Source organism: Serinus canaria, chromosome 1 (assembly GCF_022539315.1).
Source record: "Serinus canaria isolate serCan28SL12 chromosome 1, serCan2020, whole genome shotgun sequence".
Taxonomy (NCBI): Eukaryota; Metazoa; Chordata; class Aves; order Passeriformes; family Fringillidae; genus Serinus; species Serinus canaria.
The window spans coordinates 3,458,063-4,611,495 of NC_066313.1; the positions used below are offsets into that span (position 1 = coordinate 3,458,063).

Genomic DNA, 1,153,433 nt, shown 5'->3' on the forward strand with positions numbered 1-1,153,433 from the left:
TGCACTACTGGTGACGATCCAGTGGAGAGAGAAAAGTGAGGTTATATTGGAAAACGATGTATCAAAAAGAAGCGAACAAATATTTTTTTGCTTGGATTATTTTTGTCGTGGGGTTTTTTGGGGGGGGGGGTTCCTTTTTCTGTTAGTTCTGAACGAAAATCCAGGCCGCTACCCAGAGTACTGGGAATTTAATATGTGTGAGGTCACAAAAAAATCAGTGACATGATTTATACTAACAAAACACATTTAAAAGTTGCAAACATATGAAAAAAGTGTCCTCCTAAAAATTAAACCCCTCAGGTTCATGCTAAATCTGATGCCAGCACACAACCCATGTGTTCCCCAGCACCAAACCAATCTGTTTTTCTTGCTGTGTGCAAGAACAGGGCACCTACAAGCCTTGCTTGTGAATCAGTACATTCCATAAATAGGCCAGTGGCTTCACTTCATCATTTCCCTCCCCACTCCTCCACCACAGTCACTGAGAAAAAATTGGAATACTTGTGGGCACAAGGCCACAGAAGAGTTTCAGTTCAGGAATTTATTTCTGCAAACAGAGTGCAAGTGTGCATCTCTATTTTCCTTCAATTTGTGTTGTACTGTTAACACTAAAATAGTCTTTAGTTACATCCTTGGTCATTGAAGTCTGCACACTTTTGCAGAAATAAAACTGAGTATTATTTGCCATTTCCTTGTTCAGGGATATATTGTTACTTGTTTACCTGTAAATAGACATTTTTAAGTGTTACTTTGTCTCCCAACTACACTTCCTTTCTTGCAGGCTACTTCAAACCCAATATGCTGTAAAATGCACTACCAGTACAAAAGAAAAGCACTGAACACTTCAGAGATCTTCACTGCCCTTCTCCACATTGCCACCCTATGAGAATAAAAATGAATATTCGCAAAAATCTTACAAATTTTTGGGTTATTCCAGGACTGGCACTAATAGCTACATCGTCTGAGCACCCAGGAGAAATATTTTAAAAGGGAGAAATAAAGATTCCCATTTCCCTGATTTTTGCAATCCCTGGGTGTAGTCAAGTGTCTGACTCTGTTCTGGTCCAAATAATCTCCAATGTGGGCACTTCATGGGGCTAAGTGTGGGGAGTGGTGGCCACTGGAAGATTTCCTTCCAAAGCCCACTTCTGATCTGATATACAATGTTTGAAAATGCTACTAAAACCAAATAAATCTCAACTTCTGAATATCTGTATCCACAGTACACAACTGCAATAGGGTCACAAGTTTGGCAGTTTCTGGAAGTTCACCAGTGAAAAAACACCTCTGAAAAGCAAAGGCAGCTTTGTCTGTGAGAAGCAGGGCCTGTTTTACCATCTTCTGCTGCTCACCCAACAACTTGTACCTTGCAGTGGGATCAGCAAATTCAGCATGAACACTTTCTACAGTCACACTGGCAGCTGCTCAGCTTGAGTCAGCAGGCAAAACATGTAGTCTGTGACTTCCCTAGATCAGGAAGATAATACACAAGTAATGCAAATTAGTTACTATCAAGCCCTCTGTTCACATAATAAGCAACTGATCAAAATTTTCTAGTCAAAAAAGAGTCAGCAGAGTAAAGTAGTAAATTTCCTTAGCATCTGTTGTGATGGAAATGGAGTAATGGTTCACAGGCAGGAGCTGGAGCTCTCAATCAGCTAGGTGCAGTTATGGGAATAATCACTGTGGACAGGAGTGTTTCAGGGAAAATAGAGTTCTGGATTAACAAATTGGCTGTGAATCATTAAGGGATAGGGCATGAAATGATATTAAGTCACGGCAACAAAGGACTTCCAATTATTTATGAAAAAAGTCAACCGAGACAAACTGCTGTAGCATTCATTAAACTAATGAAGGGAAGCACCATGGACTGCTGTTTGAGGATAATACCTCGAGGTCAGAATGCAATTTGATGCAACTCTGGTTTGATCTCTCTGCTGAGAACTATGACACTGTTTAAAAATTAAATTTTATAAAGATCTGAAGCTGTAAATGTGGCTGCCCTTCCTTCAGAGAACAAAAAGGAGAAAAAAAGATGAAAAGTGCATCTATGTGGTAAGAATGTTGGAACCTGAAGGGCTGCATTTGGGTTTGATAATGATATACTTAAGGAATAAAAGCTGGAAAAAGGATGAAGTGGCAGAACTGACCTGAGTTTGCATCTGTTCCCCCAGCACAAGCACAGCAGTACCCTCAGACTACTACAATCTCCTGGCTAAATTCTGACATGGGCAGAAGGACTTCCAAAGTCAACAGGAAAACGTGCTACTCACAATTCTGATTTATTGCTAAGATTAAAGAACAAAGTATCAGGTCAGAGACCTAAATATATATTGTGATTGTGTAGGGTCTGGCATGAAGCATTCAAAAGCTGGAGAGGAGGGGTTTAGCGCCATACACCCTGTATGAGCAATGGCAATCCTGGAAGCCCTGCTTCACCTTCTGTGTTTTATCCAAGAGATAGATGAGCAAGTCCTCACTGCCTACAACTGCCTATTCAAGAAGTAATTTTCTAATACCAGGAACTTGTCACGAGTGACACAATCAGATGCAACAGCAAGGTCAGAGGTTGATCTAGGCAAAATTAGACAAAAAAATTGGGAGCAATTTTACCCAGAGCTAAGACCATAAGCATTGGAATGAAAATGGCAGGAGGGAGACAGGCTTGGAAAAGAAAAGGTGTATTTTCCAGGGATTACTTTCACTCTGAAAAACAAACAGAAATAAAATTGAAAAAAGCATGTTTAAGTTCTAAACAAAATTGTGTTGTTGCTATCGAAATCGGGATCTTCTATTTTTAAAGGTTTTGCCATCCAGGAGATCAGACCAGGCAATCTCAGTAACCCAGTTTGGATTTTAAAATCTTTATACACACAGGACAGGAAAATTATCATAACACCTGGGCAAGCCTAGAGCAGGAGTTTGCTGAGACATTATGCATGTCAGCTCTAAAATCAGCCAGGCCTGCTGTCTAACAATCAGCTGCAGCACTGGGATCCCTGACAAGAGGGCTTTTCATTCAGCCCCACTCTGCAATCACTTCTGATTTTCTAAAAGGAACAAAGCTGTTATTATTTCAAACAAGAGAGAAGGAGACAAGATAATTGAGTTTTAAAACTCCTGCAGAAGCAAAGCAATCCTCCTGGATTCAGGTGGAACAATTTCATTTGAGCACCAAGACATTGCATCTCTCAAACTTCTGTCGAGCCATGGAAGTGGAGTCACTTTAACAAAAGTTTGAAATATATGTATATGCGTGATCTGTTTTGGGTATAATATATATTAAATATTGTAAACAATATTTATTATCTATACAAGAACTGCTAAGTAATATTTCTACAAAGGAAACACCATCATAAACTATTAAATGCTTCTGAGGCTGTAAGCAGCTATAAAATGCTGGAAATAATAAAGAAGAATAAAGAAAGAATGGGATTTCCAAAATGGTTCAGAATATTCATTAGTCAAGTCTGGTGTCCTGTCTCTGTCCTCTACCATGCAACTCACAAAATGAAAGTCCTTCAACAGACCTGCTAAGCTGCAGAAAAATAATATTTCCCTCAGCTGCTCAAAATAAGAAACCAGCCTTGACAAATGAGATTTGATTACTTCTGTTTCAGCCTGAAAATAATAAAAAGTCATCACAAGATTATCCACACACACAATTTGAATTCAGAAATTATATTTGGACCAATTTTCACTACTGATGTACGTTTTGTTATCTCCATATGTTATGGTAGTTTTAGATCAGAATTGAGTTTGTCCCTTAAACCTTTAATTTTCTCCTTCATGAGCTCACAATAATAATCTGGCCATGTTTTAAATTATTCAGTTATAATTTGCAAGAAAGTCTCGTTTTCTGTGCATCCTCTGGTATCAGTGAAAGATTAAAATAAAGTGTGTTGTGCTGCAGCTAAAATGTGCTGCAGTGTGCTTCAACAGAATTGCTTGAAAGAGCAAAAAAATGTATTAAAAATGAATATAACTGCTTGTTATTGATTGACAGGATCAGCACTGCAGAAAAAACATACAGAACTGGATCATGGTTCAGAAAGAAATGAAGGGAAGGAACCAACACTTTCCAAACAAGGACAAACTGAGAGCAAAAGGAAATAGGCTTCTGCATGCCAGAACTCATGATTTTTTTAAAAACACTGAGAAGTAAAGAAAAACAAAACCCACAGCAGAATTCTTGACCATTTCCCTTTAAATGCCCAAGGTACTGCTACAACTTGGATTATGATCCCAGCTATTCCTGCTGGAGCAGGTGTCCTTCACATTCTGGGCTCACAGTCCTCAATCATTCATTGAAGGGGAGAGCTGCAGAAAATGCAGGGAGACCATTGGAAGTCTGGGCATTGGATACATTTTTTATTTCTTTGCATTTTCAGTAGTCAAAAAAGAAAACCCCTCATCCATCACTTTGATAGAAGTCCACAGGGCATCCATTTATTCTCTTCCCAACATGATTTGATGAGTTTGGATCCTTATTTATGTTCTTTCAATGCTCAGATGTTACATTTTTTTGGCCATTATCTGAGCATTACTATTTATTATTGGTCCACAATGAAGATCCTATTGTAATGAACTGTGATGCACTGACATTTTTCATCTTTGCTGGTTATGCCAGATTTATTGCAATTACTCTTGAAAGGGATGGAGTAATTTACTGAAATCTCATTGTGGGAAAAGGAACTCCTGCAGGAGGTTCTCACTGAATTTTCTATGAAGCTCTGCTAAGATCTTCTCTTCCAAGAGCCTGAATGATTGCCAGCCTGCCTAAGACTCATGCTTTACAGAATAGAAAGTTTTAATTAAAAATGAGCAATAAGTTCATGATAGATTTGTCTCATATCAATAGCAATAGCACACAATTCTAGTATTTTTTTGAAAGGTCTTGTTTAAAGATGTGTTACAATGAAATTACAAGCGAGATTATGAGGAAAAGGCTTTAGAATAAAACCTTTCTTATTAAACCAGGCTGTCTGTGGAGATGCTTGGTTTCCAAGGAGGTGCTTGGTTTTGAGAAGTTCAGCTGCTTCTTGGATGTCTCTGGGAATTTCTCATTTCAGCCCTCAACAATCTACACACATGACCTGAGCCCTGCCCCTTTCTGAGGTCAGCAAGGTGTGTGTGACATGAATATGCTGACACAGATTTTCAACAGATTGGCCCTTTCTCCAGGCTGAGCTTTTGGATACATTTTGCAAGATTTCATGTAATTAAGAAACGTGCTTGCAAATTTAAAAATGTTTTCAATCAAAATGATCAGACAGACATCTTTCAGTGATGTAGGCAGCTTTCTTTCATTCATTTCTGTTACATTATTGATTTTGTTGGTGGTACACTTGGGATGAATTTGGCTGCTTCTTCCTAAGAAAAAAACCATTTGAAGTCTTATTGATAGTAACCAAGTGAGCATCTCATTATATTATCCCCTAGATTCTTAACAATAGGAGGGAAAAACCACCAGGGAAGGAGGAAAAGGCTAATCCATAAATTTCTCATTAGCTGAAAGAGAGAGAAACATTTGCTTGAATAACGGAATATGTTTAGCATCACAGCCTGCAGTTAATCATGTTTACTTGCCCTTAGTTTTCCAATATTCACAGAACGAGAATGCATGGATTTTAGCACAAAATCATCAGCTATCAATATGTAAACTGACTGTTCAAAAGTACATCTAAAGATGCACATTTTTTAAGCAATGAGAGAATACCTGTGTTCAGAGTAATATTAAAAACAATTAAATTTGCATATTGCACCATTATTCTACCTAAACATCAATAATAAGCAAAACTTAGAAATCAAGCTAAAAGGAATAATTCACAGCAAATGAATTATTTAAATAATTTTCCTTAGTTTTCTGCTTAGGAAGACTAGGATTTTTTTTAATCCACTCATTGATTTGAATTTATTTTTTTCACATAGACTAGGATATTCACCAGAATCCAAGTTCTGTTCATCATTTCTACTGTTTTATCAACTATTTGGAATAAAAATAATTTGACAGGACAAATCCAACTGAACACTAGAAATAATTTGTGACTTGAGAATAGCTTGGGAACAAGAGAGCCAAAGGAGATTATAGCATTGAAAAATTTTAGGAAAACTTTTGGTAAAATCTGCTCTTGTCCTTTCCATCATGTACCGGGGAGAACAGGTTCTTCTCTTGCTCTTCAGGGAGGAGCTCATTTCAATATTGAATTTCTTTTTCCAGGATTGAATCTGACTCCAATTTTCCTTGCAGCCATTGCTTTCTAGGTTTTCTGGGTCAGCCAACTTGTTTCCCTTGCCACATTAGCGGTGATGACTTACATTAATTTTATAATATAGCATGGAGAATTGCTACAAAGTCTGTATTTGTGCACATCAGCATTTATACCTCAGCAAAACCTCCCTTTCAAAGTCCACATCTCCTATCTGTCAAGACCTGAACTTCTAATCCCATCTGCAAACTTTCTTACAGTCTCATCCACATGAAGGCATAAGCAAATTTTAGTCAGCAAATTTTCACCTAAAAGTAGCAAAAAAAATTGGATAGTCATAGGCCCAAGAAAAACTTTCAGCTATATTCAATACATTCTTTCATTTTTACACGTGCATGAATGAGAAATCACTTGCACTTAATTTTGGTTTTTTGCTTCAGTCGTGTTTTATATCATACAAAACTGATATCCTGTCATAAAGTATCCTTCACAATAAATGTCATGATGGAAAGGTTCATGTAATTTCTGTGATTGCAGATGCTTTTCTTGTACATTTTTTTTTTTTTTTTGGCAGTTCCCCAGCTAAAATATCAAAGGTAAGCTTAAATTTTGAGCATACAGAAACATAATTGTTTAAATATCAGTGGCAAACTTAGAACTTCTTCAGTGTTTTCATTTGGCAAATGGCCTCATATTTCCTTCTAAATACTTTGATTTCTATTGGACAAGAGAACTACTTTTCTAAGACATAACTCCTACTGCAAGAGAGAGACAAGCTGGCAAAAACCTTCCTTATAAGAGCTCTAAGCAAACTGAATATGGCATTTAACCCCTTTCACCAAGCAGTGCCTCAGATGCCAAGGTAATTCCAGTTGCTTCACCTTTCTCTGTAAATGTTGTATGTGACTTCCGTAAAATATTTGGTTTAAATGCCTTCAAATTCCAACTCCATGGCTGACAGCAGGAGGATCATAAGTAGCAAGTAATACAGATGTACTGATAATGAGTATGCCCAAAGTACTCAACCACAGACAGGTGGGACATATCTCTCTGACAGATTTGCACAATTTCTGTGCCAAAACACCAAGCAGGTGCTCACAACAGCACAGGGCTAAGACCAAACAGAGCTGGCAACATGATCCATCTTCTCAGAACTGAAACAAGGGAGATGCTTGCCAAAACTAAGATGCAGGATGAAAATACACTCAGAAAAACCACAAGCAATAGTGGTTCTCTGGGTCTTCAAAAGCAGATTTCAGATGCCATCATTTTTGCGCATTTGTTTAATTTAAATGTAATAAACTGACAACATATTGACAAGTGGTGGCCCTTAAAATACCTTATATAGATGGCTTAATGCTTTTTTTTTTTTTTTACCAAAATGGTGCTATTGGTACGATCTAAGTAGCTTGCATCAGTCCTGCTGTACCAGTCTTTCATGGAAATGTGATTAAACATTACAGCTTCTTGTTTTACAGAAAAACCAAAACCTTCAGGTCCTTGAAATATGTGTGTGACACACAGAAAATATCTGTACATCTAGAGCATGGATGTTTTCAGTTAATTTAGCAAGTATTATTGAAACCATTAGTCTTAGTAGCATTATTGAGACTAATAACTGGGTGGGTATTCTAGAAACCATTAATTTAGTTTGACCTCTTATTCATAGATAAAAACAATTCCTTTTCTTTGCAATCCAGACCACAGTAAGTTCTACCTATGTTTAAAAAATTTAAACAGAAATGCTCATCACCCATTCTGTGCCTTCAGAGTTGCATTTGAAACCAAGAATGTCTTATCTTAAAAAATTTTTTTAAGTAGCCCTTCAATATACTTCCTAGCAGAACTGAGCTATTTACTAAAGACAACCTGTTCTCAAGAACAGAGAAAAAGTGAAGTCACAAAATGTGGAATGTGCCTCCCACCTCAGCAGTGTCCCTACTCTGCTATTTTAGTGGCTTTACCCTCTTTACATCGTCCCACTTATCAAGCTATCAAAAGCTTTTTGGGAAGTGTCAGCTTTCTTACCTCCTCCAATATCCCCACATCCACACGTTTCTATTGGAAATAAACTTTGCAAAGATGATCCTTTCAGTTCTTGCCAGACCTCAACTGAAGATCAGACCCTTTCTGTCTCTTTGGGTAAGAGAATCTCACTGCTCCACTGATCTTCCCTGAATTCAGGTCAGTTTGAAACCTGTTCTGGAACAAAGCCCATCAGAGGTGAACACAACCCTTCTATGTGTCAAGATTACCCAGAAAATGCTGGTGAACCTAAAAATCTTGGTTTATCCTGCTGCACAAGGAAGAAGTCCAATTTTAATTGGCCAGCTTAGCTGGGAACTTCCAGAGCAGCTGAGAAATCCATGTGCATGTGCTAAATCACTGGCCTACATTTCTGCTGAGCAGGAGGTCACCAGACAGTGATCACAAGTTTCACAAATACATTGAGAACTTGGTGTGGAATGCATTTGTCCATCACACTGAACTGACTTTGCTATGTCTGTGTTCAGGACTGTTTTTCAAAGCTGGTCTGGCAGTGTTGGAGATGTAAATGAGATAGCAGGCACAAATAGAACAGCATTTCTCTAGAATTTCAGAGTAATTGCTTTTAAAACCATCAGAGTTGGTTAGTTTACATTTCAGTGATTTTTTAACAAGTTCCCTGCTTTGAATCCCAAAGTTGGTAAAGCTCCATATTTATTTTCCATAAAAATCGAAACAGGCTGTCCTAGAGTCTGTAATTTTCTTACAGTCTGGCTTTCCACTGTAGTCTGAGCTACAGAGCAATATCCCTGAAAAGAAAGGAAGTCTTTAGAGATCACAAATAACCAATTTCACAGTACAAGCAGTTGTAAATAGAGCTAAATTCCCTTTAGTAATGAACTATTCATCTTTGTGCTTCATTGAGTTCAAAGAAAAGCATTTTTCAAGTTTAAGCAATTAAGTTTACATTTTATTTTCTCCTCTTGAAAGGAACTTATCACAAAAGCAAGGGATTGAAAAGCCACTGTGGTATTTCAGGTATTCTCTGCGTATGAAATTTCAATTTAGCAAAGCATCTAAAACTCTACAGGCAGTTAAGGTTCAATACACTAAACCCACTTTGTTTTCACACTGTGTTTGTTTTGAATCATCACTGACCCAGCTGATTAGCTGCTGAATTAGGATGTCTGAACATTAGAACCATAGAATTGCTGAGGTTGTAAGAAGACCCTTAAGAGCATCAAGCCCAACCATTAAGCCAGCGCTGCAAAGTCCTCCACTAAGCCATGTCCCTCAGGGCCATGCCCACAAGTTTTTGAAATACCTTCAGGGATGGAGACTCCAGTACTTTCATTTTGCTTTCAGCACAGCTGTGTGACTCAAAATTCACATTCAGCCTACACAGTCTGAATCCCCACGGTCTGAATCCCACTCCTCCTGTGTCCTATGACAGTGAGCCAAGAACAGGAGACAGAGGGCCCTAAGAGCTCAATTTCTGTTGTGTCAGTGGGGATATAATATTATATCTCTCTGAAGAAACACAAGGTGAAAAACCAAGATCCCAGCCACTTATGGATGCTGGTAATGTTCCCATGGCTCTCCTGTTAAGTGCAAAATTGTTAATCTCAATGTCGCGGCCACACTCAACCTCAGGTAATAACAGTTTGTCAACCTAAACTTCCCATGCAGATCCAAGTGGGTCTTTGTTTAGCTGAGCAGTCCCTTAGTTTCACAGCTTTTCAGCAGAGCATGAAATGATTTCTGCACAAGATTTGAATACCCTTAAAGTTTGCCTTCAGCTGCACAGAGGTAAGACCAGCATTATTGATACCATAGAGTTGCATGGTAGATTTTGTGACTTCACTTTTTCACTGGTTCCAGGGTGTTAGAGCTGTATTGACAATCCATCCCACAGTCTTGCAGAGGCCAGGTAAAATCCCTTCAGATTTTATTCCCTTTATTCATGTCAAGGTAATTGTTTTCTTTTAAGACATAATAGATGAAATGCAGTTGAGCCAGTTGCTTTGCACAGACTCATTTGTCTAATTTTGCCCTTTTTTCCAAGTAGCTGAAACGTGTAGCACACCATGATTGTTTATTTGCACATTGATTCAGCAGTACACTGAACCAGTAGATTGGAGAAATTACTGGAGCAAATCTCCTCAGGAAAAGGTGAAAGAAGACAAGGTGCTGTGATATAGGTGCAGCCCACTGAAAATCCCTAATTTTAAAACAAGCCAGAAATTTGGAAACAAATAAGGAAAGAACTGGTGAAGCATGTGACCTTGGTGCTATAAAATCAGATGTGGGAGCCTAGCAGCAATTGAAAGAAATTCAATCTGTCAGGAAGAAGCCTGTAAAAAACAACACCCCCAATGAGCTATTTCCATGAGGAAATATGAAATCTAAATATTCTGATGCTAGAATCCAGGCCAGGAATGCGGGAGCAGCTGAATGCTTGAAAACAGAAGAACAAGTTACCTCAGGAATATTATCTTTTGATGCAGAACTCAAATAGATATCATTCAGTAATTCATTCTATTGTCTCCTTTCTACATATGAGACAGATGAAACATGAATGAAAGCTCTGCCAATTCACTGTTGGATTTCAGTAAATCTGCTCTTTACCCAAGCCAAACCAGTTGCTCAAACCTACAAAGCAGTGAAGAAAAAATACATTGCTTATATAGTATTTCTTGGATTCAAAAGATTATAAAATTTGACAAGATAAACATTTCATGCAAGTATGGCAGGTATCTTTAGGATAAAAATCCTGACATCATGATTAAGATGATTTGCTGCAGTTAAAGGATATCACACCAGTTGTGAATGCCATTCAGAGCATTTCTTTATGAGGTGCCAGCAATACACAGCCCATCTTTTCTTTACAGTACCACTGCTGTGCTAAGCACATTTAAGACTGGTATAAATCCCAGATTAAGAAACTCAGAGTAGTCAATGTTCCTTTATCTAGGGAGGGGACAGCACTATTTCCTCTCTCCTTTTCTCTTCCTCACTCCTCAGCACGGCCTGTCTTAAATCAGATCCTACTTTAAATTCCATATCACAACTATTTTAAATAATGTATAGCAGTCTAAAGGATCAGAAATAGTCAATATATTCAGCTCACTATGTCTTTTCCTGTCTGAACAATTCTAAATGCTTAAGGTAAATATCATAATTTCCATTTTTACAGAGGAAAGACTCAGTCCAGCTTGCCCAGAGCCACAGGGGTGTTTGGGTCATTGTGGTGACCTAACAACTGGATTTCTAGATATTGAAAATCACATAGTTTAAAATGGCAGAATGACACAAAACCTGTTTTGAGGCAGCTCTAAAGTGGAGTTCTTCTGATCTTTACCTCTCGTTTTCTCTCCACACGCGCCATGGTGTGGCAGAGAAGAAAGACTGAGAGCAATTTTTTGGTTGCAAATAAGTTTTCAAGTAATAAGTAGTACAATTATGTCAAATAGGTGCTATTAAAAGCTTTATACTACAATTTCAAGACCCACATAATTCTACACTGAAGTTGTGTACAACAAAATCTGAATGTGGCATTACCAAGCATTGAAATCCATGCACATCCCTATTAGACAAATACTCTCTGTATCTGAATATATGCTTCATATTGATATAGCCTCTAACTACCTTCCAAACATTTTTTAAATAATTTTCTAAAGGTAATTTGTGCCTTTGGATCCATTTAGTAAAATCCCATGGAACCTGCATGTGCATATCTGAGCACAGCCTTGATAACTTGTTTCCCCTTCCCAACACATTGCATTGTTACCTATAACCTCTGTATTTGTCTTTCTTTTTTTATCACACCTGAATCTTTGGGGGACACTCTAAAAAGAAGTGCAGCATGTTCTATTTGTTGACAGCTCATTTCTAAAAGAAGTTTCAATAATGCTGTACCCATACTGTTCATAGGCAAGTGTAAATGGGGTCTTGCTGCCAGTGCTATCCCCCAGACACATTTCTTTTCTACCCTCACTGAGCCTAAAAATAAAAGTTGAAAAAGGCAGAAAAATCAAAATGAGCAGAGGAAGGCAAGCTATCCCTACCAGGTTCATAAAAATACAGTGATCTTCCAAAATGCTGAACACAGGATAAAAATATCAAAAGACAAAAATATTGCACAATACAATACTTTCCTCTTACACACAAATTTTATAAACCTCAGGGTCCAGCTCTTCTCCTCCCGCTCTATCTGACTAAACACACCTCCTCAAGAATTATTAAAAAAAAAAAAATAAACATCCATTATATTATTGCTACAAGGTTATGGATTAGCACTGATCATAAACAGACATACATTTAAGTTGCTGAGTTCAATCAAATTGAATCTATGTCCAAACCTTAAAATTTGGTTTTGACTTAGGATCATTCAGTTGATAACTACTAGTTTAATGTTTCTTTCACAACACCCAGATTCAATTTGCTTTTTAAACATTGTAATTATTTAAAAAGTGAAAATTTCACAGTTTAGGTGTTATGAATTTTAACAATTCTGAAAGAACTCAATAATAAACGTGTTGTCCTTGCTACCAAAACTGTGCTTTATAGGCCCAGAGTCCAGTTTCTGGGAAATGAAAAAAGGCTTTGCCATTTATTTTCCATAAGAAGAAAACAGTTTTAAACAAGTCCGTTCCTTTGTAATAAACTATATTTTGTATTTTTTAGGCAATGTTTGCCATGTGGCATGCATAATGCTTTTTAATTTTTATTTATTATGAATATCAATAATGCTAAAGGATTTCCTGCAAGGGGTTCAAGGCAGGTACCTACAGGAATCAAAGACTTCTTACTTTACAGACTCTTACTCTGAATATTTAATTATGATTCAATGAAACTTCTGACCATCCTTGGGGACCCAAGAGTGCTCTCCAAAGTTGTCTTGCCCTAAAAAATTTTCTTCCATTAATACCTTGATTAGAGGATATCTGAAAACCTGAAAGCATCGCAAATAATTTTGAAGCAGGTCAACCCATCGAACCAAACACTCCTGTATGAAAAAAAAAATCCCTGTGTAACGTCAATATGAAAAATAAGAAATGAAAAGAAAAAAAACAAAACCATACTGGCATGCAAAGGAATTTTACCTGTAATATTTGCCTCAGGTTCAGTAGACTTCAACTAATCTAAACTTTTATATCCCACTGTCCTACTTACAAGCCAAAATCAGGGAGACTGGACATTCCTACAACAGCAAAGGAGGCTGTTTCTGAGTGTGAATTTACCAGGCTCCTTTATCTGGATGTTTAATACACTTGCCTGGAGTTGTCTTTCCCCCCACCACCCCTCACCCTTTCCTTAAAAAGGAAGATACAATCCTTTTAGCAAGTTATTTATCTGCAGTAAACCTCCCATGACCAGATCACAACCACCACCCCAGCCCAAGCTTTTAATTGAAATAGATTACCATGGGTTTTTCTAAATTCCTTTTTTCTTCAAACACATAACAAATCCTCCAAATCCAAGCTTTGAATCACCATACTGTCATTAGTGGCCTAGCTGCCAGTCACATATTGTTGTGCCACTCTATTTTGAAAGGCCTAAGATTTCTTGTTAGCTTTCTGAAAGCAAAATTTTTTGTTTGAAATAAGTTTCTCAGACCATTGTGTGCAGCTTGCAGTGTAAAAATAAACACAGGGAAATGCTGCAAATAAATTGCTGTAGAAATACTGACATTGAGCATGGCCTTTTGAAAAGAAGAAAAGAAATCTGGATATGGTAGTTACTGTCAACATTATCCTTCCTCTAGGAGAGGAATTCAAAAGCAGATACACAGTTACACCATTTACAGCAAAACCTACTAGTCCATGAAATCAGAAGCTGTTAGAAAAGAATGGGGTTTTTTTATTGTATCAAAATAGCAGAGAACAGAGCTTGGCTCTTGCAGCTCCCAGAGAGCCTTGAGGCCTTGAATCATGACTGTTTAATAAGCAGGTCTAATTCTGCAACAAGTACAAACAGGACAAAACCTCTTTGAATGGGGTTTGGAACCTCATGTAGTAGCTGCAAAGACCCTCTTCGAAACAGACTTGCCTCTGTTTTCTATGTTCTGCACATCAGGAAAACCAAACTAAAGTAGGAATTAAATAAATGAAAAGGTCTAAGACATGCAGAAAAATGAAAATCTAACCTTTAATTTTTCCTAATCGAATTTTTTCATCCAACACTTACAGCACAAGGACAGGGAAATGAGAGAACCAAACTATTTAAACACCTACCCAGTCCAAACAAAAACCCACTGCACTTTTTAAAAATTTTTTACCAAAAAAATCACAAGCAAAACCTCTTGTGAGATTTAGGTTTTGGAGGTTACAATTTCAGGCAGAAATAGAGGCCTTGTGCCCTCAAAAGGTTTGTTCAATATTTAGTTCCATGTGATTTGTTTTCTGAAGTTGGAAGAAACAAATAAGTTATTTCTGAAGTTAAAAGTACTGTCAATATTGTCATATGCTCTTAAACAAAAGACATCTGGCTATATTTAGATATGGAACAGTATATTATCTCAAGAATATTTGCCCAGTGACTGGGGAAGGACTACAGCAAACATTTGGAAAAGTACAAATTAGAGGGAATTTGAGATTTTTCATTTTTCTTATCCCCATGAAAATGAAGTTTTGACTAGACTTAAAAAAAAAAAAAAAGGTGAGGGGGAGAAAATAAAAAGTACATCTTAAAAAGCAGCTTCACTGTATTCATTAATAACACACAGCTACTGTGTTGTGTGCATACAAACATACAAAGACTAATTTAACAGGACTGTAAATGAACCACTGGTCTTTGCAGGCTGTCTTGTTTCCAAATTTCACAACAGCAAGGCTGGAATAGTAAAACAAGTTCCAATTGAAATGCCTTTTTTCCTGTACCCTAATTGGGAAAGTGAATAGAATTAAATGAAAAATAGATAAAAGGATCTATTGTAGCAGCTATGGGCTCTATTTGCTGTACTCTGTCTTCTTTCAATACAAATTCTGAAAATGGAAGATACTCAGAATCTAAATCTCTTTCAAGTCTGAAGAAATGCTTCTAATAATCAGTGCCTACCAAAAATAGATTTTAATCATACATCACTCTCTGTTTACTGATGTCATTAATAAACAACCCAGAGAGTGAAAGGTACACCTTGTCACGTGTTCTTCATTTGAGAGCTGACCAAGTTTTCATGCACTGCAGCCTACAGAAATGCTGGACTAAATACACATTTCCCTCATAAAAGTCACCTGGAAGACTGGTAGCTTGAGAAGCTGCAGAAACCCATTAATCTCTATAATTGTCTTCTGCTTTTATCACCTAAAACAATTTTTAATCCAGATACTTGCCAAAGCTTTATAACAGACAAGACTGAGATATTTTGAACATATTATTTTAGAAAAAAAAAAAGAATTAAATAAAATATTTTTAGCAGTAGAGATGCATATTCTTTTTAAAACAGCACTTGTTAAAAATTATTGTGTACCAAGAGGCAGAATAAATATATTTTACTCTTCTTCTTGTTCTAAGAGATAAAGACCAAAGGGGAACAGAAAGTTGTTATTACTCATTAAAAACTCACTATATTTTACCAAGGATGCTTTGGACTTGTTATGGAGTCCCAAGATCTGTGTGAGACCCACATGAATAAATCTCAACCCTCAAAAATCTCTGGAAGTGTGGGAGAACACTCCTAAGGATTAAGAATGTTTATCAACTTTTGATGACACATCAGGACTCAGAAGACTTGGGTTTGATCCATTAAGCCTCACCTAGTTTACAGAGCATTTTAAAGGGATATAGTTTGCATATTGAAAGTTTCCTGTAAATATAAACATTCATTAAAATTTATTAGTATTTGTAAAACTAAATAAATTATAATATGCAATCCAATGCTTGTTCACAGAGAAGAAAAACCCAGGGCCCTGTCTTAAAACTAGAGAGAATATTTTATTGGCAAAGTGCTATAAAAAAACCATGCGTGGATGAAGTACTGAAACACAGGAAGATGAGAACTATTTTTTCTTTATTCCAAATATGCAAAAAAATTTGCATATTTAGTGCATATTTGACTTTTCTAGACTCATCGTTGTTTAAAAGCTTCTAATTTTGCTCAGAATACCTTGTATTAATTTCATTCCAAAAAAAGTTCTGTCCTCATGTAGAAACAGAGAATGCACTCAGTCCTTTGTGTGCTTCCTGTCCTTCTAGAGCTTTCTTCACCCTGAACTGTAGCAAAAATGAAATATCAACCCACACAAACACTTGGGAAAATAAATTTTAGAAAAATTTCTCCACCAGCTTGCCAGTGTGTTTTGTATTTTCTTAAAAGAGCATCTTAAAACAGCTGTTAATCAAGGTGGTATTTCTGTAGGTTTGTAGGTTATTCACCTTGAACAGCTCCTTCCCTAGGCTGAAGTTGAACAAAGTTCTGCACTAAAGACCAGATTTTTTTCAGTTCTCCATCATATCCCAAAGCAGAGTCCCAGTCCTCCTGGAGCAACAATTTTTAGGTTTGAAGATTTTGACTTAGGTGCAGAAACAAATTTAAATCTGACATTTACAGAAGTGGCTGAGCACATCTTGGTGCTTTCAATCTTCTCCCCACAGATGCTGTCCCCACCACAGCAGCTGCTGCTACTCTAAGGTGATGCCTGGTAGTTTGGAACAGGAATCTCAGGAACAAAGAAGAGAAAAAATTAAACAGGGGAATGGCTTCTAATGCGCTAACCTTTACAAAACAGAGTTCCAGCTGATATGAAGGCAAAATAGAAACAAGACCTTTAGGATGAACTTTGTATTTTTTAGCAGACGGCCTTTTTGTGTGCAAAAAACTCAAAGCCTTTTCTGCTGACACAGATGTAATTTAATGAGAAGTAAGCCTAATGGCAAAACCGTTTCTAATTATTACATTTTGTACAAAACAATGACGATAAGGAATCAGGATACTTTGTTTCTTCTCAGTTTAGGGAGACCTTGGCATTTGGATCCCTTAGGCAGCTCCAAAACTCTTTGTCTTAATACTCATATTGATGACTCAGAAATGCATTTCAACCTCTGAACTTACTTTGCAGTACAGGCATAACACTAAGTAAGCACAAAAACTAAAAAAAGAATAAAAAGTCCATGTGTCTAAGCATTCCCTATAGAATTTACTGAGAAACAGGAAAGAATTTCCTAAAAAATCTGAGAAACAGATATTGGCAAAATCTACCCTGAAACGTTTTTACAGCTCAGTGGAAGATTAGGCAGACAAAGGGAGACAGTGTGAATTCTGGATTTTAGCAGAAGTCTCAGGGAACCTGGCAAAAGAAGACCATGCTAAAAAAAGGGGTAAATGGTGATGTAAAGCAACACAATTACTACAAAAGATGTCACATAAGAAGATTGAAAGACATCCTACAAAACAGCATTCTCCTCCCTATCTAGGCCAGTACTATTCAACATGCCAGCAGAGGATCTGGGGGCACAAATCATCTCAGCAGTATTTTCAAAGCAGCAGCAAGATATAACTAGATATAATCAAGTTGAATATGGATTTATTTTCCTAATCTTATGGTTTTACCCAGAATTTTGTGAAATGCTTGTCTAATAAAGATGAGGGAGAAAATGAAAGGATCAGTTCAGGGCAAAAAAATGCATTTAAAGATTACCTCCATGTCATTTTCTGTAGCCATATGATTTCTGGTATACTCTTAAGTAAAGGCAATACTGTCTTTAATGCTTGATTGTTCATGATAAGCAAATGTGAGGGGAATATGCAGTAGAGATGAAAGAGTCATTTCTATTCCTATTTACTGACTTAATGCCAGTGATTTAAAGATATCACTTCAGGCCCTCACCATAGAGAAGAAAATAATTTTCCAAGAATTCTTCGCCACTTTTCTCTACAAGGAGTGTGAACGCCTCTCTTCACCCTGCCCTACAGTTCTCACTGCTGCATTCAGACTTCTTGCCAATTCACAGACATTTCAGTGGCACTCCTCTTTGCAGCAGGAATATTCATTGATCCTGTGCAAGGAGCAGAAAGCTGATCTAAGTGGAGCTGGCTGGAAGAGAGCTGATGAATGGGATCAGCACAGTTCAGCTCCTGGGGTCAGGGCTCTGCAGGGGAGGACCCAATCAACTCCTCTTCCAGCCCTGCAAAACAGCAGAGTGCCCCAGGGCAGGATAAAAGGCAGTGCCCCACTGCCAATGGATGGCCTGGAGGCAGGCAAAAGGCATCTGAGGGGAAGTCTTTGAGAAGCTGCTGGATTTATTTAGCAGGAGCAGAGGCTGGGTGAGGCAGCTGGAGAGGAACAGAACCATCAATCACCCCAGGTGCCCAGAGCTATCAGTGTTTGTAGGTGGATGGCAGTGCCAGAACCAAGGGAATGCCTCCTCAGGAGCATTGCAGAGCTTGCCATCCTCATCTCCAAAGGAGCCAGAGCAGCAGCCATAAGAAACCTTGTTACCAGCGTCTCAGTGGTTTGGAGCACCCACTGCTGGCCTGCCAGGCATGGGAAGGATCCTTGGCCTCCCAGGCTGATCAGGAAAGAGCCAATTCACTACTCTCAGATGCCTGAGATGGCTCCAGAGTGAGGGGGAACAGGACATGGACATCTCACTGTAGGACAGCAACATCTCCCTTGGACAGGCCTGTGGCAGGAGAAGATCAGGCACAAGAACATCTGAGGAGCTAAAGGTGGACAAATCCTTGGGTCCTGATGAGATACATCCACAGATCCTGAGGGAATGTCCCAAGTAAGTGGCTAAGGCTCTATGCAGCACATTTAAGAAGCCACAGCATTCCAATAAAGTTCCCACTGACTGGAAATACTGATCAGAAAGCTGGAACACCTCTTCTATGGAACCAGGCTGAGAGAGTTGGGGTCATTCAGCCTGGAAAAGAGAAGGCTCTGGGGACACCTTATAGCAGCCTTCCAGTACCTAGAGGAGGCTACAAGAAAGATGGGAGTTTTTACCAGGGTTCCACTGGGAGGAAAGGGTTAAAAGCAGAAGATTTGGTCAAGAGGGAGTAGCTTTGCTCAAAGTTACCCTGCAGCTGAGAATGCTAACAATATTGCTGTGGGAAACCTTCCCTTCATTATACCTATTGTTGTTCATCCTCTGCCTGCTTTGAGAGGAGGAATTCCTGTGTGGAGATAACACATTCTGAAACACAAGCTTGAGTCTCCTGCTGGGAGAGAGAAATCATAAAGGCAAAACCTGGTGATAAACCATGTGTGCACAAAGCTCTTTGATGTTTTGGGGCAGACAGCAGCCCATGGATGAACTGAGCCTAACAGAGTCCCTGTGAGTCTCTGCAGCCCAGCCTTGTTAGAGAGGCAATGAAATAAAACTCTTTTGCATGTCACCTGTGGTTTGATGGTCACCCTGGCTACCTGCGTGTGTCCATTCCCACAGGCATGCAGTGAGTGATAGGATGAGGGGAAATGGCTTCAGATGGAGGAGGACAGGTTTAGATTAGAATTTAGTAAAAGATTCTTTCCTGTGAGGATGGTGAGGCTCTGGAGCCAGTTGCCCAAGAGAAGGTGTGAATGCCCCATCCCTGGAAGCATTAAAGGCCAGGCTGGATGGGGCTTTGAGCAGCCTGGGACAGTGGAATGATTCCATGTCTATGTTGGAATGAGATGATCTCTAAGGCACCTTCCAACCCAAACCATTTTACAAAATACTTATTCAATAAGAGCTTATTGGTTGATACATCTAAGAAATTTTTGCTGACATACACACACCATTTAGGGTTTGCAGTCCTTTTAGTTTTGCAGCTAACAATCTTACCTCTGACCCACACTTCAGGAGAACAGTGTGGTATGTGCTTACACAGCCAAATTAACTTCAGCGTTAACAATCCCACCCACTGAACTGAAGATAAAAAAAAGTAATAAATGAGGAACCATATTGCTAAAAGAAATAAAAAGTCATCTTTAGTGTAAAACAAAAATTAGAACTATCAAGATATACACTATAGCAAAATCTTATAATCAAATGACATCTGAATAGACACACAGGTTTATATTAATAATGAAAATAATGAATATCAGGTGTGGAAGAGGAGGCATTCAAATAACCCAGTCCTATATACTGCCAGCAAGAACAGTAATGTAATTGCAGGGTTTTCTTCCCTCATGTCTATATATTCTCATAGCACTGTGATCTTCAGTTCATGCTACACTATTTCACAAGTGCTTTATTATAAAAACATTTTGCTGTTGAGGAAACAGCTTTGAAAATATTTTTCACCCAGAGCATGCCAAGAAAATCAAGTTAGTGTGGATGAAGCAAGTTCAAAGCTTAGGCAGCCACTCCTCATTATTATTCAGTGTAAAGATTCCCATTCTCCAACAAGTGTTACTCATTGCAAATTAAGTTAATTCATTTTATTAAACATGTTTTAAATAAGTCACCAACTGCAACAACTAATTAAAAAAAAATTAAAAACCCCAAACATCCATGCTTCTTTCTCTGGTCTTCCTTCCTTTGCATCTTGCTGCCTTATGTTATAATAAGTACAAAGATTTTTGTTTGGTCAGTCTGTAATACAGTCTGAGGAGCACATACACTTTTTTGGCATAAAGGCATCTCAATTAACATGATCTAGAGAATAGCATCATCTTATGCCCTAGAAGCACTCAATAATACTTGCTTGCTTCAAAAGAAGGTTCATTTTTAGGCCTTACTGCTTTAACCTGTCCAGAGGCAATAAAAATCCAAAGGGGAGAAAAAAGTCAATTCTGAACAGCAGAAGTTTTTAAAAGCACTGCTTTTCAGAGCTTGAGAGCTCAAAAATATTCTTAGCTTTTAGGTATTTTGCCAAAAAGCTTTATTAATTCACAAGTCCTGCAGAATTATAGTCAAGAGTTCACATAAAGGTGGAGAGGAAAGAAAAAGATAATGGTGAAAGAGAAGCATAAGCATATGCATTCCATAATGCATATAACCACATGACTTTACATATTTTCAGCAGAAAGTTTATGCTCTTGGTACTTTCAGCCTTATGGGTAGGCTGAAAAAAATAAAAGCCGTTTTGTTTTAGAATTATATTCAAGGTAACTTACTTCCCCTTCCACCCTGCTTTTAAATATTTTATTGCCTGTAGCAAATTTAGAATACGTGGTTGAGTTCCATGGAGAGCTGTCTGATATGGCACCAAACACAGAAAGAAATTTTTGCTAAAATATTTACCAAAAAAATCCTGAAGAAATTATAGAAAAACTGACTGGGTACAAAGGAACACTTCTAAAAAATGCGTTTATAAGTTTGACATTTCCCAGAGATATGGAAGAGTTGATTTAAGGATGCTGTTATATAAAATCAAATGGGCCATATTTATTTACCCTGAATAGTTTCTGGAGGTCTGCTGGTCACTGTGATCCATCTCAAAGGGCCTGTATTGTTAGCCATAAAAAAACTCTGATCATCTAATCTGGTGATTTGGTATTTCACACAGAACTGCAAGAAAGCTCAGTGGCCAGTGGCCGAATTTGCATTAAAAAAATCTTGACATTATAATGAAAAATCCCACAACAGAGCTTAACAAAGCTCAAATATGCTTATTGCATGCATAGGTTGTAAGAATAAGATCTCTGTTGGAATTTTAAAAGCATCATCAACAACAAATAATCTTTAAGTGAAACCTATTTATTATACTTTAAATTAGATCATGGGGCAATACCATGATCTAATATAATAACAATATTAATACATTTCTTTTAAAGTTCTGATGTTCTTTAACGAGTTGAATAGAAGACATTTCAGAAAATTCATTATGAAAAGCTCAAATTCTTTTAAATTCTGTTAATGCTATATTATTTTAGTGGCTTGCCTTTTTACACTGCCCAGTATTTTCCCCCAGCCATTGAATGGATTACAAAAAGTCCTTCTAGTGATGACTTGTCCACATTATGATAAGGAAAAACACAAGAAATACAAAAACAAAAAATCCATTTAAGGAGACGTTGGGGCATTTTTTCCCCTCTCTCCCATTGACTTTGCATGGAAAACACCTGATTATTTCAGAGAAATTACACAAGAAGTGAATTCAACACTTATTTTCTTTCTGCTCCAGGCTAACCCTGTCAAACTTGTAAGTGATTACAAAATATGCCCAGAACTGGAATGTTCTGCTTTGAGTCTACAAATTAGGGCTCTTTTCAGCACACACAGCAGTTTTTTAAGAACCAGGAATAGTCATAGAACTGTTTTTGTTCTCTCCAACACACCATTACTGAAATGATGAAATGGGGATTTTTCAATGAATATTGGCATATTTATATTAACTCTTCCTGTTGTCTTTCCCCCAAACACCTCTCAGCACAAAGCACAAAAATACAGAAGGAGAGGAATACCCTTAGATTTTGTTCTGTCTTCAAGTTCCTGGTCCCATGGGAATATATTCCTAAAGCTTGTTTGTCCCCTTTTCATTTCTAGCATGTGATTCCACATGCACAGCTTGGACATTCACCCCCTAATACTGAGGAAGTAATAGTGATAGAGGTATTACAAGTATATAAGAGAGGCATCCTTATTGTTGCATGCAACTCCCATAATACAAGCCCTAGAGAAACCCAGAAGACATACAAATATACAACAAATCTAATTTTCTCTTCTGTATTTATCTTTCTGAACTACTGAATTACTTATACTCCATAAGATTCAGTTTTAAAACTGATTTTAAAACTCGTTTTCTCATTTTGGCTTTTGGTTTTTTTTTAAAGCTTTTCCCTCAATTCCATGGTACAATGGAACAAACAAATCTCTGGTTCTCCATTGTTACACAGGCAGGCAGATTGCAAACTGACCTGAAGTTAATGAAATTCCACAAAGGCAAAAATATATGTACCTGTATAGGTTTGGGGTGCAGGTGTACAACTAGCATAGGATCTTCCTTCATGTTTTCCTTCATTAAACTATGTATAAAAAACCCCAATCTCATACAACCAGTTATAGATAAATATCCCAGTTTTAAAGCCTCACTACATTTAAGCTCAACATTTAGGTCTAGGAGTGCTGGAACAGAGGCTAAATAAATTTGAAATGGACTTATGTGCAAAATTATTCATATTGGTTTTGACTGGAATGGCAGGAAGTTATATTCAAGCTGAACTGGCAGCAACAGTGTTGGAACTGTCCTCCAAGCAGCCAGATGTTCCTGCAATTAACTAACAAGGATGGGTGGATTACTGGGTGATCCATGGTAATGTTAATGAACCTCACTTCCAGTGAATGCAGGAGTCCAGGGAGGTGTCAGGGAGATAAAAATTGCATAGAAAGGAGTGTGGACACATTCTGTACAAAAGCAAAGCTATTTACATTTGAGATGTCAGCAGTATCTTGCATGGCATTTCTCTGTCTGGAACAAGTCATATTTTAAACTGTATTGACATGCCCAGAGCAAGCTTTGCTTTATCCTGAATCGATCCCAACTCAGAGCAACATTATCATTCATCAAGTTATAGACAAGTTAAACCTGTTTATGGACCCAGGACAGCTCACAGGCAACAGAAGGACTTTTCCTTGCTTGTTTCAGCGCTGAGCAAAATTCTCATGATCCAAGATTTGTCTTACACACAGAAAGAGGGAGATTTGGTCTGTAAGTCTTGATTTACAACTAAGTCATGGTAATGCAAGTCTGAAATAGCAGATTCAGAAAGTTATGTATACAAACCCTACCAGTTATTTTCCATTCTTTATCTTTCACACCCAAATACTGATGGAAATAGTATTCCATCTTCCCTCTATTTTTTGTAAATCAGGGAAAGATTGATTTAGTACCACTTTGATACCATCTTTCAACCAACTTCTCAAAACGTTTTCTAGAAGATCAGACTATTAATGACTTTTCGAAAATGGAGAAACTGACCTTTCAGGTGCTGGAGATCTGAGCAGTCCAAGTGAAAATGTAATTCAGGACAGGTCAGACAAAAGCCTCCTTAGCTATGATCATAGTGAGAGAACACACAAAGAGCATTTCCCTCTCTGTTCCTCTTTTCTCTGCCAAGTGATTTCAAAGACCCAACCTCTATAGTGTTTCAGAAGGGGAAAACCAACCAACCAAAAAAAACAACACAAACAAGAGGAAAACAGCACTTCTAAAGAGGCAAACAGTAGCTAGTGTGACATCTTGCTATGGCTCTTGTTTGAGATTTTAGGAGAGGCACACACAGTGCTACTTCAGTGCAGTAGTGGGCACCTGCAAGCAATCCCAAACCCTTACTTTGCAGTTAAAGGGAATGCTCTTTTATTCAGGATAAACTTGTTAGCCAGACATCTCAGATCTCATATATTAATAATTTTACCACCACTCAAGGCAAGCAGAATAAACCAGTGAGAGTGAAAAATGACACCTCACCCAAGTCTCCTAAGCACTCTCCTGTTTGTCATAATAGTTCTCCCGTGAAAAAAAAATGTGATGAAAGGGGGAGAGAGGCAGATAATCTTGAAAAAAATAAGGAAACAGCTTAAAGCAAGAACATGAAAGGGGAAAACGTGGGAGAGAAATGCTGTTCTCTTGTTTGAACCATTAAAATTTGCCAGAGATTATTCTGAAACCCTCAGAAATCAGAGAAAGTAAGAATATTCTGTGAAAACCTGAGTTCAAGGGGACCAACAAGGAGCATCAAGTCCAAATCTTAAGTGAATGGCCCATACAGGGGCTGAACCCATAACCTCAGCATTATTAGCAACATACTCTGATCAACTAAATCTTGTAGTCTTAGGTTTTCTGTCAAAAATGGCTTCTTAAGCTGTGTGAAAACACTCAGTTTATTCACAAGGTGATTCTCAGACAGTCCAGAGAAGAACATTGGTATCTAACTGAGACCAGTGTTTGGTATCAGTCAGATTCCTGACTCCAAACATTTTAGTGGAAATCAAGCCCTTAACCAAGGGCATTTGGGACAGAAATAAAAATTCACAAAAATCCCAGTGTTGGAATAAAAAAGCAGAGTCTGAGAAACCACATTCTGTAAAGATTTAGGACACAGCATTTGCTGAGGGTTCTCCTCCATTCAGGGCCTCACTCTGAAATATTATAGTGGGAAACCCAACTAACAGTGCTTTCTCAAGGAACAAATATTGGTCAGGCTATACTTCTACCTGGCATTCAATTCCTGGGTACAAGCTTAGCAAATCTAAGCCCACTCTATATCACTGGAGTTTTAAGTTCCATGAAGAAACACTGGCATGAAGTTTTTGTGGAGAGAGCTGCCTGCAGCAGGGGCAGCCAAAGGGAAGGGAGCCAGGATTTTGAGAAGGCACATGAGTGACACTACCATGGAAAAGGGATCACACACACCTCTCTCCCAAGAAAATGTGTTTGAGAGAGAGTGAAGGAAGCATCAGCTGATCAAAGCCTCCAGGGAGCAAGGATCACTTGGTACATCAGCAGTCACACAGCTCTCCCTGAGAAGCGAGGGAAAAGTTTCCCTCCCACTCATCAGCTTCGCATGTGCCTTCCCACTTGAAGCAGCTCCTTGGAGCACCAACACTCTTAAAAGCTCAGGTCTAAGAAATTCTCAGAAAGAACTGATGGAAATAAATGCATTTTTAGCAGAACTCTTCCAGTTTCAGCTCAATTTTGTCATCTACATGACACTTGCAGTAAGTAAATAATTTCAGATGGGAAATCACAGGTGGATTAGTGTAAGCTTATCGATTGTCAAGATAATCATTCTGCAGCACAGAAATCTGAGACCTCTTGACCAGAAAGGGAATAGAAGACACATCTTACAGAAGCAGGCTTTTATGAAAAGATAATTTAGAGGCTTCAGGGCAATAAAGACCAGTTTGAGAGCAGTTACAATCCACTTTTAGATTATATTACCTCTCAGTATTTTTCTCCTGAAATAACCTGCTTCTCCACTTCCTCTACCTCAATCTTCCTTCTTTCTTTGCCTTTCCTCAGAGCAGCAAGGGAATGAACATTATGAATTATTGATGTGAGAAATACAGAAATCTCATCAGGAGAGGGTTTTTTTCAGGAGAAAGTTTGGACAGGAGCAGAAAGCCTACACAGAGGAAGGCATGTGCATAACCATCTGTAGCAGCTCCACACTTCCTACTGCTTTCCAGAAATCACTAAGACAAGTGACTTAAGTAGAAAAATCCAACAGAAAAACAAACAAACAAACAAAAAATCCCATAAGACCCAGAAAACACAGCAACACCCCACACCAACAAAAACCCTAAACCAACACCAAAACCACTGGCCCACCACCCTATCCAGAATATTCATCACAGGCATGTGTGATTGTTAGGCTGATTTAGACTTTTTGAGACCTAGTCAGTCCCACCTGAGAGTGCCAGTGAAATAATTTGCATTCTTTCAAGTTTCTTATCAATATCAGAGACATTCTAAGCAGCCTTTGGAGTTTTATATTAGCAGGGGAATGTCCTCCTTGTGTTGCCAGAAAAGGAAGGAGGTTTTACTCACCTTTTTTCTCTTCACTGACCAAACCTGCGTCAAACATCAAAGGCTTCCTGCCTCAAGGCTTTCACATTTCATTTCTGCCTCACAAGGTGACAGTTACAAATGTCCATGTGTGTGAGCTGAGGCCGTGCCTGTACCCAAAAGGACCTTCAGGAGGGCAGCATAATGTAAAGCAGCTTGTAAGACTCATATAAGCCTGTCAAATACCTATAAACTTTTACAGACACCATGTCTAGAGACTGGTTACCAGTCTGCACTGGAAGACCTTAGGTCAATTCTTTGCCTTTGATCCTTCTGGACATGATTTCACTGATGGAAGGTTGTGGGTTGCCATTACGTGTATCCCAGAACTCTCATGCACAGCAAAGATACATTTAATATTTGAAGGCATAGGGTCAAATGTGTTTTTCAGTCTCTGTCTCTCTCTGTTTGTTGTTTTGAATACACACTGATGGGATTTTAGGGATTATTCCAAGTTCTTTGTACATAAATGCAACCGTTAAGCCTTTCTTAACTTTTCTCTTACTCCATTCAAGGGCCAATCATGCCAAATGTGAACTTTCAAAGCAGATATCAATAACCTGAATCTAGCTCCACATCTACCTTGAACAAGAAAGAGGAAAATACCACTGATGCAGCAGAAAAAAGCAAAAGGCATCAAATATGCAAATGGAAGTCTGCAGACTGACTGCTCAAACTGTTCAAGCTGATAGCTTCAATACCACTCAGTTTTCCTTCTCACTTTGGCAGACATGTCTGCCTTAACCAAATGTCTTTGCTTCCTTTCCCCTAAGACTAGGGAAAAAATGCATCCTCATTTCTTACCTTCCTCTCCCCCCTTCTTCCATATGCTTCATTGATGCTTTTATGTAAGTATAGGTTTAGTCTCATCATCCTCAAGAGTTTTTTACCTCAAATTCTGCTTTCCTAAACTATGGATAGAAATCCCTGGCTGTTGTCTAGAGGATCCACTGATTGTTGCATCTTTATTTTTACATATTCTGCTCTTGGTGGTTATTGCTTCTCCATAACTGCTCTCTCACTTCAAGAAAAAAAATTAAAAACCTACATTTTTTGCTTTCTTTTTCCTCACCATCTCCTGTTCTCCTTCACTGTACTGTTTGCTATTCCAAGACTATGTCTGTGTTTTGCAGTTAATTCCTACCTTGCATTACTGAAGTGCTGTGTAACTCTGCAGCCATATCAGTTATTTTTAGTGCTAAAAACAATTATTAGGATCCTCCATTTTACAAGGCTATAAACTGGTTTCCACTTAAAATGGAAATGAGTGAAATCTTCAGCATATATCAATAGAACTTGTTTGCAAAGTTTCATGCTCTGGTAACCTCCATCTTTATTAAGGCTGAAGAAGTCAGTCCCATGTGTCACATTTAGAGGAACACTGGCAGAAATGGCCCTGAAGACATAACAACCCACTAGCCCAAATAATTTGCACTTTAAATGTAAATGTCTATCTTTCCATCCCCTGAAGCTTCATCTCCAAAAACCACCTCTAGAGGTTTATCATCTGTATTCAAACATAGATAAATACTTTCCATAATTTAATAAAAATAAAAAAGAGAGAAAGAAGAGAAAATCATAAGTAAAGGAGAGGTAGAATAGTGAGCCTGAAACACTTATTAATCTGCTGTGGATAATCAATTTGTGGACTACTTGAACAACTAAACCAGTTGAAATAACCATTAGTAAGTTCTGGAAGACACAGCTTCCACTTTAGTTGTATTTATAGGTTGTCATTGCTTTAGTAACAAACATTTACTTACTGATTACCTCAGACTTTTCAGCCCTATGGAGTTACAGGAGGAGGTCAGGTGACAGTATTATAAATCCTATCTCTTCTATATTTTAAATAGAATCTATTCTACATAGCCTGCAAAATGCAGAGTCAGAAATAGAGACATCATTGGGGAGACACACACTTAAGGAAATTCCTGAAAATTTCTATGTTTTGACAGTCAAGTTTACAAAGCTTACAAAGATTTCCTGACTTGAGAGCTGTGATTGAACAGTGTTCTAAATAAATAGGAGGAGATGAAGCCCACTAAATAAAAACCTAGGTGGAAATTATTAGGGAATGGAGATATTAAAATCTTGCAGAGCTTTGATTATTTCAAATAATTAACAAGTCAAAGAAACAGGCAAATAATATAAGATTATCTATATATATTATCTATTATTATCTATTATCTACAAATTCTATATATGAAATTTTACAGTGCAAAACCTTTAGTCATTACATTATGGAGTTCTCCTACACACCTGTTATTTAATTTAACATAAAATTACTAAAATTTTCAATAAAAGATGACCTCATGCAATGACATTATAAGCTGGATTTAGAATGTGAAACTTCCTATTCTCTCACATCTGTACAATTTTCCCACTTAATTTACATAACAAATGAATTCCATTCAGATTAAAATACTTCAGGCTCTCTGTTCTTACTGTATTTGATCATGAAGAATTACCTGGCATACCGACATTTCAGATAAAAATCAGGGTATTGGACATTTTTAAGCTATTTCCTTTCATAATATTTTAAACCAAGAAATATTAGCATAACATCTGTATATGCTTACAAATGTGTGCTAAATACCTATAAGCCAGTAAGAGTAAGCAAGGCAGGCATCACTCAACACCTTCCTTGCCTTAATACTGTTTAGAATATTGGGGGAAAGAGCCATTATGTTCATTCATTTCATATTTAAAACAAAAAGGCAAATTGTCAGGGAAATAAAAAGATAAAGTAGTCCCCAAGCTGTCATACACCCACTGAAAAATTAAGAATGAGATGATTTTGTCATGTTTCTGTGTTTTACTCCTTCAATGCAGAATGTGGATTATGACATCCAAAAAAGGAAAGGGAGGGGAAGATGAAATAATAACACATACACACACACAGAAACCAATAAGTTCTTTCAAGGGTCAAGTTCGGGCACAATTCTGGTTGCAAAACTGGCAACATTGTCTTGCTGCATAAAGAAAAACACACTTCTTATCACAAGGGTTTTGGAAAAAAATTGTTTAGTCAGGTAGAATGATATGTGAAAAAGATTGGATATTCAGTCAAGCCCCTTCCTTGAAATAAAAAATGACTTTGCACATGGTGCTGTAGGAGGTCAGTCCCTGGCATTTTGCAGCATGGTTGGCATTCCAGCTTTGGGGATTTGGGTTTGTTCCTGCATACTGCAAGGGGGTTTCTTTTGTTTTTAAAGAAGAGCTCCAGAAATATCTGTTTGTACCTGTCAATAAATATGTAAAAGTACTGAGGCCACAGGCTGAAAGCTGAAAGAACAGGCTTCAAAAACAAAGTTCCTAGCAGAGGTTCTAGCCTGACACCAGATCTCCCTAGGTATATCCAAGGGGTCACCTTCCTTGTAGGTTCACTGTAAACTAAACATAACCCCAAACAACCCTCTAAGATCCCTCTCTTGGAATTATTCCTCATTATTCCACAGGAGAAGATTAGCACATGACCTATTCAGGCCTCTATTGTTTGATTGCCAATCACAACCTGACCATGAGGCTTGAAGAGGTTTCATGAGCCACCACAGGAGCACAGACCCTCCCATCATCACCTGAAGTTATCAGATATATTTAATATCAGCCACCTTTATCAGCCTCGCAGTTTCAAGCATCAAAAAGCATCATCATCCTCAGAAAAATAATCCCTTATTGCAGCACTTCCTCACAGCAAGGAATGAAACAAACCCACTAAAATAAGCTCTTAAGAAGTTAAATTGGGACATATTTTCACTGAACAAGGGAAAAAGGAATAGACTTCCAGTATAAAAGATTCCACAGCAGAAAAACAGCAAAAGAGTACTTGGGCATAAAAAGAAGAAAACAAGTAATTGACTAAAAAAATGTCTGCTTTAAAGGCATTAAGTCATAAAGACACAAATGCAAAGTTTCTGTTGCACTTGCTCAAGTCTCTCTTTGTAGAAAGTGCTGTTACAATGGGTGCTCTCACTGAACAGGGACATTTACAGTGGCATCTGTAAGTACAGAAGGCTGCAAGGACAAGCCTATGCCAGCAGTTGTAACTAAATGCTTTTCTGAGGAGCTGAACAGCTATTTAACATATTTTTTAGTTTTTCATCTGAGAAGGAGATTCATTTGACACTACCACACCAACAGGGTGAAAAATAAATATCACGTATTCTCTGCTAGAGATACTGATCTACCAGCTTTTTAAGTCAGATGAGAGCTACAGTGAAGGTGAGAAACCTGGGAAGATATCCAAGAATGACACTACAGTCTTTCCATTTGTGGGGTCTCGTGTAGTCCCTGCACTTTCACACTCCACAGTATGGCTGGAAAATGTGGCAAAAACAGACTCTCCCCTCATTCCCATCAGACCTGCACCAACCCCATAAAATAGCAGCACAGCAGTACCACAACAGAGAGTTTGGCCAAATGTCTTGTGAAGCACAGTTTGTGATGTGGGGATATCTAGACCCAAGCAGCATCCTCAGGTTCCAAGGAGCTGTGAAGGAAACCTCAGCCTGAGGCACCTGTTTGTTTACCCCAGGGAGAATCTGCTGTGCAAAGTACTTGAAGCTCAGTCACACACCAGATATTGAGGTGGGTTTTGCTCACAGACACTGCAAACCTAAGGAAGTCTGTGAAAAACAACGCCAGCTTTGTGTGCATTACCAAAGCCAGGCTGAAAAGTGCAGCACAAATCACTGGGATGTCTTCAGCCATTTTCTTGCTGTCATGGCACAAAAAAATAGTGACATATGGGTGCCAGCAATTTAGAACCTTGTCTGTACTTCACCCAAAGCAGAAAGGTTACCCTAAGCCACAGTTACATTTCACAGAAAACATCCTGCCTGCTAACACTGAGAAAAAAGGAAAGCAAATTTAAAATTCAAAGTTTTCAGGAAGCTCAGGATTCTGCAATACAGAATCCATCTTGAGCGAATCTTGCTCTGTCACAGCCAATTGTGGTCAACAAAAAAGCAAGCAGAAATTTAAGTGGCTAATGTTTTTCTTTCTCTTTGGATTAACTGAAATTGCATTTTCCTGAAAAGATGCAGATTTCGTGCTTCTGACCCTTGATTTTGAAAGGCAAGAGCTGACAGTCCAATTGAAAACTCAGGCTGGCGGCAGAATTATGCCCATTCTATTCCTCCTGCAAGTAAGTGGACAAAAAACTGGCATGTATGTGTATGGTGTACAGGGAAGGAAAAGAAAGGGGAAGTAGCTCAAGTTTAATATTTTGTGGTTTACATCCATATATTCACAGAATAAGACAGAATTTGCAAGTGTCTACCCAACAGATTTATATTTTAATACCCCACCCAAATTTAAATCTGAGATCCAAACAACTGAAAATAAGTCAGGCATTTGTAGTGCAAACTGAATTCCCTCACAGAGAAAGCTCTAAAATATGTACAAGTTTATGAAGCCTGTCAGGTATCAGCCAATGGGAAAAAAATTTATGCATAGCAAGACATATGCACGTTACATAAGCAGGGAGTGCAATCAGAATGTTAGGGGTGGAAAAGAAGTAAAGAACCCAATTTCTGTGAAAAATCAGTGACATCTTAACAGAGTTTAGCAACCAAATCAGTTCCATGATGTTCATGCCTTCCCTTCCAAAGCAGCTATGTGAAAATGAAAGTCATGCTGAGGTGAAATGCATTTCTCCACACTCTTAGGTAGGGAGTCACCCCTGAATCACCACAGTGATATTCCAGAATGCACACAATAAGTGACCGTGGATTTCCACAGTTCTGAGGTTCTGTTGGGCAAGAATTATATTTGACAGGTGATGGCATTATGGCATAAAACTATTCTATTTATAGTAATTTGTAGCATGAATACACTAGAAAGTGTCTTCAGTCATTTCATTAAGCTGCATCATTTGCTTATGAGTTCAGGGTAATGAATGAGGGAAATAAAGGAAACCTTTTGAAGGCTGTCCTGAAATAATCAGTAGATTTGGTTCTGCCTTTCATTCAGTGATACTCTCTGGTAATTGTAGTTTTTAACTGTATTATTGCATAAAGTCAGAACCAGCCAACAAGTGCTTAAGATGATTTCACAGGAAAAAGCCACACTTGTAAAACAGAGCTTGAATTTAAAGACAAATATCTCTGTCCAGCAGACTTTGGATGGTAAGACTGCCTAGCTGAAGAAGTTTCCGCAGGTCACCCTCTGAGTTAGTTCTAATAGTTTTAAGTGAAGAACATGACATTTAAAATAGGAGCTATAGTGATATTCTCTAATTTATGTCAAAACTTTAACGTGTTTTGCATTAAAATGCTGCCACAAAGTGACTTGGCTCAGTGCCCAAGGTAACATTCCTTACACTGCTGTCTTGACTCACTGCCAAAAGGAGGCAAAGGAGGCATTTCCCTCAGACAACTCTGCTAATGAAAACTGTCAAAGTCCTTTCAACACCCCTGATTTTGTTGTGCTTGTCATCTCAATTGTGTGGCTTGCTAGACTTCTGTTCTCAGCAATGTATTTTTTAGCAATATGCTTGTGCCTTAACAATAGCACTGAAATATTTCCCTTTCATTGAAAAGGGCACTCAATACAAGAGAGTTCACCTTTGGTTTAGACAAAAAAAAAAAATATTTAAAAATGACAACCAAAACTCCCCAAACCAAAACTCCTCACACTGACCACTGAGACAATAATGAAAATCTGTTCTTCCTCACCATTTGTAAGAACTACCACCTCCCTCCCACCCAGCAAAGTTCAGGCTGGGAAGGAGGTGGCAAGGGAGCTTGAGCACTTGTAATCCTCTCTGCCCTGCTGCACAGCTGTGTGGCTGAAAATGCCTCACTTCAGGTGGGAACATTTCCTGAGAGCCCCACCACGTGAATATTATAAAAGTTGTTTGAATAAGAGCTGTTATCTACAGCTTTCCCACAACAAGGAAGCATTTGGCCTTAGCCTGATGGCAAATATTTCTGAATCAACTGAAAGAAATATCAGATGACATCTGTAGCCTCTGCTTCCCTGGAGGAATGAGATATGGTACAATTCAGGTGCACTGTGAGGAAGTCATCACTTCTCCTGACATCTGGATAAAAAGACAACTCTGTTTACCAGAGCAACCGAGTGCACCATTCACACAAAGAGAGTTTGTCAGACTGTCTCGAGGAGAGAAAGCATTGCTGTGCTCATATTCAATCAAACTGGAGGCTTGAAAGCCACAGGAGGATGGTGGCTGGAGGCTGAGCATCTGTCTCACACATAATCTGAACACCATGGAAAAAAGGGGAAAAAAAAGGGGGGGGGGGGGGGAGGAGAGGAAGAAAAGTGGAACAAAAGCATCCTTTTGACTTGAAAACTCTATCAGAAACAGAGACTGCTACAATCATTTCCTCCCAACCCATCCTGTCGCTATCACACACTCCCATCGTGCCTTTTCCACATCTGCAGAAAGAATCAAACCCAGCTATTCCATGCCACCCTTTGGGAGCCAAGCTTTCCAAATCTCACAGCTGCTCTCAATGTGCACTAACAAGAGGGGTGAGAATGAATCCAAGACACATCCACAGGGGCCTCCCCTCAACTCACCAGTTTTTTGTCAATTCTCTGCCACTCTTCCTGACAGTGACCCTGGAAATACCAGCTATGAGGTATCACTGATGTATAGAAAACATTTGGGGTTTTTAAAAAAGCCAAATTATTTTAGAGCTACCTACCATACATGACAGTTTATGGCTGCTGACAATAATTAAAAAAAAAATATTTGGAAGAGAAAACTTGAAAAAAAAATTAGGACTACCAGAACATGCTCAGATCATTATTGGATAAATTTCTGGTTCACACTCAATATAAGACACCCCAGCAAATAGTAGAAATTAAGCACAGGGATGAATAAATTTTCCTGTCATCTCACTGAAATGTGAATTGAGAACATTTCATATGTTTAAACCATCGAAAGAGACCAAGAATGATTCAGGATAAGTTAGGAAACATAGAATTTTGATTTTTTTTTTTAATCCCATAAAAAAATTAATAAAGAGCAGGAATAGATTACATTAAGAAATCCCACAAATTTTAGACAGATGCTGCATACACAACAAGATCATATCAAGTTAAATGACACAGACTGCCCAGTGAGGTGTAAATTGCCCTTCAACCCTTACCACCCACAGTGTTAACTTTTTTCTCCACAAAAATAAAGTCAGCATTGCAAGAAATCTTATTTTGCCACAAGTGACTGAAGCAAAGCAAGATGATATAACCAAAGCAGACATTTGCATATTACAGTGCTGCTCCACCTCAACCTACTCACCACATTTCATCACTTCCCTTCCAAATCCATGGCCTAGAAAAGCAAAAAGAAATAGCATCACTATTTCTGTTCTTACATGAGGGAAAAAAACATTAAAAAGTGTAAAAAAACATGAAAATATGGATCAGATTTCCATTATATTTCCTAGGGTGTCAGGGTGCACTCACTTTTCCTATTAATTGATGCTTTTCTGTTTCTCTCCTCAGTTACATCCTAACACTTTGTTGGATGCAATTTACCAATCTAAAAAGCGGAATTTGCACAGCTGCAAGTCTTGGATGCCACAGAGGGGTCAGAAGAAAGTAAAAGCTCTCCAAGCACCCCAGAGCTGAGAGAGAAAAGGAATTCTTGAGTGGTCCATTTACTGCTTTTGTGATCTTTTCAAAATCAAAAGGAAAGTGAGAGAATTCAAAGGCTGCAATTTCCTCTCCCTGCTTTTCATTTTATGTATTCCTTTACTTGTCACCCTATGTCTGAAGAAAGAAGACAACCTCCCACCATGCAAAAAAAAACCAAAAAACCCAAAACCAAAAACAGTTGCTCAAATTTTTAAGCCTTTTTCTAGCAAGATCTTAACAAAACTACCTTTACTGTATTCTGATAGCAAGATATTTGAAAATTAAGAGAATAGAGTACTGCTCTTGTTGTCAACTTGGTTATCAAGATTTAGCCCTTGTCTAGCCTAATCCTACATAACCAATAGAATTTAATAACATTTTTAAATGCCATATAAATTATTTGTAATACATACATTAACAGTCCCAAGTATCAGCATATTTAGTTTTCTAGATATCACACATACAAACAGATCTCTTGGAATCTCTTTGGCATTACTATAATTATTCTCAAACAAAAAGGCATCTCAACCAAACTCTTTTCATTCCTTACACTCTCAGCACCATGCAGAGAGGCCTATATCCCCTTGGTTAACTTTTAGAGAGATATTATTTTCAATTCTATGAGAAACAGAAAAACTCAGTCCATGGCTTTTGAATACTCACCAGACCATGCAAAAAATTAATCTTTCTTTCCATACCCTCACATTCACTCCTAACCACCTTTTTTGGTGTTTTTTGATAATTCTTCATTTAAAACAACTGCTTATAGACACCTTCATGCTCAGAGTTCTTTCTGCAGCTTGCTTAAGGACAAGCTCAGATTCATCACGAGATCAAATCCACCTGCGAATACAAAAAAAATACTTCAGATAGCCATCACCTGGTTTGAGTTTTTCTTAATTTGTTTTGGCAGTGTGAGTCCATGTGTCAGCAATCTCAGTTAATTATCTTGTTCCAGCAGTTATCCTGATTGTCCCGCATCCACCTCAGGCTAAAATATCTGTGGAGAAGGAGGAGTGAAGAGTTGATTGTGATCTGCAGTGGCAGAAAACTTTGAATGAATGCAGTGAATTCCTATTGCAAGCAATTTTTTTCCCCTCTAGTGCTTTCTACTGACCAGTGATATCCAGTTTTATTGTCTTTCCTACTAAGGTTTTATTGGAAGATCCATCTTGGTGAGGGGGTTTATTGCTATAAGGCTGGGGAGATCAGCCCTCCATCATATACATCTGATAAGAGAAAGTTTGTAAGAGTAGTTGCCATTTCTGTGTTTTCTTCAATTCTAAATGAAAATAAAAATTTATAGGAAAATTCAGGATTTGGGCTGTTCCATATCAAAATTTCTAATTGTAGAAAGACAAAGAGACTACTCCCTTTCTTTTTTTTTTAAGAATAAAGAAATATTCCTATTAGCCATAAGAAAATTTAGATGCTTCTTCTAGTACTCAACTAGCTCATAGGTAATAAGCAACTTTTATTTTATATCTGAAAATTTAGGAAATTCAGGAAATGTTTGAGGCAAATTCATCTAAGTGTTTCAGATCTCAAAAGATTTTGTGACTTTGACATCTGGGCACTAAAGTGATTTTTTTAAAATGAGTCTGAGTTAATGAAAAAAACTAAACTAAAAATCTTTGTCTTTATTCCTTTTGAAGGTAGTATTCTCTTTGAATTGCATCATTTCTTGTACCATTATCTCAAGAAACCCTAAATAACTTCCAGAAACCTTTTTATGCATGTTCTTTTTTTATTTTTTTATTCCTAATTGCCACTTTAAACTTATTCATCAAATTTTGCTTGAACATCCCTGCAAAAGAATAGGATATACTTTCCACTTTTCAGGACTACTGCAGCAAATAGAGGGAGCTGATCTATTACATCTAATGATTTGTCAAGTGGGAACACAGTTAGCTGGGGGAAAAAAAGGAAGCTTTTATTCTGCTCTTAATGTAAGACAGAGCTGCTACCAGAATAGGCACGAGATCCTTTTCCTTTGATACTTCAGTAACAGTTAATTATCAAAACTTTAGAAATGTAAGCTGAATTGTTTAGGATCATTCCCTTCTGAGGGGTTTTGAGTGACTCCAGAAAACTTGCACTGTGGCTTGGATTGTATAACTGCTTTTGTTGGTGTGTCTTCAGCAAATAATAGCAAGAGCTTCTAATAATGAATAGCAATTTGAAGCAAAATAATACTTTTGCTTTTATGGATGTCACTGAAACACCATACTGAAGAGCATGTAAAAAGGGAATAATTACTAATTATTTAATATTATTTACATTTAATAATTAGTGTAAATCATATAAATGATGTCTTATTTCTTACATAACCCATTTTCTCTTGTAAAATGGTTGATGAATACAAACTCCTTCAATTGCCTTTTTTAAGTCTATGTTCAAAACTGCCAAGTGCTTAACAAAGGGGAGAGCAAAGGCAGTTTTGGTCTCCACAAGCCTCCCCCAAATGCTATTCTATGCAACTTCTTCAGATCTCTAAAGGCATCATTAAGCTGGGCTGAGGAATTGAGCTGTTTCACAGATTATTCTGTCCTCACTCTGTGCCCCATGCCAGCTGCAAATTGTGTGGCTTCTGTCTGCCACTCAGGGGGACCTGGAAGCTGAATGGGGAATCAGCAAGGTGCCTATGAGCAGAGCCCAGCTCTGGAGGAGAAAGGGTGGGAGCAGCTTCATTTCATGGCACCAGCAGGTTCTCTGCTGGTTATCTGTACCTGACTGCATCTCCTTGCCTGCTGGCAGTGAAGGTGGCACTCAGGGACAAGACTGGGTGGTGGGCATGGCTGTGCTAGGTTAATGCTTGGATTCAGTGACCTTAAAGTACTTCTCCAACCTAAATTATTCTATGATTCGGTGAAGTCGTTCTTGCTTATGAGGCAAATTGGCCTGGAGATATGATAAAATATGAAAATTGTTTGTATGCTGGAAATCTAAAATTCTACCTCTGTGGTTTTTTGCAGCAGTGAAGAGAAGCTCAGTTTCCTGTACTACGAAGGAAGTTTTGCTGCTCTTACTCAGCTGAGTAAGAGGGGTGAGCACACCATGAAATTCACATCCCAGTCACTGAAGTACCACTGAATGAGTAAAGGAAAAAAATTTTAGATGCTTGTTGTAGTAATCAACTAGCTCATGGTAATAACTAACTTGATCATGGCTAATAGGCAATTATATAAATAAAAAAAGGCGATCCTTGGGTATGGAGTATTTCAGTCTGTTGGAACAATGAGGTTTTTAATATATTGAATTCCAACTTTTTAGAGGTCAGATAAAGACAGCGCTTCATCCTCCGTCAGAAATTAAAGCTGCATATGAAAACCAATGTGATGCTGTTTGTATGTTCCTTCTGAGTGTGGCTTTTGCAACAATTCTCAATCTCTCTTTCAGATAGAGACCTTATTTCAAGAAGGCTGGCAATGGGTAAGCACTCAGGAACAAGCAGCTGCAGGTAAAGCATTCCTCCTTGCTGAAGGCACTCTCCCAGTGCCTCTTCAGTTGTAGATATCAATTGTAGCAACTCTTTGGGAACAGTTTTATTTTAGTTTTCAACCCATATGAACTATAACACACACGCACAAAAAAAAAAAATCCACTATTTGTTTCACCTAGTATTTAAAAAGCAGCAGAAGTTTTCCATAGCATGTGCCTGGATGGAATAATGCTTGTTAATGCTGTGGCTGCCTTGCCAGGCTGCTCAGATAAAAAACAACATATGAGACAAGCCTCTGATGTATGCTTAGACACAGTTCCAGCTCAACATACACAGAATGTATATGTATTATTTCTTGAGAGAAAGAACATTTTGTGTTTTGAGAACTCCAGGCTGATACTAGAAGAGCACAAGGCAGCTCTTCCACCTTTGTCTTTCAATGCATCACCCAAAAAAAAACCTTCCCCCCAAAAAAGCTGAATAGATCAAGTACATGACAGTAGCAATTGTGTGGAAAACAAAAGGGCTCAAATCCAGGCTGTCAGCCCTATACGAAATTTTTCCATAAAGTTCTTGGAGGACTTTTCAGAATGTCATGAAAATAGAGCAGTCCCAGGAAGGTGCCATTTGGTACTTCAAAGTATTCTCCTTCTATTTGCAAAGAAATATCACAGGAACAGCCTGTTCTCATAGTGGGATGGGAACTAACCTTCTCCATAACATTTTCAGTGCCAAGCAGCAAGCCCCCATCTGTCTGCCAGCAGGAGAGAGAGAAAACAAATGAAAAATGGAAAGGAGAAGCAACCAGAATTTGGGCATAGGAGAGAAACATCTGCTAAAGGGACAGAAAAAAAAAAAAAAAAAGAGGCTCTGAGAGAATCAAACAAAGAATCATAAAGCAGGTAAAAGAACATAACCATGTTCCCAAAAAAGAAAAAGAGAGGGAGGAAAAAACAGGTGGTGGCCATAAAAATAAAGGACATTTTTAGAGAGGAAGGAAGAGAAACAAAGCCAGATGCACTGTAGGTATTTACCTGTGTTAATAACAAGAGATTTGATGAACAGAATGGCTGAATAATAGTGGTTTCTGATTGCTGCAATATATGGGCTTAATCATTTGGTTTGGTCTTTGTTGTTTAGCTTTTGAAATCCATGTCATTAAAATAAAACAAAATCAAGATCATTCTGTTACAGCTATTTTCCATATTTGTGCAGGAATTGTGAGAGCAGGGGGAAAAAAAAATCAGCCACTGACTTTAAAACTTCTTGAGTGTTTTGATTGTTCCAGTACAGAGGAGCATTCCTGTGTGCCTGGATGAAAAATGTGGGTAAAATTTATTAAAAATGTATTTTAAAAACATGAAGAGAATAAAGTGGAATAAAGTACAAAATCCCAAACCTTCCCAGAGATACACACAAGTAGCTGCCACAGATGGAATGATCCAGCAAGATGATTCAGTAATAAAATTGTTGGGATTGACTTTTAGTCCTCAACACTTCAGATTTAGAAATTGGGCTTATCAGAATTACCTTTAAAATACTCATACATGAAAAAAGTAAAAAACATCTGATTTTTTTTTTTTTTTTTTTTTTTTTTTTTTTGCATTGAGATTGATTTCTGGGCGCTCAGAATGTATCTTTCTTATCTTTCTTTGGAGCATTTTCCATAATTTTTAAATTTTTTTTGAAGTGTAACAAATGTAAAGCTTTGTTTCTGTATCTAAATTTTCTGCCTTAGTTTCACTAAACCCAGAAAAAGACAGCACAATAATTCATTGTTACTTCATTCATGCTGCCATGACAAAGATTAAACAAATGCTTTCCCAAGGCATTGCAAAGGAAAGCATCACTCAGCTGTTGCAAGTTTCCATTGCTGACACCCAAATGCAACAGGTAACAACCATGAATTTAGATTATCCTGCAGCATGTTCCCCTTTAATACTCTTTATTCTGTGTATGTAATTTTCTGACTCTGTCAGCATTTGTGGGAAATGCTTATCTTAGCTACTACAACAGTATTGTTTTGTTTTCATATTTTACCAGAATTCTAAACTCTTCATAAAACTCTGAAGTTCAATGACAGCTCCCAGTACTTTTTTCACATTTTATCACAGCTGCTCATTATAATATTAAAAGTGCTCCCAATTTGGGGCCAGTCTAGAACAAGCAGAAATGTATCAAGTGTTTAGAAAAGGAGAAAGAAAATAAAAGACACAGATTTTCTTCTACACTTTGATCTTTCCTGTTCTGTTGTCGCATGCAAATTATTTTACCTCTTAGTGATGCTTTCCTGGTGGTGTATCAGAGATAATTCACAGAAGAAAATATACCTGCCTCAAAATACAGCAGGAGCATTTCTAAAAAGATTTCTAGACATGTATAGCCTTTGATGTTTATTAGTCTCACTGCATACTTAAAATTCAAATCAAGGCATCAGAAAACCCTTGAGACAAATGCATAATTCATATTTTCTATTTACTATACTGGTTCTATGCATTATACCAGCTTTTATTGATTTATGTTCATGGAATATTCACAAAATACTAAAATTCTCAATATTATTAATTTCTTCAGAGCTGACTTCAAAAAAGATGACTCTAATGTCATTATCTATTTACCTTAACTAATGCTATATTGGCCATTTTTTTTAGATTAGTACATTATCAGGGGTTGTGGGATTTTTTGAAACACACATCAGCATATTTGTCCAATTATTTTAGGGATGTCTTTCTTACTAACTGGAAGCAAAGCTGATCATTTTTTCTCACTGTACAAGTGCATCATATATCAAGAGGGGATGGATATTTCCCATTCATTTCTGATTGAAGAAATTATTTTAATGCTTGCTGTATAGGAAGCTCTTGTTATTTTAGATATGTCTGTTTTCCTCACCTGTCACTGGCACAGTTTGGTGGGGCACTTTCCATTGAGATGTTTCTACAGCTGACGACAAAAATATTTTACAATTAAGTTCTGTCAGCACGACTCAATCAGGTACTCTGAGATCAACTGCACCTCAAAGATGGTACACTTTGTGTAGGAGCTACAGTAGGAAAATCAAATTGCAGATGGCTTGAAAGGGAGTAAAAAAAGGGCCTAAAAAGGAGGCAAAATTTCAGACCGTGTTCTGAAACTCTTCTCTTGAAAAAAAAAAATCCATGTATGAACCTGGGAATAAGAAAAAGCCTTCAACCTTTACCTACAGGACATCAACAAAATCTATCCTGTGGTTTCAAATCCAGCTTTACAGAACCCAGCTTAAAAGTATTGGCTTACTATTACCTATTATATAGATTTATACACTATAATAGCAAAATTTTACTCATTATGAAGTAATATTTAATTAATTAGAGGGATAGAAGACTTAATAAAAATATAGCATTTTATGAAGGCTGATGAAATTAGAATTGTTGTCAACGAAAATCTTCCTGCTTTTCCATTTGAAAATACCTAAGAAGCAGTTTTCAGACAAAATTTGGAATCTCAATTTCTGAAATATACCTAGAATATAAACAGAATCAGAGTTTGAGTTTCTTATGCACCTATTCTGCAGTGAGAAGTACCTCTGGCCTTGATTTTTGGAGTATTACAATGCTTTTTCTAATTCTCATGAGATGTTGAAGAAAAAAATACACAAGCTGAAGGACAAGGACTTGCAGCTGCATCCTGTAAAGTTAAAAGATAAAAATCAAAATCAAATTAAAATAAGACTGCACTGCTTCTCAACCATCCTAAGAGTATTAAATATTGTGTAAATTATGCTTAAACCAGCATTTGCTGAGAGAACATTAGTCCAGGGAGGAACAGTTACTCCTTTCACATTATCTGTTGGACTATAAGATCATTACTGCTGAACACTTCCCTATTTTTTGTTTATAGAGAATCTCAAAATTGAGAAAAGCCCTCAAGTATAAGGTTTTCCTATTATAAAAACAACAAAAATTTGTCTTTTTTTTTTTTATGTAAATGTGTCTATATGTGGAGGGGAGGGAGGTGGAGGAAAACAGACCCTGTGTTTTCAATGTTTTGAACTACAGGGAATATATTTTTGCAATGAGTTAACCCACAGAATGTACAATATGAAACAAAAAGAAGATTATAGAACCCATTTTTCTGTGGTACAACTTCCTAAAAGATAACTTTTAAATCCTACTGGAGACAGGATTTAAAATTAGTTCAGTCACAACTTATGTAATGAGGGTAAAACGGAAGATAAAATGTAGTAAGATTTTCATATGATTTCAGCAATCCACAAAAACCCCAGAGTTTTCTGTCACAGCACTTCTCACAAATGGTCACTGCAAGACCTTCCTTGGACAGTGATTTCTCAGACACAACAAAGAGAATAAAAATGCAGCAAACTGCAGTGCATAATTCCTCAGGTCTTTTGGTAGCTCTGCCAGGGAGTCTCAGCATTCATCACACACTAAAAGAAAATTTTAGGGAGCATCTAAGGGAAAAAACCTCTTTGAACTGCATTTTTATACATCACTTTGACCTCATAACCTGGTTTATAGCTACCAGTTCTTTAAAGATGAGACCACATGACAGAGTAATTGGCAATCTTAGCATTTTCTGTTCAGAGGGACAAATGCACAATGATGAGTGGGGACACTTCTAAAAGAACTTTTAGAGGTTCTAAACTTCTAAAAGAACAGTTTTACCATGCACACCAAAACATGGTCAAGTTTTAGTAACTGCACTCATCCAAATACAGCCTGGAATGGTTTGCAGGGTTTGTGCTGGCTCTGAGGAAAGACATGAGGATGTTCCTCGTCTCACAACCACCCCTCACTACTCATGGTTTACTTCTAGGCTTGGTTACCAGCTGCAAGCCATTCTCATCAATTCCCATGGAAGCAACTGCAGGATTTTAGAAGACTTTAATTCTATAAAATTGCCCATTTCTAAAGAGCATTTTCAACGGGCATGGCTCAAATGGCAGTGTCTGTATTGACAAATTCAGTCAGGGAAAAAAAAAAGAAAAGCCTCATTTTACATCTTATTTATCACACTCAAGCTGCCAAGTATGGCTGTGCAAAATCTGTCAGTTTTTTAAGTGCTACTTACTGCATATTCAAAGCCTCCTCAAAGAATATTTCCTTGAGTTACATCACATGCAGCCACCCACACCTCCCCACATCCTGCCTACACCTCCAAACAATTCAGGGAGCAGCATTAACCTATCACATCTGAAGGGTTATTGCAGGGTTTTACATTGATGGAGAGTTTTTTTACAGACAAAAATAGAACAAAAACCCCTTGCCTATTTCAACATTAGGTTTCCTAATACCTAAATTCTCTTTTGGAGATTATTTCCACAAGTAATGAGTTCTGGCTGCTAGGGGCCCTTTAGGTAATGATTTCTGCAGGAAGATATGTTAAGCAAAAATGTAAGAAAAAACAGCCTCACCCACCAGAACTCTGTGTTGTGAATATTTGTACAGCAAAATTCCAGCAAGGATTCCATTCTGCCACTTCAGCTCCAGAGAGCAACACCTGGCTCAAGATGAACAGCTCATTTTATATGGAGGGATTTAGTTCTGGCAGGGAAGGATTACTCACCATGAGTTAGAATGGCAGAATTTGGCCAGAGAAACCAGGGCAGCCTTTGCAACACCAACACATCATTTTAAAACAGCTGGGAAGTGGTTATTTAAAAAAAAAAAAAAAAAAAAAGGTTATGAAGGAGGATCAAATGCTGTCTTAATTGAAGGAGGAATTCTGTCTTTAATTCATCTAATTGTGTTAAACTACTAATAGGCTAATTTGAAGAGCTCAATGCATTCAAGAAGCTGGTATTTAATTAACAAAATCACATTTCACACAACGCCAGACAAGGGATCAATCCTTGAATGAGGAGCTCCCTTGAGAGGAAAAGGCAAAATTAATGCTGCAGAAACTTCTCATTCATTCTTCTGCTACTAAATATCACTGATTGGGAAGGACACCATTGTTTCTTAGTTAACCTTATTTGGCATAGATTTCCCTCTTTTCTTTGTCTCTGCATCTGACCCCTGCATCATTTCCTCTAGTGGATTTTGACCTCTATCTGGCTTCATGCATTTGTGATTATATTTATTATAAAGAGAGCATTATCCATGCAGACTTCTGCCATAGAAGAGGGAGTTTCAATGATGCCATTTTAGGGTCCATCTAGAATTTCCAACCATGTGCCAGGAAAATGGCTTCTCCCGGCTTTAAAGGATTTTACACACCCCTAAAATTACTGGGCAGACTTCAAGGGATTCCCTAAAAATGTTTCAAGCTGCCATGCCAGTCAGCCTCCATTCCTTAGCTTCAGGATTAAATCTTGTAAGTGTTCATTAACTCAATTCAATTTTATTTGGAGGCATTTCTGGGCATGAATAAGGTAACAGAATCCAGTCCCTGTTAAGGCAGCATGCACACACCAAACTGAAGTAGTCAGAGGTTCTGGAAATATTGGTAAACAAGAAGAAGAGGTTATTTCAACAGAAGCAAAGATAGACTACTTGGTGAACATATTCAAGAGTCCTGGCAGGCATGATTATAGAGGTAGAACTCAGAATAATTTTCAGTCAGGGAAGTTTCTTCCTTGCTCCTTAAGTTCAGAGCATTTAAAATCAAAGTTTGCTATTGCTCAGCTGAGACATTCAGGAGAACATCCATAAATAGCCACGAGGGTCTTTAAAGGTAGTTTTTGTCAGTGGCAAGATGCTTTCACAATTAGAAAACTCTGCCTGTGGTTCTATTAACCACAACAGCCTTTCCTCAGCAGCCAGACTTCTCAATTAGCACTAAGAGTTGCTTCTGGCTCAATACTTCCCATAAATAATACTGTGCTTGTTATCCTCAATTGTTTAAATTAAGGTTAGTGACCTTCTGTTATTTATTACGTGACAGTTATTTGGTGTTGACCTTAAAGAGAAGGTGTTTAAATGTATATGGGCATGCATTCATAACACTTCAGGAAAAAAATTTACATGTATATTGCATGGAAAGACTACAGCCTTCTGTTTCTGGCATTTCTGGTTCTTACAGACTTTATTCTGTGGACAATGCTAATGACTTATAAAGTGTAAGACTTTTCTATTTTAAAGAAAATGCCACATTTCCACAACATATGTGGAATATATGATTCCTCCCTGCAATTCAATCTGTACACAGTACTTGAGCAAAAGATCAAGTACAGCATCTTTTAAAAGGAAAATAATTACTAACCAATGGAAAACAATACTGGGAGGGCAATGTGTGGGCAGCTTTTGGTAATAATCTAAGAAAAAAACAAATTATATTTACATTCTATCAGCAAATAGCTTGATAAAAAATACCTATTCATTGGGCACAACCTCTTTCCTTTTAGGCTTCAGCAATATGTTCCCCTCGCTTTACAGCTGAAATAACTGCTTTCAGAATTACTTCACAGGTCTGAAAACAACTCCCTGGAAAAATGTCACTTCTGTTCTCTTTTCCTATTGTATTTGTGTGATTCACCATGAATGTTCAGCAGTTTCTTAGGCATAGAACTTGGGTTGCAGCAGTGCAATTACAGAAAAAGCAATTTTATGGTGTATTTTGTGGGGAAAAAAATAGCATTTATTAAAAATATGGGCATGATTTTTATTGGCTACCTCTGTGATCTAACTGTAAGAACTATAAAAAACCCTTACTATTGTCTCTCAATTGTTATGTCAGAATTAACCAGTAGAAATTAAAACTATTATGAGAATAATTTCAAGTGGAATTTTCAGTAGAACATTCACATACCCAAAAATTATATCCTTCACACCTTTAATATATTTAAACAGAACAAATATTTGAAACAGCAGATAAACTATACTCTTTTCTCTAGGTGAACAAAACCTTAAAAATAAAAATTCTTTACCGTTTCATGTTAGACTGAGCCTTCCACATCTGTTCAACCCTCTAATTGCAAATACAAAGAGAACACAATCCTGAATTACACCTTTTAAAGTAAGATTAAGTGATTTCTATGTCTGTGTATGATCCTTGTTCAATGCAGCACAGATTTACACTGCTTTTCTTATAGCTTAATTAAAAATAAAGAAATTGGTTCTTCCTGTAGAGTATGAAAAGCTTTCAAACAATGTGGTTTATATAATAATATATAAATAATGCAATTTATATAATCCAAAGTTTTCCTTGAATGCAGTCACAGAGGCATAGGTAACAAGGTCTTACCACACTTCTGACCTGTGACATCACTCAAGGGCTGCTTCAAACTTAATTTTAAGACAGTTTGTAATCTTCAAAGTGTTATTAAGCATCATTGCAAAGAAAAAAATATTAGAAAAGCAAGAAATGGCATTCTCCCCACAGTGCAGATACATGGTCCCATAAAGAGTCCACATTCTTGTGAGAAACAAAAAAAAAAAAAAAAAAAAGAAAATACACAACCATTATGTATTTACAGTCAATAAGTTCTACATGAAAATTTCTTGGTGCTTTCTCCTTGCCCAAATTCATCTTATTTATCCATTTTATTTTCTTCATGCAGTTACGCACGCAAGGGCTTCATATTAACCTCAAGGTCCTAAATCTGTTGGTGTTCTTACAATTTTACAGCTTTTTAATTGTCTCTTTAAAATATTTTATAAAATATTTCCTTAGAGAGTTTGCCTGTGGTTCCTAACAGCCTCTAGAGCGAGCAGTGAGTAAAGCCTTTTATCACACAGGGGGAAAAAAATGGATTTTTATTCCTCAGATGCTAAAATTTTCATTTAAGATTTACTGAATAAAAGTCCAGAACTCATTCTTTGGTTCCTTTGTTTTTATATGTTCAATAGAAATTTACATCTGCTTCATTTTGAAGCATTTTAAAAGAAAATTTCATTGAAAAACAGATAGCAAAATAAACTGACAGTAGGTAAACATTTCTTAGCCCATTCATGGACTGGAATCATACTGGAGGTCCTAGAAGTGAATTATCAGCTTTTTCCCCTTTTTATAATTTCAGGACCTTCCTTATACCAATAACCTGAAACATCTCTACTTCCTTGTTTCAGAATAATACTTCGTAAGCAGAGTAATTAAAATGTTCTCACTGTAACGACAGAACCTCTGAAAGTGTGAGGAATTCAGAATAGAACTGTACTTTCTAATCCTTATGTCTTCCATGAGATGTAGAACTTAGAGTACATTTAGTTGAATTACAGGTTTAAGTTCTGTTTTCATTATTTCATGAAACCCTACTTAAGTGGCTGCTTTATCAGAAATTAGTATTTTTGTGTTAAAAATATTTCCCTCGTAGTTAGAAATAATTTCTTTCATGCATTCATAGAAACCCTGCTATACTATTACTCTAAAGGTTACCAGAAAAAAAAAAAAACAGTGGATTTTTGTAGGAATCAATGTTTTTATTAGGGAATATAGGGGTTGGAATAATAAACAGGATCCTTTTATTCACCTGAAAATAGTATATTCTGCATCTCTGCACTACCTCACTAGAATATCTCTGAATAGCTGTCATCTCAATGGCATACTCTGTTCCAATTATATAACTTTTGGGTAACAAGAAAAGAAAAAAAAACTAGTTTCTTGATGCCTGCTACTGAATTGGGTTTTTCACATATGAATTTTGGTAGGCTTCAGATTTTTTTCCCTGTTCCAACAGCAACAGAGAAATAAATGCAGATTTATGCTTTAAATATGTATTTATATGTATTTAGTTTCCTAAAAGCCTTGATGCACAATATTATTTCACATAATTTTATGCAGACTTCAGTTTTTTCTTTCTTTAGATTTTAGAACATCCTAAGAAGGAAAAAGAGATTAAAGATTCATAGACATGAGGAGAGATGCCTAGGTGGGCAAACATTTTCCTATATTGTGATGTAATTCTAAGGGCCATTAAATGCTGAAAATTTAACTGAATCTCAGCAGAAAATTAAAATTCAGATTATTACAGAAGCAATAAAATAACTGAACTCTGGAGCTCTTCTTCACTGATATTAACTCTTACATGTCAACTAACTGGCGGGCCTGTGGAAATTAAAGCAAACAGACTCAGACTTGTGCCTTTGGTTTTCTCACACTACTTTATCTTCCAGTTTTTATTTTTGCTGTTAAGAAGGTTTAAATTCTACTTACACTGCAGCCTTTCAGCGTTCACTCAATATGTTCCATTTTTTTCCCCAAAATATTAATAGGTAGACTCTCATTACAAACTCAAAATAACCCCAAAGCATGCAAAGCCAAACCAATAGCAAAAAATAGAAAATGAAAGACCCTAAATGTTATATATCAGTTAAACAGGGTTTAATATTAGTATAAAATTAAATCATTTATTCATACATTGCCTTGGTACATCTATCACCATCTTGTCTGTAAAGATCTTCAGCACATTAAAAATTTTAGCTACTTCCTCACAAAGAACCCTCTTCTATTCTAGCCACGCTTAATATAAAGAGAAGTCATGTTGAGAGCTTTTCTGCTTTGGCAAATTGGTTGGAGATAAAGTATTTCAGCTTTGAAAAACATAATTTGGATTCTTAGGAAAACATTTCTTTACATTTTCACCTAAGAGTCCAGGAAGTGTTATCTCTCCTGCTTTTTTACATTACAGGGACACAGGGAATCTAAAGTGTAGCACTTAAGTCACTCTGAGAAATTTCTCCATGCCCAAAGATATGAGAATTTCAGATACCTTTTTACACAAATATTTTGAGATTGGGCCTCTCACATAGATCACTTCAGTGCCTCATTAGACACCAGCAGAAAATAAAAGTATGACATCTGTTAATAAGGAATCACGATTCAAGGAAAAAGGTTGAATCTGGATAAAAGAAGAAATAGAGTAGAGGAGGGTATAGAGACTTCTATTCTTTAGTATTTATTAGTTGCACCCACAACCTCAGCACAAATGACTGATGGATGATGAGTGAATATTTGTGTGTTTTCAACAAGCTTCATAATTCAAAAGTGGGTTTTTTTCCTTCTCTTAATTTCCTTTTCACAGAAACCCCACTGATGCTCTAATCAGGCATATTGGACATTAAAAAATTAGCATAACTTTAGCAAATCACAATTTTTCACTACAATATCTATACTCCACATTACTACAAGCAGATCAGAACATCTATCGATTTCCCTTTAACACAGGCCACAGAAGTGATATTTTTACTACACATTCCAGCTTTAAAAACAGCCTCCCAACACCATCCCTACAGGCTCAGCAGTGTTCTGTTTGGTTTGTTTAATGCTACCTTTCAATCCTCAATTAGAGCCATGTCAGATTTTCACTTATCATTACTGTGAATTGAGAGGGTTTTCAGTTGTTGAGTTCTTCAAAGAACAAAGCACAAAGAGGTTTTTGTGCACTTTTCTGAAAGTGTCAGGAATTAATGAACTTGTAATGAGCCACATGTGTTACTGTGCTAAGTTCCTAGAGATGCAGACCACAAAATATATCATCTGCCTTGAAAGATAGTGGCAAACAATTTTTGGGACAAAAAAAAAAAAAACAGTGGTCCAACACTTAAAGTCTCTTGTCTGAAGCCCAAACTCTTGAGAATTGTGCCAGTTCCCTATTTTAGCCCCATAATGGCCAATATTTACCTTAGGATTTGGAATGTTCTAGCAAAGACTGGCACAATAGGGGAACTGGGAAAGAAGGGAAGGGTCTCATTAGTAAACAATTCTTTAATTTCTTATATTCTGGCCTTTGGAATATGCACTTTTCCACCCAGAAATGGAGTCTTTTTCTTTACTCTGCTGAAGAACTCATGAAAATTTACTTCCTGTTGGGTTAATCTTGGTTGTTTTGGGACTAAGTAAAGATATTAGATACAGTATACAGAAACAGATAAAGTAATAGCTAGAATCACAGAAACCTCTTTTATTTCAAAGAGAAACAGCATGACATCTTATAATTACATATGAAATTCTCATACTGATCAAGAAAATTTGGATTCCACAGAAAATAGCATCACCCAGAGAAAATTAAATATGCACCACCTAACCAGTGACAGTCACCCTTTCTTTTTCCTTTTTACTCCTTATTGAGAAAGCTTTCATTTTGTTGTTTTCTCCAAAGCATTTATAATTATTCAGAATTCATTTCTAGTTATTCAAGCAGAGAGAGAAGTCAGTGAACTTGAATATCCCACCTCAAGTCACTGCCCTTTGGTCAGTATTTATCAGGAACTGCATCACCTTTAATTTTTTTAGTCCTGGAGATGAGGAGAAGAGTTCAGGATTAACAATTCAGAGCTTTTAAGGCCTCTTATGAGAAGTGATTTAATGAACTGACCTTTTTGGAGATATTCATGATAGAATGATGAGGAAGAAAACAGCTTAGAAATTTTTCTGTAAGCATGGGGCTTCCACAAGACTTGTGAAATACTGCCATCACTGAAATTGACTTAAATACTGAAATTTAATTTGTTTTCACTCTCCAAAAGGTGAATGCCACCAGCAAAATGATATGCAAAACATGTAAGCTACATGTAAAGAAAAAGGGATTAAATATGCAAAGAGGTGTTGACTCAGTTCTCCTGGAACACTCTTACAAACAAAAAGCCTGTTCTTTAGCAGTGTTTTACTGCTCTGTTCCTTCCTGGGAAGCTCTTCAGAGAATCCCCAAGTCACCTCTTCTCTTTTCATAGTTTTTTTTTTTTTTCTTGAAATCTCCCTTTACATTTTATGGGAAAACCTAAACTCCTCACCAAAGTTTTTTGAGATTCTTTTCTTCTACATCCTGGAATTTTTTAGCCTCTTCAAGTTTCTTTACCTAAACTTCCCCCCCATTTTAGAGCTACCAAATAGCTTCTTTGATTATCAAAAATTGAAGCATCATGTATGTATTGCATAGAAAGTATACAATTACATCTACCTACACTGCAGGGCTGAAGACAAAAAGCACAAGCAAGCATCTGGCAATAGAGAGGCACAAATACTTCTCTAAGTGATAATTTTATCCATTTTCTCTCTGTTTTCAACTAAGATATACAAGAGGAGCCAATATTGTAGTAAAATCTTCATACTTGTTATTGCAGTGGGTTCTTAGGACTGTTATTTGAAAGTCAACTGCTGAAATCTGGTTCTGAGAGCTGTCATCAGCTGCCTGCCTACAAGCTGCCAATAGATTTCCATTTCCTATTGCCATGGAAACAAAGGCTGGCATGACTTGGAGGGAAAAAAAAAAGTCTTTTAGCCAGTTTTCAAACTTTGACCCAAACTGGAATTGACCTTTATTACCCATAAAGGTCACACACAGGCAGGGATAGTGCCTGGCATTGTCCCTTCCTTGTCTGATCTCCCAGATGTCAAAACTGCGAGGCTGGCCAGATTGAGTCATGGATACCTTCTCTCCAAAGTAGCTGTAATCAGGAGTGGGAAAGGAGGATGAAAATCTGGGATGTGTCTCACCTGGAAGCAGGACAGAGCTGCTGAATGTGCCATGTGTGGGAACCTGCAAAGGATTAGACAAACATCACAATCACTTCAGGCCCTGCCTAAGCACTCCCATACTACACCCAGAAAACACATTAATCTGTAGGAACTGCACTTCTCATTGCAAGAAGAAAGCATTTCTGAACTATCAGCTACAGAAGATCTTTCAATGTCTGTTTAACAGAATAATCATGGGATAGGAGTCAAAATTTACCCAGCTTTAAAGTGGAACAACCCCTGTCACAGATTTAGTAGCCATTCTCTGAGTCTGCCAGGTTTCAAAGGTTCATGCAGGTGTTTAACTGTATTTATTACAGCTGACAGTGGCCAGCTAGAAACAGAGCTTTAAACATTTGCAAGCTTCCTTTCACCCATTTTTTTCTCCCTGACACTTCGTCTTCATTTGTCACCATGTGTCATTACCTGTGGAAGTTATCCCAACTTTCATTTTTTTCTCAAGTATCATTCATGGTTTTGAGCAATCATTTCACTTTAAACTTAGCACAAGGAAAACTACAGTTTAATAAACAATTGGAACACACTGTTGATCTCAGTTTAGTTAGCTGGTGTACTTATGGTCTGTTTACTAAAATTTTTAATGATGCCTTGCTATTGACTGCTTGGACTTTCTGTCTATTACAGCTCCTGTCTGATGCACATTTTTACCCCCATTTCTTCTTTTTGTATGATCCTTTCTTTGCTTCCTTTTACTTGAAGAGCACTAGTGGGGACCTGCTGGTGTTTCTCCTTGATCAGTGAAGTGCCCCCTGTGCCATCCTCTAAATCACACTATGTAAGCCAGAGACTTAAGCACCTTGAAGCTTCTGCAACATGATTTTTCTTCAGACAGTACCTCATCTCCTGAGATCATACAGAGGAAATAGATTCTGTGGGCAATATTGTGCCTGCAGAACTTCCAAAATTACTGCCCTGAACACAGACTGTTAGATAAACTGGAAAATGAATAAGGAAATACACCTGGACACAGGTGTCCCTACACACCTGTCAGATTCCTGTTCTAAAGAATTTAAGGGTAAAAGTCAGATATTCTGGTTTAAAATGATGCTTCCAGATCAATAAGGTAGAGCAGCAATCAGAGCTAGCAAAGGTGACAGAAGACTACCACAGCCATAATTTCAGGGGTTCAATAGCAGTTTCTCAGAAAAGTAAAGTAGAAATTTCTTTTCCCTTCATATTCCCTATCCTTTAAGAAATTATTTTTAAAAGAAGTTTGTTCTGGCTAGTATCGCAACTGGATAAAAACTCACAGTACAGAACATAACAGTTTGGTCTATATTTGGGGTTTGGTATTAAAAATTTTCAGATTCTATTTCCATTCTTCCAATTATGTATGGAAAGGGTAACAGTGGCTTTCTTGAAATGCACAACAACAAAGGATTAAATAATCATGTAATCACTGCCCCAGGAGGAAAAGAAAACCAAAACATGAAACATCGCACGGCTCACAAGGAAGTGCAACTCCTGACAAGTGGCAGTGACACTCCCCTGCCAGCCCACAGGACTTGGGGAAGCAATTAGATCCTGGTGACCTGCAGACATTTACCTTCCCTTCACAGCTTGTTCCAAAGGAAGCCTAAAAAAGCCCTGCAATGAAACAGCTCTGTTCTGCTCCAGAGGATTGTAGGCACTCTGAGAGGACAAGATTAAGCAAGGGAGGCCAGGAATAATGATGGTGGAGAGAGCAAACAAAGGCAAAGACAGAAGTGACATTCAGAGAATTAAGAGATGGAAGACCAGGTAAGCAGAGGTGAAGAAAGATATGGCATTTCCTTGCCCAGTGGAATCAATTGTGTTTCAAAAAATGCCAACATGCTGCTCAAAAGAGGGATCAAGGACAAAAAGAGAAAGTTTAAGGAAAAAAGAGGATTTGTGAAACTGCTACACAAACATCCCTCACTACAGGCTAAAATGTTGTATTCAATCAGCTTCTGCAGTGGGTGAGACCCACAGCCACTGGCCCTTGCACTTCCATCATATTATTCCATGCAGAGGTTGTCAGGGAATCCTAAATCTTGCCTTCTCCCCCAAGTCCAATAAGCCATGTTTAAGGCTACTTATTTCAGTCACTAATCTCATTTCTTTACCAATACTACTGTCATTTGAAATACTAAGTTTTAGCCACCAGCAGTTTTCAGTTTCTCCAGTTGCTACATTTTTTTGCTTGAACATTTAAAGATTATCTGAAAATTTAGGTCTTCTTTTAAGAAAAAAAATAATAATTCCTATTATTTTTTTATGGTTAAGTCAAGTATCAGGGTGAAAGTTCTTTATTATAGTTATATGATAAAACAGGCTTGACAATATTAGAGAAGACATACACAGAACAGGCAGGGAGCAAAGAAAAATTTGCTGCTCCTGACTGATTTATTTTTCAAGACCAAAGATTCCCAATTCAGAAACCTACTGAACAAAAAACATAAAAATGGATTGAAACCTCTGTCAGACATATCTAGGCAAGTCAATGCCTCACTATTTTCCAAACACTGCTTTTCTCAAACTCTAGACTCCTCTTCTGGGGAACTCTGGCTGGACTTAAGTCTGTAGCTGAAGAAAACACAAACTGCTGTGAAAAACAGCATGGACACAGTGCAGAGACAGGAATTTTTCTGGGCCTGTCTCCAAAAAGAGTAACTGTTGGCTAAACTTTGCAATTAAGTGAGAATTTTTTTCCCAGTGGTTTCAAAACTTGTCAGGACCACTGGAAAACCTGTGGCTTCTCACAGGCACATTAAGCCTGGCAGAAGACACAACCTTCCCCTCTCTGAGCCAAGCATCCAAAATGATGCTCCCATGATTCTGTCAGTCTCTTGTTCTCTAAGCTTGAAGAACCAGTTATAAGAAGTGACAATCAGAGAGAGGAGGCATCTTTGGCAAGGGTTTCCCAAGTCACTTTGGTCTGTCACATACCTGCAGTGAGATCACTCCACACAGTTTTTCCCCCCCAGAACTTGACAGTTATTTTTTATTCTGTGCTTTTGCACAAAATATGAATCAATTTCATTATTTCAAGCACCAGCTACCCCACAGAATTTTACTCCTGAGCAGCACCACATGGAGAAAACTTCTCCCAAAGACTTTTCAGAAAACCACTTTGGTGCCAGCACAGCCACACCACACTTTGAGTGTAGAAGTTGCTCAAGTAGGAATGATTTTTGCTCCTTGGAGAATTCCACACATGGAGCTGCTGCTTGACAAAGCCCAGTGCAGCATCATTTGTTCTCTAGTGAGCTTCTCTTGGAGTGTCAGTGACAGTTCTCTCATCAGCGCTTTGTCTCAAAAGAAACATGTAACAAAACTTGACACATGTTCAATTTTTTTTTTTGGCACAATTGAAAGCAAGGCAATTCTCCATTTATAAGAAAATTCAATTATTTTCTCAGGAGGTGTAATTTAAAAGAAATAAGCCTATTTTACTCTATAGAGGTCTTCAAACTAAATAGGCTTGAGGAGAGTGGCACTTTGAAGAAGTAAACAACAAAAGATATCGCCCCATTGATGAATTTTGAGGCAGCATTAATAAAAGTGAAGGCCAGGCTGATCTCAAATGTGTTGTAGAAAGGTAATTGTAATACTACTTTTTTTTCATATTTATCTATTTATCCTTGGTCTGCAAAACCATGTTAGTCCTAGTATGCATTTTAAAATCAAATTTTAAAATGTGAAAATTTTGTGATGAAGAATTAATAGTTTATAAAGCATTATGCAATCATTTCTGTGGTATATTTATCAGACCAACGAGTGTTTTATCTATCTATTAGAGAGTATAAAAATCAGTGTTTTTCAACATACTGCAGAAACTTGGTAAGAGAATGTAAAACATTGCCATTCTCCAAGTTAGTCTATTGGCAACCAGGCAAATAAATGTTGGAAAGATACATGCATTAGCACTTTAAAGCACCCAGAACAAGAGAAGTTAAGGCAAAATCCATGATATTAGACTGAAAATATTATCTTGCCAATGCTTTTACACAGAATTTTAATTGGCTGCCTAGTGAGTGCAAATTACCATTTGTGATTTGTTGCCACTACTACAATGTTTCATTACAGCAGTTTTGGAAAAAAAGCCACGTAACAGATCTGCCTAATTTTCTATATTCCAGTGCAAGAGTTCTATGACAAACAGTAATTGCTGTATCAAAGAGGTCTAGCTAATTCTCAGTGTTCCACATTCATGCTGATATGCCACAATTGGTAAGGCAATTGTTTTCCAATATTGCATTGAAAAATAACAGATAAAGACCTCATGCTGATTTTTCACTGGCAGAGGTGGGAGAAGCAAGAAGAAAAGGTTTTAATCTTTCTCTCTGATTGATGCTGGAGATGACACTTCCTTTCTCTATCTTTAATATGTACCTCATGCTCTAACCCCAACCAGCAAGTGAGAACCACACAGAATTTGTTCCCTTACCCCTGCCCTTCCTTGGTGGGATGGGGTAGAAAATCAAGGGAAAAAAGTAAAACTCGTGGATTGAGGTAAAAACAGTGCAATAATGGAAACAAACTAAAGTGTACTAATAAAATTATGATTATAATTTTAATGAAAGAGAGGGAGAGAAAAAAAACCTCAGGGAAACAGGTGATGCACAACAAAATTGTTCACCATGCACTGAGCAATGCACAGCCTGGGTAACAATCAGCTCCTCACAGAAAACCTCCCAACTTTATACACAAAATTTCTGGGGTATGGAATCACTTGTCCTGGCTGTGCACTCTCCCAGCTTTTTGTGCACTGGCAGAGCATGAGACTCCATGGACTTGAGGTGAGCAACAATTCAAACATTGTTGTGTTACCTTTGTTATTCCCAGAGTAAATCCAAAACACAGCACTGCACCAGCTGCTAAGAAGAAGAAACTCTATCCCAGATGAATCCAAGACAAGGCAGCTCCACAGGAGAAATATTGGGGAGCTATAGATAGGAATTTGAGCACACAGACATTGTTGTAAAAATAGCATGTTAAAGTACAGATATCTGTAAATTGAGAGGATGTCTTGATTCTATTTTCTCAACCTTATGCTGACTGCCCTTTCAATCAAACCTCCTCCCTTCCTGTTTATCCTTCACAGTGGATTTATTCCTTCCTTGCACCTCTTATATTCTTCCCTAGCCCTCACACTCCCCCTTTTACCCTACAATGTCTCACTCCACCATCCCCTAGAGGTGGCAAGGGCAAACAGAAAATAGGGTGACTTTTAGTAGAAAGTTTACTGTGCTTTTCCTTGCTACATGAATCCCAAATCTTCAGCTTGGTTTTACAGATAAATATCCTCTTCTGCAAAAAGCTGATTTCTCCAAACTTGCATAATGCCCTGTGGCCAGGGGTCTGGTTCTTAGTAACTCTTCAGGACCACTGTGCTGACCACTAATTCTTCTTGGTATCCACAGCAGCAACTCAACAAAGGATCTGAAACTCATCCATCAGACACTGTAGCAGATGATCTACATAACTTTAAAGGGTCAGAGCTCTACAAATTCTGTCCCAAAGGGAGCCTGGACTGACTATGCAGATTACATTGCCACGGTGTAAGGAAAAAGGTTCTTCCAGCGCACACGGCAGCAGATGCTCTGACATGATGCATCTTTATTTTCATCTTAAAAGTCCCTAAAGAAAAGAAATTAGGATATCACCCAACAAAAAGGTGTTCTTTCGTTAAGAATAGTGATCTCCCAAACTGAATGGTATTGAAGAAAATCTATCTGAAAACAAAGCATCTCTTTTTCTAGCAGATGAGAAAAAGCTCTGCAGTTTGCCTAGGGCACTTTAAAGCATCCCTTTTTAAAGCGTTCATTAACTTCAAGCTTGTTATCACCCCATCTCCCTCTGTTCATCACCGGCCATCATTAAGTTCTTTTAAACTCTAAAGGTTAATTACAACATAATTGTTCCCCTTACAGTGACTGATCCATAGATATACAAGTTTTGTCCTTTCAAGTAACAAATAAAGAACTGGAACTGAACTATTCTTATTTGGGATCTGTTCTGAAAGAGCTTTGTTAAATATTAATAAACAATTTCTATGCCAATAAAACCCAGCCAGTACCTTTATAATTTACTTAAACCAGTGGAATGCCTTGAAAGGGGGGTTTAAAGGAATTGTGGGGAGGGAGATAAAACTACCCTTGTGGTCCATATTTTTCACATGAGATGCAAAATACAACAGTAACTGTCACAGTGCAGCTGCAGCAGCTGAGCAGTTTATGGAATTTGTAAGTAGGATTAGCAATGGGTTTCAACTTTGCTACTCACACAAGCACACACAGCTTTAATCCGGAGGGGAGTTCCATTTTGCTTATCTGTATATCAGTCAGACATGGAAAAGCACAAGCAAGTCATAACAGAAACAGAAAAACCTCTCCTCACACCCATTTCACCAGTATCCCAGACTTTAGCTTTTCTTCTTTGGTTTTAGATTTACTTTCCTGCTACAACAGATGACAGATTCAGTTGTGGCAGATTAGCATTACAAGAACTTAGGCACTTTTTGGTGACAGACCAAAACCTTATGCACAGTTTAAAATGGTAATTATGTAATCCCAATGTTCTGTCAATTTTTATTATATTTGTGGTTTATTTTCATTATAAGTCCCATGTTAAATTAGACTGTTAGTCTAAACAGAGGCCATGAGATAGGGGACTTGAAGGGGCTGATGGACAATATCGTGACAGAGAGCAGTAGTCAGGCTTATTTAAAGTCCAATATATATTTCTGATGATGTAAAATCAAATAATGATATCAAGACAGAGATGGGATTCAGTGACAGTGCAGACATATTGTCAAAAGTCCATCTGTGGGGAAAAAAATGAGAGAGGGCAAGTATGTGAAGCAGTAAGAATAAAATATCACTGATAAATTAGTGGCAGACAGTATAAAGAGCTCCTGTGTTTAGGTGCTTTAATTTCAGTTGCCTGTAGAGAGGCAGCAGTTGGTAGCAGATGTGAATAAAGTGTCAATAATAATCACTATTTTAGAGATATGTGTTCCACCTGCAGCAGGGGAGAGGGAAAAGTCTGGCAGTGAGAAAGACAAAAATTAGAGAAAGCAATGAGAAAGAAAAAGGCATTGGGAAAAGGGAGGTTATGAATGTGAAATATAGATATGTGCAGCAGGCTGAAAAATGAAAAAATAAAGGTCACAGTATAAAGAAAATGAACTACTGGACAGAAAGCAGATATACAATGCAGAGAAAAATGTTGTGAAAGGCATGGGAGAGTACAACATGATAATGGTTGTTAAACCTGTGCCCCAAAGAAGAGGAATAAAGAAGCTCTTAGACAAGTGAACAGGGAAAAGCAGAGAGGGGTTTGGACAGAAAAGGTTGTTATCATCAGGAAACATTTTGACATTTGGAAAATCTGAGTTAGCTTAGATTCATTGGTACCAGTTTCAGGTAGTGAAATTTCTGTTAGACATTCAAAAACAGAAAATCAGATTTTAGATAAATGGCATTTCCAAATACTTATGTCCTGAATTACAGATTGCAACGTATTTCTTAGCTACATTAGGACATTTGTTGTGCTGGCAAGATTCAGAGCTAAACACTTCAGAAAAGGACATCTCAAGCTCTAAAAGCCTGTACAGTCCAAGAAAAAAGGTAATCCAAAAAAAATCTAAAAAAATATTTTATCTGCTGTTCTCTTTTCTAATTAAGATAAAATTTGGAATCTCAAAGGTAGATTTTGGTCTTCCTTTCCTTTTTAAAATATTAAAGGCAGTTGCTTGTCCTTCTAATTCCTGATATTCATTAAGAGATGAAGTTTGCTTGCACACAAGCTCTGAATGTTTAGCTTCAAGTTTCTGACAGAAACCATGTCAAACCTGTGTGTCCATAGTACTTCTAAAAGGTGTTCAAAAGTCTCACTGATGTTACAGAAGATGTGATAAAATCCAGATGAAAGCATTGCACTTGGGATAAAAAAAACCAAAACCACTCAGTTATATGAAATTAAACTCTTTGAAGATGTTATTCTTACTTTCTTTTGATGAGCCTTGAGCTTATAATCATTTTCTCATTCACATCTGAGATAGGAACATCTTTGGAGTAGCCATTGCCTTTTGTTTGAGCAGCCAGCTGCACCCTAAACAAGGTTTATGTTCACCAGCTTCAGGTTAGAAACGGGTTTATTCCTGTAGTATCTGTTGGCCTTTATCAAGTTGACTTCATTCTTAAATCAATGCCAGATATTTCAAGATCTAATGAATATAAATATTGAGAAATCTTATCTTTGTCTCTTGAACTCTTTACAGAATAAGCATGGAGTCTGCTTCTACAGACATTAGAGTTGTGCTGCAGTGCCAAACTGAGCATAATGTTGGATTAAATTAATAAACAATTAATCTTGTTGGCAGAACTCTCTCTCAAGAATCTTGGTAAACACTTTGGTTGAATATCTATTAAAATTTGAGTGTTCACAATATTTTTCTATTATGGTAACATGTGTCAACATAAAAATGTTACTTGTTTATTTCCCATGTCAGTCTGCAACTTTCATTTTGTGTTAACCCTCCCAAAAGTGAAAATATAAAGTAAGAGGAACAGAGAAATTTAACACTAATTGGTAGCAAAAACAGCATCATCATTTAAAATCACACCATGTCATTAAACTTTGTTATGATGAACTACTGGGGTTCATTTAGCTTGTGAATCACTTAGACCTTTCACTTCAGATGAAGCAGTGACAAAGCCAGAGCTCATGCAATCAGGTAGTAGTACATAAAATTAAGCAGTCACCAGCTGCTCCACCAGAATTAATGGAAATGTGGAATAGTGATTTCTTCTTGAGCAAAATAAGATTAGACACTTGGGAATATGTTTAATCTCACTAGGACAAGGTGGTGCCATTACAACCATGTAGTGGAAAACCATAGGAAAACCCAACAGGTACTCAAATTTAGTATATCCAGGTTTGTTCTAACAGAATTAATTTCCTCCATCACCATGTTTTATAGGCCATTCTGACATTAACTGAAATATTCTGCAGGTTTCCTGCTATATAGAGACTTGGCTTCACACAGGAGAAAAAACCCAGTCCAAATCCCTGATCAGTCACTGGCTATACCCAAACTCCCTGCAAGGCATCACACCTTACCTAGAAAAAAAAACTAGCAAACCAACCCACAGCTGAAATGTTGATTTCTGGTTACAAACCAAGGTCAGAAAGCCATGACTTGAGAAAGCTTGTTAAATCTCCTCTAAGAAGACAATTATTCTAAACTCCCAATTAAATAAACCAACAACTCGCACCAACCTTTTGCTCCACCATTTAATTTGGAGCAGTTGAACATGTGCAAAGGCTAGAGTTTGCAGTATTTAGTACAAAGTTTCATTAAGGTAGCAAGCAAAGGAACAGCTTTTTCAAAAGCATTAACAAGTGACTACAGCTGCTTCACCAGAGCTTTCTCATTACAGCAAATGATTTTGCAGCACTTTCTTTAGTGCCACACAGATGTCCCATCCACCACGAGAGGGGATGCACACTTTGGATTTTAAATACCCTGGAAAAGAAGCCAGCTCAAGAAAACCAGAATTTGTCAATGGCCTATCAGTGATGAAGAGAGATGGGGAAGACTTTGAGATGGTCAAAGAACCCAAATTTATTGTGGAGTACAACTGCTTATATACTTATTCTAGGAAGACTAGAAATGTTTACTACAATGATTAGGTTAAAATTACATACACAAACTTTTATGCATATTACAACATCTCTTGCTTGCACAGGTTAATGAAATTTTCTTTTTCCAGTAAACATGTCTGATTTAATTTTCTTGCAATCTTGATTTAATTCCCAAAGTTCTGTTTGCTTTTGCCAAGCCATTCTGTTTATTAAATCTCTTATGCTAATAAGGCCCAAAGTCCATCATCTGTCTTGTGTCCCAATACCCCAACAGTGGCCTACCTACAAGTGATACTCTCTAAAGACCCACGGGTCAAAAAAAGCCCATTCTGTAATAATGCTGTCCCAGTGAAGTCACTTCAGTGACCGTTTCACTGTTTTTAGCACCGGTATGTGGAACCATAAGTGGCTATAAACATTGGTGAACCCTCAGCAAGTCCTGAGAACTACTAATGACTTGCAAAAATAAGCTTCCAAGCTTGAAAAAGAGAATTATTATGCCCTACAATACAATTAGGCTGAACTATTGTATTTGCGTTGTCCCCAGACAAAGGAATCAATGATGAAACTGACTCCATGTTCTCAGAAGGCTAATTTATTACTTTATAATACTATATTGTATTAAAGAATACTATACTAAACTAAAGAATACAGCAAAGACACTTACTGAATGCCAAAAAGATAATGAAAACTCCTGACTGTCTCCAGAGTCCCAACACAGCTTGGCCCTGATTGGCCAATGAGTAAAACAACTCACACCAGAATCCAATGAAACAATCACCTGTGGGTGAACAATCTCCAAACACATTCCACATGAGCAAAACACAGGAGGAGCAAATGAGATAAGAACAGTTTTGCTTTTCTCTGAGGCTCCTCAGCTTCCCAGAAGAAAAATCCTGGGCGAAGGAATTTTTTCAGAGAATGTGAATGCCATATACTCCCACTACTGCTGTGGTGTTGCTTAAGAGCAAAAGGACAAAACCATGCAGTGGTAGGATAAAAGCACTTCTTGATGAAAGCTTTCAGGTGCACAAATATGGCTCTGAACTCGCGTGATAAAGAATTACAACAATTTTTATAAAGTTAATTCATATATCTTGCAGGTACATCCAATAGGAGACCAGTTACCCCAGCACTCCACCCTTGATTCAACCCCTCGGAGTTGGTCCACAGGCTCCTTTGCCCCATTTCTTGTTATGTCTTAAGTTCCAGTAGGAAGAAAAAGTCAGAAATTTTCCTCCTAAGGATAAAACTAAACAGAATTTCAAGAATATATCAGTAAGAATCTGCTAAACTGTGAGAGAGGGCACAAAATGTACTAGAAGCCACACAAATGTATATACTGAAAATCCACAAGGCTAAAAACATATGAAAAATGGATAGAAAGCTGTAAAAAATCTTTAGGCATCACTGGCACCCTGGTCCTGCTGGCCCTCACTGCACACCCACAGGAAGTTAAAGTCTTTTTCCCCCCCAGTCTTCCCCTCTTTTCTTACCCACATACACTGACCACTTAAGACACAGGGCATGCTTACTCCAGCTTGATTTCTTGTTGCTCTATCAGGGCCTCTAATCAGTATAATCAAGAACACACTTATTACTTTCTAAGCACGTACTGCAGTTGCAATTGTTAGGATAACAAATGGAATAAAGGAACAGTAAACCCCTCTGCTAGTTTTCAGTATTCATCCATTTCACTGCAGTGTTTTTTGCTTGCTGCTTACTATTATTCACTTATTCCAAAGTTGAGACTTACCAAAGCTTTCAGAAACCATGGGTGAAAAACTCCTTCAAGATCTTCAGCTGGGGACAACGATGGCTCTGCCTTTCTTCTGCAAAACACCTCTCAAGCACAATGCATTTGCAATAATTCGAGTGAGACTGTTCTGCAGCAACTTCCTTTATTATTGTGTGAAACATCGTTCTCCAAACCCTTCAAAAAGGCCTCAAAGATAGCAACTCATCACAATAATCTTATTCACAATGTATCCGTTCATCTTTTCCATTTACATTTGAAAGTACTGCTCCTGGACTCCACCACAGAACCGTATTCACAAGATTAAGCACTTCTGTCCATTGAAAAGATACCTTTGAAAAAGTAAAAACTTCGGTTCTAATTGAAGAGAACTTAATTTCTTCAACATGCTCTGTTATCTACCTTTATAAACTCTATTCCAACAGCCCTGATTAGGTCTTTTTTAATCTAGTTTTTCTTTACTGAGTGATTACAAGACAAGTGACTCAGAAGATACATTCTGTAGGAAAAAAAACCCCACATTTGGGCTTGGGAATAAGTTGTACAACACCTGGGGAGTTAAAAAGAATGACAAAACCATTATGCTTCAAGACAAAAGAATGATGTGTGGAAGTTGGCTAAATCAATAGCTAATTGTAAAGTATACATCCAGTCCTAGAGGTGATCCAATAATTGAAATCTGCTGCTGGTCACCTGAGTCCTGTTTAGCAGGGTCAGCTCATAATTCAACCGACTTTTGCACTTCTCATTGATTTTATTTAGCAGTAGATTTGTGATTCAGATAAGGCTATTCATTCCTCAGCACTGGTTCAGATTCAATGAAAGCAATCACACTTGATTAAATGTGTTTATATGTAATCATTAAAAACAGGCGAAGAAGAAGCTTTTTTGACCATATACTAATAAAATTGTGCACAATAAAAACTGCTGGGTTTATTTTCCTCTTTAACATTACAATATTCCCAGGAATGCTGTATTATTTTCATGATTCAAAAAAGACAGTTGATAATCTTTTTCTATAAATATTAGTTATCAGACTTAGGGGTAATTAGAGCAGTAGGAGATGAAGGTATAAAAAGAGAGAAAATCTCAAGAAACTTGAGAAGTTGTCTCAATTACAGAATCACACATTAGCATACCAAACTGCTATTTTTGCAGTTTGTCATGCTGCTTCTCCAGTGCAGAGAAATAGCTTCCCTCTTTTTGTGGTGAACTTTGATAATTCTATTTTATATGACATGGAATTAAGGGAGGAAAGAATAGGGGATGTGCTGTCTTCAGGAGTCATGTTCACTGAACTGCAATGGGACACAAGATCTCCTCAGAGCTTCACCTTGTGTCTGGCACAGGGACTGTGGGGATCAAGGCCTGACTCTAAGGAAAATTATCAACAAGATTTATATTCAGCTTTTGTAGAAAGAATATATTTCACTTTTCATTCATGCGATGAGAACGTATTTCATTCTTGACTATCTTGTAATAGCTATCTTGTGATAGCTCAGTGGTGTCAATGGATGTGCCTTCTCCCTGTCCTTATACTTTCCATTTCTATACCTTCAACTCTTAAACTCTTAATCTCTTTCTTCTGTCTTTTTGCAGTCCACCAAACAGGAGCCAATATCAAGGAACTAAAAGGGAAAAAACCTGCAACAGCCACTGGGAGGTGAAGAGCCAGGATGCTGAGGCTCAGGCAGCAAAGCTCAGAGACAACTGGAAAACTCTGTTCCGACTTCTATGCTGTCAACACTTCTCTTTGAGAGCCCCAGCTGATCAGTACAAGAAGAAAGAAGGTTACAAAGTTGTGGTTTGACACAAAACCCAGGCAATCAGCAACATGAGAAATAAGAGCAACATCAGAATTCTTACACCTTTTAGCTCTGGGGTGTGTGCAATTCAGGCGAATAAATATTTCTGAACCAAGAGGGGTTTTTTACCCTATTCTAAAAACCTAAATAACATTCTGCAGGTACTTGATACAGGTTTTTTTCCTTTGGTTTAATCTCACTTTTAGCATTTCAGGCTGACGACTGCTGTGATGCTCTGCCACAATTTGCGATTGCTCTGGTTCCCATTCCTAACCCATGACAGAATTCACCAGACAGAAGGAGCAAGAGAGAGAAGCAGAAAGAAATGTCTATGAATTCTTTTTCAGATCTGCAGAAGCTTGTGGTGCCATTATAAACTTTGTGGGTGATAGATAACTGAGCAAGTGATAGCAAAGTTATAAGATTTTGATTTAGAAGCAAAAGTAAAGTGTCTGTGCCCTTAAACAGTTATTTAGAAAATGCTGCTAACCACTTCACTATTTAATTTCTAGCCCAAATTCATAGCAAACTTGGTGAGATGGTAAAATACATCAACTTTTAAAAAAAACCCTCATGTATCAGATTCCCCATGTGTATTAAAACCATCAGAAGGAACCAAGAGGGGAAGAGGACTGAATTTTGTTTTATAAGACCTTGTTCACAGTTTTCTTTGCAAATTTTCCAATTTATTTATGATGAGATATTTAAAGTAATATTTACTAGTCCTGGTTCTCCCATATTAGTTAAGAATGCCTCCATTAAACCTTTTTCAGTATTCTTTCATTTCTGGGACAAGAATCATGGAATTGAAAAGATGGCATCTTTACTAGTTTACCTAATGTTAAATAGAAGCAAGCTGGAAAACACGGACCACATCTTCATTTTCTGTCTCTCTCTTTCAATCAGTTTTGGTTTGGAAATTTGCTGTCAGTGCTCTACATCCTAAATAACATAGACCTTCCTGCTATTTTCTCATCTACTTTTAACACAAAAGAAACACTTCCCAGTTTTTAAGTGGTAAGAATTTAGGCAATTTATTGAGAAGTCTTCCTCTAAGTCAGTTTTAAGCTAAACTGGCTCCTTTTGTGAATGAATCAGGAAAAGACAATGTCATCGGACAGACAACAAGCATATATTAATATATAACTTCCTTATTCACCTGAGTGAATTCTCAGCTAACTGCTTTAAGAGAACTCCAAGAATAGCATCCCTTTTAGCCTGTCTTGTCTGAACGAATTCTAACAACAGAGAAAAAATCTAGTCCTAGGCCTACAGAAAAGCAGCTTCCTAATTAATATAGAGAACTGATTAGGAAACCTAGTCCCACGTCCTGCCTAGAAGCTGTTGAACAGGTTTAAAAAAAAACCAAACTAAAAAAACCAACAACAGCAAAAAAAGCCAGGTCTTTAATTCTCAAGTAAGCAGGGCATACAAAAATTAAATCCTTGTTTCTCTTGCATAGAGCTGTTCTAACACAACTTCCCTTTGTGCCAGCTGGGAGGTGCCCTTTGACTCCTGCCTAAGACAGAATGCAGGATTTCTATCGGCAAAATTGCACTCTAACAGGTAAATTGCAGAGGACAGTTGAAAATTATGCTGATCTAGGAAAAAAATAGAAAGAGACCAAAAAACCCTATGAGCAAGCCTTATCATATTGCAGGCCTGCTGCCAAACCTCTGAGCTCTGCAAATATGAGAGGTTTGAGGCATTAGTGTAGAAAACACTGATGTTCCCTACCCTCCATATCATTTGCAAGAAGTGTTGCAGCTATGTAATCAAAACCTGTATTTAAATATGCCATTTTCCATGAACATGATAACTTTATTAAACTACACTGTGAGCTCAACAAACTGGGTTAATACCCTAGAACTGCTTGCTTCAGGACTTTCAGGTCAAATAATGTCCCACTAATTGCTGGGAATAATAAGTGACATTACAGCTGTACCTGTACAAACAGCTTGATTTACTCCAAACCCCAAATAGGTGCTTCAGAATGCCCATAAATGAAGGCCCTTAATTCATATAAAACTTAATTTCAGTGCTCAGAAATTAACATCCTCTGGGCTATCATACCATGCAGTTGTGAAAATACCCAGGTCCCAAATCCTGAGCTAGGGAGCCTTTAGACCATGCTCTTCCACATGAAAAAAATCAATCCTACAACTAATGCAGTGACCTTCTGGTTCCTCAAAACAGTCATTTTCATTTCCACCTTGCCCAGTCTCTACCTGAGGCAGAGTGGTGGCACTTTCAGGAAGTATAATTTCACACCAAGGGAAGAGCTGTTTTCAACAGTGCTTCAGAATAATCTCTTTTTTTTGAAAGAGTGTTATTTTAAAGTAATTCTTACATTTATGGCCTCCTCTACTTTTGAAAGGCACTTGGAAAGACCAGTAAAAAGACTTACCAGCTATTTAGATAGAAAGGACAGAAGAATGTGATTGTTAGCTAGAAAATCCCCTGGCATCTGTGCTTGTTTGATGAAACCCAAGACATCAGGCTTGGATGCAAACTCATAGTAGCTGATTTCAAACTAAGACAAGAGCTTTAGCTTAGCTCTTTAAAGGTACATGAGGTTGTACCTTTAAAATGAATAGGAGACTTCAGCATGAAATACTCCTTATTTAAGGATGGAAAGTACAATGCAATCTTTTGCTTCATTATTGTGCCCCCTAAGAAAACTCATGCAATTGTCCAATTTCTTCACCAGACAGGGTTCATTTCTTTGGTGTCGCACAGACAAAGTAACACTAACAAGCAAACCCCCTCCAGCTGCACCTCACACCTGCGCAGATCACAAACATGGCCTAAATTCCATTAATAATTCCAAAATAATTCTCGGACTGCCAACTAATGCCCCAGTCATATTTGCTGCCTGCCAAAGTACTGTATAATATTAACCTTGATCATATATTTAAGGTCAGAATTTTTTTTTACTGGTCACTACACACTGATTCCGACAAAGTCCACTGCATTGCTGTCACTCAGAGCTGTTAATCCCACACTTACCTCAAGGAGACTTGGTATTTGAAACTGCTATAGAGAAAAAAATTGTTGCTACATCTCTTAATAGTCACATGTGGAAAAAGAATCAGCCGTGCTTTTGTTTAAGCTTATTTTCATAAAGATTAAAAAAATATTTAAAAACGCACCATGGAAAAAAACCCATACATGCTTATAGCACCACGTGTTTCTAACAACAAGTCTTACATAACCAGCATTACAAATAACAGACACAACACCATCTATAGAATTGCTTTTAAGAATACAAAACATTCTTGTTGCTATTGCTATTTACTACTATGATTCATACTCTTCAAAGTGCTATGGAACAATTGGACACTTCATATTGCTAATCTTAAAGATTTTAAATCGAAGCTCCAAGTAATGTTTTCAAGTAGCAAACTTGCATGTAGACAGCCTCCCTTCCGGTTTACCAGCAAGTTTCTGACAGGGTTCACAGAATATATCAGTGATCAGTTACTACATAAACTGTTTTAATTGCTCTGTGGAATAACTTTCAGGCTGCACTATACTTGCCTTGTTATATAGCGACCATCCAGGCTGCTTTCTCTTACCTTTCATTTCCAAAAGTACAAATACTCAAAGTCAGAAAACAGAAGAACTATGTTCAAGTCCTACCGCACTTGAGGCAACTCAGATAGTAAAATAAGCAAAAGCATTACAATTACTAATCCATTGAAACACTGAATAACAAATAGTGAGACCCTTAAAGTTTGTTGCTAAGACCCATCCTTCAGCCAGCTTTGGGAGGTTTCCTATATAGTGCTATTTGTGTTGCAGGTGGGTTTGGCAAAGTGTGATCTAATTAAAATTATATGTGTTAGTTAAATTGTATTGCAAACATCTGCAGTTTTCACCACACAGACTTCATTGGCAGAGCATCAGCCTTGGAAATACAGCTGAAGCTAAAAGCTCTTCTAAATTTCCTGTGACCTTTGAATCTTTTCCTGTCCTGCAGTCAAATATCTCAGCCTCAAAATTGTTCTCCTAACATAGTCCTAGAGATGCCATTGGCTACTAAGAAACTGTTCATTCTGCAGTGAGAAAGCATTGTTTTCAATTTGTTTCAATTGCCAGCTAAGAAACAAAGATGATGATGTGTTTAGATACTGCTGTGTTAATACTCCTAGTTAAAGAATGATTTTACATACCTTGAGATGGGATGAAAATGAGATGGAATTTGACTTGAAATTCATGTTAAATGCTGTATTTAGCAGTTCCTAATAAACTGCTAACCAAGAGTCATCTACAGAATAAAGCATAGAGATTTTAAACAGTTTATTAAGATGGTAAAAAATTAATTCAGAGTTCAATAAAAATATTTGAAGTGCACAAATAATGCAGGTATGAAGCCTAACCTCATCCAGACAGATAATGAAAAAAATTACATATAAAATACAAGATAAATGAAACAAATTTACATATAGCAAGATACTGACAGCAACATTTTATCTGACTGGTGAAACAATGAACAATAATTATTACTTATACACTGTTATTTTGATTGCTACCCTAAGGTTAAAAAAAAGAATCAGCTTAGCTCATCTTTAAAAAAGCACTGGAGAAATTAGCAATAAGAATCAGAAGCCATGCTGCCAAGCCATGCTGCCAAGCCATGGGACATGTTAGATGTAGATCTGTGACCCTTTTTAAAAATGCCAAGGCCAAAGGTGATAATGTTTGGAGTAATTTTTGCAGTTTGGTACCTGTGAAGCAGCAGCTTCTGGAAAGAATGCAATACATCATACATCACTGCAGCCTTGTTTGCTTGTGCTAAACAAAATAAATTCCTCGAATTATTTATGTATGTCAGTGCATTGCTGATTCACAGCTTCTCTAATTTCAGCTGTGTTTGGCATTTTGCCCTGGATTTGCCTCAGACCTCTGTCATTTGTCTTTGCAAGGGAGTAATCGTTTCCTTGGCAAAGGATGTGACACTTATTGTGAGATACTAAGTAGCCAAGCAGTTGTTTCCTTAAACACAGAGGGAAAATATGTTTTGAATAAAGAAGCTTTTTAACTAAATAGAGTAAGTGTCAGGGGCTTAAGATGTATATTCCATTTCACTGAGGGGTGATATTGCTCCATTCATTTTCCACGGGTATGAAGTAGTCCAAAGAGTTGTTTATATTCCCACACTACAGTAATGAATGCTTGTAGGGATTTAATCTAGGAGATGACAGCAAGGCTGACAAGGACACTAAACAAAAGGAGAGGGACAAAAGAGCCTGGAAATAAAATGGAGGTTTAAAATAAAGGCCAGTGAGACATCTTAACCAGGTCTGCCATAGAAGATAACCTGGTGCCCTGAAATCCTGAGAATATTCTCTTCCTACACCTGAGAAGACTTGCAGTATGGAAATTGTGTTTATGCATGTCACAGACAAACCTGAGAGTTCCTGTAAACAGTGAAGGTAACAAACCAAACAGTAATTGGGTATGATGGAATTATTAGGGGTAACAACTTAAAATGTAATCTCAGGCCTGGCTGGTACTTGTACTAATCTTATTCTCTGTTGTTAAACACATTTTTGATGGGGTTCAGGCCTAGATAAGTCAGATGGCTGCCAGCGAATAAATCACACTTGTCAGCTCAAGATCCAGCAAATAAGGCTATTGCTCTTGAGAGCCACAGAAAAGGAGAAATTGCTTTGTCACTGGATATCCCAATGCCTAGTGAGAGAGACATCTAGTATGTTCACTCATAACACAAGGGGAGTAAATAACTTCCAATATAGCACCTCTTAAATAAGCACATTTTGGGATTCTGGTGATATTGCAGAAAAACAAACCGTTTTTTTTTAATGCTTTGCATGAGACTGGAATTTAGAGGCAGGAAGAAACATATGAACACAGAAATGATGGACTCTGATTTTGAAAGGTAAAAAGATTGTGTAGCTCTAGACAAACCACTGCAAGAGGAACTTTAAGTCAGTCAGTTTAAAATAGAGATAGCCAGCAGATTGTGTTGTCTGTGCTCACACAAGGCTGCTTATTTCCAATAGTCACCAAAGGAGACTCCAGTGTGATGCAGGGAGGAGGCTGTTTGCTGAAGGATCCTGACCTTGTCTATGGCCTTCACCTATGAATGCCAAGAGAAAAAGGGTAATTAATTCTTCAGCATTCAGCTATAATTTATAATTTACTGGGATAAAAACAGACAGAGTAATAATTTCATCATTTGTAAATTTTCATCCTGCTAAATAACAACAAAATTGAAATCATCAACATATTTAAATATTTACTCTCTACTTTCTCCTCCTTGCCCCTTCCCTGTGGTAGCCAGAGGTACCCTGGGGCTTATGGGCCCTCCTGAGGCTCTCAGGGATTTCTTTTCCAGGGCTCCAGAATCCCCCTCATCCCCCTGGGACTGCCAGCCCCTGTTCCCAGATGTCACAGCAGGGCTAGTGTCTCCAGGGACTGTCCCCACCTTGGCAGAGGCTTGGGGCAGGAGTCCCTCCTCTGCCTGGACCATCAGCAGCCATGGCAGGCAGCAGGTCCTCCGTCCAGGTAACCTTGAAATGCCTGGAGCCAGAGCAGGAGATCCATAGGGATGTGGGACCAAGGACATTTTGTCTCTGGGCTGTAACCTAGAACAACCCTCCCTGCCCAGTGCTTCAGATTTTAGCCTCTGGTACATGGTGGTCATCAAAACACACATTCCCATGCTCCAAAACCTCGTTTTCCTCTCCTCACCCAGTGCCTGGGGGGATTCAGGATAATTGTAGGAATTTGAAGTCAGGAGAGAGGGCTCACTCTGCTTCCAGGTTTCCCTCCACAATCAGCACATGGAAGGGCAAGGCTGATGTCTTGGAGCAGCTACCTAAGCCAGAAGGTAGACAAAATTAAGGGAACAAAAGTGGGTATTTATGGAAGGCCTTCAATAGATACACCATAGGCAGTCAAAGGCTTCTGAGGGGCTACACTCAGAATGGATGACAGCCATGACTTTTTCAGACAGATATAATTTTGGTCCATTTACATATCAGGGGCTAATCCTCCAACTACAGTTTCAGGTAATGAAGTCATTTACTCCAAGGTTGCCCCCCAAATCACTGTTGTTTCCATCTTTCAGGGCCTGGGACAGTCCTTGAGATTTAGGCCCAGAAAGGAATACTTTTGTCTGAATAAAATAGGAGAACAGTAGCTGGCAGGCCATGGAGTTTTAGAGTTATACACTAAAGCAGTACGGGATCTGAAAAATAGAAAAGCTAAATCCTAACGCATCCCTGGGATCCCTGTCCCACCCCTGAGCCAGCATACAGGCCCTAGATGAACCCCAAGGCTTTTCTGGCCTTGTTTGCAGCTCCTGGATGAAGAAACACAGTCCTGATTGCCCTACCCTGAGTAATCTGTGCTCACAGACTAAGTGTCAAGATGAAAAAAATCACACTTTAAATCATTTTGCAGCCACAGTAAGGAGGGTGAAACTACAGCTTAGCATTTGCTTCACCACTGATTACTCACTGTCAATATATTCAAGCAATTGTGCTCCAGTGTAGAGGGTAAAATGACTTTTTCTCAGGGGAGCCATAGAGCTGTGGAACAACTTTATAACGTGAGATAAACTTCTGACACACCAGTCATAGATGGGGTTTTGACATTTAAGCACATCCCTGGCTTCTGAGTGTCATGTTAAATAGAATACATTTTCTCTGGTGAAACAGACCTGTAAGACAGAAATATGTTGCACACTGTATAAACAGGGAGGATAAAGCTTTTCCTGTTTTAGTGCCTTGTAAAAAGGGAAAGATGCCCAGACTCCTATGGCACAGGTTGGGAGAAAAAATGCAGACATTTTGTCTTCTTTTTTGTAACTAGTTTATGCCTACTGGTACATGACATCTAACCAGTCTGATCTTTTAAAATACTTTAATTTACTGGGGTTTTATACTGGTTCCTTTTCCACACAGTCCAATGGGTTGAGCCGCGTCCAGATCTATGACAAAATTAATACTTGTTAGTACTTACTAATTGTTTATTTGCATACAGATCACTCTGTCCCTAGTAAATACATACAACACTATCTAACAAGTGTTACAAGAATTTTGGGGACTTTTGGGCTTCCCATTCAGCATTGTGAAAGTATACACCTGGCAGAGCATTCAAATTCCTGCTTTGTGTATTGGAAGACGTTTCATTCTCCCCCCTCTTAAGCTGTCATTAGGAGCTGATCACCAAAATGAGCAATTTTTTAAGGCTGTAGAAGAATACTGTGCACCACAACAATTTTTTTCCCTGTGTTCTTTCAGGGGAGCAAGTAGCCAATGTAAACAAATCTGCCTTATTGACCTCACCACAAGAGTTTCCTCAGATATAATTTCAATGCTTGGATTCTCTTTTAAGAAACTGAATTATGGAAAACAGATTCTCCACATAATAGTCTTCAAGAAGGTGGACACAAAGAGTAATAGGTTCATAAAGGCCATAATTAAGTCTGTAAGGGTAGTGTTACTAAAGAGAAGGACCAACTTCACACAGTTTTCTGGGAGATTCACATTTGGCTTTTAGAGAGAGCCATACTAAGATTATGCTTTGGTTCTTTTGAAGTTCAGATCAGTGAAAGTCTAGATGAAAGTCTTCAAATTGATGTTAGTTTATAATCTGATTTAACATCTATTTTATCTATTTGACATTCAGCCCTCCGTGTTGGTTATCCGTGAGCATAGACTGAATGCAAGCACATCAGTGTTACAGATAGCAGCTCCAGTGAATTAAAAATGTACTAGCTGGGATCATTTAGCATTGCAACCATCCTAAGAATTAACAGGAGTGAAAAAATAAAGTCTTGCTGTAGGTAGTTCCTAAATACATTTAAGCTTTCTTAGCAGTATTTGACAAAAAATCCAGAAAATGTGAGAAATGGCAAATTTTCTACATCTTAAGGACCAGGAATTTCCTGAGCTCTGTAATAAATTTCAACATAACTATTTCTAGATTGTTGGCAAATAATACATTAAATCATTGTAGAGCATCTAAAAAGTTTCTGCAAATGTACCAATGGATTGGATATTTCAACATCTACAGACTGCCAGTAATTTATTGCTCTGCACTCTACAGCAAGAAACTTAGAGCCACAGTGTGTTAGCACCTGGACAAATTATAGTCATTATTTCTCCATCGTCATGCTGTAGCATCACCCCAGTGATAAGATCTGCTTTTGGTTCAATAAGAAGGTTGTTGGAAACCATGCATTTTCTGCTCCCTGGAGAAAGGCATTCATTTCCACTTGGAATCAAACAAAAAAATCTATCACAGCATCACAGAATAAGCTGGTTGGAAGGGACCCATCAGGATCAGTGAGTCCAACCCCATGCCCTGCACCGAACACCCCAAGAATCACACCCTGTGCCTGACAGCACTGTCCTAAAACTTTTTGAACTCTGTCAGACTTGATGTACCATCCACCTGGATTTATTTTAATTTCCCAAGAGATTTATTGTGACCTACTCAGAGAGACCTATTTTTCCCATGTGTGGCAAAATAACATTCTTGCTGAGAGGATAATTAATTATATATAAATAAAACTATATTATATATAAAAATATAATTATATTTCAGTTCTTCAGATCATTGTTCTTGATAATCTTTTTGCTCAGATAAACTTTGGTGAAGTGGTTCCTGATTTGGAGGGTCACTGCTGGTGGTGGAGGTGCCACATCCTTGATATTGCAGCTACTGGGTTCCTTGTGGCACATCTTGGGTGCTGCTGACACTTGAAAAACCAATTCTGATTGCAGAAAGACAAAAAGAAACCTATGCAAAAGTTCTGCTGCAGTAAAAACATCTATGAAATAGAAAAATTTGGCCTTTTTTAATACTGTGCTAACCATAAAGCCCTGAAAATAGAAATGTCTGTCTTAATTGATAAAAGCTACATGGAATTGTAACATCATTCACTCTTTCACCATTGCTGCAGTAGAAGGACAATCAAAGGCTGGGGAAAGGAGTGTGGGTTTAACACTTGCAGGCATGTGTGGAACTTGTCTGGTTGCAGAGCTCCCAGCCAGGGGCTCAGTTTGGGAACATTTTGTGTGACTTACTCAGTGAAGGCAGGTGTTACCAGGCATTGCCTTTTGCTTTAACCTTTTTGTTGATTCACCAGACCTGGATGTCTTGGCTGTCATGAAAAGTTAGAATACTTTGCCTGGCAAAAGAAAAGAAATAAACTGGCAGCATGGAGCAGCAAAAAAAAAAAAGCCAGTTTGTGAAAGTAACAAAATGGCAAAGGTTTTAAGTTTCAGCTCCTACTTGAGCAGATAAATTTATTTTCAAATGAAGTTGTTAAAACACAGTATTGGTATAACCAAATGCTAAAATGAACTAGTTTTGAGACCTGCATAAAATAAAAATAAATTAGGAATTGTCACAACTGAAGCACCAAAGAATCAGTGGTGGTTGACTACATTTTGTCTGGAACCAAACTCTGTTCATGGGTTGAAGATGATGTTTCACCTCAATCCTTCAGAAATTTTCAGGGAAAACATATCAGCTTTTTGAGATTCTGAGTTAATATCCAGTCAATGGATCCTGAAGTCCTTGAAGCAATTCCTACACACAGCTTTTCTGACTTCCAAATTTGCCCCAGTTTCACTTCAGTCGAGTTTTTGTGCTCTAAGATGGAGACAAAACTGAATGCACACCAGACAATTTTAATAAAATCACTTTTCACATAATTTCTTTTAAAAAAAATGGAAGATAGGCTGTAGAACAAAGAGATTTATTTTAAATGAGTTTTAAATGAGGAAATAAATTTATTTTCTTAGCACCAGTTAAAACTCTTAAACAATAATTATATCTCTGTTATTCAGGATTCTGCTAGATTGAAAAAGCAAAGAGCATCATTTCTGTTGTAACCAAAAAAATCCTTGCTCACAGAAAAAAAAGAGAAAACAACTTTCATTATTAAACAGATTTTATATTAAACTAGACTATTTCGGGTTTTTTTTTTTCCACTCAATGCTTTTGCCAATAATTGCCTTTTCTGTATGCCCCAGATGAAGAGTCACAGCTCTTTAGAAGCATTTTGTGTAATAAATGTTACTTGTTTTGTTTCTCTTTACTCCATTTAATGCTGATTCTATTTTTCTCCTATTTCTGTTGGTCTAATGCCTGTTTATACCTTCCTGGGAACACCAGGAGTCCAACTACAACTTAAATTCCATGGGGATACATCTACATCTGTAGGAAGCAGACAGAAGGAAGCTGCTTCTTTAAAACTGATTTGGCAGTTTGGAAGTTGAAATCATCCACCCAGATGGAATTAAGATTCTCTAAAGGTTTTATGTTATGACATTTCTGATAAATCTTTTCAGAGGGATATATTATTCTGGGAATTGGCTCAACTCAAAGTTGTAGAAGACAAAAAGGCAATAAAATACTGCTATAAACTCAAAAGGAAGTAAATGTTTTTAAAATTCTGTTTAAATAAAACTTATTATATCAATTTGATGGTAGCAGGCATGTGTATCTTGCTTCATGCACTGTCTAAATAAAAATTAGAAAGTTCTTGATCTATATTTCAATGACTAGACACAATTCTTCTGAGACTAAATCCAAGCACGTGTGTCCACCTCCATCTTACCCAGGATGAGTATTGATTATTCATTAAGGTTCATTTGCATGAAATTTAGGAAGAGGAACAAATCTGCAGTTGACTAAATATGCAACAAAACCATTGTAAAGTAAGATATGCCTACTTAAGAACTAGAATAAGGCTTGAATCTGAACCTGTAATGAATTTTGAGAGACTTTTTAGCTCCCTGAGACAGGTGCAGATAGACATGTTTTATATTTTGTTTGGAGCATAAGACTTCATGAAGTCTCTTTTTTAGGAATGGTGATGTTGAAAACTTTGATTCCTTTAGAAGAAAAATTCTACTTTTCTTATTGCAGTGTAAGTTTTCCACAACCCCAAACTCACCTTGGAAGGCACCCTAGAGAATGAAATTGAATGTCTTCTAGGATATTGTCTTTTTGTTATGTAAACAGATAAAGGTGTTAATGGTCTGCTCTGTTTTTATCCACTTATTTTTTAATTTCTTTCCCATATTTGGCTGAAATCTTCCTCAAATTACAGACACTTTATTAACTTCCTTTTGCTCATTTCCTTCTTTGATGGAAAGTTAGAAACTACCTTTCCAACTTTCACGTAAGTTCTATATCCTCCTATCCTTACGGTGAACAGATTTATTAAAGTGCATTTACACAGTTCTGTAGAAACTCTTGACATTTAAAGGACTTTTGACAGGATGTGTGATGTCATTTATAGGATGAATAGTCTAGATATGATATGTAAACAGAAGGCTGAGGAGTTAGGGTTAGTTCCTTGAAGACACTGAACATTTTCAGTTGCAGAAAGAAATTCAGTAATCAATAGCTTTCAGTATGCAATTTATAATGTCTAACATTAGAGGAGATCGGAGACCATGGAAAATGTCGCCAATTATCTGTACAAAGGCTAAATCCTCCAGGAATGAAATCAGAAAACAAATAAACAATAAGTTTATAACTGTGAGTTGTCTTCATGGATTCTGATCATATTTTCCTATAACATCAGAGATACATGAGTGGTCTTAAAAATTAGGTAGCTCCAGGAATAAGAAGAGAATATAGATGAATATTATAATATATCCCTTCAGCGGAGTTTTGAAAGATAACAGTAGGATTATCCAGACAAGGCATAAATGCTTTTATGAGATTTGCTCTTTCAGTCTGATCTAAAGGTTCACTATATGGGACTGACATTTTTTGTGGGGGTATCACGTTCAGAACTCACAAATGAGGTGCTCCCTAAACTACCCTGTGTCTACAGAGCATTGTGTGGGGCAGGTGTCAGCCTTGAACAAAGCTCAAAATGTGCAGAACTCATTCTGAGACAGAGCCTCAATTCTTACAGTCAAAGATGTAAGAAAGTGTAATTCATATTTTATACAGAAGGGAAAATGTGGCATAGTTGGAAAATTGTTGAAGGCACATAAAAAAACTTTATATTGAAACCAGGAGCAAAAGTCAATTCTCCTTCCAGGCCAGTTTAAAAAAATCAGTTCTTCTTCTCCGGTCTTTTTATTGTAACAGCATCTCTTGTTTGACATATCAAATTATCTTATTTTCCAAAGGCAGAGGGGAAAAAATGAGAGAATCTCTTCCCTTTGATTTAATATTATGGTACTAAGATGACGATTTCATAGAACCCTTGTGAATCAGCAGCATCAGGGCCTGACCAAAGCTTTTCCCTTTTGTGGGGCATTGCTTTGTAGTGTAACAACAGCTGGTGGTAGGGAGGGATAGAAATACAGAAGAAATTCTTTAAACAGCACAGATGCCATTATCATCATAAATATATCAATGGAAAATATATCAATTTAGATAGCTAGGAAAAAAAATCAATTTAGGTAAGGTGAGAGAAGGAGAGAGACAGTATGGAAAGGAAACAAGCAGCATTTGTTTATAACGATTGGGGGAGTTAAAATGGGCCTTATGATGTGAGAGAAGGGACTTATCCTTTCCCATAAAACCAGAAGCTGAAAATCTCTAAACATCATGAAAAGGGCTCAGGGTAACTTGAGCTCTTTCATCTGGGAAGTTAAGGATGTACCAGAATGTGTCTGTGGAGATCTACAACATGAAATAATGTCGACTAGGCACATTTCTATACCTTTTGTTCTGCTGTTTTAAGAGGTTTCCTTGAAATTACATAACTTCCCATGGTTTGCCTTTGAAAAGTCCAAATGGAAATAATGTGAACCCAAACCCCTCAATCCTCACTAGGGTTTAGTGTAAGGCTGATTGTCTCTTTCGCTCTCCTGACCAAAATTATAGATGAAAAAGTGGTAGACACAGAGCGTCAGACAAAGTACAATTTTCCCATCTCCCCTGTAAGGCAAAACCCTCCTTTTGGTGTGTCAGAAAAGGGAGTTCATCTGATGGAATGCTGGAATTAAATTCTGGTCTTTTCAGCTGGCATAAAAGCATTGCACAAAATGTGCTCCCCATAAATGAAGTAGTCAGAATAAGTTTATTTTGTGTCTTCATTTTGAGGGGATGCATCAATATCTGGAGAATAAACCACAGTGAATTGACTCAATTTGCATGAGAATATCTTTACTCAGACCTTTGCTGTATGGTCTGCTATTTGCCCATGTTACTGTTCTCATCAAGAGATGGTGAAAACTGAAAGGGACAATTGAGAAAATATTATTGTACAGCTGATAATTCAAAGATTTTTCAACTTTGTTCTGTTCCAGCTCACCATTTTCTTTTTTACTGGATGTCTGTTCATGACAGGTCATGAACAGGCAGAGCCAAGGTACAGTGGGATGAAGGAGATGCAGTGCAGTGGCTGCTAAAAGCTTGAAATTTTGGTAGCAGCATGGTGAAAGCGGAGTCCAGCAGACTGCTCTTATGAAACCATGAAAGCCAATGAAAAGCAGAACTGGTACTTCTAAACGGTAGAAGTATTATTTATTATTATTATTTATTTTCTTGTAGATTTTACAATCTTTCTCAAGATGTTTTGGGACATATCTTACCTGGTTTATATGGGCCTTTTCCTATTTTCATAGATACTATTACATTTTCATAGATACTATTACAAAATTAGTCAGACAGGCTGTGTTTAATGGTAAATGTAGTATACTAACAAAATTTCAATGCTTTTAAGTAATTGTTATCTTTAATTTCCTTATTCTTTTTGAGACATTGGCTGGTTTTTGAATATCCATGATATAGACGTATTCCACCTTCAAGAGACAGAAAATCTGGTGCTGCAAAAATGTTCTGAATTATTTTACAAACTGGAAGTAGATTTTCTTCCAGTTTTGCTGTGTAACTCAAGTCCTGGGTTTATATGTTTTTGGTTACATGAAAAGTTGATAGAAACACTGCCCATTCTCGGAAAGCACAGGAAACAGCAACACAGAACTTCTGGGGTGACTGAGAGCTGGGTTTGGCTCCCATCTTCCCATTGTCTGTGCAAATACAGCCATGTACAACACACAGGCATCTCCAGATCAGCCTCTTGTGCATTCATCCTGCCCATCACCAAAACCCCTAGATTAAAAACCTATAGTTTATTAAAGAAGAAAGGAGGAGTATCTTGTCTTAGAAATATTGCTGTCTGTCAAGGTTTCCTTGTTGCAGAGCAGAGACTTATCTGTAAACCTGCACACAGTAACTTCTTAATGATTTTATCCTGGCTCATTAGGAGAGCAGCTACCACTGAGACTTAAGAGTAATCAGGCAGATGTACCAGTGACACAACTGCCATGCAGGTTGGGATGGCACAGCAGCATTAGCTGGACTGAAATTGAGATCAAAGCCAGACAATACAAAGCTTGCAAAATGTGTCCATGATGTTGTATGTTATAACAAGTCCAACTGTTGACCTGCTCGACTTTTGTTCCTGTTTGCTTTGCATATTTTATTGGAAAAAAAATGTTGGACACTGTTTAGAACAGTACACTTTTAAAATTTTGAATTTGAAGTTTGCTTTACAAAGGATCATCATGAGTTATAGATTTGCTGAAAGTATCTGGAGTCCCTTCTTGCTTTTCTTCTACCCTGTTCAGAACATAAGTTATGCCTTTCCAGTCATCCACGAGAATTTGGGTTCACATAGTTGGCCTAAGAAACAAGCAGGATTTTGGAATTTCTGGTGAGATAAAGCCATTGCATACCCATAACTTACAGCTAGGGATTTAAAGTACTTCTTGGAAATGTGTCCTTTGAAAAAGCTAATTAAATATGTGAACTGTGTTTTCCAGTTCATGTCAGCTCAAGCTTCTGTGTGAATATGAGAAAAGCTCACCAAAACACACTCAAAAAACCACACAAAACACTGAGAGCAAGTTCCCAAACAAGGAACAGGATATTGGTTGAAGGTCATTACCCTATGTCTTAAAAAATTAAAGAGCAAATCCTTGGAAAGAAATTAAAGGTTTTAGGCAAGGCCTTCTTTTTTCATTATGCCAAATTTTGAATAATTAATTTTTTGACTCTGTCCCTGGGACAAGCAGAAGCATCTTTTAAAAGACTTTTAGGAAGAAAAAACCCTAAATACATTAGGTTCTGATAAACACAGAATTAAAAATATATGCAATAATTAGAAGATTTGAATTAAGCCATCATATAACTTTTTTTATTTATAAAGAAAAGTCATAATTTTGTCCTTGAGTGACTCAAACTGTAAATCAAAATGCTATGAGCAAACCCATGCAATTACACTTGTTACTTTTACTAGACACACAATTAATCTGCTTGGTCATGTAGAATATACTAACTACACACTGAAAGATGTTGAATTTTGACACTGCTTCATACACCAGAAAGCAAAGAGTTGTAATAAATGTTATTCCCTACACATTATTTACCATACAAAAGTATCTTGTATGTAACTGAGGTGGTGGCAGATGCCGTGCTTGCCACAGAGGGGGATGCGGGCTGTGTTGCTGAGGGCACCTCAGGGTAGGAATCCCGCCCGGGGCGGCGCCCTCGCCCCTGCGCTCCCTCAGCCCTGAGGGCGGGCACTCGAAGCCGCTCCGGCCGCTACGGGGGCGCCCTCGCCCCTGCGCTCCCTCAGCCCTGAGGGCGGGGACTCGAAGCCGCTCCGGCCGCTACGGGGGCGCCCTCGCCCCTGCGCTCCCCTCAGCCCTGAGGGCAGGGACTCGAAGCCGCTCCGGCCGCTACGGGGGCGCCCTCGCCCCTGGGGTCCCTCAGCCCTGAGGGCGGGCACTCGAAGCCGCTCCGGCCGCTACGGGGGCGCCCTCGCCCCTGCGCTCCCCTCAGCCCTGAGGGCGGGAACTCGAAGCCGCTCTGGCCGCTACGGGGGCGCCCTCGCCCCTGCGCTCCCCTCAGCCCTGAGGGCGGGCACTCGAAACCGCTGTGGCCGCTACGGGGGCGCCCTCGCCCCTGCGCTCCCCCAGCCCTGAGGGCGGGAACTCGAAGCCGCTCCGGCCGCTACGGGGGCGCCCTCGCCCCTGCGCTCCCTCAGCCCTGAGGGCGGGAACTCGAAACCGCTCTGGCCGCTACGGGGTGCCCTGGCCCCTGCGCTCCCCTCAGCCCTGAGGGAGGGAACTCGAAGCCGCTCTGCCCGCCGCTCTCGGCGAGGCGACGCGCGGAGTTCCACGCGCGGGCCGGGAGGCGCCCTCGGGCAGCCCCTGGGCTGAGGCAGAGGAGGAATGGACGGCCCTCACGCGTCCGCACGGTGGTTCGGTTTGCGGGAGGAAGAGATGAGGTAAGTCAGAGGGGAGAAAAAGAACTTCATGGGGGAGGAATGCTGGAACTCTGTGGCATCACCTGGAGAGCACGGAATGCACATTTTGGTTAAAATTGAGGAGTGTGGGAACAACAGCTGCAGTAGTCTGTGGCGATCACATAGTGGACATTTTTGGAAGGAAAACCTTTCTCCAGTGGAGAAAATTGGTTTTGGAGAAGAGTCTGAGGTAATTTGGGGAGGTAGGGCAGAGCAAATTTTGTGATAACACCTGAGGTCATTCTTAATGGCCAGATGGAACATTTTTGAGGGTAAAATGTAAGGCAATCTGCAAAGGACTGACAGAATACTTTGGGAAGAAATCCTGAGGTAATCTGTGAGGAGCAAAATTAACCCTGAGGGAGAGGTGGCTCTCCAGGTGATGCTGAGGGGATGTGCGCATTCCTGAGGAAATATGAGTGTTCCTGAGGGGAGATAGATGTGAAGAACAAAGCTGGGCAAGAAAACAAAACTCTGTAGTCAGATGGCTGCAGAGAGGTGTTTGTTTATTCAGAGCTGGGAGTGAGGCTGCCAAACGCCACTCAATGTTGTTTTGCCTTCAGTTTGATTCTAAATTGTAGTGTTAAATTTACAAGGTATGATTAGCATACTCATATTTGTGTAAAGCTGTGTCATGGTTCTATGGGAGTTTGTTGATTTCACACCCATGTCAGTTTCTTTGTGATCCTCATTCTTCTTTTGGTCTTTTGATGAAGACTTCTGTAGTCTTCCTTACGTTTGAACTTTTTACCTCTAACTTCAGGACATGTCTGGTGTTTCTTGGTTTTTTCCAGTCTATTTATGTTTTTAGCTAAGTAGGCAGTGTGCAACTTCTATTACAATTTGCTATTTAGCTCTGGATGATGCTTGCTATGTCAGTGGCTTTGCTGTTTTGTTTGTTTCACATGCACATCTTGGTTCAATCTTACTGGTTACAGTGTTACTTCTAAGAATTACTTGATACAATATAATGTGTTGCATTTGATAAATACTGCTTAGAATTGGGATGCTGCCTATGTTCCTCTTAGGGGGAATATGGGAGTCATTTGAGCGGAGGCAGGTGCCCCGTGTTCCTCTGAGGGTCCATACATTTTTTGAGGAGAAGTAGATGTGAAACCCAAAGCCTGACAATAAAACAAAACTCAAAATGTCAGATGGCTACAGAGCAGGTGTTTGTTTATTCAGAGCTGGAAGTGCGGTGAATCTCTCCTCCACACCTCATTCAATGTTGTTTTGCCTTCAATTTCATTCTAAATTGTAACTTCCCAGTTACAAGGTATCATTAGCATACTCCTATTTGTGTAAAGCTGTGTCATGGTTCCATGAGAGTTCATTTATTTCGTGCCTGTGTCAGTTCCTTTTTGATCCAAAGTCTACTGGTGGTCTTTTGGTGAAGACCTCTGTAGTCTTCCTTTTGTTTGGACTTTTTATCTCTGTCTTCAGGACCTGTGTGGTGCCTCTTGGTTTTTTGCAGTCTATTATGTTTTTAGCCAATTATGCAGCTTGCAAGTTCCATTACAATTTGCTATTTATCTCTGGATGGCGCTTGCTATGTCAGTGGCTTTGCTATTTTGTTTCACCTGCATATCTGGGTGCTCTATTACTTGTTACCATTACTTGATACAATCTAATGTGCTGCCTTTTGTTACATACGGTTTAGGATTCAGAAGCTGCTTGTGTTCCTCTGAGGAGAAATATGGGAGTCGTTTGAGGGGAGGCAGGTGCCCCGTGTTCCTCTGAGGGGACATGAGGGTCACTGAAGGGATGGCAAATGCCCTCCATGTTACCGAGAGGGCATGGGGGTCACTGAAGGAGAGATGAGTGCCCTGCGTGTTGCGAAGGAGACAGAAAGGTGATTTGAGGCGGAGACAGGTGCCTCGAATATGGCTGAGGAACCCGTGAGAGAGGAACGCGACGTACCCTGCATGTAACTGGTGGTGGCAGATGCCGTGCGTGCCACTGAGGGGGCGTGAGGATCACGGAGGGGGGGGATCTAGGTTTGCCGGGTGTGGCTGCGGGCACGGGAGCTTTCCCGATCGGGATCCGGTTGCGCCCTGAAGAACGTCCCTCCCTGACGATCGGAGGGGGTGGGGGGTGGGCGTGTTCCCGTCGTGCGGCCGCCGCCTCCCGATTGGCACCTCAGGGCGAGATTCGTGCACATGCGTGCGACCCAGCCCTGCCTCCCGCAGAGGCGGGAACTCGAACCCGGTGTGTCCGCCCGCAGCGGCGGCCTCGCACCCCGGGCCCCTCAGGCCCGAGTGCGGGAGCTCGAAGCCGCTGGGTCCGCCGCTCTCGGTGGGTCGCTGGGCGGGGTTCCCTGCACGGGTCGGGAGGCGCCCTCCAGCCGCCCTCGGGTAAGAGAGGAGGAATGGACGGCCGGCCTGCACGGTCTTGGTTTGCAGGGTTAGAGATGAGGGAACTCATAGGGCCAGCAAAAACTACAGAGGGGACCAATGCTGGAATTTCCTGGCTTCACCTGTGAGGCAAGGAGTGAACATTCTTGTGTGAAATTGACTACCGTGGGAACAAAAGCAGCAGAAATCTGTGGGGGTCATAGAGGAGACATTTTTTTGGCTAGAAGGTTACAGGGGATCTCTAGGGCAGAAAATTATGTTAGGGAAAAGGCTAAAGTATTTTGGGGAGAGGGGGAGAGAAAATTTTGAGATAAAATCAGAGATAATTTAAAGAGCCAGAAAAAACATTTTTTATTTCAAATCTCAGTTAATCTGCAAAGGAATGAATGAAAGTAAAAAAACAATTTGTATGGTACAGAACTTTTGGGGAGCAAAATGTGTGTTAATCTGTAGGAGATATTTTGAAAGTTTATACCTAACAGATTTAATAGATATAAGTGAATCTTTTTGAATATTCTTCCTCAGAATACAGGATTACAAACCACATGTATTCACATAAACTCATGTAATTTCTCATTAAGATACTCAAAAGTATCTTAATGAGAAATATCTACTACAACATAAAGATGAAATAAAAACTAGTGTAGTGTAATACCCGTTGATCTGCAACAAAAAATAATTGGACTAAAGCTACTAAAAAAACATATTCAATGAAACTTAATGTAGCAAAGCCATGACAAAAAGGGGAAAACAATGTCACTTGCTAATCTATAAGAGACAACGGAGGAGTGTCTGCAATAAGGGATGAATCTGTACACAAAGAACTCCAAAATTCAATATCTTTAAAAACAAATGCTAAAAATTCCAGTTGTCTTACTTCAATATCAGCCTGTGGGGAGGTTGGGTGGCGGTTCCCTGAAGACACAGGGTGTAGAGCTTCTCAGGCCTGAGCGTGTCGTCATGCATTGGCAGAAGCCGTGGGACGATGAGGCAAGAGCGGCAGCGTCTACGAACTCAAGTGTGGGACGGCGAGGCAAGAGCAAGCTTGGAGCTGAAGAGGGACACGAGGGGCCCTCTGGGCAAAGGGCTTTTCCAGGCCAGGGAACCTTCAGGGTGCCGCGGCCAGCTTTGCGCTGGGCGACCTCCCTGTGCTCAGGGCTGGGTCTTTGCTACGTTTGGCCTTTTGCCCTTGTGCTCCTTTGGCTGCCCGGAGAGAGGGGCAACCCTGTAAAAGGAGGGTGAGAGCCCCTGTCTCTGCACCGGAGGGGGGAAACGGAGCTCTCCCGGCCCCCAGCCCAGCTACCCTGTAAGCAGGGCAGGGCTTTTCCCCAGCCCCGGCAGCTTTCTGCCTGCTGGCCGCCCCTGGCCAGTGTGACCCCCTGTACTCGGGGCGTGTCTCAGCCCTTGTCCCCGTGCCAGGCCTGAAGCGCTTCAGCGCGTCGAGGCCCCTGTGGCCTCCTCTCAGTGCACGGGCAGGTCTGATGCTTTCCTCTCCCGCTCAGCATTAGGAATGGCTCCCTAGAGTAGGCTGGCTGCACAGAGCTTGCTCCCTCTTCTGGGACTGTCTGTCTCCCCCTCCCCTGTCTCCCCCTCCCCTGTCTTCCCCTTAGCTGGTGTGAGTGAGGAAGTGTGTTTGTGCTTTTGCCCCCCCACTTTAGAAACAGAGCAGCGTAGCTTAGACTTCCCAGGAGGGAAAGAGGAGCTCTGTGCAGCCACAGGAGGGTGCCCAAAACGCACGGGTGGAGAAAGCGTCCGGCCTTGCCCCTGCTTTCTGAGGACGGCGCGAAGCCGCTTAGCGGTAGCGTGGGCACCACGCCCCGCCTGTAGCCAGGGCAGTGATGCTGGTGAACTGCCAGCGTGCGGGCCCCGTACTCGGGGCACGTGTCAGGACCTTGGCGTCACCCTTTGTCCCCAGGAGCAGCCCCGCCCAGGTCCCTGTAAGCAGGGCTGGGGAGGCTCCTTTAGCCAGGCGACAGGAACAAGCGCTCCCGGGCCCTTGCCAGGGGGCAGCTTGCAGAAGGGCTGTGCCGCAGGGCACAGTCTTGCCTTTGGCACTGCCTCGGGCTGGCGCCACATCTCTGGCGGCCTTGTAGAGGAGGCTGCCGGGGGTCTGCAGACGGCTGTGTTGCCGTGCTGCGCTGCGGCTGGGCTCCGGCCTGTCCCTAAGTGGGGTGCAGGCCGGAGCCTGTGCTCCGTAGTGCTTCTTGGGGGGTGCCGAGCAGCAGGGGGCGGCCCCGTAAGTGGGGTTCTGTGCGTCCCCTGGCCTCGGCGGGCGGTTGGAGGGACCCCCTGTAATCAGGCGGGTGTCCCTGGCCCCGGTCTTTCAGAGGCGTGGGGCCAGGAGTCATGGGGCCGGGCGTGTGCCCTCCCTGTCCTCGGGGCTGGGCTCGCGGCCCCTCGGGCCCCTCGGCTTTAGGCCGTGAGCTGGACTGCCTGACTGTAGAGTCAGGTTCCTGTTGCCTTGGGGGAAGGCCGAGCTCCGTGGCTCCCTGGGTGTGGACCGGCCTGTAAGCAGGCTGCGGGTCTGGGAGCCTGTGTGCTCCCTTCAGCTGGCAGCCTGTGTGCGGTGCCCGCCCCGTTAGCGCCCCGGAATTGGAGAGGAGGAGCCTCCATAGGCCTTGGGGACCAGAGCCGCCCTGTAAGTGAGGGCCAGTGCTCTGGAGTCCCGGGCACTTTGCAGTCCAGGCAGCGGCTTGAGGCCCCTGTAAGCCGGGTGCAGCCTCTTGGCCGCTGCTTTGCGTGCCCAGCTTCATTTGCCCAGAGGGCCCGGCTCCCAGCACGGCGTGGGACTGCGCCGGACGTCGCCATGGTGAGTCAAGCTGAAGTTGGAGGCTTTTGGGAAGCCGGGGGACTGTGTGGGGGGTGGCATGAGGATCTCGCTGTGGGGCTGTTGGGTGGCGGATCCCTTTGGCAGCTGGAGCTCCTAAGGCCTGATTGTGACCTCGTCGACGTTTGCAGAAGCGTGGAACGTCGAGGCAAGAGCGAGCCGCGGGAGCGGCGTCTTCGAGGTCAAGAGTGGAACGGCGAGGCAAGAGCGAGCCGCGGGAGCGGCGTCTTCGAGGTCAAGAGTGGAACGGCGAGGCAAGAGCGAGCCGCGGGAGCGGCGTCTTCGAGGTCAAGAGTGGAACGGCGAGGCAAGAGCTAGCCGCGGGAGCGGCGTCTTTGAGGTCAAGAGTGGAACGGCGAGGCAAGAGCGAGCCGCGGGAGCGGCGTCTTCGAGGTCAAGAGTGGAACGGCGAGGCAAGAGCGAGCTTCAGCATTGGCGGCTTCGAGCTCAGGAGCAGAGCAGCAAGGTAAGAGCAACAGCTTGGAGCTGAAGTGCGAGGCTTTTGGGCAGCCAGAAGGATCTGTGGGTGGCTGGTTGGGGATGTCCCTGTGGGGCGGTTGGGTGGCAGTTCCGGCAGGCATGGAGTTTCTCAGGCCTGAGCGTGTTATCGTTCATTGGCAGAAGCCGTGGGACGACGAGGCAAGAGCGAGCGGCAGGAGCGGCGTCTTCAAGGTCATGAGTGGAACGTCGAGGCAAGAGCGAGCCGCGGGAGCGGCGTCTTCGAGGTCAAGAGTGGAACGGCGAGGCAAGAGCGAGCCGCGGGAGCGGCGTCTTCGAGGTCAAGGACGTCGGGCAACGGCGGAGGTCAAGGAAGGCGAGGCACGACCCGGGAGCGGCGTCTTCGAGGTCAAGAGTGGAACGGCGAGGCAAGAGCGAGCCGCGGGAGCGGCGTCTTCGAGGTCAAGAGTGGAACGTCGAGGCAAGAGCGAGCCGCGGGAGCGGCGTCTTCGAGGTCAAGAGTGGAACGGCGAGGCAAGAGCGAGCCGCGGGAGCGGCGTCTTCGAGGTCAAGAGTGGAACGGCGAGGCAAGAGCGAGCTTCAGCATTGGCGGCTTCGAGCTCAGGAGCAGAGCAGCAAGGTAAGAGCAACAGCTTGGAGCTGAAGTGCGAGGCTTTTGGGCAGCCGAAAGGATCTGTGGGTGGCTGGTTGGGGATGTCCCTGTGGGGCGGTTGGGTGGCGGTTCCGGCAGGCATGGAGCTTCTCAGGCCTGAGCGTGTTATCGTTCATTGGCAGAAGCCGTGGAACGTCGAGGCAAGAGTGAGCCGCGGGAGCGGCGTCTTCGAGGTCAAGAGTGGAACGTCGAGGCAAGAGCGAGCCGCGGGAGCGGCGTCTTCGAGGTCAAGAGTGGAACAGCGAGGCAAGAGCGAGCCGCGGGAGCGGCGTCTTCGAGGTCAAGAGTGGAACGGCGAGGCAAGAGAGAGCCGCGGGAGCGGCGTCTTCGAGGTCAAGAGTGGAACGTCGAGGCAAGAGCGAGCCGCGGGAGCGGCGTCTTCGAGGTCAAGAGTGGAACGTCGACGCAAGAGCGAGCCGCGGGAGCGGCGTCTTCGAGGTCAAGAGTGGAACGGCGAGGCAAGAGCGAGCCGCGGGAGCGGCGTCTTCGAGGTCAAGAGTGGAACGGCGAGGCAAGAGCGAGCTTCAGCATTGGCGGCTTCAAGCTCAGGAGCAGAGCAGCAAGGTAAGAGCAACAGCTTGGAGCTGAAGTGCGAGGCTTTTAGGGAGCCAGAAGGATCTGTGGGTGGCTGGTTGGGGATGTCCCTGTGGGGCGTTTGGGTGGCGGTTCCAACAGGCATGGAGCTTCTCAGGCCTGAGCGTGTTGTCGTGCATTGGCAGAAGCCGTGGGTCGACGAGGCAAGAGCGAGCCGCGGGAGCGGCGTCTTCGAGGTCAAGAGTGGAACGGCGAGGCAAGAGCGAGCCGCGGGAGCGGCGTCTTCGAGGTCAAGAGTGGAACGGCGAGGCAAGAGCGAGCCGCGGGAGCGGCGTCTTCGAGGTCAAGAGTGGAACGGCGAGGCAAGAGCGAGCCGCGGGAGCGGCGTCTTCGAGGTCAAGAGTGGAACGGCGAGGCAAGAGCGAGCCGCGGGAGCGGCGTCTTCGAGGTCAAGAGTGGAACGTCGAGGCAAGAGCGAGCCGCCGGAGCGGCGTCTTCGAGGTCAAGAGTGGAACGTCGACGCAAGAGCGAGCCGCAGGAGCGGCGTCTTCGAGGTCAAGAGTGGAACGGCGACACAAGAGCGAGCCGCGGGAGCGGCGTCTTCGAGGTCAAGAGTGGAACGGCGAGGCAAAAGCGAGCTTCAGCATTGGCGGCTTCGAGCTCAGGAGCAGAGCAGCAAGGTAAGAGCAACAGCTTGGAGCTGAAGTGCGAGGCTTTTGGGCAGCCGGAAGGATCTGTGGGTGGCTGGTTGGGGATGTCCCTGTGGGGTGGTTGGGTGGCGGTTCCCGGCAGGCATGGAGTTTCTCAGGCCTGAGCGTGTTGTCGTGCATTGGCAGAAGCCGTCGGACGACGAGGCAAGAGCGGTACCGTCTACGAACTCAAGTGTGGGACGGCGAGGCAAGAGCAAGCTTGGAGCTGAAGAGGGACACGAGGGGCCCTCTGGGCAAAGGGCTTTTCCAGGCCAGGGCACCTTCAGGGTGCCGCGGCCAGCTTTGCACTGGGCGACCTCCCTGTGCTCAGGGCTGGGTCTTTGCTACGTTTGGCCTTTTGCCCTTGTGCTCCTTTGGCTGCCCGGAGAGAGGGGCAACCCTGTAAAAGGAGGGTGAGAGCCCCTGTCTCTGCACCGGAGGGGGGAAACGGAGCTCTCCCGGCCCCCAGCCCAGCTACCCTGTAAGCAGGGCAGGGCTTTTCCCCAGCCCCGGCAGCTTTCTGCCTGCTGGCCGCCCCTGGCCAGTGTGACCCCCTGTACTCGGGCGTGTCTCAGCCCTTGTCCCCGTGCCAGGCCTGAAGCGCTTCAGCGCGTCGAGGCCCCTGTGGCCTCCTCTCAGTGCACGGGCAGGTCTGATGCTTTCCTCTCCCGCTCAGCATTAGGAATGGCTCCCTAGAGTAGGCTGGCTGCACAGAGCTTGCTCCCTCTTCTGGGACTGTCTGTCTCCCCCTCCCCTGTCTCCCCCTCCCCTGTCTTCCCCTTAGCTGGTGTGAGTGAGGAAGTGTGTTTGTGCTTTTGCCCCCCCACTTTAGAAACAGAGCAGCGTAGCTTAGACTTCCCAGGAGGGAAAGAGGAGCTCTGTGCAGCCACAGGAGGGTGCCCAAAACGCACGGGTGGAGAAAGCGTCCGGCCTTGCCCCTGCTTTCTGAGGACGGCGCGAAGCCGCTTAGCGGTAGCGTGGGCACCACGCCCCGCCTGTAGCCAGGGCAGTGATGCTGGTGAACTGCCAGCGTGCGGGCCCCGTACTCGGGGCACGTGTCAGGACCTTGGCGTCACCCTTTGTCCCCAGGAGCAGCCCCGCCCAGGTCCCTGTAAGCAGGGCTGGGGAGGCTCCTTTAGCCAGGCGACAGGAACAAGCGCTCCCGGGCCCTTGCCAGGGGGCAGCTTGCAGAAGGGCTGTGCCGCAGGGCACAGTCTTGCCTTTGGCACTGCCTCGGGCTGGCGCCACATCTCTGGCGGCCTTGTAGAGGAGGCTGCCGGGTGTCTGCAGACGGCTGTGTTGCCGTGCTGCGCTGCGGCTGGGCTCCGGCCTGTCCCTAAGTGGGGTGCAGGCCGGAGCCTGTGCTCCGTAGTGCTTCTTGGGGGGTGCCGGGCAGCAGGGGGCGGCCCCGTAAGTGGGGTTCTGTGCGTCCCCTGGCCTCGGCGGGCGGTTGGAGGGACCCCCTGTAATCAGGCGGGTGTCCCTGGCCCCGGTCTTTCAGAGGCGTGGGGCCAGGAGTCATGGGGCCGGGCGTGTGCCCTCCCTGTCCTCGGGGCTGGGCTCGCGGCCCCTCGGGCCCCTCGGCTTTAGGCTGTGAGCTGGACTGCCTGACTGTAGAGTCAGGTTCCTGTTGCCTTGGGGGAAGGCCGAGCTCCGTGGCTCCCTGGGTGTGGACCGGCCTGTAAGCAGGCTGCAGGTCTGGGAGCCTGTGTGCTCCCTTCAGCTGGCAGCCTGTGTGCGGCGCCCGCCCCGTTAGTGGGGAGCGCCCCGGAATTGGAGAGGAGGAGCCTCCATAGGCCTTGGGGAGCAGAGCCGCCCTGTAAGTGAGGGCCAGTGCTCTGGAGTCCCGGGCACTTTGCAGTCCAGGCAGCGGCTTGAGGCCCCTGTAAGCCGGGTGCAGCCTCTTGGCCGCTGCTTTGCGTGCCCAGCTTCATTTGCCCAGAGGGCCCGGCTCCCAGCACGGCGTGGGACTGCGCCGGACGTCGCCATGGTGAGTCAAGCTGAAGTTGGAGGCTTTTGGGAAGCCGGGGGACTGTGTGGGGGGTGGCATGAGGATCTCGCTGTGGGGCTGTTGGGTGGCGGATCCCTTTGGCAGCTGGAGCTCCTAAGGCCTGATTGTGACCTCGTCGACGTTTGCAGAAGCGTGGAACGTCGAGGCAAGAGCGAGCCGCGTGAGCGGCGTCTTCGAGGTCAAGAGTGGAACGGCGAGGCAAGAGCGAGCTTCAGCATTGGCGGCTTCGAGCTCAGGAGCAGAGCAGCAAGGTAAGAGCAACAGCTTGGAGCTGAAGTGCGAGGCTTTTGGGCAGCCGGAAGGATCTGTGGGTGGCTGGTTGGGGATGTCCCTGTGGGGCGGTTGGGTGGCGGTTCCCGGCAGGCATGGAGCTTCTCAGGCCTGAGCGTGTTGTCGTGCATTGGCAGAAGCCGTCGGACGACGAGGCAAGAGCGGCAGCGTCTACGAACTCAAGTGTGGGACGGCGAGGCAAGAGCAAGCTTGGAGCTGAAGAGGGACACGAGGGGCCCTCTGGGCAAAGGGCTTTTCCAGGCCAGGGAACCTTCAGGGTGCCGCGGCCGGCTTTGCGCTGCGCGACCTCCCTGTGCTCAGGGCTGGGTCTTTGCTACGTTTGGCCTTTTGCCCTTGTGCTCCTTTGGCTGCCCGGAGAGAGGGGCAACCCTGTAAAAAGGAGGGTGGCAGAGCCCCTGTCTCTGACCGGGAGGGGGGAAAGGAGGCGCTCCCGGCCCCCAGCCCAGCTACCCTGTAAGAAGCGGCCGGGCTTTTCACAGCCCCGGGCAGCTTTCTGATGCTGGGCGGCCCCTGGCCAGTGGGACACCCTGTAATCGGGGCGTGTCTCAGCCTTGCCCGTGCCAGCCTGAAGCGCTTAAGCGCGTCGAGGCCCGTGGCCTCCTCTCAGTGCACGCGGCAGGTCTGATGCTGCCTCTCCCCTCAGCATTAGGAATGGCTCCCTAGAGTAGGCTGGCTGCAAGAGCTTGCTTCCTCCTCTCGGGGAATGTATGTCTCCCCATCCTGTCTACCCTCCCCTGTCTTCCCCTTAGCTGGGGTGAGTGAGGAAGTGAGGGGTTTGTGCTTTTTGCCACCCCCCACTTAGAAGACCAGAGCAGCGTAGCTTAGGATTCCCCAGGCGGGAAAAGAGGAGCTTGTGCGCCAAGGAGGGTGCCCAAAAGCCAGTGTGGAGAAAGGTCCGGCCTTGCCCTGCTTTCTGAGGACGGCCGGAAAGAGATTAGCGGGTAGAAGTGGGCAACCACGCCCCGCATGTAGCCAGGGCAGTGATGATGGGTGGAAACTGCCAGCGTGCAGGCCCCGTACTAGGGGCAATGTGTCAGGACCTTGGCGCACCCTTTGTCCCCAGGGAGCAGCCCACCCCGGTCCCTGTAAGGCAGGGCTGGGGAGAGGCTCCTTTAGCAGGGCAAGGAACGGCGCCAGGCAGGCAATTCCATTAGTGTTGCAAAAAGATTTATGTAAAGCTATGCGTTTCTAAATCCTCAATATTCATATGACAGAAGAAATGATGATTTTCCTGCACTCAGTGTGGTTAGCCGATAATGGGCTAGAAGGGAAAAGTTGCTTGTTTTCACAACAAATATGTCTTTGTCTATCACGGGCGAGGAATATAAATATATTGATGGCATCAAAGCAGCTTCTGCGTGGAACCGAAGTTGTCCTTAATATGTAAGAGCACCAAAACAGTTTTGACACTTTTTCCTTCTCTAATTCCTTGCTGTAAGAGATGCTACAGTGATATCTTCTCTTAAAGTGTAAGTAAGCTCTTGACTTCCTAAGGATTTTATGATATATAATGAGAGAGGTGGAGAGGCATAGTGAAAACTTCTCACCTACCATCCAACTTCTAAAGACATCATAATAACTTTTTTGTCGCCATTTGATATTGTCATGATAATTCCTAGCATAGTGGTGACCTGATGGCGCAGGGAAGAGAGTGCCTATTTAATTTGGACAGTGCTTCAGTTGCCTCCCTGAAGGAGAACAACGGTCTTCTTTTATTGGATGCTTACTATTTATAAACTATGTGGTATTAAAAGTCGGTATTTTACTAATTTTATTTGTTTTTTGTTGTTACAAGAATGCTGCATTCTTAGACTGCTTTTAGCAATGCATTCAATGGATAGTTTACAGTGTATCTCCTGAGTCTTTAAACAATTTAAATTCTTAGAGTGGAATACCAAATAAAGCAATAATAGACCTTTCCTTTAATTTGGTCCACTATTGTATATTTTTATATAGATCAATGAGATTTTACTCAGCAAGCATTATTACATTTTGACTTGGCTTTTACTTTAAATAATGTTTATTTGAAAATGGCATTTTTTAAAATTTTATTCTTCAGCAGTGGAAAACACTATTTCCTTCTGACAGTAGTAGAGACTACCAAGGATAGTAGGCCCGGCAATATATTCTAATGGCGACGAGGCAGCTTTTGAAATGTTTATCTCTCTTCCCATTTGAGTGCTGTCCTCTCATGGCACTTGGCATGTAAAGCTCTGCTGATTGAGGGGCTATTGAGAGTCTGAATCTCTGACTGCAGATATATTACTGCCACTCACAGCTTATTGTGCACCACTTCTCCGGTCGAATGTCAAGTATGTACAGAAGGGTTTCAGTCTTTTTCCTAATTCTTATCTGCTAAAGAAGATGGTCAGGAAAAGATATATATACTTAGATTAAAAGAAAACTAAGACATTCTTGTGGCCTTTATTTTCCAGTCCTTACAGACACAGCTTTTCCTAGAGTGTAACTCAATCTGGCTTCTGAATTCTTTTTACATAAATTCATGCTGTATTTTTGTTTCTTATATCTGTTTGATGGACTTTCTTGAGGACCATAGAGTGATTCTGAGAATCTGTGTAAATGAAAATACTCCCTTCAAATAATTTTTCTGCATTGATTGAGAACTGGACTTTGTAATATCAACCCTGTCTAAAAGCACCAAAAAGGAAGATCGATTAAAATCTCTGGAGGTTAGAAGTAGTTACAAATTTTAATTTTTTTTTGTTTCACAAAAATAACATGTAAAAAATTAGAATGTGTTAAAAATCCCAGTGGTAGAGTACAAAAAAAAAAAAAAAAAGAATTAAATTTCTGTTGGAAAAACCGAGAGGTTTTGAAGAGGAAATTTTGAAGAGGAAATACATGTCCAGAGAAAAATAAGGGAAACCACAAACGGAAGAAAAGCAAAGAGAAGGTTCCATACACCTCTTTGTAAAAAATAAAAGCTGACCTGTTTTGATCTAAGAATAAACATTACCTTTCAAATTCCAGAGGTTTGAAGGACTGCCCCTCCTTATTCCAAATGACATTGGTACATTTAAGAACTTAATAACACAAGTGACAAAAAGGTGCAGGTTGCATACTTTAAATTGGTGAGGAATTGAATTAATGTAGGCTGATATTTATTATGACTGCCAACTTAAGAAAATCCTCTTGTAATCCTCTTGTAGGCATCTCTAATTTTATTTGTTCTTTTAGTGTTGTTCCGCAGTGGTGAAAGGTTTCCAGTCCAAACTTACCTTTTCAATTGGCATGTTCAAGGCCATATATGATTAAAAGGAAATAACATCTCCATTTTAGGAGTCAAATTCTTCCTCACACGGAAAAAGACACAGAAAAACCTTGCCCTCTAGTGGCTGGAAAACAGCCATTAAATCCAATTTTTACTAATTGGTACCCATCCAGGTCAGATTTGCTTGTATCTTGAATTGTGTAGCTGGTTTGAATAACTGAAGTCTTCCTAGCTTTCAGATCTGAAAGAAGAAAGACAACCACGGGGTCACTTGGTATTGGAACTCATTTTTCCTTGGAAGGAAAAGAAAAAGTGTGGATAGAGTACTTGAAATTACATGGTAATTAGGTTTTGGAACAAGTTGAAGCTGGTTGCATTTGTAACCATCAGAATAATTGGAATATCTTGCTGTCATGTGCAGCAGTTTTACTTTTCCAATCTTTTTTTCTGGAAAGGCAGAAGGCAGACATAATTTCATACACAGCGTAAACCATTTTGCAATTAGTAAGGAATATCTGACTCTGTCTGATGTAAATCTATTGTCTTCCATTTAACACTAAATTGCTTAATACATAAAATAAAGCAGCACTAATAGAAAGCCTTTTAAAGAAGGCTAGTCCAGCATTTACAGAAGTAACTCATCCTCTGTATATCAGGGCAGGAATTGGGAACTGCTCATTTCTGCTCTTTGCACTACTGCAATCCACTGGATTTGGAAATGGTTATTCTGCATTGGCCCAGTTTAAAAGGATAATTAGGCCATGATAGATACCTCTCAAACAGAAGAATTAGAACCAATCATGGCGTTGGGAAGGCCAATGACATTCTAGAAAACACAGAACGAAGAATGTGACCTGTAATGTGTCTACTTATTCAAATAAATATCCATTACTATATTGACTTCACAGCTATTTAACTGTGTGTCAAACAGGGGATTTATCTCTTTTGAGAACAAGGTTTTCACTTTTTTGTTCACTGTGCAATGGACTATGCCAGAACAGTGTACCTGGATGTTACTGAACAGCCCATATGGGTCAGCAGGAATCCAGCTTTGGGCCATCATGGGAGACAGTCTGTTAGTTTATTTTTCCAAAGAATGCATAATTGTTCTTTCATTGGCCAATTCTTATTTGTTTACTCAGAAAATTTGCTTCCATAAAGTTTAATGGTACTAACCTTAATTAAGCAATACTTTCCGTATTGGATTGGAAAGCACCCAAGCTTTATTTTTCCTGGTTTCATGAAGACTTACACAAGAAAGAAAGATTAGTTATTTTTCCAACATATTTCTTACTTGATAAAGCAATCACACATTCTCCTTTTGGAATACAATTTTTTTATTAGCTCATGCAAATTGTACACTGATTTTCAGAAGAGAGCTAACCACTGCTGTCAGTTGCTGCTATGTAAATAAAACAGTCAATTAAATGACAATTGGTTGAGAGTGTAATCAAAATCTCTGACATGTTGTAACCAATCAAATGGTAAATATGTAAAGTTTTTTGGGTTTGGAATCTGATTTCACTGCCTCAATTAGAAAGCTCTCAGACTCGTTAATTTACTGACTTTTTGCCCAGTTTAATCTTTTCCTTTCTCATTCTATAGTAAAGATCTTTCAGCGCTGTCTACGAGTTACTGGGGAATCCCATGTAACCAATAATATCAGTGCTTAATAAATTGGATTATTTTCATTGGGTAGCCTGAAATTTGACAGAATATTGCAATTTACAATTCCATAGTAAATAAATTATTCAAGGCAGACTGCTCAACAGGCGTAAATAATTTACAGCCTGAAAATGATGTAATAGGCAATCACTAATGGAAAAAAAAAAAACATTGCAGTAAATCTTCAATACTTAATCATGGTGTACTTAAGAAATCAAAGTCTGTTATTAAACTATGCCCATAAATGTTATTCTCACAGCAGTTTATTTTGTTTTCCAAAAGATAGTAAATCTAATAAAACAAATTGCTTCTGCGGATCTTGAGAGAATTCTGGATTTTAGAAATTAGGAAATATATTGCCTATTGCAGAAAGAAGTTGCAAATTTAAAAGTTATTAAGTTCCATTTAAGTCACAAAAAGATAAATATAACAAATTGAGAAATACAGCACTGATAATATATGTCTAGGTATTTTAATGACCTTTGAACCTCACAGTAGTTTTTCTGAAACTCTGAAGATTTTATATGAATTCAATGTAAGATGGTATTTCCAATAACAAAATGCATAAATGTAATGGTTTGACAATAGAATATACACTGTGCAAATTTAAAACAAAAGCATTTGAAACAGATGTCTTAGGAAAAAATTGTCTATATTCATGGGAAATGATAATGTTACCAGGAAATTAATTGAATGGAATTTTAAGAAGGAATAATTTTGACCAGTATCAAAACTATAGCTTATGTGCCTGTGGAAAAGTGCATTGGGTTCCACTGTGAGAAGATGTAATTAAAGTTGTACATCCTCATTGCAGGAGTTAAGCAACCTGTGATCAAAGAAATGAAGCTTAACATGGTCCATTTTTAAGATATGGTAATGTAGATTTTTTCCCCCAAAGGCTCCTTCAAGTCTCCTTAACTGCAACAGAAGTTCAAGGAGTTTCCTATTGCTGATAACTCTGTTCCCTCCAGTAACATAGGCTTTAACCATTGCCACACAGGAGATGTTTCGGTTTACATCTGTAAACTTGGGCAATTTCAGAAAAATTTCAGCATTTGACATTGTTCTTTCAAGCTGTCTGCAGCTCAAAAGTTATTTTCCAGTGTATCAGTTGTGATAAATACTTTTTTTTTCCTCTTTGAATTTTATGTGCAACCTGCTAAAGAGATAAAACCTAATGTGGATCATGGGAACAGCTAGATGAGGAGACAAAATATTCTCCCGAATAGCCCACCCATTCTTTGACTCCTTCTTTAGAACCAGTCCATAACACAGACACAACAACAAAAATATAACCAAATAAATAAAATACCTACTCCAAAACAAACTCAACAGAAATAATATAAAGGAAAATCTGTACAATACTCATTATATAATAAAGAAACAATGCAAATTATTCAAGGGACAAGCAACCCTAATTACAGATGTAGGAAGCAGTTCTCCCATCTGTAGTGCAGAACACAAACCCTGCCTTATCTTCCGCCCTGCTCCACAGATTTGTGGCATTAGGAATCTAAAACTCTAGCTGAAAAAATTGCATTTTAGGAGTCAACAGAAAAAAATTCTGATCATTTCCTATTGCTAGTTCAGACATCCCCTGGTGTTTTACTTGTGTGAATTCCATTCTAAAGACTGTCATCATTCCCCTATGCATTGGAGAAAATTTAAATGTGTAAATTGAGACTAAACTCCATTACAGGGTCAAGCCTCTAAAAGTTTTATGCTCAAACATTGCACTCATACCTCAGTGCTCAAGCTTCTGAATGTATTTTATGATTTGTACCCAGAATACAACCTGGCTGATGGACCTGGTATTAACAACAAATCATCTCTGATCTCACCAGTGAGATGTGTCCAGGAGACTCTCTGGAGGTCAAAGTTGGAATTCTGTGATGCCCAGGAATTGTGATTATTCTGTTTGCTCAAACAGCAGCAGCTGAGCATGAGCCAAGCATGTGGCCCCTGGCGGCTTGTAAAGAGGGGGTTGATGTCACTGTGTACCCCAGGGAGGGTTCATGATTGCACCAGGCTCTGCCAGACTCTGATTTGATGGAGAATGTCTTTGATAATTGCTGCTGGAGATGCCTCAAGGCAGAGGGTGTTCCTGAGTGTGGCAGTTTCCAAAAGGGATAAACATAAAGGAAGAGGTTTTCTGTCAAAATGACATTTTTCATGCAGTTCAATAAATTTCTCATTTAGTCTATGAAACTTGTGTCTTGGATGCAAAGTTTAGAAGGTGCTGGAAAACACTGATAAACAGAATATTGGAAGAATCTTGTGAACACCTGAAAGGTGAACTTAATACAAATACACCTCCATATAAACCTTTTGATATGCAATATATTGTTAAAGGAGAGATCCTTTCCCACAAATACCTCTTCCGTATTTCATGGGTTTTTTTAAGAAGCATTCATCTCCAAATATGCTTAGAAATAGCTGTTTTAATTAAAAAAAATTAGTGCCCCAAAGGATGCTTAAGTGCTTTCAAGCATTCATATCAACTAGTTAGAGTCAGAGAAGTGCTCAAAAACCTTAAGCAAAACTATAAGAAAATACTAATAACGAATATATTTGTAAAGAGAAGAACTTTTATGATCTGAGGAATTAGCAATTTAAATAAAACTTAACTAGCCATGGAATGACCACAACACAAAAGATTTCAGAAAGGAGAATTTTGATTCTGATAGTAAATTATGTAAGGGTCCTCTGAAAATCAAAGAAATTTTTATGTTTTCTCAGCTGAAATCACCATCAGAAGCCTGTCCCATCTATACACTGCCTTTGGCAAGATTGGAGTTAAAATCTAATACCAAAACCTTATGGAGGCAACTGTGATCTAAAACACAACTTCTGGTGTCAGACATATCAGTGGTAAAATGATTAATAACTTGATGAAAGCAGTGGAATTTTTTTATTGTTTTTTAAGAAGACCAAATATCCAGGTCTGGTACTGAAATTTCATCTCCAACAGATTTGTCAATGAAGAGAAGAGGAAATAGGGAGAGGACTGGGAAGAGAGACAAGGTGAGAGAATTTAATTCTCAGGTTGGGATTACGTGGTTTGCCTTAATATGTGCTCCTAAATTCCTAATGGCAAAAGAGTTTTTGATATTCCAATTACTGTTAAATGTTAATGCTTATTTTGTATTGTTTTGGTATTTTGTGATATGTGTGAATTTTAACCTGTCTAGAGATTTAAAACAGAATGAATGGGGGAGATATTGAACCGCCTCTCTTATATTTTTCACTTTTACCACTTCACACTCCTTTAGTAATAGTGCTTGTTTAGATATTGTCAGATGATGTAAAAAAACCCAAGAAACAAAACTATTCAATTTAATCCACTTACTGTAAACAACATTTTAGTTATAGATTTCCATCAAAACCTTTAGTTATGCAAGTCCTCTCTTCCTAACCTCAGGTATTTGTAACACCACAAAATTATATTTGGATGAGTGTATCTGAAATACAAGCTTCAGCAACTCCTTAAAAGTTAAACTGTCCAGTTCTAACTTTTGATTTTCCTTGTTGCCTAATGGAGTAAATTTTACTTTGGATGTCCAAATAACTTTCTTATGGGTTTTTGTTTGGTTTTTTTGGTTTGGATTTGGTTGTTTCGTTTTTTTGGTGTCATTCTAGGAATTGCTTGCTGTGTCAAGTGCAGTTGTACCGAATAGCAAAAAAAAGTCCTTTAAGTAGCTTGAAAAAGATGCAGTGCAGCACTGCATATTTCTAATGCTTGTAGAACTTGGCTGCAAGCTTTGCCAATCTGGATTCTGAATTTACAGTGCACAGCTGCTGCATGTTGCAGCCTCTCAGCATTTGTGCATCCTGAACAGTTTTTCCCTGCACAGTGCCCAGTCACTGCTCCTGTCTGGAGAGCTTAGCTCTGCAAAAAATCACATCTCCAATATTACCTTTCACAAAGGTGTCAGTGAAACCTCAAAATAACCAGATAAACATTTGCTTCTCCCTTACCTGGTCACTCACAAGTTATTTGTTTTATACTCTTCTTTTGTTTCCTATAATTAGATCCAAATCCAAAATCTGTAATAGAAGTGGAAATATTCCAAGACATAGTTGGTTGAAGTAATCTTTCAATAGACACAAGTAACCACCATGCCTCATAACTTTGAAAAAAAATCTGATTTTATCAGAGGGTAGACCCCATCCATTAATCTATTCTAGTAAGTCCAGCTATTTGTGCCAGAAAAAAATACACAGCAGAATATTTGATAACCATCAGAGGCAGAGTAATAATTCAGTATTTTTGAGCAGCTATTAGAGGCAGAATAGTCAATTTCTCTTTGCAGGCTAAGCCTCTGTTACACACTCAGGAAATACATGAGATGTAAATTGAGGGTGTGACAACTTTTCATGGACAAAAAGAGAGATGAAAGCACTTGAGTGCCCACTAGCCAATAAATCACCAAAGTTCAGAATTTGTCATGTTTTAGTCTTCTTGAATATTAACAGAGGTGGCTGGAAAAAACTCCTTGCAGGAAAGTTTTACCTATGCTATGTGGCTGATTTAATCAAAATATTCTACAATGGAGTTTTCTTTTCATTGCTTTTGTTTTCATGGAGGTAAAGTGAGTTATCTTCTTAACTTAATGGTCTGCTGTCAAATTTGCAGTTCTCCTTAAAATAATTAACAGAAAAGCCACACACTCACATGGAAATATTTGATCTGTTCTTATGCGTTTCAGGGGCAAAAATAATTTAAATAAAATGTAAAAATATGAAGAGGAGATATTACCATAAAATCAAACTGTTGGTCAGACTAGGAATATATTTTCTCAGTACTCTTGATGCATTCTAAGTAGCACATGGTAAGGTTTTCTACACTCTTCTTAAACTAGTACTATTTTGGAGAACAATTCTAATATTTTATCTACTATAATTTACTCTCCCACTAGTGCATAAAGATTTATCAAGTTTTCCATTTGATTCAGAAATGGAACATGTTCTTTAAAGGCACTAGAAAGATGAATTTTTTTGTACAAGACTTTCAAATTAAAGTTGGAAAGATTTAAAGGTGTTTCTTTTTCTACCAATGGTATTTTTCTAGATAAAATAAACACAGTTTGCATGAACTAGAGAGGTAATAGACATGAACTAGAGAGATAATGACACTTTTTGCCTTGAATTAGATCCAACCATTTCAGTAGGGCAAAATTATCATTACTTTAAATGACTCAACTCATTTGTGCCTGGAATTTCAGATCAGTGATTTTAAAGTTTTAAATTTTATAAGGTCTAAAATTATAGCTAAAATTGAATTGTCTATAGCCTTTCAATGATAAAAGGAAACAGTTCCACTTCATTCTCTATTAACTAATATAATTTGTCTGGAATAAACATGAAGCTAGCTATGAATGCATTTTAACCACACTTTGAGTTTAACAGCAGCACTTACAGAAATATCTTTTTTCTGATAGTTTGGCTACATACTTCACTCCACAATTTATTTCTTTTTTATAGTAATACAATGTTTCCTTTCTTGGGCTAATGTTGCATATTTTATTGCCTGGAACAGATGTGTTGAAAAGCTTAAAAGGATGGAAATACCTTTTTAGTGCAGTTCAAGCATTCATTTTATAAATGCAGGGTAAAAAATTCCTTGTCCCATTTTAACAGCTCACATGCTGCAGCCAGATCACTGCAAAGACCTCCTCTCAAAATTCAATTGAGAATCCTTCAATCCTTTTGCTTCATGGAATATTCATGGTTTCTCTATATGAGTTTCTCTGCATCCTGTTTTATTACATCACCCTGCTCACAAAGAAACAAACAAACTCTTGGAATTGCACAAATTGAATGTTAATCAAGGGGAGTGAGGATAACTTTAAAGGCACTTAAATCAGATTCAGAAATCAAAAGTCTGTTTTTAGCCATGTGATATAATCAGAAAGCTACGTTCCTGAGGTTTTTAGGATGTCAATATTACAAACAAAATAAATTAAGAAACTCATAAGAAAAGACAGAAATGGAAAGGCTGAGTAATTTTTAGGTGTGATTAAAAATATAAATTTAACTACTGTTTATTAATATTTCCATTTTTTCTAATAAAGTATCTCCAAATCTTTCTGAAGCCCATATGAGTGACTCTTGGCTGCACATGTCCCTCTAGTGGTACCACGTATATAAGAGAGCCATAAAAGCTTAGTCCTGTTTCTCACTCCTAATTCCTACAACAGTTAAAATCTACCAATTAAACAAGCATAACAGTACTGAGCTTTAAACTCATTTCATCATCCCAGTAAGAGTTCAGATTGTGTTCACATTATTCACATCACGCATCTTTAAGGTAATTTTTTTCCCTGAAAAATTAGCTTTGTTGATATTGCTTAGTATTGGGAGCAAGTTGTGTCAGGTCACTACTAGTTCTGAAATATTAAGAAGGTAAGGACTCTGTTCTCACCTGTTTCTTGGCTTCTGGCTATAAAATAATTTTAAATGGTTTTGTATTTTGTATTTTGAAAACTGCTTGTTTAAAGCAGTCAGAAGTAATAGATATTTTTAAAGCAGCGTCAGTGGCAATATTTTATTTCACCTTTCTCATCTCCATGAGAACAACATTTGCCCTTAGGGCAAAACCCATTAACTTCTGCCTACTGGTAACTTTCAATATAGCATTAAGTAAACATTTCAGGATTAACAACAATCCACCTTGAAAAGTTGTTTTAAAAATTCAGGCTTAGATATTAACAGCATCTGTGCCAAGATATATAAAATTCTTGTTTGAGTTATTATGAGCTACTGATTATCCCATGATTAGCAGTTCAGACAGATTTGCTCTCTTTCAAAGACTCTTTTTCTCTTAGAAGCAGCTACATTTCCAAATTGAAATGTCTAGTTTATACTTATTTAATTGCTGTTTATTGCCTTTTAGTTCCAGTGATTATGGATGTCTTTCAAATTCTGGAATTAAATAAACATCACAGATCAAAAGATGAGGTTATTCTTAGTGTGCAATGCTAAATAATAATGTAAGATTTTAGCTACTTCTTTAGTTGCTAGGTTCCCAGATGCAACACCTACCCTTTATTATTGTAGTTTTCTCCTATTACATCAGCAGTTGATGACTTCAATAACTATATTTAGTCATATTTATTTACAGAAATATCTTATTCTTTACAGAAATAATGTTGGCATCCAGGTAGACATTTAAAAAGGCGTTTTTTAGAGGCCATTGTAATTTATTTTCATTCTTACGTGATTATTACCTGTAATTATTAACAAAGCTGAAAAAGTGTTTAAGGTGATCCAAATTAACAGATTTCAGGAACCAAAGTGGAACAATTTCTGTGTTGAGCATATGAGGTTTGGGGGGTGGTTTTTAATAATCTTTTAAAGCTCAAAAGCATTGTCCTACTGGAACACTGTCAGTTTTCACTAAATTCAGTGGACAAGATGGTCACAAAGAAGCTTTTTTAGTATGTGGATTGGAGATAAAATGTATGTAATAAAATGTTGACAAGCACATGTTCCTCAGAGCCTGGGAAGAACATTGTTTACCCCCAGTCCCTCTGAGCCCTGACAGGATATTTTCAAATAGCCCATGGACATTGCTGATTTTTATGTAGCTTCCACAGCACCACAGTAAATTATACTGTGGATAAACCCTGGTGAATAGAAGCAACCATCCATCTAGGAAGGAGGTGTTCAAATCCTGTTCCACATTATTAGAAAACACTGCAAGGATTAGAAAGAGGCAGGCAGATGAAGTTGTGGCGGGGAAGGATCTTGGCAAAGTCAGGCAGAAGTTCTTAAGTTCTTAGGAAATAATGAATCCCAACAAAGATGAAGTCACAGACACCTGTGTAGAGACAATCATTGGAAGCAGGGAAGTTTCAAAGTTTGAAGTAAGCCCTCCAAGGGATTGGTAGCACAAAATTGTCATACATACATTAGATTTTAATGGTTTGGTTTTTTTTTTCTCTTCTTCTTTAATAGATAATTAAGACCTCTCACTGAAATTTTTTACAGAAGATGCATTTTCTTGATTTACTTCTCCTTAAATCTGTGGCTTTACAAGAATGTGGTTTAGTAATGTGGTCTAGTTTAGGGGGTTTGTCCTCTATAATGATATTCTCTGTGATAAATTTCACCTCATTTGTACCAGATTTAACAGCAGGGTAATTGGTTCTTTTTTGTTTTTTTCTGCTCCAGTTTAGCTCTGCCTGTCACATACACCTGAACAGACCTAACCAATAATATATTACAATGGAAAGTGGCATCCCTTTTTATTCAGAGCAATCTTCCTGTTCCAAAGACCCCTTACAGATCTGTCCTTTTAATTTGGTGCAAATTGAAGGAAGCAAACCTGCAATCTGACACTGTACCACAGACAGGTGATCAGTGTGGGTCAAATTAGAAAATGTGCAGTCATTTCTTTCTCATTTAACAAAGTTTTAGTTAAAATCATAATGGCTTTGGCATTGAAAAACTCTGGAAGGTCTTTTGTTTCTTCCCAGCAGTAACGTGCCCCATTTTTCTTTAATGTTGTGTGTGATCGGTCAAGCAAGAAATATATTCCAAAACTGTATTCTCATAGGAAAGAAAAGTACTTAGAGGAAAGGTTATAGCAAGATGGATGGGGAGAGAGACACACACAATCCAGGAAAAGGATCAGACCTTTTTTAAACTTTCTGACCTTTGGTCACTCCCTGTTTTATCCATTCCTGACAATTGCAGCCTACACGATCTCTTCAGCTACCTGTGATTATGACTGATTTCAATGACAGTGTCACAGCAAAGGGTCAGGACAGAATTGAGTTTGTCTTCCTGAAACCCACACTGCAAGTGATGCTGGTAATACTTTACTGTCTCACTTGATTTTAGAGCCCTGAACACTCTAATCCTGTACATTGAATTAGGCAGAGATCAGGCACTAAAATATATAAACTTATACTAGCAAAATAATAAATTTACAATACTTATTTACAAGACTAACACTCAAATCTTTATTTTTAATAGTTTAGTCCTTGTCGCTTTGACTAAAATTATTTTATTAAAGTAAAAATGGAATTTCCAAGATTTTATAAAATAGCTTTGCAGGCACATAGCAACATTCTTTAACAATTCCCTAATTTTTTTTCATGAACAGTGCTTGGAACCTCATCCTTGTACCTATCTGTTGATCACAATGTCCCAACCCAGCATCTAATAATGGAAATATCTCATCTATAAAAACCATAAGAATGCAAAAAGCTGGGAAATTCACTTGAAAATTATGGAAGTAGCTAAAATTTGCGGATGTTCCTTCAGTAGTACATATCAGCATCCTATTTTTTATCAGCTTTATCATCTCTAAAATCTAAAAACCTTGAAACACACATAAATAAGGATTTAATGGTCTGTCTGAAGGAATAAACCCATGTCTCCTTACAGTTATGTGCAAAATTCTCTATGACATTCAAATGCATTCCTCAAATATTCGATAAATGATTTGTCATTGATGGTGGAAGGTAACATGATGTCCAAGCAAAACAGTAATTTTTAGAGCTTCTGACACTAATGAATATTGTGTTTAAAAGTGTTAGATATTTTGTGGATATTTTAAGTAAATAAACTTGATGACATATTGCCATTTTGCAAAGTTTGCATCTCCATTCCAAGATGTCTTTTTCATATTTTAAGGGCAAAAGAAAGGCTGCCTGAGAGATCCAGCCTTACTGAAGTGACTGGCTACTTCCTATATGTCAGTGTGAGTGTGTGCCAAGGACTGATGTTTTCAGATCTGGGATAGTCTGTTTGATGCTGATACTTTTCCCAAATTAGTTACAATATTTGGTGTAAAATTTAGGACTAAATTGTTGCAGCAGATCAGTTAGGTGGTGTGATGAAGGACTTTTGCATATAACTGAAAATAATTTGATTTATCATTTCTGGGAGTTGTTCAGATTACATCACCTGATTGATACAATCTGCCCCCTGTGCCTCACACTTTAGGTAGTTATTAAATCCTTTACCAGTCTTGTATGAGAATTGATTCTTGTGGAGAAGGTCAGATCAGCTTGTGCAGAAATGGATGTGTCACATCACACCAGTTGGTAAAATCATGCAAATATGTACAGGAATCACTGCTCCACCACAACATTATACTGTAGTAATGACAAACACATCTGCTCAGGTGCCTGAAGCAATTCCTGCATTAAGCTGCAGTTGGATAAGGGCAAAATGATCCATCTTTATAAGCCTGGTTGTTTGCTTTTATTGTTATTTGTACTGAGCCAGCATCAACGTTTTCTCATTTTCATGTACAAGGCAGAAAAACCAAAAGGGAAAAACAATCAGGGAGATTTGAATCTTTAAGTACATGGAGTAGTAGTTCAAGTAAAAGAGTATATAGCCACAGGGTTTGATTTCAGAAGCAATATCTACTAAATGTGAAAATGTTTCCATTTTTCTAAAGTATTATAAATCTTAGGTAGGGTATTTAGATACAGACAGCTCCACTTTGTCCACAGCTAAGACCATACAAAAGCAAAACTCCAGTTTTATCAAAACCTACAAGAGGAATTAATATTTCTGAACTCACTTTTGCTTTCATCTTTTAAATGGGTATGGTATAAGTTTTAAGTTCTTGCCTCCTCACAAAAGGGTCCAAATTTAAGTCTCTTTTAAAGTTGTAAATATGGGAGGGTGTGTTAAGTTTTAGCAATAATATTTCAGTGGAAACCTGAAATGCATAATTATAACCCCAGACATTAGAACTGGGCTTATAATGTTTTTAATGTCACCCAAAATGTTAACAGCATTATCATTTCACTGTCAGTCATGGTTGTATTCACTGTCACTTCTAACAGCTATGCAAATATCCTACTGCAGTCATAAAATGGAACATCCATGTTCTCAGAAAAGAACCTAAGAGAGTTTAGGTGCTGTCAACCCTAAATCTTCTAATTTGCAGGAGATAAGGAGTTATAGCACAGCCTTGCTGTGTGCCCTGACTTCACCATCCCCATACCAAAGGGACCTTTTAAGTAGAATGAGTAGAATCTGCTTCACTCTCTAGTAACTACAAGGCTTTTGTCTCCTTTTTTTCCAGAATATATTGTTTATTTTATAATTTTGAGACCCAACTCAATTTGCAATCACTCAGCTGAAATTATTTAATTTAGTGAGATGGATAAAACATTTCTATAAAAAGTTTACTTGTTTTGGACTTCAAAGTTTGATTAGTCTGTAATTTTGGTCTCTTTTGCACTTTAATTCAGATGCTACACATGCACATCTACATCTCTGAAAATACTTTGCCAACACCGTGAGGAAAAGTTTGGCTCCTTCACTCTCGAAGAGGCCAAAATATTTACTTTTTGTGGTCTAGATGTTCCAATCCTCTCCTTCAGGATCTGTGATTTAATTAATTCTTCTGTTTTTATCTGGAATCCCTTTGCTCTGCCACAGCAAGATTACACTCACTAAATTTAAATATTGAAAATATTCTCTGCCAAGCAACTTGTTATTCTTGAAAGATTTCCAGGACAATTTTATTAATATTAAACCTCCTTCAAAACAAGAACTTCTTAGACTGTATCTACTGCTTTGCCCATTAATCCAAATAATCAGATTTATTTGAAGAAACTGCAAGTGAAAAGCATGGAAACTAACTTGTCTGTAACATTGCTTTAGAATTTGGATATATTGTTTATTTTATAAATTAATATGGAAAAGTAAAAGGAAATACTGGAATTGAAGAAGTGTTGTCATGTGGGTATTTCTGTAACATCAATATGCAAACTTTTAAAAATGTCTAAAATTTTTTATGTGTTATATAATATTGTAATCTTGTTATAGTGAAAAAATAATTTGAGGCAGTTCTATACCTGTGCATGTAACAAGATGGGGATGAAACCATACTGCAGTTTTTATGAGTAATTTCCCCAAAATTTGGTTTAGTCTAACTGGTTCACTTTTGCTTAATTAAATTGCACAGTGCAGTGTCAGAATTAGTGTGCTCACTAATAGGTCAGAAGAGGTGCAAACCATACACAAGCCAACTGAAAAGAAAAATGTAATCTAGGAACAGAACTTAAATAATTAACAGGCAACACTTGGCCAATGACTTTCCTATACGTGTAGGAATCGTTGCCAATCGATGCAGCACTGTAAATTCATAACCTAAGTATTGATGTTGGTTCTGTAATTCAAATAATATTGTAAATTCAGAATTCAATTAGCTATTTAGCCTACTTTTGGTATTCTTGTCTTTCTAGAAGATTTGCTGGAATAGTCAATTTTCTTTATGACTCTCATACCTTTTTCTTTCTTTATATTTTTCTGTATCCACAATAGGAGAGGAGATAAACCTCAACATTTATTGAACTTCTACTTTGCTTCCCTTGATGTGTGATAGAAAATTGTCAAAATCTGCAAATACTTAAAGGCGCTTTGTGTGAATTGCTGCACATACCATACGCATATTTGGGGACTGTGGTAGGAAGAAGAAATATTGATAACAGTCTGGTGTCACCCTGTCATTAAACACACTAAAAAATAAAGATGTTGATAAAGTAAAAGGCCTGCTCGTTCAAACAACAACAAAAAAGTGTACACACAAATTCTACACACAAGAATATAATGTATAACAAAATGGAATTCACTTTCAATGTTATGCGAAAGTGTCATTTATAACTGAAAAAAAGAGATACCATTGGAAGGTTCATTTCTGGTTACACTGCCAAATCAGCAGTGTGTTCTATTCGCTAAAAAAGCTCTTGCCTCAGACTTCAGGAGATCAATAATACATTGTGTTTTCCTTAGTACACAGGTTGTAGTTAAAGTCAGCAACTGTGAGTGCTACTCTTCAAAAAATCCTAATGCAGGTATCCTGGTCCAAACATCACAGTATTTTTAACATCAGCAAATCCTAATGAGTGCTGCATGGAAAAGGTGTTTTTAGTTTATTGTAAATCTGTTCTTGGTCAGTGTCCTAATTAAAATGTTTGCTTTGATCACATTAAAACACAGACAGTAAACAGTGATGGTTCAAAGGACTAATACACAATATAACATGATATTATGAGAAATGTAAATGAAAAATTAATGGCTTTGGGTTTTTTTTTTTTTTGAGAAAGTCAGAGTTTTATTATAATTATCAGTACTAAAGATAAAACATATATAGTTAATCACACAAAGAAAAAAAGACAACTCATTTTGTGTAGTCTATATCCTATATTTCCTGTTTGTTGGTTTTTTGTTTATTTGGGTTTTTTGTTTGTTTTGGGTTTTGTTTATTATTAACAGAAATACTATCCCTTTATTTAAGAAACTAATAAAAATAGAACAGATGTTTTTCTGTTCACAGAGAAGATCACATTCTGGCTTTTTTAAGAATAGTAATATATGGAATTCCTTGCTTCTACAAAAACATGCTCTGAAAAATCTAAGGATGAAGGTATTCAAACTGTGGCTCTCTTTCTTTATCTTACCTGGTGCAAGTGGCATAAGTTTCAGGAGGAAAAATGTAAAAGTAGGACTCTAGTTTTTTTATATTTAATATTTTTGCCATCCTTTATGCATTTAGTAAGTTTGTGTACATCTGAAAAAACAAAATAATTAAGATTTTATTTGGGATTCAGAATAATACACAAAGTTATAAAAATTAATCTGTGTGTAGATAAATGAGCACTTATCTCTCAAAGTTGTTCCCCTGGAAATCTTGTTAAAATTCAAATTAAAAGCTGGTTCAGGGACACTGTGGAGGGAAAGCCATTCATCCTTTTTAGCTGTTTGGTTCCCCAACAGTTTGCTGTGACTTGTGGAGTTCAAGGCTGGCAGGAGGCAAAGCTGTGAGAAGAAACACACTCATTTTGTCTATGCTCTTGTCACATCTCTCCCTGCCTCCTTTTGTATTCAGCTGTAGTCTGACATGACTTGTAAAAGCAACAGAAATGGCAAGCCAGATCTTCCAAGCTCCTTGAAGAAGGAATTGCCTGCCTGATGTGCACACAGGTGTACGTGAGGATGCAAAAGTGCTCACAAGTGTCTGGAGAGTGCTTGCACAGACATAAGCACGTAAATACACATATAAACATATAAATACATGTGCTGCTGGGGTTGTCTGAGAAAGCCTGGTGTAAAACCCCGTATCAGTACCATGCAACAGCAGAAGTGAGGGAAGGAACCTCAGTTCACTTTTGCTGTGCTAATTATTTGTCCTTTCCAACTGGTGTGGGAAAAGTTTTTGACTGCTCCAAATGACTCATCTTCACCTGGGGCCCTTTACACAGGATATCCTACATTAATACTTTATGGCAGTCTGGCTGGGAAGCATCCTACTACTCAACCAGGAACTGCAAAAGAATTAAAGTCTGAATTCTCACCCCTTACCCAAAAAGCAAACCTTGGTAGGTAGTTAGGGCTACTTTCCTTCTGGCTGTGTTAATTCTAAACCAGAACAGTACTGAGACTCATGGTGTCAGAATAATTTGTGTTGGAAGGGATCTTATAGAGTCACCTAAACACTCAAACTCTATAAATTTAACTTTCTCCTTTTACCTGACCTTGTACCTAAGACAAAATATTAATCACTCTTTCACTATTTTGAAATATTTCCTCAAGGTTTCCTTGTTGACTTTTTTTTTTTTTTAAATAAAAGTTTTCCTTATAGAACATTGTAAACATAGCTAACCATAGGAAATATTGCAATGTTGTAGGCTCACTGGACTCCTTAAAAATCCTTCCAAATACCCACAAATATATATTTCTGTGTTGGCTTTGCTCATTGAACAACTCCTCGGAAAATAATCCTTAAATTAATAACTTGTAAAACATTCTTTATTCTAGCATTACAAAGCTAAGTGTTCTCACACAAAGCTTCACTGAGCATCCATTTAGGCACCTCAGCAGGAACTTTGGTATTCTCTGGTGCAGAATCATGTAGCTGCATTACCCACTCACTTCAATGGGATTTTTGAACACTGGGAAGCATTGGGAATTAGCTTTTCTTTTTTTCCCCCTCTTGCTTATTGATTTAGACACCTGGTTTGACTCATATTCAGAAATACGGATATCAGTATCTGTAATAATATTATTAATAATAATAATAAAAACTACATAGGCCGGGATGTGGAGTGTGGAGGGAGTGCGGCCCTTCCACAGGGAAGTGCCCATCGCAGGTGCCAGCGCACCTGGGCGGGGGGGGGATGTGAGCAGCCAGCAGGTCAGATCTGATCTGATCAGGTGAGCACACACACACCCAAGGCGGCTTCCCCAGCTCTGCACAAGCTCCTGGTACCCGGCGGAGAAATTAATTCAAGGAAAAAAAAAAGAAAAAAAACCAAGAGTAAATGTTCCAGGGTTCCTGGGATGCCCGGACGCGCCCGGCTCACGCTCGATTGTCCCTTGCATCCCCTGGCCGTAACTTTCCGAAGCAGCGGCAGTGCAGTCCCGCTCCGGGCGGGTCCCCTTCTCCCTGGAGCCGCCGCCACCCGCGGGTGGGGTCCGCACCCCTTCGAGCGGCGGCCGCGGCCACGGCCCTTCCCGAGCGGGGCTGCGCTCTGCCCGTGCCTTGTCCGCGAACCCCCTCTAGCGCCGAGCCCGCCGCACTCGGCCCAGAGCTGCCGGCAGCGCCGAGGCGAGGGGGCGCTTCCCGCGCCCGCCTCACGCACCGCACCGCGCCCCGCGTTCCCCTCGGGCGGGCGGCTGAGGAGGGGCTGCCGCTCCGACGCTCTCCTTCCATCCCTCCCTCTCTCCCTCCCTCCCTCCCCCGCTGCCCCCAGGCGCGCCGGGCCGCCCGCTGGCTGGGGCGCGAGTGCCGGAGCGCCCCCGGCGCGGGGCCGCGCTGGCTCCCGGCGGACCCGGCACCCGCCGGGCTGCGCGCAGCGGGGCGGCCCCGCGGCCGCGCCGGAGGAGGGGGCGAGCGAGCGCTCCGCGGGCGGCAGGGGAGCGGCGGCACCAAAAAACTGCAGCCGGCAGCGCGGCACGCAAATCAGGAGGGAGCAGCGAACATCACACCAGAGCCGCCTGGTTTCTGATTGCTCCGCGGCAGAGGGGGAGAGACAGAGACTGACTGAGAGGGGCGAGCGGCAGAGCCGGGCACGGCGGCGGAGGGTCGGGGATGCCGCCCTGCAAGTTTCCTTGATGCATTAGGAAGCGCGACCCTTCTCGCCCTCGTCGCGCTCCACCTGGGGAACCTGAAACCACTCGGAGCTGCCTCCGGCCGGGCATGCGGGGCACCGTGCGGCGTGGCCGGGGGAGGAGGCTGCTGCCGCGCAGGAGGCTGCTGAGACTGCCAGGGGCGCTCCTGCGGGGCTGAAGGTGCCACCGGCCCGAGCCGGCGGAGGGAGCGGGGCGCGACCCCTCCCCGCCGCCGCCACCGCTTGGAAGTTGCCGGAGCTCTCCCCGTCCCCAGCGCCGCAGCCCCTCGCGGCAGGGCGGCCGCGGGGGTCCGGCGCCCCCGCCCGCCCTCGCCCTCCGTGCTGCCGCCTGCCCCGGGAGCCCGCCGGTGGATGCGCCCGGCCCGGCCCGCGCAGCCCCGGGCGGCAGTGCAGGCAGCGCAGCCCGGCGGGGCGGCGGCGGACCCCGCCGGCCTGAGGGAGCGCGGGCAGCCTCGGCGGGCCGAGGTCGCGGGGCGCTCGGCGGGCACCAGCCATGGGGTGTGGTGAGGCGAGGGCACTGCTCTGGAGAGTCGGCCTCCTCATCCCCCTGCTGACAGCGCGCCCCGCCGCCGCCGGGCACGTCGCCAGCAACCACGGTGAGTGAGGGCGGCCGCGGGTGCCCTGCGGGGCGGGCTGCCCGCAACTTTCCGGCGGGCGAGGGCTGTGAGGGAATGGATGGAGGGAGGGAGGGGTCCGCACCTGCGGCCGCCAGCTCGGCCTCTCCCGGCCGCGGACGGGGATGCGGGACCACGGGAATGCAGGACCGGGCGCCTCCCGGCGGTCACCCCTTCCTCCGCCCCCAAAAGTTGGGGGTTTGCGGCCGGAGGAGCAGCGGGGCTCCGCTGCTATCCCCCGCTGGGGATAACTCCGCGGCTGTCGGGAGCTTTCCGCTGTCGCCCCGGGAACCCTCGGCCGCCGGGGTGTGGGAGTGAGAGCAGAGAAGCGAAAGTTGCCTCCCGGCGAGGTGGAGCGCTAGCATCATTTTATTTGAAGTGTGGGTTTAAGGTTTGCTTCGGTCCTGCCGAGCGCAGATCCTGTAGAATGGGTTTGAGGGAGCTCATCGCTCTCTCCCGAATTCATTGGGGGAATTGATGCTGGTGAGCGAACTGTTCAAAAGGTGCCTGACTGCCCTTAACACCTAATTTCTGCGTACCCTGGGCTGATTGTCTGAAAAACACCCATTTAAAATCTTGGTAACAGGTGCTCATCAGGTCGCACCGAAGACGGTATTTTAATGCTTCGAGTTGTAAGGTGTGCGTTTTAGAAAATTACCTCTGGATTAAGAAGGAAATCATGCTGTTCATAGGAATAAAAATGCATAGCACGCCCAGAGGATACAGTATTTTGTTAGGAAGAACTGAAAAAAAGAGCCCAGACCTGATTATGAAACATCATGTTACATGTTATCAAGCATCTGGATAGAGCAGAGAATTTCCTGAACTGCTTGTTTTATGTACATCTGTCTACTTAAGTTGCAGAGGATGCATCTATTCCCACAGTATGAGAAGCTTCTGTACCTTTAACATTATTTTTGCATAATTTGTCTTTTTTGAGGTTTTAGTGTGACGTGACTGAAACTATAGGAACTGAAGGGTAGCGCTAAATGTTGCTGCTGACAGAAATTGCTTTACCTGCTATGTTGGAAGGAACGTTGAAATTGACAGTGTTGGAAAGTAATGGTGAAAGAAAACAAACTGGGTTTAGTCGTGAAGTACTATCAAGTATATAGTTCATGTATTTTCATAGTTTTGTTCTGCAGTCTGTTTTCAGTGCTCTTTGTATTGACCTCAGTAACAGTAAAATCAGAGAATAAGATCTCTAGAAAACAGGGAAGAACTATAGTATGGCCACAAAGCCCCTGTGCCATCAGGATGAGTTATGGCAAGGACATTCCAAATTAGTATGATTCCTTTACCTCTCCCATGCTAAATTTTATGAATAAATCCAGTTTGGAATTGTAGATCCTGCAATCATACCAAGACTGATTTTTGCCTTTTCTTCTGTCTTGGAAGACATCAGACTCTCACAGTGGCACAACCCAGTTTTCCTTTGATGTCACAAGCATTAGTGCATGCTAATGTCTGCTGCATTATCACAAGGCCTAACACCACACATGAATACAATAAAATATATATATATTCTTGCGGTTGTAGGATAGCTAGGGCAGCATAACAGGATCAATGGCAAAGAGTTTTATCAATTAATGCAACTCAGTTTTGGTTTCCAAACCAGTATTTGATATTCTGGGATTAGATTAGTAGTGTTTAAATAATGTTTTAAAAGTGTTTTAATGGTGTTTTTTAAGGATGGGGAAGACAGTTTCTAAAAGTCTGTCAGGGATGAAGTGGTTTCTTGATGTTGATGTAACTTTTCCTAACAAGTTCAGGTGTTCTGGTGTTGGCTGCAGATAGTACTGGTGAATTTCCTAACTTCTGAGGAACTTCTTTTTCTTCATGTTGCTTCCAAAATTCAGTAAAACAAGTAGCCTCCTACCCTTGGTACTGCCATATCGCCATAGAAATAAAATAGTGATAACTCAACAAATCCCAAGTGAACTGAAAATGGACTGAATTAATACAGGTGCTTTCACACACACCCCTCCACCTTGTTAATAAAATGCTAGCAAAATAGGTCTGCTTTTAATGATAACTTTATCTAAATTTTGGAATTGAAGGAAAGGAAATTGCTACAATAAAAATGTTGCCTATTGTGTAAACACTTAAATGTGGAAGGTTAAAATGCCAGTTACTAATACTTGGAATCCCAGTTGCAAAGAATTTTTAAGATCTTGGGAGGAAACATAACTTCTTTAAATTTTCCTAAAGTGATATTTTCAGCATGCTCATCTTGAAAGCATCTTCAATAATTGTTGTTGGGTTTCCACTAATAATTATTATAATGATATATTAACTTTGCTCTCTGGTATATTTTGCCTTCCTTTTGGGTGTAGAAACTTACCAGCATTTATAGTAAATTGCAAAGGAATGTCTTGTTTCATCTCTTGATGGTTTGGGTGAAAAGGATGGAAGGAGAATAGGTTTATTAATCTGACTTGGTAAGCAGACAGCCCTTCCACTTCATACTTAATGGTTTGTTTCCTATTATTAAAGAAGGATTTTCAGAAAAATAATATACTCTGGTCTTATAAATTGTTATTACAACCATGTTGGGATTAATCTTTTTTGGTCTTGTCAAACAGAAAGAAATAAATATATATTTTTTATATAGCTGTAAGGCTTTTAGGTTGTCATTCTTCACCCAGTAAATCAATGTGTGGTGTCTTAAAGAATTTGTAGCAAGGCAGGCACAAACAATAGTATTGGCAGGGAAGTAAGCTTACTCATTCATCTTCATGGAATGGTCAGTTCAAAAACATATTATGACCATGCCAAGAGCTAATTTTTACGGCTCAGAAAAACCCTGTAGGGTTTGGAATTGCACAGGGGGAGTAACCACTGCAGTGTGTGGCAGAACTGCTTGGAACAGAGGGCTCAGTTAATGGTGGAGGTTGAGTACTTGCATGTTCATACAAATTTCCAGTGGTTGTACCTCACATCCAGTATGAACAGGCTGCTGTGCAAGGTTTCAGCGTGCTGTGGTGTAGCTTTGTTCTTTGCTTTTCAGAACACTATGAATTGGGCAATTGCTGTCATTCCTAAAATTACAGGTAATGGCACCTGACCTGTGCAGCTCCTTGTGCAAAACTTGTGGGAGCTTTCAAGATAAAGGTCACACCAGGTAATGGCTCAACAGTTTCCTGTGCTAGATGTGCACACATAAATTTTTCTACACGTGTATTTGTTTCCTTGTATATATCAACCAGAAAGAGTTTCTGTACCCTGGCTCCTTTCAGGTTGTATCTGCCATTATGTATCACCAGACAATTAATTCCTGAAGCCAGCTATAGAACTTGTAGAGTTTATAATGAGTCATATCTATTAGTGAGATGTAAAAAAGCTGTTGCTTTTTCAGTTTCCAGGTATCATTACTTCTTGTCAGGTTATGCAAGCGTGGTCTTTTTATTCATACCTCTAAAAGGCACCTGCATTCATTTTTCTCCTCTTACAAAAAAGGAGTTGAGGAAAGAAATATTGTCAAATGTCAGTTCTGAAGTTCATACAGCCTTTATTTTCACTATGATTACACTTGATGTAAATTGGGTGGCTCAAAGTAGGTTATAAAGCTTTTTGATTCTGGTAGTAAAATATCAGGTAGATTACTAATGACCTTGAGGTATTCATCAGTTCAAAGAAGTTGGCTCGTTTTCATTCACATATTTATTTTTACAGAAGTGCAATCTAGGCAGTCTTTCTGAATACAGAATTCAGATTTTTTTTTCTGTAGCAATAAGGAGACCAAGGACTAAGTGTGGAGAGATTGAAATTCTGTCTGAATGAAGCTGATGTTTTACTGCTAGGAGATATCTCTTACTTTGAGGACTTAAAGTACTGTGGAAAGGCCGTGCTGCTGCCTGTGTTGTGCTAGTTCTGGGGAATTCTGATGTTCAGTTGTCCAGCTCATGTTTTAATAACCATTTACATCATTACAGAAACATGAGAAAGTTAAATAAACAAAATGAGAAAGTTAAATAAACGTAGCAGTAAATGTGTGTCATTCCCTTTTCAGCATGTAGATAAAATCATGAGCAAAATCATATTTTAGTTTCAAGTTCTTAAGAAACTTTTAACAATATTTTTAGCCATGTGTAAAATCTCACATCCATATGGACTTGTGTGCTAATGAAGGCCTGGGAACCTCTGCAGTTGTAGATATGCATGAAATTACTCATTATCCAAGAGCCTCCATTTGTATGCCATGAAATGAACAGATTTGCAATTAATGGTTCAGGATACATTCCTGGTGTTGTATTTGACAGTACTAAGGGCTATCTGGATATTTTGTGATTTTTTTTTTTTTTTAGACAAATGAGAATGATTGGTATGGAAATACTAAATATTAAGAAATGCATAGCTTAAGCAGATACAGTTTACAACCAAATCAGTACAGTAGTTTTAATGTAATTTGCGAGAGTGAAAACACCACAGAGAAGCTGAAGTGTTTCCTGAAGTTTACCAATTTAACTCTCTGGTCAGACATCATTTCCTCTGAGAGGTCAAAAAGTTTACTGAGGAAAAAGAGGGAAGGAAAAAGCATACAGGAAATTGAGTTTTTCTTCTTAAAATCTCCTCTCTCTTTCCAGATAGATACTTTTAGATCTTAACTCTGCTTGAGGGTTTCTTTAGGATATCTGATGTTAAAATTTTCACTTGAGAATTTTAGAAAAGTCAAAAAGTTCAGCAAGTTGTTTTTCAGTATGTTACACAGAATGTATGTCAGTATCCAAAAATGTCAGTATCCATTTTGTTGACTTTTTTTTTTTTTTCATGAGAAGTCTAATGTTTAAAAACCTCACTTAACTGATTGGGGATATTGAGAAAATTATGCATGTGTACAATATGGGAAGGATTTGATTGTTCTTAGATCCCAAAATGGCACAGCTGGGTTAGGATCTATTCCTATTCCAGCTGTGTGTGTTAGCTGGAATGTTTCATTAGGATCCTTAGCTTTCCCCAACATGACGTTGATACAAAGATGAGGCTGGCCTTGTGTTTGATATGCCCCTTAACATGCTGAACTCTGTGACAGAGAGAATGATAAAATGGATGAATTATTTATCCATAATCTATCCTGATCCCCAGAAGCCATGTTATAATGCAGGAGAGGTCAACAAAAAAACTGTATATTGTGAACAATTTGCCTTCAGAATCTGGTTTTTAACTTGTAAATGATATGTCAGTCTTTATGATAAGGTGTTAGAACTGAGAATTACTGCTGAAAAGATGTCTCTCACATGATAAAAACACATTTTTTTTTTCCCCAGGATTTCTTTCTGGACTATTAAAAATTATTAAAATTAATCAGTGAAATTATCTTTAGCTTGTTTGTTTCTCATAATCCCCTCAGTCTTCCTAGGACTTATTCCATCTTTTCTTATTTTAGTTCCAAGGATGCTTTCATTATCAATATTGCAACACCTTTTGTGTAGGTCAGCTATTGATCATTACCACATCTAAGACCCAGTCTGTTCCAAATAATCATTAAGGAGAAGTCACTTCAGTTAATCCAGCAGCCATTTGTGACCTCAGTACTAATTTTAATGTACAGAGCAAAGCTTAGAGACCAGCCTTGTCTTTAAATAAGCTGCATGTTCTATATTAGAAGCTGGCTAATCCATCATATTAAAAAACCCAAAAAGCCAAACCAAAACAAAACACAAAATTATCTCAACAAAGCCTCCTAAAGATTTTTATAGTTAGTAGTTCTGCTGATTTGTCTCACCCATACAGCATAATACTTCTTGAAGTCAGCATTTCTCTCACTTATTGATACTTGTGTTTGGACTAAATTCTGTCATCCTGTTAAAAAAAAGTGCTGAATACCTTGATAATTATTAATTAGAGATTTGTTAGTTTTAAGAAAGGAAGGTATTTTAATTATGCTGTAGATAATTTTGTAGATAATAAAAATTCTCTGCCCAAAAAATGCATGGGTATTTCTCCCAGTATGGTTTATGATACTGTACAAACAGTTTTCTGCTCTTTAAACAGTTGTTTTACAATAGGTCATAGTACTCCTCCACCTTCAAGCCAGCAGTTACTATTACTTTCTTTAATGGATCTGTTCACTTTCTACGTATATAAAGCATCAGCAGTTACTCTGTGTTTTTAAAAACAGTTAGGGGTATTTTGGTCTTTAAGACTAGATTTTAAAAATGCTGTAATACTATTTACATTTCTTTTGACAGTCAAGTAGGGTCAGGTGTTTAAAATTCAAAAGCACTTATTTCATGAGATTAGATTGAAAATAAAATTTCCTTTCTGTAGAACAGTCAGAGGATTTAAAATGTACTGTGTCTCGTCTCTCAATAGAAATTACTGGTTTGTGTTTAGGTAGATTTCTGGGAAGCTGGCAGATTTTTTTTTTTCCCTCCTGAGAGATGGTTTTGTTTGCTGTCAGTTGACTAAGTCCCAGACACTCTTTGAAGGTGTCTGGTATTTGCTGACAGATTCTCCAAGAGGAGCAGCATCCCGTTAATGAGGGGAGGTGGGACAGCACAAGCAATACTTAGGTGAGAAGCAGTGACATAAATGCAGCAATCTAGAGGGAACATTTTAATCTGTGGGTATGTTAACTGAACTGATAGAACAGCTTTCCGTGATGCCAACGTGTTTTTAACATTGCACAGGATTTAGATTGAAACAGTGCTGTGACACTTCAGTGCAGAAGGAAAGGTGGGCAGCAGGCACCATGTGTAACAGCCCCCTGTGGAGGTGCACACACACAATGAGGACACAGTTAAAAGGTGAATTTGCTGGGAGCTCCACTGCCTCAACCCACTTAATGGCTTCCGCACCTAGAACAAAAGGGGAAAAGTCACATACAGCAAACAGTATCATTGATGCATGTAATGAGTGATTTGTTTTGGCTGGGGACCCTTGGTTAAGAGTGCACTTGCTGCTGTAATTTGTATTCTCTGACTGCTGGTTGCTTCTTGCTTAAAATAAAGGAATAAAAGAACAAATTAGAAAGCATTCCGTAAGATAATGCACTAGCATTTTAATTTGGGTAAAAGTGACATTCTTCCTGAATGTCCCCAGGCTAATTTTCTCAGTGGGTTTCACTTGCTGGTTTAAAATAAAATTTTATAGGAAAAAAATTTTGCTAAAATTTAGAATTGTTCAAATATATTTAGGACATAGAAAAAAAATCAAAGGGGACTTTTCTTCTCTAGTGCTTCTAGTATTTCTGGCTGAAAATTGATTGCATGGAAAACATTTGGATGAAGGATTCATATTTCAAATTCTGGTTTGAATTCAGCGCTTTCTGCTAAACAAAGTGGGACCATACAAAATCGCACAGTGTTTTACTCTCTGTGTGTGGCTGCTGAAGACCTTTGAAAAGGAAAGCAAGGGAAATGCAAAACCTTCATCTCTGGTATATTGCTTTAGTTTGTATTGCAGAATTTGCTAAACACTTCCATGCCACAATGATACAGGAGAAGCACCCATTTAGAGGGTTATTTTAGATTTATAATTTAGTTTATTGGACTTTATTTTTTAGAGGACCATTTAATTTAGGTAATCATGGATACTGTTAGCATTTAGGAATGGAGAAATGTGATGAGAGCTGTGGCACACAAGAGCTTCTCAGCCAAACTCTCTTTCAGCCTCCATCAGATTCAATGGGAACACAAACTCTGTTGCTGTTGAGACAGCTGTAGGAATGCTTAACCCTGTGATTTTGGTCTGTGGTAAAAAAGTTATTAGGTTACAGATTTCCAGACACAGAATTTCAGAGAGTTAAGCAAATTCTCTTGAGAAATATTGATACACATCTCAAGGTAAGGGTAAGAATTTGCCTTTGTGAGATGGTGTTGTTCTCAAAGAAGGAGTGATTGGGTGCACTACAAAGAGGAAAAATGGTCCACTGGAGACAGGTCCACTGTCTCCAGTGGACCTGTCTATATCTATTTCTTCAGATATAGAAGCTGCATCTGAAGAAATCTGGGATTACAAAAGGCAACCAGGTGGTATTCCAAGTCATTTCAGTGGTTGCTCTTGATGCAGATGAATATAATGGTATTATATAGTCCAGTTTTTCTACTGTTTATCTAGAGGGCATCTCATCTAGTGTAGAAAGATTAATGCTGGTGGTTGGAAGGAATCCAGCATTTTTTGCCACTGTTGTTTAATCCAAGGCTTTGTGCAAACTTTAGGCTGCATGCAGAGCTCTTTTTTTCAGTGTAGGATCTCTTCAAAACTACTGTTCTTTTGAGTAATCCTTTCTGTCTGTATAGCACTGATCTGAGAAGAGTTAAAGGCCAAAGCTTTTACTTCAGGTGACCAGTTTGTGACACCCAGTGCAAATCCCAAAGAATTAGTTTTTGATGTGCTCAGATGTAGGTAGCAGAGGTAGACACAGCACCCTGGCTTTTGGTGTGGTCCTCAGTGAAACTTGTTTTTTTTTTTTTGTGTCTGTAACTAAGTTGTTCTCTGCTAGGAACACTGTCTTCCTGTTTTAAAAATCCGTGATATACCAAAATTCAGTTTCTCAAAATGCTGACTGCAAATGAAGTAGGTTTGTCCCTCAAAGACAAAACTACTAAAAGTAGTACTAAAGACCTGAAACCTTCTTGCCATTTTGTGTACTTGGTCTCTTAAAGCCTTCCTGAGGGCAAGGTCTGAACTTCCCAGCAGGAACCTCGGCCAGCTGGCCCTGGGAAGGAGCTGTTTAACTCCCTGTATCATGGGAACCAGCTCTCTTTGATGGAAACTCTGAGCCACAGGGACTATTTCAGCTCTGGCTTTTCTTGACTTTTGGGTGTGGTAGTTGATAATCCCATTAGTGTAAAAATGTGAGTAATACAAACTTTCCTACTAGAAATTCTGTATTTTGAAAGGTTCATTTTTTTTTCTCTGCCTTTTCACATATCATTCACATAGGGTGCTTTATTTAGACTGACAGTGCAATCCTCTACGACATCACCTGAATTACTTAAGGGAAGAGAACTGCCATCTTCCAGGGTACCAGCATAAGATAACAATGAATACTTTCACCTTACATGTAGTTTACATTCAGCAGCAAAGGAATTTTGAAACTTGCATGCTCCATGTTCAAACTCCATGTTTAGAAGGCAAAAAACTCTGTTGGAAGTTAATTAACAAGAGACAAAACCATAGACGAGGCAAACGGAGGTCACACTTGTAGGGAGTTTGCTGCTCTGTTACTTTCTCATGGTTTCCCTTTAGTATCACTAAGCACATTAAAAGTTCCAGTAATGCTCATCCTATTTACTTTACCACTAATAATTTGCCTTTACAAATTTTATAACAAGTAGTTTGGATAGTAAGTAATGCCCTGAGGCCTTACCATTAGTAGGTTTCCATTGCTTTAAAGCAAATTAGGAAATTATTTTTGAATAGCTCTTATCTGACAGATGCATTTTATACTTGAGAGATGTGCCTGAAGAAATTAAAGCTGATGGAAATTTGTGTCATAGATGAATATTTTGAAAACAAAAAAGATGATAAATAATAGATTAGGCTTGATTAGATGTTGACATTTAGAACTGAACATAGATTATGTTAAAGGTAGTGACAACAGACAGTGTTCATTTTGATTTGCATTTGTCCCTTCATTTGTGGTTCAGGTGCATCATGGGACACACATTGTAAAGGTTAATGGATAAATTACCATATAGCTCATCTGACTGTTCAGGCTTCAGCCTGGAGGGCTGGATGGTTTATAATCTACTTTGTTTTATGTGAAATAGCAATTGTTTCATTTTTTTTCTATGAAATTCTGAATTGCTTAAGTGTTTAGATGAGCCCACCCCTACAGCTTCCAAGTTTTGATAAAATCACTAAATCATGGTGTGGTTGCATTGACAGAAATCTTGGCCTGGTCTTTGTTTCCTCTCCCGAACTGTGAGTATTATTTCCATGTTATTTGTGTAAATTTGAAATGTGGTCCTTTGATTAAAATGTGTTCTTAAAACCCTGAAGATACTTGGCCCAAGTATCTTCTTCACTTCAAAACAGGAGTTTTCAATGTGCTCTGTTATCAGATAATTTGCATTAGTGTCCCCTACAGCTTTCCTTACCCTCAGTGTGGTTAGTAACTAAATGTGTCAGTGTTGGTGGAATCAAATGACTTCATTTTTGTAAGGTATTCACCCTTTAAGTTGGTTCCAGTAATTCACCTGAAATTCCAGAAGTAGGAATAAATGAATTAATGAAAAAATCCCCTAACAGCCAGTTTCCCTGCACAAAAATATTTACTGTATGTCCATTTGCAAACAATCATGGCTGAAGTGAATCATCTGGAACTGCACTAAGCTGTGTAAATAAAATCAAGGGTACACTGTAATTCAAAGATGCAGTCTTTGGTTTCTATAAAATAATACCCTTCAGTTAAGCATTGCTTAGTTAAGGGTCTTCTTTTCTAGAGTGTCTGTAGGAAAGGAGAAAGTTAATGAGTTGATGTTCAGTCTGTGTAAAGAGGAATTGAAGACCTGCTCAGTCTTTTGCAATAATTTATTTTGCCTTTAACTGTAATTTTGTGTTCTTGAGTCTCTCTCTAGCCCAAGTGATTCTTTTTCTGGTATCTGGTGTTTCTGTCTCCAGATGGGATGTGATTGCACTGAATTCAGTGAATGCATCATCCAAACTACCTGATTATTTGAGCTGCCAGGTAGTAGCTCAGGTTGACTTCACAGTTATTCAACATGGACAAAAAAAATTACTTGGAATATTTGGGTTTTGGGGCCTTTATTGCATGGGATATACATTAGAAGTTCTTTGATCTGGTTTAAATTCAGAGAAAATTATGAAAAGAAATGAAGAAATAGTCTTGCCATGACATGCTTTATGAATAAAGGAAAATTATTTTTGGTGAGCTTCACAGAGGTAGTGTTCTTTGAGCAGAACATTTATGCAGTTGTGAGGCACATCAGTATGATTTTCATTACACTAAAGTAATGAATTTTTATGACTGAAGCTAAAATAGCAGTGAGCCATCCTTTATTCAGATGGTGAGATGGAACAGTACATTTCTGATAAGGGAGAGGAGGGGAAGAAAATAGGAAGAAGGAGGAGAAGATAAAAAATAACCTAATTTTCCTGACTTTCTTATGTGAATATTGTAATTTACAAAATTTTAAGTCCAGCCTGGTGGTAAAATAAAGTTTATATAACCATATGTCATCTATAGCTGTAAGCATAGAGATTTGTAGACTCCAAACAGGTCCAACAGCTTTTAAAAATGTACATAATTTAAAAAATATTAAAAAATTAAATTAATTCCAATGTTGGGTAGGAATGAAATGTTATCAACTTGAGTCCATTGATTCTATTTTTATTGCTGAAAACTGCTGCAGTTCATAAAATGCACTTTTACAGGCTATTAGTCCATAATGTGGATTATGCCCTTTGGACACTTACGCTGAAGATAAATGCAGTAGTTTGGAGAGATCTGTATTGAAATTCTGTGAAGAGGGTTCAGTTATTGTTTAAGTTCTTTTTACTGTGAGCCAAAAGCAAATAGGTTGGAGGGAGAGGTGACCCTTGGCTTCCAACAGGAAATGAAATTAGCAGTGGAAGGGTCAGTCTGTCATTCAGCAATTTGCTTCATTTACGTATAGGTGAGGAAAATAGGTTGCTGAAGCATTACTGGCATTGAAACCCTCTTTTAATTGTTCTTGAGAGAAAGAATTTTATTTGCATTATAGTCTTACCTGCCAAGATTATTTACACTGCAATAAGGGGCTCTGTAATACAGGATTGGGAAAGAGCTTTGCTACACAATCAAATGCCTCCAGTGATGCTGTGTAAAATTATTAATTTTCATCTTCAGTCTAGTTAAGCCATGTTCCTTCATTGCTCCTGTTCTGAACTTCAGTGCTGTGAAATTCAAATACATTTCTGGGCTGCATTTATTAGTGAGTGGTGCTTATTCATTTATGCTTGTGCTGGCTTGGTCTCAAAATTCAAGAACACCTTTCCATTCTCATTTTTTATCCCGCTCACTATTGTAGGAGAAGTCACATCTCTTCTTTTGGGTTTTGGTGTGTGGTTTTCCTCTGAGAGAAAACCACTCAAGAGATTTCTGATCTCTGTGACAGTTACAGTTGCCTGTGCTTATTCTTCATCCTGTTTAATTCACTATTTCTTGAAAAAAAAAAGAGGTGGCTAGAACCACATACAGCTTTGGTGGTGGGATTGCTCTGGTACTTGTTGCAATAGTAGTATTTTTGTAATTCTGAATATTGGACAGTTGTTGTCTAGTTCATGGGGGTCCCAGGCTGAGGGAAGAGACGAGAATCTTGACTCCATGTTTCAGAAGGCTTGATTTATTATTATATGATAGATAATATATTAAAACTATACTAAAAGAATAGAGGAAAGGATCTCACTACAAGGCTAAGCTAAGAATAGAAAGGAATTGAAAACAAAGGTCTTCTCAGACCGAGACCGGCTGGACAGGTGAACTGTGATTGGCTCTTAATTGCAAACAGCCTGATGGGGCCAATCACAGATTCCCCCTGTTGCATTCCACAGCAGCAGGTAAGAATTGTTTACAGTTTGTTCCTGAGGCCTCTCAGTTTCTTCAGGAGGGGAGAAATCCTAAGGAAAGGATTTTTCATAAAACATATCGGTGACAGACAGTTTCTGTGATTTTTTTCTTTCATTCCCATGTTGTTGGATTGGTCTTTTGTTGGCTTGTCAGCAATTAATATGCAGATGTCTTATTTTCTCTGGCCTCTTCTAGATTCCCATTTCATGAAAGGAATTCTGCTTGGCTCACTTTGGATTGTCTGATAGTTTATATTTAATGTCCTTCCTTCCTTAATATCTCAGAAAATAATTACTCCTTTTCTTTGCATAGCCTCCCTACCCTCCCCCACCCCATAGTGTTTCAGCCTTTAGTTGAGTTGACAGTGCCTCCCAACTTTTCCATGGAAAAAACCCCATTAGACCAAGCCTATCCTGGACAAGGAAATTACTTCAATAACAAATAATATCAGTCTCATTACTTATTTTTGAGGAATTGCACCACAAATTGCCCACGTAAATCTATTTGTCTCAAAACCATGTCTTTTTATGAACTTGCTCACATCTTTAGCTCTGTTTTTAAAGCAGCTAAAAACTCTTCAATAGCTTGTTTTAGTTTCCTAACCCAGACTTATTCCTGACATTCATTTATACTATGAAAAGTACATGATAAGCTTAAATAGTCAATACCAATATGGTGTTGTCACACAAGCAGTAACTTCATTACATCTTAAAAGAAAATATAAATAATTTTTATAGATTCAAAACACTTATTGGTTTGTATAATTCTGAATAAATGCTGAAAGATGTACTGCTGAAAGTACATTGAATGAAATTATCCTCAAATTCAGCTGTAGTTTTACCTTAATGCATTATAATTCAGATGTCAGCTTTTTCTTCCATAATTTGATTCTACTTGGCTATTAAGATTGCTCAGTGCTTACTCTGTTTTATTGCTCTTAGATGAAATAAATTAAGGTGTGTAGCAATATAAAAGATAATATTCATTGTTATAAATTTGGTATTTACACAAATGAAACATCTTAAATTCCCTCTTCATCTGTTTTAAATTAAGTATGAGATTTAAATCACTTGATCTGATTGAGAGCAAGCATGGAAAATGAAGGGACTGTGGGCAATCAAAAAAGCACTCTGAGATTCTGATCAAGGCATTCATTACTGGTGGTGGGAAACAGCACTAAACAATAATTGATTGCATTACGGACAGTGTAGAGAAACCTGCCATGAGAAAATATTCTATTCATAGGCTGAGAATGATTTTGAACAGGTGGAAAGTGAGAGCAATAAGTATTTCCAATTGCTCAGGTATGATGGTTGTAAAAAAGGAGCCTTTGGATCAGTCTGGATTTATGAACTTTGTGTGATAAATTTATATTCAATTTTAAATGCTATCCCCCTTTACAGTTGCTCTTTTAACTAGGGATGTAATCATATACCTAATTTTAACCATAAAACATTCCTTTTAACTCTTATTTTCTCCATCTGACTTCTTATAATCCTCAGTAATTATTTTTATAGGCAAAAAAAAAAAAAAATCAACCCCATACATGAGGTAAAAAACCACTTGGATTGAAATTATCCATAGACCCAAGAGTCTCAATTAAATCTATGCTAACTCTCTCAAGGATGTTGTTCACTCCAGAATAGCTCTATCATTACTGAAAATGAAACCTTGCTTCTTGCAGACAGCTTTCTGCCATGCAGTCTGAAATGTGAATTGAAGACAGCTTCAGTTGTCTTAGTTTTTAGTGTGTCTGGCAAATTGCTGCATTTTGAAAGACAGTGATCTGGATTTTTACACAGATCTGTTACTTACAGTGATTTAGAACTTTACACTAATCAGTTGCTGATGATATATTTTGGATTCTTGCTGCAGTTGTAGTGACAGGTTGTTTTAATGGAAGCAAATCTATGCAAAACCTGTTAGCTGCTTCCATTCTCCAACTCCTGCCACATTCCTGATGTGCAAAGAATAATAATGTTTCTTTTTAACAGTCGGTGTTCATTGTCTTCCTGTACAACCTCTAAATATGTTGCCACTTCTCAGTACCCATCCTGACTCTGTAGCATTATCCAATCCCTGTTTTCCTTCAACTCCAGTTCTGCCTTCTGTTGTGAAGATTTTTTGGCTTTTCAGCATAACATCTCTCTTCCTCTCTGGTTTAAATTGAAAGAGGGTAGATTTAGATTGGATATAAAGAAGAGATTCCTTACTGTGAGGGTGGTAAAAGACTGGCATAGACTGCCCAGGGGAGCTGTGGCTGCCCCATCCATGGAAGTGTCCATGGACAGGTTGGATGGGGTTTGTAGCAATCTGGGATAGTGGAAGGTGTCCCTGTCAATGCAGCTGGACTAGATAATCTGTGGAGGACCCCTCTGACCTGAACTGTATTTCCATAGAATTCTGTAACTCTATAGAGTTATAATTCTATAACTCTGTGGTATGCTGGATAGCCCTCCCAGACAAACCTAGCATTTTCATTATGTTGTAGTCTTCAGATAGGACAAAAGAATATTTTTTTTTTAAATTATTGAATTATTGCCTGTTTTTTTCCCCTTAATAGAGTAACTCATCTCCACAGTCGTGGTGCTGTTTCTGGCCTTCTCTTGTTTTCTGTGCTCAGACATTTCAGGCAGAATGGCAAAAGAGGAAAAAAAAAAGGTTTTGAAGAATAACATCATTGAGCACTTTTTTATTCAAACATTTCCTTTGTGGTAGTCATTGAAATATAAAAGTTCCTGTTTTCTTCACTGGCAGTGTGCATGTATTATTATATAGTCTATATTTGGCATTGCCTGCAGAGTCCCTGGGCAGTGCTCCAGCCATCCTCAGTGACATTGCTCTTGCATCACTGGGTTGTGTAACAGGCACTTAAGTCTCAAGTAGCCCTTTGAAGCGGTGCTTTGAGCTAAGTCCCAGAGAGCTGCTGCCTTTCCAGCACTTGACTACTGATGCAATGCTGTACCTGTCTAAATTACCTCTTGCACTACAGAAAATCTGGAAAAGAACCCTTAAAAAATGGAAAAGCAGTCCTTTTACTTTCACTTCTTGATATGAAATCAGAAAAAATAGTTTATTTTATCCAATTAGATTTTTTCATGTACAAAAGGAAAATGAGGCTAACTATATACTGTGAAATAGGAGTCCAGTTACTCAACAGTTTACTACATGAATAATGGCATTCTCAGATCTATTTAATACTCTTCAGTTATCTTTGAAATTTAAATCTGGATGAATGTGTATTAAAAGCATATCATTCAAAGCTGAAAGTCTCAGCATAGTAGAGGTGGGTACTCCATGCTGTCCAATATTTTAAAGTAATTTGATCTTTGGTTAGATAGTCAGACTTATTTCCTGTCAAGTAAGTGACAAGATGCTGTATATTTATTTGTTTATAAGTTAAAAGTATTGCAAACCTGATTAATACAGTTGAGCCTTCATGTTGATGTTCCACTGTATGTAAAGAGATCAAGAATTTTTAAAGCCACTGATTATTGATATGTACTTTACAGCCTGACCTAGCACCTGTAAAATGTTCATGCTGTGAAAACCTGGTGCTTCACACCATAAATTATAAATGAAGAGCTAGTGGAAGAAGGCACAGACTGACAAAGTGGAACAGAGAATTACAAAGCTCAAAAGCATTAAACTGACTGGCCATGTAGATATTTAATCAAAGGAGATAAGAAATGTTTTAACATCATGAACATAAAACTAGGAGATATCTCTGGAAATATTTGTCATGAGAGTAACAAAACTGCTTTCTAAGAGTTGCATTTATTTTGGTATATTTTTGAGGTTCTGCATTAAAATAAAAGAAAACGTAATATAGCCAATTGTCAACTTCATTTTCTGAGTTGCCTTTCTGTTCCATCCCGGAAGGTTTTTTTCATATAACTTCTTCTAAACTCCTCCTCTGTACGTCATGGTCACTTTCCAACTATGGTAGTAAGGTCGAGTGTATTAAATATTTCCTTTCTCAGGCAGGTAACCTATCAAACAAGCGATATCACTTCAGGAAGCAAAGGAGAAAAACCGATCCATTTGCTTGAGATCATCTTGCACACTTGAAAGTCGTGGCTGCTTCTGCTTTGATATGCCCACAGCTTGTAGCTCTACTGATGACTTTCCCTATCTACTGACAGCCAAAGTCATTACTAACAACATTACCTCTACCCAGCAGAAAAAAAAACCCAAATGTAGCCTTAATAGTCCTCTTCTGCCCTTTGTATGTCACTTGCATTCTTGGGTGTCATTGTTTGTAAATTGCAAGTACAAGGCAGCCACTTACTCAATCCCTCAGGTGGGATGGGGAGGAGCACCAAAAAAAAAAAAAAGTAAAAACCTTATTGGTTGAGTTAAGAACAGGTTAATAATAGAAACAAAGTAAAATGTAATATAACGATAATAATAATAATAGTAATAATGGTGATGAAGAAGAAGAACACCAGTTGGAAGTAAAAAGAGAGATAAAACCTAAGGAAAGCAAGTGATGCACAATGGACCTGCTCATCTCTCACTGTCCAATTGTCAGCCTGTTCCCGAGCACTGATCAGCCCCTCACTCTTCAGGTAACACGCTGAGCATGATGTTCTGGGGTATGGAATATCCCTTTGGCCAGTTTGGATCACTTGTCCTGGCTATGCACCCTCCCAGCTTCTTGTGCACTGAAAGAGCGTGACACACTAAAAAGTCCTGGACTTGGGGAGAGCATTACCAAGCAACAACCCAAACATTGCTGTATTACCTTTGTTCCCATACTAAATCTAAAACACGGCGCTGCACCAGCTGCTAAGAAGAAAATTACCTCTGTCCCAGCCCAAACCAAGACTCTGGGTCAGTAGGGAAATCAGGGAGCATGTCTTACTGTTTTAGTAGGAAATAATAACTCCATCCTGTTTGTGTGGCAATGCCATAGGTCTGGAGTGGATAATAATAAATGTCCTGTCACTTCTGAAGGCCCCATGTTTTGTGGATGAATTCTGAGTTGTAGTTCAGAGTACAGCTCTGCAACAGATGAGCATTGAAAGCAGCTGTGCTTTCCCACCCTCTGTACCACTTCTAAGAGACAAGTTGAACTTTGCTGTTGGCTGAGAAAATCAGGCAACTCAGGATCTGCCATTTGTGGGCAGAATGTTTGCTTTGCTTTCTGCATTGTAGCTTTTCAGCCTGCAAAATAAGGATGACCCCATTTCATTTTTTATGATGTAAAAATATGAACTGGATGTAGGTAAAATCATATTTAGTTGCTGGAGTTAAAAAGTTGGGCTGAGCTACAGAAATAGTAGAAGATGGTTAGAGAATGGTAAAGAGTCTTTGGCTTCAGAGGGTGGTTCTGTGCAGTGCAGAAGAAACCTCCTTCCTGTTTCATGTCTGGAACTTCCCTGACTGTTGTTTCCATGTCTGATTTGCCAATGTGAGGGTTTCAGACTCCGAGTTCTTGCCCTTAGCCTGTCTGAAGCGGCTCTTCAGCTCTGAACATACCACCCTCAAGGGCTCTGCCAAAAATCCTGGACTGGACCCTTGTCTTAGTCCTTGAGCCAGAGATTCTCAAACAGCTCTTCACTGGCCTGTGCTGCCAGTCAAGCACAAACTTCAGTTGCTTCAGCCTTTGTTCCTCTCCTAAGATTTGTGTGTTCTGTTTCTCTGAGTCACCAAACTGCTAATTTTTCATTATGGTTATTAAGTGACTACTTGAGTAAGCAGTGGCCATCTGTCCTCTCAGTCCCTATTTGTGATGTTATCAGATGTTCTCTTTAAAACTTCTTTCTTTCAAGGGACTGCTGTGGAAAACTTCACACTTCTGGGTCCTTTTAAAAAGAGACAGATTATGAGGTTGAAAGGTATTAAAGGTATTTCTGTATCAACCTTTCCAGGTATGCATTAGAAAAAGGGAACAAACCTTTGCAATGCCATTTAATTCTTTTCTATTAGAGAGGCTGTGTCTTTGGATCAGAGCAGGGCAAGGAACAAAGGGTGCCTGAGGTGGGTTTGATTATGCCCATGAACTCCAGAAGGAAGTTTCTACCCCCTTGAAGAGGAATTCCCAAAAAATATGCAGTATAGGAGCAATAGCCATGGAGTTATTAACTTCATAATTAGTTTGGCTGACTGTTATGTATGGGTATTGTTATAATTTTCCTAAAGCTTTTGTATGTTGGAGTTTTAGTTTTTCACTTATGGATGTTATGACATTAACGTTTTGTTCATTCTTTCACCACCCAATAAATTTTTAAAGTAAAAGACATAAAAGAAAATGCTTGCAAGAATGCAGTTTAACAGCAAAGTGAAGAATATTAAGTTTAGCATTAGTCCCAACCTAAGAGAATTGGCTTCAACACAACAAGTCATTTACCAGTGCAAGGATAAATATGTTTGTCTGAATTTCAGTTGTTTCTAATTTCCCTAATGAAGATATACTTAGGTTAATAAACAGGGCTGACAAAACTGTCAGGTATTCGTGTTCATTTAGGAAATGCTGCCCAGTAATCTACTGTTGACATGAACATGATGGTGAATTGAATATCAATTAGTATTTTCAAGGCAGAATGAAAATTATGAAGTAGGGCAGCTGGGCTCCTATCATCATTTTGTGATGCCTCTTTTTATCAGGGTTAGCTCTTGATCTTTTTGTATTACACATGTGAAACCAAAAACATAGAAAAATATTACAGGTCTGGTGGTGTTTTCTGGAGCTATGAACAGCATTAATTTATCTCACTTCATTTTAACAGCAACCTCTGCTGTAAAGGAGTACCTTAAAGCTGAGTCAATGATAAGAACAGATTGTTTCCCTGGTACCTAAACTCCTTTTTCCTCATCTCATTCTTTGTGAGGAGCACATTAAAGTAGATCAATCTGCCTCTGCCTGCCAGGACTTCCTTGGTTCTGTGCTCACTGCCTGTCCTGCAGGGCTGACATTGCAGAGCTCAGCCCCCTCTGGTGCATTACAAATGTAGGAGTTATCCCTCCTGGCTTAGCTGTGCATTTCCCAACCTTCTTCTGCCTTGCTTTCCCGTTGACAGTGCACTGATCAACAAAATCACTTGGAGATCACTTTGACGCTGCTCTTGGGGAAAAGGAGAGGTAGGACGTTATCTGCTCATTTTCCATTCCACAATTACCTGTGGGAAACTTGGGGCTTCATCTTTTTCTGAGGCAAGCCCATTTATTTTGGATGTGAGAATGCTTTCTTTTTACCTCAGTAGTTTTATTTTTTCTTGTGCTGATGAGTAGGACTCACATGGGAAAAGCAAGTGCCTATGTGAGACCTCAAAATAGGAAATGTTTACAGCTGTCCTAGGGCAAAATAACCTGCTGGGTGGCAGAATAAGTAGTTAAGATGGAGCCATATACAATTTGGAATTCTAATTGTTATCCTAGAAAGGTTTCAGTGCAGAAATTGTCACGTGTTTCTGCACTGACAGATTTTCTCTATGCATTGGTGCCACTGAATGTATCAAGTGGATTTCAAAGGCTTCATTTGGTATTTGTGAAATAAAACTTGGAATCCACCGTATTGGGAAAGGCTGAATCTTTTATTGGCTGTTATTACATGCTTTTAACTGATAAATTCTTGAATTTCTCTTCCCATTTTGATATCTTTTCTGGAGTTATAGACAGGGATTGAAATAATGGAAAGAAAAAGAATGCAGAATTTTACTGTTATTTCTTTTGGGTGCAAAAGGATTTGTGTTTATTGAAAATAACTTTGTCTTAGGTATTTATAAATTGTAAGTTACAGTAATTGATTATCACATATTTTGATAGGTGTTTAAAGTATTGCAGTTGCTTCTTTTACAGTGAAATGACATTGGTAAGGGAGGAGAAATGCTCTTGTTAAAATATGTTTGTAGTTGGAAACTTTAAACCCTGAAGTTAACTTAGAGCTTGCCAATTTTTTTAAAAATCTGCTTTTAAATCCTACTTTCAGAGAAACAGGTGTAACTGATGTAACTGAGGGGTCTGCAATGGTTTGCAATGCTAATAATGATACAACATGAGAATAAAGGGGTTCATGTTGATTTTTAATGTGAGAATGGAAGAACGTATGAAAAAAGGGTGTAATAAAACAGAAACATTGGGTATGAGAATGTTGGTTTCCATTCCAGAGAGAGATGGAGCAGTAGGGTTACAGCAGCCTTCAACTTCTCCTCTGAGGAGAACATGCATATGGAAAGGATCATTTAATTGGCTCTGTAATATGATAAATTTTGTTTTAATTTAAAAAATGAACTTCCTAAGAAATAGGTAAGAATGTGTTCTAGGAAAAAAGGTTGAATGTAAAAGGTGAGTGCTAGCTTTTTTTTTTTTTTTTTTTCCCCAAAAGAGCTATTGTTTGTTTTAATCCTGTTTTCTCAGACCCACAAGATTTCAAATTATATCTATCCAGGAAGTGGTAGGAAACAGTAAGACTGAAACACATAACTGAATCAAATGAGAGAAAAGGGTAAATCATTCTTTAAACATCTGTATGTAATGTATGGAAAGAAAAATGGTGCTTTGGGGGAATTGGGTTTTGAAGATTCTCACTAGAGACCTTGTGTAATGGAGTAAAACAGTACCAAGAAAAAGGCAGGCATTTATCCAATATAACCCCATCTAATAACATTGCAAATTTCTTAGCACTGACAAAATGAATGTATCATGAAAGGGATGTTGGATTTAGTACATGAAAAATTATCCTGGCCAGTTCTCATTCATCAAAAGAGAATTTTAAAAGTGTTTGTGTGAGTGTGCAAATATGAGAATTAGAAAGGTGAAAGGCGAAATTCCTTTTAAAAGTTCTTGATTAGGAAATCACTGATCAGTAAAAAAAGCCAGGTTGGATAACAGCTCAGCCTACACTGGAGGTAACATGAAAGCAGAAACTAGAAATATAAACATTTCTCATCATTACTAGAAAACAGAGGATACATGTGGAAATTAGCACATGTTTGAAAATATGTAGTGTAGAAAACTGAAAATAAAAAGTGTTTTAGGTAAATACCCAAGTCTCACAACAGTCATGATAATGGGAATTTATCTATTGCATTATGAATAAAAATGTTTGTGTGAATGGTATTGAACTAGTTTTAGAAAGAGGCAGAAAATAATGTGTTTGAAATTGGGAAAATCAAAAATAAGTGATTTATTCACAAAATATGACAAATATAAAGTACTCCCCATCTGGTGTAAATAGTTCTCTTCCAAGAGTCCTGAAAAAATTGGCTGAGGACATCTCTGGGCTATTGATGGTAAATTTAATGAGTTTGGGGACTCGGGGAATTCAGGAATACTGGGAAAGCGTAGGTGTTAGAGTTGTGGTTTGAAAAGAAAAGGGAAGCCCCATTAACCAGGTAACTAGATTTTTATAAAACTCACATTTGGAGAAGTCATTTAACTCCTCTGCTCTGCCCCAAGGCAACAGGAGATTATGCAGAAACCAGGCCTGACAGTGTTCAAGGTGTCTTTAAAGCCTCTTGGAGTGGAGATTCCCCAGCTTCCCAATTAGTCACAGCTCTCCCTCTTCTTTACAACTGTAGGGTAGCAAGGATTTTCTTGGAGTCTGACATAAAACTCTTGGAAATGTTGAGGAGAGTGGAAGGATTAGTCTCTCTATTTTGCTGGCTCTAATCCTGCTTATCTCAAGCAAACAGCATTGTCAATACTTTGTTTACTCTCTGATTTGCTGTGACTCCTGTACACTTCCCTGGCAGAATTGCTATCTAGACAGGTGCTCCTCATACTTTATTACTGCATCTCATTAATCTTGCCTAAACCAGATAGCTGTTGAATGCAAAATAATGAAAATTATGGAAAAGGATTCAATTGATACGTGTATAATGAATGCCAGTTTATTTGGTTTATGGAAAACAGGCCTGGTCATAAAAATAAGCATTTAAATAATATTTCCCAGTTGATTGCACGTTAATTACCAAGGTAACTTGGATATTGCATATCCCCTTCTCTTTCTGTCTTCCTCAGGCAGACAAGCCACAGCAGTAATATGCTGAGTTTTTTTATATTATAACAGATGATGATAGAGTCTTCTGACAGTAAAAAGCTTATTTTTTTTTACTAAATGTTTTTTTAAAAAAAAAACCCTGAGGTCTAAGAAGCCTTAAAGTAGTTTTATTGACTGTTAAATCACAGAATTTGAGATACTCTTTATACACCATTCAATATTCTAACATTTTTCATTAGTAGCATGAAAATGAATATAAACTCAATACCTGACATAAGAGCAGTAAGTGAAGAAAGGAGGAGGATGTGCAGACAGGGAGGAGCCTTTATCACTTAGTAAAGGTCTGCCCTTGCAAATGAAATTTGTTTTAGTATAAACCAGTGGATCTTTGTACATTCAAGAGCAGAAATTTAACCCAAACTGAAAAACAAAACTATGAAAAGGAGTGAATCTGTACAGGACAGTGATCTTGTGGAGTAGTAACAGCCTGTGATTGCAATGCTGCAGAAAAAAAAATAGGTTATTGTGACCCTGGATATATAAATAGGATATAAAAATAACCAGGACTTTTAATACATATTTTTAAGAGGAATGATTTCAGGATACTGCATGTGATCCTCTTTTTAAAAATTAAAAAAAAACAACCATAAAACCTGAAAGAAAGTACAGACACTTCAGAAGACAGCAACAACTCTCTTGAGGGCTGGAAGTGAGAGACTTCAAAAGCTCTCTGTGTTTGCCTTATAAATATAAACTTTGCAGTCAATAATAAAGTTCTCAGGAATAAAAAAAGCTGCCAATTTTGCCCATTTCTGGGGGTCATCTGTAATGTCTCCCTACCTTGCTGGAAGATACTGAAACTTTTACGTGGCACAGACAAGATGTTTCTGAATTGTTAGTGCTGTCTTCAGAAATGAATATCTGTGTATTGCTCTGCTTTCCTTGCAAATCTTAGGCTTACCCACTCTAGAGGTAACAGTGAAATGCTTAAAATGACCAGATCAAACTGGGTGATCCAATATCAGACTGTGATTCCATGAATTTTGCCAAAATCCTGTATGAATTGTGTAAATTCACACATACCTTGCCTGGAGATGTGTATAAAAAAAAAGAAAAGAAATGGTGAAATGAATATTTGGAGGGCTTTTTTCCTTGATGATGGCAGAGTTCATCTTTAGAAGAGTATTTTGGAATGAAAATTAAAATTCCACCCTGTCACTCCTTGGAGCTCTGCTCATTGTAATTTTACGTAAAACAGTTTCCTTGGGACCAGGTAAAACCTCTGAAAAGATTAATTTCAGTTGTAAAGTCTAATAATAGCAGTGTAAGATAGAGTCCAGAAAAAAGGAAACTGAAGCTCAATATGATATAATGAGTAATAATAATATATATTCATGTATGTGCTGGAAAAAAAAGCTAAACACTTCTAAGAATGAAATGGGCAGGTAATTAAACAATAGGCTTGCAGATATATGTTCAAGTCTGTATATTATTATGGAAGTGTTAGAATCCCCAGTTTAGTTATTTAAGAAAGGACATTCAAGTGCTGAGTTCTTTTTATCCAAAGAGTTTTTAAAAGGGTCTTTGAGTTCATTTTGAATCATGACATGACTTTGTACTGGCAGACCTAAACTCTTGTTCACTGTGCAAGTTTTAGAGCCATCACCTCAGAAAAGTGCCTGCTAAAAGTGGAGGTTGGATGTCACAAATGTCAATAACATTGCTGAGTCTCAACCAGTGTTCTCAGAGCTTTTCCTGTAAAATATTCACTGCAGTAGTTCCAGACACACTTCTGTTTATGCTGGCAGCTAATGGCTTGTCCATAATGGACACTTTTCATTTTTTTTAAGAAGTATGGAGCTTTTTATGGCATACAAAGGACCATAAATAAGTAAATGTAGGGACAAGGGTCAATAAATATGACTTTGTGATCCCATTAGCTTTTTAGAGAGTTTTCTCATTATAAGCATCATAGGAGTAGTGCCCACCATCTTGTTTTAGTCTTTTTGCATATGAATTTCCAGTTCTTTTGAAACTTTCCCTGTCCTGCAGGCAGAGGGGAAGCCTCCACTCCTCTATGTCATTCAGATGTTTACATGCTGGCATTCCTCTTAGCCTGGAGCTCTTTGGCAGAGGGATTTTCTGCCATAAGAGCTGTGAGTTGGAAGCATCTTGGCAGTGCAGATTTGTCTGCCATCAGGGCTGTGCTGCTGGGGATAGGCTGCTTCTTAATCACCATGTTTAAAGACAGCTTGGGTGTCTCTGTCCCACACTGAAGTCTAGCTTGTAGATATCTCCAAACCTCTGAAGTGCTTGAGGAGTTTATTGCTTTATCCATATCCTCATTTTTATAGCAGACTCTGTTGAATCCACAGCTTTACTGGAGTTTGTGTTTCTTTGGCATAAACATAAGGTTTACTTGATATTTCAGTATTTGCACATTTTTGATTGATAATTATTTTATGTCTTATAATACGATTGCTTTTTGAAAGACAGTCTTTTCATTTTTATGATTTTTATTTCTGACCCTGAAGGTGATACCATTCTAGGTCTGGTTAGTATTTATTTGGTGGTTTGAATCCTCCAGTTGGAGAATTCCCCAATTGATTTGAATTTTCCAGTTCTTATAGATTTGGTAGCTACAGGTGAGAATATGTAAGCATTCAAGAGGCTTTCTTTGTCAAAGGTATCAAAAATTGTATTTTAACAAAACTCAGTTACTCACTGGGGATCATTTGGTAAATGTATATGGGGAATATTATTAGATCAACTAAATCTAAACTTAATATACTTTCCGTGATGAATTTACTCTAGTTTTTAATTTTTTTAATGTATAGCTTTGAGCCTTCAAGTAGTACTTGATTAATTCAGGCAAGGAATTAATTAATTCAGGCTCCACTGAAGAAATGAATTAGTTTTACTTTCTGTATTTTGGGTCTTGTTCCACAGAAGTATTAATTTTTGAATACCTGGAAGATGTTTATTAAATTGTGGTCTTGCTACCACAAAAATTGTAAAATTGAAATGACACTTCCAACCTTAATTAATGCTGCTCAGAGAAAAATTTATTTCTGCCTGCAGGTCTGTAGGAATAGCACCTGACAAAGAGAAAGATATAACGTGAAATTCAGCTGGTAACAAAGTACATAACAAGTAGTCCATGTTTTCTGGGGGGAGAGAAGATGAGGGGAAGAGATGGAAGGAAGAAAACAAACACCTAAGACTAAATGTTCTCAGAAACCCACTGAGCAGTTAGTCCACTATGAAAAAGAAATGTGTAAACTCAGTTTGGGTTTGTTTTTTTTTTTTGGAGGTAACAGGTCTCCAGTTTTAATCAAAAGTTTTACGTAGGAAACTGCTGTGTCAAATGTCAAGTGAGAAGATGCTTTTTTTTGACTCTTCCACAAGAGCATGGTAGCCTGACACAAATTAAAAGTACCATGACGGCTGTAAATCTGTCAAAAGACAGCAAATAATCTCAATGAGGATAGTGATCCTTTTTTTAAAGTAAAATAGGGATTGTAAAAAGTTATTTATACTCATATTATTCACAAAGCTTCATCCAGTGAAGTGGTGAAGAAGTGGAGAGCAGAATACTCCCCTTTGTTGAATATATTTTAAAAATGTCATTATTTCTTCACATAAACCATTAAGCTTTTGTGTGGTTTATGCTGAGCTTTTTACTTGCCTGTAAGTCTGTTGACAAGACAGCAAACTTCAGTTTCAGGTTAAAGTCACCATCCATTCAAACGTAGAGGAGCTCTAAGTGTCACTAATACAAAAGAGAAGGGAAGATGCTGGGTCAGGCTCCCTCTAAGAAGCTGCCAAGTTCAGTGTCCATGCCAAGGTGCCTTTTCCATAAGGCAGAAAAACATGACCTGACTTTTGCTACTGCTGTACTGCTCTCTATAAACACATTAGAGAGAGCTGTACATTGATTATTTGAACAAGCAAGAGGTAGAAGATAGCACACAGCAATATAAACCCCACAAATGTGGGGATAGTAGGGTCACATTTCAAAATAATTGCTTAATTATTTTGCTTGATCATTTAACCATTCAAATAAAAGCTGGAATTAGTGGGCTGTAAAGAGGAACTCAGCAATCAAAACACACCAACTCAATAATTAAAATAAACTGCCCTGTATAATACTTAATTTTGTGTTGAAATCCTAATACAGATTTCTGAAGTTAGAGGGTCGGATGTAACAATTCCATTAGAGGGCAGTAGTACCTGTGGGTAAAACGTCTCATGTGCTGTATATATTATGTTCAGCATCAGTAAATGGAATTGAAAAAGGAAGTTCATGTAATTTACCATTAAAATAATGCCGAAATATTTTGTAATATACAATAAAACACATTCTATCTTATATCAAAAAAACCAACATAATTATGACAGAAGTGATGCAAAATATATGCACCAAATATTAACGCTGTGGTACTCCATCCAAGAGAGAAACTGAAGTTGTTTGTCTTTCTGTGTTCTCAATTTGTAAATGGTATATCCTTATTTCTGGGAAGTTTATGGGTTTCATTAAAAAATATTACTTTTGAAACTGTGTCTTTTATTAGCTTTAATGCTGCAGATTTTCCAGTTTTCCAGGCAAGGGATTGCAAGAATGTTATGTTTGATCAGGCATCTTTTAATGGTTAAATATCGGTAGTATACCGTGATTTGGCAATGATTTCTGCAGAAGATTTAGAGGTTTTTATGAATTTTGAGACGTTTTTAGGTAAGAAATGTAAGGTATGAAAGCCCAAATGAACCTGGCTAACGTGGCAAGTTCAGTCCTTCCTGTTTTAATATTCTGCTGTGTATAATCCAAGCAATACCACAAACACCATTTCTTTTTCCATTTTCAGTTGTGTTACTTGATACTACAACTGCCCTGGGAGAACTAGGATGGAAAACATTTCCCTTAAATGGGGTAAGTCTCTCACCATTTTGTTTTTTTTTTTTGCTCTGGATTTTGGCATTCTGACACTTTGGAAGTGAATGGGTGGATATTCTTGCAATATAGACTTGTCTGAAGGAGTTTAGTTGTTTTTGGGGCTGAGCTGCTGGTGTTGTGAATTGGAATTACAGATGCAAGAATGACAAGAGTAAACATTGTTATGTTCTTCTCTTGCTTTTCTGAATACTAAGTATCTATCTTTAAATCCAATTCTAACTGTTCTACATCATAAAGTTTCATATGAAAAATTCCTATGCTGCAGGAATGTGTTACAACTCTTTTTTTTTTTTTTTTTTTTTTTTTTTTTTTTTTTTTTTTTTGTGAAATAAAAGGAAAAATAATTTTCTGTTTTGCAAATTGGAACAAAAATTTTATGGTTAAGTAAGAACCAGTATGGACTTTAGCATTTGATAATATGGCATCAGATTGCCTAAATCAGAAAAGTGAAAACATTAATAGTGTCTGTTATCCTTGGGAACAGTGAGCATGGGGTAGAGCAGCATTTTTACTCTCTAAAGTTCAACCATCAGTGCTTTGCCAGTGGCTGCACTTTCAGAACCTGTTTTTTTTTTCCTTTCCACTCAGCTAATGCATGTCACAGAGTTTCAGGGGCATTTGGAGTTTCACTTTTAAAGTAAGATGTACTATTCTGGAGCATTTAACGTGTTCTGCATCAACTTGTAGTTCTGATGTCAGTGTACATACTGTGTATCACTTATTTTTATACTAGCTTGCATTATCTCCTGATTCTTGTGTATGAGGCATATAATTACTTGCTTCTCTGAAATGATCTCAGAAAATACTGTTTTTCTGAGAGAAACATCTTGTTCCATTTTCAGTCATTTTATTTGCCATGTTCTGTTCCAGAAGGAAGTAGAAACTGTCTACCCTCAGCACCTTAATAATCCATTTTTGTAAAATGCCTTCTGTGTCTTTGCCTTCGGGGATTTCAAGCCGTATGACATTTTTAATCTCAGCCTGTTTTCAACTTTATGGATTACTCTTTTTCTTTGTATTCCTAGGCATAATTTCCATCTCTCACAGATACTTCTGTGTTTTACATTTTGTATGCAGTCTAGTGCAATCAGAGTTATAATTCTGAAAGTTTCCTTTAAAAATCCCAGACAAAGTAAATACTGTCAGACACCACAATGAGAAATGAATCAAGAAAGTTTTGCTCTAGCAAAAAGTAAGGACTGTCATCTACCACGATGAGAAAATCCAGTGAGGAATGTTTAGTTTGAGCACTGGGATGAGCTCCACTCAAGTGCACGGTACATTTGGAAAGCACAAAATATATAATTGCAGGTATTGTGTAAATTCTTAAAAGCTTCAGATATTCCAAAATAGCCACAGTATACAAACACAAAAACATGTGCACTCCAAGTTAATTTAAAACACAGCTATTATAACACATATTTTTGGCTCCTTATATATACCCTGAACAATAGTTTTGCAGCCTCTTGAGGGTTTTGGGTGTCTTAGGACCTCTGCTGTATATTAAGAATTGGCAGCACTTACTAGAATACATAAAGGAGTTTGCATTTCAGTAAGAACCTGGGCTTCAATTAGTAAAATATTTCCCAAAAATGTACAAAGAGGTTTGGACAAAAAAGGAGTTAGAGTAAATATTGGGGAGAAAAGTGGTTTGTAGCATAAAATCATGGAATCATTTGTATTGGAAAAGACCTTTCAGATCACTGAGTTCCACTGTTAACCCAAGGCCACCATGTTCATCACGTCCCCAAACGCCACAGTCACACACTTTTTGAACACCTCCAGGGATGGTGATTTATGTCCACAGTGCTACCTAATCTGAGTTACTCTTGTATCCTAATATAATCCAGAATATGGTGCAAGCATTGGTGTGATTGAGATTATCACTGCAGAGATAAGAATCTGTTTTGTCCCATGATGGGCACATAAAGATTTTCTTGTTTCCTGAAAGAGAGTGACAGATTTTGTGTTGTTGCTGTTTTTTGAAAGAAATTTTTGTTCAGATTCTACTGAAATGTAATGTGTTACTTCAATCAAACCTTTTTCTAAGTGTTTGTGTAGTGTTTATGTGTGTAAGAAAAATGTCATTGACATATGATTACTGCTCTGCTGAACATTTTTGATTTTAAGAGGATGGGTTGATGGGTTTTCCTGAGCCTGTGACATTAGCAGAAGTCATTAATTTACTGGCACACTCAGTCACAAAGAATGTTTTCATTAAATTGAAGAGCAACTGAAATAATAATGCTTGGGATTTGGGTAATATTGAGTATGCCTCAGAGATTTTAAACTAACAGGCCACTGTGAAGTGGGATAAAAAAATCAGGGTCTTTTGGAACTTACAGAACTTTAAACTTTGCCTCCCAGAATTTTTATTTATAGTAGATTCATAGCATAACATTTGTAAACTTTCAGCAGTTTTGGTCATCATTGAGCTGCAATGATAACTGTGTTATTCATGTCTTGGGAATATAATATGTGATTTTGTTTTTAAATTGTCTTCTCAGTTATTTGTGCATCCTTCCTGAAGCATGAGAATGCAATAGTTTTTTCTTATAAATGTGTTTTATTTGCGTGTCGGATTTTTTTCCTTATATTTTGAACAGGTAATAAATTTAGTGCTTAGAGCTACAAAAATGCAGCATAAAACATTAATATCTCTGAGGTCAATAGCATCAACTTTTGTTGACTGAGTTCCAGTTTAGCTTCTTAGTGATGGGCTGTCTAAAATTTCTGCCTTAATAATGGACACATCTGATACTTCCTCTGTTCTTTGGGCTGTAGTTCAAAATAACCGATTGATTTATGAGAAAGCATGCACTATGAAAGGAGATCTTTACTCACCAAACTGCCACTCCATAACCTTGAAAATACAGAACAGAGGTTTGGGGGTTTTTTGTTTGGTACAAAAAATGGGAAGACACAAGTTCATGTGTTTCAGGAGAGGATGTGGATGGGAGCTAGTGGGCAGTCTCAAGTGCTCAAGTGCATGTGAAGCAGTCTAACCAAAGTCAGTTTGCTGACCTTGGGGACACAGTTAGGAACTAGGAAAGAAATGAAAAAAATCTGAAAGTCCAACTGAAATGCAGTGGTCTACAACCTTCCTTTACACATTAGCAGTAATACTAATAAAATAAGGTACCTTTTTCAGCTGCAGTTGGTGAGATATCTTTCTTCTGTCTTCAAGGTAACTTTAAAAAAATAGTTTTTTATTTCCCACTGCATTAATCATTGCAACACAATTTTGGAGCAAAGTTTGCTCAGAAGCTGTGGATGGGGACTGTTGCCATAAAGGCATGTCCAGTCCTGATAAATTTCTGCCATAGAATCATAAAATCGTTTGGGTTGGAAGGAGAGATTTTCCAGTTTCAGCTCCCTGCTGTGGGCAGGATGCCACAGGAGCACACTGCTCAAACCTCAGACCATCCGGTCTGCCCTTGAACACTTCCAGGGATGGGGCAGCCACAGCTTTTCTGGGCAACCTGTGCCAGGGCCTCAGCACCCTCACAGGAAATAATTTCTTCCCAATATCCAATCTAAACCTGCTCTCTTTCAGTTTAGAGCCATTAGCTCTCATCATATCTCTCCATGCCCTTGTGAAGAGTCCCTCTCCAGCTCTTTTGTGGCCCCTTTAGGCTCTGGAAGGTTCTCTAAAGTCCTCCCACAGCCTTCTCTTCTCCAGGCTGAACAAACCCAACTTGTGTGTAGCCACTTCAAAAATCAGCTTAAAAGGAGGGCAAGGTGACTCACAGCACCAAGCTGTGAGACATTTCCATGTGGAAAAGACTTACAAAAGCTATTTTGATTTGTCATGGTAGACACAATGTATGGCCTCAGCAGTAAAGAACCTACTAGAAGTCCTCTAAATTATTTGACAGCTCTGTGAGTGATGAAACTACTTTAGTTTCCACGATTATTTGAACAGTTTCCTTATCAATTGGTAATTTACCTATTGATTTATCCAGGGAAATAATTCGGGTTTGAATATATTGTTTCTTTAAAGAATTTTAATTCTTTTTTAATAACAGTTGCTAATATACAGTATTACTGTTCTTTCTGTGTTATGAATTTTTTGAGACTAATCTTGTCAAAGTACTGATGTTTTTTCCCTACCAGACTGTTTATATTACCCTCTCTGTTAAAATAATTGTTTTACAGTAAATGCATTCATCAACAATTAATTTTTAGCTGATTCTTACCTAATTAGGCGGCATTTCTGTAGTTTATAGAAACAAGAGGTTTGAATGGCTTGGTACTGTTTGTCACAGATGGCACTGATGTTTTCCTGTGCCAGCCTGCAAACATTTCTTTCAATGCAGCTACATCCATTTTCACCCTCATCTTTTAAATATCTCAGAAGGTGATGGGGGGAATGTATCTTGGAACATTCTTCTACAATACTTAACATTTTTAACTTTTCATTTCCTAAGGTAGACTGTCTTTGAACTGTATTTATAAATACCTAAGGAAGTTTATATACTTAATACTGATTTCCTAAATAAAACAATGGTGTTTTCTCAGTACTGTTTTGGTCACCAGTATAAACAGAACTGAAGGGCAGCTGGAAAGAAATTAACTCTGTCCCAGAGAGACACAGTAAACATAATTAAAATTCAAGTTGTATGAAAGTTACCAGGATAAAACAGCAACACCATAAAAAGAAAGTAAAAATCTGAAAGTATTTCACGTTTCTTCCAAACAAATCATAGAATCATTTGGGTAGGAAATGGTTTGGATCACTGAGTCTGACTGCAAATTAACACTGCCAAGTCCCTCCCTAGGCCATGTCCATAAGTGCCACATTGACTTGTCTTTGCACATCCCCAGGGCTGAGGTCTGAGCTCGGTCCCTGGACAGCCTGTTCCCATGCTTGGTGACCATGAAAAACAAAAAAAATCCTAATATCCAATCTAAACCTCCTCTGATGCAACTTCAGGCCATTTCCTCTTATCAAGCCACTTGTTCCCTGGGAGAAGAGACTGAGGCCTGCCTGGCTACCACCTCCTTTCAGGTGGTTGTAGAGAGTGACAAGGTCCCTCCTGAGCCTCATTTTCTCCAGGCTGAACCCCCCCGCCAGCTCCCTCAGTGGCTTCTCATACCACTTCAGACCCTTCCCCAGCTCCATTCCCTTCTCTGGATACATTCCAGGCCCTCAATGTCCTTCTTGTTCTAAGGGGCCCAAAACTGGGCATAGGATTGAAATTGTGACCTCAGCAGTGCCAGGTATAGAGGGACAATCCCTGCCCTGCTCCTGCTGGCCACACTATTCTTGCTTCAGGCCAGGATGCCATTGGCCTCCTTGGCCACCCAGGGACACTATGAGCAGTCTGTGGAACAGAGAACTGCAGCTGTGTGGGGAGATGTTGCAGAAGTAGCAAGAAGTTTTAACTAAGAACTGAGGACATTTTTTGAGGGGGGGAAAAAAAAAAGCACCCAAAAGTCTAAGTTCTTTTACCCCTAAGCAGTTCAGCTGTGGTAAAGTTACATCTGTGAAAGTTCACCAGCAGAATGTCAGAGATGTTACAGAGGCTGTGGTTTTAATAAGAACTTTAATAGAAGGTAGGGATTTAGCTGTCAGAACGTTTAACAGGGATGAAGGGAAGGAAGCTAATCAGATTTTCACACAATATGGGGAATTTACAGAGATGACATTAAGAAAAAATACTGGTACTCACGTATTTGAGCTGTAATTTGGGCATAATCAGATACCATCCTCTGCCATGCCATATTTAGAATCCTTTTTGACAGTCAAGTCATTATTTGAGGAAAAAGGTTAAATCAATGGGTAAGTTTTTTGAGATTAATTTCCATGCAGAGATTAAACAATTAAGTATATCCATGATCTAGTTAAATGGCTTTCTTAAAGGAGTTGCAGTTGCTCATATGAGATTACTTGCTTGTGAGAGTCCAGTTTCCATGTTTCTTTGAGGAGCATTTCTTAGACCATAAAGGCTTTTCTTGAAAACTGAATGTCCTAGAAGCTGTCAGTGTCCAGGTTGATTGGTGCGTGTCTAAATTTTTGGGTTTGCCTTTATTTCCTGGTAAAATGGCAAAAATCTTAATTTTCTTGGAAAACCCTGGAGCCACAGAATGAGCTGTCGCTGTGCTGGGAATTTGAGAGTCTGCTGGGTGGATTCAGGGTCATGGTAGCATGGTCCATCAGAAATAGGTAAATTCAAAAAATTTTCCAGGCACTGTAATGTAATAATATTTGTCACCCTCAGTTTTTTTTTGTACATACACTTAAGCAGTATCCTGATTTTTTTTGTGTGGAACATCTAATTGCAGATCTCACAGAGGCTTGACTAAATACATGGTTGTGTTCTTACTTTGGGCCCACTGGTGGTGCTTGCCACTTGCCAGATCTAAACCATTGCTAGCCTAAATAATGACAAGTCATAAATGAAAAACAAAATAAAACAAAAACTCCCCCCAGAAAAAACCAACCTCCCAGAAAAAAGCCCCCCCAAAAACCTCACCAAACAAACAAAAGTTGAATACAAGCCTACAAACCACTTAGAGGGAAGCAGATACAATGGAGGAGGATTATAAACAAATTTGTATGCTCCAGTACAGAGCAGCCATATAGTTACAGCTAATATATAATCTGTAATAGTACAGCATTAGAAGCAGTCTCTGAGCTGCTCAACCAAATGCAATTTATTGTATTTTTAGTGTTATTATGTGGTAAATCTGAACTTGATGATAGTAATGCTGCATATATTTTTGCATTAATTTTCCATTCCTGTTTAATTTAAATAGTCTTATGTACATACATACTCCTAATAAAGGCAAAATTTATTGTATGTGTTGATTATTTTTCAATGTATATTGTATATCATATAGCAAAGGAGGGCAAAGAGTGGCAGTAGCAGTATTTCTATTTTCTGTTGTGTTTATCATTTTATGTGTTAGAACAATTCTAACTGGTGGAGCACAGTAAACATTTAAGTTTTTTAGTTCTGCAGGCCCACAGAATGAATGCTAATTCTGTATTCTTTTTTTAAAAAATAGACTAGTTGGAAATTTAAATAAATAAGAGTACCGTGTATGGGTTTGATCATTGATGCATTCAGTGCACAAAAACCAGCTTTTAAGTTTGTGTAGGCTGCACATTCATCTCTTGCATTCACAAGTTTACAATATTTTGGCTTACCAATGTGGGTAGTAAGGGGGGGAAAAAAAAAGTATAATTTAGTATGTATATTCCAAATTAAATAAAATATTTTCTGTTATAATTCAGCCTTCACTGTGCAGACTCATGGACAGTGACAAACTGAGTGCTGCCCTCAGTAAAAAAATCAAGGAAAAGTCAGAACAAAATAAAGTGGAAGAAAAGCAATATTTATGGAAATACCGGGTGCATACTGAACACCTCTTTATCTGAACCATAGTATTTTCAGAGACTTCAGAACTGCTGCACTGAACTCTTGGGAAATACCCTTTGAAATTCCTGTGTGCTTAGGAAATGGTCTCATAAATGCTAAAGTAGGTGATAAATATCTAGGTATTCTGAAAAGAAATCTCTCTGAATTGTTCCTAAGCCTTTTTTTTTTTTTTTTTTTTAAGAGGAAAGTTAAAACTGGCTGCAACAGAAGATGCTTCACTGTCTCATGACCAGGTGCTGCTTTTTACTCAGATGCTGTGTTCAGTAATTTAGGGAATTTCTAACCAAACTGCTGCTTTCTTTTGATCATTTTTAGTGCCAGGAATAACTTATATTCTAATAGTGGATCTCCTATGTATAATGAAAAACAAAATAATTAATATATTCTTAAGGATTTGCAGTAGCCTGACCTTATATTGGAAGTCTTTACTTAGACTTAACAGAAAAGAAAGCAAAAAAAAAACCCCAAACCATGCCAACTTTACTTTTGAACCTCTTACAGATGTTTAAATCCATGGAATGAATTTTTAAAATTACAGAGAAGTAACCCGATTATCAAGCTTGAAGCATTCTCTAAGCCTCTTTTACTTACTTAGGCACACAGAGTCCCTTCTGCAAATTGCAGTAAATCATTTATCTTCTGATGGTGCTTTAAATGATAGGATTATAGGATGTTTGTGGGTACCAGGAGTTTTAACCATTGCCAGGATGAAAATACAGTATCCAAATAGTTCTTCTGCTCCACTGGAATTTTCATCAAGAAAAAAATACTCCAGCTGGACTGAAAGTCGAAGAAATTATCCTCTGCTTTGCCCTCTCTGCCAGTAAATGTCCAAACCTCTGGTACAGCATTTGAGCTTGAAAACTCTTCTCTGAAGAACATTAACTAAATAAAGTGTGCAGCAATTGCTAGTCCAAAATATAGAGAATTCTAAACTTCAGCTTTAGGAAGATACACTTCAGACAGTAATTTTAACTTGATTTAATATCCTGCAAAGGCATCCAGGCGAGTACAGAGCCTTTACAACATGGATTATGTATTTATGTAAGCAATCCTAGAAGAATTGGATACTCTTCACATAATCCTACCAATTTACTTCAAAAAATGGAAAATAGATAGTTTTTATATATGTCTATTGGCTGCTAATAAAGAAACAGAATTATTTTTAATAATTTAATCATAATTCCATGGAGAACAAAATAGAAAGGAAGCCAGTATAAAATCTATGTATTTATGAATAATAATTTGTAACTGTATTTTCAATTTAGGAGGATAATCCTCTGCTATTGTAATGAATCAAAAGAATCCTATCCTAGGAGTTTAAAATATAATACATGACTTGCAGAAATAAAGTGAAAGATCACAAGGGTTGTTGAGATGTAGAGCAGTATTTGAAGAGCACAGGTGTTCTATCTGACCTTTTGTTTTGTCTTTTAAGAAGTCCAATAAATGTTTCTTTTAGATTTCCTAGCAGTGTTAAAAGCTGGGCATATTGTCGAGGAAGTAAAAAAAAAAAAGTTTAGAGTTTAAGTTAGCAGACACAACAGCTGAATAATGTGATTATGTGCTCAATATGGCCTTCTTCAGTGATTTCTCTCCGTATCTGCTAATACTTTTCATCAGCTTTCCATGCTATAAGGAATACTCCCAATTCCTAATTTTTTAAGGAAGAACTTCAACATTTTTTTTTGCCTCTCAGCTGATGGATAGTGGCTACTCTTGCATTATGCCTATGACCAATAGGTCACGAAGTGAGCAGTAGAATTTTTATTCCATAAAAAATTGGATAGAAATGTTGTATCCTAGGTATTATCGCATTGTCCCGTTGGTTCTTGGCATGTCAGAAGAATGCTACTAATGATTTTATATCAAAATATTTAAAGGCTTGATAGAGTTCATTATTAACAGTAGCATAACTAAGGAGATTGCTTTGGTTCCCTTTTTCATGTAGGCTACTAAGGGGATTGACTTTAGCTCCCTGATTCTTGCCATGATGATTAAGGGGATTTGTTTAAACACCCCATTTCATGTGGTATAGCTACTGTAAAAGGATTAGTTTTGGATTCCAATTCCACATGGGAAAGCTAAGGGGATTAGCTTTAGCTTTTCATTCCATGACAAAATAACTAAGGGCAATTGCTTTCACTGCCCAGGTGGTTGCATCAAGATTTGTCTTGCTTTTGCTGTTCTTGTTTCAGTTTCATTCCCTCTGGTCTTACTGCCCAAAGTCATTTGACTTCAGGCTTTCTGCCTTCCTGATGGAACACCCACTGCCCATACTGAGCTTTGCATCTGTTAAGGAAAACTGAAGAGACTGATGAAATCCCATGTGTTTTGTTCTTTTCATCATGGAAGCTCAAATGTTAGAATTCCCCTGGATAAAATCAAGTGTAGAATTGCCATAACTGCTAACAGTGGTAGTCCATGTGAGGCAGTATTTGATTTATGGCAATGGACAGGACCATGAGCTTCACCTGCAAGTGAAGGTCTTGGGGGACTCTTGATGCTGCCATTTGGTGCAAAGCTGTGGAGATTTTTGACAAAATCCAACAAAGCCACCACCTGAGCCACAAATGGTGTAGCCAATGCAGTGCAGCACCAAATCCACACCCACAGGTACTGTGTAAGGGCAGAATTTATCTAAGGAGAAAAAACCCCTAGACCTGAGTGCTGTCAGAAACTCTGCTTGTGTTTCTCCACAGCCTGGCTCCTGTGAGTACACCAGTCCCAGAAGAAAAAGCTCTCTGAGGTCTTTGTACCAAATTGCATTGTGCAGCCAGCACAAATTAGTATTTTCAAACCACTTAATGGCAAATAAGATGTCTACATGTAAATTCATAACAGGCACTTCATGGCCAGCTAATGAAGTTTTGTCTGAGCTATTAAATAAGCCAGGATCTGTGCCCTGCCTTTGGAAATTGGTGTCTTCACAAAGCTGTTTTAAATACTTGTTCTTAACTGAGTCCCTGACTGGGGAACAAGCAGGTTTTAGTCTATAAATCCAGAAACTAATGAGTTTCTTTCTTTGGCAATTTTTTTTTATGTTGGGGTAGGGATTTTTGTTTGCTTGGTTTGGGGGTTTTTGTGGGGTTGTTGTTGGTTTTTGTTTTGTTTTTTGTTGTTGTTGTTGTTGTTTGTTTTGTTTTGGTTTTATTGTTATTTACTTGTGTAGTGGAAGTGCTTGAAGCTTTACCTTACAAAAACACTTAAATGTGTCGATATTTAAAAGTATAGCAATTTCTTTTGAAGTGAAGCTTAAAATAAAAAACCAAAATAATTTAAAACATATTTTAATGTTTAAATTTCACAAGGAACCAGCCTTGTGTATCCATCTTGTGTCAGAATAATCATAGATGTGAACAATTAAGGAAAAAAGCAGATGTGAGCCACTGCCCAGCCCTGGCACTGTGCTGGCACAGACGTAGCCTTAGGAGCAGGATTCTGAAGAGAAGCCTTCCAAAAACACATGCTGTTTTTCCAGTATTTCAGTTCTCCAAATGGAATATAGCAGGACTCTTTCAGCAGCTGGAGTTATGAGCTGTCAGCTCAAAAGCTGGCTAGTTCTACAATGTGCAACTACTTGAGTTTTGTACATGCAGTCATGACTGTATATGAACATGAGATGTGCATATAGACCCACTCTCTCTAGGATTGTATGTGCTTAGGTCTGGCTCACTTGAGCTGTACAATCATTGATTCTGAGCTTACAGCACATTCTGGAATTTACTTCACTCCTTGTGCTGCTCAGTAAAACCCAGTGTTTGAATTTGTCCCTTCAGTGCCCTACCTCAGCTTTATATTTCCGAGGCTCTTTTGCTGTGGCATTTTTACCCTTTGTTTCTAAAAATAAAACACATCAAAAGCAATTGGAAAAGAAAGCTGAGCTGCTATGAAATTTTACACATTTCTTGAAGAGAAAAAAAGGAAAGAAAAACGCAATGGAGAAGTTCCTCCAGAAGTACTCACATGCAGAATGATGTATATCTTAAGTCATTCGTGGAATAGCTGTATGTTTGTTGCATGTTTGTTAAGACAAACATGCAGCAAACCATCTCAATAAAAAATATAATTCTCTGTAATGTATTTCAAATAGCAGTGCCATGAGAAATCTGACTTCATCTCAAGTCTTGCTGATTTATCCACAGTATACAATCAGTGCTTGATGTAGATGAAAACAATCATACTTTTTTCCCACTTGGGTCAGTGCAGGAAATTTCCCGAGGGAAAATGTTTTGTTCTTCATAATTTTTTTTGTTTTATATACTGAAGATTCTTTATTAGGTTGAAGGATCTTTTCCTTTGACTGCTGCAGAAGAGCCAGGATAACAGGGTAAGAGTTACTGCAGTGGCTTTGATCTGAATATTCCCTTCTCATGGGAATCATCCTGAATCTACAACCTGGTTGCCTGAGCTAGAGATCATTTATAATCTATGATTATTAAATTTTATATCTCTAGATTCCCTTGGAGTACTGTGTCACTTCCTGCATGTATTTTAAAGTTATGAATATACAATAAAGTAAAGGAATATCAAATTAATCACAAGCAATGAGATAAATTTAGTGTAAGAGTAAAGCTTGAATCTTTATAGAGTGTTGAGGCAGGTTTTTCACTGCTATCATATTTATACTTTTTTGGGGAGTACTGTTGTATATAGCAGGGTTTTTTAAAATTCTTATTGCGTGTTTTATGTCCACAGAGTTAAGGTTAGTCAGAAAAATGACAGAACTTCAGTGAAGACAAATTTAGGCACAGGAGCACTTGCTAAGGGCAATGAAAGGTAGTTTTGGTTGACAAATCGACAAAAAATAGAATAACAGCAGTAACTTAAATACATGGTAATGGTCAAATGCATTATGTTAAAGAGAGAACAGAGGCCTAGAAAGCTTATTTGGCTTGCAGGCCCACAAAAATATTCAATTTTCCACTGGAAAAAAAGTCTTTTTTCTTCTTTTCAATATCCCTATTTGTATTTTCTCTTCACAAAGTAAAGTAACTATTAGTGATGTGTTGGGAGTAAGTAAACAAAAACAACCTTACTTGGGTTGCCTTAGTTCACTTGCCACCAACTAATAGAAAGTTTCACAACAGAAATGAAACTGAGAATGGACATTTTTTTGAGAGCAGGACAAGAATGATTTGACATTTATATGAACTGTAGTCTAAAATCTCCTAGCACTTTGTGTTCAGTGAACATTTCAATGAAATTTTATAATTGTGTACATATTTTAACTTACATTCTGCTGATACATAATTTGTATAGAGGTTTAAAATATTTAAATATATATATGCTGGCTAAACAGGATTTTATAATTTGCATTCTTGTAAAATTATGGAAAAGTATGTTATTAAGATTTTATGTTAAAAATCAAGGGTTTCCTTCCTAAGTGACTTGATATATTAAAATGTATTTTAAAAAGGAAGTTCAATCTAATTTTAAGCACCCTACAGACAACTGACATAAGATTTTTTTTCTTTCCTTGCAATCTGATTCTAATTTGACAGTTATGAAGGTTGTCCCTTGTAGAAATGCTGTGCATTTTTCTCTCGTCCAAACACAAAGAAATTAGTCTTCAATCAATGGGGCAGTATATTTCATATATCTGATATCATACCTTGTTCAAGAGTTGTTAGATTACATCTAACTAGGAGAAAAAATAACATTACTTCAAACTACAAAAGAAATTTTGCTGTCTGAATCCAGGAATTAGGCAAGAATAAGAAGTGATGGACATGTGCCACATTGCTGCTCTGGTTTTCTATGTAGACAGATAATGAAATTAATTTTCCAGTAGAAAATTCAAAATTTTTTAGGTAACCATGACTATTTACAGCTTAATTAAAATACCATATTAAATGCAGAGAGTATTTGTTCAATTAGTTGGGGACTTGTTAATAGCAGTAATGGTATCTGTTATAAATATCTGTAGATCATTCTCTGTGATCATGCATTCTTGAGCTGTGCTACCTTTTAGAAATAACTATTATTTCCAAATTTTTGTAAGTCTGTCTATTTTTTTACCTGCTGTCTCACAAGTTTTCTGGCTTTATTTTCTAGTTCCTTTGGCTCCCTTCTCCTCCCTTCCAGGCTGTCTGCAGGCTTGCAGCATTTTCATCTCCTCTAGCTGCATTGCTCAGGTTCCCCTCAGTGTTCAATCTGTTCTGCATTCACTTTGCCATGCTCTGGACTGCATTTGGAATTGTGTCCAGAAACAGGAACTGACATTTGGTCAGCTGGAAAATGGGACAGCCAAGAAATTGTGGTGACATCAGTTTAGTGGACTTTAAACCAAACCAAACAAAAAAAAGACAAACCATATCAAACATAATTTAATAAAAAAGTGCTGCATTTAATATGTAAGTATTTGGATTATGTTTTCTAAGTCAATAGTGAAATTTTGCCTTTCTAGAAAATATTGATACCTTGGATTTAAATATGTGGTCTCCATCTTTAAACTGACCAGCATCCCTCAACTACAGCCAGCCTTTGAAGTGAAATTAACCCATTTATCAAACCCTGAATGAAGATTTGCTCTAGTCTCCCAAATCATATATATATATATATGTGTGTATATATATATATATATATATATATATATATATATATATATATATGTATATATATATGTATGTATTATAATGCTCTATCACTTGAAGATAGTTTGGGATGGGGTTTTTTGTCATATTTATGTTCATAACATTGGAACCTTAAACACATACAATACATAAAGTATCTTTAAAGCATTGCACAGCCTTAAAAAAACCAAAACCCTAATTCAAAACAATACCAATCTGGCCATGCTCCCTGAAACATAGCTTTTGGCCTTCCTCTATGCAAGTACATATTGAAAACAAATGTGCTCTTTTCCAAATAGCAACCATTTGGAAAGAGAGATGTTTGTCTTTTTAGCACAGTGACACTGTATGATAGCATCTACTTTTAAAATGTGAAGTGCTTTTTTATCACAGCTATGCATTTGTGTTAAGAGGATGTCAGCAAATGGATGCTAAAATGTTCCCTAGGAAATTTCTGGGGGAAAAAAGAGATGTGTTTAAAATGTTAGTTAGCAAGACCTTTTGCATGAAAGCTATGCTGGAAATTATGCTAACTACTCTAAGGAATAGGACTTAGTAAGAAAGTACATGCAGGTAATACTGCATGTGTCTCATGCAGGAATCATTGGGAACAACTGGGTTTGGACAGGTGCTCAAAAATTGAGAATAAAGAACCAGAGATGTTGACAATTAGGCTGGCACTACTCTATTTAAATGATGAATTTTAAAGGTGTCATAATTTGAAAAGAAAAAGAAAACTAAGAAAAAACAGTCATAATGTAAAAGATTCTTGTCAACAGATAATACAATAATTTCTTTAAAGTTATGAATGAAAAGGTTATCTTGTCTTGGTATATATTGCTGTTACTTTTTGGTGTTATGTATGTTTTTATTACCAAATAGAGTAATATATCAGAATTCTGGTTTTTATTCAGGTTGATGGGTAAAGCAGATAGAACACATCAGGCCAAATATTTATAGGGAGTCTAAAGTGCTTCAGAAGCGTCACGTGTATAATATAAATAAATTGCCAGAAAAACAACTAAAGATAATCAGTGTAAATAATACAAAAGTGCATGAAAGTGACATATGACAAATGTAAAACTGATGCAATAAAGATTAAACAGTCATAGTCAAAATACTTTAACCTATAGTGGAATAAATTGATCTGAAAAGTACACAATGATGTTTTGCTGCAATATTAATTTCAACAGAGCTTAATAGCTGAGTATGTTTTGATTATAAACTTGACAGACCGGTAGCTTTTTGGGAGACATTTTGAATCAAAAAATGGATAAAAAATGATGGTAGAGGTGTAATGTAGTATTGCTTTAGATAGACAAGGTGATAAAATGCATGACAAATCTTTCAGATCAGTAAATTGATTTTGGCACAGTGGAGTTAGCTGCAATTTTGGAACGTTGGCCCACTGTTAAATTTAAGAGATTATGAAATAATTAGAACATATTTTAAAAATGCAAATGTATGTGTCATTTCTCCTAACACAAAAATAATTACCAGTATTTCTATGTTGAGTGAGGAAATAAAAAAAGGCTACTAATTTTGCAAGAGAGGCTGAGAGGCCTGCAGGTACCTTGCAGGGCAGGATCTTGACAAACTGCTTTTTACTGTCATTAAACATTATTTTAGACTGTTGAGACATAAAAAGTTGAAACAATAGATAGAACTGAGAATGAGAATACATTTAATCTGTTAATTGACAACACAGAAAGGAAAGAGAAGAGAAAGATGGTGATTTTGAAAGCAATCTGCATATATTGGGTGAAAAACCTTCCTTATACCTAATTTATGAGTTTCCTATTTCTGTGGAGAGGAGGGATTGTGATCAGTTAAACTGTATAGAGTCGGTAGGTCAGAAAGTGTGGAAAGAAATAGTCTGGTGTTATGTAGAAGATATTGTTCAGGTGGAGAGTTTGCATATGTGATCAATGAAACTCTGGTCAGATGTAAAAATGTAGGAAAAATTGGTGATAAACCAACATAATTTCAATTAGAGACTCTGGAGGTGTGGGATCTTTCCAAAATTATGATAAAGTTTCTTAATTTATCATATTGGCATTTAAGTTTTTAAGAAATTTTAAATATTTTAGTCTGATTTTATATGTTTGTGATTTTACTTGCGTTAACTGATAGAAATATCATGTTTTGTATTACTATTGCCCGTTGAGAAATTGCTTAAAGATAATGGATATTGTGCTCATTTTGTAGGGCAAACACAAAAAATCATGTGGTGGGTGTCTTTTCCCTTTATACTCATGATCATGCCGCGAGTCAGAAGCTATTTAGCCATACTTTCATTTCACATCCTACTGTTCTTCATATTTAAAAACTTTTCCATATTATTGCCTGCATGAGAATTCCAAAAGATTAAAATATCAGCACATTCCACATCAATTAGTTGCTGAATCTTCTCAAGAAACCAAAATAGAAAGATTATTTTTAATCTATGAAACACTGTGATCTCTATTATGACTCATGTTTACTCATACAATTTGTTCCTCACCACTACTGCTCTCCTAAGAAAGTCATTAGAAGGCATGAAATTACTGGGAGCATTTATCAAACCAGTCACACTCCACTGGAAACACCAGTAAGGAACTGGAGGATAAGGAGCCTTTTCCAAATTATTCTGCTGGTCTGCAAGAAAGGGAGCCAACAAATGAAATATCACCTGAGACCCTTAATATAAAAAAATTTAAAAATTCCCAAGCGTACAAAACAGATGAAAAAAGATGACAGCAAGCACAGGAAAATCTTCCCAGGTGCACTAGAAATGGTGAGAAAAAACCAGAAAGTTCTTTTTGGATTAATGCTGATGAGCTGTGTGCTCTAGAAGAAAGACACTATCTTCTGTTTCTTGATTATATCCCCATCCAAAGAAACTCTCTTTGTCTTTTCAAAAGTGACTTCATCAAAGAAGTAATTAACTGCCTGTGTTACCTATTATGCTTTCTACAGGAAAATGAATTTTGATCAGTTTACCTTGTTGGAAAAGAAAGCTGATATCAAGAAATGTTCATCCAGATAAATATTAACCTCTTGAAGTTTTATGGTTAAGGAATAAAAATTATATATCTAATTAAAATTACTCTTTTAGGGACATGGATACTGGAACTCCATTTTACCAAAATACCAAGTGGGACACTTGGAAATGCAGGGCTTTTTAAAATTAAAGGAATAAGTTACATGTAAAATATGAAATTTATATTGCCATTATTAACATAAAAATAAGATACCAGAATGCTCAATTTCAGTTAATCTGAAGATTCTTCATCTTTGGAGGGTGTTGAGACCTGACTGGACAAAACCCAGAGCAGTGTAGTTTGAATTCACTGTTGATCCTGGTTTGAGCTAGAGGTGACTTTGCAGAGTCTCTTCCAGTTTGAATGATTCTATAATTAATACATGAGAAAGAAAAATATTTATGCCTATATCAACTCATTTTAATTTGTTTAAGGACATTTCTTGTCATTTCTTCTCTATTCTTTTGCCTCCAGACTTAAAACAAAAAAAAAAAAAAATAGGTGAAAGCACAGGATTTTTTATCAGCCTTTGTGTTACCACTGTAAGAGTTATTGAATTTATGTGATGTAGTGACATGTAGTGCTTAAAGGTGCATGGATACCTGAATGAATACATGCAGTGATTGAAACATATTTTGACCCAGTGACCCAACAGCATTTGGGAACAAACAGCTCATTTTAACAAATGGCAAGTTGCTTATTTTTCCCTTCTTTGTAAAACATTTTCTTGCTAACATCATTGACCTCTTTGGGATGTTTTTCTTCTCAAAATGACTTGATATAAAGCTTGTATGCATTATCTGTCATAAAAAGGAAGGCAAAAGATGCAAAGTTCAAGCATTGAGAAAAAAATAAAACCTGACACTATAATGTTTTTCCTGCACTACAGGACTGAATCTGAGGAGTAAAGCTGTAGTGGCTCTGTCTTGATCAAGTTAAGATTCTTTTGCCATTTTTATTGTAAATAGCTTTACAAAAGGGAATTCCTGGCAAGAATGAATCCCAGACCCAGTGAATTTCTCTCTATGCTCTATAACCTCATAAGACTGGGGGTTTTTCCCTGCAACATAATCTCGAGTTTGAGGCTGTGACACTTATCCTGTGGGCTTTGATTCTGTATCAGAGCATCAGTTAGGGGGATTTTCTGTGGGATTATTTTTCTCTTTATTAATTTACTGAGTTTCTCAGGCACTTCTCCAGAGCAGGAAGAGGAGAACCTTGGTGCAGCTGTAGTTGTCCTGGGAGATGCATTCCCCTCCTGCCTTCCATGGATTTCTCCTCTGTGACTGCAAAAACGGGTTCAGCTAACCTGATATTTCTGTAAAGCAAACAGGTTTTAACCTTTCAGGCTTACTGAGGATAGTGCCAATGAAATAATGGCAAATTCTTCCCATGAAAAAGATCAAATCTTAGTTGGGAAATGCAACAAAAAAAGAGGTGGCTTATCTCACTCCAAGCTACCTCAGGGTCAGCCAGTAGTGGACCCACATTTGGAATTAAGAAGCTCTTAAATCTTGGTTAAAGCTTTTTCTTTCTCTTCCATTCTCACACCATTGCATAGTATTTGGTGATCTGCCTTTCCACAAGAGCTGCAATCACTGATCCTATACTCAGGTTTCTTGTCTGACATTTCAAAACCAAGATTTACTGTAGTGAGAATTTACATGGGGAATTTATTTCAGGAAAAACTCTGGACAATTCTACAGAAAGTCTGGTTTCACTGCAAGAGGTTAGAAAATTTTATCAAAACATCTGATCTGTGGTAGCAGAGCCTTTTCTCTGTAGCTTAATCCCTTAGTTCAGTGGCATGTGAAAAGTTCTCTATTTCACAGGATCACAAAAGTTATTTTTTCCCCCATACTTCACCTGACACCTACATCCAAGTACAGAGCTCTGCACACTGTTTGATGCAGCTCTCAGCAATTACTTGGTTTCATCTGAGGCTGAGGAAAATGAAGGAAAATCTGCAGATAGGTGACAAGAGTGACCACAGCAAAGAGCACATCCCGTGGAGCTCAGAACTGGAGCACTGGGATGGAGACTTTTAGGAATTATGGGTCAAGAGGGAAATGTGCAGATCACAACAGCTTTAAATTACAGCAGCTGCTTCCAGATTTCCTTCAGCCACAGCAAACAGCAGTCACAGCTCTACTCACAAATAAAAAGAAACTCATTGGCAGAGTAAGGTGGTGAATTAATTTGAAATCCTTTCTATAAAGATTTCCCCTCTTCATGTGATTACTTGCAAGTCCAAACATCTTTAATAGATGAACATGAGTAAAATGTCATTGTTTATCAGGGGTCTTTTCAAAACAAATGTTTTGCATGAATATTTCTGACAGAAAGAAAACATGGGAGTAATTTGGCCCATGTGGGAAAAAAGGTTTCAACTTCTTGAAATATATACATTAAAATTTATGAGAAATAGTGCTCCAGCATGGCTATGTAACAATTTTTTTAAGCTGGTTTAATGTTTTTTGGATGGAATAGATAGATTAGAAATGTAATGTAAGTTGCTATATTTTCATTTTATTTCCATTTTTTATTTCCAGATATTGTTAAAGAACAACAAATGGGATAAATATGTAAATGGGGGGGAAAGGCTTTATGAAAAGCCTACTATTCCACAAAGAAGAGCATGCTTAAAGCTTTTTTGTTTTTTATAGATGATGACCCAAATATTCTCAGGTTGGGCTCTGCAGTGAGTTGTGGGAAATGGAGTTCAGTAAAGGACAAAGCTGCCTACAAGGCTGCAGGTCACTAAAGATCTGTGAAAACTGAAAGTGTGTTTAAGCAGAGCTTTCCTGCTGCCTTGATTTTGTACTTTCCATCCCATTGAAGGGAGGGTTAATACTGGATTTGATTTTTTACATAATGAGTGTTTTTAATATCGATAAAAACAGGAGCATTAATGAGCACTAAGTACCAAAATCTGAATGTCCTGTACTCAGTTGAAGGTAAAATAATGAACATCTTTATTCACTGTAATTAAGGTGATGGTCCTCTGTAGACATAAATTAGACAATGTTTGTAAATATAATTACTTTAATTCATGAGACTACTTCAGCACACAATCTTCCATGCACAAAAGCTTTTCTTCTTGTCTGCTTGGGACAGATTAGGAAATTTCTCTGCTTTTTCCACTATATCAATTCATCTAGTAAAAACTATAGCGACCACTCCACAAATCTTTAGTTAACTATGGAATAAAATAGTTTATTTCAACATCTAAACTTGCAATCATCTAAACAATAAACAGGATGCCAATTTTGAAGCTTTAAAATCTCAATTATGGCAAATACTTAAAATACCATAGCTACTAAAATATTTACCTAGAAGAAATAGTTAAGCACTGGATAATTAAGAATACATTAGGAATATTGTTTTTGAAAGTATTTTTATTCTGAATTTATTAGAATTTTCCAGATTTGCATACTTTGATGGGAGTAAATAAAAATGCAAGATTCAACAATGTGAAGGGTGCAATTAAATGCATAAAATATACATTTATAATAGAAATATAGATCTCTGTAGGGATTAACAAGGGCTAGTTGTAGATAATGAAATCTTTAGCCTAACTTCATTTAAATATATGAAGGTATTATAGAAATAGCTAAATTTAAGAGATTCCTGTAAACAAATGTTCATAAATGCTTAATTGTTTGCTAAAAAAGATTGTTTCTCGAAAAACTGAGACATGGATTAAAAAGAATCTAGGAGTTGAAGCTATTTTCATGTGGACAGCACTTTAAATAATAAATTAGCCCAAAATTTCATTCAAATTTGTATGCTCCTTATGTTATGTTTTACTGATACTGCTCATATCTGAATGCAGGGCATGGTCCTCAGACCTCTCAGTGATAAAAAGTGCTTTTTATGTATCTCACATATATAGGCTGAGTAAAGTAACTGTAAAGTAAAATATGTTAAGCCATTCTGTAGAATATAAAAATTCAGGAAAATTTCACATTTCCAGTAATATTGTTCAGATTTTTTTTAGGTAGTAGTTTTGGACCTGCTTACTTAAAAATGTCACTTCTGTGGTTCAGTTCTGTAAATGTGTCTCCGACCATCATGGCAAAAACTGTACCATTCCCATTCTAGTTCCTGATAAAGTCAGCAGGAAGAGAGGAGAAAAAAAATTGCTCTTTCTCTGTCTGAGAGTGCTCTCTAGAATGAACTCAGTACCAGGTTTTAGTTATTATAAAGGAAATTTATGTTCAGAACGCGAACAGCATAGATGAAAAGATGTACATACAAAGTAGAGAGTGTTTAGTCTTTGTGTTTCTAAAATTGATGGTTTATTAAAAGAGAAAAGCTGCAGTATATAGTCAGCTTAGAGCAGAGTGGGCCTGGCCATTAGTTTGGGAAAAGTTAATCCATATCGAGCCACAGCATTTTTTCAGAAGTTGCTCCCAAAAGTAAAAGTGGAATTCCTGACAGCAGCCTTCTATCTAATGCCTAAATCTGGCTGGAATCCCACTCCAGGTGTGTGCCTGACAGTGAAACCCCAGAGCTGGGTTTGAGTTTTCTTCACGCCAGTGTTACACTAAATCAGGAGAATGTGCCTTTAATGAGACTGTTTTCTTTTCCAAATAAAGAAGATGTCTTTCTTACCTGTCCTTGGAATACTCCATGGCACAAACAAATCACTTACCTAATACCATTCCAGGTTACTGATAAAATGAAGCTCTGTAATCAACTCTGCTTTGGGGAAAAAATGACAGAGGCTGATGAAAACACACCAGGCTCTCAACAGACTGTCTTGGAGCCTGCTCGATTCAGCTGTGATGACGAATGTCTTTTGTCACCACAGTGTATTGCTAATCTCTCAAATCAATGCTTCCTATGCAGTAAAGCTTCCATCAGAGATCTAATCCTGCTCCTATTTAAGTCAGCAAGAAAAATAGAATAGGTTGGAGGCAAGTATATGCAGAGAACTATAATTCTGTGAATAAACAGACATTGTACTTGTAATCAATCACAGGGCAAGGAGCAGCAAATATTAGGGGGGAAAATACAGATCCTTTGCTTCCATTACTGTATTAAGCCAATGATTTTACTGGATTAAGACTTTTAGTACATAATAGTAGATAATACTGAAGTTGCAAGGACAGAAAATTGGTTTTTGTCTATTGCAATGCTGGCTGTCCCTGCAGAATAGAATGTGGTAGGAAACCCTCCCTAAGGCTTCTGTTCAGTCCAATACCCAGCCAAAAACTACCCACACTGTTTATATATTTGTCTGATAACTTGGAGCATCTATTCTGAGTCCTAAAAAAAATTGAAAATATTTCACCTGTCTGATGTTGACTGGGAGGCTGCAGTTGGGCATCAGATCACCTCAGTAAGAGAGCCCAGCTACCCAGTCACAAATAGTCCTTCAGAAAAGTTAATGAAAAAGTTGAGAGGAAAAATTTTTCAGCAATTTTCTGCCTTCTCTTTCATGTGTTTTTATGGGTTTTTTAACATTAAGCATGAAAAATAAAGTGTATGTCTTGGTACACAGTTCTTTGACAGTTTCATTGTTCATAGGCATGAATGCCCATGTTGTAAATCACAGCAAAAATACCTAATGCAGGTATTTTATTTTTTACAAAACTAGATTCTAGAGAAATATTGACATGGCTAATGGTGACTATGCTTTCATTTCCAAAATGAGGAAAGCCATGTTAATTCTGTGTACAGCAATAAGCTCTTTTATTTTTTTTTTTAATCTTACATGCTGAGATTTTGGGCTAAACATAATGACTAATAGTCCCCAGCATAAGCTTGTCAGAATGCAGATTATTTCAAGTACATAAATGTGTAAAAGGGATAGCTACATCTTCTTTTCCTGCATATAGGGGAAAAAAAAGAAAGAAAAAAAAAAGGTGTGTAAGAAGATAAAAAGCACAGTTTACAGGATGGGTAACTCAAGCTCTGGGTGCTTTTTCCTTCTTACTTTAAAGTCTCACTTTTTTTTTTTTTTTCCCTCCAATAAAGGCAAATGAGACACTACTATTTAAATACCATTGCAGGAGCTGAGTTGAAGTCATTTCAGTGTCTCTGAAATGCTGATGTGAGGTGGCAGAGCTATCGATAAAGTTGGCTGCACACAGTTTAATGGAGCAAAGGCAGCCTTGGACAAGGAACAAAAAAACTCTGAAAGTACCAGGAAAAAAAATAAAAGTGCCAAGTGACAGAGCAGCAGAAGTGGGAGTGGGGTGAATGCTGAGTTTGTGTGAAATATGGAATTTCTTTTCATATATGTTCTGTGATTTGTAAAGAAGGCATGAACGTAAATGATGTAAAACAAGAAATGTATATTTGAACATTTCAGTGCATAGTGGGACTACATCTCCCTCTTTGTAGGTGGATGAATTTTTGGCTTAATCTGTAGAAATCAATATCCAATCCAGAACATCTGTACACTTCTCAGGATACAATGATTTAATTTATTCCTTAGTGCAGTTTCATGTTGATGATCCTTTGTATCCCAGACCAGTTGTTTTAGGCTGTTCAACATCTCAAAACAGTTCATCCTTAGAATGTTACATTTCTTCTACCAATAATTGCACAGAATGTTATAGTTCAGAAAAACCAGTACTGGATTCTTTTAAATCTTCTTCCACAAATCAAATAGATTTCTTGTATGTTGAGTATTTATCTTCAAATACATACTTTATGGAAGGGTAGACAAATGGTTATCTGTTTGCAAATGCTGTAATTAGAAATAACAATCACAACATCTTTTTAAAACAGCAATTCCTTCAGTTGTTTGCCTTATGTAAATTACCAAAAATTTCTTCTTTCACATCTTGAAGATTCTTTTTCTTCTGTGACCTTAACATCTGTGACAAGTCTAATGAAATCCAAAATACAGCTTGATGGATGAGAATATTTAAGAGACTGTTTTCACTCTGTGGTGCCTCAGAGAGGGATCATCATAGAATCTTTTACAAACTACATATTATCAGTAAAAAAATCAGTAAGATTGATTGGATTAGATCAATTAATTAGGCTTAGAGAACAGATTGTTTTGTAAGTTATATTTAATATGGACAAGAACATATTTTCTGTCAGATGAATCAGAGGAGCACTATATTTAATTTAGTCTTACAAAAGGGTTAATGACATGTTATCCTTAGAAACATAATAAAAAAACATCCTACAAGATAAGCAGTGTAGCTAATAAACTGCACAGCATTCTAAATAAATCACTGGGCCTCCACCAAGCATTCCAAGGATGCATCAGCATTGTTTTGGAAAGTTATCAGATAAATCCTGTTGGAAAACCTGAATGGGGAAGAGGTTGTCTCAGGAGTTTTCTCCTCATTGTACTTAAATATTGATATTTATGTGTGTTCTGTAGTAGGAAATACCATGGTAGTGGATCGCATTAAGTCATGGACATAAGTTTATGTGCCATACTTAAATAAATAATTTTTAAAAAATCCAGCAGTTTGTGCTATTTTAGATTGACACAGCTGTATACTTCTTGTTACTGTAGTGTATGGAGGCAAGTAGTACCTTCCTTTTAGGCAATTAGTCGCTTTTTCTCCAGAGATTCATGTTGAGGTTTAGATAAAATACATTGAAAATTATTCATCTTTACATCCAAGCTGAATAGCACAACTATAACCTTTTTTTTTTAAAATAATGGACATAAACAAAAAGCTGGAAGAAAGCTTGTTGAATTAGGCCAAAATAATGTACCAGATAAAAACCCTTATAAAAGGCAAAGCTGCCTTGCTGTTGATGTTGCTCTGGAATGCATCTTTACAAGGATTTTATCTTCCTGCATCAATTCTATTTCCCAAGAAGTGCCATGTCTCTCTGTTAATATATGAGCCTTTTAGCTAACTGTCTTCCATACCCTCCTATAAATCTAGTGAGGAACAGTCCTTCCTTTTGAAACACATTTGATTGGAATTTATTCAGGGATAATTCCTCTGCCTACTCTAAGCAGCATTTCAGCCTTTGGAGCAGCACTTGTCCTTTTGTGAGACATCAGGGCTACTCGAAGGCTTTTGGGGGAATCCTTCCCTCAGCCATGGCTGATCCACCCTCCCACCTCCTTCCTGACCCTGTGCTTTTCCATCTTTTCTGATCAACTGCCCTCATGACTGACCTCCCCATTCTGTACCAATAGATGTGTTATCAAACATACTTGATGAAAACAGCATATTAGGATAGGTCCTTTCGCTGAGATCAGATACAGTGACAGCCAACAGCAATGTTGGAGGAGTGAAAAATCCCTGAAATCCATCTTTTGCACTGTTGGCAATAAAGCAGTTTTTAGAGATGGCTGTTTTAAGGGATCTGTTGCTTTGGGCAAACGTGCTGTTTCATGTAAAAAAGCAAAACCTTTCCTCATATTCTTTCATGGTGAACGTGGGCAGAGTCCTCATTACAAACATTCCAGTGTTCTCCTAGACAAGCAGAAACACAGTGATAAAATACATGTTTTCCACTCCCTAACCTCTGTTCTTATTCTAGCAACATTAAATGAGATATAAATAAAAGGAAAATGTGCATTAAAGTTCTTTGCAGCATTGATTTATAGAGACTTGTACTTCTCCTTCTGTAAACCGTCATCCTGCGCGATGCAAAATGGATGCAGGCTTTTTTCTCCTCTTTTTCAAATCCTATATCTTAGATGAAAGGTACTGGATGTATTTTTAATTCAGAAAGTGCCTTTTTGAAGTCCTGTCTGTGCTTCTCTTTAATCTCTTCTTATATTATTTTGTCTGATTTTTCTATTTCAAATGTAAGTCGAAGTGAGGCAGTGTACATATTCTGTACTTTTACATGCTTCCAGACCCTTCCCTCCAGCTGTCTTTTCTGCTACATTGATGAAGATTTTTTTTTTTCTTTACCTACCCACGTTTCTGCTCTTTTTAATCCTTGGATGTGTCACTATAACACTTTTTTATCTTCAAAAAATCTGCTCTTGCCCAAATGCTGTCAGGTACAGTGGGGCTCTTCCTTTGGCTAGATACGGATTTTATTTTTTTTATATTCTTTTCTGTCCTTTAACCTGTTCTTTTTAATATTTCTATTCCAACTTGATAGCTTACTGCTTTTAGCCTAAATAATTCATCACACAGGACTTTTAATTAAAAATTTCCTTCAAATGATAAGAACTATACATGTATACACATGTTAATCATTCTGGTGGTTATCCCTTCAGTAGTAGAAGATGAAAACTTTTGATGACTGTATCTGCCTTCATGATCTAAATTTCAAACTGGGGCTGCTGTAGTTTCCATGATTTTTTCCTTTTCCACACAGTAGATTTATCTTTCTATTTTTTTTCATACCATCTGGACAAATTTTCCTCTTGGTTTAGTATCATAAAATGTACAGTGTGGCTTAACTTTTTAATGCTTATTAAATTTGTAAAAAAAGGCACTGCCCCAAATAAAAATAACTTTCACTGTAGAATCTTATATTTAAATCAGTAGCTTTGCTTCACTAACCTTGAACTTAGCTTGAGTAGCTACCACTGCCAATGGGCAATGTTGTACTGCAATTATTAAATGAAAAAGTAATTTTTTTAATAAGAAATGTTTCAGCACAAGTACCCCATGGGCTGAGCTCTGGAGCTCGTCAGTGTAAAGTTGCTCTTGGGAAAATGTGATGAGCTTCTGAGCACCAAGGTGTTTTCTGGTTCCTACAGTGAGGAATTTTGCAATTCAAGTTTTCTTGAGCCCTTCTACTGAAACTAAACATTAAAGTAAATATAGGAAAATGTATGGCTCTCTTTTTATTTTTTTTTAATTTTTTTTAGTAGGTAAATAGAATATTTTAAATTTTCACATCTTGTGTATAAGATTCTACAGTAATTTATTTTCACTGAAAACTAAAGTCACAACACTTATTACCATCCTAGTTGATGCTAAATTTGGTAGGTATAGGACTAGGTAGTACAGGCTGAGGATGCAAATTCATTCCAGAGAAGACAATATGGGCATAGTTTATTAAACAAAGCAAATTTGCCATCAGCAGGCAAGCTTGACTCAGAGTGGAAGTGGTCTGAAAGCTGTGTTCTAGCAGGAGATGCTGATCCTCTGGCAAACTACACAGGCCAAACTTAAAAAGCTGGATGGAAACGAATGGCATAACAACTCTGTCAGTGCTGGAATTGCAGCAGACTGGTGTGGCCACAGTTTTATTCCTGTTAATGAACTATTAAGAATAAGATCAAAAGAGCAGCTGTCCAGGAGAGAAAGTATTCATTTGGTGTCTGCCTGGGAGAGTTCAAGAAATAGTGTTCAAGTTCAGGTAACTGTGAATCTGTTGTTTGCTTCGCTTTTCATGACATTTTCAACAGATGGACTCTCCTAGGATAGAAGCAGCAGGAGGATTTAAAGAGTAAAGAATCCCAGAATCCCAGAATCATTTGGGTCAGAAGGGACTTTTATAGGTCCTCTGGTTCAGCCCCTCTGAAGTGTGCAGGGGCCTCTTCAACTCTGTTAGTTGGCTCAGAGCTCTGTCCAAGACTGACCTTGAAAGTTTCCAGAGATGGGACATCTACAACCTCTCTGGACAACTCCCTCCATGGTTTCAGTGCCTTCACTGTGAAAAATTTCTTCTTCAGAACAAGCCTTTGCTTAAATATAAAGCAGAAAACTGGGAAAAAGACCAAGGAAAGGTCACCACTCCCCCTATCACCCCACATCTGTCACCACACATGCATCCATCCAGGGGATGTCGAACAAAATAACTGCTTCTCTTCTGGAAAAGGTTTTATTTTCTGGCCAGAAATAAATTAATAAATAAATTTCTTCATTCAGCTAAAGTTGCTTTTATCCATATTCTTTGATAACCATTAATTAAACCTCTGTGACTGACTAAGAAAATAAAGAAGTTTCTCAGTGAAAAGCAGAAGTGAAGACATAAAGTGGCTTAAGACAAAAGATGACAATAGTGATAATGAGGATAAGAATGCATCGTCTGGCCAGTGCCTTTTCTCAAAGGAAACCGGCTGATTTTTAAAATCCAGCTAAGAACTGTTCAAATGAACAAATGAGTGAATGAAATGAGTATTCAAGTAAACCCAAAATCTGTTTCCTTATCCAGTTCTGAGTGATGCAGATATCTGGGAGTAAGGTTGTCTCCAGTATCCTGTGTTCCTTGGAGAAGAGAGCTTTGTCAGTATGATGGATTTTTTAATGCTCTCTTCTCCTGCTCCTTTCTCATTGGATTGCCCTTCAATTTAAGGTTGTTAAAATAAATGTCCCTGTTTTGCCAACAGCTTTGGCTGAACAAGTAGGGAATGCTTTGTCCATCTTAATAAACAAAGGACACATTAAGGGTATGAAGTACAGGCAAATTGCCTGTGTCTGGAAGTTACTGATGTTAGTTTGTGTGTGTACCCCAAATGTCCTCTTTTATTACGTTAGCAGATTAACTCTGTGAAAAATTTCCAAGGATGAAATGGTTTATTTGTGAAAATGATGTCAAATGGATTGTTAGGGCAGATACATCAGGGATCTAAAACCGTGGCCATCAGCATAATCAGTTTGGAAGAGAAGGTGCAGCAAAAATATCTTTGTTTCCTCTTCCGATATTTACCTCGTTTGACTTGCTAATTTAATCATTGGTGCTGAAGCTAGGGCTCAGATATTCTGTGGAAGAGGTGAGTGTTTCCCACTGATGTTGTTAGTTAAAATTTCTGCCTGATTTGAAGGTAAATCATTAAGAAAAAACCAACCAACCAAACAGGTTGGGGGCACTTCATTCTCCAGTAAGGAGGGAGTGTGTTCTACTCATCAGGGGTATGAGTTTAATTAAGAGCTGCTACAATAAAAGCCCCTGTAACAAAGTTCTGGTTTTCACTTGCTAAAAAGGAGGTTTTACCACTACTTCATGCATGGTTTTATAATGTGCACAATTATCTCAAGATAAAAATACTGTGGCATCCTTCCCACTTGGCTCATTGTTGTCCGTCTTTGATTTGAGTTGCAGACAAATTGATCCGTCTTCTTTACTCCAGAAAAAAATTCTTCTGAAGAGTGAAAACAAGGTGGTGTTTGACTGTAGGCAGCAGTGTCTGAACGGAGATATCCACATTAAATATTGCCTTACTTATTTTGTTGCCAATTCAGAGATGAAAATCATACACCACTTGGCTGGAGTTATTAGGTAATAAACATAACAAAGCCAGGAAGTAGTTCTGAACTTGTGATGTGGACCTGCATTAATTTTCTTACTCATCAGTGCAGGAAGGAGTACTGAAATCAGCAGCACTCACTGCACTTAGAAGTACAATTTTTGTTGGTATAGGGAGGGATGTAGATGTTGGGAAGTGAATTACTTTCACGCAGGGAAATCATATTTTGCCTTAGACTGAGAGAATCAATAACTCCCAATCCTTCTTTGCTATTCAGATAGGCAAAGCTTTCTGTTAATCACTGAATTATTATATCTTTAGAATGTCAGGCATTTTCTTCTCAGATATCATTTGTTAAACATACTGGCCAGGATTTCTGATACAGGCAGATATGCAAAGTATATTAAAGTCTTAAGGACCTGATGTAGAAAGAGGAGCCTGTGATCTTTCAACAGTGCTCAGTCCAAGTCTTCTCAAACTTATCTTAAGAATCTCTAGACTCTCTTCTTTTGAGAATTGAAATGTGAAAACTAGAAATACTTGAAATGTTTGATAACCTACACTGACCCCATATCTAGAACCTGCAAGCACAGTGACCTTCCATACACCCCATACAAACCGAATTACTGAGTGCTTTTTTCCAAGAATTAACAGACATGCAGTGGAACTTACCAATGTATAATTTAGACTAGTTAGCATACAGTGTGTGTGAAATAATGAATGGACTTTTCTTATTCATACTGTGATAATATACATTTCTCTGGTGCTCATCCTGTCACTAATTCCAAAACTTCATGCTAGGAAATGAATTTTAATTATACAATAACTCTTAAGATGGCTGTCCCATTATTGGTATACTAGCTTTTCTTTCTCTCTTCTCTTTCCTCTCTCTATTAAAAAAAAGAGAACGAGAAAATTGTATAACACAATATATTTTATCTAAAAATTTATATAATATGCTTAGACAGAACTTGCTATTTTATTTCTGTTTACTTATTCCATCTATTCATCTTATTAGTAAAATATTAAATAATACATCTTTGCTGACCTACTTGGCTTCATTAGTTCACTGTTATTCCTATGGACTTTTATTTCAAATAATTATCAAAACTGTTTAACATGGGTTAATCTTGTCCTATTCCAGTAGCTAAATGGTATACTTTTTGGTAAAATATCCTAGCTCCTGCCAGCTTTAAAGGTAAATTTAAAGGTTGATTTGTCTTCTCTGTCATCTTGGTAAAAGACCCACGAGAAGGGGCCTCAGCCTGGAGTTGCAGCCTCCAGGATATTGCAGAGTCCTCATGGGAGAGGGTTTCCAAGTGCTCCCATTTAACAAATGCTGTGGCCTTATGATCCACCGGTGGCCCTACAGACACAGATTCTGGGAATCACTGTTTAAAGACAAATTGCTGCCACAAATATTTGTTAGCTGTGTTCCCAGAACAAGCTCTGCTTTTAAAGCCTTGAGCTGTCAGGCACGTTGAGATCAGGATTAGGTCCACAATTTCTCTTTGTTGCATCCAAAGCTTTGCCTTTCCAGTGCCTTTGCTAATGAAGGGTGTGTTTTTTTGTACTCCTGGCCTCTCACTGCCTGTGTTTGTGCTTTCCCAGTAAGGAAGTAGGAGTTGCCTGCTGACTTCAAGAAAATCCTTCACAAGAAGGTTTAATGTGGCTGCTTTAACTTACTCGTGGTTCTTACTTACTGTCTTAAGTAACTGAAACTTAATTTGGATGGGTGTAATCTGAAAATTCCTTATTTTCTAATAAAATATTGGAAATACAGAACTTTTAACTATCTCACTCTGTATGCACCGAGATGAGCTTTGCTTTCTGTCCCAAATCCAGTATGCACTTTTCCTGTCTGATGAGCTTGAACTCTGTACCCTTGCTCATGTATTTTCCAAACCTCACTTCTCTCCTTGTTTCCTGTTTGAGTCTCACTGTTTGGAGAGTGGCTTGTTATCATGACACCCTATTTTGTATTTTCCAATTTGATTTGTAGTGATTTGCAAATGTTAATACTTCAGGTATCAACAGGCACATACTTCAAGGGGAGTATTGGGTTACTACTGGAGGCAAGCTTTTCCATATCTGTGGATTTATGAACATACAAAATAATAGTTGTTTTCAGTTTGTAGCTTGCATTATTTGGCTAATTCTGTAGTTCATATGAGACCTGTAAGCCTCCAAATCTTTCTTGATGAAAGAAACTGAACTGATTTTGTCAGGATTTCAACTCCATTTAGCACCATTGCAATAGTAGTGCTGTGAGGAGACAAGACACATAGAAAGAGAAGGGGCTCAGTTCACCTGTGAAAAGTACATCAGCCTTATGGATCTGCAGGTCCTACATGTGTTCAGAAAGCTGAGGCTTACAGAGGAGCAATAAAGGTTTTTAGAGCCTGTGCCCAGCTGCAGTGATACTTTCCCAGTTTGTGGGTTTGATTTGCTGATGAGCTGCAGCTGGGGGACCTTATCAGGATCATTGCCTTCAGCTGGCCATGCTGGAAAAACAGAAATGAGGGAACAAAGGAGACTGAAGATGTGTGTTGAATTTAGGGAGGAGTTTTTTAGCTAGTGAGAGGTGCATAATTTTTATAAGAGGCAAAGCTGAGCTTCCATTTTTGGAGACTTTTTTCAGTCCAGGTAAGTCCCATGATTGTTGTTTACAGAATGTTTTGTTTGCAGATATTTTTCTCCTAGGTTGTGCTCTGTGCTTTAACTTTTCTGTGTGTGGGTAACTTCCCACTCTATTTTTCAAGATGCTTTTGTTAATTTTCATCTCAGTTTTTTTGCATAACCCACTTGTGAGTCACATGAGAATTTTGCTGGTAAGCCTTGCTGAAAGTCAGGTGCCTTCAGAATTTATGTGGTTTTATATCCTGTGAAGGTATATCAGCACCTGAATCCTTCCTGTCCTATTTTTTGTTTTTATTAAGGCTGTAGTAGTGGCTGTATACTGCAGTTCAGTAGATCAGAGTCTGGATCCATCCTGAATAAATTCCTAGTAACATTCAGTCCTTGCTTCATAGAGTTTACAGTCTACTTCTGGCATAATTCTCCTATCATACCTCCACAGAGAAGATTTTTTTTTTCTCAGTTACTTAGTGAATGGGAGCTAAAAAAGCCCTTTTTTGATGTGAAAGGCTGAATTCCTGAAGCAATTGCTTTGACTGGAAGACTGTGAAGTTCAGGTAGGAGTAGTTGATCTATTGTGTGTGAATACAAGAAGACGTTACCTCTGTTGCTGAAGCTCCAGAAATGATGTGAATATCCCTTTTTAATTAGTGCTTTCTGATAATTTTGCTTGTGCAATTTGTTTCTTCTAGCTAGATAGTTTGCCTTAGCTATTGTCAAAAGGCTTTTAGCTGGAGTAGAAAATTCAGCTGTTAATTTAGTCAAATCATGCTGTTCTACCTCATTCTTTCTGCACTTTGGAATTTTCTTGTGCAATTTAGCAACTCCCTCCTGTCAAACTATCTTGGTAAATTTTAATTGGCAAAAAAAATCTTTGTAAAAGTATTGCTGTACACCTCTCCTGCCCCTCAAAAAATTTCCTCCAGATTCCCATTTCTCTATTGTGAATGAGTACTTTTCAGCAATGTATTATTAAAATATTTTCTGTACAGAGTTAATTGAGGAAAGGTGTTTGCCTGTTCTGAGAGAAAGAAGGGGTAGAAATGCTGAGTTTTGCATGTGGAAGACCTGAGATGGGCACATTGAGGAGCACCCACAGGTGTAGGATTTGGTACCAGAATGAAAGATCAATTCTCATGCTTCTAATTCTTTATTTGTGAAGCAAAGGGCCCATGAAATTGTCTTCATCAGAGCATTCCATGTAGGTGCTTTTGTTTTCTGGCAACTGTCTGAACATCAAAATACTTGCAAAATTTTGATATGCCATAGTAGTAAGTGGTTTGGTTTTTCAAATCTCATCACAAGTTGTGTTCCCACCATCCTGAAGAAGCCCAGTTGGGGAAATTGGGAAGATCCATCTTGTCTTGTGAACACTATTTCAGCAAGATGATTCTTTGCAAAAAAGTCATGAATTTCTAAAGCAGTGGGAACTGCTGAGTGTTTTCTTTGTGGTTTACTGACTAAAAAGCTCTGATGGGGTGGAGATAGTTATTTGTCATGGTGGCAACTGAAAAATAATGGGTAAAAATTAATAGAAAAAAAATTATGCGTCATTATAACACTTGGATAGCTGAAGTAAAAAGTAATATGTAGATAATTGGCAGAAATGCAGGTAATCTAAATCACACTCTAGTCCTGAAGTGTGTGAGTAGAGATATTTAGGAACTAGAATTTAAAACCAATGGGAAATTTGAATAAAATCCTATAAAGGATGAAAAGACTGAGCAGTGAATATTTTCGCATAAATAAAAGTCTAAAAAAAACTAGCAAAAAACTATTTGCATTTATGAGTTTTAAATATTTCAGTGTTTCTGCATAATAATATAATTTTCCATAGTGGAAACAGCAGTTTCAAATTAAAATTATTCTTCATGTTCTTCTAATTTTGTTTTGTCAGAATTAACCTAAATAAGCAGGTTTAAATTGAATATTTTGTGAAAGTGACTTTTTGGTTAAGAATTTTTTATCCTCTTTCTATCCTTATTTTAAAACATACAGTGCCAATAGCTCTTTCTGCTAATGGCCCAATAATTATTGGACAAGTTTCTGAAGGAAATTTGACACTAAAAATAAAAAACCTGAAATAAAACACTTCTCCTTATGCAGTTGTAGGGAATGACATCAGTTATATATCTTTGCCTGTGTCTCAACTTTTCTGACAGTTCAAGTAGGGATCTTATTTTATTAGAAATGTAATTTGGTTTTTATGTCCCTAGGGATAACTTCTATGTGTTACAATGACATCCAGTTCAATGAATAATACTGTAATATTTTTTATATCAACACTTTTTTATTTGTAATGTGAGTAGCCATTTATTATTCTATTTAGTCTGCATGGATAAGAGTTTGGGAAACTTTCTGAAGGTTAAAGCAAAAGCCTCAAGAAATTGGGTGAGGCACAAAACCTCCAAAACTGTTACATTTTGAAGCCTTATAGTGTTCAAGGGGACTCTGTATTCAATACTGTGAATTATTTACTCTTTAACATAGAACATTGGGTTCTCAATAATACTATTAATAGATATTCCAAATGACTTGGCTCTGGGATGCACTGCCAGAATAATCAGAAAAAAATGGTTTTGTTGATAAAATAGACAGCAACTTATGAATCCCCTGACGGATTGCTAGAAGGAATTATCCTTCATCTACTTGGTGTCTGGAATTTCACATTTACTCCATGCTTATTTGAACACTTAACAAGTCCAATCTAAAAAGCCACTTCGGGGCAAATTTTTGTGCTGTTGAAGTTATGACAAAATGTGCATTTACTTTCTTGGTGTAAGGATGTGTTATTTCATCTAGAATTTAAGGGAGCTGCATCCTATTACAGAAACATAACTTTTATTTCAAATAAATATCAACAGATGGATTTAATATCAGACTAATAAGAAAATAAGTAACTTTCTAGATATTTCTGATTAGTGAAAATTGGCTTAGCGTTAAGTTTAAAACTTTCTAGTCAGTACTTTACATTTTTTGCTGACAAACTTACACTCAGTATTAGTACTGTGACTCAATCCCTGTGAAGTTAAAAGTCTTTAGTATTTTATTTTCTACCCAAATCTGCTGTCTAGGATACTTCTCCACAGAGGGTTTTTTGCTATTTTACTACAGAATTACAATGCTGTCTTTCTGAGTGTTAACTTATTCCATGTTTGATTTCAATATTGTTTAGACATTCTAAATATGAAAACTCATTTAGAACTGGACCCCAAAAGGCAGTTGGTGTTAAAATTGGCTTGATGCATTTCTGTGTTTGCATTTGGGTGACTTGCAGGAGCTAAATCTTCTCTTTCCAGCAGCTAAGTAACAAAGGCCATGTAAATGTTCCTGGTTTGGATTTTTATGCTCTCTTAGCACCTATAGGAAAGTTTCTGTGTTGTCAGCTTCTCAAATCATTTGTATCTGCTGAACCTCATCAGCTACTCTGATAATTAGGTTTCACCTCTCCATTGGTTAATGATTGGGATGAGGATTTCTGTGACAGCTGGTGGGCATGAGGCAGCAATTCCTGTAACCAGTTGTCACCAGTTTCAGTGAGGCTTGCATGCTCTGGTGGCTGTGACTTCCCAAAACTCCAACACTGTCTCTGTTGGGTTGTGCCCCCCTTCCCTTGGGCTCCAAGCTGCAGTTTAATGTTCAGATCCATTCCCTGCAGAACATCAGGCTGCCCCAAGACCGCTGTGTCAATCCTGCTACAGCTTTCTGTTGTATTAAAAAATTTAAACGTGGAATACTTGAGCTGCCGTTTATGGATGAGCCGTTTAGGGCTTATTGAGTTTAAGTTATAAAGGATTCATAGCTTAATAAATTTCCATTTGCCTTACACTTTGCAGTATGACATAAAGACAAGCTTGGAAGATGTACTGAACTACTCAAATCAATTGGGATTAAATGTAACAGAGTGATTCATCGATTCACAATGTCAGTTTCTTACCACCTAATAAACTTTAATTTGCTTTTCTGTTGTTTTGTCTGCAAATGATCAATATTGAGAATATCAGGGCAGCTGCAGGGCTTAGAAGATAGGTATTTCCTTGAGGGATTCAAACCTTTTTGTGTCATTTTCTCGCCATATTGTTCATTAGCCATTTGATTTGGTACATCCCTTTAATGCCTATAATTAGCAGATAAGTATTGCATAATGACTTCTAAAGATACCTGGAGAACTGTTAAGCTCCTTTGGGAGACTGCTGTTGAAAACAAGTAATAAATTAGGGAAGAGGGGCCCAAAACAATATCAAAGCATCCTTTCTTTGATATGTGCTGGGGACATGTATGAAATACTGTGCTAGGGGTGAGATGCTGCTGCAAAGGGGTGGCTCTTTTAGGACTTGGTCATTGGAGTTGTCTTCAGTGGGGCTATTTGTAAAGAGATCAACTTCTTAAAAAGAAATGTTGAGAAGAAGATGATTGAGTGTAAGAAAGTTGAAGGATTAGGTCTATACAGGACAGTTGCATTTGTGTATTGCTTTAAACCTGCCTAAATTGCATTCTCAAGGATTTTTTGGAGAGGAAAGGAATCTGTGGTCAATCTCTGGGGTTGTTGTGTTACCATAAATACACTTCTTTCTTGCAAGAAATGTTTTTCAGCTCCTTTGTATTTGTATTAAACATATCTCTTTGTTTGGTCTTTTAGGATAATATGTGGGATGTAGCTTTCTGGTAATTAGCTTTAGTAATTAGTCTTCTGTGTTGTTGTGTTCTATTATAATTTAGTTTTGCCAAAATGAGTCAACATGTACTTCTAATTTTCTTGGGTTTTTTTTATTATGGAGAAATATTTTACTAATTATGTCAATTGATGTTCCAAAGAGCTTTAAAAATCTAGTACTAGGAAAATAATGGACTGTATTGTAAAAGGAGAATGATCTTGAAGCACTTTTTTAAAACACTGGTCTGTCTTGTGTCTTGACTATAAGCATTGATTGAAAATATTTTACTGTAAAACAATTAAAATTAATGTAGACCTCTAAGACAGTGCTTATTAATTATTTCTTAGACGTGTTGATTCTAAATGTGCAGCTATCACAGTAAAATTAAAAAGAATTCTGTACAAAGTTGGGATGTGAAGATTCAAAAGGCTGCATTAGTATGTTGCTTCAGTACTAATTGCACTTTAATTACTGTTGCTATTACACCTGTTTCAGGAAAGCTAAATTTTAAAAATAAAACTGCAGCATTATTGATATTCAGCAGTGTAATAACTTTACAGGAATGAAAAATCCTAGTTAAATATTTACCTCTTAAATTTTTGGCCTCTAAGGGAAGGCTTTTTCCTGTTGGATACTTTAATGTGAGCATTTGAACTGTAGTTCTTTGGCAAAATAATGTGAATAAGTTGCTTTGGCTTTAACTTTTATGAGGATAAAAAAAAAATCCAAAATCAATCAGCTAGGGAGTTTATTTTTCCCAAGAAACTGAAAAATCTATTTATGCTAATAAAAGCCATGGGAAAGACTTCTATTAAGGAGGAAATACTGCTACCCAGAATTTGTCTTGGATATACTTTTAATTACACTCCATTTTTTTCCTGGTAGTTGAGTTTTGAGTTTTCTCATGATAAAATTTCAAAAAAAGAACTGATCTTACAACAGACATAACTTGAGAATAGTCTATTTTACTAGTATCTCTTGTTAATTACATTGTCTTTGTGTGCCATGTATTTGCCATAGCTCTCAGTATAGTCTTACTTCTCCTGTAGAGGGAAAAATGTGTATTTTCCCTGATAACTGCCACAGAAAGGGAGATTTCAATAAAAGATAGGATTTTGCTCTTCCTGTGTGATGTATTGAGAATCAACAGTCAGGCACTGGAAGTCAATTCCCTGGTGGTTATAGCAGAGGGCAAAAGTGGCACTGCTTGACTTGTAGTGTGATTCTCCTCTCCTCCCTGGTGCAGTTTAACTGGATATTGATACAGGTTGTTAGGGATGTTATTCAGCTGATGAGAGAAAAGGAGTATTTTTATTCTTGGTTATCACAAAACATCAGCTCTGAATGTGTATTTAATATTAACTACAAGCAGGCTCTTTAGGTCCCTAAGAGGTAATGGCAACATAGGAGATATCAGTAAATTAAATAGGCCTGGGGATGTTTATTGGAGTAACTTGCAGCTATTTTGGAGTGTCTTGGCCTCTGGAAGAGGGTCATTGTGTGCACACTGCATATTAAAAAGGGCCTGTGGAAAGGTTTGATTTAACTCTGAAAACTGTGCCTGGTAGTTATCTGGGGAATTGTTCAGATCACAGAATACCCTGAGCTGGGAGGGAGCTACAAGGATGGAGTCCAGCTTCTGGCCCTGTACAGGACACCCCAGGAATCACACCCTCTGCCTGAGGGCATTGTCCAAACTCTGCTTGAACTCTGCCAGGCTGGTGCAAAATGTGCAAGGGACCATTCCCTCACCCTGCAATAGTCCAACAGAACATTGTCTAGGACTATCAATAGACAGTAATGGCTCCATCATGTACCAGTGCCTGGCCTTTTTCCTGGACACTTCATTTTCCCATTTACTGACCTTCTTGGGTATAGAAATGATGAACTGACTTTTAAACTGATTTGAAGAAGCTGATTGTATTTCTGATTGATCAGGGGAAAATCTGCTGTCCTGGAAGATCTATGAAGCAGGTTAGACAATTAGTAGCCCAGCTGAAAAGCACTGAGAAAAGGGGCTGAAGCAATGATGTGTGAGGAGCAGCTGGGGACTGGAGTGGGGCTCCTTCAGCTCCTGTCTGCCTGGAGAGGAAAGCCTCAGGGGACCCAGCTGCAGCAGGGAAGTGACCATGGGCCTGTGACAGTGGAATTTTAATTGCACTGCAGTTTTCACTGTCAAGCTTTAAATCAGGTGTCAAGGGGAGTTAGTTGGATGCCCATCCCCAGGGATGAGCTGAGAGTCTCCAGGCATCTTCTTCTGTATTTGCTGTATATTTGCTTTTATATCTGCTGGGTAGATAAGATGGTAGTAGACACCTTCCAGATGTCCCTTTTTTTACTCTTTTTTTTTTTCCCTCCCCTTCTCTCTGTCTCTCTGCAGCCACTGCTTTTCTTCATCATGGTCAACTTCTTAAAAAGTCCAAAAACTGTTGCTCAGTGTATTTTTGTAGGTTGTAGAGGGGGGATAACTCTTCAAGTATTACATTAAAAAGTACTGTTTACTGTGATAAATAAACTGCTTGAGACTTGCTGAACTCATGCTGAGTAAGGCATTTTAGGCAAGCAAAAAAGGTACTTTTAATCTGTACAACTAGATATTGATAAATATATTTAATTCTGGACTGTAGGCTTGCATGTGTGCAGAGCTGGATCCCAATGTATTAAACTGAAAATCAAGGGAAACATGTTTTAACTCTGGATTTTGAGTACCAAGATGATAGCAGTTCAATCTTAACATGAGGGTAAGGTGTTTCTGTAGCTTTGACAGTGTTTTATGAGCTGTTTGCTTGTAGTTGTGGTTATTTTAGTGCGAAGAAATCAATCACAAGGTACTGCTAATTGCATCTTTTTAAAACTTCATTGCATTTATAAAGTGTGGCTTGAAATACCTTCTGTCATTAACACTGAAATAAAATTAGCTAGCTAAAATGAGATTTCTCTGAACTCCTATGAGCTGTAGAGTGTACCACATGTATTTCTTTGGGGGGAGTGTGTTTACTCAAGTATTTGACTATTTAGTTCTTCAGTATCAGAAGAACAGAAGGGATGTGTTTGGTTCTCTTTTTTTTAAATTGTTTTGAGCACATTTGCTTTTAAACTCCTGTTTTTACCAATGTGTTTACTTTTAAAATGTTACCAGAATAAACCAACATTTAGTCCTAAACAGTAACTCTATTCGATAACTCCTTAGCAAATAACATAAACTCAAAAAAACCACTGGATTGTTTTGGGGGTTTTTTGTTTGCTTGTTTTTGTTTTTTGTGGGGGAGATCCAGATGCTTTCAGCAGTCATGTGACATAACAAATATTTTGATTAAAAGTGTATTTCACACATTCTTCCCTATCCCAGATTACTTGCACTATTAACTCCTATTATGGTTTGCAGTATTTTTGTTGGATATTATTCTTTCTATGCAGATAAATCACTATTGACTTGTAATGGTAATGAAAACTCTTGAAGTAGTATTTCAATAACTAAAAGGAAATGGTTCTAGATTTATTTCCTAAGGGCCTCCCTTGTGGATTTGCCCGTACTGGGGAATAAGAAATGCAAATAATGGATTTCTGTAACCATTTTCCAATTTGACTGTCTTTGCTAAAGACATATTTTGGTTTTCATTACTTACAAAATTTCCATAATTGGAGGAAGTAATTCCAGAATCAGTAGCTCTCTGTTAGCAGCAGCTGAAGATGATTACTGGGGAGTAGAGAGATGTGAAATGGAGCAGGGAAATTCAAACAGCCATTGAGAAATTCTATTTGTGGCTCATCTTTCTTTTTATATTCTGTTCAGGAACATTTATTTTAAATAAAGGAGCAGTACAAACATTTTGTCATTCTGTGGAGCTGTGGTTCATGCCTTACTTTGTAATATAAATCCTACACTAAATGTACCTTGAAAGTCCTATTTGTGTTTTGCCACTGGAAAGTACCTTTTGAAGGGACTAGAAATAAATAAGTAGCTGACATCTGAAGGTATTTTTGTTTAAAATGAACAGTAAGGAACAAATATACTTACTCTTGATATTGGAGACTATTTTACTTGTGGTAGGAATGCAGGAGGTAAGAGACAGGTTATGGCCAGCACTTGAAATAAGATTTTTCTATTTTAATAAATACATTTTTGAACAGTAAGGCACGGTTGTGAACTGCATCTCTACAAAAGCAACCTTTTATTTTTTTAAAAAAAGTTCTTATTAAGGGTTGTAATCTTTGTCATGACTGTGTATAAGTCATGAATCTGGAAGCTGGGCATGAGCTTTCCACACTGCTTTTGTTAACACAGTAAAAGAAGAAATAAAAAGGCAGTTTTCAGTGAAAGCTTTGTGACTGCAGACAGAGTTGTGGGACAAACACCACTTGATGAACACTGGGAAACTATTGCTCCATGAAAAAAATTCTGGTTTGTTTTCTGGTTTTCCACTTGAGGGGTCGAAAAATCAATGAGGCTATCTGTATTTTATCTGCTTGGCTTGTTACAGCAGTCCCAAAGCTACTTTGAATATGGGTTTTCATTTTAATATGGGGTTTCATTTTAGAGCAAAACCTAAAAATACTAAAAAATAGTTTGGCCTCATGTTGTCAAAGAGTTTGGTTTGCAGAGGGACTTGAAACCTCTCTGCTTGAGCAAATTCTTCTCAAGTTTTGAGTTGAGCTTCACCACCCTTTTGAGATCTTCACTTGGATCTTCTGAAAACCTCTCTGAAAGTATGAATATTATCCCAGAATAATATGAGACTTTAGAACACTGCTGTTATTGTGTGTATTTTTGTAATTTTATGCACAAATGCATATTTTAATATGCCCTCAATAGTAATGGCTTATTTAAATCATGTGCTGTACTGTATTTTCATGCTGACTGATGTCACAGCAGTTCCCTCAGCATCCCATCAATTTCAGAATGTACTAAACTTCATCTGCTTCTCTTGCCCAGTTTATTTAGCTTATATATGTGTAGAATTTTATTATAAAACTGGAATATGAGAAAAAAGTGCTATCAAAACGATCAAATTTTAATAATAAAACTAAAGTATCTTAAATATTTGATCACCTGTGTTGCATAACATGCTGCATGGAGGAAGTCATTAATGCCAGGCTGTAAATGCAGAGGAAACAGGCAATTCTTTAAAAGGCTTTATTAATCAGTAAGACACATTCCAAATTAATTGGATTGTGAGGTCACACCATAGTTGCCAGCTCTACTAAGCAGCCTTATCTTTGTGGCTGTGAGAAATGCAGAATATTCTTCACCAAGACTAATAAATTAGGATCCCCATTATGAGTCAAAAATTAATTAACATAAGAAAAGTCTGATGAATTTAGAAGAAAGTCTCCTTTTCTTCAAAAAACAAAGGGAGAACAGACTTTCAGAAATAAAAGGCAAACTCAGAATGGTGTTGGCTTTGACCCTGTAGGGTGTTTTTATTTGGAGGAGGTGCATGCCCACTATTGCATGAAGACAGACACCCATAGGTGCAGAAGGATATGTCTGTCTCTAGTGATTAAACTTCAGTACTGAATTCAGCATAATTGATATCTTCTGATTCTCAGATTTGCTGTTTGTTTTGTGATATCTATGCTTAAGAAAAATTGAACTCTAGTAGATATCTGTAAGCCTGATATGCTGAAATATTCTTTGGCATATCAGGATTTCTGTGAAAAACACCCCTAACTATACACTGCTTGGATTTTTCTGGCTTTCCTGTTACTCTTGCATTTGTTTCCTGTCTTTTAGTGCAGTGGTTTTGAATTTCTGTTACTTGAAACCCTCACAATTTGAAGACTTCATCTTTCTCTCACAGTTTTTATGAAACTTGAGCAAATAGCTTTTTTCGTTAGTAATGAAAAACTTTAAACTGCAAGAATAGTATAGGAGCTGACATTTATTTGTATGTTTCCTGGATTTTGAATATTTTTTAAGCCTGGTAATTATGATCTTTACAGGTTGCAGTGCAGAGGACACCATAATTTTGAATTGGGGGGAAATGTAGGTGAAAATCCAGGTAGATTCTGTGGGTGTTCAACAGTAAAGAAAATTTCTGTGAATTCACTTTTGTGAGACATATTCCTTGTAGGCATAAGAAATAGCTGCAGGTGTGCACTGACAGCCCTGTGGCCCAGGCAAATCCATTACAAATAAGAGTGGTAAATAAAGGTTTTTAACAGTGAGATGATTTATATCTTTTTCTCTCAGTATGTTTTACATATGAATAAAGTATTTTTACTAAAAGACTGAACTGAAAAATATACCTTTTATTTTAAAGTATCTTTGCCTTTTTCCCAGTCTGCATCAGAATACTGATGCCTCTGTTTAGTTTTATTATGCAGAATATCAATTGCAGTTTTCTTACACTGTCAGAATTTAAATTACCAGAGGTCTACAAGATTAGTCCTGCCTGGTGTGCTGAAGTTCAGTGGGTTCTATTTAGATGGCCTGCCTTAAATTTACATTTTTATAGGCACGCTTCTATTATGGAAAGTAAGTAATGTTAATTTCTAAGGAAGTGGAAAAAAAAAGTAATCTTGTAATAAAATCTGTGATTGAGCTTGTGGAGCTCAGGGTGGAAGGATGTGCAGCCACAGGGCCCACAAAACAGAGCTGCAATGCTCTTGTCACTAACCTTCCTCCTCACCTTCACAGATGGAGCTCAGCAAGTTAAAAACCCCCCAAACTTTATTACCCGTGCCCAGCAGAGTAAAGGTTGTTTTTCTTTCTCTGGCAATATTAATGACTTTCAGCTGACTGCATTTTAATTAAAAACACCAGCTAGCCTCTCTTGGCTCAGCACAGGGCAGTGCTGGCTTTCAGCATCCGTGGGCACTACCTGTGCAAGTCTGTGCAGCAATTGAGGGCCCTTTGTGCTCCACTCTTTGTATTTGGTTTTTTGGGGGTTTTTTAATGGGGATAATGTCAGACACCACTGGCAGGCTCTTATGGACACGAATTCTGGAGTGTTTCTGAGAACTGAGGGTGGAAAATGGGCAAGAATTTGCCACTGAAACAAGCACCGTGTTTAATCCTTGGAATTCAGAAATTCTATTCAAATGTTTGTTCATGCAAACTGTGCTGGTTTGGACAAATGCATGCCAGCTATTTTCACCCTTATCAACAGTGAAATGCTACAGGAAATGCTATTTTTCATTCAATGGAGCTGTTCTTAATTTTGTGTGCATGGAGAGACCTAGAAACTTTGTTTTGTGACACCCATGCCCAGAATGGCCACGGCTGCATCGTGCAAAACATGTTACAGAAGGGAAGGCAAAAGCAGCACTTGCACAAATATGAAAATATAATTAGTTCTAGGTACATTACATGCTTTTTAGGCCACTTCTGGCCAGGAACTTGCATCTGAGGGTTCTAGAAAACAAAAATATAATGGAGTGTGCTCTTCTCCACAGAAGAATGAGGACAGAATGGATCAGACTTTCTTTTACTTCCCACTATGCCTGGAGAGCAACTCTGAATTAGACCACCCATTTTGGTGGTATTTGCTGTTTTATAAAGAGGTTTTTTTTCCTGGAAATATACATGGGAACACCACGACAATACAATGTGTGCAGGATGTTCCTGGGACAGTCGTTCACTGCTAGATGAGGGCGGAATTGGAGAAACATGAGATTCCCCTTTGCATTTATCTGCTTTTTCCCATCCAGCCAAATCAAGGCACTTTTATTCTGTTTTCCCTATTTCTTTTTTTCCCCCTCCCTTCTTGTTTCTCTCCTCTTTGCCTTTCAAACTTTTCTGTGGTTTCAGGTTGTAATTTTTGTTTGGCATGGAAGCCTGGGAAAAATTTATGAAGATAAAAGCTTGGGGAGTTTTCTGGATTAGTGACCATACCCAGTATTTAATTTCTCAATGACTCTCTCAGTGGTCACTACTAAGGACAGGATGTTTAAGCAGCTGGGGCTTTTCACTGTTTCTGCCTTTTTTCCACCCTCCAACACCCAGTTATTTTACTTTTCTTCTATAAATATATGAAGAAGAAAATACCTAGATTTAAAAAACCTCTCTACGATTAAAATACTGTTGTGTAGTACACTTTGCATTTCATGTAAATAAATTTTAATGGCATAAACACCCTTATGAAAAAGGTTAAAAATGGGTGAGCTGCCTAGATTTATATTTTTATTGCTACTGTGACTTTCTTAAGACTTGATTTGGGCTGAAGCCTGCCTTATCAATATTACCAGAGATTACTGGAGCACTTTGTTTTATTTAAGCATGACTGCCATTTTAAAATAAAATGTTGCAAGTAAGCAAAACTTGATATTAAAAAAAAAGCTAAAAGAGCAGGCCCATGGGTCTCAGTTTGTGTTAAATATTGCATGCAGTGCTATTGATTCGTGACACTATAGCGTAGTTGTTGGTGTTCTGGCATAGCTTTTCAGCAAAACAGCAATTTTAAAGGCCAAATATTCTTTGGGAAAATAAATTGCAGGAAAAAGCAGGAATCTATACAGTTTCTAACATAACTTTATTTGACAGCATCATTTAAAATAGCATAAGTACCTGCTCATTTCAGCAAGTCAAGTCCTGGCAAAAGAAAAAGTCCACAAAAAGAGCTCCTGCACACCAGAGCTTATAGGATTAGTTTCCAGATGACCTGCTGAAATAAAAATGATGTTTTATGAAGCTGTGGGAGAAAAAAAGCATGGGTAAAGGCAAAATCAAGACTTAAGTCCTTGATTTCAAAGATGCCATAAGTGCAGTTCCCAATAAAATGAGGTTTTTTCTACTCACTTTTTTAGCCCTGCATTTATTTAAGCTTCCAGCCAAAGCCTCTGACTCACCTGAGCTGACTCAAGAGCTGTTGTTTTATGTACAAGAGACTCATGTATTTATTTTACTGTTAGACTCACTACATTTTTAGCACACCGTCATTTTCTTCTTGGCAGAAAAATGTTTGGGTGTAGCAGATGCTCTCCCCTATCAGGTAAAAGCTGCTTTAAGTGACTGTCATCTGAAATTTTTAGTAATTTTTTTTTATTCTTTTCTAATCTTGGGTCTAAGTTCCTCTCCTGCATATATGAAGCTGATGCAGGAATATGCACAAAAGGCAAAGAATGATGAAATATGTGAAATTATATGGAGGATTTGTGTCCAATTTAAATAAATGTTTTCTACAGAATGCTGGATTTCAAGATCTCAAATCATGGGTAAAACTTTTTCATCTGTAAAGGGGACAAAAATATTACTACTCTTGAAGTTTTTAAATTCTTTCGCGTGTATTTATTGTGTTTTTGTCAGCTTGAGGCTTTAGTATAATTTTCCTTTTTCTGTTTCAGTAGCACAAGTGTTACATCAAAGCTGACAGTTCATTCTGTGCCTGTCTTTTGTTTTGGTTACTGATCTCATGGTTTTGTATTTATAATGCTAAGATTAAGTATTTCTTGCTGTGCCAGAACAATGAGTAAGGCAGCAACTCATCAGAGCATGAAAAAACTGATTGCTGTCAACTGTGCTGCTCTTCCCTCCCACATCAAAATCACAGGTTGTCCCAAAAACTCCATCTAATGTGTATAATCTCCAGCAACTCTGAAAGGTGAACTTGAGCATGCCTAGATTACCTGAACTGTCTAATTGGCCTTTGTGAAAAGTCACCAGGTTATTTTCAGAAACCAGTATTGAATGGTGGGACTGAAATAAAAGCACAGATTGTGAGGTTCTGTGACTTGTGCTGTTATGCCCATTTTATTGCTTTCCTGTTGTTGGTGGCAAAGATTAATGAAACTTTTATAAAGTTGGATAGAAACGAGAAGGGAAGTACATTAAACTATCCCAGCTTGCTGCACACTAATTATTGTGTCAGATCTCATTAGGGAACGGATGCACACAGCAGACTCTGCTTGCTTATTTTAACACGTCTGCTTCAAGAAAGGACTCTGCAAATTTGAGAAGGGTTTGCAGGTCAATATTCTACATATGTCAATTTACAAAAGACATTTTTTGCTTCTAACTATCCTTCATTTCATGTCTCAGCAGAAGAGCAGAATAATTAGGGAAGAGTTTTACTCTGTTTGGGGCAGTGGTGGGTGGGAGAGGACTTGAATTCAGCACGCTGTAGTCTAGGAAAATTGTTAGTTTTGCAGGCATGTAATTTCCTGATTGAGACTGATTAGCAGATAATAGAATTTCATGGGTTTTCATATGCAAGCCTCACAAGCATGATAAATAAAGGCAGAAATCTTGAGAGGTGTTTTCATGAGAGTCAAAGCTTTCTATTGAAAACAGATACGTTAAAAAAAAAAGTGCCCTTCCTGTGGTTCTACATAACAAATACAATGCTGCAAAAATAATGCAACTATTTGTACATGAAATTGATAGAAATGGCTTGTTTCAGTCAGTCATACATGCTCATTGTCTATCTCTTCCAACCTACATGTCTGGGATTGATGAAGAGGACAAAAGTGCAGTTAAGGAATGAGCGATGGCTTGGTGATACCTGTGATTATAAGATTCTTCTGTCTCCTTTGGGCTGTGTCTTCCTTCTTGGGCAGCCTCAGTTCCTTGCTCCTTTGTATGGAACCATGGAGCTTGCAGCTTTCTCATTTCTCACAGGCTCCCATTTTTCTCTCCAGAATAATCAGGGTTAGAAGGAGGATGATGTATTCCAAGATTTTGCTCCCTATACAAATATGTGAAAGAGCCAAAGCTTTGAATGTTGGCAAGGTCATGTCATAAAAAGGGAGAAGTGTTGCTCTTGATTACTTTTCCATTCTGTTGTTAAGAGGGAGTTGAAGAACTCAGATTTCTGGTTTAATCATAGGCTAGTAAAGAAATTTTCAGGGAATTGGGAGTATTGTGTTTCTCCATCGTTAACATTCCGCTGTAGCAAAAAGGAAGTAGTTTATAAATGTCAGAAAACTACTAAGTGGTTATCATGTAGTGACTCATTTGATAACAGCAGTTTATATCTGTGTGATAAATATTTTGCCTTTATAAAATGGTAGTTACATGAAGTCATTGCTGTGGTCCCCAGGACAGTTCTTGGACAAAGAGAGGAGTAGGAAGATAAAAACTGAACATGAAGTTGGCTTCTTCATCCCTTTTCCTGGAGTTTTGGTTCTTGTCTAACCTTCTAATTTTGACATTGGATTGGCATTCTCTTCATAATTCTCAAAGCTGAATTGTGCTGCCGTCTTCCATGGCCCTATGAATACTCCATCATTTGTATTCTAGAAAACTGGGAGGTCTGTTAAAAGCATGATTTTAATAGCAGAAAAGCCCACTAAAGTTTAGTTGTTTCCTAGCAGAAATGCATCTTATTCTGCAGAAAAGAGGCTAAAGATTTTTAGTAATGTTCTTTAACGATGGCCTGATTTTGGTGTGTTTTTTTCAATGATATCAAATCAACTTTTCATAAAAGCTTTTTTCAGTGTTTTACGCTTAGACCAGAAAGTCATGGGGCTATTTTAAATTGATATGTGAAGAGCTTCACTGTAGCACAGTTTGGTAAAAAAAAAAACCCAAACACATTGTACTGTCCTTCATCAAAAAAACACCCTGTAAGGACATATGCCAAGAAACCTTTCTCGTTTTACTGCTCTGAAATGACAAACATGAATGGCTTTTCCTTTAAAAGGACATCCTGCTGGTAGGTGATATATTAACTAGAGGCACTGGACCAACATCTCAACAATTGTGTTCAGCTGTAACTTAATAAAGCATTGCTCTCTTTGGGTCAAGTTGGTTTTGACAACAGAGAAAGTTCTGGAAGATAAATGTGCAAAGTGTAATCTCTTGGTAAATTACAAAAGAACCTGACATCTAATTTGACCTCTAGTTGACATTCTGTGACCACCCCCTGCCAGCTGCAGTGATTTTTATCTACAGTAGGTTCCAAATAAAGCTCTAGGTTTCAGCTGGGTGAAAAAAATCTTATTGTACTTAAACACTGAAGTCAGGTATAATTGTTGCAATTGCAGTATCTGAAAAATAAAAAGATAATTATTATCAATTCCAAAAAATAAAAAACCCCCATATATTAAGCAAACAATAAATTAAACAAGCAAACTAAAAATTGTCAGCATGTATTTAGGTACCTTCTTGATCAGGACATGGCCCAAGCACAGTGTGCCCACGTGGTTCAGGTTGCTTTGTGGCATGAACAAGGTCCTTTTGGGAAGCCAGAGCTTCTTCCACATATATTGGGGAGATTGTGGTGTTTCTAAGAAAAATGTGAACTGAAAATAGAGCAAGCAAATGTATAAATCTCTCCACAATAGGTTGTTTTCCTTCAGAAACCTGAACAGCAGAGCTGTGAAATAAATGTAGTTACTGAAGCTCTCCATGTCTTGTCATAAGGAGTTCTTTGTTAAATACCTTTTAGCTGTTTTCTAATTTGGGTGAACCTAAAGGGATTGCAAACCTACATAAGATATCCTGGCCTGCCTACCAACTAAACTGAAATACAGTCAAATGAAATTTTCTCCTTTCTTCCGTTAGCTCTGCCAGAAGTGGATTCACAAAATTACTTTTAATGTAGCTGAAAATATGAGTAATGAGATGAGGGAGGTTGAAAGAGCATGGGATTTATTATTATAGTTCACATCTTTTCTTTTCACACACAGGACCATGTAGAAATGAGATGTCTGAGAGTTTGTTTTGATGATGCACTCCTTGACTGTAGTGAATGGAGTGGGTTTAATGCCAGCTTATTTATAGTGTAGGATAATTAAGAGCTTGAGGCTCCCTCCATTGATGCTCTCAGGAATGGGAGGAAAGTAAGGAGCACTGGGGAAAGGGTAGCAAGTTATTTTCTTCCAGGGCATACTAACAAGTATGGCTGAGCCTGAGCTCCCTGCGAAGACAGGGCTCCTTTACAAGTCCTCAGTAAATAAGTAATTACATAGGAAGGATGAACAACTTGATATACTGGAAAACACTGGGAATTGTTTTGTTTTCCTTTCTCTTCCCTTTTGTTTTTTCCTCTGTTCCTGCCTTGGAGTTCACAGACTATAGATAAGGTTCATGTGGATAGCTTTTTTTTTTTTCCCTTTTAAAAATACTGTAGGCTTCTCATTTTTATGTATTCATTTCTCAGCACATTTTGGACACTTTGTTAAGGATGTTTGCAATCTGTAATAGAAGTTATTCCTTAGAGTTTTTTTGGCATGGCTCTGTTTAACCTAGAAAATGAGTAAGGTTGTAATGCATGTAGCTGAAATACACAAGCCTGTGAATTTGCATGCAAATAAACTGAGCTGCTGCTGATGTTGTTATTCAGTTTGCTCCACTTGTAATAATTGGTTCTTCTGTTCACCTCTCAGATTTTATTTCCAGAGGTCTTAGGCTCAGTTAAATGGCAGGATATAATAGCATTGCTTTGGGCTTTCACTGGAGTATGTCAACATGATCCCTTGCAAGCCAATAAATATAAGTTTGTGCCTTTAATTAGTCACATAGCTCTAATCTTGCTTTTCCCCCTTTTGATGCTCTGCCTCCAAGGGATAAGTAGCTTGAGAAAAAATGAAGTCATGAATTTGTTATTTGTAGGTAGGGATAATGCTTGTTAGGATGGTGGTGGGAGGCTGGAGGTGATTTATGGGAGATGCAAGTGTTCAGTTCTCCAGCAGCAGCTGGGTCACAGGTATTCCAGCCAGATGTGTGCAACAGGAATGGGCTCCACTTCACCAGGCACACAACAGCTGGAGGGGAATGGAGAGTGATTCTGAAGGAGCCCATTAGTAAATGCTCAAAGGAAGAGTTGTGCTGCAGGGGAGCTTTGCAGTGTCATCAGTTCAGCTCCTGTGGGTAGTGTCAGATCAGGGCATCCACACTGATACAGCTCCTGACACACAGCATGCTGGTAAAAATCACTGATCTGTTGCTTCACCTTCCTCTTAATACCTTTAGTTTTGCTTCTTTAGTTTTATGTCTTTAGGCTGAATTAATGCGTTAGTGTTTATAAAGCACTTCACAGATGAAAAGCCTTACATAGCTGCTTTGTGTAATTATTATTTTTAATTGTGTCCATTTGTATAATTTCAATTACAATCACTAATGGACTAGCACAAACTCAGTAAGAAGTAGAAAAGGCAGGATTTCTTTTCTTTATTTAAAAGAAAGCAGACTTTACAAAAAACTGGGGAGAGATGGAAGAAGTGGACAGATACTCTTCTGGGTTTTAGTTCATCCATATTAACCTCATTGCTTGCTAATTGCAGGAATTTAAATATGCCAATGCCCACATAAAACCAAAACCCTCTGAGATCCACTGCTTTTTAGTGGGAAAACCTGGAGCTTGAAATGGTATTTATACAATTTCTGCCATCAGTGGTATTGAAATGCTTTTTTTTTCCTAGAGTGACTAGTCAGGAAATGAAAATGGGAAACTCTGAGTCATAGCCCTGTTTGTGGGTGCACACAGCCAGGACCACTGGTGTGCCAGGATTCTGTGCTATTCACTAAAACTCCACTGCTTGGAATGGTAAAGGCAAAAAAATCTTCCTGCTGCTGCAGGGGAATTTCAAATATCAGAATTGTAGGTTAAAGGCAGGGGAAAGCAAGTAAAACAGAATTGCTATTTGGAAATTTGTGCATTCAAGTCAGATTTGTGAAGTGATGCAATGCACAGTTTCTGAGGAGTTTAAGTGGTGAAAGCAGTCATTTTACTCAGTGTGTGCATTATATCATGGGGCAGACAGGGTCAGCTCTCAAACTGAGGGCTGAGGAAATCTACCAAGTATCTTTGCTTGCCCTGGATTGTTCTGGCTTCCCAGCAGGCCAGCCCAATTGGCAGGGTTAAAGTTCATGGGAAGTGCAGGTCTGCCAGGAGGGGAGTTTATGGCCCAGCTTGGCTACCAAGGGGCTCAGTGAGTCAGAGCCAGTGCAGTGGTGATGTGACAGCCCAGGGCTGCTCACAAACACCTGAATAAAATTAACAGGCAAACTCTGAATTTGTAGAAAGTTCTAAACTAGAAATGTAGAGCTTGCTCTAGGTTTGTTATTTGGGTTTTTTTTTTTTTTTTGTTTTCCCTTAAAGCTTCCTCCACTCTGTTTTTCTGTTTCTAAATACCTGAGGACACAGAAACATTTACCACAACATTATCTGTGCTATTTTGGAGATCCAGCAAGGTCCCTCAGGCCACATAGCTGATGCAGACAGCTACTGTGCAGCATTACCAAAGTACCCAGTGGCTTCACTGAGCAGTGTTGTAATATTCTGCTCCAGTTACTCCAAGGGTACGAGGTGCTGGGAGAGGCAGAGCCAGGATTGCTGCAGCTCCTGATATTCAGGAAATAAAGCAACACAGCAGCAAATAAGTCTTCTACTGTTAAACAGCTAATACTTGATGGAGCTTGATTGGATTGTACCTACAGTTTGATTTACTTATTTTGTAGTTGTAATTTATTTCTCAGTCCTTGTTTGTCTTATTCCAATTAAAAGGAAGTATAAGCATTAACTAAAAGGAAGTATAAGCATTAACAATTACGTATTTTAAGTCATGATATATCTCATTTACTAATTTTCTGCTACATTTAATAATGTAGTGATAGGACGGGGGGAATGGCTTTAAATGGAAAGAGGGCAGCTATAGATTAGGAGGAAATTGTTTCCTGCAAAGGTGGTTAGGAACCAGAACAGGTTGCCCAGAGAAGTTGTGGGTGCTACAACCTGGGACAGTGACGGAGTCCCTGCCCATGGATGATCTTTAAGTCCCTTTCAACCCAAGCCAGTCTGTGGTTCTGTTGAGTGACCAAACTTGATCCTTTCATCCACGCCTCTGTTATTCTGCAGCTGAGCCCTGTGTTTCAACACCTGTATGTTGTTTAGAGCAGTCGTATTCTTCAGGTATTCCTGGTTAATCCCATAAATCTCACTCAGCCAAGTCAAGGTTGCGGGGCTCTTCTTCCCTTTGCCCTGCCAGCATCAGCATTATCAGCATTATTCTGTTTTTTATCACAGCAGACTGCAGCTGCTGGCAGCCAAATGTAGCACACAACTATTGTGATTAGCCAGACCCAGCTCTGTTCTAGTGGAAGATACCTGTAAAACCACTGGGTTATGTATTTTTTATTATTATTTCTTTTGTAAGACAGAGGCCAGTAGAGAAGGTCTCTGTCACAGGTCCCAGGGACTGTGCACTGCTAGATTTTTGCAGGGCACACAGCAGGGTTGAGTGTTAGGAGCTGTGGGATCTTGAAAATGTGTAGACTTTCTGCTCTCACTTTCCATTCTCTGAATACATTGAAAGTGTTGCATTACAAAGGGATGAGATGCCCCTGGAAAGGTGATCAGCAGAACTTTTCAAAACTGAGTTGTGGCATTTCTCACCACCTGCTGAGGTTCTACTAGTGTGTCTCATTTAAAAAGCTTGGCACACCATCCTTGCAGATTCTTGGTGCAAATCATTGAGTCTTGTATAGTCAGTACTGCATTCAGGGAAGCAATGGTCTTGTTCCAGAGTGCTGGGGGAAAAGTATTTTCTATAGTAGTGGCTGGTTTCAATGATATTTCAGTTTATAATAAACAACCTTCGTGTGTATGCATATGTGTGTGAATTCTTTTGGGTTTTCTTCCCATTTTTCTGTACATCTCTTTTCTGAATGAAATTTTTAATTACCTGTTATGGAAGGAATTATGTAGTATTCTCTCTGCCTTCTGTTTTATACTTTCTCTGCCCTGCCCAGACAGGATGAACATCATCCTATGTGTAACTTTTTCATTGGTGGATTATCATGCTCCTGTCTAAATTCTGGTCAGTCAAATCCATGGATTGCCTCACAAGCCTGAGCCCTACATTGGAGTGGGTATTTTGAGATGTAAATACATTTCTTATCATCTTGATCTTTTCTAGTAGATGCACAAAATCCTTTTGTTCAAGACCTCTGATGCCCTTTCCGTCTGGAACAGTCCCAATTCACTCTCCAAGGCTGGAGCAGGGCTGTCTTATTTTGCCTGTTGATCCTAAAGTCCTCTGCTGGCTAATCCCTACATAAATCAATTGTTTCATGCATCTGCAATAGGTCTCGCTTGAATTCCAGGGTTCATCCCCCAAATCTCACCAAATCCAGGTCTTGCTTGCCTGTAGAAAACATTTATATGAACCAGAAGAGTTTTCAGAGCAGAGTTGGATCACCTGGAGCAGCTCATCTCTCAATTGTTCAGTGCTTCATGTAAACAGAAAAGCAACTCACTTTTGGATTTCTATGTTGAGTGCATTAATGACTTTCTCTCCTGTGTTCTCTTGTTTATGTTGCCCTAACTATTCTTTATTTATTCAATTCTGATTTTATTTTCTTTTAATCATGCTTATTTTCACAGTTTTTTGAGGGATTTGCCCTCTCACTCTCATATTCGGTGCCTGAGTGGAAAACAGATGTCACAATTTCCTCTACCACTGCTTTGTGATTGTCATTTTAGTTCTACAGAGCTAATAAATTTGTGCTACATATCACTATTTATTCCCAAAGCAATTTTAAACCACCTCAACTTTAAATGTAAGAACATAAGTAGTTCAGTTGTTGTTCTCTTTTGCCAGCTAAGTCAATTTGTACTTGCTAAGACATATACAAATAGCTGGAGAATTTTGCCTGCTGTTTTTTTCGAATAGGCATATTTTGGAAGTTCATTTTTGTCCCTCATCTTTGGGGGTCTGAGCACCTGTTTTCACATACAAAATTTTAGATCTTGGGAAAAGTGAAGCTGAAGAAAAATGAGTTAGTGGGAAAGGGGAAAAATAATAACTTGATACCTTTACCTTAGAGCAATTCTGCTCTACCTTAGAGCAATTCTGTAGCTTTTTAAAATATTTTTTAGTCTTGCTGTTTTTAATGTCATCATAAATCCCAGCTATGCCTTAAAATGTTCATTTCCTAATGAAATGAAGGAAACGTTCATTTCCTAAGCACATTTCTTTGTGGTAAGTTTTTTTTCTTCAGTTCTATTATGTAGTGTGTAGCTGGTTTTGCTTGAATGTCACTACAGCAGCGAAATGTGTACATGTGCATTGTCAGATGGCAGCTGCATGCCAAGTGCAAGACCTCCTCTGCTGTTTCCTCATTTGGATCACATTTGATCTGATCTCATTTTTATGAAGATCATCTCACTAGAGATTAGGATAAGGGAATATTTGAAAACTTTTAAAACTTTATTTTTACTGTTCTACTTGTTTCCATGGAAATGGGATCTATAAGATTGTCAGGAGTGAACAGCTGGGAGTGTTCTACATGTGTAGATTTCATTAGGTGACTCCCAGCTGAGATCTGGGATGACCTAAATAAGTAGTAAACCATTTAGTGGGGAAAAAAAAGACCAGTTTAGAGAAAACACTATAAGCATTCTTTTTGTCCTCCTTGGATGTGGTAGGGAAATGCTTATTTAACTTTTTTGGGGTACATGAGTTGCATGGACACACTTGGAACTTTCTTCAGACTCTTTTTCAGGATAGTAGCGGTTCTGTACAACAAACACAGTCCATCCCTTTGATAGGATGGACTTTTTAACTGTGACCTGAGCTCTCTCAAGTGGATGTTTGTGGGCAATGAGGGATATATATGTCAGAAAATTGCATTTCTACAGTTCAGGTTCACTGAATTTTCAAATGTCAGCCTATGTTTGCGTGTAAGAAATAGTTGACAATTCCATTTCTGAAATTACCTCACTTGCTGAAGCCAAGAGAATAAACCAGATCTCTCTAGCATGAACCTTATATATTTGTTCTTTAGTTTTGAATGGAAACCTTCCTCTTGTTGCCAGGTAAGAATAAAACTTATCACCACTGAGGATTTGCCTTAACGGTTGTGTCTTCTTAGCAGATAGTAAAACTCAGAATGGCTGAAGTCAACAGGTTTTGCTCCCCAGTTTCCTATCTCATGGTATTTTCAGGCACTACTTCTTCCTTCAGTTCTCTGCATGGAAAGCCAGTGCTTATCCTTGTGTGTTTTGCCCAAGAAGTGGTTTGTGTAGAATATTTTACCCAGGGGTGCCATTGTGTGCCTGATACCCAAATGTGTTCATGTCAAGTCTTCCACAGCCTTCTTTTGTTCAGGGTTGAGCTCAGATACACTGGTTAGGTATGTGCAGGTGCAGAATCCTTCATTTTGAGAGAATTATCCTTAGAATAAAATAAAAAGGATTTCTTGCTTAGAATACAAATTTTGCTGTGTTTGTAAGAGCAGATGTTTTCTTCCATAAACTGGTGAGTGAGGGCATTGGTTACTTATGCCCATGTTCCCTCTTTTTTCTTCAAATGATGAAAAATATCAATAAAGAATCTTGAGGTGTGCAGGATTCTAAAATTGCCATTCCAGGTTACCAAACTGCTGCAGGGCTCAGTGCCTCAATAACTGTTATCTGAGATTAAGAACCCAATATTAATCCATCAATCAGTGTGACAGCTTGTGGGAGAGGTGTCTTTGACTTCATGTGAAGTTTACCTTGATATCAGCTCATTAGGAAGTAGATATTTTCAGCTGCTTGATACGTCTATCCTTATTAATTGGAACAGCTTTCAGTAGTGATGAGTACTAAAAGGTTCTTGCTGTTTTTCCTTAAATTTCTAGTGTTTTGTTTTAAAATAGAATTTAAAAATTTGGAATCCATGAATATAGATTTCAGTATTATATAGCTTCAAGTTGCATTACTTTCTCTTAGTAGAGTTCTCTGTAGAGCTGTCAGATATTAGTCAGATTTAAAAGTGAGAGGTAGTAGTTTGTAGAGGTATGGAAACAGCTGAGACTTTATCTAAATAAAATCCCGTTGTGGTTTGTAGCCTAATCTCATATTTTGTACTTGGATATGATGAGTAATCTTGGAATCTTCTCTCCACCAAAATTGTATGTTCTTCTATTTGAGTGATTTATTCCTCTTTTATGCTGCATGTAAAATGTAAGCACTGAGCCATGCTGGTTTTTATTCCATTTTTCAACTAGAATTTTGAAGTCTTTCCTCCAAATAATACCATGATTTTACCATGCTTTTCCATGAGCCCTGCAACTCCAGGTGTAAGAATTAGCTTTATGCTGCTGCTGCTTCCATCAACATTTGCAGAGGTTTTCCTCATTTGAAAGGATTATAATCAAAAGATTTTGAAGGCAGAGCAGCACATTGGGATTGGCAAAGTTTGAAGGAGGTCTGAACTGTCAGCTTGTCTAAGCCAGACAGCTCGTGGCAGCTTTTGTGAGTGTCAGGTCAGGGATTTTTGTGGGAGCCACCATGTTCCTGTGTAGACATCACCAGTGAGATGCTTCTCTTCATTTGGTTTTGAAGTTTTGTGCAACTTAAGCCTAAAATTTTACAAAATGAGAACTATAATATGAAACACACCCAAAAGAAAACCTGTGTGTGTTTGATTAATTGTTTAGTTTTTTTGTTGACTGCACTAAATTCAACTGCTGCCTTTTCTAACTGTTTTTATCAGATGAGAAATGCAACTGAAAGTTAAAATGAAAAGCAGAGTTTATTTCATGCAGGGAGACCGTGTCCACTATCACAGAGTGAGTTCTGTCAGATGTTTCAGTCACTGAAAATGACATATTGGGGTGGTGGAAGTCACCTTGTTTCCACTCAGTATCTAGGACTGGTACCTTAGAGCACATTCTGTATTTGTAACCACACCTTACCCAGCATGGCCCAGTGCAATGGCTGGGTTGAGATGTTCAATGTTAACCTTTTTCCAAGTATTTTAAATGTATGATGTTTAGACTAACAGCTCAATTAAATTTTTTTGCTGATTTTAAACATTTTTCTTGCCCAAAGGTAAATTTCTCTGAAATAGGAGATCTCAGCAGGCTCTCTGGGAGCAGAGTGGAAAGGCACAGGCACAAAGCATGAGAGATCTGCTTTGAATGGACTAAAGCCCTATCCATGTTTGATCAATCCATTTTGTTTTATTCTTTGAAACCACTTATTGAAGTGCTGAACCTTTACTTTCCTGCAGAAGTAACAGATTTATACTATTAACTGCATGGTTAACAGCTAACTTTAGGACTTTAATTTCTTAGTTCAAATTGAGATATTGATTCGGAGTGAATATATTAATATTTCTGAGAAGAATCCTCTGGTTAAGAGGAGGATATTTTGTATTTTTTTTTCGTAATAATTTTAAGATACAGTATCATATTGAGGCTTTTAAATTAAGCTGGTCTATGCCAGTTTGGAAAGCTCTTCTATATTTTAAAAACAACTTTTTTTTTTTTTTAAACAGCCAACTACTTTTTAATTCTGTTTGGTGTGCTGGAGTTGTTTGGTGATTTTTTTTTTTTTTTTTTTTTACTTCTTTTTTTCTTTTTGAGACCTCTCTGGAGCACCTCCTCTTTCTTTTAATGTGACTTTAATCTTGGGTGGTTTTGGTTCTTGTTTTGTGGGTTTTTTTTTCCTGCTGATTCTACTTCAATGGATCAGTACATCTGAAAACTAAGCTAAAACTTCTGGTGGGGTGCAATACTTTTGCATATAGAACTATAAATAGTTCTGTGTTTTGTTAAAAAAGAAATCTCTAGGGCTATATTGATATCATGACTGCTCAGTAGAAAGTTGATTCAGTTATATTGAAGCTATTTTTGGGATGTTGGTAATCTTTTGAAGTAGCAGATTATATACTGAGTTAAGTGTTTGGTGAGCCTTTGATACAAAGTATATGGAGATAAAGATAAAAATATAAACATGGTATGTATGTCCTTCTTTGCTAGGCCCCAGTTATTTTTTGTTTTTATTAACAGAAATTTATTGTGGAGTTTCTGAAATTGAACTTGTGTGGTGTTCTGTAGTTATCTTAACTACTGACTTTCCACTGAACTTGAAATAATTATTCATAATTAAGCCATAGGTACATATACACAGGGCGCGTGTGTGTGTATGCACAATATCTATTTTTCCTGTTTTTCAAACACCTTTATTTTCTTTTCAGTGGGATGCCATAACTGAAATGGATGAACACAACCGTCCCATCCACACTTACCAGGTGTGCAACGTGATGGAGCCCAACCAGAACAACTGGCTGCAAACCAACTGGGTCTCCCGCGACGCCGCGCAGAAGATCTACGTGGAGATGAAGTTCACCCTGAGGGACTGCAACAGCATTCCCTGGGTGCTGGGGACCTGCAAGGAAACGTTCAATCTCTACTACATGGAGTCAGATGAGCCTCATGGAGTAAAATTCAAGCCAAACCAGTACACCAAAATTGATACCATAGCTGCTGATGAGAGCTTCACCCAGATGGACTTGGGCGACCGCATCCTCAAGCTCAACACGGAAGTGCGTGAAGTTGGGCCCATCAACAAGAAGGGATTTTATCTGGCTTTCCAGGACATTGGAGCGTGCATTGCTTTGGTGTCAGTCCGTGTCTATTACAAGAAATGCCCTTTCACGGTCCGTAATTTGGCCATGTTTCCTGACACCATTCCAAGGGTGGATTCTTCCTCGCTGGTGGAAGTACGGGGCTCCTGTGTGAAGAGCGCTGAGGAACGGGACACCCCAAAGTTGTATTGTGGGGCAGATGGGGATTGGCTGGTGCCTCTGGGACGATGCATCTGCAGTGTGGGATATGAAGAGCTGGAGGGTTCCTGTCATGGTAAGAAAACATTGTTCAATTTTTTTTAATTTTTAAGAGAAGTCATATGCTGTCATATTCTCTTCCACTGTCCATAATAGTTTTGAAATTACTTGAGAATAAGGTGCTTTTTTCTGTGGTAATGGTTGTGAACAATGATATCTCAGTGGCTGCTGAGGCTGTCTGCTGTGATTCAATATTGGCTTTATAGCAAAAAGGGAGAGAGAGAGTCCATACCCATCCCTTACAAAAATGACTCTGCTATTTTGCTCAAGAATTTCTCAGATTGGATGGTGTTAGGCAAGCTGCACAGCAACCTTGGATAATAGAGAGCATTAAAAGCACTATGCACTGTAATCAGAAAATGAAATTCACTTTGTTGTCTGATCTTGCTGGCATTAATTATCAAAATACGCTCGTTGCAAAGATACAATGTTGACAGTGCCATTATTGGATGCCAGCATAATTTTGTACGTAAGGTCAAAAGGTTTCTCTCTTAATGGGATAAGGATTTTCTCTGAAACTTTAATGCTGAATGAATTCCTGTCCATTATGCAAGTGAGTCATACACTAGATCTGTATGTGAGCAATATAGGCAGCAGCCAAAGTCTACCAGAAATGTTTTCTGCAGTACATTGTTTTCTGCAGACTCCACTGTTTTGTTCAATTGGCCATCTGATCGGCTGAGAAGGACCTTCAGAGTTGAAATGGAGTACCCAAAGCCACAAGTTTTTGCATGTTCTTACCTATTTGCCCCAAGAATTACAAATTACTACTTTAGAAAATTCTAATCTAATACAGCTTCTGCATGTTTTGAAATAATTTTCATAGGTTCATGTTGTCCATTTAATCTTCTACAGTGAATCTAAATTTTTATGCCTTTTTTTTTCCTGACAGTTTTTCAGAATACATTTGTCTTACATTGCTTTCTGAATATCATGCCCAAGGCAAGCCCAACTGCGGTTTCATAACTGAAGAGCACAATTTAATTTCTGTAGTTCTCACTCTGCAGTGTGTAAACCATGAGTGGAAGGGTTGCTCCTGTTCAGGACGGCCACGTTTGTGCCAGAGCTCGTGGTGGAGATGCATGTTTGGACAGCTGGCAATGCATTGGTACAATGGGATTTTTTCAGTGTGACTGTTGAGGGTTGTGTACTGAACCATGGTGTGTGTGTTGATAGACATCTTTCAGACAGCCATAATGTTGTTCTATTTTGAGACTTTCTTCTTGGCTGAGACATGAGTAACAAATTCAGAGTTTAAAAGAGTTGTTGTTAGTAAATACTGAGAAAACTACCGATTAAATTAAAAAATACCTAAAAACTAACACTCTGAGGGGAGAATTTTTTAATTTATATTGAGCTTCTTTTCAGAGAACCAGAGGGTGGGAGACTAGGTGGGGAAGAGTAGGAGCAACTCTATTTTATCCTGATAAGTCTTGATCTATATTGATGACATTTTCATATCTTTTGGGTCCTTCCTCCAAACCCCAACCCAAAGCCCTTTTTCCTCTCCCATTCCCCTGCTGGAGTTGCAAATGTGAGTCTTGAAAGTGTTTTGCACCATTCTGTCAGTGCTTTGTGCAGGCATAATCTGTGACATACTCAGGAGAGAACCATTTCTTTCTTCTGCAAGAAAAGGAACAGAATAATTTTGCATTTTGAAGTGTGTTCTGAAAAATAATTGGGTGGTGGGCAATATTTGCTGATACTTGATTATATTTTTCCTACTTACACATGGTGTCAAACTTTTTATACCCCTGCCTGTGGCTCAGTGGGGAATGAGCACTTCATGGCAAATATGGCTTATCTGTCCCAGAATTTAAAGAGTAAATTTCTATTTTGATATTTGTGGAGATACAGACTCTCTATTCACAAAATACTAAATGGCATAAGGAAGGATATTCTGCCATTGTCATTGCTCATCATTTTGCAAAGCAGCAAGAATGGGAATAAAACCAGTCTTTGATCAGTTTTACTGCTGCTGTTGAAAATCATAGGTTATTTTCAGCTGCCTAAATCTCATTTAGCTGCTTTCCAAACTGGCAACATTTCAATTATTTCAATATATGTCAGATTTATGCATCTCTCTCTGTGGATCTCTCAGTATTCCCTATCCATTGCATTTTCTTTTAAAAGCATGATTTCAGAGCCAAAGTGTCTGAGAAGAATTCCCAACTGGATAACAATATCCATACCTGTTAAATGTATACCCAAATGTCTCCAGTTTGTTCAGAGGCATATTAATAGGGAATTTTTCAGTAATTTGGGACTGTCTTCCGTTTCTGAAGTCAGTGGGGGAAAAATGGCATTGACTGCAAGAGATTCCCAAGTACTTGTGTGTTCTGTACTTTTTTAATGGGATAATCTGGAATATACCAATATCTTCTAAGTTTATTATGTAAAAAAATCTATCAGTCTTTTATTTAAATCTACTTTTCAAGATTTCCCTTTCAAAATCCTGAAATAGCAACATCATTAATATGTTCTTTTGTATCTTTAGGCATAATAAATTAGAGCTAGTATTTTGGCAAAGCAGATCAGAAATGGCTCTCATATGAGCTGCTGGCTTTGCTAATTCATTGACACCAGCCCCAGTACCAAGTTTCAGGTTAGAGGGAGGAAATGCTGCACAGGATTCTGGTAAACAGCAATTAAAAGTGGCATGTTCAATACTTTGTGTTCTCTGCATGTCAGCCCAAGATACAAACTGGGCTGAATTTAGCAAATATATAATATATATACAGGTCATATCAGGACTTTGTGGTGGGGGTTCTTCACATAGGTGCAAACAATCATGACAAGGAGCCTTTTATAAACTTAATCATAATGGTTCAGTTCTGTTAGGGCATGATATAGAAATAATTGGATGACTGTTAACTGAAGTTTGACTTTTTAATGATTTACCAAAAATTATCTGAATTATTCAAGGTTAGGAATTAATTGCAAAGAAAAATTCAATTATATATAGCAAATACTAATTATTATGGTAATTTCAGATTTTATTTTAGTCTTAATCAACCAAACACAGTGCAAAAGTGTATTTTGCCAGCCATAAAAAATTGATTCTTCTTGAGGAATATTCATAGGAAGCCACCACTTCCAAAGTGGGATATATTTGGTATAGCTGAAGCAATGCTAAGTGTTAAGAATGTAAAACAACAGGCGCTGACAGACTCACCTGGCTTGTTTTAATTGAGACAAATAGAGTAAGAAATGAAAATGTAAAATTCAAATTCTCTGACCTTGAGTTGACTGAACAACACTTCCTAGGGATACTAATGTCTGAACACGTGGAGTTTTTAATTGAACAAACACTTCTTTCCATTATTCATCACTTGAATTTGTGGTAATGTTTCAGTGTTAGGATTTCTACTGTGGCAGCTGATCTTTGTGTTCTTTAGCCCTTTGATCTGATCCAACTGCAAACTACTCTCATTTTAAGTTAACTACTCCCCTCCTCACATATATATATATATAAATTATATATATATATAAAATTTGTTTCCTGTCAGCCAGAAACAGGAGTTTGTCAGAGAAGCTGAATGAGTGGAGAACTAAGAGGATCCACAGCCTTTGGTCTCTGTTGCAAAATGGGGCAATCACAATCCTGTCTGCTTTGATCTCTCTTAGAGATAATTTAAATAGTTGTCTTTTTGAAAAGGATCTGTGACTTATTAGATCAATTTTTAAAAGTTGCATTAATTTTTTCAAGTAAACAGCCATATATTCAATGAAATTTATAACAGATTTTTAACTTTGTGACTGCTCTGAAAGGAATTCACACTTCTTTCCTGGGCTTAGGCAGTGATGGTCTATTTTTTATTATTTGTGAGTCTGCAGAGTTTTAGATTTCACCATTTCAATGGTAGCACTTGAAACCTTTGTGACTATTGGTGAATATATATTTTCACTAAAAAACCTCCTCTTTGGCTGCACATCTCTGTGAACACTCAACACAAATTTTATCTTTCAATTATGGATATGGATAAAGCTGGATTGTGATTTGTCAGTCCCAGATTAGCTTCTTAGGTGGAACTGCTAAATATTTGTTTATAGTACAATGCAAGAACAAGGACAGGGAGAAAATATAGAAGTTGTGGATAACTGCAAATGTGTAGGTTAGAAGATGGAAAAGTAATTGATAATAACCCGTTCAAAGCTTCTGAATGTATTTAACCACATATAGCTGAAAAAACTCTGAACTCAAGGCCTGTGTACATTAGAAAAAAAGAATATTTACAATGGACAAAAATTTAAACTCCTCTCTGTTCTGAGGGGACATTACCGATGCTACTGGCAGCACTTTTAAGTTCCCATTCCAGGTTTTAATTTCTAAATGGCAGGTCATGTTCCAAGCTATTTCAGGCTGGATCTCCCATTTGTACTTTTTCCACTTGCTCAACAAAAAACATTTTGTCCTTAAGGCCTGCAATTAGTGTGAATTAAAACTAACATTGTTGCCTGGCTGAAATAGGAGGTAAATGAGGGATGGTGAACTGTGGCATGGATGGGATATTACTTACTGTCAAAAGGATGAATTTTGAGTCAGTTGTACTAATCTAGAGAGGTCTGACTTGGCTGAATTCAGTAATTTCTCCTTTTTTTTCAATACTTTTAGGTTGTTTTGATTGCTGTTTCTGGTTTTGAGTTAGTTTTTTGTATTTTCACTTGTTTGGATGTTTTAATTGTAGTATTTTTGCATTATCTTTTCAGTGCGTTAAAAATGGGAATATTTAAGTCAGTTATTGATTTTGATTTTTGAGGGGGTGGGTCTTTTTGGTTGTGGGATTTTTTTTTTAGTGTAACAAAGTTATAGGAATTAAATAAGTACCTGAGGGCACTTGTCTTCAGTGTCTGCCTGAGTTAACAGCCAGAAAAATCTCAGTGCCATATGAATTCACATTGCAGCTCCCAACCAAGCCTTTTTTACTTAATCTACAGCCATCTGCAGATTGTTCAGCTGGATAAACACAAAAACTCTGATAAAACCACTGAAAAGGGATGCTGCTTCAGAAGTAAGGATTTAAAGTATAAAAAAAAGTCCTTTACATTTGATTTTAGTTAGTAAGGAAACTCCAGTGATAATAAGGGAACAAAAATGGTTTGCAAATTCTTTTCACGTCATACCTGAATTATTTGGAGCAAATACAGAACCTTACACTAGTCACTGTACCTGGTTTTCAGAATATTTCACTGTAAAAATTCAAATCAAAGCCTTGATTTTCGTAATTGCACCTAAATAAATTATGCATAAATAGAAAACTTATTGTTTGCAAACTGAATTAATGTTGGAAATTGCTGTCTTTCACTCTGCTGCTGAAATGTGTATTGAATAGAAACCTGCCTTGATAGCAGAACAAGGAAGCCAGCTGAGGTTAAACAGAGTTTCAAACTCAAAAACTTCAATATTTTCTGTTTGTACACACAGACATGAAATTTCAGCAACAAAAGCTTGCTGATAACTCAAGTGTGTCTTGCCTCAGGTTTTGTGTTAGTGAATATTGCTCTGGATATTGATCCTACCAGCTATCCTTGATAAACAGTAGACAAAAAGTGTCCAAGGGATTGCAGGGATTGATTTTGCTGTTGTGTGTGACTTGGTAACAGAGCTGCATGATTTGATATTAGCAGAAGTCCTCAGTAAATTAGTTACTTGCTCTTATTTTGCTGAAAAAAGTGCAGTGCAGTAATGGCCACATGGAAAAATTGTGGTACTAATGGGAATAAGCTGTTAAACTTTTACAGAAAGTATAAATACAAGTGTGTCTGTACATCTGTTTAACTGTATATAGACTAAGTACAAGCAGTTGTAAAACTGCTTGAAGTTTCTCCTGTGATGCCAAAAAGCAGGAGGACTGACAGCTTGGATGCTGTAGCGTGGCAGGAGGGGAAGAAGGAATGCACAGACTCTGTGTGATTGTCCTGTGTCCCTCACTGTCATAGGATTTGTCTTCGAATTGTGTGTCACATCCTGCAGGCACTGTCAGAAACTTTGACCTCCCTTATTGGGTAATGCAGCTTTTCCTTGCTTGCCATGTTTGGGGGTGTTTTGGGCTTTTTTTCCTTCTTCTGGGAGTCATTATGTTTGGTTTTTTTCCTTCTGGGAGTCATTATGTTTGTTTTTTTTTCCTTCTTCTGGGAGTCAAATGTTTGAGCTGAGCCAAAGCTTCAGCTCAACCATTTCACATTACTTTGCCTTGGAAGGATGTTCATTCCACTTCACACATGATCTACCTTAATTGTTTCAACAATCAAGTGTATCCAATGCAGGTGACTTTTGTTTGAGTGAAACCCTTGGCCTGCTGTATTTACTGAATGTAAAATTTCAGCATTGGTTGCTTGCATCTTCCTACAGCTGAGGAGGTTTTCCTGCAGCTAGAAGAGAAGTGTGGTGGGGTTTTTTTTATGACAATATATCCTCAGTACTTGAGTTTTCTCAATGTGCTGAAAATGTACATCTGAGTTTGGAGGAGGTCTTGTGTGACCAACGAATGGAGGAGAGTAAAACCATAATGCTTCACTTACAAAGCCCTGATTACACTCGTGGAATACAAAATGCCTTGTGCTACTCATGGAAGTTCTTAAAACTTGTGGAAGAGAAATCCTTTGTGAGGAAGCTGTGACAAGCCTTGGCCCCCAGTTTACAAAGGAACACAACTGAGTGCACAGCACAATTGTATTTTCAGGATTTCCATGGCCATTTCTTTTAGGAGAATAGCAGTTCTGGCACAATAATAAGGACTTGATATATTTGTCTTTGGAAATTCAGTTTCTAGAATTATCATTATTCCTGTTGGAGCCCTGAAAGTAAATATAAGCTAAGAAAAAACATTTTAGTCACAGTGCTCAGTGGAAGTTTCTAAAGTTTTCACACTACAGAGGATTGTGGATTTTTTTCAATAATGATAAGAAATCTGACTCAATTTATAGAATATATCTAATTATAATTATATAAATAAATTATATGTAATATAATGACTTAAAAATTCTCAAAATCTAGCAATTAGGTTTTTTTTTCTGTTTGAAGATTTCTTTTTTCCTTAGGCTTCTGAGCAAAAGCACTTAAATTTGTGCTTTGAAATAATTGGAACATTTTAGAATATCATTATTATTTCAATATAGGTTATGTCCCCTTCGAGAACCCATAAAGTGGAGATCCAAAATCTGAAGATATCACCAGCATTTCCTCCGAGGGAAGTTATTAATCAGTAACACATTCACAAATAAGCCATAAAGCTTGTTCTTTAATGAAACTGTTCCTGTAGAAGTTGAGCATCATTTTATTCAGTCAATTATTAAAACATTTGTGCTGAGAAATATAATTTCAAAAGTGATCAATAAGAGGTTTTCTCTGGCGTGGCCTAGGAATCACAAGCAGGAGTAAATGCACAGAGAGATTTCTGAGGATGTTTGTCTTGAATACAAAAGAACGTGTGTGGATGTTTAAAAACTTGAACTGTATTTGCTTTTTGCAAGTCTCAGTAATAATGCAAATGAGACAAGATTTCCTTTAGCCAACACATGCCTTTTCTTACTAAACCTTCTAGTGGAGAATAATATAAAAAATTAATATCATTTGCTTAGAAAAACTTAGGTAGACTCTAAGGTCATTCTGTGTCACAGATTAACTTGGATTTTAAGGACAGTGGTATTCAAGAGGTTCTCGGAAACTGCACCAACCAAAATTTGTGTCATGTCAGGCTTTTTTTGGGCATAGCAGTTTGGAGGCTGCTCACAAGCTGGAGTTCTTGCTGAATGGGAAAAAACTAAAAAAATTGAATGCAAAGACAGTACTGTTAATGACAAAATTTATGACTGACACCTCTGTATAATAGAAAAGGGAAAGGAAGAAAAACTCCTGTGAAAGGGGAGGCACCACTTGGGGATTTTTCCATCCTCAGTAGTTTCAAGCGAAGTGATGAAGATGGATTGGCTTTTGAGCTGCACTGCTGTTGAAAGATTCTTGCAGGGCTGTTGCTCCTCAGGAGGAGAGGATCAGTAACTGGAACTCCAAAATGTCAGCTACCTCAGTTTTGGATGCCAAATTCTGAGAAAGAAATTCTAGATCTAAATTAACAAAGATTTACTGTTTGACATGTCTCACAGTCCGTCCCATAGTGATTTAGTAGATCTGCTGCAAGTTCTCCCTTAAAGAATTTTCTGGGATTTTTTTGTTTGGGTTAGCTTCCACGCCCCTTAATTTCATTTTTAGGAGTCCCATCAGATCCCAGGAGAATATTTTGCTGGGAAGAATGCTGAATTTACTGAGGCTGCTGACCTGGAGAGGGTGGCCTATTGAGCAGATTGAAATGAAAGATTCATTTCTATGAATCTTTCTGTCCTGCAAAGTAAATATCCCAGCATGGGAAGGTGATCCTTGGGACCCAACCTGCTGCAGTGAGCTTGTGCTGTTCTAGCTGTGCATCTAGGGATGTGTGCACTAAAAGCAGAATAAATTATGTAAAACAGATCTCATACCTACCAGGGAAACATCTAACACAGTCAAGGACTGCACTTGAAATGTCTCTCTTTAAAGAAAAGTTGCTTCAAAGGGATACTGATCAAAGGATGAATAAATTCCCAAAGGACATGGAAATGTATGCATAGAGAGATTGTACTCCAAATGCTAACAATGAATGTTTAGCTATTTGCTATCTGGCTATTATATAATAATAGTTATGGATGTGAAATGTCTTAATTTTGCTGTGACAGCTTGACTGTATTCCCAGATGTTAAATATTTTAAAGCTTATCTTACATATATTCATAAACAAGATGAAAGTGTTAATTCTAATTAAAATGATGCACAGTTCAGTAGCAGCCCTAATAAAGTCCCTGTGGAACAGTGAATTTAATAGCAGTCTATCTTTTATGCAGAATCAAAGTGTAGATTTCAGTTTTACTGTAAACCAATCTTCAAGGAGAAACTGAGCAGCCAAGATGGATGAACTGAAAAATTACATTAAAGAGTTATTTCAATAGGTGCAGGATTTTACATAGCAGTACCTATATGCAATGGTAGTTCAGAAAGAAATTAAGGGAGGGGGGGGAGTGCAGGCAAGCAACAACCCTTCCCAAATTTAAAGAGTGTTCCAGTGTCCTGAAGTACATATTTCACTTGGTTGTGCTTGGGGTAATACTCCTCATCATATTTGCCTGTTACAAATTTTCTTGCAATTATTTTTAATCAATATTTGAGAAACCACTCTTTTTTTAATGTAATTTAATGCTTACACACTTGTATGTTCAAGATGCTTTCATAAGGGTAGCAAGTACTGAAGTGTGGAATTATTGGGAGATGAAAGACTGAAATAAAAGATGTAAAGATATTTTCATTTTAAGGCAGAACAAATTTTCCACAATGTTTAACAGAAAAATAAAAGATTGTAAAAAGTCAGGAGATGGTAAAGACCCTGGGGAGAGTCTAAGGGGAATGCCTGGAGAGAGGGTTGGTTTGTAGCATTTAGGGTACCAGGAAAGGCAAATCCCAGATTATGAGGAAATGTGGTTTTTTTTTTTTCAAGATCTGAATAGGGATTCTTTGACATGCAGTAAATTAATAATGGGTTTAATTACTTCTGTCTGTATTTCTTTTTTAAGCTAGGATTTATTACCATTTTGCCTATTTATCTCAGTTTAATATTATATACCCAGTTACTGTAATTAGCAGATCATAACTCTATTAGGAAGAGAAATTCTGTGAAGGAATTTCATTTTGCAACAAGTCTTTTTCAATTCTTAAGAAAGACCTGAGTTCTCTTCAGAAGAAAGTTCTGGAGGAAAATTTAGATTGATCAGAATTTTTTTTCCTTCTACGTTCTTTGCTTATAAAACATTAAGTAAACAGATAGTACAAAATGAATAAAAATTACAAATTCTTAGTGCAGTATAGAAAATTTAAAACTCCATTTTAAGAAGCTTTTGGATATGTTATATTTTTTTTGTCTTTACTGCAATCGCATGAAATGTTTAACTTTTGCCAGAAAATCAGATTCTAGTCACAAGGGATTAGTATTTGGGGTTTGATGTGTTCATGCTTGTTTCAGTTTTTGTGGTTTTATTTCTTTAAGTATTTCACTTATATTGTTTTGGGATGTGTAGCTACATTGGTGTTTTTTTTAACTTGATCAGGGGACTAAAAGTTTGAAATCAAATTTTATGTTTTAAGCTTCTTAAAATTGATGGAAATCCAATATTTAGTGAAAAGTCCCCAAATAATCTACAATGTTTAACTGAAAAACATCTAAACAATTATAGCAGAAGAGGATGAAGTCTGTATATATTGTTAAAATCCTAGAGGAAATGGTCACCATATTGACAAAATCCCCTTACAGATATTTTTCACTTTGCACTGGTGGATGTCTCTGAAAGGCTCCTTGTCAGTCTGTTGGGGGCTCGCTGTTCTTCTCCTGCTGACCTTCCTTAGATTTTCCCTTTGATCAATGGCTCAGATTAGCTGAGTGATAAATGCTAATTTGTGCTCTTTTTAAATTAATTTGGAGATAGGGTGATGGTGCAGTTTGGGGATAGTGAATGAAAGGTTTGTAGTTTCCAAAGGAAAATATTGGCTAATTTCTGTTAAGGTCATGGAAATCAGAAACAAGTCAGTGCTTGGCTAAGTAATTGTTAACACATTAAGAAAAAAATCTAGTCAGCTACTGTATAGCTCCAGAATCCTCCATATTGGGATTTAATACTCATGCAGCACTTCTCCACAGAGTTTGTCTGGTGCTTTGTTTTAGGGTTTTGTTTATTTGGATTGTTTTTTAAGTATTAATGTGCAGTATATGAAGCAAAGTTGCCAGGAAAATCTCTTCTATGAGTTCAGGCATTTTTATGCTGCAGATCTGACACGTGCAGATGGATTATCGTGGCATTTGTAAACTTAGAAATAACTTTGATGTATTTAAATTAAAAATGTCATTACACAAACTCCTGTGAGTAGAGAAACCTTGCTTAAACTGAGTTCCTCCTTGAAGGAAGGAAGTGGCCCAACTAAATGAGAATAAATTTCACAGCAATCCACTCATGCTCGAGGTAGCTGTTGCAGAAGAAGTAATGACAATATAAATGTAAATGTATATAAACATAAAAATCTGCAAGTAATTTTCAGATTGCTCTCTGTGGTCATATTTTGTTGTGTTAAAAATACAGGTCATGCTATTCACCATAGCATATGGAGAGAAGTAATTTTTTTTTTACCTGTGAAGTAAAAATGTGAGCAAGCTGTCCATGGATAAAATGATATGATTTCATAAAATACATTGCCGAGTCTAATGATCCCAAACCAACCTAATAATTTTAAAAGGCAGCCTGGAGATTCCTCTCATCCCTTGAGCCTTGGATTGGAATAAATTTCCTTCTGGCAGTATTGTAAGAGAAAAAGATCCACAGATGAAATACTGTTTGATATTTTACCCCTCTTGTAGCAGTGCCTAAGTCTTCTTACATTGTCAACATACTTCTTAACCATTTTCCAGTCTTTTCACCTCTTCTTACAAATTCTGCCACGTCCAAGCAAGGATCCTAAATGTGGTACTGACTCTTCTGCATATTTCTAGCAACTATTGCATTGTAAATGTCTTTGGAAAGCTGCAGTTTTGTGATTAGAAAGAAGTATTTTATCCCCAATGTGAAAGGTCTCATTTCAAAAGTCTCAAGTTTTCAAAGGGCTTTTTTGGTTATTGTTTGTGAGTTGTGGTCGGTTGGTTTTGGTTTATTCTTTTTATCTGAAGTAGCATCCAGTCTTCTTAGCAATAAAAGTAATATAATTTGTAAGAAATAACAAGCACTGGTGGAATCTATTGGGCAGTAATATTTACAGTTAGTTAAAAAAGGAATTGTATCATAAAAGATTTTCCTTCAAGAGAAACTTGTAAAACTGATCTTTGCTTCTGATTTATGGACTTTGCTACACTTCAGGAATAAATTAGGTAAACCTGAAAGAACTGAAGGCTCGGTGGCTATAAAACAACCTATTGATTTTTGACTAAGTCTCTGTCTTCAGTAGTTTTTACAGTTGCCTGCATTCAAAAAAATAGTATAGCTACTATGGAAGCAATTTAAGTAATTGGTATTTGATTGGCTCTTTATACCTACACCTTATCCCTCTTTACCTAAGTGTTAATAATAGCAGCAATTTAACCTGAAAATCAAGACAAGGGCACAATGAAACTCTTCTGTTAATGGAGAAGTGAGTAGGAGTAACAGTAAAGATACTCAAGTAGCATTTTGTTTGTTTGTTTGTTTGTTTTAACTTTGAGAGCATCAGCACTTTTACTTTTCCACATAAATTCTCCTGGGTCTTTCTGCAGCTGCTTTGTTTTCTCTTTCTGAAGGGACAGAGGTTGTGCTTTCTTGTGTGCTTTTGTGGGTTTGTTTGTTGAGGGCTTATTTTCTTTCTCAAGAGGACTTCATCAGAGATACAAACCACGGCCATTCTGAGGAACAATCAAGTGGTTACAGTGGCTGTCATTCCTGAGAAAAGTCCATGATGAAGCTATTGCAATAATAATAATACATAGCTCTTTTTCTCAGAAAGGACTTGTGCCTGAGAGAATTGCATGATCTCAATTTTGCTGTGAGCAATTAACTGTGGCAGGTATCTTGAAAAGGGGATAACTTGAAAGAAACCTTCAAGTACTTTTCTTCATTAGGCCTCTCTGCTAGTGACAGTGGGAAAGTGCAGTGAGTCCTTAAAAATATTTAAAAATCAGTAGACTGTGCAGTTTGAATATATGGAGTATGCAGGAGGTCAGTGGTGCTGTTTTGAGCTTTACCATCTTAGTAATCTTGCTTAATATCCTGTTAAAATCATCAGCTTAAAAATATTACTGTTTAACCCTTGCTATGTATCTTGAAGTAGTTTTTATTGGGTCTGAAATGTTACTACACTGCTGTACTCTGACCTTCTTGGAGCATTCATTCTGCATCCAGACTGTGGAAAGGGGGCAGAACTGGCTTTTTACATGTGGAAAACAGGTTGTGAGTGTATTTGAAAACTGTTTTGGCTTCCCTGAAGATTTACAGCAGGCATATTTGTGAGATTTAAAAACAGGGGCAAATGAATGAAAGTATTTATTAGCAGCATCCCTGAGATATTTCACTCTTTACATTTAAATATTGTTAGGACGTTACATTTGAAAACAGTAATTCCCCTGGGAGAGTGTTGTGGCAGAGCTTGCTGTAGTCAGTGCTCATAATGCATTTGCCAAGGAGTGTTTATCTCTCTCTTCTGCCTCAGGTTGTGATGCTCCTCTTTGAGGGGATGTCTGCTGGTCAGTGAATTTCTCATTCTTTCAGAACAGGCATTTGCATATCAAAGGCCCGGTAGGAGTAAACACACTTTATACTTCCACCTGTCATTCTCTTCCCATTGAGACACAAAATAAGAACAGTGTAGCAAGCAAGAGGTTTAATTTTTTGTTCTTTAATTCTATACCATTTTGCTTTGAAATATGAAGGATGCCTGGGTTCAGTTTTCCATACCTGTGTCTCTTTCCATTAAGGTCTTTTGACTGAAGCTACCCTGAAAATAAAATCAGTGCTCTTTGGAAAAGTGGCACTTCTGAGACAAAATAAAAAAACAAAACCACATTTATTCTTCATTCTTTAATTCTGTGTTTTATAGTGTTTAAAAAGAAACAAATAATCTCAGAACATCTTCTGTCTTTGTCCAGTAATAGAATTTGAATGCTGCATATCTTTATCTTCTTGCAAATTAATTATTATTAATATTGTTTTCTAAAGCAGGTATAAGTTTTCAGTGCTTATGGGAAATGAGATCAGTTTTTCTTTTCATTTCTCCCTTCTCTTGCCCTGGTTCCAATACAAACTTTCCTTTGTAATTTCAAGGAATGAACTTGTTCATAGACCAGGATTAGGGCTGTCTTACAGCTTCCCAGCAGGGCTCCAAGTGCCATTATTCTGAGTGTGTGCATTCAAGTTCATTTTGAAACCTGAACTCATTTAGGGGGAGTTTAGGTGAGCATCCAGCCCACATCTCTGCCCAGCCCAAGCAGAGAGGGGTCACTGGTGTGAGGAGCAGTTCTATGAGGACCCCAAGGGAGCAACAGTTCCTCTACTTATTAATCCCTTCTGGGACAGTCTCCACAAGCTCAGCAGGGAAGACACTGTTGGGACTCTGCTCTCTTCCATCCCAGTGTGTGTTTCCATTGAAGCAATAGATTTCCCCCTTCAGTGTGCATCATGAAATCTTCAGAATGAGAAATCCAGATTCAGTGCTGAGTTTTCTAGTCTCTTATCCCTTTTCATTCTTTCTGAAGCTCTGCAGTTCATCACTTGACAGGAGTTCATTGTGTGAGACCAAAGAGAAAATCATCTGAAGTTTCTATTTATTGTAGCTTGAAACCAAATCTGGATTTGCTGCCAAAGAATTTTACTGTCTTTGATGGAGAAGATGAGTTCACAAACTCTGTGGAGCGTGGATCTCATATTTTCACTTAAACTTGTATGGTACAGAGCCCAGTAGGGTCACAACCTCTGCTGGGTTCCTTGAGCAGTATTTTAAAGCTATGAAATTCTAAGTTCACAGTGCTGGATGCAGCCAAAAGCCTCACTCTCTCTTGTCCTTAGAAGTCATCTTTCTGACAGAGGTTAGTGTAGGAAAAAAAATACTCAACGAAATCAATCAACTTTTGTGTCCAGTAAAAAACAAACTGCTAGGAAGGACCTCTAAATGAAGGTGGAGGTTTTCCTTTTCCCCTCAGTATAAGTTTCACATGATAAATTAATCTGGAAGAACCACTGTGCAACTGCATGGGCTCAGTCAGTGAACAGGTGTAGCTACTGAGCTAAATCATCTTCTGTCATGTAGGGATGCAACACAATAAACTTTATTTTTAAGTGCCAGACAAATATGTCAGAAATAAGGCTCGAATATGACAGAATGTATACAAGGAGAGAATCTTAGAACATTTTACTGGTTTCCCTCATCATTTTACTTATGCTTCTCATTCCTCATCAATAGCAGCACTGAAATAATTAGAAGGATATGTTCAGGTCTTGGCATTTCTTTTCCCAGGCTTTTTTCTTTTTTCTTTTCCCAGGTTTGTGGATCTATCTTCTGATGGACTTGTTCATAGTAGGATTTAGAAAAAGAGGGGCTTACAAGGGGATTGTTGTTAAAAAAGCAGATGCCTTTTTTTAAGATGCCTGTAAAGCAAAGAACTTGTTTCAAAACTGGAATTTTTGATCTTGGATACCATAACTTGAAATTTTTCCTCTGCTTTGCTTGAAAGGGACACAAATGGCCCAACATGAAGATTACTTCATACCAATTGTATTGTAACTTAAGACAGTGATCTGAAGTGGCATCCAGTTCTTACAAGGCTGCTTGAAAAACTGAGTTACTATTTAAATTGAGTTTAAAAAGATAAATTTTTAAGACCCTGAGCTTTTTTATCATGACCAATAAGTCCAGTAGACTTTACATAAAAGAGAGAGAAATTTTGGGAAGCTCTTCAAGGCTGTTGTCCCTTTCAGTGATAACTTCTTACATTGCTTTTCTTTCACTTAACCAGGTTGCTTTCTACTTTGAAAGCCACAAATTAGGGTCTTTGAGAAGGAGGAAACAAATCTGATTTTCTAATTGATGCCAGTGAAAACCACCCTAATGCTTACACCATGGTTTTTATTTTGTAGTGGTCATAATTTTTGTTCCAATTTCACTTAAGATATAAATCCCTCTATTATTATCAAGATTTTCCTTGTGACTTTGTGGCTAAAAAGACGTACAAGTAGCATTGGTATTTTTCAGAGGTACATACCTGGCAGTTGGATTAGATGATTGTTATAGTTCTTATCTGTTCTAATTAGCCATATTTTGATAAGTCATCCAGCTAAGTATTTATTTTTAGTTTTGAACTGGATATTCAAAGGTAGTGATGGCAAGTTTTTATTTGTTCTTGTAAAAAAGAGAACAAAAACCACCACACACAAAAGCAGCCAAGAAAGAAAGAAAGTAATGAGTTTTTTTTGTTTTCTACCTTTAAAGAAACTTAAGCATGTAGTACAACTCCTTCCCTTTCTATTTATTCGTATTTAGAAATTTGGAAGGGGACACAATCCTTTGAAAAGTCTGAATATGGCAGGTATAGATGTTTCAATTTTACATTATTTCAAGGTTTTTTGGGATTTTTTTGGTTTAATGAAATAAATAAGCATATCAATCTCCCTATACTTTCTTTTTTTTTTTTTTCACAAAGCATTTTAACATTTGGGCTGGATCATTTTAGCAGTTACTCTTTGCTATAACTTTCTCATAAACTTTGAGTACATTTGTGTAATAAAGAGGGACTGGAAACAAATTATGCAAATTAGGACAGAAATATCTTTACTGGGCCTTCATTCTGTGTCTTGCTGCAGGTGGCAGCAAAGCCAAGAAACATTGTGCAAACAGAGACACATTGACTGAGCAACTTCAGAGCTGTGAGAAACATAACAAATGCTGATAAAATGCAATGGCGCGTAAATAGCTTCCAACATGATTGATAAATTTAAAATGTTTTAATTTTATTGCTGAAGCAGAAGAATGAGTAGTTGTTTGTGCATTTGCTAAACTCTGGGGAATATTTTATCAAATACCTTCTTAGTAATGGAAAAGTCAAAATCTATTTTTTTTTCTCAATTTCACATGGATTAGATTAAAATGCAGTCGGTGTTGCTACTTTTAAGTTGTAAGGTAAGATTTTTCAAAAATATTTCTGTACATCCCTCCATATATCAGCAGGATGGCCCACAGAGTCTCTGGCAAGGCTGAAATCTTAATTAAAGGAGCTCCATATTTTACATTAAAAAGTCTTTAAGCAGTCTTAGGCCCTCAGAAGACAGTGAGATGATATTGTAGCCATAAGCAAAAAAGATCTGCCTGGATTATTCAAACAGTGAAACAGTTCAAACTGATCTTATCCATTGTGGCTGAACTCACCTTTACATAAATTGATAGCCTGGAGGTTAATGTGGGAAGATCATAAAATAGCTCCAGGAATCTTGGGCTTTACAAGGTCAGTAGTGTTGTGGAACTGGGCTAGACAAAGAAGGAACCTAAAATGCCTTAAGCTACCTGCATTTGTTTGGCCAATTGCAGTGTCAGAAGTGGAAAGCTTTTTTAAATGAGAGTGCATCTATTACAGTATTGATTCAGACAGCAGCTGAAGGGGGGAAAAGGATGGAAAAATTTCATATTTAGCAGGGAATTTCTTTGAGAAGATGCTCAGATCAGACAAACTGGTCAGTGCTGGAGGAATGAGGGCTTGTGTCAGCATGGTGGAGTAATCATAAAAAGAGTGAGAAGTCAGATGCTTTGTGTTTGTCAGGAAAAGAAACCAGTGATATTCTTTAGAGATATATCAATACTAAGGAAATCTATTATAAAGTAATACCCATGCCATATTTTGTCATTGTGTTACTTATATTAGCTAAATGCTCTAAATGTAAAACAGAAACCTGTTATATCCAAGTGCTGTTTAAAAGCTATTATAAGAACTTTCCTAAAAACACACTTACAGCCCTTTTGGCTCCCAAAAGTGAATGCAGAGTAAATGAGTTTTTGCTGGGCAGTGCAGTGTCCACAGTCTTAGCTCAGAATTGGCTTTTTAAAATCATTTGTGCAGGTTTGATGGCAGGTGAGGGAGCTTTTCAGTAGGAATAATGAAATTATTCTTCAGATGTTTATGAAGCAGGGAAGCACAAAAATGCCTGACTGGAAAGGTGGTAATGAGGGTTGGTATTTGAAGCCAGCCAGGGAGAGGGGAGCTGGTAGAATGCCAAGGGAAGTGGGCTTGGGTAGACCACAAGCAGCTCTCAGGAAGACAGGGGGCTTGTATTTAACAGTGTAAAGAAGGAAAAAGGAGAAAAAAATGGGATGCAAAAACTTGTAGAGGTGATGATCTTTGCAATAAAATTCTGGCCAGGGATGAGCAGAGCAAAATGTGTTGTCAAGGCAAGAGAGAGGGTGTTACAGTAATTCAGAATTAATAAATGAACTTGAATGTCTTGGGGATGTAATAAAAAGAATGCAGCCAACATCTGTCTCCATGGAGGAGAAGGCAGCATTTTGGTAGGAGTCTGGTCATTCAATCTACTGCCCAAGTGACTAAGAACAGCATTTATAAAGCTTTGCTTGAACTATGTTGATCAAAGTCCATTTGGAAAGAAACTCTTTATTGCCTGGTGTGTTTATCAATAAATGCTTCCTTGGATCATTCAAAAGATAGTGATTGTTTATTTCTAATTAGTAGAATTAAGTAGCAAATAGAAAACTGTGAATATATTGAATATTTAATATAAGAGCAGGAGTTTCTAGAAAGAGGGACTTCCAACCTTAGACACTTTGTATCTAATTGAAATAGTAGATTTAAATTTGTTTGGATATGACTCCAAAGAAATATGAATTTTTATGCTTTATTGCTTCGTACTCCTTTACCTTAACATATGATAGAAACCCATGATAATATATAATTATTTCATATTTTCTCTTACTAAGACACACATTTGTCGGTATTTTGATCCACTTATGATCCTCTTACAGTATATTAAAAATGCATTTCCCCTACACAGCTAGAAAAACACACACTCACTCCCACATACTGAGGCTATTCTTTATTTTTTCCAGAATTAATGTGATGCAGCCCTGAATTCCTTCACAGATGGAATGTTCTTGTTCTTCCAGTGTCTGAGGATCATTATCATAGCAATTAGATGAAGAGATTGGGTTCCATTTCACATGGGATGCTGGGTGATTTAGATTGATTGAGTAAAAACTGACATGATTTTGAGTCTGAGGCTTGTGTTTTGGGGGCTTTTTTTTTGCATAATTCTATTTTCAAATATTTGTGAAATCTCTACCGAAGCATTCTCACTGTTTAATGCTCTCAGAACATATGCTTATAGTCTCCAGTGCTTTCCAAATAACTCCAGCATTGTCATTTTGTCTTAAGCCCAGACTGTTCATTTTGACAAATGTCTAGTAAATTTTAGGGGCTATTAAGCATTCTTGTAGTGCCAGTTATTTTTCAATTGAGCTTGGCACTTTTTATGCAGATAAAACTTCTTTTGCTTTCATACTGCTTGGAAAAAAAGGTAAAAAGGAAATATTTTCAATTATTCGACTAGAAGTTATTGCTATATAGAATAATGCATTTAACATTTGTATTTATTATTTTATTAGTATTTTATGTATCTTTACCTAGGAGAATTAATTTCCTTCCAAAAAATTATTTATCTCTTTTGCAGACTAAGGTAGAGCTGTTGTTTCACACAAATATGATTTGGATAGAGAGAACAATGAACAGTATTTCAAAATAAAGACATAATAGCAAGAGAACATTATTTCCTATTTTAGTTTTGCTGTATAACCCTTGGCCTTTTATTTGAAATGATGTGTTTTTCCAGGAATAAGCTGCATTCTTTCAGGGATCTTAATTTGATTTTTCATCTGCTTCTATCTGCATCTCCCAAAATGTCTTATAATTTGATGACTTTAAATCTCAGTATGCGAGCTGTTCCTTGAGTGCTCCATTCCTTTTTTTGACCTAAGGAATTAATTTTTCATCTTGCCTGTTGTTCAGCAATGGTCTGTGCTGCAGTGACATTCATGCCCTGTATTCTGAGGCTGGGTAACCCTTGTGGGATGTTTTAGGGGTGTGCAGTCTGTGTCCTGCTGAAATGAAATGAGTGAAGGCTTTGCTCTCACATCACCAGTGATGGTTCTGGCACCTAACAAGGCCCCACAGAGCCCCTTTTAACAGAAGATTTCTGTGTGCTGTCCTTTGGTTTCAGCACAGGCTGTAACTGCAAGAACTTAATCCCTTGAGGGAACATTGGCAAACCACATAAGAATTTGTAGGGCATTATTTACCTCTAGCTCTAAGTGAGGCCATTGACAGTAGATTATTTTAGTCCCCAGCATTTGTTTTATATCAAGAAATCCTGAGTTTTGTTGGGGTTTTTTTAAAAGATGAGTGTGTGAGGAGGGTGATGACTGATGCCATACATCAATAACTCTGAGCCAGTGAGGTGTGTGCCTTAGCATTTGTGCTGTTACCAATCCTCTGGTACCTCAGCACCTTCCATTTTTAAATCAGTGCCCAGGGACATTGCTGATGATTCTCATGGAATTGGAATAAGGCTGCTTAATTGGGAAAGCTTTGATTGTAAGTGTAATCTTCACCGGAATTACTTGTTGCCAGTCAGGTGTGAAGGGGAGAGCAGATCACACACAGCCTTCCCTTGGGTTTAACACTATATTTGTTAAACTGCAGTCTTTGGTCCTCCTGAGGTTGCTCAAACTGCTGCTCTTATTGACACAAATTCCAAGGATTCAGAGTATACAAATTATGGCAGCAGGCTACTGGAACCTCTTCCATTTTTCCACTGACTATCAAAGTCAATCCAATGCATCATCCAAAGGCAGCATTTTCAAAATCCCCAAAGGAAGGCACAGCTGCTGCTCTACTTTGTGTTCTTCAGTGCAGCCTGGAAAAGTTTTAACTGAGTCTACCAGAGTCTTGCTTTGCTACTTGCCTTCTTCTCAGGTGCATCCATGTGGTCTGTAACATTGCCTTCCATGCATGAGAAATAAGGGTCTGGTTCATCTTGCCTCTATGATTGCACAGTCTCATATGGTTTGATTGCAAAGTCTTACTAATCATGAATCTACACAATAGAAGTTTATTTGCTTGCCTTGTTATGTATTTTTTACACAGTTGTCTTTTAAACAAGCCCTTGAGATCCAAAGCCAAATAGAAAATCCAAGCAGTAATGTCCTAAAGTGTCATGAACTAAATTATTTAAAGGACCCTCAGTGTCCCCAGAAAAGTTGTACACTCAGATCTGGGTTGGAGATGTTTGCTCTCAAAATGCCTTGCATCATCAAATCCTCCAATACTTGGAAGCTTTAGGTGACACCTTCTGCAGAACTGTCCCACGTACCTTGTACTTAAAGCCCTGCAGAAACTCTGAGATCACCTTGAGCAAAGGTTATCTTTATGCACCTGGTGTGAAGTGAAGAAGGGAAGCTACATGCTGGCTCTAGCCAGCCCCAAGCCTAAGAATATTTGAGTGTTGCCATTTGGAATTGTTTTGGGGGAAATCACCTGCAGCTCACGAGAGATCATGAGGAAAAGGGAAGACAGAGGAAAGGAGAAGGGACTCTGGGATTATAGACCTCATTGTCACTGTTGTGGGACTTGTGCTCTTCCAACCTCTGCACGGTTGGAGGCACAATATTTCCATGTTTTCCATCTGATGACCTGACTCAGAATTCACCCCAGTACAGAATAAGATGTTAGAGTGTTCAGGGGTTTCTTGTAAAACCATCAAATGTCTGATGAATGGAACTTGCTGCAAAGTACCAGCTGGAATAGTACTAATATTTCAAGCAGAGCACAAAATCTATAACTAATTTGAACCTTAATTTGAGTAACACTTTTGAAAAATAGTCATCTATAGATGCATTAATTAAAGCATCGTGTGGAACATCCTGACCAGTACATAATTTGACATATAAAAGTCAATATAGTGAAGTCAAAGAGTAAACTAATGAGGTACTTAGTGATTTGAATTCCTAGGATCAGAGGGGCTTGACAGAAGATTCTGGATATTGGAATCTTGTACTTACTGCGGTTTTCTTCTTTGCTAACTTTGGAAATTATATTATCACTTTTCAATTCTAATTGATTTTAATTAATTTGTAGTGACCCAGATACACACAGCCCTTTCTGTAGGGCTGGCACTGGAGTGAGAATAATTTAATGCTAATTGTATTTGTCAGATCATGCAGTGACAATATTGTAATTTTTCACCTTACTCTAGAAGAAAGAGGCATTTCTTTACCATGAAGAACAGGAAAGTGTAATTGAATTAACTGCTGATGAGCATCTTGAAAATGTTTTGTTTTTCACTCCTGTTACACTTTCCAGCATTGCCATCTGTATTCCATTAGGCTAAATGAGAGATGTTGAGGATTAAAATAGAGAAACAATAAATAAAACTTGTGCCTACAGATACACCTAGATTCCAGAGATGCTGTGCTCTTTTGATTCTGTTTTAACTCTCTTTTATACAGAGCTGGGAAGGTAGATTTATATAATTTTGCTGATGACCTTCCCTTATCCATCTGCCTCCTAACTCTTTAACTGTTGAACCAGTCACATACATTGTTCTGGGTTTCAATCATTAAACAGCTTTACTTGTTAAAATTTTATCAGCTGACGTGGTTTTGTTCCTAAACTGCCAGTATTATATAAAAAAACATAAAATGCAAGGTTTGGCTGAGGTTGACTGGCTTTGACTTGCTTTTTAAGCAGTAAAAAGGGATATTGAAGCTCAGGAATGAAGATCTGTTGTCCTGGTTTCTGCCCTTACTTCTCCAAAACAGCTGAATTATGCAGACCAATTAGATGATTATAAATGAAGTGCTGTATTTATTAATATACTTAAGTGGTTTAGCATCCCACTAATGACAGAGAGCAGCTGTGAGACCCCCTTACTGAGTTATTGTATTGTGGTTACTGCTTGTGAGTACTGATGATGCCTCTAAATTATTTCCCAGGTTTTTTTATTCCTCTTTTTGAGTTTTTTTGCATTCCAATGTAAATTAATTAGTTTTTAAAAAAATAAAGGAAAATAAGGAAAAAAACCCAAAACAAACAAACAAAAAAAAATCCCACCAAACCCCACCCCAAAAATACAACAGCAGTGAAGTAGCTTACACAGTAATTTTGGGGGTTTTGAAGTGTCCAGTTTCACATTTTATTCCATGTGGGAATGAACTAAAAGGTGAAATCAGGAGCTATCACACATGAAATATCAATGAGATATCTCATTTAAAGCATGACAGAATTATACCATGAGTGTTCATATGGGAGCAAAAATTAGAGAATGCACATTAATAAAACACAATAATGCTACTTTCAAAAAATACAGAAATTATGTTAATTTTCTTAAATATAATTACGAAATATACACAGAACCCGATATTAAAATGAAGTTTAGAAGTACAGTCTGGTAATTTAATGGAGAAATTCAAAAGCAATAGTATTTAAACCATCAAATTGCTTAGAGACTTAGTTATGATACTGCCTAAAAAATTGAATGGACACCAGAAAAACTTTGTATTTGCAGTGTCTTGTTCTCATTCCCAGGAGGGAGGAACTACCTCCATGCTGCCAGAAAAATGTTCATTTTGTGCTTAGGATTTCCTATGCTATGTGTATCCTACAGGAAGGAACCTGTGCTACCCAGGACATTGTGTATTTATGGCTCCTGAATCATCTTGATTCATGAACTTTCAGGATTTGCTGAGACAACAGCATGATCATTTTTGTGCTAAGAACATGCACAGGGTAGTAGATAATGATGTGCCAAAGCTTTTCCTTTAGTCCTCATTTGCTCATGGTGACTTCATTCCTTATTTTCAGTATGGACTTTTAAAGTATGGCTGAAATGAATCTAATTAAGAACACCAGTATGTATTTAAATGTGTGTCCATATATGTCTAATTGTCTATATTTATGTACCTATATGAGCAGACACTTCTGTGTGTACACCTCACATTGCTCCATTCTTCTCAGGAAGAAATATTTAATACAACCAGAGAGCAATTTAAAAGATTGATACTTTATGGGGTAGTCATTATCTCTGTCCTAGGCTTGAAGTATTTTTATTGTACTGGAATCAAAAGTTTTACATCAGTGGGATTTTATCAGATGTATTCCAGAGGTTTTATTAATCTCAAATTTTATGACATGTGCAGTGATTTTCTTTTTAATTATTATTTTTACTGATTTGATATTCTTCTGCCTCTTAATAGTGCTCTCTTTAAAGCAAAGGAAGGATGCTTTTGACAATGTTGCTTAATATTTACTTAATTTTTTCAAACTTATTCCACTAAAAGACTTTATTTCATTATAATGGCCACAAGGGAGCATTTATTTCTGTAGCATTAGGATAATATTACTGTACTTTGTAGACTCCTGGAATGGCTTGGTTGGGAGGGACCTTGAAGATCATCCAGTGCCAACCCCTGCCATGGGCAGAGACACCTTCCACTATCCCAGGTGGCTCCAAGCCCCATCCAAACTGGCCTTGGGCATTTCCAGGGATCCAGGAGCAGCCACAGCTGCTCTGGGCACCCTGTGTCAAGACCTCCCCCACCCTCACAGGGAGAAATTCCTTTCTAATATCTAATCTATCCCTACCCTTGTTCAATTTAAAGCCATTCCCCCTTGTCCTGTTAAAAATCCGTCTTCAGCTTTCTTGTATGATACATGGGAATGAATTTTCAGAACTGTGACAATTTTTTTTTTTTAAAAGGATTTCTCATTTTTTCTGATGTATCCTGAACATAACCTAGTCCTGCACATTTCAAGTCCATGGTTCATTGAATGGTTGCAATCTTACCTGTGTAAAAACATGCTGAAGTTAAAATGCTGGTTTTGCTTGCTAAATAGAAAAGGGTTTTATATCTAAAGGAGAGGAATTTTTTAGCTTGAAAAAAAAAAAAAGGAAAAAAAGAAATTTTGCTTTCACTTTGCTCTTTCACTCCATGTGAATGAGCTGATCATGTCACTTCATTTCCCTCTGTATTATGGAAAAGACAACAGGGTTTTCATGGGTAAAGCTCCAAATTGTGTCCCCTTTGCTGTGCAACATCCAAACACAGTCTGGTCACCATATGCTTCTTCTTAGCACCATTTGAGTATTTTCACCTCAAAATTACTTTAATTTAAAGCCCCCAAAGTACTTCCATTCATAATAATGGCTCTGAGTGGCTTAAAAAAAACAACCAAAAAAAAAAATCTAAAACAAAACAGGAGCAGGGAATAAGTTTACACTGTAATTTAGAGGTTTTTTGAAGTGTCCAGTTCCACATTTTATTCTTTGTAAGAGTGAACTAAAAGGTAAATTCAGGAGATATCACACACCTCATTTAAAGCATGACAGAATTATACCATGAATGGGCATATGGGAGCAAAAATTAGAGAATAGTCATTAATAACACTCATTAATGTTACTTTCACAAAATATGGAAATTGTCAGTAATTTTGTTAGGGTGCCCTCTTAATGAGGATAGTAAGAAATCGTGTCTAAAATAATGCAGATTCTGGATTTTCTGTGCTTTCCCGGCTTCTGAATTTCCAGATTATAGAAAAGAATGGAGAAAATACTTCGGAACATCAAACCCTATGCCTCAAAACTGAGTTTCCTTTCAAAAATTCTGAGATGTATGTCTGAAACCTTAATGCTCTGAAAACCATTAATTAATTCTCAAGTGTATTCTTTGAGGTAGGGTAAAAATTAGTGCATGTTTTTTATCAAAATCTTGTTAGAAGGATGCTTCATTGAACATTTCAGTACAAACCTGCTGCCTTAGATACAGAAAAATTACCATTAGGGTTGCATTGATTATTCCCACTTCATTTCAGTTTCAAAGTTCTATTTCAGAGTTAGACTACAGCAGGAGAGAACACAGTCTTTTATTTTATCTTCTTTTTAATTTTTATATTGCCTAGGAACAACAGTATTATAATCCTTCTGGGGAACAAGCTTTAAAATCTTAATACTTTACAACAGTGGGATAGGTATACAAGTCTCTTCTGATGCTGGGAGTTGTGTGTAATTTTTTTCAGTTAAATGCTTTTTTAAATACTTAAATATTTCATAGGTACCATTTGTTAAATTCTCTTCCTGTAGCTAAATAATAATTTAAAAAGCAAGCAAGTCTTGCCAGTTCTTATCATAAAGATGGTTTTTTCATACCTTTGCCAAACTTAGTCTGTTTTCTGTAAGGTACACCTGTACAAATTCAGTGATCCTCTCAACAGGGAAGGACGGCAAAGGTGCTTGCTAAATCTCATTTCTGCATCAAGTTTAAAAAATCTACTTTCACATTTTTTCAATATATTAACTTTAGCATTACTAGTTTTCCTGCACCAGTAGGAAAACTAGCCGCTATTTCAGTTTTTTATCCCTTCATGCGTTTATCATTGTTTTCTTTGTTCTGGTTAACATCTTTATCTTAGGCACAGTTTGAACACACATTTTCTTTTTCCTATTTTTTTTTGGAGAGAAGAGCTCAGTGGTAGCAGTGCCCTTATGTAGAGAGGCAAATTTTGGCCTGAGGCTGGCACACCTGGGCACTGTGAAAGTCTAGCTTGTAGTATAATAAAGGAGAAGATCTGCTCTGAATAAGCAGGCTGCCTCAAAATTAGGCATCTGTAGGAGAAAGGAAAAGGAAACATTCTTTGAGATGAAATCAACAGTGAGGTCAATGAATTTAGGGTCATGGAAGTATACTCTCTCTCTGATTAGGTTATGGAGTTCTATCTAAAAGTCAAAGTTAATCTTTTTGTTTGTTCTCTTTATCTAGCTCACACTCTGTGAGCGCTTCAGAATTTAAAAAGACCAAAATCAGTAAGCAGGATTTGTAGTTCATGAAACTGCCATTTATTCTGTGCAAATGCTTGGAGGAGTACTAAAATTCTCTGAAGCTGAGACAGCAGGCTTGACTTCTCTTGCACTCTTGTAAAATTAATCTCTCTCAACTTATTGTAGGAATTTGCTTCTTGACTTGCCCAGAAATAGCAGTCAAAGAAAGATGGATACTGGTTTTTACACAGTTGAATATACTTGGTTTGAATGCAAAACTTAAATTTTTTGGTTCTTTCCAACTTCCAAAGAGTAAAAATCAGCTTTTAAAACTATTCAACAAAAGCTAGCTAGGCTGAGAAACGATTTCTTTATAGTTTTGCTAGAAATTTCCTGGTATATCTAATGTTGCAGACCTTACAGATGCAACAATTACTGATTTTGAAGAAGATGCAGAGAGGATGCTTTTAGAAACAGCTAATGCAGTTGAATTTGATAGTCTACATCAATTAATATCCACAAGCACAAGTATCTTGTTTATAGAAAGACTTTTTGACTGGGTCATTAGGTTTTGGAAAGATTTGTAATCTTCCAGGAATTTGATTCCTCTGTCAAATCACCAAGGGACTCCTCACTTTTACTTGGACATACTTGAATTATGATGGCAGGAAGTGAAGATAAAGCTGATTGTAGTTTTGGCTCAGATGCTGAGGTAGATATTACTTGGGGGGTTTCTGTTCTCAAGAAGTGAAACATCCTCATGACAACAGCAGTGGTCACAGATTCTGATCTCTCAGCTGTTGATATGCTCTGACTGTTGTGTGTCAGAGTTCCAGGGAGCAGCTTCCCCCTTCACACCCCCCTCTTCATCCTGAGGTTTGTGCAGAGAGAACAGTAAAATACAAAGGACCCTGAAGTTAGACCAGTTTCTGAGTAACACTTTTAAGATATCGAGATTTCAGTCAAAAAGTTGTATTCTAATTCTCACTTAGAGAATTCCTAGTGCTCTCATTAGGGATGAAACAACACTAGAAATGCTGAAATTTTACACTTTTGCAGTGCCTTACCTCTATTATACTCTTAACTTGTCAAGTGTCTACTCAGCTAAGAGCTAGAATGGAAAGAGTGTTTTGTTAACATAAATTCCAGCAACTGCTAGAATCTGTTAATTAATCCCATTGAAATACAATTTTGTTGCTCTACTAGTACTTCATACTAAACCTAAATTTTCCCACTGTTTATTCTATTGCACACCAGCACTTGCCAAGTCACACCAGGTTTTCTAAACAGCTTGAAGATTTCCAGAGATATATGGTAACCAGACTTGTCTCTGCTCATAATATGCCAGTCTTCTCTTTTGTTAGTGATAATGCACTTAAACTGAATATTCTCATGGTTTGGAGGTAGTGGATCTAATCTGGAGTATTTGATGGGTTTTTTTTAAGAAAGGAATTATTTAAAAGGGATTCTTAAAAAAAAGAACCCAAACATTCAAAAAATTTTTCATGTCTATATTTAAAAATAAACTGAGACATAATTAAAAAGTACCATAAATAAATAGGTGTGATTATTGCTGTGTAAGAGAAAAAGTATGACAAAAGTCTTATTTTGTGTTGCATCTGGGTATCTTACACTTGAAATTTGCTGACAGCTGCACAGATTTTGTGTTTCTCTTATACTTTTTTTCTCACCTCTCCTTCACTCCTAAGTACATAACACCAACAGGGAAGCTTAAAAACTGCAAGCACAAGCACCTTCAGCAAATTACCCCCAAGTTAGGAAAGCCCAGTAGGGCAGAGCCAGAAACTGTTCAGTAAATAGTAACTTGTTCCTTCCTGTGTTTTTTATGTAAAATGAGGATGCACACCCACACTGCCCTACTCGCAGTCCCTGGAACCTGGTGTCTGAAGCCCTTTCATTATTTTACACAACGTTTCATTTTATAGCAGAGCAATCTGTTGGAGCAGATTGGCAGAGCTGTGACCGGGCTTAGGAACGACCGGGGGAGTGGAGGAGTCGTAAAGTTGAGCAGCCGTTTAGATGATGTTCAGGAGATGTTAGCAGATGTTGAGCAGTTTAGCAAATTCCTGCAGAAGGGCTGTTTGATTGTTAGGAAATGGAGCTAAACTTCACTCAGGAGTGATTCAGATGCCTTAGGGAGGTAATTCTATCAGCCAGAAAAGAACTATTAATTTTACACAAATGATTGTTATTTTCATTTCTTCCTTTTCGGAAGTGTTTTATGAAATAGTTCTGTAAGGATCTGAGCTACTTTTCTTGGCATTAATAATTATTTTCATTACCAGAATTCAAAAGTCTTTTCATAGGGAAAAAACAGTTTGGATGAGTGTGTGTGTTTTTCTTCCCAAGTGTTAGAGATTATTTACACAGTGGTAGCTGTAAGCAGAATATGACAGTGTCTGAGTGAACCATGCTGTGCCTGCATAATCCCTACCTCATCCTTTCTCCTGAAATGTAGCAGGCAGGGAAGAGTGCTCTGACACTTCTGAAGAGTGTAACTAGTAACTGAGCTTGTGAAAGAAATGAGAGGTGATATTTGATAAGCACAGCCTTGTCCTGAGTGCCTTCTGAAGGGAAGTTTGAGTGCCTGGAAGCCTTTACAGATGAGCAGCCTTTTTTATTCCTCTCCCACTTTTTCATCCTTGCTACAGATAGTGCCTCATCCTCCCAGTTCCCACTCTTTTGAGAGAAATACTTTTATCATTTGCCATTAATTCATTAGCATTTTAGGTGTTATATATGATAAAAGACATAATCTTCTTTGAGAGGTACCTAATTGGACATGACTCTTAAAGGTTTGAGCTGTCTTGGGTGGGACATTTTGCAGGTGTTCCCTCTTCTTGGGGCACAGCTGCTTCAAGGTGAAATTTCTATTTCCTTTGTTCAGTTACCTCCTGCTAAGGACCCTTCTGTGTCCTGGTCTGCATGTACCTTAGGAGATAAAAGATTTTCCTTCATCACTGCTTATTACTGAATTTACAAGGAATAATTGAAACCAAGTGCATTTCTGATGTCTCTTCAAAAGCTCAAGTGATCCATATTCATATCACCAGTCCTGCTTTGAGGCTGCTGGAGATGCACAAAACTTCATAGTTAACTTGAGCAAACCTGACTTTTATGAAGGAAGGGACCTCAATTATTGTAGAGGTACAACTTTGCCCCCTTCTTACCTCACACACAAGGTATTCAATGTATAAATCTCTGAGAACACAGAATAGCTTCAAATATTGCAAGAAACTCTGCCACAACTAAAATTTTCTGGAAGAAGCACACAGTGCTCTGAGCTGTAATATTCCTCACACAGCTGCTGTCTTTGATGGAGAAGTGGGAATGTGAGGCTGAGCTCATGTGGATTTGTCAGGCTTTCAGTTTTGGGTTTTTTTTTTCTTTGAGTGCTATCAGAAGCTAGCATTGATTATGCCAACTGTGCACTCTCCAGATGATGTTTGTCCTATATATATCAGGCTATATAGTTAAATTTGTGATTTTTAAACTAGAAGTCATCAGCACCAGATCTTTGGATTGCGGTTTACATCCTCTCTCTTATTTCAACATATTTCTTCATCAATGCCGTATTTTCCAATGATTGATGACATTTAAGGAGTAGCAAAGTTGGAATATCAAAAATGTTTTGTACCACACCAGCCTTGGATAATGCTGAATGTACAAAACAGACCACTGGAAAAATAGCTTGTAATAAAAGTCTGGAATGAACTGCAAGTCTTATTAATCATCCATAATTGTGCTCAGAAAGGAAAAGGGCAGTGTTTAATACTGATACTGCCAATGACAGAATCTTGATTAAATATGAATATGAATGGAAATGAATCAGCTGAGCACCGTATCAGAAAAAAGATATTTTGAGTCTGCTGCTACTTGTTCATGAGTGGAAAGAAAATAGCTCAAGATGGACAGGAATATTTGAAGGAAAGGGGAGAAGATTAACAGAGTAGTTGGACCTGCATTCATCAAAAGCACTTCTGTATAACTCCATTTTCATTTAAAAGTTTGTATGAGATATGTTCATAATAGAAAAGTATCTGTGTCATAAACACAGTTTACTAAATGTGATTCTGTGGTTCTCTAACAAGATAAATTTATCTGAACCACCTGAAGTTTGTAGTTTAAGGGTTTTTGCGGGGAACCTTTATTGTTTAAGTACAACTATATTTAAATACTGGTGGATTTGTGAGTGTTTCCAGAATTCTAATTGCTACACATTAACCAAATACTTTTTTGTTAGCTACTGAGATGTAGCTTCCAGCATTGTTATCAATTTGATCACTGCTTCTCCTGTAAAATAGCATATGTTCTGTTCTTGTTTCAAAAGCATGTTTGTGTGCAGCTAGGTCATTTTTTATTTGGTGTCTGTTTAAAATGGCTGATCACTTGCACAGAGTAAGGAAAACCTGCTCCACATGAAGAATATCTTTCTTTATAGAATTCTTTGTTGCATCAGTACAGCATTCACAGCTTTTGCTTGGTGTCAGTCTTTTCTAACCATAAATTTTATTTAAAATCAGATCTAAAGGTAAGTGCTCATGCATTCAATATCTGTAAAATAAAATCTTTTACCCAGAAATATGATCTTTGTTCTCTAATGTTTATTAGATCTTCAGTGCCATTTGAGGTTTTTCAGCCTGTGACAAAAGCTCTGCCACGTACTATTAATTGTATTTAACATCCCCATGCCAGCTCTTCAGGGTAGTTGGTCACACAGACTTGAAAATCCATCAGAAGTTCACCCAGAAAGGAAGAATTTGTGACTGTTCTGTGCTTTAAGGGCTTCCAGTCCTCCTTCATCTTGCAGGTGTGTGGAGTGTTCCACAGTAGATAGTTTCCTCCCAAATTATGAAGTCTGTATTTTCCTCTGCTGTGTTACACAAAAAGAGCTTGCTGCCCTACGTGGTGCTGGTGTGCACACAGACATGTGATGTCCTCTGTTAGACCTAAATGTCCCCTGGCTCTAAGAGACATAAAAACCTATGAATTTACCTGTGGTGAAGAGTTGATATCCAATGATAGAAATACAGAAATGTAAATGAGGTAAAGACATATGAAAAAGCTTTTGCACCAGTCTGATGTTCTTAATATTCTTGTGATCAGGTGCTTGCTATGAACTGTAGGGTGAACTTTCTTTCCAGTTGTGTAGGGAATCTGTCTTGACATTGGCCTGTGTACCGATTATGGCCCTGGTGCACTGGGAAAGGCTGCCTGAGTCTGGAGGTATAGATGGTATGTATATTTTCTGCCTCCCTCTGGCAGGGGGAACTGGGAAGGCAGCACTTCTGTAGCACTGGGCCAGCACCAGAAGTGATTCCTGTTTCTGCAACAGCTGACTTGTGATGTGGCAGAAAGGATGCCCACTTGTCATTTAGCATTATCTCAAACCTGTGATGCACTGCCTGTAGATGTGCCTTAACTTTGGGAAGTGACTTCCCAAGGAAGGTCACAGAGCGTTCTGTGCACGCTGCTCCAGTAAATCCTTAACTAAACCAGCTGGAGGGCTCCATCCTTCAGAGACAAACCACACCAAAACAACAGCAGAGACCCTTCAGTCTTCTTGCTGCACGCAGGCTTTGCTTTATTCTGTCAGAAAGTGGCCTGACTGATGGGGCTGAAGATATCTGACAGAGTGCCTAAGTGATTAGAACCTTCTGGGTCATAAAATTTACATCAGAGCCCGAGTAATGCTGCTATAAACATGAAGTGACACAGCACACAGCCAGCACTCATGCAGAAGGAATCTCTGCTGCAGTGATGGAGTGTGACCTTCCTTGAGGCAAGCTGCTTCCTGAGTGAGAGCTGAAAAATACTGTCTGCTGCTCATGGTATGTGGCTGGCCTTAGAGGAATGTGACATCAGCTTGTCAGCTGCTTGACTTGCAAAAAATCCAGAGGTTTGTCTGTGGAAGATGACAGTTAAAAAAATGGAGAAAGGAATTCTAGATGATTTGAGAAGGAAAATAGCATGATGTAATACTTTATAATTTAAAATATTTTAATGTGTATCAATATAGACATTCCATATTATTTTATAATGCAAACAGATGATAATAGCACTAACTCAAGAGTAACATGAATTCATTCCTCTATGTGTGTTATGCTTATTTTCTCTGGCATACACTTGCATTTCTATTAGCACACATTTGTTTGTGTGAAACTCTGAAGTGTGAATAAAGCCCAAAAGATCATTTGAATATTTGCTGTATGGCCATATGTGCCCATTGCCATATACACAAAATGTTTAGATGCAGAAAAATGTCAGTTTTACTTGTTTTCCTATCCACTCACAAAAGCACAGTTTGAAGAGGGCAAAGTGTTGGAGATCTGAGAAGATGCTGCTCTCCTCATGATGGTTTTGAACATGAAACAGGTGGTGATACACTTGTCTGTGTTTTATCTTAAACATTATTTTTTAATCTCTCTATAAAAATAGCTCTTATATATTTAAAAGGAAGTAAGTATATGGGTTCATTTACCAGACAAAATAAGGTCAAACTTTAGCATTTATTTAGGTCACTTCTTTCTTGTCTTAGAGCAGGCAGTGTTCTCCAGTGAGTGGAAACTGCACATACCAACTTCCACAGCTTGTGCTTCATAATACAGTTAATTTTAATGTATTATTAAAACAGCTTTAATTTTTGAAACCACATTCACAGCCAAGTTTAAAAAGAAATTTTTTTGTCAAGGGAAGATTAAAAGCTACTCCATGTTTTTGTTGTCTACCTCACTTGAGAGTTTTGCTGAAGATTTTGCTCTGTTGTAATGAATATGATACTGTAATTCTGTAATTACAAATAAGGCATTGGGCCTAAGGAGTAGATGTTAATATATATGGCAGTGATATATTATACTAGAATCAATAAAATGGTCATTTATTTACTCAAGGGCAGTAGATTGTTAAGCTTTTAACTAGAAAAAGGTTAAGACATGTTAGTTCCAAATGATTAATATCCTCTTTCTTTTTTGCTTGTTAAATTCAATCAGTTCCAAAATGTTTGGCTAGCACTTGTAGATACCAGAATGGAATCGCATGAATCTTAATTTTCTGAGCTAAAATATCTTTGACAATAAAGAATAAAACATATGAAATGAACACAAATCATTTTAAAACATATTTTTTTGTTTAGTTCAATTACAAAATAGCAAATCTTTGCCATGAGAGAAAAATGTACTTCTCAGATTGAAATTAATATTTTTTTTTACTCTTTCCTTTTGAATTTTTAAAAACTCCTTTGAAATTTACTGTTGTCCTCAGAATTTCAGCAAGTCATTCCCCTGTTGCTGTCATTTGGAAATTTAATAAATGGAGTTTATGCCCATCACAGATTTTTTTTAATGGAGAGAGATTCTTGAACTGGTGTTAGCACTGACTTCCCTGCTAGCTGGAAGTGGTAGCAGACAACCTGGTTGCTTGTTCTCATGGATATATAGTCAGCTAAATCCAAATGTCACAGCTAAATATGCTCACTTGCACTTTTAGGTTTCAAGAATGGCAATAATATGTGTTTCTTTAGGATGGAATAGCCCTCTGAAGGCTATCTCCTCTGAGCAAGACAATATTTGGAAACCTTGTCTTGGTTAATGTGGTTTCTAGTTTATTTTTTAATAAATAGGGTGTTAGTGAGACTTACTACTATGCAAGTTTTAATAAAAAAAGAAATGTGAAGTCCTGGGTGATGAAACTTGCAGCTTTCATTTCAGTGTAAGAGGTGTGATTTCAGTTTTATTTCAGTGAGTACAGTTAAGCTGAACAAATTGTGTTGTGGGCTGCCTACAGCAGGTTGAGAGTTTTGTAAATGCTCTTATTTATTCTGTCTCTGTGAAAAATCAAGTTTCAGAAGTAAGCAAGTTTAGTTCAATTCACCTGCACAAACACTGCAGCACTACAAGATGAAACTTCAGAGGCTTTCCCTTCTCTCTGCTGAGCTGTTCTTTAAAGGTTTTTTCTGGCCCAGGCTATTACTACAAACTCTTCAATCTCCTTTATCTGCAGCAAATGAGCCTTTTGCGTCAATTATTTTTTCCTGATTGAAAAAAAAGGGACATTATAATCACTCCTTGTAACAAATGTGCGACAGAACTATCGATTTCTGAAAGAGCAGCTATTACTGCTGCTGCAGGGAGAAGGCTTGGTAAATATATGCAACTATGCATGAAAACCCCCTGCTCATTCAGCAGCACAGTCTGATACATTCCTGATTGTTTGTGCATGGCCTGCAGCCATCTCAGGCTGCAGCTTATTTATATTTCTTCCCACTTGAAGCCCAGCTCCACAAAATATCTGTATATTACTCTGCACACCCAGTGTCAGTAGTGCTGATGATTTCAGCCTTAAGTCTGTGTAACTTTGCTGCAGGTGTGGGTTACAGGGTTAACGCTTCTGTGGCTATTTTTTTTCCTCCACTTCCCACTCTCTTCAAGAATATTATAGTTGTTGGCTGTCACCGTGATCCAAGATTTATTTTTTCCCTGCCCTGCAGGCAGTGTTGTAAGTGGAACATGGAGTGGGATTAATAACATATTCTAATGTGTTACCTGCAGGGATCAGAGCGCTCATGGAAATGTGAGCCTTGCAGGGACCTCCAGACGTTTTTTAATTCAGCTGCTGGCACTAATGCAGGGTGTACTGTACTTCATACACACCCTGGATGATGTGTTTAAAATTTTCAGTTCTTAAAAATTTTTCTAGAGGAGATAACCAGCTCCCTGTCACTGCCTTTCATCACTGCAAGGCTGGGAAAACTTTCCCTGTTATTTACCTTGATTCCCTTTGTTGCAGCATTTTGTTTTCTACATCATCATTTCTAAGATAGCACCCTCTTTATCACACAGCAGGATGGAGGGGTTTATTCCTCTTCTGTTCCTTTCCTTTTTCTATCCTGCCAACCCCATTGCTTCAGTTTCACATTATAGTTGTTTAATTGCACCTCATTCTTCTTACCTCCTTTCAAGCTGGGGTTTTATGGGGTTTTTTAGGTTAGTTTTTGGTTTGGGGTTTTTGTGGAGTTGGTGTTTTTGTTGGTTTGGGGTTTTTTTGTTTTTTTTGGGGGGTTTTTTTGCATATTTTTAGAAGTATCCATTTATGCATTCTGAATTATTTTTAATGTAGTTCATTCACCTTACATTTTGTTCCAATTACTGCACAAGTAAATGAAGAAGTTGAGTTAAAAATGTGCAATAAATGTAGTCAAGCAGCAATACCCAACAATAACATTCTAGAAAAATGTTCCCTCTCTTTTTTTAAAGAACTTGGATTTGAAAAATGCACGTATACACAAGATATTAAAGATAGCTTGATTTCTTTTGGAGAGCAATATAAAGGTTTTGATTAATGGCACAGCCTGCAAGTGTATGATTCATAAGTACCTATAGACAGGGACATGTAAAAACATGACTTGCCAAGCAGATCCTACCTGATAGACTTTGTTTATTTTAATCACATCTCTGTCTAATATCATGTGTGCATGTATATGTCTGTATGAAATAATTTAAATTCCATCTGTGCCCTATGATGCCAATCAGTCAGAATTCTAAAGACTGTGGCTGTGGAGGGCAGAAGTTGAATGTGATGCACAGAAGAAACAAAAGATAAAAGTTTAATATTCCTTAAAATGCCTTTAAGTACTGCAACCCTTAAAAGCACAGGTCTGTAAGTACTCCATTAGAAATGGAGTATGAACTGTAAATCATCTTAGAACAGTCCTGTGGTTAATGGTGCTGGAGCTTTTAAAGGAGATGCAGAGTGGGACCAGGTGATGCTTTGGCCTCAGAAGGTCTTTTGAAGTGAAGGGAATGAGAGTGCCAAGTGTGGGAATGGTTGTTTGTATGGCACAAGCTTGTGAATAACACAGGCATTTAGCCATTATTTAGAGGGGATTCTCTTAACACATTGGATTCCTACTTGCCACACTAGACCTGCAGATGTTAATCATTAATGAGTAGATTTAAAATGACTTGTAGAATTCATGATGCTGATAGTAAATACCTCAGGAAGAGGCCAGGAAAATGACTTCCCTTCTAATTTCTGTGTTTTTGTCAGTGTAGCTATCTCAGCAGTGATGGTTGAAACTTTTTTTTCCACATTATTTTTAATTTATTTTGTTTAGTCCAGTCATACGTGAATCAGAAATGCTGCATAAATATATTGTTTTATTTGTATTCACTCAGTCAATTCAGTTCCATGTCTCTCTGTGGATCTGGCAAGATTGTTGTCATTTCTTATAAAATTGAGAGAAGACTCTACTAGAATTTTGAACAGATTATTACTTGCATATGGAGCACTGGCAAGTAAATAATTTGTTTTGCATATTATCCACATCTTGGCCTGGTCAGTTGATAGACAAGGAAAACCAAAGGTTAGTCTCTTTTCAAAGTCAAATCACTATCAATAGTCTAAGAGTTTATGCAAGAAAAGAGGGATTTGCTCCAAAAAATAGGAGGGGGAGAGGTGTCTTTCCTTAAGCAAATCTGGAGAAACCATCTGACACAGAGCTGGCTTTGAAAATTACTTCTAGCCAAGTACATAAGTGATCTCTCATCACTCCCAGCTCTGAGCTCTTCAAGCCACACTCACTTGCTCAGAACTCTCTTAGGAACCCCTCATGTTCTGTATCACCTGTCAGTAGAATTGCAAAGATCTGTAACAATAATGTTGGGCTGGTTTAGGTTTGTACCAAATGGCTGCACTTTACAAGTGCTGGAGTGAGTTTTCCTGTTAGATATGTGCAAACAGCCCAAATGAATTCTCACAAGATGCTGGCACCCTGAAGGATTTCTAATGCTGCAGCCCATCAGTGATAAGACCTGTTCAAAAGTTTGTTTACTCAGTTTGACTCTATCTGCCATTTTCATTGTGCTCAAATATCTCTAATGAGGAGAGATCTATTAAAGTGAGATGGCTGATCCCTTTCATTCATGGTCTCATAAGTATATGAATTAAATGAAGTTGCTTGAGTCCTTTGGGAAAAAGCCCAAATTGTAATGTTTTGGCAATTATGTCACCTCCGGTAGTACTTATTCTACTTAGATGATGATAGTGCCCATTAAAATGAGAGCACAGCACACATGAAAAGAAAATATTCCCTACCATTTACTGTTTTGAATGAAGAGGAGAGTAATAAAAATTATGCTGAAATTTGGCCTGCTTTTAATTGCTGTGCAGTGCACAGCAATTGATAGCTAAAGTGCTAATTATTTTTAATGTAATTACATTTAATTATCATAATTGCTACTCAAATCTCCTGTCCTAATAGAAAGATGTTAAGGGTCTTATTCACAGAACTGTTATGTTCCCATCATGCAGGGGAGAAATGAATAGGGAACGTTCTGTGGATTGTGAGACAAACAGTCCCAGTGATTGCTTCTTTTGGGGACTACAATTTGCAATAGGTGTCCATTGCAGTGTGAAACTGAGATCAGCTTTTCAGAACTCTGCCTATGGTTCTTCCTTTTGGCCTATCAAATGAAGATCCAGAAACTGGGAAGAGACACCAGATATTCCTATTTCTGGTCTTAACTGTTTCCCAAAAAAGTATCTTCCCCCCACCAACCACCACTTCAAAAAATAATCAGCAATTACACTCATGATTGCAATTATAGCAGTGATTAAACATGATCTGAGCTGATTGACTTGTAACATTCACCAAGATTTTAGCTAAATCAGTATCCACAGCAGGCAGTTAAGATATAATGTTCACTATTTCTGGTGTTGATGTTAGAGCAGATGTTCCATGTTTTATCATAAAACCTATGAAGTGGGACGTATATCAATGATGTTCATATTCCACACGCTATATAAGGAAACTTGTTTTCTCTTCAAATCATTAAATATTCAGAAGTGGTCACTGGGTTTTTGCTTTCCTATAGGCATAACTGAGTTATTTTCTTCCTAGAAAGTTAAAACTCATGGAAGGACACGTTGTTTGATGTGACTGAAATTCAGCACTGGATCATTATTCGTAGACTTTTGCACTTTGATGTTCATGATAACTAAATAGTAGGTACAGCATCCTTTGAGGGGGGATCAAGGTCTTTTGTGGAAAGACTGAAACCATAACATTAAGTGGATATTGACACATAGTGTTAAAATTTCTAAAAGCTTTAAAATCCAGCAGGAAGGAGAGTGTGTATAGCTGAATGATAAATGGAAACAAGCTGTGCTAAAGCAAGGCAGCACATAGACAGTTGCCTTCTTGTGCTGGACAGCAGTGGTGCTTGTGCTTCACTGTGCTTCTGATGGATCTGAGATGTAAGACAGTGCACAAGTATATTAACTTTCTTTTCAACTCTTCCATCAAGGGAGCCAAATCCCCATGAAACAGAGCATCATTGCAAACCTTGGGGTGGTTTGCTGCTAGTACTTCATCAGTAACTAGAATGGGGGAGATTTATTTCATTTGCTCAAGCTTTGTACTATTAAACTCTTCTGAGCTGGAGAACCATGAGAAAAGAACAGTTGTGTTTTAAAACCAGAGCACCAAATGCCGTGCGATGGGAACGGGGCCAGTTTGCAATGAGGGAACCAGCCACAACAGATACAGAACGTGTCATTTTGTGTTTGTTGGCATGGAGAGGATGTGCTTAGCAGTGTGAGTCTAGACATGGTTTTTGAGTTTATGATTGTGTTTGGAATATTTTAGTCGAGTTCAAAACCGTTCAAATGGAGTTTATGTGCAGGACCAAAATCGAATTCATGTTTGCATGCATAAAATTGGGTGTAACTCTCAACAGTAACTTACATTCTTCAGTATAGGCACTGTGAGATTGTTTCTTTGTAAAGGCATAATTGCTGCAAATTGGATACCTGGAGCTCTAATTGCTCTCTGTGGATTTATATTTATCTGTCATCGTTATATAGTGTAATTCCTGACGTTTTCAAACCAGGTTACATTTAGGAAGCTGATTTTAGTTTAAAAGGATGCCTTTTTTTTTGGTGTTAAAATGCATAAAGGACAATAATTTATTTAATTTATAGTCTTGAGATTATTAAAAAGGAAAGAACTAAGGAAAAGGGGGAAAGAAAACCATAATAGTGAGATGAGTGAGACTAGGAGCAGGATAGGTGACATGGCAGCATGGGTGACATGGCTTCGAAGAAAATGAGGGTTATAGGAAACACTTATCTTTTCCAGGATGGGAATTTTAAGATGCAGGGCTCCAAAAGGAAGGACACTAACTGCAGATAGGCTGAGGAGGGCTTTTAATGTTGATTTCTTAAGTGCTATACCAATCTCATAAAAACTGATAATTAATTTTTTTCCCACTGTTCTGCTAATGACAAACTGGAAGGAGCACAAGCTATCAGTTTCTGATTATAGCATTACAGTGAACTCTCTCCTCAGCAAGTTGTATAAACACAGAAATCAAATTATACTTTGCCAAATGTTTTCCTTTTATCCTAAAATGTTTTCCCCCCCAACCTATATTACTTTGCCTTTGTTTTCCAGTATAAGGTCTTTGTCCAGGCAAAGAAACAATTCAGTTTTGAATTGTGTTCCAGTTGTCTCACCAAAAAAAAAAAAATCTGAAGTGTCAGACCTGTGAACTTTCATCTGACTGCAAGTGCATCTCCTGGAGTTCTTGTATGATTTTTGAAGTACCTTTTCTGCTCAGCAGTATCTCTTCCAGTTCAAATTACTTACAATTCAGTTACTTGGGGTTTTTTTGTGATTCTACAAGAGACCTGAGAATCCTTGATTATACAAGAGATACAGAAGTAGTTTTTGCCACTTTTGAAACAGCTATGGATTTTCCTAGTTCTTCTTCTTATTTCTTGACTATTTTCTAACCTTTGAGGAGAAGTTATCTGCACATTGACATCCAAGAATTGCCTACACTGTATATATGTCTAGAACAGTCCTCTGCACAGTGTATGGTTGATCTTTCAATATGTATCCAGGGGCTCTGCCAGCCCAGCTTGCCTCCATCATTGAGTTCTTAGAATAAAATCTGCAATTTTATTGCAGACACCTAGGACTTGTAGTCCTCCCAAGAAGAGAAGGTGCTGGGACTTGCATTTCAGCAGTTACAGATCTTTGATCTCCTGAAAATGGGATCTTTGTAGGTGATATTTCAGCTGTGGCACTGCAAAGTCGTTTCTGCCAAAGGAAAATCTGTAACAGGAAAGAGACAAAATATTGAAACTGAGGAGGTTGGTCACAGGTTTTACTTTCTGGGCATTCAGTAGTTATTGGAGATGGATATGAGTCTGTTCTTTGCTGCTTTGAAGGTGTGATTCTGAAAGTTCTTGGGCTGAAATTGGAATGATTTTTCTTTTTTCTAATCAAAGTTAATCTCCATACGTGTATTCCTGCACAAGTACAGATCCAGAGTGAGGGAGCAGCAGATGAGCTGGGAGAGGGCAGAGTTAAAACACCCAAAGCAGTGCTGGTGCCTGGGCCCATATGCCATAAATGCTGCAGCAGCATCCCAATCCTGGTGTTACATCCCAAATAAGACAACGTAGTAAATGTTTTTGCTATTTCTTGTTCACCTCGTTGCACCACGCTGTTATATTGCACTTGTTTTAATTAAATTAACTTCTCACTGAAATGAGTTTTCCAAATCCTAATGAGCACTCCCTGATTCACACTTTTTTTTTTTTTCCAAGTGACAGATTTAACATTTGGTCCAAACCCCCCCCTTCATAGATAAAAAGATAACAGGCTAATTTTTTTAATAGGAATTGAGCTACTCTAAGTTTCTGGGAATAATTAAAAATCTAGTTGACCTATGAATATTTATAAAAGTGTTAATTAAGGGACGTGTGAGTGAATTCACCTTTCTGTGTCCCACAGTCATTAACCCTAACAACTCCCAGATGTTCATTGTGTCAGTGCTTAGGATAAGCCACGATTCCACTGTATTTGACCAGTTTGAGGAGGGCTTCCCAAGGTGGCATTAAAATCTCTTTCAATTGCCAAAGGTTTTAGGACAGGCTCAAATGTGCTCCTCCAAGCCAAAGTTTCATGTCTGGGAAATGACAGTGTAGCTGTAGGGGTGATGCTATGAACCCAACCTTGAAGAAACAAAGCACTTTTCAGAATTGTATTTCTCAGTTAATTCTGTTTATCAGACTTGATTCAGTATTGTGCCTATTTTAAAAAAAGCCCAATTGCTGATACATGAGTGTAATAGGGGAGAGGCTTACTGTGTCTATTTTGTTATATTAATTTAAAAAACCCCTGGGATTTTGTGTGTGATTTTTCTGAAATTGCCCTATTAATAACTTTTATGCATCTTAGTGAATTAAGATGCTTTCTGCAGTGTGGCCCCTAATTTGTGTGGGCTGAGGAATTGTCCTCAGACTTGCAAGAGTGTTCTGCTTCTCTCCACGTGTGTCCCACTCTTCTGCCAAAGGACACATGGGATATTTGCAAGGCAAGAAGGGGTAGAAGAAATGAGACTGGGGGAAGAAAAAGTTCTCAAAAATGAACACTGATTTTTTTTTTCTTCTCATTGCCAAGGCATAACACTGATTGTGGGGTTTGGTTTTCTGGGGAGTTTTTTTGGTTTGGTTTTTTTTTTGTTTGTTTGGTTTTTTGCTTTAGTCTGGTCTTGGAATCCACCTAGGACATATTATGAGAAAGGTGACAACTGTTCTGTATTATTGAATAAGAGTTAGTAAAGTATATGTGTCTTCACCACTGCACTACAATTCTGAATTAAAAGAAACTAATATTAGAATTCAGCATTTTTTCCCTTTTTTTTTAAAAGAGTTCACATAACATCATTTTAAGAAAAGTTTTGACTGTAAAAGTCAGGACCTCTTAGAACAGTGGCAATCTAAGCCTCAGAGTACCTGGAAATAGTGGAAGTTGGAGATGAAAAAAGCCCTGTTAATCACATCACCTTGCATATCAGCAGTGGAAAACCTTGCTGCTTTCTCTGTCTGCAAAACCTGGATTTAAAAGAGCTTAAATAGTACATGGCTGAGCTTCCAGCATAAAAAACCAGCATTAAATGTCACCTCTCAGGACGCAGGAATTTGGCTGCAGTGCCCTGCCAGCTGTGCTGGCTCCAAACCTGTCACTGCCCAGCTGCTGCAGGACAGGTCAGAGCAGCTGCCTCCCTGCCAGCTGCTCAACAGGTCCTGGAGGGTTGGATGAGCTGCTTTCAGAAACACCTGCAGGTACCTGCAGCTTTCACAGAGCAGCTGGACAGGGCTATGAAGGAACTGCATTATTTAAGCAACCTCCTTTCTGTGTTATGCTTTATGGGGTGGCCAACAAGTGATGGGGAGTGCTGGGAATTGGCAAGGTTGAGGTGTTGGGGTGTCCTAGGCTGGGGTCTTCCCCCTCTCCTCCAAGTGTCTCCAAGGCTTTCCAGCAGCACAAGGATGAGGAGGTGCAGCTTCCCCTGGTGGGGCTGGCTGGAGGGAGGAGTGCTGCTTGCTGAAGGACAAGCACAGAGCCATCTGGACCAGAGGGAGCTGAAAAATTATCTTAAAGACCAGACCTAGAAACCCCTCCAGTCACATACTAGATATAACTTATTTCTCCCTTGAAACAACATATTTCTCAATTTTTGGCATTTTTTCCCTTTATACCTGGCATTCTGTCACTTTGACAAAAATCTGCATATCACACAACTTACATTCAGGAGGCTTATTTAAATTAAAGTTGTTCTGTTAAACTACCTTTCCTTTAGTGTTCTCTGACAGTGTTAGCTTCCATTCCAAGATAAATTGGAAGCAATAAAGGAATGCTTTCTCAAAGGAAAAAAATCCACTGGTACTTAAATTTTATTAAGTTTTATTAAAATTAAGTATGGCTGGATCTGTTTTGGTGACTTATCTACATATTGGAAAACTAGGATTCTGCACAGACTGAGGAAAAGTATTTAAATTCATAATCAGCTGTTTTCCTTTAAAGGGCATAAACAATTCAAAATTATATAAACTGATGTTTAAATGTCAGACTAATTATCCCACTGTGGTCATGCTCCCAGAGGAGAATGAAACTCTGCAAGGCAAAACCCAAAGCTTTTATTTCCATACTAACAGGATTTTTTTCCTGAAACTTATCTTGCAATAAACATTATTTTTCAAGTTAACAGATATTCTAAATCAGTATTTAGGAAACACTTTTTTAGTTGCAGGTATATCTTTGGCAGTAAGCACCTGGGGCTATTTCTTTTCAAGTTATGCTTTTGAAACAGGGTGGGTAGGATGTGAAAATTAATTTCAAAATAGTTATCTTTCTTAGCCAAAACCCCATTAAAAACAGAAAATTAAAAGAAAATTCTCTGAAAGTTCCTATATTTTGTTTTATTTGCATATATATTTATTTTCTAGATCAGAGAATAGTGAGCTTTTTACATTTCAGAATGGATACTTCTGAGTATAAACACCGGGATGTTAAGCTTATCTCCAATGAAAGCAATGGAAAGTGGTTTCAGGAAAGGCTTATAATGATGATCTGGTAGAGAATCGACACCTCAAACTGAGAGAAACAGATAAACAAAAGGCAAATTGGTAGCTAATAACACTTAGTGCTGGCCAAATACTTTGTGTTTTTAAATGTGTGTGGGTTTTTGTTCTGTCATTAGCATCAGAGCTTAGCACATTTTGACAAAATTGCCTTCCTGGGGGTATTTCTGTTTGTTTATTTTAAAGGTGTTGTTGTTAGAGCAGATGACTGCATGGCAAACCAGGCCAGGATTTTTATGTAGTAATAATATTGGAAAACTAATAATCAGGTTAAAACATAATGAGTTGTGTGCTTCTTGTTAAGATGGAATTCATTTTTAGTTGTTTCAGTAGGTGGCTTTTCAGAGGGACTCTGATTGCTGACTTGTTGTGTTAATGGAGAGAAATTATGCCAGTGAATTGAAGCCAAAAGTCAACAGGTGCAATCTTTAATTCAGAGTAATCATTGTTAAGATTGAAATAATTATTTCTAGAACACCACCACACAGTGTCCTTGTTTGCCAAAATAAAAGGTTCATTTTTGAGAATGTTTCTTAAAATAAACATTATTCTATTAACGCTAACTTTAGGATTCTAAGCTGAAGGCATTTTTCTAAGGTAATAGGGTTTTTTTTAAAAGCATTTTTAACTGAGATTAAGAATAGTGTCATTGAATTTGTTTCTGCAAAAGTGGTGCTTCAATTGCAGCCAATGTAATGGGAATAGGTTATAATACTTTAAAATTATGTTTATTCTTTTATAAGCTACTTCCCCTTGTAATTCTGTTGGACAGCTCATTAAATGTCTTCTCACATCAATGTCTTTTATGTTTGTTTATGACAAGTTTTTGTCCAGCTTCATTGTTCAGGAGTTGTCATTAAGGAATCCAAGATCAGGGTTGTCCCTGTGGAAAACTAGAACAAATGTATTTTCTCCTTACAATTTCGCTATTTATATTAAAGATGCAAATTGTCTGAATTGTCATTTACACTTACTAATAAAATTGCATTTATTAATATTTTTTAATGATCCCAGCCAGTTAGAAGCTCAGTTATAAAAATTACCTCTAAAATACAGTGATTATCTAAAAGGTTGTTTCGATTCTTCTAAATTTAGCCACAGAGCTGGATATTATTCCTCTAGATTAAATCAATTCTGATGGCCAGCCTTGGGGAGTTAATTTTTGTTTTAAATGTGCAATATTTTCATACACAGCATGGTGAATTTTCTCTAAACTCTAAATTTAGCACATCTTAGGCTATCATAATTATCAGGCTTTTTGGTTTTTTGGAATCTTTTTAATCTGCTTTTGAGATAAGCAGCCTCCCAGATGGGTAGAATGAGGAAGAGCCCCCATTTCCAACATTTCTCATCACCTGGGCACAAACAGAGTCTTGCTTCTCCCTTGGCTGCAAGCTGAGCTGCACCTTGATTAAACAGAGAAATGAAACCACTGCAGTTCTGAATCACTGACATGACCAGAGTCCCTGCCAGCCACAGGAACCCCAGAGCTCATTCCCAGCCTGGTTTTGTAGCCCTGGTTTCCAGTGGTTCTTCACACTGGGAGAGGCTGAAAGAGCTGCAGGTCCCTCAGTCAATTGCTGGAGAGGGTGAAGGACTTGGGAGGTCTCTTTGCCAGTATTTCCCCTGTTTCTCTGTTTAAAAAAAGTAAAGAAATCCTTCTCCAGTGAAATTCTTTGGAATGGAGAGCTCAAGGTTGCACTGGACTGCACCAGCTGCTCTTTTTGTGTCGCTTGGTGGCTTCTGAGCATGGTGGGAGCAGCTGGAATTGGTGACCTTTAAGCTCCTGCAGTCTTAAATCAAGAACCTGAGCTGTTTCCTATTTTCTCCCTGGAGTAATAAAGTGGCTTTAAAATTCTGTGGGCTTTTTGTCCCTGAAGATTACATCTTCATTAGTGAAAAATTTTCAAGTTATAGTCCATCTGGATTACTAATGTTGTCCTAGTTATGAATACAAAAACCACATGAAACTTTCATAAACTGTACAAAACTTTTTTTGTTAGTATTGTATTTTAAAGGGTAGGAGATTTGGGTTTTTTTTTCATTCAACAAAAAGCCATTTTCAGGAAATTCACCCTTTTTTATTAGTGAGATTTGCAAAAGAGTCATTTCTAGGTGCCAGTTATATTATACAAATGTTTTATTAATTGTTTATCAGATGAAAGTATTGGTGTACTAAAACTTTCCCCCTGAGTATCCCTGCTTCATTCTCCAGCTTTGAGTAGTTCAGGAGTCAATAAAATTTTCATACTACTTTGTTTTATTCACATAACTAAATATTTTTAAATTGAAGTAAGAAATAAGACCCTTGGGCAGAAATCAGCAACCATCCTTCATGTGTAGATGCAAAATCAATCTTTCCTACCTTTTTGCTTCTCTAAGTCAGAAAAATCTTCCAAAAGTTTCTCAACCTATAGATCATAACACATTACTCAGTAATTTGCAAAAGTATTGGCAAGAAAGAAAAAGACTTTCTGTGGCAATTAAGATAAAAATTTAGCTATTGCTTCTTTTGCAAGTAAGGAAATGGTAACAGTGGAACAAAGTTTAGCTCTGTGTCTGCTGTAGTTTGTTCCTGAGGATTTTAATGTCCTCTTTTTTTCATCACTGTTCTATTTAATGTTTAGGTGATCTGCCTAAACATTGTTTAATTACATCCCCCTGCAAGTTCTCTACAGTTTTCTGATATTCAGTGTGAATGCTGGGCTGGGATGGCAGTAACTTACTAACTTTTCTCATTCTGTTTTTCTATGGCTGAGATTGAGGGTTTATTTCTTAAAAGAAAATAGCAAACTGATTGATGAGGAGACCCTAAATTTGAAATCTGGAAGGCAGGGAGCAGACTGCAAATCAAACAGCATTTTCTCTGTCAGTGGAAAAGAGTAACAGAAGGATTTTCAGTGGGAGAAAATCATATGAGTAACGTAAATAGGATCTGAAATTGCCTGCTATTTAAAACAGAAAGAAAATTGCAAGTGCAGTTGGCAGAGCCCTCCCTGGCAGCATTATTCCAGAGAGAAGGCCTGAAGAGGCAGATGGATAATGGTATATATATCATGATATATAAGCTACAAAGCAGACCACTGGTTTTTGCTCTGCATCTCTACTTTTAAGTTTCAGAAAACAGTTGTCACTAAAAACTAATCCAGTCATATTCAGCAAATGGGTCAGCATTCCCCATATAAATAATTTGTTCATTAACAAAAGGTTTAGCTTTGAAGTGCTTGAAATGGAACCTCAGATAGAATTTAAGTAAGCTTTGATCCAGTAGGTCACCAGGAATTGAGAGTGATGGAGATCTGTTTTTCCAGTGGTATTTTGAATCCCAAGCAGGGTACTCAGGAAAGCCATATCCCATAAGCAGTGTTGTTTTGGGAGAATGGTCATAAGTACAAATCTTTTCCTATTTTCTCCCTGTTTCTTCTTAGCTGGTTCATTTCCATGAGCTGTATAAGTAAAACAGTGTGGGATCCCAACTGTTCCACAGTCATGGAACTGGAAAATGGGAGAAAGGAGCTGTAGAGAAATTGTAACTGAACTCTGAGATGGAAGTAAGCAACACTATGAATTAAATTTCATATTTTAAATATTATATCAGTGATTTGTTTAAGCATGGATGTGAAATTCTAAACATGCACACATAGCTTAAAGCAATAATATTCAAAACAATAAAGGGAAAAGAAAATTGTCTTTTTTTTTCCCTGATGCTGAATTTCAGCCCTGAGAGGATTTGACTATTAAAATTAGAAATTATTGGTGCATTACTGTTATAAAAGAAATGTGACTCATGATTTGACATGTAGCTCCTGAAGGAAATTCTTGATCTTGGATTATTAACATATTGTTATGTTTCCAAGCAGAACATTATCTCACAGTATTGACCAACTAATTTTTTTCCTGTTTGTTTTAGCAGTAACTCTGATGCAAACAATTTGGTTTCCGTTTCCTAAAGAAAGTGTAGTTTGATGCAAGTGGCCTTTATAATTTGGTGCTTTCCCTAAAGAGGGAGAGATCCCTTTACTTGTCCCACAAAGGCAGTTTTCAGAGCCTTTTTATTCTTTTTAGAGCCTTTACCTTAATGTTGAGGACCAGACTCTTCACATCACTGTTTCTGGGGTCTGTGAGACATTAAAACTCTTGAAAAATCAACATAACAATGTAGAAGCATGACATCCAAGAGCTGCTTTTTAAAAGTGTGCCAGATGTTATTAATAATCTGAATTTGTCTATTTAATTTATTTAAGCATATATAAATAAAACATTTATGAATGGTCTTCTAAAATATTTCTATATATAACAAATCTGAATTAATTTCTCATTTCCTGCTGTGCATGAAGCACCCACCTTTTGTTAGTTTAGGTTCTTCTTTTTGTGCTAAATGTAGATACTTTCTTACAGTATATGTATACCACACCAAGCTCCTGTAACACTTTCTAAATATACAGATGGATGGCAATAACAAATTCTATAATTCTGTAAATATAAAGTGAATAATAATGAAAAAATACTTTTGTAGAGGATAAGAACATCAGTGTCCTTTAAAAAACATCAGTGTCCTTTTTTCTATTAGTGGCAATTTCCATTTTCATATAGGATATTATTGGCAGAAGGAACAGGCCAGGATAGGCAGTTTCTTATCTTACACAGTAAGAGGAGCTACTCTACCCAAAAATTTGTAATACATTGTGTCTTGATGTATGAGTGTATATTTAGTGTTATTCCAGCATACTCAGTCCTGGTTTGGGTGTCAGGACAAATTCTTTTTAGGTGGTATTTGATGTTGCAGTGTGGTTGTGTGTGTACAGACACAATTGGAACAGGGATCTTTGGAAAGCAGGGCAGCTCCTGGTTTGCTGATTGTTCTGATTCAGTCAGGCCAGCAAGTGGTTTTTAGGTTTTTTTATATACAAAGTAGGTGCATTTAGTGGGCTTTAGAATCACTCCTGACTAATGGTAGCAATATATTCCACGTGAAGTGTGCAAGTGAGCATAGTGACAGGTTGTTTTTCTTCTGTAGTTGCTAAACAACTGCATCAGATAAAAAAACAGCTCTGCAGTAGCAGCCCATGGTATTTGCAGCTATTTGCAGGCTGATGAAGCAAAAAGTGTTTCCTCTTTCCATGCTCAATATTGAAAAGGGGAACACTGAAGAACACGAGGAAAGAATGCAAACCATGTTGAGATAGTAAGTTTTGGGTTTTTTAAAATTAATTATTTTTGTGCTGCACTTGTATACTTATGGCTAGTGAATCATCAAAAGTGACTTCACACTTCTGGTAAGCTTTGTGGCTGTTGCTGTCACATGATGTTAGGAATTATCTAAAATATTGGAGTCTGTTGCACAGAATTCCAGCTTTCCTTCAGTTTCTGGCTCTTTACTGCAGTAGATCAGCAGTTTGAAACATTCATGTAACCACTTTGTTTCTATCTAGTGAATATATATTTATATAAAAAATAAATAAGTAATGCAGGAGCTCACATTTGGGGGACTATGAATGCATAACAGCAATTGGGGTTTTATGCCAGTAGGGCTGGATGAGGATTTTCCAAAAAGTCACCTTCTGCTGTCTTCCCTTCTTCTGTCCTGTCCAGGAGGGTTATTTTTAAAACCCTTGCAATCCAGCTCAGAAACAGATACAGGGAGTTGCTTTGGTGGAGAGCACCAAGTGCAATTTGGGGTTTTCAGACAGGGCAGCCAAGGGGAGAGCAGTGATCAGCACCAGTGGAGCCAGTAAGAGTGGATTTGGCTGGGGTGCTGAAGGGTAGAGTTTAAAAGGGACAGAAAGCATGTTGGAGCTAATAGGAAGTGATCTGAGGGAAGAAAATATGGAAGTCCTAAGCAGAAATTTTGCTTTGGGAGCATGAAGCCTCTAAGCACTCAGGTCTGCAAGGAGAAGCAAGTTTGAGGATAAGTGAAGATGGACAACTCTGGGGAAAGAAACCTTTGTGAAATGCACACTTAGGGGTACTGAACAAGTACCAGGGGACTCAGTAGCAGAAAATGCTGTAGGATTTCAGTTGTGAGGTGAAGGACTGGAGGATTAGTGGGGACAGCCAAACTCTGGCATGTGAGACTTGGTTTTGAGGCAAGAATTCAGGCAATACCATCAATACCAGATTCTTACAAAACAACGACAAAAAAAAAAAAAAAAAGGCAGCATAAATGTCATAGCCTTACTAAATATATCCTGATTTTGACACAAGGCTGCTGTGAGCTTTCCCTCCTTTATGCAGTAGACATGCTTTTAGGGCAATTCCAACTCTGGAGGTGCAAGAACAGGAGGTGGTGCTGCTGCAGAATGATTGTGCCAATAAAGTTGAAACTTTTCTCATTCAGCAAAGTTGCCTTTGTAGCAGCCCATGTGCAGGAGAGGGCAGGCAATTTGGATTCCTTGATGATTCTTGTCAGGTTCTTAACACAAAATCAGTTCTTGTTTCCCTTCTGCTGCCTTAGGTTCTTACATAAATCTTCACTCTCTTCAGTTCCTTTTGTGTTGTAAAATTCCTCAAAGATGAGTCTTCTCTTCCATAGGCTGTTCCAGACCTCACTAACTGAATCTTCACCCACACCGCTGGCAAATTTGGCTGTATGGGTCTTGTCAAGTACTTTCCATTAGCTTTATTTTTGGCATCTTTATTATACTTCTCTTCACACCAGGTTTATCTCTTCCTTTCAACACACAGGCAAGTTTTCTCTCTCCTTTTGAAGATGTTCACACTTTCCTGCTTCACACAACCACAGACAGTGCCTTTCAACTTGATTTGCTGCCTTACTCAGTTACCAGTTATTCTAAACAACACTGATCAGTCTATTTCCTGGTCCTTTCCCTTCTCTCAAAAGAATTTTTCTCTATCTACTCAGTTTTATTACTGGTTTGGCAATAGCCATTATAAGATTAGTTAGCAGCTAAATTTCTGGCAATAAAAGGATAAAACTCAAACTTTCTGAATTTAAATAATGAAAATGGAATTTGCTCTCCATTATGCTTTACAATTTGTCAAAACATGAATATATTTCTTAGTTCTAAGAGAGTAACATCTTTCTGGTCTCTGAAGAAAAAACCTAAACCTGAAGCATTGAGGTCATTTAATGTGCCCTGTATTGCTTCAAAAGCTCTCTAATAATGGGCATTTTATATCTTTATGTTTACAAGCTACTACAGTGAGGCTTTTTAAAATAATAATGAATAATAACAAAATCCTACATTTTTATTTGCAATGAATATTCCAACGACTCATGGGTGTTTTTCATCTCTGCTTCATTACATTGTCAAAATAGCAGCATATGTTTTTTTACAGCCTACAAAGCAATACTTCAAAGCGTCAAGATGTTATTTTTCAAGATGCAGAAAATAAACCCCTCAAGTTGCCATTGACTAAATAGCTTGAATCCCAAACATAGTGACAGCCTGGTTTCCACACTGATAGGCAATTGTAACTTGCCATTTGTATTTATACATTTATAAACAGAAAGCAAGACTCAATTTTGATATTTAGGCAGAACTCTTTGCAGTCTTGCTTATAAAAAAGAAAAAAGTAGCTCAGTTTATAATTCAATGATAAAGTAAAAACCAATTTCATTGTTCTAAATTCTGTTAGGAGCATAAAATATCTGAAGCCAACTGACTGAAGCATTTCTATCATTTTAGGATGCTGGGCTGAGTATGCCTTCATGAGATCTACTTATTCTCTTTTGATTAGGGCAAGAAGCTGCATTCTCTGGGTCAGTACAACCTAAACCTAAAAGGAATGTGGTGTTCGTTGCCTTTCTTGTCTCAATTTTATTGCATTTTCTGCTATGTTAACACTTAGCTGTAAAATAAAGTTCCTGCCCCTCAGCATGCTTTTCATAAAATGGTGTTGACTACTAAATGCTAATTCCAGATAATGATTTAGTCCTGATTCTAGACAGTGTCATTTATTGACTAGTCATCACTTTCTGCAGAATCAGGTCATCCTTTAATTGCTCTGGCGCTGAGCATTAATGATATTTAAAAGTAATTATAAAAAGGAAGTAACTTTGGTTTGAGTCTATCTAGTAGAATATGTTCTGACTTTTTCTGAAGTTTTGAGTGATTAATCAATGAAGTGACTCCTAGTTGTCCCTCTTAATTTTTATCAGTTTTGATATAAGCCTAATTCTAATTGTGCTTTATGAAACATAGAACCTAAATGGGAAGATAAAGAATTTTTTTAACATAGGTAATGTGGATTTTCTTCTAGGATGACAAAGATAAATGCACACACAAGATCATGAAGTTGATTCTGATAATGATTTAGATCCAGGACTTCACTTAGCAGAAATCAGACTTCCTCTTAAGTACAAGAGACTCATCCAGTTCTTTGCTTCTCCATTTTTGTTCCTGATAATTTAACTTTGCTAGGAAGACATTCACTCATTCTGGTGAGAATTTCATAATGTATTGCAATATTACAACTGACAGTTTAGTAGAATGAGGTTTGAACATTTCTTGCCAATAATTATGCCAGTGTTTGAATCCAAAATTGAATTCATGAATAAAAACATGGCAACAGGAAACCATCTGTGTCTGTTTGCTGCTCAGCACTTTGATTCACTTGGAGGTTGATTGCTCCCTCACTAAAATAGACATGGTTTTTTGTGGATTTTTTTCCTCAAACTATTCTGTGACATGAGATGAAGTTAGGCAAATTACACTCAACCTGTGTTTTCTTTTGTCATTTCCCACAAAGGAAACTCACTGCAGAGTCAGGCATCTGTAGATGGCTGACACAAGAATGGGAGCTTTCCTTGCACAGTGGATGTGGCCCAGCAAGAGCAGCACCCACTGCTTTGGGGTTTTCCACAGCATTTTCTGTCATTTCTGCCCTTCTCTGCCCTGGCATTCAGGTCTCTTCACTCTGCTGTGCTCAGCTGTGCATCCACCTTCAGCTCTCTTTGGAAAGCTGGTTAAGTCTTGTAAGGGTGGTTCAGACTTCTGCTTAGTGCAAAAGCACAACTCCTTCAGCATGCCTGAGCACATCTCTTAAAAACTTCTCATTTATTTCTGGATTCTACCCTCTAGGAGACAAAGGTCATTTCACGTGAAGGAATATGTCCTAATGGGTGAAGATTTGGTAAGAGTGGATTCATCAGATTGTTGTATAATGGATGTTTTCTCTTCTTGCTTTTCCTTTTCTTACTTATTTGAAGATTGATGCATCTTCTTTGGATTCCTTTCTATCTCCCAGCCTCCCACACTGTGATGACTGAGCAAAAGGAAGGGCAGAACAGTTTGTATAGTTTGAAATTATACTGGTGCTCAAGGCAGCTTTGTTTTTAATTAACATTGCTTTATCTAAAGACCATTCCTTAGGAACTTCATTGAACTGAAACAGAAAGGGAGCCCTAAAATCACTGGAAATGAGAAAATGTCAACTGCATGTAAAAGGGAAAATGAGCTTTATTTTTAGTTAAATTCTCCTCTGGTTGCACAACTCTCAACCAAAATAAAGTGAGAAGAAACAAAGAAGTTCTCATATTCTTCTTGAGCACTTCCAATCAATGCCTCTTGTTCACAAGTTGAAAGATTATGATGTTAAGTATGAAATCAACTCTCCCATTTGTTAGCTGGGCTATGGTAGAATGCTACTGCAAAATAGAACAGTGCAGGAATAAAACACAGTATTTTTTAAAGAATATGTAGCAACCTTTTTGAAATCCATTCACCTGTTGTATTAGAAAAGCAGTTTGAGTTGCTTCTAATCAGGCTGTTCTGAGCTGCTGGATTCAGGCATTTTAGAAGATTTTTCATACAATTAGATAATTTTATCAGGACTCTTGATGGCTCTGATCAATATTCTGAGATTGACATTCAGAGATGAATATATGTTAAAGTTTAGTTTATAGCATCTGCATTATAGTATTATTAGAATATCAGCAACAATTCTATACTCTTACATACATTATTTTTTCTCACAGATTTTCTTTCAGCTGTATCAATTTCCATCAGCCTAAAATGTGTAGTGTCATTTGAATTTCATGATATTTTAAAAGAAAAAGCCTCACAGTCAAATACGAAATAAAATCACAAAGCTCATGTATAACCTGCAGACTAAGAATAACTTTTTGATTAAAATTAGATGATCTTGTAGTCAGGTTGTAAAACATTTTACTGCTTTTTGTAGTTTATGTTACTGAAGTATTCCATATTAGTAGTAGCATATTTGTTTTGTGCTGAGGAGTTCTGAGAGATTTTTTTAGTGCTCTAATATTGTTCATGTTAAGCAGATTACATCCATTACATCCATCACTCATTTTCTACTTGCATAGCAAGGATTAAACTTCACTTTTTATGTGCAGGTAATAAATTAAGTGACTTCTTAATGTTCAAAGTTCCTCTTTGCTCTTGCTAAAGTAAATGTGTGATGCCTGTATGTAATTTATTTTCTGTTCTGATGGGTTCAGCTAAAACATAATAAACATGTCCATCTGCATTTTAAAGGCTGTTACTAAATGAAAGAAAAATCAGGGCAATCTTGACTTTTGGCACACTCTTTGAGGCTGTTTTGCATAGCATATGGAATTAAAGAAAGCAGTGTATATTACTGTGAGGACTGAAGGCAAGTGGGTTCATCTTAAGAAGCAAAAACATATTTTGATTATTGATGGTCTTTCTTACCTTGATTTAAGAGACTCCTTTTCCTGTTCTATCAAGAAGTAATTACAGCTGATAAATCCCTAAGTGATCACTGTGTTTCATGAAGAGGTTATTGCTCCTGAGTGCAGAGGTCAGTGGCAAACTTCACCACACGTGAAGGATCCATTTAAACCTCAGGGATTCTTAGAAGAGATGAAATTTTTTTGTCTTTTCCAAGGCTTCTCACAGGTGGTCCCCTCCCTTATATTCAAAAGAGAGCTTTAGGGAGGCTTTCTTACACCTAAACCACAACATTTCCTAAAGGGTCTCCTAAAATTCACATTAGTTTTCTGGAAAACAAGATTTGTGTGTCTGCTTGCAGTAAGTTCAGTGCCTGCCCACCAGTTAGGTGAAAAGATTTTTAGAAAGCTTTAAAAAACAGTCAGATGGAACAAAGAGTAACTTTAGTCAACAAAGACATCATCAAAGTAAAGCTGAAACTCTGAAAATCAATACTGAGAATTTCAAGAGAGGAAGAATTATTTATCCAGTAAATGCTACTATTAGTGTTTTTTCAGACTACAAGTGACTAATGAAAAGATGTCATTAAATAAAAATCTAATACTTGGAAGAATCTGTCAAGAAAAAAAATAGTGAATTTGTTTGCAGGAAGAAACCTAAGCTTTAAATTTTTAAAATTTTTTTCTAGTGGATGACTGTTTTGGCTGTTATGGAAACTGACAGTTCTCTGCACTTTTTTTTTGAGACAAAATCTTTATTACACAGTCAAAACAAATCGTGGAAAATGATCTTTATCTATAGTAATACTTTACTTACTTGATTTTATATCACAGGGCATGCCTTTTCTTAGTAGCTGGGTCACAACATTTCACTTAATAGGAAAATAGATGTTGCCCTCCTGACTCAGACAACTTCCAGCCACTCCAGCCTCCTTTCTTTGATAAGCCAATACCAAACACTTCAGAGGGAAGTTAAGGTTCCACACAGATGTGGTACCATCAGCCAGAGAGTAGCTGCTATCTGCATATCTAACAAATAAATTGCTGTGAGCTTTGTCAACATGAAATTATATAGCTCAACATTTTTATTATAAATTATTCTGAAAATTCTTGATATAAAGATGTTATTTTCTTAAAGTGTGACTAATGTACTTTTTTTGGCTCTTATAGCAGCAAGCATCATCAACATGCCATATAATTTTTGGAAAGAAGGCCTCTCACTTTTTATATTCTCTTCATGTCCAGTATCCACTGACTGTGACTGGGTTACAAAACAGAAAGAAATTAAATCTCTAAGATCTCTCACCCCTTAGTGTTCCTTACCTCATTAATTTTTATCATACCTTTACTGTGGTCTTCTGTGTTGCCTTGAACACTGCACAAAATTTTGATGGAGTAAGTAGAGCAGTGCAGATCACTATGGCATATATCAAACAGATTAAAGGTTGTCTAACCTGTGCAAGAAGCTCTTGTGTTTGGGGAATCCAAGTTGAAGTCTTATAAAGAGCAGGAAAAGGATCCTTCTCTTGTCATGAAGAGGATGCAAAGTAGAGTTTCCAAGCAGCTCAGTGACTTGTCTTAAATGTTGGGCTGCAGTAAACAGGATGTGTTTGAGCAACAGCCAGTCAGTATGGGGTCAGGAATCCCCTGGGAAGGGTTGGAGGCTCTTAATAAATGTTTGCAGAGGCTCTCAGGGAGCCAAGACTGACTCTGATAAGCTTATGCTGTGACATTAATGAGGAATTCCTTTGATTACAGTTTAAGTCCAAATTCAGTATAGAACATCACATCTATTTGTAATTAATCCCAGACTAAAAGCATTTGCTTTTTTCACTTTTGGCACATTTTGTTGTATATTTTGGTAAAGAGCAGCAGTAAATCCCATTGTTATTTTATATTTACACAAATGTACATTCTTCCCTTTCAGTGCACTGTGGGTATAAAAACTTCTACAGCAGTGATGAACTGTAAAAAGTCAAATATGGGTTAGCAGGTGGTTCAATTTTAGAAGGTAATCAGTTGCTTTAAATTAAATATTCCATAGTATTCAGAATTTCAATTTTCAAATTAAAATAATTTCTGAAAATGTTGCTGCTGGTTTTGCAATTTCACAGCACACATCATCATGAGAAGGTATTGTCTGTAGCATGCAGAAAGAAAAGTAGCAAATCTGTATGAAGCAGGCAGTAGGCATGTAGATTTTATACAATTTCTGGGTTCTAGAAATTGGGATCAGAGTAAAATTGCCAAAAGCACACCAGTCTATTTGTTGAAGTTGCTTTGATATGCAAATATAAATATAAATATAAATAAATAAATAAATAAATAAATATATATATATATATATATATATATTTCCAAAAATCTTCAGGAAACAGTTCTTGAGTAGCCAGATTTTCAGAGGAGCAGTTTGATGCTTGACACAATTTTCAGGAAGAGCTGAGCTTTCTCTGAAACTTGTAGGTTTATATTTTCAGTACATGCTGCTGGTGCATTTTCCTTGCTCAGAATTTTCAAGGCTAATTGTTACAGCAGCCTGTTCTTTCTTCCCATCTGTGTGTTTACCTCTGAGCAGCTGAAAAGATCAGGACTGTGCAGGCACACTCCTGGGCTGATTATTTACAAAAAAAAAAACATGTATCTGTAACAAGGAGCAAATCCCATTATTGAAATAATTACAAGATGATTATGAAACACTTTGGAGATGTTGTAGTTGGGAGGACAAGGTCATTTGGCTGAAGCCACCTGCAGAAAGGAGACTGAAGCCAGTTGCCCTGGACCTCAGGGCTGGACATATTGGCCTGAAGATTTTGTAGCAAGAGACAGGTCACAGAAATTTTATTTCCTCATAACATCCTTTAACATTACACAGACACCAATAAGGATTTGTCTGTTTAACAAATGAATGGGAATAAACATGTCATGAACCTGATCACTTTTAATCAAGACTTGAATCAGAGGAAGTCTTCAGAAAATCTCTTCTGAATACATTTTTAATATCACCAGGCTTCTCTGCATTTTTGTAAACCATGGGTTGTGATGGTGAAATTTCCAGCCATACCAAAGTATCAACACAGAGCCTATACTAGCAAGAACTTTTAAAAAAGTCTCAACCCCATGGATTTTTTGGGAGGGAAGCCAACTGTAAATATACTTTTCTATTCCTTGGTTTTTTTAGCATTTACTACATTAACTCCAGCAAACAACAAAGCCAGGTACAGGGCTTGTTACAGCTATAGTGTCATCACAACTGATCTTTTAAATAAGTTAAAGTGAGAAAATAGGGTTTTTTTTAAAATGTAAATATCTCTCTTAAGCATTCTGTTGCATCCAAAACTTATACTAAACCCAAAAATCTTCTATTTGAAGTCTACATCTAAAACATTTTCATGTTCCCTGCTTCTTTTGTCTAGCTTGTGTAGCCAATGAGCTAACTTAGGGGACTGAGCCAAAGCAAATAAAAAATCAATGGAAGGGCTCCCTTTGCCTTCAACAGGCTTGAGATCAGTCCTGTGTTGTAAACCTGGTGCTTCCAGCCCCAGTGTACTGATTTTGGGCAAGTTTCATAGCTGGAGGAAGGTCTTACATTCTCTGCACACCCTGGAAATTCCATGGGCTGTGCCAGACACAGCTCAAGGGGACAGAGTTCCCTGTAGAGCAGAATATCCCTGTGGCTCACTGGATTCTTCAGGTCTCTGAAGATATTGCTGGATTTAAATGGTTCAAACAGCCTGGAGATATTTTCCCATTCCTTTCTGACTGTGTTTGGGAATGTGTTGATGTGAATTTGTGTTCAATGCATTTGAAATTAGTCTGGTTTTGCACATTGCATTGCTGGATAATTACAGTTTCATGGGGAGTGAGTGTATGGGGTACAGCAAACTTTCCCCTTTAATATGTACAGAGGAGACCAATCAACCCCTTGGATGTGTTGTTAGGTTTGTGTAACTAGAAATGTTATATGTACAAAGTGTTCTGGATACTTAGGTTTATTACTTTGGCAGTCACAGTTTGCATAATGAAATTTCAGAGAGTATGTAAAATCAGTGAGAAACCTTCCATTTGTGTTGGCTTTCCTATTGATGAGCATAACTTGTTACAAGCAATTTTTTTTTCCTGGCTGGCTGTGGCCTATGGTCTCATCTCAGAATGAGAGAAAATCTGGCTATATTTTATATAAAGACTTGATTTTTTTTTTCCTGCTTACTGAATCTGTAATCTTCAAGTTATGTGCATTTTTATCACAAAGCACATTCCTATTAATAATACATTAAACTATATTTATTATTGAATTTAAATTTATATCACTATATGGGAGAAAACATTTATATTTAATAATAAAGATGTCTAGTTAATTGGTGTTTAATTTATATCAAGCAAAAAGACCCTCTGAGGCTCATTATCTACACTTACAGATATATACTGAAGGCAAACTTTGACAGATTATATTGCCACTAATATTCAGTTGTTCTTCTTGTAATCAAAAATACAAGCAGGATAAAGAATTTTTTTTTTTATCTTATTAAGTCATCTTTCACCAGATCATAATGCTGTTGCTATTTTAAGTTTATTCCTCTCTAATTTCCATGTATACCTTAGAGGAAGCTGATTCTAGTGGAAATCAAAATCAGGAGAGCAAAATGCCCATCTGGCTGATCAGGTCACTGATGTCACCAAGACCTGCTGTCCCCTCTGTCTGAGCTCTGCTCTGTCCTGCCTCCACCTCCTCTGGGACTAAGGGAGAGCAGTGGGGAATGCTTGGATCTCCTGGATATTCTGCTGAAATGGAAACAAGCAGCTCAGTGATTTCCATCAGTCTGCTGCAATAAAATAGGAGGGTTTGGATTTCTGAGTGGCATCCAAATGTTTGTGGATAAGGAGGTGCACATGTGGGTAGCATCCCTTATTCCCTTCCCACCTGCTCTGACTGGATCTCTTTGGCACCTGCCACCTTCCTGCCCTTCCAGCTGAGACCTTGGCTCTCTTTATTCCCAAACCCTGTCTCCATGCAGGAGGTCCCAGTGCTCATCTCCCATCTCAGGTTGTGTTGGTTGGGTTCAGATCTCTCTGCACACTCCAGCAGTTCTCCTCTGTCCCCATCAGAGTTCTCTTCCTTACACAGTTCTTATTTGGAAAACAAACAAACAGATTGAAAAATAAATACAAATAAAGGAAGTGTATTCTGGGTTTCTTGCTTGTTTTTGCATTCCTTTTCCACTGGCTCCCAGCCACAGGCAAATTGTTATTCAGCCACATTCTCCTCCACTTTCCTGATTTGTTTTTTGTCTTTGCCCTTTGAGCCCTAACTGTGCCCTCTCTAGTTCAGCTGCACATTGGACTCAAGTCCACCCAGCTCCACAAATATCCTGGGTGGGATTTTCTGACCCCTTGCTCCTATTTCAGATTTTTGGCACAGCTGTAGCCCGGTGCAGCCAGTACAAGGAGGATCCATCTCCAGGGCTGAACCCTTGGCCTGGCTCGTGTTGATGCCTTCCCTGGGGATGATACCTATGGTGACTCATGCACAGGAACTGTGTAGGTCAGAAAAATTCAAATTGCACTTCACAGTGCCCTTATTCCAGTCCAGCTGTGTGTCTGCCTAAAGCCATGGCCTGTCTCATCAGCCACGTGCTCCTGTCCCAGCTTCACAGCCACCTGCAGTGGTAATTTGGCAACCACACAGCAAAAACATCAGCCCTGCCATTGGCTGACACAAAATGAACCTGTCAAACTCCAGAGCTTTCTCTTAACCTTCCAGGCTGATCCAACTCACTGTGCACTCATCATTTAATCTTACACAAGGAAGGAGGTTGCTCCAAGTGGCCAGGTTGAGAGAGAAAAGGAAAGAAACACAAGGGCTTTCCCTCTTTGGCAGCATCCACCTTGCAAAAACCCTATCTGCAGGCATTTGGAGTGGCTGCAAATGCCCTGAGTAGGATTGTTCTACATCCATGTGCAACACCTCTTCCAGAAAATCCAGAATTCTGTAGCACTTTGCCATTAGAATTATTTGGCAAGGAAAAAAGCCAACCAAACAACAGCTTGTGTTTTCAAGCTCCCCCCCCAACCCCTTTTCTGCTTTCCAGTGTTTCAGCAATTATTTGGTTTCTCATCAAAGTGAGCAATCCTTTCTCTGTCTATTTCTGTCTGGGAAGAACCAGGATTCTTTGTTAAGGATGTCTTACAACATGTGCTTAACTCTTCCTGTTTCTTCTCTACTTTCCCAATTTTTTCTTTTCTTTTTTTTTTCCATCCTAAATTAAGTCAGCAACATAATTTCTTCCAATTTTTCATTTTATGAACTTTTTTCCTCATTCATTAGTTCAGAGCCTTGGGCATGGAGATTGTACTCAGAAGGAAACATACAACTTCTCTGTAATTGCTTTGCACACACACAAAATGCTGAAGGGTGTTAAGGGCAGGGTTTTATCTAGGTGATCATAACCTGAAATTGATGCCATGACATGGAAAAGAGACAGATAAGGAGAAATGAAATTAGTACTTATTCAGGGTAGCTCATCCTTATCATCACTTTGCACACTTCATTATGAGCTATAGATCTGAAAAATGCTTTTCAAACTACATTTTCTGATGTTTTAAAATACATTTTATTATCAGTTCCTCTTCTGACTTGCACAGGAGGATAAATGAAAGAAGTGGCTCTGCCAGGTTTTTTTTTTTTCCCCCTCATGGGGATAAGAAAAAAATATACACTTCAGAATCGAAATGTCCTGATGAATGTAGTAGAGTCTTCAGCTTTATGGTGCTGCAGCTCTGTAATGGATAACACTGAGCATCAAAGAACATATATTTACTTAAGTGGGTTTTCAAGGATGAGCAAAGAAGTTTGGCTGCTGAAGGATTTTCTGCTAGCACTTCCCCTTTGCAGGGAAAGGCAAAGGAGTAAAGTGAGATCTTTATTTATTTCGGCAGCTGCAAATTTTCAACCATCTCTACTGGTGTGATTGCTGAGATCACAGAATTGTAGTAGAGTTTGGGTTGGAATAGACCATAAAGATTGTCCTGCTCCCATGGGCAGAGACACCTTTTACCAGACCAGGTTGCTCAGAGCTCCCCCAGCCTGGCCTTGAGCACCTCCAGAGATGCCCAGGAGTGGCAATTTTTTGGTGAGGGCTCAGTGGTGTGGCAGCCAAGGCAGAGCCAGATGTGTGGAGTGTAGGAGACAGAGAGCACTGTGGGCTGCACCTGTGTTAGAATGGAACTTGAAAATACAATGCTAGAATCAGAGAAAATGGATTTTGGGGTTTTTTTCACTATTAGGATCAGAGGCACATGCAGACACTGCAGTAAATTGTTCTGGCCCTCAAACAATAGCCATGAACCTATAGCCAGTAATTATTTGGCTCCTGAGTCTGAGTATTTCAGATCCTGGAATAGTCATTTATCAGGGGGGTGAATTGAGTGACTAGTTCTTCTTTCTAATCTAGCAGGGTGAGATTCATCACACCTGACTTTAGATGCCTGTGTCTGAACCAGCAGCTGAGCCTTGCTAGTTGGTAGAAAACACAGGTGATTTTGGTGCAAAGGCAGTATGTTGTATTTTAGAGATTTTCTTTATACTTTTATCCAAATATATATGTATATGTGTGTGTGTGTGTATTTCTATATATATTCTATTTTTCTACATTATTTGGCTAGCTTAGCTTAATTATTGTAGACTAAGCAGAGCAGATATTTTGTCCATGACTTGCTTTGTTTTTCTAATCCTTTATAAAGAGTGAAGTAATTAGCACTATTGGAAAACATGTGCAAAATTACCAATTCTGTATATGGGTCACTGCCAGTTCTCCAGCCTGTGTCTCCTCATTCCCTGAGAACAGAATTTTAGCTTCTGTAGCATCCTCAGGTGTCAAGTCAGGTGTCAAGACTTACTCTTGGCAAGCCTGGATTCAATTTAATGAAGAGTTCTTATGGCTTGCCTCGGAAAACAAACAAACAGATTGAAAAACAAATACAAATAAAGGAAAGGTATTCTGGGTTTCTTGGGTTTTTTTGTTTTGTTTTTTTTTTCTTTTTTTTTTCTTCTTTATCCCTCAGTAAGTTTGAATCTGCCTAAGGAATTTAGATAGGATGTTTTACTGTAATTTTGGAGGTGGGGTTATTTTGGATTCCTTGTGATTCCTTGGTAGGGAAAATGAACCTCTTGTACTTTAATCAACTTTTACACTGGATACAAGTCAGTAGCATTTCTTACTGGGATTAATATAGTCAAGGAACTTACCTCTCAGCAGTGACCATTCATAATTCTATTTAAAAGTGATAGGGAATTATGTACACATGTTCTTAAACTGGAAGTATAATTTTAGTATGAGGAAACAAGTTGCCACAACACAAAGCTGTGCAGAGGAAATGAAAAATCCCATAAACTGCATTGATCCTAGGGACTTCTCTTATGTCTGTATTTTCAGAATGGCCTGCTGAGTAGAGAAAGTGGGAGCAAAGGTGCTGAAATATTTCCTATCAACAGATCTGCTGGAGACAGCAGTGATTATTTGGGACAGCTAAGCACATTGTATTCTACAGTCGTTCTAAATCTCCCACAGTGAGGAAATTCCTTTGTCATATCTGATTAATTTTCTTATGTATTCGTATTTCAAGATTAATATTTGACAAAGATTTACTGTCGTGAAATAGGGAAATTAATTTTGTTTGATTAGGGATGATATCAGGAACAGGACTTTGCTGCTGCATGTTTTCTGGTTTTCACACACACACACAAAAAAGAACTCACAGTGCTGCTTTGTACCTCTTTCAAAATTCATCATCACAAGCTCAGTGCCATTTGTGGAAAGTTGAATGACAACTGAAGAAATGCTATAGTGAAACTTATCAAGACTGCCTAAAATCTTTCTTTTCTCAGTGTCTAGATTTAAGCTTATCAACTTTAGACATCTAAAAATTAGTTTTTATTCTTATCTTCCACAGGAATATGTATGTGGATTAAAAATCACAAACAACAGACAAAAATATTTATTTTCTAAGCACTTCTCTAATGTGAAAATCTTGCAATATCAAGGCAAAAGAATAACATGCTATAGTAAAAAACAAACTGTCCTGGAATAAAACCCCCACTTATGGATTAGCTGAAAAATTACTTGATGCCACCTGGCAAGGCAGGAGCACATCATTTCTGAGACAGAAATCTAGTCCTTGTATTACATGTTGCTTTTTTAACTACCCCATGCAGTAATATGTGTTTATAAGCCACCTTTAGGGGCAGAAAAAGCTCAATTTCCCTAGATCAAAGATCCCTTTTTCTATCCCTTGCATGGAGAGGAAAGCATGAGGCTGTTTCCTCCATTATTAACATTTTGCCTCAGGGCAAGTGGCAATATAATCCTTATCATTTCTACTTCCTGCTGCTCCTCTGGGAAAACACAATCCAGGCAGGCGTTTGTTTGGGGCTCTTCCTTTCGTTCTTGTTCCCTGCTGTGCCTGTGCTATAACAGGACAGCAGCAGGTGGCATAAATAAAGGAGAAATGTGGCAGAAAGCTCCTGACAGCTCCTGAGATTTCCAATTTGGCCATAGGTTAGAGTGCCATCCTCTCCAGGAGAAAAGAACAGGCTGTTGGGTTTTATTTTTTGTTTGTTTGTCTGGGTTTTTTTTTTTTTTTTTTTGGTTGTTTTTTAATCAACTCCCCACCCTTTATGAGGAAGCAGAAATAAAAGTAATGTTTTCATTGCTCCTAAGAACATACCTTCATGATTAAATGATATTTTTTACTATGCTTTCCACTGCTGGCATGCTTTGAAACTGGTTCAGAATTAAATCCAAACTCACCAGGAATCAGTGGGAAAGGAAGAAGTTTGTTCATGATACCTGTACATGAAATACTCTTCCATGCAAAGGCTTCAGTGGATCCATGGATCCACGTTAAATCTGTGAAATTTCTTTACAGGATACTAACAGACAAAATGTATTTTAATCAGATAACTTCTTATTTTATGGAATAATTTAAATTATTTTAAATTATTATACGGTATCTTACTTCATGTTTGGTTTTTGTACATATTTGGTTTTTATACTTGGTTGATTTTCTGAATCCAAGTTTTTCACGTGTTATTAACTTTGATATTTTGAACACCTCATGTCTGAATATAAAACACAAAATGTTTGTTACATTAAAAAATTAGACACAAAGTTTCAATTTGTTTTGCAAAATGTGGGTTAAAGTATTTAAAGTTGTTGTGGAGTTTTCATCACCAACATTATTGCTTCACATTTCTTTTTTTCCAATTCTAAGAGGTAATTGTATGAATTTTAATTGTATCTCTGAATTTAAATTTACACTTTAAATAAAGGGCAAGGGATAATCTGTTTGTATTTTCAGGACAGTGAATCTGTCTTTGGGTGGCAGATGTTACCTCTGCTTTACCAGGGGCAATAATTTTACCTGGAATTTATAGGAATTAAATGCACAGTTTGCTAGGAAGAGTGAAACCACTGAAAATAAATCTAAGTAAGTAATTTTAAAAAATAAGAAAAAATATTGAAATCCCAAATCCATCTATATGAATCTGAGTGCTTTGGTTACTTCAGGAAGTTGATAATAGAAGACTACATATATATATATATATATATATATATATATATCACTTAGAGGAGCAAAATTGAAGTGACAACAATTGCTCTCTCAGAATGTGGCTGCAAATAATCAAAGTGAGGAATGAAGTTGTTACAGTCTCTTGAATCAGCATGAAACTTTGTGGGCATTTAAAAAATTGGGTAATAAATAAAAAATGCTCTGCTTTGCATCCCACAGAAGATGGCTCACGTTCAATTAACAGCAAAGTCCCTTAAATGTTGGGCATAAACAGATGTGTGTTGATGATTTTTTTTTAAGATTAGACAAAGAAACTCAGCCATAGAAAATCACACGTTCTCCACTGAAAGTACAGAGTAGAAAGCTAACAGATTGGATAAGGGGATTTCTCTGGCCTCTCTTTTGCTTGTAGTGAAGCAAATGATTAAAATTTAGCTCAGAGAATTTCAGACTTGGCATGTGTGACATACTTCCAAGTATCTACAAAGCCATGTGTCCAGGGAGTTCAGAGCGTGCAGACAGCTGAGGAGAGGTTGCTGCTGTTGCCAGTGCAGATGGTAGGATGTGACCAAAATATTTATAGTCCAAACTGGCTTGAAAAACACAAATTTTCAAGGAAACAAAGGAGATGAGTTTGGTAAGGTAACAAATAATAGGTCACTAAATAGGAGAGAAGGGAATTGCTTTTTGCCATTTGTAGTAAATGAGAGGTTTGGGGAGAAAACTTAACAGTGGTAAAACACCTAAGGTGCCTGGGGAGTGTCAGTGTAAGTTAGAGGGACTTCTGGAAGTCAGGATAGGACGTTGAAAATACCATTATTACATGAAGATGAAAGAAAACAATGCCAGATTTTTATTTTATTTGTCTTAGCTGACACCATCTGCTCTTTAGCCTCCCAAGTCCCTGAGCCTCAGTGGGAATGAATCATCCAAAGTATTGGAAAATGGAGTTAGGGAACACTTAAACTCTCTAGAGACTGGCCCATGGGACCAGACTGGATGCACTCAGGGGAGCTGGGCAAGGTCCTGGTGAAGCTGCTGACACCTTTAAAGGTCACAGTGCTCCATGGAGGTTACTGGTGACTGGAAAAGAGCAAATGTCACACCCATCTTCAAGAGAGACAAGGTTAAGTGCATCCAGGCCAATCAGTATCACCTCAATCACCATGAATACTGTGGAGGAAATCCCCCTGAAAACCACATCCAGGCACTTGAGAACAAGAAGTTGCTTGGTACAACCCTCATGAATTTATCAGGGGCAAATTGTATCTGATCAACTTGATTGATGATTGACAGATTCCTTTCAACTTGAATTATTTGGGGAATTAATGAATCAATGAATCTAGACTATTTTTTTCCCAATTATTGTCAGGCAATACTGAATTGAACCATCTTCCTCAAACAAACAGAAAAATTTAAAATGTATTACTAAAACTAAGTACACTTAGACTTTTCATGAAAATGTAAAAGGACAGAAAGTAAGAGAGATTTTTATGCTCCCTGTGACTCTTTTGAAATATCAAATGTTATTTCAGATAATGAGTTTCTGGAGGATGTGGAACTAATAAAAGTTTTAACATTATTCGACCCCGAGGTTGTGGTGTCTTAGCTTTAGTTCTCCCTCTCCTCTGTTCCTATAACCACTAATCTTTGTGGTCTGGAGCACATCTGCTCCTTTTCAAAGCACAGCAGAGCAGCCACTCTTTCCTCTGGCCCTATGAACATTCACTGTAAGAGAAAAATGAACATATTGGAAAACTGTAACCTCTAGCAGCTGACTGTGAAAAACAAGGTGAAGATAATGAACTACAGTGCTTCCTGCTATTCAGAAACAGATTTAGGAATGATTCCTTCTTTGGTTTCTGGCATATAGTAAGAAGATATATTGACTTTGGATTTGGGGGTTTTTAATTCTCATTGGGAAGATGGCAGGGCATGGTAAAACAAGATATAATTTATAGACCTTTCTCAGGTTCTCATACAGGTATGTATTTATTATAGGAAATATATACATTGATTATTTCTGATTTGTTAATAAGAATTGTTATTAAAATTACTTATGTAGGGTATTTAAAAACTGATCCAAACTTGATCCTGTCGATTTTCCTACAAGGTCTGATTTTCCAGCAGTATTTGACTGTCAGAGGATGCAGGCAATTGCATTCATACAGGTTGTTTCTTGCTGGTTGTGGCCTTCCCCAGTTTCTGATGCTGTCCCTCCATCAAACCAAGAAGAAAGCTCTAAGGAAAATCTTAGTGTACAGAGCCAAAGGCCTTGGTCATCTTTATCAAAAGTTAATTTTTTTTCCCTGCTGCTACTTGCCAGTTGTCATTGCTAAGGGTCCACCAGATTCTTACTTAATTTCTGAGCCCCAGTTGTGCTTGAATCAAAACCTGAAACTGGCCATTGCATATTGTTTAAGGAGAAAATCACATTATTTTGGTTTATACTCTTTTTTTACTTTCTTTTCCATACCACCTCTTCTATTCCATAGCACTTTGAACATGCTTAACAACATTTCATCAACCATTAAAAATCCCTACTTGGAAAACCTAAAAAGATACATTGCACTGTTCTCTGTAACTGCAATTCTGGTCTTGAGGACAGATGATTTTCTGTAGACTTCCTCAGCTATGTGGCATTTGCCTATTAGTATAGAGAGGTTGGACTAACTGCAGTTATTTTTACATTCTAGAGAAGATTTACTACTTGTGACAGCACTTGAGAGTGTGAAGTATCTGCCTGCTTTATTTTAGAAATTTAATTGTGCTGAAGTGGAAGGAAATCAATTTAAAAGTGTGGGTTGAAAATGAGGAATGTTCATCCAATATTTGTGTGATAAGTAGGGAATAATTCAATTCAGCACAATCATACTTGAAATATAAACCCATTTAAAACCTATTATTGTAATTGCATTAACTATTACAACAGAACTAGCCAGATTGATTCTGAAAAGTATATATTGACCACTTCTACTGCAAAATGGGTATTAAATTTAAATATCTAAAGTTTTAATTCGTTGTTGTGCTTTGGGTTTAGTTTCTAGACTCTTTTTTTTCTGTGCTGAAGAATCAGGTACAGGAATCATCATATCCTAATCATCTAGGATGGCACCAGAACTCAGTTTTATTAGTGGGATGAAGTATTAGAAGATATAACATTATTTTATTCACCACTCTTTAGAAGGTAACCTAATGTTATATCTCCTTCAGACACAAAAGGTAGCAGTGACCAGTGGCATTTTTTTTAAAGGATGGGGGAAATATTGGAATATTCTCGTGTTAATAACCTATCCTGAGTAAGTTTAGTGTTCCAGGAGCCATAGAAGTGCATGTTAAATGTACAGCATCTACTACTTCATTTCACAGTCACATTGTTTATTTTCTTGTTGATAACTCTGGGATCATCAAGGTTGAGGGCAGCTAAATAAACTTCTGTCTGATTGAATCACATCAGTGGAATTTACTGAATGTTTCGTGGTTGTTCATGGCTGGAGTTGCTAAGGCAGATGTGGGAAAGGCTCAGTCTTGCATCAAGTTGATGTCATTCAAAATCCTTTAAGATATCTAAAAAGAAGAACTCCTGCAGAGCTTGAAATATAAATCTTTTTGTCTAGGAGTATTTAGGATTTGGCATGACTATCAGTTTAGCCATCTTCTTGTTAAGGTAGATTTCCACTGAAAAGGACAATATATTTAAATATACATAAAAGGACAAAAATGGAATCAGGACTAGGAAGGGAAATTGACTTTAAGCCCTGTGGAAAGCTGCTTTGATAATGTCACATTACCAACCTGTTGCTGTCCCAGTACAAAATAAATAGCAAATAAATTGAGATAGAAAAGTAGCAGATAGCTTTTAAATGTTTCTTAATTAGTTCAAAATGATTTCAGGTGTTTCAGGTGTTACTGAAGCCCATGAATAAGCTATCTACTTTTAGTTTTATTTTTCCTCGTTCTCTTTGATCCATGCAGGTTTGTCTGTGTATGTGGTGTGTGCACATCAACAGGAAAATCTGTTACAGCAAGAGCTGATTTTCTATAGTTCTGGTAATCAATGTCTGCAGTGCCTGAATGTGAAGAGCAGGCTCATCCCTCTCTTCCTTGCTGTGCTGATGACCACTTGCACACACTTGTGGTTCTGCAGAATGAAGGATATTTACATTTTTATTGCACAGGCTGCACACCATTCAAAGCTTTGACCTTGGGTTACTTCTGTTGAGACTGAAACTTCATGGCCAGTGAATATTTGTATGTATATGGATTTCCCAAAGACTCACATTAATACTCACCCAGATCTTCTGGGCTTTGGCATTTTCCATAATTTCACATCACGCCCTCTAGAAACACGAAGCTTTCCTTGAATTTGACCTGTCTATTGTGCTCTTTACCCATGTCCATGTTTGCAGTAATAGAGCAAACCTGTGTGGAATGGAAAATGGGCCAAGTTCCTTTATCAAGGTGCTCTTGATCAACACTGATGTATTAATTCTTTGTAGCTCTTTATTTTCATTAAATAGTGTTCTCAGCTGCTGGCATGGCATGCAAATGTTTTATTTCAAACTGTTCACTTGGCCACCCAGGAGACAGCTCTTTGAATTCTGACACTATTAGCATGTTGTAGAATGGGAAGATGTTAATCTTTCCTATATATCTTACACACCCTATAACAATACTACACAGATGTATTATATGAAGAGTATAAACATTAGGTATAATAAGAATAATCCCAAGTCCTAAAGTAATGGTTAAACCACGTGGAAAGCAACCTACCTCTGTGGGTTGAAGTTGTCTAGGGGCTGTTCCCCCAGTTTTCACACTTTTTAGTTTAATTTTTGGAGGAGAAAATGTACATCCTTGCTAATTTTTTTAATTCTTTGTGCATCTCCTCTTTGTTGCAGTGCAAGAAAGTTCAGAAAAACTGCAGTAAAGTCATGAAATGTATTTGAACAGAAACTTGTGTCTCCCATCTAGTGCCTAAGAACCTTCACCAGTAACTAAAAGCCACAGAAACTGCTTGTGTGGGTAGAGTGGTGTGTTTGGAATATGGTTTTCAGCTGTGGCAGGTACACATTTTTGGAGAAGAGTTTGAGCAGCCAAAGCCTGGCAATCTCAAGGCTTCTGTTCACCTTTTCCTCAGAAAGCCCCTGATAAAGCTTGAGTCCATCATGCATTGCTAGATTTTCTCCCATTTCTTCTGTTTTGTCAAGGTTTACTAATGCTACTCTACCCTTGTTGCTAAGTGTGGATGCAGCTGCAAGTGGCCATCTGTGTGTGTCACTGAAGGCTAAACTGAGCAATCTCTGATGTTGTAGATAATTCTTTAAGGAATAAAAAAATGCAAGCAGGAGACTGCTTTCCTCAACAATAATATTCCCTTTTTTATCACATGCTTTGATTATTTTATGTTGGTATTATGGGACCTCAATTGCAGTCCATGGAGAGTTCTGCCTCTGAATACTTAAAGCTGTCAGGTACCTCTGTCCTGGCAGCATTTGGAGCTGAAGTTGTTGATCCCAAGCAAGTTCTTCAGGACAGCTGGCAGGAAAACAGGGCACTTTGATACAGATTTGTTACAACTTCGTCATTCCCCTTCTCCCCAATACATCAATTTTCTGCTAGTAGCATTTTTCCAGGGGAAAATCTATTGCAGTGGTAAATTGCTGATCTGCTCTAAACACCATGGGCAGGAGAGGTCACTCTGTCACTTTGGCAGTCCCATTACCCAGGCATTGCTGTGGCCCTCTGAGTTACCAGCATTCATTTATGGGAATTGAATTAATGAGGAAAGGAGGGCACCCTAATGGCAGTAATGCCTCAAGGAGGGAAGGAGGCAGCAGATCCCAGTGCCAGGGATACAGATTGTGCATCTGCTCAGAGCATGCTGTGTTCAGGCTGTGGATTCTCAGCCTAGCTGGAAATGCTCTTGACTGAATAAAAGCTGGGAACTGCACAGTGAAGGACTTCTGTGCAGGGAGCTGTCTCAGGGAGAACCCGGTCCTCAGTTAGAAGTTGTCACAAATTTCCTTGTAATAAGAATAGAATCTGTTCTGTTTTCCTAAAGATAATTTGACTTTTCAAAGTAATTAGGAGCATTAAGTGTAGTAAAATGGCTTAAGTCTCTAGTATTAGTAGATAAAAAACAAATCTGGTGGTTTAAGATTACACAGGTTTAATTGTGAGAGTTTTTTTTTACCCGGTCACATTTCTATTTAAATCCTGTTTTAAGCAATCTGCCACATTGGAAATCTTTAATATTTTAAATCATGTGTGATTTTCTCATTTGACAGTGGTACCAGCTTAGTCTGGCAGCAGAGCTTATCAAAATCCTGTCTCTTCAGCACTGTGAATTTGTTCACATTCTAAAACTTCATTTTTTATTAAATTAAGAAATCAATAGCTAAAAGGATCAATGGATTCGGTAGCAGCTGGCTTAATCTCAGCAGAAATGGATTGCTGCCAAACTCCATGTTGCTGTTTAAATTGATTCAGCCAAACATCTTTCGCTCAAAAAGTCAATTGTGGTGAGAGAAACACATGTTATTTCAAAATGGCATATAAAATGGGTAGTCTTTTGTGCATGTGTGCACATGGACACACACGCTCTTTTTATTTTTTTTTTAAGAGACCCTAGGAAACAGAATTTTTTTGCTGAAGACCCTCTCAGCACCTGCTTATAGGTCATTTTTTTCCAAAGTTGGCACTGCTGTTTAGAAAAATGAAAGAGCATTTAATTTTTTTTCTGTTTATATGTTGAGTTTCTGCTCTACATCTGTAAGCATTTGATAGTGCTCTCTATTTTCCCAGTCATTCAGCTTACACATACAGTGCAGGTAATTTTTTTTTTTTTTGTCTCTGAGTGCCAACTGAAAGATATCTAAGTACACAGTAGGCACTTTACAATCCTTATCACACACCATTAGACACTAATGTACTACAATAATGATCTTGATAATTGCTCTCTCACCTCACAGCACACCTGCGACTCACTTAATACATTTTTGGATCTTTTTATTTTACATAAATGAAATCTCCTAATGAAAATTCTGTCATGGACTTTCTATGGTGAACATATAAAGCACCATATGCAGAACTGTGATTTAAATGGGTGGGAAACATGAGAAATTTAATGTGTTTCCCCACTGTCCAGGTATTTGCGGCATTGCCTTGATTTCAAATCCAATATTGGAATCCCCCACAAAAGACTTCTGTATTTTGCTGGGCATTATAAGGCAAACTGGTAGCTTGACCCAACTCAGGTAATTAGCCCAATAATTGTGTTTTACTCTCTAAAACTCAGGTTTTAGAGAGTAAAACACAATTATTGGGCTAACCTTGGAAACATAACAGGCAGTTCCCTAACTGAAAGCTGGTTTCTGAGTGGTTGCCCAAAGGCTGGATTTCTCCCTGAATTTATTTCCCTGTTCTTCTCCACACTCTAATTTTGGCAGGATGAAGGGCTTGGACTGTGCTGGGGTTGGACCCCTGAGATGAGGGTAAGACATCATGCCCTTTGTTTTTCCAGCTGCTGTGTATCAGCAGCTGCCACAGTTTTACCTGACCAGATCGTCTTCCTTCTCAAATCCTCTTCTTTTGAGGATTTCTTTCAAGGGTGACATTTTGAACCTCACTTCAGAATACCTGTGCTTGAAGATACATCTCAGTGCACGCTGAGCATCAGGGGCACAGAAAACCTCTGTCCCCTCTAGTGACAAGCCAGCAGGAGTCAGGGACTCAGTGAGAAGGCCAGGCTGATGGAGGGGATGCAGGCTTTTTATGGAAGCACCCTGAATCCCCCAGAAATCTTCCAGTTTGATGAAAGACTCCCTTTCCATGACAGTCCTAGGACCTCTTGCGATTGATCTTAGAGGTCTCAAGACTACCACTGACAGCTCCGTTGCTTTGGGAATTCTGACTCACTTCTAATCATCTCCCTTCATGACAGTGGGCTGGGAAACAAAGGTTCTCTTCTCTTTTTTATTTCCCCTCTCCACCTTTGGGGGTGTTCTTGACAAATTATCATGGTAACACACCACCTGAGGCCAGGCTGGATCATGGCCCCTGCTACTTTAGGAAAGCCATGACTCAGTTTATACCTACACTGCCTGCCTGGCCAAGTACCTTTTCAGGTACCACTTTCCAGGACAGCTCTGCTCATATGGCTCTAGATGTTTTCAGTAAATTTGGGGGGGTTGGTATCAAATGAAAGATCTTACTACGGTTATTTCCTAGTGCTATTGGGAATGCTTTCAGTCTTCAATTCCCTCTTAGTGTTTGACCTTAGAATACAGACCTTAAACTTCACCAGAATTGGGTGTAAGAGATGTCCACAGTGTGAATGTACAGAGGAACAGCACACCTTGAGGTGGCTCCAGTGACTAATGGGTTGTATTTCCTCCACAGCAAGTTCACCATGTTCTGGAGAGAGGCAGAGCATGCTGTGTTTCCTTCACCTCGTTGTTCAAATTGTCACTACCAGCACCTAGCAATTCTCTTCTGTCACCCTAATCCATCACAATATTTCAGTGGGATGGAGAATGGCAGGCAATAAAATGTCTCCTGGAATATAAATCAGCTCCTAATTTGTTTTTCTCTAAGCCATTATTTCTTGTGTGATGGTCTTCTCCCAGGTGTTTCAGGCCTGTCAATCAGTTGCTGCAGGCACTTGTTTTCCTTTCCCAGGTTGTGCTATCTCTGGACCTGGTAGTAACAGAGTGAAGCACCCAGCAGCTGTAATGCCATGTTAAACCCAAACAGAATTCAAAGCTTGTCACAAACAGAATCTGAAACACAAACTGCATTAGCAGAAGGGCAAAATGTTCTGCACCAGGACCTAGTTCAGTTCCCTGGGTGTTGATGAAAGAGTGCTCTGAGCTTCCTGATCACTTGTGGGAAATTAGTTGCTGTGAGACGCTGACTGATGGAATGGGAATGTCTGTGCTTTCCATGTCACAGCAGAGTATTCTGGGACAGTAACAAAAGAATTCTGTTCTCCAGTGCTCTCTGTATCTGTGTCACAGATATTTGCCTCACAGATGTGCTTTCTGGGACTCAGTGAGAAGGCCAGGCTGATGGAGGGGATGCAGGCTTTTTATGGAAGCACCCTGAATACTTCTGCTGGAAGTTACATTTAGTCTTTGCTCGTATCCTGTAGGCCAACAGAACAAGCTCCATGACTGATTGATTTCCAGGTAATCAACTTGTCCAAGAGGGATTGATTAGTTCTGCTTTGTTTGTGAGCAGGACTCAGAAGATCCTCTCTTGACAGCACAGAGCACTCAAAGAGCCACCAATGCTCCTACACTGACTTCAGTCATAGGGAATTCTGTGACACCATGGGCTATCTAATTATCAAATTGAGATGGACAGAACTGGACTGAAGTGCTTAAAAATATGAGTTATAAGCCCCCAAACCCACTAGGTTTTGTAATAAAAATAAACTAAAAATTCTGGCATGTAGTGAAGAAAGCAAAATCCAGCCAGTTGCCAGTTTACCATATTAAATTCTAGTTGGCTGTTAGCAGTGCCCAGCTAATATTCTGTGCAATGCTTTCACGAAGTGTCTGGGTCACTGTCTGTACTGACAACAGCAAATCATCTCTCTTTCTGCTGTTTTCACTGCCCTTTGGTACAAGACTTCATCAACTGCACCCTCCTTCCTGACCATGAATAGCTAAGCCACAGAATGCGCCTTTTCAAAGTTCATAATAAATTAACAATCATTTACTAGATCAGTGAAAACAATTTCTAGTCAATGTTAGCAGGTTTCAAACTGGTTGCAAAATTAAGGGGTTTCCTAAGGGTGACGGTCAATATTTTATTATATATTTATTATTGTTTATAGTTCTCATTTGATTGTAGTGCATCATCATCTGAAAGGGCCTCCTCTTCAATTTGACAGCTGGGCTTTTTAATGTACATAGAAGTGTTCCTATAAATTGTCTCATTCAAAGGAAATGCTGGCAGTTGCCAGGTGTTTTCCTCCAGTTAGAAGTACTAACAAATTCTATTTCTTTCTGTTCTGGGTAAAGCCTACAGTCAGTAAAACTCTGCATTTTTCCTGTAACACCTTTTTGCTTTTGAAGCCCAGGAGAAACTGCCAGACATTTTTTCAGGTCAGTTCTATTTCTGTGTGCTTTGCTTGAACTTAATGTGGCAGAGAAGTGGAGAAGAAAAGTAACTCCATGTCCCTTGAATTATTTTAGTGCACTGAGATGAGTGAAAGTAAGACAGAAGCCGTGGCACATTGCATCTGATGAAATAATGTTCCATTTATTACAGCATTTTATATCCTGGCTGCTGCACTACCAACACTGACCCTGAGAGTACCCTTGCCAGCTTTGCCTTTCCACTAGGGAGGCCATCATATTCTAGAATCATCAGTTTGATCCCATGTTTCTGGTTAGTGCCTACCAGGCTTGCCCAGCAGAATGGCAATTTGGCATTTTAGCTGATATCCCTCCCTTCAGCTTGATGTTATGTAATGAAGGATATATTGCATAAAATATAATATTTAATAAAACAAAACCCAGCGCTAACTTATCAAAAATGAGTCCAAATAACAGTTAGGAAGCAACAGCCCACTGCTGTGAAACTGATCATTAGCTCTCCATCATTGCTTTGAGTGTGTGGGCATCATATTTTTTATTTAAACAATGTGCCAACAGCAGGCTGTGCTAAAATGCATAACCATCAGCTGCAACAGCTTGTCTGGCTGGTTATGCATAAATTAATTCCAGCTGCTTTCTTACTCCATTGTGTATCAAACACCTCACCTTTGCTTCTGTATGTCTTTGAGAAAAGATGAGACAGATGATAGATACTGTTAGTAGTCATTGACATTTTTTTGTAGGCAAACAGACATCCCTGCCTTGGGGACTTTAGAATCTTACCTTATCTGTGTGGAGATTAACACAAAAAAGTATCTCTTCAACTTTTTTATGGTTTCAGGCTGTTTTTAGAAATCTAGGCAAACTTGTATATGTAGACTCAAGGAGCCATAAAGGGATTACTGCTGTTTGTGGTGTGAAGAGATTTCCTTCTTTTTATCTGTTTTTGAAAAGTCAAATTACTTCTGTAATTGTAGCACTCTGTTACTGGCTATGAGAGGGGATTATCCAGGATGTTTCCTCCTGTTTCCCACATTGTACTGAACCCCACTCTTCATCTTCATGGCCCACGTCAAAGTGAGCACGTAGGAATTCAGATGAGCTGGCTTCCATCTTGCTGGAGGTGGGTTGTGGCTGCTGCTCATGAGGACTCAGGGACAATCTGTGTCTTTCCCCAGTGTCCTGAGTGTTGATGTACCTGATGAGCATTAGCATCAAGGAGAGGAGGGTTGTTGCAGCTATAAACATTTCCATTTTCAAGTGAACCCTTGGAAAAATACAGCTCCTGCTTCAGCCTGCTGGGGTGGGATGCTGAAAGCAGTAACTAAAAAACACAAGTGAGGGAGTACAAGAGAAAGCACAAATGTTGCTGAGGTGGCTTACTTACCATGACCAGTATGAACTTTTGGTATTTACATTAATGTTTACAATTAATTTTTTCCTCACCTTCTGCTCAGCCCCTCAGGGGAAAGGCTGACGTTGCACTCTGGAAGCTGATACTGCTGAGTTTGATTAGATTATAGGGACAGAAGATTTTCCATCTTCCCACACCTCTTGCCAATTAAGATTAGGAGTCTCATAGTTGATTCAAATCTCATTATTCCACAAACATCATTAAGATTATATGTACTTCAGTTTTGCAGTAGAAAGCAGTCTATAAACAAGCAGTTGTAATATTAGGGATGAAATTTTAAAGACTTAATTGGGATAATGAAGGAGATACTAGAAGCACTGTGAAGGCTAACAATTAGTGTACCTCTGAACAGAGGTTGCTTCCAAGTTTATATTTCAGCAATATTATACCGTAGTAACTCATGGATATCCTCTTTGTATTGACTTCTTTTTGTTCTTACAGCTTTTGATTGCTGTCTTAAGTTCTTCTGTAAAAAAAAATATCTGAGGTCATTGATTTCTTCCAAATATTCTCAAAAGTGGCAGGGAATATACCTGACAGGCCTCTTTGGGGATGTTTGTATGCTTTGGATGCATGGCCTCTCTATGAGAACATAAAGAGACTGATTAGGATCCATTCTGCAAGTACAGAATTTACAATATATGATGGAGGAAAGGGAGATGAGGATGGAGAGAAGATGTAATTAATTATTAGAAATATTATAGGTGTGTAGGCTGAGCTGATATCAAGAACAATACTGGAGATGATGTATATGTTTTTCCAGACCAATGATACCTGTAAATGAAATTACCTGTAGCTCCAGTCCTGTGCCTTTCTTAATTGGACTGCCAGCCAGGCCCCTCTTTATCAGCTGGGATAGGTTTGAAATGTATAGATGCAAATTATATAACTGAGATGAGACATATTAATTTCATATTGATTTCCATTTTCAACCTAAGCTTCTGCTTCTATTGAACCCTTAAACATTTATCACTTGTAATAATTACAAATCAAAAAGATTGTTATTTACTGTCCTTAGGTAATATAAGGTAATCTTTCTGGTTTAGGCAATGTTACATTTCACAACAAAAGTTCTTGCACCACATAAATGCCATTAAGCATCATCTAATAGAAAGGTCTCCATTTCAGTTTTTTTGGTGTCTCTGAGTTATCAAATTCACCTTCCTGTCCCATTTACCTGGAAGACTAATCCCCACCTTGCTACAACCTCCTTTCATGGATTGTAGAGTGAAAAGGTCTCCCCCGAGCCTCCTTTACTCCAGGCTGAACACCCCCAGTTCCCTCAGCCACTTCTATGTGGCTGACTGTCTCAAAATATATATGTTCCCAAATAAAATTAATGTAGTTTTGTGGATATATTTCTATATCATGTATCTATTTTTTCTAAAACTAAACATCTGTGGCTATGTTGCTTTTTATTGTGATGGAAAATGTTCATGTCAAGTGGAGTTACATTATTGTAGTTGAGTTTAACAGAGTGGCTGTTTGTCTCACTTGAGTTTTCTATTAAAAAATTAGCCTATAAAATAAAAAAGATTCCAAATGGTACAGTCCATTGTTACTCTTTAGAGGAACACAGATTCCTGAATTTTACAGGTCCAAATACAGAGTGAAGGCACCAGTGTCTCATTTACTGTCATGATTGTAGCTCCTGACCTTTGTCTTGCAGTCATTTTGCTCACAGTGTGAGAAACGTGAATGTAAGTGAAGGAAAAAGGTGAAAATTGACCACATACAAGCAGTGGGCCACCCCCAGGTGTGAAATAAATGTAATGTTACCTGCTGGAAGACTGAGACACAACCAGAGCCCCTGGATCAGTGAGTGAGCTGTAGCTCTCTTTGTTCCTGTCATGTGTCCACACCTCAGCTAGGACAGAGATATTTATATACTCAAAAGCTCTCTGTCCTGTACACTTCTTAGCAAGTATTTAAAAGCTGAAATGGAGTTAAACTTTACCAGAATTAAATTCACAATCTGATGAGGAGTGGCAGTGCAGCATCAGTAGTTGTCATTTCTGTGGGCTGTGTAATCCTAATTCTGAATTTTATTTTCTTTTGATTGAGTGATTATACCAGACATCTCTAATAATTGGTCAAATATCGAAAATTATATATAAAATTTGTTGCCAGCTTTTTCAGTTGTGTGATTGCCCTGAAATGTTATCCAAAGCACATATGCCTATTTAAAACTGTACACATTTTTCTTTCAGAATGTCATGTGAATTTACATACTTTAAAATAGCAGGGTACCATATTCACACAGTCCTACTAAGGTGATGCTAATAACTTCTAAAAAAATAATTTTTTAGCTAAATGGTCTGAAGTTAATTGGTCAGTTTCATGCCAAATCTCTGATTGTATGTTTGGAACTGTGAAGAAAAGTGGGGAAAAAAAGAATAAAGTAAAATCAGTTGTAGGATGACATTATGGTGCTGTTTTGGGGTGTTTGGCTCTTCATTTAAGGAGCTACAGCCCCACTGGCCTGTGGCATGTGAGGGCCTGGCACCTGTAGGCAGGATATTAACTGGTAGAAAATCTTGAATAAGTCCCACTGGCCTCTCTAAGCCTGAGGCTTTGGTTGGGATTTTTCAGGATGGGGATAATGGTATTTTTTTTTTTTCATTTGGAAAATACTTAAAACTGTAGTGTGCATCCAGAATAGTTGAAAACTAGAAATAAGGCTCTTTGTATTCATCACTCTTAGGAAAGATTCAGCTTTTTTGCAGATTTAATATGTTTTTATTGTGATACTTACCTGTGTTCTTAAGCTCAAATTTCTCTATCAATATTAGAATTCCTATGGGGGAGGAACATTTTTCATATCAACCTGATTATCTGAGAATTTGTATTAAAGTCATGGTTCATCTCTGGGAGATTCCTATGAAATATCAGTGTGTTCAGTGGAAATACTTAACTCTGATTCTTGTCATCAATCATGTTAAATATTCTAGGCACAAGGATTGAAGATTTATCCCATGTAACTACTTCAGTGAAACACAAATTGGAACCCTGTTCAGTTAAAGGGCACCTTCATGATTTTTGCTTTATTTATATGGGGTTGAATTTGCATCTTCAAAGGATTTATTCCTGTCCTAGAAGGCCAGGAGATGAATACTTGAGACAGTAGTGAGAGCTTTCCCTTGGCTTACCAAGGTATTGCCTATACATTGAAATTCACACTAATCTGAATGTGATGATGGGTTGGGAGAGGTTGGCAATGATTGCTTATGGGGAAAAAAAAACCCACCAAAAAAACACCCAACAAAAATCCTACAAAAAACCAACCCCCCAAAGCCCCAGGAATGTTGGTGACATCTGTACCTGTGTAAATACAATTAAATAGTTGCTGTAATTGTGCTGGTTCCATGGCAAAATAGGTATTTAAATACTGTGTTAGTTGCTGACATAAATCACAGAATTTTTGTTCACAAGTACCACATTGTGTTACTCTTATGCCTTAAAACAATGATAGAATAGAATGAGATTACATAAAATTGATTACAATTTGTAATGTAGAAGACAAAAAGATGGGTTGAAAATAATTTTTAATAATCAAGATTATTTGCTTGTGACCTCGTTGTTCAGAGATAATACAAAAGAAAATTGTATTTGCTTCTCACATAGGCATGAGTACTTTATTTTCAATAGTAAGTCAGAACTGAAATAGTCTGGGAGTCACTAATCATGTTTGGTGTCTTTAAAAATCAAACTTGTGAGCTTTTCTGCAAACACATCCAAAAGGACTCTATTTCAAAGGCTAAATACCTGATTTTATTAGAACATTTCAGCATTTTTTGCATATGAATTACCCAACTTTACAATTACCTGTCTGGATTGGGGCATTTAAATATTCCCCATGATTACAGTAATTTTGCCTGTGTGCCCAAACTCCTGACTTGTACATGCAAAAAAGTAAATAAATAAATCACACATTCAAAATCTATACCTGAATGTGCAATCTTGGTAACCATAATTAAAAATGCAAGCATGATTTTAAGCCTCTCCTTTTAAATATCATTTTAAGTATTTTTAAAGTGGGTCAGATAGTTTTCTCATTGCTGTTGCATCTTGCTAATTACATTAATAATTGCACAGAGAAGAAAAAAATTGCATCACTTTAGCTGATCTATTATCACAATAATTGCTGTAATGAAAGCAGTGAACCCAAAAATATTTCGTTTTAGATCTTAAGCCATTAAAAACTGCAATGTTATAATAAGGCCATAACAAGAAACTATAACCTTGTAAATAGAGACTGCACTGGTGTTCTGATTTTTATTGTTAATAACTGCCTGTAAGGATATTCCATTCCTTCAAGGTCTGCCTTCTCTAGAAAGCTTAACCAGTTGTAAGGCATGGCAAGAGGAGCTTTTGTAGAATTTCAGTGCACACCTTGAGTGTTTTAGGAGGCATGAAGCCAAGTGACATTAATTATTTGAGAACAGCTCTGGTAAATTACTATTTTCACAGGGTAAATCAATCTGACATAAAGCCAGCCAACACAACATCATTGCAACAACACTCAGGCTGGAAGTTTTGGTCCTTGTGCAAAAGTGGAAACATCCTCAGAAAAAAACGGTCACCAAAAAATTCCCACGTGCAAAGCAAATTGAGTAATGGCCACCATAGGAATTAATTAACCCAGGCTAGAAGATTGGTTTGTTATGGAGAGAGAGAAGTGCATCTGCAGATTCCAAGGGGCTGTTACTGCACAGGAAAAACAGAAATCCAGGACTAACTACTTATCAGATGCTCAGAGCTGAAGACAGAAAGGTTTCACTTACAAAGGGGAAGAAGCAGAAAAATGGGGAGGGGGACGACAGAAACTGCAGTTTATGGGATATATAATAATATGTGTTATTCTCCCTCTATGTCCCAATAAAAGGGAGAGAGAGGGAGAATAACACATATATGATAGCATTTGATAGTTATTATAAGGATGTAATATGATTGACACACTGCTTTCTATAGGTGAGCAGTTTTTGTACAGGTATCTGATACAAAGGCTTTTTAAAGATTTCTAATAGTGGGAGGGATTTTTCGAGCATTTGATTTTTGTGTTCAGGCCAGGAGATGATGTTTCTGTAACTGTTCTCACCAACAGATACAAGAGATAGATAATGTGCAAAGGAATTAGCCACAAAATGCATCTGATTTATTCAGACCATTTTTTCCTCTTGCAGAAAGAAGTATTTGGTACGGTCTATTGCTTGTTTGCAGTGTCTTCTGATAAGTTAGTTCTCAGCTGTACACAGGAGCATGAAAGGTTCCATGAAAAGAGAAGTTGGACACTAATTCCTCTTGAAATAATACAGAGAAACTCCATCAAACACAGGTTCCTTCTGTATTTCTTGTTGCTGCATTCACTACAGTGTTGAGAAACTTGCCACACTCCTGCGTTATCCCTTCTCCCCAAAAGTCCTTCCAGCTAATCTCAACAATGGAGCAATGATTGAAAAGTAAAAAAGTTGAAAATGAAATAAAGCATTAGTGATATTATACTTTAAAATAGAGAGTTTCACAGCTACTGTGGTCAGATTTGAGGACTCAGTGAAGTTCTGCATTGCCCTGAAGTGTTCTCAGGGTTCCATTTCTCCTTTTCTGTTTAAAGGTGATTACTGGAGATGCTGGAGATGGCTGCTTGGAGCTGTAATGATCTTTTCCTTCCATTCTTTTCCTGCAGACCTTCCTGATCCCAGGAGTATGCAGTGATATATTGCAGGAAATTACTTCCCTTCTTTTTCTCTGCTGTCATGTTCCTTGATTTCCATTTCTATTGTGTGCCCTAATTAGCCTGACTGATTCCTTTCATTCACTATCTTCCTAAAACACAGTGATGCTCCTTTAAAAATGATTCGGTGTAGAAAACAGTATTTTTACTGTCTCCTTTAAGGGTTTATTAAATCTTTTAAATTATGCATTTGGTTTTTATATGGGGTCTCTCCATAAAATATCAACAGAAATAAAGACTAATTTGGGTGTGGAACGGTGCATTTGAGTACTTGGAGTTCCCAGCCTCAACCGATTTATTGGACTTCAGGGATCCCCACCACAGAGTCAGCAGCACAAAGCAGTGAAGGTGCACCCTGTTGGATTTCTCTCTCCTTCCATCACTGATAAAGCACTTCAGACTTGCAGCCATTTTTGTCACTTGGAACTTCTGTGAGACTTTAGGAAGGAGTATCTGAAATAAAAGCACAAAATTGCTGTAAGTTGCATTATAGCATCTTTTCCTTAAGAAAAATCTCTTTTGACTCATTAGTCCAGTTTATGAAACATTTTTAAGGGGTATTTTGAAAAGGGTGCAGCCCATCCTTGCAACTGTGTAGCCTGTGCTAGGAACAGGGGTTTTTTTAATGGATATTATCTTTATCTGGATTGCAATGCTTGGTATTTCAATGAAACTAACCTCTTTTCAGCTTCTTGCTAATTTTGTATTGATTTATTATACTGGAACAATAATTTGCTAATTCTCTATTCACTGGCACACCCTTACATGACATCTACTTGTTGTTGTAGTAAATTTTATTTACTGTATTAGTCTGGGAAAAAATATTTCACCTGGTTTTAAGAATTAAGTGAAAGAGAATGTTATCAGGATTGAAAACATTTTCCATCTCTTTCTTTCAGTAGTACTTATGCATTTAGAATCATATTCTTAAATTCCTTTCTAGTGTTTGAGATGCTCATTTTTGTTTTCTTTAAGGGTTTTGTTTGTTTGTTTTCGTAGTACTGTGCAGAAGAGGGTTTACCTGGGTTGTGTATCACAGCCCCCAGTTTTTGATGAGCTGTTGGATTGTACCTAGTATGACAGGCAGTGATAAAATTAATATAATTAATATCTTGTCTGTGTGTATTCTTTGGATAAACCTCAGATTCTTTTGAACCATGCTATGCGACCTGAATAATTGTTCAAGTTATTGTACTGAAACTAGTGATTTATACTGAGAAAAACTGAGCTGATGTGAACTGAAAATACTGTTTGAGAGGTGGCAATTATCTCCTTTGTCATTTCTTCTAATAATTTTCATTTTAAAAACGCCACAGAATATTGAAATGTGGGAATGACAGAAGAGTCACTAGGGGGAAAAAAAGAGCACAAAGAGGAAGAACATTTAATTTCATTTACCTATTGTCATTATGTAGTCATATTTGAAGAAGCAGCCTCATACCTGCCTCTTTTTGTCTCCTCTGCCTTGCTCCTCCCTAAAGTCAAGGCTTGGAGTAATGCTTCCATCAGTTCTCCAAATCTAAGAATAGAAATATTAGAGAGCAGAGATATTGGCAAGAGAAGAGATGGACTGCAGCATGTGAACACACATACATTTCATTGCAGACCATAGCACCCAGAAATATTAAATATCTAATTTATTGCAAACAAAAAAGGGAAATCAGTCTCTTGTCCCCCAAAGTTGGGTCATTCTGTCATTAAGTTTTTTAAGGGTGTCACCTGTCCCATCCTTACTCTGTGTAGGAACTAAATCAAACTAGAGGTTTGCTTTCTCCATACCTTGTCTTTTATTTTTGTAATTTGTACTAACCAGCATGCTTGATAATTTATAATCTGTGGCAGCTGGCCTTCCTCCACTGGATTCTTCCTCAGGTTTGGTTTCTATCAACTCATGCTGCACAGTCTCAGTGTCAGTTTGAACCAAACCCAAAGTGAATCCCCCTCACAGTCCATTCATGACCTGAATAAAATAAGAATCATGTGAGAAAGATGAGATTATTTAACCAGATAGTGCTCACAATCAAAGGTTGTCCTCACAGCTTTATTGTCCTAATTCAGTAATATGCTAATCTTGATTTTGTGATTGTATTCTGCCTTTTTTAATATAGAGCATCCAACTTGCATTGCATTCTTTTTTCATGTTCTTTTCTATCTTTTCTAGAAACTTCTACTAAAATATAAATTAGTTAAAGTATTATCATAGTTTTTTCTGCACAGTGGTAAGTTGGAATAAAATGGACCAGGCCTTACTGGATTGCCCTTTTTATAAAGTGAGCAGATAAAAGAGGGGCAAGAGGACTTTAAAACTGAGAACATTCAGAATATAACAAATATGAAAGATACCAGTCTCACAGGGCATTAGTGGGATCCAGTAAGCAAGGTTCAAAAAATATATGAGGTAGAAATGCATAACAAAGTGTGTGATTCAGAAAGATTAAAACACCCCTTCCACAGCTACTGGTGGTTGCCATTCATTGTGAATGACAACAGAGTCTTCTTTGATTTATTTTGATTGATGAGTTCTCAGCAAGCTATAAAAAAATCCATTTTCATGAAAAATGCCTTCCCACCCACCAACCAACAGTGTCAGACATGCCTAAAAGTTGTTCCTAAGTTTCCTTTGCAGTAATCCTCAACTAACACTGTGGTGGTCAATTCAGATGTTATGAATCTGAAACAGTTGAAAACTGGAATCTTGGAAAATGATGTGCTCCCAAAGAGCAGTGAAATTGCTGCTTTTGGTATTTTTAAGGAACAAGGTTTTATGACCAGTCAGATGACTGCTGAATTTTTATTTTCTGGTTTTTTGGGGTTTTTTTTGTCTATATATTCTACACCCTCTTCCTCAAGGGAAGAACTTAATGGCTGTAAGAGCCTTGAGCAGTAAAGACTTGTCCACAAGAGAGCCCAGGGCTGTGTTTTGGACTGATGGAGCCATGGCCTTATTTACTGGACTGGGCAATTCAAAAGACCCGCAGGTGGCCATGGAATAAACAAACAAAACTAAATCCCATCTATTCAACATTAAATAAGGAAAATTAAATCAGTTAGAAAACATTTGTAATTTCCAAAACTCACAGTCAAATCCTGATGAAGCTTCAGCAAAGCACATTTATAGCTGGGTTATGTTTTATGATTCCAATTAAATTATCAGTGTTTCTCTGCCTAGTTGCTCATATTTCATTGGAGAAACCTGTAGTGTCTTTGAATTGTTCATTCAGATACCCTGCTAATTACTGAACCTTTAAGACAATATACTGTCTTTCCCCAGGCTTTACAAAAGTCAAATTGCATACAGTTCCTATAATCAGTAACTCACAAAGTCACTTCTGCTAGAAAACATGAGGGGAAACAAGATGTCACCCAGTGATTTGGAAGGTAGAAAAAATACTCTCTGGTAACACAGATAAAAACAAACCTTTTTTTTTTTTTTTTTTTTTTTTTTTTTTTTTTTTTTTTTTTTTTTTGGTGAGTAGTCATCATAGGAATAATTTCAGATTTTCTGTGGAAAATGGTAAATTGAGTAATTATTTTGGGTAATTTGCCACTGAAACACAATGACTTTTATCAGAGCCTAAGTTTAGATACGTACAGCAGCTGAAGTGCTGGATTTCAGACTGAGCATGTTCCTGGACTTTGACACAGGAACAGTTTATGAATGCTGGCAGTCAGCTCTGAGCTATCCAGAGGGATGAGTTTTCCAGAGCTTGTGGTGATTTTGGGGCTTTCAGCTTATGTTATTTTACCTTGTTTATGAAGGGCTTTTTTTTATTTGGAAGTATCAATAATCATGATTGTGAGATTCTGGATTTGGATGAGGAGTGGGTTGTTAATACCTTTGTAAACCTCTCCATTGAAAGCTTCCCTGATGTTCCTGTAGCTGCTCTGCCACAGAATTTGATACACACTTGAATTAAGGGATAGATGTACTTGAATTGACTTCAGAAGCAGTAAAATGATCTACCTTAATCCATTTTTTTTCCTCCACCTTTTCCATGAGTATGTATGTGCTGTCCTTTAAAAAGACTTTACCATGTCAAAAACATAATTGCTTTAAATACAATAGAGACTGCCATTTCAGAATAAAACACTTGCTTTTTGTTTTAATTAGAAAGAAATCTTCTCCTTGAGTTTTATTTTGCAATAGTGATGTTCTTGAATTTTATACTAAGTATTGCTTTTGAAAGGAAAATCTGTGTTTCTTTTGATCCAAAATAATTTGGAGGGACAGAAGGGAAGAAGGAATGATTTCAGAACTGACAGACATGAATTTCAGAAGTAATAAGGATTTTAAAGAGCACTCATTTTGCCTTGAATGAAACTGTAATCTGGAATTTTCCACTCTTTAGTCACAATTGTAGCATATGAAATAAAGCAAGAATTTAATATTTATCAGGGCAGGATTTGAGCATGAGAAGATGAGGAGGGAGCAGAGAAGCACAACACCCTTCCCCCAGTTTTGCCTTTCCTCCTCTCTTCCTTCCAGCAAAGCTGAGAGGAGTCAGTGCCTACAGCCCCTGTCTGCAGTGCTGCTTTCTTCCCTGCAGCAAACCTGCTGCCTTTCCAATCACTGGAAAATTGCCACTCCCTATAATCACAATTGCATCAGACCAGTAGCCTACTTCCAAGGGGAAAATCCCTGCTGTTCCCACCCCTTTTATCTCTAACACCAGAAATCCTTTTTTTCCCCCAGTCAGTGACAGCAGGGCAGGATACCTCCCTAATGTCTATTCAGCAAAGTCAGAGCAGCACACTGGGAGGAGAACTGCTGAAATTGCTGGGTCAAAATTAAGCTCTTGAAATTGCATTTGAAAAATTGGCTCTTGAGTTCTGAGAGGCAATCAAGTGTTATCTTTTTCAGTGTCATCTTACTCCTTTTCATTCAGCTACTACTGAAACTGCTTTTATATCAAGAAAGACCTTCAGAATCAGAAGAAAAACTGATCCTGTATATGTTATCTACAAGTTGATACTTTTTAATAACTCAATTAATATGAAATGACACTGAATATGTTAAATGCATACTTTGAGGTACTTTTTAAAAACACCTACTTTTAAATCTCTTTGTATCTCATTACAAGAAAAAGAAGTATTGCTTATTTCCTCTTGCAGTGTAAAGAAAATAGTCTTGAATATGTCAAAGTGAGAAAAAGCCACGTTGAACCTCAAAATTATATTTTTAGTGCTGGTTTCCATTGTACTACTGGAGGAGTTCAGAGGAAAAGGAGCCTGTAAAATCTACATATGTCAGAGTTGCTCTTTAATTTTTAATGTTTTCATATGGGGAAGTCAGAAGACAGAAACTGCGATACATGCTTGGCATGTGCAAATGTGGTAGCTGGCAGGAAAAGAAAGAAATCTCTGTTTAAATGTGTGTGATGAAGTCTGAGGATGAATTTAAAAGAATATCTCAGAATGCAGGCCTGAGAGATCTGGGATAAGATTTTTTTAATTACCTGTTTTTGCTTTTAAGGCCAACAAAAAAAAGCTTGTGAGCTCGTGCTGTGGTTAAGAACAGCAGGGACTCCAGCTCCCAGTAACTGGGGAAGTGATGAGCTCTGAGCATCCCAACATTCCCTGTCCCAAGGCTGGCTGCTCTCCAGGTTGTTCACCAGCCCAGCCAGGAGGGTTGTGCATGTTTGTGCTGGATGGTGTCAGCATCTCCTTTCATCTTTCCTTCATCCCTTCCTCATCTTCCAGCCTCTCACACCAGAAGGGACCAGCTGATGTGGCCCTGCTCTCAGAGGTTTTTTGGGGCACTGGAGGCAAGTCAGACCAGCCATAAATATTTGGGGATGTCATCCCTGTCTCATCAGGGACTTGTGGGGGTAAATATTTCAGGTGTTGCAAGTTGTCCATTACTTCAGTAAGGAAGCCATACTAACAGCTCTGGCAGATATAGAAGTTATCTCACTCTGTTTGGTTAATACATGTAGATAAAAAATAATGTTTAGTGATAGTAGTGAAGTTATTCAGAGACAATTTCAATCAGCATTGAGGACTGACTAAAAATTGTGAAGTTAACAATTCCCTATTCTATACCGAGAACAGATTCCTTTTATTCTTTTAATTCCATGTACCAAAATAAAAATTGTCAAGAATTGTATCATCAAAGCATCTATATCTAGATTGGAATGGAAAGAAGTAGCATTGTTTCTGCTTGGAACAGATTTTATTTATGATCAAAATGTTCTTGTATTAATGAAACTTATCTTCTTACTTTGCAGCTTGCAGGCCTGGATTCTATAAAGCATTTGCTGGAAATGTGAAGTGCTCCAAGTGCCCTCCACACAGCTTGACTCACATAGAAGCAACTTCTGTCTGTCAGTGTGAGAAAGGTTATTTCAGAGCTGAGAAGGACCCACCAACCATGGCATGTACCCGTAAGTCTGATTATTACCAGTGTTGGCAGTTCTGTTGCCTCCTTTAAAAAAAAAAAACAAAACAACAAACTATGAGTCTGTGAAGAATTCCATTCCTGTTAATCAAAAGAGACTTTTAAAATCAAAATTCAAACAATGTATTTCTTCTTAGCGTCTAGATAACCGTTAACATACCCAGGTTTCTTGGTTTGGTGACTTTTTAACTTGTAATTCTGAGATGTAATAGGAGGAAGTGTAATTGTTGTAATATAGATAACAATATGCTGTTTTCACTACCAGTAATGTGCATTTTATATACTTAAAAATTTGCTGGTCCAAAAACTTTAAAAAAGCTGGATTCATGTAAAGAAAAAAACTGATATAACACGCTTTGCTGTCTCCTCAGATTTAAAAGAAAAGTATAAGACAAATATCCCCACACAATCAAACAAAAACTAAATGCTCTAAAAAAGACAAGAAAATGATTTTTAGAAAGGAAAAAAAAATATCAAATCAGGATGAGATATAATTTAAAGCTCTTGCACCATCACCTTCTTTTAACAGTTATTCGCTCTATGCAACTGTGATAATGAAAATTCATTAGTGTTTATTTGATGAATTTTAGAATACATAAATCTGTGATTTTTGCTAACTTAAATTTGTCCCTAAGAGAAGCCTGATGTCCACCATTCTGGGGGCAGAAATTCTGAGAAGGGATTTTTATTGCTTTGATCAATGGGTTTATGTCTAGAAGTACATAGCGTAAGTTTTCTTACCACTTAATCAAATATTTCTTATAGATTTCCATTCGTGGTTCATTACTCACTGGGATTAATTTATTCATTTTAAAGCAACTATATCTGTTTTATCTCAAAACTGGAACAAACAGCAGTGTTTTAAAAGCTGTGTGTAAAATACTATATTTTAAAATGCTATTAAAATCATTTATTTAATAAAAGTTATTAAAGACTGCAGAATTCTCTAAGACACCCAGCTTTTGGTATAACACTTCATCAATTCTTTTGGTGGAGGATTTGATCTTCATACTTTTTGTGCCACAGTTAAGACAATTCTAAAAAAATGACATGTTAAATTAATGAAGTATTTTGACAGATTAAGTATAGAAAATTTTTAAGAGATAAAGCCCTAAAGCCAAAGTGCTGTTGCAATAACCATCAGTGCAAAGCTGCATTTTGGGATGTTTTATGCAGCATCACGAAAAAATAAATGATCTGACTGAACTGAGCTAATTCCTCTGCTTGTTCTGCTTTTTCCAATGACACTGGACTGGGCAAATTTAGAATAGACCTGATAAATTAAAGCTGATTTACAAATTCATAGGCACTGAGGTCATTACCAAAACCAGGACATTGTCCATCCACTTCATGGGGGTGATGGTCACTAAAAATGGCACTCTTCAGACCCAAGGCAGAAAACAGTGTAATCTAACCAGAGGGTTTTCCAGGGGAAGGTAAGTCCCAGCCTGTGGATACCTCAGGGGCTCAGGGTTCAGAGAGTGTCCCCAGTCCCAGCTCACTCTGGAGCAGAGCACATAGGCCTGGCATTTTGCATGCAGTGTTTGAGGGAGTAAACAGCATCCTTTCAGGCTTCCCACAGGAGAATGGTGATTACAAATAATTCCACTCAAATCAATGCCTCAAGCACAGGCCATTAAGAACTTACTACCAGAGCCAAAACTTCCCAGGTGTTCTTGACACTTTCATGCTTGGGAAGAAGGTTTCACTCATACATTATGCAGATGTGGCTCTATATTATTTATAAGTCATTGATTTTTCATCGCCAAAAGAGAGTTCTTTGAAAAAATTACTCAAACATGGCATTATGATTCTATAATTATCTTTTAGGGCACAGTTATAAGCCCTGATACCCTGGTATGTTGATAAGATAGGGGTGAGAGCCCTGCCATCAGAGTGCAGTTAGTTCAACACCCTGCTGCTTTCTTAACAAGTGTGAGTGCAGAGAGCTTTGGGTGAAAACTGCCTGGAAAAACTTGGTGCCAGACCTCCACATTGCTGCTGAGGATGTCAGCCAAAGTAACTGAGTGAGTTGAGGCAGGGCAAAAATCAACCACAACAGAATATCAGTGCCTCATGTCACCTCAGCTTGGGAGAAGGAAGAGCTAAAGGAGACAGTGAAGCACCTTCTGATTCTTGGTTCAGTGCCACCAAGAATCTATTCAGCCTGGGCTGCAAGGTATTGGTACTTCATTGATTGGCACAGCAGGTGAATTCATCTTACACCTACAGTGATGATTATTTCACTAATTGTCAGCTCTGTTAATGACACCAAAGCTCCTGACAGGCAGACTGTGTTCTTACCTTGCACATCAGCAGCAATAGACAGTCTTCAGGCCAAATTATTTCCTAAATGATATCTTTAGCCCCACTGCTTTCAAATTAGTCTCTCAGTTATTAAAATTATGTTTCTGTCATAAATACAGTCTCACTGCTTCTGGTGGATCTGTGCAGATGTGGCTAATTTAAATCTAATAAACAAAGGTACAGATATGAGTGGAATTTAGATTGTCCTTCCAAACTGTCATGTTTTTACTATTAAAAAAAGGAATTGAAAAGTTTTAAGAAAGTTAGGAACTTTGACTAAATAGACAGAAAATGCTGTACAGAAATGAAATGCCATTTTTATATAACCCCTTTTGGGAAAGATCTGCATTTTCCATTTTCATTTTCAGATTTCTATCTTGACATAGGAGACATGACAAAAGAAACAGAAATTTTTCTTGGGATCTTTGAAGGGAGAGGTATTCTTAAATTAAACACAGAATGAACAGTGGATTCCCCTTACAAATGTCTTCATGTTTAAACATTTTAACTGACTTTATTGATGCCCATTTTATTTGCTCCCCCATGTCCTGTAAGGTATCATGCTGAAGATAGGTCCTTTGTTTTCTCTTTTCATTCCTGTGTAGGGTTAAGCAGTATGGGGATAGGCAGAATTCCTCACTCCAGAACTCTTCCTTGGTATTGAGAAACTTGCATATGTAGCAATATGGAAAAAAAAATCACCTTGATTTAAGACAGGCACCCACTTCTTTCTAGATGAGCTTCAAATCCACTTTGATTAATTCTGTGAAAGTACTGTGTGCTTTTGCAAAATTGTACAGCTCCCATTTTTACTTTATGTAGCTGCATTTCGTAGAGGAGAGTGCTCATTTTGCGGAACACCATAATAGAAATCTAATTTCAGTAAGAGGAATGAAAATTACATTAGAATATATTGTTAATCTCCTTCTCCTAGGCTCTTTTCATTTGACTTACACTTCTTATCAATCTCTCACTGCTACTCTTCCTTCTTATTGTATTTCTTTGCCATATGCAAGTACTCTATCAGAAATCTCTGCATACACTGTGAGCAACAAATAGCATCATATCTAATCCCCTGTCTGATTACTCTGTACATAAAGTCTAACATTTCCCACTATAAAGTAATTGGATGAATTGATCCATCTTTTCAAGGTCAGGCAGGCTTATGTTGGTTGTCTGAGTTGTCTGAATTCCTCTCTTTTAATGTTATGCTTAAACAGTTTGAACCTGACAAAGTTATGCTCTGTTCAATAACTTCTGCCAAAAAGTATATCCTGTATTTTTAAGTCAACACTGAATTTCAGCAGCAAAATCAGGCAGCACACTTGAAGACTTTACTCCTCTATTGTTACATACATTCACACTTTTTTGCAATTTAACATCGTGCTCAGACTTGGGATATTGGTTTGCAGTCGCTGGTTTCCATTCCTCCTGCCTGCCTCACAGGAAAAGAATAAGTGAGATGGGAAAAATGTAATTCTACATCAAGTGACGCTATTTATCTGTGCTACATGTATAGATACCAAAACACAATTATCAACTCAAGGGGCACAGCCAGATGCTGATTCTGAGTATCCTAAGGTGATGGTAATCTTTGCCCTTCTGCTGTAACTTCAGAAGTTAAATGACATAAAATTCTAAGAGTCCAATAGTGTATAATGGACAGTTCTTACTTAAACAGTAACAATTTATTTTCCAGACAGTCTTCACTCTCAAGTGTGTAAAATACTGCATTGCCCTCACCGGATTTCTGCAGTGCTGGGTTTACTCCTCTTCCTTCCATACACAGGAAGATGCCCTTTGCCTTCAGAGAGGAAGAGAATACATAAAAGGAGATGAGGTGCAAAGCACTGCATGAGGCACAAACTCAGCTCTGTTGCTTTCAGAGCAGACCTGCTTCACCATGAGACATCCACACCAGTCTCCTCCACAGCAAGTGTCAAAATACTTCCTCATTGTAATTTGTAAATGAAGCAAAAGCCATTACTCACACTCTGGCTGAGTTCCATCTCAGCAGAAGAGCTGCATGTTTTTATAATGCTCATCCATCTGAGCTGTATTTTATTCTTTCGCACAAAGCTCCAAGTCATGAATTTTGCTGTGAGGGAAGGATCCTTTATTTTCACCAATATACTTGTTTTTCTTAAAAATCAATATAAGGAAAACCCCGAGAGCTTTGCATACAGATGTCTGCAGAAGGGTTATTGCTGCCAGCTTTTTCCAATGTGCCAAATAATCTTTGTATAATTTATAAATGATAACAAAGCAATCAGGCCACATTCATAAAAGCCCAGTGACACATAATTCAGCTGAATCTGAGGATTACAATTAATTGTCTCTCTTTGTTCCAAGTTCTAAATCTTAGTAAATGATTCACTGCATGTCATTACAGCTTAATATTTGCATGAAATCACAGTTTAACTGGCATAATTTAACAGCAATTAAAAAGCTATTTAATCCTCATGCAAATTGGCATGAGGGGCCTTGAGTATGAAGTGTGTTTGTGGGTTTTTCCTGCATTTGCAAGAGGACACTCATATACTTTCAGACACCTCTAACATAATTGATAGTTTTCCTTTTCACTGAAATGTGAATGGACAATAATATGTGATTTTTCTTACAACTGAGAAATAAGTCACAAACCATGACCATAAGAACCTTCACTCCCTAGTACAAATGAAAAAATATCTTTTTTAAAACTATTTTATTTGCTGTATTGGTTCTTCTGTAGATGCTATTCCATATAGTACAAGGAAAATCTGATAGAAAATCAAAATCCATAAAGCCAGAAAAAACTCTCCTGTTGCCCAGATTCATATTCATTCCTGTTTGAGCCTGCCAAAATAGATGAAATAATATCAAAAAAAAAATGAGCTATGATCTGTTGTCATACTATCTGTAGTTTATGTAAGATTAAGTTTAAGCCAGTTTTAGAGCACTGACTCCAATCCTTCAAGCAATTACACAGCTGCTTAGTTTTACGTGCATTAATATTACCAATTATTTCAAGGGGATTACTCAGCTACTTAAAGTTATGCACATATGGAAGTGTGATTACAGCTCATCCTCCATATTCCTAAAACTCCTCCATAGTTTTAACAGTGGGAATTTGTTAAGATCCCGTCATTATTTAATTCTCACAGCATGGTTTTAGAGGAAACGTAATTATTCCTGTCTTCTGAACATAAAGAATAAGAACTGAAGCTGTAGTCATGTATGCTGGTTTTAGCCCTTTCCAATCTCAGGACTGTTTTCTAGAGTAGCTAGAGCTGTTATAGTTATTTGTGGGAAGATTAGTGATCTATTAACCATAAAATCTGGACAGATAAATGTATTAATAAATGCTCATCCATTCAAAAGATCTTAAACTTTCTTATCCACTAAAAAATGCAAAGCAGTGTAACACTTCCATCTATTTTGAATATCAAGTGCTTGAAATCCAGCAGGTAACTCATAATTTATTTCAGGGAAAAGTTAATTACTCTTTTATTACAAGTTGCAAGTAAATACCAGAAATGAAAAAGTGGCTGAATTACAGTTCACAGAAAAGCTGAATGTTTATTATTCACATTAGTGCTCCCACACAATAGCAACTTTTTTATTTACAAGCATTCCAGGTTTTATACCCATGCTTATGCCACATAAATAAATAAAAGGCATCACTTAAAAATTATGAGTGTTAAACTCTGTGTAAAAATTAGCTGGTGTCATTTGCAAATGTTTCTTGTAGCCTTTCAGTCTGCTTAAGAACCTCTGAAATAAGGAAAAGCTCACGCAAAATTTTACCAGTGTCTCAATCCAAACTTTATGCCTAAGTCCAGTTGGCAGTTTTATAAATCATCAAAAGCTGCAAAGCAAGCTGAAAGTTTTCCAAGTTCTGCTAACCATTGGTGAAGCCCTGTGATTTTACTGAGAGCAGGAAATATAATGCTTATTCAACTCATTCAGCCCAAAAATCCCAGAGGTCAGCAGTTGGATTTACCACAATTCTCACATACATCAACACTGGGAGTTTAGGGCCTCACATTCTTCCAAGTCCATGTTTCTTATAATAATTTTTATTATGGGATTACATCCAAATTGGTTTTGAAAATCTGTAAGTGCTTGCTTGAAACATATTAAGTGGAAGAAGAGTAATACAATACGAAATTGAGATGATTCAGATATCCTGTGACAATCTGTACCTTTCTGTCACCCCTTCATTAATTTCTATCAAAAAAATAATTAGGTGGTAAAGTTCTTCTGTTAGACTATGGAATCTGATATGGAATCATAAAATTATAGAATCATTAGGGTTGGAAAAACCTCCAAGATCACCAAGATCAACCTTAGATCAATCACCACCTTGTAAACCAGACCACAGCACTATGTGTCACATCTTGTGGTTTCTTGAGCACCTCCAGGGAATTTGGTTTCACTGCCTCTGAGGGCAGTAAATTCTAATGCCTGGTTACCCTTTCTGTGAAGAAATTCTTCTTTATGTCCAACCTGCAGCTCTCCCCTGGCAGACCTTGAGGCCATTTCCCTTTTTCTGTCAATTATTGCCTGAGAGAAGCGACCAACCCCCCTCTGGCTGCACCCTCCTGTCAGGGAGTTTTGGAGAGCACTAAGGGAAGGTCATTCCTGAGCCTCCTTTTCTCCTGGCTGAATATCCCCAGCTCCCTCAGCTGCTCCTCATCAGACTTGTGCTCCAGACTCTTCTCCAGCTCCATTGCCCTTCTCTGGACATTCTCCAGCACCTCAATGCCTTTCTTTATGTGAGAGACCCAGAACTGGACACAGGATTCGAGGTGCCACACCAGTGCTCAGTGCAGGGGGCAATCACTAGATCACACTATATATTTAATTTTACATATATATATAAAGCCTCAGATGATTTCCATGTGATCCTGCACAGTAGGCAAGCAGCTTAAAACCTGTTGGACAGTCCATGACTGTTGTGTGATGAGTGGGAAATTGGAAATGGATCACTTGTGGTTCTCTGGTGGTGCTCAGACAGCTCTAGCACCTGCTTGTTTTCTTTGCATTATTCCTCATAACCTTAAAGTACTTTTTCTCCTGCTTTCTGATCATCCTTTTAGACCTTTAAGTTGAAAAGTTGATGTCTTCACTGTTATCCTGATGCAGATGAGATGCCAGGTGGGAAAGAAAGAAAACTTGTAAATGGTTTCTTATGCCTAATAGTCTTGGCCTGTTGCCAGCTAACCCTGTTAATGAACAGCAGCAAGGAAATCCCTGGGGATAAGCACTGAAGGGTAGGAAGAAATATCTGGCAGTGCAAAACTAATACAAACAATTTTACCTCTTGTCTTTATTCCAAAGCTGTTATTTATTTATTGCTCAATTTGTCTCTTACAAAATGTCAAAGAGTTTAAGTCTCAGAAAAACCTACATTACTAGACATAAAATAAGGACATAAATTTTGTGGTTAGAGCTCTCCCTCAGTATCCCACAGCAGCAAGAGCCATTTATTGAAAATTTGGTTTATGTAGTCTAGGTTTGACATTCCCAAGTAATTTTTGTGTTTTCTTAAGTTTTTCTTATTGTATTTGCGTTGCCCTCAGACAAAGGAAGGAAAGATGAATCTGACTCCATGTTCTCAGAAGGCTAATTTATTATTTTTAATATTATATGATATTAAAGAATACTAAGCTAAACTACACTAAAGAATCCAGAAAGGATACTTACAGAATGCTAATAAGATAATAATGCAAACTCATGACTCTTTCCCAAGCCTCAACACAGCTTGGCACTGATTGGCCATTGAGTAAAACAACTCACACAGAATCCAATGGAACAATCACCTGTGGGTGAACAATCTCCAAACACATTCCACACATGAGCACAGCACAGGAGAAGCAAATGAGATAAGAACTGTTTTCCTTTTTCTCTGAGGCTTCTCAGCTTCCCAGGAGAAAAATCCTGGGCAAAGGGATTTTTCAGAGAATGTGAATGCCACACTTTCTGAATTCATTCTAAGTTATTTTGATTATTCAGCTTTTTATGATGTCACCAATTTATTGTCAACTTTTTTCAAGGATTGCACGTAGACAACTTTTAATTTTTACATCGAATCTGTCGCTGAAATGTAGCTCTTATTTGCAAATAATTGCCTTAAGGCAATTTTTTTTCTCCACAGTAGATAACACTGGCTTAACAGGCTTTCCCCTCCTTTTCTGCAGGGCCACCTTCTGCTCCGAGGAATGTGGTTTTTAACATCAACGAGACAGCTCTGATGCTGGAGTGGAGCCCCCCGAGCGACACGGGCGGGAGGAAGGATCTCACCTACAGCGTGGTGTGCAAGAAGTGCGGCTCGGACGCCAGCCAGTGCGAGATGTGCGGCGGGGGCATCCGCTTCATCCCGCGCCACACGGGGCTCACCAACTCCTCCGTCACCGTGCTCGACTTCGTGGCCCACGTCAACTACACCTTCGAGATCGAGGCCACCAACGGCGTCTCGGAGCTCAGCTTCTCCCCCAAGCAGTTCACAGCCATCACGGTCACCACTGACCAAGATGGTAAGTGCCAACGCCGCGGGTCTGTCGCTGTGTCCCTGATGCCTGGGTGCTTACTGGGGAGATCCTGTGTTTCTTGGGTCAGTGGTTAGGGGGTTTTGCAGATTGCTGAAGGCTTTTAAGTGCCTTCCGTGAGGACTTTGAGCTTCTGCTGATGAGGGCATTAAATGCTTTTGGCAGGTGGCCCTTGACCCCATTACACAGGGCACAAACCCGTACCTTTCTGTTTCAAACGGTGATCCATTAGAGCTCCACAATTCGAAGGCAGAGCGAAAGTGAGCTCACTTTCCTTGGTATGTGTGTTTCATAGCACAGATAATAGAGCTTACCTCACTGCAAGATACTTCTGTGTCTGTATGAGCCATTTCCTCAGGCAAGCTATCCGAGTAGATTCTCTTTTATTCCTTTAGTTGTAAACTTTGCATTGTTGTTTTGAGCTTTTTCTTGCCCCCATTTCAGTTTGAATTCATGTCTGTGAGATGAATCTTTGTGAGGAACATGGGAAACTAAAAGAGCTCGCTTTTTTTTGTTTATTTCTGCAACTTTTTCTTCTTTAGAAATATTTTCTGTGCCAGGAAACAGCATCATAGGTTAGCAACAATGCAATCCATACAGCACTGCTCTCTTCTGGCTTGTGTAACTGTAGACAAAAAGGTTATTTCAGAATTATCCCTTGCTGACATTTGTTCCAGAAATGTTTTTCACCTGCTGTGCAGTGACATTGCAACTGCAGCTGAAGTGTTTAATGTAGAACAGGAACTGAGCTGGCAGAACTGCTGTTTGGAGCAGAACACATTTGATGATATGTTTCTGCTAAGTAAAAGTGCTAATGTCCAGGAGCATCCTGTTATGTTCCACTTGTAGGGAAGGCCCTGGGTTCTTTCACTGATCAGCCTAGCAAAAATCTGCTTACCTGTGTATCTGGGACGAGTAGTTTTGTCGATGAGTAAGTAATGACTCGTTTGCCTTTGGGCATACAAAAATGAACAGCTTGCTGTGATGATGATGATAATAATGACAGTGAGGGTAATACTAATAATATTCATGAAAATTGATTTGAAAAAGCACAAAACCCACTTGCTCACTGTCCATGATGGCAGCAGAAGAGCTAATTATATAAGTTGCCTAATGATATATAGGTCTTGCATTGACAATTGCCTGAAGCACTGAGGCAATGTATCATGTTGGAAACCTGCATTTCTCTTTCCCTTTCTCACTAAGGGAGAAAGTGAGGTGCCAGAAACTTCCCCTGTGTAAACTTCATCTGTGTAAACTTCCTTTTGGATCTTTTGCTCCCTGATATTAAATGCAGTCACTAAGCTTGTCCAGGTGGAGGTCACCTGAAATACAGTTCACTTTTAGAGTGGATAACAGCTGTGTGAGCACAGCTTGTGATGTGTATTTAAGTGGTAGGCTTTTAAAAAATAATGTCTTTTGCTCTTGTCTGTCCCTGGTTTAAGGATATAGATTTTTCTCTGTGGTTTACTTAAAACAGGGAAAAGACCAGTGCTTTGATAGTTTTTGACACACTGACAGTAAACTCTAGACTGTTTGCATTCCCTTTAATAATTCTTACATTACTAAAATGCTATTGGAAAGGCTTCATAGGATTTAAGACCAGATTTTCAGAATATCTGTCAGTTTATCTGGATATAAAAAGACAGCTTTGTGTGAGAAAGAGCTGTAATAAATGATATGGAGTCATACATAAAGTGTAGTTATAAAGAAAAAAAATTTTCTGTAGGCTTACAGGCTGTGTAGTTGTATAAAACTATATGCATGGTAACTATATATTTAAAAGGACAAGAAAGAAAGGGAGCATTCTATGAAATGTGGAAGAAAATTCATGGAATTTTTGTTGATGGAAGGTATGGAGAGAAAAATGGACATCTTTTTTAGTTACTTTTTAGTCATAAATAAGAATGGATATAGAAAAATCTAGGGTATCCAGCCTCAGAAAAGCAAGCTGAACATTGCAGAGATTTTATTATAAACTCACTGCTGGTAGCCTTTCCTTATAATCTTAATTCTGATGGAATGGGTGGTAGTTATTGCATGATGCTGCAGGTTTGTGCACATATTCATAGAAAACAAAGATCCAAGATTAAACATGTGACATGACAACAAAAATATATTTGTTTTTACAAGGATGGCTTTACCAGCAGTCCAAAGATATTGGTTTAAAACAATTTTTTTGCATTTCATATGTGTCTAATGTGAAAGATACAGGTGTGCAATTAATTCTACCCACTGAACACATTTATCCCATATGCAATATTTTCCTACATACTGTTTTAATGGTTTTGGTATGCACATTGCATGAAGTGCAAAACCTCTTTATAAGTACATTGTTTTATTCAGTTGTCATATCTTTGTTAAGAATACAGACCAAAATCTTCTGCTGTTATAAGTCCAAACCATTCTGTTAGCTACAATAATTTAGAATAGGGTTTTTTTAAATTTTATTTTCTTTGAGCATATTGGATTTACTTCCCTCTAGTGGCCCTTTCTTTTGAGTGGTTTGTGTGAAATTAACAGATTTGTCATTTAACATGCAAAATTATTAGCTTGTTCTTCAGGGGGTTTTCTTTTCTCTCTTTTTGGAGAACAATGTTGCTGAATAAAGTAATTCAGTGAAGAGTTCTGTGGGCATCCACAGAAGCTGAAGAATTGTATTCTGCCACATTAGTGAAGAGAGTAGTCTGAGAGCATCAGAGAGGGGGAATATTTGCTGACAGAAGTGAATTAATTCAAAAGTGATTAAAACTGATTCTTATGCTCAGAGCCCTACCACAACTAATATTAAAATCTTAACTGCCTCCTCATGCAGTTGCAAGTATCAACAAGATTAAGCATGGTACTCAGCTTTAACAGTGACAAGGAGCAGACTGAAGGAAAGCAACACTTGAAAAAGGCTTTGCAAACTGCATCCCTCAAAGCTCTCTGTAATTTGATGTCTAAAGCATTGCCAGACCTGATCAAATACTAAAAAATTTACTAACGTTAATATGAGTAAGTCTTGTAAAATTCACTTGGTAATACTGATTGACTTTAATTTTGTACAAGGACTCATAAGTTTGACATCAACGGGTTTGGTTTTTTTTACCTTTGGCTTCAAAATTTCTGTGGCCACATTGTCTGTCAGGCCCCACAAAGAAATATGAACCCATTAGCCAACATGAGTTTGATAACAGCAAAAGAGATTCAACAGAATTGTGAAGAGTGACCCTTCAGTCACCAAGGCCTTGGTTAGGTCTGCAAGTTGAAAAGCAAAGTCCGGCTACCTGAGAGTTGCTTTCTGTATTAGATACCAGCTGAATGACCACTCAGTCTGCCTGTTGACTGGCTAGCCAAGATAATATATATTTATTTTTGGTCCTGTACAATCACAGCGTGTGCTGTGTCTTGTCCAGCCAGTGTGGCAAACAAAGATAGGGCAGGGTGAGTTAGAAAGTACAAATCTTGCAGATGGAGAGATGAGGGAAGTGATCTATATGCACCCTTCAGTAGCTTTGTTTGAAAGTGTTTTGAGATACCAGAATAAATTCTCACTTTAAACTCAGATAAATGGACAGATAAACAGGATTCTGCTCAGAAAAGCACTTAAGCAAAGTTCCTGCTCAAGAAGGAACATTAGTACATATTAAAGTACTTTCCCAAATCACTGCTAAAGTGATTTGTAAACAACCAAAAGATAAAACATGTTTTCACAAAAAGCCTCATCAAAAAATGTTTAACAACGCTATTGTTCAGAAAAGTGCCTGGATGCTTTTCTTAATGAGAGAGAAAGTTTTATACAGCAGTAAATATGCTGAGTACAAAGTAATTGTGCTCCATCAACTTTAAATCATTGTGAGAAGAAGCAGAGAATTATATGCTGAGTTGTAATTTATGTTTCTCTTATGACTAATGGAAGGAAGAGACATCTAAATATATAACTTTCTTAGCATGCCATAGTGTCTGCATTGCTTAAAGAAAATTCAGAAGTACTGGAGGTTTTTCATGCATAATTAAAGTAGTAAATAATGAATAATTAAGCAAAACAGAACTTAAGTTCCTATTTCCAAATAACAGTCCATGCATGCTTTCATTCACTGTGCATTCATACATTCTACTCCTTTAGAACAGAGGGGTTTTAACTTTACACTATAAGGAATGGAAGTATGAGACATGGTGGTGGAATGTTTACTCTGGAGAAATTCCCTTTCTCCCACTGCATTCTGGAGTCTTCTCCTTGCTCAGTTCTGCAGTTTGTGGATGACTCTGGTCTCTGTGTCATCAAAGACCTGCTACCAGCTGCTATCTGAGGCATGAGCAGCTTCACTCTGAGGGCACACACCCTATCACTGTATTAAACACTTGTCTCATTTTTCTGTGTCTGTCTAGTGTTGACAGCTGAGAGTTTCAGTCAGACCCCAGAAGTGCAAATCTGTCAGGATTCTGTTGTGTAATACATCTTATTTTATGTGAGCTGTTGGCAGATACATCCTAGGCAATGTTTCCTAATCTGATGGTAAAAATCTTGCCAGTGTTTGGAGGTGTTTAATATAATTCCTCTTTCTAACACAGTTAAGGTATATTTCTAGTACAGGTGGTTTCCTCAGACATATTTTTAGTTCAGTGGAGACAGTCTGTAGAAAGAGGAACCTCTTATCACTCATTGCTGTGGGAATTGATGAATACCTGGAAGGATTTCAATTTCCCTTCCAGGAATAAACACAACTGTTTCACCATGAATTAAAGGCATGAAGTATTATAATCACTGTGGAGATGGTGTAAGTGGTTAAGAGCCTCATCTGGCTGACATCCTGTGTCTCAGTAACCCTGCCAGGACAGTTTATCAAGATTGAGCCTTGTGGCTGGTGACTGTAGAGTTTTAGGATCCTCACCAGGGTGGCAGGGGAGTTCCCTGTTCCTTCATCCTAAATTGATTCCCACAGCAGCATCCAACATTCACCCTAACCAAAATTCAGCTTTCCTTTTTTGCCCCGAGTCTCAAATCTCTACAGACAAGATTGTCATTTGTGACTTTAAACTCTTTTTTCATAATGACATGATGAAGCCCCTTTGAACCATCTTCCAAATTGTTTATGCTAATAGCTTGTAAATCTAAAGGAACAGCTCTTCTAAATGGCTGATTATTGGAATAGCAGATCCATGAGCAATAAAAGCCAGTCATAAAACATTGACAAAACCCTCCATCAGACATTGCCAAAGCTCCAGCCCACATGAAAGAAAGAACATGACATTTTCATAGATGACAATAAAAAAGAACTTTATGGCATTTGTTTACTGAGAGTTCCACCCAACACTGCACCGTTGTCAGCATTGCTGATGCTACTTTTGGGAAAAATTTGAAGAGAAATATCAACTTCTTGGTAACTGACTAGGGACAGTCTGTAAATGGCTGTACTGAAGGTGATGGGGAGACAGCAAAGAGTACCAATTTTAAAAAAAGCTCGAGATCCATGATCATACATTTAAACAATATATTTTTGAAGGAATTCAGCATTATGTAAACAATATTCAGTGTGTTTATGACATGAATATGTATGCATATTTATAGCAGTGTGTACATAAATAAGCATTTTCAATTGGAAAGAAAACCACAAGAGAGAAATTCTGCATCTCAGTTCTCAGACTTGTTGAGGTCTGCCAGAATTCAGAGCTTAGAGCCAAGGTCTTTGTGCAACATTGTTGTTAATCACAGATTTTCATCTGCTGGTCACCTCTGTACAGCCACACTACTTGTAGCTGATTTTTTTTGCACATGTGCCTGATTACTCTACAGTATTCATAGGAGAGAAGTGGCTTTTGAAAAAATCTTGATTTATTTCTTGCATGGGTTTTTTTAATGCTTATAAACTTTTTATCAGATATGTTCTTTTTCTGCTGGAGAATTTGGATGGCCACTCATTTTTCTGAAATGAGGCAGCAAAAGTCAACCTGGTTGCATTTATTTTCATCTCTCATGCACCAGAATTGGCCATAAGTGAGTCAGCCAATGCATATATTTTCAGATACATTCCTCTAACTTGCACAATATCAGGAGAACAAAATTAAATTCTAGTTTGAATGAGAAGGGGAAAGGTTAATCAATGCTATATTTTTTTCCCACAATTTACTTACCAGTGTGGTCTTTCAGCTTCTGTACTAGTTTCTTTCATTGCAGAGTGCACCATTATTTATAACCATTAGCAATATGTCCATGACATGCATTTTCAGCAGATTTCTGATTTCAGTTGTAGTCACTAAAATGCAGCACCCAAGTGCTGCAACAATTTTTTATAATTAATAATAATTTATTTCAATTTGTGAAAGAGGGAATTGTGGAGAAATATGTAAAATAGTCATTAACAAGAAATTGACAGGCATCCAGCACTGAGATAAGAAATATGCCTTGATTTTATTTGTTCCTGTTGTAGTCAGTAGCTGTGAAGGGCATTCAGCACGTGATAAAACCCCTAAGAAGGAAATGTGTATTTATTGACTTTGGTGATTTTAAGTAGAATGTCAAATAACCTCATTGGTGCTATCTCTATGCTGGCCTAAGAACCATGTTAAGATAATTGAGCACATTTCAGTTATCTGGAACCTCTCACAGTGAAGGATACCCAGTGGAAAGGATCACCATTGAGTATTCTGCTCAGGGTAGGGAACAAGGTATTTCAGATAAGAACTGAGTTAGTGAATTAGAAACTTCTACAACAAATGTTAATTGACCAACTCAGGAAAATCTTCGGAGTTACACCAAGAACCTTCTGTTTGCAAAGTTTACCTAAGCATTTCTGAAAGATATTTCATTCAAAACCAAAACCAGCCAATCAAACTAGATAAAACAAGATCAGCACAAATCCAAAGGAAACTCTGGTGTTTCCAGTGCATGGTAAGTGAAATTATGACTTATGTTGCATTCTTGGTAAAAGTAGTGATTTTGGTTAAGTGTGGTAAAGGAAGACATTCATCATAAATGGTCAGTCTAAAAAAATCCATGTTTATACCTCTTATGACATTGACACAAATCTTTAGGGACTGTGTTCAAAATGAAAGACACAGGAAATTACAAACCAATTCTGATAATGTTCAGGGTCTTTAAAGCAGTGATGTTTCAACAGTTTGCCTGAATTATTTGCTTCCTAAAATTTGTTTCTTCATTACACTCAGCTCTTGACTCTTCCATATGCATTTGCCTTAGGCTCACATTTTGGAAATAGTTTTAATTTATACACAATAATGGCATTAAGTTGTGCACTTTGGAATGAGAGCAGACTCAAATTTACGTAGTTTCCTAAGCTTTATAAGTTTATTTTACAGCTCTGTTAGTTTGAAGATATTTGTAATAACATGCTTTTACCTTTTTCTGCCCAGATTAACAATGAGAGACATCTGTTTGCTGTCTTCATATCTGTGTTGCATATTTAAATGTTTTCCTACTGTAGTAAAATTTATGCTGTGCTCCCATGAATGAATAATAAAGATTGCTCCTCTGGAGAGTTTATAGTAGCCAGGGTATGCACATCTAATATTCAATTGAGAAATGGATTTTGTCCTTAAACATACCCTTTCTTGTATTTTAAAACACCTATTTGAAGTGAGGCTTCATATTTGAGTCTGAATCCTCATTTGTTAGAGATGAGACAAGAAGGGTCAGGATTGGGCCATGCATTCTTGGCCAGGGGCAAAAGGGGAAGAAATCCACACTCATTATCTGCTAAATCTTATTTCCATCCAGCATGCAATGTCTGGTTTCCAGTAAGAACTGATTTTTGCATATTAAATATGCATTTTTTTCTTTGTTTCTCTTCTATTGAGGCTTCCCTGAAAACCTTTACTTAAGCAGGAATATCCAGGAAGTTCTAAAGTGGACTTTTTCAATTAAACCAATTTTTAAATCTTTTTCATACTTCTTCACCTAGAGCAAGTGCAACTAACTCTGTGAAGAATTGGCTTTTCAGAGTATTTTGTTTGTTGTGGTTTTCTCTTGATAAAATGGCATACATTGCATCAGATGCAAGTGTTTTATTTTGCTATCTACTTGTAGAGTCAGAATAGCCAAAAGGAGAATGAAGATGACACACAAAACCATTCCCATGGCAAATCTGAGTGAAGAAAGAGCTATGATAGTGAAAGAATTTATAGTATGAAAAATAAACAAAAAAGTGTAATAATTTAAGATTAGGGTGGAAATCTGTACCTTTTCAGAGAATACACATGACTACAGAGCTGTATTAACTTACTTCCCTGATGTGTATTATTTTGGTGCTGGGAAATGATCTTGAGCAGAAGAGCAGAGTTTATTCTGCATTCATCTCCTTGCCTTTTCCTGAAACCATCAGGTTCAGTGGTGCCAGTGCCAGTGGTAACCTTTGCTGCATGAAACAGCACACTGTAATACTGAAAAATTTATTCATCTCAGCTAAACAAAAAAATGTTTGTGAGATTTTTGAAGGCAAATTTCCCTGAGAATATTTTTTCATGGTGCAACCCATAGGAGCTGATGTAGAAGAAAGTTGTGTCCCAACACCTCCAGCCCTGCCACAAACACACCCAGCCATCACCGTGGACTCTGAGGTTTTGCCATCACATTCCCAAGTGTTTCTCAGTGCAGTTCTCTGCAGGGGTAGGGACATGCTGCAGGGGGTTTTATCTATTGGTCTGTTTAGCAGCCTGTCTAACACCACATTTACTTCATTATTTTCTCCTGTTATAATATTTCCCTTTCTGTTAACCATGGCTCTGTAACACAGGTGGTTCATCAAGGTGGCCTAACATTTCTAGCTAAGCATCAGGAATGCAGCCATGTTTCTGGGTAGTGAACAATTCTAAAAGAAAAATCCATGCAGATATTGGTCTTCCATATTCATATCTATAGTAGAATTCAGGATAAACTTCCTAGATAGTCTTTACATTCTCATAAATATCATAAAGCTAAGCTCTTTTAAGCAGCACAGCGAATAGAATTTGTTTGCCTTTCAAGATGATGGTTTTACTGTCAGACTTAAAGATGTGGATTTCTTAGGCAGTTTAGGGAGGATAATGTTGACATCTTCAAAAAACTGGAGTGGGTGGAATATATGTCAGTTTTTATGAGCACATCACTATTAGTCTCAGTTGATGGAAGATTAAAATTAATTTCAATATCAAGATTATTTTTTTTCTATAATTAAAGATATTTGAAGGATAAAAAAAGGCATAATACTACATATATTTTTGGTTCTACATGCATCTATATATTATAAAAAGAAGTCTTTCAATATATGTATAAATAGTTTGAAATAGCAGTTTATCAGTGATTTGTTGTCGAACTAAAACTAAATGCAGGTTGATGTGTTAACATCTTTCTATTTGCTATAAGATTATTTAATTTTAGGGAAATATTTTGTTATACTTATATATTTTCCACTGAACTTTTTTAGATTAATTTTTCTTTCTTCTTAGATATTCCTGCTTATCTATTGGAGGTTTTAGAAAGCCTTGCAATAATTACAGATAGAAAGAATTCATAGGGGTAAATATTATTAGAGCATACTCTATAGAATTTAAAGTATGAAAATATTCCATTATTCTGAGTTACAGCAATATTTGATAGTCCTTGTAAAAACTGCAATATTTGCAACAGAAAACAAGAATGGTGCAAATTTGTCAGGAGTAATATAACTTCTCAAGATTTCAATAAAGGCAATTATTTTACTTCTGGTGACTTTCACAGCCATTTTATGCAAAACAAAAAAATAAGATCAATCCTATAATGCGTACTGATTTTCTATGTGGTTTTATTTCCTGAAGCTTATTTCCTGTATGGGACAAAGTGCAGCAAGTTCCTTTTGACTGCTTTGCTGGATGATAAATTGGGAAGGGAACCAACTCAGAGTAGTAGAGTGGGGGTAAATAACCCTGTGAATTCAAGGATGTGCAGGGAGACTAATGAGACAGAAAATGGCCCTCAAATAATCTTTGGCTATTTCACAGCTAAAATCTTTGGTGTTTGGATGACACCAGTGATCTCACAAAAAAATAGTGATTTACCAAAAGATGAGGAGTTACTTAGGAGATTGTAGCATCTCTTTCTGGGTGGAAAACTATGGCCAAGGAGATGGTATTTAGAAAACAAAGCAAAACAAAGCATTCCATCCATATATCCAAATTTATTTTATTTTAACATTTTTCAGTTACTTCCCAGCTTCCATAGAACAAGATTGTTTATTATTGTGTAATATAGAGTAGTATGGAATAATATGTGGACGTCTGTTTCTCTCCTTCACTCTCTATTTTTCTGACCTGGGTGGGTGAGTGTTCTTATGACACCACTATATACAGACATGTGGATGTCTCTACTCAGTCTTTATTTTAGTGCATGTTTTCACAAGTAATAAAAGTAAAAAAATATGTACCTATCTATTTAACCTTTTGAAGTTATATAAAATAATTCTAAATCAAATTAACTCCTAATTGTGAGATAGTGGACCAAATCCAGATTATTCACCTTCTCAGTTGTTCAGAAATTTAACTGAGAGTTATTTTCACAATAAATTCTTATGAAGTGTGTTCTTCCATTCACTAATTCCTCTCAAGTTTTTGCTACTACCTTCCAGCAATGAAATAGTGCATCAAATGTCTGAAAAGAGAACAGTAGCAACAGTCAGACACTTCAGGGATCGACATTTGGTTATTAGTTCATGGTTCTTTAGGTTGGTGCACTCACCTTTATTTGCTTCACAATATTTCCTGGGAACACAACATCAATAGTCAGCATCTGTCCAGCAAGAGGTGGCTTAGTGCTGCAATAAAAAGTTCTTCTCAGTTTAAAGTGGGAAAGGAACTGTTTGAAACATTAAATTCCTTCTGTCAGGCAGATGGGGATTTAACTGGAGCACTCTCAGTTATAAAACAAGTTTTCATTGATCTGAGTGCTTGAATTCCTAACTGTAGCTTACTTTCCCTTTGATTTTGAAATCCATAAATGCCAGTCATAGCTTTAAGAAGGAAAATCACTGGCAGGGGAGTTTAAATTAAAAGTGATAAATTGAGACTGCTGGTGACCACTGCCTCAGCCAAACACAAAAGTCATGGCTCTGCCTCTAAATATTGCTACATGTTTCATTTTAAATTGTTACAAATTAGGCAGGAAGTTAATTACTAGCTTGGAATAAAAGTGATAATGCTGATTGGAAAAGCCATCATAAACCAATTTTTTTCTTTGCGCAATGCCATCTGACATGCCAAAAATAAAGAAATAATAATAAAAATTAGTCTGCTCTTAAAAATGGGCACCTCTTATGGGAATAAATGTGGCACTAGCTGTGTGTAGTGGAGGTGACTTCCCTTCAGAACACATTTGCCAGCTTAAAAATGTAAGAGAAGACTGAAAGATGCAGGAGACATTGTTCTCCCTTAGCTGCAGGTTGTTGGGGGTTAGGGACATATATCTCTATCACTACTGACTTGATATTAGAGTTGCTATCAACTGTTTTAGTGGTAGCAAGTGCCAGGATGAACAATTGCTCATTAAAAGAGTGTGACCTTAAAAAGAGAGCAAAGCTGTAAATCTTAACTGGTCTCTCATTTATTTTACTCTCTGTCCAGAAGACGCACAGCTGTAAAAGCAGACACAGCAATGCTCAGGGATTCACCTTTTTCTGAAGTTCCAGATGTAGTGTTAGTCTCAGTATCAGTGGGACTGTTTCACAACTAATCAGTTGTTTGTTCTTTCTAGCAATGCATTACTTCCTTATTAGCAGCATGAAAAGGCCCTTGACAGTCCATAAAGTGGTGAAATATTTATGCCTCAGGTGAAAAAGTATAAAAAACCCAAACCAACTACAAATGCTGCATCAGTGCAAGGGAGTCTGCCTCCTAAACTAAGGACAGAAGTATTTGAAGTTAAACATTGATCATGAGTTAAGACAGAGCTCCCAGTGCAAGTGTGAAAATATAAATGAGAATACTAAACTGAGCTCTCTGTTTTCCTCATTACTGAGCAGCTCACTCAGTACTCACCTCTCCACTCTTCCACTTCCTTTCTGCTCCCCTCCTTGGTTTTTTAGCCACTGCAAAGTTGGTGGTGCCACCTGTGGCTGTTGTTCTGCCTTGGAGTGACTTGTAATGTATATATCCATCCATCCATCCATACATTGCCAGTTGGCCTGGGAATTCTGCCCCTTGTTGCTTGTTCTTAGAGGGCACAGCCTGAAAGTTAAAAATTGCTTTAACCCATGAGTGAATGCACAGCAGACTTTTAGTGTCCTCTGTGGTTTTGTGTCTTTTACCAGTCTGCTGATCATAAATGCTGTATGCTCTCCAAAAATGCAAGCCCTCTTTATTTTTGAGAGTTTTCAATCAAATTTTGTTACCATGTTATGTGGTTCTGCCTATACAGTTAAGATCTTTCCAATATTCCTCCCATGCATGTTTTCAAAACTGGAAGATTCCGCCATAAATATTTATTTTTCAAGTTACAGTTTTATTGTAGAGCATCAGAGCAGGAGTTAAAATTTAGTGAGCTGGTAAAATAATTATGGTAGGCTGGTATCATGATGAAGGAAAAGCTCCTAGTAGTTTGGAAACCTTTTCTTTCACAATTAAAACTTCCCTTGCAGCAGAAAAAAAATGTGTCAAGATACTAGATAAAGACAGACCAACTGATGCAGAAGAACTGAAAATTTTTAAAAATTGAAAAACAACTTCTGACAAGATTTTGGAGATGCAAAAATCAGAGCTTTCTGCTCTAACTCTGGTTTTTTGTCATATCTGCCTGCCACTTGAACACCAATGTTAGGACTGGAGCAAGGGAGACTCAGATCTTGAAATTCAGAGTATGAAATCCTTGTGCAGCTCACTCCAGCTCACAGAGCTGGGCATGGGCTCACTAGAGAAACATGAAACTTTCTGTTGAGAAAAAGGCAGCCTTGCTGGCATTATCATAAATTCACTAGTCCACCATTTGCTACATTCAAAATCACCTTTTGAAATGTATCTTTAATAGAATTATTTAAGTTGTATAACTACACTTAGATGCAACTGCTAATATCTCATTAGAGAACATGAAAAGAGCAGTTTGTAGTTAGTATATCTTGCAGTTCAAAAGTGTTTAATTGTTGTTTAAAAGAGTTGGTTTCAGACATTTGTTGCTTATATTCCTTCTCCTGATCTGCCTGAGTAGTTCTATACAAACAACTATCTTTTGGAGAAACATGTCTAGGAATCTGGAGTTATCACAGATTGTGCTGTGGCATTTTCAGTGAGGTTCTGTGTGTAACAATTTACCAGCTTTTTTTTTTTAACAAAGAGATTTACCTACTCTGCAGTGATTTAGAAGTGAGGCATCAGTTTGGAGTCATGTCTTAAAAGACTGATGTAAAAATCCCAATACTTTCTCCTTTTTTTTTCTTTTTTTTTTCTTTTTTTTTTTCTGGCAACAGAAGTCTCAATTCCAAAGAACATGAGGCCTCCTAATAAAATTTGTTCCACTTAATTAATCTCTGGAAACTTTAATTATCCTTGTACTATGCCTTCATAAATACAGGTCCTTAACTTGAACTTTGTTAATTTAATAGGTTCTGGTTTCCTTTTGTAGAAAGTTTTAGAAACTATATTTTCTCATATCCAGAGATATCTCTGTCTGAATATAGGATATAAATAGATCAAGACATGTATAAAGTCTTTATCCAAAATCATGCCTAGCAAATTCCAGCCTTTTGCTTCTTTTTAATATGTATTATCTCTGTGTTTTTATAAAATTAATATTTTTTTTTCTCTTAAAGACTTAATTATTTGTATTGTCAGTAGCAGGACTGGCTCTACTTCATTTCCTTTGCATTGGTGCTTTGGACTATTTCTTCAATTTCCTACTGATTTGGCTGGAATATGGGCAGAAATCACCACAATTCACTCACAGTTACACATTTATTGTTGGGTCTGTCTTCATGCAGATATTGAATCTGTTGAAAGTTACAGAAATAGATCTTTTGGATATATTTGGATCTATTTTGGATCTTTTGGATCTATTTGGATCTATTTCTATTTTCTATTTCTATATAGATCTTCTCTATATTTGCCAAAAAACTTCCAGTAATCTCCAAAGTTGTTTGTGAAGAGCTAGCAAAAAGCAGGGCAAACAGCATGCTCTCAATGAAGTGCTTTTGCAGGAGGAAATCTTGTTTCATTTTAAAAGGCACCATTTCATTTCACTTAATTTTGTCTTGGGTTTTTTTTTCCTTTGCTGAAGAAAAGTAATGACAAAGCCAGAATAAATTCATTAGGGATTTTCACATTTGTCAGGCCTGCGTTCTTTTATGCACAGACATATGAATAGAAGCATATATATATATATATATATATACATGTATATGTATGTGTATATGTATGTGTGTCTGTGTATATATATATATATTTATATTTATATATATGCATGCTTGTATGCATATTTATGCAGAGAGATAAAAAGAAATAAAGCAGTTTAAAAGTTTGCCACCTTTCACCCCATTCTGCATTCTGTTCCAGGCAGCACCTGGCCAGCTCCAGCTTTGTTCTCTGAGCTGTGGCCAGCTGCCATTGCACATCTCTCTGCACCTTGGCTCTTCCTGATGTCCAGCTTAGGAAAGAGAGACATTTCTGCCATTGAGCTCTTGGCTTTGGCACACTGAAGAGGCACATGCCAAGCTCAGCACAGCCATGTCAAAGAATTAGCAGTGAGCTCTGCTGTCCCCAGGCTGTCCCACAGAGCCACAGCAAGACAATCAGAGCAGGGTTTGAGCCTAGAACTGAATGAAGGGGCCAAGCTCCAGCTCCTGTGGCTGCTCTGATGTGCTTGGGGTGGCTGCTGGTGCCCACTGCCAGATGATGGCAGTGCCTTTTCTCTTCATCTGATGCCCTGGTGCCAGCCTTCAGTCCTTTCTGGCACAGAGCAGCTTCTGACAGATTTTCTTCTTGTCTTTGGTGGGACTGGAGGAATTGTGAAAGCTTTTACAAATCGAGTTTTGCTCTTCAATCACTGTTAGAGCAGCCTCACAGCCGACCTGCTGGATGTCACACCTCACAGGCCTGTGGGTGACAGATGTGTCATGTCATGTCAGAGCTCACTGGAAATGGGGAGGCAGAGAACCCTCCCTCACACCGTGACTGGGTTGGAGAGGTTGTGCATTGATTGGGAAGCCAAGATTTCTGCCTGCCCTCTGACCTTTATCAGTCAAAGCCTCACACTGGTGTACTCTGGGCAGCAGCTGATATTTTACTCACCAGTCCCCTGAAAATTTGGACCAGGTCATTTCTGGAAGATCTGGCATCTTCAGTAAAACCTTTGTTTTGCCAAAATCAAGTTTCTAATATTCGTGACTTCTTGGGTAATGATCTTGCTTTGCACTAACTTAAGTTAATGCAAAACTTTAGCTAGATTTTAGGAAAAGGTTCTTCACCAAAAGGGTGGTTGGGCAGTGGAAGAGCCTTCCCAGGGAAGTGGTCACAGCACCAGGCCTGACAGAATTCAAGCATTTGGACAATGCTCTCAGACCCAGGGTGGGATTTTTCGGGTGTCCTGCTTAGGGCCAGGAGTTGGATGATTCTTGTGGGTCCCTTCCAACTCAATTCTGTAATTATATTTGCTATATTTTCAGAAAGGTCTGTTTTAAGATTTTTGCTTTAGGGTACCTTTTTTTCTTTCAGCAAAAGTCACAGTTTCTGTTTTGGTACACAAATACTTTTTACTGCTTGTCACCAGTTGAAAAACAAGGTGAAATCCCACAACCACGGAAGTCCTGAAAGCAGTTAAGTCCCCAGGACTGAGCTAAGGCTTGAGAACACACTACTGCAAATAGGAAACTCCTATCTTTTTGCTCAACTTCCCATAAGCAGACAATTTCATGAAGCAGAGCTGATAAGGCAGTCCCTTTCCCCATCATCAAATCCATGCTGTGTTAAGTTCTGAAGCTTTCCACGTATGTGATTTATGCGTGGCTGTGCAAATTAAATTATTAAATCCAAACATATCTGCTTGGAAAATGATCAGAGCCCATTTTCTACACTCTTGAATTACAAAGGAGTCACTTGCTGGGCAACCTGGAGCTCTGGAAACAATGCTGTGAGAATGGCTGCAGCCAGGGAATACACTGAGTGACATCTTAGTACTCAAAAACACAGAGCAGAAATAGAAATACCCCAAAGAGCAAAGAGCTTAAGACATTTTGCTTTTTCACATATGCTACAGAGTGACAGTTCTGGCATTTTCATGGTGATTTCTAGAGCCATAATGTTCAGATCAGTTGTAAGGAAGCTCTCCAAATTATGGCTCAATAGCAAAAGCCTCAGAAATCAGAATGCAGTGAATCAATTCCTATTTTGGTAATTTTATTATCCCCTACTGTCAGTGCTGCTGGTACTGTTATTTTAAATACTGCCATTCCTCCTGTTGTCCTTATCTAGAGTCAGATGGTTGAGTGTAAAAGGAAAAGGGAGGAATTCTTTGTTAGGCTGTATCTTTCCCCATCTGACTGTGAGGTGCTAACTTTATTTTTTATGGAATTTTTCAACTCAGGTAAGAAACCCCCAGAATTTCCATTTCAAATCAAGGTTTTAAAAAACCAATTTTATTGCAGTTGCTCTATCCTAGTTTGAGAATGTCTTGTACAGGAATTTATTTAGTTATTTGGCAGATCTTATTACTTGTATCAACCAATATACTTTAGAGGGATTACAGGCTGGGTCACTTCAGAAAGAAGCCTTTGCCTGCCTGGAAGACATAATTTTGGTTGCTAGAACAGATTGCTACCAGTTTCTATCTTCATATGTTCTGCATTAATGCTCACTAGCATTCATTCAGTTTTTATATAAAGTTTTAATTGCCTCAGAAATGAAAGGGAAAAAAAAAAAGCAATTGGGGATAAGGAAAATAATCCTGTACTAATTGCTACCTTTTTAATTCTTCACAAATACTTTATTGGGCTTTACTCAACATGCCAAATATGTCTGGCAAGAATCTTATGAGAAGCAGCTTTTTTTAGTGCTTTTACAGTTCCAGCTGCTGTATATAAATTTATCACAGCAGTTCACTGGTTTCTGCTGTGCAAACTGAAAATGAATTCTTTTCTGAAAATCTGCTGTATTTTTTTACAAGTCAGTTTACTTGCACTAATTGCCTTCTGAAGTCCTGGTTATGGCTTCCAAAAATAATAGGAACTTCACTCCTTAACTGTGGCAGTTCTTGGTACCTTCTCAAGCACCTTTTCAGAGCTCTGAGAAGAACCAGGTGCTGAACAAACAACTGGGATCTGTTGGTGCTGCTGGTGATGGTGTCCATGCAAGGAGACTTTATCTCTCCTCTCACTAAACTATGGAGATCTTTATTGCAGTCCAGAGGGAAGAATTTCTCACCACCTTTGACACCAGACATGGGTGAGGGGGTGACCTGAGCACACGCCAAAAAAAATCACAGAGTCATAGAATAGTTTGGGTTGGAAGGGACCTTAAAGATCATCCAGTTCTAACAAAAACAGGGAATTGTGGGCTGGGAAAGGCAGCAAACTTACAGTGGAAACCACACAAGATTCTAGGTGTTTATAGGAAATGTAACACAGGAAAAGGAATGTAGTCAAATTTTGAATTTAAAAAAAACCCAAAACCATCATTTTAAGAGGATGTGGGAGTTCAGAATGTGTTTCACAGACCAAGTAAACATGGAAAGCCTTCAAAATTTCTGCCAGTGTAAACAACAGCATTTTCATGGTTTCTGTAATTTCCCAGCTCATCAGGTGTTCTGAGCAAAGCTGTGGGACTAATTGATCCTTCATCTCACTGGCCATAATGAATATTGAAAAGAAATTATACTAATTGAGTGTTAAAAAAAATTCTGAAATATACATTTAAGTTAAGCATGTACAGGGGTCAAAACTATTCTTTTTTCAAATGCAATCAGTTTTTTAACATTCTAAATTCACCACCCTCCTTGATAATTGTTCATCTTCCTTGCCTGGCAAAACCACTTAGACAAGATAATTAGGTGTTAGACATGATGGAGGGTCCATTTAAGATTTCAGGGGTTTTAAATGACAGGTCTGAGAAGCTGTCTATACCATAGCCATGATTCTGTCAAATGTCAATAACAGGGACGCAGAATTCTGACTGATAAATAAATTGCTGGATGTGTTTGCTGTTAAAATGCAATGTTAGCCACAGCTACACCCAGTCATGGTTCTCTTCTTTGTTTACAGAGATTTTGCATCATTTCCTGATAAAGAGATCTCATTTTTAGCAATTATGAAATCTTTCAGTGTCAGTCATTAACTAAGCAAAAGATACAAGATGATTGATTTATGATACTTTGGAGGGTTTTCTCTTTTTAATATTATGGATTGATTCTCAAAGAGTAACTTTGGAAAGGGTTTTAGAAATGCAGAGAGAAATAACTGGCAGCATACAATGAAAAGAAATGATTCCTGAAGTTGGGGGGGATTTTGCCTTTTGCTTCCCTTGAAGTTGGTCCTAGAATTTAATTATTTTTAGAGTTTTCAGTGCTGTGAAGTCCTGCCTTTACTGAGAAATTAAGAAACCTATATTTCTGTCTGGAAAGTTCTCCTGATAAGCATTCTCTGTCTTTATGATTAACAAAAGTAAATGTCTCATGAGAGTAAATATGCTGGACAGAGATAATTTTATTTATAAAGCAGTCATTTCTCTACTCAAAGTTCTGAGCTTCATTACTTCAAGGACCTTTCTGATTGGCAGTGGAGGGAATTATAATAATTATTGTAGCAATTGTATAATTTTTTACCTTTTTTCAATTTAGCATGGAAAACATGCTTTAGCAGATCAGATCAATTATCCCCTTAAGCCATTAATTAATTTTTCTGACTGTTATCAATACCATAGAATTCAGAGTAAAATTCAAGAACAATTTTCTAGTTACAGAATAATCATCTCAAGTGAAATGCCATGTATTTCACAGTATTGGTTAGATTTTATCCCTTTCAGAATGTTCATGTGCTTTAAAAGAACTTCCTATTGTTTATCTCTTAATATCCAGTGAGTTTAGGTACATTTGGTTTAGAAAACACAAAATCCTCACCCTCACAGACCCAAAGCTTTAGATTTTTATTCTAGAAAGACTCATGTTCTTTTATGCTGCAAAGATCTTCACATTGCCCTATTATTTGCAGTAGACTTAAAAAAAAAAAAAAGAAAAAGCTGCAACATTTATGATTCTCAGAGGCTTAGCCAGGAATCTGCTCAGTGTCATAAAAATTTGACATAAAGCTCAGTCCTTTGGGGACTGAAGGTGTGTGACTTCCAGGGCTGGAGGCTGCTCACTGAGAGGGTCTTGCTTTGCTTTTTTGTCTTGGAGAGCCCAAACTCAGACAGTTCCAGGAGTGTCTGCACATGGAATAAAACTACTGTGGGAGGATAACAGTGAAACACAACATTCTCCCTGAGGCTGTGAGGCTGTTTTCAGTTTTTTGACTATTTAAGAATATTTTTTCTTTTCCTTTTCTACCTCCTTCACTACCTCTTATCATGTCCTACTTATTTATTCATTTATTTTCTTAAATTTTTCACTTTTTAACTGTATGTAATTGGAGCATATCATACATGATCTGCTGAAAAAGCTTGGTCTTTTTTAAAGGCTTTTCTATATTTGTCTGACTGCTGATATTATACACTAAAAGGAACAGCTGCCTGAGATGCCAGTTTGTCACAATGGAATAGAAATACCCGTGGTGGTAGCACACTTTCCACTGACAAGAAAAACAGTGGAAAAGCACATAACTGCCTTTTTTTAGAATTGATTTATCAAGTTAAAAGACAAGTAATGGGTCACTATTTGATTTTTCAGAATACTTTTCAGAACTAGAAACTCTTCCCTTGAATTAAAATAATGGAAATATTTTTACTTCATCCTATTATTTTACCTATTTCTTAAATATACTCTGTGCTGTTTTCTGCCTTTCACCTGTACTGTTTGCAGTGTGAAGTTTTCTGGTGATACTGTACTGATACAGCCTAAGACAATTTAAATGTCAGCCTGATGAATGTGGCAATAATGGTATCTGATCGATTTATCAAGTGTTCTGTGCAATGCTTGGGAATCTCTTCTTACCATGGTGGCACCCAGTGGCTCAGAGTAAGAATAAAAGAAGACACAGGGACAAGCATGGAACAGAACAGCAGAATGATGAAATCAAACTGACCAGCTAACTGTTTTAGCTTTCCTTTGTGTCTTCTGAATGTAAGAACAAGAATGAAATTAAGGCATCTTCCTTGGGATAAAAACATTGCATAATTATATATTGTTTAGTAAATCATACTGTTCTTACATAACTGTACAATAATGACATCATTGCATCAAAATACTGTTGGAAAATATTTTATATGGATTCTTACTGCCAAAATTACTTGTCATAGTAAATTTTATAAATATGGAAAGAGCTGGAAGTCCCAAAATAAGGTGCAGTTTTTAACCTGAAATTAAATCCACAATTTTCAAATGAAATGCCTTAATGAAATTTAAGATTAATTTTTTCTACGTAAAACAAAAGGTGTTGATAAGTGAGGTAACACTACCAGGAATTTTGCAGAATAAACCTAAACTCATAATCAAAATAATTTCTAAATGTCAGTGAAACTGCCAGCATTAATATCTCATTAGTTAGTTGATAATTCCTAGTACCTGACTTCTTATTGCCACCCAGTAAACAAACTATGGGGAATGCACTGCATCTCAACTTAATGCAAAATTAAGCCTGAATCCAGAAGAATAAAAAAGGTACAAGGAGGGTCAGGAAAATGGCAAGGATTGGCTGATGTTTTCTCTGTTATTTATTGTGGTTAGAAGCAGCCCTGCCTGCCTGTGCAAAGCTCCTCTGCAGGACAGTGCCCTGATCCTGCTCAGACAGCACCAGGTGATTGACACAAATCTGAGAAAGCATCAACTTTATTTTAGACAGAAAGTGAGACTGATTTCAGAGATATGGGATGTGTTGGGCCAAGTATGATTTCCTAGGACTTCCAGTGCTTCCCTGGATCCATGCTGTGGGGAGCACAGAGGTAGATCCCAATGCAGTTAATCTGGTGAGGGAGAACAGAGGAGTTCCTGACAGTTTTGTCACTCTTGTTTGAAATGCTCTATCCTGTGGTGTCTTTTGAGTACCTGTCACCACATCTGCAGGGGTATTATCCCAGGTGTGGACAGAAAAGGATGTGCTGACACATGATTCAAAACTTTTGAATGCTCATTAGGAAGTAGGTGTTTCACTGCATGCATTCCTGTTTTAGCATGGAAGTTCAGCCAGGCCACTGGAACCTGCCATGCTTTTTTGGTATTTCCTTACAGCTTCCATGGGTACAAACCATTAGCTGCTTTTATTATTAATCTCTGTTGGAAAATCAAGACAGCTCATTGTGATGGCCTTTATTTTCTCTATAAAGAGCCACTGTGATTATCCAATTTCTATGCACATTGAGCAGAAGTAAAAAAGCAGTGGCATAGGGAAGCAAATAAAAAGAACTCAAAGCAGAAAACATTTCCTGTTCCCACAAAACAGGGCTCATTAACTATAAAACATGTGTGAGAATAAATGTGCTATGTTTCAACATTCCTTATTTCATTTGTGTTACATTACAGCCTTCATTGTTTTATTTAATGGCTCTATACTGGCAAATTTCATCACTGATGTAAGGGTTTTTATTTTTGTTTTATGTATGCTGTGAACATACTTGCTTGGGGAAACTCCTAAAAGTATATTTGACAGGTTAGGGTTTCTCTGTGGTGTTGCCTTCAGCCCAGCATTTCAGTGAAAATGTCACTGGGTGCTTTCCTTCTTGTAAGTGACCAAACTGCTCTTGAAGTCACCACCTCACAAATGCAGTACTTGATTTTTTATTATTTATTTAATTTGAAAATAGTAATTGAAAGCTCAGGTTTTTAAATATCATAAATATCAATATATTTCTTCTCCATGTAAGTGATCTCAAGAAAGAAAGAAACAAACTGGTTTGTTTGTTCTATAAGCAACCCCCTTTTCTATAAATGACAAAATTTTATGCTTCAACTGCTGTGGTTATGGTGAAGAATAAAATAACTCTTAAAAGACTTATTGGATGAGTTTATAAACATCAGTGACTAAAGACAGAAAAATATGGAATCAATAAATACAATTCATAGCAGAAGTAATTTTTTTTTTAAGAATTAGAGCATAGAATAGTAAACAGCAAAATAATGGGTAAAAGACAAGAGAGGTCTATCTGTGGAAATACTTGAATTGATTTTAGTGCAGTGTCCTTTATATTTATTGGGATGGATTGTTAGGTGGAAAGGATTGACAAAGGGAATCATCAGTTCAGAAGAATGTATTTATTCAGCTGTATTACAGGAAAAAGTGTCAATCCCTTTGTCTCCCTTGACATTAAAGTCAGAAAATTGACATATGTCAATCATAGCATGTAAAGCCACCTGTTGCAACAATCCACAAATAATACAATGCACACTTGAAATACTGATTTCTAATTCATTTTCTCTCCAGACCAAATAAAATCACTTTCAAGGGAAGACTCAACTCTCTTCTACTTATGAAAATACATAGCTTTTCTTAGTGCCCTACAGTCATTCTAAACTTTATATATCAGACTCAAACTCTGTGGTTCAGTCCTTGTGCACGATTTGGTTATGCACAGCTCATGTGTCTTGTCCCATGCCCCAACTCCTGTCCTGCAGGAATTTCTGCAAGAAAATATCCCCCAGGGTGATGTAGGAATAGGAGGGAGAGAGATTTTGGCAGTCTTTCATGAATAACAAACTCTCCTTCCAGAATAACTCCCCTAAGAGTATTCTTCCCATGGTTTCATACCCAGGAGGAAAGAAGTAGCCAGCTGGAAGGAAGGAAGGAAAGCAGAGACTTAGCAGAAAAGCCTTTGCTTTGCTTGTTAAGGGATGATATCAGTGGGTGATGAGAGATGAGAAATCTCTAAGAAAGAGGCCATTTGGCTCAGTATAAGAGGGAAATTAACATTTACTCAATAATCTCTACAGTATTACATTGCAAAATTAAGCTAAATTTGCAGGGTTCAGAAGTCTGCCAGTGCAGAGCTTCATAATCAGCTTCAGAGTTGCTCTGTTTAGTAGTGTGAAAAACACCAAAAAACTCTTCATGTATTATTTTTATCTGTTCATTTACCAAGCTGCTATGTTTTTAAGGTATTTTTTAACTTTGGTAGTTAACATCCTAGAGTAGGATGTTAAGGCCTAGAGGAAAATCTTGTTTGCTTGCTTTTTTTTTAAGCATTATCCTATGTAAAGTAGAAAATATTATTTGCATTTTCTTTCCATCTGCAAGGAAGCCTCTTGGTAACAAATGGAACCTTCAATACAATAAAATTTACATGAAACAAGCTGCCATTTGAGAGCTGTGTGGCTGGAATGATGCCAGTCAATAATAGATTGCATACCTCTGGTTAATTTATTAGCCACCTGTTCAGAACCCATTACAAGAGCACATTAAGATGCTATCAGGCTGGGGGAGCATTTTGAGCTTCAGGCCTTTGAGGATGTGTTTTTGTGTAGAAAAATCAAGCTAATAGAAACCTGAAATGAACAATAGTACATACTGCCCTCCATGGAGAAGGGGGAATATTCCACAGGTTGCTATTTCTGCCTCCATCCTCTTTGAGAAATAATAGAGGGGCTTATGAAAACTTCTCAACTAAAATGGTAGCTAATAAAGGAAACCTAATAATGCAAAGATTGCAAGTGTTAGTGCAACTGATGGTCTTTACAGACATGGGAATATGACAACATTATGAGGTATTGTAGGCTAATTTGTTTAATGATTTTCATGAGAAAGAAGGCATCATTTTCCATATGAATATTTCTGCAATTCAGAGCTTAATTTTTCATAATCCAGCTCATGAGAGTGTATCAATCTCACATGCACATTTAGAAAGTAGAGTTACAAAACCAGGAGCTGAGAAAACTGTAGGATGGAGAAGGACATTGGACAGATTGCCAGAGGAATTAAGATTTTAAGACTATGCCTGGATAGAAAAGGTTTGTGTCACTTCTGTGTGCTCATTCAGTCTGCACACTGGGTATGATCCACACACAAGTTACACAAGCAAACAACACAGGTTGACTCTCAGTCCTGAGGAGTAACAGTATGGCACTGGACAACAGGGATCTCATGGAAAAGGTCCTAAAATAAGTCAAAGTTCATGCAGCAGGGTCTGGGTAGGAACTGTCATACCTCTGCTTTTAGAAAATACAGGAGAATTAAAGAGGCAAAAGTGGGAATAACACACATTCTCAAATTCATTTCAAATAGATAAATAAATTCATTTTAAATAGATAAATAAATAGATAAATACAAATATTTATGTGAACTGAACACCCCTGGGTGATTATCAGCTTTTTCTATATCTAAGCTATTTATTTATCTCTTTTTATATACCTAAATATATATATATATATTTTTATATAGCTCAGTTGGTGAGAGCTTGATGCCAGTTACACCAAGGTCATGAAGCTGGTTCTTGTGTGGGCCATTTATTTAGAAGTTGGACTTGATGTTTCTTGTGGGTCCCTCCCAGTTCAGAATATTCTGTGATAAACAGCACACAGTAACTTTAGCATTGATTGAGTGCTGATTAGAGAGTAGTAACTACTGAGCAATCAGGAAAACATTCCTTCAGTATCTGACTTTGTTATTGAGGTGTCTTATTCAGATCCTTATGGGCCTCATGTGAAACAAGGATAGCCAGAGGGGTATTGCTGTAGGCATGAAGGGAAAGAGGGAAGAGAAAAGGTGAAAACCCTATTTCAGCATCTCATCTGAAGGATTGTCAGAAAAAAAAGCCACATCTGTGATTGATGCAGTATACCTCCATTATCAGAATTACCACATTTAGTTGTTTAAGCTTGGATGAGACAGCAGAAGTTTTCATGACCTATCAGCTCTCTAAGTGATAGAATTAAGGAGTATTTAACTTTAAGTGGCTCAGTGCTAAAGGAAGAATACAATGTTAAGACAGGAATACATATTCTTTTACAGCTTCAATGCAACCACTTATTTCTGGGTGTAAGATGGAGTCATACTGCTCAAAATGTCATTTTGGAGAGTTTAATCCATCTCTAATGCTACTGCTGGATATGCTCAGCTGAGAGAGAATCATTCAGGTTCTGTGCTTGCAGCTGCACTTGGTTTCAGCCAGAAGGAAAAGTAGCAATAAAACACATGGAAATGTGTGTGTGATCCTTTGGTACTTTTCATCTTGTGTGGATGTGCTCAGTTTTGCAAAGAGAAGGGAAATACTGTTTTTCTGAGCTGATATCTTTTAGCCCTCATTCTGTATGAATGCAAGTACTTACAGAAGATACATTTCAACAATGAATACAACTCAGTATCTCCTCAAGGAACAGCCTCACTAATATGCCATCCTTTAAAAAAATGTTACAGATTCCTGATAAAGGCTTTGCAAGGTTCCACACATTTCTCCAAGCTGTCCTTGTGTGCAGCTTTTGTTCAAGCAAACTGATGCTGAGAATTGCTAAATAAATAGACTTTTTTTTTAGGAGTGATAGCTTGGAGCAGGGTACTAAGTGGTTCAGAGGATCCTCTGTTTGTATTTCCAAAGCAGAATTTATGTTAGTAACAAACTCCTAATAATGACCTCGAAGTGATATTTTGGGTGACTTTAATGTAGGGTTTACAACTTAAGTGACCAGCAGAGGTGGCATCTCTCTGTTAGATATAAATATAGAATGGCTGATTCCTCTCCTTCCTGTTCTCCATTTTTGTTTCAGTATGCTATAAACAGAGGAACTCCTCTGGGACTCTCATTTTATTAAGGTGCTTTGTCCTGGAAGCCCTGCGACCACATTGCTCCTTGCCAGGCAGCCACACTCAGCAAGCTCAGGGTATTTGAGCCTGTGCCAAGCCTGAACAGCTTCTGTGATTGCTCCCAGCTCTGCTGTGGGCCACACATCCTGCCCCAAGCCTCCTCAGTGGCATTAAGCCCATCTTTTTCTTTCACTGCCTGTGCTGACTTAGGCAGGAGAATAAATTCACTAAGACCAAGCAATTTTAAAAATAGCTCAAAAGTTGGTGCATATATTTTCATGTTCTTTAGAATTTTTATGAAATTTTATTCCATCATTTTATGCCATTATTAAAGTGGCACCTGTCTTGCAAATGGCTGTTCATTTTAACATAGTCATAAGTACTGAAAGCAGAACAAAAGATTAAAATATCACTACTGAGTTATTTTTATGAAAACATCTCATCATCCCTAGCAGATTTTAAATTAAACTAAATTGATTTTAGAGCAGTGGCACTGTACTGTTCCCTCTGGTGAACTCTAAGTATGATCAGTGGAGAAAAACCCAGTTCAAAAAATCGTGTTCCTGTCAGATCAAAAACGTTGTATTTCAGATTCTGCAAAGAAGGAAGTTCTGTCTCACTGTTCATTATAAAATGTGCTACAATAGTCACCTTTAAGCAATATATAGGCCATATAAGATCTGGACAAATTCATGGAGTTTTGAAGCAATTATTCCTGACCTTTATATCTGTGAGCATTGGCTAGAAACAGAATGATTTGAAATTGGTTTAGGAGAAAAATTTATTTTAATGTTTGAAAATGCAACAAAGCAAGTCCTCTCCTCTAAGCTGAATGGACTCCTAAAGCAGTGAAATTCCCACCACAGTCTGGGGAAGAGTAATTTTCTTAATTTGAACAGAAAAAAATGTAATGTGCATGTCATCACAACAGAGATGTCTGCTGTGAAAAATTATTCAAAATTGTGTGAGGCTAGAAAGGGGCAAATGAAAATACAATTATTGAGAAACTGCTTTCCTAGTACTGAGAACCTTGGGTAGTTGGGCATAAAAGAGCCATCTAGAAGAGGCATAGAAACAAAGAGTTGAACAGCAGAGAAGCCCCCAAATCATTGCCAGGTGGCTTTTTAGAGGGAAGGTAAAGAACTGCATCAACAGGGCACTTTTCTGAAGGCTTCCAGTGTGCTGGACCTCTTAAACTTTGACAAGAAAGATAAAGGCTTTCACAGAACTACAGATCTATTCAGAAGTTCCTGGTGCCTTATTCAGATTCATTATGAATAGTTTTGCATATTCCACTTAATTTGCATAGAAATTAACTCTACCTGCAAAAAAATAACTCTGAATACTTTATTGAAGTGAAAATGAGCTTCCCTCCCCCGTTCTACCCTGCCATTCTTGGTCAATAGTAGATTTCCTCTGAGGATAAGAGGATGTTGGTCAGCCTCATGAGTAAATCAGCATTTCAGCTGTGTGTCCAAAGGGGTGAAGAGAGGCTTGAAGTGAAACACTTTGTGTTTTTTGGATAAAAGCCCTACTGACAGAATAGGAGGTGTTGATGTTCACCACCAAGAGTGAAGCCTGAATTCCAGAGAGCTCAGTTTGATAAATTTGTGAACATCCCATGAACAGGTATTGCATCAAAGCACTGAAAACACAACAGCAGGAAAAAAGCATTAACACAGAATGGTCTAGTGACTAAAAATGGAGGATATTACCAAGGGCCTGACTTTATTCTGAGACCACATGACTCTTCAGAGCTCTTTTGCCTCAGCAGCTGAAGAGCTGTGGGGAATCAGTACCACACTGACATTCCATTGTAGAACAAAATCAGGAAGTCTGGAGTCTTAGTGAGTTTGGAGAGATCTCATCTTGTTCCCCTTTTCCTGTCTCTCTCTGTGACTGATGATTGTTGCATCCTTTCAGAAAGATAGGAAATAGGGATTTTAAAAGTCTATGAGATGCACAGAAATATTGAGCATTGGCACAGGATGTGGAATGAGAGCTCTGAAGCCCTCACCTTGTCCATCACAGGACATTGCTATGGGGGGACTGTGAGCACAGAGGATGCTGCTACAATTTCCAGGCTGAGTGTTGATAGATCTGCTATAGCAGTCCTAAGAAACCCAAGACACAGTGTAGGCTGGCATTGTCCCTCTCAGAGCAATCTTCAGCTAGAAGGGTTCTTCCTCTGCCTCTTATATTTCTGTGATGTTACAATTATGCAGGAATGAATGTACTTTTGTTGTGAATGGAGCATGACCAGTTTGGGGAAAAAAATAAAAATTATGTGAATAATTTTAATATTAAATGGTGAAAAAGTGGGAGAAAGATAAGAGGAGATGATAGAGGACTTCTGTAGATTGAAAATTATGAGAAAGAAGAGGGATGCATTTTGTTGGTGAGAGGTTTTGTGTCATTGCAGCCCCTGCTGGGAAAACTTCTTGAGCTGGATTTTCTAGTATTATGAAGATGTGTCTAAACCATGTAAATTTTACAAAAGTGCTGAGGTAAGATGTGTAAACTTAACCAGAGTTGTAATTTTATTTTAGTTGCTTTCATATGAAAGCATTTTTTCTCTAAGTTCTTTCTGGAGTAATCTTCTAATTACATGAATTGAAAGCCTCACACAATGGGATGCTAATAGTATTACATAATCATTAGTCCAGAAATCATAATTCTTTAAATATTAAATATATCCATTAAATTTCATGCACATGTTTATTTTGACTCAGCTCAATAAAAGCTGTGATTCAAACCAAAAATTACTTGTTCAAATGCTTACTGTAGCTCTGTGTTTGTGTGTTACAAATTTCCGTGCTCCTCTTTACCCGGTAAGCAACGAGGCTCTGCTCCTATAAGAGAAAAATAACAGCAGCAACCTGTAGCTTTGTAAATACTGAAAGCAGCGTGTTCTCTCCTGCCATTTAGGCTTAAATGATCCTGAATTTCAGATCTGAGTGTTTATAATCTTTGCAGAGGAGCTAAGGCTGGGAAAATCTCCCTTTGTTTGCCAAGAGTGCAGCTGGTGTCTCTCCTGTGCTGAAATCCTTTTGATGTCTCATCTGGCCAGCTAAATAATCAGTGCTGGGCAGCAGCTCCTTGTTCCTGATTCTGGTGAAGTGTCAGGGCATGATCAGAGCTGAGGGATGCATGCTGTCTTTGGGCTGGCAGTGCAGAATAGGTGAAGGAAGCTGCCAGTCCACGTGCAGCACACAAACTCCTGACAGTGACGCACTTCAGAGAGAAACTCTCCGGGCTGGCAAATCCTTCTCAGGTAAAGCAGCAAATGAGCAGCTCACAGGAAGGAAAGAAAGTGGCAAGACAAAAAGCAGCCTCCTGCAAGGGTTTACAAGGCAACTTCCTTCCTTTCCTCCCTCACATGATGCAAGTTACATAAATATTCAAAATAAACATCTGCCGTGGAGGTTGTACCCAACCCTGGCTATAAATTAAAAATAAAAACCAGAACAGAGCTGGTAGGGAATAAAGGGCCAACACAACACAGCTGGCACCTTTTCCTTAAAACTGAGTAAATATTTGTCTTGGTGTGTCCTTTCCCCTTTTGATCTCTGAGAAAATAGCACATTCTAAAGCCCCTGAAACCAAACATGCCAGGGAGACCCATGGCAATCACTCCATCAATTGCTGTGAGGGTTCCTCAGGCCCGAGGTTCTTCAGCTTTCCTCTTGTGGGTGACTCAGGAAGGTTTGGGAGATGATCAAGATGTGTCCTTGTCCTCCTAAAGGGAAGAGCATGCAGTAGCTTGTTTACAGTTGGAAATTATCTGAATAGCTGTTGCAAAATAAATTATTCCACAGTAGCTGACCTTATATAAGACTTACTGTGAAATATTTATTGCATTTTCTGACTAATTTTTCAAAGAAAAAGCAATTTTTCTGAGGTAGGATAACCCCACAGGGAGTTAAAAAGCTAATTCTTTAGTAATCATTCCTGTGAGGTGACCTAGACAGATGCCTTCTTAGCAATGTTACAAGTGAAGGAAAGGGTTTCAATTTTACCTTCTTGTGAAAGGGCACACTGAGTTATGCTGATCCAGTTTCACATTCATTTAGTGATCCAGCACTGCATGAGATTTAATTTCTGTTGACAATTCAAGGAAATAAATATGGTTTGTGATCAACACCGCCGAGTTACTCAGAATAAAATATAAATGAAGCCCATGTGTATTTAACACTGCATGCTCAATGAATAGATCATAGACATCCTGTTCAATTGTGCAATTAATTTCATCTTTTCCCTTATAGCACATGTTTGTGGGTGGGAGGAAAGAGAGGAAATGGTATCTTGCTTTGGAATTGCACACCAGTCAGTTTAGTTCTGTTTTACATGGGCAATACTGATGGAGTTAATTGAGCTGCAACTTGTAATGGAAATAGAATTTTGGTCTCCCAGTGTTTACTTTCCAGTTAACCTGTACTTCTCATTTATTAGTAATTTAGTTCAAAATCTGTGTCTCTCCTTTTTTTCTATTTGTATTAATTAAACAGATCCCTTACATGCAAAATTCTTTCAAGTTTAATAGTTTTAGCATTCAAACTTACTTCTTTTTTTGGAAGTTAAAATGTGAGGCTTTAAAAATACATTGGGGAAATGTAGTAGGGGGCCAAATGAGTCATCAGAACTCATTCTGGCTCTCATTTACTAGTCTGTTTTCCTCAGGATGTGCTATAATGATGCTCAAATTGTTTTCTGCATTTGCTAAGCTAAGAGAGGCTGTTCTGTAGGATGAAAAATAAATGCAGATTGGAAATATCTGAAGGGAGGGTGGAAAGAAGACAGAGCCAGGCTCTTTTCAGTGTTGCCCAGTGACAAGAAAAGAACTGATGAGCACACACCAGCACACAGGAGGGGCTGCCTGAGCATTAGAAAACGCTCCCTTGCTGTGAGCCTGACCCAGCACAGGCACAGGTTGCCCAGAGAAGTGGGGTCTCCACTCCTGGAGATTAAAGCAGGCAGACATCAGAGCATGCAGAGGGTTTCCCTGGGCACCTCAGCTTCCTGCTGACAAAATCTTTAGCTCTCAGGAATAATTATAGGGCAGGTGCAAGGTTTGTTTATTAGTTTTCATAAGGCAGCAGATTGCCAGGTTGCCAGAGTTTGCTTTTCTCACTGCTGCTGGTTCATTTTCACCCTCTGTACAAGGAGCTGATTTGCAGTTTCCCTTTGAGCATTAAAAGTCATCAGACCGTGCCAAAGTCAGGAAACTGTTCAGCAGAGGCTCTTTTCCAAGAGATGAGGGGAAAAATGTTAGGTCCACAGTTTGAAAGTACCTGGTATCTTTTCCAGAATGCATATTTTTTTATAAGTTTAGGTTTCTGAACAGGTGAAAGTGTACCATGTAGATACAAAAACATACTTACAATAGCTTTAAAAAATCCTCTTTTTTTAAATTTTCCTCCTTGCCATATCAATTTATAATATCTGTCTTCTTCAGGGATGTAAAGGAGCATAAATTGTGATGCTGTTTACTCTGGTTTGAGAGTCTGCCTTTCCTATTTCATTATTACTTCCTACCTAATTAGGTTTGTTTCCTGTAATCCTTTACAAGGAAGTACCTGAGTTGAGTTGAGATTAAATTCCAACTAAAAAATTCCGTGTCCTTTCACAGTAAGAGAACAGTAGCTTTGATAGAGAATCTTCTTTTAGGCAATGAAAAAGTCATACCTCTCCTATTAAAAAAAATAATAAAATAAAGAATTAGTGTTTTATGTTTCTTCTATGTAGTAACTGAAAAATTGCTGATGTCTCTATTCAGATTAAAACTGGGATAGCTATTGATGTCAGAGAAAGGAAAAAAATAAGTAATTTAATTCATACTTGACTGTTTGACCCAACTCAACATGTCTATATCTGCCACAAAATACCTCTGCCAGAAAAGAAAGTAAATGATTTCTGGAAATTAGGGCATGTTCCCAGTGTTAAACTGAGAAGGTTATTTGCTGTCATCTGCAGCAGGAATGGAGAGTGGCACAACAAGCAAAGGCCAGGCCACAAAAAAGGGTTTGTGTGGCACCAATTCTAGAGCATGTCTGATGCCATTTAAAATCATTACTTTGTGGATAGTGATTCATGTCCTTTTAATATGTGCTGTGGGTTATGGACCAGTCTATGCAAAGAGAAGAATTCTCTGCTTTAAGCAGGATGAAGACCACTGGACAGCTTCATTCTGTCACGAGCAGCTGAGCAACTTTATATTACTTGACCTCAAATAATGTGTTTTTATAGGCAGGAGACAGAACTGGGGCTGCCCTGAGCTCCTGTTCTTTCACACTGCATGAAAATCTGCCCATATTTAACCTGCACAAATATCCAGGTACCTGTGAGTGTCCCAGAAGTTATAAAAAGCTGATTATTTAGAGGGCAGCATGAACTCTTCAGGAAAAAAAGAAAGCTTATACACCCCACCTGGAGACAAAAAAGTTCAATTATTTAAAATTGTCAGTTTCAAACCTGTGGATCCCATTTCCAATAAGGATTTTGTCCTGGGCTTTTTTTCTGCCCAGCTCCCTGGAGAATGCAGCTGCAGCAGATGCCCTATGGTTGGTACATCCCCGTGCTGTCCCCTGATCAGTCTTCATTCACTTCTGAATGTTTGTGCAGCAAGCTGTGCTTGTCTCAGGTTTGCAGATCAATGGAAAAGCTGAGGGTCAGAGGCACGAGGCAGGAGAGGTTTCACTTGCAATGACACCACAAATCTCCAAAACCCTGTTTAAAACCTGACCCTGCATTGTGCTCCCTTCCCCCCTCTCTGGCAGCTAAGGCTGCACTTCAGGGCTGAACTAAAACCTCTGAGTGGAGCAGTTACATTTTTACTCCTGTTTCTTTCTAAATCCAGTAAAATACATGTTAAGAACTATTTAAAACAGTTAACAACTGATGAGTCTAAGTAGTTTTTTTAATATAGATGCATTTTAAGACTTTGGTATTAAAAAAAACCCCACAATGCATTAGCCTATAAACAGAATAGAAAATAATCACATATATGTGTGCAACATAGATTGAACTGTTTGGCATTGCCTAAAGAAATAAAACTTGATAAATAATTCTGCATTCCCATCCATATTTCCTTTTATTTCAGTATTAAAATGGAAGGAGAGACCAGATTAACTTCTGCAAGGAATTTCAGACACCCATCATCTGCTAAAGATGTGCCCAGATAGTACTGTGAAAGACTTTGGCCAAATTCTATTTCTGTATAGGATTTGGGACTCCCATTCCTCTTTAGGATTTTTATTCTGCTGGAAAAATTAATTCCTGACAAACTCCAGTCCTGGTGTCATTGGGAAGCCTGACAAGACAAGAGCATCAGTGTACTTGGAAACCCTCATGAGAGAAGAACATCAGAGAGTCACTCTAATTGGCTTGTTTATTTTTTTTGTATGTCACCTACAATACAAATAAGGCAAATAGGGTGGATTTTGCTAAATGACCTTTATTTTTATAAACACATCAGTGCTGTTTTAGTAATCACTGGCAGAGGCAAGTTATTGTTTTGTACATTGCTGCACTGTTAAAGCCGTTCCCAAGACAATTTCTCAAGTATTTCTGATAAAGTAAAATGAAATCTTTGCTGCCATGCCCACAGAATGATACATACTGAAGATACAGAGCAAAAATAATGAGAAAAATGTCAAGAGCTAAATTGCCTAAGACAGAAGGCTAAATTGATAGAGTCTTTATGTTATGCCTCAACCACTTGAACAGAATTTCTAGTTTATATATTTCTAGTTTATATCTGAAAATGCTCCAGGAGGAAGGCATGGGGCTTTTTTGTTAAATGCAGAGCTGGTGGTTCAGGATGATTGTCTTCAAGCATTACCTTGACTTTCAGATGTTTATTTTGATATGCTGTTAGTCAATACTGCAATCATGACATTTTATGCTGGAAGCTGCTATGTCAATAAGCCCCTTATTCTCTACAGGCAGTGCAGTGGCATTTGCTAACATTTTGTATAAGATCTTCATTGAGCTGTTACAGTGTGAATGTCACTAACTGAAGCAAATTTTAAATTAAAAAAAAAAACCAAAAAAAAAAAAGGAAGGAAAATACCTGTGGTTTTGCTTCCATAATATATGACTTGAGATATCTCTGATTTCTATAAACTTATTTTCTTGATGCAATCTTCTTGTTCAAAATGTGTTCTTAATTAAATGCTCACCAAATGCCATGCAAAGGTGAGATGCATATAGGGCCATATCCTCCTTGACTTGCAAACATTTTTATTATCTTTGGGGTTTGTGCTATCTATAAAATATGCTTTTCTATCTTGAATTATACAGTCTTAATCTTTGTTTAATACCTGAAGCAAAAGAAATGTTTAAGTGCATTTTTAATCCAGGTCCTATTCTGACATGTCATCAAAATAGTACTTTTTATCCTTCTCATCCTGTAGTTGATGAAAAATGATAAAAAACTCCCATCTTCAGATGCTTTTGAGCTTCTTCTTGCCAATCAGCCAGAGCACCTATTCCCCATCCTCCCTCTCAGCTGGATTTTCTGCTGTGTTCTTTCTCTGCTTGTTGTCTTCTGCTAATTTTCCCTTTGTCTGGAGCTGCCCTGCCCTTCCCCTTTCATCTCAGCATATGGTGTGTCAGCATTTCATGCTTTTTAGCCCCAAACCTGCCTTCGCACACAGTGCCTAGGTCACCAGAGAATGGGTGTCCCATGGCTCAGTTGATGTTTGGGTCTTTCCTTAGATCTGTGCTTCTGAAGACTGGTTCTGTTTCTCTTTTAACAAAGGAAGGGGGTTATTAAGAAAGAACACCCTATTTGAATGAGCTCTTTTGCTTGCATTGGACTTGTGGCTCATGTAAATAGAATTTGCAATTTGATTTTACAGACCACTGATGAAATGCTAAAATATGCAATAAAATATATGGGCTTAATTAGACTGATAACCAGATTTTTTTCACAAACATCTGGTACATATTTATACTACAGGAGCAGGAGGATCCCAAAACATTCTGGTTTATAAGCAGAAGAGGAACGAGTAGTTCTCAGTAACAGCATTTCTAAAGATCTTTTGCTTTCAGACCTAGGTTTAAATAGAAAAGTTAAGATTTCCAAATAGGTCAAATGTAAAACCTGAGAACAATTATAAAAATTACCATGAGCTCCATACCCGAAAAATGTGCATTGCAGCAAATACAAGAGCTCTGTGTCCTTAATGTAGAAAGGAAGAGCCCATCTAGGAGAGTGATTTGTAGCTGAGGTTGTTGAAACCATCACTTTTCTTGATTTGGTAGGTAAAGAGGATTTCCTGACTCTGACAGGAAATAAAAAGTCATGCAAGCATAACATGGTTTTAGGGCATTCTTCTGAGCTCTCAGAAAGAAAGCATCATTCCCCTTCCTTGGTCACTTTGTGATTTCCAAGCATCAGTGTTCAGATGAGGGCACAGCTAAATTATGTATTTTCTTCTGCATTGCACTTGTGTTTGTAGATTTTTATCATGTGGCTGTCATGGTTTTGAAAAAAGCAGTTCACATTTGTTTTTCTATGCACTTGGTCATGACAAAGAGAAACTGGGGCATTTCTCAGTCCTCTTCAAAGGCATGAAGGTTTTTGAAGGTGTATCCTTGGCAAAAGCCAAGATTTTTGAAGAAGCTCTTTAACCAGCAGCTCATCAAAACCAGTAAATATTCTATTGTTTGCCTCTTTTCACCCCATTCATTTGAATAAGATTGCTGCCAGATTTGTAGAAACAAGAAGCCATCAGCCATGCTCTGACATGCCCTTCTCTGCTTAGTAATTACAGAGAAAATTGACACAGGCTGGTGCAGTTCAACACCACATTTACCTTAGCTCTACATTGGGTGGTGGAGTGAAAAAATCTCATTTCAAAGGCTGCCTGATTTCTTTTCTAGCTGCAAAAAAGTCTTTCAAAGGAAAAACCTACTCATATTCTTCAAAGTAAGGCTTTCCCCCAACTTCCTCTCTAAACAGCAATAGAAGGTCGTAAATATTGTAGGAAAATCTAAAAGAAAAGCTTCAGAGACAGTTTTCTTTTACTAGCACTAACTGTATTTTATAGATTGAGTCTCCATTTTGTCTCCATCTTAAAGCTCTAAAACAGCTCAGGCTGTAAAAATATATGATTGTATACTGGCCTAGAAGGACTGGAGAGGTTTAGGGATGGTCTCATGAATTAATGCCATTAATCTTTCAAGGCTAATCTCTAACATCAGTCATTATAAGTCTACTTTCTAATATCAGTTCAGACATCCTCTTTCTCTGCAATGCCTTTCTTTTTTCTTTTGAATTTGAGTTTCTCCTCAAACAAACCTCCTTTTCCACTGATGAGATTTTAAAAAAAGAAACAAAAGCTCCTCTCTTCTCAGTCTCCTCTTGAAGAATTATCCAGGAGTAATCCAGTTCCACCATGCTTTGTTTTACCTTTTTATGTGAGTAGTGCTGCAATAAAAACAGTTGTGCTAATATTCCATGGCTAGGCTTTATTTTAATTAAAAAGACTTTTAAACCTAAATAAAACCAGCGATTACAGATAACAGGAAAATCATTGTATTCACTAGAACAACAAGGGGGTTCCCACTTGGTGATTATCCTGTTTTACTTACAGGTCCCTGTCAGTGTTCAACTGGCTGGTCCAAGGTGTTCCATTTCAGAAAAAAAATCAGGAAAAAAATAACATTTAGTACATAAGAGGAAATGAAATGCCCTAGGTTTACTTCATGATGATGCACACTGAAAGGTAATATAGGGGCTACTCTTATTTTCTACTATTGGGCACCTCTGTTCTACCAGCCACTGTCACCCTCCCACACAGCCTGGGAATGAGAGGCCAATTTTGTCATAAAAGGGTCAACAGCTGGCTCAGGACACATTTCAAAAGCAGTGATGATTTCTAAGCCTTTTTTTCCTCCTCTGATTAAAACTTTCAGTTAGCTGGCAGGAAAACAGATCAATTCAAAGGAAAATTTATATAACATGAAATTCTGAGGATAATTTTGATGAACTAATCCCAAGAAGTAAAAACTTCTTGGAAATGTGCTGTTTCATTATTCCCCTGCTTCAGTCTCTAAAAACAAGATGTGTAATAACTTTATTGTTGAGAGGGAATTCAGTCTTGAAAATTAATTTCTAGTGTCTTTCAGGTATTGTAGACTTTGAAAATCCTGCTATTAAAAAGACATGGGTGGCTGGCACTAGCAGTTCAGTGTGATTGACCTCACAGTGCTTCATCTGCACAGCTATTGATTTTTCTTTTTCTCTTCATTTTGTCATTTCACATGATTCAATCCAAGATTCATCATTTTGGAAATGTCAAGTTTTAAGGTAGTGTTTTTTATTGTTTGGAAAGAATGATCTTTGAAGTGGTTTGCTGCCTAAACTTTTCTCAGACACATCAGCCCTGAATCAACTCAGAACTGAGTGGTTTGTTTTGTTTTGTTTTTTTTTTCTTGCCTAGTGTATTCCAATGTGCCTTTTTACTGAGTAGCTGGCTGTATCAAAGTCAAAGGTAGCAGCACTGTTTTGGATAGATTTACAGTGTCTCAGCACTTTTCATGAGGAAGCTCTCTGGGGATAAAAGCCTTCATGCAACACCACCCTGTGTGATGGGAAAGCAATAGAAAGCAAGTGTGGCACATCCTAATGCAGTGTGTATTACAGAAATATCAGATTTCATGACATTTATTCAGCACCTAATAATTACAGTTGCATGGGGCATGAGAGCAGTGGGAACCTGAATGGAAGCTGTCTGAGCTGAACAGAAAATTCTGAGCAGCACCATGAACTTGAACCTGATGATGTGGAGCTGGTGCAGCTGCCTGGCTCCGCTTCACTCCTGTTTGCTCTCCAGATACAGCACTTGACTGAAAGCCAAAGAGTCTCCAAAACACGGTGCAGCCCTGAATACCCTTCTCATGGGTGCTGGAACACACATTTAAAGTGTTGAATGGCTGCTGAAAAAAAAGCTTAGGATGTTTGCTCACTGCATCAGTGTCCCATGAAACCCTGAGAGCCACAGACCAAACTGTGACTGATCTGGAGCTGTGTGCCACGTGTCACAGAGCAGAGGAGCTGGCCACCAGGAAATTCCAGAGGCTCCAGGTTTTGGATTTCATTTTGACACAGGGCTGGAATCAGAAGACACCTGGTTGCCAGGAGAGCCTGTAGGTGTAAGGAAATTGTCTGTAGGTGTCTGGCTTTGTCTGCACTGCTGTGGGTCTGTGTTATCCAGCAGCCCCTGTGGTAGCCCTGCTCCTCTGCCAGGCTGGAGATGCAGCAGCCCATGGACCATGGGGGAGCTGATTTCTGGCTTCCTGAAAAGGCCTAAAAGCCCTTTAGGGACTGCTCACTCCTCTGGAAACCCACACGTGCCCTGGTGCTGCTGCAGCTGGAGCAGGCTGTGGTTGATCACTGGCCCATGGTAATTTTCTCTCTGTACAGATCTGATCCAAGGAGAGCTTTTCATTTCTCAATTTTACCACTCCCTCTCTCATCTCTTTTACTGACTTCTCTCCATCTGACAGAGCTTAATTGCTTAGTCTGGTCTCTCTTTCCATCAGGTCCCAGAAGTGTGGACCCCTCATGCTTGTCCCTCACTCTCCTTCCCAGTGTGTTCCTCCCTCATGGGTGCCATCATTTTCACCCTGCTCAGAAACTTTCCCCTCAGGGTTGGTGAGGGAGGAGCAATATGTCTCATGTAGGGCAGTCCTGAGTTTTAAATATCCTGGTGGAATGTATATAGGCAAGATGAAAACAGAGTCTGGAAAATGTTTTCTGAAACAGTGAAGTGCTGTGGGGTAGCTGAAATTAAGGTGATGATTTGTGCAAGCAGAAGCTGTCAAAAAAACCATGCTAAAACATTTGAAAGAAGGTATTATCTCAGTGGTGTGAAGGTTGATTAATTAATTTTTGAAAGACTTCTCTGATCTTTGTCTCTCATGAATTTAGCATTACCTGGGCATGGTAGTAGCTGCAGAAAGCTTTGTCCAATTCTATGTCCTCATCATCTTATTATTCAATACACCTGCCAGGATCCAATTTTCTTCAGTGGTAGTGATTCAAAATTTCTTCTATTAACTCCTACTAACATTCTTATGATATTAAAGAGATGCCCCTAAGCAAATAAGAATTTGATATTCTCTAAAAGAAGTTAATCTAAATTTAAAATACAAGGTTTTATGAACTGTGGGCTGCAGTACACCTAACATCCAGCCCTTTGCTGAGTTATTGGGTTTCTTGCCTTGAAGTTTCACAGGTATAGAATGTTTTTCTCTACTCTTTGTAAAAAAACCCTTTCATTGTACTCAGAGTTGCATCAATTTTATTCAAGCTGTATAGCTATTTATTTTGTGATTTTCCATACACAAATTGAGCTACCCGTGTCAATTTTCCATTACTATTGGTAGTCCTCCAAGTTCTGAGTATTACTTGGGTGAAAGTGGGAACAAAGTTATAAATAACTGAATAATCTGCATACTTTTTTAAGCAAAATAATATATTTATTGAAGGCAATTCAGCAGTAATTGTAGTAATACCACTGCATTAGTAAAGGTTTCTTTGTAAAATCCCAGAGAAGCCTTTCCTCCCCCAATTCTTGTAAGTAGGTGACAATAGCAAGTCCATTCAAAGTGAGACTTAGAACATGACTTATTTTTGTCATGAACTATTGATATCTTCCTAAATTGGAATTGACAAGGGAGAGTGGAAATTCAAGAGCATTAAAAAAAAACCCTTTAATCAATAACCAGTAGAAATAATATTTCATTTACTCACTTGCTAAAGTAGGAGAGTTTTATCTTAATAAAAATTTTGTTAATTTATTGCTTTTTGAAGATTAGAGGTATCAGAGCTTGAGGCTGAACTCACATCAAGGTGGAAAATAAGGGCAGTGCAAAGGTCAGCACTTTGAGTTCTGACTGATCCATCAGCACAGTTTGACTTCAATGCCAGTGGACCATTTCTGGAAGTGTTTTGTCTTCATCCATGGCATCCCACCTAATCCAGTGGAAGATGTCCCTGGGTAGAACCTAAATGATCTTTAAAGCTCCCTCAACCCAAATCATTCTGGAGTTCTGTGATTTCTGACAGACCTGGTGCCTTATTTGTAACATTTAGGGTGTCTGTCTATTAAAAATAAATTAAATTACAGTACTAACATCTATAATTTTACTGTCTGTTTTTAATTTGCAATAATTTCATAACTTTCCTATAATTTGAGAAATATTTAATGCCTTATTGTGAAGGGCATGGGGTGTACTCTCTGAAAAACAAAGCAAAACAAAGCAGAAGTTTTTTATCTTCTTAAATGATTCTAAGTCTTGTACAGGAACCTTATCAATGCTCACGGATTCCAAATATTTCCCATTCAGATGTTTTTTTCTTGCAGTATTTTTGCTACCACTTTTTCTAGCCATTTCTTGAGCAGAGTGCTTCTTACAATCCAAAAGCTGTGGTACTGTTCTGAGAGCCGCAGGAGCAGATGCCTTTTGAAATTATTGCAGGCTGGATTTATGGGGAGGGGAACAAGAAGTACTTCTGCACTGTGAAATTAGCATTTTTCAGAAAAACATGAATATTAGAAGTTGTATTTGTCAACTACAAAAACTAGGTGTTGCAAGAAAGAGATAAACAATGACAGAGAATGAGGGTAGAAAAACAGAATGAGGCTGGATTTGTCCAGCATTGAGGAGCTCTTATCAGTTGTGACAGCTGTGCAGTCCATGGCACTATGTGCCATTTGAAAAAACAATAAAACCTCCAGTGAGTGTCTCTGCTGACTGATTGATACTCCTGAAGGCTCTGTAGCCCTTGAATTTAGTAAAGGTGGGGCAGCACAGTGATGTGCACAGCACACCGAGAAAAATAGTTTGTTAAACAAGCATGTTATCTCAGCACTTTAGGTTATAAGAAGCAGTTCTTATCATGAGATTTATAGGTGACCACTCATAAATAAATACATTTTCTGGCAGATCTTGGAGAAACAGGAAGACAAGAAAATGAACAAGACAATGAACAAGAGACATTTACTCTGTTCTGGGTGTTCTGCAGCCATTCAGAATGAGGGTTATCAGTTACCTTATTAAATGTACCCAGTAAATCATTTTCTTACCTTTTTTTTTTTTTTTTTTGGGTATTTGCCAGGACAACTAATGAGCATGTTTAAAAGCTATTGGACAATATTTCATACTAGAGCAACTTGAATCAATTCTCTTGATGTATTCCTGATTCCTGACAAAAAGGTTGATATTCCCTGCTGTGATAGTGCTTGCAAATAACAACATTGCTACTGATCTCCAGTTCAGCTTTATCTTTTTTATTGCATGGCATTTCTTTAGATTAGCAGTTTTGAGGCTGTAGATTGAAGGTGATATGGAGTCATAGATTTCCTATATGTAAATATGATATTTATTCTATTCCTTTATCAGCAACTCTATATCAAATCCCAGCTCAAAAATACAAGGTGAAGGGCTCTGGTGTACCTATTTTCTGAGATATTTTTTGACCAATACTGTAAAATATAGTTAATTTTTTTTTATATATATGTATTTATAGTTAATAATTTTTTTAAACTATTGACAGTAACTTTTTGTGAAAAGAGGCCTAGAATTTGGAAGGGAGGCATGAAGGTGTCAGAAAAGCGTCCTCTGAAGGCGTGACAGGAGGGCATGTGGCCCTTCCTTGCTGTAAGAATTCAGTGAGACAGGGCCATGGTGCAAGGCAGCCTTGCAGAAAGCTGAGCTAATTGCTGGCATTTTCTTCTGCTTTAGGCAGGGACTCTTTGGATAAGAAATCTGAATTTCTATTAAATGAAATTCCAAGAGGTCTTGCAGTGACCATTCCTTAATGAATATCTTGTTAACTCCATCTCACCCATGCCTTCTCTAAAGGCAGGGCAATGCTTTCCTTCCAGCTCACTGGGAAATCACTTGAAAAGTGTGAAGGTTCTGATGTTGGCTCCTTGGGAGGCAGCAGTCAATAAAAAAGATCATGAACTATCTCCAGTAAAATATTGCTGATTCCCAGAAGAACGAGCAGAGTTGAGCTCCACTTAACTGTCTCCATCTAATACTTGTCTCTGTGAATGCCAGGAAAGATCATCAAGAAAATGCTCCAATGCTGCCAAATCCTATAAACTGTTAAGCAAGGTATGGGATAGTTTTTTCTTGACAAATACTGTCAGGCTGTAGCTCAACGAGGAGCTATGAAAGTAAAAGATAAATGAAAATCAAATGCAAATGTGATTTAAAACTAAACAAGGCATCTGTCTTTCATCAGTCTGTCAAATGGGGCAGAAACACAGGTCTGTGAAGAGACAAACTGTTGTGTGCAATTTGTAGCAATCACCTTTCTCAGAATGAATGGGAGCAGCAGGAGCAGCCTCATGTGTGTGAATTGCATTAGAGATGGCAATTGAGTCATTGTAACTTAAGGCAGCAGGTTCTAATTGGGAAATGCTATCCGTAAAGAAAACAAAGATGGCCTTTGGGATGAAACTGAAAGATGAGGTGTCAGAGAAAGAGCTCCATCCTGGCATATTCTGTAGATTCTCCTCATGGGTGGTAATTTGAAGTAATGAGTAGTCCTTGTTGAATGACCTTGTACAGCTGCTGTACTGCCTGTTCAATCTGTAACTCGCTTTCCATCAATTGCACTTTTATTACAATTAAATGTGCCATCATAAAGCCCTAAAAATGAGCAGCACAATCTCTGCATATGTTCACAGCCATTTAGCTTGGGACTGGGAGGGTGGCAGAAGTCCATCCTAAACCTTTTGTTCATGCCAAAGTGCAATTTGTTGATTGAAAGATGCGGGGTGATGGAGCTGGAGAGGATGGCAGGCTTTGCTCAGCATGCACAGAAGCACTCACAAAACGATTTGAGATTGGAATGCCTGCTTGAGCCAACCTGCTGCTAAGAGGCCACCTGGACTGGGGCATGAGGAATAAACTGACCTTTCCCTCCCCACCCTCAACACCCCATCCTAGGCAATACAAAACATGAACAAAATTGTTTGTGCACATTGCCATTTTGACAGCAGAGACGTTCCTGTCAATGTCAGGAATGTCAAGATAATGATAGCAAGGTAAGAATGTGGTTGACAGCTTTTGGTTCTACTTTTAGTTATAGGGGAGAAACACTCATTCCAGTTTTTCACACTGCAATATTGAGACAATACACTGCTTTTAGTTATTACTGAAGAGAGATAGAAGGAATGGATGTTAGTGGTTCCCAAGTTATTGTTAATATCTTTAAAGATTCAGTTTAGGATTAGTTTCAGCATTTTGTTGAGACAAATACTGCTTAGCTTCTGTGTTCAGAATTTTTAGAATGTGAAGTAGGTAGTTGTGTTGTGTGAAGGCCAGATTCTGCTGTGTAACAACAGGGTTGCTTTATTGCATTTGCCCTTAGACATTGAGACATCCTTTTTCTGGATCAGTGAGTAAACAAATGCAATTGAGTGAAATATTTGTGCTGATTACAATGTACAGCAAAGAACTGTATTAAAATTTCATTTAAATGATCTTGTCCTTTAGTGTGTTTTAATGTGGTTTGCTAAATTTGAAGCTGTTACAGCATGGGGTTTTTTTTGTTCTTGGTCAAAGCATTAAACCAAAATTTTTGTGTCCATATAATTTTCTTCATTGTGGTAGGAGAACATGGAGATTTTAAGTACAAATAAAATATCTATTTCAAGTCATCTTTCGAAAGAATGGCTGTTAGGATAAATTGTCCACTTTTGTAACAGAAGTCTTAGAAATCTTAATATAATTGTGTGAGCTGCTCTGAAACAATTAATTTAAAGATCATATGCATTTCTTTCTATAGGAAGCTTTAAACAAAGCTGACTCCATACAGGCACTTTAACATTTCTGAAGTTGAGTCAGTCCAAAATGATTCCAACTGTAACCAGCACTGCTTTTGCATTATTTAGGATACAAATGCTCTCAGATAATTTCAAGCAATTTTACTAAATTTGTTACATATTCCAAACATTGGGGCAGCCTGCTAGAAGTGACAGGAAAACACAATTTATGTCCTCATTTAGGAAATCATCTCTTACTTCCCCTTCTGTTTTTAATCCTTCATCTCTCTACTGAAGTCTTTGAGACAGGGACCTTTCCCTCCTACCCACAGTTTTCATGTTAGATCATAAATAATGGATCATAATCAAGCACTTTGAAGTACTTTTATTGGCTGCCAGTGTCATCTCCAGTATTTATCTTGTCTATACTCCAGTGTTTCCAAATGCAGTAAATCTGAGACTTCAGCCTGCTAACAGTCCTATCTCTTTATGATTTCATTGACTAGGAATTCACATGGACACTTTTCCCATCTGTCACATCTTAAGAGCTTTTACCACGTTGTAAATTGTGCAAGACTAGGCTCCCCCTGTCTCAGGAATATGATTCTTAGCCTGGTCTGATTTTGAAAATTCCCCTCCCTCCTCCAATGTCTCATTTGCCATGCTTGTGGTGAAGCCAGCCCATAGAGTTCTGGGATGAATTTGCATTCACCTGACCATTGTGGGGTATAAATTCTGTAAGATTTTAATGCACCATTTTGATCAGAGGAGTTTTTAATTCCTTTAAAAAATGTACTCTGCCTGTGTCTCACATATATATTCCCAAAAGTCCTGTGTGCTCCAGGATGAACCTTTGCGCTCACTAGCATCCAAATTTTTTGTCATTTTGACATCTAAATATGTAAGTATATCCTACAGGGAGAAATCAAAAAGCTTAGAGATGTAAATATAGATCAACTGGTTGAAGTTTTTTCCCTTTAAAATTATCATTTTCATTGTGCAAATTAAGCTTGTATTGGAAAGGTTTTGCTTTCAGAAACAAAAATTTGGAAACTGAAGTTTGGCTGTGATCAGAGCTGTAATTTGCTCATGTCACCATCTTCTTCTGTCTCCTTGAGGCAGTTTCTCACATCCATCACAATGGCCTGATGTCCCAAGGATCAGTTGCCTAAAGAAGATCTAGTTACAACAAGGATCTAGTTACAACTAGGAAAGGAATTGTGCATTCAGGAATTCTGGTAAAGGAACAAAGTCATGATGTACCTGAATAAAAACTCAAAATTAAACACCCCAGGCATTCCCAAATTAAAGCATGAATTGTGTGACCTTTGCATTCTATTTACACAAATACTGAAATGGATAATTACAATATAAACAATCTTTGTTTTCTGCCAGGATTTTCTCTGGCTGGGAAAACACCTTTCTCTTCAGTGATAAGACAGAAAGGGAAACAGGATGGCTTCTAAGTAGGAAACCAAAGTAGAGAAATGTTTTCTGAGTGTTTACTGACCACTTTGACAGCATGTCTTCTTTAAACAGCATGCACTAAGAGCAGAAATAAGCCATGTGGAAAGAAAAATAACTAGAGTTTTATGACTAAATCAGTTGTATTTCCATTGGTTGCTCACCCTGTTGATCCCAAGTAGCATATGTTTGCTCACAAGGCTAAGCCATAGAATTGTGTACTGTAGATGGAAAGACTGAGAGAAATAACTACTGTCTTTTATATGCACTTATTTATCCAGTAAAAAATGTCTAGTGTTCTTACTAGATCATAATAACAGATTCTGATCTCTACCTGTTTTGTTTTAAACAAAAATAATTCACAGAAAAATATGTTTGAAAGAGAAACTGAGTTACCATAGTTGTTAGGGATAGATATGCTTCTAATACAAAATTCCTTATGAAAATGAAAGAAAAAGGTGCAAAAAGAACCCACCATGGTGCTGCAAGCTGAAGTGAAAATACATTCTTAACATGGACAACAAAAATGCTCTCTCTAAAAACATGTAGGGTTTGATATTTTACGTGGGAAATCTGTTTTTCATCTTGTGTTTTTTTCTTGCATCACTGTGATTTCTTCACACCTCCTAAGTAATGCATACAGACTTTCACAAGTATGCAGTGTACTTCAGAATATACATGTTCTCTGCCTAAAAACTTTTCAGTAAATTGGTAAAACCTGACTGAAGCCATCTGGCATATCTCTGTATTCATCCTGTTGTTTCTTGCCACTGGAGAAGAAAACTCAGTTTAAGCTTCCAAAGAAGTTTGTGTCTTTCCTTATTTTTCATTGCATGATAACAGCATAATCATAAATGGAAAGTGTGGGAGCAGAAGGGATGTTTTGGGTTGGTTTTTCACATGCTGAGAGGCATCTCTCTTTTCTAACACCAGTTTGCAGTGAATACATATATAGACACAATGACAGAAAATGTAATGCATTATAAAGCCAGAAGCAGCCTGGTTTTATACATATTGAAGCTCACGTGCCAGGCAGACTTAAAAACAATCCCTGCAGAGCCTTGCTTCCTGGGCAGTTGAGATAAAAAGCCAGTTCCTGTGCTGGTGATCCATGGGGCTGGTGTGGACACAGCATACAAATGTCTGTAGGCAATGACATGTCCATCAGGATGTGACTGACAGCCTCAAGGGCCACCCTGGTCCCTGAGCCTGCAGATGCTCCTCCACCTGCAGGGCACAGGCAGGGCAGGACTCAGCTCTCATCTCTGATTCAGACACAAGGTGCCACAGCCCTTCTGCTGCCAGCACACAGATGGGGCAGCTTCAACCCCTACATATGTTCAGTTTGATCAGTAGCCAAAGTGTGCTTATTATTTTTTGACCTGTGGAAGGGGAGTAGATATTCCTTATTTTATGTACTGCAGGATATAAGCAGGGAACATCCAAGGTTTTATGAATTACATCCAGACTAAACATGCTAGGCAAATTTTATGAAGTAATAAATCTCTCCACACGAGTTTTCCCATCCATTTCCATCTTTACTGAATTAAATGGTTGCTATTTTGATAGTGATGATACTTAAGACAGTGCTTGAGTTCTTAAACCAAGAAATTCGTGTTAAGGAATAAAGCTGATACTTTAAAGAAATTAATGTCTCAGCCACTCTGAGGCTTATGAAAAAAGATCAATCCAGTGGTGTGTGAATTTCAGCACCTACTTCGTGTGGTTATAAAAATCCTCAGGCAATGCAGATGTCTCTTGGATAATCCACTCACAGATGGACTAATATTTTAGCTTACCCCATTTTTGGTACCACTAGCTCCCTGTAGATATTCCAGTAAGTTTCATTGCAGTGCTTCCCTGTAACAGGGTCTTTTCTTCCTTTGCTGCTGCAGCAGGCCTGATGTCTTGAAGTGTCTTTACTCTTGAAGTGTCTTTGCACTTCTCTTCACTCAATGCATTTCCTGCAGCCTTTGCTCATCTTCAGACCCAATGCATGGATTACAAATGGTGCTGAGAGAATTCTTCCCATTCCTGACCATCCCAGAGGAGTTTGTCCTCTGCTGAGTCTGCCCCGGGCCAAAGACACAAAATCTCTCTCCCCCAGAGTCAGCCAAATGCCTGTACCTGCTGTTAAGAAATTCCCACATTTCTCTGGTCTGTCTGCCTGGCAGATTCCCTTCTGGAAGACTGGCTGGCTGTCCAAAGAACAGATGTGCAGGGGTTTGGGAACTGCTTGATTGTGGGGGCAGCACCCAGTGCCTCAGCCTCCAAAGGAGCTGAAGAATTCCTTGGTGTGTTGTCCATAGGATCTTGTGCGAGTGCTCTGCATTTTAGGTTTACTTGTGTTATTTCACTCCTCTGACTTCAGGCATGGTCAGCACTTCCCAGTTTGTGATAAACTGTCACTCTCCTCACAAAGAATGAGTGCAGGTGGACTGGGTGATGAATGACTGCAGGGAGTCTGAGATACAGCAGAGGTGCCAGATCCACTGCAATATGCAATTTCTCCATGGATGTGCAGCAGATTCATTGAGAAGACTCCAGGCTTCTCACTACCATGCTTACATACACAGAGTTGAAAACACAAAAAGCTCCCCCCTCAAAAAACCTAAAAAAGAAAAAAAAAAAAAAAAAAAACCAAACAAACAAACAAAAAAAAAAAGGCTAAGACTCTTCATCAAGCCACTAAGTACCAAAACAGGCAGCAACCCTGCTCTCCTCTTACATTCATTTTCTGCTCCTGTTGATTATACAAAAGAGCAGCTGTACTGGATCACACCGTTGGCTCATCTGGCTTCACATCCTGTCTGGCAGTAGCCAAAAAGTGAAGATGAGAGCTGAGTGAGAGAACAGAAGAATTTCCTGAGTATTCAGCTGACAAGTTGTATTTTGGGGGGACATTATTGCCCAGTAGAGATGAACCCTTTATTACTAAATACATGTTAAAATCTACGACATCCCTTGGCAAGGAATTCCAAAGCCTAATTTCAGATTATATTAAGAATCACATCCTTTTGACTTCACTTGCCATGTCCAGTTTTTGTGCTGCAAGAAGAAATGATCACACCTTGTGTTCTTAGTATCATCCCCGCTTCAACCTTTCATTGCATCCTCCTTTCCAGAGCCCACTTCTTTTCTTGAGTTAGCTGTGTGCAAGCCATCCCACAACTTTCATTTACTAATTACTGTAGATATTCCCTATTCTTACATACCATTTTTGAGATGGCAAACCAAAATTACACACAGTATTCAAAATGTGTTTCAAATGTGCACATATGCTGTCTCGGTGTGAAGGTCTGGTGGCTTTTCTTTTCCTTTGTAACCCCTAAGATTTCATTGCATTATGAAGTGCAATAATACATAATTTAAAATATTTTTCTTGGTGATATGAACATTTATAGAATGCAATAGGGTTAGAGTGATTGTTATCTTAAAAACAAAACCATTAGGGTGGTTCTGTGAGTGCAGATTAAAGGTAACACATTTCACTGGCTGAGGAAAGAGAACTCAGTGTCTTTCCAATGTAGGCACTGAGGAGACATGCAGAGCATGGACCAGACAGGCTGAGGTAATAATATTTTTAAGATGTGCCATCCTAAAGACTTCAGAAGAAATATATTTGCTACATTTCTTCTGCTAAATGTGTCTTGATGCTCCTAACTTTAGGTGCTCCCATGGAATTAGGTGCTCAAAGTAACTGAGAGTAGATGGTGTAAATTTAATGGGACCTGACCAGCAAATGGAGACTGAAATAAACACTGACAAACCCAAAGAGTTCAAAGAGTTTGAAGAGTTCTTGTCAGCCAGAGCCAATGAATTAATTATCAATATAGCCTTTCTTCCTCAGAACTTTATGCATGTGGAATTTTTTGGAAGGACATTTCAGGGGAAGATCACCTTGCATAACATAAGCAGTTGCAAACACAATCACGATACATCTGACCAACCGTGTCATGAGTGGTTAAGTCAACACCACAAATACTTTGTGATCATGATCACTAATGAAATATGGAAAATTCTGATTTATTGCAGAGTTAGCATGATGGCTCAGCAAATTCATTATATTGATGCAGCACCATCAAAATGATAACCAGCATATTTTAGAACAAAAAGTTACAAATAGTCCTTTTGTTTCCAGTAATGATTTTCCACAAATTTATTTGCACAGAATTAATTTTTTAGAAGCTATTACAAAGCTATTCTGTAATATTTATTTTGTTGGTATTTTTAAACTTCCTTTTGAACCAGTTTTAACTAACCCTTATTTTTTGAACGGTATAAAGAGCTAGAAGATCCAGAATTGAGTGTGTCAGGACCCATTCATAGCCTTGGGAGGTTAGTGTCCTCTAGATGGCATTCAAGGAATTGCTGCATGTATGGAGATTTTTCTTTTTGTTTTTTTTTTGTTTTTTTTTTTTTTTTTTTTTAAGATTTCCTTAGCTGCTTTTTTTTTTGCTGGGGTTTTCCTTGCCCAGGTTTCACCATATGTTTGAGTACACAGGGATTTGGGATGATTGTCTGCTGTAGAAATTTTAAGATGAAGGTCACAGAGACAGAGATCACTGCCAAGCAATGAGACAGGGTTCTGAATTTGCAGGTCTTACTGTTTGGTTTTGTTTGTGTGCCAAAAAACTTAAAATATCCTGTGTGGACACAGTGATTTCTCAGACCTTCCAAACTACAGACTCACAACTGAATCACACATCAAAGTATGATATTGGACAAAGGGAATTACTTAGAATACCTAAGGAGGATTCAAAGAAGGAAGATTTTCTTCATGATAAAAATAAAAGAGGCTGAGCAAACTTTTGCTACTGAGATCATTATTTTGTGGGTTTTTCCAATGTAACAATATTCCAGTAGTGCAATACCAATGTCTGACCTTGGTGTTTTACCTGAGCTGTCAAACTGAAAGTTGTCTAAATTGTCAAGCTCTGATTTTGTGCATGCTCTGATTTCTTCTGGTTTTGACAGTGTTAAGGAGCATAGTGGACAGAGAGCATAATTTAACTCTGGATATCATTCTGAGGATCAGGCACTTGAAAGTTAGACCCCAAAGCACTCAGCTGCATGTCACTAATGTACTGTGTGGATATGAGCCATTAGTTCTTACAAGCAGCTCCCAGGGCTGCAAGAGCAGGGTGTTTTCTCTCTGTAAAATTTCTGCAGTGCAGAAGGCTCTTTGGGGATAGATGAAAGCTTGTTCCAGAAGGAAGCTCTATGTAGCCAACTTGCCTTTGGACTGAGCTAAACAGAAAGCTTTGTAACCAGATAGTGTATCTGAATTTCAGAAGGCTCATCTAATCCATTATTTTTTTTCTCTGACAATAGGCTATGGGGTGCACTGGTGGAAGGAGATCAGGAAAGTGTCAAATAATGCTTCTCCATATGTGGTCTTCCAGTTCCCAGCAGCATTCAGTAGCATCTTAGTTAGTAAGGAATGTTTTCTCTGTTTCTTGCTTCAGTGTCTGTCAACTTTTTGGGCACCACAGATTTTTTTTATGGTCCTTTTTAAAAAACAACTACTCCAAACTCTTCATGTGTCAGTAGGTCCCCTAGACTTCATTCCTGGGACAAGAAGAGGACAGCAGTGCTCAGCTTTCCACCTCAAACCTTCCTTTTCTTTTTTACTGTAGGAAGCACATTTGTTATGCTACTAGAGATAGGAGATGAAAAACAGACCTGGGAAAAAATCTCCAAGGGCAGAGTTCAGCACACAGAATGTTGAAGAACACAGAAAACTCATTAAGTGTCAAGAAAAACAACAGAAATACCAAAGGGGCAAAATGGAAGAGTTCTGACAATTCAGAGGCTCTTGCTAGGAGGGCATTCCTTGGATAATTAATTTCTTGGAAAGAAAAGGCAGGCTCCTTAAGCTGAGTGATGTACTGACCTGGAGGTGTGGATGCTCAGGTTTCCTTCTCACAGGAGTGTCTGTCAGGTGATTGCCTCTCCATGAGCATGGATATGTGTAATAGGTATTAAACCACAAGCTGCAGGGCATGAGCTAACTAGCAGCAAATAGTTGAAGAGTCTTCCCTTTTGAAAGGTTATTCCATAATTACCAGCCTTCCACAAACCTCTCTTGGTTTTACTGCCTATCATCTGATCTAATTTCTACACTTCTCCTCTTTCTTGCTGATTGAGTGAGAGAACAGAAGACGTTTATGAGATGCTTTTCCTGAGTACTCAACCAACAAGTTGCACTTCTGGGGAGACATCCCTGCCCAGTAAAGATTAACAACTTATTATTCAACACATAGTTTTTAAAATCTCTGAATTAATTTGCAGAAAGATGTTTTAATTTGTCAGAAAGGTGAAAACTCTTTATGTTCCAGTCAGAAAGATGAAAACTCTTTAGATCCCAGTGGTTTTTCAACTCTGTGGAGTTTTGTCTTTGTGAATAAAAGCAACTCAATCTTCTTTAAAGAGGAAAATACACAAAAAAGGCATTTATTTTTCAAATGCATTTAATATTAGTGTGATATATTTTCAGAATATGAGTACTGTAGTCCAGAAAGAGCCACTAGCCTCTTCTGAAGTTCAGGTTTTAGACATAACAGAAGTTAAAGGCCAGCAGCTCTTAGCTTTGAGAGTGGATTTGCCCTGGTACCTTCAGGTGTCATTGCTTCTATCCATCAATTGAGAGCCTGCCCTCAGACTCAGAGGTGTATAAACACCCCCAGTGAGCTAACTAAAAGAACATATAAGTGATCTTTCACTGCAGAGCATGTGCCTTGATATTTTGTCCACTTTTTTTGATAGTTTAAACATGTTACTTCATTTAGAAGTATTGTATAGATACACCCAACTAAAAAAAAAGAAAATAGTAGAAATTTATTTAGGATCTTGACATATCTAAAATTACTCCTGCATTGCTCTAGAGGTCACCTTTAAAGAAGATCCATGACTGATTTTGCAATGAGCTTCTGTGCTGATGGTAGTGATGCATGTGATAAATAATGTGGCTAAAACCTTCGATCTACCAGCACCCAAAGCAGGTTCAGCATCTCATCTCCTGACTACAGAGGGACTTAAGACAACTTGCCAAAACTAATCCCCAGTTTTTTATCTTACTTGAGTCAAGTCAGATTCTACCCTACTTGACTAGAAATTGAACACCTAAGCTACATTTGACAGCAGCAGTGCTTTTCAGTGATTCGTGTGCATCAAGAACGAGCCATTGAATTCCTGGCCTCTTAGAAGTGTTTCTTGTCTCTATGCCAGAGTTTAAAAGGGCCTGCTTTTTTGTGCATAGGTTTCCACATCAAAGATTTAAAAGATATTTGATCCTCAATGAAACAGAGCTAGACTAAACCTTTGGAATATTTTTTAGCATTTATGAAGTATATAATAAGCTACATAATTTTGTTTGTGACATTCTGGGAATTAATTTATAAGGGCATGTTAATTTAGCATTGTTGTAGTTTATGGAATGCCTTGTTAAAATCCACATTTTTGGGGAAATCATTTGAAGATGTACATTTGAAGTCAGTATTGGATGTGTCTCTATGCACTTACACACATTCACTCAAAATATTGAAGTACAGTAGCTCTGACATTCTCTGCACATGCCAACAAACACAGCTTTTACAGAAGGTTCACAGAAGATGTTCACATAAAATATTCATGATATTCTTACTAAAAGAAAAACCTCTTTCAGACCTGTAAAGTACATTTTGACAGAAAATCAGACTGCAATCTGATCTAGCCTCGTATTTGGATATAAACAAGAGCAGGAAAGATTTGCTGAAATGAGTGTACATTTTATGTTTGCCTTTGCTACATCGCAAGACGAGCGGCAATTAATGGAGTGAAAAGATGGCAGATTTCCTAGTGCTTTTTAACCTGCTTATTTCATTTTCCAGCTTCTGAGATCAATTTAGCAGCAGGAAGTTCTGCAGAGCAATTTGGTTGCAGTTGACCCTGGAGGGGTTGTTGCTGAATGAGACTTAGTTACAGCTCTGTTTCCCTAATGCCACCTCGCTGCAATGAGTGACGCCTTCTTCACCTCAAGTTGTATTTCCAATCAATTTATAGCAACACCCAAGTTACACCAGGAGGCTGAAAACAAAGTTCTCTGAAGAAATGTGTCACCACAGGTTGTCCCCACATCACTGGGCACCTAGCAGTGCTGGAATGATATTTTTAACTTATATAACACACGGGCTGGAACACATCTTTCTTCACTCTGATTAATATCATTATAGTAGCAATCTGAATCTGCTGATAAACCAATTTCTCCTGCCTCCTTCTCTTTTAACACAGTTTTCCTTAAAAAGGAAACCCCATTAGCCACTCTGCCTTCCTTTTTAGAGGACTCCTGTGTGTCAGGAACAGTAGCCCAGGAAAGCACACACACCAATTGCAAACGTGCCACCAGCCGACAGTCAGTGGCTCACCACAGTGTCTGAGTCAGGAGGAGCAGTGAGCAGCACAGAACATTTGAGGTTGTGAAAGCAGAAAATATGCTGGTTAGGGACATGATGTTCTGTTACTTCTCCTCTAGGTACCACAGCAGGGTTTATAATCGTCATAAGGAGTGATAGGAAGGGAATGGACTTGCCTGGAGTGGCCTCTTGCACCCTTCCCTGGTTTTTGATCCAGAACAACATGCCCAGAAGAAGCCAATGAAGAGAAAGGCCTTTTTTCCCCAGTAATCACATTTTTACTGTGCCATTCAGCCACAGAAGTTGTTGCCACCTGTTGTGAGCTGATGTACCAGCCCCACACAACCTCAGTTTTGCCTTCTGCCAAACAAGAAGAGGGCAGCTCTGGTTTTCAGGGAGCTGCTCCCTCAGGAATCCCCATGGCCTATTAGATCTCTCATTGCCTTCTGCTCCTCCAGCCCTAAGAGGCAAAGAAAGGATCCAAGAATTGTCTTAATATGATGCAAATCCCTTTGGCTGCCAGAGACCTGTTGATTTGACATGATTTCCATTTATGTAACAGGCAACCTGGTTTAGTTTTGCAAATTTTTTTTGTTTGCATCTGATTCCTGGACTCACACCCTCCCTCTGTGCTTTTTTGAACTGAATTTGTTCCTCTTGCTTTAGACATACAGAGCACATAAAGAAACTCCTTAAAGCATACATTTAGGTAATGCATTTGTGGGATTTTTTAAGGGATACCATTTTTTAAAAAAACTTATAACTAAGATATTTTTAATCATTCATTGTGCTATAAATTGTGTCAGATATCCCACAATACTTTTTACCTTTGAGGCTTTGCACTTTCATGTCATCAGGGAGAGCAGAAGAGCCACACAGTCTGACTGACAGCTGAGAAGCCTTTATTTTGTACTGTTGTTTTAAGTATCTTCTACTAAAATCCACTTTGAAGTAGCAGAAGCTGAGTGGGTCCTGTAAGAAGTAAAGATTTTGGAGTGTTTCTGTCTGAAGCTCCAAAAATGGAGAATGGCAGCACATTCATGGAAGCAAAAGAAAATCTGTAGTGTTGCAGAATCGTGTGGATGAATAATTACTGTCTCTTTACATAAGATCAACAATAGATGAAAGAGAAATTAGGCAGCAAGGAAGAAAGAATTGCATTATGGATCACAAAAAAAAAAAAAGCCATGTCGAATCTACATTTACCCTGGAGGAAATCTGGGGGTTGTGTCTATCATGACCTTTAGCCCAGAACACTGTAAGCAGAATCCAGTTTTTGACAAGGGTATTGGGTTCACTTGGCTTCCATCCACCATTTCTGAGCAAGCAAAGGAGATCTGCAAGGGGAAAGATTTTAAGATGGAGGGAGAGATGATAATTATAACTTGCTGGAGGCCTATTTTCAGTAAATGAAGTGCTTCAAAAGAAACACGCTGCTCTGCTGTCTTTTGAGTGCAAACCTTTAGGGAACTAGTGTAAGAAAATGAAGTAAAAAATACTTTTTTAACCCCCAAACTTGTTAATTTGCAAGCTGTGATGCTTTGTCAGGGAAACACCATACTCAACTTTGAACTCCAAGGGTAGTGTCACTAATAGTATCCCTCCAAGCATTGTAACTGTGAATTACTACTGAAATGATTAGGAAGATAAGAGACTCCATTATGGGAAGAATCAAATATCTTATCTAGTCACTGTACTAATTGAAAGCAAGCTTGTGTGGTAAGAAAACAAATTCTTGCTGAATTCAGTATAAACCTGAAGATGTTTCATTCATGTGAACATCTTTAACATGTGAACATCTTTAACATAGAGGTGGGTTATGAACTGGAGATTTTTTAGATAAAAGTTTAATTTCTGTTCATATTTCAGTGGTTTGTTTCCCATGTCAGCTTGAGCTTAGGTCTTTTATATTCCACACTCACACTCCTAACAAGAAAGTGCTCACGTATTGCAAATAAAGGAACTTATTGACATTCACATTGTACGTTAAGATAGCTCAGTCAAAAGATTAAAGAAAATCTCTGGAGCACAACCAGAAAAGAATATAAACAGAGGTCTCCTGGATCCCTATCACATCCCTTGTTCATAAGATACTCTTTCTTCCCTTATCCTACAAAGATAGCAACAGAAAGATAAACAAACAAACACAAAAGAAAGAAAGGATGAACTGCATCTCTGCTGGAGATTAATAACCCTACTGCAGGAGTGAAGACTGCTCTGGATGATAGACAGCACAACCACATCCTTCAGATGACTGATCATATGCTTCACACATGGCATCAGTAGTGCAGGATCAAGGCTTCAGGCCTCTTAACTGCCCTGGAAAATCCTTGGCAAATAGCTCAAATGAGTAAAATACTGGAGGCACTGTCATTGATCAGGAAGTGTTATTTCATTGCTTCCAGTTCTGTCACTGGAGTAAAATGTCTTCTCTAAGACAGCATCTTTCTACTGCTTATTACCTTTCTAATACTCTTCCTAGAATCAGAAGTAAAAGCAATATTTTTCTTACTGTGCGTGCCCTGAAAGAATGTTTTTGGGTTTTTTTTTCAGATGTGGCATTGTGAATGAAATCTCAGTGCTCTTTTTATTGATATTTATAATATAAAATCATACTCAGTGTCCAACAGTATAGGAATGTTAATATAGTTACAGAATGTAGGCTGGTGAAACACTGTGAAATTATATTAGCCTTTTCTGGTATAGAAGAAGTGCAAAGAGTGTTTTTACCATCTGCAAGAACACTTCAGATTTGGACCTTGATACATCTCTATTCTGTTTCATTGATTCCCTAACATTTTTGTTTAATGGGGTTGGAATTATTAGATAACTATTAGTTCTATAGTGTTAAGCATAGTTTACTGTTGGTTTAATTTGTGCCATTAACCTGTAATTGAAGCTTGAAGAAGCCCTTTCCTTTTCATGACCAAGAAAACAGTTTTCTTTTGTTTTCTGATCCAACACAGTCAATGTAAAGTAATCATTACAGCACTGGTATCTCTTCCACCCTCAACTGCCCTTCTCTCACTGAGAGAGCTTGTTCCCCAACAGGAGGAACACAGGCTCCCTGCAGGATGTTAAAGCAGTGTCATCCTCTGTAGGGTGAATCTAGGAGGGATTAATGAGTTTTGAAAGAGAAGCAAGGTCTTTGAGTAGAGTTTAGTCAGTATTGTCCCATAGCTGCAGTTGAGAAGTGACTGAGATAAGAGGCAGGGAGAGAGGTGGATTCCCTCCTCTGAAGGGAAACCCCTGCTCAGAAAACAGGTGACAAAGCCCTGTATTTTGCTAAGTGTGATCTCTCCTGTACCTTGAAGCCGGCAGAGGTCTCAAGGAAAGAATAACTTTTAATTATGCAATTTGTGTAATTGTTGCTAAGGGCAGAGATATAGAAACAACAAACTGAATTAAACACATGATCCCAAAGGGCATTATTTTACATATTGAGACCCCCAATATTTTACATACTGACACCCACAGCCTTCTTATGAGGATGGTGTCCACAGGAATGAAGATCACCTATTTTGAAATCAGACAGTTATGGGCAATGGAAGTCAGCCTCAGGAAAAGAAATTTTCTAGGGAAAGGACACTTAGATCCAGTCATTGTTTAATATACACATTTTCTCCCCTGTATGAATCGCATGAAGAAAACAGGATTCTGAAAAAGAGAAGCCAAAGGAATTCAGAATAAAATCAGCTCACTCCGAATTAAAGAATGCATTTCCATTATTCAATAAAAATCTGAAAAGACAAGAAGCTTATGGGACTAAATTAAATGAGGAGCTCACCACGTTGTAGATGACTCATTGTAATTCAAGAAATTTATAACAGTGTAGAAGATGTAACAGATGGTGCAAAGAATCCTCTGTACAAAACACAGATTGGTGCTGAGCTCAAGAGCCAGAAACAACCCTTCAGCCTAGGACCAATGGCAAGAAAATGCTGCCATTAAAGTGATTAAAACCCATGCTGCTCTTCTAACCATTCCTTTCTTCAAATGGTTTCATTGGGTTACCATATTAGAGTTCTCCTGCAGCTACTGGATTTGAAACAACTAATTAAAAGAACTTCCCATTGATTCATCATAGGGACATTAGAGCAGCCTTTAGGAATGGGAAAATAGGATTTACCTATCTTACAATCTTCTGGTTAAAAAGAGCTTTAACAATAAGTGGATAGGATCTCTAAGGTCTAATTTACTTCTGCTCTGGTGAGCAACAGTTATAAGGAGCTGAAATTTCTCCAAAGAAATGAGTGCTCTTTAGTAGCACTTCACAGCAAAAGAAATAGAAGCTCAGCTAGCTGTGCTTTCAATTACTTGGTTTTATTTGTCTGTTTCTTCCTGTAGTAAATTTCTGACTGGAATCCTGTTTGCCAAAACCAGGATCATCCTTTTGTACATACAGGAAATGGTCAATGGCATTTCTTCTGTGTCTTTTTGTTTAAAAATTCACTCTTTTTTTTTTTTTTTTTTTTTTTCACTTGATACAGACACAAATACACTTTTCATATTCACAGCTTTACATGCACATCTCTGCATTTGGATTTAGAGGATTCATTGTTGGCACAGTGCCACAGGTGTGATGTGAGCCTTGCTGTATGGCTCCTTGGTTTCAAGCACAGGTCAGTCACAGGTGGTTTAGGGGAGATCTAAAGCAATTTTGTTCCATTAATTTCTGACTGAGTTCTTTCCCAGGAAGACAGTTGGGATTATTTCATATACTGAAGTTTTGAGAGGATCTTCCAATGCACCATGACTGTGCTTTTGAAATGCAGTTCATCAAATGGAAGAATTACTGTGTTGAGTTCAGGCTGAAAACATGCATGGATTGCTGTATAAATTTAGAAGTTAGAACACAAAGAAAAATCCCCATCATGCAGTACATATGAAAAGCTTTTAAAGTTGAGGTTACAATTTTAAGATGTGTTATATCAGCAGTGTATATTTTATAAGCCTAAAAGAGCCAAGAATATAATTTTATCTACAGCTTAACCTGGTGGTTTCTGTCATCAATCTTAATAATTTTGCAGGGATTGGGTTGTCTGACCAGAGAGCTCCCAGATGCTGTGGGATGAAGCTGCAGTGTGCTGGGAAGGGGGCCCAGCTGATGCTCATCACCTCTAAGCAGGCACACAGGGGGTACCAGATGTATCTGACAGGTTGCTGTAGCTCCCTCAGACCCACCTATAAATCACAGCACAATGCCACTCAATGACTCAAAATAACAAATAGTAAAACTATTTCTGTGAGCAGGGCCTTCCTAGGCCCTTGATCAGTGGTTAGCAATTACAAATCCATGTTTGCCAGCTCCTGCTTTCCTTTAAACAGACCTGTCTTTGTATCTTGCTTGGAGAAGTTGGTTGTACCCCAGAGAAATATTGTGAGAGTTCAACTTCACCCTCAGTTTCAAGAGTAAAAATTTCATTTTGGCTGAGGGAGTAGTTTTACCTACCCAGGGATAACATTTTGGTTCAAATCCTGTGAATGCTTTTATTTATTATTTTGTGTTTTATTCTGTTCAGTTATTTACATTATGCTGTTTAAGGACTTCCTGAAAACCAGGTTAATCCTTTATTCTGCATGGCAGGAATTTTTTTTTCTCTGACAGCCTTGCATCAGACCTGTGGTTAAAGTGGCAAAGGTGTAGAAGTTTCCTATGTAGCTCTTACCCTTTGGCAGGGTATTTTCTGGTGTTGTGTTGAGTTATCACAGAGAAAATTACACACTTCTCTATGTAGAGTTTCCCTTTTTTCAAAGACAAACACATAGTTTTGTCTTCTTCAGTGTTTGTTTGCATTCTAGAATTTATTGGTTTCATTTCTTAAACCTCCTGAATTGTTTACAGGAAAGAAAACTAATGTGAAATTTTGTGACTAGAAGCAGATTCTCTTTTCATTTTCCTAGGGAGATTCTTATGTTCAAAAGATAAAACCAGAAGTCATAAAAATGTGTTATTTTTAGGAGACAGCTCCATGGAAACTTAGAATAAGTTAAGTAAGATTCAGAAGAGAGATGAATGGGGGAGGGTGTGCAATAAATTAATATATTTTAGTGGAAAGACAAATAATGAAATCTGTGAACCACTTATGGTAGCTGGATTGTTGATCTTAGTTGTGTTCAAGACTGTTGAATAATATGACTGGGTTTGCTGTAACATTTGGGAAAGCTGCACATCAATACTATTAAAACCACAGAAGTGTCTGGAGAATATTTTTAGATGCTTGACCAGATTAATAAAACAAGCAAAGATCATTTTCTAGAGCACAATCTTTGCACCATTTGAAATCATGGCATAGATAATCATGCACCTTCTTTTCTAAAAAGCAGAAAAACTGGTTTTTAAAATTGGTTAACCCCAGAGTGAGATAATTTGGTTCCTGGGTGCATCCATGCATGCTGGGTCCCTTCCAGGAGCTGCTTTTTCCTCCCAGTTTGCCCATACCCCAGTCCCTCCAGGGGCTCCTGCAGGAGATGGCTCTTGGTGCACTGACACCTCACAAAGGGCTTGCCAGTAAAGGGATTCATTGCATCTGGTTTGAGCTCTGTCACTTTATTTTATCCCAGAGAGTAAACTGAATGCACATCCTAAACACCTGAATCATAGCATTTAATGAAGATTAAGCTGCCTGCAGAATTTGCTGCCTCTGCAATGTGGTTCTGCTCTGGACACGGTGTCCCTGGAGCCAGCAGTGCTGCCTGGTTGGGGCAGAGCCCACCCAGCCCAGTTTCTGTCTGTACTTTTGCACACAGCCATTTTCCAGAAGCTGCTCTGCACTTGAGCAGAGTTCCCAGTGGGTACTTGAGACATGAATTCCAGGTTATTTGGTTTCCCTGAGAATTGCCATCTGTCATGCTTTTCTGTCTGGAGGTCACTCCAAGTTGCCTCGGGTTGGTATCCTCAGACAGGAGGTTGGAAGGATAAACTGTGCTTCGTCTTTAACCCTTAGTTATCCTTTTCCCTTTCAGCACCCACCTTGATAGGTATGGTAAGGAAGGACTGGGCTTCCCAAAACAGCATTGCCCTCTCCTGGCAAGAGCCGGACTTTCCCCATGGAGCAATTCTGGACTACGAGATCAAGTACTATGAGAAAGTAGGTCTCACTTACAGCATCACCCACACTCAGATCCTAAAGAGCAATGTGTTTTGTATTCTTAATAGTATTTTTTAAATCTTTTCACTTGACCCCACCTACAATGCTCTGTGTGTGTGCCAGACATTTTATTTCGTGATGATTTTTTGTTGTTTTGCTTCTAACTTGTTAATGACTGTCTTGTTTCACATCAGAATTGAGTAGAGCAGCAAGCAGATTGTACATTTACTCATCTCATAGTAACTACATTTCAAAACGTGGATAAACTGATCACATGCTTCAACATATTTCAATTTATGGATGGTAAAAACTTTATATTAGTGACACACAACAGAATTAAACTGAATGCGAACATTATTTCATTTTGAGGCAGAAGATGTATTTATTTATTTATTATTGCTAAATAAGGCAATAATATGTGCTTAAAGGATAGGTGCACCAGTGTTGTTTAGAGGGTTACAAGAGATGGATTGGATTTCTGGTGCTCTGTCAAAATTAGGGAATTTCACACAGAAGAGAGCTACAACATGCACTACAAGTAAAGGTACAAGGTGCACACACAGCATGTGTTGGAAAATCATAATTTGAAGCCTCCTTCTCCATAAGCATAAAACATATTTAGTCATTTCCAGTCGCTACAGGGCCTGGTACCAGTAAAAAATTCTGTGCTGAGCAGTGCCTTCAATCCTGAAGATATAGACAGGAAATTTTTGGTGTCTGCCTTAAACAGTTCCCTGCTAAGTCAGTTCTTGTGTTTCCCTGCCCCCATCTGAAGCACAGTGGAACTGCTGTATGTGAAGATCACAAAGAACAGAAATACAAACCAAGTCATGGAATAAAGTATTAGGAATATTTGGCTCTGTAAATATCTGAGATTTTTATTCCTTGACTGCACTTCTCTGTTGAGATTATGCAGCTTTAATGAGGCAGAAGAAAGGGTAAACTGGGGGAAAAAATCCAACCATTTAAATAGGACAGCTAGAAGGGGAAGACAGATTGCTGATAATATTTGGTAAGCCAAAGCAAGGAACCCTTTATTCCTACTCTGATGGGAGTCCTTGGGTTCTGATCCATTATCATAGCAAGCCCCGTTATAACCTGAACTTCTTTTCTTCATTGATATTAAAGAGGTGAATTAAACACAACAAAATGTGATATTTTATTCACTTGAATTGGAACAGTTCCAAAGATCTGTAGCCATTGGTATGGATGTTAAATTATAAATCTTAGATATGTATGTAACAAAATCCTTTCTCAATGGATTATGTGCCAAGACCAGTCAGTGCTGAGTGACCAGGCAAATAATTTTTCTTAGAGGTCTACTTATTCCTTAGCCTTGACCATTGTGCAGCAAGACTACATACCCAGGCTTTATGATCCTTTGCTAGACACAGCTTAAAACACTCTTATCTGTTTTTATGGAAAAAAAGAACAATTTTCTGTTTTTTTCTTTTAAAATATATAAGGAGCATCTTCTATCTATATACTCTTTCCTCTGAGGTCAGGGGAGAGAAAATTCACTGCTGGCACCTTCCAGTGCTGTGGCACAGGTGTAATTTGCAAGACCTCTCTTGGAGACCAGGTTCTAGATCACAGAGATGAATAATCCAGTATTGCAAGTCAGTCTGCCTATTTACACTATTAAATTGAGAAAATGTTATTTCACACCACTTCAATATTTAAATCTTGCTTTAATCATATTTAAATCAAGAAGCATACATTATAAAGCTGGCTAAGTGTAGTGGCCAAATGCAAATGAAATTTTGTATTGAGAAAGAAAAAGGGATGGTTCCTACCTCAAAGCCAGAAAACATTAATATGCACAAGTAATTTTATGTTTCAGTTAGTTTTTTCTTCTTCACTGTGGAGCTCTGTATATTAAAAAGCATAGTTTGTGTTATGACACTGTAATCTCTCAGCCTTCCCAGCAACTCTGAAACAGGGGAATATCAGCATTCCTGTTCTCAGCAGAAGTGACAAAACAGGGATGTTGTTGCATGCTCACAGGAAATATGATAAAAGTGAAATAATTTTCTACTGGATCTCGTATGAATTTATCACAGACATCCCTCTAACAGAGAGCAAAAAAATGCAGGTAAAGTTATAGAACATGTTAAATATGAAAAGGTCAGAAATTTTATTAATGTCTTAGGGAGTCAAGAAAAAGGGCAGAAAACAGTAGTCTTAGCTACTAATAAACACACTAGGTAGAAAAATTGAGCAACTTTTGCAATCCATCTTCATCTCTTTCTAGCTGTCATTTGCATTTAATAAAGAAAGGTTTTGTTCTGATAATATAAGAGATGGAATGTCTCCATCAAGTACAACCACTCAATGCCTCAAATTCAGCTGATTATATCAGTTTCCTAACTTCTTGAAGCTCTGAGGAATTATGCAATATTCTAAACTTTTACTATTATTGCTGCTATTTCCTTTAAGGTTTCTTGTTGATGTTTAAAAAAATGTCAGTACATCATTGGTGAGCACATTAGGGGGGCAGCCTGCTTTTAGGTAGCTTTTAGTTAGTTAGTAGGAATTCTGTGGCTCACAAATGGAAGTTGTGTCTTGTCATGGGCTCCCAAGGTTCCCTGGAAGAAATGTAAACTGCAGAAATCAAATAGCTGCTCAATAAACTGTAAGCACTCCACAAAATGGGGCAGTTTCCAACAATTTCATGAGGAAGACAAATTAATGATGACGAGCATGGAACATAAAGATCCACCTTTCCATGCATTTCCAGAAGCAGCACAAGGAGGCTGTACTGTGCCAATTATGCAAGAAACTTGCATTTATACTCTTGTAAAATACAAATCACTCACAGAGAACTACCAAAAGATCAAGTCCTCTCTGTGAAAAATATTCTTCTGATAAAGACTACCAAGTTATAAAGAAATAAACTAGAGAAGGAGAGTTATCCAGAGGTCTCAATAAGTTACAAGTAGGGAATCATACATTAATTTCAAAGTACAATAAAGCAGTTCCATAATTTTTCTGCTTTAAAGTACCTTTTCCTATATGACCTTCATTTCTCCAGGGAATTGCTGTAAAACACTCAGAACTTCAGGAAATACTGTCTCTAAAAATGAATATCTTGTGACAATAACAAAATTTTATCATGAGCCAGTTGTACAGATTTGTAGTTTCTTATTTAGGAGTGCACTGGTAGGTTTTTATGTGATAGTCTGACATGAGGTCATTTTGTTCTGCAGCCTTTCAGCCAAAAATGCAGTGAAAAAAATCTGACCTAGAACATAATTAGAGAGCTGATTTGGCCTGGGAGAGCAAAAATTCCTCGACATTCAGTCCAAGATTCTCTGAGTTCTGTCACAGCAAAGAGAAAGGGTTTTCCACTCTTTGAAAAGTTGTGTGATATTACCAGGGAGAGAACACCATGATCTTGAAATAATTGCTTTGTTGAGGCTTGATGGTTGAAATACCTGATTTCAGGTAGATTATGAATCATTCTGAAAACTCTGCCTTGGATAATAAGTGAGTGTTTACAGCAACACACAGAAGATCAGTTCAATGTTTGCCCTTGAGGATCTAAGACACGCTCATAAAAGCATTTCTTCATAGACCTTTTTTGGGGTCTTGAGATACTAAACATTGCAAATTATCTGCATTGATAAGGGGGGTCTGCCCTATTCTGCACTCTGTCCATTATGTTCTATGATCCCTTGATATCATCCACAAACACTATTTCTAAAAGAAAAAAATCTCTCATGTGCCATAGTGTCTTTCCCTTTAAAAATTGAACTCATTAATATAATCTCATTGCCATTGCTAATTGCAATTAATTTTTCTTTTATAGTTTAAACTACTACTCAGACACTGACCAATTTGCAAGATTCCAGATCATCATAATCTCTCCACCTGTCATTAAAAGGGTTTCATGTTTGAGGCAGATGAAGGAGTGGGGCCGTGTTAGAGCCTTTTAATGACAATTCCTCCTTCTGTAGGAATTCCCTCATGGGAAAGGGAACACAGCACACAGTGGGTATAAATCTCACCAGCTGCACTCCAGGTTGTGCAGCTGAACTGGAAAACACTTATTCCTCCCCTTTCCATCCAAACCCAGAAAGTGAATCATCAAAAATTAATGCTCCCCATGACCTGTGTCAGGCATACCAAGCTGTGCACGTATCAGCCACTGTATTAAGTTGTTATTTGTTCTCCCCATGGCCCAAGCACAGCAGCTGGATTACATTTCCTGTTACACACAAGATGACATATAATTAGCTAAAGAAGCCTGTCTGTGGAGAAGGGATTTTAATGGAATGTACCCAAGCAGTAACCTGAGGCATTGCAGTGAAATCCCTAAACAGAGAAAGCAGAGAATATTTTAGAATCAAGATTTGGAGGAAAGGGCTGATCTTTCTTTGCTTTCTTGTCTTTTGATGAAATTCAAAGCCAAATCCCTTTGCCAAAATACTTCATTTTGTTGGGAGATTCAATTTGCAGCTCACAGGCAGTTTTCACATAAAAAAATTAACCCACCTTCATAGGACAGTGAGTGGACAGGATATGTAGGACGTCAGAAATTACTTTTCCTTCATCCCAGTATTACTTAGAGTTGAATTAATAAAAAGAAGTGAGAAAACAGCTGAGCAGTAGAGGCAAGGGGGAAATTAGTTTTCCAGTGAGATTTGAAAAAGAGATGAAGAGCTGATGAGGCAGAGAGATGATAGAGAAAAGTACCAGATTTAAAGAATTAGAAAGCAGCATGACCTTGTTAATTTTTCTATCAGTCTACAGCTGTCTTCACTTAACTTATACAAGAAATGATGTGCAGTCTTAAAATATAATATTAAACCAAAGACTGCTATTTCTTTGAGTAATCATTAATATGAATTAAAATGAGACATCCTGAATTTGAGTGACAGACTTTTAGGTAAATTACATTATAGGAATAATGAGAAATTTTAAGACTCTCAGTGCATAATGTTTTGAATGACAGAATTATTTTTATAAGAATTAATATGGAAAATTATAAACACCATGAGACTCATCCCAGATTAGAGGACACCAGATGCTCCTCTGTGTTTTCTCCAGCTAAGGAGATATTGCATTTTGATCTTCTCACATTAATTAACCTGACCCTGCTTGAGTGTGGGCTGGAATCAGCCTCAGTGAACAGGAGCTACATGTGTTCTCAGTAGATAAAATAAGAACATTTCTCATAAGAAGCCACTTCATGTGGATCACATTCAGTCCTGGGTGGAATTTTGAAATGTGCAGTAAAATCAGTCATTTCTCTTGTGAATTTCTTTACCTTTCTGTGAGGTCTGCATGGCATGTGTGAAGTTCATTGACCTTCAACCTCCCTACAGCTTGAACAACCAAACCCCTCATTCAGACACAGCTGTTACAACTCCCCTATTTCCTTCAAGCACCAGCTGTTACTTTTTTGGTTCAGATTTTTCTTTTCTGGTAGATTTCTATATCCTGAAGAACCATGTATGCAGCAGCTCCCAGTGAGCTGAGGCTGAAGGGAGCCTGGGGGCTGGGTGACATTCTCCATGGCCAGAAGTGTTTGTTTGCTACTGGTGTGGCTGGGTTCTTGGCATGTGCTGGTTCCTTCTTCTGGGCATGTTCCTTTGTTGTTGCTATCCCTGTTGCTAAATTTTAAAGTCAACATCAGTGATAGGATTGGGGAGCAGGTACAGGCTGACAGCAGTAGGGATAAGGAGCTGAGCACTTCAGGTATCTGGCCATTTATTGAGTATACACAGTATAAAAAGCTGTTTGCTTCAAAGGATCAACTGAGGAATTTTTAACTTCATGCTAATAATATTTTTTTTAATAAACAGTTTTCTTCTGTAATATTTTTCAAATTATTCAAATCATTTCAGACATAAGTAGCAATCTGCTGCCTGCAAGTAAAATCTTTCTGATATGACTGGAACCAAGAAACGTAGGACTCATGCAATAATACATTTTCATTACATTTTCAACAATTCTCATCAAAACAAGAGTGCTGAGTGTTTGAGATGTACAAGAGCTTTTGCTCAGTAGTTTTAGGCAGCTCTTAGTGTTTGTTCATAGCATGTCACAGGGAGGCACCAGGGCTCTGAGCAGCACCTCAGGCATTCTCAGCCCTTTGCAGCTCCTGGGAAACGAACCATGTCTGCCAAATGTTTTTAAAAAATAATCACTACAAATGTGCTTTGGGATATAATCATTAAAATGAAATCTCCTAGCTTATTTTAGCATAGTAAGTGGTGTTAAACAAGCTCCTCAGTTTTTCTGTTCTGCTGTTATTAACCCAGTTTCCCAAGGGAAAAAATGAAAAAGCCTCAGATTCTAAAAAGAGAAAAAGAAAAAAAATAGGTCTCAGAACTGATGAAAATGAGAGTGACTAATTACCAGACTCTCTGACCAGATAAAATTTTTGTCTTGCAGGAAAGAACCTAAAGACCTTGCAGCAGCCATTATTAATGACACCAATATAATTACTATTAGGAGAAAAAGAAATCTGGCATCTAAATCTCAATTATATGCAGCAAAGGGTTTATCAAAGAAGTTCTAAGCTAGACCTCTATTAGATGCCTGGTTTGGCTTGTCTACTAATCATTGTTGTCAATTATTTAGAAACAGCTTCTGAACTTTTGTATTTAATAATAAAGTAGCCTTTAGAGGCATTGCTGTTGTTCCTGCTGAACCAGAAACTCTCAGTGAGAAGTATAATGCTGTTTAAGCAAGCCTGGTGGATTTGATATTAAAAAAACCCCATACTTAAGTCTCTGCTGATCTTGTGTTCTTGCCTGCAGCCAATACCATTTTCTCCAAGGAAAATTACATGTACAGTGCTTATTCCAGTAACTGCTTGAAGAGCTGCACAAATTCAGAAAAAGTGTATTAATGGTTTTGTATAAGTGGTTTTCAAATGCTTTCAAGGGCATAGGAATAGGCATAGGAGGTATGCAAACTATTACAAGACAGCAAACACAATTAGTTCCATACCTCAAATAAAGAAAAGCTAAATCCATTGATGACAAAGACTGGTTGCTAATAAAAGGAATTATTAAATGTTTTTTTTCTATCCTCCTTTGAACCTCAGGAAAAATAGTTTTCAGAATTGTGCACTGACACAGCAGTAATAATAATAATAATAATAATAATAATATAATAATAATAATAATAATAATAATAATAATAATAATAATAATAATAATAATAATAACAACAACAACCAGGTCAGGAATCAGTGTTAATCCTAAGTATGTGTTTTGGTGGGGTCAAAAATCAGAAGCAGCTGTTTTATAGAGCAGAAAGTTTCAGCTAAGGCAACATTTAGATGATTTTGATGAACATACTGTAAAAAAGAAATGTTTGCTCATCAGAGATAATGTATCAGTTGCACAAAAGGAAGTGGTAAGGAGTTGAACATGTTTAATCCTGGATGAAGGAAATAGAGAACGTACTCCCAAAGCATTTTATTTTTGTTGTTTCTGTTATTATCGACTGCCTGCAGTGTGTTCACCTTTGAGTTTAGGTGCAGTAAGTTTTAGTTGCCTATGATAATAGAGTTGGAGTTCCCTCAGATACCTTAACACAAATTCAGGAGTCAAACTTTGGGTTTGAAAGTTTCACAGATTTTTACCAAAAAAAAAAAAAAAGGCAAGTTTTGTGAACAATGACCTAAATATAACAAGCATACCTGCCAAAAGATGGTCATCTGAATGAAAGGGATTTCCTTATTTATAAATTAAATACAATGTCTACATCTCCAGATATCTAAAACCAGTCAGAATATTTCCTTTAGACCCTCTTGAAATACAAAGTAGCTACAATTTTTTTAAAAAAATTGTCTCTGAGCCCAAACTCTTAAAAAGTGAAGCTAGCACAGTGATATTTGCAATACACGGATGACTTACTGTTCATAAATTGTTGATTTGCAGCTATAGAGGTGGTTTCACAGATTAAATCAAGATACATACCTTGAGACATGAGTTTATATCTTTGTCTAAGTGAAGGAGTGTTCACATATTGTTTCATTTACAGTTTCTTCCTGCAATATTCAATGCATTTAAGAGATACCTGCAGAGGTACAAAGGTGTGAGAGTAAAACCAAAAAAAGTTCATTTTTTTTCCTCTCTCTTTTTTTCCTAAGACTGCATTTCAGTTGTTCTTTAAGCACAGAAAAGGACAGGATATTAGTTTTCCTCTTTGAATGGTCTCTTTTTCACATTAAATGAAGCCACTGACTGTGTAATTTTAGTATATTAAGTAGCAGTGTCCCCAAAGCAGTCATTCTGGGAGAAGGGAGAAATATCCAAAGGGAAAGAGGAAGCCCCTTTAGGGAGAGCCCCCCCATTTTAATGCACCAAACCACTGCTTTCCTGTTTAATATCAGTGTAATCACTTTACTATGTATTAAACAAAAGCTGTGGGTTTGGTGTGGGGATGTGGTTTTTGGAATCAAAATGAACATTAGAGGAGCTTTTAATTTAAATTAATAATTTCATCAGCCAACTTGAATTCACAAAAATTGCACCTCATTCAGTAACTCCCATGTAGTTTTGCTGTTGTCCCCGAATAAACCCACAAATATTTATTTGATTGATTGAAACAAGCAAAATCTTACAATTCTCTCCTTTTCTTCTGAGTTGTTTAATGTATTTGCATTAATAGTTTCAAAGTGCCCTTTCTTGATGTGCTTGTTGGGATGGCTGAGTTAACAACCTATTATCATGTACTCCTTACCGAGCTGTTAATGGCTTCAGAGTCTTTTGCAGGAATTCACCTGCTGCTCATAAACACATTTATGTTGCTGTAGGAACTTCACCAGGTTGATGCATCTTGTATTTGCAATGACCTTGTACAAACTACCTGGTTTTCATGCACATACAAGTATTCATATTATATTAACAAAAGTCTTTAGTGGCTGGAGCAGCTCTTTTTAAAAAGGTATTGACATCCATCTGTGAATTTTGTTAACATTTTTTCAGATGTTTTTCATGTTGTTATTTTTACCACCACCAGAAATGATATTTCTGCTCAAGTTAGCTACATCAGAAATGGGCACTTCCCAAAAAAAAAATGAGCAAAAACTTGCTGTGTCAGTTTTGAAAGTGCAAAATCAGCTTTTTGATTTACTTGCTGGTTTGTTTACTTTGCCCTTGAAATTCATGTTCAATTAATTGGAAAAAAGATTGCTGGTTTTGCTTTACACCCCATTAACTCACCGAGGTGTTTGAAGAAAACATAAACTTGAGGAATATGCTGTGTTTAGTGTTGATGCATTGCACTACAGTCATGGCACCAGAGGTGAATTCAGGTGAATTCCCTTCTGAGTTAGCATCACAAGGAAGATCTTTGCTGTTTGCCTGCATTGAGACACAAAAAGATTTTTGCATGTGCTCACTAATACACCAAAAAGTGTGATATTTCAGTGACTTCAGTAGCTAGTGTATGTTTATATCAGAAGAGGCTTGCATAGTGAACAGCAATACACAATCTCTATCTAGAGATCAGCAGGTTCCCTCTTGCCTCTGATTTATTATTTGTATTGCAGTGATTAAAGCCAAACATTAGTTAGTGTCAGACTTTGTGTTTTAAGGCCAAAATTCTTCCTCCAAAATTGATTTTTGTTGGATGGTTGAAATCTGTCTTAACATTGTCAACATCATTCTGTGCTCATAAATCCCAATTTTCTTTGAAAAGGGAAATATTTGTCCCAAAGACACATATTCATAGTTAGCATATGAAAGACTTGTTATCATTTAACATTCATATGGTCTGAAATTAATCTTAATGACTTCAGTCATTTTTTTCCAGAATAGAAAATCTGAATAGCAATCTGAATCAATTCAGTCTATAAAAGTAGATACTTTGCTTACTTAAATAAAAATGATAACTTTATTAATACCACTGAATTTGTTTTCAAGCTGTTGTATATCAATAAGGATCTTTTCTGGATTTTCCAGGCAGGAAACATTCAGTAGTAAATGAAAAGAGAAAATCCTGCATTAGTCTGCTCTTCTAATATTAAAATTTATTTATGTAGAAGATTCAAACTAAGCTGAAACCAATCTTAAAATAAGCTCAGGGAGTCTACATGTCCTAACATCCTAAAAGGCTGCAACACATCTCAAAAAGGAGTTTTAAAGGCATGATTCCACAAGAGATTTTCAGTACAGAATGTGGTTTTAGTACAGAATGTGATTTTTATGAGGGTGTTTGTAGAGCTGCAAGCATCCCACAGGAGCTGAAATTTCCCAGCAAGGTGTTACAAACCTGACAAAATATTCAGCACTGAAAGGAAACCCTAATCCAAATCCTGGCCCTATCTGCCTGAGAATATTGTAGGGATTCTGAAATGAAGTGAATTAAGGTAATTTGTCAGCAGCACTATTAGAGCTGAGTTCTGTGCAGCTGACTCAGTGCTGTACTGTATTTTTAGATTGGTAGAATCATTTGATTTTCACAGCTTTGAACATATGTTTTGGGCTGTTGGGATTTTTTGGGGGGGGAGGGGGAAGGGTTGTTTGGGGTTTTTAGGGGATTTTTTGTTTATTTTGTAGTGTTTTTTGCTGGGAGGTTGTTAGAGTGCTGTCTGCTCTGCACTGCAGCAAGTCACCTCCCTGTAGAAGCCTTCTGAAAAATTGGATGTTTGCTCTTGTATTGAAATTCCATTCCCTTGTAGGATGCTTCTCTGCATTTAAGTTGTCTTCACTGAAGGAAATAGGATCCCCACAATTTTGGGTTGTGCCATGAAGGGACACAGCAGCTCTGTGTGCACAGCTGTGTGTTAGCCATGCTGGTAATGCTGGGTGTGAGAAGATTCCTGCCCCATGGCTCAGCACCTTGGAGACCTTCAGGTGTTTGGACTCTGACTTTTTTCACATCAATGAGTTGTTCCTTTTTGTTATCTTTCTTCCAGGGTATTGCATTTTCAATTTGAATATTTCATTATTCAGTGACCTACTTCCCATCTGTAACTAGTTCTGTTTCTATGATACACACAGATATTTTGAAATTGGCTGAGCATATTACTGATATTGATTGTTATTCACTATTTCTTATAGATAAGAAACTAAAGTATATTAAAAAAATTAGTCAGAAAGGAATTTTTTTTTTAAATCCCCCCAGTATTTTTTAAACACAGTTTGTAATTAAACTTGTTGCCTAGGGATGTTTTGGAGGCCACAAGCAAAATTGGTTGAAGGAATAATTAATGAAATTCCTGGAAGAAAAGTCCATAAGCTGTAAGACACAATGAAGCAAATTTAGTTAATTCAGAAAGCCACAGCTCTGCAGATTGCTGGGCTCTGGGGGAGTGTTGAGGGTGAGAATGGGGGGGAGGAACCTCCAGTGGCACCTGGACCTCGTTCAGAATTGTGAACCATGAACCTCATACACCAAAGGAATGACTTGGGAATCAGCCCACTGTATATCCATGCTTCTCTGGGCTTGTTTCACAGCAAAGAAAGTGACAGAAGCCTTCCAATCTTCAAATTTCCAGGATTGCTTCTGTTTCCTGTTGCACTGTATTTGTCAGCAGGTTTATTACATCATTATGAAGGAAACCTTAGCAATGGACATCCCAGGAGAAGCTGTGCTTTACTGTCCTAAGGTGAATTTTGAGTACTACTTGAGTTGAATGTTTTATTTAGAAATTTAGTTTGTGCTTGCAGTAGCTTTCTGCTTCTTTCCAACTGGAAAAGAAACTTAAAATGAGTGAAAAGATAAGAAAAATCTTCAAGGCAGCTGGAGAAGCTGGCACTTTTATATGCAGAAGTTAGAGAGACTTCTGGAGGTCCTGGTGCAGAGGTTTTCACTGGTAAATATTTTAAATTAACAAACAACCATTATCAGAGAAGCTTATTACTGCCAGAAAGATGGGATTTAATATCTGTGCTCATCTGACAACCCAGGCCATGTTCTCCAGCTGCCTTTGTTATATTTGGCTTGCACCTCTTCCATCCCTAACTTAAGGCCTGGTTTTATTTCATTCTCATCTCCTTGCTGGGACAATCTGCTCTCTCCTGTCTGCTGCCTGCACACCTGGCAGTCCCACTTGGCCCAGCATGTGAACCACACAGATTTTGCTCTGCCCAGCCCTCACCTCCCTGTGCTGGAGAGAATTCTAACATTGTTTTAAAGCCTCCCTGTCCTCATCTCTCTCCTCATTTAATTTTCTGCTTTTCATGGTTCACCTCACATCAACTCATTTCTGCCTTTCCAAGTATATAATCCAATTAAAATGCATTTTGTCTGGGGTTTGACCTTTCTGTATTTTCTTTATGATTGGTTATCTGTTCTTCCCCTTTTCATGTTGACAGCTTCCCTTTTATACATGGAAAAAGTGATGAGCTGACTGACAGGCAATCAAAATATAAAATATTGAATGGCCAGACAGGTAAAGGACACTTGAGTGTTTCAGCTCCCCAGACTGTTGCATCTCAGATTAATCAGGAGGGAGGCCAAGGAGGGAAGGGACAGGGTTACAGCCTGAAGGGGCTGATGCCTTTAAGTGCTGCAGATTTCTCCTCTGAAGCAAACACTAGAGCCATTGGCAATTTTCTATCTGGCCCTGATTTTTTGCTGCCACACTTTTAAACTTAGTTTAGATTGGTCCTCAGATCTTTGCAATCACTTTTCTAAATTTACTTCAAGTTTGTGGTTCAGCTGAAAACCAGAGGTACGGGGGTTTTTAGGAAGGGTGTTTTTTAAATAATCTTAATGGTATTGTTTATTTCTAGTTCTCTTATTGTAATTTTTTCTACCAGAAATTTACCTAATCCTGTTGATCAGATTGTAATCAGTAATTAATGTTAAAAGCCCATTTTTGAACGTTTAAGTATTTTCTAAAATCTTCTGCCAGCATTCCTCTTAATTGATGTTCTGTAGGTCAAAATAGTTTTCTAGGAGAAAATCACACACAAAATTAGTAAATATAAAGAAACATTTCCAAAGGCAGACACCAAGTTCCACGGGTGCAGTTAATTTTATTGCTTTCAGTGTAATTAGTCCTTATCTACAACAATCTGTGTAAGGTGACAAAGGTGCTATGACTAGAGGCGACAGGCATTCAGAAATTGCATTATGAACATATTTTATTGTAAAGAAAGAAAATGCTTTTTGAGAATCATTGGGGGAAAATTAGTTGTGAGAGGAATATAGGCACTATAAATCAGAGGCATTTTCTATAAATTGGAACTATGGGGATTCTGGTTTTATTCATCACAGAGAGTAAGTACAAACTCCACAATTTGGTGTTATTTGTCTTTAATAGAGTCTATTTGAACTGATTAATCAATTAATGACTATGCCTAATAATTAACTACTGTGTTATCCTAATGGGTAGTACAGCAATAAAGTTCAGGTGATTCTGGAGTGCCAGCATAGCTGATCCCATGGGGAAAGCAAGGAAGAATTTGGAGATTTCCATGCACAGTGGACTAGAGCTGTGATCAGTAAACATTGCTGTCTTCCAGAATCATGGTCATTCCTTTAAAATAATGATGCTTCCTCTGTAGGTCACATTGTGTGTGTTCCTCAGACTGATGTATCCAGGAAAGTGGAAAGATGTGACCAAATGGTCTCATAAAAAATTCTTTTTTATTATTGGTGCTTTTATTTAAACATTTATAGCACCTGAATCATGAAACTCCAAATCTTCTTTACTTTAATGTGGTACTTACTCAGCTTTGACATTGTGCCTCAGTGTACAGGATAAAGACCTGGTCCCTGTGGTATATAGATTCAATCTCTATTAGTTCTTCTTTCAGTTAAATGACAGTGCTCTGAAAAGGCCAAGTGGGATTTTGTGGCTTAATACAGAATTTTCATGTTGCGGGACAATAGATATAGACTAGAAAATGTGTTTGCAAACAGCTGATAGTAAATTCACTTACTCTCCCTGGATGCTTTCTGCACACACACACTTGAAAGTTGTGGGTACAATAAGTCTCTTTTAGCTGGCAGAAGGTGCAAATCCCTTTCCCTGGGGTCTGTTTAAGAAGATTTTTGTTGCTTGTGAAACTCAATGAGCTGAATACCTCCACTGTCATTCATAAAATAAGCTAGACTAAGAGTATATAGCTCCCATTATATATTCTAAACCATAGCAAATTATATTTGGTTATCTTTTTAAATTGCTAAACTAAATACTGATACTGTTTTTATTAGAGCCATGTCTCTTTGAGTGGCTACTCAAATATTAATGGTGAGAGATCTTGTGTGCCTGAAAGTGCCAGGATTTTATCAGTGCTTTACTGGTAAAGTTAATCTTTTAAAGGTTATTTCAGCACTACAAGAAAAATTCAGCATTTCAGCTTTAATTTCTATTGATTTTTTTTTTTGCACTAAAGATTTTGAGATAAATAATAAATAATCTTTTTCTCACCTACAACATCAGTATGTGCAATCTTTGATCACCATAGGAGTCTGAAGTGATTAAAGGTCATCACATTTTGGTTAGAATTTATCAATATTTTTCTTATATGTGTCCACAAAGTCTTCATTTCTGTGCTCTTTTCCTCTGTACTAAGGTGGGGATAAAATTAGAGAGCAACTTTTTCACACAGGTGTGGCATGTGATAGTTTGTCTATTTATTATAGTTATCTATTTATTTTAAATTGTTAATGTTTTGGGGGAAATCCCCTTTCTTTTAAGTATATGAGAAAATGGTGCTAATCCTCACAATAATAGAACATTTGGATATTGACTGCTACTCTGCTGCTCTGCAGAAAGCATTTCATTAACATTTATCCTCTGATGGTGCTTCTCCATGAAATGAGTTTGTCCAGCCTTAGACCATTAGCACCATTGTGCCTTCCACTCAGCCAGTCTGTCTCTTTAGAGATGAAAAAAATGCCTTATCTATAAAGCCAAGTATAAAATTAGAATAGATACAGCTCCAGATAGGTAGAGGTGGCTGCAGGAAAGAATTTGATTCTGAAAGGTTTTCCTGTTCATGCACAGAGTAAACTGTCATAGATTTGTGAACACTGTCCCTCATAATCAGAACAGACTCCATTTACAAGAAGAATCACACAAATAATAAGAAAAATACAATTTCCTTAGAAACAGAGATAGCATTTTGAAAATTCATAATATAATTCTGTTTAACTTGGATAGGTAGTCATAGAGTTAGTATTACACTGTGTAATAACATTGGCATAGCTTGCATTTGGGTTATATTTATGTTTTAATTACAGATTTTCACCAAGATAAATTTGCAGTAGGCTAGGGAAAAGGTCTTATGAATTTCCTCATATCAGATTGTGTCTCATATGAGTATATTATATTAGATAGACTCCTTTAACTCATGTTTAACCCCTCAGCCTCTGTGTTCTCAGAGGTGCTTCTTGTGAGTCCTTTGCCCTCTTAAGATCACAAATGCTGCTCTGATACTGATGTAAAGCGTCAGAGCATTTGTTGTGTCCCTTCTCTATTTGTGAGCACTGAACCATGCACAGTGGCCAACTGTGTATTATCTTACTTCTCCTGTGCCATAGGAGGAGGCACAGCCATATCAGTTAAACTTCTGTTTTCTTTTGCAGATTTTGCAGTCTGTAGTTATCAAGTGCAGAATAAATGTAGTGGCCTTTCCCATTGATTCTGGCCCTGTCACTGTCTAGGTCAGAAATCTATCACAAGAGATAGATCCTTCTAGCACACAAAATCATGCTTCCTTTTGATGGAAAATAGGGTGCATGAGAAGTGAGTCGGTATATATCTGCATTTTGCCACAACATGAGAGCAGGATCTGGGAAAAGCATGCACTAACATCCAAGAAGTACAGTTAGGTCCTTCTGTTTAAAATTGACTTTTTGAACACCGAATCCCTGCAGAAGTGAGTGCATATGGTCTATAGCAAGACTAATACAAAGCATCCCATACTTCTGTGCAGACTAGAATTGTATTTTTTTTTTTGTTCTGAGTCCATCTTCAGCCTTCCTGGGAAAGATCATGGCAGAAGGAGGGGCCAGCCTTGAGAGCCACCTCCATGCATTTCTGTAGAAAGCTCTGGCTTTCCACCTAGGCTGCAGAGCAGTTGTCAAGAGAATGGGGCAATGGCAAAGCATCCACTCTTTGGAAAGTTCTCTGTAGGAATCCAGTCCTAGAAGCCTGGATTCTTTGTGCAAAACATTCCAGCCCTGGGAAGTTTCCAGCTATGAATCATTTTGTCTTGAGTTTGAGCAAATTTTTCCTCAAGCTCCTGGAGCTTGTTCTCAAACCAAGGTGACAGGTTCCCTTTTCCACCATTTCACATGCAGTAACAAATCTTGTCCCCTTCCCCATATGACAGCACTATTACTTTTAAGGTTGGGCACTCCCAGACATCATTTTTCAGTCTGTGGGATGGATGGCATGAGAGGCTGCAGAAAGAAAGGACAGGGGAGGGCGTGAGGAAGGGACACTTCAGGGCTTCCTGCAGGCAACCCCAGGCAGGTGGTGAGGAAGCAAGAAGCCAGACAACCCCTGGAGGTAGCCAGAATACCTTCCAGAAGGGACAGGCAGTGATGGCTGCCCCTCAGGAGCCATTTAGTTGATTAATTGTCCCCATCACAGCCCTTGTCACACTCATTGTCTTTGACCAACAACTAACAATGGATTATATTTGCTGCCTGCCTGTCCACACCCCTGGCTATGGAGGCAGTGTATCCCAAATGTATTTTTTACACAAGCAGCACTTAGCCTGTAATAATATATAGTTGATTGTTTCTTTTCCAAAAGTCATTTTGGAAACTGCAAAAGAAACAATTTGGAAAAGAAACAATCTCTCTTAGCTTCTTTTCCAGAAGTTATTCCCACTTTTTCCTGCTGCTGGCTTTTTTCTGCAGGCTTCAGGGAGTGCATCTGTCAATGGACCTTGGGGAATCTCCACTGATTTTTTTTTTTAATCCATTTCCATCCTCCTCTTAAAGACCCCACTGCTTTTTACAATTCCATCGGTTTCCTGTGCAATCTCTCCAGCAGGTCAGAAGAAGCAGTACACTGTTAAATGCTAGGACCTGATTTCAAGCAGTAAGGTAGTCTAGGGAAAAGAAACAGCCTGCAACTATTACAGTGTGTACAGTGAAATCCCTTAGGGGCTGGTCTCTTCCTTGGCTTACAGAGTCTAAATAAAAGTTTCCAGAGCATTCCAAAGTATAAAGTCACTGCAGAATCATGCTAATACCTGTATAAAACAAACCTTTGCTGTTTACATAATCTGCAGTGAAGATTTCTAAGGTCTTTTCTTCACAGGAAGTCATGTAAGCCTAATCAGAAAAAAAAAAAAAAAGCACCTGTCACTCAAACAAGTAGGCTTTCTGTCAGAAAAAAAATAGGCTGTTTCTGAAATGCATTAAAGCATGTCTAAAATCCACTATATCTGTTCAAAGTGAAGTTACAACATTTCAAGTAATTGGGAGAAGTCTTATATTTAAAGAAGTAATTAGATGGTGTATTAATTATAGTCTCTATCCATAAGATTACATGTACATTTATCCTACTTTTTCAATTCAAATACATTCTCCTCAAAGCTTCAAATTTTGGTAACAGATTGTAGAAAAAAATCAATAATTCCTCCTACTGTATTTTCTCAAATTATTTCCACTGCTTGAAGTGCAAGTTAAATGCAGTTATTTTTAATATTGATCATTGTTACCTTCCTCTTGCTCCTTCCCTTAACAGAACCATGGGGTTTCTTCTGTGTGTTTGTTTTTTAATCTGGTTTTCTCAGCCCTCTCCCTGTGTTCTGGGGGAGCAGTGATCCACCTGCTAATGTGCTGCCCTGTGCTAATGTGATTTGTTACGCATGGCTGAAGTTAACTCACAGTGTTTGATAAATACTGCTTGTTTTATGTAAAAAGTGCATGCATACTGCTGAGAAGAGATTAAAAGTCCAACAGAATCTGACTGAAACCTAATCCTCTCCTGGTTATAGCTCTTCTATGAACTAGATTTCTTTCTGAACAGGCTGGGAGCACCCTCTGAGTAACTTACCTGCTCTAAAATCACTGCATGGTGTAATCAACCTGAATGGTGCCCTGTGGGTGTCACAGTTGGACTGCTAAGCCCATGCCAAGGACATTCCTGCTCAGTCTCGGGACTAATCCTGCTCCAAGGGAGCAAACCCAGCCTTAAAGCAGCACATAAAATATTACAGATCAATGGTTTATCAAGTAACTAATGACAGGGAATAAATGTTCTTCTTCCAAGTCATCCTCTCATGTAAAAGCATCATCCAAGACCTGTCTAGCAAAGCAGCACTCAGTTAAAGCACAGAAATTGATGTTTCTGGTCTCCACACTGGAGCAGCTGGTCTGCAGTGGTAATTCCCAGAGCCCATAATTCTCAGGGATCTCTGTGAGACTCAGGAATTCTCAGCAGCTGCCTGGGATCGACTGCCAAGAGATTAACAGGGGACTTGTGCACAGAGTATTTCTCCTTAGAGAGTTTCAAAGTGAATTTCATGTGTGACTACATTACAGCTACCTGGAACGAGACATTGAGCTGAGCAGCAGCGAAGCAGTTGAACCATGCTCAAAGTTGACAGGCTTTAAAGAAAAAGTTAATTCCTATTTTCTTTTACCCACAGGTCTACCCACGGATAGCGCCGGCATTTTGGCACTACCTGCGGGTAGAAGTGAGTAGCGGGTATTTGAATGCTCCCACATCTTTATTTTGCAGCTTGGTAGTGTTTCCTGACCTCCTAGTTTGTCCATTGTGCAAAAATAATGAGCTTCCATTCTAGTTGCCATTCTTCTGTGAATGTAGTCTTGTAGAAATTCATGTTGGTTTGACTATGGTTGGGTTGGTTGCTAACCCAAAACATGTCTGTATGCAGGGGTAGAGACAAAAAAACCTGAAATCTAAAAGTCAAGGCCATATCATACATTCTGACTATAGCACAGAACCAAAGTACAGAAATCCATACCTGCACCTCCTTTTAGAAACACATTTTGCATTCATGAGAAGAATATGGAGCTTCAGTTCTGTTATATAATTTTTGCAAACATTGTTCAACTCAACTTGATATCATTTCTTCCCTCTTTTGTCCCTCAGGAGCATGAGCAGCTCAGCTATTCCTCCACAAGGTCCAAGGCTCCAAGTGTTATCATCACAGGTCTCAAGCCAGCCACCAAGTACATATTTCATATCAGAGTCAGGACGGCAGCAGGATACAGCGGCTATAGCCAGAAGTTTGAATTTGAAACTGGAGATGAAAGTAAGTTTCACTGAAAGGAAAAAAAAAATACTACAGAAGTAGCATCTAATTCTAAACCAATGAGACATTGGGAGTTTGAATGGCTGAACCCATACCATTTGTTTATCACAAAATGACCAGTGCTATGTGATTAAAAACAAGCCTCAGACTCACAGTTCTGGATTTACAGCAACACAGAAATGTTAGCCCAATGCTGCAGCTGAAGGAATGTTCTCTTCCATAAAACTTCCTTGTGGGTCCCTTCCAAGCTAAGATGCTCTACAATTCTCTGATCCTTTCTTTCCTTACAGAAGTCTTGTCTCTTGACATCTAGAAATACCCTTAGTCAGGCTTTCCCTGAGTCCAGCAGCTTCATGCAAGCTCCCAGTGATGGACTCTTCACCCTGCAGTTGTCAATGCTCCCAGACTCCACAAATAAAAACTGAAAACTTTTATATGCATGTCCATCAGCCAGTAAACCTACTACATTTGGCACTAGGAAGCAAGAAGCCTTCCTATTCCTACAAAATATACAAAAAGGCTTCACGTGTGATGTTCACACTCTGAATGATTTTGTACTTGTCATGTGTTGCCTTCCATGTTCAAAGAAACATAGAAAAAGGTATTTACGTGTCCTTGAGAGGAAATTAGTGTAGTAGATACAACATTAAAACACTCACTAATTAAATTACTTTAATTAGCCAATTACATATACCATGTTTTTCATTAGTGTTTTAGAATTCAAGTTGTTTAAGCTAATGTACAGACTCAGAACTGTGTAAGTGCTTCCAAGGGCACCCAGGGATTTGTGTTCCATTTTTATTGCTTCTTAACTTCTATTTCAAAAATCAATCAGGGATAGATTTCCAAGTGCTTAATGCCTAATTGGACTTTTTAAAATTTGCTGGGTACTTAAGCCAATTGGTTTGAATAGGAGTTGAGCACTTGGGTGCTTTCAAGAATTTCAGTAGATCTTGTCTGTATCTTCTGGTGCAATAAATAGAAGGCTTAATTCATGTAAAAAGAAATAGTATTTAAACTTCTATGAGGTTTCACATTGTGAAAATGTCACTTGCCCATCTAAATCAGGAAGACTGTGGCTCCAGTGACATTTCCCCTCATTGGTATTGAGGGAATCTCCTGGGAGTGACATTCCCCTCAGTCCATCCTGGCCCCATCTCTCTTTCTCAGTGCACTGATGCAGCTGGCCCTTGGGCTGCATGGTAAGCTTAATTTTAACATCCTTTTTGAGTATAACATAGAAGCTGAACCTGATACTGAAATAAACTGGAAAAACGAAACTGTTTATGAAGCCATAAACAGACCTAACACAGTTTATCTCTCAATAATTCTGTTTTCTTTTACTTCTGTGTCTAAGCACTTGCTGCCTAAACCATTACATGGTTTCACATAGCTGAATAAATAGAATACAGCAATGGTCTTGTCAGTATTTCAAGATACTGAGTAACATTTAAACAGAGAGATTTGGGGGGGTTGTGTTGAGATTTGGGCTGCTTGGTTCTGTCAGTACCCATTAATGTTAATTTGCCCTTGCTGGCCTGCATCTGTCTTGCAAACCAGTCCTACTCCAGCTGTGTAGGAATCTCTGTTCATCATTTACTATTCTGGCAGTGTGCAGCTCAGCTGAAAATTTTCTGATTTATTTGATACACATTTTTCTCAATTTTTCTGAAAGATAGCAAATAATGTTAGGCCAAGGCAGCCTATTGCAGCTCACTAAAAACAAGTTACTTGGTGAAAATTTCACTTGTGCAATTACTTTTTGTGGACTCTCAATTAGATCTGAATTAACTCAAAAGTAGCATTTGCATGAGAAGGCTGGGAAGAATAGAGTGTTTTAAAAGTCTGTGTTGTGAAAAGAGAATTTATCAACCAACAGTCTCATGAAAATAACAAAAAATATTTTAAGTCCTGTGTTTGATAAAAATCCTCTTTAATTGGCCTTAGATTGTAACATCCTCCAGCTCTCTGCCAGTTGAGCAAGTTACAGTGGAGAAGAATTAACTCCCAGACCAGATGCAAGTAAACATCCAAGGTTATTCAATGTACCCTGCTTGAATGTTGACAGAAATTGTTAATAGATGGTGCTAAAGCGAGCAATCAAAAATTAAGGTTTTTCTTTAATAGCCTAATTATAGAAAATTAATGATTCATCAGCTGTGAGATGTGTATGTGAATGTCCTAAAACACACAGTCCTTTGGCAGGGCAGTGTCCTGCCTCCTCTGATGCACTGGGTGAAACACTTCAGTTGCAAAGGATAAAATAGGTACATCATTACCAGGAACACTAAAACATCTTGGTGGGATTGCTCAAGGTGGTGCATGAGGGAGAGAGAAGAGCAAATCTGCAGTAGTAGTGGAAGAAGTTGGTTATTAATGCTGATGTGTTTTTTGGGAAGCACCCTCACTTAGTGACCCACAGACTGAGGCAGCCACAGCCTGGGGAGCTCTGCTGTGAACTCTTCTCCCCGCTGCAAAGACAAACAAGTCAATCCAAAAGACTAAATTTGTATTTTCTTTTTGATAAGAAATGGAGCTACCTACCTAGGATAGTCAGAAAAATCCTCCTCAAGGAAGGATGGATGAATGGATGCTAACAGGCATTTCTCCCCCTTTTAAAGCCCAGAGGCTGCACCTGGGAAATGTGAAACCTCTCCAAAACACAACCACCACCACTTGTGACTTTGTTTCTTGTTGCCATTTTATTCAGTCTCTGTTTCAGCACCTTACAGGCAAAACACTCCTAGCAAAGCTGGCAGGTTTTCATACACTCCAGCACACACACAGCTGCCACTGCTGGGGCTTTAAATTGGAGCATAAACCTCACTTGTAGCTCCTGCTTTTATCTGTCAGAATTACCAGCTATCTGAGTCACCATAGAAACACTCTGGTCCTTCCTAACAGAGAAGAAAATGTGTTCTGACAATTAAGAAAAACATTTTTCCTAGGGCAGAGTTGCTTTAATCTCTGATTGTTACCCTCTCTGTTTTGTTTTTTTTTTTTTTCCCCTCTCTTCTAACCAGCTGGTTTTGGAATACCTTTTTTGGTTGATTGGCTTTGTTGGGTTCTTTCTTTAATTAATGATTCAAACTTTTTCTTTTTTTTCCCTAGAGAAGTTTTTTATTTTCATTTTCTCAGAGGTCCTTCTGCCCAGAGGAATTCGTAAAATATTGGACAATTTACAGCTTTTAGGCAGTTTTCATGCCAAAGCAGGGCTTGTTCTAAAACCAAGGGTGTTTTCCTTCTTGGCCTTCTCATCATTAGGAAAAAATAATCTGCAAGTGGAATAGTTGGCTTGTTCTGGAAGGAACCTAAAGGACAAAGTAGCATTTATGCACTGTGTACTTGTGCTTGGGCTGAACAGAGCAGTAAATGTGAGCACATTATGATATTTAATCCAAAAGCAATGCAGACTTTGTACACTTTAAATTTTTAACAGTAAACCCCTAAACATTTCAGAAATGCTAATGGAATACTTGATTAGCTGTTATAGAAAGTTGAAGACTGTGAAAAAATAATTGGCTGAAACTGCAGTCTTGATGGATCAATAACTTTAATTTCTTTACCATAGTCTCAGATGGTGATTTTTGTGTATTGCCAGAAAATTCTGCTGAATTTTCACATTCTTCTCCCTCTTCCTACATCCACAAAATCTATCTTTAACTTTTCATCCTCAAATCAATTTTGGGTTTGTCACTAGACGTGACTCCATTCTTTCCAGAATTCCAAAGCTCAAGAAAAGGGTCCTGAATCATTGATTCCAGTGCAGGTCCACTACTGGTTTAAGCACATGCCCTGGCTCATGCCATGACAGAGAAGCCATCACAAGGATTTTTAGAAAATCTATTGCATTACCAAGGCAAAATAGAATTTTCTTGGATTTTTTAAGATTTTTAATATTTTGACAGTAGTACACAATTCCTTGTTGAAACAAAACAAATCAGATGACACATATCTCATATTTAGAAACTTCTTGTTGGATCTCTCCCCACCTCTGCCACATCCTACTGTTCATTCAGTATTAGTCAGCTCTGGAAACTAAATGAATGCCTCATTGAGTCTTTAATTATTTCATTGCTGTGTTTAATACTTTTAGCCATTTGTTCTTCACATTTGATCTCGGTCTGTCTGATTGCACCACTGTGTGTGTCCAGAAAACCCAGACTTCACTTCTCCTCTGCATTTCCTAAACAAGAGCAACATCCTCATTCAGATCTCAAATTGCCTGCACAGGCTTTCCATGTATCCACTGGCCAGGAAGTGGATATTAGGGGGAAACACTTGGGAGAAAGCTTTTCAAGTGAATAGACACCAAAAAGTTTTACATTCTTATGCTAGTGACAGTCCCTTTCAAGTTCACCTTTGCCTTCTCTTGTCCCCTTAGACTGGAGCCCATCTGCTCACTGTATCCCAGGAACTGCACAGGACATGCATTTGCATTTGTGAAAATGTAAAGGTTGCCCTAATGAGACTTTGTGTTTTCCTTACCTACTGTTCTTAAGCACTGTTGTTTACCATGCCTTGTAAATCCCCCTGACAGCCTGTTCCTGTCTATTGGAGCTCCAGTGCTCACTGTCCACACTTATCTGTCTTACAACTGCCCACTGTTATCAGTCTGGCTGTCTTCCTGTCACTTTTCTATCTTTCAGTCTGCTGGAGGGGCTGCTGCCTGATAGATGTCAAATTGAAGTAAGCAAGGGATGTAGCTGAGAGACAGGAGTGAGCTGTCATTAGGGCTTCCAGCTCTCTTATACCAAATACACAAACTTGTAAAATGTTTTGGAAAAATTTGCTCAAAGAAAAGCAAAGCTGAAAGATTCTCTCTGGTTTTCAGCCTCTTGCACTGTAAATAAAACATCTGCACAATTTCTTCCAGTGTGTCCAGTGAGAACAAGAGGAAGCCTCAGGCTCTTTCCCTTCAGCTCAGAGGGGAGGGAAGCTGCAGCTCCTCCTCCTTATATTTGGATGAAGAAGGTAGAGAGAAGATGAGACAGGGCATGGATGTAAAAAGTAGATTGTAGGGGCAGAACTGACACCTGGGCTGGATGCAGAAGGGATTTCTGGGCATGGTGTTGAGCAAGGAAGCTGGAACAATGCATTTAGAAACTTCAAGCATCATTTCAGGCATATATCATGAGTTAAGCATGAAGAGCAATGGCAGTGAGGAGTTTATCTGGATATAAGCTCCTGGGTGCATATATAATCCATGCTGCAGTTTTAAAATCTCTTGGATTAATCATATCAGTAGCAGGTAAAATGTGATTGAAGAGTTTTGCCCCCCAAACATTGCAGTATACTAGATCTTGGATAAGTCATAAATTCTCCCTTTTTCTTGTCTTAACTACTCATTTTTTAAGTGTTTTCTGTCCAAGTGAACTCACTTAGCAGAAAGGTAGACAGAATGAAAAATAGAACCAGACTAAGCAGACAGCCCAGTTAGAGGGGTGCTAATATCCCTTAGCTCTGCTCATGGTTTGTGATAAAGTTCAGGTGCCCTGGACAGTGCAGAGACAACAGAGTATTGATTTTAGCTATAGGAATGCTGGCCATGCTGTCCAACATGAGATTCTGTAAAAATGCTGTGTACTTCTGTGATTAGATGCAGCACTCTCATATGTACACTCAAAGGGATGAAATGAGGTTGCAGGAGCTTGCTTGGCCTTGCAACCTGACAAAGTTGGTTTTTTAAATGTGTTTTTCTGCCTTGCATAACCAAGAAGTTCTGAGGAGAAGCACAGGGTCATAGACCAATATACACAGAAAAAAAATAAGAAAGGAAAACCAGGAAGTGACAAAAAAATATTCAAGAACATGCACAGCAGAAACAAATACTGCTCTCAGTATTTGCAATTTCACCATAAGAGAAAGCTGGAGAAATGAGAAAAGAGCAGAGAGGTTGAGAGACACAAAGAATTTAATTTGGAATGGTAAAATGCTGTAAAAATTCGAGGTATTGAGAGTCCCTGATCACTGTCTTCTCACTGCTCGAATAGTTTTTTTGTGGAGCCTTTTACTGGTATGCAATGAGTCTGTGTATAAATATTTCCATCATTTTGCCTTACCAGCCTCTCTGTCAGTTTTTAACAAATTCACATTTTCCTGTTATTCTTGTCTGTCATTTGACATTTTTATCTGACAGGTAAATTAAGGTCATGTGGAAGTTTCAGGTTTGAAAGCTCCTTGTAGTGATTTAACTACATGAAAAAAAAAAATTCAACTCTGGCCCCTAAAATACAAACAAGAGAAACAGAATTATCACTTTTCAAGTAGGTACAGTCTCAGCTAAAAATCTGTATTGTTTACAGGCAGAAAGAACATAAATCTGTCTGAATTTCTCCCCTTCATTAATGTGACTTTGGTTCCTCATAGAAAAATGTGTGTTATTACATGGGTAGATTGGATTCTGTTTTAGCTAGAACACTAAAAAATAACAGCTCCATCCAGAAATTATCCAGGACACATCTGCATCTTGACAGCTGCAGGTGCTTCTTTGGGCCATGGAATCAGCCCCTACATTTACACCAGGAAGGTTCCTGGGTTGTTGCTTTGGCAGTGAATGTCTATTGAAAAAAAAAATCACAGTTAATTTGTCCTTTGACAAATAAATTTTACTGCTAATTTTGAGCTTATGTTTTGCTTTCCTCCTGCCAAATTCACTATTTTTGCACACATCTTCTTCCCATTAAAAACAAAAGGAGAGCTGCAGTTTGTCCTCTCCACTGCAGAGATGGGCAGGAAGGACTCCTCTGAAACCTTCTCCATGTGCAACTTCAAACCATGCCTGACTTTAATCATCTTGGCCACATTTAGCACAGCTCCCACTAGTCTGAAAATTGGATTCAGCATTTGCATTGTTCCTTGTGAGCCATGATATTTCTTATGTTGCATTTTTCCAGCTAAACCTGAGCCTGTGGAAGGTAACACAGAGCTGGAATCCACTGCCATAACATCACCAGATATCATTTAACTATTCAGTCAGTTTTTACTCCTTCATTTCTTGGAGGATGTGTATATTTAACTTGTCTGGCCACAGGTACTGAATCCCTTGTAATTTACTGCCTGTCCATGCTTCCATCAAATTTTTTGGACAGAAACCTAATGGCAGAAACCTGAACAGTTGGTTTTGCTAAAAATTACTCTTATAAAGCCAGTTTACACCATGAGTTTTTAAGCCACCCACAAATATTGTTCAAAAGCCAAATGCTTTTCTAGGAAACAGTTTTATGAGGCTTTGGATGGCAATGTGAGCATTGCATTGAGCTTCACCTGCAGCAAAGGGAGAGAATATCACCTGCTGAGCTTTCTAGACAGCAGCCTAGATGATTTCCCTAAGCTTTAATCACCTGATGCCTAAAGAAAGCTGAAGATTTTGCTTCATGAACAATTTGCAAGTTTAGCAAATCAAAGTTGCTTCCCTGACATAAAAATGATTCCCTTTTCTGTATTTACTCCTGTTTTCAGAAGTCATTGAATTGAATTATTTATTCTTCTTTCAATACAATGTTTTATTTCCCATGGAAATAGTAAGAATTGGGTAAATGTCATGTGGTGTAAATGTTCAAATGGAACAGTGTTTAACAAATAAAACTTTGGAGTCACAAGACAGGAGACAGAGAAAAAAAAAATGAGCCTAATTCTTTTTCTGCTCATGTAGTATTTGGAGAGTGAGGATCACCTGGACTGCAAGTAGGTAAAGACTCGAGGGAAAAATTTAATATTATACACAATAAATTAACAAAATTAGGAAGTCTCCAGCAACTGGATAATATCGGGTGATCTTTTTAAACTTCTAAACTCCTATAAAAGCAGAGAGAAAAACAAGAGGCATAAGAATTTCTTTTTTGTCAACTACAGAGTTGCTAATCACCAAAGCATGGTATGATAAACTGTATGTATTTTGTGACAATGAAACTGAACACCAGACATGCTGAAGAATGAGTGAAGCTAAAAATTAGGTGGGGGGGTTTTGCTTTTGTTTTCTCCTGAGCCCAATTCAGTATCTTCACATACCCAGCACAACTGCTGACTTCACTGGGACAGGGGCATGGAGAGAACTTCTGAATGAGGTGCAGAACTGAGATAAAACTAAGAAAGAAAATACAATTTTTTGTCCAAAATCCTGCCATATTCAAACTTTAGTAAATTGGAAGTGTCTGATAGTGACAAATCCTCCTTTTAGAAACCTGCAAACATCTTCCACCCTCCATCCTAGCTGGGATATGGATTATGGTTTCTCACTTCACAGACACATTTGCATCTGATGCCCTGGCTAAACACTGAGGAAAACATTAAAAACAAATTGCAACATTTGACTATTGAAATTATTTCAGCCATTCTCCAAAATCCCTGGGTGATGGATGGAGCATCAACCCCTTTTGTCTGTGCTTCTCTTTCAGCTTCTGATATGGCTGCAGAGCAGGGACAGATTCTTGTCATTGCCACTGCTGCTGTGGGTGGATTCACTCTGCTGGTCATCCTCACTTTGTTCTTCCTCATCACTGGCAGGTAATTAAAACACTGTTCTCATATAGTCCCATCCAAAATTAAGAATTTAAGAATAATATTCAAGTCATTAAACCACATTTTCAGAGCTAAAATTAGGGTTAGACAAAGTGGAATATCCTCTTTGTTCAGCACTGGTCATGCTGTTCTTTTGTAAGTGTGGTTTTTCATAAAGACACAGTTTGGGGAGATAAGAAATTCTGTGAAACCAGGAAGTAGTTTGAATATTTAAAAATAAGTTTCTGGACCTCTTGCTTGCAGAGTGATAATTTAAAAATGCAATAGACCTGCTGCACCTTCAAGGCTCTGACATTATAAGGAAAAGAAAAAAAAAAAAAGAAGAAAAAAATCCCTGCAGTGCATTTTACAAAATCTCATAACTGTCAATTGCAAAACTTTAGGGAGTGCACTACTCAGATATCAACAGAGGGTGCTGCACTTTTAGATTTGTAATTGCATCTGTTTTGTTGGTATAGCATTACCTCTAATTTGGGCACAAAGTGGAGTTCTGTCAGTGCAGGCCAGAGGGGTTTTTTGCAATACCCTGAATATGGCACTGCAGTGGCTGCCACTATGTGAATTAATGCTCTCTCTGCTAAATAATAAAACCAGTTAAATCTACTGTTCTGGTGAAGATAATGAGAGCAGTTAACCTTGGAACATATTGTGGCCTTAGATAATCTTAGGGGCTGAGTAAATATTCCTGCAATTGCTACAGAAGGTGAGAAGCAGTAGGATCTTTTAGAAGAGAGAGGAATTATTTAGACAGAGACAAATTTCCAGAGAAAATGATTGTGTGGAATCCGTATGTGAAATCCTGAAACAGCTCAAACACTTCCTTTAGAAAATGAAATCACTAAACTTGGGAATGAAAAAAAATATGGAAATGTGTTTCTTTCTGTGTTTCTTCCTCCTGTTTTCTACTGTTAAGAATATCAGAGATTCTCTCTTAGCTTTCTACTGCCTTACTCAATGGGACCATTTCAATTATGTAAGATAGGAATTCATTTTGAAGTGCTGCTTAAATGCAGTGATAAGAGCATGTTCCACAGAAGACAGAGCAAGGAAATTTTGAATAAATACTCAATTTACTCTAGGACTGGAGGCAAATTTCAGCATGAAAAATGGCACTGGTACCCTACAGATGTGCTCTGCTTCACTGTTTAGAATTATCAGTTTGATGAGCTGTCGAGTCTCAGGGCTGCTGATGAGCCTATTCAGAGTGGAGAGGCTGGGTGAAATGAGCACCTGCCTCTGCTCTGTGCTGGGTCATTACCCACCAGGAGCAAGCAGGAAGCAGGGCTCTCAATTGCAGATAGGAATATGAAAGCAACAGAGGCTTCAAGACACAGGACTGGGGGCTTGGCTCAGTTTCAGGACATGGGATGTTAAGCTCAGTCTGATTTAGCCTTACCTCTGATTGTTCTGCAGCCAGCATGAGCAGAGAATGAGGGAACTCCTCCACTGGTGATTAATCTCTGGCTTCTGTAGTCAAACTTTGGGGCCAGGTGGAAGTTTAGGAGGGTTGGGTAAGGTTAAAGCTTGTTTCTTTGCCTGTTCCTTTGGGCAAGCACTTGCAGTGTAAGAACTTGTGTTTAAGGCTCTGGACAGGTGGCACCCTACAGACCACATGTCCAGGTCCTGAAAGTGGCACTGGCATCCTTAGGGAGTCCCAGCAACTGGTGTTCAATCTCAAGGTTCCACAGAGTCTGAGATCCAGTGGTTTGCATTCCCTCCTCAAGGGCACAAAGGCTTCAGGGGTTTCTGCCCTCAATTTCCTCCTCATCACCTGTGCAGCAGGGAATGAACTTGTGACTGTTCCTGCTGGGCTTCAGCAGTTTAAACAAGCCATTGAAATGAGGTGGGTGTGTTCACCTATTCCTCATGGATCTCCACTGTTAGTATGGATTTACTGACTGTAATTAGTTTTATTTAATTTTATAATGCTGGCAATGTTCACACAGAGGACAGTGGGTTTTTTTTTTTCAAGCTGGTCTTGGAACTGCATGTCTGTACTCCAGAGCACACATCCACAGGCACTGCTGTTCTCCACAGGCATCACAGCCTCAACAACCCTTTGCTATCCCTTAAACCAAAATATTTCCTTCTAAATAGTAATTTTTAGGCTGCTTAGTCAGTGAGAAAGAGCTTTGAGACCAAGAGCAACTAATTCATTTTTTCTTTGCTGTAACAGTTGGTCCTGCCATGTGACCCCCCAAAAATCAGCATGATCAGACCTGCAGGTAGGCAGTGTTCAGCAGCTCAAACTACATAGAGCCACTCAGCAAAAGAGAAAAAAGGGGTCCTGATGTGAAAAAATATTTTCTTTTTTCATGAAACTTGGTGAAGTCATTATAATTCTGTTATGAAGAAAATGAGAGGGTATTTTACCCACTGTATATGAAAGTTAATGGGATAAGGTTAAATTACCACAGGCCTATGTATGCAAACAGGAATGCAGGAAGGTAATAATTTATTGAAGTATCAGAATTCTTTGGAGGAGTCTAACATAAAAAAAGTATTACACCAAACTTAAACTCAGGTAGTTATTGTCATGCTAATCATTCAACCATAATCTGTTTTTCTTTGTATATAATCTATTTGTAGTTCATCATGCATGTTTCCCTCTTTATATTATTGAGTAAATATGTATTCCAGATGCAAAGAACTTGGTTTTCATAAAATTGCAGATAAAACTCAGTGTACATCTGTTTTATTCATGGCCAGTATTTTATTTAAGACCTCGCTTGTTTTTCTTGAAAGATGCCAGTGGTACATAAAGGCCAAAATGAAATCTGAGGAGAAAAGAAGGGCTCATTTGCAAAATGGACACTGTAAGTAGTTCAACACTATATAATATCTATATCATGTTTTAAATGAAAAAAGTGCACTGTTTCCTGAACAACTTTTGCCCTTGATGTTTTAATCTGGTTATTTTAGTAGTTCCTTATTGTTTGCATCATCAATGGTCTTTATTTTTGTTTGCAATTCACTAAATCTATTCTTAATAAATCTGTTATTAAAGGGGTTTTTGGTATTCAGCTAATAATATTAGCAGGTTTGCAGGTTTATTTCTTTGAACTCTCAGTTTTTCTGGGTACTGGAATTCTGCCTCAAAATTCCTCTCCTGGTGACTGTTTGACTTATTTGTATCTAGTTCTCTTTGGATTTAGGGATCTATGCTTCCAGCCACCCAAGAAATAAGAAGTGGAATGGGTTGTGTTCCTTCATGTTCCTGCTCACTGATCAGTACAGTGAGAGAAAATCCTGGTGATCTCTCATGGGCAGTAATTACTTTATACAGCTTAGTTTAGCTACCTAGTTTAAATTAGTTGCCTTACTGTTTCCTGTTAGAGTAACAATTTCAATGTATTTTTTTTTATTCGAAGGGTGTTGCACAAAGGGTATCAGATTTTATTCTTTCATCATTTTGATAACATCTCTGGAAATGCTATGATCAACACAGAAGTTACCAGAAGTAAAATATTTTTTCAGGTGACACCAGTATATGGAGCCAAGTGTCTCTTTGTGTCAAGGAAAAGGGCACCTTTGCCCATAAAGTATACTGCCCAGAAAGATGGTTTTGTCATTTGTTTCCAAGCGTGGCCAGAAATAAAGGAAGACAAAAACCCTCCTCCTGGAGAGTTTGATATATGCCTCTGAGACCGTGACTGAATTTGAAAAAAGCCTCTCTCAGTGTCTTTCAGGCCAGGGTAAATGATGACTGTATTTCATGTTGACACAAAGCTTCATCTCAGAGCCTTCCATTCCTTTGTAGTGATCTCAGCATCACGCTGAAGGGGGCAAGTCTCTACTCATATATGTGCTCCACAGAGCCAGGAATAAAGAGGAATTACTGTTTTAGACTCAGCTATTAACTGACAGGAGAAAGAAGGCTGAGAAATGCTTCATTCTTTTTAAAGGTATTCTCTGGACCCAGCTGCTGATGCCTCTTTTTTGTCCTGATAAATTGATGGATTATTAGCATCAACTTCTGATAATGGATTGAAAGTTTTCCAGCACCTAATCACAATATGGCAGCAGCTAAAAAGAATTCCCACACAGATAGTCCAGAAGAAACAACACAAGTTCTTGAACATGCTATACTCAGGAACACAAGGGATATCAGCCATGCCAGAAAATGACAGCTTGCTGGAGCCTGCCAAAGCAATCTGGCACCAACCCACTCCTGCCATGGCCATCTCCAAGGAAACAGACAGAAATTATCCTGAAAATGTATTTGGATATTTTTGTTGTCATCTTGCACCTGGCTCTCTGGCTGTTCCAGCTGATCAGAAGAGAACAAAGCAGCACAGCCCTCCAGGACTCATCCTGAGAGAAAAGGAACTCAAAGACTTGACTTGTTTGGCAAACCAGGATGTTCACCCATCTACTCCTAAATGAAAGGAGTGAACTAGAAACAACTGTTTTCAAAGTAAAGGACAGATTGCCTCAATTGCCCAAGGAGCAGCAAAGGGAAGATAAACTGCTTTGGCAATAATCACTGTTGTTTTAAGGCCATGCTTTTCCCCTTATCATTGAGCCCTCACCTGGTGTCTCTGCAGACCCTTTTCCAAGTGACCAGCTCTCCTATTGGGTTCTGAAATTTTAAACCTGGAAGATATTCTTTTCAGTCCTTTCAATTATCTAGTCAAAAGAAAAAAAAAAAAAAAAAGAAAAGAAAAGAAAACTATTGTTGCAATGCATGAATGTCAAGGAGTTCTGATTTTTCTTATTCTCTCTTTCTTGCAGTACATTTCCCAGGACTCAAAACATACATAGATCCAGACACTTATGAAGATCCATCTCTTGCTGTCCATGAGTTTGCCAAGGAGATTGATCCTTCAAGAATTCGTATTGAAAGAGTCATTGGGGCAGGTAAAACTATCCCTACTGTAAAAAAATCTCTAGCCATGGCAATACTGCTTTTCACAAGCTTTAGGAAATTAATTCATTATCAGTTTTTTGTGTAGGATTGATTTTTTTTTGCCTGGTTTGTTGGGGATTTCTTTGTTTTGTTTGGTTCTGTTTTGTTTTCCAGATGTATTCAAAACACTGTGTCACTCAGCATGTGCCATTGTTATTCTCATGCATTCTCAGTCATTGAGGATTAAATTAGATCAGAGTCTCTTTCTATGGGGATATAAATTCTGAATATAGAAGACTGAGAAAAACTTTTTCTCAAATAGAAAACTGGAGGAGTATGAGGGAGGAAGAGGAGAGGCTGGCTTGGGATAGGTTTTTCTGTCTGGAGAAGGACCACTGGCAGAGAGGGAAAAGAGGAAAATCTGTTGATAGGATGTAGACAGTATAAAAGATGATGCCTTTTAATCCTTTTTTTTATATATTGTTTCATACATCTTCATCACTGTAGAAAGGAAGGGTATTTTTCAGTTTAAACTCCTCATTCAATGATGTTGCTGCACTGATAACCATGGAAATATCCCCAGTGTTGCTAAGAAGTGTTTTATGCACTAGAAAATGTTGTGCAATAATCCTACAGAAATAAAACCAGGTCTGGTAGCAGACAGGAGAGAGAAAGTAAAAGAGGAAATTGTGTTTCACATTGCTGTCCATAGTGCTGGAGGGCCCCAGTTTACCTGCTTGCTTAGGCCACATCATCTGCAGCTGGAGCTGTGCACCTCTGGAATGATGAGCCTGGGAGAGCCCCCAGGGGGCTGACCTCTGCAGGGAACATTCAGTTTGCTTTCCTCTATTTCTTCCCTTTCTTCAGACACTCTATAGATATTGATGTCTTAGATTATAAAGCAGATTGAGCTACATTCCACATCTGTGTAACTGCTGATTTCAGTTGAATACAACAGACAAAGATTAATGTTTTAGTTCAGATTAAAATTGTGTCCTTAATCTCAGTTCAATTAATTGATGAAAATTTTTCTCTCAGCTTCTTTCTCTGCTTTCTTATATGAATGGAAGTCTATGCTTTGACATATTTTTATGGGTTTTATTTTTATGGGTTTTATTCTCTAAAATTACATGGGTAATTTGTCAACTTCAGCAATACTCATCTAACAGGACTTGCAAACAGGCTGCAATGAAATTTAAACCCATTTCCAAGCATACAAGGTTAAATACCTTGGCTGAGGCAGGGAGAGTACAAATTCCTACACAGCTCTTCAGTAGCTGCTTAGGGACATAACATGTCAGTATAATTCTCAGCAGTCCTAAAGATCTCTGTGCATTCTCTCTAATTCTGTACTACACATTTCAATTGGATAAAAAATGGATTTCTTATCACAAGATAATTACTTTTAAAAGATGTTTACAATTTTCACCTAAGTGAAACCAAGAAAATCAACATCTTCTCTTTTAACAAGTCAATTAAAAGTTTCACTTCTAAATTTGTTCTGTTTTAACATTTTATTTTGGCCCATAATTATAATTTTTAATTTCTGTAACTTTAATTTTTCAAACAAAAGTTATTTCCATTCACGAACCAAAATATTCCATTCTGAAACTGCCAAAGTGTAAAATCACAAATACTTGGAAAAAAAAATTATAGCATTTTTGGTCATGACATTTTTTAGAACTTTTCTCCTGATAGCAGTTTCCAGTTTGTTTTTCCAGTGGAAAAAGTCATGTCCAAAAGTTCTTGATAATTCACTACTTGCAGTTCTGATGGCTGTGACACTCAAGGCAAGTATTTTTAGTTAGTTTCTTTTTTCAGCTTAACTCCAACCTAACTGTACTCAAGTTATAATTTAAAGTATTTGGCAATTATTTCTCACCCATACACTTTTTTCTGCTCCATCTCTTCTTGCTCTTTGGTTTAAGGGTTCAGCCCTTCTTCAAGGAATCAATTCCCAGAGGTACTTTATCAAGTCTGTCTTAAAGTTTCCAGTTATCCTCCTATTTTCTTTTTTAAAATGTTGAAACTCGAGGAAGAGACCAACTCTTCAGTTTTTCCCAGAGCAGACAATATTCTTTGCATGATCTAAATCTCTTGCAAGTTCTCCCACAAATGTAAGGACTGAAATGGGGAAGTGGGTTGAGCTGTATTTGGTGCTGTGACCTTCCAGTTCTATCAGCAGCCACTGTCTGTGCTGTAAGACCTTTGTTCTGGTCCATGCAGTAATACCAGGCTGCACATCAGACTTTTAAGGGACTGACTATTCCTGTTTCACTTTCAGCATCACATATGCCCTGCTGAATGCAAAAAGGGATGTGTGGTTTGCACAGATTAAATTCCTAGACTGCTCAATTAGCTCCTTTTTCTATGATATACAGTAAGGTGGGTGAGGTTTCTGTTATTAAACCAGAGATTATTTACATTTTATTAAAACTGAGCAGGCAGTGGACTCTATCTTTTTCTCTAGTAGTGATCAGCCTTTTCCCTGGAGCAAGGAAAAATGTTGACTTCATTGACATCTGGCTCTTGGCTTCAACTTTTTACACATGCAGTCATGAACCTCAGCTGCTGCAGGGTCAACATTTATCCTGTTTATCTGCAAGCCTGAGCAGAGAAATTGGGATTCTTAGATGTGAAAAACCCCTTTGGTTGAACCCATTCCCCTTTGACTTTAAAAACACTGAAAATTCGTTATCTGAACAGAAGTGTAGAAAATCTACTGTGGGATGAAATCTTGTCAGAGTCTCAGTGTAAATAATTCAATGCTTTAAATTTTACCATTGATCTCCATCTAGTCTGAAGCAGAAGTTATTTTACATCTTTGGTTTCTGTCTGTTCTGCAGCTGATGATCTCCAGTTTGACATCATGTCACAAATTAACCTGCTGGTGGTCTTTATCTTCACCAGTTTATCAATCCCAATATCCAAGGGGAGGGAAATTTCTTTCTAACTGTCCAAATGATGCATAAAAAAAAAATAATAGTGAAAGGAACAGGGGTTCCTTCCCCTGCTTTGGATGTTGTACAGATAATAAAGCTTGGAACTGCAAGTTGTTCAGCTGCCTCCTTCAGTTTAATTCATTTTAAAGCACTTGGTACCAGCCTTTTTCAGTCCCTGAGGGATGAATGTCATTATTTATGAAATTCGGAAGCTGTAATAGTCTTGTATAATCTTGTAGTAGCAAAATGGTTTATTCTATAACCTATGCTTTCCAAATTAGTCTTAAAAAGAGATTTTGCAATTCTGCTGATTTATTTGCCACAGAATTTCTTTAAAAATCTGGATATTAAGGCTCTAGTATTTTTGCTTTTCACTGCTTCGTCAAGAGAAAGAAATTAGAAAAAAATTCTCATTTTAGATATTTAAGCTTGAAAAACCAGCAAGATGCAATAAGGTCATGGCTTTAGAGAAGTGTTCTGGTCCTGCTGAACATGTCACAGAACAGAAGACTGAAAGACCATGTCTCCTGCAAAGCATTCAGCTTTCATCACTTCCTTTGATGGGAGCACTTTACAAGTCCAAATGATCTACTGCTTTTTCAGTGCAAGTAGTCAGGCAAGCAAACTTTTAAGGAGAGTCTTCTAAAGGTGAAAGAGACAAAATCATACAGGAAAATCCTCACACAACCTCCCCTCTTGTCAAAATGCATCCCTCCAATGACATATATTTTCACATAGCTTATATTTGCACACATCTTTTTTTTTTTTTTTTTTTAATTAAGTAGAAATAATTGGTGGGAGGGACTGTACAAAGAAGACCTGGGACCACTTGATTTTTTTTTAGTTCCTTAGGAAGCTGCTAATTTATTCAGAGGTTATGTTCAGCATGTGTTAATTGTACTCCTGCACTAGATGATGCCTCTGTCATTGAAGTGAAAGACAAGCTATGAAAATGTTATTTTAATCTCACTCTTACTGGATCTAAAGATAATAAAACTTTGCTTTTAGTGGAAGCCAACAGAACCTAATAAAATAAAAATCTTGTGATAATATCCATTCTAATCCTGTAACATCAGGGAGTTATAATTTTCTGAGGTGAAGGTTGTGCCTTTAATGTACCTCTCTTCTAGATTTGTTTCATATTTGAAGTTGCACTGTTACAGAATAGAGCTCCTTTATTTTCTTTGCTTCTGTCCTTAAAGTTTAGGGAAAACTAAAAAAGACAGCACTCAATGGAGTGTTAAATCCCCAGTTAAACATATATCTGTTCATTACTTGATTTTTGAGTTTTTGAAGTTCTGATTCTAAAATGACTGGGGTAAAAAATTTAGATTTGCTGTGAAAGCAACCTGCACTGAGAAATGCTTTGAAATATTTCTGTGAGCATTGTTTTTCCTTTACTGACCCATTGAAAACTGACCTGCAGTCATCCAAAACTGTGTTTGGTAAGGACTCTAAATAACTTCTGTGTGACTCCAAGATCAAAGGAAAGTTATGATTTCTATACAACCTGAATTATTAAATGTGTAAGGAGAATGCAGGGTGACACACATCCTTCACAGGAGCTACACAGACAGGGAAACATCAGGGGAAACAAGTTTTGAGATTCCTCTCACTGCACAACTCCAGGTTTGCTGGGACTGTTGGCCTTTGGCTGTCTGAACAGGGAAATATATAATTAATTTCAAGTAGGTGTGCAAGTCCATTTAAATTACCATGTGCAAGTGCTTTTCTAGTTTACAACAGCCTAAAGTAGTTTTTAAATGTAGCTGAAGGATGGTCAAGTGTTCTGATACTCTCAGGGCTTTTCTTAGCGTACAGGTCTTAGTGCCTTTCACCCCTAGAGATGAATATTTCTATCAACAGATATTTTGTCATCAGTGGAATAAAAATCCAGGTGTGATTGCATTCCTTCCTCAGCTATACATGCCAAACCTGCTGATGCCAGTGTTCCTTCTCAGTGGGGAGGGCTGAAGGTTTGCCTTTTGCAGTGCAAGGTCCCGTGATCTCTGCTGTGGCCCAGAGGAAAGGTGATCATTTCTTGTGAATGCTGCTGAATATTTTGATTTTCTGGGATGTGATGACACTCCTAAATCTGAATATTCAATGAGTTATTTCTCTGTCCCCTTCTATGGGATGTGTCAGTTCCTTGAATATTCTTCTGTGCAGGCACTGAGGGTTCCTCACAGATGTTTGATCTGTTTCAGGGGAGTTTGGGGAGGTTTGCAGTGGACGTCTGAAGACACCAGGAAAAAGAGAGATCCCTGTTGCCATAAAAACTCTGAAGGGTGGCTATATGGACAGGCAGAGGAGAGATTTCCTGAGGGAGGCGAGTATTATGGGACAGTTTGATCACCCAAATATCATTCGCCTGGAAGGAGTTGTTACAAAAAGTAAGTCATTAATACCTTTCCTTAATTCTTTTATGCTGGCCTTCCCATTCTGTCTCATTTAGTATTGAAATTAACATTTTTTCCTCATTCAGTATGGGTTACAGTTCTCAGAAATCTTCCAAGTCATTGACAGTCAATACTGCAAAGTTTGGGATCATAATAGGAAAGCATGGCCTGTCTGTTTGCAATTTGAACTGTTTCATTATTATTTTTTAATAACAATTACCTTCATTCAAGAGAAGTCTCTACAGGTTCTTATGAAATAGAATGGAGAGTTTGCTTATGGGCAAGTGGAGAAAACCACAAATGTAACTGAGCTGACCATGAAGTCAAGTCATCTTTAAAATATCTTATTTCTGCAAAAGTGCTCATTATTTATTTGATTGAGATTTACTGGTTTTACCAGAAGAGATGAATTTCCTATTTTGAAGAAATAAAAAGTAAACTCTTTGTAGCTTCTTGTATACTGCAAATGATTAACTAAAATTCTAGAATAATCTTTGAAATGTTTTACTCCTTATAATTGTAGCTGCCAAGAGAGATCGCTTGCCTCTGAAATTCAGCAGGTTTAGTGGTGTTATGGACTTTTCTGAAAGGCTGAAACATCAGTTATCACTTAACTAGTAAGAAGTCTAATTACCATGCATGTAATTTCCTCAATGACAACTTTTTTCAGTAATGAATTAAAAAGCTCATGGTATATTCTTTTCAAAATCAATCATTGTCTCAACCAAGCTGTGTTGTTTGCTAATTTGCAGAACTTACATTTTTCATTTAAAGGGAAATGTTAGGTGTATAATGCAGTGTCCTCTTACCATCACAATAAACACAACAAATAGGTTATGAATATTTCTTGTTTTCACCTCATTACAACATGCAAAGGTATGTTTGGAAAATTAAGGACAAAGAGGAAAGTTTAGCTCCTGAACTCATGTTGTGGGAATGCAATTTCAGAGGGTGTGTGGAATGACTTGACCATGTTCAAATCTGTCTCTCTGTGGTTCTAAACTAAGATGGTCTTTTTCTTTCCTCACACAGATTGGAAGGATAAATATATTGGTTTTTAGGTATGTTTGGTTAGTAGGCTAACAAAACCTTAGTCTGCTCTCCTGTCAGTAACAGCTCTGTGACAACAGGCAGGAACACAAGTAAATGCTGGCTGGGCAGCACTGGAGATCTTGTCAAGAGGTGTAAATGTGTAGGAACTTAAGTGAAGTTAGCTCTTGCTTCACTCTGAGCATATCAGCAATTAAATTCCACCAGTCTTCACCAGCAGGGGTGGTTTATGAATCAGGATCACAGGTCTGGTTGGGATCCACATGGTGGATCTTGTAGGGTGTGTCTCGTCTGAAAAAGGCAAAATGTGGTGGTTTAGGAGCATTGTATAAATCTAATTAAATGGTGCATTGGGAGTACAGTATAATAATGTCCTTGGCAATGGCATGATTGTTTAATCCTTATATTTGTTAGGTTTTTTCCTGTAATGCCTCATCATCTCAGCCCAGAGAGAAATCAAGGAGGCATTCAGGAAAGAGAAACAAACAGATAAATCAGTGCTCCAATACTGGAGTACTACGTGTTCTACAGGAAGGATTATAGAGAACTGTAAGCCAGAAAGTCATCAATAGTAGTCCTGCTTTTCACCAAGGAGTCAACCTCAAACTTCATAAATGTTTTGTAGTGTTTGAAGGTAGTATAGAAATAGCAGGTGTTACTGTTACAGTCACACTCCTGTCTAAAAACATACATCTCTCAGATACAAGTAGTAGAACTTTGACAGAAAATACTTTGGTGTCAGGCAGGGTTAAAAAAAAAATAAAACAATTACACATAATTATAGAATGAAAACAGACTACATGAATTATGAGCAGGGTTCACCCCCAGGCCCAGGAAGTGCAAGTTACACAAGTTGTAGAGGACAGGGTTGTGCAGCACTGCTGTGCCACGGGGAAGGAGCCTGAAGCAGGCTGAGCCATGGACAAAAATGCACTCTGCTCTTCCCATTTCATCTTTAGGGTATTGCCTTGCATTTACATTGCCCCATCTGGGGTACTTAGAGAATTACATGATTTCAGGAGGAGGGCACTTGCCTTGCCAAAGTACTAAGTCTAGGATTGCAGAATCCAAATTTCATATTACTGAAAGGTGTGCTCTAAATGTCAGACAGAACTTTTTCTAGCCAAATTATTTATGTGTTGATAGCATGAATAAAAGGTGTTTTGTGCTAAGACCTAGATTAATAACAACAGAAACTATTTATCTGATGTGCTTTGCAACTCCACTAAGCTATAAAGGCACATCAGATGCAGCACATTTGATTAATAGATGTGTACTGCTGTTCTTAGCACATGCTTTCCTCTGTGTAACCATTAGTCATTAACTTCTAGCTCTTGCTGATAGATATTGCACCAGTTTGTAAGCAGTGCCTTCCATTACAGTGTCATTGACTATTGAACAAAAAAGAAAAAGGATTTGGTTGTAATAAGCAGAAGTGGTGTACCAGGTCAATAGCTATTGACTGGGGCAATAACAAATTCGCCTGCTCACTGCAAATGAGAGCTTTTATCTGCTGCTACCAGCTAAGCAAATGTTAACTTTTAAATTATACTGTTTTCAGAATTGCTGTGGAATATGTACTGTACAGGAGGAAAGAAATGCTAAACTAAGCCTGCTCAAAAGTAGCTCTGAAACAGAGTTTTAACTCCCTTTTCTTATGGCTTCATTTCTCATTTGTCCTAGCTGCAGTCCCTAATCACAGAGGGCAGTGAGCAGAACAGTTGCTGTAGCACAAGCTCTCTGTTAGCAGGGAGTTCATTTCAGGGGCAATTTGCTGGGCCAAGGCAAACACACCATGGCACAGAATCTGGTTCCACTTGCATTGCTAACCAGAACCCACAGGGGAAACTTTATTCTTGTTTGGTTTTGTTACAGCAACAAAACCTCTTGCATGGTTTGCCACAAAAGACTGCTTGATTGCCTCACAAATTTATCATAGATGCTTGGGCACTTCATAAAAACATCCATGTTTCCTTTCAAGCCATGTTAGACCAGTGATAACTTTGAGAGCTCTTTTGGGTGTGCCAGGGCATGCTCAGGTAAGCTTTATGTCTGTGGCCAAGCTGCTGCTATTCTCCAGTGCAAACACATGTGACCAGCACTGCAAGCCAGGCTCTAGGGAAGATGTCTCCATTTCTACTTCATGTTGAAGACTTTCCATGGAAAGTCTATAAATTAAATTAAAGCTGTGCCTACAGAAAAAAATCAGGCTGCATAACTGTATCTACAAAAGGGTCCCTGACTGTTGTAATTGTACTGGAAGTAATCCAGACTGGAATCTTTAGTTAGTTTTGCTCTACAGTGCTTTACACAATAATTTAAAGCAATGAGTACTGGCTAAATAAAAAATATCAATGCATGCAAGGGCTTTATTACATTCATAATCTGTTTGTTCCTCTCCCCCACAAACTCTACCCTAAATAACTTCCAATTCTTGGAAATCAGTCCTAAGGAATTGCCTCCATTCCAGATTTTGAATGCTGAAGGATTTGTACCGGTCACAAGAGGAATCTTTTTGAGGCATTCATTTTCTTTGACAGCATTATGTATTCTCCAGAATTATGTATTCTCTATGTACATTTGTATTCTCCAGAAGGATTTCCAAAACAGTCCCTTCACAAAAGGAGGATAAATGAGGACAGCACCTAGACCTCTGGTTTGTGTAAACTCACATCCTCAGACATGGAGCCTGGCTTTGGAATGACACTTCTTGTGACTCCCATATTATCTCCTCACTATTTTGATTTCATGGCTTTCAAGATGTAAAGAGTATTGCAGGTCTGAAATCTTCAGGCACTCATTTTCAAATCAGTTTAAAGTTTTAATCATTGATTTTCTTTTCAAATTACTGCATATAACTCATTCAGTGCAACAAAAGCCCTAAAAGCAGTGCACCTTACCTTGTCCATGAGCAGCAATGTGATCCACCCACTTTCACTGGAATTTACCAATGAAGCTCTTAATATCTGACTTCTTTTTTTTCTTTTTTTTTTTTTCTTTTGTTTTTTTTTCCAAAAATTCAGGACATAATGAAGCCTTTGAGCCTTTATTGTAATGATTTTACTGTTGCTCTTTTCTCCCACCTCTTAAATGACATTCAGAATCCATATCAGAAGGTGACATATTTTGTAGTACCTGTGTTTATTGTACAGATAATATTGTGTATTTTGTTGCCACACCAAAGGATTGAGTCACTTTTGTGGCAATATTTACCATATCTTTTCCTTGGTCATGGATGGTGAAATTGTACTCCCAGGAAGCATGATCCTGCAAAGTTTAAATGTTCTTTATGGACAATCCACTCTGGTGCTAAGGCTGTTTGTGTGTCACATTAGCCAGTGGACTTTACATGGCATTGAGCAAAAAGCTGAATTTTCTGATAAAATATTATTATAGTTGTGCACATAATGACAGACAAAACAGCAGGATCTCAGCTGTGTTATAAATTGTTCAGTAAGTGGAGCTGTACATTTACATTTGGCTCACTCCATTTATTTTCCTCTGTGTCCTTATTCCAAGATAAATATTGCAACACATTACTGAATCCAGGGTTGGTGTGGCCATCAAATTAACACAAAAACCCACAGCCATCAACCACCTGCATTGTTTGCCAAATTTGTGAGCTCAAATTATTGAAGCATCATCCAAAATACAGAGCTGAATGTTAGAGCTGTGCACATAACACAGACAGCACAAAGTATCTGTAACCTTCTTGAAAAATAGGTTACCCTTCCTGACTGGTACTGGAAGAAATGTAATTAATGTGGATAGTCCTGAGCTATTTTTGCACATGCATGCATCTGTGTGGACATTTCAATTTTCACATGTAAACCACCATGCACCCATGTGTTGAAGGTTGTTGGCAAAAGTTAAGAATCCACAAGAGTCATTCCTCCTGAATGGCATATACTTAGAAGAAATGAGCTTTTAACCTTCTGGGTAAATTTACATTTGTCTTTCATGCCTTACATTCTAAGAATTTTGTTCCAAAAATCAAGGGGCCCTTTTGGTTTCCTGCAGTTCAAATCAGGCACATTCCTGTGTTCTGCTTTTCCCTTTCTGCAGTCAGCAAGCCATACATCTTGACAGTCAATTCTGCTGCTGCATCTTTCACAGGATGATAAGCAGTGAAGAAAAAGCACATTGTCAAACAGTCAAGCTGTAACACCCTGGTAACAGCAGCTTAATCTGACCAGGGTGCACTATCTAACATAACTAAATTCCATAATTCTGCTTTCATAGGTTACAGCTGAGAAACAGGATTTCAGTTTCTTCAGGATCCTTTGCCTTCAGATGTCTGTGTTCAGGCACACAGCACCTGACTTTCAGAGATATTCACATGCTTTGACATGAGATGTGGTTGTAGTAGAAAAATAGGTGACAAAAATGATTCCTACTAACAGCTGTAGAAAGATAAAAGTCCTGTAGATAAAATATAGCCAGATATTTCTTTTTCATTTTAATTTGAAGGGAATGCATGGTCATCATTTTTCATAAACAGCATTGTTATTAACCACAAATGATTGCTTTTCCATCTGAAATATCTGAATACCATATGCAATTTCTTCCTCCACCATGAAAGTAAAGAAGAATAGGGTACAATGAGTTAAAGGGCCAGATATTGAGAGTGTGCAGGAGATATATGAAGGCTTGGGGCTTTTTTAACAACAGCAACCAGAAGATCAATGAATATCACGGGGAGACAAGATTGCACTGTGCTGACAGATTTGCTGCACAACATGGCTGATCTGATGCCTGTGCAGGAAAAACATAAAAGCAATGATGAGAACAATTATAAATGACAATGGCAACTGCAGCTGGCAGCCAAAGGAGTGAGGGGGTTAAAGAGTGTATAGAAAGCAATCAATAATCCCAATTCACAAGTTGTATTTGCTTGATTTATTTTGATAAGTGTACATCCATTTGTTGTTCTGTATAGAGGCAAAACCACTCCAGTAAATATACATGTGATTGAGCATGGGAAAAGGCTGGGGATAACTCTGCATGCATAGGGCACAGTTCAAGTTGTTTCACCCCATTCCAGGCAGAGCATCCTGCTGTACCTTCCACTGGTGAAAGCAGGATGTAACAAGGAGGAAATAATTGTTTTAAATGTGAACTGTGTTACTCATCTTCAAATGTGTGTGGTTTTTCAATAGCAACCATTATTGAGTTTTAGTATTATTTATTAATATTTTTGTTTATTGTTACCCATGGACCCTCCAGGTCTAGTCTCTCCATACAAACTTCTGCTGCCAAAGTTTGCATGGTGATATTTCCTGCAGCTTTAAGCTCACACCCAAATTTCTAATGCAAAGCAACAACCTTAAGATATCTTTAACAGCAGATTGATATCAACAAGAAGAATTGAGAAATGGACTGGTAATTTTCTCATATAAATATCTGATATTGCATTTTATAGAAATGTTACAGTTAGATGTGAGAAAAAGAAGCTATTTCACTGACTATAATTATCTTTCTGATTTTAATACATACATAATTCAGGTTCCAGAAGAATAAATAACTTAGATGCAAACTGTTTGGGATCCTTTCCAAACTCCTGGTTGGAAATTCAGTTTGCACAAAATAATCCTTCATAAATGGTACATTTCTTCAGAGATAAACATAGTGCTTGTAAATCAGGAGAGGATGATAAAGCTGTTAAGGGAGACACAATTGAAAGCGAGAAGCAATGTGGGAAAGAAAAGAATATGATTTTAAAACATCATAATAGATGGTGTGAAGTTACAGAGTATTCAGTTTAAGTATGTTCTAAATATAAGCACAAAACATTAATGACAATCCTGTAAACACATTTTCAGAAGCAAATGTGTTCTGTCAGACATTCTCAAATAGATTCATAACAACATCCATCTGTAAATATTGTCATTTTTCAACTCAACTTTAACAAGGTAATTTCTGCTGAATGAAATTTGAAAGCAAATAAGTTTAGCTGATAATGACTTCATTTCCATATTTTATCTAGAGAAGCATAGTACAGAATTTTTGTAATAGTAAAAACCTGAAACAAACCACTGTAGTATTGCTAGAATTCACATAATCAATTACCTTTCTTCCTGAAACAACAGAATCTTGTTAATATCTCCCTAGACTGACAATAATTAATTTAGCCACTTTGGAAAAGAGTTTCCCCTCTTTCCTTACTCTGCTTTTTTCTTCTACCCTGTAGTTGAGCACATTCTTCAGCACACAAGTGTTTCACAAGGTAAACCTGGCAATTTACTTCCAGTTTTCAATGAATGCCTTTATAAGCATTGAAAAATGTGACTTTGTGGCGTAAGTAAACAAATGCTGCCCTGGCAGAGTCACTGTTGCCAAAACCAGCACAGGGAAGATGAAATGAGAGAGGTTTTACCCCATGGCATTCACTGAACACCAAGGGGTCTTTGAGCTGCAGAGAAAATCCTCTGAATCCACTGGTATCAACAAGGAGATAATTAACAAGCACAGCTAATTCTCTTGGGTCAGCAGCTTTTTTCAAAAAAGAAAGCAGAATTCCTGTCCCTGTGCCTCAGGCTGTCAGAGAGCAAACACAACCTGTCTTGGTTTGCCAGGTGTGGGCTGGGACACCTTCACTGAGCAGAGGCAAAGAGGATTTTCTGTCTAATTTACAGATTTGTCAATCTAAACCAGCATTTAGTCCACTTCTAATCAAAGAGTTTATTCCAAGTCACAGTTCTGGTAATGACAGTGATTTTCCATTTCCAATCCTGGCATCTTTTCTTTGAGGAAGTCACTTGGTGTTTGTTACAAGGAAGGAAATCAAACCTGTGGGCTTAATTTTACTGATATTACTGCACGGTGAATGGTGAATGGATGAATGTGAAAGAGCAAAAGGAATCCTCAATTTGTGCCATGCATTTGTTCAGCAGAAAATCACTCAGCCCCAAGGGGGTTTCTTCAGCTGAACACAGTGAGGCTTTTTCAGTGATACTGATTATTGTCTAAAAGTGGGGAGTGTTTGTCTGCTAGCCCTGGTTCATACTGTAACAGGGTAACAAGGCTAAACCAGGAGAAAATCAGAGCTCTAGCTGCAGAACTCCAGAGTGCACAGCAGCTTCATGAACACATTTGCCTTCAGATCTCACCCATGAAAAGCTTCTTCAGTCATTAAATTAAAGCTTACTGCAATTTCTAAACATGAAATACAAAATTAAAACAAAATATCTGTTTTTTTAATGGAAATACTATGAAAATGGGCAACTGAAAATTTAAAAAGCCCCTGGAACTTCTAAACCATCCCGTTCACCCCATCAACATTTCACATGGGAGTTTCCTGTCTTAAAAGAAGAATTCCAAATTATAGGAATGCTTAGATTTTTCCTTCCAAAATAACAAAAAATGGGTGATGAAAAGATAATTCAGATAATTATTAATGGATTCATAATTCCCTGAAATAATGATGTTTACAAAAAGTTTTCAGCTGATATTACAGGCATTGTTTTCTTCTATTATGAAAACTAATTTTAAAGTATTTTGTTTTCCGCTAATAATGAATGCACGATAATGAAATCCTAATGCACAGCATACAGTTCTTGTAGCAGTGTCCTGGGTATCATACATCCCTATAAACACATAAAGATTTCAGGTTCTTATTTAGCATTGTGCTAAAGCCATTTTCAGTTTAGCAGGGACTGAAAAACACTTATTTAGTAGACAGCTTAAGCATACACAGTTTTATCCCATAGAAGCTCAGTATTTCCATTTCTATTCCATTAAGGCTACAAAGATGATTCAGTAGTTATAACAGCAGTAGTTATGGCTGTTAAAAGCCTTTATCATATTAATGTTGTCACACCAATCTTCCCAGCAACCAGAACTTCAGTGTGCATTGACATTTAACACATCACAAAATAAATGCCTGTAGTGTTTGTAGAACTCTTTTCAAGCAATTCCCTCATTCCCCCCTCCCCAATCACCTGCTTGTCTAGAAGCAGCAAGGGAAATTAAATTAGATGTTAATATTCTCCCCAAATATTCTGTAACCTACATCAGTTCCTCCTTAGGAACTGAAAGATTCTTTCAGCATTTGCTTTTTGTCCCAGAGAAGTCATAGGTAAAGCCAGAAGTTGTTATAATTGGAGTTTTCTAAAACAGTCTCATTCTGTGTAAATATTCCTGCCTCTGGACTTATTCCCATCTGCCAGCCAAGAAATGAGAGTGCAGGTTTGTAGGGAAGCATTGTCTTCCACAAGGATCTCAAGCTTAAACTCATCAGGGATGGAGATCAGATCTGAGCAGCAGCTTTGCCCTGCCCAGTGTTTGTCTTCTTCATGTTTCCAGACAGACCCTGTAAATTTAAATCTGGAGCAGAAATTAGGGGAACTTGATATAGAAGAGTAGGAATTTGAACATATGTTCCCCAAGAGCTGGGCTAGAAGGGTCAGTTCCTCAGCAATGAAGCCAAAGCATAGGAATGCTTCTTTATTTCCAAACCAGTAAACTGAAGGAAATTCAGAGTTAAAATCTAACTGAAGAGTAAAAAAAAGCATTGAAATAAATAATCCAGACACCAGGAAAAAGCAGTCAAAGGACTCTATGAGTTCTTGAAAGTTCACTGAGGGATGACACAATTATTTGTGGGTGTGATGTCAACTGCTCTGGTGGAATCTGGGAAAACAAAATAGAACCACCCCTTTGAAAATCTGCTGCTGAACATGAGAGAACAAATTTCCCTCTGCACAGCACAAAGCAGGTTTGGTTCTACTGGTTTAGGTATCCTAGAGCAGAATTCAGCCTTCAGGAGTGTCAGTGTGTTATTTGCAAGGTAATGGAAAGCCCCACATGATTCACTTGGACTTGGTGGCCTCCAGAGCTCCTTTCCAACCTCAGCCCTTCTGTGATTTCAGCAGGGGTTAAGCACAGTAATTTTTGTCCGTTCTTGTTATGCTCTAATATTTTGTGATGTCTATTGAAAAATACTATTTAGTGATCTTTAAAATTAGATTTTCTAAGAGATATGAATTTTTGGGTAAGCATTTAGGCATACCACTCTATCAGCCTTTGCTTTCATGAAAAAATCTCTAAAACAAATTAAGAGCATATTCTAAATCTCCAGATTATTGCATTGAAAAAAGTTTATGTTTTCTAAATGTACTGAAAACATGATCCAACAAATTCATCAGAGATAAATTTTTTTCCCTGTTTCTGATTTTTTTTCCATTGCAAGTCAAGCCTTTTGAGTGCTCTAAAAATTGTAATCTGACATCATAATTTCAAAGTTTTATAAAGCCATTCCTTATAAAATCCTTCCATATGTTCCCTCATTAAAGATTACGAAGTAATGTATCATTCCTGGTGGTCTAGCAAGGATAAATCAATAAAATCATGTGAGAGAAAAGTCAACTGCTTTTCAGTAGTTCCCATAATGGATATATTTCAAATAATTTTGAAAAAAAATGCTCTAACCCTGCTTCTAACTGCCCCAAGGAAACACTAGTAACAATAAAAACGAGGTTTTGTTTTAGAATGGGAAGTGCTCCTAACAGAAGCCAGTCTTCTGTCAGAATTAAGTGATAAAATTGGATCATTCCCCTATGCAGAAGCAGGAAAACTTTCTGCATTCTCTCCTCAGTATTTTTGTTGCTAAATGTTCAGCCCACCCTGCATGAAAATGCAGTTTGGAGTGAAAACAGCCAGTTACTCCCAGCCAAACTGAATGCAAAAGCTCCTTACAGCCCTCACTTCCCCAAAGCCTTCATCTGCAGAGTTCCTGAGCACTTTCTCTTAGCTGGGCTTTAACAGTCCCTGCATGGAAAGCATCAAGAGAACTGACTATACAGAAACAAATAGCAATGGGATTTTTTACAATTTATACACCACCTGTGCATTTTTCCTTATTTTTTCCAAACCAAATCTGTGGGAAAGGAGCAAGAGACTAAAGTCTTCTTTTGCTGGTGCCAATAAAGAGATGGTACTTGTAAAAACAAATAGAAGAAGGCAATTGTGACCTCTCTAGAACTTCTCAATCCAGTTTGGTAAATTAGGCAGCCAAAGAGCTACTTTTGAATTTGAATTTTGGCTGTTAGATGCTCAGAAGTGTACAGCACATGAAATGGTCAATTCCACCTGCAGAAAATATTGAATAAATACTTAATAATAATAAATAAGGAAAACCAGCAGTGACAAAGAACAGGGAACAGTTTTGTTGCTGGTCATGGGATGTGGGCTGGGAGCAGTGGCTGTTCCTCCTGGCTGGCCATGCTGTGACCACACAGTGCCAATAACTGGGTGTGAATTAATGTCTGTGCTCTGGAGCTGAACTAAGCATATGGATTTCCTTTGCCCAGCCACCTTCTCCTGCCCTTCTGCTCAGGGGGGTAACATCCCACTTAAACCCATGCCACTTTAGGTTGCTGTACCAGTGACTTCCCTATCAAATTCCATAATTTGTGGGATGATATTCCCCCAGGAACAACAGCTGAAGGTGGAAGGCAGGCTAATTGACTCAGTGCTCCCTCACTGCCTCTGAGCTCAGGCACTTAGCTGTAATTATTGTGAAACAGAAGAATTTGCACTGAGTTCTAAACTGGTATCACAAGGCTCAGAAAGTGGTGGATACTTCATGAACTATCTGCTATTTCAAGTATTTCTACACTTCAACACACTTTTCCAATTAATATTGCAACTTTCATGGTTTCCCTTGTTAAGGTGACACAATGTTCATAGTGTGTGACTGTGGAGTAGGGAGAGGTTGGAGTTTTCTCCTCAATAGATCCATGGCTGTAAACTGCTAAATAACAACAGCATTTGATGGCACTGAGGAATCATGGCTTAATATTCTTACCTCCTTTTCCTTGTTTAGAATCTTGTACTGAAAGATCTTCCCATCAGTGTGGGTGCACCCACTGCAAAAGTGAGTGTTAGTTTTTGCAGAAAGCCACAGAAGTGGGAAACACCAGTCTCTGTGTGATGTGGACTGACAGAATGGTGTCATTTCTCAAGAAATCTGGTTAACTAGCTGACTCCAGGGGTCCCTTCCAACCTTACACATTCTGTGATTCTGTGTCATTCATTCAAATATTTCAGGAATGTTTATGCAAACAAGTAAATGTTTGAGTAACTTCTAAACTACTGTAAAAAACTACTGCCCAAAGCTCTTATCAAAGCTCTGTCCATCTGGTGGTGATTGATGTGGCTTAACAAGAATTAATTTGCTTTATCTGCAGTGATTCTCACCTTCCCAACATAAAATCACATAATCAAGTCTCAAATCCTTTTCACATTGTGCACATGATGAAAAAAGCACACCTGGGGCTGAAAGAAAGTTCATCCTGGGGCTGTATTTTAATTTAGAGCTGTGCATGTTTTAAGATGAATGAACTTTTAATCTCTCATTTGTCTGCATTTTTCTGTTGATGGATACTGGTCAGGGCTGAATGTCACCAACCTTGTCCTTTTCAGGAGGTGTTTGTGGACTTCTGAAAGAGACTAAATGAGGTCTCCTTCTAGTAACTTTGAGTTCTGCTTAGTCAGAGACATTTCTGAGGTGACAGGAGGGTGGATGGGATTCAGTTGCCCAAAATGACACCCAGTGCCTCCTCTTAAGTATCCAACTGCTGCTTTGCCTCCTACAGCCACTTTCAGAGTGGAAAACTCCTGCTGATCATGGCATGTCTGCCACTCAGCTGGGAATGTCTCAGATTTTTTAGAGCATCTCAAATGACACAAATCATTTACACTTAAGCAACTGAACCCTGACTTTTCAGTGTGAGAGAAAAGTTATTTATATGTATTCTTTTAGTTATTTGCTGTTTATAAGACCTCAATAATTTCAGCCCTCTAGTTTTCTTCTTGGTATTCATAGATTTACTTGCCCTAAAATTGACTGCTCCTTGTTTTTTTAATTTCTGAATATGTACAATAATTGAAATAAATTTGGGGTTGTCTTCATTACTTTCTATAACAAAGTAACTTGTAAGACTGTTATGAAACTAGAGTTATTTGCCATTTAACAGCATTTAAATAGAGGAAAATGTCAATGGTGAAGCTGAAGTTGTTTGGCTTTTCTGAAGGTCTGTACATATGGTGTGTGACTCAGTGGCTGTACCTTATGGTTGGTATAAATCACATTTTGAAACAGGAGCAATTTTCTGTTTGGGAAGTCTTCATATGTTCATTATTTAGCCTTTGTGTTTTAAGGTGCTGTTTAGTACCAAACATCTTGGAGTTAATGGAACAATTTCCATTTTAAAATGGAATTTCTGTGTATTGCATTCTGTACTGTCTGTCCAGGATCACTTCTGCAAATATTTTTAAGTGAAAGCCATGGAAATATGGAAACACATTTATAGGAATGCCAAAGAGTTCTCTTGAGTGTCCAGATGGAAAACTTACCTTTCGCCATCAGATATAAAAGTACTGCATCTAGATCACCAATTAAATTAATTCTTTCTCCACAGACTGCAGCATGGCTAACTAACAAATTGAGTTGAAGTTGAAATGATGTCTGCAGATTTCTGTACAAATGCTGAAAGCTGAAACAGTGGATCAAATGCTAAGGCATCTTCATTTCTCACCAGGGCACTAGATATGTCACACATATTTGTTTTAGGAGAGGTGGGTGAGATAATCATTGTTTCCAGGATTAAAACTGTACATGTAGGCAATAAGAAGAATAAACAGTTTATTATAGTGAAAGCATAAAATGTGTTGAGCTTCTGGTGAGAGCAAAGCAGAAAGGGGCCAAGTCCACATTGCCTAAAATCAAAAAGTTACAATTATATGAGAAATATATAAAAAAGCTAAAAATCTTTAGGCACTATCCATACACCTGGTTTTTGCCTGTATCAATACTTCGACAGGTGTGACAGAAGCTCTGACTGCTGGAGCTGCCTTGACACAGAATTCAGTGTTTTAGCTGCAAATTCTGGTTCCCCTTTACCCCTTGAGGGACATGACTTTTGTCAGGTGGCTTTAAAATACTGGTGTGAAACAGCTTTGCTGGTATGGCCTCACCTCTACTGGTCTGTCTTTGATTTGAACACAAAATTGTAATGTGCCTCTATGGTGGGGTCATTTGGAATGCATTTTGAGTATCCCACAGGTGCAATTTGCTGTTGAAACACCAAATTTTTCTATTGCTCCTAGAAGTGCTGGAATTCTCCATTTGCAAACTATGCAGAAAACCTTTTTCTGGTGAGAGCTGTGTATTGTATGACTTGGTGAAAAAGCAAACAGAAGCTTTTCACTGCTTTTCATGAGATCTGTTCCCATGAAACCACTGTGAACTCTGCAGAGATTTGGTTGTTCTTTCTTTTAACTTTGTCAGCCAGAGAACAAGCCCTTTGATTAATGACCATTTCTATTTCTTTGAAAGGATCCTTTCCGACCATTGGGGTGAAGTCTCTTTCCAGATTCCTGAGGGCGGGATTTTTAAATGGCATCCTGGCCTCACATCCAGTGGCAGGGGGTGGATCTTTACCCCCCAGCATTTCCTCTGGTAGGTATTCCAGCCTCTTCCCACACATCAGCTTTTTTTTCTTTGCTTCACTCTCTGCCCCATCTCTCCACACATCTCATGGAAATCAAATTTGGTATTTGTCAGACAGGGAGATCAGATGTTCTTTCCTAAAAAGCCAAACCAAAAGGAAATGGAAAAGACAATAAATTCTTGGGAACAGGCCATTTTCCTGAATTAATGTATAGGAGAAGTTGTGAGAGAAACTGTTCTGCAGTTAAGTGGCCAGCCTAAATATTGGAAGAGAAGTGCTGGTATCCTCCAATCATCCATTTCATGAAGCATGTCCACGTGCACCAAAGGAGGAGAACTTTAAACATGCCACTGTAAAATCCTGGAATTTGTGTGACTCTGTGACTCTTCCTTAAAAATTTGTATTCCCTTGCTAAAACATGGAAGCAAAACAAATTTGGAAAGGGAAAACTTATTAATATATTAATTTGGTGTTTGAAACCTTTATGTGCTTTGGTAGCTCCAAAACGAAAGCACACAAAGGTTTCAAACCTTTGTGTATCTCATGAAAACCACCTTTTTTTTTTTTTTTTTTTAATAACTTTTACCATGACTTGAACTCCTGTAATTCTCTTTTAAAAAGTGAGGACAGGTTAGAGGGCTCCTTTCCAAGACAGGCTACTTATGTTATCCATTCTCTTCTGGAGCCATTAAACACCATCTTCCATCAAAAGTAATAAATGAAGAGTAAATACATATAGTTAAAACTGAATCAAAGTTCCTTTCCAAACTACATATTTCTGTGTAAAAATGGACCTGTGAATGGGCTAATGTCAGACAGGTATCTTTTCTGGACATCCTGTGTTATCTGTAGTGTTACTTAAAAGTTTTTCTTGAAAGAAAAAAAGAATCTCTTGTGATAAAAAAAGGGAGAAAATTGGAAAATTACATAATGTTATTGACTTGCTATACAAAAGAAACTATTGTAATTCCCTGTGCCCCATTTTATCTATTGCAGTAATTCTAATTGCAAGATTATTCTTACTTTTCTTTTTATTTCAAGTGCTATTATTTCTTTCTTTGCTTTCTTTGAATAGAAGCATCTCAGCAGCTTTGATGTCTTTTCTCATGACTGTTTGGGTTTCTTTTGTCGACAGTTTGTGAAATACTTTTCATATTTTTTTCTCCATGGGATATCTCAGAGTGCTTAATAGCCCTCAGGAATTGGGGCAGTCAGCATCACAAAGAGGGGGTACCTGTAACTAAACAACCTGAGCAGGAAACACTGCAGGCCCCACAAAATTCTCTGTTTTGAACACAGTGTTATGTAGAGCATCCCACTGGCTCTGTTAAATTACAAATGGCCTCAAATTCATGAACTGGCTTCTCAACTACCTCCCTACCTACAAGTTAATTTTGTAAGATCCTCAGGACTGTTGTTTTTCAGAGTACTTATAAAGCTTTTTGTCTTATGGACTTAAAACTCTTAAATGTAGTTTGTTTAATGAAGCTCATTCATAATTCCTTGCTATTAAATGTCTTTTACTAAGAATTCTGATTCAATCTGATGAAACACTGAACATGGGAAAAGATGGAACTGCAACTGCATGATGTGTAACAGATATCCTGGCAAGTTAATGGAGATAAATGCTGTTCTTTGATCATGTCAAAAGCAGCAAAAAATAAAAAAATGAGCAAAGCAGCAACCCCAAAGAAAGGGAAGACTTTCAGGTAGTTGAGAGGCAATGAAGAACTGTGATAAATCCAATGGATGAGATTCTTTGAGAAAGAATGCATGTTGGGGGTCAGGGGGGATGAAGCTCTGCAGTGCAGGCCAGGAATTTCTGCTGACAGTTGCATCTCAACAATCTTATCTGTAGTGCTGCTATTTAACTCTTCCTTTTTTACTTTATCATATTTACATTTATATTGATCATGGTACAAATTCTGAATTGCCTCTTTTTTCATCAGAGATGACCAGGGGATGCCCTTTCCTTTTCTAAATTGCTAAAAGCAGATTTGCTTTACATGTGAGCAAAAAAACATCCTACACATTTTTGGAAGAAGAAACAACCAAAAAAAAAAAAACCCCGAACAAACAAACAAAAACAACAAAACCAAAAAAAAGTGAAAACAAATCTTGACAGGGTAGTGCTGATCTGGGATGTAAGAGGACTGAGTCTCTTCCTGTGCACGATTCAGTGGAGATGTTTGGGCTTGTGCCTGACAGTAGCTTTCATAAGCCTAACAGAGGAGCTTAACATTTAATAACTGCAGAATTATGACCTCATTGTTTCATGTATTGGTTATGAGTAAGATTTCAGTTAATTTAACTACATGGGAGACTGAAAATGCCAGCATTATTCTGCTGTTAGGGTCATTGGGAACAAAGATAATGAGATGCTTTTTATTCACCAAAACCTTTAACTCAAGCTAAGTGGCAGATTCCCCTCCAAATACTCAGAAAATTTATTTCTAACTAAAGACAGAATGCTTTTAGCTCTTTTTTTCTACAAAATTTGACACAGATGTTTTAATGAAGCACAGAACTAAACTAGAAAGGCTGCTATAAATAAGTGTCTGGAAAGCAGCTTGGCAGGGCCATGCAGCTGTTGGTTTCCTTTTTTCCTTTTCTACTTTAATCTCAGTAGTTGAGAGGACTGTATTTCTTTTACCATTGCATTGACAGCTGATGTTCAGTTTTGTGTAATTCAGCTTTGACACTGTGCAGAGATTCTCTTATGCAAAAGCAATCCTCATTTGGCCAATTTAAAGATTATTTTGTGCTGCTGGGACAAGGCATTACGTCTTTCTGCATAAATAGATTGTCTCGAATGTTGGTGTTTTTTAAGCCTAGACAACTTCTAATGCAGTAGTGCTTACATGTGAGAGTTACATCAAAAGTCTGTCACTGCTGTACAGCAGTTTCACCAGAAGCAAAACTTAAAGCAGGCCTGAAAAACCCATCTTAGATCCTTGCAAAAACAAGACCATTTTCAGACAACAGCTTCCTTTTTATTTAGCTATCATTTATGTCACAAATTACTTCATCCCTTGTTATTCCACCTGTTAGCAGTACAAATTGACACGACTTAGCTGATGTAGATCTGCACTGACAGATGGATTCACATAAGCAATAAGTACTTTTTCTCAAGTGATAGCCTTGCATATATTAAATAGAATTCCTAAACCACTTAGCATTTACACTCCTCATCACCCTGGTGCTGGGACAAGCTGTGGAAGCTTCCTTCATGACACACACACACACACACACACCCCTTGTGAAAACCCAAATTATAAATTGCCAGAGCTGCATCTCTCTCTTCACATTCTCTTGCAAGCTACACCCCCTGTTCTTTGCTCCACTTTGGGGCAGCTCTCGGCTGGCTCCTCTCGCAGCTCCTGATTGAAGTGTTGTGCAAAGGGTTTGTTGTGTAAATGCCCACAGAAGTTACAGGCAGGAAGCTTCACGCTGCTCTGCTGTCTTTGAACAGCCAGAGATTGCTCAGCTTGCTGAGCTGGGAAGGAAAAAAGGGAAAACAAATACCTCTCCTACTGTTCCTTTCAAGCTGAACTCCTTCACTGAGTTTTTCTGTCAACAAGAGCTAGAGATGGGTGCCAGGCTATGAGCTACCATGAAAGGTTCTGTTAGCCAAACCTCCCCTTCAGGCTGTTCAGCATTCAAACTCCATTAGCAGGAGAGAACCATCAAAATTATTCTTGCCATAAACTCCTCTCTGTGAATATCATCTCCCCATCGTGCTGTGGTCAGCAGCTGGATCATTTCCCCCTGTTCCCCTCACAGAGCCCCTCTCTGGAGCTTCTGTGGCAGAATCCTGATGTGACTTTTTTAATGAAGTTTGACCATCAGTTATTTCCTGCCACTTAATTTGTGAGTGTTAACTATCCAACTCCTTGACATTGTAGGAAAAATAGAAGCAAAGAAATTTGGCTTGATGAAACAACCCACCTTTGTGAACCTCAAAAAATATATTGCATGCAAGTCATTGAGAATGCACTTACTTTTCAGAAACTGGAAGTGATATAGGATGGTTTGCTCACTGCTGTCCTGCGCTTCTCTTCAATAAAAAGCACATTCTACAGAGGATATCCCTTCTTCAGTGTTTTACTGCCTAGTTATTTATGGCTCTTTGTCTAACACACATTACAGTGTTCACATTTATTCCACAGAGCTCCTCAAAAAATTCATGCAGAATTGTAGAGTACTAAACTAGATGATTAACAGTTTTCTTTTGCCCAAAATTAATATTTTATTACAATTTCCAAGTGCACCTGAGTGAGCCCATTATTCTTGATATTATATAAACTGACATTTGAAAGCAAATTGTATTGACAGACCCTTATTGAACAAAATTACTCAACAAGAACCATCAAGGAGCAATTGTACATACTGAATTCAACTATGATTATAGTACTCCAATAATGAGAAAAGTAACTTTTTTTTTTTTCCCCAGTTAATGCATTTTCTTTATTCTGAACTCCAGCACCTCCACTTCTATATTTGTGGTTAAATGAAAACTGCTAATCCTTTCCCAGTGACTAACAAATTGATTCTTCTATTGCACATGCACTTCCTGGGACACCTGAGCCAAGTGGCTCTTCCAGTTTATTCTTCCCAGCCTCAGTGCTGTTCCACTGGAATGTTTACCTTATAAACCCTATAACTAACACATAATGGCATGTATTTGCTGAGAACAGGAGTCCAAAGGTAGATGGACTTTCCCATTAGGCAGGCAGAGAGTACTTCAGAACCAAAATAAAGATGAGCAGAAAGTAACATTAATACTGAAAGAAACACATTTTGTGGTGGTCAATTAGGGTTAATATTGAACTGTAAAAGTGGGGTTAAGCTCTGAGTGTAGGATGTGATAAAAAGAGGTTTTCATTCTTCACCCTTGCTAAACATCTCATTTCATGCTCAGGTGGTCATGGTAAACAATCCCAAACATTTAAATCCTAGAAGTTCAGAAAAAAGTATTTGCATATGTGGTCATTTTTACATAATATACACTACTATTGCATATTTTAAAAACCTGACTATAGAAAATGTGGAAATTTATTGTCACAAGCATGTTAGTTGAACCAAGTTGCTGTTCCTTACTGACAGAAGCAGAAAGATATGAAGAGAGCAGGAGGAACTTGACAGATATACACAGAGGTGTATTTGTAAATGACATGCACACAGATTTTCTTTGTTTCAAGATTAAGGGAAAACTGAACTCCCTTTTTTGCCAGTCTTAGAACATTGGATGTAAAAGCATAATCAGAACTGGTTCATTTCTGTGAGATGGGAGGCTGGAGAAACAGCTAACTTGAATAATATTTAAATACTTTTGGTCTGTTTTAGGTAGGAAGCCAGTGGGCCTTTACCAAATTCAACTTGCTGAAGTAGCATTCCCAGGCCCATATACTGGGAAATAATCTGCCTAAATCTGAATTTTACACAGTGGTATTGTGGCTTGTGCAGTTGGTGAAGCCTAGACAATCCTGTACAGACTCATGTCACCTGACTGTGACACACAGTTAGAACCAGAGTTGGAAGGAGAAGCTTGACAGTGTGTGCCTTCATGTTCTGAAGGTAAAACCCTCAAAGAGAAATGATGAAAAACCCCAGGAGATCACTAAAATATCCCAGTGTTAGTTCCAGGGCATCACTTATTTGTTGGAGCTCTGACTCATGATGTTGTTTTCTTAATTTTGGATTTAGCAGCCCACATGTTACAACCAAAGGTTCCTTTGGGTTCCAGAACCTTCAGGAGTGTGACCTGCACTACCTCTGCCCATGAGAAATGATGCCTTGCTCATAAAGGAAGAGTATGAGTTTTTTATAGCTCAGTGGTGTCTCAGATGTTTAATCTTTATGTAGACTAAATGGGGCAACATGGCTCAAATGGTAAATGGGAAAATACAAAAACTATATCCTAAAATCATGTCAGAATCCTATCAACTTCTCAATTAGGCACAATATCAAATAAACAACAAATGGCATTTTAGAATAGGATTGAAATAATACCTTAACCACATCATTATGCTTATGAAAACACAAAACCCTGTTTCATTGTAACCTTGTGTATGTTTTTGAAAAAATTTGCTCCTTTTCAAATTTACATTGTGGCTTACAGCTTCTAAATATAATGCCCCTGTGATAATAGGTAAATTCACAACAGAGGATAAGTAGGATGTGCTTCTTGTGTTCCCTGAGATCTTGTTCTGAATTGTGGCAGACTGAATATGAAGTGCAGGAGCCCAGAACTGTGCACAGATTTCACATTGTTCAAACTCCTTTTCGTGCTCTGGGGTCAGCAGGGCAAGTCATCATTGATGCAGTTGGACTCTGTGGTCAAATTCTGAACCAAAGAACCTCCCTTCCTCCTTCCACAGGAGCATGTGGTTGGTATGAACCCTGAGCAGCTTCAGGGGGAGATGTCATTAGATTAAGTGAAATATGCTGAAGTTCAGTTATGAAATAACTGAGGTGAATTGTTTTGGTTAATCCAACTGGGCAAAAGTCTCTCTCTGAAGCTGAATCTGAACAGAATGCATTATCTGTTTTGATTTTTTTTCCTCTTATTCTTTGTTTCAGTGCTAAAGCAAAAGTGCCAATTTTTGTATTCCTATAATATAATTTTAGCCATTATTTCTCTCTCACCGTCCCATCCCCCAAGTAGTGACAAAAAACTCTATTTCTTCTGGTTTTACCCTCTCCTGCATTCCACTTGCTTCTCTCATGGAAAGATAAGGATCAGGAATGGAAACAACATAGCTGCTTTCTCTTTACAGATCCACTTTCCTTTCCTCAAAATCTTCCAGAATATCTTCTGTAGGCACCCTGGGGGATTGATGTGGATTAGGATTTGCAGGAGGAGCAGGACTCCTCAAATTCCTGTTGTCCAAAGCACATTCTCCCTTTGTCACATGAGGAGCCAGGAGAGCCACTTTCAGTACTGCCTGCAACTCGAGGTTGCAGGTTCTCAAACCAGAAGGTTTGAAAAGGTTTTTATAAAAATTTAATATTTAATATAAATATTTTATAAATATACATACAGACTCCTCCTGGCTTCCAAAACACACCAACAGGCATAAATCCTTGCCAGTGGGTCACAGAGGAGTAAGTGGAAAAGCATTTAGAGTATAATTACAGGAAAACAGGTTTATGCTATGAAATATTTTCAGATTGTGTGGATACAATAAATCTTCAGGTAGCAGTGGTAGCTGTGTGGCCATACCTTCCTAACATTTCAGCAGTATCTTATGGTCATTCATGTGTTTTGAAGTGTTATAAATTGATTTTGCAGAACTATCTTCCCCTGACTCAACTAACTTAGCTAATGATATTTGGTATATAGACATGAGAAGATCCATAAATAGGTTATATCCATGGGAATTCCTGTGGTAGCAGGATGTAAATATGTTATCCCATCCTGTTTGCAAACTCTGGCTTCTAAACTCTCAAAAATTAGTTTGGAACTGCAACTTTTATTTTTTGATGCTACTTGGACAGAGGTCTTAGTCAGGAGCCTTCTGTGAGTCAATAATCCAAGTGTGGTGGCTTGCAGTAAAATCCAAATTGGCTTCATGTGAATTGATGTGGGCTAACAATGCAAAAACAAAAGTGCAAAGTGGCAGAATTATTTTTATTAGCTTTTTTTTCATAATCTTTAATTTTCTTTCTTTTTTCCACTTTAGTATAATGGAAAAATATTTTTTTAATCACTGAAATTAATTCTTTCTGGTGCATACAAATGCATTTTTAGTGATGCCAGGAGAGAAGCAGCTGCAGTGCCCTGGCCAGTGGCTCTCTGATTTGAAGGGGTGTGCAATGAAGGGAGCAGCTGGGAGCTCCAGCCAGGGATGCCTCCCAAGGCCTGGGCATTCCCATGGGCTTCCCTGGCAACCAACAGCAGAAGGTGGCTTTGGAGTGAAGAGATGCCTGATAGGGAGGTGATTTCCTGAGCCACCTGGACTCTGATCCACAGAAGTGATGGAGCAATTTTTCCTAGTATGAACCAGGGAGCAGGTGCCAAGCTGTGCTGTTTGAAGTGAAAGAATGAGGATCATGTGTTTATGTTAACAAATCTACCCCCATCATTGGTATTAGAGGTTTCATTGTAAGTCTGTACAAAAAGAACACGTGCTAACTATTCTTTTTGGAGGATTAATCTTACATAAAACATTCATTAAAGGAGGCTTTGCTGTATTATTTAAAATGACAACAGGAGACAACAAGCTGAACATTTTGTCATTGATATGACACTTCAGATTCTCCTCCTTATTCATCACTCTGGCACTCAGTTAAATTGCATGCTATCAAAATCTTCTGTTGTGGAAAAAAAACCCTTAAAAATATATACAATGTGAATTTCAGATTTAGTCAGTATTTTACATTATTTGGAAATGTATGGGCTTTTTTGGGTGGGTTTTTTTTTTGGGGGGGGGGGTTTGCATTCCTGCTTATGAAAAAATGACAAGCAGATTGCTCAGTGGAAAATACAAGATTGCAGTATATTCTGGGGTGGCATGACATCAGTACAGGTTGTTTGTCATTTTCTCTGGTTTTGTTTGAGTGGCATTGCAGTACAGCTGAGTGGGAGAACTGCAGTGAAGAACTTTCTTAGGGAAAGTTGTCCAAAGCAGTCACCCTCTTGTCACAGGGTGGGAGTTGCTTCAAAACAGTGAACAGCCCCTGCCCTTTCTATAGATTCATCTCAGCTGGAATAAATTAAATTACTGTCCTTTTCCTGCACCATGCCTATCCCCAGTGCTGCTCTTGTGTGTTCAGTGTGGCTTTTTGGGATGCTGGAACTCTGAAATGATCTCCCAGAGCCACAGTTACTCCATGTGCAAGGAGGGAAATCTGCTGCAGTAAATGTTCCACATGTGTCTGGGGCAGGAATATTTATGCTTTCCCAAAAAATCTGAGAACAGAGAATGTGGGGATGGTATCAGTGTGTGTGTCATGTATAAACACAGTTATTGTTGTTATCTTAAATATGTAGTAAAATGATACATGCTATAATGTACTGCAAATTATAAATGTGCTATATGTGGTGTGTAAAATCTGTATTTAGGGTTCTCCGGACATTCTATAATTCCTCTGCTTTAAAATATCTGTTTTCTCCCAGTACTCCCCAGTCCAGCAGTGCTAAGCATCTAAAACTGCTGCAAGTCTGATTTCTTTGACTGATTTGATCATTGAACCATCTTCAAGCATTTTTATTTTGTGTCCTCTTCTCCAGCAACACCCATAGTTTTTATCTCCTTGGTTCCAAGCCCTCAGCTGACACCTTTTTCAGGTCCTTTTCCCATTCCTTTTCTTGTGTGACTCTTGGCTGTAAAATTGACTCAGTTCATCTTGGCTGTAAAATTAACTCAGGTCCCTCTCCTGTCCTGTGTGGAAACACCTCCCTGAGGTGGGCAGTTCTTTGGGCTGGAGGTGGGTGTGTTCCCATCCCGGGAGGTTCAGCCATTTATGGAGGTTTTTATAACTCCCAGGAGTGCCTTGGCTGCCATCTGTCTCCCACTGCTCTTTGTCTTTAAACCTGTTTATTCTCCATCTTTTGTGCTGTAAGCAATCCTGGGAAAATCATTCAATGCCTTCCAGCATGGCATTCTCCTACCCCTTGATAAAATAATCAAAGATTGCTTCTCTGTCTCAGAGGCTTCTCTGCCCCACTCCCATTTATTCATTCCTGATCTTGTTTTGAGGATGAAGAATTTGTAGTGCCATGAGTGCCAATGTGAATTTTTGTCATCTAAGTAAAAGGCTTTCTTAAAAATTTATTTAGATGCAAACACCACGCTACTTTAGAAATCTCCCAGTACTATTCTGAAAGTCAGTTTTGTAGCCCTCTTTAAAACTAGAGCAGTGTTTTGTGTTTGTCCAGCCCATACAAGTTTATCTGGACTCAAACTGCACTGCTCTGTAAAGGATAACATACTGGCAATAGAGCCAGTGCTGCCACTTTGGTGTTCAGAGTTCCCACTGGACTCTACTGTGCACCAGAGTTTTTTACTTTGTCTTCAAGACACCCTAACAACAGCTGAGACATTTTCAATCCACAGGTGCTCCAAAGAGAAATACTGTGCTGACTAAAAAAGTCACTGTCACAGTCTGGCTTGGAATACATAAATAGCTCCAGGGATACATTAAACTTGCAGCCAAAATCAGGTGGCTTTTATCAAGTGCTGTCACACTAAAGACTGGATTATTTGAGAATTTTTTGAGATTGATTATTTGAGGTTTGTGTCCAGATTAAAGATTTTTGCTTGAGATAATCAAGTGATGGAGCCAGGTTTATTTTCTCACATTGTAGTGTCTTGACACAATCCCACCTCAATTTCATTTGAAATTTAGGTAGCTTGGCAAGTGATACAGACTAAGTCAGTGGGAAGCTATCAGCCTAAGGGACTAAATTTATTCATGATTTGCTGATTTCCTGATATGCAGCAACCTGTTAGAAGGGAAAATGCTGCACTTTTTGGTGTATTCAGTGCTATCCCTGTGCTGTCACTTGGAAGAGTTGGTTTTGTGTTAAGGCATGTCATTTCAAGTCATTCAAGTTGAGTGCTTAAAACCTCATTGTTCAGTGAAAAAAATACTGAAATATATTCTTAAATCCACAGATGAATGCATATAAATATATTTCATAGTTGCTGTAACCTAGGAGCATAGGGTCTGAGCAAAAGGAAGTACAGGTGAGGTTTTGTTTTTTTTTTTGAGGGAAGAATATTTTGTGAGAGAATGTAGAAGAATTAATAGTTCTGTTTAGCAAGTATGAAAATAATTTGTGGGGAAGGATGTGAATCTAAGGAGCATAAAAGCTGCAATGAGGGCCTGTGAACCTCTAGAGAAAATTACAGCTTCTGGAAAGTGTAGAGTGCCAAAGGATTCCCCACAGGAAACCAGGGGTGCTGTTCTAAAGCTCCATTTGTCCTTCCCTTCAAATGCAGATTTTCTCTGCAGGTGTTTTAGTTGTTGATTTACCCAGAAAGAGAAATTTCTGACCAAATATGGAATCTGAAAGCCAGCTCTGCACCCCTAAATGTTGGAAAATGCTATTGTCTGCATCAATTCAGAAATTACTACTTACTCAAGAGGGTTTTGCACAGTGGAAGATTCTCTAGCATCAGGCTGCAGGTTGTTTACTTCCCTAGGTTTTAGGATTTTCCTTTGATGTGGAGGTGTCAGCCCTGTGACAGTAAGGAAATGATAAAGGGAAGGGAATGTGGGGCATTCATGGGCTGGGAGCTAAAGAGAGTGGGCTGTACAACCAGTCATCATCAGCAAACTGAAGTAAAGGAAACGTGAATTTTTAAAACCTCTGATCTCTGAGAGCTTAAAAGTGATGTATCTTTTAAGTTTCTATTGCAAAACCAGGGTATAACCAATAGGTGTAGATTAATAGAACTGATTTGGTGGCAGATGCACGTCAGCAGCTGAAGGCTAAACATTCAGTTAAAAAGAGAGAAGCTGGTTATTCCTCACACTTCCAAGGGCTATCCAAAAAGGCTATCAAGGCATCTGGGAATTTTCACACACACCAAAAAAAAAAAAAAAAAAAAAAAGAAGTTGTATTGTCACAACACTGTGAAGAGTTTTATTAATGGAAAATGTGAACACAAGAGTCAATACAGAAATAATCACAAATTTTATTAGAAGAAATAAGGGAATATTGATAGGAACTACAAAAACACCAGACTAAGCTCAGTGAATGGGCATTATCAAGAACCCAAAACTCTGGGTCAACATGCTGGAGCAAACACAGAAATGGATCATTCACTTCTTCAGATTGAAGGGAAACTGTAACAGCTGAGGAGAAATACCTGGCTGTGGCCTGTTTTACAGTGTGTTTAATAAACACTTTCACTATTAACCCAACTGAACAGAAGTAGACAGTTGGGGTGGAACAATCAAAATGCCCTTTTATGTTTTATCAGCCCAACATTGTGTTTGTTTCTCATCCCCTCATCCAAAAAAACCACACACATAATTTGAGCAGAAGAGGGGAAAAAAAAAGTGATGAAAGAGTCTTCTTTTGGGCTTGAAAAATATTGGCCCAGCTGGTGTGGCATTGAGGAAGGGAAATGGTGGACTCACAGTGTCACCACTTGGCATAGCTCTGGTTTCCCACAAACCCCAAAAGAGATGGGCATTCCCAGGAAAAGAAAAGTCTGCCATTTTAACCCTTTCACCTCCTTCCTAATCTTATTAACATTCTTCTTCATTAATTTTTTTGTGTAGAATGGCTGCTTTGGGATATTAATCATTCCAAGAATTGCTGTGTAGCCTGGTTGGCAGCCTGACTGCCCCTCTCCTGTCAAGCACTTAGAGAGGGTTTTATTTTTAAAGGGTACCAGCAGTGAGCTGGTGTTTAAGTTAAGTAGACACTTCAAAAGTGTACCTTCATATTTGAATATTCTTCCAAGAAATAAATGTAATGTTTTGTTCTGCTTCAGTTTGGATATGGTACCACCCTGGGACTGTGCTGATTGAGCAAAACCTTGATTTGAGTAACACTCTGTATATTTTAGGTATTTACAAATACATGAATTCAGAGTTTATCTGGATTGTACACAGCCAATGCACACAGCAGATCTAGGAGAACTTTTTCTGTGACACCCCTTTCTGTCTTTCTCCTGTGTTCCTAAGTCACTGAGATATTTTTCTTTGAGAGGAAAATTATCACCCTCAGTTTGTAATTACTCAGACATGGCTTATGAATATTTGGGTTTTGCCTTAATTCAGATACATTCCAAAATATTACACAGCAAGTTTTGCTATTTGGAGATAGCAGGCTCTTCTTTGATCATTTTTTAAGAGAATACACCAAAGGGAAGGATGTGTATCCAGCTAATCCAGGAAGAACAAAAGCGAAAAAAAAAAAAAAGTGCATAGAAAATAATTCTTAGGAGTAACACAGGGAATTGTGCTTGTGATATAAATGAGAATTTTGGAAATATTTTATATATTCAGCTACTGTGAATAACCTCTGCAGAATTGCAAAAGCCCATAATATGTCCATAATGGTGATGTGTCTCTTTGCTGTTTTGCAGGCAGACCAGTGATGATTGTAGTTGAATACATGGAGAACGGATCCCTTGACTCCTTCCTGCGGGTGAGGTGCTATTTTCTGCTGACATTTGAATCAGAAACCATTCTAGGTTAAGATTTTAAATCATTTATCACAAATTAATTTCTACATAATGTTATTCATGGATTTCTAGTGAAGAATAGAAGCCTTTTCCCCGGGGTACGTTTCTGAGGTACAGTAATACATTAGAGCACGGCTGGAAAAAAAGAAGATTTAAACTTCAGAATATAATTGATTTCTTCTACAAAAGTAGTTCCTGTATTTAGCAAAATGTATTTCAAATTGTTTTTGTGAAAGAAAAGATAAATTGAAGCATAAATGCCTGGCCTTATGGAAGTGGTTCATTTTTCTCAATCACCTTCAAAAAGACTCTGTTATGATTTTTTTGGTTGGTGAAGCATAGAATATACTCAGTAATTGATTTATAATATTTATGGCTATTTGCATTTAACAAATTTAATTAGAAAACAGTTCATGGCTGAAATGTCCTGGCATTAATTAACCCCCAAAGGTCCTTACTAAACAATAAAGAAGGGCTTCAGAAAATGTGAGTAATATGCTGGCAAAATTGTATTTCATTCTTTTTAGAAATGTAAAAGAAAAGGATGACCCCCCCTCTGCAAGATAAACTTATCCTAATATAGTCTCTTTTTTAAGAGAACCCCTGAAAATGCTTCAGAGTCCCACTGACCTAAGAACCTGTGTGAATAATTTTAATGTCAAGTACCTCAGATTTGTCTGAAAAAAGTAAACACCAGCCCTCAGTAGCCCACTGTCATTTCCATCCTGCAGAATGTTAAACCTGGGCTTGTGGGAAGTCAGGGACCTCTGGGTTTGGGAATTTGTTTGAAAGGGTGTCCCAAAGGAGAGACATTCAACAGGGAGCCGTGGAAATACTGGCATGAAAATCTTGGTGATGGTGATTGAAGGCTCTTTGTGGTAGCAGGAGGAAGGAACTGCTTAGAGAAAAAAAGTGAATAAGCAGGAGGGAAAAGCAGCCAGCACTTCAGAAAGATTTACATGAGAGGGGAAAAAGTCATGCAGGCAGTACTTGCTGGGAAGAGGGTAAGCCACCAGAGAAGAGCAATTGGAGCAAGGGATACAGCCCTGGGAGTGCAGCAGTGCCACTATCTCAGATCCCAGACCCTGATTCTCTTTACTTTTTGGGTTGGATTATTACATAGTAATTTTTCTCTGACATGTCTTTGTTGTCCTCCTCACCTGTTCTCCCAAATAATTTTTATTTTATGGTGTCAAGCCACATGACAGATATCTGTTATGTTGTCAGAAACAGACCAGCAGTTTCCTGTGATAATTTGCTGATTTCTCAAAATCAAGTTATTTTTATGGAGCATTTGATATCATCTATGTCTTGGACACTGGGTGGTTTTTAAAAACTACTCCCTTTCCTTTCTGGCTCATGTCTCTGTCCATCTGCAGCACAGGAACTGCCCCTGGTTTGAGTGCCTGCAGCTTTCCTGCTCTGTGATTTTTCAGCAGTGCCCCAGGAAGACTTTTCTGGGCCTGAAACATTGCTCTGTGCATGTGTGTGTGTGTGTGGAGAATTTCATAGAAGAGAGTTGAACCAAGTTCTGAAATAATTCATGAGAGAGAATTACCTTTCTCTGAACTGCTCTGGTGTGATACCTGTATTCCAGGTTTATTTCACAGGCATTCATATATCAGAACAGTTACTACTTATTAGGATACTTTAATAGAAAGTGGCATCAGCAGAATGATGATGTTACTGTGGAGCAATGCTTCTCACATTGCATCAGATATATTTGGAAGCAGAACTGCTGGGGGGAAATGTGAGCTAATAATTTCTGCAGCTGTTTTTCATGTATATTATTTTACAGCTTCAGTTCATACTTCAGATATGGGTTATTCTTCTAAAAGGCTTTTAAAATGTACTTTAGATAATATTCAACATCCCAAAGCACTGTAGATATATGTCAGCATTTCTGTTTATAATTAGCAGAGCAAATGGCTGCAAAGTAACCTATTTAAAAAGAAATCCAGCTGCTTCATTAATAATAGTTGTTTCCTGCAGATATTAGTCCACATTTTTAAAAGCTTTTGTGAAGATACAAAGCAGCAGAAAGGCTTTATCTTTAGCAATCCTAATGAAAGGCGTTCAGTGACTATAACAAATGTTGTGGGATTTGGAAGGGCTTATCACATAGTCTGTCTTTCTTATTATTTAAAGGAATCAATTGTTCCAGTACAAAGTGTTTTTGCACAGAGGGGAAAAAAAGTCCATTTCTCACCATAAGAAATATTTCTCTACATACCACAACGGGCAAAACCTCCCCAGCACATCCCTCCATCTGTCTTTCTCCAAAAGCCTGCAAAAATGGATCAGTCTTACAAATTCAAAGTGAGATTCTGTGGTGACCCATGTATGGGTATTCCAGAGGAAGAATTCCATTTGTCATCCCCCTCCTGACAGCCATGGTGGGATATTTGCTTTCATGCCAGTACAGGCTGTGCCACGAATCAGAAGCCTTCCCCCACCCTTTAATCTCTCACCCCTAAAATCTAAAAAGCCTTTACTCCTTGCTTTAGAGACAGCAGTGCCCACTTTCTGCTATTTGTATGGATTTACCAGCAAGCTCAGGTGGATTATGTCTTCCCCACCCCACAAAGGATTCTGTATGCTGGCTGCTAACATTGAGCTTTTGGGTAAAAACCATTGGCATGGATTTGCAATATGAAGCTGCTTCAGAGATATTCTGAAGTGGGAAGGCATCAACTAATTAGAACCAATTCTGTGAGATGATGGTAATTAATTTCAGTGATTGTGCTTCATCAGACATCCTAAATTGCTGGATACACTTGACACTGAATTTTCCTCCGAAATATTGCATTATTTTTGCAGTTATATAAAACTCATTTACAAAAGATGAAACTTTGTTTTTTGTAATGTTGTTTGGGAGTTTTTTATCACATAAGATTGAGACATGTAGGTTAATCATCCCACAAAAGTATACCTGAAATTTGCCATTAATGAAACAATTGTTTGACCAGAAATGAGGTTCATGTGGCCTCATTTCTGGTAACACTTGGAGAGATTTCTCTGAAAAAGGATGTGGGTTTACAGCTAAGCATTTCCTTAGGGGCTAGAAACCTCTTCCAGCATTACACCAACAACTTCCAGAGAGGAAATCTGTGCTTGGAAAGAAAGTGGCTAACCCTTGGGAATTGAGGAGACACAGGTAAAATTTCCTGTTAGCGCACACAGATTTTGGATGGGGCTCATTGTCATTATGTTTTACCTGTCTGATCCCCTGTGTCATGGAGATCTCAGTAATCCTTTGTTCTGCAGGCAAAAATTAAAGGCAAGAAGGGTTGAAAGGGCAGCTCTCTGTATTGATAGAAAGATGTTAGTGATTAGACAGGGCACTTGCAGTCAGATGTGTTTGCTCGGGCTTGTGGATACGGGCTGCAGAAGAGACAAGAAAGACAACCAAGAGAGATGCAGAATAACCACAAAGTAGAGGAAAAAATAGCTGAAAACCCACAAAACCTTTTTAGCAAGCAGTTTGGCAGTCTGCCCTGCTGGGGGCTGGAGATAGCTGTTGGACCCAAGCCTATGAGATGATTGCAATAATTCCCACAAAAGTCCTTTCCCCAAGGTTGGTTTTTTTCTCCCCAATGCACTGTCCCCCACTCAGCCCTCTCTCCAAGCCTGTGCCTCCCAGATTAAAATCTCAGCTGCTCCATTTTGTTCTCACAGCTCCATTTAAGGGGTCGTTCTTGGCTAAAATAATTGGATTTAGCATCACATGGAGAGGAGCAGGGTGGTTAGGAGGCTTCTAGGGAAGAATGATTCCGGGAGAGCTCTGAGCTGGCTGTGGTCTGTGCTCACCTCCTGGTGCATCAGGCATTGTGGGCATGGATTTAAACACAGAAAAGGAACGTGTCTGGAAGCTGCCCTTTGGAGGAGGTTCATGGTTGGCTACATAGAATCACATAAATGAACCAAAAGGAGTATCACCAGAATACTGAACTTCTTTCAGTATTTTTCTGCAGCTGCAGACTACCAGAGTAGTTTCCTGCTCAGTGTCCAAGGTGTGCTGAATAGACAGAGATGTTTAGGTTTGAAAGATGTTCCAGTCTTCCCCAGTTTTGTGAAACTCAGAGCTATAAAAGGAAGGGATGCATTTACCTGGGGTAATCCCAGCACTACCTTGCTTTCTTCATTTTTACTATTTGCCATTGTAGTCTCCTCTTCCTACTTAAAACTGGGGCTGATGGATTTCCATTCACTTCAGAAAATTAAAATATTTGTGGAAAAAAGTTAGATTTATATACAGGCAAGCATAGTAAGTGAAAATGCTGCCACACACTTTTTTTTTTTTTTCTTTCTAAGAGTCTATAAGAAATAAGCTTAATTGCCTTAGAGCACCAGCTGCAGCAGACTTTACAGCAAATGAAACCCTGGAATTCAGCTTTAATCCCTCGTGGCTGGCCTGGCAGAGGCTAAGATAAGTGTTACTAGACAGAGAAAATATTGTGATATATTGCTGTTTCTTGCAGTAATCGTTAAGAAGTTATTCTCAGAGCAGCTTTGCCATCACACTCACCCTTTTTTCAGCTACAGTTTAGATGCTGTGGCAGACACATTTAGCAAGTTTGGGGGGAAAGTGAGAGAAGACAAAAATGAACACTTGCAGCAAATTCTGTGAAACAGTGTTGTAAAGTGTGTGTTGTATATCCATCTACCATGGCCTCACCAGACAGAGTAGGCTGTGGGGGGAAAAAAAAGCCAGATGGCTTTTCCTAAGTGTAATGGTTCCTGTTATTATTTATCTGCATTCAGAGAGGCAAAAACACTGGAGCTCATAACTAATATTCCTTATTTTGCTTTCCCACACAGTAGTCATGTGCACTTTAATTTATTGGAGGCACACTCCTTTCCTGGCAGGATAAAAGTGGCATTTTGCTTTCAAAAATCAGTCTGTAAAACAGAAAACATGCACTGGGAACCTGGAAACTGCTGATACTTTTTTCTTTTTTTTTTTTATTTTTTACACTAAAATTGGATTGAGCAATTAGAAAGTGAATTTGAAAGACTGCATTACCTTAATAGTGAAATTGTAAACAGAATGTATTTTAGTGACCTAAGATTGCACTGAGAAGCTGTCACTGATCTTACAGAGCCAGCATTTGTTCTCAAGCAATGTTTTACCCTCCTGAAAGGATGTATAGAGCAGCATTCCTGATGCTGTGAGAATTTAATTTAGAAATGCTGGACATTTTTAATATTTAGATATTCTTACTCAGACATTAAATACCGTAGATATTCTTCACACTGAGCAACAAGAAATGTTTTACAAATGGTCTTGTCTTTGAAGGCAAAAAGAATTTGAAAAGTAATGTGGACTCTTGTAGTGTGCTCTTTATGAATTTGTCAGGAATGAGAAATCAGAAGATCAGAACAGAGCCAGTGTCTTTTAAATGAAGGGATTTTGAATGTCTTTTAGAAGAGAGGCAAAAAGAAGCCAAGAAATTACAGGCCAGTCAGCTTAATGTCAACTGCTGTAAGATTTCTGGAACAAATTATCAAACAAAGTCTAAGCATCTTAAAGATAACAGTGAGATAAGTGTGAGCCAACATGGATTTGTCAAGAACTAATTCTGTCAAACAGATCTGGTTTCCTTTTGTAGCAGGGCTCAGGCTTTATGGCTGTGGGAGAAGCAGTTGATCTCATAAACTTTGGCTTCAGTAAGGCTTTAAAACTCTCTCTCAAACATGAGATGCTTGTGAGCAGCCAGAGAAATATGATTTTCATTAAATTTCTGCTACATTCTCTGTGGAAGGAATGGAATTTGGATGGAAAGATGTATGAGGTAGGGCCGTTCTGCACTCAGTGAAGGATCACTCATTAGCATTTAAAATGAACTAAAGTAATTAGAAAATGAATTAATGGAATCTATTAATAATAATTAAGTCTGCGTGGAGCTCTGTCAACAGCTGAATAAAGAAGAAATTATCACCTGACCTCATTTAGTTCCAAAAAGATAAACTTTACTGTGACACACATGATAGTTTGAAGAACGAGTTACACTTCCAAGAAATACCAGGCTGCAACTTGAATTTTGGAAGATTTGTCTGGAGAAATTCCCACCATTTACTTTGCACAGTAAAACTGTAACAATAAATGCATAGCAAAAACTGCATCTTGCACCCAGTGACCAGCAGGAAGTGTCAGTGGTGAATATGATCTGAGTTAGACACAGACACAGCATTTTCAGTGCTGTTCTCCATCTAAAATGAGATCTGAATAATCTGCAGTAAAATTTTTAGACCTGTAGTAAATCCTGCACAGAGGATAAAGGCCTAAAGGTATTGTGAGTTATTTGGCACATAAGGAAGTGGATTTTGGAATTGATGGAACTCCAGAAACAATACAGAAAAATCCAGTGGCCATGCCTCCAAAAGATTACTGGGTAGTGACATGGAAAAAACCTTCTGAAGAAGAAAAATTCCACAGGCTTGTAGAAAAGCACTACACTGGGCACTGGAGCTGAAAACTGGAGGGCAAAATGCAATGAGAGAAACTCTGGATATCCTCCTTCTTCCCCTGCAGTAACTGAACCTCTTCAGCAGCCCATTATAAGTTAGTGCTCTTGAAAGGTCTGTAACATGAGCAGAATATTTCACTTACATGAGGTTCTTAAAAGCAAACTGTGGCTGAATAAAAATAATTTTTTCAGGGCTTTCTTAAGGACTGCATGAGTGCAAGAGCAGCTACTCAGATATTGCATCTATAGCCAGCTGTTGAGAAAAGTTTATTTAGAAAAGCCATCAAAGCTTGATTAAAATTTAATGGGATGATAGGATAAATGTGGTGAGTCCACTGAGGTCTGAATTGCTGCCAGTATTGATTAACACCCTTAACAGCCCAGTGGGAATCCTATCAAAAGCATATTTCAAATCTAAGCTATGGGAATCAGAATAAAGCCCTGGGTAACAACCATGCTATCAGTCAGATGAGTGTTTTATTTCCCTATATGCCAAGTGAATGAAACAAGATCGAGGAAAGTTGCCAAAGGATTGTACCTGGGGGCTTGAAAAATGCTGAAAATACAAGGTCAGATTCTATCTGCTATAATTTCATCAACCTAGCTGAATTTTCCAAAGGTTAAATATAGCTCATAGTCTGTCTCCTGATCAGCTTACATCGAAAAATTTTTGATGTATTGAATGATAAGTTTATAGATTGTAAGGGGAGACAGCTGGCATGGAAACTGATGCAGAAGTGACTACAAAGAGACTTGATTGAGAGAAGACTGTTCTGCTGACAGTGAAAATGTAGTTGGTCCAACTGCAAGGCTGGCAGTGAAAAAATATAAAACCAAGCATGAGAAAAGAGAGAGGAGAACAGATGCAGTAGAGGATTCTGAGAAACATCCAGAGGGAGAAGGAGGACAGAATAAAATTGCAGTTGGTACATTAGCAGGTCTGTCATTTCTTTAACAGTGAAGATAAGAAGCTTTAACTTTTTGTGTCAAGGCAGAATCCAAAAAAACTTGAAAGAACGATGGAGAGAATGGCAAAAGCATGAGATTGTTTTAAACTCAGGCATTACTGCTATACTGGTAAGGCAAGTACTGAGACTTGGAAAGAGCAGACAAAAGGTTATGTTTTATGAAAAATCAGCCAAGCATGGTCTAGATTTGAAAGAGCAGAAATTAAAAAAGGAAGGAATGAATGCTTGCAATCAAGAAGACAAAAGGTTAAGGGAGGTGCTGCAGATGACTCTGAGGTTTGTTGAAAAAATGGAGCTGTTAAGGAGGATAAGGAGGAGGTAAAATCTAGAGGTTTGAGGGGTTGACTTAGTTTGATGCTTTGTTGTGGGGGTAGAGAGGGGCTTGAATGGTCATTTTGCAAAAATCAGGTGGCACTTTGTTCCAAATCCTAATTCTACGGTTAGCTGAAAAAAGTAATTCATCCATGGTAAGTATGAAGAGTTGGCAACCAAATTTGTCATTTTTTAATCAATTGAACAATTAGAATTATTAAATAAAAGGCAAACCCAGAAATCCCATGTGGCCTCATTACAAAAATATTGGCTAGAATTCCTGTCCTTTACAGCAAGCAGCTCAAAGAATACAATATTTTGTCCCTCTTTTCTTAATTGCTGGAAGGAGTTAGCTTATTGAAAACATCTGTCACTGGTAGTCGGGGACTCATAGAAGTTCTGTCTTGAGCCTCAGCTGAGTGTCCTCTGCAGAACCAGGTGTTCACCTGTGGCCTTGATGGTGACAAGGAGGGAGGGTGTGGTCTCCCTGGGGAGAGCTGTCTCTACTTCAGTGTGGAGATTTTAGACACAGAAAAGCTTTACTGCCCTGATATAAAACACTGAGACATTCAAGAGGAAAGAAATTGCTCTAAATCAGTTGTAAATAGCTGGTTTTAAAGTGTCATTAAATGTGCTTTCTTGGGAGGTGGCTGTTGTGTTTGGAATGGCTCCTTAAATACAAGTGTTGCTGAGAAGTAAAATAAGGCAGTGAGGTCATCTAGCTGACAAGGTGTGTTTGTATCCTCCTTTTACCATTTGCTTTCTGATTTTTGTCATAGTCTTTAAATGCTCATATCCTGACTAGCTGGATACAGTCCCCAAATCATTGAATCATTGTGGGAATGCTGAAATACTTTGTTGACCAGGGATAAAGCTAAACATAGTTCAGCCTGTTGCTTTGCTGAATCAAATGGATTTGCTGAACTTCCTGTAAGCTTCTTCCCTTATAAAAATCATCTTGCTTAAATGCATAAGCAAAGCTATAGAAGTGTTCTGACTGCTGATCAGAACTTGTTATTTGTCTGTAGCCCAGTGCTAGAAGTGTTGAAAGAGAAAATGGAAGGTTAACTTGTTTGCAGGAGTTGTTTTTGTTTGGCTGTTCCTGTCAACATAAAAAGCCTTGGGTCACTGAATAATCCATGAGAAGTTAAATGTCTGCCAGTTCAGGTCACAAAAATACTCCTACAAGCAGTCTGCTGTGAATGGTAGAGAGGGCAGGTCTAAACAAGGCAGAGAGCCTGTGATCACATTTCTGTGCAGGTCCCCACTGCCACATAATTCAGGAGCTGTCTGATGCAGGACACAGGGAAGTGCCAACTTTGGTGCTGCAGATGGAGAAACTGAGGCCCAGTGAGGCTTCCCAGCTGGGCAAGCACAGTTAATGGCATAACTCCTATTTACAGTAGATGTCAGAAAGTGTCAAAAACTTTAATGCATTCATGGGTCTGAGCTTAATCTTAATCTGCCAGGAAAATTTTGGCAAAGCTGATTTCCTGAATTCCACCCCATTTGATCTGGTGTTCAGAGATTAGGTATAAAGTGCACAAGCAGCATGAGGTAAAGCCCCACTTTTTTTTTCAGGTTATTTTGGGATTTTTTTTTTTAAACAAACTCTCCCCAAAAAAATACTATAAAAGTGAGGCAACAGCAGTACCTCAATGCAGACAATAAAGGCTGAGACAATAAAAAGAGGGTTCTTTGTTTCCTGAGGCCATAGGTGAAGAAATTTGTGTTGTTTCTCATTCTTGTGCTAAAAATAGTGTTGGGGAAGGCATTCATAGTAACCAGGTATGAAAGCAATTGAATGTTGTCAGCAGGAAGACTGTGAAATGTGTGAAAACGTGGAGGAAAGGGGGATAAGCTGCACAGTGAGAGATGTGATGGGATGCACTACCAAGCAACTTACATCCTCACAAAAAACCAAGCTTACAAGTGTGCAGCTTTGCTGGAAGGGTGACAGACGTGTTTTAAATCAGAGCTGTGGTTGGTGTCACTGGGATGAAGCAATGGGAAGTAGCTGTGCTGTTTGTCCCCTTGCAGAAGCACGACGGGCACTTCACGGTGATCCAGCTGGTGGGAATGCTGCGGGGCATTGCCTCTGGCATGAAGTACCTGTCGGACATGGGCTACGTGCACCGGGACCTGGCGGCGCGCAACATCCTCGTCAACAGCAACCTCATGTGCAAGGTCTCAGACTTCGGCCTCTCACGGGTGCTGGAGGATGACCCCGAAGCTGCCTACACCACAAGTGTGAGTTTCTTATCTAATCTGAGCAGCTGATTGCCTGGTGCCTCTTCTATTCTCTTGGGTTTCGTGTTGTTGGAATGGCTCCCCAGGTATTAAAAAGTCTTTTTTCCCAGCCCCGTGATCGAAGAAGAAGTTGAGATTCCTCAGCTCTGCTTCTCCAGGTTGTTTGTTTTCTCTTATCTATAACATTCTTTCTCTGACCTGCTGAGGTCTGTCTGGCAGGTCAGGTTGAGGCACAGTCCCTGCCCTTGGGGTGGTGTTGGCTCTTTATACTAAGAACTACGTGTACTTTATTTACAATAATTTTCCAATACCTATCACCTATATTAGACAGTCTGTCTCTTGTTTAAACCAATCCAGAAGTATCAACATCACAACAGAAGATGGAGAACAACAAGAAGAAGAAGGACAGGACACGCCCAGATTCCTCCATCTTGCCTCCTGAACCCCATTCTAAATCCCCCAAAATTCCACTTTTTCACCCTGTGACAAATTAGCTATCATTCTATTCCAACCTTTGTGGCTTATAAATCCTCACACAAAGCTGGTAGTTTTTTTCCAGGGGCTAAAATCAAAGGCACAGGTGTCTTTGAGTCCATGCCAAGGTCTCTGAGCTCCTTGCCAGGGTCTCGAGCCCTCCAGGGCAGCCAGAGGAATGTCCTGGGTTCCAACACTATTCCAGGTTCAGATTTGTCTGTGCCACAGGAAGAACAGTTGGAATTGGCTTTGTTCCCTTCTCAGTCATGTGATTCAGCAAACACACTGGCAGTGCTAAGGGAAGTTGTTTTGATTTTTGGCTAAGGGATGTGTTAATAAACTTTGGCAAAACTTTATTTTAAGCAAATGTGCAAGTAAAAGTGGGAGACCTTTTTCATTCTTTGTGGTTTTGTTGGCTGTGGAGGCTCTTTTCCCATGTTGTTTCCTCTTCTGGAAATTTGTGTTTGTTTACAAGGATATGTTGGTAAAAGAGAGATGGGAGAGGAGAGAATCTTACCAGCTTCACTTTTGGAAGCACGCTGCCAATGCAAGCCTTGCATTCATAAATTAGAATTTTAATTTCATTTCATTGAAGTTTATCTTCTAGCAGGGCATGAAGGACCTTCTTTGCATGGTTTAGGTCTCAGTTTATTAATACTTAATTCCTTTTGTAATGCGAATAAACTGGAAAATGGGATTTGGGTGAGGGGAGCTGGGGTTGGTTTTTTTGGTTGGTGATGTTGTAGGGGGGTTCCAGTGAAGTGAAAAATTCCTGAATGTGAAGAAGACAAATGACAAGTCCCAATACACCATTTTTCCTGATACCAAACTACATTTCAGATGCAATTATTATCACAACAGTTAATTGCAAGCTGATTTTTGAGTAACTTTCATCTCTATCATTTAAACTAAAACTATTTCAGAGGCAGAATGCGTTCTCATTACTACTCTCACAAAATGTGCAGAATTTGTGTATTCCCATGATAGGGCACAGTGACAGAATTGTAATAGAGAAGATAAATGAACATTAAATAATTTATGTTACCCTTTTTTTTCTATTCCACTTTAAAAAGTGATGCATGGCCAAAATAAGAAACTCATCTAATTTCTCTGTACTGCAGTAAGTATTGTGGTGCATCTACTGAATTCAATTAAGATATTGTAATGGGATTTTAGATCTTATATATTTATATATGTAGAATATATATTTGCTTTTAGTTTAGGCCTAAAATAGAGGTGTTCTGATAATTTTGCTGCAACTTCCATTTCTTAGAAGTTCTATACTGTAAGCTGACTTAGAGGAAAACAAGTCACTTTACAAGGTTTTCTATTGGTTTTAATATGCCAGCTGGGGAAAAAAAGACCCCAGGTTTTACTTTATAGCAGAAATTTCCTTCATTTAGTTCTCAAAACCTGTTTTGCTTCACACTGGTTCTTAGTAGGAGGCTTGAAAGGGAAGATAAACACGGCTGCAGCTGAACAGGCTCTCACACCAGAGCTGAGGCTGGCTAATGGCCCATGGGAGGGGCTCAGCTGGCACCGAGTGCCCAAGTGACAGGAGTCAAGTGACACTCTCAGCTCTGAGCCCAGGCTAATGGCCCCAGCTGGTGCCAGGCACTGGGAATGGCCAGGCAGCCCTTTTCCCACTGAGGTACAGGGAAGACACCAATTGAGAATTGGAGGCTTTCAGCTATTATTTATCCTGTAATTTTCTGCTGGATACTGACACAGGACAATTAGCTTTGCACAGTAGTTAGTGCCTGTCCTGGTCATCATGGCTAGAGCTGCTTTTAATCTGGAAGTGCTATGCTGTGAAAAACACAAACAGTGCCATGACATATTCCTTTTCTCCTTTATCTGTGCTGAAGGACTTACTTGAATAGTAGAACAGGCTTTGTTGAAATGCTCCCTGTTTTCCTTTTCACCCAAACCTGAGAGCCTGGTGTAGGTGTAGAACTCAGAAGTGCCTCAGAGCCACTGCTCCACCCTGCCAAGGCTGCAGCTGGTGCTGGACTATCAGATGCTGCTGAGCAGGTACCCAGAGCATGCCCAGCAGGAGGGGATGTCACAGAGGCTGATGGCAGTGGCAGCTCCCTGTGGCAGCCAGGCATCCAAGGTGAATCTGTTTGGACCATGAACCCCCCAAAGAAGATCAAAAAGCATTGAAACTAAGGTGGAAAAATGCTGTGTACCATTATGACATGAACAAAACCTTTGTAAATGGGAAGAGCTCAAAGAAACAGAGTCAGGTATAAGGGGAATGGAAAGCATTTCAAATCACTTATTCCTTCAACTCCAGCTTTCCTGTCCTTGCAAGTGGGTCCTCACACACTGAGTGTTTCAGTCACTGTGGCAGAGCCTGCCTAGTTCTTCCTGTCACCTGTGGTCCTTGGGAAGTGTCCTTCCCTCATTCCTGAGGACAGACTGACAGCTGCAGTCCATGTGCTGTGTCACACTCACTCTCTGTGAACTGGGGACAGCCAGGTTTCTGTGGGGTGCTCTTGTCTTCAGTGGGCTCCATCCTTGGGGTCTTGCTCCCCTTGAGCCAGTCCAGAAGATTTCTCTGTAGGAACACTCAGCGGGAAGTCAAAAATCCTGTCAGTTTTAAAAGGACTCAGCACAACTCTGACTAGAAGAGGGTGGGGACACAAAGAAGGAAAGATTTGTCACAATGCCTGTGGAGGACTCAGGGAAGGCTTTGATGATAACAGGAGGGACAAGAAGCCCACTCTGGGTGCCAAATCCTCCTGCAGCTCTCACTGCCCATCACTTTGGCACTGACCTTTCTCCCCCTCATGAGCATCTTCCCAACAGCAGGCCATGTGTATTCCTGGAGGATTTTATAGCAACTCTTTAGTTCCATACTGTGTTTTCAACATGAGAAAGTTAAACACTCAGTGTTCTCTCAAAGATTCTTGTACTTTTAGAATTTATGTTTTCCCTCCACAGAGATTTTTACTGATAATAGCCTGTAACTGGAAGAAATCCACAGAGTGGGTCTGCATATTGAACAGTGGTATTTTTAGTCTCACATCTTCCTGTACAGCACTGTCAGTGCTCAGAGGAAACTGATTATTTTATCTTCCCCTTTTTGTCTTAGTCCTGGTGTCAGAAACTGAATGGTACAATTGGATGTTTTCCTTGGAAATTATCTACAACACACTGTAAGCCAAATATAAATAGACTTCTATATCTGTGTTGCAGTGGTCAATTATTGTGTAAATGTATCTTTTTTGTTTTCTAGCCTATTGAGACAAAGGATGTAAATATGTCTTTGATGAGAGGGCTTCTAGGAAATAAAATATTGATTCCTGTCTGTTACATGGAATAAAAAAATTTACAGCAAGATACCATTTTAGAATAGGAAGGAGGAATTAAAGCCCAGGAACATTTTTCTGCAAATCTTTGTGTTCCAGATTGATCAGGAAAAGATAAGGCAAACTTTGGTATCACGGAGTATTATGTGGGCTTTGCCTTTGGAGACAAAACTTTCATTTTTAGTAATGGTTTCCAAGGCAACAGTTAGTCATAAAAGGACATTGCTAGTATATAAACAAGCATTTCTGTCCATACAGAGGACATCTAGTCTCTTGCATCTCTGTTTTCAGATAGACTGTGTTAGTTGTTGTATATTCATTTAATTTTAAACATGGTCAGCTGTGGGTTTAAAAGTAACAGAAATCCCAAGCTGAGCCATTCAGTGCAGGGTGTGGTGCTTGCTGTTTATTTCATTTATTTTTGTTGTTTGTCACAGCCCCTGAAGATGAAAATATGTGACAGAATTTAAACATTTGGAAACATTAATTTTCAAATTCTCTCTTCAGCTTTTATCCAGCTGTGATCCTAAGTTCATCCTAGAGGTTTTCTGGTTTATTTAACCCTTCCTAAAAACAGTAATAGAAACAAAAAGGTTATAAAAGACCACAATAAAAGCAGACCCTTAGGAGGAAGGTCCCAGGACAGGAATGTAAAATTTAACTCTCTCCATGTTTTGTCAAACTTTGCATTTCTGTGAGTTCTCACTTCCACAGTCATTTGAGATTTGAGAATGCATACAAAAAGCATGCAAATTTGCATTTAGATGTGCAGAAATTTAAAAGGAGCTTAATGATCTAATTCAATTTTAAAACTTAATCTCATCCCTTCTTTTTTCTTCCACACCACTCCAAGTAGGAACTTCAGATATAGATTTGGCAGAGAAATACAGTTGGAAATTTGCATTTCACTTTTTCATTCCCAAAATTATGATGTTGATGAATTCAACACAAGTTTGGCTGTAAAAAAGGTGGTATTTTATTCCTAATGTGGCTTTCAAAGCAACATCCATCATTCATTGTAATCCAATTTAATTTCAAATCAGAAGAATATATTGGTGTGTAATCAATCTAAAGGATGCTGCCTTTAAAGATTTGCAAGCTCGGCCTTTCTTGTAGCTTGAATTTCAGCTTTTTGTCTCTCTGGCTCCTCCTCCCATTGTTATATTAACAAATTTGAGTTCTGAATTCTACATGTATGTGCTTTTGCTGTTTCTCAGTTGGACTCTGAACATCTCTCAGTGGTTTTATTTACAAATGTTCATAGGATTGAGAATGAACTGCTTACAGATCTGTAGTGCTGGTGCTCTCGGGGATCTTTGCATCTTAGGAGATAATTGATGCATCTGTTTCTGACATTTAACCCTGAAGGTGGCTGCATTTTTTTCCTCTCACAGAGAGTCATGAGTGTCAAGTTTGTCTTTGGTGTAAGATTCAAAGCTTGCCAGTATTCACTCCATACAAAGATGCAGTGTTACATCTCTGAGCAAATCTTAAGTAGCTGTGCAAGGACAGAGGAGGTGGAAAAACTCAATGCACTCACAAATAATTTCTAAAGTAAGAGTTAAAAGAGGATTGTGAATCTCAGAAAGCTACAGGTGGTGTTTTTGAAAAGACATGGGGCTGACCAAGGCACCAGAGTTACTGATCTCTCAGCTGGGCATAAAGACCTTGAAAAATGGTCTGTGCACACTGTTCTCCTTAGAAACCAGCCCAATAAATGTAAGCAGCACACTTCTGTGTGTGTGTATACATGCACTGCATACTATGAGCACTCATTTTGTTGTAAATTCCTCTTACTGTTAATAGAATTTTTTTAAAGCTATCAATTTTCAGAATATTAATCTAATTTCAGACACAGCTGGGATTTGATTGCATGCATTTATAATTTTTAATAAGAATTGTAATTTTCAAGCTACAGTTGAAGAAGCTATTGTAAACATGCAGAACATGCTTATACATTTTTTGTGAGATCTTTATTCACTCAGAACAATACTATCCACACTGAGGAGTAAAAAAGTAGGTGTACTGGCATAAAACCAAAGTTATTGCTCTATTGCTAATTCTGTGAATGAATGTAATTTTGAATGCCTGGTTTGTTTATTGCAAATGAAGGCTCACAGTTCACTTAGGATTTTAGTATTCATTGTGTATTGACCAAGGTGCAGTAAATCATAAAATACCTTTCCTGTGCTGGAACACGCCTGCACTATGCACAGCTCCTGATACACTGTTTAATGAGCTCCAAGGCAGTCCATTAAGGTCAAAGCAGTTGTTTTCAGTAGCATGTCAGCTGACAGTAATTCCCATAGGTTATGGTATTTTGATCTATAGAACAAGCAGGACAATCTCTTGAAACCCTTGAAAAAGAATGTAGGTTATTCATGTAGGTGTTATTTTTTTTTCCCATTAAAAACTACTGGTACCTTTCAAAAATGGGTTAATAAACTATTATAAAATTTGTTTATTGTGTGCTTACAAGAGGTAAGTAATTTACTGGGAAAAGAAAACCATTCAACTCCAGTGAGCCAAACAGCTCAGCTCTAACTCCTTTATTTAGTTATTGGTAGGTGAAAGGAAATGAGATCTGGATGATTTTTCGTTTTCATTTTTGTACCACTCTCAATGGGAATTTATGAGCCACATTAAATACCACTGTAAAAAATAACTACTCTGCATACAGGCATATAAAACTTCTGGGTTGAAAACTTGAGGCACTTGGCTTCACCAGGCTTTTGTAAAGCTTCAGAATTAAATCTTGACATATTACACAGCAAGGTGTGTTATGTCCATGAGTATAATTAAATGAATTCTTGACTCTAGTCAAAAAAAAAAAAAAAAAACAAACCAAACAAAACAAACCAACCACCTGTTGGACTTGCTTATTTAAAAGCAGTCAGTTGTTCAGGCACAATTCAGGTGTATATTTCAATGCTCATGTGGAAGGAGCTTGGAGAGGAGGACACTCATCCTGTGTCTTCAGCTGCTGCAGGTCATTTATGGTTCTGTCTCATTTCCCCTCCTGTACTGTGTGTTGCACTGAGCCGGCTGTGTCAGCTGGACAGCAAAGAGTTATGACCCTGGAAGAGATGGGAAATTCTCAGCAGTGCTGCTAGATTGTGATGAAATCCTGTTTATTTTCCAGAGTTGGGAATTCCTGTGTGCTAAAGATCTGACATATGGTTTCACTGTTTTTTAAGGGGTGGAGGGTTTTCTGACTGGTTGCTGAGGAATTACCCTACATTGTATTTGCATGTGACTGGCTAGGCCTGTGTTTCTTCATGACTGTCATCAATTTGAAGTTTATCAAAGAGAAAGAAGCATTAAAATTTCAGAGATGCTATCTATGTTCATGTTCCACGAAAATAAATGGTAACACAGAAAACAAATTCTGTTAATTTAGCAAGGACTAGATCTTAATTGATTTTAGCCTGGGATTCTGATATCCAATCTTCAAAACAGAAGTCTGGGGAAAACTAGATTCCTTTTCTTCTTTTACTTAGGTGAAGAGTACAAGGGGGGATTTTCTGGGGGCAAATATCAGCATTATGTATTCATAATGCTGATATCTGCTGAGTCACCATGTATATGTGGTACTTAGGGATGTGTTTTAGTGATGGACACAGTGGTGATGAGGTAATGAGTGGACTTGATGAACTTAGAGGTGTTTTCCAAACTAAATGATTCTATGATTCTGCCTGTTTCTCTGGGTAATATTGCACACCTGGGAGGGTTTAGGATACATTATTGATTGAAGAGTTCACAGATAACAGAGGAGCATCTTTCCGTATTGCTCAACTACTCTTTGTATAAAGAATCTGCCAAAGGGTAGATCCAGTGAAATATGAAATGGGGGAGTTCCAGCCTAGTATGATTTTTGCTTTTGTGTTTAGATGGAGTAATGATGTTTCATAATCTCTTCTGGGAGAACCTGTGGCCTGATTGCTTTCTGTCAAGATTTAGGTATTCACTTCAGATAGTAGAAGGAAGTAAAAAAAAAAATGTATGTCTCACCTGCTGATGAATTTTTCTGCTCACTTTGATACTAATTCTAATATTTCTCCTGTACATGATATCAAAGTTGTTGTAAATGGGATTCTGTAATTACAGAAGGAAGTTTCTGAAGCAAAGTAGATACATGTGTTAAACTTAATCTACTTTCATATTCTGTAATAGAAATGTTAACTTGGGAATAAGACTGACCTAGTTATTCACCTAAATTAATCCCCGGTGAAATCAAGCAGAGGAATTTCCACTGACCATGTAGGAATTTTGATTTGCCCTAAATCAAAAGGATAACTACAGAAAGAAGCTTTTCACTGTTGCCTTTTTGCTTACAAGAATGAAAGCTAGATTCTCTTCAGTCATACACAAGCACTTGGGAATCTCGTTTGTGCGCTTTCCTTATTGATCAGATTTTCAGAACTTTGCATTGGTAAATTTTTAGTTCTTTGCATTCTTTTTTAGGCTTGCTCTTTGGCAGACTTTCAGGATAGCAGCTTCTTGCCCAGCTGTGAGTTCTTCCCTTCTTTATAAGGGGGGGTTGGGAGGGGAGGATGATTCCCAGTTTGTGATTTCTGGTTTTCCCTTTAAGCAGAATGTCGCAGGAATATTGCGGCACGGTGCTCGTCTGGCTGAACAACATGCTAGATTGGTGTGACTCTGAGAAATTCAGGTCAGACATCACAGTCTTTGCTCAGTACTCACTCAGGCAAAACTCCTGTTGAGGCCAGTGGGAGTTTTGCCTGACTAAGCACTGTGGGATTTTGCCCTTAGTATCTAAAATATTTGATCTGTTCCTTGCGCTTTTGGAAGTGCTCTAGAGGCAAATCTGGTATCTTGTCCTTGACTGCCTCACTGTGGCTGTATCCTCCTCAGCTTAAAGGCTCACAGATTCTTGTGCTTTCCAATATTAAGTATCTCTTCATTAACAGAATATTTTTTAAAAACCAAAACTGCAAAACTTCTAATTTACAATATTTGAAGTAATTCCAAAATCTATGTGCAGTAACTGTGTGTATTAGTGCATGAAAAGGAAATTATATTTTTTAATTCTGGACTCCTTGTTCCACTTTTTTCTGCTCTAGAGCCACAGAATTTTGTTTTCAGTTATGAGGGCTTGGCGGGGGGAAAGAATTTTTACTCTTAAGAAACCTCATGGCTTTTTGTTGTGTCCTATAAAATATTTCACAGGTTCATATCATTGCCTGTTTCATATGAGGCTTTTGGTTGACAGTTCAAATTTCAGAAATTCATTCAGTGAGGACCTGGGTCAGTTTTGTGGAGTAAAAGATTTGGCAAACTGACTCATTAAAAAACTCAAATTCACTACTATCTCAAAATAGTTTTGTTTGCAAGTAAGGTATTAGATGGACATGCTTAACTGCCCTCACAAAGAAATGTGTGGCATTTGGATATAAAGAGAGATATATAAACACTTGAACTCACATGGAAGATCTAGTTTTCTTCTTAGTAATGTCACCATGCTTAATGTTATGATTTTTCATTGTTTTTCTAAAATTAGCTGAAGTGCATTTTGAGATGAGACTTATCATGCTCCCCCATAACTCAACATCACTGACTGTGCTTTCATTTCTACCCTAATTTTTATCTGCCTCTGTCTTCGCTCTCAGTGCATTACCTATTAGTGCTTCCTCTGTTTCCTCTTTTCATTGTATCTTGTTTTATATCAGACCCTCTGGAACTGGAACTATCTCTTTTTTTTTTCCATCAGGCACTCTGCTTTTTATTTAAATTCCCTCTTGAAGATCCATATCTGAATGGACCCTTTTGAATAAAAATGCAGTCACCTACTCTTTATTTAAAATAAAGCTCTAGGGTAAATCTTATCATAAATGTGTTGCACATCTCCTTAGAAGCTTGCTTATCCTTACTCAGGCTGAATAACTCCCAAATCTTCAGAACTTCTCCTGAAATGAATACTCCTAAACATGGATAAGGTGTTATCCAGCATGAACAATTACCTTGAGCTCTTTCTCCCACTGTAGCTGTACAAAAGAACACTTGGTAAACAACCAGTTGTAGCCTAAGAAAAACATGCTAGAACCATTTCTCCAAAATGAGGAAGCTGGGAACAATTATAAAATATTTGCCTCTCTTTACACAGCCTCCCTTAAATTCATCATTATAACACACTGAGTGAACTCCAATATTAATTTCATGCCCAAATCCTGCAAGTCAACCACCACACTTGGCCATTCCTCTTATTTCAGCCTCCTTAGCAATGTCATGATTACAGATTAATTTATTTTATTTTTAAACACAGAGAGGTTTTCAGTTCCGATACACTCCCAGAATTACAGGAGCAGCCCTGTTGATTAAATATGTAGGCAGACACGCTTTTCATAGTCATTTTTGCCTGGAGAAGCATGGGATGTCCATCACCCTGGCCCTGGTTTCATTCTGTGTCAGTGAATAAGCCTTGCACAATCATTGTGGTGTCACTTTTGTATTATGCTTAATGTACTTAAAGAGATTTCTCTGAATTGATCACTGAATTTTCACCAAACTATTAGTGAAATTGTTGGCTTAGTGAAAGTACCTAATGTGAAGAGACTCTCTTCAGCTTTTTCTCTAACAAGCAAGAATAATTAATTCAAGTTGCCAGATCATGTATTCAACAACATCTTTAAGTAAATGGTCTTGATATAAAGTTTAATTTGGTCTTTGTTCCCTTGGTCTGATTTTTGAGATAATTTTCTCAGAAATAGCTCTCTGCCTAATCTTTTCCTAATAAGTTTAGTATAGTTCATTACAGGAGTGAAGTAATTCAAATGTGTTTTGAAAGTAAACTGCTCCTGTGCTGGGACTGTGGTTTACTCAGGATACTCTTCAAATGTGCAGATGCTGATTAGGGATGAAAATGTATTCCCAGAAGTTGAGAGAGCTGGTGTGTATCTGTCTTGAGTACCAGTGATTCAGTTGTGTTGTTCTAAATTGAAAGAATATATAGTATATTGGTCTAGATTTACTCAGTAAACATTTGGAGTTGTTAAAAGGGGAGGAAGTCAATAAAGCACCCTACAAATCCTCCAGGGAAGTCAAGGATCCCTATTCCAGCATCTCTAATTAACACTGTGTAATTACACACGTTTAATTATTTTATTTAATTTTTATGCCTAACCATGTAGCCTTAAAATTTTGTTTTGCAGAATTTCCAGTTTAATATAAACTGGAAATTCTGCAAAAAATGTAAAAAATATTCCTATAGCCAGCTCTTCTGGGTAAGAATGGAAGCAGGATTCCTACAGTCTCCCTTGGCTTTAGGATCAGAGATGGGCATTGAATTGCCAGGTTAAAATGGCAATTTTATTCCATGTGCTAATTGAAATAACTCTTGGCTTTCTCTTGTACTTGCACTAGAGTAAGCCAGCAGCATTTCTGCTCTTGTTTCTCTAGTGAGTCTGGCCTTGTCCATTTGCCTGTCTGCTTCTCAAGATTTCATCTCTGCCCCTTGTTCCTTTGTGCTGGGGACAGGCTGATGCTGGGTATTGCCTCTGAAACAGGAAGGCATGCTTTGTACCATATAAATGGATTATTTCTTGTGAGCAATACCTTTCTTGGACTAGGCCCTTCTTTTTCTTTTATCAGAAAGATGGAAAAACTTTCTGGGATTCCTTTAGTCTCTTGATCAAATTCTGTTTTTTTTTTTCATGGTACAGCAATGTCACAATAAAAGCAGGTATAGAAAAAAGGGAGCAAATAGAAAGATACACCTAACAGCTGTGACTAACAAAAGGAATATATTTCATTGTATAGTATTTCTTCTGAAATTTGCTCAGTTTATAGAATAAAAGGGAAAAAACCCCACACCACAATACACTGTAAATTATTCAATGAAATGAATGCACACTGTGTGTGCAGACTTTCTTTTCAGTCTTCTCAGAATGAGAGCTGCCAAAAGTTCATGAAACTGTCATGCTCATAAATTGTTTAGCAGATCTGCTACTCTTCTTGAAAGAAATATGCTTGGATCCATAGCTTCAGTATTTGTTGAGGTTTTAATGTGTTTTTTTTTTCTTTTCCAATTGCATATAGAACATTTGGCCTCTGTCAGAAATAGGACCATAAATAACATGTGCTTCTTAGTTAGGAGAGAATAGTGAGGAGGCTTGACATATTTTTTGCAACAACTAATTCCACAGAATAGTAGTATCCCATTGGTATGTGACAGAATAATCTAAAGGGTCATTTTGACATGCAGAATATACCAGGTTTCATGGTTAAATATTTTAATTTCATCAGGGCTTTAAGTCCCTATTGGAAGTTGAGGACAAAAGGCTTGTGACAGGACCCTGCATCAGCCAGAACTCTGGGGAAAACAAATGCAGCTCTTGCTTGAAGGTTAGGCTTAGTCAGGGACTTTATGAATTGTGCCTTCTCATCTCTAGGAAGTTCTTCCTCTCCTCTCTGAGGTTTGGCTGCCAGATCATCACAAACTTCTTGAGGCTGTCTCTTGCCTGCTACATCTTCCCTTCTGTGTCCCTCCCTGAGCAGAGCCAGTGGCAGCCCAAGCAGAGGGGTCTCAAAAGTAAAGCTGGAGGAAACCTGGAGCCTCCCCCAGGGCTTTCACCTAAAAACCCAAAGAAATATGAAAATATCCATCCTACAGGATTGCTGCCTTTTTCCTGTTCTAAGAGGGCCTATTATTGCTCCATCTCCTGACTGGATGAGTGACACAACAAGGAGCAAAAAGTATTTGTATTAGTCAGCTGTACATGATGGGATGTTCTTTGCTAATCTCTGCAGTAAAATAGAAATATCTAAAGCTCATACAAAATTTTAAGTAAAGATTGATGTGGCATGCCAAAGATTCATCAAAATACAGATGACTACCTCAGGCTCTGAAAGTTCTGTCCAGAAGGTCTGTTCCATTAAGAGAAATAGCTTTCTCATTGCTAGCTTCAATTTGTGTGCAAATTTAATTACAGCAGACACACAGGCTGGGCCCCACAAACTGCTGCCATCTCTCTTGTCAGAATGGGTGATTTTACTCTGAGTTATCTTTGTTTGGGAAGCTTCAGCTGCTGGAGTGATCATGGCACTGAAATAGTGGTGCTTTTCACAAAAAACCTTTAAGACGTGGGTCTTAAAAATTCCCCCTCAAAGTACTTGTTCAAAATACAAATTGAAAATAGAGTGAACATTTTCCAGTGGGCCCACAATTGTTTTCATGGGAGATTAGGCTGGGACAGGCCTTTATGAGGAACCTACCTCTCTCCACCCAAGATCTTACCCTGCTGCTAGAGAGATGTATACTTTGATAGATTTTTTGATGGTAAAAAAGCTATTTTTCATGGCTAATATGCACACACCTCTTGCTGCTGGCTGTGCAACACCGGTTTTATGGCCCATGTGAACAGCACCTCCCAGCTGTTCAGTGCTCCTGCAGGTTTCATTGGCATCACACACTTCTCTTTGCAGTTGCTGTGCTGCTGACATCTCCACGGACCAAGCTGTTCATTGCTCATGAGCAATTCCTTCATGTAGGCACATGTGTTGTTTTCTTTATGTCAGAGTCCTTCAAAATACCAATTCCCAGTTTTCTGTCTTACCAAGTTTTTATAGGCCAGTATCTTTCAAGAGCACAGCAGAAGCTGGTGAGACCCCATGAGGATTCTGGGAGGGTTATTCATGCACTTATGAGCTATCACATTTCTACCCAGCTGCTAAATAGAATTTCACAGTTTTTCCTACGTCTACCTGCCTTGTTGTTTGTAAGAAAATATGTATCTTGCCACAACAGGGAAAACAATAAACAAATCTTCAAAGAAGGAAGTCTTCTGGGATGAGGCATGAAAATCACATGGATTTTTTTCCCTTTTGCCTAATTTTGCCTCTTTCACTTTTGCTTCCTGCTTTGTGTCAGCTTATCAAAAGTACAGAGTAGGTGAGGGGACTTAGCTGATCTTGCTGCTTACTTATCCAGGGTCATGACAGTGTGGATAAAGCAAAATATGATGTTTATCCTAGAAGTGGACCAAATGCTGTGTGTTCATTGAAACATCTGTGAGTTTGGCTTGATGACAAGTCCCAGAGCAACACAAGAAACCCAACGTTTTCCTCCTGCAGCTTAATATTGCTGATGTGTGTTTAATCAAATTAATGGAAAGAGGAATAAGACTTAATAGAAAACACACACACATACAAAAAAAAACCACCCTAAAACAAATCCAAGCCTAAAATATGAAGCTGAATTTCCATTATGAAAGTTAGCATGCAAGCTGAATAACAGAAAAAGAGAAATTAAAAAAATACAACAGATTGTATGATCCTAGAGCTTGAATGCCATTCTGCTGGTTTTGTAGTGTTTACAAAATCTGAGGCAGGAGATCAACACTCTGTACTTTGGGACATGCAACACAGCATTGCACTGAGGAAAAGGTTTGATTTATTATACTGAGTATGATTCATTATTTAACAGCCTAGAGGTTTATATGTGTTTCTGTGGCTTAATAATTTCAGCAACATTTCTCCATTGCATGTGGAATATAATGCAGGACTGGTAAGCATTATAAAGAGTGTTCCAAGGTGGAATTGTTAGAAGTAATACCTTTTGTTGAGTCACATAGTTTATCCTTTCCTGGTTAGGTGCATACTGAGAATAATTGTGATTTTCCATACCAAATTAGTACTTTGCCTGTAACTATTTCATTCTTTAAAATCTGTATGTGGATTTTTTACTGAAGTGAATACACTGCAAATGAGAAAGGTCCCCACATAAGCATTCATAGCAGTAGACCATTATTTTGTTCTATTTTATAAGTAAAAAATCTATCATAAGTCACATGTGAGATGAAGGCACAGCCCAGGAACTCAGCAACTGCATAAGCTAAAACTTTATTTCAGAGATTCTTCTCTTCTACCTTGCTGGTTTAACCATATAAATCATTTACAGCCTGGTTTCAGTAACAATGAGCATCCAGAAATCCAGTTATTGCCAGTGGGAGTTGCAGGTATTCAGAATATTTGATGGTCCTCAACTTTTGTCTCTGTTTTTCCCACTGTGAAATGGAGACAGCAGCTTCTTCAGAGGTTTGCCATGAGAGTAGTTAGTTGGGAGCTGTAAAAGATGCTGAGGAGCAAAATGGCTGAGCAGTGTTACTGCACCATTTTCATGTTTAATCATTTCAGCAAAATCACCTCTTGTTTTTGGAAACACACATAAAATATGAAGCGTGAAAAACAACTCTGCAGATTTGGTTACAGTGCTTGGAAAAATCATTACTGGTCAGCATACCTGAAAAAAAAACCTTTATAGACTTTTAGGGAATTGTGAAGACAATTGAGCAACAAAACAAAAACAAGATTGTTTATCTGACTTGAGGTTTTGTATGGTGCATTTGCTGTGATTATCATGAATCTAAAGAAGGCATTTTCAACACTGAGCTTTTCAGCCCTCAAGTGCCAAAATAAACAAAATTATTTAAGTGTACTCATGCTTATTTTTGCTATACATTTTTAATGAAGCAGCAATTGTCTGTATTCCACTGCTGAAAATCTTATACAACTGAAAGATTTTGAAGCACTAAAAAAGATCAAATGTGCAATAAAATGCTATGGCATTAGTCCATGGAAACACTGTGTATATTGCAAAAAGCAATACACATGAAAAAAAGATTGTTCATTGCTTTCTTTAACTCTTTTGTGATTGGGAATAGAGAGCATTACTTTGTTGTGGTTGTTTTTTTCTAAATTAAGCTGAGTTGTGCCAAAAGTGCAGCCTAATCTCCCTTTCACAGGTTAGAAGAATACATGGCCCAGAGCTATTGATGCTGTAGTCATGGGGAGAGTCTCAGAGACTATTCCAGAAGGTGTGGAAGTTCAAGGATAGAGGACTGATCTGTATCAATTTCCCAGAGCACATTCTTAAGGCTGTAATTAGTCAGCTCTCTGGTACCTGGAAAAGATCAAGTAATGTTCTGGAAGGTGCTGATAAGGAATGGTGGCTTCTTTCCAGTGTTGTTTTTGGTGGTGTTAAATCAGTGGACACTGAGTTTACCTGAAGGTTTTTCATCCTGATGGAGCTATTTTACTGGGTAAAAGTATGATCCCCATCCTCTGAAAGATTCAAGTTTTTCCTTCAGTTCTTTCACTGGATTTTTACTGTTTTTTTGGGAATTGCTGAGAATGATAACCAGGCTGCTCCAGGAATTTCCAGTCTACACCAAAAACAAGCAGCTGAGGAATGCATTTGTTAGAAAATACATCCTACTTTGCTGTGAGCATGAAAATAAGTATTGTCTTGATTAGCATGCTGGGTTGGTTTCTTCTCAAGTGATACAGATTTTGAAGATAAGGTTGAACTTTAGCACTTTACAGAAAAGACCTTAACAACAAGAAATCAACAGCATGCATTAGTATTCCATAACTTTGTTGATATCAAAACCGTTTGGCTTTAATTTCCTTAAGTATACAAGGTCATAATGCAGAAATCAAGTGGGAGCAAAAGAGTAGGATGTTAATTACCTAGAGGCTGAGTAGGGAATGTATTTTCCTAAAATGTCATTAAGTTCTGCTGAATATTTTTGATTTACTCTACCTGAAAGAGTTTGCCTTAGGATGCTGCAGGCACAGCTGGGCTAGAGCTTCCTGTGCTAGAGCAATGCATTTCTTTGTTTGTCCACCAGAGATTTGAAAATCCATTTCCTAAGTTTGTATTCATATATGCATATGTTCATTTTTCAGTATATAAATGTATCTCAGATGTTCAAAAATGAAGAAACTGTCAGTACATAAAGTACAAAAAGATGCTTCCTGCGGAAGTTGCACCCATATATAATGCAAGTTTCCATGTAAGCATGGCTGCCATGCACCTGTGACTGAATGCTGGAAATTATTAAAATGGCTGTCTCTCAGCAAATTTGGGCTTTAAGAAGCTTTGTCATTTGGAAATCTACCTCTACTAAATTATTGTTTCTGAATTAAAAATAATGGTTAAAAAACCCCTGAACTTGTTTTCCAAGATTCTGAGCTAGGTTGTTGTTTCTTGGGTTTTTTAAGAGAAATAAATGTGCTGGGTTTTGGGTTTTTTGTAGAGACATTCTAAAAGGTCAATTTTCAGCTACTTTGATGACGCTTTGTGGTGAATTTATGAAGGTAATGCAAGAGTTCCAACTGCTTAGAGGGTGTCATTATAAAGTAAACCACAGCTGGTCTAGCACCAGTGGCAAGTTTGATTTCATTGAATGGTGATAGAATCCCAGAATGGTTTGGGTTGGAAGGGACCTTAAAGACCTTTTAGTTACAATCTCCCCTGCCATGGGCGGGGACACCTTCCACTATCCCAGGTTGTTCCAAGCCCCCTCCAACCTGGCCTTGATATCCAAGTATTACTTCAAAATGTTTCCTTCTGATGATGTCTTACTGCAATATGTCATGGAAGTGACATATTATATGATAAAGTAAAATATCCCCTGAGCAAGGTGCAGGAATGATAAATTATGTTAATATGTTATTCCCATTCAGATGATGATTTAGTATGATGCACTGTCAGAAAAACTCAAAGTCATCTGGGGATTACAAGGTGTAAATCCAACTGATTTACAGAACAAAAGGCATTCCAGTGCCACAGTTCACAAACAGCCTAAATTAAAGTATGTCCAGATACAGGAAAAAGTACAAAAGTCTAGGAAGTGCAACACTAGGGAGTGTGATTGTTGAAAAGGCCAGAAGCAGATCCTCAGTGTCTGTAAGCCAGCATTACACCAGTATAAACACCAGTATATGAAACTGGCCTTGCCACTGGTGTGACTGGAGCTGCCTTCAGGCTCACCAGTCAGGGCTGTGCTCTGGTGAGCTGCAGATGAGCGTGACATAGAAACCAGCTTGATGTGCAGTGCCCTTTGCTCAGGCAGCTGGCAGAGATCTGGGTGAATGTGGCTATCTGCAGGAAGGCTTGGCCACATTCCTGTGCCAAGCTATTCATCATCCAACAGATGGTTATCCTATTATTCAACAATTTGCATTCTGCCACACTGCAGTGATCTATGGACACTGCCACTGTGTCACCACACCAAATAGAAACATCAGAGAAGCTTTGTTGTGAAGCAGCCCTTGCTTGGACTGAAAACTACTCTTGTACGTCCATTTCTTTGGCATTTTTTTTGGCAATACATTTCATCTGTGTTTGTGCAGTTAGTGTCTGACTACACTGTGTTGCACCTTCTGCTGGACTCCATGACCCTTGTATGTCTCTTGCTACTCAGAAAAAAAATCTGTGAATCTGTGGGATACCTTCCAGGGTCAGAGGAGAGGGAAACATTTATTTCATTTATTTATTTTAATAAAGCTTTGTGTCCTAGTGCTCCATTACAGACATCAGCTGCATCTTCATGCCACAGTTACCCTGGTTCTCAGGCTGCCTTCTGCAAACCCCTGTAGGTCATCTTCTGATCTTCTGAGAATCTCCCCAGACACCTTCACAATACCTCCAGCTTCAGCTCTTCTACTTCCCTGCTAAAGTTTAGATCCCTCCCATGCTCCTATGGCCTCATGCAATATCAAAACATTTATAAGCCTTCCACATCCCCATACCTGTCTCCCCAGTAGCCCAAATATTTGCCAGCTGGGCAACCTGTGTTGTGCCTGAAATTGTGCAACCTGATGGGCCAGGAGCTGCTGCCTGGCCCAGAAGTGCAGCAGCATCTTGAGGTCTTCTTCAGGAGAAATAGAGGATCTCTCTGCTTTGCCTGGTACTGGTTTTCATTAAACACATGGGAAATAGGCAAGGGACCAGCTGTGTATCTGTAGAGGCCCAATGGTCCCTGAGATCTCTGCAGAGAACTAGCAGACAGACACAAGACAGTGGGAGACCTGCATTTCCTAAAGTGACAGCTAGTGAGCAGGTGACAGTGCCAAAAGGGACACTAGAGACCATGTGGAGGGGACTGGACCTAGCCTTGGATGTCTTTCCCATCCTGCCTTCCTTCCAGCCAAGCTTTTTAAATTCCCATTGGATCTAAGCCTCCAGTCTGGGCTTGGCTGGCAGACAGATGTGCTGGGGTGCATCTGGGGCTCATGCATTTATTTTCTTTGGAAAACCAGCAGGGTGGCACTGGGAGCATTTTGGCCTGTTGGGGAAAAGCCTGATACCATCCTGTCCTCTGCTTAGCATCACTGCCCACCCTGCCTTGGCAAAGCCTTCCTTGTCTTTGTCCCTCTGTCCCCAGATGGGAAGGCAGGACACAGTGCTCAGTGTTTGAGACATCCCTGGTCCCTGTCATGCTTCTTGATCCATGGCCCTGGTCTCAGCTGCTTCTCCTTCATCAGCAGCTGTTCTCTCATCTCCCCTTCAATAGATATATAAACCATACTTTTATGCAGCATGGGCTGATTTAGACATGAAACCTGCATGATTCCCAGCAGTCTGGGAATACTTTTATTCCTTTTTTTCTCCTAAGTGCAATTAATTATTGCTGATGAAAGAGATGTTACTAAAATCTTTATGAGATAGTGTTGTGTCTCTATGCAGCAAACATAAGACTTCCACGTGCTCATCCAGGAGTCAGCCCCCACACTCAGGGCAAAACTTTTACAGATTCTTCTCCTTAGTATGCAGTGCTTTCTCCTTTGCTAAAACTTACTAAGAGCAGAATTGATTATTTCCTTTTGTCAAAAGGTTTGGTCACAAAAGATATCCATGAACATGGTAGAGATATAGGAATGTAGTCATAGAATCAACAACAAAAAATGACTTGTGATGCTTCAGATACCCATCTACAGTTACACTCTTTCCCATCAAACACCTCACTTCAGATTACTTCCTTTAAAATTAACTTTTAAAATATTTTTTTAACTTTTTTTCCCCACAAAATGCTGTTGACATATGCATCCTTGACTTTTTCCAGTGACGCTGTTAACCATGTGCTTATATTTCACCTGCAAACAAACTGAGATGATGGGAAGAGAGTAATGGCCTAACTGAAACAGCTTCAGTGAGCACCAAAGCATGACTCCAAAAGGCAAAAAAGCAGGAGATTCCAAGGAATAATTCCAGATTCTCTGTAATAAGTGCACATGCTGTGCACACAATGCATTCTCAGTGCAGGTTATTGAGCTTTCAGCATTCTGTGGCTCAAAGACTTCTTTAAATCAGAGGCAGGTCTTTGTGTGTAATACCCTTCACAAATATTTCTCCTGTAAGTTTACCTAGTAGCTTTTGGAAAGGTTTGAATTTTTGGAGTCTGTGACATCCTGTAGCAATGTGTTTTTTTAAAAAAAATTGTTTTGGGAATGTTTTTAATCTGCTGCTTGCCACTTATGTTTGATGTACTTTGGGTCTATTCTCTCCATCTATTATCTGATCCATTATATTCAGGGTTTTATAGACCATTCTTACTTTCTTTTATTCTGTACCTTTGATCACCCATTCTGTCTGTTAGTTTCAAAGTGTCCTTTTGGAATGAGGGATCAAGACTGTGATCAGTAAGCAATATGCAGCAATATTCTAGGTTTCAGCAGTGCTGTGCTTCCTCCTTTTCCTGATTATTTTTACAATTTCATTCCATTTTTCCCTTTCCTCTGCTTTTGAGCAGGGGGTTGATATTGTTATAGAGCCAAGTCTGTGCTGTAACTACATGATCTGTCTTGTGACAGCTTAGTACAGTTGTGTTGTTATGTAAAGTCAGGAGCATTTTAATCTGTGTGCATCACTATAACACTGAATTTTGTGACATTTTATCAGTTTTCAATTCAGTATCATAAGGTTCTTCAGCAAATTTTTCTGGTAAATCCTCATCATCTTTACTGCCATGAATACCTTTAGATTTCTAGTACAATTTTAGATGTTCCCAGTTCAGCCTGTATTATAGATTCTACAGACACTGCCAGCAGGACATGAGCATTGATCTCTGGGGGATGCCACTCTAAAAACTGACCTTTTCTTCCTGTTTGTTTCCCATCTTTTGACCAGCTACTTATCCATGAATTGACTGAAACCTAAATAACCAGCCAACTCCTTCAGGAGAAAATGAGAAGTGGCCTCACAAAAATGTGAGCAGAAAATGTAATCCATCAGTTACTATGTTATTAATTCTCCTCTGCACTTCTTTATGCAGCTGGGATGAAAACTAAAGCAGTGATACTTGCAGAGTAGCTCAGCCTCATAATAATTCTGATCATCATCCATGTGTGGCACTGCAAGTCTCAGAAGAGAAGCCTAATTTTCGTGGTGTTTCCAGCTTGTTTCTGGAATAAATTTTGAAGAAGCCCTAGGTAAATAAAATCTCATGTACCCCAGAGCAAGCTGCATGTTAATTCAGTATCTAGGTTCCTACAGTCTCTCTAGAACAGCATCCCAAATAATAGAGTATTAAAATGTTTACTTGAGACAGTACTGTAGCTTATATAGTGTTAATTTTACATTTAGATCCATTTCAGTTTGTTCTCACTTTCCGAGCTCCCGGATGCTTCTGAGTTTTTATTGGCCACTTCAAATTGTGTGGTATAGAAGGAATTATGGCAGGGTTCAGGAGCAGGGCAGAGGAATGATTTATCTGGGCATTATGGCAGTGCAGAGAGAGGCCACTTGATTCCTGAAACTTGGGAAGTGTTTGCTGTGCATGTCAGCTCAATACAAGTTTGGAAATCACTAGCTGTGAAATCGTTAATGATGGATAATAACATCCAGTGTTCAAGCAGTGCATCTAACAGTTTATTTTTGATCCAATGATAAATACTTCATGAAGCCCTGGGCATGACAGGGGCATAATTTCAGAGAGAAGCCTTCCTTGATGCTTTTAAGAAAAAATAGTGCCAGGTAAGTTCTTTTTTGTTTTCAACTTAAATTTCTTGAGTTTAGAGAAATATTTGTGTTTGGTAACTCAGTTCTGAAGAATGGACCACGTAGCAAATTCCTTTGTTGCAGAGTTGTGCAGCGTAAGGCATCCTTCAAATAAGCATCTCAGAACCAAAATAAAAAAAGTCCTTTTCACCTTATCCATTGACTTTGGTAGGAGTCCTTGTGTAAGCAAAGTGGATGGGCTGGATGTGCAGATTGAAGGACTCTGGAGGAGTAACTCTCAAGAAATTGGTTACGGCTGTAATGTGAGCTGTGCTGACACAGCTGGCAGATAGCTTGAAATTGATGCTCTTGAAAAGAGATAGATCTTTGCCAGAAATATTAGTTTCAAGGAAAAATGACATTTTTTCCTGTCATTACTGTCAAATAGTGCTGTAGTTTCTAAACTGGGTTTGGTAGAGATACATGCTCCCGATATTTAATTTCAGAAGAGGAAAGGGTTTCTCTATGATCAAGAGCCAAGCACACAATACTGTAAAATGCATTCTTAATCCCAAAGAAATGTGAGGTCCCACTCTCTAAATATGAGACTCCTTGGCCCCTCCAGTCTCATCATTACCTTTCAAAAGAGCAGTCTCAAAGAGGTTTTACAAAATAATTGTGTTTATTTGTCTTTGTACACTTGACTGGTTCTCACCTGGGCTCTGAGGACACCACCAGTCCTCACTAGCCTGCCTGGCCTGGAATTAATTTTCAACCTAACAAATATTTTCAAATTTATATTCCTGGCAAAAAAACTATCTATTTTCAATGAGCACCTGGTAGATAAAGGTTTCCTTTCTGACAAGAAAATATGTATAATCCAGTTCGTTTCACAGACAAGAGGCAATGGTATCAACCACTTGTATTTGGGAGTTCTTTATCACTGTATAATGTTCCTTAAACTGCCCTGTCAAGAAAATAAGAAGGCAGAATAGATGTAAATGGTCAAAAATAATCTCTGTCATTTCACTTATGTGGATTTGGAGGGTCAGAACTATGCATTTTTCTCAGCCTTCTTACTATCTCTCAGCCCAAGGTAGGATCAGTGCCTCAGAGCAGGCAAGGGGCTGCTGAAGGGCTTTGTTTCAAAGGAAATGAATGCTGCTGCCACTCCTAATGAGAATCTCCACTGTATTAGAGAGTGTGTCTGATTTCATAATTCTTTGTATTTTAGCAAAGTCAGAGCTAAAAGGTGACAGGATAGGATAGATCTGCCTTGCTGGAGGTTTGCATATGTGTGCAGCACTACTCAGTTCATCCATCTCACGGCTTTCAGGAAGACAAAATGATAGGATGGTGTGGAGTGTTTTGGAGAAGCACCCTGATTGACCTCTGCTGGTTAATGTGAAGTATTTCTGATGATCTCTGGACAGGCATTCTATCTTGTCTGCTGTAATTCTTCCAGTATCTCAGTGCTGATTCCTTCCATCCATCAAGAGCTTTCCCTCTTTTGGAAGACACAAATAGATGTGCAGTGGAGGGGTTAACAGCCACTAAAATTAACATACTCTCAAAACCATAAATAACTTGTTCCGAAAATTTGAATAGCTAACTTGGGGGGGAAATCAAGTTCCACATATTGAACTTCAGCATTGTTAATCAGGACATTTGAAAGAAAATTAATACTTTCCCAGAGATTAAAAGCAAATTCAGTCTTTTTGAAAATCGGGGGGGTTTATTCATTTCAGTTCTGAGTGAAATGAGACTGGTAGAACTAACTGGAATTGGCATAATGAGCACAAATTCTGAAATGCTTTTGCAGAGCAGTTTTGTTATCTTGCCATGTAGTTTCTCTGGTATTTCAATAGACACTTTTCAATAGGCACAACAGAAGACTGTTGATAGTACTGAATAGTTCTAAATTATGATTTGAGGATGTTAAATTCTGACTGCTTGTAGCATTGCACAAGAAAAATTTGAGCATCAAATAAAAGCATCACTCTAGTGAAGTGGCAGAAGGTTTTTGTACAGAATGATGAATTATGTCCAATATTTAAAACTAGTCTCTTTCATTACTTGTGTCTCTCTTCACTCTGAAGCTCTTTTTCTCCCCTGTTTCTGTCATTGAGGTAAAGACAGGTACTCTGCTTCTGTCTTGGAAAGTGATTGCACGATTCAGTGACACCACACATGAAGAAGCAGTAACTGACAGATGCACAGGAATTCCTGTGCCAGGTTAGACTAATGGTGCACACAGTTCAGCACCTTTTCTCCCAGAATCACACAGTTCCAGATGCCTGTGCATCTGGATCTGATGGGTTTGCACCTCAGCATTTAGGAGACCTGCAGCCAGCGCTGTGACAGTCCCTCTGAAGTGTCTGTCATTCCAGGAAAATACAAAGGGGCTTTTCCACAGAAAGAGGCATTTTTCACACCTCTGGGGCACAGTCAGCCTAATGCACTCACTGGGTTTGCTGCTGGCTGCTCACACACCTTGCCTTTAGTTTTTCACCTCAGGCTCTCACTCCTCACTTTAGTTAGCTACTAGGGCATGCCAGAAGTTCTGGGCATCTGAAAGGCTTCCTCCTTTGTTTCTTCACATCACTCATTTTGAGTTTGCTGATGCATCCCCACCTTTTTTTGGTAGAATCATGGGTTGTACCTGCCAGCTACATTGTTCTGCTGGAGTATGGAAATTTGGTTAGATTTTAATTAAAGGAACTATTAATGCATCCTGCTTTTAAAGAGATGTCTAACATGTAGAATAGGAAAAAAAAATCAAACCGGAGAAAGCAAAACGCAGCTGTGGCCACACAAGACATCATAAGCACGTTTTGGTGGTGTGAGCTCAGAGATGGCACTTGGTGAAGACTGTCTCTCTCTCTCATGCATGGCCTGAGGTAAAGAATGAGGTGTTCTGCACTAGGGAGTTCCAGTCCTGCCTTTAAATGTGTGGCAAACTGTGCTGTTGTCAGTTCTGCAGGGAAAGCCAGCCGGTGTGTAGGTGTGGCTGAGGGGGTAAATTTCATTTCAAGGGCTCATCTCTGAACAGTTCTACAAGCTAAGCAATGTGAACCTAATATGAGAATTCCAAGGGGACTCTTATGCTGTGTGGTAAAATTGCTTATTAAATTACAATCACAAAAAAAATCAGGAGATCGGCACTGTTCAGCTGGCAGCATACAGGGAAAAAAAGGCTGAATTCTAATTATTTGAACAGGGGAGTTAGTGTTATTTCACTGTGTGAAAACAAAATTAGGTTATCACTGATATCATTATTAATGTATGAGATGAAGCAGAAAAACAATTTGTTTCCTAACACCCATTCTGCCCCTCCTCCCCACCCCCTCCCCCAAAATGATAAAAAAAAAGAGAAAATAACCTAAAAGCAAAAAGGGCTTTCTAACAAAGGCAGCTCCGAGAGATCTCATTGCTATAGCAGCAAAATGTAGATGATTTATAAATTATCTTAATTTGAAGGTGAGGCATTGTACAAACAGTATTACATTTACTATTTCCCCAGTTAGATTAAAATATAAAAAGGCATATCCAATATCAGTAACACTATTTATTACTCTAATCAGAAACAGGAAATATATTTTCAGCCACTCTAAATCTTAGGTATTCTTTTATTATGCATGAACAGCTATTACTACTGTTCAGTCATACATGTTCCTTAAGGTACTCATATTGCAATCTCTACCTTTTGAATGGCTTTCAAATAAATAAAACAACATTTGCATAAAAATATATTCTGCAACCATAATTAAGTATTGAAATTCACATTTACATGAATATAGCTATTTCATACATGAGATGATCCATTCTAAAAATTTTAGAGGTTTTTAGAGCCAGCACAAAAGTGTTTTATTTTACAACTCTGAACACATCTTATGCCCTTGAATGTGAACTGCCTTGAATTTTGTTAAGATTCTGTTCTTCATTCTCATTTTCACACTCAATGAGCCGCTACTGTTTCAGTCCAAAAGGGATCAGTCAGTGAAGCTGTGTCATGAAAGTAGTTATAGAGTCTGATAAGATTCTTTAAAACTCATTTTGATTTAGCCAGGAGTCACAAATCTAGCTGCAAACACTGCTCAAGATCTCCCCTCTCTTTTGAGTATCTTTTGAGAATACAAAATCAGATTTAAGAACAGGATACAGTGTAAAGATAGTTTTCCTGATATGTTATCCATACTATGTCAATATATCCATTAAAATCAAAATCTATAAATATCCAAATGCCTTTGATTCACGTGTATAATTTTGTCTTTTACCTACAACTAGATATTTAATTATTAACATAGAAATTTCATTAAAATTAAAAAATAATAAATTATTAATAAAACTCTGCAAAACAGGAATCTTTCTGAGGATTAGAACTTTTTCATAAGTTTGGTGATAAAGTTTTTATAAGTAAAGAACTACACCCAATCCAGTAGAAGGGACAAGGCCCATAATTCTGAGGTGTGAAGAGATGTTTAGGGTATCTTTTACAGTTAGACCCTAAAACTCTCCATTTCTTGGATGCATCCTTTTGGTTTGTGTAAAAGGTGCACATTTGTGGCATTGAATAGCTGATTTTTTCACTACCTCAGGGAACCTGGCCTTGCATATTCCATGAAAAGACCACAGAAACCATAGTGGGTGATCAAACACCAAGTGCTCTTACCCAATTTCTTTAGAAGGTAAAAAAAAGTATTTCCTGGAGAAGACACAAGAAATCAGCCTGGCCTTTCCTTGGAGAATTTCCTGTTACAACTCTCTTTTGTCCCCCTGTTTCTTCGTTCACATTCCCAAAAAGCATTTTTAATTGCTTCTGAAATGGAACAGGTGTACCAGGAGAGGACCAAGAGCATCACACTGCAGTGCTGGTGAGGGCAGGTGGCAGCAGGTGAGGCACAAGGTCTTTGCATTTCTGATGTGTCAGATGAGTGATCTGACCAGCAGGATAATGAATAAATAAAAGACAGATAGTGGAGGTACTTGGGGAAAAATACAAAAAAGTACCTTTTTAGTGCTTAAATCAGTAAGTGATTTACCACATGTGAGGAAGCAGAAGCTTTGAAAAAGCAGCTACAAAAAATGTAAAAATGTCCAAAGGACATCTTGGACACTGTCATAGAACATAAATGTTAACCATGCATTTTCCATCAGCAAGGAGAGCGTGGCTGAGTGGCACATCCCCACCGACACAGAGCCTGGATTTGGAACAATTTATTGGTAGAACAAACAGCCTCTCAGCCAGCCAAAGTCAGGCCTCAACAAGTCTCAGATAATTTTTCATACATTCAAAGCAAATTAGCAGAGATTTACATACTCGTTTTTAACTGTGGCCTCTCTTCATTGCCAAATGGATGTTCTAGTTCATTTCCTCTTTTGTTTCAGTCAGAAATACAATTAAACACTGAGCAGAATCTATTACTGCTTGTTGAAAGCAACTACTGCTGAGTGAGCTCAGCTCTACTGACTGCCTCCTTCTACCATCTAGTGGCACTCTCACTATACTGCTTTTCTCTCTCCAAAGGGTTCAGTGAGAATGATAATAAATGTACACTCTTGAAAAGAAAAAAATACACTTTTGAAATGAGTAATGTACCTGGAGAGGAAATACTTTTTTTTTTTTTAATATGGAAAAGTAGTTTTCACACAGAAACTCTTTATGAGAGAATAGAAAGGATTCAGTGGTGTAAAGTACTTATGACAAAAATTCTGCATCCTGTGGTCTTGTAAACTGTAAGTTAGGTTCATTGATTGATTTCTTTCCTTTCTTTTTTTTTTTTTTTGGTGGGAGAGCTTGGATTTTAAGTTGCAGGCTGCAGAATGGCACTGTTGAATATACTAAGGAAATGCCTATTTAGAAGCATACTTGGTTTGTTTTCTACCTGGATATTTAAAGGGCACAACAAAAAGTAAAATATCTCATCAAATGTAGTGCTTTGAAGGCATATAGAACATGTATAGTTTCTTTCCTGATTATACAATTTTATTAAGAGCTTTCAGTGTTCCATTTTGCAATAAATGTTTCTGTTTCATTCAGGGAAAAAGCTTAAATGTCAATGAACTAGGAATTTAAGGCTTGGGATGTTTTCATCAAAATGCATGTTCTGGTTATTTATATGACTGAACAAACATTAATAATCTCAAATGCTTTCTGCTCTTTGAGCTGAGTTGTTTTCACAGAGTGCAGGTATTGGTGAATTAGACTACATATGAAATCAATTTTTTTTCAAATTCCTTAAAAAAGGCATATTTCTTCCTTTCTACTTGCAGATAATTGACTCGGCAAACTGATGGAAGTCAGAATGTAGAATATCAGAATCCAGGGGTTTTTTTTTCCTTTTCTTTTAAAACATGTGTTATTCTGTATCCTAATCACCTTGACAAGTTTTCAACCTGTTTCCAGGGTGGGAAGATCCCCATCAGGTGGACTGCTCCGGAAGCCATCGCTTACCGCAAGTTCTCCTCTGCCAGCGATGCCTGGAGCTACGGAATTGTCATGTGGGAGGTGATGTCCTATGGAGAGAGGCCCTACTGGGAGATGTCCAACCAGGATGTGAGTGCTGCCCAGGATTCATCTGCATCTTTTTCAAATGTGTTTTAAAAGTTATTGCCACTCCCTGCCCTGCTTTGCTGTCTCGTTCTCTTTCTAGGCTGCAATCTCAATTTTAAAAAAGAACAAATTTTCTTCTAGAAAAATTGAAAGCTTGTTCTAGAAAAAAATATGGGAAAGGGGGAATGATAGAGTTTTTTTCTCTACCACAATTTAAGTTTTCACAAATTCTCTTGTTTGTTGGATCCCTGTGACAGCTCAAACTGGTACACTCAGTCTTCACAGCAGCCATCAAGCTCTGTGTCAAAAAGTGGACTATCAGCCAAGCCACCTTAACCTCTCTCATCTATGTGCCTGGAATATCCCTGCATTGGTTCTGAAGAACTGACAAGACATTCCCAGATGGCTGTTTTTACACTGTTGCTAAGTTATTCAGCTGTTCAAGTCTGGTTGCTTGTTAAGGCTGATCGGTCATTTGGGGATAAGGATCTGAGAGAGATTTTAATTTTAAAAAATAATGTCACTGTTTGAGGAAGAAAAGGAAAGAAGTAACCAAACCTGTCAGAAATAAATTTAAAAAAAAGACTATCACAAACTTCTCCATTTAGAATATATTAGAAAATCAGCTACAGCATGAAGATAGCAACATTTAATTACTCCTACATCCAAAATAAAAATGTCTGTTAATACAAAATGATGCTGCAGGCCCTAATGATGCCAATTGCTGGGGGCTTTTCCTGCAGATCAGCAGTTCCCAGCACAAAGGACTCCTTTTCTCCTACCCAGAGGATTTCAGTGCCAGAATGTGAGTAGTGAGCATCTGTGACCTTCTACATACATTTAGTCACTTCAAGTGTCATTGGGAAATTTTGAGTTATTAGAATAATGTAAAGTTTATTTTACTGGATATTGGGACCATTTTTTTTAGTACAGTAAATTGCCCTGAATTCACATGGGCTGATTTTGCAAAAATAATAGGACTTTCAAAGGTCAGTGGTACTGTACAGATGGCAGGGAAAACAACAGAGAGGGGTTTGCACTAAACAGATTCATTAAAGACACAGGATATAAACAACAGTTAATCAAGTCTTGCATGGGTATAGTCAGAGGTTCTGCTACATCAGAATGTCTGCTGACATTACCATTAAGACACTTACTGAGTTTTGATCATAATAAAGCCCTTGTCTAGATAGCAACTAAAATATTTCTTGGATTGGGTGGATTTTGGTAGATCACCAAAAGTTTTTCCAAGTATAAACTCTGCAGAACCAGGTCTGGTTTGGGGTTGTTTTCTCATTCCATTACCAATTGCTTTTCTAATTATACAGCTTTGGAAAATGAACTCACTTTTTTTTTAGACCATGGCTAAGCAAGTGATGAATACAGCTGATGAGATAAGCTTTAAACTGGTACGTGCCACCTAAATAAACCCAGTCTGATGTTCAGAGACTACAGCTGCTCACAGGTATCCAGAATGACTCAACACCTCTGCAAATCCAGCATCCTCTATTTATATTCCCCAGCAAGGATTTGAAAGCTGAACTTAAGGAAACCAAGTTGCAAAATGCTTCTCATAAAATTAATACTGTACATATAATAAATTTAAGCCTCTGCATAATGCAGAGGCTTAAAAATGTTGCTAAGTTTGAGAATTGCTCTTGTTTAAGTAAATAACCATTTTATTATTGTAGTAAGTCACTTCCAAACTGTGTCAGTGCTGATTAATGCACTTCTTAGATGTGTGGCAGGCACCAGAGGTGTCCATTAATTAGGGCTGCTGCACAGTCTGTCGTGTCTTATTGCTTAATTAATAAACATTAGCCAAGATATTGAACTTTCCAAGGAAACTAGTGTACTGATGAACAGATTGTGCTAAGAGTCTGGCTTGCTAATGCTCATGTGAGGGAAGGAAGATTTATATTCCATGCATTTGGTTTGTAGAACAGCTGTGAGTGAAGTCTACTGGGACACCTGTTAGAGGCCACCGTATAAATTAATGTATGTTGCAGAGCTGCAGTATTCAAAAAGAAGGGGAAAAAAATGAAAAGAATATTTAATGGGTTGTAATTGGTATGCAAGGAAATACTGTAGCAAACAGAATAAAACTCCTTACACTCCAGAAAGTTTCTTGTACTACTGAAAAAAACCAGCTTGTCCTAATATAGCTCTTTCAACTCACAGATATCAAAACACTTGGCAGGCGCCTGGGATTGGCTCAGTACCATGAGGCAGCAGCAGCTGCCTCTCCCTCCTGGTAGATTTTTCAGATGTCAGGAGGACACAGGGACAATGTCCCACAGGACTCTCTTCTGTCTCAGTCTCATTAAAAAAGCTGTCAGTTAACTTTTTAAAGCAAGAATCCCTGTTACTATTAATAATGAAACTATCAGGAAGATTACAGCTTCATTTTCAGATGGCATTTTTGCCAGTCGCCAATTTTTTTGAAATTGCACATGTATAAATTTTGTGTAGAAGCCCATAAAATACTGCTCAATTATAAACAATGTGTAATATTAACTCTGTTAATATTCAAACTTCACAGCTATGTCTAACAGCAAACAAGCTGTTGCTTTACCCTTCCTGTAGATGCAGATTTCATGACTGATGTGGTGCTTTGTCAGCCTTAAACTGGCAAGGGGAAAAGGCATTTGAGAGGAGTTAACATGTAAAATCTTTACATGTTTTATAGTATACAATTTTATATTACTAAGAAAAACTTAATACTTCTTCCCTTTTAGGTACATGGATATCTGATTTCTCTGAACAGAGAGAGATGGGTGCTATGCACATGGTAGAACAAGAGCTAAAATAAATATATAAATAAATAACAAACTAAAAGGCTCTAATTCTTCCTTTGAGACTTGATTCCCATTGCAGTATTAGACACTTATCACATCTTTACTCTTGCTTCTTAGAATCTAAAAATAATACTTGCCTCACAAGGGATACTAATGAGGCAATATTTCCAGTTTATTTTTTAATGTGCTGGTATTAATTAGAAATTATAATTATCCCAGTATCAGCTGGCATTTCTCTTCATACTGAAATGTTCCTTTTGAAAAGAGAGGAAACAAAATGCACTGTGACTTCATTTTCAGAGATATGTTAAAATAAAGTGTGGCAGAGAAAATATATCAGGAAAATTGTGGTTGCTTTTGGGTTTTTCCTGAATAAATTACTTCAGCAAAACCTCATCAGCCCTCTATTGTTGTGTTGAGCAAATGCTATATATCTCTGAAAAGTAGAGCAGCTTTCCTGTTGCCTTAAAAACAAAATACATTTCATAAATTCCACATTTGCAACAGGCACAGTTTAATGTAAAAAATTTCAATATCTGCATTTTTGGGCTGCTAAGGATGGCCAGTACCAACTAAGCTCTGCCCCTCTCTGTCAGGAGTGTTTTATGAACCCACTTCTGACAAACTGCTTGAGATACATTAATAATAAATGGAAAAACAAATGTGAATAAGATTCCATGCACATGGTTGAGTTTCACCCATTCTGAGTCCGTGGGGGCATTTTTATCACTGGGAGGCAAGGTTCTGAAGGAAATATTTCCCTGGCAATGGGATGGTGGCATTTTTTCCTGTAACAGCAGCATGTACACTACAGGACCAAGTCTCCTGTGTTTATAAAACAGACAAGCAGCTGTGAGCAGCTACAAAAAGCTCATTCCATTTCCTGCCATGCTATCAGGGGGAGCTCAGGTCCTAATGTGGCTTCCTTACTCTTATTTTATTTACATAATGCTTGCAGCATAAGCATTAGGCATTGCTGAGCAGTGCCAGCATTAATTCAGAATTCAAATAGAGAATGGGGATATATTCCAGGATAATAAGATTGAATATATTGAAGCCAGAGCTGATGCTGTAAAACATTGATTTGCTGTAAACAGTTTAATGTAACCCCTTCCAGCTGCATTAATACATATGCAGCATGTACATACATCTGTGTGAAAATGATGAATGTCTCCTTGCAGCTCAGGGGGTATCAGTGCAGCAGGTATGTTCCTCCTAAGTGCACTGTGTGGTTATAAATATTGTCTGCAATCATCTGTACATTAGCAAACATTTAGCATTGGCTGGATTTTTATATGGGAGGGTTATGCATGTGTGGTCAGGCTGGTCTTTTTCCTAGCTTCTTTTTTGATCAGCCACTGAGTAGCTTTGCATTCCTTTTTAAGTAAAAAAGAATCCTGACTGTGTAATTTGTAACATCATCCCTGCTGCTACCACCACTCATTGCAGAACCTCCTGACCTTCCCTTGTGTTTTTTAAATCAAACCTTACAGAGGATGAATCCGTGTAAGCTGTTATGAATCCATGAAGCTTTTCATGTAACTTAGCTAGTTTTTCTAACTCCTATCAAGCCAGGCTGCTACTCTTCTTTTCAATCAATGTTTTTTGCTACCTTACTAAAAATAAGCTTTCCTTTGACTTGGATCAACATGTGATTTACATGATTTTCTTACATGTGATTTACCTGTGGCAGCAGATCTGCTTCTTTCTGAATCTTCACCAAACACATTTTATGTATCTGCTGAATCTGAAGGTCTCACTCACTTTAGGGTAATATCATAATTTTATTAACTTTTGTTTAGTCACAAACATCTCAGACATCGAGGTTTTTGAGGGAGACTGTACAAAACAACATTGCTGTAACTTGGTGTGGGGGACATTGTCAGAATTAATCATACTCTAAGGATCAGCAGAAAAATGGGAATACCAAGTAAATTACCAGGTGCCACAATGTGTATTTGTGGTGCTTGATTGTATTGGATTATTGCAACACACAAACACTGTGTCAAAATGCAAATATTAGAGCACGGTGGGATGCAGTGGCTGCAGCAGGTAAGTTTGTGGCCCCCTGAAGTGGAAAATGATGATGGTATTGCTGAATTCTTTATTCCCCTCCTGCTTGCTTAGCTGTTTGAAGGGGATGACCAGTGACCCTAAAAAAGTTCCTACTGTGTTTCATATGCCTACAAAATATTTCCTGTCTCCTCTGGTCACACCCCTGCCCGTCCTGATTCCCCAGGTGAAGCCCCAGCAATGCATAAAGTGATGGTGGCTGTGCCATGGATAATTTATCATCCCTGGTTTCTAATTATCAGTGTCACACTGTCCTTTCAGCATTTAATGCCTGGTAACCATACAGATTGTATTTCTGTAGGTTATACTGTCCATTGAAGAGGGCTACAGGCTTCCAGCTCCCATGGGCTGCCCAGCTTCCCTTCACCAGCTCATGCTTCACTGCTGGCAGAAGGAGAGGAACCACCGTCCCAAATTCAGTGACATTGTCAGCTTCCTGGACAAGCTGATCCGCAACCCCAGCACCCTTCACACCCTAGTGGAGGATGTCCTTGTGTAAGACTCTTTTTGATACATTCTGTTTTTTCATAACACATAGTGGCTATCATTATGGGTTTAGGGCATTAAGTAGGGGTGGAAGAACCACCTACTTAATGTTCTGAGTTCATAAAGTCATGCAGGTTCAAATAATTTTAAGTCCCTTTTAAGGTTTGCTTCATTGTTAATACACTGTTGTACAAGGAGCTTTTTTCTCAAGACATGCAGATTATATTAGGCTTTTTTATTATTATTTTTGTCTGAGTTCTGTTTCTGCACTATCTATCCTTAATCTTTGTGAATCTCTTTGTTCTTTTTTGTGTGTGTGCATTTTTCCTATGTGCTTGTTTTCTCTTTGTGATTTTTTTTCTCCATTCAGCAGCCTGTCTCTCCATCTGACAGTGCTCAAGCAATTTGTGAACTGCCTTGGAGTAATATCCTGCAGAAAGGAGCTGTGTCTTAGCTTGCTAAATCTTTATTTTCTGCAGCAGAATGGCAGCAATGATCAAATAAGAGACTATGCTGTTACCATCCACAAAAAATTCTTGCCCAGGGATTGTTTTTTTTTTTCATTAATAATGTTTCAGAAATGAATGCAGCCACAAGATAAGCAAGGCTGAGGTAGAAGAATTTGTCAGTATTTGTAGGCTTATTGATTCGAGCTGTCCCTGCATATATCAGCTGAAATCAGCAAAGGTGCAGGTGGCCTCACTCTCTTCAGTCACTAAGAGTCACCTTAAGATAAAGGTGCTTTCATGGAGACCCCATGGGCTTTGAAAGGGTTCTCAAGCCCTGAGTGGGGCTCGCTGAGAACCTTTAAATGTTTTTGAGAAGGGCTGAGCAACAAGACAAAATTGGGGCTGGTACCTTGCTGTGGGAAAGGCTGAATGGAGAAGTTGATAGGAAGACCTGGAGTGAGGGCTGCAGCCATTTCATCAACACAGACTAGACAAACTTGGCATGGATTAAATATCCATGCCTTAGAGTTAACATCCTCTATGTGTGTATTCATATAAATATATATATATGTGACTTGCTCTTTGTACCTGGATCACTTTATTTAGCATCAGAGTAATGGATTTTTATCTCTTTTTATTAAAATCATAATTTAGGATCTAAAATACCTATGCTTTATTGAACTATGACTGATTTCACCTGCTTGTGAAAGTCAGTCAGTCTTTTTTTTCCATTCATTTGAGAATGCTTGATGAAGTTGTTGGGTAACCTTCTATAGAACCATAGAGTAATTCAGATGGGAAGGGACCATGCTAGGTCTTTAACTACAGTTTGTACTTAACTGTGTTCTCCTATCCTTCACCTTCTCCCCCTATCATTTTGATAATATGAATGAAAATACTTACTCTATTTGAGTATGTGTGGGTGAAACTTGGTTCATTAAGATAGGAGGCTGTGTTGCTTCCCATGTTACACATGAAGTCATGTTCCATCAGTAAATGTTGGGTGGCTTTTGCTGTGTAAATTTTCATTTACAATAAATTGTGTCTCTCTCCTAAAGACTATCACAAAGCTTTTGCAAACAGCAGTGTGCATTTTCTGCATTTTGTTCATACAATTTCTCTATATAAAATGCATAAAGCAAGTGGAACTTGTGAGCCCTCCAAATGTGGCACACAAGAGAAGACTGGAAATCAGTGCCCCAAAATTACAATCTTTTTTCTTTTCCATCTTTCTGTTTCAGTTGTGATAATATTAGGGGGAAAAGCTCAAAAAGAAATGTGACTAAATTAGCTCCTTCCATTTTATTTTCTACTCTATGTAATTCTATGTAAAAGTAAAGATATGACATTTTATTCTTTCGGCTTCTTTTAGGGTGAATTTTAGCTTTTGAGTACTGTAATCAAAGTGTTCCTGTAGCATAATGGTATCACAATGAGAAGCCATCTGGGGTGATTGTAGGTAAATGTAAAAATCATCTCATGGCGGTTTAATTTTTTTAATTGCCTCTTATGCTAAATTTTCATTGTTCTCTACATTGAATACTGTATCAAAAATTATTATAATCCTGAACATGTTGATCTGCAAGGAAACATTCTGGGGAGCAAAAAGAAGTGCAGTGGGAGAGGCCTACTCCTCAGTGTGTTACTGAGCTACAGTTCTTTAATAAAATGTATTGTTTAAGTAGTGCATCTTGGCAGACTGAAGTGATTTATAAGTTTTAGACAAGAGGTTAAAGAGATCTTCAGTTAAGGTCTGACCTTTACAGCTCAGACTCCCCTCTCATTCCTTCTGCCTTTTAGTAAAAGCTATGTCTACCAGGGTAAATTGGGTGTCACATTTTGTATTGCTTGGTAACCTTTGCATTTTTTTGTTGTTTGTTTACAGAATGCCAGATTCACCTGGTGAAGTTCCAGAATATCCTTTGTTTGTTTCAGTCAGTGACTGGCTGGATTCCATAAAAATGGGTCAGTATAAAAATAACTTCATGGCAGCAGGTTTCACAACTTTGGATATGGTTTCAAGAATGAATATTGAGTAAGTATATAATCTATTATCCCTGAGTAAGTACATAATCTATTATCCCTACAGTGACTAATTAATCTGATTTTGGATGCTGCAGACACACAAATATTGCAGAGTATGGAACATTTCATTTCATTTCCTTTCCTTCCTCAGCTCACAAAAGACAAATGCATTTATTTAGCAAAACAACACACGAAATGTATGATGAAGTGACCCAGAATTGTTAGATCCACTCTGCAACTACACCAAACACAACCAAAGGCCAGGGATGTGTGTTTCTTGGGGAATCAGTTTTGATCTAGACCACTGAAATAAGTGGCAAAAATATTTTCTTACTTTGCTATGAATATCACCCAGACTTTTTCAGTCCTAACAAAGAAGTTCCAACCATCTCTGACACCACCCTGTGGTTTTTTAATGCAAACCCTTCACTCAATACAGAAGGTGTTTGGGCAAACCATAGATTCATATGGTAGCATGATGATGGGATCTGTTTTGTTCTCTATTCCCTTCCCAAGAATACCCAATCTTTTATTTGATGCTGGAACTGCCTGTATTAATGGTAGCTGTCAGTTAAGATTGAAGAATTTTACATGTAAAGTTAGGACTGATTTTCTCACGTGCATCATTTCATATTCACCTACATTGAATTCTATCTACCACATTACAGCATAGTCACTTACTCTTGTGAGATCCTTCCAAAATTCTGCACAGCTGCCCCTTTCCCTTCCTGCCCTGAACAATTCAGCCTCACCAGCTGAGTTGTTCACCTCTTGCTCACATGTTTTCCCAGACCATTTACTGATTTCTTGAACAACAGTGTTCAACATTATCCCAGCAGAGGTCCCTGCAGATTTAAATCAATGACTACATTGTAAAACCTGACCATTTACTGCTAACCTCCCGTATTTAAACAGTTATTTAGTCATGCAAAGACCACACTATGCTACATATTATGTTATACCCCATATTACACAGAAGTTGCTGCTCATTTTCATTATAAAGCTTTTGTGAGGAATCTTCTCTAAAACTTTTGGAAATCCAAGTGAGGTGTATCAAATGAATCATCTGCATCCACTGGGAACAAGTAATTTGATAAAACAGAACTTTTATTTGCAAAAGTCATGGTGACTCAAGATGCTCATGTATCCAAGCATCCAGTAATTTTGTACTTTCCTGTAGTTTCTCTTACGCCCTGTAACGATCACAGACTCACGGGTCTGTGGTTCCCCAGATCTTCCCTGGAAACATTTTGTCTGGCACCATGCTCCATACTTCAGGCACCAAGACATTTTTTAACATGTGGAGCACAGCTGGTAACTCCCTCTCTCACAACCCTGATAGTAAGTCCATTATTTCATCTTCATTTTCTTTTGGAACTTTTGCCTAAATATAATCTTGTCTGGACATGGGCTGCTGCTTGCTTTTACAGTTTTTCCTATAACCTCTCCTGCAGTTACTTGAGATACTCTGGCAAGTCCCCCAGAAAGGATCTGGCATGGGATCCATTTCAATTTCTTCCACAGTGAATGTCAACTTAAATGGTTAAGTTTTCCAACAACGGCCACTCCTTCAGTGCTCTTTTATGCCCAAATCATCGTTAGACTCTACACATTTTATGGCAGGTTTCTTGTACCCAGTGAGTTTGCAAAAAGATTTATTATAAGTTTTATTTTTTTATATTTTATTATTGGGGTTGTTTTTTCTGTTTGCTCCTCAAGTTCCTTTTTAGTCTGCCTTACTGTGCTTTTACAGCTAATCTAAGGTTATCATCCTTTCTACTTCCTTTAGATACCATTTCAACTCTTTGAGACATTCCCTCTCTCTTCAAATAATTTGTGTTACACAAGACCTGCTGGCTTCTTTCTGTGCTTTATCAGGCCTTCATTCCTGATAAATGCTAAGCATTGGTCTTGCATTTCTAACACCCCTCTCCACTTCATTCTTTAAAAAAGCTTCATTCTTTACACTGACTCCTTTTAGTTTCTCAGATGCTCAATACTTTTGCTGACCTCAAGTGTTGTCTGTCATGCCCCATGAGAATGTTAAGCCTGAGCACATCATAGTTGCAACCTCTGCAGTGGTTCCTCAACTGGAGGATACAGATCTGGAGATCAGATGCAGATATCTGGAAGTGCACATCTGAAACTCATGAAGGCCATGCTTTATCCCATGAGCTCCTTTACTGGTTGTACCATCATACAGTTTTTGAGGATAAAGAGGCAATATATGTCTATGTCCCAGTGTGGGATTTGCATAATGGACAAAACTGGCATATCTGAAGTTTCCTCTTTTCAGTGCCTCTGTGATTTTGTCAGCTCTTGCAGCTGGGGGTGTTTATAGAAAAACTAAGGTCGTTGATTGTGCTGAACTCTGGTGGCTGTTGACTTCATTCCTGCCAAAGAGTCGAGCCCTGTGGGTGACAAGAGCTACCTACTCTGGGGTGCAGGGCTAGATTAGATGAAGGGAAACCGGGAGGGAAATCAGGGTTAGTCTGGAAAATTCACTGCTAATTTCATCTTTAGACCACCTCTCACTACCTCACTCACATTCCCCAAATCATCAGAAGCAGGACCTCTGTTATTTCTGCCTCAGAACTGTGATACTGAGTGTGTAAGCCCCAATCCTTTTCCAGTATGAGTGCGAAACAGTTGCTACAATACCCATTACTAAAAATGGGCTATTGGAACTCACCTGGTTAGTCCTTGAGATTTGGAAAGATTAATTGACCATTAGTATCACTAATAAGCCTGGGTATCACTAATTTAGAGCACTAAGCCCCAGTGCTCTAAATACATCTTTTTATTATATTCTTTTTCTTAAATGACTGTTTTTTCAAAAATTTTAATTGACAGATGCAGAAAAATTTAACATTTGCAGCTTTCTTATATGCCGTGGCCAGGAAGGTAAACTGTCCTGGAGAAGAAGTAATCATATATCATATTCTTTTGTGCACCAGAGGCTTTATTATATTTGCATCCAAGATGAAACTTTTTTATCTTGCAGTGACATTAGAAGAATTGGAGTTGCACTCATTGGACACCAGAGACGAATAGTCAGCAGTTTACAGACTTTGCGGTTACACATGATGCACATACAGGAGAAAGGATTTCATGTATGAAAGTAATAGAAGCAACTGTGTTTTGTGCCTCAGCATTTCTAAAATGGAAAAATATTCTCATTCTTCCCTCCTGCTCTTCCCAACTTCAAGAACTGCAGTCTCCAGTTCAGACTATACAAGTACTTCTATGTTAATGCTTCCAAACCGGAATTTTTAATCACACTGCACAGCTCCTCCACCAGTTCTCTGCCGATAAAATCCTGGCCTACTGCAAGACTCTTGCTACACATTGATGAATAACTCAGCATGGATGTGTAACTTTGTATTACAGTATTTGGGAAACTTTCATGGACTTACTTGAAAGTAGTAATCTATTTGGCCTGGTGTGGCTTCTTTATCGATGTATTTAGAATTTGCTGGTAGATCAAAAAGTATTTGACTTCTTTCATGTTCTGTGACCATGTAACTTCCAACACCAAATGTGCAATCAAAAAGAAGTTTAACATAAATATTTATTTTATCTCTTAATTAAATCCAAAAGTATGTGTCCTATCATTATATTACTTTCTAATAGTTTGAATGCTGGTAAGCCGGTGCCTCAAAACATTAGTATTGTTTGCAGAAATGACTGATGATTTTATGTAGCGAGTTTTCATTGTGTGAATAATTGGAAGCATAGTGAGGAAGGTTCTTGATTTTCAATTACTTTAGCACTCGACACTTTTTATGCTTTACATTTTAGATTAGGTTGGAAATTTTGTTTAGCCTTGGGATTCCTCACCACCCTACAACCCTTTTTTTTTTTTAATTGTAATACTCAGCATTTGCTTCTACTACTGGAAGACTGGTTGTAGTGTTCCCATGACCACATGTAAAACACAGTTGTCAGCTCTGTTGCGGACACACAGATTTCAGAAGAGCTTTCTGTTTCAAACATGCAGGTCTCTGCTGTTGGATAGGGAATCATCTCCAGCAGCAGCAGCAGAGCTCAGAGGGCCAGCCATGGGTGGGATGATGGGATCATTTCTGTGGGAGCAGGCTGGCCATATCCTCTTCCAGCCAAGGGCAGCAGCACAGCCCTGCTGCTGCTGGAAGTTACAGGCTGCAGGATGCAGACCTTGCACAAAGGCAGAAAAGGAGATGCAGGACAGCAGTGTGGTAACGTGTTGCCTTGAGCCTACTTCTAACTGCTTTTAGAAGTTAAAAAGCAAACTGCTGAAATGGAGCTCTGGTCATTCCAGGCCAGATCTTCATTTAGTACAGATCTCTAAAGGACATTGGAGGTATTACCTTTAGAACCCTTCAATAGCCATATTTACATGCAAGAAAATGTCAGCAAAGGCCTAACATAATATTTGTACCTCTCGAAGACTTCCAGCTTCCATGTTTTGTTCAGACAACTGACGCAGACGTGCTGGGCTACATTTCCAAACTTTTGCATGGGATATGCACTCCTGGGAGCAGGGGCAGGACCGCATGGCCGTGCTATGGGAACCCCACGCAGATCTACAATGCATGTCACATGTAACCCTGTGCAGAAGCTTCTCATCATTCTTGTGTCCTTTGGAGGATATCTTTCAGTTCCGTGGCATTCCAATGTACTCAAGCATTGCAGCTCTTCTGTTAAAATGTGCATTTGGGTAATCAGTATAATCTATGTGTATATCAAAAGGATCTAACTACTTTGTGTATCATGATGGTATTTACTGCTTCATTTACAGCTTGTAAATCACAAGGTATTTCCTAAATCTTGGAAAAGGCTGCCGTTGTATATCAGTGACAAAGAATGAAAATCAGAAAGCAACTCAGAAAAGATTATGCTTCCAACCAGATCCCAGAGTAAGACACATGAGGCCTGATTCGCTGTTGTCAATTTATGTTGGAATAATTGCATTAATTTAGGTGAGATAGCAGGAATGCACTAAGTAATTTTTTCTTTCTTTCATTAAAAAAAAGGGCAGATGTAACTGAGGAAAGAGTTTTCTGAAGATCAGGAGCCCCTGGTGTTCTACAATGCCAATTTGATGAGCTTGTTTAAAGAAGGGCAGCTTCAATCCTATTGTAGTTCCAAAGGTAATTTTGTCAGCAGGAGTATTCCCACTGAAGTCATCAGTCCAGCACAAGGATGTGAGTTTTGTAGGATCACAGCCCTTCAGTGGGGAAAAAACATTTGTTCTTTTCTGTGACTGTCACTTGAAAAATTCTCCCTGATTTCCACATCTGAATAATTTTTTGGTAGAGGTACTCTTACAGAAAGAAAATCATACTTACCTGAAACCTTTTGAAAAATACTGACACACCACAGAGTAATTTAAAAGTGGATTTTGCTTCATCATTTTATTATCCATTTTGCCTATCATTGCTTCCATGGCCAACAGCAGGACATCTGTGGAATGAGCCTTTCTCAAAACTTAATCCATTACTGAGAGATATGAGTCTGTTGTTTGTTATTGGAGTTTCAAAATCATTCATAGCTGACCCAAACCACGTATGTGCACTTTTAAATTGTCTTTTGCCAGTTTTTTTTTTTTGTTCCTGGTAGTGAGGATGCAGAATTGACATAGTTATATGCACACAACCTGGATGTATTTAATGAAAATTAATTTCTAAATTTATCACACAACTGAAAATATTTTTCAATAGAAAATAATATAACAAAGTAAAACATTTATTAATCAGATATATTTTTTATATAAACAAGAGTTTGGGTGACCAGAAAGGAAAGAACAAGGAATTCTTTGAGTGAGCACAATAACAATTCTTTGAATTGTTAATAACATTGTAAATCCAGGATTTTGTGGCATTATACAGCTTGTTTTTCTGTTGTTGTTTTTGCAGTGATGACACTTTTCTAATAGTTATCTTGATGACATTTACATTTTCCCCATTTTGGAAATGTTTTATTTGCTCTTGCGCTGATTCCTAGTCTATTCTTGCTTTAGTTTAGCGATTTGTTCATATTTTTTAATTTAAAAACAAAACAAAAAAACAACCCTAACAGGTGTTATTTTTCAAATGTGAAATTCTGTAAAGGCCACAAATGTATATGTGAAATTAGAATAACTTTCTTTGTTACAGGAAATTCTTTCTTCAGGGGAAATTAGCTCTAATTATCCTGCATACTGCAGTCTACAGCTGGAGTTTAAATTTGATAAATTAAAGCAAATTAAATAGGCTGGTTTTGAGAATCTGGCCCACATTACAGAGTGCTTTATGACTAAAAGTACCCATTGAAAGTTCACAAAATAAAGTGTGAGCTATATGCAAGCAACAAAGAAAAGATGTCATAACGTGGATGTGTCTAAAGAAATAATTCTTACCTGTTTCTCTGCATTCAGTGACAGCTCATCCATTCCAATATTTGTGCTTAGTCAGATGAATTTCATGCCTTAATTGTATCCAGTCGTTTTGCTGAACCTGTGAAACAGAGAGGATCTTGTTCACGATGTTCATGGTGTGAAAACTGAACAAGGCACAGCAGAATGTTTAATAGAATTTACTCATGAGGTGTCTGCACATTGGAATTATTGAGAAACAACAGGAAGCCATGAGGTGAAAGGAAGAGAATTGAGCCACGTCATTGAAATTTTTCTCAAACAAAATTTACCCTTTTTGTTTTCCATGAACTTGAATCCAGTCTCTATCCAATAAATGCTTACAAACATGCCATGCTTCAGGACAGCAGACAGCATAAAGCAATCCTTTACTTGCAAATAGTGCACTCAACATTAAAATAAATTCATGAGTAAATTAGTCAAATAAATTCTGTGTCCAATATTCTATTAGGTATTACTCGGATTATTCTGACACAGAACTCATAGACTACAGTACTTTGATTTTTACATCACTTAAGACTGACTATCCATTTGCATTTTTAATATGAGCCTAACACAGGGCTTCATTAATGTCTTTTTCAATGCAGATTCCAACAGGATCCAAAGATGGGTCATAAGTAACCAACAGACCTCCTTTATCCTGAATCAGCTGAGATTTACCATGAGGGATAGCAGGGACTGTGGAGATGCCTAGTGAGACTGCATTACCCACAGCAATTTCCATGTCAGAATGACCCCATAGGACCACATCAGCCACCAAGGTAAAGCAGCTCAGAACATTCTTGACCTTGTATTGAAGAGCACTTCCCCTTTTCCAGCTGGCCCTGTTGTGAAGTGCAGCAGTTATTGAACTGTTTTACCTCAGCTGATGGAATGGTTCTGTGGGACATGTTCTGGCAGCTCAGAATTCTCTTACGAACACAGGGTACCTGTAACTACCCTGTCATGGGCTCACTCTGTCTTGGAATATTCCTTCAGAGAGTGAAAAGCAGGACTTGCCTCTAATCCAGTCCAACATTTCTTTAGTTAAAATCATTATAAAAAGTCTGTCTTCCATTGCATCTTCCAGGAAAAGCACTAAAAATAGAGACACTTTGCACATGGTTGAAGAACTCTGTATTCTGTTAAACAGTTTTCTTTCAGAATACCCTTGTTCACCAATTGTAATGAATCTTTTCTGAATAAATAGCAAAGATAATTTCTTTTTTATAACAGTCCTACAATTATTTTTTGAGAGTGAGGGGAAAATGTGTTGGCCTGAGCTAACTCTTAGTAGGACAAGATCTTGAAATCTCCTGGGGAGACAAATGAATCAGCTCTGGAAAAAAAAGTACTCCCTAAAACCTACAATAAATTAAAAAGGGGAAAACTGTCCACACTGTGCCAAGGAGTTCTAAAACAACCTCAAGAGTTGCATAATACAGTGCCAAGTACTTACAGCTGGCAAAACTTTCCACAATCCTGTCTTTAGTAGTGCACACTGCCCATCCATGAGTATTGAATATAATTCTTCAAATTACAGACCAGGATATGGTGAACATGTTGTGGTTATAAAATATTTGTCTATATGTACATAAAGAATTGTAAATAGAATGTATATCGTAATAATCAGATTTTTCAAACCTACAGAATTGATTACCTATTACCAACAGCACTAATGGGGTTTATTTGCTTTTTAAAATTTTCGTGGCATGCACTATATGTTATAGTTCTTCCCAAAATTCCTTGGCTTGTCAGCGGGAAATGGACAGCCTCTCTTTTCCTCCACTGGTAGAAAAAAAACATTTTCAAACTGGCTCAGAGAAAGCTGCCTGCTCACCTTTCTGCTGCCACCTCACCCAATCCCTTCCTGCTGATTCTCTTCCACTCAGCTAATTACTGCAGAAATTAGTGATCCCAAAGGGGAAGCAAGGTGCCCATGAGCCAGCAGAACTAGCAAGATGGAGTTCATACTATAAAGAGTTTTCAGTTCCTCTGCTGAAATCACCAAAGATGTTTACAGAGTACATAAATTATTTTCTTTTAAATGACCATTTATGGACACCTAGGAGGTTAAAAAGTGGAAAATTTTCAAGGGCATATAAGTAGGGATATGCCAAAATATAGCATAAAAAGACAAATTGACTTTTAAAAGGGAAAAACAACAACAACATTTGATGAAAAGCCTAAGGTTAAAAAACAGACTAAACCATATTTCCATATTTTAAATGTGAAATAAGGTAACACCAGTTCAGTGGAATCTATTTGTGTGTATATTTCTTTAAATATCTTGCACGAGTACATCTTACTTTCCTTTCCTTCAAGAGATTTCCCAAGTACCTATCTCTTCCAGAAAGGTTTAGCCTATTATCTGATATTTTCATACCTGAATAATTAAACTGGAATAAGAAATGCAAGTTCTGACAGTGAAGATATGGGGGGAACAATAGAATGAAAAAGATCAGTCTCAAAGTAATTTAAAGTTTTCACATCTGTTCTGCTGTGTTCCTGTCCAAAATTTTTACCTGTATCTGTCTGAGAACTTTGACTGGTTCTGCACACATTTCAGTGCCACCTCAGAAACTCCTAAGTCTGTAAACAGGTCTGAGTTTGTGCAGCTTAATTAATATAAAAAGGGTGATTTGACATGGAACTTTATACAAGACTGAGCTAGGCATAATCAAAAATCAAAATCCCTATAAAATAACTGTTAAGACACCATGTGATATTTTGCCTTATTATACTAACACCCCTTCATTTCTGACAATTCACTGAAGAACTGGCCAGCAGCATGTATGTTGAGTGGTAGGTAAGCCAAAACCCTGAGACTGAAAACCCACAAATCAAAGAGAAATCCAGGTCTCTACATTCTGAACTATGGGATGTCAAGGGACTCTAGAGAAAGTAACCTTGAATCTAGGATCTGGAAAGTCAGGTTTGGGAGAAATCTGCTTTAGAACCCAAATATTCCTTTCTGGTTGTGGATGATGGAAAATGGTCCAATGAAACAGTCTAGGGACTATTTTCATAGTATCATCACCACATAATGTTCTGAGTGATAAGAAGGAAAAAAATATCTATTTTCTGACCTTTCAGGTTCTAGCCCAGGACAAAAAAAAACAGATACAGTTGTCATAATTGAAATTGGAGAGTCCAGCAGACAGAATTCTGAATGACTAATTGTTCTTATAGCTACATACTGACTTTCTTGAGAGGAACCTAAAAAAATAATAAAACATAGAAATCTCCAGTTAATATTGGCTTGGAAACCAAATTTTCAGTTTTCTCTCATTCAGACTGCTTTTTAATTGAAAATTATTAGTAGGAAAAATGAAAGGCATAATAGGATTATTATTTTTTTCCTGTAAGAAGCTGGGTGCTCTGAGCTGTATAACTTACTATCACAGTCTCTTTGTGTAAAATAGGATTATCTGAAAAAGACAAAGTGCAGCCAGTGCTCCAAATCTGTAGATTATTTGTCACTAATTGTCAGTTTGGGAAGTTCCATTTTTGTCTTGGGCGAGTTCTGCTCCACCACACCTGGTATTTCCAAATCCTGCTGAATGATTTTAATGAACATCTTGATTAATTCCCGGGAGAGTGATATGACTGTGAGGAATTAAAAGTTTCTGTGTTAATGGGCAATAGTGTTGCTGTGATCTAAAATCATGAGAGTTTGTTACTGACTTTCATGGCAGCGAGAACAGCCCAATGTTCATTATTTTCTGTAGGGAGGCTCCAGCTCTGCAAACAGATTCTCCTTTCCTGCATCCCACTACTGTCATGGTTAATTTCTTGTTAGAGAACCAGCATTTATTGGGACACGAGCTCTCTTGTCATTTAAATAGATTGCTAAAAGTTTTTGCTGGTTTTAATTGTTCTGTTGAAGCGTTTCAGGTTGAGATGTAAGTTGGTCCCTCAGGGCATGATCCAAAGTCAGCTGTATCCATAAGAAGAGGTCAAGTGAGTGAAACAGGTTTTGAATCAAAGGTTTCTACAGATTTTTCTGGAACAGATGACCTCATTTAATGGGGAGAAGAGAGTGCACTGAGCCTAAAAGACAAGGCTGCTACCTCAGGGATGTGATCAAGTAAGCTGTGGTTACCTTCAACATGGAAAAGGTAAAATGCAAGGTACAAAATTTGGGTGCTGCAGTGTTTGTTGTTTTCTCTCGCATGGATGGTCAACTCTGACTTTAGAATTAGGTACCTAAATGACCTACACATCTAACAGGGTATCTAGCAGAAATTGTCTGGCTTTGTGGGTTTTTTCTCCCCAAATAATTTCACAAACTTCTGGATTTAAATTCAGAATGAAACCACCAGCCCCATCAAACAAACAGAATTTCCAAAACAAATAGGACTTTTCTATCTTTCTTCTTTCCTAAACATAAATCAGGATGCAATATGGTCTCCCTTTCATAACACAAGTTCTGACTGATGATTTGCCTCTTTGAACAAGCTGCTTCATACTCCTGGTGCACTGCAGTCTAAGTTTTCAGATTTGCCAGTTAATGAATGGCACAGTAGCAAATAAAATAACAAATGCCCTCTTCGTGGTTCCATTTTCTGGATTCTTTTACTAATTCCCTATCTGGAGAAAACCATCCCACTCCAAGATTCCTAATAAGGAAACCTGTAAGCATTTTACAGCCTAATGGCCATTATTCCCTATCTGCATCTCCCCAAGAAACAGTGAGCTTTGAATTGGCAGTGCACTTTTTTACTACCATTTCTTCTGCAGCAGTTTCTTCTCCCAACTCTTCTAAGTAAGGCTGAGAGGTCTATTTCACTAAAAGTGGGAAAAGTTGTTTCTTTGTTAACTCTGGTGACAGGATTCAGTGTTTGTTCCTCTTACCCAGAGCCTGCCATCTGCTTCTGGTGAGGCCAAGACCAACATTCTCTGGTGGTATCAGTTACTTGACACACAGTGCTGCCGTGACTGAAAACCCAGAGACATAAAAAGGGCTCATTCTTCTCTGGGGTGGTATAAATCCTACTGACTTGGGGAACTTCTCTGCACTTCTCAGGATTGCACCTGCAGTTTAGCAAGAAAAAAAAAATCTTTAAAAGATCACGTGAAACCCTGTTTACTGAAAGGCAATAGTTTCTTTTCTAGCAAAGTAACATTCATTGATCTAGTTGGAATAAACCGTTTTAATTTTGTCATCACTTTTTTAAAGAAAAACAAACCACTTTGACTTTCAGAAAAAAAATACAGAAATAATATTTTGCTACCTTCCAAACATTTGCTTTGATTTACTTTTGGAAGATAACGTGGTTGGTATGTTTTCTCAGGATAGCCTCTATCTATTTCTGTGTGTTGGTTTTAAATGTATCTGAATTAAAAGGGGTTTTAATCTCTGTCTCTTATGTGAAATTAGATTGTACAAAACTAAATATGACTGCTCTTCATAGTTTGCTGTTCTAGCATAGCCATAAAATGTATCAATGTATGTGTATATATGAATAAATATTTGATGACAGACACTTTAGATTATATATTTAAGCAGCCATGTCAAAACTTCAGAAGTAGATGGCTTCAAAAGCAATGGTATAGTCATAATACTTGCAAATTATTTTATAAAATCAAACCATGGCCTCAGCACAGATCTCATATCCCTACCAGTAGTCTGAAACCCACCTTTTCTTTAGACCCCTGCTAAGGTTTGTTTTGCCATTGCTTCTTTAACCAAGACATATTTGAATAATGACAACTGCCCGTGGCTCAGTCTTCAGCACTCATCTCCCAGCAGAGTTGCCCTGGTGCTGCAGTTCCAGAGGCTCTGGGCTCCACCTCCATGGGTCTGAGCTCTGTGGCTCTGGAGCCGCTCCTTCTGGGAGATGAACTTTGCACAGCCAGTGTCGATGCTTCCCCCTGGGACTGCCTCACTCCCCAAAATTACTTTTCTTCACCTAATACATCTCCCATACACGTCCCACTGCACTTTCTTTTTGCCTGTTTATAATGGTACTGTAGGAATATCCGTGGAATAAAAAGCTTACCCTACTGATTTGCAGTCCCAAGGGGAATTTACATTAGACATGAAGTTGTTATTATTTACTGAAAAGTGGTGTTCTCTTCTTTTCTTTATTATTATGATTCTATTCCTATGATACTATGATGTTTCATGTAAATTTTCATGTGCTGGCATGCCTACAAGTTAATAGTGTAATAGAATGCTCAGCTCTCAACATTAGAGTGTTTTTAAGGTGAATTGCATCACACATGCCATCTCTTTGCAGAAAGAATATGGGGTTTGGCAAAACTACCTGCTGAGCAACATAATGAGATTTTTGTACAAAGTACAAGTTATTGATTATTATTGTATTTTATTTTTCTATGATTTCCTAAGAGGCATTATCAGGTCTTACAGATGGGGTAAGCCTGTTTATTAAGATATTTATTAGCAAATAAAAGTTACAGTACTGGTGGTTATTTTGGAGTTAATGGTGTTTGTTTGGCCTTAAGTTACTAACATAATGATCCACAGTGAAGCCATACATGATCATGCAAAAAAATCCCAGCTGCTTAACACAGGGTGGTGTACTAATAAAGATGGACTGGCAATACTCTCCAACACTTGAGATGCTTCAGGGTGGTGTTGTTTTCTTCAGCTAAAAAATGCTCTTCTGTGCTTACCACTGAGCATTTATGCTCAAAAAGCACAAACAGTTCACAGCATGAGGGAGAAAAAAAACATACACATTAAAAGCTGCAAACAGCCGTGCTCTCTCCTTCTTGGGAAACACTGTCAATCTGAATTTTAAATGGCTTTTAATGCGTTATTAAGATTCTGCAGTACCGTTCACCCTCCTCATGGTGATTCACTGAGCCATGCAACTCCTCTAGTATTTGTCAAAACTTTCACTGACAAAAGCAGTTTTAAAACTGATCGTATTATGTAAATAATTCCAGGGCAATGCACAACGATTCACAGAGAAGTGAATGCCATATACAATACCCAGACCCTACCTCAGAAAGCTTCAAGTTATAATGAGCCTTTCATTGCATAAAATCACTTGCATGCAATGCAAGACTGAACAGAAGTAGCTGTAAAGTAATAGGAAATGAGTGTCAGATGCCCACAGTCCATTACATCCTCTTTATTTTACATGGGAAGAGCTTTCTCACTGAGGACTGTCAGGTTTAACACAGTGTACATAATGAAGAATGAATATTTCATTTTAGATCTGGTTACAGAAATGCCTTTGCAGGTCTGTGTTCTCCACTGAATTCTGAACGACTCCTCAGATATGGGCTGATTTCAAATAGAAACACCCTCCTCTACCATATATACCTCACAACGTGATTAGAGTCTAGGAAGTGCTTCCTCACAGAGTTTCACTGTGGGATTAATGCTACCTGCCTGTTCCTTTAGTGGCTCATAATGCCACTACAAGGGAATCTCATGTTTTATTTGGAACCTTCCTGATACAGGAAATACGGCAAACATTGAAACAATCTGACGGGACTATGCTAAGCATTAAAAAAAAAAAAAAAAGAAATCTGAAGTGTATTTTCAGCCTCTGTGCCTGGCCTGGCCAGGCTGTCTTCCCTCCAAAGCCCTGCTGCTGCCACTGCCCCAGTGACGCGCGCATTTGAGATTTTCCAAACGCTGCCAAAACGCCCGCTTCGGAACGGGCGGCGCTGTCAACACCTCGGGTGGCCGTTCTTTCTCAGGGGTTCCCTTCTGTGTTCATCGCAATCCTCACAAGGATTTATCCAGGCACTCCTGTCAGAGGCAGTGCTTGGAAACAAGCAATTCCCGAGGCGCTGGACACAGAAAATGAAGGGAACGCCTCTCCAGCCTGTCCCCTCAGCCCCACCGCGCCGGGGGCGTGGCCTCAAGCGGGCCCCGCCCCAACACCCTCCCCCCATTGGCCGGAAGAGGCGGAGAGGGTGGGGCGGCTTGACGCGATTGGTGGAGCGGGGAGAGGGCGGGGCTCCGGTTTCCTCGGCAACGGCGGCGGCGGCGCGCGGGCCCGGCCTGCGCCTCCCGGGCCTAGGTCGGTGCGAGGGACGCGAGGGACGCGGGGGTCGCACCCGGGGAGGGCGGACCCGGGGCCGGCCTTCCCTGGGGACCCTGGGCTGGCCTCCCCTGGGGATCCTGTTCCGGCTTTCCCGGGGACCCTGTGCCGCTCTGGGAGAGGAGACCCTGTCCTGGCCTGGGAGAAGGGACCCGCGGCCGCTGCCGGGGCAGCTCGAGGCCCTGTGGTGCGGACGGGAGGGAGGGAAGGCCGGTCCTGGGAGCTGCGATCCGCCCGCACCCGGGAGCTGCAATACCCCGCACCCAGGCCTTGTCCCGAATTAGGTCCTTGCACCCAGTGTGCCAGAGGCCGAGCCACGCACAGAGCTGAGGTATTTGATTTATTTCTGGTTCTGCGCAGAAAGGGGAGCTGGGCGGCAAATCCACCAGGCCAGCACGGCCACTACCAAAGCTTTTTACTGTTTAATGCCTTTGTTTGCTAAAATATATAATGTTCACTGGCTGCAACTCTTATCAGTTAGTATCCTGTCTTCTGTTGGCTAATGACTCTCTTGCTTCCCATGCTAATTACCCTACATGCTCAGTCTTTCCCTTCTTTTGGATCTTAGATCATTGAAAAATATCCAGCCCTAACCCTAAACAAGGCAGTTCCACCGAAAAAAATTATTTATCTTTCTAACACGTGGACATCACTTAGAGCTTGTTTGTTGGCTGCTCTCTATTTCACAGATTAAATCTCCTTTGTTATTGATTAGGTTTGAAAATAGACAAAGATCCGACGTCAAAGAACATTCTTTCTTAAGAAAAAAGCTTAGAGAGTTTGCTGTTAAGCTCCTGGACGAAATTCTGGCTTAAATAATTTTCTGGGATGTCTGATGTATCCTGTATAGCACTGTAGGCAAAATATCAGCTGGCAAAAAGGAGGGAAAAAAGGCACCTGTGTTAGCTGTAACTGCTGTAACTTCGCAGATGAGAAAAAACATGAAAATAAGGTCAGGGCAAGAAGTCAAGGGTACATTTCTTTCCCACTGTGTTCTTAAATAATGACTGTGCCAACTGGTAGGAAAATTTTTTAAAAAACATGGCTCTAATTAAAATGTTGCTAGAAACTGTTGTGTATTTAGGATTTTGGGTTTAAAAGTGAAGGCCTAGAAGTATTTTTAAGGGCTTGTACTTCCTCCTTTTATTTTAGGAGTGCCTACAATGTATTTTTTTGGCCCTCTAGAATGTATTTTTTTGACCCTCTATTTTTTTATCATTTAGAAAAATAGATTAAGCTCTTGATTGGATAAGAAAGTAATGTGTGCTGGAGCAGGGTTTTGTCAGGTTAATTTGATAATAAACAGCTTTAATCTGCTCTCTGAGTTGTATATATGGATTAGAAAATGAGTAGGGCATAAAACAAAGGGAGTTAGAATGAGAGACTTGCTATAGCTAATGTTGGGGTTTTTTAACCTGGTAATAATTCTGTGTAGCTGTAATGTAGTTCATGACCAGTCCTGAATCAAAATGCACCAGAGAAAGCTCTAAGAAATACATGTATTTAAAAAGGAAAAATCATCCTTTAGCCAGAATGATTACTTGTGTGACTTTATTAAATGCAAAGTTCTGAAATTACTAAAAAGCAGTTAACTGTCATTTTGTAATCAGTTATTGAAGAAGTGTGATCAAAGATTTGTTATTGATGCAGGTTTTTTTACTTTTTCCCCCTCCTGCTATGATTTCCTCAGCTTACCTCAGAGTTATCCAGTGCTGTGTGTTTTTAATTTATTAAGAAAAAACAACCTTCACCACTCCAGAAATCCTCTGACATGAATTAAATACTTTATTATTCAAGGCATCTCAAAGGTTTCAGTTGTCTGATTGCTGAAATTATTTCTAGTGGAAATCATTCAGGGCAGACAAGGGTTATCCGCTTTGCAGAGAGCGTTTAGCCAGGTATTGCAGGGCAACACGTGATGTAAGCTCCTCTGAATGTGCCACTGCCAGGTAACTTCAGCCAGAGTCTGGGCAGCAGCAGAGCTTTGGCGTCTCCCTGACGTGTGGGTGAATGTTTTGGTGTCTGTTAGATCTATTTTAATCAGTTTCTATTTGTGGTGAACAAAGAGTTCCTAATTTATACATGTCAGTATTAGCAAAATATTGGCAAATTAGAGTTTGAATTGAATCAGCAGAGAGTGCTTTATCTAATGCAGGGTTCAGTAAATTATGTAGCAGGTGCTGAAGAGGGGAAATACTGTTGTTGTCTGAATGGTGTACTGCTGACAATTTGAGGGAAAGATAATGACCCTCCTTTTGGTTTTGCTCGCTTTGGTGGGAGCCCTGGTGGTGCTGCATCGTGCCCCTGTTTGGGCTGCTCAGAACCTTTTCTGCCCAGTGAATCAAGGGTGTTGTGTGATTCAGACAGGGCTATAAACAGCCAGTCTACTTTGGTATCGAGGCCTCCTGGCTGTAATCAGCTTACCCTCCATGTGCTCATGTGCAGAGCCAGCCCTTGGGACAGTGTTTGTGTAGGGTCCTGCTCACACCATCACTGCCAGGTGTGAGGCTGCTCGGCCCCATGCCCACCCTTGGTCCCAGCGCTGCCCTGCATGTAGCACTTTTCCAACAGCTCTGATTCCCTGAACAGCAGGTGGTCCCTGTGACTTCCAGCCACAGCCATGGGATTGTTTGACAAGCTGGCAGGATGGCTTGGGCTGAAGAAAAAGGAGGTTCACGTCTTGTGCCTTGGCTTGGACAACAGCGGCAAAACAACGATCATCAATAAACTTAAACCTTCAAATGTAAGTAGCCTGCGTGGTTCACTGTTGAGTGTTTGTTTGATCTGGGTTTGTATGCTGTTACAAAGGATGTGCCCATGGAAAAGATGTGGGGAGCTTGTGATTTAGCACAGTGGAACAAATACGTTTTAAGATTTTCCAGGGTAAGGGTAAGCATTCACATGCACATGATTTTCCCCCACTGTTAACATGACACACTTTTGTTAAGATCACCCAACAAGCAAGGGTTTATGATGGCTGAAATCAGGATCTGAAACAGTCACTTAAATCACTTAAATAATCATCACAGGATTGCAATTACAAGTGAGGTTGATTTGGGATTAATACAATTGTACAACAACTCATCGTGTTTATTTTAATCTCTTCCTGAAAAATAGTAAGCATAAGAGATAACAAAATAAGAAATAAAAAGATGTACATTTAAGAGTGACTTCACTATTTTTAAGGCAGAATAATTATAAAAATAAGTACCATTAATACTTGCAATTCATTCATCCAGTGAAAAGTATTTGAGGGCACTAGGAGTGCCTGATATTCTGAAAGTAGGGTCCTTGTTTCTAGGTATGTTTATGGACTAGAAATAGATGAATTTTGGTAGGCATATTCAAAGCCAAAGGTTGTGCATCTTGGTTATGTGCATCTGGGAAACTGATTTCTGTTGTTTACATTCGGACACAGCTTTTTTTAAAATTGTTATTATTAATTTTCACTGATGTTTACCCTATGAGTCCACCGGACATTGTTTAAAAAGTGTGACATCTTTGTGAGTCTGCTACTCTTCCATTCCTGGCAATTATTCTTCCACTGAAAATTTAGTAGATTTATAAACAAAGACTATAAACTCCTTGCTACATGCTGCCAGTTTTTAGGGAGAAAGGCTACAATGTGTACCAGGCAAATTGTACTTTATGTAATTACTGAAACCTTTTTTGTAGAGGGTTTTTATGTCATGCCTTAAGCAGTAAAATATTCCTAACTACAGTTGAACTCAAACTTGAAGATTTATCACAATAATGGGCATTAGAGAAGCTCTCGGTGGAATTATATGAGTAGAATAAATACAATTTGTTTGTAATGAGAATTTATAGGATAACTTTACATCCAACTTGTTTAAGTCCTACCCTTGCAAGCCATGCCAAATAGTCTAGCATGCAACAAATATCATTAGATCAAAGTTAATAAAACTGTTTCTTTTTAGTAAGTTCAATGGACAGGTGATTTTGAGCTCTGCATCAACTCGGTCTTCTTAAGAACTTCTGCTTTGCCCCAGGAGCAATATATTAGGGCCTGTTTACCCTATAGGGTAAATCCAAATGTTTTTCCATCTGTCTGCAGTTGTTTCTGCTGGACCTGCCTATGGATGGTGTTTGGAATAAGGGGCTCTAGGAGTCTGTGCAAGGATTGCATGTCACTTTCTCAGACGGCTCTGTAATCTATGGGATGTGACCTTTCTTCCTGCTCAATATCGATGCTTCTTAGAGGAGCTATTCTTTTCCACCAACTTAGCTGATAGGTTCCTTGACCAGCTCAGTAGTAAGTCAGTTATCAGACAGATCTCTTAATAGTGCTTTGTGTTTTGGCAATTCCAATAGTGTTTACTCTATTCCCCAGAAAATACAAAACCCTTGATTCTGAATTACTTTACTTTTCTGGGAACTTTTTTAATATTTCACATTTTGGGGCAAAAATAGATCTGTAATGTATTCATGTTTTAAATATATTTCTGTATATTCTAATACATTTTATAATTTGGTTGTAAAATATGTGCTTTCTTTTCTTCAAAGGCTCAAACTCAGGACATCGTTCCAACAATAGGATTCAGTATAGAGAAATTCAAAACTTCAAGGTAGTACTTTCTTTCTTCATTAGCAGTAATGATTATTACACCATAGTTGGACTTAATGATCTCTTTCAGTGGGTTTGTAACTGAGTATCATGTCTAGTGGTGTAATGACTTGACCTTGCAGTTTGTTGAAATGTAGTACCCACGAGACCTAATCATGATCCAGGACTGAGTCTGTTAGAATATAATGTGTGTTTTGTGCTGCTATAAAAGTATTAATTTTTTTTTAAGTTTTTTAGTTTCTTTGCAGTAGCCTGTATAAACATCTGATCCCTGTCTGTTGAGAGTTTCAGAATAGGGCACTGTTACAGACTGGAGGAGAGACAGCTGCTGAGGTGGCAGCCTAAATTCCACTCTCAATCTGGTAACCTAAATTAAGCACTCTCACTGGAGGTACTCTGAACAGATTGCAGTGTAATCTCATTAAATGCAAAAGGATGGCAACAGCATTAGCAATGCAAAGGTGGCAGGAGCAAAGGCCAAGAAACAGAGCAATAAGTCATTAGTTGAATGAAGACTAAGATTTAGATTAAGAATGTCGTGACATGAGGATATTTCAAGGAGGCAGCATCATTTTGTTATTTTGTGCCCTTCACTGGATGTTTTTAGTGTGTGCAGTTAGTCTTCAAACCAAGTAGTATGGCCTAACTGGGTGGGAGATCTGCAAGAAATTGTTTATTCCTTGATCTGATATGTTATAGTGAAAGGTTTCATATTTCTCTAAGAGCTTCCACAGCTGAGCTCTGTCCCAATAAAGTACATCAGACAAGTTTGGGACTTCACATGTGAGAATGTAAATTTATATTGCTTTTTTTTATTCTGATCCTGTAGTAGGAGAGGTGATGACCTGTAATTACACCATGTAGAATGTTAAAAAAAAACCAAAACAACCCCTAAAAATCCCACCCCAAAACCTCAAACTCTACAGACTGACAAACCCAGAACTCTGTGTCTGGACATGGAGTGGCAAGGATGTCTGGAGAGCTTCCTTTTCCTAACCTCCTTGTTTTGGTGGCCTCCACTTGGGGAGCTACTTGGGGCTACCCAAAAAAGGAGAGCCTTGTTCTGAACTCAATGTTGCCTCTGTAAACATTTTAGGAGAAGATGAGAACTTTTTGTAGTGTCCAGTAAGCCTTGCTATATGTAATGTTTGGGTGAAATCTCACAGTGGCAAAGACTGCTCTTTGTAGCTTGGTCATCTGAACTCACCCACTTTTACCAAAGTGTACTTTTTTTTTTTTTTTCCTTAAAGGTGGAATTTATTTAATTTTTTAAAAAAGCCTTTTATTTTGTCCACATTTATATCTGTCTAGGGACAGAATTTAAGACAGGCTATGGACTTTAAGTCATGGTTCATCTGAATTTCACTTTCTCATAAACAGTATTTGATATCAGCATGATAGAGAGAGAGCCTAAATGGGAGCTTATTTTGCATTTGATGTAGCTTCAAATAATTGGTTTAGTTCTTTTATTCAGATAATAAACACATTTCCCACTGTGAAATATTTCTGTAATAAGGCTGCAAAACTGAGTAGGATTGTTTGAAGGAAATAGTGCAACCAGAGTTCATTTGGGGATTTTTCTCAGTTGATTTGGACTCAAACTGATCTGGCTATTTTTTTTTTTTTTTTTTTTTTTGTTTGGACAGGGAAAATGGATGTGGTTTGGGTTTTGTTCTTTTTTCCTGGGTCTCATGCATTTCTTTTCTTTTCAGTTTGTCTTTCACAGTGTTTGATATGTCGGGTCAAGGGAAATACAGAGACCTCTGGGAACACTACTACAAGTAAGCCTATAATTTATTTTAAAGCATTGCTGTTCATATTAACTGTTGTGTAGGTTATTTAAACAGAGGTATGATAATATCTAGTGGTTAGAAATTATTCAGAGAAGGCTTGTACCTGGTGTTTGACAGAAGCTTTACTCTGGATAAATAAAACTTTCTATTCTAACAAATGAAAATTTTTATCTGGTGTTACTCTGTGCTTTCGGGGACAACTTTGGGGAACATACTAGAGATGAGATTTAAATGTTGAAACCTGAAAACCAATCCTGTAAGAAAGCTCAAGATGAGTTCGTTTTCCAGCTTTTCAGTTCTTCTGTAGGTCAACTACTTAAAACCTGCAAGATATTGGCTGATGGCTGAGATTTTTAGAGGTGAGGGAAATGAACCTCAGAGGATAAGGCACATGTAACTAAGAACCTTAATGAGCATTCTTACTGTCATTTACTAAACAGGATATTTTCTGTATTTTATAGCATTCTGGTATTGCCTTTTGGTAATAGATGGACACCATTCTCTTGTTTTGGAGCTTTTAGTGAATCTGTATTATTTATATTATTTCTTATATATATTTAGTTAACCTTTATTTGCATTGTCTCATTGCTATTCTGTAATGCCTGATCCTGATCTAGATAACATGAACAATGCTAAACCATGCAGAAGTAGCTTGGAGAAATAGGAGGGATAAATTCTGAAGATTATAATATTGATTAAATATTAATATCAGTTGTGGTAGAGCTTAATTTTTTTTAAATTGAGTATTAATGCTTCCTCTCCTTCCTGTGCAAATTGTGTTAGCATTGAAAACATTTGGCCAGGAGATCTTCATTGTTCAAGAGTGTTAGATTTGCATTTCAGTAACTGATGCCCTCAGGCTCCTCTCAAAATGCTAGCAGAGTGCTTCATAAGCAAATAATTTTTGTGATTGCTGTATTTAATGCAGTAACTTATCCCTTGTGGGGCATAAATGGCTTTTTCATCTTAACAGTAACTCCCTAACAGTAAGGGAGTGTTTTAGGTTGTGCTGACAGTGAAATATGCACTTGTATCTTCCTCTGGTCCTGAACAAGTGCACTAGGCACGTATTTAAGATTAACTTCTAAGAATAATATAAAAACAATAATTTCTGTTAATTAAATGAAAATATTAATAAAATAATTATATGCTGTTCAGTTTATAAAGTTAAGCAAGATTTAATTTTGCAGGAAATCAAATCTGGGCAAGTGTCAAAGTAGTTGCCTTGGAGTCCTTCAAGTCTGGACTTCTCTTTAGCTTGAAAGTATCTTCTAGTTCATTCTCTGAGTACATTTATCTTAAATAACCCCAAAGTCATGTTGTGTCCCTATCCCTGATACTTCTTGGTGAAGTTTTTTTTGATATAAATACATGCCAATACTCTTGATTCCTCTGGTAAAATACTCTATCTCATGAAAATTGTTTGGGCATTTCCAGCTGATATGCAAAAGCTTTATTTACTAAAGGTTCTGTGCACGAGAAGAGAGTGAGCCTTCTCACACAATCTTGGGCTGCTCAGGTTGTTTCTGGTTTCCTGCAGGTACAGATCTGTTTCTTATCAAAATACAAAGATAGATGGTGCTGGAGGGTAAAGAATGTATTCATAATGGTGTCTCAGAGAAATGTAAAATGAAGGAAAAGTGATTACATTAAAATATAAAGTAAATATATTTCTGTGGGTGTTTACAACAGCTGAATTATGAATTGGTGAGATTTGGTTTTCAAAACAAGTTTCAATAAATGGAACATCAAGTCAAAATATCAGTAACATCTTGAAATAATGAGTTGAGTAGCTGCATTTATGTGTGACTGTGATCAGACTATCAGCAAAATGTCCTAATGATTTGAAATAGTTGAAAGTTTTTACCTGTTATTAAAAAAAAAAAAGAAAGATCCTGTTTATGCAGGATATGTAAAGGTTAAACTAAACTGCATGTGCCTAGCTGTGGACACAGGTTTTGTCTAAAAAGGTGTTTGATCTTTCTCTAAATAAATTTAGTACGGGAAATACAGAATTTCTGTAAAGATCTGTCTTTATTTGGTTTTTTCCTGCCTGACCACAATATCAAAATAGCAGTTGGTTACATTTTGAAGTTCATTTTTCAGTCTGAGTAGTAAAACCAAGCTTTTCTAGAAGGTGTGTGGAGACTGAACCTTGTAGGGGCAGGTAACAACCTCATGTCTTAAAAAAATATGCATGTTACCGAAAGATTGAATTTCAGAAATAAGACAGGATTCAAATGTTAATGGTAAATAACAATGACAAAAATTAGAGGAAAAATCAGGTTTGTTTGGACTTTTTTCTGGGTGTTTCTTCTGAAGCCTTTTCTTATTCACAGAGTATTAATTTCTTTGAGAACCTATAATTTGCCTCTTTGCTCTTTTTATGTTATGCAGAGAAGGCCAAGCCATTATTTTTGTCATTGATAGCAGTGACAAATTAAGAATGGTTGTGGCCAAAGAAGAACTTGACACCCTTCTGAATCATCCAGGTGAGGAGGCTTTTTTTCCCTTCTGTGTCCATATTTGTTATGTTGCCTTAGGAAAAGCCCTTATCTGACACATTCTGAGTACTTCACAAGTATTTTAACCTTTCATGAATATTAGCACAATAATCTTCTAAAACATGTGGGGTTTTTTTACCTATTCACATTTGGAAATTGGTCACACTTCAGCTTTCTCCACTGAGTTGGGTTAGTCTCTTATTAATCAATATAGATCAAAAGTTACATTGTTTTGGGAAAGAATAGACTATGAGTTAGAAGCTGGAGAGGCTTCTTGTTACGACCAACAGAGACAAAACTGTCTCTCCCAGCCTGGTTTTTTTTCATGAAGACAGCTAATTCCTTTAATGTAACATTTAACTTTCTTTTGTCATCTTCATTATAATCTTTTATGCTTTAGCCAGAAATACAGAGGGATAATTACACCAGTCAGTTTCAGTTCCCTGTGGAAGAGGATATGAGAGGATTTGTGATCAAGGTCCTGTTTTTAGGGGTTTGGTTTGGGTTGTTTTTCACATGAGACTGCACCTGACTTAAGTTCTGATATCAGTCAATTCTTTGCCCTTCCATGTATCCAACATTACTGGGATGTGTCTGTACGCAATATGCAATTTTGACTTTCAGCACTTTAGTAGTTGCTCTGCCTAACCAGAATATTAAACTACATCTAGGAAGTTTAAAAGTGAAATAATCCTGTGATTCCTTAATTATTTATTGAAATGATACAGCCTTAACTTAACTTGTGGGATTTCCATGCTGAAAGTAAGAAAGGAGAAGCTGACTTGCATTTCTAAGAAAAACAAAGTGTGATAGGGACAAATATATTCCCATGTCTTTATTTTCCATGAAGACTGTATACAACACTTTATTTCATCAACAAAGATGCTGGAGCTGACAGGACCTTCTTATTCTCATGCTCTAATTTCTCATTCAAGGTTATGGGCTACTTCAAATGCAGACACTGAAAAGACAGTGTTACAAAAGTCACAGGCAGGATGAGGTGAGCCAAAGGCTGCAGGTGGATTACTCAGAGGCCAGGGCACTTTGTACCAAGTCAGGAATTAACTGCAGCAGTAAAACCCAATTCTGTTAGTGGAGTGAACCACACAGGGCCAAGGGTGAGAGGTAAAGCTGCTGGAAGAAGTTACTGGTTTAACAGTGGGCAGAAGAATAAAAATGTTTAGACAGAGTAGAAGCAACCTTAGGTGGGGCTTTTCATTCAGGCATTAATAGGTCACTAATGCTGACCTAGCAGGTCAGTGTTGTTCAGTTGTTCATGAGTTTGTGTCTTCAAGTTCAAAAGTCCAGGCTCTGGCCACTGAGTGCAGTCCTGAGAGCCAAGAGACAGCAGTGAATTGCTGCCATGGAGTGGCTTAGCTCCAACACAGCCACAATGTCACTGATTTGTCAGTTTTGATATATCACATGTAAGAGAACCAAAGAGGTTAAAATGTTCTTTTAGGATAATGTTCAATAAAAGTAGCTGTTAGGTGAATCAATATACAGCAGGTTTGCTGTATCAGTACTTTTATTTGTATTAGTGTTCTACCCTTCTTGCTGCATACCCTACTTTCTCCCAGTCTGTGCTTGTGTTTGTGTCATCCTCCTGGAATGGTTTAAATGTATGTATTTACCTAAGTTTTAAATGGAATTGAATCAATTCCTGTCTCTGAAAATCTAACCAGTCCCTCAGTAAAACAATTCCCTGTCTTTTTGCCAGGCTTTGCCTGAGGGAAAGGGAAGGGAATGTGTCCTGTGAAGCATTAAAGGGTTAGAAGTTGTACTAGCTGGGACTCTTTTGTGAATCAGAGCTATAAATTATTTTTACTTACATTAATGGACAATGCACTCTTCAAATAACAGTTTGTTTAATGATAACTGTATCATATTTTGGTTTTTTACTCAAATTTCATTCTTCAGCACTTTGAAAGATGGTGCCTGTAGATTACCTGGATTAGATGATGACTCTTGGGTCACTTCACCTCCAGCACGTGCTTCTAAACTAAACTGAAATTCTCGTAAACTTGAAATTCTTTGTGTAAAATTGCACATCACACATCTAGTGTCTGGAATATTTTTTAATGTGTTAATTCATAACCACTTGCAGCTAGAAAAATTTTCTTTCCATTAGTAACTCTGAAAATTTTGGGAGGGAAATGATGCATGTAAGAAATAATATAAATTTCTGTGACCATTACTTTATTTAGCAGATATCTTTGAGTATGCATTATGAGTCTGGGTGGGTAGGTTGTGCCCCTTTCTAATTGTTTAGGAAAACACTGGAAACTCCTTGATTAACTTGGCTGTTTCCATATGTGGTGTCAGCTAATTTATGTGGTCCTAATTTACCCATAACCTGCAGCCTGTGGTTACTGGAGTTCATTTAATTATACTGTAAATTACTGTAAAAATTTCAGTCAGGAGACTCAATAGCTATTCAATTATGGAATCAAAACAGATCTCTAATTATACTGTGCTTGTATTTTGAGGCCTTTGACTTGTTTTCTGGATATCAGAGGACAAAAGGGCTCCAGGAAGGGTAAATAGTTTGTGAAAATTGTGTTTTGATCAGCACTTACCATCTTTGAATGAATATGAGGAGGTAGTGTTATCTCCACTGATTCTGTGGAAAGGTTTAGTAGGAAGGTGGAAAAGAACATAATTAGGAAAGTTCAAACCATTTCAGCACTGACAGTTTGTTGGGATTTTGGGGATTTTATCATCCTCCTGCCCATCAGCAGGGGCAGATGGCTTATGTTTGACATCTTAAAATAAATCTTTGCCTAGTTTCCTGTGTGAAATCACCTTTTCTTTTTATTATTTTAAAAAGAGCCTGTGTAGCAATTTTCATTGAGGTGGTCATGTGCAAGTTCTTTTCCTATCAAGTCTGATGGATAGACTAAAACCTAGATTTTCTCTAATCCTGGATATCATTCTTTATATAAATAATATGAAAAACTTTGAGAGTTAGTCTTGGTGCTGGTAATTTTCTTGGCAGTGTTACATCTGTAACATTGAAGAGAATATGTTTTGTTTCCTTTCAATCACGGTATAGTCTTTTGGGGTAATCTGTGAGGTTTAAACTTGTCTTTTTGTAAGTATCCCAGAAATTGCCAGAGTACTTTGTTTGGTCTGTAGTTCTCACTGCTAGCTGAAAGAGATTCTGGAGAAGTCGTCCTTCTAGGGAACGGAGAATAAAGGATGTCCACATGTGCATTTTTTTCTAGTTTTATGAATTCTGTGAAGTAATGGATGCTTTCCAGGACACTAAAGGATAATTCAGACTACCCTTCTCAGCTATTGTTGTGATGTTATGAATGAACACAAATTATTTTTTCCATCCATTTTATACATCCAGTCCTCACTTAGCAGAGATGGGCAGTATTTGTAGGCACTGGTTTGATCTCTTGTTCCTCAGCTTCACCAGCAATTCCTATCTCCAGCTTGAAGTGTGGGTATAAGGTAGAGGGAGAGGGGGTGGAAGATTCCAAAGCCTGCAAGGAGGTTTGTGAGCATTTTGGAAGCATGTAGTAGAGGCCAGGTGACCCAACAGTGTGTACATCTTGGTAGGATATAACCTTCAGAGAATTGCAGCTACAGGTGAGCAAACTACCTTCCTGTGTTGTTTGTACCTTGTCACATGCAGAGATGAATGAGTGCTGCCTCATGTCCTGAGAGTTCTGTCTCTGCTCATGCCTAGACATTAAGCACCGCCGGCTGCCTATTCTCTTCTTTGCTAACAAGATGGACCTCAGGGATGCAGTGTCATCTGTGAAAGTGTCTCAGTTGCTGTCCTTAGAAAACATCAAAGACAAGCCCTGGCATATCTGGTAAAGTTCTCTTTTTCTGTACTTTTATTGGCATTACTTTGTGCATTCCTATTTCAGACCTGTTGTGTCACTCACTGCTGTATAAAACAGAGTAGATAAAAGACAGATTCCACACATGAAACACTAAATTTAAAACAGGAATATTAAAATATTTATGGTGAAACTTACTTTAAATGTGTAATGCATTCATTTAGACTTGTGTCTTTAAAGTTTTCACAGCAGAACTGTTAGCCAAGTAATGGAATGGAGGATTTCCACTGAAATCAGAAAGCAGGGTTGATATGAGAAGAACAGTTGACATTATATTTTGCTGGGAAATTGAGTACAATTGTTATCAAAGTGCTCCTGCTAGATTACCTTGCAGGTTTGAAAATATCAATAATAAAACCTTGGAGTTTATTTCCACTCTGCAGATGCTTCAGAAGCTGTTGTTGAAAGGCCATTTAGTAAACTGTTCTCTTCTGTATTCAGAGAGACACTGTACTCTTTGTACCAAGTCATGTTTGAGGGGATTTTTAGTTGTAGGAGCTTATTTTTTGTTCCTGAAGGATGTAAGCTTTACTTAGTGCTGGTGTTCACAAGGAAAAAACTCTCCTTTTATCAGAAATGCTTTACAGAAGTTAGCTTTTTGTCCTATTAAAGTCCTCAGCTGTTATAAATAAAAGTGAAATAATGCAGGTAAATGCTGCTGAAAGCTACAATTTTCATTTTAGGCCCTTTCATGTTAAACTTGATTACCTGGACATTGTTTTTGTCCAGAAATCACACTCATGAATTCCCAGGCTTTTTGGAAGATGGTTTTATAGGGGACTGCAGTTACAGTGCAGATTCACTGCTGTGCTGGTTTTCATAAATTGAAGAATGAAGAGCATTTAAACAGTTATCCCCAGTGATTCAGAAGGTAGATTTACACTGCTCTCAGTGTAGCAGAATGGTTTTATACATTAACAGACACTCCTGGGGTTGCTGTTACAATGAAGTGTGTACACACATATAATTCCCCCTTCCAGTACTCCAGCATTCTCACTGTGTGTAGGAACTGCATGGAGGACATTTGGGCTTGATCATCTTAAAGATCTTATCCAGCCTAAATGATTCCATGATTCATGGCTGCTGTTGGAGGGAGTAAACATCTTTCACAGCATTGTCTGAGGAGGGAGGTGCGGCAGAACAAGGTGTCTGCCTCGTGTGGGAGCTCTCCCAGAGCCCCTCATGTTCTAGGAAAGATTCCTTGTGCCTTGAAACTGGAATTAAAAGAGATCACATCAAGAAATGGTGTTTCCCTGTGGGGAAGCTACCCTATATAATTTGAGGAGCAGACTTCTCCATAGGAAGAAAACTTAAGGAAACTACCTGATGCTACTTTGCAATTATGTAAATTACAAGTTTGGTGATGACTCAACTAAAACTGGTATTTTTACAATGTTTTTGAAATTTTATTTGTTTCTTTCAGTGCCAGTGATGCTCTTAAAGGAGAAGGATTACAAGAAGGTGTGGATTGGCTCCAAGGTATATCATATGTAATTCTCTTGCTGTATTTTCATTCTGTTAAACTTTTTCATTTTGTAAGTTTTTTTCTTTATTGTTTCCTTTGTTTTCTTTCTGTCCATTTCTGCTGTCAGATCAAATTACACAGTGAGTAATAAAGCTCTGTCTCAATACTTGCCTTTCATTTATGTCCTTAATGTACACAAAACATCATGTGGGCTTCCCTGACCAAAGTGTGTATTATGAAATACTAATGCACACTCTTGCAAACAGTGGCACTTTCATTTAAACAATACCAGCTCCCACACTTCAATTTCTAATTGTGGTAGTTTAGTTTCTTCTTTAATTTATTCTTAATGTCCTGTCCCTGTTTTACATAACTTAATGTTATGTATCAAGAAATGGTGAAAGAAAATAAGCCAGGTACACAGACAAATACACTGGTTTTAATTATACACCTTCAGCTCTTTAATCCAGAGCCAAAAGAAGAAATTCTTACACCATAACAATTATAGGACATGCAGACACTCATAACTGCATGGAAGATATCAGATCCAGCTTGGATGATGTCTGACATTGAGCATCTTTAATTACAAACTTGATACAGATGTTGTGTAATTACAAACTTGGTACAGATGTTGTGTCTCCTTCTGTTGTGCGTTGGAAAGGCTCTGGTCTCTCCTGTCCTCCTGCTCAATGTTTAGATTAGTGAAGTGTGGCATAGTTTTGGCAGACTGATCCCATTTTAGCTCCCTGGCTGGCGTTGCTTGTGCCGTGCGTGAGGTGCTTCTGGTGGCGCGGGCTGGGCTGACTGCAGCACCCGCCTGTGCTGTGCCCGCCGGCCGCCGGGTGTCAGCGCTGGCCCGGGGACAGAGCCTCCTTCCACAAGGGGAACCCAGCCAGCCCTGGCCCGGGTTAACCCATCCCCTCTGCTCTGGGGACACCAGGCTGTCCTTTCTACTTAGGCTCGTCCTGCTGACTAGAAAAAGATGGTTTGTTTTACCCAATTATTGTAGAGTACAAAAACACTTGGTGATGTTTTTGTTTCAGAGGGAGAGCTGCTTGCCAAAAATAGTCTTTAGAAAGAGATTTACTGCCCTACAGAAGAGCAGTGATGTATCCTCCACCAGCTAAAATAATTCTGGAGTGGGGAACCAGGATTTTGGTATCAGGTTTCCTCCTCTTCTGTATCCTATCATCACAGAGGCAGATTCCAAATCATAATTTTTCCTAATTTTAGGCACAGTTCTGGCTTAGTAATGTTTTCTTGCTATGTTTAGGGTCTCCGCTTCTCTTGGAAGAACCTTTAGAGTTTCAGTCCAAATTTTGGGTTTTTACATAGCTTCATGCTACTGAAAAGGATCTCAAATGCTTGTGTAAATATTTTCTGACAAAATATTTAAGTTATAGATGTCATTTTTTTTTAAGCACAGCAAGCAGATGCTTCTCCTGTCGCTCACATAGCTCTTACAGCTATTCATTGCTTATGGAGTGTTAAACTTCTTAATTTTCTGAGCTGAAAATCCTTATGAAGGGGCTCTATCTGAAAATTTCCTTTAAGTCACTGGTTCAGTGAACCCAAAAGCTGAAGAGGGGTTAAGTTTAAATGGTACTGTTAAACTAAGCACATGTAGTTTGGCAATTTTATCTTTAAAGGCTGAATACTTAGATATTTCAAGGTGAAATTTTTACTCTTGATTCCCCTCATTCCTAGAGTGCCAGATGGAAATATTTGGAACAAATCTGTAGTTATGGTAGTCCCTAAATCACAGCCTGGGGATGCCATAAAATTCAGTGGAGGAAATGACACCTTGGGAATGAGTACACAGTTCTTGTCAGCAGCCAAGCTTTTCTTACTTTGCCCTTCCAGACCCATTTCACAGTTGGGGTGGCAGGGGCAGAAAGTTTTGTGGGTTTCTTTCCCTAGTGAAGGCTTGATTTGCTATTTTTCTATTTTGTAATGGGGTTGCTTTTGCAACAGCACATCCTCCATAGGGTAAAACAAACCTGCCTCACAGCATTCCCCCTGAGTGGGAGAGATTGTGCTGATTTCCACATTTTGTAATGGGATGCTGGATGCTTTTGGTAACCAAGAAAACGTTTGAAGTGAGTTGAGAAATGGCAATCAGGCAGCAATATGGAGAAGTGTGGCTACAGACTGCAAAGTTTTCATGTGAGTTATTAGAAACCAAACTTTAAATATTTTGCTGTTGGGTGGTTCATGTTCAGTTAGGTGGAAGCCAAAATGCCTAAAAGGAATTGAAATGCATACTTCATAAAACAAACATCCAGGTCTTATGGTCATCAAAGTGATCTTATAAGCCTGAAGAAGATAAAAATTGTATTAGGTGGAAGAGTCTCCCTGTTAAATTTCCAAGATTTGAGGGAAAAAACTTGGGTATACAGGAGTTTCAAAAGTGGATGAGAGAGCAAGTTGAAAACAAACTCTGCATTGTCCCCAATTCTTGTAACTACACCAAAATATTTAGATCTATTTTATGTTTTCAAAAAGCAAAATGCAGCAAGAATTCATCTTGCACTAACACTAGATGTTTCCTTTCATTAACAGGTCAGATGCAAGCAATGAAGACATGAGAGATAAATAAAGGCTCTATGGGGTTCTTTTACACCCTTTGTCAGTAGGTGAAGAATGTGTTCCTTGGAAAGGAAGAATGATTTGAAGAAGATGAACAGTTCAGCTAAAATATCCTGTATTGACCTTTTTCAGTTTAGTATCTCTTCCAGAAAAACTGAATGTAGACAACTTAGCACCTCAGGTATGCACACTGATGAATTATTCAATCTTGTGACTGGAGAGCATATACGGAAAAAAAAAAATTTGTGTTAACAACAAACATCTGCATTCATTTGAGATTTAGGTGATAATTAGCCATCAGTAAATACCCCTCTGTTTTTTGGGGGGATGCCTTTTGAGCAAATGGGAATATTTATTTTCAAGAGAAAGAATAATCAGCACTTCCTGAAATCCATCTACATAAGATACCTACTGATTTTAGATGCCCACTTTTTGGCATTACTGCCAGTTATTTTATATTAAAGTTTGATGTTGGGTTTTTATTATCCATCTCTAATATACTTCTATAAGAGTATTTTGATTAAAGATATAAGGATTCAAGTGTTCAGTATATTTGTTATAGATGATTGCAGATGTTTTTAAGAAATTGCTTTTAATGAAATGTTATTGTTTTTTGTGATTATACCATGGTTATATTTACATTCCCATCAATAAAACTTCAGATATATGACATGCCCTGATTGGGTTTTTTAACTTCAATATGCTCATTAATTGTCTTTACATCCTAGAAATTTTTGCTTTTCAATTCACTTCATTTGGAATTTTTTTTATCCATATTCAAGTGGATACAGCACTGTATATGTAATAAAATGGTATCTCTGTTGCCAACGGATTTTTTTATTAATTGCATATATTTTTTACACTACCTAATCCACTAGACTTCTCTTCCAGATACTTAAGGAGCATATGAATCACAGGATGGGTCAGACTGGAAGAGACCAGAGTGGGGTCATCTGGCCCAACCTCCCTGCTCAGGCAGGACAATCCCAGGCATGGCACAGGATTGCATCCAGGTGGTTCTGGAATATCCCCAAGGAGGGGAGACTCCACAGCCTCTCTGGAAAATCTGTTCCAGTGCATGGTCTCAACACAGGAAAGCTCTTCTCATGTCCAGGTGGAACTTCCTGTGCATCAGTTTCTTGCAAATTGTTCGAAAACACAATTAAGAGACAGCTCACTGGTTTACTAGATCATTATTATGCAATGTCTTATATATTTATCTTGTGTATAAAGAGTGTTTTACTTCCAAAAATAAATTTAATAAACTTCCTGGCTCCAAAGTGTACTATAGGTAAAAAATTAAGAGCTTAATTTTTGTTCTGCCACTTCAGGAAAGAGCAGACTGACCCTGGCAGTGCTGAAGACTCAATTTAACTCAGTGATTACCTGATCCCTGTGGGATATGTAATATGCAGCTCTTGCAAAAGCTTCCCCCCACACCCATTAGCAGATAAAACACACAAATGTTCTGTCAGCATGCATTCTAGGCCTCACCTCATAGAGTATTTGGAGTAAAGGGAGCTGAAATGGGAAAACAGTGTCATGTACTCTCAGTTATTGAACAGTTAAATTTAACTTCCCTGCTTTGCTGGAAGAAAATCTCACTGTAAGAAATCTTTCTTACAGGATGCTGTGGTTTGTACACTTCAGTTTGTCATGGAAGTATTTCCATGTCTCTTTTTGTGACACTGTTGGCCTTTTGTCAACTCTGAATCTAAGTATCTATACAAAAATCAAATACAAAGGAGGAACAGTAATATATCATTCTGAAAAGCTTTCCTCTGAATTATGGGCAGATAATTTTTGGGTTTACTTTGCTTTGGATAAGATAGTAATTAAAATAATGGGTTGGAAGGGACCTTAAAAATCATTGAGTTCCAGCCCCTGCCTTGCTTGGACAAGGGACACCTTCCACCAGACCAGGTTGCTCAGAGCTCCATCCAGCCTGGCCTTGAACAATTCCAGGGGTGGGAACACTGCAAACTCCTTGGGCAATCACTGCCAGTGCCTCACCACACTCTCCGTAAAGAATTTCTTCTTCATATCTAATCTAAAACTATTCTCCAAGTAATACTTGTACAACTGTTTCGCTGTGTGTAAGTATTTTGTAATTATTCTGGATCACTTATATGTCATATTTAAATGAAACATTTAGTTTTAAGTTAATAGTTTCTTTTCTACCAAAGAAAATTTCTTACATAGAATCCATCTGCATTTCTGATTTCCTTGAATGGTATGGATCTTGATGGTTTTCTGATTTTTTTTTTGTTTGTTTGTTTATTTTAAATTACATGAAGCACTTTGTTTATCCTGTGGGTTGCCTTTACTGTCATGGGAAGCTGTTTGAACCTACTGCTTTGTTCTTCCATCTGCAAATCCAAGGGAAACACTCTAAATTTTTTTTTCCTCTCTAATGTGTTTAGGAAGTGCTTTTTGAAAACAGCAGTTCGTTTTGTACTTTTATTATTGTTGCCCTTCTTGATTTTTGGGTGATTGATTTTGTTCTGCAACATCTCTTTCTGTTCCCTCCTTATGGGGCCAATTGGGGCCAGTGGTCTGAATGAAGACCTCTTGGAAGGAATGGAAATAAGAACAGGTCTATTAAAAAAATGCTGATTTTTTTATTCCCCCCGCCCCTTATTACTGCTTCAACCATTAGCTATGTGTTACTTTTAGAACATTTGTGATCATTCTGTGAATATAAAATCTCCTGGGGGCATCTCTGTATGTTCACCTCTCCTTCCCACCTTGGTGTACAGACATAAGTCACTAACATCTACAGGTGCTGGAGCCCTGAGTTGCTCTAAAAATGTTGAATTTGGGACAAGGATCATATATTGCACAAGATCCTCAGGTATCTGTGCAGAAAGACTACTTTGGAGTTGGTTTTTGTGGCTATCAGACTTCCATGCTATTCTCCAATTACATTTAGGATGTTAAAGTGATGAATGACTTCTATCCTGGTGCTCCAAGACAGTTTGCATTGACAAGTTCTTTATGCCTGAGGAACAAAGCAGACAAGGGAATACTCTTTTTTTTTTTTTTATCCATGTTACTGCAGGTGCGTGCATTGAGTGGTAACGTGAAGGGCAGTAGAGTGACCAAAAGAAACTCAGGGGATTTGGTCTTTATACCCCACTCAGTGTTTTGTGCTGTTGCTTCTATGCATGCTGCCCACCTACATATATAATGATTTCCTTTACACATGCCTGGTCAGGCTTAAGACTAGCATTTTCAGCTGAAATATCGTGCAGCTGTTTTCATATACAAAGTGTTGCCTTCTAGGTCTCTTTACTGAGGAGTGGGCTATCAGGTAAATGTGTAAATCCTGATTTTCCTAGCTGTGCCTCTCTAGTACTGAGAGCACCAGTCCGTGGGAACCTTGTGTTTAACTACTGCTTGCAGCTGTGCTGAAAGCCTGCATGGCCTCAACACTCCTGGGCAATTTCACATGAAGCAAGTGCAGTTCTAAGTGTGAGGATGTAAATGTAATGGAGCTTCCTTTTAATCTCAGCCCTCTAACTGTAATTTCCTTGGGGTGTTTTATTTACTAATATGAAAGATAAGCTGCTGTAAAAGACCAGACATAACAGCTCAGCTTAGTTGTCTGCAGACAGATATTCTGATGTGGTAATACGTGGAATGGTAAGGTTGAACTTCAGAGCTTCTGTAAAACAGCTGTGCAACTGTTTTGGAAAGCAGCTTATCTCTTAGGAGCTTTAAGTAGGAAATATCATTTTGTTTGTAATAAGAAGTAAAATAATGCTGATTCAAAGTGCTTGTCCTTAAAAGCAAACATTTATTAAGCCAAGAAATGGTGTTTAATCTCAAAAGGAATAGGGCTGGGGGGAGGGTTTTTTTAAGTTTGACTTGTTTTTAAAGTTTTACTTGGTTGGAAAATCACTCTTTTTATCATTAATTCCTGTCATCCATTTATTTTGTTCTTTCTGGCCTGCCTCATTCCTGTTTTACAGAAATCCTTACGAATCTTGATCCTCAACTTTTTAGTCTGCTTCTTTTAAATTTAGCTGAGTATTCTGCTACTGAAACTTTGCAGCTCCCTTCCCTGTTGTTTTGGCTTTGGGTGGGTTTTTTTTGAGTAACAAAATAGATAATGAGAGAAGGTCACAGAAGGCAGCACTAAAAAAGCAAAAAAGGATACTACCAAGAAAGTCTCCAACTCTCCTCTTTCAGAAGGATCAGGAAAGTTTGCTTTCAAAGGTTAATTTTATATGCCCTGATCCTTTTTTATTATTTTTTACTGCTTAAATTTAAAAATGCACTGTTACTATGCAAAACGAATACTGTGTGGAATAGCTAATCAGAGTTCAGAGCTTTAAATGCTCTCTTGTAACAAATGCCAAGTGTTTTTAGTAATATTTTGTAACCATCCTTTAGTTCAAGGCTCTGTAGCTCCTGTCACAGTAAGTTACATCAGGGAAGCATCTGTGTTTGTGTGAACCAGCACTTTGTAATTAATTTGCCACTGTTCAGCCAGTTGGATTTACCACTTAATTGGTTGAATTTTCCTGGCCATACGAAATTCTTGCTCTCACAAGTACAGCATGTACGTGATAATGTACTGTTCTCCTTTAGTGCATGTCAGGATCTCACCATGCAAATCTGCCGTGTTTGCTTTTCCCACTCTCCTAATGACAGCATGAAACCCCCTCCCACTACTGTTTTTCAAAATAAATCCTTGAAATGAAAGCTTGGCTCCTAATGTCTGTCTACCATTAAATGATCTTGTGTTCTCCAAACTGTTTCCCAGGAGATGAACTTAATTGTATTACAATCATATTACTCAGGCACCAGCTCGAAAGGGGGTGTTTGTAATTTCTCTGGGATTCAGGGAGCACCTTTGAAGAACAGAGTAACTTGTGTAGTAAAGGAAGTGTAAATTTAGCAACTTCATGCTAGGCAGTCTTTTGGCAAACAACATTGTCTTTGAAGATCAGTAAGTAGATTGAAGGCCTCGTAAAATAGTTACTGAACCAAATTTAGTTTGCTGAAGAGTTGCCTAATAGTTTCAATAAAGGGAAGAAAAGACAGTAAGGAAATATTTAAAAAATCAAGAAAATTGGGATGTGTGGAGGAAATTTATTTGGGCTGGAGTCATGCAAGTGAATAATAAAGAAACTTAAGCCTCATGAGGCTCAGTGAGGTGACCATGATAAATGATTGAAGTGGATGCTTGGCAATACAGACTAATGACAGCAGCCCCATCAACCTGCTTTTACAGAGCAGAGAGCTGGTGCTGAGAGCCTGATGTCCTAATCTGTGTGGCCTCAGTTCCCCCAGCCTGAGCCTTTCCAAGGGCTTCTCAGTCCTTGGAGCATGCTGTGTATTCTTGGCTTTGAGGTGTAGTTTCATCCAAAAAGAAATCAGTTTCTGACCTCCCAGCCAACTCTGCCATGTAAACAAAAGCACTGCTAGTGAGGATTATCTTCAAAATACCCTCCTGACCTGAATTAATGCATAAGTGGAGGCATGCCTGTACAAACCTAAGAGGGAAACAATCCCAAAGTTTTCAAAGCATGGGGTTGGAACCATGTGAAAGAACAGCAGAACTTGGCAAGAGGTCTCCACAAGCCAAGGTTCCCCAGGAATAATGCATGTGAAATATTTAGGAAAAATACAAGTTTGTAGAGTGCTTCACTTGGAACTGGGAAAGTTTACTTCACAAATACAGGATATGACCATTGGACAGGGATTAAGGGGTAACACTTCCAGCTTGAAGGAAATGGCATAATGTCACTTGTGAAAAAAAGTCATGAGTAAATAATTATAAATACTAAAATTTTTATGTCAATAATAAAAGAGTTGTCTGTCAGGCAGCACTGCTGTTCTTGCCATTTTCTCTATTTATGATCACACAGGTTTAAAGGTGTTACTAGGAAAAGAATTTGGCAATCTTTTTTTTCCCTGAAACTATCACTCTGCAAGTAAATCTCTCTTTGTTTTAAGCTTATCCACCAACATTTATTGGCACAAAGTGAAAAGGAAAAAAAGTGTCTAAAAATTGGTGTAATGAGTAACAAATGGAATCAATGAACCAGGAAGTGGATGTTGTTTTCAGTGATGGCAATATTCCAAGGATTTTGTTCATCATGTATTACATCATCAGTGAGTTACATGAAAGCATCTGGGACCCAATTTAACATTTCTATCTGTGAGGTGATGTTGTTGGCCAGTCATTAATTCTTGCTTTAGAGAAGTAAGAAGGTGAAGGGTTTCTTTTCAAGGGTGGAATGTTTCTGCTGGGGAAGTTGCTGCTTTTCCCTTGTAATACTTGGTTTTATTCCCTCTTCAGTTCTGTTTTTGAGGTGGTCTTTTACATCCTTAGGTAGTTTTCAACAGGGAAGTGTTATTATGTTTTGAGATGCCTAGAACCTATGCATAATTGTTTTCTAGGTCCTCTACTGAGCTTTAAATCAAGAGCAAGTTAATGCTCTAAAAAATTTTTGGCAGCAGTTTCAGAGCAGGCTAAATTGATCTATAAACTAATCCAATCTAGTGATTAGAAAGAATTGCTGTATTTTGCAGTTAAGTTTTGAGTCTTACTATTTCTTTCATTGGTACCATTATAAAATAAGATCGATCACTATTATGTTAGAAAACAATTGTAGAACAGCCATTCAATGCTGATTTACCACTATTATTATAGGTACATATCGTATAATAAAGCTGTGTTGTAGCATTACAGTTCCTGGAAATTAAAAGACATATAGGCAAAATCAAGTCATTCAGGTTGTAGAAGTAATTTTAAGTACCAAATTTCCTTTTCAACCATTCCATAAATGTTAAAGTACTACTTAGTTCTGTGTCTACTCTGTCATGCAATGATTTAAAAAAGCATTAAACCCCCCTCTTTTTGTGGGTGATAAGTCTCATGCTTTTCTTGAGGTGTGTGTTCTGTCATTATGTCAGGTAATGCATTTAAGTCCTTAATTTATGCAGAATACAAAGCGTGTGATTTCTTATAGGCTGTAGTAATGCCTGAGCTGTGAAGTGAATGACAGGTGATCTGATACTGGCATCAGACTAAATAGGAATACTTCAATCAGTTCCTAATATAAAGACAAAGCTTTATCCAGAGAATTGATTTACCACAGAGGTAATATGGGCCTTTATTTTCAGCAGCAGTTCAGCACACCCTGAAAATTGGAAAACATAGAGTACCTCTACTGTTAATGAACTACACTAAATGCATTCTCTAAATACCATCTTCCATTGTAGAGAAACCCCCTTTAGTCTTCTTAGTCATATTTTATTGGACTACAGATGTGCATTAAATACAGAAAATATTTCTAAATAACAACATCAGATAAAAAGACTGTTCCAGGCTCATATCCCCATTTGCCAGACGTTTCCTTGTGATGGCAGTTACTTTGTTGGAAAAGCTTTTCTGCCTTTACTAACAATGAATGCTTGAGTGAGGAAACATGGATTACTCAGAATTTTTGTTCTGGGGAATTAGAAGAAATCTTCTTTCTTCTATTAAAGGTTTTGTTGTGTTAGGCTTAAAAATAAAATTAAAAAAAAAAAAAACCCACAAAACAAATGAGAGTGTGGGGGGTCAGTTATGCTGTTACTTACCCAGCTAACCAGGCAAAGTCTGATCAATGGTAACTTGAATTCTTATAAACTTGGCCTTTGAAATTTCTTTCTTACCCTTTTTCTGTGTGTTGCATAGACTGTTTATTGTTATGTGGAACTTGTGTGCCAATAATCAGATTCTTTGTCTGTTTGTTCTGTAATAAGATTGAAGTATTTTCTCCCTGTTTGGAATAAGTTATGGGTATAATTTGCATACATGAGAAAAGATCTCTTCTTTGTTTTCTCTCTCTTTCTTTTTCTTTTCTTTTTTTTAAATTTCTTACTGGGAGCTTAAATGGAGAGGAAAATAAGTTGTTTCATGAAACCAGATGGGATTCTGCAACATTAGCAGCCAAAAGCTTTTATGATTCTGTTTGCCTCAATCCATAAGAATTCTCCTTGTTAGAGACTGGTGTACTTAGAGTCATTTCTATATACAGAATATTTTCCACTCCAGACACTAAAGATGATTATTCCTTTCGGAATATGCTTACACACATGCTCGGTATAAATGTGGTAAGAGGTTTCTTTATATATATATATACATTATAATTTTCAAACATTTAAAATACTATTTTATAAAGAGTCCAGAGCAATGGGTTAAAAATGTTCTTCTTGTTGTGAAATCCAGCAGGAAAGACAAGGGGCCACATTGGTGTGTCTGCAGTCAATGGTTCTAGGAAGCCTTGGGGTCCAGGGACTTGTTTTATGAAATCTTTGAAAGGTAGTTAAGAAAGGCAAGTCTGCTGTCCAGAGGCCTAAATTTACAGTACATAGACTTGTACCACAATTAAAAACGGCCTAGGAAGCTGCAAATTTAAAAATGTACATTTATGTACATGCATGGAAATACAGTAAGCCCATTAGAATAGTAATTTGATTTTATATTTGAAAGTGTCTATATTTGTAGGTGAAAAGGTGTATAAAAGGTGTATTAGAAAGGTGTGTATTCATTTTTAACCACACATCTGATATTCAAAAGACATTCTAGGTGGAAAAGTGGTAAATTAATTACAATGTATAAGTAGCTGGTAATGTATTTCATGGATTTCTTTTATTTGCATGCAAGATACCTCTTTTGAAAGTTCTTGCATTCTTATGAATATTGAATTATTTTTTCTGCTTTTTACACTATCTACAATATTTGTTAGAATTTGGATGAAATCAGCTTACTGAAGCACTTTGTTTAACCACAATTTTTTGTGAATGCTGATGGTGAATAGACAGATTGTCTTGGCAGGTGAGCAGACTCAGAGCAGGATGGTTTTACAGAGAGCTCATTACATGACGTGCAGACTTTCCTGAGCTCTAGTTAGCTCTAACTTGGTAAGAGGGCAAGTGAGCTTAATCTTTATTTTCAATTCACACAAGTTTAATTGATATGAGGTGCTGTCAGAAACATCTTGGGAGCCTCCCAGACAAGCTGTGCTAATCAGCTGAAAGTTGTCAAATCTTTTGGAATTAGGTACATACATCCCAGCACAGTATGAGGCTTCTGAGTGTTTTTTGTTCCATGCCCAGGTGCAGCAAAAGTCTGCTTTAAAACGATTCTGTAGGTGAGTTGGTGGTTTCTTATTTTGTACTTCAGTTAGTTTCCCCTTTTAGCACTTTTGCTACTGGGTAGGTGTAGATGTCACAAATTTACAAGTGAAAAACAAATAGAGTGGAAAACAAACAGAAGAAGCTTTCCAAAAAGACGATTTAAAGATTTTAATTCCTAGACTGAACTTTGGCCATAGGTAGCACAGTGTATAAATCTTACCCAAAATAATAAAGAACACAGTTATGGGTCTCAGAAGCTGCTGTTTAACCCCATGAGTCATTTCCAGCTGTCTTCTCCACACATGAAGGCATTTGAACAAGAGCAGCTGACCACGTGGCTGTCTTTTAAACCATTTTCAGTAAATCAAATGGAGGAACTGTGTGTTTACAGTTAAAGGATGAGGATTGCTGGAAGCTGCACAGCACATACTTTACAGGAGGAGGTCATGGCTAGATAGAAAATAATCCTAGAAATCCTTGCTAACATCCTTCACCTGTGTAATAACATAGCCAAGACGCAACTCGTCCATTCTGTTGGTCACCTTCATTTTAAAGTGTAGATTAGAGATTTGAAAGTCATCTGTATTTGTTTCAACATCTGGACAACCAACATTGTGAAAAATGGCTAGGAAATATTACACACCATGATTCCTTTATATGTATTTATGAATTCATGGTCTCACGGCACCTATTAAAATTCTTGCCATAATAGATTATAGACTGGAAAGGAAAAAGGTAAGAGCCTGGAAAATGGGAGTGTTTATTAACAAGAAAAAGTAGCAGAGCTCTATAAAATATTTTGATAGATAATTGGATTAACATGTATGAAATGGAAAACTGAAGTTGCTTTTGCATAGCAGAGTTACATCTCAGAACACAAAAGCACTTATTATTGTTGTGGTCCAACAATGGAAACAGTTTGAGGAGTTTTCATTTAATAGTTGTGTGAAATGTGCTTGCAGGCAAAATGTTTCATTTCAAGGTTTTAAGACTACATTTCTCCCCTAGTTCTTACTTTTATGTATCAGGAAAGTTTTGAAAGAAGGGTGTGAAAAGAGGGCTCCTCCTAAACCAGAGTGATGGAAATTTGCTTTCCTTCTTGGTATCCAAACAAAACAAAAGATTTGACTCAAGATTTTAAGAACCCATAAAAAGGAGGAAATACAAAAAGCACAATTAAAATTTCACCATCTGCTCGCTCTAAATCAGCAAGGAGAAGGGGGAGGTTTCCCTTCTGCGCAACCATTATAATCAGAATTATAAGCAGAAAAATTAAGTGGATGTGGAATAGGCACAGCACCCTCCCCTCTCTTACACAACATTCAAGTGACACTCTGGGCAGGATGAATTATGGAAAAAAGAAGACTTTGAGAGCCCCTGCTTGACATTCTCCTCTTCTGTGCAATTCTATCCCTCTGCAACTGTGTTTTAATGGTTTCTGCCTGCCTTTGGTGTTGCCTTATTACCTCATGTGGGCCACATGTGAGCACTTTAATCTGAGGCGGAAAGGAACCTGTTTGCCCCATCTGTCTTGGCTTGCACGTGTTGGTGCTGCTGTTAATGCCGGCAGCTGTGCTAATGTGTGAGGCCACCTGCCACATGGCAGATACTGCAGCTGTGGGTAAAAGCTTCCCTTTCCCCCCTTGCTGGAAGTGTAGGTGGCTAAATTTCCCCTTTTATTATTTTAAATGTGTCAAAATTATTTACTCTTAGGTTATGTGATACTCGATTACTCCACGGTACAAAAAAACCCAGAAAGGGATTCTCTAGCCTGTGCCATGGTCATCTGTTATATTGATACAGTTTTACTATGTTGATTAGTTTTAATATTTTTGTTATTTGCCTGAAATAGAACTGCCCTTTGGTACATTCCTGTATTTTCTGCTTTTAGATGCAGTGAAGAAAGGAGGAACAGATTTGAACACAAAATGTTATTGTTTGGGATTAGCATTTCTGATTAGGTTGGCTCTTTGTTCTTGGACAAGCAGAGCCCTGGTAATGCTTCATGCTGCCCTGTGGTGCCCCTCTGGGCACATGTGGACAGCCTTTGGATGCAGCAAGGTGTTTTGACTGCCTCTGTGTGTGCAAACCACTCACCATATTATGCTTAACTACATCCTGAGGTGATTACAAGGCTTAATTAATGCTTAAATCCTTTGAAGACACCGGATGCTTTATAAATGCTAATTATTATATTCAGGTTTGCTACCTTGCTATTCAGGGATTAGATCTTACTTAAGCAATAGGTAGGGAAGCTGTGAGATGTGTGTGGCAAAGAAGAATTAAAAGTAATAAACAGGGAGAGCCTAAGCCTCCCTGCAGCCTGTTGGTGCAGTCCTAATAAATTGCCACTTTTCTAATTTGGTTTTGGAGCCTAATTACATCTATTTTGAGTGTCAGAAGGAGTGTCTCCTCTATAATGCTTCATTGGGAGCTGCTGTTACATTTTGCAGTTTTAACCCCCATTGCCATTTCTGTGAGAATTGGTGACTATGTGTAGCTACTCTAAAAATGTGGCTTCTTGTTTTCCTCTCTACTGTTCTGGAATGAAACATTTAATGGCTGTGTGCAAAGCCTGGGGCATCTGTGTCACTGAGAGACTGTATGCTCCTGGTCTGGACACTGAAAAATGGACAGAACCTTGTGTACTATGTGCTGGTCCCCTGAATAAGGTTTGTGACTGGTTTCTATCTTGTGAGAAATCTTTTTGTAACCTGTGATCCAACCAGCTAGTCCCAATTCTGACTGCTTAAAAATTAAGTGCATGTCCAATATCCAGCTGTGTCTGTGTTTTTAAATTCCACATCAAAGCTATATGAGACTTGGACTACACAAAGCAGAGCTGTTTGCACACTTCTTAAAGATCTGTTCATAGCTGAGGTAGGGAAAAGAGGACAGAAAAGCAGACAGAAAGTTTTTTTCAGGCTGTTTTATTGCTGCTGCTCTGCAGATGGGCGTAGAGTACCAGCTTCATATCTGCCTGTCACAATGACACAGGTTAAGAAAGAGGTTTGGGTATGGATTAAGGTGAACAAATGGAAAAAAAATTACAGAAGAGAGGACATTACTGGCACAGGTTACCCAGAGACCTTGGAGATATTCAAAAGCCATCAGGCCACAGTCCTGGGTAATCTGCTCCAGGTGGTCCTGGTTAAGTAGGGGATTGGACCAGGTGACTTCTTAAGGTCCCTTCTAACCTCAACCATTCCACAGTTCTGTGAGATGGCACAAAACAAAGAGGAGCTGAGAGAAAGGTGAAAGGTGGAGGCAGTCACACAGAACAGCAGAGATGCTCACAAAGATGAGAAAGTGTGGTTCTGAATTTTAAATCCTTTAGTCGAGGCTGGTCTATTTTACCAGTAGCTCACACTCAGTGAATCATTAAGGTTTTGTGCATCACCTCGATCTATAAAATGAGGGTAGTATTTGTCACTGTGCTGTTGCAATGGCAAGGTCACCTGTAGGGTGACCTCTTGGGTTGTATTTGAGACTTGCCCTGTCAATGAGGTTCTGAAATTAAAAGGACATGGCAAACAACTATTAACAACTACAATAGTGGCACAAAGCACAAGCAGATTATTCTGGGTCCACTATTCCTGTACAAGCACACAACTGTGTTTAGTAGAAAAAAACCAAGATTTTTTTCACTGCCATTCAGAGCTGGTGTAAATTATTTAACAGGGTCAATCAGCAGAAAGCAGCATGTGATAGGAAGGAAGAGCTGTTATGGAAGTTATAACCTTTACAAATGTATTACCCCTACCCAGCAAACAATAAACTGCATTTCTTAACAAGGAAAGAACAAAAGATATATCTAACACAGACTGGAGTATTCCCACCATCGTGGAAAGACTTCTTCAGTTACACACTTGGTCTATGTGGCACTTTCAGATCCTAAACATGGGACGAACTCTTTCCATACCCTCATTTGCCACAACTCTTGGAAGGAGCAAAATGAAGGGACTGGTATTAAAAAGCCCAAAACCAAACAAAAAACTAAACCAAACAAAAAACTAAACCAAACTCCTTTCTAGGAAGTAAACATTTTAAAAGACAGAACTCCTGTGGTCTGACCTTACCCTCCAGTGACAGAGAGAGGGAAGAGCTGAAGCCTGTGCTGCCCCGTGCCTTCGCTCGATGCCAATGTTTACAGCGCTGGGCAGCAGGCGCACATGCTGTGGCAGCCGCGCTGTGCCCGGGACAGCGCCAAGCCCGTTCCTGACTTTGCATGGACAAACAAGCGCATATCCCCAAGCTGGCCCGTCTCACAGAGCACTAGGCTGGCGCTGGCGTTTGCAGTCAGTCAGGAGTGTAGGTTCTCAAGGCTGCCTAACCTTTTTCTTCAGAGGTTTGTTGTTGTTTTGTTTTGGGTTTGTTTTTTTTTTTTTAACCTCTGATCTTTTCTCTTTGTTCACAATAATTATGACCCATTAACTTAAAAAAAAAGAAGCAACAAACCCAAACACAACGCGCCGCCCTCCCCGCGCGGGGGCGGCGGGCCCTCCTCCCCCGCGGCCCTCCCGCCTGCCGGGGGGCGAACGGGGCTCCCGCATCTTCTCCTGCCGCTGCCACAGCCACCCCCCGCCTCCGAGCGCGGCTCTCCCGGCCCGCCCCGCCGGCAGCAGGGCAGGGGCGGGGGCGCGGAGCGGCGGCTCCACCCCGGGGCGGAGGGACGCGCTCGTCGCCTCCCGCCTGCCGCCGCTGCGGGGACTCGGTGCCGGGCGGCTGCTGGCGGCGTCTCCCGTCCCGTCCGGTCCCGTCCGGTACGGTCCGGTCCGGTCCCATCCCACCCGGGGATGTCCGGCGGGGGCAGCCGGCGGCGGGCCGGCCCCTCCTGGCACAGCACTTTCTCTCGCTTCTTCTCCAGGAGCCCACCCAGCGAGGGGACGACGAACAGGTACGCGGGGCTCGGGGGCTGCACGGTGCCACCTGCGCGGCCCGGGGACGCCGGAGGACACGGGGGGCGCGGGGCTGAGCGGGGCCCCGGGCCGTGTTGCGACACTGCTGGGTGGCGGGGCAGCGGGAGGAAGCGAGCGTTCCCCGCGGGGAGCCCGCGCGTCCCGCGGGCCGGGGGCGGCTCCTGGGACAGCGGCGGGCGGCGGCGTGTCTGAGGGAGCTGCGGAGCGGGCTGGGAGCGCGGCTGACAGCTGCCGCCACGGCCGGGAAGGGCGGGCTGTCCTGGGGCAGCGCTGCCGTGCGGGCACGGCTGCTGCTGGGCGCTGCGGCGAGGGGACTCCAAGGCTCCCCGGCAGCTTCATCGAGCACCCTCGGCCCTGCCACGCTCGGCGGAGCCCCGGTGGAACCTGCTGGGAATAGCGCACCCCGCGGCCCCGCCGCGGTCAGCGTCCTGTGGCCCGGGTCGCAGCCCCTTCTTCGGGGACTGAAAGCAGGGCAGGGCGCTGAGGGCTTTGAGGGCTTTGTTTGTTTGTTTTTCCTTTTCAGTTTTCACGCTGGAAGTTTTCTTTTGGACTGGTTTAAATCAGGCGTTAATGGAACATAAATATTACTGATGTGTTTAAGTCTCAATGCAAAATTTGTGGTTTATGGAAACTTCGTTAATAATAATTTTTTTAGCGCAGGGAGACTTTACAAGATGAAAAGGTTTGGAAACTTCTTGTGTATTTGTTCCTCTTCCTTTTTTTTTTTTTTTTTTTTTTTTTTTTTTTTCATTCTGGTGACTGATTTCTCTCTGTAACTAGGAAAGAAGCACAGATAAGTTTCCTTTAGTTTCTCAGGCAGCCTCATTGTCGGCCCAAGTTAACGAGCATATTTCTGCGGTGAAAAGGTGTTAACTGCCTAGGCCTTACTTCCTCAGGTGTAGTATTTATTCTTTGCTTTTAACATGTTGGTTTTAATCTGAGTCATTCTTGATATAGGGCACAGGTTTGTGTTTAAACGGACAAACAGTAAGTGCTGTTTAATCAGATAGACAGTGGCTATCGCAATCGTTCTTTCAGCGAAAAGCTGTAGGATCTTGCGTTGCATATTCTCATCAATCATGGAAAACAGAAGAGCCGATTGCTCTTTTACACTGACCATCTTCAACAGTCTTGTAAATGCACCATGAGGATTTTTAGCTTTGCGGGGTTTATTTCACTGTAAGCATTTGACATGCCAGTACACCACCAAGAATCCACTGGTCTTTTATGAGCAGAAAACGTTGCTTTTTTATTTCATAGAAAAAAGAAATTGGGAGCAAGACTGCTGAATCAAGGCCATCTTTACAATTGCTGGAATAGCCTGGCTGTTTTGTCTGGTGGGGGTGGTTAAGATATGGGAGAAGGCGAAGGTTTGGATCTGGCTGAGGACCCGGAGAGGCAATAGGACAGGTTTCATCGGATGACGCCTTGCCAGCTTCCTCCAGCCGTGGTTTGGGATAAACAGAAAAGCCTATAGCGGTCACTTCGGTAAGGAGGAGAGTGATGCCACTTCAGTGGTTTGGGCACTACATGGCCGATCTGTAGGTAGCACTCATGGCAGACCTACTCCACTTAACTTGGGGCTGCCGTCTAATCTCGATCCCAATCGCAGTTTCATTTCCTGCAGCCAAGGGCCTTTTCTTTATTCGGAAGCTGGGGCAGTCCGCGCAGATATGCAAAGGCTCTGGCCCCTTGGCCTCGTTGTTGAGCTCCTCACGAGGTTCGCTGCGGGGCGGTGGCCGTGACTCCTTCCTGCCGCGGAGGCAAGCGAGAGCCCTCGCCATCCCAAGTCCCATTTGGTATGTTAAGGAGCTTTTCCTTGTTGTGCCGGGCTGCAGCGTGGCACGTTCGTCAGGAATGCTGACGTTCTCGTATTTGGTTTCCAGTGGCAGCCTTGTTCGCAGATTAGCGTAATTGCATACATTACCCAGCGCCGGGCCGGGATGAGTGCCGCAGGTTCGCTCCTCGTGTTTATTCAGCGAGCTCGGCCGTGCAGCAGAATGGAACAAAGCCGGAGCGCGGGGAGGGGGACCAGGACTGCCCTGGGTGTTTGTTATGAAGGTGTGGAGTGTGTGGGCGAGTTGGGGAATGCAGCTTTTGTGAAGGGCTTTGGAGAAATGTATGCAGAGGCATGGAATCCCCTTCAGGTCATTGGTAGGATAAATGTTGGAACCAAACCAAGTTTGATATACGTATATGAAACTTTTCTGTGGAGGTATTTTACTTACTGATGGGTTTCAAAAAAGTAGAAGACCTGAGTAAAGGGGGGGCAGTATATCATCACATACACCCTGTGTGCCTGCACTGACCTCTGAAGACATGCAAGACATGAAGACAGGCTTGATGCCTCTGCAGAATGTGATGGTTTCCTAAGTTATAAAAACATGTGAAAATGAGTCTCTGTCCATCCAAAAGTCATTCTCTGTCTGCTTCTGCAAATTAGGCAGTGGTGGGTGGCTGGAAGCTGCCAGCTTTCCTTCCCCAATGGGCAGAGCTCCCCTCTTGCTCCAGACCCTGCTCAGATTTACCTGTAAAAAGCACAAGAACCAAAAACCAAACCTGCCGTGACCCTGGTTTAAAAATAGGAGGAAGCAGATGGGGGGGCGGTAGGTACATACTTTGTTAATCAGTGTCTTACACTCTTCTGAGAATCTCTTTTGACAAAAAGCTTATGTTAATAACTTGCCCTTACAGCAATTTGTAGCTCTGATGAACATGAGACTCGCTGGAGGCTTGCTTGCTTGCTTGTGGAAAAAATAAGCTGTGCAGGTTAGTTGTAAGTTTTGTGGCAGCAAAAAGCACAGTGCATGCCTTAGGAGTTCACTTGGCTTTTAAATAAAATGTAGCCAAATAGAAAGCATCTCCCACCCAGTGCTTGCCTGCTGCTTAAGTGTGTTCTTCGAAGTTGGGGCTGCTTTGAATGGCTTCAGTGCTCTTCATCCCAGGTCTTTATCATTGACTTCCATCAAAGGCAGTCATTATGCTGTAACTATTTGCTATTTTTAATAGTACACAATTGGTTATTGGTTACTGCAGTGTTTGTCCTGGAGCAATCTAAATCCCCAGGGTGACAAAACCCAATTGTATTTTCACTATTCTAATACGAGTCTTATAATTTTTAATTTTTTTTACTAATGCAAGTATTTTTAGTCCATCTGGAAGAAGACACAGCTTTTACACTTTAAATATACACTGTGGATTCTTTCCGAAGTATGTGGCTTCTGTGGCCGAGCAATTGTTCTTTTGAGAATAAATGTGACCTTTCAGGGAGTTGTGACTCTTTTTACTGAGGTACCATCAAAATGTCCTTTGAACTATGGGTGCATTTTATTAGATATTCTGTGTAGTGTTTAGCAGTTCATTTCAGATTTCTCTTTTTCTCTCCAAGCACTGTTGGCTGGTCACAGAACTACCAGTGCAAGCTTGGTTTGTCAGGATATTTTGTCTGCATTGCTGAAGTATACCAGAGCCATCAAACAGGGAAGAGCAACCTTTTATCTGGTTTAGAAGGGGAGATTTGGGGAGGCCGATTTTTTTGCTGGGATTTTTTTTTTTGGGCTGAGATTGTTGTTCCATTCATCCATTAGTATCTTACTGAGAGCTTTCAGAGATGAAGAACTTTGTTTATTCTGCCTGAGGAGAGATTAGAGAGTCTTTTTCTTCCTTTGGGACTGCCAGTCATTGTTCCTGTTTACAAAGAACATGTATTTTTGTAGTTACAAAAACTGCATTTGAGGGACTGCTGGAAATTGATGGAAAAGGGAGTAATAAATTTCAAACCTAGTTCTTCTGAAATTGCTGCCTCCTGGCTGGGTTTGATTCAGATGCCATTGGCATCTTTGAAGAAATCTACTGTCTGCTGGAAACATCAGTCTCTGCTTTCTAATAAAGAACCTTTTACTTTCAAAAGCCAGCGCAGGATTCTTTGTGTTGTTGTTAAGATTTAGCTTATTTATGAGTCTACATGGGGGATGGTGGTTTGTGGAACCAGCAAGGGCAATACTCCAACCATATAGAAGAATTCAAATTAGACTTGCCTAAGTAAGGTGCATTATGAAAATTTTCTGTACATTTGTTAATTTGGGGTTTCTTTCTTCCTTTTTGCTTCCTAAATTTTTCTATTATGGCTTCCATTTCAGGATAATTCAAAATAGTATGAAAGGCCCTGATTCAGCAGGGTGCCAAAGTGGTTGTGTATAATTAAGCAGGTAAATAGTTCTGTGCTCTCTAGTGGGACTGCCTGCTTGATCAGAACACGTACTTGGACGTCTCGTGGGACTGAGACCAGGAGGAGCAGGGCCAGCAGCTGGCCATGTGTGTGAGAGACATTTCCTGAAGGAAATGTTACTAGAGCTTTAATTATAATAGAAGAGCTCCTTGGAAGAAACAAAGCAACATTTTTTCCACTATTTTAGATGTTAGCAGCCTTCTCTCCTTTTCCAGTTATTGGCATTAGGGCCAGAGTTAATGGAGAAATATTTCCAAAACAGCTACAGGTCTGTGGTTTTAAGGAAGAGTTTTGCGAAGATCAAAACTCCTTGGTCTTCCCCTCTAGTGAACAAAAGGCTCCCAGGTGGAAAAAAATTAAGATTCTGAAACATGTTGCTGTGGGGATTGTATTTCTAATTATTGTAAGTTCTTGAAAGGGTGGAAACCCAGCTACTGCTTTTAATTTCTGAGGGGCTTTTGGATTTTATACAGTTCAGTTAGTATATGCTATTATACTTGCAGACAGTAGCACAGCACTGGGTTGCTCAGGCTTTAACTCAATTCTTCTGGTATATTAGTTTTCATTTCTGAAATAATTTTTATCTGTTCTAACTGGCTTTGCAGTGTCACTTTTGAAGACTTAAGGTCGGAAATGTTGCCTTCTTTGCTCATTTCACTTTCTCATGTCAGTTTCCAGACATAAGATATAGTCTCCAATAGTGTTGTTATTGTGATTTCATTACTTGCCTTATTTTGAAATAGAAAGATGTTTTTCTGAATGTTCCACTGCTTCTTAAGTTGATAAAATATTTTTCCTTCTGCTTAAGGAGGCCTTGAGATCTAAGTGTGTAAACACCTTGGGGATCTGCACTTCACCTACAGTGTTGTGTTGGGAAGAATTATAGGAAGAAGTTATTTCTTGTGAGCACATGAACAGAAAAAGCAGGAAGAATTGCAGTGATAATATACTTTTATTTTTAATCATCAGTTACAGGCTGCAAATTTGGCCATAGAACTTATTTGGGTAGGAATGGAAAATGCACATCTTCAAAACTAATTTCAAAACAAGGGAGAGAACTTTGTCTGTAGGATGCTTCCTGGGGTATATTTTTTGAGCAAAGATGGGAGTTCTGGAGAGTATTTTCTTGAGTTCTGGAGAATATTTTCCTGAAATAGCAGCCCTCTGTACCTCTACCAAAATTTTCTCCTCCAGCCTAACTAGAAGAGCTCACTGCACTTTACTGGTGGCACCAGTCTCTCTTGCTTGTTTTTTCTGGGGTGATTGTCCTTAATGAATCTTTTTGAAATTCTGGTATGCTCTGTTTATCAGAACACCAGTTGCTGCTGCTTTAAAGCTACCCTGGATTACTTTTTTTTTAAATAACTCCTATTTTTATGCCATTTTGTAAGTACCACTGTCGATCCCTCACGCCGCAAGCATGCCCTTTGCAAACAGTTCTGTTCCTCATTAATTCAATAAATTTAACCTTAAGAAATGGTTTGTAAATCTGTTTCTGATGTTATACCGAGGGTTTGTGCTCATGACCAGTAACGTCTATGTCATAAGAATGCTGGAAGCTGTCTAACCAATCAGACTGGCAAATAGGGAGCAGATTCCAGGGCAGTGTTGGTTACTATGCCTGACAGATGCCAGAAGGAAAACCTTGATATAATCTGGTATAATCACACTGCCCAACATTGGAGTAAGCTCTGCTCAGAAACATTTATATTTCTTTCTCCAGCCTTTGTAGGGCTGTTCAGTTCCCTCACATGTAAAACAGATTAAGTTATTTGGCGAGGGTCATCATATTGATTTCTCTTAGTTCTAGCCTTTAAACTTAAAGATGCATGTTCAGTGTAATAACATGGTTTGGTTCTTGAATTTTTTTCATGTAAACTTTCACTGGAAAATGTGGCCTATCTGTGATTTTTCTGATGTATTTATTTTCTATTATAGTTCTGGTTGCTTGTTTTAGCCTTCATTTACTAATAACATACTTTGTGTAGCTGATATAAACCATGCAACACAGCACTGCTATTGCAGAATGTGAAGCTGACCTAGCTTTGCTGCACAAGCAAAGAACAGTATGTAAATCAGCAGCTGAAACAGGTCTGAGAGGAAAAATTGTTTCAGTTAAAACAATCTAAATTGCTTATTGCTGTCTGTAATCAAACCAGTTTTGAAATGAGGGTAGTTAAATTGAATGGAATACATTTTGTGTATTTCAACAGTTACATTAATCAGCAATTGTAACACTTCGTCTGCCTAAGTTACTGCTTTCTCCTCCTGGCTCCTTTTTTCCCTTCCTTATCTTTCTCTGCTTTCTTTTCTTTTTCCTCTGTTTCCCTTCTGTATTTTTTCTTTAATGAAACAGCAGCTTTGCTTTCCTTTGACCCTCTAATTTCAAACTCAGTAACTTTTTTTTATAATTACCATTTGTCTTAGGGGAGATAAACTGAAGACATTATGTGTGTGGCCTAAGCTTAAGCACAGAAGCAGTAGCCATAAACCTCACATTCAAATTTTCTGTGCAAAATTCTCCCTCTCTCTTTCAGACAAGCCCCAGCAGCCTTGCCAGAGACTAGAGGCAGATTTGTCTCTGCTGCTGCTATTTGGTTTCCCAAGAAGTGTGCTAGCCTGGGAATCTTGATGAAAAGTTCACTGGAAATTTCTCATTTTGAAGCTTTTTGAAAAGTGCTGCATTGTGGTTTTGGGGAGAGGGAAACAGGTTTTAATTAATTTAATTCATTGGGGTATTTTTCTTCTAAAATGCTAGCATTTTTATTCTCTGTTAAATACTAATATATTTTAGCTATCACTTGATGCACAAGCCAATTTTTTGTATCCAGTTGATTTCCTCATATCATGTTGCCACTGAGCTTTACAGGAATATTTTCCTTTCAGGTAATTTAACAAATGGTTCCTGTTCCCTTGCTCATATTCCTCAAGGAATGTGCTGGAAGTTTGACTCTTAAAAAATTGACTTTTTAGATTAAATTCTGATAGTTCTCCTGGCTGCGCAGCACACAAATGGCTTCACAAGTGTGATAATAGTGCCTTGAGGAAGGTGTTTCCCCTTTAGAGTCTATTTCATTTAGCTGGATTAAAGGGGAAGGATAGAAAAATTGATTTACTAGTCTCCCAGGCGACCTGAGAAGTTAATAAACATGGGATTGATTGTAACATCACTGAAAGATGGGAATTGTCAAGCTCAGTTTTGTTTATGAGATTACAGCTTCACTTGACAAACTGCTGAAATATCATCCTTAGATGCTTAAGACTTTGCACTGATGCTCCGCTTAAAATATTTGCAAGTGAAATAACAGCAGGCTAAATCTCAACATACAGAGGATTATAAAAAAAACAGACATAATAAATAATTTTGTACTTGATCTGTTTGAAGAAAATAAAAAGGTTGTATTTTTGAATCAATTTAGTATCTTCACCGATAATTTAAAAGAGGACAGAACTGTAGTATGTGAAGTTTGCAGATGATTCAAGTGAAAAGTATGGAAATCACCATGTGGATGACATTGGAAACAAACTAAGTTGCCACGGTTGGCAGCCAGTTAAACATGGGCTGCCAAAGTGATGGCTCAGAGAAAAAAATACGATTGTTTGGTGTATAAACAACAAACCACGTGTATTCTGTGGATGCTTTGGTTACTGGAGTACCAAGTCCAGTTTTGGTGTCTGTGATTTATAATGAAAAAGATGCTGGCACACTGAAAAGGGCTCTGAAAAGATCTCCATAACAATTTGATGTCTGGAAAAACTCCCTCACAGACTAAAGTGAAATAGCTCAGTGGCATTTAGTTTAGAAATGACAATGTTAAAGTTTGAAGAATGACTCTGCCTCAAGGAATGTAACTGGAAGGGAAATCAGATTTAAGTGCTTTGTGTTGTAGACCTGTGGCTTCAAGAGGTTATTTGAATCTGAGACCTTTGTTATCTGTCCCACATAGATGTAGATTGATTGAGAGATGAGACTTGAATAGTTAAGCCTAATAAATAGTGAATTTAGTAGTAGTTTACATGGAAAGGTCTTATTTACAAATGTGGTCGTTTTTCCATAGTTTGTTGTTTTTCAACCAAAGCTCATAACTTCTTGTCACGTGTTAAAGGCTTGATGCAGGTCACTCTTGATGAAATTTCATAATCTAGATTATGCAGGAGGCCAGCTGCAGTAATCATAAGGGTCTGTATGGCAAGCAGGGCAACTGGTGTGTACATATATATATAAATTTTAATTTAAAAGTCTGAATTTTTTGCAGTCATCTCTTTAATTACCACTCAGAAACTGGGACAAAGAAGAAACCAATATTAAGCAACCAATGGCTCTTTGCAGTTTTATAATAAAAATTTCATTACTACTGCTGGTTTGTGGATATGGTGTGAGAATTCCTGTAATGTGCTGAAACCTCATTGAGGTCTTGCACATCTATATTTGATGGTATTATTAGACTTGTGGATTTCCACTCATTTACATTCTTCAGGGAGGCTCTTGCACAAATGGATTTTAAACTACTAGGTGATGAAATCCTTGTTTCAATGTTTCTCCATTGAAATATCTTTCTGGAAGGTCAGCACTGCACGTGTAACTGTGGGGACAAAGTAAAATTGGAAAGAAGTCATGACATCAGAACCACATGAGATGTATTTTCAAGAGAGAGATGTTAGCTGTGTTCAGAGAGAAAGGAGAGGCAGGGATCAGGAGCTGGCATTACACGCCAGAATGCTGAAATAAAGAAATAAAGAAAGTAAATGTAAAAGACATCTTTGAGGTTGGGCATTGCTTATTCTCGTGCCATTACGAGCCATCACATTAAATGGTTCCTGAGTTAATCTGAGAGGACCAGTTAAAAGCAAACAATGCCAGCCTTATGTGGTAGCAGGGTGGGTTTGGCTGTTCAGGGAGTCATCTGTTCCCGAGAGAGAAGATGGCAAAATGCTGGAGGACTCACCTGGCTGGTTTCATGTGGGCTGCTTGAAAAAAAAATGCTGGAGCTGCTGCATTTGAAGAGATTTGATTCGAAGCCCTGGGAGAAGTAAATCCACATGTCAACATCCACAAGTGCTGTGGTGGTGCTGAACTGAAGTTCAGCTTTAGTCAGCTGTCCCCATTTCTTTAAGGGAGTGCCCATTAATTTCCCCCTTCCCAAACAGCAACAAGCTGTCCGTGCCTTCTGCTCATAAAAGGAACCTAAAATATCACAGCAATTACTTTCAGTTTGAAGAACGCTGTGTGTGGTCAGTCTCATCCAAACTTGTGTGTTTGTGCTTTATTCCTTGTATGTTTCCTGTAGCTTATTTTTTTTTTATCTGTCACAACACATTCACAATCTGCTGCGTGCATAACATGGGTGGGGTGGATTAATAAAGGAAGAAGGGGATGGGCTTTTAATTTGCAAGTTCTGAGGGATTGTTATGAAGGACAAGGGTGGAGGAAGCAGACTTCTCACACCATACAGAGATGCTGTGAGGGCCTTTTGAAGATGTGATTGTTTGTAATTGTCTTGTTCTGTTTTTAGAGGCAGTTGCAAAAGACCTTGAAAGCTGTGTATTTAAATATGCTCCATTAAATTGCCTTTTTTTTTTTTTTTTTTACTGTAATCCCTCATGTAATCTCTCTCTGTGTGAGCAGCGATGCAGAATTTGAACATGTCTTGCTCATAAGACTCTCTAATGTCTCTAACCTCTCTTTCCAAAATGTAATGATTGAAAACTTGGACCACAAACCTGCTTCTAGTTCAGACACCACCTGTCCAAGTAATACAGAAAGGTCAAACAGAGGCAGCATCAGAGGAACAAAAAGCAATAGAAAATGGCACAAAGAAAGGTTTGTTGAGAAGATACAAAAGATACCATTCTGTAACTTAAATTTAATCTTGATTAGTTAGAGAATAAGAGTGATGCTAATCAGGTTAGGCATGCTGGCAAGACAGTAGAAAGAGCAGCTAGACAGCTGAGGAGAATAAATCCCTCTAACCTTCTTCTAAACCTTCGCTAAAGATTAATCCATCTCTGTTGGATGCACTAATATGTAAGAGAAAAAGGAATGTCTAGCAGAAATAGCAACAGAAGGGCAGTAGATTACATGTCTGAGAGGCTTGAGTTTCTAGAATTAATTGTGACAGTGTCTTTTTATTTAGTATTTCCATGCCTTTTTTTTCCCTCCCTTTAAATCTTTAAATCTATAAAATTAGAGTAGTATCTGTCTAAATATGTTAACAAGTGGTTGTGACAATTTGTGATTGCCTGGATAGGTAAGAAGTCCATGGAAGCAAGAGCTGCACCATGACAGAGGTGTTTTCTTTCTTCCTAAGATCACACTTTGTTCTTTTACTTCTTAAAAGCGAAGATGAGTCGATTGATGAGTTAGTAGAGGCCTGTTTCTAGGTGTATAATGTAACAACAGTAGTTTGTGAAGCACAGAGTTGAAGATTAATTCATCTTCCTGACTGGACCAGTGTGAAATGCTCTCCTTAGAGGTGGGTGGTTAAGCACAAGCCTAGCTTTAGATGTGCTGGAGAAAACATTGGTGGTACCTGCCGTGGCAAAGTGCTCCAAGAAAACTTGCTCTGGCTTTTTCACTGCTCTGGAAAAGCTTAAAACTTTGTGGAGCCAAACTTGATGAATACAGCTGTAGTCAGTCCTAGGTGATGCCATGGATGCAATGATAAGAACAGGGAAAGCCCTAAAATTTGTAGGGACTTGTGGGGATTGCTGAGTTGCATTGTGAACAGCAGCCAGCAGGTTCTCCAGTCCCAGGCACTGAGTGTAGCCCAGCCCTTGTGTCTGTGGTGTTCAGGCTGTAAAAGGTAAACTTGCCTCTCTGAGAGAAACAAAACCATTTTATCCTAAACAACCCATGAGGCCTTTGTGCAGCAAAGAAGATTTTGTGCTGTAAAACTCAAACCATTTGGTTTCAGAGACCCATTTAGAACTGGGCCCTGGCTAAGGGGAGAAGAGGTTCACCCCAAGCAGCCTCTGTGGTGATGTGAGGGGCAGTGGTTTGTCCTTCCTGTTCCTGTTGAGTGACATTTGTTGCCCCTTCATTGTGTTGGAAATCATTGCACTGTAAACTGGGCCACAGGCTGGATTTTTCCTCTAGGAAACTTCTGCCCCCCTCTTGATTTTATTGAAAAATGTCACCCTACTGAGAGCCCTTCTTGGCTGAGTTAAGGATGTAGAGATAACTGAGGTTGAGGAGGAAGGAGCAGAGATTTCCAAAGCTGGTTCTGCTGACAAAGTAAGCATGTTTGAGGAACTACACCCCAAAGCAAAAGGTTAAGGAATGTAGGAACACTAGACTATAAACCATGAAAGGGTGTGGAGAAATGCTTCCAGAGTTAGGGTTATTTTATGGTAGAAAGGAAAGTTTTGATACTTTTTTTTACGTGTTGATTTTAAGATGCTTATCTGCTGAATTGCATTCTTTCAGTTTTGGTATGTATGCTATGGAATTTCTATGGCTAGCTAGAAGAAAGTAATTCAGACATGTATTTGAAATATAAACAAGAAGTAGAAAATGAAAAAAGTTTTGGGAAAAAATACCACATGATGTAAAGGGAAGAATATGAGCAAAACAAAGTGATGCAATAATTCAACACTGGTATAAAGTGTGCTGGCAGGACTTCATGAAAGCAAGGATCTCACTTGTGGTCTGCAGACCAGTTCCATAAAGAGTGATACATTGAACTTAGGAGGAATGTCTGGTAGACATCAACCTCATTATTCCACTCTTAAGTCCAGGGAATCCTAGTTCATGTCAAATGTATCAACATTAGGAAAAGCCACGTAGATCTGAGAAGGGTGTTTTGGTTTTTAGTTTGGTTTTTTTTTTAACCAACAATAAAACAAAAAGTAGGAGAGAGAAAATAAGTTGTGTACAGAGAAACACTTTTATTAGTGTGCCAGATTGCCCAGAGTGATTGTGACATCTGCTTCATGAAACACATTAGCAGCAGAAGGAATTAATAGGATAGAATATTAATTCATCTGCTCTGTCTTCCAAGGAGGGAAAGAATAGCCAAGACTTTCAGTCTGATGCTGTCCCTGAAAAAGCATCTTTGTGTTTATGAATGCATTATAGGAGATTACCTGAGGTGATGTGAAAGTACATGGTTTTCAACTTGGAGATGATCTCTAAACAGGAGGAAGAGCTTTTTCTTTGATGCATCTGAAAAGATGCAAAATATCTTGAAAAACTTATTAGCAGGAGAGTTCTACTGGCATTTTTGGTCAGGTGATGAAGTCTCTGAGCAGCTGAGAAGGAAACTTAGAGTTAGAATGGCTTTTGCATTTTGTGTGTGCATCACTGTATTCTGAATGCAGATGCCTAATCCACAATGGGAAGAAAACCTCTTATTTTGGGAGTCTTGCTGGGATGTGTTTACCTGTGGTTTACAGTCAGGAGCAGTAGGAGTACAGCAGCACCTTAATTCCTTCTGCAAATCCTGGCAGAATTTCACCAAACTGCTAATAATTGGGTTTTTTTATTTAAAGAGCTTTCAGTTCATCTCTTCACACTTGGGCATTTTTCAATAACAAAGTTAAATGTTTAAGACTGGTGAAGGATATTCTAAGTGATTGTGAATTAATTGAAAGACTTACTCATATGATATGTTAGCACAAAGTTATTTTTCTTCATGTAATGGTACACAGTGCAGGAGCTGATGTCTATCATTAACATCACCTAATGTTTTCCTTGATAATCTTTTAGCTTTTAAATTAGTTGTAGAAGAAAGGTTTCTATTAAAATGTTCTCTGCTCAGTTGTGTGTAAGGATTGTTCTAAGAACTGGGGCTGAAGGCAGGGAGTTGGTTCCCTTCATTCCAAAGATGAACTCTCAAGAAAATTTGAATTAATTTGGTGAATTTCCCATAAGGACACATGTGATTTTTGACTTCTGACTTTTAAAATGGAACGACAGGTGTTGCCTTGGTAATAAACACATACCTGTGGTCCCCTTTCTAAAATTCCTTCTGCATTTGCATGGCCCATTAAGTATGTTCAGTGAAGAACTGTTCAATGTAGTGGCTGTGATTTGAGATGATTCTACCTCCCAGCAGTACATTCCTCTTGCTCACAGGCCTCAGAATGGGGTGTGCCTTGGAGCTGCCAGGTGTGCCAGGTGGTCCTGTGGCAATGAATGCTGCTGTGGTAGATCATTGTTAACTACATTTGAAAAATAATACACATGCATGGAAATCTTGTTACTTTTCAGCTGGAAGAGCTGAAATGCTGTGTGCTGTTCCTAAATGCTTGAGTTCAAAAACCTCTGTATGAGGTTAAACAGTCATTATGGTTCTGTCTTCAGCTTTCTGTGGCTTGTTTTTTTCAGTTACAATATCTGCGGAGTATGTACTACAGTTTGGAAAATATGTTTTTCTGTTCTTCAAAGTTAAAGCTCTCTTTTTTTTAAATTGAATATGTTGGCTCTTGAGAGGATTTGAATAATGCAAGTACTCAGCATTACAAAATATTTTTGTTTTTCAGTTCTGGAAACAAAGGGAGCGCAGCCATAAATTCAAAGAGCAGCCAAAAGGAAAGCACAACTCTGCCTCCACTTTTGAAGGTAAGATTTTTATTGACTAATACTTATTTTAGGTAAAACCTGCCACCTCTGCTTGTGACTATTTGTTGGTGTTCTCATGTTGGATACACTCCTATACTGCAGCGTGGCACCTGATACCATATTACGAGTTAGGATCCGCTATGCCAGGGTTCTAATGGACATGCTGAAGACAGAATAACTATTTGTGCTTCACATTCTTTAAACAAAATCCATGTATTTACTTACAGGAAAGAACTGGGGCTTCAGTGCTAATTCCACATGCAGCTTGCCAGTGAAGAAGAAAACTAATATTTTTATCAAACCATGTTTTCAGGCATTGCTATAAAGTACTATTTCTGTATAATTTATGAATATCTAACCAGCAAGTCTGTGCTTGCCTGAAGGTCTTCTGGTTGCCAGCCAGAGCACTGTAAGATCTTAGTGCTGAGATTTGTCTGTACGTCGGGTGCTCCTCACCAGTTACCCGTGTTAATCATGCTTGTCTTGTCCTGTAAGTGTTGTACTGCAAGAAAAGGACATGTTCCTCTGTGATCAGGGCTTTCTCCTGTGCCACTAGACACACCTCTAAAGTTGTGCTGAGATTCAGCCAAATATCATAAATAATTATGTACAGGACAGGTGATAACTGCTGTCACATCTTGCCCTTCACTGAGCTGTTCTAGTGATCCAGTCACTAAGCAATTTTGCTTGAACTTTTCTTCCTTTTCTGAACTGTCTCAGTGCAGTGCACATAATATGGTGGCTGCTTACCCAAAAGGGGCTGGGCTAGTCTGCCAGATATATTTGTAGGCTTCTTAACAGACTTAATCTGAGATTTCTATCCCATGTTGCATTTATTGAGCACTCATGGTGTATGGAAAAGGAGGTGCTCACCTTCTGTAGGGCCCACAGTCCCTGTGTAATTGCATCCTCAGTATCTAGGGACCGTTTGTTTGGGCTTCACCAAAGTAGGGCACTTTGCATTTGCCTCTGCAAAGACCCCAGCAGAGTTATTTGCTCAATAAAATTCCATTTGACTGTGGTTTGTCTACAGCAAGGTACGAACCAATGTTCAGAAGCTGGGTGGATTCAAGCCAACTCTGTCAGTTCAGTGCTCCTGAAGAATGCCACTGCATGGCTTCCTGTTACCATAAATCATTGATTTTATGCCTTGGAATGTAGGCAGAAAGGTTTCTGATAAACCAGAGAAGACTATATCTACTATAATAGAAGAAATTTTCTCAGTTTAAAAAAAATCTAATTTTTCTGTGTCAGATCAGTGAAAAATTCCAAACCAGATTTTCCTTTGGAGGAGGGTCCCCGCCCAGGACAGGACTGAGGAAGGGGAAGCATTCAGGATTCAGCACTAGGAGTTGCTTAAAAGGAAGTATGAGTAGGGCTAGGTCTCAGGGAAAAAGCAGGATGTGTAGGTGGAGCAAAGCAAGCATAACAAGTTTAAATTACTTAACAGTATTTCTTTCTTGCCAAAAACTAAATCTGATTAATTTTTTTTTTAATTTACAAAAGCCACAATTCCAAATATTTCCTGCTGAATCTGTTTCAGTAGTCTTTTACTCTGAACTCGGGTTTTTATAATACTGTACTAAAAGCTAGTGCCAAAATTAGTGCTGTAAAGTTTTTTTCCAGGTATCTGATCTCCTCTTTGTCTTGCCATAACTTTTTAATAAAAAATATATTGGTTTAGACCTATGTTAAAAAGCCTAAAACCATGACGTTATCTTTGAAATAATACCTGGTGTTTGTATAGGCTTTAGGAAGAAGGTGTGGTTTTCATACTAGTAGAATGTGCTGGCTCTTCAGCTGTACTGAGAGCTTCCTGTCTAACTTTCCTCTTTCTTAAGCTGATCAAAAACCTTGTGATACAGTTTCATATGCATAGTAGTGAGTATTTTGAGCAGTCTAATGTTTTTATTTTGTGTGCACAGAAATTACAACTAGATAGTAAAAACTTATTCAGAGGAAGTAGAGAAAGTTTTGGTTTTCTGATGCTCCCCCTGCTATATTTTCTAAGGAATATATTTTTCTGGTTTTTTCCTCTCTCTGCTTTCTCCAGTATACACTTGAAATTTGATAACACCACATTGGCCAAAATAAACTGTCTTCTGCAGAGCTCACCAGACTGCACTTGAGCAGTTGGAGAGAACTGATGCTTTCTTAATTGTGGTGTTGGGATAATCTTAAGAGTCTTTTCCAGCCTAAGTGATTCTATGAAAGGTATGATCTGTGTTATTAAAAGATGCTTCAGGTTTTTTCATCCAATCATCAAGGTTACTGTAGGCTGACAAAAAAAAAATGTTATGGAAAGTGTGCTTTGGGAAGAATGTCTCAATCTGTGCTTGGATCAGTTTTGAGCAGGTTTCCAGGCATGCCCATGTCTCTGAGCTGTGCTTCTACCTGAGCATTTCAGGTGGATGGTAACTAAAAGTGAAACCATGCTGTGTCTGTGTTAGCTGTCGCCAAGTTAATGAGCCATCCTATTTCTGATAGACTTCCATGCTGTGATTTTGTATATTCATTGGCCATCTTAGCAGGAGGCCAGGGGCGAAATGGCAGAGGAGCTGCAAGTCTCTGATTTAGCAGCAAAGGTCGAATGTCTAAATTATAACTGACTGGGTGAGTAGAGCTGGGAATTGTGCCGAGCTATGGGAGTCCTTTGACTCTTCTCTAGACACAACTTCTGTACTTTACCCCTGTTATTTTTTCCCTACAATGAAATATTTAGCTCATAAAGGGAGGAAAAGATATTTTAATATGCACGTTTTGAAAATATTAAGCCTAATTTTTCTGTACGCCACCAGAGACTTTGTCAGTCATCACTTGATCACTTTCCAGAAAATATTACTGAAATGTATTTGCTGTGGCTGTTAATTGATTGCAGAAAGTACACCACCCCCTCCCAATATTTATTTACAGATTTTGTTTTGCTTCTGTTTCTTTGAATTAGGGCTGTAAAGGGTGTCCTTTCTGAGTAAACGCTCTGTTTGAGCAGCGTGATTGTTGAACAGATGGTTGTGTGGATGTAAACAGCTCCTGAACTTCATGTTTAGTGTGCTAAGTATCTGCACTACAGAGTGTCCAGTACACATTAGTATATCATTAACCTCGCTTTTACTGCTACAGGGACTTTGTTTTCAAAGGGAATATTGTAACAGTGCTCCCTGAAAAAGGGTTTAATGGCCACTGGGTATCTTTCCTATAGCAGTGCATGGAGAAAATAGCCCATTCTTCCATTACCTATTAGGAAGGAATTCTTAAGCATGTCAGCACAGAAACCACCCTGTGGGCTGTGTCAGGCAAACCCAAAAGTTCCAAAAAGTAAGTGCAAATTTGATACACCAGATGTATAATTTAGATTACAGTATTTCAGTAGCATCGAGTATTCAATCATTTGGCCCATAGGCTCAAGCCTGAATTAACCTGAGACAGTCTCAGCCTTCACAGAAAACTCAGAGGCAGAAAGTACAGCAGAGATTATCAAGTCTGCTCCTGTGCCCCAAGCTGAGATCTCTGTATCTATGTCATACCTGATAAAAGTTTGTCTGACTCGTTCTCAAAGACCTCCAGGGATGGAGATCTGTTAAGATCTCTCCAACCTCATCAGACAACTGTTCTACCAATTTCATAGACCTTATAATTAAAAACCCTTTTTCTTAACATGCCATCTAAAGCTTCTGTGCTACAAATTAAACCTGTAGCTAATTGTCCTCTGACAAGTATTCCTGTACACTGTGAACATGGAAAATAGAGATTATTCTGTAGCTCTGCTTTCTCACAGGAATTTCATTTCAAGGTAACATAAAGATGGCTGTATTTAAGCAGGAGACATGGTATTAAATTTTGATGGCAAGAACTGCAATTATGTGATAAGATGGAGCCAGCTTCTTTTTGGAGTTGCAACGGGTACAAGTTGGAACATGGGGAATTCCAGTCACCTATATGAATTTACTTCCTTTTTTTTTTTTCCCTTTATTATAAAAATGGTCACATCTTGGAGCAGTTTGCCCAAGTGAGTTACAAAGTCTTTATGCTTGGAAATACTCAAAACAAAGCTGGATAAACCAGAGCTGCTTTGTGCAAAAGCACAGACTGCATGACCTCCCCAGCCACATTCCTTTCAGCCTAATTTGTGTTGTAATTGTCTGTCACAAAATTTTTAATCCAGTGTGCCAATTTACATGAGACTTTTTTAGAAGTCCCATGAACTTGCTGGATATAGGTTGCTGTTCCTACTGAATGTCCCTTATTCTGACTATAGTTTTAAATTTTACAAAAAAGTTAAAAATCAAAATTAAACCTAGAGTCTTAGTTAACTACATACTGTTTTCTGTATAGCATGGGGTGGGGATTTATATTGTCGTGGTTCTATTTTATGTTGATTTTATTTCAGAAATCTCATAATTTTAAATTTCATCACTAATTATCTAAGTAATGTCTGCTCAGGCTGTCTGTGAATTCCTGCTAAATTCCTGACTTAATAAATAGAAATCAGAGAGAGGCATGCTTTTTCTTTTGGTAGTCAAGGGAGATGTACTATTGCTGCCAACCGTGAATTTTTTAAAAACCTGAAGGTTACTTTTAAAAACTCTTGCTGTCACTGTCCACAGCAACAAATGAAAGATAAAACAAAAATTATTTTTGAGTTTGTACCATCAAGATTTCTGTTGTGAAAGCTGAAAGCAGATATTTTTTTCCTCAGCCATGATGTAGACTTTTGTTGAAATGGAATCTTATAGGTGGTACCTTTTAGTTTCCCAGGGTACTTTGTTAAATTGATGGTTGATATTAACAGCTGTATGTGTTGAGGGGATATTTTAAGATCATCCCATCTAAAGTTCTGGTAAATTCCCTTGCAGTACTAAAGATTTTTAGAAAGAATGATCTTGAGATGTGCTTCTCTCTCTGCTACTTTACTTCTTCAAAGAAGGTGTCATTAGCAGGGAACTTTGTTTCAGGATAGGTGGGGGGAAAAAAGGCTTAAACCTTGGTCTGTTTAGGTCAGAAAACCAGCAGACAGGTGAAGCAAAATTGTGGTGCCAGGTGCTATAATCTGCCAATAGAATGTGAATGCAGGTGGAAATCACACTGTCTCATCCTGTTCCCAGTGTACTGTCACCTTCTCCTTTGAAAAGGTAAATTTCACCTTTTTTTTTATAACCCAAGCTTCAAGAAATTGTCAAATAAAAGAGAACAAAAATTGTTTAATGTTTGTGAAAACATATTCATTAAAAGGCAATGAAAGAGTAGTACTGAAGGACTTTGGGGGAAAGAACAGAAGTAAAACAGACAATTTACTTCTGTTCTCTCTGGCTCTACAGTAGCCCTTGAGGTGATGGTTGCATACTCAGAAGTGAATACCAGTTTTTAATCTTCAATCAGAGCTTTAAAATAATTTAATGAGAAAATTCAGAAGGGAAGATTTTTGAGCAGCTCTGCAAATGGTGTGAAGAGAAACTTTTAAATTAAAAAATTAGTTTAGTCATTCTAGAAACTTTCACTGAGTAGAAAATCCCCTGTGAAGGTGACCCAGCAGAAACTTTTTTTCAAATTGTACCTCCTTTTTTTCTACCTTTTCATTTGAAATGTTCACCCTGGCCACTTTATCTGTTGTTCTCGTCAGGGAATGTATCTCCAGATACTTCCTCAGATTTTGGGAGAACACTATAGAGTTTCAGAGAATGCTTGTTTCATCTTTTCTTTTCTCATCTGTCAAATTAAATATACATTAATGAGTCCTTGCTGTTTCAAGAATTCAAATGGATAAACAAATTTTTAAAGTCCCAGTGCTGAACTTTGAACAGATGATGTTGTCTTTCCAAATGTTAAATAGTCATTGACTTTAAATAGGTTTGTTTTTAAAAATGCAAAACTGATACAGTTTAACTAAAAGTCTCTTCCTGTTGTTTAACTTTTACTCCTGATTATGATGATGCCATGATTTCATTAGTTTTCTAGTTACTTTTGTCTTCCGGGGTTGCCATGACCTGATTTTTTTTCTGTCAAACCAAGCAGAGAAATGAGGATGTGGAAGGAAAACTTCACAGTATTAGAAAGCCAAAATATTCAGGTTAATTGGGTATTTGTAGAGATACTGAGTTAATATCTTTAACTTAGATTCCTCCAAAACCCCAAGTCACTCCTTGTTTCTTTTGGGGTTTTTTTTGCTTTTTCTGATTAGTTAAAAGGTTTGTTTTAGTGAAGACTACATAGTTTTTTACAATGGTGGACCTCCCTTACATCTACACCACCACTCTAATTACTGGCTTAAATAGGAAAAACCCATGTGGATTTAAGGCACCTCAGTGTGTCCTACTCACTGAGAAAGAGCAGGAGATTACACCAAAGGTGCTTTCACTTCCCAGAGAAAGAAAATCTGTTGAAAAATCTACATTAATGACTCACTGTGGGGATGAACTACCCTGCCACCAGCCCCAGCTATATCACTGTGGATTTTGCTTAGCACAGAGAATTTATGTACTCTGTCAGTGTTCAAACTGAATGAGATGCTCATAATTGTTAAATGAAATGCAGCCATCGCAGTGGTGTTGAAAGGTCAAAACTAAAGCTAGGAACAAGATTAATTTTCCTGTACTGTATGTGGCAATGCCTACATGTGCTACTTTGTGCACCCCACACTTTGAAGCTGTTAATTAATTTCTAAATGCCAGCAAACAGAAACTCAGGAGTAGCGCTGTGACCCGTTCTCAGATCAGGATGTTGGGGTTAAATGACTTGTTGGAAGTCCCTGGTGTGAATTAGTGATGATCCTAACTTTCTGATGGCTGGCCATCTCCTCCCACAAGCGCAGGAGAGATGAGGTGGTAGAAGGGTGTCTGTGCAGGAGGCAGGATGCTCTCAGTGCTGCAGGACAGGCAGCCAGCCTGAGAGGTCCCTGCGCGGCTGTCTGGGGTTTCTGCTTCGTAATGAGCATTCATTCATGGGGAGGGAAATCCCAAATGTCTGGCAGTTGTTGGCTGCAAGCTAACGCTTTGTTCACAGAGATCTGTGTTTTGATGCTGGTAATGTTTTCATTTCCCTCGTTAGGGCAATAAAAGAGGTTGTATTTTTGGCAGATGGACGTAGCTCTTGCGACTGAGAACCTCTGGCAATTCAAATTTCAGCCACCCAGCTGCTTTACAAGGAAAAGATGCTTTACAAGGGTGGTCACAAGGGTTCCCTGCGGGGCAGGAGGTGAGGAAAACTGAGGTAACCTGGCAGGTTACCCTCCTCGGGGTGCTGCTGTGCCACCTCGGGGGTTGTTCACCTGGGCCTGCCTGCAGCTGGCCAAGGGCGGGTGTCCGTGCTGAGGCCTGGAGTGGATTACAGCCTGGAGAGCATAAATCAGCTGGGATAACAATCCTGCCAGCCTGGAGAGGATAAATCAGCTGGGATGACAATCCTGCCTGGGATGTGGCAGCGGGGGCTTGTCCCCTGAGCCCCAGCTGGGAGGCTTCAGTGCAGCAAAGTGGGAGCACAGTGCCCAGACACAACCTCACTTATCACTGCAGTCTCCTCCGTCACCTGATTGAAGTTCTAATCTTGTTTCACACTCTGCCACTCCAGCCTGGTTGCATGTGAGGGTACAGGCCCATAGGATAATTCAGGTTGAAGGGACCCCAGAGTGTCACCCAGTCCAGCCTCAGTTCAGCTACAAGGTCAGGCCAGGTCACCCAGGGCTTGCTCAGTGAAACTCACAGGAACGAGTTGCCAAAGGACTAAAAGCTAATTAAAGCTTCATGAAGCATGTCACAAGCAGGAAAGCTCACAGAGAGTGGGAAAGGGGAGGCAAGGGGAAGACTGATGACAGTTCATTACAAGAGGAGCAGAAAGAAGCACTATAGCAGGAAAATTCTTTTCCTTGCATCAGCAAGGATCTCAAAGGGGATCTGGCAGGTCGGTTTCCACCCAGAAACCACTGTTTTCTTGGTGAACCTGAGAAGCTATTCAGACTGCTGTGACACTGTTAGAAGACTTTAAATTTATTTTTTTTTTGACTGATGACATGAAGTGTAGGCAAAACAAGAGTCACTGGTGTTCCTGCAGTGTAGTGAGTATCAAACTGCCCAAGCTTAATTGTGACAAGGAATCAAATGCTCTGTCAAGATTGCTAGAGGCCCTGACTGCTGAAAACTGGTGGGATGTACCATGGAAAGGATTACTTTATACGAACCCTACGCCCTTACCTTTTTTTTCCCCGAGTGCTCACAAGGGGCTTCTGTCAGAGACAGACTGGGAGAGAGGCAGGGGAATGCTAAGTGAAAGTTTCTGTGATACTGGCTCATGGAATTGCTGCATGTTCATCAGGCGCTCGTGCCTGAAGGCTCCTGCTGTGCTGGAGGCTTACTTGCTTTCGTAAAGTAAAACCGAGTGCTTTCATCTCAGTAATTTGAATATGGCACCATCTTAAAATACAAACTTGAAAATCTGCAGCGGGAACAGTGCTGTTTGTGTAATGCTTCAGACTTTGACTTGAGATTTTGTGTGCAAATGATGAAATACCAATAGCTCGAGCTGTCTGTTATGGCGAAGTAGAGCAGGAGGGAGAATATATGGAGAGTAGGATTGATTATATTGAAGGGAAGAAAGAAGGATTTGCATAGTTTCTGTGTTAGGACTTAATATCCACATATATCTTCAAATGAGCACAGTGTAAATGCTCTCTGTGGCTTTTTTTCATGCAAGACGCTATTTATGGTTAAAGGTATGGAAGGACCCTTTCATATTAAAGCTTCCTGTTCTTTTGATTTACCAAAAGTTAAGTAAAGAAAGGAAGATTAAAGAGGAAGCAAAGTCTAAATAGATTTCTGTTTCTAGAAGCAGAGACTACAAAACAGCTTTTCAAGCTGGGCATAAATTATGCTCACAAATAAGCAGCACAGTCTTTACAAGTGTTATGTCTCAAAGCTGCTCAGAGAAGACTTTCACATGTAGAGATTTAACTATATTTGATGTCTCAGCTCCTAATAGGAAAAAAAACCCAAATCCTCCACTAGTTCTTGAATACAAATAGTATTAAAAAATGGGCAAAACTGCACCAAACAAAACAACAACAAGCAAAACACTTATAAGACTAAACTGTTGTCAAGTTTTTAATGTAACAATTTCTTTTATAGTAATGCATTTAGTTGTTTAACTTCATAGATATTTTAATAGTTAATATAAATGTTTATGGCTTAAAAGGGTGTGCAAAGAAAAGAATAAGATCTGTGTGTATTTCCTGCACTGAGGTACTCTTTTAGATTAGACAAATCTGTGTGAACAGTACAAAACTACAGAGAAAAGCCTTCCTTCACTTAAAGTTGAATTAGAATCTGGCATTAAAGAATGCTGAGGTATTAGTCAAAGTGAAGGAAGAAAATATGACGGTAGAAGCTGGCGTGGTGAACCATTAACTCATCAAATTTTGGAAATAATTTTGTTTTCTTGTTTCTGTTTTGTATTTCCTTATGCAAAGTACTCAGTTCCTCTGAGATAAAGTCAATTATTCAGGAGGTTCATTCCAGGCTCGTGTGTTACTTGTGTGATACTGAAGACAGCAGCCAGAGCTGTGGCACATTTACAGGCTGCACTGTTGGCATCTTCATTTCCAGGGGTGGGTTTGGGTGGAGTTGACATGTAAAGTGGTAAATCTCTGGTCCCAGAGGGGTGACTGCACCTCTTTGTGATGCATCAGCTGATCAGAGCAGTATGTGAGGGAGCAGGTGAGGTTTGTCACAGGTGGGATGAAAAAAGGCCAGAGTTTGACTTAGCTCACTTTTAAAAGTTTACCTAGAAGTTCAGTGTGGTTGCAAAAGTGTCTTGCCTGTACACAGAAAATGGACGTTGCATGGATTTCTCAAGGACAAATTAGTGCTGTTCAATTTCTATCCTCACACTTCCAATAAACAATTCCATTTTCAACACATGCATCTTTTAATATTAAACAATTGCATCTGCTCTGTATTTAAAGGGTAAAAAAGCATTGCTTGAAGTTTAAAGACCACTGCTTCAGTATCACTAAATATATCTTGAAAGTTCTTAAGAAATTGCTGTTCCCCAAGGATGAAGCTGAGTTCATTAAAGCACTTTTTTCATCATTAACATGATCCTAGGTGGCCTATTAACAAATAAGCCTGCTGGCTTATTTAAGATGACTTCAAGTAGAAGTAGGATTGGTCACCTAGTGGAAATAGTAGCTTTCTGTGTAGGTGTTGCCCCAATTTGAAACAATTACTCTTATCCAAATGCATTGTTGACACAACTAAAATTTGCATAGGACTTTTTGTTCATGTTCTTTCCCACTCCTGTTGAGCAGGATAGATTCCATCTGAGAAAAGCTTGGGGTAGCTTTAATCTGTTAATAAACTGAGTTGAATCAGGAATTGAAATTACAGGGTTGTACTGTAAAGATAAAATAGGCAGCAATAGCCTATGGCACCCACTACAAAGGGTGGGGATGGAGGAGGGAGGTGCTTCCCAGAAAGCTTCAGTCCAGAGAAAAAACCACATTTGCAGGTTGTGAAGCTGAAAATGTGGCTATGAGTGGTGTTTGTGAAGCCTTCCAGTGAAGTTGCATCACCCTTTTGGGCAGATGGTCTTGACAGAAGTAACATGAGCTTGGACAGCAGTCTCTGGATCTCTGAGAGGAGCTGACACAGAGGAAATTCAAGGGCATAAATTGGTGAGGAATAGAGCTTGCCTTGCCTCTGGGTGTAGATGCTCAGCTGAGTTGAGGGAAGAAATGAACATGTGGTTTGAATGAGGTGAAGCCCTGCCTTGGTGCTCATTCATTTCAGTTCACTGATAGGGCTAACAGGCAGTTCAGAAGGTCAGAGGTGCAGGGCTGGTGCTCTGTAGGACCTTGGCTGTGTGGAAACCAGGAAAAGAGTGCTGGAGACTGTGGGAGACAACAAATCCATTTGAAAACAGCTGTGCAGTTGAAGGAGAGCTGACCAGAGGGTTCAACGCCAAGTTGCTAAGGATAATAGGTAGGATTCACCTCTGGGATGTGAGCTGAGTTTGTTTTATCCCCATTCTGTTCTCGATTCTCCTCGGTTTCTCAGAAGTGCAGAAGGCTGTGGGTTGTTTGTGTTTGGCTGTAATTCTGCCTAGATTTGCAAGCTGAAAACTGTTCTCACAAGCACATGGAGGTTTGTTTGTGAAGCTGTGCTTTCTGAGGGGATTAGTTTGAAGTGTGAAATAACTGTTCCTTGCTTCTTCCCCATGTTTTTGATGCCAGTTGAAGCAATTGTTACCATCTGTCTTGTATTTTTTTTTCCACTGCAGCTGCTTTGGGAATATTCTAGCCTGTGTTAGTCCTTTCTTACTTTTTGTGGAATAGGGTCCTTTTTGGTACAAAAAGAGAAGACAACAAGCAGTGGGCTTTACCTTTTTAAATGACAGACCTCATGAAAGGAATACAATGCATAGGTTCAAATTAAAATCAAGGAATTTGGGAATGTGTGAAAATGATAGGAACCATCGTCTTTATGTGCTTTTTGTATTTATCTTAGGCTTGTCAAAATGAAGAGAAGAACCGTTCCACAGAAGACCTTAGCAAGTCTGAAATCCAGGAGGAGCTAAAAAAGGCTAATAGCCTTCCTAGTTTGACTCCTGCAAGCAAAACATCAGATAAAGACAAGCAACCCCGAGAAGGCTTTTTTCATTTCCTTGGCAGCTTATTTAATATTGCAACAAGATCATCTTTGGTTGAATCTAAATCCTCTACCTTCCAAGATGAACCCAACAGATGTGAAAAGGATTTACAGAACACAAATACCTTTCCAAAGGACATGCAGCCAAAGCACCCAAAAATTGAAGAGCCTACAGCTAGAAAAAAAGAGGATTCTGTAAATAAAGATGATGCCATCTTAAATAATATTGGGAAAGAGACCACACGGGATCGTCAAGGAGGCAGGAAACAATCCTCAGATACTTACTCAGAAAAGTAAGTTTTAGAATTTATTATTAAATATGTTGATGATTGTGTGTGTGTACAGAACTATGCTGACCAAGTTCAGCTGACTGTATAAGAAATGTCTGTCATTTCTAAGGGTGGTTGGAGTGTTCCTGACTTGACTTCGTGCAAAACTGCAGTAGCAACTGCCCTAAATAAATGAGCATGGGAGAAGTCAACTAAATGCAACAAAATATAACTTTAAAGAAGTTGTTTAGAAGACTCCTGACTAGATGTGGCATTTACAAATATGTTAAGAAAAAGAAGGATAAAGAGCTTATTTCCATCCAGATTATGGCCCATATAAAAGTGAATGTTTGTCTTTTTTATATCTCAGAAGTTCAATATGTTTACTTCTGCAAGTAAGGCTTTCTCACTTTTAAATTATCTTTCCTAGTTTATTTGACAGGATTATTTTTGCTTGTGTGATTTTTTTTTTCCCCCTAGTTCTTTGGGGTTTTCCTGTTTTTCACTCAATTTCAATTAGCCAAAACATGGAGCATTCTTTATAGTTCTGTAATATTTTTAAAAGAAGATTTAAAAAAAAAAGTGGTGGCAAGGGCATCATTGTGTGTTTGAGAGTAGAAAACTTAAAACACAAAAACACTGGCTGTGGTCAACACTCTGTATTACAAAACCTTTTGACTGTCATAAACATAGATATTAGTTTTCCAAAATAATTTGTAGCTGTTATGTTGGAAATTTGGCTGCTTGTGGGTCGGCACAGCATGGATTTGGAGTTGGGTGTGAATGCATGCCTGTCGTACCTGTCCAGTTTTTGATGGGTGTAGAACATGGACTTGTTTGTGGGCAGTGGATCTGCAAGAGATGATCACTCAGACTTTCATTATGGTCCAGAATATTTATTTCAAATTTAAGCAGAAAGTAGTGATTGGGAGTAACCAATTGGTCTCTCACAGTGCTCCTTCTTGCATTGCAGAATGGGAGGATGGGCTCAAAAGAAATACCTTTTTATCTTTTAATTTTTTTTTTTTAATTAATTTGAGTTGTGCTCAGTCAGTTTATTGGTGGCATATGAAATGTTTCATCTCCATGTAGGAGGTCAGAGACAGGCAAAATAGCTGCTTGTTGAATTCCATTTCCATACTGGGGATGTCTCCAGCACTCTGCCCTTACCTATTATTTGGCAGAATAATTATTTGAAGCTTTATATTATAAATGCAGTGGCTGATCAGGATATGAATAGGTGATGTGATACTTATTTAAGTGAAGTTTAAACTGTATTTCCACCTTCAAAATACAGTAATTAATAGTAATAGTAGTAGTAATGGTTGTGTTCTTGTGAGCACTCTGGTTTGGTCTGTGACGTGGTCGACTGGTTTTTATCCCAGACTCTTATAATGTTATCACTCATCTGACTGAGCTTTTTCCAAGCTTTAACTCAGCACCAGCACTGCTTTGATCAATGCAGGAGAAAAGTTCTCCTCCCCTCAGCTGTTCACCAGGAGCGTGGTGTTACTTGGTCTGGTTCCTGAGCAAACTGTATTCCCTAAAACCTGTTGGGCAGGCTGGGTTGCTGCATCAGTCTCTTGCTGCTATTTGCTGTTTCTGTAGTATGTCCTTCACTGTCTATGCACAATTTACAGGGTAAGATGGATCTCATTCCCCTTTTTCTTCTTGTGAATTCTTCATAAAAATTTATATTAATAAAATAAGGCATTTATCAAAGTTTGAAGAGTTTGGAAGGTGTGGGTATTAACTCGAAGTGACCTCTTTGCTCTGTAGAGAAACTTTTGAGTTATTTTCGTTTTCCTAAAGTCAAAGTTCCAGTTGGATTTTTCAATTGACCATCCTTTGGTGTTGTCCTGTATTGTTAGGTAATCTTTGCAAACCAGTGTAGATTTTTTTCAGTGTAGATTTGTCTCATGGCTAGGCAAGCATGAAAGAACGTGTGTTGCTAGTTTGGAGGTAAGGGAGGGTTGACCTATATACAGAATTAAACTTTTCCATGGAAAATAACTTTTTCTAATGGAAGAAAAATTGTATTTTCTTTTCATGGTAGCTGTTGTAAATTAAGAGAAACATTAAACCGATCTATGTCCTTTTAAGCTCATTCTCAAAAGTACAGTGTACATTCTGCCCTTTTTGGCTTGGGATACTAACAAGTTAGACAATCTCTGTGTAACTTTAATTATGTTTTTCTCTGCCTGACCACACAATGTGAACTGCTCTTCTGAAGCAATTAGTAAAGAAAAATTGGAATGGCTGCAGGGAAGCAGAGGCTTGCATTGTTTACCTTTCTAAAAAGTTTGAATAACTGTTTTTTTAGTAAGGATAACTGGTTTTGGTTTTTTTCTTTTATGGAAGTGGTTGTGCTGGATTTGTTCTCTTTCAGCTTATAAAAGTTTAAAGGATGTAGAGTAGTTTATTCTTTCCACTACTAGCTGGGTTTTTTACTAAATATTAACTACCTGGTATTCAATTAGCATGGCTAAACTGTAAAAATGTTCTTGGTTGCTGCCAGTGAGCTGAAGAGTCTTCTTGGGAGTCGATGCTACAAGCACAAGAGGAATGATGGTGAGAAGGGGTAAAGACTTAGCACACAGCAGCAGGAAGGTGTGGAAACCATGAAGAGCAAAGATGATGTGAACCTAAGAATGATTGAGCCCTAAAAGTCATGTGAGATGTGCTAGTGAGCCATTTAAAGCCAAAAGTGTTCGTTCCATTGATTGTTGCATTAAACTGCAATTTCAGCATTTTCTGTAGAGGCAGGACGTGGAAGAGACCTTTACAAATCCTTGTGACCACTGCATTATTAATCTTACAGCAGTTTCCTTTGTCCTGAGGAAGATGTAAATGAATTTGTTAATTCTAAACTGCAGTGAAATACAGCGTTAGGGACTGTCTCTGGTTAGTGAGGAGGTTGCAATAAGTGGAAGAGGGATGGTTGTTAGATTGCATAATCCCCATTAGAGTTGTATAAAAAAAGAAAGCCTAAACCAAACAACCTTTCAGATTTCAAAAACCTACCAGATGGTCTCAGATGCCTCTACTCAGACAACCTCATTCTCCTCATATCCTTAAAGCAATATTTGGTGAAATACAAGGATATCAGAGTGCTCTGACCTGTAAACTGAGGTTAATTTTGCCCTCAGTGGGAGGTCTGGCACTTGGTAAAGACTTGAGTTTCCAGGCCTTGAGCCAAGGAAAGTGGAGTTCATGAGCTCAGTCTGTGGAAGTACATGTTTTTGAGGGACAAAATGTGTAGGTCACATTATTTATTCCTCCATCACCCTGTCTGGTTGGCTCAGAGGTAATTTGTACCTCAAAGGCTTTTGCTCCTTTAATCCCAACAGTGGCAAGTGGTAAAGGAGGAGCACAAAACACAAAACCATGATACATTTGGCAAAGTCTCTAGACAACAATTACTATGGACAATAATGGCAGCACAGAAGATGGGTGAGGAGAGTTGGGCTCAGTCTCCAGTTATTTCATCCCTCAGTCTTCCATTTCTCTGGGGTGCTTGAAGGTTTCTTTGCCTTGAAGAATTGAAAGGGAGCAAGCAATTGCAAAGTAGGTATTTGCTACTTAGAGTAGAAAAACCCTCTTACTTAGGTAAGATGGCAGCTTCTGGGTAGAATAGTCCCCTGTGGCAGACTGGTAGGTATAAAAGTGAAAACTTTGTGTTTACTCTTGGCCTTTGCACTCCTTAATCATGTTAAAAGACAACCTTCAGCTGATGAAATAAGCCCTAAAAACAAAACCAGGGAACAGTGGGGGTGCACTTCACCTCATTTCTCATTGCTGAAACTGTACATGAGAGAGATGATTTCATGAAGTACGTGACAAATATTAAACACAGATTTGCCCCATTATCTTTCTTTCCTATAATGTAAAATTCTTTCACTTTTACATATATTGCCTGTCACTAAAAAGCAGTGATTTGTCTTCAAAATTGAGAATGGACTTCCTGCAGTGAATACCTGCCATCTTCTCGAGAATCCCTATGGTGGTAATGAGTAGTACCTTGTGCAGGTGGCTGAGGACAGAACTTTGGTGTTTTCCTCCTGCCCCAAAGACATATGACCCACATCTGTTCCATTGACTCTTTGCCATTTGTCTATTTTCTAGTAGATTTTTTTTTTTTAAATATCCAGTAACAATAAGTGGATGGTACAAATAGTGGTGTGCAGAACAATAGTGCTTGTGAAACTGCACAGCTTGTTCTGGAGTTCAACAAGGAGGAGCTTTATTGCATTGCTGAACATGGCTGAAGAGAAAAAGATCAAAATTTTCCTTAAATTTTTCCACAATTTTCCTCTAAATATTTTGATTAAGTAGTCCTGCTTAAGACAGTAATACTTGAATTCAGCAAAGTATTTTAAGATCCCATCTTCTGTTATGAACCTTGTAGATATGGATGTGAGAAAAAACCCAGAACCCCACAACTGCAAGGGTTTTCTTACTGTAGGTAGAAAAGGGGGTGGGGGTGATTTCCAAAGCAGATGCTCAAAATAAGCATTTAAATTTCACACCCTACTAAGAGCCAGGTACTAGGAATAACTTAGTGAGAGCATTGCAAGCAATTTCATTCAGAAGGGAGGTAGCCCTAAGGAAAATGACATTTCAATCCATTTCCAGTTCTGTGAAGGAATTTTTTAATTATTATTTATTTATTTTTAGATCTACTAAACCTGTTGTTATACATCTAATTGATGTATGTTAATATTAGCAAGTAGTACTTCCCACCTTGCTACTGTCAGCAAATCCTGCCCTTTTGTTTTGATAGAAATACATCTCGTAAAATCCTTCAAGCTTACATAATTCTGGTTAATAGGTTTGTTTCAGAGCTTGTAATTCTCCTTTGTATTGCTTGTCAGAGGCAGGCTTGTGGTGATCACAAAACACAGCATTAATTTGTCTGATGGATTGTTGTGCATTGTGGTTTTGATTTCAGTCAGTAGCAGCAACATTCATCTTTCTCTATAGATGCCTTTGGCAGAAAATCAAGAGTGAATAAACAGGAATTCATCACTTAATTCCAGACAGTGGTCTCATCAGGTAATCCCTGAAAGTGGGGAAGCAGCTGTATTGATTTGTTGATCTTTTGATGGCTTTCTGGCCATGGAAATGCAGTGTTGTTCAGTTGCTGGTGCTCAGGTGGGCAGGGAGTCATTGCTGAGAATGACCTGCTGCCACTTTAGGAGGGGCATAAACTACCTGGGCAGCTTCACCCTTCTAGGTCAGCCAAATACCACCCAAAATTAGAAGGCTGTCCTGGGGCAGGAGCAGGATTATGCCCCTGATTTCCTGGGTGAACTGTGGAGGGTGGTCACTCTCAGGGCTGTGCTGTGGGAGAAATGCAGAATTCTCTACCTGCTAGAGAGGGGTGCCTACCCAGAGATGGGATGTGGTCCAAAGGAAAGGTTCTTGTTGGTGCCAAAGCAAAGATTTTTGTGTTTCTGAAGAACGAAACTTTATATTTTAAGAGTAATTCTTAACAGATGTGTGATGCAAAACTGAGCTAAATAAATTAAATCAAAAACTAATTCACTGGATTGTTTTCTCCACTGAATTTTCTTTTTTTGGTAGGGTTGTTCAACTGTGCAATGTATTCTGCTGAGTCAAACCTTCTGCTTTTCCTACCACACCTGAAGCTACACTCTTGTTTGAAGAGTGCAAAAGAATGTCTTGGCTTTGATTCCTCATTACATCTCAGAAGAGGCCAAGGGGAGTGGCTTTCTTCAGCCTTGAGATGAGAAACTAAGGAGAGACCTCTCTGCTGTCCCCAGCTCTTGCACACTAGTGAGAGCAGCGGGTCTGCTTGTCCCTGCTCCCTGGGAGGGGCAAGTCGTGGGCACCTGAATCCCTGAGTGGGACAGAGGAAAAGGGAGGGGCAGCAAGTGAGGACAGTTCTCTCAGGTGTGGGGTGGGAAGGCTGGCTGCTGCCAGGTTCTGGGGCAATAGGGCAAGGAAGGGCTAGGAGTGATCCCTTTGTGCTGGTCTTGGTCTCGCAGCCTCTGGTGTTTTGGGTCAGCCTTGATGTGTGCTCTCTTCCTTGAGACTCAAAGAGTAGGTTTTCCCAGATGTGGGAAATAATCAAGAAGTACTACCCTGAAGGGGAAGGAAAAACATTCCTTCCAAGGTCACAGAGACTGTGTTTGCTTTTATTAAAATTGTCGTTGGTTCTTAATTGCCCTTATGGAACATTAGCTTTGAAATTTCCTGCAGAATCAATTGCGTGTAAATCACTTTGTTCAATCAAACTTTTGACCTTTTCAAACATACATTGTGACGTCCCAGAACACTAAGTATTTCAGACTGCAGATTTATATCATGAAGCTACCCCCTCTGGCTAAAAAAATTTCTTTCATCTAAGTTGTGTATGGCAACTATTCAGTTAGGCACAGAGTCTTTTTTTCAGCAAGTCTTTCATTTTTCCCATTTATTAGTACCTTACATGAGCACAGAAACCAGCTGGCTGAGTAAGCTGGGTTCCACCAGAAGTTGTTTCAAAGTGACTTTAGGACATTTGTTTCCAGATGAAGTACCTCAATATAATTTTTTTTAAGAGCTGTCAGTTAACTATACAGTGGAATAAAAGCTAAGTGGAATAAAATTAAAATAAACAACAGTGTAATTTTAAGATGGTCAGAGAGGGATAGCCAGGAGTCACAAGTACCAAATCTAGATGAGTGATTTTCAGCCTGTAGCCTGCAGATCCGTCTGGTAACTCCCTCTGTGAGGTCTATGAGAAGAGATTGGGGGAATCATGCATGGATATGTTTGTAAAAGCACTGGACTGCTGGAGTGGGGAAAAAGTATCTGGAAGAGTGAGGTAAGAGGGGAAAATTCGCCATGGCATGTTTTGGGAGAGGCAGACTGGGCAGCAGTGTCCTGCTGTGCAGATGAACTGTTCTGCTGGGGGTCTGAGATGCTCTATCAGCCTGTGTGGTCTGCCTCCACCTTTTGGAAAATGTATGGGGCTCTCTGCTTTCTGCATTATTGTGTGGTACAAACAGGTTTGGAAGGATTGCCATCTCAATGGCAAACACTTGAAAAAATGCAGACAATGTGTTCTTTACGGGTGCACTGGAATGAGGCATTTAAGGTAGCAGGTTTCCTCCTGCTTCTGGCCTTCCAAATCAACAACACTGTTTTATAACCACTGCCACTTGGGCAAGTTACACAAGATGTCTGTCATATAAGATGTCAGAACCTGTTCCCCTTTCCTCCTTGAGTTAGTCCTCCTTTAACTTTTTATATCTTTTTCTCAATAGAAGAAATATCTACAAGCACCTACTTTTGACAAATCTAACGTAACTCATGTTGACATCCTCTCTTGTTGCTGTCAGAGTCTTTTGTGAAACTGATTTAAGGCTTTATAGGGAATTGAATAGCTGTGAGGACAGGAAAGAAGGAATCTCCTGCTATTTGAAATATGTGACAGAATTCACACTGCGTTCTTTGTATAATCAGGCTTTCATCTGCATCCTCACATGAGCTGAAAAAAATTTTTGCAAGGAGTTTTTAAGGTAAATTCTGAACTGACATTCTTTTGGTGATCAGAAATGAAAGAAGTCTCCAGTGACACTTTCAGAGGGTTTTTTTTTTTTTTTTTGTGGCACAGCTTGCTTCTACATTTGTTTCATAAGACTTACAGCTGAGTTGCTGGTGTTGCATAGGAACATGGGTTTTCATTTTTTAAATGTCTTGTTGCATGGGAGCATTCAGAGTGAATATGCTTCTGTGTGCTCTGAAAGGAAATGCATTAGAACTAAAAGGTCTGCTGGTAAAATTTTTTATAATATGCTGAGGAGCAAATTCTTTGTCAAAGGTCAGAGACCCTGAAGTTGCCTTGTCTGTAGAGGATAGCTTGGTTCTGGTTGAAAATAGAGCTCACTGACAAAAGTCTTGGTAGAGTGAAGCCTGCAGGAGAGCAGAGCTGTGTGTTGGAAGACACTGGCACAGGCTGGGGCTCTGCAGCTGCAGAGGGACTGGAGCCAGTGCTCCTCAGATTTGGGTTTTTGCACAATTCTCCAAGGGGCAAATGGCTTGGAGTCTTCTGACTTCAAATTGGTCAATTGGAGCATAAAATTCCCTGAGAAGACAAACAGAGAGCAAAAAGAATTGAGAGAAATTATAAAGGTTGCCACATAGGCAAAAAAAGCTTCTCAGTATGTTTTTTTTTTTTTTTTTTGTCTGGCCTTCTATAATAAATTTTGGAGGGATATGTAGCTTCAGTCAGTGTGGATATGGAACCCAATCATCCTGGCTTCTCCTTGGCATCCCTTCTGAAAAATTTACCTATTCATCCCATATCTGGATGCTTTGGGTTTCAGAATTTCTGAATTCACATGAAAAATTCAAAGGCAAAGTTGGGTACAGAAGACAACTGGAAAGGTATATTCCAGGTTTCTTCTGGAATACTGGTTCTCACCACGTGTTTGTACATAAATCTGAATTTTTCTCATTGCATGTCATACAAAAACATCAACCATGAAATAAAAGACACTCAGTAAAAGCTAGTTCTTGTCAAGCTATTTATTTATAGTCATGCCTTAGTTTTGGTGAAAATGAGTGTTTGGCATCTTGCAATACCATTTATAGCTCATTTCAAACATGTCATTACAGTTGATCTGTACAAGAATCCATAATACTTTTATTTTTGAGGTTGGCCAAAGTATAGAGGAGCTGGTGGAGTTTGTAAAAGCTTAAAAGTGATTATTTAAAGCAGGAAAGGTTACTCAGTGAGGTTAATTCTTAATAAGAGCATGATCAGGTCTTACATTCTTAAGACTTATTTTTAGTATGACTGTGACTGATGCTGAGTAAATATACTGCACTTCAGAACTCAACAGATCCTTCCCCTCACATTTTTAGGATATTTGGAGTTTTAGAAAATACTAGAATACAATTTTCTGTGGAAAACAATAATGAAATTTTTTTTTTACTACCTTTTTTCTCCACTGTGTTTTGGTTTTTTCACTCAGAAATGTTTATGTTTCTTGGAGGGTTGTGAATCCTCAAGTCAGCAATTTTAACAAATGGAGTGTGTGATGTTTAGCAGCTACCACTGCTGGTATCTCTGGAAACCAAACTGGTGCTATAGAAGACTAAATGTAGGCATCTAACTTGGCAAGATGGGAGATGTGCTATTTATACAGGACTTTCCTGTTTCCTCTGTGACTTAATATACCTGACCAACAAGCCCTATATTGAGATTTTGCTCCATCACAGATGATAGTGAATTTAATCCCAATACAAATCAAGTTCTCACAAAGTCTGAATGCCCATATTAATGTATTTTTTCATTAGCCTAAGGGTACCTGGCAGTGTAAAATGTGCATATAAATGACTGTTTATATCTTTCTCTTTCAGTGTTTATGAATATGAATAATTCCACATTTAGTTCACTTGTGTGTATTCTTTACTTGTGATTTTAAACAGCAATAAGTTCTCTCTTCAAAATAAAATTAAAAGTGAAGTGAGAATCTTGGCCTCTAAAATCTTGCCAGAAAATAGATTCTATTTTTAAATTGGTGAATCCATTCCATTTTTATATTCTTATATATCTTTTGAGAGAATATATGCTCAGAATCCATACAGATGAGATTTGAAGGTACAGTTACTCAATGATATTCAGATGTTTCAGTTTCCTTAGTAAAATGATTTTTTTATTTCTCACTAAAATTATTTGTTCTCAACTGTAGAGCTGTAACAACTTCTAAACAAATTGAACTAATGGAGAAAGGTGCAAAGAGCTTTTAGAAGCTATTAAGCTGTCTTTGTATATTGCAATGCTTTTATATTAGAAATCAAAATCTTAGCCAACACCTTTTCTTGTTGCTGTTATTTTTGCCCAAGACAATATCCTGAAATGAGTAGGACAATTTTCCAGACAGCTGAATGGCTGATTCCAACATTCCCTGTGTTAGCAGATATAGGGCAGGTTTGAGAGGGTTTCTTCTTAGTTTAAGTGGAGGCTGAGGCAGAAGGGAGTTCAAGTCTAGTCTGAGCATCTACTTTTATCTTAAGGTGAAGAATGGAAAAGCTGACAGTGACTGATTTTTGCAAGAATTCTTTAACAGGCGGAAAAATAGGGGGGAAAGAGAGAAGCATTTGAAAGAAAGGTGGGTATTTGTGATGTCTCATAGTTTTAAGAAAGGAGAAAAACTGCTTCTTCAGAAAATTGAAAGTGACAGGCTCTGAACTTATTTTTAGTATTATGAGAAAGAGCAGTGAAGGAGCAGGATCACAGTTCCTCTGTGGTGTTTCTTTCATTTCTTAGTTTTTGCATTCACTGTTTTTTGCTGCTAAATTTAAGAGTAGTGAATAGCGAGATCTATCAATTCCTTGTAGAATTTCTAGTTTTCCCACTTTGGTATTCCCTCCAGCATCCCAAGGGTCTTCATTCTTACCCATTCCCCATTCAATCTCTTTCCTTACTACCTTGTGGTTCAAAAAAGCATCACCCGTTGTATACTTCCTTTTGTTCTCCAGAGGTTTTGTGTCTTCTCCTCCTCCTGTTTTTTGACAATATGTTGAGAGCTTGGGTAAAAGTTTAAATTTCAATTCAATATTTTAATGAATGTTAGTACAGTACATTTTTTTCCATTTTAATGTGCAGGCCTGCTTTAGAAGGATCAAACATCTTCAAAACAGGATGATTGATCATGTCTCTGCAAATGTTGCCTTGCAGTAACACTTGTCAGTAGTAATTCCCTTGTCTGGTACAAAATAAATGGTAGAAGTTGGTTAAGCCAGCATCTACTTTTTTACTTAAGCTATAAGTTGTCTTTTTTGGAAAAAGATGGTGTCCATATCATTTGTCACACAAACCTGTATTCAGCAGAAGAAGGAGGAAAATAGTGTTGAGTGCAATCTACAGTTTGTACTAACCTGTGGGATAAAGCAGTACTTTACATCATCTACAGCTAGTGCTAAACTTTATTATTGTGCCAGCAGTTTATTGTTTGTCTTCTCTGATATTGATGATCCTTGTTCCAGGCAGACACGACGGAAGCCAGAGGCACCCGCAGTCACATATGCAACGTATCGGGGTTCTGCAAGGATCAGGCAGCTCCTGAGGAACCAATCAGAAACTGGAAAAGGAGAGAAAAGTCCTGAGAACAGAAATGGTTCAACAGTCAAAGACAATGGAGAAGTCCAGACAACTCTGTCTATGAAATCAGGATGCCTAATAGAAGAAAATGGAAGAGATGAGGGTGAAGGTCACCAAGATGATGCCATGTTAAATTCTTCAGCAGTTAGAGTGGGAAGCAAACAGTTTGGTAAAGCTCAGCATTGCATGAGCAAAGGTAAACATGAAAGAACTGCAGAGGCCACAGCTTCATCCACTGAATCATGTCATGAGTTACACTTAAGAAATGCACCTGCTTTAGTCGCAACAAAAGTTAAAAGAACGTGTTCACTAGATTCATTATTGCCATTTAGTGGTAGAAAGAGTGGGATCCTAACCAATTCCACTTCTCAGAGTACTCATTCCCTTCAAGTCAGTTCTGCAAACTACTTGGTTGGAAAAGAAGATGGACTGCCAGGAGAAGCAAAAACTCTCTTTCAGACAGACAGAAATGCTACTTCTAACTTTGATAAAGAAAATTATTGTAGTAAAGCAGGTAATAAAGAGTCCCCAAAAGAAATACAGAATAATTGTTTACATTCACCTAAGTCAAAAAGAAAGACAGTTAATGAAGAACTGCAGGAGGGGAAGGGAGAACTTTGCTGCAATCATCAAGTGAATAATCATTCAGAGCGAACATTGGATGTCCAGAGGCTTCATTTCAGTACCACTACATTTCAGCAGGAAGCAAATCAGCACACCAGGAGTGACAATAAAGACGGTGATCCAAGAAATGGCGAGGCACAGAAAATTGTGACAGCTGTGGAAAGAGAGCAAAATCCACAGAACTCTCCTGCTACTGTTCTTTTTCCTTTTAATCAAAAAATACCTACTTCACTCAGCATGGAATCCAAAGGAGGAAAGTGCTTGGCCACAGGCAATCTAACTGCTTCAGTGTCATTTTTTGGACATGATGAAGATACAGTCATGGACAGGGAGACTTGTAATGAAGATTTGAGTGGGTCAGGGAAAGCAGTGCATGTACAAAATGGTCACGGGCTAATCCATGTGGAGAATTCTAAGGATACTGCCTCACAGCAGGCTGGTTTTCCTTGTCCAGGAAAGCAGAGTGAGGAAACAATGAAGGTTTTGTCTGAGGTTGCAGTGGAAAACCTTGCCAATGTGTCACCGTGTGCACGTGGGTGTCAAAGTGTGAAAACACATGTTGATGAGCTGACAGTGCTTCCAACCCATGAGTCTGCCTCTATGATGGTTCCTCATTCTGCCTTGAGATCTGAAGGAAAGCCTTTGACCAACCATTCTGCTCTCACCTGTGAAAAAGATGATGTATACCTAATTTCTGAATCTCCACCTGTTTCTGAAAGCAGGTGTATTAATTTTTCTTCCAAGAAGGAAAACAGCAATAAACTTGGGCTATCACCCACAGTAATTCATTCTTCATCTGACAAACAAGGAAAAATGCTGCCTTCTGCCACTAACTCTGAAAATGGCCAGATTGCTGCTTCTGAAAAGGACAGCTTTATTTTTCATGCAGAATCTGGGAGAATAATCCCTGTGAACAGGATGACTGAGGGGCCACCTTGCTTAAGAGACCGGAGAACTTTGTGCCCAGCAAATTCTGTGGAACCTGAGATTACTCCTCCTGTGCTTGATAGCTGTGCTGATGGAGTAGATGCAGAGGTTGTTTGCATCTCCAGGCCCACTTCTCCTCCTCTGGTATCCAGAGAAGCCTCCAACCTTCCTGTTTCTGCCTTGAAGGTGTCCAGCACTACTCAGGGGAACAGTAATTCTTCCAGTCACAGAGCTAGTGATGGGGCAGATGAGGTCTTCTCCACACAACAGGCTGACAGCAGTGTCCTGGCAGAGGCAATGCCATCCCCCATCTGTCCCTTGAAATCTTTGGAAACTGCATCTGAGTCAGCCCACTCTGAGACTGTGTGCAGGGATGCTGTGGGACAGGTTATTCTTGATGCTTCTGCTCCTTTGGAAGCCCCTTCTGGCCAAAAAGCTGCTCCACCTGCCCAGGCAAATGGTCTCTCTTCTGGGAAAGGACAAGAATGTTCGTCTTTCCCAGATGCTGCTGTTTTGCTGAAGAAAGCTGAAGAAATTGTGGACTTGGTTTTACACTTGGCTACAGAAGAAATAATAGCAAAAGAAGGCTTTGGTGTCTGCCAGCTTTGTGGGAGCAAGGATAGTTTAATAAATATGGATATTACAAATTATCAGAAGGCTGAGAGTGTACAGCTGGCAGCAGGAGAAATCCAGTCAGCTGTGCAGTCATTAAAAGATTTTAATGAGCCCGGTGGAGGAGGCTCATCTTCGTTTACAGGAAATGAAGGAGTGGATACAAATAATCAAGATAAAAAGATACTCTCTTCCATTCCTGATAAAATTGACCTACATAGAGCACTAGAACTAAAAGCAAAAGAAACAGTTGATGGGGTCATTAACTCAGCCATACAAAAACTGGCATCCAATCAGCAGCATGGTATTGACAGGAAAAGGCTTTCTGGAAATGTTCAGCCTAAACCTGAGGCTGAAATGCCAAAGACTTTAAGTCTAGATATGAGGTTTCCTGCCAATGCTCAGGAACCAACAGAGATTGTTGAAACTCAGACTGCAGCTGTAAACTGTGAAAAGGCAGATTGCTTAGGTCCTCCTTTGCTTACACATTGTGTGGAAAATGGCATAGATTGGCCCCAAAAAGATGAAAAAGTAGCAAATAAAGCAATTACTCCTCACACAAATGGATTTCTTCCTACTAGCAGTTTAGCAAGGCCAGAATCAGATCTTCTGACACCAGCAAAAGAGAGGCACAATGGAAAGGTGTGTGACCATCTGGCTGCAGCAGAAATGTGTGGCAAAGTATCAGCAGTAGGTAGAAAATCGGATGGAACTTTACATTTTATAGATAGAGATGCTGCTGTGGCTGAAGAAACACTTTTGCCATTGCATTTAAAAGGTTTAAGCAATAATACAAATACACCAGAGTTCACATTGCTGCCAGCTGTAAATGTTAATTCGTCATCTTTTATGTGTGCTGAACAATGTATCAGCCTGCAGAGTGACTCCAAAGATAAAAGCAGCCCTCAGATGTCCGTGGAAAGCAATGCAGAGGACAGTCTGTACGAACACTGTGGGGAAGAGGCTGCAGAGGAAGTAAAAGCAGCCTTACAAAATTCAAAGGCAGTGGAGAGTGAAGAGGAACTGGCAGAAGGGGCAAATGAGGGAGCAGAGGTTAATACTGGGTTAGATACACAGTCCATGGTTCCTGCACTGTCTGTTCCTGGAGAGGGCAGTGAAGGGAAACACTGCTTCAACACAGTCTTTCTCCAAAGTAATGAGAATCTGAAGCTGGCAGAAATCAAGGGTCAAGACATGGAGAGAAATGATCAGCTTGAAGAAAACGGCCTGGACTGCAGCAATGACATGAAGGAACCAAGAGAATTTTTGGCCTCTTCTCCACTAATTGAACAGTGGGAAAACAGTTCTTTTACCATCATTTACGAAGGTGCTCTTCAAACTGAGAACAAATCCGTCTCAACTGATGAGATACAAACTGGTTCTCTTTCTTCTTCTGATTTGCCTTCAGATAATAGAGATGATCTAAGGTGTGCTAGAGCAAGGAACAAGCAGGAGTCAGTGTGTCTTTATGGGCAGGACAGCAAGGTGGGCGAAGCAGCAGAGAGCCGCGGCTCAGAGTCCTTCCTGAGCGTGGAGGCTAAGCGCTACAGAATTTATCCTTTCTCTCTGTCTCCCATCTATGAGGATGACAGCTCCCAGGAAGATGTGCTGTCCACGGATGTGTCTCCAGAAAGCCGTGCTGGGGGAGTCTCCAAAGACAGCTCTGAGCACACTTCTGTGCTTTCCCTCCTCCAGTCGGTGTCCGAGCGCTTGCAGTTCACTGCTCGCTTCAGCGATGAGGAGGAGGATGAGGAGGATGGGGTGGAGGAAGAGGAGGAAGAACCTTCATATGAGGAAGATATTCTTGATGTTGAGAGAGAGGACAACTGCCTTTCCAGTCAGTGCAGAGGGAATTTTAAAGGAACCCCTCAATCAAATGACCAAAGTAGATCTTTTCTTGAACAATCATTTATTCTTTCAAAAGAACAGTTTGACTCACAGGAGCAACCAGAGCATTTTCCAGTTGTGTCTTCTCCCAGTCAGACACCTTGTAAACCTGTTCCAGAGAAAGCTGATGCTGCTGTAACACAGCCTCCTACAAGTGTGTACTACCAATACTTGAAATCTGCCAGAAAAGGCCCTTCTGAAAAGGGGACCAGATTTGGAAGCATTCTCCAGGATATGCTGCAGCCAAAGATTCATTGGTTTCAAGACAACACAGTGCCAAAACTGGAAGAATTGTCAGCGGTAAGATGTCGTGTCTCATGATATTTCTCATCAAAGTTATAGCTTAGCCCAGATTCAAAGTTGCTACCTCCCTATCCTCCTTGCTTCCTTTTAATTACATTTTTATCATAAAAGCAATCAAAAGTTTTTATCAGAAGTTATTAGGCTTTTTTTATTTCATAGTTTAAAAAAAAAGTCTTCTGATAAAATAAATTTTAAAAGATAGCAGTCTTGGTTCAGCACACAGGTGAAAGTGATTTATCTATAAAACAGAATATGTGAATAGAAGGTAAAATAGGGAAATATGCATAATAAAAAGTCTCTATGATAAAACAAGACAGACTTCTCCATGTTAAGGACATGTCAACCTGAAGATGATGGAATTGCCTTTTATATGAAAATTGTTCTTTTATTTCTTTCACTTCTGAGATTAATAGAGTTGTCTTGTCCAAAAAATGTATAACTATCAGCTTACTGGGCTCTTTGATTGTTTCATCACAGTGTCTTCTACAAATTATAGCTCAGTTAGCAAGTAGGTAAAATAGCTGCTTCCATAGATTAGGATTTCTTTTTTTAGTTTGCTTAAAGCAATGGCAAATGAGGGTATGGAAAGAGTTCGTCCCATGTTTAGGATCTGAAAGTGCCACACAGACCAAGTGTGTAACTGAAGAAGTCTTTCCACGATGGTGGGAATACTCCAGTCTGTGTTAGATATATCTTTTGTTCTTTCCTTGTTAAGAAATGCAGTTTATTGTTTGCTGGGTAGGGGTAATACATTTGTAAAGGTTATAACTTCCATAACAGCTCTTCCTTCCTATCACATGCTGCTTTCTGCTGATTGACCCTGTTAAATAATTTACACCAGCTCTGAATGGCAGTGAAAAAAATCTTGGTTTTTTTTCTACTAAACACAGTTGTGTACTTGTACAGGAATAGTGGACCCAGAATAATCTGCCTGTGCTTTGTGCCACTATTGTAGTTGTTAATAGTTGTTTGCCATGTCCTTTTAATTTCAGAACCTCATTGACAGGGCAAGTCTCAAATACAACCCAAGACCAGGGAAGGTAAGCAGAGTTTGTGTCACATAAATCAATATGATACATGGAATAATTTGTCATACTGTAATTTTTGAATGAAAAGCATCTGAAGTTGTTAGTCTCATTTTCTCTATTTTTATGTATTAATAGCATGTTCTTCCCCATGCTAATAGTGAGAATATATTATTTAAAATCCTACCACTAGTAATTTTACTGTCTTTCTCAGCAGTTGTTTTCATTCAGTAGAGTGTTTCATAAAAGAAGAAACTGTGTAGCCTCTCAGTTGAGTGGGCACAAATTGCAAGCAAAAAAATAACTCTGCTCTGTGTTGAAATGGGCCCTCATTTGCATGCATTGTGTATTGTTTCAGATTATTATTTATGATACTTGTGGCAACAAAAGTAAACAAGAAGTTCATTCAGATGTGCTAGATGCCTCATCGTGGATCTTTCCCGTTGGAACAGTACTTAGGATAATTAGAGGATGGTAAGAAATCCAGGTCATATTTAAATAGTCTTTCCAAAAGACTGCCTGTGTGTTCCTCTTGTGTTTTTATTTCTTTTATTTATGACATATGTCCCATCTGCAGTAGTGTCGTTCCCTTGCTTTATAATTAGACTGATACCAGTGAAAAAGCATAAAACAAGGCTTTAAATGCTGCACTAAAAAAATACATTGTTTCTCCTGGGAGCTAGCTTCAAACAGAAAGTTTCTAATAGCACCACAAGTGAGTTTAGAGCTCTTGCCTGAAGTGCTGAGCCAGTGCAGCCATAATCATGACTAGAAATATGTGTATTTAAAAAAAAGGTTTATTTTTACAGTTCAGTTTCATTATACAGTAGCTGTTGCAAAAGGACCATCAAATGAACATTCTCAGCTGCTAGTTTTCATGTGGCATTGAAAGGAATGTGGCTACAGAAGGATATATACAGGAACCTTTACGTTTGCAAGCGTTCCTCAATTTGCTCTGGGAAGCTGGACCAGGTCCGTGTCAGTTGTTGCGTTGGAATTTAATTGGTGGGGCTTACAGGGAATGTTTTTGACATTCCCTGTCAGCCATGTGTGTCACATTTATGCAGTTTTCAGGCAGCCTTGTGGGGTTTTGCATACATTTCTTTCACATCCTAAGGAATTATGAATGCCATTATTAGTATGTTTTCTGCCTTTTATAATGTCTGCCTGAACAGGACAGATTTTGATGTGACAGTTAGAATATTTGGCCTGGTAAAATAAGGCTGCTCATTCACATTGTAGTTTAGCTACATAGCTGAATTTTTATTTTATATTTTTTCCTGGAGAAGAACAGTATATTTTACTTTTCAATACCAAAGTGAATGTGACTACTGAGGGACAGCATAAGAAAGATGTGATATTTGTTTTGGTAAGAAGAGCTTTTTCCTGGACTTTCCATCAGATGTGCTCTACCAGCAACGACTCAGTTCATTTTATCATTATTGCAGTTGGATTTTTTATGAGAAACCAAAGTTCCAGGGTCGAAGACATGTACTAGAAGAAGGAGAAGCTGTGCTGGATCACCTTTGGGATCTCCCAGGCACAAAGCATCATCAAAGAAACCTCACAGTTGGTTCCATCAAACATGTAACAAAGGTAAAGACTTTTTCCACAATATTCTCACATGCATAATTGATTTGTTGGTCACAATAGTGTATTTAATGGATAATATGTATGTAGTGTTCCTGACTTTATTCAAATTTGCTATGACTCAGTTTTTTCCCTTTCTAGGTGATAAGTGCCAGGGCTTTTGCTGACCTAAATTTCCATTTCTTCCTGACTTATTGAGCAGGTGGATTATGTTTCTTTGCCACCACCCTCACCTGAAACAGGCTCCCCTGCTTTTAGATGTTTACCTGTCCAGTTATTTGAAATTAAATTGAATAAATTCATTTTTTGGAAGTTTTTATCTTAAGTTGTCTGCTGTGTCTGTATGGCTTCTGCTTCAGTAGTAGTTGAGTTTCCAATCCAGTTTGTGCAGTGTAGCCTCCAAAAACTGCTGCCATTCCCTTTGCAGCTTTTGTGCCATCTGTAGGATTTCATCTTGGACCGGTGGTACACCTACAGCATGTAGTTCTGCCTACAGCCATCAGTTTAGAAGGCTTTTTGTTGAAAAGATAACAATCAAGTGTCCAAAACTAAATATAATGCATCCATTGTTGTTCTGTGAATGAGGAATATATTTTCCAGATCTTGTGATTTAAGACTTAGTGGTCTCTTTGTTCAGTGTAACATTCCAGTTGCTCACAAGGCAGTGGCCCTTGCTGTGACTGGATTATCATTTGTATCACAATGTGAAAGATTTCCAGTAAAGTGGTTTCTCTGTTTTCTGCTGGTATAGAGGTCATTTTAAAATTGATAACCTTTTTGTCATCAGTACAGGGGAATAATGTCATAACAATTAGAAATACTTTTTCATTCTCTTAAAAAACTTAGAAGTTAATTAATTCAAAAAAGGCTGACTGAAGGCAAGAATACTGAAGTTAACATTTATTTGAACTAAACATACTAAAAGCCCTTGACCAACATGCAATATGAATGTTGATCAATAATGTGGAAGACAACTGAATAAATGAAGGTATTCCACAATAGCAGCCAAGGAAAGCTGGATGTGTCTCGGCTATGAAAGAAGAATCTTGGATGGGAAAGACACTTGTTTAACTTCATCATGCTTGATGAAAACCTTTGCAGTACAGCTAAATAGCTTTGACTTTTGTTCTGGTTTCAGTCTGTGGTTCATTTATGCAGAGCACAGATGGAAAGCTTTGTTACTTCACACTAGTTCAGTAATCAACACTTTCCTCGTGTAAATTAAACCTCTAGCAGATGTGGTTGGTGAGTTTAGGGCCCTCGCCAGGCCGGGTTTTGTCCTCTACACCTTGATTCATGAAGGTATCCCTACTTTTTTAGGTAGTTTTTTAGCTGCTGTGGAACTGCCTTTGGAAGGTAGTTTCCTGAAGGGCTACCTTTTTTTTTTTTTTTCTGTGACAAATATAGGCTTTGTTTTTATTTGACAAATAGTGCATTTTTTCAGTCAGCTGGTTGTGTGTGTATTTTACTGCCATTTTCTTTTTCATAGGCTGCCAGTGTCTTTTCTCCAGGGTAGTTTGGCCATACTGGCTCTGTGTCCAGGTTGTCTGGCTTGTTTTCCAATTTTTCAAGTTGTTTTCTTAATGGTCTTTGTTTAATGGCTGCTCAGTTGCCTTGAGTTATCAGATTTGAACATTGGCTAAGTCTTTGAGAAGAAAACAGCTTGCCAAGAAGAGGATAAACAGTTTTTTACTGAGCAAATTGTAGGAGGTACATTTAATATTTTATTTTCTACTAGCATATTGTCTGAAGAGCAGTCTGCCAGTAGTTTTGTGCTCTTGTTTTGGCTTCAAGCCTCCCCAAAAAGCAGAGATTCTGTTAACTTTTTTGTTAGCTTGTGGCCTGGCTAACCATGGATATGCATTAGGTGTATCCATGTGTATTTAATTTCAAGAAAACTGTGGGGAGGAGATTCCAAAGAAACAGATTGTGCAACCAGTAAAATGAAGACCTGTCTGAAATGATGTGGAGATTGATTTCCTCTAAGACAGAAGTCAAGGCTAGCAAAGTCTGCCTGCACACCCAGGTTCAGTGCAGCTCCTGCAGTCTGTTTAGCCAGGTCATTTCTCTGGCCTACTGTAAATACATATTTTGACATTTTTGCACATTGGGCTTTTTTCCTATCTTTTTCTGGAAGCCCAAAGAGGGTGCTAAATGTTATGTTCCCAAAAATCAGAGCCAAGAAGAGATCCTGACACCACCATTCTGGAATAGTCTTGTGAACCACTGTTTTGCAAGATGACAAGGGATCTGAAACAGCAATTTATAATCACTGTCTGCAAGATGGTTAGGCAGGGAATGCCTGAATTCCTTGTGGAGTCTCCTTAAGCAAAGCCCTTTGTAATGGGATTGTTCACACTATTACATGAAGGGTGTGTTTCTTTTGTTGTGTGGTTTGCCAGGTGAAAAGAAGCTAATAATTTAAGCAGGGATTACTCTGTCAGATGCCATAGGAAGACACTCAGCAACTTCAGTTGGTCTCATTTGCTGGCTGGTTTTTACAGGACAGTAATAATTTATTTCCTTTGTATTATTTTATTTGCCACCTCTGCTGAGTTCTGTATCTGGTGGTGGTGAGTGGTAGCAAGAGTTATGAATGGGTAAAAAAGCCTGGAGGACCAAGGCTTTCTTGGAGGACCAGTCATTCTTTGTCCTATTGTTGACACAAAACTACCCCAGTTAAACAGGCTGATTTGATCACCACAGCTGACCGGTCCAAGGAGAAGACCTAACAGTGCTGGGTTTATTTAGCCCTGCTGGAGCTGTTAGGGCTGTAATCCTAGATCCAGAAAAAGGATAAACACCCAAGAGCACCTTGAGGGGATCAAAGGCTTTAGGTCTGTCACTGCTGCTGGACTGCTTGGGCAGGCTAGAAAAATGTCAGAGATGCACTGAAGAGGAATATTTAGTGCTAAAGGTTTAAGGGTTGTGTTAATCCTCTTCAGAAGGAGCTTTCCCCTTTCTGCTGAGGGCCATGTTACTCTTCTGGAGGTGTCTGTAAGTGTTCCACTGCTTTGTAAACATCCCAGCTTCCTAAAGCCCATGAGGGAAGCACAGGCATTCCAGGATGACTCTGTGGAGGCAGGAGGAGGATACCACAAAGTAAGGCAGGCAGAGAGGGATGCCGGGAGGCTGTGATCTACCTAAGCATTTGCTGGTTGTGTATTATCACTGCAAATGAGCACAGCTGCCTAATGTGTTTGCCCTGCTTTTTATTCTGGTTTTGCCTGGTGTGTCTGCATGACAGTGAATGCAATGAGTCTGGACTGCTTGTGAGGGGGGATGGCCCAGTTTGGGGGGTGGGTTTAGAGAGGAAACCTTCCAGTTTAGGATATGGGCTGGAATACTGTGGTAGCAGTTGAGCATGATAAGAGTTGTGCATGTGTGTATCTTATTTCCAAATCTTGACACCTTGCAGATGGCAAGGCTTTATACTGAAGGATTTCCTCCTGACTGCTGTCATATTTGTATGGTTTTGGTTTTGTTTCTAAAGATTGTGTCTTCTTTGGGAATGTTCAAGGAGCCTCTGAAAGCTGAGGGCTGTTAAATATGCTCAGGCAAATATGAGCATGCTGGGGCCAATATTTACCAAGCTAAGTTTGCATGCTTGAATTATATAAATTAATGGCATGGCACTGAGTGTACATCTGCAAATATATAGTGTTCATCTCATACAGTAATAATAAATGTTACCATTCTCTGCAGTCTGTGCATCAGTACAGGTAAATTGAACTCCATGTTCAAGTCAAAATGGGTATTTGTGACTTTAAAAAAATGTGCTTAGAAAATATGATGTACTTCTTGCTCAACCATGTTACCACCTTTAAAAATAAATATTTGAATTGGTTTTGATGAAAACCTCAGTTTATTGTGTGGGACTTAATGAAAGAAATTTGTGGACTTAATCTAGAACACAAACAAAAATACAGTCACTATGAGCAGAGGTTTTTTATTGCTTTCAAAATCTGGCTGGAGAGAGATGGTGATAAATAGGAGAGACTTTATTACGAGTGTTTGTGCTTTACCTCACCTGGTACATTTGTCATCTCTTGAGCTGGAGACTGCCTCAAGAACTTCAGAGTCAGGAGAGCAGACTTGAAAAGAGCTTACAGACTGCCTTTTTCCAATCTTAAGTGGAAAACAAAAACAAAAGCCTCCTACGGAATTAAAATTAAGCATACTCCATCTCATATTCTGTCTGAGCCCTCAGGTAGATACTTTTATTTTGCTACTTGTCTAGTCTTGTAGATACTTAGTTTCAGAATTTATCTGAAGCCTTTAGGAGTCTGGCATCATTAGTGGAATTCTTCTAGGTGCAACTTCCAATTTTCTGTATCGAGCTTTATTGCTGGATTTATGAATTTCAGCCTTCTTACATATCAGATATTTTTAGAAAAAAACCCACAGACTTCAAAACTTTGATTTAATAAGATGCATACATGTGTGAGAAGTATGGGGAGTGTTGTGGTTTTTTTCAAATCTTGTCCAGAAATACGCTTAGAATTGAGGAATGGACTTCCTTAGCATGTTCCCATAAAGCAGCATTGTACTAGAAAGTCTTTTTTCCTGGTTTTTCTGGGTTTGTTAATCTGCAAATAAAAATTCCGGTGTTGCAGTTTCTGCTCTAAAAACAAAGAGTGAGCATTGTTTGTAAGGTACAATTCAGAGGAAACGTGATTGTGCAGGAGGGAGAGATGCCAAGGCAGTATTGCTGTGTTACCTCAGGTCTCTGGAGGAAAGTGAAGCAATATCCTGAAGTGCATCCATTCTAATTGCCACACTTGCTGCTGACAGTTCAATAGCTAATTAAAAAATCCTGTGACCCAAGAAGTTGGATGTTACCCCATGAAAAGCCCTCTAAAAACCCACATGCAAAAGGAGAGCACTGCAGGTGCTATCACGAGATGAGGTGCTGTAGCTTCCAGGGCTTTTGTGCCCTCTTGCTGGGTTTCCCTGCAAGCTCTTGTGTTCTTCCTTTCAGAAGACAGTCCATGCAGAGTCTCTGTCATGGTGTGCCCCTCCTGGGTCCTCCCCAAATCCAGAAATTGGGTGCTTCCCTGGGGGCACCTTCAGAGACCACTCCTCATCCCTCTTCTCTAGCACATGTGAGAGGAGGCGTCTTCCTCTAGCCACGTTAGGATTTGGGGAATCTTTGTATGCTGTTTAAGCCCTCTGTTTTAAAGCAAATGGGCCTGTGGGTGAGGAGGAGAAGGGGAAGTGTTCTGGGAGGTTATGGCTGAGAAGTGAAGTTTTCCAGCTGCACACGTGAGCTGCCTTCCACTGGTCCGGAACACCCTGCTGAAACAGGGATTTGCAGAAGATCCTCATTGGTTCACGATGTGTTTGAATGCTGGGGAAGAAAGTCTTGGCAATGCATGTTATAGAAATACTGCAAAATCAGGGTGGCCCAATAAAATCCCTGCAAATTCTAGAGAAGTGCATGTGGTCAACAAGTTTGCTCTCCAGTGTAGTATACCTCAGTAGTAAACCTCCAGTGAAGAAATAGGGGTTGTTGCTGTGTGATAACAGGAAAATTGCTGAAGTGTCTACTTAACAGAGTAGATGTTTTCTAATATTGATCTTTTTTTCTTTCTTTATCTAAAATGCTGCAGATTTATTTAGCACCACAAAAACATTGAACTCGTATGGCTTGATACTGTAGCTGGATTCTGCCTTACAGAACTTGTCATGGAGGGGTAGAGGTGGGAATGTAATAGATATTTCTGGAAAGTTTTAGTTAATGCATGCATCATGTGTGTAATGGAATCATTGCCTTTTAAAAAAGAAGTCAGTCTTATAATGCCGTTCAGTCCTTTGGTTGGAGAATATTTAAACTGGCCTTTATGCAAGTAGCCTGACAGCCATAAATCTCTTCTTTGAAAATTAGTGGGAGCTGGAAATTTACCCCCTTGGCTTTTCTAAAAATTCCAGCCTCCATTTGAAAAAGAATAAAACCCTTTCATTATATGAAGGTTGGAGAACGGGTGAGAAGATGGGGCAAAAAAGAGAATGTTTGTTTGGAGGCAAAGTCTGGAAGTGCAGATAAACATTACCCTTTGATTTGTTTCCACAGGACTGTGGCATTCCAGAGGTGGAGTTCTGCCTGGCAGCTGGTAATACAGAGGGACTTCCCATCTGCATACAGGGTGCAGTTGCCAATTTAGAAGAGCTGGATGTTGAGAAAAACCCTTATATAAGAGTCAGATCAGGAGTGTGAGTACTGAACCTTTTTAACAGCAGGTAGAAGAGTAATGTCAGGGGATGAAAATCAGTCAGCAACATGAACAATATTTGGGGGGTTTTGCCAGAAATTAGTAAACATACATTAAATATTCCCAGCCCTGCATGTCAGCATTGTGTTCTGTGGACTCCTAGTTTGAAGGCGTTTTTTCCTAGTTGCTGGCAGATGTCTTCAGTAATTCCATATTTGAGTAGCTTTATAAATAGAGGAAGCAACTCAGCTGTAATTAGCTTTTATTTCATTGGAGAATAGATACTTCTCCCGAGTTACCCACCCTGTTACAACCATAATACTGTAGCTGAGCACCAGAAAAGGAGTGTTACATCACCCAAGCATTTCTCAAGCTACAGCCAGATCCTGACTTTCTGGAGGGAGGTGATGCAGTATGACACAGGCCCCTGGGCAGCCCAGAACTTCCTGTATTGAGCAGAATGGGCTTTTGTTTCCTGGGCCAAAGCATCACAGTTCCTGAAGTTTGGGACTTGTGTGGCTCTTCCCATAAGTAATTGCAGAATGACAGTAGCTCTTCTATTACAGGAGTCTTGCCTTTCCATGGGAGCCAAGACTTCCTTCCCACAATCTCACAATAAGTCTGTGAAGTTTGGGGTGGTAAAGCAGTTAAAAACAGAGTCCTGTCTTAGTTTTGACAAAACTTGGTAGTTTTAGGAAAATAATTTTCCATATGGCTCCATGCCTCTTCCTCCATTCCTTGTGTGGTCTCCTAAACCTGTGCCCAGCTTCTACATTCAGGTTTCTTTTTGCTTTACAGCAGTCTGAAGGAGTCACAGCATTTTTAATCCTCATGTCAAAATTACAAAAGCTTTCCAAAGGATTCTTGTAAATAATCATTCTTTAATAACTTCCACTGAAAAAAGTTACATGAAGCTGATGTAAGAAGCTCTTTAATTCATAAGGTGGTAATCTTACATAAAATTCAATGCAAACGTCTCATCCTCAGTACTGGCTTTTTTTTAATACTCATAGAGTAGCAAGCTGGCTTTTTTAAGTGAGTGAACAAATTGGTAATTTTCTTCTCTTTCCTTTATATTTAGATTGGACTCAGTATCTGAGATCTTCCTAACAGCGTATTTAAATACACCTTTGTTATGATGTGCTCTCTCAAACATTATCTACCTCTTATGAGTACAAAAAGGAAAATAACATTAATAAGATCTTTGTATTTGGAATGTAATTGATGAACTGATTGAGTCCTTTATCCTTACTGTTGTAGATGGCTTGCTTATTCAGACTTGAATTACAAGGGAGAGATGACAGTTTTGGAAGAATGCGATTCACCACCTGAAATTCCTTCAGCAGATGTAAAATCTCTGCGTCCCTTAAGAATGGTGAGGACTTCACAATTCCCTAATAAGTTGTGGGCCTTCCTTTTTTTTTTTTATTGTTGCTTCCCCAGATGTTTTGACCTAAATACAGCTTGGGCTCTGATGTTCATTTTAGGTTAATCCTCCGTGGTGTGCTTGCTTTGGTCACCGTGACTTGTCAGGCTTCTGCACCCCAAACATCTTCCTGGGAAACTCCTGTTGTTGGGAGGAGGTCAAATAAGACAGAAAGGCTCTTCATTTTATTGCATCCAACACCACATGATTAACCAAAAAGCCCTTCTGAAGTTTGATTTTCTTTTTTTCAGTTAGGGGCTACTGGGGGTGGAAGACCAGATAAGGACTGTATTACCCAGTAGAATAACTCTGCACACAAATCTGGGGAGGTGCAGCTGGTTTTTGTGTTGACAGACAGCACTTGGATCTGTATGTGAGAGAGATTTTACTGTGTACATAACAAGCCCACAGAAAGACAGTTTAAAAGCCATAAAGGAGTAAGACCTAAGAGCTGTCTCTTTAGTCACTCAAGTGAGGTCAGTCTCTTATTCCCTCACAGAGCATCATTCACTCACATTTATAGAGAAGATGCATTTGTTGTATTTGCTCTTTGACCATAAACATGAATATGTCAGACTGTATTTTCTCTCTCTCCTGTTGTTTTCTCTTTCTTCTAGTGTTGCACCATTTGTGCTTTAGAAATTTGAAATGCATACAACAAAGCTTTAAAGTTAATTTTAAAAATTGGTCAGTATCAATTATTTTAAAAACATTTACTTCAAAATTCTAGGCCATGAAGGGATACTTTGAAATTGCTTGCAGTCTAAGAGGTTTGTCAGTGCACTGATTTGTTTGTAGGTCAGGTTTATAGTGTGCCTGGCCTTTTGAAATCTATAGCCAGCACTGAAAGTGGTGAATATAATTGGAAAGACTTCATGCTCTGATAGTACTGTAAAACACATGTCAGAGTGGAACTTGAGGTTTAATATAAATATCTATTTTTCCCCCCATCTGTTTTCAGGGTGGACTAAAGGTGCAAATGCCAATGAATGTCAAGGTAAGCACAGAGGGCATTCAGAATAAAATATAAACACATTGGGAATATGAAATCTTTATGCAAGCTGCTTTCCTTTTGTTTGGTGTGTGATCTTTGATAACTATTCAGTCCTTGCTGCTGAAGAAAAATTCCTTAATGCTGTCAAGTTCACTTAGTGTTTGATGAGGTGTAAAAGTACCAGTAGTTTGTTTTTCACTTACTAGGAAAGTGTGAATTTGCTATAAAATGAGTTTTTTTGACTTGACACATTAGTCACTGTAATGATAAAGGGATTGGGGGAAGATTTTCCCATTTAACATACAGAGTTTAAAAAGAAAAGGAGAGGGCAGGGAGGAAGAGGACAGGCATAGAACCCTTCAATCCTAGCCCCTATTCCAGTACAAGAGTTGTAAGTGAGACCATGATTGTGATCTGAGGAGCTGAAAGCTGATCCAGAGCTATTGCTCCTTTTTCCTCCTTTTTCTACAAAAACACCAATCTTTAGGTAACTTTTAATTATACAAATACATGCATGACTTGGGTGTGTTTCTAATAAATGCTTCAACAGATACAAATATTGTTAATAGCTGATCTGTGTGGTTCAGCAGATAAGGAACTAGAAGGGGCTGTTAACTGCAGTCATGGAAATAACTTCAGCAAAATACAGGGAGAGGCTTCTTGTCTACTTTTGATGGATTAAGCTCAACATTGTGTTTTCTAGATAATAATATATGAGAAAACCCACTTTGGAGGATGGTCTAAAGAGTTTTCAGAAAACATCACTTCTGTCCCAGCCCTGTTTGCTAGTGAAGAGGAGTTTCAGGAAGTTGGATCACTACGTGTAATTGGTGGAGTGTGAGTATATTTCACTTTTATATTTATTTATTTTAAAATAGAGAAGCATAGTTAAATGCTTAAAAGTGCTAACTAAGGGATGATGGGAGACTTCCACAGATGAAATATTTTGAAAAGAAGGGCGTATGTATTTCTTTTACTATCAGCTCTTCAATTATCAGCCTACCACGCTAAATGTGTGAAAGGTGTGAAGCCAGTGTTTACCATTTGGATGCCAATAAATTAGGCCACTTTTTTTCACACAGAGCTTTAATTTGTATTGATTTATAGTTCTGATAGTCTCTACTTAATTTGCTGAAATGACCTTGGGTAGGTGTGGTCAGTCTTCAGTTTGACATTTTAATACCTCTGAAACCTACAAACCGTTTTATTGTCTTAATGGTTTTCCTCTGCCAGCTGTTGCATTTATCTGGCATTGGGAATGGGCTGTTATTTTCATTAACTGAGGCACTGGATGAATTCTGTGTTGTCCTGCCCGTCCCTGTGTCACACACACACAGGACTCTGTCACACCTGTGTCACAGGTGGATGCTCTGAGGTAAACTCAGCACCAGCCACCAACACCTCATGTTGTTCTTTCACCCTCTCCCAGCAGGACAGGACTGTCTGAGAGCTGGCAGGATGTTGGCTTCTGCCTAAGACTTCAATAATAAAACAGTTTTCAGAAAATCTTGCTTTTGTTTCATAAGGGATTTTCCACTTCAGCATAAGGATGGAATAACATACATCCTTTCAGGCTGCTGTCAGAATTTTATGAGCACTAAATTCAAAACAAACTTAATTGTTAATACTCAGATAATCTATTCATAAGTGCATTGTGTGTTCGCTATCTGGGAAGCATCAGATTATTTAAAATCATTGCTCTGTCGATTGTGGCAGCTTTTATTTTTAGTGCTGTGGTAACATAAACAGCTGAATTAATGTAAACCAAATGGTACTAAAAGTAAAGCTATCCCTGCCTGCCAAATTTCACTGCCAACAGAATTTGTACAGCAATTCTAATATTTACAAGAGAGCTTTATGAAAGAAATGCTGACAAGAAAAAAGGTGAGAGAAGCACTTTTTAAAATTGACATCCATTAGAGATTTGAAGTTGATACAGAAACACCTTCTTTTAAGAGAGCCTTATCTATTTATTCAAAATATTTTGAAAATTTCTATTTGTTTATTGCTAAAACATATTTCATATACAATACGATTTATATCTTTAATTTGCTTGTTTGTTTATATGTATGCAGTTTTAGATTGAAGCAAAAGAATATAAGCAGGCAAAATCTTGTTCTGCTGAAATCTGTTAATTTTGTCACCAGCTCCAGCAAGGGTGGGGTCTCATCATTTATTAGCACGCTGAAGAGATCCACTGCTTGTGTTTTGATCACTGAAAGTTTTGGGATCTAGCTGCATCCTGGGCTCTGTGGTACCAAATATTGCTGTTGGGCATGTGGCTGCTTGAGAGGAGGTACATGGAGAAGCATTACATAAATCAACTATTGTTGGATAAAGAATCACATGGCAGGATTTTGATCCACAAAGAACACTTCATGGGTGCCTGTTGTGATTCCAAACAAGCATTGCTTTGTTCATTGGCTGGGTTTGTGACACTCATTTTAGTGTATTTGGGGAGTTCTCTTCTCCCTTTATTTGTTAGAGAAAATCATGTGTTCAGTTGTTTTGCCTTTACTGACTTTTCTTTTGTTGTGGGGCTGCCACAGATGGGTTGCCTATGATAAGGAACGTTACAAAGGCCATCAGTTCTTGCTGGAGGAGGGAGATTATGAGGACAGATGCTCCTGGGGGGGAAGTGACAGTGCCCTGCTCTCCTTCCGCTTCCTTCAGGCTGTAAGTACTCCCATGGATTTCTCACAACGTTTGCACAGCCCTGTCCATAAAGAGCAAGGTTATTCTTTGTGATGGTACAGCTGCCTTGGGTTGGAGCATTCCATCTCTTGCCCGTGTTCATCCTCATTCTTTTCCTACTGGCTGAAATCTGGACTGCACTAAGGAAGAAGCAGGTTCTAAACAGTCTTTGTGAAGTTCATACAAAAATTGTATCATGCAGAGTTCCTTGTCTACCTGCCAGATTTTCCAAGTACCTCAGTCCTGCACCTCAAGCTATTTGAATCTCTCAAATGGAATTTTCTTAAAAGCATAACGTGCCTGAGTGTACAGAGTAGTTCTTGATTAAAACAAAAATAGCTTTTCAATGCAGCAGCTGTTGCAAGCCTTAAAACAGCATTACCCTCTGTCTGTGATTTTTCTGCCAGAAAATTTTGGCAGCAAAAATAATCATGGTAAAAAATCCCTGCTACTAAAATGTGTTTAGTGGAGGCAAGGATGAAATAATAATAATAAAAACTATTTGTAAGAGTCCACTATTGGAAGCAAAGTTAGACTTTTTAGCAATGGGGAAACATGGGGTTAGAGCTTCTTTATAATTTCCTTTGTTTTGGGTTGGGTTTTTTCTGTTTGTTTGTAGAAGTGTTTGAAGGGGTTTTTTTATAATGGCAACTCTGTGAGCATTAAATACAGCTGCAAAGAGTAAGTTCTTCTGAGACTAAGATTGTTCACTCTGATATTACCCAGTTTTGTAAACTCAGATTACTCATCTCCTCATCTGAGGAGATGTGATGTTCCTGAGCCAGGAATTTTGTGGAAATTGAAGATGGGGATTTAAAGCAAACTCACTGTCTCAACAGTCTTTTGTTTTTTTATTAAATGTGAGCCCCAGAAGGCAGTACTTAAATTCATAATTTGCAGGTTTGTTTTTCATGACAGGCACCTCGCAAAAGCTGTATTTATAATCAGAATCTATCAAAATAAAGATAGGAGAATGAATTGAATTCAAGAAAAATATTCGTCTCTAAATAATTTATTTTTAGGTTTCTGAGAAAAAAGTAGGTAGGAAATTTCTTCAGATTCCTCATTTTGAATGTGCAGAATCCTATTCAGTTACTGAATAATCTTAGTTTTCCTCTTTTTTCCAGCTGTATATAGGATACTTGAGCAACTTAAATTGATCTTTTTAGATTTTTGTCTTGGCAAAGGACATAAATACAAGTTTAAATCATGCATGTGCGTAGCAAGAATGACCTTCCATGTCATGTATTTAATTTAACTTGCACCGAAAAGAGTCAGAAGGCTCAAGTCATAAACATTTTTAAAACATGTATCATTCACAGACATATATCAACATATATCATTCCACTTGGCTTATCAATATGTATCAATATTTACCTATTGATAATAGAAGTGAAAAGGAATAATTCCCTTTAATTTGCTGCATAACTGAAAGCAAGCAGCTGCTTGCCAACGAAATGAGTAATGGCCCTGGCACTGTGTTGCTTGGCTTGACCAGCAGATTGCCTCCCTCTGGGCAATGTGCAGCACACAGGGCAGTGCCCAGGCTGGCCATATGCTTCCTTTGGGACTTTGTATGTCATACAAAGATCAGGATTTTAAAAATATTTTAGTACCAAATGTTCCGTTTCAAGGGGACCCGGGCATAAATCCAAACTCTGTGTGCTTGAGGCCCCTCACTGCACAGCAAATGTCCTGGCTCTTCTCCCTGAGCTCAGGAATTCTGTCAGGGGAGGTAAAGGCTGCAATGGTCTCAGAATCCACAGGGATATTGTTATTCCCCTCCCCAGGCACTGGTGAAGAGGTGCACACATGTGAGCATGCTGTAAGGGCTCTCAGCTTTTGGCTGGCTTGAATATTCCTGCAGAGAACACTCACAAGGGCTGATGGGGGTTCAGGAGGTGTTTGTGAAGCAGAGATAAAAAGATCTTGTGGGGTTGTTTTTTCCAGCTGCTGCCAGCTGCCTGCCAGCATCTGTGTTGAACACACCTGAATCAAATGCAGAGCCCATTCCTGGGGGCAGGCAGCAGTCTGGACTGTGATCTGCTTTGGGGGACAGTGGCATTTGCTTCTGTTCTGCAGTGTCAAATGCCTTTCAAGCTGGGGTTTGCCCAAGGTATTCCCCATGGCTCAGTGAAAAAGCAAAGTTTCTGAGTATGTTGCCTTTGGAGCTTTCCCACTAATGTTTTCAAGTCTAGGATGATCTGCCTTGGTCTGAAAGTCTTAAAAAGTATTTAAAAGTATTTTTCCTATTGCTTGTTGTAAGTGAAGTTGTAGTGGAAGTTCAGGCAGAAAAGAGTGATGGCTGAATTTGAAAGATGTTTTAAATTTAATTACAACTGTGGGTATATTTCAGTATTATAAACTTAGTTAAGGAAATTATGTGTAGATTTGATCTTTGACTTTTTGGGTACTCTTTTGCTTTAGGACTGTTAAGAGTAGCTGGTTTGCATTTGCAGTAATACTGCACTAGTTGGGTTGTTCTTTCCTTCTCTTTTTTTTATTTTTTTCTCCTAAAAAGTAGTCTGAAGCTGCAGTTGTTCATGATGATTTTTCCAGACCTGCCACTTTAATTTCTAGTATACCTGAAATAGTTGCAACAGTTTAAGAGTTCAAATAAATGAAGGTAGGAAGTGGTCAACACAGTAAGAGAACCAGTTTTACTCCAGAATTCATTCCATCACCATCACTGTCCTGTAAACAGTGCAGAGAAGTTGAGCCACATCAAGTGTTCAGTCTGAAATTGGTTTTCATTAGTCATTGTGACTGTGTCCTGTAGAAAGACATGGTGTCCTCCAAAGAGCCTGTCTGATCAGGTTCACCTGGCCAAATTAATCTGGCTGCATGCTTGCTTTGGCCTCAATTTCTAGGTGTTTTTTGATAAATCTTTTATAAATCTTTGTTTTCTCAGAGTTTAATGTAATAATACCCATGGTGGAGTCCTCATATGTTCATGAGTCCCTGTCAGCCACGTTATTTGCTTGACAGCAATTGTTTCTTGTTTGCAGGACTTAGTTTCAATTTATAACACAGCTGAATGATTGAGAAACACTGAAATTGAGTTCCTGCTCTCTGTTAAAAGTTAAAGGAGTAAAGTGAATGCATTGTTGTATTCTGTTTTCCCAAACAGCAACTGAACTGTGTGCTTAAAATTGCTAAGTTAAAAGATTTGATTTGAAACCCAAATTCAAATTATCTGGGTCTGTGCAAGTAATCTGGCCAAGAAACTAAGCTGGCTGAAAGCACAAAGCAGTGTCACACAGCTATGTAAGAGAGAATGTGGCAGTGTTAAGCAGGATTTATTTATAACTATAGTGGATGTATCCAAAAAGTACAAACCCCTTGTGCTGGAGAGGTGATCTTGCCCAGGCTTTTCCTTTCCATAATTATTGCCATGTTGCTGGAAAGGGATGAGGAAGGAGAAGTTTAGTAAAAAATATAGTCATGGTCATGCTTGGAGTAGTTATTTGTCAGGCTTTTGAAGATCAGTGCTAAACTCTTTTCTTCTTAACTCTTCTCCTTCCCACACAGGCATCTTTGCACTCTGAGCCATCCTCAAAGAGGAAAGGATGATGCTCAGGGGCAGCAGGCTCTTCCCCCTTTCAGTGCAAACCCCTGAAGGCCATACCAGATTGCCAGGCTTCCAGTTATTCCAGAACTTCAATGCCAAAATATCCCATAAAGATCCACACCAGGGAGCCAAGTCCCTTCAAGCTCTATAAAATGCTGTCCTTCTGGCTACAACTCTGTCCCAAAATGTTTTATGTTGTGAAGAGTCATTGAGCTGGGACAGTCGTCTAACTCCTGTGCTGCCTCTTAGGATTTCATAGAGTCTTCAGTGGCACTTTTCCAGTCTGATGATGAAGATGGGAAAGCATTTGACATCATCAATGAAGAAATCCCTGATTTGGAGCAGGCTGGATTTGGCCCTGAGACGAGGTCGATTCTTGTGAAAAGTGGAGTGTAAGTCTGCTCAAATACATGGAACTGCTAAACATTTCTGTGCACATTTGGGTGCATCTCTTGACAGAATATATTCCACATGATACATGTGGTAAATATTTGGAAGAGAAAAGTGTTTCTTTAAATTTTCTTGGGGAGTGGAAGGGAAATTATAATTTTAGTTATCTGTAGCTCTCATGCCTACACCTTGATTTGGATCTAAGTGTTCCTGTTCATAGAAAAAGTTTGTGATGTCCCCCCAGAGGAGTCACATAGTTCCATGGCAGTAATACTGAAAAGATATTTTAAATATATTAAGAACTGGTATAATTTTTGGGACATGTAGAGCCTGTCCAGAAAGGATGAGATATGCTGTGTAATAAATTTAGAATGCTGGCACTGAAAATGAAAAAAAAGTTATAGAACTATAAAAACTAAAACATAAAAGACATTAAGGGAAAAGAGCACTGTAAAATCCTGTGGGTTTCAGACATTTAGTAGTAATTTTTAAAATGCAGAATTAATATTGTCGTAGCTACCCTAATGGTGATGGGGATCAGGAACTGTGAAGTGGGGGACCTGAACTGCTTATGTAGGGATGGGTGATTAGTGTCTCACGAGGATTAGGTGCAAGAATGAAAGGCTGAGACTCAGTTGGAGTAGGGAGGATACAAATGAGAGCTGCAAATCCTGAAGGTGGTAAGACAAGATTAATGTGTTTCACAGAATCTTGCATGACAACAGTTGGGGGGAATGCTTTACAGAACTAGAGATTGCTTTAAAGCAGATTTTGATATGGGAAAGAAAAAAGTTTTTCCTACACCAGAGGCAGTGAGTTTCTGGAACTTGCTGCTGAAGGGACTGTGGTAGAGAGAGCACCAGGAGGTTAAAAAACCCCACATTAGATAAATTAGTACCAAACAGATTTGTCAGTGGGTGACAGAAGTAAAATGGGTAAAGACATGTCCTGTTATATCCCTAGTAAAACAGTCCCGGTGCTGGGTGAGTAAGAGAGGAATGCACCACCAAAGGTGAGTGATTTAGAGGTGTCTTTCTAACCAGCCCCCATCTGCTTCTGCCACTGTGCAGGGACAGAAGGACCCTCTAGTTTGGGGTTTCTTTCTTCCTAAATTGCAGGAGAGAAAGCAGGCTGGGAGAATCTTGAACTGCCAGCTATTGTAGGCTTTTGCTTCATCTCCTCAAGCCTTCCTCAGTTACTTCACTTTCTTCTTGCACCATTTTTCCTAAATCCAACTGAAAAAGCTGCAAGAAAGCCCTGTCCAAGGGATGCCAAACAAGCAAAGATTTAATAAAGAGAGATTCAAAAAGTTATCAGTTAAGTGTCTTTCCTCTGAATTTCTGAGCAGGGCATCATCTCACCATGAATTTGGTGGGAAGGCAGACACCCAAAATCTTGTGTTTGTTGAAGTAGGAAAAAGCAGAAAATGAAGTGCATGGCAGTTTTGTGCCTCTCATCAGGCTTAGTGCTGCACTGTCTGCAAAGTGGACATTCTGTTGTGCTTGACTTGCTGTTATTGTTATCAAACTACTCAGAAAAAGGCAATTTTTTCAGTTTAATTTTTGTGTCATTCTCCAGGTGGGTGGCCTATCAGCAGAAATATTTCTGTGGAGAACAATATGTGTTGGAGAAAGGAAAATACAAATGTTTCTTTGACTGGGGAGGATCTAGTAAAACCATCATGTCAATTCGACCTGTTAAGTTGGTGAGTTACCAGAATTTAAGGGAAAACCTTAAAAGAAATGAGACCTTTGGAGTTCAGAGTTTACCATAATAATTAAACAAAAGAGCCTACATTATAACAACCTATTTGCTTGGAAGCAATTCAAAGACCCTCATGGAAGGCATAATGAGTCTGTTCAGGATGGAGACTTAAATGGACACTGCAGATCTTTCTTGTCTTTTGAGAAAATTGTCAGGAAAACTTCATAAGAAGAATTTCCCTTTGGCAGACTGCATACATGAAGAAAATAGCCAGGCCTGGAAAGATTAATTTGCCTTTAAACATAGTAATTGATAATGTATTTAAAAATGCTTGAGAATTTATCTGGCCTGTGTTGTTACATAATAGAATTCTGTTGGGTTTTTTTCCTTACTTTTCTGCTAAAATATTTGTACTAGATACAGTGAATAAAGACAGGAAATATTTTTAATCCATTATTCAATCCAAGGTAGTGCCAACTCACCCAAGCAGATTAGTGCCAGCGCTGTCAAAACCCTAATGTGAAACAAAGACATTCTACAGCCAGAAGTATTAAATGATAATAAGTATTAAATAATAATACTTATTAATAAATTATTAATAAGTAATAAATTATAGGAATGCAAAAGGAATACTTATTTTGAAGAGAACATGTTGAGAGAGGTGTCTTCTGTTGGTTTCAGTTCTGTCTTTTTTTCAAGAAACAGCCTCAAAAGTAAATGCAGAGACATTTACATGGATTCTAATGCACATTTAGGAACTAATTAATGCTGATGCAAGTTCTCTGTGTGGAAGGCATCAAACAATCAAGCAGGTAATTGTGAGCTTACAGGCAGCTCATGGCAGAAATCGGGCAAGAGAATTGTGCCAAGAGCCTGGGAAGTTTTTTTTCCTCTGCTCCTGAGTTTGTACTTTACAAATGTCAGGCAATGAGGCATGTCTCCTAGGAAATGAATTGTAATTAATGTTGGGGTTTTCTAATGTGTGTATATGTATTTATTGTTGCAGGAACCCCTTGGGACAAATGAGCCTCCACATTTGGTGAGTTGGCATTACATAACAGTCTCTAGTACTAAACTACACCTAAAAATTAATATTGAATGCCTTGCTTCAGGTGATATCTCAGTAATTTCAGCTGATACTTCAATATTGTCACCTTGCTACAGCAGATCAGTGATGGAGGAAACTGGTAGATGGATAAAAGTAAAGTCTGCTAAATGTTCTGGTCTTTGCTTTATTCTGGATCATACCCTTTAGAATGCTATCCCCAAAAATGCAAGCAGTCCTATAGGTTTTGAGTGACTTCGGATCTCTGTAGCTATTGATTTTCCTCTTCTTTTCCTCTTGTTTCTGGAAACTCACCATCCCACCCATTCATCCTTCTCTCTATGGCAGATTTTCTTTCCATTATTTTTCATTGCAATCCAGTTTGTCACTCCTGTGTTTGTGTGAGGTGAAGATGAAAATATAAACTGCAAGAAATGGAACTGCACATTTCAAACCTGCAAATGCATCAACACCTGGAAGTTGGGTTTTTTATTTTAGATGCTGGTAGTTCTGCTTTCCAAAGTCTTCCAAGCAGGTAGAGCTGCTCCTTAAGGTTCTCTTTTTGTTACAGTAACATCAGAGGTTACCTGGACACATCTTGATAATGACAAATCTGTCATAAATCTATGATACATTCTGACAGTTTCCCTGAAAGTTCTGTCCTACTTGGTGATAACTTACCTAGAGAAAGCAGTCCCTATAATTGACTCTGAGTGTCAAAAATGAGTTCGTTTAGGGTCTTACACTCTGGTCCTTACCTCACAAGGTTATATTCCATTGATGGACCTTTACACAAACCTGCTCTGTGTTCATCACTATGTGTGCTCTGTGTTCCCTGCAATGTTCTGTCCCAGCAGGGCTCTTCCCTCATCCAGCATGAGTTGTTTGGTTGATCTTTTCCTGTCCTGCTAGCATGGGTGATGATCTGAGCGATTTTATTGCTCTCTCTGACATGCTTTTAATTAAGCAAATTTGGGAGAATTTATTTCAAGAAACATGACTTATTTTTAGACAAAAGATTCTTTAGAGCTCTGTGGTTCTGTTTCAGCACACTTAAGTATTTTGTCATCTGGACACAATTTCTCTCTTTCTTGCTTGGATGGGAAATGTTGTGCATTGTGTTACTTAGCAGGTGGACCACACCCTCCTTTTTCTCCAATTCTACCATTTTATGATTAACCCAGGACTACAGGAAATGTTTCCTGTCTGAAGACATAATTGGTGTATTATTTTAGCCTTAAACACTGACTTCCTGCCCAGCCTATTCACATGGCAGCTTGCAGCTGAATCCAAAGACTTGCAAGTTTGTTCACCAGAGGGCCTTGGTAAATGATACCAGATGAAATAACTGACTCAGATAAAACTGGTGGGGTCTAAACAGTTGAAGATCATTTTATTTTCATCTCAAATTCTTACATTTTTTCAGGATCTCCCAAAATCCATTCTTTGAGTGTATTATTCCAGTGTTGCAGACCTTGAAGATCAGTTCAAACCTTTGAAGTTTCAATAAGTTGTGCTTTACAGGCTTTTTTATTTCCAGAAACGTGAAAAAACCTCTGTGTGTGTGTATGTGCACAGACACCTTTAAGTACTGACATGTACTGGATTGCATTTTGCCTCTTGTGGTCTTTAATAACAGTCTTAACACCATTTGTGAAAAAATTACTATCCTGACTTATCACAATCCTGGTTTTCATAGGATTCTGCCTTGGGGCTAGGGAAGAAAGAACATATTTCATATCACTACAGTTCTTATAAGAAGGGAAATATTTCTAGGACTTTTTAAAGGGAAAACATTTAATCATTTAGGATAAGTAAAAGACAGGCCCTTAGATAAATATCAAGAATTTCACATTCAGAGTAAAATAAAAGTTTTCTGCATGAAAACCAGTCTCTTAGTTTGGAACTTCTAAGCATGGTGCATATGAACTGGCAAATCCTTAAACATCCTGATGTTTGACCCTTGAGTAAGTCATATATTGGGTATTTTGAATGATTATACATTCTCTCACCTTTAATAAGCATATGTCTGAACTAAGGGAGCTGTTTGCACTGTCTCTAAGAGTGTAATTTTTTTCATTTGTGTTCTTATCAGAAATTGAAAAGCAGCAAAATTTTCTTACATCTCTGAATTATTCCCCTGACCTTTTCTGCCTGCCAAGCTTCCTAATAAACCAACTACAGAGAGTGTAAGAAATCACCAACTCTGCAAAGCCATTCATTTCATTTATTAAAATAAAGCTTTGCTCAGCAAGAACAAAGCCTCTTTCAACAGCAGGTGACTTGTAGAGATGCTGTAGGAAACAGAGATAATTGCTGTGCAACCCTGCATTTGTACTTTAATATTCTGTCCTTTGGATTTTTGGGAAGCAAAACATCACACATTAATGTCAGACCCTGACAAAGTGGAGATGGCTGCAGTTGGAGACTAATTGCAGTGTTTGCACTGAGGAATCACTGCTCCACCCCAGCTTCTGTCAAATTAAGACCCTCATTCATTACCAGATAAATTCTGTGTTAAAATTACTCGTGAATCTTTCTTAAAAGCCTTGCATAGCACGTGGGCAATGAAAGAGAGGCAGTGTGTATGTATATATATTCCCTTTTGTAAAGAGCTTGAAGATGAGTGGGTAGAAAATACAGTGTAATTACAGCTTAAATAGGTGCTTTGTGACATAGCAGTGCAGTTGTATTTACAGAAAAGTCAGTTACACTTTATTCATTTTATTGTAGCTGATCCTTGCTCTCCAATTAGCACTCATAGCCTGCAAGGCCAGCTTAAGCCTTTCTTGTTCTTTGTAACAGGAAACATTCATTTCTTTTAAAAACATAGACTGAAATTTTCCATAAAATCATTTGCTGACACTTGTGTTTGGCCTTCTCACTCTGTGCTGGCAAAAGCACTTGATTTCTTTTCTTTGGCAGGAAGCTTGGCCAATTTGGGGCATGAAGGGGGAAGTAGCTCTTGCAACAGCCATCGTGTTTTTCTTCCATTACAGAATATGAGCTCTTCTCTTGATACACTTCAATTTTTCATTCTTTTCCAGCCTCTCTTTCAGGGTTTCAAATGAAATTCATCTCAGCTACACAGTGGCAGCCCAAGGGTACAGAATTTTGGGTGTCTTTGCTATAGATCATAACCTACACCATACCAGGATTTCTTATTGTGCTGGTGGAGACTTCAGGGAGATTTTTTGTATATTTTTCTTGGTTTGGGGTTTTTTTTGGGTGGATTTGTTCATTTGGGCTTTTTGTTTATTTGTTTGGGTAAGGTTGGTTTTTTGGGAGGTCGATTTGGGGGTGGTTTTTTTGTCTGTTTGGCTTTTTCTGTTTTTCTTTTGCTGCAACATTTTGAGCCTTCTTGCTTTTTAGGAATGAACTGATCACCCCTTACTGATGGGGTGTGGTTCACTATGACTTGCAGTTCTTTACCATGACATACAAAAGCAGCTTGGCTGAACCTCAGAGGTCCCCAGTTCCCTCAGAAATCTTCCTGCTAGTTCTGAAATGAAAAGCCACCTGCAACCATTGTGATCACAGAAGATTCCAGGGCATTTTTGTCATTAGCAGCTCTGTTTCTTTGACCAGCATTTCCCCATCCTGCTTTGAGCACTGGATTGCTGAGCTGTAGTGAGAATTAAGCTGCAGTTCAGGGGGACTTTGGGTGGATGATAACAGCCTGGTGTCCTACTCTTCTAATTTTTGCCTGAGCCCCCTCCTGCTGCAGTTGAACTTACACTTGATAACTCTGCCTGCCTTAGCATCTCTGGGAGGCCTCCTGTGCCAGCCCTGAGATGACAAAATACTTGATATATTTCTTAAATAAAGCAGCTGTATAAAATGTAAAAGGTTCTTTGAATGACAATTCATTCAGTTAATTGTATCTTTGTGAATTGAATGGATACTTCTCTGCGAGTACAGCTTTCTCTGTTGACATTAATGATAATGTATTCATTTTCCTTCTAGTCATTGTTTTTGTTTTGTTTTGTTCTTGTAGCTCAAAGCTTTCAGTAATACACATTTCCAAGGAGCATGTGTAGATTTCACAGCAGAAGTTTCTGATTTTACATCATTCATACCATGTTCTTTTAAGGTTCTCCGGGGATGGTAAGTGTCTGTTGTTTTACATGCCATCATTTTCAGTATAATGATTTATTTCTTTTTTTCAAATGTTACAAAATTTCAGGCCACAGAAAGCACATAACACATGCCCATCATCTTCCATCATGTCTTAGACCCTTTGTCCTGCAAGGCATCTCAGTAACTCTCATCCTCTCCTTGGTTTGGGTGCTGTGCATTTTGCTCTCCCTGGGGAAGGTTTGCACAGTTACTGTGACTCTTTTTTTAACTCCAGTTAGAATTTATTCCAGATTTTGAGAACTTTGGTACTGTGGAAGTGTCTGAATTCCATTCAACGTCATTTGACTCTGGAACTGAGGTTTCTGTACCACACAAGTTGATTTTGCTGTTTTTGTTGCTTTGCTGCATAGCCTTTCAAGTCACCTTACTTAAAGCTTGACGAGTACAAAGAGAATTTTGTAGTCCTTTTGTATTCCTTTTGTATTCCTTTTGTAGTCCTTAGCAAGTATTAATCTTGAAAAAAACATACTGTAAATAAGCAGCTAGAGCAGCTTATCTTTTTTGTTCCATTATTCTTGCAGTTGGCTCCTGTGTTACAAAGGGGAAACCACTGACAATCACTGTGTGCTGGAAGAAGGCCTCTATGTTGACCTCAGTTCCTGTGGCTGCCCAACTGCTACAATCAAATCCCTCAAGCCTATTCAATATGTAAGACTTTCTTGGGGGAAAAAAAATAACATTTCTGAACTCTTTTCCCTGTCAGATGTCTGAAGTGAGTACTTGCCCTAAACCAACTCCCAGTTAGGGAAAAGAGTGAGGTTTGTTTTCTTGGCTCATGGGGTTTTTTGGGTTGGGAGCAGGTCAGGCTGTGTGCACACTTGCACGAGGTCACTTGTAGCTGCTCTTGGGTGTTCTGGGTTTAAAGTTGTTCTCTTTTTTACAAGTGAGACACAAGATCCTCCATGGCCAGGGGGTTGGACAGGAATGCATTTTGCCCTCCAGAACAAGAGAGATACAACCTTTTATACATCCCAATGTAATCCTGCACACAGGACATACAAACCTGCAGTGTTGATGTGATGTCTGTGCCTTTCTTCCACATCTTGGTGTGCTCTTATGCAGGAGCATCAAAGATGAACTGTAAAACATTTGGTAAAAGAGAAGTAAGTGGTTTCTCTGCCCCCTCCTCTCTGGCCACCAGGTTCTCCAGTACTTCTTCCTTCCCTGATCACAGGACACAATATCAGCTCATGTGGTGTGTGTCCTTCAGTCCAACTCCTATGGAGCTAGACTTGTGGGATTACTCAGTTCAGCTTTTTCACATATGAAGTCCTTTTTACCATTTGTGAACAGCTTTTAAAAAGAAAAGCAAAAAAACCCAACCAACCAAATGAAAAAAAAGCCCCCCAAAAAACCCCCAAACCTCAAGCAAATGGAAACACCAAATCCATGGGTGTGGTGGGAAGGATGTACAGCTCAAGTTTGAGAACTGGACTTTTCACTAGACTGTACAGATACAGAGATTCCCACCTGCTGGGAGCCTGGATTTTTAGATTAAAGTTCTCCTTTTCAAGTTAGGCTTTTGGACTCTTCTGTGCCAAATCCAAGTGAAGTTTTGACATCAAATGATAGTAGGCCTCATCCCAATCCCCCTGCCTGTAATCTCACAGGGAAGTAAATATGAAGTTTGGCATGGTAGGAGACTGCTGGCAGCCCTTGTTTCCCAAGGGCCAGGCCCTGGAAGAAGTTTGTTTGGCAGGCTGTGTGTGGGGAGCTCACACACATCTTCCTCTGCTTTTGCACCTCTTAGTTTGGCTCTTCTCTTGCCAATAGTAAGCCCTTGTATTTCACAAATTCAAGGCACTAAACAGCATAAAATACCACTGATCTCTACCTGTTTGTCCTTAGAGCCCCCAGGGCAGTGCTGGGAACCCTGGTGTGGCACAGACGTGACCCAGAGCACGCAGCAGGTCATGGCCAGGAGCAGCCACAGTTAATTCTGAGCATTGTCCACAGTTCTTGGAACAGAGCCCCTTCTATTACAGCATATTTCTGTTAGCTCATTCCAGAGAGGAGCAAGCCTGTTCCCAAGTGCAATTGTTGTGTGGCTGTATTGAATTCATTTGTGGTGTTGGGAACCCCTTCCATTATTCAGCTTTGAATACCAGCCTCATTTCAGAGCTAAGGTGTGTCCCCTGGTAGCCTATGTGTGAGAAGGAGAACTTTTAACCCTGACACCAAGCCCTGGATGTGCATTGTCTCCTGCTCTCCTTTCAGTGAGATGTAATTGCTGCAAGTGGAACTGTGGAGGAGTCCCACGCTGGGAACGTTCCATTTGTTCTATAGAAAATGCAGCTTTGATGGAAGCCAACAATGCAAACAAATATAACAACTGCACTAAATAGGGAAAAAACTTATTTGTTTCTATTGAAGAAAGCAAACTTTTGATTTTTAATTTGAAAACTCCCAGAAATGTAATTTGTCTAAGACCTTAATTGCATAACAAAATTAAAATTTTCCTTCTAAATCACTGAGTTGGTCAAACTAAAATAGAAAAAAAATAGAAAAAAAAAAAAACCCAACACTTTCAGAGCAATGCAAAATTATTTGGATAAAAAAATAGGCTCACAGTAGTGATAGTCAGATGATTTCACTGCAGTGACAGTATTTTAGGCTGGCTAATTTTTATTCTGGCTTTTAGCTCTTGGAGGGGTGTTTTATGCGTTGTCTGGTGAAAAGTGAAGTTGTCAGCATTTAAATACATTTTTAAAGTATGGCATGCTGCTCCCACACTCTCTGCACACACACTTTCCCATTTCACAAGAAACTCCAGTTAATATGGTTCCACTTTGGTGATTTCCCCATTTATTGTGCACTGGCATCATGGAGGAATTCAGCACATCTTTGCAACCAATTTCCTCTGTTCCTGATGAAGTTTCCTCTCTCTCATCACCCCTTATTCTCCAAAGTGTGCAATATTCAAACCAAATCTTCAGGAGGCCCTAGCTGTGCTTTGTTCCACTTTGCTCAAATAGAGGTTGGACTGTTTCATCATCCTCAGAGCATTTAGGAAAAGCTGTGGAGTAACAGAATGGTACAACGAAGGAACAAGTGACACTGATGCCATTTGCCTCTCATCTCCTTTCATCAAAAAATCCCAAAGCACTCTTCCAGCAAAGCTTGTTGATGAAATGTGCAGTTGAATTGTTATTAACAGCCCTCCTGCAGGCAGGTTCAGAGTTGCTGCAGTAGGTGCAGGTTTCTGTGCCTGCATCAGCAAAGACTTGCCTTTTGCACTGCCGTGGATTCATGGAAAGGAAATGTGGGCCCTTGCCCAGCTGCAAGAGAGCAGGTGAAGGCAGCTGGGCCATGGTTCCTTACTGGGGCATTTCTCCAGTGTTTGCTGCTTGAGGAGGTTAATCTTTTGGGATAGATAATCTTGCAATGGGGAGTTCAACTCTGGTGCTGCCTTTTCTCAGGTGTGTTGTTTTGACAAACTCCCTGTCATATTTGGTGATATCTACATGGACAAAAATGCCCAGGATTCTTGCAATGAGCAATTAACTTTCCTTCTGAAGTGTTACCTTCAACCTGTAAATTAAACCAGTCTCCTGGTTTCTAAAACCAAAAATAATATCCAGGTTGTAGGTTGTGCAATGCTTTCTTTGTTTGGTTGGGGTTTTTTTCTCTTTTCTCCTGAGGCATTCCTTATTCTTACTCTGATCAATCGTGATAATCCTTGTATTTCTACATTATCTTCTCTAAGTTAAATACAGCTGATAACTAATCTCCCCAGCATTCCTGTGAGGCAAATAAGGAAATCAGATATAAAAACTACCTGCAGTTTCTCAGGGCTAGGCACTGAGTCACTCTGTGTGGCTGGGACTGGACCGTGGACATTGCATTGTCCAGGCATCCATCCCACACTGAAGGGAGCAGCCAGGCAGGAGCAGCTCCAGCAAAGTCACTTGTAAGTGATGAGCTGGCTAAGCCTGGAGAGTGAAGATTTTCCCAAGGATGGTGTAACACAGCACTGGAGGCTCCCCCAGTTCAGACTCTGGTCAATGCTCTTTGCAAAGCAGCAGCTCAGCACCAATGAGCACCGCAACATCCCTTGCCATGGCTGGGTTTCACTCAGCCTTTGCTCTGGTCCTTTGCATTTCTCCCTTTGCTTTTGTTAGCCTTTCCCATCAAAGTTTGCAAAACCTAAGTTGGCAAAGAAAAAAAAAAAAAAGTGTAAGGTAAAATGTGTTTTTTTGAAAAGGGATGGGCCCTTTTCAAAAGGGTTTTATTAGTAAAAATTCTCACAACTTTCATAATGAAAAATTATCCATAGCTAAAAGGATGCTTTTTGTTCTATGCATGTGTGCAAATTCACCTGTGCACTTGGGTTTCAGTTCTAGTGCCCTCTGCTCATCTTCTTTGTGTCTGTCCACTACTGAGGAAGCCCATCTTGCACTGATCCTTCTTTCATCTCAAACACTTTGTGCTTGCATTGTGGCTTTTTTCCTGAGCTGGTGAAGCATAAAAATCTCTTCTGAATTGTGAAAAATTGTGTTGCACAGCTTCACTTAAAGCAAAGTAAAAATCATTGAGGGGGAAGTCTGAGCTGAGTTGAACTATGCAAGAGGTTTTTAGTGTGTTGATTTTTAGTGCTGATTTTCCATGGTTTACCTGTATCATTTGTATTGCACCATGTGCTGTGTTAGCCACAGAACACCACACCTGTTAAGTAAAGGATATCAGTGTATTTAACAGTTCACAAGGCTGCTCATACCTTGAAATGCTATGTAAATATAGCTTTCCTTAATCACTGGCCTCTTGAATATAATCAATCCCTTCAAGTTTCTTTCTGGATAGTTGCATGAAAAAAACAGGACAAACAAAACCTCCTAAAGTGTTATTGGTGCTGGTTTAAGCAAAGGCAGTCAGTTCCTTCATACATAAAAACTGTTAAGAAATTTCATGTTAAGAAATTCTGTAGTGCTTTGTTATTCTCACAATTGGCAAGCTTTTCCCAAAGCATGGCATATTAGGTATTTTTCTTAAAATAACTGTGAAAAGAAGCTAAAGTAATGCTGACCTAGTCATGGGAATAGGTAAATACAGATGTCTTTGGCTCACCTTTCAGGTGAAAATGTTCCTCAGCATTCTGCAAGAAAGGCTGGGAACAAGATGCCTCCCAGTCTAACAGCATAGCCCCAAACCTTGTTTTTCAATGTTCCCAGTTTCCATGGAGCTGTGAAAACAAAGTCAGAGAAAAAAGCCAGGCCAAAGTCACTGCTGCCAGCTGTTGGCCTAGAAGGGAATACAGAAGGTGAGGAATCAGTGCAGTGCTCTATATATGGCTGTGGAACAGGAGAGCTCAGGGCTTGGCACAGCAGCCTGGTTTCTTTCTGGACTTCATGCTTGCAAGGTCACTGCATCTCTGCTGAGGTCCCCCTGGGACAGAGGGATCAGAGCCATCAGTGGTGTGTGTGTCAGGGACTCTGAGCAGCTGGACAGGGAGTTCTCAGAGCTCTCAGTCACCACCACAGCAGAGCTGGAATCACTTTAATTGACTCCTGCAGTTTGCTGTTGTGGTTCCTGGTGTTTAAGTGGATATCCTGGGTCAGGTGACTTGTCCATCTGGTACAGCAGCCTTGTCTGTTACCATCCTCAGTGTTGCAACAGCAGGATCAATATTTAGGTTTGGGCAGTAATGTCCTGCACCACAGATGCCAAGTGGGGTTTCTCATGGCCAGCAATGCACTTGTGAAAATTGTTGGGCCTGTTCTGGACAAGACTTCTGGTGTCCACTCAGGTGAAAGGCAGTGCCAGGGCTCTTACAAACAGGAGTGTGATGATTCTGCCTGGTTGAGCAAAGCAACTCAAGAGTAGTTGTCTGCACTAGGCCTGCTGCTCTGGCTTTCAAAGGGAGCCTTTAGCCACCCACTGTAAATCTGATCCACCCCATCCAGCAGAAGGTACTTGGGAAGAGCTGACATTCCAAAATACAAACATTACAGGCTTTGATCCCTTTCTGGTGTGTAACATTAGATTTTGGGAGCACAGTAGGATTTAAAAATCTCTCTGAGTGGATGATCCCAAGCTGTTCTTCAAAATGTCTCAGTGAGCTCTCTGTTGCTGCAGTGTTGCTTGGCTTGGGCTGTCCCTGCACTGGCTGGCAGAGGAAGGCAGAATCTGACCAACCAGCTGCATACCATCTGCACTGAGTCAGTGTCAAGCAAATTCATATGTCCTGACACACCCCTGAGCTTTTCAGAGGCACTTCCCTACACTCCATGTGCCTCTTCAAACATGAACATTAATTTCCCTTAATTGCTCAGTGCCTGTGTCAACTTTAATTCAAGATTTTGTTTCATTTATTTCACCTGAGGCCATGTCTTTGCTGCAAGAGGAATCCCAGATTTTGCCTGAGCCAGCTATCTCAGGGTAACATCTCCTAAAAGAAGGTGCCTTTCCTGGAGAGGCAGCTCACTGAGTTAGTCAGACCTGTTCCCTCTTTCTTTCCAGGTGTAAACTGCAGGCACTTTTGCTTCTGGTTTTAAGTTAAAATGCTGAAGCATTGTACTAGTAATCCTTGTACTAGGGCACAGAATTGGTGTATTTAAATCTGCTTCCTCTGTTTTTCTGCTGGCCTTATAGCTGCACCACATTTTTATGCAAACTGATCTTTTTATTTGCTTTCACAGGCAATCTGTCAGCTGTAGAAAAGGGCATTAAGTGAAAAATGTTTCAATTCTACGTGAGATTATAGAATTGACTTATGCCCTTCCTTCAAGATTGACAGAAAAAAATAGGAATGTCTCTTAAAAACATTGAGAACCTGCTAGTTGACATTTCTGACCTTTTACAATTTGTAGCTACTTGAAAATTTTGCAGTGAACCACAGCTAATTGAAGTCTGTGGACAGTAGACTTTGATTTGAGTCACTATTTTAGGTGCATGTTCCATCAATAAGTAAATAAAGTGGATTTTTGAAAAGCAATCAAGGCCCTGATGATACAAATCAGATCAAAATGAGGTTTTCCAAACAGAGGCCTCTGCATCACTTGGTGACTCTCTGTGCCTGGCCTGTGTCAGTGGGGCACTATGCTGATGACAAAGCCACTGATAAATGCAGTTTGTGTGCTCTGGGGTTTTCCCTTGTTGTTACATTTGCTGAGGGAGCACAAGCTAACCCAGAAGCATTGCAGGAAATTCAACTGAAGTGGGCCAATGTGTGCATCATATCTAACAACTAAATTGTACTATTCCCACTAAAACTTTGTGGGTTTTTTTTCCTCCTTCCTTCTCCCCCAGGTTTTTGCTGAGCCTTCCATCAGTCTGTTCAGCCTGGAATGCTGCAAGGGCAGAGAGCTGCACTTCAGTGAAGCAGTCAATTCTGTTTTGAACGAGGACCTTCATTTTTACACCCAGTCTGTGTGGGTGAGAAGTGGATTGTAAGTATGGAAGAAATACCCCTGTCAGTTTTGCAGTGTAGGAGCTAACATTGTCTCATGATTATTGCCTTGTTCATAGGATGGTTTACATTCGTAACTTCTATTCTGAGGCACAGACTTTACAAGGCAGGTAGTGTAAACTTGGAGTGCCTTTATTAACAGGCTGTAAAATGCTAGCTATAACCTGCAGTGATTTAAACTACTGCAGTGGCTCAGGGAAGCTTGATGTGCTGACTGGCTGCCAGAGAAGCAGCAGCTTCTGAGAGGAGCTCAGGGTGGATCTGACAGCTGGAACAGTTATTTGCTTCTGTTATTAGTTTAACCCTTCTCCAGCAGTGTGAATGTACACCCAGGTTCTTCAGTGAAAACATTTAACATCTGCAGCAGTGACCTTCTAACCTCTTCCACGTCTCTCCCTTTCACCTTTTGGAAGAGCTCCCAAGTGTTCTGTTTTCAGCCAGGTTTTCAGCCTCCACACCCACAGCAGCAGCAAATAACCTGCAGAGTCTCATCCTGTAACTGAGAGTGGCTGGAAACTGCTGTTCTCCTAATGGGACACACATTTCCTATGTTTATGTTTGACCTTTCCCCACCGTTTCCACATGGGCAAGGCTGTAATTTTCTTGAGAAAATAGTGAACATAAGCTTCCCCACAGAGCTTTGCCAGTTCACAACTTTTGTGCCACTTCCAGCCTGAACCTTTGCTGAAAATGCAGAAGTGTGTATTGTCTGGAAATTCAATCTCTTTGCCCCAGCAGTTGGCTGAAGGAAGGGTGATGGCTTTGGGACCACATGGCGAGAAAGCACAGGAGAATGCAACAGGCCAGCCCCTCCTGCATCTTTCTGTTCATTTTTGGGTATCCAAGCCAGGTTAGGTGCCTCCCTGTCTCTGGGATAGTTTCAGGGCAGAAATGATTGGTCTGAGATTTTTTTGATGTTTCCTAGGAAAGAGAGTGAAGATTTTCCCAAGGATGGTGTAACACAGCTCTGGAGGCTCCCCCAGTTCAGACTCTGGTCAATGCTCTTTGCAAAGCAGCAGCTCAGCACCAATGAGCACTGCAACATCCCTTGCCATGGCTGGGTTTCACTCAGCCTTTGCTCTGGTCCTTTGCATTTCTCCCTTTGCCTTTGTTAGCCTTTCCCATCAAAGTCTGCAAAACCTAAGTTGGCAAAGAAAAAAAAAAAAGTGTAAGGTAAAATGTGTTTTTTTGAAAAGGGATAGGCCCTTTTCAAAAGGGTTTTATTAGTAAAAATTCTCACAACTTTCATAATGAAAAATTATCCATAGCTAAAAGGATGCTTTTTGTTCTATGCATGTGTGCAAATTCACCTGTGCACTTGGGTTTCAGTTCTAGTGCCCTCTGCTCATCTTCTTTGTGTCTGTCCACTACTGAGGAAGCCCATCTTGCACTGATCCTTCTTTCATCTCAAACACTTTGTGCTTGCATTGTGGCTTTTTTCCTGAGCTGGTGAAGCATAAAAATCTCTTCTGAATTGTGAAAAATTGTGTTGCACAGCTTCACTTAAAGCAAAGTAAAAATCATTGAGGGGGAAGTCTGAGCTGAGTTGAACTGTGCAAGAGGTTTTTAGTGTGTTGATTCTTAGTGTTGATTTTCCATGGTTTACCTGTGTCATTTTCATTGCACCATGTGCTGTGTTAGCCACAGAACACCACACCTGTTAAGTAAAGGATATCAGTGTATTTAACAGTTCACAGGAGACTTCCACAGCCTGTCCCCATCCCAGACAGCACACAGTAGCCTAAACGCTGAGGGTGTCAGGTGATTGTGGGATGTCCTAGAGGTTTGTTTGCCTTATCTTGGATTCAGAGTTCAGGAAGGCAAACTTAGAGGTTTTGTTGGCTCCTGGTCCCAAAGCCTGCTGTCAGCTTTGGGCAAATAGCAAAGATTCATGTAAATACTCCTATGGCATCTTGCTGCCAGGCTTAGGTAAAAGGCTCCTTCCTGAGCCAACTGGCCACCTCAGTAAGGCACAAACCTGGAATCTTCCTTTGCTAAGGGCTGGGGTTCTCAGAGGTGTGAGAGAGGTGACACAGCCTGTGTGAGAGCAGAGATGGGTTCTGCCTGTGTCACTGAATGCCAGGAGCCCAGATGGTGATCACTGGCACAGTCTTTTCCCTCTGTTCCCTATAAATGTCTGCTTTGAAACTGCATTCCACATGAGACTGTTCACGCTCCAAGGGTAATGCTAACAGTGAATTTTCAGTGACTTGACAGAAGCCATTGCAAGGGGAAAAAAGCCAGGAATGGGTTCAAAGTACAAGGAAGACATAGGGGTGCTCAGGCTGCCCTGAATACCTGTTAGTTAGAAGGTATGGACTTTGAAGTAACAGAGACCCAGCCTCATTGCCAGGCAGCTCACAGCTGGCACAGCTGAGCCTCCATGGAGGCCTGAGCAGGGCTGGCTCTGAGATGTGGGCACTGGGCAAAAGCAATTCCAGGTGCTGTGAGGCTGTGGGTGTTTTTCACTGACTCTGCACAGCCATCCCTCATGCTCTTGGCAGCTGACCTGTACAACAGGTAACCTGGGAAACCAGCACTTGCTTGTGCTTAGAGGAGTTAATGAGTCAGGCATTCAGGAGTCACTGTCCACACAGCAATGTGCTATTGATACAAACAGAAGGGATCTGTGCTCCTGAGGCTGCCATTGTGAGCATTTACTGAGCAGATGCCCAGATAACAAGGGATCTGTATGAGCCAGTGCTTTAACTGGGTGTTACAGGACTCAGCCACATCCATGGTGTATTCATGACAGGAAAATCTGCTGCAGCAGGGTGTGGGGTTCAGAGTGAATATCTGTAATGTGTTTTCAGATTAGTGGAATTGTATAAAAAAGCTTTAACTGTAACAAAAACATGAGATGAGATCCTCTCATAACTAATGTGCACAACCAGGCAAAGCTGAGCTGCAAGTGTGGCTCCCTAGTTTCCTAACACAGGCCTGCTGAAATCAGCATTATTCCTATCTGAGCTCATGCAGAGGTTCTCCTTTTTGTGGGGGGGAAAAAATGTAGGGGGAGGGGGAGATGAGAAGTGTAGTTTATAAATTTTAGGCAGACAGACAGAAAACAGGTCTGAATTTCAACAGAAGGCAGTCATCCCACTGAAATGGATGGCATTTTGCAGCACACAAAGAGAGGCATCACTGTGGAGAGCTTTGGGGGCTTCCAAGAGCACAGATTAGTTTTGCTGTGGATAACAAATGCCCTTTCCTGTTCTGTTTTGTGTATCCAGGTGGATTGCCTATGAGGGATGCAATTTCTTAGGCAAGCAGATTCTGCTGGAGCCCAGGGAGATTTCAAACTGGAGTGAACACAGTGGCTGGAAAGTGATTGGCTCCCTTCGTCCTGTGAAGCAGGTACTGCAAGACTGAGTGAGGAAAAGGGGTTTTTATGGACAGGGGTTTGTGCACAGGTATCAGCACACTGGGGTGTGTTGTACTCCTTAAATCAGGCCTAATGATGACAGCCAGAAGGACCCACTGAAGATTGCTGAAGCAGAAAATGCCTCTTGTAGCAGTTATTGAGATCTGTGTTCGGTTCCTAAAGGGAAATAATTTACAGTTTCTTGGTGCCAAGTTTTGTTTTTCTGAATTGCATGTTCTGTGGATGCTCTATTTTTACATTTTTGCCATATAATGAGGAAACCAATTCCACACTGGCTTGTTTCATAATTAACATAAATGGTAACAAGAGCAAATTTTATTGTGCTGTAGCCTGGATTTCCAAAAGAGGCAAAGCTCATGCAGTACCCATCAGGTTTTCCCTCTCTGTCTCACCCCAGGTAAATCCAATTTCAGTCTCATTCAGATCTCTAAACCACAAAGAGTAACTAAACACTGTACTGATACAGGTTTTGTTTAGGGATGTTTGGTGGGAGAGAGGCCTTATTGTCTGTATCTCAGGGTTTGTTTTAATATGGAAAAAGAAGATGTAAAGCTCCCAGAAAAAAAGCTGTGCTGGCATTTGGGTTCCAACAGCGCTGGCCTTTGTAACCCCCTGCTCTTTATTTGCACTGAAATTAGTGAATAACAGAGCAAAAGCTTGAACCCTTGAGCAGCCCTGCAAAATCCTCTTTTTTTTGAGTAAACCAATAAACAGGGACACCAGGTCAGTGCCCTGTTTTCCATGTATGTTCAAAACCAGTGGTGTATCTCTCTGCCATATATTCCAGTTAGTGAGGGCTGAAGTTGCTGGATATGTAACTCAGTAAGTTTTGTGTCCCAGGAATTAAAAGCTTATGGAGTACAGCCCCTTTACTGCCCTTGGAATGAGTGAAATGTGCTGAACCAGGCATATTTGCAGGTCACAGGAATTAGTTCTATAGCCATAATTACATTCTTTGAAAAAAGACCTATCTACCATTGCTGTTTATAGCTGCCCATCTGCATGTGAAAAACCACTTACTGTGCTTCACATGCACGTTGGTTTCCAACCAAAAAATTACTGAACATCCTCAACCGAGAACAAAAATTGAACTTTAGACTTTAGAAGACTGATGGAGGGAAGGATGATGGAGGGGAGGCCCTCTCACATCAATTTTCTTGATCTCTGTGTTGTCAATCTCCTCCCTCACCCCCTTGCAGCCAGCAGTGTACCTGAGGGTGAGGAACAGAGCCCAGGGCAAGTACCTGACCGTGGCTGGGAGCCTGGCAGACATCCGGGCGGCCTCGGTGTGCGCGGCCCCGCGCAGCCGCAGCGACTCCCAGCTCTGGCACTACTGCCGGGGGCTCCTCAAGGCCAAGGTGAGTTTCAGAGTGGTTTTCTACTAATGGTGCCCTTGATGGTCTGTTATTAATATTTTAAAAAAAGCTGATGGTTTAACATTCGAAAAATGAAGTAACAAAGACCACCACCTTTGATCAAGCAGCTGGTCGGGTGTTGAATAATCTGTTCTTGGCTTGCTTCCCATGATTTACTGCCATATGTTCAGTGCCTGAGAGAAATCAGGCACAAAACTGAGGCTCTGTGGCCTGGATCTCACTGCTCTCCTCGTTTCTTAGGCCAACAATACCTGTCTGGATGTCATTGGGGGCAGAGACCTGCCTGGAGCCAAAGTCGCCCTCTGGACAGAACATGGGAGGGACAGGCAAAAGTGGAGATTCAACGAGGATGGAACCATCAGTTCATACCTCAGTGAGCAACTGGTGCTTGATATTAAAGGTATTTAAAAACAAAAACTCTCAAGCTTACAGGTTTTACATGTGTTTTTTGATTAAGGTTAACTTCCATAGTCCAGCTTTGCTTTTTCTTTTTTTTTTTTTTTTTTTTTGGCTTAAGATCCAAAACTGAATCCTACCTTTCCCATCCAGTTGCTTGACAGAGGGACAAGAAACAGCAGGACAGGGAGGAATCTTTCTCTTTTGATTCCAGGGGTTTATTTTGATCAGATCAACTGTTGTGCTTTGGGGAGTTAAATAGTGCAGATGGCAAGGAGTGCAAGTTACAGAAGACAAAGTGGTGTGAAGGTCAATCAACCACTGAATAGCTCGGAAAGAGAAAAGGAGTTGAAAAAAGAAGGCTGGTTAAAATTGTCATTGCTCAGTTGCAGAAACCAAGCCCCCTACCTCATGGAATTCCTGTTTTTCAGCTGATTTTCCTACTTAGTCACACTTCTCAAAGATTGTGTACAATTTTTATGAGTATTTCTTTCAAAAGCTTTTCCTTCATGACTTTCTTTTGTTTTTAAGGAGGAAATTACTATGACAAGAATCACATCATTATGAATCAGCCAATAGAAAACAGACCTTCACAGAAATGGGATATTGAAATATTGTGAGTAAAATCCACCCCACAGATGGACTTTTTGTGGGCTACCAACATGTAGAGGGGAAAAAAGAACCCAACTACTGAAGTCACACACCACTGGAACCATAAGCAGCAACTCCTCTCTATTTTGCTTCATGCCAAGCACCAGCTTCTAAAAGAACTGAATTTTGCACAAATCTGGAAGATGGGAGGTTGATCCAATGTCTCTGCAGGGAAGCTGATTCTGCAGAGGCTGCTCCTGTGAAAGTCACCATTACTCTTCCTCTGAAGTATGAAAGGTAAATGCAAAAAAGCAGGCAGAGGTTCTGCAGCATGGGAAGTGCAAGAGATAAGAGGGGAAAGGCTCTTCAGCAATGCTGTCTTTACCTTCCTCTCACACTGCTGGAAGCTCACTGAGGAGTGAATGCACTGATGAGCTTCAAGGAACTTGAGTTGGGCTTTTATGTCCCAAGTCAAACTGTTTAGGCTCCAAGCGATCCTCTCATTAAAATGCAATTTATTTTGTTCATAAAGACACCTTTGAACTGGAATTCCAGCTCAGCATGTGAAATGAGGCAATACAGAGGCCTTCCACCCCCCAGGTGATACTGGTAAGCCTTTGTCTTCTCTGCTTTTAACAGCACCAAAACCAACTCCCCTTGCCATGTATTTCCAAAGGTGCCAGCAGCCTGCACTCCAGGGCTGGCTTCATGGTCCCAGAGCAGCGTGGGGACATCAGGGTCACTGTGGCACCAAGGACAACTGGTGGTCAGAGCTTGGAGTGCCAGGGCTCTCCTCCATTTCCACACTATGCAACCACAGCTATTGCTCCAACAGAGCCAGACCTCACTGACTGCAGGTGGTGCTTGGAAAGTTGTTCCTGGCTCAACCACAGACCCTTGGAAGGCTGTGAACACCTGACGTGGAAGAGAAGTCCCTCAACTCCCTGGCTTCAGCAGCACTAAATTAATCTTCATTGAAAAAATATTTTTTCCAGCATTTGTACATTCAGGGTATGTATTTCTAGGACTATTTAAAGAGTTCAGGTTAGCTGAAGACAGATATTTGAGATTCCAAAAGCTATGCCAGCTGGGCACTCAAACAGGATCATCCCCAAACAAAGACATAACTCTAAGTTTGCCATAGAAATAAAATAAATGGATGTCTATTTTTGTATGAAATGGAGTTCTATATAGTACTATTTAAAAAAAATCTACTTGCACTTACTATTTTACATTCTAAAATTATCATAAATCTGCTGTTTGAGTAAGATCCTCAAATGTATGTATATATTTTTTCAACTAAAGCACTTGTTAAGCTTTTTTCCATATAAGTCAGTACATCAAGTGATCTGCATGTGACTTTCCATATGAAAATTTAAAAGCCTGTGTAAAAAGTTGTAGTTTTTTAAATGAAGAATGACTAAATCATACTTGGTGTCTCAGTGTTACATAACAAAGCAAAGCAGGCTTTTGTACTTAAGAGACCTTGAATGTAAAATGCTAAAGCATGTATATTTTAAGTGTATAAAACTTTTCAGGAAAAACATTTTGCTGGTTGGATTCTTTTTAAACAAACTAAATAATAGTTTTCAGCAGATGTTGAGCACATTCCTGTAAAACATTTCTTTTCCAATGGCCAAAAAAGGGGGATAAGTGTATTGACTATGTGGCTCTGCTGTTACATGAGATTGCATATTAAAAATCAATGAAGTAATAAAGCAACTGCACCAGACTCATCAAAACCCACTCAAGAGAATATTGAAGATATAGATTCCATTTACAGGCTTTTGGGTTACTTTCACTTGAAATTGGTGCTGGGGGAGGTAGAGGATAAATGTTATTGGTTTTTTATTCCAGGGATGGCAGCATCTGAGGGAAAAGGGGTTTTCTTGGGCAAAGTCTTCCCCCTGTGGGAACAGCACATGCAGCTTTTACCAGGAAGCTTTTGTTCTGTCAGGGCAATCAAAGAGATTTTCCTGCTGATGAACTTTACAAATGTAAAAAACAAGTTAATGTTTTATGCCCAAGGTTTTGGAGCCTGTTCCATGTATAACTTTAGATGCTCCACATCCCAGCAGCTCTCCAGAGGGAAGGGGACAACAGCACAGCACTGGGGGTACTGAGGAGTGACTTCATCCAGCCACGGACCTGGAGCTGTGCCTCACTTACCTGTTTTTCCCCATGCCCAGTTTCCCAGAAGTGTGGAATAACAGCTAACATTTGGCACCACAAAGTAGCCAAGATACTGCAAGGTTTTGTTAGCACTACAAACCAGAGGCTGGATGGATTTTAAAAAAAACCTATTTTAATAAACTGTGGTCTCAAGAGATGCCGAAAAGCCAGGAGCAGCTAATTCACAAAAGCATCACAGAACTTCAATCAGACATTCAGTCCAGAGTGACAAGGCAAGGTTTTCTTTCTCTGCATCTGAGGTAAGGTTAAGCTCTTTAACAGTAACAGTGCTGCTACTCCAGATCTGCTTCAGTGCATCCAAGTATGACAGGGGGAACCGCAGCCCGTGAGTCTGCTGGGGAAAAGGAGACAGAAAAACCCCTCAGCAAAGTGCAGTGACTTTATTACACACCAGTGTGTGAGGCTGTGGGGAGGGAGCAGCAGGAATGGGCTCAATTCCCACAGCACACTCCTGTTCCTGAGAAACAGCTCCCAAAAGATAGAGTTTTATCCAGGGCTATTTTACTTAGAGGTAACTCTTCCATGCTGTAGCACATTTTACAAGGTAGGGATGTTTATGGCACACGTGACATCCTCCTGTGGTTTCCACATAGAAGAAAAAGAAAAAAATTTCAATTTACCCTCTTCCTAACCCTACCCATTATTTTAGCAAGGGCACAGAGCTTTATTTCTAGCTGACACATGCAGTCTTTGGGCACAGAAGCACACAGAACATTCCCAAACTCTTTTTTAATGGCAGGAAGGAAGATCCCAGGATATGTATGTGCAGCTCAGGTACCAGTGTCCAGCCTCAGCTCTAAAGGAGCAGTGAGAATTACCTCAAAAGGAAAATAACAGCCTTGCAGCAATGGCCAAGCCAAGGCCAGGCTGTGCTCTGCTCTGCCTCTTGGGTGGAGTTGTGCAGACCTGAATTACATTTTAGAAGAGTGAGTTCTTTACTCCCAGGGCTGACCTGGCCCAGGCTGAAGTGAGCAGCCCGACACAGGGTGTTCCAGTGCATACAGGAGCTAACACAGGTTTAACACGACAGAAAGGAGGTGCAGTGATCCCTGTGGAATGGATGCTACATCTGCAGCAGCCTCCAACAGGACCTGCTGAAGAACACACAAGTAAGAGAAGCTTTTAGTTGCTCCTGCAGCTTTGCTAACTGGGCCACAGGGCATGCACAAGATATCCCATTAGCATCTCAAATGTTTAATTAAGCATGAGATCACATTACTTAGTTCTACTATTCACTGCCTGTGTTGCAGCTTCAGCTCATCCTGGTACTCTGGGAATGGGCTGGAAAACTCTGGGTGCTGAAGAACACAGCCAAACCCACAGTGGCAAGATAAATTTTGGGGTGTCTTTGCAGGAACAAACCTGTGCCAGGCCATCCTCACTGGCAGTGTCATCCTCTGTCCCCATCATGTGAGTTTCTCTCCTGTTCTTTAAGGAATGATACACATAAACCATCTCCCTGCGAATTTCATCCTAAAAGACAGCAGGAAGAAAATGGTCACAGGTGATCCTCACCCTTACCTCACTCCAATGCCAGCTCCTTAATTCCAGAAGCCACTGTTACAGCAAGGAAAGCAAGTCACCTTCTCAACTGAATGACCCAAGAGCCACCTCCCACAGCAAGAAGGGACTCTCCAAAACACCTCTGAAAATTTATTTACAACTTTCTGCCTTAAAACTGACCCTGCTGGAGTCACAGGACTAATGCTGTGTAGAAAACAGGCCATTTTAGGCACCTCTCTTAGAAAGTCTTAATGAACAGGTGTGCATCAATAAATTGCCAGTCTGAACTGATCTGTCTTTTAAAAATCACATGTCCATTATCAATCTTTGGTCAAGGTTGTGCAAATCAGTTGCAAAAAAATTGGAAAAAAAGTTTCCAAACCCTACACAGTCTCACAGCAATATGGACACAAATAAAATGGAGGCGAAAAATCAGAAAGTTCTGGTATTTTTTTTTTTTTGGAGGAACACATTCAACTCATAAAGAAAACAAACAAACAAAAAAATCAACCACAAAAAAAGAAAAAAAAAACCCAAAAAACCTTTTACACTGTAATCCATCTTCTGTGTGTGTTTCCCCTCCCCCATTTTTTAAAAAATTAAGATAACAAAATAGCACTTCTATAATTTCATGCTAATAAACCCTCACAGATGAGCAGCCGAGTAAACACAGAATGATGCAAAATGCCAATATCTATGTTGTGGAACAATTGATAAGTGCCACTGCCACCCACTCAGGTACAGAGATAACTCAGTAGTGAAGACTTAATGCAACCAAGAGATTTCCTTCTCTTCAAGAGTCCTAATTTTATAACTTCTTCATGTTCTTAAATACAAAGAATTTTTTTAAAAATTCTATTATCTAGAGCTGTACAGGCCATTTTAGCCACTGTAATGACCTACCCCACGTGATTCAGATAAAAGCCATGCAGAATCACAATTTAATTCTGTACCTCCCTCCAAAAGGCTGGAATGTGCTCAGCAAACAGCCCCAGGATCTCCTAACAGCAATAATGGGATGCAGGATCCAACCAAGCAGAACTATACAACCACGTGCCTCCCATCCCACTCCCCACCCCAGGCATACAAGGGGGCTTTCTTATACTTACAGCATTCTCTTGATCTGGTTCCACAGTGATGATAGCATGGTCTCTAAACTGCAGTCTGATTCTGCTATCTATTTTTGGCAATTTCCCACCTAAGAAGAATAAATTCTCCCTTAGAAAAGGAAGAAAAGCAGACTTGATACAAATTGAGCCCCCATGCATGACCCATTCTACCGTATCAAGAGTTTTTGTTAACCTGTGTTTCCACAGCCATGAGTTCTCAAACTGGTGTTGGAAAGAGAAACGAGAAAGATTTTTTAATTCTAGGATAACCTTAATTTCAGTCTAAGGGAAACAGGTCATCTCTTCTACCAGACCCTGGGAACTGACCAAGAGAGGTGTGCAAACACACACAGAGGCAAGCACCACACAAAGCTGGGCCTAGACTGAGGTCTTGGCCTGCCTTGAAATGCTCAAGTTTCAAGAGGCAGACTCAGGCACCACCATCACATCAGCCACTTTTGGGAAGATCAAACTCTACCTGGAGTCAAAGGATCAGAGTCACATCCCAAGCACGGCGGCAACCGGTGCGTGATGAAATCCTTCTTCATGTCGGATGATCTCAGCTCCCTGGAGTTCTCCAGACTGTCTGCAAGCCTTCTCAGAAGGCTGCTCAGCTTTTTGGTGCAGTCAGCTGTGTTCACCTGCTAAACATCCACAAAGGATTCAAGCTGAACAGACCAGGCCTAAAGCAGTGCAGCAAAGCAGTGAAAATCTGGACACTTGTCTTTCATCTTTGCTCAGTCCCAAACCAAGTTTTGTTTCTTTTGCACATTCCCCACGAGCTGTTCACATATCAAAGCTGAAGCAGCAGCACAGGACCACCACAAGGAAGTTCCACAACAATTCACAGCTTTACTGACTTAAAGATTGAGAAGCTTGGCCTGACAGAACTTTTTCTGCCTGACAGATCACCTGGATACTCCATTATTCCCTGTGTCCCACCTACACTAACCATGAGCAGTTGCCTTGGAATGCTTCTCCTCAGTGCCACGTCCTCTTTTGCTGTATCAAACACCAGGCCAGGAATTGCATCCAATAAGAAATCTCCCCAGGAGCTGAAGGACAGGAAGAAAAAAAAAATTACTGAAACAGTTCACTGAAACAAAACACACACCGTACTTTTTGTTCCTAACTAGTGTTAATATATAGAACAATTATTATAGTCTCCTTGGTTTTTTTATCATGTCTACTCAAATGATTCATTGTTTGCCAGCCAGCGGGAAGAAAGAACTCTGCCCAATAAAAGGAATTGGACATTTACTTCTTAGTGCTTCTCTTGCCCCCAGTTTCTACCTGCCAGCAAATGCCTTCAGCTACCCACTGCTTTTCCAAACTGTCCTGCTCATCCCACAGGTGCACACCTCTCTGCCTGCTGGGATCTGGTCCAGACAAACTCTGCTTCAACAGAGATGCCCCATTTGTCTTGGTGCCTAAAAATACCTGCAAGTGCCATCTCCACAGCTCTTTTCAAATTCTATTCAACTTTCCAAGGAAATGTTTCCACATCATACTTCCATCTACGAGCCAAATCAAACCACCAAGACTGCTGCTTATTATACCTACACTTGCTGACAGCAGGGCCAGAGGAGGGCTCTTACACTTCACTGCCAATAACCTTAATGGATGATGATTCCACTCTTTAACCTTGGAAGAAGAGCAGTCTTGAAGCTTTTGCTGCTCTCTGCTCAGCCATGGCAGACATCCCCAGGGAATGTGCTCCTGACAAGTCACGCACTGGACTGGCCCTGGGCTGGTGCAGCCATGGAGAAACTGCACTGACTCCACACAAGGCTGCAGATCTCCAGCAATCCCATTACAAGGAGCTGAATCCTTGGCTTCCCAGCACTGCTTGGCCAATAAATCCATACAGATCCAGCAGGACAAACTCTGCTGTGCACAAGAAGAGTGACCAGCAGCACTGACACCCTGGGCTTCCACAGCAGCACAGCTGGTGGTTAGAGATTCAACTCACAGTTATCTAAAATATGCCCAGACTTGTTCTGCCCTGTTTTGCAGACTTGTTCTGCCCTGTTACAGAAATCCTTCCCAATTCCTAAGGCAGGCCAATAACTCCAAGCCCAGCACCTGAGAGCTGACAAAGTGGCAGCCTCAGCATTTTCGCCTGTGAGATAACAATGCTTCAGTGGAGGGGACAAGGACCTGACCTGGGTCAAAAAAAATCTGACTCTCATGCATGGGGTAGAAAATGAAAAGCACAGATTAGCAGAGAATATCAGCATGGAAGAATTTGTCTGAAGAGATGTGGGTGACCATCAAATACAGGAGGAAACCTGATGAAAGGAAAAACCCATGGCTCTTTATCTGGATTATGATATGAACAGCAACTTCTGCCACTGGTGAGGGGGCTTTTTAAAGATAACAGTGAGTTTGCAGATGTAACATTATCTTCCACATTAAAGTCTCCAGCTGGTAAATAATAAATAAAGCAATTAAAAAGCAATCAAGCTTGCTGCTTGAAAACCTGGCAAAGAGACTGCTTTAAATAATAATCGTCTCACTCCCCTCCTTCTCCCAAACTCCAAAACTTCAATTACTGCTACTTCAACATTTAGATTCTGTCCCTAACAGCAGGGCACCTGTGTAATAGTGGGGTGTCTACCTATATTCCATGTCACCACACCTCTGGGGGAAAGCTGACATGCCCTATCCCTGTGATACCCACAGGAAAACAAACCACACAAGGGCTGAATGGGATGAACACAGGAAAGATTCAAGCAGAGCTCATTACAAGGTTATTTCTTCAAGAAACAGGACATCACTCCTTTGAAACACCAGCTTCAGGTCTGTACTACTCACACACATCATCTGGCAGAGGAAAGCCATACAAAACAAGAAATAAAGAGGAATTACTTGTTTTGGTAGGTGCTGATGGTCACGTGTGTTGAATGGGAGATGCCATGAGGAGTGTCAGCCTGGTGAATAGTGCCTCTTGGGAAGTACAGTAAGTCACCTGGCTGAAGGAAAATGAATCAGAATTGATACATTTAGGCCACTTGGTCAAACCTTACTGTAATCCAGAGGAAATAACTCTGAGCAGACAGATTGACAATATATACTCTTTAAAAATCACAAAACTGAGCAATTCTCCAATGTACACTTTAATAACATAAAGCACTCTAAGCCTGAAGTCCAACACCTCAAACTTTCCAACCTACTGTCAACATTTGCTCTGCACCTGTCTGCAAACATGAGCTTTTAACATAATAGAACATGCACAGTCCTGCTGAGCTGCAGGAAGGGGACAAAGAATCAGCTGAGATGAATCTGCTGGTAACTCAGTGCCTGGGAATTTGGTCAGATCACATCAAAAGAAAAGTCAAATAGTCTGAAAATTTTGTTTAAAACACTTAAAAAAACAAGCAGAACCTTCCTCCTCCCTTATCCTCTCACCTATGTAAATGAAATATCTCCACAGAGAATAATAGAGAATGGGGAAGTTGAGACAAGAAAGAAGTGCAAAGCACATGAAATTGCCTCCACAAAGGAAAAATCAGTTTATTCATGGCTTGTCCTATAAACACCAGCACAAAGAGAAAGTTCATAAAGCAACAGTGATGAAATCTGATTCCATTTTAACCTTATGGTCCTTAAACTTGGTCACATCAGCTACTTCTAAGAGCCTACCAAGCATGATTACTTTTCTGGCTACCACAGCCCAGCCCACCTGAAGCAATAAGATTACAATACCTTTAGGATGAATTCGTGTGTGGGACTCCCAATCCTCTCCTCTGGCTCAACGTTGTACTCCCGAGCCAAAGGCACTGTTGGTTTGTAGAGCCTCCAGTGCTTCTCTCCTTCCAGCTGGAGGATGAACACCTGCAAAAGACCATGAATCCAAATTTTCTGGGGGGTCTAAGGAAGCTCTGCTGCCCCTCACACATCCAGCTCATCAAGTATTTTAATTTATCCTCTGACTTGCCAAGTCTGTGGAACCAAGCCAGAACCAGGGACAGAAATACTGGCAGAGGTTGCTTTTCTGACAAATACAGGTTTTCCCCTTCCCTGCCCTCAGCTACCCCACAGCACAGCAAATACAGTTCCTTTCCCATCACCTTGTAGGTATCTAAATGCAAAAATTTACATTTGAACTAAATTCTTGTATTCTATTTAGAGACAACAGAGAGAAGAGCTGTGAAGTGTGATCTGTTTTATCCTGAATTTCAAAATCCCTGTTTGCCTCCAGTCACTTGAACTTAGCCATTACTATGAGTAAAAAAACATATAAGGAAACACTTGCAAATAATTACCCCAAGTTTTCAGTGGAAAACCAGAACTCTTTCTAGAATGTTTATTGTGGGGGAGAGGTGGAAGCACACACACAGAGAGGTATCCACTGCCAGGAGCCCACAAAGGGTCACACAGACAAGGTGGTGTTGTCTTACCTCAACATCATCGTAGTGAGGGGGAAGGCCCTGAGACCCCTGGGGAGTGATGTAAACATTGGAGCCCACCAGGGACCCAAAGTAACACTCCAGCTTCTCCTGAATCTTCCACAGCTCCTCCTAATAAAATTAAAAAAAAAAAAAATGCTGTAAGAGCTGATCAGGAAAGCCTGGCTGCCACCAGCCCATCACTGGGGAAGAATGGTGACATCCCCACAGGAACACACAGCCTGGGAAGCAGCTTCTCCTCAAGGCAAGCATTGCACTAGCAAAGGAGATCTGCCATGAAAGTAATGGGTAAGAAAAGAACTCTTGGTGCCTCAAGAGAAGAGCACTGATGTTTGCTCTCTTCCCTGTACCAACTTCAGGCTGCAAAACCAGGCAAAAATGAGCCTGAACAGAATAAACCACCATCATCTCATCAAACAGAGAATAACACAAAAATTAGACACGTTTTACAAGTGACTCCAATTGTTTATACTCAAGCACAGACTTACTCATTCATACCTAACATGTGACAGGGAAACATCAGGAGATGCCAACCACTGAGATCAGTGACACTACTCATGGAACTCAGCTGTGTATTTGGGTCCTTATTTAGGCCTTAGACTGTGCTGACACCTTGGGACAAAAAAGGACTGCCTAAATCAAAGTACCTACAAGTATCCAAGTCCTTTACAACAGTGCAGCACCACTGTCTCCTTCCCATGCACAAAGACTGAGGACACTGAGCTAAAATGGGGTGGTCCCTTCCATGGTGAAATTCAATGCTAATCCATTGGCAAGAATGGTGGAGTGTCCTGGAAGTACTTGACATGGTTTCACACCTCATCCTTGATTAAAGGGCAGTGGTACAAAAAACCCTGTTTGCACAAGGAAAAAGTGGGGAAGAAGAGAGAATTTAAGCACAGATGCCTAATCATCATATATGCATTTAAAAAGCACACTTAATATTACAGAAAAACATTATAGCACTGAAACATGACGAGCAGTGCAGAAGTATAAACTGTGTTTTAATACAGTTCATGTAAATATTGAAGCAGGTCATCAATGCCAACCTCCCCTGGGGACAGATATGAAGCCATGTCACACCAAATTATAAAGCAAGCATTAACTGCATTAATTACAATTAAACAATCCCACCTTAAATCTCTGAGGTTGATGAAACTGTATTGTTGCCTTCTTCTGGTCAAAATCCTTCTTCAGCTGCATGTAGTTCACTCTACCTTCTTTATTTAAAACCTTCTTTTTCCCACTGACACACCTGCAGACATTCACATCTCGCCCATAGTACAGGCCCTGCCTGCACAGCTCCTTCAAGTGGGACAGCTGGAACAGGGACTGGTAGTAAGCAGCCACCAGGACATCATTTCTCTGAACAAGCAGTGGCTTCTGCTCCCAGTAGTCCCTGAAAAACTCCTCTTCCTGGATGGGAGAGATCAGGCTCCTGAAGAGGCTGTCTGGGCTCTCATAACTCAGGACTGATGGCGAAGCAGCTGTGTCTAACTTGGGCTTTTTGCACTGAGCCTGTGTTTCCTTGGCCACGTCTGCAATCTTCCCTCCCTTCTTGGGCATCTTCCTGTCCAAGGGGAGAGAAACCCAGAACAATCAGCACAGCACAACCTCAAGAGATGACAGGCCCAGGGCAGCAGCTCTTGCCCTCCCCAGGGGGATATCACAGTATATTGGGCACAGCTGTGGCTCCAGGGGCTCACTGACTGCTCCCAGCAGCTCACACCCCACAGCTGAGTTTATACTAAGGAACATGTGATGGAACCCAATGGATCACTACCAATGCCACAAAGAACCTGTGGGCAAGTGGACATGTAGCAAGAGCTGCAAATTATTTTTTAAAAAATCAACTCAGCTTTCAGAGATTGAGTGGCAATATGCAGAGCAAGGTGGAGAGAGGGGGCAGGATGAGAAACTGGTATTCTTATTAGAGTGCCTTCAGCAGTAACAGTTTACAAAAGAGGGAACATTATTAGGTCCTTCTGTTGATGCTATGTAATTACTAAATCTACAAGCTTAAAACTCGTAAAATGTACCACTTTAAAAACCAAAATGTCAAGATTCTGCTTTGATTTCTGCCAAGCTGTCAAACTTTGTGGTTTATGTAGAATAAAAATAATTCTTGCATACAAGTACAGATATTTAATTTTAAAGCTGAAAATCATTTACTTTGTTTTTCCACAATATGTTCTGTAGAATTATGCAAGAACAAAAAAGTCAATTCACAAATTGTTTAGCTGCCAAGTTCTCAGGAAAGTTAAGGCACAAATCAAGTTAGCAGTAGGTCTAAATCATGTGCAGACAGACTTGCCTGGAGTCTGCTCCAGCATTTCCTCCCCCAGAGCAGCAGCAGAAGCCTGCCTGGGGAGCTGAGCTAAGCATCCTGAGGATGAGCCAGCCCCAAGCCCTGGAGCAGCAGAGCCTGGCAGGCAGCTCTGGGCTGGCCAACCCAAACTGACTCTGGGCACGTCTGAGCAAGTCTGAGAAGCCAACCCATGAGGAGTCAGAACATGCTGATGCTTTCAGTGCCAAGCAAAAATGGCACCTTTACTCCCAAAAGCAAATGCTATCAATGTACTGAGACGCTTTTGCCTGCACAGATCCCTTATCCTGAAACCTAAACTCCAGTTGTGGGTGGTATTTCCAAGCAGCAGGAAGTTCTCCTGTGCAGATCCCCCAGCTCCTGGGCAATGCTTCATCAGCAGCTCCTGGAGAAGCCTGTCCCTCCTGTGGTCACCTCAGTCCTGCAGGAGGGAATTCACATCATCACCTTCCCAGCAGGATGGACATTCCCAGCAAATTAGTCCCTGGTTGGCAACAAGATCTGAGGATGCTGCTGGCACTAGGATCTAAAACTGGCGCTCCCCAAATGTCAGGAACACAAATGCAACCAACCCTGAATGGATGGTTTTGAATTCCAGACCTAAAGCCATCATTTCAACCTCTTAGCTCACTCAGATTGATCTAATGAAGTTAAATTCACATATGTACTGTTCACAGAACTCAGCTTCATTTACACCATGTGCTTCTCTGCAGTTTTTTGATATTTATTACAGCTGCAAACCAAGGATTGGTTCGGGTTGGAAGAGATCACCTGGCACAAACCCCTTGCCATGGGCAGGGACATCTCCCACTCAATCTATTTTGTCAAAACCTTATTCAACCTGGCCTTCAACACCTCCGGGGATGGGACAGCCACAACTTCTCTGGGCAAGCTGTCAGGGCCTCACTACCCTCGCCAGAAAAAATCCTCCCTTATATCTAATCTAAACCTATCCCCTTACAATGTAAAACCATTCACCCTTGTCCTGTTGCTACAGAGCCAGGTAAAAAGTCCTTTCTCTGTCTCTCTTACAGCATTTAAGCACTGAAAGGCTGCAAAAATAACCCTGGAGTGCCAGCTGAACCAGCCCAGCCCTCTCAGCCTCTGCTCACAGCAGAGGTGCTGCTGCTCTCTGATCATTTTGGTGGCATCCTCTGGACTCGCTCCAACAGCTCCCGGTCCTTCCCGTGCTGGGGACCCCGGAGCTGGGTGCAGCTCTCCGGGTGGGGTCTCAGCGGGCAGGATCCCCTCCCTCCCTCCCTCCGGCCACGCTGCTCTGGGTGCAGCCCAGCACACGATCCAGGACACGATCCAGGACCCGATCCGTGCGCTGCCAGCGCGCATGGCCGGCCCCGGTCCCGTTCTTCACCTCCCGCAGCCCCGGCTCCTCCTCGGCAGGGCTGGAGCAAGAACCGAGCAGCACAAGAGCCCTCGCTCGGAGACAGATGTTGTCACCAGTGTCGCCAGTGTCACTCGCACAGGGACACCTAACGTGTTCCCGCTCGGCCCGGCAGTTCCGTGGGAAGCCGGGAACACAGGCGGACACGGCGGATTCGGGGACACGCGGTGGCTCCGGGGACACGCGGTGGCTCTGGGGACACGCGGTGGCTCCGGGGACACGCAGCCCCGCCGCCACCCCTCCCCTTCCGTCCCCTCCCCTTCCCGCAGCCCCGCACTCACCCTGCGGGCGGGTGGGAGGGGATGGATGCGATCGGAACGGAGCGGGCTCTCCCCCCACCGCAGGATGTGCCCGCTGGAAGCGGGGGGCGGTCGCTGCCGCGCTGGGAGTGACGGGAGGAGGCGCTTCCGGGCGGCCAGGAGGAAATGCAGCGCTGCTCCTGGGTCATTCCTGTGTGTATTCCAACGGGAACACAACGGCGTCTCCGCTGAAGTTATTCGGAGGATTAAATTTTGCTTCGTACACACGACAGTGTCTGGGCTTTAGCTGCGCGGTCTTTTCCTGGAACAAAATCCTGTTCCAGAGTCCCTCTGAAGCTCCCTCAAAGAAATCTTCAGAATCCTTGCCGACCACATGAAAACTTCCAGAAGTATTTTTAATTACCTTTACTAAAGAGGCCTGTTAATGGTTTAGTTTACACTGGCTAGTGACATCAGAAGAAGATGTTAGGTAGGCTCTGCTAAAGCTTTATTCTTGTGTACTGATAGTTTGAAGAACTATAAAGCCTTTAAGAATGAAGTTGTCCGGACTTAAAAGTTCGCATCACCTATGCTAACACCCACAGGATGTTTTCTTATTACAGATGGGTGTAGCAGCAGATGTTAAAAATAGTGAGGCCACATCCTGCACGTCAGCTGATGGCAGAAATCGTGACAAGCTGTTATTTCTGCTTCAAAAATCCACAAAGTACCCTCAGCATAACTGCCTGGGTGCCATCGGGATGAACACTCACCCAGTATGTATTTACATCATGCCTGTGGTGCTTTAACCCGCAGTAAATATTGTGGGATCTAAAGCCCAGTGGGACTGGCTGCAACACCAGCAGGAAGGGGAAATACTCGTGAATACCTTTAAGACTTCCGTGCTGGTCTGCAGAGACAAATTGACTGAAAGTATTTATTACCATACCTGTCGGGAATTTAACACACACTTCACAGGGTCATGGGAGCTTAGCCAGCCCTCTAGCACCCTGTAGACAAGAAATAGTTTTGTTGAAATACTGTTTGTTATCTTTTACTATTTATACAAGCAATAGATTTTTTAAAGCACAATTTATCCTGATATCATCCCTGTTATTAAGAAAATAAAAATTATAAGCCTTACTGTAAAAGCATGCAGTTAAATGTCATCATTTACAAGAGCATGTAGTGACAGGACAAGGGGGAATGGCTTCAAACTGAAAGAGGGGAGGATTAGATTGGATATTAGAAAAAAAAATTCTTTACTGTGAGGTTGGCAAGGCCCTGGCACAGGTTGCCCAGAGAATCTGTGGATAGCCCATCCCTGGAAGTGTTCAGGGACAGGTCTGAGCATTCTAAGGTTTAATGAAAGGTGTCCCTGCCTAGTACTCTGGGTGGGGAGAACCCCTGGCCAATGGTTTCATTCACAGCTGAAAGTAACAACAGCTTTCTCCACCTGAAGCAAGCTCTGCAGCTCTCTGGCACCTGTGCAGATGTGCATGGAAGGAATCTCTTTTCCTCAACACCCCCACATGAGGACATTTGCTGCAGCCTACACAGGGCTCAGGCATGCTGTGATGCAGGGCTTCTGCTGCTGCAAATCCTGCAAGGAATTTAGAAAAGGGAACTGATTTGGAGTATTTTCTCCATTGGAGGCTGAGGCTTCACTGTTGGCTACACAATAAATACTTCTTGTAGGGCAGATAAAAATACGTGAAAACAATGATGTTATATTAGTTCATGTGAAAAGTTTAGAAGACACATTACACATCTGGAGCAGCTAGCTGGGATCTTCTCAGGCAATCTGGAACATCTGTGCAGGATGCCTCATAAAGGCAGTGCCGGGGCAAGGCTGTGATGGTGTATTTTTATATACAGCTACACTATACATCTGCTCAGCTTGAGGTCTGGTGTGCTTTTACTGTTGCCAAAGCCTGTGTGTCCTTTTGCTTTGCATTCCCAGCATTGTCTGGGAATTCTTGGTCTGGTTCTGCTTTCCATGACAGGATTTCCTGGAAGGGTATCAAAGCTGTCTCAGCTCTGATACATTTGTTTGGCAGAGATCTGTCCCACTCACTCCGTGAGATTTCAGTCACTCAGCAGGCACTGTGTCGCCACATCTCCAGCTCTGGAACTGGGAGCTTGACAAATGCAGCTCTTTGAAAATGTTAAGAGATGTCACCATGCTCTGAACAAACAAGATGGGAGCAAGAAAATAAGTAAGTTGAACAACAACAAAAAAAAAGTAAGTAAATAAAATAAATAAAGAAACCAGAGAGTGGCTTGGGCTTCCAAATTTATTCCTGCTTCCTTGACCAATAAACTTGACCAAGCATTTACTTTGTGATGCTTTTTGTCACCAAATAATAATTTTGAACTTCAAATTGATCATTTTGATCTGACTTTGTAAATGTAAACTCAGCTCATTAAATGACAGACAAACCCAAGGAATTTAGTGGAAAATGCTCCTTATTTAGGAAAGTTACAAAAGTAATCTTGATTTTTTTTTTCTGGATCTGTGAAAACTTTCTGTGTTTATCCCTGAAGATCCTTAATTCAGCCTCCTTAGCCTGAACCTAAGGATATTTCCATGCAGGATTCATCTGAGACTGACAGGTTTCCTGTATGTGTCTCCATTTTGGCACAGCTGTTTCCTTTTATTTCCTGGAACTATGCTGGGGATCACTGCTGCAAGAGGCAGATGCAGCTTCTCCTCACTGGAACATTCAATCTCAAAAGCCAAAGCGAGAGGGAGGGAGGCAAAACCCCAAGTTCACGTGCAACAGAAAGCAGAAGAACCAAAGGCGTGGTTGGTTTGTTCTCTTGACAAAGTTGTCTCAAATCTCTGTCTCAAAGCCTGTGTTTCTAAGCCAAAGGCTCTGCAGGAAGCAGGGGATTACAGCAGGTCGAGGTGAGGCAGAGGTGTGTGGGTGACTCGCGAAGGACACAGCTCGTGCTGGGGATGCTGCTCATCCACCTGGGAAGCAGCTGCAAGTGCACAGGGTCTGTGACCTCTGTTATTCCTGTGCTGCCTCCAGGACTGGTGAGCCAGATTCTTCCAAACAGAGGTCCCGTGGAGGTCACAGAGAGCTGACAAGGGTGAAGGGTTTTCTTGAAGTGTTGCTGATGCACAATCTCCAAAGCCCCATCAGCCTGGCTTCCTGCTGGTCCCTACTGCACTGCTAAGCCATCATTTTCCCCCTGGTTCCCATCCAAGGGCAGAGGCTGCTGAGGTGCACAGGGGTTGCCCAGGAAAATTGGAATGCAGGAAGGAGACGTGGACAGGAGCTATCCCAAGGCTGTCCCAAAGCTGTTGGTGCCAATTGCCAACCAAAATGGATCACAGGTGAGGAACAAAGAGGCTGATTCGAGAGGAAGGGTTGGAGTGCAGACACAGACAGGGCAATAGCTCAGGTGGGAGCTGCTGTCTGTTCAGGGGGGTGACAAAGGGCTCCCTTAGTGAGCACTCAGCTCCTGTGCTACTGCAGTGGAGCCTGTGCATGGGATCACCCCAGTGAAGCTCTGCATAGTCCAGGGGGAAAAGAGCCCAGACATGAGAGAGTTTTTCATGAAGAGTTTTGCTGCTGACCAAACCAGCCCAGGTTTGATGCAGAAGTCTCTTTTGGAAAATTGTAACCTTTTCCTCTACTGCTGTTGCATTATTTTTGAAGTATGATGCAACCCTCATACACAAAATAAAGCCTAGCTTATAAGCATTTTTGTTCATATGTACAAACCCCAGTAAAAAAAGTTGAACACAATATATACACTGGGAAATATAATCCTGGAATACGTGTCAATAGCATGATTGTTCTGCAAAATAATCCTGCCCACGTTTCCCTTCAGAGATCTCTTCCTCTTCAGGCGAGGTGTGTCAGCATTGGAGATGTTGGTTTGACTTGCCCTGGTCTCATTCTCCTCACAGGGCTCTGGGAAGGGACTCAGGTCCATGTCCTCCTCCGTGTCGTGGTAGCAGCCGTCGAAAGCCATCGCTTGCACTGCGTCCATGCTGTACATTCCTGAAGCCTGGCAACAAAGGAGAGTTACTAGCAGGAGCCATTGTGGCAAATCATAAATGAATGAACCAGAAGATAAAGAAAGCTCTCCCCTCAGTGTTGAGCATGTGGAGAACAGAGCTGTCCCACAGTGTGGCTCTCTGTGGGGCCTGCCCCCCTGAGTGGGACATGAGCAGGGAAATGTCATCAAATGTCATAAAACACATTTGTCTGCCTGATCATTGCCAGCTGCTGGCTGGCAATTCGTGCCTCAGCTTCTGAAATAGAGGAATCTAACTCTCTCCTGTAGGTCTGTGTTGCTGGAGTTGTGGGAAATTACTTCAAACATTTCTGGGAGTAGGTTTTGATGGGATTATCCAATCATGTGAGCAACATATGTGTTCTTTCTGTGCTCCTGCCCTCATGGTATTCCAGCAAATGAGTTTACAGTGGGGATATTCTTCAAGCAAAGGTTTTAAGTGAGAGCTTCACAGAAAGCAGATGTTTAACTTGTGACTATTTCTGCTTCAGGCACACTTTTCTAAAAATTACCTTGTCATTCACCTAATCTTGGGACAAAAAAAAAAATCCAGGAAACAGGGAGGAATATCATATGAGGACATGCTGAGGTCTATTTCAGAAACAGAAGAAATACCTTGATTGATAGGTATTTGAAAATGGAAGGAAGGTTATATTCCTCTGAGGGGCAAAAAAGGGGGCAAAAAAATATCCCTAACCTCTGCCACAAGGGAAGAGAGAGAAAGCACAGACCTTTCAGGATCTCAGAGAGGAGGACACTTTGTCTCTCTTCACCCAAGTGAAAAAAAAGTGAGATCCAGAGTGGAGACAGAGACTGTTACTGTTCTGTTATCACATTGGTGTACTAGGACTACTCTGTGGCTTGCATGATGCTTTCAAAGGCAACAAAACACAGAGGGTTGTACCTTGCCCCTTTTTTTGAGTTGTTTTCTCTCTTCAATTGTGGTGAGATAGTTCACTGCTGCATACTCGATGACTGACAGGAAGACAAAAAGGAAGCTGATCCATAAATACACATCCACAGCCTTTATGTAAGACACTTGAGGCATTGAGGCACTTACTCCTGTCATGATGGTGGACATTGTCAGCACTGTAGTTATACCTGCCAGAGAGAAAAGAGAGGTTATCACAGTTCTGGCCAGCTGGTTCTGTTTAGCTCCTCACACTGCTTGGACAGCAGAGCTTTGTGAGGGGTGTGATTGACACCTCCTTTAACCCCCTCACACAGGCTCTGAGAAGTGGAGTGAACCATGAAGGACCCATCACACACAATGCTGAGAGCACTAAATCATCTCTCTGCTCAGAATGGTCCCTGAGCAGCATAAGGAACACGTTTCTGTGGCAGCTTTGGGCACTGCCACACACAGGTGAAAGCTGGGGTCATTCTTCACTTCCCAGAGCCAGATCTGCCACTGAGTATTTTCTTGTCCACAAAAATCACTAAAGAATCATTTTCCCTCCCAACCCTTTCTCAAACTGTACTTCTTGAGAACAAATATCAGCCTCTATGTCCCTGTCATAACTCCACAGCTCTCTAAAAACAATCTAGCATAAAAATGCTACAGCCACTGAAACTAAGAAAAAATTATCATTTGCCTCAGTGTGACCAGAATTTCACCCTCATCTTTTCAATCTCTGCTCTTATATCAGCTGTTCATCTCATTTTGGTTTGCTCCAGCTCAGGAAAAAAAAAGCCCATCACCTAACTCAGACTCTGCTTTTAAAGAAATCAGTGTAACTCTGAAAGTGAAAACATCTTGACATCTGTGAAACAGCACTGTTAGCTGCAGCCCTTCTCCAGTTCTACACCAGTTCAAGTCCACTGGAACATACAAGAATTTTCCCCCTACCTCTCTGCAGCTTTTTTAGTTTGAAGGATGGAGCTTGAAATACACCATATAAGAGGAAATCAATTTATTTAATGTACACATACTCTAGGCAAAGGAGCTAGGCTTATTAAACTTTGTTGTTAAGGTTTCCTATAAATTATGTATGATTATGCTAATGAAATGTGCTTTATTCATGGAACTCCTGATGCATAACCTTCTGCAGAAATCCATACATAAAAAACATGATCAGCAAAACCATCTTGACAACATTCAAAATTGCCTACTGAGAATTAAAAAGTAAAGATTTTTAAAGATGAAGTAAAATTTCTTCTAAATAAAAGGAATTCATAGATGCATTAATAAAAGTAGGTAGGAGGTACCATAATTTGTTTACAGATTAACAAAGAGATTTATATCTCATGTATTAATAGCTTTAGACTGTGCCAATAGAAAGGGATCTGAGTGGCTACAGTCCTAATTTTTTTTCTAGATTGATATAGTTACAGAGAAAAATGAGGGCTTTTTCTCTTGTCTCAGAAATAAGGCAACATACAGTTGGCTTCGGGGACCAGCATCAGTGAGAAGAAAGAACAGGAGCTTCTTTATTTTAACCTAACAGTTGCAGGACTCAGGTGCATTATGGTTGGATCAGATATCTTTACAAATTCCCATCAGATCTTCAGGGATCCTAATTTTTGAAAAAATGTACTCACTCCAAAGCCATGAACATTATATTCACAACAAACACAGCCTTGGAGTGGCATCCAGTGATGCACCAGTGAGGGAAAAACCCCAAACTTCTATAAAAAAGGTCCTCTTCTCCTGAGCTGAGGTGTTCAGAGCTTACTTTTTGGCTTCCACAGAAGATTGTGTGCCTTGCACAGCCAAGACACCAAGCAAACATCTCTAAGGTGTCCCACAATGAAAGGCTTTGCCACAAAGGCAATTGTTTCCAAGTTGGTAGGAAGATAGCAAATGTTTCTTGAGAAAAAAAAGAGCTGCAGAGTTTTTCCATAGATTGGGCTACACCTAATGATCCATGGATTTGGGGAGGGATCTGACTGCCTGTTCCTACCTGTCACTTTGCTGGGAGGGAAGGAAAACCCAGGTTTTGCAATTAAGTAAAATTCTATCAGGAAATCTGCAGAATCATCCCTTTTTGCTTTTGTGGTGTGTGAGCTGTTTCCAAAAATAGCAAAGCCAGTCTGAACAAACATCTCCTTTCCAAATGTAGAGACTGACTGCAGGTAATGACAACAGAGGTAATAACAGTGTTGTTCAGGCAACTATCTGGTATTTTTGCTCATGTCCTGTGTAAATAAGCTAAGGTAACTCCAAACCCTTCCCTCTCGATTCTATACCTCCCAAAGCATAAACAGCAAAGATTTACCTAATGACACCCTGGCAGGAACAGCTCTTCTATCGATCCAAAAGGAAACCCAAGACAGCATCACCATCAGCATGGCTGGGAAATAGGATTGTAGCACAAAAAAGAAAATATGTCTGCGGAGTGCAAAGTTGATAAAAAGTCGGTTGTACCAACCTATTGGGGCAAAACAGGGAGAGGAACAGGTTGGGGGAGAAGAGAAGAGAGCTGTGTTATTTGTGAGCTCTGTTTGTTGGCCCCTCCTTCTGACAGGAGCGGTGCATCTCCAGCAGGAGCAGTAAATGCCTCAGAAATCTTTCCAACACATTAGTTTTACACAGTGCTTTTACAAATTGTCCATCCTCCCTCATTTATGAGAGCATGTCTAAAACAGTCTGTTGTAACTGAGGTTGGGAAATTGAAAAAGATCAAATCGACTTGAAGTGAAACTGCCAGGAGAATACAGACAGGATACAATTGTCCAGTGATGCCAACACCCTGCCTTCTCTGAATTACCGGACAAGAAGTAGCCCTTCCTTCCTGGGTTTTTTTGGTTTTTTTTTTTTTTGTTTGTTTGTTTGGTTGGTTTTTTTTTGTTTTTTTTTTTTTTGGTGGGAGCTGCCTGCCTGCCAGCCCAGCGCTCACTTTAGAGGACAGGGTGCCATCTAGTGAATTTGGCGCATGCTCTGCCTGTGCAGCACTGCATCCGTGCTGTACCTCCTGCCACAGCAGGGAAACCAGGTTTCAGGGAGGTAAAAAGGCAGAAGTGGGTGGCTGCACAGCATCTGCCTGTCCAGGACAGACAGAGGCATCTGTGAGCCTGTGCTGGAGCAGTCCTGCCATCACAACGAGTGACTCTATACAGAAGAACATATCAAAATGAACCCCAAATAATATTAAATGTTCTACTGTGTTTTTAGTTATGGAGAAGGTTTTTTACTTTAAAGATTATTGTCTCTAAAATGGATTTAAATTGTTGCTCCTCTGAAGGTCTGGGAACTCCAAAAGCCTGAACACCACAGGTGTTGTTCACTGAGATTCACAGGAAATGATATGTAGAACCTGAAATGCAGAAAGCTGCTTTGTAGGAATGATGACTCTCATTAGAGTGGTGCTGTTTGTTCTCCACCATCATTTACTTGGAGGGTAAATTTGCTTCCAACAAGAAACAAAAAACCAAGAGAAAGTGGAACCTCCTGAACAAAACAAAACCTCAAAGCCAAAGACTAAGTGTAAGCCCAAAAAGGACAGCATTCTGATTACCAGATAGGCTACAATCATTATTCAGGTACCTCCCAGTGGTCTCTAGGACTTGAAAAAAGTCTTTGCTTTCACCTTTATGCTGCTGAATAATCTCACCATCAGGACCTCTGCATGTTAAGTGTAAAGTTACACTCTGCAAAGTCAAAGATGCTGGGAGGTGCTGCAGAGCCCTGGGTGCAGGGCCATTGTGAGGGTGCCCTGCTGTGCACAAGGCTCTACTTGCTTGCCTTCAGTGTTTTTTGATGAGAATAGCAAGGCAGAAAGAAGCCAGCTGAGCTCCTGGGACCCAGTCTGGTGGAAAATATCCCAGTCTCCTTCTGGCAACAAGGACAAATTTGATGCAGCTCTCAGCAAGGCACAGTTATCATAGCAGGGTATCCACATGACAGTGGCTCTTGAAAGATGGAGCTCTGTTCTTAGCTCACACAGGAGCAGGAGATAAGGGTGAAGAACCTTATCAAGCTGTGAATTCCTCACTGCTTAGACTGCATCATAATTTAAACTGAGATTTCAGCATTCAGTAGCAGCCACCACAAATTTGGCTGGCCCTCTTTTGAAAACAAAAAGAAAATAACTTGTAAATCAAATACACTAAATAAATATATCTGCTGCTTTCTTTAAAGGCTTTTTCCAAAGACTTGTGCACTTCATCATATTAAATGGAGTAATTTCTCTTTTATTTATCTGTTTTGATATAAAGGGCAATAACCAAACTGAAATGTATTGACTCAGACTTTAAAGTACAATAGCAAGAGTGCTGTTTTCTTTGGTTAAAAACCTGTGGTTAGACTACTTACATAGAGAAGTGTTTCAAAATTTATAATTTCATGTAAAATACAAGGAAAACAAACCCTCACCCTGCATGAAATCAAGCAATGAACTCCTAAAGCCTTGTGCAGTTTGCCAGAAAGTGTAGAGCAAGATCTACAAGGAGAAATAAAAACCTGTCTGGGGCAGATTAACCTGAATTTAAACTATGTTGCACTGACATAAGGGAATTTTTTTCCTGCAACTTCATGTATAAACAGGGAAAATTAAGCAAATAATGAATTAGATCTGAACAGGTAATAGTCTCATATGAAAATCCTCCAGTTAGCAGACTTTTAGTGATGTTACACAGCTCCAAAAGTAAGGATACTTTAGCCAGTAAAAAGCACACTGGAATTCCTCTTGTTTGCTTTCTAGTATCTGATCCTTTAGGATTTCCATTTTCAAGCTTTTCTGTATAGCCAGGACACAAAGATTCCTGTAAATTCAATACTCCAGTGGCCTTCAGAGAAGCACCATGATTTTGCAAGAGCTCAGAACAGCACATTTTTGGTGATTGTGCTTTTTTTTTTTCCAGGTTCATAGTGCCAGATATGAAATTACAAGTACTATTATGGCCTTTTTCCCCTAAAATAAAGTTTTATATTGGTAATGCAAAGAGAACCAAGGCCCCAGACTGACAAGACTTCATTTGAACTGATCTCTCAGCAGCCACTGTCATTTATTAGCAAATAATTTGAATGTGAAAGACATTCTGCATGATTTTATCCTGTGCTTCTCTCTTCTGAGGAGAGGGGCTTACTATACCAGTACTGCTGTAAAAAGCAAGTCCACTGGAAGCACTGAATTCCTCAATGAAGAACTGGGAGAGGGAGATGTGCTCATCTGTGCTCAGGGACTTGTTGCCATGTTTCCAGTACAACATCAGATCATCTTCATTGTATGCATCTGTGAGAGAGCAGAAACTGAAGTTATAAAGTTACTAAAGTTAATCACTCCCTCTTTCCTTTCTTAGGGAGAGGAGGCCACTCAAGCAATCTGGGAAAACCCCAAAGAGACATTTTTTCACACCAGTTTGTCAGCTGGCATGGAAAAAGTTTGCCAAGAGCATGTTCCACCTTGTTCCAAGTGCAGCTCAGCCCTGTGCCCTGCCAGCAGCTTACAACTGAGGCAGGGGTGAAAAAGCAGATGTTTCACAGCAACACAAGCACCCATTTTCATTTTTCCAACAAGTCAAATATTGACATTTTAATTTACTTTTAATCTGCACATCTTTTTTCTCAGAGAAAAAACCCTCATGCTTTTTGACAGATTTTTAGATTTAGGCCTTGGAATAAATAGCCAGTGGGAATAAAGCAGGGTGCATCATGGTTTTTCCACCTTCTCAAAGTTCACTGAGGTCTGGAAAGACACCAAGCTGCTTACAGTTCAATATGTACATGCTGAAGGGTTCGGGTGACACATCAAAGTAAGTGAAAGAGGTATTATGCACAAGATGGAGTGCTGGTAAGAATGCACATGTGAAGAACAATTAGGAGTTAAACTTACAGCTTTCCAGTTCTAAAGAACAGTTCTGTGTGTCCAGAGGAAAGCGACTGAAATCCATGAAGCACATAGCAGAAACTGTTATTCTGCAGGAAAGAAGAGAAAAGCAGAAATAAAATGAATAATTTCACACTTAGCTGTGCACACATCTTAGTACCAATCTGCTGTTTAGAATCCTATTGATTGAGGTTTTCTGCCCTTTTAGATGCTTCTAAAATAGCCTCAAGATGGTGAAATAAAGTTAAATCAGTGAGAGATCATCTTTCTTTTTTAATCAACATAAATAGTCTTTATTATTAAATACATTACCTTTGATTTTTAAACCCTATATTTGACCTGATCCTTCATTAGCCTTTCTCACATTTTATTTTGAAGGTTTACAATTACAAAGATTAACAAAGGGAGTTCATATTTCCTGACTTGATTTCTCACAGACTGAAGTAGATAATATTACAGATTAGAGCAAATATTATTCCAAGGGATGTTTTCCCAGCTAGAATGATTATAATATTTAATTGTAAAAAGAGATTAGCTGCAACTTCTGGAAGCTTAGTCTCCTCTTAAATGAAATGCTTTATATTGTAAAAAGCTTAAGGAAATCTAGGCAAAGCCTATTTCCCATTCCACCTGCTTTTTCACAAAGGTTGAGAGGACAAATACCCCTTTGTACTTAATAAAGAACAAAAAAAATTGAACTTGCTAAGGGGCAGAAAATTAAATATGGTACATATTGCCAAATTTCCCTTTCCTGTCACAGCTTGCATGTCATTTGATGGATAAGTTCAATTTTTCAGTTTTGCTCAAATGGAATCCCACAGGAATTTCAGTGAGGGTGATACAAGTGCCCTTTGAAAACCTGTGCTCAGTAACCACACTGTGGCTGATTTTTTACAAATATAGGACTTTACTGGCTTGAAATGAGATCCCAAGAGTGGGACATGCATATGACTTCCAGCTATGGATGTTGTTTCCATCCTTCAGCTATTGGCTAAAGGACATGGGGAACAAGAGCAAAAGAAAGTCTGTTTTAGCAACAGATCTGGATTTTGGTTTCACTTTGCTTCAATAAAACCCTGGATGCCAGGCACTAAAGAAAAGCTGGGAAATTTGCAGATTTATTTCATGTAAGTATTTGGAATTTAATTTACTTACTACATATAAAACTGGCAATACAAGAGGGGGTGTTTCAAGGCACATCTAAGGAACAATTCCTGCTTCTCATTTGGAGAATCACTCATACAAGCCTGAGTGGAGGGGTATAAATCCTCTGATTCCCCCCTTCTCAAGAATTATGGAAATTAATACAGCAATAAAAAGCACACTTCACCTCATTGTTCCTTACTGTCAGTGTGACTCTTGAACATACACTACTTGTAAGTGGTGTACAATTGTTGTGAGGATTTCTGCAGGTCCTCATGACAGAGGAGATGAATTCATTAATTGTTGCAACAATTATTACACGGCCACAACCTCAAATGCTTCCATAAATCTTCAAACTGTCTAGATTGGATGAAATATCACTTCTGTGCTCACAGCTAATTAGTACCAAGCTGAATTTCTGCAATACACAGGCCTCACATCCCTTACCCTAGAGGGAAAATTGCTCCATTAAAACTATTTCTGCCACATCATCCAAACCTCCTTCATAAAGCAAAGCAGTGACATATAGAGGGAAGGGAGACACATTAATGACCTTGCTATTCCAGTTCTGGAATTGCTGTTTCACTTTCCAGTTCCTTTTAGTCCCACAACACTGGGGGTATCAGCACCAAAAATCTGTTCTCTGTGCCTATCTAGAGCCCAGGTTTGTATCACTGGCATGTTAACTGGTAAGCCAGGGTGAAAATAGCTGAGACAGTTTCAAAAGACTCAGGAAAAAGAATAAAACAACAAAAACCATGTTTTTTTCTTTCTTAGTAATTTTGGGCTTTACTGTACTCAGTAGCAATACTGCTAGAGCCACTGGCAAGGAATTAACACTTGTTAACTCCCTTGACAGGAAACAATGTCTGAATGATAGAAAAAATACATTTTCAATCCTCAATTTATTTTCCCACTGGAACACCAGTTTCCCATGATGTGCTGCCAGGGGATTAATGCCAGCCCAGTATGAGAATCTTAGAATTACTTGCAAATGTTTCCAGTCATTTCAATTACAGCCAATACACGACAATTGCAGCCATGGATGTTCTTAGGGAAGGTTATTTCCTCACCTCAGACTGAAGAGGACGTTGCCATCGGGGTACACTCGGAGCATGATGTTTTCCACAGTTGTATCATGGATGAAAGATCTTTTGGAGTGCACAAAAAACACATCAGGCACCCAGATCTTTTTTATCAGCCGTCCATCAAAAGTCATACTTTTGTTTTTGTTGCTACGGAATGAGAGCCTCTCATCCTTCCAGTAGTGTCTGAGATATAAAGTCATTGTGAAGTCCTTTGTTTTATTAAAAATAAAAGGAGACAATACTTGTTTTTAGTCATGTGCAATAGAAAACACTACAAATTACATATGCAAAGGATCAATTTCTTCTCTGCGCATTATCTGAAAGATCCTCAATAAGAGGAACCAAGCACCACTCAATGAGTTTGAATTTGAATATTGATGAGATTTTGTCTTGTCCCTAGTGTCTGAGGCTAAGACTTCATTTATCCTTAGATAAAACTTCTACATATTTCAGTGGTCTTCTGGATTGGGCCAGCTGTGCAGTGATAAAGAAGCTTTAAACCAGACAAGGGTAAATGGGAAAAAATGTTTCCTCTGGAAATCTTCACAACCTTCTCCAAGAATGGACTATGGTTCCTTTACAAAGGGATTAATTGGAGTTCTTCATGACCACAGGTCAATTTTTAAAATCCACAAATCTGTTCATTTTGTACAAATATTGCACAGGGGCTGAATTAATACATTTACTAATTAAATGCATCAAAATAAACAATGCAATGAATATCATAAAAGTAAGCAGTTAGATTTTACAATAATTACAATAACGATACTATTCTTTTAATATAAAATGTTATTACAGATATTTTATGATCCTATTTAGAGAAACATCACGACTGCAAATATTCATGTGGGAAGAGATGGAGAGAATGCTGCAAAACCAGTGTGAGCTTCTGCACAGCCTGACTGCTCTGTGTTCTCATAATAAATTTTGCATTATTAGGCAGACACCATTTATTTCAGTAGAACAATTGCTTCTGGTAAGAATACTGTGAAGACAGCTAGATCTTCCCCTGTAATATGATTTTATGGCCCTGTAATAGGATTTTATGTCTCGGGTAGGTTTGTAAAGGAGTGCAGGAGCTCATACTGACAATATTAGTGACAATTTGGGCTGAAGAATGAACAGCCTGCATTCCAGTACCACAGGCCCTAACTGCAGTGTCTCCTCTCCAGGACCATTTTTGGAACTGATGTTTCTCTTTCCATTTGTTATGATCACAGCTCCACCCATGCCACAATGGCATGGGATATGGAATACTCAAATTTGCATAGGCAAAAGAAGCAAAGGACATGAAGCCTCATCATGCAATGGAGCAGTCAAACCAGAGCTGCTTACTCTGAGCTGTTCCTCTGTCCCAGGGAGAAATTGAACACTTACTAGTTTAAATGCATGCCTCAAGGCAAGGATGTGCTCTTTAGAGTCTGCTTTGTTTAAGTACATTATTCTGTATCATCCATCTGGATGTTTCTGAACCCCCTGTATTTTTACTGAAACCCTTTATTCCAGTTCTGCTCACCATGTCAACTTCAGAGATGCTGTCAATGCTCTCCACCTGCACATCAATGCCCACAGGTATTGGGGACCCTGCATGGGAACAGAAAGAGGCATGAGGAGCAAAAATCCTTATTTTTAAAGGGAAGACTGCAACACCAGCAGGATACAGAGAGTACTCTATCCCAGAATTTACTGCAGTCTCTCCACCTTAAATCGCTGAATGATAAAAGGCAACAAAGTAAAACCTGAAGCTAAGCAGTTGGGAAAATAAGCACAAGAAAAATTACAGCCAAATATTAAATGATTCCCACTCTTTTCAGTGTGAAATATCAAGAATGAAGGATCTAGTTCTATGTGGGTTATGTTATCCCACTAATTGATTAATCACTTCCTAACAGGGGAGGAAGAGAGGAGCATGCATTTATGCATATACAAACCACCACCCCAAGAATATTCTGCTTTTGGCATGAAAATCAGTAGTAATTATTGTACATGGGATTCCAAACACTTTTGTAAAAATAGCCAGCTAAAATATTTTTAAAGTACACATTTCAAATAACCAGTTAAAAACATGAATACAGGGAAGTCTGAACAGCAACAGCTTTTCTAACTTGTCTTTCTCTTGTCTTTTCCTTTTAGCCCTGTCAAGCCAAAATAGTCCAGGAACATCACTCTTGTGATAACCAGCCACAATACTGTGTCCCTTTTTGGAATTATCCTTAAAATAGCAGCCTTCGAGGATTACACAGCTGCCTCCAGTTCTTACCAGTAAAGATCTTGAACTATTTTAGAGGTATTTTTAAATCTGGCTCTGTAATCTCTTGATTTTACTTGTCTTTTTTAATGGGTAGTCTGTCCCTGCACAGAACAGATGAAGATGCAATGTGCATGGGAAAGCAAGGTGAGATGTGCTCAGAGTTTGCAGGGCACACCAGAAAGTATTTAGGCCCTGACAAGAGCTGAGCTCTTTGGCTCAGAAATCATGTCTCTCTTTGAGAGGAATGCCTCCCTCAGCCTCTTGGCCAAAGCCCAAAATAAGATTTGGGACTCTAGAGAGCAAACTTTGTTAGTGAAACACCAGGCAGCACTTGGAAAAATGCTGCTTCTTCTGGAGAATAGAGACAGGAAAAGACAGCTGCTCCAGAGGCTGATGCACAAAAGTATCAATAAATATATTCAGCCAGATTCCTTCATACCAAACAATGGAAGTTTTTATACCTCTCCTAAAGTAGTTTTGCCCACTTCTTGCTTTGTATTGATCACAACATCAAAATCATTTATTTACGCTAAATACCAGCTTGTACCAAGCACTGGTACAAAAGTGTCTGGTTGTAATCTGAATCATCTTTTCTGTATTCCACTGAAACCTTGTAAACTAAAAACAGGCTTAGCCAAAGTAGAAGTCATTGTGGAATTTATAGCTGATGTGAGCATCCTTCACAAAAGGCATTCACACATCATTTAAATGCAAACAGCAATTTATACTGAATTATGTGGGTGGAACAGGAGGAAAGGGGGGGCAACACTCAATGTCAAGAAAGGTTTTACCAGTTCCTGAGTCAAGGACAAATCTGAAGCAAATAAAGTTAAATATCTCCCATCAACATTCTTCAGGCATCAAGGAGCTAAGCACAAATCATATCCCAGAATCAGACATCTGACTTTCTAAGCCACATGTCATGTGTAGTGAGGAAAAGGCTTTTCTTAGTGACTGCTGCTCCAAGTGTGATGATAGCAGTTCTAGAATTTTTTGGAATTTGAAAATTACAGACAATTTCTTACCCAAACAAACATTATTCCAGCATGGGCAAAATTTCCATCAACAATTCAGCTCCTCTGAGCAGATACAAAGGAACTGATCACAGAACTAGAAATCAGTGGCAGCTTATGGTTATGTTGGTTGCATGCACACAAACCAAAGTGCCACTTTTCTATAAATACACACAGAGACACCAGATTCTTTGAAAGGACAGCCTGTACTGCACTGGGAACTACTATAAAAATATGTTGGTGGTGACAATGAACAGCATAAAAGAAATCAAAACCTATGGCCAGAAGAAATACAGTGAACAATTCTAAAGTGAATTGAATTAAAAGGGAAGTGTTACAATTAAATTTGTTCCTGATTAGGCAGAAATGCAAGATGTGTGAAACAGACTGCTTGAGAAGAGATTCCTCTTCTCTGTCTGAAGAAAGACAAAGACCTTAGTCATGATGCTTAGTGTGGAAACACTGTCCAGTCTAGCATTCACCACAGAGAATTATAAAAGCCCATCCCCTATCCCATCTCTGATCTGTTAGATCCATTTCTAACAGATCAGAGCAGCTGCAAACATTTCCTTCCTATTCTGACTCTACTTTGGCAACAAATGTGAGTAGATAATAAAGAGAGTAAAGACTGCACAGATATGCAGCCCTGATCACTGTGCTGTTCAATTTTCTCATCTGGAGCACCTCTATATCATTGTCACTAACACACCCAACAAGATACATACTGGCCTCAGTCTGGTCTAATCCTTCATGGTTTTTGGAAACATTTGTGTGTGTTTCCCTCACTAGAAACAAGGATAATTAACTATTGGGAACAGGCTGCTAGGAACTGTAATTTCTTCATCCCTTGGATTTGTTTTGTAACAAGAGGAAGTTTTTATAAAAAAAACCACAATTACAGTAAGATTTGAAATGGTTCCTAAACCAGCCAAAATAGGAAAGCAATTCATCTACCTCTGTGTCTGCACCACAGCTTTCTCCCTGCTAGACTGAGAATTTCAATCTCTGGCTGACCATCAGACAACAGCATCAAATTCCCTTTAAAAAAAGCAACCAGAGCAAAGCTGTGGTTTTTATTTCCCAGTTTGACAAAACTGGGGATGGCAGAGAGGATTTTGTTATTAAATTGAGCAGCTTCAGTTGCTTCTGGAGGGTCACTACAAATCATTATTTTAGAGGGATTAGTGATTTTCACAATGGAGGCTCCACAGATTTTCAGGATAATTACTCCTCAGCAGAAAAAAAAAAAAAAAAGCATTGTTTTCAGACAGGTTTAACTTCATGCAAGCCATTTCCAGACTTTTATTTTAAAGGTTTAAGCATAGCAAAAGAACTCCTTGATGAGCATGGAATTTTATTAATAGATAATACATCAGGCAAATTCTGTAATACCCTTTCTAGAAGGGATATTATGTAAAAAGGCTATCCTTTTAGCATTTTTAGGATCAATTTCCACAGTAATAATGACTGGTTTAGTGAATGCTATAATATTTTTATAATAGCCAGACCGTTGGGCACACAACAGATTGCACCTGAAGGTCTATGGGATAAATATTGAATTTAGAAACAACTGAACCCAGTTGGCTTTGTAAGAGTATATGCTGGGAAAAAAAGGAAGGTCTAGAAAAATCTGCCAGTAGGAGATAGAGACCAGGGGAGAATTAGGATCTGTAGGTAGACTTTGTTCTAAAAAAGAGGAAGAAAACGGATAGAAATGTAAACAAGCTCAAGGGAGGTGAAGCTTTGTGGATTTTTGAAATTTCTTCTGGCAATGACAGAAACAGGAGAATTACAGGCAACAGTATTTTCTTCTTGTTACTACTGTATTTATTTCTTATTTTTGTAAGAAACGAAGGTGGTCTGGTATGAGCAGTAACCAGCTCTTGGAATAGAAGATAATAGCAATGTGAAAGAAAAATCCAGTGGAAGACTATTACAGGTCTTTCAAATAATCACTATATTTCCCATGGCCCCCTCTCCTGGACCCCCAGCTATTCATTCCAGTAAGAGATAATAAAAAGCCATTCCACTTTCACCCATGTGAGTCTTCACCGCAGGGGGAAGATGTTTTTCATCTTTCAGGGAGAGCTGTGGTGCAAAAACGAAAAGATCTTGGGGGCAAAGAGCTGTTAGAATTGCAGCACTTTTTGAACATACACTGGGCTATATTTTCTTTCCTTCGCCCCCTCCTTTACCTTTATGTGAATGTAAATGTTACTAATTTATTTTGAAGAGGGAGGAAGCATAAAAGGGGAGTGATATAATGGGATTTCTGATCCTCTGAAAATTCAGAATGAAGATTATGTTTAATTGCAGATTGAGATGCAAATTTTCAGGAAATACTGCTACCTCTTGACCAGCCAAATGCTGCTAAATTATTTTCATCATTTCCAATACTTGCTTATGTTATTATCTTCTATATTGGTTGAAAAATAAGAGATCGCCAATTTTAAAACTTTAATTAACACAATTTTACAACTTTAACTAACAAACCATTTTAAAACTTTAACCAACACACTTGTAGTGTAGAAAACTACAGGTCCTTAAGACACAATGTAAAAGAAAAAAAAATTATATAAAACCAATAAATATACATATATACACACATGCATCTGTTACTTCGACCAGTACTTTGAAATAAGATAGTTCAGAAAGTAAAAGAAAATAGATAAATAGATGTATAACAGGGGGGAAAATAGTAGATTTAAAGCATTTCTAAGGATTTGCTCTAAGACGTCTCTCAACGTGGAGTTTTGGCTGCTATGGCAGCCTGCATGGTGGCACTCAGATCTGAGCTGTTAAAAGTCAGGACATGCTGAGGAGTCTCATTCATTGTCTGTGTTCACCCTTTCTTGCTGAGTTTTAAAACTTGGGGTTAATCATTCCAAGAAGTGCTGGCAGCATCATTTCATTTCTGACTTTTTCTCCACTCCCAGTTTAAGCTGCCTTCTCACTTCCAAACCATACAGGACCATGACATTACACAGAAGGCAACAATCAAACATTAACCACAACAAAAAATTTAGGAAAGGAAGAAAGCACCACCAACTTCCATCAACAACTCAAGAGCCTGGCTTAGGGAGTAAATACAATGCAACAATGTCAAGTTTAGATTTTTAAAGTTTGGGTGCACTGAATTGTTGGTTTGCCTCACTTATCCTCACTGTATAATGAACTGCAAAGTAACATTTTTAAAGAGTAGGATCAGCTTGCCAGCAGTTGCTGGGTTTGCTTCATCTCAGTGCTCTGTGTTTCTCTGGCTTTGATATCTAATCTGCTACTAAACAGACAATGTCAGGACTAAATTTTAAAATTTACGGTCAGAGAGTCAAATTCTGATTGTGCAGCTGCAGTGGCACTGCAATCAACAGAAGAATGCCAAAATACACTCATATAAATGGCAGTAGAGTTGTGTTCATTTGGTCAAAAAATGGATCTCTTACCTCCATAATTATTTCCAGTAACACTGAAGCCAGTAGCATCAGTGTCCAACAGTTCTACATTTATTTCCCCCACATTTTTTCCTGTGCATGTTTGCTCAGTTGACAAATCAAATTCAGCATGTGCTCCCCCTGTTTTTCCTTTGTACAACTTAACTGTAGGTACTAAAAAATTCTGGGTCCTGTGGTCTGCTCATTTACATTGCATGTGTGGAGCTAAATGAAATCAAGCAAGGCAGACTTAGATTTAAGAGTTCCCTGAACTGAACTAAGGAATCTGCAGCAGCATGAATTTTCTTGCTTTTCTTTTGCACTCTTTGCACCAGTTTCTCCTAAACTGGTGCAAAGAGTGATTGACCTTCTCAGGCAAAGGGGCACAATGGAGCCAGATTAACAAAATCTGTCATTCCAACTCCCTGACATACCAAGAAAATCACAATGGGGTATAGGAGAAGGGAAAAAGCCTGTCCCTCTTCTAAAGGTAAAGAATAAATACTTTTTTAAATCAAAAAGGTAAAGAATAAACACTCATTTTTCATCCAGCCTTCCTGATCTGTTTTTTTACTGTTGTAAACTGATGCATTGTGCTGAGCTGAATAAATCATGTGATATGGCACGTGACAGAGACAAGCTCCTCATGAGTCACAGTCATGAGTCACAGAGATGCTTCATTAAATTTGATGAAAACAAACCTAACATTTCACCTGTGGTAACTGCACAAAGCCACAGTGCTGTAAGTCTCAGTGCAGTTGAAAGTTATGTTGTAACTGCTGTGGCAATGACTGTAGCAATGATATCTCTAATTTCTCCCTCTCCTCTGGGTGAGTTTCCTCCTGCTGCACAATCATCACTATTTTTCAGAGAAACCCACACCCCATGTCTGCTGTCGTAAAATAATCCTGAGGATGTTATTCAGATTCATGTTTCTGTAGAGAAATTTGTCTGATGAGGTCACAACTGTGTGTTAAATCTCTGCTACTGCCTTATGAATGCCAAACCTCTCCTTACTACAGCAACACCACTGAAATCAATGGTAAAACAGGAATTCTGGAGTAGAAATTTGGGACTGACACTCATTTCACTGAGACTTTTTTCACTTTGTGCTGTAAAAATGCCAGTGGATCTGTTTTAGTCTAAGAGAGATTCACATTCGACATCTTAAGAGAGTTCTGAAAATTTGGAGGTGTGTGAAGAATAAGGTGCTTCCCATGCCACTATGGCATGTGGGAGACAGAGGAGAAGCAGAGCTGAGACACTCTCCAGCTTAAAGGGATTTCTGAAAGACAGGAGTATGGCTGAAATCACAGCCAGGGCAATGTGATGAGTGAGAGGCCTGTGCAGTGAAGTCAGTGGAAAAACTACAGCTGGCTTCAAGAGGAACTGAATGGGCTCTGTGACGAGTCATCTACAAAAAAAGGACAAGAGAAAAAGCCTGGGTGTGAAAAATCCTCACTGCCTGTGGAAAATTACGACTGCCAGATCACAGGGTATGTTCTCAAAGCTGCTTTTATGTACATCATCAATACTGTTTTCTGGCATGATCCAGTGATAAAGGACATCCCAAACCACTGTCTGCTTTCATGGATATGCTACCTTCTTTCTGAGGTGACACTCTCAAAAATTTAAATTCCTTGCAAGGTAACAGAAGATGTCCAGATTAACAGATATTAGACGAGACAGGTATTAGGCAAGAGGAGATCTGAATTTCTGTTGCCAAGAAACAGACTATATCTCAACTATTGTTCAAAACCAGGCAAGGTTTTTGCTGTCTGACAAGACATCATTTCTGTGGTAACAAGAAACCCTTTCCTATTCTCCCAGTGCATCCAAAGATGCTTTCCTTACCCATTCTCCCTCTTGGCATGATCAGCAGGCCCCAGATCCCAGCAGCTGGTGTCAACAAGAGCAGCTCCCCAGACCTCAGCTTCCCTCCCAAATCTGTGTTTGTCTACACAAGTGATTACTGGTCCTCATATATTTTATTTTGGCCTCATAATCCAGAGGAGTTCAGTCTAATTTTCATGAATCGTGAAAAGGGAAGTGGTGACGCAAAGGCTCAGACAAAGCTTATTAGTGGGGCAGCTTTCTCATTTTCCCTTCCATGAAGGAGAGTCAAAATTGAATCCAAACTGTGAACATCCCATTGAATAGTCCCTTGATCCAGATGCAATTTAGTTAAATGAACAAATAATCATCACAGTGCCCAACAGACAGAAACAATATCATAATAAACTGAAGGCCTGTGGGTAGTTGTTTTTGTTTTAATTTTGTTTTTAATTTTGTACACAGCAAACAGATTTAGGAACTGATGGATCATTTCAATCTCTCAAAACAAATCTGATGACTTAATAATTTGCTAATTGCTACTAGACTGTGCAGTTTACAGGGATACCTTAATCACTGATCTCAAAGAACCTTATTCTAACACTATTTTTTACTTAGTTCTGTAAAGCAGACAACTTGAGCAGTTTCTCCTATTGATACACTAAACACACAGAAGCCCCTTGTCTTTGACTATTTCTATATTTCTTTATTTCCTGAAGTACAACAACTGAGGTGTGCTGCCATTAAGTCTGCCATTCCATTTGAAATGACAAAGTTGAAGTAAGTCTGAAGTATCCTCCAGAGAGAGAATAAACTCTTACCAGCCCAGTGCAGGCATGTGCTGCTTACCTCCAAATCCAGGTCTCAGTGCAAAGTCATGGTCCTCTATGTGAAGAAGCTGCTCAGATTTGAGTGGTCGGACCTTCGTGCTGTCAAGTTTCCTCATTTTAATTTCTCGTTTGCTATGTTAAAAAAAAAAAAAAAAAAAACTTAATTTATTTCTGCTGCCCTGACATTCATAGTGTTAGTCAAATGAAATAGGGACCTGGGAATACTGGATAGCTGAATCTGGAATGTTAAGGGTGACAACTGTGCTAATAAAGCTGGAGAAAGATATATTGGGAAGGGTTGGGAAATGAGGTATGAGGGTGCCCAGGTCCATGAAAAACACCATGAAAAACATTTATGAGAAGTCCCAGGAAGAACTACTAGATCCTCTGCTGTTCTCCTCAGAGATTGTAGCTATCATTACACAAGAGAATAGAGCTGTTTAAAATTATTATTCACATAAACACTTGCAAATCAAACTTGGAAATAACTCAACATATCCATGGTTTAACCACTTCATTCATTATCCACACTACAGAGACAATTATTTCTTTTTTATAAATGTGTTTTTTTTCCTAGAAGCTCAAATGAGTCAATGATTTTTGTAGAAGGACTGAGAAAGGATGATCCTGGATCCAGGGACTTGCAGGGGGACTGGCTTTAAGTGGAAAGAGAATAGGCTTAGATTTGATATCAGGAAGAAATTCTTTTCTGTGAGGGTGGTGAGGCACAGGTTACCCAGAGAAGCTGAATGTGGATGCCCATCCCTGGAAGTATTCAAGGCCAGGTTGGATGGGGTTTTGAGAAACCTGGTCTAGTGGAAAGTGTCCCTGATTATGGCAGGGGGGTTGGAATGAGATGCTCTCATCATTTTATGATCTACTGTACACATTAGGAACACCTTTCTCACAGAAGTGTTCTCATGGTGAGAACAACGAAACGTGGGAACATATTGCTTGGGCAGGTTTTGAGATTCCTTTCACTCAGGCTATTTCAGAATAGGTCAGACATTTATTTGCAGGAATGACTTGAATACAGCTGCTTTGCCACAGGCAAAGGACTCTCCCTAGACACAATTTCTTTCATGCCTTCTGTGATTCTCTGGGACTTTGCTGCAAGCAACTGTAGTTATTACTTTTGACTGAACGATAGAAATGTGTTCTGAAGATTGGCCTTGTAGTCAAACACTGCTTAAGGCAAGGTATGGAATACCTTAGGATAAGGTGTATGCCTCTATGTACTTATTTTTGTCCTCCCTCTTGCTTTTTTCTTAATAAAGAAGCCCAAGAAATTACTTCTACATTACAGGAATGATGAGGTGGCTGCTGGGCTACTCAGAATTGCTGGGCTTGAACAAATTCATTTACCTTAGTATTCCTGAATGTCTCTGGCAGTGCTGTCTGAATCAAATTACCAGGTCAATCAGATGGTCCATGAGGCATTTCAAATACAGACTTTAGTTTTCTGAGTATGAAAATCATGTGGATGGTGAAATGCAAGCCCACGCTTCAGAGAATTAAAATCACCACAGATCAAGCCTGCATCAGGGTAGAATGGGCAGCAGAACTGAACAGCTGCAATGTTCTACATGAGGAAATTCTGCTGCCTGGGATCCAGGAGAGGAGAAAATGATAAATTATGTTCAGAATGCCATGGCACAGCTAATACAGTTGGGAAGCATGAGGTTATTTGTCATCTGATGTGCCAAGGAAAATGCCTGTTTGATGCTCCGAGGATTTCACTGGAAGAAGCAGGCTGGAACTGATTTATCTATTACAACTTCTCACTAGAAACAAGTCTGTGACTGAGGAAGACTTTCCCTGGACAAGAGAGGCAAAACATAAGCTACCAGGGCAGGAATTCTCTACTTAATAAGCCACTGGGAAGAGATCTTATGGCATTTTAAGCCACAAAGCTATTTGGAAGGAACATGGCCTGCTAGCTGCTCAAGGTAATGAGCTTAAGCATGCTGAACAGATTCTTACACTCCTGCAAAGTATTTGGAAGCCTATGGAAGTAGCTATCATGCATTGCAGAGGTCATCAAAAAGGGATAAAAGCCCCCGAACTGGGAAATCACTTTCCTGGTAAAGCAGCAAGAGGGGTTGCAGTAAAGGGCATTCTTGCAGTGGTACCAGAGAAAGAAATAGATTTGTTGGAGTTTACCCCAAAATACAATCACAGGGATCACAAATTAATTAAGTTTCTTAACCCTGTGATCAAAGAAACAGGGTGGGCTGCTATCCCAGTAAGACAGGTTGTAGTTCCACCTCTGCTCCTTCGAGAAATAGCCCAGCAGGAGCATGAGAGTACCCACTGGGGAAAATCCTTTAAAAAATCTGAAGAAAGTAGTAATAGAGAGAAGAATGATTGATACTCTACAATCTATACTAAGCAAGTGTGAAACCTGTTGTAAAAACAACCCTGACACAAGCAAAAGAGCTGTGTTAGGGGTAACGAAGACAGGAGATCTCCCAGGAAATTATTGGCAAATAAATTTTGCTGAGATGCCACACAAGGAGGGATGGAAATAAACACTGGTACTGGAGCATCCCTTCAGTGGATGGCCTGAAGCTTACCCCTGTCATACCAACACAGCAAGGGAAGTAGTGAAAGCTTTGCTTAATTATGTCATTCCAAAGTTTGGGGTTCCTTTGGGAATGCCATTAGATAAAAGAACACATTCTGTTGCGACGGTAGTTGGGGAAATTAGCAGGATTCTGGGACTTGTGGTAACCACATATTCTCTGAACAGAGAGAGACATAGTTCTCCCAGGATTTTCCTGGGAAGCTGTGAGAAGCTGTGGGAAACTTAGAGAGAAGAATTCCAACAATTACTATCTCTCTTTCTGTAACAATTGTTTATAGATATGATTCTCCTGAGTATGCTATTCATGGTTCACCAGTAGTGTGAGAGAAGATTCCTAAAGGCCAATCAGGTCCTAGGTCCACCATTGTTTCTATAAGAACTGCAGATTTCTAATAATAAGATGTCTTTTAATACCTTCTGATGATGGAGTCTCTGTATCACCTTTGGCTGACCCCAGTACCCCTTTGGTGATATGGGACTTACATGGGACCTGCACACACCATACAGGCCCCACGTGAGTAGCAAAGTTGAATGTATGAATGGAACCCCCAAAACCCAGATTTGTAAGATTTGTCCAGAGACATCCAGGACACAGGTTCAAGCCTTGCCTACAACCTTGCTGAGAGCCTGCATACAGCCAAGGCAGAAAGACAGCACAAGTCCCTATGAGATTATATGGCAGGTCATATCAGGTTCCACATGTCCCAAGGGAAATTCATAGGAAAGGTAAAACTGATTTGCAGAAGTACTTAATTGCTCTGAGTTCCATCTTGCAGAAGCTCCAGAGATTTGTTGTGTTATCCAAGCCAATAGGATTGGACACACCTGCTCATCCATTCCAGCCCAGAGATTGGGTCTATACCAAGTGGTGGGACAGTTACTCCTTGAAAGCCAAGTGAAAGGGACCATTCCAAGTTTTACTAACCACCCTCATTTTGGTCAAGGTTGCTGGCAAAGGACTGTGGATCCACTACTTCAGAGTGAAGGAAGCTCCCGCTCCCAAAACCATTAAGACAGAGACTGGTAAAAATCAGGAGGATGTGGTTTAAACTGTTTTTTACAAGTCTGTTGTCTGCCCAACTGGTAACCATGATTCAGAAGACAGATGCACCTAAGGACAGGAGATCTCTCTTCACCTAGCTGCAGTAGTAGCTACAAAGAGAACCCTGGTATTGGTGTAGGTCTGGGCAATAAAACGTTATTGGTCTCAGTGAGGCACATGCTCAAGAAACTACTGCTTCCACTCACAGCTGTGCTTCCCACAGCTGTACTTCAGGCAAGGGCTTATATTATGTAAATTAAATGGCAATCTATAATTACATTCCAAAAGAGGTCATAAAAAGCACTTGAACTGTTTCAGATCACATAGGGAATTCACTCCTGTTGGTACTTCTATATTAAATAATTGGGAGCACTAACTTTTTGGCTGAACACTATTGCACGGACCTTGGCATTTGTCAGCGATCTGAAAGAGCAGTTAGTCACTGCCTACAAAACCAAAACAGCTAATTCAGAATTAATTAACAATGGACAAAGACGTGTCAGGCTTTTAAAGACAAATTTAGCTGCTCCTACCTAGCCTTGAAAACCATTAGCAAATGAAAGGCTAAAGGTCTGCTCAAGGGGCCTTAGATCATTTTTTGTTAAAGCATTTAATCACTTAATGCCATCAGTGTAGCTCCATAAACCAATGGCATGAGTGGCTCGTGCCTCATCTGGTTGTCTTTAACTTACCAGGCTATCCAAAGTTTATGCTGGTTCAAGGAGGAATCAGACAAGATCATGGAATAGCACTAAATCTACAGAACATCCAACACAGGATGTTGCTGGAGGAAATTTGGTGACTTGGTACAGCTGTGAATATTAGGGGGAAATATCTTATATGCCCTGTCCTTATTCATCCAAGGTTGTGCTTGCAAGCCCTTGTTATAAACTCAGTATAGTACAGGGATCCCTGGAAAGATCTGGCTTGGCTGTTCTTCTGTTTCAGAGCTCTGCTAATAATATGGTAAAAGTTCTTGTAGAAAACTAGAGAAAGGGCTTTTTCCCCTACCATCCTTTCACATTCAGAATTAAACTAGGCAAGTTCATGAGAAGAATACTATTTTGGTGCCTTTTGTGAAAAGAATATGCTGGATGTCATGGCCATAAGTTTCTTTCCAGTGTTGCATCCCTAAGATATTTTGGCTACTACTAAATCAAAGGTAGAAGTTACAGAAATCTTCTTCCAAGGGGAGTCTGTGGGGTAATCCAGCAGTGTGACCTCTTAAATGTTTAAATACATCCATCAAGCCTTGAAGCCCAGATAAATGAAAAAATCAAAATTGCACAGTTCTCTCTCACATACATGAAAATGCATTTCTAATTGTTCAGTAACATCAGCAATATGTACTAAGAAAAAACCTAATATTTTGACAATCAAACGTTTTGTTCTTTGCTGTAGGAAATGGACTATGAGAATAATCGCTTTCTCATGTACTTTTGGTTAATGCTTTAAAATCTTCTTTACAGGAGAATGCAGACAAACAGCTTTGGAGGGAGAATTGGGTTACTCTATTAAAACAGTGGAACTTGTAGGTTAAGTAACATTTTCACATGGAATTCTTTATAAAAGGCCACCCATTTAACCAAGGCCATCTGTCAGCTGTGTCCCTAATAACTCTAGTGCTGGCCGAAAGATTGTTCCCCAGAAAGAAAAAGACGCTGGTGGAAAGTAAGATGCAATGTACTGGAGGATAATGCAGCCTTTAGAACAAAAGCAGAGAATGAAACAAAGAAAAATTAAACACATTTGGATCCTCTGCAGAGAAAAGCTGATTTGCTGCTGTTAAGCTTTGGGATCCTCTGTGGCTCAGATTTTGCAGTCTTCTTCCCTGTTCAAAATCACCAGGACCTTGGAAACGAGGATGTGGGATGCCAAAGATTGCCTTGTACAAAGAAAACTGCCACACCAGGCAGCAGCAGCTGGATTCCTCCTTGTCCCTCTTCTTCCTTTCTGATAACACACTAGTGCCTGTCTCACAGGATTGTCACGTGAATTCATCTGCATGTGCCAGTAAAGATCTGTGACGATGCAGAGGACACTGTGCTAACACTGGTGTTGCAAGAGGATTGTTATCAGGATGCCACAAAATTTCCTGTCTCCTACCACCCAGGCTCCCCTCCTCATTTGTGATTTTTTATGTCAACAATGGAGCAACTGCTTTCAGCCAAGGCAGAACAGGATCAATGCAAACAACAGCAGCATATGCTCCCCTCTTACCACAGACAAAAGTGTAGCATCTGAGTTTGAAATAGACCTCCCCTGCCACTACCACAACCAAGGTATTTTATTCTGTTTCCATTTGATTCTTAAGTGCTTCCTGAGACTGGCAAAGCACCAGATGAAATCTTATGTTGATACTGGGGCTACTTCTGTTTATTTTCCTTTGTTATTACAAATAATTGTGCACCAGCACTCAGACTGTTTGAAAAAGCCTGCAGAATAGCCATTCTTTTCATGAAGAAAAGAAATGGCTTGCACCAAACTTGGACCCATAACTTTGAACAGAAACCCAGAAGTCCTGAGTGACACAGCACCTCTGGGCACCTCTGTTGTGTCATCTCTTACCTTGCATTGCTAAACAGGATTTTATCAAGACTTGGAGGGTTCCAGAGATATTTCACTGCTGGATGATTGCATGAGAAGTGATACAGGATGTTAACAGCTGTACACCTGCTGCAAAGCATGTAATTTGAGGGGAAAAAAAACAGCTTAAACACATCAGAGGAGTCCATTTATGTTACTTTTCTTCCAAATGCGATATTGTACAAATAAACTATGACCTCCCGAGAAAGAGGAATTTTTCGTGGATTATCACTGGCAGCGACTGGTCTGTCCACACAGTATTAGATTATTCTAGAAACAGGCTGAGAGACCTCACATGGCAGATGTGAGTTGCCTTCCTGGGGGAAAGCACTGATACTTTGCCCAGAAATATACAGGTAAAAACCTCTCAATAATTAATAATTTTCAACCAGCTACTCAATTGAAAGGCCAAGAACAAATACAATCTTCAAGGTCTAAATACATTAAATATATTCCAGAAAGGGAACATGCTCCATCATCACTACAAATAAGCTGCAATTCACCTCATTTAGCGCCATAAAAAAGTCTTCTGTAGCTTTATAGTGTAGCTACTCTGCTCTTTAGGTAATAGAAGTAATTTTGTAGTACTGGCATAGGACTTTGGAAGGCATTTCTACTTCTTGTGATGGGAGTTAGAGGGCAAGAATACTTGAAACATCACAGAAATAATATGGTAGCCTTGTATCACATCAGGTAAAAGAGCTGTGTGTGGGTGTGAGTGGGTACATAACTGCATATCTATGAGACATTCATAAAATCACAATGTGAAAGGTCTGGTTATGAAAAATTAATTAATACTTCACCATTTCTGCTTTGGGAACATCCTATCAATACTATGCAAACTATAAACCCAGAAACTGGAAAAACAGTACAGTGAACCAAAGGGGTGTGCTGAATGGTGGCTGACAGCATGGAGTCTGCCAGTTGAACAGAGACAGATAAAGTCTAATTCTTACCTGGTATGTTTTCTTGAGAATGACATTTGTTGCCGGCGATGAAGACGGTGATGCTGACTGTGAGAACTGTGTAGTACTGCTGTTGGCCATAGGCAGGTGAGGAACAGAAGTTTCATGACCAGGACCATCTCTTCCAAAAGAGAAATGCACCTGATCCCCCAATCCACCTTGCTGACTTCTTATTTGTTAGTGTTTTTACCCTTTAGAAACAGCATAGCAGACAAAAGATGCATGTGAAGCAAGGCATCCCTGAAGAGAGAAGACCGGGGCATCCCAGTTCTGATGTCCTTGCCAAGTTCCCCTCGTATTTTGACAAATCATAAATATTCCCTCCGCTCTACATCCCTGCAGCATCTGCTGTCCAACCAGAAGCACCTTGTTTTCAGCACTGTGGTAGGTAGGGCAGTTTGCTTGGCCAGGCTGCTTTCCTCTGATCCATTGCTGCCTCTCTTTCAGCAAAGGCGCGGTTTTAAATTCTCCATCACCCGCTCAGTAACCTCTTCAACATAGCCTGTGCAGGCAAAGTGATGTCAAACATTTAATCCCCCTTAAATCCCACACAAAACCATACAAAAATCTGCCTTAATGACAAAGGTCTCTAAATTAATCTTGCTTTCTATATATGTGTGTATCTGCTCAAAATCATCTTCTGCACAGATCAAGCCCTTTGTTAACTGGCTACATTGCCCTGTCTTCCCAGCCATTAACACCAATTCTGGCTCTGTCAGCTGCCAGCATTTTGTCAGCACACACACACTTCCTTCTGAACAGAACAATATCACAGTACAAGCCCAAACTAAAAATGAACTCCTGTTTTGATATTCCCCAATAGCAGATAATATAATTTCCCCCCCTCTCTTTTTTCTTCTTCATTTTACTAAGCTCTGCAGCTATTTAATTCACCCTACATTTACAAGGTATGTGCATGTCTAAGATCCAGTATTCTTCCACCAACCCTAATTTTATCTTTATTTCACTTAGCCTGCCCTACCTGCTCAACAGAAGGTTGAACTGCAAAACATTTTATTAACAAAATGTTGCTTAAGCAATAACTTGTACATGGCAGCTAGAAATGATGGTAAGATTTCTCAGGGGCCTAAAACTGGACAGTATTGGGGACACAATTTCTTAGGTGACACAGTCAAATTTATCCTCTTCAATCCATCAGCAAGTTCAGTTGTTATTAAAAGTGACAGCATAAATTTCTTTTTCTTTATCTAAAAATCAGAGATTTGAAACAGAAAGATCAGGAAATGGAATATCCCACCCCTATCTGGCAGCTGGAGGAGTAATTTGGGTCTCCAAGAAGGAGGCTTCTTCCTAAGTAAGACAAACCCAGGAATAAAACCAAGCCCAATACTGTGTCTGCAGAGACTCTGAGCACCTACACACTCTGGGACAATAACCATGTCATGTGGACATCTACCTCCTCAGAAGCTCCCTAATATTTCCAACCAACTTCACCTGGGCCAAGAAAAAATTCTCAGGTATGGGTGATTTCCAGGTGGAGGTTACCAATGGACAGCTAATTCCCACTGTTAGATTGAACTGGGTCTAAGATCAAAGGCTCCCAACCCTACCAACCCTACTATCCATGTCATTCAGCTGTTTTGTAGTTTAATCCTTTCCTGTTCAGCAAATATAGGGAGGACCATTTGCAGCTTGGCCCAGGGACAGTCAGAGAGTGCTTCTGGTGTTATTCCCAGGGTGGAATTTCCAGATATGGTAAACATGAGCTGCAGTTAATAAAACCTGTAACAGGTTCCATTAATTTGCACTATCATTTGGGTAGGAAAAGGAAAATAAGACAATAACTCTAATGAGAATTTATTCCAGGTACAGATAAATGCAAGTTCCTGAGCCAGTCTGGTCAAGTTCCCTAATGTCACCCAGCCTACATATATACAAGTATTAGCCCACTGATTAATTTACATGTATGAAAAAATCCAAGAGCTTTTGGATCCTGCTCTTTCCCCACCCAAGCACAGGCCCAAGAGCAGCAGCAAATGATATAAAAAGCAAATGACACTCCAGGCTGTGTGATAAATATGTTACCACATTTCTGCCTGTCTGGCTACCTGCACATCCATCAGAGTTAACTCATTTCCAACTACTTTCCTCAGCTATAAAAGAATACAACATTTATATCCTGTCTTCCCTGCTAATTCTAGTTCCTATTGTTTCCAGATACTGTGGAGAAAGCCGTGTTTTGGATATTAATATAATCCCTAGCTGAAACCACTGGCTGTTATCCCCACTAAGCAGGAGACACTTAGGAATGGGGAGAGAGAGGATGTTCTGGGTGCTGAGGTTTATCCACCAAGAGCTCTCTAGGATACCTTTGGTTACATCATGTCATGCTAATGTAGAAACATGATGATTTTGTGTGCTGACCTCAAGGAACTCAAAGGAGTCCATTAGAAATAAATAAGTAAAAAGTGCTTTGTGGATTTATTTTCCAGCTGGAAAAGGGAGCACTTAGAAGTGCTGCTGCTCCAGAGATGCGGCTTTGCAGAAAGACTGGCATGTCCCTGGCCAAGCTGCACATGGATGTCCCTCCCCCAGGAGAGGGGAGTCTTTCACAGAGACACAGGAAATTAGAGCTGTTTTCATCGAGCTATCAGCACCCTGCTGCTTTATTACTCCTGGCTGTAGCAGCAACTTTACCACTAAGCTGTGCTGTTTAAAAGACTGCTCCATGGGGGATTTCCACAACATGCTGAATGTTCCTTTGACTATCCCTGCTAAAATCAGCTTTAATTCAACTAACTAACAAAATTAATAAAAGGAGAAAGGGCTGCATGCATTGACATATTCCACCACCTTCACCCATCTAATGTCATAAATATACCTTGGGAGGCCTTGCCTGAGCACACTGAAAATCTAAGCACTACCCCTCTGTCCTGTGGCACATTTCCAGGAACAGTCCAGCCCACACACATGGAGGGGTGCCCCTCCTGCAGGGGGGAATCAAAAACACTTCCACTGATGGGCATAAATATCAGTGAGGGCAAACCCACAGCAACAGGGTTTCTTAATGCTGGACCTGATTTCATTTCCTCTGGGGAAGGGAGCATTACACAGAGCAGATTATACCACCACTATAAATTACCATTAAGAAAACAGGTTAATCTCCTAAGCATTTGTCAGTAATAAATTCCAAAAAGATATCTCTTTAGAGAAGAATAAAAACAAGATAACACATTTTGCTTATATGGGGCAAGTTGCTGATCAGTTCATGTCTTAGACACAGAGCACTATCTCTTTGCTATCAGTAAAATTATTTATTTAAAATTATCTGTAGCCTATTAGAAGTTTGCCATGCTTATCTTCCTGGGAATAAACCTGGCACACGGTAACAGTGCATCAGCTCATTGAACAGTTTGCAAACAAGCAAGCAAGGAAAAGAAGCAAAGGTGAACACACCACCTGGTTTAAGAAAATGAGATGCCTTCTTCTAGTCAGCAAAATAAAACATTCCTTCTGGTAACTGCAATCTGGAGCTACAGACCCCTCTCCACCACAGATCACAGAGCAAAGCAGATTGACAACAGCTACTGTAAAAACAAGAACAGAAGAGTACCAGGGATGAAGAAATGCTTCAGAGGCTTGAATTTTGCAGAAAATCTGATCTCACCTGTAGGCCATTTTAAACATATGGAGATGAAAGACCACAGCATTCTAGCACTTTTCAATCTATTAAAAATAGATTAGCTGCAGTGAGAAGAGATGCAATGTAGAATGGGAAGTGTAGGTTTACATGGCAAGTATTTTTTTTCTCTCCTAATCAGAGAATGAAATAGTGGAAGAAAACATAAATAAGCCTCCTAAGAGGCACTCACTTCTTACAAACAACCAGAAAATCACAGAAAAAAGATTACCCACATCCATGACTCTGAGAGTGTGAACGCAATACAGCAGCATGGGAATAGGCAGCATTTTGCTTTTCTATGGTAACAGACTCAGTGCAGAGCTCTCACCATTTATATCACGGGGACTTATAAAATTAATGTTAGAATTAAGGACAGTTTGTCCTGCTTATATTAACACAAATGACAAACCACATTTCAGGAATTAAGATATCCATTCATATTTCTCAACAGGATGAAGTGGGAGGAAAGCAGAGACTGGGAATTATTATTCCAGTTTGCAGATCTCAGAACAGAGCAAGTGCTTTTACTTCTCATTACAGAACAACCAGCTGTTATTTTTCGCTAAGGTAAAGGGCAGTTCATTAAAAAGTAAAGGTCATCTAAACAATTTCCTGAACAAAGCTGCCATGTGATATGAGGTCTCCTTGGGTGTCCAAGAACCCAGTCACAAACAGGGCAAGGGACCTTCTACAAAGTCTGAAGCTTTTAAGAGCAGAGCTGGACAGTTTCCACTAAAATGACCAAAGACTAGAGACCAAATTCCATTCCTGAGCCTTGTCCAGTTTCTTACTGTCTCTGTCCACTGCCTATTCATCCAAAGGAGTGTTTTAAAACTGTAGTGCAGGATTCTCACAAGACCATAATCCACCAAAGGCAGGTATATATTTTCCCATATAAGACAGTCTCTAAATAGCAGGCTTGAACAGGTGACTGTTTGGCACAAGGGTCTTTTCTGCTTTTCCTTCAATTTATAAAACTCAGGCTTCTGTTTGCTCTGGAGCTGTGTTGGCCACATACTTTTTGTACAATCAGACATTTGGTTTGAAAGAGTAACAAGAAAAACAAAGAAAAACCACACATTTCCCCTAACTCTTTGCATTCCCCATTTCCAGAGTCTCTAAATCAGGGATTCTTTCCCTTTCATCATTCTGCCCTGGACAGAACAATCACTGAATTAATTTCATCCCTAAATCCCTTTACTTAGCTTCTACAGCAACAACCTTGAAAGTAGAACAATCAGTTTTGCTGCCTCTGGTTAAGGAACATCTGCATATTGAGGGTGATCTCTGACGAAACAAGCTGCCACATTTTACCCAGATTTACATTTGTCACAGCCTCAGTGGCAGAAAACTTTGCCTTTTTGCCACCTCATGCTGACCACAGGCATGGAATACAGCTACCCTACTTCTGCATGTATATCCATTTTTTTCCCAGGCGCAGTTTCTAGAGTTTGTTTCTTTATTTCTGTAGGATTTTTTTTTTAATCTTTCAGCCTCTTTCCCAAGTCAGAGAGGATAAAGGGGCTGACCCTTAAGCCTGAGCAATTCTCAGAAAGCAAGTGTTTGCAGCAGCACAGTGTATCCCCAAGAAGAAGGCTACTTTGACATATGTATGGCCTCAACACTGTGCTTCAATCCCAAAAGCAATATACACTACATGGGATTACTTTTTTTCCCCCTGATTTCCCTGGCAGTCTGGTCAACAGCACAGTCTCTCATCAGTGCTTACCAGTCGGATCCTAACTGCTACCTGAAGTTCTTTGGCTCATTTCACCCCACAGACCAAAAAAAACCAATTCAGCAAGTGTGTTTACTCTTTCCTTGCTGCCAAGCTGATGTGTATTAAGTATTTCTTCCAGCATTCCCTGTTTGCTGTCCAGGAATCAGCAACTTATCTCTGATGGGAACTAATTTATGAAATGTACTGCATCTCTACAAAGCTCCTTTTCTGTCACCAATGAACACAAGGAGAAAAAAAATTGTTGAATAGTTGGGGGAAAAAAATGTGCCTTTCAGCTTTGGCACTGCAAACTTTTCACCTTACAGTGAAAATAGAGACAGATTTATTGATTAAAGTCTGATCTCTACAGGTCGCAGAACAGCTTCAAAAGCCATCAGGCACAACTCTCAGTGGCTGTTTTCCAGGCTTTTCTTTCCCATTGATATCTTCCAGAGAAACATATGTTAACATCACAGAGCAGGTGCTCATTTCAAAGTGGGAAGCCAATTTTTACTGTGCGAATTGTAGTCTTAAGCAAATATATATTTAAGTTTACACACATTTGAGATTTAAGAGGAGGTAAGTGTATTTGGGTTTTCTAAGGCTTTACAACTTCTGCTTTCCTAGTGGCTGACAAAACAATGTAGTTCTAAATCAATAAAGATCTGAATAATTAATGTTAAAATCTTGAAGGAGAGAGAAGCTAAGTGATGGAAAAGCAGCAGAGGAGGATGGTTGGAAATTTGCTCATAGAATTACTGAATGGTTTGGTTTGAAAGTGACCATAAAGACAGTCTCATTCCAACTCTCTGCCATGGGCAGGGACTCCTCCCACTAGAACAGGTTTTCAAAACTCCATCCAACCTGGCCTTGAGCACTTCCAGGGATGAGGTATCAGCCCATCTTCTCTGACCAACCTGTTCCAGTGTGGTCCCCATGCTCACAGGAAGAATTTCTTCCTGAAGCTCCAGCACCTGCCCAAACTTGTGCTCCTGTTCATCATTTCCCTGTTAAGATAATGGCCTACAAATGTCTGGGCTGGGAGATACAATACAGGTATGCTGGCTATGCCATGTTCCATCCCTAGAAGGTACATAAAGTACAGCTGAGATCCCCAACAAAACGGAGCACCTGCCCTGCAAGATCACCCTGCTGTGATGCCTTCAGTGCAGAAATCCTGACCTGGTAATTGCCTTCAGATGCACAAAAAGCTGAGGGGGGTTCTGGAATGTGTCAACAAGGATTTCTGTAAGATAAACCGGAGAAATCCAAAGTGGCAGGTGCTCCAGCTCTGCCTCCTCACCCCTGGGTGCCAACAAAGGACTCCAGACAGACAAACTCCCCTTTTGCCCCCTTTTATTTTTGTGGTGCCTCCTCACCCTTGGGTGCCAACAAAGGACTCCAGACAGACAAACTCCCCTTTTGCCCCCTTTTATTTTTGTGGGGAAAAAGCCCCAGGGCTGCTCACAGGTTCACAAACCCCTTTGTTGTCCAAAAAACCAAATTCACTACCCGGTGTGCAACACACCAGTGACTGCACACCGAGAGAGACATTGGTGTTTGCCTCAGGGCTATACAAGCCTGGCTGCTCCCAGGTATTGCACAAATCCAGCACCCAGACTATCAAAACTTTTCAGTATTTATGCATATTGGCAAACAAAGGAATTAGTGTTCACTGGCTGCAAGTTACACAGTTCTCTTATCAATTAGCATTCTGTCTTCTCTTGGTTAATGATTCTCTTGCTTCCAACGCTGATTAGTCCATTTGTTTAGTCTTTCCCTTGTTTTGGGTCGGTGGTCCCAGAGTCAGTGGTCACGGTCGGCCCCTGCCGGGATTACCTTTCACCCAGCTGGAGCTGATTCCAGCACAATTGCTGAGTTGGCTTTATTGGTTTCTTCCTTATCTTGTGGGTTCTGCCGAGTGTCCATGTGGCCTGTAAATTCTGCATTCTCTGCCGCTATCAGCGGCACATCCTTCTTCCCGAGCTTTGTTAACCTGCCCTGCATCTCAGAGCATTAGACCACGCCGAGCCCTAACCCCAACCAAGGCAATTCTACCGACGATTCATTTGTCTTTCTAACACCTGCGCATCGCTCGGCGCCTGTTGGCTGCTGTTTCACGGATTAGATCTCATTTCTTGTTGAGCAGGCTTGAAAGCATGCAAAGATCGACCCTCAGCGAGCATCTCTTCGTAAGAAAATCCGTACACCTTCCACGTTGGGCAACACTTTCCCCCTAAAACGCGGCTGCACCGCGGCCGCCTCCGCCCCAGCAGCGCCCTCAGGCCGCGCGGCCCGCGCCGACATGGCGGCCGTTCCCTGCCAGCGGCCGCGAGATGGCAGCGCCCGCCGCCCCAGCCCCAGCCCCAGCCCCGCCGGCAGCCGCGGCCCGGGGCGCCCTCCGGAGGGGGAGGATGACGGCGGAGGGGAGGGTCTGTCCCGCCCGGTGCTCCGGTGGGGACAGTGGTGAGGGGCGAGAAGGGTTGGGGAAAGGGAGAAGGAGAGAAAATGGCCGCCGGTGGTGGCAGCGCAGGGAGAGGCCGCTGCAGGGAAGAGCGGCCCCGCACGCAGCTGTGGGGGAAAGGCCAGCGAGCAGCAAGTATGAGGTTATAAAAACAAAGGGGAAAAAAGAAAAGTGATTGTGAGGCTAGCTAAACATCCAAGATGATCCAAGAGGTTCCCACTTCACGAGTCCGTGTCCAGCAGCCTGCTGTTCTTCACAGTGGCTTCCCTGATGTTCCTTACGGAGCCTGACTTCCAGCCCCTCGGCACAAGAATAAAACAGGCTCTGGTGGCTGTGATCTTAATTCCTTCAGTAATCCTCGCTGTATTTGGTGGTGTGAGAGACCACTGGTAGTCATTTAAAATTGAAATAAAGATAGCAGCTTCGTAAAGAGGGACAAGAAGGTCAGGAAACCATTGGAGTTCAGTTGGACTTATTGGAAATGAGTGAAGGAAAAGGTGAAGTCATTCAGTAGTAAGAAATGAGCACACACACACACCCTCTCCCCAAATAATTCGGTATTGGGAATAGCCTATTTACTTTATGTACAGTAAGAATGCTTTAGTTCATAGTACACAGGAGGAATCTGCTCAGGATTGGTGCTCCTGGCCGCAGCCTGAAGCAGCAGCATCCACAGGAGCCTGCAGCTGGAGCTCCACAGCCTCCTTACCCACTGCAGGGATCAGCACCTCCCTCCTTGTACTTGTCCTGCTGCCACCACCTCTTATGCCATTCTTTGTGCCTTGTTTTCATCCTTATTTACTTGACGTGCTTGTATTGGAGACCTTACATATTTTAATTACTGACTGCAAGAGGTCCCAGTTTCCCTGAGTCCTTGTAATTCACGTTGCACGTAGGGTGACCGAGGCCCCAGCCCAGATGCTGGGTTGTGCCATCAGGCTCAAACACATCCTCCACAATTGTATAACCTGACCCAGACACGGTGTCCTAGTACCGTATGGCCCCTGCCAGGTTACATAAGGTGACACCATCTGCACTGACATCTGTGACCTGCTGCAGGTGGCATCACACCACTGCACATGTTAAGAAGGGGAGGAGGCTCCTTACAGCCCAATTCTTTTTTTTTTACATTTAATCTGATCACTTTAGCACAAGGCATCCCTCGCAACTCAGCAATGGCCTTTGTCACCAATACAAGCAGGGGTGAGATATAAGATATATATAAGTAATATTATATATATTATATATATATGGTGGAAATAAACACTACAGATTTGCTGATGTGGAAATAATTTGAGGGCAAACATATTAGGCATTTTGCCCCCAAATTTCAAATGTTGTCAAGTGCAAAAATTCTTCACGTAAGAAATGCTATTTTGCTTGCCTCCTGCTTTGTTAGTCCTGAGTGGTCATGTTTAAGATTTTCCACTAGAGTGGAAAAGTAACAGTAAAAACAAAGAGTAAAAAAGTTTTGTTGTACAGAGAGTGTGGGTCTGTAAAATATTACATTATAGCCTGTTATAGACCCACAGTGTTCAGAAAGGAACGTGGTAAATTTGCTAGGCATTCCTGTGGCAGTCACCATTGTGTGTGGATTTGGAGAATATGAGGAGAAAGAAAGAGAAATGCTTGGGAAATGCAGAGGTACTCCAGCACCCTGAGATGGCAGGAGTGTGATTAATACTGTTCTCGTGGAGGAGTGCATGTGCAAACTCAGGCTGAGACATTTCCAGAATGAGCTAATGGAGAACTGACCTTGAGTCCTAGTGACAAATAAGGGTAATTTTTAAAGGCTCTATGCCTCTTTTTGAATAAACACTGAGCTGATTAAAACCTGTAGCAAAGCCCTCGGTTTCACAGGCTCAGGGATTCGGCACCTAAGAAACCTCTCCAACATTTCTGAAGTGGATTTTTTCTTCCTGTAACAAAGGAGCTTCTCTCAGCACACGGAGGACAACCTGCCGCTGTTATCAATGCCCACCGCTGTGTGCCTCACTTGATCAGCCCCTGGCAGGAGGAGATATCTCCCAGCCCTAGGGCAGGCAGAGTCCTGGGGCTGGGAGATATCCAACACAGAGAGAGTTAAAATCAGCAGCTTCAGTTCACACCCCGCGACTCCCAGCCCCGCCGGCGTCTCACAGGCACACTCCTTGCACTGATGGATTACCGGGGGTGTGGGTGCCTCCCACCAGTGGTGACAACGAGGGGCTTTATTCATAGGTGTGTTTAAGACCAAAAAAATCACACTGAAAATGTGTGTGATGAGAGCATCCCCATCTTCATCTCATCTGAGTCTCTCTCTGCTGCACCCTGAGAGCTCTGAGCAGGAGGCAAGAAGCTCGAGACTCCGGTTTGCAATTTGTGAAATGTCAGGGAAAATAGAAATAGAGTCTGATTGTCTCACTGGGGGGAAAAAAATAAATCTCTGTTTTCTGCCTTTCACAATACTGCTTCTACCTCTTTGTTTTTCAGGCTGCAGATCAAGGTGTTCAGCAGTAGAGAGAAGGGCAGCGTAGAGAGTCCAGCATCTCACAATTCAATGTAAGAGAGAGACAGTGTCAGTTATTAAATTGGGCAGCTTGCAGGGCTTTCAGCACTGGGTAAGGAAAGCTGTTTGAAAAGCTATGTTCTCTCCTGAAGAATTAAGTGGGTTTAATTAATTTGTGGGTTTTAGGGTATTTGTAGTTGAGAGTATTGGACAAACATTCACTGCTTGGTGTTCATTGAGATTCCAGCCCTTCTGTGGTCAGTTCCCTGATCCTGCAGGATCTTAATTCCAGCCTGTATAAAACAAGTGTAAAAAAGACATATATTGACACAAATATTGCTACTACAGAGGGAGTAAGGAAGGCAGCTGTATCACTACTGTTAAATACTTTTCCTTACTAAACTCTGGATCAGTTATGCTTTGTCATGAATCCTTATCCATGGGAGGACAAAAAAGGGTTTGGAAAGATTGTACATCACCTAAAGTCAGCCTGAAAGTGCAGCTATGCAAATTGAAGTAAAAAGCAGTCATGAAGCTTAACATCCACTGGCAATGATTCACACTTCTGTTTACACTTTGAAAATCCTCTTTGCCTTAAATTTTCTCTTGGGGACATGTGTTTTTACAAGACAATTTCTCACATTCATCTTCTCCTGCCCAGAACAGAGCTACTCAAGTAAAGCCTGTAACTCTCAGCAAACCCTACCAAGTATAGAAAAGGATTAGGTAGGGGTGGTATTATTTGTCTTGTCATTGCTGAAAATAATGCATTTTCATTGCAGTGGAATATCCTACTTTTTTAAGATCTTACACAAAGACAAAGGGATGATTTGTACCATGCAGGTAAGAGAATTTAAATTAAAATAGGCACTATAGGTCAAGATGCAACAATAGTCATGCTGAAGTAAAAGCTCATGAATCATCTCCAGTGTGTCTTACACAGTGTCAAAACAAAACATATTTTATTTCTCTCTCTCTCTCTTTTTTTAATTTTTTTTTAAATGAAGACAGAGTAGCTGTTATTCATGTAAAAAATCAGGAGTAGAAACAGGGGATCATCAAAAATCCATTTTACCCTTTCTGCTGATGGTGGGAGGCTTTAAAGCATCCTATAAGAGCCAGAACAGCACTCTGGCTGCTGGCTTTCATTTCACAACAGATGTAAAATTCTTCTTTAGCCCAGAGGATTGAGGAACAGACTTGTAAAGAGAAAGGGAAGAGAACAAATGCAAACACACTTTGACTAAATAGGTACATGCATGCCCAGTAGATTCAAGTATTTCAGGCCAAACCCATTTCCTATTTTCTTTAGTAGTGAGTTTTAGAGATAAAACACAATAGCTCACAATTTTTATTGGAGTAGAAGGCAAGTGATTTTCTTAATGTCCTCAAAGCCCCTTAGTCTTAAAAATCTTGATAAAAATTAGTCTTTTGAACATAGGTAAGTTTCAAAAGAGTGGTCAAGGACCAGCAGCAGATCAAGATCAAACCCAGAAAATACAGTTTTCATCAAAAGGAAAAGCCTTTCTGGAGACTTAACTGGGCTGATGGAAGAGGCTGTTCTCTCAGAAGTATCTGATATTAAAGGGTTTCCACCATGAAATGAGTTTTTAAGTCAACACCCATCAAGATAACAACGCCTTTTCTAAAGTTATTTGGCTGTAGGGATTAAAAAAAAAATGAAAAGGAAATAAAGTGGTGTTCTCCCACAGATATCAGTTCAGGTGTGGAGGCCAATCAGGAGGAATGTATCTCAAAAGCTAAACTTCTGATGGCTCTTTTGATAAATGGAGGAGTTTGTTTCATTCAGCATTTTTCCTAAATTTAGTCTGGCCTGCAACCAAGACACAATTTCTCCACCACCTTCATGAGATTTCCTGCTGGTTAATATCACAGCACACCTTATGAGCATTGAGAAAGCTGGGCCACAGTTCCCTAGAATTCTTCAGACTCCATGGTCATACAAACACACCAAAACAACTCTTTAATTTCCACTGCAAGCTTTTGGTTCCAGTGGATTTCAGGAGGTGGAAGTGTGTGTGAAAACCCTGGGATGTTCTTGTCCTCACTGTAGGAATCACACTGATTATAGATCCGTTAAAAGACCCACTCTGTTTTTTTTAATTGGGATGAAATTTTTATGGTGGATGTTCCCTGGATCCACAGGTCTTTCCCTGTGGGCTGGGGATACCTGAGACCACTTACTTCATCCAGCAGCATCTCCTTCTCCTCAGAACCTTGCAGGAGTCTCTGGGACAGTCCTGTGACCAGACTTGCTGGTACAAAGCTGCCGTTCAGCTCTTGCTTGAATCTTAGCAGTTCCCTCTCCTAGTCCCACAGAAGATCATTAATATTCATAAAAATAAATGCTATAATCAACCCAGCAAGGCTGAGAAAAGCCAGGATGCTTTTTGTCTCCTTGGACAAAACTCCCAGGAGAGGGATAACAGGAATGCTCTGCATTGGACACCAGGCAGTCAGAAGTGATGAGCCAACACCAGAGAATGTGGGACAGGGATTCCCAGCTCAAATGCAAGTACAAGAGGATGGAGAAATTGAGTGTGTGTCTGCTTGTACCTGCAATAATTACATTGAGTGGGGCTAGGAGAGGCAGAATTCAAGAGGGAGATAGAAACACTGTAGCCAAACAGTTGGAATTGGCAATTTTTTGCACAGATCACTTTTAAGAACACTTGAATTCCATAATTTGAAAGAAATTTACTTCCTCTTCTTCCCTTCCTTTCTTCTGTGCATTATTGCATCCAACAGCCCTGCCAGCTCCCATGTGAGTGAGTATGGGGGGGCTGTTGCTCATTGCTGGCCATATGGTTCTGTCAGGTGTTTATTTGCACTAAATAAATAAATAAAATTGGGCTACCAGTCATTCTGAGCATTTGAAAATCCATGGGAGGTGTGGCTGCTCCCCACTCCTACCTCATTCCTGGAGCCGTGGGCTGCACTGCAGTCGAGGTGCAGGCGGCTCCCAGGCAGACAGGGGGAAGGAACAAGACTGAGAGGCCAGGCAGGTGTGGGACATGAAGCAGCAGCCTTAAACTCTGAAGGATTACACAATCCCTGGAAGTAACACAACCCCTCAATAGCTGCAGAAGTACCACTCACTCTAAAGAGGAAGATGTTCCTTTCAAATGATGAAAAGCTGGTGAGAGGAAGAAGAGCCAAAGTTGCCACTGCCTCTCTCTGTTAAACTATCACGGGACTTTTAAACCTCAATTAAGAGCTTGTATCCTATTAGTACCATTATTCTTAGCCACAGTGAGGCAATTGAAGCCTAAAGGTAATGCTTCAGTTTTATCTCTATCCTTCTTTATAAATGTACTTTCAATGTCCAGGTTACTTACTGGCAAGTTTGGATGTCCACAAGACCTTAACACAAAGAAATTCTGTGTCACAAGCAAAAGAGACAAAGAAGTGCTCCTCAGAGAAAAGCTGATAAAAGGGACAGCTGTAACATAAAAATCTGGATCACTTTGGAGTGTATCCTTGGTAAGCTCTGTTGGTGATAGTATTTGTTTTTTAAGGTGTACTTAACTCCTGAAAAGAGTTTTGGTAGCTGTTATTTGATCAATGACTGGTCTTATGCCACAGCATCACCATAAAAGGAGGCAGAATATATTCCTTCCTTTATATTCCTCCTGAGATAAACCACAGGTGTTTGTTTGTTTTCCTGTGTTGTGAAAAGCAGAGGAGGTCCCAGTATCTCGCAGTCTGGCCATCCTGGTGTCTATACATGAGAGGATTGTTAGTTATTCTTGCAACCCTGTAAAACAGTTATTTTCTTGTAATTTATGATCAGTAGATGTTGTTCCCAGCTTTCAGGAGATTCAGTTTTCTACAAAGATGTCAGTTGTGCTAAGAGCTTGGTCTTTTCAACAGCTTAGGGGAAGGTAATCCATTTTGCACTTAAACTGTCCCTCTATCTTTCCGTGTCCTAATATGCCCTCCATTATTTTAAATTGCTTCATTTTCTTTGCTTACAAGTGCTCTACTTTTCTAATCTTGGAGAAATTGCTCTTCCTCACGCTCTACCTTTCTGACTTGCAATAAATTAGCTGCTGATTCCATGACAACAAAATTGATCATGTCTCCTCAAGCTGTTTCCATATGTCTCAGGCAAGTTCATGGGACCTTGTCTTCTCTGACAGCTCCTGTCCTGGTTTTGCTGCAGTACCCTCCAACAGTGACTGCTTAGTGAAAAGAGACAGTTCTGCTTTACCTGATTGTTCTGCCACTTTCATGAGCATTTGCTTCCCTGGCTCTCAATGATGGCTTTTTATCCTATTCACTTCACAGCTTGACAAATTTAAAATTTTGCAACCTCCTGATTATTTTTTTCAGCCAGTATCAGTGCTCCTATTTGCTTCTCATCATTTATAGCCATTAACTGTTCCATGACAGAGGCAAGTGTCTGGCTGCAAATCTGCAGTAAGGGTAGAAGAGCAGCCATTCCTAAAGTTCAGCTCTTCAGCCAAACCTGTATTTTAAGAGGGTTTAAAAAAGTGTTATTATCATAGCCTGGATACTCTTACCTAGTAGGATCTAGAAAATATGAAGGTGAGCAGACTACCAAAATTCCTGCTAATTAGCCCAAGCTGCCTGCAGTATGAGTGGAGGAATATAGTCTGAAATAATTTGTCTTTGGGAGGCCTGCAAAATTTAATCAACTGTTTCATTAATTGCCTTGTCACTTTTTGACCCACAGGGATATAGCTGCTATTTCTGCAGATAGCAGGAATCCAGTACTAATGTCAAGTCAGCAGCTTGGAATAAAATGAGGGATACTTTGGTGGAGACAAGGAGAACAAAGTTTGTACTGTCTGCATGTAGACCAGAGAACAATCAGGTTTTCTCAGAAGTGATATGCTCAACTCCTGCAAATTCAGGTTGAAAAATCTTTTGATTAGAGTTAGAAAAGGAGCCGTGGCCAGCAAGGTTCTGTTTCTTCACCCCCTATGGAACAATAAATCCTCTAATCTCACAGAAGTAAAAAACCCCAACTTTACCAGTGGTTTTAGTACTTCCTTTCTTCTGAAAAGACTGTAACTTGTTCAAAATTCTGTTTGCAATAGCTTAGCAATATTCTGCCTGCTCCACACACATGGGAATTCTCACCCACAGCCACCCTGCAAATTCCTTGCCACTCACTGTGCAGCTATCAGCTTCTTCATGCTTGAAATATCTCCCCTGCTCCCAGCTGACGTTCCCAGCCCACAGAAATCTCAGTATTCCTGTGCAGCTCCTCAGTTTGGGAAATCTAGAAATAACACTCTTTTACTATTATCTTTGCAAGTTTAGGTGAATCTTTTAGAGCTAGTAAAACCAGGAGAAAACTCCTGCATGTGCAGCACTGAAATTCAGCAATACATAACTGAGCTCTTGAGCTGAGCTCATTTGTCACCATGGGGTTAAGTCCTCAGGATAGTTGGTGCCTCATGTAAGAGGAGCCTGGATATTTTGGCATAGACTTAGAAAGGTGGCTCTTATTTCAACTAAAAATACATTTGCATTCCTTCTGCCTTATTCTTAACCACACAGCTTCCCTCTCACAAAGGCACAGCCCTTGAGCACTCCTTTCTCGCCTGCCCAGACTTTCTTTGCACAACCCTGTATGCATCTTTCCCAGCTCCCACTCTCAAGCCCCACATTTCTCCCAGATTTAAGTCCCCAAAATCATCCAGAACTCAATTGATTTCTCCTTGTTCAGGCAAAGACAGAAGATTTCAGAATTTGAGGGTTGTATTATACACAGTACATTGGTGGGTAAGATGTTATATTAAAATAAAGTCACAGAAATAATTTTATTCCATTTGCAACAAGGTTTACAAATTTTTTGCAATTCTTGTTTAACCAAGACAGGTTTCTTTCTCAAAAGTACTTAATTACGTGAAATTCTAAAGTACATTGTATTGAATCACACTAAATACAATGAAGTAAACCTTGTTTATTACTAAGTTAATCACAAAGTATTACTTTTACCCAGATTTAATCTGGACAGAATATTTTCAGATTCACTGTCTCAGAAGCTCAGTATAACACAGAATTTGCTAACTTCTTAACAAGCAAACAAGAGTAAAAGGCTAGATAATCATGACCTTCTTGGCATTCCTTAATGTTTCACATCTTCTTGGCAGAGATGCTGGGGATCAGTTCTTTCCTTTAAATTAAAAATCAAAACAAACTAAACAACCACCTCACTTTTCCCAGTTTTTGGTTTGGAAGGACTAACATAACTTGAAAAAGCTGTCTTAATGTATTTTTTGTTGTTTTTTTGGTTTTTTAAATGCACTTGCCCTGTCAGTAATTAACAGACCCAAGTAATTTTAACTGGATAAGTTTTCTTTCTATTCTGTTTATTTTCTTCTATTGTACAGCCAGTCCTCATGGCTGGCTGCCAATTTATTCAAAGCTGTTCAGTATCTTTGCAAGCTTCTAAGAAGAATATGTTTTCTTCACTAATTATTATTGAAGAAGGTAATTTATATTATTAACTGTTCTTCAGGTCTACTTTCCTGTGGTTTATGAGCTCTTGCTAGCTTCAGTCATCTGGAGAGAAATAAGACAAGTCTCCAGAAAATAATATTATGATTTACAACAAGCCACACAAGGGATAGCATTTTGAAACCAACAATTATAAAAGTTTTCTGTTAAAATATTTCTGTAAATCGTAAGTGAAGTCCATTGGGGTTTTTTAAGAATGAAAATATTTTTCCTGGAGAAAACATTAGTGTCTAAAAGAGCAGTATGTTGTCTCTGGGGACCCATTTTACTGAAAGAAAAGATGGGGAGTGACCAGCTGGCTCAGAGTCATTGAACAGGCTTAGAAAATCCTGCTCTTGATGTAGCTGATTGTGGCAGTAGCTTGAAAAGTCTTGGTGTGATCTGGTACCTTTTCTCACTGCCAGCCATGACCACAGTGTTTCCATTTCCCATTTTATTGGCAGCATCTGTAAAACTCTTCATATCTGAGAGTGCAGTTGCTGAAAGCTTGAATCAAATGCTGCAGGCACTGAAGAGTCTCCCAAGAGCACCATGTATAAAATGCAAAGTCATTATGTGTACATATCTATAAACCCAATGTGTGCTTCATCTTTTTTTTCTCCTGCTGTGAATTTGGTGTTCATCTGCATCCTTCAGTACAATAATTATCATTTTTAAGTGTGCATTTCCTTACCTATCAGGGTGTACCAGCTTTGGCTCTCACAATACATTTCATATTAGCTGTCCTCTATGTTTGATACATCGTTTTAGGAATACAATTATTCTTTGCTGATATCTCCACCACTTTGATTCATAAAATGAATTAAAACCATTACAACAGGAGGTAATTTATGAAATACTAAATAAGAAGCCCTCCCTCCCCAAGAGCTAAGACAAGCAGAAAAGAAATAATCATGGGTGATAATTGCATTGTCTCATTCCATTTTCTTCTGAAACCTTATTACAGCTGTCCCAAGAAAATATGCATTATCCAATCCAAGTAATGAAAGAGCAGTTCTAAAAGCTAATTGTCTATATAAAAATCTAGAGTTGATTCTTTACTCCTTGGAAATAGGAAGATTATTGCATTGGTGTGCCAATTCATGGTCATCATCACTGCCTATCACATCCAGCCTCAAAGTACCAACTTCTCCCTTTCATAAGGTGTTAGAAGAAAAAAACTCACTCAAATGTTGCAGTGAGACCATTCCAGCACATTGTACCACATTAATGTCTTGGTTCAGATCAGCAGTACAGGTATTTAACAGTGACTTTTCTGTGCAGACAATGTTTAACAGGCCAGAAACAATACACAGGCATGCAGTACCATAAACATGCATTTTACAGCAGAAAGAACCAACCAGCCTCATCTCACAAACAAGAGGAAAAACAACCATGAATTCAGCTATTGCAAATATTCTAGTAGAAAAAGGCCATAATTATTCATTTCTACAAATAAAAATATGGACTGATAAGTGAAATCCCCCCTTTGGATTAAAATTCAAGTTTGCTCAGTGCTGAGGTAGAAAAGTTTCAATAAATGTAGAAGTGTGTGAGAAAATGGTGTCTAGGAATTTATCTTCCTTGATGATAGATCACTATGTATATGCAAATCATTGTACAGCAAATAGAAGCTAGAGATTATTAAAAATAAAAATAAACATGCAGTTTCTCAGTGATTTAGTGAAATGCTATACTCTGAGTATAAAGGCAAGTGATCCTTTTATGCAAGAGAGTAGCACATCTCCTACTAGGCCCAAGAGATGGACAAATCATACACACAAAAATGACCAAAAATTGGGGATCCAAACTTGTTTTGATTAGGTGTGGGATTTCTATCCTGTGCCTTTAAAAGCTGGCAGTTTAGCAAAAACATCGAGCTGCATAATTTCCCACTGGCTAGAAAAATACTGCTGATGATCTCTCAAGTGGAACTGAGTAAAAAACCTTTTCTCATGCAAACAGTGAGATGTGTATTTTTGGGGATTCTTTTTTCCCCCTCTGTGTTACATAATAAGAAATTAGGTGTGTTTTCCATGGAAATACCGATTCCTCATTTCAACTGCTGTTTTTTTAAGAGCTGCCTTCAATGTATATATTGGTTATAGGATTGAACATTAATCTATAAAAAAGGTCTAGAATTAGATTACTACACACTCAATGCAGATTAATGAATCTGCAGATTCAGCTACACAAGATCCCTGTGCTCATCACTCAAGCAAGGATGTTGATGAGTGAAAAAACCTGTCACATTTATCCTGGGCTTTTCAGGTTGTACTGCACAAACAGATCACATGGAGCCCAGAACAAATGGAAGCATCCTAAACCTACCATCCCTTACAGCTCAAACCCACAGCCTTTAAAAGCAGTTCATCTCTCAGCTGGTAACTGCATTTTTTGGCCATAACAAGACCCTGTGTTGTTCACAATGGCTGAGCCCAAAGTGATGCACAGTGAATTAAGTAGAGAACTAAGAAGCCTCCCTGTGCTGCTGCTATTATGGAATCATTTTTGTTCACTCACCTGGAGGAAGAGCTGCATTTAACTCTTCCCTCTCCTGTGTTCTCTCTGCTTTGTCCATTAGCAAAGGGACCTTCCTGGTTGTGCCATTTTGGAGCTGGCATTCTTAAAACCCCAGTTTGGAGATGAGAAATTTCAGGTAACACTTGGCAAATCCAGAGGATGCTGCTGGAAGCTGCTGATACAATTCCAATGTTCATCCATCTACTGCATATGGAATATAAGGAAGAGGAGTCAACTCAAAGGTTTCTGAAGTTCATTATGTTTTTTTCCAAGTAAACAAAAAAGGTATTTTTTCCCTAAAGAGTAAATTAATTTCTTCATAGTCTAAATTTTTCAGCAAGTGAATTGAATCTGATGGGTTTTTAATGTTCTTGTAAAGCCAGGAAAATGTATTAGAAATTGCTAACATTTATCACGTTCCTGGGTAGAATAGTTAGATACTTTGGTTAAAAAGAAACCCCACACAGATTGTCTCTCTTGAATAAATACTTTTAAGTAAATAACTGGGACTGCTGAACAAAATAAAAATAAACAAAAGATAAAAATAATATTTCTGCAAGAAAATACTGTCCAAATTTAGCCCATGCAGTTTTTGTCAGGAGAGGCTAAAATTATCTCCAGCTAAACCAAGGCTCTCACATACTTGTCATTTAGGAACTCTTTCAGTGACATGCAGGCAAAGACTAGAACTGACAATTATCTCTACAGAAAAAAAGAACAACAAAACAGAGGTTAGAGGGCACGTTATTTATTGTGCTCATCTGACAGCCCAAATGCAATGAGATGAGGCAGAAATGCCCAGGCACTGTTTATAGGAAGAATCACCTCTTGAAATAGATTTTCAATTCCCTTTGCTCTGTCATAATTAAAAATGTCAAATTTCTTTGGGGAGGAAAAAGGATAAAAAGGCATAGGAAAAGTTTTTACTTCCTCTTCTTCATTAGGAAATGTAAATATGAGTGAGAATTGAAATATCTGCAACAAATGTTTGTTTTCTTAGCCTAAAATGTATTTACATTTTTGGAAGTGTGGAGTGCATTGTTCATAATCTAGTTAGCTCATCAAAAATATATCCAGATATGAATTCTTTACCTTTGAACGATGATGAATCTGTTATCCAATGAACTTTACCTGAGATACCAGCAAATCAGGAAAAGTTTAAGAAATGCTGCATGTAGAAAGCATCAGGGTAGCTGAGAAGTGCAGGAAAAAGTGGCACACACAATCTGTTCATAGATTTTGGATACCAAGATATATCATGTTTCTGAAAACAATCTTGAAAAATTAATTTTATATAACAACACATCTATTCTAGTGGACTTACCATTGCACACAGGATAAAGGAACCACAATAAATGTGGTTCACAATATCCCCCAACCCACAGCAGTAATTGTTAAAAACTAACTTGACTTTTGCTACACCTGTGGTGCTGGTTATTTTGTTTGGTTGGCTGGTTTGTTTGTTTTTCTCTTGATTTCTGCTTTTAAATCCAGGAGCTTCCCATATCCTCAGGTCCTGAGCACTCCAGCTGGCTGACAAACCCTTACAAGAAATGTTCTTGTTAAAACATGGTCCTGTGCCATGCTGGAACAGGATGTTTCTTCTCTCCTTTCTTCATTTCAAATTGTTTTGTGAACTGAAAATTCAAAGGACATTCAGTTTTCAAAACATTTCTGTAAGGAAATATGCTGCCTGTGTTGTGAGAGGGGTGCAGTGACTCCAACAACATCAATTCCAGCTCGCAGCTGCATTTGGATCCCAAGTCCTTGGCTCTGGGCATGTGTCAGGCTGCCAAACAGCTCGACTTCTCAGCAAAATGGGAAGCCCTCCCTGTCTCTGCTGGCTGCTCATGAGAAAGGGCTGTGGCTTCATTGAGTCCCTTGCTCAGGTCAATCCACAAGGCTTTCAGGCAGGCTTGGATTACACAGGAATTCAGCTAGCTCTGCATGTTTCACAGCTCAGTGAGCAAATCTGGGAACAAATTGATGGTTTAAATTGAATTTTGCTGCTGATGTGCCAAATGGACCACCTGGGTAGATTCCTAAATCTGAATGTCTGGCTGTGGAAGTACCACCCTCTGAGGCAGCTGAATCCCATCCATCTGCCACCTTCCAGCCTACAATTTAGCCCAGAAGTTGCATTTTTCTGAAGTGCACCCCATCCTAGGGGGTTACCATGGCAACTGAGGGACGACTGGCAGATGCCGATCCTGCTGCAGCTCCACTTGTGTCAGGAGACAGCTGAATCACTAAAGCTCTATTTTATGGTCTTTATTGTAAGACCTAAGGTGATTAAAGAGCTCAGGTCACACCTGCACAAACCCACCCCATTCAGAGCTGTTAGTCCCCTATCAGTGACAAGTAATTCCATTTTTTGCACCAGCCTGTTTACTGTTTTGAGAAAGCCCATGAAGCACTCAGCTTTGCCATCACACAGCTCACCAAGCAGTGCAGCAGCAATGCTACTAATGGTTTACCAAGAAATACACGTGCTCCCTCTCCTCAAGAGGTTAATGTGAAGCTGTCAGTGTGGAGAAACTTGTTAGAAACTGAGTCACCTCCTGTTTTTAAAAGGCTGGTGGAAGGGGACTCACCTCAGAAATGTTAAGGCTCCAAATCCTGCTTTTATTATTAGGCTGATGAGGGATAATAGACAAATTGTTTTCTCATTCATGCCCAATTTCTCAACCTTTTGAAGAGGACTTTTGATGTTGTCTCTCTCTGTAAACTGGCTCTAACACCATTTTACAGCTAAATATGATAACCACTTACAGCAGCACTGAGGCGATTGCCGAGCATTGTCAGAGGAGGACAGCATTTGACTCAGAGCCTCATGTCTTGATGCTTGAGCATCCCTTGTTTGTTCTCTGGCTGCCAGAAGAGATCCCCAGCCTCAATTTCCCATCTACTCTTTCTTCAGGAATATATCCTGGTGGATGTCCCTTATTTTTCAACCTGCAGTTTCACTGAGATGTCAGCTACCCTCTCATGGAAAGGAGAAGCCCACTTCTCTTCTGCAGCACAGGAGAGTTTGTTATCCTCCATGGATCTGCAGCTTGGAAATACTTTCTTAGAGCTGTGTCATGTGGCCACTACCCAGCAACACAGGAGGTCACATCCCTCTGACAGCTTTTAATGCCGGATACCCCCTGCCATACTGCAGGCACGTGGCATTGGAGTATTTTCCTGCAGCCCAGCTCCACCTCACTCTTCTCTGTAATATCTATCCCTCTGCTTCTAGACTGTTTTTCAGTAAACCACAATATCATTGCTGCAGTGAAAATGTTTCCCCTTCTTTGTGTCTAACTCATCTTTTCATTTCTCCTCACATTGTTTGCTTTCAGCTGATTTCTGCTTCCCAGGGAATGAATATGCAGAGGGAAGTGGAGACCTTTGTTCTGGCCCTCCTGTCTCCTCTCTGCCTGTCCACTGAAGGGCCAAAATTGCATCCTGGGTTCAGTCTCTTAAACTTTTGAGTCACTTCTTCAAACTGCTTCATAGAATGCCAGCAAGCAGAGGGGAAAGACAGCATGAGAAGCAGGATGACAGAAATTAGATCAGTTTCTCATTTCTGTATCTCTTGCCCAGCTCTCCTCTATAAAAGTATGTAACAGTCCAAATTTAGAGCCTCCAGACTGCAATCAAATCCATTCAGCACAGCGATCTGGCATTCAAGTGCTGTGAATGAAGCTGAGTTTCTGAGCCATCACGTGGAATTTCAGTGTGGTGGGGGAGTGTGTGACTGTCACCCTCAGTGGCCCCAGAGCAGGCTCACACAGACTGATTGTGAAGGAGAGGGGCTGGGAATTGCTCCTGCCACAGGAAGGGGATGCTGATGGAGGTGCTGACTGTATTCTGGGGGTGTGCCAGTCTCCATGCTCTTGGGGTAAGCAAGAGCTCCTGCCACAGAGAGAATCCCCTGCTTCAGTGTACTCATTGCATAACCTTTACATGCAATGGTAGCAGGTGCACAGTATAATTATATCTAAAAAGAAAAAAAAAACACCTGAGAAAAATTGGAAAGAAATTTCAAGTAGGTCTTCTATGCCCTTGTGCCTGGAAAGCTGCTGTAGTGCAACCAGCATCCAAGCCAAACGGTTTTGTCACAGTGCCTAACACTATTTTTAAAGCTATGTTCATTTAAAGACTTACAGAACTCTTCCTTGCTCTTTCTAATCTTGAGTAAAATAACCACAAATTATTTTAAAGCACGGTATTTCCCCTTTGAATGGTCATGGCATTAGACAGGTAACAGTCCCAAACACTTTCTCCCATGAACAAAGTGCTCAGTGAGCATCCTCAGAGCCGTCTACTGACAGCTATGACAACATTAAGTCAGCAAGAATTGAACCCCAAGTCACCTTGCACAACTACCGAATGGTCATCACTCTCTGAGGAATAGAAACCTAGAAACCTCATCTTGCAACTTGGCAAGTGTCACATTCAACCCACCATTAAAAGTACCTTGTGTTAATTATCATTCCTTTAGATGACTTAACTGTTACAGGTTTGTTTTAAAGGCATGTGGTTTTTAAGCAAATTTCTTAAGAAGTGAGGTGAGGAAGGAGCGAATCTTGGAAACAGGGTCTGAGCATGGAGTCATCCTGCAGAGGGGAAGGAGAACTGCAGTGCTGTTTGTGAACAGCTGCAGATCCCCTGGGATTTGTCTTCCAATTAGTTACAAAGCTCATTAACAAATTCTATTTAGAGGGTTTTCTATTTAAGTGAGATTTTCCTAAATTAATAGCTAGCAGTTCTTATTTGGATAGTGAATCTGTCAAATTCCATGGACTATGCTAGTGTACAGCCATCTTCTTGCAAAAAAAAAAAAAAAAGGGCAGCATGATAATATGGGTAGAGTCATAATCAGAAAAAAAGGAGCTTGCTTTGAAGAGTAGCATATCCCTATTTTTCCTGTCAACACACCTTGCTGTGGGTTGTAGTAGATGTTGTTTTTTGAACTTCAGTTTGCTCTGCCAGTAGAGGGAAATTAATCTAGAGGGGAGCATTGACAGAAAGTTCTTAAAAGGCACCGAGAAGGTGGATAGTGCCTTTTCATCAAAGAGAACAAAGCAAATGAAAATGCTAAAAGGAACATTCAAACCTGAGGAAAATGAATCTCTATTACCTTAAATAACTCAGGCTCAGCAGTACAGAATGTCACAGAGAAGACAAACTGGATGCTCACACAGATAGAGGTATTTGTGCATGTTATGATTATGGAAAGAGTTTAAAATTGATTTTACCCCACATTTCAAAGACCAGTTCAATTTCTGTTTAGGCAGGGCAGTGACCTCACAGATGCCTCCTCTGTCATTCCCTGTGCTTCAGCTGAGGCTTTTGGGGTTGGCCTCTTGTTGAGTGTGTGACTGGATCAGGAGGAATATGGGCTGGGATCCAACTGCTGCTAATTGCAGCTCATTTCTTAACATTGCTGCCAGTTCTGCCCACGAAACAGGACAATTCCCAAGGATTGTGAGTGATGGCCTGAGCCTGGCTCAGTGGGATCTTTCCATAAAAAACTGCCTTTCCATAAAAGAATGGCTCAGCTCTCCCAGGCAGCCCCTCTGAGCATGTTCATCCCCTGCACACAACCACACACACTCTGGTTATTTTGTTGGTGCAAGGCCAGTGAAATCCCTATTGAACATTTGCTTCCACAATTTCTTCCTCAAAAACATCATCTGGGATATTCTAAAAGAGCTAAAGGTGTACACAGTAGCCTACTGTAACATTTATCTACTGCTTAGGTAAGAAAAATTCACAATCCAAGTGATGCAGGATGCCTTTAATGAACCTTGTCCTTCCTCCATCAGGGGAAGCACAAAGAGCAGAACTCAGAGTGGATTGAACAAGCTCAGCATCTTTGTCATTTAAAGGAGATTGTGTCCTACAGGGACCATCTGCCCAAGCTTCAGGAGACCAAATTATTTACCAGGAATTGTAGCAACATATCAGAGAAGTGGCTTTTGATCTTTGCAATGGTGTTAAGAATATCCTTCCTGGAAGTGAGCAGTGATACCTGAACCCTTGCTCTTCCCAGCACACAAGCAATGACAGTGCTGAAGTGCATGTGCAGTCCTCACAGCAGGAGAAGATGCTCCCTGTATCCTTATCACTATCCTGTCCATTAAATTTGGGCTGCTATTAGACAAGAGACGTTTTGGGTATGTCCAAGTGCAGCAGGAACGGGGCACTAGAGGGAGCTCCAGCAGCACCACCCACCTCTGAGCCCCAGCCTGAAACCAGAGCGCAAGCAGAGATTTCCTTCTCAAGTTGTGAGGCTTTGGGATGGCTTATTGCTTTGATTAACTTCTCTGCACATTTGAATAACATTTTCCAATATTCTTTTGCAGATGCAAACTCTGGAATTGCCAGCATTCCCCATTTCTGCCGACAGCTCCTATTATTGTATGGTTCTAGGAAATCAGATTTAGCCCATTACATAAATGTTAATTAAAAAAAAAAGCCAACCCAAACACTCTAGATATCTTCATTTTAGAAAAACTGCCTGAAAAGCTTCAGTGAAATTTGAAAAACCCTCCAGATATTACATTTTTTTTTCCTTATTGAGATTAAATTCTCCTTTTAATCAGTAAACCCGCAGCTGTGCATCAGGAATTAAAGCTAATATTTAGCCTTTGAATAAATAAGAGACATTTTGGGAATAATGTGCCTATTGGGAAACTGTGGGGAAAGAAAGACAAGATTATTGCTGTTGGTATGCTCTTTGCTGGCAATTGCTATAACTAAACCAAAAGTGGCAGAAGGAGCTTTTTTATTTTTAGAAAGACATCTACAGTGATTTCTTAAACATCTCTGGGGAAGACAAAAGCTATCTTCTCCATATATTTACTTGAGGAAGAATATATTTTCAAGGCAGAAAACTAATAATTTCTAAATAAGAAGAGTCAGGCTTCTGTAGAAACACCAGGGTTAATTTTGGAAGAAATTACCTCAAAAATCAACTACAGAGAACCCAACTGCATCAAACAGTGTGTTACTCTATTTCATTCACAAAATTGCTCAGGAGCCCCAGCAGTGGAGCAGACAATCCTATTTTATCTATACACTAAACACCTTAGATGTACCTTAGAACACCCTGTATAGTTCTTTTAAATCTAATGAGAGCAGAACCCCTGTTATAAAAATTCAAGCTTAATTTACATGTGATATAAAAACATTGCTCAGTGCAGTGCTATGAGCAGCAAGGTTGGAATAGTGCTAAACCCCTGTGTTCCCCCTTTCCAAACAGATCCACCACAAGTCATAAAATATTCTTTCATTTCTTACTGATCTGAACATGCTTGACTAAAATGTTATCTCATGAGAAAAAAACCACTGTTATGCTCCCTTCTCCCACAGAAGGGCCACTTACTCCACCAGAAAAGACAGATATCCATATTAGCTCTTCCTCCCACTCCATTTCCTTAAGAAACGAGCATCTTACCTTGACATTTTCTCCTCTCCCTTGCTGATGTTAGGTAAACATCAAACACTTAGCTGATCTCCATCCTGTCTCTGTTGCACTGACCTCCTCAGGATGTGAAGTTTCCTGGGTTTCACAGCACTCCAGTGTTTGAGCTGTCCATTCTTCCCAGCACCCTCTGCCTCCAAAAACCTCTTTCCCCAACAGTTATTTTCTCCTTTGCCAAATTCTCTTCACTGCATCACTTTCAATGATTTCTTAACTGCTCCTTTAAAACAAACAAGGAAACCATCCAGCCACCCTTATCCATCTCCTCACACTTTTCCTCTCCCCTTATGTTATTCTTCCTTTGCCCTAGGGATTGTCTTCACTGTTACTGCCAGCTGAGTTCCATATAATTCCCATTTCTCCTCCCTCACAAATTTCTCTTTATCTCTTTCAGTTGTTTTAATTTTCCCTTTATATCCATTCCCTGTGTCCCTTCAGCCTGCCTGCACTGTGAATCAGAACATCAGAATGTTGTGCTAATGTTGTTTTTTATTTAGTGTGGGGAATTCCTTTTGTTGATGTCAGCAAAGTTAGTGCAGCTCGTGTGATGAATGTGTATTTTAATGTCTGCAGGGTAATGAAGCTCCAGTACCCTCATCCCCCTGATTTAGAATTCTTCCCAGCATTCTGTATTCCCCAATGGAGCCTCTCAGCATCTGCCATCCGTAGCAAGAACTGCCATTGAGCAAACAGCTCTTTCCACTGCTCCACCTTCCTTCCTTCACTTTCTCTTCCCCATTGCCATCCAGAGATCTGTGGAGGAGGGGTAAAGCCCATAAAACAGACTGAACAGCCTTCCCAAATAATTAATCCTAGGAAACAATGCACAGGAATTTTTAAATTCATGTTCCCTAAATCCAGTGGAAATTAAGATGTACCTGCTGCTGTTGCAAAGGCAGACTCAGATCTATCAGTGAAATGCAACTATTTCACTAGCATTACAGACCCAAGCACAGGGAATGGTAAGTGACATTATACAACTGGGGGAGAGATAATTTTTGCTTACATAAGTGTGGGATATGCGAGAATTAAGAGACATGGGGTCTTAAAAGTCCCCAGTGCTCACTGCAAGAAATAGTCGTATTTGTCACTTCACAAACACTGTAAGAAAGAATGCAAATACTGCAAAGGCAGATATGGGGTTGTGGTTACAAACTGATAAACCAATTGCTGCACAAAGAAAAACCAGAAAACTACTTAAAACAACCAGATCTTTTAATTAGAAAGCAACAAACATGCAAACAGCAGATATAGAAATTTATTTGAACCAACGTTTTTACTATCATGAAAGTTACTTTAAAACATTGATCCAAGCTCTCACATTTACTGTTTAAGGAAAATATTGCACTTGGCATCTTCTAGCACCCCTCATACCTGGCAAAACATTTTAAAAACGTTTTTGTTTATTTTAACTTGCACACTCTCCCCAAGTCATGCACACAGTCATTCAAAAAAACAAAAGGTTAGGTTATCCAAAAGCAATACCTCAGAATTGCACTAAAGCTCTGTAAGGAAAAATATAATTAATGTCTTATACAAATTTCATTGACTTCCAGGTGCTCACACACAACTGTTGGTTACTCTTCATCTTCATTTTCATTCTCCTGGCCAGATCCTTCTGATCTGTCACCTTCCAATCGGTCTGCAAAACACAGATTTAGTAAAAAGAACTTGCAAAATTTTCTTTTTCTGGTAAATATTTATTACATGCTGTCTCCCTGGACTATTACACAATGGGATAAGGCTGTGGGTTTTAGGGTAGAAGAAAGTCTGTGTGCACTTACAGCAGAGAGTGGGTAAAAATGTTACCACAAGAAAGGAGAAAAGGAGAAATGCCTCTAAGGATTTCCAGGCATGAAAGCAAAATCTGTGTACAAAAGGAAAAACCTTGTAGCTGCTGACTGGCTGTCAGCTCAGAAAAGACAAATGCAAGTATAACATTAAAATGAGATGGTGACTACAAGGGACAGAAGTGCTGTGCTGGGAAGCTGGAACTACAATAGCTACAGTTAGAAATGTGAATAGTCCACAAACTGGGGGATCACTGCCTGTCACTTCAATACATCAGAAAAAGTGCCTTTTCATGCAAATATTTAGATAAGAGCAAATACAGAAAAGTGTGAGGGAACATGACTTGCTCAAGACCAATCTCTCAAGCAACAGGCAGTCAGATTTAGAAACACCACCCAGCCATAACAGATTTTTGCTGAAATTGTTGTAACTGAAGTGTTGGGCAGGTCTTTTAGCATTTCACTCAGAAGAGATAATGACAACTGAAGGAAACACAGGAGCATGGAGGTGCAGCACTGGGCTGGACACATGGCACTCTCCTGGCTCCCAGGGCTCACAGAGCAGCCAGAGGTGAGAGAGGAGCAGCAGCTGCCACCAGGCACAGCTTCCTTCACACCTCACCACTGCAAGCCACTGCTCTGCTCAGCCAGAGCTCCCATATTCAGTATTTCCCATCACTTTCACCTTCATCTACAGGTCTGTTAGGTTTTTGCCCCATATGCCATGCCAGCCTCCCAAAACTTCATCTCCTTGCTTCCTACACAGTGTGTGATATCTCTCCACTGTCCTCCATCTTCAGGGTCAATCCACTCAGCTTCTCCAACACCAACATCCAGTTCCCAGTGATGATTCTTCCATGCAACCCTCTTATCACCAGTTTCAGCCCCATGGGAACTGGAGGGACATCCTGCTGCCCTGGGAACAGCTGCCAGCAGCCTCAGCAATGCCTCCCACAGTCCTGAATCTTCACACCTTCCTCTGCCCCTAGATAACTCCCACAATCACAGCCAGTTTATCTTACAGTTCATTCCAGTCCTCCCCAAAAGTTTTCCCATCATACTCACTGAAAAGATCACTCCTGAAGAGAGTATTTTTCAACACCTAAAAATATATTTTGCTTTTTTTTTGAGATAAAAAAATAACAGCTGCCAAGATGTTTCAAGTCTCACACTGAGAAGCAATTCCTAAGTACTTCTATTAAGAGAACCTTGAACAACCCCTTGAATTTTCTCACCACCCCCAAGTACAGCCACAGCCAGCTGAAGGGCTTGATGATTTCCCAGCCAAGCTGCTATTTTATAGACCAGTGCTGTGGACAAGCTCTTCAGAAGTCTCTCACCTGCTCTTATGTGATTCAGTGAAGCCAACATTCGGAGCATGAAGGAAGCTGGAACAGTGATGGTGTTTCTGGTCTCTTCCAGCATTAATTCATTACGAGTTATAACCTGAAGGCAGGGAAGGGAGAAGACCAGCATCAGAAATAAACACAGAATTGTACTGTATTGATAAGGGTTTGTAGATACAAAGTTTCTATGCAAAAGCCATTTTACAGAGTCCAAAATTACCAAAAAGAAGCAATATTTTAATAATTGCTACTGAATACTGTTGCCTGGGGTAAGAAAAGTCAGCCAGGGGATTTGGCCTGCCCAAATTATCTGCCTAAAGAATATTCTAATAAGATCATGGTTCCATTGTCCACATGCATGGCAGATACTAAGATGAGTGACTAAGAAAAACTTTGGAAATCTTTCATGAGGTAAAGCAGATCGATGAGAGAAAGAGCTGTTTCCAGATGGCAACTGTTGTAGAGAACAAAGTTCTAGCACCAGTGCTGGCCAAGAATGTGGGAAGGAAAAGAGATGAGGTTACCCTCAACTCCTACCTTCATGCTGCTTGAAATTTTTGGAGAAAATCCAAGGAACACAAGCCATTTCTATCTCACTTCAGGAACATTCTTTAGCTCCATAATTCTTTGTAAACAGAGCTACAGCTTGCCTCTAAATGACTTGAAATAGCCAGTTTCCACTGTCTCATTTTCAAGGAAAAAAAAAATCTAATAATGAATACTTTTATTTCTCTTCCCTCATTCCTCCCTCATGGTACTTCCTTGCCATCCTTCTTTCTTCCTTCATAAATTTTAATCCCACACTGTAGGTTGTCTCAGCTTTAAGACTATATTCTTTTGTTATCATTAAGCACAAAAATTTCTTTAGGTGGAGACAAGTTATGACCATTTTTCAGCCTTTGCTCCCAGATCAGCTGCTGTAAGACATAAAAATAATGAAATTCTTGTTCTCTCTGAGACTCTTCAAGCCTGTTCTTTGTGTGAGGAACATGTTCTTTGCAAATGTTTGCAGTTTCTTCTCCCTTCCCAATCAAAGCATCTATTTTCTGTCAATCTCACCTGTTTGCCAGACACTTGGCACAGCTGATCCCTCCCTAACAGAAGCAAGCTGAGAAGGCAGTGGGCTGCTCTTGATTCCTCTCTCACCCCATATTTCTGCAGTGCATCATCAATAAACCTCCTGACAACCTGGTGCTGAGGCTTTTTCTCCATTCAGAGGTTTGTTCTTATCCCCACTGTCTTTTCCTATTCACTAAGGTCATGACCTCTCTCAATGTTTAAATACATTTCTGTATCTATATGGAACTTTCCTCAAACACAGTGTTCTCTCCTCAGACCTTCCCCCTTCTCTGGAAAACTCAATTCAGGTATGTTGGACACTTATTCCAGCCAAACTTAACATAGTGAGAACTATTTTATTGCTATGAACATCTCCTGTCCCCTACATAGGTATGTCAATACAGGGAATAAATTAAAAAACAAAACCCATGTAAAATTACAAACAGCACTGCAGTAAATTCTTCTGCAAGTTCTACATTTTTATTAAGGAAAACATAACTTAAGTGTTTAAATAATTTTCAATTATTAGAAATAAAGGGAGGGAACTAAAGGAAAATAATTCATTTTAGCACACATATATGTTTAGCAATACTTCTAAACCCCAAAGGCTCCAAAACATGTGATGACTAAAGGTGTCACACAATATGCAAGGAAGTGTCACTTCACTCAGTGCTAAAATAATGGGAAAGGTTCAGAACTCACAAATGGATGGTTTGGGGTTTTTTCAAGGGATGTGGGGTGGCTACAGGTTGTGTGTTTCTGTTTGTTTAAAATATATTTAGCACTATTACAGAGTAGATTAAATTATTAAAAAAATCCCCAGTCTTCTCTATCTGTAGTGCCCAAGAGGTTTCACAAAAAAAGCCCCCAACCTGACCACCCCATAACCAAATCTGTCCTATAAAATTATTTACAGAAAACCATATAACCTTTTGATACATTGTGTTATGTAAATCACTCAAATATGATCATTCAGCAGTCAGCTATATGGTCACCCCAGGCCAGTTGCTATATCCAGTTATTGCTCTGAGGGCAATATGGAAATAATGAGTTACATAACTTCACATTGGACTTTTATAACTGATCTGGCTTGCAATGTTTGCTTTATTCCATGAAGTTCCCATGTGCAATCTTAACCAACCTTTAAGTCCCTTTTATGCCACTGAATATTTAATAGGATTGATTTTTGTACTCTGTGTTGTTCTGTATATCCTTGTATTACCTTCAGTTCATTTCCTTCATCTTCCCTTCATTTATTTGTTTAGAGACAGGCACTATGTTCATTTATTAATTCCTGCCAGTTTTCCTTCTATATCTGAGTGATCACACTTCTTCCAACTCCTTTCATGTACATAATAGCAGATCATGTTATATAATTTCTAGGAGAGCTGAGGAAATGCAAAGTGCCAAGGATATGAAAGTCAGCTGTTCTGAAGGGCAGCTTTTTATTTGTAGCTCATTTGTTGAACATTAAATAACTCTGCTAATTCAATATCAGTAATTTGTACCAAAGGCTTTTATAGAATTAAAGACACAACATTACCCTGAAGAAGGAGGAAAGGTTCTTACCTCATCTGCAAGTTTTCTGTTAAAAATCTTGGATTCTTCCAGTGGTGACCAAATTTTTATATCATAATCAATACCAGAAGAGGCCAGAACTAGAAGGAAATAACAGTAATTCTAAATTAAAAGTGTTATGTTTATTGGTATTTTCTGCTCTTAAATGGAAGAAAAATATTTCACTTGAAGCATTTATTTGCAAATGTCAGATCTCATGCTGAACAGAGGTTGAAATTACCAAGTCTCCACATGAGGTCTGCTCCATAGATTATTTGTTTTTGAATCTATCTATATAGATATGAAGAAAACAAATGCAAACATCAAGAGCCCTGTTTTAAATTTGAAGAAATCACCAAGATATATACAAAAGATAGAAGCAAAAAGTAAGAGCAAACCCAGCCACTACTGATCCATTTCTGCTGATAGTATATGCATTAATAACAAAGCTTTAGAATTTGCAGACCCCATACAAAAGCAGAACCAAGATAATTTCAAATGTACCTTGATAATTTCAGTGAATTTCATGTAAATTTATTTGATATTTAAATATAAAGATGAAATGGATGGTCTTATAAATAAAGTATGAAGAATATGAAAAGTTGCAGAACATTCTCTAAATCATTGCACAAGAGCCACTGCAGGAATTAAAATTCCATAGAAAGCTCTCAGTAACTGGAAAGCTGAACAAGAGTGACTGTCCTAGAAGGAGGATGAGCTCTCTTAGTGACACCTTCAGAGTGTGACACACTCCACAAAGACATCAGCAAAGCTACAGGGCACTTTGAAAGCTGCTTCCAAAGGGACTATCCAACTGAGGACATTTACAAGAACTCAATTTCAATAAAAAAGTTTAAAGTTCAAGGCTTACCCTATGTAGAACAGTATTCAATGTTCCCCCAAAATGTTTGAAAAACCCCCAGCCTCTCCTAGTATTATTGTAACAACTTCACTTGCTAATTTACAAATAGCTCTTACTATACAGCCAGGTAAACTGTGAAAAAAAGAGTAACACAAATACTTTCTCTGACTGTGTCAGAGGCTGGAGGATGGTTCAGATTTCCCAGCTACATGTGATTCCTTCTCCTGCTTTGGTCCATCTTTTCTATGAAGGATTTCCTCTAAACACAAATTATTAGGATTTCTATTAATTTTATTAATTATTCTAATCTCACAATGCCAGTGACAAGGAGACACCCACTTCAACTGCATTTTTTTAATAGAGCCAAGTAGAGACCAGATTCCAATATAATTCCCAAGTATTGCTGGCATTTCAGCAACCCCATATTTCCCTCATTAGTGTCACAGAAAACATTTTATGTGTTGAGGGCAGCAAAAAAATCGAGATTGTTCTTATTACATCTGACAGTGTTTCTATAAATTCTGTGCCAGGAGTAGTTTGAGTTCAATAAATTTTTGAGTAAGGAGGGATTTAAGGGCCAAAGGTCATTAGTAAGAGGCAAAATTAAAAGCACTATTATCTGAATTATCCAGGGAAATATGAACAACATCTCATTAATCATTGCATTGCTCTGTTGAGACAGAGTTTAAGAGTGAAATGCTCTAGTGCAGATAAGCTGGATGTGCAGAGTGTGAGAATGCTGCTCTTACTGGGGTCAAAGGGGTGAGGCTGCAGGCAGTTCACCACGTGGTTGTCAGCCTCCAGCAGCATGAGGTGCTCAGCAGTGTGGCGGTCCCAGATGAAAATGTGGCCACAATCTGAGCCACTCATGACAAAGTTGGATCCCCAGAAGTTGGCTTCCTTTATCTGCAAGAAAAATAAAACTGTGTAAGACCCAGCCAGTGAAAAGCCCATCCAAGAGCACACTCCTGTGTCCCTGTGTCTGCACTAACAGTGCTGCTGAAGGAAAGCTCAGCCCATGCAGAAATGAGATTTAAGAATTTTTAAAGGAAACATTTCAAGAATAGTGATTAAAAAATGAGAGTTCAGAAAGTTTTGGATTTCCAGAGCAAAATAGCTGCAAACAGGGGGAAAAAAAAAAAGTCTGGGGCAGACTGAACAGTATAAAAAGAAATGTCAGCATATCTGTCACTTCCTGAAGTCACAGAAATGATACTGGAGACAGGGGTATGCAAAGGAGTTTTTAGGAAAAGTTTGGCCAAGTTAAAGTGTGTGACAGGCTAATCCCTGGGGGGGATTTTCCACTACAGAGAAACAGGAGACAAGACAGAAGCTTGTGATACCTTCCTCAGAAATCCCTTCTGATTTTACTCAGCATAGGACCTCAAAATAACTATTGTGAAATGATATAAATTTGCTAACCTGTGCCTCTGCAGGTGAGAGGCTTGATGGGGTGGCAGAGGGAGAAGGGGCATTGCTTCAATGACAGCCAGAAAACTCAGTCACGAGGTGTGAGCTGAGAGCTCCACAACACCCTGGTGTTTGTGCTCCAGGAATGAGCCTGGAAGGCTCAAGTGCAGCCTTGTGTGTAGAACTGTTATTTTGAGAGCCAGCAGTACCTCCTACAAACTCTTCTAATTGACATACAAGGGGCAAGAGAGGTACCTGTGCAAGCAGGAGCTGCCTGTGCAGCAGCTTGGAGCTCACACAGACCATTTCCAACGCTGCAAGTTCAGTTTGGCATTTAGGAGTAACTCCAGCATAAGGGACAGAATCTTGAGTTTGAGACTTTTTACACAGAATCCTGCTATGAATTATTTTGCAGGTAAGGCTCTAAAGAGGGCCATGCCTGGATCCTTTTCTTTCTTATGGCAGACTTCCCTCAGAAAATGCCCAGAAGAGAAGGGCAGAGATGTTGCCTTGCTCTGTGCTTTGCCTCAGCTACCTTGATAAAGATTCATTAGTAAGTTGAACCCTTATGCTGTTAGAAATATGTGGTTTATTTCCAACAGCAGTATGCCCAGTTTTAAATTTCAGGCTTGGCAGATCTTTGTCTATAGAATATGTCCCAATGACTGCAGTCAGTGCAATAAAGTCATCTTGATGTCTAAAAATAAACCAGAGAAGCTGCATTCCTGTAATGAATTTCAATGTATTAATCTTTCAGCAGCTTTTGTCTTATAGCTCCTTTTAATACATATTTTCATTATCCTGTTACATCTAGATTATCCCCAATAATAAAAAAAAATAATTTTTCTATTTTAATTTTCAAGCATGACCTCTTCCTGTGTCCTGTGTATTCTCTTACTCATACTTCTCAATACTCATAAAATCTAATTTTAGCACCCCAGAAATGAGCAGAACTGAAATTCACATTTAAAAATGTTGGTTTTCAAACATTTCTAAAAGTCACTGTTTTAAAAGCAGGACTATAAAAAATTTAAGATTGTCAAATTAAGTTTTTAAAAGTAAGGAAGAACCAGAATGATTCCATTTGCTTGCATAACCTTAATTCACTATATATGCATATACACACACCCATATATATGTATGTACATGTAAAAATTATATACATATATATAAATGGTTCATGTAGTTGACAACACAGTTTATCCCTGTGCTGCTCAGGTGTGTAGGAAACAAAGCTTTTCCAAGTTGTCTCCTTTATAAATTTGAAAGGGAAAAATCATTAGCTCTTGCCTTGCAGGAATGAGGGCATTACTCAAACCAGCAGATCAAAAAGAAGTTTGCAACCATAGAGACCAACAGGGAAAACAAAATTACAGTTTCTTTCATTCTGTGCATTCCTTGCCATAGGTGCCTGTGTGAAACAAAAGCAAAAAGCAACCCACATCCCCAAGAAACAAAACAACAAAATCTGTTAAATAATCTATATGATAACAGTTAGGCAGACAGAGACTGAATTAATCCTTAGATGAACTCACTTTTAATATCTTTTAACCACAAAGTGCCTGATGCCAGGACTTTTAAACTAATCAAGGTTTGATCAATTCAAATACATTTCTGAAATACAGTGCAAAACTCCTTGTCATTAATCAACGTTTATTCTAAATCCTGTTGCTTATGTAGACTGAAATATGTATTTAGTCAAGCATTTTTCCCAGTGTAATCAAAGCTATTCACACAAACCCTAGAAAATGGCTTTTTGGGGGTAAAGGGACTACTCCTCACATCAGCTGCAAAATAACACACCAGCTAATTCTGCAAAATACCACCTAGAACTCAGAACTTCACATCTTCAAAATATTGCAAAAACCAAAAAGAAGAAATAGCAAGGAAAGCAGGGTCTGTTTTTCATGCACCATTGCTTTACAAACACAGTAACTGTATTTTCTTAAAATACAGGATTTTGTGTGAAAAAGACGAGGCATCTAGTAGCTAAATTATAATTTAATAATTAGCACTCCTTCCTTTTGTGAATTCAGAGATGTCAAGGTTCTTCAAAAATGATTTAATCCTCACTTTCCCTTCCAAGCTCTTCAAAGTTAAAGATGGAATAATTTTGAACAGCTTGGAAGAGAAAGTGAGGATTAAATCATAATTTGGAAGGTAGGCACATTTTATGCCACATAAGCTGAGAGAGAAAATGAAAAAGAAGTAAAATACCCCAAATTTTAACGGGTGTTAAGGGGAGAGACTCTTAAACACAGGGGTATTTAAATGCCTTTCACAGTGCCATGAGTCACACTAATTTTAATTTTCATTTGGAGCAAATTCTGTGCCTTCCAAGTGAGCACAGAAGCCAAAGTGCTTACAGAGCATCCCCAGATCCTTTTTGGCAAGCCCAGCAGGGGCAGCTGCCCTGGGTGAAGCCCCCAGCCCCAAGCCCCAGAGGCTGTACCATGGTGCGGGAGTTGCGGTGACCTTTGTAAACCATCTTTATCAAGGGGCGCCTGATATTCAGCGTCTCCAGCTCCTCCATCTCCTTCCTCTCCTTCCTCCTCCTGAAGAGCTCCTGGATGCGGGCCACAGCGGATCGTCTGTGAATCCAGAGAGAGCAGCACTGAGAGCCCCTCCCCAGACACTGCAAGGGGCTCCCAAACATCACCATTAGGCACTCCACCACATTCTCCATGAGTTTGACACAGACATCAGCATAATCCCAACTGTAAAATTACAGATGTGAATTTTTCTCCATCCTGGCTTATAACAAGAATAGCATGCAAGACAGTGGAATGTCAAGTGATGCCAGGTTTTATTCCCCCTCTGTAGAACAAACTTCAGCTGCTGGCAAAATTCACATGCTATTTTATTTTCATCCTCTACCCATACTGAGGTAGCAAAATTCTGAAGTGAAAAAAAAAAAAAAAACCTATGCCAGAACAGAAGTTTTTAAATTTTAAAAAGCCATTAAGGATCTAATGGGTCTCTCAGTGTGATTTGGTTTTTCATAAGATCAAAAATGTTTTTCAAAAAAAATCTATGCCAGAACAGAAGTTTTTACATTTTAAAAAGCCATTAAGGATCTAATGGGTCTCTCAGTGTGATTTGGTTTTTCATAAGATTTTGTCCAATGTATTTCTCGTCAGTATTTCTCTATGACAAGATTCAAGATTTACACAGCTTTTAAGAAGTTCCTACTAAGAAAAAGATTATTTGAGATCAATTACTGAAGCACCTATCCATAGGGTAGCAGTAAGGTTTACAACTGGAGATTTCCTAAAATAACAGAGGAAAAAACAAAAGCCAATTTATGTAATTTGTTTGTGGATGTTTAAATCCAGGAACTTAATTTTTTTATTAATCTGTGAAAAGACCTTGGTGTCAAATTTTTCCTGTTTAGCTGTTCAGTTTGCAGATCCCCATAATTCCAGCTATAAACAGTCACATCTCAGTTCTTTTTCTTCTGTCATTCCTTGTCATTATTAGCTTTGAGGTTCTGAACACAGTCCAAGGGAATGTCCCTCTCAAGAAGAAGCAGGTACAGATCTTAGCAGAATGCAAGGAATGCAAGGAGTGAAATTATTACAGCAATTTATATGATCCTAAAAATTAAACTAATCCAGGAACCTCACTACACTGCTGCCAGAAAGTAACCTGAATTTTTTTTTAAGTAATATTTTCCAGTGTTTTAGTCACTGATCTTGGAGACTCCAGCAACAAGTCCTCTACTCCAGAAAAAAACCCTACCAGATCTATCCCATAACTACTTCTCTCAGGCAGTGATCTGCTTAGATTTTTGTCCATTTTCTGCCACAGGAGAAAGTTGCACCACAAAGTTAAAGTGAAATAAATGTTATGCTACAGCTAAGCAAAGAAGGAGAAGGAATATAAGTCATTAATGCAAATTTATTTACTATAAAAACAAATAAACCAACAAACCACACACTGTTTTACTAAGACAGATCACCTAATACAGCTAAGCTTTCAAAATAAATTTTAATACTTTTTTAATAGAAACCAGAAGAGTTTTGAAAGCACCAGTCAACAGATCCACTTAACAGTGTGCTATTTATTATAATATATTTCTTAGATGTTTGCCTAGCAAACAGCACCAGAAAAAGTAGACTACTACTACTTCTTTGGTGAGAGTTTTCTATCCTTTCAATCCCCAGGCAATTTCCTGGCTCATCTTTTTTGTACTACAGTAAATAAATACACTGTATTTATTTACATTTAGTTATTCCTTATAATATGCCGAGTTTCAACTTTAATCTTCAACAGATTTAAGAGGGTTCTTCACAACATCTTCATAAACAGAGGGGTAAAAAAAGAAGCCTATGTTCTTTATCTACTGTGCTTTAAAGATCACTGAGTTATTCTCCTCACCAGTTTGCTTCTACATAAAGGAAAAAGGGTGACAGACACATGATAGGCTGCATCAAACACTTACAGAAACTTCAAACCATTATTTGTGCAGATTTGGGTTTTACTTGCTTTTAAAAAAAGATGGGGTTTGTATGAGAAAGTAAAAGCATTTATCATTTACTGTAATTCCTTTTCTTGCAGTTTTGGTGAATTTATTCACATTAATTAATTAAAGATGTGCAGTGAAGAGGCTGGGAAGTTAAACATCATTAGGACTGACAGAGTAGTAGACTTGTCCAGCTGTTGCAGAAGGGTTACTTGCTGGACAGCAGTAATAAGTCTTGGGATTAGGAGATGATATTAAAGTAGCTAATTGGTAAAGCAAAATAGTTTCTTGCACAATTTTTTATCCAAACATCTCTATGAAAATTGATCTCCTCCTCTCCATTTCCCTAGGCTGAGATATGCAGACATTACAAAAAAACCTCAATACTACTCAGCAATCATGCATTTTTAAATAAGAGCAGAAGCACAGAAGCAACTTCTGGTTAAAACTGTCTTTCAACTAAATGGAGCTCTGAATTTAACCTCTTCATTTGGGGCCTCATTTGAAAAGGCAGGAGTGGATTTCTATTTAGTTGTCTTGGAAGCCAATGATTACCTTCACCAGGGAGAAGGCAGCCAAGCACACACAACTGTCATACTGGGATTGAGCCTTGCAGAAAGCAAGAACATGGCAGAGGCAAATCTGCTCCAAAAACATAAATATGAGCCCAATTTAGTGACATTTCAGAACAAAGAACATTACAGGAAAAAGCCTTCTTTCTGAGAGATGTTGTTGATAACTATAGATTTTCTATAATTATTTTTAAGTCATACACGTGCAAGAATTTTAAAATCTGACATAGCTGTTTTCATTTGTATTTGTGATGAGCAATTCCTGTCTTTGCCAACACAAACACAGTAGCAGCCTCATCACTTGGAGCCTTAGTGGGTACAGAAGTGTGCTGTGCCATTTGAACTGTTCTGAGGTCAGCTTGAGCTGAGCCTGGCTGAGAGCTGCTGCTTCCCTTCCACACGGCTCTTCCAAGCACAAAATGTGAGACAATGGAATTTATGCACATTGTGTTGGCCCTCCTCAGGCAACCCCATCAATGGAAGGGGGTTCTAGGAAGCATTCACAGAGCACTGCTTTTCCCCTTATGATCAGCCAGGTTTAAAGCCCTCAAAGTTAATAGTTCTAATTAATTATTAAAAGTCCATTTAAATTAAGCCCAAGATTAATGGAGTAGTGATTCTGAAGTTAAACATGGATTCAAGATAGTCAAACAAAAAAAAAAACCCACAAAAATTCTGTGATGCAAACTGATCCACAGCTATATATTATAAATGGAGAGAAATGGAAAATATGTATACACATAAGCTAAGTCTTAAAATATATAAGTTGTCACATAGGGTGTTTTCTGTATATTTAGAAGTTCTGAAGCGTAATGAGGATTTTTTTAAAAACAAGAATCTGTACAATTTGCACAATTAAATACGTGGTTTGTTTGTTAAAGGGCAATAATGTAGTGGCTGCCATAAAACTCATCTGGTACCTGAGATAACCCTGCTTCTTCCAAACACCATTATCCCAGGCTGATAATGGTCAGTCTCCTGAGCTCAGCTGGGCAGAGCTCACGTCTCCCTCCTTCCTTGCTCCATCCCTCTTGTCTCAGCTCTGCACTGAGTATTGAGCTCAGTATTGATTCCTTCAGTACTGAAGATTTTTTTCACTTCCCAAGTTTCCAAATGTACTCACACACAGACAAAGATGGTCTGTTTTTCATCATAGACAGCTTTGGGCTGGAAGAGACCTTAAACATCATCCCCCAAGCCCCTAGCAGGGGCAGAGACATCTTCCACTGGATCAGTGCTGAGGACCACAAACTTTGATTCCTTCTCTTGAGCTCCCTAATGCTAACATCTTATTTTTTATCCACTGTTGTTGCCATCTTCTCCTTTGCACTGTTTTCCCTATCCAACACAATTGCAGAGAACCTAAGGCTTATAACCATTAACTTAGATCTTATTTCTCCAGCGCCTTATGGTCATCTGGACAATGCTCTCAGGCACATGGTGGGATTCCTGGGGGTGTCCAGTTGAGTTGGACTCAGTTGTGGGTCCCTTCCAACTCAGGGCATTCCATGATCCTGATATTATCTGTGTGCGTATCTAAACCACTGCAGCAAACCTTGATCCAGGTCTGGCATTTCTTCATTGATCCTGTAAAGAAACCCACTTGCCAGATACCACTGATCTGCCCAAGAATTCCAAAGGCTTGTCTTAATCACCATATTAAAATAGATTCTTTGACTAAATGCCAATATTTGATTATATTTCTGATATTGATTACTTCCTTTAGGAGCCTCTGAACCTGTGGAAGAGATTTACTGCTGCTGTCAGATTTCAAGCATTAAGACAGCTCAACACCAAAGGCAAAACCATCCTGTTAACAGCACACTGACACTAGCCCTAAAGCCCAAGTTATTTCACTGCTGATAATACAAAACCAAATGTTTACTGTAATGCCCTCCTTGGTAATTTCCCAGCTTTCAAACACAATCAATGTTTAAAGTATTCTCAGTTAGAAAACATTTAAAAATTTTCACCTGATATGCTGATGAATGATGATGAAAAGCAGAGAATAACAGACTGATAAAACATTCTATGCTGAATGCATCATTTATTTTCTATTAAATTTATAGCAATATGAAACTAATATTCCCCTGGGCTCTGCTGAAGAGCTAAAGAACTCCTTGGTAAGCATGCTGAATATAGAAAGAATGCCTATTGTAAAATTTCAAATACAAACAGCAAAGATTCCTGAACCTCTAAGAAAGCTGACGAGTTAAATCCAGGTATTCCAATTGCAGCTAATATGAAAATATAAGACAAAGAAATACAGATTTGCACCACTCTCCTGGAGGCATTTAAAATAGAGGACTCAAGCTAAGTCTTTTATGGAACCTCATCCTGCACTTTTGCAGCCACAGAAAGCCAAGATGTTAATTTTCATCATTGCAACAACTTTGGGCCATTTCCCTTCTAGATGGCCTCTGGCTGAAATCACAGCAGAGAGTTTCTCCCTCTTACAGCATGTGGCCAAACACAATTACCCAAATTGCTTTATATGTTCTAACAACTGCTTTCCTCAAGTATTTCAATGAAGAGTATGAGATCAAATGTTTGGGTTTTTTTCATTTAACTTCATTAAAAGCAATATTGTGCAAAATTCAGCATCTATCTTTCTAAATGTGTATACCCAATATAGCTCTAATAATTAAGCTTAGTTCCATAATCTTGTTCAGGCAAAAAATATAAATGATTTTTGATCCATGTAGTCTTATATTTTTGTCCAGAACTGGATGTTCTCTACTACAGACAAAGCAAGTCAGCAGTAGCCCATGCAAATATAACTCATGTCTCAGCAGCTCAATTAAAAAAAGAATAAAAGGAATATTTCTTTTAACAAGCTACACACTTTTCAAATTCCATTAATTTCTACGGCACGCAATAAAAATGTTAATAGGTTGTAAAATGTATACACTGCCATTTCTTTTCAATTTCCATGCAACACATGCAGCTAAATATAACTCAAGCAATATGCTCTGTAATTCATAGCATTTGAAGTACAGCAATTCTTAAAATGCCAGTTAGATATGAAAAACCAGAACCTGATAAATCCAATATATGGCAAGAAAAAGGAGGGGGGGAGGAATAAAATAATTAATTACCTCATAATTCTATCACCTATCGCTGTTCCTCTGATATTATATCTAGTAAAGGGAATAACAACTGAAGTCATTCACAAATGCTAGGTACCATGATTTTCAAAGGTTAGCATCTCTTACAAAATGTGCTCTATGAATTCCAACTGAGAAGGCTCCTTCCCAGTGTATGAGTCAGTATATGAAACAACTTGTATTTCAGCAAAAATAGTATTCAGATTACATAACAGCACCAAAAGTAAAGTTATAAAATGCAGTAATTCTTCATAGATCACAGCAGCTGTATCATCATTTCCATTTTACATTTGTATTTCTTTAATTTTAACATACTAGTTAAAGCTAGCTGTAGCTTTTTCCGGGCTTAGCCTCCTCCCCCAGATCAACTTCAAAGTCCAAACAAAATTAATTCAGTCATTTAAGTAGGAAATCAGCCCTCAGAGAGCTCTTTTGACTAATTTGTAAAAATTAAGATCAATCCATTAAAAACTGCACTCTCTGTGTATGAAGAACATTTTGCACAAATTTTTTTTTCCCCTCCCACAGATTACAAGGTACCACCCTCTGTTTGAACTAAACTTAGTGGATGCAGAAAGTTTTAAAGGAGAAATGCCCTTGCCTATGTCCAGACTGAAAGACCTGCATAGGTTCTTATTTGTCAAAGAAGGCACCTTTTCCTGGGGATTCCCTAAAATGCACAGGAGGTTATTTACTCTGGTGAGTATCTAGCTAAACTGCTCTACTGTACAGAAAAGGCTTTAAATTTTTTTTTTTTTTAATTTAAAATATTCTGTGTACTTCCTTATCCCTTTTGTTAAAAAGAGCATGCATTGACTGCCCAACAACATGAAAAAATGAAATAACTGCTAGCTTCTTTTAGTCACTTGTGAAGACCATTCCTACAGTGCTACTCAGTGGCTAAGAAATGCTGCTGAAAAAAAGTCAGATGTCACATTCTCAATTACTTCTTTTAAAGAAATGTCCTTCTGTGTCAAAACTCTTCCTAGCTGTCTCCTAGTCACCATGCAGCTGACTTAGGCAATCAAAGGATCATGATATTTCTCCATATTTTGCTGCTACTATTTAAAGTCCTTTTTAAAATATTAAAGCAAGTGCAGACTCTGCACAGTCCTTCCTGATAGCTCAGTTTCAGGTTAGTTGGTGAGAAACCACCTATCCTCATTATGTTTTGAGATTTATAAGTATCCACAATATGAGATTATTTGAGGAAAAGATCAAACCCTCAGCTTGAAAACATTACAACTGCAAATAATATTCAAATAATAGAAGTCTTGTACAATTAGATTTACAAAATTAACCATATTCATTAATAAATCTGAAATCTACATACATCTTAGTAAAAATAAGGTGAGATTAAGCAGGAAGTTTTCAATTTGTTTAGAGTTCTGTTTAACAGACCTATCAGAAGGGGAATTCTGCCACTTTTTTTCCTTAGGAGGAAGCTACAGATCATTATTTCAGAGTATAAAATCAGATTTTTCAGTGGAGAAAACTGTACTTCACAGTGGGAAAGTGACTCGGACAGATTCCTTTATCTGAATTTCTCCACCTGTAGAATATTCCGCTCAATGTAAACAAGAGCTATTTGGTTTATAAGAAAACACAGCCTAAAGAAAAACAAATTGATTGTAGACAAAGTCAGTACTGCTACATATTGGAAAAGGCTTATTAGTCAAACTTTTGTTTTGCATTCTGTCTCAGAAGGCTACAACAGCCATTTTTTTATTTTTCTTCCTATAGAAAAATGAAACTTTTTTCCTTCATTACATAAAACATGTTCACAAAAGGTAGATTATTGCTAGTCTTTGGCTAGTCTTTCTTCTTCAGAAAAAAAAAAAACATAGCAAAACCAAACTAAACCCACAAAAAAAAAAAAAAAAGGACCAAAGCAGGTCCCCCTAAGTATTCTACAGAGAAAAAAAATCTACTTTATTACTCAGATATTAATGCCAATAATTATCTTATAAGATGACACCTTGGAAAGTAAAGTATTAGATAAACTCAAAAAAATGAGATTTAGTAAAGGAATTGTTAGATAACACAATTTATTGAGGAAAGAGAAAAAAAGCCTACAAAAAGCATCCTGGAGGAGTGGAGCCCCAGACTTGCAGGCAATTTTGTGCCATGTATTGCTACTGGTCTTTGAGCAGGGTATAGGAATGGAATCATGCAGGACATTGAGGGTGGGGAACTTATTAATAGAGGAGACTGTGGGGCCTTGAGAAAAAGAAAATCAGCAGTATAAAATTGAGTTATACACCTCTAAGCTTCCTTCTGGTGAAAGGGAACACTCATTAATTAGGAATGACAAAGTAGGGAAGAGTACAGGGTGCAGAACAATGGAACAATGACAGGCAAGAGAGGAGGAGGACACCGCCCCAGCTCATTGTGCTCACAGAATCCTCTCTAGATCACGAGTAACCACAGAATTACTCCAGCAAAACCCAAACAGTGCAGGGGGCTGGGCTACCACATTCAGGCAAAAAAGTGAACATGAAGAAAGACAGAAACCAGCATGTTGGCAGGAAACACGTGAATATTTACTGTTAAGAGTGAGAAAAATTTGGCACTCAGTCTAAGGAGACAAAACCTGAAAATGGACAGGATGAACATCATTCAATGATGAGCACTGGGTGTAAAAAATTATTTCAATCAAAACAGATTGTTAGCACAGAACAAAATGACCAATTTTAGTTCATGTATACCCAAGGTAGCAGCAATGCTTTGAGTTAGCTTCCTACTCATTAAGGGAGATTAAGAATTTTATATAAATTTGATCAGCTTGTGAAAGGGATTTTAGGCAATAACAGCTACCATAGTACTACTAGAGAGAACTTCCAGTTCTTTTCACTCTAATATGAGAGATAAATACTAAGAGGGCTAAGAGCTAGAGCTTTTAGGACCATCAGTGTCTGCTACCTTTCTGGAAATCCAAATTCCTTTGAGCACACACAGGATGTCTTACTTTTCCTTAGTATCTCAGAGTTGGTAACTCCTGAAACCTGAAGAATAGGAGGGAATATAATGCTCAGTAATAATAATGCTCAGCTAAACTGGAAAACTTCACTGCTTGCACACACAAAAAAGCAGAACAAAATTATCTGGTTGGGCATTAAACCTGAGCAATGCAAGCCTGCAGGAAATCCTAAACCAACACTGACTACGAAGCAACTTTTTTTCAGATTTTATTTGGGGGGAGAATAAGGGAGCAGGGGACTGCATAAAGGATTTTAATGGTATCATTAATTTAGCTGAATGATCTTTCCTAGGATATAAATTTAAACTGTTACAGGAAAAAAATCTCACTGCACAGAGAGGAAAGAAAGCATGTCAGATAAATTGTAACTTCATTTAGGATGTCCCCACTAGTGGCAAATGGTAACAGCAGTGTGATACCTGGAAGTGTAATTCTTACCACATTGCTACAGAAACTATTACATCGTAGAGACAACATGGTGCATGAAGAGAAGCTATGAATCCTGCTTGAAAATGGAGATGGGATTAAAATTGCAGGGCTCTTCACAGCTTGCTCTTCAATCACTGGATCATAATGAACATTGGCTCTGCAGGGGAAAATATTTCTGCCATTCTGTATCTGCCTACAAATACTTAGTACTGCATGGAAAGTTAATGGGTTAAGACAGAATCTGTGTATATTGGCTTCTTCATAAAAACTGTCATTTAGTGAGCAGAATTACTTGTGCTTTGTAATAAACAACCACTGACTGTTCTTTTTGCCACTACTGACAATGTGCTGGCTTATGATTTCTATTTTAACTGCAAATTATTCAAAACCTTCTTAGAAACAGCTATTAAATTCTTCCTGATTTCCTAAGGAATACATATTGTAAATTCCTGTGAACAATCTTCATTGCTAGCAGAAGACATTATTAGCACTGTCTTTGAACAGGAGTACAGGAAATGCAACATGAGGTTAAATTACATCTAAAGTTAGTAAAAAGGTATTGTATGGTCTAACAACAGAAATGTTACTTAAATAATTTTATAGTTTTGAAATTAGTGAAGAAAGGTATTAAACCAACAATAGCAAATTGAGGGTTCAGTTTACTGAATGATCAAACAAGTATGTACAGCTCTTCATACAAAAAAAGCACAAAGCTTTTTTTATATGAAGAGCTGTAATACTAAATGCATCCTTTATTCATGGTAACAGCTAGCAGTCTACCCTTTTTTTTTTACTGACATACATAGTAATATCTAATAGCCAACAAAAGGAAAAGAATTACAGTTTCTCCTTCAGAGAAAAAGAAGAATGAAAAATTGAACACATCAGTTTTAATATACGTACTACAAACACACCATTGCTGCACAAGAACAGTTAAAAGCTCTTGCTTTGCCAGAATAAGAACACTTAAAGTACAACTGAAAGAAAATGTAGGTCCCTGTCCCCAAATTTATGAATTTTCTATATTTATTACTAGATGGAGAATAATAACAAATAAACTGCAAATATTTAGCACCAAGGTATTCAGCAGGCAGGAGGTCAGCATAAGCAGGTATTAGATCTGCAAGAGCCTTCCTGGCTTGCAGGGAAAATGCAGCTGTACATATCTTACACATAGGCAAATTACACTCAGCCATCAAGCTCTTGGCCCGTTGTCAAAGAACAACTTTAAGGATATGAGGGCTGAGTTTCTCGATCTTTCATTCAAAGCAATAAACAAGAAAAGAGAAAGGGGAAAAAAAGCAAGAAGCATTTTGCCAAGCAGAGGCAGGTATTGGCCTCACCTGTGCCCAGGGCCTCCTCGATACCTGGCCCCCGGGATGAGGACAGGGTCGTCATCACTGTCGTCGGTTTCCTGCAGGGCCGAGTTCCTGGTGGAGGCCTCGTCCGGAGCCAGCCCCGAGGATTCCGGCTGGGACGGAGGCTCCTCGCTGGCCAGTGGCATGGTGGCACTGGGGTCAGTGCTCTGGCTGCAAATGTCTTGGTGTGCCCCCTGCTCACTGGAGGCTTCTTCCTCTGCGCTCCCAGAGACAGCATCAGCATTGGGGCCAATTTTTTCTGCTTGAATTCCGGAGTGCTCAGCAGCAGCTTTATCTGATACTGCTAAAAAGAAAATATTGGGAAAATAAGTCGCACCAATAATGATTATAGTCTATTTTAGAAATGGTCAGTGAAGTTAAATTAAACTGAGTTAATATTTCATTCTCTACTTCTTCCTATAACTACTTGAAAGAGTACAGATACATACTTGCTTCTGTTGTCTCTGCAGCTTCATCTGTATTTTTCAGCTCTTCAGCACTTGCATCTTCCTTGAGAGATTCATCAGGAACCCCTAAATGAAGCAATTTAATGGTAAACCACATGATTTCAATTAGATGCACATCTATAATGACAACAGCACTCCTAGAAGAAACCAATCCAAGCAATCCACTCCAAAGTCAATGTATCTACTGAAATCTCAGCTATCAGTCACAGAAAAATGACTATATATAACCCTATCTAGTTGACCAGGTCAACACACTAACTAAGAAAAATTTAGTCATTTCTTGTTCCTTAATGTATTTAGAAGCCTATGCTATGAGAACTTTAGCAGCAAAAATAGCATTTGTACTCTTAATACAGACACTTACTATTATTTCCGAAGACAATTGAAGTTATCAGTCTATTAAAAGGGATTTTTAGATTTTTTTTTTTTTTTTTTAGTATTTCTCTGGAGCTAGTCATTTGACTTGACTGTCCTATTGTCAATGAACTGAGCAAGACAAACACATTTAACAAAACACACTGAAAGCTTGAAAGAAATGTAACAAAATTCCAAGCACTCATTTACGACTGCAAAGTGCAGTTGTTCTATTTTCCTATACAAATCGGGGCACAATATGCCCCTAAGAAGAATAATGTTTTTAGAACTGAAGACAAGGTAAGTTAATGCTTATATTTATTGCAGCTATCTCAGGTTGGTGTCTTCTTTCCTAAAAGAATTCATGCTTTATTATGGCTGTGTTCTGCCTTCATGTGCACATATGAGACTCCCAGTGTGTGCAATGGGAGTCAGGGACATCGGAGGGCAGAATTTTTGCCTTAGCGTTAGAAATCCCAATGTATCTTACTTGTTTCTTCCCCATCAGGCCCTGATTCATCCAAAGCTTTTGTTTTTACAGAGTCTTCTGGGCCTTCAGTTTTGCAATGACTTCCACTCCCTCTAGAGCTTGAATTTATGCTACTCCTGGCAACAAAACACAGAAAAAGAAAATAATTTAGGATCACGTAAATACATAAATAAATAAGATCATTGCAACAGCACAGCCTGACCAACATTGTCTATCTCACTGCAGTAAAGTGAGAGCTCCTGGCAGCAGCTACAACCAATTCTCAGGAATTTCAAAATTCTCTTTTATCGTGTTCATTGTCGCTCATCCCACACAATTCCTCTGCATCACAGAACCCCGTTCTCTCTTTCCTATCTTTTTTTTTACCTTTAAAGAATATCGTCATTGCTTTACTAAACATTGTAAGGTCTCCAAAGGATTTGCTTTATTTCACTTTTTAGATTTATAAATAATCAGAGATCATCTTATTAGAGGTATGACAAGATATCAACTGAGCACTAATAAGTAATGTTATCTCATTCAATTAAAAATTTGATTCAGATAAATGCCTCCAGGTCCTTTCCCACTAATTATCATTCCTGTATCTTTCAAGGTATGTACTTTCAGTTCAAAGTTTTGTTATTTCTCAAGATTCACTATAAGCTAGTATTTGACATTTACTCCCCATTCATGTTTAGATAATTATTGTGGGACACTGATTTCTCTTTGCAACATGGAAAATGAATACTCGGGAAATATGTAAAATGTTATCCTGATTGTCATTGAAATTCCTGGTTTTAGACTCTAGCAAAAACTTTCAGTAAGTGAGGCCTTGTTGCTGAGCTCTCTTATGTGATGTGGCCTAAAACACAGGCAAATCACTGAAAAAAGAAAAGCAGAAAAAAGGCACTTATAAGCATGATTATCAATAATTTAGAGTGTCTCTTTACAAATATCTTCTGATTTGTGGATGTTATTAGCAAATATTTAATATTAGAAGCAGCACAGATCATGCTTAGTAGAGATTCTTAAAAATTCAGTCTAGACTTCAGGAATTTTATGTCTCATGTTAAATCAGAGCTCTTACTCCTCTTGATGAGCAATATTCTGTGTATTCATTACTGTACTGTATTTGGAAGCTGTAGGGAAGTTTTTGTTAGCCCTTTCAGTATTTCTTCTAAATCCAGAATTTTCAGGATTGCTTCTAAATGGCCAGACAAGAAGGGTACTACTAGACACCAGGTGGAGGATCTTTGCTATTTTATGTCTCATCTCGCTATAAACCTAACCCCAGCCTAAACAGTAAAATATTTTTTTGACTCATGTCTTCCTCTATTTCATTTTCACAAATTCCAGTTCTCAGATTAGGGAGTTGTTATTTGTTCTCAATTGCATCATTTTGTCAGATGGAATTGCATCCTGCTCCTGTTGCTCCACTCTTCAGCAGCAATGTTTTTAGTCAGCCTCTGAACTGACAATGACTTGCAACTTTGTCCTACCAGAAAATGCTTTTTCCTCTCACTACCCACACCACACTACCCACCACCAAACTCCATGAATTTGCTGACTAACTGCAGAATTATATAAAAGCATCATAGCAAAATTAATTTTTTCAAAGTTTGCTGGATATTGGGAGGCAAAAATCAGTGTTTTAAGTTTCCAAACTGCAAGCAAGGTGCATATGTTGTATCTAAAGCCACAGCACTTTAGAGTGGCTAAATGTGGCAATTTCAGTGTTTACCACTCAGAAACTGAGTCACAGAAAGACTCTCTTGCAGAATAATTATGTTTGCATTACAGAGATTCACAATAAATACACAAAAAAAGAAGTTTCTCTTATAAATTTCACATTAAAGTACGTCTATCTTATGTTCTGAATGTATTAAGTCTAGAGCCATTTCAAATTGTGTAGATACACCTAAAAATAGACATAAACCACAGGAAAAATAATTGATAGCTATGCTAGACAAGTGTTATTGATATGTGCTAATCACAAACTAGTCAAAACCAAAATTAGCTTGTTCTTACCACTCATCAGTGAAGTCCAGTTTTATTGTGCTTGTAGTTGTTCCTTCTGTACTGTAGTGCAAACTTAAAACTGGTTCACCTGTTCCTGTTCGTGGCTTATCACTCTCTGTAAATATGGGGTTGATAAAGTTTGAACAGGCATTAGAAATGTACATAAAGTTGCTATACTTCTGAAGATTAATTTATTTATCAAATGTGGCAGTAACATATATAATGTCTGTTTAAGGTCTCTTACAGCCCAAGCAAAAAGTTAAAGTTCCAGAGTAAACACACCAAATTTGCAATGCTTGTAAAATGGTCTAACATTATATATAATTATAAGAGCAAACAAAGGAGATGCTGTCCTTCAACATGCAAGTAAATAAAATTTCAGATAGATATGTGTACACACAATATAATCATTAATAAGCAGATCCATTTTGTAGCAAATATATTAATGAGATTATTTTTAAGTGGTATTCAGTCTTTTTGCCTTAGTAAATACACGTGAAAAAAAGATTATGAGATCTAGACATAATCAGCCTAGAAAAATCACCATCCTCTACTTGGTTGCCTACTTAGAACCCAGACAACTACCAGTACCCTTAGCCTGCTGTAAATTGTCAGTCAGTTGTTATAAAAATACTGTAAATTCATTATTCAAGAGTTTAATGCTTAAAACCCTATTTTATATTATGATAACTGCAAGCAGAAGGGAGCACTTGTGAAATGGGCTCATTCACAATTTCCAACAAAAGTGAATGGAACCGAAAACCACAGCATACTGGTCACTCCTCTGCTGCAGAGATAGTTCTAAGGATGTTAATGGGCTCCTTCAGAAGAGAACTGCTCAATGCCATCCATCCATCCATCCATCCATCCATCCATCCATCCATCCATCCATCCATCCATCCATCCATCCATCCATCCATCCATCCATCCATCCATCCATCCATCCATCCATCCATCCATCCATCCATCCATCCATCCATCCATCCATCCCCTTGGAGTAAAGTTCATGGTCATCACTTATCCACAAATGGCAAGTTTGCCATCAGTCATGAAGCTGGGAAATATTAAAAAGTTCACAGAAAGCAGCATCAGATGGAGCCTCACTACAGAGGTGCCATTCTCTCAGAACTCAGAGGGAAGGTTTATTCAGTGTATTCAAATGGCCACTAAAAGTCTCTGCTGTCTTGCTTTTCCTGACTACTGAGCCTTTCATCTCAGGATTATTTGGACAAAATCTTCTGTCCTTTCTTTAGTTTCTAGAATACGAAATGGAGCTATAAATATCCTTGCAGTATTGGCAGCACACTGACAAGTGTAATAAAGGAAAAGCTGCAGATCATCTTTGGAAGTCAGTTAAAACCTAACATTGCATTTAAACACAAGCCTACAAATTTCCCCACTAAAAAGGCTGTTGTCATAACAGTAATGGCTACAATACTGGCACAGGATACTTAATTTCAAAGATACAATTAAATTATAGCAACTATGAGATAGCACATCAGAGTTTAAGCTAACAATCAATGCTCATATTTTTAAACTGCTGACAGGCAGAAGCCCACTCACAGGATCAGAGCAGTTATCACAGTGATCAGCTGTGCCAAAGAACTTTAAATATGCACTTCTACATGTTCTGAAAAGAAATTTAAAAACATACCACAAAACCCCTGAAAGAACAAATCAGAATACTTTTTTTTAAATGAAAGAGAATGAACCAATTACAACCATGATCCTCAAATGCACAAGGCATGGGCCCCACTCCATGGGAAGAAAAGCTAATAGCCCCTTTAAATTAAAAGTTCCAGTTAAACTCTTGTTAGAGTGGAGCAAGGATAAAACTGATTGAAAGAAATTTTATTTAAGGAACTTGAAACCTAAGAAATGTAAGGAAATACTTTATAATGCTATATAGACAGTTTGAAGAAAAGTGACATTCTTTCTTAACTAAATGGGTGCTTCCTCTATTTTTTTACAATCCATGATTTATAAAATCTCTTTTTATAAATGTCTGTTCAGACTTCAAACATCCCTTCCTCAGCAAGTAGAAATATTGATTGATCCCACATACTGCACAAGTCACCAGGAACTGACACTGAAAGCCAAAAGTGAGAGTGGGAGAATTCTTCAGCTTCCTTTTAACAGCCTCAGACAAGACAGATCTTTGAGTTGGGAACCCAGCTAAAGACAGACAATTTCCTGCTGTGAATAACCCAAGACAACCCCCAAATAATGACTTTACTCATGGACTTCCTCCTGCTGTGCAAGGTTGGCTTCAGCACAAAACCACTTAATACTGCCAATCAAAGTAACCAAACCTGGTATCTACAACGAGCCTGATACAATACCAGGATTGCATTTCCTAAAACCTCAGGGTCTGAAAATCTAACCAAGATACATAAGGACTGGCTACACTTACTCTGAAATTTGTCCATACCCAAAAATTTGGAAGAATTGCTGTAGATTTCACTAAAGAGGGCACTGACTGAGAAATTATTTTTACAAGTTTCTGGGAACAGATAGCTGTTAAACCATATTGGATAATAGCATTTTCCTCAATCTACAATAACATGAACTACAATTTGAATGGGGTCAGTTTCTTCTTTCAAGTAACTTTAGGGCATAACATAGGCACTAATAAGAACAAGAAACTTTTAAAAAGACAGATGAGAGAAGAATCTGAGAGTAAACTGCAGAGAATTAGTTGTGTGGTTCAATATTTGATATTGAATTTACACTGCTAATGAAAGTTGACTGGGAGCATCTGTGAAGAAAATGCATTGCCTCCTACATAACTGAACATATTTCAGTTATGAAAGAATAACATAAACCCTACAAATCTTGAACTCTGCTTTCTGGGAGAAATGTGATGGCTTAAGACTGCCCAGATTAGAATGAAATTCTGTTCTCTTCCTCATCCCATCAGGGCAGATCTACTTCAAACTGATAATGAAGGAAAATGGTCCAAATTCTGTGATCTAGGCAATTCAGTTTATTAATCTGGTTGCCAACTCTAGCAGAGTAATCACTGCTACAAGAGAAAGCTGTAGCTTGTCAACACCTTACTAAACTTTATTCTAAATTCCTCAAAAATACCTTGAAACTAAATTTTACAGCGAAACACAAGATATTTTGAAGATACTATCAGCGACTTACAGTTATTTCATAAACAACACTGTCTAAAGCACATTCCCATTAAATGGTACATTTTCCAGGTGCCTACAGCAAGGAGACACTTTTAAACTACCACTCTTAAAACTGAAGACACAATTTCATTCATAACCTGACATGAAAAACAAATCCACAAGCCAAACTGCAAAACTGACAGCAACAACCTTCATTCAGACCCCCTTTTTCCCTTAGAAAATGAACCTGTGCAAGTGTAACTTCACAGACACTGAGGGTCTCAACCATAAAGAGGTAAGTGCATAAGGACAACTTTACAGATTGGATTTCCTAATTAAACTAACACTGTAAGGAACTTCAAGCCAGTTTGCCACATCTCAAATGCTGCCCTGTTCACTTATCTATTGGCAACCTGTTGAGAAGAGGATAGGTAACTTCTCATTAAAAAAAACCCAAAATAATTCCTATCCAGCACTATATGCTGTGTGAAGACTTAAGAGAGATACTTCTGGAAGGGGAAATTTAATCAGGCCTCAGGTTGCCTCTTTACTCATCCCAATTCGGGCAGTACCTTAAAATCCTTACACTGCAATAGATCTAAATGTCAACCCTCCACTATTACAATCACAGTCCAAAACATTTTTAAAAAGTCAAGTGTAGATGACTGTGATCCATTTGAAACCATTTTGTACACACAGCAATGACTTCTGGATTCTGCTGGACTGTCAGAATGCTGGCATTATAAATGTACATGATTGCAATAAGAAACAAAAGATCTTTAAACCCCAAACTAGTCTTAAAACATGAATGCCAACAAGAGAAACAGGTCCAACAGAAGACAGCTGATTCAGTACTAAACTAAGAGAAGGAAGGAATAAGAAGGAAAGGTAATTTTGTATGAAAAGAACTATTATGACTTTCTTCATTAACTACTTAAACTATTTTGAGACTTCTAATGGAAGTTAAACTAATGCAGTTAAACTTCAGAAATTCAGCTGGATCTCAGCAACATTGTCTGCTAACAGAGCAGAAAAATATTGCCTTAAAACAATTGGAGAACTGGTGTACTGAAAAGCAAATGTATTTTGGGTTGGTTTTTTTCCACATATTAAAAAACCTGAAGTGCTTCTATGAGAGGAAATCTCTTAGTTCAAGTAACTTAATGAAGAAAAAAAAACAGTTTTCCTAAATTTTTAGTTGCAAGAATCTTAATGTAAGATTAATGTAAGAAACTTACAGACTTTCTATGTTAGTTCTAGGTTATCCTACTCTGATCAAATAATATCTTATTCTGAGTTCAGAACAGAGAGCATAACTTGACCACTTGTTATAAGCTGGGTTTCCAGCTAAACCTGATTGTTGGAATGAATAACTAGCAAATTTACACATTGAGGTTTAAGATTATTTCATCACAAAATGTATTTCCACAAAAAGAATTTATTTTGTCAAGGTGTAGCTTGATCTTTTTTCCCAACATTCTGGCATCCTAAAGTAAGCCATAATCTCAACAGTTGCCAAACAGACTATTTTTCAGAAGTGGGATTTCAAAATTGCTTTCTAATTTGGAATGTGAAAGAAGACAAAGCTGTTTTGTGGGATTTGAACTATTAAATCTCTACAGACACTTTGATATGGAAGCATAATGCAGACTGTATGGCGATCTATTTTTAAATTAGCATCTATCACTCCTTAATTATTCAGTCATTATTATTCCCTACAGATGACATTGATGCAGCTGGAATAGGGTCACCTCTGGCCCACTCCAGTGCTCACAGCTTGGAGACTGATGCATAATGGGCAGAGAGAAACCCCCCAAGCATTCTGTCCAGTCCACAGGGATCCTACAAGAAACACCAGTACCTGTTCAGCAGGAGGGGTGAAGGACAAGGGGATACAGAGGGAAGATGCACCTCAGTGCAACGGGTGCTCTGGAGTTACTCAAACTGTGCAGGAATAACAAAGCTGCACATCACTCATGGATAAGAAAAATAACATGGCATTATGAAATTAAAGGTTATTGCAACCTTGCTATTTGCCCTTTGATCCAAAAAGAACCATTCAGAAAAAACCCAACCTTTTCAAATAATTAATTTTACTCTGTATTTTACAAAAATATTCCAACTGTCTGGAAAATATGAGACATTTACTGTACCTACACTGAACCGTAGTAATTGCAGGAAGAATCGAGCTTAGGATGGCTTTCAAAACCAACAATTAACCTCACTCTGTTAATCATATTGATCATTAAATAATGGGTTTCCAGCAGATCTGCTTACAGAATTCTACTATATGTGGATGAACAACATTTTAGACTGTTTCTCATAATGAAAAGCAACTTTAAAAGAAGCATTGCAATCAGCTATGGCTGGGTATAGCGCATTTCCTGTCACACGCACCCTGTGGCTCATCAAGTGACATGGATCCAAGCTGTTTGTTAACCACTGAAGAAGGAGAATCTGAAACAAAAATGAGATTTCAACTTAAAACATAAGCAGCAGAGAACTGCACAGCAATGTCACGATCATATGTTAGTTTAAAATAAAAAAGCAGCAACATAAGGAAGCTTTGGGTTTGTTTAATGAGCAGCCAGCCATACTGCATTTTCTAGGCATGACAGAAGCAAAGCCACTTGTTTCAAACCATTATTTATTCACTGAGCAGTCTGAAACTTGCTGACATGTTGATAATGAAAATGCCTGTCCATTACCAAATATTTTACTGTGTTCTTCACACTTCTGAGATGTCAGGAAAAACATAGAAAAGTCATGACTCCTAAAGCCTTTGCTCCAGCTACCAAATGACACCAGTATTTCACACCATGTGCAAAATGTAAATTTCAGAATATTTATACTTCAGCATAAAATACTCTGTGGTGTACCAGTACCTCCAATAATTAAATTGCTCTTTTAATAATAATGTTTTAGAACATCAAAGCACCAAAACACATCCCACTTATATGACACTTTGGCAGTTCTGTATTCATAGATGCTACACCTCTGATGACTGAGAACAAGTATTGATGAGTTTATCACAGTGCCACACCCATCAGTCTTACAAGCATCACCATCAATCACATAAACAAATAAACAGAATAATCACCCCCCTCAGGGTGGGCAGGTAAGTGCCTTTTTCTCCCCCCCCGACACTAACAGTTAATAACTATCACCAGCACTCATTCATTGCACAGATGCAATAGATGTAATATTCAGTATCTTTCTGTGAGCCTATTTCCCTTGTCACCTCTGAAGACCAGATCTTTCTTCTGTATTATCTGAAAATGAGCTGATGTACATAAATGAATGCAATATTCCAAAGATATTGGCTAGAGTATCATATCTTGATTCCATTTGACAATCATCTATTATAAACAAATTCATCCTAAACTGAAAGGATTTCATATCCTGTATTACAAACTGAGTCACAGTCTGCCAGCATCACAGCATGCTAAGTGAATTTTAACATAAATGTACATCTTATATATGGAAAGCAATGAAATAATACTCTCTCCTACAGGAAGCTCCCTTCCAGCTTTGAGGCCAGAACCACCAGTGAGACCTGTTTTGTAGCACAGCCATTAGACCTGCTAAATTGACCAAGGTGCTTTAAATACATATATTCTCAAGCAGTTGTTCACTCCCAGCCATTGGTGGAAGCACGACAGTGTGCTCCTTTACCACACTGATATCCAGGAGCAGGGAAGGGGAGGAGGAGCAAAGGAGAGAGACCAGAAAAGTTTGAGGAAGTGTGTTCTGGAGGGTACCTTGTTTTGGGAACTGGGCTTGCACAGCTAATTCCTGTCATTGAGGAACATTAAATTGGTTCTGATTTGTCTTCCTTGCTCAACCCATGCTTTGCACCAAGCACACCACAGAATTTATCATCTAGATTTATGGCATGTAGCTATTAAATAGAAGATTTGTAGCATTAATATATTTTACTTTCCAAAAGTGAAGTGTGCCTTATCTATAATACCTAAATCAGAACAGAAGGATTTACAGGGGAGTTTTTTCAATGGACTAATAAGCCACTTTTTAGAAGGTAAATCAGAGCAAAAAGCTGGTGTACAGATGCTCCACGTCATGAGATGATCTCCTTGTGTTCCAGCAGACTCAGCACAGGAATCTGTGCCTCTTTCAAGGGCTTGCTTTGATCTCAAGCCCACAAAGTCCATGGCTGGGATTAACTTGTATCAGAAGGGCTAAAGGGAGGGCAGAGCCTGGACTGCAAGCTGAGAAACCTAATGCATGACAGTGATCCCAGCCATGCTCTGTTCCTGCACTCCAATCCTTTCCAAAAGCTCATATGCCCTTGTTTAAAAGGTATTTTGTGCTGCCAAATATTTCACTTGGCTGGAAAAGCTCATCTCATCAACTCTGTAATTCAGACCTGTATGATTAGAGAACTGAACTAACATATATTAATTAGAAACATTAAGAAATAACATTTACTACCCTTACCAGCATTTCTAATTGTATTAAGACCTCACTCTAAGCGGCAATAAGTAAAAAAGTAGGTATGTTTTGCCATGTGCATCATTCAACCACAGTAAGTGAAAACGAAAAGGTTTCCAGGTAGAAGCCCATGCCAAAGGAGGCTTAAACCTCCCACATCTCACTGTTACACTCAATTCTCCATACGACTTTGTGAATGCATTTCACTTTATTAAATGAATTTTTAATCAACATATAGGAAACATCCTAAATATCTGAATTAGCATGGTTTAGAATAGAGTTGTTTGTAGCAATTTGAAGCCCCCTTGTTTCCTTTTCCAAGTACCCTGAAGCCACAGATCACCAGCACCCCCTCAAGTGGCTCTGCAGTCTGGAACTCCCACCTCAGGCAGGGAAATCAGCATGACCATGAAACCAGCCTGGAGAAGTTCAGGTAAATGCCTCTTTTTTTAATATATGGCTTTGTTTTGTAAAAAATCTGAAAAATATACTTTCATAATTTCTTATAAAGCTTTTGAAAAAAAAGTATTACCAAAACTGTGCCATATAGTTAAAAAAACAAACAAAAATCCAAACTCTTACCTGAGCCTTCACAGGCTGGGTCTACATCCCAATGCAGTTCACCACTGGTTGTAATGTCACCAGTACATTCTAAACTGGAGCACCACTTAAAGAGGGAACTGGAGATTCATAAATTTGGGGAACCTCAAACAGAAAATAGAAGATAATTTTAAGGTCAGTTATATGCTGAAGGATCTTCCTATAGTTTGGGCAATCAGCACCTGACTTCACCAGAATATTAGCATGCCACTTCAGTTTTGGGTGAAAAAAAATCTTCCTTGTATCACCAGCTTCAGGGTGAGGTCTAAAGCAGTGAGAATTGTTTTAAAGTCCTAAACATGATACATGTAGAGGAATCTAAGAAATTAAATACTTGACTAAATAACTATAAATAGTTGCTTTGCTCAGTGAGTATGCTCTTGCTTACATATTGTGCACTTCGAATATTATTTCTACATCTTCAAATAAAATTTCTACATTTGAGTGTTAGCAAAGAATATAATGATAAAACCTGCTGCCATTCCTTTGTGCTTCTCCAAAAGCTTTACCACAGAAATTAAGGTCCAGTTTGCTCTGCTTTAATGACTCACTGTATAGATCAACCAAAAGCTTAAAAAAAAAAGTCCATTTGCAGCACAGGTTCTGTGATCTGTCAGCATGCACATGTATATATATCAATTTTTTTTCTGCAAGAAAAAAAAAAAAAAGAGGCTTATATTGTTTCATGGTTTTGTGGGTAAGATTAGGTATAATGACCACTGCAGGAACCCTTGATCTAAATTATGCTTTTTCTTTTTCACTTCATGATCAGCTGGTTCACGTTTCTGTTACTTTTCAAATTGAATTCTCAGAATGAGAAGTGATGTAGTAGTGGCGATGCATATGTGGCATAGCAGCAATAACAACAGGTTAAAAAGGTTTACTTTCTTTGTTGTTTGCATATAGCACATAAATGAAGTTGGTTTAAATACTGCACAGGATGTAAATGTTATGAAATGCAACAAAAACACAAGGAAAAACTAAGTTTTGAGGGAGAAATTATACAACAAATAAAAATCCAACTAAACGGAAATATTTATTGTAGTTTCCCTAATTAAAGTGGCAACCAAAAATATCTGAATCTATTTAATACCTAAGCAAAGGCTTGAAGACAAAATAGACCTGATCCATGCAGCACACACTGCTTCTAAAATTCAGCCAAATTCCAAATTTAGACAATACTTAAGAGGGGTATCCACTAAAACAAAATCTGTGTCACTTGAGACCTTTTGTCTCAGAATCAAGTAGTGAATCATTATTTATCTACCTTTCACATTCAAAAATATAAAATTTTGTTTATATTTTTCTAAATTGGTTAACTACTACAGGTTGATCTTACAAATTCTCATGTAACTGGGAGACAGAATAACTACCACACAGTCTAATTTTCTATTAAACCTGTAAAAGCTTTCAGCCCTTGACATTTTCTACTTGTAATTTCTTACATGGCTGAAATATTTTTCTCTTCCTACTCAGGCTTCTGTGCCTGCAAAGATAAGGATTAATAATGAAGTACAAATCAGAAGAAGTGGCCTTAGTCTCACACTGAATTCCCTCCAGAACTGCAAGTGCAAATTATACAGGTTTTATCAGAGCAGAGATTGAGAACTTGCAGGCACATTTTGTAGTGTATTTTTTTTTGTTTGAAAATTTACAACAAGGATGTGACTGAAAACAGAATACCTGCCTCATGACAGGGCAGCAAAGACAACCTTTCAGGAAAAAAAATAGTTTGTCTCTGTATAGGAATTTATTACTTTTAAGACTCCAAACAACTCAAAACTACTCACTTTTTTTTCTCCTACCACATTTCTGAATAAGCAGCTAAGCACAGGCTTAGAAAACAACTGTGTCTATGGAGAAGCTAGAGACCAAAAATGTGCAGCTCTGATTTTCCAAAGGAATAGATTATGAATAAGCAACTTGCAAAAATAAATCTTGGGAGGTCAGAAGAGGAAAACAAAACAAAGTAACTTTCAAAAAAACAAATGAGCAAGTACAGAGAATATCTCCATGTCCAGAGTGCAAAAATCCTATTAAGTAAATAAAAAGTGCAAAGCAGATCCCCAGTCAAAAGAAATGAGCTTCATTTGTTGTCTCCCAGAGCAGGGGAAGGAGGAATGCAATGAATGCAATATATCCCTGTATATAATATATACAGGGATATATTATTTTTACAAATACAAATAGAAAGGAAAAGACAATGTAATCTTTTATCAATTTTCTTTAGAACTAATTGACCAAACATCAAATATTTTCAAATTTAAATTTCCTATTTTATAACTTCCATTGCCTATACTGCTGAAGACAACAATCTCACCCACCAGACCAAACCTCAAGAAGATACATCCCAATGAGCTGGAGGTCAGGCAGAAAAATGGTTTCCCCTTTGTCTCCCCAGAAATAAATGTTTCCACAGCACTGAGTAAATCTGTCCTTCAAAGCAATTATTTAGTAAGTAAAATGGTTAAATTTGTAAAGTCACTGTCATGTACTTCATGATATGACAATGTAAAATGTAAATGTAAATTCATTTACATGCAGAAAGAGATAAATATTTGAACATTAGTTTCCTCCAAGGCTGTGGCTCCTGGTGATCCCAAACAAAAGGACTGGACGTTTCCAATAGTTCCCTTAAAGTTCTAACCAGGTGGGAACTCAAAAAACTCCAAGAGCCAATGCTGGGAAGGTCCAAACTACATACAAGACCCCTCTGCCTCCCAGTCAAAGCAATTACTCAGCTTAAACCCTTCCTTTGCGGCACTACGGATCCTACAGTGTGCTGTAGGAATCCCACAAGCAATGGGGAGTAAAAAAATTACATTGCAACCTTGTAGGAGCACTAAGGAAGAGATGGGAGAGATGTACCAAGTGAAACACAGACCAGCACACCCTTGAGAGGTAGTAAAATCCCCACAGATAAACCTCCAGACATGGCTGTAAACAAACTTTATTCCCTACTTCAATTCAGTGGGAAGCAATTTAGAAAAAAAAATTAAAAGTGAAGCCATTCTGAAAAGGAAATGGTAGATCAAGATTTATTGACTGTGTTATAATTTTTCCTCTATCAATACTTATATTTGAATTAATAAATTCTGATGTTCAGTTTGCTGAAAAAAAAAAAAAAAAAAGAAAGATAAAACCAAAATTGGTAGATTTTTGAGGTGATTTTTTTTTTCGTCCTGGCAAGAAACTGCAGCCCCCTACAAGGCCACCACTACCACTGCTGTTCTTGTTCTCCTACAGGTACCCATGGTTGCCATCCCCAAGATAGGCACACCCCCTCCCAGGATGTACAGGTTTCCAAAACACTCTAAAACCTCACTGCAGTATTTTCTAGTGTAGAAAGTTATTCAAAATTCAGTAAATGCATATTGTGACTGGAGCATCAGCCACTGTTACATTGAATTGTTCTGTGGCGCTCCAGATTAAGGAATAGATTGAACCATGGAAAGATAGCTGTAAATGTATGACAGAATCCTCAAAAGCAATTTAGCCACATCTCAACTGTCACAGGATTTATCCACAGAAGAGACACTGCTAGACATGACTTTGCAACACAAAATACACTGAATTCTCACACAGCATGCAGCTCACTCATTTTTACATGGTGCCACGACAAAATTTGCTTCAAGGATTTGCCTCTTTATTCATATGCATGCTTCTGCCCTAACTTTCTCAAATATGTTATTGCAAACATATTTGAGTCTTTCTTGTAATCATTTTTAATTTCAGTAAGACAAGAGAGAAAGAGGATGGTGAAATGAAAAGTTGCTCTGTTCAAAAAAAGGAGAGCATATCTGGGGACTTTGGCTAGGTACAAGTATTTTCACTACACTTATTTTAAAACCATAGCACTGAGGAGTGCCAAAACTCTCTTTTACAGAATTGTTACTCTGATTTAGAGCACATGCTAACCCAAAGCCAAGTCGTAAATGTTACTTTTGGATACAAGTAGCACCAAAACGCAATTTCAGTGTGCAATTCTCCTACTCAGAACACGGCAATTTCTTGCTCAGCTGCTCTAACAACCATTGCACAAGCCTGATACCATGCACCTAGAAAACCATTTCCACATAGTGTCACTCAACCCAAACATGTTAGATCAATAAACCTGTCCATCCAACTGTTTCCCTGACCATGTGATGATAAACACCACCACATGCAAGGCAAGACAAGCAGCGAATGCAGGAAATGCCTTGTTCTGGAAGAGAAGCATCTCAGCAAACAACAGCAGCACAAACTACAGCTACATCATCTGCTGGAGAAGCCTTGGCAAGTGACAACCTGCTGCCTGAGGGTCCTGTGAGGAGCCCTTAGGGGTGGCCTGCTCAGAAGAGGAGGGCTGTGGTGCAGAACCCTCAGCCAGCTCTCGCTGTCTCTGCTGCTCTGCCTTCTTAAGCCTCAGTCGCTGCAGGCCCCTACGGATTATTGCTAACTCGGGTCCCATTAACTCTGACAAACAGGGAGGGGAAACAGACAAAGGGGGGAAGAGAGAAGCATTGAGTAATCAATATATGGAACAGAGAGGAGGGGTGAGGGACTGACCAAAGAGACAAGCAACAGGTACTAAGTGTCACTACAGTGGAAAAAAAAATTACTAACAGCCAGAAATCATAAAATAGAAATATTGAAATTGGTTTTCTCTTCCTAAAGGCATGAATCACAGGACTTATATGTCCAGGATTTGTGCCATACAATACAGCCCCCTCCCCATTTCCAGCAATGAAACCTTAAACAAAGAATTATTTCAGGAAAATAGATACAGCCTGGTTAAATCAAAACAAAGCACACAATAGACACATCCATTTTGATGTTCCTAACACACAGAATAAGAGAGAATATTTGGTGTAAAACTATGCAACTGTGCTCTACAGGTAATGTTTCAAAATGACTGTATTAGCTTCCTGATGGTTCCAAAAAAACCAGGTACATTTTGATCAAACCAAACTGGTGCAAAAAGTAAACTGGAACTATTGGAAAGAGGTAGCAGAACAACAGCTATACCAAAAATTAAACTTCTCTGTGAACTCATTTTTGATTTTAGACATTGCCTGTGGTTGAGGATGCACAGTCTGAAATCACTGTTAAGTGGTCCTACAGACAAAGTAATTTATAGGATCAAAAGCAATTCTTACTAGCATCCTCTTAATAGATTATTCTTTTAGTCCCATCTTCAGAGGCTTCACTGTTTTCATCATTTTGTCTTTATTCATTTGCCAGTTAAATTATTTTGGCATGTCAAGTTCATTGCCTGATTACCAGTACTTTTGCAAACTACTATAAAATGAGATGTCCAAGCAATTTTTTATTCTTTCCATGCTCTTTGCAGATTTCTCCACTTACACAAGTACTGTGTGGCAAGTGCTCCTCTTTAAATAACACAGATTGTGTCTTTAATAGCAGCGCTTGAATCACATAATGTTAAAATACATTACATTGGCATGGGGCCTTTCAGTCACGCAAAAGCTTAACAAATATTCTGTAACCCTTATCCACACAGTGAAATAAACAAATCTTAAATTTTCTTTTGTAAAGAGAAACAAACCCAAAAACAGAATCCAGTAATTGGAAAGTTAGTGACAAGCACCACTTAATACTGAATGGCCATGAGGTTTAATGTACTAGCCTAATATCATTTCTGGGAGAAACATACTCTCAGTTTATGGTTGATAAGGTGTAACAAAAATAAAGATATAGTTCCTAAAAGGAATATGGCATCAAGGAGATTTGCTCTGAAATATTTTCATGGCCCAAAACCATTTATGGAAATAAAAACTCCAAATAGCCTAGGGAATACTTTTATGGGAATTTCAATGATGCCGAAAATTGCAGTTTTCAGTAGTTGCTGCTGATTCAATTCCACTGAGTTAAGAGACAGCCACAATTTAAGATGTAACAAGAACTACAATACCAAATGTAAAAGCTGCTATCCTGGATATGCTCAGTGACAACTCCTTTTAATATATTCCAGAATATCTAAGCAAATGTTTATTTTGCCAGCAAATGGAGTGAAGAAATAGAAATAAACAAACCCCCCCTAGTTATTGTCACATTTCCATTCAAAATTTAAAAGCAGTTACCTTATATCAGAACACGTATTAGGGTTAAGCTTTGTATAATTATACAACAGGACCCCTGCATCCCCTCCCCTGTGTGTATCTGGGATTTTATTTATGAGAAAAATGGTATTATATTTTACTGTTTGTTGTATGTGTTTATGTTTATGTGGTTTAAAACATCAGCATCTTAAAACTAATATACAAAAATTAAAGATTTCCACTGAACGGCAGAAGAAGGGCAAGAAAATAAATTTGTAGTATTTTTCCTTAGTGACAAGCATGACAATCTCTAGCACTTGTTCTCATTATACACATATATAAAAAAATTACTCAAATGTTCTGTCAACAACAGGCTACTGAGATTTTGCACTGATTTTGTTGCTTAATTGTAACTTAAATGTTCAAACTTCCAGAATATGTATTCTGCTAAAGAAATCTATCCCAGAGACCCAGCACCAAACCATTTCTGTAATGACTCATTTTTGAACAGGCACTTTATCTCTTAATGTTTTAAAAAGTAATTCAGATATAGAAGCTTGAATGCTCACCACATGACACATTTTCTAGAACACCAAACCAACAATAAATTTGAACTGTATACTTATGCAAAGGTATTGTGATTTCAAACACAGGATTACCATGAGTGCCTGTGTTGAGTGTAGAAATGATTTATGGAAGCTGTTTGCAGGCCTGGGTTAGGAATTCATGCTCTGATTGTAAAGAAGTCGTTTCCTGAAAACAAGTTCTTCATTTGCTGACTCTTTGCTACAATATTCAAACTTGTATCTGCCATGACTTTACACAAAATAGTGGCTGAAAATCTTTTTTCCTTTTCCACCTTCCAAAATGCTTTTCCCGTCACCCACTTCTTACAACACACTTCTGTCTGGGCTTCCTACTTGACCCCACTGTATTTAAACTATTCCTATTAGCACTTTCCCTCTCCTGTAACCTCAAAAAAGCAGCAGGTTTTATTCACCTTTAAATGCAGATGAACAGGTTCAGGGAATCCTGTCCTTGATGCAGATGGCAGATAGATTTATATATATAAACTACAGACTGTGAGTAAATAAAATCTCACAACTGACCACAGCCACAGGATACCAGGGTACATAAATGTTGCAAAAAGGACATTTCCAATGCAGCTTGCTCATTCATAGTGCTACCCCCAGCGCTACCCCTCTGCCCAGGAGCTTCCCCTCTTCCTGAACTCACTCATGTTACCCAAACACTTGTTCTACAGTCACTCCAGTGTCTCTTTTGCATTGCTTCTGAAACAGGATGCTTATTAGGTGTGCAAACACCTTGCACTACTACATTAATGCCTGCAGGAGTCCTGTAGACAATTTTAAGTTGCCAGTCTGACACCCTGATTAGATTTAGTCAAAGAATGTGACAAATATTATACAGCAAATTAGAAAGTACCCATTGTCTGTCACCAAACATCACTACCCCTTTCAAAACGAAACATATTCTGAAATACAAAGTAATGCTGATAAAGAAGAAATACTCTTAGAAAGGAGCTAGACTAAGAAATATCTTCAGTTTCATGCTAGCAGAATAAACTTTTGCTTAGAAATTCAAGCACATTCAGACATAAATCTTTTTCTGGTGAGCACAGATTCCTTAAAACGCAGGGTAGAAAATGCATCACAATTCCAGAAATCCTCTCGGGTGCATTATCTTTTTGAAACCCACAAAGTTTCAATGACATAGCTTGAAGCAGTTATGTTTAATATGGTAAATACTGACTCTGAAATGTTGAGGATGGAGGTTCTTCCTGAAATCCCCCACCTCCCCTGATTTTAACAGGCAGAGGTTCTGCTATTCATTGCACTGGTGCTGCTACAGCCAAATCCCAGTGGAAGAGGTTAAAATGTCACAATACTCCATGAAGACAACAGTAAGTTTAGAAGAAAATAAGCAAAATATTTTTTATTACTACTTCAAAATACTGGTGATCCCCTTACAAATTTCTTTTTCAGACAAAGTATTTCGTTGATGGTTTCACTCTTTCTTTAAACCACAGCTGCAACCACTAGGTAACTATAAAACACCTAAGTCTCATTAAGGACGTGCAAGGAAGAAAACAGAGGGAGACCAATTACCCAAAATATCCTAAAAGAGAATTGTTTCTTATTTTTCACAAACAATGACAAGATGGATTTCTTCTCACCAGACTGATGCAGCACAGGCTGAGTTGAGGCCCCAAAAGAAGGCCTTTGTTCATTATCAGGAGAGGACAATAATGAAGTTGAAGGGGGACTTTCTGTTGAAGATGATGTGGAAGGAGCTTGAGCTGACATGGTAGAAGAGGAAGATGATGGAAGCTGTTCAGAACCATCTACTTCCATTGCAGTTTCTGATTCTCTACTAGGTGCCATGTTATTAGTAGAAGGAGCATCAGTCCGATTAGTCCCACCTTTGATTAAAAATAAAACAAAAAAGCAAGAAAAAGAGCTCAAAAGTAAACTTACTCTGCCTCTAAAGATTCCATTACACTATCATTCCTAAGGCAAATAAATGTGCTCAGTTCTTCAGTGCACTAAAATTTTATTTACACCTAGGAAAGGCTGATATTCCAAGCCTGCACATCCACTATAAACACAATTTCTGTTGTTGAAAAAAAGGAAATCACCTCTGGACCGCGATCTTCCTCGTCCTCGATTGCTCTGTGCAACTTCACTGGCTTCTTCAAACCACCTTGACAGCATGTCTGACATCCTCTGCATCAGAGAGACATTGGGACTCTGCTCCCCTGTAGAACAAGTGGTGCTGAAGTTTCATCTACAAGTTTACCAAAAAGTACCTTCCCCCCCCTCATTTCTTCCAGGAATGGAGACCACCCCTCACCCCCTTCTCCCACAAGAAACAGTTCCCTTCAGCCTGTTCCCAATGCCCCTGTCTATCCTCATTTCCACTCCTGAACCTCAAGCAGAGCAGCTCTGACCTTAAAAAATGGAATTGCAATGGCCAAAGAAAACAGACTAATAGAGGTTAAAGATGCCATAGGGAATATTAACAACATATTAAAAAAAAGGGTTTCAGAAGCCCACAGGCAACAGAACCACATGCAGATTGTAAAGGAGCAGATGGGATCACACCCCCCAGTGTTTCTAATCCAGTAATTCCAAATACAGGAGGAGCAAAAAGACAGACTAAGGTAAGAGGACAGGCTCGTGTTCTCTCCCTAAACAGCATCTCCAACTGCCTGTGTCAGGTACAGAATCCTAGACACTTCTGTTCTATTTTGGGGAAGCAGAAAAATGAGAACAACAGCACAGAAAATCTAGAAAGGGAAATTGTAAGCCAAAAAGGGAGGAAGATTTAAGGGAACTAGAGTCAAATACTTGGAATCCCACAGCTTGTCAGATTTAAGGAGAAACACATTATTAGATGAAAATTAAGATGAGTGACAGAAAAGGCTCTGCCCTGCTTTGGTATCCCAATTTTTGATACACAAGCATTGCTTTGGAAATGCTTTATTTACTAAAATCTCAAGCAACTGAGTAATATATTATAAACATGAAAATATAAGCATAAAATTAGCCACCATGTGTCACTAAATGACATTATAAAAATGAAAAGCATAATATAAGAATCCTTTGCTTTGAATTCCAGTCCCCTAATGTAACCATTGAAGAGCATTTCATTTGTAATTGTGACTGCATATGAGGTGTGACTGGGAAAAAAAATAAATAAGTGCTGGTGTTAGCCCCTGAGCACTGACAATGAAAAAAAAGTTCTCCTTTACTTACATCAGCCTAAATGAAAGAATATAATTTTCCTGGTAAGAATACTTTCAATATTTTCAATTTTAAAAATGATTGCACAATAGCAGCTCTGTGCTGAAGTCTAAGAAAACCATCTTAAGGCTTGACTGATAACTCAAGGACAATCTGAAGCATGTATTTGGGAATACTTCAGAATTCCAAAAAACTGGAATTTTCAGAATTCTTCAGAAAAACTGGAAAATAAAACCCAAAGCAAGAAAAATACCCAAACCAAAACAAAACCCCAACAAAACACAGCAGCAAAGACACCAACCCCCTTTCAAATGCAAATGCTTTTACCATCTCTCTCTCTCTCACTCTCAGGCCTTGCTCTTGGCCCAGTATCTGACCAATCCCCTCGGAGCCGCAGACGTTTAACGGGAGGCTGACGTAACTGGGGGAGAGAAAAAAGAGAGAAAAGCATCACACAGCTATTTATGTTCTACAGTACAGGATTCTAAGCCTAAAGATAAATCTCTATTTTCTTAAGTCACCTAAATTCATATCTGTTACCAAAACACAGAACGTCAGCCTTATGTTCAGACTAACCATGAATAAGCACAACACTTATCAACAAAATGCACAAGTTTTAGCTTTAACAGCCTGAATAAATGACTCCCAGAAATAATGCAGATTTTATTTTAAACTAGCTTCATCATGTTAATTGAATCTTTCTATAGTGACCAATAATAAAGATTTTCTTAAATTCAGCCTCAATTCTGCAGAAATATTTACCTCTTCACATTAAAAACTATATAAGAGTTTCAGCTTAACAAATTGTGGATTTGTAATTAAGCAAAAGGAAAAAAAAAATCAGACCTTAAAAAAGGAGAACACTTTATGCAAATAAACTCTGGTTTATTTTTCAACCCAATTTTGTTTTTAGCTTTTAAAACACTTTTTTTACAGCAGGAAGTATAAAACAATCACTAAATTGGTGGTGTTATTTTCAGCAACTTCAAGAGAAACAGGGAGTGCTTTGCTTATTTAGAAAGGCAGGTCAGAGTTTGAAGTCAAGTGTATTGGCTGGCTATTTCTGGCCTTAACAAAAATAAAGAAACTAAACCAAACAAAATCAACCAGCCAACTCAGAAACTGCTGACAATTTTAAACTAAATGCCCTGTGGTGAAAGCACATAAAAGCTTTAACTTTCATGACTCCACTGTAGATTTCTGAAGAAGTCTTTACATTTCTTCTACTCTATACAACTTCAGGCCAGGCTGAAATAAAAATACTCAAGCTATAATATTTTTAGGGATAACAAGAACAAAGAATAAGCATTTAAAAGCAAAATTTCTGACTCTATTCCTGACTAAGAAAACACACAACGTAAAATGTGTTTGAAAACATTTAAAAATGGTTCCAAACAGATTCTAAGAAAAATAAGGAAGGAAATGTCAACATCACAGTTCTTACAGCAAAAAGGAAAAAGAAATCATCATCATTATCATCACATTGATCCTGCTGGTGAGGACAGCAGGATGCTGACAACTCATTGAGAAATCCCTTGTGGCCTCAGACAAAAGATGAGGAACTCGGGATACAGAGTTTGAGAAAGGGTGAGCAAAACACCAGAGAAAAAAAGCAGTGGATTGTTGGGAGAGTGCAGGGAGAGACAGAAACAACTTCATTGCAGTTAAAAGCATTTTTTTAATACTGATCAGAAAATTTAAATTGGAAGGGTCAGCATGATTTTAACTGAGCTGATAATTAACAACTGCTTGAATTTTGAAAATTTTATTACTGGTCAGTAATAGTGGCTCACCTCCTTGATCTAAACATCTTGTACTCCCTCATATCTGCCAGGAAATGATAACTTTTACCAAAGAGTATTAATATTTCATTTCAAGGACTATGCTTTTCATGGCATGAAAAGTAAGAGAACACAGAGTAACCAGCCAGCCTTGCTGGTCTTATGCCCCAAGGTTCAGGCAGATGCCTCCTCATCTCTAGGAGAGGGAAACCACATGAGAAGGAAAACCAGAATGACAAAATATTGTAAATAAATATAAATGAATATGTATTAAAAATGCACCATTTTTATGACAATCAACTTGTCACACCTCAGTCTATGACCAGCAACATTATTTTCAGATTAAAGGGGAAGACAACTGATGGTATTTCTTGTGTGCTGCAAGCTATAAAACATAAAAGATGAAAGGAGGTCATCTTAACCACTTGCCTCTTCCCTTCTCTCTTCTGCAGAAGGGACTTTAAGTTCTCGTGCTGTGTCATCCTTGGGATCAAACAAGTAAATGTAATCTGAGGAGTAGCTCACAAGGATCTCTTGGCCATCTTCACTGTAACACAGGGATGTTACTCTGCAGGATTTGTTGTTGAGATGAGGAGGGACAAAACGTGCCACCATTCCAACAGTGCCCCTGCCAGCATAATTTCCTTTATTAAAAAAAAAGAGGGGAAAGAGAGAAGAAAGACAAGAATTAGACATCTACTATTGCTAATTTTCAACAGGTTCAATAAACCCCTTATTTGGGATCCAACAAAAGAGAAAAGAAACAAAAGAGAACCATGTATCCTGTAGTTTCTGCAATTATTTTGATCTGGAGAATGACATCAGATTTTACAATCTTTATTATTTTTGTTTACAAATTCTATGTACATAACAAAAAATAAAAGATGAAAACACATTCACTCATATAAATGTCTCACATACCCACCACATGATGTTGTATGGAAGCTATCTGTCAAACATGGCATAAATGGAACTTTTAGAACCAAAAACCACAAAATAATGATGCAAATCCATATCTACACACAAATGAGAAAGGAATTTAGTGCCTTTGCACTACAAAGGCAAGCACAGTGCAGGATATTATGGAGTTCATAAGATCTCCCCCCGAAAAGAAGCATCAAGTTCCAGCATGGTAGAGTACAAGACAAGAATTTAATTAAAATTCAGGTGGACCACTGGAGGCTGCAATCCCTGGCTTTTTGGAATCCCGGAACGACACATTTCAAGACAAAATATGAGACATTACAAAATGCCCTCTTCTGTATTCAGTACACAATGCATTCTGAGATGCATGAAGAGATTAGGTTTACTTCTTTGAAGATTTCTGCATTAGCAAATATTAGAGTGAAATGACTCTACTATTACAAACCATAGTTCCCAGAGAAGAAAGCCACTCTTCTGCAGTGTTACACTTGAGTCATTCACCACCTATTTTGAAAATAACCTGAATTTGGCACTGCCAGTGGGTAGAAATGCTCACTGCACAATGTGGCTCCTACCTGTTGCCCTTGTGCCAAGCATTCTCCTGTCATAAATCCTCACTGAGCTGTCAGAACAGCCTACAGCCAGGTAGTAGGGGATGGGTGGACAGATAGCAACAGAGGTGGCAGCACGTCGACAGTTTATTAAAATATCCTGGAACACACAAAAATGCAGCATTGAAATAATAGCTCTGAACATTTGAAGTATAATTCTTTGCTTTGTTTCACTACACAGGCCCCTCCCTTGGTTAAGGAGATTTTGAGAAAATAGGTCTGGCCTGTGAAGACAGATCATAAATGTGTTATCAGAAAAGCCACTGCACAGAAGGAAAACTATCAGAGAAAGAAAGCTGGTACCAGAACAACTGAAAAAGAAACCTAACCAAAACAAAAACACAGGAACATTTAAAAATAGATTAAATGAAAACTACAGACTTATAAACTACCTTGCACCTTGGATTTTCTTATGGAAACACAGTAACTGTGGAGGTGGAAGAGTACTAAATATGCAGAAACAGTTTAAATCAATTAAAGGATCAGTTCCATCTACAGGCAAATAACTGGATAAATGGAAAAAAAATGAAAGAAACCCCTAGAACTGGTAAATGTGCACAAGGCTGAACAAAATTAATCAAGACTAGCAATACATTCTTTGTAATTTTGTTCCAATTCAATATTAAAATTGTTTCAAAAATTCAAACACAGTGGACATTGGAAATACCAGTAATCTAATATAATTCATTACTAAATCTTTTCTTACAGAGGGACAAAAGATGCTCAAGAATACAAGGCTGCAGGTGATTCACAAGGCTCATTTTTTGCCTCCAGTTTTGCACTCTATATAATTAGTATAAACCAGACTAAAAGATTCAATTTCAACAGATGATTTTTTCTGCCATATCTGAAGCCTCACACCAAATATTTTTATAAAATAAACGTGTTTTTATAAAGTAAAAAATGCCAAAGGAGATATTAAAATAAAATATTTAAAAAAAGACACCCCAAACTTTATTGTTTCATGGGAATTATCTGTCATCTCCATCAGTGACCCTGAAATTTATTATTTCTAAAAGCTTTACCAGAATTCATATCATGTGCTTGTGTGATGCACAGCTCTACATTTAGGTAATCTTTATTAAAAGATTTTTATTACTATTTTATTATTATTAAAGAAATCTTTATTAAAATGTTTCATTCTTACATCTTTACAATCTTCCTTTGTGCAACTTGTTTTGATGCGAGTATCAAACCATCTCACAGTGCCATCCTCACCACAAGAGAGGAAAGTGTAGGGATCATTTGGTACTGTCATAATCTGCTCAAAAGAAAAAAAAAAAAAGATTATTAATGCCTCCAGAAATAGCACTAATTTAAAAATAAAAACATCAATATTTGGAGCAGAAGAAAGGCAGTTAGGACTCCAGTCAAGCTTTCCAGTGAAGTAATGAGAAAAATTGAAAAACTGATGATGTTTCTTCATTTTCAAGAAAAGGTTTGAATTGTTGAAGTCAAAGGAAACTTTTAAATGTAAATGTAAATAAGATTAAATATCCATAGGTCAAGGCTTACGGTTGTTTCTATTATCTTTAATGCACAACATACATTTGATCACTTTTCAGATAAGGTATAAGTTTGCTGCAACAACCAACAACAGCTCTGTTTATTCTCTATCAAGTAATAGGAGACAATTACGAACAAAGTCCTCACAAGTCTGAATGCCTTAAAAATACTAAATGGCTTTTATTCCCATTGGGCTATTCCTTTACATCCTAGGTAGTTCCCTGCAGCAAGTCTGCATTAAAGGCTGCTACCAAGCTACCTCCTCACTGCAATATTTTTTTAAATTTTTTTTTTTTTTTGAGAGCACTGTACTGAACCATTTTCCTGAGCTCAGCCCTTCTCCAGCTAGGGACAGCTCAGATGGAGTCTCACATGAATGGCTTCACTCAAAGCCTCCTCAAGACAAAATAAAAAGGCAAGAGACCATATTGTTAAATATTACCTGAATTCCACATGTCAGTGAATGCATAAGAAATATCAGTTTACTTACACTCTGTCTCTTAGAACAGAAAACAGATAATGTGTGGCAGTATTTTTATTTTCCTATACTTCTGTTACTACCAGTGGAAATTTATAAAACAACAACAATGGTTAATAGTGTGATACACTCATGGAACACAGACCATGAGTGATTCTTTAACATTTTAAATGAGATGATTTATCACCCCCACCTCCCAAAATTCTTAATAAAAGTAACTTATGGATATCTGCAAATCTCTCTACCTGAAATGGGGTTACAAAGGTAACAGTTGAAGGCTTCAGCCTCTCTTCTAAGGCTCAGCACAGTAACTGAGACAATGCTTGTTCTGCAAGTTATACTTATTTGGCACAGCAAAGGCAAGGTTTGAATACCAATAGATCTGCTGAGCTATGACCACTATTCTTCAATATATCAGGGTAACATATTGAAGACTGCTTTTCACTACATATTTCATTCAAATTAACTTTATTTGCATAGTTATAAAAGTTAGCAATCCACTAAATTTTTTAAGCATTTAGCAGAGCTTTCAGTGAAAACACTTTGCTCCAATAATGTTGCTGAATGTGACAAGCTCTTATTTCTAACTGCTGTGTTTAATTTTTGTTCACACTGATGCAATTTCACCCTATCTATGTAATATAACTTGCACATGGCAACTTTTATGTCCAGCATTCACAAACATCCTAAGTACTTTATAAGCACTAAACCAGAGAAATAGAGAAGTGCAAGCTCCAATAATTGAGTCAATATTACTACAATTAAGTTCATTAAGTACATTTAAGTACATTAAGTTCAACAAGTACACATTATAAATATATATCTAAAATTTGTTTTTTACTAACTAAAAACTTGTTTGCTACTTAACTTTAAAAGTGTATAGCTGTATGATCACTGTATTTAAAACAAGAAAGGAAGAGGTGTTAACAAAAGCACATTCCCTTTCTGAAACGCAATTCACATGAAGGGTAATAAAGAAAAGATTTGGCTGAGAAAAAACAAACTTGTCAAAGTCTTGTACAAACAATAAATTCTTCAGAAACAGGTCTCAAGAGCCTCTCCCTCTCTTATTCTATTCTCACTGAGAACTGAAAACAATTGTACAAATATCTCACAGTTTACAACAATCTACACCAATTTCCATGTTCCTCTGTTTCATGTTTTTGTAATGTCTTGAACTGCCACAAACTCCAAGGGCTGCATAAACCCACATTCAAATTTAGAATTGGTACCTCAGGGGCAGCTTTTAGCTTTTGTTATTTAGAGAACCCAGTGAGTCAAAGTTCTATATTTAACATGATGATGTGGTTACGTACAGCTGAGCAGTACCATCACAATATTTGGTAACTATCTCCCCACTCCAGGAACCTCCCAACCTCAGTGCAAAAACAGGATAAGAAAAATAACTTCATAAAGAGACAAAGTTGTTAAAACAGACAATGTCATAAAGAAATTATGATATTTCTTCCATTAACAGTGTTTAAAAGCAGCAAAAACAACCAAAACTGTATCAAAACTGTCATTCAAAACAACAATAATGCCCTCTTGTTAATATTATTGCTGAATAAAAATCATCCCAAATAAGACCATTTTGATGGTGCAATATAGCAGGGAAATGTAATTGGTGTAATTACAACCATAAGGACACTTTTACTACAGGAAAAATTAACTCTGGCAGTACTTCAGCCGCTTTCTTATTTCACACATTAAAAACTTCTCATAAAAATAATTGGAAAGATTTTGTTCACTTAACATGGAAAGTGATCTAAAAGCTTGCTATGAAATCTGAGCTAAATATATATAAAACCAATGGATTTGGGATTTCTTTCCCCAGTGTGTGTACTGCAGTACTGTGAAAAAAACCCCAACAAATAAATAGTGAAAGAAACAGGAACATTTATAACCTACCAAAAAAATACAATTTTTTTCTATTTTAAGCATAGTAAGTTTTGCAAGCAGCAGCTTTTGCTGTTATTTAAAAGAAGCAGATAGAACAATAAATCTTTATATTTTCCTAACTTAAGTAATACTTTGCTTCCTCACTTGCCTAATTTATATGAACAAAACTTCCACGGGAGGAGTGAAAAGACTGTGGCTAAATTACACCTAAAGAGTTAATGAGAACACACAATAGAAAAATTACCTACAACTGTAAACACATTTTTCAGATTAAGCTGTTCACACATGCTGAGCTAAGCATTTCTTAGAAGAATCTAAATTGTGAAAAAGGCATGAAACTGCTGAAAAGTTCAGAGAAGAGGGGAGGGGTGTGGGGGGCGAAGAATAAAAATAAAAATGCAAAACAGTCACTTCCCCTACCCCCCAGCCTACTTCAGGAAGAAATTCGGAGCTCAATTTTAATCTGCTTTGCTCTGCAGAATATTCCTTCAGTGAAGGTGAATTCATGTTTGCAAAGTGGTTTTAATAGTACCACTTTTTGCAAAGTACTCAATTTAATTTAGACAGCACCTTTCTCTGTTCAAGGCTACTTTTTAAAAGGAAAAAAAAAGCAACCAAAAAAAACAGAAGAAAATTTGTAACTCTCACTGCAACAAAGTTCTCAGCAGTCTGGTTAAAATCCTGGGCAACAATACAATAAAATATGTATTTGACCCATCTTAAACTCATGATTTATTTCAGGAGGTACCTCGTAGGTAGTCCCATAGTGGCAGGTGTACTGGCATTGCCTGTTGGTCTCTGCATCCTGTTCAACATTCGTGTAGAAAATGACTCCGTCTCCGGAACAAGAAACAATCTGCTTGTCATTGGTGCATGGTAGGAACTTTGCACTAAAAATATTGGCTCTGTGTCCTGAGTGAATCGTTGTGAGAACCTGAAGAACAAAGAAAAAAAGGAGGCTGCAGTAGGTCAATGTTTTCCAAGCAGATAAAGGATGGAAAAAACTCACTGAGAAATACCAGCTATGCACAGGCTGCCAGGGACCTACAGTTCAGTACAACAGAACAGAGAAGCTGCCTTCACACCAAATTTCTTCTAAGAACAACGTGGTTCTACAAGACAGCTTTGATCAGGCACTTGCACGAAGCAGTCTGCAAAACACAAGGGCTGGAATGCAGCTGCCACCTTAGTTTTTGCAATGCTGGTTCCAGAGCACACCGGGTTTCTCAAAGTGAAACATGAGGGTGATGGCACAGCCACTCAGCTCGTCAGTGAGGAGAGACTTAGAAGATCTGGGATATTGTAAATCAAGAAGAAGGCACTGTAATCCAAGCCAACTTTATTGACTTTAAAATTTGATGTTACTTTTCAACTCACTCTAAAAAGAAGAACTGATTTTTACAAGAAAGAATGTTTTGAAACTAGCCAAAAATAAATAAACATTTAGGAACTTGATTATACAGGGTCATAAACCAGGACTTGACTTAGACTCTCATTCATCTATATTAAAGCAGAGAAACATATGATTTACTTCACCATCACAGCTGATTTTAAACACTTTGTGGTGACTCTTTATTCTTCCCCACATATTTAGTTTACCAAAACTGAAAAAACCTCCACATGCTTTCCTGTGAACAAGTAAACATATTCTTATTTCTCCCATCTGCAGCACTTGAACCAAACTGCATTTTCACCACTCCCATTAGGAAAGAAATACTCACCAAGTTGTTTACAGTATGAAAATTACTTCCAAATTTCCACTCAATTAACTTAATCAAAGGAAGTATTTTGCAAATGAAGTTTCTCTATCAGTAGCAGCTCATGCCTAACAGTTCAGAAGTGCTATTTCACACCTTTTAAATGATTCCCACTAAACAGTTTAAATGTATCTACATATTGGGAAAGATACAAAATATTGACGGCTGAAGTCTATTTTTGCTACTCTACCTAGATAATAACAAAAAATAGGGCAATAAGGATATTTGCCCAGATGACAGAATTACAACACAGCTCGGATACCAATTTGCTGCCTTCTTCTGTATAGATCCTCTTACTCAAACCAGAAAAAATTAAGTGAACATAAAAATTGTGACACTCATTAAAAATCACATCTCTAGTACATTTCAGGAATAACACTGATTATTGAGTCTTCTTGCTGATACCTGCTGGTTTATAATTGCATTTGCATGTATTGGGGGGAAAAAAATTTCAAAAATCATCTTCTCCTCTGCTGTTACAAAAAATAAATAACTCAGCTAAGTGCGAAAAGTAAAATAAAAAAAATCAAAACATCTAAACATCTCCCACATTCCTCATTAGGTTTAAGTAGTACACAACAGGGGGAGAAAACTGTCCCATGAAAGCATAAAGCTTTAAATTGCAGCACCTTTTAAAATACTACAACATTTTAATATAAAAATTATATAATGAGCAATTATCCCATAGCAGGATATTAAAATAAACTCTGCAAAATAGATAACATTGAACATCCTTTATTTGCATGAAAAATTCTTACTCTGCAAGTCACTCCACCAACACTAACTTTGGAATGTATCCATCATCCACTTCACAGCTGTCTTGGATATCACTCTTCCACCAGAATTCCAAGTCCAAGAGAAACCCAACCTAGTGATACTGATCTGAACTTTGCCAGGCTGACACCAAAATTGAAAGCAAGAGATGAAGTTTGGAAGCTCTGGCTTACTTGGAGAGGTGAGCAAAAGGGCCTTGCCTATAGGCAGAGGCAACACTCCAAACCACCACAATCCTTCAGGAAAGCAAACTATTATTTTCTACTCAAACTCTCTTCTACCATATCTTCTGTTTCTCCCACACATTTAATTTTTGATCATATCCCCGGGGTTTAGTTGTCAGCCTCTGAGAGGACACAGCTTAGAGCATCTGTTCTACCAAACTATCAGCAGTTCCTTCAAGAGAAAGGTGTGGAACAGTGCCACTACCTGATGGATGCCAGCTGGCACTACTGGGAGTATTTCAGCTGCATTGCAACCCTTATTTCAGCAAAAATTATTCTCCATCCACTTGCAGGCACACACAAAGCAATGTAATTTTACATTGGAGTGAACTATTTTAATCAAGATTGACACCCCAACAACATTACACAGAAAGACATTACATACGCTAGATTACACAGAGCAAAAAATACAGTATTTTAAAAGTGAGAGGAAAATAGTTTATGTGACTACAAGATTTCATGAGAATTACTGAATCCTATTGCTGGTCCTGACACTAATCTGTGGTGAGACCATGTTCCCTTTGTGCCCGGCAATGTACCGTAAAATGGGATAAAACCAATGTCACAAAGGATTAGAACTCTCAAGATTTAAAGCACTGTGAGATTTTATTCCCATTTATATACACTAGGAACTGCATGATATTATCTTTTTCACATAATAATTAATATCTGAAAACTCATATATTTAAAAATATATCGTAATACCTTGAAAAATAATAGCTTGCATCCTATTTGAAAATTTACAAGCAGCCAGAAACAAACCTACCTTTCTGCTGTAGGGATTAGTAATGACCAGGTTGGTGTCATCTGAACCAGACAAGATATATTCTCCTGTATCATTCCAGCAAATTGTATTCACCTGCATGAATTAAAAAAAAATATTGCTTAGACTTGTATTAATTCAATTTTCACCATAATAAAACATCAATACTCATCCAACACTACAGAAATAGGAGTAAACAAAATCAACTGAAATGATGTCATTTCTAAGCAGCTAGCATTAAAAAAAAATTGTGTTTTTAAAACAAATTGATAAGGGAATCACCTGCTTCACCTATGGCATCTCAATTACTCCCTCTGCTCCTCACGAGTTCATCAGGTAAATTAAGCTTCCCACAGTAGCCACAATTTTACACACTCAGGGGCTTTAATGTACCAAATCTACTCCACGTGGAGTTCTCCGAATTTGAACTGGAGGGCATCACAGTGCTCTCATTACTGCATCTTCACCATATCCAAATTCTGACCATCCATTGCATTGCACACTTTTCAGTGACCACACCTTCCCAGGGAAAAGCACTGCAGAATCCATCCCAGATCCCTTTTGAAAAGTATGAGTAGGCTGGGAAAGAAGAATCCTACAGTGAGGTACAGAATTGTACTGGGAGAGCTTTACAATACATTTCCTTATCAATTCTCCTTTTCACAAGACTGTGCTTAATAATGTGTCAGTGAAACAAAGTTGTGAAAGCACTCAAAATCCAGGAAGCTCAAAAGGTATCCTGCAAGCAGCAGCTCATGCACAAGCACCAAAGACTGCATGCAAGACCATTATTATTTCAAGTAAGCCTCTAAAATACCTTCAAGTGTCAAACTGCAGCCATCACCATTTTCTGCTGGCTAGATTCTGTTGGCAGAACAGCTGCCTTAGTGTGATGTACCAGACTGGATTACAGAATTGGTAAAAACCCCACTTTGTTCTGAATTATTTTCTTAAGCCTTTTTTTTTAAATTCAAATGTTTTAGCCTGAGCCCCCCAACCCAATAAAAATAATTTTTATTTAAAATAAATACACCCATTCTAGTTGCTATTTTAATGGCAAGCTGAGTGGGGGTTAGTTGCAAAATCCGAGTTAGCAGTTTCAGGTGGATCACAGGGACAACAGCACCTTGATATTCTCAGGTGGAGGAACTTGAAGAGAGATCTTGGTGTTAAACAAACATGCCTATGCCAGGGCTAGCTCAGCGCTCAGAAACAATCAGATATTGTTAGGATTTATTAGGAAATGCACAGAAGAGCAGGATATACATCCATGCATGGCAATCCACGTGTCCTATGCTAAGCAGTTTGGTTCGTATCCCACTCCCGTATTCTCCCGTTTCTATTACTGCCCACTTGGAAAGAGAAATTATGACAAGGAATTACTAGGGTGCCCACAGATATCTAACACTTTTTATTGCAAAGAGCAAATAATTTGTACAGCTCTAGGGAAGGGAAATGATAAAAGCTTATTAGAGCATGAATGACATGGAAAAAGTAAAAAATAATTTTTTGTGGATCTTCACAGTACAAGAAATGGAAGGCCTTAAATGAAACGATCCAATGACACATGGCTTTTTAATGAAACTGGAAATCATTGTTATGGAACACCCTAAACACCAGAAGTGGAAGTATATACATATTCATCAAAGAGAAATGAAAAATGACCAGAAACAAAGGTGCAGCTTCCACCTCTATCTACCCATTAAAGCATGATGTGTTCTCCAGAACACCCATCAAATACTGCCTGCTTGCCCTGTCTCAACTTCCTTCAAAAATATGTGCTGGCCACTTTCAGGGCCAAGTTCTCAGGCTCCACTGAGCTTTGGTATGACCTTGCATGGCTACTCTTATGATTTCATAACTCTGGCTGTCAATCACCAAGAACCACAATTTCAACTAGCCCCCAGAACCATCTATCATTGAAATAACCTGTCCTGACAATGGCTGTACTCTAAAATGTTGTCAAACATTGCACAGCACTACAGTGAGGGCAAACACACAACCCAGCAATGTTTATTTTCATCTACATTTCCTCTCAAGCAGAAAAGTATTATTATCATTGCCCTAAAGAAACCAAAATGCTAATGTAAGAATACAGGAATAGAAACAAGAATGAAACACTGAAGAAACAAGGAAGCTACCAAAAATTTTAAAGTCATGATATGAGAAAGAAAAGTTAGCACAAAAAATTAAACAAATTGAGAGGTTGGATGTGTATATTTATGTACAAACCCAAAATCTGAATGACAGCAAAGCAGAGAAACATTGAAGATGCAAAGGAGAGACAAGATTATCTACATTGCAGCATCACAAGTCGACACAAGACATCATTCTCCTCCAAAATCCCAATTTCATTGCACTGATTGCCTCAGTAAAGCAATTTCAATATACCCTGCCCAGACCAAAGTTGGTTCAAAAATAATCCTGAATGACATAACCAGATTACTAGAAGTCAGCAACTAAACAGGCTTTTTTTGTTCTGTAGCCAACCACCTTCTCAGCATTACTGGAAACAAATGACTCAAAAGTAACAAAGTTTTCCAGTGAAATCAGCTTGTTTGGGGTTTTTTTCAGAGAATATACAGTGTTCAGTACAACCTACTGACCAACAGTGAATAACCCAAATAAATTTGCATATGGATCACTAAAAAAACCCAGAATTTAAAAATGCTTTCTCCTCATTCCATGGCAGTAAACTACTAAAATATAATGTAAAACAAAAACTGGGTAGAAAAATGCTTTTTATTTTGAAAAAGTTACATATTGTACTATCTGCACTGCCACTCAACACCCAACTAAAAGTATAATGTAACAGTTCCTATTCTGAGAGTTTGGAAATCTTGGGAAAGGGTGTTGGATCCAGAAGAAAGGATACATCAAACACAAATGACAGACAATTACTAACAAGGTAAGAAAAGCCAAAGGGTGTGAAATTAGCTTTTTTCTATTAAGTACTCCACTCTATTATTAATTGCATCTAATTTTATTTGTCACTCATCTAGCCTTTCAAGGAGTCAGCGGACTCTTCTGATTCATTAGTCAATTAGTCATATATAAATTTACTATCCCCATGTTTTCCTCAAAGACGATGCAGGAGGCAGTGCAGCCAATCCTTAAAAAACCAAAAAAGCAAAGTCTTCACTTCCATGCAAAGTGACCTCAGAATCAATTCTTTTGTGAACAGAAGAGATTAACAGAAGAGAAGAAATAGAAAATAGAAGAAAAGAAATAAAAATGGCTGTAGATATCCAGAATATCAGGAATATCCCCCAAGCAAAGAAGGGAGTAAAAAAGGCAGTGCTTTTCCTCTGTGGAGTACAAGGGGAAAATTGTTTCTAACAAAATACAAACTCCCTATACTGGTTTAAGTCTGGCTTTCAGGAGTACATCTGAAAAGGACTTGTTCCCAAGTGCCATCCTGAAGGAGACGAATGCCATGAAGGATGCTGCTTTGTTATTGATCTGAATGCCTGTACATAGAAATCAGAAGTTACTCCTTCAGGTAATATTCTTTATTTCAAAATGCTTCATCTACATCCTGCATTTTATCCTTCCTCAGCTTTCACAGGACCAAACCAGGAAGAAAATAATCCATATTTTTACCGTAATTCAATATGTTAAGAGTTTCTTTATCCTCTACTTTCCTCACACTTCATTGCTGCTGGTCCAGATTGCTTCTCTTGCAACATTTCTCCTTTGGATTTAGTCACTTCATACAGAACAGCTCACCCACCTCTGTACATTTCCTCATCTTCTTAAGCTCCCTTTACAGCTAACACAAAAAATGGCAAGTTCTGGCATACAAATGATCTTACTGAATTTGACCATGCGAACCTTGTTGAAAGAGGCAAATCCTGCCCTGGAAGGATGATAAGGCTACTGGCAGACATCAATACTTCTGTAGAACCAATTCAATTACTTCACACACTGCTGCTAGAAACTGTGTCTTCAAACCAAGGAGAAAATGGGACTGTTTCAAAGAGAATTGCCCCTGAACTCTGAGGTGAAAATATTCAGATTTTAAGCAAAAGATGTTATGGTAATATTACTGTTACAAGAGCGTGGATACGTGAAGTAATGAATGGAATATTCCCTTCTTCACCGATATCCTGCCCGGGTATGATTACACACACAGTTGTATCTCCTGCAGGATCTCTCTTCTGTGTAACAGGCAGGAACTTGGACGTTACTTTTATCCTCAATTAGTAAAAAAATTTCTTGCCTTAAGTAAGTTGTCCACAGTGTCCAATTACACAGCATGCTTTATATAGAAAATATAAATTCATTCAACAGCTTATACAGCAGAACAATGAAAAACTTCTTAAAAACACGAATCAACCAAACAGCAAGCAAAGAAAATCCCCAAATCCCTGCCATCCAACCTGCATTAAAAAAAACCTAGCCACCCAAAAACCAAACCTAGAAACACCTTTTAATAGGACAATATGGCATTCATTCCCTACATTTGAAATGCATGCTGAGTCAACAGTTGTGGTAAGAAGGAAAAAAAAAAAAAAAAAGGCCTAATTACCATTGATGGTAATAAAGAGATAAGGAGTTTAATCAGTACAAGCACTGTAATTTCATTGATTTCTATGTCACAGATTTTTTAAAAACAAATAGTAAGAAATTATACTGAGTGGTTGTTAGTCCTAAAAGATTATTCCTTGCAAAAAACCACAGAGTAAATGAGGTAAGAACTTCCAATAGCCCATTCCTTAAAGCTGAGAGTTCTGAGCAAATTTAACTTCTATAGATGTTTTTTCAAACTGTAGTATTTTAATACTGTATTTAAATACTATAGTATTTTAAACACCTGCAATAATGCTGTAAGTTTACAATTTAAGTGTTTTCCACCCACTGAAACAATTAGGCCATATGTAAAAGCATACTTTCAAAGCTAACACAATCACATCAAAATTAATAAATATCCATCAAGTAGATTAAAGCAACATCAATAGCCAACACCAAATCTGCAACTTTTATTACATGACACAGAGGCAGATAATTGAATAGAGATCAGTCACTTAACATTTAACAAGTAGTGAAGAAATATTATTTTCCTATATTCTATTTTAATACGAAAAAATTACTTTTTTTACAAGGAAATAAAGAAAAGTTAAATAAAAAGCCCTAATCAACTTCAGGAAAAGAAACTTGAAATTTTTAATCTTAAGTATTTGAGGAGATGAAAAATTACTTAGAGAAGAAATTTGGAAGCAGAGTATCCCTGTTACAACCTTGAATATGAAAATTAATAATTACACACAGTATCAGAGAATTGTTTGTGTTGGAAGAGACCTTACATCGTCATTCTTGTAACATTTATTGGGAAAAAAAAGGGAAATGTATATGTTTGTATCATTACACCAACACCATCTGTACTAGAATATTAAACTTATAATGTAGTCAGTATAGGAAAAGTAGTTCACATTTATACACAGCAGTTCTAATCCTGGCCTTCCCCAGACTGTCCAGGCTCACAAAAACACACGCACATAAAAATCATACTTCTGATCTTGAGAAGGCTGGATGTTAACAACACTTGTTCCTTAAAACTACTACTGTGTCAGTTTAAAATTATATTACTCCTCAATTAAAAGTCCAAGCAACTCAAGCTAAAGTAATTAATGTGTATTTCTAAAACTGTACAAACATAATAAAGTACAAAAGCTTCACTTACATTTTCATTTTTATAGAATACTTTCATTTTTCAGATATCTTGTACAACAAATACTTTAACAACCATAAATTTCTGCTCTAATCCTCAGAGGTAACATGGCAGCCTCTTTGTCCTGACCCTAGTTTAGGTAAAAGCATTATTTAAAAGGGTACATTTTAAAATATCTGTACCCCTTTCAAAAATTAATATTAATATTTAAATAAGCCTTTCAGGAAGGCTTATTTTTGTTTTCATTGCCTATAAGTCAGCATGTAGCACCTGATAATTTGCTTTTTGAAATGGGAAAATAAATCACTCAAAACACTAGTAAATTTTTAATTCAACACAGTATAACAAAATAAAACAAAAAAATACTTCATTTCCAGGTTTAAGATGAGTCCTAACTGAAAAGGTAGGAATATGTTTAAATGGCAGGAGAGAGTAATTCAATCAGCAATAGACACAACAGGAATGGGACATTGTTTTGCTTCAATGGTAAAAGTGTCAGATATTCAAGAAGAAACAAATAGCAAGAGAATTCAGATGTAGATCTCAACAAGCAGAGTGGTCCTGCTCAGCTTTAATGTACAAATATAAGATATTTGCCCTTTTAAGTTGAGGGACTATTACCATGGCAACAAAATCACAATTTAACAATTTTTAACCAAAAAAAAAAAAAAAAAAAAAAGCAACAAGTGACTTACACATCCATCATGCACATTCAAGGTTGCTTCAAGTTTTAATCTTTGGATAAATTCTCTTCTCCCTGTGAAGAAAAATACCAATTACATAACTTTTAAAAATTGAAGTAGTTAAGAGCCTGCTAATGACCATTCACAGGTAAAAACCTAAATGCTAAAGAACCAGAATATAAATTTAAATCTTGAAACAATTCATATGGTTCTCATTTTACAAATCCTAACACAAGCATGACATTTGCTGCACTTTAATAGAAGTGCAGAAATGGCAAAATGAACATTTCACAGGTTCACAGGCCGACACTCCCTCTAAAAGTAATAGCAAGAAAACAGAAATTAATCCTGTGGTTATTTGCTTCACTCAGCTGAGAGGGAGCTATGATAACATAGCTCAAGCAGTACAACCCTTGCATTTGGAAAATTTACATTTAAGACCAGTAACATTCCATTTCATACAAAGTATGTGAAAAGAAGAGATGAAGGAGAAAGGTAAAATCTATAAATGCATATGAAGACAAAGCCCCAAGAACTTTCATGTCCTTATACTCTATGTACAAACTGATTTTACCACTGCACCCAAAAACACTACTGTACTAAACACATGAAGAAGGAAAACCAAAGTATATTGACAAAAATGTGGTCTTTTCCTGAACTAGATGTTTCAACACGTGCCTCCAACTCTCAGGTTATACTGAACCTAATATTCCCCAGAAAGCACTCTCAGAAAAGACAAATACTGGTAAACCTAATATTTTTAACTTCAATTCCAAAAGCTTCTAAACTCAAGGACCATTATCCCTTTTTTAATTCTGTGTTAGCACATCTCTCAGAACAAAATTTCAGGTAAAAGCATCAGACTGTAGGCTTATGCCAGGCTGCACTGTTTCCAAATATGTAACTGTGAAATTCACTCACAATGAACCATAAAAACTTAGAATCAGGAAAAGAACAGCAAGAGAATCCACATCTGAAAAATCCTACATTCGTGATCTTGCTTTGGTTCAGCTCAAGGCAGAACCATGTCAGAGCTGTGGTGCCTCTGGCAGTGTTGCACATATTTGGAAAAGTAGTTTCTCCTCTCTCCACTTGCTTCTTCTGAATGCTTTTTATTTCTCCCATATACTCTCTAGTCCTGCAAAAGAACACCTAATATCCACACCTGGTCCCTCACAACCACCTGTCTGGAAGCAGGCATTGAGCATCCTTGCCCACTCCCTCCTCCAAGGCCAGGACATCCTTCCAGCAGCAACCACCCGATGTTCATACAGCCTTCCTTCCACCAAAAGGTCTGGGCTAGATACCTCAGTTTTGCTGGAAGTAGAAGCCACCTCCAAAATTCAAAATTTCTCATAACACTGCTTAAGTACCACATTAGATGAAGATCATACTTTGGGAAAATATTTTTTCTGTTTCAAGAGGAGGTACTTAGTGGGTGAAATGGTTATAAAGTGCTTGCACTTAAATCATGCCTGAGCCAGCTTTAAAAAGATAAAAGCCAGACTTCCCTCATGACCCATTTTATAAACACTGAAGTTGTGACATCTCAGGTGCTACAATTTCTGTTAACCAGGAATAAGCACAATTAGAGAAAGGTTAAAATAATGACATCTTATGCACCATGCTCTACTAGCAAGAATGTATGCATTCTTTGATATACACATCAAGGAATGCACATCTACCTAGTTCACTAGGCTTTCTTTACCACTTCTCCTTACCCATTTTTTCACCCTCCAGGAACACACTTTGACTGTAGATTCTTAATGGTTGGTTTATTGTACCTTTCTGTGAAATCCTCTTATTTTTTCAAATAAAATGATTTCTGTGTTTTCAACGAAGATTCCTACTTTCAGGTTAATCTGATTTCTTCAATTGCTTGTAAGTAAATGTCAATGCTGAGGTGGGAAATATCACCTGCTGCATGCTTGGGTATCACTTTGCATAACAGAAACTTTAAAATTCGCTTCTGGGGTGCTCCTGTATTGTAAAATACAGAGCACTAATGCACTGCCTCCAATAGGATAACTTCATTAAGAATTGTATACTCCACAGATCAACACAAAAATACAGTGTTTGCCAGACCCATCACACTTTCATTGATGAATAGAAAAAAATCTGATAGCAGTGGATGATTGTTGGGCATTGCACCAAGTGCATAAAATACATGTGGAACGAGGTGATGTCTGCAGAGCAACAGGCAGGTGCTTGCTGAGAATCCTCTGTACACAAAAACACCAAGGATGATTCAAACTAATTTTTAAAGACTAACAGGGCAACAGATTTTTCTCCTTCCTGTATGCTCTGGTTTTAATCCAAGCCACTTAAACCAACAAGTAAAAAACAATAACTATGTTCTAATCACATTTTCAGTTTAAATTTTTATTTCCTTACAGAAATCTGTTGACAAAATAAGATATGAACAATTTGTTGCTGTTAGATTAGGATTTTTTGTCTTAATAACAACACAGTATCTATACAAATCTCAGTAAACCTGAGATGCAGGTATAAGGTGTCTCATATACTCAGCACCTGGCCATTTAAAACATTTTTTTAAATTGTTAGGATGGTATATATGTTTTGTTATATATATGTTTAGTTATTTATCCTTTGATCATTTTTTATCTGTATATTTGAGAAAGGAATTAAATGCAAACAAAATTACAACCTAAATAGTTTCTATATCCCTAAAGGAAAAAGGGAGCAAGGGAGAAAGCAGTTAAAATGTTTTGCCTCCAACCCCCCCCCCCCCATTTGACTAAGTACTAAATGCAGTAAGACAACTGAATTGATTGTTTGCAGTTTATCTGACCATTCAAAACTAGAACCACCATATCCTAAGTGGTGCTTTTACTCTTAAATAAAAACCTGAACTACACAAATAAACTGATCTGAAGAAAATAGTGCCTCTGCTTTTGTTGTTAAAAGCTGAGCAAAGTCAGTGAATCTGTGTTCCTTGTACTTTAGCAATGACTCCCACATGTTCACTTGGTTTGATAAAAAATACTGCAGTAAGTATTAGAATTTGTCACTTGAATATTTTTGTCACTGATCCACTTTTATGACATTGAAAAAAATTAAGAAGCAATACCTCTTGGTTTGTTTTGTACTTACTCTTCAGCATCTCAGCTCTTATTGTTGGACTTCCTAAAAGTCAGATTCTCCATGTCAAGGGCTCTGCTCTCCCAAGTGACAAGAATCTTCACAATCCTTAATTCCCATTCACCTAATCCAAAGGCTGCCACTTCCATCCACCTTCCTAAAAAGGTAGCCCTCCTGGCTCCCCTTTCAGCTACAAGGATGGATGAAACCCAGCCTTCTAACAAAACCCCAAAAGTACTTTCCTCTTACAATATCAGCATCAGGACCTCTGCCATGTTTAGATTTTTCCCACCCCAATACTGAAAACAGGCTCTCAAGCCAGAAACTATTTATTTTTCCCCTTAACTATGTAGTACCCCTAGAAAGGCAATAATTTAATTCTGTGAAGGTGCTTCAATATATTGTTTCCTATATTCAAATAAGGCCTAGGACATGGATCAAGTGATCAAGCTGTCATCACCAAGATTATCTCTCTGGACACATGGGGTTTGCTCAAAACTGCTAAGGTGAATTTTCTAACAAGAACACAGTAAAGCAAAACAAAAAAAAGCACCCTGTTAAATTTCAGATGGCTGTGATGACCTCCCGGTGTTTACATAGCCGAAATTTGGAAAGCTGTCAAACTAATGCGCCACCCACCCATTTTCACTACTTATGCTCCAAGTGAAGCCTCAAGGTTCAGCGATATTCTCAGTACAATGATCACTAATATTCCCAGTTTTTAGCCATCCACCTATTCTCACCAAACATTATGCACTAATGAAGCCTCAAGGTACAGTGAAACTCACAGTGCAGTGATCAATAATGTTTTTAGTTTATATTAAGCTGGAGATTTAGGGACCATTCTTTGTATGAAAGAAGCCCCACCTTGAGTCATTCATGATACAAATTTAAATATAAGAAAGCAGGTGAAAGAGAAGCTGCAACTGTTTCTTTGTAACTTTATTTCTTCAAAACATCCACTGTGCACAAGGTCAAACCAAGCTCTGCCTTGCAACTCCCACCTGGAGAATTACCCAGTCTGGGTGTCTGCAGTGCTCTAATCTCACTTCAGGGAGCAACACCAAAATAAAACAGCATCCCTTGTACTCCCCACTCACTGTCCTTATGACACCATTTAGGTCACAATCCTCAGTTTAAGAATTGCTGATCAGGTGCTTCCTACGTACCTGTTTTGGCAGAGAGACACATACCTTTCTTTTGTAAGTAACTTAGGCAAAGCTGCTTCAGAACTGATGACAGCAGACAAGTTAGATGCTTTGAGCATGCAAAACCTTCATATATTTAAAACTGGGCTCCAAAGTTTCCCCATGAAGAAGAACAGATCACACTTCATGACGAAGGTTTAGCTTTAAAGCACACTTGTACTCCACAAAAATTTAACTGAACTTTGATCCAAAGCAGCACCAGCACCGTATAAGATGTTAAAAGACAACCCTTATTCAGTAATAGATCCCATTTATCAAATGAACACTCATTTATATCAAGCTAGCTCTTTGCAAGGCCAAGTCCCTCAGCGCTGGCTCGCTGTGACATTTGGAATGCCCTAGTTTAAAGCTGAAATGGAGCCAGCATCTGTTCCCAATGCAGAGCACATGTTATCCTGCACTCTGAGTGCATTTCAAAACTTCTTTTGGTTTTTCAGGGTTCAATTTAGGCATTTCTGAAGTAACCCTATTTGTATATAGCTTATTTTGCTGGATTAACTACATCAAACTCTTCTGATCCCCATCGAAACACAATTTTTCCAGCAACCAGAATTCTCCATATACCATAAAGCAAACAGGACTACACATAATAAGCACTGAATTAACTTCCATCAAGGTAAGTTAAAATTCGTGACGATTAATTACAACCTTAAAAATCACTTGTTAGCTATGAAGCCAGCACTGGCCCTATTTTATAGCCATTGTGACAAAGACTCAAACAATTTATCAAAAGAAAAGAGTGAACCAGCAGTACTGCCAGAAACCAAATCCATGGGTGTGACCTCCAATCCTTTGAACAAGGCTCTGTGTTTTATTTATTCACTCTTCTGCAGAACTGCAAAAATACAAAAAAAATATAACTCTTGGTTCTGTTAATGTTTAAAAGACTACCTTTCAAGAGACTATGATCAACTATTTCATTAGGGTTTAAGTTCAAAGCAGATAACTCAAATTATTCTTTGTTCCTAATGATACATCACAAAGTGTGAAAGAATAAACAATACGAAGAAAACACAAAATATTTTTTATTGTCTAGAAAGAGATTTCTTTGCCATTTAATATGTCAGAGTTTTGCTACTAACCAGCCAGCAGCAAACAACTTGGTGCTAATCAAGCCTGTACTCAAATCCTAAAATAGGCTCAAGTAATGAACTTTAGGTATTAAGAAACACAAAACTTTCAGATATTATAACACCAAGACAGAAACTACAGAAGACAGGACACTATGCCCTAAATTATAAATCAGCAACTATAATATCTCATGGTGAGTATATTAATACAAAATCTGATCTCAAAAAACCCACAAATGACAACAACAAAAACAAATTAAGAAAAACAAAACAAAAACAAACAAACCAAAAAACCAAACAACCAAAAAAAAAAGTAGTTCAGCAATGTAATACATTTAGGGTAATAAATAATCATTTTGGAAAATACTTCTGTTTAGGTTTGCTTCTACAGAATCTGCAAAAATAGGTTACTGTATGTAAGAGCATGGATAAGATGTGTTTGGTTAGTACCAATGGCTGTAATTAACTTTGAAACATGTTTTGGATACTGAAAGTACACACTCCCAAATATAAGCCTCCACTGACCTCTATAACTGGTAAGGTTACAAGCATTTGAGCTTTAAACCAATGGCTTTGATTTCTGTTTGATATTTACCATGGTTTATGCCTGAAAGATTTCATAAAATTCAGCAGCATTAATACAAAGTATTTAAGGTGTTCTCAGTGACAAAAAACGTAGGATAAAGCACAAGTATCTTTCTCAGAAAAGGCACATTATCTGTGCTGTACTGACTGGTGCTAAGTGGATTTCATTCACAAGTACACCACATTCTGACAGATATCCTTACACTTCCCATATTTAAGTCTTCTGTATTGTTCTTGCCACAGACTGCAAGTGAGGTTTTGTGACAGGAGGAAAAATATGCCAGTTTTCAGCAATTTTGATATTTATTCAATCTTTAAAGTAGTCTGATGATCAAATACAACTACTCGCTGAGACAAAAGGCACTTGAAATGTTTCTATTATGCCACAAATATTTCTAATTTCTATAGAGCAGAAGACAAAATTCACATGACAAAACTAAGAGAAGCTTTATCTATGTAAAAGATAACACATACCAACAGAAAAACTATCTGGCATAGCTTAAGTGATTAACTGGACATAGGATTAACTACATGCAAAAGCTTTTGCTGTTTTCTCCACCAGCGCTAAAATAGGCCTCCCAAAGAAACACCTCCAAATTCTAAAACAGATACAAACACAAAAACAATAGTTATCAGATCAAGAAAAATACACTTGTGCCCTGCTTTCTTCTCCAAAGAAAAGTCAAAGGAGGTTTCTATTAACTGAAAGCAAAAATAAATTATATGCAGATTGTTGCAAGTTGGAGTAAACAGTATTACTGTAGGTTTCAATACATCTTTGGAAATGCCTTCCTTTGACTTTTAAAAGTCTTCATCTGAAACAATATGGGCAAAAATGTTGAATACTTTCTTATAAAAATGACATCAATGTAATAACCCAGGCAATCCTTAACAACACTTGGAGAAATACACATCAGGAACTCTGCTTTATGTTCTCAGGTACTACTGACCACAGTGACACAGAAGGTTCATCAGGAGCTCCACCTCCCAGCAAGAAAAGATGGCATGGAAGCTGAAATGCAGTGTTGCTCCAACCCAGTGCAGAAGTTATAATTGCTTGTAGAGGAAGCAGGGTCTCCCACCTCCAAGCACTCAGGCAAAATGAACACTGGAGCATGCAGAATGGCTAGGAGAAGGAAAGAAAACGTAGAATCTGCTTTTAAGAGAGCATTCCTAGGGGAATGTCCTCTTTGCTGCTGAGAAGGCGTGTGCCCCCAGTGTCACCAGTCCTGCTATCACCTTCCAGTGCCTGCCAGAGGCTGCTGCTTCTCCCACTCTACAGCAGGACTAACCCCAGCAATTCCAGACAAGGGCTCCAGGCAAAATCAAAGCCTACTATTTAAAGTTGTTCAAGCTAACTCAATACTCATCTTTAAAGAGATTAGGAAGTGATTATACAGAAGATTACCAGCATATCTATAGCCATGCCTTCTAGCAAAAAACACCCCAGGGGCTGCCTTTCCACAAGTGAAACTGAGAACTTGGACAGCATGGAACTGAATTAAGGAATTTAACATTCTGCACACCTGCCAAATTTACCATACCATATAATCCTGGGCAGTATAGGAATTGTACGCTGCTGGATTTGTTTGGGGGAACTCAGGAAATAGATATATAGATACCATAACAGATATGGGTCATAACCCCATAAGACTGCAAATGTAAACACCAGGAAACTGCCCAGGATTGAAGACAGATTACATCAAAAGTTGAGTTCAAGTAGAAAGCTGAGTCTGGATAGTAGATGACTGTTAAGTTAATAGGTTAAATTATAGCTGGGTATTTAAAAATAAATGGGGAAAAAAAAAAAAACCTTTTAAACCCCCTTTGTTTAAAAACAAATGGGGGAAAAAAAACCCTTTAAAAATTACACTGCCTGTTGCATTAAACTACGTGTATTCATCCTAAGCAACAAAAAACAACCTGTTTAACTCCAAAGACTCTTTTTTTTACTGAAGAGAGTTCTTAGGACACAACAGTGTTTTTAAAATAAAACCAAATTAAAAAGGAACCAGATTTTTTCTTAATTTCCTAGAAAGGTAAATAACAGAAACAGACTACAATAACTGTAACAAAGCAATGCAACCTAAATACAGAGATGGGTTGGGTTTAACAGTTTAATTTTAACAGTTTTTTATTTTGGTGAAGTTTCAGCAGTGCAAAAAGGGGTGAACAAGCACTGATTGTTCAGAACACATGAAGTTCACAGGGAAGAGAAGGGACAGATTCTCATCTTGCCCATGATATCTGTTAGAGAACAGTCAGCATTGATGACACACTCAATCTTCCCAGAGGAAAGCCTGCAAATCCTTGAAGAACACAATGAGGAAAATAAGGGGTTATTAAAATTCCCTGATGTGACTCAGATTCCATCTCACGATATTCACATTCAATATTTAATGATTCAACACACACTAGAGCACTTGGGACACATCTGAATCAGCAGCTCACTAAGCTCCAAAGACACAAAAAAGCCAAGACTTGCACTCAACCAGTGAAAAATCCAGCTTTGTTCAAAGGCTGGCATAGTTTGTGTCTGAACTGATCCCTTTCCTTAGTGCCAGGACAGGACTGGTCTTAAGTGTCAACAGGTTCTTGACACATGATCAGTTATACCCCACTAAACTATTCTGGGGACACTCAAGGATAGAAGATCAGGAATCACATGCAAAGTCACAAGAACTCACAGAGCTGCAGCGCAACATCTTGGAAGTGACTGAACACAGGCAGGTTTAATGGTCTGCCCTAATGCAGTTAATGGAAGCAATCCAACTGGAAGAAAGCTATGGGAGAAAAAAAAATTAAATAAATAAATAAAGGAAAGAGATCTAAAGGATCTCTCTCATCACTGCCTCATCCTGAAATACAAATCCAGTACATGCTGTACACGACTTGTTTTTGCAGCGAGAGACAGCTTTCATGTATCAAAGCTCATTATTAGAAGATCAAGGTACAACTTAACTACGAAGCTGTCTGAAACACTCAGCATCAAGGCAGGCAGTTATTTACAAAGCAAACACATTTCCTGTACAAACACAGTCTTTAAAAGCACACAATGTAAATGCAATGAAATATTGCAATCAAAAACGAAAATATATTAGAAGTGCACACAAATGTCTGCAGTCTCCAGCTGTCTGCAGAAGAACACTGAGGCTCCAAAGGATAAAAGCAAATACATTTGCAACCTAAGACTTAGTATATTTCAAATATTATAATACATGCAAAGCCTTGGGACTACAACCCACTTACATACACTCCTACTACCTGGCAGCCATTAACACACATGATTAATGTTCTGTTAATCATAGATATTACACATAAGGTTAATCCCTTAAAATCAAAAAGTACATCTGCATAGTTCTGTCCATTTGAAGAAATTATGACAAATCTGCAGACAAGTGGAAAGGCCTCCTGAATTTCTGAAGGACAGAAAATCAACAGTCTGAAACAGTTATACCAATTTTTCATCATTTCTTTCTGGCCAAATATAATGCCAGAAATCCACCTTCCCTTTTAATTCATATGTCAAAATGCAACAGCAGCAAAACAGCTGGTGGTTTAGAAAATTAAAACACGAAAACTCAGTAAGTAGGTCCATTGATAAATTCTTATCTAGGCAGTAGTATAATATTTTTTAAAAAATTAAAAAAAGAAAAAACAAAACCCAAAAAGCAGGTTTCTGCAACGTAATCCCACCAAATAACATAATAATGTGACCCATAAGGGCCTACAGTTTCACACAAACTGGTGTTTGTTTGTACATAAAAACCAGAAGCTGTGCTACTATGAATCCCCAGCATCCTAAAAACAGTCATTGGAAATCATTCTCTTATTTTAGGACAGAGTGACAGAAGGCACCAAGTAATCCCAGCCCCTGCATGTAATTTTCCTTTTTTTAAAAGAAAATACACAAAAATTATCATCAACATGTCATCACTGAATGGAAGTAAAATGGGACAACACTGTGGAGAAAGAAGCAGTAACAAACCATATCAGTTAAACCACAAAACACACAGGAAGATGTAATTGAAAAAAGGTCAATGATATCAACCACCTGTGAAGATTTCTAAGATAACAGCAAAACAAGCTGTCAAATTACCTAGATTAATGCTACATGGCTGTACCCCTTGCAGGTCCAAGTGTCTCCTGTCCTCCACTCCCATAGCTCAGTTAGTCTATGCTTGAAATAAGCTCAAGATACCTGAAGATAACAGAAGGCTGATTAAATTGAAATTAAAGCTAAGCATTCAGCACTCAGACCCCAGAAATACTCATCTAACCTTAATCCTTCCTCCCAGCTCACATCTCTTTCTGGTTTTCTGATATCTACTAAATTATTACCAGCCAGCATTTTTTGTTGTTTTGTCCAGATGATTCTGTTACACTGTGCTTTTACTATCCTTTACCAACATTAAAGGCTTTAAAAATGGGTGTCTTTATTATCTGAGCTGATTTACTTTGAAGTAGGAAAAAAAAAATCATTAATCCTGTATGCTAGGATCACCCCTCATATCTTTTCCTACAAGCTGTTTTAGATACATATAGTGCCTTTCTGCTCCTCAGTACCAATTAAAATGAGATAGTATCAAGGAATTAATTTCAGACACAGTCTCTTGATTAAACTCCTCCAAATTCAATTTATTATCAACAGGTCTCAATGCCACATTGTTCTTTCATTAGCCCATCTGTAATTTTTTAAGGACTATAGTCACTAAGCCTTGATTTTATTAACAAGGGGAAAAAACTCCAAAGATATCCAGTTTAAGGCAATACCTGATCACTGTCCTCTCTTGTGGATTTTTCAATTAAAAAGTTACATCTTTTTTCTGCAATGCTCTTATGCACCTTAAGCTCTTCTACACAACCAGTGAAGATCCAATGACTACACCAAATTTCCTGCCTTCCTAACGCTTCCTACCTCCTTCCAATGTTAGACTGAGCATGTAAAAATTGTTCTACAAAAACAAAAAAACAAAAACTAAACATCAAAAGTATAATGCAAAGAATTTAAGAAGAAAGGCTGATTAAATACTCTGCCCATCTCCAAGTCTGCAAGAGCACCAGCTACAAAGCTGATCATGTTAAAGCTCTCTGACCCTTCTCACTCTGCATTATTTTCAAAGACCAAGATACCACATGTTAAAATATAGCAAAAACTGGGGAAAATAATGCCTTTCTTTTTGGTTGTTCTCCCCGGCATTCAAGTTTCCCTTCTGCTGGGTTTGGTTGGTTTGTTTGACCAAGAAAAGCAAAAGAGAGAATGAAAGTTTACAGTATTTTAAGGAAGTATTTTAATTGCACTCTCACACTCTGGGCAATGTATTTTAGGAAATACCAAATGTTCAACAGCAACACCCAATTCTATCTTCATTCAACCAGCCACTACTAGTTTTATAAACTGACATGAATGGAAGGCAGTCAGTATCCAAACTAATCAGTTATAACAGCTATTCTTGCCTGGTTTTCAACCCTACTTATGAGCAGGGCAATCAACTAACTTCAAAACTGTAATTAGCTCTGGGGTTACTGTGGTTCATCCCCATAAAGAGGGGAACTATTGAAACCTAAGTAGTTTGGTGAGTTCTCCCTACATACAAATATTCACAGATCTCTTTTTACTAAGAACTGCTGAAGCTTTACAAAATTCGATCACAATGAATCTAACTACTGGTTTCCTTGCAGTGAGTTTTTTACAGACTTCAAACTTTTCCCATATCTTAAAAACCAGGATCATAAAAACTTAATAAGATATGAAATAATCTTTTAAGAAGGAGGAGTGAGAGCTCATGGGAAAGCACCACAATGCCATCTCTAAGATATATGCTAAACTTAAAAGAAAAAGAAGGAATGAAGATTTCAGAAAATATCAGAGATTGGGAAGAGCTGATTATTTTGATATTTGCTTCCATTGTATGAAGCACCACAGCTTCCAACAACCACTCTGAGCTAAAATACAGCATCATTTCCTCTCCTTTTAAACTGAGAGACTTTCTCTGGATAGCCTGCTATGTCAGACAGCAAAAATAAACCACTCAAACAAAAACCCCAAAACAAACAAATAAAAATAAAAAGGAAAAGTCTTCATTCTTCCTGCTGTCTAAACAGAGCCATTCTTGGCAGCATGACCCTTCACAGAAAAGCAAATAAACCCATCACATTAAATACTTCAGAGGAATTATGGATTCCTCTTTCTTGCAAGAAACCCATGCTGCCATTTCTCTAGCCAAATCATTATATGCTATATTTAATCCACACAGAGGCCTTTATTGTGCTGGCACAGAACGCAGTACCTGCCACCGGAACAGGTTTGTTCACTCGAAGCTGAAACATTGCCACAATGATACAAAATTGCAAGATTTGGAGATTCCTGTGCAAGTATCCTGAGTAATTACACTTGCCAGTTTCAAGGCAGAATTTAACTTGGATCCTACAGTTTGCACCAGTGTTTTTCAGGGTAAAAGCCCCACCATCTGCCGCAGAAAGCAGTCTGAAACTCAGTTTCCATTTGTGATCCAGCAGCAGGGCTCCTCCACCAGCGCCAGGCTAAGAGGATGCCCAGACTGAATTGAAGAAAAGAGAGTTATTGACAGCCTCCCCCCCCGGCCTGCCTTCCTCTGGAGACCTCAAATACAAGAGGTGTCTGAAATTGAGACTAATTAGCCTACAAATGCTGAAGGAAACGTAGCTAACAGATACATTGCTGAGACCCACATCTTTCTTCTCTCATCACAGCAGGAGCTCTCACCAAAGGATAACGTCTGAAGGACACATCCCAGGGATGCACCTACAGCTCCATCTTCATGAGCTGTTTCTCTGGAACTCTGTCCAGAACTGACTGGGCTTTAGAGCAATTATTTAGAGATCTAGCAAAATCAGACAGAGTTTTTGCAAAGGCAAAATAAATTCCAAAATAGATTCCAGGGGTGAGCTATCTGCATGGAAAGGTACATTACACAGATCCTTCCTGGAGCAGCTGTCTTCAGAAGCTGGGAGAGGCTATTTATAGAGTACCACTTGATTGCCAGTTCACATGAAACTAAAACACTGAGTAAATAGGAAACAGCAATTAGTCCTCAGATGCCTCACTTCAAAACATTGTCACTGTCGATATTTCTGATATTTTACATTATAGCACAACACAACCATCCCAGCAAAGGGCTCAATAAACAAGTACCATCCACACAGACACATCTTCCTCCCAACTGCACTGTTAGTCATGGACTTGCTAAAATACTTTTCCTTTGATTTGGTGGCTGAAAAAGTGCAGCAAGCAAAGAAGAGATATATAAACTACTTCATTTTGTACCTGAATCCATAACTGTTTAGACAAATTTGCAAAAAATAATTTGCCCAAAAAAAGAAAAAATGCACATGGACAATGCCTCGAGTCTCCCAATACTATTCCTAAGTTACAATGAAATTCCTGTCCTCCATTTTTTTCTGACAGACTGTTGAAACACTACTAAAAAAATAAATTATAAATAGGAAAAGGCCTTACTTCCCACGCAGATCAGACCAGCAGTGACCAACAACCAGTGGCACCCAGCTGATCACTGCAGTGTTGACCAGTGGGCCAGAGAACAAAGCTCCTACACAGAGCTGCTGAAGTCTGAAAGAGAAAAGACCCACACCTTCACTGCCCTGCACAGAAAAAGGCACAACAACAGACCTCTTCTCTGGGAAATCTGCACTTGAACAACCACACCTGACTAGCAGCCCAATCAGTGGGTTTATTAAGGCCATAAATGCCATTTGGGGTAAAAGTGCAGCAGCTCCACAAGACAAGCACATCCTGTGCCAACCCCTTGGTGAAAAGCAGGAGTCAGTAAGGACTGAGCATGTCTTGCCACCACCAATGCAGATCTCAGCATCAATTCAGTGGGAAGGCTTTGCCAGATCCTATTCTTTCAAGGCTCTCAAGCAAATGAACTTGTTAGGGTGACAAGAAGAACAGTAAATATGAGACCTTAACCAAGGCATCAAAGTTCTGTTTTTAACTAAAGTTATGTGCATTTTATTGGAGCAGAATCCAGAAAAGACATCTTGCTAAGTCTAGAAAGATGATTTCTACTGTTCAAATCTTTGTACTTCAACTCTCAGAGACACAACCACATAAAAGTAGAAGAAAAAAACCAACAAAGGTCTTCTTCAAAAAAAAGGCACTTCTTCAGAATCTGCACACTATAGTCCTAATTTTAACATTGAGCCTTTCTGCTCCAATTGGAGCAGACAAAAAGAAAAAAAAAAAACAGTCAGAAGGACTGATCACTAAAAGTTAGAACAATCCTCAGCTAAGGCTTGGCCAAGCATAGCTTGAGACATAACCAAAATCAAAAGCAGATAGATCGTTAGTTCTCAATCTTTTTATTTTAGGACTCAACATTTCTTTCCAAGGGACTTGAGCACTGCACACACACACACACCTCTCTCTAATCGGTAGAAACCTACCAGCAATACCCTTGATTTCCCCGATTAACCTTTTGTGGATTACTGAGCGCTCAGGGACTACAGACAGAAAACTCCTGAGTTAGGCTTGGTAATGTGATATCCCACCTTAAATTCCACCAGGAAAAAACCGAACGACAGACCATTACCACTGAGCACAGCCGGGAAAGCCTGGGAGGCACAGATCGACACTCGTTTTACAACGCTGTAAATCAAGCTCCATCTCGAGTACTCGAGGTTTCCACTCCAAGGCAGGAATTGTTTTCCCACACAAGCACAAAAGAACGCGTTCCCGACCACCGAGCCATCTACCCATCTACCCCGGAGAGACACCCTCCCAAATCCATAGTGCCACTACGATGGATCTCCACGAATAAATGCCGGTGTTTAAAAATATTTTTAGCAACGTTTTTTTACAGAACCTGAGCCACGACAAAGAATATCGATAGCTCCTTCACGCCACGGAAACCTCCCCGGGGCCTCGGGAACTAAAAGTGGCGCTGGCTTTAACTTGGAAAGTGAAAATTCCTGGCTTGGACATGGAGGCGAGGGCAGCCCGGGGCTGGGGCGCCTGCGGGGACCCCGCGGTGGCCGCGGAGCACTTGGGGACACAAAGGGCTGGCGGACCGGCCGGCACCGAGCGCGTTCCAGCGGCTCGGCTTCCCCAGAGCCCCGGGAGCACCTCGAGGGCGCCGGGACAGCGGCCGCGCCATGATCCCGGAGGCGTCTACGTGCTTTGTTCCCAGCCTCCGGCAGCTCAGCGCCGGTAAATCCGGACCCTGCCTGGCGCCGGGCACGGAACGCCGACACCGGAGCTATTTTGAGCCGCCGCCCAACTTCCCGGCTGGATCTCGGCGTGCAACAGTTCCTTCGGGAAGCAAGGGCGGCGGGCGAGCGGAGCCGCGCACCGAGGGACCGGGGGGTCCTGGCGGGCCCTGGGTCACCCCGGCAGCGCGGAGGGATGGGGTCGGGGTGTCCCTGACCACCCCTGAGGGCGCGGGGGGCCGGGAGTGGGTTTGGAGAAGGCGTCGCCGCCCCACACGGGGCGCAGGAAACTTCGGAGCCTGCGGGACAGCGCGGCCGAGCGGGGAAGCGGCGGCGCCTGCAAGGGGCTCCGGGCCCCCTCCCTGCTTGGTGGGGCGCCAAGGACGGCCGGAGCCCGTCGGCACCCCCCGCCCCCCACAGCGCCCGTCCTTACCGAGGTAGTGCCTGCGCAGCAATCCGGGCTCCTCCAGCCCCAGGGTCCGCTTGCGCACGTCCCAGAGCAGGTGTGGGCAGCGCCCGCGGGACATGGCCCCGCCAGGGCGGGAACGGCGCGCGCCGAGCGGGGGGGATGCGCCGGGACCGGCCGGGCGCGCGCGATCACCATGGGAACCGCCGAGCGGGCCCCGCGCGCGCGCCCCGCGCCCGCCTCGCGCCGAGGCACCGACCTCGAGCCACAGGCGCGTCGGGTCCGCGACACGCCCACCGAGAGCGGGGACACGCCCACCTCGGCCGCCGGGACCACGCCCACCGAGCTGGAGGTGGGGGGGCCCCGAGATTAATGGGCGTCTCGCGCGAGCCGGTGACGTCGCCCCGCCCCGACTGAGGGGAGGGAGCGTGTTGGGCGTGGACGGTGACGTCAGCGCGCTCGGCTCCGCCGGGAACAAACCCGCCCTGTCCGGTGAAGCGGCGTGAAGCCGCAAAACGGCCATCTTGGCTTTGGGCGCATTACTCGCAGCGCAGAATTCCCCAGCAGCGGCCATCTTGAGGGGAGAGCGAAGCGGAGGCGGCCATCTCCGAGCCGGGCGCCCGTGCCCTTGCCAGGGCGGCGGGCGCGCCAGCTCTCCCCAGGCGCCCGGGCCAGCGCGCTCAGCCAATAGCGCGGTGCGCAGCTCTCCGCTTCGCCCCGCCCCCTGCGTCTGTGACCAATCAGAACCCTGGCTGGCGGGTGGGCAGGTCCGGAGGGGGCGGAGCTTGGGCGGAGGAAGGACGGACGGACGGGACGCGGCCCCCGCTCAGTCCCCGCTCGCCCCTCGCTCCCCGCTCCGAGCCCGCTCGCCCCCGTCCCTCGCCATGGCCGCCGCCGCCGCGGGACTCCGCGCCTCCTACCACCGCATGCTCGACCGCATCGAGCTCATGCTGCCGCCGCGGTTCCGGCCCTTCTACAACCACCCAGCGGGTAATGGGCGGGGGTCACCTTGGCTCCCGGTTGGAGCGGCGGGAAGGGCGGAGCGGGGGATGTGTTCCGTACGGGTGCGAGGCGGTATCGGGGCCGCAGTAAAGCGGGTAGGGTCGTTCTGGCGCGGGAAAGCGGCTCTGGAGCGGAGTCCTGCTCCGTAACGGGGAATTGTGTCTGCGAAGGGAGAATGGGATAATCGGGTGGTTCCGGGAGGGATGCGCTGCTGTCGCTGTCGCGGTACCGCGGCGTGGATCCAGGGATCGCGTGGGCTGCCAGAGCCTGGCCCAGGGGATGTCGTGGGTTTAAAGGGGCCTGGAGGCCTCGGCAGCCGCTTCTTTCAAAAGGATGTGCTGGAAAAATCATAGAATGGTGGAATGGTTTGGGTTGGAAGGGATATTAAATATCATTCACTTCCACCCGCTGCCACGGGTAGGGACACCTTCCACCAGAGCAGGCTACTCAGAGCCCCATCCAGCCTGGCCCTGGACGCTGCCAGGGTTTCTGATCTTGGAATGTGCCCTGGTCAACTCAGGCAGCCTTTGGTTTTATTTTCTTTGTGCTGAATCCCACGCTACTACCAAAGGCAACTCGTGTCCTTGGTGAATTCGCTGGAGGACTCCTGCGGGTAAAGAATGAGCTCCCCTCACCTGACCTACAGTTTACCTTTCCGTGGGGGTTTGTGTTATTAGGGAGAAACCTCCTGTAAAATTATCTCATTCAGAGCCATCTACGTGGTGTTTGTCATGTAAACAAATTGCGTCGGTTGTTAAAACGAGTGCCCGATAAAATTCTGGCATTCCATAGGCTCTGTCCCCATTGCTCTGTGTCAGTGTCACAGGCATCCTTGACTCTTCACCTACCAGGAACATGCACTGTGAAAATGGACTTTGGTTTGCAGTCAGTTGCTCTATCCTCTTATAATGCCCTTTTTTGGAAGGAAAATTGTTGCTCTAAAGAAATCACAAAGAGTCAAAAGTGCAGTTCTCAAAATGTTTGATTTGTACTGAATTCACTTGACCAATGTATTTAACATTAACGTATTGTTTTTATATGTAAAGAGACAATATGTCCAACAGTGAGAGACACATTCCACTGGTGGGAAATGTGGCAGCTTCCAGATGCTCTTAGTGGATGCAAGGCACAGCAGGTACTGGGAACATCCATGTTCCTTCTTCAACAGAGCTGTAGTGGGAATTGGAGAAGGTTTTGCAGGTTCTCTTGCAGTGCTTTTCACTACACAAAACTGCCTGTGGGCTGCTTTTGGTCATCACCATAATGTTGTAATTAATAAATCCATTTTTAGGCATTCTGTGTATATGTATTTATATATACACACACATATCTACCTATCATAATCCATACTGATGGTATAAGTGAGAAAAGTCACAGCACAAACAAGTATGGAAACTGAGCCCCTGCAACTTCTATTTTAGCCTAGAAGGTGTGTCTGTGAGAAAGTTATGCAATACATGTCACTCTGACTGCAGAAAAAAAAAGTAGGTTAAAAATGAAAGGTTTTCTTTTATCTCCAGTGACATCTAAATCTCTAGTCTAATTCAGGAATATAAGCATCATTGTCATGAAATTATAAATCACTTGTGAGGCATGAAGCACTTCCTGGCATAAAGAAAGCTTCCAGCAAAATAATTGGTGCCTGTTAAAAATTTTTTCTTTGGCTGGCATTGCTGGAGGACAGTGGAGGGCCTGGCACACCAACTCCCCAGGCTGCCATGGGAAAGTGTGGGCTGAGCTTGTGCTCCCTCCCCTTTGGCCTCTCTGGTTCACTTTGCCTGACTAAACTCAAGTTTTCAGCACAAGGACTTCTTATATTTAATAGAAGTCATAAATTCTATAAACTGGTCACACACATGATATCCAAATTGGCCTCTTGTATCCCCCTGCTCTCCTTGTGCTGCTGTCATATTCATCCTCAAAAAATTCTGGATGTCAGGAGCTGGGAAGAACTCACCCAGGCTAGGTGCTTGCTGGAATGCCTCCAAGGAGAGGTGTTTGACAGTCTTACCTAATTACAAACTCAGCTTGGTACCTTCCCTGTCTCCAACTGTTTCTTAGTTCTGCAGTCAGAAGTTTGAAATGGTTGAGTTTTTATTATTAATAAAAATTAATGTCAGTCTTCTTGAAAACTCTACTAGATGTTTAGGGAATGTCAGTTTAATAATTTATACTCACCCCACATCCTCTAGTACTCCAAATCTGAATTTGTGTTTTAGAATAAGATAAATGTTAGTAATTAAAGCTACTCTGTAAGACTGATTTATTTATAACAAGCTGAATTTGCAGCCTGATACTGACACACCAAATAAGTACCTAAGAGAACAGCAGCTGAAGTTTGTATCCTTAAAGGATGAACATTAAGCGGCTGTTATTTAACATTCAACAATATCAGACAAAAGGTAATGTGCTTGTAGTTATTAAATGCAGTTTGAAACTTGATCACAAGCAGGGTGGGTTAAAAAGGCCTTTATGCAAAGCTGCCAAGCCAGTTTTTGTTTCCCAAGTCGTAGTTTTAAACTTGAGGGTGTTTAAAACTGGAAGTACAAGTAGTTAGTGCAAGGTATTTTAAAGACTGAATTATTAGTGAAGAAATAGCTTTCATAAAAAGCAGGCAACCAAAGTCCTGGTGGTTACTCCTGTGTAATATATTACAGTGAAAACTTGGCTTCATCTTGCATGTTATCGAAATGCTGAGCAGTGACCTAAACATTAATTTTTTGTGATAAAATTAGAACAGTGTCCTGACTGTTTCACAGGGGGTTTGGTACTTTGGATTGTGGTCTCTCATTAAAGACTTGGAGCAGAAGTCCCAGATTAATGATTTCTGGCATAGTTGTAGGTGTGGCTTTGCAGGGCTTTGTTTTAACCAACCAGTTGCTATTTTAGCACCACTGGAAATTATGTGTATTCGTCAGAGAGTTATTTTTTCCCCAGGTCCCATGCAATTGGATTTTTCTCCCTTCCTTCTCAAGATTGCATCCTCTTTCCCATTATCCTCGTTTGCCTAGGGGTAGATTTTTGGGGTGTATTCCAAGGCCTTTTTCTAACTCTTTCAATTATAAATGCATTTTGCCTGCTCTGGTGTCCTCAATTGCTTAAACATGGACATACAAAATCCTATGCAGCTGTTGCAGAAATGTATGGAGTGATTACACAACTGAAGGTTGATGCATTGGGTTGATGAATTATGAGTATTAGGTGCCAGAGCTAATGTTCAGCAGTAGAAAATACTAATATAAACAATTCATTATTAAAAAAATTAAAATAAATAAACCAAGTTAAACTTACTGTGGGTATTAAAACAGCCACATTTAGTAAATAATTTAACTTCTTTTCTCCCATCCTCCCTCAGGTCCCAAAACAGTGTTTTTCTGGGCACCTGTTATGAAATGGGTAAGTACAAGATGCCAGCTGGTGTCTTGGTGTCATGCCCAGGGCAATCTGCAGCAACACACTGAGCAAGCAAGACTTTCCCAGCAGATACTTGAGCCTGCAGAAAGATTAGATACTCTAATTCTTAATATATGGGGAGGAACAAAATTAGCCTTAATAATAGATAGCATGAAAGGGATACAGCATAGAGAAAATGCTTTGTAGAAGAATTGTGCTTTTCACTGGGTTTCACAAAGGCTTTATCTTGTGAAACACCACCTGTTGCTCAAGGTAGGCATGACGCAAAACTCATAAAGCATGTGTTTCTTCTGAGATTGAGGAATTTGAGAAGTATCTTAAGCAAGTCAATTCCAAAGGCTCATAGCTTGAAGGCAGGCTGAAGCATCTCAGAGTGCAAGGTGGTCTTAACCTAAAAGACAAAGGCAGCTGCCATTGTGGCTGTCAGTGGTTCTCTGCCTCCTGAGAGGTTCTGCTTCCCACTGCCTAGAGCTCTGGGCTGTGTTTGTGCCCAGGTGATGCAAATGCCACCTCCTAATTCACTGTGCTCTTCTGAGTTGTTGCATTGATACAGATAAAACAAGGTATCTCCAAACCCATGAGGGTTTGATTTTGTTTGATAACAAGGATGTAACCTGCTCTTACCATTGCCAGCTGCTTTGTAAGTTTGCCATTGTGAACCCCAACGTTTTATAGGCCATAGGCAACATTGTGCTCTAAGCTACAGCTTGGTTTCTTGGTCAGTTGTCTGGACTGGAGCTGCTGGAACCATGGTTAACCTTCCCCTTCCTTAGAGGTTCTCCCTGGAAACACCCTTCTGAGCTGGATCACACAGGCAGCTCTTCTGTGCCCCTGGATGAAAGCATTAGGACTAACTTTCTTAGGGGTTTTGTTTGGGGTTTTTTTGTGAACTGGTGTAACAGGAACATGAAATTGTATTTCCAGTAGAGGGCAATAGCACAACAAACAAAGCAAGCAGAGTTTGCTGCTAATGTCAGGTAGATCAGCCAAGCTATTTCTCAATTCAGCTGTACGTTTTCTACTATTACTGAAATTATATTTTAAAAAAAGCACCCTCAGATGAAGCTGAGTGAAAGGGTCAAGTTTACCAGCAGTATCTTAGCCTGACCTGTGGAAAGATCTTTATTTAGATAAGCCTCTCTTGTTGCATGAAAACAAGGGTGGATTTTTTTTCAGCTGCTTTCTTAAGCAGCTGTGTTCAAATTAACCTTGTTCTTGAATTAATACAAAACTGCCGGTGCCTGGGATTTTATTGCCACATAGTTGTAGCTGCCATAACTACAGCACTACTGTGTTCTTTTTCCTATCACAAAGGACTGGAAATGGATGGTGTCTCCCAGTCTAACTGCTCATAGAATGCATCCCATCTCCTGCATAATGCAGTCAGATAAGCACTGAGCTGTAAAGCAGCTTCCCCTTGTAAAACTCTTCATCTGTTACAGGAGTCCCAGACTGGTGATCACTGAATTTCTCTTTGCAGGGTTTGGTGGGGGCTGGACTGGCTGACATGGCCAGACCAGCAGAGAAGCTCAGCACAGCACAGTCTGCAGTACTCATGGCCACAGGTAAAGCCATACTTAATCTGTGTTTTCACACAGAATCTTACATCAGTACTAATACACTTCTACAGAAAGCCTTAATTTTAAAATGCTAGCTGTCACTATTGCTGTTGGATGCTGATTCTAGGCCAGACCTCTACTTGTTATTAAATCAGTAAGCATTCTGTAATTATATAACAGTTTTCTACACCTGTCTTAATTTGGAATTGTTCAGCACAAGTTGCTACGAGTTAGGCATGAGTACCATCCCTTAAGTTACCATGATAACATTCATTGCAGTAAGTGACCTCTTTTCCTTCAGATCAAGTAATTTTGAAATCAGTCCAGGATACACTGACTTTTTTAGAACAGACTTTGAGGGATTTAAGAACGATAGGGTAATTACACTAACATAAATGGGAAGAATTTCCAAGTGTTACAAGAAATTCGAAGCAGTGGCACATGGACTACTGCACTGCTGTCTGCCAAGAATTCTCACACTGGCAGAAACAATAGTCTGTAATTCTAGAATCATTTCGGTTGGAAAAGACTTTTAAGATCATAGACTCCAACCATTAACCCAGTACTTCCAAATCCAACACTAAAACGCATCTCTAAGTGACACAACTACACTTCTTATAAACACCTCCTGGGATAGTTCTGCACCACTTCCCTGGCCAGCTTTTTCCAGTGCTTTTCCTGTCTGAAAGGGTTCTCCAGACTTTGGTATCTAATGCAGTCCTGTGCATTTTGCACAAGTTTTCCAATGTAGTGCAGCAAGCTGGATATACAGCAAAATACCACTACACTGCAACGTTACTGGAGAATTAGGGTCTAGGCTGCTGTAAACTGCAGAGTATCTTTGATATTCAGACTATGATTGACCTTACTGTAGCTATTTCAGAAAAATGAAGGACATACCTCTAGATGTCCCACTGGCACTTTTCACTGAGAAAAAGGTAGTTATAAGCAAAGCAGTTGTTTAACATGAAGTTATGAAATTTGTTTACTTCAACTGGCCTATGAATCTGCCTCCTAACTTAGGGAAATATCTGAAATATCTTTAAACTTGCCATTTCTTTCAACAGGCCTTATTTGGTCAAGGTACTCTCTGGTGATTATCCCTAAAAACTGGAGTCTGTTTGCTGTGAACTTCTTTGTTGGCTGTGCTGGTGGTTCCCAGCTTTTCCGAATATGGAGGTATGCATCAATAAGGGTACATGTACTGCTAAGCATTAACAAGGAATTTATAAATGCCTGCCAGCCTCTCCGTCAGTGCAACAGGCAAGAGGAACTGAACCTTTCATGAAACATTACAGAATGATTTTGCTACATTGTTAGTTTTACAGTTAAGTCAGAGTGAAGCTGTAAATACTTTCAGTCTAGCTAGAGCAGCATTGAATCATGTCAGCTCCAGCAGGCTCAAAGGGCTTTTAAGCAGAGCAGCATTTTTAAAAAAATTGTTTCTTGAAGGAAACTGGGAGTTTTCTGGCTTCAGTTCCGCCAGGAATGTGGCAAACTTAGCTACTTTGCAACTTCCTACAAGAATTAAGATATCCTATCCCGAGTTTCCACCCTCAAGTCCATTGTAATTTTAAACCTCCTCTAGTGAACAGATTGCTAGGAAAACACTGTTATTGTAACTGGTGTTCTATTCTATTCTTAGCCTGTGCTCTTTCTTTTTTATTCCTATAGGTATAATCAGGAGTTAAAAGCACAAAAGCAAGTGCAATAAAGAGATGCTTAACCCAACAGGTCAAATCTAGCAACGCACAAACCCATCCCCATGGGACCTAGCTTCACTAATTTTAATGTTTTTTTCTCTGAGAAAATGAAAGAGGAAAATAAAGGAGAGCAAATGTTTTCTAAGTGCAAATAACCAAGTATCTCCACACAAATAAAGGGCAACCTTTAAAATGAAGGCAGAATTGTTTGTGTTGTATTGTCTCTTTAAAGAAACTGGCTGGATTTTGCCTAAAAAGAATTCCTGAGCCTCACCTTATCTGACTCCACTGAACAGTGCTGGGAGTGACACTGTACTGGTAACAGCCAGAGCCTCAGTCTGAAGTGATCTTTCCTGTCACAGTCAGAAAACCACCTGGGCGGGGGTTTGCCATATTTCAGTAACCAACAGTCACATTTACATTTGATTTCCTGATGCTCTTCCTTCCTTGGTAGCATAAGGATATTTGTTCCAGCTTCAGCTGTGTGTGTCTTCATTTGTTCCCCAGCCACCACTGTCCTGAAAAAACAGACAAACAAATGTGCCACTGCTGTTTTAGCTTCCTTCACAAGTCCAGGCAGAAGATGGAGTAATTGAAGCACCAGACTTAGACTCACAAATTCACACGCAGGGGAAAACATAACTGAGGCAAGGTAGGTTCTGATGAGTCTGTCAGCTCCCCTTTTTCAAAGACTGTCCCACCATGAAGTCAGTTCTCTGTTCTGCCACAGTTCCACTTGCATGTCTTGGTCCTTGTGGCTTGGTCCTTGGTCCCAGAGTCTCAAGTGGCAAGTTCACCAGCTGTGTTGGTCATCAAGTGACACAGTGACTGAAGAAGAATACTGCTAGGAAGAGAGGTGGTGTATTCCAGTCTCCCTCCCTTCCCAGTCCCCAAGCAGGTAAGACTCATCCAGCAAGCCAGTAATGGGAAAAAAAAAGTGTATTAAAATATTCACAAGATTACAATAGAAAACATTAAAGTCCATTCAAGAAAAAATATCCAAGATAACTGTTTCCAGATGAGTCTGTAAAAGCAAAAGCACTAACAGTTGGTACACTGGCTCTTCATGTAATCAGGCCATGCAATGCATATCTAGCTCCCTCACACAGATTATACACCTGTCTTACAGGTGTTTGTTGTCTTGCACACCTCCAGGACAGAGGTTTATGAAAGAAAAGTACCCAGTCTATGTTTTCAATTACATTTACCACATAAGAACAGTTGGCATTGCAGGGAGACAGAAAACATTGCACAGCACACTGATCTCCAAAGGCATTGAACTTATATTTTAGAGTGCAAAAATACCTGCAAATAAGAGGGCTTATTAGCTTTAGGGCAGTGAAGAGAAGGGAAAGAGAAACCTAAAGAAGAGAATAATTGCTGAGCCTTGTTAAAATGATTTTGTAGTATCCCATATAAAAATGTTACACTGCAGAGGTGTGGCCATAGCCCAGAAGTCCCACCCACCTTCTCTCTTGGTAGTTTTATTGAGGAAGTATTTCCACCACCTGTGATACAATAACAACTTTTTGTATTTGAGGTCCTTGGCAGACACACTAATAATGTAGAATTCCAAGACGAGATTCCAATACCGAGTGAAGGTGTTCTGGTCACAAATCAAAAACTCCATACCTGAGCTCAGTGAATCCACTCTAAGGCAATGCAGCTTTTAAGTTGCATGCACACCTTTACTGCAGTTACAAGACAGATGGTTACCTAGACAGTTCTCACAGGTTTAAAAAGTTTAAAAACCTAATTACAGCTCTTGTCACAAACTGAAATACCACTAAATCTTTGAGAGAAAACAAAACCCTACAGGTCTCCAGTTATAAATTACACATCAGGCAATGAGTTGCAGGGACATATCTGCCCCCCTGTAAAGGCTCTTGATGTTTTGTGAACGTGGTAAGCATCTTCCTCACAGAACAACAGCTGAAGACAAAAGGGGTCATGGAAACCTGATGGACTGTGTACAGCTACCAATTTACTTAGCTTGATAACTTATTTGTAGTCCTCTTGAAATTCATTTATGGCAATCAAAAATAAGGATGATTTCAGATTGATCCCAGTTTTGTTTGCATGATGAATAAGACAGAATTTATTGCAAGTCTGTCATCACATAGGCCCTCAAGATCCACTACCCAAGAGCAATGACCCCCCTTAATTGTTTTAGTCACTGGCTACTGCCTCAAAAGAGATGCCTGCTCCTCCTCTGGGCTGCTGCAAGCCTGGCATGCAGCACTTGTTTTGAAAATAGATGATTCTAAAAAGAGCTGGCAGCAGTGCTACAACAGGACAAGGACAACACCCTTCTTGTTCCTCAAAGTCCAAGCTATTCTTTTCCTCCTGCAAGGAACAGCATCAGAGAATTAAGAGAACAGCAGCAGCAGAGCAATCAGAGATAAACTTCTGATCACCAGAACATCAGAACCAGACCTTGTCTGACTGAACTCTCTGCCTGCTGTACTCCTCAAGAAAGAGAAGTTCTCTGTCTCCTGAGACTTTACTAAGTAAGCCAACTCAGCATCAGTCCCTTTCATCAGCACAGGTTAACATATCATTTAACCATCTCAGATAACCTGAGGAACAGAAAGTTCCTAAGTGTTGACTCACAATGCCTGAAGTTCTTTTGACTTCAGCATGAATACATTACTTAATAATTATATTGCTCACTTTTCCATGACCAAAAAAAAAAAAAAAAAATATCAACAGCCTTGGCACTGGAGTGGGAATCAGACAGATTTCTGCCATTCCTGGGGGAAGACTTTTGTTTCTTTCTGAAAGGATGTTTAGTGTTTTTTAAAAATACTTCAAAGTTCATTCTACCTTCATAAAGAGGAGCCGTGAAGCCTTGCAGGGAGCCTCCTCAGTCGAGGCAATATGAACATACCTGTAGCTAGACACAAGCTATGCAAGGAGATGTCTCCTTAGGTCAGTTAAAATCAGCCAGACCAGTGTGTCTCCTAAGTTAGCACCAGATCAGTCCTAAAGTTAGCACCGGATTCATGTGCTTCCTAAAGTTAGCACCACATCAGAATTGTGCTCAGATTCTCCAGTACATTCCAGCAGGAAAAGAAGCAAACATTAGTAGCAGACTTCAGAGGCAAGGCCAGCCCCATCTTCTCATAGCAGCAAGTTTCTGATTGCCACATTCATCACGATTCTCCTTCTTACTCAGAAATGTTGGGAGAGCAAGAATGCGCAGGGATGAACACAGGCAGATCAAAATCAAGTTTCTCCATCAACCACATCCAAAGCATTAGTGTTTTATTAAGTGTAAAATAAATGTTGGGAAGTAACAGCCTGATAGATAAGGAAAGCAGCAGCAGTAGGATCCTGATCATAATCATAATTTATACTGGGTTGGAAGGGACCCATCAGGCTCATCGAGTCTAACTCTTGGCCCTGCACAGGACACCCCAGGAGTCACACCACGTGCCTGAGAGCAGTGTCTAAACACTTTTTGAACTCTGTCAGGCCTGGTGCTGTGACCACTGCCCTGGGGAGCCTGTTTAGTGTCCAACCACCTGGGTGAAGAACATTTTCCTGATATCCCACCTAAACCTCCCCTGATTCATCTTCCTGTCATTCCCTTGGGTCCTGTCAGAGTGAAGAGAGCAGTGCCTGCCCCTTCTCTTCTGTCATGAGGGTGTTGAAGACCCCAATGAGGTCTCCCCTGAGTCTCTTCTAGGCTGAACGGACCAAGTGACCTCAGCCATTTGTCAGAAGGCTTCCCCTTCAGTCCCCTCACCATCCTCATGGCCTCCTTTGGACACTGTCCAGCACCTTCATGTCTTTTTTATGTTGTGGCACCCAAATCTCCCCCAGGACTGGAGATGAGGCTGCCCCAGCCCAGAGCAGAGCAGGACAATCCCCTCCCTTGCCCAGCTGGTGATGCTGGGCCTGGTGCCCCCCAGGACAGATGTCCCTCCTGGCTGCCAGGTGCAGAATTCAGCACTGGAGAAGATCCTATTGAACCACAGAATCACAGACTGGACTGGGTTGGGAAGGACCTTAAAGATCATCTGTTTCCAATCCACCCACCATGGGCAAGGACACTTTCCATCAGACCAGGTTGCTCAAGGTCCATCCAACTGGACCCTTAACACTTCGAGGGATGGGGCATCCACAGCTTCTCTGGGCAACCTGTGCCAGTGCCTCACCATCTTCTGAGTAAAGAATTTCCTGACTACAGTCACCAACATGACCACTGCAGCAACCAAGGCAGTGGATCTTATCAACAGATCGAAGCTTGAGTGGACAAACTACCCCCGAGAGTTTCTGGGGTGAGTAGGTCCCACTCTGTCAAAGCTGACAAGCACTGGGTAGAAGCATCTTAGCCCTTCTTGTGGAGCGTTGCTAAAAAAACCCTGCTTAATCCATGAAGTAGAAGAAGATCTTTAAAGGTCTCCTGTGAAGAAGAAATTTGTCCATTTTTCATCTTGTATGTGTTATTGCCAAAAAAATAAAATGTTAAAATATTTACAGAGTTGTTAGTTAGCCACAGCTCGGTGTCTCAGTTCCCTACAAGACTTGGCAAATACTTGAAAACTGATGCTTTAAAACTGAAACATGGCGTCTTTGATACCAGCCAAGTCTTGGAAGAAGAATTACAAAAATTCAGATATTGCAGGATTACCAACTGACATATGGCAGGATAAATTAATCCATGGTTTCCTTCTGAGTCCCAGTTTTAAGAAGCTGGTTCTGGCTTTGACGACAATGTCCTAAGATCTACCCAGTGCATGTGTACAAAAATAAAGGCAGCTGTTGATTGCTAATAAAGGCAGCTGTTGTCAGGAAACCAGAGAAGTCTGATCCTGATGAAAGAATATAGTGTTGGCGTACCTAATTTTCTTGGGAAAAAAACTTCCACTTTACACAAAATAGTTATTAAAATTGCACTGTCGTAATTAAAGGATTAGCTAATGTGGTTGTGAAAGGGTCTGCCATGGGCCTGTAACTATTTTTCATGTCCTTGGTGTTAAGAGCGAGATGCGGGCTTGAGTTTGTTTGGAACAGGTTGCCCAGAGATGCTGTAGAGATCCCACCTGTGGAGATGCTCAAAACTGGGCACAGTGCTGGGCAGCCTCCTCTGGCTGACCCTGCTGGAGGAAGACTGGATGATCTCCAGAGGTCCCTCCAACCTCAACCATTCTGGGACTGATTCTGAAACAGACCGAACAAGGAAATGGGTAAGAATCAGAGAAAAGGGGCTACCATAGATCAAACTGAAAATTATTTGCTGCCAAAAAAAAAAAAAAAAACCAAAAAAAAACCCAAAACAAAACCATCAGATTGAGATGTACAAAACAGAAATCCTTCTTCTATAAGCCACTTTCAAAAGATCTCTGCTGGAAGGCCACTTCTAGTTTTGAGCACCAAATTTCAGGATACAATGGGTCAGCAAAAGAAATCCTCATCAGCAGAGATCCTTAATAATCTAGGAGGAGTTTAACCTAGAAACAAGAGGAGGCTGGAGAATTGTATTCAAGCAGTAGACTTGCAGAGATGAATGAAATGAACTGTCCATCCACATCTTCTGTGCAAATATTGGTCACACAAAAAAACCACACATCAAAAAACCCAAAGAGCCCTAGATTTCCTCCAGAAGTTGTTCAGCCTCCATTACAGGCTTTTGAGAACAGATAAAGCACCTCCAAGGAGGTGACAGTGGCATAATGGAGCCATGGGAGAGAGGTATGGGAGTACTACAGCTTCCAGATCCCTTGGAGCCCTTTTTAATGCTTGCATGAAATGACAGAGCTTTGAGGAAGAAATATTTCACTGAAAGGTTCAACAGAGTCTGAGGTAACCACCTACAGCTACAACTTCCTATGCCTTTAACTCACCATGTCCTTAGTTTTCACAGGTAAACTACCATTTCACAAAATTCATTAGATCAACACTATCCCTGCCCCTTAAAGGACTAAGCTTGAATAGCTGGGCTCATTGAGAAGTAAACAGTTTCGTGACCCACGTTATACAGGTCAGGTAGGCCTAAAGGTTTCCTTCACTCACACTGCTAAGACATACATTTCTGATAGCTAGGAGTCACAATTTGGCTTACAAGACCAAGTGAGAGGGTCTAGTTTACACGAGAAGGCAGCCTGTACTGAGAATCTGACCAAGGAAAGATAAATACCCTGTATACATAAAGAATTCTGAATATAAAGAAGATGTCTTCTTTATAGTCACCTCAACAAAAGAAATTAGGCCCTATAAGCAAAGAAAATAGAATCTCCAGGTCAACCTAGAATCTTCAGGCATCTTCCAGTTTCTCCATTAATAATCAAGATAAAAATATTTTAAAATTGTGATGCGAGTTTTCACTTTCTCTCTCGTCACACAAGATACAAAAAAAAAAAAAAAAAGAATATTGGCAATTTATAAGCAAAATTCTTACCGCATTTCAACATGCAACATTGGTCTCACTTCTGTACGATTAAATAGACTATTTACACACAATACATATATATCTCTCCCTCTGTATGCACATGCATTGGTCCTAGCCTAGGCATCAAAGGCCACATGTGAGTTCTCTGGGTCAAATCTTGCTCAAGCAATTCCAGTCTGAATGTGTGTTGTCCTTTGGATAGCTGAGGATCTCAGTTCTTGCGAATGTCGGCGTAGACCACAGACTCTGACTTGTTGATCTTGTCGCTGTGCTGTCCCCCGGAGTGATCTAACTGCGCGTAAATGACTGGGCCCTGGGGACACAAGGAACAGGCACAGTCAGGCTTTTTCAAAACTGCCCACACTGCCCCTCACTTCCATGGGGGCTGCAGCAAGATGAAAGCTAAAGCAAGACCACAGAGCTTTTATGACTGCGAACGGCACTTGGAAGCAGGTGGAATGAACCCTCAGCTGCACGTGAGCTCTAGTCTGCCACCTTTCTCCTCTCAGGAGCATGCCAAACAGCACCCTTGCCTCCCTCCAAACCTGCCTGCTGCCACAGAAAGTAAAATCTAGGATTCCTCGCTCTGAAAAGCAGCAATTCTTGTGTGCTACGTAGCAAAGACACGCGGCTTAGACAGATGCATGCCAGATTTAATATTGTTCAAGAGAAACTGTCCTAGAGGTTACCAGTCAACAGGAGTGTACTTCCCAAACTGCTACTCCGGTCGTGTAAATCCCAGCATGGCTGTGCCACTTGGATAACAAGTGGCACAGCCACAGAAGCTGCAGCCACCCTGTGACTCAAGTCACTGCCCAAGCCAATGATGGGGCCAAGACTTACACAACAGTGAGCCAGAAATGCTAAAATGGTGCAGCAGTACAGAATTCTTACCTGACCTCCAAGCCAGCCCAGGCAGCAGCAGCTCTCAAACATCTTGGGCAGGCATGGCCTCACATGACCTTCATGACATTTGCTGGGGTGCAGGGGAAGACATTACAGCCCTGTCTTTCAGCTGAACGTGTGAACACTTCCTTAAACACCATCCTCTAAAACATAGCGCAGGGAAAGGCAGCTGAAGCTACTGAGGACAGGACTGCAACCTCCATGGAGCAGAGGCCCAGCAAGACAGGTGGGACCTTGATGACAAGAGAGCTGCAGCTCCCATACTGAACCCCGCAGCTGAGACAAGCACAGGGCTGCCACCACACACCCCATGCAGGAGGCAAAAGGACTGTGTTATCTCAGGATGACTGGGGGGGAATTAAAAATAGAGAGCTTTTAGTTTAGTTGTGGCTTTTTCAGCAGTTTTTCCTTCAAAACCTTTCATCAACTGTTCTGGTGTCCCTTATGTCCCAGGAAGAAGTAGCCTTCACTGGCACTCCTCTACCCCCTTCTTGCCAGTACTTTTGAAATCCTGACACATTAGGAAACATTTGTATAGACCTGACACAAAAATTTTTCCATCTATTTCCCAAAGCAATTATGAGCCAGAGATGAAAACAGACCTTCTGTACAGAAAATTAAGCTGTTGAAGGACCACAGATACCTTCCTGCACAGCTGTTTTCCCCCCCAGAACAGTGGCAAAGCTCATACCTGAGAAATACCTTGTTCTCTTTGAGAAGTGATTTAAATCCACATTTTATTCCTTCTGGGTAAAGTATTTCCAAAGTAATAAAGAATAGAGGAAGAAGATTGACTGAAAGGTGAAAACTTGCAAGCAGGCATAAAATCCTGAATATAGACAACACTGAGAAAATGAAAAAAAAAATGACACTAATGTCCTAGAAAACCCTGGATTTCAAATCTCATTATAGCTACTTTTTAAAAAAACTTCTCTGCTATTTGCTTTCATGTTGTTCTGGTCTACAACACTGTATTGAGATTAATAATTCCAATCAGATCACAGTGTCTATATAAACTTCAAGACAAAGTAACCCTGAAGTTTAATTGCAAGCAATTTTGGAAATCTCATCTGCCTGAGGCCAGAGGTCAAGGGTATGATAAATGCAGCTTGAGAGTACTATCAGTTAAAAAAAAAACAATAATAAATCTAACTGCAGAAAGTACTCACTGTGACATTCCCAATTTGTTCAAGTAATTCTGCTGGGTCAATTGTCTACCAGTGGAGTTTACTCAGTATCAGTTACCACTGTACTGGATTTTTGCCAGTTTAAATATAGTCACTGTGCTGCAAGCAGCATGTTAATGGTGTGGAGAGACTGACTGCTGTGATCAGCTGATCCAAACCCAGTTATCATTGTCTCAATGTGTTCACTGTCCATCACCTAAAAAAAGTGGTAGATAGCCAACACAGAGAAAAGGAGGGATCAAGGATTTATTGCAGTGTTCATCTATTTGATTTGCTGCCAATTGATTCTCTAGCTGACTGTGAATGTCACCTGGGCTATTTAAAAAATTGTTTAAACAATTCAAAACTTTCATCAAATCCCAAGTAAGCTCATCCTGACTCTTCAGAACCAGAAGACAGACCAGCACTGCTATATAAAGCCAGCATTTCCTGAAGCCTCTGAATTTTTCCATTCAGAATTGAAGGGAAAAGAGCAGCAGGGGTACCTGCTAAGGGTTTGACAGCAGTCATTAACTGTAACTTAGAAGAAAGAAAAAGGAATTATGAAGTTAGACCTCCATGGTCCAACAGGAGTCTACAGAACATTCAAACTCCTAAGATTCTGCATGATGTTGCAACTACCAGAGATTCAGGCTCTGGGAAAGTTATCTGAAATTTCAATCAAGATTCTTGGCATTACAAACTGCTCCTTCTCAGGGTCCTGGGATCCAAACAAGGATATCCACGTGGGAAATCCATGTAGTTCGTGCCTTCATTATAAATAATTTCTTACCCACGCAAATAACAGTCCTAGTAGAACAGCAGTCACTAGAGAATGATGGCAGGGACAAGAACCACCACAGACAAATCTGACAGGACAGAACAAACCTGCTGAGAAGTGAAAACAAGCAGAGCTGATTCAAGCAGCTGAACACTCACAGAATCAGATATGCAAACTCCAGAAAACAAGGTCCACACCTGAGTACCTTGCCCTCAAAACATAAAGGAAGTGCAACCTCAGTGCACTTTCAGCTGAGATGTGATGCAGACAAATACTCCATCACTGATTCTTGAACTGATACATAAATTAAAAAATGAATAAACTTAATGTAATTCATTTAAATGCCACTAAGAGCAAACACCTCTGTTACTGTTTCTAACTTGCAGGGGCAGTTTTGGTTGTATTCATGGTTCTTTTCCACCAGTGAAGTACAAAGCATTCATTCACTCCCTACACATCCTACCTTGTAAAAAAGCTACAAGGAAGACCACAGGCCTCTGTTGTTTGACCACAGCACTGACTGTGGGAGCCACTGGTCTAAAACTGCCAGGCATTCTAAGAGACAAGAATGTGCCTGAATCAGCAAACAGCCTGCAACAGCTCTGGAAGTGCTAGGAATGAGTATCTGACTTTCACCTGCACAACACCTCAAAAGCTTGAATACTACAACTTATTTCTTGATTACCAAGAAACACTTGGATGTGATAAAAGATTTCAAATATGTTGATTTGCATGCTGATATGACCCTTAAAGAAACAACCAATCAATGGCTAGAAGCAAGCAATCTAAGTGTAATCAACTGAAATTTAGCTTCCTCACTTGTTTAAATATTCTGTCCAAAATCTGATCTACCCTGATTTCACTGGGGATCTTTGTAAAGAAAAGTAAATATATTTAGTTGTTCTGTAAAGATGGGGCAAATGCTCAACAGGAGGTAGAGGAACTACTTGCTGCTACAAATGTCTGCCACAAAAAGAAACTGTTTGCCTGACAAAAGAGATTAAAAATCTAAACACTAAACTAAAAGTGAATGAAACAAAAGCCATTTGCAGTATTTTTCAGTTGAGGTCAGCAGTGCTCACACTTTGTGTTTTCCTTTAGGAACTTACCTGCAGGGAGAACTCTGTCAATGAAGAAACAGACTGGAGTGACTACAGAAGGGGAAAAGCACCCTGATTCTGAGTTAACATTACAAAGCTTAGATTTACCCTGCTGCTCCTTCCAGCACACTGAGACTCAGAACCCTGGGGACATGGCAAGGTGAGGACACAGCAAGTTTTCACACCAAAACATTGGAGTATTTTTGCTTTGAGGATGCAAGCACAGAACAGCATCTGTGTATAGCTTTCAGGGCACTTGCAAGTGCTCCTTCAGGCCATGCCAATAATGAGCTGAAACTTTTTGGATTTTTGACTTACGGATGTTTACTCCATAAATCTCACCATGCTGGTTTTGCAAAATCTTTTTTTTTTTTTTTTTTTTTTTTTTTTAGGGGGGGATGGTGGGAATCATCTGTCTCACTCACCCATTCCAGAAGCATGTCCCATGATCTAGAAAAGACAAGTTTTATCCAGGCCTTGTAGGCAGCCTGCTGCTAAAAGACCTATTCCAGTCAAAATCTGACTACTTTTAAATCCTGATTATATAGCCTCAGTGAATAATTGATCTCTGAAGGCAGAAGGCAGCTTTGTGGGTCTGTGTGCTGAAACTTTGGAAATACTGCATGGCCCAGAATAAAATGCATTTCAAAACCAAACCAAAAGCCCAGCAGAGTAGGAGCTTGGACTTTACTGAGCTGACTGTTAGCACATTTGGTTTTTTCCTTTAGTGTTACTACATTAACACATACCTCCATTATTTTGTCAGGAGAAATTAAGAAAGCAGGTATTAACTTGCACACACTACACTGCAGCCACTTACTAAAAGGTGGCTAATTCAGAAAAAGTCCATTTTGAACTTAAACCCTCTCAGGACCTGTATCTTCACAGGAAAATTGCTAGGAATACTCAAATCAAGAGGGAAGAAACAGCTTCCAAAAAAGGAAATGCTGTACTACTAACAGGTAATGATCCATTGCATAGAATCCCTGCCTGACTCATGCTCTGTCCCCTCCCATGGAATGCTAAGTCTGGATAAAAGCCACTTTTTCCCTTCAAAGTCAGCAGAACTTTGCCAGATGCAGCAAGCACAAAGACTGGCACTTTCAACCCCACAGAAGTTGGGAGGCTCAGCAGAAGAGAGCTCTTAGCAGCACAAATCATCTGCAAACTGGTCAGCACTTCGCTCCTCCCCTTGTGAAGGAAGTACGTGCCATGGAGCATGAGAGTGCAAGGCAAATTCCTCCCCATTACCATCCCAGAACAGACTAGGCAGCTTTATGGGGTAATCCATATCTGACAGATATTGACTGTTTCTGTGTAAAACAGATACTCGCTGACCACTCCTCATCCTTGTACTGCACTACCACTTGTGTATCCACAGCACAAGATCACAACGGTGTTTTTTTTATAATTTATTATGAAAAGGGCATAAAACTCCATCTCAGCTAATGTGAAGATGCTGCTGCTCTTTGAACTACACCAAGCCTTCTACAGCAGAGCTCACCAGTCCCAGCTTCCTGCGCACCCCTTGTGCGGCACACGCGCTTTCACCAGCAGACAGCCCCTAATGCACCAATCCCACCCTGCCTGAATGTTCTCCACAGCAGCTGCCCCAGGCTGGGGGGAATCCTGCCTCAGGGAGCAGCAGGAGCAGTTTACCTGGTGTGATCTGGCGGGCACGCTGTTTACCAGGCCCTCTGTGTCGGAGGGCGCCTTCTGCGGAGCTTGCTTAACCGGAGACATCAAGCTCTCAGAGGTACTGCAGCTGACGAGGTGGCAGAGCAGAGTTTGCACGACAATGTTCAAGAGGCACACGAAGAACAAAACAAAACAAAATAGAACAAAACAAAAAGAAAAAAAGAAAAAAGAAACAAAAACAAAAGACGAATGATGGCAAGATGAAATGTGGCAGATTATGCCAAAGTAAAAAAATGAACATAATGGACTCTAAAATAAACACACACAATTCTCCATCTCTCCCGAGACATTTCCCTGTCCTTCCTCTGAGCTTCACGGGTAAGTAACAGGAAGGAGCAGTTATTAACATAGGACAGCAGCTCCTCCACAACCCCTGGTCCTTATATACTCCCATTCAACTCAGCTTCTCTAAAATCATGTGTTTTCTTCTCAGTTAACAGTGGTAAACAGCAATTATCTTCTAACTAGAAGATAAACAATCCCAGTCACTGAGGCAAGTGTTGTACCAGTGCTAGGGTTAGAGCCAACACTTGCAAGAGCTACCAGCTCTCTCTATATAAGCTAGGTATTTCCTACCCAACTCTGCATTAGTTCCCTTGTTTTTATAGTTAGGCTGTGAGCCCAAAATAATTCTCCCAGCAAACGCCAGTCTGTGGAGCAATTACCTTAAGAGTCACACAGGACATTTATGCTGTGTGCCCTCATATAGCTATTTGAGTATCTAATCAGGCAAACTTTGGTTTTCAAACAGAAGAACAGTCTTGTGGTGGGAACCAACACCCCTAAAAGAAGGTTGCTGGTTTTCACCCTCTGATTGCTTCTTTTCATCTGCTTAAAGCGGGACTGAAAAGAAAACAAGCCTGTGATAGAAAAATGACTACCACAGAACAAATACCCTTAAAGTTGGTGACTTCTGGGCAATGCAGTGATGGGTCTCTCAGTGCTAGGTCTACCTCCCTGTACCAAAGCACCCAGGAGAGTTAAGTAGCCACCTCCTTGGCAGCAGTCACAGGAGTGTCCTCTGCTACAACCCCCTAACCACTGGGCACCCTTTTTTCTCAGTCTTTGTAGACAGTGTATAAATTGAGTACAGAAACAAACGAAGATAGTAACATTAAGCAGACCACCTCCTCACAGGGCAAGCATTTTTTACCCTTTGGTAGGTCTTACCATAGCAGATTTAGTTCCTCATACATGCAGCAGTTAGAATTAGAACACAGATACTACCCCAGCCATCGTGGCAAGGGGTCGTGACTGTCTCAAAAACAATGCATCCCTTCTGTTACCAAAATTATGTAATGATTAATTGTTTTATTCATAAAACTCCTCAGATCTACACTATCTAAATGTTACTATTCAGGTTTAAGCAACTAATGTACTTGGATCCCTGCAAGTTCTCCAAGACCCAAGCTGTCTGAGCTAGAGGAACACTTACAGGGATTTTACTTTTATTTTGACACAGAAAGAGCTCTGAATCTCCTGTGCTTGAGTCAATGCACTGCCAAATTCACTGTTGGAAGAGATGGAGGGACATCATCCGGGATAAACAACAACTCCACCCCAGTCAGACACAAGCCAATGAAACCCAAGCACCCAGTGAAATGCATCATCCCTTTGCTAACAGACTCCAGCACAAATTACAGTGATGTTAGTAGAGAGCTAGCTGGTTAGTCAGCAAAGGAAGAGGAAATGTGTACACACACACAGGTATTAACAGCAACCACCAACTTGATTAGTTACCATGGTGTCTAGTGGGACTGGAAGAGAAGACCCAGCCCTGTTACATTCCCAATCTGGCGTCTATATCAGGATCTCTGTAAGGAGAGGAAGGTAAGCAGGATCCGATCCCAGCACACCAGGGCAGAAAGAAAACAAAACAAAACAAAAAAACACCGAAGTCAGAGCATGAATGGAAACTGTGGCCATGCAGGGGTTCCAGATGCCACACAGGGCCCCAGCCCACCTCAGTTCAAGGCAGAATGGTTATCTAGGAGTAAGTGCTTCTCTCCACCACCACACACCGGGTTAGCATCATGTAGAAGACAGTCCGTAAGTTTGGAGGGGGTCACAGCACACTTGGTTTCTTTCTACACATCATGCAGAGCTGGCATGGTCAGTGAAAGCAGGATTTAAACCTCAGAGATTACTTTCCCAAGAGAGTAGTTTAATCTGCTACAAGAAATCACGGTGCATGAACTACTGCTCCAGGCTCAGCACCAACATGTGTCCTCCAGCAGGAAGACACCGGAGACCAGGTCACTGGGAAGCAGGGCAAGCAGGCCACCTCAGGCACACTGCTGGTGCACGACACTGCAGGGTTCTTTTCAGTTCTTAGGGGAAGGACACATGCAGAAAGGGAAAACCAGGCTTTCCACACAATTCTGAGCACACACAGCCACCCTTGCTGTATTTAGCCTTACCATCGGGCAATAGCCAACTCACTTTGTCTAAGCTCTCCAACTGGGAAAAGGACAGGGCAAAGTTTAATTTGGAAATCCCCACAAGCTTATTTTTGGAGTTATTTTCTTTTATCCCACAGGCAACCCAAAGAACCTGCAATAAGCAGGAATATTTGTTGGGCAAAGAACAGAAGAAACTTGTATGTTTTGGGGATGTTTCTAAGACTACATAATTTTCATTCTTTCTTAGAGAAGCAAATTACCAGCTAATTAGAGAGGAGAAAAAAGGAAGCATCTCCTCCACCAGCAGCAAGTTTCATCACCACAGCACTCTCATCTGCCTTTGTTAGTTCTTGTTGCTTTTTCATATGCCCAAAGAACTGTGCTTCACTTTGGAGTTATCCTCCTAACACTAAAAACCCTGCAGGTATGGTAACAGTTAACAAAAAACAGATAGTGAATGAGAATAGATGCCGACTGGCTACTCCTTGCTTCCTTTCAAGTGTGGTGATGAAGGAGGTTTTGTCAAGTATTTTGGTCCAGGCATAGGAGGCAGACATTGGTAACAGAAAAATCCAGTCCTAATCTCAACACACAGCATCCCTTAAAAGTTCATGTGTGGTGCTTTTCCTCTGGAGGTGGTAAGGAAAGGAGAGCTGGAGGGAAGGGGAACAGACCAGAGCTAGAGTGTCTTGGATTACATGCTCTGAGGGCATGTATCCTTGTGTCTGGGGATCAACTTCAACACCTAGTGATTTTCAGGTGCAACTCATGGTCAGTAGGTCTCTTCAAGCTCAGTACAGAGGTAACCACTAAATGCAGATGATCACAGTTCCACATGACCATAACTATGTCTAGCTGTGATTGCCAAGACTTGGCTGAAACAACTCCAACCCCCCTTAAGCCCTCCCTCTGATCCTGCTGCTGGATCAGCCACGGGTGAGGAGGGAGATCTCTTACCCAGAGTATCGTTTTTTAGAGTTGTTCTTTCTGATGACAAGACACACGACAATAGAGATGAGCGATGAGAGACCTGTAACCGTACCGATGGCTATCCCTGCCACGGTGGCAATGGGGAACGCAGGCAGGCTGTCTGCGGAGAGAAGGGAGAAAACATTCAACTCTTCTGCATTCCCTGCTCAACACAAGTGCAAACCACAAATGCCCTTGAGCCTGGATTCGCTTAGAGCAGGAAGCACTAATGTAATACCCAGAAATTACAGCATGCAGCCTAAGTGGCAGTGGCAGCAGGCAGCCAGCAGAGTAACATGAACAGAGCACACACCAGGAGTGTTCTTAGTGTCACCGTCCTTCAGGAGAGAGTTCATGTTGAACCAAAAATTTTAACATGTGAACACAAGTGACAATGAGGACAACCCTGTCTCGTATCTGAAGGGGGAAAAAAACCCAGGTTACAGCCATCTGGCAATTCTCAGCGAGGTCAACAGGAAAAGGCAGGCACGCTTGAAAGCAGATTTGGACACAGCACATCGCTAACCCACTAGGAGTGCTGAATGCTGGGTGTTCTCCAGGGAGCATGCAGCACACGGCAGAGCTCCTACCCAGGATCACTCTTAGTAGTGTTTATACATGACTCTGGTGTCTTAAAACGCAGCCCTGTACATTTTTATAGACTCATTTTTTTCCCTTTTTAAGTCAGGATTATCGTACAATACCAGGAAAACATGTAGAAGAACACAGTATTGCTTTACTCACGTTTTCCCTAATAATATTTTGGGGGAGAGTAGGCCAAAAAAGAGCAGCCAGAAACAAAAGCCAATCAGAGAATGAGTACAAAATACCTACAAGTCAAAGAATACACAGACTACCATTACAAATGAGAAACAAAGTCCTTTCCTTCCCCCCACATCACGGTTAACACAAGGAATATCTCAGGCCAGAGGGTTTCTTACAAAACTCCATGCTGCTCTAGCTACTTATACCAAATACAAGTGAATTAGCAAAAAATCCAACAGGTATTTTTCTATATAGGTGTATATAGGTATATACACCTATATAGAAAAATCTGTCTCACACACTTCCATCTGATCATCACAGAATTATTGAGGTGGAAGGGATGTCTTGAGATTGTCTAGTCCAAATCCCCTGCTTAAATTAAGCAGGACCGAGTAGCACAGTTTGCTCAATACGCTGTCTACTCTGGATTTGACTATCTCCAAGGATGGGAGACTCTTCAGGCAACCTAGCTGTCATGGTTTGACAGTGGCCCAACACCAGGCACCCACAAGAGTCACACACTCACCCTCCCCTGCCACAGCTGGGCAAAGGAGGGAAAAGGAAAAAAAGCTAACAAAGGTTTCAGAAGTAAGATAAGGACTGGGAGAAGCATTTCAAGGGCAAAACAGCCTCAACTTAAGTCGCAAAGTGAAATGCATTACTAACAGAATCAGAGAAGGATAATGAGAAATAAAATAAGCCCCTAAAATACCTTCTCCTCCCCAGCCCCTCCCTCCTTCCCACAGACAGGGCAGAGAGACCACATGGAGGTTTTGGTCAGTCCATCACCAATATTTTCTTCCACTGCTCAGGGAGAGGAGTCCTCCTGTGAGGCTGTGGGATCCCTCCCACGGGAGACAGACCTCCATGAACTTCTCCAGAGTGGCTCCACTCTCCAAGCAGCAGCCAAACCACACCTGCTGCATTGTAAATTCCCCCACGGGCAGATTGTCCTCCCAAAACTGCTGTGACATGGGTCTCTCTTTCCATGGGGTACAGTCCTCCAAGGACAGGCTGCTCCAGCCTGCAAGCAGGGCCCTTTCTCTCCACTGGGTTTTCTGCTGGATCACAGCCTCCTCCAGGCATCCACCCACTCTGGCATGGGCACCTCCTACAGGGGCTGCGGGTGGATCTCTGCCTCCCCCGAGGATCTCCAGGGGCACAGCTGCTTCACCATGGACTGCAGAGGAATCTTGGCTCTGGCAACTGAGCACATCCTTCCCCTCCTTCTCCACTGACCTTGGTGTCTCCACATTGTTCTCCCTCACATAATCTCACCTCCTCCTCTTCTCTGTCTAGGAGCAAAAACCCCTTGTTTTGATTTTCTTCTTAAATATGTCATCACAGAGGCATTACCAGCTTCTCTCATTGGCCCAGTTTTGGCCAGCAGCATGTCCATCTTCTGGGCCATCAGCCACTGGCTCTGCCAGACATGGTGGGAAGCTTCCAGCAGCTTCTCACAGGAGATATCTTAGCAGTCACCTGCTATATATAAAAGCAGGCAGTCCCAAACCAATACACTAGTCCAGTGTTCCATCACAGTAAAAATGTGGGGGTTTAAGTGCAGAATTTCCTGCGTTTCAACTTACGCAGATTGTCTCTTGTCCTGCCACTAGGCACCACTGAAGAGCCTGGCTCCTCTTTAGGTGCTAGCAATGAACACAAATACCTGGCAAGAGGATTCTCCAGAGTCTTTCTTCTCTTTTGCAGGCTAGATCACCCCTCCTTCTCTTCTGCAGGCCAGACAATCCCAGCTGTCTCCATTTCTCCTCATATGAAAGGTGAATACTCCCTTAACCATCTTTGTTGCCCTTTGCTGGACTCGTTCCAGCAGTGACAACAGACCAGCAGCATCCTGAAGCAAGGTGCATCCTACTGAGAAAATAGGGCTTACATTTAGTCCTGTTCTTTTGGAATTCAGTGACTTTCAGCAGAAGGGTCACCTGACTCCTGACTGTTTCACTGACCATAATCTCATTCAGCCAAATGTCACAGCAGCAACTTTCCTGGCTCTCCAGTGTCATGTACCAGTTAACAGATACGGTAATTCAGAGTCTTACAAAGAAATGAAAAATGAAGATATGAGCACCACAATGTAGAGGAAGACATTCTTTCCAGAACCTTTCAGCAGCCCAGGGATCCATCTGCTATTTAAGGAAGAGTCCTACAAGTGGTAATACTCAGATGTGTAAGATATCATTGGATTTGAGGTCAATGCAAAAATGAAGTCATTAATTTTGAGGCATATAAGGAGTTCCCTAGTTTCTGTGCTTTTTCACCTTCCCAAAAGTGCAGGAAATAACTGTTTACAAAAGCATCAAAACAGATATGCATTTCTGACAGCAGACCTGCTGCTGGCCTTGTACATCAGAAAACACACACATTTTGTCAGAGCAAGGAAGCAAATGACAATCCAAAACCACAGTGCAGAGTATCTGCTGAAAGAATGATATTAGAACTCTGAAAATTTTGTCACTTCTTTGACTCATGAAGGTTTCCCTGTGTCCTAGGGTGACTGTTATCCCCATTCGTGTGTATGTAATTTATGCTGGATATTATGTTCTGTGCCTTTAAGACTGGCAGAGTGAGAGTTTTGTTTTGGGCCTCCTACAAGCTACTCGGCGGGACATACAGATAGCACCAGTGCATGTTGCGGCTTCTCTGCTTTTTGCCCTGCTTTTTGCTCTCGCTCTTGCTTCTGCTTCGCTTCTGCTTTGCTTGCTCTTGCTTCTTTCCCCCCTTCTCATTAGTTACCTTAGCTAAACAGTCCAAATTCCTTTCTGGACTGTTCTCCCCCCCCCCCCCCCCTTGGACCTGCTGACTGCTCCGGACTGGGATTCAGAACACCGAGAGAGAGAGGTTACACCTTGTGGCTGCAGCAGCTGCCTCAGCACCGGAGGGACTGACAACAGCAAACCCCCAGGAGAGACTTTTCTGAATTTGTCATCTTTCTCAGAGCAGTGGAAGAGTGGTGTCATCCGGTATTGTTCATTGTGTGTGCTGGGGGGTGCTGTGCTTGTCAAATAAACAGGTTCTTTCCACCTCTCTCCGAGGAATTCTTCCTGAACCAATTGGGGAAGGGGCCTGTGGGTTTGCTTTTGGAGAAGCCCTTTTTGGGGATTCTCTCCAAATTTGCCCTAAACCAGGACAAATCTTGGCGCCCAACGTGGGGCTCGAGAGAGAGAGTGGAGAGACCCTAGTACAAAATACCTACAAGTCAAAGAATACACAGACTACCATTACAAATGAGAAACAAAGTCCTTTCCTTCCCCCCACATCACGGTTAACACAAGGATACTCAGGCCAGAGGGTTTCTTACAAACACTCCATGCTGCTCTAGCTACTTATACCCAAATACAAGTGAATTAGCAAAAAATCCAACAGGTATTTTTCTATATAGGTGTATATAGGTATATACACCTATATAGAAAAATCTGTCTCACACACTTCCATCTGATCATCACAGAATTATTGAGGTGGAAGGGATGTCTTGAGATTGTCTAGTCCAAATCCCCTGCTTAAATTAAGCAGGACCGAGTAGCACAGTTTGCTCAATACGCTGTCTACTCTGGATTTGACTATCTCCAAGGATGGGAGACTCTTCAGGCAACCTAGCTGTCATGGTTTGACAGTGGCCCAACACCAGGCACCCACAAGAGTCACACACTCACCCTCCCCTGCCACAGCTGGGCAAAGGAGGGAAAAGGAAAAAAAGCTAACAAAGGTTTCAGAAGTAAGATAAGGACTGGGAGAAGCATTTCAAGGGCAAAACAGCCTCAACTTAAGTCGCAAAGTGAAATGCATTACTAACAGAATCAGAGAAGGATAATGAGAAATAAAATAAGCCCCTAAAATACCTTCTCCTCCCCAGCCCCTCCCTCCTTCCCACAGACAGGGCAGAGAGACCACATGGAGGTTTTGGTCAGTCCATCACCAATATTTTCTTCCACTGCTCAGGGAGAGGAGTCCTCCTGTGAGGCTGTGGGATCCCTCCCACGGGAGACAGACCTCCATGAACTTCTCCAGAGTGGCTCCACTCTCCAAGCAGCAGCCAAACCACACCTGCTGCATTGTAAATTCCCCCACGGGCAGATTGTCCTCCCAAAACTGCTGTGACATGGGTCTCTCTTTCCATGGGGTACAGTCCTCCAAGGACAGGCTGCTCCAGCCTGCAAGCAGGGCCCTTTCTCTCCACCGGGTTTTCTGCTGGATCACAGCCTCCTCCAGGCATCCACCCACTCTGGCATGGGCACCTCCTACAGGGGCTGCGGGTGGATCTCTGCCTCCCCCGAGGATCTCCAGGGGCACAGCTGCTTCACCATGGACTGCAGAGGAATCTTGGCTCTGGCAACTGAGCACATCCTTCCCTCCTTCTCCACTGACCTTGGTGTCTCCACATTGTTCTCCCTCACATAATCTCACCTCCTCCTCTTCTCTGTCTAGGAGCAAAAACCCCTTGTTTGATTTTCTTCTTAAATATGTCATCACAGAGGCATTACCAGCTTCTCTCATTGGCCCAGTTTTGGCCAGCAGCATGTCCATCTTCTGGGCCATCAGCCACTGGCTCTGCCAGACATGGTGGGAAGCTTCCAGCAGCTTCTCACAGGAGATATCTTAGCAGTCACCTGCTATATATAAAAGCAGGCAGTCCCAAACCAATACACTAGTCCAGTGTTCCATCACAGTAAAAATGTGGGGGTTTAAGTGCAGAATTTCCTGCGTTTCAACTTACGCAGATTGTCTCTTGTCCTGCCACTAGGCACCACTGAAGAGCCTGGCTCCTCTTTAGGTGCTAGCAATGAACACAAATACCTGGCAAGAGGATTCTCCAGAGTCTTTCTTCTCTTTTGCAGGCTAGATCACCCCTCCTTCTCTTCTGCAGGCCAGACAATCCCAGCTGTCTCCATTTCTCCTCATATGAAAGGTGAATACTCCCTTAACCATCTTTGTTGCCCTTTGCTGGACTCGTTCCAGCAGTGACAACAGACCAGCAGCATCCTGAAGCAAGGTGCATCCTACTGAGAAAATAGGGCTTACATTTAGTCCTGTTCTTTTGGAATTCAGTGACTTTCAGCAGAAGGGTCACCTGACTCCTGACTGTTTCACTGACCATAATCTCATTCAGCCAAATGTCACAGCAGCAACTTTCCTGGCTCTCCAGTGTCATGTACCAGTTAACAGATACGGTAATTCAGAGTCTTACAAAGAAATGAAAAATGAAGATATGAGCACCACAATGTAGAGGAAGACATTCTTTCCAGAACCTTTCAGCAGCCCAGGGATCCATCTGCTATTTAAGGAAGAGTCCTACAAGTGGTAATACTCAGATGTGTAAGATATCATTGGATTTGAGGTCAATGCAAAAATGAAGTCATTAATTTTGAGGCATATAAGGAGTTCCCTAGTTTCTGTGCTTTTTCACCTTCCCAAAAGTGCAGGAAATAACTGTTTACAAAAGCATCAAAACAGATATGCATTTCTGACAGCAGACCTGCTGCTGGCCTTGTACATCAGAAAACACACACATTTTGTCAGAGCAAGGAAGCAAATGACAATCCAAAACCACAGTGCAGAGTATCTGCTGAAAGAATGATATTAGAACTCTGAAAATTTTGTCACTTCTTTGACTCATGAAGGTTTCCCTGTGTCCTAGGGTGACTGTTATCCCCATTCGTGTGTATGTAATTTATGCTGGATATTATGTTCTGTGCCTTTAAGACTGGCAGAGTGAGAGTTTTGTTTTGGGCCTCCTATCAGCTACTCGGCGGGACATACAGATAGCACCAGTGCATGTTGCGGCTTCTCTGCTTTTTGCCCTCGCTCTTGCTTCTGCTTTGCTTCTGCTTTGCTTGCTCTTGCTTCTTTCCCCCCTTCTCATTAGTTACCTTAGCTAAACAGTCCAAATTCCTTTCTGGACTGTTCTCCCCCCCCCCGCCCCTTGGACCTGCTGACTGCTCCGGACTGGGATTCAGAACACCGAGAGAGAGAGGTTACACCTTGTGGCTGCAGCAGCTGCCTCAGCACCGGAGGGACTGACAACAGCAAACCCCCAGGAGAGACTTTTCTGAATTTGTCATCTTTCTCAGAGCAGTGGAAGAGTGGTGTCATCCGGTATTGTTCATTGTGTGTGCTGGGGGGTGCTGTGCTTGTCAAATAAACAGGTTCTTTCCACCTCTCTCCGAGGAATTCTTCCTGAACCAATTGGGGAAGGGGCCTGTGGGTTTGCTTTTGGAGAAGCCCTTTTTGGGGATTCTCTCCAAATTTGCCCTAAACCAGGACACCCTGGTTGGTTGAATCTGAGTGATGGACAGCAGTCAGATCCTGTTAGCAAACATTTTTAAGACCGTATAAAAAAAAATGCTAGTTTTTGCATGTGAAACTAAGAGTCTGGCTTTATTGCTTTTCAAAACACAGTCCCTATATTTTCTAGCATTTCACAGTTACAAGAATTCCTCATAAGCACTTCTAGAGCAGCCAATGACTTCGTTATGAAAGACAGACCCAGCTACATAACCAAACACCAGCTCTGAAAGCTAATATTTAAATTAACAGCTGAACACAAAACAAAAATCCAGCCATTCAGAGAATACTTTTCACTGATTATTACTGAAATTAACAGCAATTTCAATTTTACTGAGAGCATGTCAGTATTAGTTTTATGAAAGAGGCAGGAAAGTGAAGTTTCCATTGCTCCTAAGTGTAAAGATTTTCATACCATTCTATTCTTTTTTCCCCCATGTGTGTTCAGGTCAAAGATCAACCACCTCCAGGTAACACAAGCAGTCTTGAACACAGTGTTAAGCAGATTCGTGTTACAAGAAGGATCAACCTAATGTAAGAACTTGGAATTCCTATGAATTTCTGTTGTTTCGTCTTTAAATGGTAGTCCTTTCCTGATTCAGAGAGTCTATTGAAAAATCCAGTCTTACTTTTCATCCCTGCCAGTAGAATTGTTCCAACACACTTGATAGAGCTGTTTGTGCAAACACCACATAGGTACTGCAGTGAAAATCAGCTCAGTTAGTTTGGCAATTTTTAAAAATGAGGCCTCCATGGAACTTATTAAATGTTTAATCCAAAACCTAAAGCTAACATATCATCTATCAGATCATTTAAATGTGCAAAGAATGAATATGGCTTTGAACAGTTTATACCACCAGACGTACAATTCAGAACCATTAGATGCATAAACCAATGTGCAAATGTCATCATGTATTTATACCAATTGAAAAAATTGCTCCCGCTCAGTTCAGGATGAGTTACAACCTATTACAAGAGCTTGAAAACCCATTTTCAGTCTAAAAATGATAAGATAACTGTTGCAGCATTTTCTCCAATGGTGAGAAGTGTTTCAAATACAGGGCTCCATTCAGAATCAGATTCTCTTCCAGGTGCCCCACCTATGGGGAAGCCAGCATGCAAGTCTGTTGAAAAATATGAGCTGAATTAGTGTACTGAGGTCAGTCTTTAGTTGCTTAACCTGGACTAAAATCTGAAAAGGCTTTTCCAAGACAGCCTGACTTTGCCAAACCAGCAGCTGCTGTACTGCTTCTTCATAGTGACTATCATTGTGAAAAAATAAACAGATCCTATTTTATATCGGCTTCAAACTTCCAAGAAATGGAGAGTTCTAAGTGATTGTTGGACCTCCAGAGGTCCTGCTCAACCCAAACTGTTCCATGAAGAGAAAATTAGACAGAGACCTTGCCTACATAAGAACATGTAATGACCTCCTGAGCAGGGGTACACACCTGCTCTAGCAGCAGAATCATTACAATTAGGAATAGATAGGTATCTTCCCTAACATATCAAAACTAATGGAACAGCTGCATCAGCACTGCCATTTATGAATTCTACATCTATTCTTGTCTTTCCTGAATTATAAATTTGAAAATGCAATTACTGTAACAATCATTTCATTGTACAAAACATCACATTTTGGCTGACCTCAAATGTTTTGGATGATAAAGGCAAATAAAGAGCCAAACTGAGAAACAGAATCTTAGTGCTCTTCAACTGTGACAAATGTTACCAAATGCTAACCAGAAGCCTCATGTGACTGCAAGTAGCCAGTTTCAAGTTGGTAAGGGCCACCATGGATTCTTTAGAACACCTGAGTAAAATAGACTGAATGCACATTCGACACAAACACCTTTGCATGGAACACAGTGGCATTTCACTTTCTGTTTGGACCAGATTTATAACTTTGTATTCCATTAAATACACCAGAAGGGTTTCAGAAAGAACAGCCTGCTATTTTTTCTACTTGCTCACCAGACTTCATAAGTCACCCTAACCCTTGATGCAGCATAATGCAGGAATATATTCACAGGACTTCAAAATGAGAAGATGTGTTTTCATTAAGCGTTCCATCAGCTTTTCCTGATAATTGTTTAAACCACAGGAATTAGTGGGTATAGAGGAAAAGGGTATGACGTACACTTTTTAAACAGCTAACAGATACTGGTTCCATTATTAGGACCTGGAAGAAGAGAATTAAAAAAACAGTTGTTCCCTCCAGGCCATTCCCCCACCCCCAATAAAAGTGATTTAGACAAAAAATGGAGGGGGGAAAAAAACAAGTGAGAAGAAAAACAATCATATAGGGTGAATGAATACCTTTCTCCACAACTCTAACTCGGATTTCTCCTGGTTTGACAACAATGTCAGGTGGGTTCTTGACATCACAAATGTACGTGCCGTTGTCCCGGAACTGCATGTTTGATATTGTGATAGAAGCATCTTTCTTGTTAAGATCTCCAGCCCAAGTGATCCTGTCTTTAAATGGTATGTCTTTTCCAGGGTATGACTTCCCATTAGAGTAATAGAAAAACTGCAGTCAAGGAAGAGAGGATATAAGAACAATCCAATTAGCAAGTACAGAGCCACCGTGCTTCTCCCACTATTACAGCACTGTCCCAGAGCCAGCTGTGTTACAAAATCTCAGCCAGTAACTGAGGTTTTTCTCCTCCTACTTCACCACTTCTGTGGTCTATCAAATCTACCCTGTTGCCTCTTGATAACATAACCATGCTTGTACCTCAACCACGCCAGGACAAGAGACTGCAAGTTTCAGTTTTCTGTTGGTTTTGATTTGTTTTGTGGTTGGATGGCTGGGGCTTTTTTTCTGTTTTGCAGGGGCCAGAGTTTTGCAGACAAGGAGGTGGGAGAAAGAAAAAAACTGGTAACCTGATAATAATTAAAGGACAGAACACTCCTGGAACACAGCCATCTCTTTCAGGCACAGGAAGCCGCCTGCATCCTAGCAGAAAAAGGATACCAAGTTTCCCATCTTGTGCTTTGCTGTGTGTTACTTGCAACTAAAGCACAGCTAAATTAACATGCAATACTCTCCCTTCCTTCCACCCCCTCAGAAAATCCCATGACCAATTTAGAGTATATCTAGCTGTTTTCCAGAAACCTTCAGGTAACTAAATATAACTGTTTCCCAGTTTTTAAGTGACTAAGCTGCACATTGGCTCTGCATTCCCTATACGTGACCAAAAATCTTTGAAGAATAAACCTCATTAGTACAGACTAAGGAGGAACTGAGTATTTCCCAACTATACCTGCCCAAAATTGGAATTTACAGCAGTAGAAGTGCATAGACTTGTACAGGACAACTCTGCTTTCAAACATATGGGATACCTTAAGAGAGGCATCAAGGCTGCAGGAGAATTGCAAGAGCACATTCTTTCTTAATTGGATATTCCGCAGGACAGCAAGATAAATCAGGATCTAATCAGGAATCAAGCTGAATAAATCTAATCAGGAATCAAGCTGAATTCCCTTCAGTTCAGTCTCCAGAGAACAATGAAAGAAATTTAGGACAGTATTCCAGCTTCCTCTTCCTCCTGCCTTATTTACAAAGACTCTGCTACAGAACAGCCTGACTACTGCCCCATATTTCCATTCAAGTCACCTCCTATCCTTTTTCCTGCCCTTGATCTCAGATTTGTTATTCCAACACCCTCTCTATCAGAGCTGCAGTCTGAATATCAGGCCTTATCACTTGGCAGTATAAATCTTGTCCAGATCAGGTATGTGCACATCATGGCCATCTGTCCTGCTGCAGTCAATCTTATTTGTTGTCTACATAAATTGTCTAAGATGAACATAAATTCAATGAAGTATTTCATGTGGTAGAAAGCTGGCAAGCACACAGTCAGCTGTCAACGTTTTGGAGGGACTCTGCAACAGTCTGCAGCTTTTCTAGCTGGATTGTAACCTTTAACACAGCAGCACTGCACTACCACACCCTGTGCACAGGGGAAGTCATCCCCCTGAGGTCTAGAAGGCCAGAGGCAGATTCCTTAGCTCTCTAGATGTCCTGACCTGGGGGAGGAGAAATCACAAAGTAAAATATGTCCTGAAACACAAGTTAAGTGTCTCAAGCCATCCCTTGCCTGTGGTGGAGCGAGATGAGACTTTGGAACATGTGGTGACGGAAGGGGACAAGCAGGGGAAGCTCCCAGTCAAGCCAGGTTCACTACATGGCCACAAAATTGTCAGTTTGATTCTAAAGGGACACAAGACCATCCTTGTAAAGAGAAGCATGGGCTTACCTCAGACATAAGCTGATCATGAGACTGGTCTTTCAAATTCACACCCACCAAGCTATGCAATGCCATGACTCAGGCTCCTAAACAAACATCCCCTCTACACTTTCCCCAGACCCTCAAAAGAAATAGGGAATTAACATCAAATTATCCTGGGTCCCTGCTGCTCAAAGAAAATTTGCTTTTCTTTCAGTTGTGCTGATAGCTACATCCAGGTGGAACACCAGAATTTACTTCAATTCCAAAAACAATATTACGTGCTGAAGCTGTATTCCTACAACTGACCAGTGATGCAGAAAGGGAATGGCAAAACAGGATATATGGGGAGCGGAAAACACACCAACAGATGGCTTCTCTTCACCCATCCTGTTCAGCACTGGCAGGAAATATGCCCTACTTCCCTTACTTCTCCCCAACTCCTCCTTTGGATTCCCAATGGGAAGAGCTCCCTCTTCAAAACTAAAATATTTATTTCACTGAGAATTCAGAAGCTTGTTCTTCAGAACTCTATACACTGAGCAAGATGCTCACAACACTGGTTTTGACAATCTCTGCTCTGAGCATTGAAGAGCTCCTAGAGTTTAAATAAGCTCATGTCTGTAGCAGAGGCAAGGAGACAAACACAAACAGGCTGAGCAACCTGCCATCCCCACACCTTCAAAGGTGTCCCAGAGTTCCTTGTTCTGCTTCCTCTAAATTCTCATTCAGTACAAGGAACAAGAAAGAAGCAGAAGTAGCTGAGGAAGAAGCGGAAGATGACAGCTATCAACCTACCAAAGCCATTTCTTTGAAGATTTATGTCCAAAGGATCTGAGCTCCCTTGGGCCCAACATACAGGAACTGAGCCATGACAAATATTATTTGCCTAAGTTCCTTGCTAGCCTGATTTTTCACTTGTCAAGTAACTATAATATGAGGATGTAACTGCTTCCTGATTTGAGCTATTCAATTCTGTTCTGAAACCAGGGAGACTGGTCTTACTTAAACCTTCTCAAACAGAGGCTATACAGTACACAAGCAAAATAAACAATGCACAATACACAATGTAACACTGCAGTTACAGTGGTAATTCACATTTTCTGACTGCTATATTCAGTCAAATGCAAAAGGATAGAGGATGTACAAGATTCCTAGATGCTCATCTACTTCATACATACAGCTTCCATGCCAACATCCCTCTTCTAAGACTAATAGAGTAACCAGTATATTCTGTGGTCACTGCCCACTCCAGTCTTGGCAGAGATCTAGCAATATTATCATACAACACTAAAAAAGCCCCCTAAAAATCACAGTGATGGAGATAAGGCACACGAAGGAGGGTCCAATCCATATCTGCTTGCTCCCTAGAACCAACTAGAAGATCACAGCTCAACTATGCCAGCCTCCCCTCGCAGGTCTGTTCCCCTCCAGCCATTGCTTACTGAGATACGAGTGGCTGCTCCCTCTGGTTGAAAGCTCCAGGAGACAGACGCTGCACTGCTGATCACTTCTACGGATGTGAACGTGCACGGGAGCTTTGCGTCCGTCCCGTTCTCCACAAACATCTCCTCCGGGGTGTTGACCTCTACTGCAGATACTTGGACTGCATGGGAAAGGCAAAGAGAAGAAAGAAGGAGAACAAGACACATCAGTGCTGCTTTGAGAATGAGGAAGTTCACATCACACTGCCTAGAAGGGCAGAAGAGAAGAGGCATCAATAACTCTTGCATCAGGTGACTGCACAGACATTGCATTATACCTGCAATCAAACAAGTATAGAGCAGGCCAAGTAGATTCACTTCTCCTTCCTTCTATTATCTGTGACAGGATGTTTTCTACTCACAGATGTTTCCTCTACAACACTTTGTGGAAGTCAATTCTATGGTGCAAAGGATGAGTTTAATAATTTTTTGTACCAGCTGACAGCAGGCATTGTAATAATTAAGCCTCATCAGAGGAACTAACAGCCTGGCCCAGCTATTACTCAGTTTCCTCTCTGGCACACATCTTGTTTCATATCTCCAGATTTTCCTAGCTGTAGGTAAAACAAAGGCTCACCTCCAGAAAGCTGAGGAGCAAACTTCTCTTACTTACAGCTATGCCATCTACTCCTGCTCTCTGCCATGCTCCCAGGTCTGTATGTGCAAGGCCTCACAAATAATCACTCTGTTATAGTTTAGAAGCATGAGAGTAGTTTATTTTTTTTTCTACCTTATGCACAGTGAAAACAGCAAGCAGACCACAACCATCCCCCCAAATTTAAAGTAATCAATGTTGATATTGTGCTTGTACTGGTAGTTTTCCTAACAAGTAATATTCATCATGATTTGGAAAACGTGTTGAAGATATGCTTTATCTGGCACTTTCCAAACTGCCAATGGACTATCCCTATCCAGATTTAAGCAGATGCATCTCTAGATTCATTCAGATTTATGTAGAAAAACAAAGCATGATCTTGTGACATCACAAGAGAATGTCAGTGCTCATGTCACATCCACGAGAAAGCAAAAATCTTGTCAAGTCAGGGTGGGTGGGTGTGTTCCTGGTACCTCAAATATAAGTTCTGATTTTTATTAAACCATGATTTTCAGCATAGAGATGGTAACAGCAATCTACTTCTGTTCATAGGATTCTATGTTTCTGAGCTCCAGTACCTTAAATCCCCTTGTTAGAACAGGAGAACAAACTTTCCTACTCCATCAGTGACTCAGCTGATTTGCTTCTCAGTTTTGAATAAAGTAGCTCAAAGTAGGCAGACCAAACAGAAAGAAGCAACTTTAAGACTGTTTAGATAAAATAAAGAAAAGAAAAACCCACTTGTTGTACTTTGGACCTGATTAGCATAAAAGATCTGATAATCAAGATGCCATGGCAAGAACAAACAGAGCTTTGAAGACTACCAGAAGATTGAATCAAGACTGGCTGACGGGAAGATTGAATCAAGTTCTGCAAGCAAGAGATGTTGCAAAATGTACAAGTTTGTTTATGTGATGACTAACCCAATCATTGTAGTAAAAAATTACTAGCCTTCCTAGATAGTATATAAGCATATGTAGTCCACAACAAATTCAGATTCTGATCACCACTCAGTCCCCCCATCTCTCATCATCACTGATACTCACCTACCTAAGTCCTTAAATCATGACGTTTGAGTTTTTAGTCAGTGAGAGCAACCAGCTCCGCAGCCTTCAGAAGCTGGACAGCAAACATCTGACAGAATGGGCATGCAAGCAGGGGTGGGAGGAGCACATCACAGTAATTGCAATAACCAAAAAAAGAAGAAAGCACTGTTCATTAATTCTGCTGTTCAGAGTAGACACTGTTCACTTCCAAAATTCACTAACTCCCCTGTCCCATCAGGTTATATCTCGGTACCTCAAGATTCTCCTGTTATCACTGCTCTCATTTCCAAGAGAAAAAGCACTCCAAGGGGGGAGGGAGTAAGGCTGGTGAATTTTCATCATGAGGTTTTTTCTGAGCTTTCTTTCTCTTGAACATACTCTGACTATGGGCCAAAAAATATTCTTTTCTAAAACAACTACCAAATATTTATTTGGAACATACAAAGACTTCTAGCAATCAAATTAAATGAACTGAGAGCTGCTGTGCTTTATGTATTTTTTCCAGCTAATGGCGTAGAAAAGAAAAATAAAATAAAATAAAATCCATTGTAGTAAGTCCAAACCACAGAACAAACCTCCCTTTCAAGCATAAAATAAGCAAGATGCCCTCAGTATTCGTGTAGGAAGAAAAGAGTCTGCACAGACATTGTCTGCTTGTACATGGTACAGAGAACTCCTTGCCACACACAGGCAGTGGGTCGCACAGATCTGCCTAATCTAAAGAAGTCACTGTTCTCACTAGAACTGTAGAGAAGCAAAATAAGAAAAAAAAAAAAAAAAAAAAAAAGGACTTCTCCCTACTTCTCCCCTAGTCTGGGAGAAGTAGGGAGAAGTCTGTAATCCTGTACAGAAATTTCTATCAAGGTATCAAGTTTAATTTTCATCTGTCCTATTGCTGGTTCAATTTAATGTTGTTCTTTGCTGATTTTCTGCCCTCTGCCTCTTTTACGGCTTCAAAAAAAAATTTCCTGCTTCTGTTGCCTTACAGCATGAGACACAGGCTCCTTAAAACATAACCTATTTGGTACGGAAACCACAAGATTTGTCAGTTTTTCACCCTCAGCCCTCTAATCCCATACTTTTACTGATATGGTGGCTGTTCCCACTACCTTGAACTCTTTGGCCTCCTCTGTCGTAATAAAATCTACATGGATCATCTCCAGCTCTAGCTCTTTTCCTCCTCTTTCCACATTTACCATCCACCTTCCAGCTCCTACACCTATTTAAGTATTCCAATTGGAGAAAGTTGAATTTTGAGTCATATTTCAGTCACACTTACATACTGCTCTATTCCTCAAGCTTACTCAGCCTTAGTTCCTCTCAAGAGGAAAAAATGATCACAGGAAACTGTCTGAGAGAGAAAAGTGTTTTAGGAAGGGAAGGTCAGCAAGGTACATAGGGCAAAAATAAATATTTGCTCTTCTCCCATGCATCCACCTTGATCCTATCACCCTGTCCAACCATCTGTAGCTCCAGTATTTCCTTCTGAACATCTCATCTACTCTTCAGCTGCTTTTATTCTTTTCAGCAGAAAAAGTGGTTCTCATTTTCTCACCTATCATCAAATAATTTGAAAAAAAAAAGCCCACCTGTGCCTCTTCAGCCATTTCTTTTAAGTCTCTAGTGTTGTTCAAGAAGTTTTACTCCAACTACAATAACTTTCTCCAGCTCCATTTTCAACCCCCACACTACAATTAAAACTCTCCATCTACATCTTCCTTTCCAGACAACCCTCCTGCTCTTGAAATAGGAAAAGACCCTCATATTCTTACTAACTTGCTAAACTTACTTATTAATCTTTCTTTTTTATTTTCCATCACAGATCTTCATTCTTCATCAATGCTCTCTCTATTCTCAGGTCTCTCTTTCCTCAGTATCTCACCTCAGAGATCTCATCTGCAAAAAAAGATCAAGCTCCCATCACTGCACTGACTGCTCAGATCTGTGTCTCTGCTCAGGATCTGTCTCCTTATGTTCTAAGAACAGCCTCGGTCTGACATCTTTGTCAATGCTAAGTTGTCAGCTCACACTAAATGAGACTAAAGCAGAGCTCAGAGCCCTCCACAACTGCTTTTACACTGTAGCAACTCAACACCTGCGCAGCACTTTTGTCTTTGAACTCTTCCCAGGTCAAGGCAGAGTCTTTCAGAGTTTCCAATCACCTGGAACTGTTCAGCTAACACCAGACTAAAACCTTCAGTTTGTACCTTGGCCTTCATTACTGTGATGTCCTTTTTGCTCTGGACAGATGGACAGTTACTGGTGATGATACAAGGAAGACTGAGAGACAGGGAAGACTGACTGGTGACCAGAATACTAATTTATTATAGACTACATATGCTTATGCACTATTCTAGGAAGGCTAGTGATTTTTTACTACAATGATAGGGTTAATCATCACACAAACAAACTTACACATTTTGCAACATCTCCTGCTTGCAGAAGTTGATTCAATCTTCTTTCCTGTCTTGGTTCAGTCTTCAAAGCTCTGTTCTTGCCAAGGCATCCTGATTGTCAGATCTCTTATGCTAATCTGGTCCAAAATACCCTCTGTCTGGAGTGCCCCAACAGGCAGTGACAGACCAGTAAGTACTGCAATTCCTGGTAACCAAGCTGCTCCCAGGGGGACACTAAGAAGAGAGGGCATCACACATGCAAGATCACTGCTTCCTTCCCTGAAGTGGAAACAACACCAAGCACACATCCCTGTTTCAGTATGAAGAGACTCTTGTCCCCAACCACATTGTAGTATTGGTCTCAACCAAAACTTTTCAAATCCAAACTGTAGCACCTCCTCCTAAATGCTGTCCTTCAGGCTTGGGAGGATCTGCTCAAAACCTGCAAAATCCTTTCACTTCCTTTGAGCCCTCTAAAGCATGTTGTAACTGCATCTATATGAATCCAACAGTGCCTAAGCTGCCAGTGCTTGGAGATCAACACCTTTTAAAACTGAAGTCATCTTTTCCTACTTTTATTTATACTCCCTGGTTGCTTACACTTGCCTCAGTGATTTTTTTTTAAAAAATACTTTGGGCAAAAATTGTTTTTATTCTACATTTTTTATGTAGAAATATGGTTGACCATTTGGTTTGGTAGCATATCACAAAAAAATCCTTCTGTGCATTGGAGTTTTACACAAACTAACACACAGATAATTAAAATTTCTTTGCAGACCACTGTTTCTACTGAGATCTTGGATCCAGTGAAAACATTCTGTTAATTAAGACTGTGAACCCACCAAAATAAACTCAATTCCCCTGAATTCAACTCAATTTGATCACTAGGAGACCTAACAAACCAAGAGCGCAAACAGCTAACACTGTAATCACAGGCACGTTATTTCCACCAGCACAAACACAGCCCACATGGAAACTTTCATCACACTGCTAAATACTGGATGCTCATGGCTGCTATCATTCCCATCCTACCCCAGGAAGAGTGTTACTCCCCTCTTCTTGAAATGGCTAATCATCAGTTTATTAATTAATACAAGCAACTTGCTTTGTTTATCTTAAAGGCACCCAGTAGTACAGCCATGTATACAATTTATAAATCAAGTTGCTTATGGATGCAAGGTCTTGACAACATGATAGAAAATTCAGTGTTTCATTATCTTCACTCTGGTCTCCCCAGCAGCCCAGAAGTTTCATCAGAGAGGAGGATGTGGTTTTTTCTAATAATTAAGGGTCTAAAGTCACAAAAACAATATACACTTGAGAATTGGTGCTTTCATTACACATACTCTTACTCAATGTCAAGTCTCTTGTGAAACATCTCCTGTTGACAGCATTCTCAACTAGGGTTACATGGCATTTAGTCCTTTCTCCCACAATCATGCTGATTGTACAGTTGCCCTGTACAATCAGCATGAAACAATAGCAGCCAGACCCCTACAAAACATCCCAGAAAGCCAGAACAAAGTTACAGTCCCCAACTGCAACCACAGGCACTTGTGTCCCCACAGACCATTTCTTCACTGTGGATAAAACAGCTGGTGGAGAAACCTTAGCTTTCCTGCCTTAATAGACAGTAGACATGCCAAAATTGTTCCTGTGAAACTGCACAAGATCTGTCAAGGCACCCAGATGCTGGATAGAAATTCCACACAAAGAGTTCCTTCACATCATTTAGCCTTAACAGAAAAGTAGAACCCATGCCAGCAGTTCCGCCCAGGAGTAAACCATGGTGTACTTCATAAGGACAACAACACACAGATATTAAGAAGCCACATGTGTGCAGCCCCTCCTCATGGAGACTGTCCCCCTGTCACCACAACCTTTATGTCTGCACTACCTACATTTACACAGGACACAAAGCAACAACAGCTACAGAAACCATGACCAGACAGAGTCACACCAACCAATCTTGACATCTAAGTTTCAAAGCAACAAATTCCATTGCCTCGAAGGGGGACAGAAGAATTAAATTTCACTCTCAAATGCCAATTCACCAGAACAGCTTTTAGCTGCTGCCACAGCACCTCCCCAGGTTGCCAATCTTGTCAAGTAACCCAGGCTGCTGGAGGAAAGAGAGCTTCCTGTCTCCAGTAACACAGCCGGTCCTGCAGCACTCTGCATGCAGCTCCAGGAATCAGAAAGCACAGCTGTGACACCCAGCCCATGAACACCTACCACCTCCTGTCACCATGCTGCTGGAAACCTTCATCCCCCAAGCAGAGACAAGCATCTGCTAAAGAAACATTCATTTTCTCCTGGCCTCTCTGCAAATTCAGCAAAGCTCTGCCTGACTCAACAATGAGGGAAAAAATAACATCTTGTCACCCCAAGTGAAAGGAAAGCAGTTTCACTGAGAAGTCTTGAGCAGGCTGTGGCTAAGCTGTCAAAGCAGACAATAGCATCCATGTATCTCAGCCCTGCATACCTCCATGCACCTACTCTGACAGGACTTAAAATACAAGTCTCCAGAGTCACCAAACTTTGGTACTTCTCCTCCAACACCTCAGGTCAGCTTTTGGCGAGTTCTCATCCATATGACGCAGAGCTGTTCATTGTTCTGCCAAGGAGCAGCAAAAAGAACCTATGCTGAGATTTACTTTCAAAGCCCATGCTTTAACCACAAATTAAGAAGAAGCATGAGAAACAGCAAAAAATGCTTGAGCTCCCTTGCCAGGCAACAGATTTCTTGTTCAGCCCTGAGGAAATAATTTCACTGCTACATCACTCTCTCAACTCTCTCATCTCATAAAACAGAGATGCTTGTAAAGGTGCTCAGAACTACGAACAAGTAAGCAGTGTAGCTGCACAGCTCCTATTACAGCATCAGTCATATGTCAGGTTTGGGCAGATACTTAGTCTTGAGGCAAGTAACTTCTAGTTACTTCTAGTACTTTTCCCTGGGGATCACAAAGCAACAGTTCCCTGCCTATGCTGCAGGCTGGGACACCAACCAGCAGCTCAGGTACTTTCCAAACCACACATCGCATTTTTCTGCTCAAAAGCCCTGAAGTGGTTTTCCTTCCATGCCCAAGTAAGTTTACAAATGCTCAAATCCAAGTAAACAGTTCTTGTTGACAAATCCAAACCAAAAGAGTGGAGAACCCAAAGGGGGCAAGTTAAGTAAAGCTGTTCAAAGTGCAAAGGGTAACTAGAACAGCTGATGGCAGCTGTTTTACCTCTAATCTTGCAATACCAACAGAGTCACTAACAAACATAGCGCGTTATTTTCTGGGCACAAGGAAAGATGCCAGAAAATGGGAACACAGATTACAGAAAGCCAGAAAAGACAGAAAAGTCTCCTTGAAATACACCAGATTTTTCCCCACAAATAGGGAATGAAGCTTACTTAACTCAAGATCTGAGAGAAGCTGGGTAAACATCTCAACACATGGTAGAGAGAATAAAAAAAGCATGCCACCATCACAAGCATTTCCTAAAATTGCTATAGCAATCCACTAAAACTGTCACAACTACTAAGGAAATGAGAGTATTAAGGATCAGAAGTTGTAGACTAAAAAACCACAACCAAACAACAGCAAAACCCAAATCCATAGAGTGGACAGTAGAGACTGACATATTGCTGGCTGGGACAAAAGCTTCCCTCCAGGCTTTTTTCTTTTTTTTGGTTATTAATACAATCTCAAGTGGAACTATGTTAAAAATACCAGTCATGCTGCCAACTACTGATGGCATGCAGCATATCTTTTTGACAAAATTGATCATTAGCAGCATGGGAACTACCGATTTCCTAAACAAACTAGGCACTAGAATTTAGGATGTGGATACGCAAAGGATGTGGATACACTGTATGTTCATGAGGACACACAGTGCAAAGCCTACATATCAGACGTAGGAAGCTGCCCTTTTCCTGACCCTTTTACAGTAACCAATTCACAAAGCTGCAACCAACTCAGTCTATACACACCAAGAAACATCTGCAAAAGCTGCACTTTGAACCATCCAAGGTATGAGCAGCATTCCATGAACACTCACTCCCACCTGTCATCATTCCTAAACCAGAATCATGTCCATCTCTTGCCAAGTATTGTTATTTCCACCAGCCTGAAAGTTGAGCACAGGATTTTCTTCCTGTATACAAAGAGACTCAATTAAAACCTGCTAAATAGAATCCTACCATTTAACTGAGCAAGAAGATAAATGAAATTACATCATTGAAGTGATCACCCTCCTCAGCTGACAGGGTATTGATGCAGCCAATCTCTTCTGGTGTGACTAGAGGCTTACTTCAGCAGTTCAAGCCAATTCAAAGCCCTTGGAGGACCAGATTCCTTACTAATCCATGGACTGCTGAACATCTGCAGCCAGCTCTGGCACCAAGCTTGCAGCAATCTCGCACTTGCTAACTGAACTGCTGAGCAAACTCATAACCAGCTATAACCTGCAGCAGCACAACCACAAACCCAAAAGGAAAAGCCCATGCTAAATATTTCAAAGCATTGTTCCACAAGAATTTGTCAGGGGTGGTGCCAATTTAAATAGCTCACATGCACACTCAGAATGAGATGAATCTGATCAGGAACTAATCTGTGTTCAAAACAGCCCTTTCACCATTGTTTTCTTCCAAACCAGACCAACACCCTAGCCCAGTCCACTGTATACTGTTTTGTACAACTGAGGAGGGTTAGGAAGCACCAAGTAGGAACCTATTCTGCTGGTTTTTCTCAGGCACACTTCTTTTGTGAAGAATTTATGGCCTTCCTTGTAGCACACTATATCACTTCCCCAGTTTACACATGTGGTGATTTCTACAGCCATCCTTTGGATTGGAGCAGTGCCTTCCATCAAGCAAGATCCTGCCAGACCTTGATCTGATCACCTCAAGACACAGAAACCAGCTTGATTTCAAAACTCCTGCTGCACATACAGCTTTATGGAATTTATTACCAAGTGGGAGCCCTGTTCACCACCTTTCACTTGCACACATTACAAAAACAAGTTACTAAATAACAGGTGGCTTGCAGCCAACTGTAAATGCCTCCAGCAATGGCCATTTCACCCACCTGGAGATGACCTGCCCTGATTTACCCCCACCTCATGAGCTGAAAGTGCCACCAACCACTGACAACTGCTACACTGCCCAGAATTTAACCCTCCCTTAAGGATCAGGATCTCAATCTGCTTTGAAACACTGAAGGTAGGGTATATATTACCAGTGTTTCCAGGCAAGCTCCCTTCGTGCCCCTTAACACCAGTATGTAAAACATCAGTAAATGTACCACAAAGCATATTTTTCTGCAGGGCTGGAGAAAAGAGAGCTCACAAGAACAACCACAGCTTTCCAGTTTTCCTTATGCACTTTAAGCCAAAACCTAGCAGCAGCACTGAGTGGAAAGTGCCAACTCAACAGATACATAAAAATGCAGGAGCTGAAAGGCACAACAGCCAAAGGGAACAATATACAAGGACTGTGGGTTAACCCCAGCAGGCAGCTCAGCCCTGCACAGCCCCTCACTTGCACCCCCAGTGAGATCAGGGAGAGAACTGGAAGTGTAAAAGTGAAAAAACTCAAGGGTTGAGATTAAAACGGTGTAACTGGGAAAGCACAAGCCATCACCCACTGCTTCCATCAGCAGGCAGGTGTTCACTATCTCCAGGAAAGAAGGGCTCTGTCAGGCATAACAGTGACTTGGAAGACAAATGCTGTAATTCCAAACAGACCCCTTCCTCCTCCTTTTCCCAGCTTTTACTGCTGACCATGACTTCTGTGGTGCCCTCCCAACTCCTCATGCACCCCCAGCCCATCTGCTGTCAGGGAAGGGTGACAAACAAAAAAGGCCTTGGGGTGCATAAGCCAATGCAAAACAAGTAACCAATGCAAACATTGTTATCGAGGCTCTTTTCACCAGATGCCCAAAACTTAGCACCAAGCTAAGAGCAAAATTAATTCTATCCCAGATTAGTACCAATACATTTATTTGATATAAACATTTTCAATTTTTTTTTAAAAAGCTTATTCAGAACAAGTAACAGAATAGTCCTTTAAAGATAAAAGATTGTGAGGAAAAACTTTCTTTCAACCTGCTCAGCAAAAAATACTGATGTTAACCTTGCCTTAGGATGCATTGCCACATCTTCTGTGCTATGGGTACTGCTTACTGTTAAACCCTAATCTGAGTAAACACTTGCTTTTTCACATGACTACTGTTAGAGATAACAGTAAATCACTGCAGATACAGTTCCCCAAGTCTCTTTGCTGGCAATAAAGCCAGTTCAAACTTCTTGTCCTCTTCTGGCACAGCCTTCTCTTACACAAGATATTCACATCCTCTCCATTGTGCTAATCACTTCTTGTGGGGTGCCACTAACCCAGACCACTAAAATAATACAGACAAACAAACCACACACAACAAAACAAAACAAAATACAAAAGAATATATGCCATAAGGATGTTAATGTTTTCACACACAGAGCTTCCAGCTTTCTGATGTATTCCTAGGATATCCTGAGTTAGCATTCAATAGTTCAAAAATGTATTTTCTTGCATAGCAGGCTGTTTATTTTGTTAATTACATGCAGGCGGTAGAAAGGGCAATGTATGCCATACATGATCAAACCACATCTCACCACACAACACTTGGAGAACTCCCACTACAGGTGCTAATAATAAGCTTTGGATAGATGACCTGATGATGATCTATACGGCACTTCTCCAGAAAAACAGTAAGTCTTTAGAAACTACTCAGACTAAAATCTCTCAAGACAAACAGCACAGGGCAATACCAGGTTTCATTTTTTTGCTCTTCCATCTCAAGTCTGTATGGGATACAGGATATCCAGCACTAGTCAGGACAAGATGGGTTCACAGACAGGCAGTGGAATTGCTGTTAATTAATTTTACAATTAATTTTATTTCAGATAACAAGCAACAGAGCTATGCATACTATTAGTTACACAAGTAATTCTCAGAGACTGAGACTGTTGGATAGCTGGGGCCAAGGAGCATCTGTCCATTTAACCTCATTTTATCACACAAACATTAAGGTACAGACTTTCCAACATATTCAAGAACTTTTTGCTGCTGCTGCAAGCAAGGTGAGCTGAGAGTTTATCTCGCTTTTGCCTTTGCAGAAACCCACTGAGCAGAGGAGGCAAGGCAGTTTTCCCACCTGCAGCATCAGTGGGCTGAGCTTAAAAGGACTAACAGCTTCTGACGGGGGTGACTACAGGAATTCTGACTAAACCTGGCACAGGCACCAAGTGAGCATTGCAACCCTGACTTACACTGTTATTTTCAGGAAACATTTCAAGCAGCAACTGAAATGGGCTGGTGAGCTCAAAGCAGTAACAGGCACTTGAGCTATTTAACATCTCAATGCTCTGCTTGTTACTGACCCATGTGTATGTGCCCACGTGCACTTGTATGAGCGTGTATAAAAGGGGTAGTAGGAGAAAATTAATTTCAAAAATGATCAAGCTTCGTTGGTCTCAAAAAGAATAATAAAAAATATCATAATTATTCTTTCCAGTAATATCTAGACTTTTTTGAGACTATCAGGAGTAATCAGGCACCACCCTCAAGACAAACACAGGCACAATACCACTTTAAGTCATAATTACATGGCTTACAAACACACAATTGCAAAATACTCCATTTTCTTGATACTCTTGGCTGTTTGCTCCAGCCTCACTCATGCACAGAAGAGATTATACCTAGATTAACAGCTTCTGCTACAAAATGTCCCCAGAATCACAGACAGAACATCTGACAATGATCCTTCACTCTTACAAGTAAATGAAGCAACGGGGTTTTCAGGTGACCGAGCATAAAGAAGCAAGATGAACTCCTAACCCACACATGCAGGGGCACATATGAAAATAAGCCTAGAACTGAGTTATCTGTGCCTAGCTGTGAAGCAACTGGGCCTGGCAGAGCAGGCTGTGCTGTTTAATGGGGCTTGCACAGCAGAGCACCCTAAGCAATGTTTCTGTCTCACTGCAGGTTATCAGCCACAGGAGCAGGCCTGCCACAGAGCATATGAAGAGGCAGAAGAGCAGGCACGAGGCACGGCAGCCACGTGTGCAGCACATCACCCAGCCACACGCCACACCTGAGCGAGGCAGCAGCACAGCCCTCTGCAAACACCACTCCTGCCCCTGCCAAAAAAGGCAGGTTTTGATTTCTGAACCTCTCATGACTGGAAAATCCAGCATGAGGAAAGGGAATGGGAAGAGGGCCCTTGAAAAAACATCAGGAGCCTGAATGACACAGGCAAGAAGAAATGCACAGCACTGATTATCCAGGACTCCTTAGCACCCCAAACTCAGGGAAAGGTCATCTTTTCCTTCCCATCACCAAATTCTTTTGGGTATGCAAAAGAGGTGAAGAGCCTGCACTCTGATCACTTATGCCCATGTAAAGATGTAAACCTTGCTTTTCACAGCAGACAGGAGGAGTAAGGATGTGCAAGGAGAGAAGCCAACACAGGAATAAATTCAGACCTTCTACAATGATCTACTACTCCCACCTACCCATAGCATTACTATAGTTGTACCTTTTGTTGTGGTCAGGAGAAAATATGCTTCCTTCTTCTCTTGCCTCCGTATGTATTTCCAAAGGTCTCAGTTTTACTGTAATATATGCATATTTCACGTCTACCTACTTAATCCTAAATACTAAGTCTGTCTCTGAAGATACACAGGAAGCCTTAGCAATCTCTACTTCTCTATTGCAAAACACACTCATCTTAAACAAATGCAAACAATGCCCTTCGGGAATAGATTTAGGAAGAGGAATAATAATAGGAATTAGATATTAGGAGGAAGTTCTTCGCTGTGAGGGTAGGGAAGCACTGGAACAGGTTGACCAGGGAACTTTTGTGGATGCTCCATCCCTGGAAGTGTTCAAGGTCAGGCTGGATGGGGCTCTGGGCAACCTGGGATAGTGGACAATGTCCCTGCCCATGGCAGTGGGACTGGAACAAGATTATCTCTAGATTTATTCCAACCCAAACCATTTTAAAATTCTATTAAATAAATTTTTAGTTCCTTACCATTCAGCACAGTGGTAAGGAACCTTTATAAACCTCTTCCTAGACAGACTTACGGTTTTACACAGTTTTCTGGACACAAGAACTGAGGAGGCATCAGGCTTCTTCATGTCTCCTACTGAGGTACTTTACAAAGTTTTACCCACTAAGCAAGTACTGCCAACTCAAAATACCCACCACTGGATATTTGGGACGTATAATACTGCATATTTCCTCACTGTCCATGCCCAGTATCTACACACAGTGAACTGGCATGGGAAATGCACGTAACTTGCCCAGTCCAAGTGTTGCATAGAACCCTCTGAGAATATAAGCCACAGCGGAGTGAAGCATCACTCTTGCTATTCCTACCGCTTCATAGCCTTGTACTCCTCACTGGAAATATTCCAGAACCATCTGGACACAATCCTGAGCCATGTGCTCTGAGATGACCCTGCCCAAGCAGGGAGGTTGGACCAGATGACCCCACTCTGGTCTCTTCCAACCCGACCCGTTCAGCGATTCTGCACTTACTCTCCACCTATACGAGTCATAAGTGCATCACCCGACTGACACAATTCCCCTCCACCCAAATACTTCACCACAACCCCAGCGTCCCCATTCCTCGGTCACCGGTGACTCTCCCAGCGAACGCCACCCGCGTCCCCGGAGCGAAGAATCCACGGCGGTGCTCGGTCCCCGGCTGGGCTCGATGATCTCGGGGATCTTTTCCAAGCTAATGGATTCTGTGGAACCAGCGCTGACACGGGGCCGCCGCGCATCACTGCCCTGGCACCGCGGCACCCCTGCCCTGCCCACGCCGGCTCCCGAGGGCTTTGTCCCCGGCACACCGACCCTTTCCCCGGTGAGGGCGGGGATCCTCGGCCGCCGCCGACCCGGCTGCGAACCGGGTGGGCAGCGAGCGGCAGAGCCATGCCCTGCCCGCGGAACCGCCCTCAGGCCCGGGAGCGGCGTTGAAGGGCGAACCGGCGGCCGGCCCTCCCTCGGTCCCTGACTCACCGGCGGTGAGGGCGGCGGTGGCGATCAGCAGCCACGCCGCGCAGGGCCGCCCCGCGATGCCTCCGCCCGCCGCCATCTTCCAACCGCCGCCGCCTCCCCGCGGCGCCCTCATTGTCCGCCCCCGGCCCCGCGGGCACGCCCCCCGCCCCCTGCCCCGCCTGTCTATTGGCTGCTGCTGCTGTCATTCACACACACCCCCCGCGCCCCGCTCGCCCCGCCCGCGCCCCGCCCCGCTGCTTCACGAAGATTGGACAAGAGAGCCATCAGTTAAGTCCAGGTGACCTATGGACGCAGGGAACGCGCTGTCCCGCCCCCCAGCCGGGCGCGTCGCTGGCGCCCCCTCGCGGCCAGCCGGCGGTGCTGCGGAGGGCGCGGGCGCAGCGGGGCCGCTCCGGCCGGTGCCTCCCGGGGGGCACAGAAACGCTGACTCACAGAATCGCCGAGTCAGTGAGGCTGGAAAAGACCTGTGAGAGCATCGAGCGCAACCTATGACCCAACGCCACCATATCAACTTGACCACGCACTGACTGCCACGTCCCGCCTTTCCTTAAGCACCTCTCCAGCACCTCCCTGAGTGGCCCATTCCAATGTCTCATCAACCTTTCGGTGAAGAAATTCCTCCAAATGTCCAACCTGAACCTCCCCTGGTGCAGCCTGAGGCCATGCCCTTCTTGTCCTGTGGCTGGCTCCCTGGGAGAAGAGGCCAAACCCGACCTGGCTCCTTTCAGATGGTTGTAGAGGGCAACAAGGTCATCCCTGAGCCTCCTTTTCTCCAGGCTGAACATCCCCGCGCCCTCAGCCACTCCTCACGAGGCTGCCTCGAGCTCTGGTGCTGTCCAACAGTTACCCTGCAGTGTGGGAAGTTTATCCAAGTGCCTTTGGAGGCATGGTACCAACCATTCCAGCTGGCACTGAACCTGTCTGGACAATCACTGAGAGCCACAAAACTGCCAGTCGCTCCAGTAGAGTTGTGCTTCCCGTAGCCAAGAACTCCCAGGAGCTGTGCGGTGACTGTGGCCCGTAAGGACTGCAGCGGTTTAATCACTGTGGTGTGGTGTCCCAGCACTCCCAGCTATGGCAGCCTCCTGCTGTGCATCACTCGGCCCAGTTTCCAGCAGGAAAGTGGCAGCAGGAGCAGATCCCGTTGCTCATGGAGTGCCCCAACCCCTATGCCAGCCTCGAGTTCCCCCGGGTGCGCGTTACGGCACCGGTCTGTCCCAAGGGAAGTGGGAGAGCTGCTGCAAGCTCCGAGCACAGGCAGTGAGTGGTGGCTCCTCCTGCCTCCCCAGATATCCTGCCAGCTGTTCCCTGCTAGCTCAGAGAGCCTGTTTCAGCGTGCACTGCCTGTAAGCACAAGCTCCTTCAGAAGCTCTTCTGCTCTACCAATTGTGCAACCACCTTTGCCTTTCACCTGAAAATACCTGCCAGAAATTTCCCTCTGCTTGCTGACTGGACTCCCAGCTGCTACACGCCCCCTGAGACCAAGCTTTCATCCTTCCCTCTTCCTCCTTGCTTCTGAGAACCTCTTTGTTGTGCCGTGTTTTCCCAACCATGCATTTTAAAGAAGTTGCACAAGCTGAGTCATATCTCAGGGCTATTGCTCACTGCATCCCCGAGCCTCCAGAAGCCTGGGGGTTGCTCTGCTCATGCCCAGTGCTCCATGGATGCTGGTCCTTGTCCAGATCCCTGTGCCACCAGTTCCTCTGCCACTCTCTGGACACCTCTGCAGGTGAGAGAGGCCACAGGAAAGGCCACCGTGTGCCATGCTGAGGAGGGCTGTGACAAAGCAAGCCTGCAAAAACACAGGCAGATTATTTTCTTTCCAGCTGTGATGCCAGACACCACCTTAAAATTCTCATGGGATTTAAAATGTAACAGCTTGTGCATCCATTATTTATACCCTAAGGGGAAGCTCTGGAGCACATTCCTCATCTAACTGTTGTACGTGTTTTCTAGAAACCCAGTCTAGCAGAAATCCAGGGCACCTCTTGGGAATAAATATCAACAGCACAGGCAACTCTTTGTATTACGGGAAATATCACCTTGTTTGGTTGGCACCTCATTTGACTTCCGTGGTGGGTGGGTCTTTAGCCAATTCATCAATACCCCTGCTTTCCAAATGGAGCAGAAACTGACAGGCAGTGATAAGAATTTCATTCCAAGCCCTCTTTCCTCTATACTTCCTCTGAGCTCTTCCTTTCCATGGAAGCTCCAACCAACCTTACTGCTCTCCTGGGGGGCTGGAAGTGCTCTTACCAGCATGGAAGCACCTCAGTACTCAGAGATCACTGTTCACCTCCAGGTCCTTCAGTACTGCACAGTTTAAAACTGTTCAATCCTTGAAGAGGCCAAGCTTCACCCTTCTGGGTAATTTTGCAAGACAGTAAACCTAAACAATTTTTTTTTTTTAAAATTGCATTTTTCTTATTCTCAAGTTGACTGTCCTTCACAGAGCTCATATGCTCTCTTTGGGTGTACTAAACCTGATTTGGGCACGCACAGCCCTTACCTACACTGTCCCTTCCCTGACAGAGCTGAGATCACATTGCCACAGGAACAGCCCTGACTTCCCTGTTTGTTGTGTAGTAACACAGGTGTTCAGTACAGAGAACACCTGGGACAATATCTGGTCTACTTGCAGCAGAAAATTCTTTATCCAGATAGATATGATCAAATTATTCTCTTCTGCTACTTCCAGAGAGGAAACAGGGTGCTGGGACAGCTTAATTTGTACCAAGGAACATTTATTGCATCTTCTTCCTTCTTGCTGTTCATGTTAGAAACTCAGACCTTTGTTATCCTTATTATTCTTTGTTTTGGAGAGGTTTCTAGTAGCTTGAAGGATTTTTGTGTTAAAAAAAAAGGGGTTAATAACTTCTAGGAGAAGAAAAAAATATATTTAGACTGATTTTACATTTTTAAGGGCTTTGATTGTTTTCTCTTTAGCCTGCATCTCTGTACATCCTAGAGGAATTGTACAGTGTACACTGTTTAGTGTGCAAAGATATGCACTCCTGCAAAAAATATCCTACCCAACACACTCATTTTGAATTAGTAATAGAAGAACATGAGAGAAAAGGGGGAAAAACAGGCTCTATTTGCACAAGAAAGCATTGTGTGTTCCTTACAGCAATATTTATTCTTCTGCAAGTTGAGAGAAACTGTGACTAGCAGATAATGCCACATTCATGTTTACTTTGGTTAAATAGAAACACAGGTTTTTGTTCCAAAACTCAAGAGCTGGCAGCAGCACAGTAATTGCATACAGACTTTGAAGAGTTTGGGAACTATTTTTCACAGAGTCAGTGTTGTTGAGGCTGGAAGGGACCACTGGAGATCACCCAGCCCAAGCCCTCTGCCAAGGCAGGGTCACCTTGAGATTACACAAGGAAATGTCCAAGTGGGGTTTAAATGTCTCCAGAGAGGGAGAATCCATGACCTCCCTGGGCAGCTGTTCCAGTGCTCTGGCCCATTAGCACAAAGAAGTTCTGCCTCATGCTGAGTGGAACTTTTTGTGGTTTAGTTTGTGGCCACTGCTCCTCATCCTGGCACTGGGCACCACAGAAAAGAGCCTGGCACCATCCTCTTGCCACCCACCCTTGAGGTATCTGTACATACTGACAAGATCCCCACTCAGTCTTGTCTTCAACAACTTGGCTTTTTCATCATTTGATTCAGAAGAATGTCTTGGATCACCCACTAAGCAAGGATAAGTGTTCTCAGGAGAACTTAGCACAAAAAAGGATGGGAATGATGAGCTATTCCAGTGCTGAATGGATGCTAAGGAAAAATTTCAGTCATGATAACCTTTCCCGATAACCTTGATACATAAGAAAGCACATAAAACAGAAGCAATTTGTCTCCCTATCTTTCCCTCCTACCTTTCCCCCAGCTTCTTGGAATATATTGGACTACAGGCAAAATGAGTTTAGAGGCTCTTACTGTAGAGAGGCAAAAGCCAAGGTAACAGTGATCTCCACCCTGACCAACATCAGCATTCCAAGACTGTTAAGAGAGAGGTCTGCATAAAATCATCATCTGTAACTTAGAAAGTAACGTTATCTCTACTGGGCTGTGGTACAGTGTGAAATTATGGAAATGAACCACGAATTTCCCCTCACTGCGCTGGGGTTTGTGGCCTGGTGCTGCGGTCGATGGCTCGCCGCGCACGAGCAGCTTTCACACCCACAGGGAGACAAGCCTGCCGCGGTGCCCGTCAGGAGCCCGGGGAGTGCTGGCAGCCACAGGGAAGCGCCTGTGCCCCCTCAGGAACCGGGAGCAGCGCGGGAATTGGGACAGGCCGGAGCCGTCCGGAAGAGGGGCTGCGCGGCGTCCTTGCAGCCTTCCTGTATAGGAGAGAAAAACACCGTAATAAGGTGGCTCGTTGGTCTAGGGGTATGATTCTCGCTTAGGGTGCGAGAGGTCCCGGGTTCAAATCCCGGACGAGCCCACCTTTTCTTATTTATTTTTTCCTTCTCCGCAGCAGCGGCGGCTTCCGCGCACAGCGAAGGGGCATGGAGAGCCACTCGTTCCTTTTTAGTGCAAGAAAAGGTTGAAGAACTTACCAAGGACCTGCCGCTCCTCTTCGTCTGGCACCGGGAGTCGCTACTCCCATTTTTCCCAGGCAGACCACCGCCTTTCTCCTCACCGAGACAGCGCTGCGGGGCCGCTCCTCGCCCCTCCGAGCGGCTGAGCCTCAGCACACGGTACCGGCTCGAGCGCCGTCCCCGCGTCCCCGGTCCCGCTCGTGGCGGCCCTGAGGCGCAAAAGAGCACAAGGGCCCCGCGGCAGCAAAATATAGGAAAGGGGCTTGCGCATCCCCATCCCAGCGGGCTCGTCCGGGATTTGAACCCGGGACCTCTCGCACCCGAAGCGAGAATCATACCCCTAGACCAACGAGCCGCTCTACATTTACTTTTCCAGCTTTGGACTTCACTATCGTCCCGCCTCCCCTGCCCACGCCACCACGGAAAGAGTTTGTGCGGGTCGGTCCTTGCCGACTACCCCCAGCGGCTATGCCCAGCGCTCCGGAACACACCGCTGTTCTCCCGAACTGCGGGGGCTGCGGCCATTTCTCCCTGCTCGCTCCTTCCGTCTCCTTTCCGAGGGTAATCCCTGGCAGCGCCCTTCCCCCGACCCTACGGTTCCGCTCGTTAGCGACGGCTCCGCGTGCCCGCCGGGGGGGCGGGGCAGTGGCCCGCGCCGCGCTCCGCTGCTTTCCCCCGCGCGGCCCTCACTCCCGTGCTCATCCGAAGAGCGCAGGAACAACCCAGCCTTCCCGTTCTCATTCCCACTCCCATTCCCACTCCCACTCCCGCTCCGAGCGCGCGGTGGCGCTGGAAGCCGGGCGAGCTCGTTCCCAGGGGATGGGGAAGCGGACGAATGGGACAACCCAACGCCCCCCATCCCCCCCCAGCGGGTTTGGTTCGTCCCGGGACGCGCCGTGCGCTGCGCCCCCTGGCGGTGCGGAGGGGTCGCACCGGGTCCCCGCGTGTCCCGGGTGCGCTCGGACCCTCCCGGGCTGATCCACGGGCAGGACAAGCGCCCACGGGACCCACAGGCATCGCCTTGGGGTTCTGAGCCCACCTGGTTTGAATCCCGCTTGTCCCTGATGTGCTCTATCCTACTAATGCTTCCTGACGTCCTCATGTTTCCACGCCTCTGCATCCCAGACTTCTGTCAAAAAGTCCTACTCCTCCCTATTTTTCAGTAGTTCCTCTCATATTAAATTTAAATTTTGAAGTCCTAATGTCAGTGGAATTCTCACCTTTTTTTTTTTTTTTCCTGCTGTTACCAGTTCTGCCCATTCTTCCTCAGACTTCTTCATTTCTCCAGGAGGAAACAAAAGACAGAGATTTTTGTTTTGCTTTGGTTTTATTCCACCATTTATTTATTCTGCTTCTCCCTCGGATTTCCTTTCCCATGCTCGGGACACACATACACGTTCTCTACACAGGCACACATATATCTGTATGTACAGTAAGGCACAACCACTCACACATCCAGATGGGACACTGTGCTGAGAGAAGAAACACGGGGCAGCCAGCGATTGCAGCCTGCCCTGGAATACAAGCTAGAGCAAGCAGATTAAAATGGATTCAAAGGCAACAGTGCTCCACAGCATGGCTCAAAAGGGTGTGGAGGTCGTGTCTGCCAACAAGCCCATGATAATTCAGGAAGGCAAGCGCTGCTGGCTCTCAGCAAGTGTGACCTTAGTCCACGTCACAGTATGGACGTTTTGTTCTGTGTGGCCAACACAGCTTCAGGCACTGCTGTCAAGAAAACTGGTCAAGCTGGGGTTTGACATCCACCTTCCCCCAAATATCCTCCAGATTTAAACTGTAGTGACTGCCAGCCCATGACTTTCAGTAGCCCAAGAGTGAATGCAAATCTAGTGCAGGGCATAAGTACTTTGGAGGGACTGGCTGCCTGAGCTTCACCAGTTCAGCCAGGCAATGCCACTGGAAATTCAGCCAGCTAAGACTTCTTTTTTGACCTGCACAAAATTAATTGGCTGTTTCCGGGAAGCTGGGATGCTTTCTATAATGAGTGGCTCTTGGTGGCCACACACCAGAAGTTTCAAAAGAGACTGGGTAGAGTTTGGAGGTGAGAAAGATTGATGGACAAGCAGCCCTTCTAAATCTGGACTGGAGCCCAGAGCCAGATAAGAGAACCTGCCCTATTGACCTACTCAGCACATCTTTTCTTTGCATACAATCTGCACTGTTGTCATTTTCCACCACACTAAAAGCACCCCAAAGCTGAAGCACACAGAACCTATCAGCCTACCACAGGTGGCCGTTTCACAGATTAGCCCCACTTCAAAGGGATTTTATTTTTATATTTTTATCATTAATATATATTTTTATGATCAATGTTCTAGGAGTTTTCCCCATGTTCAGGGTTCACATTGTCTGCCATACAGAACATATGGAGAAAACAACTGTTTCCTATTGTTAAAACATTATTTTCTGAAGTTTTAAAACCCAAAGTCCTTCAAAAGAAGCTACCAAAAAGGCACCGTACATGTATGTATGTATGTAACTGATGAACTTCATCTAAGACCAATGCAGGGGAGAAAAAAAAGACATTTTGGAGCAGGATGAAGAAGCAGAATGACCGTGAGTGGTGGTGGCTGTTGTCTCCAGGACAGTGGGTATCAGGTCTCTCAGTCTCCAAATATCACCAAGAATCGCCAGCCAACAGCTGAGTTTTTAACCCTGAAAAGATTGCAAACAGTCTCCTGTTCCAGCTGTCCCAAAACATGATGGTGCAAAGCAGAGAGCCAGCAAGTGGCCACTCAGCTCTGTGATGAGTCTGGACCTCAGGGGATTTCTGCATTCTGCTCCTCTCCTGTCACTGAAGGTTTTCCAGTAGCTTCCATCTCGATTGGGTTAGGTGGCTCTTATCCACATGTAAAGTCTCTTTTGCCCTGACTGGGTGTGTCCTTTTGAGAGAGGAAAATAAGTAAGGAAATAATGAGAAATAATCATGGGTCTAAGCAAAGACAATGCTGGGAAGTCCTGGGGGTTCTTTGGTGGTTTCGGTGCTAGGAGGCAAAGGTGAGATGCAGCCTGACCACAGGAATCCTTCCTTCAGCTGCTCCTTGCCAAACCAAGGAAGCATTTGAAGAGGAGGTGGTTGAGGTGGGACAAGACACATCCTCAGGCATCTGTGGCTATGTCATCAGTGGTTACAGAACACACAAGAAGGTGCATGGAACAAGGCCTGCTTCAGCCAGGGGAAATCCTTTATTTCAGTGGCAAAGGCCCATGCTTGCATGCTTTCAGATCTGATCATGAAACTGGTGCGCCCTGGGTTTGCTGGCAAAGCTAACAAGCTAAACACATAGGGAATATATATATATATATATATATATATATATATATGTGCACATGTATACACACATGTGCACACATATAAATATTTATATGTAAGGAGTCATATTGATAATAGTGTATACATGGTTACTGCTGGGGAAATGTGCATTTTACTGCAAGGACTTTGAGATTGCTTTCAAAACAGCAATGCAGGATGGTGCCTGGTGAGCAGAGCTTCTCCATTATATTGAATCTACAAGCAGCTTTGCTTCTTTTCCATCCTCTCTGTAACACCACCCAGAAGGGCTGGTTGTTTTGAGTACCCTGCTTCACAGTCTGCAGGCCTGAGATCTGAGGCTTCTGACATATGGGGAGCAGCAATTGATGTTGTGTTCTGTCACAGTTGCCATTTCTGCTAACAGCAAAGCCCTCAGGTGCCTCCGAAGCCATCATCACACTGTCCCATCTTACCTGTGTGTTACAGCTATGCTGTGCCCTGGTCCTGTGTGACAGACACTGAAGGCTCACTGGCAGTCCCTAATCCCACTGCATCCTGCAGTGGTTCAGGTGCCAGCGCTGTTTCTTCAGTGTCTGATGTTCTCTGTGTGTCTGTGCTCTCACTGCTCTCCTTTGTTTCAGCTTCAGCTTCCTCCTTCTCCTTGTCTCCCTTTCCTTGTTCACAGGCAGTGCTTTGCTGCTCTTTTCCCTGGGGACTGTCACACATCTCATTGTTTCCAGAGGGAGGCTGAGGAGAGTTCTCCTCTCCTGGGCCATCATGACACACTTCCTCCTCCTTTGTATTCCCTGTGTTATTCTTGCAAGGAGCAATTTCCTCTGCCTGTTTTTCTCCTTTTTCCCCATCTTCTGATCTACTGGATCCTCTCCTTGATGGGGGCTTCTCATCAGACTCTGCCTGTTTCTTCTGCTCTTTGCTCCCTTTTCCTTCATCCTCTGATCTGCTGGATCCCGTCCTTGATGCTGGCTTCTCATCAGACCCCGCCTGTTTCTTTTGCTCTTTGCTCCCTGTTTCCACCTCCTCTGTCTTGCCATTGGGCCCAAAGACCTCATCTTCCCTGGCACCATTTTCTGGAGAGGACAAGTTGACCCCTAGATCTTCCCCGTCTCCGTACTCGGACAGAGATCTTCGGAACCTCCGGGAGGGAGGCCGGCGCTTTATCGATCCTCGCGTCCGCACCTGGGAGGCAGGAAAAGCAGACATTGAAGCAGTCAAGAGAGTGGTAATGGAAAGCAGGAAAGCACAACAGAGGAAAATGCCACTGGATGTACCAGCCTTTTCTGCTCTTGGCAGGTTGAGGAAGGAGTCGGTACTCCAGGTGGTGATGGTGAATGCAGGTTACAGTTCCTCATTTAAGTGCTGAGCGCTCTGGTGACACCTGTGAAACTGAGAAACTCTGTGTGGCTCCCCAAACTGAGCTTCAGCCACCTCAGACATTTGCTGGCGTGTGGCACCACCTGCTCTCAGCACCCCCTGGCACCAGGCACCCCGTTACTGCCGAGCTGATGTGACTGGGTCCAGCCCCTCCATCCCTTCCCTCACACACACTGGGCTGGGAAAGCTGCTTGGCAGGCAGAGAGGAGACTCCACACAGCTTCACTGAAAGGCTGTTTGGAACCTGCTGCACAAATCTTCTCTCTTGGCCACAAATAGACACTCTTACAGCAGGACTGAGGGCTCAGCCTCCTCTTCCTCCTCATCCCCAAGCAATAAGCAAGCCTTTTGGAATGGAGAAATCCTAGCACATATACCCTACCTTGTTGTAGAACTGCAGCTGAGTGCTCTCTGGGGGCTGATCAAAGCTGACTGGCGTCTCGCTGGGCTGGGACTGAGTCCCTGGGCTGGTGGGCGTTGAGGGAGGCGTGCTGAATGGAGAAACCAGGACTTTCATCCCAGGGCTTTTGGGAGACACTCCTGGCAGCAGAGCAGCTGGAGCAAAAGCCAGATTGGCCTGCAATGAAAAACGCCCATTAGGGGCATGCGGGACAGCAGCATGTGCTACACACGACAGCCACACAGGGGAACCCCTGCCCTGCCACATCTCTCAGCTGTCACAAGCCACAGATATCCTGGTTGTGGGTTCCTCCTGGTGACACTGTCAACAAACAAGCCTGGGCATAGAAGTTATGACTGGACATTTGTCTTTCCCTGGCAGCTGGAACTCAGGACATGTTCTTTTGTCATCCTCAGTCCTTTTGGGATTTTCCAGTGACCCAGCCAATACACCACAGTCTGCAGTGGCTGAGCTGGCAGAAAATCTGAACAAGCAGCCAGCAATGGTTCAAGATTTAAACCCTCCCACGTGTGCCCAACTGGAGCTTGCATTTTCCAGCCTGATCTTGTAGACTGACCTGTGCAGCTGTGAGAAGACCATGGAAAGCAGCAAGGTTGTGATTAACTCTGGCAAAACATTTCCTTCTGGTCTCTCACTGGAAAGCTCCCCTGGGCAAATGTCCTTGGGTGCATCAGGAGGGACAGTGCTATGAATAGGCTCAGGTTGTGTCAGGGTGGCGAGGAGGCTCTGGAGTGACACGTGCTGCTGGGACAGGTGGCTGGCAGGGGCAGGGCACTCTGTCTTCAGGCCATCGAGTGCTGAGCTGCCCTCAGCAGCACAGATCAGGCACCACAGAAGCACAAAAAGGGCAGGAAGTGCTGGGTGTGTTGTGTGTAGCTGCAGGAATCCAGATGAGGGAAGTGCAGTGCGGAGCTTCCAGGCACACACAGGGGACAGCCAGAGCCTGGAGCACACACCCCACTGCCAGGATTGTCACTGCTTGTGCTAGAGGCCAGCACCCCAGTGGAGTGCAGGGGACACAAGTGAGTGACACTGCTGTGAGGAAGGAGCTGGAGGAACTCTCAGCAAGGGCTTCCCTCACTTTCTCTCAAGAGCTGCACTTAAACTGAGGCTCCTACCCCTGCTCAGGTAGTGTTGCTGCCATGCCCATGCCCAGCCACGTACTCCACAGATCCAAATGATCCTGATCCATGCCCTGACATGGTTATGGGCACACCTGAGGATCACTGGACTGCTTCTGGTGCCCATTACCACTACCAGACCTGCTCTGCCTTCCTCCTTGTGTGTGGTGGGGCTGGTTCCTCCCCAGTGAGGCCCTGTTTACCTGGCTGTCACCCCTGCTGCTCTGCAAGTGAAGTAGCTGTGACCAATGCCAATCAGTTTTAATTTGCTGGGGAAGCCATGTGGGCTCTGCCAGGACCTACCTGCAGCTTTTCAATCATGGGTGAACTTTTCACCTTGACCTTGGGAATGGGGCAAGCATTTGGCGACCGCTTCTGCAAAACAGAATGAAACAGGAGAACATCACAGTGTAGTAGGTGGAAAAGAGGAAATACAATAAAGGCAGAAAATTTGGAAGAGATAAGCAGAAACTGCTTGTAGGGAAGCAAATGAAGCTTCATATAGTGCTCCAACACAAAAGTTTCTTTTTCTTCATTCCTGACCCCATTCTCTTTTTGCTATCTAGCCATCCGAGGGCTAGATACATGTACCTCTCCTCTGGGCAGAAAGGGCTGCTGTCTGAAGTGTGAGTTAAGTGATGTGTGATGGCTCTGCTCCTACACTGCCTTCATTAGGGTATCTAGCCAGTGGCAGTTTCTCCTGGTATTATTTCAGGACCAGGAAGACTAAAATTCTACCTCTTAAACCCTTAATGTTGGCAAATATTGTGAACTTTCTGTAACGGGAAAGACTTTCTGCCACCACTTGAGTAACCAAGCTAAAGGATATCCAATTAGTATCAGCAGGAAGGGGCTAAATGGCAGGAAAGGTAGAGCTATGAAAAGGCTGGAAGCAGTTTGAGAAAGAGAGAGCATTGCTTTGAGAAGGGGCATATTGCTTTTTTCAGAAAAGGAAGGAATCTAACATTATAAAACTTAATGCTCCTTTGGCATGGAGGCAGCAAGAGCCTGTAGCTCACAGATAAGAAGGACAAAGAACTACCTGCTTGTTAAGGGCAGGTGACAATGTGAAATTTGGTGGGTAGACCTCATACCCTGAAATACCAAAGGGCGGAAGTGACCAAAGGGGGCCTGAGTGTAAAATTTCACAAGTAGCTGCCAGCTTATGGGGACCTGCTCATTCAGGGGTCCTAAAGAAATATTCTGTGGGAATTGCCAACAAGCCCTCTCTTCACTCTGGATTAATTATTACCTTTTTCTGAAGATGGAAAAATCTATGAGCAGAACTATTACCCCATTATGCCCAACAAACAGCATGGGTGCTCCCTGTTCAAATCTAATAAATACCAGTGGTTCCTCAACAGTGGTAACTGGATGGATCCATTAGTGTGCCAAGGGTGAAAACAAAAGCAGTAGAACTGGGCTGTGCATCCATGCTGCAGGAGCAGGGAACAGCATGGAGCTGACTCTGGGTCAGTACATGTGTGAGAGCAGGAGCAGGTTTGCTGCTGCCTGATTGATGGCTTTGACTGCACAGCCTGACCTCTCTGCCACCTCCAAACTCATGTCTCAGGAGAGAACAGGCTGCAGAGAGGAAAGACCTTGGCCCCCTATTAAATTGATACTCACTTGCTCATCATTGTCACTTGTCTCAGTTTTGTGGGAATACAAGGGAAGGGAGCAGGGTGGTTTCCTCCGAGTTGGCTTATGTGGTGGTACCTAAGAGAAGAAAACAACCAACTCAGCAGCAGGGAAATCAGGTTTCTTAAAAAGGAAGTGAAATTCAAGCACCAAAGGGCATGCTGTATGAGTGACCTGCTCATGAGGCAGGGCTCAGCCTGCCCAAATGAGTCATCCAAAGGCAGCAAAAGATGGTATTAGCACATGGCTGTGCTTGTGGCATGTAGAGCCCAGTCCTAGTGTTGGAAGAGTAGTTTGTATCTCTTTCTTTGTGCAACACACATTCTTCTAAGCTGTGGAGGGTGGAGAAGCCTTCCCAGAAACTTTGCCTGCAAAGCATCCTCCCGGAAACGCCTTCACACAGGAGAGGTTGTTACTGTTCTCTTTCCTGTCATTACCAGGACTTCCTCTCAATGAGTCTCAGCTGCTTGGTTCAAGATTTCCTCCTTTATGTCTGATATATTTTTGGGGCAAAAAGGAGAAATCTGACTCTTTCAGAATTTCAGCCCCATTCGTTTCTCTTGAATGACATAAAGCAGTGCACAGGGACAAGGCCTCAGCTGCAACCTTAACTTTGACTAAGAAACAAATTCTCTAGAGAAGGAACAAGGCAACTTAATGGCAGGGACACTGATTCCTTCTGAATGTCCTTGGGGTCTCAGAACTAAGAGAGAGCTCCCAAGGAAGGAGGGATGAATAGCACATAACTATTGCTCTGGTCTTGCAGCCAAGCTGTTTTTATTTTTATAGGTTTGTAGTCTCCTGCCAAGCTTTTTACACACTTTTCATGTGTTAAAAAAAAATCCAAAATAACTGGCTAATATAACTGGAATCTTGGATAATATCCACAATAAAGTATTTGCATAATTTTGCTGCCTTCTCACAGGCTGGCATGAAAATTTGGATTATGGCATCTTTGCCCTCTCTACATTTGGCTGTCTTAGAGGACCTGTGGACCTGATATGACTTAAATTCTGGAGGTGCTGCACCCAGCCATGGCACTTCTGCATTTCTAAGCAGCCCAGAGCAGCCCTGCCCTTATCCTGGTGTCATGTCAGGAAGCAATAATGTGTCTTGTGGAAACCCCACCATTCTGCAACTATGAAATGCTGCTCTGTGCCATAGTGGATGTGTCAGAGGTTCCCTGGTTGACAGAATTCCCCTCTGCTGGCATGGTCCAAGTAAGGGTTAAAGACCATCCCTTGGGTCATTAATCTGAAGCTAGCTTGAGAAAGCTGGTGGGGAAGTGACAGATGGCTTGGAGAGAAAAGACAGGAAACTTTGTCCTCCTCTGTCTCTGGAGAAAATGAGTTTCTCTGCACTGTGAGGCCCCTCCATGCTGCCCTGGCTTGGGAGCAGCAGAGGTCTGTAGATAACACAGGAGAGGTCTGGGAACTTTCTGCCTTCTGAAGGGTGAGGGACTTAGTACAATTACATCCCATACCTTCAAAAGAGGAAATTACTGTAATGGGATGGACGGAGTGGTGTGCTGGTGACTGGAGAGGGAAAAAAATAGAGCTTGGGAAAAGACTGGCTATTCCCATCCTGGGAGTGCTAACCTCTGATAGATGATGGCATGCCAGCCCTGCAGGGCAGAGGTCACCACTGCATCCAGCCAAAGACAGGAGGGGTGACAGGGAGGATATCCTTAGGCCAGGCTGGGATCCGGAGCTGAGGGGCAGAAGGCAGCAGTTCAGTTTCAAAAGATGCCTGAAAAGGGCCACCAGCAACATTTATGCTTCTAAAAGAAAAAGGCATAATGATATAGGAGGCTCTCTGAAAATGTCCTCCCTTCATAAATAACCCTGACTTTCCTTTCTTCCTAAGAGAGGTATTCTAGTGTTTTGCTTAGCTGGAGAAAGTCAGCGTGTGAGGCAGTGCTTGGCATAGTGAGATTTCATTAAAATAAAGTTCAGCATGATAGAGATAGGCACAGAGGCTGAAATATCATTGGGAAGAGGCACTGAAGGTGAGTAAAGAGGCAGCTTTCTCTCAGACCTACACAGAAGTAATAACCTGGAGGAAACTTCCTTTTGTGAATGAGGTGCTGATGACATGCCACTGGCTGCTACACTGCATCATCTGTTGTTTGTTTCTTTTCCCATCAATATTGGCTATTTTATTATTCACTGCTGCTGTCTGCTCACAAAAACCAGCCCAAATAGGACATGCATGCACTCCTGTCTGCTGCTGTTGGGTAAATCTGTGCACTTTACCAAGCTCTGCAATGTCTTGGTTAGTGTCTCTCCCAAGACATGGCTCTAGCAAAACACTCACCCACCAATCAGCAATGCATGGATGATACAGCCACAGCTTGCATTGCACGAGGAGATGAATCCTTTGTGCAGATCCAAAATCAAGGTGGATTCATGCTCAGATCACTGATGTTCCAGCAGGAAGAGACAAGTGATTAACTTCCCACTTTTTTCCTGCTGGTGGCTGCAGAGCACCTTACCTCTTTTCCAGGGATATTGGCTGCTTGCTCTTTGAATTTCCCTGCTAGCTGAGCCACTGAGGGTGATGCTGACTTGTCCACCTCTGAGTTGGTCTCTGCTGGCCTGTTCTGAGAAACCAGGAACAAGAAGTTGTGAGTGAAGTTTGGGAAAAGCAAGCCTGTGTATATGTTACAAAGTTCAAGAGTAAGCAAGGACTTGAAGCAAAGTTTCTCACATCTGGCATCAATCAGCCAGCCTGAGAGCAAGAGGTTTTGGAAGACAGGATTTAGCAGCATTTTCAAATATCCCAGAAAATCAGTAATTCATGCAGAGCCTTTCAGCTCCAGCTGAAGAGCCTACACTCAGTATTTTTCAATGGAAGCAAACCAGGTGTCTCAGGCCAAGTGTCTGCTCCTTTTATCCTTGCAGTGAGCAGATGCAGCAGGCAGTAATGTACATCCCCATACACATCCTCAGCCCTCTCATACCCTTGTTACTGCCCTGGTCACCATCAGCCTTGCTTTTCCAGTGGTTCTGCTGTGAGAAGCCATTCCCAGTCCTCACAGCAAGCCAACATCTGCTTGGAGATGTGTCCCTTGCTGTTCTGTTTTTTTCTCAGTGAAATACTGAGGGGGTGGGGGGGAAGGAGGAAATTCCATGGCTGAGAGAAGCCTCCCCTCCCCTGGGTCGACAGCAGACTAAGAAGCAGAAGGCTTGTGCTGGAGTCTGGATGATGCAGCTCTTCCCACACCACACTGCGCTGATGTCATCCCACATTCACCTTGTTTTCTTTGCTATGTGTCTATTGAGCAGTGTGAATAGAAAGCCTTGAAATCAAAGCTGTTAAAGGAAACCTTTGTTCTTCACCTCTAGTATCTGATGCTGGGGAAACCAAACCAGAGGAACTAAGAATAACTAACCAACAATTGTTATTCCAACCAGGAATAACAAGCCTGATTCTGTTTGAGGTGGAGAGCTCATAACAAGAAAGCAGGCTACAAACCATCTGTAAGGAACCTCATACCTCACAGCTTCCTGTACCACCACCATGAACCCATGACCAGCACCACACTTCTCACCCCACTGCCTCAGTGCCCTTTCTGTTTCTCAGTTTTTGTTTGCATCGTGGAGAAAAGCCTTTCCCTTTCTCAGAGAGCTGAGAATACTCCCAATAAATACTCCTAATAAATGTTATCTTCTTTTTCCCAGGCCCACAAGCCCCTGTAGGTATCTGCCATTCCCTGTTAGATTTCCCATACACTTTGGAATAGCTTTCCTGAATCCAGGGAAGTCATATAAAGCTGTCTTGTCCCAGTGACCTTCACACACCTTCCCCTCATCTTTTCACCTTTCACTGGAGCAATTACAGGCAGGGAAAGTGGCAGATAATGGAATGGAAGAAAGAGTGAGGTAAGCAAATCAGCAGGGCAACCTGCTGCACATGAAAAATGATGGCTGGGCTAAGTGGGGAGGGACACCAGTTCCAAAATGCAGGCTGTGTCTCCCTGCTGTGAAGGGAGGACAGGCTGGAAAGAGGAAGGAGCAAAGAATGAACTTGGAGAATACAGGGTGGACTGGGAGGCTTGGCTCTTCATACCAGCTTCCAGGATACCTGGGTATGGCAGAATGGACACCTGAAGTAAGGACTCAGTTAAAACTGAGCAGCTGCAAGTACTCTGTCTGTGGCAGAAAGGCTGCCTCCCTCGTCGTCCATTTTTCTCCAAGAGCTTCTTTCACAGCCCTTTGCCTTTTCCCAGAAAAGACACTGAACTTCCTCTTGGCCTCTCTGACCTCTTGTTTTCGGGGTGAATTTTTCCTTTCTTTCTTTTTCTTTTCACTTCAGTCTGAAAACACAGCTGCCTTTCTTTGATCAGAGCTGGGAGGCCAGCACGGTTCCATGGGTGTCTTGTGCTGGCGGCTCCTGCGGGCGCGGGGCGCGGGGCCGGGGTGCAGGAAGCTCTGAACATGCCATTCTAAGATTAGCACCAGTAGCCCACGGGGCTGTGTCCTCCAGAAACTGCCAGCTGCAGACTCTTCCATTACGGAAAATAAAGAACAGGAAAGGATCCTTACTCAGATCCCCTCTGGCTGCTACACCGCTGTGCTCTATCCAGCTTTTTTTACAACATTTTTTCTGTCCCAGGTGATGTGCCAGGCTCTGTGTCTTCTGGTCAAGGGAAGGTGTTGTAGTTGGGTGCAAAAAGTTCCCTTCCTTGCACTGCAAGGAGAACATAATTCTTTTGACTCCCAGGAGCTGGGCTGGCAGTCTCCCTCTCCTCCTTCCCACCACTGTGAGAAAGGTGGGAAACTTCATTTTATCACTTTCAACCCAGAGCACATTCCAGCCCTCAGCCTCTTCCACACCTAAGACTAAGACATCTGCTTCTCTCACCCCAGAGCTCAGTGCTGGCTCTCTCCTGCCCCACAATATTAATTATGCAATCTTTCCCATTCCTGGTCATGCTGCCCACCTTGGTGAAATAACCCACCATGACTTTTCTAAATGGTTATGAGAAATAGCTCTGTTCCTTTTCTCTCTCTCTCTCTTTTTATTTTTCTATAACAGTGAAATTATTCAGGCATGATTTTTGTGCTTTTTCCAGCCAAGTGCTGATTCTTTTCCTTTTCAGAAGAAAAGCATGGTCGGCCTGCATGAGCTAAAACCACTGAGCTAAGGTTAAAGGCTTAGTCCATCAGTAATTTGGTAACTGATACTCTGAGGTCTTTTACTGTTCCATAAAAATAAGCATTGTATGTTCTGAAAACTGTCAGACAGAGCTGTAAATGGGAATTTAATTATACCATCAATGTAAGCATGGCACTGTCTGCAAAAAAAGGAAGTGCAACTACCAAGTTCTCTGTAAGGGGTTTGTTTCACTTTTCTCTTCCAAATAAATTTATAAAATTGAGTAAATTTGAAAATGGCTTTCAAAACCATGTTTCTTCATCTGCTTTTAAAACTGAGTCTACTCCCAGTTAGCACCAGGGAAGAAAGTTCTGCCTTTATCTGTGTCTGAGGTACAAATGTGCCAGTCTGAGCCCCCCAAACCTCTCCTTCCTTATGCATCAGAGTTCTTGCCTCTATTGTGAGAGCAGAACTGCCCACCAACCCCTGGCTCTGCAGATTGTGTGAAAGGAGGCCACTGTTTTTAGCACAGATCCTGCTCCTCTCACAGGCTGCCTGGCTCCACTGGATCCCCACAGAAATTACCTGCTCCACTAAGTCCCCACAGAAATGTCCCATCATGTACCTGGTTTGACTGCTGAAAAGAGGAAAGTTCTACTGGCTGTCATTCAGTGCACAGTTTTGGCTAAATACCAGCTGAGTAACAGCAGAGATCCATACTTTCATAATCTTCTTCCCTTCCCAATGAATCCTCTGACTCATCTGCTTTTGCAGGTAGGACATTTTGGCCAGATGGGTCATCTTTTTAACTGAGAAGCAACACCTCCACAGCACCTTGCAAGGCTGGAGTATTCAGCAGCTAAGAAATCAGTGATGGCTACACAATTTTTGGTACTGGTCCTGGGCAACTATCAGCCCAATTCTCATGCAGCTGCATCTAGACATGGTTTTGAGGCCAGTCCCTGATCCCCATGTTTTGAAAATGTTCTGTTTTCAAAAAAGCTTCACAGGAATGATTCCCTGCAGCCTGTTCTCACACCAGCCCATCATGCCAGATCCTGTGCTCACACAAGCACTGCAAAGCCCCCCTGTGACTCTCATAGGGATCTTTTCATTGCTGCACACACAATCTACCTCAGCAACTGCAAATGCAGCAAAAATAATTTTAAATATAGCGTCTCAGAGGCAGATACAATAAGGCATCCAAGGCTCAGGGCTAGTGTCTTGATTACAGATCCAGAAAGGGTGATATTCAGCACCCAATGCTGCACCATGAGCAGGGAGTTGTCAGTATGGTAGAGGAAAACAAGAGTATGTCAGTGGTTTTGGGGCACAGTTTCATAAGCCCTGGGTTTCAGACAGCTTATGTTTCCAACCACTCATTCTCCCCTGACCTTTCCTTTCCCCCTTCCCCCCTCCCCTGCACCTGTGTGAGTTTGTGGGGCTGTGCTGTAAACTGGATCACTGGAATGATCTGGGCTTAAAATACACCCCTTAACTCTTTACAAGGTTATTTTTAACCCAGATCATTTCAGCCTTGGAGTTCACAGCATGGCCCACCACGTGTTTGCCCTGCTGTAGTGGAAAGGGAGGGAGAGGTGGCAGGGACAGCCTGAAGCACAGAGGAGAGGGCTCCCCTTTAACTGCTCCAGCCAGAGCCTGAGGAAATTACATCCCTAGGTGTCCTCCTGTTCTGACAAGACAGAAAAATCATATTTTTGCATGCTTGCTGGTAGAAGCTGGTCTGGTCTGTAGCACTGGTGTTTCACTCTACAGTCTGTTGCCACCCACCCGAGGCACAGCCAAGTCCAGGCCATGACCTCTGAGCCACCACAGGGAGCACATCACTGGTAAGAAGTTGCCATTAAGCACCCACAAAACACCCATAAATACCGTGTCAGCCATCCCCAGCAGCTTTGCTTCAAATAACAGCAGCCACAAAGTGTAAGCAGGTTCTCTTTGCTGCATGGCAGAGGCCAAGCTCTACACCTGTAGGACCTGCTCAGCTAAGGAAGGGATGGGGGATGCATCTCTGGGGAGGAAACTCCTGAAGTCAAAATAAACCATCACCACACTCTGCCTAGAGGCCAGCAACTGGGAAGCAGTGCTGTGGTTTCACTGGGATTAAAGCATCAATCCTGACCAAGGCTGGATTTCAGGAGGGAACAGAGCCTCTTGCAGACCCTTGCTTGCCTGCCTGGCTCAGCTCTCCCAAGGCAAAGCATTCTGCATAAAGCCTTCCCAGGACTGACCCTTCTCATTTTTCAGTGAGGTAGCTGCAGGATTCGAGGAGCCAGCCAGCCACAGCCCTTGTCTGCACAGGAAAGCTTATACCAAACTGAGCTAACTCTCCCAGCTTGCAGGGCAAAACACAGCCTTAATCTGATCGAGGTACTGCTTTTCTGCCTAACTGAACTCATTTGCAATCAGCTTGGCTGAAAGGAGCTGTTCTCAAACTCACAAGTACCTGATTCTGACACAGAAAGCAGCATTTTGGGAATGACACTGTGTGCTGCATCAGGGAATACTGCTCCTTTCAGGGCTCCGCAGGGGTTGGAGGGGGTGAATGTCTCCTACTCCTGCACTGAGGTGCTGCCTCTTCCCCAAAAAGGTTCCCCTGCAGAGCTGGGGTTGGATGGACTGGAGATGTCCTGCACACCTCAGACCAAGCAATGGAGAAGTGATGACAGTACAGCTCCAATTTGGGGTGACGATTTCCATCGGCAGGAGCCAATCCCTTCTCCTTGACCCATGTTTTCTTCAACCACAGAGGCCAGCTGGAGGCAGAAGGTCACTGAATAGTCACACAGGGCACGATCTAAGGTACACTTCCTGTTTGTCTGCAGAGGACATGAACTTATGCTCTGGAAAATGCACCACAAATGCATCTCAATTATTTTGGCTCTTGCATTTTTTAAGTGCAGATAAGATTAGATGGGCAGCTCACAAGGAACGCTTCTTTAAATCAACTAAAAAACCTCATGAGTAGTTTTTAATTAGGATTGGACTCATGATACTGAATGGAAAAACCTCTGTAATTTGTAGTTTCATTCAAAGTAATTTCTCTGTCTCTGACATTTAGATGAATCCCAGCTTGCACCCTCCTGCCAACATAACCTGAACTGATTTGTTTATCTGTACCCATGTGAGTACGTCAGTGGCATCAGGATCATACTGAAAGGGGAACATTGTTTGGACTGGGAAGGGAGGGGCAAGTAAGCAGAGTATGTTCAAAACACAAACTCCCCCAAAAGAGCAAGCTGAAAGATGAGAGGGTGGGAAAACACCTGAATCACAGCATAAGGAATCAGGCAGCATAAAGCAGGAGATGCTGCTACCCAGGAGCTGAGCCTCCCTGTTCTCCCTGTGACCCACAAAAGCACAAACACAGGCTGAACACAGATTGCCCAGGAAGTAGGTGGGCTCACACTGGCCTTGGCCCATGTTCCGCATCCCTAGAAGGAAATCTCATGATTCTTGTTCCGACTGGAGCTCAGCACCACGCTGGGCCCCTGGCTCAAGAAGCAACACATCCCAAGATGTAAGCCCTGAATAAACAAAACTCTTCTTGCTACTCTGACCCCTCTTCAGTCCAGCAAATCATCCTTCTTTGCATCTCTCTCTTTACTCTTCTTCACAAATCATTCTCACTGGAGACCTTCCAGCTCTCTGTTTCAGGAGGGATTTGTGTGATTTATTTACTCACTTGGCGTCTTATCTGGCAAGGAAGCTGCTTCTTGTCTCATTGTAGTAAATTTTAATTATTGGCAGAAGCCCCAGCTGGAAGTGACTGCAGCTGTGGCTCTGTGATACCTCCTAGACAGTCTGTCCATCATTGTGTCAGTGTAGCCTGTAGCACTTTGGGAAGCAAGGCCAAGGCTCCTACCTGCCTTTCCTACCATTTACTGTACAGCAGGGGCGATATTTACTGTGCTGTGTTCCACCAGAGCAAAAGCTACCCTGTGAGCCACCTCTGCCACTTCCTCTGGTGGGGCTAGGCTAGGCCTGAGAACTTTGTGAGCATTTAGAGCATCACTACAGTTACTTTCCAGGAGAGGACAAGACAAGAATATCTTGCAGGTCTTTTTAATGTATCCTAAACACTACCAAAAAACGAATACTTTTCTACTTCTACCTTTCTGCAATATTTTCTCTGATCAACTTTCACCAGATGCTAAACACCTCATTTCACAATCCCAATGAGAATTTTGTGAGCTTTATGAATGGCAGCATGCAGAGTCCTCATCCTTTTCCCCCAGGTTGCCATCAGATGGCTGAGCAAAAAGGAATAACTGGTCTCAGTGTGCCATGGGCCCCTCACTGCTAGAATGCAGGAGTGAAACGTAACAGAAAGCTGAGCAAAGAAAGTAAGATTTCCACTTCAAAGACACAAGAATAATTCAGGAGCTGATACTTGGCCATAAAATCTGGTTATGAAAGAGAGTAAAGGTTTTTTGAGGAATATAATGATGATCTCAGCACTCTGCCGAATCCTCGGGTGCTGTTTGCTAGGACTGGCATTTTGAAGGTTGTGCAAACAGATTTCTAGTTGGACTTGCAAGAAAAGGAGCTAATGTCTCATATGTTAACTCAAAAGGAGTTAATGTCTACACAACTGTGCAGAACCATTGCATGTCCAAGATAAAGCCTCATCTACATTGTGAAGCCTCAGCCAGGGCAGAGGAAGCCTCCACATCTGGTTGATGTCACACGCAACAGATTCATTCTTGCAGCTTTGGGGAAAGCAAACTATGAATTATATTGTGAATGCTGGAATTTGGGCTCCAGATTTCTGAATACTCTGCAGAGACAACAGGACCTCAGATTAGGTTTGGGACCAGTCTGAGCTCCTGGCCCCAAAGATGGGTTTTAGACTGCTTTGACCCGGCCACACATCTCTTCTGAACATATCTCTACATAGCTGTAGATTGTGGTTTCCTTGAGACAAGGGAGTGCTCATTAATTGAGAAATGTCAACAAAGTAAAGAAATATTGGACATGAAGGTTTTGGAGGCAGTCAGGAGAAGGTAAGGAGTCCTGCTTACCCATGCTGCCTTCTTGGCAGTCAGTGTTGCTAGAACCCAGAGATCCCTAGCAGCTCTCCTCAGTTCCATCTGAAAACAGGACCTCTCATAGCAGCCCTAACAAAGATTCAACTAAAACTCCTGAAATAAAAATGGCAGGAAAACACATCAGGTCTTCTCTTGAACTCTTTCTTTTTGAAGTATTTTCAGTGGAGAGCAAGTTCTTGCTTGAGGGTAAATCACTGCTGGCTTTTTTCTCAGAGTCTATTGAATAAGTTAGCTACAAGAACAACACAGAAGCATGACATTCCTTCTCAGAGTGTCACCCAGGTCAATGCTTATCCCACCACAGAGAGGTGAATATAGGATGAGTGTGTGCCTGGCCTCAAGTGCAAGGCTATTGCACAGCTATAATGAGGGTGAGAATGAGGAAGAAGCTCTGACTGTAACCCAGGGCAGAATAGTATGAGGAATGTGGACTACAAGGGATTGTTTGTTTTTAAGAGAAAGGGCAGAAAAATTCCACTTTACATAAAATATGTAAAAATATGTAACACTTCCCTGAGTTTGGAAAGAGTTTGCTTTAGGGCAACATTCTTCTCAAGACATGCAGTGATCTGGTCTTGATTTTCTCATTCTGAGAGCTCCCTTGTGAAGTGCTGCCATCTTGGCACTTGGGGTCAAGCACTGCCCAAAGGGTAATGTGAGGATATTCCAGCTCAGCCGCTTTCATCCAGAAGACTACAAGAAAAACTCTCCAATGCCTCACTTGAGAACTACAGAGGGTTGGATCTGCCATATTTAAAGGCTAACCCAAGCAAGATTTAGGAATTAGGTAGAGGCTGGTAAGTAGCCCAAAACTAGTAAAGGGACAAATGTTTCTCAAAGGAAGAAGCACTGTGTTGAACTCATCCACTACACTGTAAATAAATGGTCAGCCTTGCCTACTAAAAGTAGAGGGGAAACTCCGATGGCTTTCCATCCTTTAGTGGTTTGGGGTACCCTGGTCTATTTGTCCCTTTGAGGTACCAATAGCCCAAGTGTGCTGGGCCATGGGGACCACTGGGTGGTGGCTGGAGTGAGATGCTGCGGTGTCAGCAGAGCCAGACAGTGCCAGGCAGGAGGAGACAGGCAGAGGAGAGCAGCCAGTGCTAGACACACAGGAGAGGAGCTGTGTCCCTCACAAGAGAATTATAGGAAACATCTGTAAACATTGGGAAATTCCATGTGGTGAATAAACTATCTACCTTCTGTTTCAGAGAGGGACTACAATGAAAATAAAATGAGATAATCATTATTTTAAGCAAGTTGTTCTTTCCTTTGTGCCATGGTACGTAGCTCTCAAGAGTGCCTGGCCTGTGCTTGCCAAGCTCCATCTGGAGAGATTAGCAAAGGCAGCAAGAGTCACTGTGAAAGGCACAAGTGAAATCTTGAGTTTCCCTTCTGACAATGAAAATATTTGGCAATTGCCTGGTGCCTGCATGTTCCCAAAACTGCATGGGCTGGTTAATCTCAGCAGCATTACCTCAAATCACTGTCAGGAGCATGTGCTGAGAGGGCAATGTATGGGCTTGTGCACTTTAATGCCTGTACAGCTACTGCTGCATACCCTCCAGAAATGGTCCTGAAACAAGCTAGGGTTTCACCTGTCAGGGAAGCACTCAGGTGACCAGGCAGGTGTGTGAGGTCTCCTCTGCTCCAGCAAGCCTTGAATTCTTTGCTACATGTTGGCATGGCTTAAACAAGCAGGCTGGCAAGTGCTTGCCCAAACCCCTGGGTTAAAACCCATCCCTTCCTGAGCAGACCAAAGGGTTTCAAGCCCACACCCTCAGAGAACAGAACAGAGCCCAGGCTTCCTGAGCAAGTGTCTTATTGCTTCTGGCAAAGGCTGCCAAGAGTGGTTTGATCCAGCACCACCATTACCAAAAGAGGCAGTGAACTGCAGCACCTGGTCCCTAGCGGGCAGGATGCCTGTGCAGGGGCAGCATGTGTGAAACCTCAGCCTGTACCCTACAGAGACACAGGCAGCTCTTGGCTCTGCTGTGCCCTGAGCAGGAAAAGGCATCTGGCTGTTCAGCTATGACTCTCTGTGCAGGGGATGGCAAATCAGTTAAAATCAATCATTTAAATAAATTATTTTGTGTTTGGGAATCTATGACAAGTGACGACAGAAACCTCCAGCAAAGCATGGGTGTCACTGTTTCCTTTTCTGCAATAAGTGCTTTTTGTGAGATGCCTGATCCTGTTTGCCATGTTCAGAGTATTCTAATGGGAAAAGGAGTGCTGGGATGTGGGATAGGGGGAATGTAATAGGGACCCAAGGACAGGTCAAGCAGGGCAAATCCAGGCAGGGCAAATCAAGCAGCATCCCAGGCACTGGTTAAATTTTAATACAGAGCAGGCAGGTGCCCAGTGAATTGAATGAACCTACAGGGTCAGGGAGTGACTGCAAGATATGGATTGCAGCCTTTCCATTCTGCATTAGTCCTGTAGTTGATTTATGACACAATAATTCCCCTCAACTACTCAAAAATCCAGGAAAGAATTTTAGTCCAACAGCTAAAATGAGATTTGTCCCAGAAGCCAGAATGCTCAAGAGGAAAGACACAAAAGGTACTCAAGAAAGGACAAGGTGACCCCTACTGCATGAAGAAGACAGGAGCTTGGGATGGGAGGTAGGAAGGTGAAATAAAAGGCTGTTAAATACCAGTGAGACCTGAGGGGGAGAGGCTGTGGGACACACAGTAAAAAGAGATCATGATCATCAGGATTATTTGGTTTGTAAGATACATAACAATATTTGCCTGCAGACAGTGATAAGGAAAACAGGAGGGCTAAGCAGAGACACAAAATTCTACAGTGCCAGCCAGGCCAGCTGCCTACAGACAAGGTGACCAGGGTGTCCAAGAGAGCAGGGAAAACATAGAAGCATCATTAAGGAGTCCAATGAATTCAAGGAGAAACGGCCTCCGCCTTTCCTGTAGCAGGGCCCTGCGTCTGCAATTGCCTCACAACAAGCCCAGCACAGCTGCTCGCAGTCAGGCCGAGCAGCCAACATGGAAGTAATTCCAGGCAGCAGGAAAAGGATTGTGGATAAAGTTGATATGTGGCTGGATGCAGTCATACCCAGCCACACAAGTGGAAAAAGAGGGAAAAGCAGAGAGGCTGTGCCCACACAGGCTGCATGGCAGCCTTTCCCTGAGAGGCTCCATGCAAGGGGGAGTTCTCCTGCCACCTGAAGCAGCACAGCTTCAGAAATGCACTCATACTGGGTTTTGAGGCCAGACACACCACACAGCATTCTCCCTTTGACTCTTTGGGGTGCACAGTTGTCTCTGTTCAGAGGCTGAGGTATTTTAAGATGATGCAGCTTCAAGGAATAAAAAAGAAGTACAGAACGACTGAAAAGCTGGTAGTTTACCATGTGGCTTCTGTAAGTGGAAGTGTATTGCAAACCATCTGACTACAGCTCTACCACTGCAAACTGGAGCTCAGCCATCAGCAACCTTAAGTACTGAGACACAAAACCAAATAGTTGAAGACAGATCTCTACAACTACTAAGTCTGACTACACTAGGAGACTAAATTAATACACCTCTTCCCTTTATGAGGTCCTGGAAGCTCAGTGTCTTGCTGTTTCCTTCGAGTTAATATATTTGTTTTAAAAATACTTGTATTTATCTGGAACAAACAGTTTCTTAAAACAGATGGGGTTTTTTTGCTCATTTGGCCTTCTAAGAATGGTGTTGATGCTGCAGAGCTCCTCCCTTGCTCCAAGTGAACACCAGGGACACATTGGAAGCAACTGTCCATCAGGTTTACCATATCTCTAAGTCTCTTAGGGGAAATAGTTTGTGCTGCTTAAATGGGAATGCTATCAGTAAGCCAGAACCTTGCAGCAGATACACAGAGCATTCCTATTATTGAAGGTTATGAAAATTCAGATTGGGATGCTGAAAATAAAGTCCCTTGCTCTGGAATGGCCTAATACAGCCCTCAGCTCCTCGCTGAAAGAAGGTTGCAATGAAGGAGGCCAGTGGGAATATAACAAGATAAAATGGCCTCAAGTTGCCCCCCAGGAGAAGTTTAGATAGGATATTAGGAAGAATTTCTTCACTGAAAGAGATGTTCAAGCGCTGGAAAAGGTTCCCAGGGAAATGATGGAGCCACCATCCCTAAGGAGATGGATATGTAGCACTTAGGGGTTTGTTTTAGTGGTGGGCTTGGCAGGGCTAGGTTAATGGTTGGACTTGATGATCTTACAGGTCTTTTCCAATCTAGATGATTCAGTAATTGACTCGGCAGCAGGATTTCAAGATCATCTGAGAGCTAATACACCACTTTCTTAAGTAATTGAAGATCCCCACTCTCCTTCAAGCAGCGCTACTTTTCATTTCTCCAAAATTAAATTAGGTGGACACCTACACAGTTTTCAGCTTAGTTCAGGAAGACATCTGGGTTTTCTGGTATGTCAGGCAGGATATGGATATAAAGTCCTGTCATGAACTCCTTCTCTCCATCCAATGGGAGCCCTGTAGCAATAAATACTGTCTGAAAACTTGGTGATACAACAGACATGAGCTATAGCAGATATCTAAACTGCAGATAATATGCTTGAAGGGGGCGGGGGGAGAATGGGTTATTTCTCCGAAATTATCCATTGAATAAATAAGTTGATGAGGTTGTGTTGTTTTAAGAATCCACAGACACTCCCAATGTGGAATTGCTCCGTTGGAGCCAAGGGCTGATCTGTACCCTGGCAGGGTGATGCTGATGTCCTGATTTACAGCTGACAACAGCTGTTAGCAAGATGTTGGTCTGGCTGGCCTGGAGAGCATTGCTTCCCGTGTGTCTTCAGCAGCTTGTCCAGGCAGCCTCTGGGATGTGCCCTCAAGACTTCCAAAGGCTGCTTCCAAAAGCTCCATGGCTGGAGGGGTGTGGTGGCATCTCTGAGGAAGAGCAGTGGTGGCCACTGTAAGATGTAGCTGCTTTCCTGGTGAGCTGCCTCCACCAGCTGCTTGTACAGAGCTCTGCTCCTGGCCAGGGCTTCCCTCAGGATCTTTCTTGGCTTCCCAGTGTTTCCCTTCCAGACATCTGTTTTTCTTAATGGTCTGGGAACTGTACACAGCTTGTCAAGCTCCCCCAAATTAATTGGTGCCTCTCTGTGTGTACTTCCAGGCCTTCTTCTGGGGAGCTCTTGCTACTCCAGGGGAGTAAGGGGTGAGCTAATGGAGGAACAACCAGCAAAACCTCCCAGGCTGCCCACAGGACAGGAGACAGGAAATAGTGCAGTCTGTAGGGCAAGTGCTCCACTCTCACATGAGCAAGGAGTTCTAGACTAAGACACAGAGTGGAGAGATGGCCAGGAAGGCTGGACCTGCATGTGCATTACTTCAGTGGAGAAAGAAATGTATAAACCATGTTTATCATATTGTGCCTTGAAATAAATCATTATTTTATGCCATTTCAACCATGGTGTTCCTTTAAGACTTGCTGTAGCTTCAGACGCCATGGGAGGCTACCCCCTGCTCTCACCTGCAGACCTTTGGGAGACACTTGGGCAGTTGCTCTGTAAGAAATGGGCTGAGCAAATGGAACAGCCTCTGTAGCAGAAAAAGACTCAACCCAATGGATCCTCTCCCTTGGTTGCCTCATGGGGGGGCCAGGAAAAAAGCCCTGCTTTTAGCAGAGCCTGAAAAAAAAGAGATGAATTTCAACATGAGGAGGCTCAGACTCAAGATGCTTCAGGTGGGATGAGGAAGGGATTGCTCTTGGCCTAATGAGTGGTTAAAGAGGAAAAACATTAGGCAAGTGCATATACAAAAGGCATCAGTTATCTAATCTGAAGCTATTCAGAAGGTTAAATTAGAAACTGAAGTCACTGAACTGTGAAAGAAAGTGCACAGAGAATGCAAGATGCAGGGACAGTTCAAAATACTTCTGATAAATGCTGTAAGTACACTGTGGTACCTCCCCATTTAAATTCAGAGACAGCCTAGTTGGAGCAGCACAGGGATTCAAACTCCTCTTAATTTATCAGGCTGGGAACAGAAAATCAGAAGGGTAAATGAGCCTACACAGAGCTTCCAACTACAGAGGCTTCCAGACTCATCAGCTGGGACTGTGCTATCTTTGTAACACATTGCTATTAAATTAGGTCTACACAGGCAGGACAGAGAAGGAGGTTCATATTTATCTAAGCCAGGAATTTAGTCTAAAAAGGTACACAGATATGGAGTGGAGGAAAGTGATAGCAAGCACTCTGCTGGCAGCCAGCTTGAGGTGTGAATGCTGAGCTATACCCACTGAGATGTCTTGTTAGTTGGACCCTGGAGGGCTCAGTGGCCCCAGTGGCACTCAGGACCTGGGTCTGCAAAGCTGCTTTTCCACCCTTTGGCTTCATCCAGAGTCTCCAGCCTGCAAGACTCCTGAAAACTGGGCCAAACACTGGGGAAATGTACCCAAACAGCTGTAATTTGCTGTTATGTTTGAAAATGCCTGAGTTTTCAGCCCAGTCTGGATTGGCCATAATGATGCATTGGAAATTTAGTCTTTTCCACTGGTAAGCAACTCATCTATATAACTTAAGGAAAAACAAACAACTCCTGAGCTGCAGCTTAGCCTTTGACACAGATTTTTTTTTTTTGGTGAAGTGAAGAAGATAATGATTGCTGTTTCTGAGTAAAACGGCTCATAATATTCTCCCAAAATGCTTTAACAGAAAAACCCAGTGTTCGTAAGAGCTTTGAAACACTCTGCCCCTACTTCAGTGCTCTGTTTCTTTTACCTGCTGGCTGATAGGACCTCATTTACATGTTATTTCTCTGGCAAGAAGAAGAAAGTTCTTTCAACCTCAGGCACAGTTTCCCCTGGGCCACCGGAACCAGGTGTCCAGGAAGTGTGGGCTCAGTGCCTGCACAACACCAGCCCAGTGAGTGAATCAGCACTAGGAAGCTCTGGCCAGCAAGGCTCTGAATTCACAGGTGCTTAGAAGAAAAGTTGAATTTAACTTTTGATCTCTGGAATCACTGGAATGATCTAGTGATTTTTCACTACCTTAGTTGACTATGACAAGATGATGTATAACAGGAGAATGAAGTCCTGATGTGAGTGTCCTGATGTGAGAAAAGGCAACTTTGCATTGAGCTTGGAGATGAAAGACAAGTGCTAAGATTGTTTCTTTTTTGTAGGAGTAACCAGTGTGTTCAGGAATCCATCCCTTTTCTTCCACTCTGTGCTCTTCACAGGCCCCTGCTGTCTGGAGCATCATGTTTGTTTGCACAGAGAGCCCCTCTGCCTCTAACTGGGAATGAACACCTTCAAACTGGGAATGGCAACCCTGGGTTCTCATGGAGGGACAGTGCTGACAACTCCATGCACCTTGTAAAGACTAAATGGGAAACCATTTCACAGGTCAAACATGTCCTCACTGCAAGGCCCAAGGGAAGCCTGGCACACCAGCTCAAGTGTGTGTCTATGAAAACAGGGCATGTTTCATCTGAACTTACATCAGGAGGAACATGGCACTCAGCAGAAAGGTATTTCAAGATGATTGACTTGAGTAAGTCACGACTGCTGTTGTAGTATGCAGTTTTAAAGGATAAAGAAACCCATTCTAAAAACAGGAAGAAAGAACACAAATAAAATTGGTTTTGTGTGTTACACAGGCTATAAAATTACCATTCCCAGACTCTTGCAGATGTGATGCCAATTTATTTTGACCTGAGCTTCCCACAGGCAGAAGTTTGCTGGGCTTGAACAATGCACTGCAGCAGGGAGGAATCATAAACATTTTTGGGCCTGATGCTGAACAGCCACTGGTTTCTCCTAGCAGCCCACAAGTGGAAGAACTGCAGAAGCAGCATGGTGCTGCCTCTGTGGTGGCCCTATCAGTACCACTAACCTGAATACAACTGAAGATTGCTTCTTATCTTTCTACCACTCAGTCCAGTCTATTTTTGAATCATTCATGGGAAAAAGATTTTCTACTACATTTGGTTTCCACTACGTTACTCCAAGCCATGCCAGACCTCACTGTTAGAAATCTTTCCTGCTATTTGGTGAGATATAAATCTTTCCTTTAATTGGATCCCATTATTCCCAGGCATACTGCTTTTTCCCATGCACTAACAAATTCTGTTTCCTCTCTTTTCTAAAACAGTTTTACAGTACTGTCCTCACACTCCCTGCAAAGCCACACTGACTTGTTAAATTCTAATCTTCTGAGCCAGAATTCCCTCTCCTTTGCATTTTTGTGCCTTTCTGTGCACAAGAAGTCACTGGTCTGCACCCTTTAGATATCCAGGCTTTCCAAACCACACACATTAATTCTCTGTGCAATTGAGAAGACTGGGATGAACAAGAGTTTTGTTGAAGCTGGCAGAGGTAAACCAATATCCTTTGCAGATTAGCCACCAGTCATCCACACTGACCAAAACCCTGTGTGCATCTCATTAGAAAGGGTAAGCAGGTGTATTTGCACATGCAAAAAAACCAGCTTACAACTTTGCAACCTATTCTATAGGTGAGGGAACTTAGGGCAAACTACTACCCTACTATGTAGGGTTTGAGTTCTTTTAAAATCTGGTGATGAATAATGAAGAAAAAGCCATGCATGTAAATATGCTGTAAATCTGGCAAGGGAGGTGTGGGTCTTTGTTTGCAGAAGACTTCCAGAAACACCTTCAGCAAGTGATATGCTTGAATCTGACAAGAATTTGGTGCAGCCTCTTTTCCTGTCTTTCTGAAAAGTGGCACCAATGGAGCAGATAAGGCTTATCCTCACCAGTACATTACCAGGACCCAGATACCGGTGGTAAGATATAAAGATACAACTCAGATTTTATGTAAAAGCATTTGTGGCATGAGACTACACAGCTGGATACATTGTGACCTGCATGAAGTGTGACTTAAATCCATGCCTAGGTAAGATTCTGTAAGAATGAAGTGCCCTGTGCCTCTGTCACAACAAGGCGTGAAGCAACTCTGCAGTGAGTGTGTAATAACAACTTCTCCTTGCACAACAGCTCTGCTGTCCCTAGACCACATTCAGGGCTGATGTCTCAAAGCACCAAACAAGGTCCTCCAAAGAGGTTTCCTTGCTGCTGGGTTCAGCTGCCAGCTCAGGTCCCAGATTCACAAATTCAGGCTGTGGTGCTGTTGTTTAAGGAAAAGAAGCATCTGTGTCTTTAAAACACCTCTGTCAATAGACCAAAGTGGAAACAATGGAAAACCAGCCCCAGTTTGTGTGAGCTGGTTCATTTCCATGATAAAAGCCAGCAAGTTTCCAAGCAGCATCTATTGATAAAGCAGTGCTGATGTTTTCCCCTGTTCTTCAGATAAGCAGCTCCTGGGAATGTATGAGAAGGTATGCATGATATGCTGCCCAACTGCAAAGCATCCTGCCAATTAGACTGTGGAGCATAGGACAGAAGGCGTTTCCAAAATGCTGTCACCATGGCTTGGGAAACTCAGACAACCAAACTGGGGAATGAGGAGAGGTTCAGAAGAATTCTCCCTCTCTGGTGACACAGAAAAAGCCTTAGTTCCATTTATTCTAGGTGGAAGAAAGGGCTGCAGCACAGCCCATGGGATTTGGTTTTGCTGTTTCTTGTCCTTCAAGAGGGAGGCCTCAAGTCACAGGGATGTGAAGTCTGGCAAACCAGATCCTTTCCAGGACTCCTTGCTGCAGACATGCTATTTACGTCAAGCAGGTCCCAAAACTGCCCAGACCTGAGGGGTAAAATGGGATCATACAGTACCTCTCCCAGTTTACTTAAATACTCTTTATTTTCACAGACACACTGCATGAATGTGAATGTGGGTTTGAGAGGAAATATTAAAACAAGTGTATTTGATGTTGAACCATTCTGTTAAGCAAAAAGAAAGAAAAGAAGAGGGGAAAAAGAACACTTTAACTTTTAGAACGAAAGCCAATCATCAGAGCTTCCTGAGAAAGGGATATTGCTTCCTGGCAGAGCTAACCATGGCGTAATGCCTGTTCATAATCTCGGCTCCACAGCTGCCAGGGTGGGCAGAGACCTCCCTCAGCCCAGCTCACCTCCTGTCCTGCTGCTCTGAGGACCAGGATGGTCAGAGACTTCAGCCCCCCTCATCTACACAGTACCCATTCCTGCATCCCCTCCAATTCAGTCCCCTTGGGTGAGGTCTCCCCAGGGCAGTTTTCCTAAGGACAGGGTGAGTGCTGCCCAGGAGGTTGCCCCAAAGGGTGAAGTGAGCAGAGAACTGCCCTCAGCCCTGGAAAAGCTTTGCCTCTGCTGGGTCAGTGCACCAACAGGGAAAATTGAGATCTAGCAGGAGTAGTTGCAGAAAAGAGACATGGCAATGGAGATGTCACAGAATTAAATGACATCTGTTGGCAGGCACAAAGAAGGGGGGAGCCTTCCCAAAATACACCTGGCTGCTGCACCTCTGCATGCCTGCAGCTTAGGGAACCCATTACACTATAGGGAGCCACTCAAGTGAAATTCAGTCTTGGATTGTTTCCCGTCACTGTGCAAGTAGAGTTCAAGTGTCTCTATGCTCCCAAGCCCCTACAGAGGCTGGGAAGAGGAATGCCATGACTGCTGTGCAATATGGGCTGCAGAAAGCCACAAGCACTTTCAGTGCATGCCTTAACTCACAACATCTGCAACAAGGTTTGGGAACCCACAAGCCATGGGAATTAGACAGCTTGGGCCAAATCTGAAGATGTAAACTAACAAACCAACACAAAATTTCTAATACTTTCTGTACCATAAGTGCAAAGAATGTTTTGTGGCTGCTTTTCTTTACAAGTGGCTTAGCTTTCCCCAGTGCAGTTTTACACATTTTTGATATGAACTCATGTTAACAATCTGTAGTATAAACTTCATTATTTCTTTTCATCTGCCATAACACTGGAAAGAAAACTGATTGTCAAATCTATTTTGCATCAAGAAGATGGGCCAAAAAAAAACCCAAACAACAAAACAAAATACTGAAGATCACAAAATTATGTCAACTGCAAGGGCAGGGTTTTGCTGCCTTTTCCTCCCTCTTTAAGATCTTAGTTTCAGTTGCTGCTTTCAATGTGGCACATTGCTGACAGCAGGATGGCTAAGACCATAGGTACTAGCCCCTAAGTAGCAGCAACTGAAACTAACCCCTTTAAGAAAGAGATCCCAACTATCTTGCTTCTGTGGCTTTTTCAAAACTAGGGTCTTCCTGCCAGGGAAGTGATGGAAATCAGCTGGCTAGGTCAGCCCTCTGCCCTTTTCCTCCTAATGCTGGTAATCCTCTTGTGTCCCATTAGAGCAAAGAGCTTGCCAGTTATGCCAGCAGGAAAGCAGGGAGCAGGTCTGCCTGACACTGATGAAGCAAACAGGGAAATGACAGGACTCCTCTCGTTCCTGCTGCATAGGATCATTAAATCTGGTTTTAAAGAAAAAAATCTCTGGTGATCCTTTGTGTCCTGCCCGTGAAAAGCCCTTGGGAAGAAACAGAGAAGAGGATCAGCTGGTGAGAAATCAAGCTCTTGCTCTTGGCTCTATTTTAGTCTAATATCTTCTTAACTTTGGGACATTAAAACACCTTTTTGGAGGCTTGGGGCAGGACCAAGCATACTACTTATAAAATATCTTGGACATTGAGATGTTTTAAAAATACGAATGGATTCAGTAATCTAAGATGACCAAAAAAACCCAGGTAACACGAGGAAAAGGTGGGAAATAGAGGTAAAGAGACAGAAACAAGAGCAGGGAACTCTTAGGTCAGATACTTCAGAGAAGCTTCCGGGCCACCTGACCTTCCACATGTGTCTCCAAAAAGGAAATAGCAGGTGTGCTCCTTTCTACTCCACAGAGACAGCAGAAAATACTCGAGGGGCACAATCCTTTGTGTGTGGAGAGAAGAGGGGGTGAGGGAGACTGTCCTCAACATGCCAAAATACCTGTTTCAGCCCTAAATAATAACAAATTAGGAGCTCAATTCCCCCTCCCCTCTGAAACATTACAGGATACTACAGTGAAAAAGAATCAAACAAATGTTAACAGTGAGTGACCTAGGCTCTGTCAAACCTGAAAACCCTTGTAAAGCCAAACATTTGTCATGTCACGTAAGTAGTCTGTGCTGAGCTGGTTCCACCACTGCTTGATCCTTCTCCACCCCAAAATCTATTTAGATAATTCGGTTGAGGACATTTTTTGTAACAAACACACCTGAACGGGCCAAATCTTTAACCCTTGCCTGTGGGGCAGGTCAGCACAGATAACAAGGATGGTGATGTTAGCACCTGGGTGTTATCACAATTGCCCAGCTGAGTTATGCACTGGAATTCTTCAAAGAAAACCTCAAGTGGTGCTTGAAGCACACTGTTCCCTGGCTCTGTTGAGTGTCCCCTGCTACTGGGGCTGCTTCCACGCAGAAAAAGGCTTATCTGGGAAGATAATATAAAGTGTTTAGTAAGGTCTCTGTTTAGCAGAGAGAAATACCAAATGTCCTCTTTCATAATTTGAGGTTTTGCCAATGTTGTAATCACCTTTCTATTTCCTGTGCCCCTCCTAAAAATAAATATTCCTTTCCCCTTGCCACTTTAAAAAACTGAAAAGCTCACAAATCCAGCCTGACATGACCAAAGCAAACACCACCATCCCCATTTTAAATGAATGGGATAGGAGGCAGGGGGAGGTGAACTGCCTTGCCCAAGAGGGTGTTACACAGGAGAAGGCTTGAACAGAAACCCCAGGGAAGTCATACTCCTGTCCTCCAGCTGCATGCTGACCCTGAGACATGAGATCCAACTCTCCTGGAGCACAGGGTGCATGGAGAAAAAGGGACAGAAAACCCTCTGGGGGTGTGCTACTCATCTACCTCATTCAAGCACGGGCTCTCGGGTCCCCTTCCCTGACCCAAAATGTTCCATTGATAAGGTAAATGAGACCTCCCAATCTACATGGGACAGGAGCTACACAAAGCTGCACAAGTGCTGCTGCACGGTTTGGGAAGGAACCAACCCCAAGGAGCTTGGAAGGTTTGTTCTCTTATGTCCCCATTCTTAATGACTCCTTAAAACCTCCTTTCAAAATGATACCTTTTAAAACCTAACACACAAATCACACCTCGGAGGCTAATAAGTAAATATCAGGTCTCCCTCGTTCCCCTTTCACAGAGGTAATTTCTTCCCAAACCATCCCCCTGCTTTCCAAATCTGGACTAAAACGTGCAAAAGAGTCTGAGGTGCACGACAGGAGTTGGGGTGGGAGGAAAGAGACCTTTATCTGAACCCCAGCTAAAAGATATTTTGAAGCTGCCTTCAGGGAGAAATTGCTTTGCAAGGTGGAGCTAAAGCAAATCGCGGAGCCAGTCACAAGCTAGTGAAAATAAAAAAGTTTTCTTTACCTCCATGTCCTGCAAGAAGAGAGGTGTCCGCGGGGCAATCTTTCTTCCCCACCCCTTTCCCTGTTATCTGTGGGAAAAGTTCAGCCGAGCCAGAGCAGAGCCGTGCCGCCGTGGAGGGCTGGGAGATCCCAGCTGCTGCTCAGTCCGAGCTGACAGAGCCCGGAGAGTGGCCCTGCACTACGAACAAGGAAGAAGGGCGGGTGGGTGAGAGGAAGGGAGGGAGGGAGGGGAGAGGAGGGGGAGGCAAGGCAATCAGGGTTTAAATTTAGACACAAATCTAAACAGATACTGTCCTTCCCGGAGCGCTGGGCTCGTGAGACAACAAGCAACAAGCTCTGTCTCCGCGCCCAAACTTGGGGACACCGCATGTGCATTTCCTCTCCCTTTTTCTCTCTCCCCCGTCCTATTTTCTATCACCTTATCTTTATTCCCCTCCCACCCCTCCGTTTAGTCTCTATTTCTCTCCAATGCTGGCAGTTCCTGCCCTGCTATCTCTGCTTCGATCTCTCCGCTGTCCACACTTCCCTCTCCCAAGCTGCAGGGTCTCTTGCCTGTTTGTTTGTCAGGAGAGAATCCCTTTCCTTCTAACTGCAGCTTTCCTTTCTCTTCCTTCTTTTCGGTAATTTCACTCGGCAATGAACTGTCTTGAGAAAGGCAGAATAGGAGGAGAGCGAGGGTGATTACTGGGCTTGAGCAGAATTTAAGGCGTTGTCCTGGTGCATGGCTGGGACTCCCAGGAAGGACAAATATCTACTGGCTGATCCCGCAGGGAGAGGACAGGGCTTAATTGTGGGCACTAGCAGAGAGTCCCCATGCAAGGTTGTCACTGTCCAGCTGTAAAGCAGGACTAGCTCTTTCCACCTTGAATTTGTGTCTCACACCACCCGGTCGGAAGGTGTGGGTTGTTCTCCTCTCCCTTCGCAGGGATGGACAGAGTTGCACACTGAAGTGAGAAGCTTCCGTGGTGATAGAGAAATTCAGATGGGGAAAAACTGGGCTCCGGAATGTTTTTGCTTCAGTTTCCCTTTCCACGCTGATCACAGTGCTGTAAACCGGACATCTCTTTTAGCAACTGTTTGCATATGCTCCTTCTCAAAGAATTTCAGTCCCCACCTCTCGAGAGCAGGGTGGTGCAGAGGAATTTGGAAATGCTCCCTTTGTCTTCTGCTGGCTTCCTCGCTTTGAGTGCAGCTGCAAAGTGACACAATGTCATATCGTCATTTTGGCTCGATACCTTGGGGGCAGAAGAGAGTTAAAGCATGTTTTCTAGAAGGGATGCATACTTCTCCTTTGCAGTGTTTCACAAGTCCCTGCTGGCTGTGGCTGAAAATGCTCCAGCATGGATTTAAATGCGAGCATCATGATATCCCAGCTCCCTGTTACTGATAGTGGTTCTTCCAGTGTAGTTAACTGTTGCTGTCCTGCATGCTGCAGGACTCCTGTGGAATTTGCAGATTTAAATTGTGATCCAATTATCTCCCAGATTCAATATACAATAGTCACTCTGTCCTTAGCCAAAAGAATGATGGGCTGAGTTGCTGCAATCTGCAGATTGGGCAAGAAGACAAATTAATCTTCTGTTGTTGAAACACTGGATTAGATGGATTAGATGAAACCCCTCTGCTGTAAGCAACCAGAAGATGCTGCAACTGTAGATATAAGAAAATAAAATCTCAAAAAAATATGAAAATGGAACTACCACTTGTTTGGAAATCCTATTGATTTCTTCAAGTCCTGACAATGGTGCATTAGGACAGGGAATAGAAACTGAACTGAGAAACAGGGTTGAGGCAGGGAGGGCAGGATTCTTCTACTGCCCATGCTTTGCCTGCTGTGGGGACAGCAGGAGGATTTCAAGCTGAGGGATTTCACTGGACATGGGTTGCAAGTGTTGTTTTCTAGACATCTGCCATGTAACACACCATCAAATCACACCTCCCATAACTGTTTCCTGCTGCTCAGGGACTGTTTCAGTATTTTTTTTTCTGCTTTCAGGGGCTCTGCTGTGCAGAGGAAACCATTTGCTTAGGTGTACAGAAAAGGAAACTGCTAGGGAGAGGCAGTATCACTTCACCCATATTATTAAGGCAAAAGCTGTTGCAGCTGCCCCACCACAATTCTTCACTCCTTTTATTTCTGCCTCCAAGTATCTTGCCACAAAGCAAACCTTTTCTGCCTGCTGGATTCCGAAATGCCATTGCACTGGGCATGGCACACAGTACTCGGAGCATTTTTTATAATTTTGTCTGTACTTTTGACACTTTTCAATGCTAAATCTTCCTTCCTAAAGGAACAAGAGGCAAATGCACAGAAATATGGTGTCTTCCTCCAGACAGGAAGACATGAGGTGTGGATTTGTTCTCCTCTCTCTTGTTTCTGGACTGAAACAAACAACCCACATGCTTTAGCTGCAAGATCTCTGAAACAAACCTTTTTTAGGGAGGTTCTACAGAGAAACTGGGTGTTTCACATGATGTGCATTTGCAAGTATTTGGAAGTATCTTTGACTATGACTCTTTGCATCCTTCTGTATATCCCTGCTTACAAACCTGGGATGTAGCAGTGTCTATGAGACTCACTTGTTCTTACATCCAAAAAAAATTTCGACATCTGTTCAGCTCTGCAGGAAGAAAAAAAAGTCATCACTAGTGTCATTAAAACAGGCTCTGGGGGGAAATTTCATTTGACTGAGAAAATGCTGCAGTTGTGGCCCCCTGGATTTTGCAGCTTCCTGTCTGATTCTTTTCAAGGCATGTGAGGCCAACACAGCAAGTTTGCTTCAGAAGAAATGACTGGCACTCCTGCTACAGGGAGCACGTGGGGGAGAGGTGCAAGGAACTCCTTCTTCCTGTAATTTCTTCAAAACAGGTGGTGTAAGAGGTTCTGCCATGCTTGGAAACACTATGGGCAACATTTGCTGGCTTCTTGTATTATGAAGGATGGGGAATAGAGCCTCTGCAGGGTGCTCGGAGGGAGCAACAACAAGGAAACGCAGAGACATAGCAATGCTTTACTTAAAAACCAGTTAGTTAAAAGTGCATTGGAGGGCATCTGAAATTTTGTCTCTGGCATTTGTGTCCGTGCAGTTATCTCATTTATCTCATTTGGGTGTGTCTGCCTAGCTGCCAAATCTGGGAAGGTATGTTTGTCATCATGGTGGGAGAGCGAAGGGTGGAGGGAGCTGTGGGTTTCTGCAAGACAGATTGCAATTCTGTGCTTTGTTAAGACATTTGTTGAGGTTTTTAGTACAGCTCACCTGTCAGTGCCAGTATCTGAGGTCGTTCTGTCCACCTCTCTGCTTGGCCTTGGCTGTTGTTACCCACATCCTTTCCTGGAATTCACACCACTAACCAGCAGCTGTTACTATATTGGGCTTCTGACCTCCTGAAAATGGGGTTTCAACCCTTTCTGTTCCCACTCAAGCAGCTCAATTCTAAACTAAAAAAAAAAAAAAAGTGTGTGTGGGGGGGATAAGGTAACTACCAAAGAAACAACATTTGCATTTCAAAAATCAATCAACTCGAAAAGCCAACATCCTGTTTTGGGTTGCCTTTACACATCAGGTCTGACACTTGGCAGCCCGACAGGAAGCCAGCAAACGTGAGCAGCGTTTTTCTATGGGAAACTCGGTTTTTGAGCCCACCCTTTGCTAAGTGTGCCCCGAGCTGTCTGCCTGTGGCCCTCAGCACTAAACCAACGCCGTGGACGCTGAGCCTCGCCCTCTTCTTCAGGGACTTATCAGCAGGAAATGAACTCAGCTGGAACGCTTCGTACCATTGACATTTTTGTGCTCGGGTCCTGCAGCTGCAGCAGAGCACTTCTGAGAGCACAGACACACAAACCCACACGTGCCAACAGACACACGGACACACGTGTGCCAGGCTCTCTGCACCCCTTGGAACTGATGTCAGTGGGAAAGTCCCATTACCAAAGGGAGTTAAATGGAAGGATGTGGTTATAAAGTGGCTCTCAAAAAGCTGAATTGGAATGTGAGTTTGTGTGTTTTTCGTGCTGGCCACTTAAAAAAGTAGGTGGTAGAGACTAACTGAAAAACTGAATAAGTTGACGTGTTCCTGACTGTCAGCTGGTGCCTGAGTGCTAACATTGTGGTTCAGACTAACCAGGGTTCTTAATTAGAGCTTCCTAATTGCCAGGTTCTGGGCAAAAGCCTGTCCCTAAGCAGAGTAAAGTTTAAAAATGCTGTATGGCACAGGGAGCATGTCACCTCCTAATAATGAGATCACAGCGAGGCGGATCACCCTGGACCCACCAGGGGCTGGTGGGTGGTGTTCAAATAACTGGTGTCATCTCTTGCAGCACCTGAATGGTTTTGGAGAGGTCTTCTTTCTCCTGATCTGCTTAACTTCAGAGAACAAACTGAGGTGGCGTGTTAAGAGGCATAGCTGCATCCTATTGTACTCATGTAGTGGTGGAACAAATATTATCAGCATGAGCCACTGACAGCTTGCTTCCAGACTGAGCAGTTCCTCTATGGTTACTAGTTTTAGTACACCAGGCTTAATATAAACCAACAAAACCAGCCAGAACCTGGCTGCTGACACAATTCTTGGTATATGTGCTGGTTTTGATTACACTCTTCTCAGGCCAGTCCTACTGCCCATGTCTCAGTGTCCTAGAAAGCAGCATCACAAGCAGTGGCCCTCACCAGCAGCTTCCTCAGCATGCAGCCCAAGCTCTGACTGAACAGGATTTTCTGACTGAAAATGGAACAATATTTCTGTCCCTAACAGGTTCTGCACAGAGGAAGCTTGCCTTGCCACTGCCTGTGTGGTGGCTGTCAAAAAAGTAAAAGGACTTTTGGCTGAACACCAGGCTAGAGCTATAATAACTTTGCCTATCTTCTAAAAAATACAGCAAAGAAAGAGTCACAAGCTAAATTCCCAACCAAGGTAATTCAGGAAGTTTGAGGGGAAGAACAAATAAATGTCTTGTGCAGGAGCATGCAACACCTCTCTGCTGAGCAAAGGTCTGTGCTGTGTGCCACTTGTAGCAGCAGCAGGGCTGATACCTCCTCAGGAGAGAATCCAACCAACATTTTTAGAAACAATTTGCATGGTGGGTCTCATGTGGCAGCAAGCATTGGCACTTCAAAGAACAGAGCATTTCAGTTTTTGCCAGAGCTGACTCACAGGTCAGTCTCCTCTGTCACAGGCAGCGGCAAGTGACTTTAATCATCCCGGCAAGTGACTTTAATCACCCTGGCTGTCACTTGGATGCGGAGAGCCGCCCTGGCTCAGTAATCAAGCTCTGCACACAGCGAGACTGCACAGCCCCCGAGAGTTATCTGGACACAGAAAGGTTTCTGTTCACGGACAGACTGCATGACCTAGACAGGAAGCCTGGACCAGAGCACAGTTAGGCTGTGTCTGAGGAGAAACCATGCCCAGCCCATGCAGCAACCAGGCTGGCTGCAGAGAGAGCTGTCTCAGGGAAAACCAGCTCTGAAGAGGGCAGACGAAACATGAGACAAGCCAGGATGGAAACCTTGCCCACTTTCTGACTAAAATACATCTTCTCCAGGGATTCAGCCTGAAGCTCATCACATATAAAACACACTGGAATTAAGATAGTTCCATGAACTCGACTTGGAGGAAGTAAACTTGGCTCCATTTATGGTGAGATATTACTGTCTATTTACTGGGTTTTAAATGCAGTGAAGCACATGATTTGGAAAGGAGAACTAGTAGTGCCTACCAATACTTTCTTGACCCTGTTATGCAAGGATGCTGAGAGCCCCTAGACAATATTGCAGCACAACAGAGTCAATCCTTCTCCTTTCTCTCAGATCTAACTGAGGAAGTGAGAGAGCCTAGTGGCTGTACATCAGGGGTTTAGAGCATCCTTTTTTTCTTTTTTTTCCCCCTATGAAAATTTCAGTTTCTCCTGAGCATCTCCAGGAGAAGGCAGCAGCAGGAGGTTCCATGTGTCCTGGAGAGGAGGCAGGGATTTCTAACCATGCTCTGCAGGCAAGGGAAATACTGGAAGAAAAATGACTTTGTTCTACTTGTACAGGACAGCAAATAAATAGTAGGGAATGGATGGATGGATGGTGTATTTTCCTTGCTGAGTTCAGCCCAGCGGGATGATCCATCTGGCCTGCTATAAGCTGTGGGTGCTGTGGGGCACCTGGGGCAGATGATGATAACAGGAACAAGTTAATTTGGCTTTCTTGGTGCTACAATGCTATTTACATAGTGAGGACATACTTGGGTCCAGATGGAAATATAAAAATCCACCATCTTTTAGGATAAGTTGAATCAAGTCTCAGTGTTATCCCAGTCTAAAGCATCTCTTTATACAAACCTTTATAAGCTGAGCACAAAGTGATGGATAAAATAAGCTGTTTGTTTGGGTGAGTAATGTTGGAAGAGCCTTCAGTGAAAGGTGGAATGGTGTTCAACTGACAAAACCAAGGGCTCTGACATACACCCTGCAGTGTGCAAGAGGTAATGCCGGAGCTCTGCCTAGTGGCAAATCATTCTGTGGGCTTTGTGGCCCAAAACAGCTAGTCCCTGCTGCTCTGATTAAAGGATAAGCTTTTCACAAGGGAAGGCTGGGCCCCAAACACGCGTGGTGTCAGAGAACCACCTTTGAAGCTGATTTAGCAGTGGGCAGGGATAGTGGGGCCAAAGGATTGTAGAATGACAGAATCTTACAGTCGGGGAAGAACTGCAGGATCACCGAGTCCACCTGTTAACCCAGCAGCCCGTGCTCACCATTAAAGCATGTCCTCAAGCGCCATATCCACGCGGTTTTGGGACACTTCCAGGATGCGACAGACTTCCCCAGGCACACAAAGCAGGGGCGATGCCAGGGGCCGGCTGCTGCCGGGCACCGTGCCATGGCCTATCCCGCGTCACCCTGACCCCGCAGAACGGGCCGGCTTCGAGCCGGGGGGTGTCTGAGGGGGGCGGAACTGGCTCGGCACAGGCGGGAGCCGCCGGGGCATCTCCGCGACATCCGCGGGACATACCGGACATCTCTGCGACATCCGCGGGACACAGCAGGAACATCCCGGGACATCACCGAGAGCCGCGTCCCGCCAGCGCCCCCGGCAGGCCAGCGGGAGTGCTGCCACCAGCTTCCCTTCCCGCGCTGGTCCTTCAGGGAAACGGAATTGTCCGGGAATTCTGTGGGACGGGGCCAGCGCGGTGAGGTCCGAGCAGGCCAACAGTGGCACCCTGGCCTGGAGCAAGAGTAGCGTGGCCAGCAGGAGCAGGGCAGGGATTGTCCTTCTGTACCCGGCCACACCTCGAATGCCGTGTCCAGTTCTGGGCCTCACTTCGGAAAAGGCCCTGAGGGGCTGGAGCGAGTCAGGGGAAGGGTCTGGAGCACGAGTCTGGAGAGAAGGGGGCTCAGGGGGACCTTACTGCTCTACAAGCACCCGAAAGGACGGTGTGGCCAGGTGGGGTTTGGCCTCTGCTCCCAGGGAACGAGGGACAGGATGGGAGGACACGGCCTCAAACTGTGCTGGGGAGGTTCAGGCTGGACACCAGGAAGAATTTCTTCACAGAAAGGGTGATTAGATATTGGGATGGGCTGCTCCTTGGAGGCGTTGGAGTCACCGCCCCGGAGGTGTCCAGGAAAGGGCTGGCTGTGTCACTCGGTGCCATGCTCCGGGGCACTCGGCGGTGTTGGGTCCCAGCCTGGACTCGGCGATTTTGGGGTCTTTTCCATCCATTCGGTGACGCACCGCAGGGCTCCCATTGGCTGCCGGGCCGCCGGTGACTCCGCCCCCTCCCGGCCTCCGCGCTCGCGGATGTTTACCTCTTCTGCGCGCATTGACCCGCCTCCAGCGGCTCTCATTGGCTGAGAACAGCGGCCCTCGCAAGTCAATTGGCTGACAGCGGGGGTGGTGGCTCTTCACTCCCGAGGTTTTGGCTCATTGGCTCGAGGGGGCGGGCAGTGCTGCTCCCATTGGTGAGGCAGGGACAGGCCCTGCCCCTCCCGGCGGGCGGGTGGGCGGTACGGGCGGGCCCGGCAGTCGGATGTCCCGGTGTGCTGCCGTCGGTGGAGCGATGTCCGTGTCCTCAGCGATGGCGCGGCTGCTGCTCCTATGCGCCGCATCGGGGCTGCTGCTGGCGGCCCTGGCGGCCATCCCGCCGCCCGAGGAGGCGGCGCGCATGGCGCGCTACGTCCTGCACAGCTGCGACTGGGGCGCGCTGGCCACGCTGTCGGCGCAGGAGGGGCTGCGCGGCCGCCCCTTCGCCAACATCTTCTCCCTCAGCGACGGCCCGCCCGGGCCCTGCGGCGGCAGCGGCGTCCCCTACCTGTACCTGACCGACATGGAGATCTCCGTGCAGGACCTGGAGGTGAGCGGGGCCTGGGAGGGCGGTGACACCGCGGGTGCGAAGTGACCCCAGGGAAGACCCTCGGAGAAGCGCCCAGGGTACTCAGGCCGGCGCTCAGCAGCAAGTGGTGATTGCAAGGCAGTGTGACAGCGCTGGTTCACGGAGCCACGGAATTGCTGGGGCTGGAAGGGACCTCTGGAGATCCTTCAGTCCACCCCCCTGCCACGGCAGGGTCACCTCGGGCAGGTGACACAGGAACGTGTCCAGGTAGGGCTCTCCAGAGAGGGAGACTGCCACCTCCGTGGACAGCTGTTCCAGTGCCATGCCACCCTCAGCGTAAAATTCTTCCCTCATCTGTGTTTTTGTTTATGGCTCTTCCAGGGATGTCGCCCCGTTTGTCAGCCCTGGGGACAATTATTAGCCCTTGAGCAGTGCTGTCTGTGGTGACAGCCAGGAGGGCTCCTGAGACGTTCCTGCTGATCGTGGTCTTGAGAAAGAAAGGGCAGAACCAGGCAGAGGAAGTGTCTGCAGCTTCCAGAAGCACTGAGCAAAGAAATGAGGCACCACGGAATATTTAAGAATATTTGAGAGAAAATTTCATGCACAACAAAGTCAAAAGGACTGGAACTTGTCAGTGTGGGACCTAAGCAAAGAGAGTTCTTACAGAGCCAGCTGAAGGAATAGTTATTAAGTCTCTGGAGCTTACTGTAAAGGGAAGCACACATGGAAAGGCAGCTTTGGCATGCTGAGACTCTGAGTGTGTAATTGGCCTTGTCCCAGAACTTTTGTGGCCAAGAGTTTGCTATAAACTTAATGAAATAGCAGTTGTATGCCTCCTTTATTGGGTTTGTTTGTTTGTTTTCATAACTTACAATATTAGTCAACATAAAAGAATGGTAATTTTTTTGACTGTTTTATCATTTTTTGTTTGTTCCCTGTCAGGTTTTAGTTTGTTACCTTAAAATAGTTTAATTATATGTCTGAGTGCTGTAGAGAGTCTAATTCATTTTGCTGATACCTTTCTTTTTGTCCCAAATACAGCTGTTTGCTTTCAGAATAACATAAAACCCACGGTATAAACTAGTAATGAATATTTCCTTCAGAGGGCTCCTCAACAGGTCCTTATTTTGCTGCTTCAGGGCAGAAACTCTTGACGCGTGATAGTCACAGGCAAGGGAGAAGGTGCCGAGTAATCATGACTCAGCTTTTTGGGAGTTAAGCAACTTCCTATCTCTCAAGTGGCTCCTTCTGTTTCATGAGGTCACCGGTGCTCTCTGTAGTGTTCAAGTGACTGTGGAGGGTTTCTCTTGGACATGAGCCCTTCTAATAAAACTTCTCAAAGCAGGGGAACTTCCCTTACTGGGAGATAATGACCCTTAGCACATGGCATTCTGCAATCCTGTTCGGCACCAGTGCTTTTCAAGCCATGGTCACCAAGTTAGTTTTTAGAAAAACAATCAGATATGGGTTCTTTAATCCTTCAAGTTAGGTGTTTCACTTAAATACTCTGAATTTTTTTTTATACTTGACTTCTAAATTTCACTTTAAATGCCAAAAGAGCTGTTTGGGAGAGCCAGGAGGCTGTTACGAAGAGATGTTTGTTTTTGTTCTAAGTAATTTTGCCAACAGTTGTGAAGCTCACTTGGTTGCCTTCTCAGCAGCACTTTGCTCTTCCACCAGAATTTACCTGATGAGGTTCACTGTATGTTCTTGTCTTCTGTACTGTCCTTTGTGTATGTAAATTGTAATATATCATCATTTGCATGTGAAATAGGTGGGCTGAATCCAGAGTTTTAAGGAGTCTTGTTCTGTGATGTTTGCATTTTACTTTAACAAGCTTCAGCACACCTCTGAATTGGGCTTTATTTCAGATTCAGAGCTCACTCAAGGGGCCTTTCAGATGTAGTTAGGAAAAGGTGGTGACAGCTCTGCTCTTTTTGCCAGTATTATTGAGTTAAGTACCAAGAGCTGAAAATGTGGTGGGTATGACATTTTTTTCCCATAAGAAAAGTAAGCATAAACCTCTTATCATACTTCTTTCATTTCAGGTCAATTCAAATGCCTCCTTGACTGTGTCTTTGGCACAGACTCCTTACTGCAGGAAGCACAGATATGATCCCCAGAACCCCCTCTGTGCCCACATCATCTTCGTTGGGAGCATTGTAAAGGTGAGCAGCTGAAAGCTGACACTGGGCAGGATTGTGTGCATCAAATAGAGATTTATTTAGTGGAGGGAGAGGAGAAAGATGAGAAATTCTGTGCAGAAGCATATGCTGAGATGTTCTGTGCTGTGATACCCAAAGGCCAGCTCGTAGTTTGTGGGAGGGAAAAAAAGTTAACCCTTGATTAGTGCAGGAGTTCTGTTGACAAGTCTTTAGCAAGGAATTTGGGGAGACAATAATGCAGGAAATCTCCCTCATTCCTGTCAATGTGTTCTGAAACTAAAAAGTCTAAGGCCGTTATTTTGAAAAAACCTTTATACTTCATTCACATCTCTCTTGCTCAGTTAAATTCTTTGATTCAAGCAGTGTGACATGCTGTCTTCTGAAACTCTGTTGAAGTAAAAACTCTGTTGAAGTAAATACTAACCTGAGCTACACACTTGCAGATATTATACACAAAAAGTGGGCATTGTGTGATCTGGTGGCATTGCTGCCAGGGCAGTGTTCTTTAGTGCACCCAGTACTTTGGTGTCTTGTAGGAGGAATTGAGAACTGCATGTGTTATTCATTGAAGATCCTAATCCTGTTATTGGGGTAATGATTGAGATGAGAAGGATAAGAACTACTCATCACTACTCTCTCTTACTTGTCTCAATTCTTATTTGGTGTTTTCACAGCTCTGATATTTGCACATAGCACTCATCAGTCTTGTAGTTGCTTTCCTGAGTTTCTCATTAATAATGGAGTGGATTTGATTTAGGTGTTTTTTCTTGTATATATACCCAGAGCTCTAAATTGTTGATTTCACCCTTTAAATATCTGCACATTGTGCAGATGTTAAGTGCCATCACACTTTTTAGCTTCCCTTCTCTGTAGGTTCTGTTATACCATCCCATTTGTGTTTGTGTGTTTGCAGATGTCTGAGCACAGTTGTATCTGTTTCTGTCAGTTTGAAGGTGCAGAGGAGGTGAAATTACACCTAAAACATCACATTATAATAATTCACCTAGCATCCAAACTTCTCTGTTTTGTTTTTTGTTTAAAGATTTATTTTTATGTTGATTAAATACTCACTTGCTCATGCTAACTCTAAAAGCAGCATTTTGATTTAATGTTGAAATCCACTACTTTGTAAGTGTTGTCTGTCTCACACAGTTGCACACCACACTGAAGATGAGCAGATTCAGCCACAGTAATGAGCCCCCTGGGACAAGGCATGGCTGGACTAAAAAAACCACACTGCAGTCAGCAGTGGTTTTTTAGCTAAAACTCATCTTTACATGACTGTCTTACTGTACTATTTTCCTGGTTTTTGTTTAGGTGAATGATTCAGAAGCAGACGTAGCCAAAAAAGCATTATTCACTCGCCACCCTGAAATGGAAAGTTGGCCCAAGGATCACAATTGGTTCTTTGCCAAATTCAACATCACCAATATTTGGGTCCTGGACTACTTTGGGGGATTGAAAATTGTGACACCAGAAGAGTACTACAGTGTCAAGCCTTAGTAAGTACTGAAGCTTTTCATGGCTAACTCTCATTATATTTCACAACTGCAAACTTCTGTTGTTAACAGGGAGGAGTGACTGCTGTAGAATTGGCACAGTCACTGTCCTCTGTTTGAATTAATTGCAAGACAGATGCTGTTTTGGTCTAATAATTAATAGTAGTGAGACTCTTCAGCATTTCTGAAGCTTTATTAATGGGATTGCAGCAATATTGCTGATACTTCCCAAAGAAAATTGCTGTTGAATCTGTCCTTATGATTTTGAAGTATAGAGAAATTGTCTTCTATTGTCTACATAAAACCAAGTCTTCAAAACTTTAAATATAGATTAGCACAGTCAACATGAATTATGCATTCATTTCACTCTTATTCTTACTCCTTTTAGGTGGAAGAAGATCCTTGGTGATGCTGATATGGAAATGAATGACTTTGGCTGTTTCATTAAAGATTTATTTTTTCTATGTAGTTTAGAGCTGAATTAATAATATAATAAATCAAACACCTTGCATTGTTAATGAGCATGTATTACCCTTATGAAGCAGATTTAAATTCTCACTAACTTGAATCATGTCACGATGACAAACTTTTGTGCATAAGCAATAACTAAATTTTATTCATTGGATGTGAATTTGGAAAGTTGTCTGACAGTGTGCATTCAGAAATGTTGTGTTTACTGTAATCTAAAGGATTAGTCCAGTTCTAAAGTGCCTTAGTTAAGTAATGTTTCTGAGCACTTTCCAATATTATTTTATTTTTAATACCAATTTAGTTTAGAATTTTATGGTGAAGTTCTACAGGATGGCTCAGCTGGTGGAATGGAAGGCATTGTCTGTATTATAGTGGCAAATGATGTGCTGAGTTTCCAAATCCTGTTAAGAACTTTCTCTGCACGCTGATAAACTCACTTTTTTGAGCCATTTTTCTGTTTTATTGAATGTGCTGTAGAATACAGTTGTGTTCATGCCAGCTGTACTTATACCTCAGGATGAGTTCTTGGTAATTCCTCAGCTGTTTATGTGCCCTGACTCTGTAATAGAAGCAGATCAGTAGAACTTAAAATATCTGACTCAAGAGGAGTAGTGTCTTGTAAATTCAGTGAGAATGTTGTGAAGGATAAATGTTTTCTGATTGAGATTCTGAAATACTCAGCTTTGTTAATCTGATCAAATGGCAATTCATCGGCTTTTGTTCCCCTCAACAGCAGAACTGAGCAGATTTTGGGGTCTGGAAGCCTTAGACAGCAATTTTGGATTAGTAGCTCAGAAAAGAAAAAGAAGCAATACAGTTTGACACAAATGATTCATGATTTGTAGAGAATGAAAATTAATGAAAGGTGTTCTTAATTAATTCTGTGTTAAAGTAAGTTACACCCAACCACAAAAACCTTTTTAACATCCTCTCTGATTTGCCGTGTGCCGAGTTCACCAGCACTAAAAAGTATTTATGAACAAACAAGTTGATTTTACAGTGAGCAAATATTACCTAGTTGACCTAGAGTAATGAATTTAGACTCCTTAGAGGAGGCTGATATATAGAACAGTGGGATTTGTCATGTAAGATCCCTGTATCTTAATGTTGTTGTTATATCACTCCTTTTCTCAGATACTGGGATGATTTGGGAAAGTATTTTTTATGTAACTTATTAAGAGTTCTTTCTTCATAAGGGGAAGGAAGCTACTTGGTACTGTTCTACTATTCTGTTCTACTATTTTGAAACTAATTTAGGGTAAAAAAACCTTACAATATAGAAACCATTTCTGTTGAATAGGTAACACTGATATTTAATGTGAAATTGAAAAAAAAAACTTATATAAGGTATGACAGTTGTGAAAACTCAAATGAATCTTTGTCATGGACTCAATACTTTCTGTGAGGACACCTGAATGCATTATGTGTAACCCTGTAATTTCTGATGTGTGAGACTGATGGTGTTGGGCTTTTGTTAAAATTAAAATATTTTTTTGACAAGTGGTGTCAAGCTTTATTTATTGCATGTCCCAGAATTATTCTCTTCCTCCTGCTCTCTTTCATATTCTCTCTTTTCAGTGTTCTTGTTTTACTGTTTCTCTGATGCCTTTCATTCTTGCTAGAATTAATGGGGAAATGTCCTTACTTACACCTGCCTTCCCCTCCTTGGATTAAATCTATGTCTTTTTACTTCACATGCTTTCCTGCATCTAATGCTGTGAAATAAAAAATTGCAAAGGCAAATGCCATCATTCCACACATCCCCAACTTCTTTGTTCCACCAGCTGCTTCTGCACCGCCAAATTCCATGGCTGGTAAGGCAGGGTGAGAAACAGGAAAGGTCCTGACATTGCATAAACAATGAAACGTTGGTGTGTTATCAGGGTTGTTTTAAGCACAAATTCAAAACATAGCCCCAAGCAAACAGGCAAAAAAACCCCAACCACAAAACCCAAATCTCCATCCCAGCCAAAACCAGTACACCACTTTTAAAAGTATTGCTTTCACTTGAGGGTTTGGTGTAGAATAAGGCTGGCTTTTTTTGTGGTTTTCTTCTCCTTTTACTATCAATTCCCAAGTATTGTCTCTTTGGAAGTGGAAGGGCCTTTTTTGGTAACAGTAAGATCTTGAAACAGTTTTGTAATGCTACTGTGACAACTGTAGCTCATCCAAATCTCTTCACCTTTGAAATCTGGGAAGACCCCAACCAGATGTTTCTTTGGGAAGATGGTGAACAGCAGACTGGTTAAGCTACATGTACAGACCTGGATTTGAGGGTCAATTAGAGAAGAACTCTGGAGCTGTATGTGTGCATCTCACTGGATACTTTTTGGTGTGGTTTATATGTAGTTGTGGAATGTAAAGCAGTTCAGCTTATCAATCTTCTCCCTTAGTAATAGGTGTGTAAATGTTTATATCACCAATCCAAGAAAGTCATCAGCTGGTCCTGTTTTTCCTCACCTTTTTTCCCTGTGCTCACCTTCATTCTGTTCAGCTCATTCAGGAATTTGTTTGAGAGCATGCTTCCTTTTTTCCTGCCATCCAGGAGTATTACTGTGGCTGAGAACAGAAGAGGCTGAGTATAATCAATTGATACAGCTGTAAGAAATGAATCAGTGTTTTGATTTCTGTGTGTATCCTCTGCCAGGGCATTCTTGGAGTACCTGAGCATATCCTGAACAGCAATGAAGTCAGCCTCCCCAGCTGGGAGGCACCTGCACTCACGGGAATCTGACACAGGATAACTGCAGGCACCTCACTGAGCCGCAGGATGTTTGTTAGCTGGGAATCTAATAAGGGTAATCACAACCTGTCATGTTCTACTTCCTACTACATGTTCTTCCTTCTATTGATCTTGCTTATTGACTTGTTTGTGTTTCTACTTCTTGATTTTCAATTTGTTTCTTATGTTTTAAAGGACTTGTGCCCAGTAGGCTCTTGCAGCATGCACCACCATTACACAATAGCTCTTAAATTTATCAAGTATTCATTTAATCCTTTATTCAGTTCTCCCTGGAATTAATTTCTTATCTGTGGTCTTCACAATAAAATAGAGGTAGGTCAAGCAGATTATCAGACTACACAAAAAGTGTTACTCGTAACTTAATGGATTAATTTGCTCGCCAAAGGTTTTTCCTGAGCAAAAACATTGAATCAAGATAAAACCCAATAAAGTGATATATTGTTGTTGAACACAAGAGGGTGCCACAGACTTACATTCGGCTGGAGTGTTAAATTTTTAATACTTAAAAGTGGTTATTGAATTCATCATAACTCAAAGATGCTGGAAAAGCAAACGACGGGGGCATAATATGAACAAATTCTTTTTCTACAGTGCTTTACATTATGAATGCTTCCCTCCATAAACACAGCAGCCTGCTGGCTGCAAAAAAAAAAAAAAATGGAGCATTTATCATTTTTTTGTGTTTTGTAATCATTTTGTGCTACGGAGAGCTCAGAAGTAATATCCATGAAAATGATTTAAAGGTTTTTAAATTAAGTAACTCTAGTAAAGGAAATGGAGGCAGGTAAAGAATGCCTCGGAACATCGACTGGGAGCAGCCAGCTTCAGACTCAACAATTTTTATTTCTGTCAAATCCAGAGAGAGAGGGTTCATTAGTGTGACTATGCTTTGGCTTAGGCTTATTATGAGCTGAATTAAACCACTTGACTCTGATTTGTAATTTCCAGCAGCTAATTAATCTTGGGTTCTTCAAGTGCCCCCAGGCTGCTCTCTGGTGCTTTGGGCTGCCCTGATGATGTGCAGGTGTTTGGGTGATGAGGCAGAGCTGGGAAAAGCCTGAAGCTTCCCCTTTTTCCATGAGGGCTGTGTTAGAGCTCAGACTTTTGTTGCTTGCTCAGTCTTAATGTCTTGGCCTTAAGTCTGACTGACCCTGCTTGCTGTCACCCAACCTCTGCTCTTCTCCAGGTACTGTGGCACTGCTTCTTTTGGGGTTGAGATCACTGCCTTGCCCTCCTTGCCAGCTCCTCTGCTTGGGTGGAGCATCCTTGGCTCTCTCTAATAACTGTACTTTCTCTGCTGGGGAGCTCAGCCCTTGAGTTTCTCATGTAAGCCTCTTGCAGTTACTCTCACGGCTTTTTAACTTAAGAACTTCTGTGTCTAGAGGCTTCCTCAGAGTTTCAACTGGTGTGTAAAAAGATTAGGCTGTATTAATTCTGGGTGTAGGGGTTAATGTTCTGTACAGATTGATATTCTGTGGAAACAAGGCTTAGATAACATTTCCGGGTACTTGCCTTTGTCAGATTTGTTTTTACTTTGTTGGATTCAGATTTGAAATGGGGAGTCTGACCCCAAAGCTAGCAAGCTCCTATAAATGTTATGACAACTGTGAACTGGGGAGAGGAAACAAACCCCAGCTCATATATATTAAAGGTTAAAAAGTCATATTTTGAAAATTTGAGTTTGATTAGTTGTGCTGATTTTAGAGCTGGAGTGCCCTGGTTGAGTGTGACTGGGTATGCAGTTAGTACCAGAAGGGTGTAATTCTGTATTGTTCAGGAGATATTAGGCTGTAGTCAAAGAACCTGATAGCTGTGATGATGACTCTGAATTATTTTCTTCCTCTAGCTCTTACTATCCTACATTTAAAAGCCTCAAAAACTTCCCATCATTATTTGCTTCTGATTTTTGTAGCTGCTAGACTTAGTTTTGCATAGCATTTCTCCTGTTTAAACAAAAGAGATGCCACATTTCTGGTGGTGGCCCCAACAGCTGCTGTGGGTCTTGTGGAAAGAGGAGAGTCTCTCCCTTGACCTCAGAAGTATTGTCAGTGTATTCACACAGGTCTAGAACCATTTCATGTTATTTTTGCTACTGTCACTGACTAAGATTGTAAATTTACTTTGCATGATTACTTTTCCCTTCCCCTTATCTATAAGAAATGTAGATACCAGTTTGTAGGACTCATGTAAAATACTTGTAACTCATCTTGATACCCTTAGATGACAGGAATGCTTTATTTGAAGAATAAGATGACTTGGTTTTAATCTGTGAGTAATTAATTTTAAGGCTTTTTTAAATAAATCTGTGATTGCTACAAGCACAGAGTAACTTGACAAAACCAAACAGAGGGTGTGTGTGTGTGTACAAAGGGGGAGAGAGACAGTGTCAAGAAATGGTGTGTAATTGCATATCTAAGCACGTATATTTATGTGAAAACATTGAAGATAATTTGTGTTTCTATATTGTTTTGCCAGTGGAACCTGTTAAACATCTTCAAGTGTTAACAAGTAACTGTTTCTAGATTGAAAGATGCAATTGTTTAGAGATAAGACAGAGAAATAGTTGCACAAACCCTGCATTGTATAATTATAGGAACATTGCACACTAATTTCCTGTTGTCTTTTAGCCAAAAAACAGTGCCTAATCAAGCATGAATTAGATTTTTTATTTGTTTTAAAAGCTTAAATTAATTTCACTTAATTTAATTTTTTCCTCAGGTAAGCATTTGAAGCATGCAGGAGAGGTGTGTTAGGGGTAAAGAGAAGAAGAGAATAAAGGAGGAGTAGATACTTGCCACAGACCTTAAAATTTGGCTTCACAATATTTTTATAAAAGGCATAGCTTGATAAGTCATATTCTGTACAGCCATGCAAGAAAATACTGAAGATGTTCTATAATTAAAAAGAGTGTTTTGAGAATGTGTGTAGTGATAAAGTCACAGAATTTTTCTACATATGTTGCAATGTTATTGGGGAAATTCACCTGCAATTAACAGGGTTGTTGATGATGCCAGAGAGAGTAGCTTGAGTAACTGAAAAGAAAAGAAGCACTGTTCTTCCTCCTTAAAATATGACATAAGCAGTGGTCTCTAGAGTACATTAACAACAACAAAATCCAAAGCAGATCATAAAAGTGTCACTGGGGAGGGAAAAATTGGATGTTACAGATTCAGTAGTCTCAAAATTGAGCATTCAAAGAAGGTGCATTTTAACTTTCTCCTAACAACTCCTTTATAGGTTTCCACAAACCCTGTTGCATTGAAGATTTTAAGACCATAGCAGGAAAAAGGAAACTGCCAGTCACAAAAATCCCTGAAATAATGAATAGAGATATGTTTTTGCATTGCATCAGGGCTTGTTTATAATCTCCCATAGGGAATGTGTGCTCCTGGCCATATTTGTCTTTGTGCTCCTGCACAGGTGTCCCTTTTTATGTTTGGGGTTTTTGGGTTTTTTTTTGGTTTTTTTTTTTTTTTTTTTCTTGTTGCACATGTCAGGGCTTCTATTTGCTCAATGCAGCTGCAAGGAGTAGTGACAGTCAGGTGGGTTTTCCTTGGAAAAGCAGTATTTTCATACACAAAAGGGAGCAGTTGTAACAAGAGCAACTCCTGTCTCCCTGTTGGGAGCTGCAAAGCAAGACCTGTAGTTAGACACGGTCTTCTTTCTAGCTCTCCATTTGCTGGCAAAAGTGCAGGGCAGGGACTAATCCTCTTGGAATGCAGCCATTACCGCTAAATAAGTATTAATTGCTGCATTCCAAGGGGATTAGCACAGTTGAACTCAATTATAGCAAATCGAAGCTGTACTGTAAGGCACTACAGTGCATTGAGATGCAGTGAAGCAGCGTAGGACTGTCAGTCTCCAACATTTTATCAGTAAAAATTGTGGGCTTATACACTATAAACAGCAGACCATTTCTTTTCAGTGTCTTAGTCTGAGTGGCATGCCTGGTTGGAAGCTACAGCCTGCTCACCAGTGAAAATTGTTGCTTTTTTAAACACCCATTGTCTTTGTGTGAACATCTCAGAAACGTTTTTAATACTTGTTGAGTTAATTATGGCACTGCAAGCATCACTCCCTGCTGGACCAGGGGCAAGGCTCTGCAGTCAGTCTGGATTCTCTCACCTCTGAAGTCGGCCAGCTCCTCCATCAGGTGATGTAGGAATTAATTTTGCCTGCAAGTGTTAGCTGTATCAAATAGGCTTAGTAGAGCTCCTGATAACTGACCTGTTCTCAATCCCAGCAGTCTGCAGTGATGATTACAGGCATATCTCTGTGGTAGCAATACAGGAGCCAGAGGGCAGTGTGTAGTTATATATATTTTTTTAATCCTCAGCTTGACTGTGGTGTGGGTTTGTTTTTTTTTTTAGTTTTCATTTATTTCCTGTTAAAACTGCAAACCCTGCTGCTTTTTTTTTTTATAGTACACTCAAAGCATAACCAGTAAGCGTGAAAAGGGAATGCTTCTGGGAATGAATCAGCCCCTTGCATTAGAGCTGTTCCAGGATTTTTTGTGTCCAGAGAAAGGATGGCATATGGATGCACAGAACCAGTTGAATGTATGCCTTGACTACTTTAAGAAAGATCTTATCCTCACGGATAATGAGCTGCACCTTAACCAGCATTAAACACACTGAGTTGTACTTGGGGACCATTTCAGTTCCCTGACCCATTCTGTTTCAGGAACCACAGATCAAATATTGTAGTCTTCCCAGTGCAGGTAATTCTTAAAAATGTACTTCCCTCCACCCATATGTTTAGATGAAGAGTCAAGTTTAGCTGAGAGCTTTTCTTAACACAGCAGGAAGGGTTTTATATTTCCGCTGTGGCCTTGTCTGTATTGAGAAAAATTGCTGCTGGTTCAGCTGAATGAGGGTTGGCATTCATTTCTAGTCCAGGGTTAACAAAGTCCTCACAATCTGACTGAAGTGAGTAAACTGAAACATCAGTATGGTTTAAACTGTTGGTAGAAGCGCATTTGCAAGAGTGGACAATGCACAATGTGGGCAGGAGGTGCTGAAGTTTTTGCAGTGCTGTGTAGCTCCTGGAGATGCAAAGACTAGAAAGGCTGAAAAGAAGGTGACACTCTAAGCAAACCATTCCTCATGGTAGAATTGCAAGCCTTATGAACACTGAAAAACTTTTTCCTAGAGAGGAGACCACTTCCCCTTTATCTTTTCCTCTACTGCTTGTCTGCTAGTGATTTGCATCTCTCCCACACCATGCTTGTTGTGAGAATAATTCATAATACAAGCATGAGTGCTCTTCTGTATACTTTGATTATATTTGGATAATGATAAGCTTGTCTTAGTTCAAAAGCTGAGGGATGGGGAGGTGGGAATTTCTAGGGGCACTGTCATGCAAAGCCTTTTTCTGACTCTACCCACACTTCCAAGTGAAGTCCATATACTCAATTTCTCTGACCTTTTCCTATCTAGACATCAAAACACACTGGCCCAACTGCTGTTCTCCCAGTGTGCCTACTGTTGCTATTAATCTCTCTTTCTTACACAGCTCTTCATTTCTTTTCCTTACCTTTGGCCTCAGCTCTTTATTCAAAGTGATAATTTGCTGGCTTTCTGCCGGAGGGAGAAGCTATGATCAATAACAGGAGGAGACAGAGGTCAGTGGAATAGTGATGAGCAGTGCCATCTGCTTCTCTGGAAACACCGTTACCCAAAAATATCAATAACTAGGATGATATTTCAGCTTTTGGATAAGGCATCAGTGAGATTGAAGCAGCCAGCAGTGGGAGCAGGGGTCTTTTTTCTGCTCACTAATTCCTTGTTTCAGCCAATCTTCTGTCACACAGAGATGTGGACAGAAAGGGCTTTATCCAGCTTGCACCGGAATATAGAACATGTACCTGAGCACAGCCATTTCTGGGGCTAATGACACCTCGTTCAGGTTCAGTGCATGGCAGCTCTCCTGGGCTGTGCTCTGCTTTCTGCCTGGTGGTGCCAGAGCCCATCTCCAGCCTTTTGTAGGAGCTTTTGGGGTAGAAGAGCCACAAACAAACCCTCCCCAGGGCTGGGAGAGAGCAGAGACTCGGTATCACAGAAGGGTATGCTGTACTATTACACCTGGTGCTAGACTGCTACTAGTGTCTTGTACTTTTGGTATTGACTGGCACAATATATAATTATTCAATTGAAGGAAGAGACTGCTTTATCCATGTATTAGCCTTTATTACTCCAGACAGCAAGGTGATGAATTTCTTCCAAGAACTTCAATTTACTTTGCCTTCAAAAGCCTTACTTTTTTTGTGCACAATAACTCTCATCCCACCATACTTTAGGGAAATTTTTATCACCAGTTTCTGAACCTCCTGGGGATGCACGTTCCTCTTTCTTTTCTAAGAATTAGAGACAGGAGAAAAAAAAAATATACATTGAGACTCTTGTACTTCCTCTCAGAGCCTAAGCTCTGATCCTTAAATGCATTGTTAGTATTACTGCTGTAAACATTAAACATTCAATGATCTGTTGAGCCAGATGTATTTTGATGGGAGTGAGGCTGAGCTTTAAGCTATTAGGATTATCTAAGGTACATTTTTAAGCTTTTCTAATTCACAGTTGTCTAAAATGAACTTTCATTCATTAATGAAAAAGTGAATAATTTTATTTGCCTGCATTCTAAAAGAGCACAATAATCTGAGATATCTTACAAAGTGGGAGTTAGAAATGAGTTTTATATCATTGTGAGTTTAGACAACTACATTGTTTAAAAGCGACTGTAACTTAAGTAGAAATTTAAAACTTAAAATTTATGCCCTGTGCAGAAATAGAAATAGTTGCATTAGTTGCAATAGTCCACTGGGAATAGCTGCATAAATCCCTTTTTGAAGTCAGGTCAAATTCCATACCAGAAAGAGAAACCAGCAGCTGCTGAGTGGGGATGATCTAGGAACCATCAGACAAAGTGGAAAAAAACCCAACTCATAGAAAAAAACCATCTTGCAGAGAGGAAAAGGATGAATAACAAAGGAAACCCCAAACATCAGTACCAAGAAGGCAAACCCCAGCCCTCACTCGGAGGCTGTGAAAGCAGAGGAAGCCGGCAGGTGGACTCCGAAAGCCCTCATAGGAGGTGAGCCTCTTCCTGTGGCGGCCACACACCAGCACAGCCCGTGCAGGAGCCTCTTCTTCTTCTTCTTCTTCCTCTTCTCTCCCATCCCCAGGACTTTCTGGCCTGGCAAGATGAAGTGGAGGAGGATCGCCATCCTTGCCACCCTGCAGGCCCAGCTCCCAGCCACAGGTAAAGGAGGGCTTTGGGTTTGCCGGTGTTCCCGTAAAGCTCTTTTGAGGAAAGAGTGCGACGTTTCTGTGGTGGATTCACCACCATTTCAGTAGCAGGAGGTGTCTGTGTGAGCACCTCAGCCGTGTCTGCCCCCTGTGAAGGAGGAGAGGGATCTGCTGTGTTGAAATGGCCTGGGATAAAGCCTCTGGAAGGCTGGGATGAGGGGCCCTTCTGCTGGAGCGACGCCACAGCTGAACAGTGACTAAACAAAGCTCCCAGGCCTCACCTGGGCTGCTTTCCCTGCGATTCCAAAGGGAAGGTTTGAGGCAGTGATGGAAAAATTGTCACTCAAAGTAAGCTGCATGGAGAGGCTTCTCAAGGAGCTGGGCTGTGGGTTTGTGGGCCACAGCAGAGCCGGCAGGTGGGAAATGGGGCACAGGTGGTGACAACAGGGCAGGGCCCTTCCCCTCACATCCCTGCCTTCTGCTCCTCTCCGCCAAACACAGCACAAAATGAAGCCATTTCTTCCTTTGTGTCATTTATTTGTGTGGTGCACAGGCCGGCCCTGCCTGGGCCCTGAGCGGAGCAGCGTCGCTGTGCACAGATCTTCCAAAGTCACGTCAAGTTTGAGAAGGAGGAATTTGCTTTTTAGGAGCACAGTAGATGAAAAGGGCAACAAAATTTACAACTGGAAAAGGCTTCAGACGAGGTCTGAATGTGCCATAGGCCACATCTGATCATGCATTAGAGCCAAATCCTCGGGAAGATTTTCCCCCTCAATGTACACACTGGCTGTACTTAAACCCAGCATCCTCAAGAGCTTGGGTGACTGCCACAGACATTTTTATTGGAAAGTTTTCTGGGAATGAGAGGAGGATTGCAGCTGCTTTCTAATGCTGTGGAACCAGTCCTGGTGATTTTTGGGGTTTTTTTCTTTCAGGAGGGTTTTGAGGGGTTTTATGCTCCGTGGCAGGCCATGATTTGTGTTTGTACTCCTTTCAACCCCTGGGGCCTCTGTCTCTTTCTGATACCCAAAGATGATCCTGTATCTTAGTATACTTCTCATATTTTGTGCCTTGCTCCACAAAATCTTGTATCCACAGATGTGTATAAGGCTACAAAAGTATGGAAGTTACTTTAGGTCAAAATCCATCCGCAAAACCAATTTTTTACATTTCTTCCCTTTTAACCTGTCACACAGTATCTGTGGTTCAGGCTCCTATTTGTGCATTTTCAGCAGAAAACTTTTTGAAAACTATGTAATGCGGCTTGCAGAGGTCTCTGGTGCAAAGCTTTTGGGGTATTCACACTCACAAAGAGTACATGGTTCAAGTTTTGAACCGGATACTGTTGTCACTGATTCGGAAGAGGCTGCCTGCGGATTTCAGGGGAAGTATTTTTGATTGGATACCTATAATAGTTTGAAGCATAGCAGCATTTAGCCAAAGAGTGTAGATAAAATAGAAGAAATATAAATCAAAATTCGTGGAATTGTTGCCACATTATGGATACAGAATAGACAAAACCGAAAATGTAAGGTCTGTCATTAATTTAGTTCAACAATGAGACCAAACAGTTGGGTTCTTCAGCTCAGAGCTGTGAGCAGAAAGATTTTCTGCTGCCTGTAGTGTTTTCATGCTTTCTCAGAGTTCACTTCTCGAAGGACTTCTAGGGAAATTAACTTCTAATTTTTTTCATGAAACAAGCTCAGATTCGGTACAGATTCAGTCTGCATACCTCCTCACAGAGAGTTAATTCCACTTCACTATAAAATGTTCGTGCTATTCTTTAAAAGGGCAGCTGAAAGATGCCACCAAGATTAGCATTGAGGAACTTGCAAAGCTTTTTTGATCTTTGAGTTCTGAAGTAAATATATCAGGCATGAGGAAAAAAAATGTTTTAAGTAATTCTAGAGATGAGCCATGAATTCTGATGCAGACTTTGAATTTATTGACACCAAACCACAAATTTCAGAATGGCATTTAAGCAATTAGAGAGGGAAGGCATCTCACATTATAAATTACATATATATACACAGGTTTCATTTTCTTTATTTTCCCTCTTCAAAGGCACAGAAGTGTACATCTGGAAATGTAGCTGAGGTCCTCCTATAGCCCCTCTCTTAAAAAGTCCACAAAAAGTAATAATTTTAATTATGAGCAAATGATTTTGTTAGTCACATTTTTGTTGAGACAAGAATATTAGAAGACTTGTACCTGAATATCGCAACTAAAATGGCAAAAACCTTCATACAGCTGGCACAGCTTTAGTTCTGAAGTATGACAGGCTTTGATAGCAATAAAATAGTCCTGTGAGCAATACTGTAGAGTTGCCCCCCTATTTTTTTCAAGGCTGATGAGATGATGCTTTGATTTATACAAACACACGCCATATGCATGAATATAAATGTATGTGCAAGAATTTAAGAACAGTCCTCCCCTCTTCTACACTTCTTCACAGAGTCACTTTTCTCAGAATTGTCTGCTAAATGGAACTGGACAGTGCCTTGTTTTCAGCTAACTCAGTGGAAACTACAGCAATGTTGGTCTTTACCAGATGTTACTTGCACAGCTCATTTCCACCCTGTTTTTCTGCTCTGCATATCTCTATCTCCTGCCCATTGGGTTGCCATGATGCCATCAACCTTTTCTTAGTTCAGGGACAGGTAATAGGTCTTACCATTACTTCTTTTCTTTCTTCTCATCAGATGATTTAGCTGCTCTGCAAATGACAAGATTTGTAAACTAGGAGCTGTTTACAAGCTTGTCTGAGGGATCTAAACAAGTAAATTCAGATTTTTTTTTTTTTTTATACCATCCCCGTGTCCTTATGCGTTGTCTTAAGTTCTCCGAGCTGCCTTCTTGTTACACCTAGGGGGAAAAGAATTTAAAGGCTTAATTTTCATGTTTTATTTCTTTTATTTCTCCTGCCTGTTCACAATGATTCATTAATAATTCATGGAAAAAACCCTATGAACTGGCAGAATGGAACAAAATGTAGGCAATGTAGCCTTTCTTTGTAAAGAGACATTTGTTGAGCCCTTGCAGTGCTATGTTCAATTCTGTAATGCTTATTACAGAGCAAGTGCTTTCTAGCTTAACCCTTCCGAGCAGAATTCCTAATAAGTGAAGTAACAAATTAATGATCACATTCCTTTTGCTTTTTTTTTTTTTTTTTTTGTGCACTAGATAGGAAGGATATACAAAATACAGAAATCTATCTGCAAAGTATATTTATATTTTTCCTCTGTGTGTCCTTCCTAAGACCATGTGGATAAAAAGCAGAAGTGGAGTTAAAAAAGGAGGTTCATTAGCAGCTTAAAGAGACAAGAATTTGATGTCTAAGTGAATGTTCATGTGAGGAATGTTTTTGACAACCATTTTCTGTTGTTCACACAGACTTTGAATGGTGACTGGCATGAGAAATAAATTTTTAATTTTTTTTCTTTGCCTATTTCCATTAGGAAATATGGGTTATTTCAAACTCTTTCCAATTTCTAACTAAACCTCCTTTCAAAAAAAAAAAGGAAAAATACTTTTTTTTGCATAATTGCAGACAACCATCGACTCCTCCTCCCCTTTTCCAACTAATCCTCTCTATGTTGTACTTAGAATTGTAAGATGCACCAGCTATTCTGGCAAGAAACTACAGGATATTTTTAGGTGGTATGAATGGAAGATGCAGCTTTTAAAAAATACTTAAAATGTGTATTCTGCTAAAGGTATTTACTTTCTCCGTGTGCATGTTAAACTCGTAAGCGTATTGTTGGCTTTTCACTCTTCTGCTGACTTTGGTCAACAGATAAATTTAAGTTTCACTACTGATTTTTTTTTTTTGTGTTAAGAGAGCAATTTATGCTATTCTAGAGTCTGTGAGAAGATGAAATTTTGCAGATTTTTCTGATTTGTGATGTCTATTTTGAGACTGGGACTGAATATTGTTTTCTTAATTAACTTAAGCTCTTACTTAAGGAGATATATCTCAAAGGAGATAGTCCTTTAAGGAGTATACAGTATTTTTAGCTTTTAAAGTATGGCAGTCCAAAGCAGGGGTTTTTTTTCAGGAGAGCAATGAAAACATTTATCTCCATTCTATTCTTTGATTTATAACTTCAAATATAACAGATAAAATGTGCAGGCAAATGAAAATCTTGGTTTGCAATTCTTCGATCCATTCACCCAAACACACAAGCCTTGGAAAACAACACAATGCTTGTGTTCAGCCCCAAACTGTGGGTACATCCATCTTTGTGGAAGTTAGACTTTTTTCAGTCCTTTGCCAATATAACTATAAAAAATAGAAGTAGAAACCAACTAGTTCCTCAGCCTCAGAGGTCACAAGCACTGGTATGTGCAAGTTCTGCTTAAGTGATAGAAGCCACCTCAATTTTTGAGCTGTGTAGATTGGAAATATTTTAAGTCCTACAAGTTCCCTAGGAATAAATCATCAGCCTTTGGAAGCCCATTGTGTATTTTGTACTTAATCCTTTGTTATATATCTGTTGAGTCTTACAAGAACAGCAGCTCTGGAGTTTTCCATTGTTCTGTGCTTTTGGTATATGGCAGTATGTTAAATATGTGCTTGTGGAGCCAGATGAAATACTTGTACTATCTGGCCTATTTCTTTTGTGAGATGTATCTGTAGTGAAAACTTCACCTCTGTCCTGACTCTTTGTGAGTAGCAGACCATTCTTTTCAGTTTGTTGTATTTTTTAAGTGAAGGAGAAGCCATAATGATAACACAACTCTCTGAAAACTCGGATAATGCGGAGGTGAAATATACCGAATTAGAATCCAATGGAAGCTGATGGGGGAAAAAGATTGGAAAAATTTCAACAAGTGATAGAATAAACAGCAGCAGAACATACTGAATAAGTCTAGAGGGTGGCCAGTTGTCAATACTTGTGGGCTATTTTGTTTTGTTTGGTTTTCATAGGAAATCTCACAGTATATGATTTATCTACAATTCAAGCTGTTGTCTTAAGTGAAAATCTTAACTTTCACTGCAAATAAATTTTCTAGTTTCCTTTTAATGTTTTCTACCTTTTAAGTTAACCTTGAAATGCAAGCCTGCATGGCTACAGAAAAAATAAAAGAGAAAACTGGCTATAGAACTTGTCACTAATAATTTTTTTTTAGGCAATTGCTATTTTGGGGGGGTGATATCGTGCTGCAATGCTCATGGCTGCAAACACTAAAAAGAGTTTTCTCGTCAAAAAGAAAAGCACATGAGACATTTTGACCCAGAGAACACCTAGAGAAGCTTTTCTAAGACCCCTCCAAGTTTGTATAATAAAAATATATTAATAGATTTTAGTATTTACATCAGAGTAATGGTCTGAAATGCTTTTCTAATGGGATAAGGTGCAATAACGAGGAAATGAATGAGGGAATACTAATTTGGGTGGTGTTTTACTTCAAGTAAGTGTATGCTGGCCATTGAATAAATACCTATGTAACTAAAAACCCCTTTTCCTGGTTGTTCATCCAAATTTCATAATGAGTTTGTTCTAGACAAGAGCATGGGTGTTTTGCATTCATTTCACTTAAAGTGTTGCTGTCATCTGTGTGACAGCCAAACGTGAAATAAACAGAGCCAAATATTTATAAAAACGCTTCCCAGATATTTAACACATCAGTGTGTGTTGTAAATTCATTCCAATTCCCCATGGTATGCATCTCCTCCAAAGCAAACTGAGGCTTGGGGGAAACAGAACAGAAAAATCTCCAGGTGATGACCACTGGATGGGTGGGAGCAAATCAAGGCTCTTTGTGTGAGCATGTGGATTTTGGAGCAGGGCTCAAACTAATGAGGTACTTTGTATTCAAAACATTTATTTTGAATTACTTGATGTAAAAATCCAGCTCAAACTAAAACTGAACATCCAGTATTTCTGAGCAGATCAATGTGAAGGAAGAGTTTGGTATAATCTGACAATGTCACTTTTAAAATACTCTCAGCAAACTCAACTTCTTAATGGTGGATATTGTGCATTTCTAGGTATCAAATGTTCATTTTATCACTCAAATAACTGAAACTTTTAATTACTCCTTAAAATAAATATATAAATTGGATTCCCGAGATGGGATCTTGCAGCTCACAATTAATGCAGCAGAATTTTAAACCTTTGCAAAGAAAAATTGTAGCACATATCGTATTATATTGAGTTGTAAAATAAGATTGCTACAACATTTGGTCATTTCTTCAGTTGCATACCAGCAAGCTTCAGTCAGGGAATCCCACATCGTGTCTTTGGGAGCAAAAATTATTCCTCTTTTTATCCACTCTGGATTGTTGCCATTTATATAGTTTTCCATCCAGCCATGTGAAGCCAGCTCCAGGAAAGAAAGTGTTACTAGAATTGGGAGTCCTCTCCCTCTCTTTCTCTCTCTCATGGACCTTTTTCTCTCCATGATGCAGATTTGCACAATGTCATCACCTTGGGCTTTAATGTAAGTAAAGTAATTTCAGCAGCACTTTGTGCATGCGTGCAGGTGCATTTCTGGAGATGGCAAAAGTAGAATAAGTCTTACAAGTTGGATTAATAATCATCCTCTAAGGGGAGGAAGATGGGATACAGACTGAGAGGAGTACTATATTGTTGGTATCTTGTAAAAAACCTCTACCTAAAGACAGTTTCTAAGAGACAAGCAAATAATTCTTATGAATAACTATGAGAATAGTTGCTCTGTTCATAAAATACCATCCATGTAGCAAATTAGTATCTTTGGATAATTTTTGAAAGAATGCTGTTTAAATTCTATGTATTTCTTTCTAACAACTTGCTGCTAATGTTCAGGATTCCTTTGTTGTTTTATGTTATTTTATTGTTTGTTGCCTAGAGGTAAAACACCTGAGTTAGTGTCCAGAGGGGAACTCATTCTGAAAGTCTAAATTATTATAGACTAGAAACTCTTAAGGCAATTTGTAATAAAAATATTTTCAAGAAAAGTATATGGAGGCAGTGCTGTATGAAGTAATGTAAGTGCACATTTTTCTGTTTGTTTTTTCTTTTTGTTACAACTTTTAATTTTCATATTTTTTAGGAAATTTAAAAAATTCTTGCTATTAATATTGGTTTCGCACTTAATAGTCTGTTGGAATTTGGGAAGATACAAATGCAACCCAACCAAAGTAACCCGTGTGATAATTAACTGGAGGCTTATGCTAGGGAAGGATTTGACTTCATCCTTGTTTGTTACCTACATTTTTTTCCTGCTTATTTATCAGTCATGTCTTCATTACAAAGGGGCTCCTGGTCCTTTCAGTCTCTTTCAGGACATGTAAATTCCCTGCTTAAATTTTTCTGAGGGGTTTCTTTGATGAGTGATGTGGAAGAATGAAATATTTGCAGGTGGTAATCTCAAAGAGAATTAGTGAAAGCAAATGAGAAAATCTTTCAGAGAAGGGAACGGGAATCACTGTACCCCATCACTTGTTGCCTAATTTTTAACTTCTTGAAACTATTGATATTTTAAAGTCATGTGTTATGAGCATAACTATAGCCAGCAAGCCAGAGAAGATAAAAAAGTTTAACCCATTTGGATTTCAAGCAGAAAGTCAAACACCATTCCAGTTAGTTATAAAAATGAGATTCTAATATATGTCAGAAAGGTCTAAAATATACCCTCTTCAAATACACATCTAAAAAAGAAAAAAAAATCTCTAAAATCTCTTGGATAAAATTAGTTTTCATAATGCTTTCAGTAGAATCCATTCTCATTTTTATTGGAGTAGGGAGGTGGTAGAAGATTAACCTACCCACACCCCATGTTCTAGACGAGCAGAGTGGTGCAGGGAGTGCTGATTCCCATGGCACAGAGCTGCATCCTGCTCCATCTGGGTCAGGCACAGATGGGTGGCTGTTCACTGCCAATGAGCCATAAAACGTCCTCATCTGAAAGCCCAAACCACCCCCAATTTTGGCAGATGGACCCTGTTTTCTGCATCAGGCCCAGTACAGTTTGCTGACAATCCATATTTCTTTTTCTCCAGAAAAGTATTCCTAATTTTATTGGAAATAGCACAACATTGTCCATTGTTTGTTTTTTGTGGTTTTTTTTTTTTTTTAATACAGCGAGTTTGCAAGAGAGAGTAATTTTTTTGAGTCTGTCTTGATGTGATCTGAATTTCTGATGAAGAACATTTGTAACTTCAGAATTATGGTCTGCTCCCAAAAGTTTGGAAAGAACTACAGATCTTCAAGGGTTTTACTTTTCTTTTTCCAAAGTGGTTTACCTAAAACATAGTGAAATATTCAATGTCGTGCCAACTGGAGTAATTAATTGAGTTTTTAAAAAATTTCTGCAATGTGATCCATTCTGATCACATCTCCAAGTGTTTCTCCTTTACTCGAACGTTTAAAAACCCAAAAATTCTCTCACAAAATTCTTTCTAGAAGAAGCAGTTTTAATTTATCTTGGTTTGAATTCTCTCCTAAATTTCAGATGTCTCTAGTATTAATGCGAACTAAGCAGAAGTATTATTTTCCCTCTCCTATTCACGCAACTAAATTAATTTCTTTTTTCCTAATAACTCAGATGTTATTTCACTACTTGACTCAAAACCCAGCTGCACTACAGTGCATTTGTTTCTGCTGTTAGCTCTGTCTCTCCTGATGGAAAAGGAGAACTGCTTATTTTCAGGTTTGAGACAACTTTTTTTCTTCTTATAACTCTCTTAAAGAAGTTACAGATATGAACCTTCAGCCCTATCTTGTGGTAACATCTTTTCCAAAGTGTTTTTCTCTGATTTTATCTACCTCAGCTGCAAAGAAGTAGCTAACAAGTTTGCCCCGTTTCTCTCCTGCTCTTCTTTTTACATCCTGAGCCAAATGTTTATTTGTTAGACATAAGGGTTGTAGTAGAACAAATATCAGGTTTAAAACAGAGCTTAAAGGGAAGAAATTTCTGCAAAACTTCAAAATACCTTAACACCTCCCCCCTTATTTTCTATTAGGTTAATCAGAACCCTTCCAAAGTATTTTTGTCAGACACCAAAAAGTCAGTGAGAAATTTGTGTTCTGCATTGGGAAGAGGGAAATGCAGATTCAGGTCTTTATTCTGAAGGATTTGGAGCAGGAGCTTGAATGGGGCTCCCACATGCTAAGCCATTTGAGAGACTCTTGCTGCTTTTGTTTAGAAATTCTAACGGAGTCCAGAAAAATTCCTTAGTTAATGGGTCATCAGAATTTGCTCCTGATGAACTTGACAAACCCACTAAAAAAATCTCAACCTCAGCTGTAGTATTTTACAGAATCAGTTTAATCCTTTGCAGTTGATTAACGGGGTATGTGTCTCTAAGACTTTTCCCATCCACACTGGCAAAAATTGTGCTCTCTTTAGTGGCATCTGTATTCCAGCACAACCAGGATCACTGAGCAGATTCCTATGTGAGAGACTCTGCAAAATGGTGCACGGGGGTGGGGCTGTTTGTCCTGCCTGGTAATATAAAAATAGCATTATTATGAGGACTGATAGTATATGCTTATATATGGATGGTTCTGCCACTGCTGAAACCACATGAAATGACACAGGAAGATTTAGAAGGTGGCTAGCAAATCTTAAAGATATGCAGGGGTCTCAGGGATTCATCAACATGAAATTTGGTCAGCAGAGGCAGTCTGAGAAAGCCCAGCACATGTGCTGACCTTTCCTGAACAGAAGGATTATCTGGAGGGCTTCAGGTATTTAAAAAGATCTGGCAAGCAATATCACCTCTAGATGTGCTGTGACTGTAATGTGGGGATGGTAATTAATATCTGTCAAACTTTCCCCTTCTAATTAGTTCATGTCAGTGTTTTAGTAAGTGCCACTTATTTAAGCATAGCTAATTTAAAACTAATTTGGCTATCTTGCTTAGGCAGCTGCCCAATGGTGTTAGCAGGAGTTTTACTTCAGACAAACTGCTTGGGCATTTACCCAGCTGCTCAGCCAGACTTTTGCAGCTCACACAAATATCTGTGCTGAAGGAAAGGTGCTGTTATCAGATAGCTGGAAACCAATTTAGTGATGTTTTTGTGAGCTGCTGCCACCTCCATAAAGACTGCAGTATATGCCAACCACTTGGAAAGGAGAAAGTTTCTCATTCTGTGCCTTTGGCTTCAGTGGGGTCTTCACCTCTTTTAGAGCTTTAGGGTCACACTACAATAAAAACAGGATAGTGTTCAGCCTCATCCATAGTTAGAATGTATCTTATGCACAAGGAAATTAGTGCCTATAAGTAATTATATTATCTAGCATTTATTGTTAATTTGCATGTATAAATGATCATGCAAAGCAGTTTAATGAGATCTGCAGCTAAAAACGGTTTAATTCCTAAAGCACTTTTGTTTTGAGCTTTTCATCTTTAATTCCTCATTATCTTGTTTTGTTGTAGTTCTGATTATTTTGAAAGTATCTTCTACTGCTTTTAAATCCATCTGATTAGGAAGATATCTATTAAGATACTAAGAAAAATCAATATGAATGAAATGTAACATTTTTAAATCAGGCAGTTTGAACTTTGGAATCTTTTTTGAAGGATTTGTAAGTAATTCTGGCAATTCCAATCATCCCCAATGGTCTTTCTCCCCTTAATGAGACAGTGCTAGTTTTTAGATAAAGCAAGAAAATAGAAAAATGGGGTTGCAGGTTTTGTACTTCCACTTGTGGTTGATGATTTATTCTGCAACCTTTAGAAATCCACTGGAATGTGTGTAGGCTTTCTAATAAACTGGAACTGGAAGAAAAAATTCCAGCTTAATTCCAGCTAAAATGGGCCACACTTTGGCCTTTTTTGTTAACCTTGCATTACTTATCTGATTGTCAATACAGAAAGAACGCTTAGAAAGTGTTAATGCACGTGGTCCTGAAGATTATATGGTACTTTAGAATTTGGTTAATCAACACAGAGGTTTATTTGCCTATTTCATGATGGTGTTTTGAAAGCTGAGATCTATCAAGCATCTTTTGAATCCTCCAGAGCAATGTGCTATATATATAGGAAATTAAATGAGAAAATTATATATAGGAAATTTAAGTAGTGCCTGCATCTAATTTGCTGCTACATTCACACACACAGTGCCATGTCCTGCTTACAGGACAGCCCTCAGTTGCCTTGGGAAAACAGCCAATTTTTCCTTCCCACTCTTTAAAAAGCCTTTGTAATTAAAAACTCAATTGAACTGATGAGAGGAAAAAGTAAAATAAAGATTAAGAAAGTAAAGATTACTTATGGGTGTGTTGTTAGTCTTCCTCAAGTGGGGTCAGAGAGGAAAAAATAATGTCTATGTGTTATTTCACAGATACAAAGAATCTGGAGCTCTTTAGGAAATGTGCTTGAGAGCTGAAGAACATTTATTGCTCTCCACACAACACATGCATCTGTCACAGCTCTTAATGTGATGGTGTTTAGCCTGGTTGGCAACCAAGTGTTGTTGTTTAGAGACAGCCTTTCTGGTATCACAAAAATCCAAACCCAATCATTCTAGCTACCTACTGCTTACTCCTGCAGGAGCATCTACGCTAAGTCGTGATGATTGTAATGTCTAAATATCTCACTTTGGCTAATTAAAATGTGATATTTTGAATGGGAGTAGATCTTGCTGTTGCAGTGGATGTTGAAGCTCAGCTCTCAGCCGTCTGCCTGCCTCCCCCTGCATGCTGCTTTCCCCCCAGGTAGCCCCTGGCTGCCAAGGCTTTGCCCTATGCATTAACTATTAACCAGGAATCAAGGCAAGGCTCTCCTTTGGGGATTGGCCGCAGTTTATTTGCTCAGAGTGTGAAGAGCTCTGTTGCCTCAGGCACCAAACAGAGCACCTTGGTCTTGAACTCGCTGGTCTGGGGCTGCTGAGGAGTGAAGTCGCCTGAGGGGAGCTGTATTTCAGCAGAACTCTTGTTCTGCCTGCTTTGGCTTATCCAGGGTAATACCTGTAACGGGGTTGGGAAAGTGCTCCACACCTGGCATTTCCCTATTTTCTGTGTCATGTGTGTGAACCAGACAGGCACGAGTTTGACTGAAAGCTACTTCAGGGTATTTTTTTTCCCAAGCCTTTCAGTCTTGGTGTCTTGAGCTGAGAAGGAAAAGTGTGAAATATTTGGTGATAGAGCCCTTAAGCCAAGTGGCACTTTGAATGGATTGACATATAATTAGTCAAAACATTGCCTCTTCAACATCTGTATGTAGCATGTAAAAGAACACCCACTTGAGTATTCATGCAGGGAATGATTGCTGCCTACAATACACTGGGGGAGAGAAGATGAAATGGAAATGAGAATATATGTTATTAAAAAAAAAAGCTATAAACTGATTGCTGAATTACTTCAGGAAGAAGGATTCACACTATCCAAATTGCTTTGGCATAGGGCAAAGGGGGTAAGAACTCAAATCCTTTCTTGGGCACCGTTGGCTGAGTTTATGGAATGGACTTTTTCAGATTGGCTGTAGGAGCCAAAGTTTGCCAGGGAGACTTTCCTCAGTCCTAATTTGTTTTAATTTACGCATTTGAGAGGTTCATAAGAAGGGCAATGTTTGATCAATCCCATTAAAGACATATTTATGTTAATTTAATGGTTAAATTCACATATGCTCTTTGGTGTATCAGCATGAAAATGTGTTCCATGTCTATTATCAAAACCATTTTTAAATGTAGATTTCACAAGGATCAAAGATGATCTTTAGCATTTGTTTACTGCAGCCTGCAGATGTATTAAAATTACAAAATCTATTGATGACCTTTCATCTTTTATCAGATAAACAGCAGTTTTCTGTAAGTGAAGTTCTACTATTAGATACATGCAGCCCAAGGTGGAGGGAATAATGTTTTCTCAGCAGGTGCCAGGAATAATGGAATATTTCTTTTTTTTAAGCTTTGCATTACTGTTTCAAAGGCAATGAGGGCTATTGCTGCTGGAATCACCTCTGGTTTTTTCCTAATTGTTTCCTTTTTACTACCTGGATTTTGTGTTCTGTAGTCAAATGGTGTGGGTACGTCTTCCTAGTTATTTACCTCCCCAACATCTGAGATTTATTATCATTTCTGTAATAGTAAATGGTTGGAAAAATGCAAACAGAACTTGAGAACTCTAGAAATGTGAATTCATTAATATCTTTTTAACTTTCATTCTCTTTGTCTTTCTCTGACCATACTACATGTATGTCCCTGGATGTTCTCCTACACACAAATTTCCTGTATAAGAAAAAAAGGCTCTGTGTGTGTGCCTGTCATCTTTTAGAATTACATTATTGGAACTTTAGGGCTGGAAAATTTCCTGTCTTTAAAATGCTGAATTTGTTGAATGACAGGAGTAACACCTTTGATATTATTTGAGAGATGTATAACCTCCCTGCTGCAAGAAAGATTTGGTTAAAACTCCTGCTGCTTCAAGAGAATTTAAAACTGTGAGCGGAAAAAGGAATAATACAGATCCTTCTGATGGAATTGTGAGACACAAGTTGGTTTTTTTCCCCTCTGTATAATCCTTTTATGTAGAGGGTCTCTAAACTGTCAGCAGTGCAGGAAGAGCAAAGGTTGTTGCAACTAAGTTTAAAGAAAGGACTTTTCAGCAGCCTTCTTGCTTGGGTTCATCAAACAATGATGGACATGAATATGTTTAATTCCTAAATTTTTGTTGCTGATGACCTTCTTAGCTGGCTTACAGGTATGAACATAATGCAGTTCTGTGACATGCAGGTTCTAAAATTTACATCAAGCCCCAGTTTTCTGAACAGCGGGTCTGAAGCTTCTGGTGTGGCAGTAACTGCCTGTGCAGTTACCATTAAATACAGACAGCTTGCCTGTTGAACTCGAAATTTAAGAAATAACATAATGTTTTATTTAGATTCTTCTTCAGTCAAATGTCTGAGCTTATGACAGGAGATACCTAGAGAGCTGATCATAGCCATGGCAGTTCTGTCAGCTCCAGAAAAGTATTGATGGCTTGTTCTCTTAGGGGAGAAATAAGTCAAGAGAGCAAACCGCTAAACCAGCACCATACATCTAGGTGGCTGTGTGTATGAGAGTGAGACATACTGGAGTGTAAGGAGCAAACAAGTCAAGGTGTCTGTGCCCTCTCATAAGGGAAGAGTAGGGGTGATGCTCTGCTATAAGGAAATACACCTTTGCTATGACTTTTCTGGTGAGAGAGGCCTGCTCATGTTGTTTATCCCAAGATGTAGGTCATTGTCATGGTCGTGTTCCTTCTTCTCTAAGAGAGCCACTGCTGATGGGTGGGGTGTATGGACTCATGGAAGGACAGTGGTCTCAGTCTCACGTCACCTCCATGCCCAGCATTGTGCATCAAAAAGTAGCTGTGTGAGTGCTGAAGGTAGTCTAGGTTGGCTACACAAGATCTTTGGCCCTTATCAGTGCCTCAGCAGGTATCGGTGTTGCAGTATGAATGGAACATCTTTTAAAAGAAGCATCACCACAAGTGGACTCTTGTGAAAGCAGACAGAGAGAAGCCATGGTGCAAATTAGTCAATCTATGCTAAAATTAGCTGCTTGGTAATTGACATTACAGTGAGTCTAACAGGTTTTGGTCTTGCAAGACAGACAGGACTGTGATTTGTGTCTTTACCTCATCCCTGAATTATGTGATAGCCTTTGGTTTTGGCTGGGCTGTAACGTGATTTGGGAATGTGGCTTGACACCATCCACGCTGCAGAATAAATGATGGTCCCAGCATGTCTGAGCAATTATCTGATGAGTACCTTATCCTCCTGCACTGAAGACTATTTTTAATCTTTTAATGAATCAGCACTTATTACTCATCTCATTGCTTTCATTAATCTAAGGATTCCTTAGGAATTGGAAATACTTCATAACCCATAATAGGTCCTCACCTTCCTCTCCTGAAGTAGTATGGTCTTGTAATTTCTATTCTAATGGGGTAAATCAAAGTGCAGAATGGTTAATTGTTTTTCAGAAAGTCTCTGTCAAAGTCAGCAATGAAACTCCCAATTGCTTTGTCCATTAAATAACCATATTGAATCTTTCCATGCTTGAATTCATGATGAACTAATAGAATGGAAAACCAGACTAGAGCAGGAAAGAAACTTTTTATGTAAATGTATATCTCAGGAGCTTCACCCATGTGCTTTCAGTTAAAACAAGGGGAAGTTGTTTCATGTTGCTGGTTTTGCACAAAAACTGCTATATAAGTAGAAATGCATCTTAAGAAAAGTAACTTCGCACAAGCTGTTGCAGAAAGAATGAAAAGGAATGAAAGATAAATGCAATGCTGAAGCATGTAGTAGGTGAATTGTAAGATACTCTGCATACCTCTACAACCACCAAATTGAAAGAAATTTTAAAATCATAATCAAAGCCAACCTGATTTATAGCACTTAGATATATCTAAGTGTCATGTCCAGCATGGGAAAGCCCAGACATAGCAGTATACCACAGAATATTATTAAAATCCATTTGGTGACTCATAACAGGATGCTGGGAGTGCTGATATTTTACTAAACAGTAGAATCCAAAAGGACATGTGCAAAGAAGATAAGGAGTAAATGAGATACTTCAGTGAGGATTTAGGTTAAGATACAAAGGGCATTGGAAAAGCCTTTACTGATATTAGAAACAAGGTTTGAGTGTGGTGGTTAAAGTGGTGCTCTCTCTGATACTATCCTTGTTACTGGCAATGCTAAAGATGTGCTAAAAGCCACAAGGCAGCAGGATTTAGCTTAAGCAACCATCTGTTGGATGGAAACTGAAGCTGGCTTTACCTTGAAGGAGCTGGACGTCAACAGCTGACATTTGAAGGGGATCAAGGTGAAAACAACCTCCAAAAAAACCGCCATGGATGTGTTGTTCTGCAGTGAACTGACAGAAGGGTGTTATGGCCAGGAGGGAAATCTTGCTATGGGTCTGTTTTTCTCTTGAAAAGGCAATACTGCAACTGCTGCATTAAATTAGAGGCTTCAGTGGAGAAAGTGCATCCATCAACCTTCTTTATTTCTAGCAACATGTAAATAGAGAAGTACTTTGTTGTTTCCAAGCAAAATACGCATGGAAAGTAGGAATAAAATCTTGAGTTCCCAGAGGATTGCTGTGAGACTGGATTGTGTGTCTGCATCAACCCAGATGTCTGTCCTAGGATTACTGCTGGGTAGCCAACCCTCAGGTGGGCTGCTACTGATCTTAGCAGAGCAGCAGGATGATGAACATTTGACTGCCTCAAAATGCTGGCATCTGTAACTGGAAAGGTTTCTAAATTTAAAACAGCAGGGGTTTTCCAAGGTGTTGAAAAGGAATGGGGAGAGTAGGTGGCAGAAGAGCCATCATAAATTTTCTTCAGATACAGAGGCTGAAAATGTTTTGAATTCTTTCCCTTCGGGCTTGCCTTAAGTTGAGGACCAGAATCAGAAGGGCTTTCAGGAAAGCCATGTGTGGGTGTAGAAAACGAAAGCATGGTAAGGCCACAGTCTTCAAATTAATACAGAGAATAAGTTCAATAATGTCACAGGGTCTGAAGTTGTGATATTCATTTTCCTCTTGTACAGGAAAACCACGGTGCCTCTCACAGTGCTGGTTGTCACTTGATGCTGGCACATGCCTTTCCCATTTGTGGTCCTTTTGGGTCCAGGACTGTCACTGATCTGCCACATAAACATCAAATGGCCATTGCCTGTTTCTGGGCCATATCCCTTTGTTACTTGTTCACTTGGGTTCTGATTGTGTTGCACCTCGTAGTGTGTTAATTAATGCACTAATTGAAGCTGGGGTTAACCGGAAACACAAGTCTTTGCAGGGCTGAGGCACATGCAGTCTTTTGAGGACAGCTGCTCTATTTAAGCAGGTGCATGTGTTACACCATAAACAGTATCATCTAAAACTGCAGTGATTGATGGCTGGGCCTCAAGACTATTTAAAGATTTACAATGGCAATCAACTCTTGCTGTTATCGTTTTATGGGCACTGAACATTCATCAATGAGAAATACAAGCCTTACAGCAAAGCAGGTTGCTGTCGGGAGTTTCACGTGGAGGTCAATGGGATAGCTGAGTACCTCTGTCAGAAGCCTCTGGGTAATTTAAACTAAGAGCTTTGTGGGTTTGGTTTGGGTTTTTTGTTCAAAATTTTCCATCAGTCTCCAGAGACGGTGCTGTTTTCTCACAAGAGCATCTTAAAGGCTGCATCTCTTCCACTGCTGACTTGTTTAGGGTCATAGCATTTCTTCAATGCTGAGACCATGACTCCTTTTGTTTTCAATGTTTTTGCGCACTCCTTCTGAAATGCGCAAGTGCCGGGCTACTTTCCCCTCAACTCAGCAGAAAACTCAGCTAGCACTGCTGATCTCTGTGACAGAGCAACGGGTGACAAACTGCCTTGTCATTTCAATCAAAGCCACCCACACTTGTCATTAGGTTTATCCAGGGTTAAACTGCTCATTACGTGCCAGCCCGGCTGCCAAGGGTGGCTGTTTTTCTTAATCTCGTGTCATAACTGTTGTAGGTCATAGGCGGGGATGGAGGCACCTGCTGGCTCAAGTGACAGCTTTATTCTGGGAGCTGCAGACTCAGCTGAAAGAGAAAACAAATGGGGACACAAATTAGTAGGCCTGCAGTTCACAGGGATAATGTGTTTTGTCAAATTAAGAGTTTGTTTAAATGAAATTTTACAGCAGCTCTCATCTCCTTCTACTTCCTGTACACCCTAATTTTGGACTTTTTTGGAAATTTTGGTTTTCTTTTGCATATCCTTCTCTCACATGAAACTGCTTTTTAGTATTGCTGGGGTTTTGTTTTCTTTTCTATTTTTGTTTGTTTGTTTTTGTTAAGACTCCTTGATGTTTTAATTGAAATATATTCAACAAAATTTGTTACGAATTTGTATTCCAGACTTTTGGTTAAAAAAGGCAGATATATAAGAAGAGGTGATATGTAGTGTCAGCTAGTGTAACCTATTTCACTCTGGAATAGTATAACTCCAAATATGTTTTGTTTTTGTTTTCAGAAATATGTTATGTCTCTGGATGATAAACTTCTTTTTCTTCATCTTGGCCGTGTAGTGTTAGGGCAATACTGTTCAGTGCCTTATCTCTCAGAAGTGGGAATCTTGCTTCAAGTCTGACACTGGCAGACTTTGCCTACCACTTACTACAGCTAAGTGGAAATAAAGAGTATTTTTAAATTTTTCATTATGTACTGTGCTATTATTTGTAAAAAGCCAACCTGGACTCCTGGGAGACAGCTACTCCCTGAATAGCTAAGGGAAAACAGAATAATTAGATTTAGATTTATTTTTTTCCCAGCCAGGAAATTTTTTTGGATTTATTTTTGTCCCAGGAAAGAAAATGCCTACATTTGAGTTATTTTGAGTAAATATTCTATGATAGATTTTTTTTATATGATAACATTTACAGGTGCATTAAAACTTTGATTTAATTTTCATAGTATGTTCTAGTACTGGGAATAGTGCATGTGTATTTTTTTTATAACTTAGACTACCTAAAATCTGGCAATATTACAACTCTTCATCGCTACTGGATAACTTCAAATGACCCAAATATCCAAAGCAATTTCAGTAACTCAAGCTTTAAACAAATATAACCTATTACAGCCTGTTTTCTTATATCCTCCTGGTTTAATCAATGCAACATAGATAAAAAAGCATTTAAGATAAATATATATAATTACGTGTTGCATCTATTTTACATTATGTTTAATGCAGCATTGATATATAAAATACCTCAATATGTTCCATGCTAAAAATAAGTGTATTCTAATAATGCTGAGGCTTTCCAAGAGAATATACAGCTTGTGTCTCAAGTTGGGCTCAGGGGCAAGATTTTATTATTATGGCCATTAAAATAAGGAGGCTTTTTCATACAGAAAAGCAACATCAGTCATCTGACCTGCATCTTTCCCGCAGCACTCTGAACAAAAGGGATTTTATCAGCAAAGTTTCTCTCTGCTGGCTAAAATGCTGCAAAAGTAGACTGGGGTAGTTTTTAGGAACTTCCTAAAATTTTTCAGTCAAGTACCTGATTTGTTCAGGTCCTTTGTTTATAAGGCAGAGCAGGTGAATCTCTTGGTCTGACACTTTGAGGGACACCTAGACCTTCCATTTGGGATGGATAAGTGGGACCTCAAAGCTTGCACAGAGGCCCTCTGCTGTTACCTGGGATTATGTGGCTGCAGATGGCTTGAATTTGGTTGGAATTTTTTACTGGGTGATTTAAAATTGGAGCTGTGGGATGTATGTGGAGTGTGGAGAAAGGGTAAGATTAAAAGGAGGGGAGGAGAGAATGAGGCAAATGTTCTGTCAGGGTTAGGCTTCTTGCAGAGACAGCCGAGGTAAGAACAGAAGGGGAAGAATCAGAGGGTAAGCAGCAAAGCATAGGGTTAAGGGGAGAATTGTAGGGATGATAGCCCAGTAACTTACCTTTATATCACCCTTTTCATGTTAGAAATGATCCTGGGAAGCCAAGCTGTGGTTCAGAGGCAAGATGAGATTCAAACACTGCTTTGATGGTGACCCCTAAGGCAAAGGTAGAAATGACCTTCCTAAAGTTTTGCTTACACAGATGAGGATGAGCAGAATCCCCGAGAGAGCTCTGGATTTATCTCGTGAGGGCTCTGGGGTTGAATCTCACACAGCATGAAGCTGTGATAGTGGTACCTTCCTTGCAGGTGAGTGCATAGGTTTAGATAAACATATATGTTGTCCATCAGAACTGTCCACACCAGATTTTATTTTCCTACCTTTTGACACTGTGTCCTCAGATATTTCAGTTAATTCATCGTTTGCACATAAGTAATCCTTACTGTTCCTTCACTGGCTGGTAAAATTGGGATTGAACCATTACAGGGTCAGTTCTGTGCATGACACAAAACCAGCAAGTGTGCTGCTAATTCCCCAGGAAGAAGAAGAGCAGGGATCAGTTACAAATCTGTTTATGCTGCACCTCAATGGGCTGAATGTTTCAGGATAAATTCTTTGGGAAATACACAAGAGAGGAATACAGAAAGAAAGATAAAATGCAAAGTACCTTTACCAAAGATTATGAGGATAACTAAACTGATTACTCTGTAAATTATTATTAATTATCTCCACAAAGGAATGTATTATGGATTTCTCTGAATCATTTTTCCTGGTGCTATGCAGAACAGAGAGGAGGGAGGTATTGTACCTGATGGAATATTGGTCCTGTAAATATTGTAATATTGGTCCAGTATGATGTGCAGGTGAAAATTTGGGTCTGAAGAGATGATTAGTGAGGATCTGTAAGAACTGATATGGATATTACTATTTAATATCATGTTTAATAACAATGGCAGAAAAATGTAGAATTATGTGAATAAAACTTATAGACAGTACAGGCTAGGAATACATATTCAACACAGCAGTCTGCAATATCAGCCAGGATTTCATGGACATATGATAGACATACAATAACTCATCCAAAGTGTGTCATTTATCTTTGGTTTAAAAGGACCAGAATATGATCACTTTATTTCCCTGCAGAATATGTCTTTAGAGTTTAACTGCTTAGCTCATGGGTTCCCTTCCCTTCTGTCAGAAGTACAAGGATGTAAGCTGGTATCTGAAGTTCTGCCAGAGTTTGCACCACCTTTAATGTTGTTACAATTCACTGACTGCTGTGTGAATTACATACATCTCTAACTTTTTAAAAAATTGATTGCAAATATTGCAGTGCTTTATATCCTTAGCTGTGTTTTACTCAATAATGAGACATCAGACCAGTGTAATTCAGATATGTCAGAGATCTCATCTTTGCTGTTGTGCTGCCTTCTGCCTCAGTAAACAAGAGATCACTGTTTCCTCTTTAAAACAAAAACAGAGAAGTGTGTTGTAGTGTTTCCCCCACTTCAAGCCTGTTGCCAGTTTAACCTGGACTTCCATGCCCTGCTCAGTGTTTCCCCTAGTGATTTTTATTGGGTGTATCACACATGCATTTACCTTCAATGTGTTTCAGTGCCTATCAAAAGAAACTTAATGGTCATTAATATATCAACATTGGATCCTGTTCCTTGAGTGTACTGTGAAATTTGGAGGGAAGAGAATGAGAATCTGAGTTTAATCTTTTTTTTTTTCTGTATTTTTAGTCAGTGCTGAAAGCATAGCAAGTTTGCAGGGAAATGTGGCTCTTGGAAGGAAGGTGGTAGATCAAAGATGGTGGCTTGGCTTTTTTGAAAGTATCCAAAATGGGCATTAATCCCTGCCTTGCTGCATAACTGAACAGTTCCATGAAACATTTGCTTGGTTCTGTCTGTTACAGAACTGCCAGTGTGGCATATTTTTCTTAAGTATCATGTGCTTTTGTTTTCATTTACTTTTGAATGCAAACGAATTATTTATAAAACTCTGGCTTTTTTTTTTTCTTTTTTTTTTTGCCTTTTTTTTTAAAGCATGTAAGTGCCTCTACTGTTTCCACCACATCCTATCTAAATTTGCTGTTACCTTTTCAATAGTCATGTGCTTACCTGCCTCTACACATTTTTCTCTGTCCTTCTGTGGCTGGCACAGGAGCCCTTGCTGTGTTTCTAGCTTTGGGAGCTGCTGAATGCTTCTCAGTGGACTGTCTCAAATTTTTGACCTCACTGAACCTTGTGCATATTGGTCTGAAATTTGCAGATGTGGAGATGAACTGGAAAGGTTTCTGCAGTGGGAAGGGGTGTAGTGGCAAGGAGGTGGTCTTGGGCGGAAGAAGGTTCTGTAAACTCCACCAAGAGCCAGAGCATCCCCCAGCTGGGACTCTGGGGCACAGCTGTAAAATCATCCTGGCACTGTGGGGACTGAAACAAGCAGCAGAAAACCCCACAGAAAGTGAGAAAGGGATGACTTCTGTGAGCTGGGGTGTTTCCGTGGGTGAGGCTGCCTCCCGTGGGGTCGCCTTTTATCGTAAACAGCAGCAAGCAGCTGGGCTGGGGCTTGCCCGGCAGGACTGAGCCACACAGAGCTCACTGCTGACTTTGTGCTGAACCAGCCGGGTCAAATTGCACTCTGGGGGACTTGTGCCACCTGCCCTTTGGGTTGCAGCCTGAGGATATGGCTCTGTGCAATAGAGATGAAGGGGGGAAATATCCCAGAGGAGATCCTGGGGCACTAAAAAAGGGGATGTTTTAAATAAATGGGTTTTTGCCATTCAGATGTTGAATTTTCTCCATCTGAAATGGTGTAGACTAAATTGAAATTCAGGTTGCTACAAGGTTTCTTGTATAATTGTAGTAAATTAAATAGATAAGTTATGATCTTCTAATACTGGCATAGCAAAGGGATGTTACTAAATCATACCAGAACTTAGATCCCCAAATAGAGAGACTTAAAAACACTTTTCCAGAGTCAAGTGGAAACCTTTTATCTGTATAAAGGTGGGGTTTTTAAAGAGTTTTCTCATAACATCCAGAAGATTCTTTGATTTAGAAAAGATGTATTGTTTGATATTTAAAAATGAGACTTCATGAGAATTAAAAATGAAGTATCGCATGGAAGTGTACATGGTTTTATCTTTCCTTTGATATTTTAGAAAAACAACCCCAAAAATTCAAAGTTTCAAATTTTCAGAAAGAAAATGCTTGCAAATTGTAATTTCCTCCAAAGAGGTGTTCTGAGCTGTTGTGCTCCATTATGGGCCTTTCAGCAAAGACAGAACATTTCTTCTTTTTTAATATTATGATGGATGCAAGCCAGCAGCATGAAGTATTAAAATTGCATTTTTTCCACTCTTTAGTGTGACAAGATCTTGGGTTTTTAGAAGAAAACCAATAGGAGTGTTTGCAATGAAAACACTATTTTTATTTATAGCAAATTGATAGACGTAACTTGAACTTTTTAGCATGCAAACTCAGCCAACAGTCTGGGGCACCAGAAGATATGAATTTCCATCACTGGAGCGTCTAAGAGCACACATACCAATTTCTGCACTGGGACAAAAATTAATAGAGCTTTTCAGCTTTTTTGGGTGACTTATCGGGTTCATCTCAAGGTTGAAAAGGATGTTCAAGCAGGCAATTAACCTACCAGTTTAAGTTAAAGCTTTGGTTTGCTGCTTTGAGGCGGATGTAATCTGGGCCCTGGGCAGTTACTTCTCCTTTAGCACAAATGAACACGTCGAGCATGAAATTTAATGTGTTCTTACTTTTGCAAAGAAAAATATTCCTGTAGCATGGTCTAAATACCAAATGCAACATAATATGTGCTTACGATTGAAGACTTTATGGTCAAAAGCAAGCAAGAAATACTGTGTTAATTTTTTAAAAATACTATTATTTTGAAGTCTTTTCTCTCTCTGTGTTAACAATTTAGTCCATTTTATTACAAACATTAACAGGCTCTACTTATTGTAGTTTGTGTACTTTGTCATCTTGCTTTCTGGTGCCCTGTAACTTTTGGTATTTGAGGCTCTGCTATCTTTTAGGCTCTCCTAGTGCAGAATTTTGAAGGAGAGATGCAGCATGCTTTCCCACAGACTTTACTTTCAGCTTACTGATTAACTATTTATCTTCTGTGACTGGTGGCTGGGCTTTGACAAGTGCCCAGTAGCTAGGAACACTGTAAATAAACAGAGAAAGAAGCAAACATCTGATTTCATGGCTCTTTGGTCCATGCAGTGAAGGACACAATGCAAAGCACCACACAAACTCCCCAATAACCTAAGATACCATGCTGCATTCATTTATTATCCTGATTTTTTTATCCTTCAATAACCACATCTCTGACGTGTCCTTAATTTCTCACTTGTCTCAAAAAAGTGATAATTTTTCTTCAAACCTCAGCTGCTGGGGTTGGTGTGGTTGACCAGGTCTTTAGGATTTTTCTTCAAAAAATAAATATACCCCTTTTTCAATCTCTCAAGGATAGAAAAATGTGGAAGTGTTTATGGCAAAGAACCTGATTAGAAAGAAAACAGAGGATGCAGCTCTTTTGTCATGATCTTGGGATGTGAAGTGTGAATGAATGTAGTCTACAGCCTTTTTGATTGCCTGTGATAACAGATGTCCCAGAGAATAGATTGCTGAAATAGATGATAGTGACTTAGGCAGAGCTAGCATGTGAATGTGAGTGCTAACAAGTGCATGTTGTTTTGAGCTTCAGCACTGTCCCCGATGTAGGTGAGTTGGCACCTTATGAGTGCTGGCAAAGCCCAGACTGTATGCAGGAAAACATCACACTCCCATCCAGAAAAACAGATTTTGGCCAGGGAGAGCAGGCCTGTCTCTCTTTGTAAGATGTATCCTTGCTGTGTGCCTCGGGCATCAGCTGTTCCCTGGCTATACCAGTGTGTTCAGGGATGAGCTGAAGTGGGGCTTGCCCACTGGTAGGGCTGTTTACCACTAGCAAGAACAGGACAGAAAATGCTGAACAGACTAAATGCTTTAATTTTCCACTGTTTTGTCTGTATTGTTTAGGTCTCTTCCTTTAAATAGAGGAGTAAAATTATAAATGAATCTGTAGTTCCTCTCCGCTCAAGTGGAAAATATGTTATTGTCTGTTTTTATGAATCCATTCAAAGCAGCTTACTCTTCTTTTCCACAGACAGAAGAAATGGCTTGGGTGAGTGTATGTAGATATAGACACACATACAAAAATATGTGCAAGAGTTATGTGGTGTATCCATGAATATATGTACAAAAACCCTCGGTCTATGGTATTGCACCTATGTTTATGTGGAAGGGAAAGACAGTGAGCACGTTGCATCTAAGTGAGAGAAAATGGAAATGGGTGAACCCAAATGTTTGAGGTGTTCACTTAAACAGGAGAGAATCACTGCAGCTCTGGAAGGTGGTGGGAAGAGAATTCTCTTATATCTCTGTATTTCTTTCAGTGTATCTGTTACTGGCTTATCAATAGTCACTTCAAGAGGAGAATGCTCTGAGGCAACATAAATGCAAAATAATGGGGCAAAGGCAATGCCAGTGTTATCAAATTGAAGATGTTTATCAAAAGTTGAGTATAGATTTTTATTTTGATTATTTCGACTTCAGCACGTGTTTGGAATGAAGGGCTGAATGTTCTTGAATAAGAAGTAAACCTTCAAATACAGATATTTTGATGCTTTTGCATCTCTGGCAGCAGCTAATATCAGGAGTTCTAAAATACCACACCTCTGAGCAGCACTGTATTTAGTGATTACCTAGAATTTATATTTCTTATGAGGAAGATATAGCCTAACATCATCAGACTTGGGTTTAAACTTCTGAATGACACTGTTTTGTTGCTTGCTCACAGGAACCAATATAGTATGTTCCAGACAGTGCAAACAGGGCTTTTTTTGCCCTTTGTCATAGTAAATTGACTTGTTTTTCCCTAAATCTATAAAGTCAATTATTCAGATTGAAACTTTCCAGTTGCACGTTATGAAGGAGTGGGAGTTGGCAAGAAATATTCAGAAAATTCATGCTGCAATTCATGGTCCTGTGCATAAAAGAGGAGAGTTTGTGTATCAGTTGCTATTCCATATGGATGTGAATTTAGTTTTGTGTCTGGCAATATGGAATCCAGAGTCAAAGCTGTCTTCTGGAAAAAAAAAAAAAAAGTATTTTGCCTTTTAAAAAAATGGAAGAAGAAGAAGGAAAAACAACTTGTCACCTTCCCTTTCTGCCTTAGCCTGTCTGGCAGCATTTGGACTCACACTGCCCTATTGCAGCCTTAGTCTGGCACTAAGATCATTTAGTGTTGTCTTTTTCTTTTTTCTCCAAGCTCCCAGGACATACTAAGAGCCAAATTTTCCAGCTCAGGCAGCAGAGGTGCAGGACATTCTGTGTTGAGGCGTTAGGTCCTCTCTGCTGAGCTCTGTAGACATGTCCCATTTCATGGATGAATGCAGTAACTCCCACAAAGACAGTCATGTTTTGAAAACAAAAAAACAACCTTTTTCACCACCCTTTAACTTTTAAAAAAATAGTGTTGCTGTGTAAGATGGTGTCATACACATATTGCCTGCAGGGTGTCAAAAGGGCTTTCTTTGGAGGCAGGTACTTCAAAGGAAAAGCAGTCCCTGCTCATGCTGTGCAGTGGGGTTGGTGTGACGCCTCTTTGGTGGGTTGAAAGCCTGTGCAGTCTTTCTGCAGGGTCTACCATGGAGCAGAGCTGGGACACTGATCCTGGATGTTGCTGCTGCTTCTTGCCTCCGTGGGGTCACCTGTCCCTAGGGCTGCTCATGTGTTTCTCAGAGGATTGCTTGCTTAAGGTCCCAAGTTTGGGAAAACAATACCTGTGACCCAGATTTAAGGTGCTGCCCTTTTTTTGTTCGTACTGTTGGCTTTTTTTTATTCCTGCTGCAAAAAAAGAGAGGCTGGAGAGCCCTGAAATTATAAAGCCTGCTCCTACACTTATTTTATTTTGAGGTAACAATTTCTATCTCAGTTAGAGGAGTTTTCAGCTGCTCTGAGCAAGTGCTTTCCCAGACACACCTGGCGTTGCCTGTCTGAGCTCAGGAGAGTCTCAGATGTGTTTTTGCCGGGGCGGTGTGTGGGGGGTAGATCCGTATCTGTCGAAGGGAAGTGTCACGCTGCGCTTTGAGGTTTGAGGGGGCCAGGGTGTGCATGAGTGAGGGACCAGGAGCTTGGCTTTGTTGCCACAGTTTATAAGTGAAAGGGACTCCGTGGGCATGGATCTTGTGGTTGCTGTCAGGGAGGTGAGCATGGCCCCCAAAAATGTTTCAGCAGGGGAAAAATGTGTGAAGTGTTCAAGCTATTTCATGATCAGCTTCGTAGCCAGATCTTCAAAATACTCAAAGGTCTCCCAGAAATCAGGTGTTTTGAAGAAGGAAGAAAAGTTGAAAGAAAGGAATAGGAAAAAAATAAACATGATTAGTGATGTTAACCTGACCAAAGAAACAAAAAGGATGGAGATTTCTGACAGAAGAAGCTACCTTGTGTTGTGGCAATGGGGCCCAGAGCCAGCTTGTGCAGTGCTGGAGGGGAGCATACAGGGAGAAGGCTTCCTCCTCCCCTGAGCCCATGTTCTGCCCCTTGGCAGGCCAGAATAAACCAGGAAAATCACAGGTGATCTGCTGGGCAAACAGCTCCTGAGCAGTTCCTGAAATGGCCTGGCTGGTTTTGTGCAGCTGCTCTGCGGTAAATGATGGGGGATTTTCTGGGGCTGCACCAGGACGCAGCAGCAATGTGTTGGAGCAAGAAAATGCATTTGTTTTTCTGAGAGTGTGGCATCAAACCCTGATTTGTATGGTCCATGCTGAAACACAGACCTGATCTTTTCTGACTAAAGTACTGCACATCCAGAACATAAAAGAAAGGCAAAGGTAAGTCTTACGGTGTCTCTGGTATGGTCTGTACCAAGAGGAGTGCATTATTAATGAAACCTGATCAAAGGACAATTAGTGGTCAGGATGGAAAGCTGTAACACAGAGGTGAGCTGGTTGGGTAGGTGTAAGAAATGTGATTTATCTGTCTGTGAAGGATAATAAAGCAGTCATTCTCTCCTTAACTATGGCTATAAAGCTATTATTAAAACCAGCCTGTAGAGCGTCTGGTATGCAATGCCCAGGAGGGCAGCAAACATAAAAGAGTGTCCTTGGCTGATGTCATGGTTCTGGGTTTTCTGTTCCTCCCTGAACTTTCCTGACAAGCATTGAGAACACCATTACACTGCAAATACTTGTTCCTGTTCTAAGTCCTATTTTGTCTAACTTTTTACAGTACAGAGTGATTTTACAAATAAGACAGCATGGAACACTCTGGTAACTAGAGAAATAATTTGATGACATCACTTTGTTTTCTGTCATTTCCCACCTTTAAGATTGTCTGCATAAAATGCACTTTCTTGGCCTTTTGACAAGTACTCAGGAAGTTTGTGCAGCAGTTGTTTAAGAGGGATCATTCGAATTCAACACTTTATAATCATCTCCATGCTTGTGCTCTAGATTTTGATTCCTATGTGACTTAATAAGGTTAAAAAGGATATTTTAAAATAAAGCCAGACATAGTTTTGCAGAAACTGCTCAGGTTCTCTTTTGACCTAGTGGTGCATTTGTGAATTGAGGAACTTGGACAAAAAACTGGGAGTGTAATACTAAATTCTCTGTAATATTGCAAGCAGTATGTGGAACTGGCTTTTTCACTTTTACACTTCTGGTCAGTAATAAAAATAAAATACAAATCTTGACTGATGATAAGGATATCAATTTTGCTTCTTCAGTTGTAAATTGAGTAGTCATTGAGCAAAATGACTATGCATTATTTCCATGAAAATGCTGGTGCCATCAGACTCCACCACAACAGGATAAGCACAAAACATTTCTGTGGAAGTCAGTAGTCAGTCAGGGTTTCTGGGAGTCAAGAGTTCACAAGTTGATCCACAGATGTTAATAACATTATTTGGAGTTTTTATGATTGATTTCAGCACTGTTTTCTGGACTGTAAAATTTAAGCTGTCCATCTGCCGGTAGAGCTTGATCTTTTTGAGTTTCTGATCTTTCCTCTTCTGATCTTTCAGAAACAGAAGATGTTTCTGATTGCATGCAAGTCTGTATGCAAACAAACAAATGTACCCTCTTCACTCCAATTGCAGTATTCTGCTAGGAGAAATTCAAATGGCAGAGTTTATTTTGTTTTTAAAACATGACTTACTGACACTTCCCAAAAAACTGGAACTACAACTACTTTTGAAATATGATTTTTTAAAGAATCTTAATTATACAGTTGTGTCTTGAATTACAAATTGGTTGTGTGTGAATTTTAACTATGCCAAATATCTGATACCGGGTTGTTCTGCAGACAGCATAACCAGCTGCTGTATTTAATCTCTTAAAAGCTGCAGAAATACTAATTTCTGAACAGCCCACCAGGAAGGTATTTCTGTGCTGTAGTCTGCTGAGAATTTTAAGTGAAGCAGTATGTTCAGTGTTATACTTTATTTAGCTTTACCTAGCTTATAAATAGCGGTATAAAACTGTAACTCAATTGCTGCTTCTAAAGAGTACATAATATTTTTTCATAGGATTTTATAAGTATTTTTTCACTTTTTATGCTGCCACCATAATGACAGGGTTAAAAATGTTACAGGGAAAAGAGAAGAAATTGCTTTTATTGCTGTAAACTACATCTGAAACCGAAGTGTTTGGATTGCCAATAGTTAGCATGATAATAAAATAACTGAACAGATTTACTCTGTCCCAGCTGGTCAGACTTCTCTTTTAGGGATTTTTTTCTGATCATAAACTTACAAGAGTGAGATATTTAACAGAGGGACACTGGAGGAGGATGGGAGTTGCTAGCAGGGAAATTTGTCTTCAGGGGGCTTGTGCCACTAGTTTGGTAAAGTAATATTGTCTAAGGTTTATGCAGATTTGCTTATGATTTCACTGTTTAGGTTTCATTGTTTTTTTCCCAGCACATGTAATTAAATGCATCTTTATGAATGAATTCATTAAGATAATGTTTGCTCTGTAGCTGTATCTACATTCCTATATAATTTAATTTAGATAAATCTTGCTATGTGACAGTGGATGCCGTTGTGTTCAATAAATTTCAGGTGCATGGAATCTGTTAGGAAATTACTTTTTTTGTCCTGTCCAAGCAGAAAATTGACTGACAGCAGAAATACATAGTGATTTTATTTTTCCATCTTTTTTTGTGAAGCAGCTTTATATCCTAAACAGTATTAGGTAGAGCAGGTTACAAAGCCAGACTTCTTTTGCTTTGTGTGCACAGACTTTGTATTTTTGCATGTGCTGTGCTCTTTTTCAGTGGAAATGCAGAAATGTTTGGAGAGTTAAATATATATATTTGGTGCTGTGCAATGAGCTGAACCATCCAGTCCTTCCTGCTCTTTTGCCTTGTAGTAAATAATTCTAATGTAGAATTAGAATTGCAATGGACTTGCAATTCTAATTCTTGTAATGGACTTGGAGTAAACCACTGATAATTTTTGTTGATAAAACAGAAATACAGCTTTAGGATGTATTTCTAGAAAAAGAATACTTTTTAAATTAAATGGTTTGGACGCATTTTTTTTTCTTTTCTTTTAGTTTTTTCCCCCCTGACTTCTAATGTGTAGGCATGTGAAAATGAATTGCAGGAGAACAAACTGCCAGGTTACTCCGAAAACAGGGTAGAATACAGCGAACTTAGACAGGAATGAAAATTTTATTTTCCAGAAAAAAAAAATGTGTAAACTCTCCAAATTTAAATTTGTTAGATTGAGTAAATATTTTTTGTATAATGAAATGTAGTGTGTTAAAAAAAAACATTTGCATTTATATTTGAATTATAGATGCACAATCCCTGTTTCTTGTGCATCTTTGAAGGTGTGCATGTCTGCTCAGTGGCTAAATCTGTTCTCATTGAATTAAATGGCCTTTGCTAATTTGAAATCAATAGTGTGAGGAATGAATCCACCCATTTTGGAATCTGCTCTTTACTGGGAAGAAAACCAGGACATTTTACATTCACTTTAGTTTCTTCCTCCGTTTGGATGTGATAAACCCAGGCACAATTCTCGTGAGTGCTATCGGCTCCCACAGCTTCACTTTTTTTGTCTGTAAGAACAGGGCAGCTTCTCCAAATGGATTTCAGGGGATAGGTTGAAATAATTAATGCACATCTAATGGCTAATTCTGTGAGAGAACACTTTGCTTAATGGGGTTAATTCCAGGCTTGTACATGCCAGAAACTCCTGGTGGCACCAATGAGACCATTGCAAAGCACCTTGAATAGGGTCCCTGGTACCTTCCCTCTTCCCCTCTGTCCTATTAGGAATACACACCAAGTCCAAATGTGAATGAACAATGGATTCATCACAACTAATCTCAGAAAAGCATTTGTATTAAGGGAGGAGAGTGTTTTGTCCTGTACAAGCCCATGCATTTTCTGGCTACCCAGTTTTTTGTTAGCTATTTTAGATAGTACGATACACAATAAAGGATTCCATGGCAAGAAAAACTTGTAATGGATAGAAGTAGAAGAAAGATTTTTCTTACAGAGTACAAAAAGTAAATTAAACACTAAGGATCCTTTTAGGAGAAAATTTATTTTCTGTGGGCATTTGATCACTTGGCAATTTTTCACTCCATCCAGCAGTTCTGTGACTGCACTTTCCCAAACTGTGCTTTCAATAAAGCTGACCTAAGCTCCCAGTGCTATGAAAAATAGAGCTCATATAAATTTCCTTTGCATTCTAAATCCATCTCAGCTGCACACAGAAAGCAAACAAATACAGTTTCTACACAGCCTTTTTATCTCTCTCCACATCCCAGAGGCTTCCCAATCTGGCTTTTTGTGGGAGAGAGGGGCAGTTTAAAGTAAACATAATTTCAAAATTTTCATCCATTTTTGAAGCAGCATTAAAGATCTTAAAAGGAACATGTTTTATGAGGCTGACAGGCAATTAGATGAATGCAGTGGCAGTACAAGTGTATGATTCTACACTTACAAAATTAGTTGGAGTGAGAAAAATCAGAGACAACATAATATCCCATCTCAAGTGGCTGCTTCAGATAGGTGCTCTGAAACTTGAAGGTATGAACAAAATTGTTCTGTAAAATGTATCTGGTAAGTGGCTGAGAGCTGCTTGTCTATGTTAAGATAGAAAGAATAAATACAAGGGATTGAAATCCTCTGAAACAGCTGTGCCACTCCTCCAGGAAAATAAGACTAAACTAAATCTAGTCATAAGCAACAGAATAGGATTTCTCTTTGCTAAATTTCTGGAAAATCTTTTAACAAAAATCTTAAAGAAAACCAAAAGGAAAAATTTAGTGCTGTGGAGAAATGAATTTAATTTACTCATGATAACTCACCTTTCCAGATTTTCAATGTATTGCCAAGTAAATATTGGAATTAACTTGGCAAATATTCATATTAGTTGCATGCAATGGGTAAATCATAATTACTGAATCTGAGTTCCCAATACTGCCATAGAACGGTTTGAACTCATAGTGTAAATAAACAGGAAATTTTCTTTGTGATGAGGGATTGGGGTCCTTTTCCTTGGGTTTTTGGATTTTTTTCCTACAAGTCTGTTTCCATAGAGAAGCAATTAAGAAGGTACCAGCTTCCAGTGCCTGAGCTTTTGAGAGCACTTCAGTACTTTTGACAGTAAATGTATTAGTTTTATCTTATAGTTGGTGAACTAAAAGTGTTACATAAAGTCATTAATGATAAGGAAATTATTTCCTCCTGTTTCTCCCACCCCACACCAGAATGTATTGCTTTCTAACAGTCTTTATTCCAGTCAAAATTTTTATATAAGTTTTTCATTCTTGCCATTTCCTACCTATGTGTGAGAAGGCATGTTTCAAAATACAGCTTTTTGTTTTCCCCTTATCCTGTAATGCCATCTGAGATAATGTTTTCTAAAGTTGGGTGTAGTCCCTCAGGTTGCTCTTAACAAAATGCAGCAGTGGAGATGTACCAGCCATAGTTTTGTCACCTGACAGAGGAGCACAGCCTCAGCAGTGGGGTGTTAACAGGGATAAATAAATCCCTGCCCCACTTGCAGGTGCATGAAAAAGCCCTTTCTCCTCAGCAGTGCTTTGCTCTGCCATAAAATTTCAGCTGCATAGTTGCTAGATGCCATGGAAATGTGAATGCTCCCAAATCAGAGGAAAGGCATTTCAGAGGTGAAAGAAGAAATTACTTTTTTTTTTTTTTCAAGTGGAATGTGTGATTCCAAGGAGTTAGGGTTTGTTCTGAGCCCCTTTGCTGAAGGAGTCCATCGAGGACCCAGGCAAAGTTTGCTGTGATATTTCCATTTTGTGAGAGCTCATCCATTGGTTCTTTTTGTATGAGGCCTGTGAAACGCTTCATGTGCTCCTTTCAGAGTGGAATATCCCCCAGTGGTCTTAATCTTATTATTGCTAAGTTTTGTTGAGCAATGCTGCAGGAAAAATATGCAGGGAATTAATATTAACCCAAATCCTTAATCACCCTTACTCTCTACTCTGTACATAACTTGCTGTTGCACAGGAGAGGTTTTTTTGGCCTGTGCATCCTCTGGTAGGGGCAGGACATGACACACACATCTCTCCACTAAGTGGGTCAGTGGCAGGGCTCTGCTCTGAAACCTCTCCCTCCCAGTGTGTGCAGCTACTGCAGCGTTAGAGCCTCAGCCGTTGGTGTAACCTCCTTCCTGCCCACTGCATCGGCAGATGATTTAACTATTTCCCTCCTTGACACCAAGCTTCACTAGGAATTTCTTCACCCTCAGAAGCCTCGTTGCAAGTGGATGTTGCACTGAAAATATCTTGAGGCATTGCTAGTCTTCAAACATTCCACTCCTAGTTGTCCTGCTAAAGTAAATCTTGCAGCCTTCCCACCACTCTTCTATCTTGTGTGCCTACCTTCCCTGTGATTAATTTATCTGCTGAAAAATGTTGGATGAGAAATGTTTCAAAAGTCTTGAGTGACAGCTACCTGGCTTTTGAAAAGTGTTGCTATGAACTTAACCTAGAAAAGTGGATGGCTTTCATTGCTGGGGGTTTGCTGTCCTTCTTCACTCTGGCTCTTTTGGCATTGGTTAGATCTGGTGCTGTTGGTGAGTTCAGGACGAAATTGATCCCAGAAAAAGGAAAAAAAAAAAAACTGATTAGATTCCAGTAGGTTTAGCAGTGATGAGTGTCCAGGAATGGTTTTGAGCATACATCAGGGATGGCTCCTGTCACTGACCCAGCTTTGGTGCATGTTGGCTGCAGGGGAAGGAATTGCTCTTGGGCTGACGGCTCTCTGTAAATGGCCTTGTAGCTGCAATTCTCCCTCCAGAACCTCCACCCTTACCTCGTGTTCTTGTGTGAGATTTTTACTGCTCTGCTTGCAGCAGATCAAGGCAGTTGCAATCAAGCTCAGGCTGGGACACCAGCCCTGGTGAGGCTCTTGCTGGGCCTGTGCATCTCTGTATTCAGTTCCCACCATTTCCCACCAGGTGGGACAGCCCACCTGGGCTTAATGACTTTTGGAAGTTTGAAACTAGGATAAAAGCGAGTGGGAATGCCTTATAAATCTCCTGGTTGGGAATTATTCTTCTTGTTATCAGTAGATTTGATTACTGGAGCCATGAGCTAGCTCTAAAGTCTAACTTTAAAATGTTAATTTAAAGTACTTAGGGAAATGTCTGCCACTCTGAGAAGTGCTCACTGATCAGAGAAACACATCTGATTGTGATCAGCAGCATCTTGTGCCTGACTGGGTGTCTCTTCCTTCAGCCTTGCAGCTGTGAAGTCTCTTTGGGATCCCCAGGGAGACAAGGAGGCTCAATCATTTTATGTGGTCCTCCATCATGTTCACGGGGTTGTAGGAGCTGGAATGAAAAGGCCACCTGATAGTAAATCAGTCTGGGGTGAGTTACTGCTGTGGGACAGAGTTGGTAGGGCAAGGGAAAGGCCAAGTGACCTAGAAACATTTGAATAATAATTCTTGCCTCTTTGTACACTTAACACCAGATTGAATTAGGCACTAGAAAATTTACAGTGGGGAACACCTTTTGCATTAGCTGGATTAAACTTTTGCTGTCCCTGATGAAGATGGGTCTCGTAAAAGCACTTGTGCCTAATCTAAACCCCCTACAAAAGCTAAAAGAGCCTCACAGCTGCAGCTGTCAGCCCAGCTTGTTGGACATCCACGTCTGCAGTTGCCCTGTGCATGGTTTGCTGTCTCTAGGAGGCAACACCAGGCTTGCTTCAGGAAAGCCCTTTGCACCGAGTCCTGCTAAAGTGAGAGGTGAAAGCAGTTGCTTTTTTCTGAGAATGACTGACTGTTTTGATGAAGCAAGGAGTCCCCTTCCAGAGATGAGCAAGGCACACCCCTCCTTTCTGTTTCTGATAAGGCTCTGGAAGCATTTGGAGGGTGAAAGGCTGCCTTATTTAATTATATATTCAAAGTTAATCTTCTTCACCTTCAGACTGAAAAGGTAGATATGTTTCCTCTTTCCACATATCAAACAGCAGCTGGAGATCTACTTGTCTTGCTCCTCTTACTGTTCCCTGGACTTTTTTATTAGAGTCTTTATTCCATGATGTGTTAGGAAATCATAGACTCATAGGAAAATTTGGCTTGCAAAGGACCTTAAAGACCATCTAGTTCCAAACCCCTTGCCATGGGCAGGAACACCAGTGTTTAATCCCATGTGGCATTATAGTATTTTCCTTCTTTTGACTCTATTTCTTCCAAATAAATCGGAGGGAAACTTGAATTATTTGAACTTTGTGTTAGTGCCTCCCTGAAAGAGATCCTAAAAGGAGTACGAAGGGCTCACTAGAATCCTAAAGTGCTTTACCTTGACTTTCCATAGGGCTAACATTCATGGGTGTAAAAAAATGGAAGCTAATGGCCTAAAATACTTTCCTTTTTAAATGTAATTATTTGGGCTGCCCAACATTTGGTGTTGTAACCTGAATCCCGCTCGTATCAGCAGTTTCCACCGGTGACAACCACGAACTCTAATGCTGAACTTCAGGGGCTCACCTTTGCTTTGGGCCATGCTGTGTTTCACAAATCTGTGATGGAATATTGATGGCAAATTAATTGAGCCTCTGCCTTCTGCAAGTGAAGGAGAATTTGGCCTCTGCTTCTTCATCCCTGAAGGGTCACAGGTTTGTTTCTTGTTTCTATCTATGAGTAAAACCTATAGAAAAATATAAATATAAGCAAACACCCTGGTAGATACATTCTTTATGAGCAGGATTATCTGTAATAATTTTAGCTGGCTAACTTGTAGATATTTAGTCTGGGCTGTCCTTTCAGCTGCAGGCCTCTGTAGACTTGAAGTGAAGCACCATGCAGGGTATTCATCTCTCTCCTCATTCTGCCCTAAGCCCAGGGAGCTCTCTTGGTTTCAGAATTTTGCTCTCAGGCAGCAGCAGTGAAGCAAGACCCATCACACCCAGCACCATCCAGACACAGGGATCACTGCCGGTGGAAGATGGTGGTGCCTGAAAAAAGCTGCCCAGCAAGCAGCTCTGGCAGCTCCGGGCTGTTGGGAGAAGGCCCTGCAGGATCTGCCTTTAAACACCTTTGTATTTAACCACAGTTGCATCAATAAATCTCTTGTGCTGGGATTGGTTTTTCTGGGCTCCACTGAAAAACTCGGTTTCCAGGAAGATAAAATGCTTCATTTATAGCTGTGTTACTGAATTTCGGTAACCCCTAAAAGTAAAACCCTTAAATGAATCACTTAATAAGGCTCATGGGAGAGAAAAAAATTTATGGTAGACAGATGTGATCTGGATTTACAAGTAATTCAGCTTTTACGGTCTGTATTTCTCAAACTATTATCAAGAATCATGGTCTAACCCAATCCAGATGCACAGAAAAAACATTGGAGGAGGAAAATCCTATTAAAAAGAAATGTTCTGGCACACTTCACGGGTCCAGGCCATGTTCCAGTGATTCAGTTCAGCTGGTCCCCATTGGTACTGGCTGCCTTAGGCCAGCCCTGTGGGTTAGACCCCAGCCAGCTTTGGGGTGCAACATCCCTCCCTCATGTCATGTTTTGAAGCAGGGTGACTGGATGTGGGTTCTGGGACTCCCTGTGTCTCTCCAGGACTGGAGCAGTGTGGGCAGGTGGCTGAAGCTGAGTTTGCTGCCCTGTGCAGGAGAGCTGGTGCTGGGCCTGAGCCAGGGGCTTGAAGCTGTGAAACCACACAGGGCTCTCAAGGCGGGCGCCCGCAGTGCAGCCTCCCTCCCGGCCCCAGGCTTCCTCTGCCTTGGCTCCTGGGGCTGCTCTCGGCCTCTCACCACTGTCTTTTTCTCACTTGCTTGTCCGCACCACTTCTGAATTGCCTTTTTTCTTTCTTTTTTCCTTTTTTCTTTTTTTTTTCTTTTTCTTTTTTTTTTAATTCACCCATACTTCAGAAAGTAAAAGACCACAGGGGGTTGTTACAGAGGTGCTGGCAGAGCTGCTCTGGGGAGATGCCATCTTTGTGTTCAGGGAGTGGGAGTGCAGGGACCTGCAGCAGCAGGAGAGAGTGCCAGGCACAGAAGAGAGCAGGGCTACATTGCTGGATGGGAGCAGAGAAAAGGGGGGAGCAAAAGTCCAGGCTTTGGAAGGAGGAGGTGCTGGGAAGAAACTTCTCAGGACCAGAAGCACAGCTGTTGACAGACCTCCAGGTGTTGGCAATTGGGATTGAGGAGGTCTGGAAACCTGAGCAGTGCTCTGCTCAGTGACTGTCTCCTCTCAGTTCTGGTATGTGAATATTGGAAAGGCACTGTGCAACTCCTAGTAGGCACTGGGTGACCTGTGAGGTTAATGGAGTGGAAATCATCAGTGAAATATTTGCTATTTGTGCTTTGCTATTTGTTTACCGTTTGTGCTTTGCTCTGTGTGAGGCAGCTGAGTGTGGCTGCTCCCTCAGGCCTGGCACACATTGCTGTGCCCAACTCCCATCATCAGCTCACCTGCTGTGACCTTGTCCTCAGCCCCCAGACCATGGCTGATGAGGGACAGAAAGCACATTTTGGTGGTGTCTAAGGGACTGGCCTTCTGTTTTGAAGAGGTACTAACCCCTCCTCTGGTGACTTAAAAACCTAAACGGGTCCTGTTCACCTGAAGGGATGATAACTGTTTCTACTGCCACTTGTCCATTGTGCTTCCTATATCTTTGACCTTTCTTTCAATAGGCTTTGTACCTTCTGTCTTGTTCTCTCTCTCACTTCCTAATCCAGAACCCCATTTCAAAAGTTATTATTTGGAAATTGCTTTGTACATTTTGCTTTAAGAATACAGAAATCAAATGTATAAAGGAAGGAAATAACACAAACAGATAGAACAAGGGGAAGTAGCTTCAAGCTGCACCAGGTTGGTTATGAGGAAAATTTTCTACACTGAAAGAGTGGTTAAGCATTGCAACAGGCTCCCCAGGGAAATGGTGGAATCACCATCCCTGGAAGTGTTCAAAAAAATCAATAGATGTGACACTTCACAATATGGTTTTAGTGGGCATGGTGGTATTTGGCTGAAGGTTCTATTTGATGATATCAAAGGTCTTTTCCCATCCTAATAATTCTATTCATTTTATTGGTTTTTTTCCTAAACATTGGACTTTGTCATAGTCTCAAAATGTGTTTTTCCAGGGACAATCACAGCCAGAGCAGCAGGCCTTCCCTCACTGAACAGCTTTAATCCATTACCTGGGATGCTGGAGGCCAGGCTGCCCCACACAACACCATGTGGGCACTTGGTCTGCGGGGTCAGCCAAGGTTGACAATGGTTGGCACAGAGCCACAGCTCAATCCCCTGCACTCTTGACATCTCCTCCACAGTCCTCTCTGTCTCCTGCTTTGTCTCCTCCTGGTCTGGGGATTTTATTAGTGCTGGAGAAGTATTGGACTTGAGATGATTGTATGAATGTGCCTGGCTTTGGTACAAAAAGAGGGGATTCAGGGCCAGGACATCCAAAGAGTTCCCAAAAATGCTGCCTTCAGCAGGATCTCAGTTGCCTCCGGGCTGGTGTAAAATATTGTCCTGTGAACTGTTTAGAAGAAAATCTCTAGGAAGGTAATCTCAGCTCGTTTGTTGGTTTTATATACAATGTTAGGAAAATAATGTTATCTCTCTGTCTCTGTTTACCCCATATATATGAAATTTTATAGTCCTGAGGAAATGTGGCAAAGGGTATTTTTCATAAAGTGCTTGAACCATATTTTTTAAATGACAGGAAAAGAGAGGGAAGAAGGAAAACCATCTAAGATCTCATTTATTTCAATGGATTTGTTTCTAAATGCATGATTTAAGGAAAAAAATGAATGCAAGCTCCTAGTTCAGACAAACAAACAAATCTACTCTGTGGTATTTTTTCTGGGTGTGTGAGGCTGTCAGAGGGAACAGTGATTGTTTATCTTCATCAAAGGGCTTTTCAGGTTATTGATAATTTTTGTCTTTCTCTTTTGAACTCCCTCCAAATCTGCACAAAGCACAGCTCAGATGAATATTAAGGCATTTGTTTGTTTGGCTTTTTATATAACTGTGCAATCCAGCTTTTCCTTGGGGGATGGACATGGAGCTGTATATTGGATCTATAGTTACTTAGCCTTTGATTTTTTTAGCTATACTTTGAGAACTTTCTACATCTTTATTAACTGATACAGGGGCAGTTTTATAAAGTTTATCTGCTGAAACCCGACAATATTAACGTGTCCTGCTGGATGTGGTCAGGGTATAAGTACTTAAATAGTGGCTGAAAAGATGGAGACTCCAAAGGGAAAACATGAGGGGCAATGGGTTCAAGTTATTCTTGGAGCATTGAATGTGATGGTGTCAATCTTTCTTTATCTTTAGTGCAGAATTGAGAAGCTCTTCCCTAAAATTTTGCCCAAACAATTTATTTTCTCACACACACTTGATGAAGGACCCGTAACCAGGCCGAGTCATGAATCCCTGCAGGAGATGCTGCTGAGTTTTCCCAGAAAATAAACTGGTCCTGTTGGTTGGGGGAGCTTGCAAACATTTCTGTCCATGGTGGTACTCTCAGCTGGCTGAGGTCCTGGACAGTCTGGTTTAGCTGAACCTGTTTAGAGAGAAGGACTGCCATGGTCCTTTTTGACCAGATTAATCCTGTAATTCTTCTATTCAGAATTCCATCTCCTTTGCCAAGGGGCAGTGTTTCCCTCACACTGGCTATTATTTTTCCACGAAGTGCTATGCAGCACTACCACATTTATGCTGCCAAGCACCCAGTGACAAAAATGACTTTGCTGATGGATCTGATCTTTTTGTGCAGATGCTGCATCAGTTCTTGGCCTCACAGATCCCAGGCTCTGCTACGTGCTGGATGGATTCCTCTTCATTTATGCAGTGGTCATGACAGCCCTTTTTGTGAAGGCCAAGGTCAGTGTAACCCAACACAGATCCATTTGGATTTGGTGGTGTAAGGTACTTGACCTGGGCTGGAAAGTGGGAGTGGAGGGGGACCATCTCAAAGAATGAGACCTTTCTATTCTTTTGCTTTCTTTCTCTCTCTCTCTCTTTTTCTTTTTTTTCCTCACTGTTTCTGGTGTCCACTTGAGCAACCTAAAGCAGTTCTTTCCAAAGGTTCATGAATGGAGGGGGGGAGAGTATATGAGAGTGTTTTGATGTTACACTTATGGAAACATCAGAGATTCTAGATTTTGTAGATGGGAAGTGACTGGTCAAGAGTAATGTGGATTTTTTTTCACCTGCTTTGTCATTGGAAAGAGAGGAGGGGATACACAGAAAATACAGGGAAAATGGCAAGCTTGTGAAGGATGTATTAAAATATCTCCACAATTCAGACATCGTTGATACTATGAGTGTGATGACGCAACAACCCAACCAACCACAGGAGAGGACTTGTGCCATTGCTACAAACATGATTCTATGCCTAAATATAGACTGAGCTAGAAGGTTACTTTTAATAAAGAATTGAATAATAACTCAAAAAGAGTAAATCAGTACAGAATGTAGTTTGACAGGGTTTTTGTTTAAACACTACAACACAAAGCAGCTGCTCTCATTGATCCAAAACTGCCCCTCTTTACCCAAAATTTTGGCTTAGCAATTAATTTCTTATAAGTATTGTGAGCAGCTGAGCCAAAGAGCAGCTACAGGACGAATAATCCTTTACCTCTTTATTAGCTGCCACTCACATCAATTTATTGAGGTGGCACCTGAGCACTGCAAGCCAAGTGCTGCTCCTGAAGGGTGCAGGGATTCCCTGCAGGAAGCCAAACAACTTTGCAGGCAGCTGGAGAACCAAAGTCCCAGGGAGGCAGAAGATTATGACAGGAAGAGAATGGAAAGACAAAATCTGAGGAGGGCAGGTGTGTAGGGAACAAACTCAGATGTTTGTGAGCTGGTGTTATGTGAAATAAAATTACTTGGCTGTTGAGAGCAGGCTGCTGTGTGAATAAAATGCTGCTGCAGCAGGAGTTTGCATTGCCTGTAGCCACACAGGGACCTGCTTGTGGGTTGCCCTGTTTCTGATGAGGGTAACTGGTAGGAGAGAGGGAATGAAAGGACTGAGGGGAGCTGCTGTGTCTCTGCTCATGGAATGGTCTCTATGGTCTCTCTTCCAGCTCAGCCAGGCCTCTGAACCACAGCTGCGGGCAGGCCAGGATGATGTGTACAACGTGAGTAACTGCTGGTCTTTGTTCCCTAATCCACCATCCAGACTTTCTGGGGCACAGAGACAGTGAACTGGCTGCTGGTCAGAAAAACTTTGGATGTGCCAGCTAATGAGAAAGGCTGTACATGTGTGCAGCATGGCAGCTGTAAGGAGGAAAGGTAAAACCTCACAGGGACAGCTTCTGGTGTCACCACTCTGGCCAGATGCTGGAGAGCTCTTTGGACTGCTGGTTCCTGATTTGGCCCACTGAGCCCTGGGTTGGCAGGAGCCCAGGGTGTTTGTTGTGCTGCCCCATGGAACAAACAGGTTTGTGAGAGCTCTGAGTGTGTGTGCAGGCACTGCCCCTATTGCTGCTGCTGTTTGATGTGGGCTGGGCAAAGGGCAAATGCCAAGGAATGCTGTGGAGCTGCCTTTGCACCTGCAGCTTCTCCACTCTCAAGTGTGTGGAGCCTGAGCCACCACAGCCCCTGTGCCTCCATTCCCAAGCTTTCTTGTTGCCCCACAGCAAGCCTTGCTGTACCAGATCTTACCAGAGAAATACCTTGTCCTGTGCCCTGATCTTGGGCAGCATCTTTAGAGGACAGAGACAAGATCCTGCCTGAGCCTCCTCACTAAATTGCCCACTCATGGCAGCATTAAACTCTAGCTTTTTTTGCTATGTCTAGCTGTCTTTTAATTTTTTTTTTCTCACGCTTTTGACCATAGCCACATCCTGTGATGAGTTCGGTTTAACTCTGTAATGCCTGAACACTAATGCAATTTCTTTTCAGTTTAAGTGTAGCCCATCACCTTTCAAGCAGCACTCTGTCAGTTGTGTTATTTTAACCTGAACTCTCTCCTTTGCCCTTGTCCAAGGTAACCTTTTCCAGCTAAGAATTGCATTGGGCATAGAATCTCTGTTGCTCCTTGATGCAAATTTAGATGAGAAGCTCTGCACGAAAAATGAAGCTCGTGGCTCTTTGCTCTCCAGTGGGAGAGAAAGCATGAAAGTCAGAGTCCCTTCCTCTCATGCTCTCTACTTTTCAACTCATTTCCACTTAGGAAAGGTTCTTGATGCAACAGCTTGCAGTTTGGTATCATTTCCATGGCTTAAATGTAGACATTTTTGTTGGCAGTTGCATTTGGGCGTAAAAAGAATTTCTAGTTCAGTGATAGTCCTTGTGAGTTGTGCTGGGTTCCCTTTCTTTTCTAAGATCTATTCTTATCTCATTATCGCGGTGCCCATCCAGTGCTTTCGCTCTCCCGTTTCAGAAACTCTCCCGCGGGCACAGAGACGATTACGATGTTCTGGGAGGAAAGCGAGGAGCAGACCCCGAGCTGGGCGGGAGACACCAGGTAACCTCCAGGCACATGTGCACCTCTGTCCTTTGATCTGGTGCCTCCCACGCCGTGTCACAGCGCTGCTCACACAGGCAGAGCCACCCCAGCACCTTCCTGGGGAGGGAACGACGCGATTTGTGTCGTAACCCGGGCGGCGCGGGGGGCAGGAGCGAAGCTCCCCCTCCCCTTTGATCTCTGCCCCCCTCGCTGGGCTGGGAGCTCGCAGCCACCCGGGGTGGGAAGTGACACCCGGGCCCGGGGCGGATGCGGAGGAGGCCCGGCAGCGGTGGGTGTTTCACAGAGCTCGCTGCGTCTGATGCCATCAAACAAGCGCCCACAAAGCAGAGCAGCAGCCAAAACAACTCTTTGTGCTGCACAGCCCATCACTTTCAAAGGAAAAGAGAGGGAAAACCTCCTGCATCAGCAGGTGACAGCTGCAGGGGGTGAGCAGAGAAGAACTAAGTTTTACCAATTGCTAAAGTGAAATTAATTTTCCCCAGAACAAGTTGTCTGAACAGAACCCCTTACGGGTGAAGGCAGGATGGACTGGAATGGGCAGGAAAAGTCCAGAGAGCCACAGCTGTGCCATGGAGCAAATGCATAAGCACATAAAAGGTGGTGGGGGATGCTGGTAGTGCAATGTATGGGCAACTTCTTTCTTCTGTTTTACAGCAGAGGAGAAAGAACCCTCAGGACACTGTCTACACTGTGAGTAGAGCACTCTGGAGTGAGCAGAGAGGGAGGGATGGCTGGGAACAGGACGTTCTGTTTCATAGGAGACTTTCCCCCCTGCTACCCAATTTCAGCTCTGGTTCAAAACTCATCAGCTGCTTTTCTGCTTTTCAAGACTTCTCTTCCCTTCCACCCACTTCTTTCCCCCAGACCCTCTGTTTTTGCTAGAAAAGTTCTGCTCACTTTGAGTGACAGGAGAAAAACACTGGGGAGATGTGGAAAAGAACGTGGAGCAAGATACCTGCTAATGTCTAATGCTAGTGACTAAACACCCTTGATCCCACGTGATTGCTGCTGCAGTATTGCCTGGGCATGGACTCCAGCCCCTGTGCCTGCTCTTTGGCAAATACCAGTGCATCTAAGAGTGGGTGCTTAGGAACCTCTTGATGGAATTTATTTGACTCTGGCTAAATGTGGTGGTCTGTGCTCCAAAGCAGGAGCGATTTCATGTCTTAAATTGGGTCTTTCTGGGTCTTTGGTACTTGAGGAATGAGCTTGTTTCCAAGACCTTTACTGCTATTGAATGAGACATTCTGAGTTCAGCTGGTTTTTAATGTGGCTACCCCAGGGTGCCTTGGCTTTTCTGTTGTCACACTGACTCCTTTCCCCTTCTCTGCCTGCAGTCACTGCAGAAGGACAAGATGGGTGAGGCATACAGCGAGATTGGAATGAAGGGAGAGGTGAGTTTTACTTTCCTTCCTGGGGAAACCATGGCAACAGAAAACATTTCAGCTTTTGGCCAGAAAACCCCTGATGACTGCCCTGGCTGGGGGGGCTGAGGGCATGAGATGGGTGAGAACAGCTGAAGGAAGGTCTGGTGTCAAGTGCTGCAATGGTGCAGCAGTACTGGAAGATTTTGGGGCATATTTCTCCAGAGCAGTTTGGAGCTGCAGGTTTATGGTTTCCCCTCCATGGGCTGCTGAGGCTGGCTGGTGTTCCAGGATCAGGAGAACAAGTGCCAGCCCTTCCTTGTGCCTGACTTCAGACCAGGAATAAGGGAAACATCCTCCTTCCCATGGCTCTGCTCTCAAATGTTTAAGAAGGCACACATCAATCACAGCTGAGAGGGAGTTTTTAGTTCTGTGCACAAACTGCTGGGGGAGGAGGGCTTGTGTCAAAACCAAACCATCGGGGGACACTTGTTTATGGCAAAATGAAAAATTGCTCTGACCTACACAGGTTCTAGTTTATGTCAAAGTGTCATATATATATATATAACCTTTCATTTCCTTCTAACACATGAAAAAAGGGGCATTTCAAAACAAAGTTTAGTGTTGAGACATGCTGAAGCAACACCAACATTTAATATCTTCCCCTTTTTTATTCTAATGCTCCTCTGCCAGAGTCAAGCTGCGTCTGTGAGCTATGGGGTTATGAAGTTGCACCATATTTTTTGAATGTTTCTGTTTCTGGAGGGACGAGAACACCAAAGCCCTTGTCCCATTCCAAATAGAAGATCATTTAATAGCTTGCTGCAATTTTAACTGTAACAAGCACTACTCCTTGACACATTTGCGATACAATCTAATACTAAATAACCAATGTCTACAGAAATGCTGCCAAATCTCTATACATACAGTGAATCAAAGAAATAGCAACATCCTAAAAGTATGACAGGAAAATATGTCAGCAAACGAAACCAATTTGTTTTATTTCTTATCCTCTCTATTTTCTCCTTAACAGCCCTTGTAGCATGTCTGGGCTGGTCCAGACTTACCAGGTGCTTTCCTCTGCAGAGCAGAGTCCAGGCCGTGCACAGCTGGTACATCCTGTACACCCTCAGCATAGCATGGGGGAACTCGGGGGCTTCTTTCTTTTTGCATAATCAGGAAAGCACCCATTAATCGTTCTATGCTTGTTTTATTTTCCCAAAGCAGCAGAGGCGGCGAGGCAAAGGCAATGAAGGTCTCTACCAGGTAGGCACCACCTCCCACAGCTGCTCCCCTCACCTGTGGCTGGATATCCAATGGCACTGTTGGGGAGGGACAGAGAAGTGAAAGGCAGCTGGAAGTTTCCCAAGCAGGCACCAGGTGTCTCACTAACTCCTCACTCTTGGATGCCACAGCTACCCCTGCTCTGGGATCCACAACACAGGGCACAGCTGCCTTACCCGAGCAGGCTGTCAGGGAAAGGACTGGGCACCACTGGAAGGGCTCTCAGGGGATGCTTCCCAGGATTCAAAGCCACCTCAGGTCCCACTGCCAACTTACTTACGAAGAGCTGCACCAGATTTCCCTTCCAAATCGAAGAGGAGAAGTCCAGAGAACAAAGTTCATGATTTTATGTCTGTTCATTTAATTATGGATGCTCATTCTAGCATCAGTTAGCTCTTAATAATACACAAATAAAATGTAGTACTCCAAAGATCTGCAGAACCAGTTAGGATGATTTGCCAGTCATATTTTCATACCCATTATTCAGAATGTACCTTGCCTTCAGGTAAGTAATAGCTATTTGCACCACACAAAGCCTAAAGAATCACTCAGGAGTGAAAACCTCTGTAGGGGGAAAAAATCAGACTCATGCTCCTTACTGAGCCCCTGCCATCCTGCTGCTGCCAGTCAGCCAGGAGGAAGTAAGCCCTCACACTCATCCCTCACCTGTTTTTCTGGTTTTCTCTTTTCCAGGGGCTCAGTGCAGCAACCAAGGACACTTATGATGCTCTCCAAATGCAGCCTTTGCCCCCTCGCTAAGTGGGAGCCTCAGAGGGGATGGGCAACAGTGAGAGATGCCCACCTGCTTTGGGGAGGAGAGGGGGGAAAGTCTTTTTCATCCAACACAGGCACTGTGTGTTTTCTGTGTGCAAGAACCTCCTCGGGTTGGTGCACAGAATCTGGAGCTGGCCTTTTCCTTCTCTTTCTCCTCCTGAATTAAGCAACTGCTTCTGCTATTAGAATGTACATATCTGTAAAGTTGTTTCCAATTATAGGGGGTATTAGGCTGATTTTTTCTTTGGTCAGCTTTGTGTTGTGAAGATCAGATCACACCTTCTAAAAAACACAGCTATTTCCATAGGTCTTCTTTGTCTTCCAGAGTATTAAGACATGGAATTATGGCTTTATTGCATTTAAACAATTTGCAAAGATGTACAGTATTTACTGTATTTACTTCTTGTAGTATTTATCTTAAGACTACTCCACCCTTTTTGCTTTAAATTTGCCTTTAAAAAACTGCTTCAGAGGAGGGCAACTTTTTTTCTTTAATTATAAAGAGTGACATGATGTTACAGTAGTGAAGCAGAGAGGCTGAATGCCAACTTTCCAGCAGGAAGAAAATGAGCACCAATATCCAAAAAAAGATCAAGCAATGGCACTGCCACTCATCCATAAATATGAGCCAAGTAAGCTGAGTGAGAGACTTCTCTGAAGGCAGAAAAACAAAGAAACAAGGAGATGGGTTCCCCTCTTATCACTTCCAGACAACAAACCGTACAAAAGCCAACATAAATGCAGTTTCCAACCCAGTCTCTCATGAGGCTGCCTCTAAAAGGTGCAGGTATCATTCCAAGGAGGTACCAGCTCAATAATGTCATGTGTTTTTGATGAATTAATAAAACAGTGCCACAGACCCGTGTGTGTGTAGGGAGCAGCAGTGGGAATGGCACGAGCTCCTTACCTGAGGCATTCAGCCTGTCTGCACCAGCCTGCACTCAGCAGCACCCTCTCCCAGGGAAGCTGAGGAGGACAGGATTCAACAGGAGCTCCTACGCACATCCCTGAAGCTGGGATGGGCTGTTGGGAAAATGCCCCAAACCCAGGTATCAAAGGGACACTCACCTCCTGCTGCTGGAGCCTGTTTTGCCTGTGCCTCGCAAGGCTGCACAGGGAAGCCTGGAGGAATTCAGCAAGGACAAATCCAGCCCAGCAACATCAGGAGTGTTTCATCTTGACTCAAGAGCTGACCAAATCATCTCACCAGTCCTCACAGAAGAAGGAGAGCTAAAACAAGGCTGTGGGAACAAGAGTTGCTGCTCTGGGTGCTGGCCAAATGAGGTTATGTCTTCTTTCCAGGGACTGGGTGGGTTAGCAGCAGAAAAACTTGCCGAAATGGGTGCTATGCAAGTTCCAAGGCAGTTTTACTTCTTTAAGCAGTAAAACTGTACCAGCAGTAGGTGCTTGTAGCTTTTAAAGAATATTTGCAATAAATTAAAGCAAAAAAAAAGCAGCAAACTGAGACATAGTAATGAATGCTTCTTGCAAAAAAAAAAAAATACTAGATCCTTTACTGTTCTCTGCAGTGACAAGAAAAATTGAGAGAACTGGGTGATAACTGAGACACCTGAGCTGAAAATTACAGTAAAGTTATGCTGCAAAGCACTCGATGCAAGAACAAAGAGTGCTGAAAACAGCTTCCTCTTTTTAAATCACCATAACTGTATCTGCAAGATGTAGAAGTCACGAGCTTTGGCAGCGTGAAATACCAACCACCAAACAATAGGAATGAAATTCTTTGGAGGGGGGGAAAACACCTTTATGCTCTTTATATATCAATGGATACCTTGATTTCAAAAAGCATCTATTGCTGGTTTTGGGGCCACTCACCGTAGGGCTGAGCTGAGTCTCCTCTTTGCCTTCAGGAACCACCTGAAGCTGTTTCTGCTTTGGGGAGAGGAGCTGATAAATACAGAATTAGAACAAAAGCTTCAAGCAGAGTGCATAAAACCCGGGCTCTCCTGCAGTTTGAAAAGACAAAGGGCACCAGATCAATCTTCTGGCCCAGTTTGATGCATAGGGAAAGGGAAATCAGCCTCCCCTGACACATTTAAAAACTACAAACAAGTGCATACATGTTAAAACACTTGGAAAATGGTTTAATGATGTTTACAACAGAAATGAACTGTACAATTACAGTAAGTTTAATATATATAAAAAATTACAGCAGACAAATGCATCTACACAAAATCTACCTTTTCATTCTGATTTACTGTAATCTACACAATCTCTCAATGCCTACAGCTATCTGTAGGCAACCACTGGGAAAATAATAATAATAATAATATAATAATAATAAAGGACATCTTTAAAGAGACAGCATTTCGCCTTCCTCCTCACCCTTAGTGTGATCAGCAAGGTTTTGAAATGTGTGGGACTCTCACATTTCAGTCTCCAGAAAAGCTTGGGTTGCGTTTGGGTAGGGTACTCCGCAATGGCCCTTGATTTCAAGTGTTCTGCTGACCTCAAGTGTATAAATGCAGTGTATGAGGAAGGCCAAGGGAAAAATAAACCTCCCAGCCAGTGTAAGCAGGCAGTTGTACAGAGCAGTGAAACCATTAGGACCAAAAACTTGTCTTATTTAGAAAAAAAAGCAAAAAGGGACTGCCCAGACACTACAGACATTCACAAATCCTCATTTCTTTGAAAATTATGATCAGATTCAGAAGAAAGGGCTTGGTTTTCCACTCCCAATTCTTCATACAAAGGGGTAGTTTTCAAACTAATACTGTAAATATGTTTTTAAAACAAAATTTAAGCTACTTCCTCTTTGGCCCACCCCTTAAAAACAGTGAAACCCCCTTTGCACTGAGAAAGAACCTCAGGTCAGTGGGGAAAACAAAAGAACATGCTGTCTCTTTAAAAAGAAAGAAAGAATCCCAGTTGGGAGCGGCCATCAGTGAAAATGCAATCCAAATTGGCGGTCTGGTGGAAATTCCTCACGGAATATTATGTACAGTTTTAAAAACCCTTTGTAGTTGGTTTTTCTTTTATTATTATTTATGAACACCTAGGCAGTGAAAACCGTTATGTTAATACATACATAGACACACCCAAAACATACAAAAATACTATTATTTCAAACTACTAAGAATAGGACAAGTTCAGTTATCTCCATGCTATGACTTTAAGAGCATTACACTGAAACAAACAAGAATTTAAACGACAATTTTTTAATATCCCAGAAATATACCAAAATATACATCTAAGCTTTGGAATTACTGAGGTTAGACTAATGCAAGTGCTGGGTAATCGTACTTAATACACAAGTCTAAGGTTCTGCAGGAAAGAAATTATCTTTGGTATCTGCATCAGGCTAATAATATTAACATTTGGATTTTGCTTTGGGATAGAGCTTGTCTGACCCTAGAACCAAACACCCCCCAATCAACTGAGATTAAAAAGATCCATGTAAAAAGTTCCTCCATTTGCAATCCCCCCCCAAAAGTTAAAAAGTCACAGGCATCTACCTAGCATAAAAGGTTGAGAAATACAATGCATAGTTGCACAGTGGTGCTGCAAAAATAAAAGAAATCTAGAAAAAAGGAACTAGAGGAGAAATGAAAAGCTGCTTCTTCTTCTTTCAGGGATTTCTCACAACAGGACAGCCTCTTCCAAGCAGTGAAGGGGGGGGAAGCTCAGAAGTGCACCTCAGCGTGTATTAATCAACATCACCCAGCCCCCAGAGGGTTAAAGCACCCAGCAGAGCAGCCAATCCTGCACCCAAGTCTTCAGCTCCTCAACCCACCTGCGAAGCCCCGGCCTCCCTTCCTAGCGCCTGTGCCCCAGATCTCACCCTGGGGCCGGGAGTTGCTGCCCGGGGTGTTCTGGAGCCCCGGGCCGACCCTCGCCCGGCCAGCCCAGGCCAGGCCGGCCTCACAGGTGGGCTTGGTGCTGAAGACGCCCTTTGTCTTTGGTTTGTTTGTTTGTTTTGAGTTTATACAATCATTAGGAAATCTTTGGTTTTGGCTGGAAATTTTAAAAGAACAAAACAAAACAAAGAAACCGCCCCCTCCCGACTTATAGCAGCCACCGTGACCTGACAAAGCTTCTCTTTCCCATGGGGGTAGGGGAACTACATTCAAATAAAGATGGACCGGGTTAAGGATGCAGCTTCTGGCCAGGTTGGGGAGTGGGGAAGGGATACAGGATTGTCAAATAATAAAGAAGAAAATTAAGTATTTGGAGGTTTCTATTTTTTTCCTTTTTTTTTTTTTTTTTTTTTTTTTTTTTTTTTTTTTTTTTTTTTTTGGTCATGTTAAAAAGTGAGTAGCATGTATGCAGCACTGGGCTGAGAGCGCCTCCTGGCCCTGGAGCTCAGCGTGGCTCTGGGGTGGGAAAAGGCAGCGTGGGTGGCCCTTTTCCATGGAGAGTGGAGGGGAGGGGGTGGATATTCACAGACTAATCAAGAGGACCCCTTGTAACCAAAGGAAATAAGATAAGATTGCAATTTGCCCTCACTTTGCAGTAGCTTTTAAGCAGCGACATTCAGAGGCGTTAGGGGGTCACTCCCCAGGTTGCAGGTCACGGGGTGCTATAGGCCAGAGTTCAGTGTTAATCAAAGGAGGGAGGGCAGACTTGGCAACTCTGTGGGGTTTGGAGAAAGTTAAAGCAAGTTACTCAGTTACGAGTTAGAAATGAGGTATACGACAGCTCCTGTACCTGTGGCGGATAAACACCCCACACCTACTCACACCTAGCCTTAGATACTACCACAGAGGAAGGAAATGGAACAACGGCACTGGCGGGGACGCAGGAGCTCCTGCCCGGGCCCTGCGCACGGAGCGCCGGCACTTGGGGGGCGTACGGGGGGCACTCGGGGCCGGAGCTGCTCCAGCCCTGCCCGAGCCGCCCGCGGGCGGTCCCGGAGCGCTGCCTTCCCTTCCCCGCGCTGCGGGGAGGCGCGGCCCCGCTCCCTGGAAACTCGCCGGGAGCGGCCCTGAGCTCCAAGTCTTTCTCTTTGCGTTTTCCCCTTGGACTCGCTGGGGCGCAGGGAGCATCGGGGTCACAGAGGCCGACACATGGAGAGTGAATGGGGGAAGAACTAAAGGTTTTGTCTCAACTGCCTTGTTCTCAGGACACTGTCACGGGTGCTCTTGTTCCTAAATCGTTTCTCAAGGGGGTTGTGCGATCTCGACGAGTTGCCCCTTGGCATGCCATTCCCCAAGGTCTTAGGATTCCTACTATTAAATAATCTCAGGGTTTTATAGCACCGCAACGTGCCGGCTTGGAACGCACACGAAGTTATGACATTCAGGGAAAAGGGCTTCTGTAGCTACTGCCACGGAATTCCCTAAAGGCAGTGTGAATCCTGAAGTGGGGTCTACAACAGATAAGACAATTTTGGGAGGGAAGGGGATGCAACGTGATAAATTAAGTAACTTACGGTATTATGTAAAGCTCTGCCGGAGAATATTCCCCAGCAGACCGGCACAGTTTAAAGACAGATCAGTGTTTTGGTCTGAGCTACTTGACAATGTCCTGTTTGGTAGAGAGATGAAATAAGGCAGAGGGGGTATGTTCCAGTTCTGGGGCTGAGCCTCAGCAGCACTAAGGAACGCCAAAGGTATCATCTTCCCTCGCCTCCCACAAGCTGTTTCATTTCCTTCCTCAGATTTGTTTTCCATAAAGCACACCTTGTTTTCCACTTCTTTTGTTCCAAGTGCTCTTTTCTTTGAGAAGTCATTTCTTCAATATCCCTATTACCTATCTATAAATCTAACTAGCTCTTTGAAAAGTCACACAATATTAATACCACTTTTACATAATGTCAGAACAACAATTCTATTAGTAAAGCTTTCAGTGAAGTTCTGCAACCCGATTGGTGTCCGGAGGAAGAGTAGCTGGACAACCCGCTCTCCCCCTTCCTCCCTCCCTTTCTTCACAAGAGCTCACCAAGTTCACTGATAAAACAGCTCAGCCCAATAGCAAGATACATGAACATGTACAAGGCTACTTTGGGGAGCAAAGAAAGGAGTCTTCAAGATCCCTCCCTTAAGAGAAAGACCATCTGCAAAAGCTGTTGAACAGACTCTGACCTTGGACTACACTGCTTCCACATTTGAAGGAAAGAAACAGTTTTCCCTGACTGTATCCCAACATCAGCCTAAGACCTGCAGCACTGGGCAAACCCCAGACACCGTTTGTCTTCACAGAGCCGATGCAACTCCATGCAGAAAAGGTGGGAGTACCCGCAAGAGATGAGGTCCTTAGAGGAAGGGACACCGACCCAAAGCTCAAAAAACCCCCACCCAGCTTTTCCTCTTACCCGCTCTGAGAACAGCAGAGCTGACAACTTATCAGTGCCTTTGGTTCCCTACGAGGACACTGGGAATTCTCCCTCCCCAGTGGAGTCGAGCTCCTTTAGAAACCCAGCTCTCGCTCCCCGCGCGCAGCCGGCGCTCACACGCACTCGCACACACACCCACCCACGCACACCCTGCCCTCTCCCCCGCTCCAGCAGCCTCAGGGGAAACGGGCAGGGAGCCTTGGAGCCCGCACGGAGCTGGCTGCAACACCCTCCCAAGGCAAGAACCACTCGCTCTTCTGCTACTGCCACCGCAACACCGAGACATCGGCCAAGAGAATGACCTGGTCCCTCGCCAACACCACCTCAAAGCTCCTCTCCCACAACCATCTCACAGTATTTCAACCCTTTCAGGCAGACCAGCCAGGTGTTAGGAGTAGGTTAGCTTTCACCTCTCTCAGTTTGGTTTTTTCTTTCATAGTTTTTGGTCTAGACAGGATTAGCATTGCTATTAGAAAAGGAAGTGTTTAAAAAGTTTTCCACCTATTATCAAGCACTACAAGCCCTACATTCAGTAACAAGACAAGGGGGATAAAAGGAACCTGTTTCACTTTTGCTCTCCCAGATAGATTAAGATGCGACAACCATTCTTGTCCCTCCCTGGAGTTAAACACAGCGGACCCAGTTCAGCTCTGGAGCAACTCAACACAACCGAAACGGATTTCCAGCCCCGAGGTCGATCCCAGCCCAGTACAGCCATCTCTCCCCTGAGCCTCCTCGATATTTGTTGCCTCATCTTCAGATCCCAGCGAGGGGCAAGGAAAGGCCGAGAGGGAGGGAAGTGTGCGCACACTCGAAAGGACCCTGAACAGCAACCCCATCAGTAACCTGCATGCCACCACGTGCTGTGCTGCAGATTAGACCACAGATAAACCAACCAAACAACAATCCGAAACCCAGGAGCGACAAAATGTTTCCTTTGGCAAGACAGATACAAGGAAAAAAATTTATGAGCAAACATTTTCCTTCTAACACAGTCAAACCCCCTTCTCTGCCCCCAACATCCACCCACCCCCACCCGACCCTATAAAGTTGTAACCTATAAACAGGATCTCAAATACATACAGCATAATCATGTTTATCAATCATAATAAACCATCAGTTCAACTAAACTCTACAGCTAGAATTATCTCCACTATTTATAAAGTTTGCTTTTCTCTTCTGATTTTTTCAGTTTAAAACCAGTTCTGCGACAATGCTAAGCTATGCTGAGGTATTTTATGAAGGTGCCAGAAGCCAGCTGCTACCCACAAGTATTGTTCTCAGAGCTGTATGGTGCTACCTTTCACTGAGGGAAGAGGGGGAAGGAGCAAGAAGGGAAAGAGGCAGAGGGACGGAGACAGGGAGGGAGAAAGGGGGCCCAGATTATTCCAGTTATGGACGGTTCTTAGCAGGGCATCACTGACGGACCTAAAAGCAGCCCTGAGACAAAGCTCAGTAGCTGCTTCATGTTCAGGAATTTGGTCAGAAAAGAAGTACCTGATACGTTCTACATGCTGACCTTATTTGTCTACGTGAGTAAAAGATGTCTCTTCTCCCACAGTTAAAATATTTGTCATTTCAGTGCAATCTCCCGAACGCCCTCCTAACAGCATCCCAACAGGGGTAAAAATTCAGAGCATGTCCGCACTTGGAGTATCCTGGGAGAAGTGGCAGACAGATCAAATGCAGATAGATAAGTTGAAAAAAATCAAGGGGTTTTTTTGTGCATTACTGTGTCCATGTGTGAAGATATGCAAATAGAGGAATTGCTTTTCATGGTTCCAAAAGCACTGAAACTCCTTGCACTGACACAGAGGGAACCAGGTACCACTCACAATGTGGAGACAAAGATACGAGCATCTTAAGAAACTGTGAATTGTGAACCAACAGCTTTTTGACAAAATCTTCCCTGTCAAATTACTTTATAATATTTTAGGGGACTCCCCTCTGGAAAGAAGAGAGAAACTCAAAAGCAGCAACAAAAGATTTAATGGGTGAGAAGGGCAGAACTTGTGCAAGGTAGGTATCTTGAATTCTATATTGCTATAGTACTTTGGGAAGGAGAGGGCAGATGTCCTGCTTGCAAAAATAGAAAGGGATTTGAGTTGGCTGTGTGAGAACTGACAACCATAAATGCAGTGGGGAGCAGCAGGCCAGCTTATTCCTTTGGTAATAATCCACCCTAGGCAACATCCAACAGGGACAGACAGGTCCTGCTGGGGTACAGGGTGTGGAAAAACAGCATTAAATCATTTCAGACAGAACAGGAATAGGGAATAGTGACTCTTTGTAAAGTTAATGTGACAATAAAAACATCTACATTTTAAACTTCCAGTTTAAAACCAAGTATCATTGAAAGTTTGAACCATGCATTATTTTATCCACCTTAAAACACTCTAATGACCATGAGAAGCCACCTGTCTCTTTAAGATAATTTTGTATCTTTATAAATTTCTTTATCTAAGAAAATATGAATTAATATTTAAGGTAAATTAGATGTTGCTTTGGTTTAGTATCTGTGGTATGGCTCCAGCTGTAATGGTTGTGCTGCTCCATTTGCAACAACAACAAAAAAAGAGGAAATTTCCACTTTAAGGAACGCTGCTTTGCAGGAATGTGCAGAGTTAAGGAATTAACTCTCATGTGTCCTTCACTAACTTAACTGCAGAAATGTGTCAGAGCACCCCATGTGAGGCTTACAGAGGTGGCACTGGAACATTAGGTCACAGTTCTAAGAGATGTCACATCCACACCACCTCACAGTCATTGATAAAAACATACTTCAACTAACAGGTGTTGTACAGCAAGTCAGAAACAAAATAAATGCTCTGTAGGAAATCTAAGCAGATGTAACAATTGTAAGCAGCCACATCTGTGTGTACTTTCTTTGGGCTGTTCGCGAATCCTTCCATGGTGACTGTGGAGACTGGGTTCTAAGGAGACCAAGTGTGCTAAAGCCAAAGTGTGCTGGAGCAAAACATGTTTTTCTTAAGGTCAGAAAAAAATGTCATCACCAAGCTACAACACCAACTCCTGAAGCCATTCTCTAAACGATTTTTGACCTTCCGGGCATATCTGTGTTTGTTTTCCTGGAAATCTCTTGCTTTTTGAACTATCCCTGTCTGCAGGGAGAGCTTTTCACCTTATCTTTTCTTGCCTGGGTACTGTGACATGCTTGCAACTATGAAAAGCAACCCCCTCACCTTTAAATACAGAGACATGGAACTCTGAAAAAGAGATGGTATTATCCTTTTCCAACACACCACCAAACTTCCTGTGATCATATTTACTGGGTCTGTACACAATTGTTATTGTTTCTTTTCAGATGCATAAATTTCTGCTGCCAGCACGACAATGATTTAAAAAAGAAACTTCTGCTAAATTCTGGTACATGATCTCGTATTCTTTTCATTCTCTCAAGGAGCACATGCACTCTAACTTGGCAGATATACACCCACTGCCAGTCTGATTTCTGTCTTTCACTAAGCACTGGAGGTAGCCAGCATCAATGAGGAAAAACACTGATAGGGATGAAAGGTAGGCTCCAGGAACAACAGCCAGTTTTAGGGGGGGCCACAGGGATGTTTTAGGGGACAATGAATTGGAGCACACTGTCAATGGATGCCATGGGATATGTGCTGTTCGGGTATTATGTCAGTTTCTGCAAACAAAACCAAGCTTTTTTGGATATGTGGCTACTCTGAGTTTCCAGCTTCTCTCAGAAAAAAAACTCGCTAAGAAATTCCCTGGAATCTGGGCCCCAGATAGGGTGATGGGGTAGAGAAGAGGAGGGTAAAGAAAGGGGTATAAGGTGCTCACACCAAAGCCATGTGACCAATGCAAAGGTAGTCAGGAAAAAAAGCAGATTTTTATAATAAATAAACCATCCAAGCTGCATTAGTGTTCCAGATATGTACTCAACAAGACCCTCTCCCAACCACAAACCAGCAAGAATGGGACATGAAAACTCATTCAGACAGCTAATGGCACAGTCTCCTGGAACTGTGGAGAGAGGATTTTCCACTGATTTAAGGCCCACCTTTCTTTGTGTTTCCTAGATATCTGCAAGGACCACGCCCCCCACCCCACCACAAAACCCTTGGGAGGAGGGGATCCATCGGAGACGAGCCCGGTGGTCTCCCCCTCTAACTAAAAAAGCTTCCTGATAAATTGTACTTTTGCACAGGCGTGAAAGTAAGCAGGGACTTTCAGAGTCAGGAACAAACGCTACAGCTGCGGTTTTCCCCATCCTCTTACTTCACTCAAAACAAGTCCAAGGACTTGCATTCCTTTGGTAGAAATTATAGACCGTGCTGTGGCCTCCAGACCAGCACAGTGGGTACCAGCATCTTCTCTTCTACTTTTTCCCTACCTCCCTGAAGCTCACTCAGCTGTACCTGTTGCTGCTCTGAAGCTTTTACTGTGGGCCATTGCCACTTTTGCAGTATTATTCATAGCCCTAAAAGTCTCCTGCACAGCCTGAAGACGTAGAGACATATCAAAAATACAGAGATTCATCCATACTGGGGGGAATAAAGGTGGGACCTCTTGGATAACAATCCTCTGACATTGCCATTCTATTTACACATCAAATAAAAGAAAACAAATTAAAATCAAGTTAAGAGTCTGCCCCAAGGATAACACAAATTACCAACCAAAAAAAAAAAAAGATTAAAAACAAGCAGCAACTTTTATATAAAATTAATAAAAACAAAAGACAAATGAAAAAGAAATTGTCAGTAGCATCTATCGCCTCTCTGCATCTGAACTGCACTTACACAAACTAGTCCATTAGTACAGCAGCTTGCTAGAAATTGACTTTGGTTCAAGCTTAGTTTTAAAAAAATAAAACATAAAAAAATCAAAAACACATAAGAAACGGTGGACGGACATTTGTTAGTTTCCCTGCTTGCAGTTCACTAGTTTTGAAGTTTTAGGGGTAATTGGTTTAAATATCAGTAAAACAGGAAGGTGGAGAGTTAGAGATGAACAGAGCAAAACCATGGTGGTGGGGGGAGAGATAAGGGGTTCTGCCACTTGAGTGCAAACACAACTCCCACATGCTCAGGCCACAGACCAAAAGCATGTGTAGAGTTTAAAGTTGCTGCCTTCTGGATCTTGGATGAGAAGCTCCAGGATCCCCCTGAATCATCAACAAAACGAACATAGCCGCATCAGCTCATTATTTTAGGACACTCTGGTGACAAAAGAAAAGGGGGTGGGTGGGAAAGGGACTCTTCTAATACCCTCATTAGCTAAAAGTAATTTAGTTTTATACACATGGCAGAAACCTTTAAATCCATCAGGAATGGAAAGTTTAACGTGAACTGCAATGCAGTGATCCAGTCTTCTCTCTTTAAAATATCTTTTCTCTTTTTTGGTTCAGATACTGAATTGAGTAGTTAAGAATATACGGACCTAACTTCTGTACAGTTCATTACTCCTTCGTCATCCACAAAAATATCCTTTGCTCCACAGATCAGAATCACCCTTAAAAAGTGAGCTGCAGCGCCAGGCCAGCCCCGGGCGCAGGCCAGAGGCGCCGACTGCCGCGCTCACCCCACAGCTCAGAGACCACGCGAGATCTGCCTGGGGTGTGCAAAGCCCCCAGAGTGGCTCCGTTGTGTTGGCATTAACAATGGCACCTTCTGTTCCCATAGTCCTGGCTCCTGTCTTTTGCAGCCAGAAGCACTTTTTGTTTTACTAGGAAGCTCTTCTAAATAGTGTTGGAAGCATCAGAAAAGGAATATTGCTATGAATGGGGAGAATGTGACCTTCTGAAATCCGGCACCAACTCATCTAGAAGGTATCTAAGACTCTAGATGCTGCTTTACATGCTGCCAATTAGCCTGGGTCATGATGTTTTTCAAATATTTGTGTGTGCTTTTGCACAGCAAAATGAAATTTATGGAACAGAAGAGCCATCAGTATTGTCACACAATCCACACTCGGGAGGTCACATCCTGCTCTCTGACGTAAAAGGAACCAAGCACACGAAGCTAAGAGCAGAATTTGGCTGTTTTGTCTAAATATATGAGAGGAGAAGAATGGCAGTTTGGAGCAAATTCCTACCCCTGCTTACATAGCAGAGACCAGCGTGGAAGTTTGCACACAATGATCTCTGCTGCTGCACTGAGCTTCCTGCACAAATGATGAACGTAAATTCTTCTGACCCCTACCAGTAGGCATTAGACAAATTCAAGGATGAGGAAACTGTTTAGAACATTTCCAGAAGATTAGGATAGAAAGTCTATTTGTGCTCCATTCTTCCTCTCCACCCCCCCACCCTCCCCCCATGGTGTGGGAGCTCGCTGAAAATAATCCAGGAGCAAAAGACAAACGCGTCCAAACGATATATATAAAAATAATAATAATAATAATCATAATAATAATAATAGAGATACACCAGTAATACAGGCCTGCCTAAATTGTACCAGTTAAGAAAGGAACCCCCAACATGATTGATACGATTATAAACACCTTGTATGACATAATGGCCTGTACAACAGACCTATAAAATGATAATTAAAAAAGAAAGATATTTAGACCAAAATAACCAAGAAATCCCCTTCCTATGTTTGAACTGATAACCCACCTTAACTTGTCATTGTGACTGCTGGAAATGATAAGTAGTCCTTTCACTTTTTTTGTGTTTTTGCGGTTTTTAGTTTTTTTGTGGTTTTTTTTTTTTTTTTTTACATTTTTGGTTAGAAAGTTCTCCGATCCATGAAGCGATCCTGAAAAGACAGTGTTTATTATAAAATTAGGCAAATGTCTGTCCCAGCTTTAAATCCTTCCTGTTTTGCTTTTGTTTTTTTTTTCTCCTTTTTTTTTGGTTTTTTTTTTTGTTTTGTTTTTTAAATATTTTTCCTTCTCTCTCTCTCTTTCTCTCTCTCTCTCTTGTCCCCAGCAACACGGTGAGAGGATGCCCATGGCATTTTCAGTCCATCGACCGGGCTGGCAGCCGATCCCAGCGCACAGTGACCCAGGCTGCTGGAGCAGAGCCCAGCCCGGCTCACTGTGCCTTGGAGGCAGTAGTGGTGGTGGACGTGGCCCCGCTGGCAGAGGCCACTGTGAGGAGAGAGTTCTGGATGGACTCGGCTGAGGTGGAGGTGGCGTGAAGGCTGGCGACTGGTCCAGAGGCCCCTGCGGAGGCTGCAGCTGCAGAGACCAAGCTAACTGGGTTGCTGGTGAGCAGAGAAAGGTTCTGAGGGTTCAGGAACAGAGGGGCAGTGACGATGTTAGGGGTACCTCCAGCATTGGCAAACACCAAGTTTCCAGTTGCATCCAGTGATGTTATTGGAAGAGAGCCACCGGATGCAAGAGCTAAAAATAGGGAAAGTTGAGCAGGGAGGAGATAACATTAGCAGTAAGCAACAATGCAAAAGTGCCTAAAAGCAAGGGGTCTCTGCATTTGCCTTTCTCTGATATGTGTGCTCTCTAAATCGCTTGCTTGGGTTTTTTTTCCAAAATAACCATCGGACAAGATCTTGCAGATACTAAAACACACCTTTCATTTGCTGCTAAACTAATTCCACCGTGCCTTTCTTCAGCTCTTTTAGCACAATACTGGTCTGTGTTTTCTGCCACAGAGAGCCTGTGCATCCAGGCAACTTGCACTGGGAAGGGTTGAGATGAGGGCTCACGTGAAATGACAGCTATCACAAAATGGAGAAGGTCATGTAACCTTGAGTGTAACATTTTAAATGTTGACATATAACCAACCACTGTTACAACTTACTCTCACGGGTCTACAACGTTCAGTCTGCCTTAGATTATGATCTCCTAAATTTATCTGTGACACTTTATGAAATAGTTCTTTCTTGCAACCTAGAAACAAGATTTGTTCAGCTAGTTTAGAGGATATTTGGACACACAGGTTTTACCTAGCTCTTTAGACACTTGTACCACCCAGTTTTTACGGGTGGCAAACTATGAACATCTCTTGCTGAAGCCAGTGGTAACTTCTGGCTTTGTGCTACTTCCAAACAAATAAATATCTACTCTTCTGAATGTGGATTTACGTATTTCAAGTTCTACATAAGGATTTTAGGAGGCAGGATGTTTCTTTTCTAATACATATGAAGACATGAATTCAGGATCAAGACTTGCTCAGAACTGCCCTTCCAAAAGACCTCAGAACGGTGCAAGTCTGCTCAAGCAGACTACAGAAGAGCTATAAAAAGCAAATCTCTAACTTGCTGAAGATACTGGCCAATGAGGCAAGGACAACAAAATAAATTCCAGATTATATTCAGTATCTTAAATGACTCCTTTAAATCATACACAGCTCTGATTCCCTATCTGAAGTTGTACCTGCTCCTATCTCTGTGACCCACAAAATGTATTTGCACATTTAATTTTGTAAAGCCTTTACTCCCACACAATTTATGCCCAGTGCTGAGGAGTCAGTGCTCTCTGGTAGACTAAACCAGAGTGCATAAACTGAAGTTGTGTGATGGAGATGCATTAAAAGGAACACTACTGACCTTGAATAGTTGCCAGTGTACTGTTGCTCATCAGGGCCGGGCTGAGAGCACCACCTAATGTCCCTGGATTGAGACTGAGTAAGGCACCTCTGCAGCAAGATCATGGAAGAAGTGGGAAAGAGAATGAGTGTTACTTTTAAAAAAAGGTTGTCACTGTTAAAAGTACACCATCATATTTTTAAAAAAAGGGGAAGGGCAAGGAGTGAGGAAAAACCAGAGATCAAGGGCTATTTTTAGATTATTTTACTTTTAACTCCATGAGGGGTTGATGACATGCCTGCAGTACAAGCACTGTACATACATGACTTGCATTGATTGTTGGTGTAAAATATTCTTGTAAAGTATTTTGGAAAAACTGTTAGAAAACTGTCATCATCTCCCAAATGCAGATAAGAAATATGTAAATCAAAAGGAATTAAAGAAACTACTGTCTGAGCAACATTTCTAAAACTATATATTCAACAATACATCATTTTGCATTTTTGAGAACTTGTCTCTCCATTTTACAATTAATAGGACAGATTCTATGGTTCAGTGGTAAGCTGCAGTTTTTAAATCAAGCTCTGCAGTGGCATGAATGATTTATCAAACAACATCACTGCAACACAGCTTTTTCACCTTTAAAATGAACACGGTATTTGTGTACTGTGATGGGAATGTCCATTGCCATCTATGAGTAAACCTTCAGAATCTGAGATAAATGACAGCGATACATAAAAGCCATTTATCCCAAGAATTTTCCTTCACTCTTCGTCACCTCACCTAAAAGGGTGTGCAAAATGGATCCTTACCCAGCTGCAAACTGCGAGGATGCCATCAAGCCTGGGTTTAGTCCTGCTGCAGCAGCCATGGCAGCAAGACTTGCATTTGCAGGCAACTGTGCAGCTCCTTGTAACGCGGCCGCTGCCGCCGTTTGCAACCCTGATGCCGTTACCATCACCTGGCTGGTCCCGAGAGGGGAGGACAAGGGGGTGGAGGTTGTCTGTGTTGTGCTGGTCTCACTGGCACTGGAGGCCTCTGAAGTGGAGGCTGAGGCAGAAGGGGAAGGGCTTGGGGAGGGTGATGTCACTGCTGAAGAAGATGGAGGTGCTGTTGAAATCACTGTTGCCGTGTTGTTGGAGGTGGTTTCTGTTGTGCCTGGAAGAATGGTTCTGGTCAGATCAGTAAAAAACACAGATACCAGACAACAGAAACCCCTGCCCACCTGATCTCAGCTGCATGTATGGCTGAAAGGGGCACAAGCACACATTTCTGTAATACCAAGAAGCACCAAGAGTTCAAATGAAAAAATGAAATTACGCTTCCCAATGCGGGGGCTGAGGAGCTCCAGAAGCCAGCAATGAAATACAGTATATTTTGTTTCAGCCCCACCTGTGATTTTATTCCTGGAAAAGTCAACTCAGTGGTCACAAAAACTGAAGCTTCTTAGTGCAGCAACAAGGAAGGATGACAGGAATGTCCTGGTATACCAGTGACCAGCAGTGAATGACTCTTAATTCAAAAGGGACAAACGGTAGGGGTTGATGTGGTGGCAGCAGAGATCAGCCCTTACCTGTGACTGACAGACTGGTGACAGCAGGACTGGCCAGAGGGAGCACGGGGTTGACAGTCAGGGTTGTAGCTGCACTGCTAGTCACAAGGCTTGGCGTGGTTGCCACCTGGAGGTCAAAAACGAATAAAACTGCTCAGCTGCTTAAAGACAGAGTTACACACTAGACCTGGACTGCATTCTTTCCACCCTCAGCTGAGGAAGTTATCAGCGAAAAACACTGCATATAAACTATTTTTTTTTTGTAATTTGGTTACTTTATCATTCAATGAAACAATCATAGCATCTTCTCTAATTACCAGAAATATCTTTATTCCTAATAATTCAGTATTTGAAAGGAGATACACCCCATCCATATTGTCTCAAGACTGCAAGTTAGCCCTCTCTGCCACCTCACAAAGACAGCACCTTGTTTTAATAGAGACACTCTTACAGACAGAGTTACAAAATATATTATTTCTACTTTTCTTTTTCTTGTTTAAACATCTTTTCAGCTCCAAATCTCTTTTTCTGATAAAATTATGTAATTGCCCCAGCATTAACAAAGGTATCTAGAGTAATGTGTTTATATGGAGAAGCAGAATAACATTTCACTTGTATTCAACCAAACTATAAACTTTACTTTGATAAGCTTCCTTGTGCCAGAGGAAGGATCTCTGAATTTAAAAACATACAAATGGAGTTTTCAATTGTGGATGGCTTATTACAAGAAAGCTACAATAAACTGAAGACATTACAGATAAACACCAAAGATTTAAGGCTGGAGAAACTAGCTTATGAGGAAAAATGAAATATAAGGAAAGGACTTTTCATGGACAAGAAATGGTGTCCAACAGTAATATTTGAAGGCTGTTATACATCAATAAGAGAAATGAATCCTTTAGAATTGCCCAAGAGAACACAGCCAAGGATATAGGCTAAACATTCCTCCTTTCCACTCTCTTACCTTAAGTCTATTATCAGAGAAATATCTCTCCTGCCTCTTAGAGGGAGTCAAATGCTTCACGCATTTTAAACAAGATTGGGGCAACTGGGACAGATATGAAAGCTTTCCGCCCATCTCAAACAGTGTATGAAATTAAGAGGAGCTGGATGCACAGTACACCTCCCACTAATGCAGCCCAGCCACCACATCTGTCATCTGTCCAGCAAGCAGTTAAGGCCAAGGTCACCATCCCTATTTCAGGGCAGAGAATGACCTGGAATTAATACAGCTCACCCCCCTGGTTACAGTGAGTGACTCCAGCCAATGCAAGAGGAGGCTGCCCCCAAAAGGAGCATTCCCCTCCAATCCTGCTGCAGAGCCCTTGCCCTCGTGCAGCCAGGCTGCAAGTCACCCTGGTTATCTAACCATACTGAAAATTCATCATTGTTACTCACATGGCTAATTTGCAGTCAAACTACTAAAGTCCAAGCATCCTACAGACACAATCTCCAGAACTGACACAAGGAATCAACAAAGCACACAGTCAGTGAAGGCTGGTGGCAGCAGGGCTAGAACATCCATTTGAGTAACAGCACAGTCTTAAGAGAAGCTTAGAATGAGTGAAAACACTAGTGAAACTTCACTGATGAAAGGGAGACTATGGTTAACACCTCAATTTCTTACATACAATGGCAGATTATAGAAACAGGAAAATTTCCTAGGAAAGCTCCTTTAAGTTGCAGTCTGAGGGAACTTGCACAGTTACTAAAACATACTATCATAAATCTCACTATATTCTGCTTTGGCAGCAAGGCATGCAACCTTGCTTTGCAACTGGGCAAAAAAAAACCCAAACCAAAACAACATTAATAATAAAAAAAGACAAAGTACACTTAACACAGCCCTTCCCCTGAAACAAAAGGTTGCATGCACACACCTTGAGACAAGGATGAGGGGGGAGAATAACACATCACCAAAATTAATGGTTTAATGAAGTACTGGAAGATATTAGCTACTACGGTGATGAGGGTGGAATAAATACTACAAAAGGACAGCTACAGGCTACATAAATTCCACCACATTCCTATTAGCATAGCTACTATGAAATCTAATAGCTACTGTTTCTATTTATGAAAACAGACCTCCATGGACATTGGTAGCAAAGGTGCTGAAGGAACCTTGATGCATGTGTTTTGTTACTCTTATTTTCATGAAGTTTGTGTTTACCTGAGGTAAATACAAGTGTGGGAAATTAATTACACGAGTATTAGCTAAACTGTTCTTCTGTTCCATGCCTTTCTTTTATATAAATCATTTCTGACTAGAAGTAACAACAATGGTATCATTGGATTTGTATGACCTAAGTCTCCAAATGATACAGAATCAAAGGATGGGTAAGACTGGAAGGGACCACAGTGGGTCCTTGGGTCCAACCTCCCTGCAGGGTCAGTCCTAGAGCACACAGCAGAGAATTGAATCCAGATGGTTCTTGAGTATCTCCAGTGAGGGAGACTCCACAGCCTCTCTGGGCAACCTGTTTACTGTTGCTCATTTACTGACCAGAACTGCTAAAATAAGAGGTGGTGGGGAAAGCTAATAAGCACTTAAAAAAATTACTATTATTTTATTAAAAAAAAAATTGGGTAAAAGAAGGAAAGTCCAGATATAAACTGGAGGCATTATCTGAAGTAAATTCAAAGCAATAACCCCAAGTGCAAATTTGGTGGTCAGAATATTTGTTCGTGAGCTGAGTAAATAAAACACCCTCACTGAAGGGCTGACTAGTGCTTGATTTGTAAGCATTATCTCTCTTAGAGAGTATCCAGGTGGAACACTCAAAATGACAGTAAAACATAAATATGTGAGAACAAGTCTGCTGTACAAAGAAGGTGCAGCATGTGTAGCTTCCACAGTGAGCACAGCAGAACCACCTCCACCACAGATCTTCGTCAACACAGTTCTTGACTCTTAGACTCTTACCAGTGAGGTTGGACAAGGGAAAATTGCTTTGATGGGCGAGCTGCTGGTTCCACCACTGCTGGGTGGGTTGATCCTTTTCTCCTTCTGGCGCCGGTTACAGAACCAAACGCGGATCACCTCCTTCTCCATGTTTAGCTGGTCAGCTATCATGGCGATCTCATCCGAGGTAGGCTTTTGGTTCTGACAAAAGAAAATAGTATTTGAAAAGCTCTGAAATTACCTCCTGAAGTTTTGCATCATAGCTTCTTCTCTGGTAGGCAGAAATCGGAATTAGTGATTTAGATCCAGAATCTGGCCAGTGATACTGTAGAGACAAACCACAGTAGATGCTTCTGCCCTCCATCTAAAAACCTCAAATTATGTGGTTATTTATATTAGTTATCCATCCTCATGAAGGGTAGTGTTTAAATCTATGTCTGAGTAAACTGAAATGCAAAATCACAGAGTCAGTAAAGTGCAAGAACGAGTGAGTTTTTCTGAGGGGGTTTGTGTTTGTTTTTAAACTAAAACAGATGTTGATGAACGTTTCTTGGCATGGCTTTTGTATTCCCCTTGTTTAGTACTAGCAATTTCCTAAACAGCACAGTAATGGGTTCACTACTCTAAGACATATAATTGTTAAGTGAAGTTTCTCCATTTTTTCATAGGCTGAGCAGAGCACCAGGAGCACTGACCTCCAGGAAACTCTTCTCTAAGGCCACACGTATGTTGGTCTCTATGCTGGTGCGTTTCTTCCTCCTACGGTTCAAGCCTTCGATCCCTTGCCCTGGAGAATTCAGGGCACTTGGGCTGGAGAGAGTTGAATCAGATGAGAGGTTTTCTGAAAAAGAAGAAAGTAATACAAATCAGGAGATTTCATCTGAATGCAGCACAGTCTAATGCAAGTGCTCTTCACCTGTGCAAGGTATGTTAAAACCTGTTCTGTATCTATTCCAAATACAAAGAGGTTTATGAAGATCACATGAATTAATCATTGTATTTACAAATTACAACATATACCTGAAACTAAAAAGCTACAAGCGCAGAAGATGCCCTCTGCTCCTGTCCTCTGCTCCACAGCATCCCTTTTATAGTACCTATACAGAGTTTGTCTCCCATATCTCATTCTACTCCCCACTGCTTCACTGCAAGCCCCAGTCTAAAGGAAAAAGGAGTACTTGTTATCCATGAGTCATAGCTGAAAGTCACAGGCAGTTATGAAAATGTCTGAGGAGCCTGAAATTTCTTTTACCCACTCTACAAAACACTCAAGGAAGAGAAGTTCATAATCGGCTTCACAGTGTTCAGTCTCTTCTCTCTGAACACCTTAGCAGACATGCAGGGCTACCAACCACTCCACATAGCAAGCAGCTCCCCCTTCTTAATTTCACCAGGGCTCTTAACCCCTAATCCTGTCTTTCTGGCTTCACAGAGGAGCAAAGAGAGAACATTTAACCCCACTCTGCAGGAGGGAGAGCAATCTAACCAAATGGCAAGTTTCAGCAGGGAATTTAAACAAAATTATTAACTGCAGCTGGAGTTCCTTCATTGCACTGGGATTTGTGGGTGATAAGCAGGTGTCAAAGTTCACAACGCCCACCATTATTCTGATAGACTCAAATGGGCAACTATTTTCTAGATTTTTTTAAATAGTAATGGCACCTGTAAATATGTGGAAACTCTTCCTCATACAGAAAATTTCACTGAGAACCAGCTGAATTCCACGGCAATAAATTCTGGAGCCATAGGTATGCTTTTCCTGCCTACTTTTACCTAAAAGTAAAACAGAAGCTTCTAAAGTCACCTGAATCTTTCTTCCAAGGATTTTCATGGAACTGAGTCAGAGCCAAAGACAATGGCTTGCAGGATGTGAAGAACCATGACACTGTTCACTCAACTTTACAGAGACAAGCATTTTTTCAGGCTAGCAGGAAAAATAACCCCTATGACACTCCTTGCAGTACTGGATTCATCCAATGTTGCTGGAAGGTTTGGAGATCACTGTCCTGTGGACTTGAGCACTCAGTGTGGAGGTATTTATGTTTTCTATCAGAGACCTACAACACCTAATGATAACTCCTGTCAGCAAGCAGAATGACACTTCCTTTTCTCAATGCAGGACAAATTTTCAACACCGCATGCAATTACTTTTGAAATTTCAGAGAATGCTGTAGGTGCCAGCATAAAGCTCTCTCCATTTTGGTAAAAACAGGAAGGCACACACCATCCCTGCCACCTGCCTAACATATCCATCAGTTTTATGCTATGCACAATTGCATACTTGGAAGAAAAGCTGGCTGACAGCACTCTCAAATACTTTCTCTCCTAACACCTAGCACCACCACACAAGCTCCTTTTGCAGGTGGGAAGTAAAAAAAAAAAAAAACAAAAAACCAACACTACCAACATTGGCACAGTGAATAACTCATATCCCAGAAAAAAAACTAATATGGGAGGGAAAAAGCAAAACCTAACCCACAAGAAACTCTTCCTACAGGGAAAAATATTATTTATCTGAACCACTGGAGAGAGATAAAAGGAATGCACACAGGGGTATGGAAGGAGATGGATGCAATAAGCTCTGCCTACTGAAACAACAAATCATGCAACCCTCTCTCTACTACACATCTGAAAAAGAAAGCTAGAAGAGGATTAGAAGTTATATGCATTAACATACACGAAGGAGGAAAACCATGACACATATTGTACCTCATCCCATGCAATGGTTCAGCTGTTTAGAGAACACACTTCTGAAAGTTCACACTGGAATTATTTTGGATGCATACAGGCACATGGAAAGGGAACTATGGACCCTTATTTCTATACCCTCATTTGTCCCGTGGGCAGCTACAAAGGCTGGTAGCTTCATAAAACCATAAGGGCACAAACGAAGCAGCTTTTCAGGATCCTACTGATTTTGGTAGGCTGGTGAAGAAACACACAGACTCATTCACCTGCATCATTGAGCCACTTTTCCAGAAGTGGCTTTAACTTGCACATGTTCTTAAAGCTGAGGTTCAAGGCTTCAAAGCGAGAGATGGTAGTTTGGCTGAAGTCATTTCCATAGAGTTTGCCCATAGCGAGCCCAACATCACCCTGGACAAAGAAAGAGAAAAAAGGGATTCACTGACATAGGCACTTCCAAAGCAAGGAATCCTGTCACATTCTGGTGTTCTCTTAGTGACACCACTGCTGTGTGGGATTGCAGTTTCACAGAGGCTTTCTCAGCTCTACCAAGATTCATGCTAAAGCAATAATCATAAAGAAATGTCAAACCTCAGTCAGTTTAAGCTTGCAACTCTTTCCAGAAAATCCCTGATGCTTTGTCTTCTTAGCATTATCACTGAGCAGCACATTCCACTGAATGTTAACTTGTAATTTTTTTCTTAGTTTTCTAAAATAAGTAAAGGCCAAGCTCTCTTTGGGAGCAGATTTAAGTTTTTCTGCATATTTCACACTGGAAGTTCAAAAAAGCAGAAATGCAATGAATTTACTTTCCCAAATTTGTAGAAAATACTCAGGACAAGATGTCTGCAAACATACATCACACTTAAATAGATACAGAAATATTCTTATCTGAACTGCCAGTATCTTCTGAGGTTCAAACCAAATTTCTCCCCAATAGATACAAATTTTAAAGCAGAGAAGAAGTTGAGCCATTTCAAGTAATGATTAACTGCAGTCTTGACTATCATTACCTATCTGGCAGAAAGCTATCCAGGAGATTTACAGGCAGATTATCATCTCTTTACATCTGTTATTGCTTTTTAAACTCAGTTTTAGCTAGCTATTCTGTTAGCAGACATTCTGCTTATCCTAATATTTATGTATATATTATATAGCTATGTAAGCATACACTTGGAAAGTGGTGTTTAAAAAAAAAGAAATCAATCCATTCTTGATTGTGGCCATTAAAAACACCACAGTATTTTCATGCTTTGCTTTAAAACTGGAAGGTTCTGCCCTTTGAAAAAAAAAAGCACTTATATTTCAAGTATACTATTTGGTCTAAAGCAGCTTTATTTAGATTTTTATTTTTTTAAGCACAAAATGAAGTATGAGAAGTGTGGAAGAAGAGGCTGAAAAGCTGGAGCACAGTTAGTGGAGTTTAATTGCAAATGGGTTAGTTGGACTGGGCATAAAGCTCGCTTTTCTCTGAGGTCAGCTCCACAACCACAGCTGGGTATGAGTACACTGACAGCATGCAGAGTGGCCACACACAAGCCAGGAAGAAAACAACCTTTGGGAAGCTTAGTAAATTGTGCAGGTTGAGCAAAGAAAACAATTTCCTTCCTAGAAAAGGACCAGAACAATTGGTTTGTGTGCCCTTCAATCAGAGGAAACACGTGGGAACTCACATTTATGCCTCTACTCATATGCCAGGATTCTGTGCATTTTAAAACTCATAAATCATTCCAAGAGGAGTAGTGTGGATGCTCTTCTAGGTTTATGAAGAAGAAAACCTGGCTATGTAAACCGTTTTAGAGATAAGTTGATTTATGTCTTGGCAGGAAAGAGTTATGAAATTTGCTCCAGTCCCCCAACTAAATTTAATTCTGGACTTATGTTGTTCTTACAAACATTTGCCTTCTGAATAAAAATGAATAGTTAACCATTTCTTTGTCAATGCCAAAAGGTGGCAGCATTTCAGCTGCAGGCAAAGAAATTTACATATTGGGATGAGAATTTTATATATTGGGATGGCCCACAGATAGGATGGAACAGAGAATAAAGGCACTTTATACACATCTGATCTACTCTGTAGGCTGACTGAAGCTCTGGTAATGAACTGCAGCTGATTATAAGGTACATCACTGTTGTGCGTACCGGTCTGTTAGGAAGCTCAGATGGTCTAGCAGAGGCAAAGCCTTTCACAGAATAAAAATAACATTGTCTAAAATGTTCACTCACGTCTCTTGAACCTGTACTGAACAATTAGGCCCAGGCCTGCAATGATGCTAAGGTGCAGTTTGCTCATTGTGTCCCTGTGTGTCAAACATAGAGGTATTTTTAAGGAAAACAAACAAAGGGATTTAAATGCATCACCCACATGTCAGGGTGGGAGAAGAAGCAGAACTGCTGAAATTCAAAACCTGTTTTACTGTTCACACGACAGAATGTAGTAAGTGATTAGTTTGCAATGCAAACTAAATCTTACAATTATTTTTAAAAGGCTGGGGTGGAGTGAGTCTGAAAAAGCTTAGAGTACTGCTGGAAATAAATTTCTTTTATCTTCGGAAAGGCAGTCTATTTATCCAACTATAAGAAACCAAAGTAATCAGGGTCTCTAATTATCATCCAATTATGCAATTAGGTTTAAGTTATTAGAACAGCCTAATTACACACATACAAACTGAAAGCAGGATAGGAATGACTGAATGCAATTTTATCACATTCTCAAGATTCCCCTTTTTTAATCTGAAAAGCAAATACTGAAATGTAAGCCTGAGCAGTTGTGTTCATTTTTCCTCACCATGAAAATTCATAACCAGGTCAATAAAGAAAGGTTAACACATAGCTTAAAAAGTCTAGTTGAGCTTTTATAATCATCTCACAGCAGGGCAGATTAAACATAATAATGAGAGATCTACACGAACCTCCTCTGTCAGGCTATAGGGAAGCTATTGTATTTTACCCTATTCTGTGCTGCTCTATTCGAGCTTTTGTGTGTGTCCATCACTTGTATTTCTGTGCCTCCCTCTAGTGGGAAGAAGAGAAGGAAGGAGACACACATGCCAGCAAAATGCACTTCATTTGACTAAGAACATTCTGTTCTTGACTTATAATTAATATGCTGCCAGGAACTCTCATTATCAACTTTGATTTTTCAATTTAGGACTTTGACAGAAAAATAAATCTGACTTCAGCACATACTTTCAGCTAGAGTAGATTTACTTACTCTATTCCATCACATATGCTGGACTGACTGCTCTGAGCTTGGACTTCTAAATACTTTGATTTTTGCATGCTCTTTCTTCTAGTAAAATCATGCTTATGCTTAACCACAGACTCCTGCCAAAACTAATTGTTTACCTGGGGAGGTATTTTAATTTTGCAGGGGGAAAAAAGATTTTGATATTAATAAGAAAGGACTCTTGGAACTGAGTTCCTTTCAACAGAATAATGGAACACATAAATGCACTTTGTACTTTTAATTGTGGTCTTCATTCAACCACCTTCACTATGTTCAAGATTATTTTTCTTGTGCTCTATGGGTATTTCTGAGCTTTTAAACAAACCAAAACAAACCACAACTCCAGTTCACCCTTGTAAGGAGAAAACTTCAAAGGTGACAGTCCTTTCAGGTTTTGTTTAGCAACCTTAGCAAAAGCATTAAATACAGAAATCATTGATGTTTAATAGGAAAATACGCTTGAGAGATAAAAACCCTTTGACATCCAAAGCAACTGCACAGATGTGATACACTTTTTAAACACACAGAGCAGTTAATTGTACTGTATGATTTTTGGAACTTTGTACTTCTGAAGGCAGCTTTAAAGTGCTTTGTCCCATTCATGTCACATCCCATGGAATGAATAGTGCACATGCAATGACATCTGGAGCTGGTAAATGCACGTTTTCCCCTGCTGGGAAAATGGCTATGCTTTAAAACCAACAGGGAAGTAAGATGGATGTATGGCTTTTTCTGTTATTTCTTAGAAATCCCCCACATAAAGGCCAGAGCATAACCCTATTTAAACAGGTTCTCCTAGGAAATGATGGAATTGTAGTCTCCCCCCAGACTTGAAAGATGAGACCTCAGGTTCCACACTGACAGGCACTAAGGTACGCAGTCTCACCTGAGTGAATCCAAGTTTGATCCGTCTTTGTTTGAAAGTCTTGGCAAACTGCTCAAGCTCCTCAAGGTCACTGGGCTCCTCCAAGCTGGGAGTGTCGATTCGCTTTGGTGTTGACTGGCTCTGTGGAAGTGGCTGAATGGGGGTCGCTGCTATTGTGCGTGTTGGGGTTGCTGGCTATTGAGACAGCAAGGAAAGGATGAAAATCAGACTTAGGAGGACAGTCAACAGAAATTAAATTCCTAAAAGGAATGTGATGTTCTTGTGAGAGAGGTCAGTGGACTGAATGTTTCCTGAAATCTGGAAGTTCCTCCAATTTATTAACATTCCTCTCCACAACAAGCAAATACAAACCAGAAAACTACAACAGTATCACAGGCTTTTAATGGGTCTGTCGTAACTAGTTAAAGAAAAGTAAGAGATGTTCAATGGTAACCAACAACATTCACTTGCTGCAGAAGCTGCTCAAAGAAACACATTCTACTTGATATACTTCTATCACTTACAGACACCTTGGCATTCATCCCTTTTGAAAAAAATTAAAATTTAATCTACTGGTCTTGTGAGGTGGCAGATTGTCATCAGCCCAAAAGATTCAAATCCCCTATTTAATCCTGGAAGAGTGAGCACATACAGATGCAGCAAACATGGCAAGTTTCCTCCAATGCCATATTTGTGACTGACTTAACTGTTCAGGAAGAAAATACTAGATTTACCTCTAACCCTTCTGTTTGACAGTTGCAACAACAAAATGAACATACTGGTGACACAAGAAATTAAGCAAAGGCAATCTGCAGAAAATGATTCATTTTAGGTCACACTTTTCTTCTATATAAAGGGTAATTTTCTAGGAAGTCTGTGGAAGGTTCACTATTCCTGAACATTGGCATACTAAAGCATTTTGCAATGCAACTATCTGAAAAAAACTATCATCTTGGAAAATGTTCAGAGGTGAGCAAAATATATTTAGATCTGGTATTGGACAGTTCAGGCTTTATATGCAACAAGAACACTGGAAACATGTTTTGAGTGCATAGCTCTACCTCCTTACATGCCATGATCAGCTGAGATGCAGAGACAAATCATCTGCTCCAGTTAAATTCTAGTCAGTTTAGCTGGGGCTCTTCAGGAAAGGTGATTTCATGCCTCTGTGTCCTACACCCAGTTCTGAAACTCTGGACTCCTTCAGGGCAAACAAGAACAGCCTCAAGTCCAGGCAGCACTAGAGTATTATGCAAAGTCTATGCAAAGGTTGAGAAAAGGCTCTTCTAAAAGAAATGGCCTACATATAGCTCAGTCTTTACATAACTCCTTATGTTGTTTTCCTCCTGTGTTAGTGCAGTGTTTTGCAGTGTACAGCAGATGGTAGAGGGAGGTCAAGGTCTATAATTTCATTACTTGAGAAATAATGTAATCATATATGATCTTTCTAGGATTGCAGATACCTGTGTCACACTTAAAGATTTTTAATATTTTTTAATTTATATTAATCATAATAGGTAATTACTGCAATATGTCTTCACTGATTTCACCCACTTTAGATAATTTATTCTTTCTTAGTGGTTTTAATATTTTTTTTTAAAATCAAAGAATAATCTTCAGTGTGGAATCATTCTGCAAGTTGAGGTATGAGCTAGAGGTGAGACAAATTCCATTTTCCACATGGTGCATGAAAACTACTAGAGGTGGTATAATAGAAAATGTAGTTTTCTAAGACTCTGATAGACTCAGGCACCTTATTGCAGACTAGAAAATTCTCGTATGTAACCGAGGTGGCAGGAAGATACTGTGTGATATTACATGGTATTTGAGAAACAGCATGCAGCCATAAAACTAAACTGCACAGTAAAACCTGGAGCCAAGCACAACTAAATTTGCAGGCACATGCAACCTTAAAATTGCTTTTCTTATAGTCTGAAAACTTAATCGTAGAGCTCTTTTAATATACATCTACCAGAATATTTGAATATTTCATTTCTAACAATCTCTTCAGTTTCCCAGATACTAACTGGTAAGACTGGCAATGACTTAGCAGTGATTGCAAAATAACTACACTAAAATAAAGATAAATTACCACTGCAGTCTTCAGAAAGAGGCTTGTCAATGAACCCCTTTTGGAGCTTCTGAGGGAGCTCACACCCTGCTCCTCTGAATTTTCAAGAAAACCTTACAGGAAATCAAACGATGCTCTAGTGCCATTAACTCAAGGTACCAATCATGAAAATTTCCAGCTAAAAACCCACTTTAGAACATTCAAGCCTGGAAAGAGGCACATTGAGGTGGGAGCTACAAACCCGAACTATCTAGAAAGACAAATGCACTATTATAGCTACAACATCTATTCAGGTAACTAATACAAAGGGTCCATTCACTTGCCATAGTTTAAATCCCCTCAAAGCAAGTCATGAAGTGTAGGGAAAAGCCTAACCTGCGAGGCAAGGGTGATGCTTGGCTGAGACTGCAGGAGGTTGGCTTGGCTTTGCTGAGGTAGTTGCGTTAAGAGATTCTGCGCTTGCAGGAGACCTGGAGAGAGAAAAGTGTTTGGTTTGTCATTCAAAACCACTAAAACATGAAACGAGGTAATACAAGGCTCTTGGCAAATGATGGAAAGTTAATAAAAAATTGAGATGTGAAATTCTGTTTCATCAATGCATAGATATGTTTAGACTTTGGAGTTTTCAGCCCAAAATCCCCTTGCATTTCCCTGAAGTGTAAGTGGTGATGGAAGGGAAAGAGGGAAAACTGTGTGTAAATGTCCTCTGCAGAAAGAGTTGGTAACGATCTAGGTCATCCCAGTTCCATGTGCAGGAGTCCTTTGCTGCCCCTTTCAGCATGCAGAGTTTGGATGCACCTCTTCTGGTAACCAACAGCTGAGCATGAATTGTGGAGCCATATAAAATACTGAGCAATAATGAGATCAATTTCAACAACTGAATACTAATCAAAACCACAAATTTGGCTTCTTGATCACCCTTCTTCCTCTCCAAACCACCCTATGCCAGCTGCCTAACAAAAAGGAAGCTTTCTGGCAGACTTAAGCAGACCACACCAAAAAACCTAGATAATTCCCTCCAGGGTCAAACAAAGTAGGGATCTTTTGGAAAAGTAATTGGAATTAAAGTTTAGGTAAGATACTGAACACTGCTCTATTTTAACAAATAGAATAAAAACTACAAGGAATACAGAAAAACCCTGCTACTATGAAAAAGTGACAACATCAAAGAACAGTTGCAACTGATAGAACCAGTATGTGTAATATGCTGTCAATCTACAAATAAATTCCCTTACAGTCCACTAATTGTACAGTTTATTAAATCTCTGAAGAAATTGAGATAATGCCTGCATCTCTAAATACTTTAAATAGAAACTATCAGGGTTTTTTTCATTTCTAATGCAAAAACGTATCTATTTTTAAGGGACAGAATCTTGACAAAAACATACCTACAGTTAGTCAAATCCCTCAATTTTTCTGTGAAAAATGTTAACTGTTATTTTTTAGGTACCTCCTGGCTACAACTATCAATTTCCACTCTAATAATTAAGAACCCAACTAATTAAACTTACACTTCAATATACCTAGTCCCTAAAACCCAGGGGGAACAACAGATGGATGGATTGCTATGCTCCCATCAACTATGTAGCACTTAAATTCAACATCATCAGCTGCCTGATCTACCTCTTAGCAGAATAAAGGCAGGGGAAACAGAATTTCGGTCTTGATAAATACCAAGTGAAGAACTGGATGTTTTATGCAAGATTAAGGCCATAAAAGACATGGAAAGAAGGAGAAAATGTATCCTCAGTAAGGGATACACGAGCATAGAAGAATTATCATCTGACAGCAATACTTGATTTTTGTTTAACAAAGAGCTAAACGTGTATTTTAAACAATGTTGTTGCTATCGAGATGCTCAGGACCTACAGAATACAGCCAGCTGCTTATGTAACATAATAGCACACCACAGACAACCATGTAAGCTTGCTCTGCACCACATAATCAACGTGTTCCAGCTGTGTTTTTGAAAAACCACAGTGAGGGAACAGAGCTGCTCAAGGAACTTCCAAGACAGCCATCTACTACAGCTACACACTGCTTTTTACAATGCAAATATCTGTTCACTCTAAAGATGATTTTAGCTGCCCAAATCTAAATATTAATTAGTAAACAGTCACCTTTAAGTGCAGAGTTTTTTACCTTAAATCAGTGATAGTAACTGACAGCTTGAAAGAGAAAGGGGCAAACCCATCACACTGTCACTACAGAGTGGCTGTAAACAAACAAATGAAAACCAGGCAGCCAACAGTGATGACATTTGAGTTCTAGTCCACTGGTAACACCATCGATTACAAGTTACTGACTTGTCTTATGACTGCAATCAGAGTAATTAGGACTGGCCTTTTGTGACTTTCTGTCCCCAGAGAAACCCCAGAGGATGTTTTTCTGGGATTAACAATTTTGCTAAAGAGTACAAGATGACTACACTCTTCCCAATTTCATTCTCACTCACATGGTCTAAAGTAATTATAATGGAATTACCAGTAAAAAATAATCTCAACATGGTTAATCTACTCTGTTTTTACATAATTTTATCCTATGTAAGAGGTGCTGACACATGGTGTCACAGGCAGAAACTGGAGACAGAACAAATCAATTCAACCTGCAGCTGACTGAAGGGGATGGGGAAAGCAGCTGGAATATTTTAGAAACGTGTCTCTCCCCCTGATCACACCTTTTCAGGCTGTTGCCGTGCACACACTTTGGGCACTCCTTGGCTCTCACGGGTGGGCAGCTGCAGTTGTGCTCTTTTAAGACATGACTTGAACCAGTCTAAGCTTCTCCTTCATTACTTTTCTGAGAAGAAATCACTGAGGTTGAAAGTAACTTCAGTGACTGAACTTACAGAGCACATAGAACAGCCTTTTCTAAGTAAACACACATCTTTTAGGCAACTGCTGAGATCCTGGCATTTCAAACACTGCTGTTTCCTTTAAGACTCATACTACCACCAATACTGCTTCACATCTTTATTACCAAGAAGACTGATGGGACAAAATATATTCTCAGCAGGTCTGTGGACAATACCAAAGATGGGGAAGTGGTCAAGAGGCCAGAAGCCAGGGTCTAGAGTAGCTGGACAAACTAAACCTCATGAAGATCAATGCAGGAAAATATAATGTTCTGCATGGGGGCTGCAATAACCCTGTGCAGCAATACAGGGGGGCACTGGCTGACTGGAATGCAGTCCCACAGGAAAAAGTCCTAGGGTTCCTGGAGGACAATCTGATGAACATGAACTGACAGTGTGCCCTTTCAAGACAGCCAATCACATACTGGGCTGTACTCAAAGGAGCGCAGCCAGCAGGTCAAGGGTTGTGCTTCTTCCCCTTCACTTGGCATCTGTGACACCACAGCTGGAGTCCTGTCAGACTTGGGCTTCCCAGTACAAGGCACAAGGCCATCCTGGATTTTGTACACCCAAGGCCATCTACCAGGGTAGCTAACAGGAACAGGTAAGTGAGCTGGTTTTTTTAGCCTGATGAGAAGGTGAGATCCTACTGCTTTCTTCAAAGACAGAAATGGACTCTGCTTGAGGGTACACTGTAATGAGATTCAATTGCTATCAGAACATGGAAAAACTCCAACCAGATATAGGAAAACAATTTTAATTTTTTTTTACCATTATAGCAGTGAACTCTCGGGGCAGGTACTTGAGAATGTTGCAGAAGGTCCATTCTTGGAAATGTTCAATTCAACTGGCTGAGGTGCTGAATAGCTGCTGTAATGGGACCTGCTCTGAACAATTCTACCTGGTCTCTAGAGGACCCTTCCAACTCACATGATTTTTTTGAACCTATAAAAGCTGATACTGGACTTGTATACTTTACATAGGTCATATTCCTAACCCTCTGTCCTGGGTTTTAAGAGTCTAGTGGTATTATTGTATTAAATATGGCACACAAATCACCTATGTGGCACTCAAAAAGAGTGACTGCATGGAGGCAGATAAGGATCTATGCAGAAGTATGACAGTTTAGAGTTTTTTTGGGTTTTTTTTTTTTTACAGTTATAGTAAATAGATCTATTGTAATTCAGGATTTTTCCTGTAATGTCTAAGAGTAGCATGAATAATGGTCCAAGCCAAAAAACTCTTCCTGCCAGCCAAGAGTCCCTTAGGACTGATCTGGGGTTCAGTTCCATCTAAAATTAAACAAAAGATAAAACAAACATTCAAGCACAGACTTTTTCAGCATAATTTTTAAAAATTGGCCCAGAAGCATAATGCATAATTCATCCCAAACTGATCTCCCAAAAGAGTGAATTTTTTCATGTAAGAACTTGACTGCTTTATCTCTGCCAAAGCTGTTCATCCTCTCACTGGAAGTTAGCTTGCAAGACAAAGCCATTACAAGGACTTCCACATGAGTGAGGTCTCAAAGTCTCTATAACATGTATGAAAAAAGAAAACAGGATAGGATTTGGCCCAGGCAACTTTACAATAAATAAAAAAAATCATAAAGACAGTCTTTAATAATAAATAGCAATAACTTGAGACTAGGTAGATCCAGTTTCAATGTTTATAGTTAATTAGTAGCTTGTTTTCCACATTTTCCTTTCTGGATATTTTCTTTGTAAGTACTATTTCTAAATCTCACTGTGGTACAGTCTTAGATCTTAACAACTCCTGTTTGCAAGATTAATTTATATTAAACACAGCACCATTTTCCTCTTGGTTCAGATTTTTGCTGATACAATTTGAATTAGCAATATCTCACAAGTAAAAAGGTGAAGAGTCACCTGATGAGGGTAATATTTTTAAGAAGCAGTTCTAATTGTAGTAAGGGATGTTAAATTGATTACTTTAGAGACAGCTCTATTAGATACAAGAACAGATACAAGAGATATAAAAGGTATTACAAGGTGCTACATTCCTGCTGGTGACTTTAACAATAATATGAACAACAGCTACACTGAATAAGAAATTGTTCCAAATTTCTATTTCCGTTCAATCTTCTCCATATCTGCTGAGGCTTGAAGTAATTCTTTCAGTTATGATGTTATCAATTACCAGCCATGAAAAATGGGAACTTTAAAATTTGTTTCATATAAACCCCTAAATAGCCAGAAATCGTGTGGAAAAGGAAGGTGACTACATTAGACATACGGCAGTGGATTTATGGGGAAAATTTCCTATCTGCTGCTGGGAGCCATAAAGTGTTGAAGAAAGCTGGTAGAATAACATCCTGATTAGTGATTAATATTTTAGGTATTGAATTTCCTAAATTTTTTCAAAAGCTGGATCTCGGCTCACTATGTTCAACCCCTTCAAGAAGCTAAATACAATTGCTGATAACTGCATTTCTCTGTACCCCTCTGCCTCTTCAAGTTTTTCTTCACCAAATGTTTACATCTTCTACAACCTTGTTTAGACACACAATTCTTCTCTTATTTCCCTCAAAACTCTTCTCCTTTAAAAACAGTGTTTCTAGTTTACATGACTACATGGAATACACAATATATGTAGCGTAGTTTGTAAAGCAAGAAATTTCTTCCAGAATACATAACCTATACACAAATCTGAATTTTTATGTTCGTTATTAAATGTGTACATATATAAAGCTCCATGCAGTACCAATGAAGCATCAAAAAAAAAAAAGCCATTGGTTTTGAAGAAAACTCTATGCTAGTTTCTTTAGTTTCTTTAGGATATTTATTATTTTATGGAGTCAACTAATGAAGGAATAGGACAAGAACAACATGGAAAAGTCAGATGCAACAGCAAACAACAAAATAAAAAGACACACTTTCTCAATCTTTCTCATAAATAATAATGTATTGTGTGAGATCTTCTAACAATAACCATGAAACACTGCAGAAAAACCATATCAAAAAGTGATATAAGGGGTATTATGACATAGATGTTGCTTTATCATTGAGTGCCCATAAAGAAAATGAGATCTATTCAAGCATTTCAGTTTGGAAGGTTGTCACACACTAATGGCCTATGGTCAGAATTCAGCATATAAATCTCCCTACGTTTTTGAGCTCTTCAGTTGTCCAGGCTGCACATCACCAGTAAAACATGATGTCTCTACCTACGCTGCGTCACTGATGACAGCAATATGCAGGTCTTAAATTGTAGTGAAGAAATGAATTTTCAGAGATGGCCTCTGGAAAAGGTACTATGAAAATCTCATCTAGTACTTATTCTACTTCAGAAGATTTTAAGCAAACAAGAAAGCTTTCCCTTCTATAATTCAAACAACTCATTTTGGGGGATGAATACAATGTGCTTCTCTTAGTTTTCCTTTCTGTAAAGCATCATCAAAGGTATTTTGTAAAACCAGAAGAATTTAGCTGGAAAATGTAGGCAGACAACAATACCAATGAGTTTTTCCAAACAATGTTTTTGTGCTTGCTGTTTTCGTAAAAGAATTTATTTTAAAAAAAACCTCCAAGCACCTATTTTGAAGAATTCTTGAACTGAATTTTAGTGGTTTGATTTCTTCTAGTAGAGTATGTTGAGTTCACAAGTTCTGCTTCATTTTAAGAAAGCAGTACATTACTAAATGCTCTCATGAATAGCCTTTCAGCCATTTTCTTCCAGTGCTGATATAAAATCTCTCCTAAATCAAGTCCTATTAAAAGGAAGGTAATTTTGACTAACCCTTTATTCAAATGTGAGAGCATTGAGACAGTAAGAGCCCTTCAGCATAATGGAAAGCCAGTTCTATCCAAGTCATAGTATGTAAGAAGGAATGATGCATGAAAAAATTGAAAGGAACAGAAAAAAATGAGGTGCAAAGAGCTGCTTTATAGGACAGCCAGGCTCTGCAGGACTCTTCAAGCATAACAGGATTTGCCTTCTGAGCAAGAATCTTTGGATTACCAGACCTGAACAACTGAGTAGAGTTCATGTAGAAGAGAAAGGGGGGAAAAAAGGCCATTGGAGTATATCAGCATAAGAAGCCATGGCTAAATGCAGTTTTCCGTGGGCATCAACAAATGGGGTGCAATCAGCACCGTGATGCATTGCAGCCTGAACACATCAGTCCTCAGAACAAAGCTACTGTACAACAACTTAAGTGCTCTGACACAGCACCACCTACCACTGCCTTGTCTGTCTTTGGCATGTAAGTCATACCCAGTGCATTGCCAAAATATTATTATAAGAGCTGTTACACAAATCCAGCATTCTAGCTCTTTTCCCGAGGTGTTAATTATTAGTTCAGTTTATGACAAAATTCATTGTACGCTCTTTAGGCTTAAGTACTTTTCCAGACTCCCACAAGGACTTTTGATGTTGTAATCTTTTTCCAGTCTTTTTGTTAATTTTCTTCTTAATCACTGATACAGTGCTGTGATTTGGATTTTGGATGAGAACAATGTTGATAACGCACTGATGTTTTAGTTATTGCCAAGCTGTATTTAGAGTCAGAGAGGAATTTTCAGCTTCTCACACATCTCACCAGCAAGCAGGCTGGGAGACACAAGAAGCTGGGTGGGGACAGAGCCATGACAGCTGACCCAAACTGGCCAAAGGGATATTCCACACCACCCAGTCTCATACTCAGGATATAAACCTAGGGCAAAAAAGCTGGGCATTGGTATGAACCACCTGAGTTTCACTTTCTCCCCTAAAAAACACTGTGTATGATTTGCTTTTGTGGCAAGGAGCACTTACCCTGCTGCCCCTGCGGCGTTTGTGAGATGATGAACTGTGCTGGCTGCAAGTTGGTTGTTGGATGCACCAACACAAACTGTTGCAGGTTGAGATTCTGCTGCTGAAGCTGCTGCAAGTGCTGCAAATCCTTAAGGAAATGGGAAGGGGAAAAAAAAAAGAAGGCCAAAAAAACCAGAAAAAAAGAGAAAAAAGAAAAAAAAAGAGAGAAGACAAAAAAAGAAAAAAGGAAAAAGAAAAAAAGAAAAGAAAGAGCTGTGTTAGACATGTAAGTCAGCAATAATTCCCAATATAAGATTTCCAATCAGCTATACTCTAACATTTAGAGAAAAAAGTGGATGTCAAACACAGCAGAAGTCCTGTTACTGAATATCCTTTAAAATGGCAATTTGAATTTCACTTTCATTCATAAAACGGAAGTTATTTACTAAATAACCCAGCAAAGTATATCCAAAACTGTTCTGCTTTAAAAACAAAATAAAAAAGCAAATCAATCTCCCTTCCCCCACAAATTCAGGAGTTTTCAAATACATTAAACTTATCAGCACAAAGATCTCTCAAACTTATTTTTTGAGGATAGAACTTAGCTACAAATCAAGCATATTAGCTGGGAGCTATTTTTTTTGGTAACAACAGTCTGCAATTACTATTTGAATCAACAACAGAAAAGCAAAATATTACAGATTCCTTGTTTGCACTCTGGTTGTTCAGCTCAAATTTCAGAAACTAGCTAACTCAATTAGTAAATATATTTCATTTGTTCTGAAACAAATTACAATAATCTTAATAGATATGACTATAATGAAAGGTTAAAAGGAATAATCCAAAACACTGCATTATTGAAGAACCCTCCTTTTATGTATTTAAACCATTCAGGACTATTAATTTTCTATAATTAAATGACAGGTCTCAATGTAAAATGCTAATCTCTGAGAAACTGAGTTTTCAAGAAAAATGCTTCAACTTGACATTTAGCTGGAGAATGAAAACATAGAGAACTGCTTAAAAATCGTTCCCCCTAAACAGCCTTTTTCTTTTCATCTCCAAACAACACAATAACAAGAGCAACTGAAATTTAAAAAACACACTGTGAAGTAAGCCAACATAACAGTGGTAATCCATGAAAACTATCTAAACACACTTATTGGATTTTTCCATCCTTCCAGGAAGAATCTATTTCAAAATACTCACTAAAGAGGTGGAAAAAAGCCTGAATGAAATACTTCCCCCACTTGCAACCTCCCATTACACAAACCAAACCAAGAAGACAAGAAGATTCCTCCAAAGCTCTGTTTCAGGGAAGTCACTAAGGTCTCTGTTTGCAGAAAAACTGTGTTCAGCTGCAGTAGCGCCCAGTGCAGCAGCTTGGAGTAGCCCATCTTCCAACAGCCTCAAACACACCTGAGTTCAAGTCCACCAGAGGAACAAAGAGCTGCTCCTTGGGCTGATGCAGGTTACTGAGCACCCCCACAACCTGCTCAGCCAGAGGATGGGACAGGCCATTCACTGCCAGCAGTGGATTTGGTGATGAGAAGTCAAGACAGACTGACAAAGACTTCTTTCTTACACAATTCTGTTATCCATGACAATACCTTATTTTAAATCTGTTAAAACTGTAACTTGAAACTTGCAACAATCTCCTTCAGGAGATGAGGGGTGGAGAATGTCAATAAGGAAGACTAGGGAGGGGAAAAAATAGGGAGTCCACTGATTTATGAGACCATAGACAGGCTTTATAAGAAAACGACTACTTAACCTGCATTATACAGACACTGGTCATCAATCACTTGGGCTACTTAGCCCTGTTAAGTCAAAAGCATGCAGTGCAATAATATGGTAGACAGACACCAGATGGATTGATCAAGCAGTGCGCTTTAAGAAATGGAAACTTCCATTTTATAAGAGAATGCTAAAATTTTAAAAAGAGCCCATGAGCAAAAAAGTGGTTTTAAAGTCAATTGTATTGTTTGTTTTCAGAAAACTGCAGAAATAATGCAAGTATTCCAAAGAAATCAAGGCAAAATTCCTTCTTGAAAGAGAGCAGTAATTACTCCAGTTCTATCCTAGAACTCCATGTTTCTTATGACTTCATATCCTAATATCACATTGGTCAGAACTGCTACCAAAACCTCTTACTTCTTGAGCTCAACACAACTTGGATCTCCACTCATTTATTCACTGATTTCCAACGCTCAGCTGGTAGAAGATTGCGCTGACCCTCCAGCTCAGAGGGGGCTCATACTGGAATGGATGTAAGGACTGGACAGAGTTGAAAACAGAAATGAAAGAGCTGGGCAAGCTGATTCAGGTTGTGAACACTGGGCAGAAGAAAAGGAAATAAAGAGAGGCTGCAGGATGAAAATACAGGTAAATAAGAGAAAAGAACATAAACACAAAAGGAAGAGTTGGGAAGACACTGTGGAAGAAAAAAGTATCAATGGAAAAACAGATAGGTTAAGGACCTCTCCCAATCAAAAGCAAACAAATGAAATCACCCCAGATGACCAAGGAAATCTCAGATGATTTGAAGCACCCCCACAGGAGATGGAGTTACATGCAAGAAAGAATACAAAGAAACAGTGGCAGTGTATCTGTAAGATCAAAGAAGGAGAGCTTTTTGTTTAAGACTATGGTATTCATAACACTGGCTACCCAGCCAAGACATGACAGCTCTTATCATCAGGCTCTTACACTTTAATATGAGAAAACTGTTTTTAAATTGAGGCCTCAGGGAGAACTGATATAAGCAATCTTATTCTGTGCATCTGCCTTGGTAAATGGTATGTTGGCTAAGCCTTGTTTAAATACAGAAATATAATTCTGCAATGCAAAATGAAAATGATACCTCCAAGGCTAATCACTCCTAAATAGCCCTACCAGCCCTGCAAATGCATTTGAAATCCAACTTTATTTCCACCTTGGGAAAGTTTTTTTATTTAGTTAATTATACCATTACAATAAATCTCCCAATAGCAAACACACAAACAAACCTGACACTGTTTTCCTATACTGATCTTTTTTTCCTCAGTGTTAAAATCTGTATGCTAGCACAAGCACATAGAAGGAGGTGGAAAGACTTTCAGGAAGACATGCATGTCTTCTGGTGCTGCCTAGCAATTTAGAAAGATCAAAACAATCCAAATCCTACCTCAGCAGAATAATCTGTCAAGTGCTAGGTCTTGCTGTGAGGAAGATTTTTTTGTTTTAAAAAAAAAAAAATCTAAATTCCTAAATTCAATGCCATTATTTCCAATTACAGCTTCAGCACAAACTTAAGCATCTGACTCATTGTGAGATTTACATCACATAAATACAGCGCATAGATCCTGAAAACAAGGAAGTTTATAAAAAACCCCAAAAGTTGAAACACAACTGTTTAGTGTCATTCCAGGAGCAGCACAAGCTCCTCAGCAGGCTGCTGCAGCAGATACCTTACGTGAACTGCAGTGCACATTAAAGAAGTCATGCTTTTGCAATTAGTTAATTAAAATAAATATGGTAATCCCCCTGCTGCAGAGACTTGCCAGTTAATCAATTATTCAAAACCCATCAATTAAAACAAACATTCAGCTATTTGTATAATCAGCTATATATTTACAATAGCAACACAAACAAAGCTGAGCACTGCTTACAAATCCTTGCCAAGATGGATAAAAAGCATCGTGCTATCTACCTATGAACCTAGATGGTAGATGTTTTCCATAAGTACCTCAAATTATATCCAACACCTGCACAATTTATGCCCTGCACTTTCATCATAAGGACCAGTTAACAAGATTCAACCAGGCTCATTTATGTATCAAAATAACCTATCCTAAAAGACATTAATTGTAAAGTCAAACATTTAAGTAATTAGAAACGTCAGAAAACAAGACAACTTTAATTTGTTCTGCCATGTGGCAGCTACAAGATCACACGCTATTTTTCAGAGAGCCTTTAGCTCACTCTGTGCACAAATCAGACAATGCTGCCTTCAGAAACTCTTATTTGACAGCACATGCCTGATATTTTCAACTCCTCTCAAACACTTCTCTGAAGATTTTCTAAGTTCTGGAGAAAGAGCCAGTACAAAACTAAATTGTAAATGCTTCACACATTTTCAGAGCTTTGCACTGAGGTGGGAGAGCAGAATTAGAAACATCTCACACACGCATCACACTGGTATCCACTGCTTTGGTGACCTTTTTGACAAACCTAAGGCCAGACAGTTCAACGTACAGATTTTGTTAATAGGAAATTTTAGGCCACCACACTTCAGTGAGGCAGACTTTGCTATCTTAAGCTGCACACCTGGAAGAGAAGAGGCACACCTGTGGAATGTTTACATGTATGTTAAAAGACTCACATCCCATCAAGTGGGAACTCTGTGACAGGTGCATGGAAAGATGTCAAAAGCTATAACCAACTTCCTTGACAAGGACATTGCCCACTCTCTTCTTGAAATCTGTCTGTATTATTGCCTACAGACAGTCTAAACAAAATTGAGATATGATCTTGAGAATTACAAGTTTCCTTGAATGCTACATCCTTCAACCACCTCTACATCATGCCAGTGAAGTGGATTCCTTTGCTAAAAAAGGTATTACTTGGTGATGTGACTTCTCACAATGCAACAAGAGCTTCAGTGGGAGCAATCTCACCAACACAGCAATATCAGCACTCGCCTTTCAAAAACAGGATGGCACCACTGGCCTCTCTAAGGACAGCCAGAGAGGTCAGAACTTCTAGACCAACACCACAAGAGTTTGTCACTTCAGCTAATGAAAACCTGATAGCACAGCCAGGCTGTTGTTATTCAGCTAGTGGACCAGCACAGTAAAGGACTGAACATTTCACCACCAGACTTCACAGATAATTGCAACATGTTCATTCTTGCCCTTAATCAGACCTTATGTTCATTTTTTTGGACACTTCATCCTTATTGAACGCAAGAGAAAATAGCCTGAACAGAAAGCATTAGACAGTCTTAAAGAACTTGGTCACTCTATGAAACAGCAACCTTGAAGATTATATACCCCATACACTTTGTACATCTAGACTAAGAAAATTGGTATTATGTACCAAGAGCTTTAATTTATGGAAAGATGGACCTCAGCATGAGCAAGACAATCACCTACTCATAGAACTCAAGATGTCTAAGCTGCACATTTGATTATCCTTGTCCACAGGTCTAAGGATTTTCCACACTACATACACTAAGCACACAGTTAGTGGCACTGCAATCTCCACACTGAATTAAGCCAGTCCTGGAAGACCCAGGAGGTTCCTTACTGGTTCTAGTAAGCAGAACATCCACAGCGAGCAGTTCTTCAGAACTGACAAATCTTTAGTACCAGACCACAAGACTGGACAGATTCCAACACCAAACTCATTCTCCAAGTTTTTCTCCAGACACACAGGAGTGCCCATTCTTTGTCATGGAAGCTGCAGCATTAAACACCAAGCCAAAATAGCACGAATGGGTCAAGTCAAACTACCGTTTTTCAGCTCTATCATTTTGCTTCTAACAAGCACTATTTGGGTCTGACAAGCATCCTTTCTGATACGCAGGCATCACTTCCCATCCATGCAGGTCTCAACAAGTGCAACTTCTGTGGGCACCTTTCCATACCCTTTTTTTCTCCTTTCTCACACTAACTACAAGGAGGAAAATTCAGAAAACACAGCATCTACTCAGACTCTGGTACAAACTCAAAAGCCCAGTGGAACTGAGGAGCAGCTGGCACACACTCCTTGCTAAGACTATCAAACTTCAACCTCATCATCCAACGATGCACGAGGAAAGACTAACAATACTCGAGGACTCTAGCAACTCACTGAGCAAGGAACAACAAATTTTATTCGAATGGTGCAATCAGTCAAAAACCTCTTTTGTTTTCCACCCTCTCAAGCCTCAAGGCTCACCTGTGCAATCTGTATTGGCTGAGATAGAGGGATCTGCGTCATCGGCGTTGCAGCAGAGGCCGAGATGGTGGCACCAGCAGCGCTGTGCTGCTGACTGGCTGAGTGCTGCACTGCAGCCGCCAGCAACTGGGCCTGCGCCTGTTGGAGCAATAACTGTTGCTGGGCTGGCGTCAACGTGAGCTATAAACAATTAGAAAACACAGCCATTAATAATGGGAAGAGCCACTTCAGCTACAAAGTCATTAAGATAGCTCAGTACTACTTATGTTAACCAGGCAATCCTAGGGCTATTCCACTAACTGGCTGAGGGCTCTGGCCTTAAGGAAGGACAGCTGGCTACTCGATACAGTATGGGAACCAACCTACCACAGGCCTGACACAAACCAAACTGCATCACCACCACCAACATTTGCACTTACTGGAACCTACAGAACCTAACTCTGCTCCAAAGTTTTCCTCACAACTTTACCAGGAGTTTCAGGGAAAAAGCAATTAAGCAGCAAGCAAAAGAAAAGAATCAGTATTGCCAGGATTTGAAAGGAAATTTACACCCAGCAGAACAGCAAGTGATTAGCCAGATGAATGTGAAGCAGGAATGCTGGCTATGGCTACTGAACAAACTGATAACGCCCCAGCTGCTTCACATTAGCATGAATCCCTGCCATATTCCATCATTTCCATTATGCCCTAAGATATAAGTAAAGAACATGAGCTCCATTTGTTTCTCTCCAAGTCTCCCCATCTGCCTTTTTTTTTTTTTTTTTTAATAGAATAGAGTTGGCAACTTTACATCCCTTCCCTTTCCCAAGCACACATTATCTCTGTGGAACAGGTGGCAGCAGTCTCTCCTTTACATGTAAATTAATCTTGATGCCCATATTTACTACAACCCGTATCTGCATAGGCCTGGAGTTTTGAATGTTTCACTACAGCAGACAATCAGGAATTAAAACAAACCAGTATTTTCTGAGAATACAAAAAATAAAATATGCCAGGTTTTAACAACATATCGAAACAGTCTCACTTTTAAAACTTTCAGTACTTAACTGAAAACTAAATAGGATGTTTATTTACATAGTAACATAGGAGAAGATTTAACAATTGAGCCTGAGATTAAGGAGTCATTTTATGCAAGTGTAGGGATGATCTAACCTAACACTTCAATTCATAAATATATTGTCAGAGCGACTGCCCTAAGCTTATTAACACACAAACCCTTATACTGCAAAGCTGATTATGAGGAAGCAAATTCTTTAACCAGCCCATTCACAACACTTGCTCTTTTTTGAAATGACTGAAAGCCTTTAAAACAATTCAGAAACACTAGAAAGTGTAAACCAACAATTATCCCATATATACTCCCAAAGTGTTGCAATTAAAAACCCCTCAAAATGAGTAGGTTAGAATAAAAGGGTTCAACAGGCTTAAGGAAAGTACTAATAGAGTTACTTGAAAAGAAATGTGTTTGAAAAGAGGAAAAATTAACAATTCCCATAATTTTTGCTCTTCACCCAGCTATATGATTCAGTCTTGGTCTCCCATGCCTCATTTTAATCTTGAAAAACAAAAAAATTTCTCTTTATGACATCAGTGACTGTCTCATTTGTAACTGTTGTAAAACAACAGGTTTTAATTTCATTGCAGGGTCAAAAGGGATACCGAGAACAGAGAAAAGAATTCTTTTTTGTTGATGTTCAGAAGCAAATACCAAGTGACAAACCCCAAATATTACAGTCTGCTTATTTTTCTAGCCAAATATTTTCTGTTGCCCCTTCCATTGAAGTTCAAACTACATTAAAGGCAGTTGCAGTGCCCGTCAATAATACCTGTGTGGGACTGCAGCATCCCTGGGTAACTCTTACCCCGGTGATCTGTCCTCCGGCCAGCATGAGCTGGGTCTGGGGTATGGCCGCCTGCACTGAAGGCTGCTGGGAAGGCTGGCTTGGCTGCTGAGAGTCCCCAGATTCTTCATTAGATTTAGACTAGTCAAAAAAAAATACAACTCTTTATAGTGTAAAACAGATGTTAATGTATGACGCTGCTATCTTAACACTGCACAATAAAAATCTTTCATCTGCATACGAAAGCCCTTGGGTTTATTTTAAGAGTGTGTTTAAGCAATGGCTCTGTGTGCCCACCATCTCAGCTACGATTGCTGAAACATGTCTGCAGGTAATGCATCTTAAACAAAACAAAGAGACTCTCTGGTCTCCTGTAACTCTCTGACATTATTTTCAGGTCCCACTTAAATTTTACACTGTGCAACTGAAGCTGACGCTACCTTTCACCATGAAGAAAGAGAAGGTTGTTAAAATTATTCATTGCCTAAAATCCTGAACAATGGAACAAGGGAAAGGAGATTGTGTTTCCATTTTCTCTATCTCCATCCTGTACCTCTAAGTCATCATATTGTTGGCTTATACAGAACCTTTTTGAAAAATCCTCAAAGGTTTCTCTACCTACAGCAAGATATATAATATATACAGTGCTTTTAAATACTCAGTGCATTTATTTAATTGAATGTTTTATTTTAAAAGATTCAAATTTATTTTGATTTATTTTTGTGGTTTGGTTGTTTTTTTTTTTTTTTTTAAAGGAAGAAATTGTGAAGACATGAGGGAGGAAATGCAAGTGCATGAAGAGGGGGAGAGAGTTTTATGATAATTAAAACTGGTTATGCAGAACATTACAATTCTGCATAGATTTGCATATTTTCCACCACCTGTTTTGGGGACTGCAGAGCAGGCTAATTAACATAAAGGCTCTGATTAATTCTGCCAGTCATTGAACGATAATTACAGCACAGGACTGTAAACATTCTGCACTGGAGATACAGCCTGTTTGCCAACATCTCTCTCAGGGATGGAAGTTTACCATGGCAACCAAGGCAATTTTCTGCCTCCTTCCTCTTAGAAAGGAAGGTCACTATACCTCCTCTTCTTTCCAAATTGTTATTATGTATAAGTGGGTCCACATTCTATTGCATTTCATGTAATGCACTACCTACATTCTTTAATAACATGCAATACTGAAACCAGTTTTCAATAAAACTGCATCCCTTGCCCCTCAATATAGTACAGAGAGGAAGTAGAATGTTAACAGATAAACTGAAGTGTTCAGCATCATAGGAAAGTTTGAAAGCTTTGCTGTCTCACGTACATTATTAAACAACAATTACTCTGACTTTGAAATAGCTGTGTGTTATTTACAGAAGCAGTCTGAACTAGACACATTATATAGTTAATGCTACGTTATATTCCTATATTTAGTTACCAGAAGGAAGGACAAACTGCAAAATAATACTCACTACATGTTTCAAGCAAGTTAGTAAACAGAAGAACATGAAATATTCCTGGAGCTTTAAGGCTTGCACGATACCACACCTGACTAAAATTCAGCATGAAGTTATGGTCACTCCATGTTTTAAACAACTCCAGAGCCTGAATGCTTACGAATCCTGAACCTGATTTACAGTTGTAGAAGTGTTATTCCTTCATACCTATCACTTGCCGAACCAGTCAGACTGAAAAAACTGAGTAATGTATCATAGGTTAAGAACTATCTCTACTGATGCTGTTTGGGATGAGAGAAGGATGAGCAGCAGAAGGTAACTGTCTTTACCTGTACATTTAAGGACTGAGCAGCAGCCTGTAAACTTGTTCCAGCGAGCTGGACCTACAACAGTGCAAAAATGGAAATGAAATAATGTAGAATCCACAGAAAACTAATAATGTAAAAAGAACAATCTCCCCACCCGCATTCCAAAAAAACTCCCCCAAGAACAGAGCATGCCCTTCTAACACCTGAATCAGTGGAATAGGGGTTGTACTCCAGGCTGAAACAGATGTGGAAGACTCTTTCACGATGTTGTTTATCTGCCTCTTAGTGAAGGTATCCCTGCCTAAGGATGTAGATATTATGGATGGAGTTGAAACAGAACATATTGAACTGGACATGCCAACTAGTCCTATTCCTGCTGGAAAAATCCAGGCTCCAGGGCAGGGCATTAAGCTCTACTTATCGTCATCCTACTCCCATTTCAGAACGGGTCTTACCCCAACACTGCACTCGTCAGCTTTCTGATATGAGCAAGCACGTGCACAGCACAGAACCCAGAGCATAAACACACTCCCTCAAATTAACCCATTCAAGTATTTGCAGCCCTCAGCCACTGAAAAGAAGATCTCAATGCAGAGCACTGGAGACACTTTACAAAGGCTGTATTGATTTAGGTATATTTAAAACTTGAATTCGATGTTTGTTATTAACGGGCCCAAAGGTGGTTTTGTGGGTGAGCAGCAAGGAAAATGGATGATTCAAAAAGGGAGATTTTGGGAGTGCTTGTTTATCTCTAATGAGGAAAATGTACAAAAAATGTATCTCTTCATTTACTGAAACCCATTTGAATCAGTCTCGCCTTGTTTCTACCAGCACCCCCAGTTATAAAGAAGGAATGTTCTGCAATTAATTACCAACGCTTTCAAAGGTCAGAGTAACAGCCTGTAGAGAATTCCATCTCTGGACATGTTTGAAAACCACTGCTCATTTGAAAACCAGGTGACATGTAAGGATACAATAAAGCAAAGCAAAATGTAGCACTATTGCCTCTCGATGGAGGACCTCTATATGGTCCCCACATAGAAAAGCCCACGTATTTTCAGGCACAGGAAAAACTGCAGCACATGAAATTAATAACTAAATATTTTGAACAGGCAACCTTGGAAATATTTCCTACTGCTTTAGATGAAGGTACTAGACATAGTAAGCATGATCTACATCAAAGCAAACACTCCCAGAAAAGCCCCTCCTCATCAGAAGCAAAATATAGTTTGACACAGTCAATGTAATCTGTGCTTTTACCATGGATTAACAGCAGAGAATAGCCTAAATAACACCACCCTGACATCCAAATGATATACTCAAAATAATACTTTAAAATTACAAACACCACATAAAAGACTACAAATACATATTGATTGCTCAGGTACAGCACATTCCTGAAAATCTCTGTGAATGCAATTTGGACATCCCTTTCACCACACAGCCAACATTTCCAAATTAGAAATGCTGAATGCTGCCTACAGCCCAGTATTTTGCATTAGTCTAGAGCAAAGCACTGTGTGTTAAGGTTGAATAACACCCCACTAACAGCAGCCTCTCTACCAGAGGACAGATTGACAATAGATTCCCACACACCTGCAGGTGAATAAAAGAATACCTGAGATTTTCCTTTGAACCAATTTCAAGAAATGAATCACACTTTATCAAACATGAAGTTATAAAGATCCTGACAACTGTTTAAATAAATAAATTTCCAAAGCAGGATAAAGCACTGTGCAAAACCCAATTACTGTCCTGGGTCAATCTACAGAACAAAACGGAGACTAAAACAAACAGAATTCTGCAGAACAGCTGTATCTGTCTCCATGTTAAACACACACTGGCAAGCCATAAAAACTAGTCAGCTTCTCTCCACATAAAGGCAGCCTACAACAGCCTATTGGTTCAGCAAATTCAAACAGTGGCACTCCCTTAGTCCTATATAAACCAATCTGCTAGGAAAATTGCAATTATGTGACAAGACGTGTGGAATGTTCCATACAATAAAACGGCAGTTCAGAGCTCTTAAAAGAGGGCATAAAAGCTTCAGTACTTCAATTATATCACAATAACTGTGCAACCTCAGACCTCAAACATTCAAGGTCATCCAATTAGGTACAGTATTTTAAAGTTTAACTTGGTGCAGAGGAAGGGAAAGAAATTAGGACATTTGTTTTCATACATCAAGTGCGAACAGATAAAAAAACTACAAAAAAATGCCCCTTATACTTCTCTTCACCTAGGGATGCCCCATTTTGCTTCAGCCTGCATCTGAAGTTCAGCTTTGATTCCCTAAACACAGCAGCAGCAGAACAGAAGGATAGTATTGGAAGTCTGAATATCATCTGACAAACAGGTCACTGAAATAACTTTTTTGTAAAAAAAGAAAACCTCACAAGCCATACATATATGCTTAGTAAGTACAATCAACTTTCTAGTTAATCTGTAAGAGTGTTTTTAGCTAGAAAAGTGACAGTTTTGGAACCTTGGCAGCCATTGGGCCAATACAATCCTTTCCTAAAAAAATTTAAATTTTTTCTTGCCTTTCAATGTGGTCTCTCTATTAAGGTTAAAACAACAACAACAAAGCAAACAAACAAAAAACCTACTCAAAACCACACCACAACATTTAGGCATTCTCAAGTCCCCAAAAATGTGATTTGTTGGTTTCTCCCAAAGAGGTCTCACCCTATCTTGGTCTGCAGCCTAGTGCAATGAAATGAATGCCACAATTAGGATTTTTCCCATCCACGCTCGTTAACCAGGGTGGTGTACCCAGATTTATGTTCTAATAAATGGCTCCCCGTCATTCACAGAAAGAGAGAACATGGAACACACCAGGGCAGCTGAGTCTCCTCTGTTTGAAATGTCTCTTCTCTTACCTGATGAAGGTGCCCAAGGAAGGCCTGGGCCTGGGCTGTAGAGATTGCTCCTCCGACAGGCACAGGCTGCTTTTGAAAGTCCAGGCCATTTGTTTGCGTGCCTGGAGAAAGAGAGATATTGAAAACTATTAATTACTGCTTTTAGTAAGTGGAATAAGAATTAACACTCCAACTTTCCTGCTATTCTCTCAACGTTATATAGTAAAAAACACTCAGAGTAACAAGAATTGCATTTTTTTAGTGAGAGTACAGTGGGAAGCAGAGTCCAGACTTCAGTAATAGAGCATTTCTCAGCTGAACAAAATCAACATCATATTTTCTTTAGCTTCCATCATCTATTTGTGAACCCTGAAGATATTTAAAAGATGTGCAGATGGGGCACTTAGGGACATGGTTTAAAGGGGGACTTGGCAGCATTAACAGTTGGGCTTGATGATCTTAAAGGTCTTCTCCAACCTAAACGACTCCATGACCTGTGTTTGTATGTACACTACTATGCCATCACTCTCTACACAGTTTGAGAACCAAATGGGTGCTTGCTGCTGTGATTAAACCGTGTTTCCATTCTCCATGCAACCCCTATCCAATAGGTGAAAACTAACTTCAGTTCAGAAAGTGCCAACAGCAAGGTTCATATAAAAGACAGGTAAAATAACACTTGATGGAAACAGAAGTCCCATCTATATACAGCACTTAGGGGCCACAGTTTTACTCTTTCCAGAAATGACTCCTCTACATTTCTGTTAAAGTTTGTTCAGAGGTCTCACTAGGTAAGATAACTGCCTTGGCTTGCTTTTGCTTCTTCACTTACTCCCATGTAACTAAAACCTGGTTATTTTCCTACATTTTTGCAATCTTTTCCTAAACTGCTCGGAAGACATGAAAACCTACCAATTACCACAAAATAATTTGGGTGTGAGAAGAAAAAGAAAAAAACAAGTGGGTTTTTTTGTTACTACCCACAGGAAGGGAGACTCCAAGTGTGTTGAGCTGCAGGGAATTTCTAGAACAGATGATGCAATCTTTAAAATTGCATGACTGAAATGAAGCTAAACCAGCTTTAGATTTGCATGTTTATTCATCATGACAATCAGATTTTGTTCAGTGCCCACAGGCAGGTGTGCATAGTAACTCCTACTTCAAAATTCCTTCCATCATCTACATTCTTTGCCATAAAAACCTAGGTTATCTACTGAGCAAAAGAGTCACAGTTGTTGAACAACAACAGGTGGTTGTTACTCCTTGGAAACATCTGTAAAAGCAAGCAGGCATAAAATGTGATTAGTAAAATAGACTGTCCAAAACCTCACACTGCTATTTTGACCTGCAAACAGCTTACACAGGTCACATTTCCAAAGACTAAGCCACTGCTCAAATAAACACTGACATAATATCAAACTTTCTACCGTCCATGTAAAGTATACCTAAGGTGGCCCTTTGATGCATCTGGTGTGGGGGTTCTGTGTGGGAAGATTTGGTTGACTCCCAGGTTTTCAATTCTATGCTTTGGGCCAAGTTTACAAACTTAAGAGACATACATGCAGCCAAAGATCCACAGATGTATTAAAAATATTCCAATTTTAAACTGCATCAAATTATTTTGCTTAATTAGTCTAAAATTCCAATTCAAAGTGAGTACAGGGACTCTCACTGGTCTGAATGCAACTTGGTTGCCTTTCTCCAAAGAATGGTATATAAGAAGGTCTGCTGGAAAGAACCAGAAGGATTTCGTCTATCTTCATTCTTTCCAGTAAACTTCAGAATTCCCTCCATGCAGAAATACAAAGGGAATGAAAAAGTAGTTGGCTAAATATATAAAACTAATTCCTGACAAATAGCTACCATAAGTCAAAGGAAACAACCTACCACCTCCTCATTGAATCAAAGGTTTTGAATTACTTGTCAGTGGTCAGGGAATGAAAAAAATACAGATAAGAAAACCTACTGGAGGGCAAATACTCCTCATTTCAATAGGAAACTTGTGCGGGTTAAAAAAATTATCTGTTTCTGAGAGAAGCAGCTGCAGGCCTCACCTTAGGTAAATAGGTGAAGCTGTTCTAGTTAACTATCTTCCAAAAAGAGCTTCAAAAATCATGATACCATTTTAAAAGAGCACTACTGTGCAAGTGTGCTGAAGAAATGCTCCAGTTATCATTTCTTAAGATGGAAATATGAAAAAAGCCTCCTAGGTGATAGTTTGGAACAAAGCAAGCTCCAAGACTGAGCTTAAAATCTTCATGGCTCCCAACAAACAACTTAGGCACTCAGAGAAAACAACATTTTCTTTAAATTCAAAGAGATCAGTTTAAATTGAAATTTAAATCAATTTAAATTGAAAGACATCAATTCCCTCTCCCCAGGCCTCCCAAAACCAAACTCAGGGTGAAAAAATCCACATCACACCTGCTTACTCTCTGTTCTACTACTTGCATCTTAAACTCTCTTTGGTTTTTGGAGGCACAATGTCTTCCCCTCTGTATGCAGCCTTAATTTTGGAAGGAATGCTACCCTGGCTGTTTGCATTTATGACAGGATGCCCATGCCTTTTGAAGAAGAGCAAGGAAAGTGAAGTGAGTCTAGCATATGAGAGGCCTTGCTTTTAAGGTACTCAGTAAGATGTTGCACCACTCCCATAGAATCCAAGAAATCTGATAAGGAGCTGGATAATGAAGCTGTCAGAAGCAGAAGGTCAGCACATTGTAAGGACATGAAAGGACCAGAATGCCACTTTTGCTCAAGGTAAGAGTTAAATACAAAACCCTGTGATGATTAACAGACATGGCAGATACAATCACATGTATCAGAATTTTAAAAGTCCAGGGTATTAATGTATTTTCCATCTTCATCCCAACATCCACAACTGCTGGAGCTCGCCAAAACCAAAAACAGCCCAAAAAGAGTGGTAACTCTCCATGTCCCATCTCTCCTTTCTTCTTGGTTCCAGCACCATCTTGGACAGCTCCCTGTCCTGCCCCTTCTGGTAATTCACCATTAGCTTGTTTTGGTCTGGGTGCTCCACCCCCAGCCAGCAATGGGATGGAATTTCACCCTGACAGTCAAGGTCCAGTGCAACCCAAGCATGTTTAAATTCTAGCATAAATTCAGCCACACGCTCAGCTACTTCACAGAGCTGGTTTGGATGAAGACTAATACAGTGCTACACCAGGGAAAGGAACAGAACTGAACGTGGATTATTTTATGGCATTTTGGAATTGTACCTGCAGAGGGTAAAGGCATGACAAAGTAGAGCAGGCAAGGTAACATTGCACCTGCAGTTAGGAGAACAACTTACTCTCAAAATTTTAGATTATAATAATCAGACTTCAGCCTGAGTTTGTAAACTGCATTAGAAAGGAAGAGGGGTGAGGAACTGCAGATCAGGGGAGATGTGGAATAAAATGCAAGAAAGAACTCAGAAAGGGAAGGCAGCCAAGGAGAAGGATGATTTCAAAACCAGCTGGAGTGGGTATCTGCGCTGTGCTCTGGGAGATATCTCCCAGCACCACCACATTTTCCCAGGTCACCTCTCTCTTCCCATCTCTGCTGAAAGACAGAGATACGCCCAATACTCAGAAATTGTTGTTTCCTAATACCAAGTTCAGCATTGATGATTGCCTGATTTTAGCAGTTGAAGAATAGTTCATGGTCTCTCTCCTACAGACTTCCTTCTTATGGAAACTGGAAAATCCGTCTTTGGAAATGAAGCAATGCAAACAAGTATCCTTAGAATCCTTCCAAATACTACGCTTACAATAATTGTTATTTTGCTGCTATGTCAACGAATGTCATAATAGTACAGCTTCCACAGTCATATAACCTTGGCTTTCACAGTTCTGCATTCACACAGCTCTTACAAGAGAAGATGCATCAAACAAACAAAAAGGTTGAGATTTTTTGGAAAATTTATGCTGCCTATAAAAAGGAGATCAAAAGGGTTTTACTGTAAGTAAGATATTTTTCTTACTTTCCCTTTCTCCAGCAGATACTATGTAAACTGTCTGCCCCCAACTGAAGCTTGGAAAAGATTTCTCTAACTGTGCAATACTGATGACCAGTTGGTCAATACATGTTCTTAAGAAAACAGCCGTCCAACAGCTCCTGTACTCATATGTTTTGGTTGTTGTTTTTAATTGGTCTGAAATATGGGTTCGTTTTTCAGATGCTTAAAATTGAAGTCCAGTTAGCACAAAAAAATTAAAGTCATAGCATATTTCAGGCACTGTATTGTGACCAATAATAAAAAACCCAAGTTTGTTAACTTCCACGAAACTTAGATGATAGTTGAGAGAACTACTGATGTTGTCATCTTTAACCAGTGGTAACTGTTATTTTTTTTTCCTGAGAACACCACCTCTGCCAAATGTAAATTCACGCTCCACAGTAATTTCTCTTAACATTTTCAAGTCACAGTTTAAAACAGGAATGACCCAAACAAGCATCCACTGAAGTTTAAAAGATAGAATATTAGTGTTTACACAGCAGACTCAAGTGATTTACAAATGTCACTGGAAAGCAGACAGTTAGAGAAAGTTACAAAAATAAGAACTCTGAGTGTTTATAAAAATCATCATCAGGCATTATCTGGGGAGCACAAGCACTGACAGAAAATCAATGGCACTTCCAGTTCCTCAGCATCCGAGCTGAAAGCTGACTTCTTTTCACTCAAGTATGCACTGAGCCCAGAACTATAATCTAAGTACCCCGATCAGAAGACTAAAATTACATTCTTTGAGTATTCCTTTCAGAGCCTAACATCTGCCAAGTTGACTAATACAACTGATGCTTGAGCTCCCAAAGAACATCACAAATGCCATCAATCACTATCTCCAGGGGTTTAGGAGCACTGTGTTTTAAAACAAAGCAATGACTGCAGAACAGAGAGTCCTCAAAAATTCTAGATTACTTTAGCTCATATAATTTAAAAATCAGGATACAAAACTGGAAGGAAAGACTGGACACATTTAAACTAAAGAAGCAAAATTCCAAAAGTTTTAAACACCAGTCAGAGTCAAACTTTTGTAATAACTAACTTTAACATAATGTTAGAGTATAAAAAAATACAGTCATTGCATCTACATTTAACATGAAAGGACCTACATGCAGCTTTACAATCCATCCATTTAATGTCGTGACCCCCCACCAAAATGATGAAATATTTGCCTAAGTGAGCAGAGTTCTGCTGAAGCAGATGCAATGCTCCTGTGATAACTGACTGATTACCTTTGAATAAAACAAATCCTCCTCCTTACCAGCTCAGCTGAGGTGAAATTGCTAAAGTTGCACTAAAAGAAGCGCATTGGGAATGTGCTCTGGAGAATGCAGGGAACTGTGGCCAAACAGGGGAGGAAATCTGAATTTTCTCAGAAGTTTACACACATCCTCCAGCTACAAGGAATCCACAGGGATATTTAAAACCATTGTTCCCTTGATGCTGTTTATGATCATGAAATATTTACGGCCCATATGTGTGGTTTTGAAATAATGTTTTATATAATCTTAAACCCTTAAATACATAATAAAACACTTCGGTGCAGAAAAAAAATTGATACCTCTCCCATTAAAATACAACGACAATTATAAAACCTGAGATGCTAGCAACAAAACACACTTTAATAAGCAGGCAGAATTCCTTTTCACTGAACCCATATATTGGCACAAAAATCCAACCTCTCAGAAAAAGAAAATTAAATAGTGTTAACTTCATCACAACTCCAGAGTTTAAAATAAGACTCTTATTATCAAACCATGAAGAAAAAAATCTGATTTTCCTCATACAAGGTAACCAGACTTCTCTCAAAGCAACAAGTTCCCCCTCATCAGAATTTTCTCTTCCCAAACGCTATTCTGAGCTGAGAAAAGATTCTGAGCTAGGTTAAACTACTTACTTTCCATTCAGACTGTCATTTCTCTTACATACAGAATGAGCATTATATTACTTCCAGAAAGGACTTAAAGCATGAGATAGCATGGTTAAGTCATAGTGGCTCAATGAGCTTCTTCAATGACTTAGAATCTGGTCACATCTTAAAAGTGTGTCAAAAGGCAGATTGGCCCTGACACAAAATCTGTTCTTCCCTGCCAAATTTTAAGGTTCTGTTCTAACACACTAAGAAATTACAGAAAAGCTGGCTAAAATTTTTTAAAATTTTGATATATTATGCTTTCTCCATTTGACTTGTTCTTGAGAACTGTTGTGACAGCTTGAATGAAATCTAAAACGGAAACAGGATCAGGCAGTGGCCCACATCTGCCAGGGAAAATTTCAACCCAAAAATAAACGATGAAGTTAGAAGTGCCAAAGGTATGCTCTGCCAGGAAAAAATGAGACAATTTATGGAGAGCTAGTGCCACCAGAGCTTTGGCAGTATCAGAAACATTACAGATAGAAAAAGTGGGGAAGGGAAATCTTATATAAAAAGTGTGGATGGTATTCTAATAAAGTAGGTATGAATAATGCCCTGGATGCAGTAGGGTTAATGACAAAAGTATTTCCAGGTCTCTAAAATCAAAGGGTGCAGGCTTTTATTTGTTTGGTTTTGTGGGTTTTTAAAATCTCACTCAATAGGTAAAGTTAATATCCATTCAATTCCACCAGAATATATCTGCACCAATTGATCATTTCCTACCTGTGTTCCCGTCCCCACTCTCCATCGATGGTTTACTGGTTTCTGACGGATTGTTCATTCTTGAGTCTGCATTAAAACAGAAAGAAAGATAAAACAATACAGCAAAAAAATCCCCAAATCTGCTCATACCTTTTTGTTCAAGGGAAGTACAGAACAGCAGAAATTTGCTATGTACCTTACCCTAATTTAGATTTATAACACAAAAAAGAACAACCAAAACCAGAACACAATAGTGAATCTTCCAGATAAATATTATTTCAAAATTTTCTATGACATTATTCCCATATGTGAAAACATGGTATTAAGGGAATAAAAGACAGCATGCTGGAGGGCAATGATAGGTAGGAACTTAATTTTCAATACAATGAAAGTCACAGAAGAAAATAAAGGAGGGGGGAAGAAGGAACAGTGATTACACCAAGATTCAAAAACATTAAGTCTGACCATCATGGCCTACATTATTCCTGTATTTGCTCCCTATGCCCCACCCCACCCCAACAAAAGAAAGGAAATTCAGTCATTATAATTAAATTGATGCCGTTTTCCTAATACTGCATTTCTATTTTACTGGAATGTCACTGACATTAAGTTATGTTATATTTCCTATATATTCAGGCAAAACCATACAAATATAAAATATTTCCTCTTCTTTCTCCCTCTGGATGAATGTATTGAAAAGTCTGTTCCTGGTTTCAAAGCCTGTCAGCTGAATACAGTGCAATGCAGAGGGCCTCTCCAGATGGCAGACAGAGAATATAGTTTCCTTATATAGGAATCTATACAGATGTTCTGTGTACAGCATCAGCTTTCCAGCTTATTACCTCCTCATTCCTTGCCACCGACCCCAGTGTGCCACATTATCACAAACCAAAATTACAAAAAGAATCTCAAGACAGAACAGCTCATAAAATGAAGTGTAAGCAAATCCTTGAGCACACTCTTCCATTCCCATAATGAGCTAAAAGCAAGTTCAATGAGCTTAAAATGAACCCTTTACTCCAGGATATTCTCTCACTAGGTGCTTAAAAGGTTACCTCCGTCATGTACTTTCATCAAAGCAGCGATTTCCAAAATACTAATAGGCTGAAGAAAAACACAGGAGCAGCATTAACTGTGCTGCATCTTTACCCCAGACAGTTCCAAGAATGCCCAGACTGCCTGGCAGTCAATGAAAGCTGGAAATGAGAAGATGGACTACTGCCATGTGCCATCACCTGCTACTACCAGTGCAGGAAAGACAGGGACCTGTTGGAGTGAGTTCAGAAGCCACCAAGATGATCAGAGGGCTGCAGCACCTCAGCCATGGGGAAAGGCTGAGAGTTTGGGTTGTGAGCCTGAAGAAGACTCCATGAAGGCTTTACAGCAGCCTTCCAGCACCCAAAGAAGCCTGCAAGAGAGCTGGAGAGGGAATTCTTAGAAGGGCATGTAGTGACAGGGGAGACTGGCTTTAAACTGAAAGAGGGCAAGTTTGGACTGGATATTAGGAATAAATTCTTACTTTGAGGGTGCTGAGACACTGGAACAGGTCACCCTCTGGAACACAGAGATGTGATGAATGCCCCATCCTGAAAGGTTTTACGGCCAGCTTGGATGGGGTTCTGAGCAATCTGATCTAGAGCAAGGTACCCCTGCCCATGGCAGGGGGGTTGGAGGGTTGAAACTGGATAATCTTTAAGATCCCTCCCAAACCAAATCATTCTATGATTCTGTGATCAATATTTTTAAGCCTAATATAATTTTCCACATGAACAACTGTGGCAGTTGAACCCAATAGAGTTTTGAAAATCCAGAGGACTGTAACAACCACAAAACTTCCCCTGACAAGCTAATAAAACATCTCTAGAGCCTCAACTCTTCTCAGAAAGTTCCTATGCCTATTCTTAAACCTTTCAAATGTTCAGTCATGTGTAAAAGAGATCTGGACTATAAGTGTTACCCTTAGTATAAAGGCAGATGTGTTAAACTGCTTTTTGAAAGGAGGAGGGAATAAGGAGTAACTTTGCAGCTGAGTGCTGTTGGCCCACACTTCAGCAAGTTTTGCCCCATTTTTCACAACCTCTGCTTAGCACATTCAAGCTAAAACAGAAACAGAACGTGGGTTCCACTGACTATACAGCAATGTCTGCTCTTGACTTGGCCCTCTATGCTGAGAAATCTATGTTTCTGTCTAGACATGGTATATATCACAAATTGAGTTTGTTGTGGCAACAGCACATTTGTTTAGAGTGATTATAGGCAACATGTATTTGATAAGCAACATTACTTCATTCCTTTACACACAGATGGCTACTGAAATTTCACTTTAGAGAACACCAAATGGGAGTCCTTTGCCTTGGACATAAATATGAAGAGTCCTCATCCAACAGGAAAATGAGTAAAGAGTTCTTGCAAATCAAATACATTTGGTTGTGGAAACCAGGCTAACTCATGAGGCTACTGGACATAGGATGTAATTTTTAAGCCCAGAGCAGAAGAACAGCTTGAACTCAAGATACAACTGACCACAAAAGGGAAGAGCAAAGGATGAGAAAGTTGTCTCAGAAACATAGAATTCATTTGCTGAACCACTTCAGAAAATTCATGCTAGTAAAACAACAGAGGGCCTCCTGTTGCTGGTTTGTTGCAGGAATTGAAATATTAGGGCCAAGGTGCAGGTTACTAATGATGGAATAAGCAATACAAACTAAACCCAAATTGGGGACACAGCTGTCCTGTGCACAGAACTTGAGCAGGGCAGTCACTGTTCCATCCTATGAGGAAGCTCACACAAGAAGCCTTCCTACTTGATGAGCAAGTTTGCTCAGTCACACAAAGTTATAACTGTACAGACCTCTTTCCAAAAAGCAAGCCAGGACACATTTTTCTGTCAGGCTATGCTACAAAAATACAACCCTCTAGAATAGGTTTTTTATTACTAGTCATGCACAAAGTTTACTTAACTACCAAAAGCCTGTCTAAATGAAGAATATTTTATTGTAAAGATCCATCCTTAACAAAGACCTCAAACACTGCTATTGAAAAAAGCAGCAAGTTGGAAGAAGAAACATCTTTCTGGTAGTACTCAGGTTCAAGCAAAGGATAGCATCCATTATTTCACCAGCTGACTATTTCTTGTTCAATCTGTGGGCCTTCTGCATGTAAAGCATCAAGAACAATGCAGCTATTTCCATTGCAAATGGTATGACATCCATCTGAAGCACAAAACTGCTACCAGCAAAACAGGCTCATATCCGCGGGATACTCAACCTACCGATTCATTCTGTGTTGAATAAAAAGGCTACTTGGTTTATATGTGCTCGTGCAATTTCTGCTTCAAACTTAAAAGAATAAACAAATGAAGTGGGCTAAAAAACCCCAAGCCTTAATGCCTTCACCTTTTTTCCTTCCTTTAGATCTTCCTTGGGTTTTAAATAAAGGCCCTGGGCTACAACTTCTGCCAACATTATCTAAAAACAAACTCCCCAGAAGGAAGGATCGAAAGCAGCAGGTGCATGATTGAAATCAAACTCTCAGGAGTGAATACATTCCATGCTGCTACTCTGTTAGCAGGGCTGAGGTGTCGCCAGGCAGTGCTGTGCCAGCCTTTCACACACCCTCAGGAACATTTCCAAAGGCATTCAGGAGAAAGAAGCAGTGGACACCAGACCAACCTGAAGCGTTATAAAGACTGCACACAGCTAGCAAAGCAAAGAAAACCTTAACATGGGTATACAACATTAACTGTTTCCTTTCACCCATTAAAGTGGAACTGCCTAATATTCCATTTGCAGGAGCAAAAATGATTCATTTATGTGCATGGGAAAAACATAGTTTAATGTGAGTGAAAAGAGGATAAGAATTATTTAGAAATTCATTTTCAAAACCCACATCATATTCAGAAAAAAACATACTAAAATGTCTGCTTTAAAATTTACCATTCAAAAAAATATTCTTTTACTTAGAGATATAAGTTCTTACATGAACTTATATGATGGAATGAAAAGATTTTAAAAAACTATGTGTGTGTGTGTATATATATATATATATAATAATATATATCTATGTGTGTGTGTATGTGTATATATATATATATATATCTATATATATATATATATATATACACACACTTTGAGCTTCGGGGGGGGGAGGAAAGCCTTGAAAATAAATAAAGCCTATTGTAAAATTGAGATGATCCATTACTATAAATAACTTTAAAAGACACGAAGAAGGAATTATGGCATGTCTGTTCTGCAGTCCTGATGGAATCTCAGTGCAGGAAATATATTATCCCAGTAACCTTAAGCACAGCTTGCAACGGTATCAATGGCAACCACTGTGCACTCCCCCTTATTTTCTATTACACACGAAGAACCTTGCTATATTAAAAACACACAGACATAACACACATTCTGTTGTGGAATGGCTCAATACAGTTACTAAATTCCTTCAACACTCAGGCTCACTCTCATTCATTTTAATGCTTTAAAATGCATAACACACAGACATACAAGTCAAGTCCAGTGTTTGTTAGAAGGCAAATGCTTCTCAGACTGAAATCCTAAAAGCAAAAGGTCTGCATTAATATCACCCAAGTCCGTGGAAAGGAAACAAATTCTCCTGGAGCCAGGGAAAAGAAGGAAAACAAACAAACGAACGAACAAACCAACCAAAGCATGTATTTCCCTGGTACAGATCGAGCTATCCATCTAGCAGGCAGCTATTTGCTGCCGATTCACTGGTGAGCTTCAGCCCCACAAATACCTTCTGCATATGTGATTAAGCCACTATGCATAGTCAATCTCCCAGCCTCGGTGTCCATAAGAAAGAGCTGAGCTGGTACCCACCTAGAACGTAGTCGCTGCAGTCCAGCATTGCTGTGGTATCCTCTACAGGTTCAGATAGTCCAAGGAACGGGAGAATGGCAATTTCTATCAAATCTACACTACTGCTCTGACTGAACATGAAAGGGAGTGGGGAGGTGGGGGGAGAAATACAACTTCAGTTACACCATAGCAATCTTCAACTGAACAGGGAAACTTCAGTTGCTGTGTGGAGTTTTAGTCTCTCCTACTAGCTGTGTCTGACATTGTCAAGGCGACTGAAGCGTGAAAAGTTCCCCTTTTTGTAATAAAATAGAAACAAAGATTGCAGCTGGCAGTTTCCATAATGAAGCTTAATCAGTATGCGCCTGATTAGGGCCTTATGCAAATCTCCTCTCGTTAGCACAGCAGCCAGCACTTTGAAGTCCATGAACAATTCATTTGCAGAGTACACTGAAAGCGCTCCCTGCATAATTTAAATCACGGTATAAATATTTATCAGCTCATTTGCATATTAATTGGCAGTGCATGAAGGGAAAAATTATCTCCCGAGTGCCAGCATAATAATTAGGGAACAAAATGAATTTTCTTCCAATAGCTTGGCTTCTCAGCCCTAACTCAAGCACAGTACCACAGGGGATCAGGGAGGGGAAGAGACAGAGTTCTGTTCAAATGCCACTGAAATGACACGTACAAATTAGAAACAACTCTACAGACTTAAGCACCTTTAATCTTATTCCTGCTGGCAACAATAACATCAGTAATAAAGGGGATTTGGAAAAAGCTTTCCACACAATCCAAATAATCCCACGAAAACAATTAGCAAGGTAGAAGCTGAACACAAAGCTGTCAAGCCGGGGCTCGCACATCTGCGTGGAGTTTTCCACACGCAAACACGCACTGTCTCAGCAAGGTCCCAGGCAGGGAAGAGAGTCCTGCCAGGGCAAGGTAGTGGCACGATTCCCTTTAAACGGCTAAAGAGCTTGGTGATTCATTATCGGGTAATCCCTTTGCCACGGCCAACTTAGCAGCAGTGGATATGTCAAGTATTGTGTAACATTTGACACTCATTAATCTATCCCGAGTGAAATCAAAATAGATTTAGTCTTTTGCTTTCCAACGACTTCCAAGAAAAAAACCAAAAATCTATTACTAATCCCTTCAAGCATGTACACAATATGGCTAAAGAAAGCTTATTTGCAGAGCTATGGTTTTTCAAAGGGGCATGTCACACCCACGTTGCATCTTTGAACCACTCAGTGATAACCAGAACGTGCTTGCTGCTGTGACTACAAAGTGCACTGGAGCACTGGAGAACTGAGAAGAGGCTTTGGTCTATGGAGAAACCAATCTTCTTTTCCAAAAGTGATCCACAGAAGTAAGTGGACAAACTATGAGGCTCTATTAAACCATTTCAAATAGTTTGTTTGCCACTCAAAAACTTGTGTCCTAAACCGCAAGAACATTTATATAAAAATTCAAGCATGATGTGGCCATCACAAAATTTATTACTCCATATTCTGATCAGGAAAAGATAGTATGATGATGCAGATGATTACAGGGTTGAGCCACCCACTTCCAGGTGCTAATGTGAATTTAAAGAGTAAGTTGGTTTTTTCTTTTTTTTTCTTTAAAATACTGTAGCTGTACTTTTCTTCTCCTTATTTCTCAAGTGAATTCAAGCACCACCTCTACAAACAAGAGGGAGTGAGAGAAAAGGGACTTCTCAATCATCCAGTACTGACTGGAATTTATTTCCACGCTTGACCTCTTCTTCTGTTCAGGTTCATATCTCTACTTAACACAAGATGTTCCCAGCTATATATTTAACATGAGTGATCTACACTTGAAAAAGACTGCAAGAAGAGAGGGAGAAGGTGCCCCCTACTACAGGGAGACAACTGCATGTGCCGAATAGGTTTTCCTAATACCTTGTTTCCAACTTGGTTTTCTACTCACTCACGAGTCCCACTGAGACCTCTGAGGCACACATACATGGTTCACAGACCTTCAGTAAACTTCACTCTTGCGTACATACTTTTGGAGTGCACTGGGAGATAACCCGTCAGCTTTATCGGAGAGCCTGGACACCAATGGTGTAAGAAACCAAGCACTTGACAAAGCAAGCGGCTGAGCTGAGGCAGCAGCAGAGCAGGACAGCAGTGCTCTCCTCAAACCAGAGGGTGTTGGGCTGGTGGAACACAGGTGCAGCCCCGAGGGTACAGGAAGTGACCGTTAGAATCGGGCACGCGTGTGGCCATGGCTGATCTGCCTCACGAACATCAACCCCCACACAAACCTTCACTGGAGCTGTAACAACGACTAACAGCCTAACTGAAGTAAAAAACTATTGTCGTGTTGACCTGTCAAACTAACAACTGGCCAAAAAAACAGGAGACAAATAAACAAAAACCCTCCCCAAACCAACCAGCCAATGAAAACCAAACACCACAAAAAACCCAAACCAAAAAACCCAAATGACCACTTCATTCTTTGACAATTTCATTATCTTACCTTTTATCTAAGCTCAAAGAATCATGAATGGTTTGGGTTGGAAGGGACCTTAATGATCAGGCAGCTCCAGCCCCCTGCCCTGGGCAGGGACACCTTTCATTAGACCAGGCTGCTCAAAGCCCCATCCAGCCTGGCCATGAATACTTCCAGGGACGGAGCGCCCACTTTTTGTTTTGCTCTGTTTTTTTTTTTACTGTTTGTTTGCTTAAATTTACCATTGACAGTCTTTTAATCTCTGCTCTAGTAGAGAAAGAAAATGTCTGGGGAGGAACAGTGCCTATCACTCTGCTCCAAAACCAGTGGTGGAATACATTAGTTTAAATGTTCTCTTTAGGTTCTGCCACAACACTGCCTATCCTTTTCTTTGTGGCTACTTATTAAAAGTTACTTAACATCCTGAACTAAGGACATACTTCTGGTACTCATGTTTAAGCAAAACAGCACTCTGAGCTTTGCTCACAATTTCATTTTTTCTCCAAAGGCACCTCTCAGAAGAGAAAATGCTGCACCTTGTGATAAGTAAAGAGCTCACCACATACCATGAAACTACAGATATCTCAAAAAATGTGTCTCTCCTCTTCAGCCAATTCTACAGTTTTTACATTAATGATTTTCCCCCCATAATCCTATTCAAACTCTTCTTAAACCAAAGGAACTAACACAGAGCCAGGTATGACAAAGGCAGATTTTCTTCAGCCAGACACTTCAGAACCTGCAGATAACATTTCAGGAGACTCTTTCTATCCCATTCACTTCTTTTTGTCACTTTCTATGCATTTTCCACACCATACCACTTCAAATGAATGTCTTCCTTTTGCAGTCTGTCCCACAAGTATGTTACTTTCTTTGTTCAGTTATAATGACAAGACTTGATTCCTTAATAACTCTGTTATTGGAAAGGGAACATAATTTTTACCTGTAGACTACACAACTCTTGGGTTTTTTTACATGGATGTGTTTCCATATATTACTAAAATGTCATTTACTACATGCCCTCCATGACAGCTAAGAAATTTCTGCCCCTACCCAGCTCAGTGACAAGCATGACCTTTGCAAACTTCAGGGCTGCACTTTCTGATGAGATTACCCAATAAGCCAACTCATTATTTCCCTTTTAAACAGTGCACTTGGACGGAAGTGCAAAGGAATACATACAAATGGAGTACAAAATATAGGGAAAGGAAATACAGTATTAACTGCAACATTAGCATGCTGCTTTCATTAGTGTATCAATGCTTAGGACATTTTTCCTTGAAGGTACTACATTGTAACTCAAGCCATTTCCAAGTCTCCATCCCACAACCCAAACGAATCCTAACAAAAATTTCAACAAACAGAACTCCAAACTGTTATTAAAAAAATTGTAAAAATCACATAGTTCAACAAAATAAACTGTTATTAAAGTTGGCACAATCCTCTTAGAGTAATTATGGACAGACAGCAGTCTGTTCATAGCTAGGACTGCAAGCTAAGTCTAATTTTAGCCACCGCCTTTGACTGTGGCTAACAGAATTGATTTTATCTGAAAATTGGTTAAGTTTGCTCTGAAAGCCAAAAAGAGCAGTTGTCTGGAAAAGTCAAATAAAATTGGCCTGGTTTAGACTTACCAGTCATTAGGCAATTGCTATGAATTGGAATTTTAGTCTACATCTAATTTTACTTCTCACAAACTCAAATCATAACTATCCTTTAAAACTTTCAACCACAAAAAATACCTTTCAAAATTCCTTTGTGTACATTTTTGAAGGAAATTAAGCATGTGGAGAGCTAAGCAGGGATGCTAATTTATCTTATCAGTGCAGGACAGAAGATACTTGTAAGCACCTGATACATTAATATAAAAGGGTTTGTTTGGTGGTTTGGTTTTTTATGCAATTTATTTTTGTCCACAGAAGGTAGCAACTACCATGGATTAAGTCTTTTTTTTCATAGAAAGAAAACTGTGTTGATGACAAATTTACAATACCACCACACAAAGAGGGAAGAAGAAAGGAGGGCAGTGATGACAGTGAGAGAAATAAAATAAATATCCTTATTCAAAAAATACAGAATTATAATGTCTACAAGCAAACAGCCTTATTTGAAACTCACAGCTAATTCTGCCACTCAGGTGTGTCATCTGAACACTTTGCCCTACCCTCACTGCCTACAAGCCATGGCACATAAGAAAGCATGCGTATTATATTTACAATAAAGTTTTTCTTCCATCCTGTTGAATGTTTTCTTTTCAATAGCAAAGTATACAAATTCAGTGCAGTCAAACCTTATTATCTAAGTAAATGTTATTGTCATAACATTTACTTAGAAATTATGGAATATTTTGAAGAGCAGTAAATATTAGGTCTTTACATGTCCTGAATTAAGCTCCCCTGTTCCACCCATTATGTTTTCATGGTTTTCACGACTATTTCATAATGGCTTGAGACTTTTTCTCTTTTGTTATGCTTTTTGTGGTTTTTTGTTTATTTACATGCATCATAAGCGCTGACTCCAGGAACTTAATTCAAAAACTAACCTGAAGTGTCACACCTTTGAAAACCAATTTGTGTTTAACTACCATGTTCCACCTGCCACAGAGCTGTTGCACATTAGCACATTTGATTGTCTTCAGGGCATTCACCTCCTTCCAGTTTAACTTGACGTCAGCATACAAAATGAACAAATCATGCTGATTCCACCACACTTCAGGTATGGTGCAATACCACTACATATTCTTTGTTCTAGTAAACTTGTATATGAAAAGTAATATGCAAACTTGAGCAGGATTTTTTCAAAAACACACACAAAAATGTCTTAAAATGTGACTGCTGTATGGGAAACACCTGTTTTGAATTTTTGTCCATTTATGTGGGTCTCATTCTCCTTTAAAATGATTGGTTTGTCAAATCCAAAATACTCCACACTGACAAGCACTGAGCGTCTTGGGTAGATGTATTTTGTCTATTAGATAACTCCTCTTTTATTTCATTACTTTTACAGGATTTGCATTCCTCACATTGCTTTTCAAAAAAGGACTGCAGGACAAAATAAAGTATGAAAAGAAGACTGATGTGAAGTTACATGAACAAAACACAAGGGAGGATTGGCAAACAAGATCAGTTAAACTTCAACATTTATCAGAATTAGGAAAAAAGGGATTTAAGGGTGCATGTCTATGTTATAGTAGTACTGAGGAAAAAGAAGAGGCCCTATTACTTCCCCCTCCTTCCCAGCTTCCTCCCTCTCCCAAACAAAACCCAAAACCAACCTCATTAAAAGCCTGCAAGCTTTTATGGATGGTGCATCTTGGGGCAGCTGGAGAAACTGGAGCACCATCAGGTGCCCCATGAGAAATGTGGTGACCCCAAATTTCCCCTGGCTGGGAACACCAGCCAATCCTTATGTACCTCCTGGAGCTAAGGTGGGTCATTTGTTCCCACAAATTACATTTAAGGGAATGTGTCTTCCCCACTATTCTACTGAAATCATGCACACATTTGAATGGGAAAGGTAAATGTAGCTCATATTGCCAAAACACTAAGCAAGTAAGGTAGTTTCGAATTGTTATTGCATTACACACTAAAAATACCATATATTTCAGAAAAATAAATATCATCTAATATGCAAATCACAACACAATTGACTTGCCTTGACATAGAAGAGTACTTATGCCAAGCTCAAATATTGAACAGAAATATTTATTTTAGCTGCTGTATGTATTATTACAGCCTGGAAGCATCACTGTATGTACATTCCAAAAGCATTAATTTTGCCTCCCTGTGTCCACTCACACAACAGGTACAAGCCCTCAAAGCTTAAAAATGTTATTTTCAAACTCACCTGTAAATCAAAACATAATGCCTTATGCCAACACGCTGTTTCCCTGTTCTCCACTTTGCCAAAGTAGCAATTACTAGTCTAACTTGATGAACAGGGGCTCTACAAAGAAGAGACTAATTCAGTGTATGACTTAACCACACAGCACTGCTCAAATCCCAGAGCCTCCACACCACTTGTCATTAACTACACTACAGGTCACTCTCAAAATACATAAATCAAAGTCACGGGTTTAAGCTTACAATGAGTCCTGCTGGAGCCAACTTGATCCATCAATACCAACAGCCCTGATAGTATTTAGCTCTAGATAGCTAATTAGAGTGTTTGACAAACAAATTAATAGCAAAAAGCACATGCAAAGTCTCTGCAGTTCATCCTATGAATTGAAGTTGCACCGCTGTTGCGCCCACGCTTTGCAGAACTGCTTTTGCTCTCTCTTCCTTAATAACTATCTCAAATCCAAGGAAGGATATTGCTTTAATGCCCTCAGCACACTGATCCAGACACTATTAACACCTGTAGGAACCACAAGACATGTCATGAGAATGCTTCTTTCTGAAGCTTAAATTATTTGATCTCAAAAGAGGAAAAGGCCAAATTCCAGACAAGCTGCTTTGTATGTTACAAATTGAACAAAAAATTGCCGGATGCAAGATCTGAAGAAAGAAACAGAGTTATTCACACTGCAGACACTGATTCCATCCATCAGCACATGTATCCAAGAATCTATCATTTTGGCTGCTCAGAGCTAACGAAAGACTGTATTTGCTATCGGCTAGGGGAAAAAAAATACAGAGTGTTGGGCATCTGGGTCTTTAATTTACAATAATTTAGGAACAGCAGAAAGTGAGAACCACGGGGTAACTACACACATAAAGTACAACCTACGTGAGCTTTTCCACAAGATGTTCACAAGCCTGGTTTTGCCCATTTTAGCACCTATGCTGTGCTAAAGCAAAAAAGGCATTGATTAGCTTTTCCAGGAAATAACCACAAGAAGGGGTTTACTAGAAACAAAGCTGAAGGGCAGCATGACTGACACCTGTGGCTGTGTTTGCAGAGGATTTGCTGGGAAGACATGCACATTGGATTTCCAAGCCCATGGACACACCACTGAAGGCAGGAATGTCTTGTTTATTTCTCCAGCAAATCAGAGAAGAGATAAACTCTTCCACAGTGCCTCACTTTCTGTAACTTATTTTGATTGGAACTATTAGCTTGACAAGTGCAGAATCTTCTCAAAAAAAAAAAAATTAATCTAAAATTTACAGAGCAAAAGAAGACAATTGAAAAAATTAGGTCAAAAGGCCTAACTAAAAATTTTCAAGAGTAATGCACAGAATACTTAAATTCTTAGTTTCGAATTCCTCAATAAAACACAAGTCTCAAGTCTCATATATGCATTTTTTTTTTCCACAAAGAAATCAAAAATTAAAACCAGGACACTGAATATAGGGCCCTGTCAGTACCACAGCCATGGGTCATGAATGCTGAGGTAGCAAAAAGCAGCATTGCTGCCCTGCTGCCTCTTACACAGCTACACAGGAGAGTTGGTCTGCCTTAAAACTACTCCAACTGCAAGGAGAAATACTAAACCAAATCTGTTTTTAATCCAAGAGGGAGAAATGTTTACCCTGGTGAAACATAAAGGCAGCAACGACACAGAAATAAATGGGAAAGATGGTTCCAGCAGGAATATTGCCTCAAAACTTTCACTATCTACAGCTTCAGTCTACTCCTTTGTTACACATCCATCTTATGAATTCTGTCACACAAATTGTGTGACAAACAGAAGAAATTAAAAATTAAAATATCAAAACAGCTATTTATTTCCTCTTTGGGACACTGATTCTCAGCACTAATGCTGACAACTTTTATCAAGTACACTTACATATGCACACACCCCACTAATGCCACTCTGCAGAATACTCTGATTTCTGGTCTCACACAGGCCATTTCCAGGCTCAAAAATGGAAATGTAATTCCTACATTATAAAATTTAACTACAGAATCACTTATTTCCATCACAGGCATTGAAGAAGGCATTAGAATTGCAAGATTTTGAAAGTAAAGAAAATGGGGAGTTGTTGACTGACAGAAGCAGCAGCAGAACAACAAATACAATTATACAAGTCAGTAGTTTAGCAGAGATCCAGCTTAGAGCACTAAACACCAAATTCAAGGAACTGCTGACCTAAAAATTTAAAAATAACTACTAATAACTCTAAGATGTAACAGTAGACCAATCTACAGAAATTAAACAAGTACACCTCATAAATGTCTGAGACCTCTGTATAAAACCCCTGTAGGCTGATCTAGAGCATCAAGCCAGGCTGAAAACTGGAATTCTCAAGGGACACCACAGCTCTAGTGACATTAACAACAGAGCAGAATGGAAGCTGTTTACAAGCAACCACACAATAACCCTCAGAATTGTTCATATATATATATATATATATATATATATGTGTGTGTGTGTGTGTGTGTATGGGTATAATGAACATTATATAAAAACATATATACCTTTTTACTTATGCATATTTTATGTCTTATATCAAATATGTATACTATATTATAAACAGTGTATATATAATATATTTCTTTTTTTTAAAAATAAGGTCATGATCTCAGATTTCTCAAAGCTTCTAAGGCTACTGTTCTGAAAACAGTTTACATGTTCTATTTTCCTGCAGAAAGGTACCACAACAGTGCCAACCCACTAGAAGAAATAACATAAAGAGCAAGTCAGCATACAGTGCTGTTTTCATCACTTTTGTCTAATCTTGATCAAAAGGCAAAGTGCTGTAGTGAGGATGAACAAGCAAAAAAAAAGTAAAGCCCATAAGTGCCACGTTACCATCATCCCCAAAAATCCAGCCACAAACAGCTCAAGAGCTGCCAACTGACCACCACTGCTGACTTGAATGAAAATCATTCCCCAGCCTTCTTAGGAAGTCAGTCACCACTGAAAGAAGAGCAATTCAGTATTCAGAAAAACCCCCTCAAGCTAAGCTCTCCAGCAACACTCAATATTGCACTGACATTTTAATACTGCACTGAGTTGATCTAACATGCCATTTTAAAAGAAGGACCTGTATTCCACATTGCTTTCACAATCCCTCACCACCACAGAGAGATTACTCATTAAAAATGCAGAGAAAGTTAGCAAATTCTATGGGATTTAACTAAGTCAGAGGCAATTAAAAAAAAAATCCTCTGTGACATTCCAGTTCAAACAAGCCTCACAACACTGGCAAAATACATGTAAAAAGGTTACAAAATTCAGAGCCCTGCATGAGCCTGCAAGAAGCATGAATACGAGCATGTTTTCCATCCAATGTCACAGTCTCAAAACGACAAGCCCTTTTTTGCCTGCCTACCAGCGAGTCTACACTCTTCTTTTCTTCTTTTGAATTTTCCCCAACTTAAATTGAATGCAAATAAGCCAGGTGTGGTCCCCAGAGCAGTAATCTGCAGATAGTCCCCACCGAGTTCCCATAGCAACTTGCACAGCTGGCCACGAGAAAGAGGTTGTATCTGCTTCATATTGGCTACAGAGTTTAAACACTCAGCAAGTGAAACACCAATTACTGCATCTTGTAAAGGAAACATCTACTAAAAATCACATCCATTTTTCATTGATTAACACAGGAAAATAAACCTCTGGATATGTTCCTAGTCCAGCAATTGCTCAGCATGTAAAGTGAATATTTGTTATTTAGAAGAGGCGATGCCTGTGAAGGAAATGGCTTCTCTTTTCTGCTGCAAGGAACTGAAGTTTAAGAAACACTACAGCATTTGGAAAATGCCTGTCATTCTCTACCTTGTCATCAAGAAAAAACATAGCTGGAAGAGAAAAGTCAGAAACCCAAATCCTTCTGGACAAGTTATAAGACTTTCACAAGACAGTACCTCTCTGACAAGTGCTTTGTAATATTTCAAATTTTTACTGTACTCTTTCTGTATCAGCTTTCTAAGTCTCAGTGTAAAAGTCCAAAGGTACTGCGACTGACAAACAGCCATAAATTCCATACCAAACCTGCCCTTTGTTCCTTACCTACAAACACAGATCCCTCCTTCTATTAATTCCATGCCTTTCTACATCCTGCATGCACGGCTCTCTACTTCAGCCTGCAGCTCTTCACCCCAGCCTTCTCACTGTTTCCATACAATTTCTCACCAAATCCATACCAGCTGGCTAAACACCAGGGAGAAGGCACTGGGGCTCGTTTAGAACCAGGGGAGGACTGACTGGCCACATATATGTACTGGATGGTCAACCCACGGGAAAAGCCACACAGATAAGGACCAGGCTTTCCCTGCTTTTCCTTTGGCACAGCCACAAACAAGAAATCTCTCCTTACCTCAGACTGAGGTTTCAGGTAAGAACAAGGCTTAGGGGAAAGGATGGGCCCAAGTATCCCTGCTAATATCCTACAGCTCTTGGGAAGCAGGAACACAGATGGTACGTAAGACACTGCCCACCCCCAATTACAAATCCAAGGCTTTTTGGGGCAGAGGATGTTGTTAAACATGAAGTAACCTCAACAGATTTTTCTCTGCCATGAATCTGCCCTAACATCCTACTGAAGCCCTGCAAACTTTGAGAAACCAGCCTGCAGCAAGGAGTCCTACAGTCCAAGCATACAATAAAGAACATTCTTTTCTATTTTGATTTGAATCTATCTTCTTTTGTAGCACCACTTTAATGTCCCCTACTTCTTGCACAATAAGAATCCATGAACTGTAAACTTCTACACCTCCTCCATGACACTTCACTGACTTCTGCCATATCCCCCCTGAGCTCTGTCTTCTAGGATAACAGTCTATACAGTTGTGCATTAAAATAAAATAATTCCTAATGCTGCTTTTCTACATATTTTTTTTAAATGTCTGAGGAGAAGAGCTGGACACTCTAGTACCTAAGAGAAAGAAGCACTAATGGATTGTGGCACAATGCTATTTTTTCTTATATTGCTTTGCACTCTGATCTTTTCTTGTTAAGTCCTAGCATTTGATTGCCTTTTTGACTACTTGTTGACCATGAAAATACAGCAGCTATTTCCATGAAAAATTGTAACATGAAAGATCTCATACACGAAGGATCACTGCATTAACTGCACATAAACTCAGGACCTTATCTCTTGTTCAACAGGAACTTAGTATCACTGAAACATCTGTTCAATTTGGTTAAAATGGGACAACTGTTTTTGAGGGAGAGTGGAAAGGAAAAGTCAAAAAGACCTAACACAAATCTCTCTTTCCTTTGGAAATCTGGTTAAGTAAAAATAACAACACGATGCTTATCAGTACCCAAAAGAGCAGGAGGTTGATAAGAAACAGCCTCAGTATCAGTCACTCCTGTTTGTGCTGACTTTACAAAATGTCTGTCCTTGTACCTGGCATAATCATCTCTCAGTGATCCCTATTCTTCCAGGAGGGCATGGCAAGCTTACCCAGAAACATTCAGCCTGTAACTTCACAAGAGGCCACCATTATGCCAGTTGTCCCATATGAGAATGTACATTTATCTAGGAAAGGGGAAATATAAACAGGAGCAGTTCAATGTGCATATTGGACATTGGCTATAAATTTTATTCCTCCATAACATATTTAAGACACTGTACACCTGTGAGCTCTTCCCATTATCCCACCTGTGGAAACTAACTTGAATCCATCACTAACTTGAAAGCTGCTCATTTATTTAAGTACTTTCAGTTTTCTTCTCTAACTCTTCTGCCTCCCAGATTTCTTTTTCTAATCAGCAGCATTTCAAAGAAACAGCTGAGCTGGTGGCATTAAAATGACCAGAGAAACACACAAAGCTTCAGCAGGGCACAACCACTGAGCAAGAGAAACATGCCATTTAGTGTTAAAAAGGATGACTGTAAGCCCACTCAGCTGGGGGAAAAAGAAAAAAAATCACAATTCATTAGAAGGAAGAAAAAAATAGTATTCCCCTATACACCTGGCATAATTTTCACTTTAAGAACCACACCATATCAACATTGACAGTCCACTGCATATTAATAAAAGCCAAAGACTGAAAAACTGAAGGCAGTCAATCTGTATTGCAAGCCAGTAAATTTGCCCATTTTACAGGAAGAAATAAAAGGGGCATACAACTGGCAGTGTCTGGAACCTGGGAGGCTGAAAAATTGAGAGATTTTACACTGAAAGTGAACATACAATTTTGAAAGAATTAGTACTAATACCAGCTAATACCAGTATAACAAATAAATATTTAATGTCAGGTGTTAAGGAGGAGACACTCTAAATGCAAATTTACCCAAGCACACACACACATGCTCTCAGCTCTCACTCATATGTATTCCTTACACCAACAAAGAGGCAAGTTTTGTACATCTCAAAAATATAGAAGATTTAAGTACATATTGATTCTGTCCTCCACAGCTCTTATCTCTGCTATGGCTTCTTTCATGGTATTTGTTGCATGCTGAGGACAAACTTGCACTGAAATTGTCCATATGCAATTCAAATGTCATTTGACCAACTCTAACCATACACATGGTACTTGCTTATGAACAGCTTAAACAGGGGATGGAGGGAAATGGAAAGGCAATAGGGAGGACTGAAGGTTTTGCCTTCTGATGAGATCTGGAGACAAGCACAACACTTCTGTAATAAAAGGAGGCCATTGAACACCTCCTGTGTAACTTCAGCCTCAACTTCCAGGTGATGGATGGGATTAAGAACAGTCTCATTAATACACTCTAATAGACAGAGCTATAAACCATTTTCTTAGCTTCACTTGTTAACTGGCAGTTCATTTTTTATAAAGGCATGCCCTAGGACTGAAATCACCAGCATCAGTTTCCAGTGCTGGATCTTTCTTTGCACCTTGGGCTGGTTAAAGAGGCTCCCTTAACCATAAGACCCCTCACACTCAGTAAGCAAGTCACTGTTCACGAGGTCAAACTTGGTGTAACCAAAAATTCTGAACTTTAATTTCAGTTTGACAAGCTTTTCACATTCTGAATCCATCACATCTCTGGCTTTGTTAGCAACTCTCCTGATGTTACAAATTTCCTAGCAGCACGATAAGGTTAGACTCAACCATATTTGTAAATCAAGTATTGTGTTATCACAGGTATTGCCTCACTCCAAAAGCCATTTCCTGACTCTAATTCATCACAATGCAACTCATTTTTAGAGTGCACGTGTTTAGAGCACAAGCTCCTCTACCAAAAGTGAAAACCACATCTTTTTTTGTGAGGTGTTTAGCAGCCACTTCATTTAGCTCAATTAAAATACATGGGTAATTCCCAGAAAAAATTGGTGACTTAGACCCCTTTGGGGTCTAGCAATAACAGACCTGATAGCAGCAACTCCACCAATATTTGCATCCAATGAAAACTTCACCACTAAAGCTTCCATACTTCTTCCTGATCACTGGCAGATACGGCAAGCACTTGCAGAAGAAAAAGACACAGCCAGTAGATTTTGACTTTCCATTAACAACTGTATTGAAATTTTTCAGTTGTCCTGTCCTTAATCCTTTTAGTATGTGTTACTATTGATTTTGTATCACTTTAATTTGGTAATCAATGAAGTAAGCCATTCTAAATCAGATACATTATAAAAGAGTGCATTTTATCAATACAATTACAAAACAGAGCTTTAATCTTAACAAGAACTGAAAAGGCTTACAGCAAATTCATCTGAAAAGACTTTCTCTCCTACCCCAGAAAATTGTATGAATTGACATTAGATTATTTTTATTGACCAAAAATTGTCTATCAGCAAATAAAATTATCTAGTTACTCAAGTGAGTGCAACTGACCTCCAGCTTTTAAAATAAAACTGCCCCATTTTTTGACATTATTGACTCACTCATTTTTCCACCTCCTCTCTGCAGCTTCCTTGGTCACTTAAGATTTACCAACATCAACAAACACATAAAATCAACAAATTAGAGAGACTTCTTTCCAGTCAGTCTAAACTACTAAATGCAAGCTGCCTTGTCTCGCAGATTTTAGAAATCCAACTCATAGACTCTTCAGCATTCCTCTTCCTCCCCACTCCCACTTACTTTGAGAATAGCATTTTCTCCCCATTTTTCAGAAACACTTAAGCCCACTCAAAAGCAGGTGAGCAGGTGGTGATCTGTGTAAGAACAGAGATCCTCACCCTTCTGCACATTTCAGAAAGTGTCCAAGGACTACAACCCCACAGGCTGGTCAGTCAGCCTAACAATTGTCTCTCACCAAAGAGGGGAGTGGAAATTCCTTAATTTCCTATATTTTGGGGGCTTGGTGTGGCTTTTTGGAACCACTTTGTCAGTGGTGTCTAAGTAGTGCAGAAATTGATAAACTGGGAGAAGGGGGAGGGAGAGGTGCTGCTGTGGTGGCTCACTTTGTCTCATGAAGTCCTATCTACAGAGACATTCATCCCGCATCATGCAATCATAGCAAGTGTTATATGCAAATTTTGAAATAAAGGCATTCACTGGTAATACTTGAGCTTTATCAGCTTGCAAAACACCATCAGGAAAAATAGACCAGGGTATTCGAAACAGTTACCTGTGTACTTGTATTTCATTAGCTTGAGAAAGGTAATTCCACATGACTACATCAGACAGTGCTTCCCAAGCCATGCCACTGCCTCTCCTCCTTACTTGCTAACCAGGACATGACCAATGTGGAGAGAAAAAAAACAGACTGCTATTTCAGAAGGAGAGTACAGAGAGCAAACTGACAAAGCTGGAGCTGGAATTGTCCTAAGCCAGCAGAAAGACATTGAAGACCAGACCTCCATTTGGACTCCTCTTTGCCTCATCAGGAAGTCAAATAGCATTCCTCACAATTCCTCTTTGATACTTTATTTCACTATGCAAGTTTGAAATCCTTCAGTATTACTTCAGTTGACAATAATCTATCCTATGTGTGCAATGAATCATCAGTTTGCCTATTAACAATCTAATTAATGATTAATTTATTAGATGTTTTGTCCTGCTAATTACAGAAACATATGTATCACACTATAAAGGCCCTTTTTATTGCTGCTGAGATCACCTTATTTGGTTTGAGCACCAAGTTTTATTAATTTTTTTTTATTATCATACTTGAAATCAGACATATGTTCAGCTCTCAATCATGTGCCCACCATTTTAGCTGAATTTTTAAACCTCCCCAGCACCAATTTGATGTCCAACATGCTCCTCACTTACAAATTTCACCACACACCCCTACTGCAAATAATCACCCTTGCAATTTCTTTGTCAGGTTTCTGGTTACACTTTGATGGTGGCAGACCCTGGCCTTTCTCCAGAGACTCTCCTGGAAAGAGACCTCGTGCACAAGTCAATTTAAACTCTGCTTCCCTAAGGAGTCTTTCCAACTACACATTTCTATTCAAATCAACTAGATGCATCTGTTAAATGGTCATAAGAATTGTTGCAAAGAGATGAACTGCTAAACCTAAAACTTGCCTGATGTGCGATTAATATGAGGTACAAGAAACCTCACAGTGGACACCCATGGAATAGCCCACTTACCAGAGAAGTTTCTTCCTAATCCCCTTTAGTTAGCACTTTATTTGTTCCCTGTTGTATAATGGTTTTTCAATTCTTTACAAAGGCTTTACAAAGCTTTCATTTAACCTAGCATAATGTACTGTAAATGAATAATCCCTTTTCTTTCCTGATCCTGTTAATCTTTTGGCCTCCGTTACATCTCACAGCAGTGAGATGCAAATGTTAATTATGCAAGAAGTATAAGATCTGTATTTTGATTTCCATCTGTCCAATACAAGTCCAGAACAAGACACAGATAACTGAGTGCTTTCCTATCACCATGGGAACATGATTGCCAGGAACATACCAAGAACGTCTCATATTGACTCCCAGAAGCCCCAGTCAAGTACCTTCTATCCATCAGAGCCTCCTTTATCTCCTTTGTTGATTCATATTTTTCACAAACCCCTGATTATTCTCACTGTAACTCAATCTTCCTCAGGGCTGCAGAAACATTGTCTTCCATAACATCTCCCTCTCATCTGCATCATGTATTTCAATTATCCCATCTACAAAACATATGTAGATATAGAAGTAGTTGAAACATTATTAAAATGTGATAGTGAAAACAACCAAAATTGACAAAGTTGTAGAGCAACCCCCTTTTCTCCTGGCCATCCCTCCCATGGGGTCACAGCAGCATTCAACTCACCCCAAGGCTGGCATGATTAGCCCACAGAACTGGGCATCAGAAAATTAACCCTTCTGAAAAACAATTCTGGCAGCTCAGCTCCCAACCTGGATGCCTGCAAAATCAGACAAGCCCTGCAGAGCAAATGCCGTTGAGGGTGAGACCAAGCAGAATCAGTCTAGTTTGGTTTGAATTGTTTAAACCACAGGCTCACAATACTTTTAGATTTTATAACAAAGCCAATCTTACGACTGTCCAGCACTGAAAAAAAAAAAGCTTCATTTACTTTCTATCTCCCAGTCACAACAAGTTGGCTCTCCCTCTTCCCTCACTGCCCTCTCTAGTGCTCACCTAACCAGAGGGGGAGACCATTTTAGTTGGCAGCCCGGAAGAAAACTAACTTCATAAAAAACTAACAGAAATTTTGTTTCCTTTCAAGTTAAATCAGCTATCTGTGGTAGCCAAAGACTGAAAACAGATAAAAGGGCAGAGGCTGAATCCTGAAGGAGTGGGAAAGGAAGGAGAACTGCCCTGTCCTGCCAGTGGCAGGAAACTTAAAAAGGTTTGTCACAGCTTCAGTATGAGTGTGAAGAGCCAGGGTACAGCAATGTGATGGCTTAGCACTCTTGGAAGGAAGCCACACTCCACACTTGGATTTCCACCATTTTTGGCTACACTGTGCTGTCTTTGTCACTACACCCCTCAAAAAGGATATACAACTTGTTAAAACAGTAGAAGACTTTGCAAAGGAAGAGGAGCAAAGACAAGATAATGAAGCTGAAGGTAAGGAGCAAGGGCAGTCCCATTTCAGCTTCAGAGAGCTGTTAAGTTGGCTTGGCCAAGCTTGGAACCATAAGTCAAGTACAGATAGTTCTGTTTCAGAAAGAGATGTATTGTTATACTGTAAAGTGCCTAAAAACAGAGTTGCAATCAGATGTACATATAGAGGAGTCACTCAAGTCACCATCATTACTGCTCTTCTCCAGTACATTAGTGATTATAACAAATTAGCTTTCCCCTTAAATAAAGCATTCAACTGTGACCACCCAAAAGTCTCACACTGCCAAATACATTTGCACCTTTATGTTCTCAGCTTCCTTCAAATACAAAGCAATGTGCAAAATACAATGCATCAGGCAATGTCAAGAGAAACCTACTGAAGCTGTAACCACAGAATTGGGATGTGTTTTGAGTCAACAGTGACTCAAGACAGCTGATGCAATTCTAATCTCTTAGAATAACTAGTTTGGTTTTGTTCAACAGTTCATACTTAAGCATGTTAAAAACTAGTTGATAGACTTCTCTGAATGAAAAATAACAAGGCTGAGTTCTATCAACTCTCTTAGCAGCAACAGAGAATGAAAAGATATCCATAAACCCTTCATTTTTTCCAGGGACTTCTAATACTTGCCCTGGTAATGAAGAACAAGACAGAGCCTACCATACCATAAACAAATTTATTTTGGACTGAACTAGCATCTGATATGTGTAATAGTCTAACAGAGGAAATTCACAGAAAAAAAGCTGCATAGCACTGCTCAATTTCAGTTTTCCTTAATATCTCAAACTACTTAGACACTACCTCCTTTCTCAGAACAGAAACTTCCAAGAAAACATGGTGAAATTATACTGTTTTCATATTTCAGTTAAAAGTTAGCCAAAACTTTTTTCCTCTAGAAGAAACACAAGATATAAATGTTATTAGAACACAGAGAGTGGCAATGTAATTCATTTGGCATCAAAACTACTGAAGGTTCTTTCCTGAATTGTTTGCATCTTGTAATTGTTATATTTTGCAGATTTTTAAACCAGATTATGATTAAAGCAAGAGTTTGCCTGTTTTGGTAGGTACATCACTCAGCCTACTTTAAAAAGCTGTTCTGCACATTCATTTTCAGAAAAAGCTAAAAATCTCTTTTACCTCAGAACAAGAATTCAGGTCGCAGTGAACAAGCACTTCTTTTGGCAACCATGTCCTCTGAACCCAATTCTGTGTCTGCCCTGTTCCAGCTCTACCCTACACCCTCAGTTTCACCAGTACAATCATTTGTACAGTGTCCCACAAACAGAGTAAAAGAATTGATAGAGATTAAAAGTAACTGTACAGTTCACCATACAAAAGACTTGTCTACCTTAAGGGCATTTTATATATACATATGTATAGGAGAGATTAAAGATGGGTTTCTCTGATTTACTGAACTTCTGCAATAAGAATGTTTATAAAGATTTTTTCTCTGCATATATTTTCCAACAATTGAGGCATCTCATGTTCTTACTGAATTCTTTCCTTTCATGTGAATGGTAGCAGTTTCTTGTACCTGCCCATTTACTGGGGAATCCCTAAGAAACCAGTCTCCTTGAGACTTCCATGCCCCTGAAAAATGTAACCAACTGGACATTAGACGCAAAAAATGACAAGAAATGGAATTAACAGTCAGCATAACCTAATAATCTCAATGTTCTTTTAAAAACAGGATTAAACATCCCCCTGACCAAAAACTCCTGCCACCCTTTGAGGTTTCATGAAGCTCAGAGACTTTCTGTATAAAAATCTAATTTAGAGCTTGTAAACAGGTAACAAACAACAAAAAATATATTACAAAAGAAAGAAAATACGACCTTTTTGTCAGTATATCATCTCTTTCCCTGCCACACAGAAAGTATGTAAAGGTGTATTTAATCTCCCTTTAAATATCTCTTTCTGTTCTCTTCCATTCTGTAGCACGCTGTGTTTATTTCCTAGCCTCTCACCCTTAACTTGAGGGACAGGCTATTCTCTTAAATCCACCTTATTAGCTTCACAAATGCACAGTACACCAAGGTCAAGGTACAAGGCAAAAAATCCTAGGGCTCAAAGCAGGTACAAAGAGTGGAAATGCTTGAAATAAGGACTGAAACAGTACATGCTCTAGGAGGGCATGCCTCAAAGAGCCAGATTCACACAAAGGGGAAAAGAAAATGTTGCGCTCCAATTTAATCAAAATCCACTGGACACAACAGCTGACTCTGCAGCCCTGGTGACCTGAAGAGTAATTTTATTAGTTATACGGAAATATCCATTTTCAAGTTCCAACTGCTGCTCGTCTCTACTTCCCCAGTTTGCCCATGAAGAGGAGAAAATTCACACAAGCAGCATTTTTACAGGTTCCTCCTCAAGGAACATTCTGAAATAGAATAAGGGAGTTCCCTCCATTTATTTGGAACTACACTCTTTTAAAATACCACATGCTGAAATGCAAAAGATTTATTTTAACTTTCAAGCAGCACTGGCACTTGGAACTTCTATATACATAAGACAAGCTCAAAACATCTGAAAAAACAATACTGGAAACTTCAGCACACATATTTTCTTAAAATCCAGATTTTGGTGCAGTTTACATAAATTTATAGCAGACGTAGAGTAGGCAAAGCTGTCCCAGTAATGCTTTAAGTATCTGCTGAACAATTGTGTTCAGTTGTGTTCCATTTTCACCACAAAAAATACAGTTGTTATCTCTGAGAGCAGACTTACACTGCATATTTTACGCACTGATAAATGTTAAAAACCATTTCTGTTATTTTAATAGCATTTTGCCATTTCCCCACTTTTAACTTGTGTCTTTAGTCATGGCTTCCCTAGGAAGAAAAACAAGAACATGAATGTCATGTTGCTTTCTTGTATAATGCCTAAAGAGGTTCTGCTACCTGCAAGCCCTACTAACTTAACTCGGCCACTGACCAGTAAAGCTGTTCAGTAGCAAAGGCACCTCACAGCTGACTGGTGCCAAAGCAATACAAACACTGCATAATACACATTTGGTTTGTATTTGGAAAATCATTTGCCATTACACAAGTTTGAGTCTTGTATTACAAAGAACTTCAGTTCTACAGCTATGAATGGCATAAATCACTATGCTAGACAAAAAGCCCTTGATTTCTTAAACATGAAAAAAAGGTGAACATTTAAAGCTCTCCCCTTCTTAATGAAAATATTGCAACAGAAAACAATTTAATAACTCATATAACACAAACACAGCCATATTTTCTCCATGAAACAAAAGAGAACTGAGTACCCCTGCCTTTCCTAGATTAATTATTTCTCTACACTTGCCTTGTGCAAACTCCAGCTTGTTTTGAACCCAAGACCTTTATGGCTCAAGTCCCAGGAGATGCTGAGAAGGTGTTCTCAGTGGAGCAAACTTTTCCAGAGAAATCACATTCTGATTCGAGAGAATTCATTTCTTTTGGCCTTTGGGGGAACACTGCAGGTCCCATGTATTTGTTCAAGTCTTTACCTAGCAGGAGCAGAATCCCTTCCAGGCTTTGTCAGGTTCATGCTGATCTTGCAACAACTGGCTGTGTACAGTCACACTGTTCACTTATTTTTAATTCTGTACAAGTAATTTTAACCCAATCTTTAAAAGACCACTGTTTTCCACATCTTTAAAACAGGCATTTAAGAGAAACCTTCAAGTAATACTGCGTCAATAACACACAGTCAAAATATAACACATTGAACAAGAAAGAAACAGTTGATTGTTATTAAACAAGCATTTACATCTAGAAAGTTACAATAAGATAAAGCTTAGGAACAGGAGTGAAATGCTGTGCTGTAAGAATAAAATCACAGGATAGGAAAGGCATTCTAAGTGGTACAAACCCAACTTTTACATATATGAAATGTGAAATACTATCTTTCAGGATATTTTTTTTTAAGAGTAAAGTAAAAAGAACCTAAAAAGGCTCCAGAGGATGGCAAAGAAATTCATTTAAGAGCAGCTCTTCCATTCTGAAAAGCCACAAACATTTCCAGCACCTACACCATAACTGCTCACATAATTAATTCAGCGTAGCAGTCAGAAACAGTGGCGCTGAGACAGCCACAGTTCAGCAGCCCACACTTGGCTGTAAGGAAATTTTTCCTGAAGACAGATGCCACCCGGAGGAACCAAACCAGAAAAACAATTGGCTGTCTGACCAGAGGCAAGGCAAGGAGAGATTACAACTGCAAGTCTCTCTCCTCTCGAGACTCCCAGCCTGTGTCCGCAGAACAAACCTGCACAGCCAACAGCAGCAGCAGCAATTTTCCCGAGAAAGACAAAGCAAAGCCATACTCTGGCTATGAGGCAAGCAAAAGGAAAAGGAGACTGGCCTCAGAAAGGGCTTCTGTGCTTCTCCTAATGCCAAGCACAAACACGGACACCACTTTTCAGCTGCCAAGGATCGATCACACGTGTCTTCAGCATGTGCTCCTAAAACAGACTCAAGAGCTGATAAGCAGCCACACACATGACAGCTTCATTTCCCTTCTACTTTCTTAAACTCCCTTTTAATTTGCATTGGGACATGTAGATCTATCTGGAACAGTAATTAGTTCTGTTAATTAAGCTCTCCCAGTATGGATATGGAAGATATCCATGAGACTTTAATGTAAAATTGAGTACCGCAGGGCTGCTCTTCTCCAATGTAGGTACTCTGCCCAGAAACAGAATCTGGGATCAGAGTGCTTAATCCTAGCTGGCAAATTTCATCCCAAGTGAAAAAGCGATTTACACAACTCTCTAGACATCAGTAAGAATACTGGCAGTTGCTTCTACACAATATTACAATATATGCTCATATAAGTTTGTAGGTATCTCAGAAAAAAATCAGGGGGGTGGTCCCTGAACAGGTAAGCACAGATACCTCACATCCCTGTAGGTGACATCTCAGGGCTACATTTTATGAAGTCCTCCATATCTAAAATCTTGACCTGAGAATGGATCTGCCCAAACTTGAACACTACACACATATCTAAAAATCAGCAAAACAGACTCCTTATCCAAAAATTATATGGGGAAAAAAAAAAAAAAAAAAAAAAAAAAAAAAGGCCAGGTCTCCAGCAGCACAAGCTACAGTGTGTCAGTAACCTGTGCTGTGCACTTGCAGCTGTACAAAATAATTCAGAATAATTTATATTAGCCTTCAGAATAATTTAGATGTCCGTCAGAGTAAGTGGCTACCATAAGGTCACTTGCAAGAAAATTCCTGTCTCCTCTTCTCTAACGGCCAGTCAGGGTAGGCCGCAACACCATGGCAAAACAGGTCATTATTTTCAAAACCACTACAGCCTGAGAAATTCACCCACCAGAGAACACTCTTTACTGAATGTGGTTGAATGGATTTTACTACACCAATTTCTGATTTATTTAACATTTTATTTAGCCCCTAGAAAAGAAAACATCAAGTGTCAGTATGCAAAATCTCCTCCTGCAGGGGAAGGGTAATACATTTTCAAAGTTTTACTCAGTGTTGAAAATTCAACATGCAACACAATCTTTTTTGCACAAGTGTCCATTTTATGTTGCTGCCTGAAAAAAATGCTAAATACAAGAAACAAGCAACGTAAACATAAAAAGAATAATCTCTGTATTATAACCTAAAGCAATCTAGTGAAAAAGAGCATGTGCCAGTGGCAGAGAACTCAGAATGCACACTACAATCTGAAGTACAAGGAGTCTTGCTTACTATTGTCTGTAAATGAAAGAATATAAGAGCAGAAAATTTTATTTACCTCAAGAGATTTTACATTTTGTGTGATGAAGATGAGAGTAGTTACCCAGCTTCAAGGCTCTACTAAGAATCTAATAAGAAATATTAGTCCTTTGGGAAGAAACAGATGATGCACTGAACCCCTTATGCAGGATTTACACTGTGAATATGACTATTCAATGACTACAATAACCAGCCTCACATTTCAGTGCTCTGCTAAGCCTTTCTCCTCAATATCTAGGTGTTCAAAATTAAGACAAACCTGAGAAAATTCCAACAGCATTAGTGCCAAAGAAATGAAATCATTCTGAAGACATCATCATTCCTTTAAAATGTTCAGCTTATTTCGAGAGTAGCAATCTAAGTGTTTTTCATTGTGCAGTGTTTCCAAGGCACTAGGTACTACTCTCACAAATTTGCAGTTCCTATGCAAGGAAGGGACAGAGTTTTGAATAATTAAAACTAAGCTTCTTGCTAACACATTCTTTCATTACTTATTTCAACAAGTCTTCAATGAAAGCCATCAAATTTTTATGTCTACTATGTCACTGGTCTTTATACAGAAATTGTCAAGTAAAACTCAAAATTCAGGCTGTGAGTCTTTTGTGCAAGCATACAATTGAAAATTCCCAATGTTCTCTTTCAGGTGTATATTACACATTCTTAAAGAAAAAGTATAAGGATGAATAATCTGATGGAATTCAATAAAAGTTACCTACAAGACATGCCCAGGAAAATCATTTTACTACTGCTGAAAGGAATACTCAGAAGCTGACGCTCACTTTTTATTGTGTTGGTAAAGTTGATTTATATTTTAGTTCTTATTCATCCTCATAGAAATTCCAAGTAGTATTAAAATCATGTTACTTAATTGCATGCCATTGTTCTCTTCTCCCATAAAACTAGCAGCCAGACTAGGGGGGATGGCCTTGAGCTGCACCAGGGGGAGTTTAGGCTGGACATAACAAAGTAGTTCCTGACAGAAAGAGGGACCAGGCATTGGAGTGGGCTGCTGGAGGTGTTGGGAGTCACCATGCCTGGAGGTACTTAAGAAAAGACTGGATATGGCATTCAGTGCCATGGGGGTGATAGGCCATAGGTGGGACTCAATGATCTCAAAGGTTTTTCCAGCCTTGTTAGTGATTCTGTGCAACACAGCCCCACCTCCCTCAGAAAGTCCTCCTCTTACTCTGCCCAACATGAAGCCTTTGAATCCAGTTGTTCCCAGACTTGTGCCAGCTACCCACAAAAGCAACCCAGTGCTCTTGGTGGGTAGGTAAAACAAACCAACCACTGCTGTGGCTAAACTGTGGCTGCAGCAGCTGTGCCTCCTCTCCCTTGGCTCGACTTCCAGCCATGAGCATCCTGGCACAGCGTGGCCCTGCACCTGCTGCACAGGACCGGGCTGAGCATCTGCTCTGACCTGTGAACAGAACCATGGCCGCAGGCAGAGGGGAAGGGAGGGTCTGGCACAGATTTGTGAGGCTGGGGAAGATGAGTGCAGGTACAGCTCCATGGAGCAAGGGGACATAGGTTAAACGACAACAGGAGAGGCTACATGACAAATGGGGCAAGGCAAGAGGGAGGGGGAAGGTAGAACAAAGGTTCATCTTCCATATTCAGGCAGCTATAGCCACTGCCATTAATCACAGCACCCACATCCACCACAAGTAGATGCACCACTGCTACCTATGGGGCGTTCGACCACAACACCTGAAGGTGCAGATGCCACTTTAGACAAGCCTTGCATGAAATATGGATCAAAATATGCCAATTACATACTGAAAGTTCAGTAAGTGCCAGCATCACCTCCCCCCCCCACCACCACACACAGCAGGAAGCTAAGTAGGCTAATTACAAGGGGATGGGAAAGCAAATTTAATTCCTTTGCAGAGATGTGTATGTAAAACCTTGCTCACACAGAGTGAGGAAATATTCAACTGATTAGACACAATAATTTATTTTAAAATTTATTATGCAACATGGGGGAAAAAAAGAAGCTTAAAAAAAAAATCAAACTTGCCATGAAAAGTCAGATTTCAAGGTGGATTTTCCTTGCCTTGTAATCTACAAAATAGACTGATAAGAGTCATTGTTATTTCTTTAAGTAGCCTTGTTGACATTTTCTGTGGAATTACTATGTTCATAACAGCAGATGCTCATAAAACCATATACTCCAGGAGATGAGGTGGTAGCAGTAAGAAGCAGTGCCAAAAATAAAAACAGTTACATGTTCTGTTAATCATTACATATTAAATTGTGTTAGACAACGTAATAAAACTACTTCATGTCACTGAAAATGCAGAACCAGAAGATGAAAACAAGTACAAATAACAAAACAAGTATCTCTGAATGCAATTTATTTGGGAAGAACATAATTTCAAATTCCAATAAATACTTGTATACGTTACAATTTCCAGACAACTTCAGCATGAATTATCCTATCTCATATCAATTATTCTTCACTTTTCAGGATTCTGCCATAAAAATTAACTCACCAAAAGATGTCTTTGAAACCATTAGCAAATTTTGTCATTCAAGTACTAAAAATTCCATTGCAATTATAGGTTTAAGATAGCGTTTTACAGTGGTTCCAGTTTTTTGTATGCATGCATACATTTCAGTGCTATTTTTAAATTTCTCTTCAGTAGGAAGGGCCTGACTGATTTATTTTTAAAAGGCACACACTGCACAGTTCACATTTTGAAATCCACCACAGTCTGAATCTCAGTGGGTTCTTTTCACCAGAGCTCTGCAACAGAGAGCTGCCCAAACCAAAGAAAAATAATCAAGAAGGCTTAAGAGAAGTTTCCTATCACTTTAAATTCTTGTGGCATGCATTTTCTCATAATTCTGACTTAGTCCTATTTCCTTGTTTGTTTTTGAAACACACAGGAAGAAATTATGAACTTCCCTGGGAAATATAAGCACAGCTGGGGCAAAGAGGCAACATGTTGAAAAGAAAACATCTGTATTTCCTTCCCATTCTCTTCCACCTGAAATAAATTCTTTGGCTGCAGTTTGTCTTCTTTTCTGGAAGCATTTACACAGTATCTAATGCTATCCACCACCATGACTACCCCTGGGGCTTTTATGAGGGTGGGAACAATCAGTATAAGAATTACTAGGGACATCAAAGAGACAAAACATTTATTGAAGGGGGAAGAGGAAGAGAGAGTGTGAGGTAACGAGGGTCCTACTGTATTTACCTTATGTGCCAAGCATGTGGACAGCAATAAAAACCATGTAGGGAGCAATTTTGGTCAGAGAAAGAACACGGCAGCCTAATGGGAGGCCTTTGTTCTTCAAAAGGGTCTCCTTTTCCCCTTTTGTGCTTCACTTAATTCATGGCATCTGAGCTGCTCTTGAACTTGACAGACAGAGAGAAGGAGGGGGGAGAGATGGAGAAAGGGGGAGACAGAGACACAAAGAAAGAAAAAAGAAAAGAGGACTTCAAAGAGTTTTCTTTTGAAAATTCAGTTGTGCTGTATGCATTGCTGAAGGTTTTAGATTCAAAAAAAAAGGGCAAAAAACATTTCATATAATTTCATGGTGGGAATAAATTGTCCAATGCTCTTATTAAGAAGGCTAGAAGAAAGGAACGGAACAAAAATTTTAAAAAATAAATCTAGCCGAGCTAAGGAATATAAATAAAATACAATTACTCCCTTGGGTGCTTTTTATTTATTTTCATGTTAAATCTTATTCTCAGTGGATCCCAATACATTTATCAAAATCTTATCAAAAGCATCTGGTTTCCAGCAGTCACCTGAAAGGCACGCGTTCTGCACGGAGCCCATCAGAATTCCCGGCACAGCGATTCCTGCCCGGACAGCGCCGGGAGAGCGGCGCTGGGGCCAGCGCCATCTGCGGGGCTGCGCCCGGGCCCGAGCGGCTCTGCACCGCCGAGCAACACACGCCTCCCCATCCTGCACCAGACCGAGCCTGCCCTGAGGATTTGATCAGCTGAAGACAAAACATTCGGCTGTATCTGAGGCTACCAAGTTGCGTCCCTCCTCTCGGAATCGCTCCCACAGCGGCTGATATGAGCTCCGTGTAATATATTCGGCTTTTCGCCCCCTTTAAATATCCATGCCATAGGCAATATTTATATGAAATAATTCATAACTGCAGACTGTGCTTCTCTCAAGCATTTTTTGTCCTCTAGACCACTTCCTCCCCTTGATACTGTGCATCAACTACTTTCACATAATTTATATACTCCTTTGTGGGTTTTTAGCTGTGATGTATATGCTGAAAATGTTTGCCAATAGTATTTGTAATAAAGCATGAAATTGGAAAATGTGCAGATTTTTGTCAATACCACGATAAATTATTAATAGTGAATAGCTTTAACTTAATTCAATAATAGATTTTTAATGTATAATGATCTTTAGTTGTCCCTTATCAACAATTAACCCATCTCCATCCTGATTTACATCTTCTGACAACCATAAGCATCTACCTAGAGCATAATATTTCCAGAGTGCAGAAAGGAACATTAAATAATCTAACTTTGCTACTTGATAATGCTCTCTTGACTATTCTGAGGACAGATCTTTTTCTTCATCTGAACAAAGGCAGTATCTAAAATCAAAAGTTTCAAATTAATTCTGTAACTTAATTTCTCTTTCTTTTCCAAACAGGGATATAAAGTACACCCAGCTGTAAGGATATGAATCCTCATTAGCCTGCACAGGGGTAATTTTCTTTAAAAGTCCAATGCACAGTTAGACTATTAAAATTCTACCTAAAAATGCAAGGTCATAAACTGACAGACAAATACATCTCCAGCAGATTGCCACTGACACAGCAGATTTCAGCTGTGTTTTTAAGGGAGGTTTCTGTCTCACGTTGGCAGCATATTTATATTCTGTTATAACACCTGTAAGGTAACCTGGGAAACACCGTGAAACAAAATTGGCAAAAACATTCCTTTTTCAAGAGCTTGTTCATGATTAAGAACTGTGCTTCTGAAGTAATAATGTGGGTTTTGTTTGGGTTTTTAGTAATAATAAATTGGGGAAATTCCACTAGAAAGAACTACAGAACGTGCACCTATTATGTCAGTTTTACAAACCAGACTGAATGTATTTCACATTGTAGATACTGAACAGAAACAAAAAAAAAGATGGAAGTAGAGAACTTACAGAGCAATTAAAATAACTGGAAAAAAAATGTTCGTCTGTTTTGTGTACAGGAGTGTCTTGGAGATGAATTAAATTTATAAAATACTTCGAATACTGACAGTACTACAGCCACATGAAGCAGACAGCAGTGGAGTATTTCTGAGGAACTAATGGTAGAAATGTAAAATACTTGAGACAACTACTAACACAACTTTGCATAAAACAGTTGAATTCAAAGATTCTACTGTCTTCCCTTGGAACACCTACCTGAAGAGAAATGCAGACAATACTGGTGATACTGGACAGCACCTAAGCTCCTACAGCTGGCAAAGTAAACACATTAATGACTACAGAGGCTTACTGCTGCTAAGGAGAGTTCTCAAATATTTTTTAAAAAACCCACAGAAACCTGTTAAAATTACTTCTATTTTGGCAAAATGCAGAGCTTTGACCACCTCAACATCTTGTTCTGAGAACACTGGCTTGAATGCTGGATTTTCATATATTACATTTGACCACAGCTTATATTTGGGACATTTTTAAATACATATTTATTGGTGTTAACTCTTCCATGCCTGTAACATGAGTCCATTTCACTGTCTTCTCTGAGCATTCCTAAGATCCCTCTCCTGCTCCAGCTCAGTTTCATGGAACTTAGAGAATAAGCACAGCTGCCTTTTTGACAAATTGCTCAAAATCAACCAAAATTAGAAAATCAATCAGGGAACTAGAAACACACACCACCACTAATTTTCTAAACTAGAAAATTATTTGTTTCCTGTAAAAGAGATTCAATTTGTACAAGACCTTTCCTCTGGCTTAAGCCTAATAATTCCAACAACTGACTTCTGACAATTCTCAACCAAAAGATTGAAAAACAAGTTTTAGGCAGTAGAAAATTTCAAGTACATGGAAAGAAAATACCAAATACTTGGCAAGAAACACTTATCATGATGTTACTGACTGACATAAGAGTCATCACTCCTTCAGTAGGCAGGTCCTGAATAATTTTTTCACATGCACACAGGAGAACAATGTGTTAAGCACAGCTTCTTAAGAAAAGACTTCCAAAATGCAGCTATCTCTTAGTATTTGGGGTAACAAGCAGAGTATAGTCATATACCACACCTGAACCAGTCATCAAGAAAGAGTTCAAAAAGCAACCCAAATAAAATATACTGCATTAATCCAGCACACAAATCACAAAAGAGAAGTCATTCATCCTCACGCTGACTGGAGGCAGGAGTTGTATTATTTTGAAGTTAAAAAGAAATCTCATCTGTTTGTTTTGTTATTGCAGCTCCCAGGCATAGGCTCACTTAGCTTTTAGACAGGGAATATGTATATTGCATAAATAGCTTTCATACAGTCGTCCTCCTCCTGTGATGCACAAGTAATCACCTGTCTACTTAGAGGCTTTCTATTCTAGAAGTCACTATGTAGATTATATATTCTATCCCAGACTACTTACTTCCCTTAATTGTGCATATCCACTGGGAATACTTCAGAGAATCTCTCCAGAAATGTTGCCATGCTACCAAAACCAAGTAATTGCTCTCACTTTTTTATTTTACTTTAAGACACATCAGATTTCAGGGCTATACTAGATCCACAGCAAGAAGCAAAAATAAACTTAATAATAATCATAACAATCATCATCCCTCCACATGCTCATCCTCTTTTTACTTTTCTGGCATTCCTCCCTAGTCAAACCACAGCCCCATTCCTATAGGTGTCTGTAGAAAAAGCATGACTACAAAATCAAACCAGAACTGAAAGCAATCAGGCAACAGCATTTCTTTGTTGCAAAGAGACTTTACTTATATCAGATTGCTTCTTTAAAAAGAACCTCATGCAGGCCAGGAACAGCGCCATTCTAAACTAAAGTACAAATGGGTTATTACACAGAGTTCCTGACTTTCCATCCTCCCTTGGTCTCTGCACACTTGACCTCAGCACTGCACTTGCCTCCCAGTGGCAGCAGGAATTTGCCTGGCGATGGGCATGTGGCAATACAAATAACAGGAATGCTGGAAGGGTAGGGAAACATGAGATCCTTTCTGTCCAGCAGCAATCCACTCTCGTGTATTAAAAAGAACACCAACAAGAACAAAAAAACCCCAACAAACCCCCCCACAACCCCCCCCCCAAAAAAAAACCCCACACTACAGAGCTGGCCATCATACTGGTGCCACAGGTTCCCCAAAACAGGTAAGCCAGGGTGTGAGTTGGCTGCACCAAAGTGAAGGGAGAAGATTATCCCAAAGAGCAAATGTTCTCACTGCTGGCTTTCCTCTGACAGTTCCCTTCCAACAGTTACTATGTGGCAACATGAGAATTTGTCCCCCCACCTGATACAGTGAAAAATCAACCCTGAAATGAGGGACAGATTTTCACTTAATTAACAAATTAAACAGCTACACCTCTATTGTTCAATTATAAAATAAAGCATTCAGGGTGGAAAGGTATAAAAGCTAACAGTCAAAGAGGCAAGGGCCAAACATCAGATAAACTAACATGAAACTGCACTAGAAGTAACTTTTATTCAAAATTTAAGGCCAATGTGATTATAGGAGCAGAGTAGGTAAAAAAGAGTATTAAGAGCAAAAAAAAAGGCAACATCATCATCGAATTCCAAAATAAAACCCCCTTGATTTGGTTGGTACAAGACCCTTTAACATAACAAATTCTGTCCCTGACACTGTGAGTTAGCAAGTCCTGAATGATCATAAGGTTCTGCAGCAATATTAAACCAGTTTAGTTATTTTAGTTCAAAAATCAACATAAAGCCAGTATGGTGGAACAAGTGCTCAAAAGCTATTCCCACTGTTCCTTCTCTTAAAGGAAATACTGTCCAGGCAGCTCAGCTTTTCTTGAATACTCTTACCCTGAGACAGACTTGTTCCTGACACCAAGGAAGTAGCAAAACACTGTGGAATTGCTGCATTATTTTTCCCTAAGCCAACACTGCCACACATGCTCAGATTTGTCAGAGCTGTAAGCATGCTCTTTTATTTGGCCTCTGCATCCTTCTCTCGACAGCAGCTGTGGCTGCTGGGAAAAGAGAAGCTATTGTTTGAATGATGGAGATGGACACACTACTGCTTACACATATACAGGAATGGATAGAGCTTGTCTCCCAAATAAGTAAGGTCTGGTCCATACAACTTGTGAAGTAGCCTCATGCTCTGAGGAGGAGTTTGTGCAACTGATAACATAGAGAACAGACATTTTCAGTTCTCCTGAGGTTGCCAGATAGATCTTAAAGACCAAGTAGCACAAAAAAAAAAAAAAAAGAAAAGAAAAAAAAAAACAAGATAAAAGAAGGTAAAAGTATGCACACAGGATGATAAACATAGCTGGAGCCAGTGGGTAAACAGATAATGAGGAATATAGTGGGGGTTTTGGCAAGTTTTGTAACAAGAAGCAACAGCACATGCCCAAAGAAGTTCAAGGAAAGGTCACCTTTAATATTGAAGAATTCAGTGAGTACAACCACCACAGACCCTTTAGATGACCCTCCAGGACCATAAAAAGACTTCCCATGGAGGTGGATGTGTGGAAATTAGTGTTAGGAGAAAATGATGTTTATGTATTAGCTAGGAAATACTTTGTGATGAGTGTTTGATCGGGATGGAATAAATACCCTGTTGTAAAACCTCACTATACACATCTGATTAGAGGAGGTATCCTCTGGATGTGTCCATAATAAAGAATATCTGCTAATAAAGAATATCTGCTTTCTAATACTTCAGATTGTGTTAGTTTATTTCCTGGCTGATTTTGGTATCACAAGCTTCCCAAATCTGGTTTATTTGGTAAAACCAAGTAACCACATCATTATCACAGTCAAATGAAACTTATAAAAGCAGCAGCTCTGAGACCTATGGCTTCAGTGTAATTCAAAGGCTTCAGTTAAGTTAAATGGTGCTCTAACAACTCTGTTGATTTACTACGTCTTGATAACACCACAGTCCATGTTTTGCACCAGAAGAACATTATCTCCCTTGTATCTTGACTAAAATTACTCTGCCAGAAGAGTTCTTCCTCTTGCCTTGGCACAACACAACTTCCATAGTAACTAAAACCACCCATCATGCTTCTTTTAGAGAAGCTGAGAGACTCATAAAGGAAACCAAAGTAGAGGAACCAACTTCCCCCATGACAAGGCTTTGTGCATCACAGACTCAGGAGTTTTGAGCAAAGACTGGCTCATTTCCTCTCAATTTATTCAACCTTCTTTACCATACTGAAATGCCAACAGCAAATACTTGACATCACCTCCATTTTTACAGTATCTGGTGAAGACATCACAGGTAAATGGTTACTGCTTCACCACAGCAGCAGCTCATACCACACCAGTGAGGAAAAGCATTCCTTAAGCCCTTCTTACAATTACTCACCTTCTTCAGTGCACTGTTGGTGACTCCACAGTCAGCTGTCCCCATGTATTAGTAACTGATTCGGGTTAATAATGAAGGATGCTTTTAGAAGTGCATTCACTACTAATTCAATCAGAAAAGCTACTATAGTTGCTTTTCTATCTGTACGGCTTTTCCTTTTCAGAATCCGATGTAACAGAGCCAAAGCTTCCTTGGAAACCATACTTTGTAACAAGATTCTTACAAATTCTTATTTTTGAGAATGCAAATAAAAGAATTTTTGATCAGTGCTAGATTACTACATCCTACATCTATGACTTCTTAAGTGTAAGTGAGCTCCAAAATATCCAAGAGACCTATCCCAAAACTAACCAAATAACACAATACGAATATTTGACAACAATCAGAAGACTAAAACCTGAACAGACAGTGCAAAATAAGCCAACTGCTGCAAAGGGTTGTGGCTTGAATAACACTCTGTGAAAACTACAAATTGAATATTGAATAACATCGAGCAGACAGGATTTCAAGGAAAAAGAACCTGAATCTGAAAATTGCAATCACACCACTTGCCATTTCTTAGGCAGGAAAAGTAAAAGAACATACCTTTGTCTGTGGCACCCTATCTGGTTTGAAGCATCTTTGATCAATGGGGCAACATTAGGGATTATTTACTCCAGCAATACTTAAATGAAAGTGGAAAGAAAGGAATGTATATTTTAGCCAAGGGTCACAAAATACATCCCAAATGTTAAAACCTCAGGCACCGAACAGGGAAAGTTATTTAGGATTTTGGTTTGGGGGTGTTTTTTTTGCTTGGTTTCTATTTGTTTGACATTTTGTTTGTTTGGGTTTTTTTAACTTGAAGGAAACTGAAGCAAATCAAAATCACTGTAACTTGAGAAACTGAGGAACATGTAAGCAAGGAAACTTGCTTAAGATACCATTTGGAGGCAGTATAAATCTCTCAAGAGATTTTGGAGGCAGTGAAAATCTCTCAAGTCCCAACCTCAGTTGTCTGAATTCAGCCACAGTAGCATATTGGAAAGCAGCATCCTAATATTTGACTTGGCAATAAACCCTTATTTTAAGGATTGGATTTCATTTGGTTTTACTTTGTTATGGAACCTAGTGCCTCCAAGTTTCTCTGTCAAGACACAAGTTCATTGACAAAACAATACTGCAAACCATTTATTTTACTATATATTCTGTATCTGATTTCTTTGTTCCTCAGTTAACAACATTAATTCCTAGGTAGTCCTATTTCCTATCTCATAACATCCAAAACCTTAAATAGGAAGTACATTATGGATATGAAATATCTTGAGCTGAATATGTTAAAAGTAAATGCACATGACCTTAATGTAGGGAAGAAAACAACACCTCAGGGCAGAATTATGTTCAAGGGAAACAGGGAAGATCTGCTAATACTTATGAAAAAAACAGCCCTCAAGGAATTGCAGTTGAGACAAAAGAATCCCTAACCAACAATAAAATTAAAATCTGGTGACGGTGCCAAGAGTTGCAATGATCCTGCAATAGGCAGTGCCTCAAACTGCTGGCTCCAAGATCAAAGCTCAGAGACCTGGAAGTCTCTGACTTGAAATGCACAAAGACAATGCTGAGACCTTTGGTTTGTTATGTTGCTTTGAAAAGCTGAACTTTACAACAAATTTCCATAAGCACACCAAATTTCTTGTTTGAAGAAGGTAACATCCAGCCTATTTTCCTGGCTAGAACTGCTGTACAGTGCAACAGAGGAAATTCTAAATATCCCTGTTCATCCCTCCACCAGCTCTTACTCTTTCATCCTTACAGATCTTCAAGTTTTACCAGAATCCTGATGAATGGACATGCTGTGCCTCAAGATCTACATGCAAAAATGAGTTTTTAACTATGACTGAATTATAATAGCATGAATTATATGACTGAATTATAATAGCATTCTTAGACCCTCTGTTACTGGCACAATGTCATTAAATTAATTAGAGCTACTATAGCTAGAAATACTTTCTCCTCTTATATGAGGATCAAGTGTGTACTCCATATTTCTGCAGGATTAGACATATTCATAGCATGATGCTGAAGGAAGCCAAAGCTAATCCTAGATTTTATAATGACAAGATCCTTATTCTAAAATGAAAAATTAATTGAAACACTTTATTCTTCATTAAAGGACCAGCCTTCACCCTGCCATATAATTTCACCATAGTTGTTGTTAAACAGCGCAATTAGTAAGATATTTGTTGTTTAAGAGCAAGCAGTCTTTCTATGAAACAGCTAAAACTCAACCAAATGAGAGAGAAGTTCAGAGAGACTCCTCATTTCTTCTCTGATGTGAAGAACACGGATTATGGTAGCCTTGAGACAGAAAAGCAGGCACCAAGAGCTGGCTTCTCCGGAAGAAAGCCTGGAAGTGTCATATAATTCCTGAGTATTTGTCCATTCACTTTTACCTTGAATTAAAGCCCAGCCTGCTAATAAGACTACTCCAACAAGCAGAGCACATTCTTGCAGTATTAACTTCTCATTTAAGACTTCAGGAACGAAGAGGTGCCTTCAAATTGCTACTCAACTGAAAAGTGACCCAACTGCCATCCTCTGAAAACCCAGAGAAGGCGCTTCAAAGCAACAGTTTTAAATATCAGAACATGCCATTTTGCAGCAAAGGCCTATGAAAATCTGTTTCTACTACAAATGCAAGTTCTGGCACTCAACTGCAGCTTTGCACTGTGCTGCCAGTTTACAGACACAACTTGTAATGCATTTACAGACTCTCTAGTCCTACAGGGACTTTCTAAAGGAAAAAAACTTCCTTCCTAGAACACTATAAATATAAAATAGGCTTTTATTACTGTAAACTTGGACTATCTTTTGAAATTAAAGAGTCATAGGAGTTTGCATGCCAAACATTTGTTTCTGCTCACTGGAAGCATCAATGCTACAAAGCAGCCTGAATAACACTTTTCCTACTACACTTAAGTCTCTAACAGTACCAAATATCCTCATCTGACCAACCTGTGTCTGCAGAACTCGTGTGTGTGTCTAGAAATCACACCCAGTTATTATGCAGCTTCCTGTCCCAATTCCCACTTCAACACACTTCTTACTCAGTTATAGGTAATATACTCATCAGTGCTGCTGCTCCAAGTCATCAAAACCACTGGCTTTGGGAAGAAACTAGTTAAATTAAAGACATCATCTGCCTCAACCACTCAACAACTCAACTGCATAAAAATCAAGAGCTGCCTAGTAGAAGTGTTACACTCTAGTGTTGTCCAAGTAGACCCCAACAAAGCCTAGGAAGTCATTCCAAGCATCCTGAATCAAGGGACAAAAAAGCTCTTATGACCACTGAGCAAGGTTAGAAGCCAGTCACTTCAGGTAGCACAGTATTTCACCTATGATCTGGCAAGCCTGGATTGTGAAGGACTTCCTCATTTCTGTCTTGTGGGTTTGGGGATGGGGAAAGGAAAAAAAAATTATTGACACTCCTTGTAGAAACATCTTCACAGAAGGAAAAAAAAAAAAAAAAAAGGAGTCCACCCCAAAATATTCAAAATATTATTTAAATGTGGTTAATCCCACCTCCATTGCCAAGAGACAACAGAAACTGGAGCCTAGAAATACGTGTCTCACTCAAGTTTTTTATTTACAAGATGGGGTGGAGTGCCCTTCTGCAGACACTACTCTGTCCTAAGCACCCTGAAAGCACTTGGAATGGCTTTATTTTTGCTTTCAATTTACTTGGGCTTCAGAAAAAAAAAAGACCCTGAAATAAAGAATTTCTCTAAAAAGATCATTAAAATTAATTGACCAAAAATAACGTGAGACATGATGAAAAAAAAAGAGCAGAACTGAACAAAATCAGAGATTGTGTCAACTGAACTAAGTCTGCGTCACAGAGGACAAACCTCAGAGGAAAGACATCAGAAGAGGAATTACATTTCTAGGATAAAGATGAGGGGTGAACATGAGAGAAAAATGAGAGGAAAACTGTGTAAGGTTGCACTTATATGAGCCAAAAAAACCCCCACCTCTATTCTTTCCCTTCTGAAAGGCCATAAAGAATAATACTCCAGCTGTTAATTTTAAGATGGCTTCGCTTTCTTTTTTCTTTTTGGACCTTGAAAAGTGATTTCAAACCAGTTCTTACTGTTTCCTCCCCTCATTAGAAAATTCTGATCACACAACTAAAAGCACCGACACCTGGATGAACTGAACTGTTTGCCAGTGTTACAGCAGGAAAAAAAGAGGAGGAGAATTCATCAATTGCACTACTGAATATGAGTTCATTTATACAGAAAAAAATGCGCATCTTATTGAATGAAAGCAATATGAAAGTAAAACGCCTCTGCAGTGGCACATCACACCAGTATTTAAACAGCTGAGTGTTCAGGATAGCTTTTATAAATCTAAAAAAGAAATAAATTCAATGCAGCTTCTCAAGCAAAGGCTCTGGAACAGGAAATATTAAACATCCATGTTCTTCCTAAGAAGTCTGGAGACACTGCCCAAATTAAAAAACAAACCCACCAACAGAGTACAACCAGTTGAGTTGTATAGTCTCTAGATTTTAATTTAATTATTATAATGTATGTGTGTTTAGTAAAACATGATGGTAAATTCCTTTAGCTTGGAAGAGGTATGTCTCACATATAATGTTCTACACGCTCTCAAAACTGAAATCATCCCTAGAAATCCTACGTGGAACCTTGTGATCCCCTCAGAGCCCAAAGAATGCTGCCCCCTCCTCTGTAAGAGCTGTGGACAACTGCTTTTATCAAGATAACATCTCAAAGAAACTCTTCTCCAGTCTGACTAGATACCAACCTTGTTTATCATCAACTTTATTATCCTCATCCTACAATTAATTGTGCCTAGAATTAATGATACTGCTCACAAACACTATACGAAAGACTGTGTCTACTGTAAACATCTTTTTTTTTCTACTGAATTAATGCTATCTGAGAAGCAGAAGCCAATGCAAAACCCACAAGTCTGGGGAGCCAGATGAAATGCCAATCTCTGCCTAAAATCTTGAGGTTGCATAACTTGAACACTGCTCTTACTCCAACCACTCTTTTTTAATTACAGGTACTAATAGATAACTGAATTACAAAAGAAAAAGTTCACTGATCCTAAGACTTCTCCTTCACAGTTTGTTAATTTTCTCTCATATACTCCAACAACACTTGGCATTTACAACCAGGTGAGTATCTCTATTTGCTACAACACAGATGCAGACATGAAGCTCATGCACATGATGCATTATTTATAAATATGCAGAGTATTCTTTTCCTACAGAACTGTTCTCTCCTTCTTGTATTTTCCGCCAAACCATTTCCAAAGGCTTATTTCTCTGCCTTGGTGTTTCCTCTCCCTTTCCCCCAAATCTTTCCTCTACCACTGCAGAGAAGCAAGAATGTGTGTATTTGGTAAGCAAAGAGAGAACCTTATGCAAGACAACAAAAAGAAAAGTGCCCAAACAATATCACCTTTCCTGAGTCCCCAATAATCAAAATTATCTAGAGGAACCAAACCTAGAAACCAGACCAGAACCAGAAACCAGGCTAATCTTTGAAAGTTCATGAATACTTATTATACAGAGTGAACTGGATACACAAGAAGCACTGTTTCATGGCTATTTGGAAGTAAAGACCAACTTCACCATCTGAATCATCAGCTACACTGACTGCAGAGGGAGCTTCAGTAGGCAAGACCCAGTAGCTTCAAATTATATACACACATTCATGGAGCTCTCTAAAAAAACAAGATACACAATTAACTTGCCCCTTTTTTCCTTATATAAAGTCAACTTTATGAAACTTTTTCTTGTTAACCATGTATATATTTTACATTTAAAATGTTATTTGTGTGTGCTAAAAATTATTTCCCAAAATTTGCATTTGTTTTAAAGAGAAATGCAGGACACAAATGTGTTCGTCCTGACATCATTTATATTTGAGTTGATGTCTCTAATTTAATGATTACCATTGAGACTTAATTCATTTTGTTATTGATCCATCTAACACAAATATAACAAGCAAGAAGAAACAATAGTTGAGGTCACCATGAAGAAACCCTCATGTAGCACAGATACTGGCAGTTAATAGAGCACTGAAAAGTTTTATGCTTAAGTACAACCAGGGTATCTGATGATTAAACTCAAAGAATGTCAGAGAACGCTCTTGCAGTAATACATGAAACGAGGAAGCGTCAGTCAATTTTTATGCTTTCACAACAAGAGGAAAAAAAAAAAAAGGCATTTTTATTGTCATAGCACTTCCAGCAAGTTGATTTTAAAAAGGAGATTTCATGCCAAAGTCGGCTGTTTAATCAGATAAAGAAGGCTTTCCTATTTCCCATTGTATAGATCAAGTTGGCTACAGGAGCCACACAGAGCTTTGAGTAGCACATTTTTCCATGAGGGCTGTATCGTTTGATCATAGCAAAGCACAGGGACTGCTGGGTAATCTGAATCAGAGCTGCAGCAAAAGGGAACCAGGCAGCCTGCTGAGGCCAAGATAACCATGTCACCCCCATCCCACTGCACTCCCAGTCACAGACCTGGCTGTGGGGGGAAGCACCCATCTCCATTTACAAATTTGTCATGGACGTTTTCACATCGCTCCCAATTAACACAAATTTTTAATTCAAAGCTCACCTATAATGATTTTAACAAATGCTTGCCAAGACCAGTCCCTCTGTACTGATGAAGGTTATCCCAACTGCTTTCAAAACAATAAATTTCAAACCCGCTTTGATGGTGATATGTAGAATTTTCTATGCAAGTCTTTGCATCAGATGCAGCGATTTATGAACTCAATAAAACCCTGTCCTCTAAAGAGGACAGAGTTTTTGTTAAAAGACAGGACACATCTACCTGTGATGCTGTTCACAGCCTTCCCCAGGAGATTGCAAGCAGCAAAGAACTGGTGGGTTAGGTCACCTGATATCCAGAAACATGACAGATGAACCCATGGACAGGTGAATAGGTCACAAGGGACCCCTGATCAGGACAAAGTTTAGAAGCTCAGCTTTTCACCAGGTACTGCCACTGAAACACCCTTCTGGCACTTCCAGCCTCCTAACTTATTTGCAGCAGCAAGCAGCCCTTCAAGTCCCCACCTTCTTCAGCTGACTAATCTTTCACACTCCAGCTCTGAATCAAATTTGGCTACGGACTATGAAGAAGGCACTGCAAGAAGATCCATCCAAGCATTTTAACGCTTTTCACTGAAACCCTCTTGAAACTGAGGAAGGGTTTCCTCCTCACTGACCTGCAGAAAAGGTCTTCAAAGCTGCAATCAAAAGAGTGCCCAACTCAAAACATTAGAGACTGATTAAACACAAACTCAAGCCACTATCTGTCTCTGTATCCTGAAATGCAAGACAAATACTTTCCCATACTTTCACAAATATTGCCGTTTTTCCATGCACTAGCAGTATTGGTAATAACTGAAAAGGTCGGTTTCAGCATCCCTGTATAAACAGAACATGTAAAAAGCCTGTGATGTGAAATTGGAGCCAATGCTCTACACTGGGTTTATGTTGTATGTTTAAGTAGAAGTAGAGCACTAACTGAGGCAATTCCAATTTGCTTATTTATTTACTGAGTCCCAGTGGGCAAGAATATAGCTGGTTCTCATAGAAGCATTTGGAGTGGAATAAAAGAGAGCACTGTAAGTTTATGTTGTTACATTTAATAATTCTAAAAGAAAATGGTGGGATGGGTATCTTCTTGTTGTCATTCCCCATCACATCATCATCCCAGCCTCTCAATGTTGAGTTTGAGAAAATGCAGTGGGCTCCTTTCTGCTCCATCCAGAACAGACAGGCCATGTGCCCATCCATTCACAAAACAGAACAAGGGATTCACACAGTAAACCTTGGTTTTGCTTTTTCCATTCCAAGTTTCCTTTCATTTGCACATACTGAAGCACTGTAGATGTGATCACTTTTCCTAAGTACTCCAAAAACTTTTACACTTCCCTTGCCCTTACACTTCCCTTCAGAGAAACTGCCATTGCAAACAGTCCAGAGCTTTAAATTCCATATATACTCAGTCTGGTATTGACTGCCATAGTACTATTTCTAAATGTAACATTCATTCATGCAAATGCTGCTGAGAACTGAATGATCTCATCTCCATCTCATGACTAAAAAGTTAGTTTTGAGTTAGCAGTTTTTTCACACATGGTTATGTCATGTCAGTTTGCCATAAAAAAAGATGCTCTTCCTTCCATCAGTTCAATCCTAGAATCCTAAACTAGCCCAGCTTGGAAGGAATGTCAAGAAATCACCTGGTCCAACCTTCCGTGGGAAGGAAAGCCTAGATAAGATTCTCTAGTTCCATGTCCAATCATATCTTGAAAACTTTAATGTCTAGAAAAGAAATTAACAGAAAGAAACAAGCAAAAAAACCTCCAATACCTGAATGATAAAGGGTTAGACTAAGGAGTCTAAAGACAAAAAACTTTAACAAATCAAATCATGGCACATTCTTCAAGTAAATAAACACCTCCATGTGCACAGACATTATAACAAGATAATAATTTTGAAAAAGCATTTAGAGAATTTAACACAAGTTATCCGATCACCCACACATTTATGTTGATTAAAGAAAAGCTACTAAGCATAGCTGTTAGCAACAAAAACCAGGAAATCTTAACTGCACTGAGGTGATGAGAACAACAGTACCTGTGACACTACTTTGTAGTTTGCTCTGTCAGTAGCTCGTTAACAAAAACATCTCAATCACATATTCTTAACTACAGGTGCAGCATGTCACAACTCAACTCCTGTGATATGTTTATCACAAATGACAGGCTATAGAGGGTACTATTTCTCTTCTGCAGAAAAACAACTGCAACTTTGTTTTTCCCATTATGTTTTTCATCTCCCTTATACACTGTCCATGTCACCCTCCCAGTGGAAGTATCCTTCCTTTCGGGTGCTTTTCAAATCTTCATCTTTCTTCAGAGGAAGAAAAATGTGAAAAGGCCATTTAATTCTAACCTTGGCTTAACAGCTTTATGTTCAATATAATTTAATGCAAACCAGCACAAGAAGGCTTGGGAAGAAATCAGCACATCCCATATTTTCTCCTGTTACTAGAAAGGCTTTCCAGGACACTTACAACATAGCGAGGCCTCTTCTACATTTCTTCATCTAGATGAAGAAACTGTCTTTGTCAAACTAAGCCAAAGGTGAAGAACTTTTTACATACCAAAGTTGGGGGGAAAAGTACAAAAAAAATACCTGGCATACCTCTTTAACACACTCTGCATTATTCACTGATAATGTAAAGTCAGGTGGCCCAGAAGTCTCAGGCAACCTTTGAGTTAAGCCAATAAGCCAGCTCTAAACAGAAACACAGTTAAGTCAACAAAAGAAATACAGGCTAGTCAAACTCAGTGTTTTTACTGGCATTTTTACTGGGACTAAATTTGGAAATTGTACTATTTTCAGAAATAGGAAAAAATGCTAAACACTTCTCTTTGACTATCAGAAAGCAATAGAGGACAGAGTATGCACTCAACAGCTAGCTCTGCTACCTGTGAAATGGAGGTACACAACTTGGTGATAAATGGAAGTGCACAGAAGGCTGAAAGCAGCTGACCATTTCCAAAAGCTGATGGGCAGGAAGTTTACAGCTACAATTTGCTGGTCAACAAACCCATGAAAAGAGACTAAGAAAACATTTCACCTGTTTCTATAGAATACAGGAATAAGAAAGGCAAGCCAGGATTGAACAAGCAATTCTGATAGAAGAGACATAGCAGGACACTGCTACTCTCATGCTTTCAGTTTTAAAAATACATTTCTCTCAGATGAAAACCACATTTGATTGATTAAAAAATGTATTCTCCTCTTCCTGCCTATCAGCAAACTTTCTGGGCTGAATCACATTATAAACAAGTCACACTATGACATGTAGGTGCTCTTTGGTTTGCTAGAAAGATCTGAAGAAAACTGAGAATAGAGATAAAATACACTGCAGTGAAGTCACTGTACTGAATTCATGACATCATAATTGTTGCCATGGCAACTAGCTAGTATCAAGCACAGAATACCGCCTTCACTGCAGAATCAAGGAGTACTCGTGCTGCCACAAAAATAAATGTTCTTATTTGAACAAAAATCCAGTCAACAACACAGGAAATAAGACATTACTGCAAGTGGACTGCTTTTTCTATACCTCTTGTTTTGTTCACCTGGTGTGAGACTTTTTTAACACAATGGCACATATAAAGGGGTCTGATATACATGATAAAAAGAGTCTAATTGAAAAACGATGGTTTTCTTCCAGTGTTCCTCAATTTTTCCAGAACAGTAGTTCTTCTTGCGTTTTCTTCTCCTATGCATATGACTGCAGTCATATACAACAAAACTCAGTTTAGACATGAAACAGAGGGAAAAAAGAATCAAAAATCCTCCAGTAAACAATATTTTCCAGTTCCTTTTTCAACAAGCAAGAGACAGCCAAACTGGAACTGTCACACAGCAGCAGAACTAACTGATAAAGAACATATTCCATCTTTGGAGCCCATGGTTCTCTTTGTTTAAGGAGTGCACCAGCAGCGCCTTCAAACCCCAGTCACTGTTTTTCATGCACTGACTAAACACAGAGCTTCAAATCTGCAGGGCTCCCACAACAGCTTCCTTGTAAATAAAAAACCTCAACCCTTTTCCTCTGAACAGTCCTATTTCACATGAGGCAGATCTGCTATTTCCAGCTCCTCCTCATTCACAAATATAAAAGCTCCAAAAACTAAAAAGAAGCGGTTGCCAATTTATCAGGTCACAATTATGTTTTTGAGTAGCACTTACATATAAAATGTGCAAGTGCCCCATCTGATGTTGCAAGCTGAAATATCTGTGGGAATAAATCAGTATTAAAAAGGCACATGAAGGAAAGCACATCTGAAAATTAACTTTTTCAAATTAACCTGCTGAATACAAAAGTCAAGAGCTGCTGGTCGGTAATAGCAGATAATGTTTCACAGCTCAACCTTAGTTGATTAGCTCTAAAGAAACTGTTTCAAAACAAATTTTAACAAATAGACCACGCTGCATAGTAAAGTATACTTATTTGCTACCTCAATGGTTCTTAAAGAGCAATCTATAAATTATTGCTGGACCAAAGAATACTTACACATAACTATATGTAATTAGTCAGTGTGTCTAAACAGTTTCAGTACACACTGGTGGGGTTTTTTCAGCTTCTAAGAAAACCAAACTGCCCTAGTTACCAATTAACAGCACATTTCCACATTGCCTTGGTGCCTTTGTAGGACACTTTCTCTACTGGTATCAAGCACACTGATGACGCCAAAAAGAAAGGCCAGAATTACTGCAGTAACCTGCTCTCTCCAGCCTCTTTATAAGGACTGTCTCAACAAATGAGGACTGGACAAAGAGAACACAAACAATAAAATCAGGAGTTTCAGATACTGAGGATTAGTAGACAGCTGTATCCCATATGCCTCTGTCCTCAGTGTTCTCCTAATATTACTTCACACAGCCAAGAATGATGACTACTGCTTGAATGATGACAGCACAACAATCCCAAGTTTAACTCATGTTCCACAATATTGAAGTGTACTTTGTAAATTATTAGAGTTGACAACACATTCTAAGGAAACCATGGAGTGTGCCAATGTGCTCCCTCACACAGAAATGTAAGGAAATGAACAGTCTTTCATAGGTTTTTAAAAGTCTTAGGAACAGATGCTGCCTTTGGTGAATACAACTGTGATTCCAACCACACATCTTAATACAACCAATTCAGTTAAAACAACTGCCACAAATGCAGAAAACTAAGGAAGTTGATAAAACCTCAAGCAAGGTACATCACAAATGCAGAATCCTCTTCTCTGCAACTGAGTATAAACTGAAGTGTCCATATTACAAAAACCTATCTGTGATATAAACACAGAACAAATGGCAATGACATTTCCTTCCACATTAGTACACATTGCATTTCCAGCTCTTACACAATATGAAATCACTGCTTAATAAGTAATAAAAAAACCCACCGTGTCTGCAGCTGATTTTGCTGTTTGAAAGATTGACAGATTAATTGATCCCTTAAGCAACTAATGTGTCTTCTCTGAGTGCACACAGAAAATTATGGATTATCTCAAGACTTTACAAAGCTTTTAATATGACTTTAAAACGAACTTGTTAAATTAGGTCTTCCGCAACAGTCCTTCTGTTAAGTCTAACTTTTATGTTAATACTAGATAGGGGAATGCAAAGATGTAGGTGCTGGCTCACCTCTGTACATGGTATTTTTTCTTGTGTCACCAATACCATGTATCACTATTATAACAGAATAACTAAACAACTATAAGTGTTCTGTTAGGATCTGCAGAGAAGCCCAAACCACTTGGAAACCTAACTAGAGACAGCGTAACACAGAGAAACACGCCCCGTCCCTCCTCTCTCCCCCAGCAAATCCAGTTGAGAAAGGCTAGGTGATTTAAGATGCCAAACAACTATTATAACTCCTTTATTCAAACTTCCATATAGCAAATTCTTTCCACTGTTGGGAGTCCATCCTCCACAATTACAGGAAACTTGAGTGTAAAAGCACTCAAATACAATATACACTAAATTTAGCTGGTAGTTGAGAAATAGTTATGTTTACTCTAGATACCATTAAAATGGGTTACAACATGTGCCTGGATCCATTTTCAATTTTAACTGTGCTGAGAATGATATTAATGAAATATTTTTTTTCTAACCAGGCATGGCTAATGCATGATCTCAGCAAGTTTTGAGGCACTGGCCTTAATTCACACCTTAGTACATTTAGAACCAGTCCCTTATGCACCACTGAACTGAACCATGTAAGATGCACCCACGCTGCAACTGGGTTCCAAACCAAAATGAATCACAAATGATAAAACACAGCATTTTAATTTCTTAGAACTGAGAGGAGATACCCTTTACAATGTCACTATCTTCCAGTGTAACGAGTAAAGGAATAGTCTGGAAATAAAAATAACTCAAAATCTACAGGTTTCTGCAGTCCCTGTCTGTAAGAGAATTCTCATACCCAAGACCCTCAACTTGTCTTAAGGAGTTGAGAATCTGCTCAGTTGTGGATCTCTTTCTTACATGAAGTAGTAACAGAGGCACTGAATTTTTAACACACACCTCTTATATGCACAAACTTTGAGAGCAAAAGGAGTTGTCAGCTCCCCAACTCCCTGCCAGGGAATCAAAAATTATTAGGAAAGCCTTTGTAGCAACCTCAAACTTGTTCCCCAGAGCTGAAAATGTGCAGAGGAGACAAGGAACATCATCTTGCTTAAACTCTTTTCTGGTGCTCCTGAACAATTTAGGAAAGGAGTCAGGTACAAAACTTAGGATGCACTGGGAAATAAGTGGGGAAGGTATTTTCTTTTTTTTTTTGGAAGAGAACTAAAATCACCATCCTGGCTCTGACCAGAAATCTATCTACCTGACTTCCCTCCAACAACAGGCAACTACGAAAAACTACAAAAACAGGACAAGCACAGGGATAGCTCCTTTGATTACATTACCAAATGCCAAGTTGCAGGCCAGCACATGGCTGAGACAAAGGTAAAGAACAACATGCTTAGTCCTTCTTTGTACCTCCTTGCACAAACTGAAAAAAGAAACAAGGTGAACAGATACATGAAAAAATTCTGCAACTTTAGGAGACTCACTTTCTACAAAACTGAGTAAAACCAATCAGGAAAACAATCAGGTTTCTAGCTTACATTCTTCCACCTGATGTGTTCTCACATGAGAACTTTTACTATAAGCCTGTCTTACAATCATGGCTACTTGGCCATGTTTGTATAGGGCAGCAGTTGCCCAGGGTTCATGGGCAGCAGTGCAGCCTGGCAGCTGATGTCTTCTCTTCCTTACCTTGGCACACTCATCCCAACCAAAGCAAAGCCATCCTGGCAGGAAACCAGGAGCTGAATTAAGGTTAGTGATGAAGAGATTCAAGCTGGGATGTGTGACTGATTTGAAGTCAGAAGCTACTAAATGTCACACTAAATACGTAAAAGTTCTCTATTGCTCCAGAAGATATTTCTGAACTCCCAAGTTCAGCTACCTTTGCTGCCATAAGCTGTCTAAAATATCTGTAATGGGACTGAAATTGAACAGCAGGTAAAGATGTTCTTATTATAAAATCCATTTAAGGGAAATTACTTTTAAGTTGCATGCTTCACTTGGGATACTGGAAATAAAACAATTATATTGTGTAGTTCAGATCAACATAAATTCATTAAAAACAGGAAAGTATCATTTCAAAGTCAATAATACCTTAAAAGGGCCACACATTTCCAACACTGCCAAAAGATACCTTCATTCAGAAACAAATGTTACAAGTGGAAAGCTACTGTTCCCTCTGCCCTCCTACCTCCCATCTCCTCATACAATCCCAACATATTTCTGCAAGAAGCCAGGATAGAGTTTTACAGTCTCTATCAAAAGGGACAACAGTCCACAGAGTTATGGCCAAATACTTACCATGCTTATGTTCCCTCTTTTGGGCAGCAGCCCACCCTTCAATTGGATTAAGTGTAACATGAACTGCACCCTCAGGTGTGATGACAAAGCAACTCCAAGCATCCCTCATAGGTTTCAATCTGAATGATCTGGGCTACTTTAGGCAATTCAAATCACAGCCTTTAATAACTCAACTGATTTTAACTGAAATGTACCCAAATGGAAATACCTACTAACAGGAGCAGAGAAAACACCAACAATCAGAAAGGTCTTCTACTACTCCAATCAGAGCTAGAAGAAGCTGTCCCCAGCCCAAGCTTTCTGTTGCTTTTTCCAAAGCATATGTGCAAGCAGTTATGTGTACATGCATCGGAAGATGGGGTGGGAAATGGGAAATGCTCCCAGTGAGCTGGCAGGGAGGGGAGGCAGCATTTACGGGCACATCCATCTCTCTGCAGCCTTAGAAAAATTCAAGTGTCTATTTAAACTTACATTTGAAAATTCAAATAAAAGCAACAACCTACTAAAGATCAGCAGGTAAGAAACAAAATTATGAATACTTAGAAACAAATCTTTGCCAACAGAATTCCTCAAAGAAACTTGAATCTCATTTCCCATTCAGTAGACTGTATTAACTAATAATGCAGAAACAAGTGATTCAAACGTGAATCATTTCTACCTGTATTCACTGTACACTCCTCTCCCTCTGCTGCAGCCAAGTAGTATAAAGCCACAACTTCACACTGGTATGGTCAGGCACAAATTACTAAGTCACGTGGTATTTTTCAAATAAAACTGAATCATCGAAAGGACAAAGAGAACAAACAGCAAAGGAGCTCACTGCAAAAAAGATGGTGACTTCCTAGCAGCCCTCAACGAAAAGCAGGAGGAAAAAGAAGCAAGCTACATCTCTAGCCTGATTCAACAGGTTTTTCTACACTTATTTTTAAGTCTTCAACTGTGTTTACTATTTTAGTAACTCAGATGTTCATATCTTCCTTTTCCAAAGCTTCATGCCCTGTCATACAGTGTCAAACACGCTATATATGCTACTTCGTCTCTATACAGCCAAATCAGATTTCTGGGAAGAAAAAAATAAAAGGAATGATGAGCAAAAGGTTTCTTGTCACAATATTACAATTTATAGAAAAGATAAATTTGCCTCAGAGTGATCATATTAAATGGCTGAAGCACTTATGCTTGGGTTTGGTGGGGGTTTTTTTAAGGTTGCTTTATAAGGATGTCAGTCCAAAATTTAGCAGAAGTAATGGTGTCTGTAATTTCCCAAGTATTTTTGTCAATATGTCCTTTAAAGCCACAGTCCCTTCTAGAGACGTGTCTCACTATAAGCAGCACTAAAATAATGGGAACTACTTAATGGTCTCATCCACTATTTTTACTGGAGTTTCTGCCCTTGCTACCATTAATGCAATCATACCTATGACAGTACAAACCACACCAAATTTTCAGCATCTATTGGTTTCCAAGCTGCTATTCTACTTAAATGCAGTTCCATCTCTGGTTTCCATGACCTATACACAGCCTACTGCTATAAGAGAACGTCCAGCATAGTGTCCACAGCTGTACATTCCCACCACTTCCCTTTGGCCAGCACCATTTTAAATCAAGTGCAGCTCATAACTCAATCAACTGTGGTTTCACAGTGGTTTATAGCAATCTAAAAGCAAAGCTGTATAATGAAGCTAACTAGAATACTGCTGCTTTTGAAAGGAGGAAGTTTCCTTTCCCTTCCTTCTTTTCCTTTCCTCCACTTTCACCCAATGGTTCTTCCCACCCCCTTGCTTGCACTTACAGGTCTTTCTGGAACCAATTTCACAAACCAAAGATGTAAAATTATCTGGAGCTAGTTTTCCACCAGGTTAACAAGTTAACCTGGAGCATCCTGGAATCCAGTTAAGTCCTATGACTGGTCCCAAGTAAATGGTAGGATCACATGGGTGAGAGCACGAGTTCCCATTTATGCCAACAGGAAAGCCATCAGAGAGAAAGAAATTATGAGAAGACTTGGGTCAACATGTGTACTTCTTGTTCCCTTCCTTGATTGGTATTGCTTTTTGTCTAATCTTACTGTAAGCCAGTTCAAAGAGCTAAACCATCAAAAAACCTATTCATTATTTTTGGCGAGGCTTGTTTTCTGCCAATTTAATTCCCTGAACTAGCTCAGCAAAGGAATCCAGCAAGCATCTGCACCAGTGCAGGGAAGGAGGCAGGAACACACAGGGAGATGAGGACGGGCTGGGGCTGATTTAAGCTGTCACTGAACCGCATACCCTGGAGCAGATCTGCATCACACCATAGTTAGAACTGACAGTAATCTGTGCCTGTACAACGGGAGGCCTCCATCGCTGACAGGAGTGTGCCAACAGTGCCAGCACTGAAACATCCTCAGCAAAGTTTGACCTGGGCACCAGCCTGGATGATTGCATGTAAAAGCAGAAGAATCACAGCTCTCTTACTCTCAGAGACACTAGGAAACATTAGCTAATTTTTCTCCCAGCAACATCCCTGTGAAAATGTGCTCTATAATTCCCATTACACAGATTTAGTCCAGAACAGCAGAGCAAGCAAAATTGGTGACAAACTCAGGATTGGAACCCAGTAAATCCTCTACATCAAACCAACACTTCATCACTCAACTGTGTTATTAGCCCTAAATGAATTCAATTAGTCAGTAGCAGTCCATAAAAAACTCCTTTTGCAAAGACTTTCTAAAGAACTATAAAGCTCACATATATAATACAGTTAACAAATGTAGGTATTTCCTAGATAGCTGTGAAATAAGAAACTAGGGAAAGGAATAATACTGAGATCTTAAGTAATTATTTCCTTTTCTATAGAGAAAAATAAGTGCACATGAAGCAGCATGAGGGCCTATTCACACAATTCAAAAAATTTAATGCAAAGAGCTACAGAAAGGAAAATACATCTACAGATTCTTTTTCCTTCAGATTTCCATTGTAAAACCATTTCATGTGAAATGCCAGCAATTATTTAATACACCCTGAGACCAGTATCTTCCCTTAAATTTATCTCCTACACTTAGCCCAACAATTCCCACACTTGCTCTGTATAACAGTGAAGCACAATTGGAAAGGGGGGGGATTTGTTAACACAGAAGCAAATCTCTGCAGTAGTGAACAGCTAGCACTGTAAGTCTATCCAGCAACACGAGACAGTCTTTCATTCACATTCCAGCTTAAGCACAGCCAAGCACATCACATTTGGGACACTCAAGTCATACTTAATTTTGTTCAACACCTTCTTTTGACAACAGCTATGTCACCAAGACTCAAAATACGTGTGTCAAAAAAGACAGTCGTTTTCCAGGACTGTCACTGATTCTCTCAAGATAAAAATAATAAAGCTGTAAGTGCAAGGAGCAGAGGCTGCCTAATTGTCAGCTGTATAAAGTAGAAATATCAAGATTATTGTCCCGAGGGCAACAAGAGTTTAAGAGGAATAGAAGATGATGCTGCAACCAGTTTTGAAATCTTGAACTCCACAGGAGTAAAAATTTAAGGAAAGCAAATGAAAACTCAGTGCATGCTACAAAAAGCTACTGCTAATTTGCCAGAGAAACAGGAGAGTAAACAAATCTGCCTAAGAGGGACTTGTACCCTATTTAACAGCAAGAAACTGGATGACAGATCAACCCAACAAAAACATACTGAACAGCATGGGAAAAACATTTACTCCAGAACTCTTTGCATCCTCACACATCTAGATACAAAGAAAACAGCAAAAGTGCGCTACTCTAAATGTGGAATTTACCGCTTGAAATCTGACAACTATTATTTCAGTGACAATGGTATTCCAAACCTCATTTTTCTGGGCAATAAATTATTATGATCAAGCCAAAGTAGAACGGCAGTTCTTCACACAAAAGGGACTCCCAACACAGAGCATGCTGGTGCTTCCTTGGGCTTAAGACACAGACCAAGGTGAAAGCAACCTCACCAATCCTGTCAAACGAGGCACCTCCAGACATCGCCACCGTTGCTCGCCAAGACAAGCATTCACAAGGTATCCACATCCAGCATCAGGGAGCCAGTAATTCACTGCCTGAATTACGGCTGCAGGCTAATCTTGAAGAAATTGATAGTGACAGCAAACCTGAGATTTTTTTTTCCTATTTAAATAACAGGGTGTGAAGCCCAGATTTTGCCCCCTTCGTTCTGGGAATCAAGAAGGAAGATCTAACTTTCCTGTTTTAAAACCATCCTGACACACACCTTCCCCATTCTGCTTCACATGCAGCAGCACAGCTACTGGTATTGCCTGGCCTGCTTTCCAACCAGCTGTCAGACAGCTAAGTCCTGGTCAGTTTTGAAAAAGGGAAGAAAAAAAACCCATAAGATAAAAAAATGCAGCATCACCTTAATAACTGAGTAGATGTAATCAGGCGGTGGAACTATTTCACAGGAGGACACTTCCTTCTGTCTCTAATAAATTAAAAGCTGAAAAGACAGCCAAAATAGACTATATTCTCCTGATAAAAAAGAGGAAGCATTGTAACAGTAGCACAACCCTCCATTCTCACAACAGCCAGGTAGACAATAGAGAAAAAAAAGTTTCTCTTATTCTCTGATCCAACACACACACAGATGGTCCAAGGAGCAGCTTAAAATCGGACGCCTGCCTGTGACAAACTAACACAGAAGTCTGAGACTCAGACAAACACTCAAGACTGAACAGTAATACCCACACAGCAGTCAGGGCACCTTCTGACAAGTGAAGGTAATGCCAAGGTTTGGGAAAAGGTGCAAAATGCTAACATGTTACCTACGGGCTTCACTGGTGAAGATACATTTCTATCCCCAGCACATGCCAGTAAAATTTTAAGCTGTAACACAGGTACACAGACACACGTGTGAGAGAAATACAACTGTATTTTAGCATGTAAATACCTGAATTCAGTGTTACAAACCCCAGCTCAGCCATAAGACTGCACAAGGCCACTGTCCAGTACTCCATTCTATAAAAATTACTAAAACGTCAGTGACAAAGAAATTTTGCTTGCAAGATGCAATGTACATTTTTATCATGCTGGATAAAATATCTACAGTCTCAGCAGTGGTTAAATTGCTGCTATAAAGGAAATTGTCCTCAGATAAATGGTTTCCCTATGAGAAGGTTTCAGTGCTACACCTCACCCCAGGTCAATAAATCAAATTAACTGCACCTTGTCCTCTGGCCAATGACATCATCGGCTTGACCACATCTTGTGAAGCGAGTGCAAAAACATATGCTATTTAAGGCATGAAATCATATTACTGCTTTTTGTCCAGCCAGCCTTGTGCTGTTGGTCTGTGAAACAGTCAGTCACCTGAACAGTCTCATTACAGCTTCTACAGCTTTTTTTTTTCCTCTTGTATTCAAGGCCTGTCTTGGCCGAGGGTGAAGAAAAAAGGATAAATAATCTGAGTTGTTATTTTTTAAATCAAAATGCTTTTCATTAGCTGCAGTGCAGTATTTTGTGACAAATTAAATTTAGAACCAAACTACGAAATACGCCATCTGCACTTGCACGTGAACGCTCTTCCTAGTAGTGTTTCAAAGATGTTTACATGCTAATCTGGCACTGCTACCCTGAAGTACCCTGCTGTTCGGTCCTTTTTCTCCACAGGGTGAAAACAATGGTCACTAATGAAAACCTACACAGTTTTATTTGAAACCCATCCCTGCATAAATATTTTCTATTTTCAATTACTGCTGCCCCTAATCAAGTAGCCCATTTGTTTTATTTCTAAGTAGAGTAATATCTGGTTTAAAACTGAATTAGTCCAGACAATTTAAGAGGATTAATTTCAATTTTCACTTGGCATTCTTATGACACAATCACAGAAAACTTATCTTCCTTTCTAGACCCTGTACTGCCTAGTGGTATCTTCTGTCTTGAAAGCAAAATCTAAATGAAAGAGAGAGGAAAAAAAAAAAAAAACCTCAACCCAGAACAGTCAAAGATACAAGCAGTGACAAAAGCATCTGACACAGTGCACTGCTAGACCTCATCCACATTAAGCAAAAAGAAGGTGAATAAGATTATCTTCAATGTATTCAATTCTGTTTGTGTTCAGAGGGAGGAGGAAAGCTGTTTAGATTTTGAGTGTGTCTTCTATAGCCCTCTCAGTGCCAGGAAACGTAAATTAGAAGCAACTCTCCTTTAAGGAAAAGAATCAAGGACAAAGGGACCAAAAATGCCCAAGCCTCTGAAAAGCAGATATGAAAGGAACAGCTTTACAGTCTTGAGTTGCTATAAATTAAAAATAAGCTCCTTATTTAAAAGACATGAGTGTTTGAGAATCTATGAGCAGATCTGATGCTGCTCAAGCCCCAGGAGAGTTTTGTTTTTGCTGGCAGGGGTGGAGTGGAGATGGGGGGGTCATTTTGGTTATTAGTAAATAAATCAAGCAGCAGAGTGAGGCCTAGGCGCTTGCCAGAGGAGCTGGGGCCTGGCTCTCCCCCTCCTCTCCTCACACAGCCTGGGTTTGATCTCGGGGCCCTGTGGGTTTGCCAAGAAAATTTAAAAAAAAAAGCGAGAGAGCGAGAAAGAAGAATCATATTGAACCACAAAAGCACATGGGGCGAATGTAAAATATAAACACGGCGTTGGGCTCTGAGTGGCTGTTATTAAAGGTCTGAATTACTAAACATGAGAGGCGGGGAAAGCCGGGCGGCCATTTCAATAATATAAACCTCCCCGAATTAGACATTATTCAAATGAGAAGGAGCGAGAGGGAAGAGAGGGAGAGCGCGGGGGAGAGGGACGGGACCGGCACCGCCGTGCCCTGGAGCAAAGGGGGAGCGGGGCAAATACCGCCGAGGCAGATCCGGCCCTCGGGGCGTGCGGACCCGGCCCTCGGGGGTGGGGGGCAAACCCTGCCCTCGGGGGGTGCCGGAGAAAGGCTCGGGGGGGGGCTCTGCCCGTGCACCCCGCAGTCACCCCCCACCGAACCCGCCCCTTGCGAGGGGAGGGGGGAAGCTTTAAATGAAAAAGCCGAACCACGCTCTCCTCCTGCCCCCCTCCCCGCACCCACCCACCCCACGCTTCAAGGCCCAGGCTCTGGGGAAATAAACCCCGGCTTGGGGGGGGGCGGGGGGGTGTGCTGCGGGGAAGGGGGGAAACGAGGAGAGTGTTAAGGAAACCGAGTCTATCTGCCTCCCCAGGCCCCAGCCAGGGGCCAGCACCCCCGGCCCCCTCCGCCCCGCCGCCGGGGGGACCCTGCCCCACTGGGGCGACCGGCCAGGATCGCTCCTCCAGCATCCCTCCCTTCCCCCCCCCCACTCCATGAATATGTAAAGCGGGTTTATTGTGGGCGTGCGGGCCGGGTGGCGGCCAAGCCACCCCCGAACGCTTTTGGGTGTGGGGCTGCCTCCCTCCCCCCTCCCGGCGTGTGTGTCCCCCCTCCCTCCCGCCCCGACCCCTCCGCCTCGCCGCGCCGCCGCCGCCCATCGCCCCCATGGCCGGTGCCCCGGCGTGCGGGCTCCGTGTGCGGGAGGGACGGTGTGTGCGTGTGTGTGTGTGTGTCTCCCCAGCGCGGGGAGGCTGCTCTGCTTCTCCTTCTCCTTCCCCCCCCCGCTCCCTCCTGTGCCGTTAATTATAATAATCCTGAGTACTAATAAATTATGCTAAGCGGGGCCGGGCGGGCGGGCGGGGGGGGGGTGCGCCCCGCGCGCGCGAGTATGAATATGAATATGTAAAACGCAGTAATGATTACCTGCCGCCGCCGCCACCGCCGCCGCCGAACTCTCATCTTGACTCGCTGCTCCTCCGTCCGCCATTTTGAATATTTTAACCAAAAATCGGCCGCGCGATAAACCCTCCCCCCTCCCCTTCCCCTCCCTCTCTCCTCCCTCCCTGCCCGCGCCGCCGCCGCCGCTCTGCGCATGCGCTCCGGGCTCTGAGCGCCCCCCTCCCCTCCCTTCTCCTCGGCAGCTTTCCCGGCGAGGGCGCGGAGCGGCGCCGCGCATGCGCAGCGCGGCCGGACCGTCTCGCTCCCCCTCAGCCGCTGGCGGGCGATGGGGGGAGGCGCGTGCGCACTGAGGCGCCCCCCGCGCGCCCCCTCAGGGCACGGGGCGGTCCGACCCCCCCCCCCCGAAAAGGTCCTCCCCGTGGTCATTAGTTTTTTTTTTATGGTTGTAAAATCTAGGTAATTTACTGGGACAAATTGAATGTTTTGGGGGAAAAATGAGGTAGGAGGGAGAGAATGGACGTGTTGGGGTAAAAACAAGCTTATCTGTAGTGGGCAGGAAGGAAAGGTTTTGGGGATAAAACTTGAGGGGAGAAAATTAACATTTTGAGGTAAAATTGAGGTAATCAGGAGTGGAGAGGAAGAGGAAATTTGGTGGGTAAAATGTGAGTTAATCTGAGGGAAGGGGAGGGAAGTGACATATTGAGGTAAAATCAAAGCTGTATGTCAGTAGTGGATGGGAAAGGAAAATTGTGGGGCTAAAGCTTGAGATGATCTCTAGTGGAGAGAATGGACATATTAAGGTAAAAATGAGGTAATCACTACTGACAGTGAAAGATCTGGGGGGAAAATTCGAGGCCACCTGTAAGGAAATATAAGTATTTTGCAGGAAAAATCTGATTGAATCTTTAGGGCCAGAATGAAAAATTTGGGGATAAGGTAAATGTACCATTGGATTTTCATGCTGGGTCATCTAGGTAATTATCAGGCATGAAATTAATATTTTGGAGGTAAAACCTGAGGTAATCTGTAGGGGAGAGAAGGAAGATTTTGAGGTAAACTGAGGTAATCAGGTAGGGAGATTTTTGGGGAGTAAAGCATGGAATAATCTGTGAGGGACAGGTGCCTGTCAGGAGCCTCCCCTGAACGGCCGCTGTGTCTGAGAGTGGTGGTGTGGAAATACCCATCTGAACTGCACCTGCACCCAGGTACTACCCCAGCCCTGGGCAGGACTAAACCCCTGTGAGTAAAGAGGAATTGCATCAGGGAAAATGGAATCGCAGAACCTGTGGTTCCCATGGAGGAGGGTGCCTGAGCGAGGGTCTGGTTTTCCTCCAGAAAAGAGCGATTGCACGGAAGCGATTCTCCTCTCTTCAAAAAAACCCACCCCAACGTTCCCTCGTTCTGGGCAGCCCAATGCTCCTGGGGTGCTTTTCTCAAATACTTTATCCTCTTACACTTCCCGCGTCAAATTGTCCTGGAAGGGGAGTCGGGTTTCATGCCTCCCTCGTTAAAGGGGAGTAAATATGAGACCAGAGGGACCAACAAATAAAATTAGCTTGAGATTCAAAGCTTCCAAATCAGGATGAACAATTAGCCAGAGTGGCAAAACTTTGTTAATTCCTGACAGATTTGGCAGAGTAAAAATAAAACTTACTCGCATTTTAATATTGCGTAAATACACGTTATCCCTGAGCTTTGTAATGTACTTCCAGAAAAAGAAAGGGAGGCTGGTGTAGAATGGCATTCATTAAGGACTCGGTCTTAACGTTTTCCAAGAGTCATTAACTCAGATGGGTCAGAGTCCAAGCCGGATTTTCTTCTGGGGTGCAAAACATCGTGGAGTAAGAGGAGCTGTCAGGGATCTGTTCTTGCATGCTGTTGCTGAAGAAATTAGGAGTCGTATCAGAGACAGCCACTAGATTTTTTTCATTGGTAGGAAAGAGCCAAAAAGGGAAGGCTGAATGAAGGAGACAGCAGGGTGTATCTCCAAGGGGTGAATCAGAAAGGTAATTTTGTCATTTTTATTTAAAAATAAGGTCCTCTGGTAATGGGATTTTTTTTTCTTGCCATCCTATAGAATAACCTCTTGTTATTGCAGAAAACACTAGCAGAAATGGACTGCACTGTGAAAGACCAAAAACGTTCCCAGTCTTACTCATGCACATTCATTTGCTGACACCCTAAACCAGCAATTAAGCACTTTGTCTCCTGAAGATCTGTGTTGCACTCACAGGAGCGAACATGTAAACAAAGGCATATTGTCGTGCTCCTCTTCAGTTCAGCCATGATCCTCGCGGGCCAGTTAATCCAGTTTTATGGCCAGGTTATACCAGCACTGCAGCACGCAGGGGCTGCACCAGGACAGATAAACGTGTAGAGAAAGGGCTGCCTAGATTAAGACTCTGCACAGCTCTAATCCTGCCTACGCTGAATATTCTCTCCCGTATCTCCCTATCTCACCCAAAGACTCTTCTCAGTCCAGCATGCCACTTCCCAGTAACCTCTTCCCTTATCCCAGCAGCTTCTTGCTGGGGAGAATTTGCTCCCATTACCACACCTGATTTAGCCTTTGCTCTTGCTCAGCTTCTGCACACTTAGCTGGAACCCACAGCTACCGCAAAAAAGATGTCTGAAAACAAGTAGTTGCTAGTGGCTTGGTGTTGTTATTTTTGGTGGGGTTTTTTTTGTTTGTTGTTTGTTGGGAGTTTTTTTGTCATTTTCTGGGAGTTATTAATCTGCTCTGTGTTTTCTAATTGGCCACCTATAAAGAGAACTTAATTCACTCAAGCCACATAGGTGTTTTCCCTCTCCCTGCAAAGATTAGTCTGGATCTATGTCTGCATCCTCTCCTCTAGTTTTCTTTGAATGCATCTCTATCTGATGCCTTCCCCAAGGTGTCATACATCCCTGTGGCTATATATCCAGGAAAGCTGGCCAAATCATTAGTGATGAATAATTTATCAGATAAATTTTACCTCTCTTTCAATTGTGAGTGCCACATAGTGCCTGATTGGTGTCTTACTCATGAGCAACTTGCTGGAAATACTTGAAATTTGAGATAATTGGACACAAAGATGATACTAGTCCTATGAGGAGCTGAGCACCCTGTATTCATTTCACAAAAAGACATAAGAAAGAAAGTTGGTTTTTCAGCTGCATTCAGTAAGACTGGGCTCACACTGGTGGTGAAGTATGCGTGGAAACAGAGCCCAAAGCAGTGAGCAGCGAGCAGCAAGCAGCACCCTGTGATTCTGTACTCTGGCTGGACTTGTCAGCCACACAGAATTGCCTCTCACAGGGATTTTGCTTTAAAAAGAATTTCTGGTGGTGAAAAACAATACAGTGTTCAAAATCAACACCACATGTAAAGGGAAGAAATGGTATCTGAGGATCTTTTAAAGCTCTGCAGCGTATCTGCGTCCATTGTTTTGATGTCGAACCAGATACCTCTTAATTCCTAACCCTATTGGCCTGCTTGACTTGTGCCTGTAACCTCAAATTTTCTATGATTACTATGTGACCTTCTGAATTTTCTATCTCCTGCTAGAATTAATTCAGTAGTGTTTCACAGATTTATTTTTTTTTAAGGTAGGGAGGCAGAGGACAAAAGAAACATGAAGCAGCAAGGCAGGGAGCAAAAGAAACACAAATCACAGTGTTTAAGCAAAACGCACATTGGGAAGGAAATTATCCTTTTCATGAAACAGCTCTAGTGTATAGGGAAATTAAGAGCAAACTTATCTGCTCTGCTCCAGTTCCACCGTGCCACTCAGATGTGAATCCCAGATGCTGCTTTTCTCACACGATGTCCCCCTTCTCTCTATCCTGTTTTCTTCACATGAGATTTCTCTCCTACAGAAGGGCCTGTAACTAGAATCACGCTTACTTCTCCTTTCCCTTTGGTCATCCAAATAATTAGAGGCTTCTGCCTCAAAACAGTCATTCTTTGCCCCTTGTGTTTTCATACACAGGTCCTCAGAAACCTCTGTATTCCTTTCACTTGGGGACTGTACAGATTGTCTCACATTTAATTAAACTTATCTGTGTGCTTCTGTCTGTTTCCTATTTCTCATCGTCATACACAACCTGACAGAGGAACCGGCAGCCTCCCTGCTACAGTGTTATTTTTTGAACACGCTATCGATAGCAAAAGACACTGCGTCTCAAAAAGCTTGCAATTTAGAGAGCTGGCAGGAAAAAACGAGGGAAAAATAGGATTAGTACCTTCTTTATTGAGAAGGAGAAGTGAAGAAAAGCAATGTAAAGACTGTGCATAGTCCCTCCGGTGTCACAGCCGACATTAGTGGGACACAGACTCACACCTAGGTGCTCGGAGGCTGTGCAGTTCAGTACTTTAACCACAAAGGTGTTTTTTCTTTCTCTCCTGCATTGCTCCCCGCCCTCCTCCTGTTCCTAAGCATGGAAAAGAGTCCACCCTTATCCCCAAGGCTTGGGACCCACCAGAACTGTGTCTTTCCATTATTATACTCTTCCCCCTCTTCAGATCTCCTTCCTACGCACCTTGTGAGTGCTGAGCACGAACAGCAGAAGAGAAATGGAGACTGTCCACTGCATATATTGGCTGTTTCTTTTCCCCTTGCACACTCCTCTGGCTGCCTTTGACCAGATTGCTTTTTGCCTTCGGCTCTGACTCTATTCTGTTGTCTCTGGACTGGAGAAAGGATAACCCTGAATCTCTTATTTCTGAGAGTTGTTGCCACTCCTCTGAATCTTAAAAATAATAAAATTATAGCAGGAAAGTTGTACCATCTCATAATACTCTGCCCCTCCCAAGTGCAGCTAACTGCTTTTTTGGAGATAAGAAATGGAGCATGGACAAAAAGAAGCATGTTTTTCATTTTCATATTTTTAAAAAAACCTGTAATTCAGAACCTTCAGACATCCTCAGGAAAGGGAGAGGTAATTACTAAGAGGACACTTATCTTTTCAGGTGGGTTTTTCAATCTATTTCTCACTCTCTGCTGCTTTGCCTGCACTTACTTTAGCTCTAGCTCAGTTTTTTGTATGCATTTCAATAGTTGTCATCAATGCAGCTTCAGAACCTTCCGATTTTAACCAGTTACATCTTACAAATCACCAGCTTTGAGAATTTAGAAAATTATTGTTGTGCTTTTTTAGCAATGGCAAACTAAAGCAGAGAAATTAAGAAACTTGTCTTCAGTTACATGTGTAGCTGGGCAGCCCAAGAAGATGAGCCCCCAATTCTCTCTGTTGTGCCTTGATTGAAGGACCCTATTCAGCAGTTATTGTTCCTCTCTCAGAGACCCACAAGGCTGGCTGCATCTTTACCTGTTTCTCTGCTCTGAGAGGGACAACAATGAGGTCCTACAACTTGATTCAGATCTCTAAGGAGTGGGATTTGCAATTGCCTGATTCAAGTTGCCACTCAAAACTGTCACAGATCTGATTTCAGCGTTTTTCCCTTCCTCTCCTTGCTACAGCAAAACCCTTAAAAATACCTGGTTTTTGTTAGGATGATTACTAACTAAGACTTGGGAAAAGCTCAGATACTAAAGCAAGAGTGCCAGCAGTGCGACAAACTCAGGCAGAAGGGCAAATTCTGTTTTGTACCTATACAAAAACCAGGGCTGAACTCCTTTTTTGACCAGTTGTACAGCACGCTTTCTGCTGTAGACCTTGGGAATGCTTTGGTGCTGCTTACATGAGGAACCAAATTGTTTTTGACCTCAGTGAAGAGGGGGCCAAGAGGGACACATCTGATGCCTTTTAGCAACCGCAAGGTTTTCTGTAGAATAGACATAGCCTATGAAACAAACACACAGCTGGAGTTAGGGTGCTTTTGAAAACATTGTCTTTATTCTCTACCTCCCTTTCTTCCAGGACAGCTCTTTGCTTATTCCCTCTTCAGAAAGGGACTTTTCTGTCACACAGCCCAGCCTGGCTGGAGATTAGGGATTCTCTCTGCCCCTTCATCCTTGAATATTTCCTTTTAATTTCACAGTTTAAATTCCAATTGTGTAATTACATTCTGCCTACCCCAAATTCCTCTGTAATTTCAATTGGACACGGTGTCCTTCACTCTCTAGGCAGAACTCTTGCAGTGCTGTGGGGCACTATTAATAGGCTGCCACGCTCCACTCTAGTCCCATTTCATGTAAATGGGGAAAGAGAATGGACCTGGATCCCTTTGAACTAAAACTGCTGCTCCATATAGGCGAGACAGGGGTTGCTACAGAGTGACAAGGCAGTCTTGCCCCGTGGCAATACACCGGGCAGTTTTCTCAATGCCTCAGTCTGAACAGATTTTTGGAGTAAAAGTCTAAATCTGTCTGGAAGTATTTCTCCCCCACAACACCATACCCTTTGATCACAAATAAAGCTGTACAGGGACGCCCAAAACACTACTTCACTGAATTTATGTGGCCTGAGAGTACCTGCTCGGACCGTTTAACATGGCAGAAGTGCCATAGTGATTTAATTTAGGTCCAGGGAGTTGTGTAGCAATGAGAGGGCACACAGCACAGATGCCTAGTTCAGTAAAATGCTTTACAAGAACTGGCAAGTCCCATGCATTTTATGACTCAACCCTAATACTTGTTGCAGATTTTGCTGTGTCAGCATTTCCCTTCAATCCTTACGCTGGTGGTGATCACCTGAGTCCCACATCCCAACTCGTTTTATCACAACATTCCATTTTTGTGCGCTGGTATCTGCTTTACATCAGTGTGAAATCATTTTGAATTCTCCTGCCTCCTTCTTGCTTTCAACTTCCTTCTTCACTGTGGCACAGGTGTTTACTTAGTCGTTGTGCCTGTGTGTAGCCCTTCAGGTATCAGAGACATTGATCTTTCAGATTTTTCACCACCTTCTGCTGTGGTCTTCTGTGGAAACTCAGGGAAGAGAAGGAAGGGAGCATGTGTGGGTTGGGAGAATGGTCCTCCTTTGCCTAGTCGCATAGAACTTTGTCCCTCTGTACACATTCTCTGGCACGCTCAGGGAAAGGAGCTGTTCTCCAGGTTTAGAGTGATGTTCTACACAGGGCACAGGTCTACATAAGCAAAAGGAATTAGTTTACTTTAGAAACTGGAATAATTTGATGTTTTATCATCTTCAGCCACAAGCCATATTCTTTTCATCATGTGTACACCACTGATAGAGGAACATAGGGCTGATTCCATAATGGGTGACAGAGTCCTTTAACAAAGTTTATTTCCTTTCACTGCAAGACTACCCTAGGTAGTCCTCCTACCACAGAATGATAAATCTTAACTTGAAATAAACATCGAGCTCCTTGCTGGCAGTACTGTATCTACACAGAACCCCAGTTACTTTGAATTTTGATGGGACTTCTTCCTTATATATTCCAGACGCTTAGTCCTGCTCCCAAGGGACATCTTTATGCCTGCTCCCGTGTTGGCAGACCCGAGGCTGCTGTTTGCATCTCTAGCAGCAGATAGATCAGGTGAGATCAAGGAGACCATATTTCCATGTTTCCTTGCTTAGCTTACACTGTTAAAAGAGAGTTGTTGTTAGGAGGAAACAGAGCATGTAATAACTTGAGTTGGGTTTTATTTGGCTTTGAGTCATAAATCTTAAAGGGAAGGAAAGAGCCATCATGTTCATCCCCAAGTTTGTCATACAATCAGCAAGGGGCAAGGCAGTAGTGTGGGCAAGAAAATGAAACATGTGAAGGTACAAGTGCCAGCGGGGGGAAGTCACTGTTGCTTATTGTCAGTTTTGGTGTGACACAGAAAGTTCAGCTAATCCTCTTAGTTACAGAGACACACGGGTGGGGGGAGATTGTTATCTCAAGCAATTTGCTGGCTCTACTCCTTTTTTCCTTCGAGTTTCTTTTCGCCTAATTGAGCAGCATTTCTTCCTGGGACTCGTTTGCAATAATCCTGGGGCCTCATCTGGGAAAACACTAAAAAATATAGAAAGGAGAAGCAGCCCGAGCAAGGCAGCTTGTGTCACCGTGAGTTTCTCGCTTCAGAAAGGTATCAGGTTTGGCTCCAAGTGCTGAGGAGTAAAAATAAGATAAAGATTCAAAGTGAAACAGAACAGTCTGTTAATCAGGGCAAGTGATCTCTCTGAAAGTTGTATCTCATCCGTGAGCTAGAAGGACAGGTAATTAACTGCCATTCAGAAAACTAGGACCTTGGTGGTCTGAGGGTGGAGCAGGGGCTGAGAATTCCAGTGGAGTGCATCAGAAATGTGTTGATTCCATTTTCATTGCCAAAGAGATGTATCTGCAGTAAATCTAATCAGGAGTCAAAAGGTGAACGAGAACAATAACTGGGGAGTTTGTTTTTATTTATCCAGGAGATAAGGATTCAACAACAGGAACAGAATGAGAAAAAGGCACCTCTTTCTGAGCAGACAATTATTCCACCCACGCTAGCTTGCTCATCATCAAGGTTTTAATATTCTATTACTAAGGCTATTTAACAGTTTCTCAACCTCAAGGCTGCTAATGTTTGTGCAGATACTCTGCCAGTTGCCACAGGTGTCTTTTTACAAGAGACCTGAATAATTAACATGGGATAGTCCTGAAGATGGCAGTAGCCAAGAGCCATTCTTCAGTAGACTCCACACCTTCTTCCTGGTGCTGGAGCAGGGTTGGTATTACCAACATTTGAATACATTTAAAAACTCAATTTCCATATGCAGACAGAGCCTTAGTCCTTCAAGGCACAGATTGTTTCTAGGGAAGTAAAGGCTCCGGTTCCCAAGCCTCAGTGATTCCCCCTGGAGAAACTTGATATCACTGTTTAGCTGGCTGCATTACTAAGGTGCTGGAAGTAGTTGTCCCAAAGAAGAGGTGGCTGAACGAGTGGTGTGGCCAGTGCAAACTGTTCAGCTCATAGCCCTATACATTTACTAATGTAAATCTGATTTCAGCTGATACCAATTTACTGTGATATCCTGGACTGAGAACTGCAGACATGAGTGATTTAATAATTCAAGATCATATCAATGTATTTTGCTGTGGTGGCTAAAGAATTTATTACTTCTAGCTGTGGAGATGGGTTACCTTTTCAGCTGGGATGGCTAAATCAAGCAGGGACTGCCAGAGCCATCAAATGAGAGAGAAAGGGCCAGAGTACACATCAATCACAAAACAGTTGTAAAAGAACTACTATAGTGCTTTTAAGAGAAAAGATGTTCTGCTGATGTCCTGCTAGCACAGGACAAGGAAGTGAGGTGCTTGGCATGTATGTTGTATCGAGACATTCTTTTTGACTTTGTCTTAAGTTCTTCAGTCTCTCTCTAGTGTTGCTAATCTGGGCCTTTGGAACACCTCTGAGCTCACAGATCCAGAGGCCATGCCTCGACCTGGCCTGTGACACAAACACGATGCCTGTTGCTGGCTTCCAAAGAAAGGAAACCCCAAGGCTGGATCAAACAAGACTCACAGTGTGTTTCACCAGGTTTTTGATTCAGGTACTCAGAGATTAAGGGCCCCAGCAGGTGCTGTGTCTTGTGCCTTGAGGTCGCTTTGGTGTGTTTCTATGCACACCATAGATAATAACTGCATTTCCTTATTTCACGCCCATATTGTGAAAATAAATGCATTAAGGAGTGTAATTGCCAGAGGGTTCAGAGGTGAGAGTATCTTTGGTGGATTTACTTCCTTTGTTTCTTAAAATACATTGGTAGAATTTGATCAAAACTAATATTTGCTTTTTCAAACTGTACTAATTTATAGTTAGATTGTGTGTGGGAGCAGGAGCAGATAGAAATGAACTTGTTCCTGTGCTATGCACAAAGCCCTTGGACCATGAGAAATGCAGGGAATGCTCTGTGATGAGTTATCTGGGAGTCTGCAGTGCTTCAAAAACACAAGCAGGAATAAGAACAGGGCAGGAATTGCTGGATTCATGGATCTCTCTTCCTTCTGCAGGTTTGCACAGCTAGCTAGTTACATGCAGGACTATACCATGTTCTTTAACCCTCTCAGTGAGCATTTCTGTTTGTAACACTGAAAATATACGGCAAAACCATGTTTTTAAGGCACAGATAATGCTTTCTGAATCCACCTCTGTAGTATTAGACTGCAGCTCTGATGGTGAGATTGCATTCACAGTTGCAGAGATTGTGAAGAAATTAGACATTTATAAAATGCATGCATAATGAGTTTAAAAAGATGTTTAATAAATATTCTTGTAGTTATATGTCAGATAGATGAGTGTTAGATTAATAAGAAAATGAATGTCTAAAACCACTGAAGAAAAAGACAGAATTGCATTGGAATATCATGAATGAAAAAACATTTACCACTGAATAGTACCATCATATTTCCCAACAGCAGAACCCCATCCTCCCCTAATTCCCCCCTCCCTTTCCCCTCCCTCCTCAAACACATTCGCATACACTATGGGAGGAATGACAGCTGTTCTTCATGGAATGACAGCCCAGGGATATTGCATCCTCCCTTAAAAAAAAAACAGGCAAGGTACAGAATAAGGTCAGTGAAGGGAGACAAAGGGGTCTCCCAGAGATGGCAAAGGGTAATTTATTGACAGATGAGATAGACGTTACTACAGAAAAATATTAAATGGATTCTTTTCCCCTGTCTTTAGAAGGGAAGAAACGTGGGAAGGGTTAGGAAGGACAGATGCCAGAAATAGAGACAAATTTCCCAGGAGAGGAAGAAGAAATCCTGCAGGAAATTAGGATCACAACACAGAAAAAAAAATTAAAAAATTATCAGAACATATAAAAAGCTACAAAATTCTGTCCTAGAATTCTGTATGGAAACAACAAAAAAGGCCAGCGGAGAAGGAACCCCACCAGTGTTGGCAGCCTCGCTTCAAAGGCATTCAGTGAGAGAAGGAAGTGCTGGTAAAACACAGCACCTGATTAAAAGGCAGTGTTTGAAAAGGGCTGTCGGGAAATTACAGAGCTGTGCAGGCTCCCGACGTCAGCAGCGAGGAAGACTCTGGGAGCACGAATCAAAGGGAGGCTGAGGGAGCATGTGAAGCATGGAGATTTTATTAGGGGCAGGAATGAGAAAGGGTTCCTATAATGGGAGCAGCCAAGCTCTGCAGATGGGAGGAAAGGAAAAGCCATGTCTTCTGGTGCAATAAACTGGCGTAGTGCTGTCAACTTTGACTGTATGTCAGTTCTAACTGCAAGGAAAGAATCCAAGTGAGAGGCTTAAATAGTGGATGTTATGAATATAGTTTCTCTGGCCTATAGAACTTTCCCCCAAATAATTGCAAAGGAAGGCAGGAATAGCCAGTGTACCAGTGCACTCTCATTGGGGTTCTGTAACTCCCTGTTGCCTCTAGGACATGTTCCTAAAGCTTGTAACTTCAGAAGGGTTCATGATTTTCACCTGTAAGGGTGAGGCTGACAACAACAGAGGAGTCACCAAAGAAAATTTCCACAAAGATAAAAGCAGCAGAACAAAAGAAATTTGAAGGAAAACATTTAATTTACATTCACAAGCAGGAATAGGTTTAAGCCAAACAGTATTTTATTCTGCCCCTTCATGCAGGGAACATGATTTTCATAGTAACTCAGTCCTTATGGTAGAATAAGGGAGTAGGAAGAGTTTTAGTGTGTCCATTGTAACACATGCAGCACCTTTCTGATGCCACTTGCCTGCGTGAATCTTGGCAAGACCTCTCCCTCAGAGCAAGTTCTTCTACCCATTCACTAATCTCACCTAAACCCCTCCCATTCCAGCAAGCATACACTATGGTCTCTTACCATGTGCAAGTCCAGCAGAAGACCAGGACATTGCATTGCCCTGTGTTGTCAGCTGCCTGCTTTCCAAACTGACAGTATTCATGCTAAACACAGGTTTTAAATTATCTAGATGGGGAGCATTCATCCCATCTCTGTAACTGCCCATGCTGAAGGGAATAATAGCCAGGCTACGTTGGATTTGAAGCTTTGATACTCCAGAGGCATTTGCAATCTTTTGAGCCTTGGGAGCCTTTGAGCCTAGGACAACGCAAAAATAAAAGCTGACGTTTTGCTGAGTTTCACTGTTAAATGCTAAGGAAGCGTTAAATGCTAAAGCAGGCTTGTACTTCCAGTGGGTGATTTAGCCCAGATTTCTGCTGGCTAGGAGGCTGCTGCATGCTCAAGTGCAATCTGCCACACAGAGCCAGAACCAATCTGATTGTTTCTGAATTACTTCTCAAACAGAAAAACATAGGTAAAGCTCCTGATTTTTCCAGGAGTGTATGTCCCATCCATGTGATGGCCTGTATTTATATTTGAAACCACCTGTACCATCAGTGTGACCCAGATGTGAAAGATGATTGAAGCACTGCAAAATTCAGTGCAGCATATTTTAGGGACAGTCTGCAATTACACTGGGTTATGATGGATAAACATGAAACTGCAACGAGGAATTTCTCCCTGGCCTGTGCTCAGAGACCTGAGGATACCTTCACTTCTAATGCCAACCTTATCCACAGACAAGGCACAGCCCATAAGCAGCAGGTGACAAAAGGCAGAGAGAAGCCTTTTCCAACTCAGTAGCTCAGTATTCAGGCCATCTCAGAAGACAGCATTTTAATTCACTCAGAGAACCTGAATCTGAGTGCAAGGAAGCATCATGTTCTTTCCCTGTGCTGTTGATTATTTTGTTAGAGTCCCAAATCAACTATTTCCTTTTGAAATTATTATTTAAGCATTCTATGGGCCAAAAAGGCACAGCACTGCTACTTTGCAAGGTAGCAGCCAGGAGCCATGACTTGGGAGGGGAAAAGTCTGTACTGATAAATGCTATACTCTTTCACATCACACACACTCTGTGAAAAAAGGCCTGAAACATATGTCTGCCCGTCAACAAAGGCCTTAATCACCAGTTTAGAAAGTTGTGCTTGTGTTCTCTGGAGGCCAGTGAGTGTTTAATTGCGCTACAGAGAGGTGAGTGATTGCTGATGGAGAATGTTTGTTAGCAAGATGAATTTAGCCCTATCTTTTGAAATTTCCTGCAGGCTTCTGCTGCTGCAGTATCCATGTACAACACCAGGCTCAGTTTCTGGGTCTCAAACACACTTACAGATGCAATCTCTTTCTCCCAGCCTGTGTCTGTTTCATTCATTTAACTTGCAAGGCTTTTAGGGCAAGAACATCTAGAATTGTGCTCCATGCTGTATGTGCTGCAGTGGGGTCCTGGTGCTAGTTAAGACCTCTGGATATTAATGTAGTGACAGTAAATATCTATATCCTTAGCTATCTATAAGCCCGAAAAGATGCTGAGAAATAACAGGTCATAAAGGTGAAAGATTTTAAAGTGTTGAGTATGGCCATGGATATAAGATGAAAAGGATTCTCACCACAAAGGGCAGGAAAAGCACAGCATCTCCCTGCAAGGTTTTGGAACGATTCTCTTCTGCAGAGCTCTTCTGTGGCATTGTGACAGGCAGAGGTAGCCATGCTGCTTGTAAACAACGGTTGTGGTCTTAAAGGTAAGCTACACCACCTGTTTAAAATGCCAGTTCTGTGTGTGGCATGGAAAGTGCAACAGTTCTTGGGGAAAAGTGAAAAAATGAGCTGAAGGCAAATATCTTGTTCCTGTTTCCCCATGTATAAAGGGGACATTATACTCCCTATTAACTTCAGCAAGCAACACTGAAATTCTCTGTCATCTTCATATAGAAAATGCCTATTTTTGAAATTCAACATTTGTACTTTTTCCTTAATTGGACATTTTTTTTTTAAACATGGAATTGTCTTGTCAGAAAGATTTCTGATGGTCTCTGCCTTTTTTCTTAGTGCTTTTGCAGTGAATAGCTATGCTTTTTCTTTTGCAAAATACAGACTATTTCACTGAAAATTTCGAGGACAAAAATCATTTCTACTTAGCAGTAGCATTAAAGCCCTTGAATTGGGCCACATTCTGCTGCCAATGCAGTTTCGAGGACACTTGGAAAATATTTTGAACAGCAGGGAAGAATAGCGATTACCACCTCACAGTCTCTCAAAGGTGTGAATATTGTGGGTTATTTTCCCTTTGACTGTTTATGGCCTATTTACAGTATAATCACACCAAATCAGGGTTATAACATGCCTTTCTTTTTTTCTTTTAGTGAAAATAGAATCCAGCTTTTTTTTTTTTATTTACTGTAGCTCCCCCTAGAAGCTAAGGCATTTTCAGGCACTAAGCAAGAATGATCTCTTCTCCAAGGCATTCATAACCAAAGGAGAGCCAAGGAGAAAGGTGGCTAGGAAAAATATTAGGTGAGTTATTTACATTTTCTATACATTTGTCATAGCTATGTTGCTGTAAACATAGCCAAAAAATGGAATTATAAAGGTTACTTAATTATCAACACAAGAGAGATTTGCCACAGAAATAAGGGATTATTTTACAGTGCGTAAGCATCAACAGACCAAGCTGTGGACACATGTATAAAGTGAGTTCAGTGAAATAATATTCTTATTACCCTATACATACCAGGCAGTGGCAGCGTGCAAGTTGATTAAAAGAAAACAGTTATAGAACCACAGAATGTTTTGGGTTGGATGCGACCATAAAGATCATCCAGTTCCAACCACCCCACCATGGGCAGGGACACTTTCCATTAGACCAGGTTGCTCAGAGACCCATCCAACCTGGCCTTGAACACTTCCAGGTATGGCGCATCCACTTCTCTGGGCAACCTCTGCCAGGGCCTCACCACCCTCACAGTAAGGAATTTCTTCCCAATATTTAATATAAATCTACCCCCCTATTTAATATAAATCTACACTTTTTCAGTTTAAAATTGTTACCCCACTTCCTATCACTACATTTCCTGATAAATAATAATAAAAACAAGCACTTTTGTTTGGTTTTGTTTGCTTGCTTGAGACCCTGGCCTTTTTGTGACTCAGGCTCCTGGTTTGGCCAACCCAGCTCATGCTAAGGCCTGATGTGTGCTGGAAGCAGCAGCATTGGATTGAAGCAGAGCCAGGTAGGCATGACAGGTACCAGGAAGAACTAAAGGACCTTTATGCAGCCATGGTGAAAACAGTGATTTTAGCTGAATTAGAAGGACCAGCACCCCTTGCCCCAGGAGCCTGACAACCCCTCCCAGCAGAGCTGCATCCTTGGGTGGTGATTTTGGAGCCTGCTCTTCTGATGTGTGTCTAATGAAAGCTGAGGGGGTGTGGGAATCTTTAGCATTGGCCACTAAGACAAGCTTAAATGGTATTACCCTCCAGGATGTCCTTCAGGGTAGGCTGGCAGATATACCACTATACATCCTAGAGGGTAAAAACCTAGGGAGATCCTCAGCTAGAGAAAATGTAACAAAGCGAGCCTGCCTCCGTGTGAAAGACAAAAGCAGAAATTGAGAAATGTGGTCAGTTACTAGTGAGTGTAAAGAATGATGGAAAATATGTTTAGGGAAGGAGCAGGAGCTGTGTCTGAGATGCCAACTTTCTTTTTGTGGCAATGGTTAAGTTTGCCTCATTTACTTCTCACAACCCTCTGGGATCTGTGTTTGGAGATGGGGTGACACCATATGGTTCAAAGGGATAGAGCATGCAAGTGCTGTAAACTCAGGGATATATCCAAACCTACCAGCACTAAACCTAGACTAGATATTTAGGAAACTAAGGTGGGTGCTACTCCCACTGCTAAGGATCTCGGTCCGAAGATGATGGTCCCAAATTAATGATGCATCCCTATCTCACAACATTCCTCACTGACACAGGAATCAGGATATCCATGGTATGTAAGGACACTTACAAAGGGCAGCCTCTGCTTTGCAAGCAGTCAAGTTTCTATGGCAGGCCATAATGGGAAACTCACCAACCACCCTCTGGTCAGGGCAAAGCTGATTCTAAAGGACAGACAATCCACCTGACCTTACTTTTGGGTGCCCTTAATATAGTGGGCATAGATATATTGGAGGGTCAGTCGTGGGGAAAATGGGAAATAGGGACATCACCCTTTCTGTCCCCGAGTTTATCTCCTACAGATGCATCTCTGACTGCTAATCTGTTGCAAACAGCTGCTCCTTTACCCCATAGTAAGGCAGTTAATATTCCACAATACACATTACATTCTGCTGCTATTTGTCCTGTTACTGAATTGATAAAGGAGCTGGAAGAACAGGGAATTATCGTCACGTCTCATTTCCCCTACAATTCTCCTTTATGGCCAGTAAAAAAATGTAATGGCAAGTGGCAACCAACAGGAGATTACAGAGCCTTGAACACTGCCACTGAGCTGCTCACTGCAGCTGTGCCCAGTATGAATGATACAGTCATTTTTCTTAATGAACAATCTCCTGTGCTCAGCCAACACCAGCAGGATGCTTTGAACACCTCAGCGTGGTATCCAGGAGATCAGGTGTGATTTCAACACCCATCACTCGGAAAACTCCAGATCCCTTTGCCACACTTTTGAGGCAAAGGGATACTGTGGGAGTGAAATTAATCATTACTGAGACTTGGATATGATCCAAAACCTAGCTCTTCTTTCCCTCTCCCTAGGAATTGTTGAGCTCCTGGACAAGTAAGTGAAAGCTGTCATTCAACCTGCAAACAACCGGAAAGTGTCCATCTAGAAAGTACACTTAAGCAATCCCTGGAACTTTGTTACTGCTTTTTGTGGTATAGTGCTATTACCTGCGATAATGTTGACAGTATCCAAAAAGTCAAGAGCCTTCATGTGCTGGACAGTTCTAATCCTTACCTTGGGGCATCTGGCATTATGTCACATAAATTTTGATGCCCTATGCAATGGCCAAACAAATCCACAGAAGCTGGGCTTTGCTCTACTCAGGATTATGAGCAGCCATCTCTGTGTGATAGGGATAAGGACCTAAGCAGGAATATCTAACTTTGGATTCCTAAATAGTTTTTGGGCAGTAGAAAAATAGCCTGATTTTCATCCACGCTCAGTGTCTAAGAGCTCCGAATTATGGCAATACCTTTTCAGAAATGAGTAGTGAACTTGAGTGGAAGAAAAAGCTCCCTTAGATTATAATGGAATTGTTTTCTCAGGACTACTGTCATACTTCTACAGTATTAAAAAAATTAATATATATATATATATATATATATATATATATATATATATATATATATATAAATGGGGAACTATTGATGAACAGTAGTTTCAACCAAGAGTTGATGTTCCTAGTGTGCTCCAGGCTGAAATCTCTGAAAACCAAAAATGCTCACTTGCAAGCTATCTCCACAGCCCAGATCAGAAGGCAGCAATTAGTTTCCCGGACACTCACTCTTCTTTCCATCTTCCTGATGGATATTTCATCTGAGTTTATGCTCTCCTCCCTCGCCTTCTCTTCAGCCTCTCTGCCTCTCTTTCCAATAAGGCTATGATCTGTCACAGACTCTCAGTGGACAAGACCTATACATCCCATCACTGTCACAGGCAGTTACATGAGACAGGCCAGGATGAAAAGTGGTTTGGAAGGGAAAGAAGCCGTCATGCTTCAGGGCATAGAGTTGAACTCTAACCAAGGAGGAGAGATGAAGGAGGGCTTTGGGCCAGAAGGGGAGAAAATTTTACTCAGGGCAGGTTATTCCATAATTACTCACTTAAACTTTCTTTATATCTTCTGAGGTGAATCTGGTTCTGGCCAACATCACAGACACAAAGGGTGGATCACTGGTCTGATCCAGGAGGGGAATGAGTTTCTTCATTCTTTCTGCCACTGCACTGAGTTTATAATGTTTTCTGAAACCACAATGAAATCCCTTTCCAAGCATGACCCTTGCTCTGCCAGTGATAGCCAAAACTCCTTCCCCTAGCCCCGTCCTTCACACTTCCACAAGCAATACAGAGAGAAGCCAGTACAAAGCCAGGTCAAGATGATAAGAACAAAGCCTTGAAGGCTGCTTTTAGATACCAGCTTTACTTCGACAGAGGAGGAAATTTTCAAAGAGGTGAACTCTTTCTGTCTCTCTCTCAGGCAGGAGTCTCCTGGGAGAAGAAGAAAACAGCTTTCATTTTAGCGAGTCATGATATTTATGGCCCTTTTATGGGTTTTGTTTGAAAATATAAAAGTAGATGGACTTAAATCTGTTTCAAAAGAAAGGAGATAGGAAGGGGAGAGACAGAGCATATGAAGGGCACGTGGGTCTGAATCATCTGCCCACATTCAAAAAGAAATCAAACACCTTCTTTGTTTTAATATGGACCTCTTCTGCCAGTCATGAGGATAATATCTGACCTTGTCTGGCATAGACCCTTTTATCCGTAATGACATACTAATTTTTTATGTACACTACCACCAAGAACACTCACCTTGGAATGAAACATGACAACTATTAAATTATGCAACTGCAGCACCATGCAACAGTTCAGGTGCGATTGCTTCCAGGAAGCAGACTTTCAGATCACATCTCCTGCAGAACTGAAAGCTTTATACTCTATTCCTGAGGGGCAACTGTCAGCTTCTGCTTGCTCACATACCAGTCTCATGTGGGCTTTTATCCATCCTATTTGTGGTGTCTGTTCAGCAACTGAGGTTGCACCCTTTTGAGGGCCTCCTGTTTTTCATAAGTGGAATCTCCTCTGACCCTTTGCCTCTAGGCAATATTTTTGATCCAATTCACAGACTGAGGAGCACATGCCTCAACATTATTGAGAGAGGGAAGTTTAAGTTGAAGAACTGGGGTTTGCTTTTAGTTTTGAACGTAGTTAGGCCTGTGGTCATTTTATCTGCTTTGGGAATGAACCTCCATAGGTTGTGACAGCTACTGGGATATTTCTATGAGCAAAATGTACAAAGCTCCCCATTAATTGGCAGTTTCATAAAAGGTATTGCAGTTTCATAAAGCTCTCCTCTCAAGCAAGGAGGGAGAAATGTTCTGCCCAACTAATGGATGACTTCTGACTGGATCTGAGTTCAGCATGGAGTCATTGCAAAGATCAAATTGATGGGATGGTCCATGAAGACAGAGCAGTCATACTGTAGTAACTGCCAACTGGTGTTTACTGCATCTTTCTTTCATATAAAAATAATCAAATAATCAAATTTGCAATAATGAAATGGAGAGATCTCAAATCTTTAAAATTAGGCAAGAGGTGCCCTGAAGTGTACAGCCGTAAAAAGTTATAAAAAGTTCTTGCAGCCATTGTTATTTTCTTATATCACTCATAAACCTGAAAATACTCTTAAGACATTAAGCTGCAGGTTGATGGTGTTGGCAGCTGGGTGATCCTACAAAAATTACAGTTCCTTTAAATGTTTCTGTCTTCTAATTAGTATCACCTAAGTCTTGTTTCAGTTTTATGCCCACACACATGCCCTCCTGACTGGAGTCATCCTTCCTGTCATGGTTACTTGTGCAGAGTCCTTGGTAAGTTTGAATCAGGTTTTAAGATTTATTGATCTGGCCTTGTCCATTCTGTGGTGTGTTCTTTGATTTAATTTAATGACCATAAAGCATTCAGGCATGTTAGCATGAAGGGTGCACTGGAAAGAAATAAGCGATTGATTGATTGATTGATTGATTGATTGATTGATTGATTGATTATGTAGAGACAATGTTCTCTTTATAGTTAACAATTAAGTTAGTTTTCTATCACACATATTTGTGTCTTCCTGGGCACACAGATCTTAACTAAAAGTAAACCAGTCTACCTGCAGATATGAATCAGATGTGGAAACAGTTATGTTCTTGTGTAAGGATTAAAATTGTCTGTTTTAAAGATACATGCAAATAAAAATGAAATGCAATCCAGAGGCGAAGGTTCAAAGCACAAACAGGATGTCCCTTCTCCAGCTCTCTAAGGCAGTTTTCACATCACCACACTTGGATAGTCCTGGGAAGAACGGAATTCATATTGTTGCCTGATTTTATAAGTCACAAATAATGTTTTCTCTTTATATCTGTGTGTGTTTTTGTGTGTGCATGTGCACCCTGTGGCAGAGGTACAGCAGTCACATGAAAACACCAAGCTCAGAAGCTACTGAGTGGTTGTAACAGGAGGATAGCTAGAAACAACATGAAATCAGCTCCTGAATATGTTGAAATGTACCAAAGAACAAAAGGCAGCCTAAGCAAAAAAAACCAAAAAAACAAACAAACCAGAAAACAACAAAACCACCCACAATGACAGGGTGCTCATTTAAGCAGAATACTATGCTTGTATTGGCAATTCACAAGCTAAATACATGCACTTTGAACCTTTTTCAATTTATTACATGAAGTACAGGGTGACAAATATTATTGGCATTTAAATTATTACTTCTGGGCAAATAAGTTAGAACCTTGCTGAAATGACGGGCAATTCACACACCATTTAGACCTATGCTCTCACCTCTCTAGAGAACAGTTTATTTGTTACACATACTTCCCATTCTGGAAGTTTTCTTCAGAATTAGAACAGCCAGAGATCAGACCCACTTTCATTTTTCTACATGACAAGTGAAATTCCAGAGAATAGGCAGGTAGCTCTCAAAGAGATTTTGCAGGATTACATGAGTATGCAGTGTCTGTTTCCAAGCCCTAGACTATATTAATCACATGCTTTCAGTACCTTTGTTGGATTGTCTATAAATTTTAAAAGGTCATGGATATTGTGTTTTCACATTATAATGTCTATATTGAATGTATTCCAGCTACACCCTTTAAGGAAAGGCAGGCAATGCAACATAACCTTCCCAAATAAAACTTTTTGTCTCATAATTCACTTAGCTCTCCACCACAGCTAATGTGTAAGCATTTCTCAAGGAGCTGTAAAGGAAGGAAATGGTGCTAAACTCCTTTTAAAATTATCCAGTCTAAGCTAGTGCTGCATGCAATAAATCACATTGTCCTGAAATTCCTAGATGGGGGAAATGGGCCATGGCCCCAGAGCTATCAGTATTACAATGCAAAATGCAGCTCTTACAGTAGGAATAACATATTTCTGGCACATTCCACTTCCGTCAAACTTGCTTGTACAACACTGAATTCCCAATCCAGTACCAATGTCATTTTATCATTGGTGTCCCACTAATGTCTCTCACTCTTTCAATTTCTACCAATCCCCTTCACATTTTTCACAGACTTGTAACTTCTTTGTGTCGCCTTTCTTCCCAAAGATGTTGCCTCCTAACCTTTTCCCAGACATTGATACATCTAAACAAATTAATATTTTGCATTGGCTTCTTTGGTTTACATTTGTATCTTCCTGTCTCTGACCACTGTAGGTTCCCTTCTCAATTTGTCTATTGTCTTCAGATCTGTTTTTGAACATTTATCTCCTAGCTCTCTGACTTTCATCACTTTCTTACTTCTTACTTCAAGCAGATCAACATCAAATGGGTTTCTCTCTCATCTATTCCTCCTTAACTTCTTTGCTTCCTACATCCTCTGAGTTTCTACCTTGTTCAAAGGACATTAAGGAAACAGAGCAGTAGAAATGGGAGGATGGCTGTGGAAAAATGCAGAAGGACTTAATATGACAGAGAGATTGAGAACTAAGATGGCAGATGAAATTCAAGGCTAATAAATGTAAAACATTACAAATAAGAAAACTTAACATATAAAATTATGATCTCACAGCTGACCATTGCCATCCAACAAGATTTGGTGTATAAAATAAATAGTTCTATGAAAACATCACTCTGGTGCTCAGCAACAGCCAAAAGAATGTGCAGACTGTTAGCAGTCAATAGGGAAGGAATAGAAAAGAGAAAAAAAAAGGTCAATATGCCATGGAATAAATCCTTGCCACACCTGCACCCTGGATACTGCATGAGGATTTGGTCCCTCATCTCAAACATGACAAAGCAGCACTAGAAAGGGTTCAGAGAAGAATGGCCAGGAAAAGGAAGAGACATGGGGCAGCCCCTATATGAGGAATAAGTAATTCAGGTGAAAAACCAGAGAATTAAGGATGGGACAGAATGACTGAAGGGGGGCTAAAATCTCGTGGGACATGTAGATACTAAACAGACACTAGATTGGCATTGAAGGCTAGTGGGCAGAGGGATCAGAACAGACAGAAAGAAGATGGCTTAGCATTTTGTGTGCAGTAACTTGTGGGACTTCTTGCTACAAGAGGTCACAGAGGCTAGTGGGTACGAGGCTATAGTGGTTATAACTCAAAAATTACTAGGCGCTTACATAGAAGGAAAAACCTATTAAGGGCTATTAAATACAAAAATATCACACCTGGCTTAGGAAATCCTTGAGTTGCAAATGATTAGAAGCTGGAAGATCATGTTGGGGAAATAACATTTTTATCACTGTATATATTCTTCCCTAGGTATTCGCTGTTGTTCTCTATCAGAGACAGGATATTGAGCCAGATGGACCTTTGGTCTGACCCCATACAGCCTTTCTTATGTTCTTGTGTTTATATTCTTAACTGACCGTATGGATGTTCCTTTCACTTTCACCTTCCACTATACAATGCCAAAAAAACCCTCCTCCCTACAGCAGCAAACTGAGAAGGAGAAAAAATATCAGTCCCAGCACATCTTTGCTGAAAAATCCTTCCTAGATAAACTTGGGTACTTATTTACTCTTTTAATCTACTGTCAGACTGGTGTCATTGCTGAAAAACCATTCACTCTGCAGCTCTGGTCACCTGAAACAATCTGTGCAGACCTCTCCCCTTTCAGCAATTCCTTATCTCCTTCTAAATTCTCATCTTAAAACCTGACTTTCTAGCCTGCCTTCAACCCCTCCATTTCTGTCTCTCCTGGTTATTGGTCTTATGACTGAATGCTTTAATATTTTCACCATGCAAGGTCTTTATGTCACTGTTTCATGTAATTTATACCTGTGAGCTGGAGCCTTTCCCATCTTGCTTTCAAGCACTGGCCATATACTGCATGGAGTCCAAAATGATCCCCACCCCCTTATTGCTTTGGGGGTTTGGCTTTATTAACAAGGATATAAGCAATAAGAAAATAAAGTTCAGCTATTTCTAAGGCTTCTCCCTCATGGCTGCTCAGCCAGCATCTTAGATGGCCTCTCCCCAGCAAACCATTTTTATCTCCCTTTTACACAAGTGAACTAATAAGCCACCTACCTCAATGAGTCAGCAGAACCCACTTAACCCTTTCTCACAAGGGTCAAAACTCGCTATCAGGACGGTCTGGCTCAGACTTGTTACAGAACCATATTCTGCCCCTTGGTCTTGAATAATTTATTTGTGCAGCAGACCTAGATTAGTGTTTAAATCAAAATGCTGCCCAAACAAAGGCTGTGCTGTACAGTGCAAAATGAAACCAATTACTACATCATTTACTGCTCGTCTTTTACAGTGTGAGATGCCCCCTGCAGTACTGCAGAGGACAGGCTTGTCTGCTGGGAACATCCAGGCACAGGAAGCAGGAGAGGGATTTTTCAGAGGGAATCAGCCTTTGATAAAAACGTAAATTCAGTGCCAGAAGGTATTGCGCACTTCCACTTTGATCCATCAAAACTTAAGACCTTTTCTAGGATGAAATTAAAGCAAGCTCCAAATATGTCTATGCAGAGCTGTTTTCTGCGGAGCAACTTGACCAGGGATGAAGGAAAGAAGAAAATGCCTATCCTAACACACACTGCAGAAATTCAATATAAATTCTCAGAATGTGGCTCAAGGCCTGGAATTTCACTACTTTAAAAATAGCAACTCACAGAAATATGCAGAGAAAGGGATGCATTGTATTATATATTATTTTATAGTAGAAGAGCATTATAAACCATAGAGCATCTCTGCAGGCCTGAAACATTAGCACAACCATGTTCCTTATGTATTTCAGAAATGTAATCTGAGTTTACTAAAAAAAAAAAAACAAAAACCAAAACCCCAAAACAATCCACACAAGTAAGTGATTTCTCTTATTTTTTCTACCTTTGTTACTGGTTAATCACCTGATTGTGAGACTCCATTCACCTGACAATAAGTAGCTATCATTTACCCCAGTCCTGGCTGTCAGAAAGAATCATCTTTATCTTCAGAGAAGCAGGGATAATGTCTGATCAGTGAGTTATAGTTGAGAGAAATGATTCTAAGTTTAGGAAAATTGCCAGCTGCATTTTGTTATCAGTAACCATTATTTAGATAGCATTGCTGATGTGTGTAGCGCCATACAGACAAGGACAAAGAGCAGGCCCTTGCCCTGTGGAGCTTGCTGTCTGTATTACACAATTAAAATAGGGAGAGGTACTAGCATAATGGTAATGGTGAGCTCTAAGCATCACAGTGGGAGAGAGAAGAGATTACAAGAAAAAGACAAACTTCCTGTGAGAGAGTGCTACTGCATCATCCCTCCATTGTTGTTTTAGATTCAGCTCTGCCAGAGGGCTTTGTTGGTTCAAAATACAGTCTGTACAGAAGAGGGAACTGATAGTTCCAGAGCCAAAGTCAATAGAAACCGGCCTATGTGCTTATAAGAGAGGTGGAGGATGTTGACTGGTAAGGGTTGGGTGCTGTGGTGTGGAAAGACACAGAAGTGATGCTGTGGCAAGCTGGTGGGTTGAGTCACACAAGCTCACAAGGCTCTGTAGGGCATGGAAAGACCCGAGGCTCTTAACCTGGAGTACTCAGTTACCATGGAGGCTGGGCTTCTTCCTGTGTAGCTCAGGATACAAAGAACACTTTAACTCTAAGATGCCATTTGAACCTACCACCACTTCCTAAAAACAAGCTTCCGGGTGCCACCTTCACAGACACACAATTTCTCCTTAGGTGCACAATACCTTACACCTATGGTCTAATTAAACAATTTTATTATGAGGTCAGTTTGTGTATCGCTCTTTTCTTTCAAGCGATCATGTTGAAAATTAATCTGAAAGCACCAATTTAGCTGAGCTGCATACATAAACCAAAGTGAAGTCAATACTCAGAAACCCAGCCTACACTAACACTAATCCTAACTCTATCTCTTTAACTACATCAAAAAAAGATTTTTGGATGGCTGCTAATATTACTGTGTTTTTCCTTTGTTGACCTGAAGTTATTAGGAGGAACCAACCATACTGGAGCAGAGATGACTCTATCTAATGGAAAACAATGAATACATTCATTACTGCACTTAACTTCTAAACAGGAGGCATCTTCTTTGTTCTAGTATTCCACTTTGCTTCTGCTACTTAGTAAAGTAAAACAGAACATGTATTCCCCTGAACTGTCTTATTTCTCTAGACATTCGTAAGGCTGGTGCAGAAAAAGGAGCCTACCTGGTAATATCTTCTCAGTCATATAAAGTAAAGCTGATTAAGAGAAAAACATTCTTTAAGTTCCCAGAAAAGGCTGTTGGCTTCTTCCATTTATGATCAAAAAGATCCTAGAAAAAACATGTCCAGTCTTTAACAACACTAGGAAATTGAAATAACCAAAATGGGATGTGATTGGTCTTTTGACTTGAGGTGTCACCGTTACCTGCTTTTGCTGCTGAAACATCGTCTGGCTCCTAATGGCTTCTAACATTGTGTTCCTACCTACATTGATCATTTAATATCAGCATCTTCTTTCAGACAAACCACAAACACTTGCAGAACTTGACCTCTTCCCTTCATCGCTTTTGATTAAGAAGAGAACTATCTGCAGGAAATGCCCTACAAACCACAAAGGATTATCAAAAATATAATGATGACTGAGTGATTCAGGGACTCTGTGGCTCTGCTTGTGTTCCTGTAGTCTGATCTTGGTCACTCTTCCCTTCTCCGCTGGAGCTTTGCTGTAGTTTCTTCTAGTCGGCTTCTCCAAGCAGCAATAATTGCATCATCATCCATCTCTTCTTCCTCTTCTTTACGTGTGCTTCGCCTGTACTGAGAGACCTGCCTAGATGCAAACCTTTCTTCACTTTGCTCCACTTTTGCCTCCTTCTTTCCATCCTCTTCAGACTTTGAAAAGCTTTGGGTGAACTTTCTCTTTGCTCCACATTCTGACACGTCTGACCTGGCCTCCTCTTCACATGCCTCCACATGATGAGCTCTTACTCGGCTCTGTGTAGATGGTTCAGGGGATTCAGAGTCAAAGGGTGGTTCAGGTGACTGGCTGAAAACATGCAGCTCTGGGCTGTTTCCTCTGGAACTTGTCTCACTGACCCTGGACCTTGTGAACTTGTACATCTTTTTGTCCTCTTTTGCAGAAGCAGAGGAAAATCTTGACATGGTTCTCAGTGAATCTCCTGTTGACTCGTAGGAAGAACAGCTATCTAGCTCTTTTCTTTGGGATCTGCAGAATCTATAACTGGATGTCTCAGAATCCATCTGTCTAACTTTGGATGATCTATATTTCTCTCTAGCTTTCTCAGTCTGATCATAATATGACGGTGGTTCTCTTTCTGCTTTCAGGCCATTGAGCCACTTGGTAATATCAGTATCTACCTCTGACTTTGGTGCACCTGAGGTTGCAGGTTGACTGGACAGATCGAAGACTGCATCAGTTCTGTCAAAATCTGCTTGCAAGTGACGCCTGTGGCTGTTTGTTGCACTCTCTCTGTCATCTTCTGTTTCATTTTCCTCTGCTTTGGTCACCTTTTTTTTAAACAAAGTGCTGCGTTTATTGTCTCTGATCACCTTTTCAATTTGATAGTCTGACATTTTTTCTCTCATTTCCATTTGCATCTCCTTCTCCTTCCTCCTGAGTGTCTTTAGGTCAACATCATCAGCAAAGAGGCTGTACAGTGGTTTGCTTGTCTGGGTCATGTTCATGTTTGAAGTAGTCCCTTCTGTCCTTGCGCTCACAGAGGTGTTGCAAGACAGCACAGACTGAGACTCAGCCCTGCGCAGGTCCTGCTGGTGGAGCTGAGAGGCAGCGAGGGATGAGCCACTCTGAGCACTGAGAAGAGAAACCTTGTCATCATCTGTTCGCCTGCCAAGGTCTCCTGACAGGGAGGCCATGGCGGACGAAGGACGGGACAGCATCAGGATCTCATTCTGCTTTTGAGCAATGGTTTCACTGACCACGTTAGCGATCCAGTTCTGAATGCTTGCCATGGATATTGTGTCACCTGGGCCAACTGGGAGATTGGGAAGGGGTATATTTGGCAGCTGCCTTGCTCCAGTACAACTCCTGGCCTGCGACAAAGATGAATGATTTGTCTGCATGCTCAGGGCTGAAGCTGCATCGTCGGCAGCGCTTGCAGAAGGTGCTGAAGGCCAGAAAGCTGACAGGGGAATACTCCCACTCATTGTACTCTCTGTCTCCCAGCTGCACATGGACTGGCTTTCTTCTAAAATTTTCTTTGAACGTTCAAGGAGCTCTACACGCCTCTGCTTCTTTTTAGCTGAAGCAGAATCCTCAGTTTTGGCAAATTCCACAAATTCCTCCTTGCTGCTTTCACTGCCCACCTTCTTCTGCCGCTTCATTTTCCAAGCCTGGTAAGCAGTCAGATCAATATCTGACAAACTCTTCCCTTCAGTTTCCTCCTGACCTGCCTGGCTGCCATCCTCTGCTGGAGATGGTGCAGATGATGGTTCTAAATCCTTCTTGTGAAAGCCAAACTGGATCCTCTTGATCTTCCACCTTTCTAGAGGAGTCAACCTGTCCTTGTTCTTTTGGCAGAAATTGTAGAAGGAGCTACAGGAGGAGTCTGAAAACACACTCTCCTCATCCACATCCCTCTCCTTTCTTCCTGTTTCTGGGGATTGTCTCTCCCCACAGGTTTTATTCCTAGAATGATACCTCTGAGCAGCTTCTTTCTCAATCTCCAAAAGCCTCTGATTCCACATGTCCCAGGTGCTCTCAGAAGACATAGAGTCTGTGCGGCTCCTCCTCATCCTGCTAAAGCTACTGGCTTCCACCTGCTTTTTTAGGGTTCGTATCTCAAAACTGCTTACACTTTCAACATCACTGAATTCACCTGATGGGTAAGGTCTTCCTCCCATGCTGCATTCGCCATCCTCCTCCCTGGCTCTACCTGTCATCTGGTATTTCTCATTTCTGCGCTGCCAATCATGGATCCTCCGTTCCACATCCTCATCAGATTGTTCCTCTTCCTGATCCAGATGCTTTGGAGATGTTCTTCTTTCATGGTGAACTCCTGCTTCCTTTGCAGATAGGCCTTGTTTCCTCCTCCATTCTTCATACAATTGTTCCTCTTCCTCCTCAGTGATCAGCGTGGAGTGTTTGGAAACCCAACTAGTTTTTTCCACAGATGAAGAGGTCATAAAACTACCCAGAATGCTGCTGGTGTCCTCTTCTTCTACTGTGATGGAGTGGGCTTTGGCTCCCTTGATGCTCCCTGAGTCCTCATCTCCAGACAGCCGTGAAGAAGTCCCTGCACAGGGAAGAGGACTTTGGCTTGGAGTCACGTCCTCCTCTCCAGAACGCTCCAGCTCTCGCTCCTCCAAGAGCTGCTCATTGAGCTCCCGCAGCTGCTTCAGGAAGCCGTCATTGGGGTAGATGGCACGCTTCTTCCTCAGAGTCATCAGAGCCTCCAGAACAGTCATGTGGTGGTAGATCATCAGGTAGGCAGCCACCAGCACAGCTGAGCGGCTGATCCCCATCTCACTGCTGACAAGGATTTTGCCTACAGACAGTGAATATGAAAGGCATCAGCTATCTCCAATAACAGACAGGAGGCTCTGGTCTGTAGCACAAAAGCATTCTCTGCATAGTGTTAAAAACTACACCGATTGTATGTTTCAGAGACTGAAACCAACACTAAATATTCACTAGCTTTACCTTAATAAAAATCTGGATGCATACGAATAAAAAGCACATTAGTCTCAAAAACTGTGGGCAGGCACATTTCTAAACAATCTAAATAGTATTTGTATTTTCGCCTACATACTTCACTTACTCAAATAGTCAAAAAGCTTATAATAGGTACTAGAAAGGCAAGTGAGATATTCTTGACGTGCTGGCTGACATAGGGTCAGACATTTAAGCTTTCCGTGCTTTTTTCTCAATATGTGAAAAGTGACATATTAGCATTAGCCTCCAGGAGGGTATTGGGAAGATAAGGAAGTAACTTATTTTTTCAATAAGGGACATTATAGGACTTAAATAACAATTTTATATTAATCTAATAGTATTTTTGCCAGAATCTAGATGGGTTTTGCAAGGTACCCTCAAACAATTACATTGAAGACTGGCTGGAAGCCAAAGTCCTCCAAGAACAGAACCAAGTAACTATCAGAAAAGAGCTGATTTTGACTCTGACAAACTGATTCAGATGCTTCAAACTACAGGGACCACTGTCCTGCACCAGTAACTGTATTAGCAAGAATCAAAACTGAGGATCTGCTTTATTTTATAGCATTTAATACCTCTTGCAGAAAACCAAGCTTTGGCACAGACAAATTGTTTGGAGTTTAAGTTACTTGTATGGCAAATTACAGCAAAAGAAAAGCTTGTAAATACGAAGAGAGTGTAAATGAGGCTTTGCTAGCTTGCAAACAACTGAAATTACTGTTTCTAAATGTGTGATAAACTCCAGTTTAATCAATCTGTTTGCACTGAAACTTAAGGAAGCCAATTTAAGCATCATCTTTCTAACTGCTGATATGTTGCCATAAGAGGTTTACCTAACGAACCTCTTCCAACAATCTTGAAATCTCTTTAATACCTTAGCATCAAAAGTCTTGGTTGCCTTCCAAGTGCTTTACCAGCCAGCTAAGCCAATCTAACAGCTCACAAAGAGGGGGAGATCTCCTTCCTTTCATTTCTTCCAAGGCTTGTCTGCCTTGGTGCATCCTCCTCGTGTTGTTGAGCTATTAAAACTGGCTCAATGTTCCTTGCATACTAACAAAACTTTACACTTTTCTTACTGTCACTACTGCTAGGAGGTGATCTGTTGCCTCTCTACAGAAATGAGATTGACAATTTATAAGAAGAATATCAGTGATATCACAGACCCTGGTGCTTCTTTCAGTACTGAACTGCAAAAAGATATTCCTAAAGGTCCGCTGAATTTGCAACAAAATGACCAGTGTGCACTGGAAGTCCACAAAATAATAGTTGCCATGGAATTGAAGTCCAGCAAATCTGACAGCAGCCTGGGTCTAGACACCCAGAGGTTCAACTCAGCCACTTGGATTGTTCTAGTAAATCAGCCTGGTTTTTTGCATCATGGCGTAACTGAAACGTGCAGGGTACAGGAATATACCTGTCTCTCTCTATATATATAGTATTATAAAGCGTCAATATTTTAAAAAAGTGTATTAGAGCAGGGATTCTGCTCTTTGCTATTAGTCAGGTTTTTTCAAATCAGCTGCAGGAGCTGACTTGCAGCCACTTTGAACCTGAAGTCATGGGGCTGCTGGGTGGCCTCCCCTTACCAGTTTGCTCCCTCCTGTTTTGAATGAGACTGGGCAGAAACGGGAAGGAGGTTCACTGTCATGCAGAGGGCAAAAGCTCTGCCTTCTACCCCATTACAAATGTGGCATATCTGCTGTTTATCAGAGTAAGGTTTCTCCCTGTTAATTCCCAAGCAACCTGGAACCACTTCAATCTTCTCCTCTTACCTCTGTAAGTCAGCAGGGCTTCATCAAGGAATTCTGCAGCTGGGCGGAAATGTTTGGAGATATCTGTGTCTGGAAAATCATCCACTTCAATGCCCAGGTACTGGATATTGAGACCATTGTAGAAACTTGCTCCTGTGTAGACACCTGTGCCATGAGCTGCATTCAGGACATGGGTGATCCCCAGTCTCTTCAAACGGCTTTTGTTCACTGCAACACTTCTGCAGAAAAGGAAAAAACATGTTAGATATCAGTGCTCCTGTTTCAGGTGGGAAAACAGTTGCATGCTACAAGGTCTACATAACTCCCAGTCCATGCAACTCATTCAGCATGAGGCACCACTCAGACCTTAATGTCCTTTGAGAGTTCTACGGGTATCCCTTTCCAATACCCACTGTGAGAAGAAAACAAGAAGCATGCATTCGCCTGTGAGCTATATGCTGTGTTTCCACTCCAGCTTGGTGCCATCCTAGGTTCAGGCCATGTACTTATTTATCAATTTTTACCACTCCATAATTGATGCTTTACTCTATATCCCCTTCTAATTCTCTCTGGTCACTTACACAGGTATCTCATATAGCTGAACAGCGGTACAGGAGACCTAATCATGTTTACTTGACATTTGCTTTGGCATTACCTTTTAAACTCCCTTTCACATAACAAAGACTTTAGTTCCATTTTTAGGGCCAAATTCCAATCAGAACAGTGGTATTTTGGCTTATTTGTCTTTTCCTCTCTTAAACTGTTGAAGCATCTAAACAGCATAGGAAAGCTGCTGATTCTATTCCCGAAGTATTTACTTTCCAGTGCATAGAGATTTCTGTGAGCACAGTCTGAAAAACACTTTAGGGCTCTCTAGGGATGAAAGGTATTAGATGCATGTAATACATGTTATGCCTTCAATGGTTCCATTTGACCCTTTACTGGGAATCTCATGCAACTTGATGACAGAAGCCAACACTCACTTTTCTGCTATGAAGACATTAGGCCAGACTTCATCCACAGCGTCCCTGGGGGTCTCCAGCCTGTCCTTCATGAGTGCCCTCTGCAAGTCCATCACACATGGCGTGTTAAACAAGCTGGTGTCATCAATCTTCTCCTTAACTCGGTTGTACAGGTCCTCCACCATCAGCTGCTGCGCAGACTCCAACATCCTGTGACACACCGAGTCCACCCTGACGTCCTTTGTCTTCAGCTCTGGAATAAACTGACATTGTAACTAAAAGCACAAAAACAATGCAAATGTATGAGCAATCATTACTTGTGCCTGGGACAAGCCTTGTGGCTTTTCTTCCCCAGAAATACCACCCTGTTCTGTCTGCAATGTGGGCAGGTTCACCTAGGAACTGCCTCAGGGTAATCAGCAATGAGAAGGGCACATTGCACTCAGCCCCACATTGGCCAAAGGCCTGGGAGTTAAGGGCACCTTATTCCAGGCCCTGAAGAGTGCAGCTGCTGCCTGTGCCTTCCTGAAGAGGGGAAGTGGAGAGGGAGCTGCTGGGCTCTTCTCCCTGGTATTCAGTGATCAGACATATGGGAATGGTTCAAAGCTGAGCTGGGGAGATTCAGACTCGACATAGAGAACCACTTTTTCTCTAAGAGGGTGGCCAAACACTGGAACAGGCTTCCTAGGGAGGTGGCTAATGTCCCATCCTTGATAATGTTTAAGAGATATTGGATGGTGCCTTAATAACATGATTTAACTTTTGGTCAGCCCTGATAGTTGGACTTAGATGATCACGTTTGTCCTTTAAACTGAAATACTCCATTTTGTTCTGTTCTATTCCATTCTACTCTAATTTAGTTTGTTGCAGCAAGCAACCAGCACTCAAACTTTTACCCCTGCAGTACATAATTCTGCCACAGATTCATTGCACAGCTTTAAGGGAATTCACCAAACCTTTCTGTAAGTTGTTCTTTCTTTCTCTACTTCAGATGGAGTTTTCTCATAAGGGCTTTTTTATCATTTAGGATCTGCAGCTGAAAAAGGCAAAACAAGTGCAACTTCAGGTCTCTGTAACTTACACAGTCTCTTACCTTCACTGATGATTTGTTTGGCAGCCACAGCAGATGACAGATGGATTGGCTCCATGAAGATGCTCTCTGTGTCTGTGTCTGATATCACTGAATACCTGCCAACAACCACACTGCCAGTTAAGCAAATGCCCTCCACTGGGATCCCATCCCCAGGACTTTAGCCCTCTTCACCCATTCGAAAGAAGAACAGCAGGGAACTGGAGCAGGGAGGATTCCTTGATTGTAAAAGGGAAGCCCCAGCTCTTCTCCCCCATCTCATTCCCACCCCAATCTCTAGCATGGCACTACAGGCTTCAAAGATGCCTTGGCATGCAGTGTTTGCAGGATGCAGACAGGTCCCATGGGGAGAAGCTGCAGTGGGCTGGGAGTACAATCAAATTGCCTGATGGAGGAGTTTATGGGTAGGGAAGATCAGTGTCTGATTTGAGACTGGGAGGAGGATGAATGACAAGAAATAGTCTCACAAGTAACTCCCATTTAGACAGACAGACATAAACATGGCTCTAACTAGAATTTATTGAGTAATTCAAAACAGATTGTTCTAGAAAACTGTTGGGCTTTCTTTCTACCAGTTAATTGCCTGCAAGCATCCTTTGAGTTACCACAAGCTGCAGTGCACTGAGATTGAAGCCCATGAATCTCTCCCTCAGTACTTTGTACCTTGGGCACTTCAGAGCATGAACCTGTGGTCAGTCTCTCCACTCACTCAGTGTTGTGTAACTGTGGGTCAGACACCCACAAACACATTTGAAGTGTTATTTGACATAGTGTAATAAGTTTTTGTTTAGCAAAAAAGGCCACAACCTTAAAAACAAGTATATTTCTCTCTGGGTCCACCTGTACAGTCCAAGAAGATTCAGTCTCTCAGTTAGACCATCTTAAAATATTTTACAGAGCTTTTTCCCTGATCTACACCCTCTACACTGCCTTCCAAATAGATGGTACAAATCACTAGGACAAGTTTGCTGCCATCACAGAAGCTCTCTGGCAATGCAAGGCTTGCAGACTGTTTTTGTTTAATTAAAGCAGGAGAGGGAAGGTGATTAATATTCAGTCAGGGTGAAGCAGTGTCTGGAGAGCTGAACTGCTTCCAGGCTCCAGAATCAAAACAGAGGGCACAGCCATCGGAAACCACTTAACAGGCTCATCCAGGTCATTTAGTTGAGTTCCAGCACTTGTCAACCGTGACTGAAAGTAATCCTTTTCTAGTTCTTCAAAGGAGTTTACGAGATGAGCAAGGGGAGTCTCAGTCTCATTTACAGGAGCTGACACAAATTTGCAGCTATGCCCTGCCTTCGATTCCTTTTGCTGTAAATGTTGCCTCCAAGCTCAATAAAAAGGTAGCAGTTGGCAATAATCTGCCACTACAGCTTCAACACGTTTTACCTGTAGCTGCCCTGAGCATCTGTGAAAGGCAGACTGCCCAAGCCTGGGTCTTTCAAGGACCCCCTTCTGGCTGGGAAGGATCTTGCCATTTTCATCACTGTGTTTTGCCACTGACAGCAAGAAAAAAGGGAGAAAAAAAAGGAAAAGGGAAGGGAAGGGAAGGGAAGGGAAGGGAAGGGAAGGGAAGGGAAGGGAAGGAAGGAAGGGAAGGGAGGGAAGGGAAGGGAAGGGAAGGGAAGGGAAGGGAAGGGAAGGGAAGGGAAGGGACGGGAAGGGAAGGGAAGGGAAGGGAAGGGAAGGGAAGGGAAGGGAAGGGAAGGGAAGGGAAGGGAAGGGAAGGGAAGGGAAGGGAAGGGAAGGGAAGGGAAGGGAAGGGAAGGGAAGGGAAGGGAAGGGAAGGGAAGGGAAGGGAAGGGAAGGGAAGGGAAGGGAAGGGAAGGGAAGGGAAGGGAAGGGAAGGGAAGGGAAGGGAAGGGAAGGGAAGGGAAGGGAAGGGAAGGGAAGGGAAGGGAGGGAAGGGAAGGGAAGGGAAGGGAAGGGAAGGGAAGGGAAGGGAAGGGAAGGGAAGGAAGGGAAGGGAAGGGAAGGGAAGGGAAGGGAAGGGAAGGGAAGGGAAGGGAATAAACTGGCAAGATGTTTCTGTTCATTTTGAGTGACTGATGAGCAGTAGGAGAGAGCTCAATATATAATTTTACAATACATAATTTTACTTTATGTGAGCTCAGTGATCTTCCTAAACAATTTTGAAATACATGCGGTTAAATGAAATAAGTTCTCAATTTTTCTGCAATGTCCCACAGTTAGCAGGAAACATTTCATAACCTCCTACTTGTTGAGGGACACTGGGGAAGGTTCTTTTCAAACTCTATCCGTACTCCTTGCTTTCAGCTAAAGCATCTCAAAGGTTACAGAAAGCCCTGCAGAGCATTTTGCTTTAGGAAAAGAGAGCAAAGGGGTGTATTTTTCCTTGTGTTAGGAGAAAACACATCTAATCATGCTTGTTTTGCTTGAGGTAACTCAATTTCTGCTAGTGCTGTGACAGCCTCCTGTTCAGTGCCTGAAGCCTGTAGCTAAAGTTGGTTCTGAATCAAACTCAAATCCCAAGACCCTTGGTCTTTCTGTGACTGGCAAAGCCTAACATCAACATTCAATAAATCCACAAGTCCTTATAATGGACATAAAGATGAAGCTGAATTTGTGAAGAGTTGAAAGAGGATCAGAAGTTTCAGTACAGGGGTATGAGAGGGTGAGACAGGAAAGAGGGACACCACCAGCCCACAGTAATCCTTCCTGCAGTTTATCCCTGCTATGCACTCTTCCAGCAGGGTGGATTTATTAGTGCAGGAGCTCTGTCTCTGCAGGCTCTGTCTGAGCTGGCACACTGACCCCACCTCAGGGAGGGCAGGGAATCCCCGGGTTCAGCTTGGCCCAAGTGCCAGGGTGGAGAGGAGGAAGGAAGGAAAGCAGGGAAGGGCAGCAGCTCCCCTGTGCTGTCAGGAGCTGAGGCAGTGCCTGTGGACTCACCGGCTGGGCGAGGGGCTGCGCAGGTAATGGGCTTGCACAGCCTTCACGTCCCGGCCCTCCACCTCCTCCTCCTCCTGGGGCACTGCCGGCTCGCTGTCCGAATCTCTGCCACTGGCCATGGCGGCTGCTGGGGATCCGCTACAAGGAGCAGGGCAGCACGGAGAGCCATTACACAGAGCTGCACAGGAGGCCATTCCCTGGCTCTGGGGCACAAGGGGCAGGGGGGTACAGCAGAAGGGCTCCCACACTCTGCTCCTGTGAGGAGCCTTTTCCACAAGGGCTGCACTGGCTCCTCTTCCAGGGCACTTGCCATTCCCAGGGCCTCACGCAGCTCCCTGGCTGCTGCCCAGCGAGCACCAATGCTCTTTTGCCTGTGAGTAAAGGTGCTGGAAGGCCAGGAAGGAAGGGGTGGCAGGGCAGAAACTCTATACTCGCCTGACCACACGTGGTGGCTGGAAGGAGCCGTACTCAGCCAGAGCCGGGATGGAAGGAGGGTCAGGGGCAAGAAACATGAGACCTCGTGTCCCCAAAATGAAATGCTCCTAAAGCTTAAGGCCAAAGGAGCTTGAAGGTTTGGGACTTTGTCCTTGTAATCCTTTGTGTGGAGGCTGCTGTTCTCACACTGGGTGTGGGAGAGCGAGGCCACTACAGCTCAGTTAGGAAAGTGGAAACACAGCAGCCAACACTTGCCCCGGCCCAGGCAGAGGGGCTCTTGCCTCAGTGCCACAAGAGGCAGTGGCAGCTCCCATGGGCCCAGCAGCCGGGCTCAGGCTGGAGGATGGCAGCCGCGTGGTCACTTGCGGGGCAGCGAGCAGGGAGAAGGGTGAGCAAGGAAAGGGAACTTACCCCTGTGCCTGATGGCTCCACTTGGGGTCCCTGCTGGCAACACAGCAAAGGAGTCCACTGAAGACAGCAAGGAGTGGTACTGGGGGGGAAAGCAACCAGCTGCCCCCTCTCACTCTCTCTACTGCTTCTTCATCGAGGGGCAGGACAACTGTTGGCACCAAACCTTTATCAGCTTTCTAAATATAGCTGTCCTGACACTGGCTGCTGGATTGCACAGGGAAGGAATTCAGTGCCTCACAGACAGCAGCTGGTCAAGCACTTAACTCCTTCCCTGCTGTGGGCTGGATCATTTCTCAGTTGCAGGAAAGAGTCCAGAGGCAGTGAGGCTGGACCTCTGCCTGCAGAGAGCCTCCAGGCAAGGGAGATCCCACCAGGCACAAACTGAAATGCAGGTATGACTTCTGATATCCTTGGGAAATGCAGTGCAGGCTGAACCCACTCCAACCTAACGGAAAGTAAGCTAACTGTCAACTACCTGGACTTCTGTATTGACTTTGGCATGGTCCCACACAATATTCTTACCTCTCATTTGGAAAAAGGTGGATTTGATTGATGGACTATTTGATGGGTAAAGAAGTGGCTGGATGGGATCCAAACACAGTTAATGGCTCGGTATCCCAATGGGGATTGTCAACAAGTGGTGTCCCTCAGGATCCTGCACTGGGACCAGTACTGCTCAGTATCTTTAATAATGACACAGACAGTGAGACTGAGTCACACTCAGGAATTCCTCAGAGGACACCAAGCTGAGTGGTGCCCTGGGTTGAGTAGGGGCAGGAATGCCATACAGAGGAGAAGTGGGCCCATGTGAGCCTCACGAAATTCAACAGGGCCAAGTGCAAGATCCTACATCTGGGTTGGGGCAGCCCACAATATCAGTACAGGCTGGGGATGAATGGATCCAGAGCAGCCTGGAGGAGAGGGATTTTAGAGTACTGGTGGATGAACAATTGGATGTGACCCAGGTGCACCTGCAGCCCATAATTCCAACCATATGCATCAGAAGTGCATCAGAATTGTGACCAGCAGGTCAGGGGAGGTGTTTGTCCCACTCTGCTCCTGCGAAACCCCATCTGGAGTACAACATTCAGCTCTGGAGCCCCTAGCACAAAACACAGACCTCTTGGAGAGGGTCCACAGGAGAGCTAAAAGCTGATCAGAAGACTGGAACACTTCTACGGAGAAAGGCTGAGAGAGTCAGGTCTGTTCATCCTGGAGAAGGTTCTAGGGAGACCTTACTGCAGCCTTTCTGTACTTAAAGGGGATTTTATAACAAAGAGGGAGAGAGACATTTTCCCAGGGGCTGTAGTGATGGAACAAAGGGCAATGAATTTAAACCTAAGAAGGTAGATTTACATTAAATAAAAGGAAGAAATTCTTCATGAGGATGGTGAGGCACTGGAACAGATTGCCCAGAGAAGTTGTGGATGCCCAATCCCTCAAGCCTCCAAGGCCAGGTTGGGTGGGGTTTTGAGAAACTTGGTCTGGTGAAAAATGTTCCTGCTTGTGGCAGGGAGGTTCAACTGGATGATCTTTAAAAGTCCCTTCAGACCCAAATTATTCTATTATATGGTTGTAAGATCAGCTGATTTTTGTTCTTAGAAGAGCTAGGACTGAGCCACACCATGTCTTCTCCAATGTCTTTCCAAAAAGGAAGCCTCTAGTTCCCACCTTCTGACCCCCCAGGAAAGCTCATGGGCCAGGCTGGCCCAGGACAACCAGATGAAAGTCTGAGTGTTGTTTATCTGTACTGGGGGCTCCAGGTGTGAGTCATTCAAAAACATCCCCCTGTTGATTCCCTTTGCAAACAAACAAGCAAACCAGAAAGGAAGTGGAAAATGAAACTCACCTACCTCATACCACAGATACCTTTGGTGCTGCATCATGCTGGGCCCTGCATACCTCCTTCCTTCTTGCTTGAGTGCTGCTTCCCCACATGGGGATGGGAGCCTTGTCTGTAGGGATGCCACATCATGGCAAGGAAGAGCTGTGACACAGCCACTCAAGCCTTGGTGTGCTCACAGCCCAGACTTGTGTTAATGCAGGTAGAGAGGTGAGTGAGCAGGGAAAGGAGAAGGTGGTATACTGAATATTGGGTGTCATAGCAAGGGGAGGAAGGGATGGCTGATTGAAGAGATCACAACAGTTTCATGTACAAAAAGAGGGTGAATTGTGTTGATCCTGCAGATGCCTCCTCTGGGTAATGTAATTTCTAGCTGCTTCTGCAATGCAATGACCATGTGTTCTTGTTAATTACTGCTAAATGTGGCAAGAAGTGGTCTCAAGATGTTTGCTTATAGACTGCCTTATATTAGAGAACAGAGCTTTCAAAGGACCTAAATGTTGTGGGAGCACACATACCACTGGCATCCAATAAAAGCAGATGCTTTTAAAAGTCACTGAGCTGCTTCTGAAAATCCTGTTAGTGAATCTTTAGGATACAATTGCAGCCAAGGATGGTGAAGGTTCTGCCATACTCACTACAACCCTTCAGATGTAGAGATGGTGAGAGGACCCTGTAGGTTACAGACTTGTGGAGAATACTCAAAGCAGGCAGCCTAGCAGCTCTTCCTCACTGCTGGCCACAGGTTGTTGGGTTTTGGGATCAAGGTGACCATACAGAGCAGAGGCAGAGGCAAGGATGACAGAAATCTTTGCCAATGACCGTTTGCATGTGCAAACGTAGCAAAAAGAGCTGTAAGTGGTTGGGTATCTGTCACTGGTGATTAATGTATTCATTCATAGATGAACCTGAACTGAACACAAACAGGTACTGTCCTCTTAAGAGGGAAAGGTGGGATCTTGATGCTCCTCCTTCTCTTTACTAGCAGGAGTTACAAAGATTTATAGTGCTAGCACGCTGTCACCTGGGCATATTCCTCATTGGCTTTCACAGGCAGGCCTTAGCAGAGTTTCTACTTTTGGCAACACAATGAAGTCACCCTGGTTTTGTACTAAAGCTTTTAATGTCAATGGCAGTTTTATTTAAATAACATAATAATATCCCCTAAAAATCCTATGTATCAGCAAAACGATTCCCCAGAGCGGCAGCCATTATTTTTGCCATGAGCAAAAATAATACTTCAAAGGTTTGCATTGCCCACAGGTAAGGGATGAAGAAGCTGATATGCAAAGCTTTGGCAGTGTTGCTGGTACCAATGACAGCTCTTTTAGCTGTGGTGCCAATGCTTGTGAGCTTTGGCAGCTCATGCTAAAAAGGGAAAGAAAATCAACCTAGAAACAAATAGAAAATCTCTTAAAATTGCCCACATTAAAGCAGTCAGCTCCTGAGACCCCCAATAAGAGCTGTCAGGGAAAAGTGACAGGATAAAAGTGCCTAACTAACAAAAGCTGTAAATATAGAGCATCTTAACAAGCATCTTAATATCGGATTTCTGTAAGTATCAGGTGCTGAAGCATACGCTCTCCACAATACCTAGGAAACCAGTCTTAGCCAAGTCTCCAAAACAACAGAACATAATCCATCTCAGTGCCAACTTATTTACTGGTGATGCATCAGAGTGGCTGATGGAGGCAGAATAAAATCTCCCCACCAATGAATCACTTTCATACCAACACGAGATGAGGCAGTCTCTGTGACTATTCACTCTACCAGATTTCCCTGTCTGCCTGGCTGCACAAAAGGTGAGACCCATCATGTTGTGAAACCACAGATTCTTGGAATGGAAGACAAGTATTGATGCCCAAGAGGTACCATTTAGATTTCTCTCTTACCCCAACTGATTGGGATTACTGAATTTTATGAGACAGAAAGAACTTCCCATCTTTAAGATTGTTGTCTGTCCGTCAAATTCAACTGAAATCAGTCAAGTGGGTTTTGAAGTTACTGGGAAAAAGAGAGGAAAGAGAGGTTGTACAAATGATCCTGAAGAATAAAGTTTCTGTACTTTTATGTGCTATATTTTGCTTTGTGCTAACAGTCTGAAGAGAACTGAGGTTATGCATCAAGCACAGAAGCACAGATAGAAAGTCCTTTCTATCAGAGGGATTGGATTTCCAGGCACTCCTAAGTTTCAATGTCTTGGAGGTATTTTGAACAACTCCCATATAGACCAAAAGGCAAATCTTCAGCGTGGCTTCTGGCAGAATTACTACACAAGCCTGAGGTCAGCACAAGAGCAGGATACAGATCTGTGTTACAGCACTAAACACAGCTATCCAGTGTCAACAAGTACTTTTGAGGAAGCCTCCTTCAAAATCCTCAACAAAGTTCATCAATAATAAACTGCATTATATGATAATGTCATCTCAAAATTATGTCTAAGAACATGATGTCCCCATCTAGATGCCTGAAATGATCACTCACACCCTAAAAGTGACTTTGTCCCTCAAATGGCTAGAAATGGAGCATAGATGACTATCCCACATGGACACATCCCTCACTGCCCAGTGGCAGTGAAGTGTTTAGAACTGCCCTCAGTTAAACGTAATGTCAGATGTTTGCCTCAGCTGCCATCAGTCCCCCTTTTACTCTTCAGTCAATTATAGCAGTGGTTATTTGTGACTCCCAAGTGCCCATCCAGAGCATGTGAGCAGTGCTGGCTGTGCAGTCCCCATGCCTTGACAGACCCATCACCAGAGTGCTACAAGCCACGGGCTGGGTGATCTGTCCAGCCTTCTGCAGCAGACAGGGAGCAGTACCTTTGGTACCTGTGCCTGCTGTGCAAGCCACACACTAGGCAGTGGAACAGTGAGCATCAGAGAGTAAGAACCTGGCTGAGATGCCTCTCACTTATATTTAGATAACCCATTAGTCATACAACTCCCATAAACTATATATTTGTATGAGTATTTAGAGTAAATGGAGTTAGGCCCCTCAGGTCCTTAAAGCCTGGATGTAGGCTGCTGCCTGCATTGTGAAACTCTTTAATACCTTTTTAACTCTGTTCCTTAATAAATATTTGAGAAAAATGAGCTTTATCCTCCCCTAGTTGCCTGTCATCACATGCATGACTTCAGCTGCACTGCACACTCCACTCCCAGTCCCACCACACCCTTCCCTTGCTCCGTGCACCTGCGTGTTGGGAGAAATGGGGAAAGGCCATTTAATTGCGGGAGAAAGTTCACAACTGGGGAAGGAGCTCACAAGTTTACAGAGAGCAGCAAGTGATGTCAAAGCCTACTGGTGATGTGGCTTGTCATTCTGGCTGGGAGGGGAGGGGCAGGCTGGAGCAGAAGCACTTTTAAAAGAGACTGAGGAAGTGAACCTGTGATGCCACTGCAAATCAGCCCTTCAGGGAAAGCCAATTACCTACCCAGCCTCCTGGAGATTACAAGGAAGAGCACCTTGAGGTGAAACAAAGGAGAGATGAGGGGGACAGCAATGAAAGGACTTGGGCTGTTCATTTTCAGTGCAAGTGAGTACTAATTTGGTTATGTCCTCAAGGGTTGGGTGGAAGGAAGCAGCACTACAAAGTACGAGGACTCCAGTGCACTTTGTATGTCTCTTTTTTTGTTTAGTGAAGGTGGTTCCTTTGTGCTTATGGCCAGACAAGTGTGTGTACCATGTCTGTGCTAAACGTCAACACACAGGCATCTCACAAACTGTTAGGAGTGGAAAAAATGCTGTTCTTCATGAAGGTGGAAACTATTTTTCATAAACAGTTTTCTTGGTTTCTGTTAATACAGTATTTATCTCTGAAGAAGGAACTTCCTCCTCTGGGAGTCTGAGTTCCACTGCTTTTTATACTGTCTCATATTCTTCTATCAGTGTTCCTACACCTCATTCCAGGCTTCAGACCAAGCTACACACATGGGAATTGCTTGGGGTTTTTTAACTAAAAATCCTGAAAACCTCACTTCAACAATAAGACCCACAAAAAGGAAGTTCACAAAGTTTAAAGTAATCAAAAGAGTGGATGGGCTCCACATGCAACAAATGTGACTTGGGTCATGGTTTGATGATCATTATGTAACTTCTGCAAAGCCATTGATATTCACTCTTCTTTTTCATGATTCTCACCTTTCATGCTATGCAAATTATGCTCCTTTTTTTTGCTTGATCAGAATCTCAATTATTTCAGCAAACAAAATATTCCTGTAATTGTATTAATTGCCCTTCAGTCTGTTAACAATTACTCAGTAAGGAATGTGAAAGTAGAAATGTCACTTTGATTTTCTGCTTCCTTTGTACAAGTACAAATCTCTAAGCAGAGGGAGAGAAAACTATTCTAATTTTTAAAAATGTTATAAACATACAAAATGTCTCTCACATTTTTTAAAATGTCATAAACACACAAAGTGATAACACACAAAAAAGTAACTCTAGGGCTTAAATGTAGGTGACATTGTCTCTCTCATAGTATGTAGGCTATTTGTCCTATCTCCTTTTTTGGAGTTCTGTCAGAATTTGCTTCCCCTGCCTTCAGCCATAATTTGAATAGATTCTGTTTCTGTTCAGAAAAAAACCCCCAACCTTTGAAGAATAAACCACAACTTTTAAACGTGCTGACTATGAAATGAAATGTGGTGAGAAGTCAGAAGGAGGAAATGAGCCTGAGTCAGTGACATCCCAGAATGAAACTGCTCCTTCCCTGAGAGAGGGAAGGTCTTTCTGGGATGCAGAAAGAGATGTGGGTGACAAATGAAGAGCACCAGTGTTGGGTTCAGCAGCTCCCCAACTCTGCACCAAACAGGTCTGGAAGAAAAGAAAGATCTCAATTATTGTAGGATTTGACTCATCCAATTGGAAGAAGGAAAAGAAGTCTGAGGGTTGGGTGGTTTCTTTGCCTCAGGGCTGTGTTTATAACCTGTCAGTGAACCCCAGCCCAGTGGAACCAGTTTCTGAGTGACAAAAAGACCAGGAAATGGGTTTTGCTCCATTTCCTAGTACAGACAGTGGTGCTTTTCACTTAAATGCAGGAAAGCATCTCTATCCAGTCACAACAAGCAAGGAGAGAGCTTTCACAGGTGTCTCTCATGTGGAGAGCATATGAAAACAGCAGTCAGAAAGAGCCCGGGGGCTATGCAAACATGGGCCTTGCCCTGGGTGCTCCAGGGCAGGGAAAGATCTGGGAGTGGCTGCAATAAAAGCGTGCTAGAAATACTTTGCCCTGGTTTCCTTCTCACAACTGTCAGCAGTTGTAAATGAAATAATCCCCAAGAGAACAGAAGGCACTCCTGCCACATCACAGAGGAAGAGGTGAAAACACACCTCGCTAATGAACTGTGGGAGCCCACAGAACAACTCGGTCACTGAGAGCATGCAGAACCATGGGAATTTAAAAGCAGATCCCTGTGCCAACCATCCCATGGCATCTGTGTAATTACCTGAACTGTCCCCCAGGTTCTTAGTGCAGTGACAACACAACCTTTTGGGTCCTGACACTGTAATTTTCTAAGGGAATCTTGTTCTTTGCTAGTCAAGGATCTGGCAGCGCTCAGCTTGCCACTGGCATTCACTTACTGACCTAGTGCAGAGGGCTGTGTGCTCTTCCTGTCTAAAAAAGTGGGTAATCACAACCAGTTTGCAACTCAGGGTACAGACTAGAAATCCTTTGCTCTCCCCCATTACACTTCTAGATCTAACCTGGACAAAGATATGGCAGAATGAGGACCAACTTTTCAGATGAACCTCTCCAGGGAACAGTGACTCAGCTTTCAGAAGCAAACTTTCACCACCACATGCAGCATGCCCAGCATGGGGGAAGCCCTCCTCCTCTTTCCTCCTTACTGCACTACCTTCCTCTTTGCCATGGGAGCACCTCTGAGCAGCACTTCCTTCCTTGCCATTTACAGTTTTCCCAAATATTTTCCACAAATGACAGTGCCATTAAAAAAAGAAACAAAACCAAAACCTCAAAGCAACAAACCCCAACACAGAACTCACACAAACTGTTAGGAGAAAGCAGGTGTTTTTAACCATGGATTCGTGCAGGCATGAAGGTCACCTATGGCAGGGCAGACATAAATGTCCAGCTCAATTCTGAGAATAACAAAGACCTGCCCACCAGGCAATGATCAGACATGATGAATTAAGAGCAAGTCAGAGGGAATTCACTGTAACAAAACCACCTGCCCTGTGCCCTACGTGCTTCCCCAGGGCACAGAGGGATTTCTGTTTTATTCAGCTCTCAGCTATTCCTGTGCTCCAGAGGCAGGAGCTGGAGTATTTGAACAAAGGTGACTACTACCTTACTCATATTTAGAAAAAAACTAAGAGCTATTCTTCTCTTGTTTCTTTCAACCACTCTTTGCTTCTCTAGGTTTTTTCTATTTTCAGGGATGAAAAACATGAACAGGTTTTGATTCCTTAGCACAAAATGTCTCTTTTCTATGGATTTGGATCGAGGCAAGTTATTTGACAGTTTTCCTGATCCTTGAAGTTTGACAATATCAGTTTGTTAGTTTAGCCTGAATCCTTAAGACTGCTGATGCACTTGTAGTATCTGTTTATCTGTCTCCCTCTGTACATTCTGAACTGTCAAAGAATGTCAGTCACGCTGAAGGAGGGCTCAGGAAAAAAAAATAAAGCATCTTTCTAAACTCCATGGCAATACACGAGTAGGTGAAGAAGAGGGAAGCAAGGAACAGAGAGCAGAGTTTAGCTCTAAGCCATACTGTGCAGCAGCTTCCCAGAGCCAATCAGCTGCAGCACACATCACCTCTTGCTCAGTGGGGAATGTCCAGGATGACAGGGAATTAGGGGCTATTGTGGCATCTAAGGAAGCCAAAGAGACTGCCATGGAGTCCAGATGTTGTTATTTTTGCTGAGTGCAGCATTTATTCTCTTCCTAGTTCTGGTATCTGCTCATGCCCTCACTGTGGAAGCGCCTGAGAAGCAAATTCAAGTGGCAAGAGGAAGAAATGCTACCCTGCGCTGTAATTTTAAAACAAACTCAGCTGTTGACAGAGGAGACCTGGTTGTCTGGAAGAAAATCAATAGCAAGGTAAACTGAGCTGCATAAAGAAACAGATGAGAAGGCAACCAAGAAGGGGTGGGAGAGGGAAGCTGTTTGTGGGAATGTATGTTGGAAGAAAAAGACTTCTTCCAGACTTTTTTTTAATCCCAGAACTGCGCAAACAGAAATGCTGAGTCTAGATGCAATTTATTCCAAATCTATTCCATAACACTAGGCAAGCCCCCAACCCTCTTACTCCTCTTTCTTGGTCTTAAAACCGTTTACTGGGGATACATCACTGTATGTACTGTGGGGTTTACATCTATTAAAACACATGAAACAATCAGAAAATTTCTAAAAATATAGGCATATATATAAATGTGTATGTCTAATACACATATCTTTGATACAATATAACAAGTTTTAAGTTGATGATAACAGGACACTGAGAGATTCTTGAGGTCTCCTACATCCATTTGAAGTATTGGAAGGGTAAGAAACTAAATGTTAAAGTTCTTCTTGACTGCTTGGGAATTAGTGAGAGGGGAAGCAGCCTTTGGAAATCTCCTTGCAAGAACTGCCAAGGGTTTCTTCTCTGGAGATCCCTGCTGGGAGAGTTTGTGCATCCATAGGGCAATCTGACTGACATGGGTCTCAGACACGTCTCGGGCTGTCCTCTCCTCATGGTGAGGAAAGGTGAATAAGCCCCAGCAAAAGAAATCAGATAAGGTGTGAGAAGGGGATTCCAGATGGAAACAGAGATCATTTTGAATTTCTATATTTTTCTTGGCCTTTTCTCTAAGTGCTGCAGTTTAAGGTCCTCTTTTCCAAGCTGCTCCTTAAGAGTGGGCTGATTGATGGACACAGAAGAAAGAGGGACTGACGCTGTGCCCTCGCTCTGTGCCAGGTTGACGCTGTGACGCGGTACTTTGATGGGCTCGTGCAGTATGGGGAGGGCTACGACCACCGCATCCAGTTCAGCGGCGATGTGGACGGTGGGGACATCAGCATCACCATCGGCACCGTGACCATGGAGGACAATGGCACCTACGTCTGCAGTGTCCGCCTCCGGGCTGACCCCCCCCGCGAGTCTGCGCTCCTGGACCTCTTCGTCCTCGGTGCGGTGACACAGGCACTGCCACACCCCCCTCGCACACACCTGCCCTTCCTCTGATGTCCACATTTTCTAATAGCAAAAAAGCTGTCATTGCCAATTCCACCTCTGGTCTTTTCCTACTCCTGTGGAAGGACGCTGGGATGCGTAGAGCTGGCAACTCCCTCAGACACCCGGCTGTAGAAAACAGCCTTTAGAGCTGTACAGCTCACTCTCCTAATAACCCAGCCATCATTACAGGACAGTGTACTGTCCTCATCCCCCCTGTGGCCTGTCATACTCGTTATCAAAGGAGGGGTCACCTAGCACTATTAGGCATATCCCAGAAAGCATCTTGCAATTCCTTCTTAGCTTTCCAGTGCTAAAAAGGGAGAAAAAAATCAGAAACGAATTAGATCCAAATTCACTTTAAGTTCCTTTAAGAAGAAGGTAGCAGGTGCAAGACCAGCCTCCGCTTGCAAGAATAAAAACCACAGATGCAAATGGGCTGAAACAAGAAGCTGCTTCTGATTAATACAATTCCTCTTTCCTTCCTTCAGTTGCACCATCCAAGCCCGAATGCAAGATTCTGGGGACACCAGAATATGGACAGACAATTAACCTAACCTGTGCTTCTCATGAGGGCTCCCCAGTGCCCAAATACACCTGGAAAAGCTTCAATGTGCAAAATGAGCCCCGTCTGCTACCATACACAGAAGGTATGAGAAATCCAAAGACATCAAAGCATTGAGGTCTCTGCAGGTGAGGGCTGGAAAGATTCTAAAATGCAAATACAAAAACACTCTTAAGGCTTATTCTAGGATGTTCTCTGAACAGGAGTTTGAAAAGTTGTGCTTTTGATACAAGACATGCTCAGGAGTAACTTAGCAGGGGGAAAAGGACTCTTCCCTGAAGAAAGAATGGTCAGAAAGGCTTTAACTTCATCTCTCCCCTAGTGAGAAAGCTGGATGGCTCTGGAAGCAGCCAGAAATAATTATCTCTCAGTTGCTGGGAGTAAGACATAACATGAGGAACAACACTGAGTTTTCTGTCTTTACTTCCCAGCTTGCTTGACAATGAGCAGATCTCTTTCTAAACTGAAGGAAACAAAAGCTGGCTCTGGAAGCTTTCTTCCAGAGATGACCCCTCACCTAGAGGAACGGGGTATGAAAAAGTTATACCATTGCTACTTTGAGGATGAAAAAGGCTTCTGGTTCTTTAGGACTGACACACAGGCCCTAATATTTTATTTGCTTTCATTTTAAGTCAGAATCTGGAAGGAAAAAGGAGTTGAATTTCCACAACAGAACCTTGACAGAATTGTTTATACAGAAATGAGGGTTTAATACTCTTTTAAGTCTATCAGTGACAGAGGACTCAGATTTACTTTATTAAACAACTTTGTTTTTTCCTGGCCTGTCCAGCTTCAGGAAGACTAAGTGTCTGTACCTACCCTTCCTGGTTTAAGGGAAGTAAACCAAAGATGATGAGACTCCACAGGATATTCCACACTCAGAACCCATTCTTGCATAAAATGTGTATTACCAGGGGCAGGAACTTTATTCATTTCACTGGCCACTAAGTGGTGCCAGTGCATCATGCACAGCCCCGAGCACAGCAAGACTTGCAGCAGCAGCAGCTCCCACTGTCACCCTGTTCCTCCCCAGGACAGGAGTCTCTGCTGGCCCATTCCCACCTCACTTCTGCTTTCATCGGAGCACCCACGGCCAAGGCCTGTGCCGACTGTCCCCAGGTGCCCCAGGCTAGCTGGGTGCCCTGTTGTCACTACAGGCAATCGCTTCTGTGCTAAGCAAGTCCCACTGCTGCAAAGCATGCAGAACCCCCCAGGAGACACTTCAGAGCTCACAGTACCTGACCCACATTTTTCCCCATTTCACTCACTCAATCACTTTTGATTTATTAGGAGCATTTAAATTCCACTTCTAGACTGAGACTTTGAGAACTACAAACATTACACACACACACCCCCCCAACAAAAAAAACCCAAACCAACACACCACCACCAGGAGGGAGACAAGTAAACACAAGGAGTATGTAGAGACTGAAGGAAAATAAAAATTTTAAATCGATCAAGCAAGCATATGGCCTGTCATTTTTCAGGTTGCATGCTCTTCTACTATCTGGCACTAGGTGCCAGCAAATCCTAAATATAAAAAAGTGAGATTCCAGGGAAACAGCGAAGTCATTAAAAAGTATTCAGTCTTTTGCTTTCAGAGAAGGGATCTGGACATCTCTCACAAGCCATAAGCATGGACTACACATACCCACATCAGCTGGAGATGTAACAAACAAACTGACTGCCTGAGCAGACAGAGCTAAGCTTCAGTCTGTGATTCTGAGCTGTGAGGCTGAACAGAAAGAATCACCATCGCTGCAATCCTGTCACTAGAGTTCTTCTTTGTTTATTTACACAGCCTGTGTGGCTTCTCCTAGACTAGAAAACCATTCCCCCCACTGCTAAGTAATTCATATCTGAAATCCTAAGAGCTGCAGGACTGAAGAGCTTTTTCTTGTTGAACAAGTTAATTCACCAAGATGGTCAGTTCTCAGAGGTCCTGATTTGGGCATCTGACATTTCTCAAAATCCAAAGCCAAAAAAAAAAAAAGCCTTCTCTAAGCACAGACACTTCTCTACCCTCCACCTACAATTTTCTTTCTAAAAGGAATGTTCAAATACCACATGTTCCCTGTAATCAAAACAGCACACTTCTGTTTATCCTCCCACAAATCATTCTAAAACCTAGGGATGAGCATGGCAGCTCCTGAGCAAGACAGAGCAATCCATCAGCTTTAATAACCTCTCATCACTCCAACCACCCTGGGCTGGAACTGGAGCGCTGCTGTTGCCACTTCCTTCCCTGCTTTTATTCTTAGCTTTTTTGGCCTGATTTGTGTTTCACAACAGGGCAACAAATAACTCTGAAGAACATCTCAGCAGACACCTCTGGCTTTTACATCTGCACTTCAACAAACATTGTGGGAACGGAATTCTGCAACATGACAGTCAGCGTTGTACCACGTAAGAGATGGGGCTGCCTTGGGGAAGAGAAGAACCAGAGAAAATATCTCAGAGTCAAAGCATTAAAGGAGGGGAATGTTACCATCTGGTTTCTGATCACCTTTAAGAGAGAACCTCTCCACTCGTTTACATGCTGGTAGAGCACTCACCAGCTCATTGGGTTAGTTCAAAAACTGACAAAAGCTCTGTAGAGTCAGCACTGAATTTGCAATGTCTGAAACTAAACTTTCAAAGAAGAGCAGGTGTTCAGATCCAGGGACCCCTCCTGTCAGTAGCTAACTGCTCTTGTATAGAATTATTTCCAGCTGCTGTAGTCAAACATATGTGGCTTACACTCAGTCGGGCTCTGGTGGGGGGTTTGAAGTGCAGTGATTGTGCTGATCCCCTTTGACATCACTGCCCCTGCTAACTCCTCCCTTCCCACGCAGCATCCATGAACATAGCTCTGTATGCTGGCATCATTGGGGGAGTTGTTGCTGCCATTGTGGTGATCGGGATCATTGCCTATTGCTGCTGCTGCCGGGAAAGCAAGGACACTGACTACGAGATGACGTGAGTACCTCTCCCTACAGCACTGAATGGAAGAGATGAAGGGTTCTCCTTCTCCCTCCAGCATTAACAGATGGAGTGGAAAACTGGGGAGAAAAGAAATCTGGAAAAGCATGCACTGCTTTCTCCTTTCAGTGTCCACCCCAGTGGCTCCCATCTCTCCTCATGGGAGATGCCCAGGAGTCCCAGACACTTTGGTGTCTCTGGGCAGAACCAAATTATTCAAACCTTGGATGTGAATTAGCACACATGCTATGAAAAATAAACAAGTAGCTCCCACACCTCTTGCATCACCAGCAAGACCAAAGTTGTGGACTTCAGCTGGGTGCAATTCTAGATCAGCTTAGAGCAGTTTAAAAATATCCTAACACAAAATCTCTTCAGCAAGGTTTCTGGCTGGTTTTAACATCTCTACTCCCAAACAATGTTTTAGGGCACAAGAAGACCGAAATGAACCCTCCAGGCAGATGCCTACAAGGCATGATGAGAGTGTAGGGGAGGATGTGGAGAATGAATGAAGAAACCACTGCCATCTCCAGGATCTGCTGAGGCACAGACATCACTGTAGAAAAGAAATCAATCCCTCTTTCTTACTGCAAGAAGTTGAATTATAAAATGAAAGCCAAAGGCTCTGCCTTCAAGTTCTGGGAGAGAACATTCTTGCTTCCCTGGAAATATCAGTGCTTGATGAACAGTGAGCAGTAACACACACTTTCATAGCAGAAAGATGCACATGGAGCACTGCTGCACCCAGTCATCCAAAAATAACCAGTCTTCCAGACTTCCAACTTTCTGAAAAAAGAAACTATCTGGTCTATTTGGAGAACAGAGGAACAGAGCTGCTGATGTATCCCCAAATCCACAAAAGGTCTGAAGGTCACCAACTGCATTTCATCAAGGAAAGGTGGTCTTGTTTACTGAGTCATGCAAATGTCACAGCTTTCACCACTGTTCAACACAGGAACTGTTCTTATGGAGGTTGAAGCAAGATGATTTTTAAAGACATTTTGTTAAATGTGGTTTTTGTACGTATTACATATACACATATAAATAAATATATGGAAAAAAATAAAACCCATCGATGACCAGTGAGTCTCCTATTTGGGACAACAGTGCATAATAACGTCACAGATAAGGTAAGAACTTAGATGGGCACCTGATAAGAACTGGAAACATTCTAGTAGCCTATTTACTGTCAGACTCCTGGATTTCTGAGTTCTAGCTCCCAGAGCTCCTAATTTTCATTACATTTCATTTCATTACTTTTTCCTGCTGATAGTTGCATGGGCAAGTAAGAAACAGTCCATTGCTCCTGCAGCTTCTGAAAAAATGACAATGTGAGAGCATGTACATGGCAAGTACATCCTTAATTTAAAAAAAAAAAAGTGGGGGTGAGTGGAAGGAAAAAGGAAAAATAACTTTTTGTTCAAAACTGTAACAATTTAATCAGAAGCACTGCATTTTATGTGCAAGATGTGGAGAAAAAACCTACCACTGGTATCTTTGGAAGAGAATGGACTGTCCCTCCCCAAGGACTATCAATGGGTATTAAAGCTAATTGAAAGCTTTTTTTTTTTAAGACACTTTTGCAGTAAAATATTTATCCTTTCAAAACTCCTTACTGCATCTTCAACTTTGGGAGTTTCAGCAATGCCTCCCACATACCCTTTAGCCCCAAACAGTTACTGTAACAAAAATCTAAAATTTAACTTCAAAGAAGAACCAGCCATCCTCCCACACAGGACCAGTATTTTCTAGATTTCAAACTATGAAAACCACCTACCAGAACTGTAATTCTGGCTTGCTTTCTGACTACCTTTCTTTTACATAATACTTAAAATACAATTACTCATGTGTAGTAATAACGACTGCAAAGACCAACCACAGGAGTTCTTTATAAAGAACACACAAATCCAAATTTCTCTGGCAAAGGATAACCTGAAATGCAAGACATTCTAAGGACCTTTTCTCATGATGCATGAGAAAACTTTGCAAAAATGGATGGCTAAAAAAGAACATTTCACAGAGAAGCTGAAGGCAGATAAAAATTGGTGCACAGCTCAGAAGCAGAGCTGGTAAGTATTCCAATCTCATTGTAACAAGCAAGGATAGTGTGAATTATCTAATTACCATTGTAACACATTTCTCCTGTGAAACAAAAGTTATTTCTTTTATAAATATTACAGACATTAGTCAGCACAACCTGTTTCCTCCACCAGGAATAACAGTGAGGGATAACACTGTGGATTCTCAAAGATCCTAACTGGTAAATCCAGAGAAAGGACTTGAAAATTATCAGCAGAATAGTGCCAGAATATAGCCAGAAACTGGCAGTGGCCACTAAACCATTGTAACACTCTGCTACCTGTCCCACACTCTTCACTTTTAGGATAGCTGAAGCTTAATTGCTCTTTGTCACCTGAAGTCTTTAAGTAACACTAGCACAGTGGTCATTTTAGGCATGAAGGAAAATACAGATTAGCAGTAAGCAACTGCACTAAGTTGTCTAAAGAAACCAGCCACAGAATACAGAGGAGTTTACAAAATGACCCCCAAACCCATGAATTTAATTCTCTGCAAGCAGATTCCATAAGAACTAGCAGAGGAAAAGCAAGAGCCCAACTTGACAACATTTAAAACAGAACTACTTCAAGTTCTGCAATGCTAAGCTCACTTCTGCACTGAGAAATCAAGTGATAGCACATGGAGATATGGCTGAGATAATTCAGTGCTGCATCATTTTTTACCTTTTTAAAAATACCTTAGAAGTAGTGCATTTATTAGAATGCTTGATGTGTTTTTTTCTCAACCAATTTGTTCTACTCCATCAGCCAGAAATACACAAATACACTTATTCAAACTCATGCCTTATTCCAGGGTTCTCCTGTGACTGAATTCATTTCCTGCTTGTCATGTGCATCTTTTGGAAAAGGAATAACTCCAAGAGTTACCTCTAGTACAGCCCAACCTTATGCAAAATTAAACCAGCAATAATGAATTTGGAGGGAAGATAAATTAAGCTAGTGATACTTAACTAATTGAAAAGATTTAATGTATGTATACCAAACTTCAATAACCACTTCCCTCAAAAGGCAGAAAGAAGGGAGAAAATGTATGACCAGGTAGCAAAGTAAATTTCCCCTTTATTCTTTACATAGCAATCAGTAAACTACTGTTCAGTTATGTTCAACTTTATTCACAAACTTATCACAGAAAGCAGACAGGCTGGTCAGGCATGATTTAGCATTGGCAAATCCATGCTGACTCTTCCCAGTCCCTCAGTTCTCTTTCCTATACCCGAAAAACACATTCCAAGAGGGCTTGCTCCATGATTTTTCCAAAGAGTGCAGTGGAACTGAGCAGGCTTTCCTAGATCACCCTTTTGACAGATGGGTGCAGTATTTGCCTCCCATTGCTGTGGATTTCCTGTGCTCTCTGTGACCTTCCAAAGGTGAGAGAACAGCCTCAAAAAGGTGTCAGTCAGCTTCCTCAGCATCCTGGGATGCAGCACATCTGGCTGGAGGGACTGCATGGGTCTGGAATTCCCACTGCCAATGTTCTAATCCCTGAACCCTTCCTGAGAAGGAGATCTGCTTTCCCAACATCCCTACAGCCCTGGCCAGTGTTTAGGGAGTCTTCCTCTGTAACCCACACCTGCTTCTCCCTCCCTTACACTGCACCAGGATGCAGCCACAAGATCCCTATGAAGACAAGAGAGTCTTCCCAATCAATCTCCCTGCATTCCTGGGTTGCTCTTGTGTTTGGGAGACACTGGCCTCAGTGAACTGCCAACCGTAATGCACACAGAGTCGGCACCAGGGATTCAACGCCTCCCCATTTCCCACACAACCACCAAGATCTGCTCTCACTGCCATCCCCACTCTTCTCAGGATCTTGGGAAGTGTTTTCAGTATTACAGAGACACAAAAGCTGGTGCTGCCACAGCCCACTTCAAGATTCAGTACAGTGCACGATTCACAACTTGTCAGGAAGACAGGAGTTAATTATCCCAGCATCCTTGTTGCTAGAGCAACTGCACTCCTTTTCTGTTTATTTGTACCAACTGTTCCAGGAAAGACACAGAGGCAATGTTCTGCCTGATGAAGTTCACAATACAATGATCAAACCTCCAAGATTAATTTTGGATATGTTAGAGCTCTACTAAAATTATTGCAGCCCAACATAAGGAAATTTGTAACTTCTGCTGCATTTCACCTGTTCACTAGGGATCAAAGGGAATAATTTGAAAATGGCAGAGAAGTTTAATGGGAATCTCTAAGACAGAACCGCAGAAAAGTGAGGGAACAGAGATAATGCAGGGTTAGATTAATAGAAGTGTTTGGCAATTTCTTCATTTTACTAAATCATTGCAATAAAATTTATTGGCTGGCCACTCTGGGATGACAGTGAGGGATGATAATCCTGCAGAAGTCATCAGGACGGCAAAAACTAGATAACAAACTTGTTTTGTTCCTGCTCCGCCACAGAACATTTACTCAGCCAAAAGGAATGATGATGTTAAAGTCTTTGCAGTCAGCTGCAGCTACTTCTATCTATCAGCCAGAAAATAAACCCAGTTTCACACATAGCCGTGAGTGACTTCACTTTTGGGCAAAGTCTGAAATCCTTGCTAGCAGAAAGGGTTAGAACTTTTTAATTCAAGTAACAGGTCCAAAAGCACAGCCCCTCTATGAGAATTATGCAGGTTTAAAAAAAAAAACTTAAAGAAAAATATAACTATTTTACAAGAAAATCTAAACAGGCTTTCCTAGAATAGAGGTTTTCATTCACCTACAACAAGTACTTATTCAGAAGAATTTGACCTTCAGCACACCACCTGTAACAGCTCAAGAGCCAGAATCCCTGAAACGGCAGCAAGTTTCCTAATGGGGAATGACTCAGCATGGACCTCACTCTAGGCAGCAGGCACAGGACACACCCAAAGAATGAGTATCAGCTGTTGCACTTATCCCACAGCACTGCTTCCTCCAGCCTGACACCTGACAGATCCTCCACACAGAAACTCCTCACCAAATTGCTGCCTTGTTTCTATCTTTTGGGATCTGGATGAGTGACACATTGCTAAGGATGCAATAAAGATTTATCTAACCTTAGACACAGCAAACACTCTCTGATAACATAACAGTTGTAACGCAGACCCCAGAACTGGCACAGACATCAAGAGTCAAGAGGTAGTGTGGCTTCCCTTCCACACATCACACACTGTCCAGCTTCTTTTCTCACCCTTGGGAGGTGAGAGGGAGATCTGCTGTCCATGTGAGAGAGCAGCTGGAATGCAGAGCTCCACCTGAGAACAGACAATGAGCCAGCTGAAGCTCTAGGGCTCAGGGACACAGAGGACAGACAGGCCAACAGGGGATGTCTGCTGCAGACAGCCCTGCCAGAGGGAAGCTCTCAAGGCCTTATTCAGGCTCCTGTGAGAAGCCTGATACTCAGAAGTGACAAAGGAACCAAGATGGTCCCTGCGGGACCTCATCCTTATGGACAAGAAATAACTGGTCAGGGATGTGATGGCCAGGGGCAAATTTAGCTTCAGTAACCATGAGATAGTGGAGTTGCGGATCCAAAGAGGGAGGAAAACAGCACAAAGCAGCATCACAGCCCTGGAGCTCAGGAGAGCAGTCCTCAGCCTTGTTCATAGATCTGCTTGGAAGACTTCTGTGGCACCCAGTGCTGGAAAGAGGTCCAGGTGGGCCTGGTGATTTTTCAAGTATCACCTCCTCCAAGACAAAAAGCAAAACAAGCAGAGGCTGACCACAGAGCTCCTGACAGAACTCACCCCGAAAAGGAAACACACAGGAGACAGCAGCAGGGACAAGTGCCTGGGGAGAAACACAAAGGTGCCGTGTGTGCGCAGGTCTGGGGATAGGAAAGCCAAAGCACAGCCAAAGCTGCATCTGGTGAAGCACATGGAGGGCAAAAAGGAGGATTGCTGTGGGTGCAGCTGAGTGGGAACAGGCAGCTGTTCATGAAAGACAAGGCTAAGGCCACATTCACCTTGAGCTTTAATGGTAAGATCAGCCTTCCAAAGCAAAATTCAAATAAAGATGTCAAAACCAGGTTTTGCTGTATCTACAGTATGTATGTGTGCTTCTGAGAGAATGCTGAAAGTTCTGCCACGTCCCTGGTTCCTGCAGTTTCTTGGAAGGAGAAGGTGGACAAGCCATCAATGCATGAGTAACAGTTAAATTAGAAGCAGCAGCAGCTTACTCTATGTTAACATACTCTAAACAGAATGTAAAAGAACATGGTTACAGGTCAATGTACTGATGTAGACTAGATCAGCAGAGCTGTAGCTACAGCCATTGTTTTGATGATCCTCAGACAACTGTTCTGGCCAAAACCTTTAGAGTAGCAATGTACAATTAACCACTTGTCTACTACTATTATAACACCAGCAAAAATACCTAATAACTCTGCAATGTGTGTGTTAAACCAGGACAACTTTTTACTCATTCCTGTCATGGGAGAGAGTCAGCTGCTGCAACAGGAGGGCAGAAAGTCAGGTCTGATAGAATCTATCAGCTGTCTCCTTAACAAAACCAGCTCTTTAGTCACCAGATGTGCTACCACTCACTCACATGCAGAGTGTTGTCACCATAAGGTTTTATCCAGTAGAAGGGGCAGGTTCAGGGCTCCCAGGCTGCACCACTCAAACTCTGCTCAAGAGCCATCCTGCCCTGTCTTGGTTTTGTGTCCCCTTCAGAATTTTGTCATGCAAGTGGGGAGAATTTTGGCCTGATTTTGACACAGTTTGTGCCTTACCAGCACTACTCCTTGCACTTAGGAAGTGGGCTAAGGTTGCAATCCCTCATCTTTACTTTCCTTTACCTAAAGAAGAGAAGCATTAATTTATTGTGCTTGTTTTCCAGAATTTATTCTTGCAGAAATCAAGAGTTGCAAACTGCATACCAGTCAAAGACGCAGAGCTCCAAAATGAAAGAATTTTCTATCATCCTTCAGCAGCTGTTAGGGCTCTCCCTCAATAAATGCAGAATAACAATAGGAAATGGGCTACTTTAAGTTAGTGTACTCATTCTAATGGCACAAATCTTATGATTTTCACTACAAGAAAACCCCTCTAGAGTTGTTGGTTATTACACTAAGACAGTTACTGCCCCAGTTAACAGCCCACTGCCTACAGCATATAATTAGATCTTCTACATCTTATGTGCTATTTTAACTTACAGGTGGTAAGGTACAGATATGCCACAGAATCCTAATGGCATTTTCCCACTTCTGCTCCCATTCTTTATCTCAGTCTTGATATGTAATACATTAAGCTTAGTAAAAATGTTCTTATCTTTATGTACTTAACACTGAATAAGCGTTTTAGCAACAATTTTTAATAAATTCTCTCCTGCATAAGAAATGAAACAAACTTTTATTGCAACAGTGAACTCTGAAACTACTTCAAAAACAACAGTTCTGTACATTCTGAAATATCAATGCAGCAGTGGCTGTCAGTTAAGGAACCTGGACAAGTCTATACAAATACAGAAAAGCCTTTAACACTACTTGATAGACACTGTCAGTCACTGTCAGTCTGTTACAACATTCCCAGGTGCTTCACTGGTAAATTTCAGCCTTACAGCTTTAATGTCCCTTATTTGGTGAAAATCAGCAGGTAGGACTGCAGCCTCCAAGGAAGGAAATACAGAATGAATTGAGAAAATTCAGTGATAAAGGTGAACAGTTGGGTAAGAATAGAAATGCTTCAGTGATCCTAAAACACTGCAAGAAAGGGTTCGATTGGCCTTATAGCAACTGTAACAGGTTTCCAACTAAACCAGCACTTGGCCTTTTCTGACACACTGATCAGCATACTCAAATAAACCTCTTATTTTGGCTGCATTTTGGGTTTTGTTCGCATTTGTTTCGTTGGGTTTTTTCCTTATTCAAGGGAACGAACCACCTCATCTTGAGTTTCAGTACCTACAAGGAATGAAATCTTCACACAGTTAGTTGCTATGGAAATAAGTATTTCAAAACTGGACATCTGTTGGTACAAAATCTAGGAACAACTTAACAAAATAAGCTCTTATTTCTCAGAATCACTTGCTTAGGAGACACATGGACTAAGCACAAGCCTCAGACAGAAAACTTTTTGGGGATTAGTCCAACCACTACCTCCATAAAAAGGAATATCTAACTTCCCTAGAAAATGTCAAGACACTTTTTATGTGTCCCCAAATAATTATGACTGGTATCTACCCAGCCTGACTAAACTCTTGTGAAATATATCAGTTGAAATTTGATACTCTTAAAAAAAAAAACTATCAAAAAACCAAAACCAAACCAATCCCGTAACACCTACACTTCTCTTCAGTCTCTAAAGTTTAAGGGACATGCCTTTCTTAAAAAGAAAAATGATGCAAGCAAAAAAATCTATGCAGCACTTGTCCCTGATGTATATAATACAGCCTGTGCCTCTAAGAACATTAACAGATAGATAAATTTGCCACAGTATTTCTTTCAAGACATTTTACATAGAATCTGCTTTTTTACCTTGAAAGACCACTCAAATTTTTTATGGCTAAAACTGATTTATTACAGCAAACTTTTGGGACTACTGACTTTTAATTAATTCCCCTAGGGCAGCCCTTCACACCATCAATGCTTTCTCCCCTGCATCAGTTTTTGAAGCAAGACTGTTATACACTGAAATTCCACCTTCCACATGCAGGAGATGGGAAGGCTACTAAAAAAAGAAATAAAGCAAAAAGTTAAAGTTGTTTACACACCGGTCACTAAAGAATTCTTCTAATTCAATTATATTGATTAATCAATCTTGAATTTTCACTCTATTCATTAAGAAATACAACTAGTACAGCATGCACTTTTAAAGACTGTTAGGTCCCTTCAAAATAAGTCTTCCTGTAGATAATGAACAAGATTCTTTAAATCCACTCAATGGTTTTATCATTCTAACAAGAACTTCAACTGTCAAGGTTTGCACAGAAGATGAAAAACTGCCGTCTGGAGAAACTACTAGTTATCTTAGGGAAACAAAGAAAATTAGAATTTACAGCTGTCCTGGATGTGAAAGAGATTTTCAATTACTGAAAGACTTGGATAGATCAGATGCACTTCTCAGCAATCGAGTAACTCCTCTTCCTTGTACAACACTTGTTCCACAACGGGAGGTCTTCACACCACATGGAGAATCACCTAATAAATTAAATATAGTTTGCACATCAAATCAGCCTTTAAAGTTTGCATAAACTAATGGGATTGTTCCTCATGCTGTGGAGCTGAACCTATCCAACAGCTCTGATACAAAAAGTCAGGCAGGTTGTGTCCTCCACAAACACTAAGACCATAAGATCATGATTTCCAGGTGGAACAGAGTTTAACTCAGCATGAATCTTATGCATAAGATACCAAACTGCAAACTCAGAATTCTTATTTATTTTGCAAACCCTTTCCTCTGAAGGTTAGCCATGAAATGCCCAAATGAACTGAGCTCAGAGGCCTTCTAGTAAAAAAATCCTTTCTGCAAATAGAAACTTGAAAAGAGAAGTCTTTTAACTGAGTTGTGACGGAACACTTGAAACAAGGACCAGCTCAGTCTGTACATAGAACGATTTAGGAACATGGAGAGTACTTTAAACACAACTGCCTCAAAGCACCTGGGCATGGGAATGGCTTCAGGTAACAGAAAAGCATAAATCAGAGAGCAACATTTCTAAGAAAAACTGAATTTTGAGAGATGTTTTTGACCCTAAGATTCTGTCCAGTAAGAAAAGGCCAGCTCTTCCTGCTTCAGTCTTCAGTGTGTGAGCTGTGCAGCACTTTCAGGCAACACCTAAGCCCAAAAATTTAAAAAAAATAACTACTGGATCAAGCATAAGGAGCTCTTTCCACTAAAAATATGTGGAAGTTTCAAACTCACAATTAGAAGAAACAAACTCTTGATCCCATCTTGGAGAACCCAAAGGTTTGTTGGATTCAGAACTCTCAGCTTTCTTTTTCTGTATGAAAATATAAATATTCTAAATAAGGTACATGTATCTGCTAACATGAAACACACCCCACAATCCATAAAACCTATGGATCATGTTCATAGGTCTGCCCAACATATGTCACAAAGGACAGCATCCAAAGACAAAACAGCTCATGTGAAACTGACAACTGGAAATAAATCAGGGTATCAACTCAAAAAACCTGACCTGGGTATGTCCAGCATCCAGGTTTACAATCCTGGTATTTGTGCTTTGATCACAATCAGAGTCTTGCAGAGGGAGGTGAGCTGCTGTTAGTGGGACTCCATACACACTAGCAAAGGATTTACTGATGCAGTAACTTGACCAAGAAAAAAAAGGAAAACAAGAAAGGTCTAGTTAAGAGAGCTGGAATGCTGATGTGTGACAGCACAGCATTTTACGTTCTTCAGCTGGCAAACAAAAGCAGCCAAAGCACAGAACAGATACCAGAGGGCAGAAGGACTTTCTGCCAGCATCCCTGCATCCTTCCAAGACCACCAGTCTGTTGTACAGCTACACATGAAATAAAAACAGTTTCCCCACATTATCAAATGCAGCACATAGAAGTGAGAAAAGCAACTTTTTTTTGGGGGGGGGCATAGCACTCCATGATGAGTTTTTTGAATGAAAGACTATTTATTATTGTCTACTTCTTCTGCCAACAGAGATCATAAATGGCATTTCCTCATTTCCAAACTATTTATTTTTCCTTTTTCCCCACCAAAAAGATTATAGGACCTTATGTATCTACATTATATGTCAGGCAGTATAGAAGTTTCCAAAGTAGAGATATGCCAGAGCATAATGAGAATACCACTGTTTGAATTAGAATTCAAACAGTGAATTCTAATGTAATTAACACTTTTCTCAGCACTGCAATGCTAACAAAATAAAAGCCATCATTCTGGAGTCAACTCCTCAAGCAATACTCACCTTATTTTCTTACAGGATGCCAGGGCACAGCAGATTATATCATTCTCCTCATGCCACTTGCACCTACATGAAATCAATTTCAGGCTTATTTCAGAAGCACCTACATTGTTCATCAACAAGAACAGTTGGTCTGGCCAGATGAAGAGGAACAAATATTAAAAATGGTATCTTTTTGTTGCAGTGATCATGCAGTACCTTTAAAATTTCACAGAGTTCAATAGCTTTGCCCTAAGTAGTTTATGCAGAACTTAAAGGTCTGCTTATCAGGCAATCTGCTTCATGCTGAGGTGGGGGGCAGGGAGAAAAGAGAACCCTAAGAGACAAATGGAATTTAAACCATTTGAACCATTTCAAGCTTCCCATTAATGTGAAATAGTTTCTCCCAGCATAAACACCCTCACTTTCCTCTCCAAACCTGTCTTTTAGAGTACATTCTTCCATTCTCCTCAAGGTCCCCCTCTAGGGTGAAGACACTCATGGGAACACAAAACTGCCTGACTATAAAAAGACGAAGTGACAACGATGAACCAAATGGATCTTAAAATCCATATTCCAAGCAGACTTCCAAGAATAATTCACATAGTTTTTTTTTAATCTACTGAAATTTAAGATCATATTATTGGTTCTTTTCTTAAATTAGTAGCAGAGGAAGCACTAGAGTCTATTTCTAAATTAACTGCATAATCACCCGATATGCTCCTGCAGCACTGCAAACATCACTTTTTGTACCAACACAGAAGAATCTGAAAGCAGGCACATTTACACAAAGAACCACCCAACAAACCTGGTATTACTGGAGAAATCCCACAGGCAGACATCTAGTTTTCTATACACCCAGATCTTGGATGGCTCCTTTTGGTATTTCTTCTGGTACAGTTTCATTATCAGGTCTTCTACTGCAAAAAGCTCCCAGTGGCTCTCAATGCCTACAGTTCAGTGAAAATCCAAGCCAGGAGAACAAGAGTCACTGAATATCCTGCTCAGTTCATTTCTCATTCAGTCCCTGTTCACTGTCCAGCTCTTTATCACAGCATCAAAGCTCAAAGATATTCCACCAGTAGTTTTAATAAAACCTGGCTTCCTAGAAAGTGGTGGGAGAAAGGAAGAGGAAGGAACATGCAAAGGAGTTCTAGCTATCAGAGCCAGCTTTTATGAAAATTTTGAGACATGCTTTTCAGACAAATATAGCGGTCCATGGTTACACAGCCCTTACTTCTGGGGATAGGAGGGGAAAAGGATGGACAAAAATGATCCAATCCCTACCTGTTATGCTGGCCATTCGACCAAGACACCAGTTAATTCGGAATCTGTCATTAAACTGGAGGAAAAAAGATTTCTGTCATCTCAAAGGAGTACAGCATAGAATTCTGACACTTCCATGACTTCTGTCCAGGTCTGAAAAAGCCACCTCCAAACATTGCTTGTGGCCCTGAAGGCAATCTCCCTGATGACTATCTTGAAGAGGACCCAAATTTCATGCATACTTCTTCAGAGCCCTTATTTATAGATGGAACCCAGTATCTTGTCCCTCCCTACTTTTTAAAGATTAAGATTAGGTTTGAATTGAATTGAAATGTAATATACCTGTTATGAAACTTAAACACATCTGAATCCTAACATTTTGTTCTCCTGCCTGGAAAAATGAAACTTGAGCAAAAATTTAAGACACGTGTTATTCTCATGGGGAAAAGAGTCACGAAAACGTAAAAATATCCTTTCAAAAAAGCAGGATTTATCACTATTATTGAGCACATCCAATTTAAGTCAAATCTTAGGAGCCCTTAACCAAAGTCATAACAATGTCAGAGAACAAAAGACCCTGTTCATCAGTAGATTAGAGCCAGAAGTGTAAGCTGAAAATAAAAAGGCAGAAAATTAGGTCTCTGCTTTATAAAAAGGTTGGCTTCTAGAGGCCATTTCTTCCTGCATGGAACTGGGACACTTTGGAAAAAGTGTCTTTCCCCACTTATATGGACACTGATTAGGTTTTAGAGTAAACTATCTCCTTAGTCATCCAGCAGAAGTGGAAGCAGAAAGGGAGATTTAGAGCTTTGACCTTGGCCATACCCTGCAGAAGAAGCGAGGCTGAGCACCCCTGGATGGGTGGGCAAACTCAACAAGCTCCCGCAGGACAACAGCATAACAAGAACGAGGAAGGTGAAATCCAGATATAGGGATCTTATGGGTTTCATCACCTAATGCAGGGAGAAGAGGGACAGGGAAAAAAAAAAAACAACGAAACAAAACCAAAAAACCACAAAATTGTGAGAAGTCCAGTTTCCTTAAAGAGATACAGTTCCCTCCTCCTTTTTATCTTTCTGTATACATATATATATATATGCACACAAACACACACACTCCTCTCCACAGACAGAGTCTGTGTTTAAGCTACTACAACCTTGCTTCTGTCAGCAGCCCTGGGCTGTGAGCAACACTCACACTCCTGCCCCTTTTAAAAGGCCATTATCCAAGTATTAGACGTACACAGGCCAAGTTTGTTCCCTCTGTACACGAGAGGAAGTGTCCTAATAAAAACAAACTGGAGTCTATAAACATTACTGAGAGTCACAAAGGAAACAGGCCGGCCAAGCCAGACACAACAATGGTGCAGATATTTTAATTTTGTTAGTAAATGCCAAGCTGCTAAACATAACTTTTAAATATAAAGTAGTATCTTTAAGTTACTCTGTTGTTAATTAGCACTTCATGCTGAAGATACACACAAGGACTATTCAAGACTTACAAAACATTTGGACAAAGGTCAGATAAGCTGAGACTAAAACTGCACACCTTTGCACACCATTCTTTTTCTCCATTAATACTCACCAGCAGCCTGGCAGTGGTACCGAAAACCACGTGGTGGTACTTCTGCAAAAAAAGAGGAGAAAGCACAATCATCATCTAACACCACCAAGGAGAGATCCTTAACTCTCCACTATACACCACAGCTTCACATACAGAAAAGAACAGCTTCATCTTCCCTTGTGGCCTTGTAAAAGTGCCACAACTATTTTTGGAAAAGCTACTTTCACTTCTATGCATTTTAAAAAACAAAGCCCATTGCAGAGTGTGTTTAGGTCCAGCTAAGAAAACATTAATTGACGTGAAATATAAAGCACGAACATGTGCAGATCCTCCTGGGTTTAGCCTACCCTCTTTGGAGTAAGATGAAGTTCTGACACTAATTCTCTTCAGAAACAAGCTCAGCACTGTTCTGATATTTTAAAAAGTCTGACCATTTATAAGCAAAGAAATAAACTTGTCTTAATACCAGAAATCTAACCTGGGCAGCAGTGACTCTAGAAAGCCTCCCTCTCACCTCAGTACTTCTGACTTTCCTGGAACTCACCTGGATCTATGAAGTGGTGGAAATCAGCCATGATGCCATCTCGCAGGGAGTATCTGACACACCCAATCTCACAGGGAAGGAAGCGCTGCTCGCAGTGGGGAGGCAGCTTCCCATAGCTGTATATGTCCAGGAAGTAGAAGATGTCTGCAACCATTTCTGAAAGAAAAAGAAAAAAAACATTTCAGACAAGCCACCAGAGGTTACAGAAGCCATGCTGGTCTCCCCTCATCCAGGGAAAGCTTTGGTAAACTTTCTCCTATGACTGAGTGAAGAGTAACAACCAAGCAAAACACACAGCTCTTCTTCTGTATCCAAGATGACAAGATAACATTTATACAGAATTCAGGCACACTGGACACCTTCCAGAGATCCTACTGTGTGTAGAATTGGGGCAAAAACCACAACAAATACAAGCAACTAAAAAAAAAAGCCAACCTCCAAACCCACATGATGTTAAGAGGCCTGCAATCCAACAGGAACCATTATTCTTTTTAAGGACAGTCTCTTTGCCCTTTCATAAAATCAGTAGCTGCAAAACAGCCTCACAAGCTAAATTTGGCAGCTTACACCACTTAAACAAGTTGGTAGTAATCCTGTGGGGCAAGAAGATGTGAAGTCTGCTAATTAAAAGGATTGCTTCTCCACCAAATGAGCTCCCAAAGAAAGTGGCAAGAATACCCAACACAAATGTTAAGGAACAGTTTTATCATTTACTAATTAAAAAGTATCCAACTATGACAAATATTTTACAATACACCTTAATCCTTCTCTTCACAACTGTCACAATGTTCTCAGTGAAGTTTAATACAGATATTTATTCCTTACTCTTAACTACTGCCCCTCATCAAAAAAGTCCTACTTGCTCTACTAGAGATGTGTAACTGTCTTCACACATAAATAATTCTGTATGCCAGTCTTTAGGACATTTAACACCAGTTGCCCTGAATGGTCATGCTCCCTTATGTGGGTCTTAAACTGTACAAGCTCAGGGGTCATAGGAAAGACACCTCTCCTACCTTATGAAAAAATAGATATAGCTCCAGGGAACCATATAGAACTTTAACTGAGAAATATTAAGAGCAGAATCATGAAATGTATCTCAATTATCCTTTATCATTATGCCTCTCATTCAGCTAAAAGACGAATTGTGCCAACTCAAGCCAGCCAGCATGATCAGCCCAATCAAATCTGCATCACAATGACAGGGGAGCATGACCCCTGGCACAGAGGGCACTAATAAGCATTTCACTTTTTATGGAGCTACTGTTTCTTGCTCCGCCATAACCATGACAACATGAAAATAGTTCAAGAGACTGAGGTAAAAAGCTGGAACTGAGACTTAACCACACAGCAGATACAGCTTATATGAACAGGCTTCTTGACTTACCTTGTAAGCACTACCTTTTATCATTTTTCAGAATAATGTAATATTCACTGGGTAGAAGATTACAAATGTGTTCACTACTATCATCTGAAGAAAGGTACAGGTTAGAAGGGTTTAGTTTTTGAGAGTTCTTTCAATAAGGAAGCAAGTCAGGATGTTATAATGGCACTGACAGAGTGCATATTCCCTCTTTTATTCTCCCAATGAGGCCAGGCCCCTGTTTAATACCTCTATCATACCAATTCTGAACATTGATATCTAGCAATTCCTAACCCTTTGAAATCAATACAAGCATTCTTTTATGCTGAACTTGGATTAGGCCTCGTTAAATCATAAATGTAGGACTTGGAAAATTACCTTTTCCTTAAAAAACTTGAAATAACTGTTAAGAAACTGTTAGTGGCTATACTCCCATTGAGCTAAAAAACAGAGGATAGAATTGTTGGAGGTTGGAGGGGGGAAAAGTATTTTCCTTGATGTCCCTCTATCTTTTAAAGCAGCAGCCCAGTAGTGTAAAATATCTGACACAGATGGCTTTTAGCAAAATGTAAACAGTCTTTGTACAGGTACCACTGAAAGGGAAACTCTCATCTACCAGGACCAACTGCTTTAAAATCACCATACCCTGATGATTCTTCCAAGAGAGAGCAGAAGCATCTGGCAAAGGAGTAACAATAGGCATCTTTGTGGTCAGAAGAGCAGGAACTGGATCAGGCACATTACAAGTCTGGAAAAGACGAGAAAATTAAAAAAAAAAAAAATATCAACAACAACAAAAGTCTTCTCACCCCAAATAAAATCCTTCAGCTCCTTATATCAGAGGAAAATGCAATATCCACTAATAGCTGTGGATAGGTGGAAAAGTTATTATATAAAGTGCCCGGATACTTGCAGGCCAGAAAAGCAAGATTTCTCTTCAGTACCCTTGTCAACCCCTTATTGCATGAAAGAACTATAGCTAAATTTACAAAACATAATACAAAAAAAAAAGTATTTTCCTTAATTCAACCACTTGCCACAGGCAAGAAACTCTTCAAACTGGAATTTAAAACTTTTCTCCGTAAGTTTTATGAAAAAAGCACCTGGCACATGTGTTAGTTGTCTTTGACTAGGAAACAGGTTCATGAAAAGCTGATAAAGCCTCATTGGAAGTCATTGGATTGCTGTGAAAATCCATTCATGAACAATAAGCTTTTTAATAGGACAGGAAAAGAAACCTGTCACTCTTACAGAATCTGATCACTCAAACCCAGACTGGGAATAACATCCACACCCAGGTACACTGATTGCAGATAACCATCTCAGCCAAAGTTAACTGGTTATCAGTTGGAACTATTTCAAACAAAATGAGGAATTACTCCCATTTAAGCAAGTTTTGGCCACCTCCAAAATAGGAACATGGACTTGCACTACACAAAGTGACCGTGGCTGGCTGTGTACTGGGCTGGGATGAATAATACAAGAGCACATATAATTATATATCCATATTTGCCTGTTTCCACTGATACAGTAAGGATGGTGATCTTTACTCTGGTAAAGCAACTATTCATTCCTCTGCCTGATTACAATCTTCTAAAATGCTACAACTTGTGGAAGGAAACACAGAAGCCTCCATTTGTGACTTACCTGCCATTTCACTTAGTTCTCTCTGACATATAAAAATGGAGTTTCATTAATTACACATACTCAGCCTGCTACAAGACAAAAGGATGATCACATTTTAAACAATCTTTTCCCAGACATTCAGGCCCCCAAAACCAGAAAACATTGCCTAACACCTCCCTTCTAGTCTAGACTAATTTAACTAATCCATTTTTACTAGTTACTCCAAACTATGATCATCCTGTCCTTCCCTCTGTCACCCTGTAATCGTTTTGAAGTCCTGGAATTTATCCTCACTATTGATTCATAGTTCACAGTCATTATCTAGTAATAGAGCATTAAGAACTAAATGCAGTATTATCCATTTACTCTGACAGTAAACGTGACCTTCTTTCCCTGGACACACAAGATTTTTACACTACTAACAAAGACTGAAATGAAATAAAAAAAGCTCACACCTCACATAATTCAAACCCTTAAGTAACTGCTTCAGAGAAATGCTGGGAAAGGAAAAGAGACAGAAACAAACGGGACCAACATCTTTTCAAGGCAGTAAATAGCAGAAATTATCTGTTTAGCACCATTTCAGACACAACCAAACACACTCAACCCAACTGCCTACTTCTACATTGTTCTCCACAACACTGTTACTACTCTCTCCCACATCCAACCAACCTAAAAATAATGGCAGGGTGTAGTTATTCTATTTGTGCATAGGCCACATTTCATTGACCTGGCTCACCACACAGCTCCTCCAGACCTACAAATCAGCTGCTTCTAAGATGTGTTTTCAGGCCGTCAGACAAGAAGTGCCTAAACCAATGACACCCAAAAAGCAAAAGCAACATGAACCTATGACAAGAAGTAACACCAATTTACAGTATAAATTAAAAAAAAAAAATTGTCAAGCACTGAAAAACACTGTTAAACATAAAGCCAGGGTGTTAGAGAACTACATTTTACTTGGTACAAGAGCCCAAAGGAACAAGCTGTAATAGTTAAGAGGTATCAAGTATTTCCACCTTCAATTCAAGCCAGAACAATTACCTGCAGAACCCGTATAATGATAGCTACTACTAATGCAGCCATACCCTCCAGAGGCTGGAGGATGTGGAGAGCAGGAGGAACTTGCACAGCATCCCGTGGAACTGAGCACAAAGAGCCCGATACCGTTTACTCCTCCTTCTTACTGAGGGCCTTCCATTGTCAGCATTTACCTCCTTCACAGTCTTCTGAGGGTATTTCTTGCTATTCCATTTACGAGCCTTCTCTGAATACACTGTCTTCTCTTCCTCTGTCAGGGACTTGAAGAAAAATTAGCTGTTATAAAAAGGTTTCTACCTTTCCTCTACCTCCTTCTAGTAGTCCCACAAACCAACAAACTCCATGTGTAAGAAACCATTCCTGCACTTCCAAAGGAAGTAGTAGTCCCACAAACCAACAAACTCCAAGTGTAAGAAATCACTCCTGCCCTTCCAAAGGACATTACTGATGGCCGCCAAGACTAACTCAAACACTCCCGGGCGCTTTTTTCTTAATAACGCCATAAGCCTTGGTTACAAACACCCAGCAAGGCCAAGGTGAAGTACCTCCGAGTGAGGGCAAGCCACAAACAAGAGACCTCCTGGAACTCCTCCTGCCAGCCGGGGATGCCGCCACCCCACCCACGGCACACGAACCAGCGCAGCCGCCGCGCTGAGGGGAGAACGGCAAAGCCACCTGACATGGCGCCGAGCCCACCCTCCGGGAGAGGCCCCGCCGGCACGCCGCCCTCACCTCCCACGCCTGGGAGCAGTAGGGGACGGCGTCCGCCACATGGGCCACGGACAGCCCGCGCCGCTCCAGCTCGGGCAGCTGGTCGTGCACGAACCACAGAAAGGCGCTGCGGTAGCCGCCGCGCCGAGCCATGGCCTCGCCGAAGGGCGCTGCCCACACGCGGTAGCGGCGCGGCCCCTCATGAGGGGCGGGCGGGGCGGCGACCCGCGGGCAAGGGCGGGGCGGCCATGACGGGCGGCCGTGGCAGCGCCTTGCAAGCCCCCCGGGCTTGGTCTTTGCTTGGTCCTCCTTGTCTGCTCCTTTTTTCCAGTGTGAAAATGCGTACTTTATGATTTGGCTTTTGGCAAATATCAAAATGAATATTATCTGTGTTGTGTTAGGAAGTGGTGCTGTATTAATTTTCTTAAGTGGTGGGTTAAATGTAGTTTTAGGTTATAACAAAGTGTGAAAATAGAAACTGTGCTACGTAAGATACTTTTTTTTAAAGAAAGGACTCGCAGCGAGATAGCAGCGGCAGGACTCCTAAATCTTTCAGACAAAAAGAATGTATTGCCTTCTTATCAGAAGAAACGAATTTCTTCCCGCCTCGCTCAGGCTCAACAACGCCGTGAGGATTCAGAGGAAGAAGCTGACAATGACCAGACAGAATCCTGTGTTTTAGTGGAATTTATGCATCATGTATGAGATGTATGAATATGCAACAGGTTATTGTTTTTAAGGGGTACTCCTCTGTTAACGTGTGTCCTTTTTCGGGCTTATGCTGCCCAGAAAAAGGTACCCAGACTGCCTGTAACTCTTTGTTTCTATTGTCTCATATTGTCCTAATACTACTTGTCCAACATTTTTATTCCTGGATATATGTTAACTGTCTTCATTGCAATATTAAGAATCATGCCTCCAGGTCAAAAAGATCCTATCTAGGTGAAGATCCTTCCCCTGAGCATGCATAGGAGTCTGGTGGGACTAAGTAATTGTATAGCAGTTATTTTCAATCATACTTGGGAGGTTACTAACACAACATTTTTGTGTGTAAGTAATGGCATGGAAAGCCCGGTGAGCTGTGCCCGATTTGTGAAATACCACCAGGCACCCAGGCTTGTGCAGCTCCAAAATAAGTAAATAATCAATGTCTCTCTCAAGTGTGTAATTATTGGCTTGTTGCACACCACGTAGATGAATCTGAATTTTGCGGACAACAACCTCACAGCAGGTCCTGATGAAAGTGTGGTATGGCTGCTCTTCTTAATTTTTTTTTTTTTAATGTTCTTTGGGTGCTGAAGGATAAGAAATACCCTATGGGAACATGAGTTTGCACCAGGTTCAGGAAGGAGAAGGGGGGAAAGCAGAGACCAACTTCAGGTGAGAGCCCTGGGTTTAGTTTTGAGATATATGACAGGAAAGTGGAGGAGGTGAGTGGGCATGTGTGCACTTGGAAGGGCAGACTCATTTATTAGAAATTATTTGGGAGCTCATGTTACATAAAACTGAGGCTGCTGTTAAGACTCTCTTTTTGTGGTTTTGGGTTGCTTTTTGTGATTGTTGGGGTTTTTTCCCTTCATCTGTCTCATTGACATAACTGACACTTCCTTCACTGGAATTGCATAGGGAACCACAGTTCAGATGAAATAAAAGCTGGAAATAATCTGATCTGCATCATCATTGATAAGTGGCACAGAGTTGCTTCCTGCCTTAAGCTTTCTATTGATCTTTCAAAAATCAAATTATCTTCACTGACCATAGTTAAAAAAAAAAAAAATAAAGATAAGCTAGCTGGGCAATAATCACAGCAAGTCAATAATCACAATTGGCTTTAAAATGAAGTTTAATCAGTTTGCGGAAATCTGGTTGCCTGGAACAGAGGACCCTACATTTGACATGAGACAGGGTTACTGGGGTGGTAATACTGGCATGGGCCCTGATTACCTTCTGGCCTAATTTTCCTTGGCCAGGGCATGTGATGTCTCCCACATTCCTCACTGTTCCCCTGTCTTTTGGGGAATCTCCTTCAGCATCCATTTGCTTCTCATGCAGCCATCTTCAGTGGAGTTATCCAGTCTCCATGAAAATAAATGGTGCAGCAGTGACATGGAAGATCCTTTGCAACTCTCCATCCCAGAATCCTCTTGAATTTGCTATAAACTTAGACATGAAGATAAAAACAGTGATGAAACACATCTATGCATTTCCAAATGACTGGGAAAATCTGCCTCTTTTCCTCAATCTAACCCCTTTTTTTCATCTTTGGGTAAGTCTGCTCAGCTCCAAAGGAGGTTCAGGCTTAAACCTTTGACTTAGCTGATTATGTTTGTCCATGCTGGAACTGCTGTCAGGTAAGCTCAGACCAGATTGCTCTTGCATCTCAAATGCTGGCTCATTCTGGAGGCAGTTCTGTCTTGCTCAGATCTTGAGAAACAGTTTGGTTTGTGTTCCACTTAGGAAATTTGCTGTTAAACATTCAGGAGGAGTCAATCACATTGTTAAAAATGTAGAAAATCATGATATAACCTCAAGGTAAGCACTTTTAAAGTCACTTTTACTGCTGTGGAAAATAATTTATATTCCCGTCTAGTTCCAGATACATTAATGCTAAGTCTCTGAGGAAAGACTGCAAGAAATGACTTGTATCTTGTAAATATAAACATCTGCACAGAGCCTAGTTCTTTCAGGCAGAAAGGCAAGTGTTTACTGTTATATTGCTGTAAGAGTCGTTGCTAGGAGTGCATCTGTGCACTTGTGTTTTATTTTTCTTCACATCATATTCTTTTCTCTCATGTGCAGCTTTGGGACCCACCCTTCAGCAGCCCTTCCTTTTAAAGAAATTCAGATAATGTGTGCATCAACTGTTTGAAAAACACAAGGCTCCAGTGATAGCTCTCCTAGGGCTAGAGGTGGGGTTGGAAAATAAAATTCGTAAGCAGTAGAGAAAGAAAGGATTTTCCTCTGTGGGGTAGGGGTCAGATTAAAAAAACAGGGAACAGATCATCTTCAGAGCATCATACCATCAGTATTCTTCCCCAGGGCCCTGAGGAGAGCCCAGTGCCTCTGAAGAACTCATGTTTTAAATCTTCATTTGTCTGCTGTTTAACTTAGTGGGCAAAGGACTTTTCTGGACCATTTACACTGATTTGAAAATAACATTTGTACCACTGGAGCCCTTCCAGCAGATAACAAGTGTTGTGCCAGTATTTATATATTACTTGGGGGTTTTTGTTGTTGTTGTTTTTCTTTTAAGCACTTAATTTAGTTAATTGATATGCCAACACTTAAAGTCCTCTGTACCTGGCTTTGGAAACACAGCTCCTGAATTTACAGAATCAGTATAAATGGTCCAGAGAACTCCTCTGCCAGCGTTTGCTGTTCCATCAATGCATGGGGTTTGCCAGCATCTCAAAATAGGGATTATGTACCCTGATACTATATGGTCAGAAAAACTATCTTGTACTTTTCTGCCAGTAATGTATTTTCATAAATTCAGGATTCAAGGCTATAATCTTTCCTTGAAGGTTTTTTTTTTTTTTTAATCAGAAAGAATGAGCAACATTATTCTACAAAGCATGCAGTGAACACATCTGCTGTTCCCCACTTACCTGCTAGTCTGGGGCTACAGCACTCCCCCACAAAAGGAAATATTTGGTGTTTATGTTGGAGGAATCAGGCCAGATCCATCAGCCCAGGAGAGGTGAGGCTGATGCAACTCCACACTCCCACGTCCAAGTGAAGGGAGGTCAGCTATGTATTGCCAGCCTAACCCAGTTCCTGCTGTGCTTTTCCCATTAGACATGAGCCATCCTCTCCCCCTCCCTGGCTCTCAGGGCACACTACCTTCCCACAAAGTCCAGCTGGATTGTAACTAACAGTGTCATGTTCACTCCTTCCTGGCACCATTGACATGAGGGCTTCTGGCTGCTGGTCTGCTCTAGGAGACAGTAATCCTGGTCACTCCCTCGGGGCTCTCCAGCTGCTGGCACCCAGACAGTCACTCATTCCAGCTCCTGGCCCCAGGGACACGTAGGGGCACTATCTACCTGCAGTCCCACTCCAGGTGCTGGCATTTATGTTGGCTTACTCCTGTCTGTCCAGTCACTGCTGCCCAGGCACATGGACTCTCCCACCCATGGCATGACTAGAGGCTGGCACCAGACCCCCATACACATGGACACACCCTAAACAGAGAGTTGCTCACTCAGAAAAGAAGTTATAAAGGAATTTAATAAGAAAAAAGAAACACAGTGTGCATGATGGATAAGCGCAACACCCAGAAAACTTTTCACACCAACTGGTTCTTTCTATCCCCTTATCCATCTATTTATTTTACCTATTCCTAAATCACCTAGATCTCTCCCTTTCTTTGCCTTTGATTCTTTTTGTAAGCATCCCATGAGGGGTGCTATGCAATCCTGAGATGCTCTTCCGTCACCCTGTTTTTTTAAGTTCTTCTAAGCCTTCTGATGTTTACATTCTTGTAATGAACTTTCTCACGCACTTTATGTAAATAACTTATTGATTTGCATTCTTTTATGGAGGAGGAGAAATTTGATGAACTGTTGGTTTGTCCAGTGTCATTGGAGGGGTGGCACTGTCATCTTCCAATTCGCTGTCACTTTTGGAAATCTCTAAATGTTGGAGTCAGAATTAAACTTTCCTTCTTTTTTTACCTTGGAGAGTCCAGTGTCTGCGTCGTTTTATTTTGTGTCCTAGAGCAACACTCTTCCCTTGCATCCCCTAATGAGTCCTAAATCTGTGGGATACAGTCCCCCTCAGTCCTAAAGTTGCTGTGGTGTTGACTCATGGTGACAGGCTCCAGTCTGTATTCTGGAGCCTATCCTGGAGCCGATACTTTCCTGGGACAGTCCTAGGAAGAGCCTGGAATGGTTTTGCTTTATTCTGAGTTCCTATCTGAGGGTTCCCATCTGCCATTGTGTCCCCCTGCTTCTTTGGACTTGTGAAAATGGGCCATTGATGAGCTTTTGTGGTGGGTGTGGGAGGAGCCGGGGCAGGCTGTTAGTTGCGCTGCCAACCTCTGAAGTGCCATTGTCCCTCTGCACTCCTTTGTGTGCTTTGGAGACAAGCTTTTGTCACATAATCTCACGGCTGATTTCTTTCTCAGCCTGGTTATGGAGATTTAAAAACATACAAATTCTCTGGAGAGTGATACAAAGTATAGACCAGTAATTATTATTGTTTCACATGTAATGCATAAACATCTCAGGGATGAGAGCCTGCAGGCCTCCCTTCCCTAGGTGAATGATTTAACCAGTCAGCTACAGCTGCCAACTTTCTTTTTTGACCTTTTGACTTAGTGAATCCTGGGTTTCTTTTTGAACGGTGCCACGACTGCAAGAGTGCAGGGTGCCTTACACCTCACCTATGTGATCAAGGATGTAACTTAGACCTAGGAGTCAGGAGGCCTTTTTACAAGAACTCCCCTTGCCCTGCTCCCATGCAGGGTTTTGCTGAGTGTTGGACCTGTTGAGAATGTCCTGGACCAGACCTCATGCGTGGTATCAGCACCTTTCTTGCAGGTTTCTCAGGGAACTCAAATGAGAGCAGATAATGCTTGTCTTCTCTCCAGAAAAGGTAGCATTTGTGTTGGGGGTTGCAGTCGTGGAATGTGGGATGCACAGGACCTGCTGGGCAAGTGCTGTAACCCTGCTGACCAGCACATCCCAGGACCACTAAACCTGGTACATGGCAACCAGCAGCCCAGGTTGTGCTACAGCTGCATCCCCTCTATGCCATCAGTTTCAAACACCATTAATGCCAGGGCTCCAGTGAAACCAACACATCGTTCCAAGTATCCTGGACAAAGTCTGGGAAATCCTTAACATCAGAACAGACCAGGTTTTTAGGTAGGAAACGAGGACCTGGCTGTGACACCCCAAATGTGTGAAAGCCTTGCCTCTGGTGTTAGACATCTCTGTGCTCAGGACTAACTGGGTATGCAGAGAAGGAAAACGATAAGCCTTTAGGCAACTTTGACAGGACATGTGTGCTTTCAGTCTCAATCTGCTGCTGAGTTGTTTTTTTTTTAGATTTGAGTTCTAAATGTTAGGTACCAAAAATTTTCCAAAGTCTTGTTTTGGATTTGGCTCTAAGTAGGATGACCTGAGTAATTACAGACCTGTTAGACTGACAGGGATCCCAGGCAAAATAATAGAATCACTGATACAGGATTTGCTTCAATAATGAATTAAGGAAAAGTAATGTAATTAAAGCCAATCAACATGGGTTTGCAGCAAATACATTCTGTCACATTGGTTTGTAATTGCATCAAAAATATATTAAGTGTGGTTACTAAAGGTAATGCATTCAGACACAGGAAGCATATGACTCTACCACACAACACTGAATTAAAGATACAGATATATGATACAAAGACCATCCAGTCCCTGGTTAAAGAATTAGCTTAAGGTGTCTCAAAATGTAATTTTAAATGAGAAATTGTAATCACACTTCTTATTAAGATCTTTCTTAGGTTGTTTCTTGGCTGCATACTACTAAATACTTGTTGGTAGTTTTCAACAAAACACGTACTCATCACAGTTACTTGCAAAAAATACAAAGATTGAAGGAATACTTAATCAGGTAGGTTATAGAGTGGGATATTGACCAAAGAGGAGCTCTCTGAGTGATGCTATATCATAAGGACTAACAGTATCATCCCTGGAAGGATAAACAAATATTAAGCAGGGATGATGATGCTGTAATACTTCTGCTTTCATGCTTATAGCAACTGGGCCTGGGATGCTCTCTCCAGTTCCAGTGTTAGCTCAAGAATAAAACAAACTCTCTGCTGAACTTCCAGAGAGGATGTTAAGAGTGCTTTGATCACAGTCTGCCATTACCTCTTCAGAAGTGCCTTGAGGATGCCTTGCCCTCTGACTTGGCAGTACTAGAAAGTGAAGTTAGATTAAATTAGGGGCAGGGTGAGGTCCCTTCCTACCCAAAGTAATCTGTGATTCGTTTTTGGAACACACAGTCTGTAGTTCAAACTAATCGATGTAGTGTGGTGAAGTGATGTGGCCTATTTTATTGGGAAAGCTGGACTGGACAATCACAAAAGTCCAGGTTGTGAACTCCAAGTCCTTGGAGGTATTTGTGCTGCCCACAGTTCCTCTACAGCCAAAAACTCAGAGGATTTAGCAGGATTGATACCTCCTAGGTTATCTGTAGATATGCAAGCAGAGTTTGTCCCATTGTGTATTTTTGCCTGTAATGACACACAAAAGATGGCAAGCTGGGATGATTCACTTGTGATCCTCTACCTATGTGATAACTTCACAAAACATTATTGCTGACATGTCGTTAGTGTTTTAAATGAAAATTTCAGGTTCACTCCGTGAGTGTAGCAAAGGCATGCTGTGATTTTTGGTGTCTAAAAAAGTCAGGAGCAGCATAGGAAATTTATACAGAGGAGTAAATACTGTAGGAGTATGCTGTTCTCTTGGGTTCTTCCTAATGCTGAATTTATATCACAGACCTGAAGGTTCATTGTAGTGAGAAAGCAAATTTTCTAAATATTCTAAGCATTTCTTGGTACAAACATCATGATTAAAAACAATAGCAGTTTATATATACCTATCACTCACTCCTGATGTTAATGGGATGTAAAAGCTCTGTATTATTGTGCTATCAAATGTAACCAGGCAGTTTGGAAAAAAAAAAAACATAGAGAGTGAATATATTTCAATAATGTCTTGCTGTGAAGGTATCAAGGATTAATAGGAGATTTCCGTGTAACGCAGCAAACGAGGAAAAGTTTTAACTTAGTAGCTATCTGGAGAGACTCAGTAAACGCTATGAACTGATGGTGTGTCACCCAGTAAGTTCTGCGACATGCTGATCTCAGTACTAAATCAAGCGAGCAGTGTCTAATGGCTGAGTCTAGCATGGCATCCCAGAAAAGCTGTTGAAATCACTGTTTCTATGGAAATTTCTACAAGGGAAATCCAGGGGGCTGAACGACATGAAAATCTTCATGCAGGGATGTTGCCGAGATGGGTCATGCTGACTGAAGTGCTGGTGTAAATCGTTCCACGTGGTGGTAACTTAAAAAGCTGACTCTGCTTATCAGCAGAGGAAACGACCACAAAAGATTGGTACTGAAGATGAGAGGAGGGAGGGACGAATGAAGTACTTGGCAAGGAGAGAAAAGAGCCAGCAGCTGCTACAGCATGAGTAAAAATTAGTTTGTTTGTTTCCCTATTGTTCAGCTGAATTTGTTCATGATCCCACGGCTTAGAGAACTCCCTCAGGTGGAGTCACGGGATCAGCAGTGAAATCAAACAGTGTTGCAGTGTGGTATTCCTTCGATTCTGCCTGGCACTAAATTACACAGGGCAAACACCGGGAATTTGCTCATCCGCTTGTCAAGGTTGTCAAGTGACTGAGGGAGATGAAGGTTTAAGTCCACAAGTGTGTTGGTTTTTAAAGGACAGAGAATTCCTGCTGGGCTGCGGCTTGAAGCCATCTGGCTAATTGCATAGGAATTTCCCCACCGTTTGAAGGTGAAGTGGGGCTAACTGCGGTCATGCAGCTTTCTGTCTTGGGCTAAAAGGAAAAGCAACATCCCAACATTAACTATTAAGCCAGCTCGGATGTTGCAATCAGGAGATCAAAGATCTGCAGAGATCTGGAACATCTATTCAGGGCCTGGGCATCCATCTTAGGTGGATATATACAAATGATAGCTCGCATAAAGTGAGAAAGGACCCTACAGTAAGTTTATGAGAATTTCAAAGCAGATATAAATCCAACGTTACATGTGAAACAATGGTGCTTCCTCCTATTGAAAATCTTTCCTTCCTTTGTCGTGAGTCAAAAGTTTAGCAAAAGTGATGCATGCCAAATTTATTTGCAAAAGCTGGAGTAGATTAAAAAAAAACAACTAACGAAAACCCCCAGTAGTAGCTGACAATAGTGACACATAAGGGATTGTACTGCTCCCAGTGCTAAACAGATGAGATAATATCAACATCAGTGCTGTCTCAGGAAACTCTGGATCAGAATCCTGGCCAGCTAAGTTACCAAAAGGCAAGGAACCAGGATTTCCCTTGAAATTTTGAGGGCTATCAGGAAAAATGGTTAGGGGAAGGAGAGAAAAATAGCCTTTTAGGAGTCTTACTTCAACCCATACAAACAGATTACATCCTACAGATAGGTAACAGTGGTGAGGCAGGTTCCATCTGAATTTTCTGGAACCACAAGTTGCTGGAGGCTGAATTTGTGCCCCTATTGAGAGTTTCTACTTTGTCTTCCACCTGAAAGTATGCAGGAAGGCAGTGGGGTGTCAGATCAGTCTGCTGAAGGAGAACAGCACTGCTGCACATACATACATTATTTAGTGTAACAGGGACTTCTTAATAGTAACTTTTAGCTATTACTGCAAAACAGTTAAATTCATAATGTATCAGGTCAGAGGAACACGAGGACACTTATTGGGGTGGGTGTGTATTTTTTTTTTAAAGCAATGCTGAATAAAAATATACTTCCATGTGAAAAATATTTTTAAATAACATTGAATAGCTCCAAATAAAACACTTTAAACCAGATTAACTGCCTAAGGATTGTCTCCTTGTTTAATTCCATTGTACAAACAGAGGGAATACACCTGTCTGAAAACAACCAAAGATGTTTCAACACATTTTTTATCACAGCAAACATGCTGGTTTGGTTTTTCCTTCAGAAATTATTGATCTTTTTTAATTTGCACTTTTAAAGAAAAGCTTATCTTGCCTGTAGAGAAGTTCAGTCTGAAAGGTGAAATGATGAGGAATCTACAAGTAACTGGAGAACACCTGCTAGAATGTAAACAGCTTGTGCAGATTTTACTGCAGGCGTCCCTGAGCACCCTGCCTTTAGCGGCAGGACACACCAAGCGCTTAGCTTTAGAAAAAAAATCAGAATAGTTTCTGTTTTTTGGCAGATTCCAGATGAGACGAAGTTGGAGACTAGTCCCATCTCTCATGTGGATCACTGATGCCTGCAGCATCCCAGCTTTGGTTACAAACACCAGCCAAACCCCGTAAGAAAAGTGCCTGAGGATGAACAACACTCAAAAGGAAGCCGTGCTGGATGCTGTGAATAGGGAGTGCCATTTTGCACTCCGTGCTTCTCGCCGGTGCTGAGCCACAAAAGAAAGCATGATGCTATTTGAGCCAGCTATTTAGGCCCATGAATAATTTCACTGACTTATTAAGTTTTCACAGAAACTTTAAAAGTTTTAAGTACAGTTAATGTGTATCCACGTGGGTTTGCTGCGGCCAGGACCATTTAATTTCTAAGCAACATCCATATTCTAAAATGTCATTTAAGGCAGTATGTTACCCCTTTCTCACAAAAGAAACCCACTACAAAGCAAAAACAAACAAAAAATTCCCCTTCCAGTATCATGTTAGCATGAAAACTTAACACCCCTCAACTCGGCTGCCCATTGTTAACAGACAGAACACCTCCTCATCTAAAATTATACTCCTTTTTATCTAAATTTACAATAATTAGCTGCCGTGCCTATGCTGGAAGTGGAAACCCCAAGAGAAATTTAGAACAGGAACCGTCTACGCTCATTTCCCAAGGTATACATTTGGCTAATTTGGGGAGGACGGATGATCGGCGGGGGCATTTTCAAGCGCTTACTAGAGAAGTTGTAAGAACCCCGCTAAGCAGCGGGGATGCCGGGGGGCTGAAGGACTTGCAGAGGAACGTGCCGGGGTGCCCGTAGGCTGAGGAGCGGCACCAAGCAACCGAAAGGCGCCTTTGCCGGAGGGAGGGAGGGCGGGAAGCGAAGCAGTTTCGGGAAGCCGCGTCCCCCTCCCCTCTCCGCCGCCGCCCCCCGCCCAAGCCCGGACAGCGGCGGGGGCGGCCACGGGGAGCCGGCCCGGGGGAGGAGCGGAGCGGAGCCACACGGCGCGCCCGCTCCGCCAGCCTGGTCGGCTCTGCGGGGAGGCGGCTGCCCGAGCGGGGCCGCCCCCGCGCCTCTCCCGCCGCCCCGCGCCGCCTGGACCACTGGGAAGATGGATGGGCACGTCCTGGGATGGATCGTCCTCCTGTGGATCGCAGGTAGGGCCGCGGGCAGAGGCACGGGTGGCCCGGTGGCCCCGACGTCCCCGCGCCGTGCCAAACCCGCCGAGCTCCGCGGCTTTCCTGAGGGCGAAAGCTGGGGGAGGTTTTGGGGAGATGCTCCGGAGGGAGCCGGCGTGGGGCCGGGAGCTGCTCGGCGGCGTCCCGCGGTGCAGTTTGCGGAGACTTGGCGGAGAGGGCTGGGAACGGGGGGGCAGCCGGTGCCTCCCGGCCGGCCGGGGCGCGGGGCAGCTCCGAGCGGCCCCCGGCGCTTCTCTTCCCTCCGCGATCCCGGCGGCGCCTGGAGAGAGCGCGCCCGTCTCGGGGAAGGGGCAGCCGGCCCGGGGGTGTCGGAGTGTCCTTGGCCGCGGTGCGAGAGGGATGGCGACGAACCCCCGGCTCCCCCCGCCCGCCCGTGCCGTGCCGTGCCGGGAACAATTGTAGGAACTTCTCCTTCACCCGAGGTCCTGACCGCACATGCCGTCTCAACAGAGGTGTGAGAGGAGGGGGCTGCCCTGCCTTTGCCCCGGCTTTTAGAGGGCAGAATTCTAGGGGGGCCTTCCCCGTGACGGTGCGGTCGCGCCCAGGCCTTTGTGAGCGCTGGACGGGGTTGCCCCCCAGCCCAGCTCGCCGCCCACCGCTGGCCTCGCTGGCTTCCGAAAAGGTCGGGCAAGTCCCCCCTAGGGCAGGGGGAGGGGAGCCGGAGAGGCGAGCAGAGAGGGCTCAGTGATGGGGAGAGAGCAGGGGGGACAAGCTGAAAAGGGGCTGGGTCTGAGAGCTGGGCAGCTAGAGAGGGAAGGGATTATAGCAGGGTGAGAGCGGAGGGGCAGCCGGGAACGGGGGAGAAAGAGAAAGCCGTGTCAGGTCAGGAGCAAGATCTGCCTCCTGTGAGCCGGTGCAGCAGCCAGGCACAGGCGGGAGCAGCAGGCTATAGGAAAAGCTGCAGTAGGATGACTTAGCCAGGCAGGCTAGTTACAGGCTGAAAGAAGAAAACAGACACACTTGGGTTAAGTGGCATATATTTCCCGCTGTCACCTGTGTATCCCACAGAAAAGACCTCAGCCTCTTCCCTCTTCCTATTCAGATTTAGGATTCAAAAGCAGTAAATTCGGCTTTTAGTCATAACACCTCTCTCCCACCACCCACCCACCCCTTTCCTTGCATTTTCACTCTGAGTCATCCTCAACACCGGTGCCTGCCTACTGCTCCCTTCCAGGGTTTCACGGCCTCATCTGGGGCTTCAGCAGCTTCCAGCTCATTCTCCCTCCCATCTCTCCCTCCTTCCTTCCCTGCCATTTCACTGCTTCCAAATGTACCCCACTTCAGTGAGTTGGTCTGGAGTGCCAGCGCGCCCACAGCTGCCCCTCCTTTCCTACTAGCCATAGTGGTGTGTTGATAAATAGCATCCAAGGACCTGCAAAGGAGTACGGGGTTTAGCTAAGCATGACATTACATTCCTCCCTCTTTCTAAAGAGCTTCTTTATCTGGACGTGTCAGGCTAACCAGGACTTTTTTATCAAGCTAAAAGACCGGGCTGTTGACACTTTTCGCCTTCACTGAGGGCAGTTCACGATTCCTGGCAGGGAGCACTGTTTGGAGCATGCAGGGTCAATGCAGAGAGAGAGAGAGAGAGAGGTACCGCTGCAATGGGAAGACCTTCCAGTTTCCTCTAGCCCTGTGGTTTCGAGACAGGACTGCGTGTGCAGCTGGTGCTGTGGAGAGCTGGCAGGCACAGGCTTCCGGCAGGCAACAGGTTATCCATAGCTGTGTGCTGAGGGATGGAGGCAGTCCGTGCTCGTGCTCGCTTGCTCCCCTCCAGCCTCCCGCCACTGCTGCCCAGCCATAAATCAGGTGCTGATGTCCTTTTTCACAGCCGACAGAAAGCAAATAAGCAAAGGTGTGTGAGTGTGTGTGTGTGCGTGCATAGAAAAGGAAGAGGGGGCTAGCAAACATGGATTCGAGATTTTCCTCTCCCCAGTGGCTGTGCAAAGGAATGAAAGGTCTGCATCAAGGTAAGGAGCCCTAATCCAGCCAGAGTGGTACACTCCACTCTGGAGAAGTGGGGGTTGGGAGGTGGAGGGGCCAGATTGCAAGATGGGGACGAAGCAGGGACACAAAAGGGAGCACGAAAGAGGAAAGAGAAGGCTCTCATTCCCTTCCCTCCCCTCTTCCTCCTCGAGGTGGGCTGAGAAATTTCTAATCAGCACTTTCAGTCCCTTTCCTCCCAGCAGTAATTCCTCTCTGTCCTTTGTTTGTCTTTAATTTTTGTCTCTTGCATTTATCTTTTGTTTGGTTTTGCGCATTGTGAGTTCTTAGGGCAATTTCAAAAAATCCTGTGTGAGGCACAATGGATTTGGTTTGGCTTCTCCCCCTCCTGTCCTGCTCTCCCACGTGCCAGAAGCGAGTGTTTTAATAACAACAGCAAATGGATGAAGAGCAGGTCGTTCTTTATTCCTTCCTGTGAGGTCACACGGGTTAAGATATGTGTGGAACTGTGCTCTCATTCTATAAAAAGAAGACACAATTTGCCAAGTATCCTTAGTCCCTGTGTAAAGCCTGTTCTTGTAAATTACTAAGTGCAGCTTGATTCTGGAATGAATCCTCCCCTTGTGTTTACCATTTTCTTATTAATGCTGTAATTTCTAATGCATTTGAAACAAGAGCATAGTGCTGCACTGGCAACTGAACTTCAGTTTTAGTACAGAACAAGCATATCAAAATTTTCCTGCCTCACAACTTGGACTAAGATTGGAAAAATTACAATTAGAAGACTGTCCATGATAAAATGAGATCTTTTCTCTCTGATAAGTGCTTTTCCACCAGTAATTTAGCACTCAGTCCCTGTACACTGTTGCTGTACCTGTTCTTTCCCAGCCCCAGTTCAGGAGAGCAGGCAGAGGGGGCATGCTGGAGCACAGTTGTGTCTTTGCTGTTTCTGGCCAGCTGACCACACTTCTTGGGAAGGCAGGGAAATGACTGGACTCTTTTACTGTCTTGATTTAAAGTGTTCATCTGACTTCCCTTGCCTGGCTTCACAGAGCATAGCAAGTGTAGCATAACTGGGAAGAAATCTCATGTTTTTCTTACTTTTTATTCCTGTAAGGTTACTTTGAGTGAGACTGGCAGCAGTGGAAATCTCAATGCCATCTCAAGGACAGGTATTATGGCTTGGTGTTACAAGGCTTGGAGGGATTCTTCACATTTCTTTTGCTTTGTTCTCGAGCTTCTAATGAGTGATATTTCTGGGAATGATTTCTGGGATGCTGAACCAAGTCTAGATCAGGAGGCATCTGACAACTGTACCAGGTTTCAGACAGCACAAAGACAGGGTGGGTTTGATCTGGTGTCCAGAGCTGAGATAATTCACCTGAGAGCATTTAGGGTGACTTTTGTGAATGTGTGAAAGGGGCTGTGGTGAGGAAGTGTAATGAGCACGGGGAAGCTGATGAAGAGAATGAAGTGAGGAGCAGGGGGTGCCTGGCGAGAGCACCACAGAGAATGGGGAAGAGCAAGGAATAGCCCAATGCCTACTGCAGTCACTTTGCATGGCCTGCGCTGTCCTACATGGAGTTTTGTGTTGAGACTCTGTGCTGTGAGTGCTGGCTGTGCAAGGCCACGCTCTTCTGCAGCTGCTTTGGGTTTTCCCCTTTCCAGGTTAAGTAGCTGGAGAGCTGAAATTCTTGGTTTTGCTATGGAGCTGTTGAAAACAGAACCATGCTTTCAACTCAGCTGCGACTGACTTGTTCAAGCATTGGTTTCTTGCTTCCAAAAAAGTTGACAATTAGTGGTCATGTTGCTAAGAACCCTAGTCTGATAGGAACCAGACCAAGACATCCAATTAATTTCCCAAAAGCACTGGACACAATCTGATGGTGATGGCTTTTGCTGATAAATTGCATAGATTGGATTTAGTCCAACATGAGAAGGCAAGAACCTGTACAATACAGTCTCAGTGATCCCACTGGCTCTCCATTCATCTGTTTTCTCATCTCTTTATAATTTCTGACTTTCTGGTCTTAAAGCCCAGATCTTGCCCTTTCTGATTCAAATTTGATCCACATATGAAAGTATAAATGGTGTGCCAGTATTCAGCAGTGGAGGAGAGAGCACTTTGAAACGATGCATAGTATCCAAGGTACCAAAACCAATATTACTTTTGCCCAACAGTTAATTTTATTTGGGAAGGGGTATAAGCTACCCTAAGGGCCCTGTCTCTTACCAGAGAACAGATGGTTTTCTGCTAAAGCCCTGAGGTAAAGTCTAGGAGTAGCTTTTCAAGGTACCTGGTTCAGGACCCAGTGATTTCCATTGTCCTGTGTGCACAGCTGCCACTCCTGTCAATAAAGGTACATGAAAATGGGGGATGCAATTTTTGTAGTTTCATAGAATCAACTGTACTACCTCGGGCAAGCAGTAGTATGAGTCAAATAATTGCAAATAAAGAGATCAGATGGATGAACAGATAGGGAGACCCATGTGACCTGAAGAATAATGTGTGCTGCCTTCCTCCTCTTGGACTTGAGTCTTGTGTGCTCCAGAAGGATGCTGCCTGAGACATGTTCCACTGAACTACAGCATTGGGTTTTGCCATTACTTCCAGGATTTGGTGCTTCACATCAATTTTATTCTAACTACATGATATTTAAGGTCTCCTCCAAGCCAAACCATTCTGTGATTCTATTCCTAGAGGCTGTGTAGTGAAGTAAAATCTTCCTGGGATTCATTTCATTTCAGGGAGGCATAGGCTTCTCTGGAGGTCAATGGCAAAGCAAAAGCCTCAGTTATCACCTCCCAATTGCCTTCTCTCTTGCTCAGAGAAGGGGCTTAGGAAGATCAGGCACACCAGGCTCAAACCCGCCCTTACAAATATCCCCTCTGTACAAATATCCCCTCTGTAATCGCTTCCTGGAATTTTCTTTAATCACCAGTGAAATATATTAGTGGTAGCTTGTGTGTAGTGTTGATTGCATAGTTTGAATGCATAATCTGAGGATAGTTCAGGAAAGGAATCAGAGCAAGGAGACAAATGCACATTGCCAATTGAAACAGACAAACCCCATACAATTATATTTCGGAAGTGTGATTATTTTTAAGCTCTTTTTCTGGGAGTCTGTGTGTGTATATATACTTGTACAGACACAAAAAATCATGGATTCTTTTTATTTTCTAAGAGAAAGGATAACTGTGTTTATAAGAAGCAATTGACTAATATTTTCAGACCTTTTTCTTTGGGTTTAGGAGAGCAAGAAGGGAGGAAAGCAAAACAGTCATGTAGTCATGAGATTCCCAGGAGCTAGATTTTATTCTTGTTGAACTTGAAACATTGTGAAATTCACAGTGAACAGGTTCCTTCTCTAGAGTGCAGGAATTGCATTTCCGTCATGACTTTGAAGTAAAGGCTAATTTTGCTCTGTCTGCATCAGTCAAAACATAGCACAACACAATTCCGTTTCTTTTTAGTCCTGTTTGTATTAAACTAGACAAAGAGCTACCACAGTGCTGTCACTAAGCTTCTCATAATTTTTCACATATTTCACTCTTTTTTTTTTTTTTTTTTTCTCGGCTATATTAACAACTTGGAGTTCTACCCTGTGATACATCTGAGGCTCTTGCCTTGCCTACACTACATTTTGAGGTCAGCAGTTTCTTCTTGGAGGTGAGGAAGTCCTATAATTCCTATGCCTGGACATAGCTGATCAGTGTAGAGCCACCATCTTGTCTTCAGGCAGTCAAACATCCTGCTGGCCTTTTGGTGGACACTCTTACAGCAGTGACATAATACATGAATCAATTCCAGTAATCTTTTTTGGCAGAGGAAATAACAGGTGTATAATTTCCCAATTCAGCCATATATAATTATATATAATTTGACTTAAATAGATCTAAAGTTTCCTCTGCTCCAGTCTCCCAGTCTGAGGCACTCTGTTGATCTTAAATGCTATTCCTGGAAGGAATCTGAAAATAATACTTAAGAAGTTAATAAAGAGCTTGGGATAGGATATAGAACGTGCCAGATAATTTTCTGCACATCTCCAAAATGCTTTTTGGTAGAAAAAGAATTCCTGTATTTTCCCAAAAGCTGCTTTTCTTTTCTTGATATAGACATTCACATGGGGGTAGGGTGGGGAAAGTTAGTCAGAGGAGAATTTGCTAAAGCTCAGCTAATCATTTATTAAAGCAGTCCCTGGCTTGCCAAACTCATTAATCTCATTAACAGGGAAGGAGGGCTGTGGTGCATGGTTAGCTGAGAGCACTGTGTTTTCTAAGCAGTGTACTTGGTTCACAAGGGAAAGATTTAAATATTCAGTGTGTCACTGTTTTATCCCTGAAGCTGAGGTAACGTGATGAGTCACTTGATCAGCTCATGCCACATGCTGGCTTTGGCCTCACACTGTGAGGGGTCATGGAGCTGCCAGACACTGGTCTGACATGGACCCATTGGGTCTTCAAGGTGGTCTTCATGTTTCTTGCACTCAGATGCAACCCAGAAGGTGTGAATCTCTGGAGAAGAGAGGATTAGGCATCACCAGGATTGGTTCACCTTGAGAAGCAAGTGGTGACGTTCCCTTAGTGCCACATGGCCCCTGTGCTTGGTCCCTGGGTAAAGGAAGCCTGGCAGAAATGTCCCAGCTGCCACTTCCTGAACAATCTCTCTGCCTGTGTCTCAGGAAAGTGCAGGAGCTGACTCATTTACTGTCTGTCCTGTGGGAGACCTCAGCTGTGCCTGGTGGTACTCTGGAGAACAGCCACACTTCATCTTTTGGATTTGGGTCCAGGCACTTCTGGCAAAACTGATAACCAGTTTTGCCACTTCCACATGGCACAAGCACAATGTGCATGGTGTCCTGCATTCATTATATCCATAACACAGCATTTCTGTGCAAGTGCCAGAGCACCCTTGTGCTCCTCAAGCCATCACATAGTAGTCCCCAAGGTCAAGTCCTGTCTAGATTAGTAACTCTGTTAGTATCAGTGACCACCTTGCGTCTCTGAAATTAGCTTTCCCCTAGGTTCTGTCCATGCTGTGTTTTCCTCTCCAACTGGGATTTATAGACTTCATTGTGCTCTACAGTTCACTGCAGACAGTGTATCACTGCAGACAGTGATAACTTGTTGAATTTAATATTCAGTGTTTTATCAGCCTCTTCACTTTCCTTTGGTTCTGAATCCTGATCATGCAATCTCTGCTCACTCTTGCTTTTCAGGTCTGCAGCTGTCTCCAGCTTGACCTTGTCTCTTCATGCCTGCTGTTATACAGTTGATGCATTTATTGCTCTCTGTCTGCTTCAAGCTCCAGTGCTTTAGTCTGTGCCTTCTCCCCCCTCCCCATTCTAAAGATATCTCCTGTCATTTCACTTTCTTTTGCCAATTTCCATCTCCTTTTCATCTCTGCTTTCTGGAGTGGGTGGGTTATTTTTGCTGACTCCATTTCCTCTCTTCTCTACATCATTTCTGAATCTCCTGCAACCTGACTGCAGCCCTTTGTACTTCTTTTGACCTGGGCTGAGACACCTTCTCCAGCTTCTTCCAACTAAATGCAAGCTTCCTGATTGACATCCTGCTTATCATTCTGCTTCTTATATTTGCTCTGATACATTATCTTTGCTCTTGTTTCTTCTTTCTTGCATTTTCCCTTCTCTTCTACTGCTTATTGATATCAGGAAGTCTTTCTTTGTCCTCCATGTTTTCATTCCTCACTAAGCTTCCTCAAGTCCACCAATCCCTTCTGCAGATGTTGTGTAGACTTTCTCTTCTGCTTTCTTGTCTTGAATATTTCCTTGTATTTCCTCTTTTTCCCTGTTTCCTTGTGTATTCCCTCTTTTCCACCTGCTCTGGGTCAGGGTTGTGGTAACACCAACATTTTCCATACCGAACCTGATTCCTTTTTTCTGGTGTTGTGTGAGTGCTCTCAGACTTTGCTGCCTGCAGCACAAGGAGGGAATCAACGAAGGGCATGTGGGGGTATTTTGGCCATATCCCTGTGGGGGGATGAAGGGCCTCACTCTCTAGAAGGCTGGCATTGCTCACTGACTCTCCCTCAGCTACACAAGGGAGTAATAGCAGTCCCCTATGTCTTCTCTGGGGCCTTGATGCATCAGGTCCAGGCTGCAGCTCTCCTGTCAGCTGCTAGATAAACATTACATGTTGAGTTCCCTCTCCTCCCTGGGAATGTGAAAAACCTGAGGGTTTGGGCCCTTTTCCTCCACACCTCCCACATGGAGCAATTTGTCTCAGTGCCACTTGCCAGCCCTGGGAAGAGCTCTGTGATTTGGATCCACTCCTTTGTGCATCTCTGGAGTTTGGCAGAGCAGGCAGCACTAACTGGGCACCAGTGCAGAATGTGCTGGTCCAGGCACTGTGTGTTGCCTGACTTGTAAAGAAGAGGTGTGGTGCCACTTAAATGGAGAGGGAGGTGACTTATTCTGCAGTGGGACTGTCGTGAACTCAGGATCTGGCCCCTTGGCTGACCTGCTGTACAAGTGGAGCATGGCCATCCCTAAAATACATCTTCCTTATGTTTGAATCTGTCCCAGAAGCTGTGAATCATCACACCATTGTGTTAGGGCTTCTATAGCACAAGGATGCTACATTTGAGCCTTCAGCCCTATCATGCTGTGTTTTTCCTTGTGACTGTAAGCTATGTAAAAGCAAACTTATTTCTGCTGCCAACATCCATGCTTACATACATTGAGGAGTGTTGCTCCCTAGCACCTGAAACAGATGGACAATTTTATGTATGTGAGGAGAATAATGCTGTGATAAAATGCAGTAGTTCCCTCTTCAAGCAGTGCCAAGACATATGATACTCATGTTTTTGTCTTCTAGCTGAGGTGGAAGGGTTGCAGGTCACTGTGCCTGAGAAGAAGAAGGTGGCCATGTTATTTCAGCCCGCTCTGCTTCGCTGCCATTTCTCTACTTCTTCCACCCAACCAGCTGTGGTACAGTGGAGGTACAAATCCTACTGCCAGGATCGGATGGGAGAAGCTCTGGGTATGGTGACTTCTGGTTTGCAAACAATGAGCAAGAGGAACCTGGACTGGGATCCCTACTTGGACTGTGTGGACAGCAGGAGGACAGTCCGTGTCGTGGCCTCCAAGCAGGGATCTGCCATCACCATAGGAGACTTCTACAAGGAAAGAGATGTCAGCATTGTCCATGGTAACTCTCCTACCCCAGGGATGCTTGGTGGGGGCTGCAATAGACCCTCAGCAATTTGGGACACCGGAGTCTGGCAGTAATTGTTCACTTGACTCCCTCAGAAATGGCTGTGGGAAGGGAGTTCTTGTATGTTAGACATTTAGGATTCAGCCAACCAATCCTAGACCCAAAGGTAATTTCCTTTGGAACTTCCCTTCAATTAACCTCTAGGACTTCAAATACAGTATCCTTTTTTCCCTCCCATGAAGTGGAAGGTTTTTATTCCTGACTTTGCATATTGCTGTGTATATAGATTTTCCTTAGCAAAGGCATGGCAGCAAGAGATACAAATTCAGTCTCTGCAGGATAGGTTTTTCTTCCTTGCAAATGCCACTGCTGTTTTCCTAGTTCTGAAATACCAGGATTATCCTACACTTCATGTTTGCTCAGCCACAGACTTCACCAGCTTACCCTGTCATGAACCTAAACCCACACAGCCTTGGGTAGAGTGGAAGGAAGAGATTTCCATGGGGTGAAGTCAGGTTGGGTGGAGATGAGGGATGGCAGGGTCCTTAAACATTTTTGTCTGGAAGGCTGTGTGAGAGAACTTGTCCCTCAAAAGTACAAAGTGTCTGATTGACTGCAGAGACCACCTAAGCCAGAAGTGGAGACTCCTTGGTGTGAAGGGCATGTGATCAGCCTCACAAGGGGGAGTGTTTTCCTTTGTCTCTGTGTAACCTCTTTCACAAATGACTGAGGTGCTGTAGAGGAGACACTGCCTAAGCCCTTCTTTCATGACGGGAATAGTGTTGGGACCCATGCCCTGGGTGACAGGAAGGACATAGAGACATATGGCCCCTTCTGCTCCTTGCACTTGCAGGGTGAGCTGCCTCTGCAGCATTTTGTGTTTTCTCACCTACAGCCAGAAGTCCTGTCAGTTTTTTCCTCAATACTGTAGAAGGCTAAATACTGGAGAAGGCTAAACCTTCTTCTTAGAAAGGAAATGAGGTGGATTTGGAACATAGAGATGGACCCAGTGCATTCTTCCTGTAGGTATTGGAGGGAAAACCTGACTTTTCTTTATTGCCTTCCAGATGCAGACCTGCAAATTGGGAAGTTGATGTGGGGAGACAGTGGCCTCTATTACTGCCTTATTATCACACCAGATGATGTGGAGGGCAAGAATGAAGAATCAGTGGAGCTGCTTGTGCTTGGTGAGGCCTCTTGTTGGGCTGCTTTTTCGGCAGATACCTGATGCATCTTTCCTCCTGCTCTCTCACTGTCTCTCCATCCCTGTGCACTGTATTACTATGGGTGTAAGAGCTATGTAAAACAGTCCCTGCAGCACTGTCACCATTGCCTTGCACCTTGTGCACTCATTCACACCTAGGCAAAGTGGGTGGCAAATGCTACCAAACCAGAATAGTAATGTTTACACCCACACCGCTCACACGTTACACAGGCGTAAATGACTGCAGAGAGTGCGGGGCTATGGAAAGGCAGAACCCTTGTTTTTAAGGGATAAAACAAAAAACTTGCAGCAAAATGAACACTTGAGACAGAGTCTTTTAACAGCAGACACCCAGAAGACATCAGATCCTGTGATTTTTGCAGTCCTCATCCCACTCTTCTGACCTGTGAGGCTGTCAAGAAGCATTGTGTTGAATGTGTCAGTTTAGGAGATTTTTTTGTGTGCCTGATAACACTTGTCCAGTTAGAGGTGCAGTTTCACAGTCATCCTAATCAGGTCTGACCTGGTGCTGCCACTAACAGGACCTACCCTCTCTGTGGTGTCTGTGCTTGGCTCTGCTTCTGTTAAGTTCCCTTGAGCAGTGTGCTGAGCCAGGATCAGTTTCTTCCCTATTTGCAGGGTTTGCTTTCAGTGGTGGCTTCCATGATTCAGCTCACCGTAAAGGTCAGAAAAGCAGCCATTCCAGCTAGAGGAGAAAAGCAGAGTGGAATGGGCCTTTCAGGGGCTTTTGTTGACATGGCCAGAGCCAGCTGTAGTACTTCAACCCTAGTTGCCCCAGGAGAAGAAGCCGAGTTTTTCCTAACTTCCCTTAAGACCTCACCATGGCTCTTGTGTGCACAGATCTGTGCATCCTGTGATGGAAATATTAAAAAGCTTGGGTTGATAGTGTATAGGTGATCTGTGGAGGTGTACAGTAGAACATGTCTGTCAAGCATTCCCTTGATCTCCTGCCAAAGGTCAGAGTTTAATTGGTGTTTATATTTGGAGCTGTAGTTATCATCACCAAGTAAACCAGACTGAATGGGTGAGTGGCTGTCACAGTGCCATTGCCTCTCCTCACCCCTTTAATGTCAGCCAAACAATGGACAGTTGGAGTGGAAGGTCAGAGAGTGGAAGGTCAGTCTGGTCACTCCAGAAAACAGTGTCATAAGCCTATGTAAATCCACAGTGTGACATCTGTGTATCATCTGCCACTTAGTAACAGGCCCAGGACTAGCCTGTGTGAGTTCAGGTGAGGTTATTTCTGCCAGGTGGCAGTGGTAGCTGTTAAAATCCTCTCCTGAGGTCCTGTGTCTGTAGTGATGAGCTGCTGAATTTTTGTCCCTTTTTCACCTTCCTGTCTAGGATTTGGTGTCTTCCTCTTGTATATCTACAAATGTGCTCAGACACCAGTGATGAAACAGTACCATGGTAACAGGAAGAATTGGTTTTTCAGTGTGTACAGAAGGCTGTGGGGAAAAAACCCAGAAATCCCCTCCTCTGGAGCTGGCTTGATGTCTCTGCCCCCAGTTCATTTTGGTTATGTTGGGGTACACATGTAGCTTAGGCTGCATCACCCTTGACCACATCTGCTTTTCTGTTCCACCTCTGGGCCTGACCTTGCACTTGATGCAGCTCTCTGCCAAGTTTGGCAGTGGCATGAAAGCAGACTTGTCGTGGGCTTCCTTCTGCCTCATGCTGTTAGGCAGTTTCTGTATATTGCTTTTCCTGGGTAGAGGCAACATTCCAGCTTTTGGTGCAATCCAGGATTACCTACCTGTTTTCCTCCTTCCCTCTCTTCCCCTTCCCACCTTTTTCTTTTCCTTCTGCCTTTGGTGATACTTTTTTCTTTCTTTTCCTTTATCTCTCCCTATTGATGGCTAAAGGATGAAGCAGCCAGTGATGAAAATAGTGTTCCTTAATATTCTGCATATTCTGGGATATTTTTTGTTCCCATTGCTTGGAGGGAGACACAAGCAATTTTACAGTCCTAGAGGACATCTGATAAAAGGGTTTTGTTTGTTGTTCTGCTGCTCTTTGGGTAGAACCCAGATTCCCTGTTAGAGAGTTTGGAGCAGCAGAGGGATAGTGTGTGAGAGATGCTATGATTCCCAGAGCACATTGCTATTTGCTCCCTGCTGACAGTGGTCTCACAGATACAACTTACATTGCTTATTTTGGGGTTGCTGCATGATTTCAGCATAAATTAGAATTTTGAATAGAGCAGTGGTTCTATCCACTCACGATATCCTTGGGGTGACAGAAAAATCAGAATGGAAAAAGAAATAGGAAAATATCCCTTCTAGTGGTTTCATATTAATGCCAGGATGAAAGGGCAGTTTAATATCACATTGAAACCATGAAAGGACTGAGAAGCAAAAATAGTGGATATCATACTAATAGCACCAATGAATTAATGGAAGTTTGTTTAGCTAGAAGTACAGGGTCCTGCTTTTACACAGTGAATCATACCATGAATAATTGATCAAAAGGCACTTTATCACGACTTAGAGCAAAATCTAAAACCTGAGCAAATCACAGTATTTCCTTTTTTTCTTAGGAAAGCGATAACAGAGACTTTCAGTGACCTCTTAAGTAGCCAGGGAGCCTGGGTCATGATGGGATTGCATGTTGGGTTTTGTTACCTGGACGTGTCATGTTGACACACAGAGCTGCTGGTCAGCTCTGGGTAGCATCAGGGAATCCCATGTGCTCTCTTCATGTCACACTTATTTCAGAAAAGCATACAAGCATTTATTTATATCCATTTGTGCTCAGCAAAGCTGATAGGATTTGTAAAGCATACCTAATGTTAGGCATGTGCTTATTATGTACTTTGCTGAAAAGATCATTCAGTATCTTTTGCTTAGTCAGGGACTTCAACCCTTTCTAAGGGAATCAGTGCGGGTGAGGGAAGAGGAGTAGCAACCTCTGTCTCAGAAACACAGAAGATTGGCTGGTGGTGAACCTCCTCTAGAGTAAGGAGAGAATTTAAATAAAAAAAATACAATTACATATTTATTATATTTTAAAAATATGCTTGAGACCTTATTGTTCTTTGCAACTGTCTGAAAGGAGGTTGTAGTGAGGTGGGGGCTCATCCTCAAGCTGTGTTGGGAGGGCATTCAAGTTGGATATCAGAAGGAAATTCTTCACATAAAGGTTGGTTAAACATTGGAATGGGCTGCCCAGGGAGGTGTTGAAGTCACTGTCTCGGAGATGTTTAAGGAAAGACTGGATGTGGCACTCAGTTCCATGGTCTGGTGGTGTTTGATCACACGTTGGGCTCGAAGATCTCAGAAGTCTTTTCCAACCTAAAGGATTCTGTGATTCTCTGATATATGTGCATTTTGAATCTCCAGACAGGATGTAGTGTACTGGAAACTGTATGAACTCTGCTTCTGCTGCAGACTGGTCCAGAACTTAGAAATTCCACACAGGAATCAAGTGATACTCCCTGCATTCATGTGTTTTATTAGAAAAGGAGAACCTTTGCTGACATTACAGCTGTGCTAATGAATCCCTTTGAAACTTTATACATTTTATTTTTTAAACTTTTTAATGTGATTGAATCTAAAAGGCTGAATCCTAAATTGAAGAAAGACTACATTTCTGTCGTAGTAGCTGGCAGCTAATGTCCTGCTTCTTGAAACACAGACAGTGCTATTAATCATATTGTTATTTGTAGCCCCTGTGTATTGCTTTTTTATATGAGAATGTCAGTGGGCTTTAGTAAAGTAATTCATTGCAGCCTTTCTGAAGGGAATGGCACGTGTACCAGTGCAGGGATGCAGCATGCCTGGAGTAACCTTCAAACCAGAAGTACAGTGCAGTGTCAGTGTCATCTTAGCTTCGTGTCACCAGCTTGCATCAGGAAGCAGTCCAGCTTCATTCCATGGCCTTGCATACAACCCAGTAAGATTTCCCAAGAGTCAGAATTTACTAACCAGGTGCAGGGACCTATGGAAGCTGCTACACTGCTCGCTTCCCAAGCTGGAACAGCTACAGAGCAGTGCCTGTACGTACAGCTCAGCACAGCTGGGCACCCTGGAACCCACAGGTCTGTGCAAGCTTGGTGATATTTGCATTCTGAGATTTTACATAGCTTAGACATGCTTCACAAAACAGTGGCTCCATTCCCTGGGAGTTTCTGGAAGAGGCCAGAAAGTACTCCACTAATTCCAGTTGTTGGTTTGATGCTTTGCTTAGTGATCCATGCGCTTTGCTGGACAGATATTGCTAGCTTTCTTTTCCATCCAATTCAGCAGCTAATTTTACATAAACTGTGTATCAGTGAAGTATTATTTTATGGTTAATCATAGAATCATTAAGGTTGGAGAGGACCTTCAAGATCACTGAGTTCAACCTTTGATTAAAAACCACCATCTCAACTAAACCGTAGCACCAAGTGCCACATCCAGTTTTTTCCTGAGCAGTTCCAGGGATGATGACTCCACCACTTCCCTGGGCAGCCCAGGGAGCCCATTCCAGTGCTTAACCACCCTTTCAGTGACAAAATTCTTCCTGATGTCCAACCTGAAGCTGTCCTGGCCCAGCTTGAAGCAATTTCCTCTCATTCTGTTGCTTCTTCCCTGGGAGTGGAGGTCGACCCATCTTTCCACAACCTCCTTTCAGGCAGTTGTAGAGAGTGGTAAGGCCCCCCTGAGCCTCCTTTTCTCCAGATTAAACACCCTCAGCCACTCTTCATCAGACTTGCACTCCAGACCCTTCCCCAGCTCTGTTCCCTTCTCTGGACTCACTCCAGCCCCTCAATGCCTTTCTCAGAGTGAGGGGCCCAGACATAAACACAAGACTTGACGGGCCTCACCAGTGCTGAGTACAGGACAATCACTGCCCTGCTCCTGCTGGCCACACTGTTCCTGATCCAAACCAGGATGCCATTGGCCCCCTTGCCCATCTGGACACACTCGGCTGATGTTCAGCTGCTGTTGATCAGCACCCCAGGTCCTCTTTCATTGCACAGTTTTCCAGCCACTCTTGCCCAGCCTGTTACACTGTCAGCTCCTCCTGGAAAATGCTGTGGGAGACATTCCCAAAGGCTTTATTAGGTCCAGGAAGACATATCCACAGTCTTTCTCTCATCCTCTGGGTGGGTCACCTGGTCATAAAAAGCGATCAGCTTGGTCAAGGAGGACTTGCCTTTCCTAAACCCATGCTGGATCCTTCTGATCCTCTGGTTGTCCTATATGTGCTGTGTGGTTGCACTCAAGATCATCTATTCCATAACCTTCCTGAGCACCAAGGTCAGTCTGACAGACCTGAAATTTCCCAAGTAAGAAGCTGAAACTTCTCCCATTGTTATGTTTCAAATAACAACAATTAGCATTTAAGATTTGTGTTAATTTCTGGAGACAGCTGGCAACTAACATTGGTAAGCTGACATCTTCTGCAGTTTATATAACTAGCCAGTATCCACATAGGCTAAACTCAAAATTTAAAAAGTCTCACACCCATAGTAATAGTAGTAAAGAATGTAAAGTAAAGAGTGTAGGTACTTACACACACAGCATATTGTACAGTAATTATTGTACTAATAGAGACATGTGTTGACTTGCAGTGAGGATAAATCTCCACTGGGACACGTGTGTATGGTATGCAATGCTAATAAGGCAGTTCTTACTCAGCAAAGTGACTCAATAGCTGGTATAAATATAGCCAGGTTTGGAATCTCTTCCATGCCAGGAGAGACTGTATAATAAAATTTGACATGATTTCGGAGATTGAAAAGTACTTGGCAGAATTTTCCCTTACATGATGTTGGTTTTAGGATTTTGCTCTGATTTGCTGAAAAGCTGCCAGTAGCATCCGAGCCAGTGCTCGGTCACAGGAGTTGGCAGAGTTGTGCTGGTGGCCTTGTGTTGGGGATGTGTTGGCCTACATCTCAGCTGGGAAAATGTCTGTGAACAGCTCCTTGGAGAAGGCTCACCCACCTTGAGCTGTGACCAAAGGTGGGTAGTGCCAGCAGGTGAAGGAAGTGATTGGCACGCTTCCTCTTAAAAATCCTGGAGAAGTGTTGATGCACTGCCCCAGACCACTGTGCCGCCACCTTTGTAACCTGCTTCCAGGCCCCTTCATCCTAGCCCGGACTATTCCTGGCTATTTATTTCACACCGATTAGAAGTGCTACTTGTTGCCAAGGTTTTTTACCCCTGTTTTCCTCCTTATTTGCCAGCGACAGCCACACGCTGCTGCTCACAAAGCAGACCGGTGTGATTAAAAGACCTCGGTTACTAAGGTAGCCATGGCAACAGCCTCATTGGAGGTCTTTGTTGACTGCTAAAACTTTGATCTCCAAAAGGGGCTGCTGCTGTTTCTCCGTCCAATTGAAGGGAAGGATGGGAAGAAAGGATAAAGTTTACTCCAAGCAGTGGGAGCACAGAGGGACACTTTGCAGAGCCATGCTCCCCCAGTAAATCTCACAGCAGCTGCCTTGGAAAAGTGTCTGATTTACAAGGGCCACACTTCCTCTCCTGTGCTTTCCAGCCTCTCCTCAGGCCAGTGTCCCTTGCCAGGGGCCTCTTGCTGTGGCATGGCTTGGCAAAGTTTTCCGCCACTGAGAAGGAAATAATTCCCTCTGTAGTTGCTGTGTCCTGTGATCACACTGCAGCAGGTTGGGCTGTGGAAGCAGCCTTCAAACAGGAAAACAGTTCAGCAGCTACTGCCATAGTTACCCAATATTTATCACATTTATGCGACTGCCAGTATTTGCCATGTTCCCATATTTACCCAATTGCCATGTTTCTGACTGCACCTGCTCCTACTTTATTCATGCCATCATTTCTTTTCAGCTGCACCACTTACCCTAATTATTTTTGTGTCTCTTCTCTGCAGACTCTCTGCTAATTGTGTGCTTGACTCCAGGTCTTCCCTGCTCCGCTGCTATTTGCTCACTGCTCTGTCGCCTGCCTGCCTCCTGTGTATTAACTCCTGTCCTCGCTGGCCTCTGCTGTGTGTCTGCACCTCTTGGAGCTGCTCTGCATCCCCTCAGCTTTTCCTCTCCCATCCCTCCTCCTGTGCTCTGCCAGTGCAGATGGGGTGCTTGCAAGCTCCGTTGCATTTCAAGGCTGGCAGGGGCCTGGGGCGTGTGAGGTGCCTGGTGAGAGGCCACTATGGGCAGGTAAAACCCTTCAGCAGCACGGTGGGAATAGAGATGGCACATGTCCCAGATCCTTGCAGAATGAGGACAAGCTCCTAGCTCTGACACAGTCACCCGGGACAACCCTGGAAAACGGGGCCACTGTGTGTTCCCTCTATCCCCTCGGTGCTGGGAGCTTGCACAGAGGACACAAAGCTCTTGCGGGTGGGGGCACAGATCTGTGGCTCAGCAGTGGTGCTCGGCCATGGCTTGGAGTGCCTGCAGCCCTTTCTCAGGTGGGCAGAGCTGCTGTGCAGAGGTGGTGTGGCCAGATGGTCTCTTGGCAGGATGTTTTACTGAACTGTTTCTTCCCCACCAATTGCTATGTAGCCCCAGCATCCACTTTAAAACTTCCTTGAAAAAAACGAGAGAGAAGGAGATGAGCTTAAAGCCCATGGAAGGAGCATCCTAGGCATGGAGAGATGGGTGGATGCTGGCCATGGGTGCTCTACCTCCTGCCTGCCCTTGCAGCAATGGGTCCAAAAGGACGTCCTGCTCTCTGTTTTGGGCTGTGTGTGACCCACCAGACTGCTGCCCCGGGATCCCCTCTGTGGTCACCACCTGGCTCTGGGCCGTGCCTGTATGGGCTAGGCTTGCAGAGGGCAGGAGGTGAGAGCCAGTGGCAGTGCTGCCCCCCCTGAGCCACCCTGTCCCTGTGTCCCTGTGCCACTGGCTGGCAGGACAGGGGAATTTTTGCTCCACTTGTTGCTGGCAGCAGCAGTGGAGGAAGGAAAGTCACCTTCAAAGAGGGACAGTGGTGGGAGCCTCCTGTTGCTGGGGCAACTGCAGGCAGCCTCAGCCTGCTGGCTCCCCTGAAGGAAGGGTGTGGGGAAGGGTTAATCAGGGGATTTATCCAGCCTGGGGTAGGGAGGGGGCTGAGCTGTGGAAAGCTGTTGGGGGCACCACAGTCCAGGGGTGGGCATTGTGCTCGCTGGCTGCCAGCTGGGTTTGGCGAGGCAGGCAGAGTTCAGGCTGAGCTGTGTTGGGATTTGCTGCTGCCTCAGGTCTTTCCAGGCTTTGTGCATCCCTGTTGGGGGCTCTGGGGCCCCCAGGGCTGTGTGGCTCCTGTTGGCAAGGCAGGGATGCAAATTCCCCAGGCAGATAATACTCTGACAAGCCAAGTGAGGCTGCACAAGCAGGGAAGTACTGGCTGCTTGTGAGTACACAGAGGAGCTGCTTTGGTTGTGTTTGTTTTTACCAAGTTCTCAGGCACTGTTATATTAAGGGATGCTTTTTCACATGTTGGGCATGTGATTCCTTTTGGAGAAAAGCAGGTACCCAGCACTAGCAGGGTTCGAGGCTCTCCAGGTAGGTTCCAAAGAAAGCAGGCATCCATTTGTCAGTGACCATTTGGGAAGGAGTTTCTGCTGTTTAAAGGTGTCATTTCCTTGCCTTTTTTACCACAAATAGACACCCTAAATTAGCTGTGTACCTCCAGCAATTTGTCCAGTGGCATCTGCTCTCCTACTAGGGCTGCATGTGAGCTTGTGCAGAGGTAATAACACATGGGAGGTGAGCTACATACTCATGTCTGCCCATATTCTGCATGTGTGTGGTTCATGTGGGTGCTGTTCACTTATGCACAAAAGGCCTGCAAAAGAATTGCATATTGTTTAATCAAAATAAGGGATATGCTTAATATGCACGTGGTACAAAACACGCTAGTTGTGAGTGGCTTGGACACTTGATCCTTCCTGGGAATGGACTGCAAAGAATGTAATGAAACTCTTTGTAGATGTAGAGGAAAATGTTGCAGCAGACTGGTGGCAAGAGTCCTCCCTCAAAGTGGTAAATGGGTGCAGTTATGTGAAGCATCACCATGCTATCTCTTGCTAAGGATTCTGGACCACTTCATCAGGATGGGCGTTCCTGTGAGTACTAGTCAGCTCTGATGAGTTGCAACTGGCTGCAAAGTGCTGCCTGTAGTCATAGTATACTCATTATGGCTCCAGCAGGCTTCCTTGTGGATTTTTGATCTCTACAGAGTCTCTGCTGAAGCACTGAGAAAAAACGGCTGGTGGGAATTTGATTGTAATAACCTTCAAGGACAGGCTAGAGGCCAAGGAACTTAGGATCCAGTTTGTCACTGTGTCTGAGTGCTGCGTAGTGCAGGACCTGGAGGGCATATGGGGAGGTTAAAGGTAGCTTTCTACCACTTTTGCATTGGCTTACCCTTAGCTGCTCCTGTTGCAATGCCCACAATCTCTGTGACTCTTCTGAGTGCAGCTCTCCTACCATATGCATGTATTTTAAAATCCCAGCATGATCCTGGGGCTCTATGGGAGAGTTCACAGCACAGCTGCACTTAGGGCTGTTCTGCCAATGCACAGGTGTGTGTAAATTACAGCTGAGCACTGTGCAGGATGTTTGCCGTCTACTGGAAATATCCCAGGCATTCTGTGCCAAAACAAACAAGCACCAAGCTGCCTTTAGGCTTGCAGTTTGTTTGTTTGTATTTGGTTGTAAATTATAAATTTGAAGTTGACTTGCCTTTTTTTTTGTTTTTTGTTTGTTTCCTTTTTCTTTTGCAAAGTGGTCCCAAAAATTTCTACACTAATCCTTCCCTGGCTGGTTTGCTTCCATTGGGTGTTGGCCTTTGTCACACAGTCTCACCAAGGTGCTCATGCATCTCCAAATAATTAGCACATATGCACAGCATTCCTTCAAGGCTCCTTTCCTGGAGTTGTCGGTGCACTCAGACCCCCACATGGAGAGCAGCATCCATGGGTTTTGGAAGCATGTGACTGATTTATCAATAGCCTTGGGTTAAGTTAAAGATGTTTCATATCTGTAGAAACTACATCAGTATGTTTCAAAAATAAACTGTGTCCTTTTGTTTAAGGGCTGCTGTGCATTTCCAGGAGCTTTTGCATGTGTAGAGCATAACTCCAGGAAGATGTTACCATGTAACTGTGCTAAAGGGACTCCTTTTTCTTGTCATTTTGTGCCTAGATTGGAGAAGCTCTGTTCCAGATTCTTTCCCCCCAGCTCTGCTGATAAAATGCAAGGACACAGAAATGGCAGAAGTGCAGAGGCAGACACCAGGCATCGAGCAGGATGACATCTGTGGTTGATAGGAATTCACATAACGCAGAGTGCAAGTGGGCTGATGAGGAAGGGAACTGGAGGCTAAGGCAGGGGCTGGGGAGTGTGTTTTTCTTGCAGTAACCTCTCTCCTTCTTCTCCTCCTTCTGTCTTTTCTAGGCAGGACAGGGCTGCTTGCTGATCTCTTGCCCAGTTTTGCTGTGGAGATTATGCCAGGTATTCAGTCATTTCACCCTTAATCATCCATTCCTCTGTCATCTTGTCTGTTTATCCTTCTGCAGCATCTTTATGTGGTGTATGTTTCACTTGTGTGTGTGTTTTACCTGGGGATTTAAAGAGAAAAGACTGTCAGTTACTGGGAAAGTGCTGGGTATGAACCCCAGAGAGCTGATGCTGGGCCATGCTGGGAGCCAGCATACAGAGATGATTGATGTCATGCCAGGATCAGTGTGAGAGCAGAAATGCCAGAGCTGTTCTGGGGACATTTTCTGTCAAGCTCTCTGCTCTCCCCCTGCTAGCACAGAGGAAAGTGTGCTTCAGCCTGGGAGACCCCTCAGCCCTGCGTGGCTCTGTGTGTCAGCTGCTCCTGTGCAGTCACTCAGCTCCCCAGGCCTGGCCTGTGCTCTGCTCCACCATCACTACAGATGGTAGCACAGCAGGTGCTGGGAGCAGAGCATTGGCTAGCACCCCATCAGTGGCACAGTCCCTCTTGTGCTGCATGGCCAGGCCATGTTCTTGGTAACACCAGGTGGCTGGCCTGATGTGAGAGCTCCGTGCCCGTGATAAATCCCTTGCTAGCCAAAACTAGCGAGAGCCACCAGTTCTGGCACTCCTTGCAGAGGAGACAGAGGCTGTGCAACAGATTGTTCTTGAAAGGGAAAAGCTATGAGAATATTTAGCCCTCGAGTCATCTGATCATTCCCTGGTGGTGCCCGAGGAGCATTTCTTTCACATGTTTGTGCAAAAATGCAACTCCACATAAATGTGTGAAGCTATTTTCGAGCCTGTCCCAGAGATGCAAACAGAGAGAAGGCAGACACTCACCCACCTCTAGTGTAACCCAAAGCTCCCTAGAATTCCTGCATGGCAGGAGAGGGATTGATCTTTTCAGCATAGATAGATAACAGTTGATTCTCTATTGTCTAACACTTTACCCCCATTATTTAGAGTTTTATTGAATGGGTATAAAATTATGGTGTGTAGGCCAGATATCTTTCTGGTACCCTCACTGCATGGGTAGACAACAAGAAAGTGTAAGATGCAGCAGCAAACCACATTTCAGCTGTTGGTGTTGTCTGTTACCTGAGTAAAGAAAAGCAGATACTTCTGCAAGAACAAACCAGTAGTTTCCAGACAGTGAGGACAAAGAGCATGTCAGCTTGGTAGTCATTTGAATCTCAGCATTACACAGTTGTATTGGGAACTGGTTGAATCCCAATTTTGTTTTGTTTTAAAGGAAGAGCCAGCAGGCTCTTTTTGCTGTTTTCTTAACCTCATCAGAAAAGGAAATGGTCTAACTTCCTGTGAAATAAAATCCTGACTCACAGGTCCCTGTGGCTGGGACACTGATTTCAAACATCCACTTTATATGCTGAGAGAGTATCCTGCAATGTGCAATGTACACACAAATCTGACCCCCTTTTGTACTCCTAGGATGTGTTCAGGGAGACCACAGATACACTTCTAATGGACTTGCTGTCTGTTTTTTCCTCTACCAGGCTTTTGTCCTTTATGGAGTGGTTGTGAATTGTTCACTAATATCTCTGGAGATCTGACATCTGAGTTTCACTGGATAGCTGTGGCTGGCCATTTGTGTCAAGCAGTACCATTTCACCTCTTTCTCTGTGTCCATAATGGTTGCAGAAAACAAGATGAGAACACAACAAAGAAAAAGCCACTAAGATGTTGCTTAGATTGGCATAGATTAGGCAGTGCAGGACTGGAAAGGATAGTCTGGCTCCCTATTTTGCATTCTCTCCCCAGCACCATGTAATTTCATCTTTCTGTAAGATCAGCAAGCTTAGGTGTGGCCTAAAGTTTGGCCTTTCTCTTTCCCATTGGCCCACTTTCTTTGATAGGCTTCTTTTAGCTTCTCTCTACATCGCTGATCGTCTATTTCTGTCCATTTATGTAAGATCTTTAACTATAATACCTGCTTTTCCTGCTGCATTTATCCTCCTACCATATTTACAGGCAGGAGCTACATCTTCCCTCAGCCTTCTGTTTAATAGAGTAACTCAGCAGGCTTCAGCTCCCCTGCTGCCAGGCAGGCTCCAGAGTCCCTTCATCCCTCAGATAAATCCCTGCTCTCCTTTGGCTCTGGCCTAAATTCGTCTTTTCTGCTGCAAAGATGACCAGAGCTGTATAACATCAGTAACTTCAGATGAAGTTAAGTGCAGAGGAGGCCTCATGTGATGGCATTATTATTTTCTTAATGCTGCTGGAAATTCTTCCCTTATTTGGCCTATGATTTGCCATTTTTTGTGGCTGTATTGTGTGAGTGGTGACAGTAATGCTGTCTATACTGGATCATTTCTCTTGTTGTTCAGTTCTTCTCAACCAGTGAAGTCCTGTTCAGAACAGAAATTGTTCTTATCTTTGAACCTGTGACACTGAAAGTACTGCTGCATACTTTGAAATTCAGGATAATACTGCATTTCACATTTCCTATTTTAGACCCAAGGACAACTGGCCCTTTGTATAACATGTCCCAGCCTTCAGTGACAATGCATCCCTACTGCTTACTGTGATGATATTTTAGCACATTCTTATTTTCTATGTCAAGGTAATTTATGAAAATATTAAGCAAAACAGCTGCTACAAGCAGAACTTGAGGGACTGGGTCAGTAATCTCTCAGCTCTTGCTTTCCCATTCATGAATGCTTCCCTTCTGCCCTTTCCTTACTTGTTAGCTGAATTTTTCTCAGTATATAGTAAGTTCAACCCCAACATATTATTCCACAGGAACCAAAATTAAATGCAAATTTAAATGAAATTCATGTGTGTCAGCCAAAAAAGAAATAAAGGATAAAAAAAAAAAAAAAATCACTTCACACTTCTGAAGTGTTGATTTGTAGATGCCAGATCTTTGACTGACATTTTTCAAAGGAAATTTTAAATTCTAGATTTAAAATGGCATTTTTTAAAAGGGGAATTGTTTGTAAAAGAGTTAAGGAAAACTCCAGCAAAGTAAAGAATCATACTTTTGTTCAAACAGAACACTGTGGACGGATCAAAAATGACACTTCTTACTTTTGCATTGTATTAAGAACTAGGAAAAATTCTATTTTGAATGGTCAAAGTGAAACATCTTTCCTTGACTTTTTAGCTTAGCAACACAGGTGAGGGATGTTCTGTTTAGCCAGTGTGATTCTTCATGCAGGTTTCTATCCTTGTATCAATACTTCTTCATCTCAAATAATACTGTACCAGGAGACTTTAGTGAATGCTGAATTCTGCTTGGAAATAATGGTCTGCTGCTTTTTTTCCTCTGAAGTGGGGGTAAATCCTTTCCCACTGCGGCCCCACCATGTCTTTATTTGCTTTTTGCCATGTTTCCTAGGTGGCTGAATAACCAGCTGGGTACACCTGAAGTCTTTTGCCCACCACCAGTCTTGCTTTGAGATAGGTTGGTGCATTTCTCTGACTTAAAACCAACTCCAGGCCTCCTCTATGTTCAGAGTCTTGTAATTTCTTGGTCCAGATGTGTTCACTGATCGTTCCTTTAGTCTGTGGAACTCCTCTGTGGCAGTAGGTGCTGCCCTGGCACAGGCTGAGCCCTGCTCCCACCACATTTTCCAGCAGCAAAGTTTGAGAAACCTTTTCTCCCTCTGCTTCCCCTTTAAGCCCCATCTTGGGTTTTGTGGGCCAGCTCTTGCGTGCTTTCACTTGTAGGGTTTTTCAGCTGCTCTCTTTTGGGGCCTGGCACACATCATCTGAGGCTTCAACGGGGGAGGAAAAATGGTTGTTAGGTTTCCTGGCTGGCAGTGGCGCCTGAATAGGATGCTCGTTCGTTCGGCACATTCAAAAGAATAATTGCGCGCGTAGGCCTCGCTGCGAAGGGGCAGGCCTGGCTCGTTCACTGGGCTATTTATAGCCTGCTTTTCACCATCGTTTGTCCCATTAAAACCAGAATGTGGCTGGGGAACAAACACATAAGCAGGGCACAAACATGGCCAAGAAGAATGAGTCTTTGATGAGGGCCAAACGCTAATGGAGCACGTCCTGCGGCATTGGCGCGGGCCTGCTGAGGGGCGAAGGGTTTCTGGCCGGGGAGCAGGGCTGCTGCCTCTGTGCTGCTCGCCTCTCAGCCTGCCAGGGATGCTGCTGGAAGAGACCACATTTTGGTAGCTCATTTCTCACTGTCATGAGCCATTTCCACTCTGACAAAGAGGAGGGATAGACCCAGTCCTAGACCCACAGGGAGTCTGTCCACTTCTGTTATTCACCTGTGTGTTTGGTCCCCAAGCTCTCCGCTGGGAGGATGTTGCTGATGTTCTCTCCCACAGCAATGTGCAGTCCTGTAAGTATCTCCCTTTCTCCCCTTGTTTTCCAGAGTGGGTCTTTGTGGGCCTGGTGATCCTGGGGGCGTTCCTGTTCTTCCTCCTGGTGGGGATCTGCTGGTGCCAGTGCTGCCCGCACAGCTGCTGCTGCTACGTCCGCTGCCCCTGCTGTCCCGAGTCCTGCTGCTGTCCCCGGGCACGTGAGTGACCCTGTCCAGGCCTGCTGCAAATCTGCCCTACTACTTCTGCTCCCTGGCAGAACAGGAGAATCTGCTAATATTGCTTCCTTTGCCCTGAGCACTTCGCTCGGCTAAAGGACTGGTTCTTAGGGAGTGAAGCATCTGACCTATTACTCAATGGTTGAATGCTCAAAGTTAATTACAAATGTAATTCCCCAGGCCCTCCTTGCCTTGGCAGCTGTGCCTGCTTTTCCAAAGTGTCATGCTCCCATTCCAAAGTTGTTGTTGTGTCAGTGAATGTTGCGGGTCAGAGCTAAGAGCATCCTGGGAGGTTTCTTCCTGGCAATGCAAATCAGCTGTCCTCTACAACAGTGCAAAATCCTTGCAACCCAGCAAGGTTCCTGGTCAGGCTCAGTCAGATCTGTCAAGTTCCATGAGCCTCATCCGGCTGCTTGAGTCATCAGTTATTTTTAAAGCTGAACTGCCACTAAATCATGGCAGCAGTAATGCTGGCTGTAACACCCTGAGTGTCTTTCTGGGCATCTCGCAGTGCCATTATTATTATATGCACTATTATTATATGCAGTGCATATTTTAAACTCCCCTCAGTGCCCTTTGAAGCTTAGAGAAATTCAGGTTGGTCCTTGTTAATTCATTTGTCTGATTGTCTCCCGTGGGGTTGGTGGTGCAGGTTTTGTCTGTGTGTCCAGTGGGTCTGGGGGGGCTGGTGTGTGATGCCAATTCTTGTTCTTTTTCTTTTTCAGTGTATGTAGCAGGCAAAGCAGCAAAAGCTGGGTACCCTCCTGCAGTCTCTGCCATGCCAGGTCCATACTACATCCCCAGCGTTCCTGTAGCTGGCGTCCCATCTCCTGCTGTGCTGATGGACAAGTCACACCCCCCTCCCTTAGCCCCAAGTGAGGCCAGTGGAGGAAGCCAAAATGGTAATTTGCAGTGCCAGGCACAACATTCAGTCCTCTTACTGGGAGTGGGGCTGGGAAGGGGAGGAATGGTTGTCACTGATCGAGGGGTGTGAAGAGAAGAAACACAGGGAAACTGCATTTTAATCCTATCTCTGAATATGACATTTGCATTAGGGCCACGTGGCCTAACTTTTCTAGGGCCATCACACAGAGTTGGTTTGTGGGTGCCTAATTAGGTCAGCAGGGAATGGGAGGCCGAGTTCCTGTACAGGACCCCTCTCATTACTGCTGCAGACATTCGCCTGCAGAGGACAAAAGGATGAAGATGATTTCAGGAGAGCAGAGGCAGGAGTCATTTTCCCTTTAGAGCTAATGCCTTGCAAGCTGCTTTCTCTTTGTAAACTGTCCTTCCAACCCTCTGTAGGACACTGCTTGGACTCTGGCAGCAGTTTTTGCTGCAGCATGTTTTACTGTTCCCATGGCATTTTGGGCAAAGTAACCTCTTCCTGTGATATTTTGGGGCTGGACCCTGTCCTCTACTTTACAGAAGTCAGTAGGTCACTATTTTTGTTCAGCCTTTGCATTTGTGAAATGTGAGTGATGAAAGGCTTCTGACTAGAAAGGAGTTGAGATCAGTGTCAAACCTAGAGCCTCAGTGTGATGCCTCTTGTTTTGGGGAGGGTAATTTCTGGTGCTGCAAAGGAAGCTTCCATCAAGGAGAAAAGAGGGCAGCTATTTAGCCACATGCACTTCAGGATCAGAGGGGCTGTCTATATTCAAACATTCTGCAGCAGAAATGACTCTCACCAATGTAGAGTCATCACTTCCCCAGCTACATGTCTGATTTCAAAGCACCACACTAAGTATCAGTTGTTAAATTAACTCATAACAGTGTGTTGATAAAACGCATCTGAAAAGACAAGATTAAGTAGCATAATTAATTAAGCTTCTGGAACAGCCTTACACATGCTTCTGCTGCCCCAGTCAGTATATTAACCTTTCTGGAATTACAAAAAGTATTTTCTTTCCACAATCATACTTTTTTTTGGTCACAGAAATCAAAACACAGCTCTGGAATGGAGCATTTTGAAATAAGAAATATATCAATCACCGATCCGGCGCAGAATGTATCCAATCCAAAAACCTTTGTCAGAAAATGATGAATGACACCCCAGTGCTTCTGTTTTTTTTCTCCTGTGAAAAATGTCACTGCACATAGAGTGTGGTGTTGGTTGTGGGAACTCTAGGGATTTTTTAAGAGTCAGATCACAGCTCCCAGTCTTGTCTCTGCTAGCAGAGCACAAGTTCAGAATAAAAAGCAGTGGATGCATTTGGTAGCCAAATGGAATGGCTCTTAGGGTCCCATGATCCTTACACAGAAGGATGCATTTAATAGATAATGCAGCCAAATCAGGTGTCTGGACTCAATCCCTCATCTCAGGACTCGACAGGAAATAGTATATATGGCAAATGAAAACATTATCACAGAGCTTTAACCTTTGTGGCAAGACAACAGAGATTCTTAAGCTTTTTAAAAAATTAGTTAATATTTTTTGCAATAACGTAGACAAACCCTTGGTCTGGATCATGGATCTGTTGTTCAAGGTGCTTAAGCTATGAAGCTAAGGGAGAGTTATAGCCTGTACTCTGTTCTTTTAAGGTCCTCCACAAAGCCAGCATATCCCCTAATGACAGGCTGTAGAAGAGAAAACATTGTGTGGCTTTTCCAAGATACTTATTTGCTTGTTGGCCAGGCAGCAAGCTAAACAAAACAGGTAATGGTTGAGTTTATAATAAAAGCCTTTCTCAGAAGGAGAATAAAAAGCTTCTGTGTCCTCCACACAGCTGGTGTAGGTCTGATCTGAAGCTGTGTATCTTAGGGACTTCCACCTTTCTGTCAAGTCCATTAAAAAAAAAAAAAAGGGATCGTAAGTTCTGGGGGACAGAGACTGGAAGATTCTGTAATTCTGGCTTACACTTTGCCCTAGATAGATTCTGTGCTTATAAATGACTCCTCTGAGGGGATCTAGTGAGAAAACTCAGGCCTGAGGATATTTAGAAAATTTTTCTGGGGTTACATAAAAGCCATGTAGCAAAGCTCAGAATAAGCCTAGGAACTCTATTCTAAATCTAGGGCTGAATGGAGAAAAAAACCTCCCAAAACATTTAGCTCTCTTATTTAGAAGAGTGTTTACAACATAAAAGTTGGGATTTATGCTCTGTTTTAAGTGCAGTGGTTACCTAGAGGCTCTTGCATAGGTCCTTTAAACTCTGCACACAGGGAAGCTTTTGGTCCTAGATCTTTAACATGAAAAGGGTATAAGGATGAGACATCATTCACTTCCTAAACATACTTGTCTGAAAAAAATAGTAGTGCTGCCCTTTCTGGGGAGGGAGACAGCTTACAGTTTTGGCTGAGCTGGTTCCACCCACAGAAGAATAAAAATAGTGTCCAGTTAAATACAAATTAAACATTAGAAATTTATTAACTGTTCAAGAGAAGAAAATATGGGAAGAATGTTCCTTTCCCTTTGACTTCAGCGAGTGGTTCTGGACATGTGGTCAACATCTTTGCATCTTTATTTCTTTATAATTAAAATGTGCTTAAAATGATTCTGACCCGATTAAAGGATTATGGCAATTTACAGATGAAGAGTGTGAGGAAGAAACTATAATATCTTTGGTTCTCAGCTGAAGGAATAATGAAGAGATTTAATAAGTTGAACATTTAGTATCATTATGAGAAGTATTTGATAAACAAACATAGAGACAAAACTGCTTCCTCTGTCGTGGAAAATACTTTTTATGACCTGTTCACAGTCATCTTTGCAAATTTAAATCCAAAATTAATTTCTAGATGCTTGCAGAATTAGCCAAGAAATTCATTTGCCTTTTGATACACAGCTGGAGTAGCAAGCTTAGTATGAAGCTAGCATGGTGGAGCCTGGCTAATTTTCCATCAGTTCCAGGAGCTCTAGAGGTTGCCCAAATAGTGTTTGGCACAGCCTCAGTGTGAGCAGTGGCTCTGGGGAGATAGAGTCTGGAGGCTGCCTGTTCAAGTTCCCCAGAGGTTATGAGTAGGTCAGAGTGGTTTGCTGGCCTGTGTATAAATGAGGTGGCAGCTTAGCTGAGCTCCTAGTCCACACATTAGAAGAAAGAATAGTGAGAGGCCTCTTTCCTGGCACGGTACCAGACAGAAGTGCGCTACCACCAAGATGGTGAGGTGGAGAACTGCCCTTGCTGTTCATGCAGTGCAGCCAGAGCTGTCACTTCTGAAGCCAGTCAGTCCTGTCTCACTTAAGGAGACCTGCTGTGCTTCCACTTTGGGAGGCAGAGGCAGGATTCCTTGTGTTCTGTAAACCACTGTCTGCATTTCCAGCCACTGTGCACTCGCTCATTCACTCACTGGGATAATAAAGCACACACTGCTGTCAGCTGAGCTGTCTGGAGGCACATTAAAAGAAGGATCCTCATAGACCTCCACTATATTTTTACATCCTACACCATTCCCAAGTGCAGACACACAAGGTAATATCTCAAGATGTAATCACTTATCTTACAGGTGTGCAGTCCAAACCTACAGTAAAGCACTTTGCTTCTGAAGTCTGCCCATGGCACAGCTATTCCTGAAGCACAGCATGGTTATTTCCTAGTGCACAGAGACACATGCACAGTAGTTTAGGACAGGAGGTGCCTAAGAATACCTCTGCCAAGTCCTTGGTCAGCCCACACAGCACATACTATGCGACATACTACCGAACCCATATGTTAATAGCTCGATGTGTTGCGGTGGTGGCGGATAAAACAGAAGGAACAGGTTGGCTCAGAACCACTGTCCAAGTGTATAAATTGTTCCCCAGCAGAAGCATTCATGCAGCACTGCACTATTCCAACGAGGGAACATGTTAACCCCATGCAAGGCAGGCAGGTTCCATTTTGTAGTGCTAAGTGACTTGTCCTTACGATGGTTCTCTAATAAGGCTGAATTTGAGGGTTGTTGTCCTCTCTTGTACCTAGACCTGAATTTCTGTCAATCCTGAAATAGCTCCAGGCTGACACCTTTCTTAAATAATCTGCTATAAAAGCCTTATTTTCTTCAAAGAAAGAGTGGAAAGGTGGAGTTCTCTGCTTGCTGATCATAGTCCTGCCTTAAGGTAGTCAGGCTGTTTGTAGCTATTTTTAGTAGGTAAAGTGTGCATGGACCTAACCTGCTGGAATTAAATCTGCTTTGGCTCCAGATGTATAGGGCCTTCTTTTTTACACACAGGCAACCTGCTAAAATTAAATCTGCTTTGGCTCCAGATGTATAGGGCCTTCTTTTTTATACACAGGCACATGGACAAATCAAAAAGCTGTCCAGACTTCCCAGAAGTCAAGCATTTCATGTATGTCTAAGATACATACCTTTTCTGTAAAGTAAAGCTTGTAAAAAATCCCAGAGCAGACAGTTTCACAGCTACCAGTGACCTGGTTGGCCTCATCCCTGGAGTCAGTATAAATCTCAAAGCAGTGTGGTGTGCTTTGTGGGACTTTGTGTTTCCTTCTGTATTCTCTGGAGCTTCTGCCACATGCTCTTCAACCTGTGTGAGGAGAATTCATGGGGGTGGGAGGGTGGAGTGGTCTTGCACAGTGACAGCTCCCAAATGCTCAGCCACCTGCTTCTCCTGCAGACTCAGAGCTTAGAGGAAGCCTGATCTTCTGGGACTGCTTCTCCCATACCATGACGAATCCTTTCAGTAGTGCTGAGGAAGGAGAAATGAGTTCTGCTTTTCTCTCTGCCATCATCTGTGGGAGTTGGAAGTTAGAATCACTCTGTGGCAATGAGGGGGTTGCTTTTGTTTTAGCTGGGCGAAGTGGGCCAACTCCAGAGCAAGCCTGTCTCACCGGAGGGAGGGTGAGGTGCTCTGAGGATGTCCCACCATGCTCAGTGTCCATCATTGGATGCATTGGGTTGTACAAATTGGGCATTTTCAAACCATTTTTGCTGTTCCTGCAAACTTCTAAAATGATGCAAGTTCTTACAACTTCACATCCCACACTGTAGACGAATTTCTAGTGAAGCAGCGACTGACTCAGTGTGTTTTGACGCAGCCTACCTGCCTGCAGACGTGAGCTCAGCTATAGAATTAGCAGGGTTGTGGGAAAGGCTCCTTGTTCTCACATAGGTTTTCCTCTAATATTTTCTTTTTCTCTCCCTAGCAGTGCGCAAAGGGTACAGGATCCAGACTGACAAGGACAGGGACTCCATGAAGGTGCTGTACTATGTGGAGAAAGAATTGGCTCAGTTTGACCCGGCTAGGAGGATGCGAGAACGATGTGAGAAACAAACATGGTTTGATTTTTTTTCCCCACTGACCTAAGGAAGACTGGAAAGTTCATAGTTAAAAGTTCACTTGGTTTGTCTCAGGGTCAGTTCCTAGGAAATGATATCCAGGATAAGCTAATTGGGACAGATTTTCTAGGTTTTAGGTATCTACAGGTATGTTCCGATTTAATAGTCTGGTGCTTACCTAATAATTCTTAGAGCAAAGTGAGGGATACTGAAAAGCTCTTGAAAATTGTCCACTTGTATAATTAAACTTTGGGATCACCAGCATCTGAAAAGCCAAGTCCCTGCTCATACCTTCTACAGCCTGTGGTGTGATAATAGCTGGGATATTGTTTTCACAATTTCTTATGAGGGTGGTGTCAGTAAATTCCCAGCATGGCAAAAGAGGAGAGGGATGATTTTATTGAAAGTGTCTTTTGTGGGCTCAGTGACCACTGTGTGGCTTGAAGGAAGAAGGAAGTTTGTTTGGAGTGGCTGTTGCCCTGAGGAAGGAGCAGGTTGGTGAATAGGGACATGTTGCAAACTCAGAACTGAGCTTCTATGAGGAACTCCTCACTGTCTTCCCATAGCCTTTTGAAAGCTTTATTTTCTTAAAGGCTGAGGCTGCACTTAATGTGTGTCAGAATCCAAACCCAAGTGAGGATCTTTCCACATTAGGAGGCAGAGGTGCAGAACGGGACAAGGTGTGTGGGAAGGGCTTGCAGTGCTGCTCCTTGTCCTGTGGCTGCTGTGTGCAGAGGACAGTGGCAGGCTGGGGGCTCAGTTCCTGTGGGCAGCACACAGAGCTAACCCATGTTAGGCACTGCTAGATGCTCGCTTAAAACAGACATGTGGGATCCTGAAAATCATTGAAGGGAAGGGCTTGAAGGAATGACACTACATCAAAGCTCTGTACAGATTAGGCATAACGAACAAATTATATATACTTCTAAAACAGTCATTGCTGAGCACACTGTCTTCTCCACCCACAAGATTTACTATAAAAAGACCTCTGCAGATTGGTATGTCAGGCCTACAGATGTCAGTGTGCTTGATGGGGTAGAGACTGACAGTGATTCAGACAGACTTTTACTTTTTCCTTAATCTTTTTGTGAGGGTGTTGCTTTTGTTTTAGCTGGGTAAGTCAGGCCAAATCCAGAGCCAGCCTGTCTCACACCAGGAAAAGGGGAGGTGGCACAACTTCTGTGCTGTAGTGGTGTCCCACCAAGCTCAGTGACCACCTTGCAAGGGCAGGGAGCTCGCAGGTGGAAAGCTCTTCCCAAAGGCTGAAGTAATTTATCTGGAACACAGACATCTCCCGCTGTTTGTGACACCCTCAGCATCCCCGCCTGGCTGCCATCAGGCGATGCCCATCTCATTTCTTTCCTGCGCCCTCCCCTGCAGATAACAACACCGTGTCTGAGCTGAGCTCGCTGCACGAGGAGGACCTGAACTTCCGCCAGCCCTACCGGCAGGCGCGGAGGAAACCTCTGCCACCCGCGGGGGACATGGATGGCGACGCCGAGTACTGGGCAGGAGTCGTGGGCGGCGGCAGCACCTCCAGATCGCAGGCTGTGTCTGACTACAGGGACGAGCGGGACAGCTACTGGCACAGGTGAGGGACGCCACGCCAGGGGGCAGCTCTGTCTGGCAAAGTGGTAAGGAAAGCAGAAGGCACAGATGGACTGGTAGCTCTCCCCTATTTCCTGCTGCCTTTGCTCTGCTTAGCAGGAGAGCGAGGCTAGAGAGAAATAGGAAATCTGGACGGGTTATTAGGTGAGGTCAGAGTGAAGCTGATTGCCACAATGTGATTGCAGCTCTAACATGTAACAAGAGCTGCACTTGTGCTCTGGCAAGCAGATCTGTAAAAATCATATATTACTGCTGATATTAAGACCCATAATACTTTTTTCTTCCTGAAGTAGATATTTATTCTTATTTCTGCTCCTTCTGAGTATTGCAAAGCCACGTCCATTAAGGAGCAATGAGTCTGCTGAAGCTTCCCTAGCTGGGTAAAGCTAGGTACAAGCCCCAGTCCCAGTGGGATTTAAAAGTGAGATCAATAGGGAACCAAGTCACCCTTCCCATAGTGGGAAAGTTCAAATCTCTCTCTTGAGCTTTGTACCTGATGCCTCCAGCACTTCCTAGTGCTGGTCTGTTTTATTTTATAGGAGTCACACTCACACCTTCCTGCTTTGGTGCAGCTAGACCTGTGCTCCAGGCCTGAAGGACTTGCACTCTGGTGCCTAAAGAGAAATAGCACAACCTTCCCTCAAGCAGCCCAGTATTCCAAAAGCCGTGGCAGGGATTTTATTCCTTCAGTACTGGGCTATTGTACCAGCTCACTGTCTTTAAACCTGCTTCAAAACTGCCCAGCTGTGAGCTTCTATAGCTGGGCTCTTGGGTTTTTCCAGCAGGATATACACCTACAAGCTCTAGGATGAAGGAGAAGCAGGTCCAGCCCTGCATATTGGAGGACAGGGCAGGTGCACCACAGGGATAACCTCAGGTAACATTAGACGTGAAGAACCTGAGCTGTCTGCTCTAATCTGCCTTTACACTCAGCAGAGAGAACCAGGGGTTTCAAGGATGTGATAGATTCTCTGAAAACAGCTCCGATGATTCATGCCCCCAGGAGAGCGTGTATCCCTCCATTGTCAGTGCAGGCAGCCGACGGGATGAGTGCAGCTGGATCCTGCCCTCTAACTCTACCTCCTCCCTCTTCCAGCCAGCAGAGATCCAAGTCGGAGATGCTGTCCCGTAAGAGTTTCTCGGTGGGAGTGCCGGCCGTGTCCATGGACGAGCTGGCGGCCTTTGCCGAGTCCTACAGCCAGCGGCCGCGGCGGGCGGACAGCCAGGAGATGCGGCGCTTCGAGCGCTCCGAGTCGCGCGGCGGGGGGCTGCCCCACCAGGACAGCTCCATGGAGGAATACTACACCAAGCGCTGCAGGGCCAACCGGGAGCCGCTGACGGACTCGGAGCGGGGCTGGTCCTACAGCCCGCCCCGCAGACGGGCCCACGAGGAGAAGCACCTTCCCAGGCTGGTGAGCCGGACGCCCGGAGGGAGCCAGAAATATGATCACTCCTACCTCAGCAGCGTCCTGGAGAGGAAATCCCGGAGCTACGATGAGAGTGGTGACCATTGTGCCACCCCCTCGAAGCTGAGCTCGCAGCCCAGCCAGAGGGGAGGGAGCACATACTACGCCTGGTCGCCGCCCTCCACCTACAAAGCCGAGAAGTCGCAGCCGCCGCCGCCGCAGTCGTCGTCCCCCGAGCAGGACGAGGAGGAGGAGGACAGCCTGCCTCCCTACAGCGAGAGGGAGCTGAGCCGAGGCCCTTCCTACAGGGCCAGGGAACAGGCCTACCTCAATGCCTCTGACAAGAAGAGGAAAAAGGACCCCAAGAAAACAGTGAGGCCATGTCTGGTGGTCCTGGTCCAAATAGGCTGAGCGGAGAGCCACCAGGCAGGGGTTACTAACTAGAGTTGATGGGCAAGGGGGTTTTCCAGCAGGGTGACACCTGGAGTCTGGGTGTCCCTCCCTGTGGGAAGAGGGAAAAGAACTGGGGGGGTAGGAAGCCAGAAAGGGTAGTAGCTCCTACACAGGAGTCCATGATGGAGGGGAAAGCCAGATATGCCTGGCTTTCCCCTCCATCATGGGGAGGTAAGGGGATGTCTTTGGCATCTGTGGCCTGGTAATCCAAGGCAGAGGGAGTTTATCTAGAGTTCAGGAGGATTGTGGTAGGGAAGTTACTCAGGCCTTACAGAAATTACAGGGCTTTGCTTTGGTCTTGATCCTTGTTAAGGAAGGGTTGAAAGGCTCTTGCTCTTCTGGAGTGGGACAGAGCTGGTAGCAGGGGATGATGTAAGAGACATCTTTCTGAAAGGGGTGAGATCACAGACTCCCATGGATGCATGGTCCCGTGGGGTCCCGTGGGGGCCGTTCATGCCAAAGGCATTCCTCACTCAGGATACCAGCAAGTGCAAAACATCCTGCCACAGACCAAGCTGGTGAGGACTGATAACTTCATGGTTGCTGGGGAAGGGGATCTTCCTTCTTGGCTCAGCTGGGGAAATCTGCATCATGAGGGAGACCTTATCATTAGAGTAGCTTGGCTGTGGGAGAGAGGACTGGATTGGGAGCGGGCAAGGCTGTTGCTGTTTAGTTGTGTCTCTGTCAAAGCTTTGTCTGTCCCTTTGTTTGTTCAGTGAGAGATTTCCTGTTGACACTTAATCTTCTCTCTTTCCTCTCAGAATGATTTCCCAACAAGGATGTCCCTTGTGGTTTGAAGTTGTTGTGGACCTATCATGTTAATGGGCTGGATATCATGAGGTGACTGCAGTAGAGAAGATGCAGAGCAACAAGCAAGACATGCCTCTGTGAACCTTTGCAGACATCAGCCATGGATTGTTTCAATTTTTTCTTTCATCCAGGGAAGCTGAGGCTTTTATAAGAGATAGACTCCCGTGGACAGCACTCGATCTCAGCTCTGGGAGTCTGCCAGGAAAATTAGGCTAGGGCTCTCTTTGGCACCCTGTTTTCCAGTGCCCTCCACTTTGCTCTGGATGGCAGCCACGTCCCTACTGCCTCTGCAGCCCTCCCTGCAGCCCTGAACTACAAGTGAGGCTGCCTTTGTGCCTCTCGCCCTGTCCCATGTGCAGAGGGAGGCCTGTGTACCTCTTGCTCTCTCTGTCTCCTCGGTTCTCTGGATCAAAATTGTCTCCCTACTTAAAGCCTTTTTTGTATCACCCCTGTGCTGGGAGGAGGCCTTGTTCTTACAACTGCAGACTGCCTCCAGCTGATCAGGCCCTAAATCACGAAAGAAAATCCACATCCTTTCAGACACTGTAAGAAAATGACTGATGAGGTGTTACCTCGATAAGGGCTGAATGGGGAAAGAGACAATTGTGAGCTGGTTTGTTCAATATATTTAGTTCTGTTCGTTGTGTGACGAGAGGTGCAGGTGAGATTGATGTATTGTTCTGAAAGTGGGTCAAAGTAGCTTTTATTGTGATGAGAGCATGATTTGTTTCCCCCCTGCCCCCAGCTGTGTTTTGTTTTGATGCTGTTGCATTTCCTTGCAGCTCAACTGTGAACCTGTAGATCTTCAAGCTGGAGTACCTACTCCACTGTTTTAAAAGCAGTGCTCTAGCCTTCCTAGTGCTCTGCTTCCAGCACCACCAGACACTTCTGCCACTCTAGTGAGTGGCCTTTTTGTTCCAAGGAAGCAAAAAGTGGACAGTCTCAGTGAGAGGGCAGCTGCAGACCTTCATCCTGTGCCACTGGTATCACTCCTTTCTGGGAATAGTTTCCCAGAAGAAGCTTCTACTGAAGAGAGCAGTAACAGCAGTGGGAAAAGAACAAGCACTGGGGATGGATACAAGCTTTGAAAGTCACCCTTTTCACTTAAAACCATTCCATTCACTTTGGTTGGGATGTGGTTTTAGTGGCTGTTGTCTCAGGAATAGCTTTATTTAGAAGTGAGTGCTTCTCACCATTTGGAAGCCTGACTTTCTGGTTTTCATAGAGTATTATGCAGTCATTTATTTAGCTGCTAAAATCACCATGTGAGGGGAGATGATGGGAACATTTTAAGGTCCAATATCTTGATCCCTGTTACACCTAGAAACAACTTGGTGCCCTGTTGTGTTATGGACATTATCAGCCTCTGAAATGACATCTTCATTGTTCCTCTGGGAATTTGGGAAGCTGTCTGGCCTCAGATGTTCATACTGGCAGTACTGTTTGGAACATAAGGTATATTAACATCACTGCAGTTCTCCATAAAAATGATAGATTAATTTCTGTGCTACTTCTTTGCCAGATAGTTTACCCACCAGGAATTGTCAGGGAAGAGGAAGAATAATCTCCATAGATATGATAACAGTTTTCGTGTAAAAAGGTGAGTTGATCAAAGGATGACATTCTTCTCCCACGCTCCTCTAGTGATGACTGTAGTTTTGGAACTCCCAGTCCTCGGTCTTCCTGGCCAGAGAGGGATTAGCCAACAGGAACATACAATTGTGAAATTGCAGAATTGTTTGTGCAGGAGGTAGCCTTTCAAGATTTCAAGTTTTGATCCTCTGCTATGGGAAGGGATGCCTTCCACATATGAGGTTGCTCAAAGCCCCGTCCAAATGGACCTTCAACACTTTCAGGGATGGGACATTCACAGCTTCTCTGGGCAACCTGTTCCAGTGTCTCACCACCCTCAGAGTAAAGAATTTCTTCCTTGTATCCAATCTAAAATTACCCTCTTTTACTTGAAAAGCAATGCCCTGGTAAAAAGTCCATCTCCAGCTTTCTTGTAGGTCCCTTTAGGCACTGGAAGGCTCTATGGTCTCCTTAGAGCCTTCTCTTCTCTAGGCTTAACAGCCCCAGTTCTCTCAGCCTGTCTTTACAGAAGTATTCCAGCCTCTTTGACCATTTTTGTCTCCCTCCTTTGGACCTGCTCTAACAGGTCCCTGTCTTTGTGTGGGTGGCCCCAGAGCTGAACACAGTACTCTGTGTGGGATCTCAAGAGAATGGTGCAGAGGGAAATTCCACTCCTTGGCCTACTGGTCACTCACCTGATGCAGCCCAGGATATGGTTGGCTTTCTGGGCTGTGAGAGCACGTGGCTGGCTCGTGCCCAATCTTAATCCACCACCATAAAATCACAGAATTGTAGCATGGTTTGGAAGAGACCTAAAGATCATCTAGTTCTCCAAGTCCTTCTCAGGGCTCCCATTCTTCCCCTAGTGTGCCTCAATACCAGAGGTTGCCCCGACTCAGGTGTAGCACCCCACACTTGGCTGTGTTGAACTTCATGAGGTTCTCGTGGACCCGCTCCTCAAGCCTGTCCCATCACTCTGGATGGCATCCCTGGCATCATTCAGCTTGGTGTCACCCACAGACTGCTGAGAGGACACTCAGTCTGTGGCATTAATGAAGGTTGAACAGTGTCAGCCTTGGTGCATGCCCTTGAGGGACAGCACTTGTTACTGATGTCCTTTTGGACACTGAGCCATTGACTGATGCTCTGGATGTGGCCATCCAGCCAATTCCTTGTCCATCAAGTAGTCCATCCATAAAACCCATCTCTCTCCAGTTTAGAAACTAAATGTTGTGTGGGACTTTGTCAAAGGCGAGAAGTCAAGGTGCATGACATCAGATGGATTTTTCTTACTCATCAGTGCAGTCACTCTGTCGTAGAAGGTCTCCAAGTAAGCAGGCATGATTGGTGAAGCTGTGCCAGCTGTCTTTAATCACTCCTCTCCAATACATACGCCTTGAGATGGCTTCCAGGAGGATCTTCTAGGGCACAGAGGTGAAGCTGATTGGTCAAGAGTGCCCAGGGCCCTGTTCTGTCCTTTTAAAATGGGTCTGATGTTTCTCTTTTACCAGCACTGGGGACCTGAGTGTCATGGCTTTTCAAACAGGGAAAGCAATTTAGTAACTGCATTTATCATCTACCTGCATTATGGCTGGAGAGACTAACATTTTCAGTGTTTTCATCTTTTTTTTTTTTTTATCATTAATTGTGTGTTCTTAGGAAAATCACAGCACAGTTAGCAAGAGGTGGGCAGGTAGGTGCGTGCCATCTGAGGTCTGAGGCTTTGGGACATCTACAGAGCTACACTGCATGCTGTTTTAAATCCAGCATTTCATTCCTGTCATATGAGGGTTCTGGTAAGCTGATGTTTTGTTAGCCTGAAAACCTTGGCAACCCCTGTGCCATAAATTTCAAGGCAGCTTAGCCTGCTATCATTTCCATCAGACCTAGAAAATGTCTCTGACTATCCCAAAAGGGGGCCAGACCAGTGGTTTTACAGTCTCTGAATACCTCTATATTTTAAATCATACCGAAAGCCTGAGCATTACAATCTTCTCATTTCAGTTATGTTCTGTCCCTTATCTCAGTCACTGTAGTTTATTTGATCAAGCCCTCAGGAATGAGCTGTGTGTATTAAAAATACAAGTCTTCATTTATTTGAGTCAGTTTTGTTTGTTCAGTGCTGGTACTTTAGGGCATCTGTACACTGTGTGTAAAAAGTTGCCATTTGTGTATCTAGCTTATAAATAAGTAGTTGCAAGCTAATTCTTTTAAGAAAACTGTTTTAATTGTACAAACAACTGTTTGTGAGAATTTGGAAACATCTCTTGAATCCAAGTACCTGGAAAAGTACTGAAGATTTTATGACTAGTGGTTCTGTGAGTTTTACCGGATTATAAAAGTTTCAGCTGCAGAAAAAAAGGGAGGTCTTAATTCCCTGAAGTCAGATCTGAGCAGCAGCAACCTTCCTCTACAGTTTTGGATTTCGTATCTCTCTGTACAAATCTGCAGGAATTTTCAGTTACTGATCATGTCTGTCCTCAGGCCACCTTTATTTTTCCCATTAGAATTGTGTCTGCAGCAGCAGCAAATGGACCAAATCAAGAAGTGAGGGGTGACAAGAGTATCTGCACAGCTACACAACCCTAATGACCTGTGACTCCTGCAGCAGGGGAGCAGGGGGCCCCAGACTGACAGACAGCTCATGTTTCAGGAGAGGAGTAATGGTTTGTGTCTGTGCCATCTTTCAGAACACCTGCAGAATGCTGGTGCTGGGAAATAATGAGCCTGGTTACTATGGGGTCTTAAATTATAAGTTTTCCAGTGATGAATTTTTATTGCTGGCATAAAATTAAAATCCTTTTCTTACTGGATGTGGATGTCTGGGTCATGTCATGGACATGGAGAGTTTTGTGGTTTTAAAACGACAGCATCACAACAGTGATTTGCTAAGAAAACAGATAATGAGAGAGAATCCTGTAAAACTTTCAAAGAGCCCCTAGAGCAAAAGCAGGATCAAGCTTTAGCAGTAGATGTAGCTGTATTGTCAAAAAAAGTGATCTTGGCTAATGGAGGAAAAAAAAAAGTTTTACATAATGGAATGGGAAAATAAATATCAATGGTAATGACTTTTCATCAATCCCATCATTCCTTCAAAGTACATTGTAAAAGTTCCAATGTGTGGCTTCAGTGTGAGCATCCTCAGAACACTCCATTTCCACTGAAATGGAAAATTAGGAAAATTAGCACTCTGAATACTTTAAATTTTTGAGAAACCCCCAACATTTATGAGCTGTAACAGGCAGCCAGAATTGCTCAGGTCTTTGTGCTGGCATATGGAACAGGGGACTGGAGCTGTAACATCCCCACCTTTGTTACTGGAGTTGGGTCAGGGGTGGCTATCAGCAGTGCACCCCAGAGCTGCATCTCAGAGATAAAGGACAACTGCTGGAAGAGATCCTGAGAAAGAGCAATCACAAAATATTTCAGCAGTCAAACCTTGCCACAAACTGTTCCAGGTACATAAATGCAGCACCACGGTGTTTATCATGCCTGGGCTATTCTGAAAATAGTTTTAATGATGTGGAGATTGTTGAGAAACTGCACCGAGCTGTCTTTTTCTCCAGGTGGCTTTCACAGAAGGTGTGCATGAGGATCTGTTCTTGGTCAGCAGTTACAGTGTTTGGCACATGTGGAAATCAAAGCTAAAGGGGCTTTAGCCCATTTTTCACTGGAGCAAAGTAGAATCCAGGGGCAAAGATGCCTTTGGTATCTACCAGGTGCTGCAGATTTGCCCCTCTAATTCCAGAAACCTCTGTGGTGTAGCATCTCCATCAGTCTTTGCTGGCTGTACATGCTTTCTACAACAGCTGTGATGTTGAAACCACCCTCATGTCACCTGGGGCTCGTGAAGTCCCTTTCTCATTTCCTGGAAGATCAGAGAAGGTATTTACTGCATAATGTGGAGGAACAGCTATCAGTTTGATGTGATCTCAGAAATGCCAGCTGGATTTACCTGCATTAGAAACAGCAGAAATCTAAAGAATAAAGTTAGCTAATACTAAAGGAAGGAACCTGCCATGATTCCCATATGAATTCTCTTGTGACCTTTATAATTCTTTCTGACGTTCACCCCTGCCTGCACAGGGGCCTTTGCCAGGGGAGGCCATCACCTCCTCTCCCTTTTGCCTGTCATTTTCTGTCATGCTTGTAATGCCTCTCTGACCGCTCTGCTTTCCTTTGGCTATTTCCAGTCAGCCTTCAGTGTGGTGCCTAGGGGTTCCAATGTAGATGTTTGGATGTAGAATGAGTGGCATTTTGTAAAAAGGCACTTTTACCCCCTATAAAAACAAAAATTACAGAACGCCCACAACAAAATCCCAATCCCTCCAGATATTCTCTCAAGCCTAAGCAGTGGTGTTACTGGAAACATTTTAAAAATGAAAGCTGAACATAATTTCAAAACAGGTCAGTATTGTTTCCAACCCCAGGGCAGCTGCAGTCAGAGGTGTTGAGTGCAAACAGCAGGAGCAAATGCATTCAGGTTTCATTGTCCTTGGTGAGAGCAGTGGCAGAGAGGAGCAGCATTTAATGACTCAAAGCAAATGGAATTCCAAGGTGCTGTTACTTGCGAGTGAGTTAGAAGTGTGAACTAGAAGTTGTCAGGCTTGGCTTAAAAGCAAAATTCAGTCTAAGGAAACTTGAGCCCTGGCCCAGGGGTGCAATTCTCTTGCTGTTTACAAACGGGCTGGGCTTTTTTCCTGCTACTGTTGCTGCCTACCACAGCCATTTCCCAGCCATTACCCAGTGAGTGAGTGGCTTTCTTTGCTGCTGTCATTTTACTTAGATTGTCCTCCCCTGTAATGAACTTTTTCAATATGAGGGGGAGAAGGACCTAACAATACTCTATAATGAAAATGCAACACTTTTATAGCTTTTTGGGAGACATCCACATCCCCAATTACCAAGCATTATACATTTGCCATGCATACAGCATCAAAGTCGTTGCCTTTGAATTGTCACCATGGAGAATAAAAGCAGGAAAAGCTCCCACCAATCTGCCTTTTTATTATCCTGCAGGCAAATAATTTGTCCAATTTTTGCTAAGATATGAGCAGTTTACATGAGTAGTTTTCAACCCTTTTTTTTGATTACTGGGCAATAAACCAAATATTTTCTAGTGGAGCAGCAGACCCTCCGTAAATCTCATACCATTCACAGGATAACATATGAAAAACATTCTTCCCTGCATTTTCATAAAAAAAAATCCATGCAGGTACCCTATGGAACCACACTCCTTCAAAGAAAGGATAAACTCTCTCCTGCTCTTGCAGATGTAAAACTTTTTTTTTTAAATTCAGAAAACTTTTATCTTTTTATTACAGACATGTTATTTTCTTTTGGCCTCTTTGTCCTTAGATCTGCAGTACTCTGGACTGATTATTTCTGTGTCACAAACAATCAACTTCATTCGGATCCTGTCTCAGTGTTGTAAATAATGGATTAAGACTCACATTGTTTGTAGGTGTAACCTAAACAGCATTTACATGTTTAGATCGTGTCTGATAGGTGTTATCAGCAGTCAGGTGCAGGATAAGCAGCTCCCAGCTCTGCCCTGTATTTCCCTGTGCAAGGCACAGCATCCCTTGGCTCTGAAAATTGTCAGTCATCCTCTATTTTACCACCTGTGAAAGTGCTCAGTGTTTCTTTGGGCTTCTTTATCACTCCTCTGACCATCCCTCAATGCTCCCCCTCTGCAGAAGTCTCCAAGCCAACATGGAGCAGGAAAGGTGTCCATCCATACCTTAAAGACTAATGAGGGACAGGAAGACCTGACAACAGAAACACTGAGAGGTCACCCAGCTCAGAGCTCTGCAGGAAGTCACTTCTGGGTGGGAAAGTGTTTGTGCCAGCCAAGGAGAGGTGCCACTGTAATTCCTGGTTACAACTTGCACACGTATCCTTGAGCACCTGGCTGTAAGTACAGCTTTGGGATTCAGGACCATTTCTGAATTAGAGAAAGTAGTCTGAAAAAATTGCATCAAATGGCACAGGACTACTTATTAAAGCAGGTGTAGTGTTTTCATTTAGTTCTTGCTGTGTGACAGAAACCCTTTCTGCTTACATGTCATGTTGGTTTCCATCAGCCTCTCCAGAGCAGGTGGGAGTGATTTTCATGTCCCAGTTATCAGATCTTCTCTTTGAGGAACAAATCACTCAGTGCACTTGTCTCTGAATAGGTACTCCATGGTAGTGAGAGGCAGAGCTCCAACTGCTTGCATTTTACAGTCAAGAGCCTGCTAAATCATTAATTAATTTAGTCTCTCAAAGTTCTCTGCTTCCTGGCAAAACCAGAATTTGTGTTTCTACAGGTCTCAAGCCTGCTCACCTTGGAATCACAAGTTTTGGCAAGGAGTTTTAACATACAGTAGGGTGGAGATCAGGTAAAGCAGCAGCACAAAAAGCTAAAAGCTTTACCTCGTGTAAAATGTGTAAGAGATGTGTAAAGTGTGTAAAAAGTGTAAAGATACACTGCCCACTGCTGTGTCCTTCCTAAGGACCAGTCTGTCTATTACTCATTACTAAATTTATGCACAGTGACAGAAAAGACACCCGTGGTCCTTGCAAATGGACCCCTCACAGGAAGATGTAGGTATGTTTTAATTAGTACTCGGGGAGGGAAATCATGAAATGTGTTTGGGTTTGGTTTTTTTTTCTCTTTAAATAGGAATACATATTTATATATATAAATTTTTTTGTCTTTGCTTCTCAGAAGAGAGATCCAAGGCTGCCTTCTGTTCAGGCCAATAATGTGCCTGAATGAAAAATTTCTCTCCCCAGTTTCAATAAAATGCAACCTAGGCTGGTTCTTGTGAATAGCTGTAAAAGGAAAGTTACTGTAGCAGAGCTCTGTAATCAAGAGGTCCCCATGGACAGACTGTCATCCTGATGAGAGACACTTCTTAATTAAGAGAAGATACTGCATTGTAGATGAAACAATTCCTAAGTGTCCCAACTTCCCTCATCATATCAATGAGCCTGGAGTTGCAGAGCTCCCAACAACAAGGGGCTTTAGAGGATTTCAAGAGAGTTATAAGTATAAAAGTTCAACACTCGAGCATGTGCAGCATGCAGAGGACACATTTCAAAATGTGTTTGAAGAGCAGAAGCCTAGTTTTGTACTACTTCACAGAGCTTTGAAAGGCAGAGTGTGGATAGCATCCCAAGTATTGCTGGGAACATCTGTGATCCACACACTCCTGTGAAAAGCTCAACCTTACTTGCAAGAAAATCAATTAAAAAGCTGCCCTTCCAGCTAAGCTTAACTGATTTCTCATTTGAGCATCTCAATTACACTTGATTTCATGATTAAACTAGTTCAGATTAATGGGAAAACAAAGTCATGGTCAAAATACTGGATGAACTGTTTAGGGGAGTGAGGGAGAGCACTGGTGCTTGTGAAGCAGCCAGTAGGGAGAGTCTGGAAAAGGAAAACAGCTGCCTGCAGATGAACACTGAATTCAAGCAAAGGGAAGGGTAACAAGCTGGTGTGCTTCAGCAAATCAAATGGCAACACAAAGATGCTGCATGAGCATTGATCATCTCACTCAGCTGATAAGGACTCTTATGTTGTTTCACCCATGTGTAATACAGCCCCAGGGAGTGAAGCTTGGTGCTGTCCCTGCCCATCTGCTCTGCATAAGGTATTAGTGTACTACATTCTCTAGATATGGTATATTCTGGAGTAAAATTGTTTGCCACAGCCCACATTCAGTCACTCTCACTGCCAGATGAACAAGGCTGTCCATGGGGGCTCGAGGTGCACCAAAACCAACATGTGGTCCAGGCCACAACTAGTTAGGTGGCAACCTGGCCTTTTTAGAACATTGACAGCCAGCTCTCTGAGAAGTCATGTAGTCAGGCAAGTCCTCACAGCAGTTTTGTTTGCCATCTCTAGAAAGAGGCTGATCCCAAAACAGCACGCTGCCCCTTCTTCCTGTGCCTCAATGAATGACTAAGAGAGAATATGAAAAGTGTGGCACAGAACATGTCCTCAGCTGTTCATAGTTCTCCCACTCTGCCTGGCTCCCAGCTAAGGGAACCTGAATTAACCATGCAATGAAACTGAACTGGATGCTGTGGGCTCATTTGAAAAATGAACAGAAACAGTATTAAAGCAGAAGAGTTCACCTGGGTTAATACTGCTTGGCTTCTGTGCCCCTGGCACCTTTTACTCTGTAAATGTCAACCCCCTGGCCTTGCTTTATCCATTCCACAAATGTACACAATTGGCTGCAACACCAAATCTGAGGCAAGAGACTTCTTTTCAGCCACTTTATGGGGGCAGAATTACCATTCAGAATAAATAAATGTTTTGGTAACAGCATGTGCAGCAAGGACACCACCAAAATGAATTGCAGTTTCCATCCTCTGGTGGCAATGAACACTCTGATGGGGCTGAATGCAGAAACAAAGGCAATGTGTCAGGCTTTTTCAGGTCTAGCCCTTCTTAGAAACATTAAAAAAAAAAAAGATGAAGAAAAGCAACAAACCTCTAAAATGATGTATTTTTTTGGAAACTAACAGCAATACTTGCCACATTATTTCCTTCCTCTTTTTTTTGGCCTGTCTTGTCTCTGACAAACCTCTCAGTGGTACATACCCTGCTCCTCATGAGCCTGTGGTCTAGATTGGACTAATTGAGTTTGGAATGAACTCTGAGAAGTCTGTCACTTAAAAAGCATGGATCATCTCATGGATCTTAAGAGCACAGCCATGTGAACACTTACTCAGCACAACTGTATTATTCAGGCTCTCAGGGAGAAGGTGGGTGTAGAGACCAAAAGACTTAAACCAGATCTGCTGCCAATGGAGCAAGAAGTTGTGCCCTTTGTGGCAGCAGTTGGGGGCTGAGGGAGGCATGGATGTGTCCACATTACTCAGACTGTTAGTCCAGTCATATTCTGGTCACAGCCTCCTTGTTTCCTAGGGATCCTGTGCTCCTCATGCTGAGGAGTGATCTCCCCTGTCTGGGAGCTCACCCCTGTGTGAAAGCTCACTGTTTGCACCAGGCTTGTGTGTGGTGCTGAAAATAAAAATTCTGCAGCACAACAGATTTGATGGCTTCATTTTCTTGCCTGAAGCACACTGTGATTTCTTCCCCTGTTTGTCTTCGTGGGTGGAACAGGCATTTCAGTATATACTGCCACACTCATTACAGGGAGTTCTTCCATGCTAGAGATATTAACATCTTTGTTATTACTGCCAGTTCCCTCCTCCTCCCCCGTACCAAGCGGTCGCCTGAGCTAGAATTCCTATTAAGGACACACTTCCAGTTGTAGTATTCTCCTCTTCAAAGTGAAGAAGATCCCTTCAGAGGTCAGATCCTTCTTCTTTCTCAGAATCCTGCATCCCTCATGTTCTTTAGAAAGTAATTATTAAAACTGTCATAACCACTCACAGAAACATCACAGAAATTCTCAGAGTCAGCCAAGAAATTGTAATTACCTCTTTGTAATCATTAACAATGCAAAACCATGGTATTTGAATTCAAAAGTTTTACGCAAGAAAAATGTTTAACATTTAATATAAAATCAGTTCGACACAGTTTTTTTTTTTGAAGTGCCATCTTTCTTCTGTTCATCATTTTCCTGTTCATTTTCAGTTCATCAGACAACTAAAAGACCACAACTGAAAAAGTAATCCTAAATACTTTTTAAAGACTTATAAAAACATTCATAAAGTGCTACCCACAAAAGCACCTAAACAAAACTGTGAGAGAAACACCTATTAGGATGTGAGTTTTGTTAACTGCTGCTGAGACAGCAGCATGATTAGTGGGATTGTCAATTTTACAATGATACAACCCAGTAAACACTCTGTTCCACAGACATGGCCCCAGAACAGCACCAGCTGGGCCCACAATATGCACACAGAGGCACCCAGCACAGCGTTGTGGGGGTTTCAAATAAACAGATGCAAACACCATCTAAAACCAAGACTACTGGCACGTGGGAGATGTGGATTCTGTGGGAAGCAATCATTCCAGGCTGTGACCTTACTGTGAGGGAAAACACAGGCAGTTTGTGCAGGAAACAGGTACAATTTTTAGCTAGTTTTTACTGGGATAAGAATCACTCCTCTCTAGAAGTAACAGAAAAGGATCCTCAGAACATCTCTAGGTTCCCTCTGTCCTTGAAGGTACCATGCTGTAAAAGTACCTTTATGCTCTTCATCCCATAACAGAGGCTTGCAACAAGCACTGCCCCACAGTGAACGTGCTCTAGTTCATTTAATTCATTCAGCAGTGGCCTTAATCCCTGCCCGAGGGTTTGGGCAGTGCTCACTAACAGATTTGCACAAATCCAACAGAAAAAAAAGCAAAAAAAAATTCAATAGGAAAAAACAGGGACAGGCTCTGAGGGCTTCCTCCACCAAAATTCATGCCCTTTACAAGATGTCCAGGGAGCAGCTTTATGTCTTCCCAACACCATCCAGCTTCCTATGATCCATGGAGCTTTCTCCTCTCCAGCAGAAACAGGGCAGCTTAACCTCCTCTTCCTCCTCACAGCCACCTTGCCAGGCTTCTGAGCAGCCATGCTGACTTCCAGGGCTGTCCCCAAACTGTTCCTCTCCTCCTCTGGAGCCTGTGCCAGCACGTCCTGCAGGTACACGCTTTCAAGGTGATCTGGAAGGGGCCCCAGCTCACCACCTGGGGAAAAAGGTATGGCTGGGATTCCCACTGGGAATTGGCACAGCAAACAGGCAAGCTGTTGCCTTAGGGAGCCTTGTTTGCACCACATAGGAGAAGCAGTAAAGGGAAAACTGGGAGCAAATGGAAACCCAGCTGGAGAGGCTCTTCAGCCTCATCACACGACCCTGAGCAGACACGTGCCATGAAGAGCAGAGCCAAGGGTAATGCTACAGGTGTCTCCTTATCCCCAAAAAGCCTTCACACATTCCTAATATTCCCTTTTCCTACACACCCTTACCTGCAAGCTGACAAAGGCAAGCAGGCTGCCTCCCCTGAGGGAGAAAGAGCAAGTCTCAATGTGACCTGCATAAAAGAGAGTGGCTGAAATAGCACTGAGGCAGCCCAGAGAGCATTCTGCTTGCTCTGTGTTTGTGAACTTACATAACTTGTTCCTCACCCATGTGTCTCTCCTCCAAGGCTTTGTATTCTTGCTCTTCTCCTTGGCCCATCTGTGCAGTTACATCAGGTTCAGCAACCAGGAACCCTTCCTGCAGGAGCAAACAAAAGCAATCTTAGTGGAATATTCAGCAAGAGGTCTTAAAAACTACTGCCCCTGCTGAATATTGGGAACAGAGTGGTTACTCAAAGGAATGGAGCCAACCAAGCAACAAACATTTCTGGACATCGTGTGTACTACTGAGCCATCTGGTGTCAGACCTTTTTCTTAAAGGAGACTCAAGGTTGCTCCTCTTCTGATAAGTGATGCATGTCAGGACATGGCACCAGACTTGCTGGGATCAGAACTGGACTCAGTAATCATAGATACAGGTGTCAGAAAAGAGCAAAACCCAGCCACACTTACACTTCTTTCTTCAAAAATGATAGCCAAAAGTCTAATTACTCTCCTAAAAGTATTTTAAGTAGAAGATTACGTCTTAGACACCAGAACATGCTTTTTGTATTTGCTATGTCTTCTTTCTCCTCCAAGACTCTGAGGCAGAAAAACCCAACAAAAAGTCTAATCTGATGTCTTGTCTACTCTAGCTAGGTTCTGTCACTTCCCAGCCTAGCATCCCTGCTGAGCTCCAACAACCACCATGAATGCAACTGTTGGGCAGGCTGCCCTTAAAAATGCCATCAACACCCAAGATAAGAATTTTTCTGTCAGTATTTACAATTTTGAGGCCAAAACCAGACAAACAGTAAGCAACAACAGTTAACATCAAGAGGGCTGACATTAGCAGTTGCTGCAGAAAAAACCCAGAAGAACAGAGGAGATATAATAGTAAGAAATATCCCATTTTATTTTAAAAAGTAAGAACCAAAGATAGCAGGAAAGGGATACTGGGGGGGTAAATCTAGGAGCAGAGAGCGATGTGTACCACAGCTAAAGCTGAGATCACTCATGGGAATATTTTTAAAGCTTTTAAGACATTACTTTCCCCTACCCTGCTTTTAATCTTTAGAGTTACTTGATTTCATCACTTCAAAGATGCTGCAGAACCACTCAAGCTCCAGATGGAAATGACTTACTGGACAGATGGGCAAAACACTGCAAACTGATGGGTGCCCAGACTCCTTCATCCACCACCAGCTATTTAACTGTGGGAACAAGGGATGGGATAGCATCAGAACCAAGGAAACAGCTCAGGTGAACAGGACAGTTTTGTACTTCAGATGCCAGGGATTACAAAGCCACCAGTCTTGATATCTTTCATTCTCCGAGGCAAAGCTGGATAGAAGGAAAGTGAGCAAGCAAAAGAGAAAGGCTGCAATTGTCAGCTGCAGAATCATGAAAGAAAACAGAAACAGATGAGCAAAATGGAAGCCTCAGCAAAAATTAAAAAAAAAAAAAAACCCAACACCTTAATTGAGTCCCTACTTCAAATATTTGCTGAATGCTGAAGTGAATCACTTGTGCAGATGGATTGTTTCCAGCAGTTCCAAGCTGATATTTATCAAGTCAAGAACTTTGGAGGACTAAATCCATCAGTATTTCAGAGGTGGTACCAGCACCTGACAAATGCCCAGCTGCCCCTGCCCTGGGGAGGAGCATATCAGCAGGCAGACAGGGTAGAAGGAAGAGCTCCTTTCTGAACCTGCAAAAATTCCTAGTTCAGGTTGCTGCTGACACACTGCTGCTATGCTCAGATTTGCTGTGGCAGGAAGCAGGTAACTTCTGCAGAACAGGGTAGTCAGGAGGAAGAAAGAAGGTCCTCCTTTCCCAGGATCACAGTCATGTCTCTGTGAAAGGAGGGCACAAACTGCATCAACAGGGGGGACACTCCTGCAGGGATTTAATCTGTTTCTAGCAGAAACATATGCCTTCAAGCACTGAGTTAGTGCTTGAACATGAAAACAAAAACAGGGAGATCATCTGTTTGTGTGAGGCTCCTGTAGGCAATGCCCACAGCTTTACTGAGACAAGGCATGAAGGGTACCCAATCTGGACCTCCACTGAGGCTTTGCAAACACATCATATTGCTCCCAGGGCTTTGGCTTTATTGTTGTCATAGCCTATTTTTGCACCTGAGTCCTACAATGGATGCTCTTTAGCTTGGCTACTCAATTTCTCTTCCAACCACTCAACCCTGTATTCCTGCCATGGCTGGAGTGAGGTGTGGAGGTCATGGGACTCATCCCAGTGCAGAGCTCCACACTTACTGTATTTGCCAGGATCCCTGACAAAGGAAGGAATGATCAATCTGACTCCATGTTCTCAGAAGGCTAATTTATTATTTTATGGTATTATATTATATTAAGGAATATTATAGTAACTAACTAAAGAATACAGAAAGGATACTTATAGAATGCTAAAAAGATAATAATGCAAACTCATGACTCTTTCCAGAGCCTTGACACAGCTTGGCACTGATTGGCCATTGAGTCAAAACAACTCTCACAGAATCCAATGGAACAATCACCTGCGGGTGAACAATCTCCAAACACATTCCACACATGAGCACAACACAGGAGAAGCAAATGAGAATTTTTTTCCTTTTTCTCTGATGCTTCTCAGCTTCCCAGGAGAAAAATCCTGGGACAAAGGGATTTTTCCAGGGAATGTGAATGTGACACACACTTTCAGCTCCCTGTGCTCCTGCTGTGCCACCAGCAGCCCAGTGCTCTCCCCACTGTCATGCTGGACACGTTCATATCTTCCCAATGATTTTTTGGGACACATAGTGCTTGTGGTAAAATCAAAAGGTGATTTTTTTTTTTTTTTTTTTTTTTTTAAACACAGAAGGCTGTTAATTTTGCAGCTGCACCCATCGGTGTGGTGGGAACCCTCTAGGGGTATTATTAGTTGTTTTGTGATTAGGTTGATGAATCATAGTTGGAGGGTTAGTAATTCATCGGTTATCTAGGGAGGGTAGTGAGAGGGCTGGGAATGTTATTGAGATGAGAATTAGTGGGATGCCTAGGAAGGCTGGGCTTGAAAATTCGTCAAAGGAGCTTAAGTTCATGGTCAGGTTCAAGGAGCAGTGCTTGGGGCAACAGGTGGTTTGCTGGATGGAGGATTTATTGATATGAATGATAGGAGCTTAGGTTGGATGATTTGGGAGAAGGTGAGTCATGAAGTGAGCGTGATAAAAAAATCAGGGGCTGGGGTTTAGTTGAGTCATAACATTAAGGAGGGGGAGAGCCCTCTCTCTTTAGCTTAAAAGGCTAATGTTGGTCCACAGACTCTTAATGGTTAGGATGATATTAGAGAACGGCAGAAGGGACAAGCTGCTCCTTCCCTGCCGGCTCCATCCTCCGCAGGGGACACAAAAGCTCTGCAATGGGAGCCGGATCAGAGCCCACCCCCATCCCGGCGGGCGGGGACAGCGCCCAGCCTGCCTGCAGGGCTGCTCCGGATCCTGCTCCGCGGGCTAAGGGCGCTTCCTGGGCGGGCCGGGAACTGGGCAGTGCTGGGGGGTTCTCCTCTGCTCCGGGATACCCCCACCCATCCCCGGGATAAGCCCCCGCTGCCCCGGGTATCCCCCCCGCATTCCCGGGTCAGCCCCACCGCCCGGGCTCAGCGTGAGAAATAATATTGATGGAGAAATAGTATTGATGGTGCTTTGGTTTCTGCTAAATCGTATTTATCCTAAGTCAAGGACTTTTTTTTTTTTTTCCTTCTTTCTTTTTTGATGCGTGTGTGTGATACCCTGCCAAGTGAGGGGCTGCACGAAAGAAAACTGGGAGGGAGCATTGCCGGGATGGGTGACTGGAACTGGCTGGAGGGATATTCCACCCCACAGAACTCATGCCCAGTGTATAAACTGGTAGGGTTACTTGGAAGTGGGACCAATCTGGTTTCAGGAAGGGGTAGTGAACAATTGTGTTGTGCTCAGTCTTTTTTTTTTTTTTTTTTTTTCCCTTTATATTATGATTTTATATTTACCATTATTATTACATTTTGCTTCGTTTTCAGTCATGAAACTGTTCTTATCTCAACCTAAAAGTTTTACTTTTGATTCTCCTCCCCACTTCACCGGGCCGAAGAGGAGAGGGGGAGTTGAGTGAGAGGTTGTGTGGTGCTTCATTTCCAGCTGGGCTTACGGCGCAAGCAGGGGCTGTGACATCTCACTGCCGAGTTTAACTTGAGGGCAGAAAGGAATGCAGCTGATCTGGGGGGGAATAGCACTTAATCAGTGGTGGAAAACAGGACACACGGGAGTTCCTTGCCAGGACACTGCTGTGCGAGGTGGGAGAAGAGATAGGAAGTCACTCTTCTGGAATTGTTTGCCTTATGTGGAGTTTCCTCAGTGGAAGGAAATGTACACATGTTTTTACACTGTGCTGCCTGCTCTTCTTAATTTCTCCAGGTAGCACATACCTGAGGGAAGAAAGAATTTGACTCTGCGTGTTTCCATGAAATTAGGTGGAAAATGCGAGAGCTTGGGTGTGTTTGCTTGAGTTCTTCCCACGCTGATGCTGGAGAAGTTCTTCCTACACAGGAGGTGACGTGGGAAGGGATTTGCTTAGGCATGGTAACACTTGGGTTTTCCTGCCACCTTACCCGAGGACCGTGAGCAGGTTTGCAGACAGAGGAAGCCACCCTGTGGCCACAGGCATGAGACAGCCGATGAGTTTCCTGAAGCTGTAAAAATCCAAGTTGTTTTTCACCTTGGCCCCGGTACTGCAACTGATGAATACACTGCATTTAAGGGTGATGGTTTTGCTCACAGCTTATAATACAGAAAATTACCCAGCCTTTCTAGGAGCTAAAACACTCAAGTATCTAGTTTGTGCTTAGCAGTGGTACAAAGCAGGCTGGCCTCGAGTTGAGGACCCACAGGATGGCAAAGAAAGGAGTGTATTTTCAGGAATGTGAAAATCTTTCATGGTAACAAAGAGAAAAATAGTCTAAAAGGCTCCAGATTCTCTTTTCACTTCAAGCTATTGTTAGCAGGGCACTAATGATGTGAATTAGTCAGCAGCCTTAGTCACTGTGTACCCCAAAGTGTATGGGAACTGCAGTGAGAGGCAGATGAACAGGGTTCAGCATTGTCCTGCTGAGGCTTTGTTTGTTAAGGGTAAAATACCAATTTGCATTGAAGACCTTTTCTGTTGGAGAAGTGATGACTGATACAGGCTCATTAGACTCCGTGGCTGTGTACAGATGGAGAAACAGTTGTCAACAAAATAAGATGGGAATACTGAAATAGAAAGAAAGGGAAAACATAACCCCATCAATTTACAAAACACTACAACTGACAGGCACATTGCTGTATCCTCCTTGTGCTTGTGCCATGCAGCACATTTGCTTAGAAGGGTGCAGGGTTGGAGCTCACTGTGCTCACAGGCTAAGTATGAATGTATGCAAAAAGACAAAAGGGGAAGCTGGCTGGTTGCTGGATCTCCATCACTGGAGGATTTTGGAGTGTGGCCCTATTGTATTTGTGGGGTGCCCCGTGGCAGGAAGGAATGATGAGTCTGACTCCATGTTCTGAAGGCTAATTTATTATTTTATGATATTATATTATAATAAGGAATACTATACTAAACTATACTAAAGAATACAGAAAGGATACTTACAGACAGCTAACAAGATAATAATGAAAACTCATGACTCCAGAGTCCTGACACAGCTTGGCCCTGACTGGCCAATAAGTCAAAACAATTCACATGAAACCAGTGAAACAACCAGTAAACCATTGTTTACCATTGTTGGTAAACAATGTCCAAACACATTCCATATGTGAACACAACACAGGAGAAGCAAATGAGATAAGAATTTGTTTTCCTTTTTCTCTGAGGCTTCTCAGTTCCCAGGAGCAAATCCTGGGCCAAGGGATTTTTCTGGAAAATGTGACTGTGACATGGCCCTGCCTAACTTGATCTGGTGCTGATGATAGTCCTGCTTTGAGCAGGAGGTTGGATTCCAGAAGTTTCCTCCAGTCAGCATTCTTTGTATTATTTCAGCAGTTTCTGAACTATTACAGATATTTTGAAATGCAAGAACTCTTTTATACTGTACTGTCTCCATCCTGCAGACAGTTCAATAATTAAAAGTTGGCAATTTGGGAGAAATCTTCAGAAAAAAGATTTGTCTGTCTTGAAAATGTGTAAAGCAATGAAATGTACAAAATGGGTAATGTGACTGTAATTCAAGGAAAAGGGAAAAAAACAAAGTAACTCCAGGTTGATATAAGTTACAAGCCAGCACATTTACTACATCACTATTAAAATAAAACTGCCTGAATCTAGACAGAAGGTACAAAAAAAATCTTACATTTCAAAATATCTGTAATAGTTCATAAACACCACCACATCAAGCCTTGGCTCCATTTTTTTACAACATCAGAGCAATTTCAGCCTTTGATTACTTCAGCTGGCTAGTGATTTTAACAATTGCCTTTCCTTTATTTTTGGTTTTGTTTTGACAAGGCCAATATATCAGTTTTAAAAGTCTCTACGCTTTTATTGTTAAAAGTACTTTGTCTCTAAAGAGTCCACAATGCTTAAATAATTGAAATGGCCAAACTTTCTCAATTGGAGAAAAGCAATGGAAAAACCCTGGTGGGAATGACAGAGTTAGGAGAAGCACTGAACTGTTTTTCCCATTTTGCAGCAAGCTCTAGCTAGTCTTACTCTTTGCATTTCTCTTGGTATTGCAGTGCTGAAAGGAACACTGTACCTACCCAGCAGCTTTTATAGAAATTCATTTTAGAAATGAATTTACACACACTTTTTTTAGAAATTCATTTACACTGAGCAAAACTACCCTCTCTATAGAAGTAAGTTTAATAAAGGAATTTGAAGAATTGTGGCTGCCCACTGAAGATTGTTTCTTAAACTTAGGTATTGATCAACCATTTTCACCCGCACTGAAAAACTTTTGGCATGGAGTGATGCATCAATCACTTATATGCAGAGAGCACCAACACCCTGAAGAGCTGCTAAAAGAGAAATAAACGAGGAGAACAGTTTGCTGTCTTACTCTTCTTCAAGCCCATTTGACAGGAAACTCTATTCCAAGCATTTCAGCTCCATCAACACATGCAGTATTTCGTAGCCTGGAGAAGATTGCTTGTTAGCACTGCAGAAAGTGAAGTGCTTTCCAAGCAGATAATGGCAGCCCTTGGTTTGGATGTGAAGTATTAAATCTTCTCCCTCTCCCAGTGGTTTATGATGTTGGAGTTAGAGACTCACAGGTTGGAAGGCAGCCCTGGACACCACCTAGTCCAGCTCCCTGGGGAAGCAGGGTCAGCCAGAGCAGGCTGCTCTCCAGTCAGGGTCTGAGAATCTCCACATCTCCATGGCATTTAAGGGAAAAAAAAAGGCAGAAAGCAAACTGACACCAGACTGATTGAAAAACTGGAAAGCAAACAGTTGATGTATCAATGCTAAAACACAGCTACCTTAACCTAGGCATGTGCCTGTGGAAAAAATAAAAGTGAACAAGTAAACCAGCAGAAGCTGGGTAGCATCACCACGTCATTTTCCATTTATTTTTGTAGTTCAGGGCACCTTCCCTGTTTTTTGAGGAGATGCACATTCTTTACAACACAGCAGGTGCCAGTACTGTGAGAGGATTCCATCTTAGGGTGTTCATATTGTGTTTGATTAAGAACTGCTGCTTTAAGCTTGTTAAATTGAGGTGAATCTACTAGCAGCCTTAAAAATGGGTGCAGAAAGAAGAGCTTTCTGTCAGGACACTCAAGGGCACCTGTGACAGATTGGGACTGAGGTGGCCATCAAAGTGATTACAGACACATGGTGAGGCCAGCAAAGGGGTGCCACAAGCTTCTTGCCAGGTTTGATTCAAGCTTACCCAGACTGGATAAACTGCAGATTTTCCAAATGAAAAATGATGGAAATGTGTGCACATCCGTGGACCTGCTGTTTTTAATGCCCTGTTTTGTTTACAAATGATGAGGTGAGCTCCCTTTATGAAGAAATTGACCTCTGTGTTTGGCCAATTACAGATGAAATGCAAAATCAAAGTTATGTTTGTGCACCAGGTTCACCACTTCAAGTTCCATGAACTTGAGGAGATTTCTCACTGGGGGTTTTCCTGGCTACCCACTTGTGTACCAGCAGTCTGTAGCTGACAGGTGTGAGGGTTAATGTAAGGAATCTGAGAGGGACCCTTCCCTCACCCAGAACAGGGAGTAGCTGTCATTCTGTGATTATTTTTTTTAAGTAAAATTCAAGGAAAAAATCCTTTGTAGACATAAAGTAGTGTAACAGCTAGAGGAAGAGAATCAGCCAGGGGCAGCAGAGGCATTCCCAGCTTTGAGTAACTGGGAAAAAAAAATTAAAGAGAAGACTAGAGCAAAGCACAAGTGAACACACCTGTGTGAATTTATCAGAGCCAGCTCCCAAGACTCCTGGGACAGCTGGCCAACACACTGGTGCATCTTGTCAGTGGAGGCTGTGTTTGTATCCCCAGAAAAGCTTATCAGTTACAGGTGCATTAATTGCCTGATTACCTGTTACCTGGGTTCATGGCCATGCCCTTACAAAACCAGCTAGGGGCTGAGAGCTGGACAAAGCCCAGAAAAGCAACCAGGGAAGCTGCATTGAGAAGTCCTTCAATAGATGCTCAGTTTTATTACGCCTTTAGAAGACAGAGAAGGTTTAAGTAGCTGGCTGGTTAAGTGGGCCCCAAGTTGCACCAGGAGAGGCTCAGATTGGATATTAGCAGAAAATTCTTCACTGAAATCACAGTAAGGCATTGAAAGGACTGTCATACTGACTCAGACTGGAGATCCTCCTGAAGATGAAGGACTGCCCACAAGAAAGGCAGGTTGTTGGGTGATGCTTCCTTTGTGAGACCTTTCTAAGTGCAGCTTACCTGTGCCCTGACTGCTTGGCCCAAAGGTTGTGCCCCCACCTTTGTGTTCATGTGGTTGTAGCAGCAGGGCTCTCTTATGTTATGACTTATGTTGTCATTTTCATCACAGTTTTACACATTTGTTTTTAATAGTGTTTTCCTTGTAAATATCTGAACATGGTATTCCAGTGAACTTCTTTCTCGAGCTTTCTGTGCCTACAAACAATGCTACCTACTGATTTCTTAGTTTTAATTAAGCTCAAAATGTAATCTTAGAGGTCTAGAGGGAGAACTCAACATATAAAGGGTAGAGTGCCCCTAAAGTGTGCAAGTTTTGCAGTGAAACACTGTGGTTGTCACTCTTGTTTTTCAGTGAGGCATTTCAGACTGCTTGAAGTCTAATGTGGTCTCCCTCACTTAACTGACACTTGCCTGTGGGAGGAAAAAAGGCTTGTTTAAGGAATGTGGATGAAGCACCCTCAAGTAAAAGGCAAACATCATAGATCATGGCTTGGAATTGTCCCTTGAGTCTGGCATTGATGAAGTTTGCTGTTGTCTGCCAGTGTATTTGTAATACCCAGACAGATTTCAATATTGTACTTGGTGATTTGTGAGTCAATTCTCCAATTCTTTTCTGTTTGTGCTAAATGAATTAGGAGATCAGTTCCACTGGGGATGCAGAGTCTGTGTCAGAGCATTGATTAGGTATTTAGAAGAAAACATTCAAAAAGATCATGCTGAGCAGCAGAAGTTAGGCAGAAGGAAGTGACCAGTATGCATCATGCATTTCCCAGCAGTTTTTGGGGAAGTAGCAAAGCAGCTCTGAGGTAGTCCTGTGTATGGAAGGGCATCAGGCAGATAACTGCATTGGGAAGCCAGTCAGAGTGAGTGGAGGGAAATGTTGTGTACAGTTGTGGGAGAATCTGAAGGAGAAACACAATTGAGGTGCTTGTTATCTGTATTTGACTTGTTTTTCACCAGAGAGAACTTGAAACTTGTTTGTAATCACTTTAACTCTGCTTTGTTAATTTTTAAAATGACATAAACATCCTGGGGCATGCTAAGAAAGCTGTGTGATATCTGGGGAATAAGACATGCTTGTACTGAAGGGGTCAGTCTTTCCCCACTTTTTTCCTCAGGCAGTGTGTTGTTTAATGAATTTAGGTTATGGCTGATCTAGGAACTGAGCTATATTGGCATGGTTATTTGTTTAAATATTTATTTTCCCGGCCTCATCAGGGTAATCACATTATGCAAAGTGAAAAGGGAGGGGCCTGGGGTCCTGCTGCTGCTCCATTTCACTGGGAGCCCATGGGCTGACAAGCTCCAGGTGCATCTGTGCACCTGAAATTGCCTGCACCAGCCTCATCTGCCCAAAGGTAATGGCACATGCAGATTATCTGGGCTCCAGTGCTCCGTGGGTGCTCAGAAGAAATGATTAAGAGTGATTGTGAGATTATTGGGGGCTACTGCTCTGGGAAGGTTCTGCTCAGCAGGCCTGCCAGGAGAGGCTGGAGTTATTCATCTGGTTTTCTCCTGAGCCTTCTCTAATTACAGTGCCTGCCTGAGGATCCAGCCAGCAAGGCAAAGCTTAAAACAAAAAGCTTAGGCATGGCTGCCTGCAAACACCTGCACAGGTACAGGCACACCTGTGCAGGCACACAGCTCTTCAGAGCAGCAGAATGATGAGGGGCACTGTGGTTTTAGCCAGACTGGTGCTGCAAGGCAGCATCTTTCCACTTTGAACCTGGTGTAAAGCTGTAGCCAAAACCCCAACTAGCATTGCTCAGCAGGTCCTGCTGCTGGTTTGTGTTGTATTTGTGGGGTGCCCCGTGGCAGGAAGGAATTGAGAATCTGACTCCATGTTCTCAGAAGGCTAATTTATTATTTTATGATATTAGATTAAAGAATACTGCACTAAACTATACTAAAGAATACAGAAAGGATACTTAAAGAATGAGATTATTATTATTATAAGATAATAATGAAAACTCAGGACTCTTTCTAGAGCCTTGACACAGCTTGACCCTGATTGGCCAATAAGTCAAAACAATTCACATGAAACCAATTAACAATCACCTGTGGGTTAACAATCTCCAAACACATTCCAAAGCAGCAAAACACAGGAGAAGCAAATCAGACAATTATTGTTTTCCTTTTTCTCTGAGGCTTCTCAGCTTCCCACGAGCAAAATCCTGGGCCAGGGGATTTTTCCAGACAATATGACTGCTCCAGGTTTGGGCTGTGCTAAGGCTCAGCCACTTTCTGGCTGCCTGATAAATGTTCTGGTTGTTATCCACGTGGGGAACAGCCCCAGTTTAGTGTGGCAGGCAGGCAGAGGAGCTGTGCCATGGCCAGCAGATCTGCAGGAGGGTGGATGGGTTGGTGCCTCTGGGGACCTGCACTGCTTCTGGAGGTCATTTCATGAGCCTTTGTGCAGATTGTTGTGCAAGGATTGATGCTGGGGAAGCTCTGAGGCTGCACTCTGTCCATCCCTATTACAGCAAAATATGTTAATTATTGGTGTAGCTGCTCTCCTTCAGAGATCTTGGGAAGCTGAATGACATTTGCTGCCAAAGGCACTGACAGACATCCAGCTTTTATCTGGTGCCATTAAGCTGCCCTGTTCATTTAGATCTCTGCAGTTGCTGCAAATGGCTCAGACTTCTTGTATTTGCTGGCTTTTTGTGCTTGTTTCTTGCTGTTTTAATATTTAATTTGGTTGCTTTTGTGTTGAAAGGAGCTGGTTTGTGGGTTTCACCTCCCTTTTCTTATGAATATGTAATCATAGGTGGTTTGTTTCCCAAGTGCTGTGGTTTTCACAGCAGTCTCCATGTTTGCAGAAATCAGGCAGTAAAGAGACCCACAGAGCTGTGGTCAAACACATCCCATGAAGGCAGCAATGAAAGTTATGGAGGCTCTGGTGAAGGTGGTGTGTGAGAAGTGCTTGACTTGTTGATTAGATGGCAACACACATTTTTAGTCAGGCTGAAATCTTTCAGATGGTTGCCTTTGAGATGTTTCTCTCATTTCTGTGTGTCTGTAAACAACAGCCAGCAGTTTTTTTGGATAGTCACTGTGAGGCAGCTGGCATTTGTTTCATTTTAAGGCTTTTGGAAGTGTGCTCTTCCCTGACCATGAACTTGCTGAATTGGGGTTCAAGGCATTGACTGACAAGCAGGGAAACAGCCTGTTCTCCTCCTTGGGAGTTTTGGTGTTCATCCTGAGTGTCAACCCTGCCCTGTGTGCAGCTTGCCTTGTTCCTGGCTGAAGGTAGGGATTTGTGCAAAACAAAGCAGCAAACACAGGTTCAATCAACAATTTGCTGCTCAAGGTGCAGTCTTGGTGCAGTGTATGTACTGCAGAGGGAAACTTCCTCCTGCAGGCTGCCTGTCAGGCTGGGAAATCAGATTCTGTCAACTCCAGAAATAAATTTACTTCCTGAGGTGACTGTTCAGCTGGCAGAGAGGCGTTGGAACCAAGGGCTTCTCCAGAGACTTGCAGGAGTTTGGCTTCTTCACATATGCTCCCTTGGCACACCAAGGAGTGCTTTGCACAGTCTCCTGTGGCTTCATATGGCTTGTCACATCCAGAGGCAAAACTGGGAGCTGAGGAGGATGCATGGCACTGCTTTGGGTTTCTGTGTGAGGTCACACTCTTTTACATGAATTTTGTGTCCTTGGGGGAAGCCCTGATGCTGCAGGTAGCTGTAATGTAGGGGTTTGCTGAGACATCTTCACATTTTGGATGATAAAGACCAGACACAAACAGGAGCTTTGGCAGTGTTAGAGGATTTTTGCTGAGGGCCAGAGGAGCAGTTGCCATCCAGACATGCAAGTCCATCCCTAGCAATTAATCTTCCTTGGCTGGTCTGCAGCTGCACCTTTGGGCTTCTTTTGGCTCTGAAGAAGTCCCTGATGATGTGAATCTCCAGCATCATGCTTGTGGCATGGAAAAAAAGGAAATTCACCCACAAGTTCATAGCAGACACTGCTTTGCTGGCAGTTGATGAAACTACAGGTGGTTTTTGTTTTTTTTAAATGAAGCAGCTATTCTATCTAAAAATTCTCTGCTCAGATGATAGTAAGGAAATAATTAGCATGCAAGAACACTTGGATCTAAGTTAATGGGATTTGAAGGTTACCTGATGAACAAACCCATGAAGAAATGTATACATAATTGCAAAGAAAAGGTCACTTTTGAAGTGTTAACTATTTTAAAATGATTTAATAATTATTCATATTCTATAATAATTATTTAAAATATTTAATATTATTCATTACAAGCTGCATTGTGTGCAGTTGTTATTTTTGAAGGTAAGAAAATGTATGTAATTCCTAGTAATTCCCTAGTAGCAGCATGTTTTTATGCTAATCTGGTTTGGAATATCTGGTTTGGCATGGATGTGTTCTTAGAGGTTTGGGCTTGTGGGTTTATTAGCTGCAGGACCAGAACAACATTTTAGCGCTGGGTTGAAAGAAAATTATGTTCCTAAAGTGTTTAAGCATGCTGCACTTGCTTCTGCTTGAAATTAATTCCACTGGGAAATAAAAGGCCTCAGCTAATGGAATTACGTCAGTATATTTGGAATATGAAAAAGGCAAGCAATTAAAAATAGAATATTAATTAATTAAGCTTACAGCTTCCTCTTAAAGATTTAATGTTTGAAGGAGCACTGTAATAAACTCTAGCAAGATAATAATAATAAAACAAATATAATTTGACAGAGTTGGCTTATTAGATATTATTAATTGAGTATGAGTTGAGAGTTGTGTCTTAGTGTTTGCAGGGAATAGAAATAGCTGGTTCATTAGCTGTCAGTAATACTTTTTAACATCAGTTTATGCCTTTTGTGGCTTTATTTCATAAAAAATCTTGACAGGAGTTAAAAGAAATTTCTCATTTAAGCTTTATGAAACTGCTCAGGAGGAAGACTGGTACAAAGCCTTCAGTGCATCATGCGTGGCACTTGGACCAGCCAGGCTTTAGTGCTTATTTAGAGACCAGACACTTCAGTAGCTGGATTTGGAAGTGAATCCCAGTTCTCACTTTTAAATCCCAGCTCCCAGGTGGTGTTCTCAACCCCCCATCATGGCCAGAGTTTCAGCCTGATGCCTGTAATTGTGTCGAACTGTTTGTTAGTGCTCCTTGTGCTGTGCTATGAACTCACAGTGCTGTGTCCATGATAGATGGGAGAACATGTGGCTGCTGTTTTTTCACCTCGGAGCAGCATTTTTGGATCAGCTGTCACCAAGAACTAGGTGCTCACAGTGCTGCATGCTTGGCCAGCACATTCCTGTCTTCCCTCAGGGGGCCCTGGGGCTCCGTGTGCTTGGGAAGGAGGATGGGGGATGGCACGTGGCCAGGTGTGCAACAGCTCTCACAGCTTTGTGCCTTCCAGAGAGAGTGCCAGGTGTGTGTGTGGTGGGAGACATTCTCACTCTCAAGTCCTTGTCCCTGTGTTGGGCTATGTGGATCAGACACTTGTCTGTGTCATGATGTATGGATTGTATGTTGAAGTTGGCAGCTGCTGCCTCTGCTCTCCAAAAAATCATCGAGGTTGGAAGAGACCTTTCAGATCATCCAGTCCAGCTCTCAGCCCAGCACCAACCATAATCACTCCTAAACCATATTCCCAAGTGCCACATCCAGTTGCCTCTGGGACTTCCAGAGATGGCAACTCCATCACTTCCTTGGGCAGCTTATTGCAATGCCTGTCCACTCTTCTGGTGTAATTTTATTTTTTTAATATTCAGTGTGAATCTCCCTTGGCAAAAGTTCATGTCAGTTCATTTTGAGCTCATGTGACAATTTAAATGAGACTCCTGCATATTATATTTTTGATTTAAGGTTTTTTATCCTTGCGATTAGCTTTGACACTTCTGCCACAAGACTGAAACAAGATGTTACAGTTAGACTTCTAAACCCAGACATTTAAGCTCTTAAATGTGCTGAGCTCTTACTGAGCTTCCTTGTTTAATTGTTGGGTGCTAATTTTAAATTCTTTCACATCACATCTTGTTGTAGGGTGGGGGTTTTTTTGGTTGGTTCTTTTTTTTTTTTTTTTTTTTTTCTCTATACAGTGCTTGACTTTGCCAGCTAGAAATTTTTTACAGTATGTGTTAACATAGATATTGAGGTCAACCCAGGCCAGCAAGGCTTACTGAAAGCTGCCTTAGCCTTCATGAATTCTGATCCACAGTGGAATAACGTGGAGATTTTGGGACCTATAAAATACTGGTTAGGACTCTCCTCCCTATTCTGAGCATCCTGGCCTGGGAGATGTTACTGGATTTTACCTGGCACAGAAATTTGAGTGTTATGCCTTGTTCTGCCTTCCTGCTTCCCTTGTCTCAGCACCCCCCTCTGTGATTTCAGGGCTGCTGGAGAGCCACTAAAGTCAGTACTTGCCTCTCTCCCCAGTGACTCCTGGTCTTCCCAGTCACCTTCCCCTCTGGTTCCATCATTTTGCAGCTGGAGTAGAGGGTGGGACTGAGTTTCCTCCTTGCACTGCTCCCTTTGATGCTGTCAGTGCCCAGCCAAGCACTCTGGCTGCCCTGCCCTCCTGGTAGCCCTGGATGTCAAAGGAAATCTCATGTTTTGTGCTTCAGTGGCTTGAATTTGCCATCTCTGACTCAAGCCAGAGCAAGACAAGAACGTGAAGTAGAAAATTGGTTCTGGTGATGCTGCTGTGTGGGGTGACTTGGTTTTTGTGCCCTTTAGTTAGTGCTTTTACTCTGGTTCCTGGAGATGGGAACCAGGGAATTTTTTTTTCCCATTTACTTTGGATGAGAAGACAGAACAGACCAATAGGAGGCTGTTTGAAATGTGTCCTATCTTATTTTGAAATAGCTAAAGGACTCACATGTCTTATGGCAGGTGGTTTCAATGTGGGCAGAGTCTTTGCTAGTCAGAACAAAATAATCTTGGCCCAGAAGCAGTTAGATTTTTAGAAGCAAGCAATTATCATTTGTATGGGAGTTATTTTCATTCAGACTACAGTAATTGTGTAACTCAGACATGCCAAATTCAACTTAGGACAAAAGGATAGTGTTTGTTTCTCCTTCTGACATAGCAGCTGTTGCAAATGTCAGGATCCAGTTTTGTAGGGAAGCTGTTAAAAATGACTGGTTTAGTTTTTTGCTGTGTCAAAGACAATATTCTAGATGTGTCCCTAGGCATTAATATGTCTGATGGACACTGATTCAAAACACACTCTTGGTATGACTTGTGACCTCCCAGTAGGATTCTCTCTTTCTAAATCAAATCCAACTAAAATACTGACAAGGAAATGGACCTTCTTGTGGTGGGGGAACTGTTCAGAGACCTCATTTGTTACCTGCTGCCTTCTCAACAGCAAGCCCTGGCTGTGTGCAGGCTCCCAGCTGATAATTTGTCAACCTGTGTGGCAGTACTTCCAAGGTAGTAGGAAATTTCAGAAAGCAAATATATATGGTTTCCTGTACATCCCTCCTGCACATCTTGTTGTGGTGAGGAAAATCTGTGTAAGCATGTGAGATGGAAGAAATGCTGTTAAAATGAAAACAAACCACCTATTTTATTACAAGGTGAGGTATTAAAGCACTCACAGTGAATCTCTCTGTATTGGTTTCAGGCTAGTATTTCAAATAAATATAGTAAAGGAAGAACATTTCCAATTAACAAGAGATAAAAGGAATAATCCTGCTTGTGGTCACTCTCTGTGGAATGTATCCCAATAATGAGCAGATACGTTTTTCTTCCCTCAGGAGCATAAACATTTAAAGGAATTACAGAACTCATTGGTGAGTTCTGTGAGTCCACATTCTTGAATCTAACAGGGACAAAGCTGAAACACTTCTTTCAGGGGGTCTGGAAAAAAAAAAACAACACAGAAATGGCTTGGACAAATGCTTCATGCTCCTGGTGCCACGAGGGAGATGGGAAGAGTTCTGAGGCTGTTCTCGACCATCTCAGCCTAGGCAGGATGCAGGAGCATGACACTGGCAGATGCTCTACAGGGGTAAATGACAGAGCCTCCCCCTTCAAGACCAGGATGTGATCTGCAGGGAGCCAAGGGAGCTGTCCCTGCTGGCACCCTGGGCTGGCTGTGTGAGGTGTGGGCAGCAGTGATTCCTGCCTGGGAGTGCTGCTGAGCCCTGCAACACTGGAGCATCACGTGTGAGCTGGGCTGTCCAGGGAGCAGATGTGTCCTCTTGGGCTCCTATCCTGCTGTCTTTTATGGTTCTAGGAAGTGATGGAGGTAGTGGGTGAAGCAAAGTGAAATTCAAATGTTCTTCTTGAGAAACGTGGCAAAGACTGAGGTTTCAATTTACACTTTTTCTGAGTTTTCAGTAAACAGACAAATCTAGTAACCGTAGAAACTTGGCTTCAGCTGTGAACAGACACTTTTGTTTGCTTTCTGCTTTAAACAACATACTTCCTCATGGAGGATGTTACTCAGCTCAGATTTCCATAATTACTTATGGAGCATCCTGTACCTAATCCCTGCCATGGTGTGAATCCCCACACTGATTATTTTCCTGCCAACACCAGACTGATCAATGAGGACCCAAGGAAAACAAGTTAGACTCTAATGGGAATGCTTTGCAGGGGGTGTTGTAATGATGTTTGGATGAAAAGGCTTTAAAATTGCAGGTACTGGTCACAAACTGTCCTTGCTGGTGTTTGATGGCTGTTCTCCTGCAGAATTCAGTTACTGCAGCCTTCCAGGATTTGAGGATTTGAAGGGTGGCTGTGTTGCTTTGAGATTTCTTAAGTTTTTAGATCTTCAAAACTGACCATGATATCCTTGCTGAATTTTGAGGTAGTAGCAGCTATGAGGTGGAATGTTGGCAGGTTGCTCTAAAGAGAGGGATTAATAAAGAACAACTTGTGCTGGGCAGTTGAAGGGGGAGGTCTGGAGCTGTGTCTGTGTTAACCACAGGGTGGCAAAGGCAGTGCAGATCTGCATGTCTGAAAATGCTGTGAAGGTTCTGAGCATCAGGGAAGAGAGCAAAATGTGTCTGACCATCCTTAGTCTTTCTTTTCTAGTAGTATATAAACTCCTTAAAAATCCCTTCTGATACAGGAGGGGTCTCATGATAATGAAATAAACACTTTGTAGTTCTGTTCTTGTGTCCCTTTCTTCCTCAGTTGACAAACATCTCAAATCAATTTTGCAGCAGAATTTTTAACCCAGATGGAACCCCCTCATCCACTGTGTGGCTGTGGCATCTGGTGGGTGGTGTCTGGTGGCAAGTTGAATTTCTGTAATTCTACATAATTCATGCAGTTTGGAAAGGAGACAAGGCTTAGTGAGATGTACTTCATCATTAGAAATCTGGAGTAATTGTAGCTAAACTGGTGTGTAGCCATGGGTTGTCAAGAAAAAGGACTCTGGATTTGTTGAGATACCTGTCTGGCTGTGGCTGCATTTGGGAGCAGAGACCAAAAGGGGCTATCAGTGGGTACTTTTATCTGTGACTGCCTAATGTGTTTAATGCTAATATTGAAGACCATTTCCCAGCTCAGACTGATTTTTAGCATGTTTGGAATAGCT

The 1,153,433-nt window shown here is 40.3% G+C and overlaps 16 protein-coding genes, 1 long non-coding RNA gene and 2 other non-coding genes across 62 annotated transcripts; 9 read left to right on the forward strand and 10 right to left on the reverse strand.

The window, feature by feature from the left end:
• Positions 1 to 113,863: 113,863 nt before the first annotated feature.
• EPHA6 (EPH receptor A6) lies at positions 113,864 to 473,232 on the forward strand. 3 transcript variants are annotated; one of them, XM_050972812.1, is made up of 19 exons: positions 113,864 to 113,966; positions 141,316 to 141,380; positions 199,635 to 200,298; positions 288,789 to 288,944; positions 297,448 to 297,783; positions 358,210 to 358,334; positions 376,874 to 376,921; positions 377,341 to 377,503; positions 385,900 to 386,008; positions 388,769 to 388,839; positions 390,758 to 390,883; positions 396,022 to 396,207; positions 410,603 to 410,725; positions 423,770 to 423,831; positions 433,659 to 433,868; positions 461,806 to 461,955; positions 467,125 to 467,318; positions 469,644 to 469,793; positions 472,788 to 473,232. In XM_050972812.1, the coding sequence occupies exons 1-19, from the start codon at positions 113,864 to 113,866 to the stop codon at positions 472,900 to 472,902; spliced, it is 3,156 nt and encodes a 1,051-aa protein (XP_050828769.1). In that variant the 3' UTR covers positions 472,903 to 473,232. The 3 variants fall into 3 exon arrangements, with proteins under 3 accessions (XP_050828769.1, XP_030090732.1, XP_050828780.1); XM_050972823.1 differs by lacking the exons at positions 113,864 to 113,966; positions 141,316 to 141,380 and adding an exon at positions 298,650 to 298,726 and having other exon boundaries at positions 199,653 to 200,298; positions 297,448 to 297,787; XM_030234872.2 differs by lacking the exons at positions 113,864 to 113,966; positions 141,316 to 141,380; positions 376,874 to 376,921 and having other exon boundaries at positions 199,638 to 200,298.
• Positions 473,233 to 484,056: 10,824 nt separating this feature from the next.
• ARL6 (ADP ribosylation factor like GTPase 6) lies at positions 484,057 to 502,251 on the forward strand. Of its 4 annotated transcripts, none has more exons than XM_009092686.4 (8): positions 484,057 to 484,165; positions 486,779 to 486,929; positions 488,711 to 488,772; positions 490,484 to 490,552; positions 492,962 to 493,056; positions 496,769 to 496,898; positions 498,352 to 498,407; positions 500,956 to 502,251. In XM_009092686.4, the coding sequence occupies exons 2-8, from the start codon at positions 486,807 to 486,809 to the stop codon at positions 500,979 to 500,981; spliced, it is 561 nt and encodes a 186-aa protein (XP_009090934.1). In that variant the 5' UTR covers positions 484,057 to 484,165; positions 486,779 to 486,806; the 3' UTR covers positions 500,982 to 502,251. The 4 variants fall into 4 exon arrangements, with proteins under 4 accessions (XP_009090934.1, XP_018772434.1, XP_018772433.1 ...); XM_018916889.3 differs by having other exon boundaries at positions 484,066 to 484,165; positions 486,776 to 486,929; XM_018916888.3 differs by lacking the exon at positions 484,057 to 484,165 and adding an exon at positions 484,172 to 484,517 and having other exon boundaries at positions 486,776 to 486,929.
• Positions 502,252 to 514,808: 12,557 nt separating this feature from the next.
• CRYBG3 (crystallin beta-gamma domain containing 3) lies at positions 514,809 to 595,893 on the forward strand. Its single transcript, XM_018916885.3, has 22 exons — positions 514,809 to 515,020; positions 528,754 to 528,832; positions 540,322 to 540,755; positions 551,736 to 556,200; positions 557,196 to 557,243; positions 557,587 to 557,702; positions 558,677 to 558,824; positions 564,892 to 565,031; positions 566,291 to 566,405; positions 567,418 to 567,453; positions 568,154 to 568,287; positions 570,000 to 570,126; positions 573,965 to 574,107; positions 575,684 to 575,810; positions 576,816 to 576,848; positions 580,852 to 580,961; positions 581,516 to 581,642; positions 588,240 to 588,379; positions 591,633 to 591,756; positions 592,984 to 593,142; positions 593,401 to 593,560; positions 594,088 to 595,893. Exons 1-22 carry the CDS (start codon positions 514,920 to 514,922, stop codon positions 594,174 to 594,176), a joined length of 7,155 nt encoding a protein of 2,384 aa, XP_018772430.3. The 5' UTR covers positions 514,809 to 514,919; the 3' UTR covers positions 594,177 to 595,893.
• On the reverse strand, positions 520,091 to 524,572 carry LOC127059118 (uncharacterized). The gene is made up of 3 exons (XR_007776589.1): positions 524,477 to 524,572; positions 524,217 to 524,291; positions 520,091 to 523,853 (listed from the first exon to the last, which is right to left on the reverse strand). It is a non-coding gene; the product is annotated as an uncharacterized LOC127059118 (long non-coding RNA).
• Positions 595,894 to 596,430: 537 nt separating the features above from the next.
• RIOX2 (ribosomal oxygenase 2) lies at positions 596,431 to 607,668 on the reverse strand. Of its 6 annotated transcripts, none has more exons than XM_018916886.3 (10): positions 607,371 to 607,667; positions 604,499 to 604,934; positions 603,356 to 603,475; positions 602,661 to 602,789; positions 601,824 to 601,927; positions 599,905 to 600,007; positions 599,431 to 599,596; positions 598,953 to 599,041; positions 597,703 to 597,813; positions 596,431 to 596,671 (listed from the first exon to the last, which is right to left on the reverse strand). In XM_018916886.3, exons 1-10 carry the CDS (start codon positions 607,535 to 607,537, stop codon positions 596,513 to 596,515), a joined length of 1,584 nt encoding a protein of 527 aa, XP_018772431.2. In that variant the 5' UTR covers positions 607,538 to 607,667; the 3' UTR covers positions 596,431 to 596,512. The 6 variants fall into 6 exon arrangements, with proteins under 6 accessions (XP_018772431.2, XP_009090930.3, XP_050825872.1 ...); XM_009092682.4 differs by having other exon boundaries at positions 596,431 to 596,674; positions 607,371 to 607,663; XM_050969915.1 differs by lacking the exon at positions 607,371 to 607,667 and adding an exon at positions 607,060 to 607,306 and having other exon boundaries at positions 596,431 to 596,674.
• Positions 607,669 to 609,683: 2,015 nt separating this feature from the next.
• Positions 609,684 to 637,386, reverse strand: GABRR3 (gamma-aminobutyric acid type A receptor subunit rho3). The gene is made up of 9 exons (XM_009092681.4): positions 636,891 to 637,386; positions 629,739 to 629,851; positions 621,878 to 621,945; positions 620,347 to 620,570; positions 618,137 to 618,219; positions 617,396 to 617,536; positions 614,582 to 614,734; positions 612,268 to 612,464; positions 609,684 to 611,354 (listed from the first exon to the last, which is right to left on the reverse strand). The coding sequence occupies exons 1-9, from the start codon at positions 637,016 to 637,018 to the stop codon at positions 611,052 to 611,054; spliced, it is 1,410 nt and encodes a 469-aa protein (XP_009090929.1). The 5' UTR covers positions 637,019 to 637,386; the 3' UTR covers positions 609,684 to 611,051.
• A 27,520-nt stretch (positions 637,387 to 664,906) lies between these two features.
• On the reverse strand, positions 664,907 to 738,890 carry DCAF6 (DDB1 and CUL4 associated factor 6). 8 transcript variants are annotated; one of them, XM_050978339.1, is made up of 21 exons: positions 738,612 to 738,889; positions 723,016 to 723,077; positions 716,653 to 716,745; positions 713,880 to 714,065; positions 710,396 to 710,509; positions 709,213 to 709,348; positions 708,143 to 708,357; positions 706,260 to 706,353; positions 704,825 to 704,944; positions 704,363 to 704,608; positions 700,412 to 700,579; positions 693,470 to 693,529; positions 687,963 to 688,068; positions 685,956 to 686,071; positions 685,094 to 685,177; positions 684,630 to 684,945; positions 674,186 to 674,324; positions 671,073 to 671,229; positions 669,474 to 669,562; positions 666,840 to 666,945; positions 664,907 to 665,351 (listed from the first exon to the last, which is right to left on the reverse strand). In XM_050978339.1, exons 1-21 carry the CDS (start codon positions 738,703 to 738,705, stop codon positions 665,287 to 665,289), a joined length of 2,766 nt encoding a protein of 921 aa, XP_050834296.1. In that variant the 5' UTR covers positions 738,706 to 738,889; the 3' UTR covers positions 664,907 to 665,286. The 8 variants fall into 8 exon arrangements, with proteins under 8 accessions (XP_050834296.1, XP_030089908.1, XP_030089905.1 ...); XM_030234048.2 differs by having other exon boundaries at positions 684,630 to 684,948; XM_030234045.2 differs by lacking the exon at positions 700,412 to 700,579 and having other exon boundaries at positions 684,630 to 684,948; positions 738,612 to 738,888.
• Positions 738,891 to 739,361: 471 nt separating this feature from the next.
• MPC2 (mitochondrial pyruvate carrier 2) lies at positions 739,362 to 746,459 on the forward strand. Its single transcript, XM_009092680.4, has 5 exons — positions 739,362 to 739,574; positions 742,942 to 742,982; positions 744,481 to 744,565; positions 745,627 to 745,738; positions 746,234 to 746,459. Exons 1-5 carry the CDS (start codon positions 739,469 to 739,471, stop codon positions 746,271 to 746,273), a joined length of 384 nt encoding a protein of 127 aa, XP_009090928.1. The 5' UTR covers positions 739,362 to 739,468; the 3' UTR covers positions 746,274 to 746,459.
• A 724-nt stretch (positions 746,460 to 747,183) lies between these two features.
• MPZL1 (myelin protein zero like 1) lies at positions 747,184 to 789,488 on the reverse strand. 8 transcript variants are annotated; one of them, XM_018916884.3, is made up of 6 exons: positions 789,284 to 789,488; positions 774,427 to 774,587; positions 771,066 to 771,279; positions 761,670 to 761,802; positions 758,272 to 758,377; positions 747,184 to 752,972 (listed from the first exon to the last, which is right to left on the reverse strand). In XM_018916884.3, exons 2-6 carry the CDS (start codon positions 774,547 to 774,549, stop codon positions 752,871 to 752,873), a joined length of 678 nt encoding a protein of 225 aa, XP_018772429.1. In that variant the 5' UTR covers positions 774,550 to 774,587; positions 789,284 to 789,488; the 3' UTR covers positions 747,184 to 752,870. The 8 variants fall into 8 exon arrangements, with proteins under 8 accessions (XP_018772429.1, XP_050834340.1, XP_018772425.3 ...); XM_050978383.1 differs by lacking the exon at positions 789,284 to 789,488 and adding an exon at positions 789,203 to 789,248; XM_018916880.3 differs by lacking the exon at positions 789,284 to 789,488 and adding an exon at positions 788,570 to 788,684.
• A 3,459-nt stretch (positions 789,489 to 792,947) lies between these two features.
• On the forward strand, positions 792,948 to 793,019 carry TRNAP-AGG (transfer RNA proline (anticodon AGG)). The gene has a single exon. It is a non-coding gene; the product is annotated as a tRNA-Pro (tRNA).
• A 380-nt stretch (positions 793,020 to 793,399) lies between these two features.
• TRNAP-CGG (transfer RNA proline (anticodon CGG)) lies at positions 793,400 to 793,471 on the reverse strand. Its single transcript has one exon. It is a non-coding gene; the product is annotated as a tRNA-Pro (tRNA).
• Positions 793,472 to 794,435: 964 nt separating this feature from the next.
• On the reverse strand, positions 794,436 to 824,658 carry RCSD1 (RCSD domain containing 1). Of its 5 annotated transcripts, XM_050978074.1 has the most exons (7): positions 803,925 to 804,039; positions 803,457 to 803,564; positions 800,951 to 801,040; positions 799,625 to 799,696; positions 798,162 to 798,356; positions 796,861 to 797,584; positions 794,436 to 796,016 (listed from the first exon to the last, which is right to left on the reverse strand). In XM_050978074.1, the coding sequence occupies exons 1-6, from the start codon at positions 803,985 to 803,987 to the stop codon at positions 796,874 to 796,876; spliced, it is 1,239 nt and encodes a 412-aa protein (XP_050834031.1). In that variant the 5' UTR covers positions 803,988 to 804,039; the 3' UTR covers positions 794,436 to 796,016; positions 796,861 to 796,873. The 5 variants fall into 5 exon arrangements, with proteins under 5 accessions (XP_050834031.1, XP_030090939.1, XP_050834026.1 ...); XM_030235079.2 differs by lacking the exons at positions 794,436 to 796,016; positions 803,925 to 804,039 and adding an exon at positions 824,464 to 824,658 and having other exon boundaries at positions 796,302 to 797,584; XM_050978069.1 differs by lacking the exon at positions 794,436 to 796,016 and having other exon boundaries at positions 796,302 to 797,584.
• Positions 824,659 to 832,427: 7,769 nt separating this feature from the next.
• On the forward strand, positions 832,428 to 838,410 carry CREG1 (cellular repressor of E1A stimulated genes 1). 2 transcript variants are annotated; one of them, XM_050977092.1, is made up of 4 exons: positions 832,429 to 832,796; positions 834,824 to 834,943; positions 836,258 to 836,442; positions 836,828 to 838,410. In XM_050977092.1, coding segments are annotated over exons 1-4 (630 nt in total). In that variant the 5' UTR covers positions 832,429 to 832,472; the 3' UTR covers positions 836,829 to 838,410. The 2 variants fall into 2 exon arrangements, with proteins under 2 accessions (XP_018772420.2, XP_050833049.1); XM_018916875.2 differs by lacking the exon at positions 836,828 to 838,410 and having other exon boundaries at positions 832,428 to 832,796; positions 836,258 to 836,443.
• Positions 838,411 to 846,626: 8,216 nt separating this feature from the next.
• Positions 846,627 to 892,948, forward strand: CD247 (CD247 molecule). The gene is given in 9 exon segments (XM_050971201.1): positions 846,627 to 846,680; positions 846,682 to 846,910; positions 886,516 to 886,622; positions 887,831 to 887,884; positions 889,132 to 889,215; positions 889,873 to 889,908; positions 890,556 to 890,612; positions 891,807 to 891,848; positions 892,560 to 892,948. Coding segments are annotated over 9 exon segments (729 nt in total). The 3' UTR covers positions 892,626 to 892,948.
• A 7,004-nt stretch (positions 892,949 to 899,952) lies between these two features.
• Positions 899,953 to 1,007,007, reverse strand: POU2F1 (POU class 2 homeobox 1). Of its 9 annotated transcripts, XM_050971186.1 has the most exons (17): positions 1,006,901 to 1,007,007; positions 968,358 to 968,516; positions 947,344 to 947,409; positions 940,718 to 940,818; positions 937,857 to 937,910; positions 936,062 to 936,217; positions 934,236 to 934,415; positions 928,335 to 928,461; positions 921,080 to 921,174; positions 918,655 to 918,828; positions 914,809 to 914,950; positions 912,550 to 912,695; positions 911,876 to 912,055; positions 908,974 to 909,079; positions 908,213 to 908,558; positions 907,422 to 907,510; positions 905,522 to 906,258 (listed from the first exon to the last, which is right to left on the reverse strand). In XM_050971186.1, the coding sequence occupies exons 3-17, from the start codon at positions 947,399 to 947,401 to the stop codon at positions 905,948 to 905,950; spliced, it is 2,265 nt and encodes a 754-aa protein (XP_050827143.1). In that variant the 5' UTR covers positions 947,402 to 947,409; positions 968,358 to 968,516; positions 1,006,901 to 1,007,007; the 3' UTR covers positions 905,522 to 905,947. The 9 variants fall into 9 exon arrangements, with proteins under 9 accessions (XP_050827144.1, XP_050827143.1, XP_050827140.1 ...); XM_050971187.1 differs by lacking the exon at positions 968,358 to 968,516 and having other exon boundaries at positions 899,953 to 905,669; positions 1,006,901 to 1,006,997; XM_050971183.1 differs by lacking the exon at positions 968,358 to 968,516 and having other exon boundaries at positions 928,335 to 928,452; positions 936,098 to 936,217; positions 1,006,901 to 1,006,997.
• A 25,287-nt stretch (positions 1,007,008 to 1,032,294) lies between these two features.
• On the reverse strand, positions 1,032,295 to 1,042,257 carry STYXL2 (serine/threonine/tyrosine interacting like 2). The gene is made up of 5 exons (XM_009092670.4): positions 1,042,139 to 1,042,257; positions 1,039,229 to 1,039,323; positions 1,038,157 to 1,038,388; positions 1,037,195 to 1,037,412; positions 1,032,295 to 1,035,255 (listed from the first exon to the last, which is right to left on the reverse strand). Exons 1-5 carry the CDS (start codon positions 1,042,255 to 1,042,257, stop codon positions 1,032,428 to 1,032,430), a joined length of 3,492 nt encoding a protein of 1,163 aa, XP_009090918.2. The 3' UTR covers positions 1,032,295 to 1,032,427.
• Positions 1,042,258 to 1,048,211: 5,954 nt separating this feature from the next.
• On the forward strand, positions 1,048,212 to 1,057,541 carry GPA33 (glycoprotein A33). Its single transcript, XM_009092740.4, has 7 exons — positions 1,048,212 to 1,048,362; positions 1,051,742 to 1,051,893; positions 1,052,753 to 1,052,963; positions 1,053,499 to 1,053,657; positions 1,055,865 to 1,055,978; positions 1,056,407 to 1,056,530; positions 1,056,961 to 1,057,541. Exons 1-7 carry the CDS (start codon positions 1,048,314 to 1,048,316, stop codon positions 1,057,043 to 1,057,045), a joined length of 894 nt encoding a protein of 297 aa, XP_009090988.2. The 5' UTR covers positions 1,048,212 to 1,048,313; the 3' UTR covers positions 1,057,046 to 1,057,541.
• A 6,414-nt stretch (positions 1,057,542 to 1,063,955) lies between these two features.
• Positions 1,063,956 to 1,075,710, reverse strand: MAEL (maelstrom spermatogenic transposon silencer). Its single transcript, XM_050974432.1, has 12 exons — positions 1,075,579 to 1,075,710; positions 1,075,020 to 1,075,106; positions 1,072,825 to 1,072,927; positions 1,070,817 to 1,070,972; positions 1,070,294 to 1,070,335; positions 1,069,535 to 1,069,662; positions 1,068,731 to 1,068,785; positions 1,068,252 to 1,068,393; positions 1,067,468 to 1,067,530; positions 1,066,721 to 1,066,853; positions 1,066,444 to 1,066,522; positions 1,063,956 to 1,065,719 (listed from the first exon to the last, which is right to left on the reverse strand). Exons 1-12 carry the CDS (start codon positions 1,075,708 to 1,075,710, stop codon positions 1,065,604 to 1,065,606), a joined length of 1,236 nt encoding a protein of 411 aa, XP_050830389.1. The 3' UTR covers positions 1,063,956 to 1,065,603.
• Positions 1,075,711 to 1,086,532: 10,822 nt separating this feature from the next.
• ILDR2 (immunoglobulin like domain containing receptor 2) lies at positions 1,086,533 to 1,133,039 on the forward strand. Of its 7 annotated transcripts, none has more exons than XM_050977034.1 (10): positions 1,086,533 to 1,086,636; positions 1,095,463 to 1,095,795; positions 1,096,869 to 1,096,988; positions 1,107,366 to 1,107,422; positions 1,111,762 to 1,111,908; positions 1,112,652 to 1,112,828; positions 1,118,007 to 1,118,123; positions 1,119,520 to 1,119,730; positions 1,120,844 to 1,121,525; positions 1,122,368 to 1,133,039. In XM_050977034.1, exons 1-10 carry the CDS (start codon positions 1,086,591 to 1,086,593, stop codon positions 1,122,401 to 1,122,403), a joined length of 1,926 nt encoding a protein of 641 aa, XP_050832991.1. In that variant the 5' UTR covers positions 1,086,533 to 1,086,590; the 3' UTR covers positions 1,122,404 to 1,133,039. The 7 variants fall into 7 exon arrangements, with proteins under 7 accessions (XP_050832991.1, XP_050833000.1, XP_050833009.1 ...); XM_050977043.1 differs by having other exon boundaries at positions 1,118,010 to 1,118,123; XM_050977052.1 differs by lacking the exon at positions 1,107,366 to 1,107,422.
• Positions 1,133,040 to 1,153,433: the final 20,394 nt, after the last annotated feature.

Excerpts from the sequence above, each read along its gene's own strand:
- EPHA6 (XM_050972812.1), top strand. The coding sequence starts at position 113,864 with ATGGGGTGTGGTGAGGCGAGGGCACTGCTCTGGAGAGTCGGCCTCCTC. Across the intron at positions 386,009-388,768 it reads TTCTTCCTCATCACTGGCAG|ATGCCAGTGGTACATAAAGG; the intron begins GTAATTAAAACA and ends TTTTCTTGAAAG. Across the intron at positions 467,319-469,643 it reads CTAGTGGAGGATGTCCTTGT|AATGCCAGATTCACCTGGTG; the intron begins GTAAGACTCTTT and ends GTTTGTTTACAG.
- ARL6 (XM_009092686.4), top strand. The coding sequence starts at position 486,807 with ATGGGATTGTTTGACAAGCTGGCAGGATGGCTTGGGCTGAAGAAAAAG. Across the intron at positions 486,930-488,710 it reads ATAAACTTAAACCTTCAAAT|GCTCAAACTCAGGACATCGT; the intron begins GTAAGTAGCCTG and ends TTTTCTTCAAAG. Across the intron at positions 488,773-490,483 it reads GAGAAATTCAAAACTTCAAG|TTTGTCTTTCACAGTGTTTG; the intron begins GTAGTACTTTCT and ends TTTTCTTTTCAG.
- CRYBG3 (XM_018916885.3), top strand. The coding sequence starts at position 514,920 with ATGTCCGGCGGGGGCAGCCGGCGGCGGGCCGGCCCCTCCTGGCACAGC. Across the intron at positions 557,244-557,586 it reads ACAACCCAAGACCAGGGAAG|ATTATTATTTATGATACTTG; the intron begins GTAAGCAGAGTT and ends GTATTGTTTCAG. Across the intron at positions 574,108-575,683 it reads ATTCTTGTGAAAAGTGGAGT|GTGGGTGGCCTATCAGCAGA; the intron begins GTAAGTCTGCTC and ends GTCATTCTCCAG.
- RIOX2 (XM_009092682.4), bottom strand. The coding sequence starts at position 607,537 with ATGACCCAGGAGCAGCGCTGCATTTCCTCCTGGCCGCCCGGAAGCGCC. Across the intron at positions 603,476-604,498 it reads ATCAACCTCAGAGATTTAAG|GAGGAGCTGTGGAAGATTCA; the intron begins GTGGGATTGTTT and ends TAATTTTATTAG. Across the intron at positions 601,928-602,660 it reads CACACGAATTCATCCTAAAG|CCAGGTGACTTACTGTACTT; the intron begins GTATTGTAATCT and ends ATTTTCCTTCAG.
- GABRR3 (XM_009092681.4), bottom strand. The coding sequence starts at position 637,018 with ATGGTCCTGGTCATGAAACTTCTGTTCCTCACCTGCCTATGGCCAACA. Across the intron at positions 620,571-621,877 it reads GCATCTCTGAAGTTGACATG|GACTTCACAATGACTTTATA; the intron begins GTGAGCAGAACT and ends AATAAAACAAAG. Across the intron at positions 617,537-618,136 it reads TTCTTTAGAACTGGAAAGCT|ATGCATACAATGAAGATGAT; the intron begins GTAAGTTTAACT and ends GCTCTCTCACAG.
- DCAF6 (XM_030234048.2), bottom strand. The coding sequence starts at position 738,705 with ATGTCCCGCGGGCGCTGCCCACACCTGCTCTGGGACGTGCGCAAGCGG. Across the intron at positions 716,746-723,015 it reads TGAATGTGCATGATGGATGT|GTGAATACAATTTGCTGGAA; the intron begins GTAAGTCACTTG and ends TAATTCATGCAG. Across the intron at positions 685,178-685,955 it reads GCCTGATGGGGAAGAAACAA|GGGTTCCTGATGAATCTCTC; the intron begins GTAAGATACATT and ends TGCTTCATTTAG.
- MPC2 (XM_009092680.4), top strand. The coding sequence starts at position 739,469 with ATGGCCGCCGCCGCCGCGGGACTCCGCGCCTCCTACCACCGCATGCTC. Across the intron at positions 744,566-745,626 it reads TGCAGTACTCATGGCCACAG|GCCTTATTTGGTCAAGGTAC; the intron begins GTAAAGCCATAC and ends TTCTTTCAACAG. Across the intron at positions 745,739-746,233 it reads CAGCTTTTCCGAATATGGAG|GTATAATCAGGAGTTAAAAG; the intron begins GTATGCATCAAT and ends TTATTCCTATAG.
- MPZL1 (XM_018916879.3), bottom strand. The coding sequence starts at position 774,738 with ATGCAATGTCTGTGCAGTCACCTGATGCAAGAGTTATTGATGCCTCTT. Across the intron at positions 761,803-771,065 it reads AGTTAGAGTTGTGGAGAAAG|ACAGCCTGCCTGCGTTCCCC; the intron begins GTATTCATTCAC and ends TTCTCTCCGCAG. Across the intron at positions 752,973-758,271 it reads TGCCCGCCAGATCACACCAG|GGCCCAGTCATTTACGCGCA; the intron begins GTAAACTGCTCC and ends TTGTGTCCCCAG.
- RCSD1 (XM_050978074.1), bottom strand. The coding sequence starts at position 803,987 with ATGGCTTCTCACAGCAGAACCACTGGAAAAGCAAGGCTGATGGTGACC. Across the intron at positions 801,041-803,456 it reads CCAATATCCCTGGAAAAGAG|GTACCACCACATAAGCCAAC; the intron begins GTAAGGTGCTCT and ends TTCTTCTCTTAG. Across the intron at positions 797,585-798,161 it reads AGCTGCAGTTCTACAACAAG|GTGCGGACGCGAGGATCGAT; the intron begins GTAGGGTATATG and ends CCTGCCTCCCAG.
- CREG1 (XM_018916875.2), top strand. The coding sequence starts at position 832,473 with ATGTCCCGGTGTGCTGCCGTCGGTGGAGCGATGTCCGTGTCCTCAGCG. Across the intron at positions 832,797-834,823 it reads TCTCCGTGCAGGACCTGGAG|GTCAATTCAAATGCCTCCTT; the intron begins GTGAGCGGGGCC and ends CTTTCATTTCAG. Across the intron at positions 834,944-836,257 it reads TCGTTGGGAGCATTGTAAAG|GTGAATGATTCAGAAGCAGA; the intron begins GTGAGCAGCTGA and ends GTTTTTGTTTAG.
- POU2F1 (XM_030234191.2), bottom strand. The coding sequence starts at position 1,006,964 with ATGGCGGACGGAGGAGCAGCGAGTCAAGATGAGAGTTCGGCGGCGGCG. Across the intron at positions 940,819-947,343 it reads GAGTGGGGACGGGAACACAG|GCACGCAAACAAATGGCCTG; the intron begins GTAGGAAATGAT and ends CTCTTTCTCCAG. Across the intron at positions 928,462-934,235 it reads AGCCAATACAGATTGCACAG|GATTTGCAGCACTTGCAGCA; the intron begins GTGAGCCTTGAG and ends CATTTCCTTAAG.
- STYXL2 (XM_009092670.4), bottom strand. The coding sequence starts at position 1,042,257 with ATGGCCAGTGGCAGAGATTCGGACAGCGAGCCGGCAGTGCCCCAGGAG. Across the intron at positions 1,039,324-1,042,138 it reads CGCAGCCCCTCGCCCAGCCG|GTATTCAGTGATATCAGACA; the intron begins GTGAGTCCACAG and ends GGTTGTTGGCAG. Across the intron at positions 1,035,256-1,037,194 it reads AGCCCTGCTGACTTACAGAG|GCAAAATCCTTGTCAGCAGT; the intron begins GTAAGAGGAGAA and ends CACTGTCTGTAG.
- GPA33 (XM_009092740.4), top strand. The coding sequence starts at position 1,048,314 with ATGAGGGGGACAGCAATGAAAGGACTTGGGCTGTTCATTTTCAGTGCA. Across the intron at positions 1,051,894-1,052,752 it reads GGAAGAAAATCAATAGCAAG|GTTGACGCTGTGACGCGGTA; the intron begins GTAAACTGAGCT and ends GCTCTGTGCCAG. Across the intron at positions 1,055,979-1,056,406 it reads GACAGTCAGCGTTGTACCAC|CATCCATGAACATAGCTCTG; the intron begins GTAAGAGATGGG and ends CTTCCCACGCAG.
- MAEL (XM_050974432.1), bottom strand. The coding sequence starts at position 1,075,710 with ATGGCTCGGCGCGGCGGCTACCGCAGCGCCTTTCTGTGGTTCGTGCAC. Across the intron at positions 1,072,928-1,075,019 it reads CTCAGAAGACTGTGAAGGAG|ACTTGTAATGTGCCTGATCC; the intron begins GTAAATGCTGAC and ends CGTCTTTTCCAG. Across the intron at positions 1,065,720-1,066,443 it reads AGAGTTTGTTTCTTCTAATT|GTGATTCTCCATGTGGTGTG; the intron begins GTGAGTTTGAAA and ends TTAATTTATTAG.
- ILDR2 (XM_050977026.1), top strand. The coding sequence starts at position 1,086,591 with ATGGATGGGCACGTCCTGGGATGGATCGTCCTCCTGTGGATCGCAG. Across the intron at positions 1,118,124-1,119,519 it reads TAGGAGGATGCGAGAACGAT|ATAACAACACCGTGTCTGAG; the intron begins GTGAGAAACAAA and ends CCTCCCCTGCAG. Across the intron at positions 1,119,731-1,120,843 it reads CGGGACAGCTACTGGCACAG|CCAGCAGAGATCCAAGTCGG; the intron begins GTGAGGGACGCC and ends TCCCTCTTCCAG.